General features: G+C 43.1%; 6 protein-coding genes and 1 long non-coding RNA gene across 21 annotated transcripts; 3 read left to right on the top strand and 4 right to left on the bottom strand.

The window, feature by feature from the left end:
• Nucleotides 1-62841: 62841 nt before the first annotated feature.
• ZBTB18 (zinc finger and BTB domain containing 18) lies at nucleotides 62842-70605 on the bottom strand. 3 transcript variants are annotated; one of them, XM_060243662.1, is made up of 3 exons: nucleotides 70425-70443; nucleotides 68078-68162; nucleotides 62842-66327 (listed from the first exon to the last, which is right to left on the bottom strand). In XM_060243662.1, exons 2-3 carry the CDS (start codon nucleotides 68088-68090, stop codon nucleotides 64745-64747), a joined length of 1596 nt encoding a protein of 531 aa, XP_060099645.1. In that variant the 5' UTR covers nucleotides 68091-68162; nucleotides 70425-70443; the 3' UTR covers nucleotides 62842-64744. The 3 variants fall into 3 exon arrangements, with proteins under 3 accessions (XP_060099645.1, XP_060099653.1, XP_060099661.1); XM_060243678.1 differs by lacking the exon at nucleotides 70425-70443 and having other exon boundaries at nucleotides 65292-65527; nucleotides 65640-66327; nucleotides 68078-68466; XM_060243670.1 differs by lacking the exon at nucleotides 68078-68162 and having other exon boundaries at nucleotides 70425-70605.
• Nucleotides 70606-70692: 87 nt separating this feature from the next.
• Nucleotides 70693-82300, top strand: LOC132575184 (uncharacterized). The gene is made up of 4 exons (XR_009555660.1): nucleotides 70693-71138; nucleotides 79786-79853; nucleotides 81370-81422; nucleotides 81762-82300. It is a non-coding gene; the product is annotated as an uncharacterized LOC132575184 (long non-coding RNA).
• A 125363-nt stretch (nucleotides 82301-207663) lies between these two features.
• On the top strand, nucleotides 207664-548312 carry AKT3 (AKT serine/threonine kinase 3). 3 transcript variants are annotated; one of them, XM_060243690.1, is made up of 16 exons: nucleotides 207665-208160; nucleotides 235310-235413; nucleotides 244803-244948; nucleotides 378621-378746; nucleotides 407715-407826; nucleotides 410831-410975; nucleotides 426389-426520; nucleotides 432479-432544; nucleotides 466068-466136; nucleotides 471144-471266; nucleotides 491014-491142; nucleotides 499840-500054; nucleotides 507798-507885; nucleotides 517844-517903; nucleotides 544223-544325; nucleotides 545447-548312. In XM_060243690.1, the coding sequence occupies exons 3-16, from the start codon at nucleotides 244903-244905 to the stop codon at nucleotides 545530-545532; spliced, it is 1500 nt and encodes a 499-aa protein (XP_060099673.1). In that variant the 5' UTR covers nucleotides 207665-208160; nucleotides 235310-235413; nucleotides 244803-244902; the 3' UTR covers nucleotides 545533-548312. The 3 variants fall into 3 exon arrangements, with proteins under 3 accessions (XP_060099692.1, XP_060099673.1, XP_060099683.1); XM_060243709.1 differs by lacking the exon at nucleotides 378621-378746 and having other exon boundaries at nucleotides 207664-208160; XM_060243700.1 differs by lacking the exon at nucleotides 517844-517903 and having other exon boundaries at nucleotides 207667-208160.
• Nucleotides 548313-563035: 14723 nt separating this feature from the next.
• SDCCAG8 (SHH signaling and ciliogenesis regulator SDCCAG8) lies at nucleotides 563036-763742 on the bottom strand. 2 transcript variants are annotated; one of them, XM_060243613.1, is made up of 17 exons: nucleotides 763529-763742; nucleotides 757325-757483; nucleotides 757158-757243; nucleotides 756527-756640; nucleotides 752762-752887; nucleotides 750468-750584; nucleotides 743901-743965; nucleotides 740360-740548; nucleotides 732083-732221; nucleotides 720922-721074; nucleotides 718281-718415; nucleotides 714887-715003; nucleotides 706396-706538; nucleotides 683648-683775; nucleotides 668387-668495; nucleotides 664398-664529; nucleotides 563036-563187 (listed from the first exon to the last, which is right to left on the bottom strand). In XM_060243613.1, the coding sequence occupies exons 1-17, from the start codon at nucleotides 763677-763679 to the stop codon at nucleotides 563049-563051; spliced, it is 2202 nt and encodes a 733-aa protein (XP_060099596.1). In that variant the 5' UTR covers nucleotides 763680-763742; the 3' UTR covers nucleotides 563036-563048. The 2 variants fall into 2 exon arrangements, with proteins under 2 accessions (XP_060099596.1, XP_060099604.1); XM_060243621.1 differs by lacking the exons at nucleotides 563036-563187; nucleotides 757325-757483 and having other exon boundaries at nucleotides 663936-664529; nucleotides 763529-763649.
• A 795-nt stretch (nucleotides 763743-764537) lies between these two features.
• On the top strand, nucleotides 764538-915483 carry CEP170 (centrosomal protein 170). 10 transcript variants are annotated; one of them, XM_060243574.1, is made up of 20 exons: nucleotides 764538-764670; nucleotides 799764-799909; nucleotides 813150-813239; nucleotides 815193-815274; nucleotides 816789-816844; nucleotides 818047-818209; nucleotides 827694-827828; nucleotides 843950-844417; nucleotides 847886-848523; nucleotides 864801-864950; nucleotides 874965-875085; nucleotides 875565-877412; nucleotides 883217-883267; nucleotides 884737-884863; nucleotides 890533-890710; nucleotides 896100-896267; nucleotides 904923-905011; nucleotides 908230-908323; nucleotides 909724-909775; nucleotides 913289-915483. In XM_060243574.1, exons 2-20 carry the CDS (start codon nucleotides 799805-799807, stop codon nucleotides 913573-913575), a joined length of 4902 nt encoding a protein of 1633 aa, XP_060099557.1. In that variant the 5' UTR covers nucleotides 764538-764670; nucleotides 799764-799804; the 3' UTR covers nucleotides 913576-915483. The 10 variants fall into 10 exon arrangements, with proteins under 10 accessions (XP_060099557.1, XP_060099547.1, XP_060099521.1 ...); XM_060243564.1 differs by having other exon boundaries at nucleotides 884629-884863; nucleotides 890533-890629; XM_060243538.1 differs by having other exon boundaries at nucleotides 884629-884863; nucleotides 890533-890680.
• Nucleotides 915484-1022525: 107042 nt separating this feature from the next.
• Nucleotides 1022526-1023068, bottom strand: LOC132589070 (uncharacterized protein K02A2.6-like; the record flags this gene model as incomplete). The annotated part of the gene is made up of 1 exon (XM_060261646.1): nucleotides 1022526-1023068. A coding segment is annotated over exon 1 (543 nt), but the record flags the coding sequence as incomplete, so codon positions are not given.
• Nucleotides 1023069-1125906: 102838 nt separating this feature from the next.
• On the bottom strand, nucleotides 1125907-1126706 carry LOC132574087 (putative nuclease HARBI1). Its single transcript, XM_060242271.1, has 2 exons — nucleotides 1126382-1126706; nucleotides 1125907-1126292 (listed from the first exon to the last, which is right to left on the bottom strand). The coding sequence occupies exons 1-2, from the start codon at nucleotides 1126704-1126706 to the stop codon at nucleotides 1125907-1125909; spliced, it is 711 nt and encodes a 236-aa protein (XP_060098254.1).
• Between the last annotated feature and the right edge of the window lie 26727 nt (nucleotides 1126707-1153433).

Raw genomic sequence — 1153433 nt, 5'->3', positions numbered from 1 at the left:
CTAGATGCTGCACACTGGTTGTTAGCATATTTGTTTTATTTCTGCCACATATTTGGTGTTTCTATGCCTTGCATGAAAGGTAGCTTAATACACATGGGGGGAGGGGAATATGTATACAAGAATCTGCCTGATAGATATAAAAACATGGTGCCATTTCAATCATAGCTAAATAACTGTCCAAGATCACAATTAAAGCTCTTGATAGCATTTCTGAATGAGGTTTTAAAAATCATGTCAGTAAGAAGGAAACATCATAAATTAATAGCCTCACTCAAAAACTAAAGCCAAACTTAAGACATACTGTAGCTGTCACAATTCAAATTACAGATTCAAGATTGTATAGTTGAATGCTCTCTGGATTAAAACAAAAACTAGCATTTTAGGGGTAAGACTAAACAATCCCCCACATGGGGCTACCCTTGTGCTGGACCCGGAAACTGCAGTTAGTGCAGAACGCTGCTGCCCGGCTGTTATTAGGGCTCCCAAGATGGGAGCACATTCGGCCGGGGCTCCAGGGTCTGCACTGGCTGCCAGTAATATTCCGAGTCCGGTACAAGGTGTTGGTTATTACCTTTAAAGCCCTATATGGCCTAGGACCTGCCTACCTTAGGGACCGTCTCTCCCCACACGTTCCCCAGAGAGTACTACGCTCAGGTTCACAAAACCTGTTGGTAGTCCCCGGGCCAAAGGAGGCCCGTCTAAAATCCACCAGGGATCGGGCCTACTCAATAACGGCACCTTATTGGTGGAACCAGCTGCCGGAAGAGGTGCGGGCCCTGCGGGATCTAGGGCAATTCCGCAGGGCCTGCAAGACAGTTCTCTTCCGGCAGGCCTATGACATTAGCTGACAATGTAAAACATCTTGGATGGAACAAAATGTATCTATAGGCCGCCGGTTTTATTCTATCTTGTTTTTTACTAATTTATGGTTTAATTGTATTTTTAAATGTTTTAAACTGAAGTTGTTTTAATTATTATGTTGTAAGCCGCCCTGAGACACTTAGGTGAGAAGGGCGGGGTATAAATCTTAATATAAATAAATATAAATAAATATATATCTATTTTTCTAAACACAGACAGCTCTCATTGTGTGCATTTTTTTAAATGGAAGAGCATTCAGTCATGTGATTTTCCCCATTTTATAGTCCAGAATCAGATTTGTTTTCATATGGCGTGAATGAGGCCTACCGTGATACTGTGTGTACATCACCAAAACTCGCAGCCACAAAGCTATCTCCCTTTCTACCTAGGCATGCATTTCCCTGCAATCTGACCCACCTCATTTCAATGACAATGTGCAACACACAAACACACCACAGTTAAGCCCTGCTGTACTAAGGTTGACATATTCCTGATTCCCAAATCAATTTAATTTGTTTATTATGGAAACTGGATCAAGATAGATAGCTGTGTTAAGTCTGTCTGTTACAGTACCTGAAGATGTGAGCAATAACTCACAAAAGCTCATACCCTGCCACAAATTTTGTTTGTTTTTATGGTGCTACTATTATGGAAATTGTTTGCTAATTTGGCAATCTAAACATATTAATTATTAAATTGTCTGCCTGCCACTTGTTTTTGTCTGCTCCAGGCAGCAACCAGGAAGACCAGAGAACAATTACTGGAAATATCTTTATACATTTCTGTTTATTAATGCTGGCATATGCTCATGCTTTCTTCTTAGACTAGGAATAAGGCCCGTTGTGTGAATAAATACAATGAACTCTAGAAAGAGGCTCTAGGCAAGTGCCCTGGCCTTGGGCACTCAGCGCTAACTTACTATGGCATCATAGCATGACGATGATCACACACATGCTGAAGTTCAACATTCAGTTTGTCTGCAATGTGTTGTTGCTGCCTTCTCCTGTTGCATTCAGCCTTGCAGCTTTTAGTATCAGCGTGCGCTTGTGGCTCGCATGATCTGTCTTTTTTGGCCTGGTCTGGTTGTGTTATGGTATACCATTGAGTATGTGCCTCCAGGCAGCCATTTCTGTAGATGAATTGATCTTTCCAGCTTTCCATCTCTTCTCCTGTCCCTGCAGCCTCTACCTTAGAAAATTACAGTTTTTCTCCACAGTGGAGACCAAAGCAGGAGGGAAGTGAACTCAGAAAGGTATAATGACACAGAGTTCACCATTTTCTCCAGGGGAGCTGATCTCTGTGTGTGATCTGAGTGATTCTGAGTGATCTCCAGCCCTCCCCTGGTGATTGGCAACAATGGTTCCCCATGAGGAAACGGCTGGAATTGGAGGGTGGAGTCTATGGCATTGTATCTGTCTGAGGTCCCACCCCTCCTTAAACCCCACCCTCTTCAAACTCCACTCTTCAAATATCCAGGAATTTCCCAACCTGGAGCTGGCAACCCTATCTCATTCCTAGCCAACCATCAACCTACTTGTATCTGCCCCTCTTTCCATTTTCTCCCCCCTCCTTGCAGCCTTTACCTAGGAAAAGGACAGTCTTTCTCTGCAGTGGGGACTAAAGCAGCTTACATCATTCTCCTTTCCCCCTTTTAATCTGCACAACAACTCTGTGAGGTAGGTTAGGCTGGAAATCTGTGAGTCGTCAAAAGTCACCCAGTCAGCTTCCACAGCAAGAACGTGGGTCTGGCAGACCCTGCTCTGAAGTGCTAACTGCTATGCTAACTGCTATGTCACACTGGCGGTCATAGGGGGGCTGCTTCTGAACAGGAGCAAGCAGCCAGGCCTAGTTAAGTCATGCCAGTCAAGTGGCATCAAGCTCCCCAGAGCTGGCAACCCTAGTCAGGACTGGCCCCAATGACTTCTCCATCAAAGGCCAAAATAGGCCTGGAAAGGGCCTCCTCTTCCCACCATTTACTGACAGAACCAAGCTTGGAATACTATGGTTGCCTAGCAACAGCCATTGAGGGTAAATGGAGGACCTAGTGGGACAGACCAATAGGATGTGAAGGCAGCTTCCCAAGTGGCCCAGTCCTGTTGTGAGGAGGGAAAGAAAAGGTGTTCCCAGCTTCTTCAGCTTTTCCTAGCCACTGCTGTTCTCCCAGGAAGGAGTGTTCAATTTTTCCCAGCTAGCAGTTTCAGCTCTATGCTCTTTTTTGATCCAAAGCCTGGAAACAGGCTTTGCCTTTCAGAAAACACTTCCTGCAGCACGTCTCAATATTAATTTCTTGTCCTTTCAGCTAGCCCAGTCTTGCTTTATACCATCTCTCCTATTTATGGTGGCCCTTTCAAAAGCATACCCCATGAACCTTTGCTAAATATGCAAATTAATACAAGCTTATGTACACATCAGCTATCTGCTAGTCTGCTCTGGCCTAAGGCGTACTGGAGTATCTGCAGTCTACTCATCAGACCTATGCCCCAAACCCTTTTTTCCATTACATGTCTACATTCTCTGCCCACTGCATCAAACTTAAGTTTGCTGTCCCAGCAAACTATAACTTATGAGAGTCGTATATCAAATTTAAACTGCAGCTAGCCATGCCCAAACCTGAGTAAGAAATGTTTTCAGTTGAACAGGTACATAAATGTAGGTCACTATTCTGACAGGACATATTTCCCTAACTGATCTTTTAATAGGAGTGGAAACCATGACCTCCTCTCTGACTGGGCTTTGGGTCAGTGCCTGGGATGGACGATGGTGTGTTGTTTTCTGTTGCACCTGAAAGTAAGACCAAAACCAACAGATTGAAATTAAATCAAAAGTATTTTTGGCTAAATAGCAGGAAGAACTTCCTGACAGAGTGGTTCCTCAGTGGACAGGCTTCCTTGGGAGGTGGTGGGCTCTCCTTTGAAGTTTTTAGGCAGAGGCAAGATGACCATCTGACAGCAATGATGATTCTGTGAACTTAGGCAGTTCATGTGAGGGAGAGCAAGAGGGGTTGCATTCTCATGGTCCCTTCCTACACACCCAAGGAAGTGCTAATTGCTATTTTGAAGTCAGGAAGCAAATTTCTCCAGACCACTTTGGCCAGGGTTCCTGGAGGTTTCTGGGCATGGAGCAGGGGTCACTGAGGATGTGGGAGGGAAGGTATTTGTGAATTTCCAGCATTGTGCAGGGAGTTGGATTAGATGACCCTGGAGATCACTTCCAACTCTATGATTCCACGCTTTGAATTTATTCTGTTATTCTCAGTAATGCTGTTGTGTATGTGGACTCAAGTGAAAACTGAATTGGGTGTTCCTGCCTGGCTCATTGGAGCAATATGAACGGAGCGTGGGGACTTAATATCTGCTGCCCTGCACCAATCACAGGCCCCCTGCTGGTTTGAATGATCCAATAGTGGGCTTGTGCAGGAACCCTGAGTTGTATATAGTTGGCCCTGTTGGCCCAGTTTGGCGGTCTTGGAGTGCAGGCTACCTTATGCTGTACTTAATAAAGCACTGATGATCACTACCACTTCGCTTCTTCCATGCATTGAACCCATTATATTATAGTGGCGACAAGGATGGGATCCTGGTGAGCAGCCCAGCAGCCAGCATCTCATTGTACATCGCTGCCTCTGCATCCAGCATCTGATCCCACATTGCCACCACTGACGAGATAGCCGCTATGCCAGGAACAATTCAAGCCTTCGATGTGGCCAGCCCGGAAAGATGGGAGACCTGATTGGAGCAGTTGGAAAACCACATCAAATACAACGATGTCACAGGCCACAAGAAAAAGGCACTCCTACTCAGCTCCTGCGGAATAAACATCCTGGAGCTGGCTCAAGGCCTCATGGTGCCCATGACCCTCAAGGCAGCCACCTATGACGACATCGTCATGGCCTTCACGGCCCATTTTGTGCCACAACCAATGGTCCTGGCTCACCGCTTCAAATTCTCCAAGCGCCACCAGCAGCCCAACGAGTCTGTGGCCAACTTCATCACTGCCCTTCGCCGGTTGTTGCTACGCTGTGATTTCCTAATCCTGGACGAAGCTCTGAGAGAAGCAAGGAAGGGGGGAAGGTAAATGGCGGTACATGCAAGAGCCTGGGTGCTGAGGCTCTGAGAAAACAACATTAAACCTGCTCTGAACCTTACTTGCCAGTTTTTGGAAGAGCGGACGACTTGTTTGGAGGTACGCTGGCAATGGGGCATGTGGAAGAAGTCAGAGAGGGAACCCCAGAGAGTGGTAGCGAGACCGGCTGAACGGAGCGCTTGGCGGGGCGATGCTGGCCTGTACTTAGGGCGGAAAGCTGCTGCCGCCGTGGCCCAGAGTGAGAAATTGATCAGGCAACAGGAGCGGAGAGTCGGCAAAGCTAGCAGGGAGCCGGCAGTGCATGACGGCAGAGCATTTGTTGGTGCGGCGCTGGCCTGGGCCCACAGCAGGGAGTTGCCAACATGGCCGGAGTTCAGAATCATTTGGGCAGCAGGAGCGGCAAGCCGGCGAGGCCAACAGAGTGCAATGATGGGGTATGACAGTGCAGATAAGCGAGGACTTTGATCCTTCAGTTGGGAAGAGCGAGGAGCTGGTGGAGAACCAGCGAAAAGTTCGAGGTGGTGCGTGATGAGAGCCAGGGGGGTGGGGCATCCTGGCCCCCAGTTGGGGACAGGGGCTGGCCTGACCCGGCAGCTATTGTCACGTGGACAGAGATACATCATCAGAGCGTCCAGGAGCCCAAGGGGTAGTCTCTACCCTGAAGCAGTGAATGAGTCGAGACAGTCTTCTGGCCTCAGTCATGAGCTGCCTTGCTGGACTCTTTGTCCAGCCTTTTATCGAGTCATATCAGTTAATCACAAGACATGGTCTGAGGTAAAATAGCTGAGTTGTACAAAATTGTTTTGTCAAGACATGTGACGTACTCGAGAGCAAAGACCAGATTATCATATTTACTGAACTTAGTATATTTCCATGGGCAATCACAAAGTCCACTCTGCCTGGTTCTCTATTAACCTTTCAGGTGTGCCTGAAAGGTCAAGGAGCAAGGCAGAGCCACTACACTACCCCTCTGGTCACTGCGACGTCCGACAAGGTGCATTGCCAGCCAGAGGAGAGAGAGAAAACCCACTGGCTTTTGAGAGCTACTGGCTTTTGAGAACTGCTACCCTGGCATCTTGCACTAGCACTTTACAAAAGGACTACCACCGTTGTACCTTGTACCAGCACTTTAAAAGAACCGCTGCTTTTGCACTGCACACCAGCACTTTGGTAGAACTGCTACCCTTGCACTCTGCTACCTCTGCACTTTGCACCAGCACTTTAAAGACACTTCAAGACGCTCTTTCAAGACCTACCAGCACTTTAAGAACATTAGCACTTTAAAACTTGGCCTCCAGTTAGTGAATTATCTGCTGTGGTATACTGCAGTGTCTTCAAATTGATGACCCTACCCATATATTATTGCTTATCCTGAGGTTTTTAAAAAATAATTGTATCTGGACCAAGTTGAATATTTTATCTGCTAAATTGAATTGATATATGAATTTTTGCCAATTAACTAGATAGATTGTGGGGGGGGGGGAGAGGGTTTTTTAAACTAATTGGCTAGGATAAAATTATTAGTGGTAGGAATAAGTTTTAGTTAGGTCATAGGAAATATTAGTGGATAGAGTGCTAGGTTAAGTGAGTGAATGGGAGGAGCAGGATACGTTGATGTGCACACTGCTGGTGATCTGATACTCTGTGAAGACCATCAGTAAGAGATGTCTGGTCAGGGGATTCCAGTGCTCCTGGGGAGGGGAAAGTACAGCTGTGGAATCAGGCAAAGTTGGAATGGAAGGAGACTGAGACACAAGAGGGCTTGCTCCCCTTCCAGCCTATGTCCCATCCCAAGGATAGCGGGTATGGGGGCCAAGTGGAAACACTCACCTCCATCCCTGGTATTGTGCAATGCCAGGTCCGTAAATAATAAAACCTCAGTCCTGCAGGATTTTCTAATCAGGCAGGACATGGACCTGGCTTGCGTGATGGATGGGTGCGGGATGGGGAGACGGTTGCTCTCTCCCAAGTAGCCCTGCCTGGGTTCTCCATTCTTCACCAAACTCGGACTAGCGGATTGGGGCAAGGGGTGGCCTTTTTCATATGGGAGGATTGCTCCTTCAGGGCGCTTCCGCTGCCAAGGATCACGGGCATAGAGTGTGCTGGCCTGATGTGGGAGGTTGGGGAGAGTTTGGCAATCTGGTTGGTGTACTGTCCGCCTAACGCACCAGCCAGTGTCTTACCATCCCTGATGGAGGCTGTAGCAGGCTAGGCATTGGAGCATCCTTGGCTTATAGTCCTGGGTGACTTCAATGTCCATGCCGAGGACACGGCTTCCACTCAGGCGACGGACCTAGTGTCTTCCATGGCAGCACTGGGACTCTCCCAATATATAACAGCGCCCACACATCGGGCCGGACACACGTTGAACCTGATCTTTGTGGCGGGAGTCATAGTGGATCAGATTTCTGCTGAGGCAGTACCATGGTCTGACCACTATGCCCTGAGGGCCTGTGTGGATATTCTACCCCTACCCCATTTAGGCGGTGAGCAAGTTTTGGCTCACCTGCAAAGCCAGATGGACCCTCTGCAGCTTCAAATGGCTTTACGGGATCCCTGGCCCTCTGGTGACTCGTTGGATGAGCTGGTGGAGATCTGGAATAGCCAGCTCTCTACAGCCATTGACAAGATTGCTCCTCAACGTCCTCTTCATCCTCATATACCCTGGAGCTGCAATCGATGAAACGGCGATTGAGACGACTAGAGAGACAATGGCGACACACTCGTGACAAAGCTACAAGAACATCTTATAGATCATTTATGTGGACCTATGAGATGGCAGTCCAGGCCACAAAGAAGACTTACTTTATGCCCCGGATTGCGTCTGCGACCTCGTGCCCAGCACAATTGTTTAGCATAATTTGGTCATTAACAATTTTACCGCAAAGTAAACCAAACATTAGAGAATTAGAAATCGGCTGTGACGCTTTTGCGAGTTTTTTCACAGATAAGGTCTCGTCGCTCTGACGCGACCTTCCCGCCATAATTGCTACAGTGAAAGAACTTGGGGCACTGAGCACGTCTTCTGGTCCATTTCTAGATTCCTTCAATCCACTCAGTCTGGAGGAGGTCAACAGGATCCTTTTTGCTGTACGCCCCTCGACCTGTGGGTTGGACCCGTGCCCATCCTGGCTTATAAAAGCTAGCCAGGCATTGCTACGTGAGGCACTACAGGGTATTGTTAACGGATCCCTGGTAGAAGGGATCTTTCCCACACCTCTTAAAGAGGCTGTGGTCCGTCCCCTCTTGAAAAAACCATCTGCAGATCCGGCCATATTGGCGAACTATTGCCCGGTATCAAGCCTTCCCTTTTTGGGAAAAGTTATAGAGCGGGCGGTTGCAATTTAGCTACAGGGATTCCTGGATGACATTTCCACATTGGATCCATTCCAGTCCGGCTTTTGACCAGGTCATGGGATGGAGACGGTTCTGATCGCCCTCATAGATGACCTTATGTGACATCTGGATCAGGGCGGCTCAGCAGTGCTGTTATTATTAGATCTGTCAGCTGCATTTGATATGGTTGATCATCAGCTACTGACTAGCCACCTTGCCGATGTGGGGATTCAGGGGTCCACCTTACAGGGGTTGGCCTCCTTTCTCCAAGATCGGGGACAAAGGGCGGTGATAGGGGAGAAATCATTCCAAAGGCACCCACATATATATGGTGTGCCACAGGGTGTGGTTCTGTCCCCAATGTTATTTAGCATCTATATGCGCCCCCTTGCCCAGATTGTCAGAAGGTATGGGCTGGGATGTCACCAATATGCAGACGACACCCAGCTGTATCTATTGATGAGTGGCCAGTCCAACTGTACCCTGGAAAATCTAGACCTGGCTCTTAAAGTCATAGCATCTTGGCACAGGCTGAGTCGGTTGAAGCTGAAGGTTCTCTTCCTGAGCTGGGTGGTCCAGGGGGGGGGGGATCCCTCTGCCAGCTCTTGACGGGATGTCACTAATACCAGCCCCTAAGGTCAAGAGCTTGGGTGTGCTCCTGGAGCCCTCTCTTACATTGGAGGCCCAGGTAGCAGCCACTACTAGATCCGCCTTTTTCATCTTCAGCGGGTGCGGCAGTTGGCGCCTTTCCTGGAACATGACGACTTAGCAATGGTAATCTATGCTACGGTCACCTCAAGAATAGATCACTGTAATGCACTCTACATGGGGCTACCCTTGATGCTGACTCAGAAACTACAGCTAGTGCAGAACGCTGCGGCATGGCTGTTAATGGGGCTCCCTCTATGGGAGCACATTCGGCCAGTGCTGAAAGAGCTGCACTGGCTACCTATTATGTTCCAAGTCTGTTTCAAGGTGTTAGTATTGACCTTTAAAGCCCTCTATGGTCAGGGGCCCGTCTATCTGCAAGACCGCCTTTCTCCACATGTTCCCCAGAGAGCACTGCATTCAGGGACAAAAAAATCTACTCTCCATCCCTGGACCAAAGGAGGCTAGGTTGCATTTGAGGTGAGCTAGGGCCTTCTCGGTGGCAGCACCAGAATTGTGGAATGCTCTCCTGGAGGCCATAAGTGCCCTGCGGGATCTTTCTACTTTCCACAGGGCCTGTAAGACCGAACTGTTGTAACAGGCCTTTGATATCTAACTGGGAGAGAACTGCCACCCCACATCATTATAGAGTTACTATGTGATCACCATCAGAAAAAAAGAACTTGCTTATATTGTAGTGGTACAGCACCACGAAATGGTTTTAAATTGTAATTATGTTTTATTAATTTTAACTTGTAAATATGAATGTTGTTAGCCTGCAGCGACCTTACAAAGGCAATTAAGGAGGCAATGGTGTATGAAAAATCAAGGAAGGAGCGAGCCACGGCCTCTGCGCATTGAACTGCTGCCTCCTCATCTGAATTGGAAGACTCAGGAGAAGACGATGTGCTCAAGCTCCAGCACATGACTCAGAAGCAACCGCCGAGATGATCGACCAAGACTGTGCCTGCCCATGAGTGCGGCAGCTGCGGGGAGCCACACGAGTGCCACTCCTGCAGGTTCAGAGACACCACCTGCTACCAGTGTGGGAAGACAGGCCATCTGGCAAGGGTCTACCGCTCCAGAGCCAAGTGATCAACCCTGGGAAGCACCTCCCGATGTGAACAAGGGCGATGCCAAGAGGCCACCTTTGCAGAAGAGCTCCATCACGGCAGTGGGGGAACAGGTATGCCAACTTCCCCTGCCCTCTCTGGGAAAACTACAAATCACAGTGCTAATTGAGGGCAGAACATGTAAAATGGAGGTGGACTCTGGGGCCGGACAGACTATAATCTCAGCCCGGACCCTCCGGCAGCTGTGCCCAGGGGGGGGGGACACCAGCTGCAGTCATCCCCATTCATTATCCAGGATTACAAAAAAAAGGAGATCGCAGTACTGGGCGTTGGGGTTCTGTGGGTGAAGTATGACCAATACTCCAGGAGGCTGCCCCTGGTAGTAATATAGGGGGATTTGTGTAGCTTGCATGGCCGGGCGTGGTTTGGGCCCCTGGGGATTCAGGTGACCGGGATACACCAGAGCCCCACAAGGACGTGGATTTCCAGAGAATCTACAGGGAGTTTCTGGCCATTTTCAACAGCACTCTTGGGATGTACACCGGCCCCCCAGCGTCCTTTCAACTAAACCCAAATGTGCAGCCCATAAGGCTGAAGGCCCAGCACATTCCCTTTGCCCTTAAACACAAGATTGAGGAGGAACTAGATCTCCTAGTGGCCCAGGGGGTGTTAGAGCCGGTCACTAATGCTCACTGGGAAACCCCCATCATCACCCTGGCCGTGTCCGCCTCTGTGCAGACTATAAATGTATTATTAACAAGGCACTGCAAGGCCATGCATACCCAGTGTTGGTAGTCAGCCACGTACTGAACTTGGGGAAAACGGGCAGCAGGATCCAAATACCTGCTGCCCTGCACCAATCACAGGCCCCCTGCTGGTTTGAATGATCCAATAGCGTGCTTGTGCAGGAACCCTGAGTCGTATATAGTTGGCCCTGTTGGCCCAGTTTGGCCATCTTGGAGTGCAGGCTACCTTATGCTGTACTTAATAAAGAGCTGATGATCACTACCACCTCGCCTCTTCCATGCATTGAACCCACTATATCAGTGGTCCCCAATCCCCAGTCCGTGGACTGCTCCCACTCTGTGGCCTGTTAGCAACCAGGTCTCCCCGCCCCGCCTCCCCACCCTGCCTTGCCACCCCCTCCTCTGTGGCACTTCCTACTGCCCCCATTTTTACAATTTTAAGGCCCAGGAAGGGGCAGTGAAGTGCCTCTCGGGCTCTTTAAAGGCCGACTCCACCCTGTCGATTGGCGAGGAAAACCATGGCAGCAGCAGCAAGCAATCCGCTGAAAAGTGGTGCTGTCCTTGCCTCTTCCCCACTTCCTTCCTGGGCATGGGAAGGAAGTGGGGAGGAGGCAAGGGCAGCGTCACTTTTTCAGTGGGTTGCTGGCCGCTGCTGCCGCAGTTTCACCTGCCGATCAGCAGGGGGGGGGGTCAGCCTGGGATGCGCTTCACCGCTCCTTCCCAGGCCTTAAAATTATGAAAACAGAGAGAGGAGGAGGTGCTGTGAGGGGCTGAATTTGGTGCCTCTACCCTGCCAGGCCTGGGGCCATGGTGGGCGGGCTGGCCCTGGTCCTGGTCCCTGGGGCCAAAAAGGTTGGGGGCCACTGCACTATATTATAAATACCATCATTTTAAATGGCACAAGCATATATGAAGATGAAAAGATGAAAGGTACAAAGGAAAGCATTTCCATTTGTCTTTTCATAAGAGCCCCGTGGCGCAGTGTTAAAGCTGCAGTACTGCAGTCCTAAGCTCTGCTCACAACCTGAGTTCGATCCCTGGTGGAAGCTGGGTTTTCAGGTAGCTGGCTCCAAGTTGACTCAGCCTTCCATCCTTCCGAGGTCGATAAAATGAGTATCCAGCTTGCTTGGGGGAAAGTGTATATGACTGGGGAAGGCAATGACAAACCACCCCGTAAAAAGTCTGCCATGAAAATGTTGTGAGAGCAACGTCACCCCAGAGTTGGAAATGACTGGTGCTTGCACAGGGGACCTTTCCTTTCATAAGAAAGTAAGAGAAGCCATGTTGGATCAGGCCGTGGCTCATCCAGTCCAACACTATAAGAAAAGTTCAGAAGTTGGCTGATTGACCTTTAGCCAATGTCTGAAAAATACAGCATTGTTTTGAAGGAACTTTCATCTCTTCACACCACCCAATAGGTTTTATTTTTTTATTTTTCCCCCATAATCAAATGTTGGAATGCTGAATAGCAAGCATTTATTTGTCAGATCACGAAGTTCTCATAACATTTCTCAGCCTTAATAACACATCTGCTCTTAAAATGTGGTCTCTTGGTAATAGCTGGCTGAAAGTGTCTGAATTTAGGGATTATTTGAGACAACAGATTTCCTTCTATTTGGAATTGAATGAGGCATCTGCTCCCTCACCGTTGGCTTTGTGGAGTATTCTCAAGGCAATCATAAAAGGGCAGATCATTTTGTACATTATAGGAAGGAAAAAGACCTCTGTTGGTAATTATGAGACTTGGAAGGATGTATCAGGGTCCTGGAAAAATATTACTTAATTGCTTAAAAAAGGGTTACTTTGCAAATTCTCCATCTAATACCATTTCATATCACAGTGAAGTAGGTTCAGAAGAGAACAATGAAATATTGCAAAGCCTATTGCAGCTTGTAGAAAGAATATGGAGTGGGGGGCAATTGAAGTTTTGCACTATACCTCAGGGGGGGACACAGGACTGACTCTAAGAGATAGGAGAACTCAGGGTGAAGTGTTAGTCATGAATCCTTAGAGAAATATTTATGCCAATTGAGTGCGCTCTCTCTCTCTCTGTATGTGTGTGTGTGTATGTATGTGTATATATGTATGTGTGTGTCATATGCAGTCTTCCATATAGTGAGATAGATCTTTTTAAATAACAAAGTCAAAATAAAAAGCAGCCCACAATAATCTGGTGTTTTTATAATTCAGAATGCCTGAGTCTTACTCACATAGGCTTGCTAACTCTGGCTTGGGAAATTCCTGGAGATTTATGAGGAGTGGAGTTTAGGCAGGGGAGGAAGCTCAGAGAGATGTGATGCCATCGAGTCCACCCTTTAAACCTGCCGCTTTCTCCAGAGGAATTGTTCTCTGGAGGTGACTTATAAGTTCTGGAGAACTCCACACCTTACCTGGAGGTTGGCAATCCTATGTAATTTAAAGTTGGGAGGGGGGGGGAATCCCTGTTACTCACCTTGCTTAGTTTTGTATTCGGCTAGCAAGTGGCAGACCCAGACCAAATTAATACTCCAAGCAGTCACTACTTTTTCTGACTCCTTTTATTCCCTATATTTCTTAAAATTAGTTAGAGAGATCCAAGATGATTGAGAGAAAGATTCCTTGTCTAAATGATACACTTTTATTATTCAAGGCTGGGTATGGCAACATGTAATGTGAATGCTTGCCTCATCTATTGATCATTGTGATGTAAAACATGTTTTAAAAAAGACCCCTCCCCATTTCAATGCATTTATTTCCTGCCTTCTCTTGGGGCTTTTGAGGTTTCATATCCCATGAGTAATTGCCAAATTTCTAAATGAAGTTGTAGAACCCAGTATTTTGAAGGAGAACCATGGATACCAGGACAGCTAGATAGACTCAATGTTTTTACTTGCATCAGAATCAGAACTTAGTTACTGATAGATACTAAAAGCTTTATTCCCCACAAGCATAATGCAGATATACATAAGAACATAAGAGAAGCCATGTTGGATCAGGCCAATGGCCCATCCAGTCCAACACTCTGTGTCACACAGTAGCAAAATTTATATATATATATATATATATATATATATATATATATATATATATATATATATATATATATATACACATATATACACACACACACACACACAAACACACTGTGGCTAATAGCCACTGATGGACCTCTGCTCCATATTTTTATCTAACCCCCTCTTGAAACTGGCTATGCTTGTAGCCACCACCACCTTCTGTGGCAGTGAATTCCACATGTTAATCACCCTTTGGGTGAAGAAGTACTTCCTTTTATCCATTTTAACCTGACTACTCAGCAATTTCATTGAATGCCCACGAGTTCTTGTATTGTGAGAAAGGGAGAAAAGTACTTCTTTCTCTACTTTCTCCATCCCGTGCATTATCTTGTAAATCTCTATCATGTCACCCCACAGTCGATGTTTCTCCAAGTTAAAGAGCCCCAAGCGCTTTAACCTTTCTTCATAGGGAAAGTGTTCCAAACTTTTGATCATTCTAGTTGCCCTTTTCTGCACTTTTTCCAATGCTATAATATCCTTTTTGAGGTGCGGTGACCAGAATTGTACACAGTATTCCAAATGAGACTGCACCATCGATTTATACAGGGGCATTACGATACTAACTGATTTGTTTTCAATTCCCTTCCTAATAATTCTCAGCATGGCGTTGGCCTTTTTTATTGCAATCGCACACTGTCTTGAATTTTCAGAGAGTTATTTACCACGACCCCAAGATCTCTCTCTTGATCAGTCTCTGCCAGTTCACACCCCATCAACTTGTATTTGTAGCTGGGATTCTTGGCTCCACTGTGCATTACTTTGCACTTGGCCACATTGAACCTCATCTGCCAAGTTGACGCCCACTCACAAAGCCTCAACAGATCCCTTTGGAGTGCCTCACAATCCTCTCTGGTTCTCACCACCCTGAACAATTTAGTGTCATCTGCAAACTTGACCACTTCACTGCTCACTCCCAACTCCAAATCATTTATGAAAAAGAGCATGGGACCCAGTACTGAGCCCTGTGGCATCCCACTGCTTACTGTCCTCCACTGCGAAGACTGCCCATTTATACTCACTCTCTGCTTCCTATTAATCAGCAAGTTTTGGATCCACAAGAGGACCTGTCCTTTTACTCCATGACTCTCGAGCTTTCTAAGGAGCCTTTGATGAGGAATTTTATCAAAAGCTTTCTGGAGGTCAGGCTAAACAACATCTATTGGGTCTCCTTTATCCACATGTTTGTTCACCCCTTCAAAGAACTGTAACAGGTTAGTAAGGCAAGATCTTCCCTTACAGAACCCATGCTGAGTCTTCCTCAATACCCCGTGTTCATTAATGTGCCTACTCATTCTGTCCTTGATAATGGTTTCTACCAACTTTCCCGGTATTGAAGTCAGACTGACTGGCCTGTAATTTTCCGGATCTTCTATGGAACCCTTTTTAAAGATGGGGGTGACATTTGCTATCTTCCAGTCCTCAGGAACGGAGGCAGATTTCAATGAAAGATTACATATTTTTGTCAGAAGATCCACAAGTTCAACTTTGAGTTCTTTCAGAACTCTTGGATGTATGCCATCCCAACCTGGTGACTTATTAGTTTTTAATTCCTCTATCAGTTGTAGGACCTCCTCTTTTGTCACCTCAATTTGACTCAGGTCTTTCAACACCCCTTCCAAAATTAGTGGTTCTGGAGCGGGCAAATACTTCTCGTCTTCCACAGTGAAGACGGAGGCAAAAAATGCATTCAGCTTCTCAGCCATTTCCCTATCCTCCTTCAGTAATTCTTTTATGCCATGGTCATCCAAGGGCCCCACTGCCTCCCTGGCTGGTTTCCTGCTTCTAATATATTTGAAGAAATTTTTATTGTTGGTCTTTATGTTTTTTGCAATATGCTCCTCATAGTCTCTTTTTGCCTGCCTGATCACAGTCTTGCATTTGATTTGACACAGCCTGTGTTCCCTTTTATTAATCTCACTTGGACTGGTTTTCCACCGCTTAAAGGAGTCCTTCTTACCTTTTATAGCTTCCATTACTTTGTTTGTTAACCATGCAGGCATTATCTTATACCTGTTCGTGCCTTTCCTAACTTGTGGTATATATTTTATCTGAGCTTCTAGGATTGTAATTTTAAATAGCCTCCAAGCTTCCCCAAGGGTTTTGACTGTATTTACCTTTCCTTTCAGTTTCCTCTTCACATGCCTCCTCATCTCAGAATTTACCCCTTTTAAAGCTAAAAGTGGTTGTGCTGGTCTTTTGGGGCAACTCCCTATTTATACAAATGGTGAAATCAATAACGTTATGGTCACTACTCCCAAGCAATCACTTTTACATCTCTCACCAAGTCTTGGGCATTACTTAGGACCAAATCCAGGATCGCCCCACCCCTGATAGGTTCTGAGACCATCTGCTCCATAGCACAGTCATTGAGAGCATCAAGAAACTCAATCTCTTTCTCTCACACATTGACCCAGTCTATCTGCGGGTAGTTAAAATCACCTATTACTACACAGTTTTTATGTTTAGCCACTATCTTTAATCCTTCCATCATATTATAATCGTCCTCTATCTTTTGATTTGGTGGGCGATAACGAACTCCCATAGTTAAATTTCCTTTTGGGCCCTCTATTTCAACCCAAAGTATTTCTAGAAGGGAATCTAATTCTCTGACCTCAGTCTTACTGGACCGTATACCCTCTCTGACATACAGAGCCACCCCACCTCCAACCCTTCCCTCCTATCCTTCCAATATAACTTACATCCAGGAATCACCGTGTCCCACTGATTCTCCTAATTCCACCAAGTTTCTGAAATTCCCACAATTGTCATGGGTTGAAAAGATCTCATGAAAGCTTCTGTCTGAGTGCGAGAATTTTTGGTCAGAAGGGGGTCACACCCAGGCACCTTCTGTGAGGAGAAACTCTGTGAAGAGTTCTGTCAGCACACGGCAGACTCCTTGTTAACTGAGAACACTCAACCACTCTGAAGGGAGGACTGGATTCTTGTGTCTAGAAAGAGATCCCAAGAGTCAGACTAGGAATCTATCTGGGACTGAGACACACTAGGAGCTGAGGGGCTAGTTAGAGCACTCAAAAGGGTGTGAGTCTGGTGAGCTAGTGTGTATGTCTGTGAGGGAAAAATTATCTAACACAAGTCAGGAGTCCTCAGTGTGTGTGGAAAAGAGTGAATGTCAGTTTATTATTGTTATGATTTGCGAAGCCAGAGCATAGGGCAATATCATCATCTCTGCAAAGCCTTTCTGGTGCCCAGTAGGCACTGCCTGCCTATCCAAGGTTTTTGTATAGTTCTAAAGCCTGCCTGTTTATATATTTTTAAACTCTCTCAGCATGATAAATCTCTGGTGATCAGAGATTGTTTATTTTGAATTGTCTGCCGACTGATTTGTTATTGATTAACTATCCTGGTCCTGGCCAAGATAGGGCGATTAATCAAATACAATAAATAATAATAATTAATATTATTTTATCCCTTTCTCTTACCTTTTGTGAACCAATAAACATTCTTTTTGGTTTTTGAATTTAAAACCATGTGGTGCCTAGTTTACTTTAGTTCTGACAGGATTTCTCTGTGTGTGTGCCTGAGGGACTGAGGGAAGGTGACTGGGGAAAAATTTATAGTGGTCACCTTCCCAAGCTGATCCTGAACGGTTCCTCACACCTACCATAGACCTTTTGATGTAGGGGAGGGGCAAAAAATTCTAATATAATGGGTTGGACCTTAAATTGCTGCTGTGGAGAGTCAGAGACTTGTGGACCTATTGCCTCATGACATTGGAGGTTGCAAGGAGGAAGAGAATGGAACAAAACTGCTCTGCCTCATGTGAACACAATGTCATGACCTGCTTCAGCCCAGCAGTAGTGAGTGATGGAACTTTCTCCTCAGGAGAGGATCATGTGTAGCACCTGACACAACCAAGGACCAAGGGAATCTGAATCACCAAACCTATCACACAGGAGGCAGTTCTGTCTAGGGAACTGGGAGGAATAGAGGACTAGAAGCCCTCCAGTTGGACCCATCTGACTTCTAAGGCCAAGTTTCGGGTCCCCTCTCCCACTTCCTCGCTCGTCGCCATTGGAGTCTTCCTTGAAGACTATGATTGGTAAATATCACCCTGTTTGTCTACCCATATGTTGTCTCTATCTCTCTTTCTATTTTTCCTAGGACTGTATGTATGATTTTCTGAGTATTTTATCTTGTATGGAAGCCTATATTTTTCTGGAATAAATTTTAATTGTTTTACTTAATTAGAGTCCCTAATATTTTTAAGCATTAATTTCTGGACGTGGAATCCGGTATACACAGGTAAAAGATCCTGATTAAGCCAGGTGCCCACCTGACAATTCCACAACCTCGTTTTGAGGGCATTTTGGCTTACAGTGGGATGTAGTGGTTAGAGTTTCAGACTTGGACCTCAGATCCTCATTGTGTTCTGGAAACTCTGGGTGACCTTGGGCCAGTTACATGTTCTCAGCCCAGCTCACAGCAAGGGCCAGGACTGACCATTTAGAGCATCTGGATGCCTCCTGGTGAATTGATGGCTTCCCACCCACACCAGGGCTGAGCAGCCCTCTGACAAAAGGGCTGAACCTGATCCAGGCCCCATGAGAGATGGAATGGCAGTGCCTAGCTAGCCTGAGAAGCAGCAGAGACAGAGCCTGGCCTGCTGGACATGACAGGTGAGATGGGAGAGGTGACAGTTCCTGACTGAGCTAACTCAAGGCAAGGCAGACACTGGCAACTGGCCAGTCCCCACTCATGGCAAACACTGGTGCCCAGGCAAGGCAGAGAGCGGTGCCTGGTTGGCTGAGCTCTGCACAAACCAACGCAAGGCAACAGGAGGTGGCACCTGCACTAGTCCAGCCCTTATGGTCACTGCAGAGCCTCCCCTTTTCTGAGGTCATGTACCAGCTGACCACCTGTCATCCACCCCTGTACCTCCCATCCCCTGAGGGTCTAAGGTAGTCTATTTAACCTCTGACCCAACTCCACTCATGAGTGCTTCTAGCAGTATCCCAATTCCGCTGCAGTGATCATAAGGGCTGGACTAGTGCAGTAGCCAATAGCCAGTTAATTGGCAACCCCTGATTGGATGCTCATAGCTAGCCAATGAGTGGACTTGGCCTTAGTTACCTGATTGGCTGTCTAGGTAGCAATGGGCCAAGATGGATGCTCCAGGATGACTGTTGGGGGAAAGAATGGGGGAAATTACTGGGTGGAGGTGTGCTTAAGATTATTAAACTTATCTAAAAAGGTGACAATAGATGGCCAAATTGCTACCTAAGATAACACTTGGTTTACACAAAGGAACTTGGCTCTGGCTGAAGATGGTCTTCCTCTTCTTCAGAGTTCTTCTTGACACCAGTCTTTGTCCTTAGTTCCGTTGGACAAAGGCTTAGGTGGTCTGGCAGGATCCACGCCTAAGAAAAGCTTGATTGCCTTATGCAGAAGTTTAAGCAGCTATTGGATACGTGAGTTTCTTGCTTTGCTGTAATGGAGTCAGGAAAACAAGATGGATTCTGGTGGTATTAGCCTTTGGTTCATGGAAACAGGCTGGAAACTGTTTGTCTGTACAGTTCATGGCGGCGTGGCTTCTTCCACTGCAGTGACCAAGACTGGGCATGCAAAGAGCAGCTGGAAGCTCGTCTGTAGTTCTGGCTAACACCCATCCAGAGATGTAGAATGCTGCTGCAAAGCTGAGGCTTATAGTATCCACATAAGCCTTAGAAACCGTGGGCAAAGTCCACGTCTTAGAGCAGATGTGTGCGAGTCAGAACTCCAGGCACCCTGGCAACCATACTGGTGATCACGATGTCCATGTGTATGAAAAGTAGGGGCTTTTTCTTACACCACTGGCTTTTGTGAGATGGCTGTTGTCAAACATTAGTAAGCAGCCAGACCTAGGTGAGTCAGGCAAGTCCTGTGGTATCAAGTCACCCAGGGCTAGCCCAGTTCCTGGTAGCCCTAACCTCTATAAGTCCTCCCAAAAAGGCCAACACAATTCTTATAAGGACCCTGCCACCTCCCCCTACCTATTACCAACAGAAACCAAGTCTGTTGTCATTGCCCAGCACAGCCACTGAAAGCATACCTTTCGTAAAACTACAAACACTCATTTTATCATTTGGTTTTTTTTAACCTCCAGTATATGTGTGTTATATGTGTAAGATTTCAAATTTTCTTGCAAACCTGGTGTGTTTCAGAGGCTAGTAGAAAGATCTGTCTTGTCCTTCATAGGTCCAATCTGAAGATTTAAGTATCCTCAGATTTGGCTGACTGCAAACCTGTTATCAATGATGCTTTTATGTAATTCTATAAATAAAATCAGAATGCTTTCTTTTATGACTTATGAGATTGTATGTATAGGGTTACTGGATGTTAGTATGTTATACTGGGCCTTGTGAGTGGGTTGTTTAATCTGTTGCTTCTCATTGCATGACCATCCCAAATCACTTTGTGTATGCTGTGTTATTTCATGTGTGGGGAAAGAACGGGGGGGGGGGGGGGCTGTAGGTGGCAAAACAGCTTGTGGGGGATGTGATTTTGAGTGGGCCAACAGCATGAAAGGATAGGGTTAAGCAAGTCCCTGCCCCCTCTACCCCAAAGAAGCTTTTGAAAAGAAACCCAACTCATTAGGAAAATGAGATGGAACTTCAGGCTATAATCTATTTGTCACAAGCAAAGATCAGTAAAGGGGATAGGAACAACTTTTTGTAAACGGGGTGGTCTTGTATGGTAGCCTAGTGGGTGAAGAAAAGGGATTGATTCATAATGAGTAATCTATTGCTTTTTTAAAAGAAAAAGCCCAGCAGGAGCTCATTTGGATATTAGGCCACACCACCGGGCCTGAGAGCATGTGGCTGCTGCATGGTGGGTCAGGCCAGCCAGAGCCCTGGCCAGCTCATGTGGAGCTCCACTCCTGTGGGCTTCTGCAGAGAAAAAGCCCTAATACAATATTTTTTTGAACTCATGAATGAGGATAACTTCATGAGTAGAGATAGAGTTTTTTGTACTTCTGACTATATGTGTTCTCATATGGATAGTAATATGCACAGTTCAAATGCATGGTTGTGTTTCTTCAAGAAGGTAGGACCAAACACATTTGAAAATATGACATTTTTCAGCAGTCCAGATGCAGCGGATTAGAAGCCAGAGTCAACAGGCAATAAGTGACCTCTGCAAATGTACCTAATTTCCCTGAGACCATTAGGATTATGACAATAAATACAACCTCTAATGCTTTATAATGCCAGTAGTTCTTCAGAAATTATTCAGCACTTAATGGCCAATTTAAGGACATTAAATGTGCTTAGCCATCAATTTAGTAGGTGTTATTCTGCTTCTGTTTATAAATGTCTAATTAAGTAGGTCATTTTGCTGCATGGACCTTTCTTTTTGCGGGCCAATTTCAGCACTTAAACCAAAGCAGTAAAAATAATTGCCTTATAAAGCCTCTCTCATTTTTTTAAAGGGTGGCAGTCTGTGTATAGTTTTGCCATCTATCTTCCCCCAAAACTTTCATCCCTTTCCCAACAGAACCTGCAGGTATTTAGAGTGGTGCAAAAGAGAACAGAGCACCACATGGCTTGGCAAAAAGGTTCCATAAAGTTCTGTCCTATAGCTGTGGATACAAACTCAAGCTGGTCATGCACAGAACTCCGGCATGTTGAGCCCACTAGCCCTCGGCATAGCCAAATGTTTCAGCAGCTGCCCTTTTGTCCTGTTTCTTAAATAAACAAAGAACAGATACAAATTAATGACCTAAATTTATGGCAAAGCACACTGCCTTCCTAGAGCTAGCCGCCTTAAAAGAACAGATGTTAAAATAACATTTTGGATTTGCACAAATGCAGAGGAGGGGGGGGGGACAACTTTTTGTGTGAACACAGCACTGAAATAACATATAGAAATAACCTCTACAAAAGTCAGTCATTGCACTCAACTTTTGCTGTTACATCACAGATTGTGTGGCCATCCCATTCTGAATGGGACGTAAAATTATTCTGTGCATCACAACCCTCCCCTTCACCACTCCGTTCTGTCTTTTCAGCATCTTTGTGCTTCAGATTCACTTTGGAGGATGAACAAGAAGAAAATTATCATTTTATCTCAGTATTAAAGAGAGCAGAGATCTAATGTTAGAATCAGTTTTATACACTGTTCCCTAGGATTTTTTCATTAAAAAGAACTCTTATCCCATCCTTAAGGAGGCAGCCTTTACTCAAGAAGGATGCTTCCTTGATAAATCTTGCTGAGAATAAAGTCTGTGAATGCAGAGATTCAAGCAAATGTTAATTATATCCAGGTGCGAAGCAGTAATTAAAAGAGAGAAACCTTTAGCAAATATACTGCGAAAAATCAGATGCAAAAAACAGTGAGACGTAAAAATAATAATAAATAAAGCACATAATGTGAAGTAAAGTCACATGTAGAGCTACATTATGGCAATGTGCATTTTTTAAAAAAACCTAACAGACTTCATAGCAAAACCTATATTCAGGACCAACCTGTCAATCCCATTACTTAGTCTTCTAATCCTTTGTAATTCCATATAAATTGTCAAAGTAGTGAAATTTTGAATGTATGCTTTAAAGAGATGCATCACTGCTAAATTATATAGAAACCTTATTTGAATAAAATATTTATGTACCACATTTCCCTTGTGCAGAGCATACTAAATAGATTGAAATAGTTTAAAATACTAATTAAACATAAAATATCAACAATAAAAAGATAATCAAAACTTAACAGTTTCAGATAAAATATGAATAGCATGCAATTTGCCATAGCAGCCGGAAAACTCGGGGAAGTGCCTTGGGAAAGTGCAAGTTCTAGCTTCAAAATAAGTTAGTTGGAAGCAGTGTTCCCTCTAAGCTGAGTTAGCATGAGCTAGCTCACAGATTTTTAGCCTCCAGCTCACACATTTTTCTCTTAGCTAAGGAAGGGTGACCCCAGAGCACACTGATTCATGCGGTAGCTCGCAACTTTAATGCCAGTAACTCACAAAGTAGAATTTTTGCTCACAAGACTCTGCAGCTTAGAGGGAATATTGGTTTGAAGTCTTTGGACTACTGCTGTAAAGGCCCTGCTCCTTGTTTGTGACATTTTTTTTTTACTGCATGCAATGAAGGTATGCATAACAGGGTCTGACAAATTGACTATAACCAGCACAGTGCGACCATCTAGGAAGAAGCAGTCTCTAAAAGATTAATAGGTGCTTCCTACTTCCTTGAGTGGTGAAAAAGTCTGTGAGGAGTGCCACACATTTTTTTTTTCTTTGTTGACAGAAGTCACTGAATACTTGAGGTGTCTTCACAGTGTCTGGTTTATTCACAGCAATTACTCCTGCAATTTCAGATCTTTCTGCCTAAATTCCAGCAGTTACTGTTTCTGGCTTTCTCTCTGCCCCTCTACCAAATTCTGGGTGCTATACTCCAAAGTCCATAGAAAGATCATTATGGACCATCTAGCTTTTCTTATGTTCCTTGGTTGTACATCAAATATGTCAAGACCCATTCAAGATAATTATTAGCCAAACCCATCTGTAGTATATTGCTCACAGGACATGACGACTTTAAGGTTAGAATGGTAACTTCCCCTGAATCGATTTTAATAAAAAACCCTAAATTTGGAGAAACGTTGACTGCAGGGTAACATGATAGAGGTTTACAAGATTATGCATGGGATGGAGAAGGTAGAGATAAAACGGATAAAAGGAGGTACTTCTTCACCCAAAGGGTGATTAACATGTGGAATTCACTGCCACAGGAGGTGGTGGCGGCCACAAGCATAGCCAGCTTCAAGAGGAGGTTAGATAAAAATATGGAGCAGAGGTCCATCAGTGGCTATTAGCCACAGTGTGTGTGTGTGTGTGTGTGTGTATGTATGTATGTATGTATATATATAAATTTTTGGCCACTGTGTGACACAGAGTGTTGGACTAGATGGGCCATTGGCCTGATCCAACATGGCTTCTCTTATGCTCTTATGTTCAGGTACCATTCACAGATTTGCACATATTAAACAAACAACAAATTTCCATATAACATTTTTATATTTAATGGATTGGACATTTTTTTGTAAAAAAAAAAAGTGATCTTGTGAATGCAAACATATAGTCCTTGAGTATATGCAAGAATGTTTCACAGTCTAAATCAATAAAATACTGAGTGATCTGTGGCTAGAGTCTCCAAGAGTTTAAAAAATAAGTAGTAGTAACTGTGAAGAGATACATTAGGATCAGAGGCATGCCAAGGTGCAGAAGAGGAAGTTTTCTTTTTTCCAGTGTATTTTTGCTGAATGAAACTGATCCTGTCCCTCATGCTGTACATTCTGCCCCCCCCAGGCTAATAGAAGCAAAGAAGAAGAGTTCTGATAGGCAAAACTGGATGAGATGGAAGGATTAAACCCACTCTTCTATTGTCACCCAACCGTCAACCTGAACCAGAACCTGGTAATCTACAAGTTTCCATGAGTCAGGAAACATCAGCTGTATTCACAAATGACAGTCTGAAACCAGATTAATAGATCACAAATTGAATTCCAGAGATACATTTACTTGTCTAATGCCAAGTGCATTTTGTTTATACCGCAGCACACAGCACTCAATTTCCGTTCTTCCTCAGCAGCCTAATATACATTTTCTTGTCAAGTGTCTTGGCAGTCAGCTCCATGGTTTGCAAGATGGACTGAGAATTCCACAGGTGGACTGATTAGTGGGTGGCATTTTTGAGTTCTAACAAGCTGTTAGCATTATGTCTGTTTGCTTTAGGTACAGATGTGAACTGATTTGACAGTCAATTTCAGAAGTGTGTGAATTTTTTTAATGTCAAACTCTTCTTTACAGATACTGTCTCTTATCCACCACCCTGTCCATTGGAGGGAAAAAAAACACTCTCAGTCTGGTGGCTTCATACAGAAAGGAAAAAAATTCAAATGATTTGTAAGTGACAACACTAGGATTGCACAAGGCGAAGGGAATGTAATTCAGTTTAAGGCTCTGGTCGGTATGACCAGAATTCCTTGAGGGGTACAAAGGATCTGTTAGTAGGAAGTCAATTTTCTGTTTACTTCACACAACTTACCCGAACGAACACAAGGTTGCATAACAAAAGCCATAGATGCAAGCAAGTGATGTTTGACAAGTGGAATTCTCTGTTGACTTGCTCATTACATTTCCTCCTTTTGACAGAAACATTTGGAATGTGATTTTTCTTGCAGTTACTATGAGCCCAAAATAACAACTTCAGAATCAACGCTTCAGAGGTGGAAAGGTACAACACAAACACTTGCAGTCAGAGCAACATGGGAAGTAGGAACTGACATGCACAAGAACCACATGCGGCACATGGTTTATTGATTACATCTTGTCATATGAAAGAGGCACTCTCAGATCTTGACATCATACTTTCATATATTTCACAACTCTAGAGAAAAATATAAATACTGTCTATACAAGCTGTGGATAGAGGTAGCTAATGGGTAGGGTAAGATTCCTATTTCTAATTAGCAGGACTTTCTACAACAGGGACAACCAACATCTGTACAGGCAACTCTATTTTTGTGATAGTTGTCTGCAGATCACAAGTCTGTTTTTCCTCTAGCAAACCACTTGGGTAGTCAGACTCTACAATAAGGTTGGCACCATTATGTAAAAGCATTTCATATTTAGGGATCAAATGCATTTGGGGGAAGTTCATCCATGAAGTGAAGCCAAGGAAACAGTTCTTCCAAAATAAATCTGTCAGGAAGCCAATTGACATTGGTCTTTTGCCTTCTGGATTATTAAATTAATATGAAATATTTCTAATTTATTTATTTATTATTTAGATTTGTCTACCATCCTTATCTGAATTCACAGAGCTCAGGGCGGTTACCACGTATTGTCACACTAATTCTTTACGTAGCTGTCAGCCAAGGTACTATACAGAAAAACAGAGATACAGCAGGAAACTGAAATTCATCAGACACGCCTTTTGTAAACATATTTTTACTGATAATTTCTACATGAATACTGTAGGCAAACTTGGTTACCACGATTAATTTTAAAGTATGATAGGGACATGAGGAATCAGAGAGGATTGCTCTGGAGGCCTCCATGGACCATTTCTGTTGTAACAAAAAAGTCAATCCAAAAGTGTAGTCTAAAAAAATACCCATTTGACACTTGAGTGCTTTCGACTATTCAGTTGTTGACATGTTGATTCCAGAAAAAGAAAAATGTGTAATGGAACCATGAAGTCAACAAAGAACAAGTTTCTTTTCAGCCAAGGAGTTTGCCACTGTTGTACCGACAGAACAATATCATTAATAAGCTCTTGGCTATGTTCTGAGTTAACTTTTGATAACCTCTGGAACAATTTTAATGGGATCTACATAGGGCTACTTTGGCAATAGCTCTGATCCAGCATTAGATGGAGCTGCTTCCCCATAGCCCATAACAATTTACAGAGAGGTGAAATTGACTAGAGTAGATAGCAAAAAAGTCTGGGTCCACTCTTTTTTTTTTTTTTAAGAAGAAAGAATTAACATTGGTAACATTGGTAGCCTTGAACTCTGTTTCAGTGAATGTTCGTATGGATTAATGGATGCTCCAAACCATTTGTTGGAAGTGTGTTACTTATTGGACAGTATTCAACAATTGCTAGTAGCAGGGGACTAACTTTTCCCTTTTCAGGTATTGCACAAGGCACTACAGATTCCTGCAAAGTGAATTTGGCAAGGCAGCAAATTCCCCCTCCCTGCCCCCATACATAGTCTAACTAGTTTGCAGTTGGTTCAGTTGTTTAAGGTATTTTGGCATTTGTTGTTTCCACAGTCTGAGTCTTTAAATTCTCAGGAACTGAAGAGCAGTAGTGATGCTTCTGATATGGGTTGTTCACATTGGGAAATTAACACAATATTATCTCGGCTTTAAAAAAGCCATTTGAGTTTGGTCCGTTTCTGGCCTATCAGACAGCTGCCATTGAAGAGGGAGGATCTCAACAGCAGTCCATGGTTGCCCATTCAGACAGCTAGCGTGCCTCAACCACAGACCCACTGTGGAAAGGGTTATTTTTTTTGTTTTTTATTTAAAGTCTCCTGGTGTGTGTGCTCAAGCAGAGAAGTGCACAAGTGCTCCTGGGAAAGGGGTTATGGGAAAAAAAAACCCCAAATGCACCAGAAATGGCTTGGCATGATCACACTGCTCTTCTACTTATGAGCGTTCAGATGGCCAGCGAATATGCAACCTAAATGCAATTCAGGGGGAAACTATCAGGAAGAACCAGGTGGCTTTTTAATTCGGATAGGAGGTATCTGGAGACAGAGTAAGAACAGGTGTGGCTCAGAGGGCAGATGTGCTTGTGTGATCATGCACATTTAAACTGAATGGGAGGCGGGGCTAGGGCAGGCCAGATCTCTTGTGTGAAAGCATCCATGGTGGACCATGCAATCTTTCCAAGGTAGTTGGAAATGGTGGGATTAAGGATATGGTTTTGATTGGTTTAAATAGCTCATTATGAACAAGACTCAGAGGATTGGAGACCAGTTCTCATCAGTGTATGACTTGTCCACAGGGCTCAGTCTTATCCTCCATGTGATTTAATCAGTATGTAAACCTCTTAAGAGAAATCATTCATAAGTATAGAGTAGGTTGTCATCAATATGCTGATGATACCCAGCTCTATATTTTTTATCCATATCACCTAGTGACACAGTACAGATCCTGAGCTGCTATCTGACTGCTGTGGTTAAGTGGTAAGGATCAGCAAGCTTAAACTGAATCCTTCCTCTGTATAAGCAAAAAGAAAAAAACCCTGAATCCTGGCATAATAGAGGTAATTCTGGTTTGGAAAGCTGAAGTCTGGAAAGACATTGTATTATTCACTGTTGATGATACTTGCTGACCCAGTTAAGAGGCTACTGATTATACTGCACCCAGGATTATCACTGGAGAAGCAAGTAATACAGCTGCAAAAAAAAAAAAAAAGGTTTCCTACATAGTCTGGAAGATAGCTCCCTGTATTGACTCCACCAATATGGTCATGTAGAACCATGCCCCTGTTGCCTCAGATCTATACTATTAAATACACTCTACCTAGGTCTATTCTTAAAGTCAACTTGGAAATTCCAGTTGGTGCATAATGCCGCAGCATGGCTTCTGTTAGGCACTGGGTGGAGCATGCATATATCTCCAATTGTGCAGTCACACCATTGGTTACGAATGATTTACCAGGTTCAATTTAAGGTACTAGTCATTACTTACAAAGGCATTATGTAATCCACTCTCTGCATTATGATATAGACTGTGGGGTTTTTGGCTTGACTTTATAATCCTAGTCCTATTGCATTGTTTATTGGATGTCTATGCTCTTTTATTTATGTTATATATATATATTGTAATCCACTTTGAGCCTTAGCAAGAAGATTGGGATATGTGATTGGGAAATGCAATCCTCTATACTCAGTTAACTATGTAAGTATTTTACTATGAATCACTGCAATTGCATACATATTTAGATACACATGAAAATACAAAAGAAAATGCAAAGTTGCAGCCATCATTATCTTTTCTAACTCCAGAATTAGTAATACTATCTTCTGAGGCAGAAAATAAATACTTACAGGTGACCAACAAAACAAGCTTGCATGTGTGAACACACATTATTTGATCACATACATATTGGTCCTTCCTAAACCAGCAGTTGAACTGAAAATGAAGTTTGGCTTTGTTTACAGTTCACTTTCCTGCCACTTCCCTCTTTGAAAAGTTTCTCCTGCACCTTTTTGCTTTTCTGTAAATGTATTTAAGGCCTTGGACTTCAAACATTTTGAAGATAGTTTTCTTCTTTCTTTTTTTTTTTAAAGCTTTAATTTGACACTCTAAGAAAGCTGTTAATTTGCTTTGGCTTTTTTCTCTTTTGCACTTATAAATAAAAACATTTGTTCCATTTTTTTAAAGTGTGAAAAGCTGCAGCAGAAGCCATCAATTAACACAGGCAGACAGGGCCAGAGTCCTTCCTCCCTCCTCCGCCACAGCATACTGTAAAGATAACCATGCTGTGCAACTTTGGGGGCTGCTGCTGAAGGGGAAAGGTTAAGCTGAATAGCCCCATTACCTCCTTTACATCTGGCAAACCGCATAATCAATAAGACCTGCAATGGACTTTTCAGCAGCTGCACTGAGATAGAGCAAGGAGAAGAGAGGGGGGGAACTCTCCTAGGGTTTTTTGTTGTTATTCCCATCCTGAACAAGGTTGCCAGAGGTTGTCTGTTTCCTTCCAAGTACACCTTCCTTTCTACCATTAAAAAACTGTAAGTTGTAGGCCTCCTTCCTGCTTCCCCTGGCTGGCAGCTTAGCTTAATTAGTCTGTTTTTTTTCAGGAGTTATAAGAAATGCCTCTGCTGAATAATTTTGTAAAAGGAAAAACCAGAACCATGGGAAAAAAGAAACAAACAACTATAACCAAACAATCGGTGTATAGAAACCATATATAATCCAAAACTGTATATTTTAAAGAAATTTACTATGCGTATTCAATGTAACAAAAATCTATATCATCATCTAAACAAGTAAAAAATCATAACATCAAAAATAGACACAATTATTAGTACAAATCATACATAGACATGTTTCCACCACTTGAAATATAATAACACAATGGATTGCCAGTCTGATTAATAATCTGATGACTCTCAGTTGTGTTGGTCCATGTTCAAATTACTGTCTATGGCTCCTTTGAAAAATGGAGTAATTTCAGGTGCATAATTCACCCTGAAGACAATGCTAGCCACGTATTTTCTCAAATATGTTACTCACCATGGTGTATGAACCACAGTGTTCCATATTGTAAATGTGAAGTGAAAGAGGTCCTGATTCCATGGTGAGTAACATATTTGAGAAAATACTTGGCTAGCATTGTCTTCAGGGTGAACCATGCACTTGAAATTACTCAATTGTTCAAAGGAGCCAAGGAGCCATAGACAGTAATTTGAACATGCACCAACACAACTGAGAGTCATCATTATTCATATTTAGACTCTCAATAAAGGACTTTGTTCTGAAACTGAGTACATTCAGACCGCCAATCCGTTGGGTTATTATATCATATTTCAAGCAGCTGGAACATGTCTATGTATGATTTGTACTAATAACAGAGTATCTATTTTGATGTGATGAATTTTGTATTTGTTTAGATGGTGATATGGATTTTTGATACATTGAATGTTTAAACTATACATCTTTGAATAATTTTGTAAAGCAGACCATGACTGCCATTAGATTGCAGTCTGCAGAGAGTATTAGAAGCAGTCTGACATCCCATGACACTGAGAGTACATCCCTGCCCCAGACCCATCTTCCTTTTAAAGCCACATGTAGAAGTGCAGTCCTGATTCTTTCCAAGTCCTAAATTTGGGAGGAGTCAGATTACATTATATTGAGAGCCAGGTAGATATAGGTTGCAGTCAGATGGGCAATGTGGTCCAATATAGTTGCTGTTCCCTTATGAAATAAATGGGCTCATTCACACAGCCACATCTGGCACTTGTTCCCCAGTCATACTCACCCCATTGTATGAGTTGGATGCAGAGAAAACAGCCACCAGAAAAAGTCTGGTGCTCATGGATGTTCAAACATTCATCCTGTGTTTCCAGATGTCTGAACTCTCTGGTGCATATTCAAAGTGGTTCAGAAGTGTGAGTCTTTACTTATGTTTTCACCATTCTGTTTTTAAAAAACTGGTAGTGCATATGTGCATGGGTTCATATGCACATCCAAGAAACGTTTTCCAAATAATGACAATATGCTTTTTTTTTCCAAAGAGAAGGTGTGCTCCATGGTTGACACACAGTACTAATCTGAATGGTCAACTATGGAAAGAGCACACAGTTAGGCTGGATCAGGATGGGAATCTGATAAAAAAATCTCCATTACAAAATGTAGTAATTAGCAGCATGCCCAAACCACACCAACTTTCCAGTCTGACCACAAAGTTTGCAAGCAGTAAGCTGAGCTACAAGTTTCAATTGATCAATAATTTTTTTCATGGTAATATATAATTTATCCCCCTTCCTTAATTATTCGGTGGGTTGATTAGAAGGAAAATTCTGAGACTTATCTTGGGACTCCAGTGCTGGGCTCACAGAGGGACAAGATGTGCCAAATGTGATAAAAATGAGCCTTAAAAGATGGTTTGTTCTTCTGGTCTGTATCCAGAGCTAGCCAATAGAATTTTATATTAAGTTTTATTTCACCATTAAAGGGAAAACTGTTCTTTTAGTTTGGTAGCCTCAAAAGATTATCTTCAATATATTTTCCCCACCTTTCTATAACAGCTTAATGTTGCTGTCAATTGTAATTACATTACTCACATTTGTTTAAATATAAGAAGAAGCAATCCTAAGCAGGCCTACTCAGAAGTATCCCTTTTAATTCAAAAGGGGTTGCTCACAGAAAAGCATTCTTAGGATTGCAGTCTTAGATGCTTTCTTTAAAAGTAGCTATCGAATTAATTTAAAATAAGTCCTAAAAGAAACTACATCTCCATCTTTCCTTAAGCTTCAGGCACAAGTAATGCCAAAAACCTATCTCCCATATATAACAACCTTAAAGCTATCCCCCATCTATAACAACCTTAGTCCCCAGACTTTGCAATCTCTCTTGAATATTAACTGCCTTGAGAAGTTGATGTCTGCATCTAAACAAGTTGATGTCTGCATCTAAACAAAAATCCTCCTGAGGAGATAAAAAGATCCACCAAACATACAAGAACACTTTCTATTTACCTAGTCTAGGGAAAACCTTTGGACATCGCCTTCAGTAGTTAGCAAGACAAGGGCTGTAAGACACAGGAAACCTGGGCAACTCCCACAGCTGAGTTAACCCTAACAGGAATCTTGTTCATTAGTGTCCAGCAAGGAAAAAGTAACAGCTTTGTTGTTCAGCCTCACAGCAGCTTTACTATCAACATTATCAGTACCTCCAGTTCTCAATGTGGATACATAAATCCTGAGACTGAGTCTCTGGACAGCAAAAGAAATCATTCTTCAAACCTGTAAAAAAGCCCCAGGTTTGCAGAAAAATCTGAAATCTAATCATCATCATCTTTATAAGAAGTATGGTTTACCATCACCCAGAAATTCACAGGAGTGCAAACCAGATGAGATCATGGAGAATGATGTAACAAAGATTCTTTGAGACTTCTGATCGCAAACAGATAAACACCTGGAGTATAACACTCTTGATATCACAATTGTAGGCGGGGAGGGGGGGATCAGAAATAGGGTTTGGATCATTGGCATTGCAATCCCAGGAGACAGCAGAATTACAGAACACCACCTACCAGTCAAATATTTGTCTATGACAACAACAACAACAAAGTTAGAGTGTCTCTAGGAGGAGATTATCATTATGCCAGTTGTCATTGGAGCCCTTGGAGCAGTGCCTGGAATTGTCACTAGAGACTTTGGAGCAGTGACTAGAAGTCTCAAGAAATACCTGGACATTCTGGTCATTGAGCAAATAAGACCAGCTCAGCTCCAGAATACAGTGTTGCTTGGAACAGCAAGAATCCTGTGAAGATACCTCTGCAGAACTTGGCTAGAACTTGAATTGAAGAACACTATTTACCAGTCAAATATCTGGCTATGAAAATTAACAACAATAGGTGGTTAAAAATCTCCACATTTGTAGTAGTAGTGCCTGTAGCTTTATGAAACAATGGCTGTTGCTAGGCAACCACAATGCCAGCCTTCAACTCTTAGTTTCTGTTGGTAAAAAGTAGAGAAAGAGCATGGCCCTTTCCAGGGCTATTTTGCACTTTGATGGAAGACTGGTTGCAGTCAGGCTCACCAGCAAGCACTAGATGACTTGCAGGGCTTTTTTGGAGCCGGAGCATACAGTAATGGAATTCTGGCTGCCTTGGAGAACAATCTGACTGCCTTGGAGAGAAGGCAGGCACTTAGGGGATGGTCTCTTGAAGTGTCTGCCCTCTCCAAGCCTGCTTTCTCCAATCATGTGGCTTTCCAATCATGAGAAAGCAGGCACTTAGAAAGACTGCTAAGTGCCTGCAGCCTAGGCTTGCTGGTACCCAGGTCCCAGTTTTGTACATTCAACAACTCTCCTGAGAAAATTGCCCCAGTGAGATCAGAAAAGTGTGTGCATGCTGTGTTTATTTTGGCTTCTGTGTGTGTGTGTGTGTCTTAATTCCTTGAGCTATCCTCAGAAGTTCCTTATATATTATTTCTTTTTGATATTATTAGTTAGTGTTATTGTCTAACCTCTTCAGAGTTCTTTCCACAGACCTTTGTGTCACTCTGCTTTAAATGGTTCTTGTAGTGAGTTGAGGATAAAATGGTGGACAGGAGAATTATGTAAACTGCTTTGGGTCACAATTGTGGATAAAAGCAGGGTATAAATGAAGTACATAATAAATATAGCTGAGGATGGGGGGGTAGATAAAAGGTTATTAGGTAGGAAGGAGGGAAGGATGCAGGGAAAGGAAGAGGATGTGGAAGCTGCCAGAGGAAATGGAAAAGGGGATATAGGCAAAACTGAGATGCCCACTGCAGCTCCTTGTTGGCCCCTTATCATATAGTTGGACCCAGACTGGCAAATGGCAGCTCAGAACTCAGCCAGAATTTTTCTGAGGAGAGGTTGCTGGGGGAGGGAAGGAGGGAAGCTGAAGGTGGGGGCAGATAAAAGTAGTTTGGCTGGTGGATACAAAGGAGAGATGAAAGCAGGGAAAGGCTATAGAGCCTTTCAGGAAACGGAAAGAGGAAATAGTGGGGGAAGGGAAAATGAAATTACCATTGGAAGTCCTTGTAGGTCCCCCATTTGTATTTACCTGCTTGTGTTTTGAATATGGCTGTCAGAAACTTAAGACTAACATCTTTGTGTTATGAATTATTTTGTGCAAGAGATGGGGAAGCAACAGAGATTATTTTCATACCACACCAAAACGAATAATGTTGTCAGCTAATCTGACATTAGACCATTTCCACATTATTGAAACAAGTGTCCATACACAGTCATATTCTGATTGTTTCCCAGTATATGGTTTCACAAGTCAGACAGAGAAACTGAGTCTTCTAAAACACTTTAGAGGGAAGCATGGCTAACCAGATGCCTGACCTGTGTGTATGTTAATGACATTTAATGTAATCTCTTGAACCAATTCAAAAGGCCATACCATAATACTTCATGTGATTGTTGGATACAAAAATTCAGAAAGATAAAATTGCTTCTTATCAACAGTTCCATACAAGCAGCAGGTTTTTCAAAAGCTGGTGATGGTGCTATGGTGCCCTAATTTCCCTTGGCACATGTGTTCATTTCTGTTGGCTCACCACCCAAACTCTCAGCTGTATGGGGGTTTCTTTCCAAATGGATTTGGGAAGCACTTTGAGCTGTACCCCAGAAAAGATAAAACTAACCCTCAAGAGTGGTGCTGCCGAAGATACCTATGCATACAGAAAGGGATTTTCTTATCTTCCCTACACTGCAGCCTTCATTCCCCCCCACCCCAAACCCTGTCCACAAGGATTAGTGGATCCCTGGGAAGAACATGTCAGTGTGTAGGGAGATGGGAGAATTAGTGGAAACTGCTTTTCACCTTCTGCTAGCAGAACTAACTTCTGTTAGCAGGAAATGTAGTTAAGGATCAAAGCCATAATTATTTTGATATAATTGTGTGGGTACCTCCTGGGATTTTGGAACACAGCATTTTTCCACATACTAAAATATACACATATTGGTTTATATCCAGCCACGCAGTTCCAAAGAAGGGGTACTTCCATCTACAGAAGAGGGCAACAATTTCCATCTATTCCACATCCTACTGCAGATCCCCCACTGTGCCCTTTACTTGTGTTTGTGAGGTTCTACTGATCACTGGGAAGAAAATTTGGGGGGGGGGGCACAGTGAGTTTCAATGGAAGAGGGAAGCAGGATAGATAGATAGAAGACAGATAGACAGACAGAAAGAAATAGATAGATATAGGTTTTTTTAATGGAAAGAGAGTGTGTGTATGCATATATCTAGATATCAAAGCCATATCCCCCCTTTTCCAGAACAATTTTTGTAACCCATTTTTTCCCAGTGCTTAACACTCCAACTCTCCAGCACTAGAACAAACATCTCCCAGTTCATCTGACCTTTGGGAGGAGGAAAGCAGATGGTCCTACCCAGGTCTTTTTTTGAGCAGGAATGCAGTTCCGGCTGGCTTGGCACCAGAGGGTGTGGCCTAATGTGCAAATGAGCTTCTGCTGGGCATTTTCTACAAGAAAGCCCTATGCTAAACAATGGTGATGTCAGGGGGTGTGGCCTAATATGAAAATGAGTTCCTGCTGGGCTTTTTCTACAAAAAAAGGCCCTGGTTCTACCCACTGCATCAGGACTATCCCTTTAGAGATGGGTACTCAACCTCCAGGTGGTGGCTGCAGATCGCCCACTATTATAACTGGTTGCCAGATGGCAGGTATCAGTTCACCTGGAGAAAGTGGTTGTTTGGAAGCATTATGCTCTATGGCATTATGCCCCATTGAAACCCCTCCCCAAACCACAACCTCCTCAGCTCCACCCCTGGAATCTCCAGGAATTTTCCAACCTGGAGCTGGCAACTCTATAGTAAAATTGATTCAGCTGCTTGAAATGTGGCCTAGTCAATTTACAGACCTATTGAATTATTTTGGGGGAGGTGTGGGGTAAGAGCAGGAGATACAATTAGGAATTTACAATATGAAAACACTCTTCATTATATTGGTACAATTATCGAGCTACTAATGCTGGATCATGGTTAGTGTCACTGCAGCATTAAAGGGAAACTTTCTCCCATTCCTTTCTAGAAATGATTATATCCATCGATAGCATCAAAAAATATCAGGTTCTGTCTTCAGATCTGCAGAGGGAAGGTGAGTCAGATGTTTCTCTCTGCTTTCTTTGGCTAGAAGAACCATCAAGAACAATTAGACCCAGATTAAACTTTCCCTCAAGCACTAAAGTGGTATCTGAAAATATTTTCACCTCATCTACACTAAAATTCAAAATCTGTGCAGGGATTGTAGTGTTCACTTTCTATATAAGGACTGATCTGAGCTAAGCTTTACCAGAGCTCAGTTGAAGAACCTATTTTAATGCCAAGGACTCAGTCTTGGAACAAAACAAAACAAACAAAAAGCAATAAATTGAATAAATGAAAGTGTCTCTGAATATATGGATTTGGATATCCTCTGTTCCTAAATAAATTTAGCCTGATCTAGTCTACCTGTGATTGGAATATATTGTGTCCAGGTCAAAAGACTTAGCTTGTGGGCATGCTGTAACCTTAGCACCTATTTCATTTTTGAAATTAACTGTCAGTTACAGCTCAGTATCAGTAGTTGCTGGGCCTCTTTTGACCCTTTTCTATTTCCAGAGAACAATTTCCCTAAGGAGCTGAGCAAACAACCTTCAGAAACATATTTACAGCAATTTTGAGCCAGTGGCAATGCTGAAAATCCTTTCAGAGTATTATAACAGCATTGTTCCCATTTATAGTTATTTCAGCATTATCAGCTTGTATATTCAAACCACCTTGGCTGCTAAACTTCCTCTGCAGTGCTACAGCACTGCATGGCATAGCCAGGTGACATTAGTCAGAAAGCCAACAAAAGAAGATGCCAAGAGTGACATGGAAAAAGCAAGCTACTGTTCTCTGCAATAAATGCCAACTTCATACAGCTATTTAACTGGCAAATGTTTGCAGAGACCTCCTTCAGAGTCACACCAGATTTACCCTCCAGGGCATAAGAATTCATTTTAAAATTGTATCTGTTTATATGAGCGTACATATTCCACTCACCAGGGGGTGGGGGGTAGCAAGCACATGGTACATGTTAATCACTGGCCCTTATCATTTGCATCTTTCCATCTTTCGCTCTCTCTATTGAGTTTACAATTTACTCTAAATTTACGATTTACTCTAAACCATGGGGAAAAAAAAGTTGTGTTGCTCTTTCAACACAAGTGAGAACTGAATAGTTTTAGCTGTGTCAGGAGCTGGCCACTGCAGCCTACGTTAGCTGAAGCTTCCACTCATTCCCAAGGACATGTCTATCCAGTTGTTATGGCTGAGTGAAGCACGAAGGGTTACAGCTTTTTCTCCAGCGAGGCATAGTGAAAAGATGCCCCATGATATCACCATAGTCCAGGCTCAGTGACATGGTGAAAGATCCAGCCCCACTATTATACACATTAGTTATTATACAGATTAGTTAAGGAAGGGGATAGCTATATGTAGTCAGACTTATAAGTCTGACTTCAGAAAGGCAAACTTCAACAAACTTAGAATTATGCTGGGTAAAATCCCATGGTCAGAAATACTTAGGAAGAATGAGGTTCAAGGGGGGTGGGAATTTCTTAAAAGTGAAATACTGAAAGTGCAATCACAGACGATTCCTATGAGAAGAAAAAATGGAAGAAGCCTAAAGAAGCCAAGGTGGTTCCATAAATAGCTCTCTAAAGACTTGAAACGTTAAACAAAAACTTCTTATTACCATGGATGAATATAAACAAATCACCAGTGCTTGTAGAGAAAAAGTTAGGAAAGCTAAAGCGTAGTATGAGCTTAGGCTGGTCAAAGATTCTAAAAACAACAAAAAAGGGTTCTTTTCTTATGTTCAGAATAAGAAAAAGAGCGTGGACATGGTAGGCCCATTGCGAGGGCAGGGAAGTGAAATTTTAACAGGTAACGAAGAGAGGGCAAAACTGTTCAATTCCTACTTTTCCTCAGTCTTCTCTTCTGAGGGAAACAGTGCTCAAAATGGCAAAAAGAGAATATATAATGAGGGTATGGAGTTCCAACCTAGGATCAGCATAGGGGTAATCAGGGCTCTTTTTCTAGCAGGAGCTCCTCTGCATATTAGGCCACGCCCCCTGATGTAGCCAATCCTCCTGGAGCTTACAGAAGGCCCTGTACTAAGAGCCCTCTAAGCTCTTGGAGGATTGGCTACATCAGGGGGGCGTGGCCTAATATGCAGAGGAGCTCCTGCTAGAAAAAGAGCCCTGAGGGTAATACAAAAACACCTAGTTTCTTTAAATGAAACTAAGTCCTCAGGGCCAGATGAACTGCATACAAAGGTAATAAAAGAACTTGCGGATTTAATTTCTGAGCCTCTGGCTATTATTTTTGAGAATTCTTGGAGAACAGAAGAGGTGCCAGAAGACTGGAGGTGGACGGATGTTATCCCCATCTTCAAGAAGGGGAAAAAAGACTATCCGGGTAACTACGACCTGTCAGCTTGATGTCTATATGTGAAAAGCTTTTAGAACAAATCATCAAACAGGCAATCCTGGAACATTTAGGAAGGATGGCTGTGATTCCTAAGAACCAGCATGGGTTTCTCAAGAACAAATAATCTCAGACTAACATGATCTCTTTTTTTGAGAAAATGACTACCTTGCTGGATCAGGGGGAATGCTGTAGATATAGTTTATCTGGATTTCAGTAAGGCTTTTGATAAGGTTCCACATACTGTCCTTGTTGATAAGTTGGTAAAATGTGGTTTGGATCCTGTTACCGTTAGGTGGATCTGTAACTGGTTGACAGATCGCACCCAAAAAGTGCTTGTGGATGGTTCCTCATCCTCTTGGACAAGTGGAGTGCCTCAAGGATCTGTCCTGGGACCTGTTTTGTTCAACATCTTTATCAATGATTTGGATGAAGGAATAGAGGGAATGCTTATTAAATTGGCAGATGATACTAAATTGGGAGGGGTTGCAAATACAGTAGAAGTCAGAAACAGGATACAGGATGATCTTGACAGGCTGGAAAACTGGGTTCAAACCAATAAAATGAATTTTAACAGGGAATAAATGTAAAGTTCTGCATTTAGGTAGGAAAAATCCAATGCACGGTTATAGGACACGGGAGACTTGTCTTAGCAGTAGTATGTGCGAAAAGGATCTAGGGGTCTTAGTGGACTATACACTGAACATGAGTCAACAGTGCGATGTACTAGCTAAAAAGGCAAATGCAATTTTGGGCTGTATCAATAGAAGTATAGTGTCCAGATCACATGAAGTGATGGTATCGCTTTACTCTGCTCTGGTAAGACCTCACCTGGAGTATTGTGTTCAGTTTTGGGCACCACATTTTAAGAAGCATATAGACAAGCTGGAACGGGTCCAGAGGAGGGCAACAAAGATGGTGAGGGGTCTGGAGAACAAGTCCTATGAAGAAAGGTTGAAGGAGCTGAGGATGTTTAGCCTGGAGAGGAGGCGACTGAGAGGTGATATGATCACCATCTTCAAGTACTTGAAGGGCTGTCATCTAGAGGATGGTGTGGAACTGGTTTCTGTGACCCCAGAAGGTAGGACCAGAATCAATGAGTTGAAGTTAAATCAAAAGAGTTTCCGGATCAACATTAGGAAGAACTTTCTGATTGTTAGAGCGGTTCTTCAGTGGAACAGGCTTCCTCAGGAGGTGGTTCCTCCTTGGAAGTTTTTAAACAGAGGCTAGATGGCCATCTGACAGCAATGAAGATCCTGTGAATTTAGGGGGAGATATTTGTGAGTTTCCTGCATTGTGCAGGTGGTTGGACTAGATGACCCTGGAGGTCCCTTCCAACTGTATGATTCTATGAGTCTATTTCATTTGCTACCAAATGTACCCATAGTTATAACCTGTTCTGTCATGTGTGTGAATGTGTGATACCTGTCTTTGCCACTTCCATATTTATACATCTAAAAATGCGAATTTAAAAGCCTTCAATGTATATCTTTTTTAAAATGTATAAGAAATCTAATGAGTTGCCCAAGAGAAGGAACAAAGCATGAAAAAGGAGACTGTGTCAAAATGCAGCCTGTATTATTTTTAAGAGAGAGCACTAAACATTCAACTATTGCTCTCCTTGCTCTTTACCAGGAGTATAGGTGTAAATTGTATAATCCTATCCAGGCTTTGGCAATACCCAACTATTTTGGTTGGCATGCAGCCTGGTTCTCTGCCCAAGGAACTGAAGCTAGGACCCTAGGTACTGGGGCTCAACCTACTCCTAGAGAATCTGGCCAAATACAATTCTTGTCTTTTCCCCATCTCCTGTTGTTTGTGGGAACACTTTCACAGGTATCTGTTCTGGGGTTCTGACACTTGGATCAAAAAGATTGTCCAGCCCTGATCTAATTAATTTCATTTTTAGAAGCCTTATGCTTCTGACAATGTGGCTGTATATAAGGATTTGGATCCAAAGGTCTTGCCATGAGAGCAAGACACTTTAGCTTATGGTGTGTGGACTGGTCACCAATTTTCCTCCCATCTGCCATCTCTTACACCTGCAATGGTTGCAGAGGACTGGCAGATCCTCCAGAATGGCTTTGGGGTCCAAAAGGGGAGTAGAAGAATCAGCTTGCTCTTTGTTGATTGGAAGTACTTTCTCTTGCACAACAAGGTCTTTCAATCCATCAAAGCCAAAGTTTTTATACTTGGGTTACACTCTCTGATAAGCAGTATGTTTGCTCTAAGTGTATTTATTCTTTTCATGGTATTTTTGCACTCAGTATTTGAACTTTTGCTGTCCCTTGGATAACAAGGGCCCACCCTCATCTTCCAAAAGAATCAGATTCAGCAATCTTAACATCCCATGCAGGGAAATTAGGACAGATTTGTGCATCTTCAATAAGACCGTGAAAATCACTGCTGTACATCAGACCAACACAGAGGACTTGAATACTTTTGCTCATAGATTTGTAATGTGGGCCCAGCTGTGTAGAAAGCCATGGTAGATATCCAAATTGTGTTCAGTTTTGGGCACCACATTTTAAGAAGCATATACACAAGCTGGAAAGGGTCCAGAGGAGGGCAACGAAGATGGTGAGGTGTCATGTCAGTTCTTTTGCATATAGCTGCTGGGCTGTTCTGTTGAAATTGCTGCTGATAGACCAGTGATTTGTTTTCATGTATCATTCAAACATCACATTAGTTAAAGCAGTGGCCTCCTTCACTACCCCATTCCACAATACTGTGGCCAAATGCCTCTCTTAACGAAATCTTTATAATTCAAACAATATCATTTCATTTACAGAATGATCACTCAGATAAATGCTATTGAACATAATATAGCTAAGAACAAGGAACAGTCCCTGAGAGGTCCATGATCTGTCACAGTGGCAGTAAAACACTGTTGAGAACATATTGGAATCCCCTGATAAGTCTTATAAATAGCAAGCACGAGTCACTGTAAGCCTGAACTACTCATTACCTCAAGCTGAGAAACCATAGCAGCCTGTTTTCCTATTAACACAGTCTTAGTTCCAACAGCACATACACTAACACTTTTATAATCCAAGAAGAAAACCCCAAATATCGACTTCATTTGACACTGGATGTCAGCTTCACTTTCATTATGTTTTACAGCTGTCATCTATTCTCCCACCTTGGTGAAGCATATAACTATTGCCATTGTACAGAGGTGAACTGAAAATATGGAGGGGGAAAATGGGCAAGGGCCATCCAATAATAACCAGAATTTAAAACTTTGTCTCTGATTCAGGTCCAAAGGTTTATCCACTGCATCATCTCTCCTTTCTGGGTGAAGAACTGAAGTTGTGTGAATGGGGAAAGATATGAAGTTTAAAAACAACCTTCATACCAGACATCCCATTACTTCTAGTTAATTTTCACTATGCTACTCTACATCCCTTCTCCATCTGGCTGGTTAACACCCTTTAGGAATCTGCAGATTTATTTCCCAATCCCAACTTTATATCAAACAAGATATTTATAGATCTGAAGCAGTGCCTTCAATATATTTTCAACCTTATAAATAACCTTAAAGGTTTCTTAAAATTTAACTGAGATCTGCAAAACGTCATTTGAAATATTTAGATGCTTAGAGCTACACAAAATCAAAACTTGAACTACAAATTATTCAGATTATCAGTTGGTCAAAGAAAAGTTCCTTTAGCCTAGCGCTAACAGTCAAAATATGTAGTGTATCCATATTATGCAGGTTCATTTTGAAATAAATAGAATGTGAACCAATAAGAACACTGGCCAAAGTTAAGACTCATTGATTTCAGTGATAGAAATTTAGAAGAAAAATGTGCCATTGAGTCACAATCAACTCATAGCAGCCCCATCCATAGGGTGTTCCAGGAAAGAAATGTAAGCATGTACTTTTTATTCCCAATGAAATCAATGAAGTTTTCATGAGGTTTTAACTTGGATGAGTCTTGCTCTTGTTTTTTAAACTAGTTTTCTAGCTATCTAAGTTACTGCAATGACTGTGCAAGCTTCATTTTTAAGATATTTAGTGGACACAATTGTCTCAAGTCCAGATGGTACACAAACATTTTTTTAATATGGTGCTTTCAAGCATATAGACAAGATGGTACACAAACATTTTTTTAATATGGTGCTTTCAAACATTACTTAAGAGTAATATGAGTTCTGTGGATGTAGAGTATAGTATTGTGAGTCTGGTGTTGGACTACTGTGAATGGGTCATATCATTATGGATTTAGACTTAAGTGACACATCACATGATCACTTGAAGCTGCCTTATACTGAGTCAGATCCTTGATCCATCAAGGTTAGTACTGTCTACTTATATGGACAGCATCTCTCCAGAGTCTCAGGCAGAGGTCTTTCACATCTGGTAGAAGCCAGGGGCAATAGCAAAAGCATCTTAATATTCCTCTTTGGGTAATAATGATGAGGAGATTGTCCCCTAATAGTGCTATTAATGTTCCAACAGAGCTTGGAGGAAGTGACCTCCACTAACTGAGAAGAAGGGACAGATATGGACACATGAAGGAACAGCAGTTTTGTGTTCCGAACATCTGCATAGAGAAGCAGACAGAGCTGTGAACTGGCTGAAGCACATTGGGGTGCAAGTTCGCTCTGTCTCTGAAGCTGGGTAGGAGATTTGCTGCTCTGTAGGTGCTCTGCTTGTATAGAGGAAAGATTATAAATGTGCTGAAAACCTCCTGTGCTCTCTCCCCTCCAAAAAAACAAAACAAAACCCTCAGCCCAGGCAATGCTGCCTGTAATGTACTGCGTTACTAGACTTGTAGAAGGCAACATGCTTTATTGGCAAGTACATCACAAAGAGGACATGGTGGGGCCGGGGCCCCAATTATATACATCTCCCAGAACAACCCTCTTACCTGGCCAGGTCCAATCCTGGCCAATTAAACTTCCCGCCACAGATCTTCATAGGTGGAGTGTATTTACGTCCTTACATCCGGTGACCTGCAGTCTCCCACTGGTCACCTCTGCACACGCACACACACACACGCACTATGTTGTGAATTCAGGGACCAAATTGCAAGACACAACACTGCCCCTGGAACTGCTCTTGTGTGGAGAGCACAAACACACAACACTAGTATCCTTGTACTGTGGTTTGAGGAGCTTCTGGCTGTGGTTTGAGGAGTTTCAGTTTCCATTTGCTGTGGCACTGGAAAACTGGGCTTAGAGACATGGCTGCATCAGCATGGAATGAAAGTCCCACATGAACATTTTAAGGGGTGAAGGAAAATGGACAAAGAGGGTTAAGCCACTGCTCCTTGCATTCTATTCTAAGGCCTGCAAATTTAACATGGCTATAGAATTGCCAAGAATGGCTACCAGAGGTATAATATAGTGGGTTCTTAGGCATTAAAGAGGTGAGGTGGTAGTGATAACAAGCTCTTTATTGAGTACAGCATGGTAGGTGGCTGCACTAACAAGACTGAAGAACGGGGCCCACTGGGCCAACTATATAGGACACTGGATCCCCATGCTAGCATGTTATTGGGTCATTCAAACCAGCAGAGGACCTGTGATTGGAGCAGGACAGTTTGGATTTGGATCCTACTGCCCATTGTTCCCAAGTCCCCAAGCTCAGTCCTTTGGGCTCCAATGAGCCAGGCAGGAATATCATTGATACAGCATTGTCTCTCATACATAACATCCCTCCCCCCACAGTTCACAAGCCTTAGCAATCATAGTCCTGTAGATAGGCAGGCTTGCGGTGCTCTTGTGCTGACCTCCAGAGCACTGGAGTGGATGGTGTTACAGTTGCGGCTTCTGGCGTGACTGGCTGTGGCTTTGGTGATGCAGGAACTTTGGCCGGCAGTTCCGGGACCTCAGAGGTCTCAGGCATATATGGCTCCAGGAGCCTTGGGTACTGATGGGGAAGTGGGAACCAGGACCTCGGTGGTTCAAGGCTGCTCGGGACTGGCGCAGCCGGTTGATCGCTTCCACTCCCGGCCCCTCCCATGACCACAATTGTTCTATGTGCCACCTCCATGTAAAACCAACCTCGGAGATGACCTCATACATGACGAACCCCAGGCTGCCCCCCAAAGTTCTTAGCAAACACCAAGTCCCCTGTGTCGAACCCTCGGGGAGCCTGGACCATCTCTGGAACTTCTTGTAGGTCTGGGGCACCGTCCAGGTGCATGCAGTCTAGAAAGCTTGTCAGCTGCCGGCCCATGAGAAGCTCAGCTGGGCTGCGGCCGGTGACTGTACTGGGGATAGAATGTTGTGCCAGTAGGCACTCTGCAAGGTGGGCTTCCCAGTCCCCATGGATGATGCAGTGGAGCATTTCCTTAGTTTTCTGCACCATCCATTCTGCTTGGCCATTGGTGGCTGGGTGGAAGGGGGCTGACCTTATGTGTTTAAGTTGTGGCTGCAGAAGTCCTGGAACTTGACTAAGGTGAAGGCCATTATCTGATACCAGCGTGTCAGGCAGGTCGTGTGTGGCGAAAACCCTGTTGCCCTAACATGGCCCTGGTGGATGTGGACACTAATGGTATTATCTTGAGCCACTTCAAGTAGAAGTCCACAATGAGGAAGAATATTTGCCCCTGGAAAGGCCCCACGAAATCAAGGTGCAGGCGGGACCAGGGGTTGTGTGTGGACTCCCACTGTTGGGCTGGAGCTCAGGCCGGAGCTGGACAGGTCTCTTGGCAGGGTTGGCATCGGGCAACCCAGGACTCAATAGCATCATCAATTCCCAGTCACCATACATAACTGCAGGCCAGCACCTTAATACGCACAATCCCCGGATGGGTTTTGTGCAGCATGGTGAGGACTTGCTGCTGAAGCACCGGGGGCACCATCACCCTATTTCCCCACAACAGACAACCTTTATGCACAGACAGTTTGTCCCAGGGGGACGCAAAAGCCGAGAATTCCGAACCCACCCGGCCCACAGACCATCCCCTCCACACCCAGTCCAAGACCCAGGAGAGGATTTTGTCCTTTGCAGAACAATGGGCAATGTCATTGGCATGCACCGGGCAGTCAGGGAGGTCCTCCAGTGACATGATCTGGTACGCTGGAGCTGGATCAGGAGCCATCGAGGGCAGCAGCAGGTGACTCAGGACCCATCGAGGACTGGCCATACAGAAAGTCATGAATTTTTTTTTACCCCCGCCACAATTGCCAAGCCCTCCTTGTCAATTTGTGCATAATTGCGCTCCAGCTTTTGCAGCATACTAGAATAGTAGGCTACCAGAACCTCGCGGCTGTCTGGTATCATGTAAGTAAAGACTGTACCCACCCCATAGGGGGAAGCATCACAGGTCAAAATGACTGGCAGCTGCTCATCGAAGTGCGCCAGCAAGTTTTTAGAAGTCAGAATATCCTTTACTGCCTGAAAGGCAGCGGCTTGCCGGCAACCCCAAGCCCACGGCACCCTCTTGTCCAAGAGTCTATGTAAGGTCTTTGCTACTGCCACCTTGTGGGAAAGGAAGGCGTGCTAGAAATTTAGGAGGCTGAGGAATGCCAGTAACTCTGCCTTGTTGGTTGGGGCCGGCACATCACAGATAGCCCTAATTTTGTCCTTTGCTGGATGGATTCTGCTCATGTCCACCCTGTAACGCAAAAAGTCAATGGTGGAAACCCCCAGCTCAAATTTCTTGCATTTCACCTTTACCCCAGCACCATCGAAACACTGCAGCATGGCCCGGAGGTGGGAGGCAAATTTGTCTTTGGTGGCTGTGGCTATCAGCACATCATTGAAGAACGGCTGGACCCCGGGGATACCTTTAAAGAGAGAGTCCATTAAGTTCTGGAAGATCCCTGGGGCCACGCTGATGCTGAACTGCAGCCGGTTGACCCAGAAAGCCCCCTCCCCATATGTCACTATGGTTTGGGCCTCCGCTGTAGCAGCATCGACTGGGAGCTGCTGATAGGTCTGTGCCAAGTCCAGTTTTCCAAAGATTTTAACCCCCACCAGGGAGGCAAGCACATGACTAACCACGGGGACCAGGTATGCGTGGCCTTGCAGTACCTTGTTTATTGTGCATTTGTAGTCAGCGCAAATGCTATTCGGCTTCACAAGGGTGACTATAGTGGTCTCCCATTTTGCGTTTGCTACCGGCTCCCATACCCCTGGGCCATGAGGCGTTCTAGCTCCTCCTCAATCTTAGGTCTAAGGGCCAGGGGGACTCGTCGGGCCTTCAGCCTTATAGGCCGTACACTGGAGTTCAGTTCCAATGCCATGGGGGAGGGGGACAGTATATGTTCCCAGCGTACCATCGAAAGCGGCGGGGAATTCCTCACAGACCTCTTGGAAGTCTCTCTGTGAGGGGGTCTGATGGATTCCTGTTACCCGGATCCCCAGGGTCTTGAACCATGACTGGTCCAGCAAGCTACACAGATCCCCTTCAGTGACAATTAAGGGGAGCTTGCCAGAGAGCTGTCCGTATTTCACATGGACCTCTCCCACCACCAGTACAGTGACCTCTCATTTCTGGAAGTCTCTGATTACAAACGGGGACAGGTGTAACCAGGATTCCCTCCTAGGACACAACTTACAAAAAGTTTGGGCTGAGATGACTGTCTGGCTTGCCCCAGAGTATACCTCCATTTTGCAGGGCTTGCACTCTATGTACATGGTCACTTCGAACTTATCAGGGGGAGGCATGGGAAGCTGGCATATCTGATCCCCCGCTGTGATGAGTGCCTGAATGTCCTCCATGAACGCGACTTCATAGCGGCGGCCATTTTTCTGCTATGCGGTGCTGCCCTTGCACGGCAACTTCAAACGGCAGACTCACGCCAGATGACCAGTCTTGCCACACGTGTGGCACATGGCATCACGGTACTTGCAGGAGCGTCATTTGTGGGCATCTCCACAGCTGGTGCAGCCGTGCATCGATGCCATCTCAGTAGCACGTGGCTGCTGGCCCTTTGGGTTGGCCTGGTGCATCTTGAGGCCCTTGTCATCTTTGGGCTGGTGTGCCCCGGTGGAGTGCCGCTCCTTGTGTGACTTCTTGTAGGTGGCAGCTTCACTCACAGCATCTTTCAAGGTTAGGGTCTTCTTGACCGCCAACTTCGCCTGCATTCATTTGTCAAGACTCATGAATGTGCACTCATGAGCAAGGCGGCAGAGCTCCACAAGGAAGGCAGTGACCAATTCTCCTGCCTTTTGGTTCCACTTGTGGAATTCGATGCACTGGGTCGTGCGGGTCAGGCAGGGTGAGAAGTGGTCAGTCAACTACCCCATGATGGCCTTGTAGGTGGCTTTGCGCAGTGTCAGCAGCAACAGCAAACTCTCCACCAGCTCCAGCGTGTCCTTGCCACAGCAGCTGAGCAGTAGATGCTTCTGCTGTTCTTCATCCGTAATTTTATGGTATGCAGTAGGATGAAGAAGTTCAGCTGCTTCTCACATCTCTCCCACCACTCCGGTTGCTCGGTGTTGAACTCCCGGATGAACCCCTGTGGCCCTGGCTGGCCTGCCATGTGGTGGCCCATCAGTGGATGGTCAGTGGCTGGAGGCATGGAGGCACTGGATGTTCAATCGCTGCTCATCTTCTTCTGGTCCTGGCTTGACAACTGCTCTCAGTGATGACAGTGCAAAACGCGGAGCTGGAGCAGCTGCTGTGAGGTGCGGTGCCGGTTGCTGAATCACCTACCAGGATCCCACCTTCATCGCCACTATAATATAGTGGGTTCTTAGGCATTGAAGAGGTGAGGTGGTAGTGATAACAGGCTCTTTATTGAGTACAGCATGGCTGCACTAACAAGACTGAAGAACGGGGCCCACTGGGCCAACTATATACAACACTAGATTCCTGTGCTAGCACATTATTGGGTCATTCAAACAAGCAGGGGACCTGTGATTGGAGCAGGGTAGTTTGAATTTGGATCCTACTGCCCATTGTTCCCAAGTCCCCAAGATCAGATCTTCAGGCATGTTATTGGGTCATTTAAACCAGCAGGGGACTGTGACTGGAGCAGGGTAGTTTTGATTTGGGTCCTACTGCCCATTGTTCCCAAGTCCCCAAGATCAGTCCTTCAGGCTCCAATGAGCCAGGCAGGAACATCATTGATACAGCATTGACTCTCATACATAACAAGAGGCTCATCCTTGATTGTAGTAGCAAGCAGGAAAGTTCTGCCCCACTTAAGATGCTATGGGCACCTGTTGTAATATAGGTACAACAACTACAGAGTAAGATAAGCTCAAGAGAACTACATAACTTTCAGCACACTCCCTGTTTTCCAGGACAAAGGATTCCCCTTGCAAGCACCAGTCATTTCTGACTCTGGGGTGACGTTGCTTTCACAACATTTTAATGGCAGACTTTTTAATGGGGTGGTTTGCCATTGCCTTCCCCAGCCATCTACACTTTCCCACCCCCAGCATGCTGGGTACTCATTTTACTGACCTCGGAAGGATGGAAGGCTGAATCAACCTTGAGCCGGCTACCTGAACCCAGCTTCCGCTGGGATCGAACTCAGGTTGTGAGCAGAGCTTAGGACTGCAGTACTGTAGTTTTACCACTCTGTGCCACGGGGCTCTTGTTTTCCAGGACAGCACAGGCTTTATTTTTTTAAAAAAAAAATCATACTTATTAATGATGTGCTGGATACAAAACTGTTCTTTTGCATATGGGAGTCATTCATTTGTGGAAGGACTGTTCTATGCCTTGTACTAGAATGCTATGTCATGCAAGTAAAACTAGATCCAAAGATGTTCTTCCACTTGTACAACAGGTTGTATGCCCTCTTGCATTAGCAGAAACATAAGAACTAGTATCAAACCTACCTGTTATACTACTGCACAAACTCTGGCGCAAGCATTTGTATCAGAGCACTAATGGTTATGTTACTTCTGCTCATGGTTCTTTGGATCCAGACTAATATTTATCTAGCCACACTGATGTTCATGCACCACACAAGAGAGACCGATTCTTGCATGGGCTCACACTACAGTTTGATAGTGGGGGAAGGGCTACCCACTTCAAAATGGATTAATGAATTTATAATACTTTTGTTACATTCTTTAATGTGTTCAAATTACAAAGTATCAGACCCCGAAGTAGTCCCTAAATTTTAAGAATTGTTTTAATTCTTGCTTGCCTATCCACCAGCAGTTGGGAATGGTCCTCACCCACACAGTGGATTTATTGGATCTTATTTCAAGCTGGCGTCTCTTTATAACATCTTTCCTCTCCCCCACCTCTCTGCTGTTTGCAACTTTTAGTATAAATGTTCTTCACTAAGGATCAACGCTTCAGGCATCTGACTCACAATAGCTTATGCTGGAATAAACTGTGTGAGTCTTTAAGGTGTCACTGGATTCCTGTTAAATTTTTAGCAAGTAATCCAACATATCCTTACAGTTTGACAGCTCATTAAAATTATACAGTTTTCTATTACTCATGATAACCTTCCACCTACTTGCCTTAGAGAAAAAGACAGTTCAGAATTACCTAGTTTTTTTTTTAAAGGTGAAATGTGATTGGTCTGATGTGATGGAAATCTCCCAATAACTGCATGCCTATTGCTCCAAGGAATGCTGTGCTGCTGTCCTCAAGTAACCTTTGCCACAGCTTGCATGAGCAGATTTCTAATGAGAGGGGATAGACCACCAAGAAAGAGCGGATACAAATCTGGGGGTAAAGATAACAATTACAGAAGGGGGAACTAACTCAGTTCTGAAACTATGAAACAGTTTTGTTTGGGGGGGGGGGGGTTGTATGTTTCAGCCTCTTCATCTGTTCCTGGTAAGATGCCAGTGCACATTTCTACAGGGCACGACAATGGGGTGACACAGCAAAGTAGGAGATCTGAGAAAACTACTTGGTGCAAGGGAACAATGCCACTCAAATTGCAGAGCAGTTTGGAAGGTGAGAAAGATTAGAAGGTTTGCACACAGCATGTGGTACATAAATGGTCTTGAGTGCCTTGCCAGTCACATTAAGATGATCTCTTTGTTAAATTTTGAAAGTAGCTGCAAGCAACAAAATAAAGAAGAAAGTGTTGTAGTAAATAATCTTGCTTACGAAAAAGCTAAATGACAATGGGTGGAGCCAAAATCAAATTGAAATGCATAAAATAGAGTAGAACCACACAAAACCTTAATAGATCTCAACTAACACATGCTCTTAATTCTAAGTTAGCCCAAGCTTTTGAAATATTGGCCCAAAGAGTCATGCAACTTTTCCAAATGATGCTCAGGCAAAATAAAGCAAGAGTGGAACATAAGAGAAGCCATGTTGGATCAGGCCAATGGCCCACCCAGTCCAACACTCTGTGTCACATAGTGGCCAAAAAACCCAGATGCCATCAGGAGGTCTATCAGTGGGGCCAGGACACTAGAAGCCCTCCCACTGTGCCCCCTCAAGCGCCAAGAATACAGAGCATCACTGCCTCAGACAAAGAGTTCCAACAATACACTGTTACCAATTTCGCACACAGCTTACCACGCGGTCACATTCCTGTTCTCTGCGCAGCGTCCATCGGGTTTTCCACAATCTGTGCCAGAGTTACAGGAAGTGTCGCGGCTTTTTGCATAGCAAACGTAAACCACTAAAACCCAGTTTACATTTGTTACACAAAAGCCGCGGCACTTCCTGTAACTCTGGCGCAGATAGTGGGAAATCCGACGGACGCTGCGCAAAGAACAGGAATGTGACCGCAGGGTAAGCTGTGTGCGAAATCGGTCTGTGTCTAACAGCCACTTATGGGCCTCTGCTCCATATGTTTATCCAATCCCCTCTTGAAGCTGTCTATTCGTGTAGCCGCCACCACCTCCTGTCTGCACACACAAGAGTAGCTTAAAAGTCATCTCTGACATCTCTGTGTTTCCCAGCATGAGGATCTGGGAAACACATGCACTTCAAGAAGACACTTGTTGTTAGCTTGGGAGATTAAAACATATTTATTTAGAACATTTCTATGCTACCTTTTCAGAGTCCTGCTTGATGCAGTTAAAAATCATAGTACTGAAACATATAGGAAGAGTCGGTTTCTTAAAATATCAAGGGCCAAACAGTTTAAAGCCAAGTCAAAGAAAGCATTTTAAACGGAACCTGCAAGGCCAGGCCAATATAAACCCCACAGCAATGATGAAATGTGTCCCGCCCACACATACAAGGTCTGTTAACATAATAATCATGTGTCATATGCCCACATTATGGACATCTAGAGACTTAACAAAAGGAAAATTAAAAACATTGTCTTCAGTTGTTGCAAATATTTGCATGACTGTGATTAGTACTAAACTGAGTTGTGAAACAGGAGGCACATTTTGCATCCCCTCTCCCATGAAACACTCCCCGTTCCTTTTTAATAATTTTCACACTCCTTTGCAAAAGGGTACAAAACTGTTCACAAAGTGGTTATGTGGAGGGAAGAGAGAACATATTCCTGGTGCCAAGGCAACTGGGCTAATGTTCCCTTACCTTGTTATACTTATGCATAGAGAACAAGTTGGTGTGGAATATAGTTGGGGACAAGTGTTTGAATTCATATGCCATTGAAATGTGTGGCATTATTTTTAAAAAGATGCAAACTGAAATGTGCACCCACTTCCTCATTCAGCTCTTGCTAGTTTGACAGGAACAACTCAAGAAGTTATATAGAAGTCTTGCTATACAGCACTAGCAAGCAAAAACAAACAAATCGTCAGTGTAGGGATTAGATAACAAGCACTGACCAGGCAGCCTACGCAATGAGATGTATCCCCTGCGCCGATACTGAAGGCTTAGTTTGCCCTTGGTGATGTCATCATATAGCCTATCAATTTGGACTATTTGGTACCATGACAAGACATATTCATTATATGATCCCTACTAGGAATACAGTCCTTTCAAGTTAAGAAATAGTGTAGGAGCAATAGCAGATTAAATATGAAACTTTCATGAAAGCATGGAAGACACAAGCTGTGTTGTAGGCTTTTTCTTGTTCATTAAAAAAAAACCCTTTAAACATTTCACATAGTAAATAGCTTTGATCCTACTTGTTATTAACTGATGCTTTAACACAGGAGAGATACAAGGAAGTATTTACCAAATTGTGATTTACAACAAGGTGTATGAGGCATTTGATACCTCAGATGGAATGGATGGTTTGATGAGCAGATGTGTGGATCATGGTTATATGAAACCACTGATGAGACCTAAAATTTGTTTATTTCTGAATGGTTCAGGGCTGTTCTAAATGATTTTACATAGCTTGTTTTGTTGGCCATCAGACAGAAGATAATCTCAGATGGCTATGAAGAATAAATCCTGATCCTCACTTAACCCTTAAGTGTCATCTCATACAGCCTATACACTGGAACAACATACCTGGCTTCAGTGATTCTCACAGTGACAGATAAGCCAGAGTAGAGAAATGAAGCTGACACCATGTTTGGGATATGATTTTGTTCTGCTTGAAATCCATTTCAATGCATATGTTTACAATATCAGCAATAATAATTATTAAATATAGTAAAATACCTCCAAACTTGGCTCTTAGTATAATTGCACTTCTAGTGTGAAGGGGGGGGGGGGGGATCTGAAGTTTTGACAGCGTGCCACTTCCTCCTCCCCCAGCTTTTAACAGAAGCAGCCTCCAGTGAAATAATCCAAGCTGTGTTCAAGAAGTTGGCAAGTGGGTCCAATTAAATGTGGTTTTAGTGTATTCTGGTATTTGCATATCTACTGTGCCAAGATGTAATTTTTTAAAAAACAAAACAAAAACCCTGCTTTTGTCCAGACACAGTGAAACAGATTATAGTGCATTTTCAAAAACTGAAATTAAGTTCTGCTACCCCATTCTCAGTTGCCGAGGTGCTGCTGGCATATTTTCCCATACGTTACTTGTGAATTGATAAGAGATTATGTACCAACACCAATCCTTATTTTCCAGTTCCTCTTTTCATGAAAGTATTCTTCTCTTTTTAAAGATCTTTAAACTAAACTTATATTCTGATCCAATAATAACTGAATAGGTTAAGCTATACTAATCTAAATTTCATTTATTCAGAATTGTTGCCTGTGCAAGATTTATACTAGTGCAGCTGCCTAAAAGGAGAGGAGGCATTTCCCTTTGATTTCTTCATATAATCTTTGCAAAGCCACCATGATCAACAAAGGCACAAATTTGGGATCCTCCATTTAGTTTAAACATTACCCAGTTAAATGTGGTCCTCATATGTAGCTTGCCTTGTTAGAAGCCTAGGGCAAGAGAAGATCAAATAATTTCATTTAAAAATCCAAACGTTCCAAAGACAAAAATGGCATCTCTGCATATGTGATATTTTCAAATGAATGCAGGATCTCACCACGCAGAATCCTTAAACCTTTTATTAAGTTAGCTGTGTGTTAGTGGGACTACTCTCTTAGCAAAACTCCCCAACTCTAATCTGTGCTGTGGAGCAGTTAATTTCTTTTGGACTCAGTCTATGGCATCAAGCTGCTTTCCTCCCTTTTAAGAATGAAATCTTCACCCAAACAAACAATTAAATAATCAACAAATAAGAATATTTAATCAAAAATAAACATAGGGAAACTATCAAGATACTAAAAGCTACAAATTAACTTTATCCAGACACAAAAGGAGGTTGAGTCACCTACTAAACAAAAGAGAAAAGAAAATGCATTCTGGTTCTGATGTTTTTGAAGCTAGCTATGGCACAGGCATTAAACAAATATACAGATGCCCTTAAAAATCAGATCCTAAAGTTCTCATGTACAATTAGTTATATTCAATGTAACTCCTAACAAATAACTTATGTAGAGATTAAAGACCATCTTTCAATGTTTTCAAAAGTGACTCTAAAACCCTCTATAATTCCAAAACATATTACTTATGAACGCAGACAGTGGAAGAAAGCTATTTTTAAATTAAATACTCATTTCATGTAGTTTCTTGTGTTAACAAATGCTGGAAATGCACACACAAAAAATTAAGTGTCACTTGTGTAGAATGCGCTGAAGCCCAAGCCACTCAAGTTAATGACCTTTGACTTTGATGGAACTACAGCATGAACATAAATGCCTGATTTTTATGTATTGGATTTAAAAGAGGAAAATAATCGTAATCTTGCAGCCTGCAGCGTAGCTGCTAGGCTGCTTAGAGCTGTTTGCCCTCCAGGGCGGGAGAGTTGGACTGCGCGCTGTTTGGGCGCGCTTTTCAGGGGGCGGGGTTTAGCCGAGTCAACGGCTAGCTCCCCATCCCTCTCTTCAGTCCCTCGATGATCGGCCCTCCCACCCGCCCTGTCTGCTATGTGGGCATCGCTGGTTGCCTCATTCGGGGAGCCGGGTAGGAATTTTTTACGCCCCAGCTGATTGGCTGGTGCTGGGGTGTGTTTTTCGCCTACCCTGCATAGCAGTGCAGTGGATTGTGGAATTGGCTCTGGGATGGTGCCTTTAAATAGGCGGTCACTTTAGTTGGCAGGTTTTAGGGGTTTAGGACACTATGCGGCTAGGGGAGGACTGTGAAGCATTCCCCACTTTGGGGGAAAATTTGGGGTCTGGCATGATCGGCCTTGGGGTTTGGAGACCCGGGTTGGAGAATGCAGACTGTCCAGGAGGCTCGGCTAGAGGGTGCCTTTCCGCCGAGACGTGCGTCTGGGTTTGGGCCCTCTGGTGCGGGCCTCCCCGCTGGGCCTGCCTGGAGGGAGCTGAGCAGCTCAGCTCCGGAAGGGGGGCTGGGTCCTCGCCCGTTAATGGCAGGGGAGCGGTCGCGGTGACCCCTAGCCCTGGCCAGGCCGCTGGTGGGGGTTCCCTTGCTGTTCATGTTGTAAGTTAATAAAGTGGCCCAATTTCAATCCAATATATCGTGTCTGACTCGTTATTCCGACCTTGGTGGGCAAATGCTGATGCCACATACACCAAATGGCAGGTGCTTTATTGCATCAGTTCTGATTAATATTTTCAACTTGCTTCTTACTTAACCAGGTCGATAAATGGAGTGCTTTAGTGTTGAGAGCTTAGTCTAGATCTTCTGTTTGCAGTCAAATCTTTTTTGTGCTTGTCCTAATAGTCTGCCTAGTAAGAAAGGAACTATGTTGTCAGTAAGTGTGCACTATGAATTTTGAGAGGATTGGGAGGGAAGGGTGTGTTTGAAGGGGAGAATACACAAAAAGAAACTTTAATTCTTCTTGCACCTGCTAATTTTCCTCAGAAATATTCCTCAGACTCCCACTGACCGACCTCTGCTGGGTTTCATCCAATCTCAGTGTGGCTGAGAAAAAAAAAAGTAGGGAAAGTTGAAGGGACAGGGGGCCAATATGGGGGGGGGAATCAACTATCAAGGAAAAGACTAAGCACCCTCCTCCCTTACAAATACCTGTGCTGCCTCTTCAGTAGCACTGCAAAGCTAACAGAGTTGTATGCTCTGTAGCTTGTTCTTAGGGCTAGCCTTTGAAATAGTCTATGTGTAGTTGACACTCCCTATCACAGCTGAAGTGTCCAGCAGAGCTTGCAACACAGAGGGCCATCCCTAGGCATAATCCCTCTATACCACTCAATCACATGCTCCTGACTGAAGTAGGCAATGGCGCAATATAAGGGTGAATAACTCTGCCATTATAGACAAGGCATGAAGACTATTTGCAATGATCTCCACGTGGCAAGTGGAGCATGTAGACTGATCACTGTTATGATACAGGAAGAAATTTAACATCCTGCTAAAGCAGTTTGACTCAGCCTTCCATCCTTCCGAGGTCGGTAAAATGAGTACCCAGCTTGCTGGGGGGGGGGGGGGGAAGTGTAGATGACTGGGGAAGGCAATGCCAAACCACCCCGTAAAAAGTCTGCCATGAAAACGTGAAAACAACATCACCCCAGAGTCGGAAACAACTGGTGCTTGCACAGGGAACTACCTTTACCTTTTTAAAGCAGTTCAGGAGAAATTACCTGCTGTTCGATCGCCAGATTCCTGACACATATTTTGAATGAGTCTCATTTCAACTGTCCTTTACTCACAAGAATACAGTTGATGAGACAGTTTTTTCCTTTACAATACCTAGAACTGCCACAGTAAAATTATGGCCTTCCTACTTTTTATGCTATTAGAATCCAGAGAGCTTGTGACATTCAGCAACATTTAGAGACCTAATTTTGCGTAAATACAAGTTTTTAAAAAGCAGTGATTTTTATGAGCATTCATCATGTTTTAAAAATAGCTCATAACTATAGCAGTATTAGCAGGACAGACACTTATTTGACTAACCAATGCAATTTGTGCCTTTGGCAAGCATATCCAGTTTGTAAGCTTACTCATTTATAGTAGCCACTCAGTATTTAGAACTAGAAACCTGGCCAGTAATATGGGTGGTCCTGAAAAATAATCACATATGGTCTGAAACACAGAAAAGGCGATGCTTTCCTGCACTTCTTACATATTGTAAGTGATCATGCTATGCGCTCATGTGACCCAACTGACCCAAATAATTGTATAAGAAGCCTTAAAAAGCAGGCTACATCTACTGTACACCCAGAGAAATTTCATTATATAATTGTCACATTCCTGAACTACTCAGCCTTGAATCTAGCTGAATTTCTACTCTGTGCCTATGAAAGATCCAAGGCTACTGGACCCTGTTTAAAGATGTGTCAGGTACAGGAGTCTGACCCTTAGTATTCAGCATTGACTCTGTTGCATGCCGGGGACACCACAAAATGTATTGTCAGATTTGCATTGCACATTTAGCTGTGAAATCTACTTACATTTGGAATGTTCAGTCTTCAGAGGAAAACAAAAGGATTAATCCCAAATAAGTAAAGGTGGCAAATCTAACCTCAGACTGTTTTATAGCATAGGCTCAGTTCAGTCATTTACCAGGCTAGTAGTAACCTTCATGTGATAAAATGGTTATATCCACTTCTTCTATGTAGATTATACAGGATGGTGTATTTTAGAGAGGGGCACAATTTGAGGTATTTCCCCCATTTTTCTCTTTCAAATACTACAACAAAAGCTGTGGGACACTGAAATGCAGCAAGCTGGGAAGGATTAAGCACTCTTTGCCTACCACTTCTAGTTGTCCTTACTGGAACCAGCTTTTCTAGAAAGGGCCTGTTACACACATTTAGATGGGTTGTTACAGCCCAGACATGACCTCTCTCAGTGATTGCCTTGTCCCTGTGGAATCAACTCCAAGAGGAGGTCAGAATCCGTCTCCTCACCAGAATGTAGGAGACAGTACAAGACAGAGCTTTCCAAATAGGCAGATGCTAATTAGGGACTTTACTTGATAATATTCTCTGGCTTTGAGTTAGGACTGCCAAGCTCCCGGGTGGGGCGGGCGCTCTCCTGCTTCCAACATCCCCTTCCCAAAATTGCTGGTGTGACGTCATTTGCAAGTGACATCGTGACATCGTGCACTGACTGCTCTAGGAGCTTTCAGGAAAACTCAAAAACTCCAGGAGCGTCTGCAAACAAAAGTCCCCTGCTGGAGGCCGCAGGAGACTTGGCAATCCTATTTTGAGTCCTTGGACAAGATACAGAAAAAGCAGATAAATTCAGGTTTTTATAGAACTTGGAGAAAGGATATTCGCCACAATTCTATGGAACTATATACCTTAGATATACACGAGTTCTTTAAAAAAAATGGGGGGGGGAGCTTTGAATTCAGATTAATTAGTCCTGTTTCTTCCACAAATTGGTTACATAATTGCTAAGTGTTTCAGAAAGATAACAATTAAATCCTATGCAGAGTTACTGTACACTAAAGCTGTTTCAATTACCGTATTTTTTGCACCATAAGACTCACTTCCCCCCCCCCCAAAAAAAGTGGAGGGAAAAGTGTGTGCGTCTTAAGGAGCGAATACTGCAAAAAATTCACACAAATGCCTCTAAATTCACACAAACAGCTCTAAAAACTAGGTGCGTCTTATGCTCAGGTGCGTCTTATGGAGCGAAAAATGTATATTGATGTAGATAATCTGAGAAATACATGAGCACACACAAAAATCCCCAACTCCAAAAATAAAGCAATGGTTAAAATGGATTTGAATTGTGTTTGTTTATAAAGGTTACATCAACTACTACAAAGAAGCACATTTGGATCCAACCAGTTTTCTGCTGGTGAAAAGGGGAGAAAGAGATTTCCATTGCCCACCAAAAAGGCTATATTTGGGATAGAGGGAACCACTTGAACAAAAGCCATGAGGAATGGGGACTGTAATAAGGAGGGGGATTGGCTGAGAGTAAGCAATAAAAGCTGTCTGGATCCAACTCATTAAACTATTTTAAAGCATGCTTCATAGCTGTAAGCTATTACTTCCTCCACGGATGCCATCTCTGGGGTGCATGTGCATTGGAACACTCCAGACACCAGAAAATTAATCCATTTGGAAATATCATTAATTGTGTCATGAAAAAGGAGTAATTTCTTTTACCTGTAATGACATCTAGCCTAAATATGCTATTCTTAAAATGATCGCATTTATAAGGCCATTCAACATACCCTGAATTACACAAAATAAAAAAAGAGTCTAGTGGCATCTTAAAGACTAACAAAGTGTATTCTCGATCTACAGTATTTTTCCTTTCAGCATCAACAGTAATAACAATAAATAGTTTTAAAAAGGGGATTAGATAGGTCTATCAGTGGCTACTAGCCATGGTGACTGAGGAGAACCTCCACATTCAGAGGCAGTAAACCTCTGAATCCCCCAGAGCCAGGAGGTAACGTAAGGGGAAGGCCTTGGGCTCTATGCCATGTTGTTGGCTATTTAGAGGAACTAGTTGGCCACTGTGTGAAGAAGGATGCTGAACTAGATGAACCAATGGTCTGATCCAGCGGAAATCTTCTTATGTTCTAACATTAACATTCATAAATTACAGTGTGAGGGAAACCCCTAAAAATACAGGTATGGTTATTTAACAAGTTTATTCAAAGCATGAAAACATACATGTTTCTTCCTGGTTTGAAGATGCCTCAGTTCTTAAAAATATTATTTAAACTTCTATTTGAAAAACAATTTTAGGAAAACAATTTTTAAAATAGTTTAAAGCTTCTATAGACTTCTGTAAGTATGTACATTTGTGTTCTAGTCATCTTGAATTTAACAGTGACAGATGTTGCGTCCAAAAAACAAAATTAAAAAAGACAAAGATTAAAAGCACTGGTCAACTCTCCTATTAAAGTCCCATTTGTGTGGAAAGTGAATGAGGTCAGTTTCTGCGCCCCTTGGAGCTATTCACAGTGGAGTTTGCACAGCAAAGAAATTGCAGATTGTGGCCCTTGCCTTCATACTCTATGATAACATACCAGAACCATAGTTCTAGTTATATTGAGGCAAGTTTAAGGACATTTTGAAATCTAGATGATAAACTTAGCTCTTTAACCCCCCCCCCCTTGCAATTATTTGTTTTCTCTTATATCCAGTTTTTAGGTTCCCAGTGTTATATTACAATATAGCCTGATAATTCATCTTGGGACAGATTCTCTCAAGTCACGACGTACATGTAATTTACACAGTATAAATTGCTTTACTAATTTAAGGATGGATTCCATGCTATAGCTCGTAAAGATTAAAGATGTCCTGTGTTAATCCATATTTTGGCATTTGTAGTATGTATGGGGGGAAAATCCTTCTTATAGAACAGATTAACTCCAAAAACAATGTGAGCGTCAAAGCAACCACTACAGGAATTCATAGCAATCTGCCAGCCACATGAAAGCTTTTCAGAAATCTTATAAATATTATGCTATGTTTACAGGCATCACATCTACAAAATATATGTTTGAATCTCTTCCCACTCCCCACCTGTATAACAGTGTGCAATGCAGACCTAAAAAGTCTACAAACAAAATTTCTTTTTTATAATCTTTTCCACCAGGCCCAATTTTTATGACACCTCAAGAAATTATTAAATATTTAAAGACCACCTAACTGAAATTAAAAGGACAGAAAAAGTGAAGGACATAAAAGAGGCATTATGAGTTTTTTGGATGCCCACTTTGGAGACAATTTACAAATCTAAATGACATTTCAATACTACAGATGATAGCAGGATCGGTTGTAAACTATAAAAGCAAAATGGGTACTACATAATTTGGATTAATCTGTATATAATTAAAGTACTGCTTTACTAATTTAAAACATGAAGTAGAGGATGTCCAAGAGTGTCTGAAGTTAAAAATAAAAAAGTCCGCTAATATTGCAGCATCCATTATCACTAAAGCATCTCTACTGGATTAATAAGCCTCTACCCTCTTGTCTTCTTAGCTATTAAAAGCAAAGTCTAAATTTTTATTGAAGCAACAGTGCAATAAATATAGTACTTTTAGTAATGAAAATCTTAACACAGTGAAGAGCAGTACTTCTTCTCAAACCTGGATAAAAATTACTTATCTTCGAAACACAATGTCATCACTAAGACCACTTAACAGGTTTAGTTGGATTTTATCCCTTTGGAAGGAGTTTCTAAATCCAGACTTTAAACAGACTATTTCTTTTTTTAATAGCAGTTGTGGTGCAGTGAAAGAAGGCAGTACTTTCAACTTTTACTTTAGTTTGTAAGAGTAAAATTGTACCTTCAGTGTGCTAAATTATCTAAATTACTCAATTCAAAACATCAAATGGCTGAAACAAACAAGAATTTATAATATAGTTATAACTTCCTAAAATCTTAAAAAATACTAAATCATCTTTATATTTTTACAGTTAAAGAAACATTTTGGTAGTAGCAATTCTGTGAACATCTTTAATATAAATCAGTAAAAATACAATTCTACACTGATCAGGATAGATCCAGCCAATTTGAATACTGAAAAATTGCCTCTTGATAGTTGAGCTCATTTTAAAATATTCATTTGAAACAGTTTTTAAATTTGTTCAGTTTAAATTTTAAGTGGCACACTCATATTGTTTAGGAAAAATCTGTTATCTTCTGAATGCTGGCAATATTGTACAATGAAGTAGCATTTGAGGTACAGATGAAAATATGCTCAAAACAGAATTCTATACCAAAATGTATGCCCCCTGCCTCAAGAGACAGTTCAAAGCTAGGTCTGAGGATGCTGAAGTCACAAAACACCCATGATCACATTATCAAGCTCATAACTCTGGTTATGTGACTTTGGTTTTTCAAATACTGCTTTAGCAGCAAAGCAAATATTTTAATTCAGCAGGAAAAGTGAACCTCAGCATACTTCCTGAACAGGTGAACAAATGCAGCTGCTAGAAAGAGCCAACAGCAAAACAAATAGCATATTTTATTTTCAATTGTATAATATACACTTTTCAAATTGAAATTCTTACATAATTGTTTAGCAGGGCTATAAAATCTGTTCTTGACCCCCTTTCCCCCCCATACATATTTGTATCTATTAAAAGAGCAAGCCTCATTCTTGCATGCATCATGCAACAAGTCCAAAACACAATATGGAATGTGTGCCTGTGCACACACATGCAAGAGATGAGTGAGATAGTTTTTTCCACATTAAATATATTGCACACTTTGATGGTAACTAGAAAATGAATCACACTTGTTGCATTTAAAGTATATGACTCAGGCATTCTTTAAACCAAGACTAGTTTCAAAGGTAATAACCTAGTATATTCAAACCTTACAGAATGAGAACATTGCAAAGTTCAGTACCATTTACAATTAGTGCTAAAAAAACACCTTGTCCAGCTAACTTCCCAAAGATGAGAAATCTGGTTTATGTGCATATTCAGGTGTTTGGGTATTATTTCCACAACCTATAAATGTGTTTGTTAAACAATGTAAAAGTTATTATGATCTATAGGGTCACAAAAGTTTAAGGTGCCAGCATATACTCATGGGGAAAAATATTTTTATATGGAAACAAGCATTCAGAAAATGTAACAAGTACACACATTCTGCTGCTGCCCATTCAATAAAATAGTACATAACTTTATGTGTGTTTAATTGATGCCTCCTGCAGACTTTAAGAACACTGGTTGGAGAAAAAGCTAGAATGAGTAAACATAGCATTATTATTCCTAAATTCACAGTCACCAGTGAACTCAGCTCCTCCAGAGATGCTTACTTCTCTAAGTCCCTTCACTGCCCCACCGTTTCACTTTAAAAGTCATATGGAATATTTCATTCCAAGCATAAGCCTTTTGTTAAGTTCATTACACAGTAACTTTTGTTTTAATTATCATGAGCAATAATAAAATTCACAGTAATGGAGTATTCAAAATATACTAGCATAATTGAAATAAAATTCAAAGAAATTGTTATGCTTTTAAAAATTCCGTTATCTTTACATATATTGAGAATACTAAGCCATTTTTTGAAAAATGATACTAAGCGACAAAATGCACTCAGCTTTATGGAAACTGCACTGGTCCATAGTGAAACTTTTCTTAAACAGGTATTTTGTAAGCACCATAGCCCAAGCTCCTAAAGTAGTTTAATACTGATTAGGATCACACCTCCATCTTACCATGTAATAAAGAGCATATTCTGGACTATTCCATCTGTAAAGTGATTCTGTCTGTTTCAAAGGTGTCCCCAAGAATTTTTTTTTAAAGAGCAACCTGTTCTGCCAGGGTGAGACAAATGCACCAGTTTGACACTCCATGATGAAGAGTGCTTTGGATCATTTATGATAACTACACGTCTAGTTAAACAGGTGTTAGTCATTATCTAACCATTTTTCAAGTTAAACAAAAACCCCATACATTTTCTATTTAAAATGAATCAGCTTTGACAAATCTGTTCAGTCTTCATATAGTTTTGAACAGTGTTCTAAAACTTTGGGAATATCATGGTAATTTTTTTCACTTCAGAATAACAACAAAAAGCTACACACCAAATATTTTAGACAGTATAGTCAACAATATTGCTCTGGACAAAAACTGAACATGTGTATTATCTAAAATATTATTTCAATGGTTAAAAAGGGGAGAAGACAACTAATTGAGTTCTCAGTATGTATAATTTATTGCAGTTAGCACACAGTTTAAAAATTCACCAACACACCAATAGTACAAAACTAAACAGCATTATAAGTTATTCCCCCTCCCTCTCAGGAAAATAAAACATACTATGATTGTCAAGGCTAGATGTCAGTCTAATTTTTAGAACCAAAGAATAATGAGAAACTAAAGGGCAAAAGGAAAAAAACCCAAAGCAATCACTCACAACAACAACAAAATTCCAAAGTAGTCAATTTTTCTCAGACATTGATTGTCTTTTCTAAATAAAAATAATGATTTTAAAAACTATAAACTATTCAAGTAACTAAAAAATAATGCTCAAAGGCCATTTTCACAGCTTTTTTTTTTTAAAAAAAATGCCATTACAGCCAAATTAACATACATTTGACCAAAATATTTCCAAAACAGTCCAGCAATACACAATGGAGTTTTCCATTCAGTTTCTTAAGCACAAAAATAGGCTATGTTTACAGTAGTTAAGGCGATCAAATTTGAAACAAAAGCGGAAAGAGAAAAAAAAATTTCCATGCTACCCCCATAGACCTTATTTGTAAGTGCAAGACAGGAAAACAAACACTGTGCAAAATGCTTTTGCCGTGTGTGTTCATCATTAAAACCACACATCAGGCTGCAGTCTTTGCTACTTGGATACACAGGTCGCAAACCATCCCCCAAGTTTTCTCCCACTATTCCCGCACTCCACCCCATGTCAATCAAGGTTTTCTAGTCCTTTCAGCCTGGGGCTTTTTCACTCAAAAGAATCTTTTCAAGGGGTGGAAAAAAAATGAATGACCTATTGTTAATTTGTGCAGCAGGAATTCTAAAAATGCTCATATGGGTAATATATGCACCTAAAGTTGGAGTTGGCATGAGTTTTGTGCAATCAGATTTTTTTGACAAATGTACACTGCACATGCAAATCTCTAAGTCTGTTTGTAAACATTACTATCTTCCTTTACATAGCTAAATCAACATGTAGCTTTTGTTCAACTTAAAAGACAGTGGGCAATTAACTTAAATTATATAAAATAAAAGACAGTGCATTTATGTTCTTCATAACACCAATTTTTCCAGTGGTGTTTTTTTCCTACAAAAATTAAATAAGTTTTAAAACTCACTCATTGAAGTTATACAATGCAAAGACAAAAATATACTGAAACGCATGCATTTCCATAGCGTTAATATTTACTTTTCAAGACTCAACTGAGAGCGTTAACACAACTTGTCAATTTCCTTGACACCCCCCAGCCCATTTAATCAATTACAGTATATAACAGTAATTCACATTTTTAAATGCACAGTTCGCAACTGCTGAAGCTGCAACATCCTTTTTCATCCCAAGCACACCTTCATACAGTCCAGCAATTCCAGTGTATTTTTGAAAATCTTTTTTTAAATTGGGAATTGTTGTAATACACGTTAGAATAATAACTTAGCTGCTTATTTAAAAATAGATACTCCAGCATTTCAGAAATTTACCATTTGGGTCTAAAAGCATTCAGGTTTCCCACAGTTAGAAAAGATGCATGCAGTTTTTAAAATGTAAACAATTTGGTAACACACTGGAGATGTCTTTTTAAAATTGAGTTTGAAATGATGCAGTAAGGTTAAACAAAACCTAATAATCACACTTGTTCATTTGTAGTTTTGTTTAAAAGAAGTACTTACTTGATGGAGAAACAAGGGGGATTTTTTTTTTACTTTTATTAGTCTCATTTCTATAGTTCATACCACTAGAGCACTAAAGTAGTGAAATGTTCATGCCGCCTTAAAGTGCAAAAAACAAGCTAATGGCCAAACTTTCAGCTCAAGGAAACAAGACTGCTTTTAGACTGTACCACAACTATATAGATTTATATATATATATTATATATATAAAAATTCTATTTCCAAAGTTCTTGTGAGCTATCTTCTAATGTCCAGTCTCTGACAGTAGGTAAGCTCAGTGCTTCACTTTTGACAGACAATGAGTTCACCAACTCACAGTGAAACTTCCGAATGTGTCTGTAAAGGTCTCCAGACTGTGTGAACCTGCGCTCACACCACTTACAAGCATGCGGCTTCTCCCGTGTGTGAACTACAGCATGGCGGCTCAGATTGTGGGAATATTGGAAGCTCTTTCCACACTGGGTGCAAGTGTAGGGTTTTTCACCTGAATGAGTCCTCTCATGACGCTTCAAAGTGTACATGCAAGAAAAAGTCTTACCACACAAGGAGCAGGTCGGGACATTGACATCAGTAGCAGGCTTGCTGCGGATCCCGTCCTGCTCTCGAAAGTGCGTACTTAAGTGAATCTGCAGAATGTGGGGACTAGGAAAAACTTTGTTGCAGAGGGGACACATAAAAATTTGGCCTGCAGGGTTAAGCATGTTTGAGACATAGGGGAGCAGACTGCTGTCCATATTCCCTTCCACCTGAACTCTTTCGTTCTCTGGAGTTATCATTTCATCATCACTTGCTTTGTCCTCCCTATCTAGCTCCCTCAAAACAGAATCTTCCCTCATAGGAGCCAAATGGGCTGGCTCATATGGTACCCTGTTATTAGTGCTCACACTTTCTTTCACAGTGCTATGTTCCATGTCATAGTCATTAGTGCCAACGTCACTCTCATCACAGGAAGCCTCTTTCTCCACCTTCACCTGCACCAGGTTGTTTCTAATCATGTCCTGTGAAGAGAAATAAGAACTGTTCAAATTCTCAACTCCAGAAAGACTGGACTTGACAGACAAGTCCAGGACACAGTCAACATCTGCTGAATCCCTCATGGAGGTGACAGACCTCTGGGACAAAGACTCTGTTGAGCTACAGGGGCTAGCTACTGTTTTTCCAGCTGCTGTTGTGTGTGTCTCTGCTTCTCCGCCACTCTGGGGAATGCCTGCTGAGTCTGAGGGCAATCTCATCCACATGTTCCCAGGCTCAGATGCCAAGTCCCTTTTGCTAGGCAGGATGCTCAGTTTTTCATCTTCCCCTTCATCTTCATCACTGGGTATATCTCCCGCCATGTGGCTACTGCCATCAGAGAGACTCTCCACTTTGTCCGAACAACTCGAGGCATCTTCTTCCTTTTTTGTACTGTCTGCCTCTGTGGTGGCTTTTTCTTTTAGCTTCTTTTTACAGACTTTCACAATGTCATACATGTGGAGATAACTGGCAGCTGCTAACACATCTTCAATGGGTAAGTCTTTGAACTGGAGTTTCCCTTCATACATGAATTCAAGCAGGAGAGCGAAAGCTGGGGCTGTAACAATGTCGCTGTTCAGATGAACAATGTCTCTTTTGTCCAGCTGGTCCTTGTAAAATAGGTGGAAATACATGCTGCATGAAGCCAGTACAGCTCTATGTGCTCGGAACTGGGCATCTCCTACCAGAACAGTGCAGTCACAAAGAAAACCCTGATGTCTCTGCTCGCTCAGACACTGTAGCAAATGCCTACTATGGTCAGGAAACTCCATGCTGTCTTCATAACCTAGAAGGAAAAAGATTTAATTAAAACACTAATAGATTACACAGAGTTAAGTGAACGTATTTTTACACTCGATACTTCGACAATTTCTACCCACACAGGAACAGTTATTTTAAAAAATCACAAGACGACATACAAATAAACAATATTAGTAGCATGCAACAAATGATATGGATAAACTAGCAAACTTTTCATGGCTTCTTTCTGTTCAATTATTTTCTCACCCAAAGTTCCAAAGTTATATTAGGAATAATTTCTTTTACCAATTAATAAGTAAATTCTGAAGGAAATATAAAGTAGTCACAAAATTTAATGTTGTGGCAGATGTTCCTATACAAAAGCAAAAGCAACTACTTGGGACATTACATTCACAGAAAAAAATCATCAAGATGGCTTCTAAAATACTTGGGGGAAATGGATGGTGGTGTTTTCACTTTTATTTGACAAAGTAATTCTGATTAACATACAAAAGCTTCAAAAGAATACACTAAAATTCAAACAAGTGACAGTTTCACAGAAGATGTCATCCCTCTGTTGAGAATTTTAACTATAATGACTGGTAGTGTATTTCTGCTGGTATGCAGTAATGATAAAAAGTATTCAAGCAAGAGTTACTATTTTTTATTTTATTTTCTGAGCACTACTGTTATAATGGTATGTATAACCATTCTCTTTTGAAGGGAAGGTTTACAAAAAGGTACATTTGAAGTTTTTACTTAGATCTTAATTATTTTTCTCATTTCTGTCATACACTATACAATCAAAGTTTTCCTACAGCAGTTCCTTCTTTGGAAAGGGATAGAAAGATTCCTGTCCCAAGTATTTTCTATAAAATGCTACTGCTAAAATAAAGAAAGAAGATTTACAATACAATCACTTTAAGTGCCCCACAGCCAACATCAATCCTAATCCTTAAGAGGGCTAAAAATAAAGATTGGAGGGCAGCTCACAAGGTAGCTGTGATCAAATTAGGAGGCTGAAAGGACAGAGAGGGACGAAGAAGGAAGCTTATAAACATCTGATCCAGCTGACTGTGGCCATATGGCAGCTGCTGCCCAGATAAAGAGATTAAGAATAGAGGAGTGCGATTACAGCTGTCTGGCCAATTCAGGCAGCTCAAATCTACAAGTTCTAAATTAGTCGTGAATACAAAAACCTCTCCTCAAACAATTATTGTTGCACTGAAATAAACTTCAATATACATCTAAGAAAAAAAAGAGAATACAAGTTACCCTCAATGTGGAGTTGGGGGTCTAAAGTTTAACACACAAATGATTTATGTTTTTCAAAAACAGAAGGTTTCCATAGTTCTGAGGCTGAGTCTTTAAGTAGAAATCACTATGCAAAGGACATCAACATATACTTTAGCTTTTAACTTGCATCTCTTTTAACACTCTTATTTCTTTTATCTTTAGGAAACAGTGCTACAAGAACATGCATATCAACTGTACTGCCATAATTATCCCCCCACATACAAACACACTATGAATTGCTGTTTCAGTGCTTGAGAATACAAACCAGAGGGCTATATAATTTAAAGAGTTGTTTCTCCCAGAACTGCATAAGAACAGACAACCCAAGCCAATACATATGCTAAGCCTCAATTGCCATAAGAACTCTCATTGCTTTTACAATGAATTGCACTTATTCTATCTAAACCTCATTAAACAAGTAATGGGATTTTTATTCTCAAATTAAATAAACCCACACCAAAAGAAAAACCACACTGTAGCTTGCCTACTGCTATTCCTACCTTTAGTACACATAAACCTGATTAAGTCCTTTTGTCCGAGTCTTGCTGGCTCCAGGTCTGTTAGTTCAGTGGGGGGAAAAGCAGACTAAGAGAGAGACAGATGCAAAGTGGAGATGATGTTAGAGAGGAATGAGATACCTTCCCTACACACAGATCTGCACACACACTAACTCCCTGTCTGTGTGTTAGAATAAAAGGCTGAGGGATGGCAGGCTGTCAGCTGCTCTGACATCATGTTCAGATGGAAATGCTACCTCCAGCTGTGCTCCTTTTAATGCCATATGCTACTCCTCTACACTCCTGCCACCAGCTTTTTCTTAGGAGAACTTTTCTTGTCTGTTAGTATAAACAAAATACTTCAAAGTCTTTTTTCCCCAAAACTTTCTAACAGGGAAAAGTAAAAAACCAACAAACCTTTAAACATATGGGGCTGCACTGCATATACAGTATAGCAGCCCTTCTGTTATAACTTTGCTGAGTTTTTTATACACTGAGAACTTAACTCAAATCACACTGATACATTTTTATTCAGCTCAGAGACTAGACAGAAGCAATCTTTTAAAACTAGCTGGTTTAACTAATAGACAGTTCACCGTGCCTAGAGAAGTAGAAATTATTTTTAACTGTACAGATATTAACACAATCACGATTTCCCTAGCATTTTGCTTAATCTTTTTTAAAAAACTTACTGCTTAGCAATTTGTATGCATTGATGACGCTTAGTTCTTTCAAATACTTGATCTAAGAAGTTGGTAGTGCGAACTCAAACTGCACTGTAGGTTTTAGACTTGCAAAACATACTCTTTCTATCTGACTTCCTTTCCTTGCAATTTAATCATGCTGGTCAAATATGAGTTGCTCGAATAGAAACCACTTTTTTGGTGTACAAAATCTTAAAGATGTTAGGTTTGTTATTAATTTCAGAGAAAACAATGCTGCAACATATATTAGCATGAAATTATTACTGTTTTTACTGCCAAGGCATATAAAAACAGTTTCTAAAAGAAAGATGGAAGAGTGTTCTGGCCTAATTTTACTTGACAAGGAGTAATTTTAAGTAATAAATGGGGGCATATGCTAAAATGAAATGAGGCGTTCTAAGACAACAGAATGAGAAAGTCAATGGTTTGATTTTTGTATTTTATCAACTAGCTTGTTCCTCGTTGAACCAAGTTCTCAGTGATGTCTCCTCATAACTATACATCCCTTATTTACTGCAGTACTACTAACTAATCCAACCCCAACCCTGCAGCCATCATTCTAAAATGATACACTTTTTTTAAAAAAGAGTGAATAGTAGATGTAAACATTATGACAGATTAACACATCTTCCCTTTCACTTTTCTTGGAGACACTAAACTGACGATTAAGCCAACTATAACTTAATCCACCCCTCTGTCACTTTGTAAAGTGTGCAAAGAACACAGCAAGTCAAATGTACAGAAGGGGAGGAGAATAGCACCATAGACAGGAAGGAGGAAGCAGCCAAATGCAGCCACAGTCCAGATCACAGCAACAAAAGCAACAACAAAAAAGTAAGTAGAAGAGTTGGACACAAGATCTCAGCTGGAAAGATAGCTCTCTCTTTACCCTTCTCATCTCTCACACCCTTGTCTCCACAGCTGCATTGCTCCTCACAACCCCTCCCCTAGACCTTTTGAGCTGCAAAGTAAAACACACACTGCTCCTATTCCACACAAAGGATTCCCCTCCCTGTTCCCCCATCTGCTCTTGAGCTCAGCCCCCCAGCAAAAACTCCTCTTTCTCCTCCGGTGCATGGGAGACTAGCAAAATCCGAAGCTGATCCCGGTTACATGTTTACAGCAACCTGCTCTCTACTTTCTCTCTCCCCTACTGCTCTGTACCCCATTTTGGAGAACACACCTGCTCCCGCCCCCCATCCCTTATAGTCCTGACTAGACTTCCCTCCCGCCTGACCTATCAAGCACCTTCCCCCAACACACTTTCACACCCCTCAGACTTTTTTCTTCTACCCGACGGAAGTCACTTTCAGAAGCAGGTGCCATCTCCTCCTGCCTCCGGCCCAGTTCTCCCAACCTCTCCGTACCTGTTAGCCCCCTTCTCCCAACCTGCGCCGCTGTGTTCCAACAAAACACCTCCAAAACGCCTTCTGCCACCCCCAGAACTTGAACCGCCTTCCTCACAACAGCCTGCTGCTCCACTCGCCCCACAGAACCCCCCCCGCCCCCACCCCAGCCACCTGGCCCGACAGCAACAGCTTACCACCCTTCCCCGCAACAACCTGCTGCTCTCCTTCCTTGCTCACCGCCCCCACCCGCACCCCCATTTGCCTCAGAGTCCCATCAGGGGCAGGGTCGGGACTCACACTCTGGAGCGGCCCCCAAGTCCCAGCCGCGCTCCTCCCTGCGCCGGCCGCCACCGCTACCTCCCTCCGCCGCTCCGGGCTCCCCGTGCCCCCTGCCCGGCGTCCCGCTCGCTCCCCGCCCCAGAGGCAGCGAGTGAGTGAGGGACTGCCAAGAGGGGCAGCGAGGGCGGGAGGGGGGAGGAAGGGGGTCCCCTGCGCCGCCTCAGCCGCTCCCCATGGCAGTGCCCCAGAACAGCCCGGGCCGGCAGAGCAGGAGGGGGCGGGGAGCCGGGCGCACGCAGCGCAGGAGCACGCACAGCAGCGGCGGCGGCACAGACGGGCCCGGGCTGCGGCAGCCAGATGTTTCCTTCGCTCCCCTCCCTCCTTCCTCCCTCCCTCCGCTCCTCGACCAGTTTCCCTGACTGACAGCACGGCCAACCCATCGCACGGCCTTCTCCAATCAGAGGGGAAGAGGGGAGCTGACAGACCCGCAGGGCCCGCCCAATGACAAGGAGAGGAAGCGAAGAATACTCCGGGCTCTGGCTAATCATGGATGGGGGGGTGGGGTTAGCGCTCCTCGGGCCAGGCACTAAGCGAGTTGTTGGGTTCCGAGAAGGGCGGGGCTTTGTGGTCCCGGGTCAGTCCTCTTCTTGCTGCAGTCTCCTCGACCTCCGGAGGAGAAATGGGGCGAGCGGAGCGGCTGCCGGCGCCGCTTCTCCCTGGGCGCAGTGCATGGTGGGGATTAGTAATGGTCATGGCTCTGGGGCGGGATAGGAAAAGTGCCAGCCAGGTTATCGATAGACGAGGCCTCCCTAATAGTTTGTCTGGGGTCGAAGACCCGCTTGTACTTCGCCGCTCAAACATCCTTGCCAGATGAGTACTCAGTCATATACTCCCCGCACAAATCGCTACTGGGGAAAATATAATTTATCTCACTACATTATTTCTAGTAGTTCTTAAACATAAAAATTACCCCATAGCCACTCCCCCCCTCCCTGATTGCATTTTGTCATATTATCTGTGGATGAGGTGAAGAACTGATTCCTTTTACGGTTTTTGAAAAGAATCCGGGTACTCCTCTTCCCACAATCATTCTTCTCTCAGCTTAACTTACCTACTTCAGCTTTTTCTGAGGAAGATGGAAGTTGCACTGGTATAGTTTTCCCACCTCCAGTGTAGCAGTGGTGTATGATAAAACTGCACCTGCTAAATACTGCCCTGTTTAACAGTTCTTAAAGGGACATAAGCCCTTCTTTCAAAACCTAATTGCTAATTTCACCTTCAGTATCCTACTAATCCTCTGCTAAGAAATCACAGTCGGACCCTAACAGGGTTAGTGGAAAGGGTTCCTGTATAAAAAGGTACTGTACTTGTCATTTTATCAGTTAAGCAGTATGATTACTCAGTGGGCTGCCAAAAAAGTGGGTTGGAGCAGCATAATACAACACATCAAGGTTTTGCAGGGTTGGAACTGAGTGCCAAATCATGAGGTAAGATCTCTTGAGGGTTTTATAGCATAAATGTATAAAGATCCACTTGAGCATATTCCACTTCTCTGTATCGTCTCTTGCCATATTTACAGTACTCTGTTTTCTAAAGATTCTATTGCATAATTGAACCTTGTGTGCTTTGCCTGTGGTTGCTTGTTTGTTTACAGAAAGTTCAGACAAGCCCAAAAAACCAAAGAGGTTTTTCCTTAGTGCAGGTAACTGATGAAGGCTACTAGAGAGAGCACAAAACTATAATATGAACTTTTAGTAAAAATGGGAGCTACTATGGTTTATGGGCCCTGTAGACCCTCTATGGCCTTGGGTCAGCCATAGCTCTGGCAGAGGTTGTCCGTGAAATGGCAGCTGCTGTGAGAGCCCTCTCCAGCCCCACCCACCTCACAGGGTGTCTGTTGTGGGAGAGGAAGGTAAAGGAGATTGTGAGCTGCTCTGAGACTCTTCAGTGGAGGGTGGAATATAAATCCAATATCTAATCCTCATCATCACCATGTTTAAAACTATACATTTTGCATTGAAAACTGGAGGGCAAAGCCACATTACTTTTATGTGGAGGCGGTACTAGACATTGTAACAGTGAGTGACTAGTCCTTTTTCTGGCTTTATGCGTTCAAGATTTCTTTTTGTTCAGTGGCTATCTTTTTACTGTTAGGAGAGAGCTAATACTAATCTGCTATCACTAGGTGTCACTTTTGTGTTGGCTGTATCTTCAAATATGTTGAAGTGAAGTGCACCAAACTAGCACCAAGAGACTGAAAACAAGCATTGCAGCACAACTTTAATAAGCCAAACAAAAGAGGGGAAACCACCCAAACATTCCGGTTTATAGAGGATTATGGTTAAATCAGAACCCTGTGAGAGTGATCCAAAATAGGTCCCATTCTATTCAGTGGTGCATGTTTCCAGGACAGCATGTTGAGGATTGCAGCAAATATATAGCTTATAGCACATAGCAACCACAGGAAAGGAATCACATATATTGAACTTATCAACCTGCCTTGAGCTAAAGATTTTGGAGCCTTTGATCCAGAAAAAGCATTCTGGTTGAGTGAAGATAGCATGGAAAGGAACTGCATTAAGAGGACTGCCAGCATGGTCTCTTGCAGTTGCAACAGAAGAGGCACCAGCACTAAGGTAATTTCAGTTGTTAATTTGGACTGCACAAATCAGTACTTACCACTGTCTGAGTTGGTATAGCAAATGTTTTATTAGATGACCTATAATCTCCTTTTCCCTGTACAATGTGTAACTTAGTTTCTTATGTCAACTAAATCACCTCTCATTCCTTATTCTGTACCATATAGCTTTCTAGAATTGGTGAGTGCATTATTAAGGATACATAGGTATTGGTATCAGAAGGCAATCTTTTGAACCACGTAATTACTTGAGTTTGCCTAACTTAGACTTGGCTTTAAATGCAGAAGCTAAGGGGGAGAAGAAGGGGCTATTTTCCAACAAAGGATGGAACTGAACACTTATAAAAATGTGTAACATAGCTTCACAGCTACAGACTTCCCATATCTGAAGCACTGTTTCTGTTTCTTCTTATGTTCCCATTCACCAGTTCCAGATTGCTGGTCATGTACTTCCCAGATGACCCATTCACCTAGGATTGCTTGCTGGCCATCTTCTAGACCCCATTCCTTTCCAGAAATGGGTCCCATTTTATGGAACAGACTTCCTGGCAGTGTTCCCTCTAAGCTGAGTTTGTGTGAGCTAGCGCACAATTTTCAAGCTCCTCACACATTTTTGTCTTAGCTCAGAAAAAATGGCCCCAGAGCAAACTGATTTATGTAGTAGCTCACAACTTTAATGCCAGTAGCTCAAAAAGTTGAATTTTTGCTCACAAGACTCCACATCTTAGAGGGAACTTTGCTTCCTGGGGAGCTTTTTAGAAAAGCACTGTAAGGCTGTAAGGGAATTTAGTGAGACTTGAGTGACACACATGGGATTACAATGAGTGTTTTGTTAACAAATGGTTTATTTTATGTTTATTGTTTTAATGAAATGAGTTTTAAGTTGCTTTGAGCTATGAAAAGAAAGGTAGGATGGAATTTTTTTCATAAATAAGAATGATATAAAACATAAGATTTAGTTTAGATTGAATTTTGTGAAGATAGAGAATGGGTTTTTTATTTTTCCCTACATCATCATTAAAACAGCTATTTTGATTTTTTTTTTTAATTCTGAGAAGTGGGATCATTAGCTAAAAATACGTACTAGCCAAGTGACTGCAGCAATACATTGGAAAATATTCATTTAAATAAATTAAACATATTATCTATATTGGCAACAACTTTACAGTGTATACCTAGGTCCTACTGTTGTATGAATGACTAGTGTCATTTGCAATCACAATAAAGTGCAAACACATTAGCATATAAAACTGTAACTCTTGAATCAAGTTTACTTCTTCCCTAGCCAGGTTTGGAAATTCCTTGGTGATCTGAGCAACACAGTAAAGTCTTAAGGGATTCAAGGAAAAAAGAAAGGGACAGCTGGGCCTTAGGCTGTTGCCATTGCTGCCACTTGCCACCTTCCCTGCAGCACCACCACCAAAAGCCTTCTGCACATAGATGTATAGTATGATTTCTGTGGTTGTGTTGGTGGGAAGAATGGAGCAACAATAACACCGTAAACTTTTAAAAATGTCATGAGTAGAGTTTTCAGTGGCAGTCCCAAGATTGTGGAACAAGCTCCCTATAGAAGTACACCTACCCCCTCACAACCTGTAGGAGGCAGCTAAAGACAGTTTTATTTATGTCAGCATTGGATAAGTTGCAGTCAGGGCTTTTTTAAATAGAAAAGGCCCAGCAGGAACTCATTTGCATATTAGTCAACACCCCCTGACCCAGCCGGAACTGCTTTCCTGTGCATTCCAACTCAAAAAAGCCCTGGTTGCAGTCCTTCTTCCTACTGGCAGTTTGCAATTGTAGATTTTAAATTGGAGATTTTTGTGTATTTTAATGTGTTTTGTTGCTGTTTGTATTATAAGTCGCCTTGAGTTCCTGTATGGTGGAAAGCCAGCTAATAAATGTTTCTAATAAGATAAATAAATAAATAGAGGACAGCAGGAGGCACGTGACTGGAAGGGACCAAGCATGAACAGCAAGTCTTTTCCCTACTGGTCACTCAAATCCGTGGACTCAGCATTCCAATCTGAACCATGTTCCTGAGAGATGTTAATTGAGTTGTTTAGTTGTAAATATAATTTTTAAAAATGCATCAGATGTACAAAGAGAGAGGTACCTTCTTCTAGTGAGAAGATGCAGGGGAGAAGTGGTATCTCAGTGACAGAGTACATGCTTTGCATGGAGATGGTTCCAGGATCGGTATTTGACTTCTCCCTTTAGAGGGTCATTTAGTAAGTGATAGGAGGGAGCCAAGACCACAGAGAGCCTCTGCTAGCCAGCTAACTAGTACTGGACTTGATAGACAAAAAACTTGTGTGTTCAATTTGGGAACTTAATAGCTGAATATCTCCAAGTGGTGAATTTTTACACTTTCATCAAATTCCATTTTAGAAGATGAAATGACATGGCTGCCTTTGGGAATTGCACATTATGGAAGAAAAATAGACAAGCAATTGAACAAAAGTTCTCCATGCAATCTCACGGCACAACAGAGTAAGGTGGCCATAGGCACAGAATGGATGGACAACTTGGCGGGGGGCATGAACCTCCCCCCATACACTTTTCTCTATAAAGTTCTCTTAAAAAAAAATCCTGTCTTTAAAAAGTCCTGGTGGGGGCTACTTCTGGTTATAGTGCTTCACATGGAGAAAAACAGCGTAAAATATAGTTTTAGAATGAAAGTGCAAATGAGAGAGGATTCAGCTCCTCCTGCCTGCCCTTGCAGCAGTTTAAATCACCCCACCACCACCCTGCCACTTTGTAAGGGCTTGACAACAGACCAGATTCTGCACTTTAGTCTGTTGGTGTCTTGTCTCATTTGGCTCAAAGCCTCTGTGATAAAAAAAAAATTAAATACAAACAGGAGTTGTTTTGTTGGAGAACATTTTTTCTTTACAACATCTGGCAATACATCTGGCCTCTACATACATTTATAAAACCCCTTTCATGTCAGGCATCCCTAGGTAATACACAAAACAAGCAAAAATTTAAGTGAAGAGCGTTCATAAGCCAGAGGAAACAGGAATGTTTATAATTGACTGTAAAACAAGTGACTCCTGTATGCTACAAAAGAGAATCATTTGGGAGGAATAGCAAATCCAGGAAAACTCTTCAATTTTTACACCTGCCAACTTCAGTTTAAAACCCACAAGCAACATGAAGCCTGAAGGCTAGTGGTTCCATAAAACTGATCCTTATCATTGAAATGCCATCTTTCAACACAGAAACCTAAGAATAAAAGATGCAGGGAGAAGAGACTCCTGGCATGCCTTGGAGTGGCCACATCAGCCTACCTCATTAGGGGGCTGGGAGACAAAATCTTCCATATTCTCTTTCCTCTGATTTCTGTGCTCTTCAAACTAGAGAGCAAGACATGGGAATAAGGAATAGATAGTAATACTAGTAACACTACATTTTATAGTAAACTGGGCTTGGATATCCAGATAATGCAAGGATCCCTATATACTCCATATGTGCAGAAAAATGTGATTTTGTAATTTAACCAAAAATGCTTATCGGTTCTAACAGTACTTTAGAAGAAATGCAATGCTGAAAGTGTTAAAAAAAATCCAAGTTGCACTTTTTTGGCAGAATGTCTGTTTTGCAAAGGGAAACTGAACTGATGCAGGGAAACATTGAAGAGTAGGGTCATACACTAGTACACCAAATGCTGCTGTAAACATTAGGCTGCCCTGGACTACACTGACAAATATATGCTTGGAGTAAAATAAATAAATAATAGATATATATACACACACACACAGTATGTCCCAGAAGTGAGCACACCCCCTCACATTTTGTAAATATTTAAGTATATCTTTTCATGTGACAACACTGAAGAAATGACACTTGACTACAATGTGAAGTAGTGAGTCTACAGCTAGTATAACAGTGTAAATGTGCTGTCCCCTCAAAATTACGCAACACACAGCCATTAATGTCTAAACTGCTGGCAACAAAAGTGAGTACACCCCTAAGTGATAATCTCCAAATGGGGCCCAAAGTGTCAATATTTTGTGTGGCCACCATTATTTTCCAGCACTGCCTTAACCCTCTTGGGCATAGAGTTCACCAGAGCTTCACAGGTTGCCACTGGAATCCTCTTCCACTCCTCCGTGACATCACGTAGCTGGTGGATGTTAGAAACCTTGCGCACCTCCACCTTCCATTTCAGGATGCCCCACAGATGTTCAATAGGGTTTAGGTCTGGAGACATGCTTGGCCAGTCCATCACCTTTACCCTAGCTTCTTTAACAAGGCAGTGGTCATTTTGGAGGTGTGTTTGGGGTCATTATCATGTTGGAATACTGCCCTGCAGCCCAGTCGCCGAAGGGAGGGGATCATGCTCTGCTTCAGTATGTCACAGTACATGTTGGCATTCATGGTTCCCTCAATGAACTTTAGCTCCCCAGTGCCAGCAGCACTCATGCAGCCCCAGACCATGACATTCCCACCACCATGCTTGACTGTAAGCAAGACACACTTGTCTTTGTACTCCTCACCTGGTTGCCGCTACACACGTTTGACACCATCTGAACTAAATAAGTTTATCTTGGTCTCATTGGTTCCAGAAATCCATGTCCTTAGTTTGCTTGTCTGCAGCAAACCATTTGCGGGCTTCCTTGAGCATCATCTTTAGAAGAGGCTTCCTTCTGGGATGACAGCCCTGCAGACCAATTTGATGCAGCGTGCGGTGTATGGTCTGAGCACTGACAGGCTGACCCCACACCCCTTCAACCTCTGTAGCAATGCTGGCAGCACTCATATGTCTATTTCCCAAAGCCAACCTCTGAATATGACACCGAGCATGGGCACTCAGCTTCTTTGGTCGACCATGGCGAGGCCTGTTCTGAGTGGAACCTGTCCTGTTAAATCACTGTATGGTCTTGGCCACCGTGCTGCAGCTCAGTTTCAGGGTCTTGGCAATCTTCTTATAGCCTAGGCCATCTTTATGTAGAGCAACAATTTGTTTTTTCAGATCCTCAGAGAGTTCATTGCCATGAAGTGCCATGTGGAACCTCCAGTGACCAGTATGAGGGAGTGAGAGCCATAACCTGCTCCCTCTTCACACCTGATACCTTGTACCACTAACAAGGCACATGACACCAGGGAGGGAAAACAGCTAATTGGGCGCCATTAGGACATTATCACTTAGGGGTGTACTCACTTCTGTTGCCAGCAATTTAGACATTAAAGGCCATGTGTTGCGGAATTTTGAGGGGACAGCACATTTGGCCACCGTGCTGCAGCTCAGTTTCAGGGTCTTGGCAATCTTCTAATAGCCTAGACCATCTTTATTTAGAGCAACAATTTGTTTTTTCAGATCCTCAGAGAGTTCATTGCCATGAAGTGCCATTGTATTGAACTAATATGTTGTGAGCCGCCCTGAGCCTGCTTCGGCGGGGAGGGCGGGATATAAATAAAAAGTATTATTATTATTTACACTGTTATACAAGCTGTCGACTCACTACTTTACATTGTAGCCAAGTGTCATTTCTTCAGTGTTGTTACATGAAAAGATATGCTTAAATATTTACAAAATGTGCGGGGGTGTACTCACTTCTGGGACATACTGTGTATATATCCTGCAAAAAAACAAATAGTGATTAACAATGATAGGTGGGGGTTTTTACAGTTTATGTTGGTTTTTTAGCATCTTAGGTTCAAACCAGAGTTTTTGTTGTTTCAATTTAAAATGAAAGAATAACTTTTTCAAATAATAAAACTAGTGTTAATTACTTGATTACCAAATTGTTGTTCTCTCCCATGATTCCTCATGTGTTCCTAACCTAATGAAGTTGAATGACTCCATTATAACAAACGAGCAAAATCAGGCTACCTAATAAAGGGTTTCTTCTTTTTAAAAAATCTCAAAAGCAGTTTTATGAGGGACTAAATATGCTAAAGGGGGACAGAATGGTGAAAGCAGCAATGTCAATTCAAAAGAAAAGGGTAGGATTATATATCAGTATCCTAGTCCCTGAGAATCTAGAGGATCTGGAGAGGGAGATGGGAGAGGCAAATTGTTCCCATTCTGTCATTACTCACAGTTTAACTAATTTTGATGTCATTAATTTCAGAAACATTCTAAAATTCAGATTTGTCATAATATTTAACAGAAATGTTTTGGGGGGAATTTTTTTAATTAGCTAATATACAAATGATATGTGTTTATTTATGAAAAGGAGAGCTTCTGTCTTCTAGAGCCATAGATAGTGGCTTTGTAACTGAAACAGCAGCTACTTAAAAATAGAAACCTGGGGCTTTCTGATAATTCATATGAAGAGTATATTGCATTTTAAATGATAAATTGTTGGTCAAGGATAAGGGAAATGGTCATGTAATAATGTATATGTAATAGTATACTAGGAAATTCATTAAGTTTATTCTATTCTATTATGGAAGCTTGCAGATCTAATTCAAATCATTCTCTCCCCCTCCATCATATTAGTTGAAAATAAATCTCAACAACAAAAAAGTGTATTGTTTTGAAACTCATCTTACATATGCTCTGCATTGAGATACATAATGTATGGAAGAATTGAATCTATGTTAAATGTACTTTTCCACTCAAATTTTCCTTTTGAATATGCCACTATGGAATTAATTATTACTGTTTTTATTTGGCCATTTAATTATGCCATCCTTTCTTTAAATGCTCTTTGGAAATTTGTAGTAGTATCTTTTAAACATGGTGATGCTGGGGCCAAATGACTGACATGTAAAACATGTCCTTGTTTACAGGCTATTGTAAATGCCTTCCTGAAAGTCTTTAAACCAAAATATGTGAAGATGGCAGTATCTCCCCATCCGTAAGTATTCTGATTTGCAGAATGCAAGTTAAGAGTCTGCTGTTAAATTCTGTAGAGGGTTGAGTGACTGGTTGAGTTGTCAGTAAAAATCTGGAGATTAACTGACTTTGGAATCCATCCTCTAACATATTTTATGTTTATATTGCATCCTAGAAATTAAAACTTCTCTATCAGAAGGACCAGGGGCGGAATTCTAGCAGGAGCTCCTTTGCATATTTTTTCTTTTGTAATGAATGAAATTCTGGTTTTACTCACTCAAAAAGTGTAGCATAAAAAAAGTAAAATAACCTGCAGCAGGGACACCATGTGTTCCACAGCGCCCACCAACACCTTTTCATGGCACCCCTAACTGTTTTTATAAAGTAGGTGGGGCTCTTTCTAGAAGGCCTTCAGATTAACTAGGTGGATTTTTAAAATATAAATTAATTTCAATGGCAATTGCCACATGGGTTTGCCTACAACAGTTCCTGTGCAGTGGGGAGCTGCAGTAACAGACCCCAGCATGACTGGCTTCTGAAGGATGCACAACCAGTTGTACTGCCTGTTCCTGTCCTGGTGCCCTGACACAGTGCTGTGGGGGCACCATCATGTGTGCGTGTGTGTGTGGGGGGGATGTAACTCATTGATCTGTGCTGATTTCAGGCTGACAACTGCACCATCTGTCTAGGCATTTGGGGACCATGAGAATTGGGGCAGCTCCCCTTGTTTCACCCAGGCTCTCCCCTTCCCTTCCTTGTCTTATCGGTGCTGGGTGCATTTGCCTTCTTGGTTCATTGACAGGACTATCCTCTCCCCTTGGTGATCAATATTGTAGGCTGCGTACTTGCCATGGATATGACCAAGGTTGATAATTAGCTGTGGGATGGTACAGGCTTTGTTTTCTCTGTGGTCTGCTTGTGCTGAGTGCACTTTAAGTGCATTTGCTGTCACCCATGTGAAAGATTCTGTGCTCTAAGTGTGCATGCCATGGGCCAAAGTAGAATACCCCTGTGCTGAATGTCTTAGTTCCTGGGATGGGGAGCTGTGATTGACTGCCATAGAGAGTTATGATTGGCTTCTAAGAGGGATGTGATTAAATGCAGACTTGGTTGGCATTAGGAAGTTTAAAAGAAGAGTTAGTTTAAAAAAAAAGACAACTAATGGCCAAGTGATGGCATTTTATAAACTTATGTATTACCTACAACATTCTCAGCACCACCAAGGTCTGCTGTTGTGGCACTTTGTTACCATCTTAAGCCCTTTCAAGCTAGAGCTTTTAGGATGGGGCTATGAATGATCTTCCCAGTCTGAGTGGAGATCTGAACTTGGGTCTGCCCTGTCTAACCATTAAACAGCACCAGTTCTCTGCATAATTGATGGCTTTAAATCTGCCACTCTTCAGGTAATCAAAGCAATACTGAATGAATAAAAGACTTGGTGATGAAATCTTGGCAGTAGATATCTGCATATATTTACACCAATTGAAATGTCTGTCACAACCATCTGACCAGTTACATGTTGTCTCTCTTTGTAACAGCTGCTTTTACCAGAACAGTTCATGCTCATCCAGAGGATAATATTATAAAACAGGTAAATGAAATATTATTTTTTAGTATAAACTTTTGGAAGAAAAAGACTTTTGCACACAAGTTTGTCCCTCTATATTTTAATAGGTCTGCAAGACTATTCTTTTCTGTAAATGTAGACTAAAATGGTTACGTAAGCTTTTGAGCTATACCTGAGTAATCTACTTAGTAGTGCTTTAACTGCTACACCTAAAAGCTTAATTTAACATAGTATCTAAATGTTGATAGATGTGTTTACATGCTCCAACACAATTATTTTTAAGTCCAACTTTAGAAACAAATTGTTAATTCTCAGTTCGTGTGATTTCTTAATGCTTATTCCACCTTTTGCTTCCTGCTGTAGCTGATTACAGATACAGAAGATAATACACAATCTTCTTCCAATCTGTCTGTCTGTGCTGCTCAGTTCATTCACTGAATCATATAATTGCAAGATGCCATATGTTATTATCTTGTGTAAAAGTTATAAAGAAAGAGAGGACGTGCAGAGATGTATACAAAAATGTCATCACTCAACAATACCATCCCAGGAAGAAAAAAAATGGATATGATGGACTCTACACACTTTGAGGGCAAGTGGAACTATTTATAACTGGAGAGCAATAGCACCTTAAATGCCAACAAAACCCCCAAGTTAAAAGCTTTTGTGAATCAAAGTTCACGCATGAACTTTTACCCTGGAAATTTGTGTTGGTCTATAAGGTGCTGATATTGTTTGTTGTTTGTTATTAGTTATTTAAAACATTTCTATGCCACTTTCCCATCCAAATATGGTTTCCAAGGCAACATCCAACAAAAGATTAAACATTTCAACACCTTTTTTTAAAAAAAGTTCATATGCAAATATTCAATAAAAATGCATAAACACATACAACACCAAAACCAGAGAGGAATGCTGATAACAGTTATTGGAGGTATGCCAAACAAAACAAAAAAATCTTCATCCTCTGGCAGAAGACAACAATAAAGAGAGACAGACTAATTTCCCTGGGGACAGTGTTCCAAAGTTTTGGCACCATGACCGAGAAGGCCCTTTCTTGAATTGCCCAGCCAACACCCTTTAGGTTGCTTTCAGATTGTGGGGCACCTGAAGCAGGGCTTCTGAAGATGATCCAAGTGGACAGGTAAGTTCTTATTGAAGAAGGCAGTCCTTAAGGTATGCTAGTCCCAAGCCATATAGGGCTTTAAAGGTCAACACCAACCGCTTACATTGGGCCTGGAAATAAATTGGGAGCCAGTGCTGATGGAGCTAAACTGGAGTGATATGGTCTCCATGACCAACCAGTCAGCGTTCTGGCTGCAGTATTCTGTACCAACTGTAGCCTCTGGACAGCCTTCAAGGGCAACCCTACACAGAGCACATTTCAGTAATCTAATCTACCATTACTAACATCTGCTCACTTAAAACTATAACTGAAATGTGACCAAAAGGAAGATCTTGACAATAGTCACAAAAATAAAATACCCAGAGGAACCAAAACCTAGATTTAATTTTGTGAATTTGATCACCAAGGTGTGCAAATATTTAAAAAGTGCATTACAAAAAGAAGTAACAAGATTTACAATAGTTGATGTATGGACACGTGCCAGGGTGTAGATGCAAACTGATTTATTCTGTCTGAAGCAAGGGAGACAGTTCACCCTTCTGTGTCTATTATCTCCTTCCTGCAGCAGCAAGTGAGATATAACCCTTCCAACAGGGAATGGCTGAACAGACCTCTGAGTAGTAGAAATCTGCAGGAGCCTTAATATACAGTACAAGTTACTCAATTCCATGAGATTAGTGACAGAGTGCTTTCTTCTTTGTTGTAGTTTGGCTTCTCAGCACTAAAAAGTTAGAGGATTTCATGCTCCTGGACTTGAAAGATGTACCACTGTGCTTCAGAACTTGTAAAGCAAATGTATTCAGAAGGTCTGGCTTCTCCAGTTACCATAGCATTAGGCTGGTATTGATTGTGCCCAGCATTTTCCTATCAGATTTCTACCTCCTATTATGAAATGAGCATTGAATTGAAATAACTACTAAATCTAGAGGTGCCATGGTTCAGTGTGTCATTCTTTGCCTAAAGAAGGACCTGGGTTCAGTCCCTAGCATTTCTGGTTATAAAATGTCTGGTAGCAGGAGCTGGGGTATCCACTGCCTGTGATCCTGAGAATTGCTGCCAGTTAGACTAGGCATTGGTGAGCTATAAGTTATATTCATTGGTATAAGTTATATTCATATATTCAGATCTACATCCCTTATGCACAGAATGTACTATGCAAGTGGACATTTGCTGCTCAGAAACTGTATTAAGTGCAAAGGTGGGTTGTTTTTTTTAAGGCCAGTCTTTGCCATCATAACTAACTGATCTTCTGGTAGGTCAGAGTGCACCTTCTCCTGAAAAGACTCAGCATGGGTTCTATAAGGGAGGATCTTGTCACACTAACCTGAGGGGGTAAACAAACATGTGGACAAGGGGGACCCAATACATGTTTACCTTGACTTTCAGAAAGCTTTTGGTAAAGTTCTTTATCAAAGGCTCCTAAGTAAGCTCAGTAGTCATGGGGTAGCAGAACAAGTCCCTTTGTGGATCAAAAACTGGCTAATTAATAGGAAACAGTGAGTATAAATGGGCAATTTTCACAATGAAGGGTGATAAGCAATGGGGTACCGCAGGGCTCAGTACTGGGTCCGATGCTATTTAACTTGCTCATTAATGATTTGGAGTTGGGAGTAAACAGCAAAGTGACAAAGTTTGCAGATGACACTAAATTGTTCAGGATGGTGAGAACTAAGGAGGATTGTGAGGCACTTCAAAGGGATCTGTCAAGGCTGGGCTAGTGGGTGTCTGCATGGCAAATGAGGTTCAATGTGGCCAAGTGCAAAGTAATGTACATTGGACCAAAAATTCTAACTATAAATATACGTTGATGGGGTTCGAACTGATGGAGACTGACCAAGAGAGAAATCTTAGAGTCATAGTAGATGTCCTGCCCAGCCCGGGCAACGACTGCGCGAGGGGGACCCCCCGGCGCCTGCCAGCCGTTCCCGGCCCCCATCGCCACCCCGAGAGCCTCCCACACTTTCCCAAGCCCCCACGGCGGCCCCACCCCCCACCTGGGCTGAGGGGGTGCCAACAGCCGCCCGAACGACGCCTCTCAGCCGACGAGCCCGTCTCCGGGTCCGAGGAGCCCGGCCAGAGCAAGACGTTGGGGAGCAGGAGGGAGAAGCTGAGCCCAGCGCTGGGCAGAGAGGAGGAGAGCCGCCTGACCCGTGGCGGCGAGAGACGCCACACCCCAGCACGCTACAGAGGTCCAGGACGCCCGAGGCACGCCCAGGCAGCCCAGCCCCGGCTCGCCTCTCCCGGGAGTCTGGGGATTTGAAGGGGGGGAGGAGCCAGAGAGGGGCGGAACCCAGGAAGGGAGAGGATTGGGACAGGAGGATAAAGGGAAGGGAGGCAGGAAGTTGGGGAGGAAGCTGGCCGGTGCTTATTGAGGCTGCCTCGCGAGAGAGAGGGACAGGAGCCGCAGCACAGCCAGGAGGGGAACGGGGGCCTGTGGTGAAGTAACCCGGCTCCCACCCCCTGTTTCTGAGACCTCCGGGGAATGCCCCAGAGTGCCCAGGAGGGGCAACGGCAGCATCGGGAGATTGGGAGGGGTGCCCAGGGTGCGACAGTAGATAACACACTGAAAATGTTGAGACTATGCGACTGCAATTTTTAAAAAGCCAATGCTATGCTGGGAATTATTAGGAAGGGAATTGAAAACAAATCAGCCAGTATCGTAATGCCCCTGTGTAAATTGATGATGTGGCCTCATTTGGAGTACTGTGTACAATTCTGGTCACCACGCCTCAAAAAAGATATAGCATTGGAAAAAGTGCAGAAAAGGGCAACTAGAATGATTAAAGGGTTGGAATACTTTCCCTATGAAGAAAGGTTAAAACGCTTGGGTTCTTTAGCTTGGAGAAACGACTGAGGGGTGATATGATAGAGGTTTACAAGATTATGTGTGAGATAGAGAAGGTAGAGAAGTACTTTTCTCCCTTTCTCACAAGAACTCAATGAAATTGCTGAGCAGTCAGGTTAAAATGAGGTAAAAGAAAGTACTACTTCACCCAAAGGGTGATTCTCACATGGAATTCACTGCCACATGAGGTGGTGGCAGCTACATGCATAGATGGCTTCAAGAGGGGATTGGATAAACATGGAGCAAAGGTCTATCAGTGGCTATTAGCCACAAGGTATAGATGGAACTCTCTGTCTAGGGCAGTGATGCTTTGTATTCTTGGTGGTTGGGGGGGAGAGTGGGAGGGCTTCTAGTTTCCTGGCCCCACTGGTGGACCTCCTGATGACAACTGGGTTTTTTTGTTTGTTTGTTTTTGCCATTGCGCGACAGTGTTGGACTGGATGAGCGATTGGTCTGATCCATCATGCCTTCTCTTATGTTCTTAAAGGTCTCTGAAGCAAAAGCGGATTTGATCTTGGGGTCTGACATACCTGAAGAGATTTAGAAGAAGAAGATATTGGATTTATATCCCGCCCTCCACTCCGAAGAGTCTCAGAGCGGCTCACAATCTCCTTTACCTTCCTCCCCCACAACAGACACCCTGTGAGGTGGGTGGGGCTGGAGAGGGCTCCCACAGCAGCTGCCCTTTCAAGGACAACCTCTGCCAGAGCTACGGCTGACCCAAGGCCATGCTAGCAGGTGCAAGTGGAGGAGTGGGGAATCAAACCCGGTTCTCCCAGATAAGAGTCCGCACACTTAACCACTACACCAAACTGGCTCTCCACACCAAACTGGCTCTTTTATTTAAATGTCTCTTTTATTTAAAGTTTTTGTCAAATTAAATTGAATTTTATTATAAAGGTTTTCTTTATTGCCTTTTATTGCAGATATTTATGTGGTTGTTACCTTCAAGGCTATAAATAAGTTTTCTAATTACCTAACATTGCCTAATTACCTAAATTTTTGTATTTTGAGGACGGTGGTGCAAAAATAGCCTGCATCTAATTCTAATAGGGATTTTTTGAGTAGCAATGCACAGGAACGCATCAGGGGGTGTGATCTAATATGCAAATGACTTCTTGCTGGGCTTATTCTACAAAATCCTGTGTGAAACAATGGTGATGTCAGGGAGTGTGGCCTAATATGCAAATGAGTTCCTGCTGGGCTTTTTCTACAAAAAAAGCCCTGCTAATAGGTTTGAAAATCTGGCTAAGAACACAGTGATCCTAAGCAGGTGATTCAGAAGTGAATCCCACTTTATTCAAAGGGGCTTACACACAGGAAAAAATTACAGCCCAAATAACATGTAGTTTTCATTTGAACATAGTAGTTAAGAAGATAAGCAAATAGTCATAGTTATTGCTGTTACCAGAGCTGCAAATATGATACTTAGAATTTTTTTAGTTGGGGATAAGGACCAAGAGATTCAGATGAGAACTTTTTTTTTTTTAAGTTGATTTTGAGCTGGGTTATGAAAAAAAGTGGGTGACAACATGTAGGTCACTTATTAATCACTGGGAACTAATTATATTAGAATCAAACATATTAGTATTTTTATTGTAATGATTTAATTTTATGTAGTTTTAACTGTTGTTAGCTGCCTTGAGCCCTTCAGGGGAGAGTGGGATATAAATATAATAAAATAAACTTTAGTTTCTTGAATTATTAAAGTGTTTTTTCAGAGGAATAATTTCATATATATGAAATTCTCAATTATGAACAAAATTTCTCATTGGAAATTCTCTCTTTATGAACAAAATGCTTTGTAGTTTGTTCTTTGTTTTTTTGCTTATTTATAACCTTTCTTAATGAGACCAAGATTTAAGAAGATAAAATCATGCAGTCAAATACTATAATGCCATCAATGAACAATGCAGTAAGATAACAGAATTAGAAAACAAGTGGGGACTCACAAGAAACTTGCAGGCTATCCCATTTCCCACACCTTTGCTTTCCTCTGTTCTCCCCCTACTCTCATTCTCTCCCTCCTCCCATCCCTTTTCCTACTCTCTCCTCCATGCCTGTTACTTCCTCTCTCTTTCTGCTCCCCCCATCTTGTCACTCTCCTGCCCCCCCCCCCCTAGAGCAGCAGTGGCAGCAGCAGCCCTGCAGGAATCAAAATAGATCTCCCAACTACAGAGATCAGTTCCCCTTTGGGGTGTCAACTCCGGGTTGGGAAATCCCTGGAGATTTGGGGGCAGAGGGTGAGTTTCAAGGAGGGAAGTGAACTCAGCAAGGTGTGCCATAGATTCCATCCTCCAAAGCAGCCATTTTCTCCAGGGGAACTGATCTCTGTCACCTGAAGATCAGTTATAATTCCAGGTGATCTCCAGCCCTCACCTGGAGGTTGGCAGTGCTAGTTCCCATGGAGTGTACGGCATTATATTTGTCTTGAGGTCTCTCTTCTCCTCAAACCCCACCCTCTTCAAGCTCCACCCCTCAAATATCCAGGAATTTCTGACCTAGAGTTGGCAACCCTGTATCCTTCCCATCCAACAGCCAACCTGCCTTTATCTGCTCCTTTCAGCTTTTCATCTCCTTATCCCCTGCAGCCTCTACCAAGGGAGACTACATTCTTTCTCCACAGTGAGGACCAAATCATCTTACATTATTATCTTCCTTTTATCTGCACAGCATTCCTGTGAGGTAGATTAGGCTGAAAGTATGTGTCTGGTCCAAAATCACCTAGTCAGTTTCCACAACAAAATGGAAATCTGGACCTGGGTCTTGCAGACCCTACACTGAAACTTTAATCACTACACCACACTGGCTTTCATAAGGTGGCTGCTATTGAACAGTAGCAAGCAGCCAGGCCTAGTTGAGTTATGCAAGTCAGGTGGTATCAAGTCACCCAAAGGGTGGTGCCAGGCCTAGGGTTACCAACCCCAGGTGTGACCTGGAGAGCCTTTAGAATTGCAACTGAATGCTAGATGATAGAGATCTGAAGAAAATAGCTTGTTTGAGGGTGCACTCTCTGGCATCATATCATGCTGAAGTCTCTCCACTCCCCAAACCCTGGACTCCTCAGACTTCACAACAAAACCTCCATCAATTTTCCAACCTGTAGCTGACAACCATAGCCTCAGACCTGGCTCCAAGATTTGCCTTTAAAAGCCAAAATAAGCCTGGAAAGGACCCTCTTTGTATTTACTCACATAAACTGAAGCCTAGAATGTTGTGGTTGCCTAGCAACAGCCACTGAGGGAATCCTTTTTTACAGATACAGGTACTCCTTTTATCATTTCTGGTTTTTTGAACCCCCTGTGTGTGTGTGTGTGTAAAGATTTCACATTTTTCTGCAAAGCTGGGGCCCTTTTCAGGTTTGTGGAAAGATCTCTCTTGCCTGTTCACAACTCCAGTCATTGGATTAAGTACTCAAAGATGTGGCCAACTTCACTATTAGAATGTAAGATGTGAAGAACTAACTGTCTAAAGCAAGATATACTCTAAACTATGCAGAAGATGGAATTACAAAGGTAGAAGACAGTGTAGTAAAAGCAAAACAATACTTATAATAATTGCTGTAGACTGCTTTAAAGGCACACTCCTGAAGTGTTCCATTCTATTATGGTTCTAATTTCTTTCTAAATATATTGTTTTGCATATTTCTGTTTTTCACATTCTTTGGAGCCCTCTCTGATCTCCTTAGGCAGGCTGTTCCATAAGGCTGGTACCATAACAGGTAACATACATAAATGGACAGTTGCTAATCTTACCCATTTGCATGGCCTTCAGAAGGCTTTGGATGAACAAACCTGTTGTGGTGGTGAGAGGGGTGATGTAGGGGAGGTGGTTCTGCAGGTATTGGGTTCAAGGCTATTAAGGGCTTGATAGGTGACACCCTAGTATCTTGAACTGACCCTCGTAACTGATTGGTACCCAGTAGAATGACTGCAGAATGGTGTGACATGCAAGTTGTACCTAGTGCCCAATAGTAACCAGACTGCAGTGTGCTATACCAACTGAAATTTCCAGGTTGACATTGAAGGCGTATCCATGTAGAGTGCAGTACAAATGGTCTAGCCTTGGGATAGATGTTGCATGGGCCTATGGGTCCAAATCAGCTGGGAGCTATTTTCCAGGCTAAATGAAGAAGAAAGAATACATTTTTGCAGCTGCATTATCTTCTCCAGCAATAGTGTTAGGTTCAGTATAACTTCTAATCTAAGCTGTTAACTGAGTCAGTGAGTGTCAACTGGACCCTATCAAAAGAAGCACAGTATCTTTCAAAACCTCACTTCTCAATCAGCATTATCTTGCCTTACCTGGATTCAGTTTCAACTTGTTCACCCTTAGCCATTTAACCACAGCAGTAAGGACATTTGCATCATCACCATGCAATTTGGATGATACAGAGCTTGGTGTCATCAGCATACTGATAGAGTACTTAAAAAGTATGAATGATTTCTCCTAAGGATTTTACATAGAGACTGAAAAGCATGAGAGATAAGACTGAGCCTTGTATAACTGCAGAAGATAAGTTCCACACTGATGACAAACGTACTTCCACAGCAACATCCGGTATACTGGTGGGGTGTGGATAGATGAATATAGTAGTCAAGAGCCTCCAGTTCATGTTTTTTGTTTTGTTATTGGGGAGGGGGGAAGACTCTGAAATTGCACAGAACTATTTACCCTGAAACTCTGAATTCACGAAAGATTGGGTTTTCATTTGCATGGTTTGCTGACTTTTATGTGTTAGATCCAATAACAGGCTATACTAAACTCATAAAACAAAGTGAGACCAGCAGCTCCTTTTTTAATGGCAGAATGCAATAGTTATGGCTGAAGGCCTTTCATAATTCATCTCAAACCTGGATGCCTGAATTTATTATTGCTTACATGAAAATTAAATGGCCACCACAAGAAGGATCCTGGTATTTTATTAGACACTTGACTCAGATCCTTTTTTAAAAAACGTGTAGCATTACTGATAAGCTTCTGTTTAATGTAAATTGCTACTACTGGGTGGTTTAGCATATTATATAAAATGCAGGTCACATGGGCCGTTCATGTCTGTCACCATTTTTCTATCACCTGTTGGAGAGTCCTTCTTCCACACTGCAATCCTCACTGCTTAGTCTAAAAAGAAAATTAGTTTGGCATTCTTAAAAGAGAACTTGGAGCAATAAGTTAATAACACTTGTCAGTTGAACAGACTACCACTTTATTCCTTGTGTTTAATATCAGCAAATGGTTGATGAAACAGAAGGGATTTAGGTGGGATACTGTCTAAACAAAGTGGGGGGGAGTAATTTAGCTATTTTATATTCTCAGTCCTCTGATTCATCAGAATCATAGCCTCAACAATGTAAAAATGGATGCTTGGTATTCTTTCTTTTTAATTTATTTCCAATAATCTTGAAAATTTGCTCCTTCTTACTGGCATATATTGTCCAATAAAACCAGTTAATGTACCTCTTAATGTGTGGAACCATGATGACAACTTTAAATAGCCATTAAAAAGCAAATTATTACCTTCTTATCCCTCTCTTCCTGCAAATATTTCAGGAAAGCATACATGGCACTTCCTTTCTCTATTTTATCTCCATAACAGCATTCCAAGGCAGAATATAATGAGAGCTTGGAACCGGACAAGTAGTATCTAGTGAACTTTATGACCAGTTGGGGATTTAGACCTGACCAGTTGTAGTTCTGTGTTCTAGCCATTGTACCTAGGGTTGCAAGGTCCACTTACCTGTCCAGCAGGGAGATTTGGAGGGTGTTCTAGGAGTGGTCATTGACATCACATGGGAAGCTCTGGATTTTGGGCAAACTATTGTTAAACTGGATGTAAACTATCGAGTTTACCCAAAACCAGAGTGTTTCCCATGGGGTGTCCCTGATGCAATGACATCACTTCTGGGTTATTACAATGTCTCTGTTTAGGGGAGGGGTTTCCCCTGTCAGTCAGCTGGTCTGTGGGGGAGAGGAGTCCCCAAAACTGGGGGATCCCCTGCTAGGACCTGGGGCTGGCAACCCTAATTGGTTGTTTTAGTTAGTAGAATTCAGCCATTTTCAGTATATATATTTTGGCTGGGTCCTAGATTTTGTTCGGTTTTTGCAGGGGTTTTCATGCTATATATCAGGGATCTCCAATATGGTGCCGGTGAGCACTGTGGCACCCACTGATACCTCATCTGGTGCCCTCAAGTATTTTTAGACAGTAGGTGAATCACTTCTCATTGGCCACTGGAAATCTGATTGTCTATGCAGCTTAAAATAATGTTGCTTCAACATCAGCTGCTCTATGTTCTATGTCTCATTCATCTTTTCCAGCATATTTTTAAAAGTACTCCTCTTTTCTCCTGCACTTGGACTTCCTCTGCTTGAGTGTGTGGTTCTGCCTTATGCAGCAGCCATTTTATCATTGTGCTACCACCTTGTGTCAAAATTCCAGAGGTGCTCACAGACTCAAAAAGGCTGGAGGCTTCTGCTATGCATCTTGTTTTACCTCTCCACAATTGTCCCAGTGCTCTCAAATCCAGTTCCACCCCTCTGCTTGTCTCCTAACAGTCCTAGTTCTTTCCAGAATTTTGCTATGCAGAAATTAATACCTAAGGAAAATATACTTGCATTATAATCAACTGCTGGGGGGGTGGGGGGTGGGCTCCCTCCGGGTGTCCTGCCGCCCCAGGGAAAGTGCATGCGCAATACATCGCCTATCCTTTCCCGGTGTAGTGAACGCTGCGGGGTCACTGTCTGGCTATGCCTGGCAGATGGTCACTGCAATGGCCTCTCCTACATCACTGCATCCGTGGCAACACCTTCTCGCTGCCCCCCCCCCCCGTTTTCACAAAGTTTGCCACGTCATGGTGCGACCGAATGTCCGGCGGTATAACCGGATGGGCAGGTTGGGCTCACCGACCTCGCCAGCCAAGAGAAGGAAAACTCTAACATCAAGCCCAGGCAGACAGAGCTCGTTAATGTAACATCTACCACCTGGAGGACTCGCTGCCGGCGTCCCAGCTTACTGGGCCATGGCAGATGACCCCATGGTGAAAGGGTGGAGCCAGTACTGCGCACACTGCGCTTCACCTAAAAATTCCTCTGCGCAGGCCTGAAGGGTATCCATCCTGAATAATCAACTGCTGCAAGGACCTGCTTTTTCAGGTTGTTGCACCTAACAAATATTTTTAAAAAAAATTAGTTGGCTTATATTTTGCCCTTTCCCACAAGTGGACTCAGGGCAGAGAACAACATAAATTAAACAACAGTTAAAACTTACAGGTTAAAACTATACATAACAATATAATAAAACAATAATATACACCATGGGTGGCAATTTCAGTTAGGCACACTCAACGTATCAGTACAGCTATATAGGTCCCCCAAAATACAATAGAATGATAATAATAGGGATAATGTCACAGCAGATAATGTCAAAGCAGATAGAATATGGACACTTACTGCCTCAACTAAAGGCCCGGAAAAAATAGCAAACTTTGTAACACTACAATAGCAATTCTATTGTAACAACAACAAAGCCCTTAAAGGGAAATATCCATATCTATTAGAAATACATATAGTCTTCCTGCATAAAGAGTCTCACTACAAAGGTCATCTTCTTCCCTTACGATGTAAATAAGCCCAATAGAACAGTGGTCCCCAACCTTTTTGGCCCCAGCAATTGGCTCCAGGGCCAGCCCGCTGACCGTGGCCCCAGAGCCGGCGGGGGGGGGCCCATTTCAGCCTGCCCTCCCCTGTGGTGGCTCCTCCCTCCTGTTTTCCTCTCCCATTTTTCTCCTCCCTCCTTTGCCCCCCTGCACAGCCTCACCACTTTCTCCCCCCCATTTTCCTCCTCTCTCCTCCCCCCCCGTACAGCCTCGCCACCTCTTAATGGTGCAACTTGACTCCTACTTTGTTCTACTGCTTCAAACTAACACAGCTGCCCAACAGGATATATCTCCCCCCCCTGTTTTCCTCCTCCCCCCATGCAGCCTCGCCACCTCCTCTCTCCCCCCCCCCACCATTTTCACCATTTTCAGGCCAGGGAAGGGGTGGTGAAGTCTCCCCACCAAACAGCTGCAGAGGAAAAACTGCCGCAGCCAGTGGCAGCCGAGGGCACGTGGTGCCCCAGGCAGGCCCCCCCCCGCAGCGCTTCAAACACCCTCTCCCGCTCCCACAGTGCTCACCCCCTCCTTCCCTTCCCTTTCTGTCCCGTTCCGTTGCCTCTCCTCCCCATGCGCAATCACAATGCACCAGCGGCAGCAGGACCCAGGGGGAGGCAATAGGATAGAAAGAGAAGGGAAAGAGAAGGCAGGTGGCAGCGGTGGGCTTGAAGGATAAAGCAGACATGTCGCGGCCAGCAGGGCCTGGGGAAGGTGAGGTGACAGGATGGAAAGGGAAGAGAAGGAAATGACAGAGGAGGAGGCAGGCACTCCGTGGCTGCAGAGCCCAGGCGCATGGGGCAGGAAGGGAAAGGAAGGGCGGGTGGTGGCCAGCCACAGCGTTGAGCGATGCTGCTGCAGCAGTTTTCCCGGTCAATCAGCTGATCGGTGGGAGGGGGAGGCTGCACAGGGGGCGAAAGAGGCACCTGGGGGGCGGCGAGGCTGCGTGGCCCATTGAAAACAGGCCGCGGCCCAGTACCAGTCCCCGATCCGGGGGTTGGGGACCCCTATAATAGAAGAATCAAGTCAATTCAAGGGAACGGTTTCTGTTTCAAAAACCTTCATCAGCCAAGGCCTTAGCTTTGCAGTTTAGTGCATCATGCTTGGAGAAGCAATTACCAGACAGAAAATAACTGAAATTTTGTCCTAAACAGGAAGGACTGGTGCTTCAAATAGCAAGTTATCTTTTCTTTATGTGGCTTGAAGCCATGAAGTCTTTAAGGTTGTCACATTCTCAGGGCAAAGGCATGCAGGAGTCCAAAGCCAGTCCAAGTTCAAAGACCAAAAAGTCAAGCAGGAACCAAGTCACCAAAGCAAAATCGCAAACCAGAATCAGAAGTCAGTGTCCAAAAGCCAAAGGGTCAGGGTACCATGGAATTTAGGCAGGTCAGGATCAGGAAGGAGCATGGATGCAAGCCAGAGAATAGACTTGTTGCTTCCACAAGGTTACCAGGTCCTGGGTGGGAATTATATGAGAGCCTCAATCAGCCTGCTTCCTGGGTGGCAGCGACTCTGCTAGAACTCAGGGCTGGAGATCTGAAGCATCAGTGTGCCTCATGTCTTCACTCTGAAAGTTCTTTCCAGAGCCTGCTTCAAACTCTTGAGATGGGAGAGGGAGATCTTGGAGGAGATAGATTGTCAACAGCTGACATGGGTGCCTAGAATGTGGGGAGAGTGATTGATAGGCCAGCTGCTGGTTGTTCAACTGAGGAACTGGCTGGCAACTCTTCCAGGTCTGTTAACCCTCCCAGCTCCCCCTCGTCAGGGCTCATGACAAAGGGCTTTGATGTTGTTACAATATAATTGCTATTATAGTGCTACACAGTTTACTATTTTTTCCTCAACCAAAGGCATGGCAGAATAGCTGTGTCTTACAGGCCCTAAAGAACAGTAGTAGGTCAGGTAGGGCCCAGATCTCTATGGGGAGCTGATTCCACCAGGCTAGGGCCAAAGCTGAAAAGGCCCTGGCCCTGGTTTAGGCAAGATGGACATCCTTTGGTCCAGGGAAGGTCAAAAGATGTTGTGAGGAAGATCTTAGCAATCTCCAGGACACATATGAGGGGAGGCGGTTCCATAGGTATGTCGGTCTCAGGCTGAATAAGGCTTTAAATGTCAAAACCAAAACTTTGAAGTGGATCCGGTACTCAACTGGTAGCCAGTGCAATTGGTAAAGCACTAGCTGAATGCTTGCACACAAAGGCAATGCAGTTAACAGCCGTGCTGCCACATTTTGCACCACTTGGAATTTCCGGATCAGTCACAAGGGCAAGTTTGCATAGAGCGAGTTACAGTAATCCAATCTGGAAGTGACTGTCACATGGATCACAGTAGCTAAGTCCAGGGGAGATAGGTAAGGCGCTAGCTGTCTGATCTGCCAAAGATAGTAAAAAGCAGATTGGGCAACTGCTGTGACCTGGGCCTCCATGGAAATTGAGGCATCCAGTATCACTTCTAGGCTCTTCACCTTCTGAGCTGGCACAAGAAATGCACTGTCTAGGATTGGGAGGAGGACCTCCATCTTAGTTGGATTAAGCTTCAGCCGACTTTGCCACAACCATCCAGCCATGGCTCCTAAATCCCTGGTTAGATGATCTGGGGCAGAGTCTGAGCAGGTATGCATCAGCAGATAAAGCTGGGTGTCATCCACATACAACCCAGCCTAAAACCTTGGGCAATCTGGGCAAGGGGGTGCATATAGACGTTAAACATCATTGGTGAGGGAATAGCTCCCTGAGGCACATCACATTCAAGTGAGTGCCGCAAGGAGGTCTGTTCTCCAAGAGCCACCCTTTGTCTCCAACCCCGGAGAAAGGAGGCAACCCCCTGAACTCCAATGTCGGCAAGGCAGTGGGTCATTAGATCATAACTGACCATGTCAAATGCTGCTGATAGATCTAGAAGCAACAGCAGCATTGACCCGCCTTAATCCAGATGCCTTCTGAAGTTATCCTCCTCCCCCCATGCAGCCTCGCCACCTCCTCTCTCCCCCCCCCCCACCATTTTCACCATTTTCAGGCCAGGGAAGGGGTGGTGAAGTCCCCCCACCAAACAGCTGCAGAGGAAAAACTGCCGCAGCCAGTGGCAGCCGAGGGCACGTGGTGCCCCAGGCAGGCCCCCCCCCGCAGCGCTTCAAACACCCTCTCCCGCTCCCACAGTGCTCACCCCCTCCTTCCCTTCCCTTTCTGTCCCGTTCCGTTGCCTCTCCTCCCCATGCGCAATCACAATGCACCAGCGGCAGCAGGACCCAGGGGGAGGCAATAGGATAGAAAGAGAAGGGAAAGAGAAGGCAGGTGGCAGCGGTGGGCTTGAAGGATAAAGCAGACATGTCGCGGCCAGCAGGGCCTGGGGAAGGTGAGGTGACAGGATGGAAAGGGAAGAGAAGGAAATGACAGAGGAGGAGGCAGGCACTCCGTGGCTGCAGAGCCCAGGCGCATGGGGCAGGAAGGGAAAGGAAGGGCGGGTGGTGGCCAGCCACAGCGTTGAGCGATGCTGCTGCAGCAGTTTTCCCGGTCAATCAGCTGATCGGTGGGAGGGGGAGGCTGCACAGGGGGCGAAAGAGGCACCTGGGGGGCGGCGAGGCTGCGTGGCCCATTGAAAACAGGCCGCGGCCCAGTACCAGTCCCCGATCCGGGGGTTGGGGACCCCTATAATAGAAGAATCAAGTCAATTCAAGGGAACGGTTTCTGTTTCAAAAACCTTCATCAGCCAAGGCCTTAGCTTTGCAGTTTAGTGCATCATGCTTGGAGAAGCAATTACCAGACAGAAAATAACTGAAATTTTGTCCTAAACAGGAAGGACTGGTGCTTCAAATAGCAAGTTATCTTTTCTTTATGTGGCTTGAAGCCATGAAGTCTTTAAGGTTGTCACATTCTCAGGGCAAAGGCATGCAGGAGTCCAAAGCCAGTCCAAGTTCAAAGACCAAAAAGTCAAGCAGGAACCAAGTCACCAAAGCAAAATCGCAAACCAGAATCAGAAGTCAGTGTCCAAAAGCCAAAGGGTCAGGGTACCATGGAATTTAGGCAGGTCAGGATCAGGAAGGAGCATGGATGCAAGCCAGAGAATAGACTTGTTGCTTCCACAAGGTTACCAGGTCCTGGGTGGGAATTATATGAGAGCCTCAATCAGCCTGCTTCCTGGGTGGCAGCGACTCTGCTAGAACTCAGGGCTGGAGATCTGAAGCATCAGTGTGCCTCATGTCTTCACTCTGAAAGTTCTTTCCAGAGCCTGCTTCAAACTCTTGAGATGGGAGAGGGAGATCTTGGAGGAGATAGATTGTCAACAGCTGACATGGGTGCCTAGAATGTGGGGAGAGTGATTGATAGGCCAGCTGCTGGTTGTTCAACTGAGGAACTGGCTGGCAACTCTTCCAGGTCTGTTAACCCTCCCAGCTCCCCCTCGTCAGGGCTCATGACAAAGGGCTTTGATGTTGTTACAATATAATTGCTATTATAGTGCTACACAGTTTACTATTTTTTCCTCAACCAAAGGCATGGCAGAATAGCTGTGTCTTACAGGCCCTAAAGAACAGTAGTAGGTCAGGTAGGGCCCAGATCTCTATGGGGAGCTGATTCCACCAGGCTAGGGCCAAAGCTGAAAAGGCCCTGGCCCTGGTTTAGGCAAGATGGACATCCTTTGGTCCAGGGAAGGTCAAAAGATGTTGTGAGGAAGATCTTAGCAATCTCCAGGACACATATGAGGGGAGGCGGTTCCATAGGTATGTCGGTCTCAGGCTGAATAAGGCTTTAAATGTCAAAACCAAAACTTTGAAGTGGATCCGGTACTCAACTGGTAGCCAGTGCAATTGGTAAAGCACTAGCTGAATGCTTGCACACAAAGGCAATGCAGTTAACAGCCGTGCTGCCACATTTTGCACCACTTGGAATTTCCGGATCAGTCACAAGGGCAAGTTTGCATAGAGCGAGTTACAGTAATCCAATCTGGAAGTGACTGTCACATGGATCACAGTAGCTAAGTCCAGGGGAGATAGGTAAGGCGCTAGCTGTCTGATCTGCCAAAGATAGTAAAAAGCAGATTGGGCAACTGCTGTGACCTGGGCCTCCATGGAAATTGAGGCATCCAGTATCACTTCTAGGCTCTTCACCTTCTGAGCTGGCACAAGAAATGCACTGTCTAGGATTGGGAGGAGGACCTCCATCTTAGTTGGATTAAGCTTCAGCCGACTTTGCCACAACCATCCAGCCATGGCTCCTAAATCCCTGGTTAGATGATCTGGGGCAGAGTCTGAGCAGGTATGCATCAGCAGATAAAGCTGGGTGTCATCCACATACAACCCAGCCTAAAACCTTGGGCAATCTGGGCAAGGGGGTGCATATAGACGTTAAACATCATTGGTGAGGGAATAGCTCCCTGAGGCACATCACATTCAAGTGAGTGCCGCAAGGAGGTCTGTTCTCCAAGAGCCACCCTTTGTCTCCAACCCCGGAGAAAGGAGGCAACCCCCTGAACTCCAATGTCGGCAAGGCAGTGGGTCATTAGATCATAACTGACCATGTCAAATGCTGCTGATAGATCTAGAAGCAACAGCAGCATTGACCCGCCTTAATCCAGATGCCTTCTGAAGTTATCTGTAAGGGCGACCAGAACAGTCTCTGTCCCATGACCTGGGCAGAAGCCAGACTGCAATGGGTTGAAGATAGATGTATCCTCCAGGAAAGCTTGGAACTGCTCCACCATCACTTTCTCAATTATTTTACCTAGAAACGCAAGGTTTGAAACTGGGTGGTAATTGGCTAGGACCATTGGGTCCAAAGATGGTTTCTTTAAAAGTGGACAAACCACTGCCTCTTTGAGCCTAGCTGGGAACATCCCTGATAACGGGGATAGATTGACAATATCGGCCAGAGGGCCCTGGATACCATCACCACCTGCTTTAATAAGCCAAGATGGGCCATGGATCCAAAGGACAAGTGGTAGCCTTCACTGCAGCCACATCTTCCCAAGAAAGTTGACTGAAGTGGTCCAAAATAGGGCTTCCCATACTGTATCAACTGTGGCTGGAAGATCCTGGTGGAGAGCCAATATTTTATCTGTGAAATAGGTCACAAAGGCTTCACAGCCAATATCCAATTCCCTAACCCAGGGGTGGTCAACGGTAGCTCTCCAGATGCTTTTTGCCTACAACTCCCATCAGCCGCAGCCAGCATGGCCAATGGCTGGGGCTGATGGGAGTTGTAGGCAAAAAACATCTGGAACATACTGTTGGCCACCCCTGCCCTAACCTTTTGATTGTCTGTTGGTAATGTAGTTATTGACCGAATTGTTCTAAACGTGATTTCGCAGATGCAATGGGCATGATTTCGCAGACACAATGGAGGCCGCATAGAATTCCTTCTTAGCAGACTTCACTGCCTTCTCATAGATCTTCATAAACGTTCTATAAGAAGCTTTTGATTCCTCATCATAGGAACACCGCCACACTCTATCTGTCTAAGTTGCCACTTCATACTCTGCAGCTCCAGGATATACCATGGAGCCGCTTAGGCGTGGTAGCAAAGAGAGCAATGGGGGGGACAATGCCATCAATAGCCGTAGAGAACTGGGAATACCAGTCCTCCACTAGTTTATCTAATGACCCACCAGGGGGGTTTCAAACAATGAGGATTGTCAAGTCTTGTTGTTTGGTGTGGAGTTTGGAGGGCACAGAATTCTTTTTAGTGAGAAACAAATCCACCCCCCCACACACTTTCACAGAGCACCAGAGCTCTCAAGCACTTTCCTATTTTCCCTGGTTTTCTTACAGTCTTTGCTTTTCCATGATCCCTAGAACACATTGCAGCAAAGCTGTGGTGGCTACTGTGTGGACAGGGAAGTCCAGATCCTTCCATGTCTTCCTATATTTTCCCTGCCATGGTGTCCATTCCTGTGTGCACTACTACTGTGTCAAAGTCCTGTTGCAAAATGAGAAAACTACATAGTATTGTTGCCAGATGGAAATCATCTATGTCTCCAAAACAAAATAAAATAAAAAGGAGTAAAGTCAGGGTCAGAGGGACTAGACTAGACTATATTAAGGCACCCCCTAAAAATAAACCTGGAGAGACTGGTCAGTAGGATGGAATATGCCCAAGGGTGTGGCTATGAACCTGTTGTGTCAGAGTCACACAAATGTGCATAGATGAAAAATCTTGTAGGGTAGTAATTCTGTCAAGATAGCTTAAAATGGCGTTTAAGAATGTTCACCTCCTGGTACAGCCTATCAGGGTCCAGGGCTGGAGACTACTAGGATGGCCTTGAAATTCAAAGTGATGGATTGGATGCTAAACAGACCCTGAGGGAAATCAGGTACATCATCATAATAAATTATGTTATAGGATTTCTTTAGTGATACCTTCCCAACACAAAATTGAAGTCATTGAATGATAGTACCTGACAGATAATTAAACTGATGCTTAGGTGTAAATGTTCACAAGTATAAAATAAAACGACAGCCTCCCACCCCATGTCAGGCCTGCTTTATCATACATCTAATCTATGTGCCATTGGTTTGATCGGTCTATTCACTCTAATCTTTAATTTTTTTTCAATCCATAACTTTGGCTGCCAATATATTTTAATTTTAATGTATTATTACACAGCTCTGTTTTCCTTATTTTCTCTTCTATAACATTAACACATTTTGTGTTAAAAAATGTGTGAAAGATTAATTTGTAGAATGATAGGGATATGTGGGTGCACAGCAGGGGACAGATGGAGGGGGTGTAACATGATGATTTTTTTTTCTGCAGCATCATTTTGTTTTTCCTGTTACAAGTGAGCAAAGTATAACCAAAATGATAGCTATTTCTCTGGGCAAAATGCGAACAGCAGTAGGTTGACCTTTTTATTTCAATTGCTCTCCTTTGTAATTATCATGCAACTGGGCCAATTTAGCCACCAAGTTTTTGTATGTCTGGACTCCGCTGATTGTCAAAAATGGACTTGCATGTGGTAACCTACAATGCTCACTACACAGAAGTGTGGAGATAACACCAAGTCAATAAACTGAACAATGGACAGCCCATTTTTAACCATACTTACTCAGAACTCAGCTAACTGGTCAGACTTATGTTCAGGTAAGCATATTCAACAAGCAGGAATCTATAAGGACTTGTAGAGGGGCATTAGGGTTGCCAAATCTTACCTGACTGCCAATGGGGGGACTGTCCTCATGCACGCTCCGTGAGCACAACTGGATGGTGTCACCTGGAAGTGCCATAATCCTGTCAGGCACACTGCATGAGGACACTCTAGCATTCTGGTTGAAAACTCTATTTTCTTTATTTATATTTTGCCTTTCTCCACAGTGGGGTCCAAAGCAGTTTACATCATTCTTCTCTCCTTTTTATCCTCACAACAATCTTGTGAGGTAGGTTAGGTTGAAAGTATGGGACTAACCAAACATCACTTAATGAGCTTCCATGGCAGACCTGTGATCTGAACATGAGTCTGTTCTGAAGCTCTAACTTTTATACCACAGTGGCTTTATTGTTTTAAGTTTCAGATATTTCTGCAAAACTGGGGCATTTTCCAGGTTTGTAAAAAGACCTGCCTTGTTCATCCACAGCTTCAGTCATCGGATTTAGTTATACTCAGATTTGGTCAACTTGGCTACTATTAAGTAAAAATGTTTGATTACGATCACTCAACCTGTTCTTAAGTGTGTTTACTTCTAAGTATTATATCATTTTACCCCACTTTTCTTCCCAATGGGACCTAAACTGGCTTACAAAATTCTCCTCCATTTTATCTTCACAACAACTGCCTGAGATAGGTTAGGCTGTGTTTGACTGTCCTGGGTTGCCCAGCATGCTTCCATGGCAGAATGTGGTTTTTAACTTGGATCTCCCAAACCCTAGTTTTACATACCAATCACTGCACCACACAATAAAGTTTTACTGGACCATGGCAGTATGCATAGCATTGCAGCCTAAGCTACAATCCTATAAACACTTTTCTGGGAGTATACCTCACTGAATAACATCAGACTTACTTCCATATAGATCTGCTTAGGATTGCTTCCTTAGTGATTTATCAAGGATCTTTTCCCTATGTAATAATTACAATTTCCATATTATATTTCTATAGCTGAAAAATGGCACAAATCAAATAACTGCATATTATAGCTATGTTGATTTATGAAAAAATTTTAATGGTCCAGGAGTATGTGAAAGGTAGCAGTCATGGTCTGTGGCCAAATCTTAAATTTACACATACGTATTGTAGGAGTTTAGTACAATAAATGTCCCCTTCAAAGTATAAAGCAATTAACACAGCAACTCACTGTCATCTGGTACATAGAGACATTCCAAGAAAAAGTAAAACTTTGGGAGAGAAATTTAGGACAGCATGTGGGAGAGGAATATGGAGGCGCTTTTATGCCACTGTGTGAAGAGCACAGAAATGACAAACATGATGATTAAAATTTTTATCTGTTCTTTGCTCACATAAAACAAATGAATGGATTACTGCAAAGATTGTTAGCTGAGCCTCATCTGAATGTGGTGATAGCACAGGAAGCACTTCAATTTCTGTAAGATTTGGCAGGCCTCCTACTTCTCCCCAAGTATGACAACTGTTATCCAAGGATCACCAGTGATATTCCACAGACATTAGTGGTGTCAAGCACACCTTAAAAAGAAGAGGAAGATACTGGATTTATACCCCACTCCTCTCTCAGAGTCTCAAAGTGGCTTACAATCTCCTTCACTTCCTCTCCCCACAACAGACACCCTCTGAGGGGCTGAGAGAGGTCTCTGATAACTGCTTTTGAGAGGACAGCTCAGAGAACTGTGGCTAGCCCAAGTTCATTAAACTGTCTGCATGTGGAGAAGTGGGGAACCAAACCCAGTTCTCCAGATTAGAATCCACCACTCTTAACTATTCCATCAAACTGGCTCTAATGAATTCCTGTTTCAGTGCTGGCCATAGATTTAATTTCTCCTGTAGTCCAAAATGGCAACCTCCTCCTGTGCACATGAACTCTTATACAAAAAGATAAGAGTTTAGATGCAGGAAAACAGTGATCCCTCTGGAATATTCTGCTTATATTATAAAATTACTGCTAAGCCACAGATTTTGTCAAAAGGAGACCTCCATGACTTTCTCTGGAATTGAAATCATGAAGTTTTTTGCATAATTTTAGGATTCTGTAATGACCTCAAACAGTGCCAGCGCTAGGATGCCCTGCCATGCCTGCCGCCCCAGGCAAGGTGCCCCCCGCCCCTGTGGGCAAAGCAAACCCCCAGTCTTCCCCCCCAGGTGCCCAGCCAGCTCTCATTACAGCTTCTGGAGCTCCCTTCCTTGCTGCAGCATGACACATTCTGGCTGTGGACGCTGCAATCCAGACGCATGCCCCTGCCTCCACCTCTGCCACTTCCTCCCACTTGATTAAAACATGTGGGAGGGTGCTGGAAGGGCCCACCAATCATCTGATTGGCAGAGCCTTCATTTACCAATGGAAATAGAAGCAGCTCTCCCTTCCTTGTTTGATGGGGGAAGCCCCAATTTAGTCCCCCCCCCGGGCCACACCCATAGGTGACTGCCTACAGTCATCTAATGGATGCGCCAGCCCTGACCTCAAGGCAACTGGATCTCTAATGCCCTTCACATTAGTAAAATTTCCCAAAGGATAATACCAAATTCCAAAAGGATAATACCAAATTGAAGCCTCTGCTTGTAGGCCCAGATAAAAAATATCACCATGCTGAAAATCTATTCTCTTCATGGGAGTGCAGTGCCAGCCAGAACAGACTCTCTCTACAACATTCTATTGGCACAATTAACAATCATCAGTATCTCCATTTTGTCTGGATTAATATTATTTGTTCTAATTACTACCTCTTGGCTCTCATTCAGGAGGCTTACCGGGCCAGAACAGGATGTTATCCATATATTAGTGTCCATTGCACACAAAATCTGTGAATCACCTTTTAGTGGCTCCATTGTATACATTAGAGCAGGGGTGGCCAACGGTAGCTCTCCAGATGTTTTTGCCTACAACTCCCATCAGCCCCAGCCACTGACCATGCTGGCTGGGGCTGATGGGAGTTGTAGGCAAAAAACATCTGGAGAACTACCGTTGGCCACCCCTGCATTAGAGGGTATGGGGAACAGAATAGTATCATTTGGAATTTCAAAGCTGAGTGTCATAGTGTTTAACAGTTGTGCCCAGCACTACCTGCAAGCATCAATCTGAAAGACAGGACTAGAATCACAAAATCATAATGAACTTGACCTAAATCTCAGCCAGTCAAACCAGAAGGATACCATGGCAGATGGTATTCATCCCTTGCTCCCTGAAAGCATATCAGAGGCTATTGTTATAAACAGAGTAGTGGACTTTCCTATTGACTTCAGTGGGTTTGGAAGGCTGGAGCTCTGTTTAGCAGTTTGCACTGTAAATATCTTTGGTCTGATCCACCAAGGCTCTTAAGTTATGTTCTTAAGCTACTGGATCTCTCCTGAGTCCTGAGAAAGGTCAGTATAATATAGTGGGTTTGATGCATTGAAGAGGCGAAATAGTAGTGAACATCAGCTCTTTATTCGGCAAGCATTAGATAGGCTGCACTTCAAGATTGAGGAACTGGGCCAATGGGACCAACTATATACAACTCAGGGTTTCCGCGCAAGCACGTTATTGGGTCATTCAAACCAGCAGGGCACTTGTGATTGGTGCAGGGCAGCAGGGATTTGAATCCTGCTGCCCATTGTTCCCGAGTCCCCAAGCTCCGTTCTTACAGCTCCAATGAGCCAGGCAGGAAACCCTATACAGTCTTCACTTTGGACTGCATACACAACAGTCAGCTTTACAGCCCTGCAGAGAACTTCAAGGAGGCAAGTCCTTATCACTGGGCAGGGATATCTTAGGGTCCAGCAATTTGATGCCTCCATGCGCTGGAAGGTGGAGGTAAGAACAGAGGTCTGGCTGCAGTATATTGTGTAGAATGAGGTCCATGGGGGGCTGTCTTTAGGAGTTTTCAGGAAGTACTGCAAGTGCATTTTGATTGCTAGTGCCTTTAATGGGTGTGAGCTCCAGGCCCTTTCATGGAGAGACTGATTTTATTGGACTTTGTATGTTTTTAAATCTGAAATTGTAAGCTACCTTGAACTACAAGGAAAAGATGGGGTAACAACAACAGTCTTTTAATGAGTTTGATAAGATTTGTGACTAGACTCTCCCATTGTTTTGAAAGTTAATAGAGCTACATGCAGCTTGGATTCAGATTGGTGCTATGTGAGGGTAGGGGAGACAAAATTTAATTCTCCCTCTTAGCAGTTTCACTGAAATCAGACACCCCCCCACACCAAACTCTCCTCCCCCCATAATTAACCCTTTTAAAAGATAGGGGGGACAAGCTACTCATCTTTTAAACTTTTTGGGCAAATTAAAAGGTTAACCATTTCATTCCCTATGTGTGGGGGTGTAATCTTCTAATAGATCTTCCAGTGTATTGTGTAGTTTAACCTTTTATCCACATCTAAATTCTTATGTATGCGGACTCTTATCTGGGAGAATCGGGTTTGATTCCCCTTTCCTCTGCTTACAGCTGCTGGAATGACCTTGGGTTAGCCATAGCTAACACAGGAGTTGTCCTTGAAAGGGCAGCTGCTGTGAGAGCCCTCTCAGCCCCACCCACCTCACAGGGTGTCTGTTGTGGGCAGGGAAGATATAGGAGATTGTAAACCACTCTAAATTTCTAATTCAGAGAGAAGTTCAGGATTTAAACCCACAGTCTTCTTCTATTTGAAGTGTTTCTGTCATATAAGATAATGGAGACAGAAAGCTGGAAATGCAGATGACAGAAAGTTGGGAATGCAGGCCCAGAATGCCATGAATAGTTATCTGGATGTCATACATGGATTCCAAATTTGAGGATTTTATTGAACTTTATAGTACTTGAACCTTGTAGTACTTGAGAAAAATCACTGGAACACACCATAATGCTAGGAACAGTTGGAAGCAACAGGAAAAGAGGAAGACCTAACATAAGATGGATTAACTCAGTAAAGGAAGCCATGGCCCTCCATTTGCAAGACTTGAGCAAGGCTGTCAATGACAGGACGTTTTGGAGGTCATTTATTAATATGGTCACCACAAGTCAGAAGTGACTGGATGACACAGAACACTTGGAATCCGGGATGCTTTTTTCCCGGGTTCTTGGATGAGCTATGTCTTCATCAGGCATGCGGTACCTGAGCCAATTGACCAGCCATGTTCACAATTATTTGTTGGTGCTCATTCTTACTAATTGCAATTGTTGCCTGAGGCCTCAAAGCTGCCCATTACCTACTGGAAGCTAAAGGGGTGCAAAATAAAGGCACCCATATTTTGGCATCTTCTTGTGTGGAAAATTCTTTAGCATTCTAAGTATATATGCTCTTTAATGGTAATTCTTGTTCATTCATACATTTTCTTGTTAGTTTGTAGTCCATGTACATTTGTTCTCTACCCACTCTCTCCTCCCCTTTGCCATATGCTTATTGTGACTGTTCAAAGGAGATCGAAGGAAGTTTTTGTATTATCTTAACCATGTTCCAAAAATAGTATTACCAATTAGTTCTAGGAAGCCTTCTTTGAATACTAGCTAGGAGGGGGGAAAGGTTTTCTTCTTTTGGCTGCTTCTACTAAGAATGTGTAGGATCTGCCATTCATAAATTGTATGAAAGCCAGCAACTGACATACAGATCATATTGTTAACTGCTTTAATTTATATTTTCATCCTGCGGGACCATAGAAAAATGACAGAGATAGGTATGGAATGTGTACAAATTCGATAGTATCATATCTATTTATGAATTCAGCAGCTTCTTCCTGCAAGTTCTAAACTCTCTTGCTGAAGTATTGCAACCTTTAAGTTTATTACTGAATGTTGAAGCAAGATGAAATATTCACCCACTGGTTTTAATATCTGATTGCTTCTATTAATTCTTTTGTTTGAGCATGTCTAGAGGTTCTAGCTGAAGGACACAGCTTGAATGAAGAATGGTATGCTCCTTCCACCTGGGATGGTCATCCTTCTTCACTGAGTTGCAGCTCCATGAGGGATGCTGGTCACCATTTTTTTAAAAAACAAAAATATATAGATATATTCTCCCGCACAAGAGAGGGGAATTGAATGTCCTCTAGAGAACTCAATAAAATAGAATAGAATAAAAAGTTAATAAAATGAAGGGAATTCCAACAAAGAATGGAGCAATGTTATTCTGCTCACCACTTGTCTGAGGGAAATGCAGTTGAGGAGAGTCTTGGGGATTGAAAGCTGCATTAGGAGGCATATGGGAAGTCTCTACAGGCTAAATTAATTCACTGGGCAGTTACTTCCCTATCTGTACTTTCTGTACATAACTAATACTTTCTGTAGATCTGAAGATGAAAAATGACTGAACAAAGGACTCTTCTTTCTTCCTCACATCCATCTTGATTCCCATCTTGATCTAACATATATGGTATCTGCTGAATAATTGTTAAACTGCTAAAATTGGTGTTATCCTTGTTCTAGCAAGTTTTTAAAAACTGTCACAGCAAATGTTGCAGAACACTTGTTGGTGTTTCTGGTTGGAAGAAGCATTAGGATGGCTGCATCAGTGTGACAAGGTCTGGCTTGCTAAGGGCTTTGACAGCCAGCTGGCTGAACAGCAGAGAGGGTGGTGAGATCAGGAACACATTTGGATAGGCTGCAAACTGATGCAAGTCATGCTTGCAAGTAATGATTGGGTACTCAGGTTTTTACTCTTAGGTATACACAGCAGAGATGGATGTGTTCAAAACAACATCCATTTATTAGCAAGAAGATACAGATGGGAGCAATGAGTTTCAAGCTAAGGGAGCTCTTGCAGTCTACAGTTCTAACAAAACTGGACAGGGACTACTCCCGATAAGATTAAACCAATGCATACAAATATCAGAGAAGGAACATACTGTTCCATTTTAATGCATACAATTGATGTACCCACAGACCATGACTAAGCTTGCTGGAGTTTCCAAGTTGATTTTGAGGGGAGACCAATGTACTGTGGTCTACATTACTGAGTATATAACTTGCTGTAAGATCCGACAATATGCATTTTACTTTGTTTAATGTGTCATGTCAATACTTAAGCTTTGCTTCAATTATTTTTTTTTAAGATTTCTGATTGGTGACAGTTTTCTTCAATCATAAGTTATAACCCTATTGCACTGTTTGTTGAGTATCCCTTCCCATTGATTTTATTGTCTCACTCTGTGTAATTAGCCTTGATCTCAGAAAAAAAGGACTCTAAATCAGAGTTGTCAAACATTTGGCCCAAGGGTCGGATCAGGCCCCCAAAGGGCTCCTATCAGGCCTGCAAGCAACTCACTGTCATCTGCTTCCTTCTCTCTCTCTTTTTTCCTTCTGCATTACAGCTTGCTCTGCCAGGCCTTGCTCAATCACACAGGAGCTACAGAGCAAAGCCTCTATTTTCTTCATTGGCTGACCAGCACATGAAGCAACTTATGTACAAAAGTTCACAATGAATGCCCAGCCATTTCATGTTTTCCCTTGGCTCAAAGCATTGACTATAATATTTCTGTAATGAATGTCAATAAATCGAAAGTAGGTTTGCAGCTTACAGACACATACCTGAACAACACCTGGACAGCATACACAAGATTGCTACACCACAGACATTGTCTCCAGATTTTGATGCAATAATTCAGAACAAGTGGTGTCAGTTATCAGAAACTGTTAAAATCTTTAACTGTGTTTGTCTGTGTCCTTTATAAAATTTATACCTTCACGACCTAGCATTACATTTTATGACACACGTGGCCTAGCCCAACAAGGTCTCATGTATGTCAGATCTGGCCCTCATAACAAATTAGTTTTTCACCCCTGCTCTAAATAATGTAAATAAATAAAATAAATAAATGTTAGATTCTGCAGTGATGGTTGTTTAATGTTAGTTGAGTAAACACTGGGTGTCACACAAGTTCACAAGATTTCCTTTTGGTTGTTGAGCTTTCTAATTTTCTGGTCATGGTGTAGAGTTTTGATTTTATATTAGTTTATGGATCTGCTTAGATATTACAGTAACAACAGAAAATCCTATAGATACATAATATTTTGTGAACATTTTAGGCTCCTTGCAACACTGAGATCTGCCAACACTAATCCAAAAGAATTACACATTTTAGGCCTGAACATAACATACTGTATGCAGTAACTCACATCAGATCAACCCATATGCTGCTGTTAATGTGCCAACTGACACATGTTAAGCCACAAACACAGGAAAGAATTGGAATTAAACTGAATTTTTATATTCTGCTTATTTCTGAGGTCCACATATTAATTTTTTAAAGCACCACCATATTTTCTCCTTTCTTCAATAAACATTCTGCTCCATCCACTGCACCTTCTACACCCCCTAGTGGATTCCTTTCAGGATATATGTTATCTCCTGAGGTAAATACAATCCAAATAAATTAGCATTTCAGATAGATAAGAGGAGTGGAAAACCAGTAAAAGTAATTTGGGTCATTTTTATCCCAATCATAATTACTGTTTTAGGGTACAGGATGGATCACATATTCTACTGACCAAATTTAAGATTTAAAGTATGCAAGGGTGACAATCCAATGCTTCAGGTATTGTTTTGAGTTTGCTGTCTGATTACTGTGTTCAGTAAGGTGATGTCTCTGAATGCAGTTTAGGACTTGACAAAAGATTGTTAATTTTCCTTTCACAGGTGTGAAGGATTCTCAAAATAGACAGGCCTTCTGCAGGGTTATATATAAGAAGAGCTTTGGTAGGTAGCATGTGGGAACAGCAATTTCAAAGAGGGGAGAGAGATATAACTGTGAAATGACTGAAGGTGAAGCCCTTTGGGGTGCAGAGTCTTTTATGGAGAACTGATGCAGCAGATCTTCTGCCTTGCAGGAGAGGCTGTTTGCATCCACTTATACTAATAAAGACAAGATTTAAAAAGATATCTTAAGATATCTTGTGCATAAAGACAAGATTAAAAAAGATATCTTAAGTCTCTATTACTCTTTCATCCTTAGTAAATGAAACTGGTATTCCTGTCCCTGGAACTTCTCACTCTGTGGGGAAGTACGGAGTATAAAATAGTATTTTAGCTTGATTTGGAGTTCTCATTCAGGTGGAAAGATTGTTCACATGAGGACACAATGTGGCTGGGTAGTTCTGATTTTCCACCATAACTATGGTGACCTGAGTGGTCATAAGCATAAACTGTAATCTTGCTTAAGCAAGTGGTCTTGAACCCTTAGATTGGAATCTTCAGGCAGGTCATAGAGTACTACCTGCTAGTACACAAGCCCCTAAAGTGCTACCTATTTTTTCCAGCTAGTTTGCATACAGATGGTTCTGTAGTACCCCATGTTTTCAGCTCACTCAAAGACTAACTAGACCAGGGGTGTCAAATGTGTGGCCCGAGAGCCAGATCAGGCACCCAGAGAGCTCCTATCAGGCCTGTGAGCAACTATCTTTCATCTGCTTCCTTCTCTCTCTCTTACTTCCTTCTGCATCACAGCTTGCTTTGCCAGGTTTGTTTGGTGTAGTGTACTGGCAGAGCCAGTTTGGTGTAGTGGTTAAGTGTGTGGACTCTTATCTGGGTGAACTGGGTTTGATTCCCCACTCCTCCACTTGCACCTGCTGGAATGGCCTTGAGACAGACATAGCTCTGGCAGAGGTTGTCCTTGAAAGGGTAGCTGCTGTGAGAGTCCTCTCAGCCCCACCCACCTCGCAGGGTGTCTGTTGTGGGGGGAGGAAGATAAAGGAAATTGGTAGCCACTCTGAGACTCTGGGATTCGGTGTGGAGGGCAAGATATATGTACATCCAATTTCTTCTTCTTCTTCAATAACACAGGAGCTACAGAGCAAAGCTTCTATTTTCTCCACTGACTGACCAGCACATGAAGCAACTTATGTAGAAAAGTTTCCAATGCCCAGCCATTTCATGTTTTCCCCTGAGTCTTAGGCTCAAACCACTGATGATAAGATTTCTATAATGAATGTCAATAAATCAAAAGTAGGTTTGCAACTTACAGACATACACCTGAACAACATCTGAACAGCATATTCAAGATTGCTACAGCACAGACACTGTTTCCAGATTTGATATAATAATTCAGAGCAAGAGGTGTCAGTTATCAGAAACTGTTCAATAAATAAAATATTGCAGGAATGCTAATTTTTAAAGCATATTTTATTTTATGTTTTTTTAAAAAATCGTTAATTGTGTTTGTCTTTGTCCTTTATAAAGTTTATATCTCTCTGCTACCTGGCATTGCATATTATGACACACATGACCTGACCCAACAAGGTCTCATTTATGTCAGATCTGGCCCCCATGAGTTTAACGCCCCTGGACCAGACACTCTTGAATCCCCATATCCACCACAAGTGGCTAAGATTTTCTGGGTTTGTTCCCCAAGAAATGTGGGAGCCCAGTCCTGAAACCAATCTGACAATGCACTGACTGGGCAGAAACCCATGTGGGCTTCTCACATAGGAGGTTTGAAAATGGAATGGGTTGGGGGAGAGAAACAGGAACCCCAGTGACTGCAGAGGAGAGATGCAGTGCTTGCCAGGTGAGGGAGCAGCCAGGGGTGGAGAGGGGACATGGGGATGCCATAATGTCTCATTGCTGCCTAGGGGTTAAAGGTGGGTCTTGGGAAGAATGATCATTGACTTGAACAACAAATAATAACAATAAATATCACCTCAACTTGCTTTCTCTAATTATAATCACTTCTTGAAAGATCAGTAGTTTCCAATTCTGAACATTCATTTCTATCTTCATATATGTAGGAGAATTCAAAATTAGTACAGATTTCTCTGGTCTTTAACACAGAATGGGAATCATAGAGTTGAAAGGGACCTGTAGGGTCATCTAGCCCAACCCCCTGCACAATGCTGGAAATTCACAAATACATTCCCCCCACACACGCGCGCGCGCACTCAGTAATGGTGCAGGGTGGGTGGCATTTTTTTTTTTTTGCAGAAGATGGCAAAAAAAAAAAATCACCTCCAGGATCCCTGGCAAAACAGGCCTAGAGAAAAATGGCTACCTAACCCCGAAGTGGTGATCATCATTTCTCTGGACATGTAAAGAAAGGGCCATGAGAACTAAGCACTTGATGTAACTCTTCCTGCCCTCCTTCCCATGATCTGCATAAGTTCACAGAATCAGCATTGCTGTCAGATGGTTTTCTAGCCTCTGCTTAAAAACATCCGAAGAAGAAGATTATGAAGGTATTGGATTTATATCCTGCCCTATACTCTGAATCTCAGAGTCTCAGAGCGGTCACAATCTCCTTTACCTTCCCCCCACACACACACACACAACAGACACCCTATGAGGTAGGTGGGGCTGAGAGAGCTCTTACAGCAGTTGCCCTTTCAAGGACAACTCCTATAAGAGCTATGACTGACCCAAGGCCATTCCAGCAGCTGCAAGTGGAGGAGTGGGGAATCAAACCCAGTTCTCCCGGATAAGAGTCCACGCACTTAACCACTTCACCAAACTGGCTCTCAGGATTGCCCTTCCCCCCAAGGAAGCCTGTTCCACTGAGGAGCCACTCTAACTGTCAGGAAGTTCTTCCTAAAGTTTAACCAAAAACTCTTTTGATTTAATTTTAACTCGTTGGCACTGATCCATCCTTCTGGGACACCATCCGCTATATGACAGCCCTTCAAGTATTTGAGATGGTTATCATATCACCTCTCAGTTGTCTCATTTCCAGGCTAAACATATTCAGCTCCTTCAACCTTTTCTCATAGGACTTCTTCGTTGCCCTCACTATCTTTTTTGCCCTTCTCTGGACATGTTTATTTAATTTATACCCCGCCCTATTCCACAAGTGTGATCAAGGAGGCTTGCAACAACAACAACACCCCCCCCCAATAAGACAGTAAAAACAGTAAAACAATGAGTGACACAGTAAAACAATAACAAAAACAAATGCCTCATGTCAGGCAGAGATAGGTACCCCACAAAGCTCCAGTGCCCAAATCATATCCAGTGGGGCACTGGGGAAAGGAGCCATGAACAGGGGAGGCCAAAAGAATTGAACATCTGGCACCTTCGCTAACAGATCCATTTTACAGGCTCTGCAGAACTGTGACTTCCAACTTGTCTATATCCTTCAGCCCAAAATTGCATTTCACACTGCTGATTCATGTTCAGTGTATGGTCCACTAAGACCCCTAAATCCTTTTTGCACATACTACTGCCAAGACAAGCCTCCCCCATCCTATAATTATGCGTTTGATTTTTCCTACCTAAATGCAGCTTTTCATTTATCCCAGTTAAAATTCATTTTATTTGTTTTTAGCCCAAGTTTCCAGTCAAGATTAGTATCATATTCAAATTTAATAAGCATTCCTTCTATTCCTTCATCCAAATCATTTATAAAGATGTTGAACAAGACAGATCCCAGGACAGATCCTTGAGGCACTCCACTTGTCACTCTTCTCCATGAGGATGAGGAACCTTTAACAAGCACTCTTTGGGTGCAATCTGTCAATGAGTTATAGATTCACCAGTAATAAGATCCAGACCACATTTTATCAACTTTTTCACATTTTTTTTACTTTGTGCACATATTTTCAATCATAGGTCAGTTTCTTTCACTTACTACAGAAGAGAAAGAAATGGAGACAGGGAGAGGGTTTAAAGAATTGTACATATTTAGAATCATAGAGTTGGAAGGAACCTCTAGGGTCATCTAGTCCAACACCCTGCACAATGCAGGAAACTCACAACACCTCCCCCTAAATTCATAGGATCTTCATTGCTGTCAGATGGCCATCTAGCCTCTGTTTAAAACCTCCAAGAAAGGAGAGCCCACCACCTCCCGAGAAAGACTGTTCCACTGAGGAATTGCTCTAACTGTCAGGAAGTTCTTCCTAATGTTGAGCCTGAAACTCTTTTGATTTAATTTCAACCCATTGGTTCTAGTCCTACCTTCCAGAGTCACAGAAAACAATTTCACACCCTCCTCTATATGACAGCCCTTCAGGTACTTGAAGATGGTGATCATATCACCTCTCAGCCATCTCCTCTCCAGGCTAAACATCCCCAGCTCCTTCAACCTTTCCTCATAGCAATAGAACAATCCTTTGTGGAGAAGTTCCACTGAAGTCAATAGGTTCCTCATCCTCATGGAGAAGAGTGACAAGTAGTGCCTCAAGGATCTGCCCTGGGATCTGTCTTGTTCAACATCTTTATAAATGATTTAAATGAAGGAATAGAGGGAATGCTTATTAAATTTGAAGATCTTGACAGACTGGAAACTTGGCTAAAAACAAATAAAATGAATTTTACAGTACTGCTTAATGACAGAAATTGCATAAGCATATAAATGGTGGTAGTGAGGATTCATTTGGATTCTGGAATAACATGTTGAGTTCTGAAAACTGACAAATCAGAAGCCAATGATTAAAACAGAATTCTAAAGAGACTATGAGGATTCTAAGGAGAATAGAGGGCCTGAAGATACAGTAATGATGCAAGTAAAAGACAAAGGGATTTACTTAGGATAAAGTTGTTGCTTAATGTAAGAAGGACAAATGTACACAGTTTTATAACTGTTAGATCATTCGGCCAATGGAATACATTTGGGGCAGTCCTTGCTAAGAGCTTTTCAGGAAAAAGTTAAGACAGGTAATTCTCAGGATGCTTATTTCCAGAATTTGGACTTGATGTTGTGCTTATGTTGTTATCCTCTATCCTGTGATCACATAAATCCCAGATTGCCCAAAAATAATCATGGACAATTTGTGGAGGCCACATATATTGTTAGGCAGCCATAGTACATATGCTTTGGAAATGAAAATCCTTTAAAATAGCAATAGAACAATCCTTTGTGGAGAAGTTCCACTGAAGTCAATAGGACCTGTTCCTAAGTTTGTATAAAACTGCAGTTTATCTGTACATAGAGATGGGTACCCTCTTCAATTTCAGCCCTTCTCATAGATTCTTTGTTGAGTAGGACTGAAGCAGTATATTCAGAGACAGAATTTGGCCTCTTGACTGTTGTGGATTTAAACCTTAATGCTGTATTAACACAGTTTTCAGCATTAGAAATGGACTGCTGATACGACATTGGGCTGCAACATTCCACTAGACTCATGCAAATTCATAATGCTGCAGTCTTGCTATGCAATCTAATATTTGGAAACTGAAACAGCCCATGGTGAGTTTTTAAGGTTGTTATTTGAGAGTTGCAGTCACTCTAGAAACATCACAGCTATAATTTCGCAATGCATAGTCAGAGCTTAAACTAAATGAACTTCCTTTTAAAAAAAATAATACCAGTCGGTTTCTGCAACTAATTGCCATGGATACTTATGTTCCCTTTACCATTTTACCTACAACAGCCTCTGCAATATTTAACTGACTGCATTATGAAGTTTGGTGTTGTTTGAAAGAAATGGCACTGTTAAAATGTGGCAAGTTGGCATTTGTACTGCATGCACCTATATAATCATTATCACAAAGCAGATGCAGCATGTAAGGCAGCTCCAACAATCAACACTGCAATTTCCACAGTAACATTGTTTTAGACCTAATTAGTGCTTATGCAGATCCCTTACAAAAATATGAAAACTGCACCAGGATGTAATTGTTTAATGAATTTTGTGCAAAGCTTATCTGCATAAAATTACATTTCAGCAGGAAAAAAGCCCCAAGTTCAAATGCTATTTGCTTAAGAGCCAAAACATTGTGAATTTTGCCCACTGTGTTTTTAGCCTTGGTAAGCTGGCTTTGATATTTCAAATAAATACTACAAAGTTAAAGCCTCCAGCTGCAGAACAACCCATCTGTACATGGTTGGTATATTTGGCAGTTCTGAAAGATGATTTCCTCTCCCACTGAAAATAACATTGAAAAAAGAGATTTTTATCAGCAAAAAACCCTAAATTGAAATACTTGTCAGCCAAAAAAGCTGAAGCTGTAAAACTGTTCTGTAGTGGCCAGTTGATGGAACCCTTAGAACATCAGAAATACTTACTGCCTGGTTTCATACCCAAGGGCAAGTCAATATGGTAGCCATTTCCCAGTTGCACTGGAACCACCAGCACACTAGGACAGTTGTGCATTAATGACAGAAACACATCCAAATGACATAACATTTTGGAACTGGTGTCACAACTGCAGATGTTGCTATCGACAGAGGGAACAATAGGGTGTAAATGGAGATATACCATATTACATGGGCCTTTTTGCCTGTAAGACACAAACACTTTGCTTAGGTAATAACTTGTTTAAAATCTATGTATATGGCAGAACTGCACATTTGAGAGCCAGTGTAGAGTAGGTTAGAGTGTTGAGCCAGGACTGGGGAGACCAAGTTGAAATTCTCACTCAGCCATGAAGCTTGCTGGGTGACATTGAGTCAGCCTCTCTCTCTCTCTTTAGCTTAACTTACATAATAGGGTTTTTATGGGGATAAAACAAAGAAGAGAGAACCACGTCCGCTACCCTGAGTTTTCTGGAGGAATGGTGGGATACAAAAATGTCATAGTTTCTGCTTTTAAGAGTATTAGGGGAAAAACTTTTTTTGTTACTGTCTTCTCTCAGTGTAATTGGAAAAAAAATAAGATAGCACCAATGAATTAGCTCCCTCCTCGTTTTATACATTAACCAAATAGTTTGATCACAGATTGCTTTATGCAAAGGGCTATTCTGCTTTCTTATCTTTACCTTTCTTCAGCACCATAATATGCTCTGGCTCATATCACAGACTAGATTTTTTTTTTTTGGCATATGTTTGCCTACATTACAAAAGAGAAAAGGAATGAAAACTTTAAGCAAAAATTGTGGCTACTGTGAAAAGGGAACAAAAGGACATCTGTGAAGTAGGCCACAACTGGCAGAAGAGCTATTTTACCTCTAGTGCCAGCTGCAAGAGAAATGTGTGCTCACCACCCCCACAAAGACTTCTTTGTTTTTTTGTGCAAACTACAGAGTGGCTGGCAACTTTTTAAGTGACATGATTTGAAGCTGACATTTTTATTTATTTATTTAAATGATTGGTTTGGTTTCTGTTTATTATTTTTTTCAGCTCAAAATAGATAGTGTTTCAGTTTCTTTATACCCTTCAGGGAATGGTCATAGTGAAGCAGTGAAGGGAGATACCTCAGCCAACCACATTCATTGCTAAGAAGACAAACAAATTCAGGGCACAATACTTCAATACCATTTTCAACTTAAAAACAGAAATCTGCAGCTCATTGCTTGTATACTACAGTAGGTTGGGTTGTGTGTGTGTGTGTGAATTTCATGCCTGTTAACATACTTCACAAGATATTAATGGTGCATCTCAGGGCTTTTTTTGAGCAGGAATGGACAGGAATACAGTTCCAGCTAGCTTGGCATCAGGGGATGTAGTCTAATATGAAAATGAGTCCCTGCATCTCATTGTATTTCACCAGATTGTGGTGCTGGTATACAACTCCAATGTATTCTAATCGAAAATGAGCTAAGGGGTAGGTTTAGGGTTGCCAATCCCCAGGTGGGGGCAGGGGATCCCTTAGTTTGGAGGCCCTCCACTTGTTTGGGTCATCAGAGAGGGGGGGAATGTCTGCTGGATACTCCATTATTCCCTATGGAGACAGATTCTCATAGGGTATAATGGAGAATTGATCCATGGGTATCTGGGGCTCGGGGGGGGGCTGTTTTTGAGAGAGAGGCACCAATTTTTCTGCATAGCATCCAGTGGCTCTCCCCAAAACACTGTCCAAGTTTCAAAAAGATTGGACCAGTGGGTCCAATTCTATGAGCCCCCAAAGAAGATGCCCGTATCTTTCATTATTTCCAATGGAAGGAAGGCATTTAAAAGGTGTGCAGTTCCTTTTAAATCTGATGGCCAGAACTCCCTTTGGAGTTCAATTATGCTTGCCACAATGTTGCTCCTGGCTCCACCCCCAAAGTCCCCAGATATTTCTTGAATTGGACTTGGCAACCCTAAGTGGGTTCCTGGTAGATTGCATCCTTTTTGGAGAAGCTGCTGCTAACTTTTGAAAAATTAAAATTCATTCTTTTCCAAGGGTGGATTGGCCTTACTGGAGAAGTTCTGAGTAGATAGCTGCCTTGGAGGGCCAGGCAGAAGCAAGCCAATCTCAGCCTCAACCTCACTGGCAGCACCAAAGTGACCACCCAGTCTGCAACAACAAGTACTGGTTTGACTGTTATCTCCTCCTTAACCGCTGGCTGCTGAGTCTTCTCTAAGAGCTCCCTACAGTGTTGTCATGGCCCATCTTGGCTTGCTTCTGGCTGGCTGTAGCTCTCAGAGGCTTAGGGGGAGGTATTTGTGAATTTCCTGCATTGTGCAGGGGGTTGGAGTAAATTACCTTGGGGGTCCCTTCCAATTCTATGATTCAGGGTTTGATCAACTTGGTTTGTGCCAGGCCTGTTTTCATAATTTCCTGAAGTCATTTTCTGACTGTTATGATAGATAACGGTAACTATATGGGAATAATTGTGCTTAGTTCTAACCGATGGCAAAAAGAAGAAAAAAAAGACTTAAAAGATTACGTGATATTCTATATCAAAAAGAACTGTTGCCACTAGGGATGCTGCAGATGTAGGGTGTTTTCACATTCAGCTTGATCCAGAGTTCTAGAGTCTTCAAATGGCCTGCCACTGTTCCGGTTTAATTATTTTCCTTTTACATTTAAGCATTTCAAATTGGGAGGGGGATGTCTCTGATCAGAGGGCAGCTGGAATACCAGTGCTTAGTTAAATGTATATGATTGCTTGGAAATTGTGTCAATACTGCAAAAACAATACAAATTTAAATTACTAGATGAGGCAAGCAATGATATGTAAAAATTTCAAGTGCTGTCAGTTTTCATGCAAATTACTGCACCTTATGATGGCTTTTGGAGGAGTATTTTAAAACACATGAAAACTTCTACAATACAAGTTTGAAACACCTGTAGAGAAAAGACCAGATCAAAACTAGTGTGGAGAAAAACATTGTAGCAGCAGCTCCAAAACTCATCTCAGCAAAACAAATGTAGATGCTTCGGGCAGCAACAATGCAAAACAGTTGTGAGAATGTTAGGTAATGTAAAAGGTGAGTTTCCAATGCGGTGATAGTCACAAACTGTCAGTGTAAAAACACCTGTAGTGTCAAATACATGCAAACATTCAAACTGAACATAGTCCATTGTGATGATGACCAAAGATGAGCCAATCACAAGTTCTGTATAGTTTGGCCTTGAACAATTCAAACACCCACCAAACAGGTTTCCTTTTCTTTTTTCCCCCAGCGGGTCCTATCCAAAACTAAACGCAGGAGTCTCTATGTCCTGACCTCTTCAGAAACAACAGCTGCACACAGGACCCACCCACTACCGTTTTGTGTGAGAGAAAAGGGGACAAAAAGAAGGAGAGTTAATATTTGCACAGTTGACAAAAAGGTATGTTTATGCCTAACAGCATATTTCCTTCCCAAGAGTCTCTTTGGGAAGGCTATTAAAGGACCCTGACCTTACGAGCATTATTTTTCAGTCAGTATATTTGACCTTCTAGAAGCATGCAGCTCATTTACATTCCTTCTTGGAAGACCATTGGAGAAGAGGCAGCACACTGGCCAGTTGGTGAATGGGATTAGGAGGATATTCCTGAGCCAGCTGCTAGTGTTCTGCCCCTTCCTAAAACCTTTCTTTTGCTTAGCAGTAACTAGTTAAGACAACTGTTTTGAATGAATGCCTGTAAGAAGTCCCTTCACTCTTTTGCTTCTGGGTTTCATTCTGTCAAGTACTGAATGTCTTCTACTCATTTGAAAAAAAAGGTAAACGTACTCATTATAACTATATCCCATTGAAGACCATCTATCATATACTCTTGTTTAGTAACACAAGATCAATAGGAAATCCTAGCGTTGGTGTGAAACTAACTTTTCATGGGATTTCTTTTTGACTCAGAAAATGTCTCTTTTTTTGGAAGTAAAATATTACAAATTATAACATACAATGTGTCATTGTTCCAAGATACATATTTCTTTGGGTCAAACTAGACATTATGGCATCCTGATGCTGACACCATTTTAGAGCTGAATTTGGCCATTTAAAAGTGCTGTGAGGGCTGCAGTATGACAGGTCTAGGCATTCTTGTCCCATCCATGCCTTTTCAGCTGCCAAGATAGCTGGGGGGGGAGGTCTGTTTTGGCACTTGAAAAAGTACACAGGGAAGAAACAAAATTGCCTAATCCCAAGGCTCATTTCCAGGGGGAACGCACAGAAAGTAGGTTCCTGGAGAGAAGATACAAATTAATTAATTATTTTTACCTTATAAGGCCACACACACATGGTGAAGTTCTCTGTCTCTCCAAGTCTGCTGTTGCAGACTGCTGGAGCTTCACAGGCTACAGTATCAGCTAGCTCATTTGAAATCTGGCTGGGGGGAAGGGGAGGAGGAGCCCCCTGATCCAATCACAGCCATGTATTTTGCAAAATGCATGGCGCTCAGGGCTGTTGCGTGCTCCAGCAAGGAAGAGGGAAGAATGAACCTAATCTCCGTTGCTGTTGCTGTGTTGCCAACTTGCCATAGAGAGACTGTGAGTGAGCTCCTGTGCCCTTTGGCTGTGCTCTGCTCTGTGGCCTGGCCTTGGCTGCTGGTGTTCCTGGCTGTACTACTGGATTGGAGGGCTACATCTGATGAGATTACTCCTTTTTGTGTGTTTATGGGGGGATTTCTGTTCAAATTAGAAGCAGGTTTTTTATTTTTAACTTTTTGAAAACCTTGAGTTTTCCTCCTGTTTTGGGTGGTTGATTTTCTGTTGGGGGCTGGGTTGCTGGGGGGTAGGGTTGCCAAGGCCAATTCAAGAAATATCTGGAGATTTTGGGGGTGGAGCCATAAGCAAAGTGGTGACAACCATAATTGAACTCCAAAGGGAGTTCACATTTAAAGGAACCGCACACCTTTTAAAATGCCTTCCCTACATTAGAAATAATGAAGGATAGGGGCAACTTCTTTCAGGGCTCATCGAATTGGACCCCCTGGTCCAATCTTTTTGAAACTTGGAAAGCACTTTAAGGAGAGTCGTCAGATGCTATACTGAAAATTTGGTGTCTCTACTTCAAAAAACAGCTCCTCCAGAGCCCCAGATACCCCCAGATCAATTCTCCATTATACCCTATGGGAATCGATCTCCATAGGGAATAATGAAGTACCCAGCAGACATTTCCATCCCCCCCCCCCATTTCTGATGACTCTGAAGTGGGGGATTGGTATCTCTATTCACGAGTTGCTGAACTTCCAATTTCTTCACAGTAACACAGAGCAACCAAAGGTTCAAGTTTACCTTTCCTATGCAAACAACCTCGGAAAAGATTGTGCAACCAACGGAGGGTCTGGGCTGCACAGACACACCATACCAAGAGGAAGCCTTTCCAAGTGGAGTCTGAAGCCTCCAGAGGTCGAAGGGCACATGGTAGCTGTGGGAGTGGGGCTTCCCCCCGCTGGCCAGCGGACTGGGTGCAGGAAGGAGCCTGGGAAAGTGGAAGAACCCCCACTGGGACCTGAGGATTGACAAGCCTAGTTTTGACTGAACATTACACTCCTAAACGTACTGTCATTTAAATTCCATAATCAAATGAGGAAAGGAGAATCTATATTAGAGTTCAAAAAATGACAGGGCACCGCTCATTTGGAAATATTTTGGAGGATATGTTAAGAGATAGATTTGTGTGTGGAGTGCAGGATGAGAAAATTCAAAGGTAGTTATTGGAACCTAACAGGCCAAAATTGTGGAACTTGTGACAGCCATGGAGGCAGCAATGAAAAATGTTGAGGATTTACAGCAAGATAACATTCAGGTGATCCCCTTAAATAAAATGCAAAGCCAGAAGCAAATGACTCCAGCCCTCCAGGGATGTTTCAGATGTGAAGGAAGTCATTTAGCCTTGGTTTGTCCACTTAAAGGATCCCAGTGCCATAAAATTTTAAAAGTGGGACATCTAGCCAGAAAATGTAGAGGCAGTTATCAGAGAGTGCAACAAGGCCCAGAGAGAGAGAGAGAGATCCTCCTACCGACAAAGGAAAGAAGCTGGAAGCTTACTATTTGGAAGAGGCAGAAAGGGAAGAAGGCCCTGTCCACACGATGTATTCTATAAAGGCAAAAAGAGTAGAACCCTATACAATCACTGTGGAACTGAAGAACAAACTTGTACAGTATGCATGGAGATACATACAGGAGCTTCAGTGACCATGGTTAATGAAAAGACTTATTAATAGAGCAAGGTAGGCCTCAAGGCCCTGGAAAATGTGGAAGTAAAATTGCAGACATACACTGGGGAAAATATTCCTGTAGCAGGGTCAGTGGGAATCACTGTGAATTGTAAAGGGCAACAGTGAGATTTACAGGCCATAGTAATAAAGGATGATAGACCCAATTTACGGGCAATAACTGGTTGAAAGAAGTGAGATAAGACTGAGAAGAAATATGTAAACTGGATCTGAAGTGAATGCCAGCCGTACAAAAGGTCCTGAGCACTCAACCTGCAGTGTTCCAAGAAGGATTGGGGCTCTTCTGCTTAGCACAAGTGCACTCAATACACTGTTTCTATGCTGTGGTCCTTGTAGAAAGCACCCCCTTCTTGGTTTGTAATTCAGATAGATTCTAAGATTTGAACTAAGGTCCTGTGTGTGGCACTGGCATCGCCACAGTGGCACTAGTTCTGCTGGGCATATAGCACTGTTCTGCTCCTTACAAACAGGCATCTGCACCACAGTTAACTGGTGATAGCTGTCAGCAGTCTTACAGTTTTGGCCCAAGTCAGGTCCCCTTGTCCCTTTGGCCCAAGTCAGGTTGACTCAGGAGAATCTGACTGCTGCCTGTTTTTGCAAGTTTTCCCCATCATAGGAAACAATGAGGAATGGGAGCAACCACTTTGGGGTCCCTTAGAATGGGAACCCCTGGTCCAGTTTTTTTGGAACTTGAGAGTTCTCGAGGTGGAGGTTCCTGCAGCTACACTGCAAATTTGATGCATCTCTCTCAAATTTGGTGCCTCCCCTTCAGCCCTCATATATTATACCCTATGTTTTGCCATTGATGTTAATGGCCCATACAGTATAATGGAGCCATATATTCAGGATAGCCGAATATCTCCTAAATCAGATTTGGGTACCGAACCTGATATTCAGGGGTATTCAGCCCCCTGAATAATTTTACCCTGAATACCCCCAAATCCAAATTTAGCTGAATTTTTCTTTCAGTGCACACCCCTAATCCTAATTGCAAGAGCAGGTATATACTTTGCTTGTACCCATTAGAAGACAGTGAAGCAGGGTTTAGGGATTGGCAAACTGCCTGTCCGCAGCAAACCTTCTCCCTAGCAGCTTTAAGGAAATGAAGCACAGGTTTTGTTTGTAAATGTGAAGGGTTGCTGTGCTGCTTGGGGTGCAGCCAAATAACCAGAGGACAGGTCCCTTGTGGTCCATTCTCCTCCCTGTCAGTGTTGGAAGGCTAACCATCTAACAGTGAAAAGAAGGGGGGGGAATAACACAAAGGCAAACATGCAAAAGATCTCTGGTAAAGGATTTGAGAGATCTGTAATGAAGATAACATTTCTGAGACTATTTTATTTCTTTCATTTTATTTAGGAGATGAGGAGGGCAAGACTGAGAAAAGAAGTCCTTTTTTTCTTTTTTAGTTCAGGGCCAAATGGGGTGATCCTCCTAGATTTACACATGATTCCAACTGTTCATGTATAAAGAAAGCAGGGAGGTGGTTGTGTAAGTTAAGTTCCATCTGGTCACTTCTGATTTATGAATTAACTAGGAATAAGGCCTGCTGTAATGGAAAAATACAATGGGCTCTAGAAAGAGGCTGTGGGTGAGTGCCCCCTCCCCCTTGCTGTCTTCCCACCCGCTTACCCAAGTGAAGGCATTCACTCCCCCCAACCTTGGTGTCTTCTCACCCAAGGAGGCCATTTTCTGTAAGGGGGCTGATCTGACTTCAGCTTTCCATTTCCTCCCCCCTTTCTAAAACCTCTACCTAGGACAGTCTTTCTCCACAGTGTGGATCAAAGCAGCTCACATCGTTTTCCTCTCCCCGTTTGGATCTGCACAATAACCCAGTTAGGCTGAAAGTGTGTGACTGGTCCGAAATCACAGTGTGACCCAAAGCAGGAGAGATATGATCCCATCAGGGTGTAATGACATAGAGTCCACCCTGCAAAGCAACCATTTTCTCCAGGGAATCTGATCTCTGCCATATGAAGAGCAGTTGTAATTTTGAATGATCTCCAGTCCTCACCTGGAAATTGGCAGCAATGGTTCCTCAGGAGGAAATGGCAGGTTTGGAGGGTGGAGTCTAAGGCATTGTACCTAACTGAGGTCCTACCCCTCCTCAAACTCACCCTCTCCAGGCTCCACTTCTCAAATCTCCAGAAATTTCCCAACTTGAAGTTGGCAACCCTGTCTCCTTCCCAGCAGCAGTAGCAAGCAGCCAGGCCTATGGTAGCCAAATTCCAGGTGGAGCCTGAACATCCCTGGTATCACAACTGAACTCCAGACAACAGATCTCTCTCCCCCTGAGAAAATAATTGCTTTGTAGGGTGGACTCTATGGCATTATATTCAGCTGAATTTCCCACCAACCTGGAACTGGCAACCCTAGTCAGGACTGGGCCCAATGAGTTCTCCCTCAAAGGCCAAAAGAGGCCTGGAAAGGCCCCCCACACACACACACACACATTTTAGTGAGAGAACCAAGATTGGTTGCATTTTACTGACAGTAGGAAACTTTGTTGCCTAGCAACATCTACTGCCTAGCAGTTTCCTCAGTGGCCCAATCCTTATCTGTCCTGGGGCTGGCAGTGGGCGGGGGAGAGGAGTGGACATGTTAAGTCCCTAGGTTCCTTCAAATGAAGAGTCTCTCCATATTTTCAGATAAGCTTTTCATAGAAGGCTGTACTAGGTGCTCATAACACTGGGACAGTGTTGAAACTGACTTGGTTCAAGATGGCAAAGGTTATATAGTTCAGTATAAGCCTCATTTTGGGCGCCCAGGCAGCTCAAACTTCATGGGTTACAAATAATGTCTCACACTAACCATTACTACAAAGCACAAGCAATAGATAAGAACATTCTAAGGTGGGAGACACGACCTTGGAGTTGTGATTTCCCACTCACAGAAGGCACAGTAGTTTAGCTTTTGTTTCTCTAGCTACATTCTACACACACACATTCCATCAGATACATACACCAGGCATAGGCAGTAAATAAGGGACTTGACATGCCAATGGCATGCAAGTTGTCTTGACTGGTGGTTCACAGGCCACAGTCAGTGGAAGAACTGAAAAATGCCAGGACATTAAGGAGGTGTGTATGTGTGTGTGTGTGTTCCACAACATCTTATCATTAGCAGCCATGCTCAGATCTTGAAAGTGAGGGTTGTGGCTTCCTTGATTTATTCCACCTCATACTGGATCTTCCTCTTCCTGATTTTATTCTCTCCATTCGTCCTCTGTCATGTGAACGCACCTTTCCCTATAATCCTTGTTTATCTGATTGAGAAGGGAGCACTCACTGGAGAAGATCCTGATGCTGGGAAAGACAGAAGGCAAAAGAAGAAGGGGATGGCAAAAGATGAGATGGCTGGACAGCGTTACTGATGTAACAGACATGAATTTGAGCAGACTTCAGGGGATGGTGGAAGACAGGAGGGCCTGGCGTGACTTTGTCCATGGGGTCGCAAAGAGTCGGACTTGACTGTGTGACTGAACAACAACAAAACGTTTTCCAGGCTTCTTTTGTAGTGATAAAATGCCCTCTATATACCCTTTTTCTATAAATACACATTACAACAAGTCCCAAGTTTCTTGTTTGACAACCCATCCTCCAATAGGTTGGGTTATCATCATCAAACTTGTTGGTATGGTTGGTGACCCACAAGTCCAAATTGATCTGGTATAGACCCATTTAAAAAGAAGAAACAGCGTATGCACAAATCAATAAAGTATAGAATCCTGTGGACCCATTTGTATAGGCTTAGCAACCCACTTTTAGGTTGGTACCACAGGCTGGGAAACACTTCTCTAATCACCTTCATATTGCAAGGTTCAAGATGCAAAAGAAAGTGGTGTCCTTTCTTACCCCATGGGAGATTTCAAGCCCTACCCAGTAATCTTTCTCAGCAGCTCCTACAAATCAGCAATAACTTGTATACAATAGGAATGTTCCTCACCTTTAAAAGATCATGCTTGTTGTCACATTCAGAATAAGAGAATTTTGCCTGGAATAGCTGCAGGTCAACCATCCTCCACATGAGGCCTGGAGATCTCCCAAAATTACAACTGATCTCCAGACAACAAAGATCAGCTCCCTTGGAGAAAATGACTGTTGTAGAGGGTGGACTCTATAGCATTATACTCCGCTAGGACCCCCAAATCCTGCTATCTCCATCTTCCACACACACCCCAAATCTCCAGGAATTTTCCAACCTGGAGTTGGCAACCCTAAGCAGCTGCCCCATACCATCCTAGTATTCTTATAATCTTTTGAAGGTACAGATAGAATTCTGGAATGTTTTCATCAAAATAAATTCAAAAATAAATTCCAAAGCTGGTTTCCCAAGACTTATTCAGAGTAAAACATGCACTTGCATATTCTTCATACATGCTCTCTGTACATTTTTCTTCATATTTTTCTTCAGGAAGAAAAATGTCACATGTGAAGGATCTCTTAGAGAGCCCTGTTGTGACCTTTAGCCCATTGCCAGTTTGATCCCTGATAAAATTCAGCATCCAGTTCTCTGAAAACATTTGCAAACTGAAATGTCAGCAAATTTATGGAAGCTTGGACTTTTTCACTGTTAGTCATTTAATCTTCTGTGCTGCTCTAGCAGAGAATCCTGAGGCAGCTTACAAAAATTATTTAAAAATGAGTTTGACTCCCCTGTTTTAGATAAAGGCTAACAAACTGAAACGTAACACAACAGAATCAGGTTGACCCAGGAATTGGGATTTCTCCAGTTCTGGATGGAGTTGCACTCCGTATAAAGAAGCAGGTTCATAGCTTCAAGGTGCTCCTAGACCTGGGCCTCCTGTTGGATAAAAAGGTGGCAGCAGTGCCCAGGGGTGCCTTTCACTGGCTTTGACTGGAGTCCTAGTTTCGGATCTTCCCGGGTGGGAAAGATCTTGCTACTCTGGAACATGCCCAGGAAACACTTAAATTAGATTACTGTGTTATATATACTTATATTTTAGATGCTTTATTCGTATCTTGATGTTTTAATGTTGAAGTATGTCTTAACATTGTCTTGAAAATTGTTTTGTTATGAGGGCCAGATCTGACATAAATGAGATCTTGTCAGAACAGGCCATGTCAGGCTGGGCCGTGTGTGTTCCTATTTCAGATTAGGTAGAAGGAATATAAACTTTATAAAGGACATAGACAAACACAATTAAATATATTTTTAAAAAAAACTTAAAATAAAGACATTAAGACATTAGCATTTGTTGGTCTTAATGGTGCTGTCTTTGTATCTCTCCCATGCAAGCCAGGGAACTGGGCAAAGGAAGCTCTGGCTTTTTCCTTACTTCCCCAGAGGACAGGAGGGGGAGGAGCCTCATCCAATAGAAGGAAGAGAGGCTTGACTCAGTAGGTCTGCTGTGTGATTGAGAGGGCCTGGAAAAACAAACTATTCCTCCCCCCATCTTCCACAAGGGAAGAGCCTCAGCCAATGGAGAAAATAGAGCTTTTGCTCTGTAACTCCTGTGCAATTGAGCAAGCCTTGCAAAACAAGCTGTTATGCAGAAGGAAGCAAGAGAGAGGAAGAAGGACGCAGATGACAGTCAGTTGCTTGGCGGCCTGTAACTGAGAGGTACTGCCTGTTAATATGGAACACCCCAATACCTAGAGAGAGAGAGAGTGGGGCTCCTATTTCTGAAAACAAAATAGAGTCTGACCAGAAACAGGCCAAGAAAATGCTTCATCTAAAATGGACTGGACCCAGCAGAGTTTGTTCCGGTCATCCCCTGGAGGCCTCCTCTCAGTGCAACCCCACCCAGTTCCTCCACCCAAACAGGATGCATAATAATGATGGGGACTGCTGGTAAGTATCACTCACATCCTAATCCTCAGCTATTGATTAATCAGCCATCTCCTTGGCTCTTTTTGCGACTCAGTTTCTCTTTGTCTACTGCTATGGTAATGGCTGACACCTGGACAGATTCTTTGTTTTCTATACTTGCCTCTCCTCAGGGGTATCTTTGCTGAACCGCCCAAACCATTAGCACATATCCTGACCTTTTGTAACCTATTGGGTGGACATTATTAAGCCAGCACTATCTATTGTTACCTGGAGATCCATTCAGGTGACCAGAGTCAGTTCTGCTCATTGGCTTAAGGTGTGCAACCATTCAGGTACCCAGGAAAGAAGCATCACTGCCCACTGCAAGCCACCCCCTTTTCTGGGAGGGCCTCACCCCCTCCTAAGATTATATACATGAGAGCAAGCCATGCTCGCTCGCTCTCTCTGCCTGAGCAATATGTAACCAGATTGTTCCTCCCTCCCTACTCTAAGTAAGGAGCATCAGGCATGACACATCGCAGTGCATGTCTATATCTTCTAGTTGTGACTGGACCCTAAGCCACCAGGATCAGGTCATATACCCTGTCTGTTTTTACCCTTGTGTTGCCCCTCTATCAATTTCATATCTGTTTTCTTAGGCCTGTATGTATGTTGTATGATTTCATACCCTTGTATGTTTGCCCTTATTCCTTAAATAAAACACCCTTTATTAGACCATCTTGCCTCGTTACTGGGAGGGTAACTCTCAAAGAAGACACCTTCTGTATAAACAGGTTTTTAGATCTCGCTAAAAGGCTGATTGCCAACCAATCTAAATTCCCCAAAACCTCTTTTGAGGGCAATTTGCCTAACAGATATTGGTGGAGAAAACGTTGGCAAAACCCTGGTCGACAGAATGCATGGGAGTTGACACGCTTGTCTTCTGGCAGCCAGACGTGGAAGGATACTTCTTTGAGAACTTACCCTGTTAGACTTGAATGATTGTGAATGAGCGAATGAGAACTGTGTGATTGGCTCTAGAAGAGCATTCTATACCTCGTGGGTGGGCTGATCCCATTTCACTCCATTCAAGGACGCTTAGCAAAATGCCCCAACTATTCCACAGGATTGTGGCTGGTCCCAATCCGTGAGTATAGGTCAAACACAAGTGGCTAACGTACTGAAGCTCCTGGCCGCTTCCTGAGGTCATTCTAAACACATTTCTATCAAGGGTTGGGAAAGAGATAAGGCTAGGTTGCAGTTTAGGAACGGATAGGTCTCTATCCCTGCTTCTCGCCCTCATTTCTTGTGCATTACACACACACACGTAGGATAGCACTTAGTCTTGTCTTCGGAGTACATGCACCGGTTGGAGTGACTCTCTGGAAGTACAAACCTTGTTTTATCAGTGATATGCTCGATGGAGTGAGGCTGGTAGATAAAATAGAGTTGCCACAGGAGGGTTGGGATAGCTTGAGCCAGTCTCCTCGTGAGTAAACTCATTGCCTCAGCAGGTAATTGAAGCTAGCTAACCTGACTGTAGAGCAGAAATAAATTGCGGCAGGAGAAACGGGATAGCTTGAGTTGATCTCCTTGCGTGCAACAGAGCCGCCTCACAGGGAAAGCGCTAACCTAAATTGAGAGCGAGCCACAGATTACCACAGGAGAATTTGGGCTACCTTGAGCTGGTCTCCTTGTGCGTAAGTAATTGCCCAATCAGGTTGTACACCGGTTGGAGTGGCCCTGATCATAGAGCAAGAAAATCCCCTGCCTCACCTGGTTGTGCACCGGTTGGAGTATTCCAGGTAGAGAAGAGACCCTTTCTCCCTTTTTGAAGAAGGACGCAGGAAATTGTGTGCCATCTGGGGCGACTTTCCTTGCGTGTAAATTCCCTGCCACACCTGGTTGTGCGCCGGTTGGAGTAACCCAGGTAGAGTGCAGACCCCTTTCCCCCTCTTTGAAATTGGAAAACTCAACAAGGAAAAAGGAAAGACATACAGGAGCCATTTGAGAGAAGGGAAGTGGCCATTTCTTTCTCTCTCTCTCTCTCTGTTTAAAATTAGTTCTAGTTAGAAGCTAAGGGCAGCAAACATGATGGCAAAGAAGGAGGTCTCTCCTTTTAAATTGGATAAATGGTTAGCTAAGAAAGGAGAAAATCTCTGGAAGTCTGGATCCTTTAAAGGACCAGACCCGCTACAAATTCTAAGGAATGCGTATCAAGAGGTATACGAGAAAGAGTGAGGATGCTGGAGTCTCAGCAGGATCCTGGCTGCCTCTCTGAGCCAGCAATTAGCCCAAATGGGCTATATAGCTGTGGGCTTTGGGAGGAGGCTTTGTGGAAGCAACTAGTCACTTACCTGACGTTCTAGCATCCACTTCGGCTTTTGACTTTGGCTTCTGGACCCCCTGACTTTGGCTTTGACTTCTGGACCCCCTGACTTCGGCTTCTGAACCTCTGACCTGCAATACCTGGACTGTGATTCGGTTTTGGCGCCTTGAACTCTCTTTGCTCACCAGCTACAGACCTTGGACTGCCCCTGGAGTTTGCCTGACCCGGCCCCAGCCCGTGACACAAAGTGAGTTGGAAAGCAGTAAAAATGAGGTGGAATGCTTGCAACAGACATTAGAGAACACTACAGAGCAACTGAATAAAGAATTGGAAGGCACTAAGTCCCAATTAAACAAAGAATTGGAAAACACTAAGTCCCAATTGAATAAGGAATTGGAAGACACTAAGTCCCAATCAAATAAAGAATTGGAGGACACTAGGTCTCAATTGAGTAAAAGCATGAAAGAAACTAGGGATACCTTAAACCAGGAGTTGCTGGATATAAAAGCAGATGAACAGCTACTCAACTTGAGACAGAGAGAGTGGGAAATGCTATAGAGAAGCAAGCACAGGCGGACCAGATTTGTGAGGAAAAAGAAAAGGCGAAGGAAACTGAATGGAAAGCTAGCGTCCTAGAGAGGCAGTTTCAAGATGCACGAGCACACATTGACAAACTCCAACATGCAGTGCAAGTTATGTCAGAAGAAATTCAAAAGAAGAGACAAGCAGCAAATCATGATATATGCAGAAGGGTTATAACAAATCTCAGGCTAAAATTGAGAAAGCAGGTTTCTGCAATCTCTGCGATACATCCTGAAGCAGTGTTAGATTGTGCCACTGAGGAGGAGGTCTACCCATTGGAGGAAGAGCAGTCCCAAGAAACTGCATCTAGTCTCAGGACCCCTGTAGCAGCCCACCAGCCCATTAACCCGGTGCACCATAAAGAGGTCACCACTACCACTGCTGCAGGAAAGAAATCTAGTGAGGAAGTTAGGAAAAAGGTCCCCTGGGAGTTTAAAGAATTAAAAATTATTGCAGATCAGATGGGTCCCTTTACTAAGGAGAACTCAGTGATGTGGTGTAAAAAGGTCATGACTTCCTACCCAACTGTAGATGGTGCCGACTTAACACGATTGATTAAGCAATGTGTCAAGGCCCCAGAGCTCAACAAAATTGAGACCACCATCATGCACAATAGACTCAGCTAAGCTACTGCTCATGAGTGAATGAGCAAGGTCCTGACCCAAATTTGGGCTTTAAGTTCTTTAAGGGAACTATACATGAATGAGAACCAGGCTCCAGCAGAGGATCCTCAGACATATGTAGATAGAATGAAGTTCTTGGCCGTCCTATCAGGGCAGGTAAAAAGGGATGGTGAGAGTGAGCCAGACTTTGATTATGACAATTTTAAATCAATTTTACATTGGGGCTTCAATTATAAGACTAGAATGCTCTTAGGGGCTTTTCACCCCACTCACCTCACTTGGGAGGAACTAAAAGAGAAGACTGAATGGGCCACTGCAATGCTCTATGAAAAGGAAGATTTAACAGTCCCACCAAAGACTATGGAAAGGAATAAAATAGAACCCATTCAAGCAGCCACTGAGTTAAAAGAGCGTGAGGAAAAGGTAGCTGTGGCAATTAAGAAATGCCAGGAGGAGGCTGCCTGTCAATTACAGAAATATCAGGCAGAATCCTCACACAGAGAACAGGAAGTCCAGAAAGAGGCTGCCCATAAGTTAGAAGAACAGCAGGATCGGGTATCCTCTGAGTTTAGAAAAGCAAAAGCTAGATTAGAAACCTATGAGAAAGAAAGAGAAAAGTTCAGAATTGAGAGATATAAGTACCTAATAGACAGACAAAATTTAAACCACACTCTCCAAGAGGTACAATGCAGACTGCAGAATTCTTTAACGTGCTCAGGCTTCTGAACAGAAAGTTGTGGTTTTAGAAGCCCAGCTCAGCCATAGGAATAGCAGAAGCCCAGCTCAGCCATAGGAATAGCAGAAGCAACTATTCTGCTTACTGCAATCAAGCACAGGATGGGTATGGGGGAAGAAGCTGGAAGTGGAAGGACCAGAACAATGGCCTTGGTTCCAACTCCTCTTGCCATCCCCATCTTGCTCCGAAGCGCCATACAGCAACTCCTCACTGCAGGCAGACCTGTGATCCTAGAGAGACACAACCAGCCTTAGAACAACCCCGTCCTCACTATGCACAGCAGCACAATAGAGACAAGGTTAGAATGGCAGCCTGGTCTCAGCTTAAAGCCACTGGAGCAGACGTGACTCATTTTGATCAGCAGCCCCCACATGTGCTACTTACTGCCCTTTCAGATGCCATGAAGCCACCAGGGCACATGGCTCCCAAAGCCACAGTGTTTGCAGAAAATGGATGTAGCTTCCCCAAAGCTACTGCTTTGGAGGCTTTCCCCAATAAAGAAAAGATAAGGGAACTCACAAACCTTACTCAGGAAAAAGACCTAAAAATCAAACAGCTTGCTAAGAAAAATCAGGAACGCCAGCAAAAGTTAGAGGCTAGCAGTAAACAAAAGGAAACTGCCAAACTTTTGCAAACTGTCCTAGAATCTTACCAAGCCACGGAGAAGAGACTAGAAATTCTAGAAGTACTGGATAAGACGAGATATAACAGGGCAAACCCAGGTGTTTAGCCTCAGACTTCCTTCCCTCTCAATGAAAATGAGAAACCTGTCCCTGTTTCAGTTCAGTCACCCCAGAATCATGAAGGAAATATGGTCTCTGAGCATACACAGAGTTGCACATTCATGTTCCAAGGTATTCTTTTCAGCAAGAATTTGCTACAGGACCAAATCTCACTTCTGTTTGAAAGAAGCTTCATGCCCTTAGTCTGTGCGATTGAGAAACCTAAAAGCCAGAATTATGTGGAACTTCAGAGAATGGTAGTTCCACATGGGCAGACAAGGCTCCTTTGTCCCTAAACCTCCCCCCAAGAAAAATCTAACTTCTAGACTTGAATGTCTTTTAGAACGGAGAAACCTGGCTTTGTAAGGTAACAAAGGCCTCTCTTTCCTTGATTGAATAAAGAAACAGAAAAGCAATTATTTGAACTACAATTTGACCAGGACAGCTCTACAGGTGAGGCCTGGAGATCTCCTGGAATCACAGCACAAGGTTCCAGGCTGCAGACTCAGTTTTCTCTGCAGAGTAATGGAATTTTGGTGTGATATCTTTAGTTTAACCCTTTTAGAATGCCAGAATCAAGTACCTCTGAGTAAGAGAGGTTTTGTTAATTCAAAGCATTCAGAGCAAAATGTAGGAAACTGACCATTTTAACTTTCAAATTGGCTGAATGAAAATCTGTGAAACTCCCAAATCCATCTTTCTCTCTCACTTATAAAGTCAGGAAATATTTATTGCCTCAGTTCTATGGACTTTAAATGGTATAGCCTCTGAGCTTGTATAGAGGTTTTATAAGTAACAAAGGCAAGGGAATATAATCTTAGAAGTGCATTGCCCTGAAAAATTTGATTTTTGTTCACCTCAAGTCTCTCCTTTTAAAGCACAAACAATCAAGGGTCTTTAGAGAAAGAGCCCCATTTTCTGTTATAAATCAGATCCATAACTAGCCAGGGAAGAAGAAATTAGGTCATTTGAAAATCTTAACTATGTGACTGAGAGATGGAAAACTCCAGGTGCCATCTTTGTCACAGGCAAATAAGAAAACACCCAGATCTTGAATTCCCCTCCTCTAGAAAACTTAGAAAGAGGAAGCCTAGTCTTTGATCCAAAGTTAATCCAGTCTCCTTAAGTAATAATAATTTTGTTTGCCACCATCTTTGCAAGGAGCCAAAGTTTCCTTTGTGCAAAGAGCTTTCTGTCCTAGTATCGTCCACTGGATCTCTAGCTAGGAAAACCTTTTGCAGAGCCTCAGAAGAGATCAAATTCAGTGTTTGTAACATAAGAGATGTTGCCTCTCCTTTTCAAAGGGCACAGCAACACAAAACAGCTAACCATAAATGGGCAAGTCTGTAGTTTAAATTAGGAATCTGCAAAAAAAAAAAATTCGACATTACACGGATTCGGAAGTATACGGGGGGGGGGGATTCAGAATCCCCGTATACTGCTGAATACCGCATTCGGAATAGCCGCATATACGGTAGATGCGCGGCAATTTCCGAATATACGGCCCTATTATACCCTATGGGCCATTGAAATCAATGGCAAATAGGGTATATTTGAAGCTACCTGGAGGAGAGGGGGTTTGAGGGAGAGCCCCCAAATTTGCAGGGGACCTGCAGGGGACTCTCCCCTCCAACCCCCCCAAGTCCCAAAAAGATTGGGCCAGGGGATCCCATTCCAGGGGCACCCAAAGAGGGTGCCCCTATTCCATCATTATACCCTATGGACCATTGACATCAATGGCAACATAGGGCATAATTAGAGGCTACTGGGGGCAGGGCGTTTGAGGCAGACCTGGCTGCAGCAAACCCAGATGCCAGCTCTCCAGCCCTGCCCCAAACAACACGGGGAGAGCTGGTCAACCACAACAAGCCTGCTGGTTCTGGGTCTCTCACCCAGGTGCCAGCTTCCCTGCCACAGAACACACAATCTACAGATGCCAGCTCTCCAGCCCTGCCCCAAACAACACGGGGAGAGCTGGCCAACCACAATAAGCCTGCTGGCTCTGGGTCTCTCACCCAGGTGCCAGCTTCCCTGCCACAGAACACACAATCTACAGATGCCAGCTCTCCAGCCCTGCCCCAAACAACACGGAGAGAGCTGGCCAACCACAACAAGCCTGCTGGTTCTGGGTTTCTCACCCAGGTGCCAGCTTCCCTGCCACAGAACACACAATCTACTCTATAAAAACAAGAAAGTGACTCAGCCCACACACACCCTCGCCAACCCCCACACCAACCAGAGGTAATTTTAAAAAAACAAAACAAAACCAGCAGAATCACAAAAGGCCAAGTGTTAAAAAAGTGGCCTTTTCACCAACAAGAAAGCTCAGGCCAAATAAGTCAACAACACCCCCACCCCCAGTCCCCCACCCCCAAACCAGGAAAAGGGACAACAGGAAAAAAGGCCAAGCAACTCAAGTGTTTAAAAAGTGGCCTTTCACCAATAAGAAAACTCAGGCCAAATCAGTCAACAACACCCCCACCTCTAAAACTAGAACCAGGAAAAGGGGGACAAAAGTGGCCTTTTAAACAATGAAAATTAGGCCAAACAGCACCCCCCCCCAATAACCTGAAGATAAAAGTAACAGCAGCAGCACAACACAGCAGCAACAAATCAAACACTGAATACTTTTAAAACAGTAAAAAACCCTCAACTTTTAACAATACAGGAACTTTGCCAAACCCCCTCCCCAAAAAAAACCCCTTCATCCTAACCCCAAGAAATCCAAGCCACCCAAATCAGGAGATGTAAAAGGACACTGCACTTTTAAAAGTCCTTTCACTAAATTAAGATATGGGCAAATTAGCAACCCCCCCACCCCAGGCCCCCACCCCCAGCAGAACCACCCCCAACCCCAAATAGGCTACCCCCACCCAGTACTCACCCACCCAAACCTGGGCAAGTAAAGGGACTCTAGTCCTTTTACCAACAAAAACTAAAACAAGAACCCCAAAACTGTCTTACCTTGTCTTCTCTACTCCAGGGAAGTCTGGTAAGGCTGAGTGAGAGAGCAGCAGGCAGCAGCTGAAGCCAAGGGCCAGCCAGCAGCAGCACAATCTCTCACACCAACCCACATACACCAACACAGCAATGGAGGAGTCCAGCCAGGAAGACTCCTTAAAAAGGTTCTCTGGCCCTACAAAGAGCAATTTCAAAAAATAGCACTGCTCTCTGATCGGCCAGACAACAGTGCTGTGCTTACTTGGATACCCAAGTAAGCAAAAGATCAAAATAACAACAATGTAGCTGATGGCTGGGCCATCAGCTACACAACAGCCCTGCAAAGCATGCATTTGCAATGCATTTTGCAAATGCATGCTTTGGATTGGCTGCTGGGGCTCCTCTTCCCCCTCCCCCCCTCCCTGATCCCAGGGAGGCTATGGGAGAGGCGGGAAGAGGCCACTAAAGGCGGGAAAGTAGGCAAGCAGCTCCACTGAGGCTGCAGAAGCTACTTTCCCGCCTTTTCCATTGACAGCCGTATACTTCCGAATAGCTATTCGACAGTATACGGCGAGCCGTATTCGGCTGCCGCATAATAGGCGGCAATGGGAATCGGCTACGGCCAATTCTGTATACAGCCGAATCAGTGTTGATTCGGCTGTATATACGGTTCGGCCGAACCGAATGCACACCCCTAGTTTAAATCTTAAAGTGCAAAAAGTAGAACCTCCAGCTGCAGGAGCAGCAACAACCAATATAGTATTGATTGGCAAATCTCAAGCAGACTCTCTAGCTTTATATATGTTTTTCTTTTAAGAAGAAAGTCAGCCAAAATTCTGACTGAGTTAAAGAAATTGAGAGGAGTTAGAAATTTTAGCCCCAGTAAGCAGAAAAATTTGACTAATCTGACCGAGCCATATGAGATAAGGCCACTCCCAGCCAGGCCTAGGAGCCAAATCTATTGTTTCTGCTTCAGCCTTTTGTTAAAAACTAAGGGAAGGAATTTTGTTTTTGTTTAAAACCTTCCCCATTTTCAATATCTAGGGGGGGAGATACAATTGAGATATTTTGTACTATTTTGAATTCTCATCTGATTTTGGGTCTAAAAGATATAAAGTCAAAACCTTTTTTCCCCTTGTATTGCCAAAATACTGCTGTCCCCCACAGAGACAGCCTCTCCGAGCCAGGAAGATGCCTGAAGATGTGCATATGTTGAAAGAAGCAAGCCAGTTTGCTCCTTAGCTTGCTCAAACACTGCTTTGTTTTTGCAAAGGTTGTCAGTCTCCAGTTGGAACCTGGAGATCACTCCTAAAATCATAGCCTTGTCGCCAGTACAGGGAGGCTAGCACCTCTGGAGAGAAAGTGTCCAAGGACGTGGACTGCATGCCTTGTGATTTTCAAATTTGACCCAAATTTCCAGAAATCTCCAGCCTGGAGCTGGCATCCCAAAGTTCTACTTACAGCCAATCCTTCTCTTCTAGAGAAAATGCTCTGCCTATAAACTGCCCTAACACTAAGAGTTCTCCTAGATTAGAAGCTTTCCTTCTGATAATTTATTTTTGCTTTACCTTTTGAGTCTTAAAATATTTTTCTAGTGGCTGGTACCAGTTTCCCCTGTACTTAGATTTTGTAGCTTTAATTTTAAGGGAAACACTTTTAAGATATTCAGTCTGTGATTTCCTTTGTTTTAAGGAAATGGTGCACCTAATAGCGAATCTTTTTGTTATTTCTAGTAGGGTTTTTTTTAAATATAGGACAATGTTTTAAACTTTAACTTGCTTCTCCTAAAAGTCCACTGGGCATTCCCAGTGCTTTGTAGTAAAAGGAAAATGCTTTGCAATCTGCAGGCCCTGTGCTAAACAGTAGAGCTAAGAAAATTTTATCTCACAAATTTTGGTTCCTACAAGACCTCTTTTCATTTGAAGCTATGACATGTACTACATTTAAGCAAATTCAATTCTAGATTGCTTCTAAGTATAGGAGGATATCTGTACACTTCCTTGGGGTAAAATTACCCTCTCCTTGTGCATCTTCTCTCTTAAGTCTCAAGAAACTAATACTCTTGTTTTTGGCAGAATTCCTGAAAGCACTTGCTCTCCATTAGAAATCTGGATTCCTCAAATGTACTTCAACTATTGATACCTTCATTTGCTCTCTTAATGTCATTTATAATTATGTTCCATCTATGAACTGTGCATTATCAATCTTCCAATTTAGCCATTTGGTGAACCTCTAGTTTTAGTTTTAATTTAGTCAAGTCAGCCTGTGGAAAGAGTCATCCACATGCTTATCTACCTTGTTTTACAATTAGATGGTCTTAAAAGGCCCCACCTTCTGGGCTCAGTATCTCTTTGTTCGATCTTAAGCAATATAGTGACACAGTGAGCATCTGACACAGTGAGCATTGCACTGGTCGTCCCCATGGTCCACATGGCCCGTGAGGACCTGGCCTCATTTCTAGTGCCAGCTCAAGGCTGTGCAGACATTCTTCCAGCGGTATGCGCCCAGGTTTTAGGCTGCAGGAAGGGCTTGAGGTCCGCTTTCAGACTTTCACCCAGGATACATGATGGCGACCATGTTAGACCCGTGCCTTAAGGGCATGATCGCCGAGCAGGCCAATGAGCTCGATCGCTGATGAGACGAGCTCTCCCAGAAGGTCGAGTGCTGCAGAGTCAGGGCGATCCCAGTGCCAGTAGCTGAGGGGGATGGAAGCAGCTCATCTGCCACTTCCACTGCTCTTCATCCCCAACCTACCTGGCTAGGCAGTGTTTCCCACCAGACTCACGCCAGGAAAAGTGCCGAGATAACACTCATCGGGTGGTTCGTTGGCCCCTCTGGGAGTGGTAGGCCCCTGAGAGTGGAGATGGGTACTGCGATGGTAAGGGACTATCTTTCAGAGCCAAATGAGTCACAGGAAATGTCTCCTTTGGACTACTGGGTCATGAAGGAGGGGGTCTGGCCGGCCGTCTCCTCCATGGCCAAGGCGTTCTTCTCATGCCCACCGACGAACGTGCAGAGCGAGCACGTCTTTTCGCATATGGGCGACATTGTCTGCCCACATTGCAATTGCCTGCAACCCTGGACAGTTGAGCAGTTGATCTTCCTGAAGGTCAACTTGCCTCTGTTCGGCTCCCCTAACGTAGACTTTGAGAGTGAATGAAGTGAGCACCTACTTGTGCCTGCATCCTCTCTTGGTCCATGCGTGGAAGGTGGTTGTAGAATGCTCTCCCACTAAACATAGACTAGAGTCCAAAGACAGCCCAAAAACTCACTCACAAATTGATTGGCAGTGCACACACCCCACCCCTCATTCATCCCCAAACCAAAAGTGAATGCTGATTTAAAATCTGCAAAGCAATCCAGATTTCCCCAGTCCCTATCCACACATGCCTAATAATACTGAAAGGACCATTGCAGCCCCCAACTGTAACCGACAGCACCCACAGGCCCAGCCAGGATAACCCAGTTTTTTTTCAGGGGCAGGAGGAAGAAAGAGGGAGGTGCCAGTGATGATGACAGGCAGTCAGCAGCTATACCAATGCTGAGGTCCCTCTAATGGGACAGTGATAGCTGGTATGTTGCTGCTGAGCTGAGAGAGAAGGAATGGTTCCCTTCCTCTCACAAAATCTGAGGCCCTCCCAGTGATCTTCCTCATTTGGGGTGCAACTCTGGCTCGCCTCCTCATGGTGCACCCTGGGTAATGCAAAAGAACCTGGACCAGCCAACCATCCATCACTCAAGGTAAGTCTAAATGCTTCTTGCTTTGTGTCAGATACAGAATGATGTGGAGCTAGGTGTGGTCCACTGCTTTTCTTGTTTGAGAGTTGTGTTGTTTGGGGCAGGGTTGGAGAGCTGGCATCTGTAGATTGTGTGCTGTGTGGCAGGGAAGCTGGCATCTGGATGAGAGACCCAGAACCAGCATGCCTGTTGTGCTTGGCCAGCTCTCCCCGCATTGTTTGGGGCAGGGCTGGAGAGCTGGCATCTGGGTTTGCTGCAGCCTTGAGCAGATTGTGTTTTGTGTGGCAGTGATGTTGGCAACTGGGTTTATATTGGTTCCAGGCCAGCAGGGTTCATATAGTAGTTAGATGGATGTAGTGCATTTGGGTCCTATAGAGATTCTCCGGTGTGAAGTTAGGTTTGGCTTTGGGTGCCCCAGGAACTGGACCCCCTGGTCCAATTTTTTTTTTTTTTGGTCTTGTGGGTTTTCTGTGGGACAGTGCCCTGAAGCTGCACAGCAGTTTGGGGAGCTCTCCTCAAAACCCCCTGCTCCCCAGAGCCACTTTTCCCACAACAATTACAGTGAGGGAAGTGGCTCTAATTGTTTTTTTCTCACCATTGGGAACAGTGTTCCTTTTGGGGTGCCCACAGATGGGTGCATTCTTTTTGGACCGGGGGGTTGCATGCAGGGGAGTCCCCTGAAGCTGCCCTGCAGTTTTGGGGCCTCTCCTTCAAACCCCCCTCTGGCCAGAGCCACTTTTCCCACAGCAATTATAGTGGAGGAAGTGGCTAATTGGGCTTTCCCCAGCATTGGTGGCAATGGGCCTTTTGGGGAGCCCAAAGACAAGGACCCAGTGGCCCAATCTTTTTGGGACTTGGGGGTTTTGTAGGGGAGAGTCCCCTGCGGGTTCCCTGCAGTTTCTGGGGCTCTCTCTCAAACCCCCTGCCCCTCAGTAGCCTCTGATTATGCCCTATGTTGCCATTGATTTCAATGGCCCATAGGGTATAATGGTGGGATAGGGGCACCCTCTTTGGGTGCCCCTGGACCAATCTTTTTGGAACTTGGGGGGTTCATAGGGGAGAGTCCCCTGCAGATCCCCTGCAAATTTGGGGGCTCTCCCTCAAACCCCCTCCCCGTCAGGTGACTTCCAATATACCCTATTTTGCCATTGATTTCAATGGCCCATAGGGTATAATGGGGTCGTATATTCGGAAATAACCGTATATCTCCAGTATATATGGCTATTCTGAGTACCGATTTTCGGAAATATACACTATTCCAAATATTTTGGCCCCGTATATTTCAGAATCAGATTAATTCCTTTTTTTTTTTTTTTTTGCACACCCCACCCACCAGCCACCACTTGTTTAATCATTTTGCTTAAGAATAGTACATTTGAGACTGGACAGTAGTTGTTCAGCTCTCCTGTGTCCAGAGTAGGTTTCTTTAGGAGTGGACATATCACTGTTCTTCAAGGCAGGGGCAACCACTTCTCTCTTGACACATTTTCTGTATCCCGGAAATGTTTTGATGTTCACCACCTTGGACACCCTACTTATGTAGAAAAGTGGCATAAGTATTTAAATTTTTAAAAAAGTAATTCAAGCATTGGCATATTCAAAAATTCAAAAATTATCAGCAGCAATAAAAATATTTAAAATCAAGGCAACATGTTCAGTTAGATATTATTAAAACAAACAGCACAAACTGAAAGCATTGAGACCATTAAAATTACAATTCAAAAAAATAAAAAAGCAGTCTAACTCTTTTCTTTAAAATTTCAGCCAATTAAAATAATGCTAAAAGACAGTCTAAGAAACTGCAAAATTCAGTTAAAGATCTGAGGAAACAAGGAAGTCTTAAATCACTGTGCTGGAGTACTTTTGCTATCATATTTAGGATGTCATAACAACCTAGATGTAATGCATCTCTTAGTCGATGTCCTTTTATTAACTAATGATAAATAAATTTGGAGGAAATTACAAAGTCCCATTAATTATTACCATTATTATTATGAAAACATGATAAAATATCCATCAATATTAGTTAATATTAATGATGCTAATCTTTGGCGTTCTGATTCTCTGAATTCAAGCTCAGAGGGAGAGGGAGTCAGGAGATAATTAAGCTGATAGTGAACCTTTCCAATCAACAGAATAAAACAAATCATGAAACAAAAGAGAATGTTCTTGATAGGTTTTTCTTTCCACAGTGTTTTTACCAGCCATTGTTGCTTTGGGTAGAGCTTTCTTGATTCTTTTTAGAAGTAGATCCTCCCCACCCCACAGTTATTTTGTTGATTTTTGTCAGTTGTAGAACCAATTTGGTATAGTGGTTAAGTGCACCAGGTTTGATTCCCCACTTCTCCATATGCACCTGCTGAGTGACCTTGGGTCAGTCACAGTTCTTGAAAGACCTGCTTACTCAACAGCAGTTCTCGAAAGAGCTCTCTCAGCCCCACCTACCTCACAGGGTGTCTGTTGTGGGGAGAGGAAGGGGAGGGAGATCATAAGCCACTCTGAGTGAAGGGTGGGGTACAAATCCAATCTCCTCCTCCTCCTCCTCCTAGTGGTTAGACCATTCTTGAAGAAGCCAGCTTTAGATCTATTCAACTGCTGCCTGGTATTGAACATACTGTTCCTGGGTAAGGTAGGTGAGAGAGTGATAGTGGAGCAGCTTCAGAGTTTCCTGGATGACACTTGGGCCCTTGATTCCTTCCAACCCAGTTTCCACCCTGGCCATGGGTTGGAGATGGTGCTCTTTGCTCTCACAGATGGCGTACACAGACAGCTGAATCAAGGTGGGTCAGCACTGCTGATATTATTTGACCTGTCAGCAGTGTTTGAAACAGTCAATTTATGGGGATTCAGGGGACAACCTTGAAGTGGTTGGTCTCTTCTGGTGACATTATCAGGCCACACATGCAAAGTGCATGCAAAAAAACAACTTGGGGGTGGGGGTGCAGGTTTCAGCCTGGGGCGCTGGAACACTTAGCACTGGGCCTGGTTTTACCATCTACACCAGGTTAAACAATTGGTCCATTTCCTGTCTCCCCCTGACCAGCCACAGTGATCCATGCAGTGATCACCTTCAGATTGGATTACTTTAACTCACTGTATGCAGGGCTATCCTTGAGACTGGCCTGGAAATTGCAGCTGGACCCAGAAATTGCAACTGGTCCAGAATGCAGCTACGATGGTGCTCACAGAAATGCCCTTTAGAGCACATATTCAACCAGACTGAAGACCAGGTCAGGTTCATGGTTTTGGTGTTAATCTTCAAAGCCCTAAATGGTCTGGGACCAGCATACCTTCAGGACCACCTTTCTTGGCATACCCTCCAGAGAGCATTACACTCCAGAGATCAAAATTTGCTTGTGATCCCTGGCCCAAAATGCATCTGGCTGTCCTTGACCAGACCCAGGGCTTTTTTGGCCCTGGCTCCAGCTTGATGAAACATTCTTCCAGCTGAGATGCAGACCCTATGGAACCTATTACAGTTCTGCAGGACCTGTAAAACAGAGTTGTTCTGCCAGGCCTATGGTGAGGGGCATATTTGATTGGTCTTTTCCTCTCTTTCCTTTCCTTCTTTCCTCCCTGCAGACCAGAATTATTATGCACCATTCCCTCCCAAGTTTTACACCATTTTAAATTATAGTGTGGTTTATAATGTAATGTTTTATTAGGTGTTTACTGTATTTATTGTATTTACCTATTAGGAATATTTCTATCATGATGTTACCCTGGACACAGGGAAAGCAGGATACAAATCTAATAAATTAAATCAATAAAGGCTGTGAGTATAGAAGTTCTGATATTTTGCACATTTTATGGACGTATATGAGCTGTAATTTTTACTAGTGTGTTACTATATTTAACTATTCCTCCCCACATTTCCTTCCCTTTTGGTATTAGTCTAGTAATCTGTCTGCTAATTCTTATCTCTGCCTATGTTTTAATATCACACTCTGATGTTACTGTCATTATTTGCTGTACACACAAATGCTCAGATATTGTGTGTTACTCAGTGATGAATGTGCATGCATTAATAATTAATCTGTCTGTGTATCACTCACAAAATATGAACTGCTCATGCTAAGATTTCCAGCTCTGAGTTGGGCGGAGCCTGTGGAGGGTATGGTTTGCACAGGTAAAGGATCCCAGTGGAGAATAATGCTGTACAGTCCAGATATCCAAATCTCACTGGGAGGTTGGCAATCCTGCTTAGCTCATCCCTTCTTGCTTTTAGATGACAAGTCAAAAAGACTCTGTTGTTTTTGATCTGTTTTTGTCTAAAGTGGCAGTTAATGATTTCTGTCTATTTAATGTGCTTTTGTCCCCCCCCCCCCCCCACTGAGCTGTTATTCTTCTATTATTGTTTCTAGTTGTAGGGATGCTTTAATTTTCATTATATTGTCATTTTGTCAGATTGTTGGATTTTTATGAATTCTGTATATGGATGGAAAGGCAGGGTAAAACATTTTAATAAGTAGAATTATTGTGATAACTTCTGGAAAAGGTTGCAGAGACACGTTGCATCCATCTGCATGTCCCATGTGGGATTCCTGCAGTGAAGCCAGACAGGTTCAGAGATACACGGCAAGTTTTGCCCTCACTGAGACTGCAATCTTGACAACATTTTCCTGGGTGTAGGCCCAATTGAATTACATGGGATTTTCTTCTTAGACCTGTTAAAGATTGCTCCCTCAAGGTTCTTAAATGTTTTGCTTTGTTTTTCCCAATAGAAATGAATGACACCTATTACTGGGAGAAAGTTAGTGTTCTGCTGGGAAATGATAGGTTGAGTGCTGAATTATTAAGCTGCCCGTAGTGACACCATCCATTGAGAAGAAGCTTACTCCTTTCTGCATAGTTATGCTTCTTCATTTGCACAGATTTACCTGTAACTTTGTTTCTGTTGTTACAACTCAATCCTATGCATGTTCACTCAAAAGTAAGGGCCAAACTACATGATACAGCCAACATGTCAAGTCACAGGTGCAGATTCTCTGTTCCTCTATTTGCATAATTTAAGTCACAGGTGCAGGACTGGACTTGCAGTCAGATGTATTGTAGGGGGGTTCACCTTAAAAAGAGCTTATCGGCTCAGTGCTGCAAGGGAGTCCTACTAAAAGAAAAGGAGTTTCTGGTTTCCCTCCCACTCCACTTTCACCAACAGAAAGGACAGCAGGAATGGAACTTTTTTGCCTGCTTTCTTTGGCTCCATCTGCATTAGGACACATGGAGTAAAAAGCCCCCACCCATTCCACTGGTGAAAACAGGGTGGGAGGGAAAACAGATGCTCCTTCACCCCCCTTGCAGGGTTTCCTGACAATACCAAGAGAATGGGCTTTTAAAAGGTGAGTTCCTCTGATGTATGGACCATAAGTCCAGTTGTGCAATCATGACCCAACACATTTTGGGTGTATCATTTCATTATGCCATAATATATTTAATGGAACGTATGCACTTGTAATTGTGTTTAGAATTGCAGCCTTAATCATGCTATAATGTGACAGAACCTTGCAAACTACCGTATGTGTGTGTGTAAAGTGCTATCAAATCACAGCCAACTTATGATGACCCCAGCAAGGGGCTTTCAAGGCAGCTGAAAACAAAGCTAGAGTCCAGTGGAACCTTTAAGACCACTAAACTGTACTCTAACTGCTTCAGACCAACATGACTGCTCATCCAGATCTAAGAAGCAGAGATGGTTTCCCACTGCCTTCCTCTAACCATGGCTGACCCTGCTTAGCTTCCAAGATCTGATGAGATAGGACTGTACTGTGCTGCTTCCCTCCTACCCTTTTATACATACTGTCTTCGAAATTAATGTGTCATTTACTTTTTCGCTCTGGCCTAAAAGCCTTGCCTATGAGGGCTACATGCAAACTTTTTGAGAAGTAAAAAAATGCCCCTTTCATATGAAAATAATTTTATATAATTATTCTTTTTGTAACAGGGTTTTTCTAATTCATTTTAAGGCATTGCATGCATTAACTTTTTCAAGCAAACAGGTAACGCATATTAGCAGAAGTGATCTAATGCTGCTATGTGCACTTTGCTATTCATCAGCTTTCATTCCATTGAAATATGAAAAACTGTGCTTTAAGAGAATGCAGGAGAATATAACCCACAAAGTTGATGTAAACAAGCTTTGGCTTTGAAACAAAGCTTGCTTTAATCTCCACAATTGGGATACAGATCGGAACATGTTTTTCAACAAATGTCTTATGAAGAAATCCTATTCATGATTATAATCTATATAAGAATTTTAAAATGTCTAATTGCCTTCTATTAAATCTGTATTTATCAATTGCAGCTTTCTCTGGGAAATTATGATTTGCAAAAATGCTCTGCATTCCAGGCTTTAACAGTTGGAGGTGGATGTCCTTAAGGATGGAGGGGGGGAGTTCCTTTTTAAATGGCACATTTACTAATTATAAAATGCTCTTATCTCTCTGCAGCCAAAGCCAAAATGAACATGTGCCTTGCACTAAGAAATCCCAGGATTGTCACAACTTGTGCCAGCTGTTGAGGTTATGACACCTGTGCCAGCATCGCCAGCTCTGCCCACTGTCATCTGTTCCAACTGTTCCATCTGCACTGTTTGTACCAATTCTCCCATTTCTGCATCTGTACCTTCTGCAGAAATGGTTCCAACAATGCCAGCTGTGTCATTGGTGCCAAATATGCCAGATGTTCTATTTGTCCACCCTGGGCCAAATCAATGTAGTTTTGTGCTCATTAGTTTTAGCTGGTAGATTCTATTTCACATTTTTTAAAATAGAATCATTACTAAATCGGAACTGCAACTGCTTAACATCTATTTAGCCATCCATCTATCTGTAAACACAACTTTGTCACTGTGAATTCTGTCAACAAATATTGATCATATTAAATCATGCATGATGATTGCAAGTTCTGTCTTGGTGATCATTTTTCTCTCCTGTAGACTATATAGCTCAGAAAAAGGATAGAAATAAAGTTATGGAATAAAGCTTGCAAATCACCTTAATGGTTATGGAAAATATTTCATCAGCAACAATATACTGTGTTATTCAAAGTGCTATGGGACTATTCTAAGATAACACATCCATTTAAATAAGGAATATCTTTAGTGAAGCCAGTTGGATTACATTGTGTTAGTGTTGCTGGAATCCTTGTATATCCATTGTTTATATATTATGGCAGCCATCTTCAAACTTTGCCAAAGACAACCAGCCTAAATCAGAAAATGGATCCATCCTTTTTTTAAAAAAAAAACAACAATTTTATTGGTAACATATGGCAATAAATCTATATCTTGCATCTTTTTAAAAAAAGCTTCTTTTATCTACCCCATATATTACTTTCTACCCACCCCTCCCCCCGTTACTTGACCCCCGCCAGTGTTATTTACTTAAAATGCAAATATTTAAAGGTACCCTTAATTATTAAAACATAAATTTATATTATTATTCTTTTTAAAACTTAATCATTATCAAAGATTGTCCCATGTCCTTTTATTTTCTACTCTTTTTCTACATATCTTCTAAACTTTTTCCATTCCATCTTAAAAACATCTAAATCATAGTCTCTTAATATTCTTGTTAATTTGTTCATTTTACTCCATGTCATAACTTTTATAATTCAATCCCATTTCTCTGGTATTTTTTCTTGCTTCCACAACTGCGCATACAATGTCCTAGCGGCTGAGAGCAAGTACCAGATTAAAGTTCTATCTTCTTTTGGAAATTTTTCCATTTGTAGTCCCAACAGAAAAGTCTCTGCAACTTTGTTAAACTCATATCCCAAGACCTTAGAAATCTCTTGTTGAATCATCTGCCAAAACATTTTAGCTCTTTCACAAGTCCACCACATATGGTAGAAAGAACCTTCATGTTTTTTACATTTCCAACATCTGTCTGGCATCTTATTATTCATCTTTGCCAGTTTTTTAGGAGAGAAAATGGATCCATCCTAAAGAAACTAAGGAAAGATGAAAAAGAGCTACCAGCTGTAGAAAACTCCAGGATAGTCTAGAGGTACAAAGTAAAGAGTCCAGAGAAGGTAACAGCTTCAGAAACAGAAAGCAGCATCCTTCTCTTTGGACCACCCTCCTCTGATACCATAAGTATGTGAGTCTATATAGTCCCCAAAACTAAGCCCAGTTGAACTGACATACAAAACCCTGTACACTCTGCGTATACACCCTGGTTTCGGGTCCAGTCAAAGTGCCATATTATGAACAGTAGTCAATAAATTTCTCTCCCTCTCTTGGTTGGTCTTTGTATATGGTGTCCTACCTCACACTTCTTCACATGCTATATTTTTTGGCATTTCCTTCTAGGGTAAGAACATAAGAGAAGCCATGTTAGATCAGGCCAATGGCCCATCCAGTCCAACACACACACACACACACTGTGGCTAATAGCCACTGATGGACCTCTGCTCCATATTTTTATCTAACCCCCTCTTGAAGGTGGCCATGCTTGTGGCCACCACCACCTCCTGTGGCAGTGAATTCCACATGTTAATCACCCTTTGGGTGAAGAAGTACTTCCTTTTATCCGTTTTAACCTGTCTGCTCAGCAATTTCATCGAATGCCCACGAGTTCTTGTATTGTGAGAAAGGGAGAAAAGTACTTCTTTCTCTACTTTCTGAGTCTTCCTCAATAACCCGTGTTCATCAATGTGCCTACTCATTCTGTCCTTGATAATGGTTTCTACCAACTTTCCCGGTATTGAAGTCAGACTGACTGGCCTGTAATTTCCCGGATCTCCTCTGGAACCCTTTTTAAAGATGGGGGTGACATTTGCTACCTTCCAGTCCTCAGGAACAGAGGCAGATTTCAATGAAAGATTACAGATTTTTGTTAGAAGATCCACAAGTTCAACTTTGAGTTCTTTCAGAACTGTCGGATGTATGCCATCCGGACCCGGTGACTTATTAGTTTTTAATTTGTCTATTAGTTGTAGGACCTCCTCTTTTGTCACCTCAATCTGACTCAGGTCTTTCAACACCCCTTCCAATATTAGTGGTTCTGGGGCGGGCAAACACTTCTCATCTTCCACGGTGAAGACAGAGGCAAAAAATGCATTCAGCTTCTCAGCCATTTCCCCATCCTCCTTCAGTAATCCTTTTACCCCCATGGTCATCCAAGGGCCCCACTGCTTCCCTGGCTGGTTTCCTACTTCTAATATATTTGAAGAAGATTTTATTATTGGTCTTTATGTTTTTTGCAATATGCTCCTCATAGTCCCTTTTTGCCTGCCTGATCACAGTCTTGCATTTTATTTTAGCCAAAGATAGCTGCAATCTGACTTCATGTTACACTAGAGAGAGATTTCAAATATCCCTGCACTGACAGATTATCACTGACAGATTTTGCCCTGACAGATTAGCACCAATTGCCTGTAGAGATTTTGCAAAACTATGTCTGCATTACAAATCAAACTGGAATTAAGCCAATTAACTTTGTTGTTTTTTTCAGTCCCTACAGATCCCTGAAATAAAAAGAGTGGTGTTTAAGTGTTAGACCTAGACATCCCTTAAAGAGGATACGCAAGACCACTTAAAATTTATTAGCATCCTCTCTTATTAAAGTCAGGATAGAGTGGTAAAAGGGAAAAAGATTTTCCACTTTTCAAAATGTATATATGAATACCATACCAAACCTTTAATGGCATAACAGTTGCAAATAAAAATACACAGAATAAAACATTTAAACATTGGAGATAAAATCAAAATGAAACTGAGCTTACAGATGCATTCATACATGGTCGGATTTAAATTTAAGGATGTCGGCCAAAAATTTTGCTACAGCTTCGCTAACCTCCCCCTCAGAATCGTTCAATAAATAATAACAGGGTGGCAGAATAGACAAATCTGGGGAGAAAGAAAGCTTGCAAAATAAATCTTTATGGAGATTATGATAAAAGGAACAATCAAGCAATATAAGCTGAATTGAGTCGGGAATATTCACTCCACAGGAACAGAGTCTGTCGCCTAAAGGGACTCGATATCTCCCTTGTAAAACTTTGGAGGGAAACACATTTAGTTTAGCCAACATAAATGCCCTGCGATGACTTGGAATGGTTAAGGCTGATAGATAATGGGGCATTTTGCCGCAGAAAGCATAAAGACCTAAGGAACCTGGGGAGCAAATATAAGGGTCTGTTGGATGTAGTTTCTTTTCCTCCAACTCCAACAGTCTCAGTTTAATACATCTGAAGATATATGACTCATCAGAAGAAAAAAAAATCATCAACCTCTAACCCCAACTGGTTAAGTTTGGATATAAGAACTACTGACCAGGATGAAATATATGGATGTCTTTTCATACAATCAAGAAGGCTGTTAGCATCTGTTCTAAAGTGAATTTTGAGCCAGAATTTAAACACTGCAATCCAGGCTTTTGTCTCCAGCAAAGACTGATTTACTTCAGAGTAGAGAGCAAAGTAGGACACACATTTTGGCATACCAAGAATTTGTCTAAAGAATGAGGCTTGAATGCCCTCCACTTTCCTGGTAAATGCTGAGATCCATATAGGCATACCATAGAGAATTTGGGCTAGCGTTTTAGCTTTGAACACCTTAATTGGTGCCAGAACTAATTGGTTGCCCCTTGCATAAAAACCCTGTTTAATTTGAGCAACTGAACATTTAGCCAAGTTGACGGTGTTGTTACGATGTGAAACCCAGATTAATTTGTGATTAAAAGTGATCCCCAAGTATTTAATTTTTTTTGTTTGCTCAGTTGTTGAGTTGCCAATAAACCATCTCTGTGGGCACCAGCAATTTGAAAAGACAACTGCTTTAGATTTGGCATAATTGATAAAGAGTGAATTACAATTACAGTAGTCATAGAAGGCATTCAAATACCTTTGCAGGCCCACACTTGTGCAAGAGAGGATGGTAGTATCATCAGCATAAAGTAATAAGAGGACCGCTTGGCCTGCTAGTTTAGGCAGATGACCATTAATAGGGCTCAAAAATTGTACCAAGTCAGTTAAAAATAAATTTAAAAAATGCGAGGCCAGCACGCAACCTTGTTTAACCCCCTTTAACACTGGGATTTTGCTAGTCAAGTCACCACTAGAAGAAAATTTCACTTGGCAAAAAGTATTAGAATGAAGTTTCCTCAAGAGAAACAGCAGATGAGGGTCCATTCCAAGGTAACCTAGCTTAATCCATAGTTGGGCTCTATCTATTAAATCAAATGCGCCCTTCAAGTCGACGAAGGCAGCATATAATTTTTTTGTCCCGGTATGCATATATTTTTCAGCAAGGAAGGCCAGAGTGCAGCCATGGTCCATAGCAGATTTGCCTTTGGAGAAGCCAATTTGTTCAGGACTTATGATGTTGCCTAGGTGCATCCAGTCAGTTAATCAGAGTTCTAAATGTTTAGCATACAATTTGCCCACTATAGATAATAAATTAATGGGGCGGAAATTTTCTGGTAACTGCAATCCCCCCTTTTTGTAAATTGGGATAATTATAGAATCAAGCCAAGAGTCTGGGATGGAGCCATGCAGATCAATGAAAGAGAACAATTTTGCAAGGGGCAAGAGCCACCAATCGACAAACTTTGTGAATAACTCAGCGGGAAGGCCATCAGGGCCTGGTGCTTTACCCGCCTTTAAATCCTTCAATAAATAACTGATTTCCTCTAGACTTACTGGAGGCCAGACCGGCATATCAGTAACTGTGGGGTTTGCTAAGATAGGAGGGGATACACATGGAGCAGCAAAAATGTTAGAGAAGTAATCAACCCATGTTTGCGCAGAAATATTTGGGTCAGTAACAGAATTGTTTTTTAGATTGCCCAAAATGATTCTCCAGAAAGCCTCATTATCATTAGATTTTATCAAGTGGTAAAGTTGGTCCCATTTATTCTGAAAGAAAACTTTATTTTTGGAAGTAATAAGCTCCAGGTAGGCTGTTTTACAAGTAATATAGGCCTTAATTTTTGTTGGGTCTTTGGAGTGACAGGCCTCTTTAAATAGTGCTCTCAGTTCTTGTTTCCAAGCTAAATAGTCTGTATCGAACCAGCTAGAGAAACTGGACCTAGACAAGATCACAGGTTTAGCTTTAGCATTGCAGTTATCAATTAATAATGAGAATCCTGAAAGGATTGTATCATCTGAATTGGAATTTATGATTGAATCCCTTAATCTGCACAGTGCTTCAGAGTCAAAGAGGGAAGAAAACTCCCTTTCTAGAGCTGGGGACCACTTGATTTTTTTTAGAACATTCTCAGAGGCCTTCACAGATTGGGAAGATGATACCATATTAACCTCCAGATCCAATCTTAAAGTTAGAATTAGGGGCAAGTGGTCACTTTCCGTGCGTGAATCAATGTAAAAGCCATCAATAGATGACAAAAGGTTGGGTGAACCCAAACAAAAATCTATCACACTGCAACCCCGTGTGGAAAAAAAAGTAAAATCAGTTGCAGCCAGAAATTTGGAGAGACCATTAAATATTATAGCGTTGTGTGCTATGCAGAATTCAATTAACCTAAGACCTGCCTTATTGGTTAAAGTATCTTTAGAACAATGGAGCAAACATAATTGTAGTGGCAGGGATTCAGCCACTTCAAAGCCAAAATGAGAGATCCATTTCTAATTATTATTGCCTATCCGAGCATTAAACTCACCAAAAATCATGAGCTGAGCAGTATGGAATTTCCAAGACAAAGACATCACATTCTAAAGGTCGCAGTAAAGCAGGTCTGGCTGCTTTGGTAAAATCCAACTTACCATTTAAGGTGGTCCTCTTGGATCCTTGCCCACCATTTGCCCAGGCTTTATTGCTGTCCTCTCCAGCACTGACTCTAATCATGATTAATGTTTATTTAGCCCCTTCTAATGGAGAGCTGGAGTTTGATGCTGTCTGGGAGAAATTTTCTGATTATGTATGAATACAATGAGCATTCCAGACCACTCTCATTTGTGCAAGAGAATATTCTAGGTCACCTATTCTGGGGTAAAATGCACACTATCACAGAGACCATTTAAAATCACCACAAAACTGATTCTCAAAGCTTCAACGGGGAAACTGACTTATTAAACTGCCTTCAAAGCAGTTTGAGTTTGCAGGGCACATATAGAGGTAGGTATGCAGTTATCAAAGTGTAAAGGCAGCTATTACTTGTTGGTAATAGAAAACAAGAGCTAAAGAAAACATCATATGTGCACAAGGACTAGATAATTTAAGCACCTGAGTGGTCTCATCAAAATCCAAGCTTTGATTTTACTGGACCTGGCAGGAGGCCCAGATCTTCGTAGAGTAATGCCCTGAAAAGTCATATGGCAAAATATTTAAGCCTTTCTTATTCATGCTTTAATCTCTCTTTGCCTAGAGAATTCTCTCACATAGTTCAGTGGGCAACCCAGTCATCTGATGAGCATCTGAACTATTAATACATTTGTATTAATACTTACAAAGCTGTATTTGAAAATATACCTTCAGAATGTGTGTCAACCTAACCAGGGAGCAGCTCATTACAGTTTGTATTGGGGTGAGCCGTAGATGCAACCAAAGCTCATCAGTTATCTTTTTATGGCTGCAGCTGACCCAGGTCAGTTGTTGTCCACTAGCCAGATGGCAATGAGATCCCAACTGTATAGTATCTGGACATTTTTGAACCATCAATTTTAACACCGTCTTTGGGAAGCAGGGAAGCACTATCCCTGTTTTATAGATGGGTGACTGGAGCAAAGGAGAAATCAATCAAGGTAGGGAGTTTGTGTCTAGGGTTTCTTTATTTATGCATCACCTAAAATGCACACATTAGATAGAAATTAAAAACAGTTTTATGACTAGTCAGCTCACAATCTAGAGGAATAATAATTGCATTTGATAAGTCAAAATCCAAAGAAGGGAAAATATATACCATATACCAGTATGGTATTTCAAAAGCCATATATTATTTTAAAAGATGTTGCAAATAAATATATGGAGTGAGGCATACTCCTCATTTCCCCATACCTTGTATTTCCTTAGTAGGAAACAAAAAGGATTATCTTGGGGGGGGGGGGGGGGGGTTCCTAGCAGAAAGAAACCAGTTTAGCTGTCAGCTATCTACATCTCTTCCCAGGAACCCCACCACCACCACCACCATTTGCACTGTAGTGTGGTAGTGTTACTGTTTAGTTTGTTAGGTGATCAATACAAGCAAAATGAGATGTTCTGAGAGTTCTTGTGAGGAGACAGCATGTGGGAATTTGAAGTGAGTAAGTGAAAGAATTCTGTGTTGTGTGTAGGAGGGCAAGCAATTAGATAGCTAGTATGATTTAGATGACTTGGACTGCAGATATCTAGATCAAAATACTCATTCCAGTGTAAGTTCACAACAGCCTTGGTCACATTGTTGTTTCTCAGCTGAGCCAACTACCTTACATGGTTGGTGTAAGAGAAAGGATGGTCTAATCATTTAGTGAATAAATCAATTAGAACTTGAGACATTTTACCAATAATTTATCATTTATTTTGAATACAAAACAAAGCTGGAAAAAGCATGGGCTGATGAAGAATGCTGTTATCATTCATTTAGGCATTGTACAATAGGTGACTGTAAGGAGATAAGACAGCATATACATCATTTGAGTAAATAAGCATCTTATATTGCTTGCTGAGATAATTGCATTTTCCTAGCAACTTTATATTGTGGTTTGATTATGGGAACATGTGATAAGTCTGCAACAGAAGGAAGAGAATACAATGAAAGGATAAGAAGAGTGCATTTATAGTGCACTGAAACAATAATTGGCAAAGGCCTTTGGAAACTTTGTGTCCCCTTCCTACTCAACAGCTTTTAATATTGGAGCAATTATACTGGAGGTCTAGTCTGCGTTTTTATCCAAGTTCCACATTGCCATGCAGACAAACAGCATGTCACTGTAGAGACATAGTATTATGTGGTGAATGAACAAATGGTTTGCATAAATGCAAGCTGCAACTGTCTCTAACCTATTGGAATCAATAGAACTGACAGCTCATCACCCAAGAAGGGTACAAATGAAAGGGAACAAAGAAGGAGGGAGTTAGCTGAAGAGAGATTTTGAGAGCTTATAAATGAATCTGGAACACAGAAAATTAGAAACTACTATCAAAGATATGCCAGAGAATGCAAGCAGCAGAAATGTAATTTTTTAAAGATATAAAAAGTATTCCATTTCACCCTTTCTGTGTTTGCCTCTCCATTCACATATGCATCTTGCCTACTTCCTCCTTCCAAGATTCATCTCACCATGACCAGGAGCACGTTGGGCTGCAACATTTCCACCCTGCCCAGTGTTCTTCACCAGTCCCCTTTGTGTACTTACTAGAAAAACAACAGCTCCACCTGAGGGATGGTACCATGCAGAATCTTTAGAATCATACTACAACTCTCTGTGGATTTTTAAAAATATATTTCATAATTAATGTACAATTTATTGAGTGCCTCTTTTGGGATAAAAACTCTTGGATCCTAAATCCCTCTCAGAGTGTGGAAGGAAGCAGCATAAATAAAATAGAGGAGCAATCTTTTATGCAAATGTCCTAGGTAATTGTTTTTACAACTGACAATGAGACAGACAGTCCTTTAATAAAAAATCTATTCCAGCCAGTCTAACAAAACACCTATGAATCATTAATTTAAAAAGTAACTCTGTGAGTTATGCACACAGCACATCTACATAATCTGTGTTATTACTATTACACATGTCCTCTCCTCCCTTCCCTTCTACTGTCAATATGCTACAGCCACCTGTTACGTCTTGCTGTTATTTAGCACCACGTATTCAACTTTTTGTGTGTGTCTGTGTTTGCGTGCACACATGTGTGTGTGTGCCTGTGCCTGGAAGTCAAGGTGACCTCTGGCAACTCCTACTGGGGCACAGAGGACATTCAGAGAAGTAGCCTGCCTCTGCCTCCTGGTATTTTCTGTAGGTTTCCCTTCCAAATACTCCCCAGGGTTGGCCCTGCTTAGCTGCGGAGAACTGATGAGATTGGGCTTGTCTGGGCTATCCAAGTAAGGAATGGGTTAAACTTTTCACTTGAAAATAGCATCTGTTGCACCATTGAAACACTACTGCCCACTTCCTAGTTCTTCAACATGTGTTTGCACTGCCCACTTGCACTGTGGAGCTACTGTCAGAGAGATTTATTTACATTATTTACAGCCTGCTTTTTCACTGGGACTCAACGCAGATTACACATAGTGACTCAGTACAATCAACAAAATGGGACATTCAGTAACCAATGCATTAAGATTTTAGAAGTCTGGAACCACCAGAAAGAACTGAAGCATAGCATAAGTATCAACATGACACACTAAGCAGTACAGATCCTACTACAATAAGCTATGCACAGCAGTATAGACCATAGTCTCAATCATTTATCTAGGTAACTTTGTGAAACATTTTGTAAAGTGCAACCCTATTATCTGCACAGAAAAGCCCTCTTGAATAGTTCAGTTTTCCATAGTTTGCAAAAGGCCAGGCAAATGAGAGCTTTTCTGACCTCCTCAGGCAGGTGGTTCCATAAGGTGCGTGTGTGGAGGGAATATAACAGAGAAGGCACATGTACATACAGAGAAGGTGGTTGATTTTTGCCCATTTGCAGGTTAGGACTTGCAGAAGCCCCGAATGACTTGAGCAAAGTTGTCATGGTGGAAAATAAATGGTCCTGAAAATAAGAGGCCATGAAAGGCTTTGTATGTGATAGCGAATACCATAAACTGAGCCCAGTAACAAATGAACAACTAATGGAGCATCTGCAGAATAAGAGTAATATGCACTCTCTGTCTAGCTCCTGCTTACAGCTAAGCCATGGAATTGTGGACCAGTTGGAGTTTTGAAGAGAGCCCAATGCACAGAGCATTACAGTACTCTAGCCTTGATGATACATTGGCATGGATCTAGGCCCCCAGGTCAAAGTAAGGGACCATCTTCCAGGCTAGGCTGAGTTGGAAGAAAGCTGGTTTTTGCAGCTGCTTTAATGTTAAGGATATACAGAACTGAGTATTGTCAGCATAAGGATGACAACCAACCCCCAGACTATCAATGATTTGTCCTAAGAGCCTTACATAGAAAATATAGGGGATAGAACTGTGCCCTATGGAACCCCACAGGATAGGTTTCACACTAATGACAACTGGTTTCCAATAGCAACCCTTTGACTCCAATCCCCTTTAAGTCGAATCCATTATTTATTTATTTATTTATTTATTTTCGCATTTATATCCCACCCTCCCCTCCGAAGCAGGCTCAGGGTGGCTAACAACATTAAATATCAACAATAAAACCATAAAGCAATAAAAACAATTACAATAATATCAGTTGAAATTAACAATTGCAATTTAAAGTATTAAACAATTTTAAAACAACAGTTTTGGTGCTGAGTCCCATACCATGATGTTGAGCAACTCTGTACTTTAGTTGAAGGCCATTCGAAATAATGTTGTTTTGCAGGCCTTGTGGAATTGGGCAAGATCCCACAAGGCTCTAACATCATCTGGGAGTTAGTTCCACCAGTGGGGGGCCGCAATAGAGAAGGTTTGTTCTCTGGTAGCCTTCAATCTCGCCTCCCTCAGCCCAGGGATTTCTAATAGGTTTTGTGATCCAGATCTAAGTACCCTCTGGGGAATGTATGGGGAAAGACTGAGGAATGATTTAAATCAGTTCAGTGTATATCCTCTGATATCTACTTCTGTCTCCAAGCACCTCAACAAGATGACATGTATTAAAGGCTGCAGATAAATCCAATAAGAGCAACAGAGAGGCTTGACCTTTGTTTACACTCAAAGAGAGGTCATCAACTAAAGCTAGCAGAGCCATTTTTGTTCCATAGCCTGATCTGAAGCCAGACAGAAAAGGGTTATCCAAGAAGAAATTGAGTTGACTTGCTACTGCTCTCTCAGTTACTTTGCCCAGAAAAGGTAGATCGGAGACTGACTAGGCAATAACTGGCCATATGATTTTTCTATAGAGATGGTTTTTAAGGTAGCAGAAAAATAACTGCCTCTTTGAGTGGCCAAGGGATGGTGCCCTGAGTTAGTGACTTATAATAGATACTTGGTGTGGTCTTTATACGATTTTAATAGCCAGGATAGGCAGGATCCAGGGTACAAGTAGTGGTCTTCACGATCCCAGGATCCTGTTCACATTCATCACAGAAACTGGGTCAAAATAATACATAAATACCCCAGGCTTTCTTCTGGTGTACCTATAAGTGACATCCAGATCAAAGCATATTCTTGATATTTTATCATTAAAAAACTTGGCAAAAATATCAGAGCTAATTGCCTGTTTATGGGATATTAGAGGCTCAGATTTAGGCAGTGGTAAATGCTGGGATGAATTAGCTGATGCTATAATAAGGAACATTTCTTTGCCACCATCACCACCACTTCATAGGTCTCACTGTGAGGTTTTGCAAGTTACTGACCCAAAGTATCCAAGCACATATGAATGGTCAAGGTTTAATGGAAATCAGATACATAGGAATGACCCTCTGCTGGAAGGCCATTGCTGAGAATAGTTTGAATACAGACAATGGTGATTGTGGAGAAACGCCATTTTAGTCAGTGGTGGTGCTTCATTTGGCAGGGGTCAGTAAATCCCTCAGCAGGCTTTGTAGCCTTCCCCTCACTCCCCCCCTCCCTTCCAGAGCCAAACCAACAACGCTAGGGGGGAAATCTCCTAGAGAGGCAGGAAGTGCTTTTGTTCTTGGCATGTGTGTTAGCAGGAAGAGAAGGGCAGTTGGAAGCCAGCGCTCGAGCGAGCATGTGGTGAGCAATGGAGGCTCCTGCCTGGGAGGCCCCAGGCAGGCAGACTAAGTAAGTAACTCACAAGACAGGGCAAGTTTAGATCAGGGCCAGCAGGACGCGTTTATAACACCTTTCCTTTGTCATGCTGTTTGCTGTGCTGTGCTGTGCTGTGATTATCATAGGAAACAGTGATTATCATAGGAAACAAAAAATGTGTGCAAAAGTTAAGCTCCCCCCAGTGTCCATTATAGTTCCCAGGTTTTGAAGTAAACTTTAGACCTTCCCTTGGTCTTCAAGGTCACCACACATTTCCTCTGTTGCTGTTCTAAGTTGTTGCTATAACTACCAGATAGCCACCTTCCTGCAAAGCTTGGAAAATTATAGATGCAAGCAAGCACACAAGATAGGTACTACAACAACTGTTGGATAAATCTGTGAATACATGAAAAGTATAACATATTGTCAGGGAACCTGATGCTCACAAGGAGCTCTATAGCACAACTTGTCAGATTCAGTAAGGGTTCTCTGCCAGCACCATTCTAGATGTCTTCCAACCATTTTGAGATTGCTCAGCTCCATGGAAACAGCTGGCTGGGTTTTATTCCAAGGATGGGAGAGGTTGGTGATGGGCAGTCTTATTGATAGCTTCACGTTCCGTGTTTCCACTTTAGCCTCAACAGAATACATTTTTGGAATCCTAAAATCGTTCAGAGGTGGATGGAGCATTTTAACCAGGCCCCTTCTCATGTGGAGTGTTGCAACCACATTCATCTTGGCTTTAAGGAGCAGTTGTCAGACCAGGGTTCAGGGTGAATCTCCAGCCTTGAAACTAAACCTTCCCACAAAGGCTCAAGTAAAAAATTAAATCCAGGGTATAACTTTCAAGTGTTGGGCCATTTAAAGAAGCTATAAAATTCTGGGCATGAATGTTGAAATCCCCCCGCAGCCTCTACCTAGGAAAAAGTACAGTCTTTCTCCACAGTGTGGACCAAGGAGCTCACATCTTTCTCCTCTCCCCCATTTGATCTGCACAATAATTCTGTGAGGTAGATTAGGCTGAAAGTCTGTGACTGGTCTGAAATCACAGTGTGGACCAAAGCAGGAGGAAAGCAACCTCATCTGGGTGTAATTACACAGAGTCCACCTGCAAAGCAGTCATATTCTCCAGGGGACCTAATTTTTGCCATCTGGAGAGCAGTTATAATTTTGAGTTATCTCCAGCCCTCACCTGGAAACTGGCAGCAATGGTTCCCCAGTAGGAAATGGCAGGTTCAGAGGGTGGAGTCTATGGCATTGTACCTATCTGAGGTCCTACTCCTCCTCAAACTCACCCTTTCCAGGCTCCAGTCCTCAAATCTCCAGGAATTTCCCAACATGGAGTTAGCAACTCTAACTCCTTCCCAGTAGCAGTAACAAGCAGCAACCTAGGGTAGCCAAACTCCAGGTGGAGCCTGAACGTCCCCTGGTATCAAAACTGAACTCCAGACAACAGACCTCTCTCCCCCTGGAGAAAGTAACTGCTTTGGAAAGTGGATCCTATGGCATTATATTCAGCTGAGGCCTCCAGGTCCCTAGTTAACCAGGGGCCCACGGAGCCTGGCCCCCTGGCAGGTTTTGGGGCCCCCTCACTTTCTTCCCATGGCCACCCCTCCTATCTGATTTAAATTGCACCACTGCCCCTTCCATGCCATTTAAAGGACCCGCCAATCAGCTGATCGACAGGCTCATTAAATCACACAGGAGGGAGAGGGATGGCCCCCAGCCTCTCCAGCTTTCTGTACTCACCCCATGGGCCCCTCCTGTGGCCCCCCTAGGGCCCCCTCCCCTGTGGCCCCTAGCTACAGGGCTGGGTCTCTCCCCTCCCCCAAACCCTGCCCTCTTCAAACTCCACCACAAAATCTTCTGGAATTTCCCACCGACCTAGAACTGGCAACCCTAGTCAGGACTGGGCCCAATGAGTTCTCCCTCAAAGGTTAAAAGAGGCTTAGAAAGGGCCTTCTCCCCTTGCCTTTTAGTGAGAGAATTAAGGTTGGTAATTCCAACATAGACTATACAAATCTATGCCAGGAACATATGCTGTATCAGTACTGTATGTTAATTTGCAAAAAGTCAGTATATATTTTGACGCTTCCCTGGCAAAAGTGGATATAGGTCTTCAGCATTAGCTGCTGTTTCAAAACAATACTTACGTGTCCTCACTTAGATTGTAAGCTGTGGGAAATATTTGCCTTTACTAAAAGTCTGTACATCACTTAGCACATTTCATGCAGTTTGCAAAGCAACCCTATTACACCCACTGGACAGGGATAGAATCATTCCTAAATGGTATTGCACTGGCAGAATACAACATTGCACCAGAACTGTGGATTCATACTGGTGTACTGCTGCACTGGCAGTAGATAGCAGTTCCAGAACTGCTCTACAAGTAGTAAGCTTGCAGCACAAAGGTGAAAACAAAAGAGCAGGTCTGGGAGTATGATGGGAGACAAGCTTAGATAGAAGCCTATGCTCAGAGGTTGGCCTCACCCAATGATGTGTGATTGACATTACTCCTGCAGAAATATGCTGCAAAAACACTCCCAGTGGAATCAACTGAGCCCTAGTAGACTGTCCCATCATCACCTCCACTCCCACCCACCCCTACTGGACAGTCTTGTGTAATTATATAGGAGTCAAGTGTTCACATCTAAAGTGGGTGTGAACTGAGATCTATTTCAAACAAAATGAAGCATGAAAGTGAGAAGAAATACTGCTGTGCTCCAGACTACCTTGCTGGAGGTACCTATGCTTGCAGTACTTTTCTTTCAGGCTCACTGCTGATGCCTGGAAGGAGGGAGAGTTATGGATCCCAGGAGACTATGAAGGTTCCATCACAAGCCTCTTTTCTGCCTACTTCTGCAGCTGTGCTTTTCTGTGAAGCAGGAGATATAGGATCAATAGCATATTGAGCAACACTCCAAAATGCTAAATTCAATATTCTATTTGTTTAAAAAGCATTGTCTAGCCATTTCTAGACACCAATCATGAAAGCTTCACTTTTGCACCCATCCTATATGGAGCTGAATGTTTATTTATTATGTATTTATTACCTTTAATTTATACCCCGCCCTCTCCACAAGCGGACTCAGGGCAGCTAACAGTCAGTTAAACAGTCTCTCATAAGAAATCAACCTGTGTTCCCTTTTATTGATCTCACTTGGACTATTAATCTCACTTCCACTGCTTAAAGGAGTCCTTCTTAGCTTTTACAACTTCCATTAGTTTGTTTGTTAACCATGGAGGCCTTCTCTTATACCTGTTTGTGCCATTCCTAACTTGTGGTATATATTTTATCTGAGCTTCTTGGATTTTAGTTTTAAAAAGCCTCCAAGCTTCCCCCAAGCTTTTGAATGTATTTACCTTTCCTTTCAGTTTCCTCTTCACATGCCTCCTCATCTCAGAGAATGTACCCCTTTTAAAGTTAAAAGTGGTTGTGCTGGTCCTTTGGGGCAACTCCCTATTTATACAAATGATGAAATCAATAATATTATGGTCACTGCTCCCAAGCTGTGCGATCACTTTTACATCTCTCACTAAGTCTTGGGCATTACTTAGGACCAAATCTAGGATCGCCCCACCCCTGGTAGGTTCTGAGGTAGGTATGGAGACCATCTGCTCCATAGCACAGTCATTGAGAGCATCTAGAAACTCAATCTCTTTCTCTTGACCAGAACACATATTGACCCAATCAGTCTTCGAATCGTTAAAATCACCTATTACGACACAGTTTTTACTTTTAGCCGCTATTTTTAATCCTTCCATCATCATATAATCTTCCTCTATCTTTTGATTTGGTGGGTGATAACAAACTCCCATAGTTAAATTTCCTTTGGGGCCCTCTATTTCAACCCAAAGCATTTCTAGAACGGAATCTAATTCTTTGAGCTCAGTCTTACTGGGCTGTATACCCTCTCTGACATACAGAGCAACCCCACCTCCAACCCTTCCCTCCCTATCCTTCCGATATAACTTATATCCAGGAATCACCATGTCCCACTAATTCTCCTCAATCCACCAAGTTTCTGAAATTCCCACAATGTCTATATTTCCCCCCAACACTAAACATTCCAACTCACCAATTTTACTTCGGACACTTCTAGCATTTGTATACAAACATCTATAATTTCCCAGGCAAGTTAGGCCTGCAACCTTCCTCCTGCTGCCTTGAGACTTTGGCAGACACTACGTACTGTTTGTCACCATCTCAGTGAACAACTCTGATCCATTACTTGGTAGAAAAGTAACAGCTAACCCTTCATCTCTTTGAGATGAGTCCTCTCGAACCAGAGACTTTTCATCTCCTGTTGGCTTTCCCCCAAGATTTAGTTTAAAAACTGCTCTGCCACCTTTTTGATTTTAAGCGCCAGCAGCCTGGTTCCATCTGGGGACAAGTGGAGACCGTCTCTTTTGTACAGCTCCTGCTTGTTCCAGAAAGCATCCCAGTGCCAGGGTATGTGGCAGGGTATGAGATAGCTTCTACAGAACAATGACTCACGAAAGCTCATACCCTGCCACAAATTTTGTTAGACTTTTAAGTGCTGCTGGACTCTTGCTCTTCTCTACTGCTGGTTTTTTGTTTGTTTTTTTTAAAGCAACATTGGTGCCTCATTATTGCAGTGCTCTCCTGGGATTTAAAATATTTGTACTAAATGCTCTCCAAGGTACTGAAACGGTTTGTATTGGAACTTAATAATATAGAAACGTTATACCCTTCTAAGCCCATTGACTTCAATGGACTTAGAAAGATATGACTCTGCATATGTTAGCACTAAGAAAGTTATTTAGGTGGTTATAAATTCTTAAATCATCATTTTAAGTTTAATCATGTACAGAAGAACTGTTCATGACAATTTAATGATACAGAATTCAATACAATTTTAGGGAATAATGCAGAGCTTTAAAAAAAATCAAGTCTCTGCAGTGTTTACTGACAAAGGTACAGTTAGGCAGATCTTTCATAGCAGAGTGGGAATTCAAATCTGAGTCTCCAAGATCCTAGTCTGACACTCTAATCACTGTACCACACTTGCTTTATAACTTTAACTAGACAAGGCCCTTATACCTGGTAAGAGTTTCAGGAAAACAGGGTTCAGTTGTGTGGTTTGGATTCTATTCCTGTTAGGTGGGTCTGTAACTTGTTGACAGATTGCACCTAAAAAGTGCTTGTTAATTATTCCTCATTTTCTTGGAAAGGAGTGACAAGTGGAGTGGCTCAGGGATCTGTCCTGGGACCTGTTCTTGTTCAACATCTTTAGAAATGATTTGGATTTAGGAATAGAGGGAATACTTATTAGATTTGCAGATGATACCCAGTTGGGAGGGGTAGCAAATATAGCGAAAGACAAAATCAGGATACAGAATGGTCTTGACAGGCTGGAAAACTGGGCTAAGACAAATAAAATGTATTTTAACTGGATAAATGTAAAGTTGTATTTAGGTCATGAACGAACCACTGCCGAACCACTGCCTTCTTAAGCTTGGCTGGGAATACCCCTGATGACAGGGATAGGTTGACAATCTCAGCCAGGGGACCCTGAATGTCATATCCACCTGCTTTAACAAGCCAAGATGGACATGGGTCCAGAGGGCAAGTGGTAGGCTTCACTGCAGCCAAGATCCTGTCCACATCCTCCTGGGAGAGACAACTGAAGTGATCCAACATGGGACCTAAAGACAGACAACAGGCTTCCAGTTCCTGCACTGTATCAATTGTGACTGGGAGATTATAGCAGGGAGTCGAGATCTTATCTGCAAAGTAAGTCGCAAAAGCCTCACAGCCAATGTCCAATTCTCTTACCTTTTGGTTGCCTATTGGCACCATAGTTAATGATCAAATTGTTCTAAACAATTGAGCTGGGTGTGATTTTGCAGATGCAATGGAGGCCGCGTAGAACTCTCTCTTAGCGGACTTCACTGCCTTCTCATAGACTTTCATAAATGTTCTATAAGAAGTTCTAGACTCCTCATCATAAGATCTCCACCACACTTGCTCCAGCCATCTAAGCTGCTGCTTCATTCTTTGCAGCGCCAGGGTATACCATGAAGCTGCTTTGGTGCATCAGCAAAGAGGGCACCGGGGTGCAATATCGTCGATGGCCACAGAGAGTCAGGAATACCAATCCTCCACTAACTCATCCATCAATCCACCAGGGAGCATTGGATCCCGCAGAGCCTCCCAAAGCCACTCCGGGTGCAGTTGGCTCCACGGGCGAGCATAAATCTGCTCATGGCCTATGCAGGAAGAGGGCTGCAGGTCCAGTCGGACTTTCAGGACGTAATCATCTGACCATGGAACTGTATCAACAGCTATCAGATCTGGTGTTATCCCAGCCCCAAAGATCAAATTGAGTGTATGTCTGGCCTGGTGAATGGGAGCTGAAACAACCTGGTTGAGTCCTAGTGCCTCCATGGATGACATCAAGTCCTGGGCCTGCAGAGGTGCTGCATTGTCAGCATGGACAATGAAATTCCCCAGGATTAAAAGCCTGGGGAAGTCCAGTGCCCAGGTCAATATGGCATCCAGCAGGGCAGGCAGGCTCTCTGGGGGGGTGGTAGGCGCCCGGTACACCACCCAAATGGCCAAACTCTCCTTGGCTTCCCATACCAGACTGGCACATTCAATGCCCACGATGTTTGGAGTAGGGAGTGCCCTGAAAGAAAAGGGCTCACGAATGAGCACTGCACCGCCCGGTGGCACTGCACCCCTCCTGCCCCGCCCGGTCGTCTGCTGCCTCTGTGATTGCTCCAACTGAAATTGGTAACGTATAAATAGGGTTTTCCCGCTACAGTCTGTGATTGTTGAAGGACTGAGAACCCAGGTGGGGTAAGTGACGGATAGCGAGAGTTAGCTGAGAACTGGCCAAATAGGCTGATAAGAATAGCATGCCGACAAGGAGAGACTCCACACCAGTTCTTCCAGAACTATAAGTGTATTTACAGATATTCACAGAAGTGTAGTATATATACAATAATTACAATACAGAGCTTCAAAGTGCTTCACCAAACTATCAATAATACAGAGAGGAAAAAGACTCTAGCATTCAGCTCCTTTTATAGTTCAGCCCACCTATCAAGTGAATATGCTGACTCATTTGTGACTACAGTGACTTTCCAGGCATTGCATCAGCCTGCCTAGTGATCCTTATCACATGACCTCACTACTTTGACAGTAGATTTTTTATTTTTATTTATTTATTTAAGATTTATATCCCGCCCTTCCCACGAGTGGCTCAGGGCGGCTTCCAGTAGTAGATCCAGCAAAATTACAATATTTAAACATATAAAGGGATCAGCATTTAAAACAGATAAAAACAGATAAAACCATAGTTATCAATAAACATTAATAAATATTTCAACTGTATATAAAAGAAATGCGGCAAGTTACGTTAAAATTCTCAAGCTAGGTATAGGCTAGCCGGAAGAGGGTCGTCTTACAGGCCCTGCGGAACTGAACAAGGTCCCGCAGGGCCCTCACCTCTTCCGGCAGCTGATTCCACCATGTAGGGGCCATAACAGAGAAAGCCCTTTCTCTGGTGGATTTCAAACGGGCTTCCTTCGGCCCAGGGATAGTAAGGAGATTTTGTGTTCCCGACCTCAGTACTCTCTGGGGAACGTGCGGGGAAAGACGGTCCTTCAGGTAGACAGGTCCCAAGCCATATAGGGCTTTAAAGGTGATGACCAGCACCTTGTACCGGACTCGGTATATTACTGGAAGCCAGTGCAGGGTCCGAAGACCCGGCTGAATGTGTTCCCGCTTTGGGAGACCCAATAACAGCCGGGCCGCGGCATTCTGCACCAGCTGCAATTTCCGAGTTCGGGACAGGGGCAGCCCCATGTAGAGGGCATTACAGTAGTCTAACCTCGAGGTGACCGTGGCATGGATCACTGTTGCTAGGTCGTCGCGCTCCAAAAAGGGGGCCAACTGCCTTGCCCGCCTAAGATGAAAAAACGCGGACTTGGCAGCGGCTGCTATCTGAGCCTCCATCTTTAAGGAAGGCTCCAACAGCACCCCCAAGCTTCTGACCCTGTCCGCCGCTATCAGCGGCGCACCGTCAAAGGCTGGTAGGGGGATTCCCCTTTCCGGACCGCGGCGACCCAAGCAAAGGACCTCTGTCTTCGCAGGGTTAAGCTTCAGCCCGCTCAGTCTGAGCCATTCAGCCACGGCATATAGTGCCCGATCTAGATTTTCCGGGACGCAGGTCGGCTGGCCGTCCATCAGAAGATGATCTTCATGCTTAACTTGTAAGCTACCCAGTCACTGGTTCAGGGTGACAGACTCGCCTTCCTGGGCCCAGGTCTCAGTCACGCATTCCAGGTCTATCTGTTGTTCCGTGAAGTAGTCTTGGAGTGTATAGGTCTTATTATTGAGAGATCTGGCATTAATCAACACCAATGTCGGAGCCGGGTCCATTATCCTAGCCCCACTACTAACATACTGGGTGGAACGTAGGAAGGAAGAGGTCCGAGGCTTCCCATGTCTCTGACCTCTTCCGGATCTCTGGAACCTAGTCCCACCGCCATACTTCCCCTGCCCCCAAATGACTGGAATCCCTGATCCAATCATGGCCTCCCTCCCACAAAGTTATTGAGCCAAGAATGGCCCACCTAGCCTGTGTCCACCACTATGTAATTTACAGTTTCTTAGAGCTATTATAGAGCACAGTGTCTATGAATATAACTTATCCTTCCCACTCTTCCACTCAATCCAATGCTCTCTATCACCTTGACTCTAGTATACAATATCCTACTGCTAACTTTCCATTTTTAAATAATTTCCATAATTAAATCAAGATTATTTTGGGAAAGTTACTATGAATATAGTGTTAAAAATTCCCTCTCTATTTTTACATCTATCTGTTTGCTTGTCTGTCTGTCTATCTCTCTGTCTAGATAAACAGAGATACACACACACAAGTGGGAGCCCTACAAGACTTATGGGGAGAGGAATCCTCTCTCCCCTGCCCCTGCATCACTGAGTCTGGTGCAGCTCCAGGCCTCACCACCCACCTTTGAACCCTGTCCCAGCAGAGGTTGTGTCTGGGAGGTTCTCTAAACCTTGGCTACTGCTGCAACCAGGCCTGGAAGGGTTCTGAGAGTCTACCACCATTGTGGCTGGGCCTGGAGCAATTCCTGCAGTCCACTGCCACCAGCTCTGCAGAACTAAGGTAAGTGTGTTGTCTGTGCATCCTGTTTTATCGGGGAGGGGGAATTTAAGTCCCCCTAATGTGTTTTTAAGATTTTTTTTTTCTGCAAACCTTAGGATTTTCCCAAATTTGCAGGAAAATTGTTATGTGTGTGAGTGTGTATACACACATATATACAGACACACAAAAGGAGATGAATTATGAATCTCTAAATTAATTTTTTTGCAAAACGACAGAAACTCAAATATTAGATGCCTTTCTATCCCCCTCCCAGCTCTCCTACTAGAGGTTCCACAATGATATAAATGTCCCATGGTGATGCCTTTAACAGGACAGCAGTAGGGATGGACATGAGCTGGGTAAACGCAGCTTGATTTGCTTCATGGTGCACCTATAGACCATCCTGGACAAAAACTGTTCATACAAACTGAACCAGTTTGGGAAGTTCATGATGCAGTAGAACAGCTCCCCGCCCACCCCCCCTTCCCATGCTAGAGACACAAAACTCACAACCGATCTCCAGCTGATTTTCCTCTACCTGTCCTCAAAGTCTGGTGAGAATTGGTTTTACAGGATCTGAGTTATGCCCCGCCCCATATAAGGTGCCTCCAGGAAAATGCTTTCTAGGGAAATGAGGTACAGGTTCAAGAGGGTGTATTGAACAGCCTCCTGACAAGCCAGGGGCACCAACATGCAGCACATCTCCAGCTGACTCTCCTCTACCTGCCCTCCAGGTTTAGTAAGGATTAGATTTATGGGGTTTAAGTTATGCCCCCAAAGAAGATGCCCCCACACTCCATTGTTTCCAATGGAGGGAGAAGAAAACAGCGAAAGAAAGAAAGAAAGAAAGAAAGAAAGAAAGAAAGAAAGAAAGAAAGAAAGAAAGAAAGAAAGAAAGAAAGAAAGAAAGAAAGAAAGAAAGAAATTTATTTATTATTTATTTATTACTTTACATTTATATCCCGCCCTCTCCGCAAGCGGACTCAGGGCGGCTTACAATATCATAAAAACAATCAATTCCATAAAACATATAAAAACATAGTTCACTTATCAATTTAAAACTATTTGCGCTGTCTCAATCCAGTCTGGCGGTATTGGGTTCTGACTATGATCGCCAGCTTCTGTAGGATGTCCGGTGGCAGCCCATTTTCAGTCAACCAGAAAAGCTTGTCTAAACAGTTCGGTCTTACAGGCCCTGCGGAACGCCGACAAATCCCACAGGGCCCTTATAGCTTCTGGGAGGGTGTTCCAAAGTTCTGGTGCTGCCACCGAGAAAGCCCTGGATCTTGTTATGCATAGCCTGGCTTCTTTTGGGCCAGGGGCAGACAGCAGATTTTTTGTCCCTGATCGCAGTGCTCTCTGGGGGATATATGGGGAAAGGCGGTCCCGTAGATAGGCAGGTCCCTGACCATAAAGGGCTTTAAAGGTTAGTACCAACACCTTGATGCGAACTCGGAACACAACAGGCAACCAGTGCAGCTCTCTCAGCACTGGCCGAATGTGCTCCCATCGTGGTAGCCCCATTAACAGCCGTGCCGCAGCGTTCTGCACTAGTTGTAGTCTCCGGGTTAGCGTCAGGGGTAGCCCCATGTAGAGAGCATTACAGTGATCTATTCTTGAGGTGACCGTAGCATGGATTACCGTCGCTAGGTCGCTGCGCTCCAGGTAAGGGGCCAGCTGCCGTGCTTGCCGAAGATGGAAAAAGGCAGATCTAACAGTGGCTGCTACCTGAGCCTCCATTGTAAGGGAGGACTCAAGGAGCACGCCTAAGCTCTTGACTTTGGGGACCGGTATCAGTGGCACCCCGTCAAGGGCCAGCAGCTGGATCTCTCTCCCCGGACCGCCCCGACCCAGGTAGAGAACCTCCGTCTTCGTCGGATTCAATTTCAGCCGACTCAGTCTGAGCCAAGAGGCCACGGCTTGTAATGCCAGGTCTAGGTTTTCCAGGGTACAGTCAGACTGGCCACCCATCAATAGGTAGAGCTGGGTGTCATCCGCATATTGATGGCAACCCAGTCCATACCTCCTGACAATCTGGGCAAGGGGGCGCATATAGATATTAAATAGCATCGGGGATAGGACCGCTCCCTGCGGCACCCCGCAACTAAGGGAGTGCCTCTGGGATGCTTCCTCCCCTATCACCACCCTTTGTCCCCGATCTTGGAGAAAGGAAGTCAGCCACTGCAAGGCAGATCCCTGTATCCCCACATCGGTGAGGCGGTCAATCAGTAGCTGGTGGTCAACCGTGTCAAAAGCGGCTGACAGATCTAATAACAGCAGCACTGCAGAACCGCCCTGATCCAGATGTCGCATAAGATCATCCATGAGGGCGACCAGAACTGTCTCCGTCCCGTGACCTGGCCGGAAGCCGGACTGGAATGGATCCAGTGAAAAGGATCCAGAAAGAAAGAAAGAAAGAAAGAAAGAAAGAAAGAAAGAAAGAAAGAAAGAAAGAAAGAAAGAAAGAAAGAAAGAAAGAAAGAAAGAAAGAAAGAAAGAAACAGAATCAAAGGGCCTGAGAACCTCTCCACTAGAAACTACTACTGCTAACTCATACTGCTTTTTAACTTAGTTTTAAACAGATGACTAAACTATAGGGAAAGCTAGACCCCATTTGAATGGCTGCAAAAATCTATCACAGACGTATAAAATTCTGCAGCTAAAAAAGTGATGGATCTGCTATTATTTTCTAATAAAAGAGGTGATGTTGCTATATATCTATATTTTGGAGCAAAGGAAGAATTAAAAGATGCCTAGCCTCAGAAAAACTATTGCGTTCAAAAGTCACATGATACAGAGTGTCTACATTACCTGCACCATAGTCATATATTCTACCAGAATATGATATCTTAAGATACCTCCCTTGTAATACACCCCACCAACATAAAGGCCTATAGTGGGGAAAAGTCAAATACGAGCAGTAATTAGGGAGCTCTCCAAGTGGAAGAATACCAACAAATTAAATAGAACAAACATGTCATACTCTACTGTTATAATAGTATTTAAATAGAAATTTCTTAAAAATTATTATGGCTTCATGTCTGGTAACTGAATAAAGGGAATCCAAGGAATCTAGGAACTGTAGTCATTGCTCAAAAAGTTTATCACAGTGGTAAACATAAGAGCTCTCTCTGACCAAGTCAAGGTTGGATGTCAGAGTGTATAATTTTAACCTTAAGGGGGAAGCTTTCATAAGAACATAAGAGAAGCCATGTTGGATCAGGCCAATGGCCCATCCAGTCCAATACTCTGTCACACAGTGGCCAAAAAATACACATATATATACAAACACATATATATATACAAACTGTGGCTAATAGCCACTGATGGACCTCTGCCCCATATTTTTATCTAACCCCCTCTTGAAGCTGGCTATGCTTGTAGCTGCCACCACTTCCTGTGGCAGTGAATTCCACATGTTAATCAAACTTTGGGTGAAGAAGTACTTCCTTTTATCCGTTTTAACCCGACTGCTCAGCAATTTCATCGAATGCCTACAAGTTCTTGTATTGTGCATTGGGGTTGTCACCGTCACTAGGTGGAAGGGCAGCTGAGAGGGACGGGCACTGCTTCATGCTTGGCGGCAGCTTTCCAGGTGGCCATCAATGCAGAGACACAGCGTGATTACGCCTTGCAGTGTGGCCGGTCGGTCTACTCATGCCAGCTCATCAAGGACTTTGTCAGGCAGCCCTCCGTATACTGGTCCATGAGGGCAGCCTCATTCCAGGCCAGGTCTTGGGCCAGAAGCTTGAACTTGGTGGAGTAGTTAAATGTGTGGACTCTTATCTGGGAGAAACTGGGAGCACTGTGCACATGAGCAACTAGTATTCTAAAAATAAGTAAATACAGAAATAGTAAATAGCCCCTCATGAATAATTAATGAAGGGGGTGTGGCTAGTGACGTCATATCCAGTGATGTCACCAGAAACTGCGTCATCAGGGCCATGACCCCAATGATGTCACCATATTTAATTAATTAAGCACCTCCTCCAGGAAAGTGTCCTATCTAGCCATACCCCCACGTGACCTAACCCCACCAATCACATCTATGCCCCACCATGATGTAGCTACCCCGCATATTTAATTAATTAAGCACCTCCTCCAGGAAATGACCTTACTGACTCACACCACGTGGCGTAGCCAGGCCAATCAGCTTCTACGTCCACCCCGCTGTAACGTAGCAACCCTGCATATTAATTGAGCAGGCCGGAAATCACATGTGTAGCCCCCTTCTCCAGTGCCACCCACTGCAGCGTCATTGAACTGCCACCTGTGGCACCCCACCCCGGAAATTGGGGGCCGCCACTGAGAAAGCCTGAGTAGACCCATGTGACCACGCTAACAACATGCCCAGTCACCCCTGGCCAATAGCAAATGGGCTGGGGCTCGCCCCCACCAGATTATTTTAGGAAAGAAGCCATTTGTGCTTGAACACATGTGCGCAGGCTCTTGCTGAGAACATGGAAATTCTGGCCAGACTCTTGGTACTTTCCAGCCCTCCACCATTGGTGAGGCAAAATTTTAAAAGGAGATATGTAAGCAGTTCTGAGGATGAAGAATTTGTTCCCGCAAAGCTCCATTTCCCAGGGCCTGTTTTTGACGAAGAGACACGCATTAGCATGGACAGCAGGGAGACAACAGCTGACATGCTAGCTAAAAATGGCGTTTCCCAAATTTTGCAAGGCCTCCTGGAAGATTTCCCAAACACTCAGGAACTTATTCCCTACAGCACCCAGGTTTTCCAAGAGATTCCTGATTCCCAAGAGCTGATTCCAAGCGAGAACTCTACAGCACAGGTAATTTGGGAAAGGGGGGAAAGGGGTGGACGGTGGGATGGGGGAGTAGAAAAGGTTATTGGAAACAGGCTTTGCATAGTGCTTTTAACTGAAAAAATCTGCTCTTAATTTTCTAGTATTCTGCCTGCATTGAGCCACAAATTCCAGATTTAAAATTGGCTGAAGCCACAGAGGAGAATATTCCTTCAGAGACGAAAATCTCCACGCAGGTATGGACCCCAGTTGCTTAGTGTTGTGGTGGGTGTGGGGGCTTGTCAAGGCTTGTAAAACTAAAATAAATGCTGTCTTTTAAACAGGAACAGCAAAAAATTCCATTTGGCATGACGCCCGGGGAACGAGTCATTGCCATGAGAAAGCTTTTAAGCATGGAAGTTTTTGAAGATTCTGACTGTACACCGCCCCAAAAACGGAAATCAGCAATGTCAGCATTAGTTCATGCTGCGGTCTATTTGATAACAATGCATTGTATCAATGAATTTTTATATGATTCTTGTGAAGGATGCCATCTTCAATCGCCCGGGCAGAAATCTCATGCATGTGTTTCTTGGTCTGAACAAATGGTAGACCGCAAGGTGAAATTTGTAATTGATGAAATGTCAATACATTCAATAATGCAAGTTGTGACCTCAGTTGCCTATTCATTAAAATGTCTGATCTTCATGCAAGAGAATATGGACCAAATATTTGACTTATTGAATAGAGTTGGGGACGCGTTGAATTCGCGGAAAACTCTTGAAACAATTTTGAAAAACTCTGACAGTGCAATGGTTAAATATGTTGAAGGTTATATCAAAGATGTGCATTTTCGTTCATTATTTCTGCTCCAGAAAAAAAAAATTGGCGTTTCTGTGATGTAAATAAAAAAGATATTGCAGCTGCACTCTGGGGACTGCACTCTGATTAGATCTGGCAGCATTTTAAACCGTCCCCCCCCTTTTACTGGCTGCTGTTTTTACAAAAATTTGGGGGAGGGAGAACTTATTTATATATATATATATATATATATATATATATATATATATATATATATATATTATATATATATATATATATATATTGCAGTGTACTCTGAAAAACTACTTACCCTCTTTCCATGTGCTTCCTGAAACCATGGTTGCTGCTTCTCTGAGATTGTGTGGGAGGGGAAAGGGGGGATTTTGCAGTCACATGGATGGAACCTGGTTACCTTTACAATTCATGGACAATCTCTATTGGATCAGCAAGTCACACGGCTAGGAGAACCAATCACAGTGCTCCTTTACACATAGTAGTGGTCTTGATTAGATTAGGGGGTGAGTCACATTCTTTTAGGCCAGAGGAGGAGGAGGTCAGAAGACATCTTTACCTTGAGGCTGCGGGTAAGCCATGTGCTACTATATTTCTATGTGATTAGAAATTAATACTGCTTGTAAATTTTGTATGTTTGAACCCTTTCACTGCCTGTAAAGCAGATAGTTTATGACCTGTTTGCCCCAAGCATGCTTAATGAGAAGGGGGGGTAGTGTGGACTTTCAGTTTTTCTTGCTTAGATTAAGGGGCCAGGCACATCCTTTTCTAGCTCACCGAGAGGCACTAAAGGGAGCCTTTTTTCTTTGAGGTGTTTGTCTTAAGCTTCATAAATGGGGATAATAATTTAATGCTGTAAAAAGGTTTACTTGTGATCAGCCATTTTCAATAATTATAACTTCCTAGCTCATAATGCGGATATGATAATTACTTTATCATTAGGCAATTATTAGCAGAAAAGATGGAAGTCGACCTGCTTACGCAAGGGGGGAAGCTCATGTGCGTCACGGTTAAGAAGCTAGGCATCAGATTTCTGAACAGCTTAAACTTCTTGCCAATGAAGCTGGCCAAATTGCCACAGGCCATGGGCTTCTCTGGCTGTAAGGGGTTCTTCCCCCATTACTTTAACACAGCTGCTAATTGGGAGTATGTTGGGCCGACGCCTAAGATGGAGGATTATGGGGTTGATAACATGATGAAGGGTGAGAAAGCAGAGTTTCTTTCCTGGTACATGGAGAACAAAAGCAATGAATTTAACCTACAAAAAGATATGGCCTATTATAGTCAACAGGATGTTAAAATCCTGAGAAAGGCTTGTCTCTTGTATAGGGAGGAAATTATATCCATGTCAGGAATTGACCCCTTTAACCACATAACTCTCGCTGGGGTGTGTATGGTACATGTTTTTGAAACCTGATACAATTGCCCTCCTGCCACATGGCCATTACCACAGGCAAGAAAAGCGTTTTTCAACCCCATCCATACAGTGGTTAATGTATATTGAGCACAAGGAGGGTCTCCAGATACAGCACGCCCTGAAAGGTGGCAAGCTAAAAGTAGGAAATTACTTTCTTGATGGTTATGCGATGGTTGGGGGTGGCCAACAACCTTTGAATTTAATGGGTGCTTTTTCCATGGTTGTCCCACATGCTACAGCCCCAGTGAAAGAAACCCGCTGACAGATCCATCCTTTGCTGACTTACGCTATAGAACCCTGAGGAAAGAAAGTTACTTGAAAAGCCATGGGTGTGCTGTTAGGTCCATATGGGAACACGAGTGGAGGGAGATGGTTACAGCTGACAGGGACCTTGGAGGCTTTCTGAGTGAGAAGAAATTTCCATCACCGCTGCTCCCCAGAGATGCTCTCTTTGGGGGCAGAACAAATGCCATTTGCCTCTACTACAATGCTGAAGCTGGTGAAAAAATACATTACTATGATTTCACCAGCCTGTACCCTTTTGTCAACAAGACAAAGAAATATCCAATTGGACACCCCCAAATTATTTATAAGGACTTTGCTCCAGTATCTGAATATTTTGGTCTGGTCAAACTGAAGGTGTTGCCACTCGAGGTCTCTTTTTCCCCATATTGCCATACAAGGTCAGGGGCAAACTTCTGTTCCCCCTGTCGCACATGTGCAGAGACTAAGCAACAAGAGAGTTGTATGCATTTTTCACTGGAAAGAGTGCTAGAAGGTGTGTGGTGCACAGTGGAACTGATGAAGGCCCTCGAGGAGGGGTATCAGATCATATCTATTACCGAGGTGTGGCATTTTGAGGAAAGCTCTGAAGACATGTTTTCGTAATACATTAAAGTGCACCTCTGCCAAAAACAGGAGTCTTCAGGCTATCCTAGCTGGTGTATAGATGAGGGGAAAATGGCCAAATACATACAGGATTACCTAGAGAAAGAGGGTGTTCAGTTGTGTCCTGAACACATAGCGGTCAATCCTGCAAAGAGGCAAATTGCAAAATTATTTTTAAATTCCTTGTGGGGTAAGTTTGGACAGTGTTCAAACTTAGTAAACACTACCATAGTGAGGGATGCTACCAAGCTTCTAGAATTTGCCTTTTCCCCATATGATGTGTGAGAGTTTGACATAATTGACGATGAAACAGCAAGCGTGTCCTGGAAACACACAAAAGATACAGTTACCTTAGGTGCCAACACGAATATTCTGATTGCATGTTTTACAATATCCTACGCACAGTTAGAATTGTATGAAATTTTAGACAGACTGCAGGACCGCATCATTTACCATGACACTGATTCAGTCATTTTTGTCAGTAGGGAGGGGGAATTTATTCCGGCTCTGGGAGATTATTTAGGAGATCTGACATCGGAACTCCCACCAGCTGAACATATCACAGCGTTCACGTCAGCAGGTCCTAAAACCTATGGTTACATATTGTCGGGTGGAAAGGTGCATGAAAGCCAAAGACATCACCCTCAATGTTTCTAATTGTGAAAAATTAATACCTTGAAGGACCTGGTCTTAGATTACACTGCCAAGCAGACACCTAAAGAGATCAGAGTCCAGCAACCCTCCATCATAAGGAAAAAGAATCAGTGGCTTATTGAGACAGAGCCACTTAATAAAACCCTTAAAGTCGTTTATGATAAGAGGGTCCTTGTGGCCAAATATAGAACATTGTCATATGGCTTTTAAAATGGATGTACGGTGGAAATATCCATTTTCTGCAGTACTGGCAGGGCCTAGCAACTGTGGCAAGAGTGTCTTTGTAAAAAGTATTTTGGACAATGCTCAACATGTGCTTTCTGTATCACCTGATAATGTCGTGTGGTTTTATAGCTGTTGGCAGAATCCGTATTATGAAATCCTCTGTAAATTCACATCAGTTAAGTTTGTTGTGTCAAGCATGCGATTTTCAAAAGAACGAGTCAAGTGGATACAAAACTACGTTTATTGCTAAATCAGGATGCTCTCCTAGTACAGGTCCTTGAGAGTGAACTAGAAATACATTGATACAATTCTTTTTTAAGACATACTTCAAAGGGTTCCCAAAGGAGAGGGCGAGGAATGCTCGCTAACTCATAAACTATCATAAATGTCTACATTCCCACAATGTTATCAGTGTCTTGTCCTTGCTTTCCCCAGATGTCTCACACTCCCAGGCAGGAAGATGTTGATTCTTCTTTCTCTTACTAGTTTTGTTTCTCACTATTCTACTTGACAAGCAATAAAGCAAGAAGGGGGAGGGGGAAGAATAACAGAGCCAAACTACACCGGTCCTCCATGATGTTTCACAGACCAGCTTTATGGAGGATCCTAAAGCAATTAATTACCATTGGAATTTTACCATGCTTGACATGTTGAAGGGCTGTCTGAAACCCTAAATGATGATCAACTGCTCCTCGCTAATAAAGTAAGTCTGATTATAGTGGATGATTTGATGGACTCTGCTTGTCAAAACCCTGACAAGAGAGCCTTTACCAAATACGTGCATCATCAGAATCTGAGCATTATATTTATTACTCAGAATATTTTCTTTCATGGAAAAAGCACCAGAACCATAAGTTTAAATACAAAATGCATGGTTCTGTTTAAAAACCCCAGGGACAAATTGCAGATTGCCACTCTGGCCCGCCAAATGTACCCGGGGAAGTTCTAATTCTTTCTGGAGGCCTTTGAGGATGCAACACAAAAACCTTACGGGTATCTGCTGGTGGATTTAAATGCATGCACGCCAGATTCATTGAGGTTAAGAATGGGGCTTTTCCCACCCTAGTGGCCTGCTCCCAGGGGGCACAAAAAGAAACAGCCGGTACACTAAACAGTCTGTCACCTCCGAATCCTCCAAAAGGTCAGCATGTCCAGCCGTATAAAGAGGAACCTGCCCATCCTAAAACTACTTATCAAGACTACCCCACAACAAAAGAAAGCCATTCTATGCTCAGCTTCAGATGATCTGGTCGCAGCTATCTCAGAAATTGCGCTCAATACTTTAAAAGGGAACATTCCTCTTTCACCACGTCAGGTGTGCATGTTGAGGAAAATGCGACATTTCATTAAAAAACTGAGTAACGAGAGAGTACCACTGAAAAAGAAGAAACAGCTGGTGAAACAATGTGGCGGATTTATAGGGCCTCTATTAAGCTTTGCTGTTCCTCTCTTAACTGGCCTTTTAACAAGCAGGTGATGGAATATGCAGAAAAAATGTGCTTGGTTCCTAGCCATCAGCTGGAACAATTAAGGAACCCCCCTTCCTTTAAGGAGGAGAACATCAGAGCTAATGCAATGCATTCCCTAGATACTGAAATGAAGGGTGTTCTCCGAAGGCAAGATTTAACAGAGTTTCAAAAAGTAAGCCTATTTGATACGCTGTTGCAAAAATATTTAGCTCACGTGAAGCAGGGGAAAACTGAAAAACCTAAACTGAACCTGTTTCTGCCTCAGCCAGAGACAGCCTCTGGAGAAACCAATACGAGTTCTGATGTGGTCTTCCAAGAAATACTAGACAGCATGCCTGACAGGTTTAAGACCCGTGCAAAGATGCTGTTAAGCAAAATGAAACAGAACAAAATTATTTCTTCTTGAGATTGCAATGGAACCTTTGTACATCGACGTGAAAATATAAAGGGATCTCATCTTACGGATTTGGTGAAGGCCATCACTCAAACACATGATCTGCCTAGCCATCGCCAGCCTAAAGGTTGGGATGTTTTCATGAAGGCTATGGCTGAACTAAGCATTCCATCTTCTGTTGTGGGCAACACAACTAATCGCCATGCTTTGGAATACCTAAAGAACCCCACCTCCATTCCAGAGACGCCACAGCTGTCTCTCAGAGCATCTAAAAAACACAAAGCTGTCACACCCCCTGGCTGGATAACTTTGTAATCATGTAAATAAATGTTTTTAAGTAAAAGAAATTTTGTTTGGTTAGTTTTTTTAAAAAAATGAACAGACAAAAGGTCAGGTTTTAAGCACACAAGGGGGCGCTTTATTGAAATACAATGTTGTTGTTGTGGAACTCACTGCAAGATATACATGCCAGGAGTTGCACAAAGAAGTTTAGAGCGTGTCTGGGCATGCCCTTCTTCTTTGTTAGAAATTGCTCCACCATTCCACCAATTACTATTTTACTGTGTTAGAGGCTGCCTTGAGAACTAAACAGTAGAAAAAGCATGGGACAGTAACATTTTAAGTTAATAAATAAAATGTATTGATACCATCTTCCTATTCTGGTTTAAAGCATAATTGTAAAAGATGATTACTTATGTAGATTATTAATGTTGTGCTCTCAGTTTTTCTTCAGTTTTTGAATTTAGATAATATATTTATTCATTTGTTATAATACCAAATTATTTAAAAAGCTTCAGGGTGGTAAACTATAATTACATAAAATTCAATCAATGTTTGTGTAAGGTGCCATCAAGTGAGAGCCCATTTATGGCAACCCCAGCAAGGGCTTTCAAAACAACTGAGAAGCAGAGGTGGTTTGCAATTGCCTTCCTCTGCAGTCTTCCTTGGAGGTTACTGATCCAAATACTAATCAGGGCTGGCCTGCTTAGCTTCCAAGATCAGGTTATACCATGCCACCTTCTCTCCAAAAGTAAATCAAAACAATACTGTAAAAGCAATTAATAATGAAACAATATTAATACAACAGTTAGGAATTCACAACAGCAGTGTAAAGTGATGCACAGTGGGGCAAAAACATCCTAAGTCTCTATCTGTCTAGATACATAGTAATTGTTACTAGCTTTGTTGTTGTTCAGTTGCAGTCGAGTCCGACACTTTGCAACCCCATGGACTAAGTCATGCCAGGCCCTCCTGTCTTCCACCATCCTCCAAAGTCCGCTCAAATTCATGTTAGTATCAGTAATGCTGTCCAGCCATCTCATCTTTTGCCATCCCCTTCTTCTTTTGCCTTCTGTCTTTCCCAGCATCAGGGTCTTCTATAATGAGTGCTCCCTTCTCATTTGGTGGCCAAAGTATTTGAGCTTCAAAAGAGGAGTCTATCTATCTATCATCTACACCTACCTGCTTACCTACCTGCCTACCAAACAATGGCATTTAAACTGGCAGTTATTGACAAGGAAAGGTATCATGAGGCTGCAATGGATAGATTGATGAAAATGTCAATTCAGTGTGTATGGCAGCAGTGGGGGGAAAAATCAAACTCCATGTTAGTGATTATTATGAAAGAATTGAAAACAAAACAGCCAGCATTGTAGAAGAATAAGAAGACGATATTGGATTTATATCCCGCCCTCCACTCCGAAGAGTCTCAGAATGGCTCACAATCTCCTTTACCTTCCTTCCCCACAACAGACACCCTGTGAGGTGGGTGGGGCTGGAGAGGGCTCTCACAGCAGCTGCCCTTTCAAGGACAACCTCTGCCAGAGCTATGGCTGACCCAAGGCCATGCTAGCAGGTACAAGTGGAGGAGTGGGGAATCAAACCCAGTTCTCCCAGATAAGAGTCTGCACACTTAACCACTACACCAAACTGGCTCTCTTGTACAGATGTGCAGTGCAGCCATATTTGAACAGTTTGTGCAGGTATGGTTGCTCTGTCTCCAAAAGGACACTAGTGCATGAAAAGCTATAGAAAAGGACAACCAAAGTGATGAAAGGTTTGAAATTCCTTCATATGAAATAAACTATGACTGATTTCTCACTAGCATTCCTCCACCCCCAGGCTTCAGTTTCCCCCTGACACAAGTGATCAATTTCCCACCAGTTGCTCCACGGGTGCATTTTGATGTGGGCTCCTTCAAATTCATGGGTGGTATCATAATCCTTAAGAAGACAGCACCACAAAAGTGTGCTGGGAATTGGAGGGAGCCCCACATCAAAATACACCTGTGGAGCAACTGGTGGGAAATCGATTGCTTGCACCAGGAGAAACATAAGCCTGGGGGCAGAACAATGCTAGTGAGAAATCAGTCTATATGAAGTTTTTTAGTTTAGAGAAAAGATCAATGAGCTCCCCATATGACAGAGGTTTATAAATTATGCGCTTAGAGGAAGTGCTTAAAAACCTTTTCTCCATGTCCCATAACAGAACTCATGGGGACCCAATGAAATTGATAGACTATAGATTCAGGACAGACAAAAATAAATCTTTCTTTACTCAAAGAGTAATTAACTTATGAAATTATCTGCTACAGAATCTAATGTTTGTTACTAGCTTAGCTGGTTTCAAAAGAGGATTAGAAAAACTCATGGAGAACAGCGTCATGAGAAAGCACAGATTAGTGCTATCAACAACCATTAGCTACAATGACTAAATGCAACATCCATATTTGGAGACAGTAACATTTTGAATACTAGAGCTTAGAGGCAACAACAGAAGGAGTTCTGATTAGCCGTGTTGGTCTGAAGAAAAGAAAAAAGTTTGAGCCTAGTGACACCTTTTAGACTAAGTTTAATTCTAGGTATAAGCTTTTGTGTGCATGATACCCAGAATTAAACTTCATTGGTCTTAAACTTTGTTCTGTAAAAATCAGTGTTCATTAAAATAACAAAGTACCACAAGACATCCTTTAAATAAATGTAGATTGAATAGAACAACCATAAAACAGACATGAAATTATTTGAAAAGCCAGACCCAAATAGTTATAAATAGATTATCAAATTGAAAGAGGAATACAGTAACATATCATAGCTCAGTGCTGCAAAAACTATTTAACGTATCAGTATTCTAGATGAAGTAGAACAGTGTAATTATCAAATTTGTAGCTGATCTAAGAGGAAAAAGAAACTAAGATATAACCTCAGCATTGTCTCAATAGATAGGAGAGCTGAGATGAAAGCATAACAAATAAACTAAAAAACATAAAGAAGCATACATTTGGGTAAACAATAACATTTCTTCAGGCAAATCTGCTTAGAGCTTTTGAAAGCAAAAAAACCCCTGTCAACCCTGAAATACAGTTATGGAAATGTTTGTGCTGAACTGACCAGTCCCTGATCAGTCCCCAGTCCCTGATGTGTGATCACCTCAATGCTGATTTTGCAGTCCACATTTGTTTGTTTGTTTCAATTTGCTAGGCTGTCCTTCCCTACAAGAGGGCTCCGGGCAGCTTACATCAGAAAAAAATACATAAATTAAAAAATTAACTACATTAAAACAGTTCCTCTAATAGTTAAAATTAAATCCTATGCTCAAGATGATGGTAGTTTCAGTCTGCCCCTGGATGGAGGAAATATGAAGAAAAAAAGGGGGGAGGTGGAAGTATGAAAGTGCCAGAGTGCTGCTGTCCTCAGCCAAATGCCTGGCAGAACATCTCTGTCCTACAGAAAGGGAATAGATTCCTAAGGGCCTGGATGTTCTTTGGCAGAGAGTTTCACCAGGCAAGGACCAGGGCAGAAAAAGCTGTGGCCCATGTCGAGGACAGCTGGATCTCTCTCAGGCCAGGGACCACCAGAAGGTTCTTATTGCTGGAGTGTAATGCTCTTCCAAGGGCATATGAGAGAGACGGTCCCAAAGATAAGTAGATCCCTGACTGTTAATGGCCTTAAAGGTCAACACCAAAACCTTGAACTGAATTCAGTGTTCCACTGGTTGAATGTGTGCCATCCAAGGAGTCCCCATAAGGACCTGTGTGATCGCATTCTGGATCAGCTGGAGCTTTCAGGTCAGGTACAAGGATAGGCCAGGTAGAGTGAATTGCAGTAGCCTATCCTGGAGGTGACCATTGCATGGAGATTGCCATTGCATGGATTTAGCTACCTTTTACTATGAAAGTGGAGAATGAGTTCATTCTTCTTTAAGGGACTCTTCATTTTGTTCCTAAAAAGAATTCATAGAAAAAGAAAAATTTCTTCAAATATATTAAAAGCAGGAAACCAGCCAGGGAGGCAGTGGGGCCCTTGGATGATCAAGGGGTCAAAGGATTACTGAAGGATAGGGAAATGGCTGAAAAGCTGAATGCATTTTTTGCTTCAGTCTTCACTGTGGAAGATGAGAAGTGTTTGCCTGCTCCAGAACCAGTAATGTTAATTTTTTTATATTTAAAAGGATGTAAAAATAGAAGGAAGATAAGATAAGAAGCAATTTAAAAATATATAAAATAGTACATAAAATGTTAGATGTAAATTACAGGCCTATATATTTAACTTAAACCTAAGGAAAGGTTTTAGAATTGTGTAAAAGCAATGGTTCGTGTCATAAACAGACTAAAGAGTTTGCTTCCTTGCAAGTTTTTGATGAAATGCTGAACAGATAAATGAAGAAGTGGTGCCATATCAATTCTTAGCTGCCAGGAAAAAAACAAATATTGATGGCTTCCAGGGCTTTTTTTGGTAGCAGGAACTCCTTTGCATATTAGGCTACACCCTCTGATGTAGCCAATCCTCCAAAAGCTTACAGAGCTCTTAGTACAGGGCCTACTGTAAGCTCCAGGAGGGTTGGCTACATCAGGGGTGTGTGGCCTAATATGCAAAGGAGTTCCTGCTACAAAAAAAGCCCTGGCGGCTTCCACTCAAGGATACGATACTGTGGTTTCATCACTAATGGTGCTGCAAAGATGTGCCTTTTTCCTTGTATCTCTGCAGAAGAAAAGGCTAGAGGCTTACTTTTGTTTTAAATTAGAAGTGAGAATTCAGAGAACCTGCTGTGCCTAGTTACAATGGTATATTGATATTGTGATATTCTAGGGCTCTTTTCTCTTTTCTTTTTTTAAAAAAACTCCCTGATGGCAGGGAATAAATGGTTGCTGTGTCAGGAAAAATGGCTGCCATGTGCTCTGGAAAATTTGAATTTTCTCACCAACACAGCAGCCACCCAGGCTTTACTGTGCTCTTTTCTAAATTTTATAGCAAAGCATATCTGAGAAAGATTGGGGAAAAGCCAGGGAAACACTTGAAGGTGCAAATGTACCGCAATGCTGTGGAGAAGCAGGAATTAAAAAACCTACAGGCTCATGCCTTCCTGTCCTCCCTCTCACAATCTGCCTAAATTCACATCAAGTCACAGATTCAGCATTGCTATCAGATAACCATCTAGCCTCTGCTTAAAAAGCTCTATAGAAAGAAAGCCCACCACTGCCTGTTCCATAGAGGAACCACTTTGTCAGGAAGTTATTCATAATGTTCAGCCAAAGCATCTTTTGATTTAATTTCAACCCATAGCTTCTGGTCTGACCGTCTGGGACAACAGAGAACAACTCTCCTGCATTCTCTATACGACAGCCCTTCAAATACTTGAATATGGGTATCATATCACCTCTCAGTGAATATACTTGAATAAGGGTATCATATCCTCTTCAGGGTAAACATACCAGCTCCTTCAACCTTTCCTCATCCAAAGTCAGTCTATTATACATTGGTGCTTTCCCTCACTTTCACTATGCATGTCTATTGGGTTTTCTTTGTCATTCTGCATTGATTTTCCTCCCTTCAGCACAGTTTGCTTTCTATTAGCCATTTCCTCATTTTTTAGAATGCTTTTGCCAATTTCCCCTTTGCTTTGTTTCCAATCTGAAGGTAATTCAAAAGAATACCAAATCCCTTGGATTTCTCCAGCCCTTTTGCCACCCCTCGAAGGATACTCCTCATCCCACATCAATGCTGTTCTGCCGATTCTGCACCTTCTGCCATCCTCACCCCATATTGATGTACAAGCTCCATTTCCCTTCTTTTTTTAATTTGACAAGCAGCATGAGATTATCACTAGTCTAGGCTTGCTGATTTCTTTAAAAATTAAAATCATGGGGAAAGTTTAAAAGCAGCTGCACAAGGTTAAGTTCCCTGCTTGTAATGACTTAAAAGGAAGATTGGAGACAGCAGACGGCAGCATCTCTTTTGCAATAAAAATAATAATTCAGTGCTCCATGCAAACGAAATAAAGGGGTGTGGGGATTGTCAACATAGAATGAAATTGACATGAGATGTAAAGCAAGATGGGCATTTTGATGGGAAGCCTAAAGCTTTGAAAACATTTTTTCTCTTTAATGCTTTAGTTAACAGGGGTTTTTTTGTGTGTGGGGGGGAGCATTTTGGCAGTCTCTGGAAGCCTAATGTTAAAATAGCAGCTGAGCCACATAGACCTTCTGCAAATCACCAGATTTAAGAATCATTTGGGATTGATCCATTTGGAGGACAGAGTGCAATCGACACAGGACAGGTGCTCAAAAACTCCCAAAATCACAGCCAGTATGCAGGATCAAATTAGAGAACCACAAAGAGAAAACCACACAAATTTTCAAGGAAGGGCAGGAAATTAGAGTTATTATGCAGTTGTGCTAGGGCATCAGTGAAAATAGCCCCCTTTCAATTTAGCGGGACAAGCCTAGAAAAGCTCTCAAGAGCTTCTGCCAGGGGACTCCTCCCTCATACAAATTATAGCACTGTGCAAAGCGTGATGGAATTGCAGTTGACTTTGCACAGGCACATGCACACACGTCAACTATCATAGCTTGCAATGCCAGTGTCAGTGGGTTCTACCATACCTTCTGTACATCCAACATGTTCCCCATATTATGAGATTGCACAACTCTTTCCCATTTTTCATAGGGGCCAATAACACAGCAGAGAATCTCCTAGTGCTCAGCAGTATGCTTGTTAGTTTGGGAGGGGGGGAAAGTCTGGAAAGTTTCAGATCTTCCATCTTTGCCTATTTTCATTTCTGTTCCCTAGGAACTAACATTAAAGTGCATTTGTAAAACCTGAACCATGAGGATTTAAATGAAAAGTGCTTGCTGGACACTTCTGAGCAGCTGCAATAGGGCAATTTAAAAAAAAAAAAACTTTGGATGCTACCCCCAACATGTCAAAACGATGTTCCACCCCAATTTAGAAATATGGGCAGGGCTCTTTTTCTAGCAGGAGCTCCCCTGCATATTAGGCCACGCCTTCCTGATGTAGCCAATCCTCCTGGAGCTTACAGTAGGCCCTGTACTAAGAGCCCTTTAAGCTCTTGGAGGATTGGCTACATCAGGGGGTGTGTGGCCTAATATGCAGAGGAGCTCCTGCTAAAAAAAGAGCCCTGAATGTGGGCATTTAAAATTGTAGCTACAGAATAAATACACTGAAGGAAAAAGGATGTCAAATAAGATGGCCACAGAATCCAAAGTAAAGATTAAAGGCTTACTGCTCTGAAAATGTGCAGTAAGATATTTGTGTGTAATGGGCCTTGGTCTCCAGACTCTCACCAATGTTGTTGCCTTCCTCTAGATACATTCCGACTTGTCAACATCCCTTTTAAACTGGGGTACCCAAAACTGAACACAGTACTCCAAATGAGGTCTAAGCAGAGCAGAGTTAAGTGATACCATCACTTTGCATGATCTAGAAACTATACATCTGTTGATACAGCCCTAAATCACATTTGTCTTTTTAGCTACCGTATCATACTGCTGACCCTTGGATGATCTACTGAGACCCCTAGATGGTTTTTGCATGTACTCTTGCCAATACAAGTCTCCCTCATCCTATAATTATGAACAAGATCTTTCCTATTTAAATACAAAACTTTACATTTTCTCTGTTGAAATTCATTTTGTTTTAGCCCACTTTTCCAGCCTGTCAAGATCATAGTGAATACTGATTTTGTTTTCTACAGTATTTGCTATTTTCTACAGTATTTCTTCCAATTTAGTATCACCTGAAAATTTAATGAGCGTCCCCTTTATTCCTTCACAAGTCATTTACATCAATGATTACTCCCTGTCACAAAAGGACTCGAGGAGTGAATTTACACCCTCCCCACAATTTCCTCCTCCCTTTCCTTAAAAGCACCCATAGCCTCTCCTCATTTCCTGTCTCCTCTCCTTCCCATCCACCAATCTACCTATCTAATCTTCTATATCTATACCCAATTACAGTTTTTGCACTACTCTACCCTTGGCGCCCTCTATCCAGGAACCTTATAAAAAGCCTTACAGAAGTCAAGATAAACTCTGTCTACAGCATTCCTCTGATCCAGCAAGGTGGTAACTTTCTCAAAAAAGGAGATCAGGTTAGTCTGATGTGACTTGTTCTTGAGAAACCCATGCTGGCTTTTAGTAATTACAGCCATCTTTTCTAAATGTTGAAGGACCAACTGTTTGATTATTTGTTCTAAAACTTTTCCAGATACAGATGTCAAGCTGATGGGTTGGTTCTCCTTTTCCCCCTTCTTAAAGATGGGGATAACATTGGCTCACCTCTAATCTTCTGGCATCTCACCTGTTCTCCAAGAATTCTCAAAAACAATGGACAGAGGCTCAGAAATTATGTCTGCAAGTTCTTTTAGAACCCTTGGATGTAGGACATCTGGCTCTGAGGACTTTGTTTCATTTAAAGAAACCAGGTATTTATGTACCACCCCTGTGCAACTTCCTTCCCTCATCATATGTTCTGTTTTTGCCATGTTCAGCACCATTCCCCCACAAGAGGGGAGGGATGGTGGCTCAATGGTAGAACATCTGCTTGGTAAGCAGAAGGTCCCAGATTCAATCCCTGGCATCTCCAACTAAAAAAAAGGGTCCAGGCAAGTAGGCGTGAAAAACCTCAGCTTGAGACCCTGGAGAGCCGCTGCCAGTCTGAGTAGACAATACTGACTTGATGGACCAAAGGTCTGATTCAGTAGAAGGCAGCTTCATATGTTCAAAAGAGAAGACTGAGGAAAAGTAGGAATTGAGCAGTTCTGCCCTTTCTTCATCACCTATTACAATTTCACTTTTCTGTCCTTGCAATGGGCCTACCATGTCCTTGCTTTTCTTCTTACTTTGTACATATGGAAAGAAACCTTATTTGTTGTTGCCTAGTGACAGTGACTGAGGGCAACCTTTTTTAAAGTCACAGGAGCTCCTTTTTATTCTTTGGAGTTTTTAAACCCCCCATTTTTTCAGTTTTGTAGAAAGATGTATCTTGTCTGTTCATGGATCTAATTTCTGCATTTAATATCCTCAGATGTGGCCAACTTGACTGTTAGAATACAGAAGATGTTCATTCTGTCCCTTGGTTATTTTTTTCAGTGTCTCTTTGTTGTGCAATGTTCTCTTCCTGGGGGTTTTCGTATCCACAGCCTCCTGGGTGTGTGCAACATGAAGCCAGACTGATACAGCCATGCCATGCACCCTATCATCTGAGCAATGGGTGTCCTTGCTAAGGTTTATATAGAGCTTTGAAAGACTATGATTGGCTGCAGACCTAGTCAGTATCCTAAGATGTGAGACTGCTTGGGGTGGTATATGAGGATAGTAGATAAGCTTATCCTTTGCACAAAGCTTTATGGGATTTATTGAGGGTTTTGTTTTTTTTTAACGGTGTAATGTTGCTTGAGAGTATGCCCAGGGCTGGAGAGACTGAGGAAGCCAACTAAACCCCACTTCAACCTGAAGATGCCCCTGATCCCATCCATTTTTTACAGATACAGGAGTTACACTGATGGGATTAGTCACTGTAACATTTCCAGATACAGTGAGATAAACTAGCATAAGTCTTAACTGCCATCCTAACCACTTGATTCAGGGTTTTAATAGTTAAGACTAAAATCCTTTGTAGACTTAAGAATAAAACCCAGTGGGACTTAACTTTTGAATAAACATGTACAGGATTGGCTGCAATATTACATTATCTTCTAAACAAGAAATGCATATAATTAATAAAAACTAACCTACTTGATGCCATAAAGCTCCCCAATATTTTAGTTGCTATTATTGGTACATTATGTAGCAATGACTTTCTAGTTCTTTTCTTCTGCTGCTTATGGTACAGTTAGGCACATTAACATAATAATAAGTAGTTATTCACAGTATTCTTACTGAAATCAGGAATTTGTCTTGGGCTTTCTGTTTACCTGTCATTCCTGTTATATATTTGCTTTAATCTAATTTGTTATTCCATTTATGCCTTGTCTTTTTGTGACAAAATTGTGACTCAAGGAAGTTTTGCCACTGACTGAGTTATTCTGTAGTGTGGTTGTTGGTTAACAATCAATAGGCTGCAATGTTCTAAGGTCTAAATCTTAGATCAGTAATTCACCCAGATCATAATGGAAACTGTAAGCCAAAATGCCCTCAAAACGAGGTTGGGGAATTGTCAGGTGGGCACCTGGCTTAGGATCTTTTACCTGTGTATACAGGATTCCACGTCCAGAAATTAATGCTTAAAAATATTAGGGACTCTAATTAAGTAAAACAATTACAATTTATTCCAGAAAAATATGGGCTTGCATACGATAAAATACTCATAAAATCATTCATACAGTCCTAGGAAATATATATAAAGATATAGAGACAACATATGGGTAGACAAACAGGGTGATAATTACCGATCATAGTCTTCAAGAAGGCTCCAATGGCGACGATAGAGAACGGGGGAAATGGACCCAAAACTGATCAGGAATTGGGGATGGATCTAGACAGCGGAACTAGGGTACTGCTAGATGCACACATGTGGGGAGCTGTGTTACAGGTTATATAGACTACCTTGAGCCCTTAGGGGATGGGAGGTACAGGGGTGGATGACAGGTGGTCAGCTGGTACATGACCTCAGAAAAGGGGAGACTCTGCAGTGACCATAAGGGCTGGATTAGTGCAGAAGCCAATAGCTGGTTAGCTGGCAACCCCTGATTGGATGCTCATAGCTAGCCAATGAGCGGACTTGGCCTTAGTTACCTGATTGGCTGTCCAGGTAACAATGGGCCAAGGGGGAGGCTCCAGGATGACTGTTGGGGGAAAGAATGGGGGAAATTACTGGGTGGAGGTGTGCTTAAGACTATTAAACTTATCTAAAAAGGTGACAATAGATGGCCAAATTGCTACCTAAGGTAACACCCGGTTTACACAAAGGAACTTGGCTCTGGCTGAAGATGGTCTTCCTCTTCTTCAGTCTTCTCTTGGCACCAGTCTTTGTCTTGAGTTCAGTTAGACAAAGGCTTAGGCAGTCTGGCAGGATCCACGCCTAAGAAAAGCTTGATTGCCTTATGCAGAAGTTGAAGCAGCTGTTGGATACGCGAGTTTCTTGCTTTGCTGTAATGGAGTCAGGAAAACAAGATGGATTCTGGTGGCGTTAGTCTTTGGTTCATGGAAACAGGCTGGAAACTGTTTGCCTGTACAGTTCATGGTGGCATGGCTTTTTCCACTGCAGTGGCCAAGACTGGGCACGCAAGGAGCAGCTGGAAGCTCGTCTGTAGTTCTGGCTAACACCAATCCAGAGATGTAGAATGCTGCTGCAAAGCTGAGGCTTAAAGTATCCATATAAGCCTTAGAAACCGTGGGCAAAGTCCACTTCTTACAGCAGATGTGTGCGAGTCAAAACTCCAGGCACCCTGGCAACCATACTGGTGATCACGATGTCCATGTGTATGAAAAGTAGGGGCTTTTTCTTACAAAACCACAACAATTGCTAATGTGTTTTCATTCTGTTAACAATGATTTCACTTCTTAAAATACCTGTTTTGTGCCAGCTTTACTGACTAGTAGCATGCGAGTGCTGTAAATATTGGAGTGCTCCTACAAAAGCTCAGTACTGAACAATAAAATATAAAAACACTTCCTGAGAGTACAACCTTCAAGTTAGCAAAGAACCACTGAAAACAGGATGCTGGTTATTGTAGGAATAGAGAAACAAAGCAAGATTAAATGTACATGTTGTTCCATATTTTTCCAGGAAATGAGTCTATTAATCACAGAGAAAAAATTTTCATATCACAGAGATTTTCTCCTTTTCTTCATATCCTATGTAACTGTGTGCATCAGTTTGTCTTTCATTTAAGATGGCAGTTTGGGATGCAAAGCAGGCACAGATTTCAAACATTACATGAGATACCTTTTTGTTACCAGTGCTCATTAGAGTTGGTAGGGGGGGGCACTTAAGCGTGGACATAACCCTGTCCTCAGTAGAGTGCAGGCACAAGAGCACCTCTTCAAAGGAGACTGGCTCTGGCTCTGTATTTTTTTTGCAAACATATAATTTTTATTATTTTCCATTTTCATTTTTACAACAAGTCAAAACAAAAATACCCAATAAAACTTTTCTCTCTCGGCTTGGCTTCGCGAACGAAGATTTAAGAAGGGTGCAATAGTCCACGTTTGCTGCAGGCTCGCTGGTGGCTGACAAGACCAATGTGGGACAGGCAGGTCCGGCCACAGCGGCTGCAGGGAAAAGTCTGATTTAGGGTTGGTCCTGTAGCAGTGCGATTCTTCCTCAATCTCCTTTTGTCCTCAAGACCAGCTATGCGTGCGTTCTCAAAGGAAGAGACAGCCTGGTGGATGGTGTGCCTCCATGCTTTGCGATCTGAGGCTAGGTCAGACCACTGGTGATGGTTGATGTGACAGGTGCTAAGGGATTTCTTCAAGGAGTCCTTGTACCTCTTCTTTGGTGCCCCTCTATTTCGATGGCCGGTGGAGAGTTCGCCATACAGGGCAATCTTGGGAAGGCGGTGGTTTTCCATCCTAGAAATATGCCCTGCCCAGCGCAGCTGCATCTTCAACAGCAGTGCCTCGATGCTGGTAACCTCTGCCCGCTTGAGGACTTCAGTGTTGGTCACAAAGTCACTCCAGTGGATGTTGAGGATGGTGCGAAGCAGCGCTGATGAAAGCGCTCAAGGAGTCGCAGGTGATGACGGTATAAAACCCACGATTCGGAGCCATAGATGAGGGTTGTCATCACAACCGCTTTGTAAACATTGATCTTTGTGCCTTTTTTCAGATGCTTGTTGCTCCACACTCTTTTGTGCAGTTGGCCAAATGCACGGTTTGCCTTTGCCAGCCTGTTGTCAATCTCCTTGTCGATCTTGGCATCTGAGGAGATGATGCACCCCAGGTAGCTGAACTGCTGGACTGTCTTCAGAACTGATTCACCCACAGTGATGCAGGGAGGGTGATAATCTTCCTGGGGTGCAGGCTGGTGGAGAACTTCTGTCTTCTTCAGACTAACTTCTAGGCCGAATAGCTTGGCAGCCTCTGCAAAGCAGGACGTCATATGCTGCAGAGCTGATACCGAGTGGGAGACGAGTGCAGCATCATCAGCAAACAGTAGCTCTCGGATGAGTTTTTCCATTGTCTTGGAGTGTGCCTTTAGTCGCCTCAGGTTGAACAGGCTGCCATCGGTGCGATAGCGGATGTAGACACCATCGTCCTCATCTAGATCTACTGCGGCTCTTTGAAGCATCATGCTAAAGAAGATCGTAAAGAGAGTTGGCGCGAGAACGCAGCCTTGCTTTACACCTGTGCCTATTGGGAAGGGCTCCGAGAGGTCGTTGTCAATAAAACTTACAAAACATAATTACAACGTTCGAACATAGTACCTTTTGTCTATACATTTTAGGTATATTTTCCTTATATTAAATCACTTACTTATCTAATAAAATGAAAAAAGCATTTTTTTTAGTAATGTGTGTTTTATTTTCTCATTAGTACTTATATAATAAAAAAAGGATACCATTTTTCCACATAATTATTTTCCCTTGTAGGCACTTCTGCAACATAAAGTTGTGTCACCAATTTATCCATTGCTGCCACCTCCCAGGCCTTCTCCCACCATTGCCGTATTGTAGCTATGGACTCTTTATCCCAATATTGTGTTAGTAGGGTTTTTGCTGCAATCAGGAGCAGGGCTGCCAAGTCTTTTTTTTTGGGGGGGGGGGGTGTCAACAATTTTCCAGGCCAATAGTTTAACAGAATGGATTTTATCGTACATGGAATCTTACTGCTTAACATTTGGTTTATAATCTGTAGTATTTTTTTCCAAAAGTCCATCACCTTCGGGCAATCCCACCAACAGTGTTTAAAAGATCCTACTGTCAAGCATTCTTTCCAACAATTAAAGTTTCTTGTTTTATTTACATATTGTATCCTTTGTGGGATTAAATACCATCTAGCATAAAGTTTAAAATTTTGGTATTTGATATTCAGTGCATAGGTCTTGTAAAGAGAGGAGGATCAGATCAATTCTCATTTTCCTCATTTTCTAAAGCTATTCCACAATCTGCCTGCCATGCATTTTGTTGGTTAGTAGCCTTTGACCAATTTCTTTGATTCAACATCGAATAAATTATTGTTATAAGCCCTCTCATTTTAATCGTTTGTTTTTGAATTTTGGATTCAAATGGAGTTAAATTCATTATCTCTGCCAATTTGTTTTTCTGAATAATATAATGAAACTGGTGGTATTGAAACCATGGAATTTGAAAATTATGCTTTGTTTCCAATTGTGTTTTGTTTAGCATTACTCCCTGTTTAATAACATCTCCAAATTTATATATTTTAGCTTTCCTTTAAATGCTAAAATCTTTTACTTGTCTTCCAGGTACAAACCAACATTGACCGAGAAAGCTAGCAAGAGGAGAGGTTCCTGGGACCAACACCATTCTATGTTTGTCCCAAATTCTTAAGGTATGTATAAAAAATAGGTTTTGGTGGTAAATCGCCTGTCCTTAGTCTGGTTCCAAATGGATTCGTGTAACAAATCTCCATCTAATGCAGCTGCTTCTATCTTTACCCATGAAATTTCTATATTAGGTTGAGAATATAAGATTATAAATTTTAAATTGGCCACCTTGTAGTACTTTTCCAGATTAGGTACTCCCAATCCTCCCAACTGTGATGGTCGGGTTAGTAGAGAAATTCGTACCTTAGGTGGTTTGGAGGACCATAAAAATTTGGTAAAAAAATATTGTTTTGACCGTAAATCTGCTGATGGGATAAATACAAGTAAGTTTTGAAATAAACACAAGTATTTTGGGAGAATGAAAGTTTTTAAAAAATCGATCCTTCTAGAAAAAAAAAGTTTAATTTAGTCCATTGGTTAAATTTTTGTTTTACTGTGTTGTCAGTAGGGTTATAGTTTGCTGAGTATAGGTCTTTTAAATTTAAGGGGATCAAAATGCCTAGATGAGGTAGTTTTAGTGACCCACTTAAATGAAAATTTATATGATATTTTTAAAACTTCTCCACAGGATAAATTGGATAAATTTCTGATTTACTATAATTGATAGTGAAACCAGAAATTTTACTGAAATTATTAATTTCCTCCATTAGGTGCACTAAAGATTGATAAGGATGTGACATGTAAAAAATGGCATCATCTGTGAAAAGACTTAATTTACAATCAACCTTGTTTATTTTTATTTATATATATATATATATATAAAAAGGTAGTATATATATAAAAAGGTAGTCCCCTGTGCAAGCACCAGTCATTTCTGACTCTGGGATGACATTGCATCCCAATGTTTTCACGGCAAACTTTTTACAGGGTGGTTTGCCATTGCCTTCCCCAGTTATCTACACTTCCCCCCCAGCAAGCTGGGTACTCATTTTACCGACATCAGAAGGATGGAAGGCTGGGTCAACCTGCAGCCAGCTACCTGAAACCAGCTTCTGCTGGGATCGAACTCAGGTCATGAGCAGAGAGTTCGGATTGCAATGCTGCAACTTTACCACTCTGCGCCACAGGGCTCTTGTTTATTTTTATACCTGTTATTAATTCATTTTGTCTAACTGCATGGGCCAATGGCAATATTGATATTGCAAATAAGGCTGAGGACAAGGGACATCCTTGCCTAGTTCCTCTGTATAATTGTAAGGGCTCTGAGGCTATATCATTGATCCTTATATGTGCTGTTGGTTGAGCATATATTGCAGATATAGAGTTAAAAAATGTGGTGCCAAATCCCATATATTGCAGTATGGTTTGAAGGTACGGGATCTCCACCCTATCGAACGCCTATTTCGCCTTCTGATGAAATACTTGTGCGATTTCTGTTGCATTCATACAGAGTGTTCCTCTTTCATTTTTTATAGAGTGGACTAAGTTGGATGCTATATGTTGTGTAGTCCTATGTTTCAATATTTTCACCAATTTAGCAGTCTTTGCAAAGTATTTTTGTTTCAATAGCATAAGCCTCTTCTTTATTTCATTAGTTTCTAACAAGTCTAGCCTTTTCCTTTCTTGTTCTAATTTTCTCAGTGTTTTTTTACCTCCATATTTTGCATATCTTTGTTCCATTGATTTTATTTTTAGCATTAATTGCTGTTTAATTTCTTCTTTGTTTTTTACAGAAAGAAGCCAATGAAATAAGTTTGCCCTGAAGGACTGCCTTAAATGCATCCCATGCTATTTCTTAGGGGACATCTCCATTCATTTTAATTTTAAAAAACTTCTATACTGGCTTTTATTTCCGTATTAAAAGTCTTGTTCTGCAATGAAAGTTTATTCAACTTCCAGTTGTTTTGTCTGTTACTTGCAAATTGTGTCTTTATGGTATATGCTACCCAGGAGTGATCCAAAACCACCCTTGGACCCATGTCTACAGTTTGTAATCCTATAATCAGTGATCTAGAAAGTGTAACATAATCTATTCTAGTGTGTACATCTTGTCTGGCAGAGTAATAGGAGTATTGTCTAACACCAGGATTTATATAATACCAGGCATCTATTAAATCATATTGTGTCAAAAAAGATGTAAGTTCCGTAGTTTTAAGGGAACTTGCGTGTTGTGGTTTGTGGGTTTTGTCTAGTTTTGGTTCACAAATAAAATTAAAGTCTCCTCCCATAATTACTTTTCCTTTGCAAAAATCTTCTAACTGTTGCAAAGTATTTGCTATAAACTCTTTTTGTTCTGCATTTGGGGCATATACCGAGGCTATGGTAACTGGGGTGCCATCTAGGTTTCCTTGTACAAAAATAAATCTTCTTTTAGGGTTTGTTTTAACTTGAATTGATTTGAATGGAACTGATTTGGAAATTAAAATTACCACACCACGGGATTTTTAGGAGCCCGCAGCCTGGTAGCATTGTGTAAACCACTGTGATTTAAATATGTCCTTCCCTTTTTTTTTGGTGTGTTTCTTATAAACACAATATGTTTACCTTTTCTTTAACCATAGCATCTAAAACCCTTCTACGTTTAATTGGATTACCCAGTCCTCTACAATTCCAACGATATATATTATACACCTGAGTCATGTTACATCAGTTACATCACTACTTATAACAAACTTATTCAAACGAATACACACTACAATTCCTATATCACTATAATAGTCAATGCCCCCTCCAACTTCTAGGGGGTTCACTGAAACAGATTAACAAAAAACCCCAGAAAAAATAATAATAACAGCAACACCCACTAGGAGCTGTTTTCAGGCTTTTATCCTTACCAGGGTAGGAGCAAAAATTGCCAATGCTTGCTGCTTAACCTGAGGTTACCTTCTTGGGGGATTATCACAATGCAACCCAACCCAACCCTCTTTTTCCACCCCCATTAATTTTATATAGTGAGTTTTCCCTCCTGCCCTTAACTTATTCTGTTTCAACTGGATAATGAAATAACAAAACAATCAAATTAACATCTTATAGACCTATTGAAATAAAATGTTTTTGCTTTTACAATTTTCCATTCCTCTTAAAAAACAACTTTTACATTATTAACCTTATTTATGTTATGCTTATTTGGTCCCTTCCAAAACAATTAATTAACTTAGATAATATAGCCAGAGCCTAAATAAGTATGCCTTTCAGATCTATTCTTAAAGTATTTTCCTTAGCATTACCATTCCTTCCATTTTTATTACATGAAAGAGGCAAATAGAAAAAATTAAAAAAAAATATTTTCTTAGTTTAGCCTTTACAGGTTTCTTCCTTCAGAACCCTTTCTAATAGTATCAAATTAGCCATTTCCCTTCAGGAATTTCCTTTATCAATTCTTATAGTCTATTTTAGGACCTGTTTCTCCACTTCAATATTGACTTTCCTCATACAGGTAATCTTTTATACTCCTTTCTTTATCTTACTATCATTCTCATTTTCCATCACCAAATACACCTTCCCCTCCACCCTCCCTTCCACATCCTCCTCCGTTTTCATCAATCATACTTATAATTTTCTTACCACACTTTCCCATTGCCACTCATACCATTAATTACTGTTTAAAAATCTTCATAATTTATATCCTCATTCACCACATCATTCACTCCAGCAGTCATTCACTTTATACTTTCCCATTTCCATTCATACTATTAATTATTGTATAAAAGCTTTATAAATTACATTCTCCCTCACTTCGCCATTCACATCGTCATTCATCCACACTATATCACTATCATTCATCACATTAATCAATTATTTTCATTGATAGATAGTTCTGGTGATAAGGGGAAGGTCTTTGGCCGGAGAAACACAATTCTAATTTGGTCTAGATCTCGAAGGTGTGTATAGTTCATTTCTCTCCGTTGATTAAGGACTCTCTCTTCTTCTATGATGTTTTGGTCATTAGTGTTTCTTCTTCCTCCGTGGTCATTCCCACTGCTTCCAATAGTGCTCGCCCCGAGGAAATATCCGATGACTCCAAAAGTGTTCCATTTCTATAGATGTGTATGTCCGATGATGCACTTCAGTAAAATCTAATGTTCGTTTTAAACAGTTTTGCTGCAAAGAAATTCAGCATTCTCCGCTTTGGAGGGCTTCTGGTGGTAAATCTAGCAAAATGTGTATTCTTTTGCCCTCATGTAACAGCGATCCCTTCCGCCATGCCTCACATAGTTTTTTGTCTCTTGAGCTTGGGTATAAAAATTGGATCAAAATGTCTCTAGGGCGACCTGGCTGTGTTTTGGCAAGGCTCCAATTCTGGTAGCTCTCAATATGGTGGGTGCCACCCCTTCCTCCATTTCCAATGCTTTAGCCAGTCAAGAGGATAAATACACTGCTATGTCTCCTTTCAAGTCTACAGCTTCCTTCAGCCCTCTTATCTTCAGATTATTAGCCCTCTACTTATTCTCCAAGGCAGTTAGCCTATCCATCATATTCCCCTCTGACTGTTGGGTTTGTTTTATATGGGTTATAGCCATTTTCCCAAGGTCTGATGCCTGCTCCACCATCTTAGAAATTTCTTGGAGGGCATTAGAAAAGTTACCCAATTCGGTTTTTATGGGTTGAAGTGCCTCATCAATAGTGGTTTTTAGGTGTAAATAAAAGTCTCTTTTAAAGTCATCAAGGTCACTCCTGCATAGTGGAGGAGAGGGCAGTAAGTTTTTATTGGACTCCCCTTTCCCTCCGGGAGCCATTATGGGCCTTGTAGTTGTACCTTTCTTGAATTCCCATGTTGCGTTTCCTTTCGAAAAAAGGACGAAACTGCTGTTTTTTCTTTTTGGGTGGCTTTCCTTCTTTCTCCGGATTGTCTTCCCAGCATTTGTTAAATGATCTTGGGTTGTTTATGGGCAGTTTTGATTTATCAGGGGTGAATCAGGCTGGAGCGTTACGATTTCGCGTCTGTCATGTCCCACGATGCTCCGCCCCCCCCCCCCCCCAAACCACAGTATTTTTCACATGTCAATTTAGAAATATTTTACAGCCAATTTTACAATATACAATGTTCTTTCTTCATTTGTAGGACTTCTTGAAGTCTTATGCAGGTGTAACTGCAATTCCCAAACTGGTGTGGCTGCAACTGGACTGTTGCTTCTAGGGTTGGTGCTTGGGTTTTTGGTGCCCTAGTTGAGTTGCTCACTAGTGCCCCCCCACTGAAATGTAAAAAACAGAATTGCAGGAGAAATGAAGAAACCTGAAACAATTTACATTTTTAATTTACAGTTTTTAATTTTAAATTTAATTTTTTTTAAAAAAATTGTGAGATTAAGCAATAACAATTGTGAGAATACTACTTGATCCTTTTAGCTGGAGGTGCCAAGGACAAGACCTTCACATGCCCCTACTTGATGCTTTTAGTTGGAGATGGCAGTGACAAGACCTTATGCATGCGAGAAAGATGCTCTACCACTGAGTTATGGCTGCCACCCCATGGCTCTGTTAAAGAAGAGTAGGAAGGATGAGTGGAGTCATACAACTTAAACAGGAAGCAATTTTTAGGAACTGTAACTGGCTCTTCTTCAGCTTTTACAATTGCTTAATTTATCCCTGCTGGGCTCCGAGGAGCACATTGTGCAGGTGCTGTCTGCTTTTGTGTTTCCCGGGTCTGTAACAGACCAGGGGAATGTGAAACCAGCCAGGCAGCAATTGCGCTCCATGGAACCGGCTTTCCATTGGGGAAGACAGGCTCCAAGGAGCACACATGCTGCACATGGGGAAAGGGGACGCTCTTGTGCCAGGTGGCACCCTAGGCAGTTGCCTGCTTGGCCTACTCCCATGCACCAGCCATGGCAGCTTTTGTCCACTTTCAGGGTGAATCCTTCCTCAGGCAGCTCACCAAGAGATATAGTATTTCAATTGGTACTGCTCTGTATCTCCAATGGATATTTTACAGTCCCTTTCAAGAGAAGCCAAGGACATACAGAAGTGTGGAGCCATGCTAGATCCATTGGAGATACAGAGCGGTGCCAATTGAAACACTGTATCCCTTGGTGAGCTGCCTGAGGAAGGATTCACTCTGAAAGTGGATGGAAGCAGCGGTCCAGTTGCAGCCACACCAGTTTGGGAATTGCAGTTAATGACCTGTCACTGTAGACATGATCTAAGGGCTTCCATGGTTTCAAAGAATATTTCTTTGAGAGAATATTGCAGAGAACATTGCAGAGAAAAGCATATTTGATAGCCTAACTCAGGGGTGTCAAACTCATGAGGTCCAGATTTGACATAAATGAGACCTTGGGCCAAGCCATGTGTGCCATAAAATGTAATTCCAGACAGTGGAGATACAAACTTTATAAAGGACACAAACACAATTAAAGATTTTGTATCTCTCCCATGTGATCGAGGGAACTGGGCAAGGGAAGCTCTCTGGCTCTTCCCTTCCCTCCCCAGGGAATGATGAGGGGATGGAGCCTCAGCCAATGTAAGGAAAAGAGGCTTGGCTCAGTAGCTCTGCTCTGCAGTTGAGAAAGCCTGGCAAAGCAAGCTCTGCCTCTCCCCAAGCCTCAGCCAATGGAGAAAACAGAGGCTTTGCTCTGTAGCTCCTGTGAGATTAAGCAAGTCTGACAAACCAAGCTGTGACAGAAGGAAATAAGAGAGACGGAGTCAGGGCTTTCTTTTGAGCAGGAACGCACAGGAACGCAGTTCCACCTGACGGTGTCAGGGGGTGTGGCCTAATATGCAAATGAATTCATGCTGGGTTTTTTCTACACAAAGCCTTGTGCAAAACAATGGTGACATCAGGGGGTGTGGTAATATGCAAATTAGTTCCTGCTGGGCTTTTTCTACAAGAAAAGCCCTGGATGGAGAAGAAATCAGACTCGCTCGCGGGCCTGATAGGAACCCTCCAGGGGCTGATCCGCCCCCTGGGCCACACATTTGACACCCCTGGTCTAACAAAAAAAGGTTTGCATTAAAGGCCCATACTGCTCATCCACAAATTCAAACTTTCCAAGGCAGGGATGTTATTGTGTAATCACATTAGTCTCCAAGCATCAATTAGCTCTCATTAAGGAAGTGCTTTCTGGTCCATGGTCCAGGTTGTCACAGTAATTTGATAGATGGATGTAGTGCATGGGGATTTCTTTTAAGGGTGATGTGTTGCAACAAGAGAGGCTGCATGTGGAAGAGAAAGCCCAGGGCAGTAGATTGAAGTAGGAGAGGTACGGTGCTGTGCAGAAGCTCCATTTAGCTGAAACCTCAGCACCAACTTTAGAAACCGGAAGCCAGCATTGCCATACAGAAAACACATGCTCTTATAAAACTTTTCAGAAGAGCTTTTGTCTTGTATGATGAATATTTTTAACACTCTGGCTTTGAAGGGCAACTGCTTGGGTTTTAAAAATGTTATCATTTAAATAGCTATTTTACAAATATTTTATAACAAATTGGTTTAATGGTTGTTACCAGCCCTGGGTCCCAGCTTTTTGGGAGAAAGATGGATAGTATTCAAATAAAGTAAAAGGTAGTCTACTGTGCAAGCACAAGTCGTTTCTGACTCTGGGGTGATGTTGCATCATGACATTTTCATGGCAGACATTTTATGAGGTGGTTTGCCATTGCCATCCCCAGTCATCTACACTTTCCCCCCAGCAAGATGGGTACTCATTTTACCAACCTCGGAAGGATGGAAGGCTGAGCCAACCTTGAGTCGGCTACTTGAACCCAGCTTCCGCCAGGATCAAACTCAGGTCGTGAGCAGAGCTTGGACTGCAATACTGCAGCTTACCATTCTGTGCCACAGGGCTCTTAGTATTCAAATAGCCTGGCTCAAAACAGTTTAGGGCCTTACAGGTAAGAACAAGCCCTTTGACTGTGCTTAGAAACATATGGGCAGCTACTTCAGATCTTTCAGCACAGAGCAAGGGGTAGAAATGTATCAACTGTTGAGACTTATCTATCAAGAATGATCAGATAGGAGAAACAATGTTTTCCAGCCCCACCTCCACTAAGTAATCCAGAAATAGATCATGATTGCACTGAAAGGAATTAAGAGAATCATGAGCCCCAAAACATCTCCTGTTCACTTCCAAAAAGAGGTCATCCATTGAAGAAAATGGGTTGGAACCCAGAGTGAAAAGAGCAGATAATCTAATTGCTGGTAGCTGTTTAGATGCCTAGGGTTCAGTGATTTCTTTCACAACAACCTTACAACTGGCTTTTCAAAAATATGGGGACATGAAGCAGCATTTACAAGTGACTGACAATACTTAACAGTCATTATTGTCACTCCATTACTGTTTGGGATCCTACAGTATCCTTATACAAGTCACTATTAATTGTGAAGCAAAGTGCATTTATTTCTACAAAATTTAACTACAAATGTGTTTCCTTTATGAGTCTTAAAATGGATATATAAAAAGTTAAATAAAATAGTGCTGTAAACGAAGGCTAAATTATTAAATATCTTTCTTGTAAGCGACATCCCCGTGCTGCAGAGTGTTAAAGCTGCAGTACTGCAGTCCTAAGCTATGCTCATGGCCTGAGTTTGATTCCTGGTGGAAGCTGGGTTTTCAGGTAGTCGGCTCAAGGTTGACTCAGACTTTCTTCCTTCCAAGGTCAGTAAAATGAGTACCCAGCTTGGGGAAGGCAATGGCAAACCACCCCGTAAAAAGTCTGCTGTGAAAACATTGTGAAAGCAACGTCACCCCAGAATCGGAAACAACTGGTGTTTGCACAGGGGACCTTTCCTTTCCTTCTTGTAAGCAGTATGATGGCTACAGGGCTGGACTGCCTGTTAGGTGAATTAGGCCATTGTCTGAGGCACTGGTGCTCCAAGGGCACAGAATTGGATGGTAGCCTGTGGTTTGAACGCCACCCTTGCTCCTCTTAAAGCTCTATCATCAGGCCTCAATTTGGGGTGGAGCAACTCAGCCACTATGCAGGAGCTATGCTTTGTCCTTGGCTACCTCCACTCCACCCCCAGGAAGTGGCGCTGTTGTCACTCCCTGACTGCGGGGAAACCTTGCACCCTCCTGAGGAAGGCTGCGGCTTTCTCCTTCTTGCCATTTTCCCCTCTCTGACTTTGTATGGAGAATGGGAGCCCTTGCAGGCACTCGAAGCAGCTGCTTCCACCCCCTCCTGCCTGCCCCAGAAAGGTGAATGTTGGCAAGTGCTGGGGCTTCTCAACCCAGCTGGTTGATGCTGAGTCTATGCATGGTGGGCTTCCTGGTGACCTGGGTGAGGGTTGCAAGGAAGGTGGCATCTATTCTGGGTGGGAGGAGGACTGGTAGCGGCGAGAGAGGCCATGGATGGGCACACAAACTCAGAGTCCAAGCTCCTGAAGGGAAAAGCTGTGGTGAGATGTGCCAGGGCTGAATGAAAGGCTCTTCTTATAATTAAGCCTTTCCCTCCAGTGATTTGTCTCTGCTCTTAAGATCACTGTGCTTTCCACTGGATGCTTCGCTTCTGTTGCCATCCAGGTTCCAGCTCAGATTTAAGCCCTGCAGGGCATCTCAGTTGTTTGTTATGAAGTAAAGAATCTTATTCACACAGAGAAGATTTGGGGGAGACGCTGATGCAAATCTCAACCCTTGCCAAGAATCTCACTGGATGACGTTGGACCAGGCACACTTCCTCCATGCCTAAACCATCTCAGAGTTACTTTGCATATTAAATGGAGGAAGACTGAACCATGTATTCCACCCTGTTTCCTGGAGGAAAGGGAGGAAGAGTGATTGAGATATTTATGAGTGAATGAGATGAGTATATACATCCAGATGTCAAACTTTGTAGATTCCTGAACGGTTAGTCTGTTGCCTCATGATATGATACTGGGACACTTAGTAAGTATAGCCGAATTAAGAAGAAGAAGAAGATATTGGATTTATATCCCGCCCTCCACTCCGAAGAGTCTCAGAGCGGCTCACAATCTCCTTTACCTTCCTCCCCCACAACAGACACCCTGTGAGGTGGGTGGGGCTGGAGAGGGCTCTCACAGCAGCTGCCCTTTCAAGGACAACCTCTGCCAGAGCTATGGCTGACCCAAGGCCATGCTAGCAGGTGCAAGTGGAGGAGTGGGGAATCAAACCCGGTTCTTCCAGATAAGAGTCCGCACACTTAACCACTACACCAAACTGATAAAGCTTTTTCTAGACTGTATCTATGCCCAGCTATCCCACCAAGCAATGCCCACCATGCCTTTACAGAGAAGTTCTTCCTTTTGAACATAATAGTATAATGGAATATCTTCATTTAGAACTAATATTTAGTTACTTCATTTATACCCTGCCTTTCTCCCCAGTAGGTACTTAAAGCTGCTTACATCATTGTCCTCTCCTTCATTTTATCTTTGCAACAACCCTGTGAGATAGGTTAAGCTGAGGGTGTGTGACTGGCCCATGGGCACCCAGCAAGCTTCCATGGCAGTGTGAGGATTCGAACCTGGGTTTCTCAGATTCCAGTCTGACGCTTTAACTGCTACACCAGGCTGGCTCTCGGTATCTGTATAGTTCTAAACCTGGCCGCAGAGAGTGGCTCAAAAAATTTGCACAGCAGATCAAAGTATAGAAAGAGCAAATGTTTCTACAAGTGAGCGTGCACCCTGGGGCTTGCCAAAAGAATCTTAAATTTTAAAAAGAGGGGATGAAAAACAATTAAAAGTTGTATAATGCTGAGATCTTGTGATCATTAAATACAGGCTTACTTGTATTTTTACAAGCATTGCTACCCTCCTTGGTGTGTGGGCATTGCCTGCTTGCAATTTTGGAAGCCAATGAAAGGGTCAGCCTTCCCCAATAAGCTGCTATGAGCAATTGAAGCTAAGGACAAAGCACTTTTATAGCTAAAATCACACAGCCTGGCTGTTGTTAATTTTTTTGTTCTTAATTTAGGTGCCACTGGATTCAAACTTTGTTTTGCTGCTTCAAACCAACACAGCTACCTCACCTAATTCTTTGTTAATTATTATTTATGTTTTAATAATTATTGTTAATTGTTATGTTTTAAACAGACTTGTGTTTTAAGTAAAAATGTCTTTAATTGTATCCTCCAGGCCCCCAATAGAGATGGTGAATAGAGCCTGCCCTCTCAATCTTGGTATTCCAATGAGGTCTCCCATCCAAGTACTTGGCAGTTAGCCTTGCTCAGCTTCCGAGATCTGACAAGATCAGGCTTGCCTGGGCTATCCAGGGCAGGGAGCAATTTCAAGTTTTGTGCTTTTAATTTTCCCCACAATTCATCTGTTTTTGAAAATTGGTTATCAGTGTGTGTGTCTGTGTGTGGGGACCCCCAAGTAGTTAGCCTTGCCCAGAGTGCCAAACAGTCTAGGTCTGGCCCTGGGTGTCTAACAGTGAACAGGAAAGTCCTCAGTTCTAATCTCACCTCAGCTACTCATTAGAGCAGAGGTGGCCAAATTGAAGTTTGGGAGCCACATATGGCTCTTTTACAAATATTGCGTGGCTCTTGAACCCCCACTGTCCTGATGGCCAGCTTAGAGAAGGCATTTGTCTCTTTAAATCACTTCTCCAAACCAAACCAGCTGGCAGCTTGGAGAATGCATTTAAACTTAAAATTGCTTTCCTTTCGGTTCCCCTTCCTTCTTTCCTTCAAACATCTGATGTTCATGTCTTGTGGCTCTCAATCATCTGACATTTATTCTATGTGGCTCTTACATTAAGCAGGTTTGGCCATGCCTGCATTAGAGTTAGTGTGTGTGCACACAAAAGCCTATACCCAGAATAAAACTGTGTTAGTCTTCAAGGTGCCACTAGACTCTAGATTTTGCTCTAAGTCATTAGATGTCCTCAGAAGCCATCCAACATCTGCCTCACACTTCCAGATGATCCCAGGGAGCGTCAGGAATGTGTAAGGACAAACAAACTGAAACTTAATCCTGTCAAACTAAAGGTGCTGCTGGCGAGGGGACTCAGGCAATGGAATATCTCCTGCTCTGGATGGGGTTTCATTCCCTTTAAAGGATCAGGTTTGTAGTTTGGGGGTGCTCCTGGACCTGGGCCTCCTGTTGGATAAACAGGTGGCAGCAGTGGCCATGGCTTCCTTTCACCAGTTTCAGCTGCAGCTCTTCCTGGGGAGAACAAATCTTGCCACTATGGCAAGCTCTTGTAACACCAGGACCAACAACGCACTCTACATAGGGTGCCCTTGAAGACTGTCTGGAAGCTACAGTTGGTGCAGCATGCTGTAGCCAGAATGTTGAATGTAAGGACCATATCACTCCAGTCCTATTCCACCTACAATGGCTTCCAGTTTGTTTGCAGGCTCATCCATAAGAGCTAACTAGACACTGCATAGCATCTTGCTTTTTCTTTCCTGCCCAGTGATGCAGCCATCATTTTCCTGATTGCAGCATGCTGTGGCCAGAATGTTGACAGGAGAAAGTTGCAGGGACCATATAACTTCAGTCCTGTTCCAGCTATACTGGTTCCAGTTTGCTCCCAGGCACAACCATTAAAGCCCGGTATGGACTGAGGACAGCATACCTTAAGGAATACCTTTGTTGTCCACTCTGGTCATCCTCACAGGCTTCAGGGGGCCCCATCATCTGAGACTAGATAGGTGGTCATCTTGGCCACAGTGCCAAACTTTTGGAACTCCCTATGTTGTTGTCTTTTCCCAGAAGGTGAATACTTTGTTTTGTTTGGCATACCCCCATTAACTGCAATTGGCCTTCCTCTCTAGTTTTGTTTTGTGTGTTCATGTTTTTATCGAATTAATGTGTGTGTGTATATATATATATATGTTTAAACATGTTTTAATATTTTGATATTCATTGTCTATTTGTGTGGAAAGGTGGCACAGAAATATTTTAAAGAAATCAAATAAATTCTCTCAGCCTCATTCTTTCAGTTCCCCTACAAAGCCTTTAATGGCCTTGGACACACATAATTGCAGGACTGCATCTCCTGCTATGCACTCATGGGACAGCTTCATTCATTTGAGCAATACCTTCTAAAGATGTTACTCTGCAACTGAGTAAGATAGAGTTCAGGCAGGGTTCATACTTGAAATACTGATATTCTGAACATACACACTTTTTGAGAGATACCACATTGCCATATACATCCATTTTGACCATCTTGAAAATAGATATGGGGCTCAAAAACACAACTGCATCTTGAACATATAGACTAAAATGGTTCAATTTTTATGCTTTTATATCTTAATGTGATTTTATGTTCCATGTATTTAAATGAACGTGTAAGCCACCCTGAACCTGCTTTCGCAGGGAGGGCGGGATATAAATTGAATTTTTAAAAAATCTAACAGCTCAGCAGTCAAGAAAATATCATATTTATATCACCTTTTTTCTCAATGAGGGCACAAGGTGCCCTTTACAACACTGTCCTCCCCCTCCATTGCATCCTCAGAGCAACATCCCTGTGAGGCAGATTACACTAAGAGTGACTGTCCCAAGATCACTCAGCAAGTTTCTGTGTCGGAGTGGGGATTCAAATGTGGGTGTCTCTGATCCTGAATGTCATATTTTGCATTTCTTTCTTTCTTTAGAAGGGTGGGTATAGGGTTTGAGTTGGTATTCAGACTGTGTAGAATCGTGTTCTCCTGAACATGTATACCAAATTTAAATTTTGTATTTGTTCAACAAAGTTCTCGCAGAACAATAGAATGCAAAACATGTCAGCTGAACCAGACCTTACTTCATTAAGTTAAATTAACTTTTAAAACAAAAGGAAGATCCAAACAATAGGAGCCCATATTAATAATTAATCCATTACTACTAATATTTGAAATAAATATGTTTAAAAGATTTGATGGAACCAATGCAATAGTAGTTTATAGGGAATTATTTATATGGGAGCATGTTATATGAACCATATAGCAACCTTGAATTTCTTCTGGCAGTCTAAACATTCTCCTGTCATTTTGCCTCACCTCACCTTTCAGTGCTTCATTAAGTTCAAGCAATTCAATTTAAACCCTTGGTTTATGGGTTTAGATGGCTGCTGAAAGCATTTATTCTGATACATTTGACAGTTGGTTCTAGTCAGTGGTGAGAAATTTGTAGAAAGATGGATTGTGGCTAATATTCATACTGTGGAATTGTGTTTTTTCTTGAATGAAGTGGAAGTCACTATGAGTCGTTTTAATGAAAAGAGTGGAATCAAAAGAAACAAAACAAGGAACATGTGGTGTACATATTCTTATGTCTATATGTGAGTATCCATGAAAGAGCCAGGAGCAATAATCTCTGAAGGGGGTTTCATTTGGCTTTACTATTAGACACAGTAGTACGATTGCTGCCACGTACTTATCAGGGTCACAATGACACCAATATAAAGCTAAGAAAATCACTGCCGCTAGGAACTAAAGCTACCCCCCCCCCCCCTTTTTGGAAGGGGCAAAAAAGAAAAGTTAATACTTGGCTGGATCGAAGACTGCGCTGCAGCCTTTTTATAAACCCCTTGCCATGGCGGCTGAGACTCCGATCATTCCTCTCTCTACTACCTTCTCAACAATTACCTTTCCATCGTATCCTGCCCCAACTTTCACCTCAGCCCTCCCCTTTTCTGCCTCGCTCCCTCCCACCCGTCCTCGTTTCCCCTCCGCTTCCCCCTGCCCCTCCCCTTTCACCTTAGCTCCCCTACAGGCGCCTGCCGGTTGGTCAGCCTCGCTGGCTCCGGCTCCCTTGCCTCACCTCCGTCTCCCGCCCTTCCTTCGCGCACTCGCTCTGTCTGGCTCCCCCGCCTTTCCCCTCCCTGCTCTGTCTGGCAGCCCCCCGCGCCGCACATTGGCGCTTCTCGCGAGAACTGGGGGATGCCGATGCTGCTGCTGCTGCCGCCGCCGCCGCCTCGGAGGGGGAGACACTCGGGGGGGAGCCAGTGACGTCGGGAGTTTTCCTGAAAGTCAATAACGAGCCTGGCGGAGGCGGCGGCAGGAGCCGAGCCCAGCATTGGGCCCCGCGCAGCTCCGGCTGAGTTGAGCCGGGAGGAGCCGCCGCCCTGACTTCGCGGATGCCTCGGCCGAGCTGCTGGGGCGGCCGCTACTCAGAATAGCGGAGAGCCTCCATCCATGTAGCCGCCGCCCCTGCTGCGTCTTCTCAAAGCGCTGCTATCCTGGGCCGGAACCTTCTTGTTCAAGCTGAAGCAAACAGAGGCTGCGAAGGACCGAACCCGGCGGGGTGGGGGGGAGGACGAGGGGCGGGGGGGGGGGCTTGTCAGGAGCCGGAGCCTTCCCGCCAGTTCCGCACCAACGGCCAGCATCCAGCGCCCTCGCCTTTGCAGCAGGTAAAGCGCGCGCAAGAGGAGAGTAAAAGCAGGGAGAGGCGAGGTGGGAGCGCGCGTGGAAGGAAGGGTGGGCGGCGGGGGATGCTGGCTGGGCGCTGGCTTCTCTTAGGGCACGTGAGGTGAGGGCGGGAGGAGGGAGTCGAGAGGAGAGGGTGGGGATGCCTTCTTTCCTCAGACGGTACCTGCGGCTGCGCACGCAGGCGACAGCCACAACGCCCCCTCCTCCCCTCAGTCCCTGGCATTCGCCCCTCTTCCAGGGATGTTTCTGGCCTAGTGATTCCGTCAATGCCTTGCACTGACAGGGCGGAGTGGGAGGTGGTGGCTGCATCGGGTTCTCAGCTCCTGCTCTTCAGTCAGCGCATACAGCAGCAGAGGCTTGAAAAGATAATGGTTCACCTCTGTCTCGTGTTTGGTGGGCCAGACGAGCTTCTATAAAGAGAGATGTTATGTAACGTTCGGGGCACGAGGCACAACATCAGCGGGTGCACACATAAACATACGTAGACGCAAACACAGTTACATGTAAGGAATATCGCTTTTTAAAAAAACTTCTGATGATGTGTTGGAGATTATAAGTAGTTAAATGGTTGCACAGGTGCCTGGTCTTTCTCCACATATTTCAATATCCAGCCTCTCTTCCCACCTTTTGGATCATCTCTTCCTCTCCCTTCTTTCCCCCCTTCTCTAAAAGGCTTGTCATGGATTGCAGGTAAATGACATTAATTAGTAAGTAGTAAATGTTTTATCAGCTTAAATGGTGTCTGTGTGCTAATAATAGAAATGGGGAAGGATAGCAGTGCACTGCTCAAGTGATGTTGCTGCTGGCAGCTGTGGCTGCAAGTAAACAAACCAGCCTCTTGCGCATCGTTCTTGTTGGAACAGCCATTATGGTGGCTCCCTTGTACATACAGAAGTGTGTGTCTATGTACACACACACATACATTTGAGATATATATCTCAGTCTCAAAGTAAGACGCTGTGCCTCCCTTCTGCCTTCATACTGACTGTAATTTAAATAGACTATCAAATAACCTGATACAGGTGTATAAAAGGGCTGCAGCCAATAGTATGTGAGTTTTATGTAATAGTATGTGAGTTGTATTTTGTAGTCATAATATATTAAGATAAACATTAAGATCCACAATGAGGTACCAGGAGTATGTAGATAGGGAGCACTTAAATCTACTTTATCATACTATTCAAACAGTTTTCCTTCTAATTAAAAATTATATGTAATTGCTTATAAATCTATGCTGAATGGTCTATCCTGTTGCAGGCAAATGAGGATTCATAAAAGTCTATGAGAGATTCTTTGGTGCTTATCTCTCTGTTCAAATATGTTCTTTTAAATAAATGAGCCCTTTTTTCAAATAAGAACCTTAAATCATGAACTGCAATCTTTCTGAAGAAGAATTTCTTAAGAATGTTCTTAAGCTTTGCTAAGATTAAATTTGTATCATTGGATACACAGGGTAGGTTCAAAGAATGCTAAACCTGAAAATTGAATTTACCAGTATTTGTTTTAGAAATGAATTTTTTTTTTACATTCTTCCCTGAGTTTAAAGATATTTTTTTCTGTGAGTACATTTGTGAAACTGTGGTAATTTGGTTTTGTGCCTTTGCAACCCTAGTTGGAATAGAAAAAAAAATGAAATGTAAAGGGAATAATATCAATGTGAATACTGTACTCATATAAAATAATCTGTAATTTAGCAAGCATATTCCTATGGAAAGATAATTTGCATAATACGTTTTAGAGTCATTGATGGGAAAATAAAAAGGGCTTGCCAAAGAAAATTGTTTGTTTTTGATTGTTTAAGGGTGGTCATTAAAGAGATTCTGTTTGTAGTTCTGTTTGTTTTTCTTTGGTGAGCTTTAAGTTGACCTCAATATCTTTAATTGGATTGGTCTGCTAATTATAATGTATGTGTGCTTTGATTGGATAAGGCAAAACATGGAAGTTGAGAGGAAGAGTGCACAAAAATGTGTCAGAAGTTCTGTGTATATGTATGAGCACAAATGCATTCACAGATTACCTATGCATTCACAGGTTACCTAGATCATTTGAAGTGACCTAGATTTTTTTTTCTCTTTTTGATGCTAACGATGAAACAGATACACAGATTAATCCTATGTTTTTTGTTTCCAGTAAACACAGTAGCCTATGTTTTTAGCTTACAATTGTATACATGTAGACTTATTTCATTGGAATGAGTAGGATTTGTTTTTGAGTAGATATGGTTAGGAATGAACTGTGAAAGTGCTATCCTAGGGACACATACTACAGTTTAAGTGGAACACAGGAAGATTCGCTTCTCTATTAATCCACTATGTACTAAGATCCTTCATATATCCTATCTGTGAAAAAAACTAGTGGAACAATTGAGTAGAGACTGTATTTCAAAAACCCAATCAACAATATTGGAAGTATGATAATACATTAAAATATTTTAAATTTGATAATAACTACTGGCATGTCTTGGAAGTTTTTGGGTTTTTGTGTCTTTTATGTACAATAATTATGTTTTTAAAATGTGACCATTTTTGTGTAATGATGCATATTAAAACCCAAAGGTTTACTGGTATTTCTAAAACATAGACATTTCTTTTGTGTCATCATAATATATAATTGTTCAAGTGTGTGTGTGTATACTTGGGAACAAATTTGTATAAGATCAATCTGTAATTCATCTGGCATTTGCAACCACTTGTAGCAAAGACTAAATAAGTGATCATATACCCTAATGTTACTGTTTAGGACAGTGAATAGCTTGATTCTAAACATGCGTCTTTAGAATATGTCCTGTTGTGTTTAAAATATATTATTTTCATGGAATTATATTTAGTCTTCATGGAAAGAACAGTGGGTTGTACAATGGTTTGCTTGGAAGACTACCAGCTTCTTCTTCTGCTTGTTGATATGTGTGACACAGGATCCTGAGTCTTTTACTGGAGGGTGCTTTTACTGGAGGCATAGAGGCTGCTACTGTATAGGATTTAGGCTGATGAGTTAAGAGCAATGTCCAGCATAAGCCATGATGTCAGCAGTGATGGGCACTGCCATCCACTCAGCAGTCATGTGCCTGTACAGTGCTGAGATAGCTGTCCCTGTACTTTCACCACCATGCTTGCAGGGTAAGGGTGTTGGTCCCACTTTTCTGTGCAGCAGTTTTCAATAACAGAAGTTGGTAGTCCTCTAATGATCACTGAATAAGCCCTCTGAGTAGAAGTACATTTATTTTAACGTTTCAGAACCTACTTGATTTATTTATAATTAAATAGTTTATTCTTCTGTACAAAATAAATCCTTTGGTACAGATGCTGAAATCCTGTACACATTTAATTGGTGTTTGCAAACATGCATGTGATTGGCTGCATTAAAATGCTTGTGTGTTCTAAATAGCCACAGTAAGTGTGAAGATAGCTACTTAATTAGTATCATGTACTATTTAAGCTATTTTGTGTTAACAAGTGGTTTTTCATATCAAAGGGAAACATGTAAGGACTTTTATATTAGTTAACTGAGTTTGAAACATGGGTGAAAATCTTGAATTTTTTAAAAATAAATATGACAGAATTTCATTGGTAAGAATGTTACCTTTTTAACAGACATAGATGCAATTTAATATCAGTACTGAGTAAAATACTATGTAATGAAGGAAAATAATTAGACTAAAATAGAACATTGATAAAAAAACAAACTGGAGATCAGAAAAGTACTTTTAAATACTTAATTGTGTAGCCTCAACTGCTGTTTTCTTTCTTGTATCAGTTCATAATTCACCCTAGCATTGCAACTTCTTATACCATAGACAAATACTAAATAACTGATGATACACCCTAATGCTACTGATCAGGGCAGTGCTAGATCCTAAACAGAGCTTTTTTCCTGCTGGAGCCCACAGGAGCAAAGCTCTGCCTGGGCTGGCCAGGGCTCCAGCTGGCCCCACCCACCATGTGGCAGCCACTTGCTCTCAGACCAGGTAGTGTGACCTAATATGCAAATGAACTCCTGCTGGGCTTTTTCTTTTCTTTTTTAAAAAAAGCACTAATCCTCAACATGCTTCCTTGGCAGAGGGAGATATCTGATGAAGGGAGCTTTGCCTCAAAAGTTCATACTCTGAAAGTGCTACTTAACTCTGGTTTGTTCTACTGTCTTTCTCTCTGCGAGCCATTCCCATATATTTGTTTTCAGCATCAAAACATTGCTTAGCATTCAAGTAATTTTTTTTATTGTGGTAGTTTGTAATTTTTAAAATAACTTCTACTTAATTATTTATTGCAGAAGCATGCTGTGTACTTGGAAGCCCTACCTTTGCACTTGTGTCTGTCACTTACTCTCTCTTGTGGATCTCTTTTACTTTGAATATTTATGATTATATGTATATATTAAGATAAGGCATACAGTAGTAAGTGAAATGCTAAAATATTGTGCCGCTTGATTTAAAGGATGAATGACAACACAATGTAGGGGTTTATTAATCTATACTAGAAAAATATGGATGGAGCAATAGCTTCCTCTCATAATTTGGTTCCTCTACCACTAACAGAAAGGAAGGAGACTTGTAAATATGAAACATGGGGATTTCTTAAAGCTCTTTCCTTTTAGGTACCATGTTTAGGTCAGTTTGCATTCACTAGAGGCAGAACCTGTGTTCTCTAGAATAGTAATTTATGTTGAATGCAACCTCCAACCTAACATCTTTCAATTCTTGTTTTGTAGTCAAAGTGAGGTATGAGGTTTTCTTTAAAATGAAACCTGTGCCCTTTATCCTTCTTTGGTACATTGTGCAGAGCTTGGCACAGGTTGGGATAAGGCTAATAATAATAATAATAATTCTAAAGTAATAATACTAATAATAATGCTTGAACCTGTTATGCTAATGTTTCAGAATAGGGTTATTTCTCATCATTCCAGAATTCTTTAGTCCAAGACAGGGGTGGGAGGAAGCATAGAAGGATTTGCATAAATTAACAAGATTCTCTTTATGAGAAAATGTGTGTAGATTGATTTCCGAATATAAAGAACATGTAAATGTTGCAGTATATACACTCCTCAAAAGAATCCACATAATTAATACTGCTCTCATTTGTTCATACAAACATAGTCCCATAAAGCATGATGATCTGGGGAGTAACTATATCTTGATGATTATTATAGGTGTATTTTGACAGGCATCAGTCATGCCATTCTCAAGGGTCCACTGTAGAGAAAGAACTGCCCTCTTATCCAGAAAGCTTTTTTCTTTCTTGAACAAGTCTGAGGTGTTCCTGAAGTGGGAGATTGACTCTCACTTTCACCAGCGGTATAAGAATTTGTATAAGAGTTGTTATTGTGTTTGTTATCCACATATATAAAGTTACTCATGTGCCCTGATTCTGAAAGAAGTAGATGCTTTAGGAAAGTATCTAGCTTTACTGTTAATAATATATAGGCATTGGTCTTTCCACTGACTAGACAAGATACTGTTGCAGTCTTTCAATGAATAAACATAAACTGTCCTATTAAAATTAATCACAATAGAATGAGTGCAAAACATTGAGAGATACCAAATCATGTAATGTTAATCTCAAAAGCTGAGCTGGCAAAAGAGAAGGCTGAACACTACCAGCTTTTTCTGTTGGCAAAAGAGAGATGAGGGCTCCTTTATAGCCTCAGAGGGACTGTGTTGGGATTATGGAATGCATGTGAGCAAAACATTATGCATCCTGGGACTGTAGTGAGGGGAATTTGTCTAGATTTCCTCCCCTACTTCTTGTGTCCCACTTTGAAACAGCTGCCACTGCAGGGATAGGAGAACAGGTAAGCCTTGAGCCTCCCTGAACTATGGGCCTCATGCCAGGGATAGAAATAAGGGGTCTGTGGTACCTGTGGGGTGAGGGGGGAGGAAAGCTCTGAGGCAACCATCTTCTGGCCTGAAGAATATCAATCCCCACTTTCCCCCTTCTGGAGATTCCTTATACCCCACAATCAAATAAAAAGGGGTATAGAAGCTTTAAAGACTGGTAGTGTATAAGTTATGCGCACTCCCTAAAGGTGAGAGCCATTTTGGTGTAGTGGTTATTTAGGAGCACCGGATTTGATTCCCCACTCTTCCACTAGCAGCTGTTGGAATGGCCTTGGGTCAGTCATAGCTCTTGCAAGAGTTGTCCTTGAAAGGGCAGCTTCTGGGATAGCTCTCTCAGCCCCACCCACCTCACAGGGTGTCTGTTGTGTGGGAAGAAGATAAAAGAGATTGTAAGTCGCTCTGAGACTCTGATTCAGAAAGAAGGGCTGGGTATAAATCTGCAGTGGTCTTGTTTTTAAAGGTCTGTTATTTGGAAACTTGCTAGACTAAGGCTGTACTTACATGTGAGGTAGAGACTTGTGCTTCTTAGATTTTTGACTTGACAGACCTGACACAGATGTAAATGAATGACAAAGGTTTAATTAACAGAAAATAAAGTATTTAATAAAGCAAATATGATGTGTTGATATATAAAGTAATGCTGGCTGTCAAATACAGTAAATAACCCCTGAGGAGAGATTTGACTCTTCTTTCTCTGGACAGGTATCTCAGCAGGTTCAAGGCTGTTCTTTTCTCTCACAGAGCACCTCACTCCAGAACCTACACACATCAGCTCAGAATATTGCACCCTTAACAGGATACTTACTTGTACCTTCAGAATAAGCATTCTTCTGTAAGCCAAACTCTAACTAAAAAGCCAAATAAAAGCCTGGTGAAGCTGAAAGTCCTTTCCAGAGCCATGAAATCCCTATCCCCCCCCCCCAAATTGTTTCTTCCACGTTTGATTCCATTTAATGCTCTGTAAAATTTTATGCCTTTATTTTACTCACACTGATTTATGAAGATCAACATTTAAACATTGTTTTCTTCAGTCATGGTTTATTGATCAGCAGCAGGTCAACCTCTGAATTCCAGTGTCCGGAGGCAACATCAGAGGAAGGCCTCCCCTTTCTCAACATGCAGCTTGGTCACCTCTGTGTGCCTTAGCAATTTAACTCTTGGGACTCATTGGCAAAAGTTCAGAGGTTGTAATGAGGCACAACCTTTACATGCTCAGAAGTAACATGGTAATTAAGTTATAGTTATAAATTAAATATCAAATAGCTATGTCTGGTATTATTGTATGTGTGTTCAGAGAAGTAGCATACAGGACATAACAGGAGTCATAGAATCAAAGAGTTGGAAGGGACCTCCAGGGTTATCTAGTCCGACTCCCTGCACAATGCAGGAACTTCACAAATACTCCCCCCCCCATGGACATCTCCAGTGACCCCTGCTCCATGTCCAGAAGATGGCAAAAACCTCCAGGATCCCTCGCCAAACTAGCCTGGAGAAAAATTGCTGACTGACCCCAAAGTGTCTATCAGCATGTACCTGGGCATGTAAGAAAAGGGCCTCAGGAACTAAACACTGATGCAACCCTTCCTGCCCTCCTGATCTGCCTAATTTGCAGAATCAGCGTTTCTGTCAGGTAGCCATGTAGCATCTGTTTAAAAACTCCCAAGGAAGCATGTTCCACTGAGGAACAGCTCTAACTGTCAGGAAGTTCTTCCTTATGTTTAGCCGGAAACCCTTTTGAGTTAATTTCAACCCATTGGATCTGATGCAACCTTTTGGGGAACAGAAAACAATTCTGCACTATCTTCTATATGACAACCCTTCAAATACTTGAAGATGGTGATCACATCACCTCTCAGTCATCTCCTCTCCAGGCTAAACATGTCCAACTCCTTCAGCCTTGCATTGTAGGACTTGGTTTCCAGAGCCCTCACCATCTTTGTTGCCCTCCTCTGGACATGTTCCAGCTTGTCTATATCCTTAAATTGTAAATACAATACTCTAGGTGAGGTCCAACCAGAACAGAGTAAAGTGATACCTCCATTTCACGTGATCTGGACACTATATTTCTGTTGCTACAGCCCAAAATTGCATTGGCCTTTTTAGCCACTGCATCACACTGCTGACTCATGTTCATTGTACAGTCCACTAAGACCCCTAGATCTTTTTCATATATACTACTGCCAAGATAAGTCTCCCCATCCTATAATTATGCATTTGATTTTTCCTACCTAAAATGCAGAATTTTATATTCATCCCCATTAAAATTCAATTTTTCAGCCTGTCAAGATCACCCTGTATTCCATCTCTGTCTGCTACTGTATTTGCAACCCCTCCCAATCTAGTATCATCTGCAAATTTGATTAGCATTGCTTCTATTCGTTCATCCAAATAATTTTTGAAGATGTTGAACAAAACAGATCCCAGGACAGCTCCTTGAAGCACTCGGCTTGTCATCCCTCTCCAAGAGGATGAGGAACCATTCACAGGCACTCTTTGGGTGTGATCTGTCAACCAATTACAGATCCACCTAACAGTAACAAGGATCCAAACCACATTTTACCAACTTGTCAGCAAGGACAGTATGTGGAACCTTATCAAAAGCCTCATTGAAATCCAGATAAACTATGTCTACAGCATTCTCCTTATCCAGCAAGGTAGTAACTTTCTCAAAAAAGGAGAACCGGTTAGTCTGACATGACTTGTTCTTGAGAAACCCATCCTGGCTCTTAGTAATCATAGCCATCTCATCTAAATGTTGAAGGACTGACTGATGATTTGATCTAAAACTTTTCCAGATATAGACGTCAAGCTGTCAGGTCAGTAGTTACCTGGTTCTTCCTTTTTCCCCTTCTTGAAGATGGGGACAACATTGGCCCACCTCCAGTTTTTGACACCTCTCCTGTTCTCCAAGAATCCCCCAAAATAATGACCAGAGGCTTGGAAATTACATCTACAAGTTCTTTTAGTACCCTTGGATGCAGTTCATCTGGCCCTGAGGACTTTGTTTCATTTAAAGAATCTAGGTATTATGTACCACCCCTGTGCTGATCCTAGGCTTCAATTCTCTTCCCTCATAATATGTTCTGTTTTTGCCATGTTGAGTACCATTTCCCTCAGAAGAGAAGACCGAAGGCGGGAAAGGAGGCAAGCAGCTCCCCTGATGCTGCCGAAGCCCCTTTCCTGCCTTTTCCATGGATTTCCATATACTTCCGAATATCTATAATGGGCCCCAATTGGATTCGGCTGTATGCGATTCCGTATACAGCTGAATCGGGTGATTTGGCAGTTGATTTGGTTCGGCCGAACCAAATGCACATCCCTATTCATCACCTCTTACAATTTCATTTTTCTGTCCCTGCAATGGGCCTATCATATCCTTGCTCTTTTTCTTACTTTGTACTTAAGAAACGAACCCTTTTTTGTTGCCTTTAGCATCTTTTGCTAGCCTAAGCTCCTACTGAACTTTAGTTTTTCTAACTCTTTCTCTACAGGCACTGGTTATTTGTTTATAATCATTCTTGTTTATAATCATTCTTGGTTATAAGACCCTCCTTCCATTTCCTAAATGAGTCTTTAGAGAGCTGTTTATGGAGCCACCTTGGCTTCTTTAGGCTTCTCCCATTTTTCCTTCTCATAGGAATCATTTATGATTGTGCCTTCAGTATTTTGCTTTTAAGAAACTCCCAGCCCTCTTTAACTCCCTTCTCCTTATGTATTTCTTACCATAGGATTTTACCCGGCATACCCCTAAGTTTGTTAAACTTTGCTTTCCTGAAGTCCAAACTATATGTCTGACCATGTGCAGCTTTTCCCTTCCCCAAGGCTGTATTCCAAAATCACATGGCCACTACTACCCACGGTGCCCCCAACCCCATATCTTTGGGACCCCCTCTCCCCATATGAACCCCCTCTCCCCATATGAACCCCCCCCCCCCAGGTTCTGAGGTCTACTACTCAACATGTTCTCATAGTCCGTGGTCCTAAGGATGCCCGGCTAGCTTCAACAAGGGCCAGGGCCTTTTTGTCCTGTTTTTGTAATGTTTGTTTTTATCCATGATATTAACTCTTGTTTTTACTGTTGTAAGCTGCCCTGAGCCCGCTTGTGGGATAGGGCAGGATATAAATAAAAAAATTAAATTAAACTTCCGCCTCAACAACCAGTTCTTTCCTGTTGGTGAGAATCAAGTCCAAGATAGCAGATCCCCTTGTTTTCTTTTCCACTTTCTGGAAAAGGATGTTGTCAGCAAGACAAGTCAGGAATTTATTTGACCTTTTGTTTTTAGCAGAGTTGGGACTTCCAACAGATATCTGGGTAATTGAAATCTCCTATGGCCGCTGTGTCCCTTCTTTTTGAGAACTTTACAATCTGTTGTAGGAGTACCTCATCTAAGCCCTCTGCCTGTCTTGGTGGTCTACAGCAGACCCCCACATCACTGTTATTTCTTACTCTATTTTTTACCCATGGACTCTCAACTGGACTGCCATGGTTAAATTCATGTATTTCCCCACAAGTATATACCTCCTTCAGATATGATGCTATGCCTCTGCACTTCCTTATTTATCTTTTTTAAATAAGTTGTGCCCCTGAATAAAAGGGAGCACAGGCTGTGGCAAATCAAATGCAAGACTGTGATCAGGCAGGCAAAAAGGGACTATGAGGAGCATATTGCAAAAAACATAAAGACCAACAATAAAAATTTCTTCAAATATATTAGAAGCAGGAAACCAGCCAGGGAGGCAGTGGGGCCCTTGGATGACCAAGGGGTAAAAGTATTACTGAAGGAGGATAGGGAAATGGCTGAGAAGCTGAATGCATTTTTTGCCTCCATCTTCACTGTGGAAGACGAGAAGTGTTTGCCCGCTCCAGAACCAGTAATTTTGGAAGGGGTGTTGAAAGACCTGAGTCAAATTGAGGTGACAAGAGAGGAGGTCCTACAACTGATTGACAAATTAAAAACTAATAAATCACCAGGTCTGGATGGCATACATCCAAGAGTTCTGAAAGAACTAAAAGTTGAACTTGTGGATCTTCTGACAAAAATATGTAATCTTTCATTGAAAACTGCCTCCGTTCCTGAGGACTGGAAGGTAGCAAATGTCACCCCCATCTTTAAAAAGGGTTCCAGAGGAGATCCGGGAAATTACAGGCCAGTCAATACTGGGAAGGTTGGTAGAAACCATTATCAATGACAGAATGAGTAGGCACATTGATGAACATGGGTTATTGAGGAAGACTCAGCATGGGTTCTGTAAGGGAAGATCTTGCCTCACTAACCTGTTACATTTCTTTGAGAGGGTGAACAAACATGTGGACAAAGGGGACCCGATAGAGGTTGTTTACCTTGACTTCCAGAAAGCTTTTGATAAAGTTCCTTATCAAAGGCTCCTTAGAAAGCTCAAGAGTCATGGAGTAAAAGGACAGGTCCTCTTGTGGATCAAAAACTGGCTAATAATAGGAAGCAAAGAGTGAGTATAAATGGGCAGTCTTCGCAGTGGAGGACGGTAAGCAGAGGGGTGCCGCAGGGCTCAGTACTGGGTACCATGCTCTTTAACTTGTTCATAAATGATTTGGAGTTGGGAGTGAGCAGTGAAGTGGCCAAGTTCCAGATGACACTAAATTGTTCAGGGTGGTGAGAACCAGAGAGGATTGTGAGGCACTCCAAAGGGATCTGTTGAGGCTGGATGAGTGGGCGTCAACTTGGCAGATGAGGTTCAGTGTGGCCAAGTGCAAAGTAATGCACATTAGGGCCAAGAATCCCAGCTACAAATACAAGTTGATGGGGTGTGAACTGGCAGAGACTGACCAAGAGAGAGATCTTGGGGTGGTGGTAGAGAACTCACTGAAAATGTCAAGACAGTGTGCGATTGCAATAAAAAGGGCCAATGGCATGCTGGGAATTATTAGGAAGGGAATTGAAAACAAATCAGCCAGTATCCTAATTCTCCTGTATAAATCGATGGTGCGGTCTCATTTGGAATACTGTGTGCAATTCTGGTCACCGCACCTCAAAAAGGATATTATAGCATTGGAAAAAGTGCCGAAAAGGGCAACTAGAATGTTTAAAGGGTTGGAACACTTTCCCTATGAAGGAAGGTAAAACGCTTGGGGCTCTTTAGCTTGGAGAAACGTCGACTGCGGAGTGACACGATAGACGTTTACAAGATAATGCATGGGATGGAGAAAGTAGAAAAAGAAGTACTTTTCTCCCTTTCTCACAATACAAGAACTCATGGGCATTCAATGAAATTGCTGAGCAGTCAGGTTAAAACGGTTAAAAGGAAGTACTTCTTCAACCAAAGGGTGATTAACATGTGGAATTCACTGCCACAAGAGGTGGTGTCGGCTACAAGCATAGCCACCTTCAAGAGGGGGTTAGATAAAAATATGGAGCAGAGGTCCATCAGTGGCTATTAGCCACAGTGTGTGTGTGTGTGTGTGTGTAATTTTTTTTTTGGCCACTGTGTGACACAGAGTCTTGGACTGGATGGGCCATTGGCTTGATCCAGTATGGCTTCTCTTATGTTCTTCTAAATATTCCAATTGTGAGTTTCATCCCACCAAGTTTCAGTAAGACCTATTATGTCATAGTCTCCTTCCTGTATTAGGACTTACACTTCCTCCTGTTTGTTCCCCATACTCTGCCCATTAGTATAGAAACATTGGAATCCATGTTTTATGCACCCTGAGGTTTTGTTTCCTTATGTACCTAGTAATGTTACCTATCATCTGTTCTACTCCCTGCAAAATGTTAGCATTCTTATCTTGAGTTATTGGCATCATACTAGGCTTTGAATTAGTCTTGCTTCCCATACAATTTATTTTAAAATCCTCTAATAGATTAGCAAAGTTCTTGCCAAGCACCTTTTTTCCTACCTTCATGACATGCAAACCATCTCCTTAAAGAAGAGCTCTATCTTTAAAGTGTAAGCCATGGTCCACAAATCCAAACCTTTCCTGAAGACATAATCTATGCAATCAGTCATTTGTTTACAGTCCTAATCCATGGCCTTCGACAAGAAGAACTGATGAAAACACCTTCACTTTCTGACCCAGAGCTACATAGTCTCTTAATATGTTCCCAGCTGTGCCGGGCAGAAGTGTTCCCACATAGACCAGCAAGAAAGGATGATAATCTGTGGGTTAATCACATGGATTTTTTGGTTGATGGTAATTGCGAATATGGCTTTCTCGTAGGGTGGCCATAATATCTGCAGGCCAGCCAGGGACACCTTGAGGGGGGAATGAATGTGTGTGCGCGCGCGAGAAGCGTGCACCGCCGGAAGCAGGAAGTGACATCACTTCCTGTGACATCATTTCCCCCAAATGTCACTGCCGGAAACAGGAAGTAAAATGAGTACCCAGCTTGCTGGCGGGAAAGTGTAGATGACCGGGGAAGGCAATGACAAACCACCACCTAAAAAGGTCTGCCGTGAAAATGTGAAAGCAGCGTCACCCCAGGGTCAAAAACGACTGGTGCTTGCACAGGGGACCTTTCCTTTCCATTGGTAATAACGGCTAGGAGCACCTTCATTGGAGGCTCATAGAATAAGACCCCCTGGTCCAATCTTTTTGAAACTTGAAGGGTGTTTTGAGGAGAAACACCAGATGGTATGCTGAAAATGTGGTGCCTCTATCTCAAAAAACAGCCCCCCAGAGCCCCAGACACCCGAGAATTCTCCATTATACCCTATATCAATTCTCCATTACACCCTATGGGAATCAGTCTCCATAGGGAATCATGGAGAGCCCAGCAGACATTTCCCTCTTCCCCTCTGCTTTCTGATGACCCTGAAGTGGGGAGAGGGCCTCCAAACTGGGGGATCCCTTGCCCCCAACCTGGGGATTGGCAACCCTATCCCCTCAGGCTGCTTTCACGGCCAGTGGCTGGCCAATCTCGACTCTCGTCCGGCTTTCCTCCCTGCCGCGCTCCCCCCACAGGCGCTCCTCTGATCCTGGGGAAAGAGCAAAAGCAGCCCTCCCTCCCAGCAGAGAGAACTGCTTTGCAATCCATAGGATGCTCCCAGATTCGCATTTCGGGGAGCAGGGGTGGAACACCGTTTAGGGGTGCTCCCATCCGCTTCCAGCTGCTGGACTTCTGCCAGGTCCCCGCCCCAGAGACCTTCCAAACACGCAAGCTGAAGGAAGCGGAGTCCGCAAAGATCACCAGATGCAGTGTAATGGATAAGCTGTGTGTGTGTACTGTGCCATCAACTGATGGCAACCCCGGCAAGGGACTTTCAAGGAAAGTGAAAAGCAGAGGTGGTTTGCCATTGTCTTCCTCAGCAGCCTTCCTGGAAGTCTCCCATCCAAAGACTTAACTAAGACTGACAAGATCTAGCTATACCATGCCACCTTCCCTTCCAACGGATGAGTCATATGCCAGTTTCATTTTTCTTCTCCCAAAGTGGAAAACAGTACACCCAGTGTCAAAAGGGGATATAAAGAATTCCTTAAAGGTCCCATATCCCAGCAGAATGTTTGTTCAACTGTGTGTGTGCATGTGTGCATGTGTGTAAAGTGCAGTCAAGTTGCAGATGACTTATGGCGAAACCAGCAAGAGCTTTCAAGGCAAGTGAGAAGCAGAGGTGGTTTGCTATTACCTTTCTCTGCACAGTTGTCCTTGGTGGTCTTCCAAATGCCAATCCTGCTTAGCCAAAACCTAAAAAGACATTTCTACCTACTGGCAGAAGAGCTCATAACCTGAAGCCTCATTTTAAGAAACAAAATTTAGAAGATTTTGATACTCAGACCACTTCAATTTAGTTAAAAGTTTATTCTTCTATTTAAAAATAGACACATTGTCAACTATGCCATAAACTAACTGTATTTTCTCACAACGTGCTTGCTTAACTATTCTTGGAATCACACCATAGACCCTTTAAGTTAATAATTTCAAAAATGCTGCTGACATGCAATCTGATGCAAAGAAGGGCTTTGCTTGCTCTGTCAAAAAAGAAAGAAAACTGAATAAAGTTGCACAGTCTTCTCTTGGTTAACCACAACTCTGGGAGCAAGAATTAAGATACTGCAGCACATACACTGGTTAGAATGAGCAACAGATTTCCACTGTAGGATTATTATTCGCTATAATAATAATGCACAATCCTTTAAATGTGATCACATGGTCTCTATGCATGCACGGGGCAAGTGCAGAATCAAGACAGTGAAACTTGATCATAATATTTAAGAGAATACTGGCACATTCAGAGTTTCTGTAGTAATTCATTCTGCCCGCATTCTATTACATCCTATGAATGCAACAACTCCTAGTCATTGATCCCAGTACTAATATTATTGGTCATTTCAGGAACGTTATTTGTGGGCAGTGTAAAACTTTTACTCACTTTATCTTCCACCCTCAAATAACTGTTACAAAAACAACCTAGATTCTCCTTTCCTAAAACTAAGAAGTATTTCCTAATGCCACCCTGCCACCCCAGATCTCAGGACTCTCACATGCCTCTATTAAAAGATGCTCAGAAGTACTTTCCACAACTTCCAATGGCAAACAGAAAAGGATTACACACACACACACACACACAAAGACTGCCTTTAAAACACTATAACTCTTTTTTGGGTTTTGCTGTAAGTTCTATGGAACTAGACCCTCTTTTTTGTAAGCTCTTGGAGGATTGGCTACATCAGGGGGTGAGGCCTAATATGCAAAGGAGCTCCGACTAGAATTCCACCTCTGAATAATACCCATCTTGATAGACCAAAGGTCAGTATAAGACAGCTAGAAAGCAGTATAAGCAGCTAGAAAGCGGCTTTGGCTTGGCATGCAGAAGGTCCCAGGTTCAACCCTGGCATCTCTAGTTAAAAGGATCATGTCATGTGAAGACCTCCACTTGAAACCCTGGAGAGCCAATGCTAGCTTGAGCAGACAATACCCATCTCGCTAGACAAAAGGTCAGTCTACAGCAGACTGGAAGGGTCTGTGGCTCAGTAGCAGAGCACCTGCTTAGAATCAAAGAATCACAGAGTTGGAAGGGACCTCCAGGGAACCCTACAAACAAAAAAAAAGAAAGAAAGAAAGAAGAGAGAGAAGGAGGGGAAAAAAAGACAACAGGGGGTTGGTCTTTTCCACAACAAGCCTCTTGTCGGAGAGGAGACAGATATTATTTCTCTTTTTAAAAAAAATATACACCACCACCACCATAACAACATCCATAGAGCCAATAAGCAACCTTTACACCAAGCAGCCTAAGCACCCTGTGATAGACAATTTTACACGGCAAAGTGGGAGAGGAAACCCCAATTTTAAAAAGCAAGCTGGCCTAAGAATAGGGTTGCCAAGTCCAATTCAAGAAATATCTGGGGACTTTGGGGGTGGAGCCAGCCAGGAGACATTGGGGCGGAGCCAGGAACAAGGGTGTGACAAGCATAATTGAACTCCAAGAGAGTTCTGGCCATCACATTTAAAGGGACAGCACACCTTTTTAAAATGTCTTCCTTTCATAGGAAATGAAGATGTTTCCCTCTCTCTGCCCCCCCCCCCTTTCTGGCTAGTCGGCTCTGAAGAGGGGATTGGCCTCCCTACTCACGAGTTGCTGCCACAGGAGGTGCAAAAGCACATGGTCCTGGGGCTTCCCCTCCTCCCCGTTCCTGGCTAGTTGCCTCTGAAGGGGGGATTGGCCTCCCTACTCACGAGTTGCTGCTACAGGAGGTGCAAAAGCACATGGTCCTGGGGCTTCCCCTCCTCCCGGTTCCTGGCTAGTTGCCTCTGAAGGGGGGATTGGCCTCCCTACTCACGAGTTGCTGCCACAGGAGGTGCAAAAGCACATGGTCCTGGGGCTTCCCCTCCTCCCCGTTCCTGGCTAGTTGCCTCTGAAGGGGGGATTGGCCTCCCTACTCACGAGTTGCTGCCACAGGAGGTGCAAAAGCACATGGTCCTGGGGCTTCCCCTCCTCCCCATTCCTGGCTAGTTGCCTCTGAAGGGGAGATTGGCCTCCTTACTCACGAGTTGCTGCCACAGGAGGTGCAAAAGCACATGGTCCTGGGGCTCCCCCTCCTCCCCATTCCTGGCTAGTTGCCTCTGAAGGGGGGATTGGCCTCCCTACTCACGAGTTGCTGCCACAGGAGGTGCAAAAGCACATGGTCCTGGGGCTTCCCCACCTCCCCCAAACACCCCAGTTTTCCCTCCCCCTCCCCTCCCTATCGTACCTTCTTCTCTCTCCTCTCTTCTTTCTCTGGTTAACTGCAATCGGGCGGGAAGCCTGGAGGCGGAGCCTCCAGGGCAGGCAGCAGGGCCCAATCTGGTGAGAGCCCTGGTGCCTGGCATGCCCCCCCTCGCCTTCCAGGTGCCCCTGTGATTGGCTGGGGGAGGCAGGCTGCCTTGTAATTGGCTTCATCATTAAAAAATGGAGAAAAAATGACAGACAGGGGCACTGGCCAATCCGGGACTCTGAATGAGTCCCGAGCTTGGCCAATCGGGACGCGGGATTCAGGAGGCGGGGGCGGGACTTTTCCGGGAGGGCGGGACGTTCTGGCCACCCTAGCTTTCTGTGAATGAGTACCACTGCTATAGTATAGAGCATCTCCCGTTTGCAGTCTTGGATGTGATTGTGCTGTGTTATAAACCATTAAACTCTTAAAAGATATAAGACAGAAGTGCAGGACATGATTTTTAAAAACGCAACTGAACCTATGGTAGTGCCATTTGAAGATTGTTTTGAGCATTTTCTTGAATATCTGACAAACAAAAAGCAGTATTTTGCATTTCTTCTGTTACCTGTCCGATTAATCAGATAAAGAGTATTTAAAATTGTGTGTGTATCTGTTTTACAGTAGTTCAACTGCACAAATACATGATGGTTTCTTGGAACACTCTGCAAAGGTTAATGGTCTACTCATACGAAAAATCTTTCAGGAAACTTTCTTTTTTATTCTACCCTTCTTCTAGGCGCTCAGAGTGGCTTACTTGGTTCTGTCTTCTTCCATTTTTCCTTCACATAAACCCTATAAGTTTGGTTAGACTGAGACAGAAGATTTGGCCCAACGTTATCTGGAGCCCAAAGTTAGCTGGCACCTTTGTCTCCTCAGGAATATGTGCGCTTTATCTATTGAAGGTGGATGCCTTCACAACAACCTGGTAGAAATTGGTAATTTCGCGCCTGGATTGTTTGGGGATTTCCCCTAATGATATTGATAGTCTTAGTCTGACTTCTGTTACAAACTTGATTATGAGATGTCTTTGTGCTTTAGTCTGATACTAGATTTCAGGCCGATAGAGTTTGCTTCTCTCTCTCTACTTGGTATTGGTATATTCAAAATCCAGCCCAGTTTACTTCGATTATTTGGTGGTTCCTAAATATCAACAGGCCTTTATATTGGCTCATCTTAACTCAGTTCCAAGAGCAGAACGTGTTACCCGTGTTGAGGGGATTCCATTAGGCTGATAGATTTTGTAGCTGTGATACAGGGAATCTTGACACCTCGCTGCATTGCTTATTGGATTGTCTAGAATTTCACAGATACAGAACCATGTTTAATTCCCCCTTCTTAAAGGACCTCGTTAGTCTTTCAGCCTACTGTAAATTACAGACCCTTCTGGCCAGAAGTAGCCATGTTACTACCTTGGCAGTTACTTTTTTTCTTTCGTAATCAAATCCAATAGATAGTTAGATATAGATAATTTGGTGTTTAGCTGCTATAGATGTATTTATTGTTACCACTAGGAATAGGCACAAATGAAGAAACAAACCATAGTTTGACTAGGAACTGGGCCAATTTGTGATGTGTTTTGAACCGGTTCGTTTGGGCATGTCATTCTTGAACAAAAAACAAACTGCATTTTTTCCATCGTGGTTCATTTGTTTTGTTTTTGTAGTTTGTTCTCCAGATAGTTTGGCTCAGATTCAATCAATTCGTAGGCAACGCTGGGGGTGGACTTGTGGAAAGCCCTAGAAACACCCAAAGCAGTTGCCATAGCTTTATTGGCAGCTCTGGGAGCCAGCCATGGGGCTCCCATTCTGCGCTATGGGAGCAGATAATATACAATACCACACCCTGACCAGTTGCTTTCACTTTGAAGCATGAAGAGAGAAGAGTTTGTTCAGTTGTTGATTGATGCGTAGTTGATTTAGGGGGGGCTTTGAGGGACTCCTTTATCCTCACATACTGGGACAATTTCTTAAACACCTTTTCCAGCTAGGAAGGTGTTCCTTGCTGTGGTCTCAGGGACTGAACTTGAAGCTAGAGCTGAGCCTTCTTGGGGCCACCTGCTTTGGGGGGCTATAACTCAGACATCCCAAATCCAATCTTTGCCAGACTTGGAAGGCAGATGGAGGAGAGCCTGTTGAAGACTTCCTGTGGGTTTGGCATCTCTTACTCACAAGGGGACTGTTCTACCACTTCCCTAACCAAATGAACCACAGAGTGGTTTGGGCAGCCAAATGTACTATGAACCAATACAAACCACCATTTTCCCGGTTTATTCCCATCCCTAGTTCCCATTGTAGTGCCAGGGGTAAGTTTTAACATGACAAGTTTCACAGGATCCCTTCCCTTCTGCTATAAGCCACAGGATGGAGCCATCAGCTGCAGGCTCCCTGAGGGCCAATTAGAGGTTGGTGGGTTAGAAAAAGGAATTTTTCTCCTAGTCTTAAGCCTTTGTCTACTTGCTGAGGCAAGGAGTGGCAGTGACCTAAGGATCAGCCAGAATACTTTGGAACCCTGATGGACGTGTCGGGACCATCCCAGGAGGGAGTGCCTGAGGCCCTGAGGGACTCTGGAATGTTTTATCTTCCTTCAATCAACTTAAGGGTTGAGGTACTAGTTAGCTTTAAGTTTTGTTATTTTCATCGCATTGTGTTGGGGGATTACCTGCACTGTTAAAATAAAACTTTGTTTAAACCTTTCTTTGTGTCAGGGGCTTGCAAGGTACTAGTGCCTATTGGCCCTACTTTAGAGAAGGTAAAAGCCATAACAGCTTTTGGTTTGCTGGAGACAGTTGAGCCCTTGGGTGGAGAACCAGGGTGGATTGGGCCCTATTAAACCAGTCTGGTTGCAGCAACCTAGGGGAAGGTGGAAGAGCTTGGCCTCCCCTCTGTTATTAGACATAAGTGTCCTGGGAGTAAGTTCCTAGACTGACCTTACAGGGAGCTGGGAGGTGACTAGAGGGCACCACACCTTTACTGTAGTTTTCCTTTGCTGTATTTTGATTGCTGAATTACTGTTGCTCAAGACTGTAGTCATAAGAGCAGAGAATATATTTTTTTTTAAAAAAGAAGACGGTTACCTGGAACTTTATGGCCTCATGGAGATGTGAGGTCTTACTGGTTCTTGTCTCATGCTGTAATTTGTGTCTCTCATAAATGCTAGTCTCCTAGAGAGTTCCTTTAGGACTCTGCCTCTTATCAGATTTCTGTACTCCATACTAGTCTTTTTAATATTGCTTAGAAAGTCTGAAAACAAAGAAATAAGCAAAAACAAAACCTATCATAGTGCTTAGAGCAGGGGTGTTAAACTCATTTGTAATGTGGGCTGGATCTGACAAATGAAACCTTGTTGGGCCAGGCCATGTCAAGCCAAGTGTGTACTTATTTAAGATTAGCTAGCAGAGATATAAACTTTATAAAGAACTCAAACAAATACAATTAAATGTGTTTTTTTTTAAAAACTTGAAACATGTTTAAAACCTTAGCACTTGGTCTTAATGGTGCTTTCTTTGTATCTCTCCAGTGCAATCCAGAGAACTGGGCAAAGGGAGCTTTCCTTTCCTTTCTTCCCCAGGGGACTGGGAGGAGGAGGAGCCTCAGCTAATAGGCTTGGATCAATAGCTCTGTTGTGTGATTGAGAGAGCCTGGAAAAACAAGCTTTGCCCTTCCCTCCCTTCCTCTCCAAGGGAGGAGCCTCAGCCAATGTAGAAAACAGAGACTTTGCTCTGTAGCTCCTGTGCGATGGAGCAAGCCTTGCAAAGCAAGCTATGTTGCAGGAGGAAGCAAGTGAGAGGGAGAAGGAAGCAGATGATAGCCAATTGCTTGGGGGCCTGATAGGAGCCCTCCAAGGGCCTGATTCGGCCCCCAGACTGCATGTTTGACACCCCTGGCTTGGAGCCTGGACTTATTTCCTTACTGTCAAAGTTCTCTAAGTGATGGTGGAGTGATGGAGTGAGGTAACCCTCTTCCTTGATCATGATAGCCACAGTGCTGGGAGTTGTTTAGGCATGGTGTTTTCAGGTTTTCTGCATTGCACTAAAGGAGAGGCACAAGTAGCAGCAGTGTGGAATAGAGTACTGTTTGGTGAAGCAGGTTATCTTCTCTGGAGGAAGCTCTATTATGTTTTACTCAGGGTAGGCCATTCCTATTGTCACTTCAGAATGATTCAGGAATACAACAGATGGATCAGGACTGTGGACTGCACTACTAATATGCATTATCTGTTGTATATTTATCTTGCACTACTTATATAACACCATTTCTTGCATTAACAGGTTTAGTACTTATTCCTTGTTTCAGATTTCTGCTATCCTAGAACTGTTACATTGTTTTCTAGATGTCTCCTTAACCTATAGATTCTATTGATGTATGTGTTGTAAAAGGCATTGAGTCTCAGTGAGAAGGACAGACTATAAATAATATAAATACATTTTTAAAATACCTGTGGCAAACATGTTAGGTTCTCCCTCTTCCTAAGAGTGGCCAGTAGGAGCTGACAGAATGTTAATAAGAGACAGTTGGAAGAGAGCTGTTGAGAAGAGTTAGCAGTTGAGAGTGTGTCTGGCTGAGTGAAGTTGTGGTGAAGAGCAGCTTAAAGCTGACTGAGTCAGTGTGTAACAAATGATCCCACTCCGAACTTCAGAGTCTCAGAGTGGCTCACAATCTCTTTTCCTTCCTCCCCCTTAACAGACACCCTCTGAGGTGGGTGGGGCTGAGAGAGCTCTTATAGAGCAGTTGCCATTTCAAGGACAACTCTGTGAGAGCTATGGCTAACCCAAGGCCATTCTAGCAACTGCAAGTGGAGGAGTGGGAAAACAAACCCGGTTCTCCCAGATAAGAGTCTGCACACTTAACCACCACACCAAACTAATAGAAATAGAGAGCACAGTTGTATTATCTCAATACCATCCCCCCCTCCCTGTCCATAGAAAAATTGTCTTCCACAGAACCCAGTCCATGGTGCCAAAAAGGTCAGGGACCCCTGCTATAAACCATTTGCCAAAAGGGCTGCAGTTTGGTGCAAGACCACGAGGAGTGATAAGTTCCTGTTTCTTTGTACTTTCTCCAACGCTCTGTCCCCATTCGATGATTAATGTGATGAAGTTGTAAAGGGGTGTAATACCAGCACGCCATCACCTTGAATGACTGAAACAATACCTTCTTTTTTTAAAAAATGTGTTTTTTTGGTACTTGCCCCCATCTACTTGGAGAGGAAACATTAACAAGGGCAATAGCCCAACAAGGAAGCCAATTTTTAAATTCCTTCATATAAAATAACACAGAGATAAGTTTCTCTTGTGATTATAAGATTTCTGAGAATAAGTATATTCTTGATGGATTCCAACAGAAAATGAGATGCTATCTAGATAACGTCTTTGAGCAAGAACTATTTGTAAGCAAGCTTACTCTTGGAGCCAAACTGCATGCTACACTGGATATCTATAACCAGTGATTGGTTCCCCCACAGCCTGCTGTAGACGGGGGTGTGTGTAGATTGCAGTGCTGGGGAGATGAGTTTAACACTTTTCTCCTCTCCTTCTCCATTAAACTTGTTTTACAGCTGCTATATAATATTTTTTAAAAATCAGACATATACTTTTATATTCTTAAAGTAGTAGTATATTTTGAAAGCATAAATGCCTTAGTTTGACTGAGAAAGGTGGGCTATAAATAATTACAAATGTATTTGGTATTAACAATGGAGAGCTGGTATAGCTGTTACTTTTCTTCCGGGTAATGGATCAGAGTTGTCCACTGAGATGGTGACAAACAGTATGGACTGTCTGCCAAAGTCTCGAGGTGGCAGGAGGAATGTTGCAGGCCTAGCTTGCCTGAGAAATTATAGATGTTTGTATGCAAATGCTAGAAGTGTTCGAAGTAAAATTGGTGAGTTGGAATGTTTAGTATTGGGAGAAAACATAGACGTGGGAATTTCAGAAACTTGATGGAATGAGGAGAATCAGTGGGACATGGTGATTCCTGGATATAAGTTATATCGGAAGGATAGGGAGGGAAGGGTTGGAGGTGGGGTGGCTCTGTATGTCAGAGAGGGTATAAGGTCCAGTAAGACTGAGGTCAGAGAATTAGATTCCCTTCTAGAAATGCTTTGGGTTGAAATAGAGGGCCCAAAAGGAAATTTAACTATGGGAGTTTGTTATCGCCCACCAAATCAAAAGATAGAGGACGATTATAATATGATGGAAGGATTAAAGATAGCGGCTAAACGTAAAAACTGTGTCGTAATAGGTGATTTTAAATACCCGCAGATTGATTGGGTCAATATGTGTTCTGGTCGAGAGAAAGAGATTGAGTTTCCTGATGATATCAGTGACTGTGCTATGGAGCAGATGGTCTCCAGAACCTACCAGGGGTGGGGCGATCCTGGATTTGGTCCTAAGTAATGTCCAAGACTTGGTGAGAGATGTAAAAGTGATCGCACCGCTTGGGAGCAGTGACCATAATGTTATTGATTTCACCATTCGTATAAATAGAGTTGCCCCAAAAGACCAGCACAACCACGTTTAACTTTAAAAGGGGTAAATTATCTGAGATGAGGAGGCACATGAAGAGGAAACTGAAAGGAAAGGTAAATACGGTCAAAACCCTTGGGGAAGCTTGGAGACTATTTAAAACTACAATCCTAGAAGCTCAGATAAAATATATACCACAAGTTAAGAAAGCTATAAAAGGTAAGAAGGACTCATTTAAGCAGTGGAAAGCTAGTCCAAGTGAGATTAATAAAAGGGAATACAGGCTATGGCAAATCAACTGCAAGACTGTGATCAGGCAGGCAAAAAGGGACTATGAGGAGCATATTGCAAAAAACATAAAGACCAACAATAAAAATTTCTTCAAATATATTAGAAGCAGGAAAGCAGCCAGGGAGGCAGTGGGGCCCTTGGATGACCAAGGGGTCAAAGGATTACTGAAGGAGGATAGGGAAATGGCTGAGAAGCTGAATGCATTTTTTGCCTCCACCTTCACTGTGGAAGACGAGAAGCGTTTGCCCACTCCAGAACCACTAATTTTGGAAGGGGTGTTGAAAGACCTGAGTCAGATTGAGGTGATGAATTAAAAACTAATAAGTCACCAGGTCCGGATGGCATACATCCAAGAGTTCTGAAAGAATTAAAAGTTGAACTTGTGGATCTTCTGACAAAAATATGTAATCTTTCATTGAAAACTGCCTCCGTTCCTGAGGACTGGAAGGTAGCAAATGTCATCCCCATCTTTAAAAAGGGTTCCAGAGGAGATCCAGGAAATTACAGGCCAGTCAGTCTGACTTCAATACCGGGAAAGTTGGTAGAAACCATTATCAATGACAGAATGAGTAGGCACATTGATAACACGGGTTATTGAGGAAGACAGGTTATTGAGGAAGACTCAGCATGGGTTCTGTAAGAGAAGATCTTGCCTCACTAACCTGCTGCATTTATTTGAGGGGGTGAACAAACATGTGGACAAAGGAGACCCAATAGATGTTGTTTACCTTGACTTCCAGAAAGCTTTTGATAAAGTTCCTCATCAAAGGCTCCTTAGAAAGCTCAAGAGTCATGGAGTAAAAGGATAGGTCCTCTTGTGGATCAAAAACTGGCTAATTAATAGGAAGCAGAGAGTGAGTATAAATGGGCAGTCTTCGCAGTGGAGGACGGTAAGCAATGGGGTGCCACAAGGCTCAGTACTGGGTTCCATGCTCTTTAACTTGTTCATAAATGATTTGGAGTTGGGAGTGAGCAGTGAAGTGGCCAAGTTTGCAGATGACACTAAATTGTTCAGGGTGGTGAGAACTAGAGAGGCTTGTGGGGCACTCCAAAGGGATCTGTTGAGGCTGGATGAGTGGGCGTCAACGTGGCAGATGAGGTTCAAAGTAATGCACATTGGGGCCAAGAATCCCAGCTACAAATACAAGTTGATGGGGTGTGAACTGGCAAAGACTGACCAAGAGAGAGATCTTGGGGTGGTGGTAGAGAACTCACTGAAAATGTCAAGACAGTGTGCGATTGCAATAAGAAGGGCCAACTGCATGCTGGGAATTATTAGGAAGGGAATTGAAAACAAATCAGCCAGTATCATAATTCTCCTGTATAAATCGATGGTGCGGTCTCATTTGGAATACTGTGTGCAATTCTGGTCACTGCACCTCAAAAAGGATAGTATAGCATTGGAAAAAGTCCAGAAAAGGGCAACTAGAATGATTAAAAGGTTGGAACACTTTCCATATGAAGAAAGGTTAAAACGCTTGGGGCTCTTTAGCTTGGAGAAACGTCGACTGCGGGGTGACATGATAGAGGTTTGAAAGATAATGCATGGGAATGGAGAAAGTAGAGAAAGAAGTACTTTTCTTCCTTTCTCACAATACAAGAACTCATGGGCATTCGATGAAATTGCTGAGCAGTCAGGTTAAAACGGTTAAAAGGAAGTACTTCCTCACCCAAAGGGTAATTAACATGTGGAATTCACTGCCACAGGAGGTGGTGGCGGCTACAAGCATAGCCACCTTCAAGAGGGGGTTAGATAAAAATATGGAGCAGAGGTCCATCAGTGGCTATTAGCCACAGTGTGTGTATACACACACACACACACACATATATATATATATGTGTATGTATTTGCCCCCCCCCCATATATATATATATATATATATATATATATATATATATATATATATATATATATATATATATATATATATATATATATATATATTTATATATATTTATATATTTTTATATATTTATATATTTGGCTACTGTGTGACACAGAATGTTGGACTGGATGGGCCATTGGCCTGATCTAACATGGCTTCTCTTATGTTCTTACAGTATGGTCATTAGAATGTTGGACCACGACTGAGGAGACCCAGGTTCAAATACTTGCTCTGCTGCAAAGATCATTGGATGGTCTTGTGCCAGTCATTTTCTCTTATTGTCACTGATTTATGGAAATAAATTTATCAATTTAAAACAATTCCTGCTGTTTTTCTTTAGGAAGGACTCAAAGCTGCTAAAAATATTATTAATGCTATTTTCACACAATCACAAAGTAAATAAATAAAGGAAAGGTGAAACACAGTAATAAAAAAGCAGAATAATTATCAGCTGCTAGCTGTCCTCAGATACCTCCGTAAACAACTCTGCCTTTTATAAAAAAACAGAGTTGGGGACCTCTTAAATTTTTTCATAGTGTAGGATCCATCATAGAAAAAAAGAAAAGACTAGGCATATTTTACCTCCCTGCACAAGGAAATAGATTTGAGTCACTGATTTCCTCAGTGGTGTTGCTATGCAGGTTCATGTTGGGAGAGATGGCCTTTTGAGTATGTGGGTTCCAGATTATGAAGGACATTGAAAGTAAGAACCAGCTGCTTGAATTTAGCTTGGAAGCAAATAATGCTGTCTTACGGTGGACATTGTAAGAGTATAGAGGCTTGGATAAATTACAGTGCAATCCTAAGGAGAGTTACTCCAGTCTAAGCCCATTCATTTCAACCAAGCTGTTTTCCTTTGGATCAGCTGAAGTTTGAGCTGTCTTCAAGAGTAATCTTCATAGTCAGGTATTGAGTTTTTTGTTGTCAAGTGTTGCAGTAGTGGAATCTTGAGGTTATTATAGCATGAATCACCATGGCCAGGCTGGCTGAGTCTAAAAAAGGCAATAACCTGCAACAGATTCACAGCATGACTTCCATAATATATACCTTACCGACCAGCATAATCTCTGTTACATCTGAATTTAATTTCAGCTCTCTGAGCGTGACAGAGACAGTGGCCTAGAACAGTCTCTTGAGTGTTACTCTAAGAAATATATAGGTAGCGGTGGTCAACCTGTTGATATATTCCATTTTAAAGCTTTGGCTACTCTCATTGATGGTCTTATACAGATACTAAAAAGCACTGGGGGATAATGCGGAACCCTACTTGTTAAGTCTCATGTTACAGACTTAAAAGCTTGACCACAACTTTTTAACACAATCTGACTGGAAAGAGTTAAACCACTAAAGAGCTTCCCAGTTGGTATTCTTTTTCCCATTCCTGGTCAACAGTGTTGAAGCTTCCAAGAGATGAAGAAGCACTGACAAGGATTTCCCTTGTGAATTTACAGGGATTGTTCACCAGAGTAACCAAAACTATCTCTGTTCCATAGCCAGGTCTGAAACCATACTGAAAAGGATCAAGAGCAGATGAATTATTCAGAAGACTGTACAGTTTTCTCTGCCACCAGCCTTTCAGTTATCTTCATCATGAAAGGTAAGTTTGAAATTGGCCTATATCAAAAGAGGACTTTTAAAATAGATGCTGAATAACACTTCCATCAAAGCCCCCTCATCTTGTCCTTGTGAGATCTTACAATCTAGAAGGATAAGGGTCTGGTCTAAACACGGTGGCCTTTGTTATACCTAGAATCCTGGCTTGTTCCCAGGATACTAAGCTGAAACTATACATGAACAAAGGACCAGATGGTCCAAAGAACCAAACTTTTAGTATATGGTCTGTTCCCAAACTGGCACACAGTTCAGAGTATATTTGAGAGATTTTACCAGCAACAATGTTGCAGCTAGTAGTCATTTAAAAACATTTTGATTCTCCACACGAGTTGTCAGCTTCCAGATTATTCTAAATTATGAGCAGGGTGCAGTTCAGATGACATAGTGGTAGCAGGAAGTGTTGCTCCTTTACCACTATCACTGGTACCTAATAGGTTTCTTATGTTCTCTACAGTGTGCTCTGTCAGATTCAGCAATTTTTCTATCCAGTGACACTTCAGACATCTTCCCACCTTCAAATATCCTAACTCCATATTAAAACATGGGGTTAGGATCCTACATAGTAGACATTGGAGACAAACCCTGTACATTGTCTGAAGGAGCCTAGAATAAGATGGGTAAGATTCCAGTGCAGTTTTTTTTAAGAGTCTAGAAGGCTTGGGACCAGTGTTTCCTTCAGTACTGTCCAGCCTACCAACTTAGATCTTTATCACAAGCTTCTGTATCCTGCTTTTGGAGGCAAATAGCGAAGTGACCAGAGATTCTCTTCCCCCCCCTCCCCCGGCAGTACCACCTTACACGTGGAATGCCTTCTCCTTGAGGCTCGTCTAGCACTTACCCTACTCTGTTAGGAGTTGCTATTTTTTAACTTCTTTTTAATAGCCTGCTTCTAGCCTGAGAACTGTTTTGAGACTTGTTTTAAGCTTCTCAATGTTTCATGCTGTTTTTAATAGTTTGTTAATTGTTTGTCTTAATGTGGTGCTTTAGGTTTCTGTTATGTTTTTCTTTGTAAGCTACCTGAAGTGGGCTCTCTGGTAAAGGTTTATAAAATCATGCATGGGGCAGAGAAGTGGAGAGAGAGAGCTTTTGCTTTCCCCCCATAATTCTAGAACTCAGGGGCACCTAATAAAGTTGATGGGCGATAGGTATGGGATAGACAGAAGGATGTACTTTTTTACTCAGTGAGTAATTAAATTGTGAAATTTGCTGCCAGTTGATGTAGTAACTTTAGAAGGAGGTTAGACAGTTTCATGGAGGATAGGTCCAGTGCCTTCTGCCTTGGTGACTAAAGGGAATCTCCATATCCTGAGGCAGTAAACCTCTGAAATTCAGTGTTAGGAGGCAGTCTCAGGGGACATCCTTGGCCTTTATACTTTATTTGTTGGTCCTCCAGGGCAACTGGTTTGTCACTTTATGAAACAGGGAGCTGGACTAAATGGACCACTGATCTGAACAGGCAGGAACGTTACATTCTGGTGAGTCAGTATAGAAATTATCTAAAAAATAAATAATTCACAGCACCATGAGCTCTGTGGAGAATACCCAGGCTAAACATCTAACTAGAAAAAAGGGAGAAAACGGCTGCCCCAGAAGGCATCTAAATCAACCTTAGGAAAAATAAAAGGCATAAAACATCAGTGCTTCTGTAAACAGAAGCGTATTTAATTTGGACTTAATCATACCTCTAATCCATTCCATGCAGTCAGCATTATCCAGAAACAATATAATAACCTGCAGTTCCTGCTTATCAGAGTTGACAGCAAAGAATGTATACACCACAAGTAAGATTCTGCTGTTGAACTGCTTGTAGCACCCTGAATTATAAAAAATAATCCATGCCTGCCTCCAGGTCATTGTAGTAAAGGGTGTAAGTAAATCTAGATATTAAGTCAGTTTTATTGATCTGTTCGATAGAGTATTATTGTCACACACAGTAAAAGTCATAGTAGTGCTGAACTGAATTAGTCATATCACATCTAAACAATAAGTAGTACTAGAATCTGGGTGACTCAGGTTGTAATCCTTCATCTGACATGAAAACTTGCTGTATGACCTTGTGCTAGTTACTTACTGTTAGCCTAATTTACCTCACAGGTTTCTTCTAAGGGTAGAATACAGGAGTGGAGAATAATGTAAGCTGTTTTGGGTCATCCCTGTCAAGAAAAGCAGGGTATATTTAGTTTTATTTATTTTATGTTAATCTTTCTCATTGAGATCCAAGGTGGATTATACAGTATAAGTTAATATGATTAACAGGATGGGACATGCAATAAATAATGCAGTAGGATTTGGACTGCAAAAATCTAAAAACAAGTAGAAATCTGAAACAAAGTTAAATGATACAGAAATTACATAGCAGGTGCATACTTAAATCAACAGACAGTACATACTGTAGTATAGTCTCTCTGTCTCCCCTGTAGTGTAGTCCACAGTGCCTGTCCCATTACAAAGCATCTTTCTGAATCATTTAATTGCAGTGCTACACCCAGATTATCTGTATAAAAAAGCCCTTCTGAATAAATTCAGTTTTACATGCTTTATGGAATGGCAGGGGCCTTCCTAACCTCATTAGGCAAGCCATTCCATAAGGTGGGAGCCACAACAGAAAATGCATGTGTAGGGACGGTTGTTGATTTTGCCCATTTATATGGTGGCACCATCAAAAGACCTGCTCAGATGAGCAAAGCTGTCATGGCAGAGTGCAGGGAGAATGATGATCTTGCGTGTATCAAGGGACCTTCCATGAAGAACTTTGTATGTGATAGCCAATAACTTGAATTGAGCCTGGTAGCTAATACGGAACCTGTGGAGTGACTATAGAATGGGAGTCCTCTTCTTTCTTCTTCATTTCTCATAACAAGTGCCCCAAGAGATCATGTAGAATTCATAGGGAGTTGACCTGTACGAAGAGCTACAGATCACTCATCCTGTGACCCTAAGCAGTGAAAAAGTTATTCAGTGCTGCCTAAGGAAATGGAAATAGAGTATAATATACACTTATGATAAATTAATTGTTCCTAATAAAGCATACTTTAAAAAACAATGTTTCTATCAAGTAAGATCAGGTTGCTTATCTGTAACCATTGTTCTTCAAGTAGTGATCTGTGAGCTCACACTGATGGGTTCTGCTCCTGTCTAGAAACTGATCTCATACACTTCTATAGCTACAAAAGTGTGTGCAAATCACCTCTGCACATGCCCAAAGGGGAGGATCCATGCCTGTCCCATTCAGTTCTGTCCAAGCTGAGGATGCTGCCTATATAATTTATTACCTTTACTGGGGAAAGAGGACAGGTGCATGAATGACTGCTTGAAGAATAACACTAACAAGCAAACATCCTGTTTTACTTCTTTGTGGTCTCTGTACATTGCACAGATGGGTGAAGACTGGTAAGCTTGCTTACCTGAGGGGGGGGGGTCCATGTGCTTCTAGGAGAAGATAGAGTGAAGTGCCCAAAGAACTTCCTCTCTTACCTGATTCTTCCCACTTCCATTTAACAAACATCTTCCCAGCCAAATACTTTCCTACCTTCTAAATTCTCCTGAAATGAACTCTCTATCTCTGACCTAGATTCTACTAAAAGTTAATTCTACAAGCTTATAGGCATCAAGTAAGTTTTCAAGTGCTTCAAATAGTGTAAAATGACTTAAATCTCTCATGGGATGTTTTCATAAAGGGATCAGTCAGAAATTTTTCTGCAACAGAAGGATGTCTGTGAACTCTCACATGAAGTGCATAATGTTTTATGAAGGTTATGGGCTATGTTCATGTAACCATTCAGGGAATGAGATCTGGGCTGCTATAGACCTGACAGAGTGTGTTTTAGGCCAAGGAGATGGTGCTTTGTATGCCAACTGGTAGCAAAGTTCAATAGCGAAATCTAGCAACTTAGCTTTTGAGAAGACACGGTTGTCTCTTATGACCACTGACATACACTGTAAAGACATATGAATGAAAAAATGCAGTTTATGTCATTGAGGGAATTTAAGGTCCTTCACTTTCTGCATCATTCATGTTGTAAAGAAAAACGGTAGGTACAGTGATAGCTTGTTTGAGATAAAATTGAATATAACCTTAGAGAGGAAGGAGATGTAATCTTGTTCTGGTGGCAGTTAAGGAAGGGTGGATCAGGCAGTAATGCTGTTAGTTGAGGCTCTTCTGTTTTGGCACTGAAGTGGTCTTCACCACTGAAAAGGGGAAGCCTTCAGTCCTCAACCTCATGGCTGGTGCCAAAGAGAAGGACTGCTGTCATGCATGGCAGTGGACAGCTATAGCTGTGGCCCTGTGTCTCATGCTGGTTTCCCCAAATGTTTAGCAGTATGCATCTGTTGCTTAGGGAAACAAGAAGGCCTCATCTTTGAAGGTGAGGGCCATGGAGCAGAGCTGCTGAGGAAGATGTTCAAGGGCTGGGGATATTGAAGAAATATGTTTTTCATGGTATCAGAATAGCTGATATCATGAGAAGCATGCTTGATAGTTGGCAGTTTTAAAGGTCCTGCCTTCTTTGTTGGTGGGGTCAGAATGTGATAGCTGTTGTGTCTTCCAAAGAGCAGCTTCAACAATAACCCAGTTATTATTGTGGAGAATGTGTGGAGAGGAAGGAACAGACCTCCATTTGCAATCTCCAGTATTTACTCAAATCTAGGACTAGTTTTTTCCCTCTTAGGAATGTCATCAAATAAAAAAAGGAGGGTGTCATCTTAAATTTGCATAGAAGTTACAGTTAGGTCCCATTACTATAAACATTTTGGGTATAACTTTTTTTTTGGGGGGGGGCATTATCTTACATTCAGGGTTGTCTTCCTTTAGACCAGGGTTTCTCAACCTCTCCCCCCCTGTGGTCTGGTTATTTTTATACTTCTCCTTCATGACCTACTTAAATTTGGGGGTGGAGTTAGAAGACTTTGGGGGTGGAGCCGGTAGACAGGAAATGATGTACAAACATACTTAAAACTCTTGCAATATTTTGTTTAGGAAAGGTAGGAGAATAGTGGGATTTTGCAACGGAATTCTAAAAAGAAAACATCAAGAAAAAGCACAAGGATCACACAGCAGAAAACCAAAAATATCAAATGCTCTCAGCCTGGAAAAACATGAAATGGCAGTCTGGGAAAACATGAAATGGCAGGGCATTTCAAGCTTTCCCCCTCCCTCCCCTGGTCTACTCAGATTAGCAATGGCAAAGAAGGTAGGAAGGCGACAGAGGAAAAGAATGACAGAAAGAGAGAGAGAGAGAAAGAAGACCGGGGAAAAGACAGAGAAAGAGAGAGAGAAAGAAGGAAGGAAGATAGGGGAAAAGACCGACTGACAGAAAGAGAGAGAGAGAGAGAGAGAGAAGGAAGACAGGGGAAGAGACTGACTGACAGAAAGAGAGAAAGAAAGAAAATGAAATTGCAGCCTGGAAAAACATGAAATGGCAGGGCATTTCAAGCTTCTTCCCCACCCCCCACCCCAGCAAGGAAGGAAGGAAGACAGACAGACAGAAGAAAAGACTGACTGATAGAAAGAGAGGGGGAGTGGGAAATAAAGCAAATAGGGAAAAAGACATTCTGATAGAAATAATGAATGAATGAGTGGGCAAGTGGGAAATAAAGCAAATAGGGTAAAAGAAAAATTGACAGGAAGGAAGGAAGAGGGGGAGGGGGAGGGTTGGAAACAAATAGACAGAGAAAAAAGAGGGGAGGCATGGCGGGAGGCAAGTGCAGCTGGGTCCCTTGACTTCCCCTGGCCAGGGGGGACGTCAGCAGGAGGCCATGCGACCCGGCATTGAGGCCTGTGTGGCCCGGTGCTGGGTTGCAACCCTGCCATTGGGAAATGCTGCTTTAGACTAAATATGGAGATGCCCATTTTACAACAGATGAGAAGAATGGAAGATGGCTTATCCCATGAACCTTTGATCGTCTCCAGGACTCGTAAGGCTGGCAAGAGGGCCACTAATTGGTGACCATCAGAATATAGGACTCTTCATATTGAATCTGGTTTAAGTGGCTATTGTTTTTTCATCTGAGTTTCCAAGGCAGCCACTATGCACAAGAGTTGTTCTACATAAAATGACAGAGAGAGAGAGAGAGAAAGAAGACAGGGGAAAAGACTAACTGAGAGAAAGATTGGAAGTCCAGTCAGAGTTATCCTCAGAATTAGACAGTTGAAGATCTGGAGCATCTGAAGATTAATGAAGAGGGATAGAGGACTGACAATCTTGTGGCACAGGAGGAGGTAGCTGTGACAGCTGGTGAGAGTAATCAGTGTTATCTGAGATTACTAATGTTGGCTGCTGCTGTGTATGATGGGCAGTGACTTGTAGCGTCTCAGTTTGGGGTTGAAATGCAGTTGGAGGTTGAATGACCATAGGAGGTACAGGTGGTGGCATCATTGTAGGGGTTAGTGAGTTGTTAGGGGCCCATAAGATTGTTGCTGAAGGTCTGGGTTTGGCAGAAGTCTCTGTGTCATGACTCATATAAACTCTGAAAGTGAGATCAGGATTGAGGCTGACGTCTCTGATCTGGAGAAAGAGATCTCTGGGATGGGAATGGTATCTTCAGGATAGATGTCATGACAACAGTGATTGATATGGTTACTGATGTCATTGAGATCAATAGAAGGGAGAGTAGCACCAAGAAAAGTAACAGGACAACAAGAATACTGCTTCACTGAATGTTGAAAGTGGGCCAAAGATGGTGTTCAGGAGTAGTGGTGGTCACAAGGTTGACATTGTGCAGGGGGTTGAACTAGATGACTCTGGAGGTCCCTTTCAACTCTGTGATTCTGTGACATGGGTATATATCCTAATGGCCATGATGAAAATGGAAGTGATATTGATGTTGTTGAGAGCTGATACATGAGGCTCTGAATGATGCTTATCTATAGCAAGATAAATTCCCTAATCAGTGAGGTTGAAATCTTTGGGGATTAAGCAGCTCCATGAGCTTCTTCAGTGGAATCTTTCAGCTGGCCCTACAATAGAGAGTAGCACTCCAGTCTAGGTGTGTGCACTAGAGGCAGTTTGTCCTGGATGGCCTCCAAAATCAGCTCAGGAGTGACCCGCTTTTGCTGGGGATTGAATATGATCTAAGGAGGTTCCTGTGTAAGATCAAAGGTAGCGATCACAGGCTGGGTAGCATTCGGGGGTGGCAATGATAAAGTCAGCTTGTTCTGCCTCTTCTTTATCTGTGGGTGTGGAAGTTTTTGCAGTGTGTTCTTCATCTTCACATTCTTAAAATGGAACTCCAGAGTATCTCCCTTGCAAAAGTGCTGAACATTAAACTGTCTGGTAAAAACTTTACTGAATTTGGGGATTAGAGACAAGATTACTAGTTACATCTAGCTTGCCTGGTTAAGATGAAGCAGTGTTTATGCGAATTGGTGTTACAGGCCTCCTGGAGGCAGAGGAGACAGTGATCATGGCCATTGTCAATGGCAGTTTTCTTCCACAGTCCCATCATTTTTTTTAAATGTAATCTTTATTGTTCTCATAGGGCTACTGAGGTGGCTAACAAATGAAACATACAAATTGAAATCTCATTTTAAAAGTCACAAAAACCAACAAACAAATACATAATTAAAACGACTTGAAATGAGATCTTACAATAAGTGCAAAAGATAAAAACAACAGTTATGACACTGGGGAGGGAGGGGTCACTGAGAGAATGCCAAGCATTGCTAAAAGTCTTTAGCTGCTGGTGGAAGATGGCAACAAAAGGGGACAGGTGAATTTCCCTGGGGAGAGAGTTACACATGCAGAAGGCCCTCTCTCAGGTAGCCACCTACCTAATTTCAGAAGGTGGGGGCCTCCAAAGCATGGCCTCAATGTATGACTGCAGCGGTTGGGTAAGTTCACATGGGAGTAGGCAGTCCTTTCCAAACCATATAGGGCTTTAAGTATCAGTTTTAGTACTTTGACTTGTGACTGGAAACAATTAGAAGCCAGTGTTGATGAGCCAAGACTGTAATGATATGTGCCTAATGATCCTGGCTGCAGCTTTCTATACCAATTGCAGCTTCCAAACATCTTTCAGGAGCAGATCCATAGAACACATTGCTGTAATATGATCTAGACGTAAGCAGGACATGTAACACAGTGGCCAGATCTTTCTTGCCCTGGAAAGGCTGCAGCTGGGTAACCAATCAAAGCTGGTAAAAGATACTCCTGGTTATGGCTGCTACCTGCTTGTCCAACAGGAGGTCTGGATACTTCCAGACAATGGATCTCTTCCTTCAAAAGGAGTGCATTCCCTTCTGGAATGAATGACACCTTAGATCCTGGGTCAGCTGTTCTGTTCACCAGAAGCACTTTTATCTTGTTGGCATCAGGCTTCAGTTTACTAGCCAGTATCCACTCCAAAGCTGCTTCCAGGCATCAGTACAGGGTTTCTGCAGCCTTCCAGGAGTCAGCTGGAAGTGAGAGAAAGAGCCAAGTATCTTCCATGTATTGGTAGCAGCCCAGCTGGAGTCTCCAGGTTATCTCACCTGGCACTTTCATGCAGATGTTAAAAAGCATTGGGGACAAATGGAACTTCGTAGGACCCCATGGGCCAGAGGCCAAGGGGCTGAAAAACAGTGCCCAGCTACACCATCTGAAATTTACCCTCCAGGTAGAACTGTAAGCACCAAAGAATGATGTCTCTCAATCCCAGCATGGAAAAGCAATCCTGAAGGCTACCCTGATCAATGATATTGAAAGTTGCTGAGAGGTCTGGGAGAATCAACATAATCTCCCTCTCTCCCAGCACAAGTAATCCATCAGAGTGATTAAAGCTATGTCAGCTCCATAACTAGGCCTAAAACCAAATTGGAAAGGATCTACACAATTTCTTTGTCTCCTCCAGGAATGCTTGAAGTTATCCAGCCACCACGTGCTCAGTCTCCTTGCTCAAGAATGGAACATTTGGATGTGTTTAATAGTTACTGAGATCTCCTGGGTCCAGGTTAGACTTCTTGAGAAGTGGGTGTACCACAGCTTGTTTCAAGGCTGGGGCAACTGCCTCATCCCTCAGGAAGGCATTAACTACCTTTCAAACTCAGCCTTCCTGTCCCACCTCCTGGTAGGTTTAAGGACATCTTTTGAATCAATCAATTTTATGTTTTGCAGCTTTAACAGGAAACTGATTATACTTGTGGATCAGTCAGTTTTGCTGAGTCAGCAAAGATCTCTGTGCAACAATATATCTTTGCTATATTTATATACTGATTTCCTCATCATTAGTAAGTAATTGCAAGGATGAGTTTAGTTTGTTGTCAAAACCTATGACAAAGCTTAAGCAATCTTGTCTTCACTTTTAATTTTTAAAATTAGTATTTTGAGGGTTGGGGATTTGGATGCCAGGGAAGAAAACACACGAGGAAAGGTAATTTTTGTTTATTTATGTTTGCAGATTGATTTGTCTCTAGATCCTGAAAAGCCAGAAGTGAACTGAAACCCTGATACTGCAAAATACTGTCTTTGTGAGTTTGAGGGGTCAGCGTGAAGCCATCATGAGCGATGTTTCAATTGTGAAAGAAGGCTGGGTTCAGAAAAGGGGTAAGTATTAAATGAAACAAAATATATTCTATTGTAAGAAAAAAGGCTTTACTTTTTTGCCATGATTTTGTTTTTACCAATTTATAGAAGAAAGGATATTAATGAGTATCAAGAAGATTTTAATCTTGAAATAGTTTTAGATAGAGTGCTTAAGAGCAGAGTGTTCAATGCTACATATATAAACAAGCACACTGAATTCTGTAACTGTATCCCTTTCCTTTCTCAGTAACTTATTAACATGCCACATAACTTTAACAGCATGAATCTTCTGGGACATGTACAGTATTCAGAACCTATTCTGTTTTTTGGCTCATTTAAGTAAATTTTGGAATAGGTGGAAATTATGCTATGGCCAGAGTGAGAGATTATAATTGTGCCTCCTTTTTAAAAAGGTATGTGTGTGAGAAGAATCCAACAAAATTTCTATAATCATAACTATCCTGAATATTTCTTTTAAATTTAAACTATATTTGCTGCTAAATAAATCAGAATTGTGAATGGAAATGAATGAGATTTTTGATAAGAGAGAACTAAGTTAGAAATTCTTATTTTCTTGTCCATCATCTGATTAAAAATAGTCTGTTATAATCAATCTTTTTTTACAGTTTCTGTAGGTATTGCTGATATTTGATGGAATTAACACAAACAGATTGTGGGTTAGGGCAGGTTTAAAAACATAAGAGAAGCCACGTTGGATCAGGGCAGTGGCCCATCCAGTCCAACACTCTGTGTCACACAGTGGCCCCAAAACCAGGTGCCATCAGGAGGGCCATCAGTGGGGTCAGGACACTAGAAGCCCTCCTCACTGTGCCCCCCCCAGCACCAAGAATACAGAGCATTACTGCCCCAGACAGAGAGTTCCAACAATGCGCTGTGGCTAATAGCTGCTGATGGATTTCTGCTCCATATGTTTACCTAATCCCTTCTTGAAGCTGTCTATGCTGGCAGCCGTCACCACCTCATGTGGCAGTGCATTCCATGCGTTAATCACCCTTTGGGTGAAGAAGTACTTCCTTTTATCAGTTCTAACCTGATAAAACCTGCTCAGCAATCTCATTGAATGTCCACGAGTTCTCGTATTGTGAGAAAGGGAGAAAAGTGTGTCTTCCTCTACCTTCTCACTGTTGGGAGTGAGCAGTGAAGTGGCCAAATTTGCGGATGACACTAAATTGTTCAGGGTGGTGAGAACCAGAGAGGATTGTGAGGAACTCCAAAGGGATCTGTTGAGGCTGGGTGAGTGGGCGTCAACGTGGCAGATGCGGTTCAATGTGGCCAAGTGCAAAGTAATGCACATTGGGGCCAAGAATCCCAGCTACAAATACAAGTTGATGGGGTGTGAACTGGCAGAGACTGACCAAGAGAGAGATCTTGGGGTCATGGTAGATAATTCACTGAAAATGTCAAGACAGTGTGCGTTTGCAATAAAAAAGGCCAATGCCATGCTGGGAATTATTAGGGAGGGAATTGAAAACAAATCAGCCAGTATCATAATGCCCCTGTATAAATCGATGGTGCGGTCTCATTTGGAGTACTGTGTGCAGTTCTGGTCGCCGCACCTCAAAAAGGATATTATAGCATTGGAGAAAGTTCAGAAAAGGGCAACTAGAATGATTAAAGGGCTGGAACACCTTCCCTATGAAGAAAGGTTGAAACGCTTAGGGCTCTTTAGCTTGGAGAAACGTCGACTGAGGGGTGACATGATAGAGGTTTACAAGATAATGCATGGGATGGAGAAAGTAGAGAAAGAAGTACTTTTCTCCCTTTCTCACAATACGAGAACTCGTGGGCATTCGATGAAATTGCTGAGCAGACAGGTTAAAACGGATAAAAGGAAGTACTTCTTCACCCAAAGGGTGATTAACATGTGGAATTGACTGCCACAGGAGGTGGTGGAGGCCACAAGCATGGCCACCTTCAAGAGGGGGTTAGATAAAAATATGGAGCAGAGGTCCATCAGTGGCTATTAGCCACAGTGTGTATGTGTGTGTGTGTATATATATATATATATATATATATATATATATATATATATATATATATATATATATATATATATTTGGCCGCTGTGTGACACAGAATGTTGGACTGGATGGGCCATTGGCCTGATCTAACATGGCTTCTCTTATGTTCTTATGTTCTCTATCCCATGCATAATCTTGTAAACCTCTATCATGTCACTCCGCAGCTGACGTTTCTCCAAGCTAAAGATCCCCAAGCATTTTAACCTTTATTCATAGGGAAAGTGTTCCAACCCTTTAGTCATTGTAGTTGCTCTTTTCTGCACTTTTTCCAGTGCTATGATATCTTTTTTGAGGTGTGGTGACCAGAATTGTACACAGTACTCCAAATGAGGTTGCACCATCGATTTATACAGGGGCATTATGATTGTAAACAACCTATACTCCCCCACCCTGAGGCAGAGCAAGGTGTTTTCTTTACAGTGGCAGACAAGGCAACGCAACTCAAAAGATAAGCAAAAATATTTCTTTATTGAGCTGGCAGGCTGTTTCAGAATAGATTGGTGAAAACAAAATAGCAACGTTATAAAATATAACTAACTAATATTACTTACATAGCACCCATAATCACCAGCCAGTAAACAGGACGGTTTTTTGCCAAGAAAACAATAATAAATAAAATGGTTTTGGGAAACAGTATAAATCCCCCTCAGCTGGCTAATGACATACCAAAAATGGGCATCCTGGAAGAACCAATCAACCCAAGCTGACTCTCCTAGTGCAGCTGAGAGTAACCAATAATTAGAAGGAGATTAGAACAACTCCTTCCAAGGTCACACATAACCAAAACACTGCTGGAAGAATAAAAAATGGTAAGCAGCCCAGAAACAAAACCACCAGATATATGTACATAATTAGATTTTTAAAAATCCACAATACCCTTTAAAAGAAATCTTCATTACACCTTTCCCTTCAAGCTGAAATTTAGAGTTGTTTAACTCAAAATTTTCATCTAACTATACAAATAAAACAGTCAATTTCCATATTTTCCAACACCAGAGCATACGAATATATCTTCAATGTTTTCAGGCTCCCATACAAAAAGCGGTTACATTTTTAATCATCACTCGAATACACTCTAGAAAGGGCATCAGCAACCTTATTAGCCTTTCCAAATAAATGGGTCACAACCAAATTAAAATCTTGTAAAGTTAAACTCCATCTAAGTAATTTTTGATTAGAATTTTTTATCCTATCCAACCAACATAAAAGTGAATGATCAGTTTGAAGGTCAAACTTCTGCCCCCACAAATAACTACGAAGCTTTGTGAGAGACCACACAAGAGCTAAAATTTATTATTATTATTATTCTCAATAGTAGACAAATGTCTCTCTCTTGGCAAAAGCTTTTTACTCAAAAACACTATAGGATGCAGCTCCCCATCAGCACCCTTTTGCAAGAGCACACATCCAATTCCAGTATGAGAAGCATCCATTTGAACCACATATGGTTGGGTAGGGTCAGGAGCCTGCAGAGCAGGTGATAAAGCACGTTTCAGGCCCTCAAAGGCTTTCTGACATTCTGATGTCCACTTCACTTTAGTAGGCAAACTTTTGCTGCACAACTCAGTAAGGGGAACTGCCAGAGTACTAAAATGGGCCACAAATATTCTATAATAACCTATCAATCCTAAGTAGGCTTGAACTTGTTTCTTTGTAGTAGGTATTGGCCAGTCAACAATACACTGCACTTTGGCCTGCTGCAGAGGCTTGATGGTTCCAGATCCCACTCTGTGTCCCAGATAATCCACTGTAGCCAACCCAAACTGACACTTAGACAGCTTGATGGTTAAATTGGCCTTCTTAATACGCTGAAGCACATTTTGCACATGCTCCAGATGTTGTTCCCAACTATCAGAAAAGACAGCAATATTATCTTTTTTTTTTGTTAAAACAATTTTATTTGGTAACATATGGTAACAAATTATATTGCATCATTAATAACTTCTTTTATCTATCCCATATATTACTTTCTACCCCCCCCCCCCGTTACTTGACCCCCGTCGGTGTTATTTACTTAAAGTACTAATGTTTAAAGGTGCCCTTAACTAATAAAAACAAAAATTAATATTCTTTTTTCTAAGACTTAGTCATTATCAAAAATTGTCCAATGTCCTTTTATTTTCCACTCTTTTTCTACATATCTTCTGAACTTTTTCCACTCCATCTTAAAAATTCTTGTCAATTTGTCCATTTCACTCCATGTCATAACTTTTACAATCCAATCCCATTTCTCTGGTATTTTTTTTTGCTTCCACAACTGCGCATATAATGTCCTAGCAGCTGGAAGCAAGTACCAAATTATAGTTCTATCTTCCTTTGGAAATTTTTCCATTTGTAATCCCAACAGAAAAGTCTCCGCAACTTTCTTAAATTCATATCCCAAGATCCTAGAAATTTCTTGTTGAATCATCTGCCAATTCTTTTTTGCTCTTTCACAAGTCCACAACATATGGTAGAAAGAACCTTCATGTTTTTTACATTTCCAACATCTGTCTGGCATCTTATTATTCATCTTTGCCAATTTCTTAGGAGTCATATATCATCTATACATCATTTTAAAACAGTTCTCTTTAATACTATGACACATTGAAAGCTTCATAGAGTTCTTCCACAAATTCCCCAAGTTTCCATCTGTATTTCTTTATTTACATTAATTGTCCACTTAATCATTTGAGATTTCACTACTTCATCTTCTGTAGACCATTTTAAAAGTAACTTAAAAATTTGCGAAATTAATTTTTCATTATCTCCAAGCAGAACTTTTCCATTTCCGTTTGTTCTCGTCTTATTCCTTCAGTTTTAAGATCATTTTCCAACAAACTCTTTATTTGTTGCATTTGAAACCAGTCATACTTATAATTCAGCTCCTCAGCAGTTTTCAACTCTCCTTCCCCGCTTTGTATTTTTAATAGTTGATTATATGACAACCACTTTTCTTCACCCGTCTCAGCTGTTATTTTTATCACTTCTGCTGGCACTATCCATAACGGTTTTCTCTCATCTCCATATTTCTTATATTTCATCCATGTATTTAGCAAGCTGTTTCTTATATAATGGTGAGAGAAAAAAAGTCTATCTTCCCCCCCCCCCCATAATACATATAAGCGTGCCAGCCAAATTTATTTCCATGACCTTCCAACGCTAAGAGTTTTTTGTTTAACAACATTATCCATTCTTTTATCCATACTAAGCAAACTGCTTCATGATATAATTTTAAGTCTGGTAATTGAAATCCGCCTCTCTCTTCTGCATCTGTTAAAATTTTCATTTTAATTCTTGGTTTCTTCCCCGCCCACACAAACTCTGAAATTTTTCTTTGCCATCTATTAAATTGTTACTGTTTTTCACAATCGGAATAGTTGGAAACAAATGCATTATTCTTGGTAGAATATTCATTTTAATTGCGGCTATTCTACCCAACAGTGACAAATTAAGTTTATTCCACTTTAACATATCTTCATCCATTTTAAGCCATAACTTCTCATAATTATTTTTGAACAAATCAATATTCTTCATTGGTATCTCTACACCCAAATATTTTACCTTGGCGGTAACTTCACAGCCCGTTAGTCTCTGCAATTCTTGTTGCTTATTTATTTGCATATTTTTACATAGAAGTTTTGATTTTTCTTTATTAATACAAAGTCTTGCCAACTCCCTATGTTCTTGTATTTTGGCTAACAACAAAGGTGTGACTCGTTTGGGTTTTCATTTATAATCATTATATCATCTGCAAATGCTCTGTATTTGTAAGTAAATCCTTTTACTTTTAATCCTTCTATTTCTTTATCTTCTTGAATTTGCATCAGTAATATTTCAAGAGTCATTATAAACAACAGTGGGGAAAGTGGACAACCTTGTCTTGTACCTTTACTAATTATCATGTCTTCTGTAAGATCAGCATTTATACATAGCCTTGCACGTTGTTCAGTATATATTGCTTTTATCATTCTTATAAAGCTTTCTCCCAGCTCCATTTTCTCCATTACTACAAACATAAAATCTCAATTTAAATTGTCAAATGCTTTCTCTGCGTCCGCAAAGAATAATGCTACTTCCTTTTCTGGATGTCTTTCATAATATTCTACAATATTTACAACAATTCTGATGTTGTCTCTTATTTGTCTTTTGGGAAGAAATCCGCTTGATCTACCTTTATAAAGTTTATCAAATATTGTTTAAACCGTTCTGCCAATATTCTTGTATATATTTTATAGTCATTATTTAATAATGAAATTGGTCTATAATTTTTTACATTCGTAACATCTCTATCTTCCTTTGGAACCAACGAAATAACAGCTTCCTTCCACGTATTTGGTATTGTCCCTTTTGTTCTTATCAAATTAATCAATTTCTGAAGTTTTGGGATTAACTCCTCTTTGAGGGTTTTAAAAAATTTAGCTGTGTATACATCTGGCCCAGGTGCTTTTCCATTTTTCATTGCATTAATTGCTGCTTCAATTTCTATTTTTTCAATTGGATCGTTCAAAACTTTTTGCATATTTTCTGCTAAGGGTGCTATTTTTATCTTTTGTAACTACTCATCCATCTTTTCTTTCCTTATTTTAACATAAACTTATTTAACTTTAAATAATTTGGCATAATACTTAAAGAATTCTCTTTTTATTCCTTCTTGATCTACCACCTCTCTTCCATCCACCACAATTTATCGTTTATTTGGAAGAAGGCTTTAGTTTCATTTTCATTTTTTATTTTTATTTCATTTTTATTCCTTCTTGATCTACCACCTCTCTTCCATCCACCACAATTTTATTAATAATTTTACTTTCTCTCTTTTTCTCCAGTTGCCGGGCCAAATATTTTCCGGGTTTGTTTGCTGCTTTGAAAGATTTCTGCTGCAGTCTTTTCAGATTCCATTCTAGTTCTTTATTTAACAAATGTCTCATTTGCTTTGTAATATTGTAATCTCCCTTATAATTTTCTTTTTCCCTGGCCTTTTTCTCAGTTCCCCTTCTTTTTTCTTTGTTTTATTTTGAATGTCCAACATCTGTGTTTCTTTTGCTCTCTTATCTTTGTTATTCAATGTAATCAATATTCCTCTCATTACTGCTTTATAAGTATTCCAGACTGTCTGAAATTCTATATCCTCTTTATCGTTTATTTGGAAGAAAGCTTCAGTTTCATTTTCTAGAGATGTCACTATTTCTTTATTCTGTAGTAAATCTTCATTCAATCTCCATCTTCTCAACTTCTTAGATAATTTTGTAACCCACATTATTGGGTTATGGTCAGTCCCAATTTTAGGTAAAATCTCTATTTTTTTTGTTATAAGGCCTAAGTCTTTAGTGCCCCACAACATGTCAATTCTGGAAAAAGTTTTATGTCTTGCTGAAAAAAAGGTATAGTCCCGCACTTCAGGATTAAATTTCCTCCATATATCCTCCAAATTTTCTTGTTTGACCATTCAAAGACGACTTTGGCAATTTTCCTTCCTTATTATTTTTCCCCCCCAGACCTATCCAGTGTGTTCTTAATTGTTCCATTAAAGTCCCCAATTATCAAAACTTGGTCATAAATCAGTTCATCACATTGTTGTAAAATGTCTTTTAAAAAAGCATCCTTTGCACCATTTGATGCATACAGTCCCCAAAACAACTTTTTTTGCATTTAATATTATTTCTACCGCTACAAATCTTCCATCTTTATTTTTAAACACTAATTTCGGCTCCAATTCTTGCTTAATATTGAAGATCACTCCCCCTTTCTTTTGTCTAGCCAATGAATAAAATTCTAGTTCCAGTTGTTTATCCCATAAAAATTTGTAATCCTTTTGTTTGATATGCACTTCTTGTAAACAAACTATATTACAATTTTGCTTTTTAATCCAATGAAACGTTGCCTTTTTTTTGTGGTGAATTTAGTCCATTTACATTCCAAGATAATAATTTGTAATCCATCATGGTACAAATTCTTTATGTTCTTCATAAAACCTATGCAGTTCCTGTGTGTTTGTAAGTGTAATCCTTTTTCCTTGCAGCTCAAAGCTCAGACCTTCAGGTATTATCCATCTATACCTCATTTCATTGTTACGTAGTTTTTCGGTCAATTTTTAGTATGCTTTTCTGTCATTTATCACCTGTCTTGGCAATTCTTTCATGATTCTTATTCTGCTGCCTCCCACTATCAATGTCTTTTCAAAATTTTTATTGAAGATTTTTCCCACCATTTCTTTTGTCATATATCTTATAACCACATCTCTTGGTAGATTATTTTTCTTGGCATATAATGAGTTCACTCTATACATATAGTCATACATGCTTCTAGTTCCTTCAGGATCTTCCTCCAAAAATTCTGCAATTCTTATTATATATCGTTTCAAATCAATCTCTTCATCCTGACTTCTGGGATCAGAAAATGGCGAGCTGAGCTTCTTTCCTTAACGGGGGCAGGCTGGCACTTCTGTTCAGGGTAGTAAAAGGCAAACTAATGCCTTCTACCTACTTTTCTCAGCTAGAGAATTGTCCAAGATATGCACAGATACTTTGAGGAGACTTACCTTGGCTGAAAGGGAGTTCCGGAGGGGGCTCCTTTGAGGCTTTGAGGGATCTCCGGAGAGAAGTTGCATATTCATCATCTACAGAAGTTTCCAGAGTCATTTATTTGACTTAAGCTCTACAGGATTCGAGTTTTTTTACAACTTTAAACATCTAATCTACAGAAGACTGGTGTCGATTTGGATAAACTACAAAAAAAGGTATTGATCTCTATCTTTTCATTCTGGGACTAATTAAAGCTAAACAAAACAAAATTAAAAGGTGGGAGTTGGATATAATGGAAGCCTGAAAGGAGGAGAAGAAAAGGGGCTAGATTTGAACTTTGTAAATTTAAAAGACAGTGCTAAAAGGAGAAAGGAATTTATTGTTTTGTCTATCTGTGGTTGAGGAAGTAGCACCATCGTCATATATCTGCAGCACTCACAGTCAACACAGGAAGTACGTCAGACATTGCAAGATTTCTCTACCAGTGAAACGAGATTTGGTGGCAGGAAAAGCAGAAAGTACCAGAGGAAGAAGAAGGAAGCAAGAGAAGCAAACAGCCTACTCTAGGATTATAATATCAGAGAGAAACATCGGTGGCCTTTGTTGGGAGGACAAAGTTTTAACAACGTATTTAAAGTGACAGGGACATTAAAAATGGTGGAGTTAATTGAGTTGATAATTTTAAAATAAGGACTATTGGACAGTGGTGAAGAAAATTTGAATTGGATTAAGGGAAAAGAAGGATATTTTTTAAAGTGAAGCAAAAGTTGCGTCCGCCATTTTGGGGAAAAGAAAAACTTTAAACATTAATATCTGAGCCTGGGAGGCTCAGAGGACGGAGAAATTGGGTTCATTGAAAAGGGCAAGCTTCACTCTATTAAACCTGATGGTCCAAATTTAATTTGGCGAGATAAAAATTCTTGATCTTTTTGTCGGTGCGGGTGTTTGCAGAGTGAGCGGTGTGATATGTACAACGGTGAGCCCCAGTAAAGAAGTGAGCCAGACACCTGCAGCTAGTGCTAAAACAGTGTATTTACAGAATATATACAACGTGTCCACTAGTGCAGTTCTATACATCAACCTTAGGATCAAAGTGCTCCACCAGCATGTGACTCCTCAAAGAGAGACCTGTGCACTGGTAGTGCAGTCCATATATAGTTCCATCAGCCAATCCTGGCAGTCCACAGTCATGCTGACTCAGCAGGTACTTTCCACCTGTCCTCCACCGGCTAGAACCGGCTTCTAGATAAGGTCACAGTGACCTAGCCTGCCAGCTAGATCACCTGCTGTCATATTATAGCTGTCAAACTGTGTAAAGGCAGAATCAATACTAACACTTTTTTATATGTCAGGTCCGATGCAAATTTGTACTAGGTCTGGTTCGATGGAGAAAATGCAAGCCCAATTAGATGCAGTGGAAGCCAGGATAATGAAGGGGGTGAAAGAAATGATAACTGCCTCTAAAAAAGAAATAAGAAAAGATATTGAGGACTCAAAAAAAAGAATTAAAAAAAGAGATAGAGAATCTTAGAGATGAGATTGTAATAATAACAAAAAAAGTACAGGAGGTGGAAGAGAGAGTGAAAACACATGATTCCACCTTATTAAAATTACAAGAAAAGGTGATAATACATGACTGCAAGTTGATGGAGACACAGATTCGTCTGAGAGGTGTACCAGAAGATGAAGAATCTGATTTGAAAGAATACATAATAAAAATAATTGCAGAATTTTTGGAGGAAGATCCTGAAGGGAATAGAAATATGTATGATTATATGTATAGAGTGAATTCACTCTATGCAAAAAAGAACTATCTGCCAAGAGATGTGGTCATAAGATTTATGACAAAAGAAATGGTGGGAAAAACCATGAACAAAAATTTTTGAAAAAACATTGATAGTGGGAGGCAGTAGGATAAGAATTAAGAAAGAGTTTCCAAGACAAGTGTTAAATGACAGGAATACATACAAAAAACTGACAGAAAAATTACGTGACAATGGAATGAGATACAGATGGATAATACCTGAAGGTTTGAGCTTTGAACTTCAAGGGAAAAGGATTACAATTACAAACACACAGGAACTGCGTAGATTTTATGGAGAAAATAAAGAATTTGCACCATGATGGATTACAAATTAATATCTTGGAATATAAATGGACTAAATTCACCACAAAAAGAAGGGGAATATTTCATTGGATAAAAAAACAAAACTGTAATATAGTTTGTTTACAAGAAGTGCATATCAGACAAAAGGATTATAAATTTTTATGGAATAAGCAATTGGGACTAGAATTTTATACATTGGCTGAACAGAAGAAGAGAGGAGTAATTTTTTATATTAAAAATAATTAGATCGAAATTGGTTTTTAAAGATAAAGATGGAAGGTAGATCGCAATGGAAATTTTATTGAATGCTAAAAAAACTTTGCTGGTGGGACTTTATGCACCAAATGGTGTAAAGGACACTTTCTTTAAAAATATTACGCAACATCTTGATGAAGTGACTTATGAGCAAATTTTGTTGATGGGGGATTTTAATGGAACTATTCAGAATACACTTGATAGATCTGGGAAGAAAAAAATAGATAAAGAAGGGAAATTGCCAAAATCATTTTTTGAGCTGGTTAAACAAGAAAATTTGGAGGATATATGGAGGAAGTTCAATCCTGAAGTACAGGACTATACCTTTTTTTCAAGCAGACATAATTCTTTTTCTAGAATCGACATGTTGTGGGGTACCAAAGACTTGAGACTTATAATAAAGAAGATAGAGATTGTACCCAAAATAGAAGCTGACCATAACCCAGTAATGTGGATTACAAAATTGTCTAAAAAGTTGAGAAGATGGAGAATAAATGAAGATTTACTACAGAATAAAGAAATAGTGACATCTCTAGAAAATGAAACTAAAGCTTTCTTCCAAATAAATGATAAAGAAGATATAGAATTTCAGACGGTGTGGGATGCTTATAAAGCAGTAATGAGAGGAATATTAATAACACTGAATAATAAAGATAAGAGAGCAAAAGATAAACAGCTTTTGGACATTCAAAATGAAATTAAGAAAAATGAAGGTGAATTAAGAAAAAGGCCAGGGAAAAAGCAAATTATAAGGGAAATTACAATATTGCAAACACAAATGAGACATTTGTTAAATAAGGAAATGGAATGGAATTTGAAAAAATTACAACAGAAATCTTTTGAGGGAGCAAATAAACCTGGAAAGTACTTGACTTGGCAACTGAAGAAAAAAAGAGAAAGTAAAATTATTAACAAAATTGTGGTTGATGGAAAAGAGAAGGTGGATCAAGAAGGAATAAAGCGAGAATTTTTTGTTTTATGCTAATTTATTTAAGTGTGTTAAAGTAAAGAAAGAAAGGATTGAAACGCATTTGCAAAAAATCAAAACAGCACCCTTAACTGAATATATGGAAAAAATTTTGAACGATCCAATTGAAAAAATAGAAATTGAAGTAGCGATTAATGTAATGAAAGTTGGAAAGGCACCTTGGACCAGATGGATATACGACAAAATTTTTTAAAATGCTTAAAGAAGAATTAGTACCGAAACTTCAAAAATTGATGAATGCAATAAGATCAGATGGGAAAATACCCAATACATGGTAAGAAGCTGTAATTTCGCTGATTCCAAAGGAAGATAGAGATGTCACGAATGTAAAGAATTATAGACCAATTTCATTATTAAATAATGGTTATAAGATATATTCAAGAATCCTGGCAGAATGGCTTAAACAATATTTAATACATTTTATAAAGGAAGATCAAGCAGTTTTCTTTCCAAAAGGCAAATAAGAGACAATATTAGAACTGTTGTAAATATTGTAGAATATTATGAGAGACATCCAGAGAAGAAAGTTGCATTATTTTTTGTGGATGCAGAGAAAGCTTTTGATATTCTGAACTGGGACTTTATGTTTGCAGTAATGGAAAAAATAAAGTTGGGGGAGAATTTTATAAGAATGATAAAGGCAATATATACTGATCAATGTGCAACGCAGATCTCACAGATGAAATAAAAATTAGCAAAGGTACAAGACAAGGTTGTCCACTTTCGCCATTGTTTATAATGACTCTTGAAATCTTACTGATGCAAATACAAGATGATGAAGAAATAGAAGGAATGAGAATTAAAGATTTTACCTATAAATATAGAACATTTGCAGATGATATAATGTTTATAAATGAAAATCCTACACAAGTAACACCTTTGTTATTAGCTAAAATACAAAATTTTGGAGAATTTGCAGGACTTTATGTTACTAAAGAAAAATCAAAACTTTTATGTAAAAATATGCAAGTAAATAAAAGGAACTGCAGAGCCTAATGGGATGTGAGGTTACTTCTAAAGTAAAATATTTGGGTGAGGAAATAACAATGAAGAATATTGATTTGTTCAAAAATAATTATGAAAAGTTATGGCGGAAAATGGATGAAGATATGATAAAGCGGAACAAGCTTAATTTGTCTTTGCTTGGGAGAATAGCTGCAATTAAGATGAACATTTTGTCGAGAATAATATATTTATTCCAAACAATCCCGATTGTGAAAGACAGCAAACAATTTAATAAATGGCAAAGAAAGATCTCAGAATTTATATGGGCTGGGAAGAAACCAAGGATTAAAATGAAAGTTTTAACAGACACTAAAGAAAGAGGTTTCAACTACTGGATTTAAGACTATATCATGAAGCAGTTTGTTTGGTGTGGATAAAAGATTGGGTGACGTTATTAAATAAAAAACTTTTAACGTTGGAAGGTCATGGAAATAAATTCGGCTGGCATGCTTATATGTACTATGGGAAGAAAAAGATGGATGGTTTTTTCTCTCACCATTATATAAGAAACAATTTGCTAAATATTTGGATGAAGTATAAGAAATATGGCGATGAGAGAAATCCACTATAGATAGTGCTGGCAGAAGTAATAAAAATAACAGCTGAGTTAGGAGAGGGAAAAAGGATGTCATACAATTAATTATTAAAAATACAAAGCGGGGAAGTAGAGTTGAGAACTGCTGAGCTGAATTATAACTATGACTGGTTTCAAATGCAACAAATAAAGAGTTTGGTGGAAAATTATCTTAAAACTGAAGGAATAAGACGAAATCAAATGGAAATGGAAAAGTTCTGCTTGGAGATAATGAAAAATTAATTTCGCACATCTTTAAGTTACTTTTAAAATGTTCTACAGAAGATGAAGTAGTGAAATCTCAAATGATTAAATGGGCAATTAATGTAAATAAAGAAATTCAGATGGATACATGGGAATATTTGTGGAAGGACTCTATGAAACTCTCAACATGTCAGAGTATCAAAGAAAATTGTTTTAAGATGATGTACAGATGGTATATTACTACTAAAAAATGGCAAAGATGAATAATAAAATGCCAGACAGATGTTGGAAATGTAAAAAACATGAAGGTTCTTTCTACCATTTGTGGTGGACTTGTGAAAAAGCGAAAAAGTTTTGGCAGATGATTCAACAAGAGATTTCTAAGATCTTGGGATACGAATTCAACAAAGTGGCAGAGACTTTTCTATTGGGATTACAAATGGAAAAAATTCCAAAAGAAGATAGGTCTTTAATCTGGTACTTGCTCTCAGCTGCTAGGACATTTTATGCGCAGTTGTGGAAGCAAGAAAAAATACCAGAGAAATGGGATTGGATTGTAAAAGTCATGACATGTAGTGAAATGGACAAGTTAACAAGAACCTTAAGATACTATGATTTAGAAGTATTTAAGATGGAGTAGAAAAAGTTCAGAAGATACGTAGAAAAAGAGTGGAAAATAAAAGGACATTGGACAATTTTTGATAATGATTAAGTATAAGAGGGAGGAGGATATGAATATTGGTTCTTATTAATAAAGGGTACCTTTAATACTAATATTTTAAGTATAGTACACCGGCAGGGGTCAAGTAATGCGGGGAGGGGTAGGTTGAAAGTAATATATGGGATAGAGGGAAAAAGTAGTTATTAATGATGTAAGAAATTGAATATACTACCATATATTACCAATAAAATTGTTTGAAAACCAAATCAGTCTCTTCATCCTCAGGTACTCCTCTCAGATGTATCTGGGTTTCCATCAATTTGCAGTCATGAATTGCCACCTTTTCTTGCATTTTTATCAAGATGGAATCATGTATTTTCACTCTCTTCCACCTCTCGCCCTTTCTTACCACAGTCTCATTTCTGAAATCTTCTATATCTTTCCTTAGCTTTTCAATGTCTTTTCTAATTTCTTTTTTAGAAGCAGTTATCATGTCTCTCACCCCTTTCATCATTCTGGCTTCCGTTGCTTCTAATTGCTCTTGCATTTTCTCCATTGAGGCAGTCCTTGCACGGGTTAACTTATGCTCTGACATTTAAAAAAACACCAAAAATTTTGACCTCTCCAAATTAAATTTAAACTATCTGGTTTGATAGAGTAAGACTTGTCCTTTCCAATAAGCCTAATTTCGCCGTGCTCAGAGCCTCCTGGGCTCAGTTATTAATTTTTTAAAGATTTTATCTCTTCCAAAATGGCGGTCGCGACTTTCTGCTTCCCTTTAAAGAAATTTTCCTTCAAAAGGCTTCTAAAATAATTATCAGCAATAATGTCCAATAGTATATACCTTATAATTGTCACCTCTGTGAGCTTCACCAATTTTTAATGTCCCAAACACTTTAAAAACTTTGTTTAAATTTTGACCTCCTAGCAATGGCCGCCGATGTTTTTCTATGATATTATAGTCCTAGAGTAGGCTAGCTGCTTCAGTGATTTCCCTCTTCTATCTGACGCTTCCTGCTTTTCTTGCCACCAAATCCCGTTTTCACTCGTATAAAGCTCTCGTGATGTTTGACGTATTTCCTGTGTTGACTGTGAGAGCTGCAAATCTGTGACGATGGGGCTTTTTCACCAAAACCGCAAGTAGACAAAACAAAATCCTTTCCACTTTTTAGCACTGTCCTTTAAATTTACAAAGTTCAAATTTCGCCCCTTCTCCCCTTCTTCCAAGCTTTCTGAATCTCTATTTCCCACCTTCTGATTTTATTATGTTTAACTTTAAATAGTTCCGGAATGAAGATAGTCATCAGTACCTTTTTCTGCAGTTACCCAGATCCAACACCGGTCTTGTATAGCTTTAGATGTTTAGCAGTCTCAAAGAAGGTTAGGATCCTGTCGAGCTTATGTCAAATAAATGACTCTGGAAACTTCTGCAGATGATGAATATGCAACTCGTCTCCGGAGACCCCTCAAAGCCTCAAAGGAGCACCCCCCCCCCCGGGACTCCCTTTTAGCCAAGGTAAATCTCCTTAGTGTTTCCTGTGCATATCTTGGACTGATCTCTAACTGAGAAAAGTAGGCAGTAGGCAGTAGGCATTAAATTGCCCTCCACTACCCCGAACAGAAGCCCCAGCCTGCTCCCTTTCTGAGAAGCAATTCAGCTCGGCATTTTCCAACCCCGGAAGTTCAAGACAGCAATATCATCTAAGTAAGCACAGCAGTACTCAGACAGACCACTAATCATAATGTTAACCAAATGTTGAAAGGTTGCCGGGCTGTTATGCATCCCAAAAGACATTACTTAAAACTTATATAATCCCTGTTGGGTTACAAAAGGAGATCTTAGGGCAGCTTCCGGAGTCAAAGGTACCTGCCAATAACCTTTGGTCAAATCAAAAACAGAAATAAACCTTGCTTTCCCTAGACGTTCTACTAATGAATCAATACGAAAGAGAGGAAAAGAATCAGCCACTGTTAAAGCATTTAGTTTATGATAATCCACACAGAATCTTATGCTTTGATCTTTCTTTGGGACTAATACCATAGGTGATGACCATGGTGACTGACTAGGTTCAATCACACCCAGTTGAAGCATTTCAGCTATTTCCTTAGCCACATCCTGTGCATGAGCATCATTTACCCGATAAGGTCTACTTGAAACTGGAGCAGCAGCCCCAGTATCAATATGAGTTATTAAAGAAGTTCTTCCAGGCCGCCCACAAAAAACACTCTCAAAAGTTTTTTAACAAACTATATAGTTTAGCAGTCTACACTTCAGACAAGCTGGAATTAGACAAAACATCATCAAGGCAGCATGAAGCTTGATACTCTGCCAATAAATCACGAGGACCCTGAAACAGCTCCTCTTCTTCTGATTGCAAACTCACAACATTAACAGTTCTCCCATAATATTTTTTAAGTGAGTTCCCATGATACTCTCGGAATGCAATTCTGGACAGGCCACTAAATAACACACTGAACTTAGTCTTTGAACAATAGTGCCAGGTCCCAGCCACTTTGGACTCAATTTATGTGGCTTAACTGGCTTCAAAATCATCACCTTTTTATTAGGAAAAAATTATCTACAGCCTTACGATCGTAAAACCGCTTTTGACTCTCCTGAGCAGCCTTTAAATTACTTTGAGCTGCTTCCCAGACATCCAACAAAGTGCGTTGTAAGTTTTGGAAATAGACAGCAACACACTGAGGTTTAGCATCCACAAAACCTTTCCATTGACTCTTTAACAGGGATAAGGGATTATTTAGGGTCCTGTCATACACCAACTCATTCGGGGCAAAACCCAAATTCTCTTGCACAGTGTTGTAAGCAGCTATCACAAAAGGTAACTCACTATCCCAAGTACTACCATGAGCCAGAGCATATTTGCCCAGCATGTTCACTAACGTTTTCTGAGTAACTTCCACTAAACCATTCCCTTGATGTTGAAAGGCTATACTGGTATGATGATCCACTTTTGCTAAAGCAAGCACCTGCTGGGTCAGAGTAGACATCATATTTGACCCCATATCTGATATAAGAGTCCTAGGAATTCCCCAAGTGCAAGTAACATTTAAAAGAGCTTTAACCAGATTTGCAGCAGAGGTAGTAGCCATAGGAGTGGCTATAACCATGTGTGAGGCATAATCAATCACTGCGCAAATATATTTCTTACCCCCACGTGTTGGCCTTTTAAATGGGCCCACCAGATCAATACCAATTTTCTCAAAAATAGCAGAATCCATAGGAATACTCTGCAAGGTGTTGGGGGGTTATCATTTGAATAACCAACCACCTGACATGTATGACAGCTCTTAACATAATCCCGTACTGAATCATAAACCCCTGGCCAATGGAAATACCTAGTTACTTTTTCCAGTGTCTTTTTTATTCCTGCATGGCCAGCAAACACAGATGTATGTGCTAAATCCAAAACTTTAGCTCTAAACCCACTGGGGACCACAAGCTGTTTTCTAGAGTCACATTCTTCAGGAAAAGCTTTTGGTTTGTGTTCCCTATAAAGCAAATCGTTTTCAAAATAGAACTGAACACGAGCATCTTGATTACAAGGTTTCTCTGCAAGAGCATGGCGGGTCTCTAAGGTTGGATCAGTCCTTTGAGCACTTTTTAAATCTTCTAAATTTTAAAGAAGGGAGAGCAAAGCTGCTTGTACACAATGTTTCAGCTGGTACCTCTTCACCCCTCCCCAATTGACAACTTGCCTGCTCCAGATTTACAGCCGGCTTCAACTCAATTGGCATGCAGGGGAGATTATTACTGGAAGACACAACGATGCTGCTCTCACCCGCAGTCTGAGATTCTACAGACTGACGGGTTTCACTGGACCAAGCAGGATTAGATAACAAGGTATGTTTATGACAAAGATACCCAAAGTCATTACCCAGCAACACCGGAATTTTACAGGCTGCATCTGGATGTACAATGACCTGCAAAACCATCTTCAGTCCTTTATACTCCAATTCCACTTTAGCTAGCTCTTTCTGAACTGCAGCAGAAGCATAAGGAGTTATCCACACAGATTTGTTTAACATTTGATGGTCTTTAACCAGAGATCGCTGAACTGCAGTGACATCACTTCCTGAGTCCCGAAATGCAGTAACAGGGATATCATTAATCCTTATCTCTCTTGAAAATTATAGAGTTGCCCAATTCACACTGAGTGGAACAGAATTAACGCCTCCTAAACTTGATGCTTTTGTCGAAGCAGTAGCAAATGTAAAAGTCCTAGGCTCAGCCACTAATTCAGTAGTGACTGGAGCAACAGTTAAAGCACCTGTCAATGTTTCTTCTTTCTTCCAGCCCCTGGTTGCAAGAGGGTCCTGGGAAATAATCTGAACAGCTGGACTGCTAGTACTGGGAGGTGCCTTAGCTGGTTTATTAGCTTTTAAAAATTCACAGTCTCTACATAAATGACCAGGTTTCCAACAGAAAAAACAAATTCCACTAGAAGGGCCCACCTTAAAATGAAATTCAGCTGTTAGGGAAGAGCTCTTCTCCTGGGGGGTGGAGGATTTACTCCCCTCCCCACCTTTTCCCAGCCTACCCATTTCTGTCACAGCAGAGCAACTGCTAGCTCCTCCAGCTGAAAGCTGCTTTCCAAATCCACGCTGTCTATTCAGTTTTAAAAGTTCTGCTAGGCCTGCTGCACCCTCTACTGTAGCAAGGGCTCTATCAAGGACCAATGGGGCAATTTCATCTGGCAGTAATTTCTGGAATTGCTCCTTCAGAATCAGTTCTCTCAGGCCCTCAAAACTACTGACTCTTTCAGCTGTTAGCCAGTAATCCAGATTCTGCCCCCATATTCTTCTATATGTTTCAGCATTCAGTGCAAAACGCTGCCTAGCCAAAACTTTAAACTTGTCATAAGACAGAGCATCTTGGGGAGGTAACTGTCCCATAAGTTCCAACAGATCCTCTATAAAGTACTGGGGTCGACGCAGTAAGAGACCAGAGTCGGAGAGTGATTTCAGCAAGCTTTACTTCAGGAACACAACACAGACTGAGCTCTATTCAAACCTCCTGCTCCTTTATACAATTCTTGCCCCCTTCTCATTGGACCTTAACTATGTACATGGATTGGCTATTTACAGAGGCCTAAGGGCCTATCAGGGTACAGTATGAGCCTAGATGTTGATTGGCTACTTATGTTTCAATCCTTCCCCTGATTGGGCACGCTTAGGCCTTCTCTGGAACCCTGGTGTGGAGTACAAGCTTGGCTTGTTCAGCTTCCCTCCAAAAGTAACAGTTCCCTCCAAAAGTAACAGTTCTCCATTTGAACCTAGGACACAACATCCTCAGACAACAAAGATCTCAAAATAATCATATAAAATTGTTGGGGAACTTGCATCTCTACACAGGTACGTTCAAAAAGAGAAAAATAAGCCAAAATATCCATAGGTGGCTTATAGGATGGAAACATTTTGCTGTCATAACACCAAGGAGTGTTCTCTCTGGTGTTGCCACATTGGGCTATCATGCCTCTGTCTTTGCCGTGGCAACCCATCCTCTAGATGCCTCTGCCAATTCCAACATGGAGAGTTGTAATCCCCAAATCTCTGCCTAGGGGGACTGGCTACTCGAGACCATTGTCTAGAGGGAGAGAGAGGTGAAGCTGCAACACTCCTTTGCCCAAGCTCCGTCTCTACATATTTATCCCTCTGTCTGGGTAGATGTCGTGGTAATTGTAAGCCCTTAGCCTCTTGTGGCTGAGACTCCCCATCTTGATCTCCTTTTGGTGCCCAAAAAGCAGGTTCCCATGGTTGTGGCAGCCATCGGTTCCCAACCCCACAGCGTCTATCTGGTTCAATCTCCTGAAATTCCAAATCAGAATGTCTCTGAGGGGGGAGCTCAATCAATCTCTGCTCCTCCCACCATGCCAAAAACTCAGCTGTATGTCTGGGAGTTTCTCCTTGCCATAAATCTCTGCCCTGGAAATCTCTCCACCTGGGCTTAACATGGCTTGACTCTAATGCAGGGTCAAGGCAAAATTCTGATCTTCCTTGTGCAAACAAGTCAGACAAACAAGTCAGGTCTTCCTGTTACATCCACTGTCTGCAGCGTATGGAATGTAAATTCCTCTGTTCCATTCACGAAAGGGTTCAAGCTCTCAGCCATCCTGACTATCTTTCAAAAATAACAAACAGCTCACAGTCCTCGTCAACCACCTGCACAGCCTCAAACATCCTTGCATTGAATGCCACACTAAATCACATATCCCAGCGCTGCTCACCATGTAAACAACCTATACTCCTCCACCCTGAGGCAGAGCAAGGTGTTTTCTTTACAGTGGCAGACAAGGCAACGCAACTCAAAGATAAGCAAAAATATTTCTTTATTGAGCTGGCAGGCAGTTTCAGAATAGACTGGTGAAAACAAAATAACAATGTTATAAAATATAACTAACTAATATTACTTACCGTACATAGCACCCATAATCACCAGCCAGTAAGTAGGACTGCTTTTTGCCAAGAAAACAATAATAAAGAAAACGGTTTTGGGAAACAGTATAAATCCCCCTCAGCTGGCTAATGACAAACCAAAAAGGGCATCCCGGAAAAACCAATCAACCCAAGCTGACTCTCCTAGTGCAGCTGAGAGTAACCATTAATTTGAAGGAGATTAGAACAACTCCTTCCAAGGTCACACATAACCAAAACACTGCTGGAAGAATAAAAATTGGTAAGCAGCCCAGAAACAAAACCACCAGATATATGCATATAATTAGATTTTTTTTAAATCTACAAAACCCTTTAAAAGAAATCGTCATTACAATGAAAATGGCTGATTTGTTTTTAATTCCTTTCCTATTTTCAATTCCTATTTGTTTTTTTCAATTCCTTTTTTATTGTAGTTGCACACTATCTCGACATTTTCAGTGAGTTATCTACCACGACCCCAAGATCTCTCTCTTGGTCTGTATCCACCCCATCAACTTGTATTTATGGTTAGGATTTTTGTCCCCAATGTGAATTACCTTGCACTTGAGCACTTTGACCCTCATTTGCCACATTGATGCCCACTCGCCCAGTCTCGATAGATCCCTTTGGAGTGCCTCACAATCCTCCCTGGTTCTCACCACCCTGAACACCTTAGTGTCATCTGCAAACTTAGCCACTTCACTGTTTACTCCTAACTCCAAATCATTAATGAACAAGTTAAAAAGCATGGGATCCAGCACTGAGCCCTGCAGCACCCCACTGCTTACCACCCTCCACTGGAAAATTGCCCATTTATACTCACTTTCTGTTTCCTATTAACTAGCCAGTTTTTGATCAATAAGAGAATTTGTCCTTTTACCCCATGACTCTCAAGCTTACTAAGGAGCCTTTGATGAGGAACTTTATCAAAAGCTTTCTGAAAGTCAAGGTAAACAACATCTATTGGGTCCCCATTGTCTACATGTTTGTTCATCCCCTCAGAGAACTCTTAACAGGTTAGTGAGATAAGATCTTCCCTTACAGAACCCATGCTAAGTCTTCCTCAATAACTTTTGTTCATCAGTGTGCCTATTAATTCTTTTTGATAATGGTTTCTACCAACTTTCCCGGTATTGAAGTTGGACTGACTGGCCTGTAATTTCCTGGATCTCCTCTGCAACCCTTTTTAAAGATGGGGGTGACATTTGCTACCTTATAGTCCTCAGGAACAGAAGCAGATTTCAATGAAAGATTACATATTTTTGTCAGGAGATCCACACATTCACCTTGGAGTTCTTTCAGAACTCTTGGATGTATGCCATCTGGGCCTGGTGACTTATCAGTTTTTAATTTGTCTATCAGTCATAGAACCTCCTCTCTTGTCACCTCAATCTGACTCAGGTCTTTCAACACCCCTCCCAAAATCAGCGGTTCTGGAATGGGCAAACACTTCTCATCCTCCACAGTGAAGATGGAGACAAAAAATGCATTCAACTTCTCAGCCATTTACCTATCCTCCTCCAGTAATCCTTTTACCCCTTGGTCATCCAAGGGCCCCACTGCCTCCTTGGCTGATTTTCTGCTTCTAATGTATTTGAAGAAATTTTTATTGTTGATCTTTGTTTTTTGCAGTATGCTCCTCATAGTCCCTTTTTGCCTGCTTGATCACAGACTTGCATTTGATTTGCCACAGCCTGTGTTCCCTTTTATTAACCTCACTTGGACCAGCTTTCCACTTCTTAAAGGAATCCTTCCTACCTTTTACAGCTTTCATTACCTTGGTTGTTAACCATGCAGGCTTTTTAAAATACCTATTTGTGCATTTCCTGACTTGTGGTATACATTTTATCTGAGCTTCTAGGATTGTAGTTTTAAATAGTCTCCAAGCTTCCCTAAGGGTTTTGACCGTATTTACCTTTCCTTTCAGTCTCCTCTTCACATGCCTCTTCATCTCAGAGAATTTACCCCTTTTCAAGTTAAAAGTGGTTGTGTTGGTCTTTTTGGGCAACTCCCTACTTATTCAAATGGTGAAATCAACAACATTATGGTCACTGCTCCCAAGCAGTGCAATCAGTTTTGCATCTCTCACCAGGTCTTGGGCACTACTTAGGACCAAGTCCAGGATCGCCCCACCCCTGGTTGTTTCTGCGACCATCTGCTCCATAGCACAGTCATTGAGAATGTCTAGAAACTCAATCTCTTTCTCTTGACTTGAACACATATTGACCCAATTAATCTGTGGGTAGTTAAAATAACCTATTATGGCACAGTTTTTATGTTTAGCCACTATCTTTAATTCTTGCATCATTTCATAATCATCCTCTATCTTTTGATCCAGTGGGTGATAACAAACTTCCAGAGTTAAACTTCCTTTTGGGCCCACTATTTCAACCAAAGCATTTCTAGAAGGGAATCTAATTATCTTACCTTCCCAGTCTTACTGGACTGTATGCCCTCTCTGACATACAGAGCCACCCCACCTTCAAGCTTTCCCTTCCTTTATTTCCGATATAATTTATATCCAGGAATCACCATGTTCCACTGATTATTCCACCAGGTTTCTGAAATACCCACAATGTCTGTATTTCCCCCCAACACTAAGCATTCCAACTCTCTGATTTTACCTCAGGCACTTCTAGCATTTGTATATAAACATCTATAATTTCCCAGGCAAGTTAGGCCTGCAACCTTCCTCCTTCTGCCTTGAGACTTTGGCAAGCAATCCATGCTGTTTGTCACCATCTCAGTGGACAACTCTAATCAATTGCCCAGTAGAAAAGTAACAACTAACCCGTCATTTCTTTGAGATGAATCATCCCGAACTGGAGACATTTCATCTCCTGTCGGCTTTCCCCCAAGATTTCAAGGTTTCATTTCCAGTTCCTGTAAAGCAGGGTTTCCCAAACTTTTCTTTCTCATGGCCCAGTTATTTTTACACTTCTCCTTCATGGCCCACTAAAATTTGGGGGTGGAGCCAGGAGACTTTGGGGGTGGGGTCAGGAGACTTTGGGGGTGGGGTCAGGAGACAGGAATTATGTCATTTCCAGTAGTGTCACCTCCAGGTCAAGAGCCAAGTGATGTCACTTCCGGGGCACACTGAACCAAACCCCCACCTTTTCCTGTGATGTCACTTCGAGGACACTCCCCCAAACCTGCCCCTTCTCCTGAAGTAACTTAGTTTTCAGAAAAATCTCTCTGAAACTCATGCTGAGTCAAAATGGGGTGGAAAGTGGGTGGTCTGCAACTTTTTCATACATTCCCAGGGTCCTCTCTTTCCACCTGCATGGACCTGTTTGTGTGTTCTACTCCAGCTTGCAAGCACTCCTAATGCCCATGTTCTATTGCCCTCACAATTTACACACCCATTCCTCAATAGCACTGGCCAGTGTATGCTGTTGCTAGTGCTGTTGCTATTGTCATCAGGAATGCCAGCACTGTGTACCACCCACACTGGGCCCTGGCAGCTGCTCTACCTCAAAATATGCTGACACATTTAGTAGGCCCTTCCTCCAGCTCTAAATCCAAATACCTTTATTGGCATAGAAATAAAAAGTGCAGCATAGCAAATTTACATGGCGTTTCAGCTATAAAAACCAGTCAAACATCAAGAAGGGGAGCTAGTCTTTTGCTCCCTGATTGTTATGGCAGCCAAAAGGTACTTTGCAACCAGGCTTGTGATATGGTCAGACAGTAGAAAAAAAAACTAACTTTGCTTCAGGTAATCCAAAAAAAATTAGAATAGGTTTGATTATGCAGTTCCGCACTTCCCCATAAAAATCACAATAAAGTAAGACATGGGCGACCGTTTCAAGGTGCCTTCTGTTACATGGGCAGACTCTATCCTGATAAGGGATGTTGGCAAACCTCCCAGACAATACCGCTGAGGGTAGAACATTGAGTCTTGCTAACATAAAAGAGCAGTGTAACTGGGGTGAAGTAATCTGGGAAAGGTAGGCAGCAGGCAGCCCATTATCTGGGAAGATACCAAATGCTAAAGGGGAACAAGTTTTATGTCCAGAAGAACAAAGGGACTGTTTCTAAGAGCCTCTGTTTCAGGATTCTGAATGTCTGCATTTCATTTAGCATACGGAGGTTGGACCAAGGGTACACCTATGGAATGTATTTTTGTCTGGATCTGACTATACCAAATGGAAATGAATTCCTTTAGCTGCTACTACTGGAATCCTGCCTCAAGCTACAACCAAGCTTGCTTGGTTTCAAGAAAATCCTTTGACAGCTATTTTTCATACTTTTCCTTGGCTGAAACACTGGGAAATTGCTGTGAAAGGTAGCAGAGAATTGTACTGCAATTAATGAATCAATTTCAAGTTATATGAAGTTCATACAAGCTTTTCTGCAGTTATCCGAAAAAGGATATTTATGAGGGGCTTAAGCTTTTTACTGGCTGTGTTTCCCATGCCTTTAAAAGCAACCTGTTTTGCAGATATTTAGCCAGTGAACTTTCATCCTTTTTAATATCTACAGGAGAAGTTTAATTTTGGTGTCAGACAGCTGTTGAGAGCAGGACCAGTAAAATGGTGCCAAGTTCATAATACCATCACTTCCAGTGCTGTTGAGATATATAGCGGTAATCTCCAATAATCTCTTTCTGCCCCACACCTCTTACTCTCACTCACTCACTCACACAGAAATCTTATAGAAAGGCCAGCTGGCTACAACTGGGGGTGCCAACTTTTCATGTCTGCAACAACAGTATGATGAACAGAAAAGTTTCATCCAGTAAAAATGGAAGGAAAGAAAGAGAATGAATGAAATGGAAGGAAAGGAAAAGAAAAGAAAGACATGGAAAGAAAGAACATAAGAGAAGTCATATTGTATCAGGCCAGTGGACCATCCAGTCCAAAATTCTCTCACACAATGCCCCAAAAGCACCAGAATGTCCACCAGTGGGGCCAGGGAAACTAGAAGCCCTCCCACTGTTGCCCCCCCCCCCCACACACACCAAGAATACAGACAGAGCATCACTTGCAGGGAAAGAAAGAGAAGGGGACAAAGAAAAAAAAACTTTACTTACCATCAGATGACCCCAGCCAGCAACAATTCTGCCCAGGGGTTGTTTGATAAAGAAAAAACAGCTACTGGAATGCCCACTCCCCACCCCTCCCAGCTGAAAAAAATCCCCCCTTCTTTGCCGGCCAGGCCTCCCAGGGAAATCTTCCCAAAAGAACATACTGCAAGGTACATGAAAGCATCTACCCTGAGCCAGCTTGCAGGGAGGGTGGAATATAAATTTAAATAATAAATTAAAATTTGCTGGTGGAGGTGCGGAATGGCTACTGCAAGGAACAAGGTCAGGAAAAATGGCTGCCACATGGCAGGCTACACAACAGCTACCCAGAAGGTTTCAGAAAGATTAGAGAAAAGTCAGGGAAACCCCTGGAGGAGCTCAAAAGCTCCATGTTGTTGGAACGCAGGAAAAGCATTGAGCTTGGGGCAGATAACCCACGTAGGAATGGCCTGAATTAAAATGTTAGGAAATACTTTTCTGTGGTTGTAGTAACAAGGTCCTTTTGTGTTGGTATAAATATAAAAGTGGCTCTGAAAAGTGAGTTAAATGCTCAATTCTCACTGAGCATCATTGTTCTGTATTAGTTAGCATTTCAGGTAAGATGTATACTGTTCTAAATGTTGGTGAATTATATCTCAAATGTGTAAAACAATGTGGCTTTTATTTCTGAGAAATGTAAATGTCATACTTCAGAAGTAGATAAGGAAAAGGAGGACATCTGCTTTTTAAATGCTGCTAAATTACAATAATTAAAAGTTAAATAAAAGCTGGAAAAGCTTTGAAATTTTGAAATGTTTGTAACAGCTAGTAATATGACTTACTGCAGACATTTTTGTCAAAGTTGAAGAAGTTAGAACTAATTAATTTCTTGGGAGACATATGATGAAATGGTAGGTGTGATAACATATTTGAGTAGCATATGGTCGTTATGGGGTACCTTTCTAATGACTGAGCAGCAAATTAAAAATAGACCTCTGCTTTTCAGTATTTCTTATACCAGTTCTTTGTTTCTGTTATATTTAACTATGCTTACAATGGAATACTATGCATCCTTGCTCAGAAGTAAATTTCATTTTATTCAATGGGATTTCCTTCCAGTTGATACTGAATAGTACTGCAGCCATGATTTCATTGTAAGATATTATTTTTCATCTTCATGAGGAATTATGAAACTAGCTAAGACTGCACCAGTTCATGTGTCCTGCAAATTCTTAAATACATTTCCATTTAAGTACAAAAATGTTCCTTTCCTGTCTCAAATTTGGACAAAATGGCAGAAGAATCTTGCCCTTGAAACTTAATATCTACTAGAGAATTGTGAAGTTTGATTTTTGGGGTGGGCTAGAGAATTCCAGTTGTTTCTCAAGTACACTTTTCTAGTTCTCTTCTCCCACCCTTCCATTCATTTCTGACATCTGTTTTCCAACCTGAACCTAGTCTCCATGTTATAAAGATGAGGCCTACCATTTGCTTTCTTTTCTGAATTCCCTGTGAATTGCAGTTAGACAATACAGTAAGACAAGGCAACTTTTCTTTGAGCTCCTGGGTCAGCTGAGTGCCTGGGTGAAGACTCTGAAGTGCCACTGGACAAACACTGTCTGGGAGAGAGATCCAGGTGGGCAGCCGGGTTGGTATGAAGCAATAAAACAAAGTAGGAGTCCGGTAGCACCTTTAAGACCAACAAAGTTTTATTCAGAATGTAACCTTTCGTATGTATGCATACTTCATTAGATAATGGAATGGGGTACAGTGAGTAGAGCTACATATAGTTTGTGATTAAGAATGCAAAGTGGTACAAAGTTAGAATCCAATGGCAAAATAGTGAAATTAACAAATTGAAAGAACATTTGGTCTGGATAGCAGTTGTGTGGGAAAGCAATAAAACACTAACATGTCAGAATGGGAGAATGATGGTGAGAATGTCATAAGGCAATAAAATGCAATCTGTTAATTGTTCTGTTGCTTGCAAGCCTGGGTTAAACTATGAAGAGAGAGTCGGCTCCAAGTAATTGCTGAATGGTTTCTCTGCTGCCTGTTGTTGGCTACCAAGGCCACCTTGTGTAGGGCACTCATGCTCCACCAGATGCTTGAGTCTGGCTTCTGTGAAGTTCCATTGGGTAGCCACGTCATTCGTTGAGCAGTGCTCTAACATGCTGACCATTTCCTGCTTCTCATGTGGCAGATGGTTGGCCTTCACACTATGTGAAAAGTGAACCTTGATTTTCTGGCAGGTCTGCAGAAAATCTCAACATTCACAACTTGGTGCGTATCTGCTGGGTTTGTGTTAGGAAATCAAGTTGAGAACATCCACCCTGGCCCATAGCCAGGGTTTTTTTGGGGGTGTATTTAATTTTTTAACGGGGCAGTTGATTATATTGAGGTTAATTTAATTACCTCAGCCAGGGGCCTGGTGTAGTGTCCCATGGCCCTCCCTGGGGAGAACATAGCAGCCCAATTGTATCTTGGGGTGGTGAGGTCTTTTGAGGACCTACCTGACTCTTTCCCTTTCAGGCTGATGATGAGTCACTGCCTTTAGGCTCCATGGAGTACAGGATCATCGGGGGTGGGTCGAGGCTGAGGCTGGGCAAGGCGGATGAGGAGGAGCCCGTCTGAGCTGCCTGCATGGAGTCAGCAATGAGCACACCTCCCCACAGTGAATCATCACCAGCCCACTGTCCCATGCAGTCCATCCCCAGGGAGAATGCAGCAGCCCACTTGTGTCTTGGGGTTGCATTGCCTCTCAAGGACCAATCTGGCTCGTTCCCTTTCTGGCCAATGACGGGCTCCATAGGGAAGCCGCAGCCCCAGGCAGAGGCAGTAACAGCAGCTGCCACTTCATATTGGTGGACTACTCGCCTAGCTCCTCAGCTGGCTGGGGGCTCTTAGCTACTTACTGCTCTCGTGCCTGGCCAGCAGGTGGTAAACTAGCTGCTCGCTTGTCTGCTGACCAGTGCGACTTTAAAACATTTGAATATATATTTAAAAATAAGTTCCTGGCATGGCTGTTTTTGAGGTATGATTTGTAATTAAGGGGCCAGGCCCAGAAAAGCCCCCACCATGGATTACAGGCCCACATCTACCTAGTGGAGGAGGTGGGTTGTGCAATCACTGGCCTTCAGGTCCATAATGCCCCAACTTTGTCTAAATATTAGAATCACCATCAATCAGTATGAAATCTCTTCCTACCCAGTTCTCTTAAGTTCGGCTGGATGGTGTGAGAAAGTTTGTCTGATGTGTGATCTGCATCCATAATTTGCATATGAAGCAAAGCCTGCTAATAACCAACCCTTTGACTCCTCCCTATCATTTCTTTGTTGCCCACCCACAACCTCCTTAGGTTGCCACGAGAACATTGTCAGCAAAAAGTAATGCTCACTCTGACTTGTTGCTAGTCCAGAGGTCCATTGTGAAGTGCCTTATCATTCTGAGTTTAGTACAATTATGCTTTCACATATTCCCTGGCAACCCAATGAAGCAATGGCACCAAGGTCTTACTCTACATTGTGCAAGAAGGGATTGCATAAGAACATAAGAGGAGCCCTGTTGGATCAGACCAGATCTATCTGGTCCAGCATCCTCTCTCACACAGTGGCCTACCAGTTCCTCTGGAGGGCCAACAACAGGGCATAGAGACCAAGACTCCTGATGTTGCCTCCTGCCTCTCGGATTCAGTGATTTAGTGTCTCTGAATGTAAAGGTTTCGCTCAGTCACCATGGCTAGTAGCCACTGATAGACCTATCCTCCACGAATCTACCTAATGCCTTTTAAAGCTGTTTATTCTTGTGGTCATCGCTGTATCCTCTGACAGTTAATTCCACATTTTTCATGGAAACACAAACAGAAGCAGCCTACAGAACTCTAAGCCCTCAATTTGGGAGAAGAAAATTGCTATTTAGAGTGATCATCTCACCAGGCAGGCATATGACTCTCTGTACTGCCTGTTTCTGCTGCCCGCCTTGCTAGCAGCTATTGCTAGCACCAAACATCTCCATCAGAGATGTTTAGTGTCTCTTGCCTACTTGAAATGTGTAGGACAGAGAGCCAGATGGAGTACTGGAGTGACTTCTCTCTTTGCTGGCCAGTGGCTGTGCAGCTACTGTACCAGTATCTTTCTCCTCTTGAAGAAGCACTACCTGGTGGTGATTCCTTAGATGGAACTGTATCATGTTGAGATGACTAAAGTATCTCTCATGACTTATCTTTGCCCTACACACTAGGCACTATGCAACACAGGGATCCTCCATTTTCTGGAAAAAATTCCAGGCAACATAATTTTGTGGGGCACTCACATAATCTTGCAGCTTTGAGCACTGAAATATGCTAACATGATCAGTCTCTGAATGCAGGTAGCAGAATAGCAGCACCCTCTGGAAAAGGCCTTTATGAGGACTCTTTTTCACTGTAGGCTACTACAGACTGCTGGTCTGCTGGGTCACAGCTGTTCTTGTTCTCTCTGTACAACTGGCAGGAAAAACCACAACCTTCTCTTGCTCTGGCCCACTTGAGATGTGTAGAACAGAGAGCCAGATGGAGTACTGGAGTGACTTATCTCCTTGCTGGGCCTTCTGCTGAGCCTTCCCGTGTCCCATCCCCTTTGAGAGCTTGCTGACATCTTTAAAAACTTTTTAAAAATGAAAACTTTAATTATTTGCTTTGCTTTGCTTTTGATTAACTCATTTAATTGCAATTAATTATTTTTTTAAAACTCAAAACCTAGAACCAAAGTGAAGGAGAGCCTTCCAGTTTAAAATGTAAAACCCAGCAAAACAAATAGCAAAAGACCCAGAATTTTTTTTGAAAAATTAGCCTCCCTGGGGCAGAATGGGTTTGCTCTGGCCTGCAGATCTTATTCCACTTTGCCCTCCAAGGCTTTTCTCAACCCCTGGCGAGACTTGTCTTTCTTTCTGCAGTAATATGCTGCCATCACTTGACCTTTATACAGTATTGCCCACTGGAAGGGTCAGGACTCCTGACTTCCCTTCCAAGTTCTGAGGCCTTGCCTCTGTGTCTCCTGTCAATCAGCACCTGGCCACCGTGGGGACAGTTTAATCCCTTGGCAAATAAAACAAAGACCCCTATGTCTGCCTTGCCCCATTCTCACCCAGTTCCTGTCCTAACTACACTACCTAACCAGAAAAAAAGGGAAATAAGAATTTTTAAAACTCTAATAAAATTAAAAATAAATCAAACTTTGTCCAGGGCAGGCAAGGATCCACAAAACACAGGTCTGAAGAGCAAGAGTCCAGAGTATGGTCTCTAATCTCAAAGACTTGCCTATCAGGCCACATATAGGGACAATGTTCAGAAATTGCTCCAGGTCTCAAGCCAGTCAGACTTTATTTTCTTTTCTATACCCCTTTCTGCCCCATCCCTTTTGCCATGGAGTGTTGCCTTATTGACCATAGACAGCTCTCAGGTTGACCTAGGACAGCTATCTCCCCCACACCCATTTCCTAAGGAACCAGAAAAAACAACAACTGCAAGCAGGTTGCAGAACATCAAAAAGGCCTCCTGATATGATTCCTGATACTATTGTGAATGGGAATACTGAAATTGAAAAATACTGTGCTGCTCACTGAATCAGATAATGGAAAGAGCAGGTACTTTATGGAGTCAGCAATAGCTGATGTTGCACATTCCTACTTCTTTTTGTTGTGTAAATTGATTTAATTCAAAATAAGTTCTATGCCAGACTTACTATGCTATTGTAGCTATAATTTAGTGACAGTTTATTTAGGACAGTATAATTTAGTGACAGTAATTTAGGAGAGCCAGTTTGGTGTAGTGGTTAAGTGTGCGGACTCTTATCTGGGAGAACCGGGTTTGATTCCCCACTCCTCCACTTGCACCTGCTGGAATGGCCTTGGGTCAGCCATAGCTCTGGCAGTGGTTGTCCTTGAAAGGGCAGCTGCTGTGAGAGCCCTCTCCAGCCCCACCCACCTCACAGGGTGTCTGTTGTGGGGGAGGAAGGTAAAGGAGATTGTGAGCCGCTCTGAGACTCTTCGGAGTGGAGGGCGGGATATAAATCCAATATCATCATCATCATCAATTATGTGTTGATTTTTAACATTGGCTGCTGTTTTACTGATTCTAGTTTTTAAATTCAGTTCTTTGAATTTATACTCTGTATTTATACTCTGGGTTAAAGCCATGTTAATATAGGATATTTATTTATTTAAATTATTCATGAGTTTATTGTATTTGGTAGATTTATGTTGTGTTCCTTTTATAAAATGGACCCATGTTTTTTAGAGATAAAATTATTACAATTCAAAACTAAAACAATCAAAATCAATAGCAGCATAAAGTGCTTCGCAAAAATTAAAAAAGAAAAAGAACTGAATTTAAAAACTAGAATCAGTAAAACATCAGTTAAGGTTAAAATCAATATGTTAATGTACTACTTTTCTTAAAATCAATCAAGAAATCATAAACTATTGCAAATCATAAAAATAATTAAATCACATGACATGTTTGTCTGATCCCTTGACATTGAAGTTTTCACATTCTATATTTTCTCAGTCCTTCCCTATGTTATAATAGTCTTTCTCCCCTCCCTGGTATCTCATAAGAGCTGCAGAGGGATGAGCAATTTCTGTTGTGGCAGCATGAATGCAATGGACATCCATGGGATACTAATGAAGTATGGCAGAATTCCTTCCCTTCCTTCCTGGGAATATTTGCATCATTTTATGAACTTTAAAAAACATTCTTATCTTTAATTACTTTTTGATATTGTTCACAGCACTACATGCCTCTTGTGTTTCATTGTGGCACTGGAGCTGTTTTGAAGCCTGATTTTGAAATATGTTCTAGAAACTTAAAGTCTGTACTTCTGCTTTTAAGGAATTTTATTACAATGTTAATACAGCTCTTTATAGTAAAGATATGACATTACTACTAGTAATGGATTGAGGCTAGTGCAGATGCTGTGCAATGGGTAAAATCCATGTTTTTTTAAATATAGAAGAGACTTATGGGATCAGATACAAGCAACGCAGAGTAATTTTTCTTTCTCTAAATAACATTCATGAATCTTGGTACCTTTCCTGTCATTTTTTTTAAGAAAGAGGAAGCAGTGTTGGCTTTGTTTCCTAGTCTTTCAAGCTGGTGAAAATAGTCCAGACAGTTGTTTGACCTCAAATAGACCTTTTAGTTTCTGGCTTGTCAGATGACACAGACAACAGGGAGAGCACAGTTAATTGGCATTCAGATCACACACAGCCACTGGGCTCAATGCATAGCCAAGCACTACTTTAGGATTTAGACAAAGGCACTCTGGCAAAGCAGCCCAGTTGTCAGGGTAGCTAGTGGTTTCCTAAAGAACTATTACATAACGGAGAGACTGAGTACAGCTATTACAGGGTTTTTTTGGTGGAGAATGTAGAAAGTGGCCTTAACCCGAGAAAACAAACATCTTTTCCCTTGGAGAGCACAATTCCTGCTTTTTAAAAATGTCATAGTCACAAAAGTAATTACTATTATTTATGCATATTAACTATTTAAATCTGTGGTTGTGTCATGTCAATCAGAAAAGATTTAAAATTTTGTGGATATGGGAATGGAGATAAGAAGTGTCTTGGAATTATAACCTTTACACCACCTACCTAGTACTCTGACGCAAATGAGTACTGGTTTTATTCATATGACTTTTATTATTATATTAACATCCAAATAATTTAATTTTGTTAACGTATTGTCTAGTTTCTTGTTTTCTATTACTATGCATTAGCCTCTCTGTAGATTGTGTGGATTTGTTGATAACTTGCTGGTTTTGTCTGTACATGTTTCATTAGGATGATATCATTTGAGTAATCCTTTAAAAACGTATTTTCTCCATTCTGTTTTGTTTGGAAACACAATATAAGGACAACACCATTCCTTGTTAACGGAATAATTGTAAGAATCAATAGTGCATCCAAGGGACAATTCTGATTCAACTTGTTACTTCTCTGCTATTCAGCAGCCTTTGGATCTAATTTTCTGCTATTCAGCAACATAAGTCCAACAGTAAGGCACTTATTTCTGCTAGACTAACACTAGCAAAAATGTGGAAATTGAAGACCATTTAAACTTTTTAAAATTAAATTTTAAATTAAATTTTTTTAAAAATTAACTTTTTGAACATATATATGAAGCTGCCTTATACTGAATCAGACCCTTGGTCCATCAAAGTCAGTATTGTCTACTCAGACTGGCAGCGGCTCTCCAGGTTCTCAAGCTGAGGTTTTCACATCTACTTGCCTGGACCCTTTTTTAGTTGGAGATCCTGGGGATTGAACCTGGGACCTTCTGCTTCCCAAGCAGAAGGTTCCCAAACTTTTTTTTTTTATAAAATTAAGGAATGCTATATACTTTAGGTTTAATCATTACAGAAAAAGGAAGGCATACTGGATTTAGATCTAACATGGCATGAAGCTTTGTTATGAATGGAGCAGACTATATCAATTTTCTATTCAAATAAAATATTTTTTTAACGTGAGAAATGTGAGACATGGGTGGAATCCCATCCTTTAATCTTGCTTTTTCGGCACCCTTTTATTTTTTTCAGTCCTCCAGCTTCTTTCACTTCTTCAGCCCCCCTGCCAGTACTTTCTCTCCCCTTTTGACCTCCTTGCAGCTTCTCTCCCATCCTCTATCCCTCGCTGCCTCTTCCTCCTCCTCCTGGACTCACCTCTTGTCCTCCCTCCCTCCCTCCCTGGTTGCTGGTGTGCCCATGACTTTCTTGCCTGTATTGTCACTGCTTCTGCCCACCTGACTCACCTGGTGGAGGGTGTCCTATCCTCCCTGCCACCTCCACCTTTTCCCCGATCACTTTTACTGTTCTCTTGACACTCCCAGCAGCAGTGCCTTCCAGACTTCCTGGCTGGTATTGACAAATTAAGCAACCCTCAAAATGGTGGCCAAGATACAGCTTGTTAGATCTTGGTTTTTTTCTATGGCAGATTAACTTTTTATAAGGTTTTTAAAATTCCTGTTATCTTTTTTCTTTTTGTTTTATTTCTATGCACACCTGTAGGCCAACCCACATTTGTTCAACATACTCCCAGCCTGCACCTGGCCCTAGTGTTTTTCAATCCAACCACCAGGTCCAGTTTCAGTGTTAGAGAGTTTATGTGTATGTCTGTATCCATATATCTAACACACACACAATGCTGAGATGCATGATGCATCAGCGTTAGATATATACGAGACATAAATTATTGAGAATTTCTATATAGCATTTTTTTTTAAAAAAAATATGTAGCTGTGGTTTCCCCCCTTAACTTTTTTGTGTTTTTACTCTTCCAAATCAATTTTTAACCAAGATTCCATCTTTCTGCATTCTTAATTCTTAGCCCAGAATGCAGCATTGATGTTGGGGTTACACTTTTCTGTCTCAGATTATGAATATGCTTTTACTGAGTCACACATCAATCAACTTTTAACACTAAAGTTAATGCAGTGGTGTAAACTTTTTCAAAAACTGTGTACTCATCTATATAAAATGAACAAACAATTGAGAATTTAAGGTAGTTACTCCTGGAAGAAAAAAAACAGTTCAATGTAGTCTGAAAAGTACTATCACCTGCTTCAAATTCCATTTTTTTAAAAAGATACTTTCAGTCATTGGAAAGTTTGCATCTTTAAAAAATAGTTTTCTATAATTGCTATCTGGGGACAGATTTATTTTGGAACAACGCATTACTGAACATTGTGTGATTTTTGTGGTAGGATCTGTCAACCCTTATGAGACAGTTAATGTACAGAGAGGCTTGGTGTGGAGGATTGTTTTCATACCTTCACAAACCTCCCCCCCCCCAAAAAAAAAGATTTTCTTTTGATAAGTGATATGAGTTATACAGGAATGAATTTAAGTGAGGCGCTGGAATGAAGAAGTGTGGATATGGCAGTTTAATGTGTTCACTCAGTTAAGATGTAATATCTTGCTGTTGTATTCAGAGTAGTTAAGATGAATAAAGAGAAGTGGACTTTTTTCTACTTTTGAAGTAGAAATTGTAGTTTGCATTGATGATTGAGAGAATGGCTTTGCTAGAATCCTATTTCTTATGCCTATCTGTATAATTATCTGCTACTTGGCACTTTTAAAAGAATTAAGGATGGGATGGGTATATTGCTATTTTGCTTGTACTAAACTTAGGCATTTATAACTTAAATTCCATAAAAATGTCAAATGTTTGAATTTTATATGCTAAGTCAGTTATGTTAAAGCAGTAAACTTAGTTTAGGTTTAATAGGACAGTATCTCTCCTATATGATAATTCCCTTAGCAGACTGGTCACAAGTAAGATACTCTCCTATTGGCAGAGCTGCCTGTTGCTGCTTCTCAGAGGAGAGAAACAAAGCCTTCCCTCGATTGGCTGAGGGAGGGAGGATGCAGGAAAGAGTCAGAGAAAGCCTTCCCTTGATTGTTTGAAGGCTCCTCCCTTTCCTCCCCTGGAAGGGAAACAGCCAGAGGTGAGGGAGGGGGAAATGGTGCCCCGTTTCAGCAGAGCAGGTGAGGGGGGGGGGAAGGGAGGGAGGGAGGAAGTAGGGAGGAAAAGCCAGAGAGGTACAGAGAGAGAGAAAATGAACTACTGTGTTTAAAACTAACAACATTATCAGAGAGAGTGTGTTGGTCTGAAAGGTGTTGGTCTGAAAGGTATCACAAAAGGACTTCGAGGGAGAACTCACTGGGGCCAGTCCTGATTAGGGCTGCCAGTTCCAAGTTGGTGGAAAATTCCTGGAGATTTTGTGGTAGAGTTTGAGGAGAGCAGGGTTTGGGGAAGGGAGAGGTTTCCGCTGAATAGACTGCTATGGAGTCCACCTTTCAAAGCAGTTATTTTCTCCAGGGAGAGAGAGATCTGGAGTTCAGTTGTGATAATAGGAGGTCTTCAGGCTCCACCTGGAGGCTGGCTACCTTAGGCCTCACTGCTTGCTGCTGTTCAACAGCAGCCCCCCTATGATAGCCAGTGCAACACCAGGAGTTAAGGCTTTAGAGCAGGGTCTGCCAGACCCAGGTTCTTGCTGTGAAAGCTGACTGGGTGATTTCAGCCCAGTCACAGACATTCAGCCTAATCTACCCTACAGAGTTGTTGTGCAGATCAAAAGGGAGAGAGGAGAATGATGTAAGCTGCTTTGGTCCTCACTGCAGACAAAGGCTGTGTTTTTCCTAGATAGAGGGGGGGGGGGGGGAGATGAAAATCAGAATCAACCCTGAGTGTAGAAACAGCCAAAGTCCGATCAATTCGCCTACAGAAAACGGCTGCCTTGGGTGGGTGGGAAGCCAACAAGGGTGGGGGGGGGGGCTTGGCCAGAGCTTCTTTCTAGAGCCCATTGTATTTTTCCCCACAACAGGCCTTATTCCTAGTCTGCAGTAAGGTGCAAAGAGTGTGTTCGTAGGTTTGTAGTGGGCAATTTTAAATAGTTTTAATAAGAACAGAATGAAAAATTCCAGTCTCCACACAAAGAAAAAGTTGGAGGGATGATATTTATTTACAATATTTCCAGACCACTTTTCAATAAAAATATCAAGAATGCAAGGTAAAATTACACAAAACAAAAACAACAATTTAAGAATACATAAAGGCAATAGTAAAATCATAAGAACATAAGAGAAGCCATGTTGGATCAAGCCAATGGCCCATCCAGTCCAACTCTCTGTCACATAGTGGCCAAAAAATCTGGTACCATCAGGAGGTCCACCAGTGGGGCCAGAACTCTAGAACCCCCCTCACTATTCCCCTCCCAAGCAGCAAGAATACAGAGCATCACTTGCCCCGACAGAGAGTTCCATCTATACCTTGTGGCTAATATGAGAGCCAGTTTGGTGTTGTGGTTAAGTTCATGGACTCTTATCTGGGAGAACCGGGTTTGATTCCCCACTCCTTCACTTGCACCTGCTGGAATGGCCTTGGGTCAGCTATAGTTCTGGCAAAGGTTGTCCTTGAAAGGGCAGCTGCTGTGAGAGTCCTCTCAGCCCAACCCACCTCACAGGGTGTCTGTTGTGGGGGGAGAAGATATAGGAGATTGTAAGCCGCTCTGAATCTTTGATTCAGAGAGAAGGGCGGGGTATAAATCTGCAATTCTTCTACTTCTAATAGCCACTGATGGATTTTTATCCAGTCCCTTCTTGAAGCTGTCTATGCTTGTAGCTGCCACCGCCTCCTGTGGCAGTGAATTCTGTGTCTTAATCACTCCTTGAGTGAAGAAGTACTTCCTTTTATTGGTTCTAACTGGACTGCTCAGCAATTTTATTGAGTGCCTATGAGTTCTTGCATTGTGAGAAAGGGAGAAAAGTACTTCTTTCACTTCTTTCTCTATCCCATGCATAATCTTGTAACCCTCTATCATGTCCCCCTGCAGCTGACATTTCTCCAAGCTAAAGAGCCCAAAGCACTTTAACCTTTCTTCATAGGGAAAGTGTTCCAACCCTTTAATCATTGTAGTTGCCCTTTTCTGGACTTTTTCCAATGCTATAATGTCTTTTCTGAGGTGTGACCAGAATTGTACACATTATTCCAAATGATGCAGCACCATTGATTTATACAGGGGCATTATGATACTGACTGATTTGTTTTCAGTTCCTTTCCTAATAATCCCCAGTATAGTGTTGGCCTTTTTAAAATTGCAGTCGCAATACTGTCTTGACATTTTCAGTGAGTTATCTACCGTGACTCCAAGATCTCTCCTTTGGTCAGTCTGCATTACTTTGCACTTGGCCACGTTGAACCTCATTTGCCATGTTGACACCCACTCACCCATCCTTGACAGACCCCTTTGGAGTGCCTCACAATCCTCTCTGGTTCTCACCACCTCAAACAATTTAGTGTCATCCGCAAACTTAGCCACTTCATTGCTTACTCCTTCCATTAATCCCCAGATGTCTGGAGGAGCAAAGAAATATTAATCTGCCTCTATAAAGACACAATAGAAGAACATGCACAGATTTCTTTTGACACATGTGATAATGCTGTGGCCTCCACAGAAAAGGCTTTGGTTCTGGTAGATGACAATCTTAATTGACTAGACAACAGAACCTGGAGCAAGGCCTTTTTCATAAATCTTAGAACCATAGAGTCTAACAGAGCAACGTAAACTGGCTGATACTTGTTTGTTTCTAATTTAGCTTGCCACTCATGGGGGTATCTGTTCTGGCAAAACCCACGAAAACTGGGAGGCAGGGTTCTGCAAAGTAGGAGGTAAAAACAGTTGAAGTCTGATAGTTTGACTGCAGAACCATAGGGCTTGATCAGACTGTGAATAAGTGAAATCTGCGCTGGTTGTGCTGATCATTCTGTACCATCCTGATTTGGTTCTGCTTATCCAAACAGACTAGCAAGACGTATGGCAAGTTGGAAACCATGAGTCCAAAACCAGCATTTGTGATACCTGCTAGTATGTATCTCTCTTGTGAGAAACTTTCTCTGTCTTTTCCTGTTTATAGAGCTGGCATTGGTGGGGAAAGCTGCTATGTAGATCCCACCTTAATGACCAGCAGCGAAATTTACTATTGGAGCAGCACTGACTCCACACTACACAACACAAACATATTTCTAACTTTTACACACTATCCTAGCCGTGTCTGACTCTAACCAATGTTCCCTCTAAGCCAGGGGTGACCAACGGTAGATCTCCAGATGCTTTTTGCCTAAAACTCTCATCAGCCCCAGCCAACATGGCCAATGGCTGGGGCTGATGGGAGTTGTAGACAAAAAACATCTGAAGAGCTACCGTTGGCCACCCCTTCTCTAAGCCATGGAGTCTTAGGAGCAAAAATTCTACTTTGTGAGCTACTGGCATTAAAGTTGTGAGCTATTGAATAAAATAGTTTGCTCTGGGACTATTTTTCCTGAGCTAAGACAAAAATGTGTGAGCTGGAGGCCAAAAATATGTGAGCTAGCTCACACTAACTCAGCTTAGAGGGAACACTGTTCCTAACTGGAATAAAAGTGTAGGTTTGCAGATTAGCTTCTCTAAAAAGGTAGTATGTCATGTCTTGAGCAAGAAGTTACTTGCAAAGGATAGCGTTGTTTAAACAAGAGCTTTCCTTGGAGCTGTGCATTTTTACTTATGGATTATAATTTGCAACTGGTACTGTATTGGACAGGTAGGAGGGAAAAAAGTGCATGAAAGCTAATTATAGTAATTGCAGCTGGTTTCAAAGTACTTCTAACAGTTTGTGTATAATGCTTACTTGAAAGCATCAAATGGGCACTAGTTGTGAAATAGAACACCTGTTTGTTGTTGAGCATGTGTTTATGCAGATGATTGTTGTTGTCAAAGCACCTTGATGTAGAGTAGTCCTGTTTACATTTACATTCTCCCTAAAGGATTAACAGTGTTCTCTCAATAAATTTGCAGTCTATTCTCCTCTCAAAGACTGCTGTTTGGAGGGTGGTGTGAACGAGGCAACAAGTGCTTGCTAATCACTTGAATATACATAATTAGCGACAGTCTGGTGCACTGGAGTCTTTGTATAACCAGAACAATAGTGATTGGCAGTAGCAGATAACAATAGTTGTGGCAACATGTTGCCTGCTGGCTGTTTTGAAGGCATCTTTACCTGTTTGTTTTGCAGTTGAATTTTTGAGCTAGCTGTCCTTCCTGTTGTTTCTTATCATTTGGTTTGGGTTAATGACAAAGGTGAGCCACATGGATGCACTTTAGTAGCCTTCTTTTCCTGCACTGTGCCTCCCAGATCTGATTTATGGTTATCAAAAGCCTTAACTTCTTTTTGAATTCAGAATTGGAGTGCATTTGCCTACCCACCATTCTAGTAGACTCAAATGTATACCATAGTCATATTTTATATCAGTGATCTACTAGTGATTTGGGCATCTGAAAGCCCAATAAAAATATTAAATATCATCATTATCATCATTGTTACTTTTTAATAATGCAGGTTTAGTAGATGAACTCCATTAGTCAACATCAGGGTTTTTAAATTAGTCTTTTATTTAAGAATTGTGCAGCAGCTTATATTATCTGACTGTGTAGTAGATTACTGCTTTCTGTCACTAACCTAAGCCTGAATTACTTATTTTTAAATTATTTGTGTGTTTGTGTAGAGATAGAGAACATAAAATATTAAAATGTAACAGTAAAATCAATACAGCTGTAGTCTAGCAAACAGGGGGGGGAAACAGAAGGAAAAATCAGTAGAAGAGATGTAATTTTAGTCCATGTCACCTATTCCAAAGACCTGATGAAACAGAAATGTTTTGACTATCCTTAAAATTCAAACGAGATGGTGTCAAATGTGTCTAAGGAGGGAGGATTTTCAGTGCTTCCCTGCTGCCACCAAAAAGACCCTATCACAAGTTGCTTTCTGCTGAACCTCTATTACAAGCAGTATTCAAAGCGGGGCCTTATCCAGTGATCTCTCAGTTTAGGTACTCTCATTTTAGAGAGTATTCATGTATCCTGGTTACACAAATTTTAGGATTTTTAAAGGTTATAACCAGCTCTTTGAATTAGGTCTGGAAATGTACTAGAAGCCAGTGAAGCTATTGTAAGATTGGTGTTGTGTGATTTAAGCAACTTAATACAGATTGCAATTGGGTGACTATATACTGAACCATTTGAAGTTTCATGAACTTTTCAAAAGCAGCTTCCATACAGTAGTCTAATTTGAATGTTATGAGAGCATGTAGCTAGGTACTTTTACAAAGATATCAAAGTGTATTTATGTTTATATATTTAACTATTCATACTCCATCTTTCCTTTTGTTCTAGGTGCTTTAAAGTTCCAATTAAAATACTAAGTACAATATAATTTTAAGTAGATGGATTCAGGTGCGTAGTTGAATTAGTCTGAAGTAGCAGTACCTTTAAGACCAACAAAGTTTTATTCAAGGTATAAGCTTTCATGTGTAAGCACACTTTTTCAGATAATGAAGGATCTGAAGAAGTGTGCTTGCACATGAAAATAAATAAAACTTTGTTGGTCGTTAAGGTGCCACTGGACTCAAATATAACTCTAACACCTAGTTGAAAGACCCACAAATATAAAGGACCTAAATAAAATTGCCTTGCAGTGACTCCTAAAAACTTATATAGCTGGTGCTTCCCTCAACACCTCAGGGAACTTATCCCATGAGGTGGGAACAAATATAGAAAAAATATGGGCTCTGGTAGATACCAGGCAGACTACCTTAAGCAGGTGAACAGCCAGAAGGTGGCAACCTGAAGACTGTAGTTGGCAGGGAATTATGGAAAGACTCAGTTCTTTATATTTGTGGGTTTTAGGCCATAAAGCATCATAAGGCTCTTTATTAGTTTGCAAGTAGCCCCTGATCACAACATGGAAGCTACAATTGGTGCAGAATGTGGTAGCTATACTATTGATAGAGGTTAAACTTTTTAAAAACATTACCACAGTTTAAGATCACTACAATGGCTGTCAGTTTATTTCCATTTTTCATTGAAGTCACTTCTGTTTTATGGAATGGGCTTCCTGTTGACTTCAGTAGAAGAGACATTGCTTGCCGAAATGTTGGAGGCTCTGTAAGGTTCAGTTTTTCTGATGTGCATTTGAGGGTTGTAAGTGAAGATCAGTTATGATGGGGTAAAAGTTCTGTAGCCATTGTATTTTTGTGAAATGAGTTTTTTGTTTTAATGATCTAAGCCACTTTGAGTCCCTTAATGATGCAAACCACTTTGAGTGTCTTAGATCTGGAGAAAAGCTGGATATAAATATTATATAAAATAAGGTTCTCTTTCTCTAGGCAATTGATTCTGACCCCAATCCTGAAGATGAAACACCCTTGAGCTGTAATCTTCACAGTACTCACAAGTTTTCCAAGGCTTCTGGATCAAATGTAGAATGTTCACTCTGGTTCTTCACTTAGTAGTCCCTGGCTGCATTGTGACCCTACTGATTTATTCAAAAGTTATTCAAAAGAAAATTCTTTTTAAAATAACTACAAGTATCGTAATCTGACTTTTAAAAGAAAAATTGTAGCTCATAGTACAAAGAAAGTTCAGCACACTTAACAATGCAGTCCTAAACAGAATTATACCCTTCTAATTCCACAGAAGTTAATGGGCTTAGGTGGGTATAACTCTGTTTTAGAATTATAGTACACAGCTGTGTGCACTTACCTAGAAGTAAGATTTATTGAACAAAGGACTTATTTCTGAGTAAACAATCATAGAATTGGGCTGTAAATTCTATTGAAATCAATTAGATTTAGTTTAGTGCAATCCTAAGCAAAGCTGAAGTCAGATTTAGAAAGATGTAATTTTTCTTAGGATTTCATTGTAAATAACATGTGTTACAGTGGGCATTAATCATACAGAAATTGATTTGTGCCAGTTGCTTTGGAGTTTGAAATTTATCTTTTCCAGCTCATAGCTATACACCCTCTCTCGCAGGACACTATAAGTGGTTTAGTAAATTGGAAGTGTTGGGATGCACTGACTTGGATGACACAGGCTAGCCCAATCTCTTCAGATCTTGGAAACTAAGCAAGGTTGGCTCTGGTTGGTATTTGGATGGGAGACCACCAAGGAAGTTCTGTTTAGAGGCAGGCAATGACATGCCACCTTGCCTTGAAAACCCTATAGCAGGGGTGTCAAATATCCTGCCCATGGGCCAGAACCAGCCCACTCCGGGCTTTAATTAGGCCTATGGCTCTTTTCTCTCCCTCCCCCTTCTGTCCTCACCCTTTGAAGCCCCAAGGCTCCCAAAGTTCCCAGTTTCTTCTGTGTTGTCCTTGCTGGCTGCAGCAGGAAGCTCTTTTAGGCTTGCAAAGCTGCAAGGAAAATGTGGAGTGGATTTTAAATTAAGATCTCTGTGGCCAGACAGTCTTTCTGGGCCCAGAGACCTTAATGGAAAATTTACTCCACATTTTCCTTGTAACTTTGTGCTGCAGTGTGTTTCAGTGGAGTGGAACTCCATTTCACCTTCCAGCGTTCCTATGGCCAGCTGAAGCTATTGCTTCCTGGAGTTGTGTCCTTTTAAATAAAGGATTGATGGTTTGAGCCAGCTTGTCTTTGTCTCAATAGTCAATAATTTTTTATTGTCTAACTTACACCAGGCTCTCAGCCAAGCAATACAACAAGCTTTATAATATAAGTTCCAGTCAGGTAAGGCTAGACCACCTCTTAGTTTACTATCTTGTAAAACTTTCAATTTGATTCTAGCTTTCTTGCCTTGCCAAATGAAGGTCTTGGTCATAGAGTTGAGTTGCTGGAAGAATGATTTAGGTAAGATAATTGGGATTGTTTGAAACAAAAACAAAATTCTTGGGAGGATGTTCATTTTTATTGTGGCAATCCTGCCTAGTAGTGAAATTTGTAAGTCTTTCCAATTGGTTAAGTCATTGCGGATTTCTTTCAATATTTTTTCATAATTGTCTCTATATAAAGACTTTAAGTCGCTTGTAAGCTGAATCCCCAAATATTTTATCTTTTTTTCATGTTTAAAGCCTGAAAGCTGCTCTAATATTTCGATTTGGTCTTTTCCCATATTTTTCGTTAGAATTTTGGTTTTAGCGACATTCAATTTGAATCCGGATACTTCTCCAAACTCTCTTAATCTTTGCTTTAAAGGAACTATCGAGGAAGAGGGTTGTTCCAAGGTAAACACAAGATCATCCGCAAACGCCATAGTCTTAAACTCTATGTTATTTATTCTAGTTCCTCGTATTTGAGAGTCTTCCCTGATCTTCTTAATCAACGGTTCTAGAGTCAGAATGAAGAGCAAAGGGGATAACGGACATCCCTGTCTGGTACCTTGTTCTATCTCAATTGAGTCAGTCATTACTCCATTAAAGCTCACTTTTGCAGCCTGCTTTGAGTAAACCGCTTCAACCATTCTGGAATATCTCTCACCACAGCCGACTGCAGACAATGTCGCTTTAATAAAGTTCCAGTTAACATTATCAAAGGCCTTCTCTGCGTCCACAAATATGGCAGCAAGTTCTTTGTCAGGATGTTCTCTATAATACTCAAACGCGTTCAACAATAGCCTCACGTTCTGGTTCATTAATCGACCTGGAACAAAACCAGTCTGATCTTCATGAATTAAGCCAGCAATTACTTTCTTCAACCTATTTGCCAATATGGCTGCGTATACCTTGTAATCACTGTTCAAAAGCGAAATTGGTCTATAATTTTTGATTTCTGAAGGATCTGTACCTTCCTTATGAATAAGCGTAATTAAAGCTTCTTTCCAAGAGTCTGGAATCTCAGCTGTGTTATAGGCATTCTCAACTACTTTTTGGAAGGGTAGCAATAATAAATCTTCAAAGGCTCTAAAAAACTCAATCAGAAGTCCATCCGGACCTGGAGTCTTGTTACTTTTTTGAATTCTGATTACGTCCACAATCTCCTGTATTGAGATGGGATTCTCCAAACTTGCTTGCTGTTCCCTTGTTAATTGCTTCATTTCTACCCCCTTTATGTAATCTTCTTGTTTTGGCAAATCAATCCTCTGCTTTTTATAAAGATTCCGGTAGAAATCTTGAATAATTTCTTTCATCTGGGAGTTTTGAAACACTTCTTCCTTGGCTTGATTTTTCAACATTTTTATAATCTTTTTCTCCTTCTCCTTTCGCAGCCTATAAGCCAGCCATCTACTCACTTTGTTAGCATTTTCAAAATAGTTTTGTCTTGCCCACTTCAGTTTTTTCTCAATTTCTTCCGCCAAGAGAGCATTTATTTGATGTTGAAAAAACATGATTCTGGTCTTCCTTTGGCTGGAGTTTCCGGTTTTCTGTTGTCTCTCGCAATGCTTCAGTTTTGTTATAAGTTCATTGTAGGCTTTCCTTTGTTCTCTCTTTCTCTCTGATGAATATCTAATCGCAACTCCTCTGAAAAAGGCCTTAAATGCGTCCCAGATAATTGGGATTTTCGTATCTTTTTCAACATTGAGTTTAAAAAATTCCTGAATCTCTTTTTTAGCCACCTCCAAGAATTTAGTCTCTTTTAAAATTTGTAAATTTAAGGACCACCGAGGACTTCTTTGCTGTTCCTGTAATGTCAAGACAATTGGGTTATGATCTGCATAAGACTGAGGAAGAATATCAGCTTGATTAACTGACAATATCATACTCATAGATATCCAGAACATATCTGTTCTTGACCAAGATTTGTGTGCATGGGAATAGAAGGTAAAGTCCATTGTAATCGGATTTTTTGTTCTCCAGGCATCTACTAAATTTAGTTCTTCTACCATTTTCAAAAAAGAACCAGGTAATAAATTCCGATTCTTCTTCTTTTTTCGGGGGTCATCATATTTTTTGTCCATTTTGATGTCAAATATTGCATTAAAGTCCCCAACAATGCAGTACCTGTCTGAATTAAATTCTCTAAATTTTAGATACAAATCTTGGTAAAATTTGTCCTGGTTTTCATTAGGAGCGTAAATGTTCCCAACAATTGTTTTGAGGCCATTTAATTCCAATTCAACAATGATAGTTCTTCCTTGTTCATCCGAATATAAACAGTTTGACTTAATGTGATGATATATATATATAGCTACCCCCTTCTTCTTTTTAAGAGGATCACATGATGAATATAAAGTACCCAACTTCTTGTTTTTCAAATACTTCACGTCATCTGTCCTAATATGGGTTTCTTGTAAACAAATAATTTGCGCACCAGATTTAATTAATTGTTGGAAAGTCCTCTTTCTTTTTCCAGGTTCATTTAAGCCATTAACGTTCAGGGAAAGTATCTTAGTTCCCACCTTAGAATTCATTTTTCTTGGTCAATACTATCAGGTATCTTAGCTAAGTCTTTCTTGCTCTGAAGTCTGGTTTTAACTTTCTCACGTTGTTTTTTGGGGGACTCCTCGTCAAGAGGTTTCTTAGCACCTTCTTGTTCTTCTCCTGAATCAGATCGCTCCACCCATTCTTCCCAAAATTCTTCCATCTTTGCCTCAGTGGTGAAATTGTATCTCTTAGCTTGGTATGTAAAAAAAAGGCCTTGAGGAATAAGCCATCTAAATTGGACTTCATGTTTAATCAGCCAAGTGGACAGTTTCTTAAATTTAAATCTCCATTGTCGCACACTCCAGGGTATCTCTTTCAAAATTTTGATCTTGGTTCCCTTCCAATTCATGTCACACTCTCTTGCTTTCCGCAAAATTCTCTCCGTGGTTTCAGGGCGGATGAACTTTACTTGGACTTCCCTGGGAAGTTTAAATTTCCTTATATAGCTTGAGGACACTCTTTTGGCCCAAAGGATGTCCTTGGGTCCTTCTTCCAGTAAGTCTTCGTCATCCACTATCAGGATATCTATAATCTTACTAATCAAATCTTCCTCCTTCTCTTCTGGTAAATTTTGAAATCGAAGAATAGTTGCAGCTTTTTCCATTTCAAGCCTCATCACACGATCCTCCAGCTCCATCAATTCTGTTTGGTTTTCTCTAACTATATTAGAAGTTCTCTTATCTCGATCTTCCATTCTCTCAACCTTGGCAGTTAAGTCATGGACTTGTTGCGTGTTAGCCAATACTTGTTTCTGAAAGTCTGCCAGCTGGTCATTGGTTTTCTTAATCTGGAACATCAAGTCTATTTTCATCTCGTTAAGAGCTTCTTGGTTCTTTTTAAAGCCAGCTGTAACAGTATTCTGCAATTTTTCCAAAGCATCATGATCGGTGGCGCCAGGGACTACTTTACCTCCCCCTGCCGGGGGAGTACCCTGCAAATACTTTTTTACCTTAGTTTCTGTCATGCTAGTATACTGCCACGTCCCAGTACCTTTAACTCAATTTCAAAATTATCGTAGCCAACCCTAGGCAGTATGTACTACAATAATATACACAATCAAGACAGTGAATCTACAAATCAGATCAACAATTCCAAAATTCAAACTCCCCACCCCACATAAACATAGAGCAGTAAGACTAAGCGCTTAAATTTAAGTCATCAAAAATTAATTGGGATCAAACAACTTCAATTAATTAACAACAATCAAAGTGTATAGTAGATCACAAGAGACAAATTGCTGAGTCCAAGAAACAACCAATAAAATTATGTACACAGTCTTATCTTACTTCCTCTTCTCTCTTCCTCTTCCTTCTTCTCTCTTCCCTTCTCCAGTTCTTTCTTCTTCCAATTCCCAGTCTTAATGTCCAAGTACAATCCACAAGTCTAACTCCTGTTTGAGTACCAATTACACTGCCAGTCTATGTCTCTGTTCTCTATTGGTAATAGTTATAGCACTAGGACCCAGAGTCTTCAGTAAAGTGCAGCCGCAGCAAAGCCGCTCAGAACTGCTGCTTTACCCTTTAAGTTATAATCATCCCGGAAGTGCTCCAATCGAAAGACAAAACAATCCCCTTCAGTAACAAAACCCCTTCCACAACAAAATATAAGGAATAAACAAGTACAGAGTCAAAACAGCACAGAAGCCGAAAAAAGAAAAACGAAGCAGATCAGAAATAAAGCGTAGGGGTCTCACACAGCCTTAGAATTCAGACGCTCCCGGTGTCTTCCACTACTTCAAGCCGCTGCCGCGTCCGCCATTACAGGTCACCCACTCCAATCTAGCCCCCACACCGTAGGGACGACGATTGCAACGACGGCAAAGGCCAGTCCTTCAAAAGCAGGAAGCGCCTCTTCCCCCCTCGCTCTCTCGCCACTTCACGCCCTTGCTTCACCTCAGCCACGTCAATCCACTCAGTCTCAGCCTCTGCTTGCTTCCCCTCGATCGCTCGCCCGACCGTCTCTCAGCCGCTCGCTCCTCCGGCGACGCTCAGCAACCGCGCCGCCACTGCATACCCGACAGACCGTTCCCAAACAAAGCTGCACGCTTCTCCAAGTACACTTGAAAGGTAAGGCAACCCTACTAAAAAGAAGGCTAGTGGGTATAGTATAGTTAGAGGAGATTAATGGTGTCTCTCCGATCTCCCTCTCCGGCGGCACAGTTAGGCACCGAAGTGTTGGTGGGGTAATGGCCAGGAGGAAACTGGCTCTGAATGAGGAACCTCCATTCCTCACTCACGTTCAGAAGCCCTCCAGGCTTCGGAGCGTCTCCTGACAGCTCCTTAAGAGGTGCCTCCCAACCGGGAAGCCCCCTCAGTTACCTCCCAAACAGAGTTCCCTCCTCAGGCAAGGAAAGGAGCTCCGCGTCACCCGGCCATCTTCCCGGAACCACTGTAGTTGTTAGTGTTAGCTGCTTGTTTTTGGGGGCGTGTGGGTGGAACGCGTTTTTTGTCCCCTTCCTTGTCTTCCCGCCTTTCTGGCGTATGGAAAGGCGGTGGGGATTTTTTCGGCGGTGATCCAAGTGCGGGAGCAAAATAGCTCCACCTGACTGACATTCTCTCTGCCTTGGAGAACGACATCGCCCCGACTCTTGCACGCACTGTGCAAAATTCTCTAAACAGACTCGAAAGAACCGAGCGGCGAGGCTTGCGGCAGCCCTCATGGAGCAAAACCCTGTCTCCGGTTTGTTCATTGGCGGGAAAGGCGGACCAGCCTGTCGCTACCGATCCGCCATCGACATCGACGTCTTCGATGGTCGATTCCGAGCGCCCTCTATTCGACGCCGAACGGCACGTGAAATGCACTGCCCCGGCTCCTTTGTCGGACTCCTCTATACCAGCTAAGCGGTCTAAAGAGGATAAGGGCCTGGAGAGCAAGAGGAAGAAGAAGGCGAAAAGGCTGGATAAGCCAAAGCCTAAATCCTCATCTTTCGTCGCTCCCGTTTCCCCTCCGGACCCGACGGCTCCGATCATACCGCCGCTGAAGCTGCTCGCCTCCCCGATTCGGCCGTTAGCATCGATGTTGACGGAGCTCGTCATCTCCTCCGACCAGGAGATCGAGTCCGTCCAGCGTCCCGATATCGAACCACCGTTTCGACCCCATCCTCGCCCCTCCCGCAGCCCGCACTCTCGGGACCGAGAGAGGGGACCCAGGGACCGATCGCCCAAGAGCCATTCGCCTCGAAGCCGTGACCCTGCGTAGATCCCATGGGACCAGAGACAATGGCAATATCTATATGGAGCCTACCCCATACAACCGTCCTTCCCGTGGCTCCCTCCTCGTCAGCCGGATTGGGATCAATCCTCCGATGCCTCCTACTGGTCTAGGACATCTTACCGTCCTCCACGCCGTACACCTGCTTCGGTGTCAAAGGCCCCCGTCGTCGAGGACACTAGACTATCGGCTCGGCATAGAGCCCCAATAGAGAAGCCGAAGCCGAAACTCCCGGTGTCGCCGCCCGACCCGCATCTATCGGACCGTTCGGACTCACCCGCCAGATCATCCAGGTCGCATGAGGGCTCGTCTGCCGACGAGCAGGACACATCTTCACCCGGGGAACCCTCCCCTCCACAGAAGACGTCCGAGGAACAGCCAATTTCCCTGTCGGAGGACTTAAAATCTTACGGGGATTTGGTTAAGCGTATGGCCCAGTCGCTGTCTCTCACCACGGTGCAACCCGAACCGGTCATCACCGACACCGTGTTTGACATCGTGCAAAGGGATACCTCCACTGCGGTGGCCCTGCCTTTGACCAATGTCATGATGCACACGGCCAAGGCTTCGTGGGATAAACCCATGTCGACGCCAGTATCGTCTAGACGCCTGGATCATATGTACCGAATCCAGGAAGCGGGGGCGGAGTTCTTATATAATCATCCTCGTCCGAACTCTATCGTTGTCTCATCTTCGCGAGCCAAAAAGACGCACTCCACTCCCCCCGATAAGGAGGGGAAGAAATTGGACTCTATGGGCAGGAGGCTGTACTCTGCTGGGTCTTTGGGCATTAAAATCGCCAACTACGCGGCCTGTATGGGTCTCTACCAATATGGTCTGTGGGACCAAGTCTCTACACTCCTCCCCAGTCTTCCCGAGCAGGCCAAGGTCACCCTCCGCAGATTGCAGAAGGAGGGTATGCTGCTAGCGAAGCAACAATTGAACTCCTCCAAGCACTCGGGCGACATTTGCGCAAAGACGCTGATGACCGCTATCGCGCTGCGCCGCCACTCCTGGCTCCGATCCACGGCCCTCCAACATGATACCCAGGCCTATATAGAGGACTTGCCATTCGATGGCTCTGCTCTGTTTAGTGTAACCACCGACTCGGTGTTGCAAGAAATGGACAAGAGCATAAAAACGTCGAGGAATCTGGGGGTCTCCACCACACGGCCCCAGCCCAAACAGCAAGGGCCAAAGCCTTGGAACAGAAAACCGTTCCCCAAGTCACCGGACCAGCCATGGCGCCCCAAGTCTGCTTCACCATACTCTAAGCAACAGTACACCAAGCCAAAGTACTCTCCTCCAGCTGGCCAGCCTTCCAGGCAGAAGGGTTCCAAACAATCCAAGCAGGGCCTTTGACTGCCTCCTGGCCCTCCTCCCGTACCCTTCCCCTTCCTCGGACCGTACCCGCCTCTTCCCATTCCTGAAGGCCTGGTCGACCATTACAACCGACAAATGGGTCCTTGGCATTGTTCGAAGAGGTTACATTATCGAGTTTTGTCAACACCCTACCACCCCCAAATTCGTCTCAACCAACCCCACGGACACGTTGAAGGAAGAAGTCGTATCTCTCCTTCAGAAGGATGCCATCGAGCGCGTACCCTCGAACCAGAGCGGGCTCGGGTTCTACTCCCGTTATTTTTTAGTCCCCAAGCGGGGTGGTGGCCTGCGGCCCATCATGGACCTCCGGGCCCTGAACTTATTCATCAGCTATCACAAGTTCCGGATGACGTCTCTGCCGAACATCCTTCCTCTCTTAAACCACGGGGATTGGATGGCCACATTGGATTTGAAAGACGCCTATTTCCACGTGTCTATTCACCCCCTCCACCAGAAATTCCTTCGGTTTACAATTGGCTCAGACCACTTCCAGTATCGGGCCCTCCCATTTGGTCTTTCTACGGCCCCCAGGGTCTTTACAAAGACTATGGTGGTGATTGCAGCTTTCCTGCGGTTACAGGGTATCACCCTGTTTCCGTATATCGACGACTGGCTACTAGTCGCACCTTCTCGAGAGACTCTGTTGTGCCACATCACCTCTACCCTTGCACTGCTGCAGAACCTGGGCCTGCAGGTGAACCACAAGAAATCTCGGCTCCGGCCCTCGCAGAGGGTCCAGTTTATTGGTGCCATCCTGGACTCCTGGGTGTGCAGAGCATTCCTGCCGTCAGATCGGGCGGACGACATTATTCAGGCGGTGAGGACTCTCCAGGGGTGCCCTGTCGGCTCCGACCGCCAACTGCAGCGGCTGCTAGGCCTGATGGCCGCTACCACCTCGGTGCTGGTTTTTGCGAGGCTTCGCATGCGGCCTCTTCAGCTTTGGTTCCTGGTGCACTTCAAACCCGGGAGAGATTCGCCAGGGCGCCGCCTGACTCTTCCACCAGAGGTCCTGGCTTCTCTCGACTGGTGGACGCGGAGGACTCATTTGCTGGAGGGAGCTCCCTTCCACAAGGAACCCCCTGCCCTCACGATCACCACGGACGCATCCCTGTGGGGCTGGGGGGCGCATATGAGGGGGTTTTGTGTGGTGGACCGATGGCCCCGGTCCCAGGCAAGCAACCACATTAGCTTCCTGGAGCTCCTAGCAATATCCCACGCAGTGAGATCCTTCCACAAATTCCTGCGGAACAAAACTGTAGCAGTTCTGACGGACAACACCATGGCTATGGCGTACGTGAACCAACAGGGTGGCACAGTTTCTTGCCGACTCTGTGGCCTAGCCTTAGCTCTGTGGGACATGTGCATTGCCCTAGGGACGTCTCTAGTCGCCACTCACCTCCCCGGGGACTTGAACACCCAAGCGGACTTTCTCAGTCGGGGGGGGGGCGCTGCCATACACGAGTGGGAACTCAATTGGACCTTCCTGCGTCCTGTCTTCCTATCGTGGGGGACACTGGAGCTCGACGTGTTCGCCACCAGGTCGAACAGGAGGTGCCCTCTTTTCTGCTGCAGAGGCGGGGCAGACCCGCTCTCCCTCGGAGACGGACTCCTGGTGCCTTGGACTCGGCACAAGGTATATCTCTTCCCTCCAATTCCCCTGATCACCAGGGTGATCCAGAAAATCATCAGGGAACGACCGGAGGGCATTCTTGTGACTCCCTGGTGGCCCAGGCAGCATTGGTTTCTCCTGCTCCTTCGCCTGGCTGGCGGGGTATATCACCACTTTCCACAGGCCCCGGACTTATTGTTGCTGCACGGGGGGCAGGTGGTACACCATGACATACCGCAACTGAAGTTGACGGCCTGGCGCCTTCAGTAAGGTTCTTGTCTGAGAGGGTCCAGTTCGTGATGCTAAATAGCAGGAAACCTTCCACTCGTAGAGCATACTCCTACAAGTGGGGAGTGTTCGTTCAATTCTCTTCGTCCTGGACTAGCGACCCAGTGTCGGCAGGCCTGCCGGTCATCTTCGACTTCCTACTATCCCTGCTGGACAGGGGACTTTCGGTCTCCTCCGTCCGCGTGTACCTCACAGCCATTTCTGCGCATCATTCGCAGTTGGACGGGCATACCGTGTTTGCCCACCCAGACACTAAGCGCTTCCTGAGAGGTGCTATTCGGCTGTACCCGGCAGTGAAGCAGTTGGCTCCAGCCTGGGACTTGACTCTGGTTCTACAAGTCCTCTCGGGGCGACCGTTCGAGCCCATGGCTACGTGCTCCCTTCAGCTGCTAGCCTGGAAGACGGCCTTCCTGGTAGCCATAACTTCGGCTCGACGGGTAGGGGAACTGGCAGCTTTGCGCTGCTATCCCCCCTACTTGTGTTTCTCGGAGGACGGAGTGCGTTTACGACCCGACATCACCTTCCTTCCAAAGGTAGTGTCAGCATTCCACCTGAACCTGGAGACTTGCCTTCCAGTCCTTTTTCCCAACCCGTCCACTGAGGATGAGCGTAGATTGCACGCCCTGGACGTGAAAAGGGCATTAGCCTTCTACCTACATCGAGTCAAGCCCTTACGGAAAGACCCGAGGCTCTTCGTATCCTATGCCCAGCCCTCTCTGGGGCATAGAATCTCGGCCCAGAGGTTGTCCAAATGGATAACAGAGACTATTAAACTTTGCTACCTGTTACGCAAGAGGCCCTTGCCCGGGCCCATCAGGGCTCATTCCACCCGAGCGATGGCGACGTCGGCTGCCTTCATGCGGGGCGTCCCACTACAGGACATTTGTAGAGCTCCTACCTGGTCCTCTAGGCACACCTTCGTATGCCACTACGCGCTGGACCTACGAAGTCATGGCGATGCGGCGCTGGGCCGAGCGGTGTTGCAGTCTGCTTCCCGTTGATGGACCGTGGCACCCGCCTCCAGGTATGATTGTGGCTTGCTAGTCTCCCATCAGTGTGATGCACAGAGACCACGAAGAAGATAAACAGGTTTCCTACCTGTAACTGATGATCTTCGAGTGGTCATCTGTGCAGTCACACTCCCTGCCCTCCTTCCCCGCTGCGGCCGGTCCATCTCTGGGCTGACGTGGCGGTCAGAAGGAACTGGCGGGATGTCCGTGTCCGTCGCAGTGAGCATGCGCGGTGGGGGCTCCTGGGCATGCGCACTGGGACGTCGGCGCGGAAATCCGCAGCTTTTAAGTTTACCGATCGAGATCGGCGCAGGCGCCTAACTCCCATCAGTGTGACTGCACAGATGACCACTCGAAGATCATCAGTTACAGGTAGGAAACCTGCTTTTCTAGTCTGACTTTTTGGGGCAACAGAAAACAATTTTGCACTTTCCTCTATATGACAGTCCTTCAAGTACTTGAAGAGGGTGATCATATCACCTCTCAGTCATCTCCTCTCCAGGCTAAACATACCCAGCTCCTTCAGCCTTTCCTCATAGGACTTGGTCTCCAGATCCCTCACCATCTTCATTGCTCTCCTTTGGATGTGTTTGAGCTTGTCTATATCTTTCTTAAAATGTGGTGCCCAAAACTAAACACAATACTGAGGCCTAATTAGAGCAGAGTAATTGCTTCACATGATCTGAACACTATATTTCTGATGCTATAGCCCAAAATCACATTGGCCTTTTTAGCCACTGCATCACACTGCTGACTTGTGTTCAGTGTATGGTCTACAAAGACTCCTAGATCCTTTTTGCACATACTACTGCCAAGACAAGTCTCCCCAATCCTATAATTATACATTGGATTTTTCCTACCTCAGTGCAGAACTTTACATATATCCCCATTAAAATTAATTTTATTTGCTTTAGTCCAGTTTTCCAGCCTGTCAAGATTATCCTGTATCCTGTCTCCGTCTTCTAGTGTACTTGCAACCCCTCCCAATTTAGCATCATCTGCAAATTTAATAAGCATTCCTTCTATTCCTTCATCCAAATCATTTATAAAGATGTTGAACAAAACAGATCCTAGGACGGATCCTTGAGGCACTCCACTTGTCACTCATCTCCAAGAGGATGAGGGACCATTAACAAGCACTCTTTAGGTGCAATTTGTTAACCAGTTATGGATGCTCCTAACAGTAGCAGGATCCAAACCACTTTTTACCAACTTGTCAACAAGAATAGTGTGTGGAACATTATGAAAAGCCTTACTGAAATAAAGATAAATTATATCTACAGCATTCCTCTGATCCAGCGAGGTAGTAACTTAAAAAAAAAATTAGTTTAGTCTGAGATGACTTTCCCCCCAACTTTAGCAAGTATTTATTAACCAAACATATAAAAAAGATACATAATAATCAACAATGTACTAATACAGATAGATAATAGGTAATAACAGGGCTTTTTTTTAGCAGGAATGCACAGGAAAGTAGTTTCAGTTGGCTTGGTGTCGGTGTGTGTGTGTGACTTTATATGCAAATGAGTTCCTGCTGGGCTTTTTCTACAAAAAAAGCCCTGGATAATAAAAAAAAATAAAGATACTATTTTGGCTGAGTATAATGCAGAAACGAAAAATAGAAACATGATTGAATGAAGGAGAAATACAATATACAGGTTAATAAATTGCATTAATAGAGCTGAGAACTGATGCAAATTCTGGGTTTTTTTAAATAAGTATTCAAAAAATGGAGCCCCGGGGGGGGGGGGGTCCTTTGAGGCTTTGAGGGATCCCTGGAGAAGAGTTGCATATTCATCATCTGCAAAAGCTTACAGAGTCATTTATTTGACATAAGCTTGACAAGATCCTAATCTTCTTTGAGACTACTAAACATCTGATGCTGTACGAGACCAGTGTTGATCTGGATAACCTTAGAAAAAAGTACTGATTGTTATCTACCATCCCGGGACTATTTTAAAGCAAACACAATAATATTAGAAGGTGGGAAAGAGAAAGTTTGAAAGCTTGGAAGAGGAGAAGGCGTGAATTTTGGACTTTGCTAAATTAAGGACAGTGTTAAAAATTGGAAAGGAATTTATTGTTTTGTCTACCTGCGGTCATGGAGTGAAAGCACCATCGTCAGAGATCTGCAGTTTCTACAGTCAACACAGGAAATACGTCAAGTATTGTGAGACTTTGTTACCAGTGAGAACGTGACTTGGGGCAAGCAAAGCAGGAAGTAACTATTGAAGAAGTGGACCTACTCTAGGATTGTATTACCATAAAAAAAATCAGCGGCCATTACTGGGAGGCTAAATTTTTAAAAAATTAATATCTGAGCCTGGGAAGGTTGGAGGACGGCGAAATTAGGCTCATTTGAAGGGGCAAGTTTTAATCTATCAAACCTGATAGTTGAAATTTAATTTGGAGATACCAAATTTTTCACTGTTTTTTTAATGTCAGAGTCAAAGGTAACCCGTTCAAGGGCTGCCTCATTGGAGAAGATGCAAGATCAGTTGGAAGCAATGGAAGCTAGGATGATGAAAGGGGTGGAAAAGATGATAAATGCTTGCAAAAAAGAACTTAAAAAGATATTGAGGACTTTAAAAAAGAAATGGAAGAGCTTAGAAATGAAACAGTGGTGGTGTCAAAAAAAGTGCAGGAGGTAGAAGGGAAAGTTAAACTCCAGGATTCCACCTTATTAAAAATGCAAGAAAAAATAACAATCCATGACTGTAAATTGATGGAGACACAAATACATCTGAGAGAAGTACCTGAAGAAGAAGGGACAGACTTAAAAGAACATGTAATAAAAATAATTGCTGATTTCTTGGAGGAAGATCCTGAAGGGACTAGAAATATGTATTTTTATATGTATAGAGTGAATTCATCATATGCCAAGAAAAATAACTTAACAAGAGATGTGGTTATAAGATATATGACAAAAGAAATGGTGGGGAAAATCTTGAATAAAAATTTTGAAAAGACATTGATAGTGGGAGGAAGCAGAGTAAGAATAATGAAAGAATTGCCAAGACAAGTGATAAATGACAGGAGAACATATAAGAAATTAACAGAAAAACTACATGACAATGGAAGGAGGTATAGATGGTTAATACCTGAAGGTTTGAGCTTTGAGCTACAAGGAAGAAGGATTACAATTACAAATACACAGGAGCTGTGTAAATTTTATGAAGAGAATAAAGAATTTGCACCATGATGGATTATAAATTAGTATCTTGGAATGTAAATGGGCTAAATTCACCACAAAAAAGAAAGGCGATATTTCATTGGATTAAAAAACAAAACTGTAATATAATTCGCTTACAAGAAGTTCATATTAAACAAAAGGATTATACATTTTTATGGAATAAACAATTGGGACTGGAATTTTTTTCATTGGCTGAACAGAAGAAAAGGGGTGTGATTTTTTTATATTAAACAAGAATTGGACCCAAAAATAATATTTAAAGATAAAGATGGAAGATTTGTGGAAGTAATAATAAATGCGAAAAAAACCTTATTATTGGGACTGTATGCACCAAATGGTGAAAAAGATTTTTTTTTTAAAAAAAGACATTATAAAACAACTTGATGAAGTGACATACGACCAGGTCATGATTATGGGAGACTTTAATGGAACAATTCAGAATACGTTGGACAGATCGGGGGGGGGGGGGGGAGAAGGAAAATTGCCAAAATCCTTCTTTGAACTGGTTAAACAAGAAAACTTGGAAGACATATGGAGAAAATTTAATCCTGAAGTACGAGATTATACATTTTTTTCAGCAAGACATAATACTTTTTCCAGAATTGACATGTTATGGGGTACAAAGGACTTAGGCCTTATAACTAAGAAAATAGAGATCTTACCGAAGATAGGTGCAGATCATAACCCAATATTATGGATTACAAAATTATCTAAAAAAGTGAGAAGATGGAGATTAAATGAAGATTTACTACAAAATAAAGAATTAGTGACATCTCTAGAAAATGAAACTAAAGCTTTCTTCCAAATAAATGATAAAAATGATACAGAATTTCAGATGGTGTGGGATGCTTATAAAGCCGTAATGAGAGGAATATTGATTACATTAAACAATAAGAACAAAAGGGCAAAAGATCTCTATGGGATCTTTCTTATATTTGTGTTTCAAGTGCATAGTTGAATCAGACATGTCAAGTTGTAGGTTGGGTATAATTAAAGTCTGCTGCAATAATTACCTGAGAGGTAGTGAAGTTGGAGAGCTGGGAAAGGGATTTGCCCATTGTTAGGCACATATATGAATGCCAGTGTCAAAACGTTTGTCATTAAGGAAGCCCCGAAGGAAAATAAAATGACCCTAGGATTTAAAAGTGAGTCTTCTACTTTAAAACCAACTCTGTTGGAAATGAGGATTGCCACTTGCTGTGCCTTTGTGGAACCTGCAGGGTAAAAAGCAAAGTGGCAGCACAGTATATAACAAGACAAAAACAATCACAACTGTGCATACAAACAATAAACAGTTTATAAATCAAAATTCAAAAGTCTCTTATTATTTATCAAGGATACCTAATACACAGTACAAAAATGTCTTAGAGGGGATGGGTACCACAACATAAATTTCTGTCCTATTCTTTCAGAAGAGTTCCAAATGTATTTGCAGAGAAATTTCTTATAGAAGCTTTCATTTGGAACATATAATCATAGTCCTCCTCAATGTGGTGGCAAGTCCAATTCCCCTAAGATAAAGGCTCCAGTCTTCTCCTTTACGTGCCTGTCAACTTTATATAATGTTGCTTTTGCTTGTGGAACCTGGAGCATGAAACTGTTGAGGAAAGTGTTTAGATTTAAATATAAATTTAGTAAAGGCTTTTAGGTGGGTTTCCTGCATGCAAATGACATCAGGGTCTAATTTTAATAGTGCAGACTCCAGTTTTTCTTAATGAGATTATTAAGGCTCCTGCAATTAATAGAATATACTCTTTAGTTGAAATTCATTGGTAAAGTGTATAATGGAAAGAAGACCTCAGAATCATAGTAAAAATCAGTGATAAAAAAGGTAAAATTCATTAGAAAGAATTGCACCAATCCCCTCAGAAGAAAAAAAGTGTAATGGTATAGAAAGGATTTTTGGCCTTTTGACTAAGATCAAGTGTAGCGTGTGTATAGAAATTCATCAAGAAATGTGCCTTTCAAAAATTATGAAGCATGCCCAATGATGTCTTAGTATGATGTGTGAAGTTGCTTTGAAAAAATGCATACAGTGCTCAAGAACATAGATAAGCCAAATGGCAAAGGAGGAGATAAAAACAAGGTGTGAGTATTAAAAGACATTAAAAATAGGGAAGACTTTTGCTGCACAAACTGAGGGTATCCCACAGTCCAGAGCAACAGTTTCTATGCAGCAGCAACAGAAAGGGTGTGTCAAGATTAGAAAAGTGGAAACATAGATAGGCAGAGTTAAAGACATTAAGCCAGGCTCAAGTCTGTCTGTATCAAGTGCAAGAGCCTTCAGAAAGAGTGGAAAAATGTGTTTCTTCAAAATAAAAGCCATAGCTATACAATATAAAAATATATAAAAGTTCAGCTATGAAACAAAAGGGACTAGTAAACCCCCCATAAAACAAACCATGGGGGCTCTCAAGGAGCCAACAGGCATCAACTTTTCTTTCTACCCTAGGTTGCAGCCATCACTGTATATACAAGTACTGCTAATATGGAGAGAGAGAGTAATGGATTGTAATTTGTATGAAAGAGAGTACATGGCTCAAAGCCCTGTCTCCAGGTGATCATAGTGGGGAAATTAAGGAGATAGATTAGTATTTGAGCTCTGAGTAGAGTGTATATTTAAAAATATTGTATGAACAGTAAGAACAACAGATCCTGAATTATAACATTGCGTGTGCCTGTCCCTTTAACAACAAAGGAAGTGGAGCCGAGGGAGGGAGGAAGAGCCACATCCCACTTGCTAAAGGACTTAAGTGACCAACTAGAGAGCAATCTGGAGAATAAAAATGCATAGAAAAACTCATGTAAGATCTGTAATACTGTAAAAAACCCCAAAACCAAATGCTTTAAGTCAGGAATTTGGAGGAATTCCCCTTCCCGAACCCACTCTACTCCTCCTGATCAGAGCATCAAGCCTCCTATAGAAAGATTCCTTGCTAAACAGAAAAAATGAGAAGGAGGCTGAGAGACTTGGTTTGATTGTGCAGTGGCAGAAAGGAGGGGCAGGAGGGGAATGGCTGCCAAAAAGGTGGGAAAAATGGGGGGCTAAAACAAAAAATCCAACAGCTCTTGGACTCCATAGCCTCTTTACCCGATGACAAGCTTTCTTCTGCAACGAAGATTCAAAAGGAGGGCATGTTGTTAGCCAAACAGCAACCAGCTATATCCAAGCGTATGATTGACATTTATGCCAAGACTTTGACATCTGCTGTCTCATTGTGGCGCCACACCTGGCTCCGTTCCATGACATTCCATGGCCCTCCAACCTGATACTAGGGCATTTGTCGAAAATCTCCCCTTTGTAGGGTGGCCAGACCGTCCCAGTCTCCCGGGACTTTCCCGGTTCTGACCCCCAATTCCCGGCTCCCGGGCTGGCTATACCGGGACCATTAGAAAGTCCTTCCTTCCTTCCTTCCTTCCTTCCTTCCTTCCTTCCTTCCTTCCTTCCTTCCTTCCTTCCTTCCTTCCTTCCTTCCTTCCTTCCTTCCTTCCTTCCTTCCTTCCTTCCTTCCCTCCCTCCCTCCCTCCCTTCCTTCCTATTCCTTCCTTCCTTCCTTCCTTCCTTCCTTCCTTCCTTCCTTCCTTCCTTCCTTCCTTCCTTCCTTCCTCCCTCCCTCCCTCCCTCCCTCCTTCCTTCCTTCCCTCCCTCCCTCTCTCCTTCCTCCCTCCTTCCTTCCTTTCTTCCTTCCTTCCCTCCCTCCCTCCTCCCTTCCTTCCTTCCTTTCTTCCTTCCCTCCCTCCCTCCTCCCTCCCTCCCTCCCTCCCTCCCTTCCTTCCTTCCTTCCTTCCCTCCCTCCCTCCCTCCTCCCTTCCTTTCTTTCTTCCTTGCCTCCCTCCCTCCTCCCTTCCTTCCTTTTTTCCTTGCCTCCTTCCCTCCCTCCCTCCCTTCCCTCCTTGCCTCCTTTCCTCCTTCCTTCCCTCCCTCCCTCCTTCCTTCCCTCCCTCCTTCCCTCCCTCCCTCCTTCCTTCCCTCCCTCCCTCCCTCCCTTCCTTCCTTCCTTCCCTCCCTCCTCCCTTCCTTCCTTTCTTTCTTCCTTCCCTCCTTCCTTCCCTCCCTTCCTTCCTTCCTTCCCTCCTTCCTTCCCTCCCTCCTTCCTTCCTTCCCTCCTTCCTTCCCTCCCTCCCTCCTCCCTTCCTTCCCTCCCTCCTTCCTCCCTTTCTTCCTTCCTTCCTTCCTTCCCTCCCTCCCTCCTCCCTTCCTTCCTTCCTTCCCTCCCTCCCTCCTTCCTCCCTCCCTCCCTCCCTCTGGCCACCCCTGGAGTAGACAATACTGACTTTGGTGGACCCAAGCACTGATTCAGTGTAAGGGAGCTTTGTGTTTATGACTGGAGTAGACAATACTGACTTTGGTGGACCCAAGCACTGATTCAGTGTAAGGGAGCTTTGTGTTTGTGACTGGAGTAGACAATACTGACTTTGTTGGACCCAAGCACTGATTCAGTGTAAGGGAGCTTTGTGTTTGTGACTGGACTAGACAATGCTGACTTTGGTGGACCCAAGCACTGATTCAGTGTAAGGGAGCTTTGTGTTTGTGACTGGACTAGACAATACTGACTTTGGTGGACCCAAGCACTGATTCAGTGTAAGGGAGCTTTGCGTTTGTGTCTTCTGGTGCAATTTTGTTCTCAGATCCTGTATTTACTTCATCAGTATATGGGATAAGGCACTTTCTCAACTGTGCTGCATAATGCAGCCTATTTATTTTGTCCCGTTTGCTCTGTTGGCTCTATCTGTGCCACCTTCATCACTTTCGGGGTGTGGATCCCCCAGTGGGGTGGTCTCCCGACTCCCTCCGCCGGCTGTTTCTGATAGCCCTGCGCCCCCTCTTTCATTTGATATGTGTCCCGTGCGGGTGCCACCCTCCCGCCGGGAGATGCCGCAAAATGAGCCCCCTTGAGGCTTATGGCGGCAGGGCTCGGGGGAAGCGAGCTAGACTGCTGTTCTTTTGAGGGGTTATAGAGTGTTTCGAGCCTGTCCCTGTGGCATCGGTCCCATCGTTGTGGGGCCCAGGGGGCCGGCGCAGCGGCACGCTGAAGCAGCCTGTCGGCAGCAGCAGCATTCTTGGTTGATACCTTCCAGTAAGTTATACAGCTGTCAGGCAAGGCCAATGGCATTAACTGTTACTGCTTTCCATAACACTTGGCTCCATACCTGGGAAGTGGATCTGACCCCCAGGGCTGGCCCTCCCACTAGGCAAATTAGGCATTTGCCTAGGGTGCCAGGCCAGGAGGGTGCCGAATTGGGCACTCCCCCCTTCCCGGTGCCCTAGGCAAATGTCAGCTGTGGCTTCCTGCCTTTGCTTTGCCTCACTTCTGGCGCCACCGTGGGTAAGGCAGCAGGGGGCAGGCCTGCCTAGGGTGCTGCGTGCCCTAGGACTGGCTCTGCATGCCCTAGGGCTGGCTCTGCTCACCCCTCAGGCCCATGTATCCATACCTTGTGTTCCAAAGAAAAATTGAATTGTATGAGCAATTCTCAACCTGAAATGACTGAGCCACAGGATGAAAAAGCAGCAATGCAGAATGGAAACCTTCAGGTTTATAATCAGGAAAGGGGGCTTTCTGACCTCAGTAGATCTGGTGGAGGCATGCATAAACATCCTGATCCTCTGAGCCCACAGGAAGTGCCTTTGGTTTTGCCTATGCAGGACACCACTTTCAATACTAAGCCCTTTCCTTTTGTTCTGAAAACAGTGCCTATAGTCTTCACAAAAGATGTTATGTCCCTGGTAGCCCAGCTGAGAACTAGAGGGTTGTCGATATTCTCTCCCTGAATGACCTTCTAATCAGGTCGTCCTCCTTTCATCAGGTTGACAGATGTGTAAAAGACCACTGACTGTCTGCAGAACCACAGATTAATAATCAACAGAGAAAAAAGCTGGTTGGTTCCTACTCAGTGTGTTCTATGAAATCTCATAGAACATGATCTTCCTATCTCAGGAATGGCAATTCAAGATTCTTATGATGATTCAAGAGATCAGACAAAAGCCTCGATGATATAATGACTCTAATAAGGCTCTTGGGCATGCTTGTGTTTTGCCAGGATATTTTCCCTTGATGGGGGGGGGTGGTTTCCTCACCAGGCCCTTACAGTGTGGTGAAGTTTGCCCCCCCCCTTCTCCACCCCAGGTCAATTTCAATGTCCGGAAGGGTGCCTGAAGGCAACTCTAGTTGCTTTATTTCCCACTCCCCCCTTTTTCTGTCAATCATTCTTTTATCCTGTCTTCCTTCCTTCTTTCTCTTTCTGTCAGGCAGTCTTTTCTCCTATCTTCCTTCCTTCTTTTTCTCTCTCTCTCTCTTTCTGTCAGGCAGTCTTTTCCCCTGTCTGTCTTTCTTCCTTCCTTCCTTCCTTCCTTCCTTCCTTCCTTCCTTCCTTCCTTCCTTCCTTCCTTCCTTCCTTCCTTCCTTCCTTCCTTCCTTCCTTCCTTCCTTCCTTCCTTCCTTCCTCCCCTCCCTCCCTCCCTCCCTCCCTCTTTCTGTCAGGCAGTCTTTTCCCCTGTCTTCCTTCCTTCTTTCACTCTCTCTCCCTTTCTGTCAGTCAGTCTTTTCCCCTGTCTTCCTTACTTCCTTTGTTTCCCTCTCTCTTTCTGTCAGGCAGTCTTTTTTCTTGTCTTCCTTCCTTCTCTCTCTTTCTGTCAGGCAGTCTTTTTCACTGTCTATCTTCCTTCTTTTTTTGCTCTCTTTCTTTTTGTCAGTCAGTCTTTTCCCCTGTCTTCCTTCCTTCTTTCTTTCCCTCTCTCTTTCTGTCACGCAATCTTTTCTCCTGTCTTATTTCTTTCCTTCCCTCGCTCTCTCTCTCTTTTTGTCAGTCAGTCTTTTCCCCTGTCTTCCTTCCTTCTTTCTTTCCCTCTCTCTTTCTGTCAGGCAATCTTTTCTCCTGTCTTATTTCTTTCCTTCTCTCTCTCTCTTTCTGTCAGGCAGTCTTTTCCCTGTCTTCCTTCCTTCCTTCCTTCCTTCCTTCCTTCCTTCCTTCCTTCCTTCCTTCCTTCCTTCCTTCCTTCCTTCCTTCCTTCCTTCTCTCTTTCTGTCAGCAGTCTTTTCCCCTGTCTTCCTTCCTTCTTCCCCCCCCCTCTCTCTTTTTGTCAGCCAGTCTTTCTCCTGTCTTCCTTCCTTCTTTCTCTTTCTGTCAGGCAGTCTTTTCCCCTTCCTCTCCTTCCTTCCTTCCTTCCTTCCTTCCTTCCTTCCTTCCTTCCTTCCTTCCTTCCTTCCTTCCTTCCTTCCTTCTCTCTTTCTCTCTCTTTCTCTTTCTCTCTCTTTCTCTTTCTCTTTCTCTCTCTCTCTTTCTCTCTCTTTCTCTCTCTCTCTCGCTACTCAGATCAAAGGTTTGCTCAGTTTGTTAATTTTACTATTCTGTCATTGACCATTTTACATTCTAAACCACTGCCTACCAGATAATTTTACTTCACTGTCATTGGTTCTTAAATCTACCATGTTGCATTCTGGGCCACTGCATACCAGCTATGTATGGCTCTGCTCAGCTATGTATGGCTTTGCTCACTGTGCTGGATTCCTCGTCTGATGAAGTGTGCTTAAGAGCACATGAAAGCTTAAGTTCTAAATAAAAACTGGTTGGTCTTAAAGGTGCAACTTGACTCCTGCTTTGTTCAACTGCTTCAGACTAACATGGCTGCCCACTTAGATCTATCTACATCAAACCATAGTTAATTATGGTTAATACTTTCCACATTTACCATTGTTTAATTAAACTGTGATTTCTTGTGATGTCTGAACTGAGGCACAGAGGCACAACATATTGGTCATTGCCAAAGATTTCTGGGAAATTACTGACTACAGTGATTAGATTACTTATATTAAAGATATTTGGGCATTTGGCTTGGATAGTCCTAAAATTTATCTGAGTACATACCCTTTTCGTTCAATAAATTATCCATTTTTGTTGTGGGTGATAAATGCAACTGTCCTCAAAAGTTTTTTGATGTTAAGAGTAGGGCACTTTCTACTAGCTAATCCTGTTTGGGCTGTCAGTTAGCTGCATTTCTAGATATGAAGATGATTATTTTTTTTAGCGTTCCAGCTACTTAATTATCACTCTGTCAGTTGCTTTGAGCTGCTCAAAAACCAAAGCAATACAATCATTTTTAGACCATATTAAAGCAATCTTATCGTAGTTACCCTGACTAGTTATTAAGCTAAACCTGAACAAAGATCAAATCCTCAAAAGAGTTTCAGTATCTGGGACTTAGTCTTTCCAAATGCTATTAAACATTTTCTTCAAATGACCAATGTGGAAGTAGCAACAATATATGTTACTGTCTTATAATCAGTAGAATGGGCAATATGTAGTTTGGTAGATGGCTTACATGGTTATTCCAGAGCAATAATTTCCGAGTTTGCTAGTCTGACAAATCTGAATGGTGTTTCCCATTTATTATCAGCCAGGTTTACTCATTGCATCCTCTTTCTTCTCTCCTGCATAATTTCAAAAATGATTTCAACTGGATATACACTTCACAGAGGCCTAACGTTTGCATCATGTTAGGGGAACATTGATTTGAAGGGATATATATTCAGAAATTAACTAATTGGCTAAAGAGATATGTGGATCACTCACAAATTCCAGGGTTTAGCTTGAGTGGTAACCACGAGTCATGAAAACTGCCTAAATACAAAGTGTATCTCATATACTAGGGAGTCAGAGCACTCAGTGCTTCCAGCAAACTACTACTTCTTGAATCCAAAAATCCTCTAGAATGCAAAGTAGCAGTAGATAATCAAGAGTGTTGGCTTTCTGGCGTGAGCTGAGAGAGTTTACCAAGCCTTGAAAGTACAGATCATCTGGAGTAAGCTTGCATGAGAGGCATTGTGTGTAGTGGTTACAGTGTCTGAGGGTGATTTTGGAGACCTGGCTCAAGTTCCCAGTCAGTCATGAAGCCTGTTGAGCTAGTTGCTTCTCTCTTAAACTCATATGTCTCACAGGGTTGTTCTGAAGAAATGGAGAACAACCCCGAGATCTTTGGAGGAAGGATGGGACATAAATATTCCAGATAGATAGATGCAAGGAGTCTCTGATGGGTAAGTGTCTGGGACATGATTTCTGTAATATGGTCAGCCTGTGCTTATTCATATTTTCATTTGCTTTTCCACAGTGCATTTTCATGTCGTAGAATCTCACTTTGATATCCCTTCTTCCTTTTATGTCAGTCCACTTTTGCCTGCCAACCAGATGAATACTGATAGGCACTGGCAGCAATTACCAGGAGTTTGCCCACTATTAGCCTAGGTAAGGCATTATCAGTGCATTCTTGAGAGCCACCAATGCAAAAGTAGCATTGCTAGTCCATTCCCTGTAGACCTTCTACAGGAGGCAATAACTCATGCTGCTCCATAAAGCACAGATGACATAGCAAGCATGCCGGAGTCCCAGCAACCCCAGAAACACCCATCAATCAGATAAACGCAGCTGATGACATCAGTCTTTGGCTATTGATTCAGCCTCTCCTTGACACCTCTTCCAGCTCCTCACAGAGAGCCAGCAGACAGGGAGGAAAGACTCAGAGATAGTGCAACCCCAACAGAGGCATGTAGCCTGAGTGCCCCCCCCCCCGCCCATAAGAGAAGGACACCTGTGAGGGCAGACAGGACTTGCATCTCTTTCCCAGCAAGGGCCTGATGCAACCATCCCTGCTCTGAGACAGAGGCTATGCTTGAACCCATTCAAGACCAACATCCATATCACTGGGCCAGGAGAGTAAGTTCAAAGGAGGCATGCCATTAGGCAGTGGGCTGTCTGCTACAGCCTTGACATTACCACCAGCAACATGCAGCCAGGCAGAAACCAATGTACAGATAGGCAAGGCTCATTGGAAACGTACTGGCATAGCATGGTTTCATGGGCCAGCCAGCTGCCTCCTTGTCCTCCTCCTTGGAATTGGAATAATCAGGCCCTGCACTGATGGAATCCCCACCTGAGCAGCTGGATCCCACAGCATACCTAATAGGGGAAGCATTTGGAAGTGACAGTGCTTTTCAGATATGGCTGGGCTGCTCTTTCGTCCAGGAGAGGAAAGAGAAGTTACTGAGGCTGGGGTCCATGTCAGTCTCTCCTCAGCCAGCAGAGCGTAGAATGAGGAGAGAGCACTTGATGACTCAAGAGAGATGATGAAGCACATGCCTGGCTGCCCAACAACAATCAGTGTTAATTTCTGATGGGCTGATAGGGAAACAGTAAAAGATCTGCACTTGTAGGAAGATGAATGCAGTTGTAAGGATGAGTCAGCAGAATAGGCAGATAAAAAAAAACACACATTGAGCAAGGCTTGACATCGAAGCAATCTTGCTGGCTATCCCTCTGTGTGCTGATCTGCCTAGCAAACAGCTCTACCCTGACTTTGATGCCTTGTTGTTGGTCACATGTGCTTGCTTCTGGCTGGGACCTGGACCCTGTATCCCGTATCTGTTCTCAAGCCTTACCTCCGGACTAGACCCTTGGATCTCTGACAATGGACTGGTTTGTAGACCATGCTCCTATATTTTGCTTTACTTGTTGTCTTTGTATTTGTGTATCTTGAAAACCCTGAGTCAAGCAACAGCACCAGGCTTAGCCCTGATCATGACAAATGGCCAGAGCTCCTGGTTCAGTCCTTACATGGGGTGAAGCCAGTAGCAGCAAAAGTCTCAGAGCTGATGTTTTTCTCTTGGAAACCACAGAAAGGGGAACAGGATGGCTAGCTGATGGGACCGTCTTGAAGATTCATCATGTTGACTGGAGCACTGCGCCAAAACCCCTCAGTTCTTTACCTATGGCAGCAAGTCCCTTGTGTCCATGCTTGGTCCACTGCACTGGTAAGCTGCACAACTTATCAAATGCTAGCAGTGCTGTGGGGCAATGTGGGATCCAGAAACCACTGCCTACCATTATAGAACAGCTCCATGTAAATTGCATATAGCTGCCAGCAGAGTGTATGAGTTTGAAGGGAGTAGAGACTAATTGTCTTTGTCTTCAAGGTGCTATTTGTGAAATAGAAGTCCAGAGGTTCCAGAAAGATCAACAACAGCAATCCATGCATGGCCATTACTCTCCAATGTGAGAAGGGGCAGCCCTAAAGGGAAATCACAGATGGGGGGAGGAGGGACAGGAAGGGGTGTGCAGCTGGTCTCATCTGCTCAGAAGCAGACAAGGATAGAGATGTAGAACACCCCAGACTTTATTGAATAGCAAATAATGAAGAGCTGTGATGAACTGGGTTGCTGACTCTCTCAGTTCAATAATGACATCAGTGTCTTTGCAAGATGCACTGAGGGGATTTGGAAGACAGGCTGAGTTATCCTTAGCACTGCTTACATATGAGTGAGAAGTACTTACTGGTGAGAAGGCTGCCGAAGGCAGTTTGCTCCAGGAACTGATGACTGAGCAGAATGGCAGGACCTGCACTGGTTATGCTTCCAGATCCTCATGCTGAATCATCACCTGCACAGATGTTAAACAGAAACATGTGCAGCAATGGCAACAGTACAGGTGGCACAGTCCTGTTTCTGAGACCCCTGCAGGGTCTGTGGGTCCACCCCATGGGGCTCCACTTTCCAGGACATACCCCCCCCCCCCCCCAGTGCATGTTGTATCCGTCCAAAGGGGTCTGTCTAAATCAGTATTACTGAACCTGTGTGGAAGTTCTCTGCAGCTTCAGTCGCTCCATTTGCTGCTGCTGCAAGGCAATGTGTCCCATGGTTGCTTGGCCAGCTGATCCACAGGGTGAAGTGTGAGGCACTGTCCTCACTCTGTCAGAAGGGGTGCCCTGGCAAAAGAGTATATTAACAGCCTGGTACAGAGTGATCCTACCTTCCTATCACATTCAGCTCTCCCAGGTACACATCTTGGAGAGTATATACCATAGCATGACATGGGGCTAGACTGGGTTGCCTTATATGCACACATCACTAACTTCAAGTGTGGGAGCCAACATTATCATGGTAGCACCTGGACTCATACAAGGGTTATGGGGGAGGCAGTTGCAGACTCCTGGACAGGGGCAGCAGGATTCCAGCCTCTCCTCACCTGTCAGTGTGTGGTTGCCCCCTTGGTTGAGCCTCCAGTGATGGGGTATCTGTTCGGATTCAGAAATGAAACATGGTTAGCCCTTTCTGTGTCTCTCCCACCATTGAAGGGCAGTGTTGTGTACTCTAAATGTATGGCGAAGACCTCTGAGAACGCCAAGTCAGTGTTCTTCCACCTGAGGCGGGCAAGGCAGTTGGCCCCTTTCCTAGAGCGTCGGGACCTAGCAACAGTGATCCATGCGACGGTCACCTCAAGATTGGACTACTGTAATGCTCTCTATATGGGGCTGCCTCTGTGCCAAACCCAGAGGCTGCAGCTAGTGCAGAACGCGGCGGCTAGGCTGTTGTTAGGACTCCCGAAGTGGGAGCATATACAGCCGGGGCTACGCGGACTGCACTGGCTGCCGGTCATGTACCGGGTTCGCTACAAAGTGCTGGTCATTACCTTTAAAGCCCTATATGGCCGAGGACCGGCCTACCTGAGGGACCGTCTTTCCCCATATGAGCCCCAGAGAGCACTGAGGTCAACAGGGAAAAACAAGCTGACCATCCCAGGGCCAAAAGAGGCTAAACTTCAGAACACTCGTGCATGGGCCTTTTCCATCGTGGCCCCATGCTTATGGAATCAGCTCCCGGAGGAGGTGCGGGCCCTGCGGAACCTTGACCAGTTCTGCAGGGCCTGCAAGACCACCCTTTTTAAGCTGGCTTTTACGGACTGCTGAGTTATGATTGTTAAATAAAGGGACCCACCAACATGATTTTTTTTATTGAATTGCTTTTATATGAATTGAACTGAATTGTTTTAAATAATGTTAATTTTAATGTCTGTATACCTATTGTATTGTATTGTATACCTATGTATGTTGTTAGCCGCCCTGAGCCTGCTTCGGCGGGGAGGGCAGGATATAAATAAAATTTTATTATTATTAAGAGACAGAACCCCATGCTGTGTGCCCCACTTACTGAACTATGGGGCATCTTGGCTGTGGGAACTGTGATTTGGTATTGGTGAGGGAGTTTGGCCTCTGCTGGGGAAGGGTGTGATTGGGTGTGGCTGTAGATGGCATCCTGTGCTTCACTGGAATTTTTGGCAGGGCTATGCCTGTTGTTGGGGTGCTTGATTTTTTCTGTTGAATTAGTGCCTATGGGCTACTCCATGGTTTTTGATGGACTAACTTGCTGCTAGTTTTGAGGATGTTCCTAGGCTTGGGGTAGCTTAGGGACCCAACTAATTCATGCCACACCCCTGGGTCCCGCCACCTTTTCCCACCAGTGTGTGCTGATGTTGTGCCACTAAGTATGCTGGCATAGCACCTAGTTGATGTCTTGTGTGACAAATACCTTTATCTCCATACTGAAGGAAGGATTGGGTTGGTAGAGACCAATGCGCTAATACAGTGACTTTCTTAATGTTAAAAACATTCTTAATGTTAAAAAGATTACATTTGAACCATTCGCAGTCTTTGATACACTAGCACTATTAACCACTTTAGTAGGTTCTCACATTGTTTCTAGTAATAAATTATCCCTGATATAAAGGATTATTTCTTCATAAGAAAACACTTCACCTGTGCTAACTAGGAATCCCTCGACCCCGAGAGACCTCCCTAGACGCCGAGATGATAGATCCCGAAGTGGAGGCCGAGATGATAGATCCCGAAGTGGACGCAGGGGCCATTATTATTATTATTCCCCTTCGAGGTCTAGATCTCCATCTCCTCGCAGGTACCACAGATACTATAGATCGCCCTCCCACGGCTCCTACAAACATCGCACCCGAGGACACTCTCGGACCCGTGAAAATTCCAGATCCCGAGAGAGACCTTATTACAGGGATCACTCCCGCGAACGCGACCGCCCTCGGTACCGGGACCCGTCTCCTCACGACTACCAGAGGCTCCACCTCGATCTTCATCAATACCGTGATTCCAGGCCTAAACTGTCATCCCCTATAAATCCGACGCAACCGCCTGTACTTGAGCCTGCTGCACCTTAGCAGATCAGAAAAACTCCAGAGGTTGACACCATGGATGACTCGGAGGCTGAACAATCCATATCATCACACTCCTCAGCGTCAAACCTCCACTCACCAGATTCAGACATAGCCAAGCCGGCGGACCTCTCTCCATCTGAGGGCCCTAGGTCTTACCTTGACCTTCTATCCAACATGGCTGCATCTCTCAATGTAAAATTGACATCAGACGTCCCGAGAGTCTCGGACGTGGTCTATGACCTGGTTCATGCTGACCTCCCTACTGGATCATCCTTTCCTATGCTCCCAGTTCATCTGGAAACTTTAAGGGAAGCCTGGGACAAGCCGGCCTCTGTTCCGCCAACATCCAAAAGAGTTGAAGCCTTATACAAGGTACATGCACCAGAGTCCAAATTCCTCTTCAGTCACCCAGCTCCCAACTCTATGATCGTCCACTTGTCCTCAAAGTCCAAGCAGACCAGACACCCTGTACCCCCCGAGAAAGAGGGTAAGAAATTAGACACTATTGGGAGAAAAATTTACTCCCTCACTACTGCTACCACCAAGATACTTAATTACATGGCATATTTTTCCACTTATGCCCACAACCTTACAACCCAGCTGAGCTCTTTGGTCACAGCCCTTCCGGAAGCTACCCAAAAGCAAGCCAATCATGCCCTTCAGGAACTTTCCAGAGTGAGCAAGCAGCAGATAAATACCGCTCGTCTTGCAGCCCAATGCTCCTCCAAGACATTAGCTTCAGCCATTGCCCTGCGCAGGCACGCCTGGCTCAGATCTTCTTCTCTGCAGCCGGACATTAAATTCAAAATTGAGGACTTGCCGTTTGACGGTCTTGGACTATTTAATGCCACAACGGATGACATACTCACCAACGTCGACGATAGCAGAAAACGGGCAAAGCGGCTAGGAGTCAACCTGCCACAATCCACCTCCAAACAAAGACCTTGGAAGCCCAATTACTTCAAAAGCTCCAGATCCCCACGCCAAACTGAGCCCTGGAGACGCAAGCCTCCCCAGACTAAGCAACCATTCCAGCAGAGGGCTCGCCCTCAGACATCAAAGAAGACAACACCCACCAATAAGCAGTCTCTTTGACTCTCCTCCTCCTCTCTTAACAACTCGTCACTTGGACATCAGACTGCAGCCGTTCTTCCACAACTGGGAAACCATAACATCCGACTCCTGGGTACTCTCTATCATTCTAAACGGGTACTCAATAGAGTTCAGTTCAACCCCAACTCACCGCAGGTACATCTCTACCCCTCCGTCACCCCATCTTCTCCAGGAAGTAGCAACCTTGCTGGCCAAGGGAGCTATAGAGCCAGTCCCCCCCCCAATACCATCGCACCGGGTTCTACTCCCGCTACTTCCTCGTACCGAAGAGGGACGGGGGCCTGCGCCCCATTCTACATCTCAGAAAACTCAACCACCATATTCTTCACAAGAAATTTCGGATGGTCACACTCCAATCCATCCTCCCGTTGCTCCCAGAACAAGCTTGGATGGCTTCGATAGATCTCCAAGACGCATACTTTCACCTTTCCATCAGTCATCATCACAGGAGATTTCTCAGATTCGCCATAGGGGATCAACACTACCAATTCCGTGCCCTTCCTTTCGGCCTCTCGATAGCCCCGAGAGTATTTACAAAATGCATGGCGGTAGTAGTAGCGATTCTGAGACAACAGCGCATCTCCATTTACCCTTATATAGATGACTCGCTGGTCGTCACCCATTCCAAGGAACAGCTCCAGTCTGATGTCTCAGTGACACTGTCCCTACTGGCCACTCTGGGCCTTCAAGTCAACACTTCCAAATCGAACCTAACACCTACTCAATCCATTCAATTTATAGGGGCTCATCTTTCGACTCTGTCATGCAAAGCATATCTACCAGCAGACAGAGCGCAACACATTATGTCTCTGGCCAGAGACATTATCCTGCATCGTTCCCAGACAGCTTTCACCTTTCAGAGGATGCTAGGCCTCATGGCCGCCACCACGTCTGTGCTCCTGTTTGCAAAACTGCATATGCGCCCTCTTCAGCTGTGGTTCGTGAGAACCTTTCATCCTCAGCATCAACATCAGCTCACTGTGCTCACTGTCCCGGCTCACATCATTCCGTCTCTCGAATGGTGGACCGTGCGCCATCACCTTCTCAAGGGAATGTCCTTCATTCGGACTCCGCCGTCGGTGATTGTCACTACGGACGCTTCAAAGTGGGGATGGGGAGCCCACTTAGGACAGCTCACCGTACAAGGCCAATGGACAGAATACGAGCGCTCCCTTCATATAAATTGTCTGGAGTTGATGGCAGTCCACAGAGCCCTGCGGTCGTTCCTCCCATCACTTCACAACAAGCATGTCCAAGTCGCATCGGACAACATTGCAACTGTCTTCTACATAAACCGACAAGGGGGTACGGCTTCCATCAGATTGTGCAAGAGAGCCTTGAGCCTATGGCACTGGAGCATTGCCCACGGCATTTTCCTATCTGCAGTGCATCTACCCGGAGTCCAAAATGCTCAGGCGGACACTCTAAGCCAACACCCCATCAACGACCACGAGTGGTCCATCAACCGCCGTCATCTCCTTCCCGTATTTCAGAAGTTCGGTGTGCCGGACATAGATGCCTTTGCAACGCAAGAAAACACTCAGTGCCCGCACTTCTTCACCCGCGGCCAGCCGTCTCCACTGTCAGCAGGGGATGCCTTCCTACAATCTTGGAGCGGCCCGAAGTTGTACATGTTTCCACCAATTCCTCTCATTACGAGAGTATTGCAGAAAATCATGACGGACAGTGCCAATTGCATCTTAGTGACTCCTTGGTGGCCACGTCAACCGTGGTTCACCACTCTCCTCCTGCTGTCGCAAGGTCTCTTTCACCACTTCCCGCGAGCTCAGGACCTTCTCTCTCAGCAGAGGGGCAGGGTTCTTCATCACAACCCTACTCTCCTCCGCCTTACGGCATGGAGAATCAATTCCTAACCTTCACACCAGAAGTCCGTCATATCATCCTCAATGCTAGGAAACCGGCTACCAGGAAAGCCTACAACCTCAAATGGAAACGCTTCTCTAAGTACGCTGAATTACATTTCTTTCGACCTGAGTCAGCCAACATCAATCAGATTTTGACTTATACCCTGACTCTCTCCAAGGCTGGACTCTCTCACTCTTCTCTGAAAGTGCACCTGGCAGCTATCTCTGCATTCCACCCATGCATAGACGGCTCCACTGTATTCTCTCACTCCGCCACTAAGGCCTTCTTGAAGGGAATCCTTCACCTTCACCCTCCAATTCGCAAAATACAACCTGCTTGGAGCCTTTCCTTGGTCCTCAGCCAGCTAATGAAGCCTCCATTTGAACCTATGGCTTCCATCTCCTTACACCTTCTGACGTGGAAGACTGCCCTTCTGGTAGCCATCACTACTGGCAAACGAGCAAGCGACATCTGCGCCTTCAGGGCGGACCCTCCGTACACTATTTTTCACCATAACAAGGTGGTGCTGCGCCCTGATCCCGCCTTCTTACCTAAGGTGGTGTCGCCTTTCCATCTTGGGAAACCTTCCGTCTTACCGGCGTTCTTTCAGAACCCTACAGACACGGGCCAGCGCACCCTGCATCACCTAGACGTACGCAGAGCTCTGGCTTTTTATATTGAAAGGACTAAACAGTTCCGAAAAGATAATAGACTCTTTGTCTCTTATGCTACCCATAATCAGGGTGCTAGAATCTCTACTCAAAGATTCTCCAAGTGGATTACCTCCACCATATCTTTATGCTATGAACTGGCTAACCAGCCCGTACCTGAGCACTTGCGAGCTCACTCCACCAGAGCGATCGCAACCTCAACAGCCTTCTGTAAGGGCGTTCCGATGGAGGACATTTGCGCTGCTGCGGTCTGGTCGTCCCCATCTACCTTCGCCTCGCACTATGCTCTCGACGTTCGTGCCCGGCGTGACACATCCTTTGGGCAGGCTGTGCTGAGATCAATCTTCGACTGAAGTCACCTGCGTCCTATTGTGAGTACAATTCATACTACTTACTCGACTCTAACTTGCAGACTTTCTTTCAGATCCAGCACCCGCCTCCTGCCAGGGAGCTTGCCAGTCACCCATATGTGGGACTGCACAGAGACCACGATGAAGATGGACAGGTTTCTTACCTGTAACTGATGATCTTCGAGTGGTCATCTGTGCAGTCACACATACCCACCCAGCCTTCCCCGCTGCTGGACCTCCACATTCTTGCATCACTGCATTTATATACCTGCCCGGCGGCTGGAAGAAACTGAGTGGGTTGGGCGCCTTCCCCTCGTCTGGGCATGCACAGTCGCTGCCCCCTCCCCAGGATGAGGGAAAAGGCGCGCCAAAAATAACGCTTAGGATTGCTTTGAATTCTCCGAGATGGGCTCGATCCTGGCGGATAAACCCATATGTGTGACTGCACAGATGACCACTCGAAGATCATCAGTTACAGGTAAGAAACCTGTCCTTCTGTTTGCCCTGGTGTGATGGGGCCGGATGCCATGATCTTAGTTTTTTTGATGTTGAGTTTCAAGCCTACTTTTGTAGTCTCCTCTTTCACCCTCAACAAGAGGTTCTTTAGGTCCTCCTCACCTTCTTCCATTAGAGTGGTATCATCTTCATATCTGAGGTTGTTGATGTTTTTCCCGGCAATCTTAATTTCGGCTTGTTCTTCTTCCAGGCCAGCATTTCGCATGATGTACTCTGCATATAAATTAAATAAGCAGGGTGACTATATACATCCTTGTAGAACTCCTTTTCCTATTTTAAAGCAATCAGTTGTTCCATATCCCGTTCTGATCATTGCTTCTTTATCCTTATACAGGTTTCTCAGGAGACATGTGAAGTGGGCTGGTACTCCCATCTCTTTAAGGACTTGCCACAGTTTGTTGTGATCCACATAATCAAAGGCTTTAGCGTAGTCAATGAAACAGAAATAGACGTTTTTCTGATACTCCCGTGCTTTCTCCATAATCCAGTGAATGTTGGTAATTTGATCTCTAGTTCCTCTACCTATCCGAAACCCAGTTTGAACTTCTAGTAGTTCCCGATCTACATACTGCTGAAGCCTAGCTTGTAGGATCTTTAAGATGACCTTGCTGGCATGTGAAATGAGTGCAATGGTGCGATAGTTTGAACATTCTTTGGCATTACCCTTCTTTGGAATTGGAATATAAACTGACCTTTTCCAATCCTGTGGCTACTGTTGTGTTTTCCAAATTTGTTGGCATAATGTGTGCATCACTTTAACAGCATCATCTTTTAGGACTTTGAATAGCTCAACTGGGATACCGCTCGCTTTGTTGTTAGTAATGCTTTCTAAGGCCCATTTGACTTCACACTCCAGGATGTCTGGCTCAAGGTCAGTGATTTCATTATCATGGTTGTCCGGGACATTGAGATCCTTCTTCTATAATTCTTCTGTGTATTCTTGCCACCTCTTCCTGATCTCTTCTGCTTCTGTTAGGTCCTTACCATTTTTGTCCTTTATCATGGCCATCTTTGCATGAAACGTTCCCTTGATTTCTCCAATTTTCTCTTGACCTTCCCATTCTATTATTTTTCTCTCTTGCTTTGCATTGTTCCTTCAGGAAGGCCTCCTTATCTCTCCTTGCTGTTCTCTGGAAATCTGCATTCAGTTGGGTGAATTTTTCCTTTTCACCTTTGCCTTTTGCTTTCCTTCTTTCTTCAGCTATTTGTAAAGCCTCATCAGACAGCCACTTTGCTTTCTTGCATTTCTTTTTCTTTGGGATGGTGCTGATTGCTGCCTTCTGTAGAATGTCAGGAACCTCCGTCCATAGTTCTTCTGCACTCTGTCTATCAACTCTAGTTCCTTAAACCTATTCTTCACCTCCATTGTATATTCATAAGGAATGTGATCAAGGTCAAACCTGAATTGCCTAATGACTTCCCCAATTTTCTTCAGTTTAAGGCTGAATTTTGCAATGAGTAGCTAATGAACATAAGAACATAAGAGAAGCCATGTTGGATCAGGCCAACGGCCCATCAAGTCCAACACTCTGTGTCACACAGTGGCAAAAAATTTTATATACACACATACACTGTGGCTAATAGCCACTGATGGACCTGTGCTCCATATTTTTATCTAAACCCTTCTTGAAGGTGGCTATACTTGTGGCCACCACCACCTCCTGTGGCAGTGAATTCCACATGTTAATCACCCTTTGGGTGAAGAAGTACTTCCTTTTATCCGTTTTAACCTGTCTGCTCAGCAATTTCATCGAATGCCCACGAGTTCTTGTATTGTGAGAAAGGGAGAAAAGGACTTCTTTCTCTACTTTCTCCATCCCATGCATTATCTTGTAAACCTCTATCATGTCACCCCGCAGTCGACATTTCTCCAAGCTAAAGAGTCCCAATGATCTGAACTACAGTCAAGATCCAGGTCTTATTTTTGCTGACTGTAAGGAGCTTCTCCATCTTTGACTGTAGAATATATAAGAACATAAGAGAAGCCATGTTAGATCAGGCCAATGGCCCATCCAGTCCAACATTCTGTGTCACACAGCGGCCAAATATATATATATACACACACACATACACACTGTGGCTAATAGCCACTGATGGACCTCTGCTCCATATTTTTATCTAATCCCCTCTTGAAGGTGGCCATGCTTGTGGCCGCCACCACCTCCTGTGGCAGTGAATTCCACATGTTAATCACCCTTTGGGTGAAGAAGTACTTCCTTTTATCCGTTTTAACCTGTCTGCTCAGCAATTTCATCGAATGCCCACGAGTTCTCGTATTGTGAGAAAGGGAGAAAAGTACTTCTTTCTCTACTTTCTCCATCCCATCTTGTAAACCTCTATCATGTCACCCCTCAGTCGACGTTTCTCCAAGCTAAAGAGCCCTAAGCGTTTCAACCTTTCTTCATAAGGAAGGTGTTCCAGCCCTTTAATCATTCTAGTTGCCCTTTTCTGAACTTTCTCCAATGCTATAATATCCTTTTTGAGGTGCGGCGACCAGAACTGCACACAGTACTCCAAATGAGACCGCACCATCGATTTATACAGGGGCATTATGATACTGGCTGATTTGTTTTCAATTCCCTTCCTAATAATTCCCAGCATGGCGTTGGCCTTTTTTATTGCAAACGCACACTGCCTTGACATTTTCAGTGAATTATCTACCACGACCCCAAGATCTCTCTCTTGGTCAGTCTCTGCCAGTTCACACCCCATCAACTTGTATTTGTAGCTGGGATTCTTGGGATATAATCAATCTGATTTCTGTGTTGCCAATCAGGTGATGAGCCTGCTTCGGCGGGGGAGGGCGGGATATAAATAAAATTTTACATTACATTACATATACTGCTTTGTAATTTAAGCTGGCTTTCTCTAGGGTTAAACCAGTTGTTGGACATACTGTTCTTTTTGTTTTGATTTAACATATGTGCATACATATATCACGCACGCACACACACACACCCACTGTTTTTTTGCCTTTCTTGTGATCAGTTTGTGGCGAAACAAACTATAAATATAAATAAATCTCAGGCACTTTTTCCATACTGAGGAAAGTTGATAATATATAGTTTATAAAATATATGTACCCTACCTGCTTTTTGACCCAGACACTCTTTCTTTTGCTGCTCAACAAAATAAACTACAGACTGATATTTAATTTTGGAAAAATGTTTGCATATATTTTGACATTATTGTGGTTCCTAGAATGGCAAATACTGTATATTGTTTTGATGCTGTTTTGCATGTCTTGTCTTAAAACAGCCCTTGTATCTGGCATAGTGACCTCTTCATAGAATGTGCATTAATTAATATTAGTATTTTACAGTTTTAAGAAGTGTCATTAGCAAACTATTTATGATTTAATTACCACTGCCCATTCCATGTGACCTTCTATATTTTTGAGGACATGATAGTTCTACAGTTTGGTAAATTTTTGTGTAAGTCAATGTACAATGCCCAGGCATTTTCGTTGCTAATTATGTGCAACTTCCCTGGAGTATCAGATATTCAGATCTGTCTTTGTGAATGTGGTAGAGAGAATAACAACTGTAAAACAAAGCACTGAGCATGTAAGTGACTGTTTGCGTATATTTCAGAAGGGATAAATGCTCGCCATATGGTACAATTACTGTGTCCAAGTTTTCAAATTAGCTTCTCTCATCCTCCTTATTACTGTCTTTAAAAAGAGAGGGGAAAAACCCAACACGATTTATCTACTTTGCACAGAACTCTTGACGCAAAACAGCAGCCCAGTTCTGTCCAGTTTTTTTTCTCTAGCATAATAGAGGCTGTCGGACTTTTTTATACTAATTACTGTGTGAGCCTCAGATGAACCCCCTTCAATTCACAGGGCTTTGTTAAGGGAGGAGCTGTCAATGTGTCTGCCCGTTTGCAGCTGTGCTGTGGCTTTAGCTTGCTTAACATTATGCTGCTTTTTAGACTTGACAGAAGGGATTTTTTTTTTATTAAAGCAAAGCAGCCTTGTAGCGAAATGGTTTAAGCAGCTGCATTGTGGCGAAGCACAAAGAAGTTATTATTGTGTCTGTTTGGGGGGGGGTTAGAATGGAGGGGAGAGATATTCGGCTGCTGTTGATGCCGATTGTTGACTTGCCATCTGCCAGATAGGGAGAAGAAAAAAAACTGACAGCTCCAGCAGGGTGTTCAAGAGGTTGTTTGGAGAGACGCATAAACATGTGCAGATGTCGAACTGAATAATGGCAAGAACTTGAGACGGTTTATGATGCTGCTGCTGTGTGTGCATATACAGAATAAATGTATGTGGGGGTTTGGTGGGGGGGGGAGGCAACACACTAATTATCCATGTTCCTCCCCACCTCCTTTCGTCTTTATAATTAGTTCAGGAGTTGAGTATTTCTGTGCCCCTTCATTGTTATATCTGAAAGAAACCTTTCAGTTAAACCAACTTCATACTTTTTAGATTTGGTAAATGTATTACTACTTGAGAGAGTAAAACTAATAAGTTTTTTAATCACAGTTCTGGTTACAAACGGGTGTCTTGTGCACTCTGTCTCAAGTAATACTGGATATAGATTTTAAGACTGGATTGCTAAATATACCCTTTATCACCCTTTTTCATGCATAGCAAATATAATCAAGAAAATAATCTAATTTTTATCAGCTGTTTATCACTAAGTTTACTTAGTGAACTAATATTTGCTTCACTTAATCATGGTTTAAAGTTTACTGAGAAGATTCAAGTATCAATCAGTGTCCATGACCATGAGATAAGATTCCTTTCAGGTTATTTTGTGTACTGGTATTTATTGCTTTTATAATATTAGCTAGATTGAAAGTTCATTAATATTTTTATTTTTCCAGGTCTTCCTCCCTTTCATTCTCTCCCTTTGTTTTTTTGTTGTTTGTTTATTTTGTTATTGAAAGGTACATTTATAAGAGATTATTTAGATTGTCATTTACATACAGTGTTATGGTTATTATACTAATTTCTCTATGAATTTCATCTTGTCTTTGAATAGACGTGTCATTCAAAATATGTACACAAATGAATCAGAGTACTGTTTGCATTCAGATAACCAAATATAAAATATACTAACCTCATGTCAATACATGATTACATTGTCACTCCCCCCGCCCCCAGCTTTGTGGTCTGTGTACCTGAATTCCCTGTTGTAAGATACAACACTGATTTTGTGCCCTCCCCCTCAGGGCAACACATAAATATAAATGCTAATAAACAATATTTTAATTCCTTTGATTTCTTCATACTTTTAAAAAAATATCCAGTTTGTTTATTCATCACCTTTTCTTTACGTTTTCATTCTCTGTCCATCCACTGGACAAGCATCACTGTCAGACTGTTTCTGAGAGACTGATCAGTTAAAGCTGTTTGATCTTTTGTAAGGAATAGTACTAGTTTTCTTTACAAGGCAGTAATGAAGATAAACACACTGTAAATAAATGACAGAAGATGGTTAAAAGAGAAATGGGGACAAGGAAAGGATTGTTACAAAAACCATGGAAGTAAAAGCAAATGTAAATTACCAATGTATGTGGTAGAAATAATGTCGATTTGCATGATTTTTGTCATTTTGCTTTTAGGTAATATATATAAAAATTGTGAATAGTTTCAAATTCTAAACAATCAATTAATTAAATTACTAGACTTAGATGATGGCTATTAAAGAGTTTTATACAGCCCTGTTTTTCTTTAAGAACATCAAATGTATTTTAGTATAGTTTCTTTTTTTCTTTCCTTAAACATGGTGATTGGCTTCCATTGACAAACTAAAGACGTTGCTTCAATTATGGCGTATGCAACTGGCAGTTTTAAAATTAGTATTGTCCACAGTTTTGATTGATCTTCATAGCTTGTGCTCTCCAATACTGAGGATATATTGGATGTCATAACAAAATGAAGGTACCCAAGAGATTCTATCCCAAGTTGTCTTTTTGCCTGTCATTGGAAAAAGAAGTTAAGATTTGTTTTCTTTGGAAGTTGCCAAAATAATACGAACATTTATGGCTTTTTCATTCATAAACTTTCACTTTTCTTAACAAAATGGCAGCCGATCACATCTGGTGTATTATATTTAGTTATCTATGCTATGATTCAAGAAGGATATTGTTAAACTGGAGAGAGTTGAGGGGAGAGCTGTGAAGAGTCTGGAAGAAAGATCATGTAAGGGAAAAACTAAAGGAGCTAAACATGGTAGTGAGTGGAAGAGGGAAGGGTACTGCACTGATAGTTTTATCTATTTGAAAGAATATCAAAGGGGGAAAGCAGAGCTTTTTTCGGGAAAATCCATCAGAATAGAGTTCCAGAACCTCTTCATGGAAACAGTTTTCAAAGAATGTTTGAACATTCATGAGGGGCACCTGTGTGTTTCTGCTTCATTTCCCTCTTGAGAGTTCCAGCACCTCTTTTCCCAGAAAAGAAGCCTTGGGGAAACGGATAACAATAGCTCAGTATATCCAATTTGGATAGAACAAAATGACAGGAAGCTACATTTAGGATAAGACATCTGAATGAAATGCTTTAGGTTTGGGATGTCATTATCTTGGGAGCAAGGAATAGAACTAGATGATGCATGGGTTTTCATTCAATTCTGATTTTATAACTCCTTGATTTCACTTTTTAAAGGGAGATCTCCTTCATATCTGCTACACCCATTACAATCTAGAAGTGTTCAGAAGAATTGCACTACCCCTGTGAAGGATGTCCCTTCTTATAAGGACAAACCAGTATGGTGCAGTAGTCAAAGAGTCAAAGTGGGATTTGGGAGACCTAGGTTCAAACTCCCACTTAGCCGCAAAACTCCTTGGACCAGTCACTCACGGTCAGCCTCACCTTATCTCTGTCTGTGACCCTGGGGAGCGCATTGCCAGTGCAAATAGACAGTAATGATGGGCAGATGGTCTAATTCCATATAAGGTAGCTTCATGTGTACCTCACAGGGTTATTGGAACTTAAAATGGAGGAAAGAATTATGTATACCACACCAGCTCCTTGGAGGAAGGAGGGATAAAAATAAATAAAGCCAGAATGGCTTGCTTTTTGGATTGGGCCAAGTGTGCACAAAAATATGCTGTCTATAATATAAACTCTAATTCTAGTGTATGGGGCTGTTAATAATCATTACTAGATCAGATCTGCATGTGTATCTGCTAAATAGTGTAATCAGGTCTACAGAAGTGTTGGAAGTAGAGTCAAGGTCCATTCCCCTTCCCTCCTACCACAACATTTGATCCATGGAATCACAATTAATCTCTGTGGCCATCTGTTTAACAGACACATCTACCTGCTACTCCTGCACACAAGAATTTATGAATCAGGGCCAGTATAGTTTGACAAGAATCTTGGTAATTTGGATCACTTTGCAGTTCTAAGGCCACTTTCTGGGAAGCAAACACCATGGAACAAAATGGGACTTACTTTGAATAGGCCTGTTTAGGATTGCTCCCTCAGACTTAAACATTGTTTTGGAACTTGCAGTTTCTGATTACTTTACTTGGAGAAGCTCTTTGGTACGTCAGGGCAAAAGCAAATAAAATATGGCATGCAGATCAATAATTACAGAATTCTTTAGAGTTGAAACTGACGTAATTACCTCTGTTACAAATTTCAAATTCTTAGGCTGGATTCTGTGCAGCACAAGCAGAAGGTGCTAGCTATAGCAGATTTTCCACAGCTCCCTCAGCAAAGGCAGTACCAAGGGCTGGTGACCCATGTGGGTGAAAAGCCATGCAACATGGGTGGCTGCATTTAGTGCCTGGTCCACCAGCAGCAAGTCTTCATTGCTGCTGTAGTTGTTCTGCTGGCACTGAGGAACAGAACTATAGACATAGCTATGGAAGGAACAATTACAAAGCTGCATCAAATGGCATTTTAAACAGGGCAGTGATTTCGAGGCTTCATGTATGATTCTGTCTCCATGATTCAGGTCTTGAGATAGCTTCACAATGACAGATTCATGTGGGAAATTAATTGACAGTGTGGTGTTGACAGTAGTAGATGAAGAGAGGTGGGTGAGTGGGGAAGTGGGTAGATTCTCTGAATACTTAGTTCTAAGGCTGAGCTGCAGCATGATCAATTTCAAAAACTGGCATATTAAGATGCTGCTTACAAAACAAATTCTGAATGAAATTCATGTCTGTGCTTGTTCAAATTAGGTTTATAAATATTCTGGCATAACTGTGGCTGATGGTTTGTGATTGTGCAGATTCATTGGAAAGCATGAATAATGTGCACAAATTGACATTGGTTTGCTAAAATTCATAGTAACCACATTAGTGCAAAATCCCATGCAATATGTATTCTTACTTGAAGTGAAGAGTATGTATCCGTACCATCCTAAACAGATTTACACACTTACAAGTCGATTAAAGGCAGTAGGCTCAGAAAGGTTAACTGGCATTGTATTTCAGTGAGTTAATGTATCTACTTTCTGACTTGTGCACATTTTACAACTTCACTTGAACATAGCATATGTAGACTGGGCAGTGTATACAATCACTTTCTACTACATAAATCCCACATTTCTCACAAGCAATATGCATTCCCACAGTTTGATGAGCAGGATATATCAAGTCATCATGTTATGCTGGAGGTTAATTTAGCTTTAGGTTTATAAACTGTGGTTTATCATGATATCTGAATGCAGCCCTGGAGTCTAGATACATACTTTCTTGACTTTATTCATTCAGTGTGTTGTTCTGAAGAAGAACACAGTTTCAGTCCAGTGGCACCTTTAAGACCAACAAAGTTTTATTCATGATTTAGGCTTTTGTGTGCAAGCACACTTAGTCAGATACAGATGAAACAAAAGTTCCTCAATTTAAATGAATCTAACCAATAACTGAATCTGGTATGTTGGAGCCAAAGATAGTTTGGATTTCATGTGTGTGTTTTGCCATTCATTTTTTGTTGTTGTTCAGTCGCACAGTCGAGTCCAACTCTTTTCGGCCCCATGGACAAAGTCACAACACCATCCTCCGAAGTCTGCTCAAATTTGTGTTAGCTACGTCAGTAATGCTGTCCAGCTATCTCATCTTTTGCCGTCCCCTTCTCCTTTTGCCTTCTGTCTTTCCCAGCATCAGGATCTTCTCCAGTGAGTGTTCCCTTCTCATTTGGTGGCCGAAGTATGTGAGCTTCAGCTTCAGCATCTGATCTTCCAGGGAACAGTCAGGGTTGATTTCCCTTAGAACTGACTGATTTGGTGTTCTTGCAGTCCAAGGGACTCTCAAGATTCTTCTCCAGCACCGCATCTCAAAAGCATCTGTTCTTCTGCATTCGGCCTTCCTTATGGTCCAACTCTCACAGTCATACATCACTACTAGGAATACCATTGCTTTGATTATATGCCAGGGGTGGCCAAGGGTAGCTCTCCAGATGTTTTTTTGCCTACAACTCTCAGCAGCCCCAGCCATTGGCCATGCTGGCTGAGGCTGATGGGAGTTATAGGCAAAAAACATCTGGAGAGCTACCCTTGGCCACCCCTGCTATATGCCATTCATTAGTACTATTTAAATGATTTTAAGTTTGATGTGGAGCAGCTAGTTCTTCCATGACTTCATGAACAGTTCATGCTGACATGGACTACAGTCTACAGTGATTTCTTTATTGTCATGCAGGCAGACCTGTGATTGCGTTGATTCTCCTGGGCTTCTCAGTTGCTCTGCTTTTCTTTGATCACGATATCCTTCTGGGGTGCTTGGCTATGCTGGGTGTTCTTGAAAATATTGAGAAAGATTGTCTAAAAGTTTGGAGTGAAGTGTCATCTACATGTACTTAACACTCCACTTTTTTTACTTTTTAACAGAACCAGAGAATGAAATTCTTTTATACTGCGTCAGGCCATTGATGCATCTTAGATGCCTGTGTGGTGGGTCATATCCCAGTCCCCACTGCTGAGTGCTGCTAAAGGTGGTGGGGGAAACAGTATTCTTTTCAGTGGGTACCAGAAGGTAGTGGTGGTGGAACTACTGGGGCCACAGCAGCAGCGTGCCGGCCCATAGCTGAGTGACTGGTAGAACCCAGTGCCAGCAAGTGATATTGCCTCCCCATGTTCATAGGTCTTGCTAATGAGTTGGTAGGTGTAGTTGTTGGTCTCAGCAGTTTTGTTGCTTTCTCCTGACAACTCTCTCTGTCCCTTAAGCAGTGCAGGTTGGTGCATTCCCTGTAATCCACCCTATGGGCCAGTATTTACCAATACCGTCTTGTCTTTCTGGCAGTGGCACTTCAGAGTCACAGGAAGAAATGGTCTTTCCAAACACACACATTTTGTGACTTTTTAACAGAATTACATGCCAGTGACTGAAGCTCTGACATTTTGTATCCAAGTGTATCACCACTGAATCACAGCCACTTCTTAGTGAATGTTTTGTACAGAAGCCTGGAGTCAAGTTAAAATGGATACATTTTGGAGATCCTATTGATCTTGCATTTAGTGATACTTTTGTTCTGTACTGTGTAGTACTGTACACCCCTAAAGGATCAGGTGAGTAGGTAGTCTTAGTTTTGCTTTTGGAATTCCATGTGTTAGCTGAGGGCAGGATTTTGCCCGTTTAGATTAGCTCACCAACTGTGACCACTCCTGGAAAATGTGACCTGGGTAGTGTGAGGCATGTCTTGGTAACCTCCATACTTGGCTACAGTATCACATTCTACATGAATCTTTGAACTCTGTTTGAAAGCTTCAACTGTTTGGAAAAGTCAAGTCCAGGAAATAGTTCAGCAGGATTGTATATAAAACATGTTTTTGAGTGTGGTTCAGAGAACTGGTATTAACTTTAAAGTCCTAAGAACTTTGGTCCTTAGAGTAGTGGTTCTTTAATCTGTGACAACCCACAAATTAAAAAAGGGCATTAAAAAGCACTCTAAAGGCAACTTTTTATACATGTATTAATGATATATGTATGTACAGTACACGTATTTTAGGCATACATTTAGCAAGATCCTTTGCCAGATGACCATCATCCAAGACCGTAATGTTTGATTACAGTTTGCTGTGTGCCACTTTTTAAAGAACTGGATGAGAAATGAAGGAACTGGCATTTTAAGGATTAAGTGAATTAACATTAACTTTGGCTTTAATGTTATGGATCAAAATTAGTTAAAAACAGGAAGAAGAGAGTACCAATAAATCAATAGTTCTTGCAATAGATGGAAGTGAGTAGCAGGTCCCACAAGGATCTTTGTTGGGACCAGTGCTATTTTCGTTGTTCATAAATGATTTGGAATTGGACATGAGCAGTGTAGAGGTCAGGTTTGGAGATGATACCAAAATACTCAGGATGGTGAAAACCAAGCAGATGGATAGTGAAAAGCTACAGGAGGGCTATCTAAATTGGATGGGCAACAATATGACAAGTGGACATCAGTGTACATAAGAGCAAATCAGGGTGGATTTGATTTAAATCAAATTGATTTAAATCAATAGTCAGTAAGACTTGATTTAAATAATAGTTTTCAACATGAAGACTCATTTTTGCTGGTAGAACCTTAATATTCACAATTAGATAAAGATTTCATTTTTAGAATAACAACTTTCATATTTGTTTTACAGTTATTTAAAAATATTAATTTTTAATACTATTATCACAGAACACAGATGTTTCTGTTGTCATCTTCATCATAGCACTTCTCATTATGCTGCCTCATTCGAGCCACTAGGCCTTGCATTTCTTTGTTGCAGTGTTTGCATTTTGCACGCATGCCTGCCTTACCAATAGGTAGAGGAACTTCATTAAAATATTCCCAAACTGGGTCTCTTTTATGGCCTGCTGCCATTATAGATTTTCTCCTCCAGGGAAAGAATAATGTAATAAACCTTGGGTTATATACACAAAAGATCCAAAGTCTTGTGGAGTATTCTGCTCAAAAAGTTTCACTTTCATTTTTACTGCTTGCCCCTTCCTCCTCACACAAGTTTCTTCTTGTGCAGATCTATTCCACTCCAAGCAATCTTTTTCTGCTCATTGAACTTTTTGAAACTTAGCACTTAAGGGGTTGATTCTGTGTACATAGGTTTGTAGAACAATGAGATTAACGTCTTTTTCTCAACTCTGTTCATTTTATAACATTTTTGCTGTGTAAAAGAGGCATGTGATCTTTGCAGACACAAATTACAGTTTTAAGAAACCAAGCATCTGTGTTCTGTGATAATACCTTGTAGACAGAGAAAACTGCGCAGAAATCTTACAGAAACCTCTGGAAGAGCATGACATTCTGAATGGATTAATAGTATTTATTACCAAAAATTTAAACATTGCATGAATATACAGCCTTTATGCTTCAGAATTAAAAACTAATCCTTATTTCATGATGGAATAACCTTTGGATAATAATATATTTTCCTCAAAAAGCATTTTATAAAAAAAATCCTGATTTTTTAAAAATAATTTTTATCCACCTTGGAGCAAGTTGATGCACACTGAAGCAAACCTCCCTAACATTAAATGTGTGCTCATGAGTTGTTAAGTGACTGTGACCAGGATTGAAACAGATTTTTGGGGTAGAGTGGTTAGCTCAATGAAAATGTCAACTCAGTCTGTAGCAGCGGTGAAAGGCAAATTCAGTTCTAAGGATTATTAGGAAACAATTGAGAATAAAACAGCCAATATTGTAATGCATACAACAGTGAACCTGCTTTTAGACTACTGTGTACAGTTCTGATTCTCATATTTCAAAAAGGATATAAACACTGGAAAAAATACAAAAGAGGCCAACCAAGATCATCAAGGGGCATGAACACCTTTCTTATGAGGAGAACCTGAGGAGTCTTAATCTTTTAGTTTAGGTGGGAAAGACAGCTAAGGGGGAGGGGGGACAGGACTGATGGTTTTTTTTTTAATTTTGAAACTTTTATTGAACCAAATAAAACATACAGAGTTCACAGTTAACTCTAGACATAGCTTATAGATTCAGTTAAAAGCTGTACAAAACCAGAACAAGTACAAAATCAGTACAGAATCAGTAACAAATCGCTGTACACAGGAACAGAGCCTTTCTCCAGTGGTCCCAGGAGTGGGCCAGTCCTCACTCGTGGGATCTCAGCTCCTCCTCTTCCATTGCAGGGCTTAACAAACTTGACCCGAAGGGGAGGTGCTGGATCCTCAGCAGTCAGTTTTGTTAGCCCTGCAATCCAAGCAGGACGTGCTTTAGAGCCCCCTTGAGGCTCTTTGACCCGAGACAATTAAAAAAAAAAAGAAAGAAAGAAAGGAAAAGAAGAATACCTGGAGTCAGTGGCAGAAATCACCCAGCAGGGAGATTAAGCCAAGCTGCTGTTTTTTCTCCTCAGGAAAAGCGGGGAGGGAAAATCCCTCCCGCGCTTGAACGACGCACCGCAGTAGCCTCTCTGTCGAGGCACACGTTCGCACCTAATTGTTCTTCCCGGCCTTTTCCCAGCCCGACGGATGCACGGGGCTGTGGATAGGTCTCTCCCAGCTGCTCCCAGCAAAGGCACCCCGGCAACCCCGGGGGCCTGTGGGGCAGCAAGTTGAAGGGAAGACCGGCGGAGGCCAGGGAAAAAGGGAGAGGACTCGTGTGCTTCACGTTGCCCTCCCGAAGCGCCGTGGACAGCGCGACAGCGCAGTGGTTCCCAGAAGCGGCGGTAAGCTCTATGGGAAGGGGGGGAACCCTTAGGGGATTTCCAGGGGGAGAGGAGGTCTGCAGACTCCCAGAGCCCCTTTTTGTCGGTGTTGGCAGCTTAAGCCCACGGGGCTGTAAAGGAAGCTGGGATTCAGACGTTGCTGTTCAGCGCTTCCCCCCCTTCATCCCCTCCCCTCATTCCCTTCTTCCCTCCGGCTTCCCTGTTTGCTCCTGCATCCAGGAGGGGTGACCTCGGCTGGAAGGGGCCCCTGAAAAGGGAAAGGGAGTTAAAAAACCAGTCAGGAGCTGGTGAGGAGGAGGGGAAGGTTTTTGGCGGGAATGGAAGCCATTTTACTTATGCTACTTGTGTCTTGTAGGGCCATTCACTCTAAGATGGCCGCCCCCAGTAGATTTCCTATGGGAGCAATGCTGGAGGAGGGCACATGCGAGTTGGAGCTGGCTCATTCACCAGCACAGGAAGAGGGGACAGAAGTGCATCAGGCTGATCTTTCAGCAGATGAAGCTAAGTCTAATCTTCTTTCTTGGGATCCAAGAGCTGGTCAAAAAAGAGGTTCAAGCTGCCTCTGTGGCCACCCCAACCCTGTCACTTAAGAGGGCAGCCAAACAGAAACATAGAGAGGTAGATAAGGAAAAGGAAGGGGTTTCCTCCAGGCCTCCCAAGCACAGTAGGTTAGAATTGCATTCAGCTCCCTCTGATCAAGAAGAAGAGGATTCTGACTTGTCTGAGGGCTCTTCGTCACCTGACTCAGGAGAACTCTCTGAGGAAGAGGAGGGGCCGGCCTCTACTCATTCCAAACTGTTTCCAGCAGACGTGTATCCACGCCTACTGCCAAAAGTGATTAGGACATTGCAGATACAGTATACTCCAAAATCCAAGGATGAGGAGGATGCTGAGTTTCCTGTTGCAATGGAGGATAGTATACCCAAGTCAGGTTCAAAACCACTACAGGTCCCGTTGCCCTCTGGGTTTTTCTCAATAATTAGATCTGAGTGGGAACATCCAGCCAAGCCTAAGACGGTGTCGTCAAACTTCTCTAAGTTTTTCTCCTTCATCCCAGAGGCGACCAAGAGGCTTAAGTTGCCAGTAGTTGATGACCCGGTCAACAGCTTGGCTTCTAATTCCATTCTACTGATGGATGCAGATGGGATGCCAAGGGATCCAACGGACAAGCACATAGAGCAGGCCTTACGTCGCGATTTTGAAGCCTCCGCTAGTGCTCTAAAAGTGTCAGCTACCACGTCTCTCTTCTGTAGGGCTTCGTACATGTGGCTTTCCGACCTAGCTAAGAGAGAGGATCTGCCTAGGGATGTTAAGGACTCACTTAAGAAAATTACGCTAGCCACTGCCTTTGCATCAGATTCGACCCTTGAAGCAGTTCAACTCTCTGCTAGGGCTATGGCCTCTAGCGTTACGGCTAGACGGAATACCTGGCTCCGTAATTGGGATGCTGATCCCTCAGCCAGAGCAAAAGTGGCTGCGGTTCCCTTTAAAGGGGCTTCGCTCTTCGGGGTAGGTCTAGACAGATATCTCATAGAGGACAGAAATAAAAAAAAAGTCCTGCCCTCCAAGAGACGTGAGAACAGGACGAGGCAGTGGTCCCAGTCCTTTCGTGGAAATAGGAGAGATTCAAGACAAACCTCCTTCAAACAATACAGGGCAAAGTGGCAACCAAAGGCCAGAGACGGCAGACCTTCCTTTGGAGGAAAACAAAGTCAACCAATTAAGGGACAGAAGAAGTCCACCTCAGCATGACTGGGCGGTCCCAATGGACCACGATCGGATAGGGGGACGGCTTCAAAGATTCTCCCACGTGTGGCATCAAACAGTTTCGGACAGATGGGTTTTGGACACAGTTACCAACGGTTACTCTCTAGAATTTTCTTCTTCACGTCATCGGTTCCTGGAGGTACAGAGAGCTCAATCTCTTGAGAAACATCGTACACTACTAAGGGCCATCGATCATCTGGTTCAGATAGGAGCCATCGAATCAGTACCGGTGCTGGAGAAGTTTCAAGGTGTATATTCCGTCTTCTTTGTAGTGTCCAAAAAGAACGGAGATGTTTGGGCGATTTTGGACCTGAAGTGGGTAAACAAGTCGGTCGTTACAAAGAAGTTTCGAATGGAGACTCTGAGGTCCATACTGCTAGCTGTTCAAAGGGGAGACTTCATGGCCTCCATAGATCTGTCGGAAGCCTACCTTCATATTCCTATAGCCAAGGGGCACCGCAGGTTTCTTCACTTCTCCTACGATGGGCGTCATTACCAGTACAGAGCTCTGCCTTTTGGCTTAAAGTCCTCACCCAGAGTGTTCACAAAAGTATTAGTCACCCTTGTGGCGGTCCTCCGGCTACAGGGGGTTTCCCTGTTTCTGTATCTGGACGACACTCTGGTCAAGGCCCCGTCGGAGGAGCAGACGAAACTAGACCTAGAGTTGACCATAAGGACCCTCAGATTGCACGAATTTGTAATAAACGTTCAGAAGAGCTGGCTTCAGCTGTCCCAGTCTCTGACACACTTGGGGGTTCAGATCAACTCCAGTCTGGACAGGGTTTTTCTGACGCCAGAAAGACAGTCAAAGATCTCGCAGCTGATTTTGGAAGTCCAGCAACGGAAGCGGGTCAAGCTGATGTTACTGGCAAAGTTGTTGGGGATGTTGGTGTCGTGTCAGGACATAGTTCAGTGGGCACGGTTCCACATGAGGCCACTCCAGAAATTCCTGTTGCCCTTCCAGAAGCAAATAGGTTCCAAAAGTCCGATTTCACTGACATTACCACCCGGCCTGTTGAAGGATCTTGGATGGTGGCAGACGCCCGACCGCTTTTCCTGGGGTCAGGAATTGCGGGAACCCAAGAGGGTGGTGTTGACCACAGATGCCAGCCTTTTTGGCTGGGGAGCGCACACGACTGGAGCGGTGACACAGGGTCAGTGGACCGTCCAAGAGGCCAAGGAAAGCATAAATCTTCTGGAGTTTAGAGCCATATGTCTAGCCTTGCTTCAGTGGAGACAAAAGTTAACAGGAACTCATGTCCTGGTCCAAACAGATAATATGACGGCAAAGGCCTATGTGAATCGTCAGGGAGGCACCAGATACCGGAAACTTCAGGACGAAGCTCAGGTCCTGTTCAGATGGGCAGAAGCCCATCTTCCATCCATCAGAGCCATCCATGTGGCAGGAAGGGACAATGTGGTAGCAGACTGGCTGAGTCGGCAATCCTTGGACCAGTCGGAATGGGCTCTTCATCGCGAGTCGTTTCAAGAGATCTGCCAAAGATTCAGGACCCCGGAAGTGGATCTCTTTGCCTCAGACGACAATCACCAGGTGCCGCAGTATTTTTCAAGAACAAGAAGCAGAGGGGCGGTGGCTGTCGACGCTCTGAACTCAGACTGGCTGAGAAAGCTGTTATACGCTTTTCCCCCATTCCAGATCATACAGAGATTTCTGCAGAGGGTTCAGGAGCAGAAAGCGGAGGTGATTGCAGTGGCCCCCTTTTGGCCCAGGAGAGCCTGGTTCCAGGACCTTCAAAGTCTGTCAGTACTGGAGCCGTGGCAAATTCCGTTGAGAGGGAATCTTCTAGTTCAAGGCAAACTGCATCATCCACGACCGGAAATGCTGCAGCTCACTGCCTGGAGATTGAGCGGCAACAGTTGATTAGTCTGGGTTATTCGGATAAGGTGGTAGACACCATGTTGTCCTCAAGGAAGAGCTCCACTAACAGGAGCTATAATGTTACCTGGCAGGTTTTTCGTATCTGGTGTGCGAATAAGGGGGAGGACCCTTTACATGCCTCAGTTTCCGTTGTACTATCTTTTCTGCAGGAGGGGCTAGAAAAAGGCCTTAGCACTAGTACACTGCGGAGGCAAGTGGCCGCCATAGCAGCGGTCAGAGGGTCTAGGAAGGGCAGGTCTATCTCCACACCCCCCCATATCAGGAGGTTCCTGAAGGGGGTGTCCTTGGTTAATCCACTGCAGGTGCATAGGTTTCCTTCCTGGAATCTGAACACGGTACTAAAAGCGCTTTGTGGCAAGCCTTTTGAACCCATGGCATCGTGTAGTCTCAAGTTGCTGACCTTTAAGGTGGCATTCTTAGTGGGCATCACCTCGGCACACAGAGTGTCGGAGCTTCAGGCTCTCTCGATTCATAAGGATCTTTGTGTTTTCCATCAGCACAAAGTAGTGCTTCGCACTGACCCTGCATTCATCCCGAAGGTGAACTCACGCTTTCATAGGGCGGAGGACATCGTGCTGCCTTCCTTTTGCCCCAATCCAGTCCATGAGGCAGAGAAGCTGTGGCATTGTCTAGATGTCCGTAGACCCCTTAGTTTCTATCAGGACAGGACAGTCTGACTCTTTGTTTGTTTCCTTTAGGGTTTCAAACAATGGTCGCAAGGTGTCAGCCTCCACCATTAGTAGGTGGATTAGAAGGTGCATCTGTGAGGCTTACAAGGCAAGAGGTTTGGAGCCCCCGACAGGGGTGACAGCTCATGTCCTCAGAGGAACAGCCACGTCAGCAGCCTATAGGGCTTTTCCTTCTTTGGAGGTAGTGTGTAAGGCAGCGACCTGGAAGTCAGTTCACTCCTTTACTAAGCACTATAGGATCGATAAGGCGGCCTTAGCCGAGGCTGCGTTCGGTAGGAAGGTGCTCCAACACGTGGTCTCGGGACAAAGCTGATGTGCCCGCCCAGGGACTCGGCTTTTTTATGTCCCACGAGTGAGGACTGGCCCACTCCTGGGACCACTGGAGAACGGAAGATTCTATTCACTTACCGTGAAGTCTTCCTTCTCTGTGGTCCCGGAGTGGTCCAGTCCTACCCACCCAGTTGTGTGAGGGGGTATGGGCTTTGTCCGGAGACTTTGGAGTTGGAGGTGGATACTGTGTTGGTTACTGGGTGGGTCCCTCGCTAGAGCCCCTTGTGGAAGGGTTCAGGATAAGCTCTGGAGGGAGGGGACGGTTTTGTTTTCCCCAGAGATGTTCTTTCCTATTGTTCTTGGAGTTGTTATTAGGGAGGTAGGATAGCTGGCAGAAGAACTGACTGCTGAGGATCCAGCACCTCCCCTTTGGGTCAAGTTTGTTAAGCCCTGCAATGGAAGAGGAGGAGCTGAGATCCCACGAGTGAGGACTGGACCACTCCGGGACCACAGAGAAGGAAGACTTCACGGTAAGTGAATAGAATCTTCCGTTCATACCAAAATCATATTCGTATCCTTCAGGTCATATTGCATTTTAACTTTAATAAAGGATAAAACTTTTATATTCTGGAGGCACTTAACAGTACGTTAGCATAGTACTTTCCATAAGTTCAAAGAAACAAAACCATCTTTCAACGAAATCATTGTTATAATTTAGAGTGTCATATTGTTTAATTTGTGAGGCCAGTTTGTTAGTAACCAACACGTCCCAGACTTTTAAAAACTAGCTAGATATAGTAAATTTTGCAGATTTCTTCCAATTAGATGCAATGACAAACTTAGCTGCTAATAAAAGTAAGTCTTCAAGTTCTTTTTTATTTTGAGATAGTTTTAATGCAGACCAGTTAATTAGCAAAATTAAGTCTAGTTTTCTTGGCAGAGATACTTTAAGAATGTTATCAATGTTCTGTAATACCTTTTCCCAAAAATCTTGGACTATGGGACAGTCCCATAGTGCTTGAGCGAGCCTGATAGCTTGCAACCTTTCCAGCATGATGGATCTGATTTTTGTTTGGCATAGAAAAGACTTAAAGGTGTTAGATACCATCTAGTCCAAATTTTAAACTGAAGAAGTCTAAAATTCAGTGCCGGAGAAATGTATAGAGAGCTTGACCAAATATTTAGCCATTGCTCCTCACTAAAGTTCCTCTCACAATCCTTACTCCAGGCATTTTGGTGTGAAGATGTTTACTGTCATAACTTTTCATTAAGTGCTATATAAATGACTGATATTACCTCTTTCTGCTGCTGGAGATACTTGTAAATAATATTTACATCATGCATCCAAATGGTTGACCCTGATCCAAAAGAAAATCACATCCATAGGAATTTCCTTGGATGCATTTTATCTATCCTCTGCTTCTGCGGTATTTCAATCCATCAAACGTAGACTACTAGATATCCAGTTGCAACGTCTAACTGAGGCAGCTCGGAAAACTTGCTCCCCAAGCTATCTGGGTTTATCCCAGATTCCTGGGCTTTTAGCTCCCTATTTCCTCTTTTTAACTGATCCTCACCAAAGAAGAGCATTCATGCTGGTTAGATTTAATGCATTACCATCGGCCATCCTTTTCGGAAGATACCACAGAATCCCCTGCAATCTTAGACGATGCCCTTGTAGTCAAGGAGTCATCGAAACAGTCCCTCATGTTCTTTTGGACTGCCCTTTTTATAGCAGTCCACGTGCAAGATACCTAGATGCACTGCTTTCTGACCATCAAGGCCTTTCTGACAATGCCAAGGTTCGTTTTTTACTCCACGGGAAACACAACTTTGTCACTACTCACGTTGCTTGCTTTTTACAGGTTGCGATCCAAATCAGAGAGGCTTTTACTCATGCATAGCCTACTGCTATTTTATGTCATTTAACTTTTGCTGGTTTTTTAAGGTTTTATTATATTCTATAGTGTCACTGTTGGTTTTAAAGTATACTGTATTCTTGTATTAATGCCAATAAAGGTCTATGGTATGGTATGGTATTTTCAAAGGCCGTCAAGGGCCTATTCAGCTGTGTGTTTAAGTTATTGGTATTAAACAAATGGTGTAATTGATGTAATTGAATCTATGGAATAGGTGAGTTAAGTTTCTGAGCAAGTTTGTCGACTGATGGTTATAAAATTATGCACGGCATGGGGAAAGTACATAGAAGGAGCTTTTTCTCCCTGTCCTATAGTATTAGAATTTGTGGACTCCTAGTGAATTGATGGGCAATAGATACAAGATAGACAAAAGGAAATACTTACTCACTGAGTAAATAAGTTGTGAAATTGGCTGCTAGTTGATGTAGTAACTTTAAAAGGAGTTAGACAGATTCATGGAAGATAGGTCCTTCAGTGGCTACTCATCATGGTGAATAAAGGGACTCTGCATATTCAAACCTCTGAAATCCAGTGCTAGAAGGACTTAGCCTCTGTGCCTTGATTGTTGACCCTCCAGGGCAACTGTTTGGCTTCTGTGTGAAATAGCATGCTAGACTAAGTGGAGCACTGATTTGATCCAGCAGGATCTCTTCTTATGTTTTTATCTTCATGATGGGATAATATAAACAGCTCTTTCTCACTAACTCTTAAAGGCATTGCCAGTAAGAAGGGACTATTTAAAATCCTAAATAAGAACATAAGAGAAGCCATGTTGGATCAGGCCAATGGCCCATCCAGTCCAACACTGTGTAACACAGTGGCAAAACCTCCCCAAGTGCCATCAGGAGGTCCACCAGTGGGGCCAAGACACTAGAAGTCCTCCTACTGTGCCTCCTTAAGCACCAAGAATACACAGCAGCATCACTGCCCCAGACAGAGAGTTCCAACAATACGCTGTGGCTAATAGTCACTGATGGACCTCTGCTCCATATGCTTATCCAGTCCCTTCTTGAAGCTATGCTTGTAGCCATCACCACCTCATGTGGCAGTGAATTCCATGTGTTAATCACCCTTTGGGTGAAGAAGTACTTCCTTTTATCAGTTCTAACCCGACTACTCAGCAATTTCATTGAATATCCACGAGTTCTCATATTGTGCGAAAGGGAGAAAAGTACTTCTTTCTCTACCTTCTCTATCCCATGCATAATCTTGTAAACCTATCAAGTCACCCCTCAGTTGACATTTCTCCAAGCTAAAGAGCCCCAAGCGTTTTAACCTTTCTTCATAGGGAAAGCGTTCCAACCCTTTAATCATTCTAGTTGCCCTTTTTTGTACTTTTTCCAATGATATAATATCTTTTTTGAGGTGCGGTGACCAGAATTTTACACAGTACTCCAAATGAGGCCGCAGCATCGATTTATACAGGGGCATTATGATATTGGCTGATTTGTTTTCAATCCCCTTCCTAATAATTCCCAGCATGGCGTTGGCATTTTTAAAATTGCAATCGCACATTGTTTTGACATTTTCAGTGAGTTATCTATGATGACCCCAAGATCTCTCTCTTGGTCAGTCTCTGCCAGTTCACACCCCATTAACTTGTATTTATAGTTAGGATTTTTGCCCCCAATGTGCATTACTTTGCACTTGGCCACATTGAACCTCATTTGCCACATTGACGCCCACTCTCCCAGCCTTGACAGATCCTTTTGAAGTGCCTCACAATCCTCTCTGCTTCTTACCACCCTGAAGAATTTAGTGCCTGCTAATTCTCTCTTTGTTCAGGTAGCCGGCTCCAGGTTGATGGATGGCTGAGTCAACCTGGAGCCGGCTACCTGAACCAGCTTCCGCTGGGATCAAATTCGGGTCGTGAGCAGAGGGCTCTGACTGTGGTACTGCAGCTTTAGTACTCTGTGTCACGGGACTGACTGGCCTGTAATTTTCTGGATCTTCTCTGGAACCCTTTTTAAAGATGGGGGTGGTAATGCCTCACTTTGTGCTCCAAAGTTCCAAATACTGCCAAGATTTGTAAATCAACTCTTAAGGGCCCAACATGTCTCCCTTTTTTAAAGAACAAAACAAAAACCCCCCACTTCCTTAGATAATGTCTTTTCCAAATTCACTTGGTGTTGGTGGTTATACTAACAATGACTATGAACAGGGCCTTTTCTGTCCCAGCTGAACCATAAATTCTGAGCTGCATTGTACAGTTAATGTACAATATTAACTGATGAGCAGGGTTCTGTTTTGATATATGGTACTTTGTTTACAGCACAATCTGAATCCTGGGCACTGGCATGTTGCCAGTCTGGCATGGTACCTCTGCCGCTAACTGGTGTTCTATTTTCCCTCAGGAGAGTGGAAATTTGAAAAAAAAAATCCAGGTTCAGAGAGCATAGCATAGCAATTGTGCTTGATTCTACAAGATGGCGACAACCCACCAATCATGGAACAGCATACAGAAAACACCCCCATGATATCCAGAGGTGGAAATAGCCAACCAGATCATGCAGATATATTCATCTCTCCCTGATGTTCGCTGGCTGCCACCCATCCACAGAACACAAGAAAAAAAGGGAATGAAGGAATATGTATTCATTTATCTCAGCTGCAGTATGGACTGTTACTTGAACTGTAAGAGCCCTGGGTCTTAAAGACCAAAGAGTCCTAAAAGATGATACTGTTAAAGTGATGCACACATTATGTCAACAAATTTGGAAAACACAACAGTGGCCACAGGATTGGAAAAGATCGGTTTATATTCCAATCCCAAAGAAGGGTAATGCCAAGGAAGGTTCAAACTATCATACCATTGCACTCATTTCACATGCCAGCAAGGTCATCTTAAAGATCCTACAAGCTAGGCTTCAGCAGTATGTAGATCGGGTACTACCAGAAGTTCAAGCTGGGTTTCAGAGAGGTAGAGGAACTACAGATCAAATTGCCAGCATTCGCTGGATATGGAGAAAGCACGGGAGTATAGAAAAACGTCTATTTCTGCTTCACTGACTGCGCTAAAGCCTTTGATGGTGTGGATCACAACAAACTGTGGCAAGTCCTTAAAGAAATGGTAGTACTAGCCCACCTCACATGTCTCCTAAGAAACCTGTATAAGGGTCAAGAAGCAACGATCAGAATGGGATATGGAACAACTGATTGGTTTAGAATAGGAAAAGGGGTTCGACAAGGATGTATATTGTCACCCTGCTTATTTAATTTATATGCAGAGTACATCATGTGAAATGCTGGCCTGGAAGAAGCACAAGCCGAAATTAAGATTGCCGGGAAAAACATCAACAACCTCAGATATGACACTACTCTAATGGCAGAAAATGAGGAGGACCTAAAGAACCTCTTGTTGAGGGTGAAAGAGGAGAGCACAAAAGAGGCTTGAAACTCAACATCAAAAAAACTAAGATCATGGCATCTGGCCCCATCAAACCTTGGCAAATAGAAGGGAAGACATGGAAGTAGTGACAGACTTCACATTTCTGGGATCCAAGATCACTGCAGATGGTGACTGTATCCATGAAATTAAAAGATGTTTGCTCCTTGGGAGGACAGCTATGGTGAACCTGGGGAGTATAATAAAAAGTAGAGACATCAACCTGCCAACAAAAGTCCGTATAATTAAAGCGATGGTATTCCCAGTAGTAATGTATGGTTGTGAGAGCTGGACCATAAGGAAGGCTGAGCGCAGAAGAATAGATGCTTCTAAGATGTGGTGCTGGAGAAGACTCTTGAGAGTCCCTTGAACTGCAAGAAGATCAAATCAGTCAGTCCTAAGGGAAATCAACCCAGACTGTTCCCTGGGAGGTCAGATGCTGAAGCTGAAGCTCAAATACTTTGGCCACCAAATGAGAAGGGAGCACTCACTGGAGAAGATCCTGAAGCTGGGAAAGACAGAAGGCAAAAGAAGAAGGGGACGGCAAAAGATGAGATGGCTGGACAGTGTTACTGATGTATCAAACACGAATTTGAGCAGACTTCGGAGGATGGTGGAAGACAGGAGGGCCTGGTGTGACTTTTTCCATGGGATCGCAAAGAGTCAGACTTGACTGTGCATCTGAACAACAACAACAAAGAGCCCTGGGATAAACCCAGTTGTTAGCAACAAGTGGGGCTTTTTTTGAGCAGGAATGCACAGGAATGCAGTTCTGGTTGGCTTGATGTCAGGGTGTGTGGCCTAATATGCAAATGAGTTCATTCTGGTTTTTTCCTACAAAAAAGCCCTGTGTGAAGCAATGGTGACATCAGAGGGTGTGGCCTAATAAGTAAATTAATTTCTGCTAGACTTTTTCTCCAGAAAAAGCCAAGGAAACACTCTACTGTACATTCACAGAGTATTTGTGTCATTTGTCCAATAGTTCACTGAGGAAAAGCATCCATGTGGTAAAGGGAGCCATGGGTTTAAATCCCTCAACAGAAGGGTGCTATCAAGAAAGCTTTTGGCCAGCAACAAGCCAATAATAATAATAATAATAATAATAATAATAATAATAATAATAATAATAATAATAATAATAATAATTATTATTATTATTATTATTATTATTATTATTATTTATTACGTTTGATGAATCACCTTTTCCTGGCTAGCGCCAGGCTCAGGACAATGTGAAACAGTAAAAAATACATACATATAAAATCAAGTGTGTGTGTGTGTGTGTGTGTGTGTGTATGTGTGTGTGTATATATATATATATATATATATATATATATATATATATATATATATATATATATATATATATATATATATAAAAAATCAATTAATCAGGAAACAGAAGGAAGAGGGTGGACTAGAACTCATACCTCACACATTTTGGAACTCTAGCTATATACCCAAATAGCCACAGAGGTGGCAGGTGCAGCATAGGATTTGGGGGTTCCCTAGGTGGGCTGCTGCAAAATGCCAAAAGAAACAGAAGGACCATAATTTTTGCACAAGAACAACAAATATCAAACAGGCTCCCCAATTCTGAATGTGGTGCTCTTGCAATTTCCTTGATCCCTGGTCCCTGTTAGTTAGTACATGATGAAATGTACCTCTTGGGAGGCAGGGGGGAGGACACTGTGTAGCAATTGAACCAATACTTACCTATTCCTTTTAGGAGGTTTCATTGGAGCTCTAAGTGTCTTGTTTGGACTGCTCTTTGGGCTTCTGATACTGCAACTATAAAATATATTTGACTTCCTTTAGCATAGGTTAGGGCTGTTAGTTGCCCAGGTTTGTGGTTGTGCTTCCTGTGTCCTGCACTTGCACTGGCATGGCATCATTTGCATTTATGGCAGCCACAGCTTGAGTCAGGTCTCCTTCCCTTGCTTACCTGTCTTTGTATGCTGCATTGGAAGAGTGAAGTCTTCCATTTGCTGTTGATATCCTGAGTTGGAGTATTTTGAACAGAGCAGGGGTAGCTATATGCTACAACAGTATTTATTCTTTTCCTTGTCTGTTTGTGTACCATGCTGCCTTTCTTTGGAAAATGCTCTTTTGTCAAGGTTTTCATCACCAAAGCCCTCCCATGTATGTTCTGGTAGTGCATGGCATGAAGCCAGAAAGACGTAACCTCATGGCTTGGGCAATATCAATTGAGATATAGGTGTCCTGGCTTCTGTTTGTATACTGCATGCAAGAGCTTAGCTGATATCCTTTGTTGTGCCATAGTTTTGAGGACATGATAGGAGACCAGGGATGTGGATGGTATCTTTATACTCCATGAGTTTTATGGGAATTTTTCCAGTTATGCTATGGTTGTCATTAATGTTCCCTCTTATGTGTACTCATGTGTGCTTCCTCAAAGATTTTTAGCCAGGAGCACACAAATTTTCCCCTGAGCTCACTGCATTTTCCCAGCTCATCCCACCCTTGGCTGCTCCAGCCTAGCTGTTGGATGCTCTGGACAAGCCATTCCACACGGCAACCTACACCCTGATTCTGGGGCCACTTTCTCTGCTGGCGTTGTTGCTCTGAGCTCAGGGGAGGGCCCTGCAGATGAACATAAGAACATAAGAGAAGCCATGTTGGATCAGGCCAACGGCCCATCAAGTCCAACACTCTGTGTCACACAGTGGCAAAAAATTTTATATACACACATACACTGTGGCTAATAGCCACTGATGGACCTGTGCTCCATATTTTTATCTAAACCCTTCTTGAAGGTGGCTATACTTGTGGCCGCCACCACCTCCTGTGGCAGTGAATTCCACATGTTAATCACCCTTTGGGTGAAGAAGTACTTCCTTTTATCCGTTTTAACCTGTCTGCTCAGCAATTTCATCGAATGCCCACGAGTTCTTGTATTGTGAGAAAGGGAGAAAAGTACTTCTTTCTCTACTTTCTCCATCCCATGCATTATCTTGTAAACCTCTATCATGTCACCCCGCAGTCGACGTTTCTCCAAGCTAAAGAGTCCCAAGCGTTTCAACCTTTCTTCATAGGGAAAGTGCTCCAGCCCTTTAATCATTCTAGTTGCCCTTCTCTGGACTTTCTCCAATGCTATAATATCCTTTTTGAGGTGCGGCGACCAGAACTGCACACAGTGCTCCAAATGAGACCGCACCATCGATTTATACAGGGGCATTATGATACTGGCTGATTTGTTTTCAATTCCCTTCCTAATAATTCCCAGCATTGCGTTGGCCTTTTTTATTGCAAACGCACACTGTCTTGACATTTTCAGTGAGTTATCTACCACGACCCCAAGATCTCTCTCTTGGTCAGTCTCTGCCAGTTCACACCCCATCAACTTGTATTTGTAGCTGGGATTCTTGGCCCCAATGTGCATTACTTTGCACTTGGCCACATTAAACCGCATCTGCCACGTTGACGCCCACTCACCCAGCCTCAACAGATCCCTTTGGAGTTCCTCACAATCCTCTCTGGTTCTCACCACCCTGAACAATTTAGTGTCATCCGCAAACTTGGCCACTTCACTGCTCACTCCCAACTCTAAATCATTTATGAACAAGTTAAAGAGCATGGGACCCAGTACCGAGCCCTGCGGCACCCCACTGCTTACCGTCCTCTACTGCGAAGACTGCCCATTTATACTCACTCTCTGCTTCCTATTACTCAGCCAGTTTTTGATCCACAAGAGGACCTGTCCTTTTACTCCATGACTCTCAAGCTTTCTAAGGAGCCTTTGATGAGGAACTTTATCAAAAGCTTTCTGGAAGTCAAGGTAAACAACATCTATCGGGTCTCCTTTGTCCACATGTTTGTTCACCCCCTCAAAGAAATGTAACAGGTTGGTGAGGCAAGATCTTCCCTTGCAGAACCCATGCTGAGTCTTCCTCAATAACCCGTGTTCATCAATGTGCCTACTCATTCTGTCCTTGATAATGGTTTCTACCAACTTTCCCGGTATTGAAGTCAGACTGACTGGCCTGTAATTTCCCGGGTCTCCTCTGGAACCTTTTTTAAAGATGGGGGTGACATTTGCTACCTTCCAGTCCTCAGGAACGGAGGCAGATTTCAATGAAAGATTACAGATTTTTGTTAGAAGATCCACAAGTTCAACCTTGAGTTCTTTCAGAACTCTTGGATGTATGCCATCCGGACCCGGTGACTTATTAGTTTTTAATTTGTCTATCAGTTGTAGGACCTCCTCTTTTGTCACCTCAATCTGACTCAGGTCTTTCAATACCCCTTCCAAAATTAGTGGTTCTGGGGCGGGCAAAAAGTTCTCATCTTCCACAGTGAAGACGGAGGCAAAAAATTCATTTAGCTTCTCAGCCATTTCCCTATCCTCCTTCAGTAATCCTTTTACGCCATGGTCATCCAAGGGCCCCACTGCCTCCCTGGCTGGTTTCCTACTAATATATTTGAAGAAAGTTTTATTGTTGGTCTTTATGTTTTTTGCAATATGCTCCTCATAGTCCCTTTTTGCCTGCCTGATCACAGTCTTGCATTTGATTTGCCACAGCCTGTGTTCCCTTTTACTAATCTCACTTGGACTGGTTTTCCACCGCTTAAAGGAGTCCTTCTTACCTTTTACAGCTTCCATTACTTTGTTTGTTAACCACGCAGGCCTTTTCTTATGCCTGTTTGTGCCTTTCCTAACTTGTGGTATGTATTTTATCTGAGCTTCTAGGATTATAGTTTTAAATAGCATCCAAGCTTCCCCAAGGGTTTTGACCGTATTTACCTTTCCTTTCAGTTTCCTCCTCACATGCCTCCTCATCTCAGTGTATTTACCCCTTTTAAAGTTAAACGTGTTTGTGGCGGTCTTTTTGGACAACTCCCTATTTATACAAACGGTGAAATCAATAACATTATGGTCACTGCTCCCAAGTGGCGCAATCACTTTTACATCTCTCACCAAGTCTTGGGCATTACTTAGGACCAAATCCAGGATCGCCCCACCCCTGGTAGGTTCTGAGACCATCTGCTCCATAGCACAGTCATTGAGAGCATCAAGAAACTCAATCTCTTTCTCTCGACCAGAACACATATTGACCCAATCAATCTGTGGGTAGTTAAAATCACCTATTACGACACAGTTTTTACGTTTAGCTGCTATCTTTTAGCCTTCCATCATATTATAATCGTCCTCTCTCTTTTGATTTGGTGGGCGATAACAAACTCCCATAGTTAAATTTCCTTTTGGGCCCTCTATTTCAACCCAAAGCATTTCTAAAAGGGAATCTAATTCTCTGATCTCAGTCTTACTGGACCTTACTGGACCTCTCTGACATATAGAGCCACCTCACCTCCAACCCTTCCCTCCCTATCCTTCCGATATAGCTTATATCCAGGAATCACCGTGTCCCACATTCTCCTCATTCCACCAAGTTTCTGAAATTCCCACAATGTCTATGTTTTCTCCCAACACTAAACATTCCAATTCACCAATTTTACTTCGAACACTTCTAGCATTTGCATACAAACATCTATTATTTCCCAGGCGAGCTAGGCCCGCCACCTTCCTCCTGCCGCCTCGAGACTCTGGCAGACAGTCCATATTGTTTGTCACCTTCACAGTGGACAACTCTGGTCCGTTACCCGGTAGAAAAATAGCAGCTAACCCTTCATCTCTTTGAGACAAGTCCTCCCGAACCAGAGACATTTCATCTCCTGTCGGCTTTCCCCCAAGATTTAGTTTAAAAACTGCTCTGCCACCTTTTTGATTTTAAGCACCAGCAGCCTGGTTCCATCCGGGGACAAGTGGAGACCGTCTCTTTTGTACAGCTCCCGCTTGTTCCAGAAAGCATCCCAGTGCCTAACAAACTTAAACCCTTCCTCCTTACACCATCGTCTCATCCACACATTGAGACTTCTAATTTGTGCCTGTCTCTCCTGCCCTGCACGTGGAACAGGTAGCACTTCTGAGAAGGCTACCTTGGAGGTCCTGGCCTTAAGTCTCCCGCCTAGCAGCCTAAATTTTTCCTCCAGGACCTCACGACTGCATTTCCCCACATCGTTGGTGCCAACATGCACCACGACCACAGGCTCCTCCCCAGCACTGTCTGTCAGTCTATCTACTACCCACGTAATGTCCGCTACCTTCGCACCAGGCAGGCAAGTCACCATACGGTCAGTACGCGGTTTCGCCACCCAGCTGTCTACTTGCCTAAGGATCGAATCACCAACCCCCCCCTCTCCCCCTGCTCAGGGATGGTTCCTTGGCGCGAAAGGATACCCGCTCACCAACCGAAGAAGAGGTCCCTTCTAAGGGCGCATTCCCCTTGTCCTCAGCCCGGTGCCTTGTTCCCTCTCGACCCTCACGCTCTCTGGCAGCAACGGGGCTGCTATGTTCAGAGCGGGGCTCATCTAGTACGCCCCCGAGAGTCTTCCCCAAGTGCCTAACTGACCGTCTCTGCTTCTCCAGGGCAGTCACCTTGGCCTCAAGGGTACGAACTCGTTCCCTGAGGACCAGGAGCTCCTTGCATCGAGCACACACCCAAGACTTCTGTCCTTTGGGCAGATAGTCATACATGTGACACTCAGTGCAAAACACTGGAAAGCCCCATATATATATGTAATATATATAAAAATATACAGTCCTCTTTAAATGTTGTTTGTTTAAGTGGCTCCCCTTCTGGAGGGTCAACTTACCTTACCTCAACTTACCTTATTGGGAACTTTCCTTATTTGGAGAACAAGGAAATCAGGCATCTGTGTTCCTGGTTCTTAGAGAGCCCCTAGGCGAAGAGCCACAGGCCAAGAGCCCTTTAGCTCTCGCCTTTGGCAAGGCGCAGCTTAAAATGCAAAGAGGTGGAGCAGAGGCACTCCTCAGCAATCAGCAGCAATCACTCTCAATCTCTTTCACCCTTAGGCCAGTCAACCAACAAAGAGCAGTCAACCAAACAAAGAGCAGTTCCCCAGCTATCACACCTTAGAATTTTAGGCAGCCCCACAAACCTTAGAATGAATTCATTCTAAGGCCCTTGGCCCACTGGCGATTCCCTCAATGACCTGGTGGAAGTCTGGCAAGATCAGCTATCCAGGGCCATCGACGAAATCGCACCCTGGCGCCCTCTGCGCCCTCGTATGAAGCTGGCTCCATGGTATACCTTGGAGTTACGCCAGCTGAAGCAAGGGCTCAGACGACTAGAGAGGCGGTGGAGGCATACTCGGGACGAAGTGACGAGAACATCCTATAGAACGTTTATGAAGTCATATGAGATGGCAGTCAAGACTGCAAAGAAACAATACTTTGCAGCCAAGATTGCATCTGCAAATTCGCGCCCAGCACAATTATTTAGGGTAATTGGAGATCTTATAACACTGCCACAAGGCAAACCAAACGTTAGAGAATTGGAGATAGGCTGTGAGGCATTTGCGAAATATTTTGCAGATAAAATCTCATCACTCCGCCAAGACCTACCTATCACATTAGATACAGTAAGTCAGACTGAGGCTCCGCGCCTGTCTTCGGATTTACTGCTGGACCACTTCGACCCACTCGTCCTGGAAGAAGTTGATGGAATTCTCTCCGCTGCTCGCCCAACAACATGCGATCTGGACCCTTGCCCCTCCTGGCTGATTAAATCTTGCCAGAGGGAGCTTAGATGTCCTTTACGGGACATCATAAATAGATCCCTCCTAGAGGGGCGTTTTCCAACGCCTCTGAAAGAGGCCTTGGTCCGCCCCCTCTTGAAAAAATCAACAGCAGACCCGGCCGAATTGGCGAACTATCGACCGGTGTCTAATTTACCATTTTTAGGTAAAATCTTCGAGAGGGCAGTGGCGTTGCAGCTACAGAGATTTCTAGATGACGCTTCTGTCCTAGACCCGTGCCAGTCTGGCTTCCGACCGGGCCACGGGACGGAGACGGTCTTGGTCGCCTTAGCAGATGACCTCCAACGGCAACTGGATCGAGGCGGTGTAGCAGTGCTGATGTTATTAGATCTGTCGGCTGCATTTGATACGGTCGACCATCGGCTACTGATACACCGCCTCGCCGACATTGGGGTTAAGGGGTCTGCTTTACAATGGCTCTCCTCTTTCCTCACGGGTCGGGGACAAAGGGTGGCGATCGGGGGTGAACGATCCCAGAGGCGCACACTAGATTGTGGGGTGCCTCAGGGAGCAGTCCTCTCCCCGATGTTATTTAACATCTATATGCGCCCCCTTGCCCAGATTGCCAGGAGGTTTGGGCTGGGCTGCCACCAATATGCAGATGACACCCAGCTCTATCTGCTGATGGACGGCCGGCCCGCCTCCCCCCCCAGAAGGCCTGGATCGGGCGTTACAGGCTATCGCAACGTGGCTTAGACTGAGTGGGCTGAAGCTGAATCCGGCAAAGACAGAGGTTCTCTGTGTGGGTCGCGGCGCTCCAGGGGGGGAAATATCCCTCCCGACCTTCGATGGTGTGCAGCTAAAGGCGGCGCAGCAGGTGAAGAGTCTGGGTGTTTTACTGGAGCCTTCATTATCAATGGAGGCCCAGATAACAGCCACTGCCAAGTCAGCATTCTTCCATCTGAGGCGGGCAAAGCAGTTGGCCCCTTTCCTGGAGCGTCGGGACCTAGCAACGGTGATCCATGCGACAGTCACCTCACGATTGGACTACTGTAACGCCCTCTACATGGGGCTGCCTCTGTGCCGGACCCGGAAGTTACAGCTAGTGCAGAACGCGGCGGCCAGGCTGTTGCTCGGTCTCCCAAGATGGGAACATGTACGGCCGGGGCTACGCGAACTGCACTGGTTACCGATTGTATACCGGGTCCAGTACAAAGTGCTGGTTATCACCTTTAAAGCCCTATATGGCCGAGGACCAGCCTACCTGAAGGAGCGTCTCTCCCCGTATGAACCCCAGAGAGCACTGAGGTCAGTAGGAAAGAACAGACTGACTACCCCTGGGCCAAGACAAATCAAACTACAGAACACTCGCTCTCGGGCCTTTTCGGCCGCAGCCCCACATCTCTGGAACCAACTCCCAGAGGAGGTGCGGGCCCTGCGGAACCTTGATCAGTTCCGCAGGGCCTGCAAGACCACCCTTTTTAAATTAGCTTATGAATAACTGAATTATACGGACAACGAAGAAAATCCGCCATCAGCATCAACTAGAAGAGCGTCAAGGATAGCGTTATAATATGTTTTAGTTAATTGTTTTAATCAGGTTTTTAAGGTTAATTAATGTTTAATTTAATGTTTCTAATGTGACTGTTTTATTGTTGGTGCACCATTGGTCACCGTATTGTTAGCCGCCCTGAGCCTGCTTCGGCAGGGGAGGGCGGGGTACAAATAAAATTTATTATTATTATATTATTATTATAATGAAGTCCTTCAAAACTCAGAAATTCTCAGCAATTTCTCCAGCTGTCTCAGCTATCAGAGCTGCTCTGCTCCTCTCAGACCTCTGTGAGATGAAGATGGTGCCTGAGCATGCAGGTGCCAAGGAGGAGAAGGGTTATTGCAGGGGGGAAAGGGGAAGGCTATGCATTGGGCAGGGGGGAAGGGCTGACCATAGGGGTATGTGGTGGGACAATGCTCCTAGCTGCCGGGGCCCTTGCACAGGAGCAATGAATGAGACTGGGGCACCTGGTTTCCCTCAAGCCTGCCGGCCTCACTTCATAAAAACATAAGAAAAGCCATGTTGGATCAGGCCAGTGGCCCATCCAGTCCAACACTCTGTGTCACACAGTGGCCAAAAAACCCCAGGCGCCATCAGGAGGTCCATCAGTGGACCTCAGCAGCAGGCCTGCATCTCCTCTAAGCTTGGCCTGGCCCAGTGCAGCTGCTGCCTTCTGCATGTTTTACTGCCCTCAGCATTACTGCCTGACAGCCACCTTGGCCCGGTCAATGGGTTGGGTGGAGGTGAGTGCTGAGTCAGGGGCTTCAGCATGGCCCTCTTCCCCACACAAGAAGGGCCAGCTAGATGTGCCTTGGACCTGTTCTCTCTCTGCCCCACTCCTCCTCTTTTTGTGGGGTTGTTTCTGTCAGGGGTGAGTGCGAGGCAGATCCAGGCCTGTGGGGAAGAGGAAGCTGAAGATGGAAAGGTTGGTCAATGGTGGGGGGTTGTGGAGGAGGGTGGTTGCGCAGGTGTGACTGCCTGGCCTTGATCAGTTTAGTTGGAAGTTCATGAGGGTTTACTGTGCTTAAGTGGGTTTGGAGGAAGGCAACCCATGTTGGGAAGACTGCTGGGGAGTTGTGTGAATGTATGTGTTGTAAGGGGAAGGAGTTGTGTAAGCATCTGCATGTGTTGTACCTTGACTATGTTGGGAATCTTAATTTCTTGCTTACATGGCATAGTGGTTTTTTAAATTATTTTGCAAAAGGGATTGTGAGCTGACAGACAGGGTGTTTGACATAAATAAATATTTCATTTACTTTGTTTATAGTCAGCTTTTCTCCTGCAGGGTACCCCTGTGAGCCCTTTGCAACAAAACCTAACATCAGTAGGTGTTTTATATCCTGTAGGTTAAATATATAATATATATAATATAAAAATTGTTCCGCATAAACCTTAATTGAGGAGCAGAGAGGGTGAGGAATATTTTGAATAGCACTAACTTATTTTTAAAGAAGCAAAATAAAATTATGCAAAGTATTTTTATAAATGCTCCCCTCCCCACAAAAAAAATGTTTCTGGTGTCCTTTCTTTCTTCCAGAGCTGACAAGAAGCTACAAAAAATTATTAAGAATTTTAATTTTTTAAAAAGTGCATCTAATATTTGGAAGCAAGTAATAAAGTTCCTTTCCTTCTTTGTAATGTGTGCTAACTGGTTCTAAATAGAATAGAAAATGAGAGTTCTTTGAAAACCAGTTGGATCATAAGTGTCTGTGTGTGACATACATGCCAGCTCCACTTGTGATTTTGATTGATTTGATTTTTAACCCTCCTTCCCTGTGAATGGGCTCAGGGCAGGTTATAACATAACCATAAAACATTAAAATATACATTTAAAGTATTAAACTGTGATAATATAAAACTGCTACTCTTACAGTAAAACAATGGCATCAAGAAACTAGTTACTTAAAATGTGATTGACTCACAGCATGTCTTGAGTCCAGTGGCACCTTTAAGACCAATAAAGTTTTATTCAAGGTATGAGCTTTCCTGTGCATGCACACTTCCTCTGATTCATTGAAATGGAAGTTAGTAGTCCAGACATAGGTAGAGGGTGAACAGTAAATTAGTATACAACATAATTAAGATGTTTGAAGGGTGTTGAACTTGTGTTATGAGGGACGAATCTGGCTTAAATGCCACTTTGTTGGGCTGGGCCGTACGTGTGCCATAGAATGTAACATGAGGTACCAGAGATATAAACTTTACAAAGATGATTTCAGATGCCAAATGACAATAGTTGGTGAATGACAATAGCAGACTTGATTGGATTATGTATGATACCAAGAGAGGTGGTAGGAGTGAAGATACCAGCACTGGTAATGTGATAGGAAACATAGCCTCAATTCGGTCCAGGAGGATTCAGTCCTGGAGGATGCAAAGACTAAATGGGCATAAGTCTGACATTAAACAATGAAACATTCAAAACCCAGTGGGAGAACATTTACCCTTCCAGGACATTTGGTTGCTGATCTAACAATATTGTTAGACATTCTCTTACAAAGAAATTTCAAAGAGAGATTAGAAAGAGAGACTGCTGAATTGCAAGTGATAATGAAGCCCAGTGTATTTTCCAGAATTAAATTGAGGCTTAAGTTCCCTGTCTCATTAGCATTGCCTGCTGTTGTCATTTGGTATCTGCAGTCACTCCACACTCCAAGATATAGTAAGTACCAACAGACTCACATTCTTTTTTTCCCTCCGTGTATAATAGTATTTTATTTTCTCCAAAAATCAAATACAAAAATAAACAAACAGAAACAAAATAAATTAGGATTGTGAATGCAGCTTCCATACATTTCAGTACAATAATGTACAACCATATATCTTTTTTATAATTATTTTTAACCCCACTTCACACTACATACTACCTTATTGACCTCTTAACCGGCATCATTCTCTAAGGTAATCCATATATCCAATCATAGAGAGGTGACCATTCCGTGCTTCATATTAATTCTGTTCACAATGTATTTGGCAGAGAATCTCTCTCCAAAATAATCAACATACCATTATTTACAGTTACGTTTCCAGATCATAGAGCAGTGACCTATTCTATAATTCATATGAATTCTGTTCTGTTCTCAAAAGATTTGCCAGAGAGTCTCTCTCTCTCTTCCCTTTTTTTTTTTGGGGGGGGGGGAGACTGAGATCATTTGTATAGGCTAAAATTTGTTTTAGCCTTCTCTTCCTCACCAGTCATGGAGTCTCTCTTAAAACCTTAATCTGTTGTTCTGTGATTTTTGATGGTTGATCTATTAGAACTTTCCAATTTAATGTCTTAAATATTCTTCTGTTAGAGGTACTGTGAACTTCCCACTGAGACAAGTATTTTTAATATAGGCTGAACTGACCCTTTGAGCATCATCTATTTCTTTCTCTATATCCAAGAGTTCTATTTCCCTTACTACTGCCAATGGATCCCTTGATGTTTGTAATACATTGTCTTGTTTTTGTTCTATCACCTCATGAGGTCTCAGTTTGTAAACTGCCTGTTTCAACTCAAGTCTAACCACCTTTCTTCTTCTGTTTCTTGAGTTATCTATCTCCAGTCTTTGATTAATAATCTTCTGTTTAGTTTCAAGGAATTTTACAGATTGAGTTAAGCCCAGAATTTTCTTTTTTAATTCCTATTATTTGTTCCTGTATGTTGTCCAATTTTGAGTTCAACCCACCTATCTGCTCTAATAGATTTGCCTGTATTTGGTTCAGTACTGTCCTAAAATAAGTTTGCATATTATTTTGTAATTCTTTGATAACATCCTGAGATATCGAGGGTCCCATTGATTTGGGGATACCTAATGGTACTACTGACTTGTCTAACGTACTCATTATTTTAGATATTACATTTTAACCTACAGACCAATAACCTGTTTCTTATCCTTTTTTTGTATGTGTTATTCTCTTATCCTCTTCCCCTTATGTTCTTATAGCCAGCCATTACCACCACAAATTTTTCCTTCCCTTCCTTACCTTAAAGCCAGTTTGGAGAACCAGTTTGGTGTAGTGGTTAAGCGAGCAGACTCTTATCTGGGAGAACCGGGTTTGATTCCCCACTCCTCCACTTGCACCTGCTAGCATGGCCTTGGGTCAGCCATAGCTCTGGCAGAGTGTCTGTTGTGGGGGAGGAAGGTAAAGGAGATTGTGAGCCGCTCTGAGACTCTTTGGAGTGGAGGGCGGGATATAAATCCAATATCTTCTCTTAACACAAATTTCCTATCAACCCCTTTGCAATCAATCCATCTACATTAATTCATAATACATAACCAAATTCAAGTTAAGTAGTTAATCCATTGAATAAACAATTCATATAATAATTACTCCTTACTTATTTCAGAAATAAACATGTCTTGCTATCAGTTACTTTAAATCTTCCAACCTTGTTCTTTCTTCCTTCTTCCAGCCTTGTTCCTTCTACAGTTTAGTCTTATCTCAAACTATCATAGATCTAGTTCCACCAATCTAGTTCCAATTCACTGTATCCCCATCTGTAATTTTTTTCCCGTTCACAAATATGTTTATTAAGCAACCAACCACACCTAATCACTTAGCTCTGCACACACAAAACCAACCACTCACACAAAACCTGCCTCCCCCCCACCAACAGCCTCACCACAGGAAAATATTTCTATCACTCATCCGTACAAAACCACATGACACCCTCCTCACAATCTGCCTCACACTCACATTCACAACCTTTTACTCTTTTTTTCTCTCTCCTGCTTCCAGTTACTGCCACCTTAACGTGTTATCTCTTCCTTTCATTTAAAGTCAAGAATGTTTTCATTAAATCTCTCTTCCTCTTCCTGTTGCTGTTCTACTTTTCGTCTGCTTGCTCTGTAGTAAATCCCGCCAGCCAGTTCATTTAGCGTTTTGATTTCAGCTATTCTGTCCCTTCCAGAACACCGTCCATGTAGCACAAAAGCGACAGTCACATAAGATTATTTTATACAGCCCCCAAAATCATGCAGTCAAAATTAATTGAATAGAAAGTTTGTATTTATAAGAATAATCAGCTATAGGTGCATCCACAAACTGCAAACCGCCTGCTAACCAAGTATGCCAAACGCTGAACCTTTAATCCATTTCCGCTGTTGCCGTCAGCAACATCAGCTCCAAGCTTCTCCTCTTCTCCATCGCCACACTCAGTTCACCGCCCTTCCATCATCCGACTGTCAATTCCAAGCCACTGTATATTCTTTAGCGTATGGTAAGTCACTTTGCTTTGTATATTGACTTTTGTTGGAAGTCTCTTCTCAGTTGTAAAAACCTTGCTGCCCTTTCTCCTCTCCAGTATTCACAGCTTCTTTGCCATTAAGGCGTCTATAACAACCCAGGCTTCGGGGATACCAGGAGGCTCAAAATGGAGCTAACAGCCCTAGCTCAACCCTCCTCTTGCTTCCCCTGCCTTGAGAACCCCCTGACCAGGGTCCTTCTGGGTCTACCTACTTCTGGTGACCCCAAAAGTTGTACGGTCAGCCCATCCCCTGCAAGAGCGATCAGGAATGCGACCACTCATTACTGCGCTGAAACCAGAACCCGCAACAGACTCACATTCTAACTTTATCTGAAAAAGTGAGCAGTGACTCATGAAAGCTCATGCCCTGCCACACATTTTGTTAGGTGCTTTTGGACTCTTGCTCCTTTCCAGTAATAAAGATTGCATGCTGTGCTATTAGATTTCTTATTTTTTTCTTCATCTGTTAAACTGTAGAGGGGGATCTCTCTAAGTGAAGTAATGTGTTGATTTCAGACTGGGCAAAATCATTGCTAGTGCATCAATGCTAGAAAGGCAGCCAGGGAGGGAGACATGTTAAACTGGAACACATGGAACCATAAATGTATTTTTAAATACTTCTAGTAATTAAACTGTGGAATCCAATCCAGCTGTTCTAATTCCTAATCAGGGTCTTTTGAAAAAAAAAAATCCCAGATAGGCACTGAGAAATCTAATCTTTAAAAAAATTCTTTTCAAAATAAGCCAAAATAATTTCCTTTTGATTCTTCATTCCCTTTATTCCAGCATGCCCCTTCCTTTTAGTTTAACATGCCTGTGTGTGTGTATGCATGTATGTGAGAAAGAGTGAGAGAGAGAGAGAGAGAGACCAAGTCTCAAAGAAAACAGCAGAGCATGGCAATCTCAATGTAAATGTGCTTGGCAAGAAGAATCCACCCAACCACCCTCCCTCTCTCCCTCTGAAGAAGAAGAGCAAAAGCTTATACTTGAAATGGAATGTTGCTGTTCTTAAAGGAGCCATGGGAGGAGCCAGATTTTGCTACTGTTCTACTGCACAAGCAGTAGCTTCTGCTTCCCCCCCCCCCCATCCCTTCCTCCTGATAGCCAGCTTGGTGGAATTGTTACCTGCATGGACTCTTATGTGGGAGAACTGAGTTTGATTACCACTCTTCCACATGCAGCTGACTTTGGGTCAGCCATAACTCTCTTAGAGCTGTTCTGCTCAAGAGCAGTTCTTGGAGAGCTCTCTCAGCCCCACCTACATCACAGGGGAGGGGAGGGGGAGGGGAAAGGACATTGTAAGCCACTCTTGAGACCTCTTCGGGTAGAGAAGCGTGGGTATAAATCAGTTTTTTCTGTTTCTTCCTTTGCTGCTGCTTTTGCTCCTCCTTCTGGAGGCAAGCTTAGCCAATGAAGGGAAAGGAGGTGTGGCGTGACTTGGTTCTCTCCTGCATGAAGCAGGAAACAGGAAGAAGGAGCCGGGCAAAATCTAGCTGCAATATGATGGTAGCAACAGTCCCAGAGAAGTAAGAGAGTCAGTTGCTTGGGGGATGGATGGAAGCCCTGCAGGGGCTGTATATAGCTGGCAGGCTGTATGTTTGATACCCCTGTTTTAACAGATATAGAACCAAACAGGAACAAGCTATGTTTATATAGTTACCATATGTTTGGATTTCATAACAGTTGGGAGAGACAAAGTGAAGCAAGTAAATATGTCTCCAATTTGTAATTTTGAGTGCATGGAAACACAGGCTGACAAACATAGATTTAGCCCCCCAAAAGAATCAGTTCAGTATGGGAGCTTCAAATGGAAAATGAAGTCAGTGGGCAGTAAAGACAAACATTGATCACCTCAAAACAAAAAGGAGCTCAGTGTCTGTGTGTGGTGGAGATAAAATGGCAGAGAAGACTTTGTATTGACTGGAATGGTATGAAGTCTTTCGAAATGCATTTTTAAAAGTGCCTTCAAATTCCTTAGCATGTTTCTCAGGGACAAGACCTTCTGAAATCATTTCAGATTTTGTCTGCAGCACAATTTTGTGGTAAATTTAATTGTAATTCTGTCGCTATTCGCCAATAATTTCCATCATTTGAATAGTTGTTCAGGGTTGCCAACTGCAGTTTGCAAAGTTCCTGGCAGTGGGAGGAATTTGAAGACAGGAGGGAGCTCAGTGGGGATGTGGTGTCATAGATTCTTTCCTCCCATGCTGCCATTTCCTCCAGGGGAAGCAACTGCTGATCAGTTGCAATTCTTGGAGTACTCTACGGTTCACCTGGAGGTTGGCGACCCTAAGAAGAGAGAAGATATTGGATTTATATCCCATCTTATACTCTGAATCTCACAGTCTCAGAGCTGTCAAAATCTTCTTTACCTTCCCCCTTCCCCACAACAGACACCCTGTGGGATAGGTGGGGCTAAGAGAGCTCTTACAGCAGCTGCCCTTTCAAGGACAACTCTGCCAGAGCTATGGCTCACCCAAGGCCATTTCAGCAGCTGCAAGTGGAGGAGTGGAGAATCAAACCCGGTTCTCCCAGATAAGAGCCCATGCACTTAGCCACTATACCAAACTGGCTCTCCATAGCTAAACCCTAGCTAAAGTACATTAAATAATAAATAAAATAATTGTTGTTGTTCAGTCACATAGTCGAGTCCGACTCTTTGCGACCCCATGGACAAAGTCGTGCCAGGCGCTCCTGTCTTCCACCATTCTCCGAAGTCTGCTCAAATTCGTGTTTGTTACATCAGTAACGCTGTCCAGCCATCTCATCTTTTGCCGTCCCCTTCTTCTTTTGGTTTCTGTCTTTCCCAGCATCAGGATCTTCTCCAGTGAGTGCTCCCTTCTCATTTGGTGGCCAAAGTATTTGAGCTTCAGCTTCAGCATCTGACCTCCCAGGGAACAGTCTGGGTTGATTTCCCTTAGGACTGGCTGATTTGATCTTCTTGCAGTCCAAGGGACTCTCAAGATTCTTCTCCAGCACCACATTTTTATTTTTATTGTTTTTATTAATTTATTATTTAATGTATTTTAGCTATATGTATTATTTTTAGACAGTAACAAAAGGCTAAATAAAATAATACATATAGCTAAATACATTAAATAATAAATTAATAAAAAATAAAATAAATAAAACACATCTCTCTTTTCTGTACATCCTATGTATTTTTATGCGTTCCTATCTTTCTCTCTTTTTTCCTCTTCTGAATAATACAATGGAATACTGTTTGTAATATGTTTTAAATGTTGGTTTTATAATGTATAACTATTGAATTGTATGATTTTATTGTCTAATAGATTAATATGTTGTGAGACGCCCTGAGCCTGCTTCGACGGGGAGGGCGGGATATAAATAAAATGTATTATTATTATTATTATTAATAGGATGCAATATATAGGTATAGATTTTTTCAGACATATCACTTCTAAGAACAACATATTGATATAGTGTTTAGAACAACATATAGCAATTGTTACCTTCAAACGTGAGGGAGGCAGGAGGGCATCATAAATTTAACTTCCACACAATTAGAAAAGATTTTCTTACATACTTATCTCTTATTTTGACATATTTATTGTTTCAAATGTTGTTTCCCCTTAATTGGATCCATAGGACTATTGACCCTATGCACTTTGCTTGTTGTCCCTGCTTTGTCTCAAAATGTCTACATCATGTTACATGCTAATTTGTTTTTTTTTCTCAACCCTGTCTATAAGTTGGGATGCCCTTCTTCCATTTCATCGTATCTGAAGAAGTGTGTGTGTACACATGAAAGCTTATACCTTGAATAAAACTTTATTAGTCTTAAAGGTACTACTGGATTCTACCTTTAGTCTGTTGCTTCAGACCAACATGGCTACTCACCTGGATCTATAAAATACATTATGTTGGTATTTAAGATGCTGTTGGTCTTTAAGGTGCAACTTAAGGTGGTTCTGTGCACTATTAAAATGTTATGGTAATAGTTATAAGACAGTTGTGATAACAATCTTGTAAAAAGCTAATTTACACAATTTTAATGCTGGTAGTTCTTATGGCTCACAAATATGAATTTTTGCTTGCAAGTCTCTGCTGCTCAGAGAGAACATTGGTTATCACTAGTATAGTGCTATGCTAGTGCCAAGGATGGGTCCCAGGCTGGAGAGGCTTAGGATACTGACTAAAATTGTTTACAATGGTGTTGGACCAAATTCAGAATCTAAAACCAAAACACAGTCTACATAATACCTTTTATTAGGACCAACTAAAATTACATAAAAATGTGCAGGCTTTCAAGTTCTTCAGAACTCTTCCTCCAGATGGATGTTTCAAGATAAAAAAATGGTGTGGGGAGAAAAAGAGATATTTCAGGCCATGATTTTAAAGCAGATATACAGTGGTGCCTTTAGTGTCAAGTTGCACCCTAGGATTCTCTGAGCAAGAAAAAACAAATGGTGCCTCTCCATTGGAATTACAAAGGCTAGCAGTCTTCCTTGTGTCTTTCTGACATGAAACAATATGCACAGATCCTTAGTAGGGTGAAACTGTCATTGTATTAACTGTTTTGGAAGTAATTTTAAGGTGTTGAATAAGGTGTAAAGTCCAATGAGCGACTAAGCCTCGCTCATTCCCCAGCAAACTTCTGATATCACCCCATTCTGCATTTGTGTAGGGCTTTGTTGTAGTGTTGCCAACTGCTTGGAGAAAAAAATGTAATGTCCCTTTAACAGAAACTTAACGGGACTAAGTGATATTATAATTTACCTCTATGCTATGAAAAGCTTCAGCTGCCTATTTCAATGTGGCAATTTGGTGGTGTCCTTTTAAAAAACCCTTTCTTTTACTTTCATTCAACATGTAGTTTCATGAAGATTTCTTCAATCAAGAGGTTGTATTCTGTATTATTTATCCCAGATAAAATGTATTTTCTTTGCTCTATGCTCCTATTGAGTTGATTTATCTTTACATAATTATCAGAGGAGCATATCTGCATGTTCATATTGATATGCACTTCTAAATAATATTGCATGCCTCCTGTAACATTAATCTGTCACGGTTACAAATATAATAAAAATGTCAAAACACAAGAAAGCCTTCTGTTTTCTTTCACAGTGTGTTTACCCTTACAAGAAACATTCAGACTTGCTAGGGTTAATAATTTTAAAACTTTAATTTCTGCAGGCACTGAAAAGCTTTGGGGTTTTTTTTCACATAAAAGCCAGAGCTGGTCAAACACTGTAAAAGGATACAATGAATAATTAATGAATTTTAGGGCTGTGGATCACTTTGGCCATATGTACAAAGCTTTGAAACATTCTATCTCATATGGTCAAATACAAGGGCTCAACACTGATTATACAAGTTGATCACAAGTTTAGAACTATATATATATATACACACACATACATACATTAGATTTAACTCTGTCAAGGATGACCACTTCCTGGCAATAATTTGTAGAATAATGTGTGTTAATATGCAGTTATTTTTATTTAAAAAACGTTTGAATCCCCTTTTCTCTTGGCTTGAGGTAAAGTAATATTTTAAAATATAGAAGGAAGAGAGGAAATATGTGGCTTGCAAATGTTTGTTCAAAGAAGAGCAATGTTAAATAAAAATTCAATAGGATCCAACTGATAATTTTTGGCATGTCTAACAAGATATTTACAGTTTTCTTAGAAAAGGGAATAAAGTTGATAAATTATTTTGAGGTATTTTTAGTTTTGATATATTACTGAAGAACTAGAAATTAAAATACCGCTTTTGATTAAATATCATATTTACACACGACACCAGTCTCACTGAAGTAAATTGTATTGTGTATAATCATTGGTAGCATTTTGCCTTGTTATGAAAATTACATTATATGGATAGTGATAGACTGCTATTTTGTATAATGCAGTATGGGTATTTTGTTTCCAGGAAGCATATTATAGTTCCTAATTCCAGTTTGATTTTTTAAATAATTGATTCCCTTAAAAATGAGAAAGGAATGAGAAATCTCTGTTCATTCTTGCTTAATCAAAATAGGCATGAGGAGGCATGATCCCTCATTTAACTTAATTATTTGCCAATAAATATCAAGATTTCTGGAAGTGTGTGTATGTACTAGTACGACCATTCTCTCTCCTATATGAACTATGAGACATGAAGCTTTATATGTATCAGAAGGCTACCAGTGATGGAAGAAGGGTCAGTGACTGGGCACTGTTTACAGAGTAGTTCATATGGGAGGAAGAAGAATGAGACCGATTTTGCACTAGGTTTGTTCCAGGTAGAGAGCGCTTTTGCTCCCGGCGCTTCTCTCGGTTTTCATACAAGCTGCCCTGGAGCTGTGAGTTGGCGCACTGCTTTTCCACAGCAAGCAAGATCCTCTTACAAGTGGTTTCTGCTTGCCGTGGAAAAGTGGTGTGCCAACTCGCCGCTCCAGGGCAGCTTGTGCGAAAATGGAGAGAAGTGCCCAGGGCAAAAAGGCTCTCCACCCAGAACAAGCCCTAGTGCAAAATTGGTCTGAATATGATGGCCCACTGGATCATCTCCCAAATGCCCTACAAGTTTAGCTGAAATTAATAAAAATTAGTGATGTGTGAATTGTGGTTCCAGAATTTATTTTACAGCATATTTATCCTGTCTTTCTTCCAATGAGCTCTATGTAGTGTACAACAGCATTTTCCTCCAACAACCCTGTGACTGAAAAATAGTTTTTTTTCAGTTTGGACTGAAAAATAGCAAGTAGCTCAGGCTACAGGGGACTTTCAAAACTTTTCCCTCCCTCCCTCTGCTGACTAGTTGATCAGGGGTCTGGGTTGGGAATGTAACATGCACTAGACACATATTCCCGTCTGAGCACAGACACTTACACTTAGCTGGCAGGGTGAGGGGAGGAGGCTTTAAGGAGAAAGCATGTAAAGATGATCCAAATGTTCCCTCCCCACCATCAGCTGGCCCCCTGATCAGGAGAGCATCAGAATGGTGAAGCAGTGGGGAAAGCTGGCTGTTTTGCTCAGTTAACATGTAACAGGTGGTTTGTTGAGGGACAGATAAGACTGGAGGAATACAGGCAGTGGAAGTACGGATTTTCCTTCTCTCCTGACTCCCTGCAAAACTAACCTTTGCAGCTGTTTTGCAGGGTTAGAGTGATTGCCCAACCAATGCTGTATGATCCTGTGCACCTAATGCAAATAATTTACAGAAGCAACAGCAAAAAGCCGAAAACCAAAACCATTAAAAATATAAACAAATATAAAAAGAAATGAAATGGGACATTAGGGAACAATAGATAATCCCTAATCTTAATCATACTTACTAGGACACACGTATTTTTGCTTTCAATGGATATAAATCTTAGTATGCATTGTATGGATTCAAAATATATTAGTTGGTATGGCAAGAGGAATGAATTAAAAACATTTCAGAATTGTAAGACATGCTTAATTCATAGGGTTGAACATAAAATCCTGTGTTGATTGGAGAATTGCCATATTTTAATTGATTCCCCCCCATGTACACATTTTCCTGACTCTAGCTCATTCTTAATAGTATTCATGGAAGAAGGCTATTGGTGGCCTTGTTCTGAAAATTTTGAAGAACTCTAGTTGTTGTTTTGAACCTGCATTTGTTTTCCATAGTTATGGAGTCTGTGACAGAAAAGAAAAACCATGATAGGTGGAAATTTTGATTTTTAGGATGTTTTGAAGAATTGATTTAAACATTTTGAAGCAAGCAGCTGAATATTTTGTGGGCTAAGAACACTGAATTTCTCTTTATTTGGAATGCTATTTGATTTAAAAGTTTACGATTTGTAAATTCGATCCATTGCAAATGAAATCCATAGTAAAATATATACAAAAGTTACTATTAAAAGGCCCCTTCTTTGATGCTGTCAGTTGTCATTCTGGATAAATAGACTATTTCTAATGAAATCTTAGGTAACACTGCCCTCAGAGGGCCAAGGTAAGCAAATTCAGTTTTTATTATACATTTTTGCTTTTTGACTACGGAGCTCTTCAAAGGCTATTTTATTTGTTGAAGTAGATTGTGGGTGTAATTTTTAAACTTGTTTTTTTTCTGTGCAGTTTTTATTTAGTTTTTTTCTACATTGCTGTATTTTTATATAAAGATTTATCAAGGATCTTAATAAAGACATCTCTGAGTTTATATTATACATTGGATACAAAATGTAATTCAATATAGAATGGAAACAACCTTGACTTCTTGGTCTCTCCCCAGCATTGTGATCACTTGGTAAATTAATGAACCTTATAAAACAAATTTTAGTGTGTTTGTCGTTGTTTTGTTAAATCTCACTTTTGTCTGTATAACAGCTGTTGTTCCCCTCTGGGATGCATGAAGCTGAACTCAAAGGGTTCTATTACCTCTTAGCTCTGTATCTTAAAACATGTTAACAAAACAGTTTGTAATAGGAGGCTCTAGATGCACGTTTAACAAACTAGAATCTACCACATTTATATACACAAAAATATGTTATTAAACACCTATGTAAAGTTACCTCTGTTGTACTTCTTTTCTTCATACAAGGAAGGGTTTTTTGGGGGGGGGGGTTGTCACGTGAGTTAACAGTTACTTCTTTGTGGTCTTGGCTCATCACTGGTATTGGACCAACTAATCCCAACACAGTCTGTCAGAAAAATCCTGTAATCCTCCTTGACAAGGGTGAAGAAAAGGAAGGTGAAGTTCCCTCCGCCAGAAAAGTGAAAGAAGAAACAAACACATTTGGAAACTTTTTTGAACTAAAATTTAGCTGCAAACCCCACCCCCCTTCCCAGAGATATAGGCTTGGAGAGCATATGACCAGGTGGGCGTTTCCTTTTTGTCCTCTGCAATTAAGACAATGTGAGAAAACTTTTCTAAGGTTTTACTGCAGAGCTATATTTTTGTGCTCTCTTGTTCTTGTGTATCTTATATATAGTTTAAAATGTGCTTACTAGCTAAAGCTTGTTAAATTAGTTAGTTACTGAGAATGGCCTCTTAAGAGCCTCTCTGGGCTCTTGGGTGCTCTACACCAAGTACAAATGGCAAAGACCAATTCCATTAAGAACTTGTATTCACGTGGTGGGGAACTGCTTTCATCTGATGGCAATTATCTATGCATTGTGTGCTTGAGTGAGGCCTATATCACTTAGGGTTACCAATCCACAGTTGGGGGCAGGAGATCCCCTGGTTTGAAGGTTCTCCCTCTGCTTCAGGGTTATCAGAAAGCGTGGGAGGGCCCCGGTTATTTTTACAATTCTCCTTCATGGCCCTCTAAAATTTGGGGGTGGAGCCAGGAGACTTTGGGGATGGAGCCAGGAGACAGGAAATGATGTACAAACACGCTTAAAACTCTTGCAATGTTTTGTTTAGGAAAGGTAGGAGAATAGTGGGATTTAGGGTTAGGGTTCTCAGCCTGGGAAAACATGAAATCGCAGGGCATTTCTTCTCCCCCCCATCCCAGGTCTACTCAGATTAGCAATGGCAAGGAAGGAGAGAGACGGGGAACGACAGACACAGAGAGAAAGAGAGAGAGAAAACAGGGGGAAAGACTGACTGGCAGAAAGAAAGAGAGAAAGAGGAAGGAAGACTGACAGAAAGAAAATGAGAAAGAAAGAGAAAGAAAGAAAAGATTGACTGAAAGAGAAAGAGAGGGGGTGGGAAATAAAGCAAATATGGGGGGAAAGACTGGGAAGGAAGGAAGGAAGGAAGGAAGGAAAGAAAGAAAGAAAGAAAAAGAAAGAAAGAAAGAGTGGGGTGGGAAATAAAGCAAATAGACAGAGAAAAGGAAAGACTGACTGACAGAAAGAATGAATAAAAGGGAGGGAGGGGGAGAGAGTTGGAAACAAAAAGACAGAAAAAAAGAGAAAGGAAATAGGAAGAAAACAGGAGGAAAGGAGTGAAAGAAAGGAAGCAAAAAAGAAAGAAAAAGAAAAGAAAAGAAAAGAAAAATGGAAAGGATGGGAGCAACTCAACTTTAAAACTACTGACTTTGTGCACCGTGCAGCTTGGCCCGCTGAGTTCCTCCCAGCATTGGAAAGCCTACGGCAGGCCCCGCTGCAGGCCTCACCGAGCTCCTCCTGGCAGCCAGGAGCCTGGAGGCCGCTGCACAGATGCATCAGGCCCCGCCGAGCTCCACCCAGCATCGGGAAGCCCAGAGGCTGCTGCACAGTCATGGCAGGCCTCGCCGAGCTCTTTCCGGCATCGGGAAGCCTGGAGCCCGCTGCAGGCCTCACTGAGCTTCTCCTGGCAGCACGGAGGCCGCCACACAGATGCAGCAGGTCCCACCGAGCTCCTCCCGGCAACCGGGAGCCTGGAGGCTGCCGCACAGACATGGCAGGCCTTGCCGAGCTCCTCCTGGCAGCCCCGCAGACGTGGCAGGCCCCTCCCGGCATTGGGAAGCGCGAGCCCGCCACACGGACACAGCAGGCCCTGCTGAGCTCCACCCCACAGCGGGACATAGACGGGAGGCCGTCGCGACCTGGCAAAGAGCCTTCCGTGGCCTGGTGCCAGGTCGCAACCCTGCAAATGGGAAACGCCACTATAGGGTATAACGGAGAATCTGTGGGTATCTGGGGCTCTGAGAGGGCTGTTTTTTGAGGTAGAGGAACCAGATTTTCAGCATCTGGTGCTTTCAAAAAGATTGGACTGTGGGCTCCTATTCTATGAGCCGCAAAAGAGGATGCCTCCATTCTCCATGATTTCCAATGGAAGGAAGACATTTAAAAGGAATGTGGTTAGGATTTTTGATCTGTACTTTACCCACCCAAAGAAAGATGGAGGTCCCTCTCCATCCTTGATTTTAGGAGCATCAACAAATTCATCAAGACAAAGCAGTTCAGGGTGGTCACTCTTGCTTCCATCTTGCCCTGCCTAACACCAGGATCATAGCTCACATCTGTCAGCCTCAAAGAAGCCTACTTTCATATTTTCATCTATCCACATCCCCATAGCTCACATCCCCACAGTTTTCTCTGATTCACTGTGTAGGATGATGGTTAATGCATGGCAATGTTTGAAGTGTATTTGAAGTTTCAAGGATCACAGCCTGACAGCTCCTGACAGCTCCTTCTGACTTTGCTATCCATCATCATGTATGAACAGCTTGTCTAAGGTTGATGCATCTGCTCCTGTATCAAGTTGCAGCAAGGTGTGGCCTTGACAGAGTCTATTAGAAAGTCAGTCAGCCTGAAGGAGCCTAACTGGCTTTCAATGGCATGCTCAGCAGCAGAAGCCCACTCACCTAAGTTCCTGCTAGAGATGACCCTGGCACTGAGACCCAAGGGAGCTCTTGACAGGGGGGCAGGAACAGCAAACAGCACTAACATTCTTAGAAGAGGTTGGGTAGGGCAGCTAGCTCTTTCAAGAAGTCGAGGGGAAAGTGTTACTGAGTACACCAATCCAAGGCAAAGTTCCATCGGCCCAGGGGCCTTTCATTCATCATGACAAGTTTGCAGATAAAGGATTGGCTGAGCCCAGGCTTGGCCCTCCTTTGGGGAAGCATTTAAAAGGCATGCCAGGAGCAGCCAAGGAAGAAGAGCTAGACCCATTCTCTAGCAGGTGAAAATAAGTAATTGATAGAGCAGAGTGTGGAAATTGGTTTGAAGAAAAACTGTCTTCTCTGGCTCTGTTCTGGGACACCTACTGAAAGTCACCTTCGAAGGTGAAGCAGCCCTGGACTCAGACCCAACCCCAGCAGAACCTGACACAACTCTATGTATTGTAGTCTCATTAGGTTTGCTTGTTAGCAGAGCAAAGTTGCATTTGGAAACTACATGATATCTTCAGGTTATGAGAGCGCTTTTGGATTCCATTGCAGCCGAAGTTTACTTGCCCTGAGATGGACAGCCATACTTATTCAGATAAACTACACCTTTTCTTTGATAGCTACTCCAGAAAACAGCCTTCATTCAGACACTTTTGGACCAAATGGCTGCAATAATCCCTTTAGTGTGCTTTGCCTGTATCAGGATACATCCACTGCAGTTGGGTTCCTGTAACATTTCAACCCAACGGTTGATCACCAAGACAAGACAATGCTCCTTCCTCCCAAGATTCTAACTTCCCTTCAGTGATAGACCTGTTCACCTCACTTAAACCAGGGAATATTTTTCTCCTCTCACATTCTGAGTCTCACCCTGATGATGAATGCCTTCCTCTGGGCATGGCAAAGAGAACTGATAGTGCCTGCTTCAAGTAATTGACCAGTAACACTGCATTTGTAGTGTATAGAGCACTGGTTCCAGACCAATTATTATCAGCTTGCGGCAACTGGCCGCTAATGAGAACTGTGCCTTGTGAAATTGACCCATGGATACAATGAATTGAGCTGTGGTTCCGGAGAAATTAATCTCTTTTGTCGAAGAATCGCATTCGGAATACTCAAATTTACTGGAAACGTTTCACAAACAATTAGTTTTTCTGGATGAGAAACTCTGGCACTTTTATATAATTTTTCATGTATAAATTGTTATTCCTGTACCAGTGAGCTACACATGGAATTTATTGTAATTTGTATGTGTCTTCAGATTTATAGTGTATGCTTCTATTTATGAATGTTCATGACATAAGTGCAAATTGATAAGTTTTCAGGAATAATTAATAAAGAGCATTATTGTAAAATTAATATTACTTGTGAATAACTGTTATTAGCATTGTTAGATTTAACGCTCCTAACACGGTTTTCTCTTAGTCTTCCTCTGGGCATGGGCATGTATATTGACCTGGATTATATAATCTGATAGATTTTATCAGTGATTTATGGTCTACTGCAACAGTCTCTGCTTGGAACTGATGGTCTGGATATAGTTCAGAATGCTGTCAGATGTCAATCCAAGATAACATTTAGCTGTAGTTTGGAGCTGCACTGATTATCATGTAATTACTACAGTAAATTCCAAATAGTATTTTTGACATTTAATAGTATTAAATGAGTCTGGATTCTACCAAATGAGTTTGGATTGTACCAAATGGAATAAGGATGAACACGAACCAATCCACAAATTTTGATTCATATACAAATCAGACCAATTTGTGGTTCATTCCAAACTGGTTTGCTTGCACCATGCCCAAACTGGAAAATGAACCCCCTTTTCCCCTTGGTGCTTCATTTGATTCATTTTTGTGGTTCGTTTTCACAGACAGCCTCGCACTGATTCAATCAATTCCTAGGCAGTGCTGGGGACTTTTGGCAGCCCTAGAATCACCCATAACAGCTGTCTGTAGCTTGATTGGCAGCTCAGGGAGCCAATCACAGAGCTCCCATTCTGTTCTATGGGAGCAGACACTCTGGCTCCACTACTTTTGCTTTGCTGTACAAAGAGTTAGTTGTCATGAGAGCTCAAGCTGAGCTTTCCTTGGGGCACCTGCTTTGGGGGGCCATAACTTGGACATTCCAAATCCAGTCTTCGCCAAGGGAGGTTGTAGGAGAGCCTGCTGAAGACTCCTGGTGAGTTTTACACATCCCAAACAAAACTAACCAACAAACTGCAAACTGGTTCAGGCAGTCATACAAATCACAAAATGAATCTCCAGTTTGGGTTATCACACAAACCACCATTTTCGTGTTCCGTCCCCATCTCTAATCTGGAATTTGAATGTTCTTGAGTGTTCCAAGGGAGCATGGAGATTTGAAAATGAGTAAGAATTTGGAAGTGCTCAAAAGTATTGAGAAATTGTGCAAAAATAGCATCAGAATCCAGAATTAGTTAGCCTGGTTTCTCAAATACATAGTCCACAGCCTTTTCCAGAATATTATTAAATTACAGTAATGCAGTCTGGCAAACAAACAAACCAAAATGCATTCTATTGTTCTGCTCTACTTCTCTTCTCAGTATCCTTCTCAGCTCTCATTCTTCCACCCCATAATTTAGCTATACAACTTGGTAAAAGAATGAAAATGAAGTCAGTCAGTGTTTTTATGTCTCAGAATTAAGGAGGAATTTTCAAGTCTCTTTAGCAAGTAGCACATATTAATTAGCAGAGTATTGATAATTTATAGTTGAATATATCCAGATAGACTTATGCACCTCTAAGTTCACCTATTTCAAACAAAGATAGGAGGACATGGGCATGCTTAATATTTCATAAAATTAATGTGTGGTTAATTTTGATTGGATTGTGTTCTGTATTGCATATGGAGTTTTTAAAGTTTCATCTAGTAAATCTGTACTATGTAGCCAGGTTCAGAATTGCAGCCAAGTTAGGACTTCCTCTCTTTTAATCTTAAGAAGAATTTAGTTGAAACTAATCTCTATTATACCACAATAATTACTTGCATCTTATCTGAAACAATGTTCTACAGTAGCTTTATATTTTTGACCAGAATGTAAATGATACATGAATTACTCAGCATTCTTCAGTGCCGTGTACACAATTAGAGGCCTCTTCTGAACTGTAATGAGAAGAATTAGAGAGAGTATGCTTTTTGTAATTTAAAAGGGCGTAATGTAAGCAAAATAATAATTTAGCTTACATTTAACTCAGCAGGAAGTGGATAAAGAAGAATCCTCTAAGGCAAAACTACTGCTATGGTAACTACTCCAGAGATTCAATGCATTAAATTATCACAAATGTTTCCCCTCTTTTTAATCTATAGTTTTTTGCTTTCTCTTCATTTTTTTTTCCAGTGTGAACATGTAACATTGCCAGTCTTCACCTTTTGTGGTACAGTTGTATTCACAGTAGTAGGCATGTGTCAGATCATTTTTTTTCTGTATTAAATAGGGCAGTTTCTATATTTGGTTATTTATGTGCTTTCCTTCCTTGCATATGAAGTGAAAAAGAGACCTTAATTTTTGTTATGTAGTTATTCAAATTATTTCTTAGCAGCTTCATCATAAATCCCCCCAAAGTAGCTTATGATGATAAAAACATAAAATGTCAAAACAAAAAGCAAAAAAGCCTCTACTAATTATAGTTAATTACCAGGAGAACAATAGCAGAGCAGAATAAAGGTAGCAGCATAGAGATTTAAAAAAAACCAATCCTAAGAGGTGGGGAATTCTCCAGGAGCAAACTAGGCATTACACTAGTGGATTTTAGAGGAAGTTTACTTTGGGGTTATAACAGCATAGTGCTCTGTATCTGTGTAGTTCACAGGGTGAGAAAAACTGCACTAATTTCCCAATATTGTTTCATGTATTATTGTGTGTGGCCTCAGTGCCTCCTCCCCTGCACTTACCCAAGGAACTGCAAGCCCACCAAAGGCATACTGCACCAGCAAGCCCCCAAGCTGGGGAAGTTGTCTGCCAGGCTGTAGCAGGGTGTGACCTTGGCAGAACTCACTCAGAAATCAGCCCGCTAGAAGGAGCCCTGCTGGCTCTCAGCAGCATGCTCAGCAGCAGAAGCTAACCTAGCTAAGTTTCTATCAGAAAAGACCCTAGTACTGAGACCCGGAGGAGGTCTGGCAGAGGAATAGTGAACAGCGTGGACCTTCTTAGTTAGTAGCCAGCTCTTCAGGGGGAAGGGCCAGTGAGCTCACTAAACCAAAGCATCTATTGAGAAAGGGCTGATTTCATTCCCTGGCAGGTGGGAATAGGTAATTGACAAAGCACTGTGGGGTAATTGAGTGAAAAGAAACCTCCTCCTCTTGCTTTATTCTGAGACTCTATCCTGGGATACTTGCCAAACAAAAAGCAACTCAGGAGGGTGAGACAGCTATGAACTCAGACCCAGCACCAATGATCATATTTTCTAAAGGTGAAATGTGAGATTTCCTATGTTTTAAATTGCTGGCTCATTAACCGTAAGCAGCTTATGTTATGTAGCTTGGCATGGATGTAGGATTGCCAAGCCCCCGATCTGGATGGGGGTTCCCCTGCCCGGGAGGTTCCCAGTCTGCTGGCCTACATTGGAAGTGATGTCATTGCGGTGGCTGCTCTAGGCATTAATGGGAAAACTCGTTTTCCTGGACACTCTAGCCATATTGTACCATAGTTTTCCCCTCCCAAATGACTACAGTGTCTGGAAAAACATAGAGTTTTCCTGGAAATGCCTAGAGCGGCCACTGCACAACATTGCTGGTGCGATGACATCACTTTTGTATGATAGTCACCTACTCCAGAACACAGGGGACTTGGCAACCAACCCTACATGGATGAATTTGTCTCTGCAGTTCCCTATACAGGATTGTCCATGCACAGACCATAGCATAGGACATTCTAGAGCAGGGGTGTCAAACATACAGCCCCATGGACTGGATCCGATCCCCAGAGGGCTCCAATCAGGCCCTCCAGCAACTGGCTGTTGTCTGCTTCATTCTCCCTTGCCTGCTTTCTTTGGTCACCATTTTGTGTTTCTCCCCTGATCAGCCAGCCAGCAAAGCAGCCTCTCCCTGGTCTTTCCCTCTTCCCCCTTCCTTCTCCCAAAGGGAGGAGGAGCTTCAGCCAATGAAGGAACTTGGCTCTATAGCTCTGCTGTGTTAAGTTTGCCAGGCTCGATCAATCACACTGCAGAGCTACTGAGCCAAGTCTCTCTTCCTGAGGCTCCTCCCTCACCTTTTCCCCTGGGGAAGGAAGGAAAGAGCTCCAGCTTCCTTTGCCCAGTTCCCACCATTGAAGAGATACAAAGAAAGCGCTTTTAAGACTAGCAGTGTTTCATAGAAGGTATGAGCTTTTTGCCTTGTTACAGGGAGATATACACAAACACACAGAGTTTGGTTGGGCTTGTTACGGGTGCAGCTGAATTCCCCTGCTCTTTTTCACTGTATTCATGTCCACCAGTCTTTCTCAATAGGAAAGCGTGTGAACTATTCAGAAGAGCCGATAACAACAAGCCAGGATTAGGCTGAGATTGTGTGTCCAGCCCAGGTTTACTCAGAAAATTTCCCTTGATTTTTCTTTCACATTTTCCTTTGAGTGGTGATCTTGAACTTAGACTTCCCAGATAGTAAGTAGACTGATACTGACCACTGTATATGGCTGTCTCTCAGTTCTTGAACTATCAAATAGAAGTTGTAGTTATTTTTCTGGGGAAGATATAGTTTTGTAGACAAGTATATAGTTCTCAGCCTGTGCCATGGTGCCTTCACATGTTGTTGACTAGCACATGAAGCAGCTTCTGTAGAAAAGCTCACAATGCCCAGCTGCTTCATGTTTTCCTCTGAGTCTTAGGCTCAAAGCATTGACCATGAGATCTCTGTAATGAATGCCACTAAATCAAATGTAGGTTTGCAACCTACAGATGTGCACACCTGAACAATACCTGAACAGCATATTCAGGATTGGTACAGCACGGACATTGTCTGCATTTTTGATGTAATAATTCATAGCAAGAGGTGACATTTATCAGAGACTGTAAAACAAAACATTGCAAGCATGCTAATGTTTTAGGCATGTTTTATCTTAAGTAAAAAACATTAATTGTGTTTGTGTCCTTTATAAAATTTATATTTCTGCTTCTTGACATTTCATTTTATGTCACGCATGGCCCGGCCCGACAAGGTCTCATTTATGTCAAATCCATCCCTCATAACAAATGAGTTTGACACTCCTGTACTAGAACTTACTAGCTGAAAGTACTACTTATCTTCTTCTGGTAGAGACTGTTGAGTATTTTGTATAAGGGGTGCAGTTGTTGCCTTCTTGCTCAGTTTTGCTTTGACCACAATGAAAGAACTAGCAAATATAATATCTTCATTTTCCTTCATTATTCATGTTTTTTTTCCTTTAGGGACTGTGCAGTTCTGCTTTCTTCCTTTATTTTTTGTCTCGAGTTCTTTTCTTTGTTCTGTCCCAAAAGAGCTGTGGTGTAGCTAGTGACTTTAAAGTACTGCATTACAAGGTCTAAGTTTCTGACAGCCACAGTCACTGTATTGTTTGCAGCGATGGACTCAACAGGTTTAGTTCTTGTGCTATGTCTGGCTGGGCTGTACCACATGTGATAATAGGTTAAGGTTCATATAACTGAATGTCCTTCCATTAATTTTTTTTTTAAATGCCAGGGAGAATAGTACTAGCCCAACATTCTCCCTGACAGTCCCTATTTGTAGTCTGAAGTGCTACAGCTCAGATGCATTTTTCTCCTTTGTAAGCACTGTGCTGCAGATGTTTGCCTCTTTTGCCAGTGGTTTGCTGAACAGGCCTAGAGGAAGCTGATGCCCAATGCTAATTTTGGCAGAAAGCCTTCATTGTGAAAAACACAATTACTCTTCTAATGCTGATACTTCCATGCAAAACTAGTATGCATCTTCATGCCAACTGTTTTGACAAACTCCATAATCCAGCCTACTTGTGAGACTAATGAGCCAAACTGTGGAGTAGTGTCCTAAACACTATCAAAGTCCTGCAAATGTGTCCCCCCCCCCAAATTGTAACATGCTTTCAGTATTGATTTCTGGTTAGAGATCATTTAATAAACCAGTCATGTATTTTCAGTATCATACTTGAAGTAAACAGATTTATTTATTTGATTTTAGATCGCCCTCCTTTGCCAAGACAGGGCTCAGGGCAGTGTACTACATTAGAATTAATATAATTATAATATGATTTAAAACCATAAAATCTGCTCTGAGCCCACTCGTGGGAAAGGGAGGAATACAAATTAACAAAAATAAATACAAAATAATAAAATTCGTAACTGCTAAAAGATGTTGATAAAAGTCCAGGAAAGCCAGCCATTCACAAGGGAGCTGAGGGGGGTGGAAGATGGGAGTGTCAGATGAATGTTAGGGTACAAGAAAATTTATTCTGTTTATGTATACCTGGCTCTACTAAACAACAACTTGCTCAACAGCCTTCTATATATAATTATAAAATTATGTATGGAATGGAGAACATTGGATTTTTATGCATGGAATGGAGGATTTTTTCTCCCTCTCCCAAAATAGCCTCTGTATCCCAGAGCCAGGAGGCAATATCAGGAGAAGGTCTCGGCCTCTATGCCTTGTTAGTTGGTTGTGCAGAGGAACTGGTTGGGCGCTGTGTGACACAGGATGCTGGGCTTGATGGATCACTGATCTGATCCAGCTGGGCTCTTCTTATGTTCTTAAGAACATTTGCTTGGGAATCTTTAGCAGAATGTTTCATTTTGATCAGGGCGTATAGTTTAGCTGTTTGAAATTGTCTATCTTACCCCTTCCCAAGATAATATTTTTTGGCCTAGTTCTCATAGATGCCTGTAAAACTTTAGATGATGATGATGATGTTGATATTGGATTTATATCTTGCCCTATACTCTGAATCTCATAGTCCCAGAGTGGTCACAATCTCTTTTATCTTCCTCCCCCACAACAGCCACCCTGTGAGGTAGGTGGGGCTGAGAAAACTCTCCTAGAAGCTGCCCTTTCAAGGACAACTCCTATCAGAGCTATGGCTGACCCAAGACCATTCCAGCAGCTGCAAGTGGAAGAGTGGGGAATCAAACCCAGTTCTCCCAGATAAGAGTCTGCACACTTAACCACTACATCAAACTGGCTCTCACTATGCATACAGATACACACTATGCATCTGAAGATGAAACCAACTTAGATTGACCTGTAAAAATAGATGATGAGACTGACAGCTAGCAGCCTCCAGTTAAGCTGAATACAGTTGATTTTTGTCTGCACAGTAGGTGGCAAACTTGTTAGAACAGGTGGAAGTAACTTGAGTTTAGCAGACTATATTCTCAATGGAAATAGTTCAGCTGCTTAGGACTTTGTAAATGTTAGGGCAACAGAGAAGAAAGTCATTGATGTAAAACTGCATATTTTAAAATATTTTAGAAAATTAGTTTTGTGTAAATAGAGTATTTTAAATAGTTGAATCAGATATGTTTACACATAGATGTGCATGAGTTTTTGAGGGAAATAACTGCAAAAACAAATGATTTGTGACTATAAAATGCTTGATTTTTTAAAACATACACACATTAAATTTTCTTCTATAAACTGGTTGTAGAAGAAAATGCTTCAAGCTAGGGTTAATGTTACCTTCCATGCTCCTCTGATTTTAACAACAATGATGGATGAACGTTAGCTAGTGCGTATGTTTATATCCATTCCAGGAAATGTTTCACCTTCTGATTTCTGCAAATCAGCTGTTGTTAAACATAGAAGAATTCCAGACCAGGTTTTTCTGGTCAGTTGGCAACTCTGCTTCAAAAAGTTAACAATTTTACACTTTTATGATAATAATGTTTTCTTATATAGGGGAATATATTAAAAATTGGAGGCCAAGATACTTCCTCTTGAAGACAGATGGCTCTTTCATAGGATATAAGGAGAAGCCCCAAGATGTGGATCTACCATATCCTCTTAACAACTTTTCAGTAGCAAGTAAGTCTGTTCAGTAATCATTATTAGTGTCTATTTAAAATATCTCAAAATTCAGGTTGAAAACTCTTTTGGAATGAATAGATTTTAATGTTGTCAAATGTAAAATCACTGTAGCCTCTAAGCACCTTTAAATCTTGGGTCCAGTTAGGAATCTGATCTGCATTGGCTTCCATAATTTGCATATTTAATATCAAGGAATAAAGCTGTGATCTTTTACATGATTCTTGTTGAACTCAGTGGAACTTAGAAACAACAGTGCCAAGTATAACTACGTAACTGCTATCCTTTGCATATTTATTTGAGTAAGGCTTGCTTCTCCTTCTCTGGTGGCAGGTTTCACAATCAACCACTTTTTAAATTCATGGACAGATTTCTTTAAACATCTTTCATCTTAGAAACCTATTGTATAAATCAGGGGTGTCAAACTGGATCTGACATAAATGAGACCTTGTTGGGCTAGACTATGTTGGGTCAGGCCATGTCACGCCGGGCCATGTCGGGCCAGTCCATATGTGTATCTATTTAAGATCAGGTAGCAGAGATATAAACTTTATAAAGGACACAGAAAAGCACAAATAAATATTTTTAACAGCTTAAAACATGCTTAAAACCTTAGCACTCCTTGGTTTTAAAGGTGCTTTCTTTGTATTTCTCCCATGGGAATCAGGGAACTGGGCAAAGGAAGCTCTGACTCTTTCCTTCCTTCCCCAGGCGAACAGGAGAGGGAGGAGCCTCAGCCAATAGAAGGAAGAGAGGCTTGGCTCAGTGGCTCTGCTGTGTGATTGAGAGAGCCTGGAAAAACAAGCTGTCCCCCCTTCCTTCCCAAGTGAGGAGCCTCAGCATCAAATGGAGAAAATAGAGGTTTTGCTTTGTAGCTCTTGTGCAATTGAGCAAGCCTTGCAAAGCAAACTGTTATGCAGGAGAAAGCAAGATCTAGGAAGAAGGAAGCAGATGACAACCAGTTGTTCGGATGCCTGATAGGAGCCCTCTGGGGGCCTAATTCAGCCCATAGACCGCATGTTTGACACCCCTGGTATAAATCATCAGTTAAGATCTGGTATATTTGCAAATGAAACCAAAGCAAAAAAATTAAATTTGACTGAAAATTACTCCAGATTAACATAAAAATACATTTTACTGTTGCTTGAGTGGAAATACCCACAAGTTAGGAAAGGCACAAACAGGCATAAGAAAAGGCCTGCGTGGTTAACAAACAAAGTAATGGAAGCTGTAAAAGGTAAGAAGGACTCCTTTAAGCGGTGGAAAACCAGTCCAAGTGAGATTAGTAAAAGGGAACACAGGCTGTGGCAAATCAAATGCAAGACTGTGATCAGGCAGGCAAAAAGGGACTATGAGGAGCATATTGCAAAAAACATAAAGACTAACAATATAACTTTCTTCAAATATATTAGAAGTAGGAAACCAGCCAGGGAGGCAGTGGGGCCCTTGGATGACCATGGGGTAAAAGGATTACTGAAGGAGGATAGGGAAATGGCTGAGAAGCTAAATGAATTTTTTGCCTCCGTCTTCACTGTAGAAGACGAGAACTTTTTGCCCGCCCCAGAACCACTAATTTTGGAAGGGGTGTTGAAAGACCTGAGTCAGATTGAGGTGACAAATGAGGAGGTCCTACAACTGATAGACAAATTAAAAACTAATAAGTCACCGGGTCCGGATGGCATACATCCGAGAATTCTGAAGGAACTCAAAGTTGAACTTGTGGATCTTCTAACAAAAATCTGTAATCTTTCATTGAAATCTGCCTCCATTCCTGAGGACTGGAAGGTAGCAAATGTCACCCCCATCTTTAAAAAAGGTTCCAGAGGAGATCCGGGAAATTACAGGCCAGTCAGTCTGACTTCAATACCGGGAAAGTTGGTAGAAACCATTATCAAGGACAGAATGAGTAGGCACATTGATGAACACGGGTTATTGAGTAAGACTCAGCATGGGTTCTGCAAGGGAAGATCTTGCCTCACTAACCTGTTGCATTTCTTTGAGGGGGTGAACAAACATGTGGACAAAGGAGACCCGATAGATGTTGTTTACCTTGACTTCCAGAAAGCTTTTGATAAAGTTCCTCATCAAAGGCTCCTTAGAAAGCTTGAGAATCATGGAGTAAAAGGACAGGTCCTCTTGTGGATCAAAAACTGGCTGAGTAATAGGAAGCAGAGAGTGAGTATAAATGGGCAGTCTTCGCAGTGGAGGACGGTAAGCAGTGGGGTGCCACAGGGCTCGGTACTGGGTCCCATGCTCTTTAACTTGTTCATAAATGATTTAGAGTTGGGAGTGAGCAGTGAAGTGGCCAAGTTTGCGGATGACACTAAATTGTTCAGGGTGGTGAGAACCAGAGAGGATTGTGAGGAACTCCAAAGGGATCTGTTGAGGCTGGGTGAGTGGGCGTCAACGTGGCAGATGCGGTTCAATGTGGCCAAGTGCAAAGTAATGCACATTGGGGCTAAGAATCCCAGCTACAAATACAAGTTGATGGGGTGTGAACTGGCAGAGACTGATCAAGAGAGAGATCTTGGGGTCATGATAGATAACTCACTGAAAGTGTCAAGACAGTGTGCGTTTGCAATAAAAAAGGCCAATGCCATGCTAGGAATTATTAGGAAGGGAATTGAAAACAAATCAGCCAGTATCATAATGCCCCTGTATAAATCGATGGTGCGGTCTCATTTGGAGTACTGTGTGCAGTTCTGGTCGCCGCACCTCAAAAAGGATATTATAGCTTTAGGGAAGGTGCAGAGAAGGGCAACTAGAATGATTAAAGGGCTGGAGCACTTTCCTTATGAAGAAAGGTTGAAACGCTTGGGACTCTTTAGCTTGGAGAAACGTCGACTGCGGGGTGACATGATAGAGGTTTACAAGATAATGCATGGAATGGAGAAAGTAGAGAAAGAAGTACTTTTCTCCCTTTCTCACAATACAAGAACTCGTGGGCATTCGATGAAATTGCTGAGCAGACAGGTTAAAACGGATAAAAGGAAGTACTTCTTCACCCAAAGGGTGATTAACAGGAGGTGGTGGCGGCCACAAGTATAGCCACCTTCAAGAGGGGTTTAGATAAAAATATGGAACACAGGTCCATCAGTGGCTATTAGCCACAGTGTATGTGTGTATATAACATTTTTTGCCACTGTGTGACACAGAGTGTTGGACTTGATGGGCCGTTGGCCTGATCCAACATGGCTTCTCTTATGCTCTTATGTTCTTATGTTCTTAAATAGAGATCCAATATGAAATCTACTAGGGTCAACAGTACATTACATCTTAATCCTTTCAAGTTGACCCAGTTCAGTTTGTAATCATTCTGCAAACAGGACTGAGGTGACTTCCTTAAGAGCATTCACCAATTGTTAAGGAGCATGGCCCATTCAGTTTGGAAGAACTGAAACTTCTCAGCGTGCAAGTCTATCAGGCTTCTATCACCTATGTGTGGTGTTTTGTTAGAATACTGATTTGAAGAGCCTGGTGTACTTGGTACTGCATCTTCTGACAGATTTGAGATTGGTGTGCTGACCACATCACTACTCAGTAGTCTCCCTGACTGGTACTTGAACTGGTCTTGGACTTGGTAGTGATGTCCTCAGTATTTTTAGTTCTTGAGGATTTCAGCATCTATTCCAAGTACACTTAACAGATGTAGCCTAGGGTTTCATGATGGCTTATGATGACTATGGGGCTATTTCAGTCCCCATTCATATTGCAGTAGATTATACTCTCAATGCATTGTTCTTGACTGAGCTGATATTAAATAGTTCAGTAGGGAAATTGTGTAACTCCTTCGTCAATAGATGGCCACTATTTGAGAGGTTTAGATTGGTGGTGTTTTATAATCTCCGTGGTGGGTATTAGTTAAGATGATCTATCCTCATAGGTTGGTAGATCTGGATTGATTCATGACTATCTTTGGGAGACAGTTTTATTGCCATGGCTGGTATTGTAGAAATTTTGGTTAACTGTAGAATATAGAGGGCTTCTGGACTGTTGATTCAATCATTTCTAAGTGCCCTCTTTATGTCTGCAGAGTCCAGTCTTTTTCTTTGTTTCCTGAGAAGTTAGGGGTGATGAAAAGGGTTAGTAGATGGCTTGAGCGTAGACTGAACACAAGTCACAGCATGTATTCATGTCTGCTTGTTGTGATGGTAAAGCATACTCACTTCTCTGCTACCGTTGCATCTCACATTGCTGTCCAGCTGTGCAAGTTCTTAGTGGTGAGGGGACTTTTAAATTTTATCATAATTATATTGTTGCCCCTCAGTGACCTGTGCCATTTGCTCCCTAAGGTCTTTTGGCCAGAGGTGTGGTGAAAATTCAAACAGTTTGATATTAAAACATGGTATCTCAAGGCAGGAATTCCTCTTACATGCTTTCAAGATAATGTTGCTTGACTGTTGAATGATCCAGGAAAACAGTAATGCAGGCTCTTTTGACCTTGGAGAGCTCCTTAAGCCTATGACCATAAGCAACAACCTGTTCCAGAGCAGATGGGGTGCAGAGCAGAGATGCCCTACAGCATCTTTCATGCCGATAAAGTGGTGCTTAGACTTGATCTGTCGTTTCCGTCAAAGTGGTATCACCTTTCCACTTTTCCCAACGTATAGTGTTCCTGTCCTTTCCGCCACAGCCAAAAGATGATGGACTGAGGACTCTCCATATAGTGGATGTTAGATGTGTGATTTCCCTCTGTATTTCAAGGACTAGCATGTTCAGGAAACACAATTGTTTGTAGCTTGTGCTAATCCTAGAAAGGGTTCTCCTGTTACTGGACTGTCCAAATGGATTTTCCATTATTTATTTATTAGATTTTTATCATGCACTCTCTGCTGAAGCATAATATGTCATCTTAACCTTGTCCATCTAAAGCACACTTGGTTAGAGCAGTGGCAACATTGTCTGTCTTTATGGATTGAGTGCCCTTGTGTGGCTATTTGCTGTGTGGCTACATAGTCTTCACCATCCACATTCGCAGCCCATTACACCTTGGATGTTAAAAGCTCACAAGGATGTTAGATTTGGACAAGTCCGTCTTTCACTAATTACAGGATTCCTGTTTTTAAAAACCCCAAATATGCTGACTTTATCTTATTATACTTGTTAACAATAAATTCAAGTTCAGTACATGTTTGCAATACAGCAGCAACCATTGGCTCAAAAGATGTTCAGAATTGTTCTGGTTAATAAATTATTATTTATTGGCTGACTGATCCTATGGTTTTACATGTTCTTTGGTAAACTGATGATAGATAGTGTTTTGTGACTTACTGCCAGCACTCACCTTCCTACGTGTTCTAGCTCGCTAGTCACTCAGTATGTGGCCTACATAGAGACCATGAAGAAGATAAACAGGTTGCTTACCTGTAACTGATGATCTTCAAATGATCATGCAGTCACACATGCCTACCCAGCCTTCTCCATTGCTGGCATCTCCTAGTCACTTACCTTCTGTTGATGGGACTTACTGGTGGTGTTTGGAAGGGAGTGGTGGGTAGGGTCTATCTTGACTCCAGGAATGCACAGTTGATGCCTGCTCCCCAGAGGTGAAGCAGAGCTCCACCTACAGAGGTATGTTTGAAGAGCTCTTCAAGCTTCTGGTGAGTATGTATTGCCTGCAAAGATGGCCACTCGAAGATCATCAGTTACAGGTAAGCAATCTGTTTATTTCTACAAAGGTCTCAGGACTTCTTGTAAGCAAATCTATTTTTCATCTTTGTCATTATCCTTTGCCATCCACTCACCCAAGTGGAGGCATTCAGTTTCTCCAACCTTGGTGTCTTCCCACCCATGGAAGGCAGTCGTTTTCTGTAGGGGAATTGATCTGACTTCAGATTTTCATCTCCTCACTCTCTGCAGCTTCTACTTAGGAAAAGTACAGTGTGGAACAATAGTTTGGAATAAAGCAGGTTGCATCATTCTCCTTTTCCCCTTTTTATTTGCACAACAAACCTGTGAATTTCTGGCTCAATATTAGGAAGAACTTCCTGACCATTAGAGTGATTCCTCAGTGGAACAGGCTTTCTCGGGAGGTGGTGGGCTCTCCTTCCTTGGAGGTTTTTAAATAGAGGCTAGATGGCCATCTGACAGCAATGAAGATCCTGTGAATTTAGGGGGAGGTATTTGTGAGTTTCCTGCATTGTGCAGGGGGTTGGACTTAGATGGCCCTAGAGATCCCTTCCAACTCTTATCATTCTATGATTCTAGGTAGGTTAGGCTGAAAGTCTGTGAGTTGTCCAAAATCACAGCATGGACCAAAACAGGAGGGAAGCAACCTCATCAGAGTATTATAACACAAAGGCCACCCTGCAAAGCAGCCATTTCTCCAGGGAAGCTGATATTTGCCATCTGGAGAGCAGTTGTAATTCTGAGTGATCACCAGCCTGGAGATTGGCAACAGTAGTTCCCCAGGAGGAAATTGATGGTTTGGAGGGTGGAGTCTATGGCATTGTACTTGTCTGAGGTCTCGCCACACTCAATCCCCATTCATTCCAATCTCCACCCCTCAAATATCCAGGAATTGCCCAACCTGGAGTTGGCAACCCTATCTCTCAGTCAACCATCAACCTTCTTTGATCAGCCCCATCTGACTTCAGCTTTCTCTACCCCCCTCCCTGCAGCCTCTACCTAGGAAGAGTGCAGTCCTTCTCCACAGTCAGGAGCAAAGCAGCTTACATCATTCTCCTCTCCCTCTTTTGATCTGCGCAACAACCCTGCAAGGTAGGTTAGGCTGGAAGGCTGTGACTGGTCTGAAATCACAGTGTGAGCCAAAGCAGGAAGGAAGCAACCTCATCAGAGTATAATGACACAAAGTCCACCCCGCAAAGCAGCTATTTTCTCCAGGGGAGTTGATCTATGCCATCTGGAGAGCAGTTGTAATTCAGTGATCTCTGGCCTTCACCTGGAGATTGGCAATAGTAGTTCCCAAGGAGGAAGTGACTGGTTTGGCGAGTGGGGTCTGACATTGTTTCTGTCTGACATCCCACTCCTCCTCAAACCCCACCCTCTCCATGCTCCACTCTTCAAATCTCCAGGAATTTTCCAACCTACAGGTGGCAACCCTATCTCCTTTTCAGCAGCAGTAGCAAGCAACCAGGCCTAGGGTAGCCAACCTCCAGGTGGAGCTTGAAGATATCCTAGTATCACAGTTGAATTCCAGATAACAGATCTGCCTGGAGAAAATAACTGCTTTGGAGGGTGAATTCTGTGGCATTATATTCAGTTGAGGCCTCTCTTCCCCCTCCCTAAACCCTGCCCTCCTTAAACTCCACCACAAAATCTCCAGGAATTTCCCACCAACCTGGAACTAGCAGCCCTATTCAGGACTGGGCCCAATAAGTTTTCCCTCAGAGGCCAAAAGAGGCCTGGAAAGGTTCTCACCCCACCCCTGCCTTTTACTGAGAAAACCCTTTTACTGAGAGAACCAAGTTTGGTTGCCTTTTATTGACAGAAGCAAAATTGGTTGCCTAGCAACAACTACTACCTGGTAGCTTCCCCTGTGGCCAAATCCTCATCTATCCTGGGTCTGGCAGTGGGTGGGAAAGAGGAGCATAGCCAGCAAATAGTATGGGAGAGAGGTTGACAGTTCATGGAGTGCACACCACAGCCAATGGAAGAGCTGGATTGGGCCAGTTCCATTAGGAAATTATTATCTATGATTCAGACTAGAGAAAAATAATTGGGGGGTGGGTACACTATAGCATCAGGACAGGGTTAAATTGTCCCAGATTTACAGATGAAGAGAGTGGTATTTACCATTCAGTTGCCAGCATTGGTGGCAGTGCATTTTTAATTTAATGTAAAGTTCTGACCATAGTGGAGCATCATATTGTATATGTTAATACTAAAAAAACTTGTGTAAACTACAGTGGAGCATGGGGGGCCTGGCCACTTCATTCAATCCCCCCACTTCCATCTGTATGGCCCCTCCACTGGAGGGCCTCCAATCTGCCTCTTTTGCTCACCACTTGCTACCGCTTTTGAGCAAGTGCAGCATTGCTACTGTAGCATTGGTGCTGGTTTCCTCTTTGCCATGTTGTTCAAAACAAGCAGCAGCTGCTGCCACTGCTGCTTCAATCGAGTAGCACTTTATTTCTGTTTTCAAAGCTCACAGCATGCAGGAAGGAAGGAGGACCCTCCAGTCACAATACCCTCTTCCTGCAGCCTCTCTTTGCTGGCTTTGCCTGAAGCTGATCTGCCCAAGGGCAAGCAGGAGTCCTGGGTAAACATTAAGGCCCAACCAATCAGTCCCCACCATTCACAAGCAATTCCCACCGCCACAGGCCACACATCCTCCACCGCCAGCCAGGAAGCCCTGCAGAGACAGCAGGGGTCTTGAAGTCTGAGGGAGGCAGTTCCTTCTGGGAGGGTGGGAAGGAGACTCTGCTTTTGCCTGGCCAGAGAGACCAGCAGGGAGGGGCTTCAGATCGGCACTGGTGGTGGGGGAAGAGAAGTCTGCTTGCAACCAGATCCCCCTGGAAGGTTTACTGAGTTAGACAAATGAGGGGAGGAGTGTTGCTTTACTTGAGAAGCAGAGAAAGTGTTTAGGGCCAAACCAGGTGCCCTCCTTGCCCCTCAAACAACAAAAAAAAATGCTGCTGTGGGCCCTTATTCCCCTGTGCAAGCACCAGTCGTTTCCGACTCTGGGGTGACATTGGTTTCTCAACGTTTTCACGGCAGACTTTTTACGGGGTGGTTTGCCATTGCCTTCCCCAGTCATCTACACTTTCCCCCCAGCAAGCTGGGTCCTCATTTTACTGTCCTCGGAAGGATGGAAGGCTGTGTCAACCTCGAGCCAGCTACCTGAACCCAGCTTCCACTGGGATTGAACTCAGGTCATGAGCAGAGCTTTGGACTTCAGTACTGCAGCTTTACCACTCTGTGCCACGGGGCTCTACCAAGCTTGAAAACTTGACTGTTACCCTGTGTGTAAAACAGAATTGTTCAGGAGGGCATTTCTACAAAGGAAAGAAGGCTGTAATGTAATGGAATTGAGGACATTTTCATAAACAGAACAGTATTGCACTGTCAGTGTATGTATTATTTTGCTTTTGCTGTATTTTCTACTTTTGTAGTTCAATTTTTTGCATAGTTTATCTAATTTTCATAATCTTAGCACTTATTGCATTATTTATTGGAAGTCTCATGCTATGACTGCATTGTCATACTGTGTAAACCTTGAATCTCAAGAAAAGAGGGTTTGTGAATAAAGTAAATAAATAAAATTATTAATTGTTGTGGAAAATATCATTGTAGAAGCTGAAGTAGTTCTTCATGGATAGTTTGGAAGATAAACTAAGCTGGAGGTTAAGTGGTTAAACATTTAACAATTCAAACATTAAACTTTTAATAAATTCTGAACAGATGATATGTTTTTGGTTCCCCCTCCCAAACTGGCAGGTTTTAGGCCGTCTAATTGGCTTCCCAGCTTTACAGAGTAATTACAGCTTCAAACAAACTTTGTCATCTGTGGTTCAGAATGGTGTAAGATAAACAAAATGTTTTGAAATACTGCTTGTAGTTAAGAGTTGTTCAGGAGACTTTAATGTAACTATGTAATTTACAAGGTAATGTAATTTCATGTCAAGATGATACTATAAGTAATATTTTTGAGTATGCCAGGCATTTCAGCCAAAGAATGCCAGGCTCTAATATGTTGCATTATTTTTGCATTCTAGAAATAATGTCAGTGGTTCAGAAACTCAGACATAATTTCCTCCCATGTTGGCTAGAATCAAAGACTTAAATAAAAATCTGTACTTCCAGACTGTAGATTGCTGACATGCTGTGTCTGCCTGTTTTATTGAGTTGATCATCCTTTTTTTCAGATGTATTATAGAGTTCTACTCTTTTTTATTTGACTTAGCTTTTAAAATACAGTTGTTTTTGTGTATGTGAAGAAAATATTATTATAGTGTTCACTTGCTTATGATCCAATTTTGGATTGAATATTCCGAGCAGAGTCACCAACTTAATCCATTCTTAACCAGTCTCTAAGTAAATGAATTTACAATAATAAGTAAATAAAATAACAATGCAGACCTAAAATAGTGCAGCACTAGAGAAGCTAGACAATAAGCTGTTACAGCCAAAACAGACCCAGCTTCAGGAAGCTAAGAACGCAGCATGTGTACTGGAGTCTATAGTAACACTGCCCATACCCATCAATCTTGGAATACCATGCCAAAAATGTCCCCATACCATGTATATATGGAAGGAGCCAACCATTGCACACTGATGCTAGCACATCTTTCTGATATCACTTTGCCTCAAAGTCCTACACATAGCATAGAACTGGTGAAGGGGCAAAGGAAACACAGCTCCCCATCATGATATGGAGGACTGCGGTATCCCTAGTAGTTGTCTTATAACTATCACATTTTGAGGAACTCTGCACATAAGGGTTTAATTCCACCCTGTTCCTTACTGTGGCCACCAATAGTGTTAAATGTGAAATATATTTTGCCGTGAGCCATCATGCTCTCCTGTCCACACATCAGATGTGGCATGATATATTGATTAAAACTTGAATTATTGCTAATATTTTAAAACAAATTTACCTTTGAAGTAATACATTTTCTAGTTTTATTAACAATTCTAAAAACCCATTAACCATTTTATTGATTCTTTCCAGTTCATTTGAAATAATAGTCAATAAAAGGTTTATAAACACACAACTAATAAAAACATTGATATCAATTCATTATTAAAAGAACAATCAATATCTGAACATACACAGCTTTTCAAAAAGTTGTTAAATAAAAGTCTAAATAGTTCATTGATAACTTCTATTGTTCTATCAGGGTTACAGAAACTGTTTTTGGCCAGGAAAGCTCAAAGAACTATTGTCATTTATATATATATTTTAATAACAGTGGAAATCATAAGCCAGGGTGTCAAACATGCGGCCTGTGGGCCGAATCAGGCCCCCAGAGGGCTCCTATCAGGCTTCTGAGCAACTGGTTGCACTGTGATGTAGCCTTTCAGACTCTGAAAAAGTGCAGTAGGTCATTGTATTTGCGTTCTTGTGTTACATACATTGTACTCTCACAGGGTTACTAGTTTTTTTGATAAACCACACAGCTCATTTATTACACTTAGATGGTGTTAAAACCCTAAACGGTTTACATTTAATTCCCAAAAGACTCCCCACTGAGTACTGTCAATTCTCAAGTTCATGTAATCTTTATCTATTATATTTTCATACCACGCTTCCTACAAAGAACTCTGGGTGGCCCACATGGTTATCTTCTCCTGTATTGCATACTCACAGGAAGTGCGTGAGATTAGGCTGACAGAGAGTGATGTGCACAAAATCACCCCATGAGTTTCATGTCTGAATAGGGATTTAAACTAGGGCTGCCAGGTGTCCCACTATGGTGGGAGTCTTCATTTCCCCAGCAGCCACTTGGTAGGGTGGTGAAATGCTGTGGACATAGCTGGCATTCTCTCTCTCGGCTTGACTTCGCGAACGAAGATTTAAGAAGGGTGCAGCAGTCCACGTCTGCTGCAGGCTCGCTGGTGGCTGACAAGACCAATGCGGGACAGGCAGATCCGGCCACAGTGGCTGCAGGGAAAAGTCTGATTTGGGGTTGGTGCTGTAGCAGGGCGATTCTTCCTCAATCTCCTTTTGTCCTCAAGACCAGCTATGCGTGCGTTCTCAAAGGAAGAGACAGCCTGGTGGATGGTGTGCCTCCATGCTTTGCAATCTGAGGCTAGGTCAGACCACTGGTGATGGTTGATGCGACAGGTGCCAAGGGATTTCTTCAAGAAGTCCTTGTACCTCTTCTTTGGTGCCCCTCTATTTCGATGGCCGGTGGAAAGTTCGCCATACAGAGCAATCTTGGGAAGGTTTTCCATCCTAGAAATATGCCCTGCCCAGCGCAACTGCGTCTTCAACAGCAGTGCCTCGATGCTTGTAACCTCCGCCCTCTTGAGGACTTCAGTGTTGGTCACAAAGTCACTCCAGTGGATGTTGAGGATGGTGCGAAGGCAGCGCTGATGAAAGCGCTCAAGGAGTCGCAGGTGATGACGGTATAAAACCCACGATTCGGAGCCATAGATGAGGGTTGTCATCACAACCGCTTTGTAAACATTGATCTTTGTGCCTTTTTTCAGATGCCTGTTGCTCCACACTCTTTTGTGCAGTCGGCCAAATGCACGGTTTGCCTTTGCCAACCTGTTGTCAATCTCCTTGTCGATCTTGGCATCTGAGAAGATGATGCACCCCAGGTAGCTGAACTGCTGGACTGTCTTCAGAACTGATTCACCCACAGTGATGCAGGGAGGGTGATAATCTTCCTGGGGTGCAGGCTGGTGGAGAACTTCTGTCTTCTTCAGACTAACTTCTAGGCCGAATAGCTTGGCAGCCTCTGCAAAGCAGGACATCATATGCTGCAGAGCTGATACCGAGTGGGAGACGAGTGTAGCATCATCAGCAAACAGTAGCTCTCGGATAAGTTTTTCCATTGTCTTGGAGTGAGCCTTTTGTCGCCTCAGGTTGAACAGGCTGCCATCGGTGCGATAGCGGATGTAGACACCATCGTCATCATCTAGATCTACTGCGGCTCTTTGAAGCATCATGCTAAAGAAGATCGTAAAGAGAGTTGGCGCGAGAATGCAGCCTTGCTTTACACCTGTGCCTATTGGGAAGGGCTCTGAGAGGTCGTTGCAGTGTCTGACTTGGCCTCGCTGATCTTCATGTAGCTGGATGATCATGCTGAGGAACCTTGGGGGACATCCTAAACGTTCTAAGATTTGCCACAGGCCTTTCCTGCTAACGGTATCGAAAGCTTTGGTAAGGTTGACAAAAGTCACATATAGACCCTTGTTCTGTTCCCTGCATTTCTCTTGGAGCTGCCTGAGAACAAATACCATGTCAGTGGTGCTCCTGTTAGCTCTGAAGCCGCACTGGCTCTCTGGGAGGAGTTCTTCTGCAATGGTGGGCACCAGTCTGTTCAGGAGTATTCTGGCAAGGATTTTGCCTGCGATGGAGAGCAGGGTTATCCCCCGGTAGTTGGAGCAGTCTGACTTTCCCCCTTTGTTCTTGTGTAGAGTGATGATGATTGCATCGCAAAAGTCCTGTGGTAGTTTGCCTTGTTCCCAGAAAGTGACAAGTACTTTGTGAAGTGTGCTATGTAGTACTGTGCCCCCATGCTTCCAGATCTCTGGTGGGATTCCATCAACTCCCGCTGCCTTGCCACTTTTAAGTTGCTTGATGGCTTTAACAGTCTCTTCTAGGGTGGGGATCTCATCCAACTCTGTTTTCACTGGTTGAAGTGGGGTGAGGTGGATTGCTGAATCTTGAACTACGCGGTTGGCACTGAAGAGAACCTGAAAATACTCCGACCAACGGTTCAGTATGGATGCCTTGTCTGTGAGCAGCACTTGGCCGTCTGCACTACGCAAGGGACTCTGAGCCTGATATGATGGGCCATATACTGCCTTCAGGGCTTCGTAGAACCCTCTTAAATCACCAGTGTCTGCACACAGCTGGGTTCTCTCTGCAAGCTTGGTCCACCACTCGTTCTGAATGTCTCGAAGCTTGCGCTGGAGGTTGCTACATGCAGCGCGAAAGATTTGCTTTTTTCCCGGGACAGGAGGGCTGAGCAAGATGTGCTTGGTAGGCAGATCTCTTTTTCGCTAGTAATTCTTGGATCTCTTGATTGTTCTCGTCAAACCAGTCCTTGTTCTTCCTTGTGGAGAACCCGAGGACTTCTTCAGAGATCGACAGGATGGTAGTTTTTAGGTGTTCCAAGAGTGCTTCTGGAGAAGGGTCTGTGGGGCAACTGGGGTCCTCAATTCTTGACTGGAGTTTTGCCTGGAAGGCAGCTTTAACTTCGGCTGACTGAAGGCTGCCAACCTGAAGCTTCCTCCGAGGGATATCTCCTCTCCTGGGTGTGGGTTTAAAGTGAAGACGGAGATTGCAGCGTACAAGACGATGATCCGTATGACATTCCGCACTGGGCATTACTCGGGTGTGTAAGACATCTCAAAGGTCTCTCTGGCGCACCAGAATGTAGTCGATAAGGTGCCAGTGCTTGGACCGTGGGTGCATCCAGGTTGTCTTCAGGCTGTTCTTCTGCTGAAAGATAGTGTTGGTGATGGTGAACTGGTGCTCCGTGCAGAATTCTAGCAGGAGGCGCCCGTTATCATTGCAGTTGCCAATGCCGTGTTTGCCAAGTACTCCTTTCCAGGCTTCCGAGTCTTTACCTACTCTGGCATTGAAGTCGCCAAGGATGATCACCTTGTCCTCTGTAGGGGTCTTCCGTACGAGGTTGCATAGATCAGCATAGAACTTGTTCTTTTCTGCAGGATCTGCTTGAAGGGTTGGGGCATACACACTGAAGAGTGTTGCATGCTGCTTGTTTTGAAGTGGGAGGCGCATGGACATGATGCGATCTGAGTGACCTGTTGGCAGGTTTTCGAGTTTGGCGGCAATGGAGTTCCTGACCATGAAGCCAACGCCAGAAAGGCGGCTCTCAGCCTTTGACTTACCCGACCAGTAGAGGGTATAGCCAGCACCATGTTCTTCCTCAGGGAAACGGACCTCACTGAGAGCTGCTATGTCAATATTCAACCTGGGAAGTTCGTGGGCAACTAGAGCAGAGCGTCTTTCAGGGCGACCACTGTCTACTGTGTCAAGCATGGTTCTGATGTTCCAACACGCAAGCTTTAGTCTTTGCACACTTTGTGAGGCAGGTGCATGCCTTTTCTTTGTTGTTATTTTTTGACCACAAATAAGGATGCCCGTTGACCGCGGCTAGCCAACTGGGGTGGGGGAGACGAGCTTTGTTTAGGCCACCTTTTCTAAGCCCCTCTCCGTGTGGAGCAAGCAGTGCTGTCCCTAGATAAGGCTGCTTGGTCGTTCAGGGTGCTGCCGAAAAATGCTTTCGTCTCCAGGTCAGCATCAGGCGACCAATACCCTGAACCGCCTACATGCAGGATCGGGACTGCGGCTTCCAGTGGCATCATCCACCTGCCGTTTCGCCCCTTGCCCATCGCTGCAGGACTTGGTGTGTTGTGGGTTGTGGATGTGGATATGCCCTTCAGGCCTGCGCAGAGGAATTTTTAGGTGAAGCACAGTGTGCGCGGTACTGGCTCCACCCTTTCACCTTGGGGTCATCTGCCATGGCCCAGTAAGCCGGGACGCCGGCAGCGAGTCCTCCAGGTGGTAGGTGTTACATTAACGAGCTCTATCTGCTCGGGTTTGATGTTAGAGTTTTCCTTCTCTTGGCTGGCGAGGTTGGTGAGCCCAGCCTGCCCATCCGGTTATACCGCCAGACATTCGATCGCACCATGACGTGGCAAACTCTGTGAGAAACGGGGGGGGGGGGCAGCGGGAAGGTGTTGCCATAGATGCAGTAATGCAGGAGAGGCCATTGCAGGGACCATCTGCCAGGCATAGCCGGACAGTGACCACGCGGCGTTCACTACACCGGGAAAGGAGAGGCTATGTAATTGTGCATATACTTTCCCTGGGGGAGGAGGATACCCAAGAGGGAGCCCACCCCTCCCCCCCCAGCTGGCATTCTAACACCATGACATCATTCCCAATGCAAAGTAAAAGTCCTTGAGTTTTGCCCTGACATGATGACATCACTTCAGGGTTGCACGGGAAGGGGTCGTGCTGTTGAAGTGACAGTGATTGGCTGGCAGCTAGGGGTCCCATTCACCCAGTAGAGGCAAGAGATCCACCAAACTCCTATTGCCCTCTACCACTCCCAAGTGGTGGCAGGAGAATTTTTTTAAAAACCCACAGCATTACATGTGGTGCCATGTTACATGGGTTAAAAAAAACCCCAGAAGGGACATGGGGTATCTTTAGGCATCATCAGAAACTATAGAAATGATGGAAGTGATATGGTACCACAGCCAGCATTATACCTCCCCATATCCTTACCCACAGGCCTCCTAAAAGGTAAAGGTAGCCCCCTGTGCAAGCACCAGTCATTTTCGACTCTGGAGTAATGTTGCATCACAACATTTTCACAGCAGATTTTTATGGGGTGGTTTGCCATTGCCTTTCCCAATCATCTACACTTCCCCCCCAGCAAACTGGGTACTCATTTTACTGACCTCGGAAGGATGGAAGGCTGAGTCAATCTTGAGCTGGTTACAACCTGAGCCTGCTTCGGCGGGGGAGGGCGGGGTACAAATAAAATTTATTATTATTATTATTATTATTATTATTATTATAATATTATTATTACTTGAACCCACCTTGGGGGTGAGGGATAGCTTGCTTTGCCTGGCTCTCTCAATCTCACAGCAGAGCTACTGAGTGAAGCCTCTCTTCCTTCTATTGGCTGAGGCTCCTCCCACGCCTGGTCCCCTGGGGAAGGAAGAAAAGAGCCAGAGGTGTTTTTGTCAGTTCCCTGGATTCCATGGGAGAGATACAGAAAGCACCTTTAAGACCAATGAGTGCTAATATTTTAAGCATGTTTTAACTTTTCAAAAAATCTTTGTTGTGTTTGTGTCCTTTATCAAGTTTATAGCTTTGCTACCTGGCATTACATTTTATGACACACATGGCTTGGCCCAATAAGGTCTCATTTTTGTCAGATTCAGCCCTCATAACAAATGAGTTCCACACCCCTGCAGCAACACAATGAGAAGATACATTTCTAAATGAAAAATTCAAATATATTGACTTGTCCTTTTTAATTAAGTTGCACTGTGATGTAGCCTTTCAGACTCTGAAAAAGTGCAGCAGGTCATTGTATTTGCGTTCTTGTGTTACATACTTTGTACCTTCACAGGGTTATCAGTTTTTTCGATAAACCACACAGCTTATTTATTACACTTAGATTTTGTTAAAACCCTAAGCAGTTTACATTTAATTCCCAAAAGACTCTCCACTGAGTACTGTGGTTGTTTTCCATTGCTGTAAAATCAATAGCTGCATTGGGAATATTTAATCCATAGGTTCCCAACCTTTTTGAGCCTTTAGAGCAGGTGTGTCAAACTCATTTGTTTTGAGGGTAGGATCTGATATAAATGAGACCTTGTTGGGTTGGGCCGTGTGTGCCAAAAAATGTAATGCCAGGAAGTGAAAGGTATCTTTTATATATAATTCCCCTTTTGTCTTGGCAAATCCAAGCTCCCTCGTTGGTTGAAACTGGGGTGCATTGATTTATGGCCCGACAAATAAATTAACCATTCTTGCGTTGCATTGGCTGAGTCTGCTCTCCTCCACCCACTGGTGGCCCCAGGGCAGATGAGGATTGGCCTTTTGGGGAAACTGTGAGGCAGTGGCTACTGCTAGGCAACTAATTTTGCATCTCTCAGTAAAAAGCAACCAAGCTCGATTCTCTCAGTAGAAGCCAGTGGGGGAGGCCCTTTCAAGTCCTATTTTGGCCTTTTAGGGAGAACTCATTGGTTGACTCTGCTCCTCTCTTGCACCTGAGTGGCTGTAGCTAGTCAGCCAAGCTGCTTCTGTCAATCCAAGGCAACCAACCTTGGTTCTAGCAGTTTATGGCCCTCCCTACTGTCCCATTGGCTAAGCTGTCTGTCACACTGGTTTGCAGAGGAGAGAAAGAAAGCCTTCCTCTCACTGACTGAGGGACAGAGGAGGAGGGAAAGAGCCATGAGAAAGCTTTCCCACAATTGGCTGAGGGACGGAGCAGGAGGGAAGGCTTTCTCTCAGTTGGCTGAGGACTCTCTCAGTTGGCTGAGGACTCCTCCCTATCCTCCTCTTGGAAGGAAATACCCAGTGATGGGGGGAGGGGGGGAAATGGTGTCCTATCACAGTAGACCAGATATATAGAGAGAGAATATTGAGGGAGAGACAGAGACAGATTGACGTCAACATTATCAGAGAGAGTTGTTCTGAAAGGTATTGCTAAAGGCCTCTTAGGGAGAACTCATTGGGGCCAGTCCTGACTAGGGCTGCCAGTTCCAGGTTGGTGGGAGATCCTTGGAGATTCTGTGGTGGAGTTTGAGGAGGGCATAGGAGTTAGGACTTCAAAGCAGGGTTTGCCAGACCCAGGTTCTTGCTGTGGAAGCTGACTGGGTGATTTCAGACCAGACACAGACTTCCAGCCTCACCTACCTTGCAGGGTTGTGGTGCAGATCAAAGGGGGGGGGAGGAGATTGATATAAGCTTTTTTCCCCCGCCACTGTGGAGAAAGACTGTCCTTTTCCTAAGTAGAGGCTTCAGGGTGGGGGGATGCACTGGAAAGCTGAAGTCAGAGGGGCAGATAAAGGGAAGGAGATAGGATTGCCAAGTCCAGGTTGAGAATTTCCCGGAGTTTGAAGAGGTGGAGCCTGGAGAGAGTGGGGCTTGAGGAGGGTGGGACCCCAGATAGGTACAATGTAAAACACACCATCCTCAAAACCAGCCATTAACTCCTGGAGAACCTCTGCTGCCAATCTTCAGATGAGGCAGCAAAAAGGTAACCTCTACGAAAAACCAGCCTCAAAAATAGTTACAAATTATATTAGTGCTTTATAAATAGAAACAAAACAAAAGTATAAAGTGAAGTCGGTCACTACAGACAAGCAACAACCATATCCGCCCCAAGAGTCTCAAAAGACGAATCAACGCCAAATGAATCCAATCATGTATTCCAGGTTGTGGTATAGGTAGGTTATTCTTTTAAGGAGTCCAATGCCCCTCGATGTCTTCACAAATATTTGGATGAAATAGTCCTGTGCAGCAAGGCACATGAAACGCAACAGGGCTGTACTAGATTCCCTATTTCACAAGCAAGCTTCTATAAGCTCCGCAAAAAGACATAAAAATCAGTATACAAAAATACAAAAAGAGATTTTAACATCAATAAATACAAATACAATATAACAAACCTTCGTAATACCATCATACATTCTTGAGAAGAGCATAGCTTCAGAGTTCTTAGTAACAATGGAAGTACTAAACAGATTGCATGGTGAGAAATACATCCAGGTTCTACATAAATGCGGTTCTCTAAAGTCACAGATACCCTGTTACTGTATGTCTACCTAAAAAAATACTTAAAGAAAACACAACAGATCCCAATCATTATTAAGTCCGTTAGGTACAAAGGTCTTTAATTTGAAGATCCATCACATTTCCTGTCTCAATAACCATTTGTTTGCATCAATCTTGCCATGTACCCAGATGGGAAATTTTTCCAAAACAAAAAATCTTAAAAGAGTCAGCATCATGATGGAAAATTCAAAAATGCAGAGCATCCATTACCAAGTTTTTAATACAAGATTTATGTCCAAGGACATGACAGGTGTCGTGCACCCTAAGTACAGCTTAGGACATGGGCAAAGAATACCATATATACACATTTGAGTTGAACATGTCGTGTCTTTAAGAGAAACCTTGTAGCCTGTTATGGGGGTGAACAAATCCCCTGACGTCCAGAGAGAGGGCACACGCAGAACAAGTTCCGCATTTATGGTGTCCTCCACTTTGAGATGTCCATGGTTCCGTTCTAACAAAATCAGATCTAATAATAACATCAGCTATATTTTTTGTTCTTCTGTAACCTATTTTAGATAATGCACTACAGCCTGGAATGTCTCTAACAAGAAACCAATACTTTTTTAGAATTTTTTGAATAGAATATGAAAGAGTGAAAACTGGAATGCACAGGACAGTCGTTCCTGCTGGGTAGGCCCCCTGTGTAAAATAGAGCCACTACCCATCATCGAGGTTCTGGAGACCTTCCTAACACGCTCACGTGCAGTCTGTAGGGTGGACTCAGGATAACCTCGTACTCTAAAGCGTCCACAAATCCATAATTTTTCATTTTCAAAATGAGAAGTTTTAGTAGAATTGTGTTTAGCCCTTACAAGTTGTGTGAGTAAGGTAAGCTTTTTTTTAAATGGGCAGGAAGGCATGATGTAAAACTAAGTGGTAAGTTCTTATCAGTGGCTTTTCTATAAGGCTGTACTGCTAGTTTACAATCTTTTTTTTCTTAAAGACCAAGATATCTAAAAATGCCACCATTTGAGAATCTGCCTTGTAGCTAAAAGTGATAGAGGGATGTTTAGAATTCATCCACTCTACCAAAGGTGTAATAATGTCCTGGTGTGTTACAATAACTAGCACATCATCAATGTACTATAGAACCATAGACTAGAAGATGAAAAAGGATTCACTGCAGTATTACAAAAAAACTTATTCTCTAGATAATCCATAAACAAACAAGCCACGCTAGGAGAGAACGCACTGCCCATCGAAACACATCAAGGGTGGGGGGGGGGCACTCACCCTGAGCCTCTTTCTAGAGTCCGTTGTATGTTTCTTCACAATGGGCCTTATTACTAGTAAACTTTATAAAGGACACAGACAAACACAACGAAAGATTTTTAAAACTTAAAACATGCTTGAAACATTAGTACATTTGCAGTATTTTGTTTAACAGTCTCTGATAAGAACATCAGAGAAGCCATGCTGGATCAGGCCAATGGCCCATCCAGTCCAACACCCTGTGTCACACAGTGGCCAAAAACCTCAAAAAACAAACCCCAAGTGCCATCATGAGGTTCACAAGTGGGTCTAGAAACCCTTCCACTTTGCCCCCCCCCACAGCACCAAGTATACAGAACATCACTGCCCCAGACAGTTCCAGTAATATACTGTAGCTAATAGCCACTGATGGACCTCTGCTCCATATTTTTATCCAATCCCCTCTTGAAGCTGGCTATGCTTGTAGCCGCCATCACCTCCTGTGGCATCGAATTCCACATGTTAATCACCCTTTGGGTGAAGTACTTCCTTTTACCTGTTTTAACCTGACTGCTCAGTAATTTCATTGAATGCCCACGAGTTCTTGTATTGTGAGAAAGGGAGAAAAGTACTTCTTTCTCTACTTTCTCCATCCCATGCATAATCTTGTAAACTTCTATCCTGTCACCCTGCAGTTGACGTTTCTCCATGCTAAAGAGCCCCAAGCGTTTTAACGTTTCTTCATAAGGAAAGTGTTCCAAACCTTTAATCATTCTAGTTGCCCTTTTCTGGACTTTTTCCAATGCTATAATATCTTTTTTGAGATGCGTGACCAAAATTGTACACAGTATTCCAAATGAGACCGCACCATCGATTTATACAGGAGCATTATGATACTGGCTGATTTGTTTTCAATTCCCTTCCTAATAATTCCCAGCATGGCGTTGACCTTTTTTATTGCAGTCTCACACTGTCTTGACATTTTCAGTGAGTTATCTACCATGACCCCAAGATCTCTCTCTTGGTCAGTCTCTGCCAGTTCACACCCCATCAACTTGTATTTGTAGCTGGGATTTTTGGCCCCAATGTGCACTACTTTGCACTTGGCCACATTGAACCTCATTTGCCACATTGACGCCCACTCACCCAGCCTCGACAGATCCCTTTGGAGTTCCTCACAATCTTCTCTGGTTCTCACCACCCTGAACAATTTAGTGTCATCTGCAAACTTGGCCACTTCATTGCTTACTCCCAACTCCAAATCATTTATGAACAAGTTAAAGAGCATGGGACCCAGTACTGAGCCCTGCGGCACCCCACTGCTTACCGTCCCCCACTGCAAAGACTGCCCATTTATACTCACTCTCTGCTTCCTATTAATTAGCCAGTTTTTGATCCACAAGAGGACTTCTCCTTTTACTCCATGACTCTCATGCTTACTAAGGAGCCTTTGATGAGGAACTTTATCAAAAGCTTTCTGGAAGTCAAGGTAAACAAAATCTATTGGGTCTCCTTTGCCCACATGTTTCTTCACCCCCTCAAACAACTGTAACAGGTTAGTGAGGCAAAATCTTCCCTTACAGAACCCATGCTGAGCCTTCTTCAATAACTTGTGTTCATCAGTGTGCCTACTCATTCTGTCCTTGATAATGGTTTCTACCAACTTTCCCGGTATTGAAGTCAGACTGACTGGCCTGTAGTTTCCTGGATCTCCTCTGGAACCCTTTTTAAAGATGGGGGTGACATTTGCTACCTTCCAGTCCTCAGGAACGGAAGCAGATTTCAATGAAAGATTACATATTTTTGTCAGAAGATCCACAAGTTCAACTTTGAGTTCTTTCAGAACTCTTGGATGTATGCCATCCAGACCTGGTGACTTATTAGTTTTTAATTCGTCAATCAGTTGTAGGACCTCCTTTCTTGTCACCTCAATCTGACTCAGTAGTAGTACTTTATTCACGGTCATCCGACCAGCTTAAAAATACAAACAAAACAGAAACAAAACATAAAAACAGAAACAAACCCATCACCTCTTACATAAAGTTCCTAATTCCTGCTGTTACATATATTGTTAAAACCCATAACCAAGATTTACACTCTTTCGCATCCCTCAGCTCCATCATTGCTAAGGACTCAGGGGAGAGATCACAGAGTCTAAAATGGTCTAGACATCTTTTCTCCCAGGTTCCCACAAAAGGGTCTAAAAGAATCAAATGGGGAAGACCATCTGACTTTGAATGAACCTTCAAAAATAACAAAAGGTGTTTAACCACATAGACATTTCGATGCTTAGGACGCCAGCTTCTAATCTAATGGCAGTGTTTGGCACACAGCTAGGAACAAACAGAAACTTGCGCAGGATTTTAGTTTGTACTATCTCCAACAGCTTGGTGGTTAAATAAGGGGCAATTTCAGCGCCATAGAGCAACTGAACCCTGGTCTTTGCAGTATGCAACCTTAGTGCTGCAGGCAAGAATTTGGCCCCTTTAGAGATATAAAAATGGTAGATGGCATCAGCTGTTCTTTGCGCAGATTGTGCAACATAGTTCTTATGTGCTTAACGCTTTCCCTGATAATGAAAAATCACCCCCAGGTATTTTATAATTTTTACCTGCTCGATGGGTTTGCCATTAAGAAACCAGCAATGAGCCTTAAAACGTTTAGCGAAAACTAGAACCTTGGTTTTATCTAGATTAATTTCCAACTTTTCCTGCAAACTAGTCTGGACTAGATGACGAAGGGCCCTTGGCATACCAATCTGCGTCCTGGATAGTATAAGCACGTCGTCAGCATACGCTAAAACTGGAATATGCCGATCGGCGAGCTTGTGGGGATGTAAAGCCAAATCATCAAAGGAAGTTAAAAGTGAATTTATATACAAATTGAAAAGCAAATGGGTGAGCACACAACCCTGTCTGACACCCTTGTCCACCAAAATTTGTTGGGTTAAATGGCCCTGAGATGAGCATCTTATCCTGAAGCCCGAGTTACTGTAAAGGCTAACCATTAGTAACAACAGCCGTCTGTCAATAGACGAGGCTGCAAGCTTATCCCATAACCTGGATCTGGGTATCAAGTCAAAGGCAGCCTTAAAGTTGACAAAGGCTGCAAAGAGTCTAGAGCCCTTTGTGGCCAGGTATTTATCAACCATAAATTGCAGCACCAAGGTCTGATCAGGATGGGATCTTCAAGGACAGAAGGCAGCCTGAACATTGGCAATAATGCCTTGAGAATCCATCCAGGCTGTAAGTTTATCCCTCAGATGTAAGGCGTACAGTTTGCTAATAGCACTTAGCAAACTGATGGGCCTATAGTTCGAGGGGAGGTCATGACCCCCTCTTTTATAAATGGGCACAATGATCGCCCAACCCCAATCGGCTGGCATGTTAGCTGTCTCATCAATATATGAAAAGAGGGAAGCCAGCGTTGGAGCCCACCAATCCCGATTCTCTTTGAGTAGATCAGATCTAATGTAATCCCCCCCAGGGGCTTTCCCACTTTTCACTCTCCCTAAAAGGGAGTTCACCTCCTCACAGGTGACTGGATCCCAGGGCGGAAGGTCCTCGGTTAACAACTTTGCTCGTAAGGTGGAGAAAGAGGGCTCTTCAGAGGCATATATCCTCTGAAAATGTTCCACCCACTCTGCGGTAGTTTCCCGGATCTCCTCTGGAACCCTTTTTAAAGATGGGGGTGACATTTGCTACCTTCCAGTCCTCAGAAACGGAAGCAGATTTCAGTGAAAGATTACATATTTTTTCAGAAGATCCACAAGTTCAATTTTGGGTTCTTTCAGAACTCTTGGATGTATGCCATCCCAACCTGGTGACTTATTAGTTTTTAATTCGTCAATCAGTTGTAGGACCTCCTTTCTTGTCACCTCAATCTGACTCAGGTCTTTCAACACCCCTTCCAAAATTAGTGGTTCTGGAGTGGGCAAACACTTCTCATTTTCCACAGTGAAGACGGAGGCAAAAAATGCGTTCAGCTTCTCAGCCATTTCCCTATCCTCCTTCAGTAATCTTTTTACCCCTTGGTCATCCAAGGGCCCCACTGCCTCCCTGTCTGGTTTCGTAATATATTTGAAGAAATTTTTATTGTTGGTCTTTATGTTTTTTGCAATATGCTCCTCATAGTCCCTTTTTGCCTGCCTGATCAAAGTCTTGCATTTGATTTTCCACAGCCTGAGTTTCCTCTTATTAATCTCACTTGGACTAGCTTTCCACTGCTTAAAGGAATCCTTCTTACCTTTTACAGCTTCCATTACTTTGTTTGTTAACCATGCAGGCCTTTTCTTATACCTGTTTGTGCCTTTCCTAATTTGTGGTATATATTTTATCTGAGCTTCTAGGATTGTAATTTTAGACAGCCTCCAAGCTTCCCCAAGGGTTTTGACTGTATTTACCTTTCCTTTCAATTTCCTCTTCACATGCCTCCTCATCTCAGAGAATTTACTCCTTTTAAAGTTAAATGTCGTTGTGCTGGTCTTTTGGGGCAACTCCCTATTTATATTGACATCTCTTGCTCTGAATTATTGCATCAAAATCTAGAGACAATGTCTGTGCTGTAGCAATCTTGAGTATGCTGTTCAGGTGTTCAGTGCTTCTCTGAAGGTTGCAAACCTACTTTTGATTTAGTGACATTCATTGCAGAAATCTCATGCTCAGTGCTCAGTGCCATAGAACCCATGGGGAAACATAAAATGGATTGGCATTGTGAGCTTTTGTAAACGAGTTGTTTTGTGTGCTGGTCATGAACATGAGAAGGCACCATGACAAAGACTGAGGGCTATGTGTTTATCTACAAAACTATAGTGTTCCCCAGAGAAATAACTTCAGCTCCTATGAGGCAGTTTAAGAACAGAAAGAAAGACTGGACTAGAAGGGCATGAATACATTGCAAAATAAATAGTCTACATTGCTTTTCTGCTGAGGAAGACTGGATCAGGGGGAGGGAACCCAGTTGCACCCTGGCAAAACCAGCTTAACCAAACACTTCCTCCCACCCAGAAAGAGAGAGTGAGTAGCAAGGCAAAACACTCTTACCTTGCATAAAATTTTATTTAAAGGTGCTTTTTGTATTTCTCCTGTGCTGTGCAGCTGAGCTAAGGAGCCTCCCAGTCATTCCCTTCCCCCTCCCTCTTCTCTTAGGAAGGGGGAGGGAGGAGGAGCCTTAGCCAGTGGAGGAGCTTGGCTCTGTAGCTCTGCAGTGCGATTGAAAGAGCTTGGCATAGCTTTAGCTTTGATTGAGAGAGCTCTAGCTGTGCCAGGCTCTCTCAATTGCACAGCAGAGCTACGGAGCCAAACTCCTTCATTGACTGAAGCTACCCCTCTCTCCCCCTCCCTTGGGGAAGAGGGGGGGAAGAGGGAAAGAGTGAGAGGCTGCTTTGCTCGGCTGCATCACAAGGGAAAAATAACAAAATGGCAATGGAAGGATGTAGGAGAGGGAGAAGGAAGCAGATGATGGCCAGTTGCTGGTGGGCCTGACTGAAGCCCATGGGCTGCACTTTTGACACCTCTGCTTTAGAGCCTTTTGGCACCTTTGATACCCTGGCACTTTTGGTATTCTGACACAGGGTGCTAGCACAACTGCAAAATGCCAGCCACAAAATATGAACTAATAAGGTTATGTATAACTCTGATGGTAAATCTTTAATATTTCAAGCAGAATCTGTGTTTAAAGTGGGGGAAAGAAAAGAAAGGAAATTGTTCTCTCACTCACTCTTTCTCACATACCCAAGTCCAAGGGAGGAAAGGGATAATTGGGAAAGGGCAGTGAGAGAGAATAAAACTGTGGTTGCAGCTGCCACTGTAACACTATTTTTTTTTAAAAAAAAAAATCCACACAGCCAGTCAGAAGCCCTATTGGGCAACAGCGCCACCAGATTGATTTAAATGCTTCCCCCCCCCAATTATTATTTAGCTGCTTCCCAATGTTTTTTTTAAAAAAAATTAGGAATGTGTTAATAAAGTCTGTTGTTCTAAAATTGGATAGGGCAGTTATACAACTTCAGAGAGTATATAATATGTTCCTTAAATATTTACATTACTATTTTTATTATTACATTACTATTTTTATTATTTTATAAAATTATATACAATACATTGTTTATATTTAAATTTCATGCAGACCTGATTATTTTGGCTAGCTGCTAGTTGTAAAGTTACAACAGAGGAAAAACAACAGGCAAATATTAATCCTTGCTTTGTCTTGAGAGTAGCTTTGCTGAGCTGACTATGAGCATGTGCAGAGCACAGGAAAAAACCCTCTAGCCACCTACTTTAGTTAAAATGAAAGTGTTTATTCAGTGTTGAAAAGGGGATAAAATGAACTGAGATTTAAGAGGCAAGGTAATTCGTATGTAAATCCTGCTCAAAGGCAACCATGAAAGAGAGATTAAAACTCTTACAGCTGGTACTTCTATAAGTTGCAAAGTTTCAGTTTCCATTGGAGTCTTTTTCATTGGGTCCTGTTTTTCTTGGAGTCAAGGCTATACCTCATGATGGACACTAAACCATCCTCTGGAACTAAGAAAGAATGAAGACAAAGGATGTTCTTGGACTATTTAAGGACCACCTCTCCCTGCTCATTTCCATGTGGCGGATTAACTCATCCCAACAGGTTTTGTTTTTCTGTGCTCCCTTGGGCCAAGGGTTCATTCTGTCATGCAATGATCTTGGACTCCCCCCCTCCCCCTCTTCCCAGTTGCCATAAAACAGAATTATTCCATAATTATAGGATTGGTTTCAATCTGGATAAAAATAGGAGTGCTTTCTTGAATGAGATTCAGTGTTGATGGTTATCTATTCTAGGACACTGGGTATATTATGCCAGTATGACAGCTGTGATTTCTGAGCTGCCCCAGGGAACATGGGGAGACAGACTGATCTGTCCCCAGTACAACATGTGTATGAGCAAGGTGGATTAGCTGGTTGAAAGGTTGCCTGAGGCAGGATGCTCCAAGAATTGGACTGGAAGGAGTTTCTGAGCAAAGTGGCAGTACTAAACGGGTCATGTTCCTGGGTCTCCCTGTTGAATAACCACCTCCACAGCTGCTAAACTGTGTAGCGATGGTCACAGCCATGCCTGTGAGGCCTCATCAGGGTCCACATTTCCAGCCCTATGAGAGGCTTCATTTACCTGGGAAGCCCCTTGAGGTGTATGCTGTAGCCATCCAAATGACACTTACTAAGCCCATGAGGAAGTGTTCTGTGTCTGTCCCATTGGCTGCTGTTGTTGCTGTATAGGGCTCTCATTCTGCAAGGCAATGGTTCCCAGTGTTGTTTGGCCAACTAATCCACACTGGGGCAGCTGCCAGATACCCCAATCTACCTGCAGCAAGGTGCATTTTACCAAAGTATAGGGCTACAAGCATTCCTGCACCCCCATCAACTATCAGCTTTTCCAGGTACCCTTCCTTGGGAGCATGCCCCATTACATGACACGGGGCATGGTGCTGGATAGGCCTGACTTGGGTTGCCCTCATATGCATGCACTGCCAGCCATGGTGTGGGAGCTGTTATTGATGTGACAGTCCCCAGGTGAGGAGTATGGGGGAAGCAGGTGCAGACTCCTAAGTAAGGGCAACTGGATTCCAGCCTCTGCGTAACTGTCAGTGCATAGTGCTGCATTGGGTTGCATCCCTGGAAATAGGGTACCTGTTAGGGTTTGGAAATGAGACACACGTCACACAGCTTGGTCATTCTCATGGAGTGTCTGTTGCATATTAACCTCAGAGGATACTACATTTCACCATGTCTGTCAGCCTGCTCGGATTCATATCCCTGTGAGATGGTTACATCTCTACTTGCTGAGTAGGACCCCTCCCTACCAAACTACCAGTTGTAAAACTTTTTTTACTCCTTTTGTCTGTTGGGTAATAAATGATCTATAACTATTGACTGCTCAAAACCTGTGCATCATAGAGCTTTCATTGGAGAAAAGGAATATTTGAGTGAACTGTATGGTTTTTTCCTTTCATGCAGTTATATAATGTTTATTTGGTGGAGTTTTTAGTAAATTAGAAATTACAGATATCAAAACTGCAGTAATTACAGCAGTAGTGAAGCTCAGTCTCAAACACATAAGTCATGCTATTCCCTTTTCTTCTTTGCATAGGACTCTTTGTAATTCTCATGTGGCTTCTCCTGTTTATAGCCAGACACATTGCTGTGCTACATCCCACCAGAGACATTTGCGGGGGGGGGGGGTGTCTTCTGATGGAGGAGCATGGCTCCCACTAGAGATAAAAACATTTGTTTCCATTCTGTCACTGCTATCTAAAGAAAGCATTTACTGTTGTGGGAGATAGATTGAGAGAATATGTGGGTAGGAAGTATAGGCATCTGTCATATAGTATGTATATGATTGTGCAAACGTGTGCACATGTCTTGAGGGCAATGTGATTATTACATTTAAAAGTTCTCACCTTTTAAAATGTAATAAAATGATTTTAAAAATAAATATGCAAAGGGAGAGAGTTTAAATTATATGTAGGTGTTTTAAGTATGTATATGCATGCGTGTACATATGTGTATGTACACACATATATATATTTGCAGTTGCAAACATGATATGTAAAGTATTGATAATTTAACCAAAATAAGTCTATTCCTGTATTTGTATTATAAATGCAGTATGTGTCCTATTATATATAAATATATGCAGCATATGTCCTATTATATGTTTATACCCATACATACACATGAGTATGTAAACCGCCCTGTGCCGTCTTTGGTGGGGAGGGTGGAATATAACGGAACTAACTAAATAAAATAAATGTTAAAAAATCTTTATTTTTCTAGAATGCCAGCTAATGAAAACAGAGAGACCAAAACCAAATACATTTATTATCCGATGTCTTCAGTGGACCACTGTGATAGAAAGGACTTTTCATGTAGATACACCAGAAGAACGGTGAGAAATAAAGCCATGAGGATACTTGTTCTGTAGGTTAAGTTCTGTGAATAAAAAATTCCCTACATCTTGTTATTCAAGAGTCCTAATTCTTTTAAAATATGTTTTTTTTCAGATTTTATGTGCATTTCTTTGAAAACATGGACAGGTTGCAAAAGGTATTCCCAGGGCTTTTTTTGTAGCAGGAACTCCTTTGTATATTAGCACAACCCTGATATAGCCAATCCTCCAAGAGCTTACAGGGCTCTTCTTACAGGATTTATGTAAACTCTTGGAGGATTGGCTACATCAGGGGTGTGTGGTCTAATATGCAAAGGAGTTTCTGCTACAAAAAAAGCTCTGGGTATTCCTAATTTATTACTAGCATCTCATATCTAATACTATTTCAGTTCTGTCTCTGGATATTTGAATCTTGTAGCTTGTTCAAGACATAATTAAAGTTACTTATGAAGGCAGGGATTTATGTTTTGATAATTATTGATGCTTTCTACATAAGAAGGTGTAGAATGTGTCTAACATAATTTTGTGATTTAATGTAATTCATGATATGGGAAAGTTTGGTGGTGTCAATTTTGTCATTATCTTTGAAGTTCTGTTAAAACCAGGTGAGTATTGAGTACTTGAGTAGAGCCAGCCTGGTGTAGTGGTTAAAAGTGGTGGACTTTAATCTGGAGAACTGGGTTTGATTCCCCACTCCTCCACATGCAGCTGCTGGATGACCCTGGGCAAGCTACAGTTCTCTTAGAGCTGTTCTCTCAAGAGCAGTTTCTGAGAGCTCTCTCAACCCCACCTACCTCACATGGTGTCTGTTTTGGGGAGAGGAGGGAAGGAAATTATAAACCACTCCAAGTGAAAGGCAGGATATAAATCCAATCTCCTCCTTCACAAATGGTATCTGTACAAATGGTATCTGAACCACTGCATTCAGAAATTTAAGTATAAGGTAAATATTTTTACACTTTGATCCTCAATGTATTAATTGAAGTAAATTCCATTGAAATAAATTAGATTTACTTTCATCAAGACATGTATTTTGATTAAATGTGTTACTACATAGACATTGCTTGTACAGGGCTGTGTCAATTTCAGAATAAAGTTTTGAATGTTTCCGGCTGATGTAGTCAGTCCTTTATACAAGTTGTTAATCATGTAGCTTCCCACAGGCATAGATCTGCATTTGTGTAAGGTGGATATCTGGGGAGGGGTAGGTAATGGGAAACTCCCACATCCAGAATTGGACTGAATTAAGAGAATGCAGCAGGTATCTCAAGTAGTCACTTGATATCTTAATTCACCAGACCCCAGTGTGGTGCCCATGGGTGCCATGGTGCCCAAAGACACTTTTCCTGGTGCTCACCAGGTGCTTTTAGAAATTGGTGGGCCAGGTGGGGATTTGCTCAACAAAGCTTTAGAGTGGCTCTACAGCTTAAAAAAATCCCAAAAAACAGCAGCAGCTGCCATTCCAGCCCAGGAATGTTTACTTTGCGACTCAAGTTAGCTGTGGTAGCTGTTTTGTGGCTGGCTCTGTTTCATGTGGCATTTGTTTTATGGCAGTCATTTTGTAGCTGTGCCTGTCATGCTGCATCAAAATTCCAAAGGTGCCCATTAGCTAGAAAAGTTTGGGAACCCATGTCTTAACAGAACATGAGTAGTAACTAAGAATGGGCACTAACTGACATATGAACCAATGAACCAAAGTTCATTACAAACTAGGGCAGTTTGTTGGATTTCAAACTGCTGTTCGGACAATTGTGTTGTTCACAAACTGCCCACAAATTGCCTTTTTTGCAGCGGTTCATTCAGTTTGTAGGCCTCTTTAAATGCCTTCCCTTCACATACTGATGCATGCCGTGGTGGTGGTGCAACTCAGGGAGTGAAGAGACTTACATGCAGTGGCACACCTCAGGGAATGAAGGGAAGGCGTGTAGGTCTCTTAAATGCCTCCCCATTAACTCCCTGAGATGTACCACAGCAGTGCAGCTCAGGGAGTGAAGGGAAGACATTTAAAAATGTCACCTCCCTTGTTAAGCAAATTGCCCTAAAAATAGGATTTTGGGGAATTTAGAGTGGAGGGCAATCTGCCTTTTAGCGAGATCAAAAACCTATGTATACAGAAGGTGTCTGCTTTGGAAGTTACCCAATAACAAGACAATATAATATAAAAAGGTTTATTATGTAATAAAGACAAACATACAAGAGTATAAAGTCACACAACGCACGTACAATCCTAATAAAAATAAGATAGAAATAGACAAGGGTAAACACAAGGATTGACAAACAGGGTAATAATTACCTATTGTAGTCTTCGAGGAAGGTTCCAATGGCGACAAAAAAGGAGATGGGGGATGAACCCTCAACAATCAAGTATCGGGGGCGTATCTAACAGTGGGGTATGTGGTACTGTCAGATGCACACATGTGGAGAGTTGGGTCAGAGGTTATAAGGACTACCTTGAACCCTTAGGGGGTAGGAGGTGTAGGGGCAGATGACAGGTGGTCAGCTGGTACATGACCTCAGAAAAAGGGGAGGCTCCGAAGTGACTGGGCTTGTGCAGTGGGCACAAGTCCAGTCACTTCGGAGTTGGACTTGTGCAGTGGCCAGTGGCCAGTCTATTTGGGGCACCTGATTGGATACCCATATCCAACCCATTAAAGTACTGTATGAACCTTTTGATATCGTGCAAGATACTAGTACTTGAAATTTGTATGTGCAGTCTATTCACTGATGTCTAGCAAATGAGAGCCTCAAGCTAAAGGAGGCATTTACATTGCTATGAAATTTGTATTTATCAATTAATGTTTTTAGTCACTGCTCATCCAGAGAGTCTTGATGGTTGTGCTTATGTATGCTTACATATGTGCTTGCATATGTGTGCTTACATATGTTTATCTTTTATAGCTCGCACTGGAATTTCCCTTCATGCACAGTTGTCTGGATAATCCCTCTTTATTGGCCTATATATTTTGAGAGTTATTTGTTAATAAACATAACTTGTTTTGGATAGGGAAGAATGGACAGAAGCCATACAAGCAGTAGCAGGCAGGCTTCAAAGGCAGGAAGAGGAAAGAATGAATTGTAGTCCAACATCACAGATTGATAATATAGGAGAAGAGGAGATGGATGCATCTACAACTCACCATAAAAGAAAGGTATGCCACAGTATAACTTCTTGTATTCCAGAATGTTCAAAATGAATTTTAAAATTATAAAATGTAATTTTTTTAAACTATAGAAGTCATTATTATCGGTGCGTGCGTGTGCAGAGTGAGGAACAGAGATATGTACAATAGTGAGCTCCAGTAAGAAGGTGAGCCACACGCCAGCACCTAGTAGTAAAACAGTGTATTTACAGAATATATACAAAGCTACTAGTGCAGTGACAAACATAGATCTGAGCGACAAAGTGCTCCGCCAGCATCCACCTCTCGAGTGAGAGAACTATACACAGGCAATGCAGTCCTTATATATGTACATCAGCCAATCAAGGCAGTCCATATTCTTGCTGACTCCAGCAGGTACTTTCCCTTCGTCATTGTCCAGCCAGAACCGGCTTGCTGACAAGGTTACTCTGACCTGACCTGTCAGATAGATCCACCTGCTGGCTTGTTGCTCCTGTCATGCTGTGTAAAGGAGGACTCCACACACACCGACACACCTCCTAGTCCGACGTACACAGCATATTCAGGCATTTTACAACACTTACAACTTTTACATTGTTTGCAATGTTCATTCACATGCATCTACATTGTTCACCAGTCAGCAGTATTATCATCATACTTTTTGCACTTTGTCATTTTTCCCCTTCAATCCAGGTATTCATTTTCATCATAGTCCTGGTCTGACACTGAGTTCTGATGCTTTGTCTCAGACTCCCTTTGTCGTGCCTCATGCTCTGCGCACCAAGCCTGCCATGCTGCTGCTTTCTTCTTTAACATCTCTTTAAACCCTTCAGGCTCAGGCACAGTCACCAGCGTTATTTCTGGACACCTATAGCTCACAGGAGGAATGCCTTTCGTAGCTCTGGAGGACACCCATGGCCCCTCACTTGTACTCACTTACACTGGGTTCACTCCCTCTAGGCTCACTCATTGCCACCTCCTGGGCTGGGGATTTTGGCAATACCACCTCCTGAGCTGGAGGTCCTGACGGTACCACCTCCTGACCTGGAGGTTCTGACGATACCACCTCCTGACCTGGAGATCTTGGCTCTTGTTTTATCTCCTTTTGCTCTGCCCCAGAACTGTTATCTGCACACGGCAGCAAAACAGTTGCACTCTCAGAGCCGTGCAGTTTTAGCCAGCTGCGCTGTTCATTAAAATTAGCAGAATGGCTGTAGGTGATTTTTGCCCTCTTATCACAAAACCGATAAGCTTTAGTTCCTGGCTCGTAGCCCAGGAAAGTCAGGCAAACCACCCGGTCACCTCCCTTTCTTCTGTTCTTTAAGGGAATATTAACCCATGCCTGGGTACCAAATACCTTCAGGAACTTTATGTTAGGCCGCTCTCCATACAACCTTCTGTAAGGTATATCACACGTAGCCCTAGTCCAAACTCTATCATATGTATAGACTGCAGAATTCATGGCCTCTGCCCAATACACAAATGGTAGACCAGCATCCTCCAACATTGCATACATGTATCCCTGGAGAATGGCACCATGCCTCTCGGCTAGCCCATTCTCCTGTGGGGTTGCAGGGTTTGCTAGTCTCTGAGCAATCCCTCTGCTCTCTAGCCAATGTTTGAAGTTATTGGAGGTAAACTCTCCTCCACAGTCTGACTGAACGGCTTTTATCTTTAAGTCTAGCTGCCTTTCCACAGCTTATGCCCACTGTGTGAAACATTTATACACATCCAACTTATGCTCCATTGCAAACACCCATGAGAACCTTGAGTGATCGTCGGTTACCACTAAACAGAACCGTTTCCCCGAATGGCTCCTGGGAAAAGGGCCCAGGACATCTAGATGAAGTAGTTCTAGAGCCTGTTTAGTCTCCCTATTGCTTTGCTTTGCCACAGGACAAGCCTTGCTTTTTGTCTTTTTACAGACTTGGCAGTCTAAAAAGCATTTACATGGTTTGACTTTCACATCTGGCATCATTTGCAGGGTTTTCTTTAGGGCATGAAACCCACAGTGCCCCAGCCTGCGATGAATTAGATGAATGCACCTGTCATGCACTGGCACGTTGGTGACCTGAGCTGCATGGATAGACTCACTTCTAATTACATACACATTCTCAGCCCTGATGCCAGTAGCCAGCAACTTCCCCCCACCTCCAAGAATCTTACAACATTTCTTTTTAAACAGTACTTCAAAGCCATCATCAGTCAAAGTACTGACACCAAGTAAGTTTGATCTTAGAGTGGGAACACACAATACATTTTGGAACGTGCACTTTAACAAAGGAAAATTAACACTCCCAACACATTCCACAGCAGCAGACGACCCGTCGACTAATCCCACGTGGGAGAGATTTGAGCTTTCAATATCTTTCAGCAGGCTTTTCTCATAACAGAGATGACTTGTAGCGCCGGAGTCTAAAATCCACTGCGACCCGGCACTGGCTGCTGATGACGTGACCAGCTGGGCTTCCTCCTCACGGCTGCTTGTGGTCATCTGTCTCCGCTGCCCCTGACGACGTCGCCTCCCTGCCTCGGCACAGGCACGCAAGAGGTGCGATGCAGATCCACATCTGTAGCAACGCCTCACTGCCAACACTCTTGGCTCCAACTCAGGCTTTGGCTGCCTGCCAGCAGCACAAACCGGCTCCTGCCTGGACACTTTCCCAGACGCTCCTGCAGACACACGCTCACCAGCTGACACTCCTGGATGGATTATAGCTGCAACTCGCTCCTGGAAATCATAAAGATGCGCACACACATACTCCATGGTTAGTGCAGCCACGTCCACCCTCTCCAACGAGGTAATGAGCGGCGAGAACTCCGGCGGTAGTGATGATAACAGTATGTACACCCTGTCATCATCAGCAATAATCTTACCCCGGGTCTCAAGTTCAACAAAACAGTCTGTTAAGTTTTTGATGTGCTGCCTCACACACCCTCCAGCCGGCATCAGCGTGCGGAACATCTTGTGCGTCAAGGCCATTAGGGAGCCTGCAGTAGTTCTAACGTACACACCACTGAGTGCATCCCACGCAGACTTTGCAGAGTCCTTGCCACGCACATAGATAAGTTGGTCATCTCCAACAGCCAGCACTATATTAGCAAGTGCTTTTTCAGCCAACACAGTCTCGGCTGGAGATAATGCAGCAGGGGGGTTACTCACGTATAACCACTGACCCTCACGCTTCAGGATGTGCTCCATCCTCAGGCTCCATACTGCGTAGTTGGCAGACGTGAGTTTCTCCACGGCCACGGCAAGCTGTTGCTGAGCCATCTCACCGACTCCTCCAGACAGCTGGCTGCCGTCCTCCCCCTCGCTCTCAGACAGAGATAGCTGGAAATCTTCGTCTTTGTCCTCCACGGCGTCTCTCTCCTCCGGCTCCTCCACAATGTCCGGACAGCTCTCAACACTCCTCTACGCAGCAGAACCACGCTGGGCCCATAACCCTATCGGTGCGTGCGTGTGCAGAGTGAGGAACAGAGATATGTACAATAGTGAGCTCTGGTAAGAAGGTGAGCCACACGCCAGCACCTAGTAGTAAAACAGTGTATTTACAGAATATATACAAAGCTACTAGTGCAGTGACAAACATAGATCTGAGTGACAAAGTGCTCCGCCAGCATCCACCTCTCGAGTGAGAGAACTATACACAGGCAATGCAGTCCTTATATATGTACATCAGCCAATCAAGGCAGTCCATATTCTTGCTGACTCCAGCAGGTACTTTCCCTTCGTCATTGTCCAGCCAGAACCGGCTTGCTGACAAGATTACTCTGACCTGACCTGTCAGATAGATCCACCTGCTGGCTTGTTGCTCCTGTCATGCTGTGTAAAGGAGGACTCCACACACACCGACAATTATTTGGTGCTCAGCTGCTTATATAGGGGACAGAATAACAGGGTTGTTCCCATAGACAGCACTCCATGTATCAGGTGCTTTACAGTAACTTTGTAGATCCTTAACTGAGAGTATGATATATTTTCGTGATGGAATTCAACAGTATACATGTGATCAAGGAGACTGAAGGGAGGAGGAGGATTCATATATTGAATTCTGTATTGAGTGGAATACCGGTATTTAGTGCTGATATGAGTTTGGATTGCTACAGATGCTGTATTGTAGCAGCTAGCTTCTCAAGCAATAGTAACTGCAGATGCCAAAGTGTAGGATAGACTTTTCTGAGGACTAATAATGACGGGTAACTTTTCTGTCTTGGTAGCATAAGGGAACAATCCTGAACTCATTTACTCAAAAGCAAGTCCCATTTTGTTCAATGGGCGTTATTTCTGGGGCAGTTAATGTTTTCAAATATATGTTTTGTTATTTGTAAATAAAAATGTGAGAGAATTTTAATATCCAACTGATATCATTAGTAATGAAGATAATAATCAGTGCTCTTTGGGTACATGTTAATATTAAATAAATATATTATCTGTAGTCCCATGACTTTTTACATTTTTGTCATTTTAATGGGAAAAGCAAACTTTCAGTGTTAACATTATTTATTAACAATATATTGAAAATATATTAAAGGCTTCTGTGTTTAGCATTGTACCATATAGTGTGGTTATGCAGAAGCTATAGTTATAGACACATAAAACAGTATTCTTTTTTCTAATATAGCTGTTTTTTTCCATCATAGCTATATTGTATATTGTTAATGTTACACGAGTTTTGTCGCATATTTCTATGCCCAGTGCCAATGATTTTTGCACCAGATGGGACTCTTTTTATAAGGAGAAATAGAAATAGAAAGACTATGAAATGAAATAGAAAGAAATATGAGTTTGTTTTCCAAGGTGTAAATCTATAAAATAAATAGATATTGCAATTAATTTAAATAAAAATTGTGTGTCATCATTAATTGAATTTTGTTATATGAGCATAAAGTTATTAATTTCATGTTCTGATTCTGTTGCTTATGAAGCATGTTTTGTTGTTTGCTGACAAGCTGTGATAAGGCCTGTAACTAGGAGCCAGACCTGAACCAAGTACAGGTCTGACAGGAACTATTAGTATTGCAGGTGACTTACCATCATATCTGAAATAATTGTACCACAAATGAATGAAGAGGGAAAAGATAAAAGGAAGGCATTATTTCATCAGCCACTAAAAATGGTGTCTTATTGACAAAGAGAGTCCTATTGACATAACTATATTATTTAGCTTTTTAAATGAATGGTATTAATGATGCAGCTTCCATTTGAGGAGCAGGTGTCAAGTCCCCCAGAAGCTCAAGAAATCACACAGTCTATTCTTATAGGCAGCTTTATTCCATGGACAACTTGGAGGCAAAATCCAGCCCCCTTATATAGGTTGACACAAGCGTTATACTTTCAAGTAAAAGCAGGGACATTAAGTGGGAACTTTTGGTGGGTCCCCCACCCCATAGTGCTGGGAACGCAGGTGCTTTCTAATCACATTCTAATTCAGCGACCGGCCTTGAGACCGCACTCTGACCGATGGGAAAAACTTGAACAATAAGTTTCATAGATAAGCGAGGCCTAGTGCAGGGAGGCAAAGCGGCAGGGATGAGCAACAGAAAGATGCATAATACAATTTATGACAAGATTCTTGACATACTGTCCCCCTCCTCCCCCCCTCCTCCCTCCCTGTCGGGATATTTGGAGTGGTAGATATGATAACCCACTTAGATATCACATTGCTAAGCACGCATCCAGGAGGGAGACTGACATATAGAAAAAACATGATGAGCTGCTTCAGCTGAGGTAAGTACAGCCATCCTCCTTGTTATCCTACTGCTCATGAACAGTCCACTAGAAGTAGAGGAAGACTAAACTTCTGATTCCACAACATGGAAAGCCTGCCATTGCTGCCTGGCAGCTGGGGGGGGGGCACACTAAGGGGCTTCAGCCCCACCACCTCTCCTTAACAATGTGCCAGAAACTACCCTTGTTATCAGGTTTTTTCCACATTAACCACATATTCCTACTTTCAGACAAAATATGCCACAGAATTGTACAAAAATATTTCCACTGAGCATCCAGACTATGTATAGTAACTTTAAAAAGACGGACTCAACTAGGGAGGTGGGAGCAATAATATAGTTGTGATATTTTTAGTATGAATCTGAGCAATACTTGTCTAAACAATAACAGCTTGTGATATGCTAGCATCATCTACTGGATATAGAAAAAGCAGCAGGTAAAGAAATGTTACTTGGCAATAAGCCAATAAGATACTGAGCTGGGGGCAAGCTTGCTATTTAGCCTCAAGGAATAATCGAAATTCCTTTCTCAGATGGAGAATAGGAGCTCTCCAGCCACTGGAATCATTTTGACAGTTCAACCAAGGAAGAATCTGACCAAAGAAACCACCTTCAACTTGGAGTACTGTCACTAAGGATGATTTGCAACCCCAAATGCACACAAACTTTATGTAGCATCAGAGCCTCCCTCCCCCATTTTCCAGGATCACAACAGGGAGCGGACGGTGGCTCAGTGGTAGAGCATCTGCTTGGTAAGCAGAAGGTCCCAGGTTCAGTCCCTGGCATCTCCAAAAAAGGGTCCAGGCAAATAGGTGTGAAAAACCTCAGCTTGAGACCCTGGAGAGCCACTGCCAGTCTGAGTAGACAATACTGACTATGATAGACCAAGGGTCTGATTCAGTATAAGGCAGCTTCATATGTTTAAGGTAATCAAGTTTTCTCAGAAATGCATTCTACTTGAAAGCAATGAATATAAACGTATCTTCTAAGACTTGCTACCAGGATCCAAACATATAGACCTGAAAATGCAGGTCAGTGGATTCAGAAGAGGTATAATTGCATAGGGTTGCACAGTTAAAAATATACTCACAGTGATTTTTTGTGCGTGTGATAATAGTGAGAACTTCAGCATTAGCAATGATATGCTGTGTTGCTCTTATATTTTAGTAACTATATGCTTTTAAATATATGTATTTGAAGCCAAACAATATCCCCTGTTGTAGTGCCAGGGCTTAAGTTTTAGTTGGCCTAAGTTCTGCAGGATTTCCCACCTTCTGTTTGCAAGCCTCAGGGTGAGACAGCCATCTGCAAGGCATTAGGTTCCAGTTAGAGGTTGGTAGGGTAGTAAAAGAGGAGAATTCTCCTAGTTTCAGTCTTTGGGCTTGCTTCCTTAGGCAAGGGACTGTGGTGACCTGAGGGTCAGTAAGATAAAAGTATAATACATACAACGAAATTGGAGTGTAGTGCACTAAAACAGTAAAATATGTGAAATACATTAGGAATTAAAGACTACAGAAAACTGCAGGAGAATACAATCAACAATATAAAAAAGCTGAATTGCAAAATTGGAGAACAATTGGAGTACATAGCATAATATATACCATGGAGACTGCTTTAAATCCCACAGATGTTAGCTATATCCTGATTTGCTTTATAAAAATGCCCTTCTGAACAGTTCCAAAGCATGTGGTATTTAAGAGTGCACATTTTTAAAATCCAATGTTTTTTGGTTCAGGTCTACTAGACCAGAAAAAAAATCGAGATTTCTGAAAATTCTGGATCCCAGTACTGGTATAGTGTTTGACTCCAGTATATTTTGGAAATACTGCTTTTTCCCCCAGATCCAATAAACCTGAGAAGAAAAATAGTGGGAGTGGGTGGGTGGGAGAGGCAGCCCAATCATTGGGCTGGCTTGACTTCTCCTGCAGCACAGTTTAAATGGGGTTGCAGGAGAAGCCAGCTCCAGGATCTGCTGTGAGGAGATTGTGCCATGTGGCACATAGATCCTGGCTGGGATGGCTTCTTCTCTAGCCCAGTTTAAACTGGGCTGCAGGAGAATCCAGCCTCAAGTTGAGCTGGGGGTAACAGTCTGTTCCCCTCCTTGGCACAGCTGATCCTTGGGCTGTCTTCTGTAGTTCCTTTAAACTTTAAAGAGACTGCAGTAGAAATCCAACAAACAGCTGAGAGATGGGAGCAATCTGCTACTGCCTCTCTGTTTTCTCAACTATCCAGTAATTCCCAAATATTTTTGGGATTTGGGGGGGCGGTATAAAGCCAAAATATACCCTAAAATACCAATAAATTTTTTTGGGGGGGAGTATATTTTTGGCTCAGGTAGATCAACACCTTCCCCCCCCCGGCCCCTGTGGTAGCCTTCTTGACTTCATCATGCTGAATTGGTGTGTATTGGGAGAGGCATTCCTGCTGTGGTGGTCCTTATCAGCTGGAGTTTCTGAGGCTTTTTTTAAAGAACAGACAATTGTAGCACCTGTTATAATAATCTAGCCACAATGTGGCCGTCTTCCAGGTTGAATGAAGTTGGAAGGAAACAATTTTTGCGCTTTAGCCTATTTCTCCAGTAATTAGCAAGAGACAGTTAAAGCCTATTAAAATATGGGAGTGGAGTACCATAAGAATATAAGAAGAGCCATACTGGATCAGACTGAAGGCCTGTCTAGTTCTGTTCACACAGTGACCAACTGGCTACCTCTAGGAAGCCCACAAGCAGGAATACTACAACAGCATCATCCTGCCTGTGCTCCCTAGCAACTGATTTAAAGAAGCATGTTACATCTGGTAGATATTCATCACAGTTAGTTGCCATTTATTGCCCAGTCTTCCATGAATTTATCCACTCCCCTTTGAAACCTCTCCAAGTTCCTGGCCATGACAACGTCTTGTGACAGCAAGTTCCACAAATTAACTATAGGTTGTGTGAAGAAATACTTCCTTCTGTCTATCCTGAATCTCCCACCCTTCAGCTTCAGTGGATGACCCTGTGTTTTAGTACTGTCCATTCTTTTGCTGCCATTCATAATCTTATAAACCTCTACCATGTCTCTCCTTACCTTTTTTCTATGCTAAACAGCCCTAAGGGAGCTGCTGTAGCCTCCTGGCTCTTTTCTGCACCTTTTCAAGCTCTATATCCTTTTTTAAGTGTATTGACCAAAACTGTATCCAGGGGTGGCCAGCGGTAGCTCTCCAGATGTTTTTTGCCTACAACTCCCATCAGCCCCAGCCATTGGCCATGCTGGCTGGGGCTGATGGGAGTTGTAGGCAAAAACATCTGGAGAGCTACCATTGGCCACCCCTGTGTGTATACAATATTCCAAATGCAGTCTCATCACTAATTTGTATAAGGGCAGTATGATAGCAGCAGTTTTATTCTCTGTTCTAGCCAGCATGGAATTTTTTCACTGCAGCCACACCCTGGGTTGACATTTCCATCCAGTTATTCACTACCACCTTAAGGTCCCTTTCTTTGTCAATTGTTACCAGCTGAGATCACACCAGTGTATATGTGAAGTTGAAATTATTCATCCCAATATGCATCATTTTACGTTTGCTCACACTGAGTCTCATTTGCCATTTTTATGCCCATTCTTCCACTTTGAAGATATCTTTTGGGAGTTCTTCACAATCTATTTTTGTCTTAGCCGCTCTAAATAATTTGGTGTCCTCTGCAAACTTGGCCATCTAACTACTGATCACTCCAGGTCATTTATGAACCAGTTGAAAAGCACTGGTCCCAATACAGACCCCTGGGAGATCCCACTGCTCACATCTCTCCATTGTGAGAACTGACCATTTATTCTTACTCTCTGCTTCCTGTTTTTTAGCCAATTTCCAACCCATAAGACTTGCCCGCTTATCCCATGACTTGGAAGTTTGCTCAGGAGTCGTTGGTGAGGGACTTGGTCAAAAGTCTTCTGGAAATCCAAATAAACAATGTCTACCGGCTCACTCCTGTCCACACATTTATTGACACTTTCAAAGAACTCTAAAAGGTTAGTGAGACAGGATTTACCTTTGCAGAAGCCATGTTGGTTTTTATTCAGCAGGGCTTGTCCTATATGCCTGACGGTTTTATCCTTAATAAAGCTTTCCATCAATTTACCTGGAAGACGTTAAGCTAAGTGTCCAGTAATTTTCTGGAAATTCCCCTCCCCAATAATTTTTTTTAAAAATGAAAGTTACAATAGCCATTCTCTAGTCCTCTGCACAGAGGCTGATCTTAGGAACATGTTGCATATCTTAGTTAGATCAGCAGTTTCACTTTTGAGTTCTTTGAGAGCTCTAGGATTGATATCGTCTGGTCCTGCTGACTCATTAGTTTGCAATTTGTCTATAAGTTGTATAACTTCCTCTATCGTCACTGCTATTTACCTAAGCTCCACATCACCGTCTCCTGAAAACATACCTTCAAGAACATGTATTTGCCTCATATCTTCAGTAGTGAAGACCAGTAAGAACTCATTTCGCTTCTCAGCAGTCTCCTTATCCTCCTTTTAGTATTCCATTAATTCCATTTTCAGCCAATGGTCCAACTTGCTTTTCTAGCTGGTTTCCTGCTTAATATATATTAAGAATTTATCAATGGTCTTTGTGGTTGAAACAATACATCCCTCAAAATCTTTTATTACATCCCTTATTTGTCTGTCTGTATTTCCTTTGTGCAAGTTTTTGTTTGTCTCTCTTGAGTTAACCTTCCAGTTTCTGAAGGAAGTCTTTTCACTCTAATAGCTTCTCTCACCCTGCTTGATAGCCATGCTGGTGATCTCCTAGACTTCTTACTGTCTTTGCTGACCTGTGGTATACATTCTAACTGAGCTTCCAGTATTGAGGTTTTGAGTAACTCCCAAGCTTTTTCAAGAGATTTGACTCTCTTGACTGCTCCTTTCAACTTCTTTTTTACGAGATTTCTTTTGAAGTCAAATATTACCATTTTGGAATTCTCAGGCACTTCCCCACATGTAAATTAAATCTATGCTATTATGATCACTGTTACCATTTGCTGAACTACCTCCACATCTCACACTTGGTCTTTGGCAGCAAGTTCAGGGTCACTTCCCCTCTGGTTGGTTCCATCGCCAGTTCTTCTGTGGAACATTCATTTAGAAATGTCACCTCTTTGGTAAGACTGGAACACTGATTTATCCAGGAAATGTGAGGGTATTTAAAGTCACCCATTATTACAGTTCCCTCTACCTTGGATGCCTACTAGATTTCATTTTTCATCTCAAGGTCACTCGAAGTGTTTAGTTAGGGGGCTGATGGCATGTCCCAGTACTAAATTACTTTTGAGGCCTGGTATTGTCACCCACAACAATTCTGTGGAGGAGTCAGTCCTTTTTAAGGTTTCTAGTTTGCGAGACACTTTGTCTTCCTTGTCATACATAATACCTTCTCTAGTATGCCCTTCCCTGTCATTCCTATAGAATTTGTATCCAGGGATCACTGGATCCAACGGGTCCTCTCCCTTCCACCAGGTTTCTGTTATGCTCACTATATCTATGTTAATGTCCCTTAATCTAGACACTCCAGCTCTTCCATTTCAGGTTGGAAGCTTCTGGTATTTGTGTAGAAACATCTCCACACTGTGTTTTTCTCTAAACATCTTTGATGTGTGCCTTTTATATTTTGGCCCTTTGGCCTGTCTGACTGGCTCTTCTACTTTATTCCCTTTTATCCTCACTTTTCCTATCCACCCAATCCCCATTTGTACAATCAGAAGCATTTTCTTTTCTCTTTGTCTTTTTGGGACAAATCTGCCTGGACTGGGTGCTTCTCAGCTCCTGTCATCATTCCCCTGGGGTTCAGTTGAAAAGCTACTGTTCTGACTTTTTTATAGTACATGCCACAGTCTGGTTCCATTCTGGTTCAAGTGGAGCCCATCCCTTTTGTACAGGCCTTGCATGTCTCAAAATGTTCTCCAGTGCCTAAAAATAAATTTTCTCTACACCATCATCTCATCCATGCACTGATGTGCCTATCTACCTGCACATGAACAGATAGTATTTTAGAGAAAGGTACTTTGGAGGTCCTTGCTTTTAGCCTTCTACCCAGCAGCCTAGATTTGGCTTCCAGGATCTCATAACTACACTTCCCCCCATTATTGGTGCCAACATGCACCCCAGCATGCACTGCAACCACTGACTCCTCTTTGATTTAAAGAAATTTCCTAGCAAGGAAAGGCTTACAATTTGTATTTCCTTTCCTTCAGGCATCCTTTTAGCAGCTGTTGCATGAACAGGGCGGGAAAACTTACTGTGTCCATAGCAACATGATGCTCTTCCTTTGATTGTGTAGGGTAAAAATGTTTTACATTCCAATATCAGCTTTCTTGTCTGCATTTGTTGTATTTTTCGTCATATAGGTTATTCTAGACTTCTTTCCTAGCACTCAAGCTGAACTGGAATGATCTCTTCATACGTTAGAGCAGGGGTGTCCAAATGGCAGTTCAGTAACCAGATGTGGCTCTTTCACACATATTGTGTGTCTCTTGAAGCTCTCCCACGCTGTTGGCTGGCTTGGAGAAGGCATTTATCTCTTTAAATCACTTCTTCAAGTCAAGCCAGCCAGCGGCTTGGAGAATGCATTTAAAGTTTAAATTGCTTTCTTTCCAGCTCTTCCTCCCCCCTCCCTCTCTACCTCCCTTCCTCCCTCCCTCTCTCTTGTGGCTCTCAAACATCTGATATTCATGTGTTGCTACTCTCAAACATCTAATGTTTATCCTCTGTGGCTCCTACATTAAGCAAGTTTAGCCATCCCTACATTAGAGGTTTGTGGAGATATAGGTTTTTATTTGCAAAGAATTGCTTTAATCTTGTAAAATAACAACCTGTTTGCTGTGCCAGATATAAGAAGGGCTTGATAAAATTCTCCTAGTCATACCCATTACTGGCTGACCTCTATAGTAACATTTGTGTCTGTCCAAGCAGGCTGTGCAGACTAAATTTATAATTCAGCCTAGTAGGGCTGTAACCACTTCCTTGACTTTTTGCAGATGTATTTTTATTACCAAGTTCAATAATCTTGTCATCTGATCTAAGCAGGCTACATTTGTTAAGCCCTACAACTATAGCTCTATACTGGGATGTAATGCAACTTTTGACATACTTCTCTAGGAATGTATCTTGCTTTCTAAAAGATTCTAGCATATTCTTCCTATCTGATTATATGCCCTGAAATGATCCTCTTGCCAAGGAACAGAAATTCTTTAAATAGACCCTCCCATATATTCCTCAGAAGATTCTGACAGTCTTCATTTCCTATAGACATCTTCTGGATAATTCAGGCAGGGCCTTCTTTGTTCTTCTGGCTAACTCCATCAATACATAAATTATTATCCTGTCAGCTTTTGTAGAATGGAATCTAAAGGTAAAAACTTGTTCTGAAACCCTATGCTTACTTGTAATACAAGGTTTGAGTTATCCTCTGTGTGCTCTCTGAGTACAAATTCAACATTCACCTGTAAAGTTGTTTATTGTTACACGGATAACTCAGCTGAATTGTCATTTCATCTCATAACCCATTTTGATTGTGTCTAAAACTATAAATTGGTTTGGAAGATGTAACTCCAGCACCCAGAAAACCATCCTGAGATTGTTGACCCAGGGACAAGGAAGAGAGCAATGGTGATGGAGGAAGGACAGATGCATTTTGGGAGAACATTGGCAACAGCTTTTATTGAAAACAATTTCAAGAGCATTGGCACAGCACTGGGATGAATCACGTACCTGCTTGATGCCTGATAAAACCACCTTCCCTGCCCTCATCCCAGGGGGAGAATCATGGAGTTGCAAATCCTGTATCCCACATGGTTGTTAGCTGCTGCATGGTTCCCTTGCCACCTTGCTTTGAAAGCCAGCCAATGGCCCCTGAGCTGGGTGTGCTGGTGAATGACTCCACTGCCAAGACCCCTTAAGGGAGTCCCCAAAGTGAGGAAGACAGGTGTGCAGGCACAGCCTCCACTCCAAATGGATTTGTCCCAGTGCCCAAACCACCCAGCTAAGCTGTGATGGAATGCAGTAACACCAAGAAGAAGATAAACCAAAATGCAACCTGTGACAACTGAAGCCAAAGGAGGGTGGGAAGGCTAAAAACAAATCCGGGCAAGGTAGGAATTCTGTTAGATAGCTGAATTTAGTCTTACGCAACTGAATCAAGTTCTGTGAATTGATCCATATATGAAGCAAAAGCAGGAGAGCGATTTCTGTTGATTCACTGTTCATGCTGCAGTCCTCTGTGCTACTTGAAATTCTGTTCTGGATGGACCCATCTTTCAGCAGAAGCTTAGGAGGAGGGGCAAAGGGAAGGGCAAGATAGCAAAGACCCCATTCACAACTCACTTTGATCATGGAAGTCTTGGCTCCAATCTGTATATCTTTAAGTCTGGTATTTGAGTTGTTGGGGTCTGGGGTGCCAGGTACTGAGGTAAGATGACCTTCAGATCTCTAATGCCTTATCATCTGTATCCAGTCTTTCAACAACATTTTATAATGTTACAGGACAGTAACATTTTATAAAGTCTTTATTAGCTAAAAATCTGGATTCTGCTATACCCTTGCGTTTGAATCATTCATTAAATGCTCTTCAGATTATTTTAGTCATGCTTTTTCTTCAAATGAAAATATTCCTTAATAAATGATATCCCCCACAAAAATCTGAAACTTTTGTAGCAAGGAAGTAGATGCATTTACAGGGTCATCATGTGCTGGCCTGGCCTAGTGAATGGCGTAGGACCTGGGGAGACCCAGGTTCGAATCCCAGCTTCTACCATGGAAGATTGCTGGGTAGCCTTAGGCCTGCCACAGACTATCAGCCTGGTCTACCTCACAGGGTTGTTATTTTAAGAAAATGGAGAACAGAAGAACAATGTTCAAAGACACTTTGAGTCCCAAATGTGGAGAAAAACAGAATGCAAATAAACAGATGCAAATGCATTATTGTGGATTTAGAATATATTATTATAACACAAAATTGTTATGTAGACAGTGTTAAAAAATCATGATGTTTTATGTAAAGCTGATTTTTAGATTTGTGTATTGCTGTTTTTACTTAAGTTCTGTTTTTGTTCAGATAGTTTTTATTTTATTTTTGCCCACTTAAAACATATACTACACACTGGGTCTGAAAACAAACAGTCTGCAAAGTGTACCCAAAGATAATAAACAAGCTGATTGTTGGTGTCATCCAGCAGTCTGTTACTGGCATGGTGTATGATCAGCAGACCGTGTACATTCAGAAAATTTGCCCATGTAGAGCTTCAGTGCTGGTAACATTATAGTATTAACAAAAACTTAGTGAGCTGTCATATTTCAACATCTCTTGGCTATTCTGTAGTTGATAATCATTTTGAAATTGGCAGAACCAAGGAAATGCAGACAAGACTAATAATTATCATTTTATATAATGTATAGTTAGATATAGCATCCTTGACATTTTACATGTTGTCATGCCTCCCTGGTAAATACATCTGTGCCCATACATGCAGAAGTACTTGTAGCAAAAGAATGAGTTAAAAGTGTAACCTTAGATTATTTTTTTTTAAGATTTTTCTGTTTAGCATTCCATCAGTCTGAACTATATGATAGTTTAAGAAGAGTGTGTTACTTAATAACCATAGTATGTTATGGGAGGATAGCAGCTTTTTAATAACTACATCTGTAAGATGTAAATTTAATTAATTCTTGCTCTTATACTCTATACAGACAATGAATGATTTTGATTACTTAAAACTCCTCGGCAAAGGCACTTTTGGCAAAGTTATTCTGGTCCGAGAGAAAGCAAGTGGAAAATACTATGCTATGAAGATTCTAAAAAAAGAAGTTATTATTGCAAAGGTAGGCTTATATAATTCTGCTTGTAAATATTCTATTTGAAAACTATTTCTGTAACTTAAAATTTACTTGATAAATGGTGGCTGGGGTGTGTGCTGGAACAACTGAAACAAATACCCCCCCCCATACCCCTTATTCATATTTTCCAGGTATTTATTCAGCCAAATACAGATTGGGCAATCTGATTTGACTACCAAAATAGCCAAGCTTGAATAAAAGCCAATGTTATTCAGGTTTTATTTGGGCACAACTGGTTGTGCTGCTCTTCCCAACTACAGAGATCAGTTTCCCTTAGGGTTGCCAGATTCAAGTCTTGGAGATTTGGTAAGACAAGTGTTGGTGAGGAAAGTGACCTGAGGAGGGTATAATACCATAGAGTCCATTCAACTATAGAAGCTAATTACTATAGAAATTGAAATAACATAGGATTAGCAGAGGGCTGAGACTTGATCCAGCTCTAATTCCACAACAACAACCCCAGTCAAGCCTGGATTCCAGGAGTCCTCCAACAAAGGCCAAAACAGGCCTGGAAAGGGCTCTGCCCTCTCTGCCTGCCTTTTACTGACAACCAAGTTTGGAAAGCTGTGGTTGCCTGGTAACAGCCACTGAGGGAATCAATTGCTTAAAGATACAGCCATTTGGTTTATCATTTTGGGGTTTTTTAAACCGACTCCAAATTATTTTTTTTTAAGATTTCACATTTTTCTGGAAACTTGGAGCCCTTTTCAGCTTTGCAGAAAGATCTGTCTTATGTGTTCACATTTCCAGTCACTGGATTGAAGTATCCTCAGATTTGGCCAATTTCACTATTAGTATATAGGCAAGACAAACACAAAACTTGTGGGAGCAGTCACCCGATTCCTCCCACATTTGCTTCCTCCCCTCTCCTCCTCCTCCTCCTCATATCAGTCGCTTTCACTTCCTCTCCCCACATTTCTTCTCTTTCTGTCTCTCCCCTAGGGTGGCCAGACCGTCCCGGTCTCCTGGGACATTCCCGGTTCTGGCCACCCAGTCCCGGCTCCCGGGCTGCCTATACCGGGACCATTAAAGGTCCCGGTTTAGGCAGCCCCGGAGCCGGTGGGCCGCGGGCGCCGGCGGGGAAGGCGGCGAGTGAGGGAGGGAGCGCCCCTGCGCAGGCGCAGGGACGCTCCCTTCCTCACTCGCCGCCTTCCCCGCCCGCGCACGGGGCCCGGCGGCAGTGGTGGAGGCCTCTCCGTGGCCTCCGCTGGTCGCTGGAAGCCCTCCAGAGACTCTGGAGGGCCTCCAGGGACCAGCGGAGGCCGCGGGGCACCCGGCGCTGGTCCCGGAAGGCCTTCCAGAGCCTCTGGAAGGCCTTCCGGGACCAGCGCCGGCCAGCGAAGGCTTCCCCGCGGCCTCCGCTGGTCCCTGGAGGCCCTCCAGAGTCTCTGGAGGGCCTTCAGGGACCAGCGGAGGCCGCGGGGCACCCGGCGCTGGTCCCGGAAGGCCTTCCAGAGCCTCTGGAAGGCCTTCCGGGACCAGCGCCGGCCAGCGAAGGCTTCCCCGCGGCCTCCGCTGGTCCCTGGAGGCCCTCCAGAGACTCTGGAGGGCCTCCAGGGACCAATGGAGGCCGCGGGGAGGCCGCGGGGCACCCGGCGCTGGTCCCGGAAGGCCTTCCAGAGCCTCTGGAAGGCCTTCCGGGACCAGCGCCGGCCAGCGAAGGCCTCCCCGCGGCCTCCGCTGGTCCCTGGAGGGCCTCCAGGGACCAGCGGAGGCCGCGGGGAAGCCGCGGAGCAGCCGGCGCTGGTCCCTGGAGGCCTCCAGAGGCCAGCGCCGGCAGCTCCCTCCCTCGCCGCGAGGCCGCCGCCGCAGGACTCCCCGCCGCCGCCGCCGCTGGATGCCGCCCTGGAATCAGGTAAGGGGGCCGAAAGCGGGGGGGGGGGCGGCCTTCCTTTCTTCCCTCCCTCCCTCCCTTCCTTCCTTCCTTCCTTCCTTCCTTCCTTCCTTCCTTCCTTCCTTCCTTCCTTCTTTCCTTCCTTCCTTCCTTCCTTCCCTCCCTCCCTCCTCCCTTCCTTCCTTTCTTCCTTCCCTCCCTTCCTTCCCTCACTCCCTTCCCTTCCTTCCTTCCTTCCCTCCCTCCTCCCTTCCTTCCTTCCTTCCTTCCTTCCTTCCTTCCTTCCTTCCTTCCTTCCTTCCTTCCTTCCTTCCTTCCTTCCTTCCTTCCTTCCCTCCCTCCCTCCCCCTTCCTTCCTTCCTTTCTTCCTTCCTTCCCTCCCTCCCCCTTCCTTCCTTCCTTCCTTCCTTCCTTCCTTCCTTCCTTCCTTCCTTCCTTCCTTCCTTCCTTCCTTCCTTCCTTCCTTCCTTCCTTCCTTCCTTCCTTCCTTCCTTCCTTCCTTCCTCCCTCCCCTCCCCTCCCCTCCCCTCCCCTCCCCTCCCCTTCCCTTCCCTTCCCTTCCCTTCCCTTCCCTTCCCTTCCCTTCCCTTCCCTTCCCTTCCCTCCTTATGTTCTTATGTGACACAGAGTGTTGGACTGGAGGGGCCACTGGCCTGATGCAACAGGGCTTCTCTTATATTTTTATGTGACACAGAGTGTTGGACTGGAGGGGCCACTGGCCTGATCCAACAGGGCTTTTCTTATTTTTCTTATGTGACACAGAGTGTTGGACTGGAGGGGCCACTGGCCTGATCTAACAGGGCTTCTCTTATGTTCTTATGTGACCAGAGTGGTGGAGTGGATGAGCCATTGGTCTGATGCAACAGGGCTTCTCTTATATTTTTATGTGGCACAGAGTGTTGGACTGGAGGGGCCACTGGCCTGATCCAACAGGGCTTCTCTTATGTTCTTATGTGACACAGAGTGTTGGACTGGAGGGGCCACTGGCCTGATCTAACAGGGCTTCTCTTATGTTCTTATGTGACCAGAGTGGTGGAGTGGATGAGCCATTGGTCTGATGCAACAGGGCTTCTCTTATATTTTTATGTGGCACAGAGTGGTGGAGTGGATGAGCCATTGGTCTGATGCAACAGGGCTTCTCTTATATTTTTATGTGGCACAGAGTGTTGGACTGGAGGGGCCATTGGTCTGATGCAACAGGGCTTCTCTTATATTTTTATGTGGCACAGAGTGTTGGACTGGAGGGGCCACTGGCCTGATGCAACAGGGCTTCTCTTATATTCTTATGTTACACAGAGTGTTGGACTGGAGGGGCCACTGGCCTGATGCAACAGGGCTTCTCTTATGTTCTTATGTGACGCAGAGTGTTGGACTGGATGGGCCACTGGCCTGATCCAACAGGGCTTCTCTTATGTTCTTATGTGACAATACTGACTTTGGTGGACCCAAGCACTGATTCAGTGTAAGGGAGCTTTGTGTTTATGACTGGAGTAGATAATACTGACTTTGGTGGACCCAAGCACTGATTCAGTGTAAGGGAGCTTTGTGTTTGTGTCTTCTGGTGCAATTTTGTTCTCAGATCCTGTATTTACTTCATCAGTATATGGGATAAGGCACTTTCTCAACTGTGCTGCATAATGCAGCCTATTTATTTTGTCCTGTTGGCTCTGTTGGCTCTGTCTGCGCCACCTTCATCACTTTCGGGGTGTGGATCCCCCAGTGGGGTGGTCTCGTGACTCCCTCCGCCGGCTGTTTCTGATAGCCCTGCGCCCCCTCTTTCATTTGATATGTGTCCCGTGCGGGTGCCACCCTCCCGCCGGGAGATGCCGCAAAATGAGCCCCCTTGAGGCTTATGGCGGCAGGGCTCGGGGGAAGCGAGCTAGACTGCTGTTCTTTTGAGGGGTTATAGAGTGTTTCGAGCCCGTCCCTGTGGCATCGGTCCCATCGTTGTGGGGCCCAGGGGGCCGGCGCAGCGGCACGCTGAAGCAGCCTGTCGGTCACTTCCGGGTTCCTGTCCTGCATCTCGACCTGTGTTATTAGTGACAGGCTGCTTCGGCGTGCCGCTGCGCCGGCCCCCTGGGCCCCACAACGATGGGACCGATGCCACAGGGACGGGCTCGAAACACTCTATAACCCCTCAAAAGAACAGCAGTCTAGCTCGCTTCCCCCGAGCCCTGCCGCCATAAGCCTCAAGGGGGCTCATTTTGCGGCATCTCCCGGCGGGAGGGTGGCACCCGCACGGGACACATATCAAATGAAAGAGGGGGCGCAGGGCTATCAGAAACAGCCGGCGGAGGGAGTCGGGAGAGCACCCCACTGGGGGATCCACACCCCGAAAGTGATGAAGGTGGCGCAGATAGAGCCAACAGAGCAAACAGGACAAAATAAATAGGCTGCATTATGCAGCACAGTTGAGAAAGTGCCTTATCCCATATACTGATGAAGTATATACAGGATTTCAGAACAAAATTGTTTCCGGCGGTGATATTTGGGGGATTTTTGGGGATGTCACAGGAAGTGCTGTGAAGTCACTTCCTGTTTCCGGCAGTGGCATTTGGGGGAAATGATGTCACAGGAAGTGATGTCACTTCCCATTTCCGGCAGGTGACGTGGGGAAATGATGTCACAGGAAGTGATGTCACTTCCTGTTTCCTGTGGTGGCATGCCGTCACCGGAAGTGACGTCACCAGAAGTGATGTCACTTCCTGTTTCCGGCGGGGCGCGGCGCACGCTTCGCGCGCACACACCCCTACCTCCCCCCCCCCCCCCATGTGTCCCTGGCTGGCCTTCAGACATTATGGTCACCCTGCTCTCCCCCAATGCCTACTGTCACGCTTTCTCTTTTTTAAGCCTTTAGTGCTGAAAGAGCTATCAGTTATGATAGTGCCATATTAGATATTTGTACTGTGTAGGCAAGGCAGAGCTGGGGCCAACTGCATCCCCCCCCTTTTTCAGCATTACAACAACTGGAAATTGCTTCAGTATCCTTCATCGGTTGCCCTTATGATATCTTTTTATATTAATTCTTTTTCAAGGCATGGGAACATGTTGCCAACTACAGGATCACTCAATGCAATTTTAATATTTATAGTACCAATATAGTATTTTAAGAAGTATTATATTACAGCTATGCTAACCTAATATTGCAGCGCTATTATTATGTTGAAGGCAGGTGTTTTCAATTGTTTTAAAAAGATGCCACGCCCCACCCTGTCCAGGGGTCCCGCCCCTCAAGTGGCCATCTCCCACCTGCCTCCCGGGGCCCTACCCTGGGTGGCCGGGAGGTCTCAGAATAGGATGGAGGGCCGGGTTACAGCACCCTGTCGTCCCTCTGGCGGGTCCTTCAGCTCACTCTCACTTCCTCTCTCTCTGGCTGCACGAGGATCTTTCTGGCTCCAACACCACGTCTCAGGCCATCATCGACCTCCCCACGGGCCGCCCAGCTCCTTCCTTTTATTCCCAGCCCGAGTCGCCTCCCCAAGAAGGGCTTCTCCAGGCTCCGCCCCCCTTTAAGGGCAGACACCCAACAGCCTCCTCCCTTTCCCAGGGCCTGCTGGGCTGGCTCTGGCTGTCAGCTGAGAGGGGTGTGGCTCTGCTGGCCTGGCCCCTCCACTCCAGCTTGTCGGGGAACGGGAGCCTTGCGCCTCGACTGCGGATCTGGGGCTGGGCTTACCTCTTAGTCAGGCAGTTCCCAGCCCCAGTGTCTTTCCCAGTCCTGAGGAGGCTTGCGCTGCTGGCCTCGGTGGCTCCTTTGTGGGAAGCGGTGGATGTTGTCTGCACGGCCCACCGGGTGAGCAGGGAGGGCCTGGGCTGCTTTGGACCACGTCGGGGTGGCCGGGTGGGTCTGGGGGTTCAGCTGGCGTCCCGGGGGTCTTGCGGTGGTTCGGGGGGGGGGCACCGGTGGCAGTCCCGGTGGGCTGCAGCCGGGACAGATGTTAAGTTTATTTTGTTCCTTTTGGAGTGCAGCTTTCCTCTTCCTTATAGATGCATGTTTATTTTAAGCCATTCCAAAATCTTGTTGGGAGTCTTTTCAAGCACTGAAATTTTTTTTAACTGTCCATTTTCTTTAAAATTAAATACTAAACACTGCATTTTTTTTACTGTTTAAGGATGAAGTGGCCCACACACTTACAGAAAGCAGAGTATTGAAAAACACTAGACACCCCTTTTTAACGGTGAGTTAATATAATTATTTTAATTATAGAACCTTGTAGTTAAGTTGTAAAAGGATGAAAAAAATTGGTGTATAGTACAGAGATCAGAATATAGATTTATATGATGAAAAGACAAAGGAGACAGCTGGAACAGCAGTGAATAAAGACTCGTGGCAAATCTGAACAGGCACAGACTAGAGCTCATCTTAAAGCCTTCTCTGTGGCAGTAAAGAGACAATATTTATCTGCCACCATTGTGTCCTGCAAAACTCTTCCAGTCAGGGACCTGTTGAGTTCTGACCTAGGGGAGGAGGTGGACAGCTCTGCAGCCTGCAGCAGTTGTTTTGCTCAGTATGACAGGGATGAGAGAGCGGCGGCCCCTTTAAGAGGCCAGGAGCCGCCGGGTTAGGGAAGACAGCTGGGTGAGGGGCTAGGTGCAGGGAAGAAGGGGATAAAAGGAAACAGAAGGGGAAGCACGGGAGCTTGATGGGCGGTGAACGGGAAAGAGAAGAGAAATAAACAGTGTGATTTAGCAGCAAGAGGTCTTGGTCTCCTCCTTTTCCATGATAAGTGGTGGCCCTTATGGGGAAGACTGAGGCAGACAAGCCTATCAGAGTGGAAAAAATAAAAAGAGGAAAGGATGACAGACCCAACTGCTGGCCCCCTAGACCTGACACAGTTTGGGGAATGGCTGGCAGCAGCCCAAGGGGAGCTAATCCAGAGGGTGATGGACTGGCATCAGGTTTCCCAAGACCTCTGGCTCCAAGAATTTTCCCGGCTCTGGGCGCAACGGCCCTTAGCACCCGAAGGCACAGCCGGGGGGCTATTCAAGCTTTCAAAATAACACGGATGACGTTGAAGCCTACCTTGGCGCTTTTGAACAGACCGCTACTGCAGCGGCGTGGTCCAAAGCACAATGGGCAGCCATACTGTGACCATTTCGGACAGGGCCAGCATTAGTCTCCTACCAAGGGCTGAGCCCCACTGATGCTACCGATTATGATAAGGTAAAGAAAGGTAAAGAAAGCAACTCCGTGCTTACACCCTGCGAAAAGGGGAAAGCCCATTGGAGGTGGCCTACATCCTCAAGGAGTTGGCACGGAAGTGGGTGAAGCTGGTCGGAGCCTCTGCTGAGCAAGTCCTGGAGAAGGTGGTGGTGGAGCAGCTGATTTTGCTGATGCTGCAGATGTGTCGGGCCTGGGTGCTATGTCAACAGCCCTCCACAACAGATGCGGCAGCTGTGGGACAATTATTGGGCAGCCGAGTGAGCTTTCCCTGCACCCGAGAGTAAGCCCCTGCCCTCCGAGCCTCGACCCCGATGGGACGGCAAGCAGGAAGAGACAACGGCGAGGGAGATGGGTCATGCCTGGCAAGCAGATGGATGAGCCCACATGTCCCCAGTCCAGGCAGGGGGGTGGGACCAGCCATGGTTTCCAGCCGCGGAAGAGAAGGAAGGTGAAGATGGGCAGAAGGGGAATGAGACCACTAAAGACACTGGGGGAGCCGAGGAATGCCACACTCTGGGGGCAAGTCCCTGAGGTACTTGTTTCACCTGTGAGCAAATGGGCCCCTATCAAGGGGACTGCCCATATATGGAATGTGATCTCTCAGCACCCATGCTCCAAACCTCCAGTAACTCAACGGACCTTTCTCTGCTCGAAAGAATGAAGTTGTTTGATAAAGTTACCTGGGCCATAGTTGACACAGGATGTGCACCCACCATAGTGTGGGCAAACCTGCTTCCGGTTGGAACAGTGCCGGACGTGCCCCAAGCTGTGAGATGTGTCCATGGGACAGCGGAGGAGTGGCCCACTGTGAGAGGAACCCTCTGGGTTGGGTTGTTTTGCGCCAAGATAAAAATGGCCGTCAAGGCGACCCTCCTGGCGCTGGTGCTGCTGGGGCAGGATTACCCATATTGGAGGCAAGTTACCATTGGGGCGGCCTCCTGCCCTCGTCTCGTAAACCCAGATGAACTCCATGCTGCCCTCACTACATTAGTAACAGAAACCCCCGAGGGCGACGTAGAGCAACAAGTGGCAATGCAAAAGAGACTTCCCCCACTGGCAGCAAGAAGATAAGATGGTGGAGCCGGTAAGGTTGCATCTGGCTCTGGTGGAGGGGAGGATAGTAGATGCCTGGATGGGGGATAGGCTACCCCATTTTGTTCAAGAGCAAGGGCATTTGTGGAGGGAGACTAAGTGGGCAGGAGGCGCCGTCCCTCTCCGCCAGCTGATTTTGCCATAGTAAGTGAGAGAAGAAGTGTTAAGGCAGGCCCACGAAAACGAATGGGCCAGACATCTGGGCAAAGCCAGGACGCTGAAAAGGGCCCTTTCGTACTTCTTCTGGCCAACGATAGCCGCTGACATGGGACAATACTGCCCACAATGCCAATGGGCAGACCCACAGGGGCCTTCCCCTTTGCCTTTCCAACCCTTTCTGCTGATCACAGAACCATTCCGCCGATTGACATGGACTTTATTGGGCCCTTACCCTGGACTAGAAAGGGTAACCAGTTCGTTTTAGTGGTCTTAAACTATGGCACCTGCTTCCTGATTGCCTTTCCTTTAAGGACGATGAAAACCCCAGCAGTAGCTTGGGAGTTGCGTTCCGTCTTTGGGTGGGTGGGTGTCCCTTTGGAAATAATTACAGATCAGGGCCCCAGCTTCACCTCTCGGCTTTTCTGTCAGCTCTGTCAGCTATTGGGGGTTAAGCATTTTCAAGCCTCAGTGTATCATCCCCAGACGGACAGCTTGGTAGAGTGTTTTAACAAAACGTTAAAGCACATGCTGTGCAAAATGCTGGGGGAAGCACTAACCGACTGGGACCTAGCCTTAGACCCCCTCCTCTTTGCAGCCTGAGAGGTGCCCTAGGAGTCCACCTGCCATTCCCCTTCCCAACTCCTTTATGGACGAGCCACAAGGGGGCCTCTGGCAATCTTAGCAGAGGGGTGGGTGCGCCCATGCCAGGGGACCCCCAGCCTTCGACTTAACAGTGTGCCCTTGACTTAACAGCAGTTGAGTTCCTTGGCCACATCGTCTCACCCCATGGGACTTGGATGGACCCGAACAATCAAGGCGGTCCTGACCTGGCAGACGCCGTGGAACCGCAAGGACGTACAGCGGTTCCTTGGCTTTTCCAATTGTTACCGCCAGTTCATCCCTGCCTATGCCGACGTAACCACGCCTCTGACCCAGCTCCTCCGGCCCAAAGAGCTATTTCACTGGATTCCCGAGGCAGACCATGTCTTCACCACCCTGAAAACCTGCTTCACCACCGAGCCGCTCCTGCGTTACCCAGACCCGCAGCTGCCTTTCACAGTAGAGACCAGTGCCTCCAACGTGGCCGTAGGCGCAGTGCTATCCCATCGGGAGGACCCCTCCCAGCTGCTACAACCCTGCGCATACTACTCGTGGCAGCTGATGCCTGCAGAGCGCAACTACGTCATCTGGGAGCAGGAACTTCTGGTCATCAAGACCGCCTTCGAGGTTTGGAGGCATCACCTTGAAGGGGCCCGCCACCCCATCCAGGTCCTGACTAACCACCGGAACCTGGAGCTTCTACAGACTGCTTGACACCTCATCCAGCATCAGATCTGGTGGTCCCTCTTCTTTTCCCAGTTTGACTTCTGAATCACCTACATCTTGCGGAACCAGAACTGGAAAGCGGACGCCCTCTCCTGAAAACCAGAATACGTTGTGCCTCTAACGGAGGAGGCCCCAACTGGGCTCATCCTTGCACCCTCAGTCTTTGCTGCCACCACGACACACCCAACCTTGGCTACAGACATCCAGGCCAGCCAGGCCCAAGACCCCTGGGCTCAGCAATGCCTCCTGGAAGTGCAAGATGTCCCGGCCAGGGACCTCTCTACCCGCCAAGGTCTCCTCCTGCACCGTAGGTGCCTATATGTGCTTCTGGAACCCCTCTGTGCCCCGCCTGACACACGACTCCCCTTCTGCAGGGTACTTTGGCCAACACAAGACCCTGCACCTGCTCACACCGGAGTTCTGGCGGCCTCGTGTTTGTGCCGACGTGGCCCACTATGTCAGTTCCTGTGAGGTCTGCAGACGAGCCAAGAGTGTACTGGCCAAGCCCTCGGCTTTTGCATCCCCTACCCACACCTGCAGGACCCTGGGACACCGTCTCCCTGGACTTTATCACCGAGCTCCCCAGGTCCAAGGGGCAAACTTGCATCCTGGTAATGGTGGACCTTTTCACCAAGATGGCTCACTTTGTTCCATGTCCCAAGCTGCCCACAGCTCCTGAAACAGCCCAGTTCTACCTCCAACACATCTTTTGCCTGCACGGGCTCCCGGCACACTAGATCTCAGACCAAGGCTACCAGTTCACCTTCCGATTCTGGCAAGCCCTGCGCTCCAGCTTAGGCACCCAGTTGCATTTGTCCTCAGTGTACCATCCCCAAATGGATAGGCAGACCGAATGCACGCTGGAACAATATCTGCGTTGTTATACCAGCTACCAGCAGGATGACTGGGCCGCCTTGCTACCTCTGGCTGAGTTTGCCTACAACAACGCCGTCCATGCGTCCATGCAGCAGACCCCATTTGCGGCCACCTATTGGTACCACCCTCGCTTCTTCCCCACAGTCCTGCCCCCCACAACAGTCCCTCCTGCTGATGTGCACCTGCAGGAACTCCAGGCTCTCCAGGATTTGCTCCAAGAGCAGCTCCAACAGGCTAAAGAGGCCTACAAGACAGCTGCCGACCAAAAGTGACAGGTGAGGCCCCCACTGAAGCCCAGGGACCATGTCTGGCTCTTCACCTGTGTCGGCCTGGCTGGTCTCGCAAGCTGGACCCTCGCTTCGCAGGGCCTTACCTGATCACGGACCAAATAAACCCCGTTGCTTTCTGGCTGCAGCTGCCAGCCACCCTCCGCATCCACCCGGTCTTCCACCAGTCCCTCCTTGTTCCTGCTACACCACCAGATTCCATCCGACCGCTGCTTCCAGTGCCACTTCCTCCTGTCCTGGTCGATAATGAGGAGGAATATGAGGTCCACCAGCTCCTGGACTCCCAAATCCACTGCAGGGACCAACTGGACCTCGTGGACTGGGAAGGCTATGGCCCCGAGGACCGTTCATGGGAACCCGTGGACAACCTACATGCCCCTGACCTCGTGCAGCAGTTCCACATGGCCTACCCTGACTGGCCTGTCCCATCTGTGGGGGAGGGGGTCCTGTGGGGAGGGGGGTAGTATCATGAGCCCTGACGAGGAGGTGCTGGAAGTGTTAATAGACCCGGAAGAGTTACCAGCCAGTTCCTCAACTGAACAAACAGCAGCTGGCCCATCAATCACTCTCCAGGCACCAGTGTCAGCTGTTGACGATCAATCTCCTCCACGCTCTCCTCCTCACATCTCAAGAGTTCGAAGCAGGCTCCGGAAAGAACTTTCAGAGCGAAGACATGAGGCACGCCAATGCTTCAGATCTCTCAGCCCTGAGTTCTAGCAGAGTCACTGCCACCCAGGGAGCAGGCTGATTGAGACTCCCATATAGCTCCCACCCAGGACCTGGTAACCTTGTGGAAGCAACAAGTCTATTCTCTGGCTTGCATCCATGCTCCTTCCTGATCCTGACCTGCTTGATTTCCTTGGCACCCTGACCTTTTGGCTTCTGGGCATTGACTTCTGATTCCAGTTTGTGATTTTGCATTGGTGATCTGGCTCCTGCTTGACTTCCTGTACTTTGACCTTGGACTAGCTTTGGACTCCTGCCTGCATCCTGAGAATATGACATGCAACCCTGTGGAGACTATATCAGTTCACAGCTATGCCCTTTGGCCTACACGGGGCAGCGGCTACTTTTCAAAGGCTAGTCAATCTCTTAGGTTACGCCAAGGTTACACTGCAGCATATATTGATTTGGTCATATATAGCGTGTCCTGGGGTGTCCACTTACGACACCTCGAGAGGGTGTTGGAATTAGTAAAAGAAGCTGGTTTGCACCTTAACCTCAAGAAGTATACCTTTGCTTGCCCCAGTTTGCAATATCTAGGACAAATGATAGGATGGGGAAAGATCTGGCCCATCCAGTCCAAGGTAGCGGCTCTACAAGGGTTGGTTTCCCATACCTCGAAACAGCAGGTGCGAGAACTGTTAGGGCTGGCAGGGTATTATGGCAGGTTTATGCCCCACTATCCTCCTTGACAGCTCCCCTGTCAGATCTGCTTAAGAAAGTAGGAGAACCTCTCCCCTGAATGGAGCAGTGTCAGAACGCTCTAAAAACTCTAGTGGCCATACTATCACCTCCTTCTGTGTTATGCAGCCTTTCCGGTTGTACACTGATGCTTGCAACGTCAGCCTCAGCGCAGTCCTTATGCAAGAACAGCAGGGGGTAGAACACCCCATGACTTTCCTGAGTTGGAAATTTATACCACAAGAACACCGCTACTCAACCCTGGAGATGAAGGCCCTGGCGGTGAAATGGGCTGTAACATCTCTATGTTATTACCTGCTCTGCAACCCTTTCATCCTCGTTACAGACCACACTGCCCTCAAATGGCTGAAAGATCGGGGAGACCACAATGACCAGGTGCAGAGGTGGATGCTAGCTTTGCAACCCTACACCTTCCATATTCAGCATCAACCGGGAATACTACATGCTAATGCCGACTTCTTTTCACGTTGGGCAAAAACAGTCCTGGCCCTGGGCACTCTTAAGGGAAGGGGTGTGTGACAGGGATGAGAGAGCAGCGGCCCCTTTAAGAGGCCAGGAGCCACCGGTTAGGGAAGACAGCTGGGTGAGGGGCCAGGTGCGGGGAAGAAGGGAATAAAAGGAAACAGACTGGGGAGCACGGGAGCTTGGTGGGCAGTGAACTGGAAAGAGAAGAGAAATAAACGGTGTGATTTAGCAGCAAGAGGTCTCGGTCTCCTCTTTTTCCACGACACTGAGCACTTTTCAGATAAAATTTCTTGTCCATCTTGTCACCTGTTCTTTTTAACATCTACATGAAACCACTGGGAGCTGTCATGAGGAGATTTCGTTTGAGTTGCCACAAATATACAATGACAGTCAGCTCTATCTCATGCTTCAAGCAGATTCCAAACAGCCTGTGGACACCTTGAACAGGTGCAGGCAGTTTTGGGATAGATGAAGGCTAACAAACTGAACTTTTAATCCCAACAAGACTGAGGTGCTGTGGGGGGTAGGGAGGGTCTGACCAAGGAACTAGGATATCTCCTGTTTTGGGGAGATAAATTAGTGGGTTCATAGCTTGTGGGTGCTGCTAAACCCAGGTCACCTCTTGGATAAATAGATGGTAGTGGTGGCCAGGGGTGCCTTTCACCAGGTTCCAAACAGGAAAGGTTTTGCTACTGTAGAGCATGTCCTACACCATAGATTAAATTACTGCAGTGTGCTGTATATGGGGTTGTCCTTGAAGAGTGTCTGGAAGGTATAATTGGTGCAGAACATTGCAACCAGAATGCTGACTGCAGTGGGTCATAGTGATCATATCACTAGTCTTGTTCCATCTATGTTGGCTCCCAGTTTGCGTGTGGTCACAGTTCATGCTGTTAGTATTCATCTTTAAAGCCTTATGCAGCTTGGTGACAGAATATCTGACTGCTTACTCTCATATAAATCTACCTAACAACTCTGGTCATCTTCAGAGGCCTTGTTTCAGGTGTTCCTGTAATCTGAGGCTAGACTGGTGGTAACCTGAGAAGGTGATGTCTTGGAACTCCCTCCTTAGGGAAATTTATTTCTTTTTATCATTGTCTTCTGCCAGTGGGTGAAGACTTTTTTGTTTGGTTTGGTATTCCCTTACTAACTTTTTTAGCCCTTCTCCCTTTTTTCTGTTTTAATGTGCTTATGTTTTATTTGTTTTAAATATTCTGTGTGTGTATTATAAATGCTTTTTCATTTCTGAAATGTTTTGGTGTTTGAAATGTTTTAATGTTTGTCACCTTCAGGAACCTGAATTGGGTGGAAAGATGGTGTAGGATTTTTTTTAGTTAAATAGAATTAATACATGGATAATCTATTAACCATGTCAGAATCTCCTCTCCCACCTTTGGGTTCCAGCCCACTATTTGAGAATGACTACTGTGTGTGTTTTTGTTTAGCACAGCACCCACATTTGGACTATTTGCACTTAAAACACTCAGTTAGCATTAGCTTTAAGAAATGGATTCCATATGACATCAAATGCCATAGTTCATAATTCTCCTTTTCCTTTATGTGGTGAACATCTGAAAAGCATGAACATTATTTTGGTTTGGAAAAAGAAGTATCACGCTCAAGTTTATGATGTTGAACTATGTGTGTTTTGAATTTTTTTAAACAGTTTACAAAAGTATCTCAGCAGACATGGGCTTACCTCTATATTTTTTTCCATCTGGCTTTCTCTGAGGTTTTCCCTTGTTATTGTATAAATGAGAGATTTTGTATGGACGCAACACTGCGTATTTCACAAATGTGAGCAGGCTCTGAATAAGCATAGAGATTGCAGGATCTGGATTGGATGAAAAAGAGATGTGTAGCTCTGTCAGTGGTTGCATCCAATAAATACAGTGAATGTATTGAGAAGGGAAACTATGCACTGTGAAAAATGACTGTTTTGCTGCATGTTAACTACAGTACTGGTTGATTTTCTGTGGACATTTCACATAGGAAACAAAACACCAGTAACCCCTCTAGAAGGCTGAAGCTGCATTGCAAGTGCACCAGAGCCCCTGATAGTCCCCTCAGAACCCACCAACTAGGAAGCAGTGCTCTATTGATATCTGTGTGAGTCACACATTGGCACAGCCAACCACTGCCCTCCAATATGGCCACAGTTCCCCAGTTTCACACTGACCCTGCCATAGGCACAGCACCAGATGAAAGTGTGAAAAGACCTGTTAACACTGCAGCCCCAGTGGACTCCCATGGCATGAGTTGCAGGAGCCCCGAAGCCAGTGCAGTCCATGGCACCCACAGTGCAAGTCCTGGCCCATTATTAATTTCCCTTTTGCCAATCCAGGGGACCATAGACCTTGGGGCAGTAAGATGGGAACACACAACAGCACCTCCAGCAAAGGCATTTCTATCCACCACATAGCTCACTAGGGAAGGGTGCCCATATGTCACATGGGAGCCATTGGGTTGAGTCCCACTCCCTCCTGGGAGGGGTGACAATAAAAGGTAACGTATATCTTTTGCCTTGGCAATGGGCTAATCAGCAGCAAAACACAAGGTAGAGACCATATTTGAACCTATGCCTCCCATGGCTAGGACCAGTCTCTTGACCACTGAGCCAGGGATGCACGTACAAAGAAGAAACAGCATAGGCCATTAGTCATTTAACTACAGCCTTGATATCACCACTAGCAATATGGAACTGACAAGAATGGGCCAGTGGAAAGGCACTGTGATAGCATGGTCAGGGCTCCCTGGTTCAACCTCCAAGTCAGTCTAGTCATCCACAAGTAAAGTTGCTCTCCAACTAACTCCATCACATCCCTGCTGATAGGCTTCCCCAGACATCTATCATTTTGACTGATATGCCCTTTTGCACTGCCCCCCTCCTGCATTTAAAGGGCTTATCACTGCCATCAGGTTCCTTGCTCCCCAGCATTCTTGTACCCCCATCAAGCTGCATAGCTTACGTCAGAAGTGCTGTGAAGGAGTGTGATACCCAGACACCCCTCCTGCCCTCTCCCAAGAGGTCCCTTCTCAGACCACGTCCTAACCCTGTCCTCGTAAGAGCTGAACACAATGAAAGAGGATGTGAATGGGAAAGGGGATGGAGAGCAAACCTCATTTGCCCAACATCAGTTACACAGGGACACAACTTTAGGTGACTCTAGACTTTGTTGAACAGCAGCAGGGAAGTTGTGATGAGTTCTAACGAATGGGGTTGCCATTTTTTTCATCTAGTATGGGCTATCACAGTATGCTGGTAATACAGTTTGCTCCCTAAACACTTCCAGATTAGAATTGTGCTGTAAAGTCTGCTGTAAAGTAAACCTTACTGGTTTCATTGGAAATTCTTTAGTTCTCTTTTATAATTCAAAATGTTAACACTTCATTTTCTGGATTATGCTTAACAGCATTTAGGGGATGCTCATAGGCTTTCTGATTTTTAGAATTGAAGTCCCATATCCTAGTGCTGTTGTTTCAGTTATGCCCTGTTCTGTCACATTTGATCTATGCCTCTGTGCTGTTGAACTGAGTTCATTTCCTGTTTTTCTCATTTAGATGCCACTGGGCCCAGTATAGGGTTGCCAGGTATGTGCTGGAAAATATCTGGAGACTTTGGGGGTGAATCTGGGAGAGGCCGGGGTTTGGAGAGGAGAGGAGTCTCAGCATGGTACAATGCCATAGACTAGTCACCCTTCAAAGCAGCCATTTTCTTCAGAGGACTAGATGTCTGTCAGCTGAAGATCAGTTATTAAAGCAGGAGATCTCGAGGCCCCTCCTGGAGGCTGGCAACCATAGCCCAGTGAGTGAAAGCTGCACCTCCCTTGAGGCCCAGTGTCTTCAGATCTTCTTTATTTACAGTCTGAGAACTGTTTGCTGGCCAGTGGGATGAATAAATTAGTATTATGGGATAACAATTTGTTTCCTCTACTGTATCTCTTCCTTTTGATTGGGTTCTGAGAAAATAGTAGAAGGTAATAAACCCAAAACTATCTTTCTGTTAAAGTGTCTACAAGTCTTGCATATTTGCAAGATGTCCATGAGTTGTTGGGGAAAGAATTTTCTCAAAGCCTAATTTTTGTCTGGTGAATGGCTAATGTTCAATATAAAGTCTGGTGGTGTCAGTATGTAAATAGAGTGTAGAAGGCTGTCTGGTGGCAGCCAGGATCTCAAAGAGCTAGGGATGCTGTTTTTCTACCCAGAGTCCTGCAGTTCCTTATAGATCTTGTTGAAGGAGAGATAAAGTGCAGCAGATTTGGTTACAGGACCAGAGAAGAATTTATTTTTATTTATTTAAAACATTTCTAAGCTACCTTTCTACTGGACATAAAGTCCCTAATGCAGCAAACAATAAAAACATTTTTTAAAACTTTAAAAATACATATAGACTGTCACACTTGATCTATGCCTCTGTGCTGTTGAACTGAGTTCATTTCCTATTTTTCTCATTTAGATGCCACTGGGCCCAGTTTAGGGTTGCCAGGTGTGTGTTGGAAAATATCTGGAGACTTTGGGGGTGAATCTGGGAGAGGCCGAACAGATTACTGGGAAGATTATTGGGGAGTCAGAGTTAGAATTATTTCTGTTCCTTTTCTTGCTTTTGGTCATTTCAACAACACTAAGGGCAATGCACACAAATAGATGGCTGAGGCAGCTAATTTCCCTATAATTGAGAATTTACAAAGAGATTTACAGCTGCAGCTGCATGGTTTATGGTGGCTTCTTTTAAGTCTTATCTATAAACAAAACATTTTAACTAAGCCAGAGTTACAGTATTTCACTATTTTTAACTTTGAGAATAACTCTATGAGATAAAACAAATCCAAAAGATAAGAGAAACACCCATATTTACAAGGTATAAAGAATAGCTGGAGAGACCCAGGCTTGGTTCTGAATTGCTCTGACAAGTGAGATTCCAAGACTTTCTGTATGTCCAGAATAAAATGGATACTGAATTCAAGAAATCAGAAAGAGATTGAGACTTGAAAGGGCAGTTTTAAAAAAGAAAAAAAACACTAGAAAAGCTCCTTAAGGGTAAGGAAGTGTTGCTGGAGTCCAAGATCAAATTAATTTATATTATGATATTCCTCATTATGATGTATGGATGTGGAAGTTGGATACTGAAGAAAGCTGACAGAAATAAAAGTGATTCATTTGAAATGTGGTATTGGAGGAGAGTATTATGGATACTATGGGCCTCCAAAAAGACAATTAAGTGGATTCAAATCAAGTCTGAACTTTCCCTAGAAGTTAAAATGATCACAATGAGGCTATTGCACTTTGGTTACATTATGAGAAGACAAGAGTAATTGTAAAAGACAATAATGCTTGGGAAAGTTGAAGGCAGCAGTAGAAGAGGAAGACCCTGCATGAGATGGATTGACTCGATAAAAGAAACCATGACCTTCCATTTGCAGGACCTGAGTGAGGCTGTTAATAATAGGGCATTTTGGAGATAATTAATTCATAAGTTGAAATTGACTTGATGGCAAATAACACACAGAGTAAAATGGTGGAATAGCCAGGGAAGTTTGAGGTTCTCAGTCTGAAGAAGAATCTTTTGAGGGACAAAACTAGGAAGTCTAGCATCCAGAAAATGAGACGGATATCTCTGTTATTGGTGGCGGCAGTGATCTTTCTTTCTTTCTTTGGGTGTGGGGGTATGGGTGTTGCAATAAAGATGGAGACCAGAGGTGAATTACTCATGAGGTCTAGCAACTTGGGACATGGGCCAGTTGGTTAAGTTCCACAACCTTTGTGGTAGAATAAAGTCTCATAAAATACTCATTTAATGTCTTTGCGAAGACACTCACCACAGCAGTCACTCTGCGGCAACGTGCCTGGCTTAGGGTCATGGCCTTACCCCAAGACACTAGAGCCTGGGTGGAAGACTTACCCTTTGAGGGTGATGGTCTCTTTAGCTCCACAGTGGACACAGTTCTCCAGGAGCTGGATAAGAGCATTAAAACCTCCAAAAACTCATCTTCATCCTGGTCCAAAACCACGTCTTGAAATAAGCCATGGACTCAGAAGTATTTTAAATCACTGCCAGAGCAATCCTGATCCCTCAGACCACAGCAGAGCCACTCTATACCTGCCTATGGCTCCAAATCTAAGTTGTCTCCCCAGTAACAACAGCAGCAGAGACAAAAAGGGAGCAAGGCACCTGCCTGGGAGACGATCACCTCAGATCGTTTGGTTCTGCCCATCATTGCAGAAGGCTACACAATCGAATTTCACTAGCTTCCACCCCCCTGTCCAGATTTGTTGTCACTCCTCCATCAGATGTCCTCCTACAAGAGGTCAAGAATCTGCTATCAAAGCAAGCCATAGAACTGGTTCCCCAGGATACCCACCAACCTGGATTCTATTCCTGATATTTCACTGTCCCCCAAAAAGATGGTGGACTCTGCCTCAGAGAAGCAAGCCTCAGGGAAATAAATTCATTTACAAGAAATTCTGGATAGTATTCTTACAGAACATTCTCCCCCTCCTCTGGGTGGAAGCCTGGATGGCATCACTGGACCTGAAAGATGCATACTTTCACCTAACTATTCACTCACTGTTCCAACTTTATCTCTGGTTTGCCATCGGAAGCCAATGCTTCCAATGCAAGGCACTTCCCTTTGGCATTTCCACCCCCCCCCCCCTCAGATCTTCACCAAAATGATGGTGGTGGTAGCAGCTCACCTTCGGCTCAAAGGCATTCTCCTTTTTCCTTGTATAGATAATTGGCTGGTGGAGCGGACTCTCCCTCCTCCCTACGCTATCATATGGAAGTAATGATGACCCTACTACAGGACCTAGGCCTATAGAGCAACACCAAGAAGTCCTGTCTTCCAAGTGAGTACAATTTTTAGGGATAATCTTGGACTCTACCAAGTGCAGAGCCTTTCTTCCCTTGTACAGAGCACAAACCATTATGCGCCTTATAGGGATGATTCTTCATCAAGGAGATGCATCGGCCCTTCAGATCCAAAGGTTATTGGGGATGATTGCGGCAACCACAGCAGTCCTCCTGCATGCGTGACTACACATGCACCCGTTACAACTATGGTTTGTCAGCGTTCAAACCTACTCTACATGCTCAGAACTGGAGACTCACACCACCACAGGAGGTGTTAACACCCCTGTCATGGTGGGAAGACATCGACTACCTCACACAAGGGGCACTGTTTCAGATTCCCTTTCTGCTCCGAACAGTAACAACGAATGCCTCCCTTTGGGGATGGGGAGCGCACCTTCAGGCTATTTGTGTAGGAGTCCCTTGGGAGCCTCACCTCCAGACCAGCCACATAAACCTGATGGAACTTCTAGCAATCAGGTATACCCTACATTCCTTCCAATACCGCCTGAAGGGCTGCGAAGCCTCAATTCTCATGGACAATACCACAGTGTACTATATAAACAAGCAGGGCGGGATGGTGTCCTGCAGACTGTGCCACCTGGCCATGGTCTTATGGGACATTTGTCTTTGGTGGGGAATTCACCCTATATCAACACACTTGCCAGGCATCCAGAACGTCACAGCAGATGCCCTGAGCAGTGGGGGAGCATCGTTCCACAAGTGGGAACTCAGCCTTTATTTCAGGAGTGGAAACAGCCCGGCATAGATGTGTTCACCACCAAACACAACAAGAAGTGTTGAATGTTCTGCACCAGAGTGGGAGTCGATCCTCAGTCCCTAGGGGATGGGCTCCTACTGCCCTGGGAAGGAAGACACCTCTTTCTCTCCCCCCCCTCCCCCCAAATCACCAAGGTAATACACAAGATTGCTGTGCAGAGACCCAGAGGAATCCTGGTCACCCTGTGGTGGTCGAGACAGCACTGGTTCCCTTCACTTCTGCAATTACCAGCGATAACCTTTCATCAGTTCCCCCCAGAACCAGATCTGCTTCTAGGTCATGGAGGCCGACTTCTTCATCACAATGTCCCTCACCTGAAACTGAATGCCTGGAAGCTACTTTAGAAGCAGTCAGAAGTCGAATCAATCATGTCTTGCTTAACAACAGAAAGGCATCCATGAGAAAGTCAAACACCTACAAGGGGAAAGCTTTTCTGAACTATATGAACTCTGTATGTAGTTCACCTACCCATTTACAAAGCAGTTCCTGAAGGGCCTTATTCGCCTGTTCCCTCCTACTCGGCACCCAGCGCCACCCTGGGGATCTTCCACTAGTGCTGAATCGCCTCACACTGCATCTGCTTGAGCCCATGGTGACATGCTCTCTGCACCTCTTAGCCTGGAAAACGGTCTTCTTAGTGGCAATTACCTCCTCTTGGAGGGTCGGGGAACTCAGAGCCCTCTGGTGTGATTCTCCATACATTTCATTTTCAGATGCAGGGGTGTCACTGACCCCTGACCTTACCTAAAGCCATCTCAGAATTCCACCTATCTGCAGACATAGTCTTACCTACTTTTTATCCAGACCCATCCTGGATGGAAGAGCGATGTCTCTACACACTAGATGTGAAGAGGACTTTGTCCTTATACCTACACAGGACACGGAGCACCCGTAAGACGTCCACCTTGTTCGTCTCCTATGCTACACGATCGCTGGGAGCCAGAATTTCATTGCAACACCTGTCCAAATGGATAGTAGAAACTATCAAGTTTTGCTGCCTGTTGGAGAAGAAAACTCTCCCTGGCCCGATTTATGCCCACTCTACTAGGGCTCTTGTGACCTCAACTGAATGCACAGATGACCACTCAAAGATTATCAGTTACAGGTAAGCAACCTGTTTATCTGGTTCATATTGTCTTCACTGGCTGCAAGCTGGGAGCTAAGTTTGATGAGCTATTGGAATGTAATCGCATAAATTTGGACGTATTTATGTGAATGTACTGCTTCTCCCTAAGAGGCGGAGGACATCTTTGGTGTTTCCCACCGTCCAATCAGGGAGGCAGGATCAAAAATCTTCCTCTTCCTGTGGCTGTGGGAACCACCCTCTTGCTCAGTTCATTTCCTGCCTCGACAGGGAGAGCAAGCTTTCAGGATAGGCTCCTATCCCTTTTATTCCTTATACTACTACTCTTTATTTTTTTAAAAAAAGAATCTTTAACTTCCTCTTTCTCTTTTTTAACTAACACCTTTTTCCCCTACCTTTCTACCTACCTTCTCCTGATTAGGACTGTTTTTTCTTCCCTTTCCTCAACGCTGAGGGAAGGGAGCGCTAAAACGGCCCAGGCCCCTTTAAGGGACAGCCGCGGCATGAAAAGAAGGCGGGATGCAGCGCTGTCCCAGGGACGACTTCATGGATGACCCTGCACTAGATGCCTGGCACGGGGCCAAAGAGCAGGGATCCTCCGGAGCTGGCATGACCTGAGGGCTTACGGCGGCTACCGGCAACATGCTCTGTAGAAGCGGGCCACTGGCGAGCGGCAGAAAGCGGCGCTGGTCGTCTTCGGCCATGGAGGAAGCACGCGCTGCGCTTTCTTCCCCCTATGGCCATCTTGAGGTGCGAAAAATGGTGCGAAGCGGGCCCGGGTGGCAGCAGTCCTTCGCTGAGCAGCAAGGACTCCCAGAGGCCAACCTCCAGCCAGGAGACTTTGGTCACGGCCTGCAAGAGAACGCGCAGTCTTCTCAGCCCCTGGGGGGGCAGGGTAACGTACCCACAATAGGAGCTTCTTCTTCCTTTGCCTTTGAGTTTTTGGAATGTATTAAACAGACTGTAGATAGTGCAGTCAGAGCAGCAACTCATAAAAGATCTTATGCTGCAAGCTCTCACTCTTCTTCCAGGTCCCCCTCCCCAAAGAGATCCAAGAGTCGTGCCTGGCTCACCAAGGCACAGAAGAAGACCTTAGCAAATGAATGTGCAGGGAGAGTGGGATCACCCGAAGTGGATCAGTCAGAGGACTCTGAGAGGGAGGATCGGGAGGAGGGCGAGTTTATTTCAGATGAGGAGACAGAATGCAGTACAGGCCCAGAACCTTCCTTAAGATTTTTTAAAACAGAGGAGTACCAACCCCTCTTAGCTAAAGTACTGGCAGCCTTAGATCTCTACGAATCACCTGAAGAAAGAGAAGCCAGCTGCCCCCTAGCTAATCCTAAAAACAAGCCTAAGGGGAACACGGAGTTCTTCCCTCGGTACTGATCCATGGACAAGGTCTTTCCTTTCCCTGAGTTTTTCGAACGGCAGTTGAAGGCGGAGTGGGCAAGGCCCAGTGCTAATCGTCAGGTGCCAGGTTTCATTAAGAAATTGTATGCATTGCCTTCGTTTGCCAATGACATGTTGCAGGTACCGTTGGTTGATGCGCCAGTGTCAGCTCTACAGTCACACGGACTCCTGTCTGAAGATGGACATGGATCGGTTCAAGACAGCTGGGACAGAAAGATCGACCTAGCCCTGAAAAGGAACCATGAGGCCACGGCCTTAGCAATTAAGGCAGCGGCCACAAACTCTTATCGTGTCTCGTGCAGCAATCATTTGGGTTCGATGCCTAATCCAACTGCTTTCCAACGCAGACAGAAGGATTCTCGAGGGTACCAACAGGCTTCTTAGAGCGGCCGAGTTCTCTGCAGATGCTTTTTTGGATACGCTTACCTTTGCCGCCAGAGCAATGGCATCATCGGCAGTAGCGAGAAAGGGGCTGTGGCTTCGGGCCTGGCCGGCAGACATTCATTCTAAGTCTATAGTGTCTTCCTATCCCTTCCAGGGTGAGAAGTTGTTTGGAGACGCTCTGGACAAGATCCTCGTGGAGACACGTGACAAAAAGAAGGCTATGCCTAAGTATCTCAGACGTCTGGATAGAAAGGGCTTCGGATCCAGCTCCTTTCGGACCTCATCCAACAACAACTCCAAACCGAAACATGACTTTCGGAAACCACCCTGGGGGCAGCCCAGACAGAACTTTCGCAAGAACTTCGGGAACCAGAGATTCCAGAGGCACCAGTCCGACAGATCGGATAAGCCAGACAGGGACTCCAAGTCCAGTAAAGCCTGACTGGACTTCCATTCCCGTTGGGGGTCGCCTTCTACATTTTCATCAGACTTGGGCGACCTCACAAGCCGACTCTTGGACTTTAGAAATTGTCTCCCAAGGATACGCCATAGAGTTCCGGAGAACTCCCCAGATCGCTTCCTTGTATCCCCTCTTCGTTCAAACCCAACCAGGAGAGACATCACTCTCAAGGCAATTCATCACCTGCTGGAATGCGCAGCAATAGAGCCAGTACTGCAGAATCAGAGATGTCAAGGTGTCTATTCGATTTTTTTCACAGTTCCCAAGAAAAACGGGGACTGGAGAGCAATCCTGGATTTGAAATTTCTGAACAGAGCCATCAAACTCCGCCACTTTCATATGGAGTCCATCAAATCCATAACGGAAGCTCTTCATCATCAGGACTACATGACATCCTTAGACTTGACAGAGGCATACTTGCACATACCGATTCTGCTGGCACACCGCAAGTTCCTGCGCTTCTGCGTGAATGGGTCGCATTTCCAATTCAGGGCTCTACCCTTCGGCCTGGCAACGGCACCCAGGGTGTTCACCAAAGTACTGGTGAACATAGTAGCTCTCCTCAGACAACAGGGGATACATATACATCCGTATCTCGACGACATGTTGATAAGATCACCTTCGAGGAGGAGCGTCCTACAAGATGTCCAACACACCATCTATTGTCTGCAACAGCACAGTTTTATAGTCAACCTCTCCAAGAGCCACTTACGCCCGACTCAGAGGTTGGAACACCTGGGCATGGTCATCGACACGAACCGGAACGCCCTCTTCCTTCCAGAGGACAAGGTGCTGAGAACCAAGACATTGGTACAACAGGTGATCAGGGAAAGGTCATCATCCCTGCAGTCCTTAGCAAGGCTCATGGGTCTGTTGGTCTTGAATCTCGAGGCGGTTCAGTGGGGCCGTTTTCACACCAGGTCATTACAGATGTTTCTACGGCCTTACCAGCTTCAGATTATGGAGAAGTGTGCCTTGTCTCTCACAGTACCTCTAGAGGTGAAGGAGAACCTACGTTGGTGGACAATAGATGCCAACCTATGCCAGGGGAAGATTTTCTGCGTGGAGAAGGAGATGCAGATCTTCTCAGATGCCAGCCTCTCAGGTTGGGGGGGCGACCCTCGACAAGAAACCCACGTAGGGCCAGTGGTCCCCCAGGGAAACAAAGCTCCTGATCAACCTATTGGAGCTCCAGGCCATCCGGTTGGCACTGCTTCACTTCCAGGACCAGGTCATCGGTCAACATGTCTTAGTCCAGATGGACAACATAGCAGCCAAAGCCTATCTGAACAATCAAGGGGGATCCAGGTCCTCAGCTCTCTACAAGGAGGCTGTGAAGTTGTTCAGCTGGGTGGAGGAGCATGTGAAGTCAGTCAGGGCAGAACACATTCAGGGAATCTGCAACATCAAGGCAGACTGGCTCAGCAGAGAGAGCATTCAATCCGGGGAGTGGTCACTCAACAAGATGTTGTTTTAAAGAATAGTGGATCACTTCGGTCTACCAATCCTGGACCTATTTGGATCAAGTCAAAATCACCAACTTCCAAGGTTCTTCACGAGATTCTTCCACAGACAGGCAGAGTCCACAGACGCTCTAACATCCCCGTGGCCTCAAGGTCTTCTTTACGCCTTTCCTCCGATCCCCGTCATTCCAAAACTACTCAGTAGAGTCAAGCTACTGAGAGCCGAGATCTTGCTGGTTGCTCCCTGGTGGCCGTGACGTCCGTGGTTTTCATCAATCCACCAGATATCAATAACGGAACCGCTCCACCTGCCAATGTGGCCAGACGTACTATTACAGGGACCGGTGTGGCACCCACATCCCGACTGGCTGCGATTGACCACGTGGAGGTTGAGAGGAGATCATTGCTAGATCTGGGCTATTCAACGGAGGTAGCAAGCACTATCCTAGCATCCAGAAAGGACTCTACTACACGGATATACAACGCCTCATGGAAAGCCTTGCACAGATGGTGTCGTAGAAAGGAGGTGGATCCTTTGCAGCCTATTATTCCGAAGATCCTTCAGTTTCTTCAGGATGGTTTACGTTCGGGGCTCAAGCCGGCCACACTTCGACGTCAGTTGGCAGCCCTATCATCCGTGCTTCAGCAGGTGGAGGGGGTCAAGTTGTCATCTCACCCTCACATTCGCCGTTTCCTGAGAGGAGCTTCACTAACTTCTCCTCAAATTCATCGTTTTCCTACATGGCGACTAAATCCAGTGCTGTCAGCTTTAACTAACCCACCATTCGAACCTCTAATGACGGTTCCTTTGAAGATGCTGTGTATGAAGGTTATCTTTCTGGTGGCAGTAACATCGGCCAGAAGGGTTTCCGAGCTCGGGGCTCTATCTGTCAAGCGGGAGCTATGCGTGTTTCACAAGGATAAGGTGGTCCTCTACACATACCTTACCTTCCAGCCGAAGGTCTCCTCTAAATTCCATAAAAGCCAAGAAATCAACTTACCATCTTTTTGCCCAAATCCCAAGCATCACAAGGAGCGAGTATGGCATACACTTGATGTACGCAGAGCAATCAAGATTTATCTTATCAGAACTGAGCAAATTCGCCATTCAGAGTCTATGTTCATCAATGTAACATCGCCCAGACTGGGTCAGAAAATGTCCAAGGCGGTCTAAATTCACCACAAAAAAGAACAACATTTCATTGGATTAAAAAGCAAAAATGTAACATAATTTGTTTACAGGAAGTTCATATACAACAAAAAGATCGTAAATTTTTGTGGAATAAAAATTTGGGACTGGAATTTTTTTCATTGGCGGAACAAAAGAAAAGAGGGGTGGTCTTCTATATTAAAGAACAACTACAACCAAAATTAATATTTAAAGATAAAGAAGGAAGATATATTGCAGTAGAAGTGATAATGGAGGCGAAAAAAACCCCGTTATTAGGATTATATGCACCCAATGGAGCAAAAGATAAGTTTTTTTAAAGAAATTAATCGACAATTAGATGAAAAGACATATGACCAGATTTTAATGATGGGCGATTTCAATGGGACAATACAAAATAATATTGATAGATCAAGTCAAAAGAAGAATGACAAAGAGGAAAAACTACCAAACTCTTTCTTTGAGTTGGTTGAACAAGAAAATTTGGAAGATATATGGAGAAAATTCAACCCTGAAGTAAGAGACTATACTTTCTTCTCAGCAAGACATAATTCTTTTTCTTGAATAGATATGTTATGGGGTTCCAAGAGTTTGGGCCTTATAACTAAAAAAGTAGAGATTCTACCAAAGGTTTGTGCAGACCATAACTCAATATTTTGGCTTACAAAATTGCAAATGAAAACAAGAAGATGGAGAATTAATGAGAACTTGCTACAAGATAAAGATATTGTGACATTTTTAGAAAAAGAAACTGTGGCTTTCTTCCAAATAAATGAAACTGATGACATGGAATTTCAAACATTATGGGACACTTATAAAGCAGTAATGAGAGGAATATTAATTACATTGAACAATAAAGATAAGAGGGCCAAAGAAGAACGGTTATCAGCATTACAAAATGAAATAAATAAAAAAGAAAGGGAATTGAAAAAAAGGCCTGGGAAAAAGAAATTAATAAAAGAAATTACAATATTACAATCACAAGTAAGACATTTGCTGAATAAAGAACTAGAATGGAACTTAAAAAATCTGAAACAGAAATCGTTTGAAAGTGCGAATAAACCTGGAAAGTATTTGGCTTGGAAACTGAAGAAAAAGAAAGAAAATAAAACCATTAATAAAATTATGGCAGATGGAAAATCAATAGTTGATCAAGATGGAATTAAAAGAAATTTTTTTAAATATTATGCAAATTTATTTAAAGGTGTGAAAACAAAGAAAGGAAAAATGGAAGAGTATCTACGGAATTTCCAAGTGGCACCTTTGACTGAGTACATGAAAAAGACTTTAAACGACCCAATAGAGAAAATCGAAATTGAAGCAGCAATAAAAGCAATGAAAGAAGGTAAGGCTCCTGGGCCAGATGGATTTACATCTAAATTTTATAAAATCCTTAAAGACGAGATAACACCCAAATTGATGAAATTGTTAAATATGATAAGAGAAAATGGAAAAATTCCAAATACCTGGAAAGCTGTAATTTCTTTGATTCCCAAAGAAGATAAAGATGTCACAAATGTAAAGAACTATAGACCAATTTCACTGCTAAATGACTATAAGATCTATACAAGAATTCTGGCAGAACGACTGAAGCAATATTTGATTAATTTTATAAAAAAAGACCAAGCCGGATTTCTTCCTAAAAGACAGATAAGAGACAATGTAAGAGCTGTTATTAATGTTGTGGAATATTATGAGGAACATCCAGAAGAGGAAGCGGCTTTATTTTTTGTAGACGCAGAAAAAGCCTTTGATAATTTGAGTTGGGACTTTAAGTTTGTAGTAATGGAAAAAATAAACTGAGGGGAATATTTTATAAAGATGATGAAAGCAATATATACGGAACAATATGCAAAACTGTGTATAAATGCAGATCTTACAAAAGAGTTGAAGGTAAGCAAAGGTACAAGACAAGGATGTCCGTTATCACCATTGTTGTTTATAATGACTCTTGAAATTCTATTACAACAAATACAAAATGACAATGAAATAGAAGGATTAAAAATCAGAGGATTCTCTTATAAATATAAAGCTTTTGCAGATGATATTGTGTTTATAATAGAGAATCCGATTCAAGTGTCACCGTTGCTGTTAGCTAAGATAAAAGAATATGGAGAGCTGGCAGGACTATTTATAAATAAAGAGAAATTGAAATTTTTATGTAAAAATATGCAACCAAATAGACTTAAGGAATTGCAAACGGTGACGGGTTGTGAAGTCACGACTAAAGTCAAGTATCTTGGAGTGGAAATAACTATGAAGAATATTGACTTGTTCAAAAATAATTATGAAAAATTATGGTGTAAGATGGACAAAGATTTGATGAAATGGAATAGACTTAACTTGTCCTTATTGGGCAGGATAGCTGCGATTAAGATGAATATTTTGCCAAGAATAATGTATTTGTTCCAAATTATCCCGATTGTGAAGGATACCAAACAATTTAACAAATGGCAAAGGAAAAGTTCTGATTTTGTATGGGCTGGAAAGAAACCAAGGATTAAGATGAAGATTTTAATAGATGCTAAAGAGAGAGGTGGTTTTCATCTCCCGGACTTAAGATTGTATCATGATGCGGTTTGTTTGACATGGATCAAAGATTGGATAATGCTGTTAGATAAAAAACCTTTATAGTTAGAAGCTCATGGGAATAAATTCAGCTGGTACGCATATTTGTATTATGGGAAGAACAAGATGGATGGTTTTTTCTCTCACCACTATATCAGAAATAGTTTATTAAACACTTGGATAAAATATAAGAAATATGGCGACGAGAGAAAACCGCTTTGGATAGTGCCAGCGGAAGTAATAAAAATAACAGCTGAGACTATGACTAAGACTTATTCAAAAAGGAGTGGAAGAAATTCAAAGAATATATGGAGAAAGAGTGGAACGTAAAAAGACATTGGACAATTTTTTAGTATTAATCAAAAGTATTACATTTTGATAGATTAGTGGTACCTTTAGAATTAACTGGAAATTTATAACTTCGGGGAAGTCAACATTGGAGGGAGGGGGGTGAAATATCATATGGTTTAGTATAAGAAAGAGTTAATTAAATATTGTAACCATGTGTTATTAATAAATTGTTAAAAGAAGAAAATGTCCAAGGCGGCAATAAGTTATGCCATTAAACAGTGCATAGCAGAGGCTTACAAAGCAATGCATCTCAAGGTGCCCACTGGGATTACTGCTCATTCGACAAGAAGCGCAGCAACCAACGCGGCCTTTGAGAAGAACGCCTCAGTTGAAGAAGTTTGTAAAGCAGCCACGTGGTCATCTGTTTCCACGTTCATTAGACATTACAAGCTAAATGCCTATGCCTCTGCGGATGCAGCCTTTGGCAGACAGATATTGCAGCATGTGCTGCCCGATTAGGGCGATCCCACCCTGACTAACACACTGCTCTGGGAGCACCCAAGAGGTCCTCCGCCTCTTAGGGAGAACGACCCTTGGCACTTACCGTGAGGGGTCCTTCTCCTAAGAGGATAGGAGGACATCTTGCCCTCCCGTCTATCGCCCTATCTGTGGAATGTTATTTCTCTTTTCCTTCTGTCTAGCACCAAATTTCCAATTTATTAGGTCAAGTACTACGACCTGTCCTTTTCTCTTTATACCAGTTGTTTTTCACAGGAATATCTTTCGCCTTAAAGTTGCAGTTTTTGATGTTTATATATAGGTTAAGTTATTCATACTGCTGCTCGGAGTCACCCGAACTGAGCAAGAGGGTGGTTCCCACGGCCTCAGGAAGAGGAAGATTTTTGATCCTGCCTCCCTGATTGGACGGTGGGAAACACCCAAGATGTCCTCCTATCCTCTTAGGAGAAGGACCCCTCACGGTAAGTGCCAAGGGTCGTTTTTCTCATATATTGGAAAGCATCATGCTGGTTGTCAGCCTCTGCCAACACTGTTTGCTTTTCTCACCATTTTGAAAAGCCCACCAACATTTGACACTATTGCATCATTGCACTTTTTTTACAATTAGGCAATATTCTTGGTGTAATGGCATAATAGTGTTGAGGAAACAGAATAATTAGGTCACAGTTTACAGTGCTTTTTTCCAGCAGCCACCCCACTCCACATATGCCAAAAATCACATAGTTAAAAGTGTTCTGTGTGAACTGAGACTTACTGCTTAGGTGTCTCTTTGTGTAATCTGGTGAGGCGGGGGGTGCTTAGGGATCTAACCAGCTCTGCATCTGTGCAATTTAGAGATTACAGTGGAGTAGCATCTCACTTTTGCTGCACTACAGCTGGTGCAGCAGTGTTGCAAGCCCTTGCCAGAACACTGATGGTGCAGCCTTTTACACTGGTGGGGGGTGGGCCCAGGGACTTTGCTAGAGTTGTTGGCTCCCTGAGCCACCCTGGCTTGGAAACGCTTCCAAGAACTGGTGTAAAGTTAAGCCATCAAAAACTAGCAAAGCCAGTAGATATCTATGCAATAGAAAAGGCAACAATCCCACCTACAAGTCTCAGCACAGCACAGGATGCCAACTATGGCCACAGCCAGTTGCACCCTTTCCCAGCGGTGGCCCTGCACCAAATCACAGCCCTCTCACTACAAGAACCTGAGCCATGACCTCCATAGCTTAGATGATAGGGTGGGAAGCATGGGATTCTGTCTCTTAGGTCACCAACTTGCTCTGTTAGAATACACAACATTTCACTGTAAGGATGAGAATTGCACAAAGTGGGCACTTAGTGCTACAGAGAGGGCACTCAGCAACTTACTAAGAGGGGAGGTAGGAAATCTCCTAGCTGTGTGACCAGGGGTGGAATTCTAACAGGAGCTCCTTTGCATATTAGGTCATAAACCCCTGATGTAGCCAATCCTCCAAAAAAGAGCCTTGTAAACTCTTGGAGGATTGGCAGCATCAGGGGTGTGTGGCCTAATATGCAAAGGAGCTCCTGCTAGAATTCCACCCCCGTGTGTGACTAATATGTCTAATTTCAGAACCCTTTCAGAACATCTCTGGAGATGCATACTGAAGGAGCAACCATGCATTGACAGGTGAGCAGGGGTGGAGATCCAGCAGGCCTGGCTGAGTAGTCTCCATCCACTTCCCCCTTCCCCTCATATATAACCTGGATGCTGCCTTGACAGTGAAGGCTCTTACTGCCAAAGCTAGCAGCATGTGTGTATGGTGACAGCAACTCCAGGCAGATAACACCCTGTAGGGATCCAGGCAGATGTCATGGGGCCATTCGGCAACACTGGAGTTTGGGGGTTGACTGGCAGTTGCCCCACATTGCACTGTGCATCTGCTGGCCAAGCAACCAAGGCACATACTGCCTTGCAGGATTGGAGCCCTATGCAGCAAGCAGAAGGAGATGGATTAGATAGAATTGAGGTACAACCCACAAAGTGGATAAGTTCTTTGGATGGCTGTGGCGTAGGTTTCAGGATTGCTGCGCTGTTCACCATGTGTTTGGCATCTGTGCAGGCAGTGATTAAACAGGGAGGAAACCTGGAGGGATAACATTCCTGGCATAGTATGGACTGGCTGCAGTGGCCAGTGTAGATCCTACCACTCTGCCACGGGGCTGCCATCCCACTTGTTCCAGCTCAGCTCTCACAGCATTCTGACTCAGGCAGCCATCTGTCAGGCAAATCCACCCTTCTTACTTTGCATGCTGTGATAGGGAGAGCTTTCTCCATCTCCCTATGGCTTCCTGGAGCAGCTTGCAGCTCACACATATTGGGGGGGGGGGGGGGGATGAGCTCCTTCTCAAGGGAGGTCATGTTGAGATTGATGTCAGTCTTCATGGTGCCATGGAGACTCTGTTTTGTTTAGCTGCAAAATTTAACATAGTCCCTCTGCAGTCCTCACCCCCTCCCCATTCACACACTGCTGGCTGCTGTGTGCACTTCACATAGAGATCCGATGGAGGTAGTCCAAGGGGACATGTAGCTTCTCTAAGGAGAAGGGCAGATCTCTAGGTCTCACTCTTCCCCACAGAATAGCTGATTTCTGATAAATCATGTCAATTGGTAGTGGGGCCATGTCGGGTGGGGGGGCTCAAGGTGGACCGAGCACAAGGGTGCAGCATGGAGGGATCCTGAAGGAGTGTCTCAGCCCAAATGAAGGATTTCCAAGGTGACCCATAGGCTGGGCTTGTTTGTGAGGGTGAAATGTCAGATCCAAAACTTTTGCTTGGCTCTGGCCTCTCTTCATGTGGGGACTGAACCAGGAGCCTCTGGCCATGCTATTTCAGTGTCTTTCCACTGAGTCCTGCTATCTGTGCTGAATATAGTCAACCAAAAAAGAGCCACACAGGATGTGGAGCTGGGGAACAAGCGTAAGCACTGTGTAGAACCGACTTCGGCATTAATTTGAATTCAAAACATGATGCAATTCAATAAATCTTCCAATACCAAAATGTCTCTTCATTTATTAGAAAAGTGTGACTACTGTCACCAAATACGTGTGGAAATTCAGTCCATCATATGCATCATAAACCCATAAAGGATGACTGTAAGTGGATCCTCTTCAGCACATTACAGCCTCCATCAAAACAGAAAGCTGACAGGTAAAATCAGTCTAAGTCTCTGTTTCGCTGTAAGCTTTATCCAAGCCTTAGCTTATTCAATAATAATTCCTTTTTCACTCTCATAGACTGTATCTCTCTTACACTTCCAACAATCAGTTGTAATTTGAGAATTTAGAAATGGGTGTGTACAAGAGTCAGTCAGGACGACTTTACAAGTATATTTGTTCGGCTTATGAAAAAGCTGTATGCAGTGAAACGTGGTATCAAGCTGGCAATCATGTGAAGGTAAATTTTCCTTTGAAGCCAATAACTGTGGATGGACTATGTTCCTCAAATGATTTGGGAGTGACTAATAACCCTTTGAAGACTGAGAATTTCTTTGGAGTCATCCAGTGAAATTGACATACTCTTTATGGGACTTTCTATTTTTAATACTCTCGGAAATGTTGTAGAAGTTTTTGTATGCTTATGCACTTATAAATACTTTGACACTTTTCTACTTTAAGTGTTTAGTATTTCTTGGCACAGTTGCTTGGTTTACTGTCCATAGAAGCAGCAACTGATGTTTGACCAAAACTTAGATAACAACCATTTATTTACTTCATTTATAGTCTACCTTTTTTGTTGAGACTCAGGACAGATTTGAACCTTCTCTTCAGTTAAGCTGCTTGCCCTGCTTGCTCTGTTTGGCCTCATTGTTGGATGTGAGCACCAAATCTGGGCTTTCTATATCTATCAAAGAAATCCCTCCCCACATAAATTTGTCTGGCGCCAAGCATGTTGAGCTTTATATGCCAGGTGAAAACATGCTTATTTGGTTATTGTTTGTTGTGTGATGCGGTCTTTAAATTTTCCAGCTATATGGTTTGCTCTGATCTGTCATTTGATTGTTAGTCTCTGGTCTCCTTTATTGATTTTTTATGATTTGTCATCGTTTTATTGATTGGAAGCTGTCTCAGGAACTATGCTGATAAGTTTGGGGCTTAAATAAATGCCTTACCAATTTCACTTCTGTGAGTCTGTTATGTTCTATCAATTCACTTCCCACTTGTGGTGACCCTATGAATTAGTCAAAGATGGAGAAGCTCCTTACAGTTAGCAAAAACAAGACCTGGAGCTGACTGCGGCTAATCATCGCAAAATTCAGGCTTGAACTGAAGAAAACTGGGAAAGCCATTAGGCCATTCAGGTTTGACTTTGATCACATCCCTTATGACTATACAGTGGAGGTGAAGAATAGGTTTAAGGAACTAGAGTTGATAGAGTGCCGGAAGAACTATGGATGGAGGTTCGTGACATTGTACAGAAGGCAGCAATCAGCACCATCCCAAAGAAAAAGAAATGCAAGAAAGCAAAGTGGCTGTCTGATGAGGCTTTACAAATAGCTGAGGAAAGAAGGAAAGTGAAAGGTGAAAAGGAAGGATTCACCCAACTGAATGCAGATTTCCAGAGAATAGCAAGGAGAGATAAGGAGGCCTTCCTGAAGGAACAGTGCAAAGCAATAGAGGGAAATAATACAAAGGGAAGGACAAGAGATCTCTTCAAGAAAATTGGAGAAATCAAGGGAACGTTCCGTGCTAAGATGGCCATGATAAAGGACAAAAATGGTAGGGACCTAACAGAAGCAGAAGAGATCAGGAAGAGGTGGCAAGAATACACAGAAGAATTATACAAGAAGGATCTCAATGTCCCGGACAACCATGATAATGAAATCACTGACCTTGAGCCAGACATCCTGGAGTGTGAAGTCAAATGGGCCTTAGAAAGCATTACTAACAACAAAGTGAGTGGTATCCCAGTGGAGCTATTCAAAGTCCTAAAATATGATGCTGTTAAAGTGATGCACACATTATGTCTGCAAATTTGAAAAACACAACAGTGGCCACAGGATTGGAAAAGATCAGTTTATATTCCAATCCCAAAGAAGGGTAATGCCTAGGAACGTTCAAACTATTGCACCATTGCACTCATTTCACATGCCAGCAAGGTCATCTTAGAGATCCTACAAGCTAGGCTTCAGCAGTATGTAGATCGGGAACTACCAGAAGTTCAAGCAGGGTTTCGGAGAGGTAGAGGAACTAGAGATCAAATTGCCAACATTCGCTGGATTATGGAGAAAGCACAAAAGTATCAGAAAAATGTCTATTTCTGTTTCATTGACTGCGCTAAAGCCTTTGATTGTGTGGATCACAACAAACTGTGGCAAGTCCTTAAAGAGATGGGAGTACCAGACGACCTCACATGTCTCCTGAGAAACCTGTATAAGGGTCCAAAAGCAACCATCAGACTGGGATATGGAACAACTGATTGGTTTAGATTAGGAAAAGGAGTTCTACAAGGATGTATATTGTCACCCTGCTTATTTAATTTATATGCAGAGTACATCATGCGGAATGCTGGCCTGGATGAAGCACAAGCCGGAATTAAGATTGCCAGGAAAAACATCAGCAACCTCAGATATGCAGATGACACTACTCTAATGGCAGAAAGTGAGGAGGACCTAAAGAACCTCTTGTTGAGGGTGAAAGAGGAGAGCACAAAAGAGGCTTGAAACGCAACATCAAAAAAAACTAAGATCATGGCATCCGGCCCCATCACACCTTGGCAAATAGAAGGGGAAGACATGGAAGCAGTGACAGACTTCACATTTCTGGGATCCAAGATCACTGTAGATGGTGATTGTAGCCATGAAATTAAAAGATGTTTGTTCCTTGGGAGGACAGCTATGGCGAACCTGGGCAGTATAATAAAAAGTAGAGACATCAGCCTGCCAACAAAAGTCTGTATAGTCAAAGCGATGGTATTCCCAGTAGTAATGTATGGCTGTGAGAGCTGGACTATAAGGAAGGCTGAGCGCAGAAGAATAGATGCTTTTGAGATGTGATGCTGGAGAAGACTCTTGAAAGTCCCTTGGACTGCAAGAAGATCAAATCAGTCAGTCCTAATGGGAATCAACCCAGACTGTTCCCTGGGACGTCAGACGCTGAAGCTGAAGCTCAAATACTTTGGCCACCGAATGAGAAGGGAGAACTCACTAGAGAAGATCCTGATGCTAGGAAAGACAGAAAGCAAAAGAAGAAGGGGACGGCAGAAGATGAGATGGCTGGACAGTGTTACTGATGTAACAAACACAAATTTGAGCAGACTTTGAAGGATGGTGGAGGACAGGAGGGCCTGGCATGACTTTGTCCATGGGGTCGCCAAGAGTCGGACTCAACTGCGCGACTGAACAACAACAAAATGTCCTATTATTGAAAACCTTGGTCTTGGAAACTGAAGACATGTCTTTCTTTATTGAACCAATCCACCTCATGTTCAGTTTTTCTCCTTTCCTGCTGCCTTCAGCTTCTAGCATTACTGTCTTTTCCAGTGAATCTTGTCTTATAATGCGACCCAAGTACAATAACCTCAGTTTGGTCATATTAGCTTCCTGGAGAGTTCAGGCTTGGCTTGATCTAGAACTCACTTATTTGTCTTTTTTTTGTGTGTGATCGTAATACAATCTCCTCTGTGCAGGTGAACTAGTGTTCGTGATTCAGCCACAGTCTTCCTGATCTTTTGGGTGGAAGTCTGTGGCTGATCCATAAACTTTTCCTTCAACATCACATTCACAATGAATCAGTTTTTCATCCTTTCCCATGCATCAGTCTTCTGTACTGGAATGGTGATCTGAACATGGGTCTCTCAGATCCTAGTACAAAACTCTAACCACTGCATAACACTGGTGGGGGGGAGGGGCTGCTGTTGAACAGAAGCAAATAGCAGTCCTGAGTTAGTTATGTAAATTGCATGGTAGCAAGTTGTTCAGTTGTTGTAGGTGAGCCTGGCTCCAAACAGCCTTGGGAAAGGCCCTGACCCTTCTCTGCGTTTTGCCTGTAGAAACTAATGTTTCTTGGTAATTGCATTTGTGGTTGTTTAGCATCAGCCTTAGAGAGAATTTGTTTCTTAAAGCAACAGGTGCTTCTTCAATTACTTGTGTGTATGTGGGGTAACTGGCACTTTTAAAAACATGTTCCAGATTTTTCTGTAAACCTTGGGCTTTTATCAGGCTTGTAGAAAGAACTGTCTTGTCAGTAGTTCATGTCTCTGAACTCCAGATTTAAATATCCATAGATTTGATCACACTGAGAATTAGATATATTGATAGTTGTATCCCATGCCAGCTAGTGGTGTGCATTCGGTTTAACCTGAACTGAAAAAATACCAAATGAATACCTTATCAATGTGTATTCATATTTCCTAAGCCAAATGCAAATTTGAGAAGCTCTTTGGCTACCAAATAGATTATCTGAATAAAAGGCAAAATTATTGCAAATTATTAATTTTTTTTCCAGATTCAAACCGCAAAACTGAATAGTGTTTGTGGGTAGTGACTTGCGGCCGTTTAAACCTAACAGCTGACCATGGGTCGGTCAGGCTGTCAAATCTAAATGGCCAGCAGCCCTTTCACAGAGGGATTCACTCCCCGATTTCCAAGCGGGGAGGGGGGAGAGCAAAACAGCTCTCAGTTAGAGCCATTTCAGCCTAACAGCAGGCTGGGCGTGTCCCTCCACTGTTTGGCAGAAATGCCAGCCAATAAACTGGTCAGTTTCACTCCCCTCTGTTTCCAAAGGGCTCACAGGCATCTCAGCCTAATAGTGGGGCAGGCACACCCATCTGCTGTCAGGCTGAAATGGCTCCAAGCCATTTCACCTATTCTTTTCGCTGCCCCCTGCTTGAAAGTGGTGGGAGGCAGTGAAATAGAGAGGTTATATGTCTGAAAGGCATTTCAGCCTAACAAAAGCCATTAAGAAGAGGAGTTGAGTTTATGCCCTGCCTTTCATTTGGAGTTTGAGAGCAGCTTACCATCACCTTCCCTTCCTCTCCTCACAACAGACACCTTGTGAGGTAGATGGTGCTGAGAGAGCTCTGAGAGAACTGTGACTGACCCAAGGTCACCCAGCTGACTGTATGGGGAGGAGTGGGGATCAAACTTGGTTCTCTAGATAGCCCACTGCTCTTAACCACTACACCACAGTGGTCTCTTCTAAGTGAAGGGGAGTGAATCTGACTGGTTTAATGGCTCACAGGCATTTAAACCTAACAGTGGGGTGCGTGTGCCCATCCACTGTTAGGCTAAAATGGCTGCAAGGCATTTTAGTCATCCTTTTTGCTCCTTCCCTCTTGGAGGGGGGAGTGAAACCTGCTGTGAAATGGCCACCAGCCATTTAAACCTGACAGCCCCACTGGTCCACCAATCAGCTGTTAAGTTTAAATGTCTGGCAGCTATTTCACTGACCGGTTTTGCTTACTCCAGGGGGAGGGGGAAGCAAAAAATTATCACTGAAATGGCTTGCAGACATTGTCCCTATATTTGAACCCAAATATATTCAGGTTTCCCAAATATTTCCTGAATACCAGTACGATGCCGATATTGGTATTTGGGTATATCTGGAAATAGCAATATTTTTGGGATCCACACCTCTAAGCTGGCCTCTGTTCTAGCCATTCTAACCTTTTAAACAGAATAGATAGATTCACTCTTTTGTAAATATAACCCCAAAGCGATCTGGTGCATTCTAATTCACCTTGTTTCTGTCATTTTCTGTAGAAGATTCAACCCTTGCCAGAATCCAGGGCATTTTTGGTCCTAAGATATTTGCATCCAAAGCTATGTTCTGAAGGCTTGCCAATTACTAGTGTTAATGTTCACATGATGGTGTTGGACTAAACAGATGGAGGGCATCAGCTCTTATCAACTTCATAAAATGTGACAGGTTTATTTAAGGAGAAGGTAGAAAATGTAATGGCCCTCTCATTCTTGACATGTTTTGGTCATTGCTCTTTGTTATGAGATTTCAGTAGTGTACCAGATGCAAGTAACCACAAATTACATTGTGGAACATAAATTAGAATTTATCAGGGTTTTTTTGGTCATTGTTAAAAAAACTTGTTAAAGATTAGGTAAACTGAGTTCTTTGTATTTTTTTCTCCTTAAGTATGGCACTTTAACTCAACTTGTTATCTGTAGAACTGTCATTGGTATGATTAATCATTTTGTTCCTGACTTTGTTTTTAATTTTATTCCCGATCAGAAGGTAGTTTGTGATTGATTTCAAAACTATTTATAATGACTCTTTGGTTCCTAGAGCACCATTTTGGGCTACAGTAAAAGAGGAGAGTCAAGAATGTCATGCTCTGCAGGTAGAAACATTTGGTGGATCCAAGCCATTATTCAGAAAATATATGTATATTATTGAAAGTTCAAAAATGGAAGAATATAGACACTCGTGAACACTAAATTTTGTAAATGTCTGAAAATAGCTATGTCACATATTTTGTACATGCAGCAATGATATAATCATGTTTATATGACTGTAAGCATTAACTAGTGTATCTCTGACTTTCAGACATTTAGAAAATTTCTCCATCACTGCCAATTTTTACATGTGAATGTCAGCTATCACCACCTTTTTGACATTCAGTATAACTTGCATACCGTGTATATGTAAAGTGCTGTCAAGTCACAGCTAACTAATGGCAACCCTACAGGGGTTTCCAGGCAAGAAACTAACAGAGGTGGTTTTCAGTGCCTTCCTCTGCATAGAGACCCTGGAATTCGTTCTCAGTCTCCCATCCAAGTACTAACTAAGGTTGACCCAGCTTAGGTTCTGAGGTCTTACAAGATCCACATGCTAAAATACCATGTTGGTTTGCATACTAGTTGAATGATCTTTAATTTTATATACCTTAATTAAATGCACACACATACATTTTGGTGCTGTCATTAATGAAAAATGTATTATGTCATAACTGTAGTTTTTTGTTTGTTTGTTTAGTCTTTGAAATATTCCTTCCAGACCAAGGACCGTTTGTGCTTTGTAATGGAGTACGTTAATGGAGGAGAGGTAAGTCAGACAATGAAAAAAAAAGTGACACTGTTGCTATCTTTATTCTCTCCCCACCCCCATATCATATTATCATTATATGGCTGTATTTTTTCACATTTAGGGCCAAAGTACAAGCAATAATGGAGTTTTGTAAACAGAACTCCAGATATGTATTTTGGCCCTAAAAAAGCAGCTACCAGGGGAGTGCCACGTGAATGGTGAAGTGCTAGGGAATGGGAAGTAAAACTAACCTGTTATTTTCTCAACTAAAAATGCAGGTACCGTTCTCTCTCTCCCCCCCCCCCCCCCGGTCAGGACTAAAAACCTAGGGGGAGGGGTTTCAGTTGAGAAGACTTCATAAGATAGACAGTTGTTTATCTAGTGCCATCAAGTATGTTTGATGGCAGGGTTTCTGACTTGAAGAGTTTACAGTTTAATATTTAATGCAAGGGAGATAACAGAGGGAGGAGAGGAAAATGGAGCTGTGGGTAAGCAATGGAAGAAAATATGTTCATTCAATTCACACATAGTTAGGCTTAATTTCACTTAACTCATCTGTTCAAAATCACTATATGATGTACCCCTTCCATCTGGCTGCTACTTAAGGCCAAATTATGCTTCTTGTGTTCCAATTAGAAGTATGGTTTTAAGTATAGTTTGCCCCAGGTATCTTTCCATTCAGATTAAGACCATAATAACATTAGTCCCATTAAAAGAACATAACACTGGTTACAAAAACAGGGTACAGTCCGCTTCCCTGACACAACCTCCCCACCCATGTGAACTCTTCCATATTTAGAACTCTTTTACTTCCATCCTGCTTCCCCTCTCATCAAGGTTTTGCCTGTTGGAAGCTGTGTTTGTGGCATGGCTGCATGCACCCACTTGGTATGCATATGAGATGGGCTCTAGTTTTGAATTTTCTCTTTAATTTTTTTTTCAGCCTTATTTTGAGTTCTCATTGAATGGAAAAAAGTAGTTACAACAAACCACCTTTTTGATCTATCCCTTCACCTCATTGGTGAACAACACAGTCTTACAGTACCCTCAGTGGGCTCAGAAAGAGTAGGGCTGCTTAATATTACACTGTGAATCTCTAAATATTTGCTAGTAAAAGCTGCAGATGGAAATGAAAAATATCCTTTTGGTTAATTTCAAATGTTTTATTGTATTTAATTTTTTATTTTCCATAGTTTTGTCAGACTTTCACTTTCATTTTTGGCTGACATAAATGTAATGCTACATGTTTTGGATTAGTTTTCATTGAAGATTTTAGCTGAAAGATTAACTTCATGTGATAGTGTTATGGAAAGCAGAATGGCATTGTAGCTCACAGGGAAACCAGAAGTGTTACAGCAACATAGTAATTATGAGCAAACTTGCTAACATTATATCACACAAAAGCCAATATAGGTTTAATGCTGAAGAATATAAATGAATGTGATAATTGAAGTTAGACTTTATTATACAAAAACAGGGCCAGCTCACTTGCTAGGTGAATTAGGTGATCGCTTAGGATGCTGCCAGCCCAGGGATACCCCCCCTCCCTCTTTCCACCTGCGATGGCGGCTGCCCCAGCCCCACTTTTAGCTTTCCTTTACTCTGGCATCTTGGTGGCTGTGCACTTTGCCTTCCTCACATGTCTCCGCCCCTGGGCCAGGAGGATGACCATGACCAGAGGAGGAAGCCGGCTCCAAGTGGCCTTGGTGGGGGTACACACACACACTTCATCTATCTGTTGCTCCTGCTGCATCATCAGAGTGTTGGGCAGGGAGGTTTCCAAGCATATTATTACAAACAAGCTCTTGCCTTTTTAACCAGTGGTGCAAGACAGAACAAACTCCTGCAGAATAAAGCCATGTAGCCGCAGCAGGAACCACCCAGCAGTCAGCAAAATGTGTTTGGGGGCACTCAGGAAGAAAACTTGGAGTGTCACAGTGGTGGGGCGCGACAGACATTGTTGCTTCCATGCAGGCTATATTGGGGTGGGGGGTGGGAAGAAGTGGGTCTCATTGGTGCAAAGGTGTGCTTTCCCTGCACAGCTCCCTGGTTCCTCCCCAGCCCGTGCATGCGCCAGCCTGTGCTCGAGGCATCCCCTTTATCAGACTTCTGTCAGCCCTTAGCAACTGTCTCTACAATAAAGCTCGCTGCTTCCTGAAGAGGCCCTGCCCCTCCGGCCTCCAGACTCCTCCTTGGAGGAGACTCACGACCACGTTCAGGCCCCACCAGCTGGAAACGAGGGGCACTCAGGAAGGGTTTTGCTTGGGTGCAGCCAGAGGAACAAGTGGGCACTTTTACTGCCCAATTCCTCCCTTCCTTGGACTGTGGCAGCCGCCTTCTGTCCTCTTGACCACCTCCCCTTTCTGACACCGGGTTTCAAACAAGGTCTTTGTTTGGGGCTGTGTGATTCATTGATTGGTGGAAGGAGGCAGCGGCACATGTGGCTTCAAATAATCTTCCCCTACTTCCATCATCAACATGAGGAACACCCATTCACATGACGCAGTGAGAAGAAGCACTGAAGGACATGGGAGATTGTGCTCACTTTTGACACTCCCATCCTGCCTTCCTATTGTATGCAATGTTGGCTACTTGCACATCAAAGCGTAAGTCATTTCTACAACACAGAAAAGGAGGTGGGATAGGACAGGGATATAGGAAGCATGCACAAATCTTCACAGCACACCCTTGCTTTGTGTGCAAACTCATATGCTCATATTGGCAAGGAAAATGAGGGGAAGGGGAGAAATAAGGTCTTGTGCCATTTTTCTAAGCAAGGCAACCCATGCTCAACTGGATCAGGCCCCAAATATTCCAAGTGTTTGTTTTACCCAAAACAGTAGGCTGATGAATCAGCAGTAAATATATTTGTAACAAACTTTTAGAATGCCCAATAAAACCACTAACATTGATAAGTGCTGTCTTTATGTCATCCCCTCTCTTAAAACTTGGGGGGGACCCAAAAACCAACTCACCTGAAGAACAGAGGTAAAACATCGCTTTTTACGGCCGTACAAAAAAAAAAGACAAAAAAAAGAGGAAACAGGAAAACTGGCAGTCTGCTAAGATACAAAAGAAATTTTGCTGTCAGAGAAGCTGGATTCTTCCTTATTGCCTCAGTGAGATATTTAAAATTATACTGCTGAGCGTATTAATAAAATTTTAATGGTGTGGTGGTAATAAAGTGGAAATATACTCAGCTAGAACAGCTTATTTGAGATATATGCACTGTTTTAGGCCTTTGCACCTTTTTGTTCTTCATTTGAAAAGGCTTTTAACAAAGCTATTTGCCTACAAATATTTATAACATCCAAAGCATTATGTAGGCCTTTATTATTAATGGAATAATTGGTTGTTCATCAGTAGCTAATAGTCTGGTCTTCTGTATTATTCTGGACCTCCATGCTGTAAAAGAAAATATTATATATTATATTTTAATCAGTATATGTTCCTCTGTTTTTAATGATAATTTGGGCTTTCTTTGCACTTGTTAACCCACTGATGTAATGCTTAAGTCCAAGAAGAATACAGAACCACACAAAAATCATGTGACACCATTTGGATCTTCTTGTGGAAAGCTTTCCTCCATCTGTTGCTTGTGGGTCTTGGTAGATTCAAGGTAGCCTGTCCATTCCACTCTGCCCTCCAGTACAGAAGTCTTCATTTGATTCCCAGTGGGCAGCAGTGCTCCACAGATCACAAAGAGCCACATTAATCATCAACGAAAAGACTCCTATATGGCCTGTGCATTGTGCTCAAAGTTATTCAACAGGCCTGGTTGACTGGGGGTGCCAGAAGTTTGCTTTGCCTAGGGCATCAGATAGTCTATGGCTGGCCCTATACATAAATAAGTCTTATAAAGCAGTTCAATGTCTGACAGAATTCTAAGTTTGTATGTAATTGTACTGCAGTGAAAACATGTTTGCTAAAAAGCTTTCATGGTAGTTATTTGGTCTGAAAAACTTAAGTTAAGATGTTAATAAAGTGGCAGAAGAATAGCCAGTTAGAGTTTTATTAATTATTAGGGCTTATTTATTATTTAATTTGGGAATCTCCATATCCAGAGGCAGTAACCTCTGAATGCCAGTGCCAGGAGGCAACATCGGGGAAAGCCTCAGCCTCTGTACCCTGTTGTTGGCCTTCCAGAGTAACTGGTTGGCAGTTTTTAATTATATATTATTAAAAACTCAGTCATCATAGAAGGTGATGCTATCCTGATAACTTTGAAGAACAGGATATACCTATTTCAGATGTATTCTTGGTACAAACAGGCATAAATCTGGAGTTGGCTGGTTGTATTATGTTGTTGCTGTGAGCCATGGGTTGACATTTTGGTAATAGCATAATTAATTTCTGATACCAGTCAAAAGATATGTATGGAAGTAGGATCATATGGGAAGTTGAGGTGGAGAAAGTAATTGCATGCCATCTTTTGTTTAAAAGCCAAGTTGATTTTTAAAAAGGGTGGAGGAAAACTATATGCCTTTGCCAGCCAGGAATGTTGGCTTTCTGTACAGTGCAACATTCTTCACATGAAGGGCAATTTCTGCATATCCAAAGGGAACTTTTTCAGCTGTATTGTAGAAACAAGCTGGTCTAAAAAATTAGTAGCAAAGTAGTGCCCTGCATCTGAAATTAAAAGTGAAGTTGTGGACACACAATAACTAAATCTAGTATTTTTATTGCTAAAAACAATTTTTTAAAACTGAAGGAAGGAATGGAGAAAAAAGCATAGAATGATGATGATGCAGTTTTTTCCTATGGTAACTGAAGGTTAAATGGGTAGCAAGCAGAATGCCTTAAACAAGATTGGTATATTGATTAAAACGCTGATTTAACAGCTCGTTTTTTCCCTTTGGAAACCTGGAAAAGATAAGCCAGCTGCTGTCTAAGAGTGCTGAGTGTCCACTGAGAGTACACTATCTATCATCACAATATGGTGATGAGAGGTGTTTTATGTTTGTGTTAATTTCCCCCACTAAATCAGTAATTATTGCAATCCTGTCCCTGCTGTTTACCCTGCAGCTGTTTTTCCATTTGTCGAGAGAGCGGGTGTTCTCTGAGGATCGCACACGCTTCTATGGGGCAGAAATTGTTTCTGCTTTGGACTATCTACATTCTGGAAAGATTGTGTATCGTGATCTCAAGGTAAAAAAAAGTAATCAACATTTTTTTTAAAAGACTATTGGGACAAATACAAAGTAATTATAAAGTTACACTGTTTTGAGAAGAGTAGAGAAGGAATATAAAGTATGCAGTTGAAGCCCAGCATAATACATAATTTCAAAATACATTCAATTTCATACAGTGATCTCTGGATCCAGCCTTTTAATAACTAGTTTCTGAAAAAGCACCAATAAAAGGAGATTCACAAATTGCATTACTACTGTCTTTATTTTAAAAATTAAAAACACAGAACACAGGATTGGGAGGAATGAAAACAGGTTAGAGTTGTTTATGTTTAATGGCAAGAGGGCAGTATTTTCTTTGCATTGTAGTTTCTTGATTCAGGATTGTGTTAGCCTGCTTTGTTTGTTCAGCCTTTCTGTTCAGGAGTCACATGGCAGTGATTCATATTAGAAAATGCCAGCTTTGAGTGTGACGTTATTCAAGATCATTATTATTGTCAAGTGATTTTAAATACATAAACAAATCCATTTTGGGGTCAGCGTAAGGTACAGAACTCTGCAAGCATTTACATAATCTTTAAGAGAGTCTACAAAGTAGTGGGTTTTGTCTCCATGTAAGAAAGGTGGAGTCCCTCTTTTCTGACTTCCTTTTCAGTGTCCATTTATTCTTTTGTGCAGAATACTAATCTGACATTAAAAATCACAGTATTCAGAAACCAGTGAGGGAACACTTTAACCTCCCAGGGCGTACTGTGGCTGAATTAAAAGTAATTCTTCTCTTTCAAAAGAACTTCACAGTGCAAGAATGCTAAATTAGAATTCATTTATAAGAGGCTTTAAAAGGGTCACTTGGAATCCCAACTCATTATAGGTGGTGATAATCAACACCCTTCCAGTTGTTAATTTTATCATTTCATCCTGCATTATATATGAAATTTATTTTACTCTGCTGTGGATGGTTGGGAGAGTCTTGCTGTGGGTGAACTGATTTCTCATGAATTGGAGAGATCTCAGTCATGTTTTGGGCACTTTTAGATAAGGCCAGGGGTGGCCAACGGTAGCTCTCCAGATGTTTTTTGGCTACAACTCCCATCAGCCCCAGCCAGCATGGCCAATGGCTGGGGCTGATGGGAGTTGTAGCCAAAAAACATCTGGAGAGCTACCGTTGACCACCCCTGGATTAGGCTATTGTAATTCATTTTTCATAAAGTTTCCCCTAATTACAATTCAGAGACCTCAATTAGTCCACTATGCAGCTGCCTGCCTTCTGACAGGTATAATAAAGAAAAAGAAGCAAAATAGTGCAGAGGGAAATGGAATATTTATTAGTTATACAACCCCTACACGTTTCACATACAGCTGCATCAGCAGGGGGAATCCTTCAGATTCTTTTTCATTCCATTCCCATACATACATTGAATCTGAAAGATTGAACCCTGCAAGCTAGAGGCATCCAATAGGCAGTGGACCACCCTGGGGTGGCCCTCTACCTGTCCTCCAAGTTGCGTGCAGACTGGCTTGGAGGGGGAGATCCTAGGGTCCAATGTGCAAAAAGGGGGAAGTGTGTCAAACTGCCCACCTGCAAGATAGAGGCTAGCTAAAGTTTAAATGCTTGCTCATTTTACTCACCAAACTGCACTGCCATAGCAGTGTGACTCAGCCGGTAAACTCAGAAGGGATTTAAACTTAAAATGCTCTCTGACTTCACTTGCAGAGTTGCACTGCTGCAGTGGCACAACTTGGCCAGTGAACTGAGCAAGCATTTAAAGTCTAAATCTCCATTATACCCTATTGGGACTGTCCCTATAGGTTATAATGGATCTAAATAAATTTGGTAATCATCAATCAAGGGTGGAATGGATCTCTGTAGCAAGATATCTTCATCAGATGGCTGTCAAGCCTCTGCACTAAACAGAAGGGGTTAGACTAGATGGCCTAAAAAGCTCATGTGAACTCTAGGACTCATAATCAGTTAGCATTATAACTGTAAGCAGTTTTTTGTAGGAGGAACTCCTTTTCATATTAAGCTACAAACCTCTGATGTAGCCAATCCTCCAAGATCTTACAGTAGACCTTGTACTAAGAACCCTGTAAGCTCTCAGAGGATTGGCTATATCAAGGGTGTGTGGCCTAATATGCAAAGGAGTTCCCTGCTACAAAAAGAGCCCTGACTGTAATTTTAATGTAACCTAAATTACATGGGAGAGACCTGCCACCGACATCATATAGAGTACTAGGTGATCAGTGTCAGAAAAGAAGAACTCGCCTATATTGTAGTGATACAGCACCACAAAATGTTTTTAATATCTTAAATTGTAATTATATTTTATTGGCTTTTACTGGTTTTAACTTGTGAATATGAATGTTGTCAGCCGCCCTGAGTCCGCTTGCGGAGAGGGTGGGATAGAAATTTAAAGTAATAAATAAATAAATAAATATTGGTTGTATATATGATTGCATTCAAAGACAGGGGGAACTGGCTGTTCATAACAGACAAATCATATTGTGGCATAATCCAGTATATGACAGATAATCTTATTATTATCCTAAAGCAGCCAGATTTTGAGGGTACAGAATGAATTCTGTTTTAGCACCTAAACATTACTGAATGATAACAGAAAACCTTGCTGACACAGCCAGCCTTTGCACTGTTACCACTGCACCTACATAAATCTATCTTTGTACATATCTGTGTGTAGCTTCTACAGGCTTCTCAGTTCTGTCTGGATGAGGAATTTCTAGACAGCCAAATTTACAAGATTTCCACTCCCAGGCAGTGCACTCCTAAACAGATTGAAGTCAAAAGGCTTAGAATGGGGCAGATTTGTTTACTATTGCATTGAAATTCTATCACCCACAAAAGAAGAAAAACATTTTCTACTGTCACCAAAAGGAGAAAATAGAGATCTGCATGTTTAATTGTATTGGTTAAACTACCACTCCAAGGCACTCCTCCCACATCCTTTTCCTATAATGTCCCTTGTCATTTATGCATACTTTTTAGAGTGAAGCTTTTATTGGAAATTATATGCCTGGGAAGGGTTTCCTTAACTTCTTCTTAGTTACCTGGTAAGCACAGACAAGAGTGATACTTGGGGTGCACAATGACCACAAAAGCATGTAAAATTAATTTGAAAAGAATTTAGTGTTTACATAGCAAAGTACAGTTTATAAAAATGAAACAAATATTGAGCAAGTAAAATCTGTTTAAAGAATTTATTTTTATTTTTTTAAATTTAATTTAATTTATATCCCGCCCTCCTCACTGAAGGCAGGTTCAGGGCAGCTCACAGGTTAGGGTCAAAAAATGACCAAACAAGATTAAAACATCGATAATACATAAAACATAAAAACAATATTAAAATATCAGTTTTAAAACAATATAACAGTAGATGCTAGTACAATAATTCATGATGTAATTAAATTTTGATGGTAGCAGTATAACTGGATAGTCAATTTTAGATGTTCCAAGGAACCCCAAATCGCCATAGCGTGGTAGGAAGTCCAGAATGATGTTAAATTCTGGTTTATGGTCCTAATCCATTGCTGTAAGTTGTCCTTATGGAAAAGTAAGGTGGAAGAGTGCCATTTTACAGGCCCTGCGGAACTGTGGAGGCTCTCACAGGGCCCTAATGTCCTCCGACAACTCATTCCACCAGCTAGGTGCAGGCATGGAAAAGGCCCTGGGTCTAGTTGACTGAAGCCTAACTTCCCTGCCGCTGGGGACTGTCAACAGGTTTTGAGACCCGGGCCCCGGCATATATGGGGAAAGGCTGTCCCTAAGGTATGCAGTGTCCTGTCCATATAGGGCTTTATAGGATGAATAAAGGATTAAAATAAGAAATAAACACAATTCTTTTCCTGTTATCTAAATTTATTATAAAATTGGAAATCAAATAGGTGCATCAGTTTTAAGATATTAGAATTTAACTACTATCCCCCCATGATCATGAGACAAATTCAAGCCTCCGCCTTCCGTTCAGCAGTCCTGCACGGCATCATTTTTTCACCAACTTTTTTTTTCTTTCACAAAAAAGAAATCCTTTTTCATTCCCTTCAAACATCATCCCTCTTTCATGTATTTCTAATATTTTATTTGTCTGTCATTGATGTGACACTCCCTACATCTCCAGAAAGATCACTTTTGTCTTCGTTAGTCATCACTATTTCAGTGCAGAGCTTGCTTGAGGAGATGTGCTTTCAGTGAAAATTCAACTTCTTATTTATTTATTTTATTGGATTTATATCCCACCCTCCCCGCTGAAGCAGGCTCAGGGCAGCTTAACTGGAATTAGCACCAGCACATTACAATCAACCCCCTCCCTCTGCCGCCAAAACATCCTACATTTCACACAAGCTAGTTGTGGAGTGACGTTAAGGTTGCCAGGTCTCCCACTATGGAAAAGCAATAATCAATAATGGGATCACAGTGGAGATACATTTCAAGAAACAAACAACAACTGTGATACCATACCAGGCTACCATACTTTTTTATATATAATTACTTTTGAATTTACATACTTTTAAAATATAAAACTACTTTTAAATTTACAAATATCTTTGATACAAAAATCCACAGTAACAACCATAAGAAACAATCCAATTTCAACAGAGCCCATAGTAATTTAGTAGTACAGCATACAAGTAACTAGTTACAATAATAGACACGTTTTGTATTGCCACTTCATCAGTATTGTTAATGTCTTCCTCTTGTTGAGCTGTATATAATGAAGAAGTAAGCCAGTTTCTTTTACTAAAAGCATATGCAAAGCCTTCCATTTCATTGCTGACCAAAACACTCTCCATACATACTGGATACTGTCAAGTCTAATGTTTCAATAACGAGACCTTTGTTGATAAAAGTTTCTAGTTTATTGTAACATGTTGTTAGACTATAGAACGAAATTGAAAGACTGGCGTGTATACAATCAGAGCCAACATTTAAGGTATACATCAAAGGAATTCTTGAGGGAGGGGTACTCTATGCAGGGCACATTCACACATTGATGTTACTATTTCGTTCTCAGGCCTGGGTCGTCCTTGAGCGTCTTCTTGGCACCAGGCCCCTCTGAGAAGGCTCCGTAATCTTGTTCCCATATTCCCATTTCAAAGCAAGGCTACATAACAAAGGACGGGAGGGGGATGAGGAGAGTTCGAGCTAGCAGCATTGGCATACAGTGTGGTTTTTACCCAGGATCCTTTTCCTGAACCAAAGAAATGATTTAGCTACACATAGAAACTACAGCAGACTTGACAGATACAAGCACTGAGGCTTCATGAAGGCACTCACTGTTGCAATGTACTTTTCTATATGGAGCAAGCCAATTATTTATCTTTTATCTGGTTCCAAACCTTCAGTTCTAAAGTTGGCATGATGATCTCAAGTTGCAAGCAATGCAGCAATGAGACAGAATTTATAAATTTCTTATAAAGAGTAAGCCATTCTTCATTTTAAGCAAGAACAAAGCCTTTTATCCTTATTGCTGGCCTTCTGTCACAAGATTTCAGAGCCTCTATTTACTGATGAAGCTTCTCCCCCCACACATAGTGTAAAATTAAAAACTGAATATTAATAATTAGGCTGGAAGTCTAACAGAAAACTCTACTAGATAATAAGAAAAGTATTGGTATTCTGAACAGGCAGTGGGATTCTTTCTGGTATATATTCCCATCAGCAGAAGTGTAAACTTGAAACATTCCTTTCAGTATCTAAGAATATATGATATACTTAACGAAAAGAATTGAGCTCTCCTAATACTATTTTCATGATATTCTTGGCTATATTATGGATTATAGGGAGGAATAAATCAAGATCTGCCAGTTAAGGAGATTACAGATGCCATTGTCCTTGCCAGTCTAAGAAGAAAGATTCTTGTGAGTCTCTGGCCAACTAAGCTCCAGTATGCAACAATATTTGGAAAGTAATATTGATAGAGAAGAATGGCATAACTCACAAAGAAATTCCATGGCAATATCTGCATACCATGATTAAATGCCAGATTTCCCCAGGGTTCCCTTCTCTTAACCCACAATCTATCTAATTTTTGCAGCACCAATTGGTCCTTGTTAGGATCAAGTCTGTAGCATCCCACCGAGCCACAGCCTTTCATGGGGATAGCTCCTCACCATGAGAGGATGGAAGGCCCATACTGGACCACAGCACATCCAGTACCTCCCATAAAAAGCCCCAGTGCTAACCAGCAAGAAAAGTAGAGGATGTAACTCTTAGCCTACAAGAGACGTCCCTCAGAGAGAGCTGCATGAGGCTAAAGATGAAACAGAACCCTTTCCACATTCTGATACTAGCAGAAGACGTTGCAGACTGAAGTGTTGTAGGGTATACTTGCACAGGCCCCAGATCTAGAGGCTCCTTTGACTCACATTGGGATAGGAGAAAGGGCAGACCCTTTCATATCTGATCATCTATTTATGATGATTATGATGACTTATACCAATCTCTTATCATTTTCCCCAACATTCTGCTTGAGGTAGGATTTAGTGGCAACCCTATATTCCTAATATGTGTGTAAACTCTCCTCATATTATTATCCAATATTTGGTAGTAAAACCCCTCAGCAATCTTTGTTTCTGAGTAAACAGTACAACCAAATTTGTAATATATCAAGATTTTTTCAAATTCTTTGTTGTGGTTTTATGAGCTGTCCTGAGCCTGCTTCGGCGGGGAAGGCGGGCTATAAAATAAATAAATAAATAAATAAATCTTTAAGATGCCAAACATTTGAGTTGTACCATATATGAAGATTCTGATACCTTCCTTGTTCTGATCAATTTGAATGCAACAGAGTTTATAAAAATACTTTTGCTATCACGAGTATTTTCTTATTTAACTGTCAGAGAAATCAGCAGTCTGTGGGTTTTTGAATGATATCAGGGTAGGGTTAAGAGTGTAAGCCTAGGCAGAGATACCCTTTCAAGCCCACTGACTTCAGTGGACTCGCAGGGTGTTACTCTCTTTAGGGTCACACTGTAAATTGAGGAAATACTTTCTTTCCCAGGGTCACAGAACCAATCAAATTCGGGGGCTCATCCTCCAGTAGCTTTATAAATAAAACAGAAAAGATGGGAGATGCAATCAGGGATTTCCAGTGCCTTTTCTCATTTGGCCCTCAGAGACTTGAGCTCTGACCCGATAGCTCTGAAATCTATATATCTAATTCTCAACAGTCTCCTCTGTGTGTGGATACTTATTTCCACAGAGGGCACGCTCTCCCACAACAGGTTTTTTTTTACAGACTCAGGGGACTCAGTGGGTTTGCAGAAAAATAAAAAAGTTTTAAAAAATACATTGAGGGGTTGCAGACAACACAATTTACCATTGAGGAGCCTGGCTATGCTACTGCTGTGGAACCAATCCAGGCACAACTGCGGGGTGGGGGAGGACACTGGGTGCCACTTCAGGCCTGGCTGCAGCAGCAGAGAATACAAGAGGTGCTCCAGGCTCAGCTGTGGGAGTGGGGAATACCCAAAGAGGCTTCAGACCCAGCTGTGGCAGTGCAGATCACCAGCAGAGACTCTGGGCACAGTTGCAACACTGGAGAACACTGGAAAGGACTCCAAGCCTGGCTGTGGCAGACACCAGAAGCTGCTCCACATCTGACCACCACCAGGAGCCACTCTAGGCTTGGAGCTGCTCCCAGGCACTACCACCGCTGCCAGGTAGAGGGAAAGTGGGGGAGAAAGAAGGGAGAATTGACTTGGGAGGACAGAGAGAAAGGGAAAGATTGGGTATTGACTTTGGGGAGAGACAAGGGAGGGGATTAGCTTGGGAGAGACAGAGAAACGGAAAGATGGGGTATTGAGGGAGAGAAAAAGACAAAGAAGAAGGGATTGACTTGGTGGATGGTTGGAAAGAAAAAGAAGAATGGATTGGGGAGAGAGAAAAAGGGGAAGATGAGGGAAAGAGGGAAGGAAGCAAAGGTAAGGGAATGCCCCCATCTCACAAGTTTCTTGCGGGTCCCCACTTTTGTATATTCCTGAAATGAACTTGAAGTGTCCACTCTGCAACAGATTCCTCTTTATGTCAATCATTTGCAATCTTGATTATTGTTGGCACCTTAGTAGTTAAAAAAGGAGCAGTCATATTTTGGGATTCAGGCAGAATTCCCTTCTGAAAATCCTGACTTTCAGCTTGGAATTACTGGATTGGACCTCACAGACAGGGGTGTGCAAAACCCCCAGTATTTTTCAGGTTTGGGTATACTGAACTAAAAAAAAATTGGTATTTCCTAATATTCCCAAATCTCAATACCAGTATGATATTTAGATTCGGTAAATATTCAAGATTGCCGAATTTTTTCTGGCTCAGTTATACCCTAAGGAAATCATTATAGTCAATGGTCCTCATAGGCTCTAATGGAGAATCAATATGGGGGTATCTGGGGCTCCAGGGGGCTGTTTTTTTTAGGTAGAGGCACCAAATTTGCAGCATAGCTGTTGGTGCCTCTCCTCAAACTCCTCAAATTTCAAAAAGATTGGACCAGGAAGTACAATTCTATGGGCCCCAGATGAAAGTGCCCCCATCCTCCATTGTTTCCAGTGCAGTTCTTTTAATGCCTTTTGCAAGCTGTGGTTAAACTCCTAGAACATTGAAAGGGCTCACAGTCTCTTTAAATGCCTTCTCCAAGCTTCAGCTTCACCTGTAAGCTGTTTAAAGGGGTTGCAAACACCCTTTAATTCCAGCTATCCAGTGGCCCTGAAAAATCCTGAATATTTTCAGGATTTTTTTTGAAATGGCCATTTTCAGATAGCCAAATAAATAGCCCACTCGCTAACCAGCTGAAAAAAAATTCAGAAAATACTGATATATTTTGGGGTATTTTTTCCAACTTGGCTTATGCCAAATGCACACCACATTCACTAATCCAGTATGCCAGTAGAGATGCTTTTCTTCTACAGCAGAAAGATCCTTCCCTGGACACAACAGACTCTCCTGATGACAGAAGAGCCTACTGTATCAGGGAAGGGTTTCTTCCACTTTGGAAATAACTCCACTGGTGCAACAGATCCAAAAGCTGAATCCAGCGAAGACAGAGGTCCTTTGCGTGGGTCGCGGCGAGCTGGGTGGGGAGATCTCTCTACCAGTCTTTGATGGTGCGTCACTGATACCAGTGCGCAGGGTCAAGAGCCTGGGAGTGCTACTGGAGCCCTCCCTGACAATGGAGGCACAGATAGCAGCCACTGCTAAATCCGCCTTCTTCCATCTTAGAAGGGCGAGACAGTTGGCCCCCTTCCTAGAACGTAGCGACCTAGCAACAGTGATCCATGCAACGGTCACCTTGAGATTAGACTACTGTAATGCCCTCTACATGGGGCTGCCCTTGTGCCGAACTCGGAAATTACAGCTAGTGCAGAATGCGGCGGCCAGGCTGCTAGCGGGACTACCTCGGTGGGAACATGTGCGGCCTGGGCTGAAGGAGCTGCACTGGCTTCCAATTGTATTCCGAGTTCGTTACAAGGTGCTGGTTATTACCTTTAAAGCCCTATATGGCCGAGGACCTGCCACCTTAGGGACCGCCTCTCTCCATATGTTCCCAGAGAGCACTGAGATCCAGCTCCCAAAGTCTTCTAAAAATCCCTGGACCAAAGGAGGCCAAACTGAAAGTAACGAGGGAGCAGGCCTTCTCAATAATGGCCCCCCACTGGTGGAATCAGCTACCAGAGGAAGTGCGAGCCCTGCGGGACTTTAACCAGTTCCGCAGGGCTTGCAAAACTACCCTCTTTCAGCAAGCCTATAAGGAACCCTGAAAGTGACATCTAGCCATCTGGATATATATCCCACTGAATGTAACACCTTTAATTTATTGTGGTTTTAAAAATTTTAACTGTATTTTTAACTGTATCTTACCATATGAATTGTATAATAATCATGGTACACACCATGTCCTGTTAGCCGCCCTGAGCCTGCTTCGGCGGGGAGGGCGGGATATAAATAAAATTTATTATTATTATTATTATTAAGATACAACATTTTGGCTCCACTGGAAGGCTTCCATGGAAAAAAAGAATTTCCATCTAAGGAGCATGACTTCATTGATTCCCACAGCACTACAAAATGCCACAGGAACAACATGAAGGGGGAATCAAACTTCTGCCATGGGAGGGGGAAATCAGCAAATGTGGAAATTCTCTAGTGAACCCACCTCAATAGCTAGAATAGCATTTTGATTATCTTGCTATTAGAGAATTCTAAGGAAGAAGTTATCTACCATTAACTAAGGTCTACTTGCCACAAACAACAGAGGAGGAGATAAACCGTCTGCTGGATTGTACCACTTGCAGTAAAACTTTGCACGATTGAATCCTCCTGCATACAAAAAGGGAAATCACTACATATGAAAAAAATGTCTGTAAGGATTTTAGATTAGCTTTATTTTCCTTGTGACATAGGTTTTTAATGTAGACCAACCCCTCCATGTGAACTCTGACCTGCATTCTGAAGTAATATCGACTGCCCTCTCCCCAAAAGTTTACTTCTTCACATATGGCAGCTGTGCCATCACAGGAACCCAGTACCTCTTGATTGTCTTCAGCCTCAAAAATTTTTGTATTGCATTTGCCTGATTTATAACCACCTTTATACAAACATATTCAAGGCAATTTAAAACAAAACTAAAACAAAAATTATAATTTTAAATGCCCAAAGTCACATGTCATATATCCACCCCAGAATTTGTACCAGCACATTTAATGAAATCTTCTATTTAAATCATTCAATTTAAATCAGGTTAACAGCTATCAACTAAAATAGTTATACTTGCAGAATTAAAACCCATTTCAGACCAAAAGATAAAAGCCATAAATAAAACTTATTTTACTTTTCTTAATAGCAACAAGTGTTTCACCTAGAAGACACCTGATAACATTGGGATGGCCACATAACAAGCTCTGCTTCTAATAGATATGGTATCTTCCAGCATTGATACACTCCCCCACTTTACACATTGGAACCTAGGATCTCCTCCCCCCCTCAAGCCAATCTGTATATAACTTGGAGGGCAGATGGAGGGGTATTCCAGATGTCAGTAGCTTGTAGGGGGCTGGAGAGGGAGATCTCCCTCTCCAAGTCTATCTGCACACAATTTGGAGGGATGGTCCCTTCTGATGCATTTTGCATGCCACAGTGCAAGTGAACCCAGAAAGATGAACCTTCTGGATTCACTCGTGTGGCTTGAAAAACACATTTAAAGGGATGGTCCCTTTAAATGTGTTAGGGTTCTTCTGTCCCATGGTTTAAATTGTGGGCCAGGAGAAGCTGCGATTTGGCATTGCCATGCCAAGCTGAATAATATCTGCTTTTATCTGGATTCTCTATATCAGTAAGAACATGAGAGAAGCATGTTGGATCAGGCCAATGGCCCATCCAGTCCAACACTGTGTCACACAGTGGCCATTATGATACTGGCTGATTTGTTTTCAATTCCCTTCCTAATAATTCCCAGCATGGCGTTGGCCTTTTCTAATGCAGTCGCACACTGTCTTGACATTTTCAGTTAATTATCTGCCATGACCCCAAGATCTCTCTCTTGGTCAGTCTCTGCCATTTCACACCCCATCAACTTTCCAGTGTTTTGCACTGAGTGTCACATGTACAACTATCTGCCCAAAGGACGGAAGTCTTGGGTGTGTGCTCGATGCAAGGAGCTCCTGGTCCTCAGGGAACGAGTTCGTACCCTTGAGGCCAAGGTGACTGTCCTGGAGAAGCAGAGACGGTCAGTTAGACACTTGGGGAAGACTCTTGGGGGCGTATTAGATGAGCCCCACTCTGAACGTGGCAGCCCCGTTGCTGCCAGAAAGCGTGAGGGTTGAGAGGGAACAGGGCACCGTGCTGAGGATAAGGGGAATGCGCCCTCAGAAGGGACCTCTTCTTCGGTTGGTGAGCTGGAATCCTTTACGCCAAGGAACCATCCCTGGGCAGGGGGAGAGGGGGGGTTTTGGTAGTTGGTGATTCGATCCTTAGGCAAGTAAACAGCTGGGTGGTGAAACTGCGTACTGACCATATGGTGACTTGCCTGCCTGGTGCGAAGGTAGCGGACATTATGCGTGTAGTAGATAGGCTGATAGACAGTGCTGGGGAGGAGCCTGTGGTCGTGGTGCATGTTGGCACCAACGATGTGGGGAAATGCAGTCGTGAGATCCTGGAGGAAAAATTTAGGCTGCTAGGCGGCAGACTTAAGGCCAGGACCTCCAAGGTAGCCTTCTCAGAAGTGCTACCTGTTCCACGTGCAGGGCAGGAGAGACAGGCACAAATTAGAAGTCTCAATGTGTGGATGAGACGATGGTGTAAGGAGGAAGGGTTTAAGTTTGTTAGGCACTGGGCTGCTTTCTGGAACAAGCGGGAGCTGTACAAAAGAGACGGTCTCCACTTGTCCCCGGATGGAACCAAGCTGCTGGCGCTTAAAATCAAAAAGGTGGCAGAGCAGTTTTTAAACTAAATCTTGGGGGAAAGCCGACAGGAGATGAAATGTCTCTGGTTTGGGAGGACTTGTCTCAAAAAGATAAAGGGTTGGCTGCTGTTTTTCTACCGGGTAACGGATCAAAGTTGTCCACTGTGATGGTGACAAACAGTATGGACTGTCTGCCAGAGTCTCGAGGCGGCAGGAGGAAGGTGGCAGGCCTAGCTTGCCTGGGAAATTATAGATGTTTGTATGCAAATGCTAGAAGTGTTCGAAGTAAAATTGGTGAATTAGAATGTTTAGTGTTGGGAGAAAACATAGACATTATGGGAATTTCAGAAACTTGGTGGAATGAGGAGAATCAGTGGGACATGGTGATTCCTGGATATAAGTTATATCAGAAGGATAGGGAGGGAAGGGTTGGAGGTGGGGTGGCTCTGTATGTCAGAGAGGATATACGGTCCAGTAAGACTGAGGTCAGAGAATTAGATTCCCTTTTAGAAATGCTTTGGGTTGAAATAGAGGGCCCAAAAGGAAATTTAACTATGGGAGTTTGTTATCGCCCACCAAATTAAAAGAGAGAGGACGATTATAATATGATGGAAGGCTTAAAGATAGCGGCTAAACGTAAAAACTGTGTTGTAACAGGTGATTTTAACTACCCGCAGATTGATTGGGTCAATATGTGTTCTGGTCGAGAGAAAGAGATTGAGTTTCTTGATGCTCTCAATGACTGTGCTATGGAGCAGATGGTCTCAGAACCTACCAGGGGTGGGGCGATCCTGGATCTGGTCCTAAGTAATGCCCAAGACTTGGTGGGAGATGTAAAAGTGATTGTGCCGCTTGGGAGCAGTGACCATAATGTTATTGATTTCACCGTTTGTATAAATAGGGAGTTGCCCAAAAAGACCGCCACAACCACGTTTAACTTTAAAAGGGGTAAATTCACTGAGATGAGGAGGCATGTGAGGAGGAAACTGAAAGGAAAGGTAAATATGGTCAAAACCCTTGGAGAAGCTTGGAGACTATTTAAAACTACAATCCTAGAAGCTCAGATAAAATACATACCACAAGTTAGGAAAGGCACAAACAGGCATAAGAAAAGGCCTGTATGGTTAACAAACAAAGTAATGGAAGCTGTAAAAGGTAAGAAGGACTCGTTTAAGCGGTGGAAAACCAGTCCAAGTGAGATTAATAAAAGGGAACACAGGCTGTGGAAAATCACATGCAAGACTGTGATCAGGCAGGCAAAAAGGGACTATGAGGAGCATATTGCAAAAAACATAAAGACCAACAATAAAACTTTCTTCAAATATATTAGAAGCAGGAAACCAGCCAGGGAGGCAGTGGGGCCCATGGATGACCATGGGGTAAAAGGATTACTGAAGGAGGATAGGGAAATGGCTGAGAAGCTGAATGCATTTTTTGCCTCAGTCTTCACTGTGGAAGATGAGAAGTGTTTGCCTGCTCCAGAACCACTAATTTTGGAAGGGGTGTTGAAAGACCTGAGTCAGATTGAGGTGACAAAAGAGGAAGTCCTACAACTGATAGACAAATTAAAAATTAATAAGTCACCGGGACCGGATGGCATACATCCGAGAGTTCTGAAAGAACTCAAGAACTTGTGGCTCTTCTAACAAAAATCTGTAATCTTTCATTGAAATCTGCCTCCATTCCTGAGGACTGGAAGGTAGCAAATGTCACTCCATCTTTAAAAAGGGTTCCAGAGGAGATCCGGGAAATTACAGGCCAGTCAGTCTGACTTCAATACCGGGAAAGTTGGTAGAAAGCATTATCAAGGACAGAATGAGTAGGTACATTGATGGATACGGGTTGTTGAGGAAGACTCAGCATGGGTTCTGTAAGGGAAGTTCTTGCCTCACTAACCTGTTACATTTCTTTAAGGGGGTGAACAAACATGTGGACAAAGGAGACCCGATAGATGTTGTTTACCTTGACTTCCAGAAAGCTTTTGATAAAGTTCCTCATCAAAGGCTCCTTAGAAAGCTTGAGAGTCATGGAGTAAAAGGACAGGTCTTCTTGTGGATCAAAAACTGGCTGAGTAATAGGAAGCAGAGAGTGAGTATAAATGGGCAGTCTTCGCAGTGGAGGACGGTAAGCAGTGGGGTGCCGCAGGGCTCGGTACTGGATCCCATGCTCTTTAACTTGTTCATAAATGATTTAGAGTTGGGAGTGAGCAGTGAAGTGACCAAGTTTGCGGATGACACTAAATTGTTCAAGGTGGTGAGAAACAGAGAGGATTGTGAGGAACTGCAAAGGGATCTGTTGAGGCTGGGTGAGTGGGCATCAACGTGGCAGATGCGGTTTAATGTGGCGAAGTGCAAAGTAATGCACATTGGGGCCAAGAATCCCAGCTACAAATACAAGTTGATGGGGTGTGAACTGGCAGAGACTGACCAAGAGAGAGATCTTGGGGTCATGGTAGATAACTCACTGAAAATGTCAAGACAGTGTGCGTTTGCAATAAAAAAGGCCAACGCCATGCTGGGAATTATTAGGAAGGGAATTGAAAACAAATCAGCCAGTATCATAATGCCCCTGTATAAATCGATGGTGCGGTCTCATTTGGAGTACTGTGTGCAGTTCTGGTCACCACACCTCAAAAAGGATATTATAGCATCGGAGAAAGTCCAGAAAAGGGCAACTGGAATGATTAAAGGGCTGGAACACTTTTCCTATGAAGAAAGGTTGAAACGCTTGGGACTCTTTAGCTTGAAGAAACGTCGCCTGCGGGGTGACATGATAGAGGTTTACAAGATAATGCATGGGATGGAGAAAGTAGAGAAAGAAGTACTTTTCTCCCTTTCTCACAATACAAAAACTCATGGGCATTCGATGAAATTGCTGAGCAGACAGGATAAAACGGATAAAAGGAAGTACTTCTTCACCCAAAGGGTGATTAACATGTGGAATTCCCTGCCACTGGAGGTGGTGGCGGCCACAAGCATAGCCACCTTCAAGAGGGGTTTAGATAAAAATATGGAGCAGATGTCCCTCAGTGGTTGTTAGCCACAGTGTGTGTGTGTGTGTATAATTTTTTTTGCCACTGTGTGACACAGAGTGTTGGACTGGATGGGACATTGGCCAGATCTAACATGGCTTCTCTTATGTTCTTATGTAACTTGTATTTGTAGCTGGGATTCTTGGCTCTAATGTGCATTACTTTGCACTTGGCCACATTGAACTGCATCTGCCACGTTGACGCCCACTCACCCAGCCTCAACAGATCCCTTTGGAGTGCCTCACAATCCTCTCTGGTTCTCACCACCCTGAACAATTTAGTGTCTTCTTCAAACTTGGCCACTTCACTGCTCACTCCCAACTTCAAATCATTTATGAACAAGTTAAAGAGCATGGGACTCAGTACTGAGCCCTGCGGCACCCCACTGTCCACATGTTTGTTCACCCCCTCAAAGAAATGCAACAGGTTAGTGAGGCAAGAACTTCCCTTACAGAACCCATGCTGAGTCTTTTTCAATAACCCATGTTCATCAATGTGCCTACTCATTCTGTCCTTGATAATGGTTTCTACCAACTTTCCCGGTATTGAAGTCAGACTAACTGGCCTGTAATTTCCCAGATCTCCTCTGGAACCCTTTTTAAAGATGGGGGTGACATTTGCTACATTCCAGTCCTCAGGAATGGAGGCAGATTTCAATCAAAGATTACATATTTTTGTCAGGAGATCCACAAGTTCACCTTTGAGTTCTTTCAGAACTCTCGGATGTATGCCATCCGGACCTTGTGACTTATTAGTTTTTAATTCGTCTATCAGTTGTCGGACCTCCTCTCTTGTCACCTCAATCTGACTCAGGTCTTTCAACACCCCTTCCAAAATTAGTGGTTCTGGAGCGGGCAAACACTTCTCTTCCACAGTGAAGACGGAGGCAAAAAATGCATTCCGCTTCTCAGCCAGTTCCCTATCCTCCTTCAGTAATCCTTTTACCCCTTGGTCATCCAAGGGCCCCACTGTCTCTGTAGCTGATTACTGATTAGAGAATCCAATCTGATTTAGGAAATCCCCCCCCCCAAAAAAAAATACCAATAAGGTATTTTTCAGGTATTTATTCAGTTTGGATAATACCGAATGTATACTCTTAGAAGTCACCCATAAAATGCAATGTATAAATGAAATAAATATGTATACTATATACTAATGTACATCTTCTATGTAATTCTTTGTCATGGTCTTAGTGCTTTACACTGCATTCCACCATCCTTAGGAGTTCTCTGTATATGCTCATGTTTCCATCCATCTCCTTTCCAGGGGCCCTTTTACTGGTCATTGTTGAGAAACTGAAATGGCAAAGAAGGGGGGATTTCTTACACCTGTTGACCCAAAGGATGTCTCAAACTGAAAGGGGACCAAAAAGTTGCAATTGTTTGCAAGAGCGACCTAATGATCTTGAACTTGTTAATCTTAAGCATATATGAAATACTGTTGAAGGAATAGTATATGCAAATACTGTTATCATCTCTCTAATTCTCAACAGTGCCCCCAGAATATGAATCAATAAATCCACAAAATAGGAACACATATAGATAAAGTATATTTTTACAGACCTGAGAAAAACCTTAGGTTTGCAGAAAAATACAAAAAGAAAAAAAAGTGTTTTTAAAATCCCCTATAAAAAAATGGAGAATCCCAACCAAGATCTCATCAAATCAGTCACCACCATGGGGTTACCAAGAAATCAAGGCACTGGAACCTCAGCCTGGGCAATTCTGGAAGAATGTTGAGTGAAAGCAGTGGCAGCAGCTGGAAGAAGAAGATTAAGTAGGCATGGCAAAGTAGCTGGACAAAACCTAGGAACACAGAGTTGGAAAATGGGGGGAATGTTAGGAATATGCATACACACAGAGGGAAATGGGTTGTCTGGGAAAAGCCTGGAGAGAGAGACAGAGAGTGTGTAAAACTTGTAGGGAGGGGTTAAGGGGAACCTAGAAAGGGAAAGTGGGAGACTGGGGAATGGAAAGAAGCTTGTAAAAAGAGTGTGTGTCTGGAAAATGATGGGGGAGCTTGGGAAGGGAGAGAAAGCGGGAGCCATTGCAGATTTACTTCCCATGTCTCATAGGTCCCCAAACTTGTTTTTTTTCTAGTAGGGCTTGGATTAGGGGTGTGCATTCGGCATAAACCAAGCTGAGAAAATACCCAAAAAATACTTTCTCAGTACTAATTAAGCCAAGTAGAGATTCAGAGAATTTGTTGGGCTACTGGTATAGCTGAGCCAAACTAAAGCATAGCAGAGCCCCAGCTGAGCCTGTGGGGAGAGTTCTCTCTGCAGGTTTGGCTGCTATGTGGGCTTTGTTAGGCAGCCCGGTTTAAACCCAGCTGAGCCTGCAGGGACAGTTTTCCCCATGGGATCAGTTGCTCAGCAGGCCCAGCTTCTTTGTGGACTCTGTTCAGAAGCCTGGTTTAAACCAGGCTGCCTAGCAGAGACCCAGCGGAGCCTGCGGAGAGAACTCTCCTCATAGGATTGACTGCTTGGTGGGCTTTGTTGGGCAGTCCAGTTTAAACCAGGCTGCCCCGCAGAGCCCCAGCCCCTCTCCACAAGATTGGCTCCTTTATGGCCTCTGTTGGACAGTCCAGTTTAAACTGGGCTGCCCAGCAAAGCCCCAGATGAGTCTATGGAGAAACCTCTCCCTATAGGATTGACTTCTTGGCTCTTGCCATCCCCATCAGGATCTAGTATGTGGGGCCTGTAGATAAGAGAGGGGCCTCTTTCTCACACTAAAGGCCAGGATGGGAAAGAAGCAAGATGGCAGCATATCTGGGCTGGCTGATTGTAGCACACAATGGATTCAGAAGAGGGAGGGCCTTCAACCTTCCAATTTAGCCCTCCCTCCTCTCCATTTAAGGAATAAAAACACCTTCTCATAGGTTTCCCACATGGGATGCAGTTCTCAATGTGCTCTCCAGGGCATGTTTTGAGCCTCTGGCCATATATCCACTGAAGGAACTCATGTTCAAAACTGTCTTTTTAGAGGGAAGTACATTAGCCCTTAGGTTCTCTGAGCTTCGTGTTCTCTCTTTGGATAAAGACCTTTGTGTCTTCCACAGTGACAAGGTAGTTCTGAGGATGGACCTGGCCTTTATTCCTAAAGTCAATTTCTCATTGCACAAATTGCAGGAGCTTGTTCTGCCCTCCTTTTGCCCTAATCCTAACATCTGCAGAAGTGGCATTACTCGGGTGTCTAACCCAGCATAACCACATTGGCAATGAAACCTCCTTTGGGAGGAGGGTCCTTCCACAGCTCTGACAGGTTAGAGTTCCTTTAGCCTGCCCTTGAATACACTTTGTTTGTGCAACCCATTGGTTGTGATTGCCCTGGACCATTGGAGAATGGAATGTTTGTTTGCTTATCTTGAAGTTCCTCCTCTGTGGTCCTAGAGTGGGATAATCAGTCCCTCTCTATCGTCAGAGTTCCTTCTTACTGTTAGAGTCCCGAGGAGAGAATCTTGGTGTATGGCTCGTGTTGCTTACTTCATTTCTCTTTATTACTATGTTTTGTTGGCTATTGGAGCTTTAGTATGTGTTTTATACTGAATGGGAGGGCACAGGGTCTGAATCATTCTGAGAAACTGAGGGAGAAGTTGCCTTTAGGTGTCATCAAAAAGATTAGCGACCCTGACTGCCCCCAGGGAGGAGTTTCTTCCTGTTGGTTATGACTGCTCCACCCTGGAACCACTGAGAAAGGAACTTTATGATGGGTGAACAAAATGTTCATTTTTCTCCAGGTTCTTAACAAAAGATTTTTTGCTCTGTGTAAATAAACTTGGTACATAGCTCAGGGACACTCAGTTGTATGTGTTGTAACTTTTGCAAACAAAAGTGGTCACTATTCCAAATTATAAATGCCAAAGAGTTTTAGTTTTATTTCAGTGGGCGATTGAATCAGACTGTCAACCTTGGTGGGCTTGGCAACTGACTTTACATCTTCCTTTCTCCTACCTATTTTTACCTTTAGCAAATAAGCATGCTTACATGGTCCCATGATCAGCCCTGAGAGCTTAAGAAGCATATAGATCACTGCTTGCACAAATAGGAACAATTTTCTTTGGACAGCCTCTCATTTGTCTGTTTCTGTGATTATTATTGATCTTTTTTCCCAAGGTGAATCTAGATCTGTTATCTAAATTATGGTTCTTAATGTGGATATTTCCCATACAAGTCAAATGATCTGCAGACATCATGCAGATACATAAATATCAATAACTACAGTAAATAACCAACAAAATTGCAATAAGAAATATCTCAAAAAGTTTTTAAACAGTAGTAGTTCTTTTTTAGAAATGTTAAAAGACCAATTTTGTGTATTTGTAAAATACAGTTAGAGAATCTAATGTTGGATAAAGATGGACACATAAAAATTACAGATTTTGGACTTTGCAAAGAAGGAATCACAGATGCAGCTACTATGAAAACATTCTGTGGAACACCAGAGTATTTGGCTCCTGAGGTATGTCTGCATTTTACTGTGTACTTTGTAGAAAGTCATCTTTCATTTTATTACAAGTTGCTATGTGAACATTAATAAGTATTTTACATATTGAAACTATATTGCTACTGTGACCAACACTTTCAGGGGTTTTCATTTATAGTTTTTAACATTAGCACATGCTTATAAATAATTGTTATATTTTGCACTGCAATAATTTTGTAGTAGAATGGTTATTTTTATATAGATTAATTCTTGAACACATTTAATTATAAGTGAATCTTGGGTTTTTAAAGAGAATAACACACCTCCATTCATTTTTCACATACAATTCTCTAAATATAGGACATCAAAAGGCAAAACCACAAATGTGATGGCTGAAAATAGGGTGAGAATTTTAGATCCAAGAAAAGTCTGTGATGGAAATTCAAGGACTGCTTGTGATTTATCTGTTTCACAGTGCATTTCCTGTTATGTTTTTGCCAAATATTCATTAATATTTATACAAGATGCATTTTCATCAACTAAAGAGTGGGGTTACCTCCCAGAGTAAATGGGCAGTTAAATGGGCAGTCTTCGCAGTGGAGGACGGTAAGCAGTGGGGTGCCGCAGGGCTCGGTACTGGGTCCCATGCTCTTTAACTTGTTCATAAATGATTTAGAGTTGGGAGTGAGCAGTGAAGTGGCCAAGTTTGCGGATGACACTAAATTGTTCAGGGTGGTAAGAACCAGAGAGGATTGTGAGGAACTCCAAAGGGATCTGTTGAGGCTGGGTGAGTGGGCGTCAACGTGGCAGATGCGGTTTAATGTGGCCATGTGCAAAGTAATGCACATTGGGGCCAAGAATCCCAGTTACAAATACAAGTTGATGGGGTGTGAACTGACAGAGACTGACCAAGAGAGAGATCTTGGGGTCATGGTAGATAACTCACTGAAAATGTCAAGACAGTGTGCGTGCGCAATAAAAAAGGCCAACACCATGCTGGGAATTATTAGGAAGGGAATTGAAAACAAATCAGCCAGTATCATAATGCCCCTGTATAAATCAATGGTGCGGTCTCATTTGGAGTACTGTGTGCAGTTCTGGTCGCCGCACCTCAAAAAGGATATTATAGCATTGGAGAAAGTCCAGGAAAGGGCAACTAGAATGATTAAAGGGCTGGAGCACTTTCCCTATGAAGAAAGGTTGAAACGCTTGGGACTCTTTAGCTTGGAGAAACGTCGACTGCGGGGTGACATGATAGAGGTTTACAAGATAATGCATGGGATGGAGAAAGTAGAGAAAGAAGTACTTTTCTCCCTTTCTCACAATACGAGAACTCGTGGGCATTCGATGAAATTGCTGAGCAGTCAGGTTAAAATGGATAAAAGGAAGTACTTCTTCACCCAAATGGTGATTAACATGTGGAATTCACTGCCACAGGAGGTGGTGGCGGCCACAAGCATAGCCACCTTCAAGAGGGGTTTAGATAAAAATATGGAGCACAGGTCCATCAGTGGCTATTAGCCACAGTGTGTGTGTATGTATAAAATTTTTGGCCACTGTGTGACACAGAGTGTTGGACTGGATGGGCCATTGGCCTGATCCAACATGGCTTCTCTTATGTTCTTAGAGTAAGGGACATTTTGAATACAGGATTTCCTCCTTCTGCCTGTCACTTCTTCCCATGAGTAGGATGGCCATCCAGCTGGTTTTTCACTGACAAGGCCACACTTTCCCCTTCTGGTTAATTGGCAGGTGAGGTTTTTTCATATAATGAGGAGAATAGGAGACTGTTTTTAAAATCACTTAGTGCAGAGGTGTCAAACTCATTTATTACAAGGGATGGATCTGACATAAATTTCACTTTATCAAGCCAGGTCATGTATGCTGCAAAATTTAATGCCAGGTACTAGTGATACAAATTTTATAAATGATGTGTGTGTGTGTGTGTGTATGTCTGTGTGTGTATACACACACACACACTGTGGCTAATAGCCACTGATGGACCTCTGCTCCATATTTTTATCCAATCCCCTCTTGAAGCTGGCTATGCTTGTAGCCGCCACCACCTCCTGTGGCAGTGAATTCCACATGTTAATCACCCTTTTGGTGAAGAAGTACTTCCTTTTATCCGTTTTAACCTGACTGCTCAGCAATTTCATTGAATGCCCACGAGTTCTTGTATTGTGAGAAAGGGGGAAAAGGACTTCTTTCTGTACTTTCTCCATCCCATGCATATTTTCTCCATCCCATGCATCCCAGCGACCCCTTTTCCTTCATGAGCTGAAAACAATTGTGGAGGAGAAGGAAGGTTGCTGTTCCCTACCCTCCCTGACACTCTGCCTTCTGGTTCCGTAGCTGTTCAGACATGCAGCAGCAACAACAGAACCCCTTTTTTCCCTTCACTTCTCTCTTTTCCCTTTTGTTTCTGAGGTTGAGATATCTTTCTCCTCAGAGTGGCATGCACAAGACAGCCCAATTGCCTCCCTGCCAGCGCTCGTCCTCTCTCCCTGCTGCCCCCATTCCTTTGTCAGCAAACCACCGTTCTGTATGCCTACTCTTGTGGTTGCCATATGGTGCAGTGGTGACAGCACTGGCCTCTTTTCTCTGCCCCACCAATCCTTACTGAGCAGAAGTTGGAGGAGGCCAGAGAGAAAATAACACCCAGTCTCCTCTTTCTCCACCTTTGCTGCCATTCCCTCCATGCTGTTTTATGTCAGCTTCATAGTTTTATGCCAGCAAATGTATTGATTGATTGACTGAGCCTTATAGCTCTGTCCCCTGGCAGTTTCCTTTCTGTTTCTTGATAATTTCAACCATGCACACTTCACCAAGTGTGCCTGCTCACCCCTCCCTCTGAGCAGTCACCTGCCTTTCCTCCCTTGCACCAGTTGCTTGTGGGCCTGATAAGAGCCCTGGGCAGACTGGTTCTGGCCACTAGGCCGTATGTTTGGCACCTCTGATTGAGTGCCTTTATGGCAAAAGGAATTCCCTGTGTTGTTCAAGACTTTGACAGCATTAGACTCGCCATCAGTTTTAACCTTCAAGTTCACTTTAAAAAGAAATACATTTGTTTTTTATCCCGCTGTTTCTGTGTCTGAAAAGCACTAAATACTGTGGTTGTCTTTTCTCTTCCCTTACTGTTATTTTCCCAGTCAGAGTGAACCTTTTAACTCTGTTATTTTCCCAGTGAATCTTAGTGGTGCACATTAGCATTTTCTTTTGATTCTGTCCCTTGATTCTTTGCTGCACCCTTTGCTCTGTCCCTGAACATATGTGGTCCCCTTTGACTCCACTCGACTTCCTCTTTGACCCCATGGATAATGTCTTGGCATGAGTAGGCACTGGTCTTCATTCTACACCTCAGTGGGGCCCAACTCTTGCTTGATTTGTGCCTTCTCCAAGAGCTGACAGTCGTAAATATGAAGGAATCTGGTGAAGAGTGTGTGATCTCATAGCTCACTTCTAATTATTCCCTGGATACACTCTGGGGGAAAATATCAGCTTCTACTCTGGTAATATCAAAATCAGTGTTAAAACTGTAGAAGCCTAAGGTATTTCCATTATTTACAGGCCATTGCTTCTGACTTTTAGGTATGTAAATTATTTTTTCTTACAGGCTTATACATTCTGTGGATACAAAAATGGTGCAGTTGGCACAATATCCCCCCCTCCGTATTGGTGGAATAGTATGTAGCACACATTACTGCTCTACCTCCATTCACTAATGTTGTCCTCTTAAGGGCTCATTATTTCTCTCACTTGTAATTAGGATTGAATCTAGCCACAGAAAACTTTACCCTAACTTTAGTGATAGGAAGACTTCTAGTAGATATTTGAGCCTTTACCCTAACTTTAGTGATAGGAAGACTTCTAGTAGATATTTGAGCCTTTACTCTCAGTGTAAAATACAGTTTTACTGGAAAACTGTTCATATCCTGATTTTCTCCCTATACATGGACATTAAGACATTTTTTCTCTGATGTTTAATTTTTTTTTTTGCCTCAGATCCATTTGGACTCATCTACATCTAGCAGTAGATAGCTGGTGTATTTTAAATGGCCAATGTTTATTTCATAATATATATATTTTTCACTAATTAATTGTATACAGTGGTCAATTTACAACATAGGAAAGACATAATATCCTATTTATTTACTTGATTTACGCCTCACTTTGCTCTCTAATCCAGCTTCCATTGTTCTCTTCTCACCTGTTTTTTCCTTACAACCACTCTGTGAGGTAGATTAAATTGAGATTGTGTGTCTGGCCCAAGGTCACTTAACAAACTTCAGTGGCAGAGTAGGAATTCAAACCTGGGTCTCTCAGATCTTAGTCCAACACAAATCATCACACCACTCAGACTCTACTGGCAAAGCTGACTTTTATGCCATGAAACTCCCCCCCCCCCCGACCTTTTAAAAGTAAACTGACCATTTAGAATATATCAGATAACTGCTCTTAGATGTAGATTAATCCAGTGGTCTGAGAGTTCTTTATGTTGCTGAATTTCTATAGTTATGCGACTTCTGGGAGTCCCACATAAGAAAAGTACAGAAATGTACATGTGTGTATGTATAAACAGAAAAGAGTGTGCAACATTGCTTGCATTAGAAGCCAATACATTGAAGGGTCTAGTATCTTGTATAGGGATGAACACAAACCAGGAAAATAGAGGTTTGTGTTTCATGGGGTCTCATGAACCATGGTTCACAAACCTCCACAAATTTTTCCATTTCGTGAAATGTTGGGTTCACAGGGTTCATGAAGGGGGGCATTTTAAAATGCCTACTTATCCCTCCCCAAGTTGCATCACAGTGGCAGTATGCCTCCAGAGTGAAAGGAAGGCAATTTGCTTTTCCTTCACTCTTAGAGACATGCCAAGGTGGTGCAACTTCAGAGATAGCAACAAACCACTGCAAAAACCCTGGCAGTTTGTGGGCAGATCATGAACCAGGTGGCCTGGTATGTGTTGAGACCTGGTTTGTAAATCTGTTCATGCTCATCCCTAATCTTGTACTCATCCAAATTATACTGTTACTTACAGTTTTCTAATTTCTGTCTTTGAAACCTTGGTTAAAAAATAAAATTCTGCATTTTGAATAATTCATTTTAAATTTGAAAGAGTTTTCTATGTTTATATTCATTGAGAATCATAGCAAACTATTATGCTGCTGATTGTTTGGATGTTGGCTCTTCTATTAACAGTACATGTTCAATCTTCCAATTGTAAAACAGTTTGAAAATCAAATGTACCTCACATGCAAGACCCAACCAAATTAAAAGTGTTAAGTACATTTTTGGCAGTTCACTTTTATTATGCCCAGTCCTCAAATGTATGAGGAGATAATCATCTGAATGTTAGTTATTTTTCACATGCTTATGTGATCACACAAAAAGTACATGCTAAAAAGAAGCAGATGGTGACAGATGGGGAAGGTTGAATAAGGTGGTTTTGGAAACCTAGAAAAATGCACTTCTGTAATAGCGTAAAAATAAAAATTTATTTGATTGCCAAGTTAGAGCTAACAAAACAAGATCTGGGGATGAAACCTTGAGTACAGATGAAAATTTATTTTACAGTAGTCATTATATGTGAAAAAATTTAATCCTAATGAAATGCTTGCTTTATAGGAAAAATACACTATGTCTTACAGCGTTTAGTATATTTACATACTACATAATAAATGGACTGCAATTTTTTGCATATTTTTTGCGTTACTTCTCAGTAAACATGTACAAACTCAGGCTGTAATAATATTCAATTTAGAGTAAATAATTCTCCCTTAGAAAACATTTAATTTTATATTTCATTTTCTTTGTTGACACAATGGTTTTATGGAAATTTATATCTAGGAATATTGGTTTTATTCCTTACAAAGCACAAAATACCTCAGAAGATGCCTGAATTAAAATCTGCTACATACTTTATATTAGTATACGTCCAAAACTTTACATCTTCTTTGAGTAAATTCATTCATTTTAGATTTCTAGAGCAACCCCTCACCGCCAATAATGGTTTTGCTGCAGTTTATTACATTATTACCGTACATCTGCACCCCAGATCAGGCATCAGTAGAGAGACATTCTGACTTTTTATCATGGAGAAAATAGCAAAACTTGAATGTTCACTGATACAGCCTGAATGGAGAAGTAGAGCTTTGCCACTCTTCAGATGGCTGGGGTTTTTTTAAATTGCACTGGATGAGTGATTGGTCAGCCAAATATGTGCATATTAAAATTAGAGATGCAAAACTGGTTAGTCTAACTGATCAGTTGAATAAAACCTTTTGATCAATAAGTATGCTTAAATAATTTAAAAGTTACTTATTTTTAATACAAGTACTTTATTATGACACGTTTCTCCTTCCCTTTATACAAGAGTGAATGTGTTTCACCTAAGATGGTACATGTTGTGACCCATACATGAAACATACAATATGAAGGAAAGCATGCCTTTTATTAATTCCTTTTGTTTTATCCATGTAGAAGTATATGAAGATTCAATCCATTAATATTGTACGCCTAAACAAAATTATACCCTTGTAAAATTCGTTGAAGTCAAAGGACTTAGAAGGGTGTAACTTGATTTAGGATTGCACAGTAAATCTCATATGCCCTATATGGCCTAGGACCTATTTATCTGTGGGACCGCCTTGCCCCGCATGTTCCCCAGAGAACACTTCGATCAAGTTCTCAAAATCCTTTGGCTGTCCCTGGGCTAAAAGAGGCTTGGCTAAATTCCAACAGAGCAAGAGCCTTCTTGGTGGCAGCCCCAGCAATCTGGAACTTATCACAGTTCTGCAGGTCCTGCAAGACTGAATTGTTTTGGATGGCATATGACATTTAAACGGGAGAGGGCCAGCACCTCACCTGGATCTATCTCGCATTAGTACCATCTGCCTGGGTCTGACTGCTTTGGAGAAAGGAAAATACTATATGATCTTGCCTGAATAGATGAAGTAGCACCATTGTGATTTTATCTGTTTTCCTGTTTTAAAATTGTTATCTTATGTTGTTAGCTGCTTTGAGTCTTCGTAGAATGGGTGGGATATAAGTCTAGCATAATAAATAAATAAAATGATTGATCAACTAGGTTTTATTTGCTCAGGTTGCAGACATAATTAAAATGAATGCTTAAGTTCTCATAAAATGATGGTGGTGTGAGCATGGAGAATTCTCTTGGTCCTCCCTAACAAAAGCACAGAAACTAACATTAGATGTTAGGGTTTGTAGAATCTTTCGGGCTTAAGTGCCGTGTTCTACTGGAGAAAGTTTTTCTTCCAGACGTTTTATTCTCGGCTACGGAGAACATCCTCAGTGGCGTTGCAGCCGGAGCAAGCTCTCTGACCTTCTTGGCTGCTGTGCATTGAGTGAGGCCAGGGCTGCTGGAGAGCTGCTATTTCTAGGCTGGAGGGGGTGTGGTGAAAGGGCAATAGGTTTGTGGATGTGCCCATTGTTTGGTGGGGCTTCCTGGAAGGGTAGTGATAAGGAAACTGGCTGTTGAATGTGACCATTGTTCTGTGTTAATTGCTGGGAGGGTTGGAAGGGGTGTGAAGAAAAGAAAGGAAGAAGGCATTTCCATCCACCAATCTTGGTATCCAGCTCTGCAAAACACCCTACAGACTATAAATTGCAGATATTCACAGAACAACCAGTACATTCCACAGAACAATCAGCACAATCAACAACCATCTTCCTTTTCTTCACACCCCTTCCAACCCTCCCAGCAATTAACACAGAACAATGGTCACATTCAACAGCCAGTTTCCTTATCACTACCCTTCCAGGAAGCCCCACCAAACAATGGCACATCCACAAACCTATTGCCCTTTCACCACACCCCCTCCAGCCTAGAAATAGCAGCTCTCCAGCAGCCCTGGCCTCACTCAATGCACAGCAGCCAAGAAGGTCATAGCGCCTGCTCCGGCTGCAACGCCACTGAGGATGTTCTCCGTAGCCAAGAATGAAACGTCTGGAAGAAAAACTTTCTCCAGTAGAACATGGCACTTGAGCTCGAAAGATTCTACAAACCTTAATGATGTTACCAGCCTTGAAAACCTGAAATCTTTGATAACATTAGATGTCTTTGAGACTAATGTAACCTCATACCCCACATCAATCACAATAACAATGAATGCATTGTTTGAAAGAAGTATTATATTTTCCTTTTTAAAAAATTGTACTGGGGTATTTGAACACTGCATAATTATTCTGGTTAGTGCAGATATTGGGCTCAATTCTGCATCTGTGAAAGAAACAGTATCTCAATGAATGCTATATCAGTTTCTTTTTCTGCCCACAGTCAGTGCATTGGTGTATGTGCAGATGTTGGCAAGGGTAATGCAGAGAATATATGCATGCTTTCCTATTTTCCAATCCCCATACACCATGCAAGTAATTTGTGGTCATTATCACATTACCTTGCATGATGCAGAGACTGAAAGCTAGATGGGGATGAGAGGCATGGGCAGATTTCCTTTCAAGACCTCTTACACTGTAAGTTTATGTGCTTGTCATGAAAAAGAGTCAGGAAAACAGGGCTTTATTGATTCCAATAGGACTCTTTTTTATGTGTGCATTGTGCCTACACTCAACCAAATTGAATCCTAGATTTTGTGCTCAGGGTGAAAATAAACAATAGTCTTAATGAAACATAGATGTACATACAAAAGTTATTTCTAAAGGAATGAGGACATCCATAACAAATGTTAGTCATTTTTCTTACTGTTTTAGGTTTTGGAAGATAATGATTATGGTCGTGCAGTGGACTGGTGGGGTCTCGGTGTTGTCATGTATGAAATGATGTGTGGCAGATTGCCATTCTACAACCAGGATCATGAAAAGCTTTTTGAACTTATATTAATGGAGGATATAAAATTTCCTCGAACTCTCTCATCTGATGCAAAATCATTGCTTTCAGGTCTCCTAATAAAAGATCCAAATAAAAGGTAAGTTCGAAAGGACTATATATATATATAATTTTAATCTCAAATGGTCTGAAAGTTACAAACAGGTTTAAAAATTTATGTGAAGGAAATTAATTAATTTGTAAAGATTGAGACATGGATTATGTTGACTGCTCACTGTGGAAACTTGTTCTTGGTTTTCAAATGATACAAATTATTATGAAAAACTCCAGACATTCTCTCCTGACACATTTCTTTCTTTCTTTAAAATACATTGCATAGTTAACAGAGTGCTTTCCAGTAAAGAAACAATAATGCAAGCAATGCAACAATAAATAATACCAGCAATAAAAACATCAATAAAACAGTTAATAATTCAAACAGTGTTGCATTGCAATGCCCACTACAATAAAATCAAAAAATAGGAGTAGAAAAGGCAAGCTGAGCAGTTTGTCTTTTAACAGCATCTTCTAGTATGTTTCAGCTATACAGGAGTGTAAGCATGGAATCCAGGGAACATATTCATGAAGTGCTCTGAAAAGACACCTTAATCAGTGGTGTTGAAAAGATCTAGGGGAATCAGTAGGCTCACATACATCCTGTTTCTCTCCTAGAAATGCCATGCGTGCTCTGACAAATTAAGATATGAAACTGGAAACTGGATTGCAGTGGTTCTAGATCATCTATTTTACCCAAGGAAACCTGAAGTTGCATAACCAGCACTCAAGTATGTTGCTCAGGAAGGGACTATTTGCCAGTAGTTCAAGTTGTTTGAGTCTAAGCTTCTTCCGGAAGGATTTCACTACATTTCTCTTGAAAAGAAGCATTTACCACTATCTGGACACAACTAAGCAGTCTTCCCCAATTAGGTATAATAAATAATGAAGAGCAAGGGATGAACACTGATCTGATAAGACTTAGTCCTCCAAGTACTTGTCTGCATTCTCAGGTTTAGGTAATTAGAATTTATCTGGACAGTTTTAATGAGACTGAGCTTTGATAAAATTCTGCAGGTGATTCAGAGCAGTAATGGGGTTCACTTATTAAGTAAGTGATTATCTGTGAAGTACACAGCAAACAAGTTTCAGTTAGTGATTGCTTTCTTTCCATTGCTGCTACTGATCTTTTCTTAGAGGTAGCAGGTGAAGACATGAGGTGGCGGGGAACTTCTGGTGGCTTTGCCACAGCCCACAGGTGTTCTGGCTGATTCAGTCCGTCTTCTTTCCCACTTCCCCTATGTCCCCACAGTCTGAATCTCAGCTTGTTCCATTAGAACTTTTTCTTGGATTTTTCATTTATTTATTGAAAACACTTCTATTTCTCTCACTCAGAAGGAGGTGGGCAGAAGTGGCTAAGTGGGAACTAGAAGTGGAAACAATAATCCAAAGGGGCAAAATTTTACATTAGTCCCAAACAACAACAACAAAAGATTTAGATGCCCCTTGCCTATCCCCCCCAAGATATTATTCTCCTGATTAAAGTGATTATATCTGCAAGATGCCCACTGTTCTTTACCCATAATCTAATATGAAAATGTTACCTGTGGCTATATAATAGGGGTGGCCAACGGTAGCTCTCCAGATGTTTTTTGCCTACAACTCCCATCAGCCCCAGCCAGCATGGCCAATGGCTGGGGCTGATGGGAGTTGTAGGCAAAAAACATCTGGAGAGCTACCATTGGCCACCCCTGCTAAATAAGATAGATAACATAATTGTTCCAAAGGGAAGGAGAATGTGGGAGTGTGAATGCTGGAGAAGGAAAATTGGAAATCATACTTTTTCAAAGGGAAGGTAAAATACCTAGAATACAAGTAAAAATGATATTAGTCCTTTAAGTGTTATACTTCAGAATCTATGTTCCAGTCTGCATCTTTGTAAATTGAAAAGGGCTCTGGCAGATAGAACCATATTCACAGCACTTCATAAACAAACCCTTTTTATTTCAGATAAAAATTCTTACTGCAAGGAAGTATAACTTTTGGTGCTTATGTATCTTTCTCATGCCATATACATAGCATCGCCCAGGAAAATATGAAGCATTATAAGTAATTTAAAAATATTCTAAATGAGAGCTAGTCTCTGGCTTTCCAGAGAACCTGTTAATACAGAGGGAGGTTCATACAGAGGGAGGAATGATACATGAAACGGAAACCTTGCTGAAGCTAATTTGGTCTGTTTGTAATAAGTTCCTGTATGGAACATCTTCAGTATCTCTTATGAGGTGTTATCCCATGATGGAAGTTACAAATGTAATGTATAAATCTTCATGGTCTCTGTGCTTCACACTCATGGGATAGAGCACCTGCGCCGATCCCTGAATTGGTACCTAAAAAGCCTGGGATTTTTTTGCGCTTGGCACCAGCGGGCATGCGCAGGCGTTCCAGTATGCATGCTCGCCAGCGCCAGCACAAGGATCCCGCCAGTTCCTTTCTGACCGCTGCGTTGAGAGGATCTCCTTTCTCGTCCCTGGTTGGTAAAGTAATCTTTGGATTATTTCTCCTAGTTGTATATAGCCCCTTTGTTGTTTTCTTAATTTAGTTAGTTAGTTAGTTGTTAAGATAGTTAGTGTTGTTTAAAAAAAAATTGTTGGACTTTGCCCTTCGTGGCCTTGTTCCCCCCCCCCTTTTTTTCCCCTCAGAATTCCTCTGTGTGGGTTTTTTCAGGTGTCTATGAAAAGGCATTGGGGGGGTTTTAAGAGGTGCCGTTCCTGTGGAAAAAAGATTGCACCTCCTGACGGTCACTCCCTTGTTTGGGCGAGGGACACCGCATTGATTCCTGTCTGCATTGCCTGAGCTTTTCTAAGCGGACTCGGAAAAATCGTGCGGCGAGACTTTCAGCCGCTCTTCTTGGAATCGGCACTTCATCCGTCAAAGATGGCATTGGGCTTGTCGATACCAATGGGGGAGTCCACAGCCCCGATGGTCACATCGGTCGCTAAATCACCATTCAGACCAACATGCCAATCGAGCGGGGTCAATCCACTAAATGGCCCTCTGAAGGGTCAGTGGACATTCCGGCCAAGAAGTGTCGGGATGACTCGGAGACTCGATCATCCCTACCGAAGAAGGCGAAGTCAAAGGAGAAGCAGAAGAAAAGATCGTCCCGCACTCCTTCCCCTTCTCAGGACGCTTCGGCATCGATGCAGGCTGCTCCACCCAGGAAGATCTTGGTGTCTCCGCGTCAGAGCCCTTCGGTGTCGAGAGGCAGTGCTTGTCGATGCGCGTAGAGAGACCAAGAGGGTGATGCTTAGCGACGCAAGAATGAAGGCTGTACACAGTAGCTGTAAAACCACTATATACATTTATTTACACCAACTCACTCTCCTGACTGACAATATGCTCCGCTGCACTCCAACTCCATAAACCCACAATCACCATTGTTGCTCTGTACATTTATACATGGGACAGCCAATCAGCAACTTGCTGTGTCATGCTGACTCTGCTGGCTGATGTAAGACTTCTGGCAGCCAGCCACCTGCTGTCAGGTACCCCCCTCGTGATTTTGCTGACTGGAATCAACAGTCTGAGGCATCGCATCTGTCTAAGCCTTCAGATCTACTTTCTGTTTTGCAGCACATGCTATAAGCTGTCTCTTTATACATAATAGTGACACCCCTCCTCAGGTTATAGCGGTGCTGACATCCATCCATTACAACATTGCTTATACATATTGATTATTTCTTCATCAATATATTGATTACATAGCTTTCCATATATACATTACAGTTCAGTTCAGTATTTCGTTCTCCTGAACACTTGTGTTAACGCACACACATTTTTCTCCGCTTGCCAATTAACCTGCAAGCACATTGTTATCAGTTGGCACTCTGCCCAGACTGAGCACCTGCCTTATCTTTTTGCTGGCTTGTTTCCCAGACTTGTTCTAACACACAGTACCGTATCATTTCAATACAAGCGCATATACATTTCAAATCACATTTGCTTACAGACTTGTTACAGATTTCAGGTTTTTCTTCACACATTGCATAACATTTGCAGTTTTGTAGAAATTGTTACATCTCAGTCCAGCTTTACAATAGTCACATAGTTTAGTTACATAGTTTATCATACATTTTCAAACAGTAAGTTTGTTTTATTTTACAACATTCCTTTTGCCAGCACTTTACATTTGCACATTGCAACCTTTTTAATTCAGTTATTGCTTACAACCTTGCCTTCCAGGCTTTGCTCATGTGTCTCCTTCCTCTCCAAGAGACATCTCATTCAACAGTTCCAGCACACTGGGATATGCTTTAGGATGGTCATCATATACATAGGTATAACCTCCCTCTTCCCTAGTGAAGGAAGTATCCACATGTACCTCTGGTGCATTTACACAGCCCCTTGGCTTTCCATCTGGCAAACTATTTCCCTTGCCCAGATAATTCACATCAGTGTCAACACCATATCTTTTTGGCGGCACCCCCTTATTTTCTCTTGCAGAGACTCTGACCGGCTCCCTTTTTACAGCCTCAGATGTCTCATGTTGTTTACTGCTGCCTGGTAAACTGCCCATACTGTCTTGCTCCTGCTTCAGTGAGCTTTCTGGCTTTTGCCCCTCCTCACTCTCTAGAGACAGTTGCAGTTTATTTTCCCCAGGCATTTCATTGGCATGAATCTTTGACCAGTTTTCATCCTCGCAAAACGAGGCAGACCTACTCAGCCTAATTAAGTCATTATTGTCCACAAACCTCCAGGACTTCATGCCATTTTGGTACCCTATAAACACCAGTTTTCTGGCTTTGGGACCTCCCTTTCTCCTCTTATCCAGAGGGATGTTCACCCAAGCCTTTGAGCCAAATATTCTTAGGTGATCTAGGGATGGCTTTCTCCCATATAGAACCCTGTAGGGTATATCGTCTATAGCCTCTGTCCATAAACGGTTAGAAATATAACAGGATGCCTTTAAGGCTTCACCCCAATATGCCTGCTTTAGCCCACTATATTGCAACAAAGCATGGCAAATACCTTGAAGTACACCACCTCTCCGTTGGCATCGGAGCACGAGATTGACCTGACCCAATATTCCCACTCATCGGGATCACATCATCGGAGTGACAGTGGCTCGATCTCAGAGGTCGAAGCATCGGTACCGATCGAGCCGTCGGCACCGCTTGATCAGGCAAGGGGTCAGAGAGAGCTGGAACCAACCACCATGGTTTGCTGTTTCCCGCCGCTTTCACCATGGGATCAGCGTCAGTGGCCTTCTCCCTATGCCTATCTGTACCTGCCGTACCAGTGGTACCCCCCTCGTGATTTTGCTGACTGGAATCAACAGTCTGAGGCATCGCATCTGTCGAGGATCTCTCAGCACTCTAGGAGACATCCGTTGGCTTCGGTTTTGATCCCGCCTGAGACGTGGTGTGATGGTGGAAGAAGTCCAGGCTCGGTCATCGGTATCGATTCAGTCACCCGTGAGAACTTCGACGCCGGTTCTCTCCGAACACTCGGTGAGAAGGGACTCCTCGTCTTCGGAACCGACGATCCGGACAGAGCTTTGGAGCCTTTGCCAGTGTCGCATCTCCGTCGGAAGATCTGAAATTGTATGGGGACCTGGTAAAGAGGATGGCACTCTGTGTCTCCCTCCCGGTGACACAATCACAGCCAGTCGTAGATGACACCATCTTCGACATTATGCAATGGGACACGTCAATGGCGGTTGCCTTGCCTGTTATGAAGGTCATCTTACAAGCGGTGAAGGAGCCGTGGTGGCCTCGGCAGAACTGGTTCCCGATCTTGCTTCAACTAGCGAAGGGGGTTTTCTACCAGTTTCTGGCGGAACCGGACCTTCTGTCAGCTCAGGACGGTCATGTATTCCATCACAACGTGCCTCACCTGAAGCTGACAGCGTGGTTCATTGACCCTGTGAATTCTCCAGCAGAGTCCAGCACGTCTTCCTAAACAGCAGGAAGTTGTCTACCCATGCTTCCTATGACAGGAAGTGGCGGAGGTTTCTTCAGTTTTTAGTTGATCCTGCAGTCTTACCCCAACAGGTGGGACTATCGGTGATTTTTGGATTTTTGTTATCGTTGGTGGATGCTGGCCTTGCTTTTTCGTCAGTTAAAGTTTATTTGGCAGCAATATCTGCGTTCCATGAGTCAGTTGAAGGGCATTCAGTTTTTGCACACCCTCATTTTAAGGTTTTTGAAGGGTCTGCTCAGGTTGCATCCTCCATCGAGGTCACCCCCACAGCTGTGGGACCTGACTTTAATTTTGGAAAGGTTGACTTGGCGTCCCTTCGAGCCAATGGCCATATGTTCTTTACAGCTTCTATCTTGGAAGACTTCTTTTTTGTTAGCAATCACATCGACACGCCGTGCAGGGGAGCTCATGGCTATGCGTTGTGACTACCCATATCTAGTTTTTCAGGAGTCTGGAGTTAGCTCCTGATGTTTCTTCTCAAGGTGGTTTCCCAGTTTCACTTTAAGTTAGAAGTTTGGTTGCCCATGTTTTATCCTACACCTTCCTCGGATGAGGAACGTAGGTGGCATGCTTTGGACGTTAAGCGTGCCTTATTGTTATATTTGAGTCGCTCCAAGAGTTTTCATAAGGACCAGCATCTTTTTGTTTCTTATGCTGCTCCTAAGTTGGGTTCCAGAATCTCATCTCAGCGCATTTCAAAGTTGCTCACTGAGACTATTAAACTATGCTACTTGTTGGCAAAGAAGCTGTTGCCTGGGCCCATTCGTGGACACTCTACTAGAGCGATGGCAACATCGGTGGCATTCCTGAAAGGCGTTTCCCTGATGGACATTTGCAAGGCTGCCACCTGGTCCTCTCCACATGCTTTCATGAAGCACTACACTCTGGATGTGCATGCTCAGCAGAGGACTCATCTGGGAGCTGCGGTGCTGCAAGCTGTCTCTTCTGGTTGACCGTCTTCCCGCCTCCAGGTATGTCTTGCTTGCTAATCTCCCATGAGTGTGAGGCACAGAGACCACGAAGAAGATAGACAGGTTGCTTACCTGTAACTGTAGATCTTCGAGTGGTCATCTGTGCATTCACACTACCCACCCTCCTTCTCCACTGCTGATGGTCTCCCTCCAGTAGGGGCTTCCAGCGGTCAGGAAGGAACTGATGGGATCCTCACGCTGGCGCTGGTGAGCATGCGACTGGGATGCCTGAGCATGCCCGCTGGCGCCGAGCGTGAAAAAATCCCGGGCTTTTTAGGTATCAATTCGGGGATCGGCGTAGGCGCTCTATCCCATGAGTGTGAATGCACAGATGACCACTCAAAGATCTACAGTTACAGGTAAGCACCCTGTCTATACTTGAGCTCAAAGCCATGATTTGGATGTTGCCATAAAGTTCTTCTAAAGAAAGGAATGTGATGTTTTGTTTTGGTTTTTGCTGATTCCCCCCTCCTGCTGCAGACCTCACGCTCTCTCCTCTTGCTGGGGGTCCCCTCTTCCCCATGAGCAGCATTTTGGGGATGATTTTAGGCTGCAGTAGTAGGGTGAAGGCAAGGAATTCCTGTTCTGCTGACAGAAATCTCTTCTGTTAGTAAAAGATTAACCCCAAATCCAAGCCAGTGGTAGCAAAAGTGTGTACACTGCTTATGTGTTTTTGTTATTTTAAAAACAAAATGATTGGTCTTCAATCTGAAGCATGCAGATGAAATTATCAAATACCATATTTGCTAAATGCCATACCATACACATAGAACAGTTTCAGTTTTTTTAGTATTTGATGAATAGTTTATCCTAATATTTCTGGATAAAAATTACCATTTTGTTTTTTCATGTTTTCCAACAAGACTTATATAATGTACACATTTCCTCAATAGACTTGGTGGAGGACCAGATGATGCTAAAGAAATTATGCGGCACAGTTTCTTTGTTGGAGTAAACTGGCAAGATGTATATGATAAAAAGGTAGGTTTCTATGGGAGGGCAACAAATGGTTATCAGTTGTAATCTTTTTTGAAACAAAACAAACCCACCTTTCTTCCTAAAACATAGCCGTATTTTTACAGTTCTGCTGACAAATCACAGGATGTGATCCAGTCCAAGTAAACACTTTTATGTCACAGTTTCAATGAAAGAGGTTAGAATATGCTTGAAGGTTTCATGTTGATGTCAATAAGACTTAGAAGTGTTTAATTTTGGTTAGATCATATTTGTTATTTTTCAATAACTATGATCTAACATGGGACTTCTTCTTTTCAAATAGACTATTGTCCTGATGCATATCTGTAAGAGCCAAAGTGGACAAGATGCTATGAGTTATGTGCGCCCAGCTACTTTTAAAAAAAATGCAATTACACGGCTCATGTGCTTGATTCTGATTGGGACCATGGTGGAGTGATATGGGGCTTGCAAGCTCTCATTTCTGAGCCACAGGAAATCAAGATGTTACTCAGCTAATCCAGGTCTCCTGCCTCGACACTCCCAACAAGATTCTTCTTTCACACCTAATTTTTCCTCAGAGTATCACCACCACCAGCAAACCAGTTCTAAAGGTTTTGGCCCTGCCCAAGGGGGTATGCTCAGACTCCTTTCTATTCTGGTCTCTTAAAGACTGTAACACAACTTCTTGGATCTTTCTCTCTCTCCTCTCTCTTTCTGTTCCTTGTAAATAAGGACCAAATGAGACTTAACATAGTTAACAGAGATCAGATTGACCGCATTTTCAACAAAAAGACGTTGATGAAGTAACGTAAAAGCTAACACTGCATAGATAAACACAACAGATTGAGCAAAGGTAAAAGAAATAGGAATAAATGCATATACTCTGTTGCAGTTATACCTGTCTCCTAAGATTGTAATAGAATATTTAATTCTGTGAGTTGTAATTAATTAGGCTTATTTAGTACCTTGGTTCCAATATTCGGGAATCATCTCTTGTTTCATCAGGGCCATGTACTCATAGACGCTGTCCTAAAATACTAAGGTGGACTCCTTCCTCCTTTGGTGTGTAAAATGGCTACTTCTTCAACAAGCTCAGAATTTTTATTTTCTCTCACCCCCACCCCGCCACCAGCAGACTCCTCTTCTCTTACTGTCTTCTAGGACTTCTACTTACATTCTGGCCTCTTGAGGCTCTATGACTAAGGACCCACTGTCCTTCTTTTGCCAGTGTCATTTGTATTTTCATCGTACTCAGTGATCTGCACTAAGGAGGAGATTCCTACCCACTTGCTTCATTTTCCAATTTTCCTCCTGCCAAACTTTGACAGCTACCCCCATATTACACAAAGGGCATAAAGTTTAGCACTAATCCTGGGATGGAAGGTATTTTTCCATGCATGACACTTGGAGAATGGGCATTAAGCCTTCTCTCTTGTGTCATTCGTCTGACCTGAAATGTCCTAGGGGAGCCACTGTTTGCCTTGTTGGGGTGTCTGCATCCCAAGGCTTAGCCCCACCCCCCCGGCCATGGTCCCAGTCAGAATTGGGCTCATGGGTACCTGATCAATGCATTTTTAGAATGCTGATGCTAACTGTTCCAGTCAGGAATATTTCAGCATCTTATCTGTTTTGGCGCTGTCTGAATAGGGAACTGAACTCATACACAGCTGCTGAATGTAAGTTTCACGGCTGCTGAATGTAAGTTTCACCAGCCATTCAAGATTTGGGGTAGAGGAGTGAATTTTCATTTCTCTTCTTTTTCCTGCTCTTTTTTAAAAAGTTCAAATGCTGAATTCATACATGTATACATACCATTTATTTCAGTACTTTATGAAATATTTGGGCCCATGCTTTTAATACTGAAGTTAATTTATGTCCCTAATATTTTGAATTAACTTTTGATTGGTTTCTAATACGCTGAAATACAAGAACTAATTGTTTTTCAGATGCTCAGTATTACCATTTTTTATTTCTTAAGCATATTCCAAGGTTAAAAATCCTTATTTTCTTTCTTTTGAAATGAAGGAACAACATTGCACAACATGCATTTTTACAAACATACCTGTTAAACTTACAATTCTTTTGTAATTGTAGTACTTCTGCATAGTTAAAAGAAAATATGGAATAACTGTGATATTAAAATTTGACTTTTCAATTCTATATATTTCTTGTAATTTAGTTTACTATTTGAGTTAAACTCAAATCCATTTCTATGAAATTGATTCCAGTTTATTGCAGTCACAACTGCAGTTTACCCTCCCAGGCAAATGTCTTTTCTCTAGGGGGGCCCTATACCACTATGGGCCATACTGCATATTGCATTTTATTCGGTGTCTCTGAGATTCCCATTCTACTAATTCAGAAAATATGTGAGGCTTTCTTTTGATTTCCAAAACAGAGAGGCCTTTTTTAGTCTCGTTAAGATATCTTAAGACAATAAGTCTCAAGCCTTCCTTTAATTGATCAATATCAACCTGTACACCAGTTAAACTTAATTAAAGATTTACTTGGCTCTGACATTAACAATATCAGCCAATAAAGGTGAAGTGATGCTTACCACTTCTGGGGAAGACAAAATCTGAGTTATCCAAGTCTGCCCAGTTTCTCTGGAAAACTTTTTTTAAAAAAAACTTTGAGTAGGCAGCATGTTGAATATTTTTTCTGTGGAAAAAACTTGTGCTCAAATAGATGTTTTTGTTAAAGTAATCAGTTGATTTATCAACTTATACATGCATCATGTAAAGTTTCTTTCAAAGATCACTGTTACTTATGTTTTAAGGAGATCCTTCAGTTAATTACCTCTTTCAATGCTAAACATAATTCAGGGAAAGTAGTTTTTTAAATAAAATGTTCAGCATATTAGTTGATGTTAGAATTTGCAACTATATATATATTGGTTTGGATCCCTGGGAACGTTTCCATTCATCCCATTCATGCAAGAGCTTTTGTGTAAGTGGAAATGTAAGGAAGTTATCCTAACTAGGCTTTGTACTGTGTCAGCTTGACCATATTGAATTGTCTAGTGTTTCTGCTTTGGCAAGACATAGTGCAAGATATATTTCAGCATCTCTCCTCCAATAATGATCTTCAGTCATATCATCTCACATATCCAAATTGAACTGCAATAATTGCCTTTTCCTTTTGATTTGTGCAAACAGCAACACTGATCTGAAAAGGAAAATCAGTGCTTGACTCTTGCAGAATGCTCGCAGCTCTTGCAGAATGTCTTGTGAAAATGCAATTGTGGTATATAAAACTTCTCGTCAGCTATTGCATGATGCAATCCAACCCTGTGCATAATATGGGGGCAACTTCCAAGTTTGATAGATTGACAAAAACCATTTGCCTTTTTTAAAATAACAGAATGACTCTGATGGAATTTACTTTAGTGCTCATCTGGTTCCTCTCCAAGTGCTTTATCTTTTATGTTGACAGATATCTTGAAATAAGCTTTTTAAATGGGATCTTGAAAAAGAAATCAATGAAATTTATAAAAAACAAACAGTATAAAGCATGCAATATAACTAATTGCATTTTGAAGTTCTTTTGTGTGGCTTTCTTATGAACACTGGTAAAACATGGGAAGGCAGTTTCTTCTGTACTGAGGGGATTCCTTGACAATGCACTAAGATTTAGAAAGTTAGTATTAATTTTAGGCAGAATTCCTGAAAAACACTTTCCTGGGAGTAAGTACCTTTGATTAAAATGGGAATGGCTGCCTTGCAGGGTGGACTCTGTGTCCTTATACCCTGCTGAGGTTGCTTCCCTCCTGCTTTGGTCAACACTCTTACTTTGGTCCACTGAGAACCAGTTTGGTGTAGTGGTTAAGTGTGCGAACTCTTATCTGGGAGAACCAGGTTTGATTCCCCACTTCTTTATTTGCAGCTGTTGGAATGGCCTTGAGTCAGCCATAAGTCTCATAGGAGTTGTCCTTAAAAGGACAGCTGCTGTAAGAGCTCTCTCAGCCCAACCTACCTTACAGGCAATGTTCCCTCTAAGCTATGGAGTCTTGTAAGCAAAAATTCTGCTTTGTGAGCTGCTAGCATTAAAGTTATGAGCTACTGCATAAATTAATGTGCTCTGGGTTCATTCTTCCTGAGCTAAGACAAAAATGTGTGAGCTGGAGGCTAAAAATCTATGAGCTAGCTCACTCTAACTCAGCTTAGAGGAAACATTGCTCACAGGGTGTCTGTTGTGGGCAGGGGAAGGTAAAAGAAATTGTGACTGTTCTGAGATTCAGAGTATAGGGCTGGATATATATCCAATATCATCATCATCTTCACAGTCGGACCAGTCACAGACTTTCATGCTAACCTACCTCACAGGGTTGTTGTGCAGATCAAAAGGAAGAGAGAAGAATGACCTAAGCTGCTTTGGTCCGCACTGTGGTGAAAGTCTATGCTTTTCCTAGGCAGAGTCTGCAGGGAGGGGGAAGGAGATGGAAATCTGAAGTCAGATCAATTTCCCTACAAAAACAACTACCTTGGATGGGTGGGAAGACAGCAAGGGTGGGGGGGGGCACTCTCCCAGATACTCTTTCTAGAGCCTGTTGTATTTTATCCACAATGGGCCTTATTTCTAGATTTTATATAAGCAGTTATGTCAAGTTTTATCTTTTATTCTGGTTTATGGTTTGTGTGTGTCTTAGCACATTATATATATTATTTCTAAGCTTTTTGTTGGAATCTTGGGGATTAGGTTTTAGTATATTAAAGATTACCTGAGAGGCGACAACTGAATTTCTAATGTATATTTCTAATATATCACTTAGTTTTTGTATTTATTAACACCTTTCACACTTTCTGAAAGTGAAACTTGATACTAAATTTCTTTGCGCTATTGAACACAAATTAAAGTGTAAAATATTATTATTGAGATTTTTGTCCATTACAAGGAGCTGTAATGCCAGTAATCTTCACCACCACTAAATCTTTATTCTTCCTTCAGCTGAAGGAAGTACGAAATATAGGTCTTATACACCTAAAGTGGTCACTTATAAATGTGTGGAGCTTTGTAAATGATTAATGCATTACCTTTTAACTTGCTTGATCTATCTCTGGAAGGCTATCTCAACCATCCTCTGTAGGCAATGACAGTGTAGGAGCACCTGTTTGGGGCCAAATATTTGTAAGAGGCAATATCATGGATGTAGTCTACCTTGCTTGAACTAAATTTGAAATACTTTTTCTGTTTGTCTTCTAATACTCACTTAGTAAGCAGTGTGGCGATAGTAAGTGCCATGAGGTTACATCTGACTTATAGTGACCCTGTTGAGTTTTCAAGGTGAGAGACATTCAGAAGTGGTTTGCCATTGCATGTCTCCATGTTATGATCCTGGTATTTCTTGGAGGTCTCCCATCGAAATATCTGCTTAGCTTCTGCATGCCCATTATACAGCAAGTTAGATACTCTCATAAGACAATGGACCATTTTAGACATACGAATTTGCACTGATAACTATTGCATAGTTTGCACATGTGGACACTGCATGTCTCCACAGCAAACTAGGCAACCTGCACAGTTGGGCTAAGAGATCTATCCAGTCACATGCACATTTTTACATGTAAGTACACCTTGACTAGGACCATGATGTAATCTCTTATAAATATTTGGCCCCAAAGAGCTGTTCTTACACTGTCACTGTTCTTACAATGTCACTGTCATTGCATGTCTCCATGTCATGATCCTGGTATTTCTTAGAGGTCTCTCATCCAAATACTTGCTTAGCTTCTGCATGCCCATTATACAGCAAGTTAGGTGCTCTCATAAGCCAATGAACCATTTTAGACATATGAATTTGCACTGATAACTATTGCATAGTTTGCATATGTGGACACTGCATGTCATTCTCCACAGCAAACTAAGCAACCTGCACAGTTGGATTACGAGATCTATCCAGTCACATGCGCATTTTTACATATAAGCACACCTTGACTAGGACCATGATGTCATCTCTTATAAATATTTGGCCCCAAAGAGCTGTTCTTACACTGTCACTGCCTACAGGGCGTGGCTGTGGTAGCCTTTCAGAAGTAGCCCCTCACTTCTAATGAGTTGCATTGTCAACACTTTTCAGAGAGCACAAGTGGCTGTTTCCAAGTGCAGTAGAACCAAAAAAGGTTTGTGCATTTGCAGAGCATGGGGCTTTGGATACCAATCAAAGCTTTTCCTCATCTCTGTTTTTATCTCAAGCATTTATATAAACATTTTGGTTTTATAAGCCCAATAGTGTGAAGTAAAAGTTCTAAAACAAAAAAGTTTAAAAAAACCCTGGGTTTTAAAATTTGTAAAGAAGTTTCAATATATTTTTGTTCCTTATTAAGATTTAGCTAAAGACAGTTAAAATAGATGTTAAAAGGATTGGAGAGAAGCAAAGGCTCAGTGGTAGAGCATCTTCTTGGATACAGAATGTCTCAGGTTCGATTTTTGGCACCTGCAGTTAAAGAATTGGGCAGTGTGTGTAGTAAGTGCTGTGTCCCATTTTTAACACCCTTGATCACGTCTTGCAAACAGTGCCATGGCTTCCTTGATAGAATCAATCCATCTCATGTTGGGTCCTCTTCTTTTCCTTCTGCCTTCAACTTTACCTAGCACTATTGTCTTCTCCATTGACTGCTATCTTCTTGAATGTGACCAAAGTTAAATAGCCTCAGTTTAGTCATTTAGCTTCTAGGGAGTGTTCAGGCTTGATTTGATCTAGAATTCACTTATTTGTCTTTTCAAAGTTCCATACTATCCTCCAACAGGACATTTCAAAAGAATCAGCTTCCTGCCAGCTTTCTTTATTGTCTAACTTTCACATCCATAGATAGTAATGAGGTGTACTATAGTATGAATTATCTTGATATTGGTCACCAGCAACACATCCTAGACTCTTTTCTAGCTCCTTCATGGCTGCTCGTCTCAGTCTCCTGATTTCTTCGATGCAGTCTCTCTTTTGGTTGATGATGGAATCAAGGAATAGAAAATCTTTTAACAATTTCAATTTCTGCATCGTCAGGCATTAGCTAATGTGAAAATCTCTACCTAGCACTCTGGAGAGTTGCAGTCAAACTAAGTAGACAATACTGACCTTGATGGCAGTAAGGCAGCTTCATGTGTTCATGTATTAAGAAGATATTTTTGATTAATTCCTTGAAAATTTTTCTAAAGACCAAATTCCATTTTAAAATTTTTTACTTGTAATTAACAGATTACTTGAAAGGTGTTGACTATTTTATTATCTATTTTGATACCATGTGCATTCGTTAAGGCAAGAACTGAGAAGAGTATGACTGTACAGTTATTTACAGGATAATCAAAATAGGTCATGTCCTAGAACCACCAAGTTTCCTTTTTTAAATAGAACTATACAGTTGTTTTATGACTACAATATATTATTCCATATATTGCAATCAACATATAAATATGTATGTATTTAGAGTTCAGTTTGAGCTGATTGTGATGAAAATATTTCAGTGCTATTGCATCATTGTAAATACAAGGCATTTAAGTTGATAGTTTAAATAATAAATCATTGGTTTGTATCTCCAGTTGTGGTGATGGTAATTGCGCTGTGTACAGTTGGATGATGGCTATTTTAAACTATCTTTTGTTTCCCAGGTTTTTGACTTTCATTTTATGCTTGCATCTTTCTCTATACTAAAATGTGGGATTAGAGCGAGCCATTTGCTAATCTTGTCCATTTTTGGTTTAGTTTTGCTAATCTGGAATAGATTGAAATAGTTCATGATCAGTGGATGCCCAGAAAGTCAGAGGGTTTGTCATGAACACTTGTATATCCTGCCTATGGTTGTGGACTGGTTCTAAATGAGGGGGCAGAAACCGTATCTGCAGGTAAAATTAGATGATGATTGGTTAAATACTCTTTGACGTAGGGCCTGGGGAAGTTAATAATGACTAAATGTTCAGTAGTTTATGCTCACTCAAGCTGCAGTCTTATACTTCTGAATCTGTTGCTGCACATGAATTTTAAATTGTACTTCCAACTAGGCCAGAAATGGCAGCCATTTATTTTTTGTTATTACAAGGCTATTTCATGATAGAACCCCATGCAGATTATATAGGACTAACAGATTTACTAGGATAATTTTAATAACAGCTCCCTACCCAGTTCACTTCAAAGTGGTAGTTTTGCTTCACAAAATCCTTCAAAGACTTGAACTCTAATATTGTTTAGACATTGTTTTGTCCCTATAGTTATTCAGATGAAGACGAGCTCCATTCTTAAAACAAGATCAGATGTAATTTAGAATCCCTTCACCCAGTTTATTGTGAACAAGAAAACAGATATGGTTGTGTTTGCCACATGGTGTTGCAAGACCATGTAGTGTGTTAGGACCAAAGTACAAAATACATTATTCCATTATTTAGATTGTGGTTATCTTGATCCATCCTGCATTCCTTGCAGCCATGTGAAAACTGCCAGGAACTGATTTCTTCAAGCACTCAGAGCTGCTTCAAGGGTTTCTGACACCCTAGGCCCCCAGCCTCACCCACACCTGCGGTGACAAGGGTCAGCACAGTGGTGGTAGGTGACGTGGCACTGAGCACCTCCAAGTGCATATACCGCCCCTGCTCAGTCTTCCAGGACTGTGCTTCTGCTGGAAGCGCAGACCCAGGAAGGCTGAGTGGGGTCAGCGGGGCGACTGTGTGGTTTGAGCCTGGCTCCAAGTGCCTACCGCTGCCCTGGTGCCCCTTCCCCTCTGTTGCCCCCCCGCAGGTAGGCAGTGAGGCAGAGGAGGCCAGTGGACAGGCAGGTGACAAGGGTGAGTGTAGTGGCAGTGGGGAAGGGGCACACATGGGGAGTGTCCGCCGGTTGCCCCTAAGGCTGGGTAGTGCCCTAGGCAGTTACTGGCCTACTGGGACTTGCAGCATACAATTCTGATTGGGATGACAGTATAGAGAGAGAAGAGGCTGCATTCCATCAAGGGATGGTGGGATATAAATGTGGTAAAATAAATTATCTTCCATGCCATTTTTCTGACCTGAAACAATCCCAGGGGGCACTTTTTTACTCATTGTAGGGCTTCACATGTGTTTGTGGAACAATGTATTATACAGCTTGATTCTTAGTGGTATTTTTGTTTACAAAGAAAAATGTACTATATGTATAATATTAGCAGCAGCAGATTTATTGTATGTGGCCATTGACCATCACAATACAAAATTAAACACAATATCATAAATATATGCAGGGCTTTTTTTGTATCAGGAACTCCTTTGCATATTAGGCCGCACTCCCCTGATGTGTATCCACTCCTCCAAGAGCTTACAGTAGGCCCTGGAATAAGATCCTAATATGGCCTAATATGCAAAGGAGTTCCTGCTACAAAAAAGCCCTGAATATATGTATAATAATAAAATAATTGTTAGTACTGAAAGATCCACAGCATTCTAGCTGTTGCTCCCATTGCTTTTATTATGAATTTAAAATTATCCTAAGCCAATATTAAAATTAGACATTGTGCATTATGAGTTATTTCAGGATATAATGTATGCCTATAGCTTTTGGTATGAAATGAGAAATTATTCTTAATCAATAGCTGATATAAAATGATAAAATTATGTACATATATTAAGAAATCTTAAAGAACCTAAAGGTCTGTACTGATTATTACACTTCTTAAAGTATGCATGTATTTGGAATTACGTAGAATTCCAGTACTTTGAATGTGTACTTCAATATTTTCCCTAGTCTAAGAGTCCTCAAGACTTGCTAGTGATATTGTTCACTGAATTAAAACTGCCACAGATAATGAAATCAGAATTTCAATTGACCCATGTTTTGTTTAAATATGAAATTAATGTAGGTGGGTCTCTTCATTAGATTTTTAAAAAATGGACACACTGAGGGCGAGTAGTGTAATCCAACTCCGAGACATCTTTCACTGCACTTTTTACCATATTTCTCATGCCATTTTAGAAGCAATATTATGAGGAGGGGGGTTTCTTACTGCGTTTCTCTTATTTTCCTCTGGAGGTGGTGCAGAAGTTCCATGTGCTGGTTCCTCATTTCTTGACAAGAGTTCTTCAGAAGCTGGTAATTTTTTAGAGGTTTTTCCTCTAAAATTGGATGATGTATTTTGAGAGTATCCATAAATTTTTGTCACCAAAATAAGTTTTCAATTATATGAAATGTACCAGTGAATTTAAAAACAAAATATCCTGTAGAGTTAATGGGCATGTGCCAAGACTACAATTGACATTGTTCTTTACTACTCCTCTTCCATGCTGCAGAAAAAGAGAAGGGACCAATATAGTACAGAGGCTCAGTGTACAATGGCAGGAAGGCTATCAGTTGTGGACTAAGCCATGGAGGTGATAAAATGAGCAGAATGCTGTCTAAAAATTTCATGTACCCTTGTAGCTGAAATGGCAGGGGGGAAACAAAGTCATGAGACTTCAACTCTTAAAAACACAAAAAGTTTGGAATACATCTCTTGGATTAACCAAAGATTCTGTAAAAATCCAATTAGATTTGATTAACTTACTTTACATATGTTTGAAAATCATGGTCTGCTTTAATGCTACTAGTATTTATTATTCAGTATTCAATATTGTTTATAATAGGCCTTCAAACTTACCAACACATGGTTGTATGTCTAATGAAGATGGAAGTCTTGATGTTATAGCACTGTTCACTTTTGAAATCTTTTCTTCCAATTTTATTGTAAAAGGTTTCTTACAACTGATGAAGATTCATACCAAAACAGGACTATAGCTGGCATCCTGTCTGCTTTCTTACAACACAACTTCATAGCAATTTTTTTTTCAATTGCAAGGATTTTGGCAGTTATCTCAGTTGTTAATGTATGTAATTGCTGATGATGTTATTTCTTGCAACACAACTTCATAGCATTTTTTAAAATTGCAAGGATTTTGGCTCTTGTTACATTTGTTAATGTAATTGCCTGTGCTGGTTCTGATCATTAGATTTGCGCCAACTGCACTGACTGCTGATTGAATACTGGATCCAGTTCAAGATAATGGTTTTGACCTTTAAAGCCCTATGTGGCCTGGAACCATATACCTGTGGGACGACCTCTCCTCACATGAACCCCAAGAGCTTTACGCTCTTCTGACTGTCACCTCCTGGTAGTTCCCAGCCTGAAGGACATCCACTTAACCTCAACCAGGGCAAGTGTTAACTTAATGGAACATGCTCCGACTTGAGATCAGGGCCCTGCAAGACTTACTTCAATTTCACAGGGCCTGTAAAACAAGAGTTGTTCCACCAGGATTTTGGCCGAGGCAGCAAATGTTGAATCATTCTGGCCTTCTCTGCTCATGGCCCCTCTCCCAGTGCCCCGCTGTCCTTGACTAGAGTCTCCTGGGCCCCTATTTTCTGCCTGACATGAGACATGGATTGCTGACAGTGTTTTATATTGTAAGCTGCCGTGAGCCCACTCATGGGATAGGAAAGGGTATAAATTAATTACATAAATAATCATAACTATTGTGTCACATGTTGATGTTTTTATAATATTTAGGTGGTGAGTGGATTTATGCTCACCTGCAAAGACTAATGGACCCAGCTGGGTTCTAGAAAGCTCTGTGGGAACTGATGCCCTCCAGCTATTCCTTTGGTGAGCTGATAGAGGACTAGAATGCCCATCTCTCTGAAGCCAATATCCTCTGCAAAAAATTTCCCCTGGTATACTATGGAACATAGGGTGATGAAACGGGAACTCGAATGAGTTTGGTGACAAGCTCGTGATGAAGCTACAAAAGCATCTTATAGGATGTTTATTAAATCCAATAAGATGGTGGTGAAGGCTGCTAAAAAGGAGTTTTACATGGCCTCCATCACGTCTGCTAGCTCTCACCTGCCTCAATTTTTCAAAGCAATTAGGTCTCTTATATCTTCCTCAGAGAAACTCAGAATAGTACTAATTCAGCCATAAGCTGTGAGGCATTGTGAGCTTTTTTGCAGATAAAGTTTCATCACTCCTTTATGACCTCCCAACCAACATTGATATAGTATGTGAACTAGAGGCCCCTTGACTGTCTGGATTTGGTTTTTGAGAAGTTTAACTGGCTCTCCCAAGTCAATATCGACAAGATTCTGGGGGCTGTTAGGCCAACCACCTGCCTCTTAGATGTGGACCCTTCATGGCTGGCGAAAGCTAGCGGTGAGGAATTACAAGGTTTCCTGGATGATATCATCAATCTATCCCTGGGTTTGGGGATCTTTCTGAAGGAACTGAAGGTGATGGTGGGTTCTTTTAAAAAGCCATCTTTAGACCCCATGGATCTAGCCAATTATCCCCCAGTCCTGAATCTTTCATTTCTGGGCAAGATAATTGAGAAAGGGTTGGCAGAACAGCTCCAGAAATTCCTGGATGGCACATTAGTGTTGAATCCATTCCACCCCGGCTATGGGACATAGGCTGAGCTGGTCACCCTCACAGATGCTCTCCACAGGCAGCTGGATTGAGGTGGGTCAGCACTGCTGATATTACTTGATCTTCTTCGTGGTCTCTGTGCTTCACACTCATGGGATAGTGCGCCTGCGCCGATCCCCGAATCGGTATATGCAAAAGCCCGGGATTTTTTCGCGCCAGGCGCCAGCAGGCATGCGCAAGCGACCCACTGCGCATGCCCACCGGCGCCCGCGCGGCAATCCCGCCAGTTCCTTTCTGACCGCTGCGCTAGAGAGGTTCCCTTTCTGATTCTCCGGTCGGTGAGAGCGATCTTTTTCTCTCTTTCAGCCCGTTTTGGATTTGTATATAGTTAGTTAGCCAGTTATTAGTGTTAGTTAGTGTTAGAAAAAAAAAAAAAAAAAAAAAAGAAGAAGCGTTTTTGCTTTTAGTCCGGCGGATCGCCCTTTGGGGTGGTCCGCTTCCGTTTTTGACCTCCCTTTCTCTCAGACGTTTCTGAGTAAAAGGAAAAAGCTTTTCCCGCGCGACCGCTTATGGAAAGTCGCTGGGGGTTTTTTAAGCGCTGCCAGGCTTGTGGGAGGAAGATTGCCCCCCCCGACGGACATTCCTTGTGCCTACTGTGTTTGGGGGAGGCGCACAGAGTCGAGTCGTGCCCGCATTGCCTTCGGTTCTCGAAACAGACCAGGAAGAACCGAGCGGCTCGGCTATCGGCAGCGCTTACCGAATCGGCGCTTCGACCCCATCGACCGATGGAGGGTTCGGCACCGAAGTCGACCGACAACCCGGCACAGGAGCTTGCATCGGCCGATGCTGCTCCGATTCTGACCTTGGAATCGCCGGAAGAGCGTGGCTCCACGAAGCGTCCCCACGAGGGTTCGGTGGATACGCCCGCTAAAAAACGCCGAGAGGACTCGGGGACCCGAGATCCGAAAAAGGCGAAATCGAAGAAGAAGCACAAGCGACCCCGCACTCCTTCTCCGTCGGAGGGCGCATCGGCATCGGCAAAACCGCCGAAATCGATTCGGGTTTCCCCGCGCAGGAGCCCAGCAGCCCAACAACGCCTGTCGGCGTCGGAGCAGGAACCGGAAATTGACCTTACCCAACGGTCTTCATCCTCAGGCTCGCGGCGTCGGTCGAGCAGCGGATCGACGTCGGGGGTGGACGCTTCGGCACCGGTCATAGACCCGCCCTTCAAGCCCCGACCCCGGCGGGACCTAGCCTACACCCCGCAACGCTTCCCGATACCACCATGGGAGCAACGGCGGTGGCAACCTCCCTACTCCCGATACGAATCCTGTCGGTGGTACCCGGAGGACTACCAAGACTGGGAACAAGCTTCGGTGTTTTCTGCGACGTCGAGGGTCTCGCATCACTCCCGGAAGGCGTCGGCGTCGGTGTCGGTCCCCCCGGATCGACAGCTAGTCCCGGTCGAAGCTCCCCCGAGACTTTCGTCGGTGCAACTCCAACCGCGAGAGTCGACACCGAGGCTCTCCGAGCATTCCGCCCAGCGTGACTCCTCGTCATCGGAGTCGGACAGTGAGATCCCTGATCTGGAGCCTTCGCCTGGTTCCAACACGGCGGAGGATCTCCCGATCTCGCCGTCGGAAGACCTGAAATCCTATGGCGACCTTGTGAGGCGCATCGCTTCCACCCTTAAACTGCCTGTGATCCAACCGGAACCCGTAGTGGACGACAACGTGTTCGACATAATGCAGAGGAACACGTCCACTGCGGTGGCCCTTCCGGTCACCAAGGTGATTCTGCAGGCCATCAAAGAATCGTGGAACAAGCCTTCCTCCACACCTGTCTCCTCTAAACGCCTGGACCACATGTACAGGGTTCAGGAAGCAGGTGCTGAGTTTCTATTCACCCACCCACGTCCGAATTCCGTGGTCGTCTCCTCCTCCTCGAAGGCAAGGAAGGTGCACTCCTCCCCACCGGACAAGGAGGGCAGGAAGATCGATGGGATGGGCCGCAAGGTCTATTCAGCGGGGGCACTTGGCATCAAGGTATCCAACTATGCAGCCTGCATGGCCAGGTACCAGTATGCTGTGTGGGAACAGCTTTCCCCCTTCCTCTCTTCACTAAGTGAGGACAAGAAGACGGCGGCAATGAAATTACAAAGGGAAGGTCTCGCTGTAGCCAGACAGCAGCTGGCTGCAGCGAAACATATGGTGGAAGCTTCAGCCAAAGCCATCACATCGGCAGTTTGCATCAGGCGACACTCCTGGCTCAGGTCAACGGCACTGCACCAAGACACCAAGACCTTTATCGAGGACTTACCCTTCGAGGGTGAGGGACTCTTCAGCACTACGACCGACGCGGCGCTGCAAGAGTTTGATAAGAGCGTCAAGACATCCAGGAACTTGGGGGTCCAGCCTTCCTCTAAGTCTCCGAAGTCGAAACAATGGTCCAAACCCTGGACCAAGAAGCCCTATCAGAAGTTCTCCCCTGAGCAGTGGCGTCCTCGCTCGCAGCAACCTGAACGACCGCCCTACTCCGGCAACGGTAGAAACCGTTATGGGGGCCAGCCTTCTAATAAATCTAAGGGGGCTCGGCCACAGAAGCAGGGGGTTTGACTTCCCGCAAGCACGCGTCATCGCCCCCACTGTCGACCATTCCATTCGCCTACGCCCTTTCCTGCCTGCCTGGGAGTTAATCTCCACAGACAGGTGGGCTCTGTCCATTATACGAGAGGGCTACAAGATAGAGTTTATCCAGACCCCAAACCAGTCCGTGGTAGTTACCACTCCCCCTTCCCCACCTCTGCTGGCGGAGGTGAGCAACCTCCTACAGAAACAAGCCATAGAAGTTGTTCCACCGGAGGCCAGGTTGGGAGGCTTCTACTCCCGCTACTTTCTGGTCCCCAAGAGGGACGGGGGCCTACGGCCTATCATGGACTTGCGGGGTCTGAACAAATTCATTCTATATCAGAAATTCAGAATGGCTACACTGCAAACAATCCTGCCCCTCATCAACCAAGGGGATTGGATGGCGACCCTGGACCTCAGGGATGCTTACTTTCATGTCAGCATCCATCCTGCGTTCAGGCGTTTCCTGCGGTTTGCAGTGGGTGCTCGTCACTTCCAATTCAGGGCCCTGCCGTTTGGACTGTCTACTGCTCCTCGGGTGTTCACGAAGCTGATGAGTGTGGTGGCTGCTCACCTTCGTCTTCAGGGAGTCGTTGTTTTTCCGTACATCGACGACTAGCTTCTCGTGGCAAGGTCGAGGGAGAGTCTAACATCTCATATCGCCATCACTCTGCGCCTTCTCGGCACCCTGGGGTTGCAGGTCAACGTGGAGAAGTCTCATCTCACCCCGTCAAAGACAGTTCAATTCATAGGGGCTCTGTTGGACACAGATCAGCACAGAGCTTTTCTTCCCGCTCAGAGAGCAAAGGACATCATGACCCTAGTACAGCTTCTCCAAAGACGACAGTGGGGCACAGCACAGCAGATCCAGCGGATGCTGGGACTGATGGCTGCGACGACGAGCGTGCTGCGTTTTGCAAGACTGCACATGAGGGGCTTACAACTATGGTTCTTGCGCCATTTTCGCCCTCTCAGAGACTCACCTCGGAAGAGGTTTACCATCCCATCCGAGGCTCTTCAATCCCTGCAATGGTGGGGGTCGGAGGGCAACATCTGCCAAGGGGCTCCCTTTCATCTGCCAACCCCTTCCGTGACTATCGCCACCGATGCTTCCATGTGGGGGTGGGGAGCTCATCTGGAGAACTTATGTGTGGGGGGCAAGTGGCCACTGAAACTCAACCGGTACCACATAAACTACCTGGAACTGCTGGCGGTCCACTTTGCTCTTCGTTCCTTCCGCCCTTTGTTAGCGGGGAAGATAGTGGCATTACTGACGGACAACACCACTGCCATGTGTTATATAAACAGGCAGGGAGGGACAGTGTCTCACAAGCTGTGCTCACTGGCATTAGATCTCTGGAGGGAGTGCCTCCAGTGGGGCATTTTTGTGAAGGCTACGCATCTGCCTGGGGTCCTCAATGTACGGGCAGACTCGCTCAGCAGGGGCGCAGCGTCCCCACACGAATGGGAACTGCAGTGGAAGTTCCTGGAACCGGTGTTCCAACTTTGGGGCTACCCGCAGTTAGACGTCTTCGCCACAGCGCGGAACAAGAAGTGCCCATTGTTTTGTGCCAGAGGGGGTGCGGACCCAGCTTCCCTGGGGGACGGACTCCTTTTCCGGTGGGAGGGCTGGTTCCTGTACATGTTCCCACCCTTACCCCTGTTGACGAGAGTGGTCCACAAGTTAGTGCAGGAGAGGCCACGATGCATTCTGGTGACCCCGTGGTGGCCCCGTCAGAGCTGGTTCCCGATTCTGCTCCAGCAGTCGGAGGGGGTCTTTTACCAGTTTCCGGCGGAACCGGACCTGTTGTCGGCCCAGGGCGGACACGTACTCCATCACAACGTGCCACACCTGAAGCTGACAGCGTGGTTCATCGATCACTAGACTTTTCCACCAGAGTTCAACATGTGCTCCAGAGTAGCAGGAAACCTTCCACCCGTGCCTCTTACGAGAGGAAGTGGAAGAAGTTCAGTGACTTCGTGGCTGGCTCTCCTGTGCCAACCAACTCGGTTGGGCTCCCAAAAATTTTTGAGTTTCTTTTGTCCTTGATCGATGAGGGGTTAGTTTTCTCCTCCGTCAAGGTTTATTTGGCAGCTATTTCTGCCTTCCATGTCTCGGTTGAGGGTCACTCTGTTTTTGCGCACCCACATTCCAAGAGGTTTTTAAAGGGGCTCTTCCGGCTTCATCCCCCCTCGAGATCCCCTCCACAGTTGTGGGACCTGACTTTAGTTTTGGACAAGCTAACTCGCCGTCCCTTTGAACCCATGGCTACATGCTCCCTGCAGCTTTTGTCATGGAAGACTGCGTTTTTAGTGGCCATCACTTCAGCACGCCGTGCGGGGGAGCTCACAGCGATGCGGTGTGACTACCCATACCTTGCCTTTAGGGAGGCCGGAGTTTCTTTGGCCCCGGACATTACCTTTCTCCCGAAAGTGGTTTCCCAGTTTCACCTTAACTTAGAGGTTTGGTTACCCACGTTTTACCCTAGCCCTTCCTCGGACGAGGAACGGAGGCTACATGCACTGGACGTTAAGCGTGCCCTCCTGTTTTATTTAAACCGTTCAAGGGGTTTTCGTAAAGATAACCAGCTTTTTGTCTCCTACTCTGCCCCTAAGTTAGGGTCCAAGATTTCGTCTCAGAGACTTTCCAAGTGGCTTACTGAGACGATCAAACTTTGTTATCTGTTGGCTAAAAAGCCTTTACCTGGACCTGTGCGTGGACACTCCACTAGGGCGATGGCTACGTCGGTGGCATTCCTGAAAGGCGTGTCCCTCTCCGATGTCTGCAAGGCGGCTACCTGGTCTTCTCCGCATGCCTTCATGAAGCATTACGCGCTGGACGTGCATGCTCAGCAGAGGACTCGGTTGGGAGCTGCGGTGCTACAGGCTGTGTCTTCAGGCTGACCGTCTTCCCGCCTCCAGGTATGCTTTGCTTGCTAATCTCCCATGAGTGTGAAGCACAGAGACCACGAAGAAGATAGACAGGTTGCTTACCTGTAACTGTAGATCTTCGAGTGGTCATCTGTGCATTCACACTACCCGCCCTCCTTCCCCACTGCTGACGGTCTCTCTCTCTCCAGAAGGGGGCTTTCAGCGGTCAGGGAGGAACTGGCGGGATTGCCGCGCGGGCGCCGGTGGGCATGCGCAGTGGGTCGCTTGCGCATGCCTGCTGGCGCCTGGCGCGAAAAAATCCCGGGCTTTTGCATATACCGATTCGGGGATCGGCGCAGGCGCACTATCCCATGAGTGTGAATGCACAGATGACCACTCGAAGATCTACAGTTACAGGTAAGCAACCTGTCTATCCTACAGCAGCATTCAACACAGTCGACCACAATTTCTTGACCCCCCCCTCACCTTGCTGATGCTGGAGTTCATGGGGAAGCCTTGCAATAGCTCACCTCATTTTTCCATGGTCAGGGACAGGGAGTGGTACTAGGAGAGACAGTGTCCTCGAGGCACCACTAGTATGAAGAGAATGGATTTTTACCACACCCTTCACTTGGAGTCTCAGAGTGGCTTACAATCTCCTTTCCCTTCCTCTCCCTGCAACAGACAGAGAGCTCTTTCAAGAACTGCTTTTGAGAGAACTGATTGACCCAGGATCACCCATGTCGAGGAGTGGGGAATCAAACCCAGTTTCCCAGATTAAACTCCATGCTCCTTACCACTACACCGAACTGGCTCTCATGTGGGGTTCCCAAAGGAGCATTTATCTCCTTTATGTTATTTAACATCTATGTGCACCCCTTCACACAGCTGGTGTGGAGTTTTGGGCTGGGGTGTCATCAGTATGCTGATGACACCCAGCTATTTCTGTTGCTGGGTGGCTGACAGGACACCGTTCCCATGAATTTAGCAGAGGGTAGTTTCATTATGTCTGCTCTTTTGATAGAGAATGAACTGCAAAAAAGCAAATACCCCCCCAAAAAATCAGACTATACTAGTTAGGACCTTTTGAAAAGACATTTCTGAGCCACAGAACTGCATTTATTTCTGTGTTAGTAGAACAATTGGACTTTTGCACAGTGAGGCATGTTACATGGAAAACTGTTTTTGAAACTAGTAAGTTTCAAATGCAGTTTTTGCTGTAACATAAAAGTTACTGTGCAAAGAAAAATACAAAATGGTACTGTATGAACTTACAACTGTAAGCTTGGATAAAATGGCTTCTTAAACACACTCACAGTACACTCACAATACTGAGCAAAGTGGGTTCCAGGGGGACAAAGTGTGCAATCCTAATTGGAGTTACTCCCTTGTAAATTCATTGAAGCCTCTTCTAAAGTCTGTTTTAGGCAGTGGATTTACGAGGGTATAACACTGCTTAAGTTTGTGGTGTAAGCTCAATGTATTGACTTAATATATCTTTGATCATCAGATACTGGTGACTAGAGATATAAAATTTCTGGAAATTTTGTAGTACCCCCTCCCCCCCAAAAAACCAGATGGACCCTATGCAGCTTCAAATGGCTTTGCGGGATCCTTAACCCCCTGGCAACTTGTTAGATGAAATAGCGAAGACATGGCACCAACAACTGTCCCCAGCCATCAATGAGATCACTCCCCAGCGTCCTCTTCGTTGCTATTCATGGCTCACACCATGGTATACCCTGGAATTGCGGCTGATGAAACAGCACCTTAGACAGCTAGGGAGGCGATAGCGGCATGCCTGTGACGAAGCTACAAGAACATCTTATAGGCTGTTTATGAAGTCCTATGAGATGGCAATCAAGGCTGCAAAGAAGGCTTACTTTGTGACCCAGATTGTGCCTACGAATTATTTAGCACAATTCAGACCCTTACAAACTTGCCACAGAGCAAACCAAATGATAAAGAATTGGATATTGAGGCTTTTGCAGATTTCTTTGCAGATAAGGTCCTGTCGCTCCGCCATGATCTCTCCGCCAATTTTGATACAATAAGTGAACTCGAGGCTCCAAGCACATCCTTTGGTTCAACCCTGGATCATTTTGCTCCACTCAGCTTGGGGGGAGTTGACAAGGTCCTCTCTAGTGTACATCCCACTACCTGCTATTTGGACCCGTTTCTGTCCTGGTTGATACGTGCTTGCCAGATAGGACTTCCGGGGCTGGAACATGGTGAGCTGATTTGCTTCTTTCAGGAGGAGCAGACCGGAATCTTTCTTTTGGGCATAAAAGGCATTCTAACGCCTGCTGCCTACATTTTCCAGTAAAGGAATCTGTCTAAGACATGCTTGAAAATTTTGAGGGGACTTGCTTTGGCTGACGAGAGATCCCAGGAGGGGTTTCTTTTCGGCTTTGAAGAATCCCCGATGAAGAATTGCATTCCATCGTCTACAAAGAATTGCCAGAGTCATTGAATTAACATAAACTCATCAAGATTCCAGCTTTCTATGGACTATAATAACATCTGAAGGCAAAGTGGACAGTATAAAGAAGAATAGACTTCGTTAAGGTAAAAGATTCTTATCTATCACTCTGGGACTAAAATAAGACTGTTAAAACAAAAGATTTAAGAACTGGAACTATTTGCAAGAACATAAAATCAAGGAGAAGTGGAAGGGGGTAAAAGTGCAATTTCTGGAGCTAAGATCAAGCAGAAAAGTGCAAAAAAATAATTGTTGTTTGGAATTCTTGTGGCTTTGAAAAAGAAACCCAGCCATAACATAGCTGCAGATTCTTAATACGAAACAGGAAGTGACATAACTATCGTGGAATCTACAACCATCGAGAACGAGACTTCAGAGAGTCAGGAAATAAATACTGAAAGAAGAGGAATCTTTAAGCATCCAGGTTTTCTCTAGAGCCAGGAACCATAGAAAAACATTGGCGGCCATTACAGAAAGGTCAAAGGTTTTATATAAAATAAATTGGAACTGGACTTTAAAAATTTACAAAACTGATACAAATCATCCCTAAAAGGTAAAACAGCTTGAACTATTTGTTTGAAAATAAATAATAAGCCCTGGGGAAAAAAAAAACTTTTTTTAAAAGAGGCTTGGAAATATCATGGCCGCCATTTTGGAAAAATTAAAGATTAATATCTTGAGCTAGGAAGCTCAGAAGACGGCGATTTTGGGCTTGATGGAAAGGGCATGCTCTAATCTATTGAAATCTGTCATCAGATTGTGGTTTGGTGAGGTCAATTTAAGAACCCATTTTATGCAATGGGAGGACAGTGATGTCTGATTAGAAGCTGGGACCAAGGGTTACACGTTTAAGAGCAGCCTTGTTGGGAGAAGGAAAAATGGCTAAACAAGTCCAAGAACAATTGGATGCTATGGAGGCAAGACTGGTGAAGGTAATGAAAGATTTAATACCTGGAAGTGAGAAGAAACTAACTAAAGAAATAAACTCTAGTGCTGAGGAAGTCAAGAAAGAGATTGAAAAAGAGATTGATGATATCAGGAAAGAGTCTCAAGCAACAGCTATAAAGACAGAGGAGATAGAAGTTAAAATTAAGGATCAAGATGCTACTATTAAGAAGATGCAGGACAAAGCAATACTACAAGACTGTAAGTTAATGGAGAATATGATTCGCCTAAGGGGAGTGCCTGAAAAAGACCAAGAGGATCTAAAGAAGTACATTGCCACAATTATTGCTGAGTTTATGGGAGATGACCCTGAGGTGATGGGACATTTGTGTGACTATGTTTACAGGGTCAACTCAGAATTTGCTAGAAAGCGCAAGTTACCAAGGGACGTGGTAGTAAAATTTACTACAAGAGACATGGTGGGAAGGATCTTAAGTCAACAATTTGAAAACCCTATGGTGGTAGAGGAAAGCAGAGTATGGATAATGAAGGAGCTGCCGAGGAAAGTTATTAGTGACAGAAGACAATTCAAGAAATTGGCAGACAAATTAAGAGAAAGATCTAGATGGATCTTACCTGAAGGTCTTAGCTTTGAATATAAAAGATTGAGAATGATAATAGTAGATACTCAAGGTATGGAGAAGTTTTTTGCAGCCAATAAAGAGTTTGGGGATACAGAATAATTGAAGAACCATTATGGATTACAAATTAATTTCTTGGAATGTAAATGGATTTGATTCACCGCAAAAAAGGAAAGCAACTTTCCATTGAATTAAAAAAACAGAAATGTAACAAAGTTTATCTACAAGAAGTACATATTAAACGATTGGATTACAAATTTTTATGGAACAAATCTCTTGGAGAATAATTTTTTTTCATTAGCTCAAGAAAAAAAAGGGAGTGGTTTTTTATATTAAAAAAGAATTGGAGCCAAAATTGATTTTAAAAGACAATGAAGGTAGATATGTTGCAGTGGAGGTGTTTATGAATGAGAAAAAGGTGTTGTTACTGGGACTATACGCCCCAAATGGGGCGAAAGATGCTTTCTTTAAAGACATTATGCAACAACTAGACAAAGTGACTTATGAACAATTAATGTTAATGAGAGATTTCAATGGAACTATTAATAACTCTTTGGACAGATCTGGAAACAAAAAGAACAAAGATGGCAAGCTACCAAAGTCATTTTTTGAACTAACAAAGCAAGAAGGTCTGGAATATACGTGGAGAAAGTTTAACCCTAACATGCGTGATTATACTTTCTATTCAGCAAGGCACAACTCCTTCTCAAGAACTGATATGGTATGGTCCACAAAGGATTTGGGACTTATAACTAACAAAATAGAGAGTCTTCCAAAAATAGGTGCAGACCACAATCCATTAATGTGGTTAGCGAAAGAAAGGAAAAAGATGAGAAGATGGAGGCTAAATGAAGATTTATTGCAAAAAGTAGAAATAGTGAAATCTCTTGGAAAAGAAACTAAGGCTTTTTCCAAATGAATGAAAATCAAGATGTTAAAATTCAGACCGTATGGGACATGTACAAAGCTGTTATGAGAGGAATACTAATTATATTGAACAATAAAGATAAAAGAGCTAAAGAAAAACAATTGATGAACTTACAAACAGATATAGGTAAAAAAGAAAATGAACTGAAAAAAAGACCGGGGAAAAAGAAGATATTACAGGAAATCATTATTTTGCAGAACCAACTGAGACACTTACTGAACAAAGAGATGGAGTGGAATTTAAAAAGGTTACAGCAGAAGTCATTTGAAGGTGCTAATAAGCCGGGGAAATATTTGGCTTGGCAACTGAAAAAAAAAAAGGGAGAAAAAATTCATAAACATTCATAACAATTTATTCGGAGGGTAAAGAAATTGTGGATCAAGCCAGAATTAAAAGGGAGTTTTACAAATTTTACGCTAAATTATTTAAAGGTCAACAAGTAAATAAAGAGAAAATAGAAGCTTACCTGCAAAGAATAAAAGTGAAACCCCTAAAAGAAAACATGGAAAAAACTTTGAATGAACCAATTGAAAAAGCAGAAATAGAAGTAGCAATTTGTTCAATGAAATTAGGAAAAGTTCCAGGTCCGAAGCTCCTTCAGCAAAATTTTATAAAGTTTTGGCAGAAGTACTAGTTCCTAAACTTCAAAAATTGATGAACAGTATTAGACAAGATGGGATGGTGCCAAATACATGGAAAGAAGCAGTTATTTCATTGATAGAGGAAAGAGATGTCACGAATGTCAATAACTATAGACCGATTTCACTACTGAATAATGACTATAAAATATTTGCTAGAATTCTAGCAGAACAACTCAAACAGCATTTGAACATTTCTATCCAAAGGGACAAGCAGGTTTTCTCCCCAGGAGACAAATAAGAGACAATATCAGAACAGTAATAGACATTGTAGAATATTATAAAAAGCATCCAGAGAAAGAGGTGGCTTTATTGTTTGTGGATGCAGAAAAAGCTTTTGATAATCTCAATTGGGACTTTATGGTTGCAGTGATGGAAAAAATGAAACTAGGAGATGATTTTATAAGGATGATCAAGGCAATATATACAGAACAACAAGCTAAACTTTGTGTGAATGCTGACTTGACAGAACAAATGACAATTAGCAAAGGCACAAGACAAGGTTGCCCTCTATCTCCATTGTTATTTATAATGACCCTAGAGGTCTTGCTGATTCAGATTGAAGAGGATAAAGAAATAGAGGGATTGAAGTTGAAAGGTTTTTCCTATAAATATAGGGCCTTTGCGGATGATGTGATGATTATTAATGAAAATCCATTACAAGTGACACCCTTGTTAAAAAAAAAATAAAGAGTATGGAGAACTGGCGGGTTTTTAGGTAAACAAAGAAAAATCGAAAATCCTTAGTAAGAATCTGTCACTACGCAAACAGAAAGAGTTACAAAATGCTACTGGATGTGAAGTTACCTCAAATGTAAAATATTTAGGTGTGGAGATTACAATGAGAAATATTGATTTATATAAGAACAATTATGAAAAGCTTTGGCATAAAATTGAAGAGGATATGTTAAAGTGGAATAAATTGAATCTATCTATGCTGCGGAGGATATCCACAGTTAAAATGAATGTTCTACCAAGAATTATGGGTTTTTTTTTCAAAACTATTCCAATAGTGAAAGATAAGAAACAATTTAATCTTTGGCAAGGAAAGATTTCAGAATTTGTATGGGCGGGTAAAAAACCAAGAATTAAAATGAAAATTCTGACAGATGCAAAAGAAAGAGGTGGCTTCCAACTACCTGATTTAAGGTTATACCGTGATGCAGTTTGTCTGGTATGGATTAAGGAATGGATAACTTTACTTAATAGAAAATTATTGGCGCTAGAAGGCCATGGAAATATTTTCAGTTGGCATTCTTATATGTATTATGGGAAGGAGAAGATGGATGGATTTTTCTCACACCGTTATATAAGGAGGAACTTGTTGAATACGTGGAAAAAATACAGTAAATATGGTGATGAGAGAAAACCACTTTGGATAGTGCCAACAGAAGTTATAAAGTTGTCTTCAAGTACACAGGAAGAAAAATGTGTATCATACAAACAACTGCTAAAGATTCATAGAGGCAAAGTAGAATTGAAATTGGCCGAAGAGTTGCAAGATAAGTTTAACTGGTTTCAACTGCATCTAATTAAAAGCTTGGTAGAGAATGATATTAGGAATACAGGCATAAGACATGAACAAACAGAAATGGAAAAAATGCTGTTGGGTGAAAATGAAAAACTGTTTTCAAGGACTTATAAGCTGTTACTGAAATGGTCTACTGAAGAGGAGGTGGTGAAACCTCAAATGATTAAATGGGCAATAAACTTTAACAAGGAAATACAAATGGAGACGTGGGAACACCTATGGAAGAACTCTATGAGAATATCGACGTGCTATAATATAAAAGAGAACTGCTTTAAAATGCTGTATAGGTGGTATATGACACCTAAAAATTAGCAAAAATGAACAATCAAACTTCAGATGGGTGTTGGAAATGTAAAAAACATGAAGGTTCTTTTACCATATGTGGTGGACTTGCGAAAAGGCGAAACAATTTTGGCTTATGATTCAACAAGAGATTTTGAAAATCTTGGGATATAATATTAAGAGAGCACCAGATGTCTTTCTGGTGGGATTACAAATGGAAAGCTTTCCGAAGCGAGACAGGACATTGTTGTGGTACTTGCTTTCAGCTGCAAGAACATTGTATACGCAAATGTGGAAGCAAGATAAAATACCAGAAAAATGGGACTGGGTATTAAAAGTACTAAATTGGAGTGAAATGGACAAATTTACTAGAATCTTGAAAGACTGTAATTTGGAGAAATTCAAAGAAGACTGGGAGAAGTTTCAAAACTATGTAGAGAAACAATGGAAAATGAAGAGACATTTAGTGGTTTTTGACAACAATAACTGAACTTTTAAAGAGAAGAAAACTGTGATTATTGATATGTGATTTAATATGCAAATTAGATAATTGAGAATTAAGTAGAGGATAAAGTATAATAACCATCTTTGAGTTAAAATAATGGTAATTTTTAGTGAAGATTCTATAATTATGAATTTTACCTTTAGAATGTTTTTCATATATTTTAAATACCGGCGGAGGTCATGAATTAGAGGTGGGGGGGGGGGGAGGAAAATTTGTAATATATTGGCGGATTATATTTGGGTTATGTTAGAAGTATACTTTTCAATATATTGCAAAAATAATAAAAAAATTGATTTACAAAAAATAAAAATAAAATATGTGCTTGCCAGATAGAATTTTGAGCCCCATTGCAGGAGATTGTCAACAGGTCCCTGATCGAAGGAACCTTTCCCATGCCCCTTAAGGAGACGGTCGTATGCCCTCTCCTCAAAAAAACATCTCTGGAACTGGCCGTATTAGCAAACTATTGGCAGGTGTCGAACTTTCCCTTTTTTGGTAAAGTCATTGAGGGGGTAGCGGCAATACAGCTACAGGGATTTTTGGATGACGGTTCTGTTTTAGACCCATTTCAGTCTGGCTTCCATCTGAGCCATGGGATGGAGATGGTACTGGTCGCCCTCATGGATGATCCCTTGAGACATCTGGATTGGGGTGGCTCGGCAGTGCTATTGTTGTTAGATATGTCAACTGCATTTGATACAGTTGACCCCCAGCTACTGTCCTGCTGCCTTGCCAATGCGGGGATTCAGGGGTCTTCCCCTTCAATGACTTCTTTTCTCCAAGGCCGGGGACAAAGGGTGGGTATAGGGAAGCAATCGTCCCAGAGGTGCCCACTTGTATGTGGTGTGCCTTGGGCAGTTCTCTCCCCGATGTTGTCTAACATCTACATGCACCCCCTTGCCCAAATTGTCCAGAGATATGGGCTGGGTTGTCACCAGTATGCGAATGACACCCAGCTCTATCTATTGATGGGAGTCAAGTCCAGCTGCGCCCTGGAAGATCTGGACCTGCCATTGCAAGCCATAGTGAAATGGCTCAGGCAGAGTCAACTGAAATCGAATCCAGCAAAGACAGGTCCTGTGCCTAGGTCGTGGCAGTCTGGGTAGAGAGATCCCTCTGCCAGCCTTTGATGGGATGCCTATGGGGCCAGCTGCAAAGATCAAGAGCTTGTTGCTCCTGGAGCCTTCACTGACTATGGAGGCCCAGGTAGCAACCACTGCCAAATTTGCATTTTACCACCTTAGGCGGATAAGGCAGCTGGCTCCGTACCTGTAGCTTGATGACTTGGCAACAGTGATCCATGCGGCAGTCACTTCAAGATTAGACTGCTGTAATGCCCTCTACATGGGGCTGCCCTTGACTCAAATTCAGAGGCTGCAAGTGGTGCATTAGCCAGGTTGCTAATGGAGCTCTGTGTACAGGAGCACATTCAACCTGTGCTGGAAACGTTACACTGGTTGCCTGTGGCATTCCGGATTCGCTTCAAGGTGCTGGTCATAACCTTTAAAGTCCTATATGGCCTGAGACCTGTCTACCTTCGGGACTGCCTCTCCCCATAAGTACCCCAGAGAGCACTACGTTCAGGGTCTCAAAATCTTCTCAAGATCCCTGGACCGAAAGAAGCTTGATTGTTGACCACCAGAGTCAGAGTGTTCTCAGTAATAGCCCCAGCTCTGTGGAATGCCCTCCCCAAAAACATCAGGGCCCTTTGGGACCTGCCAGAGTTCCACGGGGCCTGTAAGATAGAACTGTTCAAACTTGCTTTTAACGGTTAAGGGGGTGGCTATTATTCAACAGCACTGACAGTCTCACTGAACTAACATAACTGAAACAAGGAACATCAGAATAACTAGAACATCAATGGGCATCTTGGACTTTTAATGACTATATAATGGAAATGATTTTATTGTATATTTTGGCTTTAATATTTCATGTTGTTTTTATTTGTTAGCCACCCTGAGCCTGTCAGGGGAGGGTGGGATATAAATCTGATTAAATAAATAAACAAAATACAGTTACAACTGTTTGAGACGGACTACTAGTATATTGTACTATTACTAGTAGTATATTAGACAGACTACTAGTATATTGAAAGCTCTTAACTGAGAAAGTTCTGACTTTTTCATGTTCTACATATGAAATGAGTGAAATGCATTTTTAAGACAAAGTTTTTGCACTTAAAATACAAAAATATTTCAAAGATTTTTTTAGCACTCTCCCAAATTCCCCAGTTTTTTATTGGGAAGGAAGGGGGTCCTTGGGGAAAAAGTCCCCCCCCCTGAAATTTTTTGGGGCTTTCCTTGGCCTTAACATCTCTACTGGAGACAAACAACAGCAAAATGCTCTGCTGGTAAGTGTTAAGGGAATCCGGTTGAAAACAGAATGCTGCTGTTGATGGACTTTGGTTTGATAGAAGTTCTTACTGTGATTCTAAATATTCTTGCTTGGAATCCCATGGAAATTAGTTGGGCATTGTAATAACAATCCTAAGCATTGGCAGGAGCATGTTAAAAACACAAGACTGTGGAATCAATGGGATCTACACATTCCGAAAGTGGATTTCAGAACTGTTTAGAAGTTATACTTCCTGATCTGCAATCCTTTAACCTTTGTTTGGGATGTAGTTAGTGGTAGGGCTAGGTATTCTCTACATGTGCAGTGGATTTTTCTTTTTCTAATATTATATCAGGGCTGTCACACAGACATGAAGTTATTATGGACTAACCCCTTTTTCAAGTGTGCTGATTTTTCCCTATAACATACACATGTAAATATTATTGAGTACTAATGTGTACACTTTGTAAGAAGTCTAGTAAACAGTTTCATGGATTTAGGGTACAGTTCTGAAGACTGAGCTTAATGAATCACCTGCTATTTTTGGTAAAAACTATGTTGAGCTCTTCATCATGCCACTGTGGCCACTGAGGAGAAAATAATTTTAAAAGTATGATTGGGAATAAGGTTTTATTGTGACCATTATAATTCAAGAAACATTTGTCATGTTGTGATCCTTCTAGTAGCTTAGTACATTCTGGGCAGGCAGTTTGGTTGGAGCCAACAAACTTTTAATCAGGCCTAAGACTTGACTTTAGTCGGAATTTTTTCAATAAATGCTTACTTCAGTGTGGGAGTGCTTGGGCTCTTGCTGTGGGAAGCCTCCTGGCAATCCTGCTGAAGGCAGCAGTGGGGGTGGTGGAGGAGGATGCAGTGTGGTTGCAACCATGTGCAACATAACTTAAAACATAAAATAAAATATAATATAAAAAAAACATAACACAACATTAAATTAAATTAAATTAAAAACTTCTGGAGAAAACCAGTTTAACCATAAAGTTTTAATGAATCCTAGGGCATTGCTCCTGATATTGTGACACTAATTCCAGTTTTTCACCAGAAGTGATGTTACATACAGGCATCATACTGGCACATCTCTCCCCAGCAGCTGATCATCCCTATTTCAGATATTAGTTTGGATAGCCAATGCCTTGCTGTCACAAATAGGGTGGAATTGTTGGGAGTTGATCCACAAACATTGGAATCAGTTTGGGTAGGATCTTCTTCATGTCTGCCTATGCTGTGCATTTTTATAGTTGTGGTGTCAGCTTTGTTTGCTTTTTTAAGAATATGAAATGCATTTGGTTCTATACCCTAGCTGAATGAGAAATTATGCATTCGGATGGGTGCTGGGCACACATTTTCTCCACCCAATTTTGCTGCCAGAGTTGTATGTATAGAAATCATTTTTAAAACCTGTGATTGTGCCTACAAGTTATTTGAGAAGGGAAAATAAAGGATCGTTCCAAATTTAGAATTTGTATAAGTACTGTCTCACGCTAATACTTCTTTGTTGCTGCTACAGATTTTCATTCAAGCTGTGATTAAGTAAGTCATTGCTAATCAGAGGCAGATTGGGTGTGGTATATATCCATAAGTAGTTTTGTTTTTTGTGAGTGCAGAATGCTCATCTACAGCCAGTGGCAGAACTTCTAAAAAGAAGAGGGAAAGGAGGAATACCGTATCTCTTTTACTCTTATTAAAGAACTGGAGGCTCAAAATGTTCCTTGATACTCTGCCCCTTGCAGGAGGAATAATGAATAATACAACTGGCTTTGCTGACACCTAGAATGTAGGAATCCAGGAGGGTCTTAAAATCTGGATATTATTAATTACATACAGGATTAGGGTTGCCAAGTCCGATTCAGGAAATATCTAGGGACTTTGGGGGTGGAGCCAGGAGACTTTGGGGGTGCAGACAGGAGAAAGGATGTGATGCCACTCCTGTGATGTCACTTCCAGGTCAAAGGTCAAGTGATGTCATTTCCCAAGTACCGCCCCTTCAAATGATGTCACTTCCAGAACATTGCATCCAAACGCCTTCCTGTGATGTCATTTCCCCCTTCCAAATTAAAATTTCTCAACTTTACATTGATTTCTGACCCTCAAACCTTTGTTGTAATAGCAGGGGATCTCCAGCCACCATCTGGAGGCTGGCAATCCTGATTTATACCCTACTTTTAGTGGGAACTCAAGCTGCTTCCATTAGAGGTTGAGAGTATTCCAATGTTACCCAGCAAGCTTCCTTGGCAAGGTAGAGATTCAAACCCAGGTCTCCTAGACCCTAGTCCAGCACTCTAAAGCTGGAATCCAAAGGATGGGTACATAATATGAAGGGAAAGAACTACTCCATGCACAGCAGGAGTTTTGCTTGTACTCTTCACTGCAGGAATTTCTTTTGCTAACCAGGCAAGGTGTACTGAAAACTGCACAGAGGTTTGTGTTTGAGGGCATTTGGAACTAATTGATGCTGAGAACTCTGAAATAAAATTCCAGCCACATAGGCAGTTCTCTTTTTTGATTTATAAATAATTAGCAAAACTGATTTACTGTCTCTTCCCCACCCCCACTCCCAGCTCCAAATGGCTGTGGAATATCTTTGCTGACCATTGGAGAAGGGTGGGCTGCAAGGTGACAAAAAATACAACCTATGCCTGTCACCTTCTCTCCCCAGGACTCCCCTGCACATTTGGTATTCTAAAACCACCAAACCAGAGTTTTGAACCAGCCCTGTATGTTTAATAAACAGTATTCAGAAATATGGAGATGAACACTTAATAGCAAAGAAATCAAAGAATGCTAGTTAGACATCAACTCATAGAAATAAGCCCTCCTATTAATTCTGAAGTTCTCATTATATGAACAGAGAAGTCACAACTTTGTATGCACTACTAAGACAGCAAGAAGAGGAATTGCTGAGTTCTCTGAGACAGTGAAATCTTGAGAAAAAATGACAATAGTAGAGCTGTAATGAAATCCACTGCTTTATAAAACTTTGTTAAGTTCAATCAGTAGTAATGTCTTAACACAGTAGCCAATATACTGTTGAAGTAAATGGAGGAATGGCTTGAAATCTGTTGCTCTTCAGTTACAGACTCTTTATTTCTATCTAATCTTTAACAAACTTTTAAGAAAAGCTAAATTATGTAATTAGTACTAAATATGTAATGACAAGACTGTCCATAGGAAACAATAGCAGAGCCAGGATTGTCCATAGGATATAATGGGAGAGAAGATTGTCCATTGACTTGCATGGGCTTCATTGAAATACATCGAAGCACAGAAACGGCTTTATCAAAAACCTGGAATGGATTCTTTCAGGAAAGTCAAAAGATACTACAAGTGTCCTGGAGGAGGGTGGGTCACCGCACTCTGGGACTGCATTGCTAGAGGACTGGATTGTCAGGGGGAAAACTAATCTGCCAGCCTTTAGGACTGGATTGACAGGGGAATATGTACTTTGCCAACCTCCAGTCCCCAAGGCTGCCCTTCTACCCTGTCCCCTGGCAATGCAGTCCCGGAATGTGGCAACGCACCCTCCCCCTGACAATTCCATTCCAGGACACTTGTAGTATCTTTTGACTTCCCTGAAAGACTCCATTCCAGGTTTTTTTGCAGCTGTTTCTGTGTTTTAGTGTATTTCAATTAAGCCCATGCAAGTCAATGGACAATCCAGGCTCTGCTATTGTTTCCTATGGACAATCTTGTCATAGATTTTAGTACATCCCCCTCCGAAACACAATCAGGGAAGATCTTTGTTGATTTGAAAGAAACTGAAATAGGGGGAGAACTTAAAGGCGCTGGAATGGGAGGGGGAGCAACAGAGACGACAGTCTCCCAACACACACACACAAACAAACAAATACCAGAAGATTTTTGTTGATCTTAAAGAAGCTGGAATGGGATACCGAGGACACACACAAACAAATCAGGGAAGATCGTTGATTCTAAGGGAGCTGCTGGAACGGGATGTTGAGGGGGAGAAAAAGGACACCTCCAAACACTCACTGAAGGGGGGGAAACTTTGTTGGTGCTTCAATGGGATAGAGGAGAAAGGAGAGTGAGCGTGCATGGCTCCGCCCCCCCGCCCCCGCTTCCATCCCTGGCTCCCACGCGCTGGCCCCTTAGCAGTCTCTCTCACTCACACACGTGCGCACACACATAGAGAGAAAAGAGCGGTGCGCTTGGCCTATCCCCGCCCCCCCCCGCTCCCTTGTGGAATGGCCTGAGGATAGGGGTGAAAATCTAACTTCCCCACCATCAACTTCTTTAGGGACTTAACTTCTCTGTGGCCATGCAGGACTGGACGCAGCAACCCCGACAGCTCAAAGACTCTGGATTCCAAGGTGCGGTAGCCTATGCTGCCAGCTCTGCAAAGAGCTCCCACCAGCAGCACACTTGTATGAGGTCAAATGAGGGTTGCTTGGGGGGGCCTTCTTTAAGCAGGAAGGCGGGGCAAACCTGCTCTCTGGACTTGCAAAACACAACGAGGAGACAGAGGATGTTAGTCCTCCAGCAGCGACGCTCTTGCATGTTCCTTAGTCTCTATGGTGCCAATGTCTGTCATTTTGTCTTCCGCTTCCAGACGCTCAGAAAGCGGGGGCGGAGTCTTCAAACCAGGGGATCCCCCGCCCCCAGCGGGGGTTTGGCAAGCCTATACAGGATATAGTAAAAATGAGTAAGATCCCAGAAGCACCTTCAGATAAATATCTGAAGAAGTTAGCAATGACTCACAATAGCTCATGCCCCTCCAAAAATTTTGTTTGTCTTCAATGTGCTACTGGATTCTTACTCTTTTCTACTGCTGAAGTCAAACTAACATGGCTACCCATTTTAATCTATCTCCATACAGGATATGATTTTGATTACCATATGATAAAGGCATCCCAACCATTTATTAGATCCAGTGCAATTCTTTTTATACTAGTAGTGCAATCCTAAACTTTGGATTGTACTATGTATTGCATTAACCACATTCTGAATATACAACAAATACACGTACAGAATTTAAGGTGATGTGAGAGGAGGAACATTAAATATACTGGAGAATTAATGATGGATTTCAAGAAATTTTCCCAACTTGTGAATTCGTGGAATGAGTTTAGTGAATAGAATTAATCCAAATCATTGTCTTTTTATGTCTTTTTCTAATAATAAAGTATGAGTGAAGGAGAGACCCCCACTATTAAGATCTGCACACATTCTTATAGTTCAAGCTTATGATCCTTGGACAGTTTATTACTTCGGATATCGTAAACAGTTCTGAGTTGGAATGGGCATGAACTGAGAAAATTGTGGTTTGTGTTGGTTCATGTTTGGTTTGATTGCACAGCTAAACAAACTATGAACTTACACAAATCACAGTTTTCCTGAGCAGGTTCATGGTTCATTTGGTTTAGGAGGCAATAGAACAGCCTCCTCATAAGTTAGAGTAGCCAAACCCACCTGGAGTCTTCAGCAGGCTCTCCTCCACCTGCCTTCCAAGTTTGGTAAAGATTGAATTTGAGATGTCCAAGTTATAGCCTCCCCAAAACAGGCATCCCCAGGAAAGCTCAGATGTAGCTCTAGCTTCAGGTTCGGTCCCTGAAACCACAGCAAGGAACACCTTTGCAGTCAGGAGAGGTGTTTAAACATTGTCCCTCAAAGCTTCCCCTAAATCAGCTGCACAACAAACAATTCTTCTTTTGCTCTCACAACAACTAACTCCTCTCTCTTCATGCTGCAAAGTGAAAGCAGTTATGGTATTATACCTGCTCTCGTAGAGCAGAATGGGAGCTCAGTGTTTGGCTGCCAGAACTGGCAATCAAGCTATGGGCCACTGCTTTGGGTGTTTCTAGGGCTCTTCACAAGTCCATCCCCAGTGTTGCCTAGGAATTGATTGAATCTGCACCAGGCTGATTCACCCAAACCTCCATGTTAAAAAGGCAGAGTTTTTGTTGTTGTTGTTCAGAAATGAAACGACCAAATGAACAAATTCAAAATGTATCAGCCCAGTTTGTGCTCAAACTGTGGTTCATTTTTCGGTTTGAACCCATTCCTAGTTTTGAGCAAATACAAAATTCTGTGGTGTTCAGGACCTAAAGATAAAATGGCACTGCATTATTATGAGTTGTTAATTTTTGTATTAATAAATAGTTGAGTATGGTTTACTGTTTTGTTTTTAAAAGTCTGCTTGGTAGTTGTGATGATCCATATGGTGATCTGCCTTTCTCTTAAAATTCATTGTTTCATATATGGAATTGGCCATTGTATGATTGTGTGAAGCAGAAACGTGCTTCAAATTAACTAATTAGCACAATGTGTAACTATGAATGTACTTCATAGTAACATGTTGGTAGTAATGTCTTAATTCCAATAATACTACAAGAAGTTTTTTTTTCAAACCAAACTTAACCTTTATACCATATATACCTTTAAAAAAAAACAACCCATAGATTACCTTTAGGGTAATTTACAGCATCCATTAAACAACAGAATGAATTAGCGGCACCAAAATAAACATTTGGGGGCAGCTGTTTGCCAGTTCTTTCCCTAGTCCTTTGTATCACAGTTGCTGCTCTTGTACCTGCTTTGCATGATTGCAGACTCCCTGTACCCCCAGGAGATGGGGGCTGCACTTATCCTCAGCAGCAATGCAGTCTGCACAGGGAGACATCACTATACTGTAGAATCCATTCCTTTCTTGGTGGCAGCAGACACCAAAGGTACTGTGGCATAGAAGTTGCTTGATTCAAGCAATAAACACCAAAGTCCTTGGGCATCTAAAAATGCTTATTTCAGCATTCTTAATATCAAGGATGTGAAACATATAGCCTTTGGGCTACATCCAGCCTTCTAAAGGCACTCACAGCCCATGAGGAAATCCCTACCCAGAGCAAGTGTACCCATATATAAAATGCTACCACATTAGCTCACTGACTAATGTGGTGCTTTAGCTACTTTCTAATGTGTACCCATATATAAAATGCTACCACATTAGCTCACTGACTAATGTGGTGCTTTAGCTACACTAAAATAAGTGTATGGTGGCATCAAATCTGTGTCACACTAATCCTGAGGGATTGACAACACTGTGTGCCACTTTCTTTCTTACCTTATTCCCTCTCTTTCCATATCCCATTCCTTCCTTCTGCTCACCCACATTTTGTTCCTTCTGATTTCTTTCCCCCTCTCTTTCTCCAGCCCCACTTCTTCTCTACTGTCTTGTGTGCTGTGGGGGGAGAGGCTGATTTGGAAACACCCAATTGTTTTAGGAAGAGGGGAAAAACAAGATGTATTCAGTGGTATTGGGGGCAAGTCTTATGTAGCATTATAAAAGGGGTTGGAGAGCTGTGATTTGGGGAGGGTGAAACTACAAGTGTGGTAGCTGAGAATCTGTTGAATAGGGGGTTACATTCATTACTGTTTGACACCCTTCTTATATGTTTTGCAGACCATATTCAGTTGTCATTCCAGATTCCACAGACATACAGTCTCGTGATAAATAAACCCAACATTTCTGTTAACCAAGGTGCATGCTCAGGCACCCACAGAGAACTTTATATTAGTGGAGAAGCTACAAGAGAGGAATCAAAGTGGCTTACAACTTTTGTCCAGTGGGTTGACTGTAACACCATTATGAATGTTCATGAAGCAACCTTGCACTGCTCAGACTGAGGGGCATTTAATGCTCCTCAGTGTTTATATGAGATGTCAATTAGTTTTTTTAAAAACCTGCCGCATTAGTGGTAAAACAGCAGTACTGCAGTCCAAGCTCTCTGCTCACAACTTGAGTTCGATCCCAGCAGAAGCTGGGTCCAGATAACCGGTTCAAGGTTGATATTCAGCCTTCCCTCCTTCCGAGGTTTGTAAAATGAGTACCCAGTTTGCTGGAGGGAAAGTGTAGATGACTGGGGAAGGCAATGGCAAACCACCCCGTAAAAAGTCTGCCGTGAAAATGTCATAATGCGACTTCACCCGAGGGTTGGAAGCGACTGGTGCTTGCACAGGGGACTACTGTTACCTTTTACAACACAAGAATTTCAGTTCCAGTACTACCCAGGATCTTCAAGAAAAACCATGCCCTAATATTGTACCACAGCTTTCCCACAGGACCTAAATTTCTTGCCACATGCTTACATTGTTGTTGACATTTTGCTTTCTGATGGCCTAATGTTTTACTCAAGGGCTACTAACCAGGCTTTCAGTTTCTGACCCTTTCATAACAATTATTCTAAGTACTTGTTCTCAAGACCTTCACATACAGTCTGGTGGTGTTTATATTTATTAATGCATTTTTCCCCTCCTTCAGCTTGTCCCTCCCTTTAAACCTCAAGTGACATCTGAGACAGACACCAGATATTTTGATGAAGAGTTCACTGCTCAGACTATTACAATAACACCACCTGAAAAATGTAAGTACTGTAATTCAGATAGCTGTGTTTAACTACTGAGGGTCAGGGGGCTCAGTGCAAGTGAGAGTTTTGTTATTAAAAACAAATTGATATATACTTGGCTGGTTACAGCTAGGAATAACATTACACCTTTGAGACATGTGGTTTGACCTTCTTGTAACAAAAGATTCTTAGAAGACCTATCTTGATTAGGATTAAGAGCACTTTAGTTAATGAAGTGAGATTCTATACACTTTTTTCAATCTTTACTAATAGTCCTCAATCTAATAGAAATGAATGGGAAACATCACAAAGACTTCCTTGGGATGAACAATACACCCTTAGTTTAGCAGAGTGTTTAACATACCTGACTCTAAACATCTGTTTGAAGCAAGGCATTTGCTAGGCATTTTGCTGAATCAAAGCCAAAACTAGAGCACCTGTTTCCTTGTAAGATGCACATTAGCATGTCACAGTACAATTCTGGTAGGGTTCCTTAATGTCCATGTTGCATGTTAAATTTTGTAGCTTAGACCACTCTGCATAAAGGTCCAATAAATATTTGCTAAACTAGTCTTCAGCTTTATAGCATCACTCTAAAAGGTGTTAATTGCCACTAATATTGTATTTTCACATTAAGCATTTCTTCAAAATAAGCTGATATATGAATTTCAGTAGCATTCCATATTTGAAATGTATAGAAGAAACCTTTGAGGTTACAATTGAACAATGTGTCAGCCATGTATACTAGATGCTTAAGGCTGATGATTCCTGTTTCAAGCCTCTTTGGACCCTTGTGTGGTAAGATGTTGTGAGCTCATTTATACAAGTGAAGCAAAAAACATAAGGTTGAATTCTCGTGTTGTTTCTGAAAATCATAATTAATTTAACCTAATGAGAGAAAAACATCATCTTCTCATAGCTTCCAGTATTGGTCTGTAATCATATGCTGTGTTTGAAGAAATATTAAGATCCTGTTCTGCATGCCCATTAAAAAAGCGGACTCTTGCTCTTTTTTGCTATATTCACTGCAACACTAAAAATATACTGCACTTCTCAAAAATGTATTCTGTTATAATGTTATGGAATGTACAATAAGAAAATCTTTTTTCTGAGACTACCTTCAAACTTCACTTCCACAGATGATGAAGATGGTATGGACTGCATGGACAATGAAAGACGACCACATTTTCCTCAGTTCTCCTATTCTGCAAGTGGACGGGAATAGCTTGTTCTTCTGTTCTGCTGATTCACAGTCATATTAGGTTTATCACTGAAAAAGAGTACTGAACATCATCACCAGTACTTGCTATTATCTAGGATAGCAAAGCACTTTCAGAGATCATTCCAAGCTGAACCAGTTCCCTTTCTGCCCAATCAGCCTCTTTGGTTTATCTGCATGACATTTTATATTGGTCTAAGGTCCCCTGCTGTTGATGCTGTCCACTGTCTCAGCATGAGAGTAACAGCAAGAAGCAATCCAAAAATGTTGTGACGTTAGATGACAAATTCTCTATGGTGCATTTTGTGCCCAGCTGGTTATCTTTCTCTTGTCTCTTTAGAGGAGAGGCTTAAGGACATGCCGGTCTGAGAAGCATTTCTCACTTCTTTTAAAAGACAAATCAAAATTATAGTAAAAACAACATAGTTTATGATGTTTTTCTCACATCTGTTTGAGCTGGACAGAACTGGGAAATGTAGAAGATGGTAATGCAACACTTTTGCTAGTCATATCATCACTTGAATTAGACTTGCCATTAACATCTGGATGAAAACATTCAAGAGAAGGACTTATAACTGTTAATATATAAATATATATATAAATATATATATTATTTTTTAATTACTGTTGGATACTACAAAAGAAGCAGGAGGGCTGGGATCACCTAGCCTCCCACTTAGACTTCCAAATTCATTAGCAGTTATGAAGAATGGAACCTTTAAAATGCAAGCAGTTAAGGGAAAAAAGGCAGCAGTTAAAGGTCTTATAATTAGCATCCGATAACATCTCTCTCATGCTTTTCTTTTTCTTTGTTGATGAACATCCCCTCTTGTGGCCGAAGAATGTAGAGAGGCATAACAACAACGCCTTTTCACCAAAATTTGTACACCAAGGCAAACAGGAGTTTGCCTTTTCATTTTTATTATTATTATTTCGAGTTTGTGAATTAGCTTTTTTTTTCTTCAGGTATTTAACTGAATATTTTTGTTACACTGCAGTAGTATTTATTTTTTAGTGACAACGATTGTATGTGTCATGTTTGCTGCTACATCTTAAAAGAGGCTTTTAACAATTATTTTGTTTATGGAAGGACTGTACAAGCTGAACAAAATAATGCACTTTTTCTCCCATGTAAAATTTTAACAACTGTGCAAGTGTACCTTATAGTTTGAATTGGGTTTCTGTAGCTGAAACATTATGTTATGGTCAAGAGAAAATCCCAAAGCCATGTATCCAGAGGATTTATGCACTCTTCACTCAAGGTGAATGTAGTAATAAGAGTCAAGTAGCTTCACTAAACACATTCAAGTGAATGAATCTACAATGATTACAAGAAAAGAACACTCTAGTGTATTATTGCAAAGAATAGATTAGATTGATGCGAACAATAATTCTAAGTGATGTTATAGCTCTGCCTACACAAAGAGAACATTGTTATCAACCTGAATAGTATTTCCTCCTATTTTTATTTGAGATTTGGGATTTTTTTTTTAAATTCTTCATACAAAATTAAACACACTGAGGAAAGGCAATCAGCCTTTGGTACTAGGAACTGGGATTTTTCAAATGTCCTAGTAAATGTAACAGAAATGTATGCCAATGGTAATGACATAACAGAATGCTACTCCACAGGATTATCACTGAAGTATCTTGGTTTCACTACCTTTACAACTCCTGTAACAAACTGTGATTTAGCAGAGTATTATGATTGCTGTGTATGAATGTGTACATGACTTTTGAGAAGAAAATATTTACATGCAGATGTCTCAGCCTCTTGATGCTGAAAATTTGGATAACCCTAGAATGAAAACCACTGCAGGCAGTGACAGATGCTGGGGTTGTCAAGAGGTATGTGGGCATTTTATTCAGGCAGCTAACACACACATACTTTCCCTCAGCAAAGTAGCTGTTTTCCAAACTTTGTACCACAACAATCATGATTAATGTTCACATCTGCACTTATTGCTAGATATTATGACACTGAAGTAATATCTGCACTTATCTGCTAGATAACTACATCTGCACTTATTGCTAGATATTATGACACTGAAGTAATTAAGGGGTGATTATTAGCAGTCAGTGCTGAACAGAATTGTAGTTTATGAGCAGTATCCCATTTATACCAACTGTAGCCACATAATTTAATGAAAACTGTTCACAGTGGTCCTAATCCAAAGTTTCTTATATGCAACGATCTCCCCATGGACCAGATGGACAAAGCTGTGAGTTGTGATGCACTACTCACGTTATAATGTGCGGTGGGGGAGAGAAAGCACTACCTCCACCCTCTAAATGGGTGATCAGCATTGTCAGAGTTAATACCACCAATCATCTGTTTGTCAGCATGACCTAGTAAGAAGTACTACATGCACAGTCCCTGTTGCTAGATATGAGGTTCCTCTTCCCTACACTATATCCTTTGTAGCATAGGATCTGCACATGGATCAGATTTGCTGGATTAGAACAAATACGCTGCTCTGTGGCTTAAGACATTTCTTAATTAGGCTGAGCTGCACCTCATTGCAGTTCTATTTTAGCTGTTTCCTAATGCATAGGAAAATCTTTTTGGATATAATAAAATTATCAGGGTATTATATTTCAATACTAAATTTCTATTTATAGGAGCTGGTGAATTATTTGAAACTTTGCAGTAAGTAATGCCGGGGGGGGGGGTGCGGTTGGGTTATCATTCCATGGATGTCCACTTTAAGTTTAGGCACCCAACATTTCATATTCTGAATTGTTCTTTTGCTTTTGAGTTGGGAAGATTAAAGTACTTCTTCAAATGGACCTTGTATTTTCAATTACTGTTTAGAAATTAGTATATTTGTTGTGACCATGCCTTATTGAGTTCCAATAGCAAACTCTCATTCCAAGCTCTGGTAGAAAAATGAAAGCGGTAATTCATACAAAGAAATTTACAAAATAAAACATGTTGTTCACTGTGCTGTGATGAGGTGGGTTGGTTCCTGCCCTTCCCCCCTGCTTCCCAGGTTCAAGTTTTTTGTCAGTGGGCAATATGATAGTAGAAGAACTTGGTCAAGTTAGGTATCATGAAAGCCTCTCAAAAACATGTTACTCAACATGAGAATCCTAAAATAATTATGTTGGTGCATGTTCAGTAATAAACATTATTGTCCCAATTTAACTTGGGGCTGTGAATAGGCAGAAGCAAGCTTACATATTCACATGCCAAGTTGAATAAGGAAGTGGGGTCTTATGCATGCTGTTTCCACAGAAATTCAAAAGCATATTTTTAAAAACCTGAAGTCTCACCTATTAATTCAGTCAGTAGGAAGCAGGGCTGTATTTAGTTTTTCTCTATCTCCCCTTTTACCATCAAATTGCTGATTTCAGAAATTTGCTCTTTTAAAAAGGCTCCTATTGTGCATATATGTTATGTAAGGACTGGCACACATACATTAACTTCCTTATATACAATCATATGGATGCTTTCTAATTCAATAGAAAAAAGAAGTGTTAATGAAAATAATCTTTGATGTCATACCCATTTAGCACTCTACTTCAAGACATGTCACAGCAATTCTTACCTGGACTACAACTGCTCACCTGTGCATTTCACTGACTAGGGTTGATTGGAGTGCACATGGAATTTTGTGCAGAATTGGTTTAATCAATCTGTTTCCCTAAAACCATCCACATCTGATGAAAGGCAGTGGTGTGGATGTGCACTACCATGACAGAGTAATTTCCCTGCATGATAATAAAATTAAAGCTCTTAATTAGATTTGTATCTCACATTCTCCTAGAAGGGAACTCAAGGCAGTATACGTAGCAGTATACCATGCAGTGGCCAGACCCATTTAGATTCCACAAGGTTGCTATGCCCTGTGTCTTCCAAACCTGGGACTTGACCACAAATAGTAAGCAATCCTAAGCAATTCCATTTGCACCCATATAGTGTTCCATTTCTTAGTAGCAGTCTTATTACACTGTTTGCTGCTTTTAAATTTTCTGTCAATATAGTGTCATGCATATAATGATTTTGATCTTCAAACAGTGTATGAATGAATGTCTCTGGTGCATTTATAGATTCTTTCAGCTGTTCCTATCACCTCAGAGCAAAAAGAATTTTCTCAGATGCTGCACCAGATGCTTTCCAATGAGATAATTTAGTAATTCCAACTAACCTTTTTTCATACCCCGAAAGATCACAGAAACCTAGCAGTAATTTGAAGTGGTAAAAGGTATATACCATTGCCAGCAGCAGGCAGAAAAATCAATTTTATGGTAGTATTGGATAGAACTGCTCAGGAAACACTAAAACATCTCTGTTTTGTGAAAAATTGGAATTAAGTAGCTCTTGTTTTTCAAGATAACTAGTATCTCTCTCTTCAAGAGAACTATAAAGCATTTCAGCTTAACAGCACAAGGTAGCAGCTAGTTTGCACTAATTAGTAGTACTCATGCTGAAACACTGCTTCTGCAAGGCATGCCATTAGCTCATCCTTTGTGAGTATACTGGGTAGTAGCTTCTTAACTGTGAACACAAAGATATATCTTGAGTCAGGGATTCTGTTGTGAGTTGTTTCTGGTTTAAGAGTTTGCACCATAGCCCTATATACCACTTATGACTGCTATGTAACATTGCTTTTGCTGGTTTCCTAAGATACCAGGTTCATTGTTAGGTGGGTACTTTCTTGTGAAGATGTGCAATAATTTTCCCTCTTGGCTCATGTGTTTTCCCATCTATCTGAACACCAGGTAAACACTAAAAGCATAGTTTTCCAAATCTACCGTTAACGCAGTAACAGTCCCCACCACCTTCATCTCTATCTGCATTATGTTCATGATAGAAAGTGGCTTTCCAATGATACCTAACCCCATTTTGATGTTACTGTTTTAAATAATCAAACAATGAATCTGGACAGGAGACCCAGGAGAGGTGGGGCAGGAAAACCGTAACTGTATCATACCACAGAGGATGACACTAGAAATTTTGATTCTCTAGATTCCTCCAAATAAAAAAAGCATGTCTTTTTGTCATAAATTTGGCCACAGGTTTACACATGCTCATAAGAGACACAAGTTACACCATGTCAACTTTATGCTTGGTTCTGCTCAACATCTCTTTTCTATCTCATGAAGGGTCCAAAATACTTAATGTTCCCCTCAGAAATGGAGAAAGACATGGTAACTTGTGGTATGAATACAATAATGCATGTTACATTGCCTTATGAATAGAAAATGTAAAGGCAGTTATGATTATATCAGCTGCCTGGGTTACTTGTGTATTGTTATTCATATAGTTTTGTCATTATTTTGCTTCATGTCCTTATTTTCCTTCATATTGGTCTTATGAAGCAAAATAAGGCCATGAGTCCATATATGGAATGACCCTTGGAAGCTTAGGCTGAGGTATTTTGAAGTCATGCTCCCAACATCTTAAAAATATAGGGAAAAAATAGAGCTGTGGTCAAGAGATGCTCTTGAAAGTTCTCTTCTGCTTCCCTACAACTCTCTGTTTGGATAGATCTTCAGAGGTGTCGCCCTCCTCTTTTAAAACTTTAGTACAGGGGTGGCCAACGGTAGCTCTCCAGACGTTTTTTGCCTAAAACTCCCATCAGCCCCAGCCATTGGCCATGCTGGCTGGGGCTGATGGGAGTTGTAGGCAAAAAACATCTGGAGAGCTACCATTGGCCACCCCTGCTTTAGTACATTTCAGACTTGTTGACTCCAGCTTGTACTGGTTCCCAGGACATGCCATGAGCCCTTTTGTACTGCAGCCATCTTTGAAGAAATAGGTTGTTTGTGTTTATATTCTGGCAATTTTGCACACTGCTTTGCTTTCTACACTAATGATTCTTCAAACACATTCCTGCTATTTATACAGTATCTTTTCCAGTTGTTTTTTTTAAAGACACCATTCTTCATTTGCTGCTTGAAGCTGTCAGTTCTTGCATAGGCCATGTGCCTCTGCTAGAGTACAAACATAAGGTCTTTCCTTACTAACTGCAGGGTCTCTAAATTACACCTCAGTGTACACACTTTGCTGCTACTGTTTGTACTGTCTACAGTAGAATTTCCTTATCTTGCTCCTGGTAGTGCGTTACAGGCAAGCATGAAATGTAAAGTATTTATTTAAATAAAAACTCTAAATTGGTAATTGAATTACCTCCCTGTAGCTTTAGAGTTTGTGAAATTTCTTGACCTTGCTGGTTCTTTCATTAGATCCATGACAGATCTAGTCATATGGTTAAGGATATTAAGCAGACATGACGACAAACCCAAGAAACCGTTTTACTGTTGGTCATACTTAAACTGTTTATTTCCTGAAGTATATGACCCACGAGGATGTGAAATAATTACAATCTTTTTTGTACACTGTACATCCTTAGTATTTTTACACGTATATGATAGGGATGCACATTATTTTTCCTTCGTACAGACAGCTTAAATAAAACACTATGTCAATCTGCTACTTATGTGTTTATTGCTTTTGTTATTGCTATTTCTCCCCCTGAAGTGCAAACATTTTACTTCAGGACTTTTAAGATAAACTCTTTATGCTGTGAAAATTATGTATTAAAAACAGTATCTTTGTAATTGCTAATTATAGCAGTTATCTTGTGGTACTGTTTAGAAAGTGTTTCCACTCATACAAAAACAGTTCTAAAAGGGAGCTATTTAAGTGAGTAGTATCTCATCATACAGGTATAACTGGGTGATGCTGTGTGCTTTTAATGTGATTTTAGAATATTAATAATGTTTATTGCTCCAATATATAGTGATTTCTCCTCTCAGAATGCATTGAAAATGCCATAGCAAAAAAAAATAAAAATAAGTGTGACGTTTCAGTTATCAACAAGATAGCTCCCAACCAGAAGATTCACAGTCTTAGAAAGATGAGTGAAAGGGCTAGATAGAAGATTCAGAAAGGTAAAATCAATATTGGGTTTGTAGATGAGTGGAAACTAAAAATGGGGAGGGCAGTCTAGGAAAAGTTTAAAGAACAGTTTTGGTTTTTTTTAAAAGGACAAATAGAAATAGTAAGAACACAGCAAAATTATTTTAGTAGGTCATTCAATGTGTTAATGGGCCAAACAAATTAAAGAATGAAATACAGAATGAACAATGAAAGTTATGGGTGAGAAAAGCGAAAAAATATGAGAGCAGATTAAGTTGCTAACTACACTTCTTTGCTACTGTTTTAAAATCTGTTTTTAAATATTGTTTTATGCCTATGTTGTACACTGCTCTGAGCCTGGCATGCCAGTGGAGAGTGGTCATAATTAAATAAATAAAGTAGTTTCTCTGGTTTGTGAGATCATTTTACTAAAATAATGCCCCCCATTCCTTATTTGCTTTTAACAGTACACAAAACATTTATAAGGAAAAACCCTATTATTCAACTTTTAAAATGCAGTTTTCTCAATCAAGATGGAATATATACATTAAGCTAATCAGCCTATAGGTTCCCAAGTCCTACTTGGATACCTTACAGGAAAAAATGTACTGCTGGATATTTTGCAGTCTTCTAGCACAGATGACAAATTATATATTTATGTCAGAAGATCAGCAATTACATTTTTAGTTATTTAAGAACTCTTTAGTTTATGCAGTCTACATTGCAATTAAATTTTGAATATTCTGGAAATGAAAGATGATCAATGTTGTAAAGTTATCTGCCAGAACAGATCACTGATAGTACAAGATCCTGTGAATTTAGGGGGAGGTATTTGTGAGTTTCCTGCATTGTGCAGGGGGTTAGACTGACCCTGGAGGTCCCTTCCAACTCTATGATTCTATGAATACTCATGAGCTTCCAGTTTCATTACAAAAATGTAATTCTATGGTCTTGAAGATGTCAGTAATTTAGAGATATCTGCTACATTACTTTTATCCTAGGTAAATTGGTAGAAAGGGTGATTAAAGCCTGAATAGTAATATACATAGAAGAATAGGCTTTGATGTATCAGCATCACTCCTGCCTAACCAGTCTCTTAAAATTCTTTTGAGTGTGTCGCCAACCAGGTAGACAGGCTGTCTCAGGAATGTTCCCTCCAATCCCTCCTCCCCACCAAGTGGAGCAGTTCACATCCTGAGCAGAATGTAACTGCTGTAATCATAAAATGGGCAATGGGCAGTGCAAGACACCATATTGCTGCTGAGTAGGGCTTCGTGTATTTATGGCAGCTGCTCACATGTACTGCTTAGAGGAAACACTGTCTCTCAGTAGACATTATAGACACTTGTTGAGTAGAAGGAGAAAGAAGAGGGTGGGAATAAATGAGTTTTAATAGCAGAGAGAAGTGATCAGTGCTCTCCCACTTGGATCCATGTTGGGACCATTAATGAGCAACCTGGAAGTGTGAGGTAGTAAAGTTTGCAGACGACACCATATGGTTCAGGATAGGGGGGGAGGGATAGTGAGCAGTGCTAAAAAACCCTCAAAACTGGGAAAGGTCCAAAAAATGAATCAAAATCATCATGAGATTGGGGCCAGGGCTTTTTTTGTAGCTTTTGCATATTAGGCCACACACCTCTGATGTAGCCAATCCTCCAGGAGCTTACAGGGCTCCAGGAGGACTGGCTAATATGCAAAGGAGTTCCTGCTACAAAAAAGCCCTGATTGGGGCAACTGTCAAAACAAAGATAATTTTTCTGAGGTTTTTTAGTTTAGCTGTAGAAAGCAGTTGAGTGAGGCATGATAACTATAAAATTATGCATGGTATAAAGAAAATATATAGGTTTTTCTCCCACTCATAGTACTACAGTTTCGCAGGTCAGCCCATGAAGATTCAAGGCAGACTAAAGGACATGCTACTTCACCCAACAGGTAGTTGACTTGTGGAACTCACTACACAAGATATGGTGCTGGCTATTGGTTTGGATGAACTTAAAAGAGAAGAGTGATCAGATTTATAGAGGCAAGGGCTGTTGGCTATCAGCAATTATACTTAAATGGGATCATTCAGATGCGAAATGTCTGTTCAAAATATTGGAGAGCTGTCAGCAGGTTGAGATTTTATCAGCTGGCTCTGCTTGAGCTTCCCTAATTGAACCTGCCTGGCCATTGCTGGAAGCAGGATGCTTGACTAGATGGACAACTGGTCTGGCTCAGCATTACTACTCTCATATTCCTATATGTCTGACGTGATGGGATGCTTTGAATATTTCACTGCTTGATTTGTGATCATATTTTCCCACTGTAAAGATTGCATTACCTAACCTTTAAGGTTAGGTAAAGTAATGATTCTTTCTCAAGCTGAATGCTTTCACATTGCCACAGAGACTGAGATTTCCTGCATATGTGTAGATGGCATTGACATCCAGTTCATCACAATTTCCCTTTTCCCCTTGTTTTTCTATCATGTCCAATTTGCACAGGTAAAGAGCATTTTATGTTAAACTTGTGCTTCGCTATGCTTCTGGTTCATATATTTCTTTGTAAATCAACTATGATATAGGAGCTGGCTGTGTAGTAACATCATTTTTGATCCATGATCCATAAAAATCTCATGCATTACAGTAAGCAATATTTGTTTGACAACTGTTCTCAGATTGCCCATTGCAAGTGTTGACATGCTGACCTCTTTTCTAATAAGTTTGCAACTCATATCAGAGCTGGACCATTTTCATTGTAATTTTCCTCTGAAAGCTTCTTTCACAATGTTGTCAGTATTTGTGTCATAAATTAATAGATGCTCATGTCCTGAAAGGTTTACTATCATATGTCCAGGTAGTATGAAGAAGTGCATTCTAAGGGTATTAATTGTTGCTCTCAAACTTACTCATTTTGACTACTGGGTGTGATTATCTGTCCTTTTTGTATTATATTCCATATATAATATTAACTCAGTACAACCTATCTCATTACATAACTGAACAATGCCTGTTTTTCTACTTGGAAATAAATTTGCTATTTTGTTCTGCAACTGCACAGTATCTGACTATAAAAAGTTATAACATCACAGAAGGTGAAACTGAACAGGAGCAAAAAAGCCCTGCTGAATTAGACCAACAATCCCTTCTGAGCTAACATCCAATTTCTTACAGTAATGGGTGCTTCTAAGAGGCTCAGAAGAAGGGAATGAAGGTTGTGGTCTCTCCTACTGTTGTTCTCCAGGAACACATTTTTAGATGATCATTGCTGCTGAAGCCTGAAGGACAGATCGTCTGTTGGTTGTAAAGTTTATATTCGACCTTTTGTTGATGGTCTTCTTGCTGTTAAATTATACTTCTATGCACATTTTTACCATTTAATTTATGTGAAATGGCTGGCCAAGATAACATTCAGAGCCAATTGGTTGCTGTCCATTAATTACCATACAATTTTAAAAGCACTGACAACCAAGGGCTTTGATACTGAGGACTGCATATGACCCATAATTTCCACTGGTAAATTTCAATAGGACCACATCTTGCAGAGGATATTTTTCAAACAGTGTTGTTAATTTTTCCAGCTAATATATTTGATATTTTTATATGTAAAATGTGGTTATTGGAATATGGAATGCAGCACTGAGGTGGCTGCTTTGAAACCGGCTGCATCATTTCCCCAATGTAGCTCCAGAAATATTATTATTGCCTAAGAACTGGTTCACATGTTAATCTCCTTATCTTGGTAATGACATAACATTTATATATATTTTAGTTACATTTAAGAGATCAAAAGTGCCCCCTTCAGGCTCCTCCTTTGCCTCTTGAACTCACAAAATTTCCTCTCCCTCTCAACTGCCACATTCTTACCATGTTTAGTGTTATGTACAGTAACCACAATGTCTGCAGTAAACTTATCGTTAAGCATATTTTATTTTAAAGCACAGTTCCATATAGGGATGCTGTGAATTCTGAGACAATCATGTTCAGCAGATGAACATACTGTGTACAACAGCCATGTGCACTCATAAGAAGAAGAAGAAGAAGAAGATATTGGATTTATATCCCGCCCTCCACTCCAAAGAGTCTCAGAGTGGCTCACAATCTCCTTTACCTTCCTCCCCCACAACAGACACCCTGTGAGGTGGGTGGGGCTGCAGAGGGCTCTCCCAGCAGCTGCCCTTTCAAGGACAACCTCTGCCAGAGCTATGGCTGACCCAAGGCCATTCCAGCAGGTGCAAGTGGAGGAGTGGGGAATCAAACCCGGTTCTCCCAGATAAGAGTCTGCACACTTAACCACTACACCAAACTGGCTCTCCTATAGTAGCTGCTTGTTCTTGCTAGACTTAAGGAAACCACATCCCAGCAGTCTTTGGCAAGGCCAGCCTCAGAGTGTCTGGCGCCCGAGGTGAGGTCCTGCCCCACCGCCTCCCACCCTGCCTCCCTCACCCCTGGTGAGGGCATCATGGTGATGGAGCAGCATCTGTGCCTCAGAGGGCGCATGCCACCTGGCTGCTGTTGCTCAGCCTGGCTGCCTTTGTTTCTGAGGCGCAGGTGCAGCACTGCCACACTCGCCCATTTCCCTTGCCAAAGAGGAGTCATTTACCTCACCAAAGAGGTGAGGGAGGGTGGGTGCGAGAGCCCAACCCATCAGCCCTCAGGGCCACACCCTAGGCAGCCACCTAATGGACAGGCTGGCCCTGGTCTTTAGTATCACTGGGACTGACTCTTCTTGACTATTGTTGTGAATGCAAAAACAAAACTAAACTAAAACCCCAGGAAAAAGCTCACATCTGATAAAACAAGTAAAGCATTTATTTCCTTCTTCCTTATTCTAACTGAAAAGATTAGACACTTACTTAGTCTACCAAGAAAGGGTGCAGCAACAATGAATAGGCAACTATGCTGGTGACTCTCCCTTTGTGGCACAGGATAAGAGAGGTGGTGGCTGAGGATCTTTACAGATAGGTGTATAGAAGTCTTAATACAGCTTCACTGAAAGCTGAAGTATACATACCAGCAGCAGACCTATCTCTGTTAAATGCAGACCAAACTAACCATAGGAGTTGAGTATTAACTCCCAAACTAATAAATGTATTCCGAAATTAGCACTTTTTGTGTACTGAAACATGCAATATCAAGATAATATACAACCATATGTATGTCCTTGATGCTATAAATGATGGAGTAGATTGTTACATATGGTTGTATGTGTAATAAAAACAAAATATCAAATACATGTCTGCTTATGAAGAAATGGGAAAGGGTGTGATCTAAAGAGCAAAAAGGGTGAACAGATGAAGGCTGCCAAACCCTTCCCACACCCAAAATTATTTTTCTCTATTCCAGCCTTATTTTCAGTAATAGAATCTGGCTGAGGGGGAGGGAAATTGACATCAATAAGACTGCTGGTAGCTAAACTGTGGGTGGGGGGAGGTTCTGCTCATTCCCTATGTCAATTTTGCTCTTCAGTCCCCTATCAGTGTTCGACTTTATATGTGCTTGAAGCAGACCTGCAATAAAGAGATGAGTCTGCCACTGTTGTATCAAGTTCAGCCATTTGATGTTGAAATGAAGCAGCTGTGTACAGATAATAAATTTCAGCAGATGAGTACGGTAGTATTAGTGGAAGGAAAATTACAATTAAAAATAAGAACAGCATCTTGGATGGGATGATATTTCAGCCCAGCATAGTTAATCAAATGGAAACTAGTCAAAATGTGACTTACCATGAGAAAAACAGCCATCAGTATTCACCTATCTTTTGTTGGTATTGTATTGCTATTTGATTTGAGGATGGTTACAGAAATCCTTAGCAAGCATAAGATGAACCTTTAATTGAAAAATTTTCTGATCCAGAACTATAAAAAAAACAATTCACAACACTGCTTTCTGAGGTTTGTTGTACAATATTTATATTGCATTATAATATTTAGATTCCAAAAGAAGTGCTGTCCATGTTAATAATTTCATCAAATTTATCAAAAATATAGCTGCAATTTTGTAATATATATATTAAGGCAAATTCTAAACAAATCTCTTTAACAAGTTGTTTGTGTACCCTGTCTTCAGATTGATAAACGTTCTTTATCACAGTTTTATTTAAACTGCAATTAAAACAATAATAATACAGTATAAATTAACTGTGCCACCAGGTCACAATAATCACTAAACAGTCCTAGCCCTTTTAGAAGAGTTAAATTTCACATCAGAAAACAAGAACACAACTTTGAACTTAATTGGGGAAATTATTCCATTGCTTTGGAGCAACTGCCATAACAACCTGTATGCTAACATAACCTCACATGTAGAGGAAAATCTCTAACCTGTGAGATTTTACAAATTATAAGTAATAAATGTTGGTATTTAGAAAAAGGGAAGTAATGGAAAATAAATCCTTCAACAAGTGAGACTGACAGCCACGTACTGCCTGTTTTAATTCAGGGAAACAAGACATTCAAAAGAAAGTGAATTGGAGAGGAAGTACAAGACTGTCATCATGCCTCAAGGACACAGCCAAAGGCAAAGAGCTTCATGGCTTTGAAAGAATGAGTGTCTTCCCCTTCAGATGAGTCCTGGAAATGTGGAACCTGAACATCCAAAGTGACTCCAAAAACAAAAAGAAATCTGCAGACTGGAAACCTAATTTCCAGTGTTCGAAAGAGACATTTGCAAAAGTTTAATTATTTAAATACTTCAGGTCACCAAGCTGAAACAGGATAACTGATGCATGCTGACAGCATTTTCATTTAATGAAGATGATTTCAAAGTGAGTTCAGCGCTTCTTTATAAGGCTTTTGGACCTGAGGTAGCTGAAAGAGAGAGAGAGAAAGACTTCTAAATAGTTTGTCGGAGTACCAGGCATTTACATGGCTCCTTCCTGTGGTTAAGTTCTCAGCATAAAAGTTAATCGATTGTCAAGAATGTGGTAATGCTCTGTAAACAATTACTGTTTCAGAGGCTGGACTTGATGACCATTTTCTTTGCGAGACCAAAAATATCTTTACTGGTAGTACACGGCTCCTGAAAACAAGGTTTCCATGAGCTCCAGACACTATTCATGCTTAGCAGCAAATAACAGAGCCCTTGTTTTAGGGCACGTCTTAGATCCTGACTTCTCTTTCCTTAAAAGAGGTGGCAGGTTTGTGCCTGAATACTGTTTACTGTGAATTTTTCAGACCGTACAGGGGGTGGGCAGTTGTATCCAAACAGAAAGCTGGCTCTATGCTATTGAAAACAAGCCAGCGGCAGAAGCTTTGCTTTTAAAATACTGCTACGGATGTCTATAAGCATACCACTACTAAAGCCAAATTTTAACAATTCAGTACAACAAGCAGGGTTTAGAAGACCAATGGTTATGCATGTTTTGGTTTGGATCCAGTTAGACCTTTCAACCGAAGATGCTGACAACTAAAGATCTTCTTTGTTTTTCACTCTCCCAGGAACCATTTCCAAACTTGGGAAAGTTGATTCTCAGAGTTTCAGGGCCCGCATGGACTAAAGTGCTGAGTCCATTGAGGGGAATAAAGGGTGTTAAGTCATCCTTTCTACCTCTTCATTGGTAGAGCTTGTTCCCCACTGCAGCCTACCAAACTGCATGGCTGTTATTCCACAAAGGTTTAATGATTTGAGGAACAAACTTTCCTGAGGTCAGAAATAGCTGCTAGGCAAAGCAAAAAAGATCTATGTTGTTTGCCAGTACTGACTGATGAATCCAGCCATATCTCTGTACATGGAAGTGTAAAGTACATTATAATTTCCTGCTGTTCTTCTCCTTCCATCACCATAGAAGTATATCAACTACTGTATCATGATGTACTAGGACTGGGAAGACCCAAGTTCAAATCCCCGCTAGCCATGAAGCTCACTGGTTGATCTTGGGCCTGTTGGAGCCAATCAGGAACCTAGAAGGTTGGGCAGCTAAAATGCAGTACGGAATACATCTATGTATTACAAAGTGCCCAGTAAAAACAACATATGTAGATTGTAGATAAAAACAAGGAGGAAGTGGGTATCACATTATATCCACATATCATACAACAAATGTAACTTGCACATACAATAACTACTAGACTGAATATTGGCTAGATGTACAATAACAGGGGGTTGCCCTTGACTCAGATTCGGAAGCTGCAGCTGGTGCAGAATGCTGCAGCCAGGCTACTAATGGGGCTTCCTCGTCAGGAGCACATTCAGCCTGTGCTGAGAGTGCTGCACTGGCTGCCTGTTGCATACCGAATCCGTTTCAAGGTTCTGGTATTAACCTTCAAAGCCCTATATGGCCTAGGACCTACCTATCTGTGGGACGGCCTTACCCCACGTTTCCCAGAGAGCACTGCGATCAAGTTCTCAAAATCTTTTGGCTGTCCCTGGGCTAACGGAGGCTAGGCTCAACTGAGCATGAGCCTTCTCAATTGCGGTCCCAATACTTTGGAACACCCTCCCAGAAGCCATCAGGGCCCTGGGGGATTTTTCGCAGTTCCGTAGGGCGTGCAAGGCTGAACTGTTTCGGATGGTTTATAACATCTAATGGGAGAGGGCTGCCGCCACATCTGGATCCATAGCGCTTTTATTATCAACTACCCAGGATCTGTGCGCATGAGAAAAAAAAAATTATTTATGCCTGAAGTAGCACCATTGTTATTTATCTGATTGTTTTATTGTTTTAATATTGTTTGTTTACTGTCTGTTTTATGCTGTTAGCCACCGAGTCTGTATGGAATGGGTGGGATATAAATATAATGTAAATAAATAAATAAAATAACCACTAGACTAGGGGTGTCCAACCTTTTGGCTTCCCTGGGCCACATTGGAAGAAGAATTGTCTTGGGCCGCACATAAAATACACAAACACTAACGATAGCTGATGATGAGCTAAAAAAGGTCCATGCATAATTTTTGTGAAATCCACCACCACATATAAGCAGAAAAGCTCTTGCATAATAATCCTAGTTATGCACCACCCCATTTGGAGAGTTTTAAAAAATCATCAAGCAGGTCCCAAGTTTGCGATCACTGATACAGAAAATGTACATATCTAGGTAATAAAACTTCATCATTATTATTTTTATTGTAAAAGAAAGGAGGGCAATATAAAAGTAGTGGCCCAGACCAGGCCACAAGGAGGGAGGGGTGATCAGTAAAAAAATCATCCCATCCCTCTCAGAAACACAGGGGCTTAATGCCCTTTCTGCTTCCAAGTCCTGATGCAGATGGCCCAGAGCTGAAGCAGGAACCATGCCTTTAAATGTCCTTTACTTTCCTGAAAAAAGGGGTTGCTTGATTTCCTTTGCCTGATCCCAAATTCTGTAGCTGCATACTTCTCTCTGCACTATATTTGTTTCTTTCAGATAGATGAGGGTGGGCTCCTTACACAAAGTATCAGTGGGCACTTTGGTTATCAGGAACAAAGGCAGGAGCAAACTGCCCAATTGAAGGTGTGAAGCAGTCTATGAGGGACTCAGGCTCCTCTCCTCCTTCCTGATTTGTCATCCTCCCTGCAGCCTGTCCCAGCCCAATTGAATCCAGCATTCAGTCTGCGTAGCACTAACAGATGATACAAATGAGGGGTCCAGAGGGGGCTGGTGGAACTGAGGCTACAGAGGGGGCCTGTAAAAACTGCTAGGCGGCCAGGCCCCTTGGTAGCTATGGGGTTGGGTTTTGACACTCATGGCCAGGCCCCACAAAGCTGCAATTGTGTCAGATCTGTCCCACCTAACAAATGAGTTTGACATCCCTGGCTTAGAGGGCCTTCAGTGGCAGGAGTGTGCACCAAAAATTTGACTCTCAGTATTCCCAAATCACAATATCAGTACAATAATAACCAGGGTAAGTAACCAGGAAACCTGAATTTATTCAGCATTTAAAAATGCCTTCCCTTCACTCTGCAGAGTCACTCTGCCTCAGCAGCACACATCTATAAGTCAAGGGAATGTCTTCTCCTTATTGGCTTTTATTCAGATCAGCTATATTGGTAGCCGAATCAGACTGGAATCTGCATTTGACTGAATAAATACCCCCCAAATACCGGGTATTTATTCAGCCAAATGCAGATTAGACAACCAATAAGGTATGGGGGGGGGGGGTATTTATTTGGTTGACTTTATACCAAACGCACACCCCTGTTCACTGGTCTAAATAATAACAACACACACTAAAAATGTAAATATTAAATATCTGTTCCAGACCAGTCAGGTTGTGAATGAACCAACAGAACAGTGTAGCTCCAAATAAATTATAAAGTTTTGATGTCATTCATGCTTGCATATGTTGAGGAGCCCACAGTCATTAAAGATGATAGCTTTATACAACCATTCTGCCCTTGGCTGTTGCACTATTTACAATATGTGTCCATGTGTTAACCAAAAGTGAAAGTCCCTTCAAATTTTAATTTTTAAAAAATCTGTAGCTACTGTGCACTTTGCAATAAATAGATGTACTTTGTTGTATGTTTTTGCTGCTCAAAGTTCTAAATTCCTGACTTGCTTCTCAGGTTGGTTCCCCACCCCCACCTTCTTTTGCTGTTTCCCAGTTGGAGCCAAATCCTGCATACTTTGTGAATGGAGTTCAGACAATTTAGCTTTTCTTTAAGCAGCAGGTGTGCAGCGGCTCAGATCAGGTCCATCAGGTGAAGAATTTGGCTTAAACTGTTTCCTGTGTCATTACTTTTGTTCTTGGTTTTAGAGTGGTACCTGAGTTCGCAGGAAGTCCACCTCTTCTGTAAGCATCTGCTTCTCCTTGTAGAGCTGGTTCTGTTTGTTCAGCAACTCCACTAGCTGCAGGGCAGTGGATTGGCAATGCTTGTCAAGCTGGTGCAACCTGGGTAAAACACAAACAGAAGATTGCTCTGGTGACATCATAGAAAAATAGAGTTCTAATCCAACTCATGTGCAATGCAGGAAATGCACAACTACCTTTCCCCCTCAACCAATGATTATGCCCAGAAGAAGGAAAAAACCTTCAGAATCCCTGGGCCAATCAGGCCTGTAGAAAATTTCTTCCGGGCTCCAAAGTGGTGATCAGCATTACCCTGGCCTGTAAGAAAGGGCCATGAGAGCTGAGCACTGGCTTATCTCTTCCTACCCTCCCCCTCATGATCTGCCAAAATTCACAGAATCTACATTGCTGTCAGATGGCCATCTAGCCTCTGCTTGAAAATCTCCAAAGGAGAGCCCACCACTACAGGAAGCCTGTTCCACTGAGGAACTGCCTATCAGGAAGTTCCTTCTAATATTTAGCTGAAAACTCTTTTAATTTCAATCCACTGGTTCTGGTTTAACATTCTGGGGCAACATCAAACAACTCTGCTCCATTCTCTATATTAAATGGCTATCATATAATCTCTCAGTCATCTCCTCTCCAGGCTAAACATACCCAGCTACTTCATCCTTTCCTCATAGGAACTGGTTTCCAGACCCCTCAACATCTTCATTGCCCTCCTCTGGACACATTCCATCTTGTCAACATCATTCTCAAACTGTGGTGCCCAGAAATGAATACAATGCTTCAAGTAAGGTCTAACAAGAGTAGGTAAAGTGACACCATCACTTTGTGTGATCTGGACACTATACTTCTGCTGATACAGCCCAAAATCACATTTGCCTTTTTAGTTACTGCATCACACTGCTGACTCATGTACAATATGTATGGTCTATTAAGACTCCCAGATCCCTTTTGCATGCATTGCCACCAAGACAAGTCTCCCTGTACTATAATTATGCATTTGATTTTTCCTACCTATCTGCAAATCCTTATCTTTGTTGAAATTCGTTATTAGTTTTAGCCCACTTTTCCAGTCTGGTGTGATCATCCTTTATCTTTGTGTCAAAACCAATTTTATTATTGCAATGTATTGTAATAATATTTATAAAGAAAGCACTAAGAAAAGCACTAATGCAAAAATAATACCAATACATCACTTTTCCCCCCTTTGACCCCCACCGGTGTTTACTTAAATTTCTAAAAATACAAGGTAATATCTCTTTAAAAAGCTCTTATATTCTAACCTCTTAACCTTTATAAAAGAAGATACTAATAATCCAATAATAACAAACCCCCAAAAATAAAAAAGATATTTCTTCATTTCTTTATATCTATTACTATAGTCAACCATTCCACAAAGCTTCAACTATTTTCAAAAATCACTAAATGTCCCTTTACTTTCCAATGTTTTTCAGCGTATAATTGAAATTTCTCCCACTCCATGTTAAACTTCTCCAAACCATAGTCTTTTAAGATTCTTGTAAGTTTGTCCATTTCACTCCAAGACATAACTTTTAAAATTCAGTCCCATTTTTCTGGTATTTTATCTTGCTTCCACAGCTGTGCATACAATATCCTTGCAGCTGAAAGTAGGTACCACATAATAGTTCTATCTGATTTCGGAAAACTTTCCATTTGTAATCCCAACAAAAACACGTCTGGAGATCTCTTTATGTCATAACCTAAATTTTTTGACATTTCTTTCTGAATCATTTGCCAGTATTGTCTTGCCTTTTCACACGTCCACCACATGTGGTAAAAAGAACCTTCATGCTTTTTACATTTCCAACACCTGTCCGACATCTGGTTACTCATTTTTGCCAGTTTCTTAGGTGTCATATACCATCTATATAGCATTTTGAAATAATTCTCTTTAATATTATAAAAACAGGTTGCTTACCTGAAACTGATGATCTTCGAGTGGTCATCTGTGCAGTCACACACATGGGTCTTGCCGCAGGCAACGGATCCATACCTCGGAGCTCCAATAGCTCGCCTATAGCGTCTTTTGGCGCGCTTTCCTCCCGCCCTGGGGAGCAGGCAGCGACTGCGCATGCCTGGAGCGGGGGGAGAGCGCCCATTCCACTCAGTTTCTTCCAGCCGCCGTTGGCACTGACACTATACAAGGTTAAGCAACAATTACAAGAGGCCAGCAGCGGGGAAGGCTGGGTGGGCGTGTGTGACTGCACAGATGACCACTCGAAGATCATCAGTTACAGGTAAGCAACCTGTTTATCTTCTTCGTGGTCTCTGTGCAGTCCCACACATGGGTGACTAGCCAGCTAAATGTCCTGGAGGAGGGTGCTGGTAAAAGAAGAAAGTTAGTCACTTAACCAAATTACATCATATTATGCAACGTAGAGATGGAAGCGGATGCACTCACCCCTGACTTCAGTGGAAGATGGATCTGAGGACCGCTTGACCGAAGGAGGCGTCACGTCTCGCACGAACGTCTAAAGCATAATGGGAGACGAACGTGGATGGTGAGGAGCACGATGCAGCCACACAAATGTCCTCTAGAGAGACGCCTTGCAGGAAAGCCGAAGACGTCGAGACCGCTCTAGTAGAGTGGGCCTTAAGACCTTCGGGCAGAGGCTGTTTAGCCAGTTCGTAACACAACCTGATGGCACTAACTACCCATTTAGATAGTCTCTGGGTAGAGATTTTGTGTCCTCTGTGAGGATTTCCGTAGGCCACAAACAGATTAGGGTCCTTACGGAAAAGTTGTATACGATCAAGGTAGAAAGATAAAGCCCTTCTAATGTCCAGAGAATGCAGGGCTTGTTGTCCCTGGTTGGATGGGTTGGAGAAAAACGTTGGTAGAGAAGTTGAAGTCAATAAGTGGAACTGGGAGACAACCTTAGGAAGGAACGCAGGGTCCGGTCGCAGAACAACTTTGTCCTTGTGGAAAATGGTGTAGGGAGGATCGTGGCGGAAGGCGCATAAGTCACTTGCCCGTTTGCCTGAGGTAAGGGCTACCAGCAATGCTGTCTTCCAGGAAAGAAGGTTAAGGTCTATGGTAGCCATAGGTTCAAAGGGAGCTTTCATCAAGCAGGAAAGGACTAGTGACAAACTCCAAGTCGGGACGAAGGGCTTAACAGGTGGATTGAGGTGCAACATGCCCTTAAGAAAGGACTTAGACAAGGGATGGGAGAACACCGTTTTGCCATCAACAGGGTTATGGAATGCAGAAACTGCAGATAAGTGAACTTTTAAGGAGGAATAGCAGAGTCCTGATTTCTGTAGAGAAAGTAGATAATCAAGGATCAGGTTAAGGGGTGCTGATTCTGGCTGCAAATGATTAGATGTCGCAAATGAGCAGAAGCGCTTCCATTTGTGTTGGTACGAAAGTCTAGTGGAAGGCTTCCTTGCGTTGAGGATGATGTTGGCTACCTCTGTGGAGAGGCAGGCGGATGTATTCTCCAGGCTGCCAAGGCCAGAACCCGAGGGTTGTGATGTAGAACCTGACCACTGGCCTGGGATAAAAGGTCACCCACAGGAGGAAGACGGCGGTAAGTGTGGCGGGACATTTGTAGAAGCCTCGTGAACCACGGTTGCCGAGGCCACCATGGAGCAATGAGGATGCAGTCCGTGCCATCTCGTGCTATCTTTACCAACACCCGTGTCAGAAGGGGGGTTGGTGGGAAGAAGTAGTGAAGAGGACCTGTCCAGCTGTGTAGGAAGGCGTCGTTGCCCCTCCTGGAATAAAATCGAGGACATTTGGCATTTTCCCTGGAAGCAAAGACGTCCACCTTGGGCGTTCCGAAGCATCGGAAGATACGACGAAGGTAGGTCGGATTGATGGACCATTCGTGGTCGTCTATGCGGACCCTGCTGAGGGAGTCGGCCAGAACATTCTCCACACCCGGGAGGTGAATGGCAGTCATGTAGATGTTGTGCTTGACACACCATTCCCAGAGCAGTACGGCTATACGGCACAGGCGGAGGGATCTGGTGCCTCCCTGCTTGTTTATGTAGTAAACTGTTGCCATATTGTCCGTGGAGATCTGAACGTGCCGACCCCTTATCAGTGGGAGGAACAACTGAAGGGCCCTGTGCACAGCAATCAGTTCTAAGCAGTTTATGTGCATGGCCCTCTCGGGGGGAGTCCAAAGCCCCCTGACTGTCTTGTCCTCTAAGTGGGCTCCCCATCCCCACTTGGAGGCGTCTGTTGTCACGATGGCCATCGGAGGAGTCGGTAGAAACGGCATGCCTGCAAGGAGATTGTTGGGTACAGTCCACCATGTGAGAGATAGAAGTGCTCTCTGCGGAACAGTGAGTAAAACGTTCTGCGGTTGCGCCTGGGGATGGTAGGCTCGTACAAACCAGAGCTGTAGTTGTCGCATCCGTAGCCTGGCAAAGTAAAGGACAGATGTTGTGGTGGCCATGAGGCCCAGCAGGCGTTGGATCGTGAATGCAGACTGACGAGGCTGTTGTTGAACTGACTTGGCTAAGGCAATGATAGTTAGTGCCCGATCCTCGGGGAGGAAAGCACGATGGAGAGAAGTGCGTAGAAGAGCCCCTATGAATTTGAGGTCCTGGGTAGGTGTGAGGTGAGATTTTGACGCATTCACGCGAAGGCCCAGGGATTTCAGAAGGGTGAGAGCTGTGTTGAGGTTGTGCTGCAGTTGATGTTGAGTCGGAGCTATGAAAAGCCAGTCGTCGATGTATAGGAAGACTGGGATGTTCCGAATGCGAAGCGCAGATGCCACCACTGCCATGCACTTGGTGAAAACGCAGGGTGCAGTGGAGAGGCCGAATGGCAGGGACACATATTGGAAGTGGTCCTGGCCCATGGCGAACCGCAGATACCTCCGATGTTGAGGTCGAATGGTCACATGGAAGTAAGCGTCCTGAAGATCTAGAGAAGCCATCCAGGAATTTCTGGGAATAAGGGGCAAGATGGACTGCAGGGAGATCATTCTGAACTTCCTGTATTCGATGTGCCTGTTGAGCTTCCTCAGATCTAGAATGGGACGCTTGCCTCCATCCCTCTTGGGGACCAGAAAGTATCTCGAATAGAAGCCTGTCCCTCGATGTAGAGGAGGGACGGGTTCTATGGCGTTTTTCTGGAGCAAGTCCAGGATTTCGTGATGGAGGAGTGAAGACGGAGGGGTAGCAATGAAGTAGTGGTGGCGAGGTGGAGAAATGAACTTGATTGCGTAACCTAGGCGCACGATGGTCAGCACCCAGGAGTCGGTTGTGATCGAGTTCCAAGTGGGAAGGAATGGGGAGAGACGTGTGCGGTAAGCAGGTGGGGTTTGGAGAGAGTCAAAGAGACTGTTTAGGAGGGAGGGAAGACTTCTTGATCTGTTGTGACCGAGGTCTTTGTTGAAACTGAGGCTTCTGCTGCACACTCTTCCTCTTCCAGAAGTCGTTTCGCTTGGGTGACCGTTGGCGCTTCTGGAATGATGGTCTCAAGGGTTTTGCACGGTTGAACTGTTGGGAGAACGGTTGGGAAACTCCCAAGCGTTTAGCACGCTTGCGTCCATCATCCACTGAGGTGAGAAGCTCGTCGGTAGAAGCATGGAAGAGGCCCAGACCATCAAAAGGGAGGTCCTCAATTTTCTGCTTAATGTCCGGCTGTAAGTTGGTGGACCTTAGCCAGGCGTGGCGACGCAGGGCAACAGATGAAGCAAAGACCCTGGATGAGCAGGAAACAGCGTGGCGTATGGTGTTAATCTGTTGTTTCGACACTCTAGACAGTTCGGATACCAAATTAGAAGCCGTTCTCTGGGAAGGTTCGGGAAGGGAAGGGATGAGAGGCGTAAATTGGTTAGCCAAGTTGAAGATGTAAGCCGAAAAGTAGGCTAGATAGTTATTTAACTTGGAATTTGTGGAAGCGAGGTTGAACATCTTCCTGGCCAAAGTGTCCAACTTCCTGCCCTCTCGGTCTGGAGGTGTCGGATGTCTGGAGGGCTTAGCCTTAGTGGCTGAATGCACAATGATAGAATTAGGTGCTGGATGGGAAGCAAGGAACTTGGCCTCGGGGGCGTGAACTCTGTAGCGAGATTCAAAACGTTTAGAGGTGGGTGGGACTGACGCAGGCTTGTCCCAGGTCTCACGGAGGCCTTCTAGGTGCACAGGTAGCATTGGAAGTAGTGAACCCGGTGGGAAGTCTGCTTGCACCAAGTCATGTACAATGTCAGACACCTTTGGAGAGTCCGACGGAAGAGTAATCCTTAAGGCCTCGGCCATGGTGGTGATCAGATGCAGATAGGCCTTGGACGCGTCCGATGGGGAAAGCCGGGGCTGTGGCGCCGAGTCGGAGACTACAGAGTCAGGATGGTCTCCAGAGTCTGATGATGCTGACGAGTCACCTTCGGAGTGGAAGTCCTCACCCGAAGGAGGATGTGGTGATGGGATCGGGTCCGAAGTGCCAGTCTTAGGCTTTACGATCTGATCACGCTGGTCCGTAGGAGCGGAGACCGGGGGAGCAGTCGAAGCCGAGGCTGATGGAGTGCGCGGCCTAGAGACATCGCGATGACGATAATGGTCCTGGACTCGGTGCGGCTCCGGGTGGGAGTGGTATTCGTGGTCCTGGACTCGGGGTGGCTCCGCATGGGAGTGGTACTCGTGCTCTTGAATCCGACGGTGGTCACGGGGTCGGGGAGAATCACGAGAGTAATAAAGTTCTCGGGTCCGATCCTGGTCACGGGGTCGTGGAGAATCCCGAAGTCGATCGCGTCCACGGGGTCGAGGGGAGTCCTCGTACCGGATCCGAGGTGTGAGAACCTCACGGCTGAAGAATGGTGCTGAGTACGGGGAGTAACGCGATCCCTCTACAGATGGAGAGCGAGAGGGGTGGTGGTAAGACCGGCATCTGGGCGAGGGAGACTGAGAGTAAAGGCGGTCGAACCTTCCAGGGGCATAGTTGTCGTGTTGATAGTAGCTAGAAGAGCCGGAATCGCGGCGCCTACGTGGAGATCTGGAGCGACCTCGGAATGTCGGCGACCGGGATCGGATTCGATGTGCAGGAGGATAAGCAGGCGAACGAGAGCGGGCTCGATTAGCGGGAGCCTGAGTTGCAGAGTCCTTGTACAGGGGAGAAATCCCGATATCTCGGAAGGATCCGATCCGAAGAGGAGGTCTAAGGTATGCTTGAGTCGGGTCGCAGTCGGATCGGGCTCTAGAAACTCCGAAGGAACCACGCTGTGCACCGAAGGTGAACGGGATTGAATTGGTATCACCTCCACTGCTGTGGATGAGTGAGGCGTCAGTTGCGGCATGTCGGTGATGACGTCCAACGGGGCCGACAGTTCGGGCGGAAGTGACGGCTGTGCTGGAGGCGTGGGATCCATGAATGTCGAAGTCGAGGTAGGTGTCCGAGGCTTCTTGGGAATCGAATGTGACTCGTGGAGTTTTCTCGAAGCTGAATCAGCCGATTCGGAATGACGAGCTTTTTTGGGCGCCGAATCCGTGGATTCAGAATGGCGCGATTTCTTAGAAGTCTTATGGCCGGTATCGGCGTGCTTCGAGGGTTTCTTTTCGGACTTGTGCGGCTTCTGTTTTGAGAAAACCACGTCCGTAGAGGCCGAATCTCCCGCTCGTTGTTGGGGAGGCGGCGAGTCCGACGCGGGCATAGCCCTCAAGGACAGTTCAAGCAGGAAGCTCCGGAGCCTGGCTGCACGGTTCTTACGGGCCTGCTTGCCGAAGTTCGCACAGTGAGGGCAGGAGTCGACTCGATGAGCTTCCCCCAGGCAAAATAGGCAGTGGCTGTGGCCGTCTGAGGTGGGGATTTTGGTCCCACAGCGCGTGCACTTTTTAAAGGTAACCTTCCCTTCCATGCGCTCCGGACAGGGGAGGGAGGGAAGAAGAGGGGGAAAAGATAGCGCAGAGACGGGCCTTTTTTTTTTTTTTTTAATTTTTCGGGACGAAAATTGGAAATATAATAAGAAGAAGAGGAATACAATACCAGGCGGAAATGAGGAGAAAGAGAAACGCAGAGGATGAGGTAACTGACGAGCTAAGGAGGAACGCAGCGAGGAGGGTGTTGTCCGGGCGGCGGTAGGGAAGAAACTGAGTGGAATGGGCGCTCTCCCCCCGCTCCAGGCATGCGCAGTCGCTGCCTGCTCCCCAGGGCGGGAGGAAAGTGCGCCAAAAGACGCTATAGGCGAGCTATTGGAGCTCCGAGGTATGGATCCGTTGCCTGCGGCAAGACCCATGTGTGGGACTGCACAGAGACCACGAAGAAGATCATGTAGATATCTTCATAGAGTTCTTCCACAAGTGTTCCCATGACTCCATTTGTATTTCTTTATTTATATTAATTGCCCATTTAATCATTTGAGATTTAACTACTTTGTCTTCCGTAGACCATTTCAATAACAGTTTATAAATTCTTGATGTCAATTTATCATTATCACCAAACAACATTCTTTCCAATTCTATTTGTTCTTGTCTTATGCCTTTGTTTTTAATATCCTGTTCCACCAAGCTCTTAATTTGTTGCATTTGAAACCAATTGTATTTATATTCCAATTCTTCTACCGATTTTAGTTCAACCTTTCCACCATGCATCTTTAACAATTGATTGTATAATAACCACTTCACTTCGGAGGTATCTGAATATAATTTATTACTTCCGTTGGCACAATCCAAAGCGATTTTCTCTCATCCCCATATCTTTTGTATTTTGACCATATGTTCAGCAAATTTCTTTTTATATAGTGATGTGAAAAAAACCCGTCCATCTTATTTTTTCCATAATACATATAAGCATGCCAACCAAAAATATTTCCATGACCTTCTAGTGTCAGTAGTTTTCTATTTAATAGCGTCATCCACACCAAACATACTGCATCGTGGTACAACATACTGCATCGTGGTACAACTTTCAGTCAGGCAATTGGAAACCTCCCCTTTCTTTTGCATCAGTCAAAATTTTCATTTTAATTCTAGGTTTTTTCCCAGCCCACACAAATTCTGAAATCTTCCTTTGCCATTTACTGAATTGTTTGTAATCCTTCACAATTGGGATTGTCTGAATCAAAAACATAATTCTTGGTAGAACATACCTTTTGATTGCAAAAATTCTACTCAGCAAAGACAAGTTCAATTTATTCCATTTTAACAAATCTCCATAAATCTTACACCAAAGCTTTTCATAGTTATTTTTATATAGATCTATATTTTTCATAGTGATTTCCACACCCGGGTATTTTACTTTTGAAACAACTTCACATTCTGTTGCACTTTGTAATTCTTCCTGTTGATTCGTTGTCATATTTTTACATAATTTTTTTTATTTTTCTTTATTTATATAAAAACCTGCCAATTCTCCATTCTCTTGTATCTTGCGAAGCAGCAATGGTGTTACATATATAGGATTTTCATTAATAAACATTACATCATCAGCAAACGCTCTATATTTATAGGAAAAGCCTTTCAATTTCAGTCTCTCTATCTCCTTATCTTTTTGTATTTGCATAAGCGAAATCTCTAGAGTCATTATGAATATCAATGGAGATAAAGGGCAACCATGTCTCGTACCTTTGCTGATTATCATTTTTTCCGTCAAATCTGCATTTATACAATCTTGCTTGTTGTTCAGTATATATTGCCTTAACCATTCTTATAAAATTTTCTCCTAATCCCAATTTCTCCATCACTGCAAACATAACGTCCCAATTCACATGATCAAAGGCCTTCTCTGCATCCGCAAAGAATAATACCACTTCTTTTTCAGGGTGCTTCTCATAATATTCAACCACGTCTATGACGGTTCTAATATTGTCTCTAATTTGTCTCCTGGGAAGAAAACCTGCTTGCTCATCTTTAATAAAATTGTTCAAATGCTGTTTGAGTCTTTCTGCTAGTATCTTAGCATATATTTTGTAATCATTATTAAGTAATGAAATTGGTCTATAATTTTTTACATTTGTGGTGTCTCTATCTTCTTTCGGTATCAAAGAAATTACTGCTTCCTTCCATGTATTTGGCACTTTTCCATCAGTTCTTATTATATTCATCAATTTTTGAAGTGTTGGTAATAATGTCTCTGTGAGGAGTTTTGCTGTAAAGCCATCTGGACCCGGTGCTTTTCCCAATTTCATTGAATTTATTGCTGCTTCAACTTCTATTTTTCCAATTCATTCATTTAAGACCTTTTGTATAGTTTCTGTAAAGGGATTTACTTGTATTTTCTGTAGATAAACATTTATTTTACTCTTCTCCACCTTTTGACTTTGGAACAGCTTGGCATAATATTTATAAAATTCCCTTTTAATTCTTGCTTGGTCCACAATGTCCTTACCACCTGATATAATTTTGTTAATATATTTATTCTCCCTTTTTTTTCATTTGCCAAGCCAGGTATTTTCCAGGTTTATTTGTTCCTTCAAAGGATTTCTGTTGCAATCTTTTAAGATTCCATTCTATTTCTTTATTTAGCAAATGTCTCAGTTGATTCTGTAATATTGTAATTTCCCTTATAATTTTCTTTTTCCCCCGTCTCTTTCTGAGTTCCTTTTCCTTATTAGCAATCTCTTTTTGAATATCCAACATTTGTTTCTCTTTTGCTCTTTTGTCTTTATTGTTCAATGTAATTAAAATGCCTCTTATAACAGCTTTATAGGCATCCCACACCATTTGAAATTGGATGTCCTCTTTTTCGTTTATTTGGAAGAAAACTTTAGTTTCTTTTTCTAGAGACCCCACTATGTCTATTTTTTGTAGTAAATCTTTATTTATCCTCCACCTCCTAGTCTTTTTGGCATACTTTACCGACCACATTAATGGATTATGATCTGCCCCCACCTTAGGAAGAATCTCTATTTTTTTCATCAAAAGTCCAAGATCTTTTGTAGCCCATATCATATCAATTCTTGAGAAAGAATTATGTCTTGCTGAAAAGAAGGTATAGTCACGCACTTTAGGATTAAATTTCCTCCAAATGTCTTCCAAGCTTTCTTGATTCACTAAGTCAAAGAAAGACTTTGGTAATTTCCCTTCATTGTTTCTTTTTCCAGATCTGTCCAAAATATTTTTAACTGTTCCATTAAAGTCTCCCATCACCATTATTTGTTCACATACCACTTGGTCTAATGCTGTACAATTTCTTTTAAAAAAGAGTCTTTTGCCCCATTTGGGGCATACAATCCCACTAACAATGTCAATCCCACTAACAATGTCTTAGCTGGACACCCCAGCTAAGAAGCGTCAGGATGACTCGGGGACCCGATCATCCGCACCAAAGAAGGTGAAATCTAAGGAGAAGCGGAAGAGATTGTCCCGCACGCCTTCCCCTTCTCATGACGCATCAACATCGATGTTGACCGCTCCACCGAGGAAGATCTTGGCGTCCCCACATCGTAGCCCTTCGGTGTTGAGAGGCAGCACTTCGCAGCAGTTGCGTCTGTCGGCATCGGAGCAAGAGATCGACCTCAGCGTTCCCATTCTTCAGGGTCGAGGCATTGCAGTGAGAGCGACTCTGTCTCGGAGGTGGAGTTGGAGGCACCGATGGAGCCGTTGGCACCGTTGGATCAGGCAAGAGGTCGGAGAGAGCTGGAACCAACTACTGTAGCTTGCCGCTTCCCACCGCTTCTACCATCGGAGCAGCGGCAGTGGCCTCCATACGCCTATCCATACCCGCTGTACCAGTGGTACCCCCCTCGGGAGTTTGCAGACTGGAACCAGCAATCCAAGGCATCCCATATGTCGAGGCTTTCCCAGCATTCTAGGCGGCATTCCTCAGCATCAATGTCCGTCCCACCTGAAATACGCGGCATGGTGGTGGAGGAAGTCCAGCCTAGATCATCGGTGTCGATCTGGTCACCCATCAGAGAGTCAACGCCGGTGCTCTCGGAACATTCTTTGAGGAGAGAGTCTTCATCGTCGGACTCTGAGGTCGGTACCGACGATCCGGACAGGGCTTTGGAACCTTCGCCAGTGTCTCATACCGCTGAGGATCTTCCCATTTCACCATCAAAGGATCTAAAGTCATATGGGGACCTGGTGAAGAGGATGGCACTCTCCCTCTCTCTTCCAGTGACACAACCGCAACCCGTTGTAGATGACACCGTATTCGACATCATGCAGCGGGATACGCCTACGGTGGTTGCCCTGCCTGTTATGAAAGTCATCTTACAGGCGGTGAAGGAGCCCTGGGCGAAGCCTGGTTCTACACCTGTGTCATCAAGAAGGTTGGACCACATGTACCATGTCCAAGAGGCCGGTGCTGAATTTCTCTTCACGCATCCAAAGCCCAATTCAGTGGTCGTATCCTCCTCGTCAAAGGCCCGCAAGATGCACTCCTCTCCACCGGACAAGGAGGGAAAGAAGCTGGACAACGTTGGGAGGAAGTTTTACTCTGCTGGGGCGCTGGGAGTAAAGGTATTTAACTATGCTGCGTGCATGGCTAGATACCAATACTCAGTGTGGGAACAATTTACCCCCCCCCCCCTCTTGCTTTCCCTGAGTGAGAAGAGGTCTGCTGCTAAGAAGTTGCAGAAGGAAGGCTTTGCTGTAGCCAAACAACAACTGGCTGCAGCAAAGCATATGGTGGACATCTCAGCAAGAACCATCACTTCTGCTGTCTGCCTCCGCCACCACTCCTGGCTCAGGTCAACGACCCTCCAGCAAGACACCAGGTCCTTTGCTGAAGATCTGCCCTTCGTTGAAGATCTGCCTCTTCAGCTTGACCACTGACAATGCACTCCAGGAAATGGATAAAAGCATAACAACTTCCAGGAACCTGGGTGTCCCAGCGTCTTCCAGAGCTACGAAACCAAAACAGTGGAACAAACCTTGGTCAAAAAAGCCATATAAAAAGTTCTCCCCGGAACAGCAGTGGAGACCTCGCTCTGCCCAACCTGAGAGTAGGTCCCCATACAGGGGGAAGAATAGAAACCACTACGCTTCTGCACAGACCACAAGCAAGTCCAAGGGCACTTGCCCTCAAAAGCAGGGACTTTGACTTCCTGGTAGCACGCGTCACCGTCCCCACTTCTTCGTCTATCAGCCTCCGCCCATTCCTGTCGGCCTGAGTGTCCAGCTCTATGGACAGGTGGGCACTTTCCATCGTCGCAGAAGGATACAAAATAGATTTTGCTCAGATTCTGAACCAATCTGTGGTAATTCACCACACCCCCTTCCCCACCTCTGCTGGCGGAGGTGAGCAACCTCCTACAGAAACACGCCATAGAACGGGTCCCGGTGGAGGCCAGGACAGGAGGCTTCTACTCTCGTTACTTCCTGGTTCCCAAGTGGGACGGGGGTTTGAGACCAATCATGGACCTTCGGAATCTGAACAAGTTTATTCTGTACCAGAAGTTCAGAATGTCCACTCTGCAAACAATTCTGCCCCTCATCAACCAAGGGGACTGGCTGGCAACGCTGGACCTCAAGGATGCCTACTTTCAGGTCAGCATCCATCCTGCGTTCAGATGTTTCCTTCGATTTGCAGTAGGTTCTCAACACTTTCAGTTCAAGGCCCTTCCATTCGGCCTGTCTACTGCACCTCGGGTGTTCACGAAGATGATGATCGTTGTGGCGGCCCACCTCCGGCTTCAAGGGATAGTTGTCTTTCCATACATCGACGATTGGCTCCTTGTGGCGAAGTCAAAGGAAAGTTTGTCAAACCATATTGCCAGCACTCTTCGTCTTCTTCACACCTTGGGTCTGCAGGTCAATTTGGAGAAATCACACCTTACTCCATCACGGACAGTTCAGTTCATAGGGGTTTTGCTGGATATGAACCTTCATCGCGCTTTCCTGCCTCAGCAGAGAGCGATGGACATTATCAACCTTGTCTAATTTCTGCAGAGTCGAAAGTGGGGCACGGCACAGCAGCTGCAGCAGATGCTGGGGCTGATGGAGGCGACTACAAGCGTGCTGACCTTTGCGAAGCTGAGGATGAGAGGCCTACAACTTTGGTTTCTTCGTCAGTTTCAGCCATTAAGGGACTCACCTCGAAAGAGGTTTGTAATTCCACCTGTGACACTTCAAACACTGCAGTGGTGGAAATCAAAGGACAACATTTGTCAGGGAGCTCCCTTGCACCTACCTGTACCAACAGTGACAATAACAACAGATGCGTCTTTATGGGGTTGGGGGGCCCACATGGACGCTCTGTGTGGGGGCCCTTGGCCTTTGAAATTGACTCACTGCCATATAAATTACCTGGAACTGCTGGCAGTTCATTTTGCTCTTCGATCCTTCCGCCCCATGGTGGTAGGGAAGGTTGTTGCTTAAAGTTTTTAAGTCATTCAAAATGGCGTCCACGGTTTTTCTGGCTCCTTTTTAAAACTTTTTTCCTTTTTCTCTTTGGGCCCACCAAAATTAATTCTAATTACATAGTCCAATGTATTTCACCTTTTTATGAGTCTCTGCAGGCTCCGCCAAATTTTAAAGTCCCGTTCTTTAAAAAAAACTTTTTAATTTTTGACCTTCCTTTAATGGCCGCCGAAGTTTTTCTATGGTTAATTAGTCCTCGAGGAATCCAGGAAGTTAGAAACTTGCCCTTCTTTCAATGGCTCCTTCCTGCTTTTCTTGCCACAAAGTCCTGTTCTCTATTATCAGGTAGTCTTGCGATTTTATTTATTATGCCACTTTCTGTGACGTCTTTCAGTGCAGCAACTCTGTGACGATAAAATACAGGTTCTTTTATCTTATACACATAAATACAGGTTCTTTTATCTTGAAGTCCTTCACTGCAGGCACTAGCTGCTGACACACACTCAGCTTCTGCTTTAGACTGTGCCACTATAGTCTGTTTTCTGCTAGTCCATTCTACGTCCATTTCCATAGAAGAACAAGTATCCACTAGTCGATCTGTAATTGCATGATTCTTCTGCATAGTTGGCATCCATGTATCCAACTAGTCTGGTATTCTCAGAAGGTTCAATTGTCAATCTTAAGTCCATAGTCCCTTTTAATTATCTGGCAAGTTTCTTCCCTGCATTCCAATCATGATGATTTGGTGAACTGATTTTTCTGCTCAATATTCCAACAGCGGCTGTAATATTAGGTCTGGTAGTTTTACTCAGGTACAGGAGTTTTCCTATTGCTTCTCTGTACTCTCCAATGACTTTGAGTGGTTGACCACCTTGAGCTCTCAGGTATGCAGGTTCAAAAGATATCTTAGATACATGCCAAGAGATGCTATAAAGCCCATAATCTTTCATTTTTGGCACAGTTGAAAAGTTCCATCCTCAAGTCTCTCAATTTGTACTCCTAGATAGTGCTTAATATTTCCACGTCTTTTGACTTCCACCTCTTTGTTCAGCTTTTCAGCAATGTCCTTAATGTCCTCTTTGTTCTTGTAGCTCACAACCAAATCATCAACGTAAACTAGAATGTATTGATATTCTCCATCTTTAAATATGCAGGGTTCAGCTTTCCCTTGCTCAAATCCTTGTTGCTGAAGTAATCCAGTGATTTTGTTGTACCAGCTTTTTGCAGCCTGTTTCAAACCATACAGTCCTTTGTTGAGTTTGAAAACATAGTTCTCTTTGCCAGGGACTTGAAAGCTTTCGGGTATTTCCATACAGATTTCCTCTGATAACTCACCATTAAGAAATGCTGTCTTTATGTCTAGGTGCTCTGCAAGCATATTTCTAGATGCTGCCACACTCAGTAGTGTTTTAAGTGTAGCACTATTGATAACTGATGCAAAAGTCTCTGAATAGTCAGTTCCAAATTCTTGTGCGTATCCTTTGGCTACTAGTCTTGCTTTGTACAGGTCTATAATTTCATCATCTTTATATTTTATTTTGTAGACTCATTTGCATCCAACAGGTTTTCTTCCTGCAGGTAGCTTTGTAAGAGTGCATACATCTTTTACATCTTTTTCATAAATGGATAGTATGTCTTGTTCCGTTGCTCAAATCCATTTCTCCTTTTCCTCATTAGGTAGATCGCACGCTTGTTTCCAGCTCTTGGGTTCCTCTTTAGGTTTCACAGTCTCTATAGATCTCACAGTGTCACAGTATCCATATTTCTGTGGCGGTTGCCCTTTTGTGCTCCTTTCTGATAGTCTCAGAATGGGTGGAGGTTCTGTCGCTCCCTGTAGTGCAGTCCCCACTTCCCCTTCTGATTCAGCAGAGTCTTCAAAAGGTAGACCTGCCAGTTCCCTGGTGGTCACTACAGGTAACCAGGTACACCAATCTTCAGAAGCATTGTCAGTAACCTCAGGATCAGATTCAGATACATAGAGTGCTCTAGGCAAATTACTTTCATCCACAACACAACATTACCATGTTTGGTTTTATTCAGTTTCGGATCATAGACTCTGCAGCCTTTTTCCCGCTGAGAGTTATCCTACTATGAATCCAATTTCAGTTCTTGGAACAAGCTTGCCCCTATTTTCTCTAGGAACATATGCATAAGCTTTTGATCCAAAAGTTTTAATGTGCTTAAGTTGAGGCTTCTTGCCAAACCAGCCCTGGAATTGAGCAACACCTGTTACTTTTGAAGGTATTCTATTGTGAATATACACTGCTGTATTTACAGCTTGGGGGGGGGAGGGGTGGGCTACCTCTTGGGTATCCTGCCCCCCCAGGGAAAGTGTATGCGCAATACATAGCCTCTCCTTTCCCGGTGTAGTGAACGCCGCATGGTCACTGTCCGGCAGATGGTCACTGCAATGGCCTCTCCTGCATTACTGCATCCATGGCAACACCTTCCCGCTGGTCCCCCCCCCCCCCCGTTTCTCACAGAGTTTGCCACGTCATGGTGCGACCAAATGTCCGGCGGTATAACCGGATGGGCAGGCTGGGATCACCAACCTCGCCAGCCAAGAGAAGGAAAACTCTAACATCAAACCCGGGCAGATAGAGCTCGTTAATGTAACACCTACCACCTGGAGGACTCGCTGCCGGCGTCCTGCCTTCCTGGGCCATGGCAGATGACCCCCAGGTGAAAGGGTGGAGCCAGTACCGCGCACACTGTGCTTCACCTAAAAATTCCTCTGCGCAGGCCTGAAGGGCATATCCACATCCACAACCCACCAAGTCCTGCAGCGATGGGCAAGGGGCGAAACGGCAGGTGGAAGATGCCACTGGAAGCTGCAGTCCCGATCCTGCATGTAGGCAGTTCAGGGTATTGGCCGCCTGATGCTGACCCGGAGACGAAAGCATCTTTCGGCAGCACCCTGAACGACCAAGCAGCCTTATCTAGGGACAGCACTGCTTGCTCCACACGGAGAGGGGCCTAGAAAAGGTGGCCTAAACAAAGCTCGTCTCCCCGCCCCAGTTGGCTAGCCACGGTCAACGGGCATCCTTACTTGCGGTCAAAAAATAACAACAAAGAAAAGGCATGTACCCGCCTCACAAAGTGTGCAAAGACTTAAGCTTGTGTGTTGGAACATCAGAACCATGCTTGACACAGTAGACAGTGGTCGCCCTGAACAACGCTCTGCTCTAGTTGCCCACGAACTTCTCAGGTTGAATATTGACATAGCAGCTCTCAGTGAGGTCCGTTTCCCTGAGGAAGGTAGTCTTCAAGAACATGGTGCTGGCTATACCCTCTACTGGTCGGGTAAGTCAAAGGCTGAGAGCCGCCTTTCTGGCGTTGGCTTCATGGTCAGGAACTCCATTGCCTCCAAACTCGAAAACCTGCCAACAGGTCACTCAGATTGCATCATGTCCATGCGCCTCCCACTTCAAAACAAGCAGCATGCAACACTCTTCAGTGTGTATGCCCCAACCCTTCAAGCAGATCCTGCAGAAAAGAACAAGTTCTATGCTGATCTACGCAACCTCGTACGGAAGACCCCTACAGAGGACAACGTGATCATCCTTGGCGACTTCAATGCCAGAGTAGGTAAAGACTCGGAAGCCTGGAAAGGAGTACTTGGCAAACACGGCATTGGCAACTGCAATGATAACGGGCGCCTCCTGCTAGAATTCTGCATGGAGCACCAACTCACCATCAACAACACTATCTTTCAGCAGAAGAACAGCCTGAAGACAACCTGGATGCACCCACGGTCCAAGCACTGGCACCTTATCGACTACATTCTGGTGCGCCAGAGAGACCTTCGAGATGCCTTACACACCCGAGTAATGCCCAGTGCGGAATGTCATACGGATCATCGTCTTGTACGCTGCAATCTCCGTCTTCACTTTAAACCCACACCCAGGAGAGGAGGTATCCCTCGGAGGAAGCTTCAGGTTGGCAGCCTTCAGTAAGCCGAAGTTAAAGCTGCCTTCCAGGCAAAACTCCAGTCAAGTATTCAGGACCCCAGTTGCCCCACAGACCCTTCTCCAGAAGCACTCTGGGAACCCTACCATCCTGTTGATCTCTGAAGAAGTCCTCAGGTTCTCCACAAGGAAAAACAAGGACTGGTTTGACGAGAACAATCAAGAGATCCAAGAATTACTAGCAAAAAAGAGATCTGCCTACCAAGCACAACTTGCTCAGCCCTCCTGTCCCAGGAAAAAAGCAATCTTTCACGCTGCATGTAGCAACCTCCAGTGCAAGCTTCGAGACATTCAGAATGAGTGGTGGACCAAGCTTGCAGAGAGAACCCAGCTGTGTGCAGACACTGGTGATTTAAGAGGGTTCTACGAAGCCCTGAAGGCAGTATATGGCCCATCATATCAGGCTCAGTGTCAGGGCCCGGGTGGCAGATAAGGAACGACGGCGGCCAACGTCCGGCAGCTGGCCAGAACTCTGTCAGCCGGCTGGGGAGGAGCGCAGGGGTGGTCGTTAAACAGTCCAATTATTTCAACACCGTAAATCAGTCCGGCCGAAGGAGGAGACAGAAAGCTTGGTCGCAGGAATGTAGCGGGGTCGGAAGCCAGAGAAAACAACGCCAATTACCTAGGTCAGTCCATAAAGCAAAGCCAGAGTCCAGAAGTTCAAGTCCAAGGTTCAGGCCGGGTCAGGAGTTACACGGGTTCTCGCAGCAAGCAAGAGGGTGCAGAGCGTAGTCACGTCCCCGGAGGGTCATTCGTTGCCAGCACAGTTTGCCTTGAGGTCAGGGTTACAGATATACTGTGCTGGCTTGTTAACTTGTTAGTACTCCGGGCTGAGATCTCTCCTCCCACGCATGCGTGCATCTCTCCGTCTGTTTCTGAACTCCTGTCGCCTCCTCTCACGTAGCCGGCTTACAGGAGGTGGTGATTCAGGAGGGGATGCACTAGGGCCTGGTGTGGCCTGATCAGTTTCAGGTGGCTCCTGCTCTGAGTTAGCAAGGGCGGGGGCAGAGCTAGGGCCCGGTGTGGCCTGATCAGTTTCAGGTGGCTCCTGCTCTGAGTTAGCAAGGGCTGGGTCTGGGGCAGGCACGACACTCAGAGTCCCTTGCGTAGTGCAGACGGCCAAGTGCTCCTCACAGACAAGGCATCCATACTGAACCGGTGGTCGGAGTATTTTCAGGTTCTCTTCAGTGCCAACCGCGTAGTTCAAGATTCAGCAATCCACCTCACCCCACTTCAACCAGTGAAAACAGAGTTGGATGAGATCCCCACCCTAGAAGAGACTGTTAAAGCCATCAAGCAACTGAAAAGTGGCAAGGCAGCGGGAGTTGATGGAATCCCACCAGAGATCTGGAAGCATGGGGGCACAGTACTACATAGCACACTTCACAAAGTACTTGTCACCTGCTGGGAACAAGGCAAACTACCACAGGACTTTCGCGATGCAATCATCATCACTCTACACAAGAACAAAGGAGAAAAGTCAGACTGCTCCAACTACCGGGGGGATAACCCTGCTCTCCATCGCAGGCAAAATCCTTGCCAGAATACTCCTGAACAGACTGGTGCCCACCATTGCAGAAGAACTCCTCCCAGAGAACCAGTGCAGCTTCAGAGCTAACAGGAGCACCACCGACATGGTATTTGTTCTCAGGCAGCTCCAACAGAAATGCAGGGAACAGAACAAGGGTCTATATGTGACTTTTGTTGACCTTACCAAAGCTTTCGATACCGTTAGCAGGAAAGGCCTGTGGCAAATCTTGGAATGTTGAGGATGTCCACCAAGGTTCCTCAGCATGATCATCCAGCTACATGAAGACCAGCGAGGCCAAGTCAGACACTGCAACGTACTCTTGGAGCCCTTTCCAATAGGCACAGGTGTAAAGCAAGTCTGCGTTCTCGCACCAACTCTCTTTCGATCTTCTTTAGCATGATGCTTCAAAGAGCCGCAGTAGATCTAGATGATGACGATGGTGTCTACATCCGCTATCGCACTGATGGCAGCCTGTTCAACCTGAGGCGACTAAAGGCTCACTCCAAGACAATGGAAAAACTTATCCAATAGCTACTGTTTGCTGATGATTCTGCACTCGTCTCCCATTCGGTATCAGCTCTGCAGCATATGATGTCCTGCTTTGCAGAGGCTGCCAAGCTATTCGGCCTAGAAGTTAGTCTGAAGAAGACAGAAGTTCTCCACCAGCCTGCACCCCAGGAAGATTATTACCCTCCCTGCATCATTGTGGGTGAATCAGTTCTGGAGACAGTCCAGCAGTTCAGCTACCTGGGGTGCATCATCTCCTCAGATGCCAAGATCGACAAGGAGATTGACAACAGGCTGGCAAAGGCAAATCGTGCATTTGGCCGAGTGCACAAAAGAGTGTGGAGCAACAAGCATCTGAAAAAAGGCACAAAGATCAATATTTACAAAGTGGTTGTGATCACAACCCTCATCTACGGCTCCGAATCGTGGGTTTTATACCGTCATCACCTGCGACTCCTTGAGTGCTTACATCAGCGCTGCCTTCGCACCATCCTCAACATCCATTGGAGTGACCTTGTGTCCAACACTGAAGTCCTCAAGAGGGCGGAGGTTACAAGCATTGAAGCACTGCTGTTGAAGACGCAGCTGCGCTGGGCAGGGCATATTTCTAGGATGGAAAACCACCGCCTTCCCAAGATTGCTCTGTATAGCGAACTTTCCACCGGCCATCGAAATAGAGGGGCACCAAAGAAGAGGTACAAGGACTCCTTGAAGAAATCCCTTGGCACCTGTTGCATCAACCATCACCAGTGGTCTGACCTAGCCTCAGATCGCAAAGCATGGAGGCACACCATCCACCAGGCTGTCTCTTCCTTTGAGAACGCACACATAGCTGGTCTTGAGGACAAAAGGAGATTGAGGAAGAATCGCACTGCTACAGCACCAACCCCAAATCAGACTTTTCCCTGCAGCCACTGTGGCCGGATCTGCCTGTCCCGCATTGGTCTTGTCAGCCACCAGCGAGCCTGCAGCAGACGTGGACTACTGCACCCTTCTTAAATCTTCGTTCGCGAAGTCAAGCTGAGAGAGAGAGAGAGATTTACAGCTTCAGTCCATAAGCCTTTAGGCAATCCAGAATGCATCAGCATTGCTCTGGTCATTTCCTGTAACACACGGTTAAGTCTCTCTGCACTTCCATTCTGCTGTGGAGTGTATAGGACAGTCACTTTGTGCTCAATCCCTTCTGCTTTCAGAAACTCTTTAAAATCAGTATTGCAATATTCACCATCTTCATCTGTCAGTAAGCTATGAGGTGTATGCCCAAATCTGTTTTTTAATCATGGCAACATATTCTTTAAATTTATCAAGAGTTGCATCCTTTGATTTAAGCATGTAGACCGTGCTATACTTTGTCTTTGCTTCTGTGAAAACTGCAAAAAAATTATTTTTCCCAATCAAGGCTTTTATTGGTCCAACAAGGTCAGTGGAAATTGTTTCCAAAAACTTTTCATCATGCGCTTTGCTCTTCCCACTGTGGGTGGGGGCGATGCCCTTAGTTCTCAGACAAACATCACATTTTTCCTTAGATTTATCACAATGCACAACATCAAGTCCACAGTCTTTTAGCAACTTTTCAATACTCTGCATGCTTCTTTGTGCTAACTTCACATGCCAAGCCTAAATACATATCCTGTGATCACACTTTCTGACTTTATCTGGCAAACAGTCTTTTCCACAAACATCAACAGCATCTGACTTTTCACTTAAATCCATAATATAATGGGCTCAATTTTTTTCACCAAGTTTAAAACTGATTGCTGAATCCTTTTTAATAATTTCACCATCTCTTTTATCAAGATACACAGCATCATCATTCCTCATAAGCACTTGGCTTGAAAGTAAATTCTCAAATTCTCTTCTTCAGCAGTAAGCGATTTCATTTTGATTTCTCCCGCACCATGAACTTCCAGAGGTTTCTTATTGGCACCTATCATTACAGGTCTCTGGCTTTCAACTAGTTCATAAAACATACTTTTGTATCTGCAGACATGCATATAAGTTCCACTATCAATCAAAAATCTTCCTCTTTAACCAACAAAGTTTGCATTACTGTCCTGCATGGTACATTCTTTGTTTCCACCTGGGCCACGTGGCTTGAAAAAATTACAGCTGCTATTATTTCCACGGCCACAAGATGGTGCCCGTGTTTCCTCACTGGGAGCATGTGTTTCAAAATGCCTACTCCTTTGTTCAAAAGCATCCTGATTACCACAATACTTCGCAATGTGATTTTTCAACCCACATTTGTAGCATATTTCTTTTCTTGCCTTATTTCTATGCTCTGACTTCAAGCTTAACGCAGACATGGAATCAGACAAATCATCCCTCTTATTTCCAGTTCTAGAGGCGGCTTCCTCTCTGATAGCAGTTAAGAGACTTTCCAAAGTTAAGTCTTTCTGTAGCCTTAAAATAATTTTAATGGTTTATAGCTTTGTGGCAAGCCTTTTGATATATTAGAGATCTGATCTTCATCTGCAATGGCTTCACCAAGTTCCTTTAATTGGGATTGCATGTACATGAGTTCCTTCAAGCGTCTTTTTACACACTCATTTTCCTTTATTTGAAAATCAAATATATCACCCTTCAAATCATGAATAGTATTGATGGGAGTCTTATCATATTTATGTTTAAGACATTCAACCATCTGTTTTGCTGTTTCCAAAGTGTGCAGCTCTGGGACTTCATAAGGAATTACAGATTCTAAAATCAGAGATTTTGTAAAACCATCAAGTCTTTTAAAATTTGATTTCTCAGGCTCAGTATCTGGACAGTATGTGGACAGTTTGTCCAGTATCTGGACAGATCCATACATCTGAAGCCTTTGTCTTAGGAGTGATAGCCAAAATGAGAATCTATGTTGAGTTAACTTCAGGGTACTAAATCCTATAGCACGCAGACTACTCACGGTACCAAAACCGAGATTTAGGTTGATGCATCCAGCAGAAGTAGAAGATGCAGCAGATCCAGTGGCTCCTTCATCTGAGCTTGACATTTTCACAGCAATCAGGCAGGGCAGGGTTAAAGATTCATGTGCATTTATAAGATTTACATTTAAGAATGTCAGCCAAAAATTTGCCACAACCTCAGTAATCTCCCACTCAGTGTCATTCAGTAAATAATGATAAGGTGGCAGAGTAAATGGATCTGGGGACAAGGAAAGCTTGCAAATCTCCTTATGGAGATTATGATATATGGAGCAATCAAGCAATATATGCTGAATTGAGTCGAGAATATTTGCTCCACAGGTTCAGAGTCTATCACATAAAGGTACTCGATGATATCTCCCCTGTAAGACTTTGGAGGGGGACACGTTTAATCTAGCCAACATGAATGCCCTGCGATAACTTGGAATGGTTAAGTCTGATAAATAATGGGGCATTTTACCACAAAAAGAATTGAGACCTAAGGATACTGGGGAGCAGGTATAAGGGTCTGTTGGATTAAAGATTCTTCCTTCCTTGCTGGAGAGAAAAGGCAACGATGATGTGCGTGCGAGTGGCTCCTGCAAGCTCTTCAGATTCTTCAACGTAATCCACAAAAAAGGGTAAAAACCTTCAAAATTATCTCACTCGAGGCAGTTACTGACGCATTTTCAGATCAAGACAATCTGAATTTAATGTTCATTTAAGTCAGAACACTCTCAAGGATGGCCAGAGTCTTCAAGAAAAAAAAGGCTAGCATTGCAGCTTTTGCTCATTGCTTTCCAAATGCTCTCAAAATGACCCAGAGTGCAAAATCATTAAAAGTTCAAAAAACCAAAAACAGTCCATGCTACAATTCAAAAAAGCCATACTCTGCTACCGTTTTTGATAGGTTCGCTGGATCAAAATGGATCGCTGGATCGAAATAACATTGGAGAGGCTTTTAATATGAAAGCAAAAATATATTTATTACTACAAGGGAATGGGGGTACTGGGAAAGAAAATAATGAAGCACAAAGAAACTACATCTTGCAATGGAGAAAAAATGGCTAAGAGTGGGGAGAGACTGAGAGACTTCCCCTTTCTTCTCAACCTTCTGCTGACTAGACAAAGGAGTCACCTGACTAACTGACCAAGCAAACAAACAAGCTTTCCCACATTATCTCTTGATTGGCAGGAAGCCAGGATCTTCTTCCTAGGTCATGCAGACAATAGGGAATCAGGCACAGTATTAACCCTATAATGACTGGAACTTTAGAACGTTGCAAAAGGCATGCAGAACAGATACATAATTCCAACAATTCCAAATTATGTATCATCCCATTTAAATTATGTAGTAAGCAGATTTCTGTATATAAATGTGCACTAAAAAATACAGACATTTGCTTGGATCACAATGGCAGGGCTAAAAAAGTAAGCCTGGCTAAAAACCCATTCTGCCAATTACATAACCAATCCAGAACATATACTTACTTTTAAAGTCTGCCTACTTTTTCATAAACTTTTTATTCCGTTTATAAGTTCCACTACATGTACTGTACAATTTTTATATTTTCCGTTACTTATTTAAAAATTCAATAAAATATTGACAAACTTATTCCCGATATTTTTAGTAATTTGGCAGCCATGCAGCACATATATGAATGTGTTACAGGAAGAAGGTTTGGACATTTTTTTCTACCAAAACTGGGAGCCATACTCCTTACCTGTTTATCCAGAGATGAACTTTGCATGGCACATTCCCCCAAACTGCTTATGAATGTGTTGGTGCAGAAGGTCCAAGGTAACAAATTGTGCCCACTTTGCAGCTGAGGAGTACTTTAAAAAGGACTTAAGAACATAAGAGAAGACATGTTGGATTAGGCCAATGGACCATCCAGTCCAACACTCTGTGTCACACAGTGGCCAATATATATGTGTGTGTGTATACACATAAACACACATATATACTGTGGCTAATAGCCACTGATGGACCTCTACTCCATATTTTTATCTAATCCCCTCGTAAAGCTGGCTATGCTTGTAGCCGCCACCACCTCCTATGGCTGTGACTTCCACATGTTAATCACCCTTGGGTGAAGAAGTACTTCCTTTTATCCGTTTTAACCTGAGTCCTCAGCAATTTCATTTAATGCCCATGAGTTCTTGTATTGTGCGAAAGGGAGAAAAGTACTTCTTTCTCTACTTTCTCCATCCCATGCATAATCTTGTAAACCTCTATCATGTCACCTCTCAGTCGATGTTTCTCCAAGAAAAAGAGCCCCAAGCGTTTTAACCTTTATTCATAGGGAAAGTGTTCCAAACCTTTAATCATTCTAGTTGCCCTTTTCTGCACTTTTTCCAATGCTATAATATCCTTTTTGAGGTGCGGTAACCAGAACTGTACACAGTATTCCAAATGAGACCGCACCATTGATTTATACAGGGGCACTATGATACTGGCTGATTTGTTTTCAATTCCCTTCCTAATAATTCCCAGCATGCCGTTGGCCTTTTTTATTGCAATCACACACTGTCTTGACATTTTCAGTGAGTAACCTACCACGACCCCAAGATCTCTCTCGGTCAGTCTCTGCCAGTTCACACCCCATCAACTTGTATTTGTAGCTGAGATTCTTGGCCCCAATGTGCATTACTTTGCACTTGGCAACATTGAACCTCATCTGCCATGTTGACCCCTACTCATCCAGCCTCAACAGATCCCTTTGGCGTGCCTCACAATCCTCTCTGGTTCTCACTACCCTGAACAACTTAGTGTCATCTGCAAACTTGGCCACTTCACTGCTTACTCCCAACTCCAGATCATTAATGAACAAGTTAAAGAGCATGGGACCTAGTACTGAACCCTGTGGCACCCCACTGCTTACCGTCCTCCACTGCGAATACTGCCCATTTATACTCACTCTCTGCTTCCTATTAATTAGCCAGTTTTTGATCCACAAGAGGACCTGTCCTTTTACTCCATGACTCGAGCTTACTAAGGAGCCTTTGATGAGGAACTTTATCAAAAGCTTTCTGGAAGTCAAGGTAAACAACATCTGTTGGGTCCCCTTTGTCCACATGTTTGTTCACCCCTTGAAAGAACTGTAACAGGTTAGTGAGACAAGATCTTCCCTTACAGAACCCATGCGGAGTCTTCCTCCAAGTCGAATTACTCCAAATCCTATAGGGGAAAATGGCAACAGAAGCCCCGCGGTTCCAGATCTTCATCTTTCAATACCAAAGGGCAGTCCTGCAAAGGTCTGAGGAAAGGCAATGCCACCTGACTATGCCCAGAACAGCCCCACAGCTTCTCAGCCATTTCCCTATCCTCCTTCGGTAATCCTTTGACCCCTTGGTGATCCAAGGGCCCCACTGCCTCCCTGGCTGGTTTCCTGCTTCTAATATATTTGAAGACATTTTTATTGTTGGGCTTTATGTTTTTTGCAATATGCTCCTCATAGTCCCTTTTTGCCTGCCTGATCCGTCTTCCATTTGATTTGCCCTAGCCTGTGTTCCCTTCTATTAATCTCATTTGGACTAGCTTTCCACCGTTTAAAGGAGTCCTTCTTAACTTTTATAGCTTCCATTACTTTGTTTGTTAACCATCCAGGTCTTTTCTTATACCTGTTTGTGCCTTTCCTAACTTGTAGTATATATTTTATCTGAGCTTCTAGGATTGTAGTTTTAAATAGCCTCCAAGCTTCCCCAAGGGTTGTGACTGTATTTACCTTTCCTTTCAGTTTCCTCTTCTCATGCCTCCTCATCTCAGAGAATTTACCCCTTTTAAAGTTAAATGTGGTTGTGCTGGTCTTTTGGGGCAACTCCCTATTTATACAAACGGTGAAATCAGAAGATTCTGTTCACTTACCGTGAAGTCTTCCTTCTCAGTGGTCCCAGAGTGGGTTAGTCCTGACCTATGGGAATGTAGCTCCTCCTCTCCGTAGGCAGGGTCAGCAAAAAAGTTCAGGTGGGTTTGGAGAAGGGTCTTAGTACCAACACCCTCCAAAGGCAGGTAGCGGCCATTTCAGCAGTGAGAGGTGATAGGAAGGGCAAGTTGCTGTCAAAACATTCACATATCAAACGCTTTTTAAGAGGGGTGTCTCTCCTTAATCCACCACAGGCACACAGGTTCCCTTCTTGGAGGGGGTGCTATTCCCCTTAGCTTTCAGTTCGTCTTCAAGCTTGTCAACTCCGAACTAGAAAACAAACTGCAACCGAGGGAAGAAACACTACAGTAATATCTGTCTTCCCCTCCCAAACCCGGAATCAAGGAAGCATACACAGAATCATCCAACTTCCTTTATTCATAACTGTGTAACTGGACATTTCAGTACAACCAAACCAGAATGCCTTCAACCAGTAACTCCCCATGTGCAAATACATGGTCTACAGCAACCACAGCAAAAACCACATGCCCGAGCTCTCAGGCTACCCACGGTTTTGATACAAAGACTGAGCCAATCCCAGACTGGGCGGGGAGGACTGACCCACTCTGGGACCACCGAGAAGGAAGACTTCATGGTAAGTGAACAGAATCTTCTGTTCTCCAGTGGTCCCAGTAGTGGGTCAGTCCTGACTTATGGGACTTACAACAGCAGTTCCCGAGGGTGGGCCCACTCAGTCCTTTGGATCAAATAGCAGCCTGTAACACCCTCTTACCAAATGCCGCCTCAGCCGAAGTGAGCTTATCAATACGGGAGTGCTTCGTAAAAGAATGAACGGAGCGCCAAGTGGCCGCTCTGCATACCACCTCCATAGAGGGGAAAGCTCTGTAAGCTGCATAAGTGGCTGCTCCTCTTAAGGAGTGAGCTGTGATGCCTGATGGAGGCTCCAATCCCCTGGCCTTATAAGCCTCGACGATGCAGCCTCGCAACCATCTACTAATTGTAGATTTTAAAATTGCCTTACCCTTGGCTCTAGCACTAAAAGAAACAAATAAGGAATCAGAGGACCGTATAGGTTAGTTCTGTCCAGGTAAAAGTTTAAAGCTTCGCGAACGTCTAGACAGTACCATAGCCTCTCCTTTTCGTGCTTTGGGTTAGGACAAAAAAGAGGGAAGAATAAGTTCTTCTAATCTATGAAACAATGAGTTAACTTTTGGCACAAAGGCCGGGTCAGGTCTTAAGACCACCTTATCTCGGTGGAAAACACAGATCTTTGTGGATAGACAGTGCCTTAATCTCAGACACCCTGCGTGCCGAAGTAATCCCCACCAGGAAAATCGTTTTAAATGTAAGTATTTTTAAACTGCATAAAGCCGTAGGCTCAAAAGGTTTGTGACTTAAGGCCTCAAGCACTATATTCCAATTCCAAGAAGGGAACCTGTGTGCCTGTGGTGGATTAAGGAGAGACACCCCTCTTAAAAAGCGTTTGATATGTGAATGTTTGGACAGCAACTTGCCCTTCCTATCACCTCTCACCGCTGAAATGGCTGCTACCTGCCTTCGGAGGGTGTTGGTACCAAGACCCTTCTCCAAACCCACCTGAAGAAAGACTAGCACGTCTGCTATCTTAGTCTGCTATCATTGGGTCTGCACTGTTCTTCTGACACCAGTATGTAAAGGGATGCCGTGACATTGTACACCCTATTAGTAGACCCTCGTGTAGAGGCCAGCATGGTATCTACTACCCTTTTTTGGTACCCCAACTCAGTCAGTTGCCTCCATTCAACTTCCACGCTGTGAGTCATAGCATCTCTAGTTGTGGACACAGCGCCTCTCCCTGTTGCAGGAGATCCTTCCTTAGCGGAAGCAACCAGGGTTCGGCTACCATGAGGCGCAGCAACTCCTGGAACCAGACCCTTCTGGGCCAAAAAGGTGCTATTACTATCACCTCCGCCCCCAGGCCCTGTACCCTGAGCATGAACCTCTGCAACACCTGCACTGGGGGGAAGAAGAGTCCTGGGGCACTCTGCATGCAACGCATCTGTGCCCATTTGTTTCAGTTTCAGTTTATTTCAATTTATATCCTGCCCTTCCCACCGAAGTGGCTCAGGGTGGCTTACAACACATAAGAACTAAAATAGGTTTTGGATTTAAAATACAACAATTACACCGTTAAAACAGTAAAATGGTAAAACATAAAAACAAGCGATCTATCAGAATACTACACTGCAATTTGGCACTTGGTGGTTTAGTTCCGATGTGAACAAGCCCACCTTTGGGGACCTGAACCTCTGGCAAACTTGATGGAAGACAGTCTTGTTTAGCGACCACTCCACTGGATCCAGGGTTTGGCGGCTGAGCCAATTTGCCAACACGTCCTTCCCTGCAATGTGTGTCGCTTTCAGAGACAGAAGATTTTTCTCCACCCAGTCCATCAGAAGAGTCGACTCTTGCTGCAGGAGTTTCGATTGTGTCCCCCTTTGCTTGTTCACAGAAGCTTTCGCTGTCATGTCATCCGTTTGAACAAGAACATGTTGGCCTTTCACTATGTCTGGAAGGTGGAGCAGAGCTAATCTGATCGCCTTCAGTTCCAGGACATTTATGCTGTTGGAGGTCTCCTGATTGGACCAGCGCCCTTGAGCCATCTTTCCTTTCGCGCGCGCCCCCCAGCCAAACAGGCTGGCATCCGTTGTCACGACTGTTCGAATTGGTTCTCGCAGAGTCTGTCTGGTTTGAAACTGCCGTGGCGACAACCACCAGTGCAAGGCCTCTTTCACCTGTTTTGGCACTTCCGCCTGGAGCATCTTCCTCTGAGCGATGGCTGTTTGGAAGGGATGTAGGAAGGACTGGATGGGTCGTGTATGGGAACATGCCCATTGCACGAGGTCCTGGCATGAGACTAGGAGTCCCACAAATTTCGCTAGAGTCATCACTTGCGAAGTTTTGGCATGTAACACTGAATGAATCAGTTGTGTAAGTTTCACTTATCTTTCCTGGGTGAGGAAGACTCTGTCTTCCCTGGTATCGATCTGTACCCCCAGGTGAAGGATGGATTGAGCCGGGATGAGGGAACTCTTCTCCCGATTTATGACAAACCCGTGGGATGCTAGAACATCCATTGTCTACTCCACGGCTGCCTTTGCCTGTGCAAACGATGGTGCCTTGATTAGGATGTCGTCCAGGTATGAAGAGAATGACACTCCCTTGAGATGCAAGGCTGCCACTAGAGTCACCAATATCTTCGTGAAGACTCTGGGTGAGGACTTTAGGCTGAATGGCAATACCTTGTATTGGTAGTGTTTGCTGTCGTAAGAGAATCTTAGAAAACAGCGGTGTTCCTGCCGAATTGGTATGTGTAAATAGGCCTCGGATAGATCTATCGAGGCCAGAAAGTCCCCTTTCTGTAGGGCTAGGAGGATCGAGCACAAGGTTTCCATCTGAAACTTCTTTGTCTCTACCTTTCTGTTGAGCCATTTCAGGTCTAAGATTGCTCTCACATCCCCATTCTTTTTTGGGACGATGAAGAAGATCGAGTAGACATCCTGGGACCTCTTCTCCTCCAGCACTGGTTGTATAGCTCCTATATCGAGGAGATGGAGGATGGCTGACAGTATAAGCTGATGTTTTTGAGGAGACTTGTTCCTGAGAACTTCCAGAAATCTGCCCCGTGGCATTGTCCTGAATACTATACTGTAGCCCTTGGACACCATCTCTACCACTCATCTGTCTTTTACTGTCTGTCTCCACACATCGGCAAAGCGTTGGAGATGGGCCCCTATAGCCCCTGTGGGGCTGTTCTGGGCATAGTCAGGTGGCATTGCCTTTCTTCGGACCTTTGCAGGACTGCCCTTTGGTATTGAAAGATGAAGATCTGGAACCGCGGGGCTTCTGTTGCCATTTTCCCCTATAGGATTTGGAGTAATTCGACTTGGAGTTCCTCCTTTGATCCTGAAAGGGCTGGAACCGTCTCTTATCTCTGTCCCGCTTTTTGGATGGGAAAACCGTCTTCTTATCCTTGTCCTCCACCAGGTAGCACTCTAGGCCTTTGCCGAAGAGTAGATTGCCTTTAAAAGGGACCGCTGCTACTTTGGCTTTTGTGGATGGGTCTGCATCCCAGTTTCGCAGCCAAGTGTTCCATCGAGCCATCACACTCGAGGCTATGGCTCTCGCAGATTGTTGCATAGCTTCCAGTGTAGCGTCCGCTGCAAAGGCAGCAGACAATGCAATCTTCTTTAACTCATCTTTAACTTCCTTGGGCAAGTCTTGTTCTGCCTTGGCTAATTCTGAAGCCCACGAATAAATGGCTCTGACAACCAAAGAAGCTGACACTGACGCCTGCAAAGAGGTGGCTGAAGCTTCAAAATCCCTTTGTAGGGCTTGTTCAATCCTTTTATCCATGGGGTCCTTTGGTGTGCCATCGGCGAGGCTGTTAACTGGGTCGTCCACTCTGGGCAGCTTGAGCTGTTTCATGGCCTCTGGAATGAGAGTATAAAACTTGGAAAAAACTGAATGGGTCGCCTTTGGCTTGGCTGGGTGTTCCCATTCTGCCTTCATTATGGAGAAAAACCCTGATGGCAGTGGTACCAGTTGTGGCTTAGATCTGGCCTTAGGAATAGTTTTCTCTGACCCCAGTGGGAAATCTGTTTCCTCTTCCTCTTTATGTTTAGGGTCATAATTCAATTCCAAGGCTCTGATAATTTTTGGGAATAACCGTGAATAAATGTTGGGAGAAAAAGCCTATTCTGAGATGATTGGATTATCTCCACCTCTTCCTCAGAAAACTTCCTTTCTTCCTTTGAGGAAGATAGTTCTGAGTCCTCAGAGTCTTCCCCCAGCTCAGAAGCTTGAAAACTTTCCACATCTATGTGTCTCTTCTTTCTCTGGGAAGGGGCAGTCCCAACTTCCTCCTCCACCAGATGCTTAGTCTTTTTTGTGCATTTTTTAGACTTCAGCAAGGGGGTCTGACTGGGATCCTCCTTGCTGGACTGTACTTCCTTTTTTACTATTTGTTGGATCCAGGCAAAGAGATTTGCCTTGGCCTCTGTTCCAGATAAGTCCACTACTGAGCTTTCCAACTGGTCCTCTTGAAAGGGTAAGTCAGACAAGTCCAAATCACAGGTGTCTGTGTCCTTGGCCTTGGGGAATTTGGATGGGGCAGCCATTTTGAATTGCCCAGTCTGTAAAGAGAGAAGACACAAAATGGCCACCTTTCCCGCCTAAATTTTCCTTCCCCTTCCATGCCCTGCAGGCCCTGTTCATGCCTTACTATTGGGCTGTGGGACTCCCCTTTCATCCTCTGGACCTTCTCTCTGTGTGGTCTTTCTTTATGGAAGTAAACAGCCCCTGGACTACTGTGCTATCTAGAAAAACCTGGCACTAGTGACCCCTGAGGCTCAGTTATGCTGGTGAGAGGAAGGGCAGGGGGCACCTAGCGTTCATTAAGGCTTCCCCCCAGGCGTCCTTGTACAGGCCGTCCTACTTTCCCCCATTGTCTGAACTTCCTCCTCCACTGATCTCTGGAACTCTACCTGTTCCGTCGAGAAGGAGGAGTTTACTGCCATCCTGTCCACTCTGTGCATGCTGCCGGGTCCAGACAGAGGCTTTGGATGCCTGCGGGGTCGCCGCCGCATGCTGCCGTCTCCACCCCGGTCGCCTGCAGTCTCCGCTGTTTGCCGCCGCGTTCTTCTCTCCCCACCGTCGGAAAAAAGGGTTGGGGTCAGCGCTCCTTTGCCTCTGTACTCAGGGAGGTGTGGGGAAACTGTCACCACGTTCCTGGGTCTCCTGGCTTCTGCCAGACTCCAGGAAACTTTGGGTGCCGAGGGAAGGGAGGAGAGTAAGCTGCTCCATCCCCTTCCTCGCTGCTTTCTTTCTTTCTTCTTCTTTTTTTGTAAAGTTGATCTAAGCTAAGCTCAGCTGGCACGTCCTGCTCTGGAGGCAGGGCCAAGCAAAACTGAAAGCTAAGGGGAATAGCACCCCCTCCTGGAAGGAACTTGTTTGCTGGCTCCACCTACAGAGAGGAGCTACATTCCCATAGGTCAGGACTGATCCACTACTGGGACCACTGGAGAACAATAACATTATGGTCACGGCTCCCAAGCAGTGCAATCACTTTTACATCTCTCACCAAGTCTTGGGCATTACTTAGGACCAAATCCAGGATCGCCCCACCCCTAGTAGGTTCTCTGACCATCTGCTCCATAGCACAGTCACTGAGAGCATCTAGAAACTCAATTCTTTCTCTCGACCTGAACACATATTGACCCAATCAATCTGCAGGTAGTTAAAATCACCTATTACGACACAGTTTTTATGTTTAGCTGCTATCTTTAATCCTTTCATCACTTGTGGCTCAGCTGTGAACCAACTAATCTATTAGGCAACACTGCCTCCTAACATGAGTTTTGGTGTAGATCTCCAGTTCAAAACCTGGCTTAAGCAGAACCCGGCTGATCATGCGATAAACAGTATCCACAAACATTTTGAAATTGGCATTTCTGACTTGGTAGATTGTCACAACAGGTAATTTTGAAGGTGACATATATGGAAGTCCAAAGGGGTAGAAGCGTAGGGATGAGAACATCCAGATCCATTTTTAACTTGCCATACTGGTTTTGTATTTTGGCAATATCTGCAAAGTTAAATCAGCTGGGGACTTTCATTATTAGGCAAACACAAAGGACTGCAAGGCATTTACTTGTCTGGGAGAAAGCAAGGTAATGAACCTGAGAACAACAGCAGAGTGACAATTAAATCAGTCACTGCCCCCAGTGACTCCAGGGCAAGAGTCCAATTTAGAGTCCTACTCATGCAAGCCCTACTGATTTCTACAGAACTCAATAATATAAGTAATCTGGGAATTGAATTCAGTCCTGTTTGCCTTGCCCCAACTACTGACTTCCACACCCCAATCCTAATTCCAGTTCTTGGTATGATGAAACCATGGAATTTGTTTTATATTTACTGATGAAGAGCAGTTAGAAAAAGTTTGTACAAAGTCAGAACTTAGAGAAGCATTATAAGGAAATGATCACAAATAACTTGGAAGAACCCATGAGGAATTTCCATTAAAAATGCCAGAATATGAATATTTGCAACTATAAAATAAATAAGAGGGTTGGAGAATTATGGCAGAGACCTGTCAAAGATATTATGTCACACAACCAGCACAAGGGTTTCCAAGATTGTGTGAAAATCAACAAAAACTTGTCAATATGTACACTACTTGATTTAATGTATCTTCCTTTCTACCTGTGTGTAAAATACAGTTTATAGAATCATAAAACCTACTGACATATGAACTTGACATTATAAGAGCACTGGTCTATGTAGCACACTATTGTCTACTGTGAGCCCTGGCCCCAGGAAATAATAAGTAAATTTAAAGTACAAAGTTCCTCCTTTCCTCTTCAGCCTCCCAAAGTCAGTAACATCGGAGAACTTTTTTGGGGAACTGTGCCTGGATGAGAAGATACACCTCACCAACTGGGGAGATGTAGCATATGAAGACATAGCCCCCAAATCTCCTGGAACTAAATACATTTTCTGAGATCACTGAGCTGAGTTTAGTGAGCAGTGAATATTGAGGACCAGGAGAGCAAACAGTGGCATTTTACATCATTCCGGTACATCAGATGATGTGTGCAACGGATTTCTACTGCACTCTGCATAGCTGAATCTGCCACAGCTGTGAGACTAAATTACAGTAACTGGTAGCTAAATCACCAAATCCAATAGCTATGCTGTACTTACTGGCACACATCTTAATTAGCTTTTAATATAAGTAATCTGATAACTACTCCTGGCTGGCCAGAGCTGAACTGTCAGTACTGAAAGCTTTGTTATTTAGCTGCTCTTCCAGTATATGGTAGCAGCCTCCCTACTGACCCTTGTCAAAGAACCCCATCTGCTGGTTACCACGGTAACTGAAGGAGACCAATTGAGCTGAACAGAGCAACTCAGACTGAAGTCTGCAGCCAAAGGAATTCTGCAAAAGACAATAAATTACTTAGGAAAAGGCAGCCTATTAATGAAGACAGTGCGAATGCATAACTCTCCAGACCACAAGCACCAGAATGGATCTGGTAAAGAGTTAGGGACAGGTAACAGGTTGGATGACTGGTTCAGAATTAGGTGTTTTGTTGCTGTAGAACTGGAGTGGCTTCAAAAATGGACCACTGCTTCTGTGCACATTCATCACATCCTTGGCTCTAACAAACAGGTTTTTGTGCTCTTCCCAAAACCTGAAAGCTTGTTTGATCAAAGGTTAACAGAGAGATAAAAGAAATATGTATACAACATAGGAAGCAATGCCTCTCTGAAACCATTTCCAGTTATTTTCTTGCTTGATTACAGCCTATCAGGCTTCAATATCTGAAAATATATTTTCAATTTCCAGTTATTGATACAGAAAGGCATTTATCCTACAATAATGTCTTCTACATCCCCACCTCCTGGGTTGGTCTCACACTTTACGCATAATATCCTAACCTATTCTCTCCCAGTAAGGACTACCAGTCCTGGTAGTTATACTGCAGAGAAAGTAATGGGAATACATCATGGAAAGCAAAGCTTCCCAACTTTTGTTGGGATATTCATTTAGGGTAGGCGTACAATGCAGGGCAGGGGTGTCGAACTCTTTTGTTATGAGGGTTCAGGATTAGGTGTCTGACATAAATGAGACCTTGTTGGGCTGGGCCATGTGTGTACCTATTTAAGATTAGGTAGCAGCAATATAAATTTTATAAAGAACACAAACAAACACACACATGTATATATGTATTTTAAAAACTTAAAAATATGCTGAAAACATTAGCACTCATTGGTCTTAAAGATGCTTTCTTTGTATTTCTCCCATGGGATCCAGGGAACTGAGCAAGGGAAGCTCTGGCTCTTTCCTTCCTTCCCCAGGGGACTTGTGGGGGGGAGCCTCAGCCAACAGAGGAAGAGATGTTTGGCTCAGTAGCTCTGCTGTACAATTGAGAGAGCCCGGCAAAGCAAGCTATTCCTCCCCCCCCTTCCTCCCCAAGGGAGGAGCCTCAGCCAATGGAGAAAACAGGTTTTGCTCTGTAGCTCCCGTGCAATTGAGCAAGCCTTGCAAAGCAAGCTGTTATGCAGAAGGAAGCAAGATATAGGGAGAAGGAAGCAGATGACAGTCAGTTCCTCGGGGACCTGATAGGAGCCCTCTGGAGGCCTGGTTCGGCCCCCAAACTGTATGTTTGACACCCGATGTAGGGGGTACAAATAGCTTAACTCTGGATTTGATGTAGGGTATGCCACATGCAAAAGATGTTTTATGCCTTAGTTGCCAGGTTAGTGCTGGCTGGAGGACAAACTGAAGGGGAGAATACTCCACCACAATCTGTGTCTGGATTTGAAAAACTATCACCCAGGAATAGGACAACATGCATTTTGCCTGTGGTTGGATAAGTGCTTCATAGACTGATGCAGAACAAGGACCAGAAGTGGTGGCATGAAGCATAACAAAAAGAAAATGTTCTCAATGAGCTTGACAAAAGGCAGTCTTTTGGTGTTGACTAGGGATGCTAAGCACTTACTGTCTAAGATAGCACTTGTACAGTGTGTTGCTAAACATGCAAGCAAAGAAGGAAGACCCACAGATCTCAGTGGGACTTACCTCAGCAAATGTCTTTAAGGTTTGCAGTCATAGCATACAAAGGACTCCACTTATCTTTACAACTTCCTTCTCTGAGAAAGACTACAGACTACAACTGAGGCTGAAACAGCCACTGTGCTGTGGGGAATTCAGGGGTTCAAAGAAAGAGTCAGACTAGGAGTAATCTCTCTCTCTCTCTCTCTCTCTCCCCCCAGGGGCATGAGGTATACTGTGGACAACAGCAGCTTACTTGTCTTAATCAAAACATCTTTAAATGTGGTGTGAATGGGAGGCAGATTTGGTGAAGAACTAGTCAAGTCTCCCCAAAATCTACTCATAAACCTCTTCACTTAATTTTTAATTTTAAAAAAACTTGTCCGTTTTTAATGTTTTTACTCAATTTTATAGGATTTATTTTTCTTACCTACCAATTATTTCCATCTCTCCTTCATGTTTCTGATCTAGCAGGATTTTTATTTTCATGCATTAAATTAAGCACAATAATCTCTAATTCAGGACCAAGGTTAGGAGGATTGTCTGCTGCAAGCTGCCCAATCTGAACAGTTTTCTTCAAAAACACTTTTCTTCAAAAACACAAAGAGCCTCCCAGCATGAGCTTCATAAGAAGTGACACATAGCAGACAGTGCATGTGGTGTTTGAGCATGCTGCGCAGAACGAAAAGAGAATTCTTTAGTCGGTTTTTGATGGCATGTGCAGAGTGTATGAGAGGCCCAAAGAGACATCAGGCATTGCAAGGAATTTAGGAAACCATGTTGATAAATGTATCAGCTTCCACTAAACCTGTTAGCTTGTTGGTCAATACCTTCATTTTAAAAAATCATTCTCAAAATGCTGCAGTTTAGCAACAACTGTTCCAGTAATTTTTAACATTTTGTGAAATTGCAGAATTCCTTTGGATCCAGTCCTGGAGCTCTAAGATGCCAAATTCTAGATGAAGACTGAAAGGACTGCTGTGATGGGTAGAACACACCATTCATTTATGATTTGTGCAATCTGCCCTCTGATGCAGACACATCTTGATGAACCTAACTTTTTTAAACCATTAATTTAGGAGGGAGGGAAAAGGAAGTGAGAGAAGGTTGATACAGAATAAATTTCATTACAAGAGGAAAACTGAGAATTATTTTTCCCCTTAAAGCATCTTCCCTTGTTATGAGAAACAGTTAACATTAAGTGCCAAAATGACTTGCTTGCTTGACTTTTTGTATTTTCTGGGTGACACAGAAAGGGCAAAATAACTCATGATTTGATCTGTGAATTCAGACATTACCCAGAAGCTGCTTGAACCACCTGTTTCTTTTTGTTGCTCCTTCTAATAATGTTCTAACAGTGTACTCCTAAAAACACTTTCCTGATAGTAAGCTCCACTGAGTAGATCTGAATAGGAGTCTGAAGTCATTTAGTGGTACTCATCCAGACTTCTTCTCTAGGGAACCTATGAAAGCTTTCTCTTTAGTGAAGACCCACTCACCTCATGGTCCCACACCACTCACACAGCACAGGGATACCCACTGATTCATGCAGATCCATTAATTAGGAATGGTTGATATACATTATAGTTAATGTTATAATCTGTTGTTAAAGTAAAATAAAGGAGTCTGGTACCAGAGCCCAAATATCAGACTGAAGAAGCAGAAAATCTTCTACAGTATAATTTCATCACTGCACAAAAATGGGAGGGGAGACTCAGAGCAGTTCTTCAGTGGCTGCTAGCTATTCACAAGGTAGGCATCCCAAGGCCATATCAGATGTTCCTGATTCTCAAATGCAAAATGTGTGCGTAGTACCACCATTTATTGAATGTGTCTGTATAAACCACAGATTTTGCCCACAAACTGCACATAAATGAGAGCCAATAATTTCCAAGTTTGCACTCGGATGAATCTTGTAGGACAAAGTAACTGTTTGGTCCAAAAGGATAATAGCTTTACTCCATTTCAGCCAAAGTTAAAAAAGGAGTCTTCTGGCTACTCCTGTCTGGTTTTGTTTTGCATATGGTTTCCAAGTACCCCCCCCCCCCCGGCTGATTTTTCACAGATTAATAGTGGTTTGTTTTTCCTATGATCAGTTTCCACATCCTTATAGGATGTTCTTTTAAAACAGTAATTAAGTATTACAGTGGGTATTCACGTACTGCATTAGCCATGCTGGCTGGGGCTGATGGGAGTTGTAGGCAAAAAACATCTGGAGAGCTACCGTTGGCCACCCCTGATGTACTGCATTTGACCAACAGTTTGCACACTCTGGGCCATCAGCTCTCCTGCCAGAAAAACAGGGTAGCAGAATAAGCAGGGAAGTCTCATGAAACAAACTTTACAGTTTGTGAATATACACAAATAAGCAACATCAACTTTTTGATAAAAATTCACTGAAAAAGCTGACCTCCAATGCCCTCAAATTCAGACAGCAACAACTATTGTCTATTTTTCGTTTGAGATATTTGGATCTCCAAAAGAGTATAAACAAGTTGCTTACCTGTAACTGATGATCTTCGAGTGGTCATCTGTGCAGTCACACACATGGGTCTTGCTGCAGGCAACGGATCCATACCTCGGAGCTCCAATAGCTCGCCTATAGCGCTTTTTGGCGCGCTTTCCTCCCGCCCTGGGGAGCAGGCAGCGACTGCGCATGCCTAGAGCGGGGGGGAAGCGCCCATTCCACTCAGTTTCTTCCAGCCGCCAGTGGCACAGACAGTATGCAAGGTTAAGTAACAATCACAAGAGGCCAGCAGCGGGGAAGGCTGGGTGGACGTGTGTGACTGCACAGATGACCACTCGAAGATCATCAGTTACAGGTAAGCAACCTGTTTATCTTCTTCCTGGTCTCTGTGCAGTCCCACACATGGGTGACTAGTCAGCTGAATGTCCTGGAGGAGGGTGCTGGTAAAAGAAAAGAGTTAGTCATATAAGCATTGCACAGTAGTTAATAATGGAAGCGGATGCACTCACCCCTGGCTTCAATGGAAGATGGATCTGAGGACCGCTTGGCCGAAGGAGGCATCTCGTCTCACACGAACATCTAGGGCATAATGGGAGACGAACGTGGATGGAGAGGACCACGATGCAGCAACACAGATGTCCTCTAGGGAGACGCCCTGTAGAAAGGCCGAAGACATCGAGACCGCTCTGGTAGAGTGAGCCTTAAGGCCTTCGGGTAGAGGCTGCTTAGCCAGTTCGTAGCACAACCTGATGGCACTAACTACCCATTTGGATAGTCTCTGGGTAGAAATTTTGTGTCCTTTGTGAGGTTTACCGTAGGCCACAAACAGATTAGGGTCCTTACGGAAAGGTTGTGTACGAGCAAGATAGAAAGATAAAGCCCTTCTGACATCCAAGGAATGCAGTGCTCTTTGTCCTGGGTCAGTTGGGTTGGAGAAAAAAGTAGGCAAGGACGTCGAAGTCGACAGGTGGAACTGGGAGACAACCTTGGGGAAGAAGGCAGGGTCTGGTCGCAGAACAACCTTGTCCTTATGGAAGATGGTGTAGGGGGAGTCATGGTGGAAGGCGCAGAGGTCACTTGCGCGCTTCCCAGAGGTAAGGGCGACTAACAGTGCTGTCTTCCAAGATAGAAGGTTGAGATCAACGGTAGCCAAGGGTTCAAATGGAGTTTTCATTAAGCAGGAAAGAACTAGGGATAAACTCCAAGCCGGAACAAACGGTTTAATAGGTGGGTGGAGGTGTAGCATGCCCTTGAGAAAGGATTTGGAGAGGGCATGAGAGAACACCGTCTTGCTGTCCACGGGGTCATGGAAAGCAGAAATGGCAGAGAGGTGGACTTTCAATGAAGAGTAACAGAGTCCTGATCTCTGTAGGGAGAGCAGATAATCGAGGATCAGGTTTAGAGGCGCTGATTCTGCTCGCAGGTGATTGGATGTCGCAAATGAACAGAAACGCTTCCATTTACGCTGGTACGAAAGTCTGGTGGAAGGCTTTCTCGCGTTAAGGATGATGTTGGCTACTTTTGCAGAGAGGAAGGGGGGCGGATTCTCCAGGCTGTCAGGGCCAGAACCTGAGGGTTGTGATGCAGTATCTGGCCGTTGGCTTGAGATAAAAGATCGCCCACAAGCGGAAGGCGACGGTAAGTATGGCAGGACATTTGTAGTAGCCTCGTGAACCACGGTTGCCGTGGCCACCATGGAGCAATGAGGATGCAGTCCGTGCCGTCTCGTGTGACCTTCATCAGCACCCGTGTAAGCAGGGGGGTTGGAGGGAAGAGGTAGTGAAGGGAGCCTCTCCAAACCTGTAGAAAGGCGTCGTTGCCTCTCCTGGTATAGAATCGGGGACATTTGGCATTGTCCCTGGAGGCAAAGACGTCCACCCTGGGTGTTCCGAAGCAGTGAAAGATGTGACGAAGGTAGGTCAGATTGATGGACCATTCGTGGTCGTCTATCCGAGCCCTGCTGAGAGAGTCGGCCAGAACATTCTCCACGCCTGAGAGGTGGATGGCAGTCATATAGATGTTGTGTTTGACGCACCATTCCCAGAGCAGTATAGCTATACGGCACAGCCGGAGGGATCTGGTGCCCCCCTGCTTGTTTATGTAGTAGACTGTTGCCATATTGTCTGTGGAGATCTGAACGTGCCGACCCTTGATCAGTGGGAGGAATGATTGGAGGGCCCTGTGCACAGCAATCAGTTCTAAGCAGTTTATGTGCATGGCCCTCTCCGAGGGGGTCCAAAGCCCCCTGACAGTTCTGCCGTCTAAGTGGGCTCCCCATCCCCACTTGGAGGCATCTGTTGTCACAATAGCCGTGGGAGGAGTCGGTAGGAACGGCATGCCCGCGAGAAGGTTGTCGGGTACAGTCCACCAGGTGAGAGAAAGAAGTGCCCTCTGGGGAACTGTGAGTAAAATGCTCTGTGGCTGCACATGAGGATGGTAGGCACGTACGAACCAGAGTTGTAGTTGTCTCATCTGTAGCCTGGCGAAATAAAGGACTGCTGTAGTGGCGGCCATAAGGCCTAAAAGACGTTGGATGGTGAAAGCAGATTGAAGGGGATGCTGCTGAATCGATTTGGCAAGGTTGATGATTGTCAATGCTCGGTCCTCTGGGAGGAAGGCACGGTGGAGGGAGGTGCATAGACGGGCCCCTATGAATTTGAGTTCCTGGGTTGGAGAGAGGTGTGATTTGATGGTATTCACACGTAGACCCAGGGAATTCAGAAGGAGAAGAGTTGTATGGAGATTCGTCTCCAGTTGATGCTGAGTTGGTGCTATGAGGAGCCAGTCGTCGATATATGGAAAGACAGGGATGTTCCGGATGCGTAGGGCAGCTGCCACTACTGCCATGCACTTGGTGAAGACCCTGGGTGCAGTGGAGAGACCGAATGGTAGGGATACGTATTGGAAATGATCGTGGCCCATGGCAAATCGAAGATACTTCCGATGTTGATGTCGGATTGTCACATGGAAGTAAGCGTCCTGAAGATCTAGGGAAACCATCCAGGAATTCTTGGGGATCAAAGGGAGGATGGACTGCAGGGAGATCATTCTGAACTTCCTGTATTCGATGTGAGTGTTTAGCTTCCGGAGATCTAGGATAGGGCGCTTGCCTCCATCCCTCTTGGGGACTAGGAAGTATCTCGAATAGAAGCCCGTCCCTCGATGTTGAGGAGGAACAGGTTCTATGGCATTTTTCTGGAGCAAGTCCAGAATTTCCTGATGATGGAGTGAAGAAGGGGGGGTAGCTGTGAAGTAGTGGTGGTGAGGTGGAGAAATGAACTCGATTGCGTAACCTAGACGCACGATGGTTAGCACCCAGGAGTTGGTTGTGATCGAATTCCAAGCCGGAAGGAAGGGGGAAAGTCGAGTGTGGCAGGTTGGTGGAGTCTGAAGGGAGTCAAAGAGACTGTTTAGCGGGAAGGGAAGCTTTCTTGGTCTGTTGAGACCTAGACCTTTGCTGGAATTGAGGTTTTTGCTGTGCAGGCCTCCTCTTCCAGTACTCATTCTGTTTAGGTGACCGTTGGCGTTTCTGGAACGATGGTCTCCAGGGTTTTCCGCAGTTAAATTGCTGGAAGGAAGGTTGGGAAACTCCCAGGCGTTTTGCACGTTTGCGTCCGTCGTCAACCGAGGTTAATACCTCATCAGTCGATGCATGGAAGAGGCCTAGGCCGTCAAACGGGAGGTCTTCGATTTTTTGCTTAATGTCCGGTTGTAAGTTCGTAGACCTCAGCCAGGCATGCCTGCGTAGGGCAACAGAGGAGGCAAAGATTCTCGATGAGCAAGAAACAGCATGACGTATAGAGTTTATCTGTTGTTTTGAAACTCTAGACAATTCTGCAACTAGATCAGACGCAGCTCTTTGGGAGGCATCCGGAAGGGATGGGATGAGAGGCGTAAACTGATTTGCCAGGTTGAAAACATAAGCGGAAAAGTAGGCTAGGTAGTTGTTGAGTTTGGAGCTGGTAGACGCCAAGATGAAGATTTTTCTTGCCAGGGTATCTAATTTTCTGCCCTCTCGATCCGGTGGTGTGGGGTGTCTAGACGGCTTAGCTTTAATGGCGAAGTGCACGATGATGGAGTTGGGTGCAGGGTGTGAAGCCAGGAACTTAGCATCAGGAGCATGAACTCGATAGAGAGAGTCAAACCGTTTAGAAGTGGGAGGGACGGAGGCTGGTTTGTCCCATGCCTCTCGCAAGCCCTCAAGATGCACAGGCAGCATCGGTAGGAGTGACCCTGGAGGGAAGTCAGCTAGTACTAGGTCGTGTACGATGTCTGAGACCTTAGGCGAGTCGGAAGGCAAGGAAATCTTTAAAGTCTCGGCCATGGTAGTGATGAGGTTTAAATAGGCTTTAGAGGCATCCGACGGTGAAAGGCGTAGTTGAGGCGTCGATTCCGAAGCCTGAGAGGCAGGGTGGTCCTCCGAATCCGAAGATGCTGAGGTTTCTCTATCGGAGTGGGAGTCCTCCCGAGATGGAGAGTGAAGTGGTGGAATCGGTTCCGAGGTGGGAATGTGATGCTTGGAGGTTTGAGCATCCTTGTCCCTAGACGGTCTGGGTGGAGTAGCAATAACTGCAGGGGCGGTCGACACCGTTGCGGAGACAGTATGGGGTTTTTCCACATCCCAATATCGAGGGTGTTCATGGAGCCGAAGGGACTCCCTGTGTGGAGAGATTTCGGGGTCTCGGAGTCGAACAGGCTCTCGAAGTCTGTCGTAGTCACGAGGTCGAGGAGAGTCGATATAGCGTATGCGAGGAGCGAGAACGTCACGGCCCGAATATGGCGCAGATCCGTGGTAATGGGAGAGGTATGTTCGCTCTTCAGAGGGCAAACGGGAGAGACGATGGTAGCGGCGGCTTCTCGGTGAAGGAGAGCGGGAAAGGGATGAATATTCATGACGTGAGCGAGCATAGTCATCCCGGGGCTCATAATAGGCCGACGAGCCGGAATCGTAGCGTCTACGTGGAGAGCGAGAGTGGGCTCGAAGAGAGGAAGGATGCGTCGGTGAACGGGATCGGATCCGATGCGAAGTCTGAATAGGCGAACGTGAGCGGACTCGATGTGAAGACACCTGAGTTGCTGACTCGCTGAATAAAGGGGAAATCACCACGTCACGGAAAGATGCGGGTCGCAAAGACGACTTTGGCTTGGCATATAATTGAGTCGGGTCCGTCGATATGTCGGGTTCAAGGAACTCGGAAGGGACCATGCTGCGGACCGAAGGTGAGTGGGATCGAATTGGAATAACTTCCACTGGTATGGATGGGTTTGGTGTTAGCTGCGGCATGTCGACAATCACGTCAGACGGCGCCAACAGTTCTGGTGGAACAAGTAGGAGAATTGACAAAGTAGCATTAGTGTCTATTGCTTTCAGAGTTGAGGCGGAGTCTCGAGCCTTCTTGGAAGCCGAGTGCAAGTTGTGGGATTTCCTCGGGGCCGAATCAGCCGATTCGGAAAGGTTAGATGTTTTCGGCGCCGAATCCGTGGAGTCGGAATGACATGATTTTTTAGGCGCCGGAGCCGACAATTCGGAATGGCGCGATTTTTTTTTGAAGACTTATGGCCGGTTTCGGCGTGCTTCGAGGGTTTCTTAGCGGACTTGTGTTGCTTCTGTTTAAGAGAGAGAAGCGCGTCCGAAGAAGCTGAATCTCCCGCTCGTGGTGGGGGAGGCGGCAAGCCCAACGTGGGCATAGCCCTCAAGGACCGTTCTAGAAGAAAGCTCTGAAGCCTTGCTGCGTGGTTCTTACGGGCCTGCTTGCCAAAGTTAGCGCAGTGCGGGCAAGAGTCCACTCGATGGGTTTCGCCAAGGCAAAATAAGCAGTAGCTGTGGCCGTCAGAAGTGGGGATTTTAGCCCCACAACTTCTGCACTTTTTGAACGTAACTTTCCCTTCCATGCGCTCCGGACGGGGGGGGGAGGGGAGGGAAAGAAGCGGGAAAGACAGCGCAGAGACGGGTTCTTTTTTAAAAAAAAATTTTATAGGGACGAAATATAGTGGAAATTAGGACAAGAGAGAAGAAAAGTGAGGTAAAAGAAGAAGAATACGATACCAGTTGAGGAGAAGAGAACGAGCTAAGGAGGGAACGCAGCGAGGTAGGTGTTGTCCGGGCGGCGGTAGGGAAGAAACTGAGTGGAATGGGCGCTTCCCCCCCCCGCTCTAGGCATGCGCAGTCGCTGCCTGCTCCCCAGGGCGGGAGGAAAGCGCGCCAAAAAGCGCTATAGGCGAGCTATTGGAGCTTCGAGGTATGGATCCGTTGCCTGCGGCAAGACCCATGTGTGGGACTGCACAGAGACCACGAAGAAGATCACTAAATTACTCTTTAATGGATTTACATAATATATATGGTAAAAGCAGTTACCATTCTTCATCTAAAAATCCAGCAATTTTCATGATTAAGGAAGTGAACTGTGGCACTTTTCTATAAAGTATCGTAAAGCCATTCAATATGGTCCTGATTCTGTATCCCTAGAAACAACTGGCTTTAATTATACAATCTGAGTAGAATTCAGAATGTTTTGGAACAAAAACAACGTTTTTAACAAACCTGTTAAATAGGAATGTTTAAATGTTAATTTTTTTAATTAAAAAAGAAATGCACTCACAGAGCATAGCCTGCCTTCTAAAACAGGCCACTGCAATAAGATACATTTGTTTAACAGTGCCTAGAAATCTACCAAACTGACCAAATACCTTCATGTAAAGCTGGTTATAGGTTTTCTGGGGATGGAAGTAAAGAAAGAAGAGGCTAAGGAAAATGCCTCAGCAGCTTATTGCATTGTCATTAAAAAGAGTTAAGAATTCAGCTTTTGGCATTTCCAACACATTAAAAAAGGATACATAAATAAAAAGGGGAGGGGGGAGAGAAAGAGAAGATGAAGCAGTAGGTGCCTGGGGGCCAATTGCCTCTCCAGCAGCGGTAAGGCTGTTACTAGGCTTGCAGTACCATTTGTTCCATTACACAATCTCCTGAAGCCTTTTAGAGAGAGCTAAAACAACTGCCTGTACCAACACGACACATGGCTTTCCATCCCAACCCTTTGCTAATCCAGACGCTCCAACCATCTTTCTTTAAGATGCCATATGGTTGGCAGAAGCCTGTAGATCTAGCAGCACATCTGCTTGTACATTACTTCTTCCCTCCAAGGCTCCCCCTGCTCCCAAAAAGAAAAAAGGAGCTAGTAATTTTAATACTGTTAGCAGTTAAAGGAGAATGATTGAGCCTTAATCTATATTAATACGTATGTGTGTGTGTGTGACCATACATGCACACACACACAAATATATTGTATATATTTATGGTAAAAATATAAAGGTAACATAAATCATTGTTCCAGAAGCTTGGATCTCAGAGTAACAAATAATAGTGGAATAATAAAATATAAGGCGAAAAAAGTGATTGTGAAATCGACTAGTGCTTTTTCGTTATTTTAATTCTTGCCACTTTAGACACCAAAGTATCAGATATTTTATTCACAAGCAGCTAATTCACTGATGAGAGGAAAAGGGTTTCATTTGTCAGGGGTAAATCAAACAAGAATCCAAGTGGGGAGCCAGAATAAATGAAGCATTTGCTTTGTTAGCAGTCTGTATGCTAGTAAATCTGCATGAATACACTGACACAGATTTCTTTTGAGGGGGGAAGGGGGGGAAAGAAAAGTATGATGAGCAAAGATTATTGACACTGTTAGAATCCTGGTTGCACTGGCATGCATGCATCCAGGCTGCTTTTTTTGGAATCCAGCCGCCAGCAAGACAGGCTGCAAAAATAAATTCTGCTCACAATATTTTCTGATGGTTTTTAATTTTGAGCATCTTGCAAAGTTTTAGACAACTAATTTCCAACATAAAAGGAAACTGGTAGCACTTGAACTACAAACAAGGTAGGCTGTAGAAACAAATTTTCTGACAGACTAATCCTCTGTATGCACAAAGGATAAATTAATTGTCAGATGAAAACATGGAAGCTACACAAATGGGATAGACCGAAGCAAGGAATGTTGATAACTAGGTGCATATTTGTTCTAAATTCTCCCATGTATATTGTGGGGTCTGCACATCTGAACTAAGCACACTGTATATCCTGCATGAAATCAGGCCATTTGTTGCAACAGGATAACAAAATGGTTAAGAGTCCAAGTTGAAAAAGTCCCACGCCTAGAGGCCAATTCTGCAGACATTATTTGTTTAAAGAGCACCTCAAGAAGCTTGCAGAGGAGAGATGGTGACTGCTCTAAGACATTTCACTGCTCTAAGGAGTTTCCTCCTCCTCTCGACTCTGATAATCAAGGGGCAAAATGGCTCAGTGCTGGGCAGCCTTCTTCTATTTCTTTCATCCCCAGCATTTTTATAGAAATTTACACTAACAGAGAGGGATTATAACTTTTTATATATGTGAGTATTTTTGAACAACATCCATTTAAATCAAAGTATCCTAGGAGATATGGCAGCTCTGATCAAAATGCATTTCCATGCACAAGTGGAACCATTTTTGGATGTGGCTGCAAATCTGACGCGAGACAGATAGGTAACAGTAATGACAACCATCAAGTAGAAATGAAAATGCTTCCTTCTTCCTCAACACCAGCAGTCATGCGTATTATGTTTAACGAATTTTCACGCTTAGCATGTCTGCTGTGTGCATAAGTAGGTAAGGCTCTATTGTGCTAAAAATCCACTTGAACACACAGCAGAATAATTATATACATGTATCAGACAAAGAAGTCATTCTCTTCAAAAGTAAGGAAGGCTCTCCCTTCTGACAGGATGGCATTTACTCCCGTAGATCAACAGCTAACTGTTCAAATGAATATTGATTGAGAATAGTGCCAGCTGTAATTTTCAGTATAACACTTCCTTTTCCAGCACTTCGAACTTTCTGAAATGTTCATCGTTAAGTGTGAAATTGTCCATGCCTGCTCTCTGCCTGAAAATGAATATTTCTGGCAAATTGTAGAAAAATCCCATTAGCTGTTTATGTGAGGGGGGAAACATAGATATTTTCACTTTTAAAAACCCTTAAGTTCACATACTAAAAATACCCAACACCAGAAGTATAGAATACTGAAACATGAGCCAAACTGTGGCTCAGTCTTAACAGGCTTCTATGAATCAATCCTATGTGTTCCTCTATGGAGTGATAGGTGGGACTGATTCATGCTGTTTCTTCAGCCCCAAGAAATGCCCCAGAATAGATTGGTACCTCCACAACAACTTAAAGCCCCTATGTGTCTGCCTGAGAAAGATAAGGGTGTGAGAGGGATTGTAAAAAAGAGACAGGCACTCATGGCCTTTAACATGGCATATTGAGGCTCATGGGAGTAGCGGTGATACTCAAGCAAATTTGGGCTAATAAATTAGCATACTGAGGTGCATGCTTGTGCCCACATATATGAGTCTGATCATTTATTATATTACCTAAAGTCCTGGAAGAAATTAGGCTGAATTCAATATCCAAAGTGCTCCCTTAGATGCATCCAAAAATTCCTTATCACATGAGACTTCAGATACTGAGTTTTTGTGTTATCACAGATTTTCAATTTAAGAACATCCATATAATTTCCGCTGCCTTAATTTTTATGATGCTCAGTCCCTCTCATAATTGCATTCCAGGAGTTCCGGTGCAGAACTCCTTGCATGTTTCCTGTGCAAATCGATCCAGAACAAGAAAACTTGAACAACTCTGCTCTGAAAGAAAATTTCAGGGGCAAATAACCTGACTTTAAATATGCCAGTCCCCTTTAACCATCATAGCGAATTGCCTCCTTCTGTGAATTTGTATAATCCCCCTTTAAAATCAACCAAGCCAGAAGCCATCACATCTTGAAACAGTGAATTCAAAAGTTAACCATGGACTGTGCAAAGAATTGCTCTTGTCAATCCTGAATCTACTGTAGGCATTTTCATTGAATGACTGTCTGTGTTCTGCTGTTATGATAGAGAGGCAGAACATTCTCTCACCCACTTGCTCCACACCACACATAATCTTATAAATCTCTAGGGTTGCCAATAGGCTTGCAACCATTGGCTGGGACACAGCCATGGTAACTGAAATGCATTTTAAGCAGCATGTATGAATTTGGTCATAGCCGAGGTTTGCAGCTTTATTAATGATGGCCCATAATGGACATTGATGATCTTCCTTCCACATAGCTAGAGAAGAAGCAATTGGGAAACAGTGACAATGGAGTACTATCCTATCCACCAAGGATATCTCATTTATAGCTGCTGTGAGGAACCGATCAGAGTCAGCTTGGGAGGGTGACCACTCTAAATTTCCCCCCACTTTTCTTCAGTCCCTCAGGCACACATACAGAAATCCTGTTAGAACTCTAAAAAAAAAAAATAGGCATCAGATGGTTTTAAATCAGGGGTGGGAAACCTTTTTTCTGACAAGGGCCATATGGATATTTATAACATCATTCGCGGGCCTTAAAAAATGATCAACTTAAAAAACTGCTCTGCTGAGGGAGAATGATGCAGACCAGCAAAATTAATGCAAATAATTGTTTTTCTATTTGAAGTCATGTGGGGAGAGCCTAATCTGGCACACACACACACATGGCCTGCTGCCCTAGGCGAATGCATAGGTCCAGGGCTTTTTTGTAGAAAAAGCTCAGCAGGGACTCAGTAGCATATTAAGAACATAAGAACATAAGAGAAGCCATGTTAGATCAGGCCAATGGCCCATCCAGTCCAACATTCTGTGTCACACAGCGGCCAAATATATATATATATATATACACACACACACACACACACACTGTGGCTAATAGCCACTGATGGACCTCTGCTCCATATTTTTATCTAACCCTATTTTTATCTAATATTAGACCACATCCCCTAATATTAACATATTAGGTCACACCATCTGGGATAATCAAGTGCAAACTGAACTGTGACAGTAACTTTTCCAGGCCCTGCAGCAATTCTGGCTGGCCAACCAGGCCCCAGGGAGGCTGCTGCACAGTACATCTGGGCCCTGTGATCCCTGCCTGGCCCTGGGGAGGCTGCTGCACAGCGCGGCTGGGTCCCATGATCCCCGCTGGTCACCCAGGCCCCAGAGGCTGCCACATGGCTCTGTTCAGTCCAGCAATCCCTGAGGGCCACACCAAGTGACCTCGAGGGCTGTATATGGCTCTCGGGATGGAGATTTCCCACCCCTGTTTCAAATTCAAAACCACAAAAAATATGTATTGGATTACAAAAGGCAAGAGAAAGGGGTAAAATAATATTGATTAGATCTGATCAATAACAATGAATCAGTTGGCAGGCAGATGGTTGGCAAAATAATCAATTACTAAACACAAAGATTTGTCAGGCTGAGGTAAAATTAAATATATAACCCTGGCAGAAGATTTTTAAACTACCAAACAGGCAGGCTTTAGAATTCTACAGAACTCTATGACAGACAGGCAGTGCTTACTGGGCACTAGGAATGCTTTGCAGTTCAGATGATATACTCTGGCTACTCAAATAATAAAAATAACAAACTGACAGTCACTTTTTTTCCACATACACAGAGAACTCCTGACTGGTGGCAAATTAACTCTCTCTCACAGATATTCCACACTAGCATCCAGGACTCACAACACTGAGAGCTAATACCAGCCCCTCACTCCTGTGTGTCTCAGCCCCAGCTGGTTTTCTGGTCTGTATCTTGGGAAACCCTGCTGACCACCAGAGTCCAGTCCTCCCTTCTGAGTGTTTGTGTGATCTCAGCTTGTACAAGGAGTCTGCCTAGATGTCCTGGCAGATCTCCCACAGAGAGTTTTTTGCACAGAAGGTGCCTGGTTTTCCCCTCTTCTAACTTCAAATTCTTTCTCAGAAAGAAGCTCAGCCCAGCTCTGTCTCCACAAGGAACTCAACCCCACTGGCTGTTCTCAGCTCCTTGTCCAGTTGCTTCACAACTGACTAGCCTAAGCCCCAGTCTTCACACTCCAGACTCTCACTGAAGACTCTAAACCGAAGACTTCCCAACTAAATCTGAAAACCCTGAGGCGTTCCCTGCAAACCTCTTCATTTCGCTACATTTCAGTTACCATGGCTGTGTCCCAGCCAATGGTTGCAAGCCTATTATCCAGCTTCTCAGGCTAAGTTCCTGAGTCCATCACAGCTGTGTTTTGAACTTCATGCTTAATCGCATTTGGAAAGGACTTTGGAAAAATTGGAATTTCATATTTCACATTGGACTTTATTGGACACTATCTGAAGGTTGTTGTATCTCACTTCAGCAAGTCCCTTCTATTATTGCAGTTATGAGGTTTATTTATTATTACATGTGGCTTGATATCTAATGTTTGTTACTTTTTGGATATTTACATGATTTAAAAGTTATGAATTCTTATTACACGTGGGTTCTGTTTTGAGGCTGGTGTCACAGAACCGGTGGTTCTCCTACTTCAATCCCCAGGTGGGGGCAGGGGATACCTGGTTTGGATGCCCTCCCCCTGCTTCAGGGTTATCAGAAAGCGGCGGGGAGGGCAGAGAAATGTCGGCTGGGCACTTCATTGTTCCCTATGGAGACCAATTCCCATATGGTATAGTGGAGAATTGATCAATGGTTATCTGGTGATTGAGGGGGCTGTTTTTTGAGGCAGAAGCACCAAATTTGCAGCATAGCATCCAATGCCTCTCCTCAAAACACCCTCCAAGTTTCAAAAGGATTGGACTAGGGAGTCCAATTCTATGAGCTCCCAAAGAAGGTTTCCAATGGAGGGAAGGCATTTAAAAGGTGTGCAGCCCCTTTAAATGTGATGGCCAGAACTCCCTTTGGAGTTCAATTATACTTGTTGCAACCTTGCTCCTGGCTCCACCCTCAAAGTCCCCAGATATTTCTTGAATTGGACTTGGTAACCCTATAAACCTCTATGAAGGTCATCAACTTCATTATTCATTCTAGTGCTGAGCAATGTTCCCTCTAAGCTGAGTTAGTGTGATTTTTTCTGTCTTCAGCTCACATGTTTTTGTCTTAGTTCAGGAAGGATAACCCCAGAGCACTCTAATTTATGTAGTAGCCAGATTGCTCACTCACATTAATGCCAGTAGATCACCAAGTAGAATTTTTGCTCACAAGACTCCACAGCTTAGAGAGAGTATGTGTGCTGAGTTAAAATATCACTAAAACATTGCCACTATGATGTATAGGGCAAACGTGAAGATTTGAGGAGGAAGGCTAGTAAACAGGGCTGAGATGCTCACTCCACTTGGCTATGGCAGTTGCATTCCCCACAGCTAATGGGCACCATTTTTCTCTTTAACTATAAAGGCCAGAGCATGGATAGAAACCATGGCTTCCTGTCCTCATAACAAAGGAAGTTATTGATGGCTTCATATACCCAACAATGTGATGGTGGCTGAAGCCATAGCACAGTGAAGGCAGGAAGCACTGCTTTCTGTTTCTACTCTCGAATGCTGTAATTAAAGCAGATTTTTGAAAGGAATCCAATGTTAGTCGTTTGTGATCACCATTGCAAGAATATATCTGGCTTTTGCAATGAGACAGCCAGTCTAAATTTACAAAAAGATTACATTAAGCAATCTAGTTTTTTTTTAAAGGATACTTAACTTCTTTATTAGGCCTGCTAAAGAACTGCCACTTGCTTAAAGTAGATTTTACTTTTGAACTGAGATGTTATAAGATTGGCAGGTTGGAGCTGATGATTCAGAAATTCTCATGGACAGCTCCAAGTAGAACCTAATCAGGCCACCTGACCAAATGGAAGATAAAGCCTATTCCATCAGCCTCCTGTTTTACAGGCACAATTAAAGATAGTGGTGGTGGGCTTTTACTTTGTTTTACTGCTTCAGACCAACACGGCTGCCCACCTGGATCTATCTTTAGTTGATTGGTTAGCTCCACCTAAGTTTACTATTAAGGGACACAATTGTGTATGTGTGTGTAAAGTGCCATCAAGTGGCAGCAGACCTATGGCAACCCCAGCAAGGGGTTTTTAAGGTAAATGAAAAGCAGAAGTTGCATGTCAGTACCTTCCTCTGCAAGTCTTCCTTGATGGTCTCCCTTCCAAGTACCACCCCTGTTTTGCTTCCAAATCTGATGAGCTCAGGCTATACCATACCACCTTGCCTCCCAACACACACAGCTAGCTGATTTTAAAACAAAGCCAACAAAAAACACAAAAGAGAAAAGTGAAATATATCCTAATGTTTCCTTTATAATGTTCCTTAAGCAATACCTGATTAACGAGGAAGGAAATTCTAATATTGTTTATTTTTGCAGTGAAGAAATACACAGACGTGAGATTTACCTCAGCTATACGTTTGTCAGGTACTAAATGTTGGTGGCAAATTTCAGACTGTTATTAGTGTTAGCCTGTAGCAGCAAAAATAGCAAAGAGTCTTGTGGCACCTTTAAAGACTAACGTATTTAATGCAGCATAAACTTTTACAGATGGGAGGTCATTTTGTCAGATGCATATTGTCCTCAATTAGCATATATTTCCACATGTGTCTAGAGAAAATAAATTGAAATAATTGGATCCACAACACTGAAATAGAAGAGATTCAATCATTTTTATGCAAAACGAAATCTATGCAAAGAAAGAACAGAATGACCTATTCACAACGGTAGTCATAGATGATACTACTATATTTCTAGCAATGTTAACATTAACATTATAGTAGGAAATAAATCCAAAGTCCTTATTAAATTCAAATTCAACAGAAATACCGTAAATTTTACTTCAGTGATTTCATCCTGCAAATGGAAAGTTAAAAATACATGAACACATGAATCTGCCTGGATCATGTGCTACGATAAAATCATTTCTCGGGGATGGGACAGTGGCTCAGCGGTAGAGCATCTGCTTGGGAAGCAGAAGGTCCCAGGTTCAATCCCTGGCATCTCCAAAAAAGGGTCCAGGCAAATAGGTGTGAAAAACCTCAGCTTGAGACCCTGGAGAGCCGCTGCCAGTCTGAGAAGACAATACTGACTTTGATGGACCAAGGGTCTGATTCAGTATAAGGCAGCTTCATATGTTCATATGTTTCTCCATCATGGTCTTCTCTGCCAATAACTCCTCAGAGTCTCAGGGAGAAGCCTTTCACATCACCTAATACCTGATGCTTTCATTTGGAAATGCCAGGGACTGAGTCAGAGACTTTCTGGATGCAAATTTGACATGCTTACCACTGAGCCACAACAACTCTCTTGTGGTTTTCCTTTTACTTTTTTGGTAATAAAATACAGGAACTGAAGTCAGCAGAAGAGTGTTTGGGGAGATTGAAATCTTCACCTACTGAAATGTTGCCATGTTTAGTGTAAGATATGTTCATTTTCTGGACCAAATTGACCAAGGCCCCACTATTTACAATTATTTAACCCATGTGTGCATCATTATTACTACTATAATGATAGTAGTTTGAAGTGTATAACGATAGCCAGTTTGGTGTAGTGGTTAAGTGTGTGGACTCTTATCTGGGAGAACCAGGTTTGATTCCCCACTCCACTTACGGCTGCTAGAATGGCCTTGGGTTAGCCATAGTTCTCACACAGCCATTCTTGAAAGGGCAGCTTCTCTGAGAGCTCTCTCAGCCCCACCCACCTCACAGGGTGTCTGTTGTGGTGGAAGGAGGAGATTGTAAGCTGCTCTGAAACTCTGATTCACAAAGAAGTGCAGGATATAAATCTGCAGTCTTCTTCTTCTATATCAAACAACAAACAGTATTGCTTGTGCCAATCACAGAAGCATCAAGAGCAGGTCACCCACAGACAAGGTACACATTTCTATATACTTTGTGTACTTTTCAAGTATGCAGAAAAATATGACTTTCTTAATCAACCAAAACACCTCCTTCACTAAAAATGGCTGGATGAGAACTGAGCATGTACCAGGAAGCACAGAATGTTCAAGCCTCTAAAACATTGATCTGTTCAAGCCTCTAAAACCCTACAATAGCCCCCCCCTGCTTCCAGACTGGTCCATCAGTTTGTAACTATCTGTTGAAGAACAACACTTCATGCATCTAAAAAGTAGGCTCTAGTGTAGTCCATGGAAGCTTATTCCACAATCGTATGTCTTTGTTATTAGTTGATTAGCTGGGCAAATAAAAAAGGTATTACAAAGGAAGAGTCTAACAGGATGTTAACTTTTCATTTTCTTGACTCAGTACAACAACTTATCCAGTTGCCATTCCTTATGTGAGGAACTGAAAATTTATAATTCTAATAGCATAACACAGCCCATGTTTTAAAAACCCTCCATAAATCTAGGAGAAGCTATGTTATACTACTTACTATAGTTTAGCAGTGGGGATGTGGAATGGTATAGTATAGTCCAATCACATCAGATCTCAGAAGCTAAGAAAGGAAGCACTTGGATAGGACACCACAGATGAAGACTTTGCAGAGGAAGGCAATGGCAGGCCACCTCTGCTTAATCATTTGCCATTAAAACCCTGTGGGGTTGCCATAAATCAGTGGAAACTTGATTGCACTTCACACACACACATAGTAAGGCAGCAATTCTCCTTGAAATTAATGCATGATTCAACAATTCTGCCAAAACAGGCATGGGCAAAAGTACAGAAAACAGAAAATGACCATTTAAAAAGTACAAAACCACCAGTGTAAAATTGTGTTGATCTACAAACTGTTAAACTCTTAAGTTTGTTTTTCAAGATAACATAGTAAAACTATTGCTCTATCTCTTTTAAAATACCTAAAATGGTAATTACTAGGCATTCATTCACACTATATTGTTCTGTTCTCTCATTTTAAAACAATTAATTAGTCATCCCTAGTAATGCATTTAGTATCTGCATAATTTCCTATGCAATGTTATGAGGCCATTTTGCCTGTATTGGGAGATTATTAACATACAAATCAAGTACATTTTCCTCCTTTATATATTTGTCTGCATTACCCAAACTCAGTTTTTAAAATGTGTAACAATTCCACATTTGAAAGACTTTTTGAAAATAAATGTTGGCAAAATAACTGCAAGTAAAACTGAATATTGTTGATAGGCTACTCCTTAAAGCTTGTTCTCAAAAGATTATAGTCAAAATTAATTGGTCAAACTGGGTTTGCTAAACAAATCCCTGATCTGAAAGCACTGTCTGAACATTTGGAGATTTCTGTTTAGAGAGTGATGCTACGATATGTGATTGGATGCAGCAGGAGTCTGGAGTTCTGGTTCACATATGTGCGTTAGAAGAGCAATCTCTTTATATAAAGCCGCTGTTCCTCATGCTTAGTCTACCTTAGCTTCTAATGTCATCTCAAAAGAATGTGAGAATTTTAGACAGTTTTCTGCCTCACAGCTTGTGCTTCAGCTGTGTGCCATTACAATTACCATCTTCTTTTTCAAGATTCCCTAATTCCTTGATCAAAACCAGAAACTGCATTACAGCAAGCTCTTTTTTCTTCCTTCATGGTGGTATTTAAATTACAATATTCTGAATTTATGAAGAGGATTATTTTCAAGGTTCCTTTTTTTTTTTGATGAAACACTGATGTGGAGAGCCACCCCAGGGATCTCATTGATATTTCAATAATGTAGATTTCACTCTGTCCCTGTTCTAAAGACAGGTTACAAATCTGCTGCTGGCAAAAGAGGAAAGGTACCCGGGGATGAGTAATCAAAACCTATATACAAAATACTTTGGTGTCCAGAGGTGCAAATGGTTTTGGCTAGAGTGAGAGAGAAGGTTTAGACAGAGTGGAAAAGCCAAAGGGCTAAACTATAGGCTCAGGAAAATCAGGACTGACCCCAGAGGGGGGCAGACTCCCAAGGGGAGATTATAAATTCTCAAAACATAAAACAAGAAGCACTCTTGTTTTTGTTCTTCTTCCTCAGATAGGCACAACCACAAAAGGCTAAACTTCACATCAGGACTCTTTCTGGGTCCAGGGGCAATAGAAATAAATTTCAAACCTTAAGAACTAAGGAAATAGAGGATTTTAAAAATTGCAAGTTCAAGAATTACCAGTTTATCCAAATTTAATATTGTTTAGACTAAGTATAGAGTTAGGGGTTAAATGACTATGACCAATTTCGCACTAGGCCTTTAATCCTGGTTTAGCCCTGTCCCTAAACTGACATTCTACACTAAAATCATAGAATCACAAAGTCACAGAGTTGGTTTATCCGATTCTCTGATTCTAGTGTAGAATGTTAGCTTGGGGACACGGCTAAACCAGGATTAAAGGTCTAGTGCGAAATTGATCTATGTGTTTTCATCATTCCTTTTTACCTTCACTCAGCCCGATGTTTGTAAAGACCACAGAAATTCTTTATTATTAAGCTCTAGTCCCTATTCAGTCCTGCTTTCCAAAGAGCACTTAAAGTCAAGATAATAATCCCTGAAGCATGGAAGTGCAATAGATCATCCCCATGCCACCTAGTACAAGAGAAGTGGGAAATGCAGTAACTAGGCAGAGACTTTAAATGACAACATAGTATCGAGTGCTGCAAGTACAACTCTTCCCAGTGGTTGATACTCCTTCAGATTTCTTGATGGCAACAGTTACTACCCAGAGAATGAGGGAAAGGCTCCAGGACTCTTCCAAGCTCCCAAACTCTGTAGTCCCAGGAACACAGCAAAAGACAGGAGGCTTTTCAAGCTCCTCACATCAAACATGTCTGGTGGTCAGCTCATTAAGTCACAGATTTAGTGCTATAGTCTTTGAATGTTACAATCCATGACCAGGGTCAAAGTCTCATAGGTGGATGTGGCTCTAACCAGTGCCATTGTAAGCACACTTAGACAATTCTAAGCCAGATGAACTTAGTGGGTTTATAAGGGTGCAACTCTGTGTGTGACTTTGTCCATGGGGTTGCAAAGAGTCGGACTCGACTGTGCGACTGAACAACAACTCTGTGCAGGATGGTACTGCCAGCTTATCAATTATATTGACCTTCATATGGATTTATTTTCTTTACCTGGGACTCAACTGTGTCACTTGGACTGTTACCTCATCCCTTATTTCACATGACCCCTGACCAACAAAGAATTTCTACTTTTCTGTCTCCTATAACAGTCAAGGGTCTCTGCTTCAGAGCAGTTCACCATCAACAAGGCAAACTATGGGTTTTGCTATTGCCAGGAGTGGCAGCATCAGACAGAAGGGAACTATTTAGTACCCTGGGGAAGTATATTAAGTTATTTTATCATTAAATTTAGCACACTGCATATATCTGCAATGGCTCCTTTCCTGATTCCCAGGCTGCTTCCTGGAAACTCAATTAACTCTATGGTTTTAATTGCTTTTGCTGGTTTTATACTACTGTAAATCGCCCTGAATCTGTTTTCCAGGAAGAGGGATTAAATAATAAAAATAACAACAATAATAATTTGTATGGTCCCAGCCAAGAAGCTTGGTCATTCAGCCACCCTAGATAATTATGATATCAGAAGATTTTGGAAACAGTGATCTTCAATGACATTGTCACAATCTGACTATTCACAAGTGGGACCCTGGCTTCCCTCTCCACCTTGGCGACATGCAGAAATATGTATGCAGTGCAGACAAACTGGAGCAGGCTTCTTTCCCTCATCTGCTTATAGTGGCAAATGTTGTCATGTCATGTTTTTATGTTATATTTTTGCAACCCAAAATACTGCCTAAACTCCATTACATTTTTTGCAACATCTACATGTGTACAGATATCACCATTCATATTATAGGGGGTTTCTTGCCTTTTTAATACAGCTCTTTTCCCAGCAAACTTGATATCCCCTGGTTTGCATAACTGTCAAATGTAACCATGGACAGCCATGTTGTGTGGATTTTTGTTATTCCTATTGGGGCCAGCCTGACTATTACCTATTGAAATTCACATATTATGAGCAGAAGGTTATGCAGGATTTTGTCTTTAAGAAAAAAAATGACAAAGCAATTGCAAAACTGAACTTTCCATAATCAATAAATCATTACTGTGGAGAAGGAAAAATAATATATTTTCAATGAGCCTGAAAAGTGATTGGTTACAAAGAACAGCACATTGATGAAGCATCCTGGTGGGAAAACCATTAAAGAAATTATTTGTGATTCATATGGCAGGAATGAGATTACAGGTCATATGTGCAGTATCTGTTTAGAGGCTGTATTTTGTGTGTGCGTATGCACTAACATCACTGTTTATAGCCTTAAAGTTAATAGTCACACTGGGGCAAATTCTTAGTGTTAAAAATTCAGGTGAGAAATAATGTTTAAGACTATGATTCTCCAATAATTTCATTTTATATGTGGTTTTTATCTTGCCAATTGACTGGCGTATTGTTTTTATGGATCTGCAACTTACATTTGCTTTACTGGTCATCCTGAGTCTAAAGCTGAGGTATAAATATTTTAAATAAATAAAATATTTTTTTTTTAAAAAAAAAACAAAACCAAAAAAGGCTAGCTATAAATTGGTGATCTCTGAACTACCTGATCCCAGATTAATGCAAAAATAGCTAAATGCAAAACAGCATTCAAGAGATAATAATCTAAGCCAATTTTCTTTCTAGGACATCAGGTGTCTGTTTAAATCCATAAACACCAATGATGATGTAACAGATCACTGGAGAGACGGAGATAGATGCATACAATAAATTTAATTTCTGCTACTGCATCTAATTTCTGCTACTGCAACATGTATAGCAATTTTGGTCTTCTTTTTGATCCAGTCTAATTTAACTAATTCCCCCATTTCATTATAGGATTAAAGGAAAGTCCAGTAAAATCCTATAGCTTGCTAATAACACACATTATTAAATGTAAGCCCCTGTGCACTGGAGAGAAGGCATCCCTTATATAGGTCACTTTATAAAAGGGTTTTTTTTAATGCAAGTATATATATGTGACTCACTGCTGTTTAAAAGGTCATCAATTGTATGGGTCAGAATATATCTACAGGGTAAAACTGATCGTATGTATGTATGATGTATGTATATCAATCAATCATATTTTCTCTTTCATCTTCCTTACATTTTACTGCATTTCAGTGAATTATCCATGTAGTTTTTATTTTGACAGCTCTCTTTGCAGCAGTAAAACAAAATGTGTGCATTGCAAATGGCAGGGATTCAAATTTCAGCTATGTTTATCCAAAATAGCACTGAACTGCTTCTGTACTTATGCTATACTGCCTACAGCCTTACGGAAGGGGAGACAGATGGGATGAATTTAGCAGGGAAACAGCTGGGGCTTGAAGAAGAGACAAGCAAAAGTTTTGCTATCAGCCTTCATTATGTATCAAGGTACCAGTAAAATGTGTATCCGTAAGGCAGCCAAAAAAGTGTGTGTCATTTGACTAGTGATAATTACCTTTTCTCAACAGCTGACAATGTTCTAAGTAGCATTAAATAGGTATAATAATTAAGCAATAAGACAAGGCAGGCAGTGCTTTGTTGGGGATTATCGCTTGCCTCGGGTGTGTTACAAGGCATAAGGTTAGAGGGCAAGTGATTTCAGCCACCTGAGAAATGCAATAACCCCCCAGAAATGTACTGCTGGAGTGCCTCACTGCTATTTTTTTTTTTTTTTTAAGAAAAGGAACTCCAAAGAGAACAAAAGGCTAGACACTTCAGCATCCTGCAGATTTTGTTGACATGAGGCTGACATTATGACATCCAACTCCAGCCTTTTAAAGGCCATTTCACATATGCCTCATTTCACGATTTTGGTAGCTTATTTGTAATGCTCTGTGAAGAAGAATATTGAAAATGTATACACACTGGATTTGTTACAGAGTACATATTAACAATGAACAAATGCAATTGGTTGCAAAATCAAAAGTTAAAAGAGTCAGAAAGCTTGCATGTTCTTTACTTCAAGAACTTCCTCAAATTTATCCTTAGAGAATGCCTGTGTTTGAGTTCATTCATTATTCTACAACTGAGTTGCCCAAACTGAAGACCAAGGTTGAAATCCTGTCTCAGCCAAGAAGCTCACTGGATGACCTTAGGCCATGCTCTCTCTTTCAGCTAACCTATGTCACAAGATTCTTGTGAAGATAAAATGTAAAGAACTATGTACTCCAACCTCAGTTATTTGGAGGAAGGATGGGATAAAAATATAGTAAGACAGACACTGGTTGGAGGGGAGAGAAGGTAGCAGTTCTGGAGCTCTGCAAGGAGCTCCCTCAGAAAATCTGCAGACTCCTCTTTAGTGTTTTTCTTCATTATCCTTTCAATTGATTTGCTTGCTTATTCTGCTGCATCAATTGTACCAGTTTGTTCTCTCATGACCATCATCTGGGGTTTTTAAAATAGGATAAGCAATTTGGAGAAAACTGCCCCCCTCCAACAATGGAAAGGCATTTTCAACACTTAAGATCAGAACCACCTACCACCAGTGCCCATAGTCTTAGTAGACCATGTAGGGAAAAAATGAAATTGTGTGGATTAAAAGAAAAGGAAGAGGGAAGGCAAGGAGAGGATCGTTCCCTCTACTGTCCTTGGGTGTGTGCCATTAAAGTTCAGAAACCACTGTGAAAGAACTTTAGATCAAATCCCCACTAGCAGAGTGAGACTGATTCCTAAATGGGACTAAACTACAGGAATCCACTCATTACAACTAATTATGAGCAAGGGGAATTATCCTTCCCCAAGATTAAAGAAAGTAATGTAAGTGATACTGCTTAGTTGTGGGATCTTGCTCATTTTATTTCTAGAAAGAAGCAGATGGCAGGATCACATAAACTTGCAGCATCGTATTAAGGTTCACAAGAAAAGACAACAGGGAATTGCCCTCTTTTTCCAAACTAAATGGACACATCAAAATAAATCATAAAGACCAGCATCACAAATTCCAGTTAATTATGCGCTGCCCCCATCATAATCAACATAACTATGACTGGTAGGTTTCATAACCCAATACGGACCCTGATCCAACTAAAGATTAAAGAATCACCATGCCTAAGAAAGACCTGTGGCAAACTCTGAGGTGAGCAAAATTGTGATTTTGATCTGCCTTAAAGCTATGTTGACTTTCTGCTTCTATGTATGTAAATGATCAGATTACTAGGATTAGATTTTGAAAACAGTGGAAGGAAATATCAGCAACAGCAAATGCAAGAAACTTCACAGCTAACTTATGGTGACTCCAAGGGGTTTTCAGGGCAGAGACGTTCAGAGGTGTGAACATATGTGAACATATGAAGCTGCCTTATACTGAATCAGACCCTCGGTCCATCAAAGTCAGTGTTGTCTTCTCAGACTGGCAGCGGCTCTCCAAGATCTCAAGCTGAGGTTTTTCACACCTATTTGCCTGGACGCTTTTTTGGAGATGCCGGGGATTGAACCTGGGACCTTCTGCTTACCAAGCAGATGCTCTACCACTGAGCCACCGTCCCTCCCCTGGTGGTGGTTTGCCATTGCCTGCCTCTGCACCACAACCCTGGACTGCCTTGGTGTCTCTCATCCAAATACTAACCAGGACTCATCCTGATCAGCTTCTGATGAGGTTGGGCTAGGCTGGGCTACCCAGGTCAGGGCAAAGGACAATGGTAGAGAAGATATATTCTTGTAAATGTCTTGTTACTGGCTGCCACAAGAAGACTGCAGGTAGGCTGCCAGGTAGGATATGCAATTTAAATAAAAATAACTTCCTGCCTTTAGTGTTCTTCCTGTGCAGTGCTACAGGCAGCCACTGTGCTTTATTCTAAAAAACGGGATACAAATGAAAGATATTTACATTTCTTACTCATGTGGTAGCCACACATTCCATCAATATAAATAATAACTGTTAAGAGCAAGTATGGGATTTTTTTTTTGTCTGGATTCATGATTATTCTTAGTGTTCTGCAATGATGCTTCCTGTCATACTCATGCATGCCTTTCCAAATTCCCTGTTTTTTAAAAAAGATACCTTGACTAACAGAGTGTATGGCAACAACAAAACCCCAAAACAAACGTTGCACCACTTAAAATGCTTTGCCAACTGGATTGATAATTAGATTTTACTACTTGGAGTCTGCCTAAGGCTGGTAGAAATATTCCAATTATTGTTGAACATGCAAAGTGGATACTTGCTGATGAACTGCTATGTAATGTCTGTCTCTGGCTGGTACTTGCAAAACATCATACTGTGTATCCTGAAATACCACAGGGATACCACACTGAAGCTGAACTTTAAACATACAGACACATCCACTATATGAAATGATTATTATCAGGCAAATGTAATGAGTCAAAATATTTAAGTATCCACTGTTTAATAACAAGCCAGATTAATCAGAAATGTGTTTTTAGAAGCTGCAATACAAGGTTCCACAGTATGTACCTGAAGTAAAGCTAGGGTATTTTCTTTATCAACATTTCAGCCCAATTTTTGGGGGCATCCTTATAATTCTTACCTTTATTGTGAAACAAATGCCTTTTCCCTTAATTTACAATTCCACTTGCAGTATGAACAAGATGCATTTTTAGTTTCTTTCTACTTTCATGCCTGTAGAATCAGCACATATCAGACAAGGGAACAAGATCTGTAGTCATTGTTGCTACTCACTCTACTGTACTTGAGAGTTTAAATTTACTACATAAGGCGGCAAGGTAAGACATAAGTATCACTAAACATATCACAAAACCAACTAAAGCTAATTATAATATTATAAAAATTTGTCTACAAAGATGTGTTATGCTGATGCAAATATTTTCCTAGGCTGAAAATTCTGAAATTATGCAACTGTGGAAATTGCAATCAATATATCTCATATTATCAATGTTGTCTATTTATTAAAAGTATTTTTTTCTTCTGTATACTGAAAAGCTTAAATGTTACAACCAAGATCCCTTGTGTTTGACAGTTAGGATTATTAGCACTCAAGTAGGGCACAAGGATCTCCAAGAATTATAGCTGATCTCCAGATTTACAGAGATTACTTCCTCTAAAGAAAAGGGCAGGTTTTAAAGGTGGACTCACATCCCTGCTGAGCTCCTTCCCCTCTCCAAACTCTACCTTCCCTACGCATCACTCCCAAATATTCAGGAATCTCCTAAACTGTAGATCGTTACTGCAAGTGGAGCAATGTTCATGGAGCAGGAATTTTCCTCTTCCCTTCTCTGCTGCCACCCTTTTGAGCTCTCTCCTGGGTATTGGGGGATCCTCAAAAATAGCTTAAGGGGATGGGGGAACTGACAAAAATTCTTCTCCTTCCTCCACCAATGGGAATGTTGTTCTTTTAGTTGTGGGGTTATTATACAGACAGAATAGCATTTCTGGTTGCAAACCATGGTTAATAAATGAATTTTAGGCATATCTTACCATGTATTTGGCAATGTTTAGGCCAATGCAAACCTATATAAATGGATCCTATCACTTCCATTTATGACATTCGAGGGCATATTATCCAAAACATTATTAGTATACATATTAACAAATATCTGCACTTTATGTCTACCCCACTGAGCTTTCTACTAGATATGTATAATATATTAATGCAGGCATCCCTTGATCCCCAAAGCTGTGTATATAATTCCTAAATCTGATATTGCAATGGAAGCAGTGCCATGGTCAGATCACTTTGCTCTTAAGGCTCGTATGGAGGTATCACCCAAAACCTGTTTAGGCGGACAGCGTATTTTAGCTCACCCACGGAGCCTGATGGACCCGGAACGGTTCCTAACGGCCCTACGGGACACCTGGCCCGCTGGCGATTCCCTGGATGATCTGGTAGAGTCCTGGAACGATGGGCTCTCCAGGGCCATCGAGGAGATCGCACCCAGGTGCCCTCTGCGCCCCCGCTCGAAGCCGTCACCTTGGTTTAACCGGGAGCTGCGGCAACAAAAGCGGGGACTCAGACGACTGGAGAGGCAATGGCGGCGTACTCGAGACTAAGTGACCCGAACATCTTATAGAGAGAATTTGAAGGCCGATGAGATGGCAATCAAATCCGCAAAGAAAGCATTCTTTGCGGCTAAGATTGCGTCCGCAACTTCGCGCCTGGCACAACTGTTCGATATAATTAGAGGACTTACAACGCTGCCGCAAGGCAGGCCAAATTCTATTGAATTGGAAATAGGCTGTGAGGCTTTTGCGAAATTTTTTGCGGATAAAATCGTGTCACTCTGCCCCAACCCCCCTGCCAGTTTTGAGACAGTTAGCGAAACTGAGGCCTGGAGCCTGTCTTCGGACTATACTCTGGATGGCTTTAGCCCCCTCAGCCTGGAGGAAGTTGATAGGATTCTCTTATCAGCTCACCCAACAACTTGTAAATTGGACCCATGCCCTTCCTGGCTTATTAAATCCTGCCAGAGGGATCTCAGATACCCTGTACGGGATATCATAAATAGATCCCTGACGGAAGGGCACTTTCCAACACCGCTCAAAGAGGCTGTGGTCCGTCCCCTCCTAAAAAAACCATCTTTAGATCCGGCCCAATTGGCACACTATTGGCCGGTCTCAAATTTGCCCTTTTTGGGTACACTTATTGAGAGGGCAGTGGCGATGCAGTTACAGACTTTCCTGGAGGACGCTTCCGTCCTTGACCCATTTCAGTCCAGCTTTCGCCTGGGACATGGGACGGAGACAGTGTTGGTCACCCTAGTGGATGACCTTCAACGGCATCTGGATCGGGGTGGCTCGGCGGTGCTGATGCTGTTAGACCTGTCGGCTACGTTCAACATGGTCGACCATCGGCTACTGACGTGCTGCCTCGCCGATGCGGGGATTCAGGGGTTGGCCTTACAGTGGCTTTCCTCTTTCCTGGAAGGTCGGGGACAAAGGGTTGCAATTGGGGGGGAGCTATCCCGGAGGTGCTCACTCGATTGTGGTGTGCCCCAAGGGGCGGTTCTCTCCCCGATGTTATTTAACATCTACATGCGGCCTCTTGCCCAGATTGCCCGAAGGTACGGGCTAGGGTGTCACCAGTACGCTGATGACACCCAGCTCTATCTACTGATGGACAGCCAGCCGGTCTGCGCCCCGGAAAATCTTGATCAGGCACTACAGGCCATGGCTGAGTGGCTCAGACTGAGTGGGCTGAAGCTAAATCCTGCGAAGACAGAGGTCCTTTGCTTGGGTCGCCGCGGCTCGGGAGGGGGAATCCCCCTACCAGTTTTTGACGGTGCACCACTGACAGCGGCGGACAGGGTCAGGAGCTCGGGGGTGCTATTGGGGCCTTCCCTAAAGATGGAGGCTCAGATAGCAGCCACTGCCAAGTCCACATTTTTTCATCTTAGGAGGGCAAGGCAGCTGGCCCCCTTCCTGGAGCGCGATGACCTAGCAACAGTGATCCATGCTACGGTCACCTCAAGGTTGGACTACTGCAATGCCCTCTACATGGGGCTGCCCCTGTCCCGAACTCAGAAATTGCAACTGGTGCAGAATGCCGCGGCCCGGCTGTTATTGGGTCTCCGCCTGGAGGAGAATCAGGGAGCGATAGTGAGACTGTGTGCTGGCCAGAAACCCTCCCCCGTCCCTCTCTGATGTTCGGAAACATCATAGAGGGTGGGGAAAGCTCCTGGCCGGCACGCAGTCTTTGTATCGCTCCCTGAGCGTCCTCTGCCTGGGCCACAGAGAAGGAACCGGGCCATGGAGAGGAAACGTTTGGGAAACCCTGTCGTAGGATTTTTGGGAAATGTCTGGTTTATACCTGATGAACTACCCAAAGCAGATTGCAATACTGTATATTGTGTTAATCAGTAACAATTTTCTACAATTAATTAATCTGCATTCTCCATACATTTGTACAAACAATACCACCACATTGGAACTAGTTTAATTTCACTTAATGGGATTAAATGGATTGTCATTTTTTAAGTTCAATTTTGCTTCCTGTGCTTGGCCAGTGGGTGGGAGGGTAAACTGAAGAAAAAGAGAAATTGGGCAGTTCCCTTGAGTGAAGTGTGTATTAAGAAATCACATAAACTGTCTCATGTTGTGCTAAAGATACAGCTTTGCAGAAATTCTGTGCTTCCCTAAATTGTTTGAAGAGAAGACCACTCCAGGTACTTGGCTGCCAACACATCCCAGCAGCATGGCACACAGTTAGGATTTGACACATTGAATCTTTATAATTCCAACATCTATGAAGTCAGACAAGTTTCCTTCTTATTTATAGTAACAGGCAACTGCAGATCTCTGTTGTCTTGATACACAGATGGCTGTAACTTTTTTTAATTGTTAACTTACAGCCACTGATGCCTGAGGAACAGAAACACATCTGCCCCAAACTGCCAATCCTCTAGGCTTTTCCTTTTGAACTACAGTACTAGAAAGAGCTGAAATAGGTGTTAAAAACTCATTTTAAAATACAAAATATTAATCACACACATGGATGTACAACAATTGTAATACAAAAATTGTATTACATGTGGAGGTGGAGAAAAAGACTACAAATATGCAAAAAAGCCCACTGCAAGTGGGCAAATTTTGTTTCAAACTGAAGTAAATTAATTAAAAATGCAGGAGTAAGGTTCCCCTCTCCCTAGAAAAAGACTATTAACTTTATAAGTGTAATGAATATCCACTGATGCCTAATTAATTTGCCCTTCTTAGGGAAAAAACAAAATAAAATACAAAAAAAATCGTTTAATAATACAATTATAAGAAATTAAGGGAACAAACTTTACCTTATACAAAATGTTTCTGTAAATGCTCTCCATCTGCCTATTGCCAAGGGAATGTATACTATTTGTCCTGTTTATAAAATAATTTCCTATTTACTTTCTTTCCCCACCCCTCATCAGAGTGCCTAAGAAACAAATATGTGAAATAAGAAAAAGAATAAGATTTGCATCCCCCAGGAGTGGCTCTTCAAGTTAAGAAGATAGCTTTTAAAATCATCTCTGTATTATGGAAGAATGTGTTCATAATTATGTGACATTATCTCATGTTGGGATGAAAATAATAGAGCAGTTAGTTGTTTTTTAATAGCAACTATCTTACAGACTGCTGAATTAAGAGTACCTCAAGCATTGACTAATTATATTATTTAGCACAGTGGCTATTAAAGAAGATCTAAAATATAATTCATGAAAAGCTTGTACTCTGAGTATACTCTGTCATTCATATGGAACCAGTTAATCCCTAATTATGAGGCTGCTACTTAGATTGACCTTTTTTATTATCTGAGCGCCAGGAAGAGATTTCTCTGTATATGTTACTATGTCCATCAGTGTGCGCATGTGTGTATGCACAAGTCAAGTGCTAGACTTACTGGATGGCTGGAGGCTACACACTACTGTATCTACATTCTGTGACCTTCTAAGTTATTTTCACCATGTAATTTGTGGTTGCCTGTGTACACCTAGAACTGTGATGGTAAATATTTGGTTCCTCTTTTGCTCACTTTTTATTTGATTTCAAATGCTGTGTTGGCTTTCAGTGCTCATGTTAACTCCTCCCCCCAATAGTCTCTTCTTTATTATAATATTCTGGCTTTTTGGTCATATATGACATTTATAATTTATCATCAAGTATGAAGAATTCATCAATGAGGAAAGCCAGGTAGATGACCTGCTTCTGGCAAAACAGCTCCTCTGCCTGCCTTCTGCATTTTTCCAAGTACCCCATTACTCATCTTGCCCTGGTCTTGGCTACTGAAAGTTGCCTCTCTCTGTTGTGGAGTCAGCAGAAGTTCAATAGGGTGGCACCAGAGGCTACTCTCCCTTGTGACACTGTCTTTAGAGATGCCCAGGAAACAAGGAAGGAATGAGCATGAATTGATTCAGCTCCTGGGTGGGGGTGGGGGGAGGCAAGATGTAGCAAGACAGGCTTAGCAGAAGTGACTGTCATCTTCACAATCCATCACCTAATGTGACTGCTTCATCTGGTCTCATTATAGAGCCATTCCTGCCTAGAGAGGATCATGAGCACTGACTGGAGTGGGAAGGTATATGGAAGGGATGGGGGGCACTGTTAAAATTCCCTGTTTGCCTTCCTATGTGTCATATAGTTAACTTAAGCAATTGACAAACCAGCTGACAAATTCCCGCTGAGGGTTGCCAACTAATTTAAGCAAGCCTTGTTCACATTAAAATAATGAACTTTAATTACTTGTTTTTCTTGATAGGTAGGCACGTGAAGATAAACCAACCATTAACAGAGTTGATAGTAACTCTTGACTCATCCAGATACAAATAAATTCATTCATGGAAAACTGGCCCAATCATTCCCAGGGATGCAATATCACGTGTGTGAGAGGACTTGCCTCAATGGCCTCCTCCCTTCTTCCTGTGTTGGGCAGCATGCCAGTACTCAGGCTCTGCACTTTATTTCTCTGCTTGTGGCTTGGGGCTTCATGCTTTTTATGAGTGTGTACTACCTCATACACCCCCTCCCTCCTAGTCAGCTGACTGTCTGTAGCCCAATCAAGGGTTTCTGGTCTATGTGAGGAATTCATTTATTTATGTTACTCATAGTCTGCCATTCTCACTGAGAATCAAGGTGGATTACACAGAGTAGGTCAAGCACAATCAACAAGACAGAGCATTCGATATATAAACCAGTAAGTTTTGGATCATAAGAATGTGAAAACAAAACTGAAATAAAGCTTTATTAACATGGCACTTTAAACTATGCAGAAATTATGTAGTAGGATCATAGTTACAGCAACTTATACCCTCTCTACACCTTCACCAAAGCATATTTCGCAAACATTTTGTTACAGTACAACCCTAATTAGTTGTATAAAAAAGCTGTCCTGAATAATTTGATGCTGCATAGTTCTGGGAGGGGGGTGAGGAGAGTGCAAGCCTTTCTGACATTATTCCGTCAGATGGGGCCACAACAGAGAAAGCAGCATATGGGAAGCTGTTGATGTTTCCCATTTACACAGTACTACCTGCAGAAGACCCTGCTCTGTTGCTGTTGTGGTACAGCATTGTGAGAATGGCAGTCCTGCAGATATGAGGGATCAAGGCCATGAAGAGCTTTGTATTATCATGCCCTGTCAGTTCACCCTGGGGGACGCCAACTTCTGCTATCACAAACCCTTCTCTGGAATGCTCCTCAGAAATAGTGACCTTGGTCTATTCTCAGGCACTGGTTGTAGTTCTCCTCAGCCTGATCATCAGAGCCTCCTTTATGCCTCTCTCCTCCTGGCACATCCCCACCCCTTTCCACCTCTATTACATTGCTTATTGATCCAAAATGTGGTAGCCAGGCTACTGTAAGGGGGCAGGATACAGGAATCATACCACCCCTGTGCTGAAAGATCTGCTCTAGCTACCCATCTGTTTCCAGGTACAATTCAAATTGCTGATTTTTTACTTATGGCCCTAAATGGCTTGGGGTCAATGTACCTGAAGGACCATCTCTTTGTGTACTGTATAGACAACTAATTAACGTCTGTTTCCAAAGCCTTCTCTCTGTTCCCCCAGCTTTAGAGGTGAAAGCTAGCTCCACAATAGAGAGGCAACTTACAGTAGCCTAAACCAGAACAAAATGAGTAATGGGGTACATGGGAAAATGCAGGAGGCAGACAGGGGAGCTATTTTGCCAGAAGTAGGGGTCATCTACCTGGCTTTCCTCATTGGTGAATTCTTCAGGCTGATTGGAATCATACTTACTTGATGATAAACTGTAAGTGCCATATATGACTGAAAAACCAGAAAGCAGAGTTTTTTTTGTTTTTTAGGTGGCACCTTATCTGTGGGAAATCTAGGTAAAAAAAACCATTTTAGCCTGGTATATAAAACACAGTGAAATAGGCATCAGGTCAGCCTCAAAAGGGAAGGCATTCCACCACTGAAGAAGTCTTATCTCTAGTTGCCAGCTGCCTCATTCCTTCAGGCATTGACATAGGCAACAGAACTTAGAGGATATTAACTGGTGGGCTGGACATTATAACAGTCCTTCAAGTGCCATGGCCCCAGGCCATTTAGGGTCTTATAGATAAGAACTAGCACTCTGAATCATGCCTGGAAACAGATGGGCAACAACTACAGATTTCTCTGTATCCAGCCCCTGACAATATTGGAGATCCTCTTAAGTTTCCACAGTTTTCAAAGTTTTATGTAAAGCACATTAGAAGAATCAAACTTGGATGCCTGCAGTATAGCTCACCAAGACCATATTAAACTTTCCAAGGAATGGCCATAGTTGACATATAATCCATAAGAACATAAGAACATAAGAGAAGCCATGTTGGATCAGGCCAACGGCCCATCAAGTCCAACACTCTGTGTCACACAGTGGCAAAAAATGTTATATACACACATACACTGTGGCTAATAGCCACTGATGGACCTGTGCTCCATATTTTTATCTAAACCCCTCTTGAAGGTGGCTATACTTGTGGCCGCCACCACCTCCTGTGGCAGTGAATTCCACATGTTAATCACCCTTTGGGTGAAGAAGTACTTCCTTTTATCCGTTTTAACCTGACTGCTCAGCAATTTCATCGAATGCCCACGAGTTCTTGTATTGTGAGAAAGGGAGAAAAGTACTTCTTTCTCTACTTTCTCCATTCCATGCATTATCTTGTAAACCTCTATCATGTCACCCCGCAGTCGACGTTTCTCCAAGCTAAAGAGTCCCAAGCGTTTCAACCTTTCTTCATAGGGAAAGTGCTCCAGCCCTTTAATCATTCTAGTTGCCCTTCTCTGCACCTTCTCTAAAGCTATAATATCCTTTTTGAGGTGCGGCGACCAGAACTGCACACAGTACTCCAAATGAGACCGCACCATCGATTTATACAGGGGCATTATGATACTGGCTGATTTGTTTTCAATTCCCTTCCTAATAATTCCCAGCATGGCATTGGCCTTTTTTATTGCAAACGCACACTGTCTTGACACTTTCAGTGAGTTATCTATCATGACCCCAAGATCTCTCTCTTGATCAGTCTCTGCCAGTTCACACCCCATCAACTTGTATTTGTAGCTGGGATTCTTAGCCCCAATGTGCATTACTTTGCACTTGGCCACATTGAACCGCATCTGCCACGTTGACGCCCACTCACCCAGCCTCAACAGATCCCTTTGGAGTTCCTCACAATCCTCTCTGGTTCTCACCACCCTGAACAATTTAGTGTCATCCGCAAACTTGGCCACTTCACTGCTCACTCCCAACTCTAAATCATTTATGAACAAGTTAAAGAGCATGGGACCCAGTACCGAGCCCTGTGGCACCCCACTGCTTACCGTCCTCCACTGCGAAGACTGCCCATTTATACTCACTCTCTGCTTCCTATTACTCAGCCAGTTTTTGATCCACAAGAGGACCTGTCCTTTTACTCCATGATTCTCAAGCTTTCTAAGGAGCCTTTGATGAGGAACTTTATCAAAAGCTTTCTGGAAGTCAAGGTAAACAACATCTATCGGGTCTCCTTTGTCCACATGTTTGTTCACCCCCTCAAAGAAATGCAACAGGTTAGTGAGGCAAGATCTTCCCTTGCAGAACCCATGCTGAGTTTCCTCAATAATCCGTGTTCATCAATGTGCCTACTCATTCTGTCCTTGATAATGGTTTCTACCAACTTTCCCGGTATTGAAGTCAATCCAAAGATGATAAAAGCTACTACATGCTTTGGAGGAGACCTCAGTATCCAGCATTAAGAAAGAATCCAGAAGCTGTCAGTCTGCTCCTTCAGAGAGAGTGCAACTCCCCCAACAAGAGACTATCTCCTCAAATCCTTGAGTGGCTTTTTCATTGACCATCATATTGCAATGTTATTTGGATAGAGCTTCAGTTTACTGGTACTCATGCAAACCATTACTTTCTCCAGGCATTTGTTCAAAATATCAACAGACCTTCCTAACTAAGCTTTAAGGAGAAATACAGCTCAATGTCATCCTCATACTGATAACTTATTCCTTCAGATCCCCAGATGACCTTTCTCAACAGTTCCATGCAAATGGTAACAGCATGGGAGACAAGATGGACCCCTGCAGGAATCCTGTGGGGTTGAGCAGAAATCCCCCCGAGCCAGCTTCGGGAACTAGCTGGGCAAGTAAGAATGAAACCTTAAGAAAAGTCAATAGTCTGTCCCATCCTCTGACCAGTAGTGATCTCCACTATTAGTCTAATCTGCACAGGGTAAAGCAGGAACAGCCCTATGGCTAACTCAGCATTAAGTTGAATCCTGGGTTGATCTCAGATGAAATTTTCCACTAATAGAAGGTATGGAGTGAGTTCCACCAATTCTCCCTTAGAACACAAGAAGAGTCCTGCTCGATCAGATCACTGGTCCATGTAGACCAATGTACTGTTTCACACAGCTGCTAATAACCAGCTGGCACAAGAGGGCAAGCAGGACTCAGAGGCTGAGGCTCTCCCTTGTTGCTGCTTCCCTGTATTGGTATTCAGAGGTTTGCTGCCTCTGTATATAGAAGCTCCATTCAGTCACTACAGCTAGTAACCCATTCTTACTGCAGACCTCGATTTGCCTCTCATGCTATTCCTGAAGGTCCCCTGTCTCTCAGCAGCATTTCAAAGAGATCAGTGAGTCACAGTGGGCAGGGAGAAAGGCAAGAATGTTCTGTCCCACTAATAGAAGAGTCTTGCATGAGCCAAAAATTAATCTGAAACCAAGCCTCCATTGAATAGCAATGATCCTGAACCATGAAGACTAGTGTCTGGAAGGCTAGCAGAGAATGAATTTGTAAGGAAACAGTTCATTACTCATGATAAAAACAAATTAGTAAACAAAACATGTTGCCATTTATATAGCATTTGACTCTTAATATGCAATGTAATAGATTCTGATATGAATATTCCAAGGGGACTGGAAACTAGGCCAAAGGATTATAAATGACAAGACTCATAAACAGCAAGTAAGATGTCATGGGCCCTGACAAGGAGGAGCTGGAAGGGTTAACAGACCTGAAAGAGTTGCCAGCCAGTTCCTCAGCTGAACAAACAGCAGCTGGCCCATCAATCACTCTCCAGGCAACAGTGTCAGCTGTTGATGATCAATCTCCTCCAAGCTCTCCTCCTTCCATCTCAAGAGTTCAAAGCAGGCTCTGGAAAGAACTTTCAGAGCAAAGACATGAGGCACGCCAATACTTCAGATTTCTCAGCCCTAGCAGAATCACTACCACCCAGGGAACAGACTGATTGAGATTCCCATATAGCTCCCACCCAGGACCTGGTAACCTTGTGGAAGCAACAAGTCTATTCACTGGCTTGCATCCACGCTCCTTCCTGATCCTGACTTGCTTGCTTTCCTTGGCACCCTGACCTTTTGGCTTTTGGACATTGACTTCTGATTCCGGTTTGTGATTCTGCATTGGTGACTTGGCTCCTGCTTGACTTCCTGGACTTGACCTTGGACTGGCTTTGGACTTCTGCCTGCCTGCACCCTGAGAACGTGACAGATTGCTTCCACCCACACACTCACTCCACAACATGGATGAGGAGGCAAGCAGAGGCTCTGGGCAGCTAGCAGCCTTGCTCACTCAGGTACAGCACCTCACTCAAATGGTGGCTCGCCTGCAACAGCAGCAGCAAGCCACTGTCGCTGCCCCACCCAAGTGCCCGGTGCTTCCTCCAGAGAAGTTCGCTGGGAAGGTGGAGGAGTTTCCTGCATTCCTGGCAGTGCAGACTGTATATTGAACTAGTTCAGTTTGCTTTATTACGGTCCATGACCAAATACACAGCACAATGCAGGCCAACAACCACATAAAAATTGTAAAAATCAAGATGGACCTAAATAGGTAAAACATAAGGTATTTAATAATAATAATAATAATAATTAAAAAAAATTATTTATACCCCGCCCTCCCCGCCGAGGCAGGCTCAGGGCGGCTTACAGGACATGGCAAAAGCCATGTTAAAACAATAAAACAAGATAATACAATTCAATATTTAAATAATCTAAAAACAATCTAAAAAATATAATCTTATAGTGTTACTATCTCAGTTATAATAATGATGGCGTGATGTTTATTCCAAGTTCCATCTTAGAAGGCTAGCCGGAAGAGGGCGGTTTTGCATGCCCTACAGAATTGGCTAATATCCCGTAGGGCCCGCACCTCTTCCGGCAGCTGGTTCCACCATTGGGGTGCCTTTATAGAGAAGGCCTGTTCTCTAGTTGTTTTTAATTTGGCCTCCTTTGGCCCAGGTACTTCCAGAAGGTTTTGTGAACTGGATCGTAGTGCTCTCTGGGGAACATATGGAGAGAGGCGGTCCCTAAAGTAGGCAGGTCCTTGGCCATATAGGGCTTTAAAGGTAATAACCAGCACCTTGTAACGAACTCGGTATACAATTGGCAGCCAATGCAACTCCCGCAGCCTAGGCTGCACATGTTCCCACCGGGGTAGGCCCAATAGCAGTCTGGCTACCACATTCTGCACTAGCTGCAGTTTCTGAGTTCGGCACAGGGGCAGCCCCATGTAGAGGGGCTGAACACCAGAACCTGGAGCATCTACAGACTGCTCAATGCCTCACCCAGCATCAGATCTGGTGGTCACTCTTCTTCTCCTGGTTTGACTTCCAGATTAACTACATCCTGCAGAACCAGAACCGGAAAGCGGACGCCCTCTCCCGAAAATCGGGGTACACTGTGCCTCTAATAGAAGAGACCCCCAACTGGACTCATCCTTGCACCCTCGGTCTTTGCTGCCACCATGACTTGCCCGACCTTGGCTGCAGACGGTCAGGCCAGCCAGGCCCATGACCCCTGGGCTCAGCAACACCTCCTGGAAATGCAAGATCTGGCCGGGGACCTCCCGCCAAGGTCTCCTCCTGCACCGTGGGTACCTATACGTGCCTCCGGGACCCCTCCAGGCTGACATGTTCCACCTGACCCACGACTCACCTCCTGCGGGGTACTTTGGCCAACACACGCGGGAGTTCTTGTGGCCTTGCGTCCGTGCCGACGTGGCCCATTATGTCGCTTCCTGTGAGGTCTGCCAGCAAGCCAGGGATGTACCGGCCAAGCCCCCAGGGCTTTTGCATCCCCTACCCACGCCTGCAGGACCCTGGGACACCATCTCCCTGGACTTTATCACCGATCTCCCCAGGTCCAAGGGGCACACTTGCATCCTGGTTATGGTGGACCTCTTCACCAAGATGGCTCACTTTGTTCCATGTCCCAAGCTGCACACGGCTCCTGAAACAGCCCAGCTCTACCTCCAGCACATCTTTCGCCTGCACAGGCTCCTGGCACACTTGATCTCAGACCAAGGCCCTCCCGATTCTGGCAACCCCTGCACTCCAGCTTAGGCACCAGATGCATTTGCCCTCAGCGTACCAGCCCCAAATAGATGGGCAGGCCGAACGCACCAATGCCACGCTGGAACAATACCTGCGTTGTTACACCAGCTATCAGCAGGATGACTGGGCCACCTTGCTACCCCTGGCCGAGTTTGCCTTCTTACCGCAGTCCTGCCCCCCACAGCAGTCCTTGCTGCTGATATGCACCTGCAGGAACTCCAGGCTCTCCAGGACTTGCTCCGAGAGCAACTCCAACAGGCTAAAGAGGCCTACAAGACAGCCGCCAACCGAAAGCAACAGGTGGGGCCCCACTGAAGCCCGGGGACAACATCTAGCTCTCCACCTGTTACCTGCGTCAGTCTGGCCGGTTTTGCAAGTTGGACTCTCGCTTCGCGGGGCCTTACCTGATCATGGACCAAATCAACCCTGGCTACAGCTGCCGACCACCCTCTGCATCCACCCAGTCTTCCACCGGTCCCTCCTTGTTCCTGCTACACCACTGGATTCCATTCGACCGTCACCTCCAGCACCGCCTCCTCCTGTCCTAGTCAATGACGAGGAGGAATATGAGGTCCACCAGCTCCTGGATTCCCGAATCCACCGCAGGGACCTCCAGTACCTTGTAGACTAGGAAGGCTATGGCCCCGAGGACCGTTCATGGGAACCCGCGGACAACATACATGCCCCTGACTTCGTTCAGCAGTTCCACACGACCTACCCTGACTGGCCTGGTCCTTCTGTGTGTGGGGGGGTCCTGTGGGGGGGATAGTGTCATGAGCCCTGACGAGGAGGTGCTGGAAGCATTAACAGACCTGGAAGAGTTGCCAGCCGGTTCCTCAGCTGAACAAACAGCAGCTGGCCCATCAATCACTCTCCAGGCACCAGTGTCAGCTGTTGACGATCAATCTCCTCCAAACTCTCCTCCTTCCATCTCAAGAGTTCGAAGCAGGCTCTGGAAAGAACTTTCAGAGCAAAGACATGAGGCACGCTGATGCTTCAGATCTCTCAGCCCTGAGTTCTAGCAGAGTCACTGCCACCCAGGGAGCAGGCTGATTGAGACTCCCATATAGCTTCCACCCAGGACCTGGTAACCTTGTGAAAGCGACAAGTCTATTCTCTGGCTTGTATCCAAACTCCTTCCTGATTCCTGGCCTGCTTGAGTTCTAGCAGAGTCACTGCCACCCACGGAGCAGGCTGATTGAGACTCCCATATAGCTTCCACCCAGGACCTGGTAACCTTGTGAAAGCAACAAGTCTATTCTCCGACTTGCATCCACACTCCTTCCTGATTCCTGACCTGCTTGATTTCCTTGGCACCCTGACCTTTTGGCTTTTGGACATTGACTTCTGATTCCAGTTTGTGATTCTGCATTGGTGACTTGGCTCCTGCTTGACTTCCTGGACTTTGACCTTGGACTGGCTTTGGACTCCTGCCTGCCTGCACCTTGAGAACGTGACATAAGACATTTAGAAATTCAGTGAGAGGAAAAAATGGAGAAGCAACATTTCTTAAGCAGATGTAGGGGGGATTACAGATGGCATGTTAGAGAAGGTCAGCTGCCTCTGAGGTAATAAGAAAGAAGTTTGATTTGTGACTGAATACAAAAAGGAAACACTTGAAAATGGAGAGGATAGTCTCTGTGATAAACACTTCTAGCATAGCACAATTTTTCAGCAACTATTATTCTGTATCCAATGTAATCACATTCATAGTAACTTAGCCAACAGCTCAGCAATATCTGTCTCCCAACCTAGAGCAGGATGGTGGATGAAGGACAAACTCAGAAACGCACCCAATTAATTTGGCATACTTCTGACAGAGAATACAGAATGCTAGATCAGTGTGACAGATTTCAACCCACCCAGATCAGGGATTCCACGGCCAAACCTTGGGTTGGCAACAATTAGGGTAACAGTAGAGAGAGAACTAATGTAGACTCCCCATATAGGAAAGTTGTATTAATTTTCTGCTTTGCCTCTTTTGTCAATTCTCTGGATCAGAACAGAATGACAACCTCTCCCCAGCCTGAGGTGTCTGGCAGGGCTCAGCACCAGGGTAACTCCTGGAAGCCGGCTGCCAGCAAGCCCCATCTAGGTAGTCACAAGCTATAAGAAGCAGAATGACAACAACAATAATAGGAGAAATCTGAATTGTAAGTAGTGCCTATTGAGAATATTCACATCGTTACCTAAAAGCTGAATTTAACTAAAGGTCCTAAAAAAAGGCAGTGCAAAAATAAAAGCAAGGCATAGCTCTCCCAACCAAAGCATCAACAGCAAAGTCTATGCTTGCATCAGGTAAGGAACAGCAAATGAAATTTGCCCACATATTGTTGCAAGACTAAAGTGCTTGAAACGACAAAGCAAAGGTATTTAAAAATGGCAGAAAGAGGAAAAGGAGTCAGTCAGTGTTGGAAAACTCATGTTTCCACCAAGAAGAAAGGATACAAGCTCAAGGCATTGGAAGTACAAAGTAATAATGAAGAACCAAGCCCATTCAGTTTCTACCAGACTGTCCTGCAGTTCAGAGAGTAAGAAAGACCTGTTGGACAAATGCAATATCAAATCAGCATTTAGACTCCTGCCAGTTTATCTGACAGATTTTCATTTGCTAGGTTTTGCCTTCAAAGGAAAGATTTTGCTAGGCAGGGCCCTTCCCTAGGGCTCTGCAATATCTTCAGCAATTCAGTACCAGGCTGGTGTTTGGCTGTCCTGGCTGTCAATGCTGGATGCCATGGCTCATTACCTGGATGCCCACCCATTTGCAGCATCAGCACAACAGGGACAATATGCGTGACTCATGCAAGTCACTATGCCATTAGCCAAAGAGTTGGGTGTCTCACTGGCTGGGTGTCCCACTAGCCAAATAAAACTGAAGAAATCTGGTATTCTTGGGAGCTGAGCTACATAATGTTATCTAATTATGCCTATTGCTTGGTTAGCTAGATACACTATGTAAGCGAGTCATTTTGTGGATCGCTTGAATTTTTCCTGTAAAATATGAAGGCCATTTGTCAAGCATTTACGCCAAGTAATGTCATAAACAAGAGAGTAGCATCACATGGTAAGTCATGAGTTGCATGAGAAATGGTATGTATCCATGCAGCATTTTGCTTGCCAATCGTAGCAGGATGTTATTCCATAGGCATTAACTGCTGGTCAAGGCACAGCTTCATATAGAGCAGACTGTTGTGGTTTTGGGCATATTTTAGAGGTAGGTAGGTACTACACATTGCCATGGCTCACAGAATGGCTGGATGCAAGCATCACTTGCAACATTATATATTTCTGGAATTTCCCCCCACAGTACTTGTTATCTACCTGTGGCCAGAGGCTTTTGCAACTGGCTCTGTGTACTTCCATTGTGACAATCACACTACAGTGCACACAATAAAGTCAGAATTATCCAGTTCACCAAGGGTCAGGATGTTAGCTAGGGGATTTGTACATCAGTGCCTGAGATTCAACATTCTGTTCGACTTATCATACTCTGGGTCTAGATAATGGCACAGCTTATGCATTATTTCATTTCCAAGTGCAACACTTAACTCCCATCTCCCTAACAGAAGATGAGGCAACAGAGAAGATTCCAGTGGCATTACGGAATTTGAGAGGGGTGAGACTGCCACGCAGTAGAAGCCGGCTTTCAGGATTTCAGATTCACACTTCCAGGATTTCAAATTCTGGCTACAGTAAGAATGGCGGGGGGTGAGGGGGGCTGGCTGATGACACTGGGAAGGATGTGAAAGATAAAGAGAACATTAAAAGTCGACTGATAATATGGGACACAATATTGTCTCAGTAGCTACTGGCCATGAGATTCAAATCACATTGTTCCTTAATTTATGAAAAACACTGTTTAGGATTGCACCATTCACAGTATTTCTGGTGAAGTTGGTTTTAAGTTTGTATGCAGATTACTCTGATTAACCATTCCAATACAAGAGCATATTCTGTGTTGAGCAAACAATGTTAATAAGACTAAGGGCATCTGAAATGGATCAGAAAGGAATTAGTAAGCACGTTTCAGTGGGTTATTTATCCAGCTGAGGTACAGTTACTTTGAGATGTGTAGCTCAGGCACAGTAACACCAGACAACTTCTGGTTTATTTATTTGAGCACTAGGAAGGGGCATTTCAAATAAGAACAACATCAGCGGCCTGTTTGGGCAGCAATGGCTGAAAGTATGAAAAGATGGTGATCCCAGGTCTCTGAAATGATGTTAGACTGCTATGCTCATTGAAGCAGTTAAGAAATGCTGGTCCAAGTGCTACAGCAAAAAAGAAGTATTCAGCCTCACTAGTATTCTCAGCTAATTCAACCGCAGGCCAATTGGAGTGATATGTGGCGGCTCATATTACGGCTGGAAGTGTATTGGGGATTTGACAGTATGTATACAGAATAAAATTCTAACCACCACATCTTTGCAGGTGTGGAGAGCCATGGTCTGCCCAAGCAGGTAATCATCTATAACCACGGCACTGTGTTCTTGGCAAGAAAAGGGTGGGCTGCTCCAGCATCAGCTGGCAGCATGGCATCCGTGCTTCCTCCAGGATCAACTGGTTGGGAAAGAAGGCATGGCGTAGTGTTGTACCAGCTGCTTTCAACCCTTTCTCATCACATGAAGGCCTGCCATCTGACTCACATTATTCTGATCCACCTAGGTGAGCATGATTTTGGTAAAACAAAAGAGAAATCAATTCATATTCAGATGTAAGTGACCTCACCTTGCATATGGCTTGGTTCACAGGTGTATTTTTAATCAGGCCTGGAATGCTCCAAAGAAGGGTGTGGAAGGCCAGCAGTATCTCCAAGGGTACTGACAGAGCCAGAAGAAAAGTGAACTATGTTACTGGAAGGCGGCATATGCCTCCCCATTTTGGCATCAAGCATTCATTGCTGCAGCTGTATAGACATGGCAAATACCTCACAGATGAAGAATATGACATGTTCCTCAAGGATCTGAGACAGAGTTTGCTAGAAGACAATCAAGCAGGTTGGGGGGAAGGGTAAGCAAAAGCTCTTCTGTAATGATGATGCAAGTAAACATGCCCTAAAGAAGAATCAGAGAAGTTTGACAAATAAACTAAGACGGGGTGTCAAACTCATTTAGTATGAGGGCCAGATATGACATACATGAGACCTTGTCAGGCTGGGCCATGTGTGTCATAAAATGTAATACCAGGTAGCACATATATAAACTTTATAAAAGGAACAAGAAAACAAAGATTCAAAATAAGACATGCTTAAAACATTAGCACACTCGCAATATTTTGTTTAATAGTCTCTGATAACTGACACCTCTTACTCTGAATTATTGCATCAAAAACTAGAGACAATGTCTGAGCTGTAGCAATCTTGAGTATGCTGTTCAGGTGTTGTTCAGGTGTACATCTGTAAGTTGCAAACCTACTTTTGATTTATTGACATTCATTACAGAAATCTCATGGTCAATGCTTTGATCCTATGACCCAGAGGAAAACATTAAATGGCTGGGCATTGTGAGAATTTGTACATAAACTGCTTCATGTGCTGGTCAAGAACATGTGAAGGCACCATGGCACAGATTGAGTGCTATGTGTTTATTTACAAAAATGTAGTGTTCCCTAGAAAAATAACTGCAGCTCTTATGCAGCAGTGCAGGAACAGAAGATAGCCACATACAGTGGTCAGTACCAGCATACTATCTGGGAAGTTTAAGTTCAAAATCCCAAATCAATCAAAGCAAATCAAAGGAAAATGTGAAAGAAAAATCAAAGGAAATGTGCTGGGTAAACTTGGTCTGGATGCACTCTCAGTCTAATCCTGGCTTGTTATTCCTCTTCTGTACAGTTTGCATGCTTTCCTATTGAGAAAGACTGAATCATGAGAGCATGAATAAAGGGAGAGGCAAAATAAAGAGAGAGGCAAACTCAGTTGCACCCATAACAAGTCCAACAAAATACACACACTCTCTATCTGTCTCTCTGTAGCAAGGCAAAAACTCATACCTTGACTTTGCTGGTCTTGCAGCTGCTTTCTTTGTATCATACCATACCATACCATACCAAACCTTTAATGGCATAATAGTTGCAAATAAAAATACACAGAATATAAAAATTTAAACATTGAAGATAAAATCAAAATGAAACCGGCTTTTATATGTAAGTTTTAAGACATTAGTTGTTTGGTATTAGTTTTATTTATTTATTTATTTTTATCAGAACAGTGCCAATTGCCATCCAACAGAACCCTCTTAATGGCATTGGGCAAGTGGCCAAGAGAAGTGGAGGAGGAATCTGCTTCTATGCCAGTTTGCAAACAGTTTAGGATAGAGGACTTTTTTACCTTAAACAAGTCTAAATCTGCTCTGCCGTCCATTGCTATTAAAACATCAAATTGCTTTTCCCCTGTAGAAGACGTGTTAGAGCCAGCAGAAAAGGAGGAACTGACTAATGAGCCTGACCACAAAGATGTCGTAGACTCTCAACTCTAGTCTGGGGTGGGGGCTTTAAAGGTGCAGCAGAGACAGCATGATAATGAAGAAAGATCCATGTCTTCTGATGAGCTCGCCCCAATTACCTTGATTGCAAACACAGTGGAATGTATCTTTAAAAAGTTAAAGGGATTAGAAGATCAAATTCTTGACCTTTCTTTGGAAATAAAGAGACTATCAGTGTCAACGGATAAAGTTCACTTAGCCCAGCTGGATGATATCTCTATTGAAGCTTTAGCCCCTTTAAAGCGGTGTCCATCTGCAACACAGGACGTGGATCCCCGGAGCGCCTTCACAGAGTCTAAGGTCAGCGTGGGCCATGAAAGGAACGTGCAACAATTGGTTCTACAGCCCAATAAGGTATGCATCACAGTTTGTCCTTATGGCAGGAAGACCCCAAGCTGGAGAAGTAAACTTTTAGTTAAATCTCATCTCTGTGAACTTCTTCATCTGAACTATCACAAAATTGACTTGATTACCATCTAATCTCTTAATGATCAGTCTCAAATGCAGAGGATTCTGCTTACCTTTCAATCCCCCAACATTCCTTCACTAATTTTGAGGCGAAAGAATTACTTATGGTCGAAGGGGGTTTTCCCTGTGTGATCCTTTATTAACTCTCAAACTAATGCTCTGCTGCCTAATCTGTCCGCAAGGGAAAGTACACGAAGTAATCCTCATCTTTTGAAGAAGGCATCATCTTCAGCGGCAAAATATAAGACTTCGCTGTGTTTTAAGGTATCCAGATCTGGTCAGTTCCAATCAAACCCCGAGTTGGATAATGAATCATCAGTGCAGCCCTCTATGGATGTGATGCATAGTCCCCTTAATGTTTCAATAGAAGATGACCTTCTGCAGTCATTTGGGAGTCTTCCAGCAAAAGATCAACAGGCGATCCTCGTGAGACTTGAATGTACTAAGCGGCAGCTGCAAATGTTTTTAGAGCTGGGGAAATCAGTTCCTCCAATCAACCTGGATCCTGCAGGCAACCCCCTGTCCCCTTGTTCCCCATTGGCTGACTTAATTGATCTGACTATGGAACCCTCTCTAACTGGCTCAATGGCTGTATTTTCACTGATGTCGCCAGGGTGCTAGAAAGGATATCCATTATCGATTGACTACCAGCTAGGGAAGCCACAAGGAATATCTACATTGTCTCCTGGAACATAGCTGGGTGGAAGAGTAAAGTGAATGACTCAGATTTTTTGGACTTTTTGAAATGCTTTGATTGTGTCTTCCTTCAGGAAACATGGGCGGAAGACAGTTTTAGACTGATGGATTTTAAAATTTTTAATCTCCCTGCTTACAGAACTCATTCTAAAGGTTGCAGTAAAGCAGGCCTGGCTGCTTTGGTGAAATCTAACTTGCCATTTAAGGTGGTCCTCTTGGATCCTTGCCCGCCATTTGCCCAGGTTTTATTGCTGTCCTCTCCAGCACTGACTCTAATCATGATTAATGTTTATTTAGCCCCTTCTAATGGAGAGCTGGAGTTTGATGCTGTCTGGGAGAAATTTTCTGATTATGTGATGTCTTTGTCTAGGAAATTCCATACTGCTCAGCTCATGTTTTTTGGTGATTTTAATGCTCAGATAGGCAGTAATAATCAGAAATGGATCTCTTATTTTGGCTTTGAAGTGGCTGAATCCCTTTCACTACAATTATGTTTGCCCCGTTGTTCTAAAGATACTTTAATCAATAAGGCAGGTCTTAGATTAATTGAATTCTGCATAGCACACAATGCTATAATATTTAATGGTCTTTCCAAATTTCCGGCTGCAACTGATTTTACTTTTTTTTCCACACGGGGTTGCAGTGTGATAGATTTTTGTTTGGGTTCACCCAACCTTCTGTCATCTATCGATAACTTTTACATTGATTCGCACACGGAAAGTGACCACTTGCCCCTAATTCTATCTTTAAGATTGGATCTGGAGGTTAATATGGTATCATCTTCCCAATCTGTGATGGCCTCTGAGAATTTCTAAAAAAAATCAAGTGGTCCCTGGCCTTAGAAAGGGAGTGTTCTTCCCTCTTTGGCTCTGAAGCACTGTGCAGATTAAGGGATTCAATCATAAATTCCAATTCAGATGATACAGTCCTTTCAGGATTCTCATTATTAATTGATTACTGTAGTGATAAAGCTAAACCTGTGATCTTGTCTAGGTCTAGTTTCTCTAGCTGGTTCGATACAGATTGTTTAGCTTGGAAACAAGAACTGAGAGCACAATTTAAAGAAGCCTGTCACTCCAAAGATCCAACAAAAATTAAGGCCTACATTGCTTGTAAGACAACCTACCTGGAGCTTATCACATCCTTTCTTTGTATCTCTCCAGTAGGTTGCTGGTCTTGCAGCTGCTTTCTTTGTATGTCTCCAGCAGGTTCCAGGAAACTGGGCAAAGAAAGCTCTCCCTCTTTCCCTCCTTCTCGAGGAGACAAGAAGAGGGAGGAGCCTTGGCCACTCGAAGGAAGAGAGGCTTGGCTTAGTAGCTATGCAGTCTGATTGATTGAGCCTGGCAAACTTAATCACACAGCAGAGCTACAGAGCAGAGCTCCTCTATTGGCTGAGGTTCCTTATCCTTTTGGGAAGGAGAGGGAGGGAGGACGAAAAGAGCAAGAGGCTGCTTTGCTCAGCTGCCTCTTTACAGGAGAGAAAGAAAAAATGGCAACTGAATGAAGCAGATGAGGGAGAAGGAAGCAGATGATGGCTACTTACTGGCAGGCCTGATTGGAGCCCTTTGGGGACCAGATCAGGCCCATGGAACATACGTTTGACACCCCTGCACTAAGACATCAACTGGACTACGAAGAGCACTTTCTTCAGACCAGAAACTCACATCTAATTTGGTTGATGACTCTCAATCTAATGTTTAGCTGCAGGGGAAGACATTTTGGCAGGCCTCCTGCAAATATCAGTAGTGGGTTGACCAGGAAGAGTTTGACTTGTAATTATGAGTACTCATGGACTCTGAGCTAGGGTAGAGGTGCCTATATAGTTTGGGAGTAGTCAGGAGGAGACCTGATTCCACTCAGTTCTGAAGGCTAGCTGCCTATACCTCAAAGGAACAGTAAATTCAATAGCTGATGCTGCCTGATGCAATAAGCTTAAAATTACTCTGCTTTGATGTAAATTTAACAGAGTTATGGCCCTCATTAATGAATAATGTATCTGGACCTCTTTGTTCTGAAGAAAGTTATGTTCTAAAAGGGACTGTAGTGTAAACTCTACATGGGGTAAGGTTGTCATTAGCCAATCAAGTTAAGAGGTTGGGATATTCTTTGATCCATTCTTGGTAATAGAGAACAAGGTTAATGCCATTGTTAGGAATGCCACCTTTTTTTTAATCTGCCAATCCATGCTTTCATAACTTCTAGACTGGATTACTGTAACACACCATAGATGGGGCTGCACATGAAGTCAAGTTGGAGGCTACATCCATTGCCAATCTCACAAAAGAGAGCTTTGACTCTCAAAGCTTAAACCCCTAAAATCTTGTTGGTCTTTGAGGTGCTACTAGGTCTTTGAGCTAGATTCAAATCTAGCTGTTCTAATGCAGACCAACATGGCTATGCTCTGAAACTGTCCACTGCCAACATGTCAGCTTTTTACCTTGGCTATTAGCTACTTTGAACATATATCAGTCTTGCAACAGTTACATACTGGTTGCCTATATGCTTTTAGATTCAAATCAAGGTACTGTTCTTTCTTCTTTTAAGGCCATTCACAATATGGGGCTCACACATATGAAGGACCACTTCTGCTTATATGAACACCTGTAACAGTTGCATGCCTTACAGTAGCCCCTGCTACCTGTTCCTTTGTCAGGACAGGGCCAGCTCACCCACTAGGCAAACTAGGCAGTTGCCTAGGGTGCCGGGAGGTCAGGCACAATAAATTCGACCTTCCTCCCTAGGCAAATGCCTAGTTTTCCTGCTCTCAGCCTCCTACTCCCTCCATTCCCCACCAGGTCTATTTCAATGTCTGAGAATGGGCAGTTAAGCACCATGCTCCTGGGCTATTTAAACGTGCCCCCCCCCCCAATCAGCTGACTGGCAGGTAAAACCACACCAGAGACTCCCAGCTCCCACATGCTCATTGTCAGTGCTGGATTGAGGGGGCAAGCCAGCAGCAGCGAGAAGGGTCAGCAAGCTGCTGAAAAAGCAGTGGCTGCTGCTGCCTCCTCTCCATTTCCTTCCCAATCCAGGGTGGAAGTGGGGAGAAGGCATCAGCAGCTGCTGCTTTTTCAACAGCTTGCTGGCCCTTCCCGCTGCTGCTGGCCTGCCCCCTCAACCCAGCACTGACAGTGAGCACGTGGAGGGGGGGCAGCATAAGAGCCAGGAGCCTCCGGTGTGGTTTTACCCGCCGATCAGTTGATCATCGGGGGGCACCTTTAAATAGCCCAGGAGCGTGGTGCTCGACTGCCCATTCCCGGGCATTGAAATAGACCTGGTGGGGAAGTGAGGGAGGAGGTACAGTGGAGGGGGGCAGAGGGATGCTGCAGAGGGGGGCTGTGGGTCATGAGTCTGCCTAGGGCACCATGTGCCCTAGAGCCGGTCCAGGCTCAGGATAGCTCATTTATCTGTGGCTGTCTCACTAGTCTTCCATCATATTTTCTATAACGGGCTCCCAGAAGTCTCTCTCTCTCTCTCTCTCTCTCTCGGCTTGGCTTCGCGAACGAAGATTTAAGAAGGGTGCAATAGTCCACGTTTGCTGCAGGCTCGCTGGTGGCTGACAAGACCAATGTGGGACAGGCAGGTCCGGCCACAGCGGCTGCAGGGAAAAGTCTGATTTGGGGTTGGTGCTGTAGCAGTGCGATTCTTCCTCAATCTCCTTTTGTCCTCAAGACCAGCTATGCGTGTGTTCTCAAAGGAAGAGACAGCCTGGTGGATGGTGTGCCTCCATGCTTTGCGATCTGAGGCTAGGTCAGACCACTGGTGATGGTTGATGTGACAGGTGCTAAGGGATTTCTTCAAGGAGTCCTTGTACCTCTTCTTTGGTGCCCCTCTATTTCGATGGCCGGTGGAGAGTTCGCCATACAGGGCAATCTTGGGAAGGCGGTGGTTTTCCATCCTAGAAATATGCCCTGCCCAGCGCAGCTGCGTCTTCAACAGCAGTGCCTCGATGCTGGTAACCTCTGCCCGCTTGAGGACTTCAGTGTTGGTCACAAAGTCACTCCAGTGGATGTTGAGGATGGTGCGAAGGCAGCGCTGATGAAAGCGCTCAAGGAGTCGCAGGTGATGACGGTATAAAACCCACGATTCGGAGCCATAGATGAGGGTTGTCATCACAACCGCTTTGTAAACATTGATCTTTGTGCCTTTTTTCAGATGCTTGTTGCTCCACACTCTTTTGTGCAGTCGGCCAAATGCACGGTTTGCCTTTGCCAGCCTGTTGTCAATCTCCTTGTCGATCTTGGCATCTGAGGAGATGATGCACCCTAGGTAGCTGAACTGCTGGACTGTCTTCAGAACTGATTCACCCACAGTGATGCAGGGAGGGTGATAATCTTCCTGGGGTGCAGGCTGGTGGAGAACTTCTGTCTTCTTCAGACTAACTTCTAGGCCGAATAGCTTGGCAGCCTCTGCAAAGCAGGACGTCATATGCTGCAGAGCTGATACCGAGTGGGAGACGAGTGCAGCATCATCAGCAAACAGTAGCTCTCGGATGAGTTTTTCCATTGTCTTGGAGTGGGCCTTTAGTCGCCTCAGGTTGAACAGGCTGCCATCGGTGCGATAGCGGATGTAGACACCATCGTCCTCATCTAGATCTACTGCGGCTCTTTGAAGCATCACGCTAAAGAAAATCGTAAAGAGAGTTGGCGCGAGAACGCAGCCTTGCTTTACACCTGTGCCTATTGGGAAGGGCTCCGAGAGGTCGTTGCAGTGTCTGACTTGGCCTCGCTGGTCTTCGTGTAGCTGGATGATCATGCTGAGGAACCTTGGGGGACATCCTAAACGTTCCAAGATTTGCCACAGGCCTTTCCTGCTAACGGTATCGAAAGCTTTGGTAAGGTCGACAAAAGTCACATACAGACCCTTGTTCTGTTCCCTGCATTTCTCTTGGAGCTGCCTGAGAACAAATACCATGTCGGTGGTGCTCCTGTTAGCTCTGAAGCCGCACTGGCTCTCTGGGAGGAGTTCTTCTGCAAAGGTGGGCACCAGTCTATAACGGGCTCCCAGAAGTATTAAACCACAAAGTACCCATCCTTACTGGCTTTTCAGAAGGCCTATAAGGCAGTTTCTCCCTCCAATGGGCTCTTTGCTGACTTTGGTGAGATTGTTTTGTGTGGTTGTATTACCCTTTTTTTAAGCAAGTGATTCACACTGCATTATTAGTATTCAGACACCAGGGTTTTTATTAGTGTATTGATTTCGATATTAATATACTTTGGGAAACACCTTAAGCTTAGACAAAAGATGGGCTAAAATCTCATAATACAGCACCAATCGTTCCCGTACCAATTTATGTCCTTAATTCATGGTACCTTTACCATGTTATTTTAATGTGGAGGAATACCAGTTTTCATTTCACTCCCTCTCTCCTAAGATGCAACTTTTGAGATTTTTCATTTTTGTGACCTATAGCCAAGATTGTTTCAGGCCAAAAGGGGAAGGAGGGGAGGTGGTGCAGCAGTACCTTGCTGGCATATGTCCATGTGGCAACAGCCCACCCCACTCCTTGGACTGGCTCCGTAGAATGTTACCAGCTTCCTGGGAGGAGGGGATCAGAATGGTCCATATGGTCCTTCCACATGGTCTGCCCCAGCAAGATACAAAGGAGATGAGTTACTTCAGGCTATCCAGTTCAGAAGTATGCCCCCCAAAAGAAAACAGGGTTTCTAACAGAATAGCAAGAAGGGACATTATGAATTTTCTTTCTTTCCGTCCTAATTCTGAACATGCTATTATAAGGAGATTGGATTTATACCCTTCACTCAAATCTCAGAGTGACTTACAATCTCCTTCCCTTCCTCTCCTCACAGCAGACACCCTGTGGGGTAGCTGGTGCTGTCTGCTCCTGGTTCAGTCAGATCTAGTCACTGGGGTCCATGCCTTAGTTGCATCTAGCCAGAATAGGAATGCTGGAATGGTTAACTTGTAATTTGTTTAGTAAATCAATAAGTAGAGATTAAATAAATCTGGAGCCAAAATACATCCCTGTCGAACACATTTCATAACCAAGACTGGTCCAGCTAAAGAACATCTTATTCTCGTGGAAGCTGAAGTGTGTAAAGAAAGAATCAGATGTAACAACTGTTTAGGAATTCCCAACTGGTGCATGAGATGTTATCAAAGTCATCCTAAACTAAACTAAAAAGTTTCCCCCAAGATATGAATATTTCTCAGCAAGAATGGAAAGCATCCTATATTGTTTCCACTTTATGCAGATGATTCAACTCTTCTTTTTTGCTTGACAGGAGGATTAAAAGGTCTTCTCCAAAGTTCTATTTCATACTGTAATGATAATTTGCTTCCTATGAACTATGCTAAAGCTTAACTAATGTGTTTCAGAAATATCAATTACCAAAAACAAACAAACAACAAAAAAGCAAACCCGTTGGATTCCGGACAGGCACATGACTGAGCAAGTGTCAAATTTCAATGACTTAGGTCTTCACTTTGCCTCTTCCAGTAAGTGGAAATTTCATTATTTTCATGTTCTTGAGTCTACTAAAGTCTTGAGTCTACTATTTAGCTGCAATTATGACATTCTTTTACTATTCTGGAGGGCAATTTGAACATTTTGCTCTGGAAATCTATAAAGCAAAAATTAGATGTTTTCTGCTTTATGGAGCTCCAATTTGGTTTCCTGCTGTTTCCTCAAAAATTGAATCTCTATAGTCAAAATTTCTTCATGCTATCTTTCAAGCACCCAATTATATCTCCAGTTTCAACTTATATTTAGAGGCTGCTCTTGGTTTCATCTCTTCGTTAGCACTGAACGTTGTGGTGAAATCCAGATTTCCTACTAGACCTGGATTTTTTTCCTGATCTTTTCAAATGGACTGAGCTTGATCCCCTTGTGTTTTCTTGGTCAAAGATGAAAAACTCTCAAGCTTGCCGATTCCCTACCCAAGTTTTCCATCAGACCTCCCTTTAGTTATGAATAAGATACTTGCCAACTTAAAATGAAGGCACCATCTTGAGCTAAGTAGTGATGCCAAAAGGAAATGTGCACCCTCTTTTCTGGGAACTGAGCACCTGATTTTTTCCAATGCTTCCAGAATACTTAAAATTCTTCACTATTCCAACCTGTTGTTTTCTTGGCCAGACATAATGGCCCTTATCTGGCAGATTCTCAGATAATCTGATCGAACAGAGAGTCTGTCCATGTGGAAATGCAAAGACGGACACATCCATTTTTATTCAATTGTGATTTATTTTCTTCTAAAAGATCTTCTTTTATTTCTCCTTTGATTTCACACTTTACAGTGTGTCACATAATTGCCATTTATTATATTTGTTATCTGGCAGAGATAAGGCTATTACCCTGTCCATAGTTTGTTCTTTAACTGTTGCCTTGCAGATTCATCCAAAGGTATAATTAACGCATGTCTAAATGCCAATCCACTCCTGAGCCTAATCCTAGGTATTGATTTTATCCATTAAAGCTCTAAACAATTTGGAACTGAGGTGTTTGAAGGTGTCTTCTCTCATATGTTACTGTGCTGGAATTAAGATCATAGGGAGAAGCCCTCCTGACTGTCACACCAATCAAGAAAGCTGGTTTGGCACACAAGAGAGGGCAGCCCCACGATTATGGAACAACCTCCTCGGGAAGGTGTGCCTGGCCTGATCTTTAGAAGGCATCTGAAGATGGTTATATTTAGGACTGCATTTGATCAATCTGGCGGCAGTCTTAAATTATGGATTAAAATGTTGTTTTTATTATTTTTTAATTCATTTATATTGTAAACTGCCTTGAGTTTCACAAGGTGGAAAGGTGGCTCGTGAATGTTTTAAATAAATAAATAAATGCTGACTTAGAAACTTGATAGGGCTGAGAAGGAAATTTTACCAAGGTTGCAGAATGGCAAAAATATTCCCCCCTGTTCCACATTTATTACAGTGTACACAAGGGAACAAGGCTTATAAATTGATTCTGCATCTTGGTTTGTAATAATCTGGTGATGGCACTTCAGCAAGAGACAGGGGCACAGGCTTTCAAAACCAATCTAGGAAAGGGTACATGTGATCTTCCTTAAGAAGCTTTGGGAACAAACTTCCAAGCCAGTCATGAAGAAATAAAAACTATACCCCCAGGTAGGTGTCAAAGCAAAGTAGCTTCTCGTTAACACTGACTCTCTCCCAGGGTAAGCAAACTAACAATATTTGGCAAAATTACAGCTAGCCTGCTGATTATGCCCTCATCCCTTCTTTAGAAATGCACCAAAATTGATGATTTAGGAAAATATCACTAATATAATACAGTACCCTATTCTTTCAGCCCAGCAGTGTGGACGTGACAATCCTGAATATAATATATTCAGCCAATTCATCTCCAAACAGTATAAAAAGGGGTTGCACTTACCTGTAAACTTTGTTCATTGAGTGGTCTTCTGTGCAGGCACACATGGGACTGCACTCCCACAGACTAGCCACAGAAAGGAGCTAGCAAGCTTTTAAAAGAATCTTCTATCATCCCAAGAGCGCTCCCCCCCTTCACTGGTCAGCATGAGTTTCCTGCCCAAAAATCGCGTGATGTGGGAGGGATGAGCACTCTTCCCTCTGTTCTCCATTTGTTGCTGGATGAGCATTAAATAAACACAGACCACAGCAAGGAAGGAGGGAGGAATATGTGCCTGCCCAGAAGATCACCCGATAAACAAAGGTTACAGGTATGAGCAACCCTTTTTCACCTTCATGGCTTCTGTGCTATTCCACATGGAAGAGCAGCAAGTTCTCAATGGAGTATTTATTGTAGCACCACTTTCCCCACAGCTGCCTGGCTCCTGGAATTGACATCCATCAAATAGTTCAAACAAATGTTGAAGGTGTTGACCAAGTCACTGCTAGGTAGATGCCTTCAAGAAAAAGACCAGATGAGAAGGTTGCTGATGAAGTCTGAACATGTGTAGAGTGAGCCAAAATAGAAAATAGGCAGTGTGTACCTGCTTCTGTGTAAACTAATCTAATTGCTAAGACTATCCATCTGGATAGTGTCTGTGCAGAGGTAGCAATTCAGTATTGAAGCCTCTGAAACAAATAGATTTCTTTTCTTCCTGAAATGTTATGTCTGTTTGAATAAAAAATAAGGGTCCTTCTTACATCCAATGCATGCATTGTTCTTTTGGCTGTGGAGGTAGCGGAGATTGGGAGATTTATGTCCTGACTTAAGTGGAATTTGGAGACTACTGTGGGGAGAAATTCCAAATGCAATCTCAATGCCACCTGGTCACCATGAAACTTCAGAAAGGGAGGGTCACAGAAAAGTGCGCTGAGTTTGTCCATCCACCTGGCTGAAGTCACGACCACTAAAAATGCTGTTTTGTATGAAAGATGAGGCAAATCACATGTTGCCATAGGTTCAAATGGTTTATGAACATTTTTGGAAAATACTAGAGATAAGCTCCATTGCGGAACAGGGTATAATTAAACCTTTAAGGAATTGTCTAGATTCTCTCACAGTGGGACTGTTAGTTAAATCATGGGAAGCTGAAATTGCAGCTAAATGCACCTTAATGGAGGAGGCAGATAATCCCGTTCTTAAGAGACAGCAAGCATTTAAATATGTGAAACAAACTGTAAGTTACAGGAACTGTAACATAGAAAAATGCTTCCATTTGTAGGTAAAAGGTTTTCTCATCGGAGGCTTTGGGGTTGCCCCAAGGACTTGTTATTTGGGTTGCCAGTGTGATTTGGGGCTGACAAATCAAGCTGGAAGACGAAGGGAACTCAGGTTGGGATGTGAGTTGTGTTCTAGCTGTAGAAGATTTTTTTTTGTGTGGGAGGGTGTGGAGAACACCCTTTGCCAGGTTCCACAGCAGCAGAAAACAGGCCCTCCTTGGTTTCTATGAGAATGCATATCAACCTGTCCATGTTCAGCTTCGAGACTACTCTGTTGAGCAATCCAAAAGGGGAGAATGAATAAAACAAGCATCTATGGCAGGAGAGCAAATTCTGACCAATTGCTGCTCTGGGACAAAAATAGGGGGCATTTCTTGTTTGTTGCAGTTGCAAATAGGTCTATGCCTAGAAAAGATTGGGTATAGGTAGTGGTCTGAAACAGACCATTCGTGACAGGAGCTGAGTTCTTTGTTCAGTTTGTCTGCTGGAGTGTTGAACTGCCCTGCTATATAAATCACAGTAATGTGTAGTGTTTGTTTGCCCACTTCCAGATTCTTGTTGCCTCTGCACACAACTGAGTGGACCCTGTGCCATTGTTTGTTTACACAGACCTATGCAGTGGTATTGTCCATGACTAGAAGAACCTGATGACCTTGTAGAAAGTCTGCAAAAGAAGAAAGAGCCAGTTTGTAGTGGTTAAGTGTGTGGACTCTTATCTGGGAGAACCGGATTTGATTCCCCACTCCTCCACTTGCAGCTGCTGGAATGGCATTGGGTCAGCCATAGCTATCTCAGGAGTTGTCCTTGAAAGGGCAACTGCTGTGAGAGCCCTCTCAGCCCCACTTACCTCACAGGGTATCTGTTGTGGGGGGAGAAGATATAGGAGATTGTAAACCACTCTGAGTCTCTGATTCAGAGAGAAGGCCGGGGTATAAATCTGCAGTCTTCTTCTTTCTAAAACATTGATGTGCAAGCTTGATCCATTTGGAAACCACAGTCCCTGTAAGAGCTGCAATGTGCTCCCCAACCTGTTAGTGAGGCGTCAGTAAAGATCTGCAAGGCATTAGGCCACCCTTCAGAAGATTTGAAACTTCTGACCACCATGCCAGAGAACTGGTAATCAACCAGGGGACCAAGACTTTTATCCATGGTGCATCAATCTGGGGATGGTAGCTTCTGATAAACCAGTTCTGCAGAGGTCTCATGGACAGTCTAGCATATGGCATGACTACAGTGGTAGAGGCCATAACCCAACCTCTTTTGAACAGACTTGACAGACTGAAACACACATGCTCTGACTATTTGGACTAGGGTTTGTGTTCATTTTGCCTGTGATGGGGGTAAAAGGCCTTTCCCTTTTCTGGAATCTAGAATAGTACCCATAAATTCTATGCACAGGGTGGGCTTAATAATAAGTCCAAGACTGTTCAAAGTCTGCAGGGCTAGAATCACCAAAGATTGAAGGACACTATGGGAGTCTGTAACAAAAAGCCAGTCATCTAAATAAGGGTAAACAATACCGTCTTTTTTTTTTGGGTATAAACAAATTTATTAGTAACATATGGTAGCAGAATTATATCTACAACTTATAAAGAGCTTAAAATTAAAAAAAATCGTTCTACCCCGTATCTTACTTTCCTCCCACCCCCCCCCTCCGTTACTTGACCCCCGCCAGTGTTATTTTTTTTAAAAAAACAAATATTAAAGGTACCTTTAAACTATAAAAATCTTAATCATCAAAAATTGTCCAATGTCCTTTTATTTTCCACTCTTTCTCTACGTATCTTCTGAATTTCTTCCACTCCGCATTAAAAAGTTCTAAATCGCAGTCTCTTAGTTTTCTTGTTAATTTGTCCATTTCACTCCATGACATAACTTTTGTAATCCAGTCCCATTTTTCTGGTATTTTTTCTTGCTTCCATAACTGCGCATACAATGTCCTAGCAGCTGAGAGCAAGTACCATATTAAAGTTCTATCTTCTTTTGGAAATTTTTCCATTTGTAATCCCAGCAGAAAAGTCTCTGCCTCTTTGTTGAATTCATATCCCAGAATCTTAGAGATCTCTTGCTGAATCATCTGCCAAAACATTTTAGCCCTTTCACAAGTCCACCACATATGGTAGAAAGAACCTTCATGCTTTTTACATTTCCAACACCTATCTGGCATCTTGTTATTCATCTTTGCTATTTTTTTTGGAGTCATATACCATCTATACATCATCTTAAAACAGTTTTCTTTAATACTATGACATGTTGTGAGTTTCATAGAGTTCTTCCACAGATACTCCCAAGATTCCATCTTTATTTCTTTATTTACATTAATTGCCCATTTTATCATTTGAGATTTCACTACTTCATCTTCTGTAGACGATTGTAAAAGTAATTTGTATACTTTTGAGATTAATTTCTCATTGTCTCCAAGCAGAACTCTTTCCATTTCTGTTTGTTCTTTCCTTATTCCTTCGGCTTTAATATCATTCTCCATCAAGCTTTTTATTTGTTGCATTTGAAACCAATCATATTTATAACTCAGTTCTTCTGCAGTTTTCAGTTGTATTTTCCCACTTTGTATTTTTTGAAGAAAATAAAGAATTTGCACCATGATGGATTACAAATTATTGTCTTGGAATGTTAATGGACTAAATTCACCACAAAAAAGAAGAGCAACTTTTCATTGGATCAAGAAGCAAAATTGTAATATAATTTGTTTGCAAGAAGTTCACATCAAACAAAAGGATTATAAATTTTTATGGAACAAACAACTGGGAAGGGAATTTTTTTCGTTAGCTGAACAGAAAAAAAGGGGAGTAGTTTTTTATATTAAACAAGATTTGGAGCCAAAATTGGTGTTTAAAGATAAAGATGGAAGATTTGCAGCAGTGGAGATAACATCAAATGGGAAAAAAACGCTGTTATTGGGACTATATGCACCTAATGGTGCAAAAGATGCTTTTTTTAAAGACATTACACAACAGTTAGATGAGTTGACTTATGATCAAATACTCTTAATGGGAGATTTTAAAGGAACAGTTCAGAATTCACTGGATAGATCCGGAGGGAGAAAAAATGATGGGAAAGAAGGGAAATTGCCAAAGTCTTTTTTTGAATTAGTTAAACAAGAAAATTTGGAAGGTATATGGAGAAAGTTTAATCCTGAAGTGAGAGACTATACTTTTTTTTCTGCAAGACATAAGACTTTTTCTAGAATTGACATGCTGTGGGGAACCAGAGATTTAGGCCTTATAACAAGGAAGATAGAGATCCTACCTAAAATTGGAGCTGACCATAACCCAATAATGTGGATTACAAAATTGTCCAAAAAACTGAGAAGATGGAGACTGAATGAAGATTTGCTACAGAGTAAAGAAACAGTGACTTTTCTAGGAAAAGAAACTAAGGAATTTTTCCAAGTAAATGACAAAGAAGATATTGACTTCCAGATGGTCTGGGACGCTTATAAAGCAGTAATGAGAGGGTTGTTGATTACTTTGAACAATAAAGATAAAAGGGAAAAAGAAAAACAACTATTGGACATTCAAAATGAAATAAAGAAAAAAGAAGGAGAGTTGAGGAAAAGACCAGGAAAAAAGAAAATTCTAAGGGAAATTTCAATATTACAAATTCAACTAAGACATTTGTTAAGCAAAGAAGTGGAATGGAATCTGAAAAGGCTTCAGCAGAAATCGTTTGAAGGAGCAAATAAGACGGGGAAATATTTGGCGTGGCAACTGAAGAAAAAGAGGGAAAATAAAATAATTAGTAGAATTGTGACAGATGAAAGAGAGGTAGTTACTCAAGAGGGAATAAAAAGAGAATTTTTTAAGTATTATGCCAAGTTGTTTAAAGGTGCTGAAGTAAAGAGAGAAAAGATAGACGAATATCTACAAAAAATAAAAATTGAGCCCTTAACTGAAAATATGAGAAAAGTTTTGAATGACCCAATTGAAAAAGTAGAAATTGAAGCAGCAATCAACGCGATGAAAAATGATAAAGCTCCCGGGCCAGATGGCTACACAGCTAAATACTTTAAAATTTTTAAGGATGAATTAATACCAAAATTACAGAAGCTGATGAATGTAATAAGAACTAAAGGGAATGTACCAAATACATGGAAAGAAGCTGTTATTTCTTTGATACCCAAAGAAGAAAGAGACGTCACAAGTGTGAAAAATTATAGACCAATTTCGCTTTTGAACAATGATTATAAAATATTTACAAGAATTCTGGCAGAACGACTTAAGCAATATCTGATAAATTTTATAAAGGAAGATCAAGCTGGTTTTCTTCCTAAAAGACAAATAAGAGACAATATTAGAACTGTTGTAAATATTGTAGAATATTATGAAAGACACCCAGAAAAAGAAGTAGCATTATTCTTTGCGGATGCAGAGAAAGCATTTGACAATTTAAACTGGGACTTTATGTTTGCAGTGATGGAAAAAATGGAGCTTGGAGAAAGTTTTATAAGAATGATAAAGGCAATATATTCTGAACAAAGGGCAAGGTTGTGCGTTAATGCAGATCTTACAGATGAAATGAAAATCAGCAAAGGTACTAGACAAGGCTGCCCGCTTTCGCCATTGCTGTTCATAATGACGCAGATTCAAGAAGAAAAAGATCTAGAAGGATTACAAATAAAAGGCTATACCTGTAAGTACAGAGCATTTGCTGATGATATAATGTTTATAAATGAAAATCCCATACAAGCTACACCTTTGTTATTAACGAGAATACAAGAGTTTGGGGAGTTGGCGGGACTTTATATAAATAAAGAAAAATCAAAAATTTTGTGCAAGAATATGCAGATAAATAGACAACAAGAATTACAAAGACTAACGGGTTGTGAAGTTGCCTCTAAGGTTAAATACCTAGGGGTAGAGATAACAATGAAAAATATTGATTTGTTCAGGAACAATTATGAAAAACTATGGCGTAAAATAGAAGAAGATATGTTAAAGTGGAACAAGCTCAACTTGTCCTTGTTGGGTAGAATAGCTGCAATAAAAATGAATATTTTACCAAGGATTATGTATTTGTTTCAAACCATCCCTATTGTGAAAGATGCTAAACAGTTTGATAAATGGCGAAGGAAAATTTCGGAATTTGTGTGGGCCGGGAAGAAACCAAGAATTAAAATGAAAGTCTTGACAGATGCAAGAGAGAGAGGTGGATTCCAATTACCAGATTTGAAACTGTATCATGAAGCAATTTGTTTAGTATGGAAGAAAGAATGGATAACGCTGTTAAATAAAAATATTTTAGTGTTGGAAGGCCATGGAAAAAAATTCGGCTGGCATGCATATTTGTATTACGGAAAAAAGAAGATGGATGGTCTTTTCTCTCACCATTATATAAGAAGCAATCTATTAAATGTGTGGATAAAGTATAAGAAATATGGTGATGAGAGGAGACCTTTGTGGATAGTGCCAGCTGAAGTGATAAAGTTAACAGCTAAAACAGTTAATGAAAAACAGCTATCATATAACCAGTTACTAAAAATACAGTCTTGAAGTCTTAAATGTGAAACCATGACATACATTTTATGAATACCCTCTGTGATGATGATAAACCAAAAAGTAACACCATATACTCATATGCTGGGTCCTCATGCCTAAACTCAGGTGTTTCATACAGGCATGGTGAATATAAATATGGAAATACGCATCTTTGAGGTCAATGGTGAACAAAAAATCAGTCTGCAACAAAGGGATAACGTTGTGTAATGAAAGCATTCTAAACTTCAGTACCCATATATGTTTATTAAGTGCCCTGAGGTCTAAAATAGGCTTCTTTCCACCTCCCTTTTTGTCTGTTTTCAAATAATCAGAGTAGAATCCCCAGAGGCTGGGGTAACCTCTGAAATTTCCCCTTTTTGCAATAAGGAGGCGATTTCATGGGGAATGGATCACACATATCTTTGTGGCAGAACGGGAAGCAGATGACAATGGGATAGTGAATCAGATTCCAAAAAATAACCATGTTTTATTATAAAATCCAGTTGTCATTTGTAAATTGCAACCATAACTTGTAAAATGGACATTAACCTGTCTTGAAACAATTTTTCCCTTGCTGGTCAGGGGAGGTCAGATCCTCTATGTTGCTGTTCCCTAGATGGCTTAGGAGGCTAATTATTCTTTTGCCTATTTTGTCTCCTTCTCTGAGAGACCTGTTTGAATGCTGATACAGCGGATTTTGGTATTTAGAAGATGATGATGATATTGGATTTATATCTCGCCCTTCATTCTGAATCTCAGAGTCTCAGAGAGGTCACAGTCTCCTTTACTTTATCCCCCAACACACACAACAAACACCCTGTGAGGTCGGTGGGGCTGAGAGAGCTCTTCCAGAAGCTGCCCTTTCAAGAACAGCTCTGTGATAGCTAATGACCCAAGGCCATTGAAGCAGCTGCAAGTGAAGGAGTGGGGAATCAAACCCTCTTCTCCCAGATAAGAGTCCGCACACTTAGCCACTACACCAAACTGGCTCTCTGCGTACTGAAATGGCCTGAACCTGAGTAGGTTTTGGCCAGCACCTTTGTTTGTTTTGAGGATTGGTACCATAATCCTAAGGACTTCACAGTTAGCTTGTCTTTATGTATACACTCCAGAACCTCATTGGTTTACTGAGCTCCTTTCCCTTTTTTGTTGTATTAATTATTGCAAACTGTTTTGTAGAGGTATGCTTTTGACTGCTGCATCTTGAAGAATGTGAAGGTGTATACCATGGTGGAAGATGAGAAGCATCTCATTTGCTCCACTGTGGGGGAAACATCACTGGAACTTGGAACCATGAAGAGTTTGTTGATGAGTCCCTCCATTTATCCCGCTTTGATGTTAGATCAAAGCTTGAAGTCAAATCCTCCAGAACCTTGATGCTAGATGACATCTGTGATCACTGATGTCTCCTCGACGGTGAGGGTGTCCTTGGTCTCTATCAATGTCATAGTGAGAAATGAGGAAACAGTGCTTTCCCCTCCCACAGAACATGATTTTTGGGTGAGAAACTCACACTGACCAGTGAAGAGAGAGGGAGCACTCTTGGGATGCTAGAAAATTCTTTTAAAAGCTTGCTAGCTCCTCTCTATGGCCAGCCTCCAGGAGTGCAAAGAAGCCATGAAGATGAAATAGTCTTTATCTTTTATCAGATGATGCAGCTGGCTCTACATGCAATACTGAGATATTAAAGCTAAATGGGCTTTACAACTTTAGAAACATGCAAGGTAACTGGGATTCACTAGCTTTGTGCCAGAGTTCTCCGCATGAGGATTAACTCTCCGCTGACTAGACTGTTAAGACCAATAATGTGGACCAAACATTCTTAGATTACAGAGTGTGAACTGCTAATTACTATGGTATTCAGCAAATATACACTTATTCCTACTACTATAAAACAGATATCGAGTTAAAAACAAATGCCACTCAAAAATTATGCTAGTCTCATCTGAATAAAGGTTAATATTTTGCACTTTCAATATTTTTATTAACATTTAAAAATAGTGAAGTGATATTTTAAAGTTAGTTTAAGTTTTACAGAGCTGTATCTTACAGTAACAACATTATTAATAAATACTATTAAAATAAATGCTACTTATAGCCATTGACAAAACACAAGAATGGCTTCTTCAATAAGGATGCAAGCAGGTTTAAATATAATCAGACAATTCATGTGTGAAATAATATAAACAGCTTGAACAACATAAACAGCCACAAAGTAAGTGCTGAACAGACTGGGTATGAATTCTTCTAAGGAATTAAGGAAGTTTAATACCTATTTATTAAAGGCTATGAAAATAATATTTAAAAAAGAAATGTGTCTGAAAGATTTTGGTCATGTTCCTAAAATTCAAGTACTGTCCTGTCAAAGGATGCACAAGTACTTTGTAGCAGGTCACACAGGGATAAATTAGTAGATCCACCAACCTTAGCTTCATTTTATCATGCATCCTTCCATGTTGGATACACTGCTCCTCCAATTCATCATTCCTTTTTTGCATCTTCTCAAGTCTGTCATGGACATATTCATTTTCCTGACTAAGCTTACTGATTTCAGACCTAGACAATTAAAAACACTGATGATGGATGTTGCCAGATTTTACCTGCAGTGTACCACCATCTTAACAAAACTCCCATACACATCTGGATCTTAACCATAATGACAGCAAAGTACTGTTTTTATTAAAGTGAAAAATACTATAGGCACTGGGGATATGAATTTGCAGAACAATTTTTTAACAAATGAGTTCAAATGGACCACTACTATTTCATTTTATAACCCAGTACATCCTTTTGGTATGGCCACCATATTAGAAGCTGATACCCCAAATAATCTACTTTATGTTGCTAATTTGTACTCCAAAGCATAGTTAGGTGCAAGTCATGCTACTGGAAATTCCACGCTACAATGATGGATTTACACTACTGTTCAAAAAACAACTAGCGTCAGCCAGTGATTAGTACAGATTTGTTCTAATATTGAAGACTGGTGCAAAACACTAGCCAGTTGCAGAAGAGCTCTGTTGGTTCAGCAACAGTTTAGGATCATGGATTTCCCCTACATATCTGGCGTAGTGGTTAAGTGTGTGGGCTCTTATCTGGGAGAACTGGATTTGATTCCCCACTCCTCCACTTGCAGCTGCTGGAATGGCCTTGAGTTAGCCATAGTTCTGGTAGGAGTTGTCCTTGAAAGGGCAGCTTCTGGGAGAGCCCTCTCCACCCCACCCACATCACAGAGTGTCTATTGTGGGGGGAGAAGATACAGGAGATTGTAAGCTGTTCTGAGTCTCTGATTCAGAGAGAAGGGTGGGGTATAAATCTGCAGTCTTCTTCTTCTTCTGTTCTAGGCACAGCAACAGAAGCAGTACATTTGGAGCAGTTTTGGATGACCAAACAGAGATTCAAATCAGAGTTGCCATGTCCCATAAAACGATTCAACACTTAGTATACATACAAAAGTGGCTTACAGCCAGTTTTGTCAATCCAAATTTTGATAGGCAGAGCACAAATGCAACATAGATGTTCTATTCTTACACTGTTTTCTACTTTTTAGAGAATCAACCATTTTAGTTTTACACTTAAATGTGATGTATACTCTATTAATTTAATTTAGACCAGGACAATACTTTAAAGAGTTTGAATGTTATAGTACTGGCCTCCTCCCCCATATAATTTCTGTTTTGTATTCTGATCCTTTAGTTTGAGCAAATATTTTGCTCCTCGTATCTGAATGTAATGAATGCAGCCTTCCAATACAGCATCAATTGAACATGCAGAAAACAGTTCAACCGGGTGTGTGTTCTTTACTTCAATTAAACTCACACAGTTGGATGCCTACAGTTGCCAAAACGGTAATATAATTTATCCATTATAGTCAAACAGTAAAACTACACTAAAAGTCATTTAACAATATTTATAACACCATAAAATATACTGTTAAAATATATGGACTGCAATTATGCACCAAAATTATAAAATTTGTTTCTCATCATCAGTGATTAAAAACAGGATCGTTTCTCTAGCTTCAATACACTCAACCCTGGTGACAGATTAGAATTCAAATCTTAATGATCAATTTACAATTAACAAGATAAAAGTGAAACAAATTAAACCAACCATTCTATATAATGAGACCCAGTGGACACTCATTGTTGCCTTAATTACAAAACACAAATCACAAATACACAATGGACAGTGTCAAGCATCAATCCACAAGCCTCAAATTCTGAGACTATCCGAAAAAAGACAAGTAAAATTATACAGAGAACACCAAAGGACTGTATTTTTACTTTCGCATGTGTACACAGTGTCAGTTGTGCAGCTTGAGGGGAGTAAATTCTGTACTTCCAAGATCCACCCATATATGTAGAAAAATTTTCACTCATGACACTTTTATTAGTGTAGATTCAACAACTAACTCTGTTTGAAGACTCAGCTATATTAATACATTACTTAAGGTAGCTACTAAACTTCCGTAATGTAAACACATTTTTATGCATCCTAAATATTTCTGGCATAATCCCTACAAAACATTTTATTTATGTTTAATAAGGATTTTATACTTCTATGCTACCTTAAGAAACAATGAAGAGGAAGGGGGGGGCGCATCAAGTAAAACAAAGATGAAGATACAAATGGTGCCGAAGAAAAATAATCTTTAATAATTGTGCAAACTGCCTGAATTGAGAGCTCTAACAGATAAAATGGTGGAAATTAGACTACAAAAAATATCAAGAGTACTATGAAACTCTATCCTTTCCACACCACAAATTGTTGGGAACAGATATTATTATTATTATTATTTTCTAGGTTGAAGCTATACAGCTTCTGAAAAAAGTACTTATCTAGCTTCTCTTGGGCATTATTTAAATCCTACACGTTCAATAGGTGTCCTGTGCTGTACAAAGTAAATTTCAGTCAATGTCAGTACTATTCTATGCAGCAAAAATAGGTGCAAACCTGTCCAGAGCTAAAGAATGCATTTAATGATAAGGAGAGTAGTACAAATAATTAACAACAGAGTTTCAGCAATTAAATTCACTCATCTTTATCAATTATGCAACTGGAGAGTAGACTGAACACTAGAGCATCAAAGTCTCAGAAATCAGGGTTTGGGGACAGATAAAAAAGCACATTCTGTAAATGGGGAGAATTTTGGTCACATTCCAAAGCATCGTATTAACAAATGTCTGTGTCTCAACAGCAAAGCTGTCTCTACTTACATTCATGGCAACATATATTACATGGCAAAATTATTTGTTCCCATTGTACCACAAACATTTTAGCTTCCTGATTATATTTATAACTACTCCATATGCAGAAAAGCTGTTGGCCTTCCTGGAAAGTTATTTTAAAAAACAACCCTTAATTTGACAATTAACAATAGGTAAATATACAAATGATGGCAATCCAAAAATAACAATCTCATTTTGATGACTCGGTTTAAGGGGAGTTTGCAGAATGTAGCTCATTCCCTTAAGCAAGCAAGGCCACTACCAATGCCCATGGAGGCGCCCTCTTGTTCGCACGTGGATCATTAAATTCTGTACCAATAGAAGCTTCCAAACAATTTTTCAAGAGCATGTTCATACAGAATGTATTGCACTAGTCCAGTCTTGAGGTTAGAAAAGCTCCAGTGAGAGCTGCCAGGGTTTTGTGGGGGTTTTTTAAATGCATTAGGTGGATTTGACAGAAGGTATCCTTAGCTTCTGCTACAGGCTAGGATTCCACAATCACCTCCAAGTTAAGCTAAGTAACAAGAGGTGCCCAAACACCTCTCCATGAATTCATATTAGACACTCAAAGAAAACCAGCCACACTACTTGAATTTCTTGCTCCCTATTTAAAATCTATTTAAGAACAAATATATTATTGCCTTACTGAATTGAAACAATAAAAATACTAAATGCATTAATATTCCTGTAGGAATATTATAATTATATGGAATTTTAAAGATCAGTCTCATATTTACAAATTCCAAATAATGGAGGGGTACAAACTGCAGTAATGGGATCTGAACACTGCACTGCAAGGATTGCGGCTAGCATGTCTACTTATTAATACACAGAAGGAAGGATCAGCAGTAATCATCAGGACAGGTGGATATGCCACTGATATGCTAACACTACACTTGTACAGACTGGCCATGTCATAAGTGTATTTAAACAAAAGTGGGGGATAAGGATGCTGTAACATTAGAAAATAATGGGCTCATAAGGCAGCCATCCTCTACTCATAACCATTTATATTACATCTCTGTTCCTGTGCATTCAAACGTTTATTCCTTTCACAATTAAAAATGAGATTATTTGTGCTTATATGACACTTTTGGGCCTGTACTGACAGCACTCATCAGAATAGACAGACAACTGAGGACAGTAGTATGAAGCTAACTACAAGTTAAAAACTTCACATACCTGTTTTTTTCTGAGATATACTCAAGCTTCTTTGCCAGTGTACAACATTCTTCTTTTAACTTTGATATGAATGTATTCTGTGAGCTCAGCAATGAATCCAGTTCATTTACTAGAAAACATGTTTAAAAAAACCTCAACTATGTTTCTAGGTGTACAGGAACATAAATATAAAACAGAATACTTTAGAGACACTTTTCAAAGTTTTTTGTAACCCTGCAGTTTCCATCCTTGAATAGTTTTTTAAAAATGGAATACAGCTTGCCTTTGAAATAAATCAGCAAAATACGGGGTGGGGGTTGGGGTTGGAATCCTTTCAAACAGTTAAGAAAAACACATGTTAAAGCCTCTTTCTGAGCATTATGTTCTTACTTATCAGTGGCTATATCTGCATGATGGAGGCTCCCTGAACAGAAAATGAAGGCCCTTGGCTCTTCTCACTAATAGCAAGAGTCATCAATCACTTCTACAAGACGCATACGCTGTGGGATAACAAACATTTGCTTATAACTGAAATAATGTAACATGCAATTTGCTGTCGAGTATCCACCCCCCACTTAAAATCTGAGGGCTGCTTCAAACGCAACAGAATTTCTATATGGAAAGTGTGTCTGTTTAGGAAACCTCATCTAGATCATCACACACCAAGCACTTTCCATGGAGAAATTTTGTCATGTTCAAAGCAGTCCTAAATATAATGTTTTAGTTGACAGTACAGTGACAGCTAGCTCTGTAGTTCTACATGTATCTAATCAGCAGCTGTTCAGCACATGTGTTTATGTTATGGTCTGTTACTACCCTACCCAAGAGAGCAAGAGGGTGTAGTGGTTGGAGTATCAGGTTGGGACACTGAAACAAAGTTTCAAATACCTGACAAACCATGAAGGCCAGCGTGAGCCAGTCATCATCTTTCAGTCTAATTTAGTTCACAAGATTGTTAACATGGATAAAGCAGGAGGAAGGAGGATAAAGCAGAAGGAGGAAGAACAATTTGTGGTGCTTTAAATTACAGGAGTGTCAGAAAGACAAATTCCTGTTCCAAAAGACAGCTAATTTAAAGATGATTAAAGAACCCCATGGTGCACAGTGGTAAAGCTGCAGTACTGCAGTCCTAAGCTGTGCTCACGACCTGAGTTTGATCCCAGCAGAAGCTGGGTTCAGGTAGCTGGCTCGAGGTTGACCCAGTCTTCCATCCTTCCGAGGTCGGTAAAATGAGTACCCAGCTTGCTGGGGGTAAAGTATAAATGACTGGGGAAGACAATGGCAAACCACCCCATTGAAAAGTCTGCCGTGAAAACATTGTGAAAGCAATGTCACCCCAGAGTTGGAAACTTTATCTTTAAGTAGCATCTGACAACTCCAGTGACTCTAATACAACAAAGATCTGCAGTGCAAGCAAGAGAAGAATTGTTAAAAATCATCCTCTCTCAATAGAAGTTCCCTTCCACCAGCAGAGAACAATTTTCATATGCAACTTCATATTATCGTTTCTTAAATTCTTGATTTATGGCCACAGAGTCTTTCCCTCAGCTAGTAGGCCACTAGCAACCCTAGTGTCTGGTCTTGGGAAAATATTCTCTCTCATGTCCTGCCATATGATGTTATCAAAAATATCTTCTGCATAAAATAGGCTGAAGGTATCCCATGAGGCAGATTTGCACAATGAGGATATCACAGAAAATACTGAAAATAACCAAACTGTTAGCTAAGGAGAATGGATAGAAGTCTCTAAGACTAAGTGCTAGGGTAAGAAACATAATAGGCAAACATAGAAAAATGCAATTATCTCTGTGGCCTAGCACAAAGGGGAGGACTGAGGAGGATGCTGAATGTCCTTTATATCCCTACCAATGTGAAATGGTCATAAGAATAGTATACTTTTTTTGTGGAAAGGAATAACATATATTTTAGTATCAATATGAAATTTATCATCTATACAGATAGGTAATGTAATTTTCTCATGAATGCATCAGTGTCCATAGCTTCTCTAAACTATATCTATAATCTGTATATTCCAGCTTTAACCATTTGTAACTTTCTACTCACTAATTTAGCAACAGAAATCACAAGCAAGTTCATGATGCACTCTTATAATTACATATATTTTCACAAAGGACACTATGTGTGATCCACAGTGTGTTCAGTGAATTAGCAGATACAATTCCATTCCCTTTCATCTGTGAACCAATTTAATACAAGTTCAATTTGGATGAGATCTTTTTATACAATAAGCTTTACTTTTTTATTCTTGTTATTCTTGTTAGATGTATTAATGGACACAGAGTACCATTCCCCAGTGCAAGCAAATTGAGATCTTACAGATAAAGGAAGAAAAAGCAAATGACTTGTTCTAAATGTTGGTGCCAAGCCACAGCTGCATAAAGACAGAAGTGTTGTATTTTATTTTATTTATTTTATTTTGTAAATTTATAGCATGGAATGCAGAGAGATACTACAAATAGTCCCTTTTACTCTAGTCTACTTACATGGAATGTAGTCATAAAGCAAATAATTACATTCTTTTTTAGAAAAGATTTCTTTGATAGGACTGATGTCAGTGCCGCATAAGTCAAACAAAATGTTGCCTAAAAGTGAGATCACTTCCTAGGCCCATAGCTACACTGGGGCCCCCAGGGTCTCAGCCCCACCACTTACAACCTCAGCCTCCAAGTTCTTGTGCTCCTCCTTGTCACCACTGCCACCAGCCGCCCTCTCTTGCAAGACACGTCCTGTTTCCAGCCCTGTGGCCCTGTCTTCTCCAAGGCTGCAAGGCAAGCAAAGAGCTGCTGCACCTTCCAGTTCCCTGCCGCCTCTGCCTCTCTCTTCCCCAAGCCGGCAAGGCAAGCCAAGTGCCACTGTGCCCTCCAGTTCCTTGCCACTTCTGCCTCTCTTCCACAAGACACTGGAATCAATCTTCATTTTGTGGGTGTGATTTTCTTGCTTTGTCTGCTTGCTTATTTATTTATTATTTTAAAGTAAGTATAAGCATAATTGGTGCCTCACAAAAAATGTGCCCACTACATGAAAAATCCTGGCTACAGCCCTGTCACTGCCCATTCAATACTGAGCCAGCAACAAAAGAAAGGCCAGTGAATAATATGAAGGTAAAATAGGACAATAAAACAAGGTGCTATCCTGTCCTGATGAACGGCTATGAGCAGGACAGGATTACATGTAAAACTCTGCTTATTTCTCTAGTAGTGTGTAAGTGGCCACTCCAGTGCATTTGCATAACTAACAACAATTGTCATAGTGTTGACAACAACAATAGTGCTTGTCATAAGAAATTACCAATTTCTAGTTCATCCTAAACCATTCCAGAACAAATGAAGGTGGGAAAATGAGAGATAAGCACAACCATATTGCTGAAATGCAACTGGGCTACTCCCCCCCTGGATGGTCTCCCAGAGTGGCCTTCTGGTACCCCTGAGGAAATAACAACTCTTATTGATCAACTAAAATTAGGCAAAGCTCCTGTCCCAGATGTGATAATTCCTGAGGTACTGAAAGCTGACCCAGAGTGGTGGGCCCCTCTACTAGCTGCTCTTTTCACCCTGGTAAATAAGACAGGCCAGATGCCAGCAGCCTGGACTAATGCAATAATTGTTCCCATCTATAAAAAGGGCTGTCATCTTAATCCCTCTAATTTTAGACCAATTAGTCTTTTATCTGTTATTGGGAAACTATATGCAAAATTTTTGCAAATTAAGCTCTGTACCTGGATGCTATCTAGAAAAATTTTGGGACCAGAACAGGTGGGTTTCTGCCAGGGGAAATCAGCTTTGGACCATTGTTTAGTCCTTGCTCATTTGATCAATAAGTACACAAGAAGGAAAAGATCTATTATATATTGCCTTTTTGGACCTTAAAGGGGCTTTTGACTCGGTTTCAAGGGAACTTCTCTGGGTAAAGCTTGAGGGGATGTCTTTAGATAAGAGGTTATTGTTTCTTATCAAAAGACTCCACACCTCCATGTCCAGTCAAGTCAGGTGTTCTTTGTCAGGGAGTCGCTCCCCCAAGATCCACATAAGGAAAGGAGTTAAACAGAGGTGCATTTTAGCCCCCCATTTGTTTAATCTTTTTTTTAAATGATCTTACCCCCTTCTTGCTTTTAGTTGATGGCCACAGCCCTAGACTTGTTTAAAATGGAAAGGTGGGAGAATAGTGGGATTTGGCAATGTAATTCTTAAAATAAAACATCAAGGGAAAAACACAAGAATCACAGTAGAAGCTAAAAATATACAATGCTCTGAGCCTGGGAAAACATGAAAGGTGGGAGAATAGTGGGATTTGTCAATGCAATTTTACAAATAAAACGTCAAGAAAAAACACAAAGATCACAGCAAAAACTGAGAATATAAAATGCTCTGAGCCTTGGAAAATAATGAAATGACCTGCAAGCTTCTCCCCCCCCCCCCCCCCCGGTCAACTCAGATTAGAAATGGCTCTCCACTGTAATATCCCCCTTTGGCTGTGAGTTCCCAAGTTAGAATACTCACTAGGCACCTTCTTTGGGGGTCTATAACTTGGATCCTGTAAATCCAAACCAGTAAGGAGAGGCAACTGGAGATCCCCCATGAGTTTGGTGTCTATAGACATCAGGGGACCATTCTACAATGTCACAAACCTGATGAATCATACCAGTTTGTTCAGCCCTTAAAAGTGTGATGGTTCATGGTTTGCAAACCAGGCATGCCACAAACCATGAACTGAATCCTATTTTCTGGTTTGTGCCCATCCCTACTTGTATCACTGGTAGCTACTTATTTTATTATTGTTCTTTATAGATTTTCCCTTTGTTTTTTAGTGATCGTGTTCATTTTAATCCCAGTAAGCAGTCTTAGAAAGTCTTAACAGAAAGATGGAATTCAAGGATGATTCCTAATAAAAAGTCCTGTGCAAGAGAAAGAAAGGGCATACAAGTGGAAACAATCATTATCTCATCTCACTCTAAAGAAAAAAGAACAAGAGCACCAGTCAAGAACAACTCGCTAAGGCATCTGACAGTGAACACTCCTAAAATATATTAGGCCCAAGCCTCCTCCTCCTCCATCTTTAAATGGACTGTATTAACTCTGGCCCTGGTTCCAAACTCCTTGAACCCCCTTTTTGTCACAATTTATGGACCGAGTTAACTTTGGCCTAGTGTCAGAGATGCAGAACTCTTATTATTATGAACTTATGTTGACACAGGCAAACTGCTTCTATGGACATAATAAGCAGCAATATGGACATTTTACTCTGTGGAGCCAAGCAGCAACCTCCTCAGCTTGGCTAAGAGGCCTCCCTGCTTGTTCCGGCCAGTGCAATCCCTTTGCATAGAAGGATTTCAGATCAGGCTTCCCAAGGAGCTGCCAATGTATGCAGAATGGCACTGCACTCCTGTCCAAGGAAGACAGCATCTAAGAACAGCCCTTAACCAGAAGCCATGCTTGAAGGAATTCTGACTCCATCTTGTTGCTCATGAGGACAGAGCTAAGACAACACTCCAAGTGTGCCAATGCAGATGCAAATATGAGTAGCCAGCAGTTGGGCAAAAGGGCTTGCTGCAACGCCTGCACATCACAAAAAGCCAGTTCCTGCCAGCCATTGAAGAGATCGCTGGACACAAGGACGATGCCTAGAAAGAAAATCACCAGCAGGACGAAATCTTGTCATGTAGATATTCCCCATTGTGTTTGCTCTGGTGTTACAATGAGATAGCAATCTGGCTCTAAACTGACCAACTTCTTTTCTTTGTTTAGGGTAGTTTTTCAATAGGCAGCCCCATCCAGGGCCACTAATCTGGGAGCCTCCCCCTGTTCAGCTCTTTTGGTGGTATCAGCAGTCACATGTTCTGACATCACTGCAGTGTCACAGGTCAGCTGGCCTCCTTATCACAGACCACATGACCTCATTTCCTGAAAGCACAAGTCAGGTAATATAAGGCCAAGCACATGGCAGTTCAGTGTGTCTTGTCTTACCCTACCACAGACTTGCACCTCCAAACTCTGTTTGGGCCACTCTCCACCTTTTTGTCTTTTGCTTCAAGGATCCATGGGAACAGGTCGTATCATCCCTCCCCTCTGCAATATTCCTTGTAATTGTTCAGTCGCACAGTCGAGTCCATGGACAAAGCTTTTGCGACCCCATGGACAAAGTCACACCAGGCCCTCCTGTCTTCTACCATCCTTCTAAGTCTGCTCAAATTCGTGTTAGTTATATCGCTAACACTGTCCAGCCATCTCATCTTTTGCTGTCCCCTTCTCCTTTTGCCTTCTGTCTTTCCCAGCATCAGGGTCTTCTTCAGTGAGTGCTCCCTTCTCATTTGGTGGCCAAAGTATTTGAGCTTGAGCTTCAGCATCTAACCTTCCAGGGAACAGTCAGGGTTGATTTCCCTTAGGACTGACTGATTTGATCTTCTTGATATCCAAGGGACTCTCAAGATTCTTCTCCAATATTCCTAAATGTCCCTAAATGTTTCATCTGGATCAAGGTGGGTCAGTGCTGCTGTTGCTTCTAGACCTTTCAGCAGCGTTTGACACGGTCGATTACGATCTAATGACCCACCGCTTTGCCAACACTGGAGTTCACGGGTCAGCCTTACAGTGGTTTTCCTCCTTCCTCCATGGTTGGGGGAAAATGGTGGCGATTGGCGAGCAGACCTCCCTGCGTTATCCACTAGAATGTGGTGTACGGCAGGGAGCTATTCTCTAGCCAATTATGTTTAACATCTACATGTGCCCCCTTGCCCAGATTGCCAGAGGTTTTGGGCTGGGTAGTCACCAGTATGCAAATGACACCCAGCTCTATCTGATCATGGACAGCCAGTCAGACTATGCCTCAGACCATCTGACCAGAGCATTGGAAGCAGTGGCTGGTTGGCTACAACTGAGCCAAATGAAGCTTAATCTAACTAAGACGGAGATCTTGTTCATGAGTCACAGGGGGCCAAGATTGGGCATCCGGCTCTCCACCCTGGATGGCGCACCTCTTGTGCCAGTTCAGAAGGTGAGGAGTCTGGGTGTGATACTGGATGCCACCCTTTCTACAGAGGTCCAGGTCACAGCTGTTGCACGATCTGCTTTCTACCATCTTTGGCAGGCCAAACAACTAGCTCCCTATCTGGATCCTCGGGACTTAGCTACAGTGATCAATGCAAAAGTCACTTCCAGGTTGGACTACTGCAACTCGCTCTACGCAGGCTTGCCCTTGATACTGATCCGGAAACTCCAGCTGGTGCAGAATGCAGCAGCACAATTGCTTATTGAATTGCCTTTATGGGTAAGCAGTCGGCCGATGCTGTGCAGTCTGCACTGGCTACCTACTGAGTACCGGATTCACTTCAAGGTTTTAGTATTGACATTTAATGCCTTGTGCAGCCTGGGACCAGCGTACCTGTGGTACCGTCTCTCCCTATATGAGCCCCAAAGGCCAATATCTTTTGACCATCCATGGCCCAAAGGACGTCCAGCTTGCTTCGAAAAGGCCCTGGCCCCAACCTGGTAGAATCAGCTCCCTACAGAGATTCGGGTCCTTCTGGATTTGTTACCATTCCGGAGGGCCTGTAAAATGGAGCTGTTCTGCCAGGTCTATGGTTGAGGTAAGCGGATGTCCTCACCCTACTACACCATCCAACTGGCCTCCCAGCAATGACTGCCACTTCATTTGGGGCCAATACTGTTGACATCTTGGGGCAACTTAGGCTGCCCACGATAATTACGCCTCAAGTGCTTATACCATCCATGCCATCTTAAATGATTGAGTGAATGTATTGGTTTAATTGTTTTTTAACTATTTCGATGTTTTATTGTTGGTTTTAATGTTTTAGCTCGCTGGAATCCACCCTGAGCCCTTCACGGGAAAGGGCGGGCTATAAATGTACAAAATAAAATAAATAAATAAATAAATAAATAATAAATCTCTATTTTCCTTAGTTCTGGTGCGTATGAATGTTTGATTGTTTATGTGTGATTGTATTTCTGTTCTTATATATTTTTCTATAGTAAACATTTTCATTTTAATACATATTTAGTCTGGAGTCTCCTTTATGAAAGCTGCACCTCTGTATCATAGGTAAAAGATCTGCTCCTATGCTCTGCCAAGGGTTTCCTGCTAATTCCTCCATCTAAAAAAGAAGATCCACAGCAATTTCCCTAACAAATAAGCCATGTGCAATTGCATAGTAAGCAGTTGCACTTTCAGTTATGCTCGGGTTTTGTTTCCAATTATATAAAAAAAAATCAAAATGATACAAGAAACAAGGATCTCACTAAGATAATTTTATGTTCAATCAAACAGCCGGAACAATTCCCTCAAAATGCTCTCTTTAGAGATATGGAGGTGAAAAATGGAAAATACAATTGATTGATTAAGAAATTTATGCCCCACTTTTCTTTCTTGGCTCAAGGTGGCTTCAACATCAAAATCCAGGCCGAACAAACTTATTTTGCAGCATCTCCTAAAGATCTCCAGTAAGTGGCTCACTACTTCAGGGATCCCAGTCCATAGATTGGTGGGTCACTCTAAGTGGAGGAACTGCCAGCAGGTGGCAGTCTGACAACAGTTGGTGCACGAGACAGTCCTTGAGATATGAAGAGCTTTAGAGGTCACAACCAGCATCTTGACTTGAACTCAGAAAGAAACTGGCAGCCAATGTAACTGTTTCAAGATGAGCAAGATAACTTCTCATTGGCTAGCCCCTGGCAACAACAAGCCACATTCTGGACCAGCTGCACTTTACAGGCTAGCTTTAAAAGCAGACCAATACAGTGTGTAACAGCAGCCCATCCCAGAGGTTACAAAAGTATGGATCAATGTGGTCAGATCAGGTAAACTTAAGCAAGAATACAGTTCACAAACTAAAGGCAAGTGATAAAAAGTGCACCTGGCCACTGTGCCAACCTGCTTTTCTAACAGCATGGCTGGTTCAAAGAGCACCCCCAAGATTTTAACTGTTCTATAAAAGCCAACTCCATTCCATCCATACCTCTAGAACATCAGCCTTCCCAGCTAATGTGACTTCTCTCTTATCTGGATTCAGATTCAGCTTGTTCTGCCTTAGCCACCTGACCACAGCCTGAAAGCATGTGTTCATAACCAATACTGACATATCTGGAGACTTGGATAATAAAATACAGAGCTGAGTGCCATCTGCATATTGATGATACCCAACTTCAAAGCTTCACATAATCTCAATCAGTGGGCATGGCTGACAGCACAGAACCCTGTGATAGTGAGTACTAAATGATGAAAGAACAAGGGGAAAAGTATAATACAAAAAACCAAGAAATCATCACATCTGACTTTTAACTGTGTTGCTGTGGATGAATACTGTGAATTTTGACTTTACATGTTGCATTGTTCAAGCAAGCTGAACACTGGTTAAGAAAACAAATAAAAGTAATACACAGCACTGTGTGAACAACTCCTTTGCTACATACTTAATGACAACTAGCAAGGGCTAGTTCATACATTACACAGTACTATTTGATCAATGGGGAAATCCATGAGTAGAGTAAGGAAGACATGCCTCCTCCAATGGGCTAAATAATACCTCCTCCAGCCCATTTCAAATCAGCAAAATAGAACTGCAGCTAAGGAAGAGGCCTTTTATCCATACACAAAATCTGAATTGGGCATCCCCACATGCAGGAATTCAGGAGCCTGTTAACTCCCCCACCATGCATAAAAACTTTTAAGTAAACTGTGCATTTATATAATATCTACACAAATTCACTTTGCTCAATGGATCTATCCACTTTGTTCTGTGCAAGAAGGTCTTATACCCATACAGCACTACATGTTATGCGCACAGTGGGGAAGATGTGCAATTCTAAATCTTTCTTTTTCCTACTAAATTGATAGCCTATATAACTGGGTATGAGTCAAATGTCCTTCAGTTACACTTGTCACATCTCAGTGGATAGATCCCCAAAAGCGTTGGTGCATGGGGGCCATTTGCATGATGTTCAGGTAAAGCTGCTTGTTTTGTTTCCTATGCCTTTAAAGGCATCCAAAAAGGAAAATATTTGTATAATCCATATCTCTCTCTCTCGGCTTGGCTTCGCGAACGAAGATTTAAGAAGGGTGCAATAGTCCACGTTTGCTGCAGGCTCGCTGGTGGCTGACAAGACCAATGTGGGACAGGCAGGTCCGGCCACAGCGGCTGCAGGGAAAAGTCTGATTTAGGGTTGTTCCTGTAGCAGTGCGATTCTTCCTCAATCTCCTTTTGTCCTCAAGACCAGCTATGCGTGCGTTCTCAAAGGAAGAGACAGCCTGGTGGATGGTGTGCCTCCATGCTTTGCGATCTGAGGCTAGGTCAGACCACTGGTGATGGTTGATGTGACAGGTGCTAAGGGATTTCTTCAAGGAGTCCTTGTACCTCTTCTTTGGTGCCCCTCTATTTCGATGGCCGGTGGAGAGTTCGCCATACAGGGCAATCTTGGGAAGGCGGTGGTTTTCCATCCTAGAAATATGCCCTGCCCAGCGCAGCTGCGTCTTCAACAGCAGTGCCTCGATGCTGGTAACCTCTGCCCGCTTGAGGACTTCAGTGTTGGTCACAAAGTCACTCCAGTGGATGTTGAGGATGGTGCGAAGGCAGCGCTGATGAAAGCGCTCAAGGAGTCGTAGGTGATGACGGTATAAAACCCACGATTCGGAGCCATAGATGAGGGTTGTCATCACAACCGCTTTGTAAACATTGATCTTTGTGCCTTTTTTCAGATGCTTGTTGCTCCACACTCTTTTGTGCAGTCGGCCAAATGCACCGTTTGCCTTTGCCAGCCTGTTGTCAATCTCCTTGTCGATCTTGGCATCTGAGGAGATGATGCACCCCAGGTAGCTGAACTGCTGGACTGTCTTCAGAACTGATTCACCCACAGTGATGCAGGGAGGGTGATAATCTTCCTGGGGTGCAGGCTGGTGGAGAACTTCTGTCTTCTTCAGACTAACTTCTAGGCCGAATAGCTTGGCAGCCTCTGCAAAGCAGGACGTCATATGCTGCAGAGCTGATACCGAGTGGGAGACGAGTGCAGCATCATCAGCAAACAGTAGCTCTCGGATGAGTTTTTCCATTGTCTTGGAGTGTGCCTTTAGTCGCCTCAGGTTGAACAGGCTGCCATCGGTGCGATAGCGGATGTAGACACCATCGTCCTCATCTAGATCTACTGCGGCTCTTTGAAGCATCATGCTAAAGAAGATCGTAAAGAGAGTTGGTGCGAGAACGCAGCCTTGCTTTACACCTGTGCCTATTGGGAAGGGCTCCGAGAGGTCGTTGCAGTGTCTGACTTGGCCTCGTTGGTCTTCGTGTAGCTGGATGATCATGCTGAGGAACCTTGGGGGACATCCTAAACGTTCCAAGATTTGCCACAGGCCTTTCCTGCTAACGGTATCGAAAGCTTTGGTAAGGTCGACAAAAGTCACATACAGAGCCTTGTTCTGTTCCCTGCATTTCTCTTGGAGCTGCCTGAGAACAAATACCATGTCGGTGGTGCTCCTGTTAGCTCTGAAGCCGCACTGGCTCTCTGGGAGGAGTTCTTCTGCAATGGTGGGCACCAGTCTGTTCAGGAGTATTCTGGCAAGGATTTTGCCTGCGATGGAGAGCAGGGTTATCCCCCGGTAGTTGGAGCAGTCTGACTTTTCCCCTTTGTTCTTGTATAGGGTGATGATGATTGCATCGCGAAAGTCCTGTGGTAATTTGCCTTGTTCCCAGCAGGTGACAAGTACTTTGTGAAGTGAGCTATGTAGTACTGTGCCCCCATGCTTCCAGATCTCTGGTGGAATTCCATCAACTCCTGCTGCCTTGCCACTTTTCAGTTGCTTGATGGCTTTAACAGTCTCTTCTAGGGTGGGGATCTCATCCAACTCTGTTTTCACCGGTTGAAGTGGGGGTGGGGGGTGGGCTCCCTCTGGGAATCCTACCCCCTCAGGGAAAGTGCATGCGCAATACATAGCCTCTCCTCTCCCGGTGTAGTGAACGCCGCGTGGTCACTGTCTGGCTATGCCTGGCAGATGGTCACTGCAATGGCCTCTCCTGCATTACTGCATCCGAAGCAACACCTTCTCGCTGGTCCCCCCCGTTTTCACAGAGTTTGCTACGTCATGGTGTGACCGAAGTGTCTGGCGGTATAACCGGATGGGCAGGCTGGGCCCACCAACCTCGTCAGCCTAAGAGAAGGAAAACTCTAACATCAAACCCGGGCAGATAGAGCTCGTTAATGTAACACCTACCACCTGGAGGACTCACTGCCGGCGTCCCGGCTTACTGGGCCATGGCAGATGACCCCCAGGTGAAAGGGTGGAGCCAGTACCGCGCACACTGCGCTTCACCTAAAAAATTCCTCTGCGCAGGCCTGAAGGGCATATCCACACACACAACCCACAACACATCAAGTCCTGCAGCGATAGGCAAGGGGTGAAACGGCAGGTGGAAGGTGCCACTGGAAGCCGCAGTCCCGATCCTGCATGTAGGCGGTTCAGGATATTGGTCGCCTGATGCTAACCCGGAGACGAAAGCATCTTTCGGCAGCACCCTGAACGACCAAGCAGCCTTATCTAGGGACAGCACTGCTTGCTCCACACGGAGAGGGGCCTAGAAAAGGTGGCCTAAACAAAGCTCGTCTCCCCCACCCCAGTTGGCTAGCCGCGGTCAACGGGCATCCTTACTTGCGGTCGAAAAATAACAACAAAGAAAAGGCATGCACCTGCCTCACAAAGTGTGCAAAGACTAAAGCTTGCGTGTTGGAACATCAGAACCATGCTTGACACAGTAGGCAGTGGTCGCCCTGAACGACGCTCTGCTCTAGTTGCCCATGAACTTCTCAGGTTGAATATCGACATAGCAGCTCTCAGTGAGGTCCGTTTCCCTGAGGAAGGTAGTCTTCAAGAACACGGTGCTGGCTATACCCTCTACTGGTCGGGTAAGTCAAAGGCTGAGAGCCGCCTTTCTGGCGTTGGCTTCATGGTCAGGAACTCCATTGCCTCCAAACTCGAAAACCTTCCAACAGGTCACTCAGATCGCATCATGTCCATGCGCCTCCCACTTCAAAACAAGCAGCATGCAACACTCTTCAGTGTGTATGCCCCAACCCTTCAAGCAGATCCTGCAGAAAAGAACAAGTTCTATGCTGATCTACGCAACCTCGTACGGAAGACCCCTACAGAGGACAAGGTGATCATCCTTGGCGACTTCAATGCCAGAGTAGGTAAAGACTCGGAAGCCTGGAAAGGAGTACTTGGCAAACACGGCATTGGCAACTGCAATGACAACGGGCGCCTCCTGCTAGAATTCTGCACGGAGCACCAGCTCACCATCACCAACACTATCTTCCAGCAGAAGAACAGTCTGAAGACAACCTGGATGCACCCACGGTCCAAGCATTGGCACCTTATCGACTACATTCTGGTGCGCCAGAGAGACCTTCGAGATGTCTTACACACCCGAGTAATGCCCAGCGCAGAATGTCATACGGATCATCGTCTTGTACGCTGCAATCTCCGTCTTCACTTTAAACCCACACCCAGGAGAGGAGGTATCCCTCGGAGGAAGTTTCAGGTTGGCAGCCTCCAGTCAGCCGAAGTTAAAGCTGCCTTCCAGGCAAAACTCCAGTCAAGAATTGAGGACCTCAGTTGCCCCACAGACCCTTCTCCAGAAGCACTCTGGGAACACCTAAAAACTACCGTCCTGCAGATCTCTGAAGAAGTCCTCGGGTTCTCCACAAGGAAGAACAAGGACTGGTTTGATGAGAACAATCAAGAGATCCAAGAATTACTGGCAAAAAAGAGATCTGCCTACCAAGCACATCTTGCTCAGCCCTCCTGTCCTGGGAAAAAAGCAACCTTTCGCGCTGCATGTAGCAACCTCCAGCGCAAGCTTCGAGACATTCAGAACGAGTGGTGGACCAAGCTTGCAGAGAGAACCCAGCTGTGTGCAGACACTGGTGATTTAAGAGGGTTCTACGAAGCCCTGAAGGCAGTATATGGTCCATCATATCAGGCTCAGAGTCCCTTGCATAGTGCAGACGTCCAAGTGCTCCTCACAGACAAGGCATCCATATTGAACCGGTGGTCGGAGTATTTTCAGGTTCTCTTCAGTGCCAACCGCGTAGTTCAAGATTCAGCAATCCATATACATACTTAGAGAATGGGGTTACAAACAAGCAAATAGAATGTTACATATGATTCCCTGTATTCCTGATGTGATCTGCAATACTTGTAGTCTGCAAGCTTATTTAACTGAGGGATCAGTGAAGTGCTGATAGTTTAAGACATATCTGGTTTTGAAAATATAAAATATATACAGTACATATTTGCTGTTAATAATGCTACCTACACTTTACATATGCACAGTTAGCACAGATATACAGCTCATGATATATTTCTGATGTGGACCTAAAAAGGAATGGATTCAGCCCTGATATATATATACACACACACACACACACACACACATATATATATATATCTTCTGATTGACAACAATACTGTAAGTACATTTTATTTTCACACTATAAAAGTAAAGAATTACAGGCCAGTTGAGCCAAAATACTGAAACACATCAGGTTCCAGTCAAGCTGCCAGCTGTTGCCATATTTATCAATTTAAACTGCATACTTCTGGTTCTCATAACTACAAAAGATTAAACATCTATCTAGATTTGAGGAGGATAGAATACACAAATTCTAAAAATGTATGAGGCTGCAAAGATTAAATAAAGGAACATATTAATTTGGAGCCAGTGAATTACATCCAGCTGCGACAGTGAATTAAGTACCGATTAATGGCTAAAGCTTTTCTCCAGTTTGGATTCTGAAGCAAACTCATTAAGCTTTTAGAGCAGCTATAATGTGTGTACTGTGGGAACTGTTCAATGCTATTCAGGAGACTTTTACTGTAAGCTCAGAGCATTTCCTGCAGCGCTTCTGATGCTATTTTCTTTATATAACATGTGTGCCTGAAAATCCAGCCAAAAACAAGTCCTTTGTTTTTCTACTTTGTTGTGGTCCCTCTCAGCTTTACGTTTCTTGAACACAGGTAAATAAACTCATAATCCAGATGGTGCAACAGATGTGAGAGCAGCACTCTGAAATCAACAGACAGTGGGCAATACTTTCCATTTTCTCTTTTAAACGCTAACTAATATGTAATTCGGAATCTCCGGTGTAGTTAGCATCTGCTCCCTTCGGCCAGCCAAAGGTTACAGGTGTTCCTGATGTCATTTCACAGTAAGGCATGGGCTGGGCTTGTGAGTGAGTGCCCAGGCTCTAATCTTTCCCTACCACCTACCAGTTTTATCATGCTGGGCCTCCATTTGCTGCATCTTCTGTGTCAGCTCCTGTTCTCTCTGCTGGGCCTGAAAGGCTCGGGTCTTTGCCTCATTGCTAAAGCTGTGCTGAATGTTCTCTTTTTCCAACCTACCAAAAATAAAACAAAATTAAGGCTCAGGAAGTATATAGAGATTTAAAAAGTATACAGCATTAACAGAAGCCAAATAAATGGCATACAAGGTTGGGTCCAACTGCACTTATACCAGTGCCAATATTCAGGTTCAGCATGCCAAAGAAATATTTTCACTCATTTATAAATTGTGTTTGAATATTTTGAGTAGAAAATGGTAAGCAACAAAAATAAGGAAAAAATAGGAACAACCATTTAAAACAGTATCAATAAAATAAATAACTATATTTTGTTAATATTTTAAAAAACGTAAGTGGAGAGTCACACTAACAGGTTATCCTACAGAAGCAGTGAGGTTCAGTGAGATCTCTGCGGTATGGAATGAAGGCATTAAGGTCAAAGATATAGAACCAAACATTCCTTCTGAGAGAACTGGGAGGAAGATACAGTCATATTGATAGTAATATCAAACGATCCATCCTGCTCCACACATAGGTAATCAAATTGTGGCAACAGTCACATTCCAACTTTGGTTCCTAATAACAGAGTCCTGTTCAAGCCCCTCCACCCACTAGAAAGCCACTGCTAGGGCAGTTCTGCTTTCTAAGACTGGTGTACTCTTTTAAATTTTAACATTTCTCTCTGTGGCCCCAAAGTAAGAAATAAACATTTTTCTTTACAGAAAAGGGGCTTTGACATTTTCATTAATTCATCAAGGCAATACTGTGCGAATGTATCAGGAAACAAGTTAAGCAAATGTAACACTACTACTAAGAAAACAATTTAGAATTTTTAAAGGCCAATTCAATCTCTGACATTTTTAAAAGTTTGTTTCTCAGTCTGAAGTATGCTACATCTCAAGGAATCGCTCTGTTTAATTCCCGCCCCCCCCGGATTGCTCTAGAATGACGACTTCTGAATATCTAACTAGGAGAGTTAAATGAAGAGATTTAAAAAGGGGGGGGGGGACTCTGGATTAGGCACAAGTCAAGACAGACCATCAGGGGACTGCAAATCTAAGAAAGACAGATATAATATTACAATTTCTTACTTAACATTAAGCTATATTCAGGTGAGTAGCTGTGTTGACTCCTACCGATATTTATGGACTAGTAACTCCATTTCATTTTATCTGGAAAAAGTGTGGATGCACACGAAAATTTATACCTTGAATAAAACTCTATTTGTCTTAAAGATGCCACTGAACTCAAACTTTGCTACTTAACATTAATAAATTCTAGAAAAAAACAGTTTCAATCTGATTGTTCTTTCACAGGTTACCTGTTGAATGAGGGAAGATGCTCATTGCATATTTTCACTACAGCCCTCAGTATAGGTTTTTTTTTTTTTTTTGCTAATCCTGTTCCCACATAGATCTTATGGTTCTGTGTATTATCACCATAAATCTGTGGTTTTCAAACTGTGTGACAGGGAATCTTGGGATTCCCCAGAAGCTTCTCAAGGATTTCTCAATGAGCAGATTATTGATGACTCATGAAAGACAATCTGCCTAACATTACTCATCTTTACCACAGTAAACTGTTGGATATGTTCAGAAGTGCTCTCCCAGTTCACATAATGTGATGGTGAGACCAAGGAGGCATGCCTGTGTTCCTTGTGAAACGAGTATTGCCCTAGAATCACCCCAGAATCCTCTACAATATATAGGGTTCCATGGCAGAGACCAACATTCCTGAAACACAGAAAGTTTGCAAACCAAGTCTACAGATTAAGATTGCATTCAAACTGTAAAACAGCAAGACATAGCCTGGAAGCAAAAACAAACAAACCACACAATCCTGACTTTGCTCAAAACCATTTTGTGGATCTGACATGAAAATTCTTTAAAGAAGGACTGCTACCACTGGTAGATTCCTTTTTCCCCAAATTACAGCTTCAGGGGAATAGTTTGGATTATTGTAAAAAGAAAACAGCACCTCCAGAAAACAAAGTAGACATTTGGGTGTATGCATACTCTGCCACTTGCATCTCTGTAGTTTGCAGTCACTGAAAAGTCCAAGCAGAAGATAAAGGAGAAGGAAAAATTGGGGGGCAGGGGACTGATAGTGGAATAATCAGAACATGTTTCTATTATCAGCATTGGAGATGGACAAAAAATTGGCTGCAGTGGACCTACAAACCAATTTTATCTAGCCACTAGGGGTGGGTATGAGACAAACTATGAACCACAATTTGTGCACAAATTGGGCAGATTTGTGACTAGTTTTGAACCAGTTCATTTGCTCACTCCATGCCTGAACTGGAAAATGAAGCCCCTATTTTTCCCCTCCTGGTTCATTGGTTTGTTTTTGCAGTTCATTTTCCCAGACAGCCTGGTGCTGATTCAATCAGTTTCTAGACAATTCTGGGGTGTTCTGGGAGCTCTAGAAACCCCCATAGCTTGATTGGCAGCTCTGGGAACTCCCATTCTGTTCTACGGGAGCAGACACGTTGACTCCACTGCTTACACTTTGCAGTATGAAGAGAGAAGAGTTAGTTTGGGGAATTATAACTTGGACATTTCAAATCCAATTTTTGCCAAAGTTGGAGGGTGGGTGGGTGGATGAGAGCCTGCTGAAGAATCCTGATGAGTTTTACACCTCCTGAACCAAATGAACCAACAAACCATGAACCGATTCAGGCAACCATATGAATCACAAAATTCACCTCCGGTTCAGGCAACAAAACAAACCACGAACCACAATTTTCCCATTCCGTGCTCATCCCTACTAGCCACTGACTCTACCAAATGTTAATCAAGGAGTATTTAAAAAGTTGGCATGCAGTGTCCCTGAGTATTTCTCACTGTTACAAAACTGTTCTCAAGTGTACATTGGGAAAAGGTAATATGCCCCTTAAGGGAATATTTTTAGGGAGCACATCTGTTTCTCTCCACAATACCATGTACTTTCCAAACATAAATATCTCACATTTGTGGATATTAGTGACTGCTATTAATATTACTGACTGCTATTATATCAGCAAAATCTGACAGGGACATGCCAGTAATTGGAGAATACAGCAGTTCAAGAAAATACAGATGCTAGATATCTACAGAGGAGCAGGAAACAGAAGTGTATTTTGCTACATACAGCAACCTCCTCGTAAAATTTCAAGCTTCATAATAAACCTGGTGTCATCTTTCTATTAGTGTTCCAGAAATATGGAGCACATTAATTCAGTGATAAAATGGAGTACCACACAAAAAAAGTCACAGAAACATAAAAGTGGACTTCTGGCTTTGAAAACTCCCCCTCCTCCCACAAGTGATAGCACGGACAAATATGAACTATACTTTTGGTACATTTGGTATTGCTGTTTCACTATTGGTGCTTGGCAATATGTTTTCCACAAAATTTACTAATTTAATTCCCTTTTTTATCTCCATGACATGGAAGTTTGTCTTTGTGTTGCATTTAACCTTGACTGATTTTTTTTGTATTTGCAACAAAAGAAAAACGGATTTTGCACTCACTCTATGCCACTCTGACATTCCTCTTTTCAGCGTGGCATCCTTCCGATTTTCCACTATCTGCCCCAGGGCTTCAGCTTGCGTCGGTGTTTTTGCACGGCAAAGAGAAACTGCTAAAAAACAGTTTCTCTTTGCCACACAAAAATGCCAATCTTTGCTGAAGCCCCGGGGCAGAAAGTGGGAAATCAGAAGGACACCGCATAGGGTGAGTGGGAAATAGGTCAGAGTTTAAATAAAATTGTTTTCAAAACAATTTTATACAGTTTTGTACAGTTTTCAGAGGAAAGAAAAAAATTGCTTTGTGGAGGAGCCACAAATGGAGTCCAAGCCACTAGCTGGCTGTGATTTTATGAGAGCAAGTTTGAATCCCCCATCTGGCATGGAAGTCTTCTGGGCAACTGTGGGCCAGTTACACATATACAGCCTAACCTGCCTCAGGATTGTTGTGAGAACAAAATGGAGGAGAAGAACATAAATCACAGCTCTTCACAAATCAGAAATCTAAAAGTTGATCCAGTTAACATAAGAACATAAGAGAAGCCATGTTGGATCAGGCCAACGGCCCATCCAGTCCAACACTCTGTATCACACAGTGGCCAATAATTTATATATAAAGATATATACATATATATACACACTGTGGCTAATAGCCACTGATGGACCTCTGCTCCATATTTTTATCTAACCCCCTCTTGAAGCTGGCTATGCCTGTAGCTGCCACCACCTCCTGTGGCAGTGAATTCCACATGTTAATCACCCTTTGGGTGAAGAAGTACCTCCTTTTATCCGTTCTAACCCAACTGCTCAGCAATTTCATTGAATGCCCACAAGTTCTTGTATTGTGAGAAAGGGAGGAAAGTACTTCTTTCTCTACCTTCTCCATCCCATGCATAATCTTGTAAACCTCTATCATGTCACCCCGCAGTCGATGTTTCTCCAAGCTAAAGAGCCCCAAGCGTTTTAACCTTTCTTCATAGGGAAAGTGTTCCAAGCCTGTAATCATTCTAGTTGCCCTTTTCTGCACTTTTTCCAATGCTATAATATCCTTTTTGAGGTGCGGTGACAAGAATTGCACAAAGTATTCCAAATGAGACCGCACTATCGATTTATACGGGGACATTATGATACTGGCTGATTTGTTTTCAGTTCCCTTCCTAATAATACCCAGCATGCCGTTGGCCTTTTTTATTGCAATCGCACACTGTCTTGACATTTTCAGTGAGTTATCTACCATGACCCCAAGATCTGTCTCTTGGTCAGTCTCTGCCAGTTCACACCCCATCAATTTGCATTTGTAGCTGGGATTCTTGGCCCCAATGTGCATTACTTTGCACTTGGTCACATTGAACCTCATCTGCCGCGTTGACGCCCACTCACCCAGCCTCAACAGATCCCTTTGGAGTTCCTCACAATCCTCTCTGGTTCTTACCACCCTGAACAATTTAGTGTCATCCGCAAACTTGGCCATTTCACTGCTTACTCTCAACTCCAAATCATTTCTGAACAAGTTAAAGAGCATGGGACCCAGTACTGAGCCCTGCGGCATCCCACTGCTTACCGCCCTCCACTGTGAAGACTGCCCATTTATACTCACTCTCTGCTTCCTATTAATTAGCCAGTTTTTATTTTATTTATTAGTCAGTTGATGAGTATTCAGATACAATAACATTGCATTCTGGGTCCCCTTGGAGAGAAAGGCAGGTTACAAATGAAGTAAATAAACAAACTAACCACATTCAGGATCAGGCATTTTGTTTGATTCAAACCAACAGGCTGTCACGTTCTCAGGGTGCAGGCAGGCAGGAGTTCAAAGCCAGTCCAATGCCAGTCCAGGAAGTCAAGCAGGAGCCAAGTCACCAATGTAGAATCACAAACCGGAATCAGAAGTCAATGTCCAAAAGCCAAAAGGTCAGGGTGCCAAGGAAATCAAGCAGGTCAGGATTAGGAATCAGGAAGGAACGTGGATGCAAGCCAGAGAATAGACTTGTTGCTTCCACAAGGTTACCAGGTCCTGGGTGGGAGCTATATGGGAGTCTCAATCAGCCTGCTCCCTGGGTGGCAGTGACTCTGCTAGAACTCAGGGCTGAGAGATCTGAAGCATCGGCGTGCCTCATGTCTTTGCTCTGAACTTTCTTTCCGGAGTCTGCTTCGAACTCTTGGGATGGGAGGAGGAGAGCTTGGAGGAGATTGATTGTCAACAGCTGACACTATTGCCTGGAGAGTGACTGATGTGCCAGCTGCTGTTTGTTCAGCTGAGGCACTAGCTGGCATCTCTTCCAGGTCTGTTAACCCTTCCAACTCCTCCTCGTCAGGGCTCATGACACAGGCTGTCTCATTGTAAAAAGCTACTAAACCTAAAATGTACCAATAATTTTCATTATTAAATCTAATTCTCATCCATGGAGCATAGATCAAAAAGTCCAAGCAGAAATTCTACAAAACCTGGGGAAAGCCCAAGGTTTGCAGAAAAATATGAAAAGCAAATACATTAGGAATGTTAAAAATACATTGAATATATTTAAAAAAATAGTAGTAATGTCTGCTTCTTTTTAAAAACTGTGAGATCTCACAACATCAAACTCTAAGACTCTCATAGCCATCTGGGGGAGGGGGTGCTAGGCAATCCACAACCAACATTGCCAAGGATTCCAAACCTCAGTTAGTGTCAGCATGGAAAAGCAAGGAGAGAGAAAGACTAGAACACAGATAAAGGATAGGAGGTAATGAAAGGCGTTGAAAGGCAAAAAGGGAAAACTGAAGATGGGAAGGGGAACAAAAAATGGTGGGTGATGGAGGGAGCAAAGGCTGCCAGTGCAGACCACAGAAAAAGGTAGATAGGAAGGAAGGCAGAGGGATCCACATACAGGCAAAGTATGAGGGAGAGAATGCGGAAATAAGACTCACACAAGTCATCATGGATCCCTCAGTAAAGGGAAAATTCCATCCTCCTATCTGTGAATATCCCAATAGAGCTTAATAATTATTAATAAAGCCATTTTGTTTTTGTCTAAATGGAATTCAAAGCAGTTTACTAGACAATACAGTGTCCTTTTCCCTCGTCTTTCCTTTTTGATACAGAATTTGGTCTCCATTCAGTCTATATTTCATGTTGCAGTCTATTATATGCTATGGATTTACATACAGTAAACACTTCTCCCCAGGGGTTCATGCACAAATAACACATGAGTAGTATATGGGAGTAGCACTGGAAAAAAGTTGGTCCAAAGTACATATGAGAAATGCAACATGTATCTCACACAGCAGATCACAGTCTGAGTGCCATGAACCTTATCAAAGCAGATGGGTAAAGACATCTAGCTGTAAATATCCAAAGGCATAATCAACAAATCCTCCTCACAGTCTGAGTTCTCCAAAAATGTGCATGCCATAGGAAAAGGGAGGGGGATTCCTCAAGGATTCCCTTGAGCATATACAAATCTCACAAAGGTGAAAACAGGGGCATCCTTTCAATTGCTCATTCCACCAGTCAAAACTGGAAACTTCAAGTGACTGACACAAATATTTGCATCTTGTTAAAGGATCACATTGTTAAGATAGAGGACAAAAGAATGAGGTCAAAGATTCAAAAGGAAGACATGTGATGAGCATTTATTTAAAAGGGTTATTATTTCTTTATATGATTTTATTTGAAAGTGCTGTAAAAAAGGTAAATATGAAGAAATAATGGGCTGGTTAAACATATTATTTCTATGGAAGCGCAGACTTCCGCCTGAGGAGAATGACTTTCAGTCACTCCATTTGCAGCAGCCTAATATGCATGCCTTGAAATTTTGCTCCTGGGAAAGAGTGGTCACCTCAAACAGTATATTGAGGGACATCTGAAGCTTATATGATGTATCAATTTTGGATTCCATCTTGGATTCCAGTTTTCTGAGAGAAAGGGAAGTTTATAAATAACTAGGAATACGGTCCATTGTGATGGAAGATACAACAGGCTCTAGAAAGAGGCTCTGGGCGAATGCCCCCCCCCCTTGCTGTCTTCCCACTCACTCAAGGCATTTGCTCTCCCCAACCATGGTGTCTTCCCACCCACCCAAGGCAGCCATTTTCTGTAGCAGAACTGATCTGACTTCAGCTTTCTATCTGTTCCCTCCTCCCTACAGCCTCTACCTACGAAAAGTACAGTCTTTCTCCACAGTGTGGACCAAAACAGCTCACATTATTCTCCTCCCCCCTTTTGATCTGCACAATAACCTTGTGAGGGAGGTTAGGCCGAAAATCTGTGAGTGGTCCAAAATCACAGCACGGACCAAAGGAGGGAAGCAACCTCAGCAGGGTATAATGACAGAGTCCACCCTGCAAAGCAGCCATTTTCTCCAGGGGACCTGATCTCTGCCATCTAGAGAGCAATTGCAATTCTAAGTGATCTCCAGCCCTCACCTGGAAATTGGAAGCAATGGCAGCACCTCCCATCTCACTGCAGCCTCTAGCTAGGAAAAGCACAGTCTTTCTCCACGGTGTGGGGGAACCAAAGCAGCTTAAATCATTCTCCTTTCCCCCCCTTTGATCTGCACAACAACCCTGTGAGGCAGGTTAGGCTGAAAGTCTGTGATTGGTCCAAAATAACCCACTCAGCTTCCACAGCAAGAACCTGGGTCTGGCAGACCCTGCTCTGAAGCCCTAGCTCCTATGCCACACCGGCTGTCATAGGGCTGCTGCTGAACAGTAGGAAGCAGCTAAGCCTAGTTAAGTCATGCCAGTCAGGTGGCATCAAGTCACCCAGAGGATGATGCTAGGGCTAGGGTAGTCAACCTCCAGGTGGAGCCTGAAGATCGCCTGGGATCACAACTGAACTCCAGACAACAGATTTGTCTCCCCCTAGAAAAAATAACTGCTTTGGGGGTGGACTCTATTGCATAATATTCAGCTGAGGCCTCTCCCCGCCCCAAACTCTGGTTTCCTTAGATTCCACCATAAAATCTCCAGGAATTTCCCACCAACCTGGAACTCACAACTTTAGTCAGGACTGGACCCAATGAGTTCTCTATCAAAGCCCAAAGTAGGCCTGGGAAAGACCTCCCCCCCCAGCTTTTACTGAGAGAACCAAGCTTGTTGTGTTTTACTGACAGAAGCAACAGCTTCTGTCAGTTGCCTAGCAACAGCTACTGACTAGTAGCTTCCCCAGTGGCCAATCCTCAACTGTCCTGTGTCTATCAGTGGATGGGGAAGAGGAGCAGATCCCGCCAATTGTGCACAAGTTATCTTGACTGGTGGTTCACAGGCCAATAGCTGATGTGGTACATTCCATAGCCAATGCCAGCTGGAAAATGCCAGGACATTAGGGTTTTATATATATAATATTTTAAATAAATGTAAGAAATTGCTCATCTCCAACACACACACACACACACACACACACTCATGTGAGCTCTTGCTATATGTTTCTGGAAGAGTTCATGGCAGAGGCGAGGAAGGTTATTTTTGCTGATTTATGTTGCCACTTTTTACAGTGTTTTCAGTGGTTCCCAACTTCAAGACCAGTTTTCCATGAATGCAAAGGTAAGAGAGAAGGGAGAGACATTTGTTCGAGGATCTTCTTCTATTCACAAGCCACATTATGTGCCTCATAGTAATTTTTTAACACTTGGGCATATAGGGGAATATAAGGTTTCAGCTGAAATACAATGAGCCTGTTTAGACTATTCCTCCTTCTCCCAATTTAGTTTTACTACATCAAACTTGCCTGGCCTCTAGAAAGCATGTTTTAACTTTCAGAGCCAGGGCGATTCCATGTTCAAACAAATGTGTACTCTCCCCAGCTTATCTGCTATCTTCTTGCAGTTATGGCAACAGGAGAGAGACTAGAATAGGAAACAGGAGACTCAGTGCCTTCCTAAACACTTTTCAAAGTCCATAAAGCCAGAGGGGCATAGAAGGGTTTTGCTGTGCTTAGAGTGCAGTTCTAGGCACGTCTTCTCAGAAGTTACATGTTATTCAATGGGGCTTTCTCCTAGGAAAATGTCTTTAAGATTACAGCCACAGCATGTAAGCTTACTTCTAAGTTCCCCTCTGACACAATTCTGATTGAAAAATCTTATCTAAATAGGTTCAATGATAGGAAGAGTTCTATATACAAGATATCCTGAAGACATATGCAGAAAATGCAGAGAAGTAAATAGTCAGACAATTATTATTTAAGCTAATACTTCTACTTTCATACATTGACTGTTACAAATGCAGCTGGAAAAGGAAAGGAAAGGTTCCCTTTGCAAGCACCAGTCATTTCCGACTCTGGGCTGACGTTGCTTGCACAACGTTTTCATGGCAGACTTTTTACTGGGTGGTTTGCCATTGCTTTCCCCAGTCATCTACGCTTTCCCCCCAGCAAGCTGGGTACTCATTTTACCAACCTCGGAAGGCTGAGTCAACCTCGAGCCGGCTACCTGAAAACCCCGCTTCTGTCGGACACTGAACTCAGGTTGTGAGCAGAGCTTAGGACTGCAGTACTGCAGCTTTAACACTCTGCGCCACGGGGCTCTTCTAATGCATCTGATAGTCACATAAATTAATATATTTATTTAAATATCCTAACAAAAATGGATTTTATAAAGACTATTCAACTGTTGGTGAATACATGAATCTACACCTTATGACAGATAGCAAGTACAACTTTAATGGAACAGCTATAAACCTACACAAAGTTCAGGTCTATTAACCCCCACTTACCTCTCAGTTATCCAAAATATTCATTGACATCATGAAAATATAATATTTTGTAGTCTATTTGATGCTGAAATCTTTTCAAATATTTTCACTGACACTTGTTATCAAAACTTTGATGCACAACTTTAGGCCACAATAAAACCCCTTAGGTTGCTAAATAGAAACTGATTTTGAAACCTGCCTTTAAAAAAAAAAAGTCATACTGCATAAATGGCTACTTTTTTGGATGAAAATGTTTTGGGGGGGGGCGGCAGTCAAAAACACCATAGGGCACATCAACCTGTTTTCTGAGTTGGGATCTTTTTATAACAGCTCCTTAGATATTTAGTGTAACAGTAAAGTACTTAGCGAGCTGAGAATTATCCTGGAAAGTCACTTAAGAGACTCATTATACATCTTTGCATACTTCACAAAAACACATTTCATTTAATTGGCTTGAGCAACAATATTGTAGTGAGCAACAATACTGTAGTGCACAGCTGCATGGGTCCCTACCAGCATTCTGCTCTCACAATTTCTCTCCTCACTGCAGCCACTGTCCCATGTAGCTTTTGTCCAAATGAGTGGCCACTAACTCCGACATAGCTATTTCAGTGGTCAACAGACATCCATCCCCTCCTCCACCTTTTGCCAGTAGAAAACCTGCTAGGACATCTTACTTATTTCATAGAAGACTAGGTCTGGAGGCAATGGGATAGGTTGAACTTCTTGTGTATTTTGTCAAAATGTGACATTTTGTCACATAAAAGAGGGGGGGATAAAACTATGTTGTAGCTAATATTGAAGTCTTATCTTGCTATCTTCTTGATTTGGCTTGCATGCACCACAACATTTTCCTAATCATAACTTTTGTGTGTTAACATTACAAAAAATTGACAGACAAAGCAATATCCTTGTCAATTTTAAAAGTGTTTTAAACACTTTATGTTATTTAGAGCAATGGATGAATGGATTTTAATAGCAACTTTCCAACTAAACTCACAATTACTGTCATTACGCTAAGTGCTTGATATCCCACTGTGCAGTTTTGCTTTCTGCTTTTTTACCTTCTTCCATGCACACTTTTAGCCACTGATTGTACAGCCTTTCAGTGTTTTCTGCCTTTTCCTTTAAATAAACTGGCTCTGGCTCCTTCCATCTGGTTCCCCTTCCGTCAGCAACCCTGCACCTGTTCACACCTCCTCTCCTGTTGGATTCCACTGAACATTTCCTCCTCTGCCAGGGCTATTCTGGCACTCACAACCTTTCTGTCATTCAATCCATCTGTCAGAAGTGAACTTTGTTTACCGCAAGCTTCTGCTTTCTTCTTCAAGATGCAAAGCCCCTCAAGGTCATTGTCAAAAGAACTGTCGGCATATATTTAATCCTTAGCAAAAGACAAAGCTGGACAGTTATCCATTTGTGAGAATTAAATTTAGTATAGGGAAGACAACAGGGAGACTAAATATCCTATTATTTCATGATAATTGTAACATTCTGCAGAATTTCCATTTATGCCTATATGTCTTTCTACAAAATCTTGTCCAGTACTTTTTGCCTACTTAGTAAATGGGCAAAAGAAAAGAAAACCTGATCCCCATCACCAAAAACAGTGTGTAGCATTAAGAGAAAACATCACTCATCATCTTTGAGAGTAAAGGAAAAATGAATGTGAAAATGATGAAATAACCTATACAATAAGAAAAAATGATCAGAAGTCTGAACAGTCCCAAGATGAAATTTTAATGCTAGATTTTTTTTTAGAATATTGTCTTTGACGTACATCACAATTGTATCAAAGCCCTTACTAAACCTCCAAATACAATATCACATTTTTTTCAAATAAACACACTGCCCCTGAAGATTTTCTTTAAAATAATTGTCACTCATTTGCCTGTACAGTTTGCCTATGCAAATGATTTCTGCAAGTAAAAGGAAAGAGCTGTGAAGCTACTCTGATACATTTCATTCTGTCAACAGGACCGATTATGTGGAACTATTCAGGCATGCATCTGCTTTTCATAAATTGGTTCCGATAGTCACATAATACTGAATTATTAACTAGTCTCTTAAACAGTTTTAGACATCTGGAATAAGGAACATTTTACAAAATTATGTTTTCTTGAGGAAGTTTTTTTCACCAAAGTAAAAATGTGCCCAAAGATGAAGAGAAACACATCTGCACGTCGTAATAGATTTAATTCTTTTTAATCCACAAGAGTATAAAAATCAAGTTACAATCATCTAAGTGATAAAACAGAATTTCATTTGTATGTCATAACTTTGTGGCTTAATGTAAATGTTGAAGTTTTCAAGATTAATTATATAAACAATAAAAGTCAATTAAAGCCAGAATTTTGCTGAGAAATTAAAGGGTCTTGTTTTTGTCCTTTACAACCACATGTAGTATTGTCAAAAGAATATAACAGACCTTGATATTCTAGAAAGGTCTAATATCGTTCATATAAAAATAACAGCATTTAGCTTTTCTTGCAAACTAAGCTGCACAGTTATGTGCAATGTGCAACACGGAATAACCAGTGAGGAAGTCATAGACCAGCTGCACTTGTGTAAAATGCTCACACACTACAGAAACAAAGTCGTGGGACAGTTCATGGCAGCATGATTCCCACATCTATAAAATGCATCTACTGAGTAGGGAAGAAGTCTGCCCCCTGTCATAACTGAATAGACCAGAGACAGAAGAGAGTTACCAGATGGGAAGATAAAAGTAACTGTACTTTTGCTGTTTTTCTGTACATCATTGTTCTTTCTCTGCAAGGACGGGGCTAGCGATCCATAGTACATTGAGAATGGTTTTGAAGAGCATTTCCCTTTAGTACTCTTATTTGAGCATAAGAAAATATACAACTAGATACCCCTAAAACCGAATAATTTCAAGATAAAATGTCAACCCTTCAGCCATTCAAATGAATGATAATGTATTTACCGACAACAAGAAATAGGCTCTTATCCTGTGTCAGAAACAAACTTATGAGAGGGCTTCACAGAGAAAGAATCTAAATATTTTCCTTCTCTGTAGAGAAATGAGTTGTTCATACACAGAACAGTTAAGCATATTTGTGGTTTTGCCCTATTTTAAATGGAAAACATATCTGTCAAAGAAAATTAGTGCAAGAAACAACACCACACGAATCACAATATTTGTCTAACGTAAAAACTTTTAAGATATATCAGATAAACTGTTTAAAATAGTTTCTAGTGAAAAGGTGAATAATCATCTCCCACATAACAAATGAGGAAAAAATAGGCAGAACCTCACACTTTATAATAGTCATGCAAACAATATATAACCTTATAGAAACTGAATTATGCCCCATTTTTTCTTATTGAATAAGTATGAGTATAAATAGTGCAATAGTTTTATAAAATTAGATGAATTCAAAAATCCTTTGGGGGGGTTAGAAATCTGTCTGAGCACAAAAAATCTTATTATAAAATTCCTTGCCCTTAAAGAAATTAAAAATAATATCTACAGAGATGTCCATATTCTGTGTAGCTGTTAGATTACAGAACGTATTTTCTTCTCATCTCATTAATAATGTTAGAAATACTGTGATCTTAAGACAGATATTATTTAGATATTATTAAACATAAACCCAAAATATTAGGCAATAAAAAGCCAGCAGTTTATAAAGTACACTTTTGCAATAATTTCTAAGTTACTGCCAGAAATCAGTATTTCTATATTTGTCATCATAAAGTAGTGCATGGTCTAAATGATATCTGATAAAAATATTTCTTCCATAATAATTCAGAGCAGCTCATCTATAACGAAATAACATTTCAGCTGCCTTAGGAAGATCCTGTAGTCAATAAAAGAGGTTAAATTTCCCAACCAGATACATCCTTTGATAACAATAAAGGATTAGTAATTATTCCACCACCATCTCTTAATTACTTTAAGGCAAGACCTTATTTTCAGTTGTGCAAATATCTGTGGCTTGTACACCTCTAGGACAAAGAATTAAGATACTTTCACAGAACAGCTCAGGGAAGGAAAAAAATGCTTGCAAGATTCTGTTACAAATAAGGAAAACAAATGGTAATTTTCAGATCTTCTGTAGTCATTTACTAATATGCTTATATTATCAAATAAGACTAATTTTTTCAACAGCCTCAAATTAAATATATTGTAGAAACTGATGCATAAATAGCATATGGCTCTGTTATACCACCTATTTCAAATTCCTGTAATTTTTCATTCCCTCCCTGCTCAAAATGAATAATTGAGCCAAGCCATAAACCTTCCAAAGAGAAAAAACATACAAGTTGAAAAACAGAAGCTGAAATTTTCTTTGTTCAGTGAAGAAATGCATCAGCACATATACATCAGCATATGTTTATCTTAAAAGTGTTTCTGCCATTCACACTGGTCATTTAACTATGGCAACTACTATAATTGTTCTGTGTAACAGGACAATTTTCCAGGGCTATTTCTTCTAATATGTTTTTTTTTTCTTTTCAGCCTCACTGTCTCTGTTTTTCAGTCTGACAGTAAATTTTTCTCCTACATGCCAATGAACTCCCTACCTAAATAAAATAAATACTTGTACAATTTGGAACTGGATTATATGCAAAGTTACAGGACTGAGATGCAATGGTTATGATATGCAGAAAGGAACAAGTATCCCTTTATCAAAAAGCACAAGGAATAATTTTCTAGACCACAGTTGTTCTAATTAAAGTCCCAAGCCTGAAGTGCTGAATTTTCAGGTGAGAATAATTTGCTTAACAGATGAATGCACTCAGATCTACTCTCAAACTAATAAATACACTTTAACAAAAATTGGTAAAAATACTGAACATAGGTGATAAGTCTCAGAGTATGCTTCTAACTTCAGAGGAATGATGTAATACACATTTTCTTTGGCAGTACAGATTGGAAGTCAATTCACAGATTTATGTATTCTTTGTATTATACATTTACAGATTCCAGTTAGGAAAAGTTTCTGTATGCCTTCTATACTAAAAAGACATTACAAGGTCTTGCATCAGACCAATGGCCACACCACTGTAAACATCATGGAATTCTGCAGCTATCCTGCAGTTTCCCTCGCTGTGGTCAGTCTTCCCAGCTGCCCTATCTGTTACTGTCTGATTAGTTCTGCTAAGGAGCCCCTCCCCTGCCAGCTTTCCATGCCATCTGTTCTACACAAGATGGCTGCTGCCCAGCAACCTAACACTGCCCTCCTACCTGGCACCCGGCTACCATCCTTACCCCAAAGTGCTAACACAGGTTCTCACTGCTGGCAGAGTCAGGATTTCATTACTACTACTTTGACAAGTGCAGGGTTGTTTGTAATTTCTCTTTTATCCTGATTTTGATTGTACAACCACCTCCCACTGATTCAGTTTGCTTCAGTTTTGTTGCTCACAGATTTTACTCTCCACATTAATCTCCCTCTGGCATGTTACTGCATCTGTTCCCTTTTTTATTATTAATTTTCAAATTCCCACCATTTTTGACAAAAAGGAGGTAATCTACACTCTGCTTCTGCCCATTTCATTTTCTTTAATTTGGAAGATAAGTATGAAAGCATGCCAAAGAAGTTAATTCTCCGTTAACAGTTTATTTTCTGGCATCACAATGCCTTTGTATATGAAAAGCAGATCAGAATAAATGTTAACTAAACCACAAGCAATCCTAAATTTAATGAAAAATAAGCATATGAAATAGGAACGAAGAAGTTTATTAAGCATAGACTACAAACTTATTTCACATTTTACCCTATCCTTCAATTATAAATTAACAAGAGTAATTTTTTAAGCCAGTTTCTAGAATATGTTTTTAAAATTATTCTTTACTTGGGTCAAACACATTTTTCTATGGATGTGCACTATTACTAATTATTGTATTTTACAGACCATTAATCCTTGCACTATTATTTTTCCTGATAAGTCAATCTAGTTTGTAAGAAATCTGTAAATCATTAATATTATAAAATAAGGATATTCTTGTTAAGTTGTATTTTAAAGCACCCTGTAATATTTTTCTCTGTAATAGACATTACTGCTTAATCAATATTTACTGCAGTTATTATTTATCTATAATATTTTGAATGAAAGAAAAAGCCTTGTATTGACAGAGGAAATTAAAAAACAATTTTTTACAGTGCATATGCATCCCCCCACGCACACCTGGCAACAATACAGCCAGTATCCTAAACAAGAGTAAAGTTTAAATAGCTTAAGTCATAAGAACCTGGAAGACAGAATGTTACATTTAAATTATGTATCTTATTTATTATACATGGATATCAATTAAAGCCACCAAAGACGCTGAAAACATGCTAGAAGCTACTAGAAGCCTTAATAAACAGTGGGCATTTGAAGCTGGTGGAAACAATGCTTTTAACTGTTGTCCATCCTTCAAAACATTGCCAAAACATGTTTTCAGATATCAGCATCAAATACTCTTGTTTGTCTTCTGAAATATACTATTTCCTATAGTTATTAGCAAAAACAATTTTGAAACAAATAAAAAAGAGAGCCAGTCTGGTGTAATGGTTAAGTGCGTGGACTCTTATTTGGGAGAACCGGGTTTGATTCCCTACTCCTCCACTTGCACCTGCTGGAATGGCCTTGGGTTAGCCATAGCTCTGGCAGAGGCTGTCCTTGAAACAGCAGCTGCTGTGAGAGCCCTCTCAGCCACACCCACCTCACAGGGTGTCTGTTGTGGGGGGAGAAGATATAGGAGATTGTAAGCCACTCTGAGTCTCTGATTCAGAGAGAAGGGCGGGGTATAAATCTGCAATTCTTCTCCTATTTAGTATGCTTTCATATTGTGAAAAAGAAGCAATGTATGCTGGAAAATCCCCATTATTTTACTAGAATGCCAAATAAGTATCTAATGGATTGCATACACTATTTCAGTCCATATCAGAATTTTGTAAAATGGGTTGAATATCAGTAACAGGGACAGTACTACATTACAATTATTGTAGGTATCACCTACTTTTATTGCACTGTCTTTACCTTTGAATTCCACACTCCACATATTTTATAAGGTATACCCAGCCTTAGACAGTCTCCTGTCACTACTGTTCTCTAATTCACTTATCTTAGTCCTATTACATTATTGATTGGGTGTCATGCTTTCTGATTGTACTGTTTATACCCTGTAACCTTTCTTGAATCTCAGGGAGAAAGGCAAACTATGAATAAAAGTATATAAATCTTTAAAATGTAAGTTATCACTGTACACAAACAGTAGAAGGTGCTACAGTTAGCTGAGCACAGTAGTATTTAACTATAACATTAAAATAATATAACTGAGTCCCTGATCTGAGGTCTCATCCTAAATAAATACAAGACAAATGAACAATGCAGCTAATGCAGCTAGTTTAAATGAAGTCAGAAAGGTTTCTTTATGAAAATAAAAGGGTGAGTTTACAATTGGAATAATCCCACCAAGTAAAAAAAAATTACCTCAGTTCTTGAAGTTTATTTCATATTTAGAACAGGGGACATTCTTTGAAGGTGTGTCTATACCTTAATATGAACTTATTACTGTTGTCAAATATTAATTTGCTTTTGGGGGGAGGAGGAGGAGGAGGAGGAGAAGTTGGATTTCTACCCTATCCTTCACTTGGCGTCTCAGAACAGCTTACAATCTCCCTTGCCTTCCTCTCCCCACAGCAGACACCCTGTTAGGTAGGTGGGGCTGAGAGAGCTCTGAGAGAACTGCTCTTGGGAGAACAGCTCTGAGAGAACTGTCGTTGGCCCAAGGTAACCAAGTTGGCTGCATGTGGAAGGGAATCAAACCCATTTCTCCAGATTAGAGTCTGCACTCTTAACCACTACACCAAACTGGCTCTCAACTAATATTAATGGTGCTGGTACAAAGAAGGTTCTGCCTCAAGTGTTAGAAATGGTTAGATTTTAAAGGGAATACAGAAAAAAGAAAAGTAGGGTAATAGGGAAAAGGGAAAAACTTTTGTTAAACAGATTTGGTTACAATTACATAATATATGAGCAGATATAGAAATATTAAGGATGTTTTGTAAACAATGTATACATTTGTAGTAAAATACATGGCAATTAGTTAACAAGTACATAAGCCTACCCCAAGTATTGTAATGTTTCTTTTTCAAAAAAAGAATAGAACCTCCAAAACCTCAAGAGTTTGAAAGCTGTATATCAGAGACAATGCTCTAACAGAGATGATAGGTCCCTCACTATTTAGTATTCTATAGATAAATCATCATTCTGAACTGGGCAAGTGCACTTAAGCAAGGATTGATCTGGGATAGATTTCCTCTCTCCCTATTAGGAGATGAAGGTTCTGAACTTTCTTCATGAGCAGCTGTAGTAATTCCTTATAGTCAATCCTCATGGATAACAGTGGGCAAAACTGCAACATCATGCTAGGGCCTCTGTTAGCTTATTGGAGTCAACTGGGGGAAAGGGTCTCCAAGCTACACTTCCAACTTGAGTATCTAGTAGCAAATATTAATTCAAGTGATTTGTAAATAGGAGCAAAATTTACTTTCATTTAGTAAGAAGCAATTATTCACTAACACTGTTGTTTTCAATTGGCATCAATTCAACCAATTCTTCTCCTCCTCCTCCTCCGAATTCATTTCAACAGCTGGATGTAATATTGGTGGAATGCTTTTAACCAGTTATATTTAGAACTGTTAACACAACAGATTCGGATATATAAGATGCAAACACAAACCCCTTACAACGAATTTTAAAGATGCAGACCTAAAGAATGCTATGTCTTCCAAGTCCAAATGAAGGCACTGATTATGACTAATAAAGCTCTAAATGGCTTTCTCTGCCAAGCATAATATATACCCACCTCCACCTCTACACTGCCCTGAATTCTACAAGATTAACTAACATCTTCAGGATAGAACTTCCAATTACATTTGCAAAGGGCAGTATTTATGGGCACCCTTAATCTGTGGAGTTCCCCCCAAGGAGATTCATCAAAACCTCAAAAACACACCTTACAGGTCTCTGGTCTTTCTCTTCATATCACCTTATCTGTTTTCTAGCATGCTGGCATGTCTAAAAACATGTGGTAATATGCCTCAAGAAAGGGCCATTTGGGAAAGGGGCACAGGACATCTGTTTAGCCTGGGCCTCAAGCTCAAAAAGGGAGCTAAAATTTAGACACATGCATTTTTTGGCATTTCACAACTTGTTTTTAATGAGCAACCCCAGTGGAACAAAACGTGACACATTCTCTCAGCTCAATTTTTAAAAAGTTCAAACTATGTCTTACTCTTATTTGGGTGCCTTGTTTAGGTTTTGTGCATTTTTTACAGTTTCTCTGGACCTCTGAGAGGGCCTCCATCCAAAAGCAGTAATTGGCATATTTTATTGCATGTTTTCAGAGGGCATTCCACATTTCTGGTGCTGCCACTGAGAAGGCCCTAGCCCGTGTAGAATACAATCTGGCCTCCCTTGGTCCAGGGATAGATAGTAGGTTTTTTGTGCCTGAATGCAGTGCTCTCTGGGGAACATATGGAGAAAGGCGGTCCTGTAGATAGGCAGGTCCTCAACCATATAGGGCTTTAAAGGTCAATACCAACACTTTGAAACAGACTCAGAACACAATAAGTATCCAGTGCAGCTCTTTCAGCACTGGTTGAATGTGTTCCCATCAAGGGAGCCCCATTAACAACCACGCTGCAGTGTTCTGCACTAGCTGGAGATTCCGCGTCAGGGTCAAGGGTAGCCCCATTTAGAGAGCATTACAGTGATCTATTCTCGAGGTGATCGTAGCATGGATCACCATTGCTAAGTCGTCATGCTCCAGAAAAGGGGCCAGCTGCCGTACATGCCAAATATGAAAAAAGGCAGATTTGGTAGTTGCTGCTAATTGGGACTCCATTGCCAGAGAGGACTCCAGGAACACTTCCAAACTCTTGAGTTTAGGGGCTAGTATTAGTGGCACCCCATCAAGAGTTGGCAAAGGGATCTCCCTTCCTGGGCCACCCCGACTCAGAGAACCTCCATCTTCGTCGGATTCAGCTTCAGTCAACTCAGCCTGAGCCAAGATGCTACAGCTTGAAGAGCCAGGTCTAGATTATCCGGGGTACAGTCGGACTGGCCACCCATCAATAGATAGAGCTGGGTGTCATATGTATATTGGTGACATCCCAGCCCATACTTCCTGACAATCTGGTCAAGGGGGCGCATATAGATGTTAAATAACATCGGGGACAGAACTGCACCCTGTGGCACACCACATATAAGTGGGTGCCTTCAGGATGATTCTTCCCCAATCACCATCCTTTGTCCCCAACCTTGGAGAAAGGAGGCAATCTATTGCAAGGTGGACCCCTGGATCCCCACATCAGCAAGGCGGCTAGACAGTAGCTGATTGTCAACCATATCAAATGCGGCTGACAGATCTAATAGTAACAGCACTGCTGAGCCGCCCCGATCCAGATGTCGCATGAGGTCATCTATAAGGGCGACCAGAACCATCTCCATCCTGTGACCTGGCCAAAAGCCTGACTGGAATGGATCCAGCAAAGAATTGTCATCCAGGAATTCCTGTAGCTGAATCGCCACTGTCCGCTCTGTGACCTTACCCAGAAAGGGTAGGTTCGACACCGGCAAATAGTTTGCCAATACAGCCAGGTCTGCAGATGGTTTTTTCCAAGAGGGGATGGGCCACAGCCTCTTTAAGAGGTGTGGGAAAGATCCCTTCTAAGAAGTAAACTTGCAATCTGGATTTGAATTTCTGGATTTGAAAACAAGAATTATACAAGATTTGTGCTCCTGTGGGTCCCCAGTCTAGAAGGCACAGCAATTTGGTCTCTTAAAATTTAGTGCAGATTACCTGTCAGATAAAATATATAAGGATATCATAAGCAAATATAATTCTGTCAGTTTTTGAATAGTAGTAACAAGAAAGAAAAATAAGATGACCAAGTATAAGCATCAAGAACATGGAGAAAGGGAGAAAGATAAAAGGGTAGTGGTAAAGAGGGTGAAAGAAGTAACTAGAGAGGAGCAACCCCTCAGAGACACACCAGAAGACCACATGGAAGACAGAAGGGGTTTTACCATAACAGGGCAAATTTCAGACCAACAAATGAATGATCAGTGATAATGATGAAAATAGTCACACATTTTTTAAAAACTTAAATGAAAAGCTTTAATTGTATTTTTAAAAACTTAAATTAAAAAAGATGACATCAGTTAAAACGTAACGGAGCAAAAAATAAGATGTCTGTTAAACCCACTCCATCTCCTGTCATGTATCCAAAGCAAAAGTCTGCAGAATTAAAAGTATGTGTGCATTCTTACACAAATTACAGAGGTATTGTTTAATTCTGGCACTGCTGAACTACATATTATTTTGGTGCTGAACAATTAGTATACCTTATTAAGAGAATGGGAGTTTTTTAGAAAATCCATCTATAGTTTGGATTTCCTCCAAGAATCCACACAGCTTCATAACTTGTACAGTGAGCCTTAGGAAGGAAATTGGTAAACCATTTGGTTAACTATCACAACAAATCATTATAAAAGAAATCCTGCAAAATCAAAACTTTTTCTATCTTAATAACTTACCCAGAACTTCTTTCAAGTTCATTAACCTCTAGCATATTTGTTCTCTAAATACAGGCAGTGAGAAGGGTGTTTTTCTCCCCATCTGCTACTAGCCCATGATCTATATTTACACCTTTTTTTTTTTAAAGGAAGATGATGTGATCATTTAAGAGGCAAATTATAATCTCCCAAATGAACCATCAATATTCATATTCTTTGAGCATGAGCATATGTAGTTTGCCTCACCCAGTACTACACACCTAAATGCTTTCTGGGACATTTTTAAATCTGAATATTGTATTGTTATGGACAACTCATATGTCCCTGAAAATGCCCCAGTTTGTGCTATACATTGAACCCATTCCTATTAAAAATATAACTTTAATTATGTTCAGGGGAATCTGATGCTTATAACATTAAGGAAGCTACTGTCAACAGAATATGACCAAACTTTGGAAGAGAGTTTTGATTGTACATATCCTGACTACAGCACATGTATATGGCACAGATAATGTTGTCATTTACATTATCAATCATTTCACAGAATGCATGCATCACTGTCATGAATAACTGGGGAAAGTATGGTTACTTTTAGCTTTATAAACTTGGAATTGAAGAATAATGTGCTATTTAATGTCAACAATTCCCTAAAGCAACTCCATCAAAGATTCTTAAAAGCACCTGTTAGTGTATACTGACCTAACTACAGCCATTCTAAAATAACATTTAGCACTTTGCTTGTTTGAAAGAGCACTGTGGAATAAACTAGATTAATAGGTTCACAGTTATCATTACTAAATCCCTATAGTGCCATTTTGTCTGGATGTTACATTTTCATTTCTCACATGCCTGAAGCCAAACATTCAACCTGTGACAACTAGGCTAAGCCACTGGCAAAACTTAGTAGCTCTAGTAAAAAAGTGAAATTGGTGCTAAGGATGAACAGTGTAAGGGTTACCTGGTAAGGTACAGCTGGTGTTCAGCTTTACTCAGCAGTTCTGTTAGTTTCAGATATTCATCCTTTGCTCTTGCTGCATCTTGTTGTGCTACTTCTAAACGCTGTTTATTTTCAATAAATTTCACTTGTGTTCTCTCTATTTCCTTAAAAATACATTAAAAACATGAGAAAGTCAGAAATAGCATATGTCTAACTACATTTGATAATAGAGAAAGTTGTGAATATCACAAAAAAAGAATGCTTCCATTTTAGATTTTCATATTCTACCTGTAGCAAGTGCTGCAATATAATTGCGACAAAGAAATTTAGAAGAGGGATGAAGCTAGCAAAAGGTATTGCTTATCACTAACCTACTCAATACTACCACCTTAAGTTCACTGTGAATTTCCCAAAACTTAAACAATTACCAGCCAAAAAAAGAATTATACTAGTCTCAACAATTATGCTTAGCAAACAAGTCTATTTTCTAATATTTGCTAATATTGCAACATCATGATAAGCATACTTATATTTATTTGCAGATTAAATTAATGGGTTCTTAATAGATTCTATCCATTTTTATAGCTTGTGGTTACATTCATTCAAATAAGACATCTCTCACTTACTTTTCCCATTTTCCCTCTTCTGACCCTGAAATTAATTCTTTAAACAACAATCTATAGGAATTTCTTTGAAATGAAAAATAAACACAATTTAACAACTATCAATTAATGCCAAGACAATCTCATAATTCCATACAATAGGCATAAACATAGGCTCCATCGTTTTCTCCGGGGAAATGTCTAAAGTGAACAGATGGGTTTTATACCATACCCTCAAGATAAATCAGCTCAGGTTCTGTCAGACCATCCAAAAGAAAAAAAAGGGAAATTTTAACATGAAAGGAGTTTTGTTCAAAATTGTCCCTTTATACCTGCCAGATGTTCGAGCCTAGGGATTTAAGGCAATACCATATCTGCTAAGTCTCCCTGTATACAGAACTTGGATCCAAATATCCCAGGGTGCAGGTTTTAAAGATCAAAAACCTCATGATCTTTATATAGAAATAAACTTGTTTTACATTTAAAGCACTGATTTATTATTTCCACAAGTGCTCCATCATTTTAAAAAAAATTCCAGACACTTATTTAGCAAACAATCATTCTCGGTGCAACTCACAAAGACATTAATAACTGTGGTAAATTTTAATAGGAAAATAAAGTTTTAGTTTCATGATGCAACTATAGTTTTAAAAAACACCTAATTATTTCTTAGTATAGAGAAGAGTTTTTAATGTGTATCATTTTAAGGCTGTTATAGGCTGCTTTTATACCCTGGCTTGCTTTTAATGGTGTATGTTTAAGACTTGTTTTACCACTTGGATATTATTTATTATTATGTTATCTTTAATTATTTATTTTATTGTTTATATTTACCTGCTCATTCATGCTTAATCAGCTCACTACCACCTCTTGCATTGATTATCACCATTAAAGGCTGAGGCTTGTTTGATATTTTGATATGCTGGGGTGAGGAAGAGGCAAAGTACCCTTTCCCATTGAACTTAGTTTGTGCCAGAATGTTCTGAGATACAACAGAAGATATGGGGGTGCACTTGCAATTCATCTAAGTAATAATAGCATTGTCTGCTTCCCATATAAACTAAGCATGCATTAAAAGACACTCAGATCACTCTGGGAACTAGTTGTGCTAAAGCAGCACAACCTTCTGAACTCAAATATATCTTCTACACGTCTTTGAAGTGTGCAACCCTTGATAAGTGCATGTACTTGTCTGTAGGAGCAAGTCGATACTTTAACTTCTGGAGGCTCCCAATAACAGAAGTTTGAGAACTCCTGTATCATACAGTAATAATCACTGTATTATCATTCTTGTGTTCAGAGTGGAATATGCTGTACAGTTCAAAATCTAATGGCTTAAACAGAATCCTGAAAAATCCAAGTTTCAAGCAAAAGTCTGAGGGAAAAGGAAAAATCTCACAAGAGATTTCTAATATTTTATTTATTTATTTCTCAGATTTATATCCTGCCCTCCCCGCCGAAGCAGGCTTAGGGCAGCTCACAACAGTCAAACTAAAACAATAAAACAGTAAATAAACAATGCTCAGAAACTACAAGATTTGTCAGTCACTGGCCAGGACAGTTGTATAATTTATTTTGGCCACAAACAATGTTTCAGCTTTGTCTCATGCATTGTATCTTTTATTTCCTTCCACTTCCTTACTCTGTGAAAAGAAATTTGAAGTTCTGACAAAATGGAATCATAGAGTTGGAAGGGAACTCAAGGATTATCTAGTCCAACCCCTTGCGCAATGCAGGAAATTCACAAATACCTCCCCCATGAAAGATTTCAGTTTTCACGGCTGGTAACATCATTAGGGTTTGTAGAATCTTTCGGGCTCAAGTGCCGTATTCTACTGGAGAAAGCTTTTTTTCCAGACGTTTCGTTCTCGGCTGCGGAGAACATCCTCAGTGGCGTTGCAGCTGGAGCAGGCGCTCTGACCTTCTTGGCTGCTGTGCATTGAGTGAGGCCAGGGCTGCTGGAGAGCTGCTATTTCTAGGCTGGAGGGGGTGTGGTGAAAGGGCAATAGGTTTGTGGATGTGCCCAGTGTTTGGTGGGGCTTCCTGGAAGGGTAGTGATAAGGAAACTGGCTGTTGAATGTGACCATTGTTTTGTGTTAATTGCTGGGAGGGCTGGAAGGGGTGTGAAGAAAAGGAAGATGGTTGTTGACTGTGCTGATTGTTCTGTGGAATGTGCTGATTGTTCTGTGAATTTCTGCGATTTATAGTCTGTAGGGTGTTTTGCAGAGCTGGATACCAAGATCGGTGGATGGAAATGCCTTCTTCCTTTCTGTTAAAGTTGAGCTCGTGTTTATAAATCTCAATAGCTTCTCTGTTCAGGCGGGTATGATAATGTGAGGCCGTAGAAAGGACAATCAGAAACTCAATCAAGTCCCTCCTCAACCCTCTTCTCCATGCTGAACATTCCCAAGTCCCTCATTCTTTCCTCATGATCAGGGTCTCCAGGCCCCTGATCACCCTCATTGCTCTCCTCTGCATCTGCTCCATTCTGTCCACATCAATTTGATGTAAAGTCTCTAGAACTGCACACGATACTCCAGGTGCAGTCATCAATGCAGTAAGCATTGGAACTATGTAAGCAGTAAGCACTGGAACTATGACATCTTGAGATTCGGATGTTATGCCGCTATTGATACACCCCAAGATGGCTTCAGCCTTTTTTGTCACTGCATCACACTGGCTGCTCATATTTAATTTACAGTCCATCTGTACCCCAAGATCTTGTTCACACACACTGCTACCCAGAAGTGTAACTCCCACCATCCAGTATGTGTGTTCCTCATTTTTGTTACCCAGATATAGAACTTGACACTTATCCTTGTTTAACTGCATACGAAATAAATAAATCTTGTTCACATCCACCCACTTTTCCAGTGTGTTCAGATCTTGTGGAATTCTATATCTTCTAGTGTGTTTGCTGCTCCTCCCAATTTGGTGTCATCTGCAAATTTAATTAGTAGCCCTTCCACACCCTCATCCAGATCACTGATAAAAATATTGACGTACTGGGCCCAGAATTGAGCCCTGTGGCACCTCACTGGATACCCTGTGGCACCTCAGATGAAACGCCATTGACAACTACTCTCTGAATGTGGTTCTCCAACCAGTTCACTATGCACCTAACTATCCTAGAGTTTAGTCCATGGTCCTCTAGTTTACCAATCAAAAACCCATGGGGAACCCTGTCAAAAGCTTTACTGAAATCCAGGTAAACAATAGCAACAGGATTCCCTCAATCCAGTAAACTCATCAATCAAAGAAAGAAATAAGGCTGGTCTGGCAGGATCTGTTTGGTACAAATCTGTGCTGACCTCCCTGGATTACCAAATTGGCCTTTAGATGCTTGCAGACTGATCCCTTTAAAATCTGCTCCAGTATCTTCTCTGGGACAGAGGTCAGACTGACTGGCCTGTAGTTTCCCAGGTGATCCCTCCTCCCTTTTTTTAAATTGGGATAACATCTGCCCTCCTTTAGTCTTGCGGCATGTCTCCCGTCTTCCAAGAGGTTTGGGAAATGATGAACTAAGGCACTGCAAGCTCTCTAGAAAGTTATTTGAGCATTCTTGTGTGCATACCATAATATAGCAAAATTAGTTAAAAATGAATGTGGTAACAATATTACAATTCTCTGCATTGTTCTAAAAATAGATATTGGTTTTAGCAAGAGGTATAGGGAAGATCTAAGAGCCCCGTGGCACAGAGTGGTAAAGCTGCAGTACTGCAGTCGGAGCCCTCTGCTCACGACCTGAGTTCGATCCCAGCAGAAGGTGCTTCAGGTAGCCGGCTCCAGGTTGACTCAGCCTTCCATCCTTCCAAGGTTGGTAAAATGAGTACCCAGCTTGCTGGGGGGAAGTGTAGATGACTGGGAAGGCAATGGCAAACCACCCATAAAAAGTCTGCCATGAAAATGTGAAAGCAACATCACTCCAGAGTCGGAAATCACTGGTGATTGCACAGGGGACTACCTTTACCTTTATAAGGAAGAAAGAACGGATATGGAAATGGAAGAACAGAATGCATGAATTATGGAATCATAAATTTATAAATGATGAAGCAGTATCCCTAAACTATGATGGCATTTTTATGCATTGAAATATAGCTGGGTCTGGATTGTCCCAACATGACTCTTATACCATCACATTGTAAATTCATTTCCTAAGTATAGAGGGCCCTGATTCAAACTGGGTCATTTTTCTGAATTCAAATGAGCTCAGGGTGCTGTTTCCCCACTGTGGATTTTTGCATCACTCCCATCTCTTTCTAATGACAGTGTCTTCTCTCTGAACTAACGTTGCTACCCCCCAGATAGTGGCTGGAGATCTCTGAGAATTGCATCTGGTCTCCAGGCTTCAGAGCTTAGGTCCCTTGGAGAAAATGGAAGCTTTTCGCTCTCCACCTCTCAGCGCCCTAGTTTGCCTAGCGAGAGGGCCGGCCCTGATCAGACAGACCATTTTACTCAACACATAGGGCCTGTTGTCTGAATAAGGGACAGAAGTGAACCCCCAAGAAAGTGGCAGCATCACTGGGGTTCATGGTTACTTCCAGTATGTCTGGCAAATATAACCTTCTTCTCTCTTCCCCCTGCTGCTTTTTGTGCCGGCACATCAAAGTCTTCACAGATAGATCTAGTCTATTTGAGCTGAATGTTGCTGGCCTCCTTTTTCTGTTCTTCATGAGTCCCTTGCAAACAAATGTAAACCACTGTTACATTCAGTATGCTCTTTCACAGATAATATTCTCCTCAACCCTATTACTACTCCATGCAGCAAAATACAGCCCTTGATGAAAAACCTTTGTATCTTCTTCCCCACTCTTTGGTTATCATTTCTTGGTTTGCTAAAGAGACCTGGCATCATCCTACCTTCCATTTGTCTTCCTCATCCTCTTTAATGGAAGACAAGGCAAGACTACATTTCTTCAGCAAAATTATTTTGAACCTACTAGATTTTGAGGGAAAGGTTTAAAGCGGAGGTAGCCAAACTGTGGCTTGGGAGCCACATGTGGCTCTTTCGCTCATATTGTGAGCTCTCAAAGCTCTCATCACCCCGTTGGCCAATTAGAGAAGGCATTTCTTTCTTTAAGTCACAGGTCAAGCCAGCTAATGGCTTGGAGAATACATTTAAAGCTGCTTTCTTTCCACCTCCACCTCCCTCCCCCATCTACTTGCCTTCCTTCCTTCCAGCTCTCAAACATCCGACATTCATGTCTTGTGGCTCTCGAACATCTGACGCTTATTCTACATGCTGTTTCATTAAGCAAGTTTGGCCACCCCTGGTTTAAAGGCTGAAAAGTGGTTTGCAGTTATATGGAAGATGTAAATGGAAGCTTCAAAGTGGGTATAGGATGGGGTGACAAAGGAAGAAGAACATAGAGAAATAACGGGATGATAAGATGCAAGATGTGTCACTGAGCACAAGTCTTCTGAGTCCAGGCAGAATCATTTCTACACTCTATCACTCTACCACATTTTGGGAAACAAAAAGCAATAGAAAAAACACAATGAAAGCATAACCCCTAATTAAAAGCCTAGAGAAAAAAAGATTTGTTTTGACCTAGCACCTAAAAAGAAAGTAAAGTAGGTACCGGGTGAGCCTCAAGAGGGAGGCCATTTCAAAGGCTAGGTGCAGAAAATGCCGTCTTTAGTTGCCACCTCTAAAGGTGGGGGCACAGACAGCAAGGCTGGATTGCATAGGAATTTAGGGTCCTTTAGGCATATGTCACATCACCAGAGAACTGCTTGAAGTGTCTCACAAAGTAAAATTTGATACACCATAAAATCACATAAAATTATTAATACTAAAAGGCTATATAAACAGGTAACAAAAACAACATTAAGCAGCTTAAAATGAGATCTACAAAAAGGCAAACATGGCTTCAGAGAATTAATGCAGCACATCTGTCAACTGCAGTTAAGGTTGCCAGCCTCCAGGTGGGGCCTGGATATCTTCTGCATTTACAACTGACCTCTCAGCTCGTCTGGAGAAAATGGCTGGTTTTAAGGGTGGACTCTATGGCATTGTACCATGCTGAGGCCCCTCCCCTATCCAACCCCCACCCTCTCCTGGTTCCACCCCCAAAGTCTACAAGTATTTTCCAATACAAACCTGGCAACCCTAGTTGGTTTGGCATTTGTACCCATCACAGCAATATGGAGGGGAAAAAAGAGTTAACTCACAGTGGTGAGATGGATTTAGGTTACAACTTGCTTCACTGCTGGCCATCTCCAGGCCTCCTCAACAAGGTTCCATGACTTCTCTGTGAAAGTTCCAGTTTTTATAGAATTGATTGCCAGTGGGGGTCCAGAGGACACCCTTGTTGAGAAGTTTCCATAAAACATTATTTTACAGCTTTTCTGATTAGAATCAATACTTTATATTATATCAATATACTTTTAATTAGGTTTTCTGATGTACACCATTCTAAATGCAGGATACGGTTTAATAGAAATTTTTAAATACATGAAATCATTTACGAAGTCAAGATAAATGAAAGCTCAGGAGAAAGGCATACAAACAGGGGCACATGGAATTCTTTATATTTACTTTTGAAGGGGTATATTTGACCGTGGGTGCAATCAACATGTAGAGAAGGAACAGTGCTTGGATGCAAGGCTGAGTAAAACTGTTTTACTCATCATTTATATGCATGTATGTATAAGCATGCAAGCATAACATTAGGGGAACAGGGGGGTTGCGTTTCCCCCTAATACTCCCCATGCTTTGTATGTTTCCCACAAAAAAAGTAGAGCTATGGTTTGAGAGCTTTGCATAAGCCTCCCAGTAATGCCTGCTTGTGCATATGGTAGTGGAGGGGAATTCTCTACACATGGGTGCTGTGCCCACAATGTGACTAGACAGTGTCTGACATAGTTACTGTCACTACCACTTACTTATACTATTAGATTACGGATACAAATTACTGTAATTTTGCCATTCATTCAAGTTAATCAGCCATTCAAAATGCTTAGCCATTCCTCAGTATCTTACTATGCATTACACAGGTTTATTCTTATAACTATAATGCTTTACATAGGAGATTATACTTTCTTTTTTTGTGAAACTATAAGCATTAAGTTGTAGAAATTGGTAATGTGTTTCTAGGTATGGGACAGAAGACAGGAGGAGAGAAATATATATTTGGATTAGAGCTCATTTTCACGAACACTACAAAAGATTTTAAGATGTATCTTTTTTGGACTTAAAAAGAAATATTTAAATGACCAATAACTAGAAACTAAATAGTTTTAATTCATAACTCTAAATGTTCCAGAAACACTTTAAATATAAGTATGATTTAATGCATTACTCTCCAGGGATGTCAGTGAAATTCAAACTGGTAGGAACATATACTGTAAACAAAGGATTTTATAATATTTAATGTAAACATATCTTATTTAGCTGGTCCCTAATTATGGTTTATCTCAATATAAAATGTTGATTAATAATGAATGTCTTCTTTGCAAATATAAATAGAGAAATTTCCCGGTTTGCATTACTTAGGAAAAACTAATATTCAATCAACAACAAATAGTTTTAATTTTTTAAATGAAATGTTACTAATAAAAATGGAATTTGGGAAAATAAAAAAATAATGTGCACTTTTTAAAAAGTATCAGAGTTTGGCAGTACTTGCTGCATGTTTTGATCTTTGAAATTGATCTAACAAAGTCATAAAGATATCACACACTCAGAATATGTCATCAATGCGTGCCTATGCATAGCATGCAAGAAGTCATGTTATGTATCACTGAGGCACCTATATCTAAATATTTTTTGCTTGGAAATAACTCATTGGAAAAAAAATTAAAAAGATAATACTAGGAACCATTTAGAACCTATAACAATGGTCACGTATAGAAGACTGAGCCCCTTAAAATTTTAAAAACAGCTTGATCATGGTAATCTCTCTTACCTGATCTTTAATTTCGAGCTCCCTTATAGTTTTCATCTTATACTCTCTGTGCTCCTTTTCTGCCTCATCCTTCTTCATTTTGGTCTTATTCAGTTCATAACGTATTTCCCCACACACCTGTTAGAAGGAATAGATTATGACAGTAATTAGCTTCAAGATTCTACAGAGCAATATTTACATTGAGAGGTTTTGATGCCCTCTAGTGGTTTTCTTTATATAATATTACTTGCTGATAAATTTTAGGACACTGCTGAATTATCACACTAAGTTTGGTTTATCTCAATATCAAATGTTGACTGATAAGGACCCTTGAGGACAGTGACCCTTGGAAGAGGGGTGCTCAATCTTCATCAAACCCATAATCATAACTACTTGCTCTTTGTTACTATTTTAGCATTTTCCCCTGAATCACCCTCAAGTGACAGCAGCCAATCAGAAACAAAATGGTAGATGTGATGACATGCCTATGCCATACAGCCAATCCAGTTTGGCTGCATGGTGATGACACTGTGGAGAAATGAATGTTATGTTCTCTTTGTGTTCTTTCAAGCCTCCTCTGGAAAATCAGAGTGAAACTATACTATCAAAACATTTATTGCATGAAAAAAAATTGGGTGATAGGAAAAACCTTGTGGCCTCTACTTCTAAGTAGACTCACTTCTAAACAGTCTATGATGAAAAATATAGGTGTGCACACAGGCACTTCAATATTCCAAAGCTTCTACCTTTAAACAGACTGCAATAAAAAACACAAGAGTGCATGCAGGCACTTTAACATAACCTCTTTTCCCAAACAGTCTGCACAAAATGAATCCAAACAGTCTGCAGAAAAATAAATCAGAGTGAACATAGGCACTTTTAAAGTGCACGCAGGCACTTTTTAAAGGTTAAGAGTCTGCATGTGACTCATATACCAAAATCATAAGAAAACAGTCTGCAATGAATTCTTTCATCCAGATTGCACACAGGCACTTTATCAAAACAAATTATCCCACTTCACAGTCTTGCACATTCAATCCACTATTGTTTCAATGTGGTGTTAGGATAAAGAATAAATTCATCCACATAAACCCAATCCAAAACAAACGATTTCTTACTTTTTCAGCAAGGGACCCAGACATTTTCCTGATAAACTCTATTTGGGGTGATACTGTGTTCACCCAGCCCTCACTGAAACCTCAAATATTGTTCCTGGGTTTTTCCTCAGATAATATTAGTATTTTAATGTGATTAAAACACAGAGGTAGTACCTATAACTTCAGTGGTAATAAATGAGCCAATCACTCCTACAGCCATACACACAGTGGTTTTTTTGTAGCAAAACCTCCTTTGCATATTAGGCCACACCCCCATGATGTAGCCAATCTTCCAAGAGCTTACAGTAGGCCCTGTGATAAGAGCCCTGTAAGCTCTTGGAGAATTGGCTACATCAGGGGTGTGTGGGCTAATATGTAAAGGAGTTTCTGCTAAAAAAAAGCCCGGTTTACACACCTTAGAACACAAGCACATTTCTAAAAATTCTTTGCTGGAAGTACTTAATGCCTCAAGTGAGAGCACATTCTTCTTGCTCTATAAAAAACGATATACTCTTTTCCTTCAAACCTAGCAATACTTCTTAATCATATGGTACATGAACGAAACCGCTTATAAAACAACTAGGAAACAGTTGTTTGCTGCAAGGATATCCTCCTTTACCCATGGCAGGTAAAATGGGTTATTGCCTAATATTGGATCCCACATATGTAAAAATAAATTTGAGAACACTTAGGTTGATTGTCTAGATAAGGCCTCAAAAGCCAGAGTCACAGACACATGTTCAGAAAGCTTTAAGAACCCTTCTTCAAGTAAAATAACTGAAAACTTTCACGATGACCTCATCTTTTTGCCTACTATGACGGCCCTGTCTACTTCCCTCCCTCAGAGGCAAGATTTTCCCTCCATTTTTCTTTCACTTTCTGACTGAGCAGTCCGAGTGGTCTGTCTTCTTTCCTGAAAAACTGGCTGTCCCACCCTGTGTCAGCCCAGGAGTAGTGCAGAGTGTTAAAGCTGCAGTACTGCAGTCCTAAGCTCTGCTCACGACCTGAGTTCGATCCCCGGGGAAAGCTGGGTTTTCAGGTAGCTGACTCGAGGTTGGCTAAGTCTTCCATCCTTCCGAGGTTGGTAAAATGAGTACCCAGCTTGCTGGGGGGAAAGCATAGATGACTGGGGAAGGCAATGGCAAACCACCCATAAAAAGTCTGCCATGAAAACGTTGTGAAAGCAACGTCACCCCAGAAGTCGGAAACGACTGGTGCTTGCACAGGGGACCTTTCCTTTTCCAGCTCAGGAACCTGAGGGACAGGTGGGGGTTGCCTTTTAACTACTGAAAATGGCACTTGAGATATTTTTAAATTCAAAATTAACAAAATATTTTATCTACATAGAAAGGAAAGGTCAGGTGAAATCAGGGGTTGAGATTTCTAAAGTAACTCAATATAGATAACTCTGAAGTAAAACCAGTACATGGACAGACCTTAGTTCTTATGTTTCAAGCTAATGAGAGTTCTTAAGCTATTCACAGTTTCTTAAATCTTTATGTTGAGAGGCTTTTGTTCCAGTGTTTTCCAAATCCTCCAGTGCACTTTCTTTGAGTATTCTCTGACCTTTCTGGTTTCCAGAAGGCTGGTACACTCTCTCACCCAAGCCCCTTCTCTTGAAACAGCAGTACTCAAGATGAGTACTCTCTTGAGTACTCTTGAGGCAGTTTCTAACCACATCACACCAGGGATCTCTCCACTCTTTAGAGCTAACTCTCTGCTTGACTGGGTACAGAAATTTTCCTCTCACTAGAAGATCTATCCCCTTTCTTTGGCCTCAGTGGGAGTCTCTGCCTAGTTCCCAAATTTCCTTGCCAACTTTCCTGCAGTTCTCCTGTCTGTGCTAAGCTGCTCTTAGTCAGGGCTGAATTCCAAACTGTCAGTACTTGACTCTTCTCAGCTAGAACTGAAATCAAGCTAAATTATCCTCAGCATACAGTTTAGAAATTTTTCTCTGTTCAGTTGATGCTAATCAAGCAAATTTGTTGGAATAGACTGTCATTCAAGGCTCTCTGGCTCTGTGAAGAATTAACCCTTCACAGGCCTTTACCTGTTTGTGCAGCACTTTTAAGCTTTTAAAAGCACAGTCCATCACACCTAAACAGGTGATTAAGTGAACAGAGCTGTAAAGTCAAGTACTAGATTGCTCAATAACTTGGTGTGCATATAGTCAACAAAACATTTGTCCCAAAAGCAACTCAAATGGAGTTAAAACCACAGGGGTATACTCAGCTAACACCCAATCCTGTAGGACAGCATACTTAGCATGCTTCGTTTTTAAAAGTTTGAGTATGTATGATTTTAAAAAGTATATCTACCTTATTAATCTCCATATCATGGGAAGCATTTTGATTTTGAGCTTCTACCAGCAGGTTAGCTAAAGAGATCTTCTCTCTTGTAATCCTGTCAACCTGAGCCTCCAGTGTAGCTACATTCTGAGATAAAGACATCACCTGAGAAAAAAGCAGACCAGAATTAGCCATAAATCAAACAAGTGGGTAAAACTGAAAATCAGTACTTTTGGAATATTGCAAGTTTGATGCCTTTATTGGGCTATGAACATGAAAACTCTATTTCTTAAAAAGCAGTTTGGGTTGTGAAAGAAGATGAAAAGACTTATTTTGACACTAAATTAACATTGCAACCCTAAGCAATGAGTTTAGAATGGTTTAACTCTGTTTAGGATTGCACTGTTAGTCTCACAAAGACAACACCACCCCTATCATTTCAGGATTGCTTTAAAGATAGTACATCCCCTATAAGAGAAATGTGTATACTATCATTTTCCTTACCCATGTGTACGCAAATTGGGAAGCCACAACAGGCAGCAAAGTCTCCAGTGTGTGTACATGTAGTAGAACAGTATATTTTTCATACGAATGAATATATATATATATATATATATATATATATATATTCATTCGTATGAAAAATATACTATATATATATATATATATTCACCCTGCCAGTACTTGACTCTTCTCAGAGTCAAGTACTGTATTCAAGTATTCATTACTAAGTGACCCAAAGACAGTCCCCATAAGAGCCATGTTGGAACTGAGATTAGTATATAAATAGTTGTTGCCCAACTGCCATGTAATTACAGATTATTTAACACTTATGCTAATATGATGTTGCTTAAAATATTTAGGAGGCTAGCCTAAGCAAGTCTACTCAGAACTAAGTCCATATTATTCAATTGAGATTATCTCAGTAAAGTGTTCTTACAACAACAACAACAACAGAATTTTATTTGTATCCCGCCCTCCCCACCGGAGCAGGCTCAGGGCGGCTAACAACATAATTCAGGTTTAATTATACAAATAGATAAAATTACGTTTAAACATCATGAACATTTTAATTAAAAATCTGCTTAAGTTTTAAAAATTAAATTAAATTAAATTAGTAAAAGTGCTAATGCTATGTTTACTTTTTATGATGGCGGTTTCCTTAGCAATTTCCATTTTCATCAGTGAAAGCCAGTCGGAAGAGGAAGGTCTTGCAGGCCCTGCGGAACTGTTCAAGGTCCCGCAGGGCCCGCATTTCCTCTGGAAGTTGGTTCCATAAGCTCGGGGCTATAGAGGAGAAGGCCCGGTTACGGGTACATTGCAGCTTCACCTCTCTCGGTCCGGGAATAGTCAACAAGTTTTTCCCGGCTGACCTCAGTGCTCTCTGGGGTTCAAATGGGGAGAGACGGTCCCTAAGGTAGACAGGTCCTCGACCATATAGGGCTTTAAAGGTAATAACCAGCACTTTGTAACGAACCCGGTATATAACTGGCAGCCAGTGCAGTTCGCGCAGCCCAGGCTGTACATGCTCCCATTTAAGAAGCCCCAGCAACAGTCTGGGAGCTTAGGCTTGCACTGCTGGAGAAGGACACCAGACTGCAGAGGCTTGTTCTTCAATGTGGCAGGAATTCTTCCTGCCTTTCCACACCAGGTTTAACAATGAGTAACATCAGTACAAACATTACTCATAGTCATGCTAATCAGGACTCCCTCTTAACCAGAACTAAAAACAAGGTTTTGAGCTGGATTTGAATAATACAAAAGTATCTCCAAATAGTTCTCAGACTAAACTAAAAAAACAAACAAAAGCAAAATTTTTGAAAAACAAAATAATTTCCAAGGAGTAGTCCTGCTAGTCTGTTGTAACAAAATTGATTTTGGAGTCGAGCAGCACCTTAAAGACTAACAAAATTTATTCCAGCATAAGCTTTTCTGAGTCGGAGCTCACTTTATCAGATGCACAATGGAACTGCATCTGAAGAAGGGAGCTATAACTCAGAAAAGCTTAAGTCAGAACTAGTAATGTTAGTTTTTGAGGTGCTACCAGACTCCTATTCAACTTTTAAAAAGAAAATAATCAGTAGCTGTCATCTCCATTGACAGTTAGCTGTAAGGGCAAATCTTTCCTTTTATAAATTTTGGGAAATCTTTTGAAGAGCAACCTGCAACATGTCCAAAGTCTTGCTGCCTTGAAAAAAAGAATGACAACTACAACTAAAAAGCACAGGTACTTATATTCTAAAACATGAGTATATACAGGAGTCGTTTTGTAGAAAAATAGGTGGTGGAGCTCATCCAGGGATTGTTATGCAGCTGCACCAACTATTCATTGGACAAGGAGGTGGAACTCTCAGGAGGAGGTGGAACTCTCATAAAGGTTCAGGAGCTGTGCTCCTGTGAGCTCCCACTGATCCCAGGCCTGATGCCACCGGACATCCCACAGAATGCTGGCGAGCATAGGCAGAAGTCAATACCGCCTAGATTGGACTGAGACAGCGCTAATAGTTTTAAATTGATAAGTAAATTATGGTTTTATATGTTTTATTGAATTGATTGTTTTTATGATGTTGTGAGCCGCCCTGAGTCCACTTGCGGAGAGGGCGGGATATAAATGTAAAGTAATAAATAATAATAAATAAATAAATAAATAAATAAATATTTGTTAAAATACCGTGGATGACAAGTTCTTGTTCTCTTTCTTCATTTCTTCACGTACTGCTTCTCGGTCTCCACCTCTCTTTTCCAACTGGACTGCTAATGCCCTCTCAAAGCGATCTCTTTGTCTCTCCATTTCATTTTTAAGTTGATCACATTGGACCAAAGCCTACGGGAATAGGAATGGATTTAAAGAACATATTTAAACATTGCATTAAAATAAGCACAATTATTAAATTTGGGAGAAAAAGATAAAAGCTGGTAGTCAATTGTGCTGGATTAAATTATAAAGAACCTGGTTTACATCACTGAACAAAGATGCCACATTTTCAAACGGGCACAGTATAGTACTTATATATTTAAACTTAACTGAGAACTCCTCTATGCTAAAATTGTTAAAAGAAGTTAGATCTCCACATTAAAACAAAACAAAACAATAACACTGGCCATTTTTTAAAACAATCCTGTGTTACTTACAAAGCAGCTTCCCCCAAACAGTTTCTGAAAGCGTATCATTCAATGTATGTGTGAGAAAAACTGGACACAGACACTTGCTTTTTTGGCATAAGTGAATAAGTAGTACTTACTCTCAGAGCAAGTCTTAAACCAAGCTCAGTAACATGGTAGTCTTGACAAGCAAGTGTTATTTTCTTTTGTGAGACTAGCATTCTTGAAAAACAGATGTTTCAAAAGAAACATTAATTATATGGGCAGACATTTCCTGGCCTTAATCTCAACAGGGGGGACCCCAAATGAAAAAAAAAATGTTTTCAAATTATTTATCAGTAAAACTTAAGAGACATGCTAATTGTATATTAGCTTGTCTTAAAAGACCAATTTTTTCAAATTAAAGAACTCCCATCAATTCTAATAAAGGAGGGAGGCAAATACAGGCTCAGAAAGGTTTGATAGGTACAAGGGTTTGTACTACTTATCACTAGATGAGGCTACTTATTTCAGGTATAGTGTCCTTACAAATATTTGAGTTAAGCCAGTTGAACAGCTCACATTATTGTATAATGGCAGGCTTGACCGTAATAGTTTATTAGTTGTCTTCTAATTTTTCAGCTAGAGATGTCAGGGCTTGGAGAGGGGGACAAATAAATTCCGGGGAGGGGGGGGCGGGGACTTTTTCAAAGGTCTTGTTTCAATGTTTCCAGTGGAAAAGTTGGGGAACCCTGAAAAGAAACTCCCATATTTTCTCTTTTTCTCTTATTGAGTAAATTTTTCACATTTAAAATGTGTACCATGAAAAGTTTAAGGACTTTTTCAATGGGAAAACTAGGCAATTTTGAAGAGCATTGGAAAAAAAACTCCTAAAATATTTTTCTTTTTGAGCAAGAAAAATGTTGTCTTACAAAGCATTACACTAATTTCAAGCACACAGCCTGAAAAAAGCGAGGACTTCTTCAATTTTTCCAGTGGAAAAACTGGGAAATTTGGATGAACTCTGAAAAAAAAACCCAGACCTCTTATGCTGAAGGCATATATAATATTTTCAAGATGTTTAGTTTAAATGTCATAATTTCAGCAACAATTAATACGTTATAATATTTTTAAAAACTAACATATTATTAAAGAGTTCAATGTTTTCATAAAGTTACCCAAACATGCTTGCAGTCCTACCTATTGGGTTTCTATGAGTTTCTGTTTAAATAATACACTTTCTTTTGTTTACTATAAAATCTGTTTTCTTCTACATCTTTTTTTTTCTTACCTCAAAGATGGCAAAAATTAGAGATACATGTGCTATGGGAGCACAGGGTGTAGTAGTTTGAAACTTCTTCTCATGTATTTATTAATTTACATTATTTATAGTCCACCTTTCTCATAGAGACCCAAGGCAGATTATGCATAGTGAGTCAGCAGAATCAACAGAAGGGTATGTTCAATAGCTAGTGCATTAGGATTTTAGAAGTCTGGAACCACCAGAAAAAACTGAAGTGTAGCATAAAGCACATTAGCACAACACATTAAGCAGTACAGAAATTATATAAATAGGATCCGACTTACAATATACCTGTGTACAGAAATTCAGACCACAGTTCCTAATAATTTATCCAAGCAAATCTGTAAAACCGTTTTGTACAGTGCAACCCTATTACCTGAGCAGAAAAGCTCTCTTGAATAGTTCATTTTTGCATTATTTGCAGAGAGCCAGGAAAGTGGGAGCTTTCCTGACCTCCGCAGGCATTGGAATATTTGCAGTTTTTCTTATAGAAAATGCAAATATTCATACTTTATAATTCCATAAATAGTCTAAACAGTACAATTCTATATTCTAACTAAGTAATAAATGATTATGCATTTTACATTGTTCCATCAGTAAGAGAATTTTAGGTGCTGTGGGAAAGCACTGCACATATTTCAATTTTCTCAAAATTTGGGGGGTTTTTGGGATGATGGATTTTTTTTTTCTCCACAGTTTCAAAGTTTCTGGAAATTTTACGTCTCTAGGGTCAGCTGAATACTTTTTGCAACACATTTGAATTAATACTGTGGAAGAAGCAATGGCCGCTTGCACAAAGAACAAGATTATACTATGTAAATTATACAGGTTTTCTATTCCCATTACACTTAAAGTAATTCACTAATTACACAGCAGATGGCACTAGCTATCCAAATACTGAATTGGTTACTTCAACATTCATGTGGGATTAGAAAAGTAGTTGAACATTGTTCACAGTGTACCTGAATTTAGATAAGAAGTACACTTTAGTATTTCTATGAGCTTTGAAGGATTGTAAAACTAATATTCTCATGAAAAGTCTCACTACCTGAGAAAAAAGGAACATGAATGGAGAACCTAACTCTAGCACACTCCAACTCAAAAATAAGACTGGTTCTATTCTGTGGGATGTTGTGCTATGCCCAACATTGTAACATCAGAAATATAATAGTTTGGTAACCTACCAAACTGTGCAACCTACCATCATGTTTGAACATAGATATGAAGAACCTCACTTGTGGAATATGTTATTGAAACTCTTAGCATTTGCCTTGAAATGGTTCACATATATATTTTTTACTCTCCAAGAACTTTTACATTCAACTAGAAACTTAAAATGAATTTCGGTGACAGATCTACTAATAAGGGAGCCCTGAAGATAATTTGAAGTGAATATCCTACCTCATTTTCACTCTTTGGTCATAATGCATAGAAAAATGGCTCTACAACTTTTTTCTTCTTAGGACATAGTTACCTGCATATTAGTAAACAATGTCCTCAAAGCACTACAACATACAGTTTTAGTTCTATAAACAAATAAGTACGTAAGGGTCAAAACTCCAGAAATATACTGAAAATGGCACATTAAGGCAGGTGTGTCAAACTCATTTGTTAGGAGGGCCAAATCTGACACAAATAAGACCTTCTGGGGCTGGGCCATGTGTGTCATAAAATGTAATGTGAGGTAGCAAAGATATAAACTTTATAACACAGACAAACACAATTCAAAATATTATGTTTTAACTTAAAATACAAACATGCTTAAAACTCTTGCAATATTTTGTTTAAAATGAAAAGGTGGGGGAACAGTAGGATTTGGCAATGAAATTTTACAAATAAAACATCAAGAAAAAGCACAAAGATCACAGCAGAAACTAAAAATACAAAATGCTCTGAGCCCAGGAAAACAATGAGATGGCATTACAAGCTTCTCTCCCCCACCCCCAACCCCCAGGGTCTATTTAGATTGGCAATGGCTCTCCAGTGTAATATCCCTCTTTGCCTGTGGGTTCCCAAGTTAGAATACTCACTAGGCACCAGTTCTCAGGTCCACTGAACAGAGACAAGTTGGCTCAAAGCATCAACCCTTTATTTGCAAGGACACAAGTATATGAAGCTTCAACTGGCTACAGGAACACTGAGACAACACAAAGGGCCCTATCTAGCTGGACAAAGAGACTCGGTATTTCCTTTGCAGACAAGGCAGAAAGGGCAGGGAACTTCAGCAGCCTCGGAGCTTCAAAGGGTAAGGACAGAAGAAGGAGGGGGGAGAAAAGAGCCTGGGAGGCCTGATTAAAGCCCTGAGCAGGCTGGTTCTGGCTTGCAGGCTGGACATTAAGGTGCTTTTTACCCCAGTCCATATAATATATTAGGGTAGAAAATGACCCACTCTTGTTGTTGTTTTACACTATAAAAATGCTGATCCAGGAAAACAGTTCAAATACTCATCTGTTGCCCCCCCTCACCAACAGAGAGCCCTTCCTGATAACCTAAAGAACATTTACCTCAATATACAGAGATTTGTTCTTGGTGTAGAAAAATACCCAGCTACAAGCAGTATTGGAAATTATTAAATTATTATTATTATTTATTAAAGTTTTAAGTTTTCCTTTAAAATGAATGAAAATTTATTAGTTTTCCAGTAGTATTTTAAGTTCAAAGCATAGTTCTAGATGTTTCAAACTGAAAAAAGAGACAGCATTACAAAGCAACAGCACTGGTATTCCATTTGCAAAAAAAAGGGGGTGAATCTATTTTAAAAAACCATTCCGCCTGATAAGAAAATATACACTCAAGCTCTGGGTGAAACACAATGACCTCTACCATTTATTACCTCAAGATACATTATGAATCTGGCTTGAAAATATGCACTAGGATACAATTGTTACAATTATACTTTTTATTATACTTCTGTGAAACAAAATGGAGTCCAACCAAAGACAGGCCAAGACAACACTCCATCTAAACAGGTGGAGTGGACCCAGTGGAGAGCTTGTCTTGGTTGGTGCCTGCAGTCTGTCTCTCAGCGTAATCTCACCCATTCCCTGAGAATTTAGACCGGGCCTTGCAGGATATGGCAACATGGTTGAGGGGGAGCGGGCTGAAATTGAATCCAGCGAAGACAGAAGTCCTTTGCCTGGGTCGGGGCGCCCGGGAAGGGGAAATACCTCTTCCGGTCTTCGACGGGGCGCCGTTGAAAGCGGCGCACCGGGTTAGGAGTCTGGGAGTCTTACTGGAGCCTTCATTATCAATGGAGGCTCAGATTGCAGCCACTGCCAAGTCAGCCTTTTTCCACCTAAGGCGGGCAAGGCAGTTGGCTCCCTTCCTAGAGCGCCAAGATCTGGCAACGGTACTTCACGCAACGGTCACCTCGAGGCTGGATTACTGTAATGCCCTCTACATGGGGCTGCCTCTGTACCGAACCCGGAAGCTGCAGCTGGTGCAGAACGCAGCGGCCAGACTGTTGCTGGGGCTCCCTAAATGGGAGCACATACAGCCTGGGCTGCGCGAGCTGCACTGGCTGCCAGTTATATACCGGGTTCGTTACAAAGTGCTGGTCATTACCTTTAAAGCCCTATATGGTCGAGGACCTGTCTACCTTAGGGACCGTCTCTCCCTAGAGAGCACTAAGGTCAAATGGAAAAAACTTGCTGAGCACCCCCGGACCAAGAGAGGTGAAGTTGCAATGCACCCGCAACCGGGCCTTCTCCTCTGTAGCCCCGAGCCTATGGAACCAACTCCCAGAGGAAATGCGGGCCCTGCGGGACCTTGAACAATTCCGCAGGGCCTGCAAGACCTTCCTCTTCCGACTGGCCTTCGCTGAAGAAAGAAGCTGCTAAGGATAACCGCCACCACAAAAGAACGAATAGCAATAGCACTTTTATTAATTTAATTTAATTGATTGATTGATTTTAAACTTGTCAGAAATTTGAATGCTGGATGTAACTTTGTTTTTATATAATGCTGTTAGCCGCCCTGAGCCTGCTTCGGCGGGGAGGGCGGGATACAAATAAAATTATCTATCTATCTATCTATCTATCTATCTATCTATCTATCTATCTATCTATCTATCTATCTAGCGCCTCCGCCCAAATGGGATGCATAATAACATGGGAACTGAGGGTAAGTATTACTCTCACTCTGATCTTCTGCTACTTGCCAATAGTCTCTTCCTCCAGTCTATCACCTCTACCTTGCTAAATCCAATCAAATGCACAACTTAATTGATCTTACCCTTAAAAGTCTTTTGATCCCTTTTCTGAGTGTCAGACAAAACCCGGTAACAAATTATGCAGTCCCTCCAAACTTAATGATTCAAGATAGCAATCAATGGAACACCAAAGCCCCTTTGGTAACTACTGACCCCCATCCGTCAAACCCCTATATAGTGTGGGTCAAAAACCCACCTCGGTGTGCATTCTGTAGGGCACCATTTGCAGTTTGTACCACCTGTTACTCCTGTAATTGGGTCTATAGGGCGCATTATGCTGGTCATTTACATTCCTCTCCGTGTATTTTTCCTTTGGACGGACGTCTCCTCTTCTGGATCAGGTGAATAATACCCGCTTCAAACAACCCTTGAACTCCTCTATCGATAACCTCTAATTTCTTAGGCTCTTGGTTGCTTGTACAAAGATATGTGTGTGTATGAATCCTCTTGTTACATATTCTAAGTAAACACTATAAAAGATACAATTGCTTGGTCTATTCTTGGCTGAAAACCTGAACTCTGTATTATTGAAAGCAAAGATCCTCGCTCTTAAATTCGCTCTACCAAGTCTCTTAGCTAATTTCCCCAGTAATATAAGAGACTGAATGAAGAACTAGTTGATTAGGTGGAAACAATGGGCACCCTAGTTATGCTGGGTAAAATCCCATGGTCAGAAATACTCAAGAAGAAGGGAGTTCAAGAGAGGTTGGAGTTTCTAAAAAATGAAATATTTAAAATCACAGACGATTCCTATGAGAAGGAAAAATGGGAGAAGCCTAAAGAAGCCAAGATGGCTCCATAAACAGCTCTCTAAAGACTTGAGAAATAAAAGACTCATTTAGGAATGAGTGGACAAAGGGGACTCAATAGATGTTGTTTACCTTGACTTCCAGGAAGCTTTTGATAAAGTTCCTCATCAAAGGCTCCTTAGTAAGCTTGAGAGTCATGGAGTAAAAGGACAGGTCCTCTTGTGGATAAAAAAAGGCTAATTAATAGGAAGCAGAGTGAATATAAATGGGCAGTCTTCGCAATGGAGGACGGTAAGCAGTGGGCTGCCGCAGGGCTAAGTACTGGGTGCCATGCACTTTAACTTGTTCATAAATGATTTGGAGTTGGGAGTAAGCAGTGAAGTGGCTAAGTTTGCAGATGACACTAAATTGTTCAGGGTGGTGAAAACCAGAGAGGATTGTGAGGCACTTCAAAGGGATCTGTCGAGGCTGGATGAGTGGGCGTCAACATGGCAGATGAGGTTCAATGTGACCAAGTGCAAAATAATGCAAATTGGGGCCAAAAATCCTAGCTATAAATACAAGTTGATGCGATGCGACCTAGCAGAGACTGACCAAGAGAAAGATGTTGGGTTCATGGTAGATAACTCACTGAAAATGTCAAGACAGTGTGCGATTGCAATAAAAAAGGCCAATGCCATGCTGGGAATTATTAGGAAGGGAATTGAAAACAAATCAGCCAGTATCATAATGCCCCTGTATAAATCGATGGTGCAGTCTCATTTGGAGTACTGGGTACAATTCTGGTCACTGCACCTCATAAAAGATATTATAGCATTGGAAAAGTGCAACTAGAATGATTAAAGGGTTGGAACACTTTCCCTATGAAGAATGGTAAAAACGCTTGGAGCTCTTTAGCTTGGAGAAATGTCGACTGTGGGGTGACATGATACAGGTTTACAAGATTATGCATGGGATAGAGAAGGTAGAGAAAGAAGTACTTTTCTTCCTTTCTCACAATACAAGAACTCGTGGGCATTCAATGAAATTGCTGAGCAGTCGGTTTAGTACGGATAAAAGGAAGTACTTCACACAAAGGGTGATTAACATGTGGTATTCACTGCCACAGATGGTGGCAGCTACAAGCATAGACAGCTTCAAGAGGGGAATGGATAAGCATATGGAGCAGAGGTCCATCAGTGGCTACTAGCCACAGCTTATTGTTGGAACTTTCTGTTTGGGGCAGTGATGCTCTGTATTCTTGGTGCTTCCGTGGGGGCACAGTGGCAGGGCTTGTAGCCCCACTGGTGAACCTCTTGATGGCACTTGGGGTTTTGGGCCACTGTGTGGCACAGTATTGGACTGGATGGGCATTGGCCTGATCCAACATGGCTTCTTTTATGTTCTTATGTTTAGGAAATGGAAGAAGGGCTTTATAACCAAGGATAAATATAAACAAATAGCCAGTGCTTGTAGAGAAAGAATTAAGAAAGCTAAAGCTCAATATGAGCTGAGTCTAGCGAGAGATACTAAAAATGAGTAAGGGTTTTTTTCTTACGTGCCAAGTAAGAAAAAGGGAAAGGATATGACAGGCTCATTGTAGGGACAGAAAAGTGAAATTGTAAGAGGTGATGAAGAGAAGGCAGAACTGCTCAATTCCTACTTGTTCTCAAGTCTTCTCTTCTGAGGGAAATGGTGCTCAACATGGCAAAAACAGAACATATAATGAGGTTACGGAATTGCAACCTAGGATCAGCATGGGGGTAGTACATAAACTCCTGATTTCTTTAAAGGAAACTAAGCCCTCAGAGCCAGATGACATGCATCCTAGGGTAATAAAAGAACTTGCAGATGTAATTTTCAAGACTCTGGCCATTATTTTTGAGAATTCTCTGAGAATTCTCCATTGTCTCCATCTTCAAGAAGGGGGAAGGGGTAACTGCTGACCTTTCAGCTTGATGTCTATACCTGGAAAATGTTTAGAACAAATTATCAGTCAGTCCTGGAATATTTAGAAAGGATGGCTGTGATTACTAAGAGTCAGCATGGGTTTCTCAAGAACAAGTCATGTCAGACTAACCTGATTTCTTTTTTTTTTAAAGGAAGTTATTACCTTGCTGGATCAGAGGAATTCTGTAGACATAGTTTATCTTGATTTCAGTAAGGCTTTTAAGGTTCCACATACTATCCTTGTTGAAAAGTTCATAAAATGTGGTTTGGATCCTGTTACTGTTAGGTGGATCTGTAACTGGTTGATAGATCACACCCAAAGAGTGATTGTGAATGGTTCTTCATCCTCTTAGACAGGAGTGATAAGTGGAGCGCTTCAAGAATCTATCCTGGGGCCTGTTTTGTTCAACATCTTTATAAATTAATTTGGATGGAGGAATAGAGGGAATGCTTACTAAATTTGCAGATGATACTAAATTGGGAGGGGTTGCAAATACAGTACAAGACAGAAACAGGATACAGGCTGATCTTGACAGGCTGGAAAACCAATAAAATGAATTTTAACAGGGTTAAATGTAATTACAGGATGGAGGAGACTCTTCTTGGAAGTAGTATGTGCGAAAAAGATCTAGGGGTCTTAGTGGACCATACACTGAACATGAATCAACAATGTGACGAAGTGGCTAAAAAGGCCAAAGCAATTTTGGACTGGATTAACAGTAGTGTCCAGAATACATGAAGTGATGGTATTGCTTTACTCTATGCTGATAAGAACTCACCTGGAGTATTGTGTTCAGTTTTGGGCACCACATTTTACGAAGGATATAGAAAAGTTGGAATGGGTCCAGAGGAGGGTGATGATGATGGTGAGGGGTCTGAACACTAAGTCCCAGGACTTTTTTTGTAGAAAAAGCCCAGCAGTATTTGCATATTTGGTCACACTACCGGGGGCATCATTGTTTCACAAAGGGCTTTTTTGTGGGAAAATCCCAGCAGGAACACATTTGCACATTAGGTCACACCCCCTGATGCCAAGCCAGCTGGAACTGTGTTCCTGTGCGTTTCTGCTAAAAAAAAAAGCCCTGCTAAATCCTATGAAGAAAAGTTGAAAGAGCTGGGTATGTTTAGCCTGGAGAAGAGACAACTGAGAGGTGATATGATCACCATCTTCAAGTACTTGAAGGGCTGTCATATAGAAGATGGTGCAGAATTGTTTTCTGTGGCCTCAGAAAGTAAGATCAGAACTAATGGGCTGAAATTAAATCAGAAGAGTTTCCGGCTCAACATTAGGACGAACTTCCTAACAGTTAGAGCGTTTCCTTCGTGGGAACAGGTTTCCTCGGGAGATGGTGGACTCTCCTTCCTGGAGGTTTTTGAACAGAGGCTAGATGGCCATCTGACAGCAGTGCTGATCCTGTGACCTTTAGGGGAGGTATTTGTGAGTTTCCGGCATTGTGTAGGGCAGGGGTGGCCAAAGGTAGCTCTCCAGATGTTTTTTGCCTACAACTCTCATCAGCCCCAGCCAGCATGGCCAATGGCTGGGGCTGATGGGAGTTTTAGGCAAAAAACATCTGGAGAGCTACCATTGGCTACCGTGTAGGGGGTTGGACTAGATGACCCTGGGGGTACCTTCCAACTCTATGATTCTATATTCAGCCTTTACTAAATGGCTTTTTGAATATGCCAGACAAATTGCTTCTTTTCCTAGTAAATACTTACATTTTGTCTCATATAATGTATACAAAGTAATAATAAACATGATTTTGATTAATTATATAGTCTTTGTATCCCAAGCAATTTACAGATATATTTGTGGGTGTGTGCACACACACCTGTGTGTGTATGACGACATGCACACACAAAAGTGGAGACCTGAAAGTGGCACTTAATTTTCCCCTCCCCCACTATTTCCTCTTTCCTTTCCCTGAAAGCTCCTGTAGCCTCTCCTTTTTTTCTGCTTCTTTCTCTCCTTGCCACCTACCAGTCAACCTATGTTTATCAACCACCACCCATCTTCAGTTTTTCCTCCTTCCCTCTGCCTTGCAGCCTCAATCTGGGAAAACCATGACAGTTGCACGATTTTAGATTTCAGATTTTTCTGCAAACCTGGGGCATTCCTCAGGTTTGTTGAATCATCTGTTTTGTCTATCCATGTCTCCAGCCTTTGTATTTAAGCATCCACAGATCTTGGTATGCTGAGAATTAGCTATATTGATGATTTTGTGCGTGTGCACAAATAAATCAAATAATGTTTCGGCTAACTTTGAATACTGAGACTAGGATGCAAAGCATAGCATAACTAAGCCCACCTGTGAGGAGAATGAGTTTAAAATAAAATAAAATAAATAAAAGCTATTATGTAGTAGTCATGGTGTGTTTGGAATGCTTCTTGAACAGCAGGCTCCTCCACCCATCCTGCATGGCAAACAACTTTTCTGAAGTCTGATATAGCACTATGTGGAATGTCCAAAAAACTGTCAAAAGATGCACAAATCCCTTGGAGAGACTTAAAGTAGCTCTTTGGACTCAAGTAGCTCAACTGATGTTTTTGTGATGTTACCTTGGTTTTTTCCAAATTGGCTTCTTCAGTCATGTGTACAGCTTGCTTCACTTGTTCATAAGCGCTACATTCCCTTTGCTGCATTTCATTTAGGTTTCTTCTTACTGATGATAGTGTTGTCATTAATTCATCCCTCTCTCTGCCAAGTAAAAAAGGAAAAGCACAGAACATTAACAAACTGGACAAATAAAAGGCACATAACCAGGACTAATATCAGCTTTTAGAGTTTATATTCCAAGTTCAGCAAATTTCTCCATGTGAAAATTAGTGACACGACAGTAGTGACAAGCATATTATTACAATTTATGCAGCCTAGACAGCACCTTATCAGTACATACATACAGTAAACACAGTCAAGCAAAAACACTTAAAAGGTGAATGGCACCTTGCAAAACCATGTGACAAAAGAGAATTATTACAAGTGGGGTACCCACAGGGAAGTTGCAGGTGTAGGAAAATTCCCCCTCCATTTCCTCACCCCTCCAACCTTCAAATTGTTGTTGCCTTCCCCCACTTTTCCTCCTCCCACCACCACTTCCTCCTCCCCTCTCTTTGGCAAGGCTTTATGTTTCTTTTTAAATGCCCAGTGATATGGAGCTCCTAGGCAACCTAAAATGCCAATCAATTTGCATTTTAAAAAAAAGTTTAAACCCCTCCCCCCATATTTTTAAAAACTTTAGAGATTTTCCTGGAAAATTGAAGGGACATGTCACTTTGTACTTGTACACTTGTACTGGTTTTCCTTAAAGGTTACTGACTTAGTTAGTTTAATATTAAGTTTCCATAACATCTCCCATTCTTCTAACATATTACGATCCACATTCTTAGTCCATGGAACCATGTAATCTTTTACAGATTTCCTCTTCCTTCTTTTTCTTTCCTTCTTTCTTCTCCATTTTCTCCAGGAAATTTTTAGCTTTGAAAGTAGAATTTATCTTATATCTATTTTCTTCATACGTAAAAACTAGGCCTTCTGGCATTAGCCACGTACCAGGTATTTCTCTTTCTCTCAGAAAATTTGTCAAGGTTTGATATTCTCTTCTCTTTTGTCTAACTGGCCATGGCACCGCTCTCAGAATTTTCACCATATTTCCTGCTATCATCACTGGCTCATCTCTTGTTTGTCTCACAATATTATCTCTAGTCTTCTTCCTTGTGAGCTTCAAGTGAATTTCGCTAGGCAGTTTGTTCCTTCTCATGAAACTTGATGGTACCCACTTGACTTGATCAAACTCCTCTTCCATTTTGTCAGGTGTCACTTGTAGAATTTCTGATAGAGCTTCACTTAGTATTTTCTGTAGATCTTCAGATTTTTATTCTGGTACATTTTGAAACCGCAGCATGTAGGCTGCTCTATCTATTTCCAACTGAAGAAATCTATTATCATATACTTTCTGCTCTTTTTCCAATTGCTCCACCTTTTGAGTATTGTCCGTCACCTGTGCATCTAAGAGTTTGAACGCTTTATTGGTCTCTGCCGTTTGCTTTCTGTTCTCTTGAAGTTCTTGTTTAATCTCTGCCATCTGCTCTCCTATGTTATCTACCTTACCAGTCAATTTTGCTATGGCAGTTGAGAGTATTCTGCATTTCTTTCATATCATCCTACATAGCTGTAGCTGTAAACTTCCCTGGGCAGGACGAAAAACTGGGCAAAGGGGTTGTGGGTTCCCAATTCTCTTTTTTCCTTTGGGCTTCCTTGAACCCAGTTGCCATTTTATTCTCCATCTCCTCTAGTATATTAGCACTCACACCTAGACACTTTAAATGTTTACACTCCACCAGCCTGTTTTGGAACACAATGTTCCTATTTATGTCAATGAACCCTGTAGCCAACAAATAATATCAATATTTTGAGAAGATGGTAGCTTGTTTGGGAACAAAGCCTTTTAACTTATGTCAACCATTTAACAAACCCCCAAATAACGATAAACAATGTGTTAAACAGAACCATTTCACCAAAACAATCTTTAGTTATCACAAACACCAAGCAGTCCAACTCACAATAACAGTCCACTATAATACGTCCTCATAACGGATAAATCTGGTTTCCATAAGAAACTCGTCCAGGTAGTCCAAAAAGAGAAAACACCTTCTCAAATATTATGAATTATAATCCAAAAATGCCAAGTCGAGCCAGTCCCACTCATCTCAAGAACCACACAGAAAAGCAAAAAGTTCTTATATCCAGCCTGCCCAAAAGGCAAAAAGGAGGGCAAGTAAAATACAAAAAAAAACACCAACCAGGAACCCACAAGCACACTCAAAAAGAAGCAAAATTATGTTATAATCCAGTCAAAAATACAGAAGGATAAAACAAAACAACCCCCCCCCCCCATATATTTCTACAACGAATTTATAATCCACAAAAATAAGCCTTGGGAAAACCAGGCACAAAAAGAAAGAAAAATTAAAAAAAACCCTCTAGCTCTTCCCAGAGTAACTCCTCTTTATAATCCACTAGGCACAGCGTTCAGCCTGTCCATTTGATACCAGCAAAATTTTATTCAACAAAACCAAACAGTCTTCTCTTTCCGTTCTTCTTCTTTAATTTATGAGCATTTAAGACCAGCAAAGTTTTATTCAAGGTATAAATCTTCCATCCTTCTAAATGTAAATTCCCACTATCTTTCTGACTTTGTATCTAGAATTCCAAAAGGCAGCTTATATTCTTCACCGCTTGCTGGGCTCACTATTATCCTTCCAAGCAATTGTAACATGCAGAAGAAAGATTCCTTAGAACTCAGTCAGTTTTATGCACACAAGATATCTTCTTTTAATAAAATTGGTGTGGACTTACTAAAGGCTAATCCAGAGCAAATTAATAGATGAGTAAAGCTTCAGGCAGAGTCTTTTGGAAGTCTTGAAATGGGGGAAGAAAGAGCCGGGTGATTCCCACCCCCTCTTCCCCCCTTTACATTTGCCTCTGATGCCACTCCGTTTGACTTTTCATCCAATAGAAGAAAATCAGAAAGACTAATAGTCAGGGAGTCAAATATCGAAGTTCACTCAGGTCACTCAGCTCGAATCATGCAGACACAGTAGTTGCCGAAATGAGAAAATAGAGGAGAGAGAAAACTCCGGTGTTCAATCCCTGTGCCATTTAAAATGGCGATCGGGGCAGTGATGAGGGGATCAGAATACAGCTGCCGCCATTAGTTCCGTCCCGCTCATCAAGCCGCCTGCCTGCATGAACCTCCCCGGGGTCCACGACTTGAGCCCCCCCAGTCACGGGGAGCCCCTCCACTGCCCAATTAGAGAGCGGCCCTCAGGAGCTAGCCCGGGTTGCTCTCTAACTTGGGTCGCCGAAACCAGAAGTCTCCAGCTGAGCGTTCTCCATGGGAGAGCCTGGCTGCCCATGCACCAGCGCTTGCAAAGAGGCTTCTCCATCCCCTGAGTTTAAATGGGGGCTCCCCACAATCATGCCACAGCAGCTTGGAGGGCACCCCAGCCAGACACCACTAGAAAAGAAGTGTGCCCAGAATGCTCCCAGGCCCCATCAGGCCCAAATATAAACATCCCCTGGTTATAGTCCACCCCCAGGTGAAATTTCAGGATGGTTCTTCACCACTAGCAGAACCCACTGTACAGATTGTGAATTGTACAAATGCAATGGAAAGTTGTACCCAAAGGGGGGCTTGCTTGTACAGGCAAATGTCTGTAGGGGTGGATGTTTGCTGAGGTGGATGTTGTTCCATGAAGTAGGTGTTGTGCTATATGGCAGATGTTGGTTAGTTCACAAGGTAAGCGTTTGCTTATGAGACAGATGCTGTTTGAGTGGGGCAAGCCCAACCTCAACCAGCAGAGGCTGCCATCCTCCCAGCCAAGCAGCAAGGGTGCAACCTGTGGGCCACATGCCAGATCACACAGAGAGGAGAAATGGGAAAGGGACACACAGGGAGACAACACTGGGAGGCCTGGATCTTACCCTGGCAGATGCAGAGTAGCATCTCAGGTAGGCCTCACAGTGCAGATCCAGAGTAGGGGGCGGGGTTAGAAGGAGGCTGACCTTAAGGCAGACCAATTTGTCTACTCTACTGGGTCCAGGTGGGAGTGGGGGGGGGGCTCAGAAGGTCCCCTAGGTTGGAGAGCATATGCTTCCTATGGACACTGGTAGGCGGACAGGAGAGGAGATTCATGGCCACAGAAGAGAGGTACCAGATAACAGCCTTATATGCCCAGTACTCAAGGGGATCAGTCAAGGGGGGCGTGGGGGACTCAGCAAGGATTTGATAAGGTACACCCTTACCATCATGTCTGCTGAATCCTCCACCATGGCATGGCTGGCCCCCCTGCCACTGTTACTAACCTCCTACCTCACCACTGACAACCAGCAGTGGGGCTTCTGCCTCGTTGGGCTCTTGGATGTAGAAGTGCTCATCTGTGCCTTCATCTCCTCCCCTCCCCTCAGCTTCTTCCACCTGCTGTTCCCTCTAGCCACATCTGCTGGCCTGAAGTCTTTGTAACTTCTCTGCGGAGCTCACACTTCCACTTCATAAACTCTATCTTATGGAGAGCAATGTTGCCTTCAATACCAGGGCAGTATATACCGGCCAGCTTGTCCTCCCATTCTTTGCAGAGAAGATGCAGCCAGGTGGAAATGCCCACTTGCAACCTCTCCACCAAGGCCCAGACATGTGAGAGTACAGCCACTTCTCCTAGGGCCTGGCTACAGTGCAGAGTCCAGAGTCCTGTCCAGCTCTCAAATCAGGAGGATGACTTGTCCCAGGGTGGCCATGTGAGCACAGAGCACATCAGTGATGTCCTGGATGGGCTTCATGACATGCATCATTTGGGAGAGGGTCAGCCAGTCATCGAAGCTGATACTGAGCTCCTCTTCCCCATTCACGATGGTCATGGAGGAGATGACATCCTGTGATGCGCTCTTCTTCACCACCAAAAATTCTATGATGGTGTATGTGGAATTCCAGCATGTGGGCATGTCCTGGATGAGCTGGTGTTTGGGCTCATCCCCCTCCTCCTGCCTCTCCTAAAGCAGACAGGCAAACTTGATGCTGCGTGAGAAGTGGGCAGCCAGCACTGGCAGGTCTCCAGCAGAGACTGCAGTTTGAGGGTGGCAGCATCTCAGGTAGGCCTCACAGTGCTCCCCAGCCCCAGAGCATTCATAACCAACAGGTGCAGCATGTGTGCCAGGCAGATGCCCTTGAAGCAAACAGGCCTCATCATGCCAACATGTTGGTGCCAGTATCCATGACCATGTATGCACAGATGATGTTGCTGCTGTCCAGCACTCCCTCAGCCTACCCTGAATCATGGTGGCAATGCTTGCTGCCATGTGGTCTGCCTCTATCCCCTGTCCTTGGAGCAGAACCACTCTGTATCCAGGTGGAAGGACTGCCCCCTTCTGGGGTCCTGAGCCAACAGTCTGGACAGTGAAGTCTTTTGGTTATCACCAATGGGCAGTGAGAGAAAGGTAGCCGTGCTTCCGGCTGTTCCAGAGGTCCTCAGTTAAATGGACAGTTTGGCCGTGTGCTCTGGAAAGCTCAGCCTTGGTCACTGCAGATAGACGTGTGGCAGTAAGACTCTCCAGGGAACCAGGTGGTGCAGCAGCTATGCCCTCCAGAAGGGATAAGGATTGGCCATCCACAGCAATCATCTCACTAATGGGCAAGTGAGGGCTTCCTGAGCCCTCCTTGCTCTTTTGGGTGGTAGTGTCAGTGTACATGGGAGCATGACTTCTTGGATGGTGGTCTGCCTTGGGGTCCCAACCACAGTACCCAGAGTGTAGGTAGTCTTTCTTGGAAGGGCTTTCTGCTCTGCCTCCACTTGTCCCTACTGAAAGGGAATGGACCCCTTCCTCCTCTCACTGTCTGTCATTCCTTCAGTGGCAAGAAAATGAGGTGCAGCCTTTGCAGATGCCTCTATGGAGAACACAGGAAGACAGGTGTTGGTTGCTCATGTTCCTGTGGACATGAGTGAGGCACACCTGGCACTCTGCCACACAGGGGTCACTGGGGAGGGTGCAGAAATGTTTCCACAAGTTGGACTGGAAACAGGACCTCATGATTTGAGCAGGTGGGTCAAAGCACAGCTGCTTTCTGGCACTGAGCTTGGAGACACCAGTGGGGAGTGTATTTAGGGCAACAGAAGCAGGAGGGACTAAGGCAGCAGAAGCTGGAAGGAGTTGAGACCTGGGAGGAGAGGTTGTTTCCTCTCCAATCTCTGAACCACTGCTGTCAGATTTCTCTCGGAAGAGTTCTAGCAACTGTTAATGCCTGTTTCCTCCTGAAACAGCCCCAAGGACAAAGCAGGGGAAGAAGGCTCTGAGAACCCTGGTGCTGCTCTGCTGCAACAGGAATCTGGGAGAGCTGGATATTGTGTCTGGGGAAAAGGGACTCTGGTTCTCTGTGGGGGAAGAACTTCTTCCCCCCACAATGAGCACAACTTCCACTCAAGAAAACCCCCAAGCCTCCACAGGAAAGAGCAGACCAGATCAGTAGCAGAAGAGGTGGGGGCAGGAATTAAAAGACACACAATAGCAAAGTTCCTGTGTGCAGAACCAGATCCTTTGGTTCAGAAAACTCCCAAACCCTCACAGCAGACAGCACTAGCAGGAGAGGTAGGGCGGAGGAAAAGCACAACAGCTAGGCCCCTGTGCTTAAAGTCAGAACCCAGAGTCCACCACTGCACCCTAATCCCAAACCCCAGCAACAGACAGCAAATCAACAGAAAGCAAAGCAACAAATCAGCTCTGCTAGCTCCATGACTCTCTTTCGTTTCACCAGTCAACAAAGGAGGGGGACAGAGGAGAGCTCACTCAATATGTAGTCTTCTGAGTCCATAGACTCTGTTATTGGCAGCTCACAATATCTGTTAAGATCCTACTGGTGTTTCCAAAGTGGAGAATTCTGGCCCCACTGTTGCATTGGAGTTTGTAAACGGTTTGATTGATTGGTGCCAGTCTGTCTCTGCTCACAAACCATGCTAAAAGTTTTTGAAAATTTGTGATGGTGGTGCCTCCATGGACATCACTTCACATACTACGGACCAGCCAAAATTCATGATGAACTTCAGTTTGTGAGCTGGTTCGTGCCCATGCCTCGTGACAAAATCTTGACTCAACTTCTGCTATAACAGAAGGCCTGAATTAGCTGGGCCACAGAACTGTAACAAATTTTGGATTTTGTTTGAACAAGTAAGGTTTTTTTCATTATTTTCAGTGGCATTTGGAAAGTGCATTTAGTCTTATGCTAGTAAAACTTGGATTTCTAATTGTCTTACTTTGGTATTAATCTAATAAGATCAAAAGGATATGTAAAAAGCCAGTCATCTAATTGTCCATTATGAAAGAGAATTGCCCACATGAGCTTTATGAAAGGAGTTTTCTCTAAACTTTGTTGGTCTTAACGGTGCTACTGGACTCTCAACATCAGTCCACAGATCAGTAAAAATGTATGCAGAATAAGAATTTCTGGAGGCTCATTTGTAAATTTTAAGGATGGTTAAGATCGCAGCTAAATTTCCTGAGAACTTCAAGATGTTCACAATGGTTGTTTTTAATAGAGCAAGGGTTCCCCACATGGTGGCCGGGGGCCCCATGATGCCCACTGTCACCTTGTGTGGTGCCCACCAAGTGATTATACAAAGTGGGTGGGTACAATGGGATGTTTGCCAAGCAAGGCTTTTAATCGGCTATTGGAGATGTGATTGGCTGTGCAGCTTTTTTAAAATGTTGCTTCATGAGCAGATGACTCCTCAGCACAAGGATCTCTACTGTGTGACTGAAGGTAAATTGCCACAGTCATTCTATGGCTGGCTTTGCCTTGTGCGGCAGCCACTCTGTGGCTGCCATTCTGCTGTGCCCAACTTCCAAAGGTACCCACAGGCTCAAAAAGGTTGGGGACCCCTGTAATGTAGATTAGTGATTCAGTGTTTAGTTATTTCTACAATAAATTATGAAATACATGGCAAAAATAGATATTTATATATTCCATTTCATCAGTGGTTCATGTGTTCTATAAATTAACATCTAAATCAGAGATTATTTTACATCATTCTAATGTTAACTTATTCCCCCAAATTTACTCCTTAAGGCTGTCTCAAAGGATTGACTAACCAAACCACAGTTACATGAGCATGCTGAGAAGACTACCTGGAAGAAAATGGAAATCTCACTCTTTTCTAAGTCCTTTTTAAGAGTGTTTGAGGAAGGGAACTTCCCAATGGTTTGTATCAACAAAATAATAAACATCTGTAAAATGAGTACGATAAAATAAATTATTGTATGGTTAATTTCTGTTTCACCATTCAATGACTTACTTTGTTAACCTTTCAATGGTTTGCATGTGGACATCTGAATGAGTCTGGGAAAGGACAGCATCATGCTGTGCACATTTCAAGCAAAGACCGCCAACCTTATTGGAACTATTTGCTGCATTAATCATCTGTTGATGTTTTAATCTTCCACTCAGATCTCTGCAGTTTTTCTGGGCCTCTGATAAGTCCTTTCTAGAAAGACAACGTACAGCTTGAAAAGCAATAAGCAACATTACACAAAGACAGTCATAATTGTGGAGCAACTTCTTGTTGATTGCCAACATGTGCACTGCCACCAGCCCAGCATCAATAGCTTGGTCATCCTACAAACACAATAGGAAAAGAGGAGTCTAGCTGCAGCGGAAATAGTTCCACTTCATTTTCAGATTCTGAATGCAATGGCTCCTGCACATTAGTGGAGAGAATATTAGAGAAAATTACAAGGAGTTGAACGCTGAGATTCAGGGGCAGGCCTTACAATGGCTCTCTTCCTTTCGCCAGGGTCGGGGACAGAGGGTGGCGACTGGAGAGGAACTGTCCTGACGGCACCCACTTATGTGTGGTATCCCACAGGGGGCAGTTCTCTCTCTGATGTTATTTAACATCTATATGCACCCCCTTGCCCAGAGGTTTGGGCTGGGCTGTCATCAATATGCAGATGACACCCAGCTCTATCTGATGATGGACAGCCAATCTGACTCCTCCCCAAAAGATCTGTCCATGGCCTTACAAGCCGGGGCAGGTGGCTCAGACTTCACTGAAATTAAGATACAGATGTCCTATATCTTAGTCGCTGCGGTTCGGGACTGGAGGTCTTTCTATCGACCTTCGATGGAGCACAACTCATGCTTGCGCCTAAGGTTAAAAGCTTGGGAGTGGTCCTGGATCCCTCCTTAACAATGGAGGCCCAGGTACAAGCTCGGTGCTTGGGGTTCCAGCACCTCAGGCTGAAACCTTCGCCCCTCTCAATATTTTTTATTGCATGCGCTTAGCACGTGCAGCCCAATGACATCACCAGAAGTTAAATCATTGGGCCACGCATGCTTGGCCCACCCCTGTGCTCGCCCCTCTCCCACTTCTGAAGCAGGAGAGGGTCAGGCACCCCCCTCAACTTCGCTGAGGCTTGGAAAGCCTTGGGAAGGTCTAAAAGACAGCGGGCACACTTAAAGTCGCTGGCTCTAAGCATGCTTGCTGTCATGCCTCCCCCAACCTTGCCAAGGCTTGCAAAGCCTCGGAGAGGTCTAAAAGACAGCAGGCACACTTAGAGCCATCGTCTCTAAGTGCGCTCGCTGTCACACACACACACACTGAAAGCCTTGGGGAGGTCTAAAAGAAGAAAACTGCAGATTTATACCCCGCCCTTCTCTCTGAATCAGAGACTCAGAGCGGCTTACAATCTCCTATATCTTCTCCCCCCACAACAGACACCCTGTGAGGTGAGTGGGGCTGAGAGGGCTCTCACAGCTGCTGCCCTTTCAAGGACAACTCCTGCGATAGCTATGGCTAACTCAAGGCCATTCCAGCAGCTGTAAGTGGAGGAGTGGGAAATCAAACCTAGTTCTCCCAGATAAGAGTCCACACATTTAAACACTACACCAAACTGGCTCTAAGCGTGCTCACAGTCATGCCCCCGCCCTGACCTCGCTGAGGCTTGGAAAGCCTCAGGGAGGTCTAAAAAACAGCAAACGCGCTTAGAGCCACTGGCTCTAAGTGCGCTTGCTATCATGCCCCCCTGACTTTCCAAGCCTCAGCAAGGTCAAAAAGACAGCGGGCGTACTCAGAGCTGCTGGCTCTAAGTGTGCTCGCTGCCACGCCCCCTGACTTCACTGAGGAGGGGCGTGGCAGTCCGAACGCTGAGCCAGCGCTGAGTGTGCCCACTGTCTTCCTGACCTTGCCGAGGTTTTCCAAGCCTCGGCAATGTTGGGAAGCGGTGGTGGTGGGAGAGGGGGCGCCTCATGGCGACCCTAGGCCAGGTGGCACCCTTAGGCAGCCACCTCTTTGGCCTACTCCCACGCGCCGGCTCTCCCAAGGTAGTGGCCACTGCCAAATCAGCCTTCTATCATCTTTGGTTGATAAAGCAGTTACTTCCCTTTCTCAAATGCGATGACTTGGCAACAGTGATCCACGCTATAGTCACCTCAAGGTTGGATTACCGTAATGCCCTCTATGTGGGACTGCCCTTGTCCCAAATGTGGAGGCTTCAACCAGTGCAGAATGCAGCAGCCAGGTTGTTAAGTGGGGTTTCCTTTACTGGAACACATTCAACCTGTGTTGAAAGCACTGCACTGGTTACCTATTGCTTACCGGATTCGCTTCAAGGTGCTGGTTATTACCTTTAAAGCCCTATATGGCCAGAGACCTCCATACCTTAGGGACCGCCTTTCCCCGCATGTACCCCAGAGAGCACTTTGGTCGGGGTCACAGAATCTGCTCTCGATCTCCAGTATCAAAGAGGCCAGGCTCAAGAATGACCAAAGCCAGGACCTTTTCTGTTGTGGCTCCTGCCTGGTGGAATGAACTGCTGGAGGAGGTTAGGGCCCTGCAAGAGCTTCCACAGTTCTGCAGGGCCTGTAAAACGGTGCTCTTCCACCAGGCATTTTCGAATTAAAATCGATAACATCAGGAAAGCAGAAATTAATCCATTTGGCCCACCTTGAACATCATATTGTGACTGGGGATCTTTTTCTTATATGACATCCAGCAGAAATACTTAAATAACAAAATTTTAACATCGATGGCATTGGTAGTATCCGCCATCATCAATACATCAATATATTTTAATGTGAGATCAAATAGCATCTACCATTGTTTTATGCAATTGTTTTATATGTTTTTATTTATGATGTACTTGTATTTTTATCTTTTGTCTATTAATATTGGTCGTATGACCTCTTAATGTGAGTCGCCCTGAGCCTGCTTCGGCGGGGAGGGTGGGATGCAAGTCAAATAAATAAATAAATGTTTTTAAAAAGAGTTCCTGAATGTGATAAACAGTATACTGTCCAAAGAAAAATACCTTTATATTTTATTCATTTGGATTTGTTTTTTAAAAAGGGGTTACATGAATTCGCATGTTGAGAAGTAGGCAACAAAAACCCTTACACAACAAAATATTTTTTAAAAAAAATTCTGGGTATGTTTTTATGTGGTTGTGTGGTTTTTGTCATGGGTTGACACTAGACAGTGAGTACATAATCTCTCTCATACAGCCTGAAATACTGTGCACATTGATTGCAGCTGTGCTGGCTATACTGCTAGAAGCTTTTGTTCAAGTACTGCCTGAAGCTATGCCAAAATCTGCAAAACTGTTTTGACCAGGGATGGTGCAGAAAAAACAGACACACTTATGCTAATGATGGCTCTGCAATACTGCCTCCAGACCTTTTAAAACTCTGTACAAAGCCTGAGACCTGAGTTTCATGAGCCTTCATGAAGAAATATTGATATATTATACTAAACTGTGATCAGACATAATGAGTCAACCAAGAAAAATGCGTTCAGCAATCTACCTTTAATCCAAAGGGAGGGGGAGTGACTTTTTTACCTTAAGGACTGAATTTGAGCCTCCAGGACATCTGTTTTTTCTTGATAGAGACTTTTAAGTTTTTCCTTAAAAAAAAAATATGGATGTTTCATCAGCATTTTAGTACTGCTAGCAGGAATAGGAAATAAACATAAAGCACATTAACAAGAATGCAAAGATGTAAAGAGCTATTTAACACTAAAGCAATCTTAATGGTTTGTCTAGACCAGCACTGCTTGTACTGATGGGCACGATGGTGTAGTGGTTTGAATGGCAGACAGTATCTGGGAGAGCCTGACTCAGTCATGAAGCTCATAAGGTGGTATTGGGACAATTACACCGTCTCAGCCTACCTCACTTGGCTGTTGTGGAGATAAGATAGGAAAGAACCTTGTATGCTGTCCTGAGCCCCTTGGAGGAAGAATATGATTGGACACACAGGGTTCTGGCAAGCTGTGCTTTTCCAGATATCCCAGTTAGGAATGGGCATGAACAAATCCACAAATCATGATTTGTGCATGAATCAAGCCAATTCATGGTTTGTTTTGAACTGGTTTATTTGCTTGCACCATGCCTGAACTGGAAAACAAACATTTTTTCCTTGATGGTTCATTTTTGAGGTCTGTTTATCCAGATAGTCTGGCACTGATTCAGTCAATTCCTAGGCAATGCTGGGGGTGAACTTCTGGGACCCCTAGAAACACCCATAGTAGCTGTCCATAGCTTGATTTGCAGCTCTGGAAGCCAATCACAGAGCTCCCATTCTGCTCTGTGGAAGCAGACACCGCTGCTTTCAGTTTGTGTCATGAAGAGAGAAGTTAGTTGTTGTGAGAGCTGAAGCTTAGCTTTTCTGGGGGCACCTGCTTTGGGGGGCTATAACTTGGACATTCGAAATTCCATCTTTGCCAAACTTGGAGGCATGTGGAGGAGAACCTGCTGAATACTCCTGGTGAATTTTACACCTCCCAAACCAATGAAATGGTTCAGGCAACCATATGAATCATGAAATGAAACAAAGTACCAGTTTGGGCAATCAGAGAATCATAGAGTTGGAAGGGACCTCCAGGATCATCTAGTCCAACCCCCAAACCATGAACCAATAAAAAAAACCCAAAAACCAACACAAACCACCATTTTCTCATTCCGTACCCATCTCTTCTTCCAATATCTAAAATCTTAACTGGAGGTGCCCGAAATTGATCCAGGGTTGTTTTAAACACCCAGGTGATTTTCTGTGGCTGCTTGGTTGCTGATGTGATTCAGTGTGAAATTCCCCCTAAAATGAGGATTTTCCAGGGTAATCTGTTTTCTCTTCATTTTTAATGGTGGTTTTGGTGTTCTCATGAGATCCTCAGGATTCTCCATCCATTCTGTTGTAATTTGTTTTTATTTTATGGAGTATGGTTAATGTAGCACTGCAGAAGTAACAATACCTTAAAAAAAGAAACCTTTTTAAAAAGCTTGATGTATTTGCAGACACCTCCAACGATTCCATCCACACTTTCTAAAAGGCAGGTTGAGCTATGAATGAATCTCCTCTGTTTTTTTAAAGAAAAGTATCACTAATTCTGGATAGGATTAATGCAATACCTTTTAAAACCCTCTTTGTATTTGTGGATCCTCCCCTCCATCTAAAAGGCAGGCAATTCTCTTCTGTTATGCTAACTGTTGCAAGGGACTGGCCTGTTACGGTAAACAGCAAACAAAAACAGTAACTGACTAGCACTATATCTAAATCCTACAATTGTGCTATTTCCCCTTCAGTTACAAAATATTGCTTGTGTTGATAGTTTCCTCCTCAAGAAAAATGGGTTTGTTGTTTGGTTGTGGTTTACTTCTTTTTTAAAAACAGGTTTAAAATAAAGCAGACATTTTTGGCAGAAAGAATGGCTGTCCAGATTGGCCAGGCCCTAATCTGAAAAGTTCAAGGAATACCAAGTAAATGAATGCACATCCCATTTGGTGATTCTTCAGTAAAGCCCTCCTATTCCAATTTACAAATATTGTTTTATGTTTGCAGCCCCAGCAATGAATGGAAGCTGGACCAAAGAAAAGAGACACACCTTTTTGTAGAGTAGAACAGGGGCCCATGGTTCTGTCAAATTACATACCATCTACTACGTTAGCCAAATGGAATCTCTCTCTTTAAACATTCTCATAGCTTCCTGTTTGATAACTGAATGAAGTCTAAAGAAAGACTGTGGTGCTGGAGTTGTTGGACTACAAGTTTATCCCAATGAGATGGCACCTGGGTTTTCTGGCCACTGTGTGACACAGAGTGTTGGACTGGATGGGCCATGGGCCTGATCCAATATGGCTTCTCTTATGTTCTTAATCTCATACTGCTACTTAACTCATTAGTTTTGAGCAGATTACCAAAATAAACACTAGACCGCATTTGGTCGGCTGCAAAAATCAGGCACAAGAACATAAAATTTTGCAACTGGAAGGTAATAGGTCTACTATTATCTTCTAATAAAAGAGGCAGTGTCTCTTTTGGAGCAAAGGAAGAAAAAGATTCCTAGCCTCAGAAAAACTGTTGCATTCAAAAGTCACATGATACAGAGTGTCTACATTACCTACACCACAGTCACATACTGTATAAGAGTATCGTAAAGATACCTCCCTTGCAGAACTCTAGATTGTAAGGCAGGGGTCCCCAACTCCCAGTCTGTGGACCAGTACCAGTCCATGGCCTGTTAGCAACAAGGCCATGGAGTGAGGCAGAGGCACCGCACTGCCCCTTTCACTTGCCCACGTCCAGGTGGATGAAAGAAGCACTCCAAAGCACTACCTCTTTCATTCGCCTGGTCCCTGACGGGCAGAAGGGGCAGCGTGGCAGTGACCTTTGCCTACCCCTCATTTAAAGACCCCCATGGGGGCAGAGATGGAGTGTAGGCGTGGGGGCAGCCTGGGAAAGTACCCTCACCGGTCCATGGAAAAATTGTCTTCCTCAAAACTGGTCCATGGTGCCAAAAAAGGCTGAGGGCCACTGTTGTAAGGCATTTACTGCCGGCCTGGCTCCGCCCCAGGGAACCTAGATCGGGCCTTGCAGGCTGTAGCGACGTGGCTCAGAACGCCGCGACCTCGCAACAGTGATCCATGCAACGGTCACCTCAAGATTGGACTACTGTAATGCCCTCTACTTGGGGCTATCTCTGTGCTGGACCCGGAAGCTGCAGCTGGTGCAGAACGCGTCGGCCAGGCTATTATTGGGGCTCTCGAAGTGGGAGCACATACGGCCAGGGCTGCGCGGACTGCACTGGCTGCCAATTACCTACTGAGTCCAGTACAAAGTGTTGGTTATTACCTTTAAAGCCCTATATGGCCGAGGACCAGCCTACCTAAGGGACCGTCTCTCCCCATATGAACCCCAGAGGGCACTGAGGTCAACGGGCAAAAATAAAATGACAATCCCTGGGCCGAGAGAGGTCAAACTCCAAAACACCAGAGCACGGGCCTTTTCAGTTGCGGCACCTGCACTGTGGAACCAGCTTCCGGAGGAAGTGCGGGCCCTGCGGATCCTCGACCAGTTCCGCAGGGCCTGCAAGACCGCCCTTTTTAGACAAGCTTATAACGATACCGACTGCTGAGTTGCTAGGAACAAAGAACCGCCATCTTTAATATTACCTTAACTGGCAGAACCAGCGCCAGAACAGTTTTATTGCTGCCAGATATATAAATAATATAACTAAATTATGTATTTTAACTTAACTAACTGGTTTTTATATGTTTAATTTTAATTGTTAAATTTAATGTTTTATCATTTATGTTAATGTATGAATTGTTGTGAGCCGCCCTGAGCCGCCTCGGCGGGGAGGGCAGGGTAGAAATAAAATCTATTATTATTATTGTTATTATTATTATTGTTATTATTATTATTATTATTATTATTATTATTATTATTATTATTATTATTATTTAGGGGCACCAACATAAAGGCACACCTGTACTGAACAGCATTTAAATGTTAATAGTAATCAGGAAGCTGGCCAAATGGAAGAATACTGACACACTGAGTAGAACAAACACATTGTGTATAGAATGTACTGTTCTAGTCATAACTAAATAAACATTTCTTAAACATTCTCATAGCTTCCTGTCTGATAACTGAATGGAGTCCAAAGAAAGACTGAGGTGCTGGAGTTGTTGCTCTACAAGTTTATCCCAATGAGAAACATAAGAATCCTCACTGACCAAGCCAAAGTAGCCCTCTCGGGTGTCAGAGTGTATAATTTTGAATTTAAGAGAAAAACTCTTCATCCAAACCCAAGCTTCAAGAGATGATTGTCCCAGTTTGGCTCAAGGGGCTACCCCCACTACATATTCTGAAATTAGGAATGGACACAAATAAAAGAACAGACTGTGATTCATGCTTAAAATGGCCGATTCATGGTTCATTCCAAACTGGTTTGGCTGATCCCACTGAACCTAAATCAGCTTTTTTTCTTGCTGTGTTGTTTGGTTCACGTTTGCATCATTTTTCCAGGCAGCCTGGCACTGGCCCCTGAACTTCTCATCAATTTCCAAGCTTCCTGCAGCGAAACTGACCAAAGCTGCAAGGTGGCTTCCCTTTCTTTCCTCAGCTTCTAGGAGAGCAGTTTACTGGGGGCACCTGCTTTGGGGGGCTGTAGCTTGCCCCCCCCCCCCAATCCAATTCACACCAAATTTGGAAAGCATGTAGAGTTTGCCAGAAGTTTGGCATCTCTAGCCCACTCAGGGGCCATTCTATGCATTCCTGAAATGAATGAACAAATGGATCACAAATAATTAAGGGAACTGAAAAAACATGAACCAAACCACCGAATCAGGCAACCCAACAAACTACAAAATGAGATGAACCACCATTTTTGTGTTCCGTGCCAATTCCTATTTGAAATTCCAGAAATGGAATGTAGAAACATACAAATAACTGAATTAAAAGGATGCCCCTATTTTGTCAATCCAAATACCAGCCTCATATAAACTCTGTGCATCCACATCAGCATTAAACAGTTTAATGACAGCTGGGATATACTGAACCCCAGATGAATAGAAGAAATGACAAATAATATTTGTTGCTGCTGCAGCTAATCTTTCAACATACACAGCTTGCACTCACCAAGTTAATATCTGGTCATACCAAAACCTCAAGTATTTAAAATAGGGGACCTCCTCTATATTATTACCATACATTCGACACTGTGTACATAAGATTTTGTGCCAAAAATAACCTTGAATTTTTGATAAACTATTGAACAAAAAGCAACAAAAGCCTCAATCAGAGAGACAGTCCTGATGCTGTTCTTGACAGGAGAACTGCATCAGTAAAAAGTAGGACAGAAACTTTAACTTTAGCAATAGATGAATAATAACAGTCCTGGGTAGAAACAGCATATATCATTTAATTAATGTATAAATTAATAAAAGGGCCAGTACACACTTCTGATGCACTCCCTGCTGTAGGGGAATTACATTATAAAATTGTCCTTCTAACCCACAGCAGATTTGTGCAGTGGGTTTAGAATACAGAACCTCAATCAAAACCACCAGATGTTAATTTTAAGTTATGCCACAATCAGGCGTGGGGAACAGTATCAAAAGCTTCCTTCAAATCCATGAGCAGTAGATAAACACTCAGGGACCACGGTGTATGGGTCTAATCAAAACACTATTATACACAGCCATGTAATGATTATAAGTCAATATAAATTATCTGTTAAACAGGTGCATTAATTTCTACGAACTAGAATTTTATTTCATTCAATCATCATCAGTTATGCAAGTTTTGATTTCATATGTGTTACAATTTATGCCACACATATCCATGCAAATATAACAATGAGGTCAATCATACATATCATATAAGGGTGCACAAAGTCTGTTCTAATTGGGGTGACACTTCCATCACTGACTCCGTGAGAGGATAAAAACAATGGACTTGTAAGTATTCTATGGCAGACTTCGTGCATCCTTATCTTATATGTATGATTAACCACATTAACTGACCAGTAGTTGGATGGGTATACTTTATCTCCCTTCTTATAAACTGGTATTATTACAATAGAAGGTTTTCAAACAGATGGCATAACTCCTGTTGCATTTATCTGAGTGAATACAGTTGCCAGTATATCCTTCCACTAAGAACTATTGCCCTTAAAGAGTTCTGGTAGAATTAAATTTACCCTAGGGACCTTCCCATTCTTCATTTGAGAAATTAGAAAGTTAATTTTGGATGGTTGAATGGAGGGTCACTCTGGAAATTCAGCTGGGTTCCAAACACTCTGATAATCATCATTACTGCAAAATCTACCAAAATATTAACAAGGTAATCCCAGGCATATGATGAACTATGAATGTGTCCTGTTAATGAAGTTCTCAGAAAAGCTTGCTGCTGCTGCTGCTGCAAAAAAAATCATCTTTGTAGACCTTGGTCAGACCTAGAAAGTCAGCTCCTACATTCTTACAACTAAAAAGTTTATAAATGTACTAACTTAATTTTATAAAATAATACCATAATATTTCTCTGTCATTCTATAAGACAATGTAAAATACATACTAAAAGATAATGCTAGATTAATGATTCAGGTGATATATAAATAAACTAACCATCTCTATGTGCCATTTATCCATTTCTGCTGCAGCTGCACCCTGTTCATTGACACATGAAAAAAGTCTGGTGGCTGCATCATCACCATGTGGAATGTAGGAATTTTGAGGAGCTGCCTGAAATAAATATAGAATTTTTAGTCTCTTTTATATGAATCTATACACTCACAACAAGACAAATAATAAACTCTAAGAAGGTTTGCAGTTAATCAACTATTGTATTGTGTTCAGTTTTGGGCACCATATTTTAAGAAGGATATAGACAAGCCGGAACGGGTCCAGAGAAGGGTGACGAAGATGATGAGTGGTCTGGAGACCAAGTCCTATGAGGAAAGGTTGAAGGAGCTGGGGATGTTTAGCCTGAAGAGGAGGCAGCTGAGAGGTGATATGATCACCATCTTCAAGTACTTGAAGGGCTGTCATATAGAGGATGGTATGGAATTGTTTTCTGTGGCCCCAGAAGATAGGACAGTGTCAAGCATGCATATTTCTAAGTGCCATGACGGTTTCTTAGACAAAGAGCAGGCCGCTAGTATCCACTGCCCCCCTCCTCTTTACAATAGTTGGGCAAGCAATAAATCTATCTAGCCCAAGGATGCTTATGCTACAGCCTGGCTGGTAAAGCTGTGAGGTGCCTTTCCCCCAGATTCACACAGACAGTTTTTATCAGGTCTCGGAGAAGTGTGAGAAAAGGAGATGTTTTTAATAGCCTAAATTCCTTAGTAATAAAAGAGATACTATGTAGTAACCTTTGAACTCGTGACTCAAATTGCATCTGTATACTATCCTTTGAAGTAATCCTATATAGTAACTATGTAACCATGTATACATCATTACTTCCAAGGATTCTGCCCTTGGTAAAGCTTCTGAGTTTCTACAATAAAGCAACTTTTGGTTTAACAACAAAAGACTGGTTATTGAGAAATATCGATGCTTGACAACCAGAACCAATAGGCTGAAATTAAAACAAGTTTCCAGCTCAACATTAGGAAGAACTTCCTGACAAAGTGATTCCTCAGTGGAACAGGCTTCCTTGGGAGGTGGTGGGCTCTCCTTCCTTGGTGTCATGGGTACTGGGGACCCTGCAGAAGCTGAGCCTGCAGAAGAAACTGTGCCCCTGCCACCTGCACCAGTGCCCCTGCCTCCTGCTGGAGAAGATCCAAGCCCCGCTGCCTCGCCCTCTTGGGTGGCTCGTGTGCGTGACTGCCTTTGTCAGGACCTCAGGGATCGGAGGAGGGCGGCACGCTCACGAGCAAGACGCTCCCTGAGCCCTGAGTTTTGAAAGGATTCTGGCCCTTCTAGGAGTGAGGATGCTTGAGTCTCAGCAGGATCCTGGCTGCCTCTCTGAGCCAGCAATTAGCCCAAATGGGCAACAGACAGCAGAGGGCTATATAGCTGTGGGCTTTGGGAGGAGGCTTTGTGAAAGCAACTAGACACTTACCTGACGTTCTAGCATCCACTTCGGCTTTTGACTTTGGCTTCTGGACCCCCTGACTTCGGCTTCTGAACCTCTGACCTGCGATACCTGGACTGTGATTTGGTTTTGGCACCTTGGACCCTCTTTGCTCACCGGCTACAGACCTTGGACTGCCCCTGGACTTTGCCTGACCCAGCCCGTGACACTTGGAGGTTTTAAACAGAGGCTAGATGGCCATCTGACAGCACTGAAGATCCTGTGAATTTAGGGGGAGGCGTTTGTGAGTTTCCTGCATTGTGCAGGGAGTTGGACTAGATGACCCTGGAGGTCACTTCCAACTCTGTGATTCTATGATTCTATAATTCTATGAACTATACAAATTCCAATTGCCTTAAAGAGACCAAATTGATCACAGAAGGTGTACTGCAAGATAAAGGCAAACAGCCTGGTAAATTCTTTTCTGGGCTGGTAACATTTGTATAAGAACACAAGAAGAACCCTGATGAATAAGACTAGTGGTATATCTAGTGCAGCATCCTGTTTCATACAGTGAATGATTGACAAGACCTTGGATTTAGCCATTCACTCATACCAGCAGACATTCTTTCTGCTTTCACTATCTTAATCTCTAGAAAGATAAGGAGCATTTAGGACTATTTCATGCAAAACCATTCATATGCTAATAATTTTATATAGAAAGACCCTACATGTACACCATGGCATGTGACAAGATAGACATGTGAGCACATCATATGTTACTAAGAGAAGTATTTTCAAGCTTTCTTTTAGATTGGTTGATTGTTGTTGTACAGTTTTAGTACTTTTAAGTAAAAGAATTAGCATGAGCTGGTATTTTTAAAATTCCAGGAGGACTTACTGAGGAATCCAACACAGTTTGTTCTTTAAGAGAGTTCTCTACCGTTACCATTTTCAGATCACAATGGAGCTTCTCATTTTCAAGCACAATCACATGTATACGATTTTTCAGTTCTGACATTTCCTCCTAAAAATGTAAATGCATATACTGTGAACAAAGATTATCATAAAATTGTTTGCAACATGGCAGTGTAATGCTCACTTACTTCAACAACTGGGTCCTTGACAGTGACTTCAGAACTAAACCTCATGGATAAGATGTAAAAATATTAAAACTTTTTTCTTCCAAGTCATTAGTGGCCTCTCTTTCTCACACAGTTCTAAATTAAAGTGAGACTGAATCCCCTAATGTTTGTATCATCATTAAATGCAAAAGGAAGGCTGGATGAACTGGGTGCTTTCTTTTGTTTTCATGCTACCATTAGCAGCCTGTTAGTCCAGCTGGACCCAGAGAAGGGGGAATTCACTATAAAAGGGTTCTAGAAAGGAATAACATTTGTAGACTCTGTATACCAGAACAGATCTCGGCAGTGGTACCCCAGAATAAAATTACAAAGACAGTGAGAGAGACTGATTGTGAACACAAATAAATAGCTTTATTGTATCCAAAATAAAATAAAAAGAATAAAAATGTAAAGAACCTACACTAGGAACCTGAGAACCAATTCCCTAAGTAACTACCCACCCACACTAACAAGAGGGCACTCTTATAAAAGGTAGGAGGGAGGAGGAAATTGGGAAATTTTAGGGAAGGGACAAACAATCTGGGCTTGAGGTCTGGAGAGGGGCAAACTCAGCTGAGGTCCAAGGAACAGAGCAAGGAGGGGGGAAAGGTAAGCTGCAATGCAGTTGCAGGGGTGTTCAGGTAGTGGGAAAACCTGGCACACTTATCACTGACCTAGGATGGTCTTTTTATGGGGAGGAGTCCCACAGCTAGACACGAGAAGCCACTTTCCCAGGGACATGATTGGTCCAAGATATGATGCTTGAATTTGACTGGCAGTTTGAAGGTAACTGCTGTCAAACATGAGGGGGTGGGGGAAGGATTGAAAAAATACCTTGATTAGCCTATCATGAGCCAAATCTGCATGGGCACAAAGAGCCTGGATGAGGCAACATGATTTAGGTTTTTTTAATCAAATCAAATCAGGTTTATTATGGTCAAAAGACCAGGATTCTTTAATTAGGTTGAAGTGAAACAGATCTGCATTACCACAAAAGTTTGGGTGAGTCAAGATAGCTCCTGAAACAGGATGGAGTGTAAATTAATGACCTGGGCGCCCATTTTGATTCATTTTAAAGAAGAAAAAAGAGGAACTGGACCTTGGTTAATGTAATAGCAACCTCCTTAATCTGAACAGAAGAGCCCCATGGCGCAGAGTGGTAAGTACTACAGTCGAAGCCCTCTGTTCACGACCAGAGTTCGATCCCAGCAGAAGCTGGTTCAGGTAGCCGGCTCCAGGTTGACTCAGCCTTCCATTCTTGAGGTCGGTAAAATGAGTACCCAGTTTGCTGAGGGGAAAGCGTAGATGACTGGGGAAGGCAATGGCAAATCACCCCGTAAAAAGTCTGCCGTGAAAACAACGTCATCCCGGAGTCGAAAACGGCTGGTGCTTGCACAGGGGACTACATTTACTTTTAATCTGGGCAGACACCTCTGGGGTATGATAGAACATTCCAGTGTTGAAAAGTGCTTTGCTTTTGAAAATGAAGTCTTATCATTATTGAGAATCCAGAACTGTAATGCCATCACACTCTTCCTCTTCTGTTCCTAGGAATTTCCAATGCCATGGCTCAACCCAGGTACCTTTACGAGACTCCCCAAGTTTCAGATCCCCTGACACTTGGGCTCCAAAAAGGGATGCTTATTAAAACAACTAAATCCAAAAAAAGATGGGGACCTCACTAACCAAGGCGGTTAGTGAGGAGGGTTCTCACAAGCCCTCAGATGCAGGTGAAAACATGGGAAGAAACCATATCATTAGTCCAATTAAGTGGTTACTTGCTAAAGGCACTAAAACTGTAATGTGCATTCCAAACATGTGGAAATGGTTATTGTGTTAATCCAGTAAATGTATGAATTGCTCCACAGTCAATCCCTTTCAACCTTTATTAACCTTTATAAGGCAAGAATGTGGAACAGATACGCCTTTTGTCTGAGGTAATAAATCAGTTGGATTGACCTCACGAGAGCAATTTCACTTATTTGTTGTAGCCAAGGCACTCTGTTCAATAAACATCAAAATAAACTATGTCACTCATACTATATATATGTTCTCTGGCTAAAGGTAGCTCATACAAGGCCTGAAACAACAATCAGGATTTTTGAAGTGTCTGTAAGAATTAAGAAAGTTGTGAAATATGAATATGCTTATGCATCAATATAGATACACACACACACAATTTGGCACAAAGTATGTCCTTCTGAAGGACCTCCATTGGCATAACACCCCTCAATCAAACAGAATGTGCTGTCCTTAGCTGTCTAGGGTGGGATGATAATAACTCCATTGTTTTCTATTTCACATATGTTTGATTAAGGCCTTTGGACTAGGGATGGGCATAAATCGCATTTTTGTGGTTCGGTTTCTGGCTAAACCACAAACCAAACCATGAACATATATGAAGTAGAAGGTTGGTTCACAAACCAAACTGATTTGTGATCCCTGCCACTTTCTGCAGCAGGTTCAATGGCTGGGAACAGTTTGTCCATGCCTCAGCTGTTTAAAGGGGCTTTCTTGGGCAGCAAGCCCCATGGGCTAGCTGCAAAATAGAGCCCCTTTAAACAGCTGATTTTGCTGCTTTCTGCTAGAGCAGAAAGTATGGGTTTAAAGGGACTCAGAATCCCTTTAAATCCCTTCTTTCTACTTTGGCCAGGAACCCCACTAACTGTCTTAAACGTTTGTGTAAGTCCATGGTAGACCTGTCACAGACTTCAGGTCCTGAACCAATAAACAGGGCAAATGTTGTCATGACTTTTGCTTTGGGATTTGGTTTGTGCCCATCCCTACTTTGGACTGAGTTCTATACATATAAACACAGAGATTAGGTGCCGTGATCAATATAAGTACAGCACTGAGGCACAAAGGAAGCAGCGGAGACCAGCAGGAGGCTCTTCTTACAAGGCAAAAAGCAGTAGATGTTCCAGGATAGGGTGGGCCACCTCACGAGAAGTCAGTAGCAACCCTATATAAAAAGCAGCTGGAGTAGGGCAAAGAAAGGAATGTGTTAGGAGAACAATAAGACTGAGAAGAAAGGGATGGAGCTGGGCTTGACCAGTATGGGCACAGCCCCTGGGATGAAAAGGTCAATGTCAGAAAAGACAAGGGAACTCAGGAATACAAGCAGGCTAAGCAAAGCTGAGGAGTTGCAAAGAATGAAGATGGAGGAACCTAAAAGAGGAACTGGAACCTGGGGGCGAGATAAGACTACCAAACTTGGACAGGTCTGGTGGCTCTGCTCCATGGCAGAGGCACAACTCAGCCCTTTGAGGTTTGAAGGGGCAGAAATGGCCAGATGAAGGGAACTGAGGACATTGCTGCATCCAATAAAGAGGTGATTAAGCAACAACATTGCTTCTGGTGAGTCTCTGTGAGTATGGAAGTCAGTTATGATGTATGACTTTCCACTGTGGGGGCACAAACACACATTATTTTGTTTTATTAGTTGTTTCATTAATTTGTATTAGTTGTTCTGAGAACAGATTATTAATTATTTTCTACAAATAATTCACTTAAATTATTAGGTGAAGTGTGATATACAATACCTTGCAAAATTTAACTTCAGCTTCTAGGTGGTTAATGTATTGTGACTGATCATTAATGATGGGAACAAGATCACAAACTGTGGACAAACTCTGATCTGCACCTTTAGAGGTCCTCTAAATGAAACAAATAAATGAGATACAATAAACAATTCACAGAAAATACTTTTTACAATAGAGATTAATTCCATTTTTAATTGCTCATCATGGCCCATCCCCACCCACTGCCAGCATAATGCAAAGAGAAGAATGAAATAAATCAGTTAAAGGGGAAAATTGTGCCCACTAGAAATTCAGAATTTCATCTGCACCATAGAGACCAATGAAAAACTATCATAAACTGGTCTGTAATCAGAATAAACTCAAATTTTTTGCCTCCCACCTCTGTCCAAATCTCATACATACGGATAGATTAGTCACAACAAAGTGAAAGCTTGCTACCTTAAAACAAATGTAACGCTCTATGTCTTTAATAAATGTACTGAACATTCTGCAGTAGCTTATTAATGCCTTGATGAACCTCTACATGATTCACCAAGTGTGACAGCATAAATGTTGCTTAAATAGAGGCTCTGCTAACAACCATGTAATTATTTGTTCATGTAAAAGAATAACTAGAGAGGATAATGCCTACTGAAAGCGATGTTGTCCTCCTCCTTGAAGCGGATGTTTCATTCTCTTTTTCTTCATGTTGCCGTAATAAAGCTTTTAGCTGATTAACTATAGGGAAATAGTAAGATGCATCTTAACAAGTATGATTAAACATGACTGAAAGAATGTCAGAAATGGAAACTTTCAAACCTCCATGATTGTGCTGCAGTTTCTGCCAAGCTCTATCTCCATTGTTGACAGGGCCCGTATCAGAAAATAACTGGTCAAATGTAGCTGCACTTTCTCCCATTGCAAGATCTTTTTCACCCAAAGCATACTTCAGTTGATCAATGGTTTTACTGGCATAATCTGTGGATAACAGCAATATTTGTTTTAGTCTCTGTGAACAGAGATTCAAACTTGAACAGGCATGTCTAGATTACAAGATTTATCAACACACCTCGCCCACATATACAAATGAATACCAGAGAACTAAGAACATAAGAGAAGCCATGTTGGATCAGGCCAATGGCCCATCCAGTCCAACACTCTGTGTCACACAGTGGCCAAAAATTATATTTATATATACACACATATATATACACACTGTGGCTAATAGCCACTGATGGACCTCTGCTCCATATTTTTATCTAACCCCCTCTTGAAGCTGTCTATGCTTGTAGCCGCCACCACCTCCTGTGGCAGTGAATTCCACATGTTAATCACCCTTTGGGTGAAGAAGTACTTCCTTTTATCCGTTTTAACCTGACTGCTCAGCAATTTCATCGAATGCCCACGAGTTCTCGTATTGTGAGAAAGGGAGAAAAGTACTTCTTTCTCTACTTTCTCCATCCCATGCATAATCTTGTAAACCTCTATCATGTCACTCCGCAATCGACGTTTCTCCAAGCTAAAGAGCCCCAAGCATTTTAACCTTTCTTCATAGGGAAAGTGTTCCAACCCTTTAATCATTCTAGTTGCCCTTTTCTGGACTTTTTCCAATGCTATAAAATCCTTTTTGAGGTGCGGTGACCAGAATTGCACACAGTATTCCAAATGAGACCACACCATCGAACTAGTACACCACAAGTGAACACCTAGGAAAGCAAAAAACAAAACAAAACCAAGAACTTCTGATTCATTGTACCACTCATACACTGATTACTATTGTGGAAGAATCAGCATGGATTCTGTAAGGGAAGATCTTGTCTCACTAACCTTTTGAGGGGGTGAATAAGGACAACAGTGACCCAATAGATGTTGTTTACCTAGATTTTCAGAAAGCTTTTGACAAAGTTCAACATCTAAGAGAGTAATCCTGGGCAGGTCTACTCTGAATTCTACCATGGTCTATTCAATGGGTCTTACTCCCAGGAAAGTGTCTTTAGGATTGCACTGAAAGGCTCCCAAGTAGACTCAGCAATTGTGAGAGAAGAGGACAAGTCCTCTTGTGGATTAAAAAAGTAGTTGTTATTTAACAGAAAATAGAAAGTGAGTATAAATGGGCAGTTTTCACAGCGGTGGTTAGCAGTGGAATACCACAGGGTTCATTACTAACTTCAGTGCTTTTTAACTTACTCATTAATAATTTGGAGTTGGGAGTGAGTATTTAAGAGGCTAAGTTTGCAGATGACACTCAGTTGTTCAGGGTGGTGAGAACCTGGGAGGATTTTGAGGTGCTCCAGAGGGATCTGTCAAGGCTGGGCAAGTGGGCACCAACATGGCAAATGAGATTCGACATCGGCAAGTGCAAAGTAACTCACACTGGACTCAAAAATCCTATTTATAAATACACACTGATGGGGTCTTAACTGGCAGAGGCTGACCAGGAGAGACATCTTGGAGTTATGGTGGATAAATCACTGAAAATGTTGACTCAGTAGGCAACAGTATTAAAAAAAAAGACAAATGCTATGCTAGGGATTATTTAGAAGGAATTGAAAACAAATCAGCCAGTATCGTAATGGCTCTGTATAAATCAATGGTGCAGCCTCATTTTTAATACTATGTATCATTCTGGTCACCACACCAGAACACAGATTATAGCATTGGAAAAAGCGCAGAAAGGGGCAACTAAAATTATTAAGGGAATGGAACACTTTCCCTATGAAGAAAGGTTAAAGAGGTTAGGGCTTTTTAGGTTGAAGAAGCAATCACTAAGGGGTGTCATGATAGAGGTTTACAACATTATGCATGGGATAGGGCAGAGAAAGAAGCATTTTTCTCCCTTTCTCACAATGCAAGAATTCATGGGCACTCAATGAAATTAATGAGCAGTAGGTTTAGAACACATAAAAGTACTTATTCACTCAAAGAGTATTTTACAACTGGAATTCATTGCTATGCTAAAGAAGAAATAGCTTCATGAGGGGATTAGATAAACATATGGAGGAGAGGTCCATTAATGGCTATTAGCCACAAGGTGATGACCAAACTTGCTTCACATAAGAGCCACACAGACTAAATGTCAGATGCTTGAGAGCTGCAAAGTGACTTTGGAGAAAGAGGCAGGTTTGGGGGAGTGGCCTGAAAATGACACAACAGGAAGGGTGGGGTTCTGGTGCAGGATATGACATCTTTGAAAACGGTGGGGCTTAGTAAGCACCATAACCTGAACTTGGACCTGAAAGTGACATCACAGGACACCCCTGCTAGGCACCACCCCAAAGTCTCCTGCTTCACCCCCAAATTTGACAATAGGCAAATTTGCTTTTTATTACCATTACGTGAGACTGCCAAAGATAAACACAAAAGTAGTTAAAACCGATTTTCCTAATGTATCTATTTTAGTATCTGGTCAAAACATGGACAAATATACATAAACTAATTAGATTTTTTATTGTATTCTGTATATTTTTATACCAACTTTGTTTGATTTTAATTTATGCCAATAAAGGTATCTACTGACTGACTACTCACTGCCAAATTAAGCCACTCATACCCTATCTAACCAAACTGACCAGAAGGTCATTAGTATTAAACACTGCTGTGAGCGGACCAGTAATATGGACAATCTTTGCAGCCACCAACAGTGATGCAACAGGTATACTCTCTGAGGTAATTCCAAATCAGTGTCTCACAGCATCAGATGCCGAGTACATGTCCTTTAAAAACACTTGTAGCCAACTAATCCAACAGAACTGGATCTGAAGATGGTGCCATTAGTTTTCTTAAGCAGATAGTCAAGAAAGCATAAAGGCTTCGGCATTTGAAATCTGTGCATTTATCTTTTAAATGAATGAGTCAAAAATGTTCAAAATCCTGAAAGAGCATTGGAGAACAAATCTCCCTATATAGCTGATTCCACTGTTGAACAACTTTCCCTGATATCCAGCCAGTACCTTCCCATCCTTAATTTAAACCCATTACTGCAAGTCCTATCCTCTGCTGCCAACAGGAACAGCTCTTTACCATCCTTTGACAGCCCGTCAAATACTTAAAGAGAGCACTCACATCCCCCTTCAACCTCTTGTCCAGACAGATCATTTCCAAGTCCCTCAACCTTTCCTCATAAGGGCCTGGTCTCCAGGCCCCTGATCATTCTCATTGCCCTTTTCTGCACCTGCTCCATTCTGTCCCCATCCTTTTTGAAGTGAGGCCTCCAGAACTGCCCACAATACTCCATGTGTGGCCTGAACAAAGCAGTGTACAGTGGAACTATGACATCTTGTGATTTGGATGTTATGCCTCTGTTGATACACCCCAACATCACATTAGCCTTTTTTGATGCTGCATCACACTGGCTGCTCATATTTAACTTACGGTCCACCCATACCACAAGATCTTGTTCACACACACACTGCTACCCAGAAGCGTATCCCCAATCCAGTATGCATGTTCCTCATTTTTGTTACCCAGATGTAGAACTTGGCATTTATCTTTGTTAAATTGCATCTTGTTCACATCCATTCACTTTTCCAGTGTGTTCAGAGCCAGTATGGTGTAGTGATTAAGTGCACAGACTCTTATCTGGGAGAACCGGGTTTGATTCCTCACTCCTCCACATGCACCTGCTGATGTGACCTTGAGTCACTCACAAGTTCTCATAGAGCTGTTCTGCTGAAGAGCAGTTCTGGGAGAGCTCTCTCAGCTCCACCTACCTCACAGGGTGTCTGTTGTGAGGAGGGGAAGGGAAAGGAAATTGTAAACTGCTCTCCTTCAGGCAGTAAAGGATGGGGTATAAATCCAATCTCTTCTTCTTTTTCTCTTCTGGTGTGCTCACCTAACTATCCTAGAGTCCAGTCCACAGTTCTGTTTACCCATCATCATGGGGAACCCTGTCAAAAGCTTTACTGAAATCCAGGTAAACATCATCAAAAGGATTCCCTCAATCCAGGAAGCTCACCACTTGATCAAAGAAAGAAATGAGAATGGTCTGGCAAGACCTGCTGGGGACAAATCTGTACTGACGTTTTAAAGCATATTCATACATTTAGACTCTTACACTACTTGCTCTTATTACACAGCAAGGGATCAGGAAGGGCCTTCTATTAGCTGCCACCATTCTAGTAAGGGTCTGAATGGGAGGGCCCAGAGCGACCAACCATCCCTTTGTCTTCCTTTTTAGCAATACTTTTTAACCATGACCAGAGATGTGAGGACCCAGGTAGTTTAGCAATAACTGATTTGTTATAAGTGCTCAAACAATAGTAGGTAGTAAAACATTTAATGCAATTGTGAACTAAGAAATAGTAAATGTTGGTGTAAATAAATAAAACCCCTGATGTCTGACTAGATGTTCCCTTCCTAATGCCAAACAGACTCACCTCCTTGGATGAGGGAACCCTCCAGCTGCCTTCTCTCCAGAGAGAACCTTTCTCCCTGCAGCCTTTTCAGAGAGAACATACCCTGTCTATGGCTAGGCCTTTTATGCTTTCCTCCCAGGTCCCACCCCACTCTGGGCAAGTTTTCCCTCCAGAACTTCCACCCAATTAGAGGGGCAGAAGGGAACCTGGGAGATGTAGGCCCACTAGCACTTCTAGGCATGCTTCTCTGGAGCCTGTAGGTCTCACTAGGCCTAGGATCATGACAGCTCTATATACTGCTTTTTAAAGTTGTGAAGGCTGTTTCACATACTGTGGTATTTAGCTGTACACCTTAAATGTGAGACATGGGTGAAACAAGTGTGTATTCAGAAGCATTAATACTATGGATAGGTGAAGTACATGCTCTGGATAGGTGAAATATAGCTGGAGGCTATGTTGTTCCATTAGAAGAAGGTCTCTGAGACACTAAGAGAAAGGACAGAGCACTTGAAGAAAACACAAAACTGCTCATATTCGAATAGCAAGTTGGGCTCAGGGATCCTTTTTTCCACTGTGGAAGCTTGTCTTCTGTTCAAGAGAAGTCCCATTGGTACCTGTGGAAGAATACTCATAGGAATTGTAGAGGACTTTTTATAGCCTTGGGACTGTATCTGTAGAACTTTACATTGTACTGGAATTGCATTTCATCATCCATGGACTGTGACTGTATTGTGATATAATCTGATAGCTGATAAAATACACCTACATGTTGGGATTTGCATTGTCTGTTTTGTTGTTTGTGATGCAGAAGGAAGCAAGTGAGGGAGAAGGAAGCAAATGAGTGAGTTGCCCACAGGTCTGATAGGAGCCCTCTGGGGGCCTGATCTGGCCCACAGGCTGCATGCTTGACACCCCTGCTTTAGCTGTTAACTTTAGATTTGGTGGTGGGACCGCAAAACAGAGCACAAGGTGAGTCTTAAAGAGTCAGGGAGTGGAGCCTGAAGATTTTCTGGTGCATCGAGGGTACAGCGTGGCATATTTTCCGTATATATGATACAGCAAGCTGGATCAATGTGTGATTCTATACAAGTGTTTTAATCACAAGCCATGGTTCAAAGTACTTAACAGACATCCACTGGCAACAGAAAGCCTAAAAAAAAAAATATTCCAGCATGCCTTTTTGTGAAACAGAGTGTGCTTCTTTAGATACAATAAGCTCTGTCGGAATAAATATTGTTAGTCTTTCAGGTGCCGCTGAACTTCTGTGTTGTTTTATTACAATAGATTAACATAGGGTCCCCACAACACTTAGCTTTATACTAAATCCAAACAGCTTTATACTAAATCCAAAGCAAAAAATAATTGATTGGCAGATCAAAATGCCTGCGACCTGGAAACCTACTCTGAAAAGTAGCTACTCTTCTATTCAGCTTCACGAATCGCAAAAAATCAAAAAGTCCCGTGTTTGTTTTTAAATCCTCCATCCACAGTGCAAATTAAATGGAGAGATCCCTACAGAAGTTTTCGTTCCTTATACATTATACATTTCTGTGCAAACAGCACGAAGACAGATATCTCGGTGACAAGAAGGCCACAGGAATCTTGAAGGGGAAATGACAGAAGCACCCGGGAATGTGGACTCCCCCCACCCCCGGTCTCTCTCACTCACCACGCAGATTTCGATGATACGGCTCCAAAGACTCCTCCAACCCCGACTCTCCGCCGCCCTCCCTCATAGAACTGAATGAACCTAGGAACTCGCACCAGACATCAGTGCGGGGTCCCGAAAAACATGCTGCCGCTGGTGGCTCGCCTTGCATTGGGGAGCTCGTGAGGTAAACCTTCCTCCACTTTCAGCGGTCGTTCTCGGTCACTGTAGTCCAAACGGCTTCTTAGTACCACCAAACAATATAGGTGCTATTAAGGAGGAAAAACTACAACTCCCAGAATGCATCGGGATTCCGGAGGCCGTCATATGAAACCTTGTTGCTGGACAACCAAAGAAACGGTCTTTTCGGAGTCCCGCTGACGGCTGGGTCGACGAGGCCGCTGAACCTGTGACATCGATGTCCTTTCTGTCGGTGGGCAGCTGCGCTCGCTTCGCAGCATTTCCGAAAAAGTTCAGACAGGCTTCCATAGACATACCGCATGCAACACTCTATGATGTTTGAGTTTCTTAAAGAGTTTACCGCCACCATTCTGGGATTTGTGGTTCTTTCCTATCCCATGTCTCGGAAAAACACCTAGTAGGTCCTACACCACAGTAGATGGGTTTCCTCCCTTATTCTGTCTCAATACAGAGCGTAGTCTGGAGATACCTGCAGCCTTAGATGACGTTAATGGATCACTAAGTTCTCTGAGGTATACGAAAGACAAAACACTGCACGGGAAATGCATAACATGTCCACCTCTCAAACAAGGGTAAACGAATTTATATTTTCCCACCATTTCCCAACATATATGTCAAATGCTGCAGCTGCGAAGAAATAAACCGGGAATATATTTCCCTCTTTTCTTCCCATTGTCTGAAAAACGACGCTTGCGCAGTGAGACTCAACTGGGGGAAGTTTTCGGTCGGGCGCTTGCGCACTCGACTCGTTCTAGGCTTTGCAAATCCGTTCCTTCCTCTTTTCATTGCCCTTCCCCCCTCCATAATTGTGCGTGTGCGCGCGCTCTGTGTGGACGCTTGCGCAGTGGATTTTTCTGGCTCCCCGCCGTTAGCCGCTATATGCTGGGAATAACGTTAGGGTGCTAGTGGTGCACCACAGAAAGACCGACAGCTGGAGTGGCCCTCCCCTCGCGGTGGACTGGGTCGGTGAGACAGACTCTGCTTTCGGGGAGGGGGCGAGATGCCTTAGAAGACCCTTGGCCATCTGGGGTGGTGTTTTTCCTTTCTCCTGTTAGGGTAGAAGCAACAACTACGATGTATTTGTTTATGGCATATATCCTTTCCCCTCTCAACTGTGTCGCTGTTTTTTTTTCTTCTCTCGACCTGGTGGTAGGCGGGGGTGCTTTGCAGACCAGCCAGACTTTGGGTAGGGCTTTCTTTAAAAAAAAAAAAAAATCTTCTGCGCTGTAGCCTTTGGTTGCCCTGGCTTTCTGTTTTCTCTGTCGGTCCAACGCTGTCCCTGTGGGAACGAATAGAGGTGGTTGTTGCTGCTGTATAGATATGAGGGGGGATGGCCCAGATTGGATACAGATGAAGCTCCCTTAAATCCCCCTTTCTTCTTTCTTCCTTTCCCTTCGCTCTTACAACAGACCTCCCCCAGCTCCTCGCCTATGCAGGTTACGGGTGGAGGGGCTTCCTTTTCCCTATTCAGTTCTTTGGCTTCGGTTTTCATCATCCACCCAGCTACGCACACCCTCTACTCCTCTGGAAGTCATAGGGGGCGGAGAGGGGAGATTCTTTGCTTTGTGTGATTCTTTGCTTTTTCTGCAGGCGTGGTACAGGTTCTCCTTTGTTTCTCATGGATTTTTTTAGATCGTAACTTTTTGCAACAAATTGAAAGGGATGTTTGAAAAAAGGCCTTTCTTTTCCAATTTGCTGTACAGTCTGATTGTGCTGTAAAGCGTCTCAGTCTAAAATGATGCCTAGCTTTACACTTGCTTGTTAAGGAAACCCAAAGGGAGGAAAATAGCAAGTATTCCATTCCTTTTCTTTTTCTGCTGCTGTTAGTGATTGCTTGTATGTAAAAGGGGATGCACGGGATATACATATGGCTTCTTAAGCTATATGTAATGGGGCGATAATGGCTCTTTGTGAAGGCATAATTACAAAATGGTTCATTTTGTTAATGAAAGATGTGCCTAGTCATTGTAACCTTTTTAAGAGGGGAAATGCATGGGTTACAAAGACAATAAAAATCTTGGAGTGGTTTTGAAATATTAAGTTTTTTGTGGAAGAGGAAGCTGACTCGACTGAGAACCAGATGACAGATCTACAAATGAGCCTTCTTTTGTGATCTCATCCACTCGTTGCTCGGAGCCGGATGCTAAGAGTGGGGGAAGGGATGAGTGTTTCTGCTCAGAATTGTATACTGGTACATCTACTATTCAGTTACGTTTACTATGCAGTTAATCTAAGTCTCTCTAGAATCAGGCAAGGTGTTGCCTGTGCATCTGATCAGGAGATTGCTAAATGCAATTTTTTTAAAAAGGGTTGTGGTAAACCCTGTATTTTCAGTAAGGTGGGTAGCTGAGTTTCAGAACTGTGATATTTGTTTTGAAATGTATTTTGACAACTATGTTTACATAAGCAAATTGAAATACTATTTTCCATTCAGTTGCTTGAAAGAGAGAGAAGGATATGAGTAACTGATAGCATTTCCTTATATACTTAATCCTTACGAGTCATTTGTTGTTTTTCACTTGTAACTAAATGTATTCTTCATAAAGTATTTATCTGAGTGAATATGCTCAAGTTTCTAGAGTGTGATGGTTTCTTTGTGATATGATCATGCAAGCAAAAGGAGAATTTAAAGATAAGGAATTATATTTATCAGGCCTCAGATTCAGCAGGAGCTCACAGGAGCACAGCTCCTGAACCTTCTCCATTGAATAGTAGGCGCAGCTGCATAACAATCCCTGGATTAGGAGAGTGGGCAGCCAGCGGGGGGGGGGTGGCTTTGCCACACGCCCAGCAGCCCTCATTAACCCTTGGGGAAGTCCACACCACCCTTTCTCAACTTCTTATGTGATTTTTGGTGGCAGGCAGCTTTTTACTGGGGGGGCAGCAAAAGAGAGCCCCAGGTGAGCGAGGCCTGCTTGGGCTGGCTGGATCTCTAGCCAGCCCAAGTAGACCTTGTTCACCCAGGGCTCTCCTTTCTTGCACCGGGTTGCTTTTGGCTGGAGGGGGGCGGGGTGGCATATGCTAATGAGTTATGCTAATATGCTCCACCACCTATTTTTCTACAAAATGACCTTTGATATTTATCAAAAAGAGAAGAATCTATCTATTTATCAATAAGAAGAAACCAGTATTTGACTTCTTTAAAATGTAAAAGTTCATGTGGATGAAAGTTGTAAGGTTAAATGATGTACAAAGTAGTTCCAGTATGGCAGTTTTGTGCAATAACTATAGTGCTTCAGTCTTGACAGTGAAGTCAAGCTTGATAGCAAAATCTTGTGGATCAAACACTAGCTAATTAATAAGAAGTAGAGAGTGAGTATAAATGGGCAGTCTTCGCAGTGGAGGACGGTAAGCAGTGGGGTGCCGCAGGGCTCGGTACTGGGTCCCATGCTCTTTAACTTGTTCATAAATGATTTGGAGTTGAGAGTGAGCAATGAAGTGGCCAAGTTTGCAGATGACACTAAATTGTTCAGGATGGTGAGAACCAGAGAGGATTGTGAGGAATTCCAAAGGGATCTGTTGAGGCTGGGTGAGTGAGCGTCAGCGTGGCAGATGATGTTCAATGTGGCCAAGTGCAAAGTAATGCACATTGGGGCCAAGAATCCCAGCTACAAATACAAATTGATGGGGTGTGAACTGACAGAGACTGACCAAGAGAGAGATCTTGGGGTCGTGGTAGATAACTCACTAAAATGTCAAGACAGTGTGTGATTGCAATAAAAAAGGCCAACGCCATGCTGGGAATTATTAGGAAGGGAACTGACAACAAATCAGCCAGTATCATAATGCCCCTGTATAAATCGATGGTGCGTTCTGATTTGGAATACTGTGTGCAATTCTGGTCACCGCACCTCAAAAAGAATATTATAGCATTGGAAAAAGTCCAGAAAAGGGCAACTAGAATGATTCAAGGGTTGGAACACTTTCCCTATGAAGACAGGCTAAAACGTTTGGGGCTCTTTAGCTTGGAGAAATGTCGACAGTGGGGTGACATGATAGAGGTTTACAAGATAATGCATGGGATGGAGAAAGTAGAGAAAGAAGTACTTTTCTCCCTTTCTCACAATACAAGAACTTGTGGGCATTCGATGAAATTGCTGAGCAGTCAGGTTAAAACGGATAAAAGGAAGTACTTCTTCACCCAAAGGGTGATTAACATGTGGAATTCACTGCCACAGGAGGTGGCGGCGGCTACAAGCATAGGCATCTTCAAGAGGGGGTTAGATAAAAATATGGAGCAGAGGTCCATCAGTGGCTATTAGCCACAGTATATATGTGTGTGTGTGTGTGTATTTTTGGCCACCGTGTGACACAGAGTGTTGGATTGGATGGGCCATTGGCCTGATCCAAAATGGCTTCTCTTATGTTCTTAATGAAAGTGTGGTGCACCTGCTAACTATCACTGCTTGTTTGTTTTTTACTTTGTTGTCTAACCTAGTTTCTTCTGTTGCAGTTCAGCAACAACATTCACTGTTGTGCGGTGCACCATATATATTAACAGAGTGTTTGCTGCTTATTGTTTTCTTTTGCCAATAGTTCCTTATTGCAGGGTGGAAAACTAGTAAGTAATTGTATTGTAAGTAATACAAATTTCACAGGCTCTTTGTTGCAGCCTTATGACTCTTCAGTCTTGTGCCATTGGGCGAACTGGAGCTCCTCAATTTCCTGTGCTATACAAAACAGTACTTTCATTTTCCCTTGGTCTAATCACAGGTATCAGGTGGGATCATTCCTTGGGGGTTCTTTCTCTTCTTTAAACCACCCTCTTGTGAACTCTAGTTAACCGGGATGAGGCATTGGCTGGGATGAAGCTATTCATAAATTTAAATAATAATAATATAATAATAACAACTTTTACACATTCCCATCCTTGTTCAAAGCAGTTGGTAACATAAAACATAAAATCTCATTTGCATGTCTAGACAAATGAGCTACACAAAAATGACCAGTCTGTGCCATATCTCTTCCATCACCCCTTGTTCATGTCTATCCCCATAAACTATTCTTAATATAGGGTTCTACTGAATAGCATGGAAAATGTGACTTGTTAAAATGTCTGGGACACTATTTAGTTTAGTGGTTTGGTGTAGCAGTTAAATGTGCAGACTTTTATCTGGGAGAACCTGGTTTGATTCCCCACTCCTTCACATGCACCTGCTGAGTGACCTTGGGTCCATCACAGTTCTTGAAAGAGCTGCTATCTCAAGAGCAGTTCTTGAAAGAACTCTGTCAGCCCCACCTACCTCATAAGGTGTCTGTTGTGGGGAAGGTAAGGGAAAGGAGATTGTAAGCCGCTGTGAGACTCCAAGTCGTGAATGGTTGGGGTGTAAATCCAGCCTCTTCATCTTCTTCCATTACTCGCAAATAACTTTTGTCTACCAAAATTAAAGACTAGTGCGTTAGAGTGTTTAATATCTGTTACTCATATAGCATTAACATTGTCTTTGAGTGAGCATATCTATAATAGTAACAGTTTTGTAATTTTGATGATGGATTCTCTGGCAATGGACTATTGAATTGGCGCCGTGTCACAGAGGAATAAGGCTGGCAGAAGGATCTCTCTCTACTATTAACTAAGCTTTGCATGTTGTAGAAGCAGCAAGATAAGCAGAAGAGTTTTCAGAAGGAAAAATTTAAGAAGTGGGGGCCTTAAACTATATATCTAAAATGATGGATGGAGGCAGTAGGGGTTAGGAAATAAAGATCTAAAGAGCAAGTGGTCCAGAAGAACAGAGGGGAGGAAGAAAATTGGGGAGGAGAGCATGGACATAGATTAGAAGTACACATAACCAGGAATTACAGGGCTGATGAAGACTTAAGGTTCATATGATTTGAAATAACCAACCAGGTCTTAGGTGGCAGGCATCTACTTGCAAGTTAAAACCATGTTTTTAAAAAATCAATCTTAAAACTAAATTTCTCAAGTAACACATAAGTTTGAAATTTAAAAAATGAGAGAGCTGCCAAATGTTGAACTTATGAGAAATTTTGTTTTGTCTCAAGTAGTGCTCAAAACACTTCATGTAGCTTTTCACAGTAATCCTTACAGGAAACTTTTAAACTGAATATTGTGCTCTCCGTATTATGTGGGTAGGGAAGCTGAACCTGAAAGTGTACTGGTTAAGATTCTGACTTCTTGACTGAGCAGAAATTTGACCTGGAACTTCCCTGCTTATAGTTGCTGGTTTTAATCACTGTGCTACATTAAAGGTAGTCCCCTGTGCAAGCACTAGTCGTTTTCGACTTTGGGGTGACGTTGCTTTCACAACGTTTTCATGGCAGACTTTTTATGGGGTGGTTTGCCATTGCCTTCCCCAGTCATCTACATAGCTGGGTACTCATTTTACCAACCTCGGAAGGATGGAAGGCTGAGTCAACCTGGAGCCGTCTACCCGAACCAGCTTCCGCTGAGATCGAACTCAGGTTGTGAAAAGAGGGTTCCGACTGCAGTACTGCAGCTTTACCAATCTGTGCCACGGGGCACATTAGGGCTTTATAAATATTCCTGACACATAGCAAGGTCTAAAAGCTCTTAAAGAAGAGCTGGAAGACATCAGTAGATATTTTAGTCCAATCCTCCATACTTCAAGTATCCCCAGCAAGTTGATGCACAAAACATTTTTTCTAGAAAATCTTGAATGAAGGAAAGTTGCTATGGAGTTTATCACAGTGCATACTTTCTCTGAGACTTAATCTGGATGTTTAACCCAATTGACTAAGAGTTGGCTTGATGTCTGAATGAACATAATTGTAGGCACTACTTCACGTTCAGAGGCCACTCATACAGTGATGGAAACACTGAATACAAGGTTTAGCATGATGTCTAAACTGAGCACAATAGTTTTAAGCATTAAAGCATTTCCTATACTTTAAACATGTTTCTCTGCCTATTCTAAGGAGTGATTAATTTTCCCATCTTTGATCTAAAATAATTAGTTTTCTGATTGTATGTCATAAACAATGGTTTATTAATGTACTTGGCTATTATGAAAAGCAAAGGTAATGTTGAATAAGTATGGTGTTTAAACTGGAGTCAAAATCACTAGCCTGTCTTACTACCCAGCCTCTGTTCATGCTTCCTGCCACCTCCTCCTCTCTCTCTGGCAAGCACTGAGCCCTTGGGGGAAGAAGCAAGGATTTCTGTCTGCTGTGCTAGTGTGTGGAGAAGTTACAGGTCAAAAGAGACATCTGTCATTTCTTAGCATTTTAGAACAGTAGCATGAGAGGCAGCTTGGAGAAAGGGGCTGGGTGGCTGGAAGTCCTTCTTGTCAGGGGAGTGGGACACACTTGTTCTTCATGAGCTAGCACAGGAGTGGGGAACCTTTTTTCTGCCAGGGGCCATATGGCTATTTATAACATCATTCACAGGCCATTAAAAATTATCAACTTAAAAAACAGTGCTCCGTCAAGGGAGAACGATTCAGGCCAGCAAAAATTAATACAAATAATTGTTTTTCTATCTAGTCATGTGGGGAGAGCCTAATCTGGCAAACACACCTGGCCCGCTGCCCTAGGCAAATGCATAGGTCCAGGACTTTTTTGTAGAAAAAGCCCAGCAGGAACTCAGTAGCATATTAGACCACATCCCCTAATTTTAGCATGTTAGGTCACACACTCGTTAGCATATTAGGCCATACCGTCTGAGATAATCAAATGCAAACTGAACTGTGGCAGTAACTTTTCCAGGCCCTGCAGCAAATCTGGTCAGCCAGCCAGGCCTCAGGGAGGCTGCCGCACAGTACATCTGGGCCCTGTGATCCCTGCCTGGCTCTGGGGAGGCTGCTGCACAATGCAGCTGGGCCCCACAATCCTTGCTGGCCAGCCAGGCCCCAGAGAGGCTGCCACATGGCTCGGTTCAGCTCAGCAATCCCTGAGGGCCACACCAAGTGACCTTGAGGGCCGCATACGGCCCTTGGGACAGAGGTTCCCCACCCCTGATCTAGCAAGTGGATTTGTGTATGCTTACATGTAATAGTTAAGTTCATGTAATAGTTTAATTATGAATTGCATCTGTTTATCTCTTTTTTTGTAAAGTATTCTAGCTTTGCAAGGGAGAAAAGGCAAATCTTTTAAACATCTTATCTTTTGTACACTGTATTCTGACTTCCTGACAAGAGTTTGAGATACTGCTATTTTGGAAGACAAGAAATTGCTTGCAGCTAATACATAGTTTAGAAATATATTTTTGTAACTTCTGCTCTGAACTGAATTGAGAACTGTTAATTTTAATTACTTGCACACTAGAGAAACTGGCTGTTTATTTCAAATCTAATTCCTTGATTACCATGTCTCTGAAGCTCTCCCTGCTCTCTTTTTCGTTTAAGATTGTGTGTTTCTTGCTTTATTATGAGTCAATGTGATACAATGGTTTTATATAATCTATCTTCTGACAAGAGTTTGTTAGTTGGAAATGCCTCTTTAGCCTTTGAAAAAAATAATCTGATGCAAGGAAGAAGGGTAGAGAATCAGTTCTGTTTGAGGTTGGACAGAGAGTTAAGAGCTAGAATTTTTTTATAATGGAGATGCAGTTTGACAGGTGTCATGCCCTGGGCCTAGGCCGTGAGGCCTATAGGGCCTGGAGAAGCCCATCTCACAGTGCTAGTGGACTTACATCTCCCAGGATCCTTTCTGTCCTTCTGATCAGGTGGGCAGCAGTTTTGGGGGAGGGAATTTGCCCAATGGAGAATAGAGGGGTGGGACCTGGGAGGAAAGGATACGAGGCCTAGCTAGTGGAGGAGAGTGTTCTATCTGGAAAAGGTGACCTGGAGAGAGGCTTCAGCAGGAGAGTTCCTTTATCCAAAGGGGGACAAGTGAGTTGGAAGCAAAAAGAAGGAAATGTGTAGTTGGTCCCATCAGGGCTGTTATTTTCTTTGTAGCATCTTTACATTTTTCACTTTCACTAATGATTTTACAACCTGCTTGTTTGTTCTTGAGCACTTACAATAAATTTATTGCTGTTATACTGCCTGGGTCCTCACATCTCTTCAGTCACAAATGCTTAGAAGGAAGACAGAGGGGTTGAGTGGCTGCTCTGAACCTTTCCAGGCAGACCTCTACCAGAGTGGTGGCAGCCTGCAGAGGCCCTCTCTGGTCCCCTGCTTGTGGCAACAAGGTTGCACACAACAGTTGATCTTGGAATTCCAGAGAGGGTTACTTGTTGTGCTGTCTGATCTAAGGGTCTATTTGATTCTAATGCACACACTACACATTGATAAAACACACACACACAAAGCAAATTGTATAGGACTGGTTGTATTAAGGTAGTACATACATGTATTTTGTAAATGTCCAGAACCATATAAAAGCCACACAAAAAAGAATCTTTGGTGCAAATATATATTCAATCATATCAACATTGCTTAGTTGCAAAATATTGTCAGTGTTCATATTTGTGCTCAAGGAGAGAAAAATGCAAGTGAACTGAAAGCTATGATAAACTCTTATGTCCTACATTAGAATCAGTTTTAGATATTCTTATGGTTAAAATGAAATTAAAACAGCATAAAAAATTTCCTGAACAATAAAGGAACAAAATCTGTTCATCCATAGATTGTACTTATAATGTATGACATGATAATGATATTTAAAAGGTAAATTGCCATCTATATAGTGGCAATCATGGAATATTTGGCTCTGGCCAGTTGACAAGCATGCCAACCTTAAGGACATGATCAAACTTCTGGCCCAATCTGCCTTAAAACCGCTGTCACAATACTTGGTTTATTGCCTGCCAGCAGTTAGAAAGTTCATAAATATTCTGAGATGATACAGCAGGGTAACTGTGGTTTGGGGCTCACAACCTACTTTATTATTACTTCCAATGCACTTTTAATTCCTTTCATCTGTCATTATCATCATCATCATCAAAATTTATAGACTGCCCTTCCCTGAAGGGCTCAGGGCAGTGCACAACAAGTTAAAATAAACAAAGTAATTGATTTCAGTATACAATAACAATTGTGTATATGTACAATATATGGATTAACTTTCTTGGGTTTGCTATGTGTAAAGAAAAGCAGTATATAGGTATTTTATTAAACTATTTGTTTTGAGAATTTGATACCTTTTAAATGTAGCCTTATATGTATTTGAAAGAAATTTTTTTAAAAAGCCACTTTGGTTCCCTGTTGATGAAAAGAGGCTTATAAATGAAGTTAATAAGATAGTGATGTTGTGGTTGGTATATTAAGATCCATTCTCAAACAATCAAAATATTCCCTTAAAGGGAAATCAGCTGTGCAGAGATTTTTTTTTAATGGTTACACTTTTTTGGGGGGGGGGGGTGATTACAGTTTGAAGCCTGTGTAAGAACTTTAATAAACTCACAGAAAACGCTTTATGCAAAAAGACTTTGAGAGCTATTTTGAGAAGCAGAGTTACATATCACTGTAGTTGAATACTAGAAATAGGAATCATGTGAAATCTTACAAGCTGAATATACCTAACCTCTTAGGTATAGATGAAATGTTTTAAAGGGGAAAAGAAGATCTCTGTATTTGTTATCCACATTGTTGATCTTCAGCCACTCCAGATTTGGGATGGAACTAAGAATCCATTTTTTAACCTTGCTTATGATGACACCCTCTGTTTCTGTGATTTGACAGATCCCAGTTAAAAAGCACAAATTATCACCGCTATATGGTTAACACTGCTTTTAGGTAGACCAATAATTATCACACTTGTTGAATATGAACCCACTTTGGACCAGGTCTGATTTTTCTTTTTAAGAGGCCAAGTTAACCATTTTCCTAGAAAAGCAGACCTTGGCTAAAAGGCATATTTCTCACATAACCTAATCTCTGTTTATAGTGTGTTGTCTCTTCGTTTCATGACACTCACAAGGCAATTTCCCGATCTTGTCCATGTTCTCTCAGAAAATATTTTGGGCATGATTCAGTCTTACTGGAAGCATGGTGCCTGTACATGTGGAATGACCATCATCATGCATAACAGAGCTCATCTTCCCATCGTGTGTGAGCATAATGGTGACAGGGAAGCATTCAAAGGTCTTTTATTTCTTTTAAAGGCTTCATATCATATACACAGAGCTGTCAGTTATGTCCTGCTAGGATCCCTTGACACACAGGCTTATGATGGGCTAATAATGACCCAAATTTGTAGACTTCACCCCCCCCCCAGCACCCAATGCTGTAGGGATTAATTTGCTTTGCCTAGCAACAGGCATTTATGTCCCCCCCCCCCCCAATTTTCAGTATTGCATTAGAGTGCCAAACTAGAAACTTGGATTCAAAAACCTACTCTTCCATGAAAACTCGCTTGGTGTCCTTGCACCTTGCACCAGTCTGCACTCTCAGCCTAACATACCTTACTTGGTTATTGTGAGAATAAAGCTGAATAGGGAACATATGAAGCTGCCTTATACTGAATCAGCCCTTCGGTCCATCAAAGTCAGTATTGTCTACTCAGACTGGCAGTGGCTCTCCAGGGTCTCAAGCTGAGGTTTTTTCACACCTATTTGCCTGGACTTTTTTTAGTTGGAGATGCCGGGGATTGAACCTGGAACCTTTTGCTTACCAAGCAGATGCTCTACCACTGAGCCACTGTCCCTCTCCAAGAATAATGTAAGAATAATGTAAACTGTTTTCCATCCCCATTGGAGAGAAGGATGGCATGTAAATGAAGTCCTACCCAATTTTAGAATCATTGTTTGGATTGCACTCAAATGCCAACTTAGTTTCACCTCATAATATGGTATAGGGGTGCCAACATATTAGTAAGTTTTAGAAAATGTTGTCTTCCTCCAAAACCAATGTTTAGATCACAGGATTAAGGGAACACATGAAACTAGTATAGTATTCACCTATAAAACAACACTAGTTACAAATAAAACAATATGTGTTAGCTCACAGATGAAAACTGTTAGGTATCATGAAGGCAATCCATACTATAGGAGAACAAAGAAAAGTGAGGGGGGGGGGAAATGAAGCCCAGTGTTACTGTTCTGATGTTACTAAGGCGTGTAAGTTTTGTGTAAAATCTTTACATTCAAATGCATTACTTCAAAGTGAAAGGAAAGCAATTCATTCTACTCAGCACCAGGTGAAAACGCTTCTAAGGAAACTTTTTTTTTTGCTATTACATAGAACATGCAGCCTGTAATCTGATTAATTTTAGCTTAGACAAAGTAGCATATAAGTGGATAAGGAGAACTGTAGGTGGATTCTTGACCTTTTTTTGCTTGAGCAGTAAAGCAAGCTGCATCTGATTTTGATACAGGGGAGGAAGTATTAACGACACTGTAAGGCATTGTTTTAGCTGACATAGATTGCAGATAAAACACGCTTCCAGGTTTGAATCTAAGGTAAACAGGCATGTTGTAGTTACTGAGGGTTTGAATCAACTTCCAAAGTGAAACAGTTGCAAAGGAGGGACTGCATACATGAGTGGGATTTTGGAGACTATTAAGGAATTTTCATCAAGGCCTGCTATAAAAGTAGAATGAATTCAAGACTGGAATTGAATGGTTTATGGGATCATAGATTTTGCTTTATGATGGGTACTGGTATCTTAAAGCAGAATGTACTTGGATGGTAAGTGTTGTATATAATGCTAACAAATAGTGTATGCTAGGGATGTCGTCAGTGGTGACTAGGCTGCAGGGTGATGTTATGAAGGTGGTAGCAGTACTGACAAAGAGAGATTAATTTGGTGTTGTTTCCCAGGGTATAGCAACAGTCCTTGTCAGAAGATTGTAGCTAGAGTCACTATCATGGGAAGCTGATCAAAGGAGAGAGCAAGAACCAGGAAAAAGAGACAGATTGACAATACAATATATTAATTACATTGAACTTTGAAAGAGCTTTATTTAAAAGAGTCAGACTGCACACAAGCACTTTACAGAATGAACAAAGGAGTGGAAAGGAAGACCTACTTATACTGAGATTGGAAGAGTGATGCACTTTGCAAGAATTTATGAACTTTCATAAGGACTTTCTGTTATAAAAACTTTGTATTTGAATTTTCATATTGGTATTGTGACTGTTAAGAGATTGACTATTTTGTATACCTTTTTGTACTGGGGTTAGTGATTTTTCACGGTTTTTTATTATGTTTGATCTACTTTTGTGATTCTCTTTTGGCTACAATACTAATTGGTAATTAGGCATTTTCTCCTTGTATCTCATGGTTTCTCATGGTTATGGACCATGAGACAAGAGATGCTTCCTCCTCAGAATTCTACACTAGGGATAAGCACAAACCTTGTTACAAACCTAAATTTGTCATGAAAATTGCCTTGTTTGTGAGCTGAGGATTGTGCAGTTGCATCTGGAGTAAACCTTCCATGAACCTCCATGGTTTTTATGGAGATTCATGCAGTTCCTGTCAGGAGTTCAGGCAGCAGACACACTGGCACTGATCAATTAATTGTCAAAGCAATGTGGGGATGGAGTTCTGCAACCCTTCTGCAGCCCTGGAAACATCAATAGTGGACTCCAAAGCTCTTCAGGGAGTGGTGGTTGCCAACAAGAGAACTCCCATTCTGTTCTATGGGAGCATAATGGATATATATTCCCAGTTTACATGCAGCTGTTTTTACTTTGCAGCTGCAGACAGGCAGAGAGAGAGTTATAGGCAGAGAGGAAAGGGAACTGGAAGTCATCTGTCATTGTGAACCTGCCTCAGCAGGGAGGGCAGGATATAAATTGAATTAAATGTAAACATAAACAAAACAGTAGAGTTTGGGGGGTTTGGTGCTTTCTCAGGGCTCTGAGGCACCTGTCCTGCTCAAGCCAAGCAGAGGGGCTCAGCCAGTGGGTTTCTTGGCTGAGGATCCATACTCCCCCCCAGTAGGATTTTTGAACCCTTAGTTTCTCTCCCCCCCTTTGCCCTTTGGACCCTTGGATCCTTGACTGTCACACCTCTGGGCAGCCCCCCCCCCTCAGCATCAACAGCTGCTCTTGCTGTGCCTGCCCCTTGTCTTGGTTTTCCAATTCTCCACCACCCTTCTGCACTAGACCTCCTATTAGATCCCTGTTTACAGTTTGGACCCTGGGATCCCTAATTTCCATATCTCTGGGCTTGCCCTCCCACTGGGTTTAACACCATCAGCTGTGCCTGCTCCTCATCTGCCCCATATCATCAACTATGCCTGCCTCTTCCCATGCTGGGCCCCCTGTTAGATCCTCCGTTTTGCACTTTGGACTGTAAGATCCTCAACTTCTGCATCTCTGGGCATCCTCCCTGCTAGACTGAACATCATCAGCTGCCCTTGCTGTGCCTGCCCCTTGTCTTGGTTTTCCAACTCTCCAACCCCCTCCTGAGTGAGACCTCCCATTGGGTCACTCACTTTTGCACTTTGGACCCTAGGATCCTCCAGGAGGAGGTTGGTGGGTGACTACCTCTTGGGCCTGAGAAGTACTGTCCATCTGCAACAACAATATCTATGATGAGAAGACAGGCAGTGCTCACCCCTCCCCCAACCCAACCCACTGAGGTCTGCAAGTTAGATGCCTCTAGCTTGCAGCGGAAGCCGGGGGGGGGGGGGTTGACATGGTTCTCCTGAACCTGCAGCTGTGATTTCCCCAGAGAGCAGTTTCCTGGGGGCACCTGTGGGGGGTTTTTTTTGGAGGGGGGAGCTGCTACTAGGCCCTTCTAAATCCAATCCTTACTGAACTTGGAGTTCAAGTAGAGGAGAGTCACCTGGAGATTTGTTGCAAGTTTGGCATCTTTGGCCCACAGGGTGAGGCTGTTCTGCATAACAAACCTCATGCAATGAACCCGTTTGGTAAACAGGAAAGTTTGTGGTTCCTGAGACAACATGAACCAGGCAGGATGAACCTCCATTTTTTAATTTTTTGTCCATCCCTATCCTGCACACCTTGCAGAAAACTTGAAGGAAAGTATGCTTTTGTATGGGTAGATAAATGTTTTCCATAAGTCCTACTAAGATAATGAAATACTTGGGGGTGGGTGGGGGGGGGAGAAACCAGCATCTCCATTCCGGGGAAGAGGCAAGAATCTATCACCATTTGGAGTGCTCTTAAGTATGCTCTGTGGTGAATGATTTTACTAGTCTCCTTGAATCCCAGAAGACTAGGAAGCCAGGCTACCTTGGGGTCTTATTAACCTTTACATGCGATTTTTTTTTAAAAAATAATTTTTCTCTTAATCTAAAACAAATATTTAGAAAATTAAATTTAAGGGTTTTTTTAAAAATCAAAAAATAACACACAGACTATGAAATTATTGTCTTTAAGCCTATTTTTGTTTTTGCACTTCTGGCATATTGCACTTGTCTATATTATGGTAGATTGGTTTTAGTAGATCATTTCATCTATCTTTGGATCCACCACTTCCTTGAGTTTGAATTCCACTTAAAGAGTCTCACTGCTCCTAACTGTTTGGCATGAATAGAGAGAACAGCTCCCTCTCTCTACTCATGACTGAATACTGGTGTATGTGTGGGTGTGGGGGGGGGGGGGAGTATGACATGCACAAAAATAAAGGCTGGCTTTTAAACCTGTTCAGTATCTCTGGACCCTAGGGACACGGAGACTTAGTTTTCAAGGAAGCAAGACAGGAAGGAGTTGGTGAGATTCTCTTTCTCATCACAAAAAGATTTCAGAGCTCCACAGGAGAAACTACCTGATCAGGGTGGATAAAAAACAATGATATTTTTATTTAAATTGGATTTTTTAAATAAAATGCTTTTTGAGGGAAATATATTATCATCCAAAGGTTATTCCATCTTGAAATAAGGATTAATTTTTAATTCTGAAGCATAAGGCTGTATAGTCATGCAATGTTTAACTTTTTTGGTAATAAATTCTATTAATCCATTCACAATGTCATGCTCTACCAGAGGTTTCTGTAAGATTTCTGGGCAGTTTCTCTGTCTACAAGATATTCTCAGAACACAGATGCAGGAAGGGAATACAAAGCTAATAACATATGGTTGCAGTACTCATTTGCTGCACCTCCTAGCCAAAGACGTCAGTGTTCCAGAAATAAAGACTAATGTTGTTGATAAATACGTTGATTGCTAAACTTTTCCGTAACAATCATTTTGCTGCAGCAGATCTGAAAAAAAATGGGTGGAACCAAGCTAATGCTCCCACAAGATATTAGATGGAACTCTATGGTGGACTCTATGGTGAGCAGTATATCAAGAACTGGCCTATTCTGATGACAATTTGTGAACAAAATAGAGATAAAATAGATGGCACTATCATGGCCAAAATTCTCAACATTGGGCTTAAGAGAAATGTTGAACATATGCAGAGCATCCTGAAACCCATTTCTGAAGCTTTAAACAAAATACAGAAAAAAGCTGTTTTATTACTGATGCTGTTGAAATTTGGAAAGAACTGAATGAGCACTTAAAAATAGAACTACACATTGACAGAATTAAATTACAAGCATGAAAAAACGAATGAGACAAGCATGTCTCCAGCTCATTTTCTGGCAAATATTGTCAATATCCAGTACCAGGGTCAAAACTTAAGTGCTGAGGAAGAGGAGTTAGCTATGACATGGGTATCCAGCAGTCATCCATCTGTAATGCCAGCTTTAATAAACTTCAGAGCTAAGGGGGAACCATTCAAGAAATATGTTTGCTGAAGATGTTTAAAAGGAAGTCACACCAGTGAACTGGTGGAAGTCACTTAAGCACTTGGATTTAGAGACTATTCAAATAATGATTTCACTTTTAACAGCAGTAGCTTCTTCTGCAAACGTAGAAAGAATATTCTCTTCCTTTGGACTAATTCATTCTAAATTGAGAAATTGTTTGGGACCCGACAAAGCTGGAAAGCTTGTTTTTCTTTTCCAGATTATGAACAAAGGAAAAGATGAAGATGACGAGTGAGCTAAAGAGAACACTGTTTAAGTTTTTCATGTGTAGACTGGGCTGACAGTTTAAGTTTTTTAAAATATATATATTTTGTTTAACCACATCAGTTAACAAACATGGATGTTTAAGGAAATATATGCAATATATATTTCTCACAATACAAGAACTCGTGGGCATTCAATGAAATTGCCGAGCAGTAGGGTTAGAATGGATAAAAGCAAGTACTTCACCCAAAGGGTGATTAACATGTGGAATTCACTGCCACAGGAAGTGGTGGCAGCTACAAGCATAGCCAGCTTCTAGAGGGGTTTGGATAAAAATATGGAGCAGAGGTCCATCAGTGGCTATTAGCCACAGCATATTATTGGAACTGTCTGGGGCAGTGATACTCTGTATTTTTGGTGCTTGAGGGGGGCAAAGTGGAAGGGCTTCTAGCCCCACTTGTGAACCTCCTTTCTTTTTTGGCCACTAGGGTTGCCAAGTCCAATTCCAGAAATATCTGGGGACTTTGGGAGTGGAGCCAGGAGACTTTGGGGGTGGAGCCAGGAAACACTGGGGTGGAGCTAGGAGCAAGGGTGTGACGAGCACAATTGAACTCCAAAGGGAGTTCTGTCCATCACAATTAAAGGGACCTCACAACTTTTAAAATGCCTTCCTTCCCTCCACCCTCCCCTTCTCTAATTTCACCTCAGAGGCGGAGCGGGCGACGCCGCTGCTTTGCCGCCTCTTCGCTTCACTGTAGCTGCTCCTCCGAGATGGGCTCAGCCTGAGCCCATCTCGGAGGAGCAGCTACGGTGAAGTGGAGAAAAGGTGGCAAAGCAGCGGCGTCGCCTGCTCCGCTCTGCCTCTGAGGTGAAATCAGAGAAGGGGAGGGTGGAGGCAGGCCAGGAGCGTGGCGAGCCACGAGTCCGGGTCCTAGAAGGACCCAGATTCACAGCTCGCCACGCTCCTGGCCTGCCTCCACCCTCCCCTTCTCTGATTTTACCTCAGAGGCGGAGCGGAGCAGGCGATGCCGCTGCGCCGCTGCCGCCTCTTCTCCGCTTCATCTTAGCTGCTCCTCCGAGATGGGCTCAGCCTGAGCCCATCTCGGAGGAGCAGCTACGGTGAAGCGGAGAAGAGGCGGCAGCGGCGTCGCCCACTCCGAGATGGGGCGGCTCGCCACGCTCCTTGGCGCCGTTTCCCCCCTCCACTTCCATTTTTTGGGGAAGTGGGGGAAGAGGCTGGAAATCCTGGGGTCACCCGCCAGGGCGGGAGGGTTGGGAAGCCTATTGGCCATTGTGTGACACAGAGTGTTGGACTGGATGGGCCATTGGCCTGATCCAACATGGCTTCTTTTATGTTCTTATGTTATTGTTTTAGTTGAATAAAACAATTTAAATTATTATTATTAAGGTAATGATTATTTTTCTCCTTCCAATAAAGTACAGCAGAAAAGTTGTCCAAATATGAATGATTAATCTATTAAACGAGATAATTCACCTCACAATAATTTCATAATTACCTATCTATAATGTGTTTCTAATAGTATTAAAAATCAATATTTTATATAACTGTACAACTTATATGAACAGCTGTTATTCTAAAAATGAAATCTTCATCTGTGAATATTAAGGTTATACCAGTAAAACTGAGTCCTTATGTAGAAAACTATGATTTAAATCAAGACTGACTTGTGATTTACCGTAAATCGTGATTTAAATGAATTTTATTTAAATCAAATCCACCTTGTACCTGATGTTTCGCAACTTAACTGTTTTTGATTAGTAGTGAGCTAAATATTGTCAGCTTTGTGCAAATGATGGGACGCAGTGTTTTAATTTTTGGTTTCAGCAACAAGCAACAGCAAGGGCATGTTTGTAGTTGACCAGTTCCAACTAACAATTTTGCTTACAGCCATAATATTTTGATTCAATTGTGAGAGTGAGAGCATCTGTAGATTTTTCTAAACTTGGTTACACCCATCTCTTGGCGGTAAAATGCAGAGTTCAGATTCAAAATTATGCAGTTATATTGCTAGACTTGCAGTTGCTGATAATTACCTGAGTTATTTGATGGCCTGAGTAGAACATATTTGCTACGTTTTTGACACCCAAATGGTAAATATAATGCTATTCCTTTTGAAGGAAAATTACAGATATTTTAAAATGTTTTGGGTGTCTTTTTTATTGAATTATGATCTTTTATTTATTTATTTACATTATTTATAATCTGCCTTTCAAATTGGGACTCAGGGAGAATTACACATAGTGAGCCAGTATAATCACAAAAATGGGATTCAGTAACCAATGTGGGTTTTAAAACTCTGGAATTACCAGAAAGAACTGAAGCATGGCATAAGTAGTCACATGACACATTAAATGGTGCAAAAATGACATAAATAGGAACTACTTAAAATAAGCTATACACAGCGGTATAGGCCACAGTCCCAATCACTATGCAAGTAAGATTGTGAACCATTTTATACAGTGCAACCTTATTACCTGAGTAAAAAAGCCCTCTTGAATAGTTCAGTTATGCACAGTTTGTGGACAACCATGTGAGCTGGAGCTTTCTGGTCATCCACAAGCAGGCCAGTCCACAAAACGAGCCAAAACAGAGAAAGTATGTGTACAGGAACATGTTGATTTTGCCCATTTGCAGGTTGACACTTGTAAAAGCCCCTGCTACCTTTTCGTTTTTTAAAAAATAGTAACAAAAGGGGTACTAAAAAGGCTGGGTTATAGTAGGGATTACGGAACAAATTATGTTTATCAAAGGTTATTATAGGCGAGTTACAGGATATATTAAACAGATGTAAAGAAACACTTCTCCCTGATATCCCATTCATTAGAATTATAAGACATTTTCTTCAATAGTTTCATAATTAATACATATTCTGTATTACATATTCAGTCAAGACTACATGCTAGCTATAACTTTTAATATGCCAAAATTTGGAAGAAAATCCATTATCTATCTAGCAGTAAAAAGCTTTAAGAAATATTTTGTTCAAAATCCACTTATATATTTATATTCAAACTTGAGCTCCTTGGGAGAGTCAGTTTGGTGTAGTGGCTAAGTGTGTGGACTCTTATCTGGGAGAACCGGGTTTGATTCCCCACTCCTCCACTTGCACCTGCTGGAATGACCTTTGAGTCAGCCATAGCTCTCTCAGGAGTTGTCCTTGAAAAGGGCAGCTGCTGTGAGAGCCCTCTCATCCTCACCCACCTCGCAGGGTGTCTGTTGTGGGGGGAGAAGATATAGGAGATTATAAGCCGCTTTCTCTGATTCAGAGAGAAGGGTGGGGTATAAATATGCAATTCTTTTTCTCTTTCTGCATTATTCTAAATTTATATGCCTTATAATACACTTATAGACCATTTTTAGGGTTTTTCATTCTTAGTCTAATAGACACGGCATCTCTCCTCAGATTTCAAGATGGATGTTTCTCAAATAAATTGTTGATTTTGCCATTACTGCATAATCAGCAGATTTGTTTTCCCATTCTTCTAGGCTTGGATAGACATCTGATTTCCCTTTTGCTGCATAAATAATTCTATCTACTGTTACAATATATCTCAATATTTCTTCTAAAACTGTTGGTACTTTGTTACTCAATATAAGAACATAAGAGAAGCCATGTTGGATCAGGCCAATGGCCCATCCAGTCCAACACTCTGTGTCACACAGTGGCCAAATATATATATTATAGTGATAGCATATAGTGGCAGTGAATTCCACATGTTAATCACCCTTTGGGTGAAGAAGTGCTTCCTTTTATCTTTTTTAACCCGATAATTAACCTAATAATTCCCAGCACGCCGTTGGCCTTTTTTATTGCAATCGCACACTGTCTTGACATTTTAGTGAGTTATCTACCACGACCCCAAGATCTCTCTCTTGATCAGTCTCTGCCAGTTCACACCCCATCAACTTGTATTTGTAGCTGGGATTCTTGGCCCCAATGTGCATTACTTTGCACTTGGCCACATTGAACCTCATCTGCCACGTTGACGCCCACTCACCCAACCTCAACGGATCCCTTTGGAGTTCCTCACAATCCTCTCTGGTTCTCACCACCCTAAACAACTTCACTGCTTACTCCCACTTCACTGCTCACTCCCAACTCCCAAGTCATTTATGAATAAGTTAAAGAGCATGGGTCCCAGTACCGAGCGCTGCAGCACCCCACTGCTTACCATCCTCCACTGCGAAGACTGCCCATTTATACTCACTCTGCTTCCTATTAATTAGCCAGTTTTTGATCCACAAGAGGACCTGTCCTTTTAACCTAACAACATATTCTTAGCTTCCATAGGAAATTTGAATCTTAATTTATTCTGCATTTTTGATGTCTAGTACCTTTTTCTTTTTTACAGGACCACCACATATAGTAAAAAGTTCCGTCTACATCTTGACATTTCCAGCATTTTCCTTTGTAGTTTTTGTCTACTTTCTCTATCTTTCAGAGTAATATACCACCTGGAAAACATTTTGTATCAATTTTCTCTTAGCACCTGGCTGGCTGTGAACTTAAATTCTTTTTCTCATAACCATTCCTATTGATGCATAGGTATCTGCTCTTTAAAATTATGCATCTATTTAACCATACATTTTTAACTTTTTTCTGTTTCTAACTGAAGTAATAACTTATATATCTGTTATAATAAATGATCTTTTTGTTTTGTAATCAGTTTTTCAAATTCAGTCATCTCTCTTAGCATTCCACCTTCCATGTTAATAATCTTCTTTAGTCTTGAAGATGATTGGTAATATAATAACAATTGAATATTAATTATTTCATCTTTAATATCTTGCTATGACTTAAGCCATATTGCTGTATATTACGAAATCATTTTTGTTTCTCATATTCTTATCATGATAAGCTTGCTGAAGACATAAACTAGCAGTTCAAAGGACTCAATTCCCCATCTGAACAGAGGGGAAGAGAGCCCCCCCCCCCCAGCTGTCACTGCGGCCATTAGGATGTCTATGCTGCCAGATGCATATCTACACACACTCCCACTGGAGATGGCCCCTAAGGTCCTGCCTCACAGAAACCTGCAGTGACAAAACTTCAGATCAGCCCTTCCAAGGACATCCTGGGGGCACTGACACATGGTGAAGTTGTGGAACTTGGCACGCACCAAGGACAACTTCACCACTGCCAGAGGCTGCATAGCTCTGTGACCCTCAGTGTGGTGGAGGCATCGGAATCACTTCTTCAGCTGACTGAATGCCTGCTCGATGACCATGCATGTTTGTCAGTGGGCTTGGTTGTAGGCTGTATAGTTCAGCGGGTCAGCTTTGAGATACAACAGAAGGGAATAACCTGAGTCACCTGGAGGGAATCTCACATGAATTGCTGGGGTGGTGTTCTCTACTGTATGCCCACCCAGCTCTGCCAGCCATACTAATCCAGGAGCCAGATGACCAAAAGGTGATGGAAGCCAGATGTTTCAAAGATCTGGGTGTCATGGATGCTGCCCAGGAATTTGGCCATGAGGACAAAAAAGATGCCTTGGTGGTCACAGGAGGCGTGAATATTCAGGCTGTGGAAGTGGTAGTGATTACAGTAGACCTGTGGCTCCTCCTGGGGGCAGTGGGGGCTATGTGTGTACAGTCCATGACCCCCAGCACATTGCGAAAGCCTGTAAATTATGCAAATCCTGTCCTGATGGATGCAGAGTCCACCTCCTTGATGAGGAAGCACACATGTTCCTGATGGAGCACCAGCGGGGCATCCAGCAAGCCATATAGTTATCAGCTAGTAGAGGATAGCAACACCTTAAGCATCTCTATAATGACCCCCTGGAAGGATCTAGTGGCCAAGAACTTCAGTGATAGCAGGATTTTCTGCAAGATGGGGATGGCACAGAGAGCTTGGTCCTGGAGGATTGTCCCGAGCTTCTCACACAGGGCCTGGATAGCAGCTCTGTCTAGGTCAAACTGATCAAGGCAGCTGCTGTCCAAAAGTGAGAGGGTGGTGATGCAAACTCAGTACTAGTGGCCACTGTACCTCCTTAGGCATCTCTGTTTCACCCAGATGTAGAGCACAGACAGCAAGTGAATGTGCTATACTCTGAACATGGGAATTAAGGGCAGAAGGGGGCACCATCCCAAGTGCATCTGGCTTGGCCCTGCAGAAAAATGGAACAGGAATCATGAAGGAGGTGTCCAGCCACAGCCAGTGATCGGTGTTTCCACCACCCTTTCCCCCCTGGACGCTATCTACCCCCTCTTGAGTGCCTTGCCCTCTGCCTCTAGCCACCTCCTGGTAGGTGATGACCAAGGCATGAGCATGGGGATGAGGCCAGGGCAGAAGGATTGGTGTGTTCCAATGTTGGAACAGCCTGCCTTTAAATTTCATTATGTTTGGGTGGCATGGCTGCTGGAACAGCACATGATCTGGTATTCTTGCCCTCCCCATCCCCTCTGTAGCCCCCCAAGTGGCTGTGGATACAATTTTTCCCACTATCTTAGAATGTGCATCATTTTATCATATATTATTATTAGAATCTCTGTTTTTAACTTGTATTTATTGTTTTAGGTTTTTTGTTAGCCTCCCTGAGCCCTGCTTTCAGGAAAGGGCAGCCTGTGAAATCCAATTTATAAATAAAATAAATAAACATCTGGTAGCAAGGACAGCCATCACCAGCCAAACTAGAGAAGGCACTGTTAAATGGATTGGTGAGGGTGCATGCAAGTGTTGCCCTTGCCTAACTCCACCACGTCCTGCCAACATGCCTTCTGCCACATGGGCCATAGTTGAGGGTCTGTCAGGAGCAGACACCATCATATGGGTAGTGATACCCCATGGTGACTGAGGCATTGAGGTTCTGTATGGTGGATGCCATAGTCTGAACTAAAACCTGCCCCACCCCAGCTATAGGGATTAGGATCTTCCAACCACTGCCTCCGACCAGCCCCTTGTTGGGTTGGCCTCCTGAACTCATAGCTCAAAAACATCAGAATGGAATGCTGCAGCAGCATCACCACAGATGCCACCATGGCAGCACCTGTCAACAGTGCTGAGGCTCCGTTTTCCCATTCAACCATTGTGTAGGTGGGTGTGTGTGGGGGGGGTGAATAGTGCTGCCACAGCTGTTTTATAGCTGGCCGCTGCAGCACAGGTGCAAAATAGAATTGCTTTGCCTTAACCCAAGTAAAAAGTAAAAGTTTTTGCAGTTCATGCAGTTTCTTATCTTGTATTAAAATTGAGACATTAGCAACTGATGTCTGAAAGCACTACTTTTTAATTAAAAAGGGAAATGGCCAAATTGTTTGGTGCAGCCTTCTTTGTAGCCAGTAAGATGTTACCTGTATCTTCTCATTATTATTGTAATGTTTCCATTTGTGGAAATGACAGCTGTTTTCATAATTCTTGCATTTCTATAGCCACCTGAAATTTTTCTCAGTAGATCTTTTCTGATGGTCATTCAAACTGTGCAAACCGTCTACAGGCTTCTGAATCTTTTAGAGGTATAATTCTGCTTAGGATTGTACTGTTAGTATGGAAACCTGTTATTGCTTAGTTAGGGGAGACATACCCTTGAACTAAGTGGGACATATTTCTGAGTAACATCTGTAAAATTGAGATGCATTGTGAGATTCCCCCCCCCCCAGCTTCTCTAATTCCAAATACTTTCAGCATGCTAGGTTTATAAAGTTCTTAAGGGATTTTAAAATATGTATCTAGGTTGCAGATCTGTCACAAGTATGCCAGTTCCTCTTGCCAACTGTAATAGTTTTTTTTGCTGTCAGACTTTTCTCTGTAGAAGTGCTTTAGAAAGGTGCTATGATTATCAGACAATGCATATTTAAAATCTTTTTCCAGGTATTTTTCAGCATTTTGATTCATCAGCTTGACCTAGTTATTAATGTTTACTTTAAAACAAATCTCGTCATTTCACTCTCAATTTGCAAAATGTCATTTTGACAAAACCATTTAAAGAGGTATTTATTGTTTCTAAGCACCAGCAGTTCTATAGTGACCCTTTACATCATCTGGGAAGAGCTGGTTTGTGTTCCTGTTAAAGGAGGAGTTAGCACTTGTTTGCTGCTTTGTCTCATGATCTGCCTGCAAGGCATACTCTTGGCTCTCACAGAAATCACATGGGATTCGTATAATAGTTATTTTCAAATGTTATTATTAACCACACTGAAAGGACTGCCACTGATTGTATAACCTAAAAGACTTCTCTGCTTCCCAAATAAATCATTTTGTGAATGGATGGACTGTGTACGCTGCTGTGTTCAGAATCTGAGCAACATATTTTCCTTGTCCCTTTTTCATGTTGAAAGAATTTCTTGAGGACATCTCCAGAAATACAGTCTTGACTGGTTTCACATTAGTTTTGAATGCCATTGTTGGTTTAGTTCACAACTCATGGGTTGTATATGCTCCAGCAGACAAATATGCAGAGGACAGGTGGGACAAAACAATGAACGGCAAATTATAAAGCAGGTTTGTACTCTACAAGCCACCTACATTTTACTGCCCCAGTATGCATGTGCTATCAGTAGACAAGTGCACCTTTAAGACCAACTAAGTTTTATTCAGAATGTAAGCTTTCGTATGCTCTTAAGCAGACTTCATCAGTTTAAAACAAATCTGATGAAGTCTGCTTAAGAGCATACGAAAGCTCACATTCTGAATAAAACTTAGTTGGTCTTAAAGGTGCACTTGTCTACTGCTTTGATCTATTGCTTCAGACCAACACGGCTGCCTACTGGGATCTATGCTATCAGTGTAATGGGAGAATGTTCCCTGGTGATAATGTGTGCTTATTTAAGGCAGTCCAAGTCCCTGTGGTGCTAGAATGCCAGTGTACAGGGATCTTTTTAAACTATTCAATACATTATTTTAAACCATTCAATACATAATAGTGTTGAGGATATCATGTAGTTCACTGTGTGTTTTACTCCATCAGTGACAGTATATGGCTGGCTTGTGCCTTTTCTTTCACTCTTTTGAAAAAGCACTCTATTCTTTTGCTCTGGTTTAAGGTAAAATGTGGCATTTATTGTATTTTTTTGAATCTGAATGTTAAAGGACACTAGAATTCAATTTTGCTGCTGCTCCTACTGGAACTCCTGAATGATACATAAAAATATACTTGCAAAGTTTTATGTCGCTCTATTACAGTTTACCTTGAAGTCCGAACACATTTACTCAGAAGCTATTGCAGGGTCATTAACGGGTTTTTCCCTGTTTCAGTGAAGATTTCAGCCTTCAATATTAAAACTTACTTACAACTGTGTACCAATATCAGATTTCAGATTGACTTGCAGTTTTTCAGCAAATGTAGCACAATTGCCATGGAATTATTCTACAAAATAGTCATTTTTTGGATTTAGATATGTACATGTGGTAGTATCATAGTGAAAGGCTTTCCTTCATCCATAATAAATATAAAAGTATTGCTGATTCAGACTACTGGTTCTCTAGTTGAACATCTTGTCTCACACAGTGGCCAACCAGTTACTTTGTAGGGCCAATATCATGGCATAGAGGCGAAGGCCTTCCCCTGATATTATCTCCTGGCACTGTTATTCAGAGGTTTACTGCTTCAAAATATGGAGGTTCCCTTTAGTCACCACGGATCTATACAGGGGCATTATACTTTCCTGATACTGCCTAGCATAGTTTTCTTTTTTCACTGCAGCACACTGGGTTGATTTATTGAGCATTATGACCCCAAGGTCCCTTTCAGTCTCAGCAAACTCAAAGTTTGATGGCATGCTTGGAGCTGGGATATTTCCCCCGAGTTTGCATCACTCTTACCTATGTTAAATTTCATTAGTCACATTAGTCCACTCACTCATTTTGTGTAGATCCTCTTGGAGTTCTTTACAGTCATCTTTGGTTTTCAACATCCTGAATAATTTTGGATCCCCCAGATTTACAGAAGAATCTATTTAGTGTATGTGTGGTCCTGACCCACAGATTAAGATATCCTTAGATTGAATACAGATTTCACCATTTGATATACTCATAATATTCATGGGAGGGGGAGCCCAATACTCACAGGGGGATCCTGGTGCAGTTCCTGAGCCTGGTGTCCTCTTCTGCTGCTGTTGGGCATAGTGGGGCTGCCAGTCATCCTCTACCACATGCCAAGTCTGGTGTGGCTCCTGAACCCGATAGCCTCCACTGTCAGGCCTGGTGCAGCTTCTAGCCTGCTGCACCTCTTCTGCAAGGCTCCCAGGCTGCCACATGGCCAATGCTAGGTCCCCAACCTGCCACATTGCTGGAGGTATTCAGGGCGAAATTTATACCCTCATTTTTTTTACAGTCGGATTTTTCTGCAAGCCTAGGGGTTCCCCCAGATTTGCAGAACAATCTCTTTAGCAGCTCTGTGGCCCTGATCAGTGGATTTAGGGCCACTTGTCACTAATATAGACTATTAAACTAGACTATTAGAACTAGACAGTAAGAGCTATACTATAAAAACTGGCATTCATGTTGTGGAGGGTTTGGCGATATGGCTGGTGTACCATCTGCCTAACGCACCGGCCAGCGACTTGCTGTACCTGATGGAGGCCGTAACAGGCTGGGCATTGGAGCACCCAAGACTTTTAATCCTGGGTGACTTCAGTGTTCATGCTGATAACACGACCTCCAATCAGGCGGCGGATCTAGTGTCATCCATGGCGACACTGGGACTCTCCCAATTTGTAACAACGCTCACTCACCAGGCGGGACACATGCTGGATCTGATCTTTGCAGCGGGGTTTTAGTGGACCGGATTACTGCGGAAGTAGTACCATGGTTGGATCACTATGTCCTGAAGGCTCGTATGGATGTCCCATCCCAATCCTGTTTAGGCGGTGAGCATATTTTAGCTTGCACGCAGAGCCTGATGGATCTAGCACAGTTCCAGATGGCTCTGCGGGATCCCTGGCCCCCAGCGATTCTAGATGACCTGGTTGAGTCTTGGTATGGCCAGCTCTCTAGAGCCATTGACGAGATTGCAGCCTGGCACCCTCTGCAGCCTAGTTCTAAGCTAGCGCCATGGTATAGCCCAGAATTGCGGCTGATGAAACAAGGGCTCAGATGGCTAGAGAGGCAGTGGCGGTGGACTCGAGACAAAGCAACTAGAACATCTTATAGAGAGTTTATGAGGTCCTATGAGACGGCAGTCAAATCCACAATGAAACCTTACTTTGCGGCCAAGATTGCGTCTGTGATGTCGCGCCAGCACAATTGCTTAGTACAATTTGATCGCTTATGACTCTGCCACAAGGCAGACCAAATCTTAGGGAATTGGATATTGGCTGTGAGGCTTTTGTGACTTTTTTTGCAGATAAGATCTCTCCACTTCGCCATGACCTTCCTGCCACATTTGAAACCGTGTGTGAACTTGAGGATCCGTGCCTGCCTTCCAGACTGGTTTTGGATCGTTTTACAACACTCAGCTTGGAGGAAGTTGACAGAATTCTCTCCACTGTGTGCCCAACAACATGTGATCTGGACCTCTGCCCATCCTGGCTAATTAAAGCTTGCCAGATGGAGCTACAGTATACTATACAGGATATTGTAAATAGATCCCTCTCCGAAGGGCTTTTTCCAATGCCTCTGAAAGAGGCAGTGGTCTGCCCTCTCTTGAAAATATCTACACTGGATCTGACTGAATTGGCACACTATCGGCTGGTCTCGAACCTACCCTTTTTGGATAAAATTGAGAGGGCAAGTAGTACTACAGTTACAGAGTTTTCTGGAGGATGTTTCCATCCTAGATCCCCATCAGTCCGATTTCTGGGTCATGGGACGGAGACAGTACTGGTCGCCCTGGTGGATGACCTCCAAGGTAGTTTGGCAGTACTGATGTTAGATCTATCGGCTGTGTTTGATACAGTCGACCATCAGTTGCTGACCCACCATCTTGACGACGCAGGGATTCAGGAGTTGGTCTTGCAATGGCTTTCCTCTTTCCTTTATGGTCAGGAACAAAGGGTGGCAATCGGGAGACAGTCGTCCTATAGACACTCACTTAATTGTAGTGTGCCTCAGGGGCTGGTACTCTCCCTGATGTTAACATCTACATGCACCCCCTTGCTCAGATTGCCGGAGGTATGGGCTGGGCTGCCATCAGTATGCTGATGACATCCAGCTCTATCTACTGATGGATGGCCAGTCTGGCTTTGTCCCAGAAAATTTGGACCTGGCGCTGCAAGCTGTGGCAGGATAGCTCAGGCTGAGTCAGCTGAAGCTGATGAAGACGGAGGTCCTTTGCCTTGGTTGTGGTCCAGGCAGGGAAATTCCCTTACCAGCTTTTGTTGGGGTGCCGCTGACAATGGCGTCCAGAGTCAGAAGCTTGGGGGTGCTGCTGAAGCCTTCCTTGACAATGGAGGCCCAGATAGCAGCCATTGCCAAATCCACCTTTTCCCATCTCAGGCAGGTGAGGCAGTTGGTTCCCTTTCTCAAGAGTGGTGACTTCGCAACTGTGATCCATGCAACAGTCACCTTGAGATTGGACTACTGTAATGCCCTCTACATGGGGCTGCCCCTGTCTCGAACCCAGAAACTGCAGCTAGTGCAGAATGCGGCGGCCAGGCTGTTATTGGGGCTCCCCAAGTGGGAGCACATACAGCCAAGGCTGCGGGAACTGCACTGGCTGCCAATACTATACCGGATTCACTACAAGGTGCTGGTTATTACCTTTAAAGCCCTATATGGCCGAGGACCTGCTTATCTTAGGGACCATCTCTCCCCACACATTCCCCAGAGGGTACTTAGATCTGGGATGAAAAATCTATTGGCGATCCCCGGGCCGAGGGAGGCTAAAGTCCACCAGAGAGAGGGCCTTCTCAATCACTGCCCCCTGTTGGTGGAATCAACTGCCAGAAGTTAGGGCCTTGCGGGACCTCGCCCAGTTCCGCAAGGCCTGAAAGACAACTCTATTCCGGCAGGCCTTTAATTGACATGGAAGGATTGATATGGTGTGACTGATACATTTAATATATACTGAACGCCATCTGAAGCAAGAAAATATCATTATATGATTACCACCAGACTGTTTTAATTGTTCTTAACAGCTTTAATTGTTTAATTGTTCAGTTCTATTGTTCTTATCTTACTGGTTGTGAGCTGCCCTGAGAAGGACGGGATATAAATCCAATAAACCTAAACCTTAAATTAATAGTATATAGACAAGAGGTGGGGCCATAAGACTCAGGGGAATCCCATATCCTCTGTTAGTGAGCTGTTGAGGCTTCAGGCTCCACAAGAAACCTTGAGCCTGACGTCCAGCATCCACTGCCATCCCTGGGCCCACAGCAGTGCTGGCATCTGCCGTCACAGTGCTAGGACTTGGAGTGGCTGCTGGCATCTACATCTCCCAATGCCAGGCCCACATCCACTGCCAAAGTACCTAGATCTGTGGCACCTGTCAGCATCTGCTGCTGCAGCTGAGCCTGCATCAACTGCTAGCCCCCAACAGCTGCCAGTGTCCTCTGTCACCAGGCCCCCTGCAGTGGTTGCCAGTGTCCACTGCTACTGGGCTTAGAGCTGCAGTTGAAGTCCTCCTCCATCACAGCAGCCAGCTAAAGCCACTTTCTGAAGTCAATTGTCTGCATGTGCACAGAAAACACAATTGTGTTTTTGTGTGTGTGTGTGGGGGGTGATTTAAATCTCATATGCATTTTTTTATTAGTATAATTTTTGTGCACATCTTTTTAGTTTCCACATGGCCCTGATCTTCAGATTTAGCTATCAATAGATCAAGGCCATGAGTGGCTATTAGAATATAAAATAATCCCTATGTATTTTTAAAGGGTTCAGTGTTTTCAATTTTAAAGGTTAACTTAATATCCAGATATTTTGGTAATACTATTTATTTTGAACATATGAGAGTTTCTTTCTGAATATTGTGTTTTATTTTGCTTACTACGGCATTTGTTTTCTGCTTCCGCTTTCCCTCTTTAACTCTCAAGTGGCAGAAAGCAAGATACATCTGCTACAATAGCACAGAATACAGCAGTTCCACAGGCCTCAGTTCTAGTCCCTGTGTCTTTCAATGTTAGGATAAATTATTTGTAGCTTTGAGGTTCATTGTCACAGTATGCAGTTGATACCCTACTCTAGGGGTTGGGGACCTTTTTTCTGCCAAGGGCCATGTGGATATTTATAACATCATTCACAGGCCATAAAAAATTATCAACTTAAAAAATAGTGCTCTGCTGAGGGAGAATGATTCAGGCCAGCAAAATTAATGCAAATAATTGTTTTTCTATTTGAAGTCATGTGGGGAGAGCCTAATCTGGCACACGCACACACACCTGGCTCGCCACCCTAAGCAAATGCATAGGTCCAGGGCTTTTTTGTAGAAAAAGCTGAGCAGGAACTCAGTAGCATATTAGACCACATCCCCTAATATTAGCATATGAGGTCACACACATTAGCTTAAGCTACACCATCTGGGATAATCATTGCAAACTGAAGTGTGACAGTAACTTTTCCAGGCCCTGCAGTAATTCTGGCTGGCCAGCCAGGCCCCAGGGAGGCTGCCGCACAGTACATTTGGGCTCTGTGATCCCTGTCTGGCCCTGGGGAGGCCACTGTACAGTGCAGCTGGGTCCCACAATCCTCCCTGGCCAGCCAGGCCCCAGAGAGGCTGCCACATGGCTCAGTTTGGTCCAGCAATCCCCGAGGGCCACACCAAGTGACCTCGAGGGCCATATACGGCCCTTGGGACGAAGGTTCCCCACCCCTGCCCTACTCTATATATCCTTATCCAGATTCCCTAGTGATAGAGGCCCTCAATAACTGCCTGGCTGCTGTAGCTAAGAGCATTGAAACTAAACCCTTAAAACACCAAAGTAATGCTGGTTGGGAATGCAGCGATCTTGAAAGACATTGTGTGCCCCATATTTGATGGAATTCATCTGACCCTTGCTGACTCACTTAAGAGCCCTGGGGCTATACTGAACCCAACATTACTGCTGGAGAAGCAATTTAATGCAGCTAAAAAAACTCAACTCAACTCAGCTCAACCTAGCCTGAAAGATGGCATCTTACCTTAATGTGGCTGACCTGGCCACCTGGATCTTTGCCACACTAACAGCGAGAGTGGAATACAGTAATGCACTGTACATTGGTCTCCCTTCAGAGTCAATTCAGAATGCCACAGCTCAGCTAGTAGCAGGAGATAGACAGAGTACACTTCCAGAAAGCTTTTGATAAAGTTCCTCATCAAAGGCTCCTTAGAAAGCTTGAGAATCATGGAGTAAAAGGACAGGTCCTCTTGTGGATCAAAAACTGGCTGAGTAATAGGAAGCAGAGAGTGAGTATAAATGGGCAGTCTTCGCAGTGGAGGACGGTAAGCAGTGGGGTGCCGCAGGGCTCGGTACTGGGTCCCATGCTTTTTAACTTGTTCATAAATGATTTAGAGTTGGGAGTGAGCAGTGAAGTGGCCAAGTTTGCGGATGACACTAAATTGTTCAGGGTGGTGAGAACCAGAGAGGATTGTGAGGAACTCCAAAGGGATCTGTTGAGGCTGGGTGAGTGGGCGTCAACGTGGCAGATGCGGTTCAATGTGGCCAAGTGCAAAGTAATGCACATTGGGGCTAAGAATCCCAGCTACAAATACAAGTTGATGGGGTGTGAACTGGCAGAGACTGATCAAGAGAGAGATCTTGGGGTCATGATAGATAACTCACTGAAAGTGTCAAGACAGTGTGCGTTTGCAATAAAAAAGGCCAATGCCATGCTGGGAATTATTAGGAAGGGAATTGAAAACAAATCAGCCAGTATCATTATGCCCCTGTATAAATCGATGGTGCGGTCTCATTTGGAGTACTGTGTGCAGTTCTGGTCGCCGCACCTCAAAAAGGATATTATAGCTTTAGAGAAGGTGCAGAGAAGGGCAACTAGAATGATTAAAGGGCTGGAGCACTTTCCCTATGAAGAAAGGTTGAAACGCTTGGGACTCTTTAGCTTGGAGAAACGTCGACTGCGGGGTGACATGATAGAGGTTTACAAGATAATGCATGGAATGGAGAAAGTAGAGAAAGAAGTACTTTTCTCCCTTTCTCACAATACAAGAACTCGTGGGCATTCGATGAAATTGCTGAGCAGACAGGTTAAGACGGATAAAAGGAAGTACTTCTTCACCCAAAGGGTGATTAACATGTGGAATTCACTGCCACAGGAGGTGGTGGCGGCCACAAGTATAGCCACCTTCAAGAGGGGTTTAGATAAAAATATGGAGCACAGGTCCATCAGTGGCTATTAGCCACAGTGTATGGAGCACAGGTCCACCAGTGGCTATTAGCCACAGTGTATGTGTGTATATAACATTTTTTGCCACTGTGTGACACAGAGTGTTGGACTTGATGGGCCGTTGGCCTGATCCAACATGGCTTCTCTTATGTTCTTATGTTCTTACACATTCTGCAGTCACTTTTTGGCTGCCCATCAGTTACTGGGCTCAATTTAAGTTAATAGCTATCACATACAATGCCCATCTTGACCTTGGACAATTCCCCCTTTGCCTCACCACAACAGCTTCAATTATCTGAGCAGGGTCCTCTCTGCAGGTGTCTGCCTGCAAATGGACAAATCAGTAACTTTCTCTTTGCAGGCATCTGTTGTGGCCCCAACCTTATAGAATGACCTACCTGAGGATGTCAGGCCACTCTACTGGTTTTCTGCAGGCTATGCAAAACTGAATGATTCAAGAGGGCTTTTCTACATAGACAATAGGATTGTATTGTACAAAATGATTCAGAGAGTTAATTGGATAAATTATCAAGGATTGTAGTTATGCTCTGTGTGTAGATTGCCAAAAATTAGGATTCTACTGTAGCAATTTTTACATCATTTAATCTGTCATGTTAATATTTATGCTTTGTTTCAGTTTTGATTTTAGAGTTCTGATTGGTTCTACAACCTTATTCCAATTGTATTATTTGTTGACTGTCCCATCATGTTGATTGAGTTGACTCATTTTGTGTAATACATCTTGAGTCCTTGTGAGAAGAGTGGACAGTAAATTACACAAATAAATAAAAATGGATATACTTTTCAATTTTTCTTAAAAAGAATGAAGCTATTTATACTTTAAATTTCTGTAAATAGGCAGAATAGTATAACGTTATTTTCCAACTATGTTACACTGTTAAATTAGTAAAATTTAGATAGTTCCGTTTCCTCCCACAATTTTGGTATTTTCAGGTGGTGGGAGGAATGGGAAGAAAACTTATTTAGAGATGAATAATTTCTGGACATTCTGAAGACATGGGTGGGGGAATATTTCTTTCCATATTTTCAAAATTCCCAGAAATTGTATGTTTCTAAGACTTGTATAGTTAAATTTGCATATATAACTGCCTTGAAAGAAAATTAATGCATATGAACCTGCCTTATGCCTTTGGGTCGATCAGATCATTTTTTGTTTTATCATATGTTCTTATACCAAAGTTGGCCAGATCTGAGGATACTTAAATCTGGTGACTGGAAGTGTGATCAGAGAAGATGGATCTTTCCACAAATCTGAAAAATATTCCAGGTTTGAAGAAAAATGTGAAATCGGAGAAAATACATTTGGGGTTTCAAATGCTTAGGATATTTCTGAACACTTAACAAAATTACCATGAAATTACTTAACAGGCGTTGCTTGCACTTGTCACTACATATATAAAACAAAAGAGAGAAGTTTTTAAAATTCAAAAATAATTTTTAAAACACCTGTAATTTAAGTAGATCACCTCAATGGCAGTTGCTAGGCAACCACAGCATTCCAGGCTTGATTTTGTTAGAAAAAGGCAGGGAAAGAGGGTGCAGGGCCCTTACCAGGCCTATTTTGACCTTTGAGGGAGGACTCATTGGGGTCAAGTCTGGCTAGAGTTGCTAACTCCAAGCTGGGAAATTCGTGGAGATTTTGTGGTGAAGTCTGAGGAGGGCAGTGTTTAGGTAGAGGAAAGCTCTCAGATGTATATAATGCCATAAGAGTCTGTCCTCCCGAGCAGTCATTTAAAAGTTGGTATGATAAATCCACAGATTTTCATTTGATACATCAATACAATGTGACTAGTGGTGGCACCTCTCGTGGGTCTCAGGCTGAAAAGTATGTCTAAGCAACTGTTGCTGGAGATTGAACTGTTTTCTGCAAACAAATGACACATGCTACCACTGACTCCTGGGTGCTTCCATAGAGAGTGAACACAGAAGGGGGCCATAATATAAAATTTATTTTCATAGCTCTGTATCTTTCAGTACTGAAAATGGATTGTGAATTTCAATAGGCTGTTTTGTTTTATATATGTAGTGACAAGTGCAAGCAACGCCTGTTAAGTAATTTCATGGTAATTTTGTTAAGTGTTCAGAAATATCCCAAGCATTTGAAACTATATAGTAAGACACTTTTTAAAAAAAGCTGTTGTGTTTCCTTACTGACTGAGGAGCTTAATCAGCTTTATCAAGGCTCTCATATGAGTGCCCCAGGAGCATACACAATGTTTGTTAAGCACACGGAAGGCAGCACCACAGAGGCACCATTTGTGAGAAGTGGCACCTTCCAGGTAGGCTACATGCATGTGTGCCCTGTGCTTTGCTAGTGACACTAAAGCACTATTCCAGATCTTCACAAGTGTGAATATATATATATATATAATATCATACAAGCAGCGTTCCCTCTAAGCTGAGTTAGTGAGCTAGCTCACAATTTTTTAGCCTCCAGCTCACACATTTTTGTTTCAGCACAGGAAAAATGGCCCCAGAGCAAAGTAATTTATGCAGTAGCTCCCCTTATAAAAGACTTTAGGAATCCATGTAAAACCAGTATTCAGAGTGTAAGTTTTTAAATAAACTATATTCTGAAAAATGTTACCAATCTCTTCTTGAAACATGCTGTAGTTTTTTTGGAAGGCTTCTGTGTTACTTTACAAATTATGTTTTTCCAGCTCAGGCAGACAAAAAAATGTATACTTTCAAGCATGCTGTCACTTGTAAAGATAAAACATCTGATTTTGTACAATTTGCATTAATCCAGAAATGCCATGGTTTTCCAGTATCTAACATGTGACAAAATAGATCTGCAGTCTTCATGCACAATGGTGTGTTTGTGTGTGTGTCCTTAAATCTGTTTTTAAAAAAGTCATTTGTGAAATGGTTTTAGAACTTTGTAAATTTAAAATCATGTCTGTTGTTTTATGATGCCTAGTTAGTACAGGAATTCCATCAGCACTTAATAGTTAGTAGGAGTAAGGGCGGAAGTATAACTGGCAGACTTTTTTCTCTGTCTTTTTGTCTTGCTGCAGAATGACGTAGCCTTCCCAAGGATTTATCACATAAGCAGAAAATGAGCTTAACATCCTGGTTTTTGGTGAGCAGTGGAGGCACCCGCCACAGGCTACCACGAGAGATGATTTTTGTTGGAAGAGATGACTGTGAACTGATGTTGCAGGTAATATTGTCGGTTCTCCAGTTGTAAATCTTGAATGTTTTGAGGACATTTATTTTTTACCATTAAGTATTTAGCACCCCTTAATTTAATTCATTAGTAATTTAGTTATTCATCTGTCTTCCATGTAGAAGAATAGGGCTAGTGTACTGTACAGTATTAATTACTTGGAATAGATAAATCTCTGCACCTTACTAAACTGTAATTTATTTAACCAGCTGAGGATTTCCATTGAAGCAGTGAGAGTGGAAATATACTTCCTATCCACAGGGCAATTCTCCAGACCAACTTAGGGCTATTTTGTAGAAAAAGCCCAGCAGGAACTTATTTGCCTATTAGGCCACTTCCCCTGATGGCACCATTGTTTCACACAGGGCTTTTTGTGGGAGAAAAGACCAGGAGGAACTCATTTGTGTTAGGTTTCTCATGATTCTTGTTCTGAAATAAAGTATCCTTAAAGCAGTGTCTTACATTAAAATAGCAAACATCAACTGATAAAGGCAGGCAGTCTGGGAGTATGCCAAGCATATTCTTACGACATGGTAGCAAGGGCTATATAGGCTAAACATTTAATTCTTACATAATGCATCTTTAAGGAAAAGATAATCCTATCCTATATCCTATATAAATAAAAGCTGTTTCATCTCGGCAAATCTAAGCTCCCTCATTGGTTGGGACTGTGGTGCATCAACCTTTGGCCTGTCAAATCATCAATCAACTGCTCTTGCATTGCACTGACTGACTCTGCTGTCTCCTACCCACTACTGGCCCCAAGACAGATGAGGATTGGACCTCTGGCGAAACTGCTAAGCAGTGGCTGCTGCTAGGCAACTAACCTTGCTTCTCTCAGTAAAAAGCAACCAAGCTTGGTTCTTCCAGTAAAAGATAGTGGGGGAGGCCTTTTAAAGTCCTTTTATGCCATGGCCTTTGAGGGAGAACTCATTGGTTTACTTCACTCCTCTCTCCCACCCAAGTGGCTGTTGCTAGCCAGTCATTCTGCTTCTGTCAGCCAAAGGCTGGTTCTGGCAGTTTATGGCTCTCACTACTCTCCCATTGGCTAAGCCACCTGTCACTCTGCTTTGCAGAGGAGAGAAAGAAAGTCTTCCCTCGACTGGTTGAGGGAGGCGGAGTGTAAGCCAAAATGCCCTCGAAAGAGGCTGGGGAATTGATAGTGGGCACCCTTGGCTTAATAAGGATCTAGAATCTATGTATACAGGATTCACGTCCAGAAATTATTGCTTAAATTTACCAGGGACACTAATTAAGAGAAACCATCAAAACTTTATTTTAGAAAAATATAGAACACACATACAAGGTAATGAATACATACAACACACATACAGTCCTAATAAAAATAGAAAGAAATTCAGAGATAACACAAGGATGTACAAACAGGGTGATAATTACCAATCGTAGTCTTCAAAGAAGGCTCCAATGGCAAAAAATGAGGACAAGGGGGAGGGGTCCCTCATCTGATCAGAAATCGGGGGTGGATCTAAACAGCGGGAATGGGGTACTGCTAGATACACACGTGTAAAATGTTGGATCAGAGGTTATAATGCTTCCCCTGAGCCCTTAGGGGAGGGGAGGTGAGGTATAGGAACGGATGACAGGTGGTCAGCTGGTGCATGACCTCAGAAAAAGGGGAGGCTCCGCAGTGACCATAAAAACAGGACTTATGTGGTAGCCAATAGCCAGTTTATTGGGGGCACCTTATTGGGTGCCCATACCTGGCCAATGAGAGGACTTGGCCCTGGTTACCTGATTGGACTTCCAGGTAACAATGGGCCAAAGTGGGAGGCTCCAGGATGACCATTAATGGAAAGGAAAATGGAATGGAAAGGAAAGGACCATTAATGGGGAGGAAAACTTCTGGGGTGAGGGTGATTGAAAGCTGTTAAACATGTCTAAAGGTGATAATGGATAGCCAAATTGATACCTAGGTGACACCAGGTCTACACAAAGATACTTAGCTTTCAGGTGAAGATGTTGCTCCTCTGCTAGCACCATCCTTTGTTTTGGGTTCCGTGGGACAAAGGTTTAGGCATTCTGGCAGTGCCCCCTCCTGTGGTGAGCTTGATTGCCCTATGTCCAGGTGTCATCTGGAGTACGTGAGCCACTCGCTTTGCTGTTATGGAGTCTGGCGCTGCAGAAAGATAGTCGCTAGTGATGTTAGCCTTCCCACAGGGATTCTATGATTTAGGCTGAAAACTGCTTGCTTGGACAGCTCCTGGTGGCGTAGCTTCTTCTGTGCAACGGCGGAGATGGAGGTCGCATGGAGCGACTGGAAACCTGTCCTTCCTCCTGGCTAGCACTCTTCCCAAGACACTGAGTGCTGCTGCAAAGTTATGGCTGTTGGTGCTTACATAAGAGCCTTATATTATGGTAGGCAAACCCCCACTTTATGGCAGATGTGTGCGAGTTGAATCTCCAGGCAGCATAGCAACCAAACGGAGGACTATGATGTCCATGTGTATGAAAAGTAGGGGGCTTTTTGCTCACAGGAGGGAAGGCTTTCTCTCAATTGACTGAGGACTCCTCCTTATCCTTCTCTGGAAGGGGAACAGACAGAAATTGGAGGGGGGAGGGGGAATGGCATCCTGTACCAGCAAGCCAGATACAGAGAGAGATAGATAGGGAGGGAGGGGAAGCGAGAGACAGAGAGAGATTGAAGTCCCGTGCTTCAGACCAACATTATCAGAGAAAGAGTGTTGGTTTGAAAGGTATCACTAAAGGCCTCTGAGGGAGTACCCATTGGGGCCAGTCCTAAATAGGGCTGCCAGTTCCATAAGAACATAAGAGAAGCAACATTGGATCAGGTCAGTGGCCCATCCAGTCCACCACTCTTTCACACAGTGGCCAAAAACCCCAGATGCCATCAGAAAGTCCACCAGTGGAGCCAGGACACTAGAAACCCTCCCACTGTTGTCCCCCCTGCACCAAGAATACAGAGTATCACTTGCCTCAGACAGAGAGTTCCATCTGTACGTGGTGGCTAATAGCCACTGATGAACTACGTTTTTTCTACTTCCTGTTAGAAGCCTCACCTCAGTTCTTTTCATGCTTCTGTAGGAAGAGCACCTAGGATAGGCTTTTCCTAATCCTATTACCTTAGTATAGTGCAGGGGTGGCCAAACTTGCTTAACATGGGAGCCATATAGAATAAACATCAGATGCTTGAGAGCTGCAAGACATGAACACCAGATGTTTGAGGGCAGGAAGGAAGGAAAATAGATAGAGACAGGGAGAGGTGGAAAGAAAACAATTTTAACTTTAAATGCATTCTCCAAGCTGCTGTCTGGTTTGGCTTGGAGAAGTAATTTAAAGAGACAAATGCTTTCTCCAGGCTGACTGACAGTGGGAGCTTCAGGAGCCACACAGTATGTGTGAAAGAGCCATATGTGGCTCCTGAGCCACAGTTTAGCCACCCCTGGTATAGTGTGTGTATGAGCAGCAGTTCTTCTCTTTGCTAATTATCTTCCCTATTCTTTAAACTTTCATTCACTTCTGACCCTATTCCTTCTCCATCTTTATTAATCCCTGTTCTAACCATTCCTTCTCTCTAAATGTCAGGGCAACTGCCATTCTTCCTCTGAGGCAGGAGGACATCTTGCAGGTGATTCCTAACCTTCTTTCAAAGAATCAGGATCATATAAATATTCAAACTTCCTAATTCCTTTAGGAGTCACCCTCCTTCAGTTAGAGCAACAACCTTCCCTTTTAAAAAAGGCTGTTTTGCCTGTATGTATTCTGTCTGGGCCTCAAATAGTATGGTTTAAATATCTTCCAGACCTACCCTATGGATCCTATTCTCTTGAGTTTTCCAGATTTCTTCTTTTGAAATCAAATTTGAGTGTCTTGAACTTTGCAGAAAATTCTCCATTGACATGAATGTGGAACTTAATAGTATTATGGTCACTGTACTGTAAGCATGAGCCTCCTTCTCCATCTTTAAATGTACTGAGTTTACTCTGGCCTAATGTCAGGGATACAGGACTCTTTGTTATGAACTTATATTGTGTGAACACAGGCAAACTACATCTGTGGACATTAATGACACATACCCACTTGCCTATTGTCTATAGGCAGTGGATTCCTTGTGGTCTTAAGCATTTGGCAACTCTGCCAGCTTCAATATGGACATTTTACTCTGTGGGGCTAAACAGCAAACACTCCAGCTTAACTGAGAGGCCTCCCTGCTTGTTCATGACATTGCTGTGACTAGGCATCCCCCTGCATAGAAGGATTTCAGATCAGGCTTCCCCAAGGAGCTGCCAAGCCATGCAGAATACAACTGCACTTCTGTCCAAGGAAGACAGCCTATAAGAACAGTTTTCAGCAGAAGCCATGATGAAGAGGACCCTGACTCTATCTTGTTCGGTCACCATGAGGGTGAGCACATAGGCTGGGTGTGTCAGGCCAGATGCAAACAAGAAGCCCACAGTCAAACAAAAGAGTTTGCTATGACACTCGCACATAGCAAAGGTTTGTTTCTGTCAGCCGTTGAGAAGATCGCTGGAAACAAAGAATTAGCCCAAGGAAGTAACTGTTGCTAAGGTCTTAAAGTCAATCATGCAGGACAACCCCGTTGTGTTAGCTATGGTGTTACAGTAGAATACAATATGTGGCTCTAAACTGACCAATTCCTTTTCTTTGTTTAAGGTTTTTTCAGTAGGTAAACCCATTATTACTCACTAATCCTTATCAAGCTTCTGGGAACATCCCTCTGTCCGCCCCTTTTTGGTGACATAGGAGTCACATGTACTGGCATAACTGCAGTGTCACAGATCACATGACCTCATTACCTGAGGGCACAAATCTTGTTACATCAAGGCCAGCACATTGCAGTTCAGTGTGTCTTGTCTTACCCTACCACAGACTTGCACTCCTAAACGCTGTTTAGGCCACTCTCCACCTTCATGCCTTCTGCTTCAAGGATCCATGGACAATGTCATATCACCCCTACCTCTGCAAATATCCCTAAGACTCTCTATTCCTCACTCCCTTATTTCCTAGCCTCTTGTTATGAATGTTTGGTTGTTGTATGAATTCTCTACCTTGTTTGAATGTGTGATTGTATTTTTATATATTTTTCTAAGTAAACATTTTAAAATATATTTAGTCTGGAGTTTTCTGTTTGAAACTGCACCTCCATAAATTGGCAAAAGATCTCTCCTATGCTCTGCCAGGGTCTCCTCTGCTAATTCCCCCATCTAAGAAGAGATCCACAGCAATTTCTCTAACAGTACCCAGCTGGTGCAACAATATCTACATCTTGCACAAGGTCTTGAGCCCCACCCAGAACCAAATCAATGTGCCTCTGGTCAGCTCCATGGACAACTGTTCCTGTGCACAGTACATTTTTCCCAGTCAGTCTGAGGGTAGTTAAGGTCATGCTATATTCCAACATTTTCTTCTTTAGTCACCTCCCTTATGTCCTTCTCCATCTCAAGGTCAGGTTAAAATGTTGGATCTAAGGGGAATAATAGCACGTCTCCACTTTCAAGTAACTCTTGGGTTCCAGTTTTTCACTCATAGTGATTCCATGAGGAAGTTTATTCCTCTAATGTTTTTAGCTTATTTGACTCTGCCCACTAATATACAAAGTAACATGTATCTTTCTGCCCTGTACATAGAGTTTATATAGATGTCCCATTCTACCCTGTTTCTGAAACCTCCGCTATATCTAAATTACCATTTAGTACCAAGCACACCAACTTTCCCATCTTTATTTGGAGACTTCTAGCATTGGCCTATAGACACTGTTCATGTTTCCCTTTCCAGTGATCCTAACCTCAATCAGCCCTTGGTCTCCACTCATGGCCCTCCTTTACAAGCCTATTCTTACTGTCATGTTCTGTCACACTCCCAATTGTATCATACTGAGTGTGTATCCTATCATCCCTTTGGGATGAGTCATTCTGAACTAGAGACTCTCCAGCTCCTGTTACCTTACTCAGCTTGTCAGTTTGGACCAGTTCCCTTTCTTGCTGCATCCTACCCCCACCACAAGTGGCTCTTGAGGAATTGTTGGAGAAGCTGAAAGTGTACAGAGTTGCATCTGCAGATGCATTTAGTGGAAATCTGTCTGTTGCTGTCTTAGAGTTGATTGGATGATAAATACCTGTTTTAAGCCTAAGGTATGCATTTCATCTTTTAATGTATTTTGTGACGTGTCTTATCTCTGACTATTTAACAGAAATTAAAATGAACAGTTGAAGACTGGTACAACATGATCAGTAACTTTTATTTCTGTTAGCTTTTACTTCAAAATGTGTGAGTCTTGCACGTAGGAAGTAATGATGGATACTGTAGCTCCATTTCACTAGCTGCAGCACTTTACTGAGCCAGTTTGGTGTAGTGGTTAAGTGTGTGGACTCTTATCTGGGAGAACCGGGTTTGATTCCCCACTCCTCCACTTGCAGCTGCTGGAATGGCCTTGGGTTAGCCATAGCTCTGGCAGGAGTTGTCGTTGAAAGGGCAGCTATTATGAGAGCCCTCTCACCCACCTCACAGGGTGTTTGTTGTGGGGGGAGAAGATATAGGAGATTGTAAGCTGCTCTGAGTCTCTGATTCAGAGAGGGGGGGGTATAAATCTGCAATTCTTCTACTCCAGAGCATGGAGCCTTTCACCATGCAAGTGATTTGTCCTTTTCCCATAAAAATAATTGTCGTTAATGGAACAGAGTTATGGACTTTAATGTTTTAGGATTGAATTTCTGCCCTTGTTTAGCACTTGTGTACTAAGACTTGCTTTTAAATTCTTTTTAAAAATGAAGATATGTATTTTAATACATTCTTGTTCTGCATGGGCATTTGATTGCTTCTTGTATATTAGGCATCTTACCTCTGTGAGCATCACAGGGGTCATAGCAGTTGCTGTAGCTGCAGATTGCTTAGGGTTTACTCTGAGCATCTTGCTGTATACTAATTCATAGTATTAGTATAAATCACATATTAAATTGTCCAATACTAACACACTTGGTATTTTGCTAACTGTATCTATATTTGCTATTTAACTTGTTTCATTAATGATTTGGAGTTTGGAGTAAGCAGTGAAGTGGCTAAGTTTGCGAATGACACTAAATTGTTCAGGGTGGTGAGAACCAGAGAGGATTGTGAGGCACTCCAAAGGCTTGGGGGAAGTGGGCGTCAACATGGGAAATGGGGTTCAACGTGGCCAAGTACAAGGTAATGCACATTGGGGCCAAAAATCCTAACTATAAATACAAGTTGATGGGGTGTGAACTGGCAGAGACTGACCAAGAGAGAGATCTTGGGGTTGTTGTAGATAACTCACTGAAAATGTCGAGACAGTGTGCGACTGCAATAAAAAATGCCAACGCTGTACTGGGAATTATTAGGAAGGGTAATTTTTAGGAAGGGTACAAATCAGCCAGTATCATAATGCCCCTGTATAAGTCGATGGTGTGGCCTCATTTGGAGTACAATTTTGGTCACCACACCTCAAAAAAGATATTATAGCTTTGGAAAAAGTGCAGAAAAGGGCAACTAGAAGGATTAAAGGGCTGGAACTCTTTCCCTATGAAGAAAGGTTAAAACCAGAGGGTTTTTAGCAGGAATGCACAGGAATGCAGTTTCGGCTGTTTTGGCACCATGAGGTGTGGCTTAATATACAAATGAGTTCCTGTACAAAAAAGCCCTGTGTGAAACAATGGTTATGTCAGGGGGTGTGGCCTAATATGCCAATGAGTTCCTCCTGGACTTTCTCTACAAAACGAGCCATGGTTAAAACACTTGGGGCTCTTTAGCTTGGAGAAATGTCAACTAAGGGGTGACATGATAAAGGTTCACAAGATTATGCATGGGATAGAAAAAGTAGAGAAAGAAGTACTTTTCTCCCTTTCTCACAATGCAAGAACTCTGGGGCACTCAATGAAATTGGCGAGCAGTCGGGTTAGAACTGATAAAGGAAGTATTTCTTCACCCAAAGGGTGATTAACACGTAGAATCCACTACTACAGGAGGTGGTGGCAGCTACAAGCATAGCAAGAGTGGATTGGATAAACATATGGAGCGTTTAATAGCAATCAGTGGCTATTAACCACAGCATATTGTTGGAACACTCTTGTCTGAGGCAAGTGATGCTCAGTATTCTTGGTGCTTGGGAGGGGCAACAGTGTGAGGGCTTCTAGTGTCCTGGCCCCACTAATGGACTTCATGATGGCACCTGAGTTTTTTTGGCCACTGTGTGACACAGAATGTTGGACTGGATGGGCCATTGGCCTGATCCAACATGAATTCTCTTATGTTCTTCAATTCTTCAATTCTTTATTATGGTCTAAGGACCGGCCAGTTTGAAGCAAGTAGAAAGCAGATTTTTAGAAATACATAAAATAAGCTCTAAATCAATTACATTCCCTTGATCATACAATTCTTTTTCCTAAGAGCTAATGCATAGAATTTTGCTACTGCATGTGTTACGCGTTTCTGACTATCCCTTAACAAGAATGTCTGCAATATTTCAGGTCTGAGGTCAATATAGTCTTGCAAGGGTTTGAATTTAGAAAGTAATGGGATAAGTATTTGACATCTCTCATCCTGATAGAGGTTACAATGTAAAAGTATATGTGTGATAGTCTCAATTGCATTACTCTAACAAGGGCAACAGCCCTGTTGGATAGGCAAGTTGGAAAATCTACCACTTAAAATGGCAGAAGGACAGGTGTTAAAGCAGGCTCTTGGAAAAGCCCATCTGTATGAGTAATGTCCGAAAGATAAGAGGATGATGCAAAATTCAAGTCCTTCCTCAGACTCTTATAGCTTAAGGGGAGCAACTCCTCATAATTTTGGGCTCCTATATCAGTTAATCTCCAGATAACCAGTTTTTTTGCCTTTGTTAATTCCATGTCAAACAAGACTTCTGGATCCAGACCTATTTGTTTTATTTGTTTTATTTTCTCAATTATCTTTAGAGACCATGTAGGGTAGGGGACAGAGGCTAGCAACCATGGCATTAAGCCTTTTGGGTCAAAGTGAACTCTAAACCAGCAAAAGATTGCAGTTTCCCATATATTTAGTTCAGCTTTAGGCATGCCATGCTCTTGTCTGAGGATAACATTTGAGGTACATCAAGGTGCATTAAATGAAGACCTGAGAAACTAAGCTAGGACTAATTCAAGAATCTTAACATTTGAAGTCAAGCTTAATTGTTCTTATGTTGTTATATCATGTGCCATTCTTTGTTCAGATAAACAATGAATTGTTGATGTATTCTAAATATTTTAAGTAGCAGTGCTTTGTCTTCTGTTATAACTTTAATAAATTTTAAATCTGCATGAAAATTATACTTTTAAATTCTGTATTTAAGGGTGTCTCCTTCAAGACTTTGCTTTAGCAAGATTTAAAATTGGAATTTTACAAGTAAAAAATAGAATGTTGTTTCAAAACTTGTTCTTGATCAGCTGGTTACTCCTTAGTTTCAAAATTCTAAGTACTTGCTGCTTTCTCATCTTTCCCATTCCCCCAAAAAACTCTGTTCAGAGTGGTGCCTTAACCTTTGCAAAGTGCCATACAACACGGAATGATGCAATGAGGAAGTAGAATTGTGCAGAACTGGCTACTGCTTTTCCTGTTGTGCAAGTGAAGCCAACTTGTCTCAAGGCTTGCTTGTGGCAAACTTGCCCAGGTCCCCCCGCTCATTGCAGTCCCTGTGTCACAGGACATTTTGTTTACAAAGGCCAACATCATCCTCAGTAGAGGATTCTTGAGACAAGGGTAACTTAAGTTAGCACATCTGTGGGATCCAAACTGATCACTTAGTTCAAACATTATTTCATATGATGGATCATAGTAATTGAACAATTTAGAAGCTCCATAATTATTTTCATTTATTTTTGCCCCCTCCTCCAAGGATGCTATCCCAAAAATTTCTTATGGCTGCCAAAGTGTTCCAGCTCATAAAACATCATAATGATAATTTAGTTCATAGTAAGCAACTTCCTCTGTTCATGTGTGTGATGGCACATGTACAGGTGCATAACAAAAAAAGAGGGGGGGCATTTTTTGATCAGATGTATTGGAGCTGAAAAATATTGGTATTACCAGGTTCCAAATACTATTATGATAATCGGATCAGGGTTTTTTTTGGGGGGGGGGGAGGGGAGATCCTATATTTTTTGGTCCCATTATTTTTTATGGGAAATCTCTAAGCGGGGGCTGAGGGTATTTTTAAAGGTACTTGCACTAAAACTGCTGGGTAGATGCTGGTGCCTGTCCTTTAAATAACCCCTACATTTTAAGTCAATTGAACCAAGCAGTCCAGTTCTGTGCAATGCTCCCTCTAAACTGTGGAGTCTTGTGAGCAAAAATTCTACTTTGTGAACTACTGGCATTAAAGTTGTGATCTACTGCATAAAGTCATTTTCTCTGGGGCCATTTTTTCAAACAAAAAATGCACGAGTCAGGTTTAAAAATTGTAAGTTAGCTCACACTAACTCACCTTAGAGGAAACACTGGTTCTATGTTCCCCTGAACAAGGTGTCCGAGCTGTCCTCCACTGTTTCCTATGGAGGAAAAGAAAACATGAAAAATGTAAAATCTGAGAATGTCCCCCCTCCAAGAATACTACTGGAAACTGTTGCTAAGTCTAACCTACATAAAATGTGAGAATCCACAAAAAAGCAAACCCAACATGAACCAGCTTCAAAGAATGAATTTTTTTTAGATAAAGAAAAAGAAACATTTGAAAATCAGAGTTTCTTACCCGAAGCACTCTGCCAAGCTGATACCAAGACCTGGGAAACATGGAGAACAATCCTGGTAGCATACAAGTGGTGGTTCCCAATATTCCTGGTTAATCCCCAGTATTTCTGGGATTTTTTTGGGACCTATTTTATGTTATCCTGAAAAATCCCAGATTTATTTGGGAGACCCAGGCCAATTCCACACTAGACCTTTAATCCTGGTTTAGCCCTGTCCCCAAGCTGACATTCTGCACTAAAATCATAGAGTCATAGAGTTGGTTTCTATTATTCTAGTGTAGAATGTCAGTTTGGGGACAGGGCTAAACCAGGATTGAAGATCTAGTGCGAAATTGGTCCCAAATATATCTGGAAAATTCTGATAAGCTGTTTTTCAGATATATTTTTGGCTAGGAAATATCTAGGCACATGTACTGCCTTGATAGTATTTGATAGCTACTCAGAGGGGGTACTATTTGCATGGAAAATATAGTCGTCCTCATTTGTTCTAATCTCACAGTGTATGCCTGCCATATCTTTTCCTACAACTTTCCTATCCCTTTTGCTTATGTATGCCTTTGATTATTGCTAATATAGTCTAGAATACTTCTTTAAAATATGAATTTGTTACCAGCATTTATTTTTTAGGGCTTGATAATGCCTCAGTGAAATAAATAAATAAATAAATGTTTTGTGTCAAGGTGTACACTGCCTGCAGTCCTGCCCATACTATCACAAACTGAGTTGTAACTCTCCATGCAGAGTTTATGGAATTATAAATCCGTATCCAAACCAGATGGGTGGTACTTAATATACAATTACTAACTACAGCAGAATAGTTCATTCGCGACTAGTTGTTAGCCAACATCATTAGTTGGGATAATTAATGGCCAGTTTTATTTATTTTATCACAAGATTAGGAAATGCAAGGGCAAAACTCACCCCAAGTCACAGTGCAGGCAACTGATGAGATGTAGAAGAGGTAAACCTCCTCTGTCTGTCCATCTATCTAGTCTCTATGAGTGAGAGAGAGGACCTGAGAGATGAAATGGTCATGGTTCTCTATATTTTAAAAGAGGCAAGAAGGGTAGCAACATGTGACAGCCTGACCTATTTGTAACCCTCAACCTGAGAGAGAGATTGTAGAGGGTGGTAGGCACTCTGTGTGAGTGAAAAAGGTGTGTCACTTACTGGTTTCTTTGTAATAATTGTGTTTAGGTTCTTTGATCTTTACCTTGGCAACAACAAGTTTCATGGGACCCTGTATGGGTACTCGCATGTGACTCCCTGATTGTCCTTCTGTCTTCCCAGTTTATCGGCTTTCATTACTGCCTTGCCTGTCATTTCCATACAGTTCTGTTCCAGGTTTTGTCAAATGAACATCACATTACTAATCCTAGTTACTGACCAGTCTTGCTCTTTTCAGTAGCTATAAAATATGTAATTTTATAATAGTTGTTACAGATGTCTGTTAAATATGTATATATAGGAATGGGTTAAATTTCTACATGTCAAGCTTTGTTTTACATTCATGTGTAGTGTAAAAACTTCTGACAACTCTGTCATTTGCATGTAGAACATGTGAGAAGAGCATTGTCTTCCTTCCTGTATGTGTTGGTCATAAGTATCTGTAGATTTGTTTATTTGTACACAGAAATGAAAATTATATTTTTGTAATGTATGCATGTGTATATGTGTAAATTTCCCCCCCAGCATGTCTTATAGAAGCTTCTTCCTCTAGCTAATATATTATTTTAATGTGATTTTATTATGTTGTGCTCTGCCCTGAGCCCCCACGGGGGAATGGGCGGAATATAAATAAACTATTATTAATAATAATAGCTATATCCAAACACCTCATGATAGTGGAGTTTTATTTGGAATTAAAGGCATCTAAAAGAAACCACAGTTTTGTAATTATATAGCTGCTGTTCTTTCTATTTAATCAGTGAAGTGAAAAAATTCATTTTTTGGATCATATTGTAAATTACCACCTGAAGAGAGAACTCTTGAGTTACTAAAACTTTTTAATTTGTAATGTCTTTATTATATTTGCATGGTTGAATGAATAGAGGAAAGGAGTTGACATTTATCCTCTTTACTCCATTTGCTATCCATGTGATAACTCTTTGGGGAGTCTCTTCTCTTTTTGTTAGATCAGTTATTGTTCAAAATTTGGTTCCAATGGCTGTTAAGATAGTTAAACAACAATTCTGACATTATTATAGATAAAGAACAGCTAGATGTCCAAAGCAATATTTTCCTCAGATTTGTCCATAACACTGTTTTTTTTATCAGGCTTCCTGGAATTCACATAACCTTTGCAGATTATTTTAGCTGCAATTGCATGAATATCTGTTCCAGTGTTAGGAACAGGTGTTACTGTGTCAGGTGTTAAGGGCAAATGGGTTGTCTCTTTCTTTTTTGCCTGAAATGTCCCTGGTTATAATTTTCTTAATTTTGTGTTAACATTTGTTGAAATATTTTAAAATGATTAGTACTTATTTCATTTTTTAAACATACAATTCTAACTATTTCAGTCACGTAGTGTGGACAAGCAGCATGCTGTAGTCAACTATGATCCCTCGACTGATGAGCACTTGGTGAAGGATTTAGGCAGTCTAAACGGAGTAAGTTAAATATGTTTCATTTTCAAGAACTCAAGTTCCTTTTATAAAACCCAGAGGTGATACAATAGGTATTTGTTCGGTAAATTCCTCCTTGTATGCTTTTGTGGCTGGTGGCATATTCTCCTACCTGGTGGTAAGCATTTTTCATTGCTGCTCCTGGTCTTTGCATTGAAAGTATGCTGGTGGCCCTGTGTCTTCTACCTTTCTGGAAGGCCTATAGGTTTGTTTTGTTTGAGAAGGTCTTTTTTTGAGGACTTGAATATAATTGTTTATAGCTATATTTTGTAGGCAACCTTAATTTTTTAAAGTAATTACACTGTAGAAGAAACATAGTAACATTGAGCTAAGCACAGTTATGGGCATGGATCAAGTGGGAAAGCTTACAGAAGGATTTGTACAAGTGGATCTGTTTCTGCCTTCTCTCATCATCCTGTTGCTTGACTCCAAAAGCCCTCTGAGAATAAGGGGACAACCCTCATGAACAAAATGCAGCACCCTTTATGTTTACAATGAGAAATGGGAACTGGATAAAATTGCCATCCATCATCTGCTAATGGCATGTGTAGGAAAGTTCCATTCCACAAACAGAGCTGTATTTGCAGTTCATTGGATATAATCCAGATTGCAAAATTTCAGGGCATTGGATAAGATTGTGCCAGCTACAAAATTTTCAAATATCTACCCATCTGTTATCAAGAGAATGTTTCATTTAATTTATTTAGATGTTTATACCCTTTTTTTCTCCTTAGTTGGGACCGAAAGAGGCATATAATGTTTCCCTCTCCTCTTTCTTTACTTCTTTCTTCTTTTTCTTTGCCACCTTTCCACCCAGTTCAGGGTCTTCAAAGTGGTGAATATTTCAAACAGTAAAACAGTTTAAAACATATACTGTTTTATCCTCACAACAATAGCCATGTGAGGCAAGTTAGGCTGAGAAAGAGTGACTGGCTCAAGATCTAACAATGTTAAAATAATTACCCTACTGTTGTGGTTTTTCATATCCTCAATTAGAAGCTTTCATTCTTAAACTTTCAGCTGCCATTTTAATTCTGGTTTCATTTGAACACATGAAGCTGCCTTACATTGAATCAGAACATTGGTCCATCAAGACCAGTATTGTCTACTTAGCCTGGCAGGACATCTCTAGGGTCTCTGTTGTGACAATAAAAATGCAGTCATACAGCATAAGACATCCAATGAACAATGCAGTTATACTAAGATTACAGAATTAGAAGATTGCCTAGGTGAAGTATAGTGGGATTATAAGAGATAGAAGACAATGCAGTAGGTACATAGAATCATCATTGCAGTGGACTACAATTCTACTCCATTTTAAAGGCTCCTTTCTGGACTGTTCCATTCTATTACAATTCTAATCCATTTATAATAGTGACTGACTGGCTGTTTTCTTGAGCCAATAAAAGATTTAATAATACAAGCATACTAAAAGTAAACTGATGTTAGAATTGGTAACTGTGATTGGACTGTGAGGAAAGAATACAATACATATTAGGAAAGAATACATATTAGAAAAGATGTCTACCTATTATTAGAGCAGCTCATTTTCCACAAGCTGATTACATACTTCTTTATTTGGCATGTTATAAACAGTATCAAGTCTCTTTGCAACTGCTACAATAAAACAAAACCATTAAAGCAAACCATTAAAATAAGGTAGGGTATAAAGTAGTATAAAAATACACATTGAGCTGTCTAAATGATATGCATATGTTAACATTCTCAGGCTAGAATCAGACCAAGAAAACAACTAAGGCTTTAGCGGTGAATCCAGATCCATTAATATACCTTCCTTAATTTTTTGCTTGTGCAAGTAAGATAGATTGTTATCTTCACCAACTGAATAAAATCATGTCTGAAGAAAACTATATTCATATGGAGAATTTCTGTACCACTAGAAAATCTTAACATTGTTGTGTTTTTTCCCCCTCCCAGACATTTGTGAATGATGTGAGGATTCCTGAACAAACATACATAACCTTAAGACTTGATGATAAACTGAGATTTGGATATGATATCCTTATTTTAATTGTTTTGCTGCTGGCTGGCTTTGTTGTTAAAATATAGTAGCATTTGGCACTGTACTTTGCATTTTGACTTGTGTACTCTCTTTAGAAATTGTTCAGTATAAATCTAATCTTAATTATCTTGTCAGTGTTGTATGTACTGATTGTTGGAAGCTACACTTTAAACACTTTGAAGAGCCCTGTGGCACAGAGTGGTAAACTGCAGTATTGCATTCCAAGCTTTGCTCATGACCTAAGTTTGATCCCGGCAGAAGCTGGGTTCAGGTAGCTGGCTCAAGGTTGACACAGCTGTTCATCCTACCGAAGTTGGTAAAATGAGTACCCAGCTTGCTGAGGGTAAAGTGTAGATGACTGGGGAAGGCAGTGGCAAACCACCCCATTAAAAAATCTGTTGTGAAAACATCATGATGTGGCATCACTCCAGAGTTGGAAATGACTGGTGCTTGCACAGGGGACTACCTTTACCTCTTTTTTTACACTTTAAATGATGGTCACTTATGTGTTTCCTGTGAAACAGAGACAAAGAGTTTGTTTAGTATAAAGGACCATATTTAAAGCCCCCCAAAAGAGCAGAGTTTGCACTGTTTATTGCTTTAGTGGCATATGCATGTAATGTTTACTTACTGTATTTATACTCCACATTTCTCCCCAGTGGTTTAACAATGTTCTGTCCTCACAACAATCCTGTGAAGTAGATTAGGCTGAGACTGTGAGTAGTCCAAGATCACCCAGCAGGCTTCCATGGCAGAATGGGGATTCAAACATGAGTCTCTTGAATGAAAATGATGAGCATTTGCTGTCAGGTAATTGGGGCACTTGAAGTGTTTCACATGGAAGCAGAAATTGTCGGTTGTTAGAATAATTTTTCAAAACTTTTTTTTAAAACTTAGAGTACCTTTGTATGTTACAATGAAGCAAAGTGGAGAACAAAAGTATAATTTTAGAGAAGGCACTTTTAAAGGTGAGACTTGTTTTAGCTCTTCTCACATTTGGAGCTTGCATATTTCACTCCCGGCAAGTTCTTTTATGTAAGTTATATCAGAAGCACAGTAAGAGAAAATACAGCGCACTTGTACTTTCTTTTCTCCCTCCTTCTATTCATTTGCACGTAAAGACTAATTATATGTCTAAGGTGCCAGAGTACTATTGTCTCTTAACATATGAAAGACCATATGAATTTCTTTATTCCAATTGAAAGGCAGGTGCATATTCTAATCAAACAGAACTGTCACTGATGTTAACAGTTTGCTGTTGAGGAGGAAATCTTCTAGTGTAGTTTAAATGAAAAGAATGTGATGTAGGTTTGCATATGTTGCTTTACTAATGTGTGTTCCTTATATAGCTACCATAGCTGTGATATCATAAATGGAGACTGTGTTGTTGTATCTTGTGAAAAATTGAAACTGCTGTAATATTTCCTCCAAAAAATGTTGTTACTAAAAAAGAATTAGTGACATTTCCACTGGAGACAATTATCGCTGCTTTCCTTATCACATTACACATACTAATCTTTTTACTGTAGTCAGAGGAGAGATGAGAGTCCCTGAAGAAGCACTTAAGGTAAATACATTTATATTTTTAGGCATGTGATACTTTCTGTAGTACTGTTTCATGCTCTCTGTCCTGGATATGAGAGGGGACTGGGTGGCACGATCAGAGCTGAAAAAGGCACATCTGTAGTCTGCTGCTTTCCTGGGAGCCACAGTGCTTGCCATGAACCAGTATGTCTGACCTAACACTGCCAGTTGGAGAACAGAGCATGGGAATTTAGCACAAATCAGTTTTTTAAAACCAAAAGGACCATCTGAGCTCCTGTAAGTGGGTGGCCAAATCAAGCTACCCCTTATATTGGGGCAGTTTTCATGGTAATGGCCTTGGGGCATCTTATGATGCTCCCCAGAATGTTGTGGAGTGTTTGGAGCCACCCAGGGCCTAGGAGAACTCCCAAGCTCTGTTGCTCAGATAGCCAGAGAGAGGGAAAAGGAACAGCCTGCAGGGAAGTGAAGGACTAGGGAAGAATGTGGAATCCATGTCTCTTACCTGGCAGAGGCCCCATGGAGCCTTCCCTCCAGTGGGTCTTGATTACAGCATTGATCACATACATCTCCTCTAGCACTGTTTCATGCAGCATTCTTTTTCTAAGAACATTGCACAGTATTAAGGAGATAATACTGTATTGAATTGTGATGGTAAAGGATGATTGTCTCTAGCCAATAGCTGCCATGCAAACAAATAGCGAATATGGGGGACTGCTGCCACAACGCTAATGGCCAAGAAGATTTCACACATTTCAGTTTGTCTGAGCTGGTATAGTATTTGTGCTTAGAGGCAGTACATGGACCCTTTAAGGATGCAGATCATGGAAGCTGCATTAACAGCCTCCAGTGGAGAACATGAAGCGCTGCCACAGACGTGCTTCTCAAGACATTCATGTGTGAGCTAATAATAACTAGCTGGCCAACTCTAATTATCCTATTTACCAGAAAGAAAGACTAGGATTTTCTTATCCAATGTACCATCAAGAAAAAGAGATGGTCATCTTAAATTCACATACAGACACTTAAGGCAATAACCCTTTTATCTATAACATTTTCTTAGGAGGAATCATCTTTTTTTGGTGGGGTAATAGGATATGCTGGTGCTCTTTTCCATAGAAGTGAATTACCCAAATGCACATTTATCTCAAAATTATTATATTAAGATTATTTTATTAAAACTTCTTAACTTAATGTTTTCCCCTTTGTTTGGTGGGATTTCTTTAGCATGAGAAATTTACAAGTCAACTGCAATTATCCCAAAAGTCTTCAGAGGCAGAAGGTTCAAAGGCAGCTGGTGCCAGGGTTGCAGAGCCAAAGGTACAAGATGCTGTTGCTGAAGTGCACCACAAAGCTGTGGAAACACTAAAATCTGAAGAGAAATCAACAGGTGAGAGAAATTAAGAACTTCAAATTTTTATCCAGGCATTTCATTGTACTGAAAATTGTGCAATGCCTAAACAAAGCAAATCTGTAAACAAAAAACCCAAATATACTATTAAAATGTATTAACACTGATAATTAGCTGTAGTTTCTTAAGCACTTGTTTTTCTCTGCCTCTGTATAACAAGTTAATTTAGAAAAAAAGATTAAACAAGATTGTCTTATTGCCTATTCTCCATGATGTTTTCCTATCTGTATTGTTTTATCACTAAAAATGCCTTTCCTGTAATCCGGTTTTCCTTATTTATTATTTGATTTATGCTATTTGTAGTCTGCATTTTTCACAGGGACTCAAGGCAGACTACGCATAGTGAGTCAGTACAATCCACAAAAGGTGACATTCAATAACAAATGCATTAAGATTTTAAGTCTGGAATGACCAGAAAGAACTGAAGCATAGCATAAGTATCAACACGACACATTTAGTAGTATAAAAATTACATAGCAGGAACTTACTTACAGTGAACTAAACACAGCAGTAGAGACCACAGTCCCTAATCATTTATCCACATAAGTTTGTGAACCATTTTGTACAGTGTAGCCCTGTTACCCACACAAAACAGCCCTCTTGAATAATTCAGTTTTGCATAGTTTGTAGAAAACCAGGAAAGTGGGAGTTTCCTGTCATCCTTGGGCAGGCCATTCCATAAGGTGGGCACCACAAGGGATGAGACACATACGAGCAGTTATTGATTTTGCCCATTTGCAGGCTGGCATCTACAGAAACACCTGCTGATATGAGCTAAGTTGCATAGGGGGTGTCATGATCCTGGGCCTAGCGAGGCCTGCAGGCCCCAGGGAAGCCTGCTTAGAAGTTACTGGGAAAAGCCTACATCTCCCAGGATCCCCTCTGTCCCTCTGATTGGGTAGCAAGGGGGTTGGAGGGAAACAGGCCCAGAGAGGGGTGGGGCCTGAGAAGAGAATATAAAGGCCAAGCCCAGGAAGTGGGTGTTCTTTCCCTGGAAATCTGAGCTGGAGGTAGGCTATGCCTGAAGAGCTTGAGCAGGGGAAAGCTCCTTCACCCAAGGGGAGGGGTGCGTGCTGGTTAGTAAGTTCAGATTGTAAGTGCAGACACGTTAGGGACTGTAAGTTCAGACACGTTAGGACTTTTGTTTATTTTCCCTTCACCTCTTTACTGTTTCATGCACCTTGTTAATTTATATTGCACTCCAATGAACCTTTTTGTTGTTGTTCACTCTGCCTGATCCTCACGCCTATTATTTGGCCTAAGCTTCAGGAGGCCTGAAGATCTTGGGAGGGAACTCTGGGCCTTCTCAAGGGGAACCCTTAACACAGAGTGGTGGCAGCAATTGGTTAATACCCCCCTGAGTCATGACATGGTGGCTTCAGCAGTGGGGTGGACTAGCTTTGGACTCTGGTGAGGCAGAGTGCCATCTGGCCTTGGAAAAAAATTTGCTGTTGGCTTAAGGAAGCCACATTTTCTGAAGATGCTGGTAACTAAGGTCTGGTAAAGGTGGTAAAAATGTGTTTTGTTTATTTTCTAGCTCTCAGGTCAACTGAATAGTGAGGCTAGATAGTTAATGTATGCTCTTCCAGTCTGGGAAAGAGAAGCCAGAGGACACGCCTGTCCCTATTACAAAGACCCAACCAGGGGCTGTTGGTCTAATGTCTGAGGAGAAAACACCGGACAGAGAGATGGCATCCTTGAGTGAAGAGGCCTTACATCTTCAACTGCAAATTAAGCAGGCAGACCTTGAGAAGGCCAGGCTTGAGGTAGAATTAAAGGAGAAAGAGCTGCAAAAGCAAGAGAACACAGCCAGGATAGAACTAGAGAAAGAAAGGTTGCTAAAAGAGGAAAGAGAATGCAGCTCAGTTAGAGAGAGAAAGGATGCTGAAAGAGGATAGAGAGAATGTAGCTAAGATGGAGCTGGAAAAAATAAAGCTGGCACATGAGATTGGAAAGGGACCGCTTCCTCCAGATGCTGCTGTGCAAGGGGATAGACGGAAGTACCCTTTATACAAGGAAGGGGAGGACATTGAAGCATTCCTGCAAAACTTTGAGCAAGTTTGCATGGACTACAAGCTTTCCCCAGAAGTGTATATGGAGAAGTTGAGACCCCAGCTAAGTGGGATTCTGGCTTCAGTGTCTGGACAGATGGAAGGTGAAGAGAGGTCAGACTACAAGCTGTTCAAATGGAGTGTGTGAGAGGGTGGGGTTCTCCAAAGAAGGAGCCTGAAAGAGGTTCAAGGAAGTGAAATCTGAATCCAAGGAGCCACTTGGTGGGAAGGGCGGGATATAAATCATAAATAAACTAAACTAAACTACCCACAATTAATTTATAGGCTGGGGAAGGCCTATGACCTGTGGCTTGAAGTAGCTGCTGCTAAGACTTTAGATGATGTAAAGACTTTAATGTGCATTGACTGGTTCTTGACTCTCATCCCTGAGCACATTTTATGCCCACTGATTGACAAGAGCCCTTCCACCATCAAAGAAGCTGGACAGTGGGCAAACCGCCTGGCTGAGGCATATGGAAGATGGAGACCCAGCACCAGTCGTGATTGGCACCCAAAGGAAAGCCCAAAACTCCCTCTTGTCCCTGGTGTCGAGGAGCAGTCTGAAGTGAAGGAAGAACTGTCCCAACAACAGCCCCCTAGTTCTACAGGTGCTGGTGTGAAGCTGCCAACAGGAGATCGGAAGGTACCCCGTTGTTATTCCTGCAGTGAGTTGGGGCATATCCTGAGTCAGTGCCCAAAGTCTACTACTACTGTGGCATTCCACATGATGCCAATGGGCCCTGGGCCCACTTCTTCTGAACCGGACCCTGAGTATATTCCTCAGCATCACCGCAGGGAAGTGACTGTGGATGGGCATGATGTTATAGCCTGGCGAGACACTGCTTCCCTTTTGACATCTGTCCATCGTTCTCTTGTGGACCCAAAGCATATCATCCCAGGTGAAGGAAGGAAGGTGCTGCGCATCAATGAAGCAGAAGGAGTTACCCTTCCAGTGGCCAGGATTCCCATCCAGTATGAGGGGTGGAATGGAACATGGAAAGTTGCTGGGCATGAGCACAACCCTGTGGCTGTTTGTGGGGGAGAATTTGGCACAACATGTACTTAGATGGCAGCAGAAAGCAACTGAATCCAAACACACTCCTGGAGTGGATTAGATGGAGGAGAGGGAAACCGCAAGGTGCCACAACAGATCTTCACAGAGACAGGGTTCTAAGGAACCAGAATGGACGAGGAAACTATTTGTTGGTGGCCTGAGCTTTCAGACTACTAATGACAGCTTGAGGGGACACTTTGAAACCTGGGGCACACTCACTGACTATGTGGTAGTGAGAGATCCACAGACAAAACGTTCTCGTGGATTTGGGTTTGTGACCTGTTCTTGCCAGAAGGAGACAAATGCTGCACTGGCAGCTGCACCACATAAGGTGGATGGTTGAGTGGTGGGAATCAAGTGAGCAGTTCCAAGGAAAGTTTCTGTGAGTCCTGGTGCCCCCTTGGCAGGAAGGAGAAGATATAAACTGCTACTGCTAAGGAATCCTGGATGCAGTTGAGGCCGTTCCATGGGTTCTGGAAACCGGAGGGAGTTGGTTACAGGCAGCCAAACTTACCAACCCTAAGCTCCTGAGTTAGAGACTGTGTTTGTTAATCTCTACCTTGTGTGTTATTGGGTTAGCAGGAAAGGCCTGTGGCAAATCTTGGAACGTTTAGGATGTCCCCCAAGGTTCCTCAGCATGATCATCCAGCTACATGAAGACCAGCGAGGCCAAGTCAGACACTGCAATGACCTCTCGGAGCCCTTCCCAATAGGCACAGGTGTAAAGCAAGGCTGTGTTCTTGCACCAACTCTCTTTACGATCTTCTTTAGCATGATGCTTCAAAGAGCTGCAGTAGATTTAGATGACGACAATGGTGTCTACATCCGCTATCGCACCGATGGCAGCCTGTTCAACCTGAGGTGACTAAAGGTCCACTCCAAGACAATGGAAAAACTCATCCGAGAGCTACTGTTTGCTGATGATGCTGCACTCGTCTCCCACTCGGTATCAGCTCTGCAGCATATGACGTCCTGCTTTGCAGAGGCTGCCAAGCTATTCGGCCTAGAAGTTAGTCTGAAGAAGACAGAAGTTCTCCACCAGCCTGCACCCCAGGAAGATTATCACCCTCCCTGCATCACTGTGGGTGAATCAGTTCTGAAGACAGTCCAGCAGTTCAGCTACCTGGGGTGCATCATCTCCTCAGATGCCAAGATCGACAAGGAGATTGACAACAGGCTGGCAAAGGCAAACCGTGCATTTGGCCGACTGCACAAAAGAGTGTGGAGCAACAAGCATCTGAAAAAAGGTACAAAGATCAATGTTTACAAAGCGGTTGTGATGACAACCCTCATCTACGGCTCTGAATCGTGGGTTTTATACCGTCATCACCTGCGACTCCTTGAGCGCTTTCATCAGCGCTGCCTTCGCACCATCCTCAACATCCACTGGAGTGACTTTGTGACCAACACTGAAGTCCTCAAGAGGGCGGAGGTTACAAGCATCGAGGCACTGCTGTTGAAGACGCAGCTGCGCTGGGCAGGGCATATTTCTAGGATGGAAAACCACCGCCTTCCCAAGATTGCTCTGTATGGCGAACTTTCCACCGGCCATCGAAATAGAGGGGCACCAAAGAAGAGGTACAAGGACTCCTTGAAGAAATCCCTTGGCACCTGTCGCATCAACCATCACCAGTGGTCTGACCTAGCCTCAGATCGCAAAGCATGGAGGCACACCATCCACCAGGCTGTCTCTTCCTTTGAGAACACACGCATAGCTGGTCTTGAGGACAAAAGGAGATTGAGGAAGAATCGCACTGCTACAGCACCAACCCCAAATCAGACTTTTCCCTGCAGCCACTGTGGTCGGATCTGCCTGTCCCGCATTGGTCTTGTCAGCCACCAGCGAGCCTGCAGCAGACGTGGACTACTGCACCCTTCTTAAATCTTCGTTCGCGAAGTCAAGCCGAGAGAGAGAGATTGGGTTCCACTGTTTATCTGTACATACTAATGGTTTATAATTTGTTTTGGGAACAACCCCATTTTGGGTAGACTTCATTGATGGGGATCCAGATTACCAGACCTCATGATTTGGTCTAATGGGGGGGGTGTCATGATCCTGGGCCTAGTGAGGACTGCAGGCCCCAGGGAAGCCTGCTTAGGAGTTACTGGGAAAAGCCTACATCTCCCAGGATCCCCTCTGTCCCTCTGATTGGGTAGCAAGGGGTTTGGAGGGAAACCGGCCCAGAGTGGGGTGGGGCCTGGGAAGAAAATATAAAGGCCAAGCCCAAGAAGAGCTTGAGCAGGGGAAAGCTCCCTCACCCAAGGGAAGGGGTGAGTGCTGGTTAGTAGTTCAGGGATTGTAAGTTCAGACGCTTTTGTTTATTTTCCCTTCACCTTTTTACTGTTTCATGCACCTTGCGGATTTCTATTGTACTGAAATAAACCTTTTTGTTGTTGCTCACTCTGCCTGGTCCTCACTTCTATTATTTGGCCTAAGCTACAAGAGGCCTGAAGGTCTTGGGAGGGAACTCTGGACCTTCTCAAGGGAAACCCTTAACCCAGAGTGGTGGCAGCAATTGGTTAATAACCCCCTGAGTCATGACAGGGGGGAGAGGGTGGTCCCACAAATAAGAGAGACCAAGACTATGAAGGGCTTTGTATGTGATAGCCAGTACCTTAAACCGAGCTTGGTAACAAATAGGCAGCTGATAGAAGAAGAGGTTTTTATACCTTATTTTTTTTTCTAAAGACTCAAAGTGGCTTACAGTCTCATCCACTTCTCGTCCTCACAACAGGCATCTTCCTCTCCTCTGCCTGCCTTCCTAGTTTGGTGAAGATTGGATTTGGAATGTCTGAGCTATAATCCCCCAAAGCAGACATCCCCAGGAAAGCTGTGCTTCAGTTAATGACAACTAACTCTTCTCTCTTCATGCTGCAAAGTGAAAGCAGCAGAGCCTGTTTGTCTGCTCCCATAGAGGAGAATGGGAACTCCATGGTTGGCTCCCAGCTATGGACAATCATTATAGGTGCTCTAGGGCTCTCCGAAGCCCACCTCCATTGTTGCCTAGGAATTGATTGAATCGGTGCCAGCTGTCTGCAAAAACAAAACAAATGAACCACCAAGGGAAAAAGGCAGGTTATTTACCAGTTTGGCCATGGTGTGACAAAATGAACTAATTCAAAATGAAACACAAACCAGCCCAGTTCATGCTCAGATTGTGGTTCATTTTTCGGTTCTTGCCAATCCCTTAGTCTTGACTATTCTTGAGAGAATTTGCCCAGTAACCGATATAATAGCAGTTGACCAGGCCATTGATAGTAAGTTTTCCTGAATTATTTTCAGAGTTGAATGCCCTATTAGAAAAGCATGTAGTTCAGGGTTTAACTCCCAGTGATCCTTATTCTTCCAAATTTTTCCTAGTCAGTAAAAAAAAAATGACTTATGCCCTATTTTAGGATCTAAACGGTCTCAATTTCTTCTTCAGGATCTATACATTCAGAATGGTTTGCTTGATCTCGATGTCACAATTGCTTAACTCAGGAGATTGGTTCACTGTCTTGGACCTCCAGAAAGTTGTATTTTCACATTTCCATTCACCCTGAGCCAGGACCATAGCCAGGACCATAGCCAGTACTCCACTTCTGGTGGGGCACACAGGAGGATTTTTCATTCATAGGAGCCAGCTCTGGGCACTGAAAGGTCTTCTCAGGAGTAAGCCTTCCCCACAACTGCCTGACTTGGCTGCCCAGGACTCCCCCACCCCAACACATGTCTCTTGCTGACCAGAGGTACCTGCAGATGTGGGTTTTAAATCGCCCCATCCCTCCTCCGCTGCTCCTGATGGGCCAGCCTGGGATGCTAGTGGGGAGCCTGGGGCTGAGTTCACCTTCTTGCTGCCACCACCCTGCCCAGGACTCAGCAGCAACTTCAGAGCAGTTTCTAGATTCTACTTGAGCCAGAACATTGAGCAGGGGTTGGACTGGATGATCTGTATGGCCCTTCCAACTCTGTGATTCTGTTATTTCTCTCTCCATTTTTCCCCACTCCCATCATCTGTAGCTGAAGGATGACTGCATACCTTAGATGTAAAACATGTCATTTTATTTAAAGTGAACAAGTGAATTCAGAAAGGTTCCATAATTGTTTCTCTGATTTGCTGTCCCCTTGAAGGGAAAAGCTGTGGCTGCTCAGATGGTGTCTAGGTAGGCTGTCTCTACTATCAACAGAGCCTACAAACTGGCATCGGTGCAGTGTCCTTTACAGATACAGGCACAGTCCACAAGTGCTCAAACAACATCCTCTGTTTTTCAACAAGGCATCCTGTTTGCTGACATTTGCAGAGCAGCAATCTAGTCATCTACAGACACTTTTGTTAAGCACTATTATATGGATGTTAATACAATAAGGGAGGCATCAGTGGGGACAGCAGTTCTACATTTGATCTTCTATTAAATTGCACATCCCACTGCCTCGTAAGCCAGTTTGCTAGTCTTCCATGTGGGCCTAAACAAAACGACGATGATGAAAACAGTGTTGCACTTACCTGTAACTGTTGTTCATCTAGTTGTCTCTGTGCAGGCACACATTCCTCCCTCCTACTCTGCTGTGAGCTCCTTGACTCTGTATTTGTTGGCTCATAGTGACTGCCAAGGAGAATGAGGGAGGAAGAGCGGCTCCTGGGGCACGTGACCATTAGGTGGGCAAACCAGCTGAATGGCTCCAATTGGGGGTGGCCCTCCTGCTCTATCACTAGGCTAGCTAAACATTTCCAATGGCTGGCCTGCCCACATGCACCTTCCCATGTGTGCCTGGAGAGAGAACTAGATGAACAACAGTTACAAGTAAGCGCAACACTATTTTTTTAATTTCATTTGTTTCAGGTCAGCTGCAGAGCTGATGTCTTGTGTAAAAATTGTATCCCTTGCCTTTGTTGGGCAAATACATCGAACACACCATTCTTTGAATTTTAATTGATGTGTTCTCAGAAAACAAAATAATAGCATTTAAAAACAGTATTCTGCAAAATAGACCAATTTAGAAATTACATTTTAATATAATAAGCTATAAAAAGGGTATCTCCCACCAATATACTTTTTTTTTGTACATTTCTTAAAAGGCCTCTGTTATACGTTCATTCTTTTGCGCATATATATCTCCATCAATGTGCCCCTAATCATATGTTCAGAATTATGGTATATCAGTATTTACAAAGGATATACTAGTAGGGTAACTTAGCACTGTTGTTAAGTAGCGCAATTTATCCATTAGAAAGAAATGCAAAAAGAATAGTAATATCATACCTCTTTTGAACTGACCTCATCATTCTTCAGTAGGCAGCAAGCTTTCAAGTTGCCTAGAACTCTTAATCAGGCCAGATTATTAGAAAAGAAAGAAATGGGAGAGGGCACAAGAGATACTGCAATGGAAAATCCCATAAAACTGAAATCAAGAGATGTTGCAAACTTTAATTAGATTAAATGCTGCCCTGATAGGGGCTTCCTTTCTACTTTTCTTCCAGCCTTGGTTCACCAGGGTCAGATGAAAGGGGAGATTGCCCAGGAAAGGACTTCCTTTCCCCCCTTTCTCCTGGCTACAGCTCACTGGGGCCAGGAGAAAGGGGGTGGTGATAGCCCAGGAATGGTTTTGGATTTGTTTCTTGCTGCTTTGAAAGAGAGCTGGTTCGTGCCCATCCCTATTGGAAAACAACTGCACTTTACACAGTGTTGTTAACTATGTGTTCTTTTGTTTTCCAGTTTAGGACTCAGAACTACTTTTGGGTAAAAGGACTCAGATTTTATTTTGCTATTATATAGAACTATAGCCAGCTGTTGTCTTGTGTTCTTAATGTCTAAATGAACAAATTATACCTTACTTTTTTCTCCAGTGTGGGCCCAAAGTGGCTTATGACATCATTGTCCCTGCCTAAATTTTATCCTTGCAACAATAACATTGTAAGGTAGGCTAGACTGAGAATGACTGACCCAATGTCACCAATCAAGCTTCCATGGCAGAGTAGAGATTTGAGCCTGAGTTTCCCAGATCCTGATCTAGCCACTACCACCACGCTGGATTGCTTTCCTATAGTGTTTTATATGACAACATGCCTGGCTTTGGATTCCTGTAAACAGTCTCCAAAGTAACCAAAAAACCCAGAATTAGTAGCAAATTTCAAGGGGGGGGGGGAGTTCAAAGTGTTCATTATGAAGGGAAGGGATACAGTTATTTTTCATGAACAGCTGGGCTAACAATTTAAGGTGCATCATTAGCAAGGTCTGTATCTGGAATGTAGGTAGCTACCATTGGACAGTTTAAACAGGGGCAAAAATTCTTGATTCTTAATATGTTGTGTAGTATACAGAAGAACTTTCATCCTTTTCATTCTTCTTTGGTGGAACAAATCTGTTTTGTTTTACACAGATCTTTCTGCCATGCCTCGGGGTACACCATTATATGGGCAACCATCATGGTGGGGTGATGGTGAAGCTGAAGAAGAAAATGACTATAAACCAGATAGTAAACCAGAAGAGAAAATACAAGAAACTGGTGTTTTAGGTAAGTTATCTGAAAAGTAGATTCTCTTGTAACATTTTTTTTCCATTTCACTGGCATTTAACATTTTTAAATGGTGCCTCCCACGTATGACAAGTCCATCATTACTACACTCTTAGTACTTCTAAGAAAATCAGTTCAATAGTTCAAGCTAGGAATAAGCTTGACTCCCAAATGTTTATATTTATTTATTTGATGTCTTGCTGTGTCCCACAAGTGGGCTCACAGCTGCTCACAACATGTGGTAAAACAATAAAAATTCATAAAAGCATCAACTATTTCATCCAATAAATATTTCAGTACTTAAATTAATACCTGACAGCAGCTAATAGTGTCTGATAACAGTGAATGCTGCAACAATGTCAGGGGGGCATATTTCTCTCATCTAACCAAGATCAGTTGATACTAGTGCCAAGTTGGTATAGGCAATACTATTGAGGCAGATTTGCCTGACCAGCCAAAGAAGGTAACCTGGCAACATAACCTGAATGCTTCCATAGAAAGGGAGGCATCCAGAGTCACCCCCAGATCCTTCACCAGTATCAATGGCACCCTGACAAAATGCTCAGGTGAAGGGTGTAGGGAAAGAAAAGAAAATACCTGTATAATGCATGGTCTCAGCTGCATCTTTGTGTGCTTCTTACACTCCCATAGGTCCATATGGGAAGGGTAGTATCATCAAATGCACTCATTTATTATTTTGCTTTCATGAGAGTGAAAATCCATTTAATTATTTAAGAAACTTTTGGGTGGGTGGGATAAACTCCTGGTAGGAACAGTTTTTGAGTCTGAGAAATGATAAGATCACCTAATGACATAGTTCTGATTTAAGTTCTAGTACTTAGTCATGCTAGAATAAATTGATTTTATATAATGTGTGATGTTCACACATGTGTATGTATATAATTTTCCTTGGCTGGCTGGCTTGATTTGAGATTTACATATGCAATGAAAGTACTACTTCCACATGATGCTGCAGTATTTTTACTTTGCTTAGAATAAGTGAATGCATTTTGGATCTTCTGACAAATTGAGAACTTAATTGATTACTCTGGTGTAGACTTGTAGTCAAATCCCATGTATCTGCTTCAGATGTAACACAAACTGTATAATAAAACTGGTTCATTCTTTTTTCTCATTTACTGGGGGTTTTTAATTCTTTAAAAACGAGACCCAGCAAGTGCAGTCAAATATCTTGGACAGCAGCCAGGTGGGGTGGTTAAAAAGACATTGCAATAATGACAATGGAGTTGAGCAGGTATAAATAGAGCTACACAACAGGAAGCTGATTTTTTATTTTTATTTTAGGTAAAACTATATATCTGATACTGATCTACATTAATATCACTTAGGGAAAAGTACACATTCTGAAAATAGACTGACCGATTTCACACTCACCTTACTCCGCCCTCAAGTCCATCTTCTCTGCGCGGTGTCCTCCCGATTTCCCACTATTTGTGACAGGGCTGCAGCAAACATCGTGGTTTTCACGCAGCAAATGGAAACTGGTTTTTAGTGGTTTCCATTTGCTGTGCGAAAACCGCAATGTTTGCTGCAGCCCTGGCACAAATAGTGGAAATCAGAAGGACGCCGCACAGAGAAGACGGACATGAGGGTAGAGTAAGGTGAGTGCAAAATCAGTCTGTATGTTTTGGCAGTGTGCTTTATTGCCTCTAGACTGTTGCTTTCTTTTTAAAAAAAAATTACTTATATGATCCATCTGTGGGTTACAAGTATGAATCTTTTCAAGTGTACTATAGAGATTTGGAGCAAACTGTTGATAGGTAGGAGACATGTGGGAAGAGTCTAGCAGAGCCAGCATAGAAGTTACACCCAGTTCTTTGTTTTTAAAGAGACTATGTCTGGAGAATACAGTAATATTTTAAAACATATTGATAAGATTGACAAACATTTCTTCCCCTATTGAATAGAAGTGTAATGACATTGACAGCCCTAGTAGCTTTCACCATGCTTTCTAGATCTCTTGGAAAAAAGGGAGGAAGCCTTGTCAATATGTAAAAAAAAAAAAAAACCCTTGCATTTTCAGTAAAGAAAATTTGTAGAAATTAAAAAATAAACCCTTGCTGTGGTGTAGCTTCCACACAAAAGCATATGACAGTATGAAATGGACTTTGTTCTTATTGAATCAATTCTCTGCTGATTAAGTGTTATGAGTATTATTTTTAAAAAATTAAAGGGGAGTGTTTAAACCTTCCCATTTCAGGGAATGCAGGACAAGAAAAAGTAGGCAAAGAGATGCTCCCCTTTGCAGTGATGGTGATACTGGATCAGCCTGGAACCTGCTAGGAAGCACCAAACCATGGACCCAGACCTCATTTTGGGCAGGAGCTCACAGAAGCGGAGCTCCAGAACCTCTGAATTTTATTGTGTTTTCTCACCCCCTCCCTCCTAAAAAATACTTGCTTTCTGGGTTCCATAGTTCAAACCTCCTGTGAGAATTTTGCTGAACTCTTAAGATTGACAAACTAAACTTTATAATATTTTTCCCCACAAAAATGGGGAAATAACCAAAACATATAAAGCAGACAGATGGAAATCTTCATCATGCCACTGTGGCCATATAGGAGAAAATAATTTTAGAAGTATGATGGCAGTAAGGTTTTATTTGACAGTTATAATTCAAGAAGCGTTTTAAGGTAGATGCTGAGCAGATATAATTTAGTGCACCATCTGGTGATGTCAGGGGTATGTGGCATATGCAAATGAGTTGGGCTAACGAGCTCTGGCACCCTTTTTTCTACAAAATGACCCCTGCATGGACCCATTCTGAATCCAATGGGAATGGAATTTCCTCCTCCCCCCCCAGCAGAAATTGTGTTGACTGATAGTTTTTCCAACAGGGGTATGGGACTTTCCCACCTCTCCCTTCCTGTTGCAGCTCCAAATGCCGTCTGAGGTGCTGTTTCTGAAGGAGAGCATGAGGAGGATTCAGCAACAATCTCTCCCTCTTCTGTCCACAGAAATCTTCTGTTGAATCTAAGCTTGTATTTATGCCCAGAATAATAAATGTGGTTCAGATTTGATCTGTTTCTTTTTAAACCTCAAAAATATACATTAATTTTGTAGCAGTCTTCCATTGGCAGTATTCCAGTCTTATGTTTGTAAAGTGTGCATGTATTCCAGTGTTTTGTGTTTTACATGTAAATTTTGATAAGCATTTCTTCATTGAACATACTTACTGTGTAATAAACATTACACTTTAATCTGCTCATTAGCTATGCATTTAAAATGGTTTTCTTGGACATTTAATTGAATTCTAAAATACATCAAATGTAATTTATGGAGCAGTGAAAAACTCGAACTGTGAGATATTCAGATAGCCTTTCAATTGCACAAAGATTTTCCATTTTATTACTAAAGTAATCCAGTATTGCCACCATTAGTTGCTTATAGAATAGGAAGATCTCAGGATGCCACGTACCAGTTCATATAAAACATGTAAGCAAGCCAGTCTTCTAGTAATTCCTTATTGTAAGAAACCTAAAATTCAGATTGTTGATACAGGTTAAACCTAAACAGGTCAGCATTTTTTAATGTTGGAAACCAGTTATAAGTTTAGCAGAAGGGAAAGTGTGTTATAACAGATGGAGCATGATTTAATGTGGAGAGTGATATGGGAGATTAGTTACCAGTAAGCCAACTAGATACAATTAGCCTTTACAGCATTTCAGCTAATAAGATTATTTGGTATTATTGTTTTTCAGCCTTAATGGAAATCTCTTATGAAAAATGCTGCTAGTGGGCAAGCCTCAGAAAATCTGTTCAAATGTCGTAAACTTTACCTTTGGTAGAGTCTGTACTCTGGTTTTAGGGAATAAAGAAGACCTGAATAAAGTGGTTGCTGATACATGTTCAGTATGATCTGAAAATTACCCATTATGGTTGCTGTCATTTTTAAACTATTCACTTTCTTACTTTGTTGACCGCACCAGCACACAAGTGTGCATATTCTCTCTCTCTCGGCTTGGCTTCGCGAACGAAGATTTAAGAAGGGTGCAATAGTCCACGTCTGCTGCAGGCTCGCTGGTGGCTGACAAGACCAATGCGGGACAGGGAGGTCCGGCCACAGTGGCTGCAGGGAAAAGTCTGATTTAGGGTTGGTGCTGTAGCAGTGCGATTCTTCCTCAAATCTCCTTTTGTCCTCAAGACCAGCTATGCGTGCGTTCTCAAAAGAAGAGACAGCCTGGTGGATGGTGTGCCTCCATGCTTTGCGATCTGAGGCTAGGTCAGTACCTGTAATAGTACCTATTGGAAGTGTCTTGCTTCTGAAGAGATTTTCATGATTATTTTATGTCTATAAACTTTCACATATAAGTTAGGTGACTAGAGAAGGCATAAGCACATGCTTCAGTATCAAATGAAACAGTGTTGAGGCTTGTTGTGTATTCATGGGTTATTCTACCTGAACCCTTTTCTTTGAGGGAAAATGGTGGGGAAATAAAAGTCAGGACGACAGTTCCAGAGGAAAGTCCTTTCCTTTGCCCACCACAGTAATCATTTACATTCTCACTTGTGGGGGTAGGGAGAAGCAAATCAGTCTTCTCTAGTGGGTGGCAAATTAACAATCATAAGATAATATTTCATAGAACCATGAAGGTGGAAGGGACCTCCAGGGTCATCTGGTCTAGCCCCCTGCACAAAGCAGGAGATTCATAAATACCTCCCACACACACACATACATCCCCCCCCCTGCTCCATGCTCAGAAGATGGCAAAAGCCTCCAGGATCTTCTTCGTGGTCTCTGTGCAGTCCCACACATGGGTCTTGCCGCAGGCAACGGATCCGTACCTCGGAGCTCCAATAGCTCGTTTATAACGTCTTTTGGCGCGCTTTCCTCCCGCCCTGGGGAGCAGGCAGCGACTGCGCATGCCTGGAGCGGGGGGAGAGCGCCCATTCCACTCAGTTTCTTCCCTTCCGCCGCCCGGACAACACCTACCTCGTTGCGTTCCTCCTCTGGCTCGTCTCTTGGTATCGTACTACTCCTCCTTTTTTCTTCTCTATTTTCTCTGTTTTTTCCTTCTTCGTCCCATTAATATAAAACAAAAAAAGAGGCTAACCCGATTCTGCGCTTTCGCCTTTTTTCTTTCTACCCCCCCCCCCCTTCTCGTCTCTCCCTTCCCTCCTTCCCCTGTCCGGAACGAATGGAAGGGAAAATCACCTTTAAAAGGTGCAGGCAGTGTGGTTCTAAAATTCCGTCCTCAGACGGTCATTCACTCTGCCTTTTTTGCTTGGGGGAATCCCACAGAACCGATAACTGCCACCACTGTGCTTGCTTCGGCAAGCAGGCGCGCAAGAACAGAGCAGCTCGCCTTCGTAGCTTCCTCATGGAATCCTCTCTCCGCGCAGTGTCTACCTCAGATCCGCCGCCTCCCCCACTGAGAGCGGGAGATTCGGCAACTTCGGCCCTTCCTATCGTACCTAGGAAGCATAAGTCCGATAAAAAGTCTTCTAAGCACTCTGAGGGCCACAAGGCGCCTAAACAGACTCATCAGGGCGAATCGAGTCTGTCGAAGTCACACCACTCGGGCCCGAAAACTTCCAGCCCGACCACTTCGGCGCCTAAGAAGCATCACGACCCGTCGGCTTCTACCTCCGTGCATACTTCCGCTTTTGCTACGGCTGCGCAATCGTCTGTATCGACCGCCCAAACGGCCTCCGCGCAATCGAATCCGATTCTACCTATCGAACTCTCGGCTCCTTCCGATGTTATCTCGGAAATGCCTCGCCTCACTCAACCCTCTATCGAAGTGATTCCGATTGGCTCGAGATCACCCTCGGTGCACAGCCTTCCTCCTAATGATATCCTCGACACCAAGGCTCCACTTCTCGGACCCGAATCCTTCCTCGACGTCACAACGCCAGTGCTGAAGGACATCACGACTCCATTGCTTAAAGACACTGCAGCACCACTGCTGAAGGAATCTTCTACACAAGTTTCCTCTCATCGGCTCCGATCTGGATCTCCACGGCCCCGCTCTCGTTCGCGGTCTCCGCTTCGTCCGAGGTCTCCGATCCGAGATCGTCCCTACTCTCCGCATCGACATGACTACTCTCCGCGTCGTCATGACTACCAGGACCTTCGCCGTGATCGCTCCCGGTCCCGGTATGGTGACTACCAGCGTGACTACCCACGAGACCGCTCTCCTTCTCGGTCTCCGTCACCTCGACTTCACTCGCGCTACCATCGGTACCTGCGCTCACCATCGCGCCACAGCTATAGGCATTTCTCCGACTTCGATCCCGAGCCTCTCCCAAGAGATGTTTATATACCTCGACTCAGGGATTATTATTCACCCGGAACCCGCGACTACTACCGTTCACGCGACCAACGATCTCCTTATTATCGCCACCTGTCTCCAGATTGCTACGATGACTACCAACACCACTGCTACTCTCCCCGAGGAGAGCCAAACCCTCGCACCCGAGAGGATGCGGCAGCACTTCGGACCCGAGACGTTTTCGACTCCCAGACTGCACCTGGTTCCCACCATGCTGTGCAGCCCCCCGTTGGTCCTCGGAACCGAGATTCTCCCAGAACAGCATCCGCATCGGTTTCCAAACCACCAGCTTCGCCACTCAAGCGTCCTCGGGACCCTTCACCTGTTGGACCCAAGTCTCCACAACGTCCCGCCTCGACTTCGGATAGAGACACTTCTGATCAATCCGACTCCGAGGAGGCCCCAGCCTCACCCTCATCGGACCAGCCTCCTAGGCTTTCACCATCCGACAGTTCTAAGGCCTACCTGAATCTTGTTACAACCATGGCTTCCGCACTAAACATCCCTATGTCCTCTGACTCACCTAAAGTTTCGGATGTGGTCCACGACCTAGTCCGTGCAGATTTTCCTGATAGCTCTACGCTTCCTATGCTCCCTGTACACCTTGAAGGCCTCCAGGAAGCTTGGGAGAAACCGGCTTCGATCCCTACACTTTCTCGCCGCCTGGATTCTCTTTATAGGGTGCACGTAGCTGACTGCAAATTCCTCGCATCTCACCCGGCACCCAACTCTGTCGTTGTTCATTCCGCCACCAAGACCAAACAATCTCGCCACCCCGTTCCTCCGGACCGGGAGGGTCGAAAATTGGACACTCTGGCTAAGAAAATCTATAGCTTTTCTTCAACCAACTCCAAGTTGAACAATTATTTAGCCTATTTTGCGGCTTACTCCTTCAATTTGGCAAACCAGATTACCCCTCATATCGCATCCATGCCTGACTCATCTCAGAAGGCTGTGTCGTCCCTCGTCTCTGAGCTCTCCCGTGTCACTAAACAACAAATCAACTCTATCCGCCATGCGGTCTCCTGTTCCTCTCGAATTTTTGCAACTTCGGTGGCTTTACGTCGCCACGCCTGGCTGCGCTCTACCAACTTGCAGCCGGACATCAAGCAGCGTATAGAGGACCTTCCCTTCGACGGTCTGGGGCTGTTCCATGCGTCCACGGACGAGGTCCTTGCATCGGTCGACGACGGCCGCAAAAGAGCCAAACGACTTGGCGTCACACAACCAACCTCACTGCCCCCTAATAGGCAGAGACCGTGGAAGCCATCCTTTCAGCGCCGCCAGCGGTCTCCCAAGTCTCAAGATTTCTGGAAAAGGAAACCTCTCCCAAAGCAACCTTTTCATCAAAGGCCACGGGCTCAACCTTCTAAGAAACAGTCTCAGACAGGCAAGCAGTCTCTTTGACTCTCCCATCAGGCATACCAGACTATCCCCTTTCTACCCGAGCTGGAGTTCCATCACCACCGACTCTTGGGTCCTCAGCATCGTGCGTCTAGGTTACGCAATAGAGTTCGTTTCGCCACCACACCACCACCACTTCATAGCCACACCTCCATCTGCTCTCTTGCAGCAGGAAATTCTGGACTTGCTCCAGAAGAATGCCATAGAACCTGTTCCTCCTCAACATCGAGGGACGGGATTCTACTCAAGATACTTCCTGGTCCCCAAACGCGATGGAGGAAAGCGCCCTATCCTAGATCTTCGGAAGCTGAACAATTTCATCGAATGCAGGAAGTTCAGAATGATCTCCCTACATGCTATCCTGCCTCTTATTCCCAGGAACTCCTGGATGGCTTCCCTAGATCTTCAGGACGCTTACTTCCACGTGACTATCCGGCCCCATCATCGGAAGTATTTAAGATTCGCTATGGGGCAAGACCACTTTCAGTACGTATCTCTGCCCTTCGGCCTCTCCACCGCGCCAAGGGTATTCACCAAGTGTATGGCGGTGGTGGCAGCGGCTCTCAGACTCCGAGACATCACAGTCTTCCCATATATAGACGACTGGCTTCTCATAGCACCGACTCAGCATCGTTTGCAGACCAATATCAGCACAACGCTCTCCCTTCTCGATTCCCTGGGCCTTCGTGTGAACGCATCCAAATCCCATCTCGAGCCCACGCAGGATATCAAGTTTATAGGGGCTCTCCTACGCACCTCTCTTCACCGTGCTTTCCTCCCAGAGGATCGAGCAATCACCATCATCACCTTAGCCAGGTCAATTCAACGACAGCCTTGCCAGTCTGCATTCACAATACAACGCCTGCTGGGCCTCATGGCCGCCACGACTTCTGTCATCCACTTTGCCAAGCTACGGATGCGACAACTACAGCTCTGGTTTGTAAGAGCCTACCATCCTCTGTTGCAACCGCAGAGTACCTTACTCACGGTTCCCCAGAGAGCACTTTCATCCCTTACCTGGTGGACGGTACCCAGCAATCTCCTCGCGGGCATGCCGTTCCTACCGACGCCTCCAGTAGCTGTTGTGACAACAGATGCCTCAAAGTGGGGATGGGGAGCCCACTTACAGGACAAGACCGTCAGAGGCCTTTGGACCCCCTCCGAGAGGGCCATGCACATAAACTGCTTGGAACTGATTGCCGTACACAGGGCCCTCTTATCCTTTCTTCCCCTGATCAACGGGAGCCATGTCCAGATCTCAACGGACAACATGGCAACTGTCTATTACATCAACAAACAGGGGGGCACCAAGTCTCTCAGACTTTGCCGTATAGCCATCGTGCTCTGGGAATGGTGTCTGGAGCACAACATTCACTTGACCGCTGTTCACCTCCCAGGCGTCGACAATGTTCTGGCCGACTCTCTGAGCAGGTTTCGTCTGGACGACCACGAGTGGTCCCTCAATCCGACTTACCTCCGACGCATTTTCAGATGCTTCGGAACACCCAAGGTGGATGCCTTTGCTTCGCGGGACAATGCCAAATGCCCACGCTATTTTTCAAGAAGGGAGAACGACGCCTTCCTACACAGATGGACGGGCCCTCTCCACTACATCTTCCCACCAACCCCTCTACTGACTCGGGTACTGATGAAGATCACACGAGACGGCACGGACTGCATCCTGGTAGCCCCTTGGTGGCCACGGCAACCATGGTTCACGAGACTTCTCCAGTTATCTCATCACACCTACCGTCGCCTCCCTCTCGTGAGCGACCTCTTGTCCCAAGCCAACGGTCAGATATTGCACCACAATCCTCAGGTACTGGCCTTAACGGCCTGGAGAATTCGACCTCCCACCTCTCCGCAGAGGTAGCCCACGTTATTCTGAACGCCAGGAAGCCCTCCACAAGGCTTTCGTACCAAAGGAAATGGAAACGCTTCTGTTCATTCGCGACTGCTAACCATTTACTTCCAGAATCAGTACCTCTCAATATGATCCTGGAGTATTTACTTTCCCTACAGAAATCAGGACTCTGTTACTCATCCTTGAAAGTTCATCTGTCTGCCATCTCTGCATTCCACAACCCGGTAGACGGCAAAACAGTTTTTTCTCATTCCTTGTCCAAGGCCTTTCTCAAGGGCATGTTGCACCTCAATCCACCCGTTAAACCCCTTGTCCCAACTTGGAGTTTATCCCTAGTTCTTTCCTCGCTTATGAAAGCACCATTCGAACCTATGGCCACCATAGACCTCAGCCTTCTCTCCTGGAAGACAGCGTTGCTTGTTGCCCTTACCTCTGGGAAACGGGCAAGTGACTTATGCGCCTTCCGCCACGATCCTCCCTACACCACTTTCCACAAGGAAAAGGTTGTCCTCAGACCGGACCCTGCGTTCCTTCCTAAAGTTGTCTCCCAGTTCCACCTATCGACTGCAACCTCTCTGCCGACCTTTTTTCCCAACCCCACCGATCACGGACAACGGGCCCTGCATTCGCTGGATGCAAGAAGGGCTTTATCCTTCTACCTTGATCGTACACGGCCTTTCCGTAAGGACCCTAATCTATTTGTGGCATACGGAAACCCCTGCAGGGGACTCAAAATCTCTACCCAGAGACTATCTAAATGGGTAGTTAGCGCCATTAGGCTGTGCTACGAACTGGCTAACCAGCCTCTGCCCGAAGGCCTTAAGGCTCACTCTACCAGAGCGGTCTCGACGTCTTCGGCTTTCTTACACGGCGTCTCCCTAGAGGACATCTGTGCTGCTGCATCGTGGTCCTCTCCCTCCACGTTCGTCTCCCATTATGCGTTGGACGTTCGTGCAAGACGTGACGCCTCCTTCGGCCAAGCGGTCCTCAGATCCATCTTTCACTAAAATGGAGGTGAGTGCATCCGCTTATGTTTCTATATCATACTATCTTTGCTTTGGGCCATGTGACTAACCTTTTTCTCCTCCAGCACCCTCCTCCAGGACACTTAGCTGGCTAGTCACCCATGTGTGGGACTGCACAGAGACCACGAAGAAGATAAACAGGTTGCTTACCTGTAACTAATGATCTTCGAGTGGTCATCTGTGCAGTCACACACGCCCACCCAGCCTTCCCCGCTGCTGGCTTTTGGTACTTCTTGTTTTAACCTTTCTAGTCTCTCTGCCAGTGGCGGCTGGAAGAAACTGAGTGGAATGGGCGCTCTCCCCCCGCTCCAGGCATGCACAGTCGCTGCCTGCTCCCCAGGGCGGGAGGAAAGCGCGCCAAAAGACGTTATAAACGAGCTATTGGAGCTCCGAGGTACGGATCCGTTGCCTGCGGCAAGACCCATGTGTGTGACTGCACAGATGACCACTCGAAGATCATCAGTTACAGGTAAGCAACCTGTTTATCCCTTGCTAAACTAGCCTGGAGAAAAATTACTGACTGGCCCCAGAGTGTCAATCAGCATTTCCCTGGGCATGTAAAAAAGGGGCGCAAGAACTAATCATTGATGCAACCCTTCCAACTCTCCTTATGATCTGTCTAATTCACAGAACCAGCATTGCGGTCAGATGGCTATCTGGCCTCTGCTTAAAAACCAACAAGGAAGGAGAGCCCACCACCTCCTGAGGAAGGCTGTTCCACTGAGGAACTGCTCTATTCATATCAGCTTTCTTAACAGCTGAGATCTTTGGTGGCAGGCATATATTAAAATTATTATGAAGTAATGACTCAAAATTCTGCTTGTGGTGGTAATTCTGTCTTGGAGTCATGTAGTGGTCTTCACAGTATTTTCCTTTTATTAGTAATATGAAAAAGGACCCCAGGTACCCAGATAGTGTTTCCCCACCTCCAGAACTATTTTGTGTAGAAACATCAGAACCAAGCTGTAGACATTTTGTGATTTAGACAAACAGCTCCAAAGACACTATCAAAATAGCGTCTACCATTATGTTAATGATGTGGTTAACCTTGCATTTTTAAACAAAGTTATAGGAATAGGGCATCTACAACACACATTTGTATTTTCTTTCAAACTGCGGTTTATAATTTGTCTGAAAAGAATTGCAGGATTGCAATTCTGTGTTTATGAATACTGATGATTAACCGAAAGCCCTTGGTGAGGAAGAAGCAAACTCGTTTTAAAAATGGGGATTGTATGTATCTCTGCTTTAACTCTTCTCAATTTTCATGTGAGACAGCCCTGAATAAGTTTCATATTCCTCATTCTGTGGTTGGCCTGTCACAGAGGAAAAAACAGGCCTGAAGCCATTGTTGAAGGTCATAAGCTCCATAATACTTATGAAAGCAATAAGTGGATTATACAGATAAGCTTTACTGAACACTGACTATCTAAAATAGGGGTGTCAAACTAATTTGTTATGAGGGCCAAATCTGACATAAATGAGACCTTGTTCAGCTGGGCTGTGTTTGTTATAAAATGTAATGGCAGGTAACAGATATAAACTTTGTAAAGGACAGAAACACAATTAAAGATTTTTTTTTTACTTAAGGCATGCTTAAAACATTAGCACTCTTGAAATATTTTGTTTATTTAACAGTCTCTAATAACTGACACCTCTTGCTCTGAATTATTGCATCAAAATGTCTGTGCTATAGCAATCTTGAGTGTGCTGTTCAGGTGTGTATCTGTAAGCTGAAAACTTAACTTTTGATTTATTGACATTCATTATAGAAATCTCATGGTCAGTACTCTGAACCTAGGACCTAGGGGAAAACATGAAATGGCTGGGCATTGTAAGCTTTTGTACTTAAATTGTTTTGTGACCTGGTCAAGAACATGTGAAGGCATCATGACACAGTGAGAACTATGTGTTTGTCTACAGGATTACAAAATAACTGAAACTCCTATGGGGCAGTGCAGGAATAGAGAGACAGTCATGTATAGTAGTCAGTAACAGCCTGCTATCTGGGAAGTCTAGGTTCAAAATCCCCAGTTTACAAAGGAAATGTGCTGGGTGAACTTGCTTCAGACACACAGACCTATGCCTCCAAGATCTGGCTACAGTGACCCATGCAATGGTTACTTCCAGGCTGGACTCGTTCTACGCTGCCTTTCCCCTGAAACTGATCCGGAAACTGCAGCAGCTGCAGAATGCAGCAGCTCACCTGTTGATTGCATCACCTGTATGGATGAGCATACGGCCGGCACTCCGCAGCCTACACTGACTGCCTATAGAGTACTGGATCCGTTTCAGGGTGTTAATATTGACTTTCAAAGCCTTGCACAGTCTAGGACCAACATACCTATGGAACCGTCTCCTCCCATATATGCCCGGAGGTCGCTTCGTTCGGCCTCCCAGGATCTTCTGATAGTCCCTGGCCCAAGAGATGCCCATCTTGCCTCTACCAGGCCCAGGACCTTTTTGGTCCTGGCCCCGTCCTGGTGGAATCAGCTCCTGATGGAGATCCAGGCCCTACCTGGCTTGCTGGCCTTTCGTAGGGCCTGTAAAACGGAGCTGTTCCGCCGGGTTTTTGGATGAGACAGCGGGCCTCTATCTATTAGACCGGTTGGCCTCCCCCTACTGGACTATTGTATTGTGGTGCTGTATTGTGGTACTATTCTTGTGCTATACCACCTAGCTGTCATATCATCTTGCTGAATCATCTTGTTGCACTTTACTGAATGTTGAAGTTGGTTTTATTATGATTTTATTGTGATTTTATTTCTATTTGTTGTACTCTGCTCTGAGCCCCCAAACGGGGGAATGGGCAGAATATAAAAAAAACAAATTAATAATAATAATAATACGAGCCTTTTACCTCTAGTTTCATAGCATTAACGATTAAACTAAGGTGACTGTTTAATTTTGGTGAATGCATAACAAGGTTGAATTGATACTTGCTAAAGTATGGTCCTGATGCCTTCATTACACACTTACCTAGAGAAAACATTGAATTTATTAGAAAAAAAGTAGTTCTGTCCTGATAATCTCCCATTTCTTCTATTCAGTATTTTTATCCCTCACATAACTAAATGCTTCTGCCTCTCAGCCCAAAATTCTTTCTTCTCCAAAAGAACTGCATATCAAAATACATTTATTTAGTCTTTGTTCTGTCATGGCCTTACCTGGAGCCTTGGCTTCTTTTATTTAGCTTTGTTGCTTTTATCCTTCTGCTTTCCAGCTATGAGCCCTCAGCATTACCTGCTTTTCCCCTCTTAAGAAGAAAAGTAAATTGAGCAGAATCCACAAAGTACTTAGCAGTGTTAACTCAGACTAAAAAGTATATTCTGAACTGAACCACAAAGTGCACCTTTCGTCTAAAATTAAAAATCTCACCACCTTTTAGAAAAATTTTGTTGGTTAAGTGGCTACATTATAGATCTTAATGCTTGGGGAGGGGGGGGGAGGAGTATTTACACCGTGTGCATTTGTTTCCCCCAATCACCAATGTAAAGAAGCCACCGAAAATACTTCTGTTCAACTGTTCAACTGAGATTTTAGTCATCAGCCACTGATTTGAGCCTTCTTAAAGAGTAATCCACCAGTGCAGACACCGTAGTGAATGCATATCCATTGTTATGCCAACATTTAGATCAATCCGCTTCTGGTACCAAGCATGAGACAGCTAAAACTGCCCTTAGCTTATCCTGGCCTGCATACAGTGATATGCCAAGAGGAACTGTAACTCCAGGGGTCAAACTGATGAAGTCCCAGCTCTGAAGAAGTGCTCCCAGCTCTTAACAGTTTGGGAAAGCTCCTCAATCATGAAATGTTTGCTGAAGCAGCCAGCTAATCCTACCTTACCCAAATACAAACATGAATGGATGGGGAGATCTGACTAGCAAGTGCTCGTACAGCAATTTCTTCAGCGTTGATCGGTCTGGGAGGCCAGCCTCTAACTCTTCTATATACAAATGATAAACAACATATTCCAGAGCAACCTTCATAGGTAGTTTTTATTATTATTGTATTGTATTCAATTTATAGGCTGCTGTTCCCTGTGAGCAGGGCTAACGGTAGCTAAAAACAGAATAAAATACAATATATTATGTTTTTAAAAAACAAAAACTAGAGATGTTTATGAAATTGTGAGTGCTATTTTTATATAATGTATCGCTTCAAAATTACATAAAGTTTTTCCATTTGATCACTAACACACTGTAAACGCTAAAGATCACAGGATGCTCTGTATATCAGTTGTCTTGTCCCTTACTATTATTATTCCTTTTGCAACATCTGCAGCCTTTATGGAATTTATTCATGCTATAAGGTTAACACTGCGAGTCTTTGCTCTGCCCTTTTTGAAATTCCACCATTCACCTCTCCATTAAAATTTGGTGAGGTTTAGGAGGAGACTCCTAAAAAGGAAGAGCACATTGAACAATCTTTCCACCCTAATCTTTAATATCTTGATTGCTCTGTTTACTGTGCCACCCATTTTAAATGCATTCTGCTTGATGCTGTGGCTTTTTTTCCATCTACATTATGAATATCTCTTTTGAAATTTTCTTTGAAATTCCAGAGTTTTTAGTTTTTCTGTATTTCTTGACATATCAGTGAAGTTTCTTAACTTAGCAGTCAGAATGAATTTTCCAGTTCTCATTTAGCATCATTAGATTGTGGTGCATTCACATCCAAGACGCTTGGCTAACAAGCTTATTATGCTAGAGGCATAATGTTGTGTTAACAGCTCCACAAAAAAGCTTTGTCTTAACATTTATTCAAAATGTACATTGTGACTCTCTTCTTCTCATGCTTTCTTTGTTCCATCAAAGAGCAAGATACTAACAAACTTCTGCATGTTTCTTGCCGCTGTACTAGTTGTAATCTTTTTTTTATTTTCACTGTCTTTTCCCCCCTTGGCCCAACATAATTTGGATTTATCAAAAGTGCTGAGCTAATTTCCATGGCTTCTACATTAGTGACATTATTTTAAAATCTAAATTAAAACCAAGTATATATTTGCACCATCTGCTCATACCTATTTACCTAAGCCATTATCAGATTTTTAAAAATTTTCTCAGATAGTTTTTTGCATAGCTAATGAAATGAATTTACTGCAGGTTGCTGTTCATCAGATGAGGAATATCTATGCAGTAGATCTTAACGTACTTAAAGTATTATTTCTTCCAAGTAATTTAAAAGACCAGTCACTTGCAATCAGATCATAGATTGGTTTTAAGTAGTTTTCCACGGTTCCATTAAAACACATCTCCTTCTGGCATCCATAAATCTGTTGGAGTGCAAATTTTCTTTGACAAATTCTTGGCGAACTTCCCATTAGACATGATTATATTCAAACATGTCTTCAACTTGACAGTATCAACCACAGATAGAAATGAATTGCAGTTCTGGAACTATATTGTCCACTCGTTCTACAGACTTCTTTTTCAAGAATTATCACATGGCTTTTATGTGAATTCTTAAATTCCTCAAAGATTCTGAAATTCTCCAAAACTGTGAAATCTATTTCTTTATTTTTCTTAATAGGATGCAGCACAGATGGCAAGCAAGCTGAGGAGAAATCTGCAGCTGCAAGTGAAGAAGAGCCTTATCCTTTTTGTAGGGAGCCAAGTTATTTTGAAATCCCTACAAAGGAATTCCAGCAACATTCCCAAATGCCAGAGGGTACTATTCATGAGATTCCAACAAAAGACACACACATAGCAGGGGCAGGGCATGCTTCATTTACTATTGAATTTGATGACAGCACCCCAGGAAAAGTAACCATCAAAGATCATGTCACAAAATTCACTCCAGATCAGCGCCACAAGCCTAAGAAGCCTTCTCCTGTCACTCAGGATCTTCCTGGGCTTCAAACTGTGATGATGGCACCAGAGAGTAAAGTGGCAAACTGGTTAGCACAAAACAATCCCCCAACAATGATCTGGGAATCAACAGAGGAAGATTCAAAAAGTATTAAGAGTGATGTTCCAGTCTACTTGAAGAGACTGAAAGGTAAAATAATCTCATCTGCATTTTTTTCCTTTGCCTTGAATATTCCAGAGTAAGTATGCTAAGTGGATGTTTATTGCACTGTAATAGTATTCTGATCAGAATGTTCTGAGTAACCACAAATTCTGTACCTAGACCAAGAAACTGAATATATGTGCTTGTCACAGCCTAAGGTAGCAAGGAATAATAGGCATTGGTGCGTTTCTAAAACACAAAGTTATTTTAAATACTGCTAATCTCCTTTTACATAATAACATCTGATCTGCAAAGGATTAAGAATGGAAAAGTACTCAGGTTTCACTTTGCTCTGCAGTGTTTAATGAATTTCCGGTGACTGTTTAGTAGGGACATGTACCTGAGGGGAAAAGCAGTCTTTGAGCAGAAAGGGAAACATGTACTGGGTGGGAAGCTGGAGTCCTTGCCTTTTTAAAGTGAGAGTGTCACAAGTGTTAAAATACATCAATTCCCTATAGATACAGACCAAAGAATAGAAACCAGTTGTCCAAGAATTTGCAGATAGTGAGAGCTCATGAAAAGCCGGTGTGAATGATGGTATGGCTTACAGTGAGAGAATTCTGTCCAGTAACAATTCATTTCAAGTAAGATTGGAGAGAGAGCTTCCAGGAAGGAACATAATCTGTTGAAACTTGCAACAAATTCGAGTGTTTGACAGTTCAGCTTTAGGAAATTAGCATGTCATCTAGCAGCAGATAGCCATTGTGAAATGGAGAGTTTGGAATCCTAATTTAAAATGTAGCTGGTCATATGCAGGATTTCACCACTGTCTTTTTTTCTGGTAACTTCAGTTAAAAGAGTTAACTTTTGAGTTATTGTTTAGGAAAGAGGAGTGTGGGGGGTATAAATTTTGGTTGCATGATTTAGAATTGGCTAAATGTTTGCTTTCTTTCTTTAAATTAGACCATTTTCAGTGTTGCCTGTTAGTAGGGCTTTTTTTGTATCAGGAACTCCTTTGCATATTAGGCCACACACCCCTGATGTAGCTAATCCTTCAAGAGCTTGCAAGGCTCTTAGTACAAGGCCTGCTGTAAGCTCCAGAAGGACTGGCTACATCAGGGGTGTGTGGCCTAATATGCAAAGGAGTTCTTGCTACAAAAAAGCCCTGCCTGTTGGCAACAAACTTGCATTGTATTATTTTTGAACTTGCATTGTATTATTTTTGTGAGGATATCCTACTCAAGTAGGGTTGCTAGGTTTGACTCAAGAAATATTTGGGGACTTGGGGGCGGAGCCTGGAGACTTTGGGGTGGAGCCAGGAGCAAGGGTGTGACAAACACAACTGAACTCTGAAGAGGGTTCTGGCAATCACATTTAAAGGGACTGGAAGCCTTTTAAATGCCTTCCCTCCATTTGGAAATAAGGATACAGACACCTTCTTTTGGGGCTCATAGAATTAGACCCCCTAGTCCAATCTTTGTGAAACTTGGGGGGTGTTTTGATGAGAGGCTATGCTGAAAATGTTGTGCCTCTACCTCAAAAAACAGCCCCCCACAGAGCCCAAGGTACCAATGGATCAATTCTCCATTATACCGTATGAAAATCACTCTTCACACACTCTTCTATAACATAGTGCCCAGTAGACATTTCCCTTCCCCCCCCCCCTTTCTGATAACCCTGAAGCAGGGGGAGGGCCTCCAAACCAGAGGATCTCCTGTCCCCAGCTTGGGATTGGCAACTCTACTCAAGTTATCCTAAAGACCGATGATAACAGTTTCACTATTTTACTTCAAATGATTTCCCAAAAACATTGGATTCAAACGTTGTGTTCCATTTTTAACTTGTGATGGTAGCATACTGCATCTACCTAAACATACAAGATTTTTCAGGAGAACACTGTTATGATTCCTTTTCATATGATGGAGCGTATTTTTGTACATTCAAAGAAATATTGATAGCAGTGTTTATGTATCTAGTTGAAGGAAATACTTATTTCAAAACTTACTTATAAACTATCAAAACCAGAAGTGAAAGTATTTTAAAAGTTTTCTCAATATTTCTGTTACACATTTAAATGAGTTTGTTCCTTAAAAATATAGTAATAGTTTAAAGGGAATTTCATAAACATATTTTTCATGTAAATCTTGCTGCAATTTCCACATCCAACTATTTAATATAATCCAGGAGACCAGTGTAAAGACCTAATAGATTAAACTGTTTCCCTGTTTTTCAATGGCAGATTTTCTTTTTTTAAAAAATAGTGTGAATTTGATTAAAAGAGTACAATGGATCTGACTGTAATTTTGAATCTTTTGACTTTCTTATCACTGATGTGTTCAAGTGTATTTCATTTGCTGAAGATTTAGGTTGCGATCCACAACCTTGCTCTGTGACCTACAATGCAGAAAGCCAGGCTATTTGCGCATATTTTTCATTGGCTAGAGGACATACAATAATAGCACTGTTTGCAGTGGGTCTGAGCAGGTTTAACAATTCCTGGCCAAGACTAGTACACAAATGCCTTACAGCTTCTGTATAGGAAAAGACTATTGTAATAGCAGCTCTTACAGTATCTAGATTTCAAGTGCCCCTGAGTTTTAATGCAGGTGTTCAGGATTGGAGATAGAGTGAGTTAGCATACATCCTGCTATGCAACCCAGCAGGTTTATATATCACACCCTGAGAAATGTCACTAATTGTATTACAGTAGTAAAATATTACTCAACCTTCCGGTCCTTTTACTCAGGGATTGCCATATATATATCTAATTATGTGATATTATGTGTTTCCTTTTTAAACTTTTAATTTCATTTTCAGATACTTAGTAATCCCTATGAACCCTTGCTCTATGGACCTTAAAAGTGCTTCCATTCTTCTTATAAGCTAAAATTCCCACATTTTGTGCTGACTGTGTGTTCACATGTGGTTTGTAAAAGTTCATTATATTTGAGAACAGTATAATGCAGTTAATTAGGATCTGGAAATTGTATTTTGGGGAAACCATTCTAAACGGACCACATCTAGAGTTTCAGCAGAAAGTTCAAGTTGTGTTAAATAGTATGTAGTTATTTTTTTCCCCTTTCTACACTTCATAGAATACATTCAGGAATAAGGTTTGTTTCTTGTTCATTGAGGGTTGTGGTTCTTCTTTTGTAGCAGATGTTTAGCAAATATAGTTCTATTGGGAGTCCTGTTGAACTTATGTGTCTGTATGTTGGGGTAGCTGTTGCAGCATCAGTCAGATTTCATCAATTATTAAGAAGTTAATGTTTCCTGAATGATTGAGATACATCTCGCTTTCTGATTAGCTAGTAAAAGACTCCTTTGTTGCATGGTGAGTCTGAATGTGTGTGTTGTTGCCATGGGTAGCTTGCAGGGCTTGTTACTAACAGACAGTTGTGCTTCTAACAGAAAAGGAAATATTGTCCCTGCATTCACAAGTTTGAAAGCCTCTCTGTATTGCTTTAATTTATGTATTACTAAATTTCTGTTTCTTAAATTTTATTGTCTCTGCAGGAAACAAACATGATGATGGGACCCAGAGTGATTCAGAAAATGCTGGCGCACACAAGCATTACAGTAAACGATCAGTGCTTGAAGAACAGTTAAGGCATCATTATTCTGAACAAAAAAAGCTGCATGCAAAAACCCAGGAGACAGGTAAACACTCGGACCAACCTGCTTTAAGTCAGACTGCTTTTATGATCGAGTTTTTTGATGAAGGCCATCCCCGGAAGAGACGCTCTCATTCCTTTTCTCAAAATGTGGGAGCTTTGTGCCCTGAATTGTCTTCTCCATCACCTCATATAAAAACTGAAAAACTGAGACATGCAGCAGGTGACGCTAAAGGGAATCAGTTACCTTTGCAGCTTGGCTCTACCCAACAAAGACCAGTACATGCAAAACTTTTAAAGCAAAAATCAGAAGAACCTTCTGCTGCACTGCCTTTCTTACAGACTGCATTGTTAAGGAGTTCTGGAAGCCTTGGACATAGATCAAGTCCAAGTGAGGATATGGAGAAAAAGTTAAAAAACCATCTAGCGGTGGTAACTATTGAAAAGGATGATGATGACCAAAGTGATAAAGGTACTTACACTATTGAACTGGAAAATCCCAGTGCTGAGGAAGTAGAAGCTCGCAAGATGATTGATGAGGTAAGCAGTCTAAATATGTCGAAACACATACTTGTAGCGCCTTTGAGAAAACCCCTAGTAAGTACAATTATTTGAATAATATTTTTAAAAGGTAGCGATGATTGAAAGGATACCATCACAATGGGATTAAACTATCACTACTTAAAATGTTTTCTCATGCCGGTTGTTAGTATTCATTAATTATTACCATAATCTTTTTAAAGCAAAATTTTAAACTTTGAAAGGTGTAAAGAACACAAGCTTGTGTAAACTGTACATTAATATATTGATGAATCTTTTAACTAGATCTTTTGGGGCACTAATCTTTCTAAACTAAACATGCTTATTTTTACAGGTTATCCATATTGATTGAAATATAGCAGACTGAATTAATCAAGTAGGGTTGCCAGGTTCTCCTTGGCCACCATCTGGCGATGGAGCCTGGGGAGGACAGGAACCTCAGTGGGGTACAACACCAAAGAATCCACCCTCCAAAGCATCCATTTTCTCCAAGGGGATTGATCTCTGTTGTTGAGGAGATGAGCTGTAATTTTGGGGGATCCCCATGTCCCACTTGGAGGCTGGCACCCCTAGAATCAAGACTAGTTTGCTTAAGAATAAATAAATATTCATATACAGAATACAGTAAGATTCTGCACTGTGCCTCCATCTCATTATATATATATATATATATATATATAATCAGGTTTGGCATGCCAAATAGAAAAGTTGAAAAGAACACTATTAAAGCTATTTAAAACATTATGAACTGATACACAAAAAAGTTAATGCTTTTTATTTTAAACTGTACACTGCTACTCCTTCCCTCTCCTGGTGTAAGGTTATTTGTAAGGGAGACTTAATATAATCTGTTTTGAATATGTAATGTTTTCGTTAATAGTTGTAAACATGTATTGTTTTAGTGAATAGTTGTATTCAGCAACACAGGAAGTGGGGCTGGCTGTGTATGCACTGTGGGCCCTGCTCTTATTGTATTCCTCATGTGTTGCTTATGAGGGATCTGCCAGGCTAAAGATTTATGTGATCTGAAGAGAAACCAGAGGATCTGCCAGGCTGTCAGCAGGCCACCAGCAGACTGCAGGACTCAGCCATGTTCATGCAAAGCTGCCACCAGAGCAGGGTGCCCCACTTGGGAACTGCAGAGCCCCACAAGTATGTGCTCTTCCTCTGCTGGGCCTGCTTGCTGGTTGAGACCCTGGGTGTCATCAACATCTGGGTTAAACCCTTGACTTGTTCACTCTCCGGCCTCTGTTTTCTTCCAGCCTCTGTTGACCCTGGAGATAGAGGGCACCATCTGAGGACCTTCCTAACTGATATTTTATTTTATTGTGACAGCATTTTTGTGCTCCACCACTTTCCTCAGTATCCTCACACCACTGAAAATTTCCTAGCTATGGACCTGGCAGCACTACTTAGCTGTTGGCAGAAGGAGCATTCCATGCCAAATCAGCAAATGGGGATTGCATTACAATATTGCATTATATAACAGAAATTTGCAAAGTCATTATTATTATTATTATCTTTTATACATGTTGAAATATATCTACAGCCAGTTTTTAAAAGAAGCTCTATCACTGGGGACAGGTCCCACACCCCTTCAAACATTTATTCCAAGCCATATTTCCCATAAAATGTGTGCTTATTGTTTTTCTGTAGAATGAGGTGTACTACTATCTACAATCTGTGATTAAGGCCTCATTTTGAAGCACAAAATCTTTCAAAAATGAATAGAAATACAGCAGTTGCTAAAGGCCATATGTTTGCATGAAGTTTTCAAGAATTTCTGTATCTATTATTTTTTGTGTGCAAGTAGATCCAGTAGTCAGTTTGTCATGTCAGTTCACTTACTAGTGATCAGTTGACCTGTTTATTATATTGTGACATTTCCAGTTCTATTCATACACTGCATTACTATATTTTCATGTGCACATGTGAAAGAGCAATATAAAGTACTAAATTTGGGGAATTACTGTAAAGCAAACAATTAAATAGCAAAGAAATAAGAAGATGCTTGGTGGAAGCTGTCCCAGTTATGCTAGAGCAGGGGTGGCCAAACTTGCTTAATGTAAGAGCCATACAGAATAAATGCCAGATGTTTGAGAGCCACAAGACATGAATGTCAGATGTTTGAGAGCCACAAGAAAGGGAAATAAATGGGAGAGGGGAGGGAGATGTGGAAAGAAAGCAACTTTGTGTTCTCCAAGCCGCTGGCTGGCTTGTCTTGGAGGAGTGATTTAAAGAGACAAATACCTTCTCCAAGCTGGCCAACAGCGCAGTGGGGGCTTCAAGAGCCACACAGTATGTGTGAAAGAGCCACATGTGGCTCCCGAGCCACAGTTTGGCCACCCCTGTGCTAGAGATTCCTCTCTTAGAACCCACCTTTGGTTGTGTTATGAGTATACAGTGCCCCCAGAGAGAGAAAGTTGAGAGGAAAGTGTAGAAGATGTAGATTCTCTCTGAGCAGTGCCTCAGTGAAGGGATGAAAATTAGGAAGAGAGAAACTTAGAAAAGCAGAATAAAAATTTGTATACATTGCCTCATCCAGAAGTCTTAATGTGGTTAAGAGAAGCCATGTTGGATCAGACCAATGGCCCATCCAGTCCAACACTCTGTGTCACACAGTGACCAAAAAATCCAGGTACCATCAGGAGGCCCATCAGTGGAGCCAGTACACTAGAAGCCCTCCTGCTGTGCCCCCCCAAAGAACCAAGAATACAGAGCATCACTGTCCCAGACAGAGAGTTCCAACAATACGCTGTGCTAATAGCCAATGATGGACCTCTGCTCCATATATCCCCTCTTGAAGCTGTCTATGCTTGCAGCTGCCATCATCTCCTGTGGCAGTGAATTCCATGTGTTAATCACCCTTTGGGTGAAGAAGTACTTTTATCAGTTCTAACCCAACTGCTCAGCAATTTCATTGAATGCCCACAAGTTCTCACATGGCAGCACTGGGACTCTCTCAATATCTAACAGCTGGGCACACATTAGACCTGATCTTTGTGGTGGGAGTTGTAGTGGATCAGATTTCTGCCAAGGCAGTGCCATCGTCTGACCACCATGCCCTGAAGCTCATATGGATATTCCACCCCTACCACGTTTAGGTGGTGAGCAAGTTTTAGCTCGCCCACGAAGCCAGATGGACCCTTTGCGGCTTCAAATAACTATACAGGATCCCTGGCCTTCTGGTGATTCATTGGATGAGCTGGTGGAGATCTGGAATAACCAACTCTCTACAGCCATCGACGAGATCACCCCCTGACGTCCTCTTCATCCTCGTTCACGATCCGCTCCATGGTATACCCTGGAGCTGCAATCAATGAAATGGCGATTAAGACGATTAGAGGGACAATGGCGACGTACTCGTGACGAAGCTACGAGAACATCTTATAGGTCATTTATGCAGACCTATGAGATGGCAGTCCGAGCCACAAAGAAGACTTACTTTGCATCCCGGATTGCATTTGCGACCTCGCGCCCAGCACAATTGTTTAGTATAATTTGGTCATTAACAACTTTACCGCATGGTAAACAAAACATTAGAGTATTGGAAATTGACTGTGAGGCTAGTGCAGAACGCTGCAGCATGGCTGTTAATGAGGCTCTCTTGATGGGAGCACATTCTGCCAGTGCTGAAAGAGCTGCACTGGCTACCTATTGTGTTCCGAGTCTGTTTCAAAGTGTTGGTATTGACCTTTAAAGCCCTTTATGTTCAGGGACCTGTCTATCTGCGGGACGGCCTTTCTCCACATATTCCCCAGAGAGCACTGCGTTCAGGGACAAAAAATCTATTGTCCATCCCTGAGCCAAAGGAGGCTAGGTTGCGTTTGACGTGAGCTAGGGCCTTCTCGGTGGCAGCACTAATATTGTGGAATGCTCTCCCGGAGGCCATACTGTATCAGGATACCACCCTGTATCAGAATTCCAAAGTGCCTGCAGACTCATAAAGGTTGGGGAGTCCTGAAATAAATAGTAAACACTTTATAACTAGTATCAACATTATAATACAATGTTCTGTGATATGATTTTACAGCAAAACATAATTCTCCATATGGTAGCTATATGCAAGGAACACTTTGCTCTGAATGGAAACCTCTGCCTCCTTACATTTTCTCTTGGAGGCATGTATCCAAATACAAGTTAAACATGTCAGTTGAGTATGGTATACATATGTTTCAGATGATATATTTTTGTACCAATTAGGAAGGAATTAGGTCCCAAATTTTATGTACAGCTTTTGAGTGGAATAGGAACAACTGTAACTACACACACACCATTCTGAAATTATGCAAAGAGTATGTATTTTATCCTTGAGTAGCCATAGAACACTTGGAATACGAAATGAGACACAGCCTTTGCAGCATAACATCTAAAACAGTTGATTTACTGGGCCCTTTCAGTCATATTCACACTGAAGGCTGTGTAGTGCAGCATCCTATAGTTTGCTTAGCTGTTTTCTATGTACATCAAATGTTTTGATATGCAGGCTGATGTGATGCCCATACACAAACATCTTGGTAGGCTCAGAAGAGGGTCTGGTGACTTCAATTCCGTCCTTATGTTGAACTAGCCTCATATTTAATGTATATTTTGTTGAAAAAAGGTAAAGAATATACAGGTAACTCAAAAGTACTGGGTATATTTCATCTCTTACAATAAGCAGTTCTTTCTCATTTCAGTGTACAATTTTTCCATACTTTAAATTAAATTAGTGTTTATTTGTGATCCAGTGTTAGCAGTCTTGATGTAGACAACTTCGTTTCTGCTAGCCTCCTTTTCACATTGTTTCATGCATTTGAATGTAATATTTTTTAAAGATACAACATGATTTATAGACAAACACCATTTTCTGTTTTGCTGTTCAATCTTGTTCTGATAACTCTGTATGTATATTAGTAGTTCAGTTCTTGCCCTTTAGGAAATGTTTCAGCCAAGCTAGTTGCATGTCAATGGTCATTGTTAACCCCTTCAAGTAAATTAATAGGCCAGGTAATGCAGCAATACACAAAAGTGCTCTTGGGCTGAGGGGATCCTTGATAAGTAGAAAAGGGACCCTTTTATCTAGCCTGACACTAAGATTTTCTGATAGGGTTTGTTCCTTCTAGATTTTTCAGAATATGTTGCTCAAAATATTAAATGCAGGGCATCAAAACAATAATGATGTTTTTGTGGATGCTTAGATTTATTATTGTATCTTCCTACTTGGGGTTTAACTGCATGGTACACTGTTAAAATATCCATCCTTTGGGGACTGTAAAACATGCATGCACTGGGAGTTCCTGGAAAAATTCACAAGGGCCTGCTTAAGACTGAAGCCTTATGCTTAGATCCTGCTTAGATTTCCCCAGACGGGAGTGAGCTCCTTCTCACTGATCCTCCCCCTCCCAAGAGATAACACCAGTTTCCTCACAAACTGCTCCTGGGGTCCTCATTCTTCAGGAGCAGTATTTCAGGGGGCATTTTTGGCTGTTATAGCAGGAGAGAAATTGATTAAAATCACCCCTCCCCCATGCACGCACAGAAATCAAGAAAGGATCCAACCCATAGTGAGTGGGAAGAATGGACTTAAGTCTCCTCTATACTGTTTTCTTGATCTGAAATAGCTGAAATAACTGTTTGCCCCACTTGGGAAAACTGCACTTGGGCCCTGTTCACACAGCGTGTTGAGTCTGTGTTAAACTGACCCAGTTCTGTTCCGAATATCTTTGTTCCGGATATTATCAGTCAGACTGCGACACTGCAATTCGAATCACTCCGCGGTGAAACCGTCTTCTGCCGTCCACATGACGGCACCATGCAGTTCTTTTTATTTCCTCCACCATTAGGCGCATAAACATAATGCGCACGCGCACATGATGTGCACATGCACATAGGTAAACAAACATGTGATTATGCGCATATCGCTAAGTAGGAAAAAAAATGGTTACCATAAACCGGATGTCTAAGGCTCCTTTTGCTCTGGGATAGCCTTCAGACATCCGGAAGTTGGTTAATATCGCAGCAGAATTATCCAGATGGAGAATACTACAAGGGGAAACCAGACAACTCAAAAAACACCACAAAGGAGCAGGTAATCCAGTTTGGAGAAGAACTGGGGGGCGGGGGGGGACAACGATTGACTACCGGGGGGAGGGGAGATGTTGCTATCTGATCAGCCATTTTTAATCCGGTAGGAAACAGCAGTGACAACTGAATAAACTGTGCATCTGAACAGGCCCATAGCATACCTGTACATATGTAGCCCCAAGTAGAACAAGTAGCTCCCCAGGGCCATTTTAGTACAGAAAAACTTTCTGTGGGAAAGTTTAAGTTCCCTCCCCTGCACACCACAGTCCTGATCCAAACTAGGCCCCTTTGCACTTGGTAATTGGGATGCTCCCAGGAATTTCCAGCATATGTCTACTTGACAGTGCCCAGTTGACCTAGGACTTGTATGGTTTCCAGCCCCCAGGTGGGAGTGGGGGAATACTTCCTTTTCATGGGCTTAGCCCTTCACTGGCTGGGCACAATGTCCCCAGCATGATGTTGTCACACAGAAGTGACATCTATGGTAACCATAGAGTTTTGCCCAAAATTTTATTTATTTATTACGTTCGACTTATATCCCGCCCTTTCCGCAAGCAGACTCAGGGCAGCTCACAACATCATGTCAATACAATTAAACCAACAAAACATATAAAACCATAATTTACATATTTCAATGTTTAAAAATCATTCTGTGGTGCTGCATCAGTACAATATAGGCGGCTTTGAATTTTCGAACAACGATCTCCAGCATTCTATGTGATGTCCGGTGGTAGCCCTCTATCAGAGCATCGCCATGCAACGTCATCCCCCCCCCCCACTCCTGGGAAGTTCCCACAGGCAGAAGAAAAGGACCTGGCAACCTTAATGTATTGTGTAGTTAAATCTTGATATTATTGATGTTCTTGCTTCATTCTCTCACTCTGCACCAAATCTCACTGCATAGAGTTTCTTCACCTTCAGAGGCGGACTTGGGGGAGGCAGAGGGGGCTGGAAGAGCTGGTGGTGTAATAATTCCTTTACAGCCCTTGGGATCTTGCATAAAATTCAAAACAGTCCAGTAATTCTAGGCACATTTTTGAAGCTTTTGTGATCAAGGTGGGCTCTGTCTTGTTCTGGATTGGGAACTGTGCAGATTGTTGCAGACAGTTTATGGGCTTTATACAGCTACCTGTTTGTTAAGTGAAATCCAAACAGACCTGAAAAAATTTGTCAGCCATTAGAGATGGAGAAATATCTCTGAGTCCTACAGTCACTCTTTGTCTACCATGCAGAAATGAAGAAACATCATCATTCTTAGGGAACATTATTGAGATTAAATGCCCAAGTGATGGGATACTTGGAGTTATTTCAACCCTGGTCACAATAATGTTCCTCTGATATAGAAAGTAAAAAGACAATTTGTAAGCATTTGTCTAAGGTATCTGATCCATTAGACCTCTTATAGTATACCAGTATTACTTTTCAAAGAACCTTCCATAATTTCAAGTATTTCTCTTTTGTTGTTGTGGGATTTGATTTGATTTTTTTTTCTATTTTGCCACTATGGAAAGTTTAGCTGTTAATAAAATAAAAATCATTTCCAGATCTAATTCTGCTGTGCCCCCTTTCAGATAACATTAAATATTCATGTGACACTCTTTTATAAGATAAACTGAGAGCTTTTTAAAAAGCTTGGATAGTGCTGTTGTGTCAGTTGGATCAGGGCTTTTCTGTTAACTCTTGCAACTGGAGGGCCTTTATGCAGTTTGCATTGAAGCATAAAATCATCTGGGGCAGTACAATTTGCCCACACTGGAAAGGAGTATGAATAATAATGTTATGTATTTGCATGAAAGTTGACTTAGTAGGTAGGAATATGGGATTAGTTAACACTCTACAGAAAAAAAATTAGTTAACACTCTACAGCTGTATGATCACATTATGTATGGTTCACATTATGGTTCACAGCTGTATGATCATATTATGAAATAATACTAAGGCTGAGGTGAGGTTCGTTTTCTATTTTGGTTGGAGGAACAGGAAAAAGGATAGATGAAGATGTTTTGAAATATTCATGTGACCATAGACAGAACCAACAAAAGCTATAGACACAGATGATGCTTCCTTTCCCATTATCAGATACATGAAGCACGTCTAGATAATTTAGTTCATATTTCTTAAAATGCTGAACTACTTGACCATTTTTGAAGTTTTTTGGGGGGGAATGGGAGAAAGTGTGTTATTTTAATGTGACAGTTTAGCAGTCTCCTGAAACCGATGCCTTTCCCCTTTCCCTTGTGTCTGTGGAGAAGTAGAAATATCTTTATGAGGGAGTAACCAAAGCACGTGCGTTGAGCACATATGACAAATTAAATCAAGATACCTGCAGGGATGTGGGGGGGGGGGGGGCGGGGTTGATATACCAGGGTGTTGAAAGTATCAAGACTAATAAGTAATTTTTAAAACTTATTTTCATTTGAGTGGCAGATCTCCATATCTTACAAGTACTACTTTAAAAACTACTTAAATTTCAGAATACGTTTGCCACATACTGAGTGCTTGTGAGAAATCACCTGGAAACCATCCTCTGATCATTTAGCTCCAGGTTTTTCTAAACTAGCTTTCTTTCTTTCTTTCTTTCTTTCTTTCTTTCTTTCTTTCTTTCTTTCTTTCTTTCTTTCTTTCTTTCTTTCTTTCTTTCTTTCTTTCTTTCCCTCTCACCCCCCCCCCCATCCCTCCCTTTATATCTTGCCCTCCTTTCAACCAGTCTCAGGGCAGGTTCCATCATAAAACCATTCATAAAACCATTAAATAATTAAAATCCATCTTCAGGATGTCAGCATTAAAACTAACCAGTGCCTTGACAGATATCTACACAATTGGGCCCAAGTGGTCACCCAGGCCTGGAGGGAAGGCTAGATATAAAGTGAATGCCTGCTGCCTCAACTAAAGGCCTGGTGGAAGAGCTCTGTCTTACAGGCCCTGCAGAACTGTAATAGAACTGTAATCACTTATGGAAGCTCATTCCACCAGGTCTGGGGCCAGGACCACCAAGAAATGTTGGTTTGTGGATCATACAGTCATATGGGGAGAGGTGGTCCTGAAGGTATGCTGGCCACTGGCCATATAGGGCATTAAATGTAAGCACCAATTCCTGGAAACTCAATAGGTAGCCCAGTGTGGTTTACACAGCACTTTCTGGGACTAGAACAGGCTGGCTTCTCTTCTTCCTCTCCTCCTTTAATTGACTCTTGTTTACTGTCTACATTCTAGAGCATATTTAGTCTTCATCAGCTTGTTTTATTATTTGTTTTAGGTTTGGAGTATTCATGTAGTTAAGTTATAAGATCACTAGGAATAGGGCCCATTGTGAAGAAAAATAAAATGGGCTCTAGAAAGAGCCTCTGGGTGAGTCTCCCCCTCACCTACCCAATTGAAGACATTCACTCCCCCCATCTCAAAGGGTGCTGATCTCTGCCATCTGGAGAGCAGTTGTAACTCTGAATGATCTCCAGCTGCCACCTGGAGGTTGGCAACAGTGATTCCCCAGGGGGAAGTGGTATTGTACCTGTTTGAGATCCCACCTTTCTTCAAATCCCATCCTCTCCAGGCCCCACCCCTTAAATCTCCAGGGATTTCCTAACTGGGAGTTGGAAACTCTGTCTCCTTCTCTTGATCTGCCTCTCTGACTTCAGGTTTCTATCACTTCTCCCCTCCTGGCGACCTCTATATAGGCAAAGGACAGTTTTTCTTCACAGTGGGGTGGGGGACCAAGGCAGCTTACATAATTCTCCTCTCCCCGCTTTGATCTGCACAACAACCCTGTGAGGTACATTAGGCCAGAAGTGTGTGACTGGTCCAAAATCACCCAGTCAGCACCCTCTCCAGGCCCCACCCCTTAAATATTCAAGAATTTTTTAAAGGAGTTGGCAACCCTGTCTCCTCCTTAAAGCAGGGGTGTCGAACTCATTTGTTATGAGGGCTGGATCTGACAAAAATGAGACCTTCTCGGGCTGAGCTGTGTGTGTTATAAAATGTAATGCCAGGTAGCAGAGATATAAACTTTACAAAGGACTCAAATAAACACAATTTAAAAACAAAAACAAAAAACAACCCTTTAAATAAAACATGCTTAAAACAGTAGCACTTTTGCAATATTTTATTTATTGAACAGTCTCTGATAATTGACCCCTCTTGCTCTAAGTTACTGCATCAAAATCTGGAGACAATGTCTGTGCTGTAGCAATCTTTCAAGTGTTGGTCATGTGTGTATCTGTAAATTACAAACTTACTTTTGATTTACTAGCATTCATTACAGAAATCTCATGGTCAATGCTTTGAGCCTAAGATGCAGAGGAAAACATGAAATGGCTGGGCATTGCAAGCTTTTGTACAAAAGTTGCTTCATGTTCTGATCAGCCAGTGGAGGAAATAGAGGCTTTGCTCTGCAGCTTGATCGAACCAAACCTGGCAAAGCAAACTGTGATGCAGAAAGAAGCAAGAGCGGAAGAAGGAAGCAGGCAACAGTGAATTGCTTGAGGGCCTGATAGGAGTCCTCTGGGGGCCTGATCTGACCCCTGGGTTTGACACCCCTGCCTTAAAGTGTTATTGATATGAATTAAACAGTTTATTAAAAGGCATTACTGCACTACATTCTGCAAAAGCGAATTGCAAACTGCTGACTGAATCAGATGTGTGATACAGGAATACTCACGAAAAAAGGCATGGATAAAACACTTAAAACAAGATAAAGCACTTGAAACAAGACGTTAAACATGACAGCAAGTCATGTAGTAGCAAAGTAAGCCATATCTGAGGATAATAGTAGCAAAGTAAGCCATATCTGAGGATACTTAAATCAGTTGACTAAAGCTGTAAACATCCAAAACAGATCTTTCTACAAACCTGAAAAGGGCCCCCAGGTTTACAGAAAAAATGTAAAATAAAAATAAATACATTGGGGGATTTAAAAAACCACAAAATGATAAAAGGATCATATGTAGCTTTAAGACCCCCTCAGTGACTGTTGCTAGTCAACCACAGTATTCCAGGCTGAGTTTCTCCAGGCTGGGAAATTCCTGGATATTTTGTGGTAGAGTCTAAGGAGGGCCAGGTTTGGGGATGGAGAGGTCTCAGACCATGTCCAGCCTCCAGAGCAGTCATTTTCAACCCCCTCCCCCCCCAAGGAACAAATCTCTATCTTCTAGAGGTCCACTGTAATTCAGGTTTATCTCCTGGTTCTTCCTGAAGGTTGGCAAACATAGGTTTGGAATTAACCTCTGGGTGATTTGATACCACCTGATTTGCATGACTCAACTAGGCCTGGCTACCCTATGGAAGCCAGTGTGGTCAATTAGAGCTTCAGAGTAAGATCTGTGAGACACAGGTTCAGAGACCCATCCTGCTATGATTTTGGACCAGTCACCTACTTTCAACCTAAACTATCAGGAGTTGTTGTGCAGGTAAAAAGGAGAAGAATGACGTGAGCTGCTTTGGCCCTCACTGTTGAGAAAGGTGGGGTATAAATGAAGTAAATAAATAATAACATTATTGTTATTAGTTTATTTATATTCCATTCATTTTCCCATTTGGGGCTCAGAGCGGAGTACAGCAAATAGAAATAAAATCGCAATAAAATGAAATCATAATAAAACCAATTACAACATTCATCAAAGTGCAGCAAGATGATTCACAAAGACAACATGACAGCAAGGTGGTATAGCTCAAAATAGTACCGCAATACAGCATCACAGTACAGTAGTGCAGTAGAGCAGCAGAGCAATAGGGGGGAGGCCAACCGATCGATAAATAGATGCCCACTGCCTCATCCAAAGACCTGGTGGAACAGCTCCATTTTGCAGGCCCTACGAAAGGCCAGCAAGCAAGGTAGGACCCGGATCTCCATAGGGAGCTAAGAAAGTCCTGGCCCTGGTAGAGGCAAGACGGGCATCTCTTGGGCCGGGGACTATCAGAAGATCTTGGGAGGCTGAGCAAAGCGACCTCCAGGGTTTATATGAGACCTCCGGGGCATATATAGCTGAAGACTGGAGGCAGATAAAGTGTGGGTTGGTGAATGCCTGAGAAGATGATATGGAGACAGAGACCATAAGGGAGTTTCCAGAAGGAGGGAAAGAAAAAATAGTTGGGAGTCTTGGGTTGCCAGGTGCCTTCAGGTCCCCAGTGGGGGACTTTGGGGGCAGTCTGGGAGGGGACAGGGACAGCCCCAACTTGTTGATGTCATGCAGAAAGACATCACACGGGAGACCGGCACCTGCACAGGCATGCGCCACACCCCTCCTTCCCAAAGCATTAAAGGATACCTTAAAATGCTTTAAGAGAGAAATGGTGGGGTGGGGTTTCCTGTGCACATTTGTACCCCAAAGCATTTTAAGGACATCTCTATATGCTTTGGGGGAGAAGGGGGGGCACATTTTCACTCCAGGCCACGAACTTGCAGCTTGGATCACAGGTGCATGTTGCCTCCCTGCTTTTCCCGCACATTTTCCTGTGCACATTTGTACTCCAAGCTGCAAACTTATGACTTGGATTGCAGTCACAAAACCAGGGGAACCCCCATTGAGACCTGAGGGATGGCAATCCTGTTGGAGTCTATGACAGACACCCTAGCACTTCCCTACTGTAAGGCAGATTTTCCCACGAAAATTCTTTGGTTCCCTGCTGTGACTGAGCAACCCTTGGTAGTGTGTAATAATAGAGCTTTTTGAAAGCAATTCTGTCCCACAGAATATAATTTTGCTTTTAGCTCAGCCCAAGGAACTTGATGTGAAAAAGTAGGAGTCCTCTTTTTATTTCCCTTGGCATTGGCGACAGTTTAACAGTAAAACAAAATAGCAAGTTTATTCAACAGGCGAGGATTGAATAGGTGCGTCAGGGATTGGGTTTGCTGTGATAAAAGTTGTTATTAATACAGAATTCACTTATTGGAGCAGGCAAAATGTTATTAAAGCTTATTTTCAGGTATTCTTAGTATTTTAATTACAGCAGCAATGTTTCTCAGAGTACTTGCCCCGCAGTGTTTCTTCAGAGTATATGCCCCACACTTTCCTCAGTGAACCCAGAAGCATCTCCCCATCTTCCTTTAGCAATCCTTTTATTCCTTTGTCACCCAAAGGCACCGCTGCTTCTCTGGCTGGTTTCCTGCTCCTGTTATATTTTTAAAAATGTTTATTGTTGCTTATCTACCCAAAATCTGCCATCTTCTTAGACTTTTTTACATTTACCTTGGGCAAGGGTGGGACATTATTCCTAAGAGGTGGAAACAAAAGTGTGAGTTATTTTTTCCTTATTCATAGTTTACTTGGCACCCAGGGGACTGCAAAACTCCATATCCATAACATCTTCCCAGTATGTTCATGATGGTCTGAGTTCTTCTTATCAGTCCACAAGACTGGTCGTCTTGTTCATCAGAGTTGCAGGCGTTCATTAGGAGTGTGTCTTTGTGGTTGGTCAACCATTAGCAATACATACTGGGGCTTTCCAGTGATGAGTTTCAGGTTGAAATTCAAGGGAAACATACTCTCAAATAACATGATTGTGCAGGCTTACAGTCTTTGGGGGGGTGGAGGGGTGTGTGTTCTCTTTCATTTGTGTAACTCTGTACAATCCTGTACAGTCCTGTGCAATCTTGTTCTCATGACATTTCAGTGTGTAAAATTCATATTTCAGTTGTCATACCAGTTTCTGGAATCCTTGAACTGAATTCACATATTTTAGCACCATCTTTGAAATAGTTATACAAAATAAGATCAAAAATCCAGCAATCCACACTTCTTTTTCACCCCATAATAACATGTAGGGTTTGGCATAGGCCTCCAATCTGTGACAAAAAGGTTGGGGGCCACTGGTTTAAAGGAACTACACAAGACAGCCTGAAACAGCTGAGCAGGTTGCTCCCCATCACTCAGCTGTTTTTCTAGTTCATGCCCATCTCTAAGTGTGATACTCACACCTCCCACTGTAACCTAAATGGCCCCTGAAATGAAAGACAGTAAAGTCATGCTCTGTGATGGGAAATTCTTCCACCCACTTAAAAATTCAGATGGATCTAGGCCAATACTTGCAGATTTATCAACTGATTTTTACTGAGTTGTATATACTATAGCAGTGGGCCCCCAACCTTTTTGGCACCAAGGACTGGTATCAGGGCTGACCCGCCCACCACGGCCCCAGGGCCAGCAGGGTGGGGACACCAAATTCCCCCCACAGCGCCTCCTCTTCCCTTTGTTTTCACAGTTTTAAGGCCCAGGAAGGGGGGTGAAGTGCCTCCCGGGCTCTTTAAAGGTTGACCCCTCCCCTCTGATCAGCTGATCGGCAGGGAAAACCGCAGCAGCAGTGGAGAGTGACCAGCTGAAAAAGCGACACTGTCCTTGCCTCCTTCCCACTTCCCACGCCCAGGAAGGAAGTGGGGAGGAGGCAAGGGCAGTGCCGCTTTTTCAGCGGGTCACTCTCCACTGCTGCTGTGGTTTTCCCCACCAATCAGCTGATCAGTGGGGGAGGGTCAGCCTTTAAAGAGCCTGGGAGGCATTTCACCACCTCTTCCTGGGCCTTAAAACTGTGAAAACAGAGGGGGGGAGGCACCATGGGGGAGGGCGAGGCTGCGCGGTGCTGTAGGGGTGGGACGGCAAGGCCGCACAGCCCAGTTGCTAACAGTTGCTGCAGACTGGGACCGGTCTGCGGCCCGGGGGTTGGGAACCCCTGGTCTATAGTATACACTTTTGTAACTTGTACAAGACACTTCCCTATCAGCCATTAATATATTTATGAAATATATATTGTTTTTAACTGTTTGTGGGGCAATTACTGTTTTGAACAACTTGTGCAGGAGCACAAAAGGGTTGTAGATACAGGGCTCAGTTGTAAAGTTCAGTTTCTTACATCACTTACAGAAAACACTTCTGAACAGAATGGAACTTTCTTGCCTCTTATTGAAGCCCACTGATTTCCCCATAGTTCTGCTGCTTTGATCATGGAGCCCACAGAGATAGCACAGTGGTCTATAATGATAAGGGGAACAGCTGGAAATTGCCTCTCCTTCTATTAAGAAAAATGTAGTCTGAATATGGGGGTGCACTAATTTACAAAGTAAGTCAAGAAGCCCAGAAAGATAGCACGTTAAACCTTTTGTGAACTATGCTAACTAAAACAACTTTTATCTGTTAATATATTTAAAGAATTTCATTTCTGCTAAAATTTTCAGAGGCAATGTATATTCAAACATTTGTAACACTACCATGTTACTGAATCAATAGAGAGAGATGTGTTTTGAATTAAAAGATTGAGTATGCATCCCAAGTATGTTGTTCAACTGTATTCAGCTCCAAGTGTAAAATGTTCAAGTCCTTTATGAAACTAAAATTGTTTTGCTGTGTGCTTTCCCTTCAAAATATAACTGTAGAAAATCAGTAAAGGTACACAGATAAGTATATGTTGAATATGGTTATGGATCAACCAAGATGGATTTATTGAAAAGGGTATTCCAGTAATGAGTACCTGAATAGCCCGGATTAGCCTGAGCTTGTTAGAGCTTGGAAGCTAAATGGGGTTGGCTGTGGTTAGTATTTGGATGGAAAGTCTGGCTTGCTTTGGCAATGGCAAGCCACCTCTGCTCATCACTTGCCTTGAAAAGCTCATGAGAGGATGCCATTACTCAGTTGGGACTTGAGGATACTTAATTTTAAAAAGATACATGGCAGGGGGGATATGTAAAGGAGTCATGCTTATAAAGGCTTAATTTGGGAGGGGGGATTAATATGGGAAAGAGGGATTTTACTAGGCACCAGTTTCCCTGGCTGCCTTGAGGTCAACTGTCATGTGTGGTGGTTTACTGCCTCTTTTTTGCAAATCACCAATGATTCCACATTTTCTCTGAATAGTAGCCCCCTTGCTGTGAGCTGTTTTTAATGTAAATGTAAAGTATGCATATAGAAATATATATTAAAATGGTATTTGAAATACCTCAAATATTTTTAACTTTACAGTTAGATTTTTCTCATAGCCAGATGAGCAACAATTAGGAGTAAGTCAGTAATTCATGTTTTTACCTTAGAACTGATATGTACCACTTGTAGTCACAAATAATTTCTATTTGTGAAGCAAAGAGCTTGCAACATTTACATGGCATGAGGATGAGTTGTTAAAACTTTTAAATGATGGGCTTATTGAACTGGTAGTAATACCACCCATACATTCAGGCTGAATACTATCAGGAAGGCTTTCAGTTAATGAGTGTGCTGATTTTGTTCTATTTTCAGGTTTTTGGAGTGGATGAAAGCCAGGATTATAATAGGCCTGTTACCAACGAAAGCCAGAAAGATTTAGTAAAAGATTGGGCTATATATTCTGCTACAATAGTACTGGAAGAAAAAAGACCACTGAGTACCACTGGATTTCTTGACACAGAGGTAGAATTCAATTTTTGGAGTCGTCATCTTTTTTCTTCCAATAAGAATTAAAACCTTAATATAGTCAGTATTAAATAGGTAGCAAGTTTTGTTTAGAGAACATTAACTAACTCTGTATTCATCTTTTCTATCTCTGGGTTTCTTTTTTAGAAAAAATATTCTTGACCATGGATAAATGGTCAGTTTTCACTTTTATATTGCTCTGGTTGCATGCTGTTCATAGCATGCATATCAGTGCAATGTTGCATGTGTGTATTTTTATAATATACAGGATATGAATATGGGATTTATTATCCAACTAAGGAAAATATATGAAGCAGATTTTGCACATTATTTGCAAGAGTATATACGGGAGTTAGTCAACCACACATCTAAAATTCATGAGTGTTAAAAGAAAACTTGCAGAATCTGAACTCAGACAAAATTGAGGTAATCTTTCCATATAGAAAGATATAATTGACTTTTTCTGCAAAGGCACTTGGCATCCTTTACCTAGGAATCTGTATGGGTAGGCACAAGGTTCATGCTATAACTTCATGTGAAATAAACCTCTGTGTCAAGTTTAGTAGACATTAGTAATGTTCTATAGCTTGATGATGAGTACTCTAATGTCTTCGTAATGGTTATTTTTTAAAAAAAAAAAAATCTAGAAGTGCTTCACTACTTAATCAGATTGCTGATCTTCTGTTTCTCTTCTTTTAACGGTTACTTTGTTCTCTGTGTAATTAAGGTCAGTGTAATCTTAATCTGTTTTTCCTATACTCAAATTAAGATATGTGTTCTGTCCCCTTACTATTCAGTGTCATATAGATTTTATCCCAACAATTACTTAATTTTTGGTTTTCTTACATATTTTCACATTAAACTAGTTTCATTATCAGATTTTTTTTTTTGCTAAGATTTGCAGTGAGTTAGATCCAAAGAACTGTGAGCTCCACTTTGCTTGCAGCAAAGAAGTTTTCCAGTTCTGCTGTCTTCAGCAGTAACTTTTGCATCACCTGAAAAGCTGCCCTTGGGAGCTAATCCTCAGAGACAGCATGGGATGAATCCAAGGAGGAAAATCGTTGAACTCCTACATACGTCCTTACATGAGCAAAAGACGGTTTATGCATGAAATGTATTTAAATTCTTTTGGACAAAGTGAAAAGTGGCAGAATTCTCAGTTATGCCACCATGGTTGCACAGAAACTGTTCTGTTTCACCATTCTAAGATTGCCTGTTAAATAATGCAGGGCCCTCTGGGTGGCGCACTTGCATCAACTTGAATCAGCCCTGTCATGCTGCCAACCTTGGCCAACGAGAGTTCTAACCCACTCTCAGAACAAAGTTATCCACAGAATCCAAATGATTTATATAATTTTATCAAGATGAACTTCAAGAACCCTACAGTCCCACACTTTCAGTGCTTCTGGCCATGTTTCAAACAGGATTTTTAAAAAAAAAAAAAAAAAAAAAACTGAAGCAAGTGTAATGCCATAACCGAAACCTATGTCTTAATTCTGAAATAAAAGAAATATTTTATACAGAACAACTTGGTTTTTATTGGCTTAACTTTAATATTTAGAAGTATCTTAGCAAGAGAACACATAACTAAAGGACATTTTAATCTTAATTTCTCCAAGAAATTCAGACCAACATATATCGTTCTCCCCTCTCCATTTTTTCCTTCCAACTTAGAATAATATCCTTGTAACTTAGAATAAGAGAGCCCAAGATTTCCCTGTGACCTTCATTGCTGAGTGAGGATTTGAAACTGGGTCTCCCCGCCTCAACACAAACCACTGCAACACAGTGGTTATCTACTGTATGTTAAGCAAGAGATGGGCAACTTTTCCAGAAATATTTATGAATGAAGAGCTATAGAAAATTGTGCATTAGTTGTATTTAATATAAATTACACAACATTGTCCTAAACGCAGCAGATGTAAGTCTGTGTTTCAGTATATTGAGTATTGCTGTTCAGAAACTTTTTCCTTTACATATGAATCAGGCTTTGATAGTGATTTGGGAATGAAGCTGAAAAATTAAACTTGCTTCCTTGATTCTGATCCCTTAACGTTTGGCTATCATATTTACCAATTAGCTAAGTAAACAAGAAGTGCTGGAAGTTCTCTGTATTGAAATTAAACCTGGGGTTGTTGTGGGAGCTTCAGGAGCTGCACACATCTCATGGTCAATCTTATTAGCCTTAATTTAAGCTCTTTAAAGTAAACTACTTTAATAACAGCATTCTTTATTTTGCCTCTGAAAAGTTACTTGTCCTTGTAGTTAAGATGAATGTGACTTTTTAAAGGTGCCTTTGTTCTGAAGTATTTAGTGATGTACTGAAAGAATGTTCCTGTCCTGTGGAATCTTTAGTAAGTGACTCCATAACATATCCATAACAACCTATGATTATGTATTCCGTATATAATTATGAATGCTGCTAAGAAAAGTCAGGTTTCAGAGTCTGAGAGAGCTCATTCTAAGGCTCCTGAAACAACTGCAAGAGGTGAATAAAGATAATGGTTTATCCAACATCTCAAGAGACATTCTCATCTTTAAGTACTCTGAAACCAAAAGGGTATGTTCTAATAGTTTTTACTTTTTTGGTGTTCTGTATGGCCTTCAGTATTCAACAGTCTGTACAGTTCCAGTCTGTCCTTTGTCCTCTCACCCCCCCCCCCAACTATTTTAACCTTCCCAAGGGAAAAAACCAAAGTATACTACTTAGGTATAGGGTCAAAGACCCCACATTACAACAAAAAGCAATGGAAACCTGATAGGTCTCTCAGTCAGGGCATTAGCTACTAAGACAAAAATCAGGCCTCAAGAACTTTCTTCAGAAATGCAGGACAAAGAAGAAACAAATTTGGAATTGGGGTCAAAAATACCCCTCATTGAAAACATCAAAAACATAGAAAACCGTAAATGGGGTCAAGTTGACCCCACCATTTTTAAAGCAGAAGACACATCTATTTAACCCTTCCAAGCAATCTTTTTTTTTTTTTACCCCAGAGCCATGGGAAAGAATTGGTTTACCCATTTAAGAGTTTTCTACAAGTACCAGATTCCTGTTGAACTTTCTCTGCAATGAATTGCAGACCCTGTCTCCTCTCTCTACTTCTTTTCTTTCTTAATTTTGAATTTCTTCAAAAGGGGAAATGGGATCAGTCTGGCCCCAATAGATTTGGCTTGAAAATGAAAGCACTGCGCATAATCATAATTTGTGGTACTATTGACCCCAAAAATATTGGGGGGGGGGAAATATTTACAAAAAAAAAAGCCTTGTAAGCTCTTGGAGGATTGGCTACATAATATGCATATTAGGCATATTAGTGGCCTAATATGCAAAGGAGTTCCTGCTGGAATTGCACTCCTGCTGGCTGATTTGTTTTCTTCCTAATAATTCCCGGCATAGCATTGGCCTTCAAATTTTGCAAACCTCAGAGTGATCACTCAATTTTACATATCTTTGGGGGGTGGGGGGGTAAGTACTCTAGATGACCCCAGCCACCTGTCCACAGAGCTGATTGGTTTCCTTGCTGTTCATGTTTTCAAAGCCTCTGATTTGAACATCTCAAGTTTACACAGGGAAGTTACTCTAGATGACTCATAGTCACCTGTGCACTTAACTGTTCACCTTCAAATTTCCCAACCCCCTGAATCACCTTCTGAACTTTACATATTTTTTTTGGGGGGGGGGGGGTGTTTGTGTGTGTGGAAGGTTACAATGACTGCTTTCTTTAAAAATAAACAGTTCTATAGATTCCCAACTGTGTCTTCTGCTTTAAAAATTGTGGAGTCAATTTGACCCCATTTATGGTTTTCTGGGTTTTTGATGTTTTCAATGAGGGGTATTTTTGACCCGAATTCCAAATTTGTCTTCTTTGTCCTGCATTTCTGCAGAAAGTTATTCTTAAGGCCTAATTTTTGTCATTAGTTAACGCCATGATTGAGAGAGCTATCAGGTTTCCATTGTTTTTTGCTGTAACGTGGAGGTTACTTTGACTCCTATGCTGAAGGTAGTATAGCTGGGGGTTTTCCCTTGGGAGGATTAAACATGGGAACATGTTTGGTGCTAGAGTAATTTTTTCAATATTTTGAGGGTCAATAGTACCCCAAATTACGATTATGCATAGTGCTTTCATTTTCAAGCCAAGTTGCTAATAGGCCAGATTGACCCCATTTCCCCTTTTGATGAAACTCAAAATTAAAAAAGAAAGACAGCAGGAAAGGGGAGAGCGGGACTTCAGGGCACTGCAGTTCATTGAGGAGAAAGTTCAACAGGAGTTTGGTGCCTGTAGAAAGTTTTTAAATTGGTAAACCAATTATTCCCCATGACTCCAAGGTCAAAAATACCCCCAATTCCTTGGAAGGGTTAAGAAAAGTGCTAAAAATACAGAATTTTAAATCCATTCTAAATTTGCTCTTTATACTTGCCCCTTCAGATCCTGATTTTACACTCTTCCTTTTGGTTTTATTGCTCTGATTTTTAGATTCTGTCAAATTACATTTCTTTTATCTATTTTAAGTCTAGTCTGGTTTTCTCATAGGGAGGGAATCAAGGCAGATTAAAAAAAATTTACTTATGCCTGTCAGGGACAGATTGTGTTTGTGAAACAGCCATTGAATGTGTTGTGTGGAGCCTAGAGAGGCTGACTTACTTATTGGCTGGTGTAGCAATGTTTGCAGGCTTACTCACCGGGTACCATGACAGGTTCATCCACAGCCTCTTCCCACACTTCAGCCAGCTGGGTCCTTGCCAAATGAATCCATCCAATAACAGTATGGGTAGGTGAGCTTATGCCCATTGTGAGTACCAATAATTGCGTTTTTGATTTTAGTAACCATCTTAGGCATTTTTATGTATGCATCATTACCATAGAACTTCCTACATACTAGTTTCCAAGGCATTATGCTTGCCATGATCCCATTTATATAACAGTTATTTTCACAGTTACAGTTATGATCTGCATGGTTCTGGGGCTGATTTAAAATCCTTCCCCTTGGGAGAAAAAGTGTACACTGCAGAGTTAAAAGTAGCAGTTTAGTTACAGTAGAGTGACAGGATGCTCAGTGGCTAAGAGAAGCATTATGATTTATGTACTCTTCTATTCTGCATACCTTGGCTCAGTTTTGCATGTGGTAATCACCTAAGGTTTATATCTGGAGACATGTGTATGATTTGCCTGTGATGGGGAAAGGGTGGTGACAAGGACAAAATTAGCTATCCAGTATAGAGATTCCATTAGAACTTAGTCTGCAGTTTGTATTGTTCACGTTTAAACAGAATATCTTTGAAAATACATTGTATAGGTTTTAGTAGCTTAGGAATTATCATTATCTATTACTGTAAATGCTCTGACCTAGATAGCCCAGGCTAGCCTGAGTTCATCAGATCTCGGAAGCTAAGCCGGGTGGGCCCTGGTTCGTACTTGGATGGGAAACCACCAAGGAAGTCCAGGGTTGGTATGTACAGACAGGCAATGGCAAACCACCTCTGAATGTCTTTTGCCTTGAAGACACTGTGAAGCCATGAGAAGTCAGCTGCATCTTGACAGCACTTTCCATCATCATTATGGTAGATGGTTTTACCATTTATAAAGCATTTAACTCAATCCAAAGCAGAGAATATTTCATAGATTTTACAGTGCTCTGCAAAATTTTACATTTTTTTCCATCAGAAAAATTCAAAAAAGATTTCAAAAGAACAATGAAAAGGGTACTTTCCCCCCAGATTTCTCTGGACTGTTTCCCTAGCCTATGCATCTCTCTTTCAGAACCAGTGCAATCTAATGGTGTTGTCATTTTAGCAGTTCAGAATATGTGATGAACTACATCCTGCCCATACTTTGAGATTTCTTGTTATGCATGCTAGAGGTCCATCTTGCCTGTATACACTTGGCTTAACTGAAATCTGTCAAAACTGTCTTGCTCCAGTTGACTTTTTTTTTTCTTTTAAAGCAAATTTTACTGAGATTGGTCAATCCATACAAAGATCTCAATACCAGTAACTCCAGTTGACTTTATTTCTTCTTTATTGTGTCTAAATTTATACTGCTGGATTTATTGGCTACCTGCTGTAGGATATCAACATTGACTGCAGTTCTACTGCTGCTCATTTGTATTATTCTGCAGCTATTTTAATGTCACCTTTAAGACTGGCATAGTTTTTAATTTTGTAAGCTACCTTGATTGCTGTGTTTATGATAGGAAAGCAAGATATAGATGTTCTAAAGAATTAATCTATCCCCATGACCCCTGTATAAGAGAATTTGCTGCCACATGGAATACTATGAGTCTTCAAGTGGAAGGGAAAGATTTTCTGTTGTTCAGCACAGTAGAGTGCTGAGGGTGAGTTATAGATGGTGTTTAGGGATTCCACTTTGAAGTATGGGCTCTGATTTTAGCAATGTATATTGATCTTGTTCTCCTAGCCCTAGGAATCACAATGAAGTAGAATCCCTGTTTGAATTTTGTGCCTGGAGTCCCGGGGTAGGTACCTATAAGGGTGCTGATACAAACACTCCCTTCGTAACTTGTCAGCCTTGCCTTGGTTGTTGCTGGTGCAAAGTACCCTTTCATCAGTGCTCCAAGAGTTTTTGTTCTGTACGTTGTAGCCTAAGCTATGCACCTTGAAATATCCAGTAAGAATTCTTGGGCCCTATGCATTTTTCATAACATGCTGTGATGTTCTGCAGAGTTCATTGGAATCCAGCTGTGGAAATGTAGAAATAAACTTTAAGCAGTCATCTGGAGCTCAGTGTATTTTCGGTGTAAAAGTATTCTTTTTCATTAATATATTTAGGTATTTATCCACCACGTTTCTCCCCAATAGGGACCTGAAGTAGCTTAGAACTTGGTTCTGCCCTCTCCCATTTTATCCTCTCAACAACAGCCCTGTGCGGAAGTTAGGCCAGTGACTGTCCCAAGGTCACCCAGTGAGCTCCTGTGGCAGAGTACAGATTCAAGCATGAATCTCCTGGTTTTACAGGCTTCTCCCCGCCCCCAGCCAGCTGGCCGGCGGGGATAGCCCCACCCCCACAGCTCTAGATCTCTGGCAGGTTTAAGGAATCATAGGGAATTGATCTGCGGGTATCGGGGGCTCGGGGGGGCTGTTTTTTAGGTAGATGCACCAAATTTTCAGTATAGCATCTAGTGCCTCTCCCCAAAATACCCCCCAAGTTTCAGAACAATTGGACCAGGGGGTCCAATTCTATGAGCCCCAAAAGAAGGTCCCTCTAGCCATTATTTCCTATGGAAGGAAGGCATTTAAAAAGGTGTGCTGTCCCTTTAAATGTGATGGCCAGAACTCCCTTGAGTTCAGTTATGCTTCTCACACCCTTGCTCCTGGCTCCGCCCCCAATGTCTCCTGGCTCCACCCCCAAAGTCCCCAGATATTTCTTGAATTGGATTTGGCAACCCTATAGTCCAACATTCTAACTGCTATACCACACGGGTAATATTGCATTACACTGTGCAGTGGAGGAAGTGAATAAGCCTTGAGATAGCATAGGTTTCCATAAAAAGCTCTGCTCTTCCTATATTACATCCCTGTTTATCCACTAGTTATCCTTTGTATTGGCCATGCTGGGTTACTGGTAGCTTCCTGCAGAGACAGGAAAACATGGCAAATTTGGATAGAGCCCACAATGTATCTGAACAGTAGCAGTAGATTTTTTACATTTCCTAAGCTTATTCTCCCCATTAACATTCTGTCAACTATAATAAGTTCTTTATAGTAAATCTGTTTTTAGGAGTTCATCTTCATGTCTTCTGTGCCTCAATGCAAGGCCTGCCATTGAAGGAGAAAATTCCACAAACTTCTAGAAAGCTCCTTTGATGAGCACTCCCCTCTCCTCTGACAGAGCCAGAGACCTTTTCCCACACATTTGATCACATGATGGAGGGGGAAGAAGCACTCTTCCCGCAGTTCCCTTTCTGCTTCCATGGACAGAGACCAAACCACAGGCTTCTTCTAGAGAAAAATTCCTCAGCAGTTTTTCTTTGTGATTCTCGTGAGTAGATTCTCAAATCTTGATGGCCCTTTTTAAAAAGTGCCATGCCTACAGCACAAAAATGGCACAAAACAATGAGCACTCTATTTTGGGGAAGGGCATAATACCAGCATCTGGAGACTTGCCCGCCTCTTCACATCAAAAGCATCTCAAGACCAAGGTAAGCACTTAAAAGCTACTCTATGGGGGGGAAATCGTTGAGCGTTCCAATGAGATCTCCCTCTGTGGCCTCTAGCCTGGCTTCAAAACCAAAATCCAACTCTGAAGAGGCCATATCCACACATAGAGCTGCCTCAGAGCCCCTGGCAAAGAAAGCTAAAAAGAAATTCAGACACTTGGAATCAAATGGATTTCATCAGACCTAGCATCCACCATGGCTTTCCAGCTCAGCACCATGCACCCTTGTCCCCACAATGTTTACTCCCATCTCTGACATGACCCCAACATGCCATCACTCCAGGATTGATGCCACTCAACTCCAAGTGAGGCTTTGGTGTCACTAGATCAACATCAATCACACAGTAGTCCTAGATTCCAAACACCATCATGCAGGTCGAACTCATCTCAGGGTTGAAGATCTCCTTCACTACAAATCCATCACTTCATTGGTATTGTAGCAGATCTCCTGATGGAGAGTGGATCCTTTGTGAAAGACCACAGATGCCATCCCCCTCCTTGGGTAACTTATTACCATACATCAGAGAACAATGTAGTTGTGGCCCCACCATTCAAAAAGAAGTCTCAAGAAAAAGTCTCAATTACACATTCATCTAAGTGGGTCAGTCACTGGATTTCCACATATGGGACACTGGCCCCCATCCTCACAATGGGGTCTTTATCCCTCATGGACATTAACACCCTGGGACCAATAGGATGCAACCTCCCTTCCAGGCATGGCAACCAATACTTCCTCTAAACTGTGGAGTCTTGTGAGCAAAAATCCTACTTTGTGAGCTACTGGCATTAAAATTGTGAGCTACTGCATAAATTAGTTTGTTCTGAAGCCATTTTGCCTGAGTTAATGTGTGAGCCGGAGGCTAAAAAACTCTGAGCTAGTTCACAATAACTCAGCTTAGAGGGAACACTGACAGCAACCTCCATCAGGCTCTCCCTACCAGGGATGAACTCTCAAGGAGTACCCGTGAGTGAGCATCACGACCAGAAACCTGCATCGGATCCATTGGTGCTTGAACCAGAAGACCCTTAAGATCCTGCATCAGATTTCAAAGCTGAGTGTACCTCCCTCCCATCACTTGACAATGAAGGAAATCCAGCTCCAGTGTCTCCAACAGAGAACCTTCAGTTATACTCAGAACAGTTTATTAGGATGGCTGAGGCTCTTGAGCTGAACTATACTTCTCTGAATCCAACATCCTCAGATCCAGTCATGAGAGTGTTATATGCAGCAGAACAAGGCTCAGTAGTGTTGCCAATGGTGAAGGGCATAAAGGATATAGCAACTAATATCTGGGCTAAGCCAGCTTCTGGACAGGTGTCCACTAGGAAGGTGGAGAATCTCTATAACATTAGGGAAGATGGCTGTGAATTTCTTTTCCAGCAGCCATTCCCTTCTCACAGAGGTTTTACATTCCAAACACAGATGGAGTCCCCATTCATCACCCCTTGACAAGGAGAGGCATTAACTATGTGCTGGGAAGAAAGATATATACATCAGCTGCCTTAGGTTTCTGCATTGCCAATTTCAAGGCAATAATGAGATATTACCAGATGTTTCTCTGGGAAAGGATGTCCTACAAAATACTTTTATAATTTTATGTGGTACTTAAAGCCTGTGAATGCGCTGAAGTAAACTTATGCTTGTTGCTGTTAGGCATTGTAGAATATAGACTTAATTATTGTAAAAAATTGACTTTAGTGTTCTCATTCTTCTGAACCTATCTTCTCAGCTTTGCGCTTCTTTTTTTTTAATGACTAAGATGCTAACCACTATTCATCAAATAATCTAAAATCAGGTAAAAGAGTAATCTATGTTTTTTTTAATATTTGTTATCAGGAAAGTACTGCTACGCCTGGAAGCAAACGCTGGGTTTCACAGTGGGCCAGTCTAGCTGCTAACCATACAAAACACGAAGAAAATGAACTGCGTGTAGAATCATCTGCTTCTGTAGAAAATGGTACTATGAGTTCTTTTCTGATTAGTTTCTGAAGTAATGTTATGAAACCACCTTGTTTGATTGTAGTTTTTAATACATTCATTGTGCTCAGTTTTTCATTCAATTTATCATTACTTTTTGGTTAAATTGTGTCGGTGAGTGAAGCAGTTATGCTAGATAATAGTAAATAGATGTACCTCTATTATTTTATAGATAAATTAGGATGTAGTAAGACTTTTAAAAACATAAACAGCCTGCACACTAGAAGAAAAATGTAGACTTATATCCACAGTAATGCTTCCATGGGTGCAAGGATTTCCACCTACGGAGTATGATTTTCCTACCTCCCACTTCCCACAGCAGCCCTAAATGTCCTTTGAAAATCTAGGATTCCTGTAAGGTTATTTTAGTGTGGTGTTGAATGAGTCCATAATACTTTCAGAAGCTCAGTGAGCTGTGATGCTTGCTTAAAACTTCCTTTAAACTATATTTGTCTTTAGATGCTGACATCAGTGAATCTGGAATATCTGTCAGAAGTGCTGGCTCAGTTGGCTCTTTGACCAGCCTAGGAGATCGAAAAAGGAGAACACTTCCACAATTGCCAAAAGAGGAAAATGTTACAGAAGGCCAAAAAACAAAGGTTACAACCCATCAGAGATCAGAGATAGGAGAAAAACAAGACACTGAACTTCAAGAGAAGGAAACTCCAACTCATACCCAAAAAGGAATAGTACAGGATATTGAGAAAAGCCTGACTAAAACTAGCAGAGTAGTAAATGGCCTTTCTCCTAAAGGTGACAAAACTTTTTTTCACTCCAGCAATTGTTCTTCCTCTGTCAAAGACAGGAATGAAAATGGCCGAGAAGCATCAATGGTGACACAAGCTTTAGCTAAAATTCAACAGCAAGAACAAAGTGAACTGATACACTGGATCCCCACTAAATTGTCTTCTGCAAAATCTTCAAATCAACTAGAAAAAGCGAGAGAAGAGACTTCTGTTCCCCGTAAAATAGAAAATAAAGAAGAGGCATTAGGACGTGGTGCAGGTAAAACTGAAATAAAGGCACAAAGTGAAGGAAAAAGAAGAAAAGCAGAGGAAACTACAAAAAGTCAAACTACAAAAGGGTTTAGCGGTGATAAAAAAGAAACATCAAAACCATTAGTGAGACAAGGTAGTTTTACTATAGATAAACCAAGCGCAAATATACCAATAGAGCTAATCCCTCATATTAACAAACAAACTGGAATTATTCCACCTTCTTTTTCTTTAACATCCACAAGTAGAATATCTGAAAAAAGTGATTCTGTGGAAACTGATTCTAGTCTAGATACCACACTTATTTTAAAAGATACAGAAGCTGTAATGGCTTTTCTTGAAGCTAAACTGCGTGAAGAAAACAAAACAGATGAAGGACCTGAAACTCCCAGCTATAACCGCGATAATTCCATTTCACCTGAATCAGATGTGGATACTGCTAGTACAATTAGTTTAGTTACTGGTGATAGTGAAAGAAAATCAACTCAGAAAAGAAAAAGCTTTACTACCCTCTACAAAGATAGGTGTTCCACTGGTTCTGCTTCTAAAGATGTTTTGAAGTCATCTTCTACAAGTGCAAGAGATAAGATTGAAAAGAGAACAAAAAGCCGTTCTTCGGATTCTGCTTCTAGAGGTGACACACGCAAGTCTGTGCAGAACAGTGGCAGGATAAGGCAACCTTCAGTAGATTTAACAGATGATGACCAAACGTCTAGTGTACCTCATTCTGCTATATCTGATATCTTATCTTCTGACCAGGAAACATGCTCTGGTAAATTACATGGAAGGACTCCTTTTACTTCAGCAGATGAACATCTGCATTCCAAAACAGAAAGTGTTAAGTCAGCTAAACTGAAGACCTCTTCAGCATCAGCTGGGCAGTCCAGTAAGTCAACCACCCTTCCAAGGCCTCGTCCCACAAGGACTTCTCTCTTGCGTAGAGCACGGCTTGGTGAAGTCTCAGATAGTGAACTCGCAGATGCAGATAAAGCATCAGTAGCTTCTGAAGTATCAACTACAAGTTCTACATCCAAGCCCCCATCAGGAAGAAAAAATATCTCCAGAATAGACTTACTTGCCCAGCCACGTAGAAATAGGCTTGGTTCGTTATCAGCACGTAGTGACTCTGAAGCAACAATAACTAGAAGCACTACATCATCTCGTACTCCAGAAGCCCTAATTAGAAGTGGCATTAGGCTAACACCAACAGCAGATGGCACTAAAGTTTCTCCTAGAGTTAGAGCAAATAGCATTTCTCGACTATCAGATTCCAAAGCCAAATCTTTGTCTTCAGCCCATAATTCTCCATCAGGTAGGACATTTTAAAAATTTTGCATGTCTAAGTTTGGAGACTGATATAGAAGCATTCTTGAATATTTTCAAATAATATTATGTAATTTACCAATTCTAATACAAAATGATAAAACTTTGGCTAAATGTTGTGTTGCTAAAAGCATGATCCATAAGCTTTCACCTTTTAGGAAAATATACTTCATCTAATTCTGCTTTTCTGTTATAAAACTTGAAGAGAGAACACAAGTTGCTTCTGAGTTACTTCTGAAACCAGCTGCTATTATTTTTATTGTTTAGCTTGTATTGGGATTAGCTGTTTCCTGTTCAGTCATTAATTATAGATGGGCCTGGACACCCATGTAACTCTGTGCTTCTGGGTTATAAAATGGCAGTAGTAATTTGAGATGGTCTATTATGAGGTCAACTTGAGAATTGTGCTGTAGAAACTACAAGTGATAATCAGTGGTATTCCTCTCATAATCTTGAAAAAATTCTTCCCCTGGTTTTAAAGAAATAAACCAGTCAAATTTTGTTTTGTTCCAGTAAAGGTAATACCTCTGATTTGATTATAAATACTGCTTTTTCACCAGTATTATACTAGGTGCTGCACAGGAAGAAAAAGACTTTGCCCAATGGATTTATGTTTCAGATTACATAGCAGAGGAAAACTAAAGATGATGATGATTACCGAGTGATTGTATTAGTTTACTGGATTTATTCCCCTTTCTGGTTGAGACTCTCAAGGCAGATTACAGTTATAAAAACAATGTTAAAAAAACCCCTATATAATACATACAATGAACAATGCATTAAAACTGGTTATATAATTAAAAAACAATGAAATAAGAATTGTATGATACATACAATAGACTAGCTAGATTCCAAGTACAGTAGCACGCATAGAGATCAACAAGATTTTGGGGGAGGTATAAGCTTTTGAGAGTAAAGCTCAGTTCATCAGATATCAGATGGTGTTTGACAAGGGAACTTTGACTCTCAGAAGCTTATACCACTAAAATCTTGTTAGTCTCCAAGGTGGTACTGGTCTTGAATCTAGCTATTCTACTGTAGATCAACACGACTACTTTCTGAAAACACAATAGCCTGGATTTCTCAGTTTTACAGTGGCACTCCATTCATGAGTTGAGGAAGCCCTTCGTTCTTACATATTAAGAAAGTACAGTTCCCTACAATGCACTTGATAATGTACGATTCCATGTGAAATGAGCAACACAGATTTTCCCTGAGACACACAATGCATACATTACAGGATTGTATGTATCAAGTGCATCACAGGGACCTTCTCACTTCTGTTACTCATGACCAGTGGGTTCCGGCAATGCTTGAATGGAATTCTACTGTAATATCTACCATATCAGGTCTGCTGTATCAGGTCAACACTGATAGCTTAACTCTGAAGTAGTAACTATCTGCTTAATAGTCAACACTGAAAAGAAATACTGTCTCATTGGTATCAGCAAAAGGATCTTAAGAACATAAGAGAAGCCATGTTGGATCAGGCCAATGGCCCATCCAGTCCAACACTCTGTGTCACACAGTGGCCAATATGTGTGTGTGTGTATATATATATATACACACACGCACACATGCATATAAACACACACACCCATATATATGCTTGTAGCTGCCACCACCTCTTGTGGCAGTGAATTCCACATGTTAATCACACTTTGGGTGAAGTACTTCCTTTTATCCGTTTTAACCTGACTGCTCAGCAATTTCATTGAATGTCCATGAGTTCTTGTATTGTGAGTTCTTGTATTATCCCATGCATAATCTTGTAAACCTCTTATGTCACCCCGCAGTCGATGTTTCTCCAAGACAAAGAGCCCCAAGCGTTTTAACCTTTCTTTATAGGGAAAGTGTTCCAAACCTTTAATCATTCTAGTTGCCCTTTTCTGGACTTTTTCCAATGCTATAATATCCTTTTTGAGGTGCAGTGACCAGAATTGCACACAGTATTCCAAATGAGACCACGCCATCGATGTATACAGGGGCATTATGATACTGTCTGATTTGTTTTCAATTCCCTTCCTAATAATTCCCAGCATGGCGTTGGCCTTTTTTATTGCAGTCGCACACTGTCTTGACATTTTCAGTGAGTTATCTACCACGACCCCAAGATCTCTCTCTTGGTCAGTCTCTGCCAGTTCACAACCCATCAACTTGTATTTGTAGCTGGGATTCTTGGCCCCAATGTGCATTACTTTGCACTTGGCCACATTGAACCTCATCTGACATGTTGACGCCCACTCACCCAGCCTCAACAGATCCCTTTGGAGTGCCTCACAATCCTGGACAATTGAGTGTCAACTGCAAACATGGCCACTTCACTGCTTACTTCCAACTCCAGATCATTAATGAACAAGTTAAAGAGCATGGGACCCAGTACTGAGCCTTGTAGCACCCCACTGCTTACCGTCCTCCACTGTGAAGACTGCCCATTTATACTCATTCTCTGCTTCCTATTAATTAGCCAGTTTTTGATCCACAAGAGGACCTTTTACTCCATGACTCTCAAGCTTACTAAGGAGCCTTTGATGAGGAACTTTATCAAAAGCTTTCTGGAAGTCAAGGTAAACAGCATCTATTGGGTCCCCTTTGTCTACATGTTTGCTCGCCCCCTCAAAGAACTGTAACCGGTTAGTGAGGCAAGATCTTCCCTTACAGAACCCATGCTGAGTCTTCCTCAATAACTTGTGTTCATCAGTGTGCCTACTCATTCTGTCCTTGATAATGGTTTCTACCAACTTTCCCGGTATTGAAGTCAGACTGACTGGCCTGTAATTTCCCGGATCTCCTCTGGAACCCTTTTTAAAGATGGGGGTGACATTTGCTATCTTCCAGTCCTCAGGAACGGAGGCAGATTTCAATGAAAGATTACATATTTTTGTCAGGAGATCCACAAGTTCAACTTTGAGTTTTTTCAGAACTCTTGGATGTATGCCACCCAGACCTTGTGACTTATTAGTTTTTAATTCATCAATCAGTTGTAGGACCTCCTCTCTTGTCACCTCAATTTGACTCAAGTCTTTCAACACCCCTTCCAAAATTAGTGGTTCTGGAGCAGGCAAACACTTCTCATCTTCCACAGTGAAGACGGAGGCAAAAAATGCATTCAGCTTCTCAGCCATTTCCCTATCCTCCTTCAGTAATCTTTTACCCCTTGGTCATCCAAGGGTCCCACTGCCTCCCTGGCTGCTTTCCTGCTTCTAATATATTTGAAGAAATTTTTATTGTTGGTCTTTGTGTTTTGCAATATGTTCCTCATAGTCCCTTTTTGCCTGCCTGATCACAGTCTTGCATTTGATTTGCCACAGCCTGTGTTTCCTTTTATTAATCTCATTTGGACTAGCTTTCCACCGCTTAAAGGAGTCCTTCTTACCTTTTACAGCTTCCATTACTTTGTTTGTTAACCATGCAGACCTTTTCTTATACCTGTTTGTGCCTTTCCTAACTTGTTGTATATATTTTATCTGAGCTTCTAGGATTGTAGTTTTAAATAGCCTCCAAGCTTCCCCAAGGGTTTTGACTGTATTTACCTTTCCTTTCAATTTCCTCTTCACATGCCTCCTTCTCATCACAGAGAATTTACCCCTTTTAAAGTTAAACGTGGTTGTGCTTGTCTTTTGGGGCAACTCCCTACTTATACAAATGGTGAAATCATTAATGTTATTGTCACTGCTCCCAAGCGGTGTGATCACTTTTACATCTCTCACCAAGTCTTGGGCATTACTTAGGACCAAATTCAGGATCGCCCCACCCCTGGTAGGTTCTGTGACCATCTGTTCCATAGCACAGTCATTGAGAACATTTAGAAACTCATTCTCTTTCTCTCGACCTGAGCACATATTGAACACATCTTTATGCTCAAAATACTGTATTTTTAAGGTTGCCAAGTTCCTCTGCTGCTTTTTTACCTCGAATCCTAGAGCATCTCCGGCATGATAAGCCCTGCGCGATGACTTCACTTCCAGGGGCCAGGATCCCCCCTTGCAGCCTGCTCCATGCCGGCGGGTGGGGGGCCCCAAAACCAGGGGATCCCCCAGCCCCGGCGGAAGCTTGGCAGCCCTATTGTATTTTAAATGTATACACACACACAGCTATACATGTGCAGTTCCAGGAACAAAATTCCAAAGCTATGAAAGACAGAGTTTATTAATATAACTGTGAATGATGAACCAGAGTAACTGGTACAGCTATTCATGTTCAGTTCCTTCATCCCATTAACTATACATAGGCAGAATACTGCCAGGTATCATTTTGAAGACAGAAAAGCTGAAATACAAAAAAATGTGGAGGCACTGTTGTGGTATATGTTTACTTGTCAAACTAAAGCTACTGTACTCAAATAACCTTAGAGCAGCTTTGGATGTTATTAATTTCTAGGGCAACAGGATGTCCAAATAGCTTGCATGTTTTGTGTGTCATATGTGCATTTTTTAAAATAGGGCTTTCTCATCTTTCATCTCTCCTTCTCTGTGATGGAGTACATGTGCTTCAAATGCAGTTGTCAACTTGCATCAGACACAGAGAGGTGAAAGTTTATTTCAGATGACATAGTGGAGCATAAGAGGCAGAAAGTAACAGTATTTGCACTTGCTGTTTCGTCCTGCATCATATTGTCTAAAGTCTTCATTTGTTTTTGCATTTTGCAAAAATAGAAATAAGAATACTAGTTGAATTACATCATTTGGTCCAGAACTTGGAAAAAAGAGGTTTTAAGACACTGTAAAAAAGGGTTGCTGAAAAGTCCCAAAGTGGAAATGACACAACTTAGTAAATAGTAGCAGCACTCTCTGGAACAAACACTGCTGGCTTGTGCATGAATGGATGAATAACTCTGCATATTCATCCATTTACATGTTTACTGAGGAAGACTCTCAGAGCAGTACTATTCTTTAAGGTGACCCTCTTCCATTCCCGCAGCAAGCAGAAATTAATTTCCAGGTCAGATTTCTGCTTGACCTCATAATTAGAAATTTTGTAATATTTGGCACGAGATTTAGAGAGCTCGTATAGGATCAGGGCTGGTACAACATAGCTACATTTTTCCCTGAGTAATGTTTCAATATGTGTAGCTATTACTAGAGTGAAAAGCAGAAGCAAATCTTAATGAACCAGCTTTAAACAAGGCAAGGGAATCCTAAATTCTTCTCAGCATGTTAAAACTTGTTTAGTAAACTATTATCTGCAGGGTGACTTTAAAAAAAACAACAAAGAAATCTCTGGGGATTCTCAGTGGATGCTGTGCTTAAGCATATCACTTCAAAGATTGAAAGAGAGATAACAAATGAAATAGGAGTATATTACATAATGTGATTCAACCTTTTACATCCTCCCCATGGTGGTTCTTCGGCTATCATATGATGTGTTCCGGTGAAGATTGGATAGAATGAAGCAATATATCTTTATTTTTCAGGATTGGCTATATAATAAATATGTTCATTATAAACAAAGTAAAACTTTAAAGTATTTTAAATGCCTAAAACCTCAGGAAAGTTTATATGGATTCTTCACACTTAGAAAATACTTCTTACAATTTTTAAAGAGTTAAAGTAATTTGTGTATCCTCCTTTTTGTGACAGTTTTACAAAAAAAAAAAAATTCCCCCTAAATGAATTCTAGCAAATCGATTCAACATGCTGGGAATACTTACTACTTTTCTTAATCCACCAATTAAAAACAAGTGTAGAAGGGAGGGGGGGATCCCTGAAATTTTATCAACAGGCTCTTTTTTAAGCAAATGCTTTAAATCTGTTTTTTCTTCATTAACACAGTAAACAAATATTTTATACACAGAGATAAAGCATCTTCTCCCAGACCCAGATCCTGCAGTTGAAACTTACAGTGGTAGAGTACTAGAATTCATATTTTGTTCTTAAAATTTCACTCATAAATATTTGGGTTTTTACTTCAAATGCTCATTTTGTACAATGCAGAGTTACAGTTTAGATCGAAATTGTAAGATGTTGATTTTTGAAAAAAAAATTGTCTTTAAACAAACTGAACACACACAAAATTTTTAGTTCAAAGAAAAATATATTTTCAAGCATTGGACCCAACTCATAAATATTTTTTGGCCCTTAGTTATTCACTTGTGTTTTTGCATGCTTTATAACGCTTTTTCTGCTCATTCAACTGACCAACCTAACAGTGGGAACAAAAATTGTTTTGAAGCTTGAAAGGAAATAGACTTAGCTACTGGAATTGGAAAGTAAACTCAGTGGAAAATTTAGTAATATAATATGACTTTGTTTTCATCTGACCAAGTTGTGTGATACAGCTGTATTCTAAATTTGCAATCTGTGTTATATTTAAAGAACATTATGATGTTTTCACATTGTAACCTTAATTGCAAATTTCCATGTATACACTTAATCAACTTCAGCAGAAACATTTAAACATATTTTTTTAAAAAACCTACCTGAATTAAATACTAATCTATAACCTATAATAATTGACCTTCAGCACCATTGTTTAGCAGAAGCAGCTGGTGTTTGAAATAAGTTCCATTATGTTGTTTAGGTGCTATTATGGTTACGAGGGCCTGTGCCCTTATTAGTCTGATGGGTCTTCATGTAAAAAGCAAAAAAGCAACGATTCCAGCAGCCTTCAGGGTTGACAGGTGATGAATGTTTTGCTTGTTGTCAAAAGTGTGCTACAGTAGTCTTTCAGAAGGTGACATGAAAGCATGGATATATCCATTCTGCTCTTATAATAACAGACATACTTGATGTTTCCAAGACGAATTTCAAATAAGATAAACTACTAATTTATTTCTGAGATGTGCTTTATTTTAGTCATAGTATCTGTTTTCTTCTGGCATTTCTTGTATAGTTGGGCTTTTTTGATGTTGGGCAAAATTTGCAGGAAAAAGTACTAACTTTTGCGATATAAGAAGAGGACAATGATTTGGGCTCTTATCCTGAGATATCTTGTTTTAGACAACCAAACAGCATTCTTGTCTTGTTAACTCATCATTGTACAAGGAGCATGTTTTCCACATTTTGTTAATCCACATTTATTTATTTAACCACAATCACAGTAGCTTTCTTTTTAAGCTTTAGTAAGCAAACACTGTTATAAAATACTTTGGGGGTTTGGATGTAAGCAACCGTGGTGTGTTGTGGTGATTGTTTCTAAAAAACATTTTTTTTCTTTCTTGCAAGCAATACCATAATAATTCTTTTTTAATAATTAAACTAATTTAGTAAATTCAAGATGGAGGCGCTTTCCTACAGATTATGCTTCCACCTCAGAAGATGAATTTGGATCAAACCGTAATTCTCCTAAACATGCCCGTCTGCGTACTTCTCCAGCCCTGAAAACTACTCGATTGCAGAGCTCTGGAACTCCAACCCAAGCTAGCAATATCTTCAAACACAGAATAAAGGAACAAGAAGACTATATTCGTGATTGGACTGCTCATCGAGAAGAAATAGCAAGGTTGGCTTTCAAGGAATGCTTTCTTTGGGGAGGGGAGGCACACAACTCAAACTAATTTACAATGTAATTGAGTTTATATATACAAAATTTGTCAGAGTACCTCAGAAGTACCAGCTTTATTTACTAGAACAGAAAGATAGTAATTCAGTGTTCCCAAATACAGACTGTGAAATACTGCTACTGTTTAACTTTTATATAATGCCATCAGTCTTAAGATCTCTAAAGAATTTTTTAAATCCTGCCCTGCCCTGCCCTGCCCTGAGGATCTAAACTACAAGCATTGAGCAAAGGTGAAAGGAGATATTGAAGTGAGGATGATAATAAGTGAATTAACTAACTGGCTGTAGAGAAAGTTGATCTGTTAAGCTTCAAAAGAGGATTTGCCAAAGATGTAGGTTGTGAGGTTACATCAGACAGGCATGTACATCATAGGTAGGACTTTATATAAAAGACATATTTGGATGATAGTAATCACCACTCAGCAGTGAGAGCTAGGGCAGACCACACATTGTTCCGTGTCACCTGCGCTATGTGGAAGGCAACACAAAAAATGGAACATTACATGTGTGCATAAATAGGATCTGCCCATTGGTCTCACCCTTAATATACAGGAGAGGTCGAACAAGGAAGAAATATATGAGCACCAAATCCATTCTTGTTATTAGAGGGGTCCAGTTTTATAGGGATAAGGGGGGAAACTATCATTTAAATAGGAACTGCTACAAAAAAACAAGGCAGGGCTTCAAGTTTAAATGCAAAGACCGGTTTTGGTTAACCTTTTATGTTATTTAAATTATGTTAATTTTGACTATCCTGCTATATTAGGTTTCTGTGTTATCAAAACTTGTTATTGGGCTTAAGGAAGCTTCTTTCAAAATATGTTGATCTGAGGTAAATAAGAAGGCATTCCCCTTTACCAACTATGTTCCTATTATGCTTCTTAATGTATTTTTTGAAGAAGTGTCATTTCCATTTGTAGTTTTATATAGGTTAACATGTCTGTAAATCCCAGATATCTGCTGGTTTCCAGGGTTCCACAATACTATTTTTTATGTTCCATAATTTTGGAGAAATTCTATAATACTATCTTGCTAGTATCTTCAAAGTCTGAAATATAAGAATGGATTTAAGAATTAGAAGTTAACAAGTGCAGACTTGCAAAAAGGGTGTATTCCCCCCCCTTGTTTCCTTCCCTCTCCTCCCTTCTTTAACAATCTTCCCCCTCTTTCTCACCCTCTTCCCTTCTGTCAGTCTTTCCCTCCTCGTTCTCCCCTTCCCTTTCTCTGTCAGCTTACCCCCAAACCTTCTCTTATTTTATGCTTCTCTCATGTCTTTCTCTTTCTCCATCACACCTAATATCACTTTTCTCAGTTTGATCTTTCTCCCTACCCAACCACTATTACTGTTTCTCAACCCCATTATTCTCTCTTTGATAATAACTTTGAGAGCCAGTTTGATTTCCCATTCCTCCCCTGCTGAGTGACCTTGGGTCAGTCACATTTCTTGAAAGAGGTACTTTCTCAAGAGCAGTTCTGGAAAGAGCTCTCTGAGCCCTACCTACCTCACAGGGAAAGGAGATTGTAAGCTGCTCCAAGTGAAGGGCGGGATATAAATCCAGTCCTCCTCCTCCTCCTTCTTTCTCTTCCCCCCATCACTTGGATCCTGTCTGCTGACAACCCTGCAATTGGCCATCCAGATGGCACACACACACATCCTTGATTGTCTTTCTTTTCTTTTTTTTGGAGAAGTTCCAAGGCTGAGCAGGTAGAAGCCCTGCCTGGCTGTCTTCCTGCCCACCACCAGCCTCAGCTGGGTCAGCTCCCTACATGTCTGTCTCTCCACCAGCCCCCTCCCCCTCCCCCCCCCCCCCCCCCACTTTGGCTGCACTTACCACTCTGGCAATGGGGGAAGCTGGTCTGGTGACAGAGGAAGGCTTGCCAGGCTTGGGCTTGTCAGCAGTGGAGGAAAACCCAAACCTTCTCACCCAGCTACTTGCATCTTTGCTGCTTCAACAGCAGCAGCAACTCCTCCCCCACCCACCTGCAGCTTCACTGCCTCAGGAGGCATATAAGAGCTGTGCAGGCACAAAGAACAATACTCTTTGTGAGAGGAATTAACTTCTCCAATTTTTTTTAATGCCTTAACCCCATACAAACAAACCATCAGGCTGGCTTGCTGGGGCTCCTGGCCCATGTGCAGAAAGCACTTTAACCCTCTCCATATAATTTTTAACCTATTTCAGTTTTTTTTTCTGCAAACCTGGGGATCTCCCCCCCACCCAAAGTTTGCAGAAAAATCTCCTTTCTCTCAGTGTGGGTCTGATCCATTGATTTAGCTATCCGCAGATCTACTCACACTTGAGAAGTAGATATATAAATTAAAAAGCAAGGTATGGCATGACAAGTGTTCTTCAAGATTTTATGTTCAATCAATTAAGGATTTTTTGGACTTTTCCCTGCCTAGAGTGTTATATAATGAATAATTTGGAGGGGATTTAAATATCTTTGTAGGTATTAACTGCAACTATTGTAGGTATTAACCCCAACTTTGTCGGGGACAAAGGGTAGCGATTGGGGGTGAGCGGTCCCAGAGGTGCACACTAGACTGTGGGGTGCCTCAAGGAGCAGTCCTTTCCCCGATGTTATTTAACATCTATATGTGCCCCCTTGCCCAGATTGCCCGGAGGTTTGGGCTGGGTTGCCATCAATATGCAGATGACACCCAGCTCTATCTGCTAATGGACGGCCGGCCCGGCTCCGTCCCAGGGAATCTGGACCAGGCTTTACAGGCTGTTGCAACATGGCTTAGGCTGAGTGGGCTGAAGTTGAACCCGGCGAAGACAGAGGTCCTCTGTGTGGGTCGTGGCGCTCTGGGGAAGGAAATATCTCTCGCGGCCTTTGACGGTGCGCCATTGAAGGCAGCGCACCAGGTAAAGAGCTTGGGTGTTTTACTGGAGCCTTCACTATCAATGGAGGCCCAGATAACAGCCATTGCCAAGTCAGAATTCTTCCATCTGAGGCGGGCAAGGCTGTTGGTCCCTTTCCTAGAGCGTCGGGACCTAGCAACAGTGATCCATGCGACGGTCACCTCAAGATTGGACTACTGTAATGCCCTCTACATGGGGCTGCCTTTGTGCCGGACCCAGAGGTTGCAGCTAGTGCCGAATGCGGTGGCCAGGCTGTTGCTAGGTCTCCCGAGGTGGGAGCATATATGGCCGGGGCTACGCGGACTGCACTGGCTGCTGATTGTATACCGGGTCCAGTACAAAGTGCTGATCATTACCTTTAAAGCCCTATATGGCCAAGGACCGACCTACCTGAGGGACCGTCTCTCCCCGTTCGAGCCCCAGAGAGCACTGAGGTCAGTAGGAAAAAACAAACTGACTATCCCTGGGCCAAAAGAGGTTAAACTTCAGAATACCCGTGCACGGGCCTTTTCCATCGCGGCCCCATGCCTATGGAATCAGCTCCCAGAGGAGGTGCGGGCCCTGCGGAGCCTTGATCAGTTCCGCAGGGCCTGCAAGACCACCCTCTTCAAGCTGGCGTTCACGGACTGCTGAATTATAGTTGTAATAAAGGAAAACGCCAAAATGGTTCGGTTCAGGGACCCTTGTTATTGTGTCAACTGACAGGAATAGCGTCAAGAACATCAATGTTACTGTCAGATTTAGTAATGTTTTAATTAAGTATTGACTGGTTTTTAAATAATGTTAATTTAATGTTTTATCTGCTGTATTGTTTGCCTATAAATGTTGTTAGCCGCCCTGAGCCTGCCTTGGCGGGGGAGGGCGGGATATAAATAAAATTTTATTATTATTATTATTATTATACAGAAAAGATCACAGCAAACTTAGTGTACATTTATCATTTGTAATGTTACATTTTTAGCACTTGACCATAGCGACAAAACTACAGTGGTATATAACTTCAAAACATTACTGTTCCATATACTCAAATCTTAAATACTATCTGCTGAATAATTTTTCAAGAAAATATATCTTCAGAAAGTTATCCATAGAGTTTTCATTTTTCTTGAGACCATGTTTTATAACTTGTTGGCAAACAGTTGAGGAAAAACTAATTGTATGAACCAATAGGTTCCCTTGGCATGGTACCCTTAACAGAATTAAGACATTGGGGGAGGAAAGAAGGGCATAATTTAGAAGCATCTGTTATTGAAAAAAGTGGGAGCATTAAATGGGGTCTCCAAATGTATTGTGGACATAGAAATTTGAAAAAACCCCAAAATCCTAGTGGGTATCGAAGGCAGATGAAAGTGATAAGCAGAAGTGAACCTAAATTCATTTATTCTTATATAATAAGAACATAAGAGAAGCCATGCTGGATCAGGCCAATGGCCCATTCAACACTCTGTGTTACATAGTGGCCAAAAAAAACCCAAGTGCCATCAAGAAATCCACCAGTCGGGCTAGAAGCCCTTCCACTGCCCCCCCCCCAAGCATAAGAATACAGAGCATCACTGCCCCAGACAGAAAGTTCCAACAATAAGTTGTGGCTAGTAGCCACTGATGGACCTCTGTTCCATATGCATATCCAATCCCCTCTTGAAGCTGTCTATGCTTGTAGCCGCTGCCACCTCCTGTGACAGTGAATTCTACATGTTAATCACCCTTTGGGTGAAGAAGTACTTCCTTTTATCCATTCTAATCTGACTGCTCAGCAATTTCATTGAATGGCCATGAGTTCTCGTATGGTGAGAAAGGGAGAAAAGTACTTCTTTCTCTTCCTTTTCTATCCCATGCATAACCTTGTAAATTTCTATCATGTCACCCCGCAGTCGACGTTTCTCCAAGCTAAAGAGCCCCAAGCGTTTTAACATTTCTCCGTAGGGAAAGTGTTCCAACCCTTTAATCATTCTAGTTGCCCTTTTCTGCACTTTTTCCAATGCTATAATATCTTTTTTGAGGTGCGGTAACCAGAATTGCGGTAACCATCGATTTATACAGAGGCATGATACTGGCTGATTTGTTTTCAGTTCCCTTCCTAATAATTCCCAGCATGGCGTTGGCCTTTTTTATTGCAATCACACACTGTCTCGACATTTTCAGTGAGTTATCTACCGCGACCTCAAGATCTCTCTCTTGGTCAGTCTCTGCCAGTTCACATCCCATCAACTTGTATTTATAGCTAGGATTTTTGGCCCCAATGTGCATTACTTTGCCATTACTTTGGCCACATTGAACCTCATCTGCCACGTTGACGCCCACTCACCCAGCCTCAGCAGATCCCTTTGGAGTGCCTCACAATCCTCTCTGGTTCTCACCACCCTGGACAATTTAGTGTCATCTGCAAACTTAGCCACTTCATTGCTTATTCCCAACTCCAAATCATTAATGAACAAGCTAAAAAGCATGGGACCCAGTACTGAGCCCTGCAGTACTCACTGCTTACCATCCTCCATTGCGAAAATTGTCCATTTATACTCACTCTCTTATGTTCTTATGAAGAAGAATGATCAAATTCTCTAATAGTGGAGGCTGCAGAATGTAGCTGATAGAGTATAACTAATAGTATATCGATGATATATTTTTAACAATAACTATTAAAAATGACAGCATGTTTCCAATTGCACAAAATCACAATTTACAGCTTTGTTATCTTCCATGCATAATCCATCTCAACCAACCACACTGTGTTAATTACTAATAGGATCAGTCAGGACCTGGCTCTCATCGCACGGGAAATCAATGATGTAGCAGGAGAGATAGATTCGGTGACATCATCAGGCACTGCTCCCAGTACCACAGTAAGCACTGCTGCCACCACCCCTGGCTCTGCCATAGACACTAGAGAAGAGGTAGGAGATCTTCATGGAGAAATGCATAAGGTTCTTCTTTTTCTTTATTTCTTTTCCTTCATTCTTTTGGCATAATTTAATTTGGCATAATTTTACTCCTGTTTGCATGAATTTCAGCATTTCCTTCCTTTGGTTTTGTGGTTGTGTTATATATTGACCAAAACTTTAACTCCAGCTGTGTTTGAACACATTTCTTAGAAATGTAAGCACAAGGATAGTTATAATGTGAACAGGCTATGACTTGCTTATTTCTTTGTCCTCAGCCTCAGAAGTATGTGAGTAGTATCTGCCCTCCTTAGTATTTGTACATAGATATATAAAGTATAATGTAAAACACAGTGGATTGTCAAAGCTTTTAGATTGCCTTGAGTATTACCAATCTTTGCTTCTAAGTAGCTTAGAACAAACAAAAAATTCAATTGCCTAGTATATTATCAAAATAAATATTGCTTCATGCTGCAGCTGTTTTCCCTCTAACATGATGTGTTCCATTTCTTTATGCAAATATGGATGTTCTAGTTACCATCCAAGCATCCATAAATATATTAAATTAACTAAATCAGCATTTATTTATTTATTATGTAAAACATTTCTGTGCCACCTGTCCACACAAATAGGGTCCCTAAGGCGGCAAATATAGCAGGAGAGATAGATTCGGTGACATCATCAGGCATTGCTCCCAGTTCCACAGTAACCACTGCTGCCACCACCCCTGGCTCTGCCATAGACACTAGAGAAGAGGTAGGATATCTTCATGGAAAACAGCATTTAAATTATATATAAAGTAAACAATTCACTAAAAACATAGAAACATTCCCAAGTGGGTAGCAGCAGAACAAAGTTTGAGTACAGTGGTGCCTTTAAGACCAACAGAGTTTTATTTAAGGTATGAGCTTTCGTGTGCGCACACACACTTCCTCAGATACAAGATAGAAGCAAACTGACACATAAAAACGCAATTAGGGTGGAGGGCCAATTACAATTACTGGGGGTGCAGCAAACAAAACAAAATAATTATTTGCCTACTAGCAGAAGACAATGATAGAGGGAGGCAAATGAATCTCCCTGGGGAGTGAGTTTGAAAGTTTTGGTGCCACAACCATTCCCTTTTAATCATACTACTTTCTATCTGTTTCTGAGCTTTCTTTGCTTTCATGGTTGGCAACTTGCTAAGGGAAAGGCAGCTATGGGTGGCACCCATAGTACACAACAGCACCCCCACACACAATGGAGGAAAAGTAACATACTAATTAAAATTACTGGGAAATGTTTAGTCATCTAATAATGCTCTAGTAAAGTTACCTCATTTCTCTTTCATGAAATTGAGAGGAGCATCATTCAAAACGTAAATTGTGTGGGTATATTGTCTTGACTGTCTTACTTGAAAATAAAATTCTAGTCCAGTAGCACCTTAAAGACCAACATATCATAGCTTATACAGATCAAAGCTCACCTTGTCAGATACAAATAGAATAAAATTCCATCAACCTTTATATCCAGGTCAGAAGATATGAGGGATGTTGCAAAGAAGGGCTAGGTGGAGTCAGGATGCAGAGATACAATGCAAAATGAAATGGAGCTAGAATATACGCATAAACTTGAGAAGTGCAGAAAATTAGTGTCTGTAATAAGATTAGAATCCTGTATCCCTGTTGAGCCCTGGGGTTCCATTGTCCTGAACTTGTTAATGAATTTTGGTTCAGCTATCTTCCTTCGTAATCTCCCTTCAAAGCTTCTCTGTAGGAGAATTACCTCTCTTAGGTTAGCAGTGGAATGTTCTGGAAGATTAAAAAGTTTTGTAATTTTTTAATGTCAAATTTTTATCCATTTATTCTTTGATTTAGGGAGTAGCCAATGTGGAGATTAGAAGGGCACTGTTGACACTTGATGATGTGTATAACATTGGCAAATGAGTAAATGAATGAACCTGAGACAGTGTGGCTGGTAGTATTTAGTCCAATTATTTGTTGTTATAGCATGTATGGGGACAGAGTTGGCATCTGGATTTCTTGTAGGTCATGGTCCCATAGTCTTTGTCAATGTTATATAGTGTGTGTCAAGCTCCTGCATATATCTTTCCCTTAGAAGCTGAATTGTGGTATTTACTACCTAATAGCCAGGATCATCTGGCTAGGGGATGTTTAGATTTTAATGGAGCACTGTTGTGTCTCACTAGTGTGAGAAAGAATGCCCTGGTGGTTTCAAACGTCTTTATCTCTTTGATATGCAGTTCTTCCTCTCTTGTTGTTTATTATAGTAACATTTGACCCTAAAGGTAGAAGTGCCCGCCAAATAGTAACGGCTGTGAACCCCCCATTATATATCTCTGTATGTGCTTTGATTCTACAGTTCTTTCAGTTACCTGTCCTGTAAGCATCTCTAGGTCTTAATAAATGAATCTATTTGAAATAAACAAAGGATATCGTTTCTGGGACTATTGGAGCTTGACAGTATGTTAATGCAAGTAAGGTTAGACTATTAAAGGTTAAGGCTGTCTGTGGGCAAGAAAAGGTCAACTTTTCTGTTCTAGAAGAATATGATTGTACAGCATAGGTTGTATGTCACTAATAATGTACATGATAGTCCTTTCTCACAGGTACTGGGAGATGGACCTTTTCTTGCCCACAGACAGCCCCCTAACCTTAGACAATTTCTCCAATGCATCTTGATTCTCATTTGTATTTGACAAAGTGAGATTTAACTCATGAAAGCTTATATCATGGAAAACTTTGTTGGCCTTTAAGGTGCTACTGGACTTGAATTTGTTGTACTACTACAGATCAACATGTCTGCCCTCTTGAAACTTGCTTGAAAATGTAACTTTTGAGTGTAAAAATTTATTTAAACAGTAAAATGTACACATCTGAAAATTCCTCTTTATTGAAAAAGTTGCATTTGGCATCTATTTCCTACAGATAAAAGACCACATGACAAACAGAGTGGAGTCACATAACTGATTTTGTCAGTTGCCTGATTGTAGGACAGTCAAATGCATGTTAAGTCATTTACAAGTTAGAGTCCCTCATAGGTGCTCATTATGAGATGATGGTAAAAAGTAATCTCATAATGGTAAGAAATGTTTTATGAAACTACCATGAACATATGAAGCTGCCTTCTACTGAATCAGACCATGGTCCATCAAAGTCAGTATTGTCTTCTCAGACTGGCAGCGGCTCTCCAGGGTCTCAAGCTGAAGATTTCCACGCCTACTTGCCTGGACCCTTTTTGGAGATGCCAGGGATTGAACCTGGGACCTTCTTATTCCCAAGCAGATGCTCTACCACTGAGCCACCATCCCTCCCCTAATCCATAATCCAGCTGTTTTGGCAATGGCAGTAAGAGAACTAAATGACTGAAATGGTTCAGATAAAAACAAAATTATAAGGAAAAGGTAGAATAACATTAAAGTTTTTAAAACTTACTGATTGTTTTAAGAAAAGTAATGAAGACATCAAAATAATATAACAGAAATTGATAGGAACCATATCATAAAAGAAAGTATTTCTACAGAAGGTGGCATAAAAACACACAAAAAGAAGTTCTTTGACTACAAATACTAATGTCTTCATGTGGATCACTGGTATAGATAACAATATGGGAGATTGATCTATTCTTCTGAGTGAAGTAATATTTGATAAAGAGGTCCTTTGGACAACTTTTCTGTGCAAATCCTATTCACAGAAACTTCGATGCATTTTTATTTCTCTATGTATTTATTAAAATATTTATACCCCATCTTTCTTCGTGGTTAAAAGCAGCTTACAATAATATAAATAATTTTCAGTCAGCCAGTATTCTTGCAACATATGAGCATTCCTTTCAGCAGTTATTTAGATAAGAAAATGTGATTCTACTGATATAGGAATGAATTGTGTTGCCCAAAGTGCAGAGGAAGAATCCTGGTTTCTGTCTAGTGCATGAATATAAATCTTAAACAGAACTACACAATTTTAAAGACAGAATTGAATTTACTGTTTTTTTCACATTACTGACCATCAAGATTTGGACCAAATCAGCTGCTTTGAAATACTGATACATTCTAAATGATGGTCCATGACAACTAACTTGTGTATTCATTGTAGGGATGGGCACAAACCATTAAAAAAATTCATCCTGAATTTTTCCGTTTGTGAGCAGAAGCTTGTAACAGATCTACTATCACAAACTTCCACAAACTTTTAAAGCAGTTTGTGATGGTTTCTGGTGGTTTGCAGATGGAGCAAAATGCAGGGATTTAAAAGGACAGAGTCCTTGTAAACCCCTGTTTTCTGTTCCTGCAAAAGCCACAGAAACAACTGAGCAACAAGAAGGCACACCCCACCACTCAGTTGTTTCAGGCTATCTTGTGCAGTCCCTTTAAACTTTAAGACAGCTCCAAACAACTGAGTGGTATGTAGCAAGGTACTCCCCATTGCTCAGCTGTTGTTCAGGCTTTCTGCAAGCTCTATTTAAAAGGACTGTGGTCCCTGTCAATGGGGTTTGTAGGGCCATGAACCAGTTCGGTTCGCAAATAAACCTCCCAGTTTGGTTCCTGGTTTGGCCATGAACTGAACTGCATTTTCCCAGTTCATGTCCATCCCTAATCCATTATATGTATGATCTTTTCAATTCATTTTAATACGAATTCTAGTGATTTCATTCTGCTCTGGGGTGGGTAGGTCCAGTTTCCAGAATAAAAATGAAGTATTTTATGTGGTAAAAAAACAACCCTACCATGCTAAACGCAGTGCCAACCCTGAAATATGTTTTCTGACTCATATTTTTGTGTCTTGATTTATTTCAACTTCTTGTATGTAGGATTTAGTTAACAGCATTCTTGCTGTGCTTTTTTTTGTTTAACAGGATGCAATTAATTGCAAAAGACACATACATTGTATTTACAGTGTGATTTTACTGTGTTTATGTTGGTTTCTTTTTATTATCTCCTAACCATGCTACTAAGCCTCTACTAATGTAAATATGCATTTTCTCTGAGTTAGGTAATGTTGACTTACATCTTTACTAAATAAATTTGTTTCATTTTTAATTAAATATTTCTTTCTATAACATGGGAACTGAAATACTTACTTTTGAAAAGAATCACCTTCTTTCTACAGGCTTCCTAGAATTTTCCAATAAATGTAACTAATGTTCAGCATAAAATTAAATTAAATTATTGGAGTAATGCTTTATAAAGTCTACTCTGTATGGTCATAGAATGTACTAATATAATCTCTGAGAATCCTTTTACTACTGGAATGGAAATTGTTAGGTACTTTGGGAAAAGTTAATACAAGTTTGTTTCATCATATACAGGGAAACCAGTGATTTCAATTTCGTCTGTGCTTTAATCAGAGAGTATCTAAAGTGATGGGTTTCATAACGCATCTCTTGAGCTGGTTTTTGAAAATGAAACTTTCTGTCTTTTTTGATTTTTCAGCTAGTCGACCGTGTATTTGATGAAAGCCTAAACTTCAGGAAGATTCCTCCTGTAGTAAATGCTAAGACAGCTGATGGGAACAGTCGGCCCAGTGAGCCTAAACCACAGCCAACAGATCTTCCTGAACCCCCAACAATTACACGCCGACGAACCTGGAGTAGGGATGAAGTATGTATTCATTCATTCATTCATTCATCATTTTATTTGTATCCCGCCCTCCCCGCCGAAGCAGGCTCAGGGCAGCTAACAACATTAAATTAATACATTGAGTACAATAATGTTCGAAGCAATAACTAATTTAACAAATTAATTAAAATTCTAAAATTAATAAAATTGACATCCTGGTGCTATTAAACCAATTTTTTTATTTTCCTTAGCAGTCTCTCTCTTTAATTGATGTAGGCCATCCTAAAAAGGATGGCCTTGCAGACCCTGCGGAACTGTTCAAAGTCCTGTAGGGCCCGCGTTTCTTCCGGAAGCTGGTTCCATAGGTGTGGAGCCACTACAGAGAAAGCCCGAGTGCGGGTACTCTGTAGTTTTACCTCTTTCGGCCCGGCGATAGTCAGCAGGTTCTTCCCTGCTGACCTCAGTGCTCTCTGGGGTTCATATGGGGAAAGACGGTCCCTCAGGTAGGCATGTCCTCGGCCATATAGGGCTTTAAAGGTAATAACCAACACTTTGTAACGAATCCGGTATGTAACTGGCAGCCAGTGCAGTCCACGCAGCCCCGGCTGTATGTGCTCCCACTTTGGGAGCCCCAAGAGCAGTCTAGCAGCCGCGTTCTGCACCAGCTGCAGCTTCCAGGTTCGGCACAAAGGTAGCCCCATGTAGAGGGCATTACAGTAATCCAGTCTCGAGGTGACCGTTGCATGGATCACTGTTGCTAGGTCCTGATGCTCTAGGAAGGGGGCCAACTGCTTTGCCCGCCTCAAATGGAAAAAGGCTGACTTAGCAGTGGCTGTTATCTGGGCCTCCATTGATACTGAAGGCTCCAGTAAACCCCCCAGGCTCCTGACCCGGCACGCCACTTTCAACGGCACCCCGTCGAAGACCGGGAGAGGTATTTCCCTCCCCAGAGCACCCTGACCCAGACCAAGGACCTCTGTCTTCGCTGGATTCAGTTTCAGCCCACTCAGCCTCAACCAGGTTGCCATGGCCTGCAGTGCCAGGTCCAAATTCTCTGGGACGCAGCCAGGCCGGCCGGCCGGCCGTATCCTCCAGCATAGACATTATTTTTGCTTGTATAGAATTACCTTAGGGAAAATCAGAGGGAACCAACAATGAGCCTTTCTTTAGAATTCAGTACAAAACCACATAGGTGGGAACTGCATTTTCTGCTGTTACTACAGCCATGGGATCTGTTAATTACATTTTGGATCCTCACTGCTTAGTATCTCTCTTCTCTCATTGGCTGCTTCTGCTGTGAGTTATTAATATAGATGGTATAGGGTTGAAGAGGATGAATCTGGAATGAGGTGGAGGGAAAGTGGATAGTAAATCTTCCAATTTCCACTCCTTTCTCAATAAGAAGTATGAAAATGGGTTAGTAAGACAGACCATGTACAGTCCTTGTCCTGCCACATACATAAATGTCTGTTGTAACCACCTATTTCAGCAGCATCACTACATTTGTATAATTCAAATAGAAAGGTTATGTAGTTTATCTGTTGCTTTTCAGACAAGTTGCACCATTACAAGGGTGATCTATTCTTACCTATTGAACTGAACTCTCCTGGACCCAATTTCATAATGGCAAAAGTGCAGTCCAAGACAGCCAATGTTCCTGTTTGTTTTTTGTTTCATTGTGAATAAAACGGGTGCAAAATCCCAGGTAGTTACTATCACTGGCACCAAAACAACTGAAACTTTTGGTTGGCACCTGGGTTACTATAGAGGTTAAGTACATCTTTCTTCAATCTGGCTCCTAGAAAATCCAATTCTTTCAGTGTAACCAAAATTTTTCACCCATAATTTTGGATGATAAAGAGAAAAAGACCAGTTGAAACCTATGATGCCTTAACACAGGCAAAAGTCACATCCTCTTGCACAAGATAGAGGGGGGTGAGATGACTTTCACAGTGCTGCATTTCATGCTGTTCCCCAAAATCCCCTGGCCCTTAGAAGCAATTTTTCAGGGGGCACAGCGAACAGCAGCAGTCAAGAAAGATAGGAATATCCCTTCTATAAGCAGAGCACTGCTGATAGATCTTAGGAATGAACCCAGTGTATACTTTATGAAATTAACTCCAGCTTCACAGCTAGCACACCAAATATGACAGCACTGTTCCTCTTTAATGCATCCCTGTTGTAGACATAATAATAGCTGATAGTGTATCTATCATCTCTTCATGCACACATGGGCTCTTGGTAGTCTGGAAGTGGCATCAATGATGGGAAGTGGGAGAAGCCTTGGTAGGACTTCACTTAACTGGAAATTGTGTCATGTCAGTTAATTCAGTGGGTTGAAAGATCAGTTACCACTACCAGGTTTGTAGTAATGGAAACTTCTAGCGACACCCCCAGTTATTCCCATCTGCTGCCTCTATGATGTGAATGGGGTGGGCCCAAAGAGTATCCTTGATTTTTTAAAATACTAAACAATTTTTAAAATTGATTTTTTTTTTTAAAAAAAATTGCTTTCTACATCTCCAAGTTTGAAGAGATGGGCTGGCTAGCTGTGCTATATATCTCTGCCTGTTGAGCCTTCCCTCAGAGAGCAGTGAAACATGATGAAAAAGCCTGCCCAGCCATGTGTGCTTGAGAGGGGCTCAGTGCTGTGGGGAGAGAGAGATGCCTGCTCACCCATGCTGAAGAGTGGAGGTGGAGCAGGGGAGGCACTAGTTTATACTTAACACAGGTGCTTAGGCATCACTGTCTGCTTGGAGAATGGAACTTCTATATTTATTTATTTAATTAATTCCATTTATATCCTGCCTTCCCCGCCAAGTCTATATCTGTATGTTTTCTAAAGTGAACTGAAATTCCCATGCTGCCCAACTGTCATTATTTCCTGCCCCACTTCCCAAAGGAAGGTTTTTAGGAGGGAAGGAGTATCTTGAGAATCATGCAAGAGATTGGCAGGGAGGGCTAACTTTCAGCACTGCCATAAGTGAAGCCTATTGTAAGCTGGACATAAATTCAAGAGTTCTGGGCCTGATTCCCATTGGGGAAAGGATTTATAAATATAAGGAGTACATGTTCTGAACTTTCCAAGTAGAACTCCACTTAACCAAAAGAAAAAGTTTGTCAGTACTGTGCATTCTGATGTAAGGTCAAACTAAGAAGATTGCATACAAGCATAGCAAATTACTACTGTCACAAAGGATCCCTCAGGTATTTTGTTGTAGGTTACTGTGTGCATTCAGAGAAATGCAGGAAATGTACATAAGCAAGCAAACAGCTGATGCGCTATAATAGAAACAATCTCTGCCATGCTCCTATATCCTCCTTGCTTTTTTAATGCTGGGCTATTTTGAATGTCATACCATAAAGGTGAGGTGGCTGAAGTCAAGCACATATTTTGTAAACCAGGAACATTCACCATTTTTATTCATTAGTTGTTGCCATTAATCTGGTTTGGATCTGATGCTGGTACAAACAGGCTCTCTCCCTTGATCTGATTTCTTGTAATGAAATATGATTTGAAATGAGAAGTTAGATCCAGGTGGGCAGCCATGTTGGTCTGAAGCAGCAGAACAAATTTTGAATCCAGTGGCACCTTTAAGACCAACAAAAGTTTATTTAAGGTATGAGCTTTCATATGCAGGCACACTTCCTCAGATACGTAGAAATGGAAGTTAATGTTTCAGATATATAGACAGATGCCTCTGCATTACTGAACAGCACATTAGCATACAACTTAATGAAGATGTTTTTACATATGCAAAGACTAAACAGTAATAACAGGCTAAATTTATAGATAAATATAGCTTATTACAGTTTAGTGTTTGCATATATCAAAACATCTGCATTAGGTTGTATGCTAATGTGCTGTTCACCTGTGTAGAGATCTTCCTATTAATATGAACTATTAACTTCCATTTCAATGTATCTGAGGAAGTGTGCCTGCACAAAAAGCTTATGCCTTGAATAAACTTTTGTTGGTCTTAAAGGTGCCACTGGATTCAGAATTTAAAATGAGAAGAGCTCTAGAAAACGGTAGATAGTAATAGTACACATCCTTGTTTCACACATCAAGGTATGTAATCTTTCTTTCAAGGTATATAATGAGAATAAGTAGAGCCCTGCTGGATCAGACAAGTGATCCATCTAGTCCAGTATCCTGCCTCACACAGCGGCCAGCCAGTTTCTCTGGAGGGCCAACAAGGCATAGAGGCCAAGACCTTCCCCTGATGTTGCCTGCTGGCACAGGAATTCCATAGTTTACTGCCTCTGAACATGGAGTTTCCCCTTAGTCACCATGGCTAGCAGCCAGTGAAAGACCTGTCCTCCATGAGTCTAATTCCACTTTAAAGCTGTCTATTCCTGTCACCATCACTACGTCCTCTGGCAGCAGATTCCACATTTTAATCACTCTCTGTGTAAAGAAGTATTTTCTTTTGTCTGTTCTGAATCTACTGCCCATCAGCTTCATTGAATGCTCTTGAGTTCTAGTGTTTTGGGGGAGGAACAAATGATTTTTCTATGTCAACTCTATCCATATCATGCATAATTTTATAAACATCTACAGGGGTGTCAAACTCATTTGTTATGAGGGCCAGATCTGACACAAATGTTAATTTGTCGGGCCAAGCCATGTATGCCATAAAATGTAATGCTGGGCACTAGAGATAATCTTTATAAAGGACACAGGCAAACCCAATTAACTATTATTTTTTACTCAAAATATAACAAGAGCAATTGATTTACTGGGGAACCCACAAGAGCTTCAATAAGTGTGTTTAATCATATGCAAGATGAGTTTTCCCCCCAAGAAATACCATAAGGGGAGGGCTTACACTTCCATACAAATTAACTACTTTTTGTATATATAGCATTTTCAGGAGATGTCATCATCCTTGAACAAACACCCCAATACACCCAGCCTCACCTGTTGAGCATAGCTGCAATTCATCTGTTTGCTCTCTCCCTCTCCCCATCCTGCCTCTGAGGATCTTGAGGAGGAGACACCAGACTCCCCCCTCCACCACTCCATCCCCACCAGTACCAACAGTAACTCTGGGAACGACTGGCCTCAAGTGGCCCAGATGACAGAATCCTGGCTCGGGGTGGCGGGGGGGCTGAACCAGGCTCTTCCAGATCCCTCTACCCTCAGTTCTCATCCCTCCTTCACTTCCAACAGAAGCTGTGGGGCTGAGGGAAGGCCTGATGAAGAGGCTGTTTCCAAAACCTCCAGGGTGTGTTTTTGTCCTCCCACAACCCCTTTTCCCTCATGGGCTGAGAACAGGTGGGGACAAAAGGGAAGTCACCATCTTCCACCCGCCCCAACACTAACTCTGCCTCCTGGCTCTGTGACTGTTCAGACATGCAGCAGCAACATCAGTGCCCTATACTGAGGCCAGGAGGTCTTTTCCTCTCATAGCAGCATGCACAAGAGAGCCCAGTTGCCTCCCAATCAACATGCCGGCTCTCCTCTCTTTCCTGCTGGCCCTGTCTCTTTGTCAGCTAACTGCTGCTCCTTGCACTTGCTCTCATCAACCCTCCTCACAGTCACCATTTGAAAATGTAAAGCCAGTTGGTCTGCTCCAACCCCCATGTAGTGGCTTCTCCAATCCTTGCTGAGCTGTGGTCAGAGGAGGCGGGAGGGGAAAAAAACACACCTCCTCTTTTTCAGCCTTCACTACCATCCCCCCCCCCCCCCCCATTTTAACTTAGCCTCTTAGCTGCATCCTTTAGCCATTTCCATTCTTGACAACTTCGACCACACATTCATTATTATGAAACTTGGAACAAACACCTCCCCAAGACTGAACAGGGATATTGGTTTTTTTTATCTCATTACAGATGCTAAAACCACTCTCAGTGAGTATAGCTATACATCCACAGTATTCCAGTGTGTTTCTCTTTTAGAATTGTGTATTAGTATAATTATTTGTATTGACATACTCAAAATAGGGATATTGGCTGTATATCTCATTACATATGCTTTACCCATTTTCACTATATTTTATTGCATTCCTTTTTCCTATGGCAAACTAAAATTATGTTTACATGTTAAAAAATAAATTAGGTGGACAAGAACATCACTATCCAATGTATTTCTCTTTTAGCTGTATTAACACACTCAAACAGGGACTTTGGTTGCTTATCCCATTACATATATTGAACCCATCTCCCATTGTCATTGACAGACAATCTCACATTTTGACATATTACTGTTTTGTTGCTTTCGCATACTTATGCTACTCAGATCAAAGGTTTGCTCAATTTGTTAATTGTACTATTCATTGTACCATTTTAATTGTTAATTGTACTGTCATTGTACCATTTTACATTCTAGACCACTACCTACCAGATAATTTTACTTCACTGTCATTGGTTCTTAAATCTGTACCATGTTGCATTCTGGGCCACTGCCTACCAGCTATGTATGAACATAAGAGAATCCATGTTGGATCAGGCCAATGGCCCATCCAGTCCAACACTCTGTATCACACAGTGGCTAATAGCCACTGATGGACCTCTGCTCCATATTTTTCTCCAACCCCTCTTGAAGCTGGCTATGCTTGTAGCTGCTGCCACCTCCTGTGGAAGTGAGTTCCACATGTTAATCACCTTTGGGTGAAGAAGTACCGTCCTTCCTTTTATCCATTCTAACCTGACTGCTCAGCAATTTCATTGAATGCCCATGAGTTCTGGTATTGTGAGAAAGGGAGAAAAGTACTTCTTTCTCTACTTTCTCCATCCCATGCATAATCTTGTAAACCTCTATCATGTCACCCCGCAGTCGACGTTTCTCCAAGCTAAAGAGCCCCAAGCGTTTTAACCTTTCTTCATAGGGAAAGTGTTCCAAACCTTTAATCATTCTAGTTGCCCTTTTCTGGACTTTTTTCAATGCTGTAATATCCTTTTTGAGGTACAGGGACCAGAATTGTACACAGTACTCCAAATGAGACCACGCCATCGATTTATACAGGGGCATTACGATACTGGCTGATTGGTTTTCAATTCCCTTCCTAATAATTCCCAGCATGGCGTTGGCCTTTTTTATTGCAATCACACACTGTCTTGACATTTTCAGTGAGTTATCTACCACGACCCCAAGATCTCTCTCTTGGTCAGTCTCTGCCAGTTCACAACCCATCAACTTGTATTTGTAGCTGCGATTCTTGGCCCCAATGTGCATTACTTTGCACTTGGCCACATTGAACCTCGTCTGCCACGTTGACGCCCACTCACCCAGCCTCAACAGATCCCTTTGGAGTGCCTCACAATCCTCTCTGGTTCTCACCACCCCGAACAATTTAGTGTCATCTGCAAACTTGGCCACTTCACTGCGAAGACTGCCCATTTATACTCACTCTCTGCTTCCTATTAATTAGCCAGTTTTTGATCCACAAGAGGACCTGTCCTTTTACTCCATGACTCTCGAGCTTACTAAGGAGCCTTTGATGAGGAACTTTAGCAAAAGCTTTCTGGGAGTCAAGGTAAACAACATCTATTGGATCCCCTTTGTCCACATGCTTGTTCACCCCCTCAAAGAACTGTAACAGGTTTCTGAGGCAAGATCTTCCCTTACAGAACCCATGCTGAATCTTCCTCAATAACTTGTGTTCATCAATGTGCCTACTCATTCTGTCCTTGATAATGGTTCCTACCAACTTTCCCAGTATTGAAGTCAGACTGACTGGCCTGTAATTTCCCGGATCTCCTCTGAAACCCTTTTTAAAGATGGGGGTGACATTTGCTACCTTTCAGTTCTCAGGAACGGAGGCAGATATCAATGAAAGATTACATATTTTTGTCAGGAGATCCACAAGTTCAACTTTGAGTTCTTTCAGAACTCCTGGATGTATGCCATCCGGACCTGGTGACTTTTTAGTTTTTAATTCGTCAATCCAGTTGTAGGAACTCCTCTCTTGTCACCTCAATCTGACTCAGGTCTTTCAGCACCCCTTCCAAAATTAGTGGTTCTGGAGCGGGCAAACACTTCTTGTCTTCCACAGTGAAGACGGAGGCAAAAAATGCATTCAGCTTCTCAGCCATTTCTTTATCCTCCTTCAGTAATCCTTTGACCTCTAAGTATGGCTCTGCTCAGCTATGTATGGCTTTGCTCACTGTGCTGAATTCCTCGTCTGATGAAGTGTGCTTAAGAGCACATGAAAGCTTACGTTGGTCTTAAAGGTGCAACTTGACTCCTGCTTTGTTCAAACACCTCACCACATGCACCTATTCGCATCCCCAAGCAGCCTCCTGCCTTCCCTTCCTCACATCAGTTGCTTCTGAGCTGGGTAAGAGCCCTGGCCTTACACCATATACCAAATGAGGCCACACGATAGATCTATAGAGGTTCTTTCCTTATTAAATGCAGATGGATTGAAAGCGCTTGTTTTGTCATTAAGGGAGCAGATTATTGATTTTATTGTATGTCTAACTTGGAGAATTTTTTATATATATAATCATGTCACATTAGGTTAATAGTTCTACATGATTCTGTGCTTCTGGTGAAGTAAGGCATGTGAGGAACAATATGGAGATAAAATCTTCTACAGCACTTGCTTTGTGTAGTCACTGTATTGACATGGCCTCTGTGAAGTCTGTATTAACAATAGTTTAATTTTTAGAAAGTAGTTTAGAAACTGCTAACCAGCAAGGTAATATTTTAGTTCAGTGAACAATAATCTTTTCTTCAAAATATTTCAGGTCATGGGAGACACCTTGCTGTTGTCTTCAGTATTCCAGTTTTCTCGGAAGATTAGACAATCTATAGATAAAACAGCTGGCAAAATCAGGTAACCTTTGTTCTTCAGTAAAATGTATGTTTCAGTAATTGTTGTTTAAAAAGTTAATGTTATGTTCCATTAAAATCATTGGAAAGTTGTTAGTGCATTTTTGTTTTTTTATGAATCTGCATGATCTAGTGTGACATTTTAAATACATATTCCATTTAATTCCCTCACACTAACAATCAAGGGGACACACTGAAGCTTATTCAATTTTTTTGTTAGTTTCTTCCTTTTGGTGATGTTTGTGCAACAAATAGAGGTATTAAAAACACTTTGCTGGCTTTGATAGTTATGTTCAGGACCTGCCTGTAGAGGTATCCTAAATATTTCCTCTAAAGAAAGATGGCTATGTTTAGTGTCGAAAGTATACCACAAATATAGTTCTTCTTCCATGTCTGCCAGAGATACATGTGTGAGTATTTAATTAAAATACCATTAGCATCTTCTAGATCAGAGGTGGCCAAATTGTGGCTTGGGAGCTACACATGGCTCTTTCACACATATTTGTGTGGCTCTTGAAGCCTCCACCACCCGGTCAGCTGGCTTGGAGAAGGCATTTATCTCTTTAAATCATTTCTCTAAGTCAAGCCAGCCGGCAGCTTGCAGAATGCATTTAAAGTTAAAGTTGCTTTCTTTCCACCTCTCTTTCCCTCATCTATTTGCCTTCCTTCCTTCCCACCCATATCTAGAATAGGGGTGTCCAAACCTGCTTGCTTCCCCTCCCCCCCACCAAGACAGTGGTGGAAGACAGAATGTTCAGAAAAATGTAAAGCTTGAGCATTAATGCTTTAGTGTGCATTTTACTGGATTATGACCACTGTGTTCTAGTAAAATGGGAAGGTAAATGCACTGAATCATAGAGTTGGAAGGATCCATACAGGCCATCTAGTCCAACGCCAGGCTCAATGCAGGATCAGCCTACAGCATCCCTGACAAGTGTTCGTCCAGCTGCTGCTTAAAAATAGCCAGTGAAGGGGAGCTCGCCACCTCCCTATATAGCTGTTGAACAACTCTTACTGTAATTTCCCCCCCTAATATTCTGTCAATAAGCTTCCCACCCTTAATTTATACCCATTATTATGAGTCCTCTTCTCTGCTGCCCACAGGAACAGCTCCCTGCCCTCCTCTAAATGACAGCCCTTTAAATACTTATAGAGAGCAATCAATATGTGTCCCCCTTCAACTTCCTCTTCTCCAGATCGAACATTCCCAAGTCCCTCAGCTTCTGATGGAAAATTGAATTGCAATTTTTTTTTTTTGGGGGGGGGGGGGCAGTTTTTTCAGTTTTAGATTTTGCTAACATTATATAAGTCTATGTAGAAAAAAGCAAATATACCATGCACAAGACTGGACATTCTACAAGCACTGGGGTTTGTTCATGCTTCATTTCCCACATTTAGAGCTTCTAACATGATTGATTTACAGCACAGAAGCTCTGGCAACTATAGGTAAACAGACTATACTATAGGTAAACAGACATATATACATATGTCAGGCAGAACATTTCCCATGGAGAATATAACATGAGAAAATTTTCTGCTCCATATTTCCATTAAATGAAAACTTTTTTAAAAAAAGATTAATCACAGTTCAGTGAAGCTGGCATTTCCCAGTTCTTCCTGCCTACGTCAAATAAATAAAAATAATGGCTTGTTTGTATAGTATGCTTAATTACAGGTGAGTTTAAAAGAAACAAATGTCACATTTTCATTTTTAATTATTTTCCAGAAATGTTGCAATAACATCCTACTTTCGTAGTAGAAATTAATTGAGTTATATTAATTCAATTAAAAAGTTATATGTGCTTTTATACCTGAATTTTGTGAAGATTAAAATCACAGTAACCTGTTCTGCTTGAAGTACTCTATTGGTCTTTCTATCAAGTGACACTTCCTTACACTTAAGGATTTTCTCTAACTCCATAATGGCTTCCCTTCCCCATCTACAATTCTTTCTGATGCCTTGGTTGCAGTATGCCTTTCCGGTTTATGACAAGAAGTTGTAAATCTTTTAACAATTTCATTTTCTTCATCAACCTTAATTGTCAACCTTATAGTTGTGTGATTACTTAGTGGTCATTGTGTGATTACTTAGTGGTCTTGATGGCCTTGATCCATGCAAAGCTTTAAAGGTTTGCCTCCACCACTCTTTCCTTTGTGGTTAGATAGGGTTCCACCTATAGCCTCTAAGTTAAGATATTAACTTTACTTTGGCTGCTCTATCACTTCATGGGAAGTCAGCTCCCTCCCCGTTTGAAAGCTTCTGGCTTTGCAAAGCATTCATTTTAAGTTTGACATGATATCCAAATACAGACATATGAACAAGATAGAATTTGTTTCTGCACCACGAATAAGAATTCTAAATCTCTGTTTAGAATCCCAAGAGGGAGTATGAGAACAAGCTGTGTCTGTGAATGTCATAGATAGAAGGTCTTTGTGATGTCACAATGCAGCCTTTTTCTGATGGGAATTTATTTCCCTCCCTGTATATATGCTTGTTTGTGTTTCAGAAGTATATGCCTGATAGTGGGTGAAGTAATAAAATTAAGTTTTAGCTGTGAACTTTTTTGTATATCTCTGCACATGAAAATAATTGACCTGATGTATTCAGGTATCCTAAAACATGAGCCATGTTTAGGATGGCATCAGAAAACGTTGGAAAGGACTATGTTTGTCATTTTATTGAAAAGTTTTGGCCGAAGCCTGGTAACCTGAAAGTGAACTAAATGATAGCTCTGCAGTGCAACATATCTTTTGCTTTATCTAAGATCACAGGTTCAGTCATAACATCTCCAGTTAAAAGAATTGTGGTTAGTAGTTACAAAACACCATAGCATGAGACTGAGGAGTACTGCTGGCCAGTTGAAGAAGATAGTTCTGGCCTAAGTGAACCAATGGTTTATGTTTCTGTCTTTGTCAAAGTCAGAAAATTCTGTCTCACCCGTTAAGTAGTGATTTGGCATGCTTATCTTGTACTTACCTTTATTCTAATGTATGCAGTTTAGAATGTAATTTCTTAATGTTTAAGCTATTATTATTAGGTAAATAGATTGCTTTTATACTTTTGTTGCATCTTTAGATAGGAGCAAGAACAGCATGAGAATAAAGTAGTCTCATCTTTCAGCTGAAATCAGTTAGAATTTCCTAGACAAGTGACCAGTTTCTGCTTTCACTCATACACACATTGTATAGCTCATATCCCTCTTCTGAACTTCTTGGCTATAGAATACTGTTTAAGGACAAAGACCGGAACTGGGAAGACATTGAAAAGAAACTGCGAGCTGAAAGTGATGTTCCAATTGTGAAAACATCAAGCATGGTATGCAGAAATAAAATATGTTACAAGCTCATGCTCACATAGGCAACTTTCCCTTTATAGAAATACCAGAAAATATGTGAAAATATTTTGAAGAAAATACATTTTGGATATTTTGTAACTAAAACATATTCCTCGGGGTAAAAGTTTTTTATACCACTTTCAGTGCACTACAGTACAAATAATTTTTGAAAACAAAATCCTGCATCATAAGCAAATATACACAAAAGTATGGTGGCTAAACCAGCAAGCATTTGTCCTGGACAACTACTGGTATAGATCTCAAAAAGCACCCTGCCAGCTAGATATGTGTACTAAAATTTAGTAAACATTTAAATTCATAATAATTTTTCTGGAATTTAAAATGTTTATTAATTTGGCAAGAAATATTTAATTGCTCAGTTTTTCTCCTCTGAAGCAAACATTATGTAATTACTGTACTATAACACACCAGACTATTCAGCTAGAGGGCGTGCAGTGCCCAGCAAGCTGAGGCTGTGGGATTTTTCAGAAATCCTGGATTTTGGGGGGTTCAGAAGACCCAAGAAGAAAAACGGCAGGTTAAAAAAATAAAATAAACCACACTAAAGGAGAAGCTGGCCCCGGAATGTAGCTCAGAGGGCTTCTCTTGTAGTGTGGTTTAAACCATGCCAGAGGACAAGCTGGCCCCAAGAGGATTAGCTGTGGTGGCAGGAGCTGAGAGCTCTGCACTGCCTCAGCTGGGACTGGCTCTCCTTGCAGCTCAGTTTAAACCAAACTGCAAGAAGAGGCAATATAGCACAGAGCTCTCTGCTCCCGATGCCTCAGCTGATTCTGGGCTGGCTCCTCTTGAAGCTCATTTTAAACTGAGCTGCCAAAGGAGCCAGCTCCAGCTGAGGCAGCACAGAGCTCTCAGCTCCCACTGCCCTGGCTAACCCTGGACTGGCTCTTCTTGCAGCTTGGTTTAAAATGAGTTTCAACCAAGCTGCAGGGGGAGCTAGCCCCCCAACTAAAGCGGCATGGAGCTCTCAGCTCCTGCCACCCTGGCCAATGGCATAGCTGAATATACTGGAATAAAAGCCAATAAGGTATTTTAGGGGTATTTTTTTCAACGCAGTTTATGGTGAACGCACACCCCTAATGCTGGCAGAGGGAAGAATCTTTTCAGGCCGCATTGGAGGTAAAACCTGAGATGTTCAAGAACAGTATTGTTAAATGTTGCTACTCTTTATCTCTTCAAATTCTCATTTGCATAGCTTTAAAATTTTGGATGGTGCACTAAATATGATTTAATATGCTCCAGTTTCTCTTCCATATCAATGTAAGAACTATTCATCAACCATTATTGTAGTTTATGTATCCTGACAAAATATACGGGGTGGGATTCTCCTTAATAAAGCTAATGCTTATGAAATTCCCTGCAGGAGATATCATCCATATTACAAGAGTTGAAGAGAGTAGAAAAGCAGCTACAAGGTATTTACTATTGTTGAATGACTGGAAAAAGTCAAAATTGTCAAAATAACCATTGCTGAATTGTGTTAAGGTTTGGATTTTTGAGTTCTTATTGATCTTAATTATTAATATAGAGGATGTAGAAGGAGGCAAAAAACCTTAGGAGATTCAGTAGAGTTCCACTACTTCACCTAGTTTTCTCGTTTCACCCTTAGAAAGTAGTTAAAGGAAGGGAATGCACACAAGAGGAAAGATTTCCTTCCAGTGCCAGTTCTTCCACAGGTAGCAATCAGGTGATCATCCGCTTCCCCTAGTTACTGGGAGGAGTGCATTTTCACTAGAGGTGTGGAACTTTCCACTCCCCTTCTCTGCATCAATGACACCAATTCTTTCAGGACTGGCACCAGTACAAGTTCCCATTTACGCAATGTTTTAATTTTTAAAAGTGGCAAAGTTTCTCAGCTACTTGGAAAATGTTTGTGTTGGATTCTTAATGGATTGCTGATCTGTTTTTTTCCAAGAGTTGAGAATATTTACAGAGGTAGCACAAACTTGGAGTGGGTCCCCTAGGCAATAACCCTTTACTGTGTTTCTCCCCCACTCCCCCCCCAAAAAAAAAATTATCTGAATCATTCCCAAAAACTAGGCTGTGGTTTCAATTTAAGGGGAAATGAAGGAGATGGAGGCAGGAAAATTCCCCACAGAGATATTTTGTCTAAGAAAGATGGGGAAAATCTTCCTACCTTCCAAGGATTAGGTCTTCAGATCCACAAGGTGTTAGCAGTGAATCCTCTCCTTTACGTATTTTCTCTACCTCATTATTACCTGTTAGATAAAAATCCCAGGAAATGGATCCTTTTGCATCTACTTGAGTCTATATGTACAAAAGTCACTTCCTTCTTTGGTTGTGATTCTAGACGTCATTAATTCCTTAAATAAAAGACTAAACAAACAAGTCCTACACCTGAGCTTTTACAACTTGGCTAGTCTGCCTTCATATCACATCTGCTTCAACAGAGCAGTCTTGCTAGAGAAAATCAGGTCTCAACTGTGACTCGTTCAACAGGTAACATCAATAATGATCTCAAAAGAACTATTACTTTGCCTTTGTAGATGATGTGCAACTGAGCTCTAAATTCCTTGCAGTTGTTTTTTTTTTTCCATTCACAATTTATTAAATTCTATGATGAACAATAATTCAATTATCAACCTCAATATTCCATCAATCTACTATAATGTTCATCCCCATTTTTACAATAGAAAACATTCTCCAATTAATCCTCAAGCAGTTAATACACCTATTCACTAGCCAAGAATCATTTTCTATTCTGAATCTTATTATCTTATAATCCATTCAGTTGTTGAAATACATTAGAAACCAACTAATACGAAAAGGGATTTTCCAAATTTCTTGTGAGCCAAAGGAGCAAAAAGGTTGAATTAGTGTCCAGGTACTCCTGATTATGTTTACTGGCCCAGACTTCTGTCGTTTTCAGATTTGGCTGACGATACCCTGAAAAACCTATAGGCCTTCTTACTCAAATAAACTTTCTCATTCTCCTTTGTACAGTTCCATAAAATTGCTCTATGGATTTGCCCTCAGTGCCAGTTTCTTTTTTTCTATAAGAATTTGCAAAAAAACACAAAAAAAAACAAGGAAACCTGAAATCACAGATTGGTTCTAGTCTTTTTGAGTGCCCTAGCACCCTGATCCCCAATGTAGCACCATTACTATTGTGGCCCCTACCACATGTTTCCTGTCACTTACTGCCTTGCTTTCTGGCCCCTTCAGCATTCCTTCTTTTCCTGTGTCACCCTGTCCACACTCCCTCTGATTTTACTCTTCTTTTGTCACCTTTCATATTCCCTCTTTCCACTTCCTCTGCTCTTCTTGCTCTCAGGTCTCCCTATCCTTCTCCCCTATCCCTTTCTACTTTTCAAACCAGTTTCAAGTTGTGCTAAAGGTGAGAGGAGGACGCCAACCTTGCAGTGCTAGTGATGGGACTGGCATGGTGGGGGGAACCAATGTCCAGCCACTTCCTGATAAGTCTAGAAGGTAGCCACAGCTACTGTGGATGGTGCACTATAAATGATTTAATATGCTCCAGTTTCTCTTCCACATCATGGGCAGTTTCTCGTTCACATCATAATAGGCACTTGAGCTTGCTTTGCTCATGCTGTCTTTGTTCAGGGGCATATCTTTGCTTGAAACTGCTTTGTGATAGCAAGAGCTTCATCAGCAGCAAAAAAGAACAGAGGAGAAGAGACTGACATGAGCATTGTAAGAAAATATGCAGAGAGATAAAAGACATAAGAAAAAGCTTTATGCTACCACCTGCTCTGTCTAGAACAGAGGTGTCAAACATGTGCCCTGGCGCCCAAATCAGGCCCCCAGAGGGCTCCTATCAGGCCCCTGAGCAACTCACTGTCGTCTGCTTCCTTCTCCCTCTCTTGCTTCTGCTTCCTTCTGCATAACAGCTTGCTTTGCCAGGCTGGCTCAATCACACAGGAGTTATGAAGCAAAGCCTCTATTTTCTCCATTTGCTGAGGCTCCTTCCTTGGGAAAGAAGGGGGGAGGTAGAGCTTGTTTTGCCAGACTCTCTCAATTGCACAGCAGAGCTACTGAGCCAAGCCTCTCTTCCTTTTATTGGCTGAGGCTCCTCCCCCTCCTGGTCTCCTGAGGAAGGAAAGAGCCAGAGCTTCCTTTACCCAATTCGCTCGATCACATGGGAGAGATACAAAGAAAACACCTTTAAGACCAACTGCTAATTTTTAATCATGTTTTACTTTAAGTTTTTAAAAAATATTTAATTGTGTTCGTCTGTGTCCTTTATATAGTTTATATCTCTGCTACCTGGCATTACATTTTTTGACATACATGGTCTGGCAAATGAATTCAACACCCCTGGTCTAGAATATTGTCACATTCTCACATCCCAAATAAATGCAACATGCCCAGGCGTACAGCCTTCCCAGTTTAGGATTCTGCAGGATTGCCCTATCACCCATCTTGCCCAGATGTAAACTCAGATATATTTAACTGGTAAATTCCATCACAGATATATTTAACTGGTAAATTCCATCACATCTGTAGAAGCAAAAAACTGAAATCCTCTTCATTGGCAGCATTCCATGACAGCCTTGCTTCCTTTTCCTAAAAATCCCCAAAGTGCCCATAAGGCTCAAGAATGCTGAGAAGTCCAACAAATTAGTTCTTATTTCACAGCTTTCAGGAGTTAAAGGAAAAATGATTTTCTCTCTTTCAGCTTACCCAGTTAAGTAGAGAGATACATGTCAAAGTATAAGTGTTTTGTTTTTTAGTTCCTTTAGAAAATGCAGTGTCTAAAGATTACCTCATGAGATGATTTGCAAAGTTATTAATGCATTATATAATGTCTCAAAAGTGCATATGGGTAGAAACTTCTCTATTCTCTAACTGAATATTAGAGGAATTTTAACACAGGGATGTGTTTTCTTAATTCACAACTTGTGGTCATGATTTTCAGCAAACCTCTCTCTTCTTTATTTATTCAGTGATAAATTCAATGATTGACCCTGATGGAACATTAGATGCCCTGAGCAATTTGGGATTTGCTAACACTGTCCAAGCCACTCAACCTAAGCAGAAGTCCAGCTCTATTTCTCAAAGTGCCCATCCTCAGACACATCAAAACTGCCAACCAGAAGCAAGGGCTGCTCGACCAGCCATTGTGTCTGCTTCAAATGAACTTGGCAATGTTGAATCTGAGCATGATTTCAGCATACATTTTAATAGATTCAATCCTGATGGAGAGGAAGAAGACCCAGCTTTGCGTGAATGACATAAATGTTGTCGGTACCTTTTAGTATTGAATGTGTAGAATTCATTTTGAGTCCTACTGTTGTTCATTCAAGAATTGAAAAGCTTGGTGAAATTGCCATTGCTTTGTTATACCAACTATTTAACTGTGATGCTTTGAATGTCACACTTCTCTTGATGTCAACATTGGAACCAACATAGAAAAAGAAGTTTGTCATAATTTTGTGGGCTATGTAACCACTTAATTTGAATTGCCCTCCATAGTATATTTAGCTTAAATGAACTGTTAAAATGACATAAGAAGGTGCAGCTGTAGCATTATTAAATTTCTAAATCTCCTGTGCCAAGTTGATCTGTAATTGGGCCTCTTCACCAAATATATATAAAATTCTTAGTCACTTAAATTTGATTTTAAACAAGAGGGTATATACCATAGCACATGATATAAAGAAGGCTTGACAAAGCATTCATTCCTATATACTGAATTTCAGAATGTTGTGATTTTTATATAATGGCATTGTTACATAAATTGTCACAGGGGTTTACAAAGCTCAGATATTATGTTTGCACTAAAAATTTGCTGGGACTGGCAAGTGAACATAACAGTATCAGTAGGAGCTAATACTTTTTATGTACATAGAAAATTGATCATAAATGTCCTTAAAAAATAGTGAGATGTGAATCCACTTCCCAAAAAAGATCCATTTGACCTTTGCTGGTCCTGTCCAATATGTCTTTTTGATGTTAATGAAAGTAAAATTTCTTATCATTTCTGTCAAAATGTTTGGAACTATAAAAGCATTTGAAATGTATAGCTATGTGAGCCTATTATTTTAAGTCCTTGTATCACCAGGATCAAATGCAAAAGACATAACAAGTGCTCCTTGAGATGATCATGAGTTGTAATTTTTTTCCAAAGGACTTGGAGATAGACTAGTGATAATCTGGTTAGTAGACTTGTTCCAGGCATCCAAAGCGTTGATATTTTCCTCTAGACTATACAAAGTCTTTGTCCATTAAGAATTTGAGGGGGGGGGGGACATGCTAACATAGGGCTTGTACTCATACTGCTTAACAGCAAAGCTATTAAAATATCTCAGTATAAGCCTATGTCCCTTTAAAATTTCCCCAGTAACTTAAAATTCGGAAATAATAAAAGTAAATCTGTATTTCCCAAACACTGTACTTTGAAGATTTTCTGTTAATGCAACTAATGACTGGAATTTTCTTACGTTTATGCATCAATCTATATACTAAGGTTACATATACAATTTTGAAGCTTTTATGAAAATAATCTTTAATCTTTCAGCAATAATCCTGTGTCACTTGTTTAAAAATACTTTTTTCATGTACATTTTTAGACTGTACACGATTTTGAAGTCATTACAAAGTATGACCAGTTAAATATACAAAAACAATTTTGTAGAGACATGTAAATTTAAAATTCAACAATCCTGTTGTATACTGGGTTAATTTCTTTTTTTTTTGCTTTAAAATTAAAAACCACCACTTGTCAAACTCTGTATCCCACTTTCTCTCTATTGACAATAGTAGGAAAACGTTTGTTTACAGATGGTCTTAAATTTTCAGCTGATGAAAGATAAACTACACAGAGCAGCGACAAGGCTTTAGCCATCATAATTCCTTCCTCATTTTTTTCAGTGCTTGGGAAAAGAACCGCAAACATACAACTGTGGAAAAATAGGAAAGGGTTATGGAAAAATTAAATAGTTTAAGCCCTCCATGCAATTGTTTGCATTCTTTCAAACTCTACACCGTTTGTGTTCTGTAATGTTTGCATTTTTAGTGTTCTTATTTGTATGGACTCATACTCCTTATTTATTTTTGTTATGTTTATTATGTATGTTATTGTTATGTGCATTTACAATTCCATTTTTAAATAAAGTGTTTCTGGAACTTTATACAATAATTTGATTCATGTGTATTTTAACTGTTTAAGCAAATAATTGTTCTTGTGTTTGAATCATTCAGTAATTATAAAGGAATGTTTTCCTAAAGGTAATGTACATTTGTGTCTGAGAATTTTTGCAATTTTTAAAATATCAAAGTAGTATTACAAACCACTTTATATAGAAATTTATGGATGGTAAAAATAATTGTATATATAGTACCACAAGCTTGAATTTTACTTTTAAGTACAGAATAGGTAATTCCAGTGTAGTTGAAATTGCAATTTAAATCTAGATGAAAACATCTGAATTTCTTATGGCTGATAAAAGATATGCCCCACATGTTCTCTGTCCCATCCTCAATGCCTCAACAAGCTTGGTATTTCCAGGCTCTGACTCAAAGCCTTTTGGGGCATTTGTTTTCCAAAAATAATATTGCCATAGTTGAGTGGACAGAAAACTACTTTGGGGAAGGGTGCATCTGAGAACATAAGAGGTTGGTAGGGAATGGGTTGTTTGCAGCAGATGCAAAGGTCTTCTCTTTTAGGCTTGGGCATTCATGGAGTTCCCTGAATCCTTTTGAGTCCAGAACCATTGGGAGCTCAACTTGGCAAATAGATAATACTCTCCTTGTTTTGCCACTGGATCAGGCTACCCATGTATTTCATTGTGAATACCTCTCCACAATTTGGCTGCCTCCAAATTCCTGATACAAGTTCCCTCTAAACTTAGGTTCTGCTCCCTTGACACCATTCATCCTTTTTTTTATCATTTCACTGTATATTCCTTACCTTTTTCATCTTAATTCTTTCTGGTTTCTTCCTTTCTTGCTTTTTAAACATATTTTTGCCCTTCCCTCACTTCTTCCTCCAGCTATCACACCATCAATCCCCTTGACAGGTTGGTCTGTTCTTTGATACCTTTGCTGCTGTCTTTTCCCATTCACTTAATTCTATGCAGTCGGCATGGCTGCAGCTTCAGTGGAGTCAGACGTGTAGTGGCTGAGCCTCATCCCTGACCGTCCTGATTTCCTCACGCCAATGCAGCCTTTTCTATATTTCACTTTGCTAGAGCATGGGAGGAAGGTCAGGACAGAAAGCTAAACCAAACTCTGTTGGAACCCACGAACTTTGGTTGTTTCTTATCGTGAGCAGCCCAGATTCCCCTTTGATGCCACATTCTGCATCCAAAATGGCCACCAGTGAATCTGCTTCTCCAAATATCCTCGCTACTCAGGTATTTCATGATACGCTGCTTTAAGAAAGGAACTTTGGGGGATTCTCCAACCCCTCACTGAACATATAGACTCTATGCAAGCCACCCTACAAGAGGTAGCCCGCACTGTTAAATTGGCTATGCAAAATGGGTTGGCTAACCGGGAAAATATTAAAATCTTACAATCTTCAGAGACATGGGCAAGGGAGAAAATGTTAATCATGGACAACAAGCTCCGTGAGCATAATCTCAAATTTTGAGGAGTGGGAGGAAGGGACTACCCAACTTTCTATATTTATGGCCACTTGGCTTGCATCAGTTTTGCAATTAGAAAATGGCGTAGCCCCGATCATTATGAAAGCCTACAGAGTGGGTGCTCCTTTCATTGGTAGAGTCCACAGCCCCAGAGACATCACAATTGAACTGTATGACACACGAGGCAAGAACGCTATTCTCGACCTCTCACGTAAAAAGGGCACCCTTACCTACAAAGGTAAGCAAATCCACATATTTCTAGACATACTGGCTGAAGCTTTGTATAATAGGAGCTTGCTTAAACAGATTGCCCAAAAACTTATGGCTGCTGAAGTGAGATATAGATGGTCACCCTCTGGTAAAATGCTGGTGCGTCACTGCAATAAATCGTGGACTATCAAAGACCTAGAGGCTGGCCTTATACTACTGAAAATGCTGGACCTGGAGGTCCCAATGGATATGGACAAGAAATCCCAAAAGAGGAAGCTGAACTTCTCCCTTCAAAGGAAACAAGATCCCAATGGAAGCCTCTGCCTGGATTCATCTATGACTGCCTGAACTCTTTATTACAATCTATATGCTGGCTGCGTTGGACTGATATTATGCTGAGACATAAGGATTACTGTATGTTGTTCTGTGGCTCGTTGGGGAGTTGGGACATGACAGCTTCGTGAGTACTTGGCTCTTTTGCCCTCACAGAATGGGATGACAGTTTGGAGGGGTCGGTGTTACCCTGTCCTGGAATTTTATCTGGAACCTATTTGTTTTCCCCTTAGGATTTATTTTTTTGCTTATCATATTTTGCTTAACTGTCAACATGGAATGTTAGAGATGTTAAGATTGGTAGTATTGTTTTTCAGGAGCAAAGGTGGGAAGAGGGGCAACAAGGGGAGAATAATGGGGGGTGGGAGGGGGTTTATCTTACTGTATATTAAGGTTTAAACAGTTCATCCTGTTTAAAGAATATTATATGAAATTATATCAATCTTCTAATCCATCCTATGAATCTATTAGACAATTCCTAGATTCTAATCTTTAAAAATCCTTACAGACATCCATAAAGACTTTTTAGACCAACCTTATAATGAACTGGAGATCTTTACCACTGTAAAAACGATGAAATCGAAGAAATCACCTGGCACCAATGGTTTTACTTCAGATTTTTATAAATTTTTCAGTTCTTCAATATCCCCCTTTTTATTGGAACTTTTTAACTCTATCCAGTCCTCTGGCTCTACTCCCCCTACACGGAATTTGACTAAGTTAGTGGTTTTACATAAAAAGGATTGCTACCCTCTATTGCCTTCATCGCCCAGTGTCCCTTTTAAACCACAATTATAAAATCTTTATTAATATGCTTTATTAATATGCTTAATTAATTAATGCTTAAATCGTATTATTGGTGATTATATTTCTTTGGACCAAGCTGGTTTTATCCCAGGAAGAGATTTGATGGATAACATAAGAAAAACGCTGAACATTATCCAGTACTGTAAAATTCTATTCATGATACGTGCCTTCTCTCATTTGATGTGGAGAAGGTTTTTGACACCGTATAGCCAGAATTACTATTGCTGTAATAGAATCCTATTACTAGACAAAATGAATTTTGGCCCTTTTTTCCAACACATTATTTCTTCACAATATTCTAAACCTCAAGCCCTTCTATGGATTAATAAAAACAATTTGGATCCTTTCTTGTTGGCTAGAGGCACTCATCAAGGGTGTCCACTCTCATCTCTATTGTTTGCCCTTGCAGTGGAACCTCTGGCTAATTGCCTTAGAGATGACTCAAATATACCTGGTATTAATATTAATTCACATCAATTTCAGATAAGCTTATTTGCAGATGACATGATTTTATGTATTTCTAACCCTTCCACATCTTTCCCAGCTATTCACTCACATTTGTCAATCATTGGGGTTGGGGCCGGTCTAAAGGTAAATTTTCAAAAATCCAACTTTTATCCAATTCTTCTTTCACCCGCTAAGAGGCAGTCCATTCATCTTCTTACTCTCCTTGAAAGAATACAAGTAATCAAACCTCTGATCTTACCAAAAATCATTTTTTTTAATATCAGAGCGATTCCCTTTTTTCTCTCTTTCATCTTTCCTCCTCAAAAAATGGCAATCTCAAATTAATAAATTTATTTGGGCTTTCAAACGCCCGCAGATCAATTTCTCTAAGTAAATCTAATGAGGGAGATTTTTCAGTTCCAGACATCATTCTATACCAGGGGTGGCCCAGATGTTTTTTGCCTACAACCCCCATCAGCCCCAGCCATTGGCCATGCTGGCTGGGGCTGATGCGAGTTGTAGGCAAAAAACATCTGGAGAGCTATCGTTGGCCACCCCTGCTCTGTACCATGATGCTATAATCCTAACTAATCTAGTCAAACAATACAGATCTTCTTACCAAGCTGATTGGAAAAGGATAGAAAATTCCTTTTTGAACTCTTAAGACTTTTCAGGAAGCAATCTGAACTGCCTCCAAAAAATCTCCCTCATATATTTCTGCTAACCCTTTTCTAGCTGCAACTTTCCAAATTTGAATGAAACATCAATCTGTACTAGCACCCCCAACATCCCCTCTAACTAACTTCATGGGACAGAGCTGGTTCTTACCTGGTATACTTCCATCTTCCTTTTTGGCATGGAGAAAGGTTGGCCTCACATGTTTTTATGACATTCTTACTAAGGGCCATCTAAAAAGCAAATCAGATTTGAAAAGTGAACACAGTATAAATATACCATGGTTTGAATATCTAAAAATAATTTTTTGACAACACACAAATTTGCTTCCCCACTAAGGATTTTATTTTCCGAATTTGAAAAATATCTGTATACGGACACAACACCAATAAAAGGATTAATCTCTAAAATTTACAAATTATTACTAAACCATAAAACCACGGTTTTACTACACTCTCAAAAAGTTTGGCATGCAGACCTACAATGCGATCTCTCAGAACCCCAATGGCAACTGATTTGGTCATCTCCAATATTATCAAAATCTCTCGATATTCAACTTCAAGCATACAAAATGGTTGCCTGTTGGTACATACACTCTTCAGTCACCCCACTTTGTTGTAAGGGGTGTGGAACCCCTGGCCCTTACTTCCACAATTGGTGGCTGTGCCCACATATAAAAAAATTTTTGAGACAAATTCACTCTAAGATTCAAACAATCACTTCTTTATCTATTCCTTTTACTCTAGAACTCTTTTATTATCTATCTGGGAAACTCCCCACATATCTGCACATTCTCAAGAGCTAATTGATTTAATTCTCATGGTGGCAAAATATGCAATTGCCAGGGTGTGGAGATCCCCAAACTCACCAACATTGCATTCTTGGTCTTTAAAAATGTGGGAATATTTTGTTCTTGACAAGCTGACTCATGATTTAGGACAGCCTCAAAAACCTTCTCGTGTTTCATTTTTCTTAGCCAAATGGCATCCTTTTTAAAGTAAAGAATGCAATATGGATACTGTTACTACTTTGACCTCACATTAATTTTATTTCTATGTTTCATCAACACTGTTATAATTTTCAATTTATTTTTAATTTATTTCATAATATTTGATATTTGTACTCTTATCAGCCTGTATTTCAATTGGACATATATTTGTACCTCAAATACTTACCTACTCAATTTTCTTATCTTTCTTTTTCCTTCTGTAACTTCATAGATTTCTGTCAATAAAGTTTTTCTTTACAAAAAAAATTCTATGCAGTCTAGTTTTTATCTACTCCACTGAGTTTTTAACAAGCTCCTTCTTTCTAGGTCTAAGGCTAGTTGTGTGTCATGCTTTAATTTCAATATAATTTTTCATCTCCAAAGCTCCCTTCTTCCCATGCTTTTCTCTCATTAATGGAGGCTTCTGCCCCCCTCCCCCATCTGTGCAATGCCACCTTGGAGTTCATCAGAACTGAAGATGATTGAATTTTTGGTGTTACCACCTGAATTAATTAGAACTTGCATAGAACCAAGATTTTGGCATACATATAAAGATTAGTGGCAGTGAAATTGCACATGGAAATTGTCCCTCCTCCGTGCCAAACTAACCTGCTGTACCATGGACATCTGTGTAACAAAGCTTTTACAGATAAAGCTTCATCCACCCAGATATATAAATAACTGCAGGGGGTGGTACTGGTACCAATGTTCCCTCTAAACTGAGTTAGTGTGAGCTAGCTCACAATTTTTTAGCCCCCAGCTCACACTTTTTGTGTCAGCTCAGGAGAAATGGCCCTAGAGCAAACTAATTTATGCAGTTGCTCACAACTTTAATGCCAGTAGCTCATAACTTTAATGCCAGTAGCTCACAAAGTAGAATTTTTGCTCACAAGACTCCACAGCTTAGAGGGAACATTGCTTGGTACTCTCCTTGCTGTCGTATGGCTTGAATGCTCCAATGCAGAAAATTATTTTAAGCTGGAGTTAATTTTAATATGGTAAAATTTAAGTAATACTTTCTCCCAGTTTTTCCCAATTTAAAGGTAAAAGGCCATAAAGACTGTTTAGAATATGGTTTTCCTGTGTTTTCATCATCCTTTAAGCACCTAAACACTGCCTTTGGTGTTACTCTGTTAATCACTGCACTCATTTAACACACTTGTGCCTTTCCAACCAAATAAGGTTCCTAAGGTAGTGAACATCAAAACAGCATATAAAATATATAAAATAATTCAATGAAATCATAAACACACAACACCAAAAGCAGGGAGAAGGGCCAATGACAGGTATTGGAGATATGCCAGATAAATCAAAAAAAGTCTTCACAATGTATAATATTAGTAATATTACCGCTGATGCTGCTTAAAACATTGGCACTGCCCTACTTTTACATTGAATTCAGCTGAATTTATTATATGTATCCAGAAACGACAAAATTCCTTGCTAATAGTGCGTAAGGTTAACAATACATCACCTCCTAAAATTCCCAGCATGCTCCTTAAAACTGAGCATGAGAGGTTTCCTCTTAGGAGTTTTTATGTTTAGCATTTTTTAAATTCTTTCTGAATTTGGCTTCATTTAGTTTTTCCATATCTAGTCTAGTGTCTATGGCCAAAAACTGAGTAATTATCAGGACTGGAAAGCAGTAGTTCAGTTCCTTTATGTTGTGCTATGCCTGTATTTTCACATGCTACTAAATACAGTATTCATTTTGCAAGCATTGCTACATTTCTGGTCAGCTCTGCAAAACCCTGCATTCTGAGGCTGATTCAGAATTCCCAGAGCCCAATATGCCATACCATCTGTGTTTTAGTTTTTGTTGTGCTAAATTTCTGGATACTGTTCAGAGATAGACCATGTCTGTAATTCTTAGAGTTAGTGGAGTAAACTTGAACTAGGTGTGATTCAGCTTTCTCTGTGATGTGAAGTGCAATGTTAATCTTTTTGTCAATGAGTTAGGGGTTTTTTTTAACAGGAATGCACAGAAACACAGTTCCAGCTGACTTGGGGCGTGGCCTAATATGCAAATGAATTCCTGCAGGGCTTTTTCTTCAAAAAACCATGTGAAACAATGGTGACATCAGGGGTGTGGCCTGATATGCAAATTAGTTCCTGCTGGGATTTCTCTACAAAAAAAGCCCTGCAGATAGCTTTTGAAATTCTCCCATACAAGTAGCTTGTTGTACAAGCTGTTTGGGAGGGAAACACTGAAAATTCTACTGGCATATACAGGGAAGTAAGAATATAAGAACATAAGAGAAGCCATGTTGGATCAGGCCAATGGCCAATCCAGTCCAACACTCTGTCACACAGTGGCCAAATATATATACACACACACACACTGTGACTAATAGCCACTGATGGACCTCTGCTCCATATTTTTATCCAATCCCCTCTTGAAGCTGGCTATGCTTGTAGCCGCCACCAGCTCCTGTGGCAGTGAATTCCACATGTTAATCACCCTTTGGGTGAAGAAGTACTTCCTTTTATCCATTTTAACCTGACTGCTCAGCAATTTCATCAAATTCCCGCGAGTTCTTGTATTGTGAGAAAGGGAGAAAAGGCTTATTTCTCTACTTTCTCCATCCCATGCATTATCTTGTAAACCTCTATCATATCACCCCGCAGGCGACGTTTCTCCAAGCTAAAGAGCCCCAAGCGTTTTAACCTTTCTTCATAGGGAAAGTGTTCTAAACCTTTAATCATTCTAGTTGCCCTTTTCTGGACTTCCTCCAATGCTATAACATCCTTTTTGAGGTGCGGCAACCAGAACTGCACACAGTACTCCAAATGAGACCGCACCATCAGTTTATACAGGGGCATTATGATACTGGCTGATTTGTTATCAATTCCCTTCCTAATAATTCCCAGCATGGCGCTGGCCTTTTTTATTGCAATCGCACATTGTCTTGACATTTTCAGTGAGTTATCTACCATGACCCCAAGATCTCTCTCTTGGTCAGTCTCTGCCAGTTCACACCCCATCAATTTGTATTTGTAGCTGGGATTCTTGGCCCCAATGTGCATTTCTTTGCACTTGGCCACATTGAACCTCATCTGCCACATTGATGCCCACTCACCCAGCCTCAACAGATCCCTTTGGAGTGCCTCACAATCCTCTCTGGTTCTCACCACCCTGAACAATTTAGTGTCATCTGCAAACTTGGCCACTTCACTGCTCACTCCCAACTCCAAATAATTTATGAACAAGTTAAAGAGCATGAGACCCAGTACTGAGCCCTGCAGCACCCCACTGCTTTCCGTCCTCCACTGCAAAGACTGCCCATTTATACTCACTCTCTGCTTCCTATTAATCAGCCAGTTTTTGATCCACAAGAGGACCTGTCCTTTTACTCCATGACTCTTGAGCTTTCTAAGGAGCCTTTGATGAAGAACTTTATCAAAAGCTTTCTGGAAGTCAAGGTAAACAACATCTATTGGGTCTCCTTAGTCCACATGTTTGTTCACCCCCTCAAAGAAATGTAACAGGTTAGTGAGGCAAGATCTTCCTTTACAGAACCCATGCTGAGTCTTCCTCAATAACTTGTGTTCATCAATGTGTGTACTCATTCTGTCCTTGATAATGGTTTCTACCAACTTTCCCGGTATTGAAGTCAAACTGACTGGTCTGTAATTTTCCGGATCTCCTTTGGAACCCTTTTTAAAGATGGGGGTGACATTTGCTACCTTCCAGGCCTCAGGAGGCAGATTTCAATGAAAGATTACATATTTTTGTCAGAAGATCCACAAGTTCAACTTGGAGTTCTTTCAGAACTCTTGGATGTATGCCATCCGGACCTGGTGACTTATTAGTTTTTAATTCGTCTATCAGTTGTCGGACCTCCTCTCTTGTCACCTCAATCTGACTCAGGCCTTTCAACACCCCTTCCAAAATTAGTGGTTCTGGAGCGGGCAAACACTTTTCATCTTCCACAGTGAAGACGGAGGCAAAAAATGCATTCAGCTTCTCAGCCATTTCCCTATCCTGCTTCAGTAATCCTTTGACCCCTTGGTCATCCAAGGGCCCCACTGCCTCCCTGGCTGCTTTCCTGCTTCTAATATATTTGAATAAATTTTTATTGTTGCTCTTTAGTTTTTTGCAATATGCTCCTCATAGTCCCTTTTTGCCTGCTTGATCACAGCCTTGCGTTTGATTTGCCACAGCCTGTGTTCCCTTTTATTAATCCCACTTGGACTGGTTTTCCACCTTTTAAAGGAGTCCTTCTTACCTTTTACAACTTCCATTACTTTGTTTGTTAACCATGCAGGCCTTTTCTTATATCTGTTTGTGCCTTTCCTAACTTGTGGTATATATTTTATCTGAGCTTCTAGGATTGTAGTTTGAAATAGACTCCAAGCTTCCCCAAAGGTTTTGACCGTATTTACCTTTCCTTTCAGTTTCCTCTTCACATGCCTCCTCATCTCAGAGAATTTACCCCTTTTAAAGTTTAACGTGGTTGTACTGGTCTTTTGGGGCAACTCCCTATTTATACAAACGGTGAAATCAATAACGTTATGGTCACTGATCCCAAGCGGTGTGATCACTTTTACATCTCTCACCAAGTCTTGGGCATTACTTAGGACCAAATCCAGGATCGCCCCACCCCTGGTAGGTTCTGAGACCATCTGCTCCATAGCACAGTCATTGAGAGCATCAAGAAACTCAATCTCTTTCTCTCGACCAGAACAGATATTGACCCAATCAATCTGCGGGTAGTTAAAATCACCTATTACAACACAGTAGTGAATGTCCGTGAAAGTATAGCTATACTTTTTCTTAACACATACAAAAAAACCCCTGATTTTATGCAAGTGAGAGATCAGCAGATTTATAACCACATTCAGCAAGGAAAAGGAAAACAAAATGTAACTTTGTTCTTCGGCTCTACCAAAAGTCTTGAACCTGGAATCTCATTTTGGAGTCAGGAACCAACCTGGGTCTTTTACATGTGCTATTTCATTGCTTGTGTACTTTTATTACGTAGAGCATGGGGGTGTATTTTCTGCATGTTTTTCTCCTTCTAATGGTTGTTTAAATATTTCATTACTTCAGTCTTTCATTACTGGCTTATTCCTAAGCACTTTAACAGTGCAGAGAAATAAGCTACAGATACAGTAATGAAATACCAAAGTGACCGCTAGAGAAAGCAAAATGTGTGGAAGAGGGGTGGGAATCTGACTCAATATAGCCACCCGAGTGAGAAAATAACACATGTGGAAAAGCCCCTGAAATACACAGTGAGCATGTGGCCCAGCATGTGTAAAGCAGAAGTAAAGGCTGTAGCTCAATCTTGAACCACACTCTTTGAATGCAGAAATATGCAGGAGGAAAAACTAGCTTATAAAGATGTTCTGATGGTTTATGTTCTTACAGTTTTAGTAAAAGACCTCCAACTATGTATAGTGGGTAGACTCCTTGGCTTGAACTAGGGGGATCTGGGTTCTGACCTAGAAAGTTCACCATGCATTGTTCATCCATTCAAGCTCTCTGACTGACTTAGGGAAGGATAAAACAGCATAGCCCTTCTTGGGAAAAGGATGAGATGCAAATAAGAGAAATATGGTATAGTCTTTTCCCTCTCTCATTGTAACATAAAAAGCACCAATATGTAGCAGCTGTAGGTTTTTATTAACTGCCATAGAAATTCAGGCTTTCCCCCTGTTTTACTACATAACATTTGTGGACACTAGATGGCACATGGGCTTAAATTTTCATAACTATCAGTTAAGATACATATGTGGCCCAGTCCTTTTGAAAGGAAATTATAGACCTTTTACAGAATTATGGCATATCAGACGACTGCAGTATTTTAGCAGTAAACTTTTATTTATTTTGCCATTTTTCTATTAATTTATATTACAACCGCACCTTCATGGATAGCCAGGTTGGAATGGTGGTTATTAAAACACTAGACTTGAATCCACAAATTCTGGGTTCAAATTCCAACTCTGCTATAGAGCCCAATGAGTGATCTTGACCAGTCACTCTTAGATTAATCTATTTCACATTTAATCTGGCTTCTGGTTTGTTTCTGGGCAAAATTCAAGGCGCTGATCTTTACCTTTATAGCAACGTACCTGAAGGATTATCTACTCTCTAATAAATTTACCCAACTACTATGGTCATCTTTGGAGGCCCTGTTTCAAGTGTCCTCACCTTCTGAGTTTAGGCAGGTGGCAACCTGAGAAAGGGCCTTCTCAGTAGTGACACCAGAACTCTGGAACTCTCTCCCCTGGGAGATTCATCTGTCCCCTTCTGTTCGATCTTCTGCCAGTAGGTGAAGACTTATTGTTTCATTTGGTATTGTCATGGGTGCTGGGGACCCTGCAGAGGAAGTTGAGTCTGACGAGGAAACTGTGCCCCTGCCACCTGCACCAGTGCCCCTGCCTCCTGCTGGAGAAGATCCCAGCCCCCCTGCCTCGCCCTCTCGGGTGGCTCGTGTGCGTGACCGCCTCCGGCAGGACCTCAGGGATCGGAGGAGGGCGGCACGCTCACAAGCAAGACGCTCCCTGAGCCCTGAGTTCTGAGAGGATTCTGGCCCTCCTAAGAGCAAGGATGCTTGAGTTATGACAGGATCCTGGCTGCCTCCCTGAGCCAGCAATTAGCCCAAACGGGCAACAGCCAGCAGAGGGCTATATAGCTGTGGGCTTTGGGAGGAGGCTTTGTGGAAGCAACTAGTCATCTCCCTGACATCCTAGCATCCACTCCGGCTTGACTTTGGTTCCTGACTCCCTGACTTTGGCTTTTGACTTCTGGACTCCCTGACCTCGGCTTCTGGACCTCGGACCTGCGATACTTGTACACTGATTCGGATTTGGCGCCTCAGACCCTCCTGCTTACTGGCTACAGACCTCGGACTGCCTCTGGACTTTGCCTGACCCGGCCCCAGCCGTGACAGGTATGAGCACAGTGATCCCACCATCCTGTCCCATGTCTTAATTGATGTTTTTATGTTTTTGCTTAATTTAGCCCCAGCTTTACTTATTTTAATGATGTGTTGTTCTTTTGGTTGGCTTTAAAATGTGATTGCATTATGTATGCTTTAATTTGTTTGCTGCCTTGATGGAATTTGTGAAGTCAAAAAGGCTTGACATAAATTTTGTTAAATAAATAAAAATAGGGTAAAACGGAAGAAGAGAGGCCATGGTACACTATCCTGAGCTCCTTGGCAAAAGGATAGGATAAAAATGTGCTAAGGTAGGTAGGATGATATAGAAATCTTTATAAAAACTTCATGGGTTTAGGAATAAAAACTTCTGTATCAAAAGTTAATGGCATACCAATGGCCAAGTATTTCTTAATTCTTGCAAGCTGTATGCACTGCAAGTAGATACATGTTTAGCAAGACTCTGGACCTAGGGCTGCAAATCTCCAGATGAGGGCAGGGGATCCCCTGGTTTGGAGGTCCTCCCCCACTTCAGGGTCATCAGAAACCAGAGCGGGGAGAAAAAATGTCTGCTGAGCACTCTATTCCCTACGGAGACCAATTCCCATAGGGTATAATGGAAAATTGATCAGTGAGTTTCTGGGGGGGGCTGTTTTTTGAGGTAGAGGCACCAATTTTCCAGCATAGCATCTGGTGACTCTCCTCAAAACACCCTCCAAGTTTCAAAAAGATTGAACTGGGGGGTCCAATTCTATGAGCCCCAAAAGAAGATGCCTCTATCCTTCATTATTCCAAATAGAGGGAAGGCATTTAAAAGGTGTGCGGTCCCTTTAAATGTGATGGCCAAAACTCCCTTCAGAGTTCAATCGTGCTTGCCACACCCTTGCTCTTGGTTCGACCCTCAAAGTCCCCAGATATTTCTTGAGTTAGACTTGGCAACTCTATCTGGACCACTTATTTGGATTTCATGTAATGTTACTGATACTAATTAATGGGGGGTTGCTTTCTGCAGCTGTTCTGTTTTTTCCATTATGTGTACTGTTTTTATTCTTCAGCTTTATCTCTGGTTATCTTGGGCACAGGAAGAACTAGGACAGAAATGCTTTTAAGTGAAAGATAAGAATTCTAATCCACACCTTAGATTCACTTTAAACATTCTAATTAACTTTGTACTCTTTGGTTACTACACTATTTCAGCCTGAACGGTTCATAGTATTGCAAAAGTAATGGGAAGCCTATTGATTGGAAGAACAGTGAAAGAGTATTCCTGAAATAGACAGCAAGTATTGTATGATTTACTGCCTGCCAGGAAACACTCTGCTACCAATGAAGGCTCATTTTGGCTTTATTAGGAACATAACTTACATATCATGAAATAAACTAATAAAGGTAGTCTGTTGTAGAGGAGCCTGTTTCAGTGCTCCAAGCTAGGCAGGTTGACCTTTATGTTCCTGCAAGCAGTGATTTTATAATACATCTCGCATGCTGCAGGCATAGATGAATCCCTCTTTCCTATCCAATATTGTAAGGATTTTTTTCCCTCCAAGGGCTCTGTGAGTTTAAAGTATGTGATGATTTAGGAGAATCTAAGAACACACAAGAAGCTGCCTTGTATTGAATTAGTTCATTTGTCCATATGGGTCAATGCAGTCTACTCAGACTGGCGGAGACTAGGGATGTGCAAAAAAAATAAATAATTCAGTAGTACACTGATTCAGAAATATACGGAAGGGGGGGGGGAATATGGAATCCCGTATATTTCTGAATTCTGTAGCCAGAATAGCCATATATACGGTAGATGCGCGGCTATTTCCGAATATACAGCCCCATAATACCCTATGGGCCATTGAAATCAATGGCATAGGGTATATTTGAAGCCGCCTGGAAGAGAGGGGGTTTGAGGGAGAGCCCCCAAATTTGCAGGGGACCTGCAGGGGACTCTCCCCTACAAACCCCCCAAGTCCCAAAAAGATTGGGCCAGGGGGTCCAATTCCTGGGGCACCCAAAGCCAAACCTAACTTCACACCAGAGAATCTCTATAGGACCCAAATGCACTATATACATCTATCTACTCTATGAACCCTGCCACACAAAACACAATCTGCTCAAGGTCTGCTCTGCAGAGTGCAGACCTGGCTGCAGCAAACCCAGATGCCAGCTCTCCAGCCCTGCCCCAAAGAACGTAGGGAGAGCTGGCCAAGCACAACAACCATGCTGGTTCTGGGTCTCTCACCCAGGTGCCAGCTTCCTCCCCCCCTCAAAACCAGAACCAGGAAAAGGGACAACAGGAGAAGGCCAAGAAACTCAACTATTAAAAAAGTGGCCTTTTAAACAATGACCATTAGGCCAAACAGCACCCCCCCCAAGAACCAGAAGAGAAAAGGAACAATAGCAGCACAACACAGCAGCAACAAATCAAACACAGAATCCTTTTAAAACAGTAAAAAACTTAACTTTTAACAATACAGGAACTTTACCAACCCCTTCACCCTAACCCTAAGAAATCCAAGCCACCCAAATCAGGAAAAGTAAAAGGACACTGCACTTTTAAAAGTCCTCTCACTAAAGTAAGATATGGGCAAATTGGCAAAAAAACCCCACCCCAGGTCCCCTCCCCCAGCAGATCTGGATAAGTAAAGGGACTCTGAGTCTTAAAAAGTCCTTTTACCAACTAATATAAAAACAAGAACCCCAAGACTGTCTTACCTTAGACGTCTTCTCTACTCCAGGCAAGTCTGATAAGGCTGAGAGAGAGCAGCAGCAGCTGAGGCCAAGGGCCAGCACAGCACAATCTCTCTCACACCAACACAGCAGCAATGGAGGAGTCTAGCCAGGCAGACTCCTTAAAAAGGTTCTCTGGCCCTACAGAGAGCAGTTTCAAAAAATAGCACTGCTCTGTGATTGGCCAGACAACAGTGCTTACTTGGATACCCAAGTAAACAAAAGATCAAAAGAACAACAATGTTGCTGATGGCTGGGGGATCAGCTACACAACAGCCCTACAAATCATGCATTTGCAATGCATTTTGCAAATGCATGCTTTGGATTGGCTGCTGATGCTCCTCTTCCCCCTCCCTCCGCCCTGATCCCAGGGAGGCTATGGGAGAGGCGGGAAAAGGCTACCAAAGGTGGGAAAGGAGGCAAGCAGCTCCTCTGAGGCTGCAGAAGCCCCTTTCCCACCTTTCCCATGGATTTCCGTATACTTCCGAATATCTATACAGAAGCATACAGGGAGCCATATTTGGCTCCCGCATAATGGGCCCCAATTGGATTCGGCTGTATGCGATTCTGTATACAGCCAAATCAGGGGTGATTCGGCAGTTGATTTGGTTCGGCCGAACTGAATGCACACCCCTAGCGGTGACTCTTCAGGATCTCAGATCTTTCCCATCGCCTACTACCTGGTCCTTTTTAAGTGTTGATGCTGGGGACTGAATGGGGGACCTTTTGCATGCAAAGGAAAGGCTCTTCCCTTGACCACATCCCCTCCCCTGAAGAAACAGGTATATAGTCCAATATTGAAGTATTAAAAGTTAAATTCATATAACAAAATTAAGTGCACACATTTTAATAGTCCTTTGAATTCTGGAAGATATTGATGATGTACTTCATTCTATCCACATCACAGAATTTAGAATATAAATATATTTAAATATTTTTTGTGACAAAGAACTTTCCAAAACAACATAATTTAACACTAAAATTGACAAATACTGAACCAGAACCTAATCGCCTTTCAGTCCATACAAGTGCTGTCTTTGGTACATTATCTATAGATAGAGGGTCAGACTAATACCTGAAAGACCCAGGTTTGAATCCCCACGCAGCCATGGGAGCTTACTGGGTGGTCTTGAGCCAGTTACACAGCCTAACCTTTCTCATGGGTCTATTATGAGGATAAAATGGAGGTGACAAGAATGATGTAACCCACTTTGGGCACAAAAGGAGGGCATTATAAATGAACTGGGAGGGAGAAATACATTTCCCTTATGTTTACCGTTATGTGCACTTATGTGACTAATGTGAAATTCCACCAGGAACAACCATTCTGCATCTTCTCCAGACATCATGGAAAATGTACACAAATCATCATCATTGAGGGTGTTTTGTGTATTGCTCCATCCATGTTTGTAGCCTCTAAAAACCGATGGGGGGGACCTTGGAGCAGCCACCATAGTTGCCTGCCTCCCACTTCCCTGGATGAAAACACAGGAGTGGGATGAGCCTATGCAGGCTCAGCATGCGAAATTTGGCCGATCGGGGGGGTGGGGGTGGCTGGCCAGGTTGGGCAGCAGCCGTCATCCCCAAACAGTCTAATTCAGCATGAACTCCCCACCCACCCGCCCTTTTGTTAAGACCAGTTGGGATTAGCTAGCCGCCGGTTACGGGGCTGAGCAGGAATTTTTTGGGCCTCACTCAGATTGGCAGTAGAGGGGGCGTTTTTTGCCTACTCCACATGGTCAGAGGGGGTGAGGCATAAATAAGCCTGTCACAAGTTAGGCCCCAACTGGGATGGCGGAAAAGCATGGGTTAAAGGGGTTTTAGAACTGGCAAGCACCCCAAGACAGCAGCAATGGGGAGGGTCCTCAATATGGCTACCTAGAGGCTTGGCAGTACGGGTGGCCTGGTTGGGGGCCCCTTCAGGGTTGGGGGAGCATATTACTGGCCTTAAGACTTCACAGTCATGGGCCAGGGTGTGTGCTCCCATCCCCTCTATGCACTAGTGTGCGGGCCATGACGGGTAAGGTTTGGAGGGTTCCAGACCTTGCACTGAGCTGGGGTGAATTTGCCCTGTCAGGGAGTTTGCTTTGCAAGCTCAAGGCAACTTGTGCTTTATCACGTATGTAATCAGCTTAAGTGTAAATAAAGTCCCAGTTTAACCCATAACATGTGTAGTGTTTTATTTGAGGGGTAGATGGGCAATTGTGTTGGGGAATACTAAGAACATCCTCCTATCAACAGGTAATGCCCATATTGCTGGTCAGTGTGCATTGAGATCATGGACATTCATTGGAAATATTTGCATCAAACATTATTGTTTCTTGCACCAAATTATCTATATAAGTTCATATGGCCCATTGTCTACTATGTCTAATGAATGTGCACAGTGGCAGGTTGTCATCCAAATGATCTGTTCAAGTCACATTGACTTCAGTATATATGACTTACAGTTCTCCTTACACTTTTCTCTTTGTATTAAATATTTCACTAGTCCCCTTCCCCTTCTTTTTATAAATAATTCTGACCTAGCTATTTGGTTCTGGTTTCTGATCTGTCTACAAATCCTGTTTACAGACAGTGGTTCAACCCACTTTGTAGAGATTTCTTGTCATAATTGAATTAGCTGTTGAAGCACTCATAAGATCAAACTGACACATACAAATTCGGGGGGGGGGGGATCAGATTCTGTTTATTTTAGTGTTGAAAGAATTGTCATGTGAACTGAGAAGAACTCAAATGCTGATGGAACAGATCTTTATGGCAGCGATTTTTGCTGGCTGTTGTCTATATGAAATGTTCTAAAAATTACAGACTTTATAAGACTATCTAGTTCACTGAACATGGGTCTATTAGCAGTCTGATTTCATTCAGCACCATGAGCTGAATAAATGTATAATGTAAGCCCCTGCAAGTTAAGCAATCTGCCACTTATTTATTGAGGCTCATTCGAACAGCGCAACTTCCGAATATGGCTTGTGTTTTGTGACATTTTACATGACAGCTGATTTACAAACACAGCTGCTCAGACATACTTTAAAATGAAGGTATTTGGATATAATGGTAAACTTTGGTTGCTGTAGACTGCCATGAATCATAGGTAATGACTCATTTCTCAAAGGTTAGTGCTTGATTTCACTTCCCTAAAAGTATTAAATATTTATATCCTCAAACATATTCAGCTGTCAATAGCAATCCACTTTCTCATTCATTTCTTGATCAGATAAATTTAATCACTGTTACTGGATTCTCATGTTAAATGAAAAATTGCTATAAACTTGCTCTAATCCCTTTCAATAAATAGTTTATTATGGGTTATTCGAAGGCTACTGTTTGAATGTATTGTATTCATAGTTTCCCACAAATAACTACCTGTGGATTTTAGGTAGTTCTGGCCCCTAATGGTTAAATATGTAAGAGTACTTAAATAAAATATATTAACCCATTACATTTAATTCACATTCTGATTGCAAGTTGCAATCAGAGGACTGATTTATTTGCAGGGTAGTCATCTATTTGTGACATACTTGCGCCTGTTTAGCATAAACAGGGAATTTGTTGCTGCATCCCAACCTTGCAGGAACGCCGAAAGAAGCTGTTTGGTGTAGTGGTTAAGTGTGCAAACTCTTATCTGGGAGAACCAGGTTTGATCTCCCACTCCTCCACTAGCAGCTGCTGGAATGGCCTTGGGTCAGCCATAGCTCTGGCAGAGGTTGCCCTTGAAAGGGCAGCTTGTGGGAGAGCTCTCTTATCCCCATCCACCAGGGTGTCTGTTGTGGGGAATGAAGATAAAGAAGATTGTAAACCACTCTGAGACTCTGATTCAGAGAGAAGGGCAGGGTATAAATCTATGGTCTTCTTCTTCTTCTTCTGTGGGAGCCAACTGAGAACTGGCTTTCTGGCTTCAGAAATCTTCACTGCATCCCTGCAAAGCTCAGGCATTGTAAGAAGTTTCCAGTTTATGCAATATAGGCACAAGCAAGTAATGAGCAACCAAGCAACCTGTCATTTATTTACTTCATTTATAACTCTGTTTTTCTTCCAGTGCAGACCCAAAGGGGCTCATGTTGTTCTCTTTTTATCACAACAGTGCTATAGATTAGGCTGAAATTAGTATGGACTCAACCCAAAAGTAGCCATGTACAGTAGCCAGGCTGGGGGATGGGGAGTGAATTTACCAGGAGAAGAGAGTTTCTTCGCACATTTTAGTGGCATGCACACATTACTTCCAATGTGACCTGGAAGTGACATAGGCACATCTGGGACATCAGGGTGATGCTATGCTTTTGGGGCAAAAACTCTTATTGTAGAATTAGGTTTTACCATATTGTTATTTCCCAAAAAATAAAAGTGTTGCACCAATATCCCCAACATACTTAAGTCCCTTCTGGGTCACATTGAAGTCACATAGGCATATCACTGAAATGTCAGGTGTTCCTCATTTTGAGGGTAATTCCATCCACCCCGGCCAGCTGATCCATGGCAGAGAGGTGGGTCCTAGCAGCAGCTCTGGCATCCCTACTTACATGGCATAGTGGGAATTCAAACCTTGGTCATTCTGTTCCTAGTACAACGCTCTAACCACAGCACCACACTGGTCCTAAGTTTTCCCTCCTGCCCTCCCTTTGACAGCCTCTCCTTGGGAGAAGGCTGGCCCAGCTGCAAATCTCTGTATCACACTGGCTCTGTTGATAAATTGGCTCCCTTGTAACTGGAGATCATTTGGTAGAGGATAACCTGTTTTAACTCTGTTAACTCTGCATACTGGCTTTTAACTCTGTGTTTTAACTCCTTATTGGTTTCAGCTTTTTGGACACTTCTGTCTTGCTGCTTTCACTGTTTTATTAGCTGCTTTTAGTTAGTGGGGATAAGGGAGGGTTTAAATGATTTAAATCCAATTTCAATTTCAGACCTTTAATGGCATAAGATACATATAAATGGGCAAAATAAATCAAAATTAAACTTAAGATTAAACATAAAATCAAGCATAGCCAGAATTGTATTGAAGAACAGAGGCGAAGAATTTTGCTACAGCACAGGTAATTTCTGAATTAGAGTCATTCAGGAAAAACCGACAGAAAGACAATTTGTTCTGATTGACAGTAGGTGGGGAGAACCTGCAAAACAATTCCTGACAGGGTTTTTCAAATAGATGACAATTATTGAATAAGTAGAAAATTGTATCAGGGCAATTTGCCCTGTAGGAACAGAGTCTTTCATGAAAAGGAATTTGGAGATATCTCCCCTGCAAAACCTTGGAAGAAAATGCATTCAATCTGGCCAACATAAAAGCCCTACAGTAGGTAGGGATCAATAAATCAATTAAATATCAGGGCATCTTACCCCAACAAATGTCCAAACCTAAGGTGGTGTCAAGCATTGATATTTCTCAATAATCAATCTTTTGTTGTTAAATCAAAAGTTGCTTTATTGTAGAAACTCTGAAGCTTTACCAAGGACAGAATCCTTGGAAGTAATGACGTATACATGAGTACATAGTTACTATAGCTCTCTCTCTCGGCTTGACTTCGCGAATGAAGATTTAAGAAGGGTGCAATAGTCCACGTCTGCTGCAGGCACGCTGGTGGCTGACAAGACCAATGCGGGACAGGCAGATCCGACCACAGTGGCTGCAGGGAAAAGTCTGATTTGGGGTTGGTGCTGTAGCAGTGCGATTCTTCCTCAATGTCCTTTTGTCCTCAAGACCAGCTATGTGTGCGTTCTCAAAGGAAGAGACAGCCTGGTGGATGGTGTGCCTCCATGCTTTGCGATCTGAGGCTAGGTCAGACCACTGGTGATGGTTGATGCGACAGGTGCCAAGGGATTTCTTCAAAGAGTCCTTGTACCTCTTCTTTGGTGCCCCTCTATTTCGATGGCCGGTGGAAAGTTCGCCATACAGAGCTATCTTGGGAAGGCGGTGGTTTTCCATCCTAGAAATATGCCCTGCCCAGCGCAGCTGCGTCTTCAACAGCAGTGCCTCGATGCTTGTAACCTCCGCCCTCTTGAGGACTTCAGTGTTGGTCACAAAGTCACTCCAGTGGATGTTGAGGATGGTGCGAAGGCAGCGCTGATGAAAGTGCTCAAGGAGTCACAGGTGATGACGGTATAAAACCCACGATTCGGAGCCATAGATGAGGGTTGTCATCACAACTGCTTTGTAAACATTGATCTTTGTGCCTTTTTTCAGATGCTTGTTGCTCCACACTCTTTTGTGCAGTCGGCCAAATGCACGGTTTGCCTTTGCCAGCCTGTTGTCAATCTCCTTGTCGATCTTGGCATCTGAGGAGATGATGCACCCCAGGTAGCTGAACTGCTGGACTGTCTTCAGAACTGATTCACCCACAGTGATGCAGGGAGGGTGATAATCTTCCTGGGGTGCAGGCTGGTGGAGAACTTCTGTCTTCTTCAGACTAACTTCTAGGCCGAATAGCTTGGCAGCCTCTGCAAAGCAGGACGTCCTATGCTGCAGAGCTGATACCGAGTAGGACACGAGTGCAGCATCATCAGCAAACAGTAGCTCTCGGATAAGTTTTTCCATTGTCTTGGAGTGAGCCTTTAGTCACCTCAGGTATAGGATTACTTCAAAGGATAGTATACAGATGCACTTTGAGTCATGGGTTCAAAGGTTACTACATAGTATCTCTTTCACTACTAAGGAATTTAGGCTATTAAAAACATCTCCCTTTCTCATACTTCTTCCAGACCTGATAAGAACTGTCTGTGTGAAGCTGGGGGAGAGGCACCTCACAGACAAGCTGTAGCGTACACATCCTTGGGCTAGATAGATTTACTGCTTGCCCAAACGTTGTAAAAGGAGGGGGGCAATGGATACTAGTGGCCTGCTCTCTGTCTAAGAAACTATCCTGGCCCTTAGAAATATGCATGCTTGACAGGTGGTTGGAGAGCAAACATTACAATTAGCTGCACATAATTTACATTTCTCTAAATCAAGTAATTTTTTTCTTAATACCATTGAAGATATATGATTCATCAGAAGTAGACAGGTCGTCAACAGCTAATCCTAATTGGTTAAGTTTGGACAAAAAGGCCACTGACCAAGCTGAAGTGTAAGAGTCCCTCAACAGGTAGGCAATAAGACTGTTAGGCTTGGCCTTAAAATGAACCTTAAGCCAAAATTTGAATGTTGCCATCCAAGCCTTTGATTCAATCAATGACTGACCTAATTCAGAACAGAAAGATTTAAATCAATTACATCTGGTGTTCATGCCCTGATTCACTTCAGGAATTAATAATTGGGGAAAGGAATCCTGAAAGTTAGATATGAAAAGTGGGCTCAGTGCATTAAAATAAAAAGATTTGTTAGGTTCTGAAAACCAGCTAACTGAACTGAGTATTTATCAACACTACCATTTAAGGACCTTATCAAGTTACCTCTAATGTTCTGTTTCCTTCAAGAAAACACTTTTGGAATGCTTGCTCAAATGCTTGCCTTGCAATATCTGTTCATCTGCGATTCAGTTGTCATATTTCCTGCTTTCCTTGTGCTATATTTCCTGCTTTCATTGTGCTTTATGCAGTGATTGCAACTTAAATGTACCATGAATAACTGTACACCAGTGCTGTGGATCTTTTCCTTGGATGTAAACCAAATCAGTAGCTATCTTAACTCTTTAGGTCTTATTAGTTTGGGATGGTTTATTAAACTTATTAATTATTTGACTATCTCCCACACTGGGAACTCAAGGCAGTTTACAAAGTAAAATATTGTGAGTTTCCTGCATTGTGCAGGGGGTTGGACTAGATGACCCTGTAGGTCCCTTCCAACTCTATGATTCTAATACCAATTTAAAGAGAAGTATTGCAAGTCAACAAGCCCTCCGTCCAAACCTGAAGCAAGTGATGAGCTATCAGTACATTCTGAACTGGTGCTGTTTCTTGTTCTGCTACCACAGCTTGCACAAGACCATATACTGCAAGCCAAGAGACTTCCGGTTCTTGTCAAAAGTTCTTGTCAAAAGTCTAAGTTACTGACAATGGGGGGGGGGGGGAGGGATATGCATACCCAGGTATCATTCAGGTAGCTCAGATGTCCCCAATTTGTTCCCTTCATGCTGTATTAAAAGCATGAAATAAACTACTATTATTTGCTTTTTAATTACCTCTGGTTATAGTTCTGTGTAATGATGATAGCGTAGGTCTGAGTTCATAAACAATGGGAGAAACTCAAAGCTGTGCATTCAACCAATAACGTGTGGCCCAGATAAGTACTGTGACGATCCTGGGGATACTATTCCCAGGACTTTTTTTGTAGAAAAAGCCTAGCAGAGCCCAGCAGGAACTCATTTGCATATAAGGCCATACCTCCCAACATCACCATTGTTTCACACAGGGCTTTTTTGTAGAAAAAGTCCAGCAGGAACTCATTTGCATATTAGACTACACCCCCTGCCACCAAGCCAGCTGGAACTGCTTTCCTGTGCATTTCTGCTAAAAAAAGCGCTGATTATTCTCAATGAGCAGTGACATCTTCATTTCCTGTACTTTTGAAAAGTTGCTTTTGTTCACAGATCTCCCTTACTGACAAATGTGATTAACAGCTTATCATTAGATCTTTACTTATATAACCCACTGTGTCCCAATATTATTGTAGCTGCTGGAGAAAACATTACATTATTTGCCCCTCCCCCACAATTTAAATGTATAATTTGCAGAGGGGGGGGGGATCCAGATGGGTAGCTGTAGCAGTGGAAAAGCACAAGAGTCCAATAGTTCATACCCTGCCACAAATTTTGTTAGTTTCTAAGATGCTACTGAACTCTTGCTCTTTTCTACAAAAAAAAAAAAAAATCAGTATGCTTGTTGTTAAATGAAACCTTTTTTGCTGGCTTTGTTTGTTTCTTATTTAAATATTCCATAAATATCTGTTCTGTTTTGTTTATTTCTTTACTTCTTTACTGAGCCTGCCTTAACTATGGAGGCCCAGGTAGCAGCCACTGCCAAGTCCGCATTTTTTCATCTTAGGTGGGCGAAGCAGTTGGCTCCCTTCCTGGAGCAGGATGATCTGGCAACAGTGATCCATGCAACGGTCACCTCAAGGTTGGATTACTGCAATGCCCTCTACATGGGGCTGCCCCTGTGCCGAACCTGGAAGTTGCAGCTAGTGCAGAATGCTGCCGCTCGGCTGTTATTAGGGCTCCCTAGATGGGAGCACATTCAGCCGGGCCTCCGGGGACTGCACTGGCTGCCAATAATATACCGAGTCCGGTACAAGGTGCTGGTTATTACCTTTAAAGCCCTATATGGCCTAGGACCTGCCTACCTTAGGGACCGTCTCTTCCCATATGTCCCCCAGAGAGTACTGCGATCTGGCTCTCAAAATCTGCTTGTAATCCCCAGGCCAAAGGAGGCCCGGTTGAAGTCAACCAGAGACAGGGCCTTCTCAATTACAGCCCCTTGCTGGTGGAACCAGTTACCGGAAGAGGTCAGTGCCCTGCGGGATATTGGACAGTTTTGCAGGGCCTGTAAGACAGTCCTCTTCCGGTTGGCTTATAACTGACCAGCACCGAAATACTGAAGGAAGTTTATAGATAGCACACTGATATGGACTGATGTATCGATATTAATGTTTTAACTATGTAATTACTATTGTATTTTAATTCTGAATTTTATTGTTAGAATTTTTATGCTGTGAGCCGCCCTGAGCCCGCTTCGGTGGGGTAGGGTGGGATATAAATCAAATCAAATAAAAATAAAATAAAATAAACTTTATTTACAGCCCACCTTTCTCACTGAGATTCACAGCAGATGCATAAAACAATGTATTCCGGTAGTTTGAGCCATATAATAAGCAATACAGTGGAAGTGGGGGGAGTATTGGACACAATCTGTCATAAACAGTGCAAAAATGGAATTACAAAGATAGAAAACAATGCGGTAAGAGCAAAATGCAATACAACCAATAGTGTAATAGGCTTGTGCTCTCTTTATACAGTCATTCTCCTGAAACATTCTGTCATAGTGCAGCCCTATTCCTTTTACGAAAATGTCTCCTGAACAATTCTATTTTACACAGTGTGCCAATGATGAAAGCCTCAGAGCCTCCCTGACCTCCTCAGGCATGCCATGCCACAAGGAGGGAGCCACAACAGCTAACACATATGTATGGGCAAATATATCTTTTACCAGTTTTCAGGGTTGCACCTTCAGAAACTTTGCTCAGATGAACGAAACTGTCACAGCAGAGCACAGTAGGAGAGGCAGTCCTGCAGATATGAGGGTCCAAGGCCATAAAGGGCTTCGTATGTGATAGCCAGTATCTTGAACTGAACCTGGTGACTGATATGTAGCTCTCTAAGTTCCCTAGAACACTTTTGCAAGTTTCTTATTTTTATGGAAAATTAATGTAGTAATTAAGTACAGTACTACAATGAATATTGATGATCCAGCTCTTCATTAAGTTTGCACAACTGTTCTAGATAGATAGACAGACAGATGACAGATGATAGATAGATGACAGACAGATAGATAGATATTGTGTGTGTGTCTGCACCTAGAAGTCCTGTCAACCTCTGTTGACTTACCCCTACTGGGGGCCTGGAGGATATTCATAGAAGTGGCTGAATAGAGCTGTCCCTGTCCTCTCAACTGGATACTTCAAGGAAATCTCTCATCTAAGTGCTAACCACAGTTGGCCCTGCTTATCTTCCAAGATCTGACGAGCTCAGGCTTGCCTGAGCTATCCATATCAGGGCAGTTTGCACAGCTATTCTGTTTGACCACCTGTGGTTACAATGGTTGGATTCAGCACAAGGACTGGAGGTCTTCCTGGTTCTCCCTTCAGGAGAGCCAGTTTGGTGTAGTGGTTAAGTGTGCGGACTCTTGATTCCCCACTCCTCCACTTGCACCTGCTGGAATGGCCATAGTTATCCATAGTCAGCCATAGTTATCACAGAGCTTGTCCTTGAAAGGGCAGCTTCTGGGAGAGCTCTCTCAGCCCCACGCACCTCACAGGGTGTTTGTTGTGGGGGAGGAAGATAAAGGAGATTGTGAGTCACTCTGAGACTCTTGAGTGGAGGGTGGAATACTAATCCAATGTCGTCTTCTTCCCCTCCTGTCCTTTCTGACCTCAAGGAAGTTTATTCCAGTAGTCACAGGACCAGCAGACTGTAATAGCTACATAGATCAGAAAACCACAGTGTGGAAGCAGAGGGAGTAAAATTGTTACCTTTTTCCTCTTCTGACAGCAGCCCTCCACTCATGAAATGATTGCTGGTTGCCTACTCCAACTTGGAAGATTCCTGGATATTTGGAGCTAGTACTTGAAAAGACCAGAGTTTGGAGATAAGAGAGAGCTCAGTGGGGATAAGATGCCATAGAGTCCACCTTTCAAAGCTGCTGTTTCCTCCAGGGGAACTCCGACTCTGTAATCCAGAGATCAGTTTTAATTCCAGGAAAACTTCAGGTCTCACCTGGAAGTTGCCAGCCTTACTGCTGGGGGTGGGGAAAGCTACGAAGCTCTGTGACCATCAGTAATGTCTGCTGATTAGGGATAGGCACAAACCAGGAAAATACAGTTTGGTTTGTGGTTTGTGGCGTGCCTGGTTTGCAAACCACAAACTTTTAGTGGCTAAACAAACCAGTTCAGTTTGTGAGATGTATGGTGCAGCAGAACACCCCCCACCCAGTGTGCTAGAGACACCAAACTTGGGATCTCTAGCTGACTCTCCTCCAATTTTGGTGAGGATTGGATCTACAGGGCCCAAAAAAAATGCCTCTGTCCTCCCCTGGCAGTAGCAGAAGTGTATAGAGGCTGGAATAACAGCTCCTAGAGTGGAATAACAGCCCCTAGGAGTAACAAAGTTTTTCTGGAACTGGAATGAAATCCCCTGGGAGGAGCAGAAGAGTTCTGGAAGTGGAATGACAAGCTATCAACCCCCTTCAGGGGCTGTCATTCTAGTCCCAGAACACTCCTGCTGTGACCCACACCCACATACTGTCAATCCACTCTAGGGTCTGTCATTCCAGCTCCAGAACACCTCTTCTACTCTCAGAGGCTGTCATTCAACTCTGCAACATGTCATTCCAGTGTCAATAGACTTCTCCTACTCTCAGGGGGGCACCATTCCACTCCCAGAGGCTGTCATTCCCATCTGGGGCTCTCATCCCACTCTCAGAACACTTCCACCAATCCCAGGGGCTGCCATCCCACATGGAGAGCTAGCATTCTAGTCGCAGAGAACTCATTCTATTTCTGGGTACTGTGATTCCACTCTGGGGCCTGTTATTCCTGTCCCACAGCAGTTTATCAGGGCACAGAGACATTAACTGAAAATCCACTCTGCATTTTCATTGCAAGTATTTTGTGCTCTAATGTATATCACTGGAGCTCATACAAATCAATTGGAATTAATGGCTCCCATAATCTCTAATGGGTCTTTAAGCCTCTCTGTTTCCAGTGGGCAGTCTATATATTCCTTTTAGTACATCCCCCAGCCAAACTAGTGCAATCTACTAGTGTCCAGCAGAACCCAGTGCCATTGAGGTAATGCCAGCTCAACAGGACTGATGTGAAGCACAGAATCACACTCCAAGCAGGAGGGTGTGTGCAAGCCCAGCAGAACCAGTGCAATTTACTGGTGCCCAGCAGAACCAGTGCAATGTTCTAGTGCCCAGTACAACCTTGTGCCACTGTGGCAATGCAAGCAAAAGGAGGACTAATGTAAAACCAGATAATCTGTGTGCAGATTCTTATCTGGGAGAACTGGGTTTGATTCCCCACTCCTCCACTTGCAGCTACTGGAATGGCCTTGGGCCAGCCATAGTTCTTGCAGGAGTTGTCCTTGAAAGGACAGCTCCTGTAAGAGCTCTCTCAGCTCCACCTACTTCACAAAGTGTCTGTTGCAGGTGGGGAGGCAAAGGAGATTGTGACTGCAAGAAGATTCAGAGTGTAGGGTGGGATAAAAATCCAAATCCAAAAATCTCTGCTGTTACAATGTGCAGAATGCCCAGCAGAACCCAGTGCCACTGGGTATGTGTCCATTCCTACTGCTGATAAACTGAAGAATCCAGCCCCACATGTGGGATTAGATCAACAGAAACCTGACCCTCATTCTGAGAAGAGAGCAAGAAGCCTTCCCATCACTGCATGTACAAGGACTGGTTAAGGTTCATCAGTGATGGAGAGAGTCAATTCTACATGCTCAGAAGTAATCTGGTAATTTTAAAAATACAATTCTATCCTATATTATTGTATATAATAATATATTATTATAGGCATACAGGTCCTACAGTAGTCATATGACTTTGGGTTGATAGTAATTGTGAATGTGGCTCTCCATAGGCTGCAGAATGAATACCACTGTTCACTTATATAGCTTGCAATATTGTTCTTGTATAGTGCATTATCAAGTAAGCTGTAGCAAGTCCTGGAATTAAGTGTTTTGTGGTTTAGACCTGGGTTGCCAGATTATATTGAAATAAGTCATTCAATTATGCCACATTGCACACCTAGCAGTTTTCAGTGTGCAGACTGTTTCTTCTGGACCACGGTCTGCTATAAATGGCTGCAGTAAGAGTACATAGCATCTGTTCAGTGTAATGGGTATTAACCAATTAGGTCAGCACATGCAACATAGGCTGCTTCCTTGTTTGGATTTCATAAGGGTAGCTTCACTTTAAGACAGCATTTCCTACACAGAAGAATATGCCTTAAGGAAATTGCCTTGCTATTAATGTATAGTAAGATAAAATAGCTAGATTTCAGAGAGGGTACTGTTCTCTGCCCCCAGAACCCATATCTAAATAATTGTAAATGCCATTTTGATCTATTGCGTCCAGTTCAAATATATTTAAAGCCAGCACTGTGCATTAATTCCTATGCACAAAGGTGGTCTTATATGTGTAAGTGTTACTATATCATTTAACAATAAACTTTTAAAACATCAGTGAAAGCTTAAGTGCCTCCCAATGCCATTGTGTTACACTATTACTGTGTGCATTAATACTCTTTGGAATTATTATTGTTTCTTCCCATTCTAAGGATAGTACATGCGAAATGAAGAAGCAGTCACCTAGAAGGCAAAAGGACAATCTCATGAGTTGACTTTCAGAGGACAATAGCAAGAGGTGCTTCATATCAGTCAAACAAAAAGTCATTGATGAATGTTTGAGGAAAATGAATGTTTGAGGAAAATTGTAATGAGGTCATGAGAAGATAACTTTGCTGAGGAGCTAGAGAAGTTAATTGCTAATTAAATTAATTCACAGTGCTGCAGTTAAGTGATTAGTGCTCTCTGCTCTTCTGTTTGCAACATGAAAGACACTAAGCAGAACAATCAGGGATGATGAATGCACAGAGCTGTAACAACCCCCTATCCTCAATGCCGATTTGAAATACAGAGATTCTGTCTCCCAAAATATTTGAATGTCTATGTTGAAATTCTAAGACAGTATCACATATAAACATGTACTGCAATCCTATCTGTAAAACACATTTCAGTATCACAGCAAATAGTAATAATTCAATCATCAGGTTATTATGGCAATTCTGTCCACATATGGTGCGTGCTGTCTGGTTGCAGTCAACTTATGGCAACCCCATAAGGTTTTCCAAACAAGGCAGTTTGTCATTTGCCTGCCTCTGCATAGTACCCTGGATTCCTTGGTGGCCTCTCATTCAAATACTAACAAGGGCCCACCTTGCTTAGCTTTCAAGATCTGATGAGATTGGTCTAGTTTGAGCCATCCAGGTCAGAGCATCCACATCTACCTAGGCATAAGCTCCAGTGAAATCAGTGGGAAATAAATATGCATAGGTTCATAGTGCATAGTGTGTAAAAATAATACCATCTAATTACAACAAATGCATTCAATGAGACTTTGGCTTTTGACCTCTTAAAATCCTGTTTACTCAATCTAAAAAAAGCATGCTAAAGGAGGATTTATCAGAAATATATCCAAGTGTGCATATCTTTTCAAGATATGAATGCTGCACTCTGCAGCAACATGTCATGCAAGAAAGTACAGTAAGCATGCTTTGTAAATGAGGAATAAAGTGGCTGTGTGTCAAGGAACTGTATGTGCCAAAGTAGTAGTGAAGGATGATGGAGTTTCCTGTCAGCTTTAAGAAAAGCAACAGATTCTGACCAGGGTCAGTTTAACTGCCAAACAGAACTGTCAGCTGTCCCTTAATTGAAGAGACATATCTTTTATTTTAAAGAGCTACAACTTGCATCAGGACATTCTAGTCTCAGGGAACACTGTGATGGTCCTTATATGCTTCCACACAGTATTCCAGTACCACCAGCTCATAAGATCCAGGCTCAAAGCTTTAATTTGATTTACTTATTTACATTATTTATAGTCTGCCTTTCTTACTTGGACTCAAGGCGTATTCCACAGAGTGAGTTGATACAATCAACAACATGGGAAATTAAATAAACAACGAAATATGATTTGGGTTGTAGAACCAACCAGAAATATAAAAAAACCAGAACTGAAGCAAAGCCAGTTTGGTATAGTGGTTAAGTGCGCGAACTCTTATCTGGGAGAACCGGGTTTGATTCCCCCACTCCTCTACTTGCAGCTGCTGGGGTGGCCTTGAGTCAGCCATAGCTCTTGTAGGAGGTGTCCTTGAAAGGGCAGCTGCTGTGAGAGACCTCTCAGCCCACTCACCTCACAGGGTGTCTGTTGTGGGGGAGGAAGATAAAGGAGACTGTACTCTGAGACTCTGAGATTTGGAGTGGAGGGCAGGATATATGAACATATGAAGCTGCCTTATACTGAATCAGACCTTTGGTCCGTCAAAGTCAGTATTGTCTTCTCAGACTGGCAGCGGCTCTCCAGGGTCTCAAGCTGAGGTTTTTCACACCTATTTGCCTGGACCCTTTTTTGGAGATGCCAGGGATTGAACCTGGGACCTTCCACTTCCCAAGCAGATGCTCTACCAAGGAGCCACCGTCCCTCAATGTCTCAATATAAATTCAATGTGTTTTTCTTCTTCTAAAGCATAGGTGTTAACATGACAAATTAAATGATAAAAAATTCCACAGTAGGATCCAACCCACAGCAAACTATATGTAGTAGTATAGGTCAGGGGTGGCCAACGGTAGCTCTCCAGATGTTTTTTGCCTACAACTCCCATCAGCCCCATCCAGCATGGCCAATGGCTGGGGCTGATGGGAGTTGTAGGCAAAAAACATCTGGAGAGCTAACATTAGCCACCCCTGGTATAAGTCACAGTCCCCAATAATTTATCCAAGTAACTAAAGGTAGTCCCCCTGTGCAAGCACCAGTCGTTTTTGACTCTGGGGTGATGTTGCTTTCACAACGTTTTCATGGCAGACTTTTTACGGGGTGGTTTGCTAGGTTGGAGGGGGATGAGGTGGCTGGGGCACTGTCAAGAAATTGAGAGACACCTAAATGTTTGTGTACTCAATGTCCATATGTTTATAAGTGTTTCAGGATTTGCACCAGCAGTGTGTCAAAGCTAATAGGCACTTAAGTAGTCCCAGGTGGAGACTAACTGGATACACCTGTGAAGTTGTTTAGATTGTTTAGATCTAGTCTTGACAGGTTAGAATCTAGAGTCAAGACTAGATCACAGCTTGTAAATTAGATCTTGTCAGAGATTGGCTGACCAATCAGCCAGCCTGGATAAAATCAGGCCAGGTGCCCACAAAAGGAAGAGCTTCTACTTTTCAAGCCAGAAGCCAGGTGTCTTCTCCAGGAGATCTCGGAGAAGGTAACAACACAACCAGGTGAATGAGGATGGGACTTTGGAAGATGTCTTTCTGGTGTTGTGGGCCTGACAGCAGAAAAAGCATCAGTGAGTATTAGTCTAGGGAATTAGCCAATTACTACACAGTCCAGTGTAGGGAGACAGGCAAATTGCCTAAGGTTTTTGTTTAAGTGTTCCTTTGTGCACAGTATGTTTGTTTTATTGATTTTTATCATTCCATTTTGTGTTTCCCTTTCCCCTTTATCTTATGAATAAAGTTTATATATTTTTCTATAAGTTTTGTCTTTTACTTGGTAGACTTGGGACCTGGTAACACCCTGACCAAAAAGAAGCTACGTAACATTTTGAGTTTATATTATTATAAGTTAGCAGCTGGGCATTTAGTAACAATAACAATAGCTGCTGTAAGAGGGTTCCTCCCCCTCTTGTGTGTGTCTTGACAGGCCCCCTCCTCGAGGTAACTACATGAAGCCTTTTTGTAGGAGCTTCATGCAAAGACCCTTTATTAGAAAGGCTCCTGGCAGGACCTGGGCTCATCCCCTGTGGACTTAGTGGGGTTAGCACTGCATTGGAGGCCCCCCTCCACTGGCATAGGAGGGCAGGCCTGATTCTCTCTGGACTTTTCCACTGCCATGGGCCACCTCTGCCCCCCCCCCCCAGGTTGGAGGGGGATGAGGTGGCTGGGGCCCCCTCCTACAAGTAACTACATGAAGCCTTTTTGTAGGAGCATCATGCAAAGACCCTTTGTTAGAAAGGTCTTGCAGAGGCAGCCAATCAGGAAATAATCAGCTGATTGAATCATGCAAATGGAGTTGATTGAATCATGCAAATGAAGGATTCTGAGTGCCTGTTTTTTATTGGACTGTTTAAATGTTGGAGGTGTGTTTGGGGTGGAGTTCGTGTGTATATAGTTGTGGCTTGCTGCATGTGTGTTAAGAGTGTGTTCTCGCTAAATGAAGAGCTATGCTGAAATTACTCTAGCATTTGAACCCACTACTTAACACTTTTCCTCAGTGCTGCCCTATTCCCTGCACAGAAAAGCCCTATTGAATAATTCAGTTATGCAGTTTGTGAAATGCCAGGAGAGTGGGAGCCTCCCTGATCTCCTCAGGAAGGGTATTCCATAAGTTGGAGGCACAATGGAGAACGCACGTGTAATGTGACCTTTGTGTTTATATTTTTATTTACCACCCTATTAGATGAATCCTGTCTAGGACAGCTCCTTTAATCAGGAACACCTTTGCAGAGTGGCGGCAATTGAAAGGCAATCTTCCCACTTGCCACCAATGTGGTACTTCAGCTGTTCAGTAACACTAATAGTTGAAGATGGGATAAAGGAATTAGCATGCCATGGACCAGCCACTGTGAATACCACTGTTCTAATAGTGAATACCACTGTTTAATTAGTATTGCAAATTATATAAGAGCAAAGAGACGGCACTGGTCCAGCCCCAACAGTAAGAATGAGTGCTTGCGGGAGCAGGGCTGAGGCAGCCAGCAGGTGCATAACTCAGAACAGGCTGCAGAACAAGGTGGTGCTTAAAAGCAGCAGAGAAGAGAATGGCTATATGGAAGCAACTTGTCTGTTAACTACTGATCTTTCTGCCTGTGCTCTGGATTGACTTCTTTATCTCTGACCCTGGCCTGGACCTTCATATCCTTGTTCTTGGGTTTCCCTTTGAACCTGAAGCTCTTAGTGTTGCCTATGCTGTGTCTGAAACTTGGAACTGTATTTTGATACCTGGCCCTGGAACTGCTTCACAAACTGATACCTCTGTGCGCCTGCTGTGTGCCAGCAATTAGGACATAGTGTGGCTGTGTTGGGTCAAAGAAAAGCCAGTCCATGAGTAGTCCTTCAAGCCCAGGTCTACATTAGATATTGTAAGCTGCAGTGCTTTGTAGTACTGCTTAGAATGTGAGCAACAATTAATTTTAAATATTGATTATTGCAAATTTCTGTAAGAACATAAGAGAAGCCATGTTGGATCAGGCCAATGGCCCATTCAGTCCAACATTCTGTGTCAAACAGTGGCCAAAAAACCCAGATACCATCAGGAGGCCCATCAGTGGGACCAGGACACTAGAAGCCCTCCCACTGTTGACCCTCCCCCCCAAGTACTCTGTAATCTATAGAGACACCGAGACCTTAAAATGGCTATCTTTATATACTATCCTCGGGTTCCAAATGTTGCTCTGTGTTTAAAATATCAATGTGTTAAGCAATAATGTGGATGGCAGAGGAATGAACATTGCCTCCTGCTGTGGTTGAGTCAGAAAGGAGAGAAGTCTGTACTGTTCCCAAAAGAAAAAAACCCAACAACCTCAATTCCAGCCTCATATCTGCTGCTGTTTGGTTCCCTGCAAGTGCTGTCTAAGGGGACAGTTCGGAACAAATGGGCTGAAACTGTTTTGATTGTCCCAGATGAGGACTCTCCTAGTATCTCTTCTAGGGGTACACAGAACTAAACATTACCTATAGGAAGGAGAGGTACAGGAGTATCTTTCTCAGGAGACCTGTCACTGAATGGCTTTGCCATGTGGTATTCATTCATAGTGCCATGATTACATCAACTTTCTGCCTTCCTCGTTATGTATAGGATTGAAGCATAGATTCCTGCCAGGCTCATTGGAGCCAGGAGAGCAGAGCTTGGGGCCTTGGGAACAATGGATCCAAATACCTACTGCCCTACTCCAATCACAGGCCCCCTGGCTGTTTGAATGAACCAGTGGCATGCTTGCGTGGGAACCAAGAGCTGTATATAGGTTTGGCCAGTATGCCCTTTCCCCAGTCTTGTTGTGGTAGCCAGTTCCCATGCTGCCTCTAATAAAGAGTTGTTATCACTGTTGCTACATCTCTTCAATGTGCTGAACCCCCTATATGAAGGTGGGATTGTAGTAGACAACTAAGCAACTGGCACTGCACTGTGCCTCGCAGCAGCTGCCCCAGCTCCACGTATCACACCACCATCTCTAAAGTAGCACCATGCCAGGACCAGAGATGAGCAACGACCAAGCTGCCAGCTCCTTCAGCTCCACTGTTCCCGTTACGGCCCTGCCGAGGCCCAACCGAGATCAGGCCGCGGCGCTCGGGCCACATGGGCAACTGCCAGAGTTCGACCCCACTCAACCAGAGAGGTGGGAGAGATGGGAGAAAAGGCTCAACTTCCTCCTCTACCACGACATCATGAATGAGTGGAAGCAGAAATAGCTTTTGCTCAGCCTCTGCAGAGAGGACATGCTGGTGCTGGCTGAGAACCTGATGTCACCTGTGCTGTTGACTGATGATGCCGCCACATACAAGGTCATCACTGAGAGGCTCACCGAACACTTCTCACCCAGACCTATGCTGACATCTGGGCTACTGGAATACCACAAAAGGGTAGCGAGACTGCTGTGACCTTCCTAGCTGAGCTGCACTGCCTTGCCCGTGATTGTGCTTTTGCAAGCCTCGCTGAAGCACTGCTGGACCATTTCATGGCTGGCCTCTGTGACAAAAAGCAAAGATGACGAGGTACAGGACCCTCAAGTTGACTGACGTCCTGAACGAAGCAGTCATATATAAAAAATCACACAAAGAGTGGCGCACAGCGGGAGCACATCTGGTCGGAAGCGGTGAAGACTCAGGAGAGGAAGACACGCTGGAGGCACACCAGGCCCTGAAGCGCCAACAGCAACATGCAACCAATCAGGCACCGTTGGAAGGGTGCACTAGCTGCGGGGAAGTCCACAAGTGGCATTCCTGTAAGTTCAGAAACACTGTCTGCCACACGTGTGGAAGAACTGGCCACCTGGTACATGTGTGCAGGTTGAAGTCGCTGCGACAAGGAGACACCTCGCGGAAGCAAGATGACCACCGCCACAAGGTCGCTCTGGTGGACGACATCTAGGTGCTCACCATGGTGGGGGATCAGGTATGCCAGCTACCCATGCCCTCCCCTGACAAATAAAAGGTGTCGGTGTTACTAGAGGGCTGGCCCTACAGAGTGGAAGTAGACTCTGGGGTGGGCCAGATGGTCATATTGGCCCAGACCTTTTGAGAACTGTGCCTGGGAAGGGAATCCCAGCTAACTCCATTTCCATTTGTAGTCCAGGACGTCCAGAAGCGGGAGGTTGCCGTCCTGGGGGTGGGTAAGGTCCACGTAAAATATGGACAGTTTTCTAGCAGGCTGCCCCTGATAGTGGTGGAGGGGGACCTGTGCAGTTTACTGGGGCGATCCTGGTTTGAGTCACTGGGAATTAGAGTAACGGGTATCCACCAAGACAGACTTTCAGAGGGTGTGCGAAGAATTTCCCGCCGTTTTCAATGGCACTTTGGGAACGTATACCGGAAACCCTGTGGCTCTACTGCTAGACCCCTCCGTTCAGCCGGTGAGGCTGAAGGCCAGGTGCATTCCCCTTGCATTAAGACACAAGATCGAGAAGGAGTTAGACCACCTTGTGGCACAGGGGGTCCTAGAGCCGGTGGCAAATGCCAAATGGGAAACCCTGATAGTCACCCCAGTCAAGCCCAACAGCCGTGTTCGCATTTGTGCAGACTATAGATGCACAATTAACAAAGCACTGCAAGGCCATGCGTACCCAGTGCCCATGGTCAGCCACATACTGGCCTCCCTAGCAGGGGCTAAGATATTTGGGAAGCTGGATTTGGCACAGGCATATCTGCAGCTTCTGGTGGACGCCGCCACCTCAGAGGCCCAGACTATTGCCATGCACAGGGAGGCTTTTCGGGTCAAATGGTTGCAGTTTGGAGTCAGTGTGGCCCTGGGGATATTCCAGAACTTAATGAACTCTCTCCTTAAAGGGATTCCTGGGTTTCAGCTGTTCACCACAGCCACTGAAGACGAATTTGCATCCAGCCTCCGGGCCATATTGCAACGCTTCGATGGGGCGGGGTTGAAGGTGAAAAGGGAGAAGTGTGAGTTGGGGGTTTCCGGAGGAGGTGAGGGCCTTGCGGAACCTTGGGCAGTTTTGCAAGGCCTGTAAGATGGTCCTCTTCCGGTTGGCATATAACTAACTGGTATTTAAAAACTGTGAAGGAAGGCTGTGAGAATAGCACCGAACTGTCAGAATGTTTGTTCTTGTTTTACTGTTTTAACTATTGTAAATTATTGTATATGCATTTTAATATTTATTAATTCTACCAGAGATCTGGAAGCAGGGGGGCACAGTACTACATAGCTCACTTCACAAAGTACTTGTCACCTGCTGGGAACAAGGCAAATTAACACAGGACTTTCGCGATGCAATCATCATCACCCTATACAAGAACAAAGGGGAAAAGTCAGACTGCTCCAACTACCGGGGGATAACCCTGCTCTCCATCGCAGGCAAAATCCTTGCCAGAATACTCCTGAACAGACTGGTGCCCGCCATTGCAGAAGAACTCCTCCCAGAGAGCCAGTGCGGCTTCAGAGCTAACAGGAGCACCACCGACATGGTATTTGTTCTCAGGCAGCTCCAAGAGAAATGCAGGGAACAAAACAAGGCTCTGTATGTGACTTTTGTCGACCTTACCAAAGCTTTCGATACCGTTAGCAGGAAAGGCCTGTGGCAAATCTTGGAACGTTTAGGATGTCCCCCAAGGTTCCTCAGCATGATCATCCAGCTACACGAAGACCAACGAGGCCAAGTCAGACACTGCAACGACCTCTCGGAGACCTTCCCAATAGGCACAGGTGTAAAGCAAGGCTGCGTTCTCGCACCAACTCTCTTTACGATCTTCTTTAGCATGATGCTTCAAAGAGCCGCAGTAGATCTAGATGATGACGATGGTGTCTACATCCGCTATCGCACCGATGGCAGCCTGTTCAACCTGAGGCGACTAAAGGCCCACTCCAAGACAATGGAAAAACTCATCTGAGAGCTACTGTTTGCTGATGATGCTGCACTCGTCTCCCACTCGGTATCAGCTCTGCAGCATATGATGTCCTGCTTTGCAGAGGCTGCCAAGCTATTCGGCCTAGAAGTTAGTCTGAAGAAGACAGAAGTTCTCCACCAGCCTGCACCCCAGGAAGATTATCACCCTCTCTGCATCACTGTGGGTGAATCAGTTCTGAAGACAGTCCAGCAGTTCAGCTACCTGGGGTGCATCATCTCCTCAGATGCTAAGATTGACAAGGAGATCGACAACAGGCTGGCAAAGGCAAACCGTGCCTTTGGCCGACTGCACAAAAGAGTGTGGAGCAACAAGCATCTGAAAAAAGGCACAAAGATCAATGTTTACAAAGCGGTTGTGATGACAACCCTCATCTACGGCTCCGAATCGTGGGTTTTATACCGTCATCACCTGCGACTCCTTGAGCGCTTTCATCAGCGCTGTCTTCGCACCATCCTCAGCATCCACTGGAGTGACTTTGTGACCAACACTGAAGTTCTCAAGCGGGCGGAGGTTACCAGCATCGAGGCACTGCTGTTGAAGACGCAGCTGCGCTGGGCAGGGCATATTTCTAGGATGGGAAACCACCGCCTTCCCAAGATTGCCCTGTATGGCGAACTCTCCACCGACCATCGAAATAGAGGGGCACCAAAGAAGAGGTACAAGGACTCCTTGAAGAAATCCCTTGGCACCTGTCACATCAACCATCACCAGTGGTCTGACCTAGTCTCAGATCGCAAAGCATGGAGGCACACCATCCACCAGGCTGTCTCTTCTTTTGAGAACGCACGCATAGCTGGTCTTGAGGACAAAAGGAGATTGAGGAAGAATCGCACTGCTACAGCACTAACCCTAAATCAGACTTTTCCCTGCAGCCACTGTGGCCATACCTGCCTGTCCCGCATTGGTCTTGTCAGCCACCAGCGTGCCTGCAGCAGACGTGGACTATTGCACCCTTCTTAAATCTTCGTTCGCGAAGCCAAGCCAAGAGAGAGAGAGAGAGAATCTTATTGTTCTAGATTTTGTGTTGTAAGCCACCCTGAGCCCGCCTTGGTGGGGAGGGCGGGATATAAATCGAATAAATAAATAAATAGACTTCTTGGGTTACACAGTGGATGTGGCTGGAATTTACCCAGCAAAGGACAAAATCAGGGCAATATGTGAGGCACCGACCCCCCCAAAGCAAGGCAGAACTCCAATAATTTCTGGGGCTCTTCAATTTTTACCATGCCTTCCTTCCTCACAAGGCGGCTGTAGCAGAACCATTGCATTGCCTCCTGGACGAGAGGGCCCTGTGGGCTTGGGGTCACAGGGAAGCTGTTGCCTTTCAGGCAGTAAAAGACATTTTAACTTCTAACAGCTTGTTGGCACACTTTGACGAGCAGCTGCCCGTTGTCTTGGCCTGCGATGCGTTGCCATACGGGGTGGGGGCAGTCTTGTCACATGTGCTCCCGGACGGTCAGGAGGTTCCGGTAGCATACTGTTCTCAGACTTTGCAAAAACCAGAGCGCAATTACTAACAGATTGACAAGGAGGGCCTGGCCATTGTAGCAGGAATAAAAAAATTTCACAATTATTTGTACGGCTGGCCCTTCACCATCCACACAGACCATAAGCCCTTTCTGGATCTGTTTGCTCCCAACCGCCAATCAACAACAACAACAAAATTTTATTTGTATCCCGCCCTCCCCGCCAGAGCAGGCTCAGGGCGGCTAACAACATAATTCAGGTTTAGTTATACAGAAATAGATAAAATTACGTTTAAACATTATAAACACTTTAATTAAAAATTCTGCTTAAGTTTTAAAAATTAATTAAATTAAAATTAGTAAAAGTGCTAATGCTATGTTTGCTGTTTATGTTTATGATGGCGGTTTCCTCAGCAATTTCCATTTTCATCAGCGAGAGCCAGTCAGAAGAGGAAGGTCTTGCAGGCCCTGTGGAACTGTTCAAGGTCCCACAGGGCCCGCATTTCCTCTGGAAGTTGGTTCCATAGGCTCGGGGCTATAGAGGAGAAGGCCCAGTTACGGGTACTTTGCAGCTTCACCTCTCTCGGTCCGGGAATAGTCAACAAGTTTTTCCTGGATGACCTCAGTGCTCTCTGGGGTTCATATGGGGAGAGACGGTCCCTAAGGTAGACAGGTCCTGCAATCACTGCAAATGCTCTCTCCATGGGTCTTATGGTGGTCCATCTTCTTTGCGGGGTACCTGAATGACCTCCAATACCGACTGGAGAAGGCAATTGGCCACACGGATGCATTGAGTTGGCTGCCACTGCCCTCCATGGACCCTGATCCTGCTCCGGCATACCAGATCACGTTGTTGGAATCTCTTCTGGACCGACCGGTGCACACCACAGACATGGCCCACTGTTGCAGGAAAGACAATACCTTCTCACAGGTTCTGGATTGGGTGTGTAGGGGATGGTGTACCGGCCAGGTGGGATCAGAATTTTCCATGTTTGTATCCCACCGGGATGAATTATCTGTACACAAGGGGTGTCTGTTGTGGGGAAACGGTGGCGGTACCCCCGGTACTAAGGCAATGGTTCCTCAATGCGCTGCATGAGACCCATCCTGGTGTAGTACGCATGAAAGTGTTGGCCCACAGTTATGTCTGGTGGCTGTGGATAGACGATGCCATTGAGTCCTGGGTAGCTTGATGCCAGCCCTGTCAGGTGACTCGTCCAGCCCCACCTAGAGCCCCAACCCAACAGTGGGAGCACACACGCAACCCTTGGTCCCGCCTGCACCTAGATTTTGCAGGGCTTTTCCAGGGACAGATATTCTTCATAGTAGACTCCCACTCCAAGTGGCTAAAGGTAATCCCAGTAGCTTCTACATCCACCTGGGCTGTGCTAGGGACACTCCGAAGGGTCTTCACCATACATGGCTTGCCTGACACCCTCATCTCGGACAACAGGATGGCATTCACTTCGGTCGAATTCCAAGACTTTTGCGACCGCAATGTAATAAAACATATACGGTTGACCCCCTTCCATCCAGCCACAAAAGGCCAAGCAGAATGGATAGTGCAGGCAACCAAAGAATTGCTCCGCTGCATCATTCAGGGAGACTGGGAAGCCCACCTAGCGGAATACCCACTAGCCCAACATTACTCCTCAAGTACTGTTACCAGCCAAAGTCTGGCAGAACTGCTCATGGGTAGGTGGCTTAACACACTACTTGACTGCCTGCACCCAGACAGGGCTCCAGACCTACAGGCGGTACCCGAGACGGTCCGGGCACCCAGAGGTTTTGACACAGGGGACCTGGTGTTTGCTAAAAAATTTTTTTGGGGGGGCGCATGGATACTGGCCCAAGTCTCCAAGGTACTGGGGGCGGTAATATACGAAGTTACCTTGGGGGGGGGGAGTTCACAATGAGGCAACACATGGACCAGTTGCGGTCATGTGAGGCACCGGAGGGCAGGGAGGCGAGCTCAGATGACCTGCCGGTTGACATTCCGGAATCAGAGACAACCGAAGCGTAAGCCCCTGCTGCCGTGGCTCAACCACCACCCGAGACTCAGGAAGAACCGGAACATCCTGCCGAACCAGAGGCCCCGGGTGAACCTGAACCCCTAACCGAGGCAGTGACGTCACCGACCCCTCCGCTTGCAGCACCCGAGGTTGCATCCACTCCACCGGCGACACCAGCACTCAGATGATCGACCCGCAAGCTCCTCAAGCCTGCGTACCTACAGGATTATGTGCAATACGGCTTGCAAACTTAGCGGGGAGGGATGTTATGTATAGGGTTGGAGCCAGGAGACCAGAGCTTGGGGACTTGGGAACAATAGACAGTAGGATCCAAATACCTGCTACCCTACTCCAATCACAGGCCCCCTGCCTCTTTGAATGAACCAATGGCATGCTTGCACAGGAACCAAGAGTTGTATACAGGTTTGGCCAGTAGACCCTTTCCCCAGTCTTGTGGTAGCCAGTTACCATGCTGCCTCTAATAAAGAGCTGCTATCACTGTTGCTACATCTCTTTGATGTGTTGAACCCACTATATGATACTCCTAAACTTGTGCTTTGAGTGATTTCATAGAAGACTGTTGACTGTCTCAGTAGAAAGAGGTCTACTGAATTTCTCCCTGCCTCAGACATGTTAATGAAACAGGAATCGCACCCCTTTGGCAGGAATGGCTGCACTACAATCTGCGACCGATAATTGCTTGCCTGTGTGGAAACTTTCAATACTAGTACTGTTCTCTCCCATTCCTAATATGTTCCTGTGAAGGTCAAGGTTTTAAATGACATTAGAGTAGAGGTAGCATAATGTGAAGAACCAGCAAGAACCAGTAAGGAAAGAGTTTGTGCCAGTAAGAAAACAAATCTGAGGTCATCAAGAAATCTTATGGGTTCATTGCATTCAGTAATCATCTTTGTAGTTTATAGCTGATGACTTCAGAAGTGTCCCAAGCATTCTTTATAGACAGTTGGGTGGACTATTTGTTTAAAAGCCAATATATTGTACTACTATGTTTTTTGTTTTAAAGTTAGCTGATGTAGTTGTACACAGGGCTTTTTTTGTAGAAAAAGCCCAGCAGGAACTTATTTGCATATTAGGCCACACCCCCATTGTGCCAAGCCAGCCAGGACTGCATTCCTGCTAAAAAAAAAGCAACAACAACCTGGTTGTACATAATAATAATGCAGTCTAGTCCTACACCATGGGGGGGGGGGGGGGAATTCTGACAAGAACAGTGTACCACTTGATTCTCAACAAACGAAATGTTCTACATCAACTGAAGACTATTGTGCAGAGGAATGGTCAATGGAGAATTGCTAGTTACCTTTAGTTATTCTACTACTAATTGTTCCTATATGCACATCAAGCCTCATTTTGGGTAGGAGCTCACAGGAGTGGAGCTCCAGAAACTCTAAATTTTATTGTGCTCTTTATTTCTTAATCACCCCCTCCCCAATACTTGTTTCTGGGCTCCATTGTTCAAACCTCTATGAGAATTTTGCTGAACTCTAAATTTTGACAAACTTTCTAATTTTTCCCCCCACAAAAAAGGGAAAATAACCAAAACATCTAAAGCAGAAAGATGAAAATCTTCATCATACCACTGTAGCCACATAGGAGAAAGTGATTTTGAAAGTATGGCAGTAAGGTTTTATTATGATAATTATAATTTCAGAAGCATTTTAAGGTAGATGCTGAGCTGATATAATTTAGTACACCTTCCGGTGATATCGGGTGTGTGGCATATGAGTTGTGCTAATGAGCTCTGGCACCCCTTTTTCTACAAAATGACCCCTGATTCGCACACATGAGAGGTCCCATTTTTCCCTTGTTCTACACCCTCTCCTTGGAGGGGAGGTTGACAAGACCAGTTAGTTGATAGAGAGAAAGGTGCGGGGGGGACAGGACATGCTTTCATCTCCAAGCCTTTCTCAGTTAGCTGGCTGCTGCTGGTGTGTGCGTTAGAGCTGAAAAAATGCCCTGCAAATGTTGCCTTTCCCTGTTCCATTGCTCCCCAGATAATGAGGAGGACTGAAGCTAAAAGAACAAACATACTATCACAGAGGTCCCCAACCCCCCGATCATGGACCGGTACCAGGTTGTGACCTGTTAGCAACTGGGCCATGAGTTGAATAATTATTTCATTATATATTGCAATGTAATAATAAAAATAAAGTGCACAATTGTATCATCCTGAAACCATAGTCTGTGGAAAAATTGGCTTCCACAAAACCGATCCCTGGTGCCAAAAAGGTCAGATCCCAGCCCTTTTTAGTAACCATGTTACACATAGTTTCCTAGCAATCCCTCCTCTTTTGGTGTAGTGTCATGGGATATTGGTTGGCATTTTGTGTGTGTGTGAGAGAGTTGCAATGTCTTTGAATGGACATTGCTTCTACAGTTTGTGGTGTTTTAACCCTCCCTCCCCCCATTTTTACTGGCCTTAAACTTTTCTATTAAAATTCCACCTAATACCCAATTCAGAAAAAAAAAAATCTTTTTGATGTCTGCATTATTTGAATTTTCCTGATGTGAGGCATGAGAAATAAGATTTATATTACTGATATGGGGGGTATACTCATACTAGGTTTGTTCTATGAATAACTTCTTTTCTTTTTTTTTTGCCAGAACAGCTTCTAACATTTTTAGATGCACTTAATTAACATATTTATACCTCACCATTTCCTGAGACTCATGGTAGCATGTATATAAACAAACATAAACACATTCAAGTAGATTGACAATTTTGCCCTCTGCATTAATATTACAATGTCTGTCAAGTGACTATCTTTTGTATTTGAACTGACTGCTAATGATCTGTTCATATTGTTGTGCTCTGCCCTGAGCCCCTATGGGGGAATGGGTGGAATATAAATAAACTATTAATAATAATAATAATAATAATATTTCTTAATGGGCAGTAACATTTGGAAGATTCTGTGAGATGACCCATTAAGGTTGAGAGATGGCACCAGCTAGGGTAAAGCACCTATTCTGAGTGCTCAGTTAAAAAAAAAAAATTAGTGCTCAAGGGAATGCTTACAGTTTGCAATCAAATTGCAATTTCAGCAGAGCAGCATTCAGGCATAAATGGTTCTGTGTAGTTCTGCTTTTATTTCCCAACATTTGTTTTAATAAACACAAGTTGGGGCTCCTTTTAAAAGAACAGAAAATGGCGGGAGGTGGGGGCTATTTAAACTTTTCCACTTGCAATTTTCTTGATGAAAACTGCCACCCCTAGGTCTTTTAAAAACCACTGGGGGAAACATATTTGTACCACAAAATATCCCCAGTGCTGTAAATATTGTAGGAAAATGGTACAAGGAGATAGGATGAAATAGTTATCCCCCCTTCTTTTTCTTAAATTTACAGTCCTCCTCCCCTGCAGCTTCATTCTGTTAAAAATGTCTGGCAAAAGCAATTATGGCACTACTTCCAAAGTGTAGTTACCACCCTAAGTCACAACTACTGTATATTGGAGTATATGAGTGCAACCTAGATTCTGTACTTAATACCAGTTATTTACTTTAGGAATTGCAGACAAGGAGTCTCAAGTACAGATCTCTCTCATGCAGAAGATTCTACGCAAAAGAACATGTATTACAGGTTTTAATAATGAAAACAATTATTTTGCACTTTAGCACTTCTGATGAATGTATTTATGGTCTTGGTTCAGTTTTTGATAGGTAAATGGCCACTAAACCCCTCTGAAGGAGGCAGTGGTCCGCCCCCTCTTGAAAAAAGCTACATCAGACCCGGCCAAATTGGCTCATTACTGGCCAGTCTCAAATCTGCCCTTTTTGGGCAAAGTTATAGAGAGGGCTGTGGCGTTGCAACTACAGAGCTTCCTGGATGACGCTTCCACTCTTGATCCATTCCAGTCCGGCTTCCGCCCGGGCCATGGGACAGAAACAGTTCTGGTCGCCCTCATGGATGATCTCCGGCGACATCTGGACCGAGGCGGTGAGGCAGTATTGCTGTTGTTAGACCTTTCGGCTGCGTTCGATATGGTCGACCACCGGCTGCTGACCCGCCGCCTCACCGACGCAGGGATTCAGGGGTTAGCCTTGCAGTGGCTTTCCTCTTTCCTGGAGGGTCAGGGACAAAGGGTGGCAATTGGGGGGGAGCTGTCCCGGAGGCACCTACTTAATTGTGGGGTGCCTCAGGGAGCAGTTCTCTCCCCGATGTTATTTAACATCTACATGCGCCCCCTTGCCCAGATTGTCCGGAGGTATGGGCTGGGGTGCCACCAGTACGCTGATGACACCCAGCTCTATCTATTGATGGGTGGTCGGGCTGTCGATGTTCCTATAAATTTGGACCGGGTGCTGCAGGCCGTAACAGACTGGATCAGGTCGAGTGGGCTGAAATTGAATCCAGCGAAGACGGAGGTCCAGTGCCTGGGATGCGGTGCTCCGGATGGAGGGATCTCCCTCCTGCTTTTGATGGTGCGTCACTGGTACCAGTGCGCAGGGTCAGGAGCTTGGGAGTGCTACTGGAGTCTTCCCTGACAATGGAGGTCCAGGTGGCAGCCACTGCCAAATCCGCCTTCTTTCATCTTAGGCGGCCGAGGCAGTTGGCTCCCTTCCTGGAGCGAAGTGACCTGGCAACAGTGATCCATGCAACGGTCACCTCGAGGCTAGACTACTGTAATGCCCTCTACATGGGGCTGCCCCTGTGCCGAACCCGGAAACTGCAGCTAGTGCAGAACGCAGCAGCCAGACTGCTATTGGGTCTACCCCAGTGGGAACATGTGCAGGCTAGGCTGCGGGAGCTGCATTGGCTGCCAATTGTTTACCGAGTTCGTTACAAGGTGCTGGTTATTACCTTTAAAGCCCTATATGGCCGAGGACCTGTCTACCTTAGGGACCGCCTCTCTCCATATGTTCCCCAGAGAGCACTACGATCTAGCTCACAAAATCTCCTAGAAGTACCTGGGCCAAAGGAGGCCAAACTAAAAATAACTAGAGAACAGGCCTTCTCTATAAAAGCACCCCAACGGTGGAACCAGCTGCCGGAAGAGGTGCGGGCCCTACGGGACCTTAGTCAGTTCCGTAGGGCGTGCAAAACCACCCTCTTCCGGCTAGCCTTTCAAGATGGAGCTTGAAATAAACATCACGCCATCACAAATATTAATAATTGAGATAACACCGAATAGAGATATTTTAGACTGTTTTTAGATTGTTTTAGATTATGTAAAAATTTAATAGTAAACTGTAATTTTATTGAATTGTATAACTGTTTTATTGTTCAATGGCTTTGCCATGCCTGTAAGCCGCCCTGAGCCTGCCTTGGCGGGGAGGGCGGGGTATAAATAAAATTTTATTATTATTATATAAATAAAAGCCCCCATGAACCCATCACACTGTTCCCCCCCCCCTTTTAGAATGAATCTCCCACTGTATATTATATCCTGCCTAGCACTAAGTGTGCTTTTATCCATTGGTGTTAATGAGATTACGTGAGAATCCACCCTGTCTTGCTTACTGAGAGTTGAGAAGCGGCTGTTTGTGTGCACTTAAAAGTATCCTTACCTTTTTCATCCTAGCTGGCATTTGCACAATGAAACTGCTGAAGCACAGTTATATGGTATTATAGGGAAGCTCTCATTTCCACTACCTAGACTAGTTGCTTGACAGAAGACATTTGTCTCAAGGGCTGTTAGTCTGGCTGCACTCTTAAGCAGTAAATTCTTGCAAATGCCTCTTCCATAACCCACCTAGATTAATAAATAAAGACTACCATGATCAAGTAATTCCCCCACCCCATAATGTATATCCTTGTGTGTTATATAGCCTTCCTAGTCATTGCTAAGTGTGCTTTAGCCCATTATGGTAAGCAAGGTAAATCATAGTTATCTGTACTATTTCCAGTTTCTATATAGAATCATAGAGATGGAAGGGGCCATACAGGTCATCTAGTTCAACCCCCTGCTCAATGCAAGATCAACCTAAAGAACTCTTTGACAAGTGTTTGTGCAGTTGCTGCTTAAAGACTGCCAGTGATGGGGAGCTCACCTCCTCCCTAGGCAGCCAATACCACTGCTGAACTACTCTTATTGTAATTCCCCCCCCCCCCCTAATATACAACCAGTACATTTGTGCCTGTAATTTAAAACAATTATTGCAAGTCCTATCCTTTGCTGCTGATAGGAAAAACTCCCTGCACTCCTCTATGTGATAGCCTTTCGTGTGCTTAGAGTGCAATCATGCCCCCCCTAAACCCCCAAGTCCCTCAGCCTTTCCTCATCATTCTCTACTGCACCCACTCCATTCTGCCCACATCTTTCCATAGGCCTTGCAAAGCAGAGATGTTCTGCCAGGCATTTAATTGAGGACAGCAATGGTCTGGCACTCTCACATCTCTATCTCCCCCCTTTTTCTCCATATCCTCTCCACCCAGGGGGCTGGTGGACACTGAAATTATCCATCATCTTGGATATAGTATTGTCTTTCTGATGAATTGTTTTAATGCATTTTAATACTGTTGTACTTGCACAGGGGACTATCATTACATTTTAAAAAAATATTGTTTTAATTTCTACTATGTACTTTATTTGCCCCTAATGTAAGCCACCCTGAGTCCTGCTTGCAGGGAAGAGAAGCCTAGCAAATCAATCAATCAATCAATCAATCAATCAATCATCATCATCATCATCATCATCATCATCTTTAAAGTGAGACCGCTAGAACTGCACACACTGTTCCAGGTGTGGCCTGACCAATGTGGTATACAGAAGGACTATGACAGCTTGTGATTTGGATGTTATGCCTCTGTTGAAACACCCCAAGACTGCATTAGCCTTTTTTGCCACCGCATCACACTGACTGCTCATATTTAGCTTACAGTCTACTTGTACCCCAAGATCTTGTTCACACACACTGCTACCTAGAAGTGTATCTCCCATCTAGTATGTGTACTTCTCATTTTTGTTACCCAGATGTAGAACTCTGCATCTGGCCTGTAGTTTTTTGAGTCATCCTTCCTCCCTTTTTGAAGACTGGGATAATATCTGAAGAAGAAGATGATATTGGATTTATACCCTGCCCTACACTCTGAATCTCAGTCTCACAGCAGCTTACAACCTCCTTTACCTTCCCCCCTCCAACAGACACCCTGTGAGATAGGTGGAAAAGAGAGAGCTCTCTCAAAAGCTGCCCTTTCAAGGACAGCTCTGAGATAGCTATGGCTGACCCAAGGCCATTCCAGCAGCTGCAAGTGGAGGAGTGGGGAATCAAACCCAGGTCTCCCAGATAAGAGTCTACACCAAACTGGCTCTGTCCTCCTCCAGTCTTGTGGCACGTTTCCATTCCACCAAGAGGTTTTAAAGATTACGGACAAAACCTCAGCAAGCTTTGAGCACTCGTGGGTGCATCTGGCCCAGGAGATTTGTACTCATCCAATGCAGCCAGGTGCCTCTCAGCAACCTTTCTGACCATATCAACCAGCAGCCCAGATGCCATGCTTTGCCTACTACCATTTCTAAATGGGCCTGTATTCTTCAGGGGAAAAAAACAACAGGTGAAACAGGCATTAAGCTTTTCTGCTTTCTCTCTGTTCTGTCAGAGTTTCTCCATTTTTACCTAGCAGTGTGCCTATTGCCTCTTTTACCTTATGTTTGCACCTCACATATCTGAAGAAGTTTTTCTTGTTACTGCAAGCCGCCTTGGCCAACCTCTACTCACTTTGAGCATTGGCCTCTCTGATGACTGACCCACAGTGTCTAGCAATGGCATAAATGCTGCATTATCTCATATAAAAAAGATGATGGCGCATGCTGACCAAAGTATGTCTGACCCCTGATTGTTTCACTCTGGGTCACTTGTCATTTGTAAGTGGTCTCTGAACTGTATGTTCTCTTTTTATTATTAGATAAATTTATGTTAAAATATCTAAATTCTTTATTATTTTTCAAATTTTATCATTGGGCATTTGCTTTTACTTTGTGTTCTTGCTATGGCTTTTTTGCTAATGCAATAAAGATTGATTGGATTGATATTATCACATACTAGGCTTCCCAATCCCCCGCCACGGGCGGGGGACCCCTCCCCGATTTGGAGCCTCCTCCCCCGCTCGTGAAAAATCTGGAAGCGGGGGAAAAATGGCAGCCCTTTCCTTCCCACCCAGCCCCGATTGCAGCAGCTTCTCCTCGCCCCTTCCCTTTCTTTCCCACCCAGCCCCATCACAGCAGCTTCTTCTTGCCCCTTCGCTTCCCACTCAGCCCCAATGGCAGCAGCTTCTCCTTGCCCCTTCCCACCCAGCCCCATCGCAGCAGCTTCTCCTCACCCCTTTCCTTCCCTTTCCCTCCCACCCAGACCCGATCGCAGCAGCTTCTCCTCACCCCTACCCTTCCCACCCAGACCCAATGGCAGCAGCTTCTCCTCACCCCTTCCCTTCCCACCCAGACCCAATGGCAGCAGCTTCTCCTCACCCCTTTCCTTCCCTTCCCCTCCCACCCAGACCCGATCGCAGCAGCTTCTCCTCACCCCTTCCCTTCCCACCCAGACCCAATGGCAGCAGCTTCTCCTCACTCCTTCCCTTCCCTTCCCACCCAGCCCCATCGTAGCAGCTTCTCCTTGCCCCTTCCCTTCCCACCCAGCCCCGATTGCAGCAGCTTCTCCTCGCCCTTTCCCTTTCTTTCCCACCCAGCCCCATCACAGCAGCTTCTCCTTGCCCCTTCGCTTCCCACTCAGCCCCGATGGCAGCAGCTTCTCCTTGCCCCCTCCCACCCAGCCCCATCGCAGCAGCTTCTCCTCACCCCTTCCCTTCCCTTTCCCTCCCACCCAGCCCTGATCGCAGCAGCTTCTTATCACCCCTTCCCTTCCCACCCAGACCCAATGGCAGCAGCTCCTCCTCACTCCTTCCCTTCCCTTCCCATCCAGCCCCATTGCAGCAGCTTCTCCTTGCCCCTTCCCTTCCCACCCAGCCCCATCGCAGCAGCTTCTCCTCGCCCCTTCCCTTCCCCTCCCATCCAGCCCCGATCACAGCAGCTTCTCCTCGCCCCTTCCCTTCCCCACCCACCCAGCCCCGATCGCAGCAGCTTCTCCTCACCCCTTCCCTTCCCACCCAGCCCCATCACAGCAGCTTCTCTTCACCCCTTCCCTTCCCCTCCCACCCAGCCCCGATCGCAGCAGCTTCTCCTCACCCCTTCCCTTTCCCTCCCACCCAGCCCCGATTGCAGCAGCTTCTCCTCACCCCTTCCCTTCCCACCCAGACCCAATGGCAGCAGCTTCTCCTCACTCCTTCCCTTCCCTTCCCACCCAGCCCCATCGCAGCAGCTTCTCCTTGCCCCTTCCCTTCCCACCCAGCCCCGATTGCAGCAGCTTCTCCTCGCCCCTTCCCTTTCATTCCCACCCAGCCCCATCTCCTTGCCCCTTCGCTTCCCACTCAGCCCTGATGGCAGCAGCTTCTCCTTGCCCCCTCCCACCCAGCCCCATCGCAGCAGCTTCTCCTCGCCCCTTCCCTTTCCCTCCCACCCAGCCCCGATCGCAGCAGCTTCTCCTCACCCCTTCCCTTCCCACCCAGACCCAATGGCAGCAGCTTCTCCTCACTCCTTCCCTTCCCTTCCCATCCAGCCCCATCGCAGCAGCTTCTCCTTGCCCCTTCCCTTCCCACCCAGCCCCATCGCAGCAGCTTCTCCTCACCACTTCCCTTCCCCTCCCACCCAGCCCCATCGCAGCAGCTTCTCCTCGCCCCTTCCCTTTCCCTCCCACCCAGCCCCGATCACAGCAGCTTCTCCTCGCCCCTTCCCTTCCCACCCAGCCCCATCGCAGCAGCTTCTCCTCGCCCCTTCCCTTTCTTTCCCACCCAGCCCCATCACAGCAGCTTCTCCTTGCCCCTTCGCTTCCCACTCAGCCCCGATGGCAGCAGCTTCTCCTTTCCCCCTCCCACCCAGCCCCATCGCAGCAGCTTCTCCTCACCCCTTCCCTTCCCTTTCCCTCCCACCCAGCCCTGATCGCAGCAGCTTCTCCTCACCCCTTCCTTTCCCACCCAGACCCAATGGCAGCAGCTCCTCCTCACTCCTTCCCTTCTCTTCCCTTCCCATCCAGCCCCATTGCAGCAGCTTCTCCTTGCCCCTTCCCTTCCCACCCAGCCCCTTCGCAGCAGCTTCTCCTCGCCCCTTCCCTTCCCCTCCCATCCAGCCCCGATCGCAGCAGCTTCTCCTCGCCCCTTCCCTTCCCCACCCACCCAGCCCCGATCGCAGCAGCTCCTCCTCACCCCTTCCCTTCCCACCCAGCCCCATCACAGCAGCTTCTCTTCCCCCCTTCCCTTCCCCTCCCACCCAGCCCCGATCGCAGCAGCTTCTCCTCACCCCTTCCCTTTCCCTCCCACCCAGCCCCGATTGCAGCAGCTTCTCCTCGCCCCTTCCCTTCCCACCCAGCCCCATCGCAGCAGTTTCTCCTCACCCCTTCCCTTTCCCTCCCACCCAGCCTCGATCACAGCAGCTTCTCCTCACCCCTTCCCTTCCCTTCCCCTCCCACCCAGCCCCGATCACAGCAGCTTCTCCTCGCGCCTTCCCTTCCCCTCCCACCCAGCCCTGATCACAGCAGCTTCTCCTCGCCCCTTCCCCTCCCACCCAGCCCCGATCACAGCAGCTTCTCCTCGCGCCTTCCCTTCCCCTCCCACCCAGCCCTGATCACAGCAGCTTCTCCTCGCCCCTTCCCCTCCCACCCAGCCCCGATCACAGCAGCTTCTCCTCGCCCCTTCCCTTCCCACCCAGCCCCATCGCAGCAGCTTCTCCTCACCCCTTCCCTTCTCCTCCCACCCAGCCCCGATCGCAGCAGCTTCTCCTTGCCCCTTCCCTTCCCCTCCCACCCAGCCCCATCACAGCAACTTCTCTTTGCCCCTTCCCTTCCCCTTAGGCTTTCCAATCTCCAAGTCCCAGTGGGGGACTCCCGGGTTTTACAGGCTTTCCCCAGCCAGCTGGCCAGCTAGATCTTGGGCAGGACCTGCAAACAGGTACAGTTTTAAAATGTGTGTGTGCCTTTAAATTGGAGCAGGAAGTACTTCATGGGGAAGGGTTAGCAACAGCAGACCTCGTGAGAGTGCAGCCCCTCTGTTTGTTTTGCTTTCATTTGGACAAGTGAGTGTGTGTGTAAAAGAGCAGCGTAGCCCTGGTACTTTCCAGACCTGGTTGTGGAGGCACCTTAGACTCCTGCTTTGTTCTACTGATTCAGACCAACAGGGCTGCCCACTTGCACCAGAGACAGTTAAGTGTGTTTGAGTGAGAGAGAGAAAATGAGGGGAGTGGAGGGCACTCTATTATTCCCTATGGAGACTTATAGGAAATAATGGAAAATTGATCTGTGGGTATCTGGGGCTCTGGGGGGGGCTGTTTTTTGAGGTTGAGGCACCAGATTTGCAGCATAGCATCCAGTACCTCTCCCCAAAATACCCCCCAAGTTTCAAAAAGATTGGACCAGGCGGTCTAATTCTATGAGCCCCAAAAGAAGGTGCCCCTATCCTTCATTATTTCCTATGGAGGGAAGGGATTTAAAAGATGTGTGGTCCCTTTAAATGTGATGGCCAGAACTCCCTTGAAGTTCAATTATGCTTGTCACACCCTTGCTCTTGGCTCCGCCCCAATGTCTCCTGGCTCCACCCCCAAAGTCCCCAGATAGTTCTTGAATTGGACTTGGCAACCTAATCACATAAAGTGCTGAATAATAGAGTAGGGTTGGCAATCCCCAGGTGGGGGCAGGGGATCCCCCGGTTTGGAGGCCCTCCCCCCGCTTCAGGGTCATCAGAAAGCGGGCGGAGGGGAGGGAAATGTCTGCTGGGAACTCTATTATTCCCTATGGAGATTTATTCCCATAGAAAATCATGGAGAATTGATCTGTGGGTATCTGGGGCTCTGGGGGGCTGTTTTTTGGGCTAGAGGCACCAAATTTTCAGTATAGCATATAGTGCCTCTCCCCAAAATACCCCCCAAGTTTCAAAAAGATTGGACCAGGGAGTCCAATTCTATGAGCCCCAAAAGAAGCTGCCCCTATCCTTCATTATTTCCTATGGAAGGAAGGAATTGAAAAGGTGTTCCGTCCCTTTAAATGTGATGGCCAGAACTCCCTTTGGAGTTCAATGATGCTTGTCACAGCCTTGATCTTGGCTCCACCCCCAATGTCTCCTGGCTCCACCCCCAAAGTCCCCAGATATTTCTTGAATTGGACTTGGAAACCCTAATACAGAGAGGTTATTTGTTTTGCATCTTGTTCACTGACTCCTACAAAAAGACAGTACTCCCATTTAGAAAAGGAAGAGCTAACCGTCATATTTGAGTTTTAAAAAAACCCATAAATGTATTTATGGTTGGCCATTCACCATTGTAACCAATCATAAACCCTTTTTGGAATTGCATTGGGAGCTGAATAATATGCCACCACAGGCCTCTGCTAGACTTCAGCAGTGGGCTCTCATTTTGGCAGCTTATCAGTATTCCATGTTGTAGAAACCAGATCAGACTACTGCAAACACAGATGGACTGAATTTCCTATCCTGGATGAATGCAGCTCCATATGTTAACAACTCAGGGCTGCTCCACCTAAAGTTTCCTTATGTCCATGGGAATAGCCTGGTCATCCTTGGGTGCAGCTTCATATTGATTATACTGGCCAGTGTATAGCAGTCATGCTATTGATGGTGGTGGTCACACACTCCAAATGGCTGGATGTCTTCTCAGTCAAAATGGCTACTTCAGCTGCCCTTGAAGAGCTCTGTGAATTGCTCAGTGTCCAAAGACATCCACACACCCTTGTCACAGACAATGCCTCTGTATTCACTAGTGAGGAATTCAAATAGTTACTGACCATTAATGGAATCAAACACATCACTTCAGCACTATACAATCCATCCACAAGTGGATTGGTTGAAAAGGCAGTGCAAGCTGTGAAAACTGCATTAAGGAAAGTTGCAGGCCAAACCTTACAGACTAAACTCTCCCATTTTCTTTCTTCTTGTTAGACAATACCACATACCACCACATGAAGAAAGCCAGTTGAAAGTATACCTGGTAGGCCTGTTCATACCCAATATATAGAATCAAATCCTTGAGAAACAACAATTCATGAAAAAGAATCATGATAGGAGCCACCCCGCATGGGCCTTATGTCCAGGTCATCCTGTGTGAGTCCAGAACTTTTTAGAGCAGGGATAGGGAACCTCCGGTCCATGGGCTGTAAATGACCTGCGAGACCCCTCGGACTGGCTCATAGCAGGCTCCCCAGGCCCAGCTGACTGGTGGCGATTGCTGGGCTGGGCATGCTGCATGCCGGCCTCCAAGGGCCCAGCTGGCCAGTGGCAATTGCTGAGCCAGGCACACTGCCTGTTGGCCTCCCCGGGCCCAGCTGGCTGATGACAATCACCGGGCCGCACTGCACGCCGGCCTCCCCAGGCCCAGCTGTCCGGCAGCGATTGCTGGGCCGGGCACATGGTGTGGCAGCCTCCCCGAGGCCATCTTGCCAGCGGGGGTCACTGAGCTGGGCCACACTGCATAGTTGCCTCTATAGGGCAGCTGGTGGGGGTCATGGGGCCCAGTTGCACTGCTGTGGCCTCCCCGGATCGCTGCAGGGCCTAGAAGCATCACTGTGGAAGTTCAAGTAAGTTCCCCCCTCCTTTCTTTATTTCTCTTTCTTTTTATTTCTTCCTCCTTTAGTCCCCTTTCTTCCCCCCCAATTCTTTTATTTCCCTTTATTTCCATTTCTTCCCCTTTCTTCCCATTTCTTTATTTTCCTTTTTTCCATTTCTTCTCCACATTTTTTATTTCCTTTTCTTCCTTCTCATTTCTTTATCTCCCTTTATTTCTCTCTCTCTCTCAGTCTCTGGAGCCTGAGTGGTGGGTGTTGGGAAGGACAGCTGGTGGAGTTTGTGGGTGCATTGGATCTGGTTGAAGCAGCTGCAGTTTTTTCATGAAGGGAGGCAGGGATGGCAGGGGTTGGGGGTGGGAGCCAGCTACCACCAGTTCAACTTCCACTTGATTATCCCAGATGGTGTGGCCTAATATGTTAATATCAGGGGGTGTGGCCTAATATGCTAACGAGTTCCTGCAGGCCTGTGAATGATGTTATAAATTTCTAAATAACCCTTGGCAGAAAAAAGGTTCTTCACCCATGTTTTAGAAGAATTAAAGTGGGTTCCATGTTTTAGAAGAACCAAAGTGTTGTTATTGTCAGGGCTTTTTTCTCGAAAAAGCCTAGCAGGAACTCATTTGTCTATTAGGCCACACCCTCTTGACACATAGCCAGCCGGAACTGCATTCCTGTGCATTCCGGCTCAAAAAAAGCCCTGGTTATCACAAACTGGACCACTTTATTACAGAGTCCAGGTGGATGGGATGGTTATAAGCAGGGCATTTTTTGTAGTAGGAACTCCTTTGCATATTAGGCTACACCCCCCTGATGTAACAAATCCTCCAAGAGCTTACAGGGCTCTTCTTACAGGGCCTACTGTAAGCTCTTGGAGGATTGGCTACATCAGGGGGGTGTAACCTAAAATGAAGAAGAGTTCCTACTACAAAAAAAGCCCTGATAAGGTACCATTGAGACCATCTCCTGTCTTGTATAGGGAGTCAAGAACCTCTAGATGCTTCTGCAACCCTTCCAGGACAGCCCTAGTTTCTGAATACTGAGGTGAATAGTAGGAGAAATTATATCCCTGAGGTGGAGTCTTATACAGTCATTGTGACTTCAACTGCTTCAGAGTTCCATGATGGAGCTCTGAATTCTCCATGTGATGGTCCTAGATATCCTCACCCTGTAACCATTTCAGACTTTTCCAAGCCAAGGCCAGCCATAGCATTGACGCCTTCCTATCACAGATCAAAGAGACTCAGGGCATTATTTGTATATAGACATTGTGGGTATTTTAGAAACTTGATGAAATGAGGAGAATCAGTGGGACACAGTGATTCCTGGATATAAGAACACAAGAACATAAGAGAAGCTATGTTGGATCAGGCCAATGCCCCATCCAGTCCAATACTCTGTGTCACACAGTGGCCAACCCCCCCCCCCCCCCCCCAAGTGCCATCAGAAGGTTCACAAGTGGGTCTACAAGCCCTTCTACTTTGCACACACCCCCGAAGCACCAAGAATACAGAGCATCACTGCCCCAGACAGTTCAAATAATATACTGTGTCTAATAGCCGCTGATGGACCTCTGCTCCATATTTTTATCCAATCCCCTCTTGAAACTGGCTATGCTTGTAGTCGCCACCACCTCCCGTGGCAGTGAATTCCACATGTTAATCACCCGTTGGGTGAAGAAGGACTTCGTTTTATCCATTTTAACCTGGCTGCTCAGCAATTTCATTGAATGCCCACGAGTTCTTGTATTGTGAGAAAGGGAGAAAAGTACTCCTTTCTCTACTTTCTCCAACCCATGCATAATCTTGTAAACTTCTATCATGTCACCCTGCAGTCGACGTTTCTCCAAGCTAAAGAGCCCCAAGCATTTTAACCTTTCTTCATAGGGAAAGTGTTCCAAACCTTTAATCATTCTAGTTGCTCTTTTCTAGACTTTTTCCAGTGCTATAATATCCTTTTTGAGGTGTGGTGACCAACAGTGTACACAGTATTCCAAAGGAGACCGCACCATCGATTTATACAGGGGCATTATGATACTGGCTGATTTGTTTTCAATTCCTTTCCTAACAATTCTCAGCATGGCGTTGGCCTTTTTATTGCAACCACACACTATCTTGACATTTTCAGTGAGTTATCTACCATGACCCCAAGATCTCTCTCTTGGTCAGTCTCTGCCAGTTCACAACCCATCAACTTGTATTTGTAGCTGGGATCTTTGGCCCCAATGTGCATTACTTTGCACTTGGCCACATTGAACCTCATCTGCCACGTTGATGCCCACTCACCCAGCCTCAACAGATCCCTTTGGAGTGCCTCACAATCCTCTCTGTTCTCACCACCCTGAACAATTTAGTGACATCTGCAAACTTGGTCACTTCACTGCTTACTCCCAACTCCAGATCATTAATGAACAAGTTAAAGAGCATGGGTCCCAGTACTGAGCCCTGCGGCACCCCACTGCTTACTGTCCTCCACTGTAAAGACTGCTCATTTATATACTCACTCTCTGCTTCCTATTAATTAGCCAGTTTTTGATCCACAAGAGGACCTGTCCTTTTACTCCATGACTCTCAAGCTTACTAAGGAGCCTTACTAAGGAGCTTAGATTATATTTATTTATTTGTTTGTTTGTTTATTTCTGCATATTTATAGGCTGCCCTTTCCCATGTTGGGCTCAGTGTGGCTTCCAACATAATAAAACAATTAAAACAGTTAAAATAATATCAGAAGGATAGGGAGGGTAGGATTGTAGGTAGGGTGGCTCTGTATGTCAGAGAGGGTATACAGTCCAGTAAGATTGAGAAGGTAAGAGATACATTTCTAGAAATGCTTTGGGTTGCAATAGTGGGCCCAAAAGGAACCTTAACTCTGGGAGTTTGATATAGCCCACCAGATCAGAAGATAGAATATGATTATAAAATGATGAAAGAATTAAAGATAGCGGCTAACTGTAAAAACTGTGTCATAATAGGTGATTTTAACTACCTGCGCAATGATTGGGTCGATATGTGTTCAGGACGGGAGAAAGAGACTGAGTTTCTAGAAACTCTCAATGACTGTGCTATGGAGCAGATGGTCACAAAACCTACCAGGGAGAGGTGATCCTGGACTTGGTCATAAGTAATGCCCAAGACCTGGTGAGAGACATAAAAATGATTGCACCACTTGGGAGCAGTGACCATGTTGATTTCACCATTTGTATAAATAGGGAGTTGCCCAATAAGACCATCACAACCACTTTTAACTTTAAAAGGGGTAAATTCCCTGAGATGAGGAGGCATGTGAAGAGGAAACTGAAAGGAAAGGTAAACAGAGTCAAAACCCTTGGGGAAGCTTGGAGGCTATTTAAAACTACAATCCTAGAAAGTCAGATAAAATATATATCGCAAGTCAGGAAAGACACAAATAGGTATAGAAAAAGACCTGCATTGTTAACAAACAAAGTAATGGAAGCTGTAAAAGGTAAGGAGGATTCCTTTAAGCAGTGGAAAGCTAGTCCAAGTGAGGTTAATAAAAGGGAACACAGGCTGCAGCAAATCAAATGCAAGTCTGTGATCAGGCAGGCAAAAAGGGATTATGAGGAACACATTGCAAAAAACATAAAAACCAACAATAAAAATTTCTTCAAATACATTAGAAGCAGGAAACCAGCCAGGGAGGCAGTGGGGCCCTTGGATGACCAAGGGGTAAAAGGATTACTGAAGGATGATAGGGAAATGGCTGAGAAGCTGAATGCATTTTTTGCCTCCGTCTTCACTGTGGAAGATGAGAAGTGTTTGCCCACTCCAGAACCGCTGATTTCAGGAGAGGTGTTGAAAGACCTGACTCAGATTGAGGTGACAAGAGAGGAAGTCTTACAACTGATAAACAATTAAAAAACTGATGTCACCAGGCAGATGGCACACATCTAAGAGTTTTAAAAGAACTCAAAGGTGAACTTGTGGATCTCCTGACAATAATATGTAATCTTTCATTAAAATCTGCCTCCATTCCTGAGGACTGGAAGGTAGCAAATGTCACCCCCATCTTTAAAAAGGGTTCTAGAAGAGATCTGGGAAATTACAGGCCAGTCAGTCTAACTTCAATACTGTGAAAGTAGGTGGAAACCATTAATATAGAGAAAATTAGTAGGCATGTTGATGAACAAAAGTTATTGAGGAAGACTCAGCATGGTTTCTGTAACGGAAGATCTTGTCTCACTAACCTGTTAGAATTCTTTGAAGGGGTGAACAACCGTGGACAAAGGGGATCCAATAGATGTTGTTTACCTTGACTTCTAGAAAGCTTTTGATAAAGTTCCTCATCAAAGGCTCCTAAGCTCAAGAGTCATGGGGTAAAAGGACAAGTCCTCTTGTGGATCAAAAACAGTTAATTAATAGGAAACAGAGAGCGCGTATAAATGGGCAATTTTCTCAGTGGAGGGTGGTGAGCAGTAGGGTACCACAGGGTTCAGTACTGGGTTCGATGCTTTTTAGCTTGTTCATTAATGATTTGGAGATGGGAGTAAGCAGTGAAGTGGCTAAGTTTGCGGATGACACTAAATTGTTCAGGGTGGTGAGAACCAGAGAGGATTGTGAGGCGCTCCAGAGAGATATGTCAAGGCTGGGCAAGTGGGCGTCAATGTGGCAAATGAGGTTCAACATGGTCAAGTGCAAAGTAATGCACACTGGGGCCAAAAATCCTAACTATAAATGCAAGTTGATGAGGTGTGAACTGGTGGACACTGACCAAGAGAGATCTTGGGTTCGTGGTGTAAACCAAATTGCCCTCAAATAGAGGTTGGGGAATTTAAGTGGTGGGCAAAGATGGCTCAGCAGGATACAGAATCTATCTATACAGGAGATAACTTCCAGAATTTCCCCTCTAAATAATGAGTAAGAATCGGTAAAATATAACTGGATTTTATAAGAAAAATCAGTCAAGCATACAAGGAAATAAATTCATTCACTCAAACATACAGTCCTAAGAAAAACAGAAATGGAATTGATAGAGGTAACACAAGGGTAAAACCTAGACAGGGTGATACTTTCATATTCTTCCTTGGAACACTCTGATAGCAATGAAAAAGGAATGGGGGAGCAAGACATGGCCTGTGTATCTTACTATTGGGGATCTGAAACTGATCAGGTTTTGGGGGTGAGTCTACACAGCAGGGTAGGTAGGCTGTCAGATGCACACCTGGGGATCATTGGTGTTACATGTTTTAAGGACTCCCTTGTGCCTTCAGGGGGAGGCGGTCAGATGGCCTATGACACTGGGTCAGGTGGGTCATGATGTGGGTACATGTGGTACATGACCTCAGAAAAAGGGGAGGTTCCATCGTGATGTTTGTAAAGTAACAGGTGATGAAGGGATTAACTATACTACACAAAATTATCTGAAGTGACAATATAGAGCCAAATTGTTATCTAAGGTGACACCAGATTTACACAATGATGCTGTTCTCCAAGTTGGGCTTGGCCTTTGTCTTTTTCCTGTCTAGGCTAGCACAGTCTTTTGTGAGATGTTCCATTCACAATAGGCTTGGAATGTCTGGCAGGATACACCCTGAAATAAGCATGACTGCATTATGGAAATGTCCGGGATGAACAGTGAGTACGTGGGGCTCCTGCTTCGCTCTCATGGCGTCCGAGGATGCAGGAAGGTGATTGCTACTGTTGTCAGCCCTTGTAATGGCTTCCATCTGGATAGCTGAAGACCATATAGCTGGACAGCTCATGGCAGCGGCGCGATCTTGTTTACTGAGAAATCGGGGGCCTGCGCATGATAGCAGGCTGGGAGTCCTGTTTGTTCAGCTGGAACCTGTTTGGAAAGGGGCTGCCTTGCTGGCTGGGATCCATGTTACTCACATAGGCCTGTTAGGAAGCTGGCAGCAGAGGCCTATGTTTCAGAGTAGATGTGTGTAAACTAAAAGTCCAGGCATTCTGGCAACCAAGCCAGTAATCACGATGTTTGTATAAACCTTAAAGAGGGGGCTCTAGCTTACAGTGGTAGATAACTCACTGAAAATGTCGCAACAGTGTGCAACTGCAATAAGAAAGGTCAACACCATGCTGAGAATTATTAGGAAGGGAACTGCAAACAAATCAGCCAGTATCATAATGATGCTGTATAAATCAATGATGTGGCCTCATTTGGAATACTGTGTTCCTTCGTGCCTCCACCAAACAATAATCCTGAATGAAGCATCTTTGCTGGAGCACTCACAAGGTGATGCACAAGCTTTGGGATTACTGCTTATAAAAGGACTCTATATCATTGTTCAGATGTGGAAATATAGTTGGTAATTTTTGTGGCCTGAATTTTGAAAGGAGTAATTATGCAATCGGAGAACTCTGCTGGGGGCAAACTTTAATAATATCTCTGTGTTCATGGACAGTCATGATAAATGAACCAGTTTCTGGGTGCCTATAGGATAGGAATGGAATTATTTATTGGAAAACAAAAAAGGTCATCACATTTCAAAGGATCATATTGCATTTTGCTGCAAAGAGGAATCATTGCATCTGCTTTCCATCCACTAATATGACCTTCTTGTAATGAGGCTTGCATGGTGGTAATAACATTTTCAAAAGTTCAAATATTTTACCATAAACAATTCACCAGCTCAGCACTTTAAAGCTCCATTTTCAGTATAAGATTACTGTAAGGCAATCCATACACAGTGACTATATAAAATCCAATAGAGGGAGCAGAGGGAGCATGAAAGGTGGTGAAAATGCTCCTATGCTTTTTATGCTATGTTCTCTCCAGCATTTTGAAGGGAAATATTTTGCCCTGGTATCTATGACATTATTAAGCAATGTGCATTTTGTGGGACAGCTTTGCCCAAGATACTGTCAGGTCGGGGCCCTAAGTACTATTATCATGTATTATTTATGTTATTATTGTTACTAAAATAACACAGATATCATGACTTACACATTGAAGGAGCAATTATTCTTTAAATATCCTAACTTCTGATCATTGAGTTGGATCATATGACTTCCGCTAAGTGGGGATGTTTCCTCCAACAGAGCAAGGTACCTTACTTTAGAACAAAGCTCCTTGCTTAACAAAGTGGAATCTCAGGATCTAACACTCAGCATCATTTTCGATGTTAACGTTGTTAGAATGTTGCCAGGGACTAAGTGTTCAGCCAATCTATGCTTGTTTAGTTGATGAAAATGCCTCTGAGCTTGTGCAATTTGCCCTTCAGTCAATGCTACAAAAACAGAAACTGGGAGAGAAGGGTTTAACATCAGAGGGTGTGACCTTCAAGGCATAGCCAATACTTGGCATTTCTCATTTTACAGATCATGCTCCAGCAGCTACCCTTAGTTAGAATTAGTTATTATTCCAGTGCCAAAATGGCTGCTCTGTTTTGCGTAGACATGATATATAAGCTATGTATGGGCTTTCTGTTCATTATGGAGACCTAGACAATGACATTGCTGAGACTCCTTCATGCCCACATTCAGGGCTTTTTTTCTGGAAAAAGAGGTGACAGAACTCTCAAGAGGGGAATGGAGAAACACATGGGTGCCCCTCATAAACTTTTGAAGATTTTTTGAGAATTTTGTTTCCATGAAGAAACTTTGAAACTTCATTCCGCCACATTCCCGCCCCCTCCAAAAGCCCTGCCCACATGCGCCACTCATGAGTGACTGAAATTTATTAAAATGAATATCTTTGTTTCCCTCTTTTTGACCATACCTGTGTTTCATCAGCTTCCCTCCACTTATTCTATAGTTACACTTCATTTACATGCCCCTGGTGACTCTTCTACACTTTACTAAATTAGACTTGATGTGCTGAGTTTAGTGTTTCAAGATTCTGGAATTCCCACACCAGGATTCTGGCTCATTACCCCTCTGGTGCAGTGCTAAGCAGATGCTACTTAGAATTGTCAGTCTTAAAATGAGACATTAAAGACTGTCTTTCTGCCACAGTTATCCTGGTGGAAATGTAAATATTCTATGACAATATATTGTAAAGTGCCAGCTCTGAAGGTGTTCTGTGGCTATTAAATAGGAAAGAAATTACCTATTTGTTTGCCTACTTATTTAGAACTTCAGATAGTTTCCATTAAAATATTTATAGTGTGTTCAATACTGTTACTACTGAATAGGGTTGCCAGGTCTGACTCAAGAAAAATCTGGGGACTTTGGGGATGGAGCAAAGAGCAAGGGTGTGACAAGCATGACTGAATTCTGAAGGGAGTTCTAGCAATCACATTTAAAGGGACCACACAGCTTTTAAATGCCTTCCCTCCATTTGGAAATGATAAAGGATAGGGGCACCTTCTTTTGGGGCTCATAGAATTGGACCCCCTAGTCCATACTTTTTGAAACTTGGGGGGTGTTTTGAGGAGGGCACCAGATGCTATGTTGAAAATGTGGTGCCTCTACCTCAAAAAACAGCCACCCCCGATACCTACAGATCAATTCTCCACTATACCCTATGGGAATAGGTCTCCATAAAGTATAATGGAGTGCCCAGCAGACATTTCCCTCCCCCCCCCCCCACTTGCTTTCTAATAACCCTAAAGTGGGGAGAGGGCCTCCAAACCAGGGAATCCCTTGCCCCAAACTGGGGATTGGCAACCCTACTGAATGAATAACTAAGAGAGTAGCTTAATACCACAAATGTGCACAATCTAGCAGTACACCTCTATTAGACTGCTGCAGCCAAAAAAAAAAAAAGAGAGAGAGAGAAAAAGATAAATGCACCAAGAAAGTTCTCTTCAGACCAGATATTTTATGGTGAAAAGGTATGAATACATTGTGGGTGGCGGTGAAGTAGGGTTGTCAGGTCCCAGTCATCCTAAACCCTCAGCAGGAACAGCCCTGCCACTAGGCAAAATAGGTGATTGCGTAGGGTGCTGGACTTTGGGTAGTGCTGAATTGGATGCCCCCCGCGTGACTCAGTGATGTCACACCACTGTCATTGGCCTGCTTCCCTCCTGGGTTTCCCATAAACTGTGCAGTGCTGAGCTGCGCCTGTGCAACAGTGACAGAGAGAGCCAGCAGCAGCATCATACGTGGTCTCCTGTCTGTGGGGGAGCATGCACATGGACAGGAAGAGCAGTTCATGGCAGCAAGGAAGGGCACTTGTGGGTCGGCAGCACAGCAGATGCCAGTGGGGGAGGTGGGCAGGGAAGACAAGCTTCCGAGGGATAGTAGGAAGCCAGATCTTGGGAGCAGAGAGGTGAGGAAGGAGTCTTGCTGGCCACTGCGGGAGCAGCAGGTAAGATGATCCTATGCTTGTCCCTCCCAGGCAGCATCTTTTCTGGGCTTCACAGAGATCAAGGCACAAGGAAGCAGCTGCAGCTGCACTTCTTGACCCCCAAAGGGCACACGATGCTTGGGAAGAAGCGGGGAGGGGTGATGAAAGCATTTTATTTTTAAAACAAATTCTGTGCCATCTTTTCACCTAAATAGGGTGTCCAAGGATGCATGCTTAGTCTGGGCAATCAGAAGCTGACCAGCGGTTGCTTTCTAGGTTGAGTGCCATGGCCACACTTTCCCCTAGTCGTGGGGTAGATGCACCCATAGGCACATTTGGGCATGTGGAGTCCCCGACTGCTCACATTGCCATAGAGGCAGCTGCAGGTCACCTTTTTGCAGGAGTTTTGACTACTGCTTGTATGATTGGTTGGGTAGGTGTGCCGGGGGGGGGGAGAGCTTGGGGGCCATGTGGGGCTGTTGAGAAAGACCCACTATGAGCATACACACACGCCTGCATGTATAAATACAAGAAAACTAAAATAAATAAATAAAACCCACCTGGAAGATCAAGTCACATGAGGCCAGTTCACGTGTTACATTTGAAAACATACCCAACCTGCATGGTGAGAAAAAGCCAACATGGGTTGGCTTGGCAAATGAAACCAGTGACTGGTCCCTGGAGAAATGGGAGGTTTCAGTCTCACATTCAACTTTGTACATACATTTAACATGATGTGAAAATTACTCAATGCATGTGCAAAGAAGCACCAAGACTACAATGTGTGCAGTTTATACATAGGTTCATTATAGATAGGTTCACTACAACAAAGCTACAGATCTGGGGAAGGGGGAGGGGCATTGGTTGGAGTCTGAGTCTTACTTCAATGCAGACCATAAGGGGGTTGAATGATTATGCCCCTTCTCTTCTCACACTCCAGTCTCAACAGTCAGCTGCTATTTGCTTTTAGTTGCCGGTAGTGGCAGAAGAAGAGTGAAATTTGAGTCCAGTAGCACCTTAGAGGTTAACAAGATTTTTGGACCATGAGCTTCCGAAAGTCTTGCTTCAAATATTTGCTTTTACCAAATATTGGGGAGTTCTGATTGTCTGTTCCACCCCACCCCATCCCACCCTGCCAGGTTAGATACTTGGGGAATCAGCTGGCTAGGAAGAGAAGGAGCTGCTTAGACTTGTGAAATGTCTGGCTAAAATTTCTCCCTTGCTGGCTTTTATGCCTGAAACTTGCATTCTGGAAGACTTGTGTAATTTTGCCTCTCAGGGTTGCCAAGTAGCCTGGAGAAATATATGTGTATAATATAAATGTACTCTGCTTTGAGTTTGGACTATAAACAAAAATATATACATAAAACCATACTTTGCTTGTGAGATTTTATTATACCTGAAAGTCGTAGAAGTATATATTTGTTGCTCTCTTGGGGTTGGGATTTTCTAAGGATGGTGAGGGAGTTAGGTTTTTGATTGTCGCATTTTACTGAAAGTGGTCTTACTGCTTGTCTTGTTCTTATATCTGTTTGATATTTGGACTCCTTGAACTGTTTCAGATAGTCTTGAGTCTTCTGCATACTTCCCTTTGGGGCTCCAGGAATAATTTAGAAAGTTGCCTTTGCTGTTTTGGTGCTGAGATACTATGGTCATGTTCAATAAATGTAGTTTAGACCCACAGAGTTATTGTGGTCTAAGAATTCAATGGTTAAAAAAAACCCCTCTCTCATCCTCAGCTACCCTGAATTTAAGGCAGGCAGTGGATTTCTGGTTTGATTTATGCTTGTGATGGGAGAGGGTGTGTGTTCCCTAGATGGTTTTTATGTGCTCTCTACCTTGTCCAGTGTGGGAGCTAGAGAATATTGCTTGCCAAAATATTTCACTTTCAAGAAAAAATTCAGGAAATAAAGAAAAGGTCCCAGCAACTCAAGGCTGTTTTTATTCTTGCCTGATGCTCATTTTGAGATTCTTTCAAGGTAATGTTAACGTGCAGGCTTGTACGGAAACCAAACCCTCGGGATGCATAAAATGTGGATTCCGATGTCTCTACACTAATGCACAGAGTATGGGAAACAAACAGGAGGAACTGGAAGTCCTTATAAAGGAAGGAGATTATGACATAATAGGCCTTACTGAAATTTGATGGGGTGACACTCACAACTGGAATATTAGGATTCAGGGGTACAACTTATTTAAAAGGGACAGGCAAATGAGAAAGGGCGGAGGTGTAGCAGTATATGTGAAGGAGGTATATACTTGTGAAGAAATATGTGAATCTGAGCATGGCAGCTCAGTTGAGAGTCTCTGGGTAAAAATAAAAGGAGTAAGAAATAACAGTGATAGTATTGTAGGGATCTTCTATAGACCACCAAGTCAGGCAGAGGACTTGGTTGAGATACTTCTACAGCAGATTGCAAAGTTCTCCAAGAGAAGGGATACAGTGATCATGAGATACAGTGATCATTTCAATTACCCAGACATCTGTTGGAAGTCCAACTCTGCTAAAAATGAAAAGTCAAATAGATTCCTGACTTGTCATCCTGACAGCTTCCTTTTCCAGAAAGTGAAGATGGAAACAAGGGGATCTGCTATCTTGGATTTGATTCTCACCAGCAAGGAAGAATTGATTGAAGAAGTAGAAATAGTGGGCACCCTGGGCAATAGTGACCATGTGATTTTGGAATTTGCAGTCTTAGGAAAGGGAAAAGCTATACGTAGTCAGACTTATAGGTTGGACTTCAGAAAGGCAAACTTTGATAAACTTAGAACTATGCTGGGTAAAACCCCATGGTCAGAAATACTTAGGAGGAAGGGGGTTCGGGAGGGGTGGGAGTTTCTTAAAAGCGAAATACTGAAAGCACAATCACAGACGATTTCTATGAGAAGAAAAAATGGAAAAAGCCTAAAGAAGCCAAAGTGGCTCCATAAACAGCTCTCTAAAGACTTGAGAAATAAAAAAGACTCCTTTAGGAATTGGAAAGAGGGTCTTATAACCAAGGATGAATATAAACAAATCACCAGTGCTTGTATAGAAAAAGTTAGGAAAGCTAAAGCTCAGTATGAGCTTAGGCTGGCCAAATATGCTAAAAACAACAAAAAAGAGTTCTTTTGTTATGTTCAGAGAAAGAAAAAGAGCAAGGACACGGCAGGCCCATTGTGAGGGCAAGAAAGTGAAATTGTAACAGGTAATGAAGACAGGGCAGAACTGCTCAACTCCTACTTTTCCTCAGTCTTCTCTTCTGAGGGAAACGGTGCTCAACATGGCAAAAACAGAACATATAAGGAGGGCATGAAGTTCCAAACTAGGTGTCAGAACTTGTATCTTTACTGCTGGTTCCCTATAATGTGACCAATGCTGCAATGTATTTTTACTATGACTTAGAGCTGCTTTGTTACTGAACCAAACTGACTCCATGTTGTAACCCTTGCTTGACCCAAAGTGCTTGAATAGTAATTAACCTTGCCCCACTGGTATCCAAAATATTTGGGGTTGTAGAATGAGTTATGTTATGTCTCTGCACATTCTCACACTGGGACCCTTTGAAGCCGAGCAGCATGGCCTTCGGAGTAGGGAGGCATCCTCTCTACTGATAGTGATGGTGAGAAGACAGATGTGCCTGTAACGGTGTGAATTGTGGCTTTGTGAGATGTTTGTTTTACGTGTATAAAGTTGTGCTGGTGCTGGCTCTCGCCATCACTGTTATCTTGCCTCTTCCAGTGCTTAGTTCTCTTCAATAAAATCCTAACTTTGTAACCAAGTATGGGATCCGTTTGAAGTTCTTAAGTTCTGACATTATAACAGTGATCCCATTGTTCGTGGCTTATCTGTACTGGAGGCTTGGCCCGATGGCGGCAAAAGTGCCAGACGACGGAGAGCCCACCACCCCAATAGAGGACCCGCCGCTCGACCCAAATGTGACGGGGGTCCGGCGCAAAATTAAGGTCCCGGCGCCTTTCTCGGTCGACGCCGCGTTCCCAGCCCCGCGAACCTGGAGCCCACGGAAGTCCACGGCAGCAATCGACGCCGCGGAGCAGCGGTACCGAAGCATGCTGAGCGAAGGGGGAGCCGGAGCCGGAGACGGCGACCAAGAGGGGGGCCCGGAGCCCCGAGGGGGAGACGACCAGATCCGGACCCTCCGCAACGACTTATTCGACTGGGTTCGGGAGATACACGACGACATGCATCGATCCCGCGTGACGATGGCCGAGGAGTTGCAGCAGAACCTGGGCGCGATCTACGACCAGCTCCGCACCTTGCAAACTGCGGTCCTGGGAGTCCCGATTGGAGGGCTACCGCTGGGGCAACTGCCCGTAGCCCCGCCGGCCCCGCCGGCCCCAGCTCCGCAAGCTCCGGCCGCCCCGGCTCCGCCGGCTCCGGCCGCCCCAGCCCCGCCGGCTCCGGGCGTCCCGGCGCCGCCGGCTCCACCTGCCCCGGCACCACCAGCCCCGCTGGCCCCGGCTGCCCCGGCGCTGCCGGCCCTGCCCGCTCCAGGGGCCCCAGCACCCCCCGCCCCGATCCTGCCAGCTCTACCGGGCCCCGCGCCGCCGCCGGGGGCGCCGCGAGCCCCAGGGGGGGCCGAGGGTCGAGGGAGAGAATTGAAGATTACTTTCGATGGGAATCCGGAGGACGTGGAGTATTTTACCATACAGTGCGACACGTTCTTCACCCACTGGGGTGCGGATTACCCGACCGAAGCCAGTCGAGTGTACCACATCGCGTCCCGACTGAGAGGCACGGCCCGCAAGTGGTACGTCGGGCTTTTTATGGGAAGAAAGCCCGAGCTAGCTACGGTGGCGGGGTTCCTGCACGCGATGCTCCGCCAGTATGGCGATCCCCTGCGGGAGGAGAAGGCTGTCGCCGCCCTTCAGCGCATAGAGCAGGGCAACCGCTCCACCCGCGAGTATGCCACCGAGTTTCTGGGGTACTGCGCGGCGGCGAGGGGATGGAACGAGGTCATGAAATATACCGCGTTCATCAATGGTTTGAACCCGACCATCCTCGACCGCTGCTACAGTCAAGGGAGACCCGACACGTTGGTCGGATGGATCCAGCTGGCCGGAGAGGTGGAGACCAACCTCCAACATGTGGGGATGCGACGGCAGCAGCTGGCGAAGAAGGCGGCGAAGCTCACACCGACTAAATCCGAAGGGAGGAAGGCACCGGCGGCCTCCACCCCGTCTCCCGCTCGCAAGTGCTTCAAATGCGGAGACCCAAATCATCTCGCTGCCAACTGCCCAGTGAAAGTGGGTTCCACCCCACCCACGGCGAAGACAACTACCCCGGGGCCGAAGAAGAAAAAGAGCGGCCGCTCGAAGGAGCCCAGCCGGGGCTCTGTCGCCACTTCCTTGGCGACTGACGAGGATTTTACCACCGACTTGGCTACAGTGGAAGAATCGACCGAAGAATCGGACGACACCGAGTCGGTGGGAAACGACAGCGACCTGCTTTAATGGGTGCCGCAAAGCAGGTCCAACAACAGCCGGCACTCCTCACGGTGAGAGCAACAGGGGGTTTACTATTTATGGCCGTTACCCTCCTCAACCCTACCCTAAAGAGATTCATGCACGCCCGAGCGCTGATCGACTCCGGGTGTAACAGGGAACTGATCACCCCCCGCCTAGTTGAGGCGTTGGGATTAGCCACCTCCCCCCTACCACAGCCGATGCAGTTCCAGCAGATGGACGGGGGGCCCATGAGAGGGGAACCATGTGCGTTAGAGACTCAGGCAGTCCCGGTGGGAACCGAGGAGCATTGGGGGATTGAAACTTTCGTAATTGCCCCCTCTTGCTCTTTTGACGTGGTGGTGGGCTCGTCTTGGCTCGCCCGCCACCAACCAGACATAAGGTGGGAGGAACAAATCGTCCGGTTCCCGGATTGGAGGTGTGAGCATCACCACTGGCGCCCCGAATGGGGACCGCACGCTCCCCCCCAAAACATGCGGGCTTGCCTCACTCTCGAGGAAGTCGCCTCAATCCCCAAGGAATACCAGGATCTAAGATTAGCGTTTAGCGAGAAGGAAGCGGACGAGCTACCGCCCCACCGCCCTACGGACTGTGCCATCGAGCTGATCCCAGGGCAACAGCTTCCCAAGGCGAAACTGTACTCCATGGGTTGGGCGGAAAAAGCTGAACTCCGAAAGTTTTTGGACAAGAACCTTAAGCGCGGCTTCATACGGCCGGCCACTGCCCCCCATGCCGCCCCCGTCCTCTTCCGAAAGAAAAAGGACGGGTCTCTTAGGCTCTGCACAGATTTTCGTGCTATAAACGGGATTTCCATGTCCAACGCCTACCCGATCCCGTTGATAAAGGATTTGTTGAACACTGTAGCAAAGGGCAAAGTATTTACAAAGCTTGATCTCCGAGATGCGTACTTCCGCGTCCGCATCAAAGAGGGGGACGAGTGGAAGACAGCATTCAACACCCCCCTGGGACAATTTGAGTACCTAGTCATGCCCTTCGGACTGCAGGGAGCCCCTGGTGTTTTCATGAACTTTATCAATGAAGTGCTACGGGAATTCCTGTTTAAGGGGGTGGTGGTGTACCTTGATGACATCATTATCTATTCACAAGATCTAAAGTCTCATGTACCCCTGGTCCGAAAAGTGTTACGCACCCTTTGCAAACACAAACTGTACGCCAAATTGTCAAAATGCGAGTTCCACAAGACCGAATTGGACTATTTGGGTTTCCGAGTGTCGGGGGAGGGATTGGCCATGGACCCCGCAAAGGTCCAAGCGGTACTAGACTGGGAACCCCCTCGAACCCGCAAACAGTTACAAAGTTTTATCGGGTTCGCTAACTTTTACCGCGACTTCATTAAGGGGTTTGCCACAGTCACGCTCCCCCTCACGGAACTCCTCAAAACCAAAGGGAAGGGTGAAGAGGCGAAAAAACCAGGCGCCCGCCTAACGTGGACGCCTGAATGCCAAAAAGCTTTCAATGAACTAAAACGCCTCTTCACCTCCGAACCCGTGTTGGCTCATCCCGACGAGCGGAAACCCTTCGTGGTCCAATGCGACGCCTCCGACGCCGCAGTGGGAGCCATACTGATGCAGAGGGGGGAAAATGGGGTGCTCCGTCCATGTGCCTATATCTCAAGGAAATTTTCCAACGAACAAAAAATTGGTCGGTCTGGGACAAGGAGGCGTTTGCAGTCATGTTTGCCCTGAAAACCTGGCGCTCCTGGCTCGAGGGAGCGAGAGTGCCCTTTGAAATCTGGACCGATCATAAAAACCTTGAAGCCCTCACCGGGCGCCGCAAAATGACTGCAAAACAAATCCGGTGGGCAGGTTTCTTTGCTAAATTTGACTTTGTGCTGAAACACATCCCAGGCTCAAAGAATTTTTTAGCAGACGCCCTCTCTCGCATGCCACAACACGACAGTCTCCGGGAGGAGGTAGTGGACTCATTAATTTCCCCCTCAGCCATCTCGGGGGGGGTCACTACCCGTTCAGGCAGGCAGACCAGCCCTCCGGATTCAGATCTGCTGCCTCGATTCCTCTCAGAATACAACCAGGAGACCGACCGCCCACCTAACTTGGTTAAAGCCGAAAACGGGCTCTGGCTGCACAATGAAAAAATCTATGTGCCCGACCCCCTCAGAAAAGAGGTCTTGGAGCGCTGTCACTCAAGTCGCCTGGCCGGCCACTTTGGCTATGTCAAAACCCTCAACTTACTCACCCGCCAGTTCTGGTGGCCGAAAATTAAGAAAGATGTATCTGAATTTGTTCTTTCATGCCCCACCTGCCTCATGGCAAAAAGAAGGGGGGGTAAACCCCCGGGCCACCTGGTCCCCCTCCCTACAGCCACCAGACCGTGGTCGGTAGTCTCCATGGATTTCATTGTCGAACTCCCACCCTCACAGGGCAAAACATTCATCCTGGTCGTGGTCGACACATTTTCTAAGCAAGCCCATTTCATCCCGTGCAAGAAACTACCCACGGCCAAAAAACTCGCCCAGCTCTTTTTCACCCACATTGTACGCCTACACTCATTCCCAGACAAGGTCATTAGCGACCGCGGGACGCAGTTCGTTGCCAACTTCTGGCGGGAGTTCTGCAAACTCGCTGGCATCGAGCAGGGGCTAAGCTCTGCCTACCACCCCCAGTCGGACGGACAGGGTTAATGGTCTTCTGGAACAGTACCTCCACTGCTTCATTAATTTCCAACAGTCCAACTGGGTGGACCTCCTCCCTTTTGCAGAATATGGCTACAACAATAGCCTCCATAGCTCAACCAAAACCTCCCCTTTTCAAATTATCAATGGTTACGAGGGCAAGCCGTTTCCCACTCTCGCCCTCCCCGCCAGCCCGGCCGAACCCACATCCTGTCAACAATGGTGGGAGGGCCTTCGTGAAGGCTGGAAGGGTATTCAGGAAAACCTGGAGGAAGCGAAAAAAGCCTACAAAAAGCAGTTTGACAAAAAGCACTCCCAAGAGTGGGACCTGAAGGTGGGGGATACAGTTTTCCTGTCCACAAAAAACCTCCCCCTTCCCCAGCCCTGTCGCAAACTCGCACTGAAGTTCCTTGGCCCATTCAAAATAAAAAGGGTAATAAACAAAGTGACCGTGGAACTCGAACTGCCCAAATCTCTAAGTAAGATCCATCCTGTTTTTCATTGCAGCTTGCTTCGGAAAGACCCTGGTGCTACGTCCTTCCATCCCAGGGCCCCACCGCCCCCTCCGACGACAGTGAGGGGTCAGAGTCACCATGAGGTCCAGGAGATCCTGGACTCCAGAGTCAAAAGGGGGAAACTGTATTATTTGATCAGGTGGAAACACTTCCCCCCGAGCTGTGACGAGTGGGTCGAATCTCAGAACGTAGCCGCTCCGCAACTGCTGAAAAAGTTTCACCTACTGTACCCGCACAAGCCCAAGGCTGGCCCCGTGGGAGGGGGCGCTTAGGGGGGGCAGTATGTCAGAACTTGTATCTTTACTGCTGGTTCCCTATAATGTGACCAATGCTGCAATGTATTTTTACTATGACTTAGAGCTGCTTTGTTACTGAACCAAACTGACTCCATGTTGTAACCCTTGCTTGACCCAAAGTGCTTGAATAGTAATTAACCTTGCCCCACTGGTATCCAAAATATTTGGGGTTGTAGAATGAGTTATGTTATGTCTCTGCACATTCTCACACTGGGACCCTTTGAAGCCGAGCAGCATGGCCTTCGGAGTAGGGAGGCATCCTCTCTACTGATAGTGATGGTGAGAAGACAGATGTGCCTGTAACGGTGTGAATTGTGGCTTTGTGAGATGTTTGTTTTACGTGTATAAAGTTGTGCTGGTGCTGGCTCTCGCCATCACTGTTATCTTGCCTCTTCCAGTGCTTAGTTCTCTTCAATAAAATCCTAACTTTGTAACCAAGTATGGGATCCGTTTGAAGTTCTTAAGTTCTGACACTAGGATCAGCATAGGTGTAGTACATAAACACCTAGTTTCTTTAAATGAAACTAAGTCCTCAGGGCCAGATGAATTGCACCCAAGGGTTCTAACAGAGCTTGTGAATGTAATTTCTGAGCCTCTGGCTATTATTTTTGAAAATTCTTGGAGAACAGGAGAGGTGCTGGAAGATTGGAGGCGGGCGACTGTTGTCCCCATCTTCAAGAAGGGGAATAAAGACGATCCAGGTAACTACCGACCCGTTAGCTTGACGTCTATACCTGGAAAAGTTTCAGAACAAATCATCAGTCAGTCCTGGAACATTTAGAAAGAATGGATGTGATTACTAAGAGCCAGCATGGTTTTTTCAAGAACAAGTCATGTCAGACTAACCTGATCTCTTTTTTTGAGAAAGTGACTACCTTGCTAGATCAGGGGAATGCTGTAGACATCATTTATCTTGATTTCAGTAAGGCTTTTGATAAAGTTCCACAAACTATCCTTGTTGACAAGTTGGTAAAATGTGATTTGGATCCTGTTACCATTAGGTGGATCTGTAACTGGTTGACATATCGCACCCAAAGAGTGCTTGTGAGAGGAGTGACAAGTGGAGTGCCTCAAGGACCTGTTTTGTTCAACATCTTTATCAATGATTTGGATGAAGGAATAGAGGGAATGCTTATTAAATTTGCAGATGATACTAAATTGGGAGGGGTTGCAAACAGACAGAAACAGGATACAGGCTGGAAAACTGGGCTAAAATCAATAAAATGAATTTTAACAGGGATAAATGTAAAGTTCTACATTTAGGTAGGAAAAACCCAATGCATGGTTATAGGATGGGGGAGACTTGTCTTAGCAGTAGTATATGCGAAAAGGATCTAGGGGTCTTAGTGGATCATATGCTGAACATGAGTCAACAGTGTGTTGCAGTGGCTAAAAAGGCAAATGCAATTTTGGGCTGTATCAACAGAAGTATAGTGTCCAGATCACGTGATTTGATGGTATCGCTTTACTCTGCTCTGGTAAGACCTCACCTGGAGTATTGTGTTCAGTTTTGGGCACCACATTTTAAGAAGGATATAGACAAGCTGGATGGGTCCAGAGGAGGGCAACAAAGATGGTGATGGGTCTAGAGACCAAGTCCTATGAGGAAAGGTTGAAGTAGCTGGGGATGTTTAGCCTGGAGAGGAGGCGGCTGAGAGGTGATATGATCACCATCTTCAAGTACTTGAAGGGCTGTCATATAGAGAATGGTGTGGAATTGTTTTCTGTGGCCCCAGAAGGTAGGATCAGAACCAATGGGTTGAAATTAAATCAAAAGTGTTTCCGGCTCAACATTAGGAAGAACATCCTGACCGTTAGAGCGGTTCCTCAGTGGAACAGGCTTCCTCAGGAGGTGGTGGGCTCTCCTTCCTTGGAGGTTTTTAAACAGAGGCTAGATGGCCATCTGACAGAAATGAAGATCCTGTGAATTTAGGGGGAAGTGTTTGTGAGTTTCCTGCATTGTGCAGGGGGTTGGACTAGATGACCCTCGAGGCCCCTTCCAACTCTATGATTATGCTTCTATTTTATTTATTTAGGCAATTTATATTCCACCCTTTCCCAAAAACAGGTTCAGGGTGGATAACAACATATTTCTATGTTTTGTGTGTTTGTGCAGGACGGTGGGGGGGGGGGGAGTGCCAGAAGTTAGCCTTGCCTAGGGTGCCAGATTGTTTATGCCTGGCCCTGACCCTGAGATTCACTGCGCAGGACCTAAATATATAACTGGGGTCTACTGATGTCACATTGAATAGTTAATTAATAGGAGTACCACATACCACTAGGGATGTGCCACATATACTACTAGGGATATACCACCAGCAGGAGAATGGGTAGGGTGGGGAAATGGGAGGGGGGGGAGCCACTGGTAACAATATGACATGATTTCTGGGAAAACCTGGAGGTGTCATCATGCCTCTCTGGGAATTGCTGGAAAGTCTATGGCAAATCCATAGTGTTTACAGTAATTCCTAGAGAGGTGATTCCATTTCTGGGTTTCCCTGAAAGTTATAGCACTTAATTACCAATGGCAATTTTAAAAATTGCTTCCTCCTGTGGGCCACTGGAATGTTAATGGGCAAGGCTTGCTAGGGGTTCGAGATCTCACACCCACAGAGAGTAAATGGATGTCCTAATTATACACAGGCAAATTACAGCAAGGTGGTTTCCATCTGACAATTAAAAACAGACACCAAGATAAGAGAAACTAGGTGTTCAGGATCCCACCAATTCCTGAGGCCAATACTTCACTTCAAACAGAGAAAGCAATCTTTGTATAGTATAAATCTCACTTCAGCTTTCTGCCCAGTGTTCTTATTGCCCAGTGTTCACACTGGAATAATGATACTAGCACCAAAATTGTTTTAAATTGTTTTAAATTATTTGACTGTTATTATTTAACTTGTCTTAATTGTTAAATTCCAATGTTTATCTGTTGTTTTATTGTTTTAGTTTAATTGCTGTGAGCCGCCCTGAGCCTGCTTCGGCGGGGAGGGCAGGATATAAATCCAATAAATGAATAAAATAAATTAAAAAAATATGACTTTGGACATTAAAGAGAAAAGGAACAACAACAAGAAGTAAAGGGCCAAGGGAGAAAAGATTATGGGACATGGCAGGAGAAAATGAATTTGTTCGTCTAGCAGTAGAATTTTGCTTCTTATGCACCTGGATTTGCCCTGGGAGCAAGTAGGGCAAGCATAGCTACTAGCTGAATTTAGTGCAGAATTAGGATCTGCATTGGGATTGGACCAAAACTTTAGGACACAGCTACCTATTGGTAGAATTTGAACTGCACTCTGATTGTTGGAATTTTAGGATGTGAGGCTCTATTAGAGCAGGGGTCTATATCCAAGCTCTCATAGGCCATTTCAGACCTGCTATGGTAAAACAGGAGTTCCTGATGATGTACAGGGGATGGGTCTTTGTTTAGGTGGCAGAAATGAGCTGATGGTCCTTCCCAGGCTTACTATTGATTAATCACAAAGAATACTTGCATTCTGAAGGAGATTCTGATAACTTTGGTTATTGTCCTAAAACTTGGGGTTGTTACCTGTAGCCCTAGGTGTAATGAACTCTGAAGGGTCCATCAAAGAACCTTGATTAACATTCTCTTAGAGCCCTTAAGGCAGTTTCTCTTGAAAGCACCCAAGAGAACACCCGCCTTAATCAAGAGGACCCACCTTAATATCAGTCTGGATGGATTCCATTAACACCTCTGGTTTCTGAAATCAAGAGGATTTTGGAGTACAAAAGATATAGGTCTCAGCGGGCTGAAAGGGGCTACACAATAGGCACTGCAGTGGCAGGCACTTGGAAAGAGCTTTTGGGGGCTTTGGGTATTGGAAGAAGATAAAACTTTCTCTCTCGGTGCCAGCTCCACAACTGATTAAACAGAGGTGGTTTGCCTTTGCCTTCCTCTGCAACATCTTCCTTGGCAGTCTCCCATCCAAGTCTTGATCTATCTTGGCTTCCAAGATTTGACAAGATCAGAATGTACTGTATACCATTCCATATCCCAACCATTCACATATGCAAGATCCATGACCAAACAGTTGTTTTGATCCTACTTCAGGATAGGGAAGGTATGTGGTTAGTGTTTCTCTTCAAGCCTTGCTCTTTTTGTCTGTTCATTCAATGGAAGGTCTAAACTCTAAAATCGTTGTTCATGCAGGTTTTCAGAGTGCTTTGCCACAGGTGTATCTCTCCCCTTCCCATATCCATCTGCCTGAAACACCTAACAGAATAAAATTGTTACAAAGTGCTTTCATTGGCTGTCTTCCTAATCCAACTGGTGATGGAGAGAAGAGGAGAAGCTGCATTGTTTATCTACTCTTCCAGCCTTGGTCATCTTGCCTATATGACTACCACTATTGAGTGTGTTCACATTAAGTAAATGTTCTTAATAGGATTGTAAATACTTAGAGCATTCCCACACTGCTGTCCAGGAATTGTAAGTTTTGACCATGTACCTGTTGGAATGAGGTGACTCAGCATGCCTGGGCATTTGGTGCAGATTGCCTGGGCATTGTGGGACGGGGGGGGGGGGACTATCTTGGTCTTCAAGTGTGGATGTGTTATCTTAATAGGGTTGTCAGCTCTGATTTGGAAAATACCTGGAGATTTTGGGGGTGGAGGCTGAGGAAAGTGGGGCATGGGGAAGGGAGGGACTTCAATGGGGTATAATGCCATTGTCCAACTTCCAGAGTGACCATTTTCTCCAGGTAAACTGATCTCTGCCACCTGGAGTTTAGTTGTAATTGTTGGAAATATGTACCTGTTGCAATGTTCTAAAGTTCCAGTCATTATAGGGTTAACACTGTGCCTGATTCCCTATTGTATGCATGACCTGGGAAGAAGATACTGACTGCTGTCAATCCTGGTCTAGAAGCCGGAAAACCTGTTTTGTCTGTTTGGTCAGTTAGTCAGGTGACTTCCTTTGTTCAGGCAGAGAGGTCAAGAAGAAGGAGGAAGTAGTCTCCATTAAGCACATGATCTTCTAGTATAAGCATGTAGTTCTATAGTGTTTGTTATTTTCACTTCCCAGTACCCTCTCCCTGTAGAAATAAATATGTTTTTGCTTTTTCATGTTAAATGCCTCTCAATGATTATTTGATCCAGTGATCCATTGCACTGTTTGAGATAAAGAAATAGAATTTCAAACAGGACTGCCTAACAGTAATCCCAGGAGATCTCCAGCCACCACCTGGAGGTTACTAATCCAAAAGAACTGTGCACCAATACTGTACATAAAATCCAAAATATTATATTCTTACAGATAAATTAATGTACACTACAATTCTGTTATGTTCAAAAAGACTGTACTTGGAGGTTGGCAACCCTATGAGATGCCTTTCTTTGTGTGACCTGAGAGCTTCTCGTTGACTCCTCCTTCTCTTCTTGTGCCCTTAGTGTTCTCTCCCTCCTCATGAATCTTCAAGCAGGACACACCTACAGGCCTCTTCTGTAGAAGCCATGCCATCTTACTTGCACACATGTACAAGATTAGCAGGTCATTTGTGATAGGAAATAGTATTTAGATTAGGCTTCTCTCTGCCCTTTTCCCCTGCAACATGGATGGAAATTGAATCTACCCCAATAAAAGTTATACCTTTTTGCAGTATGCTTGCTTGGAGTCTGTTTACTGCACATGATACCATGTTTTCCTGACTGTGCAACTTTACTCACTCTTTAATACTGTACCAACATGATGATTGCCAGTGTAGTTGATTTTATATGATACCAGATTTACCCATGGTTGTCTTTGGGCATATGAAATCAAGCAAGTGAAGTACGTTTGTGAGTACATGTCAGTAAGTACTACCCAGCCACCTGCTAAGCCAAATGCTACCAGCTGTGCTGACGCAAAATCATATAAACTATTGGGTTGGATCCTATCAGTTTGTTTCATTAACACCCAAGCATCCCTCTGTTGTAAGAACTGATGCAAAATGCTGTTACACGAATATCAAACCACCTGGAAAGATCTTCATGGAGGAATGCATGTGCACTGACAAAACAAGATGGAACAAATTAGCATTGCAGTCCAGCGGGGTACTAAGAAAAAATGGACCTTGTAAGGAAAATAAGTTTTATTTTTGAACATCTTTCTTGTGAACATCAAGTCATCCTAGAGTTTAATTGGTTTATTGCACATGAGATTCTGTAGGCAGCATGTCAGAATTTGTTGTTTTGAAGTAGAGGGCGAAAATGCACTTGGATAAGACAGGAGTAAAAGACAATGGCAAACATGCTCAAAAATACAGTAACTGATCCATTAAACTGGTGGGGAGGGGGTATCTATGTGTCAGCAAGGGTCAATCCTCCTTGAGTCCCAATGAGAAAGGCTGACTATAAATAATGTAAATAGATAAATAAATAACCTGATCTGGATAGCCCAGGCTAGTCTGATCTTGTCAGATCTCAGAAGCTAAACAGAGTCAGCTCTGGTCAATATTTGGATGAGAGACCTCCATGGATTTTTTTGAGCTGGAATGTACCAGAACACTGTTCTGGCTGGCCTGGCCAGAGTTCTGTCTGTCTTGGCCAGTGTTCTGGCCAGCCATGAGTGCGCTCCCAAACTGTCCAGGTTTGCGAGCTGAGCCACGCTGCAAGTTTCTGAAATTCCCACAATGTTTATATTTTCTCCCAACACTAAACATTCCAATTCACCAATTTTACTTCGAACACTTCTAGCATTTGCATACAAACATCTATAATTTCCCAGGCAAGCTAGGCCTGCCACCTTCCTCCTGCCGCCTCGAGACTCCGGCAGACAGTCCATACTGTTTGTCACCATCTCAGTGGACAACTCTGGTCTGTTACCCGGTAGAAAAATAGCAGCCAACCCTTCATCTCTTTGAGATGAGTCCTCCCGAACCAGAGACATTTCATCTCCTGTCGGCTTTCCCCCAAGATTTAGTTTAAAAACTGCTCTGCCACCTTTTTGATTTTAAGCGCCAGCAGCCTGGTTCCATCCGGGGACAAATGGAGACTGTCTCTTTTGTACAGCTCCCGCTTGTTCCAGAAAGCATCCCAGTGCCTAACAAACTTAAACCCTTCCTCCTTACACCATCGTCTCATCCATACATTGAGACTTCTAATTTGTGCCTGTCTCTCCTGCCCTGCACGTGGAACAGGTAGAACTTCTGAGAAGACTACCTTGGAGGTCCTGGCCTTAAGTCTCCCACCTAGCAGCCTAAATTTTTCCTCCAGGACCTCACGACTGCATTTCAGTTAAAACTAGGGAGTCTTTTTTTTACTAATCCATTCTTTGCCGATTGAGCTGCACCTTGCCAATTAAGCTGCGCCTTGCCATTAAGCTGCGCCTTGCCAGAGGCTGAGCACATTTCAGAGAGCTCTGAGAGAGAGCAGAGAATAAATGATACAAGGGTGAGGTTTGGCTGGGGAAGTTGTTGAGAATTTCTGAGTTTGTGTGACTGCTGAAAATTCTGAGTTTGTTGTTGCTGGGGAACTGCTGTCTGTTTGGTTTGAGTGGGCTGAAGGTGAAGGTGATTGGAGGTTATTGTTGCTGATTGATTAGGAGTGGCTGTGTTCCCCACCCTCTTTGCATTATTAAGCTGAGCCTTGCCAGAGAGCTAAAGGGCTCTTGGCTTATGGCTCTTAGCCTGGGGGCTCTGTAAGGACCAGGAACCCAAATCCCTAATTTCCTTGTGCTCCCAATAAGGTAAGTTGACCCTCCAGAAGGGGAGCCACATAAACAAACAGGATTTGAAAGGGGACTGTATATTTTTGAAAAAAGCTATCATGAAGGTAGAATGCCAGCAGGGGGTAGGGGCTTTCCACTGTTTTGCACTGAGTGTCACATGTATGACTATCTGCCCACAGGACAGAAGTCTTGGGTGTGTTCTCGATGCAAGGAGCTCCTGGTCCTCAGGGAATGAATTCGTACCCTTGAGGCCGAGGTGACTGACCTGGATAAGCAGAGACAGTCAGTTAGGCACTTGGAGATAGGGTGACCATAATGTCTGAAGGCCAGCCAGGGACACCTTTGGGGGGGGAGGTAGGGGTGTGCGCGTGCAAAGCACGCGTGCCACCGGAAACAGGAAATGACGTCACTTCCGGTGACGTCATGCCACCGCCGGAAACAGGAAGTGACACCACTTCCTGTGACATCATTTCCCCGCGTCACCTGCCGGAAACGGGAAGTGACATCACTTCCTGTGACATCACTTCCCCCAAATGACATCATTTCCCCCAAATGCCACTGCCGGAAACAGGAAGTGACTTCACAGCACTTCCTGTGACGTCCCCAAAAATCCCCCAAATATCACCGCCGGAAACAATTTTGTTCTCAAATCCTGTATATACTTCATCAGTATATGGGATAAGGCACTTTCTCAACTGTGCTGCATAATGCAGCCTATTTATTTTGTCCTGTTTGCTCTGTTGGCTCTATCTGCGCCACCTTCATCACTTTCGGGGTGTGGATCCCCCAGTGGGGTGGTCTCCCAACTCCCTCCGCCGGCTGTTTCTGATAGCCCTGCGCCCCCTCTTTCATTTGATATGTGTCCCGTGCGGGTGCCACCCTCCCGCCAGGAGATGCCGCAAAATGAGCACCCTTGAGGCTTATGGCGGCAGGGCTCAGGGGAAGCGAGCTAGACTGCTGTTCTTTTGAGGGGTTATAGAGTGTTTCGAGCCCGTCCCTGTGGCATCGGTCCCATCGTTGTGGGACCCAGGGGGCCGGCGCAGCGGCACGCCGAAGCAGCCTGTCACTAATAACACAGGTCGAGATGCAGGACAGGAACCCGGAAGTGACCGACAGGCTGCTTCTCCGCAGCCTCCGCGGGCCTCTGGAGGCCCTCCAGGGACCCGCGAGGGACTCTCCACTGCCGGCGCTGGCCTCTGGAGGCCTCCAGGGACCAGCGCCGGCCTCTCTGCGGCCTCCACGGGCCTCTGGAGGGCCTCCAGGGACCTGCGGGGGCCTCTCCGCGGCCCTCTGGAGGCCCTCCAGGGACCTGCGGGGGCCTCTCCACTGCCGGCGCTGGCCTCTGGAGGCCTCCAGGGACCAGCGCCGGCCTCTCCGCGGGCCTCTGGAGGGCCTCCAGGGACCCGCAGGGGCCTCTCCGTGGCCTCCGCGGGCCTCTGGAGGCCCTCCAGGGACCCGCGGGGGCCTCTCCACCGCCGGCGCTGGCCTCTGGAGGCCTCCAGGGACCAGTGCCGGCCTCTCTGCGGCCTCCGCGGGCCTCTGGAGGGCCTCCAGGGACCCCCGGGGGCCTCTCCGCGGCCTCCGCGGGCCTCTGGAGGCCCTCCAGGGACCCGCGGGGGCCTCTCCACTGCCGGCGCTGGCCTCTGGAGGCCTCCAGGGACCAGCGCCGGCCTCTCCGCGGCCTCCGCGGGCCTCTGGAGGCCCTCCAGGGACCCGCAGGGGCCTCTCCACTGCCGGTGCTGGCCTCTGGAGGCCTCCCGGGACCAGCGCCGGCTGCTCCGCAGCCTCTCCGCAGCCTCCGCTGGTCGCTGGAGGCCCTCCAGGGTCTCTGGAGGGCTTCCAGCGACCAGCGGAGGCCGCGGAGAGGCCTCCGCCACCGCCGCCGGGCCCCGCGCGCGGGCGGGGAAGGCGGCGAGTGAGAAGGGAGCGTCCCTGCGCGTGCACAGGGGCCCTGCGCACGCGCAGGGACGCTCCCTCCCTCACTCGCCGCCTTCCCCGCCGGCGCCCGCGGCCCACCGCCTCCGGGGCTGGCTAAACCGGGACCTCTAAATGGTCCCGGTATAGCCAGCCCAGGAGGCGGGAATAGGGGGCCAGAACCGGGACATTCCCGGGCGCCCGGGACGGTCTGGCCACCCTACTTGGAGAAGACTCTCAGGAACATATTAGATGAGCCCCACTCTGAACGTGGCAGCTCCATTGCTGCCAGGGAGCATGAGGGTCGAAAGGGAACAGGGCACCGTGCTGAGGATGAGGGGAATGTGTCCTCAGAAGGGACCTCTTCTTCAGTTGGTGAGCGGGTATCCTTTCATGCCAAGAAACCATCCCTGGGCAGGGAGAGAGGGGGGGGGTCTTGGTAGTTGGTGATTTGATCCTTAGGCAAGTAGACAGCTGGGTGGCAAAACCACGTACTGTCCGTATGGTGACTTGCCTGCCTGGTGCGAAGGTAGCGGACATTACATGTGTAGTAGATAGGCTGATAAACAGTGCTGGGAAGGAGCCAGTGGTCGTGGAGCATGTTGGCATCAACGATGTGAGGAAATGCAGGCGTGAGGTTCTGGAGGAAAAATTTAGGCTGCTAGGTGGGAGACTTAAGGCCAGGACCTCCAAGGTAGCCTTCTCAGAAGTTCTACCTGTTCCACGTGCAGGGCAGGAGAGACAGGCACAAATTAGAAGTCTCAATGTGTGGATGAGACGATGGTGTAAGGAGGAAGGGTTTAAGTTTGTTAGGCACTGGGATGCTTTCTGGAACAAGCGGGAGCTGTACAAAAGAGACGGTTTCCACTTGTCCCCAGATGGAACCAGGCTGCTGGCGCTTAAAATCAAAAAGGTGGCAGAGCAGTTTTTAAACTAAATCTTGGGGGAAAGCCGACAGGAGATGAAACATCTCTGGTTCGGGAGGACTCATCTCAAAGAGATGAAGGGTTAGCTGTTACTTTTCTACCAGGTAATGGCTCAGAGTTGTCCACTGAGATGGTGACAAACAGTATGGACTGTCAGCCAAAGTGTTGAGGCGGCAGGAGGAAGGTTGTGGGCCTAGCTTGCCTGGGAAATTATAGATGTTTGTATACAAATGCTAGAAGTGTTCAAAGTAAAATTGGTGAGTTGGAATGTTTAAGTGTTGGGAGAAAACATAGATATTATGGGAATTTCAGAAACTTGGTGGAATGAGGAGAATCAGTGGGACACGGTGGTTCCTGGATATGTTATATCAGAAGGATAGGGAGAGAAGGGTTGGAGGTGGGATGGCTCTGTATGTCAGAGAGGGTATACGGTCCAGTAAGACTGAGGTCAGAGAATTAGATTCCCTTCTAGAAATGCTTTGGGTTGAAATAGAGGGCCCAAAAGGACGTTATCGCCCACCAAATCAAAAGATAGAGGACGATTATAATATGATGGAAGGATTAAAGATAGTGGCTAAACATAAAAACTCTGTCGTAATAGGTGATTTTAACTACAGATTGATTGATTGGGTCAATATGTGTTCTGGTCGAGAAAGAGATTGAGTTTCTAGATGCTCTCAATGACTGTGCTATGGAGCAGATGGTCACAGAACCTACCAGGGGTGGGGCGATCCTGGATTTGGTCCTAAGTAATGCCCAAGACTTGGTGAGAGATGTAAAAGTGATCGCACCACTTGGGAGCAGTGACCATAATGTTATTGATTTCACCATTTGTATAAATAGAGAGTTACCCCAAAAGACCAGCACAACCACATTTAACTCATTAAAAAATTATATACTTTCAACTTTTGTCAAGTCAAATGTTCTTTATCAAGCAATCTTACGTCAAAAATCCCGTTAAGAAAGGGGGTTAAACAAGGTTGTGTGTTGCCCCCCTTTTTGTTTAACCTCTTTCTTAATTATCTTGCTCCCTTTTTGTCAGACACTGACCATCATAGTCCAAAACTTGGTGCCAGACATGTTCCCTTACTGTTATATGCGGACGATACAGTCTTACTATCTTGTTCCAGAATTGGATTAAAGCGTTTGCTTGTTCGCTGTATCACCTTCCTTAACAACAATAAGCTCCTATTGAACTATGACAAATCTAAAATTGTTGTTTTTTCCAAATCTTGGAAACCAACTAAATGGTCAATAGGTGGCAAAGAGATAGAACAAATAAAATACTACAAATACCTAGGAATTCATTTTCAATATAACACCCTTTGGACTAATCATCGTAACTGTATAATTAAGTCAGTCAATGTTAGCGTTGCAGCTATCCAGTGCTTCTTTTACATCAGAGGCAATCAGTTTATCCCAGCCGCGCTAAAAATCTTTAAGTCTAAAGTAATACCGCAGCTTTTATATGGGGTCCCAGTGTGGATCACAGCCTTGGATAATAACATTGAAAGTGTCCAATCAAAATTCCTATGGAAAATTCTGGGATTCTCAAAGTGCGTACCATATGCAGTTTTGTGTTTAGAAACAGGGACGAATCTTGTGGAAACACAAGCATGGCTAATGTCACTTAAATACTGGCTACGGTTACATTTCCACTCTGACTCAGAGAGCCTTTTATATCAACTGTCAAATTGGCTAGTATTTATTGAGAGGAAAATTAAATCTATGGGCATTGATTTAGATTCACTTCTTATGCTATCCTTAAAAGATGCTTTTTTGAAACTTAAGCTCAGAAACTTTGAAACTTAAGCTCAGAATTCTAGATATTGAAATGCAAATGTTATATAGCCTGGACAACGTCTTGCTCCCCGCTGAATTTCAAATTTCCTCTCTCAGTAGGGAAATTAGCGTCGTATTTCTCCTCTCTCCTTCTCTGGTCGAGAAAGAGATTGAGTTTCTAGATGCTCTCAATGACTGTGCTATGGAGCAGATGGAGTTGGGAGTAAGCAGTGAAGTGGCTAAGTTTGCAGATGACACTAAATTGTTCAGGGTGGTGAGAACCAGAGAGGATTGTGAGGCACTCCAAAGGGATCTGTTGAGGCTGGGTGAGTGGGCGTCAACGTGGCAGATGAGGTTCAATGTGGCCAAGTGCAAAGTAATGCACATTGGGGCCAAGAATCCCAGCTACAAATACAAGTTGATGGGGTGTGAACTGGCAGAGACTGACCAAGAGAGAGATCTTGGGGTCGTGGTAAAGAACTCACTGAAAATGTCAAGACAGTGTGCGATTGCAATAAAAAAGGCCAACGCAATGCTGGGAATTATTAGGATGGGAATTGAAAACAAATCAGCCAGTATCATAATGCCCCTGTATAAATCGATGGTGCGTTCTCATTTGGAATACTGTGTACAATTCTGGTCACCGCACCTCCAAAAGGATGTTATAGCATTGGAAAAAGTCCAGAAAAGGGCAACTAGAATGATTAAAGGTTTGGAACACTTTCCCTATGAAGAAAGGTTAAAACGCTTGGGGCTCTTTAGCTTGGAAAAACGTCGACTGTGGGGTGACATGATAGAGGTTTACAAGATAATGCATGGGATGGAGAAAGTAGAGAAAGAAGTACTTTTCTCCCTTTCTCATGATACAAGAACTCGTGGGCATTTGATGAAATTGCTGAGCAGTCGGGTTAAAACGGATAAAAGGAAGTACTTCTTCACCCAAGGGTGATTAACATGTGGAATTCACTGCCACAAGAGGTGGTGGCAGCTACAAGCATAGCCAGCTTCAAAGGGGGTTAGATAAAAATATGGAGCAGAGGTCCAGTGCCTATTAGTCACAGTGTGTGTGTGTGTGTGTGTGTATATATATATATATATATATATATATATATATATATATATATATATGATGATGATGATGATGATACTGGATTTATATCCCGCCCTCCACTCCGAAGAGTCTCAGAGCGGCTCACAATCTCCTTTACCTTCCTCCCCCACAACAGACACCCTGTGAGGTAGGTGGGGCTGGAGAGGGCTCTCACAGCAGCTGCCCTTTCAAGGACAACCTCTGCCAGAGCTATGGCTGACCCAAGGCCATTCCAGCAGGTGCAAGTGGAGGAGTGGGGAATCAAACCTGGTTCTCCCAGATAAGAGTCCTCACACTTAACCACTACACCAAACTGGCTCTCCCCAATATATATATATTGGCCACTGTGTGACACAGAGTGTTGGACTGGATGGGCCATTCGCCTGATCCAACATGGCTTCTCTTATGTTCTTACAAGCACCTTGTTTTCAGTTATTGAAACTTTAATCATAAAATGGTTGATCTCTTGAACTAGAAACTCTGCCTTCCTCTTTGGCTGAAACCATCAGTCATCTTGCTGTGCACTACAGCTGTTCAATATGATATTCACATAAATATACTAGTAGGGATTAACAGATTAGGTGAAATTGCAATATTTAACATAGAAAACATAGAGCTGAAAGTGACCCCAAGGGTCATCTAGTTCACCTCCCTGCGCAATGCAGGAAATTCATAGCTACCTCTCCTGCCTGTGACCCCTGCTCTCTTTATAAGCACTATCAGGGCTGGCTTTACCACTAGACAAACTAAGTTATTGCATGGGGTGCCTGCCTTCTGGGGGCACAAATTGGATGGGACCCCCATGTGACTCAGTGACATTATCAGTGCGGGGGATGGGGGCAACAGAAGTTAGCCTTGCCTAAGGTGCTGACCCTGAGCACAATATAGTATTTAGGGTTACCAGATCTGATTTAGGAAATATCTGGGCACTCTGGAGGTGGAGCTAGGAGACTTTGGGGTGGAGCCAGGAGCAAGGTTGTGACAGGCATGACTGAACTCAGAAGGAAGTTTTGGCCACCACATTTAAAGGGACACCACTCCTTTTAAATGCTTTCCCTTCATTGGAAATCATGGAGGATTCTTCTTCTGAGACTCATAGAATTGGACCCCCTAGTCCAATCTTTTTGAAACTTGTGAGGTATTTTGAGGAGAGGCACTATATGCTATGTTGCAAATTTGGTGCCTCTACTTCAAACAACAGCTCCCTCCCAAGCCTCAGAAATCCATGGATTGATTCTCCATTATGCCCTATGGGGACCAGTCTCCATAGGGTATAATAGTGTACCTAGTGGACATTCAAATCCCTCTCCCCACTTTCTGATAACCCTGAAGCAGGAGGAGGGCCTCCAAACCAGGGGATCCTGTCCTCAACTGGGGATTGGCAACCCTAATTTAGTATTCAAGAATCTCAGTATCAGTATATCTATGAAGATATATGACTTTCATTTTTAAATGGTACCATTTGCAATAGAATCATTTCTACTTAAAAATAAATCTGATAAACAATGTACTCTGTCTGAGGCTTTTCAAAACATTTTGGTTTTTCAACACATTGCCTTACATTGAAATGCTCACCAAAATTATTTCCAGGTATTGCTTCCCATTTCAACCACAAATTGTACAGTTTCTTCAGATTTTGCTTTTGTATGCAGACAACAATTCCTGATTTCAAAAACAGGTAGCACAATTCCTTTAATGGTGTACACTTGCCTTTGGCCCAGAAGATACATGTCAGCCTGGGTGGGATTCTTGCTGCATTGTTTACATTTTTTTTTCAACTGAAGGTTAAAAAGTTAGCTCTGTGGCTTGGACGTACACATGCAGGGGAGAACAATGCTCACAGTCAAAGCTTTGTTTCTATTTTTGTCAAAACAATTTCCACTGCCAAAGAGATAAGTGACTTCTTGAACTGAGTATCAGCATGCCTCTTCAGCACTGAAACCTCTGCAGCAAATTAAAAGGGAAACATGTGTAATGTCTTCCCTACACATTTGTTCTTTCTTAGACTGATATCCTTTGAGCCTGAGCAGCAAGACCCATTTTAGACCCATCACATCCTTTTTGTTTAAACCAAACTGAGGGACAATCACAGACTATTTATGTAGGTATAATTTCATGGATTTCTAGCTTGGGGGTGCTCTTCAAATACTGGATTCTGGGCCAGAAAATCTTACTTATAGAGAAGTCTATGCTTTGAAATAATAAGCTAAATTAAAACAATGTACAAAGTACACAGAACTGGCTACAAGATCCTCATGAAGTCTTTTTAAAAAGTAGAGAAGTGCCCAATAGAAGCTAGGCAAGGAGTGAAGATTTAATTACCTGTCAAGCTTGAAGAAAATGTATCTGCACAGTCAGTTTTTTTCAGCACAAAAAACAGGGGAAAGGCAGGATCTGGGTGTGTGCCAGGTGCCAGGCCTGGGAGTGTGGATTTTAGGCTGCAGTTCCTACACTTTATTCTGCAAACCACTGAGAAATAGTGCTGATTCAAAGCAATTTAAGATTGAACTATCTTAGCCCTCTATACCTCCTTTACTGCACAAATGAGAACAGCCATGCTCCCGGGGAATATCAGATCAGGCTATAAGAATTTTTGTGACTGGCATCTATTACTCTTCTCTCTGAAGCTCCAAGATCCTTGGTGCTGGCCAGAACAATGGGGTCTGTGATGGGACAAAGGGCTAGATCAGTAGTTCTGAAACATTTTGTAGCTGGACCCACCCATTGACAGAGCAATTCTATGCTACTTTTCCTCTCAGCAACATAAAATACTGCAATCACATATAATTGCACAAGTTTATATTGTATAGTTCATGTTTCATATTTATAGACATTTAGTTTTACTGAGCAACAGGCTGTATTTCATGGTCATTTCCCATATTATGCAGAGACAAACCCAAACTTGCCATTCAGCCTCCCAGAATCTCCTTTGTCAATTTCTGATCCTTCTCCTGCCTCTTAAGCTCATGATTTATATGTGAGAGCATCATACCACACTTTTGTGAGTCATTCCACAGCTCAAGAACCATTGTCCTCCATGGAACACTGTCCATGATCCAGGTCCCAACTTCATTAACACCTATTAGCCACAGACTGAACAAACATGTTTCTGTATCTAATATATGAAAGTGTGGGTTGTAGTTGCTTCATTTAGGAAGTAGCTAGAGCTAAAATAATTCATTTTTACAAGAAAAATTGTTTTATTTTTCCTCCTTCATTACCTGATCCTGCAAATTAATGTTGGATTGTTGACATCTATACAACATCTGCACCAACAAGTTCACTGAAGAGCTGAACAAAATACATGACAAAAACTAAGCTCAAATCCCAATACTCAGAGGATGCAAGGAGGACTTCTACTTCGGCATGCTTCGGGAGGCAATGTAAAGCGGTTCTATTTAGGAGGGATGATGATAGGTTTATGGTTTATTGGATTTATATCCCGCACTCCCCGCCGAAGCAGGCTCAGAGACTCAGAGTTTTGTTTGATGAATATTACTGTATTATTTATTTTAATTTCCCTTATGCTTCCTGTCCACACAGTTTAGGATCCCTAAGGTGCCAAAAAATCAAAAGCATTAAAGCGACCTTTAAAAATACATAGTATAAAGACAATTAAAAACCACTAATTGAACAGACCATATACACATTTGAAACATATACACATGGTAAAGGTAACGAGGTAGTTCCCTGTGCAAGTACCAAGTCATTACCAACCCGTGGGGTGACATCGCATCATGACGTTTTCACGGCAGCCTTTTTTAAAAACAGGGTGGTTTGCCATTGCCTTCCCCAGTCATCTTCACGTTACCCCCAGTGAGCTGGGTACTCATTTTACCGACCTTGGAAGGATGAGTCAACCATGAGCCAGCTACCTGAACCCAGCTTCTGCTGGGATCAAATTTAAATTGTGAGCAGAACTTGGACTGCAGTACTGCAGCTTACCACAGGGCTCCTAAGGTACACATGATAAACATTGTTAATTGTGAAGATTAGATCTGACTAGCATGAACAGAATGGATTTCCTCTGATGCTTATATTTGGTATCCAAAGCACATGGTTGATATCCCAGAAGGCTGCACATCTGTACTGTGCTTCCGAATCTCTTCCTCTCCCTTCACTGAACAGATGATCAACTCAGATCTCATATTGGACACTTGAACCTAATGAACAGAAACCTGCTTTCACATTTTGCTCACTCTTGTTAGATTGTGGTGCGTGTCCAGATTTATGGTTTGAATCACTTTGGATGGGTGTAAATAGTTTATTGCATCTCTGCCGAAATCAACCCATTCAGAATGCAATTTAATTGAGAGCTTTTCTTTCAAGAGACTGGTCAACCAGCTTCACTGAAGCGTCTATTCTTTTAACAAAGTGAGAAATATTTTCCAGAGATGCATAGGTAAATTTCCCCCCACCCAAATGTGTTAATATGTAAGGGGTTGTTATTGCATCTCACTTATTTCTTCTTTTAAAGGAACAGTTATAATGTCAGACAGGTGCTCTAGGTTAAGTCACTGTAAAGTATTCTCTCTCTTTTCCCATCCATGACAAAACATGATGAAGCCCCGAACAACCTGCTGGATTTTGAGGCCAGCAAAAGGCCATTGGAGATACAGGCTTGTGCAACACAAGGGCTAACAAAACAAGTGGTTTATGGAATATTAGCAAGACTTGAACACTGATAATTGGCTTTAACTATTATAAATTGTGCAGATAACATTGTAATCCCATGTTCATTAGCTTTAATCATTAACATGGAAACTTAAAATTCTGAGTGTGGACACTGACATTAAAGAATCATGTTTTTTTCCAACAGAACTGAAAGATTATGTGATCTGTTATCAGTTATGCAACCCCTCAGCCTAGATGTTCAGGTGGTATTTTATGTCCTTGAGAAAGAAACATTTTCAAATGCCCTGGGCTCCTGTCAGCACTGAGAAAGACATTTGTTAAGCATTTTGGACTATATTTCTAGTAATATGCAATATTGAAGAGGCACTGCATCTCTGGAAACAGTCAGGCTACCTTTAATTAATATTGTTGTGGTCCTGAGGTATTGCGGTGTTGGGTATTGAAATATTCTTTGTAATGTCTCCTGGCAGCCCTTTGCAGGCCTCATGGTAGGAAGTAAATGTGGCTCTTTTAGTTAATAGTAATTGTGAATGTGGCTCTCTGTGACCCATGCAGTATCTGATCCAGAATCTGTTTATATTTTGTGGGAATGATGTGGAGACAAGAATTGTCACTTTGTCATATAACAAATGGAATGGAACTATACTAATTGGATTTTCAGACACGTATATGTAGTGTTTGGTCTACTTGTGGAAGCAGAAGGATAGTGTACCAGCCACCTGTTAAGTAATTTAGATGGTTTATTTTAATGTGTGGGTTTGATCGTAACAAGTTTCTTTAAAACAATTACCTACATCTTTCAATACACAACAGTTGATTATTGGGATTGATTCTTCTTTTTTTTAAAGGGATCCCTGCCTTGTTATAAGTTACAACTTATTACATCTATACTAGTAAATCCATAAATGGACATCTGCTGGGAACAATTTGGGAAAGACATTTTTAAAAGTAAAACAGATTTTCAGTGTACATATATCATTTGATAGTTATGAAATTATAAAATATTCCAGGATAACATTTTCTTTTGACACAAAATAAGCATTTACAATTTGTTTAGTTCTGGAACCACCTAAATATGCTGGTTTATTGAAAATAGTATGCCCCAGTCCATATAAAGAGTAATGCATTTTGTATATATACATCTGTATTATGTTGCTCATGTGATTCCCACTGAACTGGCTGGACACATGTGCTGATACAACTGGGGAGGTAATCTCCTTCTAGGGCTCATGTACTCATTCTAGATGTATTAGGTACGTTATTGTAGTGTCTTGTGTGTAACAAAAGCACCGTGCGGCCATGCAGTAGAGGCGACCAGGGGAAGTCCCTTGGTCGCCCTGCGCAGCGCGGGAAAAGACTCCGCCAATCAAGAGCAGTGGCGGGAAGTTTGACTGGCCAGGATTGGACTGGCCAGCTGGAGGGCTGTTCCGGGCCGAATGTATATAAAGCGGGTCCCGGCCCGCGTTGCCCTGTTCTGTGATGTACCTTCTAATAAAGTATGTTGCCTTCTGCACGTCTCGTCACTGAGTACATTACACTGGTGACGAGGATGGGATCTGGCTAGGAAGGCTTCCCCAGTGGAAAGCAGCTGACCTGGCTGGAGATGAGGAAGGCGCAGGGCCGCAAGAAACTGAGATGCCCGCCGCCACAATGGCGAACCCTAGCGTAACGACGGGCCATCTTGCTGAATTCAACCCCGACCACCCCGAACGGTGGGAGACCTACACTGAACGGGTCGAGTGCTACCTGAGAGCCAACATGATCACGGATGACAACCGAATGAGGGACGTCCTGTTGAGCGTCTGCAGAGAGGCAACCTTCGAAATCGCACAAGGCCTCTCTGCCCCAGCGAAACTCACTGAGAGGTCATACGGGGAGGTCGTCAGACTCCTCACAGGGCACTTCTCGCCCCAACCTGTCAAGTCTGATGTTTCAATAACGAGACCTTCTTGATAAAAAAAGTTTCTAGTTTATTGTAACATGCTGTAAGACTGTAGAAGCAGATTGAGAGACTGGCAAGCATACACAAAGAGCAAACATTTAAGGTATACATCAAAAGGATTCCTTGGGGGGGCACTCTATGCAGGGCACATTCACACATTATTGTTACTTTATCGTTCTCAAGCTTTGGCTGGCCTTGGGCGCTTCCTTAGCACCGGCTATCTCTGAGAAGGCACCATAATCTTGTTCCCATATTCCCATTTCCAAGCATTGCTACATAACAAAGGAAGGGAGGGGGGAAGGAGAGTTTAAGCTAGCAGCATCTGAATACAGAATGGTTTTTACCCAGGATCCTTTTCCTGAACCAGTGTTTGTGGCTAAACTAACTAAGCATTACATCAGACTTGACATACTGCCTCCCCTAAGCCCCCTCCACTGCGGGAGGAAGGAGCTTGGTCGGTTTACGTTCCAGGGCGTCTTGAACGGTGAGGTAGCGGTCGATCGAGGCAACGGCTTGCCCTGCAGGTGGAGGGTGCCAATTGGATGGCCCGGGGTCCCGACGGATCAAACTGCAATGAAACACAGGGTGGATTTTACCCAGGGCGGCTGGCAGGACTAGCTCCACAGTCACCGGATTAATCACTCTTTTGACCCGAAATGGCCCCAAGAATTTGTAAGCTAGTTTCCGGAAGGGTTGGCTTAGGGGGAAATTCTTGGTTGACAGGAATACCGAATCCCCCACTTTGTATTCTCCCGCCGGGACATGGGATTTGTCATACTGCCTTTTGTAGGTCTCTTTGGCCGCCTCGAAGGTTTTCTTTTATGACCGGCCAGTTACTGCTCGGCCCTTTCCACCATTGCTCAAAGGCAGTGGGAGCATCTTTGCTGTCTCCTCCAGGAAGTAAAGGGAGGGGCTTCCCCTCATAGCCGAACACGGTGGAAAAGGGGGAAGCTTTGGTGGAGCTTTGCATGCTGTTATTGTAGCAGTATTCAGCAAAGGGGAGCAAGTCTACCCAGTCAGATTGTCGTTGGTTTATAAAACATCTTAAATACTGCTCCAGCACCCCGTTTACCCTCTCCGTCTGACCATCCGTCTTGGGGTGGTAAGCCGAGCTCAAGCCTTGCTCCATCCCCACCAGTTTGCAAAACTCCCGCCAGAAGGTGGCAACGAACTGCGGCCCGTGGTCGCTAATGACCTTGTCCGGGAACGAGTGTAATTTTATCACGTGATCAAAGAATAGGGCCGCTAGTTTCTTTGCTGTGGGCAGTTGGGCGCAAGGGATAAAGTGGGCTTGTTTGGAAAAAGTGTCTACTACTACCAGGATGACCGTTTTCCCTCAGGAAGGGGGAAGCTCTACTATGAAGTCCATGGACACGATGGCCCATGGCCGGTTAGCGGTCTCGAGCGGCTGCAAGAGTCCGGGCGGCTTCCCCCCTCGCTGTTTGGCCATTATGCACACTGGGCAGCTGGTGACAAACCCTGACACATCCTTGCGCAGAGAGGGCCACCAGAACTGTCGGTTCACTAAGTGCAGCATCTTTACATAGCCGAAGTGCCCCGCCAGTTTGGAGGAGTGACAGAGCTGCAGTATTTCCCTCCTGAGACAGTTTGGGATGTAAAGTTTGTCTCCTCTGTACCACAGCCCGTCTTTCCCTTTTTGCACCCCATCGGGTCGTTCTTTCCCCTCCCTCTCGGTTTCTAAGGCGATGCACTCCTTACTGACCCCGTCCAATTCCCTTTTCTTTTGGGAGCGGGTGGTGACCATGGCCGCCACTTGGGACGGTGGGATTAATGAGTCCACCACCTCCTCCCTCTGACTCTCATGCTGCGGAAGCCGCGAGAGTGCATCGGCCAAGAAGTTCCTTGCACACAAAGAGCAAACATTTAAGGTATACATCAAAAGGATTCCTTAGGGGGGGCACTCTATGCAGGGCACATTCACACATTATTGTTACTTTATCGTTCTCAAGCTTTGGCTGGCCTTGGGCGCTTCCTTAGCACCGGCTATCTCTGAGAAGGCACCATAATCTTGTTCCCATATTCCCATTTCCAAGCATTGCTACATAACAAAGGAAGGGAGGGGGGAAGGAGAGTTTAAGCTAGCAGCATCTGAATACAGAATGGTTTTTACCCAGGATCCTTTTCCTGAACCAGTGTTTGTGGCTAAACTAACTAAGCATTACATCAGACTTGACACAACCGTCCCTAGTCGCCCGCAGATTCCTCTTTCACAAGAGGGACCAGTAGCCCGGGGAAACGGCTGCAGTCTACCTGGCCGCTCTCCGCCAGATCACAGGAAACTGCAGTTTTGACAAGCGGGAGGAGGCCCTAAGGGACCGATTCGTCTGGGGCCTCCGCGATGAAAGGCTGCAGCAGAAGCTCTTCGCCAAGGAAGAGCTCACCCTCCAACAAGCCTTCAACAAGGCGACGGCCTTCAAGAGGGCCACCAAAGCGTACAGCCACCCACGGGGAGAGGCAGTCCACCATGAAGAGATGGCACCGGGCGAGCGGGAGGACGAAGAGGCTTTCCAGCTCCGGTGGCCACAAGGAGCGGTCCCAAGAGCCCCCACGAGACAGCGAGCAATGGAGAGACCTCCCACCATCAAATGCGCCAGCTGCGGCGACCCCCACGAGAGGAGGGACTGTCCATACCGAAACATGGACTGCCGAAGCTGTGGGAAGATGGGCCACATTGCTTGGGCTTGCTGGGCCAAGAACAGCCGCTGGTGACCGACAGCGCACCACGACTCCACCGAGGCCCACACGACTGCATCAACCAGCCTGCAGGTACTGAACTTGCCCCTCTCGGCCCCCGACAAGGTCAAAATGACGGTCCTCATAGAGGGCACCCCATGCCTCATGGAGGTGGACTCAGGTTCCTCCATCTCCATAATTTTGGAGGAAGCCCTAAGGAAACTTTGTCCTCGCCGCCGGCTCCACTTGAGGCCGGCTGACTTTGTTCTAAGGGACTTCCAGAAAAACCCGGTGCACATCGTGGGGTGGGCCCGGGTATGGGTCAAGAGAGGGAACTTCCGGGGGCCACTGGACATCCTGGTGGTCAAGCGCCAGCTCACAACCTTACTGGGGCTGGCCTGGTTCCAGCCGTTAGGGATCCAGTTGGTGGGGGTGGAGCAAATGCAGACGGGCAGTTTTGAGGACATCTGCCAGGAGTTCCAGGCAGTTTTTGATGGGTCCCTGGGGAGTTACAAAGGGCCACCCATCACCCTGCCGCTCAACCCCCTGGTCAGACCGATCCGGCTGAAGGCGAGGCGGGTCCCGTTCGCCTTAAAACCAAAGATAGAGGCAGAACTGGACCGTCTCACAGCCCAGGGTGTCCTAGAACCAGTGCCTTATGCAGCCTGGGAAACCCCCATAGTCACGCCGGTGAAACCCAATGGGGACGTGAGAATTTGCACTGACTACAAGTGCACAATAAACAAAGCGCTCCGGGACAACCCCTACCCTGTCTTGGTGGTTAGCCTTGTACTGGCGGCACTAGCAGGGTCCAAAATTTTTGGAAAGCTCGATTTAGCTCAAGCATAACAGCAACTACCGGTCGACGCCAAGACAGCTGAGGCACAGACCATAGTGACTCACAGGGGAGCTTTCAGGGTGCGGAGGCTACAATTTGGGGTTAGCGTAGCTCCGGGGATCTTTCAAAGCATAATGGACTCTCTCCTTAAAGGGATCCCAAGAGTGCAGCCATTTTTCGATGACGTTCTAATCGCCGCCCTGGATGCACGAGAGTTCAGCAGCCGCCTGAGGGAGGTGCTCAGCCGCTTCCAAGCAGCGGGACTGAAAGTCAAAAAAGAAAAATGCTTGCTAGGAGTGCCGCGGGTGGAGTTCCTGGGGTTCGCCGTGGACGCGGCAGGAATCCACCCGACGGCAGACAAGACCAGGGCTATCGTCCAGGCCCCAGCCCCCACGTGCAAAGCGGAGCTACAGAGTTTTTTGGGGGGTTGTTGAACTTTTATCATTCGTTCTTGCCCCACAAAGCCGCCATAGCGGAACCGCTCCACTGGCTGCTGGACAAACAAGCCCCGTGGGTTTGGGGGAAGTGCCAAGCTGCTGCATTCCAAGCGGTGAAAGACCTCCTAGTCTCGAACGCCGTGCTTCACCACTTCGACGAGGGCCTGCCGCTGATCCTGGCCTGCGACGCTTCCCCGTACGGAGTGGGCGCCGTCCTGGGACACCAACTCCCAGACGGGAGGGAGGTCCCGGTGGCGTACTATTCAAGGACCCTGACCCCCGCGCAACTACGCTCAAATCGATAAGGAGGCCTTGGCGATTGTGGCGGGGGTGCACAAATTCAATGACTACCTATATGGTAGGCGTTTCACCATAGCCATGGACCACAAGCCACTCCTGGGTCTCCTCGCCCCTGACCACCAGACCCCACAAATATTATCACAGTGGGTCCTGAGGTGGAACCAATTCCTGAACTCTTACACTTACACATTGGTGCACCACCCGGGCAAAGCCATGGGGCATGCTGACGCCCTCAGCCGCCTGCCACTGCCCTCAACAGACCCAGATCCCGCCCCGGCCCACGGGGTGATGCTCATCGAGTCCCTGCCCGAGCGCCCCCTCCACGCCGCGGAGGTAGCTCGTGCAACAGGCAGGGACCGTATCCTCGCTCGGGTTTTGGACTGGGTGGGAAGGGGGTGGCCCACGGGCAAGGTGGACAGTGAGTTCAGGCCATTCGCATCCCATAGAGACGAACTATCCTCCCACAAGGGGTGCATACTCTGGGGCAGCCGGGTGGTGGTTCCCCCCCCCCCATGCGCAAACAGGTACTCGAAGCGCTGCACAAAACCCACCCGGGGATTGTAAGGATGAAAGCCCTGGCCCGAAGCTATGTGTGGTGGCTAGGCATGGATGAGGAAATAGAGGGGTGGGTGAGAAGGTGCCAACGATGCCAGGAGTCCAGGCCCGATCCGCCCTCCGCACCAGTTCACCGATGGGAGTCAAACAGGCAGCTGTGGTCCCGTCTCCACTTAGATTTCGCCAGGCCATACCAGGGTCAAATTTTCTTTATCCTGGTCGATGCCTATACAAAATGGTTGGAGGTGATCCTGGTAGCGTCTACCTCCATGGCAGCAGCCGTCAGAGCCTTGCGGAGGGTCTTCTGCACGCACGGGATCCCCGATTCCCTGGTCACTGACAATTGTACTGCATTTACCACCCGGGAGTTCTGGGAGTTCATCGGTAGATACCTCATAAAGCACATTAGGTCCGCCCCCTTCCATCCGGCCACCAACAGCCAGGCAGAACGGATGGTGCGAACCACCAAAGAGGCGTTGGGTCGCATCGTCCAAGGGGACTGGGACCACCGCCTCGCAGCCTTCCTGTTCCATAACAGAATTACCCCCAACCCAACAACAGGGTCCAGCCCCACGGAACTACTCATGGGGAGGAAATTAACAACCAGGCTAGACAGGCTACACCCGGACTGAGCCACAGACGTCCGCAGTTCCCCAGAAGTCAGGGAAGCGATGCGGGGGTTCTTCCTGGGCGATTCCGTGTATGCGAAGAACTTCGCAAGCGGTCCAGAATGGGTTGCAGGCAGGGTCCTTAGGGTGACGGGGTCCCGATCATATGAGGTAGCGACCAAGGGGGGCCAGGTTATGAGAAGGCACATTGACCAGCTGCACCGCCGCACCTTGCCGGAGGAACCAACAGAGGCGGGGGAAGCGATGAACAGGGAAGAGCCAGCGATGGAAGCCCCAGAAGCGGCCCCGCCAGCACTGAGCTTGCCTACGTACGATCCCCCGAGGCCGGCCAATCCTGAACTGCAACCAGAGCTGGCCCGCCAACCACCGGGGGCGAATCAGGAAGAGACCCCCACCTCAGTGCCTGCTCCCGCGCCGCTAGCAACACTGCGGCAATCTACCCGGGAACGCAGGGCGCTGGCTTACTTGCAGGATTATGTATCATAGACCAGGGGGGGAGGAGTGTAGTGTCTTATGCGTAACAAAAGCACCGCACGGCCATGCAGCAGAGGCGACCAGGGGAAGTCCCTTGGTCGCCCTGCGCAGCGTGGGAAAAGACTCCGCCAATCAAGAGCAGTGGCGGGAAGTTTGACTGGCCAGGATTGGACTGGCCAGCTGGAGGGCTGTTCCGGGCTGAATGTATATAAAGCGGGTCCCGGCCCGTGTTGCCCTGTTCTGTGATGTACCTTCTAATAAAGTATGTTGCCTTCTGCACGTCTCGTCACTGAGTACATTGCAGTTATAAATAAACATGATCATATAATTATATATGATTAGACAAGATGGATCAGGACAATCGTGCTTTTTTCAGCACTGCATAATCAAGATAGCCATATGCTGCTAAGAAGGCCACTTGCATAAACTTGTCCTGAAAGAAATAGGAGCTGCACAAGAGCTCAGTGCTGTTCCAGTTTATGAAATGTGCAGCATAGTTTAACCTCATAGAAAGGGTTATCCACATAAAATAATTCAAAGAGTCTTTGGCAGCAGCAATGGCTGCAGCAGAAGTCAGTTGATGTAGCGCACAATCCATTAATCAAATTCTGAAATGTGTTATAATTTTGAATTTAACCATCTATGACAAAAAGATTCAGATACTGGCATATAGCATCCTTGCAAATGTGACGAGTCTTGCACTTATAGTGACAAGGAATCCAAATAATGGAACAAACTGACATACAAATTGCACCACTGCTGGTATCGTTCTTTTGGATAGACAAACATCCTTATAGAGATTTTTCAGTTTTTCTGCTCCCAAAAAAGTATGGCTATACAAATGCAACATGGGGATGTGAACATTTTTACTGGGTTTTTTTAAATGATCACTGTACAGCTGTCAGGGTTCAGTAAAAAAGAGTTGAAGTGCTTTCTCTGAAATGAAAATGGATATAATATGTAGAGATGGATGGGGTTGGTTTGGAGGTATTACACATCTTTCCAGAGAAAACACCGGTTTAGTGAATTGCATCAAAGGCATTCCCTATTACCACTACACCTTTACCCCAACCATCTTAGATGGAATGGAGCCGGCATTTGTAGAGCAGGTTAAGAGCTCAGGGATATTCAGTGATGTATGTTGGCTGTTTTAAAAGCAGGTTAGTGGTCCAACAGTGATTCCAGTGCTCCTGGGGAGGGGGAGGTATGGCGGCGGGAACAGTCGACGATATAGGGGAAGGGGGCTGAGACCAGTCAGTGCTCGACCACCTTCCTGTCTGTATCCCATCCCGACGGTGACAGGTAGTGGGGCCAGTTTGGATGACCTGCCTCCGTCATTGGTGTTATGCAATGCCAGGTCCATTAACAATAAAACCTCTGTCCTCCGAGAGTTTCTACTCGAGCAGGACGTGGACCTGGCTTGCGTGACTGAAACCTGGGTTCGAGAGGGAGATATGGTGGCCCTCTCACAAACAGCTCCCCTGGGTTACTCAGTCTTTCACCAATCACGGACTAGCGGGCAGGGGGGAGGAGTGGCGTTGTTCATATGAGAGGCTTACTCCTTTAGGGCGCTCCTGGCCCCAAAGATCGAAGGTATTGAATGTGCCGGTCTGGCGTGGGAAGTTGGAGGGGGGTTGGCGATCTGGCTGGTGTACCGTTCGCCTAGCACACCAGTCGGCGCCTTACTGTCCCTGCTCGAGGCTGTGGCAGGCTGGGTGTTGGAGCACCCAAGGCTGGTGATCCTGGGTGACTTCAACGTCCATGCGGATGACCCGGCCTCCAGTTCGGCGATGGACCTAGTGTCATCCATGGCGACGCTAGGGCTCTCTCAATTTGTTACATCTCCCACGCATCAGGCCGGGCACACGTTAGACCTGATCTTTGTGGCCGGGGTCATGGTGGACGATATAATCGCAAAAGCGGTGCCATGGTCGGACCACCTCACCCTTAGGGCTCGTGTGGATGCTCCACGCCAAACCTGTCTAGGCGACGAGCGCATTATGGCTCGCCCGTGAAGCCAGATGGACCCGGAACGGTTCCAAATGGCTCTGCGGGATCCCTGGCCCTCTGGCGATTCCCTCAATGACCTGGTCGAGACCTGGCATAGCTGGCTTTCCAGAGCCATTGACGAGATCGCACCCCGACACCCTCTGCGACCCCGGACTAGGCTGGCGCCGTGGTATACCCTGGAACTACGCCAGCTGAAACAAGGCCTCAGACGGCTAGAGAGGCAATGGCGGCGTACTCATGATGAAGCGGCTAGAGCATCTTATAGAGAGTTTATGAGGTCCTATGAGATGGCAGTCAAAGCCACAAAGAAAACATACTTTGCGGCTAAGATTGCGTCTGCAAATTCGCGCCCGGCACAATTATTTAAGATAATTCGGAACCTTACTACATTGCCACAAGGCAAACCAAATGTTAAGGAATTAGAGATAGGCTGTGAGGCATTCGCGAAATTCTTTGCAGACAAAGTCCAGTCGCTCCGCCGTGACTGCCCCGCCATATTAGATACAGTATGTGAACTTGAGGCTCCGTGCCTGTCTTCTGGTTTGATCCTGGACCGTTTCGACCCGCTCGACCTAGAGGAGGTTGACAGGATCCTCTGTACTGCACGCCCAACAACTTGCGATCTGGACCCGTGCCTCTCCTGGCTAATTAAAGCTTGTCAGGAGGAGCTGAGATGTCCTATACGGGACATCATAAATAGATCTCTTTCGGAGGGTTCTTTTCCAACCCCTCTGCAAGACGCAGTGGTCCTCCCTCTCCTGAAAAAAGCTACATCAGACCCGGCCGAATTGGCTCATTACCAGCCAGTCTCAAACTTGCCCTTTTTGGGCAAGGTTATAGAGAGGGCTGTGGCATTGCAGTTACAGAGCTTCCTGGATGACGCTTCCACTTTGGATCCATTCCAGTCCGGATTCCGCCCGGGCCATGGGACAGAGACGGTTCTGGTCACCCTCATGGATGATCTCCGGCAACACCTGGACCGAGGCGGTGTGGCAGTATTGCTGTTGTTAGACCTTTCGGCTGCGTTCGATATGGTCGACCACTGGCTGCTGTCCCGCTGCCTCGCCGACGCAGGGATTCAGGGGCTAGCCTTGCAATGGCTTTCCTCTTTCCTGGAGGGTCGGGGACAAAGGGTGGCAATTGGGGAGGAGCTGTCCCAGAGACACTCACTCAACTGTGGGGTGCCTCAGGGAGCAGTTCTCTCCCCGATGTTATTTAACATCTACATGCGCCCCCTTGCCCAGATTGCCCGGAGATATGGGCTGGGTTGTCACCAGTACGCGGATGACACCCAGCTCTATCTATTGATGGACAGCCGGGCTGCCGATGTTCCTATAAATCTGGACCGGGCGCTGCAAGCCATGGCAGACTGGATCAGGTCGAGTGGGCTGAAACTGAATCCAGCGAAGACAGAGGTCCTTTGTCTAGGGCCTCGTGGTCCGGAGGGAGGGATCTCCCTTCCAGCTTTTGACGGTGCGTCACTAATACCAGTGCGCAGGGTCAGGAGCTTGGGAGTGCTACTGGAGTCTTCCTTGACAATGGAGGCCCAGATAGCAGCCACTGCCAAATCCACCTTTTTCCACCTTAGGCGGGCGAGGCAGTTGGCTCCCTTCCTGGAGCGCAATGACCTGGCAACAGTGATCCATGCAACGGTCACCTCAAGGCTAGACTACTGTAATGCCCTCTACATGGGGCTGCCCCTGTGCCGAACCCGGAAACTGCAGCTAGTGCAGAATGCAGTAGCCAGACTGCTATTGGGCCTACCTCGGTGGGAACATGTGCGGGCTGGGCTGCAGGAGCTGCATTGGCTGCCAGTTATTTACCGAGTTCGTTACAAGGTGCTGGTTATTACCTTTAAAGCCCTATATGGCCGAGGACCTGTTTACCTTAGGGACCACCTCTCTCCATATGTTCCCCAGAGAGCACTGCGATCCAGCTCACTAAACCTTCTGGAAGTACCTGGGCCAAAGGAGGCCAAACTAAAAATAACCAGAGAACAGGCCTTCTCTATAAAAGCACCCCAATGGTGGAACCAGCTGCCGGAAGAGGTGCGGGCCCTACGGGACATTAGCCAATTCCGTAGGGCATGCAAAACCACCCTCTTCCGGCTAGCCTTCCAAGATGGAACCTGAAATAAACACCATGCCATCACTAACATCAATAATTGAGATAGCAATAAGATGAGATTATTTTCGATTGATTTTAGACTTTATATTATGTAAACTTAATGGTAAATTTTAAATGGTATAGAAATGTATAATTGTTTTATTGTTCAACATGGCTTTTGCCACACCCTGTAAGCCGCCCTGAGCCTGCCCCGGCAGGGAGGGCGGGGTATAAATAAAATTTTATTATTATTATTATTATTATTATTATTATTAACAGTGCTTTCTGTCAACTGTATTTGATTTACCAACTCTGTCCTCTCTCAGGCTCAGCAAATCTGGCAATGCTGATACATGCTTTTGTAACCTTGTGGTTGGATTACTGTAGTGTGCTCTGTGTTGGGCAATTCTTGGAGACAACCTGCAAACTTCCGCTGGTTCTGTTGTCTTATTGTCAAGGACTAGCAAATACAAACATAACTTGTCCATCTTTAAAAAGTTACATTGGCTGCTACTTTGTTTCTGAGTCCAATTCAGGGTGCTAGTTATGACCTTTAAGGCCCTTTACAGGCTAGGACCTGGTTATCTAAACAGCTCCCTCCTCCCTTATATTCCCATGCACCAACTACTATCCTTAGGCTGCCACCAAGTGGCTGAAATGACAGCTGCCACCTACTGGCTGTTCCCTCACAGAATTTAGTCCAGATCTTGCGCCTAGTATTTCAGAACTGGTATAAGATTGCATAAGAGCTCCATGGCGCAGAGCTGCGGTACTGCAGTCTGAGCTCCCTGCTCATTACATGAGTTCAATCTTGGTGGAAGCTTGGTCCAGGTAGCTGGGTCCAGGTTGACTCAGCCTTCCATCCTTCCGAGGTCGGTAAAATGAGTACCCAGCTTGCTGGGGGGGGGGAGGAAAGCGTAGATGACTGGGGAAGGAAATGGCAAACCACCCCGTAAAAAGTCTTCTGTGAAAGAGTCGGAAACGACTGGTGCTTGCACAGGGGGACTACCTTTACCTTTTTATATGATTGTATGAGAGGAAAGGCAGCATGTTAGAGCCTGATCTCATCAGAGTTCAGATGCTTAGGAGAGCTGATACTTGGAAGGGAGACCACCAAGGAAGACTCTGTAGAGGAAGGTGATGGCAAACCACCTTGGCTTCTCATGCCTTAGAAGCCTCCTGCTGGGGTTACCACAAGTTGGCTGTGACTTGAGGGGGCTGTACAAATGCACACATGACACACACGTCCACACAAGACCACATTTGCTTTCTCACTATTTTTCCATTTATCCTCATGGGTGCTTCATTATAGAAAAATCAATACACAAAATCTACTCTCACTGCCACTCATAAGGCTGATTATACAAAATATCAGTTTCCCTCTCTAAATTCACAATTTCTATAAAGCTAGTTATTGGAATGGCTTACAACTGAGAAGATAAGAGAATTGTGATATATGACAAGGGAAAGTTTATAGACACAGTTTTTGTCTTATTATTGCTAGGCAGCTGGTTTTTAACTGTCATCATAATAGCTTGTATTCTACTATGGTCAGCTGGAAGGAGTTTGTGCAGGTAAATCTTCCCTAGCTTCCACTTCTTTCACTATCCCCCCCGTTAATATGAAATACCTTTGATCCTTCAGCTTCCCTCCCTCCCTCGAGCCACTACAGGCACTGCCGGTCAGATTTTAAAATGTGTAACCACTGGTCTACTTTCTAAGAGTGCTTTTGATGGGCATAATGGGTAAAATTATAATATTGGACCATACCAATTGGTACATCATGTCAACATATTTCCATCAACAAATGTACATTATGTCAACACATTTTTGTTGGTTTGGAGGATTAGCTGATACTGGCTTGTTTATGTATATAGATTAAGATGGGTAGCCATATTGGTTTGTTTGTAGCAGTTGAAAAGAGTCCAGTAGCACCTTAAAGAGGAACAAAATTTATGGTAGGGTATGAGCTTTTGTGAGCTCATACCCTACCACAAATTTTGTTCATTTTTAAAGTACTACTGCTAGACTCTTACTCTTTTCTAGTGTTAATGTATGTGTCTGTGTTTTACAACAACTGCATATATTTCAGACTGGTAAAATAGTGTCACCGTAACTGTGCCTGACAGGTCTCTTTCCCACCTTCTTGGTTTTCACTTCAGGTTCCAGACAGCAGCTGCTTGTGAAATCAGGTAGCTGCTGGTGTGCCAACTAAAGCAAGAATTTTTTATCCTCCTTCTGTCCCCCCATTCTTTTACAGTAAACTAAAGTCATCACCAAGCACTGTTTAGGCATTTCATTTGAATATAAATTCCCTTGTTAGATGATCACCTTTAAGAAGAAAATGGCTCTTATTCATAAAAAAAGAGGTTTGATCTTTTTGGAATAACACATGCGTGCATGCACACATGCAGACAACATGGAGGCAAACCTGGCACACTTACTTTATACCTTGCTTTCTCCCCAGTGGGGATCCAAAGTGGCTTACAACATTCTTCCCTTCTCCATTTTTATCCTCTCAATTAAGTAATTTAGGTCGTGAGTATGACTGGCCCAAAGTCACCCAGTGAATTTCCATGGCAAATAGGGAATTTGAACCCGGGTCTCCAAGAGCCTCGTCTGAGACTCTAGCCATTCTATCACACTGACTCCCTCCACCATTTGTTGAGCTCTCACTGCTCAACAAGGACTGAAGATATCTGGAAACTGATCTTAATAATCAACAGTTCTTTTGAAATAAATTTTCCATCCAGATAGTGATAAATTTGTGCGAACTGTGCTTTGCAAATCAGAAACCAGTCCTAGACATACATGCTCCCTCCTACTCCTTTCTCCCCCCTCCAGCATGCCTTTTCCCCAGCTTGGACTTTGGTTTCATATTCCATCTACAGTAATGTAAACCAGGAACTGCAAACCATAGCTAAGTGGAAATCTCGTTAGCCAGTCTAACATTTTCCCAGTCTCCAGAGAGAGTGATATTAATCCTAAAAGTTGTTTCAATAGTTTGTTCCTATTTTTTCTTGCTGTTTTTTCTTATAAGAGCCTAAAATCATAACCTTCAACATGTATAATCAAGAAGCTACTTGTGTAATTAAATTCATTTCCGCTTTTTAAAAAGCTTGTTAGACAAGATATAATTCACAAGATTGTAGGCATAGAGGAACACTGAAACTCTCTAGATCTCAATGAAGCTCATCAGATAGGGTTTCTACATCCAAATGTTTTACAAATCAGCAAATGTATCTGAAGAATGTGGCCTATTATTCTATTCTATCCATGCTATTGTGTCACATAGGATGTATCTCTCTGTCTAGGTGTCTGTATAACCTGGCACTTGAAGGTGAACAAAAGGCTCTAGGCTGGCAGTAAAATGTGCTATACCAATTAATCTGCCTGGGCAGGGACTGAAAGGAACAATTTTGTAATTTGCATTTGGTCTAAGAGAGGGGAGGCAATAGTTTTAAGGTTATTGAAGCTGACTGGCTGACTTTCATTATAAGGAGTTTTATGGAGCTGTTTTGCTTTGTGTGCTAAATGTCCATATTTTGTGGGTTCTGATAAATAGAATTTTTGTTTGTTTAGTGTGTGTGGAGAGCCAGTTTGGGTGGAGAGCCAGTTTAGTGTAGTGGTTAAGTGTGTAGACTCTTATCTGGGAGAACTGGGTTTGATTCCCCACTCCTCCACTTGCACCTGCTGGAATGGCCTTGGGTCAGCCGTAGCTCTGACAGAGGTTGTCCTTGAAAGGGCAGCTGCTGTGAGAGCCCTCTCCAGCCCCACCCACCTCACAGGGTGTCTGTTGTGGGGGAGGAGATTGTGAGCCACTCTGAGACTCTTCAGAGTGGAGGGCGGGATATAAATCCAATATCTTCTTCTTCTTTGTGTTTGATTCCCATGTGTGATTAATCATTTTTTTATTTTATTTATATCCCGCCCTCCTTATTATGGCTCAGGGCAGCTAACAACCTGTAACGTACTCGAAGCGGAGACGAGAGTAGGGCAACATGGTTTATTAGGAGCACGTTGCAAGAGAGCGAACACGCGGGCCGGGTCCCGCTTATGTACAATCCCGGGTACAGCCTACTGGGTTGGTCGGGCCAATCCAGCCCCGTTGAACTTCCCGCCACAGCTGGAGATAGGCGGGGACAGGCTCCCGGCGCTGGGGCTCCTGGGACTGCCCAGTTGCCCCCCCCGTCGGGTCGCATGACATTTCTTGATACACTACACCCCTCCCCCCCTGGTTAATGTACAAAGTCCTGTAAGTATGCGGGGGGCCGGCGCTCCCGAGTGGACCGTCTGGGGGGTCCCGATGGCGGCGGCGCGGCCGCCGAGGATGGTGCCTCGGTAGGTCCTGGAGTGGACGGGGGCGGCCCGTCCGGTTCAGCGGATCCCTCGGGCTCGGTCGGTTCCGGTACCTCCGGCGCCCGCATCACGGATGTTGGGATCGCGTCATCTAGGCGGTCTCCGTTAGGCTCCTCGCTGGATATAGCCTCGTCCGTGTCTGTGGGGGCCTCCGGAAGGGTGCGGCGCCTCAACTGGTCAATGTGCCGCCGTAGTACCTGGCCCCCCTCCGTTGATATGTCGTAGTGGCGGGACCCGGTTACCCTCAGTACCCGCCCCGCCACCCAATCGGGGCCCCTTGCATAGTTTCGGGCGAAAACTGGGTCGCCCGCGAAGAAGCCCCGGGCGGCGTCTCGGACTTCGGGGCTCCCGCGGGTGTCTGAAGCTCGGTCGGGATGCAGCCGGTCCAGCCGGGTTATGAGTTTGCGTCCCATGAGGAGCTCAGCCGGGCTGACTCCTGTGACCGGGTTAGGGGTGATCCGATTATCGAAGAGGAACGCGGCCAGCCTGTGGTCCCAGTCCCCCTGTACAATTCGGCCGAGGGCCTCCTTTGTTGTGCGGACCATCCGCTCCGCCTGGCCGTTGGTGGCCGGATGGAAGGGAGCCGACCTTATGTGCCTGATCAGATATCTTTGCAGGAACGCCTGGAAGTCGGCTGAGGTGAAGGCGGCCCCGTTATCAGAGACTATGGTGTCCGGGATGCCATGTGTGCATAGGACCCTGCGCAGAGCTCTGATCGCGGCTGTGGACGAGGTGGACCCTACGGGGATGACCTCCAGCCATTTGGTGTAGGAGTCCACCATTATGATGAAGGTCTGCCCCTGGAATGGGCCCGCAAAGTCGATATGGAGTCTCGACCATGGTTTCCGGGTGGACTCCCACCTAGTGACGGGGGCGCTGGGCGGCTCGGGCCGTGATTCCTGGCAGGTCTGGCACCCGCGGACCCAGCCCTCGATCTCCCCGTCCATTCCCGGCCACCAGACGTAGCTCCTGGCCAGAGCCTTCATTCGCACTATGCCGGGATGAGTCTCGTGTAGGGATTCTAGAACACGCTTTTGGAGCGGGGGTGGAATCACTACCCTACTGCCCCAAAGTATGCAGCCCTTGTGTGCGGCTAATTCCTCCCTCCTCGCCTTGTAAGGCTTGAATTCTTCCCCCATGTTTCCCTCTGGCCACCCCCTCACCACCCAGTCGAGCACCCGTGCCAGTGTCTTGTGTTTCTGGGTGGCCTTGGCCACCTCCGTTGCGTGGAGGGGCGGCTCTGGGAGGCTCTCTATCATCATGACCTGGTGTGCGGGTGCGGGGTCCGGACCCGTCTCCGGAAGCGGCAAACGGCTAAGCGCATCCGCGTGTCCCATAGCCTTGCCGGCCCTATGAACCAGTGTGTACGTGTATGAGTTGAGGAATTGGTTCCACCTCAACACGCGCTGTGAGAGTATTTGGGGGGTTTGTCGGTCTGGGGCCAGTAGACCTAAGAGGGGCTTGTGGTCCGTGGCAATGGTGAACCTTCTCCCATATAGATACTCATGGAACTTTCGGACCCCTGCCACGATTGCCAGGGCCTCTTTATCTATCTGCGCGTAGTTGCGCTCGGCTGAAGTGAGCGTGCGGGAGTAATATGCGACCGGTACCTCCCTCCCGTCCGGAAGCTGGTGCCCCAGGACTGCTCCCACCCCATACGGCGACGCATCGCAGGCCAGGATGACGGGGAGGGCCTCGTCAAAATGGTGGAGCACCGCATTGGACACCAGGACGTCCTTGACCGCCTGAAACGCCGCGGCCTGTCGTTTGCCCCAAACCCAAGGGGCTTTTTTGTCCAGCAGCCGGTGAAGGGGCTCCGCCAGGGCTGCCTTGTGGGGGAGGAAGGAGTGGTAAAAGTTGAGCACCCCCAAGAAGCTTTGGAGCTCCGCTTTACAAGTGGGAGCCGGGGCTTGCACGATGGCTCGGGTCTTTTCTTCCGTGGGGTGGATTCCTGCTGCGTCAACGGCGAACCCCAGAAACTCCACCCGTGGAACCCCCAGCAAGCATTTCTCTCTCTTGACCTTGAGCCCCGCTGCCTGGAACCGGCGGAGCACCTCTCGGAGGCGGTTGCCGAATTCATCGGGGTCCGGGGCGGCGACTAAAACGTCGTCGAAAAACGGCTGGACTCCTGGGATCCCTTTAAGGAGAGCGTCCATTAGGCTCTGGAAAATCCCCGGAGCGACGCTAACCCCAAACTGAAGCCTCTTTACCCGGAAAGCCCCCCTGTGGGTCACGATCGTTTGGGCCTCCGCCGTCTTATTGTCTACTGGGAGCTGCTGGTAGGCCTGGGCCAGGTCTAGCTTCCCAAATATCCTAGCCCCCGCTAGGGCGGCCAGGACATGGCTCACCACCGGCACTGGATAGGGGTTGTCCTGTAGTGCCTTGTTTATGGTGCATTTATAATCGGCACAGATCCGCACCTCCCCGTTTGGCTTGGTGGGGGTAACGATGGGGGTTTCCCAGGTGGCGTAGTCCACCGGCTCCAGGACGCCTTGTGCCGTGAGGCGGTCTAACTCTGCCTCAATCTTAGGTTTCAAGGCGAACGGAACCCTCCTGGCCTTGAGCCGAATCGGTCTGACCGTGGGGTCTAGGGGCAGGGAGATGGGCGGCCCCCGGTAGCTCCCTAGGGACCCATCGAATACCTCGGGGAATTCCTTGCAAATCTCCCCGAACCCCCAAGGCGTTATGGTCTGGCCCACCCCCTCCACGCGGATTCCCAAGGGTTTGAACCAGGCCAGACCTAGCAGGGTGGCCAGCTGGCGCTTAACCACCAGGATGTCCAGCGGGCCGTGGAAGGACCCCCGCTCGACTTGTACCCGCGCCCACCCCGCAATTTGCACCGGGTTCTTCTGGAAGTCCCGGAGTATGAAGTCTGCCGGCCGAAGTTGCAGCCGCTGGCGGGGACACAGTTCTCTTAGGGTTTCTTCCGCAATAAGGGAAATGGAGGACCCTGAGTCCACCTCCATTTGGCAGGGGTTCCCCTCTATAAGGACCGCCACTTTGATTTTATCGGGGGAATCGTGGGGCAAGTTCAGTACCTGTAGGGACGTGGAGTCTACCGCGTGGGACTCCGCGGACTCGTGGTACGTGGTCGGCTTCCTGCGGTTGGGCTTGGCTCGGCAAGCCCTGGCAATGTGGCCGGTCTTTCCGCAGCTCCTGCAGTCCCAGGTCCGGTATTGGCAGTCTCTCCGCTCGTGGGGGCCGCCGCAGCTGGCGCACTTGGTGGCCGGGGCTCTCTCCGACGCTGGTGGTCGGTCGGTCGCTCGGGGGCGTTGGGTCGCTCTGTTGGGTGGCCCGGCTGGGCGGCGTAGCTGATGGGCTTCCTCCTCCTCGGGGCCGTCGTGGTCCAGCTCTCCGTGGTGGGCAGCTTCCATCTTGGCCCGGGGAAACGTTCGTGCGGTTCGTTCCCATGCCACCGCTTCGCTGAAGGCGGCCTGGAGAGTAAGCTCTTCTTTGGCGAAGAGCTTCTGCTGGAGCCTCTCGTCGCGGAGGCCCCACGTGAATCTGTCCGCCAGGGCTTCCTCCAGTTGGGGGAGGTTGCAGTTCCCGGCGAGTTTGCGGAGGGCCGCCAGGTAGTCCGCGGCGGACTCGCCCGCGATCTGGTCCCGTTTGTGGAACAGGAACCTGCGAGCCACCCGCGAAGGCTGTGGTGAGAAGTGTCCCGTGAGGAGTCGGATGATCTCGTCGTAGGATTTCTCTGCCAGACGGGCGGGTGCCGAGAGACCCTTGGCGATCTCGAACGTGGCAGGCCCGCAGACGCTCATGAGAACGTCCCTCTTTGCTCCGGCGTCAGTGATCTTGTTGGCCCGGAGGTAGAACTCGACCCGCTCCGCGTAGGACTCCCATCCCTCTGGATTGGTTGGGTCGAAGGGCTCGAGGTAGCCGGTGATTCCGCCTTGGTTGGCCATGATGGCGGCGACAGTCGCTTGTTGCCCAGATCTCCGTCGTAGCCGCTGAGGCTAGTATCCCATCCTCGTCGCCAGTGTAACGTACTCGAAGCGGAGACGAGAGTAGGGCAACATGGTTTATTAGGAGCACGTTGCAAGAGAGCGAACACGCGGGCCGGGTCCCGCTTATGTACAATCCCGGGTACAGCCTACTGGGTTGGTCGGGCCAATCCAGCCCCGTTGAACTTCCCGCCACAGCTGGAGATAGGCGGGGACAGGCTCCCGGCGCTGGGGCTCCTGGGACTGCCCAGTTGCCCCCCCCGTCGGGTCGCATGACATTTCTTGATACACTACACAACCAATAAAAACAAGAAGATATAAAACATTAAAACAATAATATTCAATAAAATCAATAAATTACAGATCTTAACTAAACTTTGGTGGTCATGGCGTTCATAATGCTGGTGCGGCGGTGTCGGCAGCTGTCTCCCCTTAGCTGTTAAATGCCATACGAAAAAGTTCTATCTGTTGTGTATTGTTCTATATAGGGTTGCCAATCTCCAGATGGGAGTAGGAGAACCCAAAGTTCCGTGAAACCAGCCTCAAATAAGAAACTAAAGAAGTAAGAAATTCATATTGTTTTACATCACCAAATACAGAAAATCAAGCCACTTATAATAATATCAACTAAGGAAAAAAAGAAAAAGTCCCCTGTGCAAACACCAGTCGTTTCTGACTCTGGGGTGATGTTGCTTTCATTGCAGACTTTTTATGGGGTGGTTTGCCATTGCCTTCCCCAGATCTACACTTTTCTGCCAGCAAGTTTTTACCGACCTTGGATGGATGGAAGGCTGAGTCAATCTTGAACCGGCTACCTGAAAACCCAGCTACCGCCAGGGATCGAACTCAGGTCGTGAGCAGAGCTTAGGACTGCAGTACTGCAGCTTTAACACTCTGCGCTACGGGGCTCTTCAATATCAACTAAAGCCTCATATAAATATTGGAAATCAAGCCACATATAACGAAAATTAAGCCACATGTAATGACAAATCAAGCCTCATATAACGATGAAAGAAGGAACTTGATGAAGTGGGAAAGTCAGTACCCCAAATTTTGGAAGTGCCTTGAAACATTCTTGCCATATCTTGATTGTTAAACATTCAGCTAAAGATGAAGCAATTGTGAAATGGAGACAACGGAGTGCTATCCCGTCCACTAAGTACCTCTTGTGCATCGCTGCATTTGGATCTTCATGCTTAAGTGCATCTGGAAAGAACTTTGAAAGAATTGGATTCATATTTATTGGACTTTTTGGACTTTAATTGAAAGTGGCTTTCCCACTTCATCAAGTTCCTTCTTTCATCATTATATGAGGCTTGATTTATCATTGTATGTGGCTTAATTTTCATTATATGTGGCTTGATTTCCAATATTTATATGAGGCTTTAGTTGATATTATTACATGTGGCTTGATTTTCTGTATTTGGTGATGTAAAACATTATGAATTTCTTACTTCTTTGTTTTCTTATTTGAGGCTGGTTTCAAAGAATCTTGGGTTTTTCTACTTCTACTTTTCTGTGGACTCTCTTTGAGTTGTGAGTCGCCCTGAGCCGCTTTGGTGGGAAGGGCGGGATATAAACGAAATAAAATGAAATGAAAAATGGTTGTTCAATTCCCAGGTGGGGGCACGGGACCCCCCGGTTTGGAGGCCTTCCCCCTACTTCAAGGTCATCAAAAAGCGGGGGGGGGAGGGAAATGTCTGCTGGACATTCCATTATTCCCTACGGAGACCAATTCCCATAGGGTATAATGGATAATTGATCTGTGGGTATCTGGGGCTCTGGGGGGCTGTTCTTGAGATAGAGGCACCGCATTTGCAGCATAGCATCCAGTGCCTCTTCCCAAAATACCCTCCAAGTTTCAAAAGAATTCGAAAAGGGGTTCAATTCTATGAGCCTCACTGATGGAATTAGACGCGAGCAAACAGAACTGGAAAGGGTCCTGCTTGGAGATAATGAAAAACTAATATCAAAAGTATATAAATTACTATTGAAATGGTTTACAGAAGAAGAAGTAGTAAAATCTCAAATGGTAAAATGGGCAATTAATGTGAATAGAGAAATACAAATGGATGCATGGGAGCACCTTTGGAAGAACTCGATGAAGATCTCAACTTGTCAGAATATTAAGGAGAATTGTTTTAAGATGATGTATAGGTGGTATATGACTCCAAAAAAGCTGGCTAGGATGAGCAAAAAGATGTCGGATAGATGTTGGAAATGTAAAAAACATGAAGGCTCTTTCTTTCATATGTGGTGGACTTGTGAAAAAGCAAAGGAGTATTGGAACATGATACAACAAGAAATCTCCAAAATTTTGGGTTATGATTTCAAGAAAATCGCAGAGACTTTTTTGCTTGGATTACAATTAGAAAAATTTCCAAAGGAAGACAGGACTTTAATTTGGTACTTGCTCTCAGCTGCGAGGACATTGTATGCGCAGCTTTGGAAACAAGGAAAAATACCAGAAAAATGGGATTGGATTGTGAAAGTTTTATCGTGGAGTGAAATGGACAAATTAACTAAAACCTTAAAAGACTATGACTTAGACTTATTCAAAAAGGAGTGGAAGAAATTCAAAGGATATATGGAGAAAGAGTGGAACATAAAAAGCTATTGGACAATTTTTTAGTATTAACTAAAAGTATTATTTTTTGATAGATTAGTGGTACCTTTAGAATTGAATTTAAATTTATAACTTCGGGGAAGTCAATATTGGAGGGAGGGGGGGTGAAATATCATATGGTTTAGTGTAAGAAAAAGATAATTAACTATTGTAACCATGTGTTATTAATAAATTGTTAAAACACAATTCTATGAGCCTCAAAAGAAGGTGTCCCATTCTTCATTATTACCAACGAAATGAAGGCATTTAAAAGGTGTGTGGTCCCTTTAAATGTGACAAACAGAACTCCCTTTGGAGTTCAATTATGCTTGTCACAACCTTACTCCTGTCTCCACCCCAATATTTATTTGTTTGTTTATTTAATCAGATTTGTATCCTGCCCTCCCCTTACGGGCTCAGGGCAGCTAACAATATAACAATTCACAAAATTATAAACTGATCATTCAAGATTTGTTTACCATCACTGCTATTATTGCTTTGGAGCTCACATATTGCTGACATTATTGCTACTCTTGTGTTGGTGCTTAGATGTTATTATCATAGTGCCGGTTGGGCTCTCAGAGCTATGATGTAATGGTTGCCTGCCTCAGGTGTTAAATGCAAGCCGAAAGAGTTCGGTCTTGTAGGCCCTGTGGAACTGTACCAGGTTCTGAAGAGCTCTAATTTCTTCTGAGAGGGCATTCCATCATGTGGGGGCCACCACAGAAAAAGCCCTGGCCCTGGTGGTGGCCAAGCGTACTTCTTTTGGCCCAGGGATTGTTAAAAGCTTTTGAGAGCCTGAGTGTAGTGCCCGCTGGGGTACATATGGGGAAAGGCAGTCTCAAAGGTAAGCAGGCCCCAGGCCATATAGGGCTTTAAAGGTTAAAACTAGCACCTTGAAGCGAACCCAGAATGTCACAGGCAATCAGTGCCGTGTCTGCAGCGCAGGTTGAATGTGCACCTGTACAGGCAGCTCCAATAACAACCTGGCTGCTGCGTTCTGCACTAATTGCAGCTTCTCGATTTGAGTCAGGGGCAGCCTCACGTAGAGGGTGTTACAGTAATCTATTCTCGAGGTGACTGTTGCATGGATCACTGTCTCCAAGTCGCTGCGTTCAAGGAATGGAACCAACTGCCTTATCCACTGAAGATGGTAAAATGCTGATTTGGCAGTGGCTGCCACCTAGGCCTCCATTGTCAATGAAAGGTCCAGGAGCATCTCCAAGCTCTTCACCCTAGGTGCTGGCACCAGAAGTGCCCCATTGAAGGCCAGCAGGGAGATCTCTCTTCCTAGGCCGCCGCGACTTAGATGCAGGATCTCCTTCTTCATAGGGTTCAATTTCAATCGACTCTGCCTGAGCCACTTCACCATGGCCTGCAACGGCAGGGATTTTCCAGGGCACAGCTGGATCAACCACCCAACATAGATAGAGCTGGGTGTCATCCGCATATTGATGGCATCCCAGCTCATATCTTTGGATGACCTGGGCAAGAGGGCACATATAGATGTTAAACAGCATTGGGGAGAGTACCCTCCCTTGGGGCACACCACATGTCAGAGGGCGCCTTCGGGACGATCTAATAACAACAGCACTGCTGAGCTGCCTTGATCCAAGTACCTCTGGAGATCATCCATGAGGGTGACCAGTACTGTTTCTGCCCCGTGACCTGTACAGAAGCTAGACTGAAATGGATCTAATATGGAAGCGTCCTCCAGAAAGCCCTGTACCTGTACTGCCACTGCCCTCTTAATAACCTTGCCAGAAATCAACATCTCCTGGCTCCACCCCAAAATAAAAAAAAACAGTTATGGGATCACAGGTGAAATACACTACAAGAAACACAAAACATAACTGTGATATATATAGGCTACCATACTTTTACTTATGCATTTCACAAAAATAGACAGAAAGAAACAATTTTCAACAGAGCTTATTGTTTAGCATCCAATTAACTAGTTACAATAATAGATGCGTTTTGTGTTGCCACTTTATCAGTATTGTTAATATCTTCTCCTTGTTGAGCTGTATGTAGCAAAGGAGGAAGCCAGTATCTTTTTTAAAAAACATGTGCAAAGGCTTCCATCTCATTGCTGGCCAAAACACTCTCCAGGAAGGAATCACCTTAAAAATACAGAGATGGTGGGCCTGAGAGGCCTCTCACAGCAGCTGCCCTTTCAAGGACAATGCTGACCATGCAGCTAGAGAGTTGGATTAACCCTCAAGGTAAAGAAGACTCAGTAGGGAGCAGTAACTTGCTTAAGATAAAAAGCCTGTTCTAATAAGATATGTGAACCTGCTTAACTGAGCATAGGCGATCAAAATTTGGAGCAATCTTTGATAAGGCTGCTCTCATCTCGTCGATCATCCTCAAGCGTTCTCTTTTTTTTATTTAATCGTAGTGAGAGTTGAAAACCCCAATTCGCATAAGTAGATTGTGGCGAATGGTAAGAGAATTGCAATAGCACGCTTTGAAAGCAGTGGATACTCTTTTTTTATATGCAGCCAAAAATATGCTAGCTCCATTTTGGAAAATTTTAGTTTTAATGTCCGATCTGTTTTTAGCTCCATGAATTCTTCCTGCTCGTTTATCAGTAAGTGTCCAAGGGTAATGCTATCTGAGAATGGATTTCGTACCCAGTCCATAGGTTGCAGGTCACACTTAGGAAAATGTTCATTTTTTCTGCTAATAACTCCAAGTGTTTCACTATCAAAGCCTGCACCTTTTTTTCTGAATCGGCAGCCATGACATTTGGGAACATTTCATTACTACCATTGGTAGCGTGGCTGATCCAACTTAGCGCGAAAACTTTCAATCTTGTCTGATGATGTTAAAATATTAGAATTCCTGCCTTGCATTTTTTTGTTGAGCTCATTTAAATGAGCGAATATGTCCGCCATTCTTCTTTTTTAAACAGAGAAGCAAAATCTGATCCCTGGGCCTCTAAAAACGTCTGAGTTTCATTTTTTAGTTCGTAAATCTGAGAAAGCACTTTTCCGCGAGAAAGCCATCATACTTCTGTATGAAACAGAAGTGAGTGATGATCTGCTCCCATTTCCTGACACACTGCATTAAACAGACGAGAGTTCAGAGGTCGTGACTTTATGTAATTGACAATTTTGACAACTTCTTGTAAGACAGACAACAATTCCTTAGGCAGAGATTTCGTCATCAGAGCTTCCCTGTGTAAAAAGCAATGTAAATTTTTAATATTAGGATTTTTTTCAGAAGCCCTGGTTACAAATCCCTTAATTTTTCCTGTCATAGCTGCTGCTCCGTCTGTGCAAATGCTTATGCAGTTGTGCCATTCCAAATTATGCTCACTGAAGTACTGGTCTGTTACTTGGAATATTTCTTCTCCGGTGGTAGAACTGGGTAGTGGCAGACAAAATAAAAAGTCCTCTTTTATTTCATATTTGTCAGTGTACCTCACATTTGAGATGAGATGCGCGTGACCACTGATATCAGTAGACTCGTCGACTTGTAGCGCAAAAACTCCACTAAGCCTTAATTTTTCAATTAACGTTGATTCAATGTCGCAAGAAATATCATTAATGCGATGTGAGATCGTATCTGCTGATGCAGGTATTTTTTCGATTTCCTTAGCGGCTTCTTGGCTAATCATAATCTTGACAACTTCTTTGCAGGCAGGTAAAATTAAAGTTTCAGCGAGAGAATGAGGCTTTTTGGATTTAACTAGCATATTAGCGATCACGTAGCTTGCTTTTTGCGCTTTGTCTGATGTTTTGAAAGACAAACTCCTGAGAATTTCCTGTTTCTTAGACTGGTCTTTCAAACGTTGAAAAAAGGCTTTGTCTTTTTGAGCCACCGATGGGTGTTTAGTAGTTAAATGTCATAAAAGTTTACTGGGCACCATCGAATTATTACCCAAAGTTTCTCCACAAACAAGACATTTTGGGATTGGGCATGATTTGTCTCCGCAATATATAAAGCCATAACTTACATAGCTCTCATCATATTTTCGATTAACAAGCTTAGGTTTTTTCTTCATTGACTCTGCATATTTTTGGGAATCATTAGATTCACTTGACAAACTTACGGTACGTTTAACGAATTTATCCATTATATTACGTATTATGGTCTATTTATTTGTAATCAATTACTGTATTTTTCGCTCCATCAGACGCACCTGACCACAAGACGCACCTAGTTTTTAGAGGAGGAAAACAGGAAAAAAAATACTGTATTCTGAACCAAATAGTAACCTGACTTTGTACATCATAATTATGATAACACTGACACTAAAGTTTAATATGGCAGGCGTTTTATCATATAATTAATGCTCAAAATGGAACATCATATGTATGGGGTAAATCAAGATTTAATGAGTGATAAAGTTTATTTTTTTTTAATGAGGAAGGGGTCTAATATTCTGCTTTTTTAAATCATGGAGCTATACTAGTCACTGTTCTACACTTTGACCCTTCAATGTTTTACTCGGAAATTTCTGTAGTTTCAACAAGCATTGATGTTACCGTAATCTGAAGGACTAGAAAGTCACTTGGGACTTGAAGGTTACATAAAGCAGACATTCTAAAAGGTTTCATAGAGCAGGAAGCTGAATTTTAAGAACATAAGGAACATAAGAACATAAGAGAAGCCATGTTGGATCAGGCCAATGGCCAATCCAGTCCAACACACAGGCTCTCATGTGTTCATGCATACCTCACGGGATTGTTGAGCATCTGACAGCAGTGAAATTTTACCTGTTAGCCCCGTAAAGGATAGGGGCACCTTCTTTTGGGGCTCATAGAATGGGACCCCCTGGTCCAATCTTTTTGAAACTTGGGGGGCATTTTCAGAAGAGGCATTAGATGCTATACTGAAAATTTGGTGCCTTTAACCCAAAGAACAGCCCCCCCCCAGAGCCCCAGATACCTGTGGATCAATTCTCCATGATTTTCTATGGGAATAATCTCCATAGGAATAATAGAGTTCCCAGCAGACATTTCCCTCCCCTCCTCCCGCTTTCTGACAACCCTGAAGCGGGGGGAGGGCCTCCAAACCAGGGGATCCCCTGCCCCCACCTGGGGATTGGCAACTTTAGGTCAATTGCCATTTCCCAGTGACCTGGGAGGGATTTTAGATGCTAACACCAGCCTGCGAGGGGCAATTGTCTCTGCCTGCACAACTCAATGAAAACAGAGGTCTAGTTTCAGAACACACTTTACAAGCCTTCGTTCATTTATCCCCCAAACTCTGCTAGACTAGGAGACTATCCAGTATTTTCTGTTTTAGCAAAACAGGGAAGCTCAGGCAACTCACCAAAAAGAACTTTTTGTGAAATGTGGTTCACAAAAGTCCCTGTCACAATAATAGGGGGCAGGGCCGCTCCGAACGTTGGGCTCGTCCGAGGAGGGGAGAGGAGAGGGGAAAAAGCCCACAGAGACCCCAACAGCATTTCCCGCTCACGCTCTGCCAGGCTCCAATTGGCCGAGGCCTCCGCCCACGCCTCCCTCCTCCTACCTTGCCGTTCAGCTCAGCTTCAACTGCTCCCTCGGTACAGTTTTTTCTTTTTTACGTACGGTACCTCCCCCCCTTCCAACACGTTCCCCATTTATTTTTCATCCCTAGCTTACTCTCTTTTGCCCCCCCCCTCTATTTGCAAAACGCATTCCTCCTTACCCCCCCTTTACAAACCCCTCCTCCTTCCCCCCCCATGACTGCAGGGTTTGCAAAATAACAATTGCTCAAAAGGTGACAGGTCGACGGCACCGTAGTGTTACTGATTAAGCAAAGGAGGGGGGGGGAGAGAGAAAAGCACCCCCGCTTGTGCTGCTGGCATCGCTCGGCGGCACCATTCACACTTCGCACACAGTATCCTCATCCCTCCTTTCCCTCCTCTCTGGGTTCAGCTAGCCGGGGGCTGAAAGATTCCCAGATGGTTTGGCCTCCCTTTGGCAACCGTCTGGGGGAGAGAGAGATGGGGGGGATCTTTTGCAGTTTGGAGGAAGAAGCTTCTTGCATGCATGCTCCAGGCTTGGCGGTGGTGTTGTGTGCACTTTGGAAGGGAGGGGGGTGGGAAATGGCAGCAATGGGGCAATGAGTCTAGCTTTTCCCCTGCCCAACCCCTAACGCGTAGCCATTCCCTGCTCGCTCTGCAGGACCGGTGGGGAGGGATGGAAGCCAAGGAGGGAGCAGAGGAGCACGAGCAAGAGCCACCAGAGGCTGACGGACCACTTTGGCGGGCTGCCGTGCCAGTCCCCTTCGACGTACAGACATGGGACCAGTGCCTAAGAGACCGGCTTAAAGCCATCTACCAGCCCCCCCAACGGTGGGGACCCCCCTCGCTCCCAATGAGCCCCACCACCATAAGCCTTGAAAAGGCTCATTTGGCGGCACCTCCCGCCGGGAGAGTGGCACCCACACCAAACAAACTCCAATCGAGAGCAGAGGCGTGGAGACAGCAGAGGGAGCCGGCGGAGCTCACCAGGGGGGTATCCCACATGATGATCCACAGCCCCAAAGGGGCACAGGAGTCAACCCTATTCAAACCAGAACAACTAGCGGCCCCCACATTGGGGGAGCAGCGAATAGACCCCTCCCCCCACCTTCCACATCATGGAGACAGCGATCTACCTTGGGGACTTCTGGTGGGGGGGGTAGCCAAGGAGGAGCAGGCCCAACAGCTGCGGACACCGCAGAGGAGCATCCATGCCGAAGGCGACGCACAAAGTGGGAAGCGGGGGGGGGAAGCAGCTGGCAACCGGGCGGTCCTCCAGTGGGGCGCCCCTGGAAAGGGGGGGCCCGGAGACGCAGCGCCCTACCGACAGGCGGAGGAGCAGCCAAAAGAGGTGACAAGCCTAGCAAGCACAATAGAGACCATAACTTTCTGACAAAACTTGACATTTTTCTGCGGCACACCAACTAATAACCATGGTACACCAGTGTGCTGCGGCACACACTTTGCAGAACACTGACATAGGGTATGGGTTTTATCAATTTCTTTTGTTCTTTCTTGCTTCACTCTGGTATCGTGCTAAAAGCATGCTTGTTAACATTTTCTTTTTAATGAATATTTTCAATGTTTGATTCTGGAAGTGATACTTTGTACTACATAGGCCCCCACTGTTTTGGACATGCTATTTTAAAAGGGACACAGGAGTGGGGAAGGCAAGCAGTTAGCAACTGGCTATACCCTCAGGGACATAAAAGGCATTAATCTGTCACAATGGTTGCCAGGCTGGCAGAATACACTGTGGTAAGGCCTCTGAGCTTGGAAGGGGAGCTGAAGGTCCTGTTCCCTTAAGTGGGAAATTGCTATATTGATCAAGAGGTGGTGGCAGCTACTGAGAGAGAGAAAGCCCCTCCAGGGGAGTTGAGAACCCAAAAGAGGCAAAGCAGAAACAGGACCTGCAGACCAGAGCAGGTATGTTCTGCCATGGTACCCATAAGGGAAATATTCATGGGCACCGTAGACAGGAATGATCTGTGAGCCTGGCTGATTTCTCCTTACCTCCCATTCCAACACTCAGCATTCTTCTTATTGCTAATTATGGTGCCACATCATAATTGTCACTCCATAGGAAAAGCTTATTATCTCATGGGAAGGGCTGCATGCTTTGCATGGAAATCAAATCTCAGGTTCAGACCTTAGCATCTCCAGTTAAAGGATCTCAGATAAGAAGCCTGTTTAAGCCATTGAAAACTGGAGCAGATACTACTGGAAAGGAAAGGTCCCCTGTGCAAGCACCAGTTGTTTCCGACTCTTGGGTGACGTTGCTTTCACAACATTTTCACAGCAGACTTTTTATGGGGTGGTTTGCCATTGCCTTCCCCAGTCATCTACGCTTTCCCCCCAGCAAGCTGGGTACTCATTTCACTGACTTTGGAAGGATAGAAGGCTTGAGTCAACCTCGAGCCAGCTGCCTGAAAACCCAGCTTTCTCCGGGGATCGAACTCAGGTCGTGAGCAGAACTTAGGACTGCAGTACTGCATCTTTAACACTCTGTGCCATGGGGCTCTTATATAATAATACTGAGCTGACGATAAATGTTCTGAATTTGGAGAACACAGCTTCATACCGCTGTGTTTCCCATCACATGTTATGTTTACTGTTCAAGATTACAGCATTTTCCGATTCCCACATGTCAGATCACACACACACTTATTCCATTGGACTACCTACTCTATTTGATATAAAAATTCACAGACTACAGTTTTGTACATTTGAGGCTGAGACTAGACTAGATTGTGAATGCAACAAACACATTACTATGCAGGTATAACTACCAGGAAACTGTGATTAGCTGTAGTTGCTTACTGGATGTGAATTTTGATTAGTGTGTGAAATGATCTTGTCACTATTATATTAAAAATGATCCAAACTTCTAAAATTTACTGCATTTTGCAACATAATTTGAAGATATCCTTGATCAAATCTTTGTACCTTGCTGACTCTTTCTCTAACCATTTATCCTGAGATCTAAAATGATGCTTTATTGCAAAAGTCTATGTGCTTTGTCCCTGCCAAGGAGCTTCCAAAGGACATTAGGATAGAAAAGCCTCACCTCTCAGATGAGAGCCAACAGCAATTGCTTTAGGTGGGTGTTTCCAGGAAAGGAGTTCTGAAGAGAGAGCAGTACTCTGAGACAGCCCTATTGCCTCAGCGGGCAGAATAGCCACAAAAGGGCCTCCAGTAAATTTCTTAATAATCAAATGGATTCCTACACAGGCAGTCTTTCTGAGAGTCTGGGCCCAGGCCATTTGAACTTTGTAGGTTAACCCCCAGCACTCCAAACTGCCCTGGAAAATACACTAGAAGCTGATGTAGATGATGTGACATCTTCTGACCTTATTCATATTGAATTTGTTGAGCAGCAGAGCAATTAGGACATGTCTCTGCTGGTTACTTCCCCTGATTACAAACGAGTGAATGGGTAATATATATTTTAAATATTAATACTGAAGAACAGTAGTATTATTGCTTCTTTGTTGTTAAGCGAGAAATGCAACCAAGTATAACTAGAGATTGATTTGACAAACTGCTTTCAAATGTTCTCCGTACAATATTACTTTGCTGCTAAATTATTTCATATGGATTACCACCCAATGTAATTTTTTTCAAATATTTTATTATGGGCTTTTTTTTTTTGCTTCCTCTGGAATTTTATGTTGTCTGGAGGGGCACAATTCACAATCTGCTCAGTCTGCTTTATAAAATATAAGAAACTCTATAGCTCTAACAGAGCTATAGATGGCAATTTGAATTTTTTTCTCCATCCAACTGGAATTTGAGAGGAAACGGGAAAGGTAGGAAATGGGAGCTGGAGAGATTCTTTGCCCCCAATGGGAACCTAATATGAATAGAGAATCACAGATAAATGACTAGCAAAGGAGCCCCTAAGGGTTCTGTGACTAAACCAGCCTCCAATATAATCAACAAATTTTCATTGAAATTTATAAAGGAAACATAAACAACCACTTAAAGCAGTGAATTGTACATAAGGTGAAGTCATACAATATGCACAGTCCTTTCTAAGGACAAAATTAGGTGAAGTTATATAGTATGGACAGTCTTTCTTGGGCCCAATAGGCCTCCAAATGGTTTCAGCCAAGAGCTGGCAAAGTAGAGTCTTCTTCACAAGTCAAACTGCTGTAGAAAAAAGCCAACAGTAGCAGACATTCGAAGGCGGCGCCTCTCTGCCTCCGTTTCTCTGAAGCTTCCACAGGCTTAATGCAAAAGATTACAAAGTTGATAATGGAAATCAATCCTTCAAGTACAATGAAAGTTGCATTTATAATGTGGTGCTCCAGCGATGGGAACCTGGCATCCCTACCCAGTGAAGTAAACAGAAAGCAGCACAGGGGTGACATGATAGAGGTTCATCAAATTATGTGCTGGGCAGAGATAGTGACAAAGACAGTTTTTTCTTCTTGTCACAAAATACTAGAACTTGAGGGTATCCAATGAAGTTGATGGGCAGAAGATGCAAGATGGACAAAAGAAAATACTTCTTTACTTGACAAGTAATTAAAATGTGGAATTTACTGTTAGCAGGTATAGTAATGTCCACAGATATAAACAGCTTTAAAGGGGGATTAGACAGATTCATGGAGGATATGTCAGTGGCTACTAGCCATGGTGACTAAAGAGGCAGTAAACCTTTGAATACTAGTGTTAGGAGGCAAAATCAGGGGAAGGCCTTAGCCTCTATGGCCTGTTGTTGGCCCTACATAGTAACTGGTTGATGACAGTATGAGACAGAATACTGAACTATAGGGACCACTGGTCTGAGCTAAGAGGGCTCTTCTTATTTTCTTATCCCAAAGATTTTAGAAAGTTAAAACATTGCAATAGTAGAATGTTGGGAACTAATTATAAAAAAAATAGTTATAGGTAATGCCACATTAGGAGCCCCATGGTGTAGTGGTAAACTGCAGTACTACAGTCCAAGCTCTGCTCACAACCTGAGTTCGATCCCAGCAGAAGCTGGGTTCCAGGTAGCCAGCTCAAGGTTGACTCAGCTCTCCATCCTTCTGAGGCCAGTAAAATGAGTACCCAGCTTTTTTTTTAATAAACACAATTTTATTGATAACATATGGTAATCATATCCATTAATACCTTCTTTTTATCTATCCCATATGCTATTTTCTAGTCCCCCCTCCCTCCATTACTTGACTCCCGCCGAAGTTATATACTTAAAATACTAACATTTAAGGGTATCCTTAAACCATAAGAACCTACATTCATATCCTAATTTTTTCAAGTATTATCATTATCAAAAAAATGTCCAATATCCTTTTATATTCCACTCTTCTACATAACATCTAAACTTTTTCCACTCCTTTTCATACACTTCCAAATCATAGTCTCTTAAGATTCTTGTTAGTTTGTCCATCTCACTCCATGTTATAACGTTTATAATCCAATCCCATTTTTCTGGTATTTTTTCTTGCTTCCATAACTGCACATACAATGTCCTAGCCGCTGAAAGCAAGTACCAAATGAGTACCCAGCTTGCTGGGGGTAAAGTGCAGATGACTGGGGAAGGCAATGGCAAACAACCTGTTAAAAAAAAAGTCTGCCGTAAAAACATCATGATGTGATGTCACCCCAGAGTCGGAAATGACTGGTGCTTGCAAAGGGGAGGACTACCTTTACCTTTTTAATGCGAAACTATGGCCAATTCTAATTTGATCCTAAGCTCAAAACCTTCTTTAAGAACAAGTTCAAAGGCTTAGAATTGCCTCCTATATTACTATTCTCACTGGACACTTCCTGTTGTTACTGCTACCACCAAGTCACCAAACCTTCCTGATTTAATTAATTAATTAACTAATTAATTAATTAATTCAATTTATATCTCTCCCTCCCTGCCGAAGCGGCTCACAACAATAAAATGAAAACAATCAGTTTAAAAATTGCATAACATTAATACGACAATTTAAAATTCAATAATTAAACAATCATTAAAACAATCTAGTGCTGATATCATATGTAGTTGTTTCGCATCCGATGGCTTCAGTGTTCTTACATTTTCTCCCACAATAATGGTAACTCTAGATCAGTTAAAGGCTAACCAGAAGAGTGTGGTTTTACAGGCCTTGCAGAACTGGGCAAGGTCCCACAAGGCCATCACGTCCTCCAGTAGCTGGTTCCACCAGTAGGGGGCTGCTACCGGGAAGGCCCTCTCTCTGGTAGATGTTAATCTTGCTTCCCTCAGCCCAGGGATCACTAGTAAGTTTTGGGATCCAGATTTAAGTGCTCTCTGGGGAACGTGTGGGTAGAGATGGTCCCTAAGGTAAGCAGGTCCTTGGCCATATAGGGCTTTAAAAGTGATGATCCGGTATACTACTGGCAGCCAGTGCAGCTCCTGCAGCCCCATCTGTATGTGCTCCCACCTAGGAAGCCCCAATAGCAGCCTGGCTGCTACATTCTGCACTAGCTGCAGTTTCCGGGTTTGAGACAAGGGCAGCCCCAAGTAGAGGACATTACAGTAGTCCAACTTTGAGGTGACCATTGCATGGATCAGAGTTGCCAGGTTGTCACGCTCATGGAAGGGGGCCAACTGTCTCACCCGCCTAAGATGAAAAAATGCAGATTTGGCAGTGGCTGCTATCTGGGCTTCCATTGTCAAGGCAGGCTCCAGCAGCACTCCCAAGCTTCTGACCTTGTGTGCTGCTGTCACCATCAAAAGCTGGTAAGGGGATTTCCCTGCTCAGATTGCCATAACTCAAGCAAAGGACCTCTGTCTTCATTGGATTCAGCTTCAATCGGCTCAGCCTAAGCCATCCTGCCACAGCTTGCAGCTCCAGGTCCAGATTTTCTGGGATACAGCCAGACCAGCCATCCATCAGGAGATAGAGCTGGGTGTCATCAGCATACTGATGGCAACCCAGCCCATACCTCCAGACTATTTGGGCAAGGAGGTGCATATAGATGTTAAACAACATCGGGAAGAGCACTGCCCCCTTTGGCACACCACAATTAAGTGCATGCCTCCGGGACAACTCTCCCCCAATTGCCACCCTTTGTCCCTGACCCTCTAGGAAAGAGGAAAGCCATTGCAAGGCCAACCCCTGAATCCTGTGTCGGCAAGGCGTCAGGACAGTAACCAATGGTGGTCGACAGTATCAAATGCAGTCCAACAACATCAGCACCGCTGAGTCACCTCGATCCAGATGCTTCTGGAGGTCATCCACCAGGGCAACCAGTACTGTCTTGGTCCTATGACCTAGGCGGAAGCTGGACTGGTGGGAATCTAGGATGGAAGCATCCTCCAGAAAACTCTGTAACTGTAGTGCTACTGCCCTCTCAATAATTTTACCCAAGAAGGTTCGAGACTGGCTGATAGTGTGCCAATTTGGCTAAGTCCAATGTAAGTTTTTTCAAGAGGGGGCGGACCAGGGGGCGGAGAGGGATCTATTTACGATATCCTGTATAGGCTATCTAAGCTCTCCCTGGCAAGCTTTAATTAGCCAAGAAGGGCAAGGGTCCAGATCACATGTTGTTGGGTGCACAGTTGAGAGGATTCTGTCAACTTCCTCCAGGCTGAGTGTTTTAAAGCGATCCAAAGCTGGTCCGGAAGACAGGCATGGTGCCTCGAGTTTAAATACTGTATCAAGTGTGGCGGGGAGGTCGTGATGGAGTGACGAGATCTTATCTGTAAAAATGTTCACGAAAGCCTTGCAGCCAATATCCAATTCCCTAAGATTTGCCCTGCCCTGTGGCAGTGCTGTAAGAGTCCGAATTGTGCTAAACAATTGTGCTGGGCACGAAGTCACAGCTTTCTTTGTGACTTTGACTGCCATCTCATAGGACTTCATAAACTCTCTATAAGATGTTCTAGATGCTTTGTCTTGAGTACACCACCACTGCCTCTCTAGCTGTCTGAGCCCTCATTTCATCAGCCGCAACTCTGGGCTATACCACGGTGCTGACTTAGAACAAGGGCACCGAGGTGTGATCTCATCAATGGCCCTAGAAAGTTGGCTCTGCCAAGACTCCACTAGGTCATTCAGAGAATCACCAGAGGGTCAGGGATCCCGTAGAGCCATCTAAAACCCCACTGGGTCCACCAGGCTCCACGGGTGAGCCGAAATATGCTCACCTCCTAAATGGGCTTGGGGTGGAACATCCATACGAGCCTTCAGGACATAGTGGTCCGACCATGGCACTGCTTCTGTAGTAACTCAGTCCACTAAAACTCTTGCTGCAAAGATCAAATCCAGCATGTGCCCTGCCTGGTGAGTGGGCTTTGCAACAATTTGGGAGAGTCCCAGTGTCGCCATGAACGACAATAGGTCCACCGCCCAACTGGAGGTTGCATCATCGGCTTGGACATTGAAATCTCCCAGGATCAAAAGCCTTGGGTATTCCAATGCTCAGCCTGTTACGGCCTCCATCACGGATGGTAAGGCGCTGGCCGGTGCATAAGGCGGATGGTACACCAGCCATATCACCAACCCCTCCCCTACATCCCATGCCAGACCAGCACATTCAATGCCATTGATTTCTGGGGCTGGGAGAGCCCGGAAGGAGTATGAATATAGTCACCCCTCCCCCCCACCCACTTGTCCGTGATTGGTGAAAGATTGAGTATCCCGGGGGAGTCATTTGGGAGAGAACTACAGTCTCCCCATCTCGCACCCATGTCTCAGTCATACAAACTAGGTCCACATTCTTCAAGCAGGTAATCCCAAAGGATTGAGGTCTTGTTATTTATGGACCTACCATTACATAACACCAATGACGGAAGTGAGTAGTTCAACCTGGCCCCATTACCTACTACCGTTGGGATGGTATATAGACTGGAAGGGGGCCAAGCTCCTCCATGTCTCGGCCTCCTTCCCTTACATCTATGTCTGTTCCCACCATCATATCTTACTTTCATAAGAACCAGTATAATGGAGTGGTTTGAGTGCTGAATTAGTATCTAGGAGGCTTGGCTTTTTCATGCATTTTAGTAATGCATTGTCCAAGTCTAATTGAAAAAGTTTCCATTTGATGTGTTTGTAAGAATTCCCAGATTCTTCTCTCCCAGGAGAAGTAGGTAATTCAGTTTTTGAATTTTATTATACTAGGATGACTATCTCAGGTTGCAGTGTATGGTTGGCTTGATTTAAAAGTGGCAAAGCATATCTTTGAGGCCACCTGATAATTAAGTTGTACTTCACTGCTATGCTTTAGTGTTCCAGAGCATTAAGGCAATTTCAGGAAGTGAGGAAAATGCAGTATCAAAGCATCTCTCCACCCCCCCCCCCCGCTCCAGTCAGAGCACACTGGTTAAGTGCCCTGTTCAGAGCATACTGCTCAAAGGCATAGAAAATGGCTTGTAGATTTCTCAGTACTGCTTGTTCAGTGCACCATTTCTATTTACAAGGTAAGGAAGTCACAATTGGGCAGGTGCAGTCATTTAGTCATATGCAGAATTGGCTCTTGGTAATGATCACTATGTATACAGCATGTTCCTACAGATTCGTGGTTTCCATGTGCCTGTTTTTCCATTTGCCTGTAAATTATACTCTAACCTGTCTATGCACAAATGTCAACAATAGCTTTATCCCCTGGCGGATGTCTTCCTGAGGTACTTTCTGAGGTCATCTAATAATTTATTATATTTTTAAAGCCCAGATCTAGCATTAAGTAGGAAGAAAGGGAGAATCCTCAGTTTCGCTAAGGCTGCAGCCTGACAAACCAGGTTAATGGTCACACTCACACACTCTTTCACACCATCCCCCCTGCCCCCCAATGCAGAGCAAAATTGAAGATTGCCTGATTTTGGAAGCCATCAATTAGAATCCAGTTTGTTATGTATGCAGTCATCTGGACAAATTTCAGTTTGTTCCTCCTGCCCCCCCAATCAGGGTTAAACAATAGGTTAAAAAGAGATTTTTTTTGTGATTTTTAGAGAAAAGCTTGAAAAGAGGGACAGTAAGCATTCTAGTACAGTCATAGTCTCCTGTGTCTTTTTTTTTTTAGAGGGTAAAGCTATACATTGTGATTTCATTGGATGGAATCCATGTTAAATAGCCAACATATGAAATACTCAAAGTGACCATATTAGGAAGAAATATATATTAGGGAAAGAAGGAGCATTTTTCCCTACTTTAATTTATGTCTTCTATTCACCTTTTAAAAAAATGCCTGTATATATTTGTAAATTTTAAATAAATGTTTTGTCTTTTTAAAAGGCAGTCCGTCTGTACCACATAGTTTCCTGAGCCTGCCTAGGTGGGGAGGGCGGGATACAAATAAATTATTATTATTATTATTATTATTATTATTATTATTATTATTATTATTATTATTATTATTATTATTATTATTATTATTATTATTATTATTATTATTATTCCCCAACTGCCTTAGACCATGCTGCTGCAAGAGGGGAGTCCAGGGAAGAGGGAAGGCATACAGTTGGCAAGGGTGCCAATCCTCCAGGGGTCTCCCAAAGAAGGACTGTGGTCTCTGTCATAACCAGGTGCTGGGTTGGCAGAGGACCTTGAGACCAGGCCTCAGAACTGGCGGCAAGGGGGATTGGGAGTCCTGTTCCTTTCAGTCAGGAACCCCTAAATTGAGCAGGTGGTGGCAACGTGCCCTAGTGGCAGGAAGAAGATAAGCTCCTTTCAGGAGTTGGCAACTCAAAAGGGAGTTGACGGAACTGGGTCTGAAGGCAGAATCAGGCCAGTTCCATCACAAAGGCCATCATGGATCATGTCCAATACCGCCTTACAGTTGGTTCCTATTTGTAAGACTAATGTCCAATGGCTTGAGTTTTAATGTTGTAGTTCTAAATTGTAAGCTGCCTTGAGCAAGTCTCTGAAGAGGTAGCATGGACATTTTAAATTAAATTAAATTTTTTTATTTTTATCCTGCAAGTGGGCTTAGACAGTTTAGAAATACTCTAAACAAACAAACAGGGTAGGGTTTGTTTCAGGGTAGAGTACCTTGTTTCTTGAACCAGCTCTGTGTCTGCCATGTCCCAGCTTTCTTGGATTCTAGAGATACATCCACCACTTGGAGAATTTGATTTATCAGATAGACTGCTCCAGGACAGTCAGTACTTTAACCCTTGAAAATGGGCTTGGATCCAGTAATGTGCAAGTGAAAACATGGAGACTCAGCGAAGTTCTGCCTGTGCAAGATGTGCAACACTCAGCACTTTTCACTCTATATTTTGTAGTGCCCAGAAACTGGTTGCACAGGAACACAAGTGGTAATACAATAAGTCTGACTTACTGCAAGTGACTACTGCAATTATTTTCTAGCATTTCTCCTTACACAAATGCCAAAGTGCAAGCAGAAATATTGCGCTGGATCCAGCCCAAGGTTAGGATTATTGTCATTTCCCAGGTCTCTGTGGAAGTGTGCACTTGAAGTTGTAGCTCACGGAAGAAAGTCTCTCAGAGGCAAAGTACAAATTACAAAGGTTTTGTTTTACACAAAAACAAACAAGTATTGATGAAAGTGCAAAATAAGATGAAAGTACAAAATAAAGGAAGGAAGGAAGGAATTTTCGCTAACTAAAAACTAAAATGGTTGCTGATATTGTTATCTTTGTATTTTTCTTTGCTAATCCTCAGTACCTCTGTGTGTTACATATTATACTTTATTTATATGGTGATATGATCTTTTTTGTTATTTTGTTTTTCTATATACATTGATATTTATTTCAATAAAGATATCTGTCTGGGTTTTTTTTAAACTAAAACCCCATCTTCAAGCATCTTTCTTCCTGACTGATGGTTCAGCTTTCTTCTAGCAAGCATCTGTGCATGGCCAGTGCATGATAAAACTGTGTTCCTTTCTGGTTCATATTTCAAGGACTGTCAGATTGAGGTGACAAGAGAGGACGTCCTACAACTGATAGACGAATTAAAAACTAATAAGTCACCAGGTCCGGATGGCATACATGCAAGAGTTCTGAAAGAACTCAACGTTGAACTTGTGGATCTTCTGACAAAAATATGTAATCTTTCATTGACATCTGCCTCCGTTCCTGAGGACTGGAAGGTAGCAAATGTCACCCCCATCTTTAAAAAGGGTTCCAGAGGAGATCCGGGAAATTACAGGCCAGTCAGTCTGACTTCAATACCGGGAAAGTTGGTGGAAAATATTATCAAGGACAGAATGAGTAGGCACATTGATGAACACAAGTTATTGAGGAAGACTCAGCATGGGTTCTGTAAGGGAAGATCTTGCCTCACTAACCTGTTACAGTTCTTTGAGGGGGTGAACAAACATGTGGACAAAGGAGACCCAATAGATTTTGTTTACCTTGACTTCCAGAAAGCTTTTGATAAAGTTCTTCATCAAAGGCTCCTTAGAACGCTCGAGAGTCATGGAGTAAAAGGACAGGTCCTCTTGTGGATCAAAAACTGGCTAATTAATAGGAAGCAGAGAGTGAGTATAAATGGGCAGTCTTTGCAGTGGAGGACGGTAAGCAGTGGGGTGCCGCAGGGCTCAGTACTGGGTCCCATGCTCTTTAACTTATTCATAAATGATTTGGAGTTGGGAGTGAGCAGTGAAGTGGCCAAGTTTGCAGATGACGCTAAATTGTTCAGGGTGGTGAGAACCAGAGAGGATTGTGAGGCACTCCAAAGGGATCTGTTGAGGCTGGGTGAGTGGGCATCAATGTGGCAGATGAGGTTCAGTGTGGCCAAGTGCAAAGTAATGCACATTGGGGCCAAGAATCCCAGCTACAAATACAAGTTGATGGGGTGTGAACTGGGAGAGACTGACCAAGAGAGAGATCTTGGTGTCGTGGTAAAGAACTCACTGAAAATGTCAAGACAGTGTGCGATTGCAATAAAAAAGGCCAAGGCCACGCTGGAAGTTATTAGGAAGGGAATTGAAAACAAATCAGCCAGTATCATAATGCCCCTGTATAAATCGATGGTGTGGTCTCATTTGGAATACTGTGTGCAATTCTGATCACTGCACCTCAAAAAGGATATTATAGCATTGGAAAAAAGTGCAGAAAAGGGCAACTAGAATGATTAAAGGGTTGGAACACTTTCCCTATGAAGAAAGGTTAAAACGCTTGGGGCTCTTTAGCTTGGAGAAACGTCGACTGCGGGGTGACATGATAGAGGTTTACAAGATAATGCATGGGATGGAGAAAGTAGAGAAAGAAGTACTTTTCTCCCTTTCTCACAATACAAGAACTCGTGGGCATTCAATTAAATTGCTGAGCAGCCAGGTTAAAACGGATAAAAGGAAGTACTTCTTCACCCAAAGGGTGATTAACATGTGGAATTCACTTCCACAGGAGGTGGTGGCAGCTACAAGCATAGACAGCTTCAAGAGGGGGTTGGATAAAAATATGGAGCAGAGGTCCATATTTGGCCACTGTGTGACACAGAATGTTGGACTGGATGGGCCATTGGCCTGATCCAACATGGCTTCTCTTATGTTCTTATGATTCTTTGGAAAGAGAATTAACCCTTTTAGACTTCTCAGAAAGTCGGTTTTTATCCACCAAACCTTCAACTATCCAATTTTTGTGAAACCTTCAACTAAAAAGGAATGAAACTCGGCTATAATATGGATAGTTTATACCAATTATAGCTTTCAGGATCTACTACCAATAAAACTTCTATTTTAAGGTTTAAAATGAAGCTGGCAATCAATCTGTCTATCCACCAATCAATCCATCACGTAATGAAAGAATAGTACTAGTTTTCTTTGAATTCTAGTGTGAAGCAAAATTGGGCACTGGTATTTGTAGAATTCATAGCTTAGAAGGATTATAATTAATTTTATTGGTAAGAATCTGTGGGTTTACAAGTTCCCATGCAGTTTACAATACTATCTATCTATCTATCTATCTATCTATCTATCTATCTATCTATCTATCTATCTATCTATCTATCTATCTATCATCCATCTATCTATCTATCCATCCATCCATCCATCCATCCATCCATCCATCCATCCATCCATCCATCCCTTGGGTATTTAATAGCTTTTTCTCACTCATAAATTTATGTTATTAGTAGAATATTCACTTTAATAAGCATGATGATATTTTTCTTCTTTCCCAATGCAAGCTGTTGTTAAAATGGAAAAAAATATATATAATTTGAACAAAAATGCCATGTATATGTACATTGCCTTCAAAGTGCTACTGTAATATGATTTATTAATTTACTCATATTACAGTAGCACTTTGAAGGCAATGCACATATACATGGCAGTTCTTACTCAGAACAGTAATATATCCTACAAAGACAAAATGTTCTATGCAAGCTAAAATTAACTTGTTGTTAATGGTTCTGTTACTATTGCTGATTTTTAACAATGCAGCTATTTTGTAATAACCTTTATATGACTAATAAGCATTGCTATATCTTTCCTCCATTTATATATCTAGTCCTTTTTAAACCCCCTTCAAAATAGTCCTCATTGACACATTCATTATCACTGGCTTTCATGGTTCATAGCCATGAAGCTAAATGGGATCTTCAGTTGCTATAGGGCTAGCAGGTGAGGACTATTGCTTTCCTTCCCTGCTTGTAGATTTCCTAGTAGCATCTGACTGGTCACTGGTGGAAACAGGATGCTGGACAAGATTGACCTTTGATTTGATCTCATAGGTATCTTCTTATGCTTTGATTTCATAACTCCAAAAATATGAGGCCCTTTGGAACAATAGATAATCATTTATGAAGCTTCATTCTGTTTGCTTAGAAAGTTGGTAAATATGGTTGAGGAACTGACACACAACAGGATTTAATATTATATTTGAACTAGAGCACAGGTTCCATTCTGACTGAAAATGAATGCAAGAGGGACACAGCAAATGGGCAATTTAGGTGCTGTTTACACATCTAGGACAGGAGCTGGGAAAATTTAAAGACATTTGTACTTTTTCAATCTTTACATCAGTATCAAATCCAAAGAGTGCTTAGAACTGTTTGAGAGAAGTCAAGATATCTCTTTAAATTATAGGACTGCCAGGCTGTTCATTATCAACCTGGCTGTTGGTGGGGGGGATTTCCTTTACATATGCAGCACAATGACATCACCCAGAAGTGCTGTAATCATGCCGGGCATGTCACACGAGGACACACTAGCATTTTGGTATAAAACTCTATGGTGCCATAGAGTTTTCTACCAAAATGCTAGAGTGTCCCTGTGCAATGTGCCTGGTGTGATTATGTCACTTTCATGTGATGTCATCATGCTGGGCATGTCAGGTGCCATCAGAGCTCTTCAGGGGTGGGGCTCCCCCACTGGATAACCCTGTGCCGGTGGGCTGGAGGCCCTGAGATTGGGGGAGCCCCCATCCCTAGCGGGAGGTTGGGAACCCTAATAAATCACTACTGCCTTTCTTCCTTTTCAGTGCTGAATTGGGCTAATGCTGAACAGCTAGGTTTGGGCATTAAACAACTTTATCAGTTTCATCCATTTTTAATTTTGAATAGCATATTCAGTGTTCCTCATTCCTTGACTAACCAGTTATCAGTCAGCATTCTGGGTTGATGTGTGTTTGGAACAGAGAAGCAGGCTGGATTAATAAATGCAAGTGAGTTACTTGTATTTGATCCCATCTAATTTATTTAAAATATACATACCACATTCTCTGCCAGAAAAAAGGCCTTCAGTGTGGTGTATAGCAAGCTGACATGATGATAAAACATTCTGAAAACGCAATAATAACCAAGTAGCCTAAAAGCACTGTAAAAGATATAACTTAAGCCCTAATAAGATAGTTTGCATAATGACACCTCTTTTTTTCTTGGGATTAGTTTTAATCAGGTCAAATCCTTAGGATTTGGGTTCACTTGTTAAAAAAAAATAACGTCTTAATTTCCCTCACTAGAAGAGTGAATGGAGATATGTTGCTCTTTAAGGACTGGGTTTACTGTTTATCAGATCCATCACTTCAAATGCATGCTCAGATCTCACCTACTGCATGTAGTACTTTTAAGTAGTGTTGATCATTTCACTAATTACATCTCTCCCTCAAAAAGTGAGATCTGGTTATCTATGCTCTGGCCATTTCCAGATTACATTAGTGCAATGAACTCTGCATGGTCTGCTTTTGAAGAAGGTCTGGAAATCAAAACTGGCACAAAATAAAGCAGAATAAAAGTTGTAAACAGTCATGTTGGCTCATGCAAAATCCAAAAGAAGAAACAAGATAATGTAATACCTTTTATGGGGTCCGCCCAAATAACACAAAACACAGAGTAAGGTTTCATAGACCTCTTCATCAGTCAGATGGTTCAAAAATTAAAAATGAAGGAAGAAAAAAAGCCAGTTTTCTTAAGATCTTGTTGTGGCTACACTGACACTGGATGCTAGCAGGCTCATAGTTTGATTGCTGTAGTCAGGGCTTTTCAATCTCTTTGAGCCTATGGGCACCTTTGCAATTCTGAAATAGGGTTGTAGGTGTAACCACAAAGTGGCTGTCACATGAATAGGGTTACAAATCCTGGGTTTGAAAATACCTGTAGATTTGAGGGTAGAGCCTGGGAGAGTGGCATTTAGATAGGGTAGGGACCTTGATAGGGTATAATGCAATGCAATCAACCTTCCACAGGAGCCATTTTCTCCAGAAGAAGTGGAATAAATGTTTTAAATAAATAATAAGCCATTTATGTGGTTTCTAGATCAGTTGTAATTCCAGGAGATCTGTATTCCCCCACCTGGAGGCTGGCAGCCATGAGGCAGAACCAAGCACAAGATGTCAGAGAGTGAACTTATGCATAATTCTAATAGTAACTCTCCAACATTTTGAGCAGGAATGCTGTTTGCCTTTAAAAATGACAGACTGGATAGTGCAATGTAATGCTCAGTTTACCTCTAAAAGTAATATGTCTAAATGGTCAGTCTGACTTGACGCTTTTAAATGTATCAGTAAATAACTTGCAAATTGAAACTTTAATTAGCTCTCAGCCCATATATCTTTATCACTAAGTGGTTTCAAGCTTTGGTTATGACTCAAACTCCATGTTTTTCTTTGTAAGAACATAAGAGAAGCCATGTTGGATCAGGCCAATGGCCCATCCAGTCCAACACTCTGTGTCACACAGTGGCCAAAACCCCCAAGTGCCATCAGGAGGTCCACCAGTGGAGCTAGAAACCCTCCCACTGTGCCCCCCCCAAGCACCAAGAAAACAGAGCATCATTGCCCCAGACAGAGAGTTCCAACAATATGCTGTGGCTAATAGCCACTGATGAACCTCTGCTCCAAATGCTTATCCAATCCCCTCTTGAAGCTTGCTATGCCTGTAGCTGCCACCTCCTGTGGCAGTGAATTCTGTGTGTTAATCACCCTTTGGGTGAAGAAGTACTTCCTTTTATCAGTTCTTACCCGACTGCTCAGCAATTTCATTGAATGTCCACAAGTTCTCAAATTGTGAGAAAGGGAGTAAAGTACTCCTTTCTCTACCTTCTCTATCCCATGCATAATCTTATAAACCTATCATGTCACCCCTCAGTCGACAAACCTCCAAGCTAAAGAGCCCCAAGAGTTCCTTTCTTCATAGGGAAAGTGTTCCAAACCTTTAATCATTCTAGTTGCCCTTTTCTGGACTTTTTCCAGTGCTATAATATCTTTTTTGCGGTGTGGTGACCAAAATTGTACACAGTATTCCAAATGAGACCGCACCATCGATTTATACAGGGACATTATGATACTGGCGATTTGTTTTCAATTCCTTTCCTAATAATTCCCAGCATGGCGTTGGCCTTTTTTATTGCAACCACACACAGTCTTGATGTTTTCAGTGAATTATCTACCATGACCCTAAGATCTCTCTCTTGGTCAGTCTCTGCCAGTTCACACCCCATCAACTTGTATTTGTAGCTGGGATTTTTGGCCCCAATGTGCATTACTTTGCACTTGGCCACATTGAACCTCATCTGCCACTTTGATGCCCACTCACCCAGCCTCAACAGATCCCTTTGGAGTGCCTCACAATCCTCTCTGGTTCTCACCACCCTGAACAATTTAGTGTCATCCGCAAACTTAGCCACTTCACTGCTTACTCCCAACTCCAAATCATTAATGAACAAGTTAAAAAGCATGGGACCCAGTACTGAGCCCTGCGGCACCCCACTGCTTATCATCCTCCACTGCGAAGACTGCCCATTTATACTCACTCTCTGTTTCCTATTAATTAGCCAGTTTTTGATCCACAAGAGGACTTGTCCTTTGACTCCATGACTCTCATGCTTACTAAGGAGCCTTTGATGAGGAACTTTATCAAAAGCTTTCTAGAAATCAAGGTAAACAACATCTTTTGGGTCTCCATTGTCCACATGTTTGTTCACCCCCTCAAAGAACTCTTAACAATGAGACAAAATCTTCCCTTACAGAACCCATGCTCAATAACTTTTGTTCATCGATGTGCCTGCTAATTTTCTCTTTGATAATGGTTTCTACCAACTTTCCCGGTATTGAAGTCAGACTGACCAGCCTGTAATTTCCTGGATCTCCTCTGGAACCCTTTTTAAAGATTGGGGGGGGGGGTAATGCCTCACTTTGTACCCCAAAGTTCCAAATACTACCAAGATTTGTAAATCAACTCTTAAGGGCCCAACATGTCTCCCTTTTTAAAAAAAAACAAAATACCCCCACTTCCTTAGATAATGTCTTTTCCAAATTCACTTGGTGTTGGTGGTTAGACTAACAATGACTATGAACAGGGCCTTTTCTGTCCTAGCTGAACCATAAATTCTGAGCTCACTTGGTTGTTATTTTTACAATAATAGTGAACATTTCACACTTTCAATAGAGCTATGAAAGGTACAATATGAACTGATTAACAGGGTTCTGTTTTGATATATGGTACTTTGTTTACAGCACAATCTGAATCCTGGGCACTGGCATGTTGCCAGTCTGGCATGGTGTCTCTGGTGCTAACTGGTATTCTATTTTCTCTCAGGAGATTAGAAATTTGAAAAAAAAAATCCAGTTCCAAGGTTCAGAGAACATAGCAATTATGCCTGATTCTACAACAAGATGGCGACAACCCACCAATCATGGAACAGCATACAGAAAACACCCCCATGATATCCAGAGATGGAAGTAGGCAACCAGATCTTGCAGATATATTCATCTCTCCCTGTTAGCTGGCTGCCACCCATCACAGAACACAAGAAAGAAGGGAATGAAGGAATATGTATTCATTTATCTCAGCTGCAGGGTGGACTGTTTCATGAACTATAAGAGCCCTGGGACAAACCCAGTGTTAGCAACAAGTGGGGCTTTTTTTTGAGCAGGAATGAGCAGGAATGCAGTTCCAGCTGGCATGATGTCAGGGGTGTGTGGCCTAATATGCAAATTAATCCCTTCTGTTTTTTTTCTACAAAAAAGCCCTGTGTGAAACAATGGTGACATCAGAGGGTGTGGCCTGATATGTAAATAAATTCCTGCTGGACTTTTTCTCCAAAAAAAGCCCTGGCAACAAGGAAACACTCTACTGAACATTGAGAATGTCTAGAAACTCAGTCTAGCCGTCAGGCAAGCTCCTAAGGATTTCTGAAACTACTAATGACATTATTTGTTTTGTAATATAACTATACTGAACATCTTGTAATTGCAATCTGTTGTATTTTATTTGATTGTTCAATAAACAATTTGTAAACTGGAAAAAACAAGAAAAATTTAATTTTTTTTGCATATGAACTGCTTACTTTTAGTCATGGAATGAAGATCCTTGGGCTGTGGTGGCTGTTGCTCCCAAAGCAACATTAAAAAATCTGCACAGCCAATCAGATCTCCAGAAGCAAGTCAGAAGCAAAAGCCCCACCTGTCCCTGCCTATTTCTAAGAACACTTGGCAGGTCAGAAAAATTGTTGGCAAGCATCATGGTGCTTTCAGCACTATATCAGGGATTCCTGCCGTAGGTATTAGATTACAGCATTTGCATTCTGGGAAGAAGAAACAAACAATGGATAGTCATCTACTTAGAGAATTTTATTGGGCTGCCAATTTCATTGGTCTGGAGAGCCAGTTTGGTGTAGTGGTTCAGTGTGCAGACTCTTATCTGGGAGAACCGTGTTTGATTCCCCACTCCTCCCCTTGCAGCTGCTGGAATGGGCTTGGGTCAGCCATAGCTCTTGTAGGAGTTATCCTTGAAAGGGCAGCTTCTGTGGGAGCACTCTCAGCCCCACCCACCTCACAGGGTGTCTGTTGTGGGGGAAGAAGATAAAAGAAATTGTAAGCTGCTCTGAGACTGATCCAGAGAGAAGAGAGGGGTATAAATCTAGGTCTTCTTCATTTCCAGGCATGAATCAAAATCTTAAAAGTACTGAGCTCAGGTTACCCAAAGGACTATATGCTCCCATTTGAGTCTGCTCAGTTCTCAAACTGTTTTTGGAGTTCCTAACATATGTGCTATCACTCTCAAAAGTCAAGTGGATCAATAATATGGGTAGGGGGCCTTTTCAGGGCTTTTTTTTGTAGAAAAAGCCCAGCACGAACTCATTTGCATATTAGGCCACACCCCGATGTCACCATTGCGTCACATAGGAAGTTTTTTTGTAGAAAAAGCCCAGCAGGAACTTATTTGCATATTAGACCACACTTCCCAACACCATTCCAGCTGGAACAGCATTACTATGCGTTTCTAATCAAAAATCTTGCTTCGGTGGGGAGGGCAGGATATAAATCCAAGGAATAAATGAATAAATAAATTTTAAAAGTTCTGGGCCTTTTCAACACAGCACTTTGGTTGAGGAAGGCCTGGTGATATTTCATCACCAAATTTTTGTAAACTGTTGATTTTTGGGCCTCGAGGGTTATCAGAGGATTATTGGAGATGCTATGGGTTTTATGGGAGGTTCTTTTAAGAATTTTCTCTCCATCTTATTTGCTGCAATTGCCTTTGAAGACTGTTGAAATTATATCACATTTTATTTTACTATTGGGCAGTTAGGATTTATGGTTTAAATTTGTAGTGCTGTTTTAATGAAATTTTGTTGGTAATTAGTTATTAATGATGATGTCACTTCCATCTTGAAGCTAGCTTTCAACTATAAATTGTATCCTGCTTGCTCTACTGGTGCTGCTGTTCTCTTTTGTCTTGTTTTTTTAATCTATAATCTGCCTCTAGAAAAGAGAGTGGTGTATAAGCACGTGAAAGAAACAAATGTTGTATGCACCCAATGTAATTACCAGACTTGGTTGAAACCCATACTGTGAACACTGCCTGCTTCTAAATACAATTTTTTTAATCAAAGATTTCAGGTTTTCACGGCTGGTAACATCATTAGGGTTTGTATAATCTTTCGGGATCAAGTGCCGTGTTCTACTGGAGAAAGTTTTCCTTCCAGACGTTTTGTTCTCAGCTGCGGAGAACATCTTCAGTGACGTTGCAGCTGGAGCAGGCGCTCAGACCTTCTTGGCTGCTGTGCATTGAGTGGAGATTGCATCCACTCAATGCACAGCAGCCAAGAAGGTCTGAGCGCCTGCTCCAGCTGCAACGCCACTGAGGATGTTCTCCGCAGCTGAGAACGAAACGTCTGGAAGGAAAACTTTCTCCAGTAGAACACGGCACTTGATCCCGAAAGATTATACAAACCCTAACAATTTTTTTTAGTTATGGTTCTCCAGTTTTAGATGCTGAAATGCTTCTTTATAGAATTTGTGCCATTACATGGTGTTGAAATGAGTTATGCAAATCCCAAGGTGATGGATTTACAAGATTAGTACTTTCCTCAGGTGTACACATAGGACTTATTTGAAGGGCTTAGTGCTCATTTCATAAGAGCATGGCTACTTTCAGAAAGAGTTCTTGTAGCCAGTTTCATAAATAGTCTGTTTAAGATCATTAACAGGGCCAATCCAAAATAAAGTACATCATCACCAGAAAGTTTGACTATGGCATGTCCTTCATGCTGTTAACGCTTGTTCTTGTCATAAATTTCCCTGCTGAATGCAAACAGCAAAGACGCCTGAAGAGGGATCAGAGCTTCTTTCCACAAAAACAATCTTCCCACTACCGCAGTTCTAGATATTAATGCCATCAAGCCTCCAGTGTATTGAGTACAGCGACTGCATCCTCTGCTTACACAGAATACTAACCCTGGGTAAGGAGCAGTGAGAATTCTATTGATCACAGTGTCAGCATCCACTTGCCGAGAGTGCATATTAATAGAGTGCCAAAACAAAGCAATTAACATATTAGATACTTTCAGAAATATACTCCTCTGCCCCTGAGACTACGTGTGCTTTCTATCTTTCTGAATATAGCTTGGCTATTCAGGGACAGGAGATGCTCAGGTGGAACCAGAAGAAAATGCCAGCAGCATACTTAGGCCTTTGCATACATTACTCCAACTATGCTCAGTTGTGATATAAGGATGCAATCTCAAATTGACAAGTGTGTACATCCAACTAGCTTCTGGAGGATTTAAGGATTTCTTTTGAAGCCTAAGCTCATCGTTTCCTTGTTTCTTTCTCACAGCCATGAATCTCTTCATCAGAAAGCTGCCCTTTCTTTACACTAGGTTTTATAGCTATTGGCTGGCAGCTAGCAGGAGAGAAATGGAGCATGGTGGTTGTTGGGGGATTTCTTTTGTACTCCCAACAGCAGAAAACCCCAAAATCAAAACCTGCAGGAACCAAAACAACCTGCAGTTATCAGAAGGCAAATACCTACTTGCTAATACCTACTTAAAGCTAATAAGTTTTAAGACCTCGTAGATAAACTTTCTTAGACTCCATGTTTAGAAAAGCAAACAGTTTATTAGACTCCAAGTTTCTCTTTAGACAGAAGGCTTCAAATATAGTTAGAAAGGCAAAGCAAGAGATTATATTAGTACAGTTGCTCCTACAGTTCCTTTAGACAGAAGGCTTCAAATGGGTAGAAAACAAAGCAGTTAGATAAACTTAGTACATTAAGGCTTAAAATATATGGATAGAAAACAGCTACACAGAATTCAGTCAAGCATAGGCATAACATACAATAAAGCAATAATGAAAAATTTAAGTCCCAACAGGGACTTCCCTATTAGTTACATTTTCCCATTTACAATCAAAAGTAGATGCTATGTTCTAGATTCTAAGTCTAAGCATTTTCTCTGTGTTTGAGATCTCAAACAGAAGATGATTTAAAATCAGCAAAGGCTGTCTCTCCTCTTAGGTTGTCCAGCAGAGAAATTGTCTCTGCAGAACATGTTTTACAGCCAACTGTAAACAATTTTAGCTAACTCAAAACAATCATGGCTGCGATTGTCCTCAGTTCACTTCTACCTTTCACCCACTTTCTGGGTCTCTGCAAATGGCTGCTCCCTCCATCTTGTTTCCTCCTTGCTATATAAGGATCTATACCATATATGGTACTTCCTGCTTGAAGAGGCAGCTTGAACCTTCACCCAGTTATCCCATCTAGCCCTGATATAGATGCCCCAAGATGCTGAAAGACTGAGACATCTAGTGGCCAATTTCATAACTGCAGCCAAAAATCATAGAAAAATATAGAGGCTTTGAAGATGTTTGAAGGGCTTAGTGCTCATTTAATAAGAGCATGGCTACTTTCAGAAAGAGTTCTTGTAGCCAATTTCATAAAAAGTCTGTTTAAGATCATTAAGAGGGCCAATCCAAACTAAATTCTGCCACAGTGGGGACTATATCATCACACCAATGTAGTAACATCACTTCTGGGCTTGTGCTGTAAGTGGCATGACAACTCTCCCCTCCATTTCTGCCTTGCAAAGCAGCAGCAGGGACAGCAGGTAGATGCTGGGAGGTCTCCTGCCACAGCAGGAGGTCTGGTCAGCCTACTTCATGCACATTCAGGCACATATAGATATACATCTCCCCCCTCTCTTCAGCTGGTAACCATTAAGTGTGGTCATAATTTTGTTTTAATGGGAGAAAGTGCATATTTTTCATGAGAGTACAACTTTAATACATGCAAACACATTCCTTCAAAAATCCTGGATTCCATTTGTGAGTACCAATGGTGAATGTGCCTAGAAAATATGCACATTGTCCCATTCTCACAAAGAGATGGCCACATGTATTGAGAGAGTTGTGTGTCCATATTGTTAGAGTCTCAGTTGACAGGCATGACCTGCCAACCAGAGGGAGATCAGGGGATGGGTGGGGGCATGAGGGAAGCCATTGATGGCATCATGATGTCACTGCCAGGAAAACCCCAAAGACATGTCATGCCTTACCAGAAACTGACAGAATATAGTAAAACACAAGAGCCATTTAAATTTTTTTCTCTTACTGTTGCTCCAAGGGGACCCCCACTGGCAGCGGGGCTGGCAACTCATGTTGGAGGACCAAAAACCAATGTTTGGAAAGGGCTTTCTAAATTAGTGTCTATCTTCCTGCTTCTAAGATATTTTAGAGAAATACTAAGTTTACATTCAGTTATTTGCATTTTTATTTTTCTAGTGAAAGCAAGGTGGGCCTTTATGATAAAGTTACATTGGTTCTTGGGTAATATCAATAATGTGCATAACTATATTTTATAGCTATAGAATTTCATAAGGGATCCATATATGGGACAGAACACTGAGCTGTCCTGCAACATCATTCAGATCATTATTGCTGTCTGATTTCCCATATGTCCTTGTTACCTTTTTTAGAATCACTTTCTCCTACTGTCTGGGCATAGTTAGCACTGGGGAGGGGGTGGGGGGGGTGGTTACAGCTTGGTAGAAATAATAATGCATTTGAAAGAAAAGTTTCCTTCAGCACTGCTCAAAATAATCTTATCTGGATTTTTAAAAAGATTCCTACATCACATCTTCACTGCAAAAGGACCTTTTATAGCTAAATTTATAGCTTCTTCTGTTTTCCTTATTTTTCACTTTCTCTGTTGTGGTGATAATGGTCAACAGTGTTATAAACATATAGTTACTGTGGTACTGCTGCTTGAGTAAATGGAAAGGTGAGCTTGCATATTTTAGATAAGTGGTTTTCATATCACCTTCCAAGGAGTTCTGTAGTCCTTCAGAAGCTTGTCATATCTTTGTAATAGCAAGGTTAGTAGACAGAACAGCAGCCCTACCAGTTTTACTCTGCAATGCATAGATGCAGGGAACTTTGGGGTATATTCTGGGGCAGATAATTCCATTTACACAGGTAATGGGATGTTTCAACATGCCAAGTCAATTCTCACTGTGTGTGGAACATTTTCCAGGCATAGTGTCCATTGTGGCATGTAAGGTTTTATGATTAGCAGACAAGTCAATATGAAATACCACCCATTAAAAAGTCTGCCATGAAAACATGAAAGCAACGCCACCCCAGAGTTGGAAACTTGAATCTGTGTAAAGGCACTACTGAGCCTCCATCTGTAATAGAGCTGTAGTAGGGTGGCCCTTCACTGACAACAAGTGAGACTGGTGGTTGGAGACTGACAAAAACAGTATAATTAAACATATTGATTCACTTCTGAGTGATTAGCTTGGCATCATGTAACTCTGTTTACATATCCCTTTTTGTTTCAGCTGCTTGATGTACATAATCTGTAGGCACAAATCTAATAGCACATCAGATCTGAAAAAGGGTGAAAAAGGAATAATAATAATAATAATAAAAAATTATTTTTGTATCCCGCCCTTCCCCACCAAAGGCAGGCTCAGGGCGGCTAACACGACACGGTATATACCATGATAATAAATACAATATTACAACAAACAATTGAGCAATTAAAACAAATAAAATTACATTCATAAGTTAAATTAAAGTTAAATAAACAGTTAAACCATTGTAAATTATAAATTTCAGTGCTACAGTTCAACTAAGAAGGCTAGATGTCATTTCCCGGGTTTCATCTTAATGCAAGCTGAAAGAGGGCAGTTTTACAGGCCCTGCGAAACTGGCTTAGGTCTCGCAGGGCTCGCACCTCTTCTGGTAGTTGATTCCACCATTGGGGAGCCATAGTTGAGAAGGCTTGCTCCCTTGTTGATTTCAATCTAACCTCTCTTGGTCCAGGGACTTTTAAAAGGTTTTGAGAGCTAGATCTCAGTGCTCTCTGAGGGACATATGGGGAGAGGTGGTCCCTGAGGTAGGCAGGTCCTCAACCATATAGGGCTTTAAAGGTAATAACCAGCACCTTATAGTGAACTCAGTACACAATTGGCAGCCAGTGCAGGTCCCGCAGCCTAGGCTGCACATGTTCCCACCGAGGCAGTCCCACTAACAGCCTGGCCGCTGCATTCTGCACTAGCTGCAGTTTCCGCGTTCGGTATAAGGGCAGCCCCATGTAGAGGGCATTGCAGTAGTCTAGCCTCGAGGTGACCGTTGCATGGATCACAGTTGCCAGGTCTCTACGTTCCAGGAAGGGGGCCAACTGCCTCGCCCTCCTAAGATGGAAGAAGGCGGATTTAGCAGTGGCAGCTATCTGGGCCTCCATTGTCAAGGAGGGCTCCAGTAGCACTCCCAAACTCTTGACCCTGCGCACTGGAATCAGTGACGCACCGTCAAAGGTTGGTAGGGAGATCGCAAAGGACCTCAGTCTTCGCTGGATTCAGCTTCAGCCCACTCAGCCTGAGCCAGTCCGCCACGGCTTGCAGCGCCTGGTCCAAATTTATAGGGACATCGTCAGTCCGGCCGTCCATCAATAGATAAAGCTGGGGGTCATCAGCGTACTGGTGGCAACCCAGCCCATACCTCCGGGCAATCTGAGCAAGGGGGCGCATGTAGATGTTAAATAACATTGGGGAGAGAACTGCCCCCTGAGGCACCCCACAATTAAGTGGGTGTCTCTGGGACAGCTCTCCTCCAATCACCACCCTTTGTCCCCGATCTTCAAGGAAGGAGGAGAGCCACTGTAAGGCTAGCCCCCGAATTCCTGCATTGGCGAGGCAGCGGGTCAGCAGCCGGTGGTCGACCATATCGAACGCTGCCGACAGGTCTAACAACAGCAGTACTGCCGAGCCGCCTCGGTCCAGATGTCGCCGGAGGTCATCCATGAGGGCGACCAGAACTGTCTCCGTCCCATGGCCCAGGCGGAAGCCGGACTGGTATGGATCTAAGGTGGAAGCGTCATCCAGAAAATCCTGCAACTGCAACGCCACAGCCCTCTCTATAATTTTGCCCAAAAAGGGCAAATTTGAGACCGGCCGGTAATGAGCCAATCCGGCCGGGTCTGATGTAGCCTTTTTCAGGGGAGGGCGGACCACTGCCTCTTTCAGGGGTGTTGGAAAGAGACCCTCTGAAAGAGATCTATTTACGATGTCCTGTATAGGGCATTTTAGCTCCTCCTGGCAAGCTTTAATTAGCCAGGAGGGGCATAGGTCCAGATCACAAGTCGTTGGGCGTGCTGTGACAAGAATTCTGTCGACTTCCTCCAAGCTGAGTGGGTCAAAGCAATCCAAGATCAAACTAGAAGACATGCATTGGGTCTCGAGTTCACTTACTGTGTCTAAATTGGCAGGGCAGTCGTGGCGGAGCGACTGGATCTTATCTGCAAAAAATTTCGTGAAAGCCTCACAGCCTAACTCCAATTCCTTAGCTTTTGGATTGCCCTGTGGCAATGTAGTGAAATTCCGAATTACCCTAAATAATTGTGCCGGGCGCGAGTTTGCAGACGCAATCTTGGCCGCAAAGTATGTTTTCTTTTGCTGCCTTGACTGCCATCTCATAGGACTTCATAAACTTCCTATAAGATGTTCTAGCCGCTTTGACACGGGTACGCCGCCATTGCCTCTCTAGCCGTCTGAGACCTTGTTTCAGCTGGCGTAACTCCGGGGTATACCACGGGGCCCGCCTAATCTGAGGTCGTAGAGGGCGTCGAGGAGCGATCTCATCGATGGCCCTAGAGAGCCGGGTGTTTCAGGTCTCAACCAGGCCATTGAGGGAATCGCCAGTGGGCCAGGAATCCCGCAGAGCCATTTGGAACCGTTCCGGGTCCATCTGGCTCCGTGGGCGAGCCATAATACGCTCGTCGCCTAAACAGGTTTGGGGTGGCATATCTACACGAGCCCTGAGGATGAAGTGGTCCGACCACGGCACCGCTTCAGCGGTTATATCGTCCACTGTAACCCCGGCCGCAAAGATCAGGTCTAACATGTGCCCGGCCTGGTGAGCGGGGGTTGTAACAAATTGAGAGAGGCCTAGCGTCGCCATGGAAGACACTAGGTCCATCGCCTGACTGGAGGCCGGGTCATCAGCATGGACGTTGAAGTCACCCAGGATCACCAGCCTTGGGTGCTCCAGTGCCCAGCCTGTCGCCGCCTCGAGCAGGGACGGTAAGGCGCTAGCTGGTGCGTTAGGAGTACGGTACACCAGCCAGATCGCCAACTCCTCCCCAGCCTCCCACGCCAGACCGGCACATTCAATACCCTCGATCCTTGGGGCCAGGAGCGCTCTAAAGGAGTAAGCCTCTCGTATAAATAATGCCACTCCTCCCCCCCGCCCGCTAGTCTGTGATTGGTGGAAGACTGAATAACCCGGGGGAGCTGTTTGTGAGAGGGCTACTGTATCACCCTCTCGATTCCAGGTTTCAGTCACGCAAGCCAGATCCATGTCCTGCTCAAGTAAAAACTCTCGAAGGACTGAGGTCTTGTTGTTAATGGACCTGGCATTGCATAGCACCAATGACGGAGGCGGGTTATTCAACCTGGCCCTGCTACTTGTCACCCTTGGGATGGGACACAGATTGGAGGAGGATCGAGCACTATCCTGTCTCAGTCTTCCTCCCTTACTCCATCTGTTCCCACCACCATACCTCCCCCTCCCCAGGAGCACTGGAATCCCTGGACCAGTCATTCCCCGCTGGTGGCAGCCGCTGTCTTAGCCACCCTTAAGCACTACAAACACTACTGCCCCCCCCCAAACCACTCCGCCCTACTAGGACCCGGTGTCCAATTAACCCAATTAATACCCCCAACTCTCAATCTCCTATGTATATTAATTGATAAAAATACAAGTCAAGTAGCCTAATCAATTAATTATAGTCCCACCCTGTTGGTCATCTTTAAATTAATTAGCTAAAAAATTTTATACAATTCTAACCAATATACACAATAAATAAGTCAAATGAGTTAATTAGTAAAAAAATTATCGTTTTAAGCTAGTAGTTCCAGAGTAGGTGTAGGTAGGCTGTTGTTGAGTGCAATATGCTTGTCTAATTAAGGTAAAACAAGTGGGATAAGGTACTGGGTGATGTTATGCAAGGCAGCTTATTAGAGATGATAAAGTGTGGAGTGCCAGGTTAAAGTTGAGGTTAGTGTTGAGGATAAGCGCCGGTGTGGGGGGGGATGCCGTACCAAGTAAAAGTCCAGTAGCCTCCAGGTGCAGGGTCCAACAGATAAGGGTCCCGTACGATGATTTTCTGCGTAGCCTGGTGAGCCCGCGGGAAGGCAAAGCCCCCCTCGTGCTCCCCCGCCACAAAGTGAAACTCCCTGCTCTGTATGCAGAGACAGTCAGTTCATTCAGGGCCCCTGCTCCGTCCGAGCACCCGGCTACTTCCCAGGTCGCCTGCATAGGTTCCTCTCGTCGGTGTTGGTACCCCAGTATTGCTTGTTGCCGCTGCCAGGCTCCCCCCGACAATGGCTCCTCTTAGTGTCCAGCCGCGTTGGCGGCTCACTCCATGCGCCGCGCCTGCTGAGGGAGCGTCTCCCCCCCCACTCAGGCAGCGACGTCGGCTCAGCTCACTGCCCGGCAGTTCGCGCCACCACCGCGGTCGTCCTGTAGTTTACATCGCCGCCCTGGGCCACTTCCGCGTCTGTGGCAGGCTCTGCTCACGGTTCAGCGGTGGGAGCGGTAGAAGCCAGGCTCCGTCTACTTTCCAGTACTCCATGAAGCCCTCCAATGCTTCAGCTCCCTCTTCAAGGTTGTCCGGTTTTACCATTAATCATAACTGCAGCTAATAAGCAGGTAAGAGCCCAGTTTCGGGAGCTCTAGCACACGAGCTCCTTCCTCGTTGCCATCTTAACGCCATCAAGAACATATTCCATGTTCTTTGGTAGGTGAACCACAAATGGGGCATGGACAATAGTACTAATGGCATATATAAGAAGGGAAGTGGAATGGCTGGGAAAAAAGAATAAACAAAGTAGCTGTTCTATTTTTACTTGTTCTTCACTCATACTTGTTCAAGGCACTAATTATCACGTTGTTTTTCCTGATAGTCACTATATTGTCAAACTTCTTTACCAATTCCTCACTAGCAGTCACTCCACCCTGGGCTTCTGCTTTCCTCAGAGCAAGCAACCAATTCCTCACTAGTTGCTGCACTGCCAAATTTTGACTCATGGCTCCCTCCAATTTCCCCCCTGGGGAAGCTGCAAGGGAAATTGGAGGGAGCCATGAGTCAAAATGCAGCTGCACAGGAACTAGTGGGGAATTGGTTGTTTGCTCTGAGGAAAGCAGAAGCCTGGGGGTGGAGCAACTGTTAGTGAGGAATTGGTATGTATCCAGAGTAGGGTTGTCAATCCCCATCTGGGAGCAGGAGATCCCTGGTTTGGAGGTCCTCCACCACTTATCAGAAAGTTATCAGAAAGTGGGGGGGGGGGAGGAAAATGTCTGCTGGGCATAATACTCTAAGGAGACTCATTCCCATAGGATATAATGGAGAATTAATGTGCAGGTATCTGGGGCTAAGGGATCTGTTTTTTTGAGATAGAGGCACCAAATTTTCAGCATTACATCTAGTGCCTGTCCTCAAAACACCCTCCGAGTTTCAAAACTTGGAGTCTATAAGCCCCAAAGAAGGTGCCCCTATCCATCATTTACAAATGGAGGGAAGGCATTTTAAAAGTGTGTGGTCCCTTTAAATGTGATTGCCAGAACTCCCTTCGGAGTTCAATTGTGCTTGTCACACCCTTGCTCCTGGCTCCACCCCCAAAGTCTCCTGACCCCACCCCCAAGTCCCCAGATATTTCTTGAGTCAGACCTGGCAACCCTAATCCAGATAATATCATAACAGAAAAGAGAAAATGCAAGAACTCTACAGTAACAAATTAGCTCTGAGTGTAAAAATGTTGTGTTGTTTGGATTGTTTCAAATTATTGCTATTATATGCACTGCCTTTACATACCACAACATAGTAAGAAAACTGAATTGTCCTCTTGGTTCAATCTACCAGTCTCAAGCGACTGAAAGGAACTGACAACAGCACAACTTTCCAAGTTCATTCTTCTTGATTTGGGAGGTGATTCTGTTCTGAAACAGTGATTTATTTACCAATTTCTTCCATTTTCATTAAAGTTGAACTAAACACTGCTAGCATAAGGGCTGCCCCCTTTAAATAGCAGAAATGAAAGTGCAGTAGAACTTTGTGGAGATTGGGCTGGTCTAAAATTGCTTACAGACACAGGTATAAAACAGGTATCAAACTGAATCTTTTCCTTTGGATTTTATTACATATATTCTGTATGACACTAAGAATCTGGCCCAGGCTTTTGAAGAGCTTTATTTCAACTCAGAAGCATCATCGTATTGATTTCTACATTGTGTGTGTGCCTGAAGTAAAAGGCATCCCATCTGCCCTCAGTTATGGAGAATTAGGATATATAACTAAACTCACTAGAAACATGGATGGCAAAGAATTCTTGACATCAGCAAAGTGGAGTTGCTGTGAGCCACTTTGTATGAGAGCACAATCTGTCCTTTGCAATCTGTTTCCATCACAATCAGTGGCGTGCAAGTTCAGCAAGATGGAGCAATTTCCCCTCTGCAACACACAGCTGAGATATAATAGAAACCACAGGAAAGCTTGCCATGACTTGACTGTCTTTTTCCTTTTAGTTCAAGCATTTGATTAGATTCATTTTGTCTCATTTGTGGCTGGGAAGCTATTGTATAGTCAAGCATTAATGGGAAGGGGGTGTTGGTATGCTGAAGGGTAGTGCCCATGAACATAATTCCAAACAAATATACCATCAACACTTTTTGACTGGGCAGGGGTAGGATAGCAACCACAAGGATGACTTAAAATGCTTGGTTTTGTAGCAGCAGCATTGCAGCAATATCTGTGCATTTTAGCACTGAATATTGGGGGGGGGGAATTAGCAGCAGCTATCAGAACAATCAAACTAATTATTTGTAATGTGTTAATAACTGGACAGTGAGCTCAAAACTTACTGGGAAGAGGTAAGAGTGATTGCTTAAGCTGCATGTAATGTACTGGAAACCGAGACGGTTTGAAGGCAACATTCTTTATTGTGAGCACATCACAAAAGTGAGAACACGCGGCCGGGTCCGACCAGGCCAATCCTGGTCGGTTAAACTTCCCGCCACAGATGTTGAGGGGCGGGGCCACTGGCGAGCCACATCCGGAAACCCAAGGGTCTCCTTTAGGTAACCATCGCCATGCGGCCCGGCCGCTTATGTATAATACATAACACTGCAGCTCTAGGTCTCAGACATCTCACCATTATCATTACTGGCTTAGATAAAGTCATTAAAAAGCCATTAAAGTAGAATAAATTTAATTCACAACCAGAATATGGATTCTAGTGTGGTTTCACCTTGCTTTTTCCTCACTGTCATTTATTCCACTGCTTATTTCATACTGAAACAAAGGAGAAGACAGATTTATTTCTCATTAACAACAACTTACTGCCATTTGATTGTGCTGCCTGTGAGATAAGGTAGGAGAAAATGAGATGAGTCGAGGCTAGACCAGTCTTGTCAGATCTCAGAAACTAATCAGGGTTGGCCCTAAGTCAGTATTTGGAAAGGGACCATCAAGGAATACCAGGGTCATAAAGCAGAGGCAGGCAATGGCAGTAGTGAAGCATGTCTTCATCTGTGGATGCTTATATCTGTGGATCAGTGCCATTTACAAAGATGTAAGATTTTAAAACAAACTTGTGGAGGAGGAATCACCAACAGCCATGCACTCAAAAGAGGAGTTTTGTGTAAGAGGGACATCAGCAAATGGGATCAAAGTAAGTGATGGGAGAGGAGAGAGGGAATGAAAGACAGTGACAGAGTACGGTGGGGAGAGAAAGAAGTCATGTCAGTATACATGATTGAAAGGGTGAAAGACAGAGAGCAATAGAAAGAGAAAGGTTGGGGCAACAGAAAGAGAGATGCTGAATCTTTACACACACACCCTCTCTCTCTGGATCAGGGTTTTCAATAGATCAGACCATCACATGTTGCTGCCCATCTCATCCCTTTTAAAATCTTTAGAGAGCCATAACCATTGCACACCTCAAGTCCTTTCTCTCACTCGCAAAGTTGTCATCAGACAAAGTAGCCCTGTCCCTTTTACTAACAGGACACTTCACAGAGTTATGGGGTTGGGGGCTCATACATACACTGTTCCATTCACATGCTGCCACCATATTCTATAACATACAGTATATAGACTGAGATCTTCAGTGATGTCCGTGTGTCTGTGTGTGTCTTTCCCTGAAACACATAGCCCAGGGTTAGAGTTAAACAAATAGTTCACTTTTATTTATGGTTTGAATATTATATTGAAGAAAATAAAGTAGAGATAACTTATAGCATTTCACTTCCATTGAACTTTTGAACTGTTCCCCTATTCCAGTATCTTGGATTTTGTGTTACAAATTGACTTTCTTTAGTCAGCTAACTGATCTTTGGTTCAGCTTCACTCAGTCAGACATACTCTTTTCCTTCTCTAGCTATCTGGCCACCAATGACCAACTTCTTTCTTTACTGCTGTTTTCTGTCTTACATTTCGTCAATTCTCACTGGTTGCTCTTATGAAGAGGTGGAACCTAATCTGTCTGTCACACTGAGAGAAGAGGTGGGGAGAATGGAGAATGAAAAGATGGGGGGATGGCACAGATCTTTTTTGTAGAAAAAGTCTAGCATGAATGTATTTGCATATTAGGCCACATCCCCTGATGTCACAATTGTTTCACACAGGACTTTTTTCTAGAAAAAGCCCAACAGGAACTTACTTGCATATTAGGCCATAACCCCTGATTCCAAGCCAGCCAGAACTGTGTTCCTGTATGTTCCTGATCCAAAAAAGTCCTGGGGAATGGAATGGCTGCCTCCACAGTTTTGTTGCAGCCTTTCTACTTTCTTGATACTACTGAAAAAATCTCATATGCAATATGCTTGAATTGTATAGGGGTTTTCCCCCACCAGATACAGCAGCACAGAGTCAAAGCCTGTACCCACTTCTAGAGCAATGGGATGAGATATACATGAGCTAGTGCATGATTCTCTAATTTGCTGATTCTACACAGAAAGGAAAAGGATCCAGTTCTGTGTGATTGTGTTTTTTGAAGGATTTCATGTCCATGCAGTGCCTGCTTGTACAGTGTGAAAAGGCCTATTGTTATCCAAATTAGTCCTGTGTCAAAACTGTCATGTGCAGGGAGCTCTGCATGTGACACATCTATGTGTAAAAAGGGGGACTTTTAAAGTCTGATGTAAGTGTGAGTACTAATTTGGCACAATAATCCTGCTTTAGTAAATGAGATCAGAAAGGAGGAAAGCACTTACCTAGCAAGTAAACATACTGTGATCCAAGACACAGAACTAGGAAGTGGAAAGTCAGGAAAAGGAAACAGAATAGTGTTGTTGTGAAAGAACCACAGCAATTTGCATATGACAATCCAATAAAGCCTTGTGTATTTAAACAATCCTAGTTGTGTGGTTAAAAACTAGTGTCCAATTAAAAGTGTCTATGGAGTAGACTGGCTAAAAGTAGGGCAGACCAGGCTGGAACCAGGAAAGGCTTCCTCAGCTATATTGATTAGACTTTCCATTTACAGAAAGCTTTATGTAATTCTTTCTAAATTACATTTTACAACATCTGAGTACCAGCTAAAACCCCTTTCCTCCCATTAAGAGTTTATTAAGCTCATGTTTGCGAGCAAAGAGATCATTTGGATGTTATAAAAAATATTAATAATAAAATTCTTATCTGTTTGCAAAGGACCCATAAGAGTAACTTTTTCTTGATCAAATTTTCTTGTATTGTTTGATTTATTGTATTGCACTGTATTGTATTAATCCACCAACAAGATGACAGCATTTATCTACTGTGGTTGCCTTAATAGCTCTCATCCTGTACATGAAAGTACTGCTATCAGACCCTGAACAGCAAACCAAGGAGCAATAGAGGCATTTGTGAACAAGCAGGGTTTCTAAATTCCTTTAATATACAACAACTTAACGGACAATAGGGAATATATTTTGCTTCCTAGAAATCAGTATGCACAATACTACCTTTTCTATTGTAAGATAATGCTAAAACTTCCTCAGGTTATATTGATAATGTGACCTTGACTTATTACCTGTATTACTATTCAGGTGTAGTTTTATAAATAAACGTAGATGGTCAGGATTCTCACAACAGAATTAGAAGATTGGGTCTATCATAGAAATGAAATCAGTGCTTTCTGCTGATTTGTAAATTTTCGCTATGAAAGTTGCCTTAGAAAGGGTGTTAAGCATGCTCATTTCTTGGCCATTTCTCACTGTCCAGAGGGCACATCACCAGGCCTGCTCTCCTCCATTATTTACAACCTAGAGGGCACATAGCAAAGCCATCTGGCCCTGGAATGTTTATGGTATAGACTAGCAGTTGGTACCTCAAGATATCCTCCCCTTGGTTTCACACAGACAACTCTTAACTGTTCACAGAGCAGTGTGAGAATGTTTCTGATGTTCTTTATTGGCCTAGGGTGCTTTAGTAGTAAATAGATAGTTGCCTACTAACCTTTGAACCTGTGACACAAGCATGCATCTGTATGGTAACCTTTGATGATATCCTATATAGCAACTTTGTAACCCTTGGTACTCCATTACTCCCAAGGCTTGTCTCCTTGGTAGAGCTCCTGAGTTTCCTGAAATAAAAAAGATCTTTTGATTCAAAACAAAAGGACTCTGTTAATGGGAAATATCGGCGCTTGACAAAGGGGAGGGGAGAATCTTTCATTCTTTCACTCATTTTGGTGATACTGATCTTCTATTGCCTTCTAGTGAGGGAAGAGAGAATGCATCACCACAGTCTGGGCCACTGACAGTGTTCCCTGGCTTGCCACATTGCCCAGGCAGTTTTATTACTCACAAGGCAAGACATTCACACAAATCCTGCTCTGATTTTATATAGTTGTGCAGGACTAGGTGGTCCATGTGTGCGTGTATGTGTGTGGAAGCACCATACAAGAAACGTACACTATAGTTCAGTTGGTTTATAAAGGCCAAGTACATTTTGAGTTGAGAATTTAATAAAGGGTTGCATCCAGTGATCCATCAGGATAAGGCGCTAATTATAGCAGATCTTCTGGCTACCTCCCCCCCATGGAAAAGATTATTCCCTGTGTTGTGGAACTCACATGCAAATAGTAGCCATGTGGGTCAGGAAGCTGTAGTAGGGAGGGGGAAAATTTATAAGCCGCTCTGAGACTCTGATTCAGAGAGAAGGATGGGGTATAAATCTGCGGTCTTCTTCTTGTGAACTAGCTTTGTCAGTCTCTTCTGTGAGTGGGGGCTTTGTTGTGATTTCACCCCTTCCTACCATAGCCTCCCAACCTATATGGCTATTACTCCACTCCAGGAATAAACTCCAGAGTTGGAAAAGATTTTGGGGAGAAGGGAAAGCCTGGAAGATCTGTGATCCATGAGCTAGATGCAACCAATAATATGCAATAGGTTTGCTAATCCCCAGGTAGGGGCAGAGGATCCCCAGTTTGGAGGCCCTCCCCACACTTCAGGGTGACATCGCATTACGATGTTTTCATGGCAGACTTTATAGGGTGGTTTGCCATTGCCTTCCCCAGTCATCTACACTCCCCCCACCAGCAAGCTGGGTAGTCATTTTACCTTCCTCAGAAGGATGGAAGGCTGAGTCAACCTTGAGCCGGCTACCTGAACCCAGCTTCTGCCGGGATCGAACTTAAGTCGTGAGTAGAGAGCTTGGACTACAGTACTGCAGCTTTACCACTCTGCACCATGGGAGACTCCGGGGGGGCTGTTTTTTGAGGTAGAGGCACCAAATTTGCAGCATAGAATCCTCTCCCCAAAAGACCCTCCAAATTTAAAAAAGATTGGACTGGGGGTCCAATTCTATGAGCCCCCAAAGAAGGTGCCCCTGTCCTTCACGATTTCCAATGGAGGGAAGGCATTTAAAAGGTGTGCGGTCTCTTTAAATGTGATGGCCAGAACTCCCTTTGGAGTTCAATTATGGTTGTCTCAACCTTGCTCTTGGCTCCACCCCAATGTCCCCAACTCCCCCCCCCCAAAAAAAAGTCTCCTGGCTCTACCCTAAAGTCTCCTGGTTCCACCTCCAAAGTCCTGGGATATTTCTTGAATTGGACCTGGCAACCCTAATATGTAAACTGTTTCTCTAAAAGACTTGAAGCAGTTTCTCTAAAGAAAGGTGATTAGTTGCTCCCAGCGGGGGGAAAGTCTTGGCTTTTAATGAGAAGAACTTTACTGCACTAGCCAGTTCCTGTGCATTTCTGAGGCTTTCTCCTTTCTTTGACTAGTTGGGACAAAATGGAGCAGGGATGCACATTTGGATACTGCAAATAAATCTGACTAGACTGTACGTGCAAGGAAGAGTTGGCTTAGTCACCTCAGCAATGGGGACCTTCCTTTGTTACCCAAATTGGGAGTCTCCAAATTGTTTGGGTGAATTGGTAAAATTGGAGACTAGCAAGAGGGGGAACTAGGGGATCTCCACCAATGTTTATGGGGATGGTTTCCAGAGAACTCTCAGATAAACCTGGCTGGGTAAACAGAAGGGGTCATTTTGTAGAAAAAGAGGTGCCAGAGCTCATTTGCATATGCCACACACCCTGGGACATCACTGGAAGGTATACTAAATTATATCAGCTCAGCATCTACCTTAAAATGCTTCTTGAATTATAATTGTCATAATAAAACTCCATTCCTGTAAGCTCCTGCCCAAAATGGGGCCTGGTAAACAGAAAGGTATTTTATTACAAGAGAAGAATAAGAGCAAAAGCATACATACTAAGCACACGGGGAAAAGGTACAGCTAACCAAAGAGGAGAATTAAAAGGAAGTTGTGGGGGAAAATGATTTGGGAAGGACAATCTTCTGAGTGAAAGACCCCTAATTTCACTTACATACAGACATTGTGATCACCCGTTTGGTTGCCAGGATGCCTGGAGTTTCAACGTACACACATCTGCTCTGAAACATGGGTATTACTACCATTTTCTAAGGGACTTATGTGGATACTAACAGCCTCAGCTTTACAGCAGCACTCTCTATCTCTGGAAGGGTGCTAGCCAGAAGTGATGACAAGCTCCCAGCCGCTCCGTGCATGTACAATATTGGCCGTTGCAGTGGAAGAAGCTGTGCTGCCATGAGCTATTCCGTCAAGCGGTTTCCAGCTCTCTTGCAACGAAAGCCATTTTGCAAGGCTAACACCACCAGCAACCATCTTCATGTATTTCCAGATGCCATTAGAGAGAAGCGAGAGGCTCACATATTCAACAGCTGTTTCAAACATCTGCATAAGGCAATCATGCTTATCTTAGGCGTGGAGCCTGCTGGACTGCCGAAGCTTTTGTCAAACGGAACTTTAGACAAAGGATGGTGCCAGCCAGAAGAGCAAAAAAAGGAAGACCAGCTTCACCCGGAGCCAGAGTTATTGTGTAGATCAGGTGTCACCTTTGGTATCAAATTTGGCTCTCTATTGTCACTTTTAGATAAGTTTGTATGACGTATTAATCCCCTCCACCCATACCTCCACCCCTGCATTGCCCAAACTGTCAGTCTGGAGCCTCCCCTTTTCCTGAGTTAACACACCATGTGACATTGCATCATGCCCCATCTGACCCCTTGTCATAATCCTCTGCCCTCCTACCACCTAAGGGCTCAAGGTAAACCTTATAACCTCTGACCCAACACCGCACAAGTGTGCATCTGACAGTACCCCTACCCTACTGTTTAGATATGCCCCCGATACCTGATCAGTTGAGGATCCTTCCCACATCTCCTTTTTCGTCGCCATTGGAGCCTTCCTCAAAGACTACGATAGGCAATTATTACCTTGTTTGTCTATCCCTGTGTTTACCCCTGTGTATTTTCACGCTGTTTTCTTAGAACTGTATGTATGTTGTGTAATTTTAAACCCTTGTATGTTTGCCTTTATTTCATAATAACCCCCCCCCCCTGATTATTAGACAAATATCTCCTTGTTATTGGGTGACTTCCAAAGAAGAAACCTTCTTTAGGGTTTGTAGAATCTTTCGGGCTCAAGTGCCGTGTTCTACTGGAGAAAGTTTTTCTTCCAGACGTTTCGTTCTCGGCTGCGGAGAACATCCTCAGCCGAGAACGAAACGTCTGGAAGAAAAACTTTCTCCAGTAGAACATGGCACTTGAGCCCGAAAGATTCTACAAACCCTAATGATGTTACCAGCCGTGAAAACCTGAAATCTTTGATAAGAAACCTTCTGTATATACAGATTCTCAAGATCTCGCTAAGGCCTAATTGCCCACCTGTTAATTCCCCAAACCTCTTTTGAGGGCAATTTGGCTAACAATATTTATCAGATCCTGGAGGTCAAGATCCATGGAAGACAAATGCAGAAACAGCTTGAATTTCCTGGGGAGGGGGAGGAAGCCCATAGAGCGTGGGGGTGTGAAACTAGAAGCTGAGAGAGAGAACACACACATACTGCACTGGGCAGATTGTGCCTAGATATAGGAAACGTTTGCCCTGAGTCTGATGTGAGTGCCCCCTAAAACACTACCATGTGATGGGGGAAGCTTGAAGGCTTTCCTAAGGATAGACAAAGACCAACGGAAACTTATGATGATTTACATGAATGTTGCTAATAGCATTTGATGAAATTGTCTAGTGTAAACTGAAAGTGTTAATGTTTTTTGGAATGTAAACTAAAGGTGACACTGTGTCTCTGATGACCCCTGAAGAGAGAGGCTATCAAGTCTACAAATAGTCCCATTAATCAGGATGACTAGGCAGGGCAAGTGTGACCAGGTATGATGAGGTCATATCAAGGTGGGATATTGCCTTTCCTGATAAATCCATTTTGAGATTATCTTTTTTGGGGTGGGATGAAATGTATCCCATTTTTACTCAGCATTAACAAAAGCCTTTCCTTTCCTTTAGCAGGAAAGGCCTGTGGCAAATCTTGGAACGTTTAGGATGTCCCCCAAGGTTCCTCAGCATGATCATCCAGCTACACGAAGACCAGCGAGGCCAAGTCAGACACTGCAACGACCTCTCGGAGCCCTTCCCAATAGGCACAGGTGTAAAGCAAGGCTGCGTTCTCGCGCCAACTCTCTTTACGATCTTCTTTAGCATGATGCTTCAAAGAGCCGCAGTAGATCTAGATGAGGACGATGGTGTCTACATCCACTATCGCACCGATGGCAGCCTGTTCAACCTGAGGCGACTAAAGGCACACTCCAAGACAATGGAAAAACTCATCCGAGAGCTACTGTTTGCTGATGATGCTGCACTCGTCTCCCACTCGGTATCAGCTCTGCAGCATATGACGTCCTGCTTTGCAGAGGCTGCCAAGCTATTCGGCCTAGAAGTTAGTCTGAAGAAGACAGAAGTTCTCCACCAGCCTGCACCCCAGGAAGATTATCACCCTCCCTGCATCACTGTGGGTGAATCAGTTCTGAAGACAGTCCAGCAGTTCAGCTACCTGGGGTGCATCATCTCCTCAGATGCCAAGATCGACAAGGAGATTGACAACAGGCTGGCAAAGGCAAACCGTGCCTTTGGCCGACTGCACAAAAGAGTGTTGAGCAACAAGCATCTGAAAAAAGGCACAAAGATCAATGTTTACAAAGCGGTTGTGATGACAACCCTCATCTATGCTCCGAATCGTGGGTTTTATACCGTCATCACCTGCGACTCCTTGAGCGCTTTCATCAGCGCTGCCTTCGCACCATCCTCAACATCCACTGGAGTGACTTTGTGACCAACACTGAAGTCCTCAAGCGGGCAGAGGTTACCAGCATCGAGGCACTGCTGTTGAAGACACAGCTGCGCTGGGCGGGGCATATTTCTAGGATGGAAAACCACCGCCTTCCCAAGATTGCCCTGTATGGCGAACTCTCCACCGGCCATCGAAATAGAGGGGCACCAAAGAAGAGGTACAAGGACTCCTTGAAGAAATCCCTTGGCACCTGTCACATCAACCATCACCAGTGGTCTGACCTAGCCTCAGATCGCAAAGCATGGAGGCACACCATCCACCAGGCTGTCTCTTCCTTTGAGAACACACGCATAGCTGGTCTTGAGAACAAAAGGAGATTGAGGAAGAATCGCACTGCTACAGGACCAACCCTAAATCAGACTTTTCCCTGCAGCCGCTGTGGCCGGACCTGCCTGTCCCACATTGGTCTTGTCAGCCACCAGCGAGCCTGCAGCAAACGTGGACTATTGCACCCTTCTTAAATCTTCGTTCGCGAAGCCAAGCCGAGAGAGAGAGAGAACAAAAGCACCTCCCTCCTTACACTTGAGACATAGAGAGCTGTTATTAAAATTACTCAGATATGGACCAAGTTATATTTATGTATTTATACTATTCTTTGAAAGAAGAAAAAGAATTTCCTGCCAGATATTTGTTTTTCTTTTCTGAATGTTTCTTTAGAGGTAATTAAACAGCAGTAGACTGATAATTTAATGATGTTTAAAAAAAACAAGCAATTCGTAGGTCTAAAAATAATGAAAAACATAAAAAGATATATATGCAAACAGGAATAGATTACACTTTCATGGTCTATAAGCTAATACTGTCATTTATAGGGCTACCTCAGAGGGTGTTTGGGCCCTATGTTCTCATATTCTAGCGCCTCACATTGGCACATAGCAAAGTCTTCTCCCAGATTTCAGATCACAAATCTATTGCAAAAACAAAAACAAAAAACACACACATACACATGTGCCTCTGTGCTTATTCGCAAAGATACAGCAGTTTTCTTTACATTTATAATGGACAAATGACACCAATGGAAAGCAGGCTAGCTAATGACTTCACTAAAATGAATGGCTAGATGACTCATCTTGGAACCTGAAGAATTCCCTTATATAAACATCATCATGAAAGCTATCCACTGATTCCCCAAACATCAAAGAGAAAGGGCTACAATATGTGACTTAGCCTTTTCTGTTTGTGCTTGTTACAGGTAATCCTAGAAACCCAGAAGAGATACAGTACTGACAAATTTTCCTGTTTACTACTTGTTTGGCAAGCTGTTATTCATAGGGATTAGGTACCTGTTAGTATAAAAATAGCCTGATTAATTTTGGAATACCGGTTTACTTAACATCTATTAAGCCTGAAAGTTATTGGGTTCTTCAAGAACTGCAGAGATACAATCCAAATTCTGTGTGCTCCCAGATGAGAGCTGAATCAGGTTTGACAATTTTACAGTTATTTGCTTATTACTGCTTTAGCTTGACCTAACAGAAGCAGAAGAGATTAGGAAGAAGTGATAAGAATACACAGAAGAACTATACAAGAAGGATCTCAATGTCCTTGACAATCATGATGGTATGATTGCTGAACTTGAGCCAGGCATCCTGGAGTGCGAAGTCAAATGGGCCTTAGAAAGCATTACTAACAACAAAGCTAGCGGAGTTGATGGCATCCCAGCTGAGCTATTAAATTTCCTAAAAGGTGACGCTGTTAAAGTGCTGCACTCAATATGCCAGCAAATTTGGAAAACGCAACAGTGGCACAGGATTGGAAAAGATCCGTTTATATTCCAGTCCCAAAGAAGAGCAATGCCAAAGAATGTTCAAACTATTTCACAATTGCACTCATTTCACATACTAGCAAGGTCATGCTCAAGATCCTACAAACTAGGCTTCAGCAGTACATAGATAGAGAACTACCAGAAGTACAAGATCAAATTGTCAATATTTGCTGGATTATGAAGAAAGCAAGGGAATACCAGAAAAACATCTACTTCTGCTTCATTGACTACGCTAAAGCCTTCAACTGTGTGGATCACAACAAACTGTGGCAAGTCCTTAAAGAGATGGGAGTACCAGACCACTTCACATGTCTCCTGAGAAACCTGTATAAGGGTCAAGAAGTGACAGAACTGGATATGGAAAAATTGATTGGTTTAGATTAGGAAAAGGAGTACAACAAAGATGCATATTGTCACCCTGCTTATTTCATTATATGCAAGGGTTTTTTTTGTTTTTTTTTAAAAGCAGGAACGCACAGGAATGCAGTTCCGGCTGGCTTGTTGGCAGGGGGTGTGGCCTAATATGCAAATGAGTTCCTGCTGGGCTTTTCTACAAAAAAGACTCGTGTGAAACAATGATGCCATTAGGGGGTGTGACCTAATATGCAAATGAGTTCCTGCTGGATATGCAGTATACATCATGCGAAATGCCGGCCTAGATGAAGCACAAACTGGAATTAAGATTGCTTAGAAAAAATCAACAATCTCAGATATTCAGACCATACCACTCTAATGGCAGAAAATGAAGAGGACCTAAAAAGCCTCTTGCTGAGGGTGAAAGAAAAGTGCGAAAAAGTTAGCTTGAAACTCAACATCATAAAAACTAAGGTGATGGCATCCGGCCCCATCATTCCTTGACAAATAGAAGGGGAAGACATGGAAGTAGTGACAGACTTCACATTCTTGGGATCCAAAATCACTGTAGACGGTGACTGCAGCCATGAAATTAAAAGATGCCTGCTCCTTGGGAGGAAAGCTATGGCAAACCTGGGCAGCATAATAAAAAGTAGAGACATCACACTGCCAACAAAAGTCTGTATAGTCAAAGCAATAGTATTCCCAGTGGTAATATACGGCTGTGAGAGTTAGACCATAAATAAGGCTGAGCACCAAATAATAGATGCTTTCAAACTGTGGTGCTGGAGAAGACTCTTGAATGTCCCTTGGATAGCAAGGAGATCAAATCAGTAAATTCTAAAAGAAATCAATCCTGTTTCCTGGAAGGTCAGATATTGAAATGGAAGCTCATATACTTTGGCCACCAAATGAGAAGGGAGCACTCACTGGAGAAGATCCTGATGCTGGGAAAGATTAAAAGAAGAGGCTGGCGAAGGATGAGATGGTTAGACAGTGTTATCACTGCAATAAACATGAATTTGAGCAAACTTAGGAGGGCGGTGGAAGATGGACGGGCTGGCGTGATGTGGTCCATGGGGTTGCGAAGAGTCACATGTGACTAAAGAACAAGCTTGCCCTTCCTCTACAGAGCTTAGGACACTATGCTCAGGTGTTCCCCCTCCAGTTTCACAGTTGTAAATGCAGTGTGTCAAGCATGCTGTTTCAATTACCAGTCAAGTTTGATACAAAACTACGTTTATTGATAGACCGATTCTTTCAGTGTAACAGATTCTTGAGAGTGATGCTAAAGATACATTGATACAATACTTTTAAAAGGATTCCAAAAGGTGGGGGCGAGGCATGCGCTCTCACACATAAACTATCATAAATGTCTACATTCTCATGGCGTTATCAGGACTCCGTCCTTGCTTTCCCCAGATGTGTCGCACTCCCTAAGATGAATGTATGGGAAGGTATTGATTACTCTTTCTCAAGTTAGTTTCGTTTCTCTCTACTTCTACTTTGCAAGCAATAAAGTAAGAAGGGGGAGGGGGAAAGAATAACAGAGTTAACAGACCTTGGTCCTCCATGACATTTCACAGGCCAGCTTTATGGAGGACCCTAAAACAATCAATCACCAATGGAATTCTACCATGCTTGACACAGTGTAACTTAGGTCACAGGGTATGAATGGACCACAGGTTCTCTAATGCATTTGGTGACTGAACTGAACTTAGATTCTGGGTCTTTACAGTCCTGTTGGGGTTGGCTATATACCATCAGGGTGGTAGTCTCAGTTTCAACAGTTCATCTTCTCAGATTCTGAAACTACAAATGAACATATGAAGCTGCCTGGACCCTTTTAGTTGGAGATGCCGGGGATTGAACCTGGGACCTTCTGCTTACCAAGCAGATGCTCTACCACTGAGCCACCGTCCATCCCCAATGAGATGGATCCCTGTGCTTGTCACTTCGTAAAAAAGACTAGATGATTACATAGGGGAGATAATGAGGGAGAACTTGACTGAGAGAATTTATTGAGATTATGAAATTTTTACTTCCCAAACCAGTTGAACCTTGATCTAGATCAAAATGGGATTTACTCCAGAGCAGCCAGTCTTCCGTGACAGTAACCTACTTAACTCAAGCAAAATACTTTGGGCATGGGGTAAGAAGTAACAAGACACTGGATTCAAATCCCATGCTGCTGGAGTGCAAACTGAAAATGATGTGTTTGAGGAATGTCATTTCCAGTTTAGAAGCCTCGCACTGTGGGATTTGTGCCTATCTAGTATCCCCCCCTTTCCCCAAAGTCAACACTTTGGAGAGGGGTTCTTGGAAAGGAACTGACAGGAAAGGGAATTTTCTTCACCTATTAAAAAAAACGTTTTCCAGACAAATGCTTTTTGCAACTTTTTTTTTAAAGCTTTCAACAGAATTTTTTTTTTTAATTGAGGCTTCAGGTGCATATTTGTTTCACTCGCCATTAATTACATGGAAGGTAGATTTGCTAGTGCTTAATAGCCTAGATATCACACAAACTATCCTTCATTTTCAGAGATGGTATTATTTTGAGCAAAAGACACTGAGGGTTAATAATAAAGGATATATATTAGACCTTTCTTGTGAATTTCCTGAGGCATTTATTCATAGAGTGAATGCTGTTAGGCAAATCATTGGATTGAACCCCCATGTCAGATTGCATTCTTCCTGTGGACAACTGTCCTGTTTTCTTCAGAGAGCTCTGTACTCTTTTTTCTTCTGAGATCTCTGTGTCTCACACCAGATGGAATGATCTTCTCTCTAACAAGGTGAAGACCTCATACCAGATACAGCTGTCTTCTCTAACACTAACAGACAACATACCTATATTACTACAGTAATTACTGCATTACTACTACAACATACCTGTATTTTACAGGGCTGGTATCAATATCACAAAGCTCTAGCAGTACTATGGGAATGATAATAGATCAATGGTTCTAGAGCAAAAAGTTGCTAAGTAATTTCAAGGAATATAAAAAGAGCCCTGCTGGATCAGACCATTGAGTCCAGCATCCTGTTTCAATGGCCAATCTGGATAGCCAGCAGCAGGGCATAGAGGCAAAGGCCTTCCCCTAATGTTGCCTCCTGGCTCTGGGATTCAGAGGATTAGTGCATATGAATGTGAAAGTTCCCCCAGTCACCATGGATCTATCTGGTTGGTTATAGATGGGTGGTTTAAGCCACCCCAGGGATGGCAGGCAAGCACCCCCAAAAAGCACATCTACATGTGCACATCTGCCTGCCATCCCTGTCCCACCCCCAAGCTGTCTCCAACTTACTGGGAGCTGGCATAAAAAGGCACCACTTTCAAAGTGATGCCTTTTCTCTGGAGTGCCTCTGAGGCACCTCCCCAGCCATCTGGATGGCAGGGAAGTGCCCGAAAAGCACCTGGAGAGCTACAGACAGGGCATGTGAGTGCTTTGGATGCTCCTTGGGGCACCCGCAGCCTGTCCGTCTTCCTTGGGCCATCAGGACACTCCTGGGTACTCCTTTTCCGGGTGACTCACTTCCGGGTTGCCTTGATATGCCCAGAGCTACCCATCTGTAAGCAGCCTCCAATCCCCTTTCAAAGCTGTTTATTCATGTGGCCATCACTACATCCTCTGGCAGCGAATTCCACATTTTAATCACTCCCTGTGTAAAGTAGTATTTCCTTTTGTCCATTGGCTTCATTGGATGCCGTCAAGTTCTAGTGTTTTGGGAGAGGGAAAGAAGTTTATCTTTCTCAACTCTCTCCATTGCACACATGATTTTATAAACCTCTGTTTATAAACCCTTTATGGTCTGTTTTCTAAACTGAAAAGTCTCAGCCTTTCCTCATGCGGCAGGTGCTCCAACTCTGCAATCATTTTGGTTGCCCTTCTCTGTATTTTTTCCAGCTCTGCAATGTCCACAGCTCCAAGGAAAAGTTCAGCACCGAGGAGAAGGGTGGTGGTGGCATCATCATATCCTGGACACCAAGAAAGTTACTGTCAGGGAGGGATGGCTGGTCTGGAGTTAGTCCCATTTTGATGTAGATCCAGGTTCAACTGGTTTAGGACTCAAGTCAGGCTGTTATGCAGAAAGAAGCTTGAACGTGGGGTAAGTGCAAACTCTGTAACCTTGTATAGTTTGTAATTTTGTACACTTTTGTAAATTGAGTAGCTATGTATAATTGTCAGCAATAATTTTTTTTATTTCATTTCATTATTTCGCCTACAGGAGGAGGAAATTCAGAAATAGAAATAATTCCTTGATTGTTACATGTACTTGATAACAGGCATTATATCATTATATATGATAATGATGAATTTATAAATAATTGGTGAGGCTGAAGATTTAATAATATATATATATATATTTTTTTAGAAAAAGGCTTGATATCATTAGCTAACAGCTTTCTTGGCGTCCAGATCAATTGATTGAAGGTCAGCCTGTAAAAACAAAATAATTTCAAAATTAATTTTATTATATTTCAATACATTTAGTAACATTAAGTTTATATATTTGTTTTGTTCATAGCTTGTACCACTGAAGAAAAATATTGAAACAGAGTAATAAAACACAAAGTCTCTATCTGGGACCACTTGGGCAGAACTCATTGCAGCATGGGACTTATTAATTTGTTTATTGCCTAGTGTGGGTGTTGTTGTTTCTTATTATTCATTGTATTTCCCCCAATGGATCCTGGGAACAGTGCAAAGGAAGCTGTGGCTTTTTCCTTCCTTCCCCAGGGGACTGGGGTGCGGGATGGGGAGGAGCCTCAGCCAATAGAAGGAAGAGAGACCCGGCTCAGTAGCTCTGCTGTGTGACTGTAGGAGCCTGGAAAAACAAGCTCTGCCTTCCCCCCTTCCTTCTCAAGGGAACAACCTCAGCTAATGGAGAAAATAGAGGTTTTGCTCTGTAGCTCCTGTGCAAAAGTCAGCTTGGAAGGGTGACCACTATAAATTTTTCTCCAGTCACCTTCCCTCAGTTCCTCAGGCACACATACAGAAATCCTGTCAGACCTCTAAGAAAATAGGCACCTGGCAGTTTTAAATTCAAAAATCAAAGAAATATTTATTGGACACCAAAAGGCAAGGGAGAGGGATAAAAATAATATTTATTAGATCAATATTAAAAGGCAAATCAGTTGGCAGCAGATGGTTGGCAAAATTATCAGTTACTAAACACAGAGATTTTTCTGTGGTGTGGTTGAAATTGTAAACTAAACTAGAATGTGTTAGTAGGGAGGAATTTTGCCTGGGATGCCTGCCTTGGCTCCTCCCCTTGACACTGGAGCCACAAGCAGAGATCTGGATTTACCCTGATCCCTATTTGTGGAGCCATGGGGGAGGGGTAAGAGGCAAGGCAGCCTTTTGCTGGTGGAGAGGGGTGGGGCCAGACCAAGCACAGGAAGCAGGAATCCGCCCTAACTTGATGTGGGCCCTATAGGATGTCTTTGGGGTGGGTAAGAGGACAGGGGACGGCCACCAGCTACTTAGGATGCAGCACCACCTCTTCCTGCCCTCTTTGACCATCAGATTGCTTGTATACAATGTTTGTATACAACAGACTCAAAGGCTACATGGAGAACTGGGAGAGGAATAAAATGAAAGACCTAAAGACCATCAGCACTTATAAAATGAAGGTTCTGGTAAGTGCTTGGATTTGAAAAATGTGCTACCCTAATTACCTAATTAAGGTCATAAACAGAGCCCTGCTGGAAATGTATACTGGAAAAAAAAATCTCATAAATAAAAATAATAAAGGAGACCAAAGGGCCATCAAGTCCAGCATCCTGTTCCCAACCCAGATGCTTCTGGGAAACCCACAAGTAGCTCATGTAGGAAAAGGCCTTCCCTTGTGGCTTGCCCCTGAGTGACTGGCATTGAAAAATCTACTGACTTTGAACATAAAGGTTCCATTTAGCTTTCATGACTAATAGCTGTTGATAAATCTATGGTCATTAATTTGTTGAGCCTTCTTTTCAAGCCTTCTACACCATCACCACAACTTGTGTCAGTAGTTCCATGACTTATTTATGCATTGTGTGGAGAAAGTACTTTCTTTTATCTGTCCTGAATCTAGTGGCTAACTGACTAACAGGATTATGAAATATGAATTTTTATCTCTCCAGTTTCTCTACAGTAGTTATAGCAGTTTACAATCTTACATAAATCTCTCATATCCTCTTTTAGTTGCTTTTGCTTTTCTAAACCAAAAAGCCTTCAAAACGTTATCCTTTTGTTACAAAGAAGGTATTTCAATCCTTTGATCATGTTGGCTGATTCTTTCTGCATCTTTTCCAGCTCTGTGATGTCCTTTTTGCGATAAGGAGGGCAGATTGGTACACAGTAATCCAAATGCTGCTGCACCAAAGATATAACTTCTAATAACTATGACTTTTAAGGCTTAGCATTAAGAAAGGAGGTTGTTATAGTTTTACAACTGCAACTTTTTGCTATTTATTGGCACTAGCTTGACTTTCACAAAGAATATTTCTGTGACTCAATAATGACTTCTCCAACATGGACAAAACACTATACTTGCTGAGTATTCTGTATTGCACAAGCAAGCACATTTGTTTGGAAAATATGTTGCTCTGGAAAATGCTATTTGGCAGAACTTATTTTTATGACTGTTTGATACTACCAAAAGTTTTCTTTTTACTTTTAGTTCTCTTTCAAACATTTAGTCCTCCTCCAATTCCACCAGCTGTGATAGGTATGAAACTACTGCAAGCATGTGACCTGGACCATCTGAAGAGATTTTTTTCCTGACAGATGCTGGCAATGGCAAACCACCTCTGAACATCTCTTGCCTTGAAAACCTTATGTTCAAGTTTATTGTCCCTGTCCCTTCACAATTAAAACACATTTGAAATATTAAAACACATTTACCAACAGACAAAGTTAAAATTCTAAAACCTCAGCTCACATTCAGCTCAATACAACAGGAACATTTCAGTTGGAGGCATTCTAAAAAGCACTATTTGCTCTAATCTTCCTAGCTGCCTGGGGGGGGGGGGACCAGTCTGCAGGAGACAGAGGGCTCCACATCAGAGAATATAAAAGCTGAAAAACGTATGGGTCCCCAGAAGTCAGCTGCGACTTGACATCAGCACCACCATTTATCAATCCTCTTGGTTCAATCCTAATAGGGCACTATCAAGCAGGCTGGATAGAACTATGAGAAATCAACTCCCATGTGGCTCAAGACATTTTAGAGCATGGTTGCATAGGACTTTCCTACATTTGGAATAACATTAAACGAGAAGTTCAGGAAGCTGAATCTCAAGTCCCTTTTATCATAATACCTGAGGCATGTGACCAGTCTAGGATGCCTTGGAGTTATATCCAAACTTGTCTTTAGTTTGAGAAAAGAAGAAATGATTTTCACTAATTGCCCCTTTCTGCTGCAGACACCCGCATCATACCGTATGCCTTTTCTGAAAGTTGCAAGATCACAGGAGCCGCATTTTGGATGGAGTGAGAAAGAAGGGGCAGGAGAGATGAATTCCATAAGCAAATCTCCATTTAGAAGATCCACCCCTCTGTACTTCTAGAAGGTCTAATGGGGATATTACCAGTAGGCAATATCTAGAAGCTCTTCTGTTTAGTGATGCATGTATGATACAGAAGTAACAAGTTGCTGACTGTGGGAAGCCTGCATAGCACTTTTGTGCATGATGATTATGTATAGAAGGTCAATTCACACATTAAAAAAACTGTTTCCATGTATGGATTGTTTTTGTTGAAAAGGAATGAGAATGGTTTACAATTGAAAATGTGTATTTTTATCTTGTCAGCTTTTAAATCAATTATCTGCTTAGATTTTAATGATTAGTGAACAAAGATTTTAATGATTAGTGAACTGTGGGTCACTCACTGTTTTTGCCCAAGACATTATTTTATTTTTCCAACCCTTCTCAGGTGGCTAGATTTCTTTGGGTTGTTGCAATCAACTATGTGAGTCATGAAGATGCATCATGCAGCTATGAAGAGACCTTGTATGAAGGCAGGTTGGTTTTGCCTCTCCCTAAGAATGGCCAAAGGGGACTGATGGAATGCTAGTGAGAGTGGCAGTGGAAGACAGCATCCTTCACTTAATGTGCACATTGGTTCCTTGTGGGTTAATCATCATTGTCCTTATTTACCCCTAACTCACTAGCAGTGCCATTTATCCTTTCTATATGAGCAAGCAGGAACAATTGGTTATTAGCCCAGATTTTCTAGCCTTTATAGTTCTGGAAAATTATTATTTTCCTCATTACTAATCTTTTATTGTCTAAGGCAAATATGCTGAATTCTGCAAATGTTGCTTAGAGGTCTTGCTAGCCAAAGTAATTCTAATTTTCATTATTTCTGTTTGAACATTTTCTATTTGGCTGGAATACTGGTCCTGGACGAGCTAACTGTAAGCCTTGCCTCCCATCTCTTAAATGCCATATCTGTGCTAATGCAAGCACAAAATGGCTATACAAGTTTATTTACTACATTTACTCAAAAGGAAGGTGAGCCTAAATATAAGATGTCCCACCATGTTATACACACAGACACATACAAAAATTACTGAACATAATTGTAGCTTGTATGCAATTGTAAGATAATCCTCTTTTTATGGTGTACCTGGAAAAAAACCTAGTCTTATATTAGAATAAAAACTGTAGGCCATAATTGAATTCACTATTGCTCAAAATGGAGCTCATACCTGTAATCAGGGTCCTTTTAGCACTGTGATGGGTAAAGGATTTCTAATTGGATACTTAACTGGGCATCAGATCCAGAAAACAATAGTGAAATCACCAAATTCTAACCATTGGACCACCAAAAAGCAACAGGAACCCCAGGGCACAACACATGGGCTTCTGCTGGTTCCATGCCAGTTGGATGGTGTCTGGTGGATGCAGTCCTGCAACAGCCCTCAGCAGGTCAATCTCTGCCTTCTGGGGGCCAGCCAGGAGTCAGTTCCTGAGTCAGAGTCTTCACATGGGTCTGGGCCCCCTCTATTTAGCTGGGCCACTCACCCCCAGTTCTTTTCTCCTGCCCACCCTCCTCTCATTCTTGATTGTTATGTTTTGGTGATTTTGTTACTCTTTTACTGCTTTTTCATCACATTATGGTTGGGCAGCTGGGCACTGGGACAGATCCTTTTGACTGAAGGCTGTGTCTGCATGCCCACCTCTCCCATTGTGGAGACTCCCCTAAGGGATCTTGAGGGTAGACCATTCAGGGGCATGGCCAGGTCAGCTCACTCCCACAACCAGGTGGCAAGGGTGCCCATGTGGATCTCAGGGCTTGCCACTCCACAGTGCCGCTTAGCAGGTGGGCTGGGGGATGGGTTACATCAGACTGTAAGTGAGTCACCTGATGCAGGATCTGCCCCCATGCTGTACCAGTGTTCTTGCAATCATATTCAATAAAGCTGTGGACAATTCCCCCCCCCCCCAACTGGTTGTGTCAGTGTGTTTCTTTCCTCATCTTTGCCCCCGACCTTTGTTCCCTAGGCCCATAACATAAGGATGGGATAGTAAACAACTTGTTTTGGGATTGCTTTAAGGGGCTGGCCACACCTGCCACTTACCTTTGTGTAATGGTATACATTTTAAACTGTAAGTACCATGACAAGCCATCATGATCACAGGGATGTTTGTGTTCATGTGCAGTGGTGAGTATGAGGAGTACTTTCCACATATAATAGTGAATGTCTGTAACAGAAACTCCACTCTGCCAGGTGAATTTAGGGCATTGTTTTGTCATGGTTTCAGATGACATGTGATATATTTCTAACTCATTCACTGTTTCTTTCCACTATAAAAACGCAATGGAATAGTGTACTTGGTATTGATACCAAAGACCATCTTTTAAATGAATGTTTGACTTCTTTTGATGAGGTTGCCATTGTTATTAGGCATAAGGCTATTCATGTGTCAGTCATACAGTCTTGTCACCATAATTTAATTTTAAATACATAAAAAGGAAGGTATGTCTGGTTGAGAATCTTGACCGTGCCCACCCCCAAATTGCTTTGTCTCTCTTGTTGAAATCTGAAAGGTAGGATAGATGTGCCGAAGCTCTATATTATCACACAGCAAGAACAGAACAGAATACACCTTGCTATCCTTTCTGCTTCTGACAGTGACCCTGTTAATAAAGTGCTTCTCTGTCCCCTCCCCTACTCCTCTTAATGCTGTTCTGATAGTGCTAAGCTTGTCCCCAAAATCCTTTAGTGCATGCAAAGAATCAGTATGGATGTACCACAGCAACGTTTTCATTGGAATTACTTCCTTTCTAGCTCTCATTATTTTTTTTGTCAAAACATTTTAGCAGGGATATAAAGCTAATAAGCCATGAGACTGATTACCAAATTGCAACATGGGAACCTTTATGGATGCAACTTCAGAGCCTTAAATGAATGTGAGTTTCATCATTAGCTTACATCAAAATGGATTGCACCCTTTATCTGCTAATTTCTCTCTCTCTTTAAAAGAAAAAAAAATCCTATTGTATAACTAGGCAAGAAAATTTTAAATACTAGAAACTAAAAGTGCCTCAGATAAACAGTTGTCCTCTTCCCTTCCCCCCAAATGCTCTCTATCATGTTGTTAAAGGAGAAACAATTCTAGTAGAAGCAACTTGGTAGTTTACTCTACATTCAATATTGTTTGACTGATGTTTTCTTGAGCCCAAGTGAACCTGGCTCCTCCTCCCAATTCAAGTCACAATAATTCTTCATTTGTTGTATGTGCTACTGCTTTGTGCTTGACTTCTTCCAGCATGGTTCATAAGTGAGAGATGCAGGCAGGGCAGCAAATGAGCACAATATCTCAACGGTATCTGGCAGTAGCCAGAAATTATGGGCATAGAAAACACAGAAGAAATTGTTAGAATGATCAGCAAAATAGTGACACTAATAATGAGTATGGAAGCTTTATAGGTATGCCAGTGATTTTAAATAGTTTCACCTTTTTATATGAATTGAATGCTGCAGTTATGAGTGATCCAGATACTATAAAAATCAACAGAAGTGGAAATGGGGAAATGGAAAAATCTAGAGAAATAATCAGTTTGTTTTAGGATTGCCAATCTCCATGTGGGGCCTGGAATTACAACTGATAGACATCCCCTGGAGAAAATGGCTGCTTTGGAGGGTGAATATGGCATTATATCCCAATGAGGTCCCCCCCCTCAAAAAAAACCTCCACCCTTTTAACCTTCACTCCCAAATCTCCAGAAATTTCTCAGCACAAAATTGGCAACCCTAGTTTATTTACAATGTTAGCAATGGCAAAGAACAGATTAGTGATGGGGCAGAAAGATACAGTGGGTGGGTTTATCATAAATCAAAAGAGCAAAAACTTACATAGATCTAATATCCTTATGAGTTTGAAGCCATTTCAATGCCAAAGTCATTCAGGCCCTATATTCTAAGATGATACTGAGTGATATTCCACTCAAAACATAGACTTTTGGGGACAAGTATTAATACGACTATCTCTGCATATCTGAGGTTGTTAATGTTTTTCCCGTCAATCTTAATTCCGGCTTCTGCTTTATCCAAGCCAGCATTCTGCATGATGTATTCTGCCTATAAATTAAATAAGCAGGGTGACAATGTACATCCTTGTCGAACTCCTTTTCCTATTCTAAACCAATCAGTTGTTCCATATCCTGTTCTGACAGTTGCTTCTTGACCCTTATACAGGTTTCTCAGGAGACATGTGAGGTGGTCTGGTACTCCCATCTCTTTAAGGACTTGCCACAGTTTGTTATGATCCACACAATCAAAGGCTTTAGCATAGTCAACGAAACAGAAATAGATGTTTTTTCTGATACTCCTGTTCTTTCTCCATAATCCAGCATTCGGAGGATGGTGGAAGACAGGAGGGCCTTGTGTGACTTTGTTCATGGGGTCACAAAGGGTCGGACTCGACTGTGTGACTGAACAACAACAAATTATTACGACTGTAAATTTTTTCACTTAACAAATGTAAAATTTAGGCATCAATCATAGCAGTAATACTAACATAGACAGCTTTGAAGAACAACAATAATGTACAAGCTCACATCTTAAGTTAGTGAAGAGGGGGAGGGAAGGAAGGAAGGTGACAAACCAGAAATGAATACAGTACTAGGGACACGATCCAACCATACCTTATTCAATCTGACAAATGCTGTATGCTTTCTTTGGGAATAGGGATGGGTACAGACTGGGAAATTTTGGCTCAGTTTGTGAACTGAACCAGCTCAATTTGTGAACTGGTTAAAATGAAGCATGCTCCTGTAGGCCTAGAGGCTCCAAAATTGCAGGCAATCTCCATCTTACTCTCCTCTATGTGCGTACCAAAATTGGTGAAGATTGGACTTTGGGGGTCCAAGTTATGGACTCCCAAACAAGGTGCCCCCAACAGTGCTTTTCAAAGAGAGATCATATACCAGTTCAGGAAAGTACAAAATTGATCCTGAGTGAGCTACAGGCATCCACCTTGCAGAGTGCCTCCTGGGGATGTCCCTCAATATGCCCATCAAGTTATATGTGGGTTGGATTTTAGAGGAGTCCAAGTTAAAGACCCCTAAGTAAGAGGCCCCCAGGAAGGTGCTTTTTGGAGAGATGTTTGGTGTGGAAAGGGAGAAAGTGGGGTGTATGGGAACAGAACAAAAAGGAATCCCCAGGCAGCAGAACGTCAGAAAGCAGAGAGGTTGGGTGGGTGTTAGAGATTCACAGGAAGGTGGAAACCCCAAGGCAGTGACTGTGGAATCATTCAGACAGGAACCCCAGGAGAAAGGGGGTGGTGAAGGAGAGCAGAAAGGAAGCCCCAGGCAGCAACTATGGAACAGTGCAGGCAACAGAATCCCAGAAAGTGGTAGTTGGGTGATAGAGATGCAGTGAAAGGAGGCAACCCTAATGCAATGACTGTGGAACAACTGAGGAAGGAAACCCAGGATAAAGTGGGGTATATTGAAGAAGAGCAGAAAGGATGCCCCAGGCAGCAGAACCCCAGAAATTGGAGGGGTGGAGTTGGTGTTAGAGATGTAGTGAAAAAAGACAGAGGCAAGGCAATGACAGTGGGATAATTCTGGCAGAAAACCCAGAGAGAAAGGGAAGATTTGAGACGGAGAAGAATGAGGGAATCCAAAGCAGTCACTCTGAAATAATCCAGGTATGGACAAATCAAGGAGGCGTGTGTGTGAAAACTACGGTATTACTGAGTGATATTTGAAATGGGATTACTTTAAGTACACTCGTCGGTACCCTCAATAACCCAAACAACCAGATAAAAACAATGCAAATAAACTTTATTCCATTCAACTCCAAACGGAAGGCTTAAGGACACATAAATTCAGAAGGCAAAACAGAAAACATCAGCAGTTCAGTTCCGGATACAATAGAAGGTTATGCATTTAATAATCAGATGAACTCTACCCACATTCTTGATACCTGTTAAAACAGTTAATTCAATGAAAGCCTAAATTCCAGTTTATATTAGAGCCATGCTCTATATGCTAAGATTAAGCATTACGCTATGTTTGAGGCCTCAAACAAGAGATGACTTAAATCGGCAAAGGCTGTTATTTTCTTTTAGGTTGTCCAGCAGAGAGACTGTCTCTCATGCAGGCCAGCCCAGATTCTAAGTATATTAGCTTAGTATGATCTAGGCTTGCCAATCCCCAGGTCCCAGCGGGGGTTCTTCTGCTTTCCCAGGCTACTTCCTGCCCCCAATCAGCTGGCCGGCGGGGGGGAGCCCCAGAGGGCCATTGGCGTTTCCAGCTCCGGAGGCTTTAGTCTCCGATTGAAAGGCTTCCTCTTGGGATGGGGTGTCTGTGTTACTTTGAAGAAGTTGGCAGCAAGTCGTGAGTAGAGAGGCCAATCCCTCGCTTCAGTCGCCAGAAACGGGGGGGGGGGGGAGAGGGAGGGAAACGTCTGCTGAGCACTTATGTGGAAATCAATTCTCATAGGTATAATGGGGAATTAATCTGGAGGTTTCGGGGGCTCTGGGGGAGCTGTTTTTTGAGGTGGAGACACCAAATTTTCAGTATAGTAAATAATAATAATAATAATAATAATAATAATAATAATAATAATAATAATAATAATAATAATAATAATAATAATACATTTATTCTTATATCCCGCCCTCCCCCGCCGAAGCGGGCTCAGGGCGGCTCACAGGACTAGTGCCTCTCCCCAAAGTACCCCCCAAGTTTCAAAACGATTGGACCAGGGGGTCCAATTCTATGAGTCCCAAAAGAAAGTGCCACTATCGTTCATTATTTCCTATGGAAGGAAAACATTAAAAAAGGTGTGCTGTCCCATTAAATGTGATGGCCAGAACTCCCTTGGAGTTCAATTATGCTTGTCACACCCTTGCTCCTGGCTCTACCCCCAATGTCTCCTGGCTCCACCCCCAAAGTCTCCTGGCTCCACCCCCAAAGTCCCCAGATATTTCTTGAATTGGACTTGGCAACCCTAGCATGATCAAACACAGAGGGTGGTGCAGCAAACTCTGGTGCAGACCAGCAGCCTGCGCTCAAATGTCCAGGGCTTTTAAAGGAAAAACTTTATCACATCTCTATTTCATCTAATGTTATGAATTCCAGAAAACTCCAGCTGCATTTTAATATCAACAATTGTACTGCCAACTCAAAACATTGCCCTCAGTTCACTTCTACCTTTAACCTACTTATACAAATGGCTTAGCAGATGACTTCCTGCAAATACCAAATAAGAACCATACCATATAAGGCCTTTCCTGCCCTGAGACAGTTTATGAACTTTCACACACTAACCCACTTATGCTTTTCTCTGAAAGCAATAGATGCTTAATGTGCTGGAAAGCTCGGAGCTGAAGAGCTCTATTTCATTTCATGAAGAGCCCATTTCATAAGAGCTAGTGCAGTCAAAATCATAAAGAGGACCAACCCAAAATAAATTCTGCCACAATATTCTACTTAAAGCAGAGGCAGCAGAAAAACAAATGGGTGGGGGTGGGATTGCAGCATGGAAACCCAGGGAAGGCAATTCCCCTGGGCCCCTGATGGACTAATGATGAGAAATCTCATCTAGCAGTGTGTATTGTAGCGATCAATCTCCTCACCCAAGGCCCACCAGTGACACGATTTTACAAATGCAAGGACACCCAGAACTCCCAAAGACCTGATGTGAACAAAGACAACATGTACAGTCCCACCACTTATATACACAATACTGACCATGACCTCATAAGATCTTGGCCAGCCTTTTCTTTTTTTGAAGTTTCATGTGAACACACATTGCTTCTCCATTCACCCCCTTTTTGATTTCTAGGTTTTTTTCTGGATTTACCCATGTAGAGTGTTGTTCAATAAGGGCTACCCCTCCACTTTCACTTTCAGAATCATTTATACTTTATCTGATTTTTCTCATGTCTGTTAATTTCTACCTAGATAAGCTCCTTTCTTTCTTGATTGTGCCTGATTATGTCAGTTTTAGTTAGTATACATTGCTGTAAAGATGCTTCAGTTAGGATCCCTTCTTCCATTTAGTACCCCAACAAAGTTAACAATATTTGTAGACCTGGTGATCTTGAGAACAAGAAGTGTGTTTATGTTTGAAATACATTAAAAACCCAGGACTGGGTCAATGAGGGAGAAGGCAACACAAAAAAATATGTAAAGAGGATAATGCAACAGATATATGTGTATGGACAGGACAGAAGGCAAATACTATCAACAGACCCATATGACGAGGGAATACTCAACAAAACCACAGCACTTGGGAAAGTTGTTAAATTGGGTTGGATCTAGTGGTGCATAGATAATGTATCTTTCCCTTGTTCCTGTTCTCCACAGCAGTCCCTTTCAACAGCAGGGAAATTGATTTCTGGGTCAAAGACCTTGTGTGGACCAACAGCCAAGCAGGTCAGAGGGAATGGAAAGGAAGAAGGAAAAATCACCCTCCTCTGCCTTTTCTATCAGAGCTGTTTCACTGATGGAAGAGGTAGGTGAGATGATTTTGCCTTTCCCCTTCACTTTAGCACAGCCACCCAATCAGTATGGCTATTGGTCTACATGGGCCCTATGATCCCAGAAATGTATTTTCTCAGGGTTGAAGAAGGTGAGAAGGAAGGAAGGATCTGCATCTATCAGCACTTTCCAGTGACAGATCACTGGATCCAACCCACTGTGTTGAACAAATTATTGTGCACTCAGTGCCAAGCATACTGTCTATATTGTTTTTATGGAATTGATTTTCTGCCACATTTATATGGTAAACATCACATTAAATTAGCCCTGTGTTAAGCAGTCATTATTGGCTCTATGAAGTTAACCATAAGTCTTCCAGGAGTTTTCCAGCATTGCTTTGTCACAGTTATCTTTTAACATAATGATGACGGAAGTGGCTGAAAAATGATCTTGGATGCATATATTTGTAATAAAAGGTACAAGACCCAATCAAGATAATAAAGTTCTCTGCAAATTAAAAGTAGTAAGGGAAACTTTTTAGTGTTTTTGGATAGCCATAGTGGTATGGGAATAGGCAATCTGAAACACTGGAATGACAAATAAGTATCTTGCATATGCCTCAAATGTACATAATGACCCTCTGAACCTTACTAGGATGTACACATCTGGCCATTCAGAGGCATCCCCCAATCTTTACATTAGGAACACATTTTAATCCTGACTCTCCACCAGAACCTACACGCCACGATTGATACAGTATGCAAGCTGGAAGCCCCTTGGCCGTCTTCTGGGCCTATATTGGACTGCTTCAGTGGACTCTTGCCGGAGGATGTGGACAGGATCCTGGCTGCAGTGAAGCCTACCACTTGCCCCTTGGATCCCTGTCCATCCTGGCTGGTGGAAGCCTGCTGGGATAGTATCAGGGACTCTCTGGGTGGTATTGTCAACTTGTCCCTTTCAACAGGGACCTTCCCAGAGAACCTGAAGGAGGCAGTCGTTCATCCGCTTTTGAAAATACCATCATTAGACCCTGGGGTCTTGGTCAACTACCGCCCAGTTTCAAATTTACCATTTCTGGGTAAGGTAGTTGAGAAAGTGGTAATGGAGCAGTTACAGGTTTTCCAGGATGAGACATCCGCCTTGGACCCATTCCAGTCTGGCTTTTGCCCGGGCCATGGGATGGAGACTGTCCTAGTCACTTCCACAGATGACCTAAGACAGCACCTGGATCAAGGCGGGTCAGCGCTGCTGATACTTCTTGATCTGTCAGCAGCATCTGACAATGGTCGATTACGACCTTATGACCCACCACCTCACCGTCACTGGAGTTTGGGGGTGGCCTTATAATGGTTTTCCTCCTTTCTCCGCGGATGGGGACAAAGGGTGGTGCTTGGCAAGCAGACTTCCTTGCGGCATCCACTTATATGTGAAGTGCCACAGGGAGCCATTCTCTCGCCAATATTATTTATTATTTATGCACCCCCTTGCCCAGATTGCTCGAGGTTTTGGGTTTGGTTGCCACCAGTATGCTGATGACACCCAGCTCTATCTGTTGATGAGTGGCCAGCCTGTTGCTGCCCCTGACCAGTTGTCTGAGGCTTTGGGAGCCGTGGCTGGGTGGTTACCAAAGAGCCGGCTGAAGCTGAATCCAGCTAAGACAGAGGTCCTGTATCTGCATAAGGGGTGGGGGGGGGGTATGGTCATCCAGCTCCCAGCTTTGGACGGTGCCACATTGGCAGCAGCCCAACAGATGAACAGCTTGGGAGTGACCTTGGATGCCTCCCTTTCCATGGAGGCTCAGATCACGATGGTTGCCAGGTCTGCCTTTTGTTATCTTCAGCAGATCAGGCAGCTAGCATCATATCTATCCCCCCAGGACCTGACTACAGTGATCCATGTGATGGTCACTTCCATATTAGACTACTGTAACTCGCTCTACACTGGCTTACCCTTGAGATTGATCCGGAAACTGCAGCAGGTGCAGAATGCGGTGGCTCGCCTGCTAACTGCACCACTTTTATAGGTGGGCATTCGACTGGCACTCCACAGTCTGCACTGGCTGCCCATTGAGTACTGGATCTGCTTCAAGGTTTTGGTTCTAACGTTTAAAGCCTTACGCAGCCTGGGACTGTCTCCTTCCATATATGCCCAGGAGGTCGTTAACATTCTGCCTCCCAACTTCTGTTGTCCATCCCCGGCCCAAGAGACACGCACCTTGCCTCAACTAGGGCCAGGGCTTTTTTGGTCCTGGCCCCGACCTGGTGGAATCAGCTCCCTACAGAGATTCAGGCCCTACCTGGCTTATTAGCCTTCCGTAGGGCCTGTAAAATGGAGTTGTTCCACCAGGCTTTTAGTTGAGGCTGTGGGCATCTATTGTTGATCTGGTTGGCCTCCCCTATCGACACTGTCACCTATGAGATATCATGATGTGAGACGGCCAGGCTGGGCAATATGTGATATGGTAAACTTCTCTGAGTGCTGTTGAGCTGTCTATTTTTAAAATGTTTTTATTGTATTTTATTGTTTTATCATAGGCTGTACTCCACCCTGAGCCCTACAGGGAATGGGCGAAATAGAAATATACGGTACTAAAATGAATAAATAAAAGAATGTGAATGGAGGAATGTGGTCTTCCCAGGAGCTATTGACAGTTTTGATTAACTCAGTGTGGAATTTGGTGTCAGTGCCTAAATGTGAACATTTTGGCCCGTGTTTCTTGTGAATCAGCCCTGCTCCTGAAACAGGATCTCCTTCAACTGTGCCAGTTCAACTGTCAAGGTCAGCCAAATGACACTGATTTGTGATCTCTTCTCATTTAACTAAGGGACTGTATTTAATTTATCTTTTATTTTTGTGTTCAATACACTGTGATAATTAATGTTTAATATCACTGTTGTGGGGGAAAATAGTATATTTATCTCTAGAATATCAATATTCACCAACTGCAAGATCCTTTTTTACTCAGAAGTGTATTCTGTTAAGGAAAGGCTGCTTCTTAGGATTGAGGTTCAAGTATCTAAACCCTTGCTTTGGGATTTGCAATATGGAGCCTAAAGGTCCATCTACACATTACTAAGTTCTCATGTTGATTGAGGAGAAATATGAGGACTTTGTATCACACTTGCAATGGGAGTTTTGTGCCTTTCAGACATACACTGGCTCTTCTCTGTTGAAAAAAGCAAGCATGGGAAATTTGCTCTAGCCTTTCCCCACATTATTTTTATAAACCTCTCAGACCTCCCCAAGGAGCCTCTATTGAATCCACTGTGAAACTTATGTATAGCCATGTAAGTAGTGTTATTTTTACAACAGAGTGAATAGAGGTTCTGTGGGGTAGTTTCAGGATGTCAGTGTATATGGAATGAAGGTAAAGATGCTACTCCCTGCATGCTCTGGTCACAAACAAAACAGTGTTTGTGTGCAATCTGGGAGGCACAAAACCTTGTATGGTTTCCCAACAAACATGAAGACTTTGTAGTGTGTAGACGGAACCTAAGAGCAAGTTACAGAGATCCCATTAACATGAACCTGTGGGAGCCATTTATAGTGCTTGGGAGTATGTATGAATGATGCAAATGCATGGACAAGGCTAGTCACAACGGTATTTCTCTCTGGCTCACTGGAAAGGCAACAATAGCTGGCAGGAACTTAGCTACCCCCATCAAGGAAAAACTGAAGAGGCGTTCTAGCTGTGGTCATCCTGCAAACAGGGCAGAATCAGAATTTATTGTGCAAACATACCATTCTAAGAAAGACTCCTTTTTTTTCTTGGGGGAAAAAATAAAGGTGAAGGAGGACTGTATTCTGGAGACAAAATAGAAGGGAAAGGAAGACTGAGTTCTGGTGACAGTGCTGTATGTTAACAGTTGTTTTGCATATTTCATTGTTGAATTTTAGAAATATGTTCCATTAGAGAGCCAGTAGTCTGTTGCTGGGCAGACTAGAGTCCTCTATACTGGAAGGAAAAAGCAGAGAGAAATGGAGGAAGAAAAATGGAAGAAAAAGTAGAGCAGGAGCTATAAGAGGTATAGAATAATAAAACCTGATATTAAGAATCTTGCCTTGGGTTGTCTCCTTACCTGCATTAAGTTATGAAACACAGGCAGTGTTGTAATTCCTACAGGTCCTTCACTTCTTCCCCAATCATTACAACAAGCTATTTTGGGAATTATCTCGAAGGCCTTTGCACAATAGTTATAAGTATGCTTGCGAGTTCCTTGAACACCGACTGCACAATGTTTTGTTAATAGATAAGTTATTTTCAGTTCAACAATTAAAGCATCTAAAGGCAGTTGCATTTACAAGCATTGATAAAACATTTTATAGGAACGTTTCATCTGTCACTCTGAAAAGGAATGAAGTATTTTTCCCAGTAGAAGGGGTTATCTGTATTTAATACATAGGCAGGTTACATTATTAGTACAGCCCTTATAACTGGTTTGTTGCTCACTGTGCTTACTATCCTACACAGCCATATGAGTAGACAGAGGAGAAGCACAGACACAGCTGAAGGTATTTGCAACATTCTGCCACAGCCAATCTCTGGCTGAGCATGCAATATAGGTTTCAATAGAAAAGTAGCTTTCCCATTCTGCTGGGTGATCAGTTGCAGTAAAAAATTTTAAAGCACTTCTGATATTATGTTGGTATAATTTTCATGTTTTTGTCAGTGGCTGGGATGAAATTACAGTATGAAAAGTACCTCTATGATCCCAGCAAGTGACAGGAACATAAGAACATAAAAGTAAGCCATGATGGATCAGGCCAATGGCCCATCCAGTGTAACAGTCTGTGTCACATGATGGCCAAAACCCAAGTGCAATCAGAAGATCCACCAGCAAAGCCAGAACTCCAGAAGCCCTCCCACTGTGCTCCCTCCAATTACCAAGAATAGAGAACATCACTGCCTTAGACAGAGTGTCCCACTCCCATCTATACCTTGTCGATAATAGACACTGATGGACCTCTGCTCTTTATGGTTATCCAATCCCCTCTTGAAGCTGCCTGTAGCCACCCGTCCTTCCTACAGCAGTTAATTCCATGTGTTAATTACTATTTGCAGGGCTTTTTTGTAGCAGGAACTCCTTTGCATATTAGGTCACATTCCCTGATGTAGGCAATCCTCCTGGAGTTTACAGTAGGCCCTATACCAAGAGCCCTGTAAGCTCTTGGAGAATTGGCTATATCAGTGGGGTGTGGCCTAATATGCAAAGGAATTCCTGCTATAAAAAAAGCCCTGTTGGGTGACAAAGTACTTCCATTTACCTGTTCTAAGCTTATTGCTCAATAATTTCATTGAGTGACTACAAGTTCTTGTATTGTGGTAAGGTAGGAAAGCAGGGCCAGCAGAAAGACTGCTGTCTTTATATGGCCTCTCTTGTATAGTCCTGTTTCAAGGGGCTGTACAAGAGAGTCCAGACCAGCTGAGCCTGCAATGACACTGCTCCCCACCAGCCCAGCTTCAGGTTCTCTTGTGCTGTTCCGTTTAAAGGGGAGAGCCCAGATCAGCTTGCAGGGAGGCTGCTCCCTTCACTGGCCCAGCTTCAGGCTCTCTTAGGATTAAAGGGCACAAGAGAGCCCAAAACAGCTGAGCAGTCTTCCTGTGGGCTCAGCTGTTTTTGGGCTGTTTTCTGCACTCCCTTTAAATGTGCCCTGTTTAAGGGGAGTGCAAAAGAACCCCCCCCCCCAAACAGCTGAGCAGCAGGAGCAATCTGCTTTTGCCTCTTAGCTGCTTTTCAGGCTTTACCATTCTTTCCAAATACATTCAGGCATTTTCTAGGGGGTTTGTTGTTTGTTTTCCTGAAAAATTCAAGATATCTTTGGGATGCTGTAATATACATGGAAATTACAATAGGATTTTTTTGGGGGGTGGGGGGTATAGTTTCTGCTCAGGAAGTTCCAAATACACACCCCTAATCCTTCTTAACTTTTCCTGCTTCCATTACTTTGTTAGTTAACCATGCAGGCCTTTTATATTCCTATCTGTACCTTTCCTAACCTGCAGTATACATTTTATCTGAGCTTCCAGGTTTGTAGTTTTAAACAGTCTCCAAGCTTCCTGAAGGGATCTGACACTCTTTATCTTTCCTTTCACTTTCTTTTTTAAAAGCCCCTTCATTTGAGAGAAGTTACCCCTTCTAAAGTTATATGTTGTGCTATTTTTTTTGGGGGGGGGCAACTCCCTGTTTATATAAATGCTAGACTTAATAGCATTATGGTCACCATTCCCAACTGGTGCAATCATGTTTGCATCTCTTACCAGGTCTTGAGCATTACTTAGGATCAAATCTAGGACTGCCTCACCCCGGTAGGTTCTGTGACCATCCGTTCCATGGCATAGTCATTGAGAGTGTCTAGAAACTCAATATGTGGGTAGTTAAAATCACCTATTATGACACAATTATTTTCCCTAGCTACTTTTCTTATTTCTTTTCCTATTTTTAAATAATCCTCTAACCTTTGATCTGGTGGGCAATAATAAACTCTCAGAGTTAAGCTTCTTTTTGGTACATTATCTCCACCCATAGCATTTCTGTATGCAAATCTGTTTCTCTGACATTCTCAATTTTACTGAACTGTGAGTGGTAAACTGCAGTACTGCTGTCCAAGTTCTGCTTATGTCCTGAGTTCAATCCCAGCAGAAGCTGGGTTCAGGTAGCCAGCTCAAGGTTGACTCAGCCTTCCATCCTTCTGAGGTCGGTGAAATGAGTACCCAGCCTGCTGGGGGTAAATTATGGATTACTTGGAAAGGCAATGGCAAACCACCCTGTAAAAGTCTGCCAAGAAAACGTCCTGATGTGATGTCACCCCATGGGTCGGTAATAACCTGGCACTTGCATAATGGACTACCTTTACCTTTGCCTTTATGCCATCTCTGACATACAGAGCCACTCCACCTCTGACCCTTCCCTCCCTATCTTTCTGATATAATTTGCATCCAGGAATCACTGTATTCCACTGAGTATCCTCATCCCACCAAGTTTCTGAAATGTCTACAAAGTCTATGTTATCCTCTGACACTAAGCATTCCAGCTTCCCCATTTCACCTCAGAAATTTATAGCACATCTATAATTTGCCAGACATGTTAAGCCTGCAACGTTCCTCCTGTGGCTTCTAGACCTTGGTCAGGCAATCAATATTGTTTGTCACCCTCTCAGTGGCCAGTCCTAATCTATTTCCCTCTGGAACAGTAACAGCTACCCCTTCATCTCTTTGAGATGAACCATCCCAAAGCAGAGACATTTAGTTTAAAACAATTTTATTGGTAACATATGGTAATCTATACATATTAAAAAAAGAGCTTCTTTTATCTACCACATATATTACTTTCTGCCCCACCCCTCCCCCCATTACTTGACCCCCGCTGGTGTTATTTACTTAAAATGCAAATATTCAAAGGTACCCTTAACTATTAAAACAAAAATTTATATACTTCTTCTTTTTAAAACTTAATCATTATCAAAGATTGTCCAATGTCCTTTTATTTTTCACTCTTTTTCTACATATCTTCTAAACTTTTTCCATTCCGTCTTAAAAACTTCTAAATCATAGTCTCTTAATATTTTTGTTAATTTGTCCATTTCACTCCATGTCATAACTTTTATAATCCAATCCCATTTCTCTGGTATTTTTTCTTGCTTCCACAACTGCGCATAGAATGTCCTAGCGGCTGAGAGCAAGTACCAGATTAAAGTTCTTTTGGAAATTTTTCCGTTTGTAGTCCCAACAGAAAAGTCTCTGCAACTTTGTTAAACTCATATTCCAAAATCTTAGAAATCTCTTGCTGAATCATCTGCCAAAACATTTTAGCTCTTTCACAAGTCCACCACATATGGCAGAAAGAACCTTCATGCTTTTTACATTTCCAACATCTGTCTGGCATCTTATTATTCATCTTTGCCAATTTTTTAGGAGTTATATACCATCTATACATCATCTTAAAACAGTTTTCTTTAATACTTTGACATGTTGAAAGTTTCATAGAGTTCTTCCACAAATATTCTCAAGTTTCTATCTGTATTTCTTTATTTACATTAATTGCCCATTTAATCATTTGCGATTTCACTACTTCATCTTCTGTAGACCATTGTAGAAGTAATTTATATACTTTTGAAATTAATTTATCATTGTTTCCAAGCAGAACTTTTTCCAATTCTGTTTGCTCTTTCCTTATTCCTTCAGTTTTAATATCATTCTCCACCAAGCTCTTTATTTGTTGCATTTGAAACCAATCATATTTATGATTCAACTCTTCAGCAGTTTTCAGTTCTATTTTGCCACTTTGTATTTTTAATAATTGATTATATGACAACCACTTTTCTTCGCCTATCTCAGCTGTTATTTTTATTATTTCAGCTGGCACTATCCATAACCGTCTTCTCTCATCTCCATATTTCTTATATTTAATCCATGTATTTAGCAAATTATTTCTTATATAATGGTGAGAGAAAAAAATGTCCACCTTCTTTTTTCCATAATACGAATAGGCGTGCCAGCCAAATTTATTTCCGTGACCTTCCAACACTAAAAGTTTTTTTTTTATCAACGTTATCCATTCTTTCATCCACACTAAACAAACTGCTTCCTGATATAATTTTAAATTCAGCAGTTGAAACCTACCTCTTTCTTTTGCATCTGTCAAAATTTTCATTTTAATCCTTGGTTTCTTCCCAGCCCACACAAATTCTGAGATTTTCCATTGCCATTTATCAAATTGTTTGCCATCCTTCACAATAAGAATAGTTTGAAACAAATACATTATTCTTGGTAAGATATTCATTTTGATTGCAGCTATTCTACCCAACAATGACAAATTAAGCTTATTCCATTTTAACATGTCTTCATCCATTTTACGCCATAACTTCTCATAATTATTTTTAAGCAGATCAATATTCTTCATTGTTATCTCCACCCCTAGGTATTTTACCTTAGAGGTGACTTCACAACCCGTTAGTCTCCGTAATTCTTGTTGCTTGTTCATCTGCATATTTTTACACAGAATTTTTGATTTTTCTCTATTAATACAAAGTCCCGCCAACTCCCCACACTCTTGTATTATAGCTAGCAGCAAAGGTGTAACTTGTATGGGGTTTTCATTTATAAACATATCAGCAGCAAAAGTTCTATATTTGTAAGTAAATCCTTTTATTCTTAATCCTTCTATTTTTTTCTTCTTCTTGGATTTGCATCAGTAATATTTCAATAGTCATTATAAACAACAATGGTGAAAGCGGACAGCCATGTCTAGTACCTTTGCTAATTTTCATATCTTCTGTAAGATCTGTGTTTATACACAACCTTGCACTTTGTTCAGAATATATTGATTTTATCATTCTTATAAAGTTTTTACCCAGCTCCATTTCTTCCATTACTGCAAACATAAAATCCCAATTTAAATTATCAAATGCTTTCTCTGCATCTGCAAAAAATAACGCTACTTCTTTTTCTGGATGTCTTTCATAATATTCTACAATATTTACAACAGTTCTAATATTGTCTCTTTTTTGTCTTTTGGGAAGAAACCCTGCTTGATCTTCCTTTATAAAGTGTATCAAATGTTGTTTAAGCCATTCTGCCAAGATTCTTGTAAATATTGTATAGTCATTATTTAATAGCGAAATTGGTCTATAATTTTTTATGTTTGTGACATCTCTATCTTCCTTAGGTATCAATGAAATAATAGCTTCTTTCCATGTGTTTGGTACTTTCCCTTTTATTCTTATCATATTCATCAACTTCTGCAATTTTGGTATTAACTCATCTTTAAAAGTTTTAAAATATTTAGCTGTATATCCATCAGGCCCAGGTGCTTTTCCATCCTTCATTGCGTTAATTGCTGCTTCAGTTTCTATTTTTTCAATTGGATCATTCAAAACTTTTCACATATTTTCAGTTAAGGGCTCTATTTTTATCTTTTGTAAATACTCATCCATCTTCTCTTTCTTTATTTTAACACCTTTAAACAATTTGGCATAATACTTAAAAAATTCTCTTTTTATTCCCTCTTGAGTAATCACTTCTCTTCTATCTACCACAATTCTGTTAATAATTCTATTTTTGTTGGAACTCAGTCCTAAAATGGCTGACTGACTCCATCTTAGTAATAGTAATGTTGTTTCTGCAATGTCATGCTGAGTCATGCTGCATCATGATCCAGCTGTTACCTGTTACTGAGGTAAGGTGGGATGACCTCACCTGTAATTAGGCTTTGTGCTGACTCACAGAGCTGATGCAACCTTGCATGATTGGTACGTGTACTTAGGGAAGCTCAGTGAGCCTGCTCAGTCTGCCTGTAAGGATTGTGGGTACTGTGAGGCCCACTGTCTGGGTGGCAGCGAACACTGCTGGTGTTGGATCCTAGGCTACTGTGCTTGGATCGTGCTGTGTATACTTACTGCTGTATACTGTTATCTACTGAAGTGTCTACTGTTTACTGTGTATGACCTTGGCCTGGCAACGACTCTGAATATTGGATACTATCCTGGTAAATATATCTACCATTGAATACAGCTGTTTCTCTTGTCTATTAATTCCTGTGTTTTGCCTGTCCCTCTCCTTCAGCTCTTCTGCTGCGTGCAAAATACTCTAATAATTTTCTCTCTTTTTCTTCAATTGCCAAGCCAAATACTTTCCCGGTTTATTTGCTCCCTCAAAGGCTTTCTGCTGAAGTCTTTTCAAACTTCATTCCACTTCTTTATTTAACAAATGTCTCGATTGAATTTGTAATATTGTAATTTCCCTTAAAATTTTCTTTTTCCCTGGCCTTTTTCTCAACTCCCCTTCCTTTTTCTTTATTTCATTTTAAATGTCTAACAACTGTTTTTCTTTTACTCTCTTATCTTTATTATTCAAAGTAATCAGCATTCCTCTCATTACTGCTTTATAGGCATCCCAGACTGTCTGAAAGTCAATATCCTCTTTGTCATTCACTTGGAAAAAAGCTTTAGTTTCATTTTCTAAGTATGTCACTATTTCTTTATTCTGTAGCAAATCTTCATTCAATCTCCATCTTCTCACCTTCTTGGACAATTTTGTAATCCACATTATTGGGTTATGGTCAGCACCAATTTTAGGTAAAATCTCTATTTTCCTTGTTATAAGACCTAAATCTTTAGTTCCCCACAACATGTCAATTATAGAAAAAGTTTTGTGTCTTGCAGAAAAGAAAGTATAGTCCCAAACTTCAGGGTTAAATTTCCTCCATATGTCTTCCAGATTTTCTTGTTTAACCAGTTCAAAAAAAAAAACTTTGGCAATTTTCTTTCTTTACTATTGTTTTTTTTCCCCTCCTGACCTGTCCAATGAGTTCTTAACTGTTCCATTAAAATCGCCCATTATCAAAACTTGGTCATAGGTCAATTCATCAAGCTGTTGTATAATGTCTTTAAAAAAAAACATCCTTTGCACCATTAGGCGCATAGAGTCCCAATAACAACGTTTTTTTCCCATCTACTGCTACAAATCTTCCATCTTTATCTTTAAATACTAATTTTGGCTCCAATTCTTGTTTAATATAAAAACCCTCCTCTTTTCTTCTGTTCAGCCAATGAAAAAAATTCCACTCCCGATTGTTTGTCCCATAAAAATTTATAATCCTTTTGTTTAATATGTACTTCTTGCAAACAAATTTTATTACAGTTTGGTTTCTTAATCCAATGAAATGTTGCCCTTCTTTTTTGTGGTGAATTTAGTCCATTTACCTTCCAAGACAATAATTTGTAATCCATCATGGTGCAAATTCTTTATTTTCAAAAAATCTATGCATATCCTGTGCATTTGTAATTGTAATTCTTTTCCCCTGGAGTTCAAAGCTCAAGCCTTCAGGTATTATCAATCTGAACCTCATTCCATTGTCTCTCAATTTTTCTGTAAACTTTTAATATGTTCTTCTATCATTTATCACTTGCCTTGGCAGCTCCTTGATGATTCTCACTCTTCTGCCTCGCACTATCAATGTCTTTTTAAAGTTTTTACTCATGATCCTTCCCACCATTTCCTTTGTCATATATCTTATGACAACATCTCTTGGTAAGTTATTTTTCTTGGCATAAAGTGAGTTCACTCTATAGATATAGTCATACGTGTTTTTAGATTCTTCAGGGTCTTCCTCTAAAAATTCTACAATTATTTTATTATATATTCTTTTAAATCACCATCTTCCTTCTCAGGTACTCCTCTCAGATGTATCTGAGTCTCCATCAATTTGCAATCATGGATTGTCACTTTTTCTTGCATTTTCAACAAGGTAGAATCATATACTTTCATTCTGCCTTCTACGTCCTGCACTTTCTTAGATGTTTCCTCAGTTTCCTTTCTGAGATCTTCCATATCTTTTTTAATCTCTGCAATAATTTTCCCCCCGATTCATTTATCATTTCTCTCACCCCTTTCATCATTCTGGCCTCCATTGCCTCCAATTGGTCCTGCATTTTTTCCAATGAAGTAGCCCTTGTACAGGGCTGCTTGTGTTCAGACATTTAAAAAACAATGAAAATTTGGACCTCACCAATTTCCAATTCGACTATCAGATGCCCTTTATAACAAGCCCAATTTCGCCATCCTCGGAGCTCCCTAAGTCAAGTTATTTATTTTTAAAGTTTTTAAATCTTCCAAAATGGCGGTCGTGATTTTTTACTGCTCCTTACAATTTTTCTCCCCTTTTAAAAACATCCGAGGTCCTCACAAATAATATGACCAATAGTATTTAACTTCTTACCCTCTTCTCAGTTAACTCCATTAAATTTTAATGTCCCGAATTCTTTAAAAACACTGTTTTTATTTTGACCTCCCAGCAATGGCCACCAATGTTTCTCAATGGTAGTAAATTCCTAGAGTAGGTTTTCCTTCCACTACTTACTGCTTTTGTTGCCATGAAGTCTCATTCACACTGCTAAGGAGATCTCACAATACTTGACTTACTTCCTGTCTTGCTTGAATGTGCTGTAGGTCTGTGACGATGGTGCTCTTTTTTCAAAACCGCAAGTAGACTAAACAATAAATTCCTTTCCACTTTTTAGCGCTTTTGAACACTGTCTTTTATATTTATAAAGTCCAAATTTCACCTCTTCCTCCCCTCTTCTTCCAGACTTTCTAGATTTTCCTTTCCCACCTTTTAAATTTATTCCATTAAGCTGTAAATAGTTCCAGAATGAAAGATAGTAATTTGTACCTTCTCTTCCAGTTATCCAAGTTCCCACCGGTCTTGCAAAGCTTTAGATGTTTAGCAATGTCCAAGAAGGTTAGGATCCTGTTGAGCTTATGTCAAATAAATGACTCTGAAAACTTCTGCAGATGATGAAAATGCAACTCTTCCCAAAGCCTCAAAGAAGCCCCCCTCCCAGGACTCCCTTTTAGCCAAAGTAAATCTCCTCAAAGTTTCCTGTGCATATCTTGGACTAATCTCTGACTGAAAAAAGTAGGCAGTAGGCATTAAATTGCCTTCCACTACCCCGAACAGAAGTTCCAGCCAGCTCCTGTTATGAGAAGCAGCTCAGCTTGACATTTTCCTTCCCCCGGAAGAACCCAAAGCAGAGACATTTCATCTCCTGTCTCCTTATCCCCAAGGTTTAGTCCAAAAACTGCTCTGCTACCTTTGTGATTTTAAGTGCCAGCAGCCTAATTCCTTCTCAGGACAAGTGGAAGCCATCTCCTGATTGTTCCAAAAAAGCATCCCTGTGCTTAACAAATTTAAACCCATCATTCCTACATCATCATCTTATCTGCACACTGAGACACCTAATCTGTGCCTGTCTAGCTGGCCATGCACATGGAACAGGCAGCACTTCTGAGGAGACTATCTTGAAGGTCCTGACCCTGAGTTTCCTGCCTAGTAGTCTAAATTTTTCCTCCAGGATCAAATGAGTACATTTCCCCACATTGTTGGTGCAAGCATGTTCCAAAACAACTGACTCCTTTTCAGCACTGTCTACTAGCCTATCTAGACCATACACAATGTCCAGGCAAGTCATCATGCAATCAGTACACAGGTTTGCAACTCATTTATCTACATGCCTCAGGATCAAATCACCAACTACCAAGAACTTCCTCCCTCCCTGCCCAAGGATGATTCCTTGGTGTGAAAGGTTACCTGTTCACCAACTATAGAAGTGGTCCATTCTGAGGGAACATTCCCCCTTTCTTCAGCACAGTGCCCTGTTTCTCCTTGACCCTCATGTTCCCTGACAGTGGTGGGGCTGCTATTCTCAGAGTGGGACACAAGTGCTTGAGAGTCTTATCTGTGTGCCTAACTGACAATCTCTGCTTCTCCCGGTCAGGCACCTTAGTCTTGAGGATACATACTCATTCCCTTAGGAGCTCTTTGCACCCAGCACACATACATGACTTCTGTCCAGTTGGCAGATAGTCATACATATTGTCTGATTGAATTGTAAGCTGGTCTATAGACTGTAATAAATTACTACTAGTCACTCAGTGCAGTACAGTTGATAGCCCCCAGTCCCCTGCTGGCATTCTACCTTCATAATTATTTTTATCCACTTTTTAATAAATTTCCTATTTATGTAGATTTGTTTGTCAGAAGTGTGCTTACCCTTTTAGAGACATGAAGAGACTAGTGCTCAGTCTTCACATTCAATTCACACGAGAAATTTTGGTTACAAGTTTCGTTCTAGTAACCTTCATCAATGAACCCACTGGATATACAAGGTATCAAATGATCACCAAAACTATGCAGAATTCTTGAGCTGCATTGAAATTGCAAATGTAGAAGGGAGATATCTATGTATATTTTTGTTTTGTTATTTCTTAATTATTATTTTTTCTTTATCTTTGAGTTCTTTAAAACCAAATAAAATCTTTGAAACAAGAAAAACTATGCAGAGTACTCTGTTGTCAATCCACAGAAAAAAGCAATTTATTTTCTCTCTGGCACCATCACAGTTTCTAAACTTGACTAAAGCACTATTTCCAGCATGGTAAACTGTACATTTGAGGAGAACTGACCCTCCAGAATTATTGTCTTGATTTTTCTGACATATTTTTCTGACATATGAAAATTATGAAGGCTACACTTTATTGTGAATTTTCATTGTATGCACTTTGACTTGTGGATTAATGCAGTGTGTAGCATTATAACTGTACACATCACATAGACTTGGATTTTGAGTAGCTATGTCTTTTGCATATATTACTCTGTGGGGGTGGGGTTGGGTAATTTTTGTAATTTTTAATATATGGATTAAATTATTGAGCACTATTACAGTAATTTTTCTTATGAGTTTGTACATTCTGTATACTCTAATCCTTGTTATATCCACAATCTCCAGGTGAAGGCTGGAGATCACCCAGAATTGCAATTGCTCTCCACATGGCAATTGCTCTCCACATGGCACCCCTTGAGGTGGTGGTGGGGAGTGAATGCCATCACTTGAGTGGGTCGGAAGACAGCAAAGGGGGGGCACTTGCTCAGATCCTCTTTCTAGAGCCTGTTGCATTTTTCTTCACAACGCCTTATTCTCTGTGTGTATGTGTGTGCATGTATTCACTTACCCTTTCCTTGTACATCTACTAAACTTGCTGACTTAATTCCTTGTTCCAGACACTTTATCACTGGATCTGGTACACCATCACTGGAGAGAGGGCTGATAGTCCTAGGGTTGCCAAGTCCAATTCAAGAAATATCTGAGGACTTTGGGGGTGGAGCCATAAGCAAAGTTGTGACAAGCACAGTTGAATTCCAAAGGGAGTTCTGGCCATCACATTTAAAGGAACCTCACACCTTTTAAATGCTTTCCCTACATTAGAAATGATGAAGAATAGGGGCACCTTCTTTCGGGGCTCATAGAATTGCACCCCCTGGTGCAATCTTTTTGAAACTTGGAGAGCATTTTGAGGAGAGTCATCAGATGCTATGCTGTAAATTTTGTGGTTCTCCCTCAAAACACAGCCCCTCCAGAGCCCCAGGTTCCTCCAGATCATTCTTTATTATACCCTATGGAACTCGATCTCCATAGGGAATAATGAAGTGCTCAGCAGACATTTCCCTCCCCTCCCCCCGGTTTCTGATGACTCTGAAGCAGAGGAGGGCCTGCTCCCATCTGGGGATTATTTACAACAGAGAGATGTCATGGGTGCTGGGGACCCTTCAGAGGAAGTTGAGTCTGATGAGGAAACTGTGCCCCTGCCACCTGCACCAGTGCCCCTGCCTCCTGCTGGAGAAGATCCCAGCCCCCCTGCCTCGCCCTCTCGGGTGGCTCGTGTGCGTGACCGCCTCCGGCAGGACCTCAGGGATCGGAGGAGGGCGGCACGCTCACAAGCAAGACGCTCCCTGAGCCCTGAGTTCTGAGAGGATTCTGGCCCTTCTAAGAGCAAGGATGCTTGAGTGGTAACAGGATCCTGGCTGCCTCCCTGAGCCAGCAATTAGCCCAAACGGGCAACAGCCAGCAGAGGGCTATATAGCTGTGGGCTTTGGGAGGAAGCTTTGTGGAAGCAACTAGTCATCTCCCTGACATTCTAGCATCCACTCCGGCTTGACTTTGGTTCCTGACTCCCTGACTTTGGCTTTGGACTTCTGGACTCCCTGACCTCGGCTTCTGGACCTCAGACCTGCGATACTTCTACAGTGATTCGGATTTGGCGCCTCGGACCCTCCTGCTTACTGGCTACAGACCTCGGACTGCCTCTGGACTTTGCCTGACCCGGCCCCAGCCGTGACAGATTGCTTCCACCGACAAACACCCACTCCACAGGATGGATGCTGAAGCAAGTGAAACCACAGAACTACTGGCTGCGCTCCAAGCCCAGGTACAGCAGCTAACACAGGCAGTAGTGCACTTGCAGCAACAACCTGCGGCCAGTGCTCCAGCCAAGTGCCCAGTTCCCCCACCTGACAGATTTGGGGGTGCCGTGGAAGAATTTCCTGCCTTCCTAGCACAGTGTCGGCTGTACTTTGAACTGAGAGCACGGGACTTCCTCAATGACAAAACCAAGGTGTGTTTCGTCATCAGTCTGTTAAAGGGGCAGGCGGCCAAATGGGCCACACCCTTACTGGTCGCGTCCTCTCCCCTACTGACTGATTACCAGGGGTTTGAGGCCCACCTGTCTGCTGCTTTCTCAAACCCAGTCCAAGCAGCCACAGCTAACCGGAAGATCAGGGCACTGAAACAAGGCAACTCCTCGGTGGCTCAATATGCCACTGAATTCAAGCTCCTGACCCAGGACTTGGCGTGGAATGAGGCTGCCCAGATGGACCAGTTTACTGAGGGGTTGGCAGAGGAGGTCCTGGATGAACTGGCCAGGGTGGAGCAGCCACCCACGCTCCAAGAACTTATCACCCTCTGCCTCCGCATCGATGGCCGCCTGGAAAGTCGCCGCCAAGCCAAGACCAGAGGGCGCCAGCTCCCTGCGCCGTGCTACCTGGCTCCTCGCCCGTCCCCAGCTAGTACCAGCACCAAGGACGAGCCTATGCAGCTTGGAGCTGCTCGACCCCGCCTGACCCCAGAGGAAAAGACCAGACGCCGCACGCAGAATCTGTGCCTCTACTGCGGCACGGCAGGCCACTATGCCTCTGGCTGCCCTGCTAAGCATCGGATACCTGGACCTTCGCTGCCACCGCCGCCAAAAGGGCAGCCCCAGGCGTAAGTGGACCCCCCAGCCTGGGGCGACTAGCTGGGTCCTCCGAACAGCGGGCTGATACCCCAGGGCCATTCCTGCTACCAGTCAAACTCCGTCTGCCTGACGAACGCTGGCTGTTCGTGTATGCCATGCTGGACTCGGGAGCGGCCCACTGTTTTATAGATGCCGCCTTTGTGAAGCAGCACCAGATCCCTGTGCAGACAAAAGGGATTCCGTCGCTGGTGGAGGCTATTGACGGGCGCCTCCTCCGTTCTGGCCCCGTCACCCAGGAGACCTGTCCCATCACCTTCCACGTCCAGCAGCACCAAGAACAACTGCGGTTTGATGTCGCCCGCATGCCTCGCTTCCCGCTGATTCTAGGCCTTTCCTGGCTGAAGCTGCACAACCCCATCGTGGACTGGGCCCAGCAGGAACTACGCTTCCGAGACCCATGCCCCCATCTGACTCCTCCCACCACTCTAGCAGCTGGCATCCCGAGTGGTGGTCCTCAGCTCCCTCAGAAGTATGTGGACTTTGCTGATGTCTTTGAAGAGACAGGAGCTGATCAGCTTCCCCCTCACCGGCCCTACGACTGTGCCATTGATTTGGTACCTGGGGCACCACTCCCGGTGGGGCGTCTGTACCCAATGTCGGAGCCGGAGTTGGCAGCTCTGCGAGACTTCCTGGACAAGAACCTGAAACGCGGATTCATCCGACCCTCAACCTCTCCCCTATCTGCTCCAGTGCTCTTCGTGAAGAAGAAAAGTGGGGAGCTCCGGCTGTGCAATGACTACCGGGCCCTGAACAAGATCACCATCCGCGACCGGTACCCTCTACCACTGATCCCTGAACTCTTGGATCGCCTAAAGGGGGCCCAAATCTACACCAAGCTGGACCTCCGTGGAGCGTACAATTTGGTGCGCATACGGCCCGGAGACGAATGGAAGACCGCGTTTGGGACCCGATACGGGCAGTACGAGCACCTGGTAATGCCCTTCGGACTGACCAATGCCCCCGCTGTCTTCCAGAGGTTCATGAATGACATATTCCGGGACCTGCTCGACCGCTTCGCGATCATATACCTGGATGACATCCTAATTTACTCCCGCAATCCTGCCCAGCACGCCGAGCACGTCCGCCAGGTCCTGCAGCGCCTACGAGCCCATGGTCTCTACGCCAAGCTGGAGAAGTGCGACTTCGACCTGCGCTCCGTCGAGTTCCTTGGGCACATCGTGTCACCGCAGGGGATCCTCATGGACCCGAAAAAAGTAGAAGCAGTCCTGACCTGGCAGGCTCCTCAGAATCGCAAAGACCTGCAGCGGTTCCTCGGTTTTGCCAACTACTATCGGCAATTCATCCCGGCCTACGCATCCCTGACCACACCCCTGACTCAACTACTCCGCCCCAAAGAACCCTTCCACTGGTCCCCAGAGGCCGATAACGCCTTCTCCACCCTGAAGACTCGCTTTGCCACCGGGCCACTCCTGAGATACCCCGACCCCCAGCTTCCCTTTACGGTGGAAGCTGATGCCTCCAACGTGGCCCTGGGAGCAGTGCTGTCCCAGCGCGAGGAGCCGTCCCAGCCACTACAGCCCTGCGCCTATTACTCGCGGCAGCTCACTGCTGCAGAGAGGAACTATACCATCTGGGAGAGGGAGTTGCTCGCGATCAAGGCGGCGTTTGAGGTTTGGCGACATTACCTCGAAGGGGCTCGCCACCCTGTTCAAGTGCTCACCGATCACCGGAACTTGGAACACCTCCAGACCACCCGCCGTCTCAACCAGCGCCAGATCCGGTGGTCCCTATTCTTCTCTCGCTTCGACTTCCGGATCTCCTACATCCCCCATACCCAGAACCGGAAAGCAGACGCGCTCTCCCGGAAACCGGAATACGCCCCTGCCTCAACTGAGACCGCGCCCGCTGCTCCAATCCTGCCGCCCTCAGTATTTGCAGCCACCTCCACTTCACCAGCACTCGTGGAGGACATTCGGGCTAGCCAGGCCAATGATCCCTGGGTCCAGCAACACCTCCAGGCTCTCCAAGATGACCCAACAGGGGAGTTCACGACTCGAGGCGGCCTCTTGCTACACCGCGAACGCCTCTATGTGCCGCCCGGGCCCTTGCGGGCAGAAGTGCTACGCCTGACCCACGACTCGTTACCCGCCGGGCACTTTGGACAGCATAAGACCACCCACTTGCTGACAAGGGAATTCTGGTGGCCACGAGTTCGCGCTGATGTTGCCCGCTATGTCAGCTCCTGTGACGTCTGCCGACGGGCCAAAGACATCCCAGCCAAACCCTCAGGGTTGCTGCAGCCCTTGCCCACATCTTCAGGACCCTGGGATACCATCTCGATGGACTTCATCACGGAACTTCCACGCTCCAAGGGTCAGACTTGTATCTGGGTGGTCGTCGACCTATTTACCAAGATGGCCCACTTTGTTCCGTGCCCGAAACTCCCCACAGCTCAGGAGACGGCCCAGCTTTACCTGCAACACATCTTTCGTCTGCATGGACTCCCAGCCCATCTGATCTCCGATCGGGGCCCTCAGTTCTCCTCTCGGTTCTGGCAAGCCCTCCATTCCAGCCTGGGTACTCGAGTGCACCTGTCCTCGGCCTACCACCCACAGACAGATGGCCAGACAGAGCGCACCAATGCCACGCTAGAGCAATATCTCCGCTGTTACACCTGTTACCAGCAGGATGACTGGACCACTCTATTGCCCCTAGCGGAGTTTGCATACAACAACGCGGTCCATTCATCCACCCAAATGACCCCGTTTGCTGCAACCTACGGGTACCACCCTCGGTTCTTCCCAGCGATCCTACCACCCACGAATGTCCCCGCCGTCGATGCCTACCTGCAAGAACTCCGTGCCAGCCAAGACTTGCTCCGAGAGCAGCTACAGCAAGCCAAGGAGGCATATAAACGGGCTGCGGACCGAAAGAGGCAAGAAGGCCCTCCAGTGCAGCCGGGGGATCAGGTGTGGCTCTCAACTCGCTACCTGCGCCGGCCTGGTCGGTCTCACAAGCTGGATGCACGGTTCATTGGACCCTACCCCGTCGTTGAACAAATAAACCCCGTCGCCTTCAGGCTCCAGTTGCCACCCCACCTCCGCATTCACCCCGTGTTTCATCGCTCCCTCCTTGTTCCGGCTGCACCCCCTGACCCAGCTCGGACTCCTTCCCCACTGCCGCCACCACCAGTGTTGGTGGATGACGAGGAAGAATATGAGGTGCGCCAGATCCTGGACTCCCGGTACCATCGTGGAGGCCTCCAGTACCTGGTGGACTGGGAGGGATACGGCCCAGAAGACCGGTCTTGGGAGCCCGAGGACAATCTTCATGCCCCGGACTTGGTGCACCAGTTCCACAACGACCACCCCGACCTTCCAGGTCCCTCGACGGAGGGGGGCCCTGGGGGGGGGGATAGTGTCATGGGTGCTGGGGACCCTTCAGAGGAAGTTGAGTCTGATGAGGAAACTGTGCCCCTGCCACCTGCACCAGTGCCCCTGCCTCCTGCTGGAGAAGATCCCAGCCCCCCTGCCTCGCCCTCTCGGGTGGCTCGTGTGCGTGACCGCCTCCGGCAGGACCTCAGGGATCGGAGGAGGGCGGCATGCTCACAAGCAAGACGCTCCCTGAGCCCTGAGTTCTGAGAGGATTCTGGCCCTTCTAAGAGCAAGGATGCTTGAGTGGTAACAGGATCCTGGCTGCCTCCCTGAGCCAGCAATTAGCCCAAACGGGCAACAGCCAGCAGAGGGCTATATAGCTGTGGGCTTTGGGAGGAAGCTTTGTGGAAGCAACTAGTCATCTCCCTGACATTCTAGCATCCACTCCGGCTTGACTTTGGTTCCTGACTCCCTGACTTTGGCTTTGGACTTCTGGACTCCCTGACCTCGGCTTCTGGACCTCAGACCTGCGATACTTCTACAGTGATTCGGATTTGGCGCCTCGGACCCTCCTGCTTACTGGCTACAGACCTCGGACTGCCTCTGGACTTTGCCTGACCCGGCCCCAGCCGTGACAAGAGAGGTCACTGGTAAGTGAATAAACACACAACCACAAATGGTTATAGTGACCAACAATTACTAAGACTATATAGCAATACAATAATGTGATAATGGTGAGAATACACATACATAGACAAAACTCTCAAAGAGTGCATTCATGGAAGATAGTAGAGCACCAAAGCACAGGGAGTCAACTTGTAGCCAGGACCAGATCTACTTGTTTTTTGAGGGGGGGGTAAAATTAAAAAATGACACCCCCTTACGGGCCATTCTATCTTATGATCCCATAGAATACAATGAACTCCATACCCAATTTGGTGCCCCCCCTCCGTCAGTGCCCGGGGCAAACACCGCCCTCTGCCCCCCCCCCCCCCAGATCCAGCCCTGCTTGTAGGTCTTGTTTCGACAAATCTTCAAGCAATGGACAGCTTTACTCCATTTTCCTTCAAATCAAATAATCCACAAACCACAATTCATACAGCTTCTCAGTTAATCAGTATCAACAATCTCTTCCACATAACACTAAAGTGATCTCACAATGTTTCATCACAGGACACAAAGTCTCAGCTAACTTCAAACAGGTCCTCAGATAACACTAAAGTAATCTCACAATGTTTCATCACAGGAAACATAGTCTCAACTAACTTCAAACCTGTTGTACCATAGAGTTTCCCCTCCCAAATTGCTAGAGCGTCCATGAAAACCATAGGCCATAGGTTTTCCTGGAAATGCCTAGAGTGGCTGCCGTGTGGCATTGCCAGCATGATGATGTCACTTCTGGGTGATGTCATCTTGCCAGCGACGTTGGGGGAAGTTCCCCCTGCCAGCCCAATGTGGAACGATGGTTTGGGAACCTCCAGGGCAGGAAAATCTCCACCCGGCCCGGGGCCTTGGCTGCCCTAGCTCCATAGAAGCCTGCCTCAGAGTTATTACTGAAAGCCTACATTTCTGACTTTCTGATTGGCAAGGTTTTGGAGGGAAACTAGCTCAGAAAGGGGTGGGACCTGGGAAAAGAGCATAAAAAGGGTCAAGCACAGACAGAGTGTGTTCTTTCCTGGAGAGGCTGCAGGTAGAGGGGTTCTCTGTCTAGAGAGGTTGCAGACAGAGAAGGAGTGCTCTCTGGAACAAGAAGTAAGAAGATCCTTCACACAAGGGAAGTGGGAAGTTTTGGTATTAGAGCAGGGACTGTATAGCTAAATGCGTCAGGGCTTTTGTTTATTTGCACCAACCTTCACAGTTTCATATTCACTATAGCACTAAATCTTTATCACCCACTTATTGTTTTTAAAATGTAAATGTACCAATAATAAACTTCTTTTGTTGTTATACTGCCTGGGTTCTCATGTCTCCTTGGTCACAGTTAAGAGGTATTTATTAATAAGGAAGACAAGGGTGGTTGGGTGCTCTGGGCCCTCCCATGCAGACCCTTATTAGAGTGGTGGCAGCCAGTAGAAGGCCCTGCTAGGCCCCTACTGTGTGACACAATGCTTTCTGGTACCAACTATAGGCCTGTTGGGCCATCAGCATCATTACTAGTTTTGCCTGGTTGACCTTAACCTGTATTCAGCAGAGACAACACTGTTATTCTTTAAGTGGCATAGATTTCAGCCACTTTTGAGGGCATCAGTGCCACTACTTAATGAGTCACTAATTTTTGTTCTCTAGTGTGCCATCAGTAACTGGAATTCCATTAGTCAGTTTGTAATGACTGAAGGTGAAAGAGATGACTATGTTTTAGGATTTCCTGCAACCATACTACCTGTTTGCACTCCACCTTCCACAAGGATGGCAAGGAAGGGAGACTGAACCTTCCTCATTTAAAGATGATGAAGTCAGCATTCTGTACTAAACCATTTCCTCAGACTGAACTGGCTCTTTTGTTACAGTTGGCAGTTCTTCCCTGGTTCAAAATGAGCAAGGATTGATGTAAAAGTCATTAAATAATTTAATAAATTACTTTTATACAGTGAAAACAAGTTGCAAAACCTTTATTATCCTCATTCTCTTTCCCCCTCAATAGAATAAAACTAGTAGAAATGAAAGACAGGACCCAGGATTAAAATACATAGTTATATACCTCAAGTTGGCAGTGGCACCTTCACAAGTTTGATTTTATTTTATTAATCATTGTTTTAGAGACACATTTCCTCCAGTGAGACTACACTGAGATCCAAACATGGAGTTGCCTATTGCTTGGTTGGTGGGCTTTCACCTAGAATCTGACCATGACAGCAAGTATCTGTTTTACCTGTTACGTAGCTTGAATTCCCAATGTTCATTTTCTTTAAAAGTAAGTTTCTAGGCCTTTTAAATCCAGAGATAGGAACTAAAATATGAAGATAGCTTTCTGCTTGATTTGTGCAGTTGGAGAAGGTTCAATACACATTACTTTTGTTTTAGCCAATTAGGGAAGCCTGGTCTTGGGAGACCCATTGTTCTAAATTATGCATCTCTCGGGGGGGGGGGGCAGTATGTATCCCCCTGTAGGGGGCAGTAGACAGTCAACAGCTCTGATTCATCTTCCAAAATACTTGCCCAGGCTTATTCCTGACTGGCATCTGTTTTGTTTCATTTTGGGCCAGGCAATGTCCTGTACTTATAATCTTACTTCTTCTGCACCAAATTACCCTAATTAAGCAACAGTTGTTTTTAACTGAGTTTATAAACCACCCTCCCCGCAGAGGGCTCAGGGTGGTGTATTCATTAGAATCCAAAGATTAAGATACAATATTAATAACAATTAAAACAATAGAAAAGTATACTGCAATGTAAATCATCTAATTATCTATGGCCTCAATTATGCTCCTTCCTGAGGACAGGTCATGAATCAGATATGGTGAAGGCTGTAGTGAGGCTAAGAGAAGAATTGTTGCTGTCTTCAACTATAGGCCTGGTGGAACATCTCTATTTTGCATGCCTCGTGGAACTGAACTTGTAGACCTTTAAGGGCTTTAAAGGTCAATACCAAAACCTTGAAGCAGATCCAGTACTCAGTCTGCAACCATTGCTGCCGGCAGAGCACAGGTTAAATGTGTGCTGACATTGGGGCACCTGTAAGTACCCATGCTGCTGCATTCTGGACAAACTGTAATTTTCAGATTATCTTCAAGAGTAGCTAAATGTAGGGCAAGTTGCAGTAATCCAATCTTGAGGTGGCTGAATTAAGCAACTTAATTCTATTCACCTAAACCATTAGCCCTTCCTGCAGGTACTTGTAGGGTCATCAGACCTCTCACACATCATTGTCTACCTCAGAAAAGCCCATTCAGTTATTGTTTTTCTGGCAAATACATTATGATTGCCAGAGGGCACATTTTGCCCTATATCAAAAGCACAGTGCTTCTCAGAAGTATCTGTGTATGACTTGGCTCCTCTTGCATGCTGCCCCCCTTTATTGAGTCTCTTCTTCTCTCCACAAATCACTGGTCATTTTGCTGTTCAACTTGCTGCTTTCACAGACCTCTTTCTTCAGGACTAGTAATTATTGCCAATAGTTTCCCGTTTGTAATTCTGCAGTAATTAACAGACACCTATTTTGCACCCTTTAACAGGGCAACATGTGAAGTTTGGGAAGAATTGCTGATCAAAATACTCTTTTGTCAACGTTTCAGTCTGCTGCATAGTTTACTTCATCTGAAAGTAAAAAGTTTATTAAAATGTAACCAACTCAGCCAAAAATGCCCTGGAACACCTCCCATTTTTGCCAGAAAATTGCAGTATTAAATTAACTATCTGAAACAGGTGTTAGGTTTAAGATTTTCCTCCTTCCTATCTTAAAATATTAAAGATGCTGATGTGTGTTTGGGGGGGGGGGGGGGGAGGAAGCTTTGACACTGAGTAATTTAGTGATAATCTGATTAATATTTGGTGTTATGATTGCTTATTTGCCAAGCATCTGATTACATAATTCTAGTAAATTCCATCTGAAAATTGAATACCCTTCTGCTGTTTACTGCACTGTTTTTACAATGAAGCCTTATCTGTTTCTAAGAAGACAGGTCTGACAGCTGAAAAAAAAAGTTGTTGAATTTGTGAAAGTAAAACCCTTATGGTAACATTTAAATTCTAGAGTTGATTATATTCCTGAAAGCAGTAAATAATGTTTGGCTCCATTCATTTCCCCTCCCATTCTCTGAGCCCAGCAGAACTGGTAGGCTAAAGCTGAAATGATCTGAACAGACTTCTCAGGCTTGTTGATAAAAATTTTATTTTATTTTTTTATTTTAGTATATTTCTTATTTTAGTATATTTCTATTCCACCCATTCCCCATAGGGCTCAGGGCAGAGTACAACATATGATAAAACAATAAAATACAATAAAAACAGTTTATAAACAGACAACTCAACAGCACTCAGAAAATTTTCCATATCATCAGCATTTTCCATATCATCACATATTGCCCAGCCTGGCCGTCTCATATCATGGTAAGATGTTATCCCATAGGGGTGGCAGATATTATTCCATTTTATAGCACAGGTGACAGTGCCAACAGGGGAGGCCAACCTGATCAAGAATAGAAATACTTCCTTCCTTGCCATCAGGCACAGATTTTGCTAAGGAGAACATGCATCTGGAATCCTATGGGTTCATTTTGAGTGGCAAATTTGTATACAGAATTTTGCCTCTGTTTTTCTTTTTTTTTCTGAAGAAGAGTACAGGCCCATCTAGAGATGGTAGTAGGCAAGGCCTGGCATCTGGGCTGCTGGTTGACATGGACAGAAAGGTTGCTGAATTGTCTGACCTCTGTCCCAGGGAAGCTATTGGAGTGGATTTTAACGGGGTGAACCTACCAGCATCTGAAGGACAACCTGGTGATCTGGGGAAGTCAGCACAGATTTGTCCTCAACAGAACAACTTCATTTTCTTCTTTGATTGACAAGCTTACTGGGTTATGGGAACACCATTGACATTGTTTACCTGGATTTCAGTAAAGCCTTTGGCAGGGTTCCACACAATGTTCTGATGGGTAAAGTGGAGGATTGCAGACTGGACTCTAGGATAGTTAGGTGGATAGGGAACTGGTTGGAGAATTGCACTCAAAGGCTGGATTCACATGACCAATTTGAGCCGACATAGGTGCTTCCCCCAGGTGGATTAAAAAGTAAAGGTCAGACAGGCACAGCTGCCCCCCATTCCATTCTCACACTCACCCTGACATCTTTGAGATGGATCAAAGAGCTACCAGTAGGGAAGTGGTAGCAAAATCTTCTGCCACACCCCTCCTGGGTTTCCTGGTGTCTGACCACTGGAGCACGCAAACAAGGCAGATTGGTGGTGTGAAAGGCTAAGGGACTTAGGAATGTTCAGTCTGGAAGGAGGAGGTTGGGGGGTGGGGACATGATTGTTCTCTTTAAATATTTGAAAGGCTGTCACTTACAGGAGGGGATGGATCTGTTCCTGTTAGCAGCAGAGGATAGGACTTGCAATAATGGGTTTAAATTATGGGAGGAAAAATACTGGCTGTATATTAGGAATTCCTTTTTTACAGTAATAGTATTCAGCAGTGTAATTGGCAGCCTAGAGAAGTGATGAGCTCCCCTTCACTGGCAGTCTTCAAGAAGTACCTGGACAAACATTTGTCAGGGATGCTTTCGGCTGATCCTGCATTGAGCAGGGTTTGGACTAGATGGCCTATATGGCCCCTTCCAACTCTATGATTCTATTTGATTTCTCCTCAGTCTACTGTTTCTCCCCCTCTGAAAGCCGCTTTCTGAAGGAAAAATAGCCCATCAGAGATTCATTGCAGATATTTTAACTTTTGGTTTTGATGCTTTTTATGTGTCAGGTTTTATTTGGCATTATGTTTTATTGTTTTGTTTAGTATGATGGCTGTCTCAAGAGCATTGCATTAGGAGTGTCTGTATGAATAATTAAATAAATAAAATTTGAAAATTAATTTCATTTGACATGATATGAAGTTAGCTGGAACAAATCAGGAAATTATATTCTCTTTGTAAGAACATTTGAAAAGTTATTTAGAATGCTGTGAAATGCCAATCAGTATAATATGCTTGCAAAGAAAATGCAGAACAAGGAATGCTGCTTTCCTCCCTCTGCGCTTTTTCACTGCATGATCTTCTGTGGACTTTTAAAAAACATTCTAATGTGAGCCCTATAGTGCTAAACCAATATAGCACTTTAGTACTACAGCAGCACTATTGAGATGCCTTGACTCCATTGACTCAGTCTCATCTCAATAGTGTTGCTATAGCATTGAAGTGTTATATTGGTTTAGCACTATAGTGCTCATCTTAGAACATTCAAAAAATTCTGACAAAGATCGTACAGTGAAAGGGGGGGGGGGGAAGTGGCAGTATTTGAAATGACCATAGCACTTCAGAGGCAGCTCATTAATGTAAGGAAATTCACTGTATGAAACCCCTGTCCCCATATTGTTTTACTCAAAATAAGGCCAATGATGAATAACATCCAGTTTAGAATGATAATGTGAAAATTTTTATTTATTTTTTTAAAAAACCCTCTACATGCAGTAGAATTATTCCTCTGTATCAAAGTCATGTACTAGCAATGGAGAGGCCGAATGTTAGGAAAGTCTTTAATTTGTTCTATATGACCATTGCCAGGCAATTAAATATCACTTTTATCTGCTGTGTATTTTAAAATCTCTCTCCAATGTATACATCTACTTAAATACTGTATTTAATAAGAAGATGCTATTGTGTGTATGTTCCTGGCTTTCTCAACCGTATAACATTGTGACAAAATATTTATTATGTCTTCAGATATTTCTTATTAAATTTTCATGTGGTGATAGAAAACAAATTGTTGCTTTTATTCATGTGCAAGTGATTTTACATCCAAAACTTATCTTCAAGAATGTAATAAAAAATAAGGTTTACAGCTTCCTTTCCTGAGGTTTGCTAGCAGTGAAAGAATACTGGGTATTAGTAGTTGAAGAGATTGGATTTATACCCTTCCCTTCACTTGGAGTCTCAGAGCAGCTTACAATCTCCTTCCCTTCCTCTCCCCGCAACACACACCTTGTGAGGTAGGTGGGGCTGAGAGAGTTCTTTCAAGAACTGCTCTTGAGAGAACAACTCTGAGAGAACTGTGACTCTCCCTAGGTCACCCAGCAGCTGCATGTGGAGGAGTGGGGAATCAAACCCAGTTCTTCAGATTTGAGTCCACAGCTCTTAAACACTACACCAAACTGGCTCTCTCAGTAAACTGGCTAGTATTATGAGAAGCCTCTAGGTATATTATTAAGACTATTAGAACACATGTAGAATCTTATAATGTCAGCATTTTGATCATGCATCTAACAATATACTTACACACAAAATAACCAGTTCAATTAGCGATGCTGGAAAAATAGATTACAAGAACCAAATAAATTTGGAGTACATAATTTGTCAGCACTAGAACTTTTACAGAGCAATCCAGAACGGGGGGGGGGGGGGGGCTGAAAGAGCTGTGGAAGCGGACTTACCGCTACGCCAGCGGTCTGGAGAATTATGCCGTTGGATCTTCTCCTGCGCCGGCGGAAATGGGGCGTGCGCCACTCTCTGGCTGCTGCAGCATGCCAGCACCGTGGCCTGATGGCGGAACACTGGCACGCTGCACTGGGGGCACAGCAGAGGCGCAGGGTGGCACGTCGGCGTAGGAGGGGGCCAACCCAGGGGTATGGCCACCGCTGGTCAGCTTCCACAGAGCTTTTGGAATGGGAACACCCTCTCCTGCCAGGTGCAAACCTGTGCCATGGAAAATGCCGGCATACCCCATAGGCAGTAGTGGAAGCAGGAAGCACACGCTGGCAGCGCTGGCGTGGCAGCGCAGAAACCCCTTTGGGAGTCGTGTTATCAGTCCACCAATCCCCTCCCAATGCAGGCTGGCCACGGCCCCCCTCCTGCACCCAATCAGTGCCCCCCCCACCATACAAAGGTTTTGACTCCAGCCACGCACAACTCCTCAGGGAGGGCAGGGTGCACGTCACAGCAGTCTGTCCCAGAGGGCTGCGCTGTGCAGACTTAACGCGAGGAGGGGTGCACTTGGTGGCGGGAACGGCACATAGAAAGATGTTGCTTAAATTACAGATGCTTGACTTGGGGGAAGGTGAGCTGCTTCTGGGCTGTCTGCTTAATCACTTGTGCTTCCTAGCCCTAAATGGTCTCGCTCCTGGAGCCTCCCCTATGGATGGGTAAGTCTGGCTCGGAGGCCTCGTGGCCCCCAGCTCCCAAGACCGGCCAATGTCCTGGTCGCCTTGGTGGATGACCTCCAGCGGCAACTGGATCTAGGCGGTGTGGCAGTGCTGATGTTATTAGATTTGTCGGCTGCATTTGATACAGTCGACCATCAGTTGCTGATCCGCCGCCTCACCGACATAGGGGTAGAGGGGCTGGCCTTACAATGGCTTTCCTCCTTCCTCATGGGTTGGGGACAGAGGGTGGCGATTGGGGGTGAGCGATCCCAGAGGCGCACACTAGACTGTGGGAGCAGTTCTCTCCCCCAGGGAGCAGTTCTCTCCCCGATGTTATTCAACATCTATATGCGCCCCCTCGCCCAGATTGCCCGGAGATTTGGGCTGGGTTGCCATCAATATGCAGATGACACCCAGCTCTATTTACTAATGGACGGCCGGCCCGCCTCCGCCCCGGGGAACCTGGACCGGGCTTTGCAGGCTGTTGCAACGTGGCTTAGACTGAGCGGGCTGAAGTTGAACCCAGCGAAGACAGAGGTTCTTCATGTGGGTCATGGCACTCTGGGGAAGGAAATATCTCTCCCGGCCTTTGACGGGGCGCCTCTGAAGATGGCGCAACGGGTAAAGAGCCTGGGTGTTTTACTGGAGCCTTCATTATCAATGGAGGCCCAGATAAGAGCCACTGCCAAGTCAGCATTTTTTCATCTGAGGCGGGCGAGGCAGTTGGCCTCTTTTTTAGAGCGGCAGGACCTAGCAATGGTGATCCATGCGGCGGTCACCTCAAGACTGGACTACTGTAACGCTCTCTACATGGGGCTGCCTCTGTACCGGACCCGGGAACTGCAGCTAGTGCAGAATGCGGCAGCCAGGCTGCTACTTGGTCTCCCAAGACGGGAGCATATACGGCCGGGGCTACGCGGACTGCACTGGCTGCCGATTGTATACCGGATCCAGTACAAAGTGCTGGTCATAACCTTTAAAGCCCTATATGGCCAAGGACCGACCTACCTGAGGGACCGTCTCTCCCCATATGAGCCCCAGAGAGCACTGAGGTCAGTAGGCAAAAACAGACTGAATATCCCTGGGCCAAAAGAAGTTAAACTTCAAAGCACCCGCACTTGGGCCTTTTCAGCAGCGGCCCCACAACTCTGGAACCAGCTCCCAGAGGAGGTGCGGGCCCTGCGGAGCTTAGACCAGTTCCGCAGGGCCTGCAAAACCGCCCTCTTCAAACAGGCGTTCACCAATGACTGAGCTAATGTTTACTGCTAAATTAATAATGTTTACCGCCAATGTTAGTTTTAGGAATGTTTTGATTATTGATTGATTGGTTTTAATGTGAACTTAATGTTTTATTATTGTACTGTTTCACTTTTAAATGTTGTTAGCCGCCCTGAGCCTGCTCCGGCGGGGAAGGGCGGGATACAAATAAAATTTTACATTACATTACATTACATTACAATGTGGTTGCAGCTCCAGGCGGGGTGCAGGCCCTCGCACGTGTGTGTGCGGGTGTGCCCTGGCCGCACATCCTGCTGCCATCCCCTGCACCCCGTGTCTCGGCCATCTCTGTGCCGAGGCGAGGGTGGTGCGACACGTGTTGTGGCTTTCCCCAGGTCAGCTTCCGACTCACCATCTGGGGCAGGTCCTGGTGTTCGTGCCGGACCCCACCACAGCTGCTGTGATTGCGGTCTCATATGTCATCCAGCTGGCCCGTGATGCAGGACAGCTGGAATTGTGTGGGATGGCTCCACTGGAGGCAGCCGGGATGCTCGCCCTGCTTGCCGCAGCCTTAGCCAGAGTTGGAGTCCTATGCCTGCAGTCAGCGAGGCCCTGCCTGTCTCTTTGTCTTTCAGGTGTGTGTGCTGCACACCAGCCTCTGTGGCCGCCAGAGCACAGCCGCCTGTCTCCCAAAGCTGTGGGAGCATCCTCCGCCAACGGCATCTCGGATGGCGGGAGCCAGGAGCCTCCACGCATGAGCTTGGACTCCCCGCTAGTGGATAAATAAACTTAGCCCAATGCGCCCATCTTGTCTCATGTGTCTTTCATTTTTCCCACCTTGCCACGGTTGCTCGTGGCTGGCCCAGGGGCATGGCTCTGCAGCCGGGGGCACTCTCGGGGCAACCACTTAGTGCAGATGTGTGGGAACTGGATTGGGCAAAATTGGTGATGGGTGGGGGCTGATATGCATAGAGGCAAACACTTGTCCAGGGCCGCACCATTTGTCCACGCCATCTGAGTCTGTGATGCAGCTGTCAGGGGTGCCGTGGTTGAGGTGGGTGCCCACAGAACAGGGGGAGGGACTCAGGTAGGGGACTTGGCTGACCAAAAATAATGGCAGCTGGATGGCAGGCTCCATAAAGAGGGAAGCTGGCCATGTCAGCTTTCCTGCCGCAGGGAGGGCTTGAACCCACAGTCCCAGCATTATGAGGCGGGGGATTAGCTCGCTAAGCCAAGCTGCCTCCACTGTGTGCTGAGGTGGCTTACAGCCAATACATGCTGAGGGTGGGGTCGGTCCTGGTTGAGAGTGTTGGCATGATCGGCTCCTCCCAGCCCCCTTTCGAAGCGGCCTTGGTGGGGGCCACAAGCGGGGGGCAGCACGGGCCACCGCGGGGGCTTCTGGATATGCAAATGAGGGACAGCTGCAGATTTGAAGGTGCGCCTCCTCAGGCCACAGAGCACGTGGGGAGGTGTGAATGGCAGCTACCGGCCCTGGTGGCTGCTGGTCACCGAGGGCCAGCCTCAGCTGGGAGTCGAGTCTGTGGCCACTCACACCTCGCAGAATGCTTGCCATGGTGCCCTGCCTGACAATCCCATGGCCAAGGCATGCAGGAACCCTGCCGAGGAGCTCCCGGCATTGCACTGGGGTCCCCGGGTCCCCTTCCCATGTTTTTCTACCTTGTCTTTCTTTTTTGTGTCTCCCCACAGGACTTCAGCTCTGCCTGCTATTTTGTCGTCTTCCCCATGCCTTTTCCAACAAATGCATGAATTTTTGAAGGGATCCCGAGAGTGGTCCCGACAATTCTTGTTTAATAATAGATTGAAGCGCCCAAGAAGCAGCAGCATACATGGGGGCGCATGGAGTCCCCCCGGTAGCCCCGGGCATGTGAGCAACCGCACTCACGGCATGCTCTCCTCCCTGGGTGCCCTGGCTGCGCGCTAAGTGGCCCAGATATGAGCTCGCACACACTCCTGATTCAAGTGCCCCCTAAAGTCCTGCTGGGCAGCAGTCCGTGTCGCCGCCTCCACATTCTCCTGCACTGGCGACACAGGGTTTGGGAGGGGAAGCTCCTGGGGGGCCAGCAGGCATTGCCGGGTGGCGATGTTGTGCTGCATGATGCAGACAGCCACTAGCTTAGCCACAGGCAGGAGCTGCATGCTGCATCGGCCACCCGTGTGGTGCAGGCAGCGGAACCTCATCTTCAGCTCCCCGAAGGCATGCTTGATGACTATGTGAGTAGCCCTGTGTGCCTGGTTGTATGCTGCCCGGTCCTCGGGTGCGTCCTCCTGGTACGGCGTCAGCAGGTAGGGCAGCAGCGGGTACCCTCAATCACCTGTGGAGGACAGGAAGGTGAGGACAGGGGATGAGAGGGGCACCCCATGCCACCTCCTGGTGGCCTTACCTAGCAACCACCCCTGGCCATCTGGGGTTGAGGCCCGAGGTTGAGGCCCGAGGACGTGAAGATCTGAGCATCTTGCATGCTCCCTGGGAACTTCGCCACCAGATCTGTGAAGACTCCCCAGTGGTCGCAGGATGCCTGCACATTGAGGCTGTAGAAGTGGTGCCTGTTCTGGTACACCATGGGATCCTTCCGTGGGGCCACCATAGCGACATGCGTGCAGTCCACAGCCACCATGACATTGGGGAACCCTGCAACCAACGCGAAGCCAGCTCTGGCAGTCCGCGGCTCCTCCTCGCCTGTTGGGAACTGCACATGCTGCTGGAGGCACTGAAGCATGGCGTCCAGGAAGGAGTGGAGGCAGAGAGACCTCCAGGACCTTGACCACCACACCCTGGAATGAGCCAATCACCAGGAATCATAGGGAGATGAGGATATGCTGCAAGACAGGGATGGGTCAGGGGCCAGCCACCTTGCTGCAGAGGATCGCCCTGAGCTGCTCGCACAGGTCCTGGATGGCAGCGTGGTCCAAGCGAAAGCGGTCCAGACAGGTGCTGTCCTTGAGACACAAAGTGCTCAAGCACTCCTGGTATCTGTGCGCCCGACATCTCCGCTGCCATCACGCAACCCACACATAGAGATCGGGGATGATGTGCAGCGTCCGCACTCGGGGGGCTCTGGCGGCAGGATGAGGGGGCACCAACCATCACAGCCCCCCAAGGTTTGTACGATGTGGCATGGTCTGCGGTGGCCTGGCAGCCGCCCCGACACACTCCACCACTGTTTCCAGACACCGCTGGAGCTCTGAGGGGCCTTGGCCGAGCAGAGGTGTGGGGTCGCCGAGACCATTGGATGCTCTGCTGGTGTTCCGTGGGAAAGCTGGACGGTGTGGCGTGAGAGAGCCCACTATCAGCCAGCTGCGGTGAGCAGCCTCTGCATTCCACTGCCCATAGGGAGAATGGTGGCACTGTTCGAGAGTCACCGCCAGCCGAACTGGACTGAGGCAGAGAAGGTGCTCCTCTTTGGCTTGGTGGCCGAGAATGCTGCGGTGGCTCTCGCTGGCACAAGAGCTGCAGTGGTGAACTCCTGCTGCCAGGGTTTCTGGCGTATGGTGGCGAAGCGAGTGTCCACCGTGAGCCAGGTCCCCTGCACAGAGTAGTCCACCCTGAAGTGCTGGAACAACTCATTCGGCCCTGCCAAGAAGTGGGTCTGGCATCTCATCGCTGAGGACTTGACCTATGAGGAGGTAGTGGCCCGGGTGCTGACTGACTCTGAAGCACTCATAGGATCTGTCATCCGCCAGGTGGCTGTAGCTGGCCATGGCATTGAGGTGATCAGAGGTAGGTTGGCACCCTCCCCTGCCCCTCCTTGCCACGTGGGACTGCCACAATCTGATAGCGACACCCTACCCCCCCCCCGGTGACTCCCAGGACTCCTCGCAGACTGGCGAGAGCTCCACTGCAGACTCAGAGGTGGGTGGCCACACTAGCGAGGCAGCCAAGGACTTGAGCTGGCCACCCAGCTCCTGTGTGATGGGAGGTCGGCAGGTCCAGCACCCCCCGCCACCCCCTGAGCGTTTGGACAGCCATCAGGAGGTGCCAAGTCTGGGGGAGGACACATCCAGTGAGGTCATGGATGCCGCGGTGGGTGGCCTCCATCTGTCCACAGATGATGAGCAGCCCGAGTCCCCTCCAGGTGTGGCAATGAACACGGGGCGTGGGGCATCCGCGAGTGGCCATCCATGCCAGCATCTGACCCCTGTTTCGTCCTGCATGTAGCTGCACCGTGACCCTGACGGCCGACATGTGGAGAACCTACAACAGGCATCCCCATGCAGACGGTTGGCCCTAGTCGTCTCCCTCATGCTGTGAACCCTGGATCTGCCCACATCGCCACCCCATGCCCCAGGGCCAGGGAATCTGGGAGGCCTGGCCACGGCAGACTTGAGTTCGGGGCATCCAACGGGCCCTCCCTGGACCCGGACCCTAACTAGGGGGAGCTGCTGGAGGATCCAGAAGGTGGCAATGGTGCCGAAGGCTGCGCAGGTGGCGGGGACCTGGGACCCAGGGCTCGGGGACAACGGCCAGCTCAAAGGATCCCCGCCTATGGGCAGCCATAGAGCAGAACAGGTTGGAGGGGCACCAGGAATGGCGGGAGACCACGGCCGTGGGACAATGCTGAATGGCGGGGATGGAGGGAACCGTGTCTGCGGCCACTGGCCACCTGTGGGGTGTGGGGCGCATGGGTGGAGCGCCTGCTCAGCAATATTGACCAGTCTCTGGTCTGCACTAAGGGGGCTGCTCCTGCCATTCTCGAGCCCCCCCCCCAGCAAGGTGGACAGGGAGACACAGTGCGTGGCCGCTGTCGGGGTCGATGTCCAGGATGACGCGCCTGCCCCTGACTGCGGACCAGCCGCCCCATGGCTGTGCCCCTCGGGTGGCCACCACCGCCCACCATGAATGCTGGTGGCTTCCTGCGAGGGGTCCACGCGGCAGCCCCTATGCAGCCCTGTACTTCAATAAATCTGATTTCTGCACATAGCATCGAGTCCTTATTCAAGCGGGATCGGGGGGCAGCAAGTGTGAAACACAGCCACCCCAACACCTTTTCGCGCCCTGCATGGGTGTCCGATTCTTTGTGGGCAGGTATGATTGGAAGCCACCACGGGGACTGCCGCTGGCACCTTTGGGGCACGGGTGCCTGCAGCGGGTGGCATACTCTGTCCTGGCAGGCAGCCCCACACCATCTGGGAGGCCATCCTCCCATGCAGGACATGGGGGGAACACTGACGGGGGCTCACCTTCCCCCCTTTAACGGGTAGCCTGCTGCATAGAACTAGCGGTAAGTGCTGACCGGATGCTCCCCCAAGGATTACACAGGCACACCATGGGGCTCCGTGTGTGCATGAGGGGGGTGGGGCATGTGGGCAGCCTACCGCTGGGGAGCGCTCTCTCTGGTGGCAGGCATCACATGGGTTGGCTCCCCAGCCACCACTCGCCAATCCCTGCCGTCCCCGCAGAAGCGCCCCCCTCCTGTCCCCGCCCTTGCACTGCTCAGGGAGGCAACGCTCCAGTTAAAATACAACTTTTCCCCTTTCCAGTGGAAACAGTGGAGTCAACATCCCAAAAAGCCGAGTGTGTTCTGTTTCTCAAGCATTATATGTATATGTAAATAGTAGAATTTATCTCATAACATTTTTGTGCCAATGATTCAAACTATTTTTGTTTTGTTATGGAGATCAACTTGTTGATGTCTTTAGTGATTTTTAGCATGGAACAATAGTTTGTGGTTGTTTCAATATGTATCCAGACTTCAGTTTACTAGATCCCCCAAAATGTATAAAATATGGGTTATGCCTCAACAGTGGCAATTGACAGATTGTATGCCATGGAAAACTGACTGAATAATGATTCCAACCTCCAATATTGGTAACTATAATACCCTATACAATATTGTTCATACTGGTCCTGTGTTCCATATTAATATGCTATATTGATGGGGGAACTATTTGAAAAATAAATTTAAGCTCTAGTGTAGCCATTATTTCTAAGAAGCAATAAAACCTGCAAGCTAAGCTTCTGACCTAGAAAGAGAGTTAACCCAGAGAAAGCTTGACCTGCTTTGCTAACCTTCATTCTTACTTTATGGAGAAAGATAGTCTGCATACCTCTCTGCCTTAAATGGACAAAGCTTCTTACTGCCTTTCTGTTATCTGTTGTGCTCAGCAACTATACTACAATGTAGTGCATAGAAAAGGTAGGCATATTCTTACAAGTAAGCTGACAAAGGAGAGTGAGAGTTGTCCATGGTACTGATGCCAACAGGCCTGAAAGACAAAGAACTTTGCCAGGATTGGACAATAGACTCTGCAAGATCTGTAATTACCTGATGCTATTGGTGTATATTAATTTATTCATGTGATGTAGCACTGGTGGTAAGTGTTCAGTCTGTACAAAGTGGCAGAATCAGTGTCTTCAACTTTTGTAGGGATACTTTCCTTGACCATGGTTAACTGAATAAAGACTTTGCTTCTATTAAACTTAGTTTGCTTATTTGGACCCCTTCAGCTGAACCCAACAATAATCTCCCCATCACTATCCATGTCTCTTCAGATAAAGTTAATATATCCAATTCACAGGTTCTGCAGTCTTCAATAAAGCAAACCAATTCTCCAAAGGAAAACTGAAAAAAAATGTGATAAAATCCCTGCCTTATCATGGCAGGCCTTAACAGAAGTAAAGCCAGTTCAAGAATAGTGGAAGAATTTCACTGGGAAAATGGATACACTTAATTGGTGATGGGGACCCAGTTCATATCACAAACCTATTATCATAATGTGGCTCATGAGATTGTATATTGGGATTAATCATGTATGGGGCCTATGTTACAGGTTCACACCTCACCCAGAACAATTGTTCAGGTATTCTGTTCCTGTATTCCTGCCACATATAGCTACAGGCCTTCATAGCTTACTAACAGTGAGTTATTGTTAAACCATTTGGGAATTTAGTATCTGTCAGTCCCCATGAATGACTTCCTGAGCTTGTGTAATTCAGTGTAATAAATTACAGTACCATATCACAACGGCAAAGCATTAAAATTCTGTTACAGTAATTTTCCCCTCCCCACAATTTCTATTAGTGTTTTGTACATGCAGTTACTAGCTAATTAATTGTTGGTTTTAATATCAGTGCTTCTTAAAAGTTATCATTTTAAGGAAAAGGAGGCACAGCACTATACACATCATTAATTATGTCATTGCAAGTGCAGTCATGAAAAATGTGAAGACATCCACAGCTATTATGGCAGTTACTCAGTGCTTGCAGGTCCTTTCTCTTGGGCATACTTGAGATAAGATATTTTTGCATCAACAATGTTTTCCTGTCCCCTTCTATATGATCTAACAAATGTTTCCTGTAAATAACTAAATATGTGGTATGTACACAGAAAATATAGATATGAATGTCAGAAAGCAAGAACAAACTGAATAACTTTCAAACAATTAAAAGGACATTTGAGGTGCTCATTAAATAAGCTTGCCAGTCCCCAGGTCCCTGTGGGGGATAGCCTGGTTTTGCAGGCTCCTGCCTACTGTTAGTAAGCTGGCTGGAGGGTGAAAGCTTGGTCCCAACAGCCACCATGTGCCTTTAATCCTTGACAGGCTTAAAAGACTCCTGTAACTGTTTGTGTTTTGAAATGTGTATGTGCCTTTAAATCTCAGCAGCAGGAAAGCAAGGCTCAGGGCAAGCAGACAGAGCCACTAGTGTGTGAAGCTGTGAAAAAGGCCGAAAGCAGAGTCCCTCTATTTTGCATTCATTTCAGAAGTCATTTCTATAGTAAAATAGATACAGTGGATGCGAGATTGCAAAGAAAATAAAGGTATTGCAGAGGGTATTAACACTGAATTGTAACAAGAGGCTGATAACCTTGAAAGAAACAGGAATACTCCTGAGGAAGTTTTTGATGAAATGAACCTATATCCTGGTGCTCATTGGATAGATCTTTCTTGTTATATTGTAAAGCTATACTTGTTTTATTATCTATTCAAAAGATTTATATGACTCTTTAAAAAGTTTTACTAAACATAGTTAGCCAGTATATCACAGTGTTTGTTTTTTGTATTGCCCAAAGTTTGAGAGTCATCAAAAATTTTAAAAATTCTCTAAGCAGTTGACATTTATAATTATTTTTATTCCCCTATACTATAAAAGACAGATGCACTGGCCATGTCTCACCTACCCTCCCATTGGCTAAGACACCTGTCACTCCATCTCAATGAAAAGCAACTCCACCCTTCAAATGCAGGACAGACAAGGATTGGGCCACTACTTTGCAAAGGAGAGAAAGAAAGCCTTCTCTTGATTGGCTGAGGGAGGAGGATAAAGCATTCTCTTGACTGGCTGAGGGCACCTTCCTCTCTTCTTCTGGGGAGGGAGGGGGAGGAAAAGAGCCAGTGAGAGAGAGAGAGAGCAGGAAAATTGTGTTTCGTGGCAGCAGACCAACAACGTTTTATTCTAGGTATAAGCTTTTGTTTTCCTGCACACATCTTCAGATAGACAGAGAAGGGGGAAGTGGGGAGGAAACACTGGAGAGAGAGAGAGAGAGAGAGAATGAATGAATGAATGAATGAATGAATGAATGAATGAATGGAGTCCTGTGTTTAAGACCAACAAAGTTTTATTACAGGTATTAGTTTTGTGTACCTGCACACTTCATCTTCAGAGAGAGAAAGAGAAGAAAGGGGGCAAGGAGAACAAAAGAGAGAGAGAAAATGGAGTCCAATGTTTAAGACCAATAATATTCTATTTCAGGTATAAGCTTTTGTGCGCTTGCACACTTCTTCCATGGGGAGGGGGGGAGGGCAAGCCAGAGAGAGAGAAATAGAGTCGTGTGTTTAAGAGCAACAATATTTTATTCTATGCCTCAAGCATCTAGAGATAGCCCTCAATGTTTGGGTTGCTATGACAACTGTGGCAGGAGGCTCAGCAGAGAGCTCAGAGGTCCCTGTTGCTGTTACTTGGTCAGAGGCTAGGGTTACTGTTATATATTTGGACTCAAGTGAAGACTTTGGGTGTTCAGGCCTGGCTTATTGGAGCCATATGGACTGAGCTTGGAGACTTGGGAACAATGGGCTGCAGGATCCAAATTTCTGCCACCCTGGACCAATCACAAGCCCCCGCCAATTTGAATGACCCAATAACATGCTTGTGTGGGAACTAGGAGTGTGCATTCGGTTCAGCCGAACCGAATCAACCGCCGAATCACCCCTGATTCGGCTGTATACGGAATCTCATACAGCTGAATAAAATTGGGGCCTATTATGCGGGAGCCGAGTATGGCTCACCGTATACTTCCATATAGATATTCGGAAGTATACGGAAGTTAATGGAAAAGGCGGGAAAGGGGCTTCTGCAGCCTCAGGGGAGCTACTTGCCTCCTTTCCCACCTTTGGTAGCCTTTTCCCGCCTTTCCCATAGCCTCCCTGGGATCAGGGAGGGGGGGAGGGGGAAGAAGAGCCCCCGCAGCCAATCCAAAGCATGCATTTGCAAAATGCATTGCAAATGCATGATTTGTAGGGCTGTTGTGTAGCTGATCCCCCAGCCATCAGCAACATTGTTGTTCTTTTTTTGAAACTGCTCTCTGTACGGCCAGAGAACCTTTTTAAGGAGTCTGCCTGGCTGGACTTCTCCATTGCTGCTGTGTTGGTGTGTGTTGGTGTGTGAGAGAGATTGTGCTGTGATGGCCCTTGGCCTCAGCTGCTGCTGCTCTCTCTCAGCCTTACCAGACTTGCCTGGAGTAGAGAAGACGTCTAAGGTAAGACAGTCTTGGGTTTCTTGTTTTTATTTTAGTTGGTAAAAGGACTTTTTAAGACTCCGAGTCCCTTTACTTATCCAGATTTGGGTGGTGGGTAGCTTATTTGGGGTTAGGGGGTTTCGCTGGGGGAGGGGGCCTGGGGTGGGGAGATTTTTGCCAATTTGCCCATACCTTACTTTAGTGAGAGGACTTTTAAAAGTGCAGTGTCCTTTTACTTTTCCTGATTTGGGTGCCTTGGATTTCTTGGGGTTAGGGTGCAGGGTTTTTTTTGGGGGGGGGGGTGGGGTTGGTAAAGTTCCTGTATTGTTAAAAGTTAAGTTTTTTACTGTTTTAAAAGGATTCAGTGTTTGATTTGTTGCTGCTGTGTTGTGCTGCTGTTGTTCCTTTTCTCTTCTGGTTCTGGTTCTTGGGGGGGGTGCTGTTTGGCCTAATTTTCATTGTTTAAAATGCCACTTTTTAAACAGTTGAGTTTGTGTTGGCCTTCTGTTTGGATCTATTCTCTGTTGCTGCAGGTTTTGCATCCTCCTGTCCTGTTGTCCCCCTTTTCCTGGTTCTGGTTTTAGGGGGGGGGTGTTGTTGACTGATTTGACCTGAGGTTTCTTATTGGTGAAAAGGCCACTTTTTAACAGTTGAGTTTCTTGGCCTTCTTCTGTTGTTCCTTTTCCTGGTTCTGGTTTTTTTTTTGGAGGGGGGGAAGTTGGCACCTATGTGAGAGACCCAGAACCAGCAGGCTTGTTTTGCTTGGCCAGCTCTTCCCGTGTTGTTTGGGGCAGGGCTGGAGAGCTGGCATCTGTAGATTGTGTGTTCTGTGGCAGGGGAGCTGGCACCTGGGTGAGAGACCCAGAACCAGCAGGCTTGTTGTGCTTGGCCAGCTCTCCCCATGTTGTTTGGGGCAGGGCTGGAGAGCTGGCATCTTTAGATTGTGTGTTCTGTGGCAGGGAAGCTGGCACCTGGGTGAGAGATCCAGAACCAGCAGGCTTGTTGTGCTTGGCCAGCTCTCGCCGTGTTGTTTGGGACAGGGCTGGAGAGCTGGCATCTGGGTTTGCTGCAGCCAGGTCTGCAGAGCAGACCTTGAGCAGATTGTGTTTTGTGTGGCAGTGACATTGGCAACTAGGTTTATATTGGTTCCAGGCCTGCAGGGTTCATAGAGTAGATAGAGGGATGTAGCGCATTTGGGTCCTATAGAGATTCTCTGGTATGAAGTTAGGTTTGGCTTTGGGTGCCCCAGGAATTGGACCCCCTGGTCCAATTCTTTTTTGGCCTTGTGTGTTTTGTGTGGGACAGTGCCCTGAAGCTGCACAGAAGTTTGGGGGGCTCTCCTCAAAACCTCCTTCTCCCCAGAGCCATTTTTCCCACAACCATTACAGTGAGGAAGTGGCTTTAATTGTTTTTTTTCTCACCATTGGGAGCAGTGTTCCTTTTGGGGTGCCCACAGATGGGTGCAGTCTTTTTGGGCCAGGGGGGTTTCATGCTGGGGAGTCCCCTGAAGCTGTCCTGCAGTTTTGGGGCCTCTCCCTCAAACTGCCTTCTGGCCAGAGCCACTTTCCCCACAGCAATTATAGTGGAGGAAGTGGCTACTTGGGCTTTCACCATCATTGTTGGCAATGGGCCTTTTGGGGAGCCCAAAGACAGGGATCCCCTGGCCCAATCTTTTTGGGACTTGAGGGTTTTGTAGGGGAGAGTTCCCTGCGAGTTCCCTGCAGTTTTGGGGGCTCTCCCTCAAACCCCCTGTCCCCCAGTAGCCTCTAATTATGCCCTATGTTGCCATTGATTTCAATAGCCCATAGGGTATAATGGTGGAATAGGGGCACCCTCTTTGGGTGCCCCTGGAGTGGGACCCCCTGGCCCAATCTTTTTGGGACTTTGGGGGTTTGTAGGGGAGAGTCCCCTGCAGGTCCCCTGCAAATTTGGGGGCTCTCCCTCAAACTCCCTCCCCTTCAGGCGGCTTCAAATATACCCTATTTGCCATTGATTTCAATGGTCCATAGGGTATAATGGGCCCGTATATTCGGAAATAGCAGCACATCTATCGTATATGAGGCTATTCCGACTACGGTTTTCAGAAATACGCCGGATTCCATATTTTTTTCCCTCGTATACTTCCGAATCCGTGTACTACCGAATTTTTTTTTTTCACATCCCTAGCGGGAACCCAGAGATATATATAGGTTTGTCCCCATTGGTCTGGTTTGCAGTCTTGTAGTGCAGCCGCCTACTATGCTGTACTTAATAAAGAGCTGCTTCTCACTTATTCTTCAACTCATTAATGCATATAACCCACTATACAATAGTGGCGATGAGGATGGGATCTGGATGAGCGAGGTCCAGAGCCAACTGGCACTGCCCAGTGCACCGAGCTCCAGTGCTGCTGTGCAACTGCCACCCGGCCTAACCATGGCCACAGCTCCTGGATCGCAAAACTCCATTTCGGAGTTCGACACGGCACAGCCCAAGGTCTGGGAATACTGGGTCAAATGACTCAAGTACCTCCTCATGGCCCAAAGAATCAAAGTCGATGAACCAGAAATGAAGAAGGCCATCTTGCTGAGCAACTGCGGCATCACCACCATCATCGCAGAGAGCCAGGATGTGCTGGTAACGCTCGAATCTTCTTCTTATGAGCAGATCATCAATGCACTGACCGGCCATTTCGTTCCAAAGCCAACCCCCCTCACCCAACAGTTGCAGTTCCTCAACAGAAATCAAGAGGCAAATGAGACCTTAGTGACATACCTTGCCCACCTGTGTGAAATGGGCATGAAAGTGGAGTATGGCGTACGACTAGAAGATGCCCTGCTCATGAAGTTCACTCACGGCCTCTGGGACACAAAAGCCCAGCGAAAGATTGTGGTGGAGGCTGACTCCACCTTGGAAAAGGCCTTTCAGATAGCCACAGCAGCCGAAGACATGAGCAAGGAAAAGGTTCACCACCAGCACCCACCAGCTTCGACCTTCCGCAGCATCAGATGACTCCAACAGGGATGACGTCCTCAAGCTACATCAGGTGGGTCAGCAAAAGCCACAGCCACGTGCAGCAGAACCGGCAAGCCTCAAGACCTACGTCAGCTGTGGGGAGCCACACAAGCAATGCACCTCCAGAACACAATATGCCACATGTGTAGAAAGACCGGGCATCTGGCACGAATTTGCCAATCATCGTCACTGCGCCAAGGGGACACTTCCTGGCAGAAAAATGGCCACCACCACGAGGTAACACTAGTGGAAGACATCCAGACACTCACCACAGCGGGGACCCAGGTATGCCAGCTGCCCGTACCGTCCCCAGACAAATACAAAGTGACTGTGTTTATAGAAGACAAGCCCTGCAAAATGGAGGTAGACTCTGGGGCGGGCCAGACAGTCATTTCGGCCTGCACATTCAGGAAGCTGTGCCCTGGGAGGGAATCCCAGTAACACCCATCCCCATTCATAGTTCATAATTTCCATAAGAGGGAGGTCAATGTCCTGGGGGGTGGGGGCAGTCCACGTTACATACGGAAAGTTTACGGGCAAGCTTCCTATCATCGTTGTGGAAGGGGATCTGTGTAGCCTACCAGGATGGTTCTGGTTTGAGGCCCTGGGAATCCGGGTAATGGGTATCCATCACGCCCCCTTCCAAAGAGATTTTCAAAAGGTGTGCAAAGAATTTCCCGCTGTCTTCGACAGTACTTTGGAGACATACTCAGGGGTCCCAGTGGTCTCACAACTGAACCCCAACGTGCAGCCCATAAGGCAGAAGGCCCAGCGCATGCCCCTAGCTCTGAGACCCAAAACTGAGGAGAAGCTAGACCGCCTTGTGGCCCAAGGGGTTCTGGAACTGGTTGATAATGCGAAGTGAGAGACCCCCCTCATCACCCCGATCAAACCCAATGGCAGCGTCCGCATTTGTGCCGATTACAAATGCACGATAAACAAGGCGCTGCAAGGCCACACTTATCCGGTTTCAGTGGTAAGCCATGTGCTAGCTTCCTTAGTGGGGGCAATTTTTTTTTTTTGCAAACTTGATTTGGCTCAGGCATATCAACAGCTCCCTATAGACACCACCACAGCAGAGGTCCAAACCATTGTAACACACCGGGGGGCCTTCCGAGTCAAGTGCCTGCAGTTTGGTATAAGTGTGGCCCTGGGAATCTTCCAGAACTTAATGGACTCCCTGCTTAAAGGCATCCCCAGGGTCCAGCCATTCTTCAACGATGTGCTCATAGCAGCAGCCACCGAAGAAGAATTCTCCAGCCACCTCAGGATGGTGTTGCAGCGTTTTGATGGGGTGGGGTTAAAGGTAGAACAGAAAAAGTGTGTGTTGAGGGTGCCCACCATTGACTTTCTGGGGTATATGGTGAACGCTATCGGAATCCACCTGCTGCAGCACAAAATAAAAGTCATTTGCGACGAGCCTGTCCCCACCAATAAGGCAGAACTACAATCATTCTTGGGCCTCCTCAACTTCTACCACGCCTTCCTTCCCCACAAGGCGGTGGCAGCAGAGCCCTTGCATAGACTGTTGGACAAAAGGATGCCGTGGGTTTGGGGTTGCCAGCAAGTCGCTGCCTTTCAGGTAGTAAAGGACATTTTAACTTCGAACAGCTTGCTGGTGCACTTCAATGAGCGGCTGCCTGTCATTTTGGCCTGTGACGCTTCTCTTTATGGGGTGGGCACCAAGTTGGCCCACATGTTGCTGGACGGCTGTGAGGTTCCGGTTGCGTATTATTCTAGGACCTTACAAAAGCTGAAGTGGAATTATGCTCAGATAGACAAAGAGGGCCTGGCCATCATGGCAGGGGTTAAGATATTTCATGAATACCTGTATGGCTGGCCTTTCACCATCCTTATGGACCATAAGCCCCTGCTTGGTCTGTTCGCTCCCAACTGCCAAACACCCCGAATGCTTTCCCCATGGGTGTTGCAGTGGTCCATCTTCCTCACAGGGTACCAGTATGACCTCCAGTACCACCCGGGGAAGGCGATGGGTCATGCTGATGCTCTGAGCCACATGCCGCCGCCCTCAACATACCCAGATTCAGCCCCAGCGTACCAGATCATGTTGCTAGAGTACCTCCTAGACCGCCCAGTGGACACCAAGGACATTGCCTACTGTTACCTCAAAGGACAAAATCCTCTCCTGTGTTCTGGACTGGGTGTGGAGGGGGTGGCCTGAGGGCTGGATGGGCTCGGAATTTTTGACTTTTGCGTCCCACCAGGATGAACTGTCTGTTCACAAAGGTTGTCTGTTGTGGGGAAGCAGGGTGGTGGTGCTCCCGATGCTGCAGCAGTGAGTCCTAACAGCGCTGCACAAAACCCATCCGAGGAGTGTGCGCATGAAGGCGCTGTCCCGCAGCTATGTATGGTGGCCAGGAATAGACTATGCTATTGAATCCTGGGTGGCCCGACGTCAACCATGCCAGGAAACCCGTCTGGCTCTGCCACGAGCCCCAGCCCAAAAGTGGGAGTCCACACGCAACCCCTGGTCATGCATACACCTCGACTTCATGGGGCCGTTCCAGGAACAAACATTCTTCCTTATTGTGGACTCCTACTCTAAGTGGCTGGAGGTAATACCGGTAGCGTCCACATCCTCCCGGACTGCATTAGGAGCTCTTCGCAGGGTTTTTGCCACACATGGCCTCCCCAACACATTTGTATCAGATAATGGAATGGCCTTCACCTTGGCCAAGTTTCAGGACTTCTGTGGCTGAAATTTAATAAAACACATAAGGTCGGCCACTTTTCGCCCAGCCACCAATGGCCAAGCGGAATGGATGGTGCGGGCTACAAAGGAAACACACCACTGCATCATCCATGGGGATTGGGAAGCCCACCTCACAGAGTGTCTCCTGGCACAACATTCCATCCCCAGTACTGTCACTGGCTGTAGCCCGGCTGAGCCCCTCATGGGCCAGCGGCTGATTACCCTGCTTGACCGCATGCACCCGGACCATGCCCCAGACCTACAAGAGGTACCAGAGGTGGTCTGGACTCTCCAGGGTTTTGATACCGGGGACTTGGTGTTCGCCAAAAACTATGGGGCAGCGTGGATACCAGCACGAGTCTCCAGGGTATTAGGTGCCATCATGTATGAGGTAACCTCAGAGGGGGGTTTCATGATGAGGTGGCACATAGACCAGTTACAGTCACATAAGGTGCCAGGGGCTGAAGGTGAAGGAGAGAGTGCAGATGTTCCAATCGCTGTGCCAGACATGACAGCCCCTGAGCCTGCGGAAGCAGAGAGAATGGAAGCCATGCCCCTGCCGACACCTGAGAAACCAGAGGAACCAGAACTGCTATCAGTGCCCAAGACCTCTGGGGACTCTTACCAGCTGGCCGAAATCCCAGCAGTGCTGCCCCTCAGCTCACCGCACCTGAAGTGGCAACCACTCCACCGCCCACTCCAGCACTCAGGAGGTCAACGTGAGAGCACTGCAAGCCTGTGTACCTAAAGAACTATGTCTACTAGGGCTTGTGGACTAAGGGGGGAGGAATGTTACGTATGTGGACTCAAGTGAAGACTTTGGGTGTTCCGGCCTGGCTCATTGAAGCCATATGGACTGAGTTTGGGAACTTGGGAACAATGGGCTGCAGGATCCAAATCTCTGCCGCCCTGGACCAATCACAAGTCCCCACTGGTTTGAATGACCCAATAACGTGCTTACGTGGGAACCCAGAGATGTATATAGGTTTGGCCTCGTTGGCCTGGTTTGCAGTCTTGTAGTGCAGCCACCTACTATACGGTATCTAATAAAGAGCTGGTTCTAATAAAGAGCTGATTTGACTCATCAATGCATAGAACCCACTATACAATGGTTACCAAGAGGCCTGAATAAAAATGCAGCACCTTTTAATGGCTGCTTAATTGGGATGCTGAAGCTTTTCCTAGCATAGAGGTAAATACCAATACACTTCTGTTAAAGGGACAAGATGTTTCTTTTCCAGCTATTGGCAATGCTATTCAGAGCATGTATTAAACAGTTTCTTCACAGCTGGGTATTAGAATTCATGAAGTAATGGCTGTTAGTCATGATGACTAAATGGGTTGGGCATACTGTTGCCAATCTTCAGGTGGTGCCTGGAGATCTCTTGGGATGGCACGTGATATCCAGACAATAGAGATCAGTTCCCCTGAAGAAAATGGCTGACTTGGAGGGTGAACTGAATGGTCTTATACCCCAGAAGAGTCCCTCCCCTCCCCAGGCTCCACCCCCAAATCTCCAGGTGTTCGCCAAGTGGCACTTGGCAAATCTACAGGACTTTATGATGGAAGGTCCATTTGATGCCTTTTAGACATATTGACTAAATGGAACCTCAGTGGTCAGTAGCAAAGCCCTCGCCTTGCCCATTGCCAGGCCTAGTGCCCTGGATGGGCAGGCAAGTGGATGGAGGGTCAGGAGGAAGGCTCACAGGCACCAGTAGCTGCATTATAAACATGTCTTACCTCCTTCTATCTTTCCCTTCCCTCATCAGCTGCCTCCCCAGCCAAGGCAGGAACATTTACTCAGAGTCTCTTTCTAGAGCCTGTTGTATTTCTTCCAACAATAGGCCTTATCCCTAGTTTTATAATATTTTACAATAAAATAAAAACATTCAGTCACTCATCTTGATCATGTGATATAATGAGGCCAGATCCTAGGCCCTTGTCCTGCTTTCAAGGCTGGAGGCAAAGCCCTGAACAACCACAGCGTTTCACAGTAATGCTACCTGACAGGCAAGATTAGCCCAGACGACTTCAAGGACTCAGACCAACAGCAAGATTACAAACAAGTTGATCCCAGGAAGGCTTATACAGGACATTTCCCTGGAAATGAAGCTAGGTCAAGTGTTAGGCTCATCTGGCAAGTCAGCTGCTCTACTCATGAGGAGTAGCAAGTTCCTGCAATGACTTGATTTCTTCTGGTGCTTCCTTAGCAGAGGGGAGGCTTTGGGCTGCCAGTGCTAGGCACATAGCCCTTCTCCTGGTCCAGGCCTCTGCCCTCTCTTGGTCCAGGCCTTCTCTGGTCCTGAGGGAAACTGTGGCAGGTCTGGCAGCAGGAAGGTCCATGCAAGATTGGGGGTAGACAATGCTTGTACCGGTGAAGGTTCCCTTTGGGGAAGCACTGAGGGAGTATCTACCAGGGTGGGGCTCAGGGGCAGATCCTATAATGAAGACTCATCCTTCCATGCTAACCCAGGTCAGTCCATGACACCCCTTCACTGTGATTCCCTGTCCCCTGGAAGGTGACATGGAAGTGACTTCCATGAGGGAGTAGGTGTTTCATATCCTAATCCTTCAGAACAGCTACTGCTCCACAGAAAGAATTCTGACAAGTCATCCTTGGTTATTCAGTTTATCAGCTCCTCCTATTCCTCTTTATTTGCAGTTTATCAAAGAATACATTGCTTCTTTATTACAGGCCAAAGCTTTTTTTGTACCAGGAACTCCTTTGTATATTAGGCTACACCCCCTCCCCTCCCCGATGTAGCCAATCCTCCAAGAGCTTACAAGGTTCTTTTTACAGGGCCTACTATATAGGCTTCCCAATCCCCAGGTTCCAGCAGGGGATCCCCCAGCCAGCTGGTCGGTGGGGGAAGCTCTGCCCCCGCAGTCACCATGTGCTTCTAGAGCTCTGGCAGGTTTAGAAACCTGCAAACAGGTCCATTTTTAAAATGTGTGCCTTTAAAGTTGAGCCGGAAGCAGGAAACAAGAAGCACTTCGTGGGGAAGGGTCAGCAGCAGTTTTTCTAATGGAGGGAAGGCATTGAAAAGGTGTGCAGTCCCTTTCTATGAGATGGCCAGAACTTCCTTTGGAGTTCAATTGTACTTGTTCCAACCTTGCTCATGACTCCATTCCCAATGTCTCCTGGCCCCACGCACAAAGTCTCCTGGCTCCACCCCCAGATACTTCTTGAATTGGACTTGGCAACCCTACTACTGTAAGCTCTTGGAGGATTGGCTACATCAGGGGGGTGTAACCTCAGGCCTCAGATTCAACAGGAGCTCACATGAGCACAGCTCCTGAACCTTTCTGAGGGTTCCCCCTCTTCCTCTCCACCTACCCTGTTCATTGGATAGTAGGTGCAGCTGAACTACAATCCTTGGATTAAAAGAGTGGGCAGCCAGCCAGGCACCAGGAGCTTTACCACACCTCCAGCAGCCCTCATTAACCCTTGGAGAAACCCCTTTTTCCACTTCTTATGTGATTTTGGGTGGCTGGTGGCTTGCTGGCCTTTTGACTGGGTGGGGACGGCCTAGGAGAGCTCCAGGCAAGTGAGGCCTGCTTGGGCTGGCTGGATCTCTAGCAAGCCCAATCAGACCTTGCTCGCCTGGGGCTCTCCTTTCTTGCATCGGGTTGCTTTTGGCTCAGGGGGGCGGCATATACTAATGAGTTATGCTAATGAGCTCCACCACCTATTTTTCTACAAAATGTGTAGCCTATTATGCAAAGGAGTTCCTGCTACAAAAAGTTCTGATTACAGGCAGCAATTAAACAATCTATTATCATCCATTTTGTCAACAGCCTTCAATAATCCCTATTACATCTAAACAATAAACAAAACCAGAATCTTCAACAGATTTTACAGGAACACTTTGATATAAAGACCAAACCCTAGCAACCACAATTATTTCATCTGTATCCTGCCTTTCTCTCCAATAGGGACCCAGAGCACCTTACATCATTCTCCTTTCCATTTACGCTCACAACAGTCCTGAGGTAGCTTAGAGTGTGACTGGTCCAAGGTCACTCAGTGAGCTCTCATGGCACAAGTAGGAATTAGAACCCAGATTTCCCAGATTCTAGGCCAACACTCTAAACCACTACACTAAACTGGTTCAGTGTGGAGATTGTGTCAGCCCTTTATGTTTACTTTTTGTGAGGGAGGGGTAACTCATTACACAAAGATAAGTTAGGGAAGGGAGAGAACCTCATCCTCAATACTAGGGGTGGGGGAAGTGTCCCCTTAACTCCTTCATTCTTTTCAAGGCTCCATTTTTATTGCTCCATCTACCTTCTTTATTCTCATCCCCTCAGGTTTTCCTGTCCTGTACATTTTTGTTCTTTTTTCTCTATTTGCCCCCCCCTCTCATTTTCCTCTCCTTACCTATTCTGTTTCCTTTGGTTACAAAATGTTCAGGTGTGGGTATGTGTAGCAGGTGTTTGTGCAGTAGAGAAATATCTTACAGAATAAACCCTAGTGCAGCTAACCCACGCTTTGCCATAAAGTGGTAGGGCAACAGCTTATTCATAAGATAAATACAAAAGATCTTGTTTGTGTGTGTATGTTTCAAAACATCTGTCAAGATTGCTATAGAAAAAATCCAGATGACAGAATAAGTGTGATGTTTCCAAAAATGAAAAATAAGCACATCTTCTGGGAAATTTTGAAAGTGTTGTCTAACAGGCTGAAAGATTTGACAGTTTTGATGTAGGCAAAACAGACGAAATAAAGCTTGGATGTGAAATTTTAATTATCAGTACTTGCTAAAAGCTTGAAGATTTACAGCAGAACAGGAAGAAAGAGGGGCATTTGACATTTCTTGCAGACATAATGTTTTATATGAAAAATAAAGGATGGCTTTTTAAAGGTTATATTCATTGTACTTTTATAAATGGATTAGCACTGTAGCAGAATTGAACAGTCCAGAAAGCACCTTAATAATGGAATAGGAATTGTATCCTACCACAATGATGATTGTTTTTCTGTATTGTCTTAAACCTGGTTAATTCCACTTCTTGTATTGTTTATAGTATACATTGTATCAGGTAGTTTGTTTCTTGCATTGTTTTCTAGTTTTGTAAACCTAGTCCTATTGCCTTGACCTGGACAGCCCAGGCTAGCCTGATCTCTTCAGATCTCAGAAACCAAGCAGGGTAAGCCCTGACCTGGATTTGGTTGGGAGAGCCCCAAGGAATACCAAAGTAATGATGCAAAGGCAGGCAATGGTAAACTATCTCTGAACGTCTCTTGCCTTGAAAACCACACAGGGTCACCATAAGTCAGATGAGACTTGATGCCACATTCAGCCACCATTGACTTGTTCATTGGTTGCCTGATGCTGTGTGATTGCATAGTTTTATACTATGTAATGAACCTTGAATTTCAGTGAAAATGGCAGGCTACGTATAAAGCAAAAATGTTTTTGAGCAGCAAATGCTCAAGTGACCAGTATTTCTAGTTAAGATGTTCAATACATTTATTTAATAAAATAATTCAGAGTTGCATTCTACTGAGACTGTGTATCTGTTATACTTCTGAAACAGTGACCACAGCACCTTTTCAGGAACTCATGGCAATAATCTTTCAAATCCCTGCAACATTCAAATCCTTTAACAGACCTATGTCAGGGGTTAAACCTGCAACTTTTTATATGCTCTTCTAATTAGCTATTATTAATGAGCTGAAGAAGTATGTGGCATCAAGTCACAACTGACTAGTAAGAGGCAAACTCATTTAACAGCAGTAGTCCCGGAACAACTATTTGGTTTTGGTTTTCTTCCTAACTACATTTAGTTAAATACCTTCTCAAAAAATGTTGTAATATTTTGAAGCATTGATATTTTAAAGTGGGATTCAGGATGTATGTTTTGCCTTGTAAAAACAGAACAATGGAATTAAACATTTTCGTTCTGTTTGTTTTGGCTGTGAAATATGATATATTTGTCTGAGCCTTTGTATGAAGTATAAATTCACATGAAGTTCCCATACCAAAGTGGTGTCCTTCCATGGCCAGTTTTCGATTGGAAAGAGAGCTTCAGCTAGGAAAAAACAAAGGTGAAAAAGAGGCACAGTGCTCGTTTGATCAGGCAATTGGAAGGCACAGGAAAATTGGTTCCGTTATTTTACATAATGCCAAGCAGTTGTTTCCTTCTTATGCTGTGGCTTGGGCTTGTGGTCTCCCCCCTCCCCCCACGGTGGCTCAGTGGTAGAGCATCTGCTTGGTAAGCAGAAGGCCCCAGGTTCAATCCCCGGCATCTCCAACTAAAAGGGTCCAGGCAAATAGGTGTGAAAAACCTCAGCTTGAGACCCTGAAGAGCCGCTGCCAGTCTGAATAGACAATACTGACTTTGATGGACCGAGGGTCTGATCCAGTATAAGGCAGCTTCATATGACTGATGGCAACCTGATCCATGGGACATTCCAAGCAAAAGACAAGCAAAGGTGGTTTGTCATTGCATTCCTCAATGCAGCACCTCCAGTCTTCCTTGGTGGTCTCCCATCCAAAATATTAACTGTTACTGACCCTCTTAGTTTGCAAGGTCTGAACAAGCTCAGGCTAAGCTGGGCTATTCAGGCTGATCAAATGTGCCATCAAGTCACAACTGTCTCACTGCACTCCCAGCTACAGGATGATCAAAGCAAGAAAGGCCATGGCTCTGTGGTAGAGTACCTGTTTGGCATGCAGAAGGTTCCAGGCACAATCCCTGGCATCTCCAGCTAAAACAATCTAGTAGTAGTTGATGCTCAAAACCTCTGCCTGAAACTCTCAAGAGCCACAGCCACTCTTGAGTAGACAATACTGATCTAGATTGACTGATGGTCTGATTCAGTATAAGGCAGCTTCATGTGATGAGCGGGGGTTCTTCACCATTCCTACCTCTGCATAGCATCTCCAGTCTGCCTTGGTGGTCTCTGACCTAAGTACTGACTATGTCCAACCCTTCTAAGATCTCTAGTCTGGTGACTCTCTTCTGGTTGGCTTTCAACTGACACTGAGCCTTGTATCATAGGGAAATTGCAGAAATACTGTTGCCATTGAAATTATATAACATCAAAGAGACTAGCGCCAAATTATTCTGACTGTTTTAATTATTGAGTGTGTAATTTTATAATATGTATGGATTTTAAATGTTTGTTGTGGTTTTATACTGTGAGCCGCCCTGAGCCTGCTTCGGCAGGGAGGGCAGGATATAAATTGAATCAAATAAACAAATAAAATAAATAAAATGAGCTCAGACTAAGCTGGAATCATAGTACTAAAACAGTTTGTAGACTATCATGATAAATCCAGCATGAGATGGCTTATTTTGGTGTGATCCTTCATATCATAGGTATGTAATACGATCACAGGTAATAGATTTTCTATTGACATAAGAAAAACAAGGGAAATATTAGATAAGAAGAGTGATATTGATTCTAGTTCCTGGCTTCCTTTTTTCATGTTATAGTAGCGTTATAATCCATTTTGCTAGATTGCTAGAGGAGAGAATTTGCATGTCATAACCCTGACGTGGATAACTCAGGCTAGCTTGATCCCATTATATCTTGGAAGCTAAGCTGGGGCAGCCTTGGCTAATACATGGAAGTGAAACCTCCAAAGAATACCAGGGCTGCAATGCAGAAGTAGGCAATAGCAAACTCCCTCTGAAACATCTCTTGTCTTAAAAACAAGTCAAGCTCACCACCTTGCTATAGTGCATAATGCTAAAAGAACTAGAACTTCTTGTCAGCCAGACAATCTTAGGATCTTCTGGATATTCTACACACACTACCATACAATAATTAATTATTTGCATGTCATAATGCTGCATATGGAATTTGACCGAACAACATTATGTCAGTGTTTGTCATATTAGGAACAGACTCTCTTGAAACTCCTTGAGACCGGATCCTTCTTTGTATTCTGGCTAATCTCTAATGATTTGATTGTGAGTATAAATGGCAGCAGCAGAGCTCCATCAGTCATTCAGCATAATTAAAAATACATATTGTATTCAAACTACCAAGGTTTTGACTGACACACCAAGATGGCTTTTCTGTATTCTTCCCCTTATTAAATCAATAGGAAACAGCCACAGTTATTGAATCTGGCAAACAACTCTGGAATTATTGAACATGCAAACCAAGGTGGGAAAGGAACTTAGATGGAACTTGACTGCTATCATATCAAAGTTGATTGTTTCACATTATCATTTATTTTTCTTCTAAAAGTTCATCCACTGTTATTTGCATTAGAAATCAGTATCAAGATGCATTGGATTGGATCCAGTGACTCCTTTCTGCTAAATCTTGAGCCTTTTTCTGTTTGATGAAGACTTGCTGTATTGGAGGAAGGAAGCCTGTAGACAGATATTTTACAGCAAAGGGGGATGAATACACTAGGAGAGTAGGGCTGCCAGGATCCCTTTGTCCTGAATCCTGCGATTTATTTCACAGTTTCTTCTATAACCACATGAACACATGAAGCTGCCTCAGCAGACCATCGGTCCCTCAAGATTAGTGCTGTCTACCCAAATTGGCAGCAGTTCTCAGGATATCCAGTATAAGACTTACCTGATACTTTTAACTGGTGGTGGCTAAGATTAAAACTGGGATCTTCTGCATGCCAAGTATATGCTCTGCCACTGAGCCATGACCTCTTCCTGAATGTTATTATGCAGAACTTCATGACATCACGACTACTGTACAGGAGAGGGACCTGTTGATAGCACATTGAATAGCAATATCAGCTCAGCTGTGACACTTTAACATACTACTAGGTGTTATTCCATACATTACCCCTGAACATTATCATGTAGCTTTGAAAAGATAAGGTATTTATCAAACACAAAAAATATTGAAATGAACTATTTACTAAATTTAAAATGTAGTTGATGTGTTAGTACAAGATTGTTCCCCATCTTCAATTTGCATGTGCAGTATTTACTACAAATAGGCATGCACAGAAGTCTTAGAAGAAGCACTATACCTATGTACTATCAGCAGTATATGTATATCAGTCCTTCCTTCCTAGAAATTATTACCTAAAAACTGGAAGATAGATGTAGTTTTCTGCTGTGCCATGACGGTAAAACACTTTACACATGTGCAGTGTTATCAGTCTCAGCATTCAGAGAAGAAGTTTTGAAAGATTCCTTGTACTTTGCTGTACTGTGTTTGGCACTATTTTACAAGACTCCTTTTTGTGCAAAGAGTTAATAACACATTGGCTTGTGTAACCTGAAGATCCAACAACAGATCAGCATATTCTTGTGACTTGAAAGAGGATTTACTTGATTCCTATAGAATAACGTTGGTGTCATCATTAATAATAATAATAATCATCATCATCATAATCATAATATGGCATTGTGTGTAGAATAGCCAGGAGATCCTAAGATTGTCTGACAGCTTCAAGCTCTAGCTCTTTTAGCATTATGCACTAATATGTGGTAAACTAGATCAGTTTTTAAGGTAACAGAATAACAGATTGCCACTAGGACAAAAACAAATGAAAAATCGTTTCTAAGATTCTGCCCCTTCCAGCCAGAAGAAAACATTTACTTCCTGTAATGACTTTGTTCAGATGCTTAGCACTCGTTATGAGAATCTAAGGATAAGTAAGGCAGAGGGTTTGCTTTTTTAAAAAAAAATTGTTTATATTATATATCGGTGAAATATACATCAGTCTTCATCACTCATTTTAAAAACACACTATTGCCAATAATTAGCATAATAAACACGAGCAAGCTTTGAAGAAAGCATTGGCAGGTTGTTATGGAATCAGCAAAAGGTCAACAAATAAAACAGGCATTACTTAAGTTGTCTTCCCTGCATTCTGAATTTTAGTCATCCTGTATGAGTGTAGGGAAATGCTTGGATGCTTCAGGTATTTCTTCATCTGTGGGACTATGTAAGGGAACTTTTGGAATAGGCGCAAAATATTATTTGAGTAATAAAATGAAAAGCTATTGCCTATTTTTCAATTTTGTTCTGGAACAGTGTTTAGGAACAAAAAGTACTTTGTTAATGAAGGTTATTGACTTAGCTAGTCCAAATATAATAAAACATTAATAAGATCATATTTTATTAATCCGATTATGTACAGGCTATGCTATTTAATGATACATTCTATTTTATTTATTTATATTTACGTTTATTTATAGTTGCCTGTTATACTTCTATCCTACTTTTCCTTCAAAAAGCTCAGAGTCACTTATGTGGCCTGTAGTCTCAGATAACATTAATATTCATACCAGGGTTCCTTTCTGTGATGTGGTGCAGGACTTCATGGCAGTCATGAGAACCATAGGGCTGTCTCAATTAATTCTGGTCCCATGCATGTGGTAGGACACATATTTTAGCTCAGAGCCTGGCAACTTTTTATAATCAAAGAGCCAGATGACATCAATATTCAGAGAAAAAGATCAACAAAGAGCTGATATACAAGAACCTATCTGCATAACTGAAAATAGGTAGTTTAACATTACTGATAATTGATCTCTTTCGGCTTGACTTCGCGAACGAAGATTTAAGAAAGGTGCAGTAGTCCACGTCTGCTGCAGGCTCACTGGTGGCTGACAAGACCAATGTGGGACAGGCAGGTCCGGCCACAGTGGCTGCAGGGAAAAGTCTGATTTGGGGTTGGTGCTGTAGCAGTGCGATTCTTCCTCAATCTCCCTTTGTCCTCAAGACCAGCTATGTGTGCGTTCTCAAAGGAAGAGACAGACTAGTGGATGGTGTGCCTCCATGCTTTGTGATCTGAGGCTAGGTCAGACCACTGGTGATGGTTAATGCAACAAGTACCAAGGAATTTCTTCAAGGAGTCCTTGTACCTCTTCTTTGGTGCCCCTCTATTTCGATGGCCGGTGGAAAGTTCGCCATACAGGGCAATCTTGGGAAGGCGGTGGTTTTCCATCCTGGAGATATGCCCTGCCCAGCCTAGCTGCGTCTTCAACAGCAGTGCCTCGATGCTTGTAACCTCCGCCCGCTTGAGGACTTCAGTGTTGGTCACAAAGTCACTCCAGTGGATGTTGAGGATGGTGCGAAGGCAGCGCTGATGAAAGCGCTCAGGGAGTCGCAGGTGATGACGGTATAAAACCCACGATTTGGAGCCGTAGATGAGGGTTGTCATCACAACTGCTTTGTAAACATTGATCTTTGTGCCTTTTTTCAGATGCTTGTTGCTCCACACCCTTTTATGCAGTCGGCCAAATGCACGGTTTGCCTTTGCCAGTCTATTGTCAATCTCCTTGTTGATCTTGGCATCTGAGGAGATGATGCACCCCAGGTAGCTGAACTGCTGGACTGTCTTCAAAACTGATTCACCCACGGTGATGCAAGGAGGGTGATAATCTTCCTGGGGTGCAGGCTGGTGGAGAACTTCTGTCTTCTTCAGACTAACTTCTAGGCCGAATAGCTTGGCAGCCTCTGCAAAGCAGGAAGTCATATGCTGCAGAGCTGATACCGAGTGGGAGACGAGTGCAGCATCATCAGCAAACAGTAGCTCTCAGATAAGTTTTTCCATTGTCTTGGAGTGGGCCTTTAGTCGCCTCAGGTTGAACAGGCTGCCATCGGTGCGATAGCGGATGTAGACACCATCGTCGTCATCTAAATCTACTGCGGCTCTTTGAAGCATCATGCTAAAGAAGATTGTAAAGAGAGTTGGCGCAAGAACACAGCCTTGCTTTACACCTGTGCCTATTGGGAAGGACTCCGAGAGATCCTTGCAGTGTCTAACTTGGCCTCGCTGGTCTTCATGTAGCTGGATGACCATACTGAGGAACCCTGGGGGACATCCTAAACGTTCCAAGATTTGCCACAGGCCGTTCCTGCTAACGGTATCAAAAGCTTTGGTAAGGTCGACAAAAGTCACATATAGACCCTTGTTCTGTTCCCTGCATTTCTCTTGGAGCTGCCTGAGGACAAATACCATGTTGGTGGTGCTCCTGTTAGCTCTGAAGCCACACTGGCTCTCTGGGAGAAGTTCTTCTGCAATGGTGGGCACCAGTCTGTTCAGGAGTATTCTAGCAAGGATTTTGCCTGTGATGGAGAGCAGGGTTATCCCCCGGTTGTTGGAGCAGTCTGACTTTTCCCCTTTGTTCTTATGTAGAGTAATGATGATTGCATTGCGAAAGTCCTGTGGTAGTTTGCCTTGTTCCCAGCAGGTGACAAGTACTTTGTGAAGTGTGCTATGTAGTACTATGCCACCATGCTTCCAGATCTCTGGTGGGATTCCATCAACCCCCGCTGCCTTGCCACTTTTCAGTTTGCTTGATGGCTTTAACAGTCTCTTCTAGGGTGGGGATCTCATCCAACTCTGTTTTCACTGGTTGAAGTGGGGTGAGGTGGATTGCTGAATCTTGAACTACGCGATTGGCATTGAAGAGAACCTGAAAATACTCTGACCACCGGTTCAGTATGGATGCCTTGTCTGTGAGGAGCATTTGGCCGTCTGCACTACGCAAGGGACTCTGAGCCTGATATGATGGACCGTATACTGCCTTCAGGGCTTCGTAGAACCCTCTTAAATCACCAGTGTCTGCACACAGCTGGGTTCTCTCTGCAAGCTTGGTCCTCCACTCGTTCTGAATGTCTCGAAGCTTGCACTGGAGGTTACTACATACAGTGCGAAAAGTTGCTTTTTTCCTGGGACAGGAGGGCTGAGCAAGAAGTGCTTGGTAGGCAGATCTCTTTTTCGCCAGTAATTCTTGGATCTCTTGATTGTTCTCGTCAAACCAGTCCTTGTTCTTCCTTGTGGAGAACCCGAGGACTTCTTCAGAGGTCAACAGGATGGTAGTTTTTAGGTGTTCCCAGAGTGCTTCTGGAGAAGGGTCTGTGGGGCAACTGGGGTCCTCAATTCTCATCTGGAGTTTTGCCTGGAAGGCAGCTTTAACTTCGGCTGACTGAAGGCTGCCAACCTGAAACTTCCTCCGGGGGATACCGCCTCTCCTGGATGTAGATTTAAAGTGAAGACAGAGATTGCAGCGAACAAGACGATGATCCGTATGACATTCTGCACTGGGTATTACTCGGGTGTGTAAGACATCTCGAAGGTCTCTCTGGCACACCAGAATGTAGTCAATAAGGTGCCAATGCTTGGACCGTGGGTGCATCCAGGTTGTCTTCAGACTGTTCTTCTGCTGGAAGATAGTGTTGGTAATGGTGAGCTGATGCTCCATGCAGAATTCTAGCAGGAGTCGCCCGTTATCATTGCAGTTGCCAATGCCGTGTTTGCCAAGTACTCCTTTCCAGGCTTCCGAATCTTTACCTACTCTGGCATTGAAGTCGCCAAGGATGATCACCTTGTCCTCTGTAGGGGTCTTCCGTACGAGGTTGTGTAGATCAGCATAGAACTTGTTCTTTTCTGCAGAATTTGCTTGAAGGGGTGGGGCATACACACTGAAGAGTGTTGCATGCTGCTTGTTTTGAAGTGGGAGGCGTATAGACACGATGCGATCTGAGTGACCTGTCGGCAGGTTTTCGAGTTTAGAGGCAATGGAATTCCTGACCATGAAGCCAACGCCAGAAAGGCGGCTCTCAGCCTTTGACTTACCTGACCAGTAGAGGGTATAGCCAGCACCGTGTTCTTGAAGACTACCTTCCTCAGGGAAACAGACCTCACTGAGAGCTTCTATGTCGATATTCAACCTGAGAAGTTCGTGGGCAACTAGAGCTGAGCGTCGTTCAGGGTGACCACAGTCTACTGTGTCAATCATGGTTCTGATGTTCCAACATGCAAGCTTTAGTCTTTGCACACTTTGTGAGGCAGGTGCATGCCTTTTCTTTGTTGTTATTTTTTGACCGCAAGTAAGGATGCCCATTGACCGCGGCTAGCCAACTGGCGGGGGGGAGGAGACAAGCTTTATTTAGGCCACCTTTTCTAGGCCCCTCTCCATAGGGAGCAAGCAGTGCTGCCCCTAAATAAGGCTGCTTGGTCGTTCAGGGTGCTACCGAAAAATGCTTTCGTCTCCGGGTCAGCATCAGGCAACCAATACCCTGAACCGCCTACATGCAGGATCGGGACAGCGGCTTCCTGTGGCATCTTCCACCTGCCGTTTCGCCCCTTGCCCATCGCTGCAGGACTTGG

This window comes from Heteronotia binoei, chromosome 1 (genome assembly GCF_032191835.1).
Source record: "Heteronotia binoei isolate CCM8104 ecotype False Entrance Well chromosome 1, APGP_CSIRO_Hbin_v1, whole genome shotgun sequence".
NCBI lineage: Eukaryota > Metazoa > Chordata > Lepidosauria > Squamata > Gekkonidae > Heteronotia > Heteronotia binoei.
This window is presented reverse-complemented; position numbering and strand designations above follow the sequence as displayed.

What these genes read in the sequence shown, in the direction of transcription:
- AKT3 (XM_060243690.1), top strand. Translation starts at nt 244,903, where the DNA reads ATGAGCGATGTTTCAATTGTGAAAGAAGGCTGGGTTCAGAAAAGGG. An exon ending in CAAGAGTTCTTCAGAAGCTG is followed by an intron (nt 517,904 to 544,222) that starts GTAATTTTTTAG and finishes CCCCTCCTTCAG; the next exon opens with CTTGTCCCTCCCTTTAAACC. An exon ending in AATAACACCACCTGAAAAAT is followed by an intron (nt 544,326 to 545,446) that starts GTAAGTACTGTA and finishes TCACTTCCACAG; the next exon opens with ATGATGAAGATGGTATGGAC.
- SDCCAG8 (XM_060243613.1), bottom strand. Translation starts at nt 763,679, where the DNA reads ATGCAAGGCGAGCCACCAGCGGCAGCATGTTTTTCGGGACCCCGCACT. An exon ending in GTATCATCGAAATCTGCGTG is followed by an intron (nt 757,484 to 763,528) that starts GTGAGTGAGAGA and finishes TGTTATCCACAG; the next exon opens with ATTATGCCAGTAAAACCATT. An exon ending in ACCATTGAAAGGTTAACAAA is followed by an intron (nt 732,222 to 740,359) that starts GTAAGTCATTGA and finishes TTTACTTGGCAG; the next exon opens with AGAGAGGGATGAATTAATGA.
- CEP170 (XM_060243520.1), top strand. Translation starts at nt 799,805, where the DNA reads ATGAGCTTAACATCCTGGTTTTTGGTGAGCAGTGGAGGCACCCGCCAC. An exon ending in ACTGAGATTTGGATATGATA is followed by an intron (nt 815,275 to 816,788) that starts TCCTTATTTTAA and finishes ACATTACACATA; the next exon opens with CTAATCTTTTTACTGTAGTC. An exon ending in CTGGATTTCTTGACACAGAG is followed by an intron (nt 864,951 to 874,964) that starts GTAGAATTCAAT and finishes ATTTGTTATCAG; the next exon opens with GAAAGTACTGCTACGCCTGG.
- LOC132574087 (XM_060242271.1), bottom strand. Translation starts at nt 1,126,706, where the DNA reads ATGCTTCAGTGCCTCCAGCAGCATGTGCAGTTCCCAACAGGCGAGGAG. An exon ending in TCAACCCCAGATGGCCAGGG is followed by an intron (nt 1,126,293 to 1,126,381) that starts GTGGTTGCTAGG and finishes CAGGTGATTGAG; the next exon opens with GGTACCCGCTGCTGCCCTAC.